We start from the raw sequence: 1,054,907 nt of genomic DNA, 5'->3' as shown, positions 1-1,054,907 counted from the left end.
CTGTCTGTCTACCTGTCTGCCTGTCTGTCTGTCTGTCCGTCTGTCTCTTTCTGTCTATCTGCCTGTCTGTCTGCCTGTCTCTGTCTGTTTGTCTGTCTGTCTGTCTGTCTGTCTGGCTGTCTCTGCCTGTCTATCTGCCTGTCTGTCTGTCTGCCTGCCTGTCTGTCTGTCCGTCTACCTGTCTGTTTGTCTACCTGTCTGTCTGTCTGTCTGTCTGTCTGTCTGTCTGTCTACCTGTTGGTCTGTCTCTGTCTGTCTGTCTGTCTGTCTGTCTGTCTGTCTGTCTGTCTGTCTCTGCCTGTCTGTCTGTCTGTCTACCTGTCTGTCTTTCTCTGCCCGTCTGTCCGTCTGCCTGTCGGTCTGTCTCTGCCTGTCTGTCTGTCTGTCTGTCTGTCTGTCTCTGCCTGTCTGTCTGTCTCTCTGTCGGTCTGTCCACCTGTCTGTCTGTCTCTGCCTGTCTACCTGTCTGCCTGTCTGTCTGTCTACCTGTCTGTCTGTCTGTCTGTCTCTCTGTCTGACTGTCTACCTGTCTGTCTGTCTGTCTGTCAGTCTACCTGTCTCTACCTGTCTGTCTGTCTCTCTGTCTGTCTGTCTACCTGTCTGTCTGTCTCTGCCTGTCTGTCTGTCTGCCTGTCTGTCTGTCTGACTGTCTACCTGTCTGTCTGTCTGTCTGTCTGTCTCTGCCTGTCTGTCTGTCTCTCTGTCTGTCTGTCCACCTGTCTGTCTGTCTCTGCCTGTCTACCTGTCTGCCTGTCCGTCTGTCTGTCTGTCTACCTGTCTATCTGTCTGTCTCTGCCTGTCTGTCTGTCTCTCTGTCTGTCTACCTGTCTGCCTGTCCGCCTGTCTACCTGTCTGTCTGTCTGTCTGTTTCTCTGTCTGACTGTCTACCTGTCTGTCTGTCTGTCTGTCTGTCTGTCTACCTGTCTGTCCGTCTCTGCCTGTCTGTCTGTCTCTCTGTCTGTCTGTCTACCTGTCTACCTGTCTGTCTGTCTGTCTGTCTGTCTCTGCCTGTCTGTCTGTCTCTCTGTCTGTCTGTCCACCTGTCTGTCTGTCTCTGCCTGTCTACCTGTCTGCCTGTCTGTCTGTCTGTCTGTCTACCTGTCTGTCTGTCTGTCTCTGCCTGTCTGTCTGTCTCTCTGTCTGTCTGTCCACCTGTCTGTCTGTCTCTGCCTGTCTTCCTGTCTGCCTGTCTGTCTGTCTACCTGTCTGCCTGCCTGTCTGTCTGTCTGTCTGTCTCTCTGTCTGTCTCTCTGTCTGACTGTCTCTCTGTCTGACTGTCTGTCTGTTTCTCTGTCTGTCTGTCTGTCTGTCTGTCTGTTTGTTGGATTACCTGATTATCTGGAGATACGGAGATAAAAGACTTCCTGTTACCAAAAAAAAAGTCCTATGATTGATGTAAACACAGCTGCTGTCTCTCTCCTTCTCTCTCCTTCTCTCTCTCTCTCTCTCTCTCTCTCTCTCTCTCACACACACACACACACACACACACACACACACACACACACACACACACACACACACACACACACACACACACACACACACACACCCTTTAATAACAGTACTGATGAAGTATTGTATTTGCACCACCCTGAGCTTAAAAAGTGAACTGCAGCTCTGTAACTTGAGGTCAAAGCCTGCAGTTCCCTGAGTGTCCACTAGAGTGTGTGTTTTCTGAAGTGTGATGTTGAATTGAGAAAAAAATAAAAACCTGTGATTGAAAAATAAGTTTTACCTTGTGTTTTTTAAGAGCTGAAGAGTCTGGATCTAGATCTGAAGTCTGACCCTGTTCAAGAGTCTGATCTGTAGCTCCCCCTGCTGCTGACTCTGAGCTGGTGACTGTGATCCTCTGTCAGCAGGAGGTGAGCTGGTCCCTGTCCTCCTTAAAGCCTGAGGCACAGACTTTGGACCAAAACCGGGATTTAAACCAGGTCCCTGAGTCTGGTCCTCTGAGGACAAAAGGACCCAAACAGACCCTAACCTGCAGTTTTTCTGCTCTGAGAGGTCTAACTCTTCTTCACTGCCTCTCTGAGATCATCTGCTGCTCCACAGGAAGTCACTCCTTCACAATAAAATAGCTATTTGTTTGCGAGTCAGAAAGTACAGGGTGTGGTGCTCAGAGAAACCCCTCAGGCTCAACTGTTCCTGTGATTTACACACACACACACACACACACACACACACACACACACACACACACACACACACACACACACACACACACACACACACACACACACACACAAACAGCAGGGTAGGGGGAGAGATGAGGCAGAGAATGGAACTTTCTGAGTTTGGTTTGTCAGTAAAAAGTTTCCTCCTCAGTCAAGAAGAAAGATTTACCACAATAAAACCGGAAGCTGCTCTAGCCTTCAGAATAAAAGCATGTATTTTTTCCGCCTGCTTCCTCAGTGAGGAGTTTGTCTGTTCATGCTGTCTCGCTCTGTGCTCTGTGAGCTGCTTCAGTCCGCTGTTGTCTCCGCTGAGGTTCAGGACTCTGTTTAAAGTTTGAGGCTCTCCAGCTGTCTGCCGCTCAGTGCCTTATTTTGAAAGCACAGAGCGGAAGTCTCACCTGTCAGCATGCACAGTTTGACTGTGGATATAAGATTTCCATCAGGGCGAACACTCCCTTCCTGGCATCACTCACCTGCAGCTTCGACTCTCTGCGCAGCACGAAACTTTATCAGACCCTCCAGACCCTCCAGGATCCAGACTCTCCGAGACCAGAACTATGTCGGGCATCGCGGCCACCCTGCAGCACTGCCGGGAGAAGAAGCAGGGCATCGGGACCAATAGCCAGGCAGTGAAGTACCTGAACCAGGACTATGAGTCTCTGCGGCAGAGCTGCATGGAGTCCGGACGCCTCTTCCAGGACGAAACCTTCCCGGCCACGACCTCCTCCCTGGGCTTCAACGAGCTGGGTCCCAGCTCCTACAAGGTCCGGGGGGTCAGGTGGCAGAGACCCACGGTCAGTGACTCCAGTTTTCTTTTCTAGACCTGAGATCAGGATTCACTAGAAACTGTTTGCTGAGGGTGTAGACCGGCTCATGTCACTCACTTAGTCTCAGGGTCTAGACTTTATTCTCAGAGTCTAGACCAGGGGCAGGCAACCTAGGGCACGGGTGCCATGGCTGGCCTATTTAAAAATGACAATGGGGCAAAAGACAGAATAAATAAAAAAATAAAATAAAAAAAATTAAAATTAAAAATTAATATAAAAGAATAAAAATAGAATAGAACAAAATAAAATAAAATAAAATTTATTGAATAAAATAAAACAAAATAAAATGAAATAAAAATAACATAAAATAAAATAAAATAAAATAAAATAAAATAAAATGAACTAATAAATAAAACAAATTGTTAAATAATGAATTTAAATCATGACGTTACAAGTGCACAAATGTGTTTCGTAAGTGTGGCCATAAATCTGTTTGTTATTGTCAGAGATGGCTGCAGATGGAGCGATATCCACCCTTTGCTGTCAAAGAGTGGTCGGTAGGACATCAAGTGGGCACCGTCTTTCTGAGACCAAACATAAAAACAGCGTTAGCAAAGTTTGCAAAACAAAACAAAACATTTAAAACTTTCTGTACAGTTAGAAATCAGACAACAAAAGTTAGTTAAACTATTTCTCACGTCACGACACAGTTAAGCATGAAAAAATCAATCGACTGAGGATGATTTTATGAAAAGAATAAATACTGGCACTTAAAGTTTTAAAGTGGCTTGAGTCATAGAAAAAGTTGCCTACCCCTGGTCTAGACTTTATTCACAGGGTCTAAACTTCCCTGCGGACCCTGAAGGCACCTTAATTTGAATCTGAGCTGATGATACCTGAGAACATCTGGATCAGGAAACAGACTTTAGATTGGACAGATCCTCCGTTAGGTTTCTGTTATCTTTAGACTCCTCAGAGCTGCTCCTCTGCTTCTGTCTGATCACATTCGGGTGTTTTGGTGCACGTTTGGTTTCCAAAAATTCTCTAAAGTGTCTGTTTTGGCTGCAGGGGGCACTTTAGCACACATTTTGGAATCCAAGGGGGCATTATAGCGTGCGTTTTGACTTCTTAAGAGAATACATCAGTGTACGTTTTGGCTTGTTAAAGTGCACTTTGATATGGGTTTTGGCTCAAATGGGCATTTTAGCGCACATTTGGCTCCCAAATGAACACTGTAGTGTATTTTTTGGCCAAGGGAGGCACTTAGGCATATGTTATGGCTCCCAAGAGGAAACTTTAGCGCGTGTTTGACTCAAGAGTCTGCTTTAGCCTGCATGTTGGCCCCTAAGTGGACACTTTAATGAATGTTTTTAAAGAACCGGGCCATGAAGGGGGCGAAGGCATAGAGACCAGTCGGACCAGCTCGGACTGACGGAGCTGCAGGTAGATCAGGTCTCAGGTGATCTGGAGTGAGTCAGATCAGCTGATCAGGGTTCAGGGGACCGGCCTCTGTTTGCCGACGCCTCGCCCCAGCTGCTCCTCACAATGGGAGCTGTGGTTAGAGTGGGTCACTCCCACACTCAGGTGTGTTTGAGCCGGGCGGGGCTGCTCCACTAACACCTGAGGATCATCCCCAGGAGAGCCTGAGCAGGTGCACCTGGGAGCTCTGGTTTCAGGTGGACTCAGGATCTGGAAATAAGTAAAGCTTATGAAAGTCTTTAAAGCTGCACTCCTGCTCATGTCCAGCAGGAGGCGCCTCCTCTGGTCATGACTCTTGCAGTCCTTCTCATGGCTCAGTTCTGACTTTGTCCTGAGGGGGGCGCTGTGGGCAGGAGACTGTAGATTAAAGTCATACTGATTTTTGTTAGAAGACTTTCAGAGATGTGATGTCAGAACATGTGGCGGCCATCTTGGCTTAATGTCAAGTTTTTACGGACTCAGAGTCAAGTCAGGTTCAGGACTCACAGAGGGTGTGTGTTAAAAGCAGCCTGTAGGGGGCAGCACTGAGTAGTATCTATTACATGACCCACAGTGATGATGACATCACAGTGACATCATGATGCATGTCAGACTCTATGGTTGTTTCTCCCTGAGCTGTTCTTATGTTTCTGATCCATCCTCCATTTTTCTTTAACCCCGCCCCTTCTGCTTGTCAGCTGATGATGTGTTTCCTGTGCAGGAGCTGACCTCTGACCCGGAGTTCATCGTCTCTGGAGCCTCGAGGACGGACATCTGTCAGGGCGCTCTGGGTAAGAAGGCGCCATCACTCTCTCTCTCTGTGGCGGCGGCTCGCTCGATACGCAGACGATTTTCAGATTTATGTTTCTGATCAGACGCAGCAGCCCCAGACTGAGAGTTCAACCATGGATGAACTTCAGCTCAGACGCTCGCTTCATGAGGATCAGAGTCAGACATCACTAACTGAGCACAGAGTGGTAGCTTTTAATGTTAGCATTAGCTTGTAGTGTTAGCTTTATCTCAATGATGAACTGTTGCTTTAGATCAGAAACTCTAGGGCAGATCCACGCTCTGTTCGTTTTAACACTCAGAGAAGTTCGTTTTTACACACACACACACTGAGCTATACTTTATAATCTGTTATTAACCTGCTGCAGAGATTCGCTGACGAGGTTTACCTGAAAACAACACACACACCTCCAGAGGACGACGATCAGAGTTTATTATGTCTGCGGCTCGACCAACCGGACCAACCTGTTCCTGAGAAACAGAAAGAGAGATAGGAAGAGGAAGAAGGAGGGAGACACACACACACGCAGGATTCAAATAACTTTTCCACTAATTTACATTCACAGAACACAGAGTCTGAAATCATCCAACAAACCAGAGAGACGAAAATCCCACCATGGGTGTTTACACACCGTGTTTTTGTCTCTGTGTCTCTGTGTGTAAGAACAGAGGTTAGTTTCCACATCACTCTGTGTGTGTTTATGTGTGTGTGTGTGAGTGTTTGTGGTAAGTCAGGCGTGACACCGTAGCGTGTGTCGTCTTGTCAACAGTAACATTAGATGTGCTGACAGTCAGGTGGGAGGCAGCTCACTGTGATGTCATCAGAGGATCAGAGGGAACCACGGGAAACAGTTTCTATGGTAACAAAGGGAAACACCTGGCAGAGCCCGGCCAATCAGAGCACAGAGCAGACAGCCTGGAGTTTAACACCTCCACCTGTTTACACCTGTGTTCCCTTTGTCCCCTGTGCCCCATGGACGCCTGTGTCCCCTTAGTCTCCTGAGTCCCCCTTTTCAACCTGGACCACCTGTGTCCCCTGCAATGAAACTGGGACTTTATTTTTACCTGTCAGTCACTGAGTAACATATCTAAGCCCCGCCTACTTCCTCCCTCCAGGTGACTGCTGGCTCCTCGCTGCCATCGCCTCGCTCACCCTGAACGAGGAAGTTCTGGCTCGAGTTGTTCCACATGACCAGAGCTTCAGAGACGGAGAGTACGCCGGCATCTTCCACTTCGAGGTATGCACTCAGCACCAGAACCAGTACTCAAGAAGTACCAGGGGTAAATGCAAAGGTGTCAGGTCCAAAAGAGTCTTTGAAGTACTCAGGCTGCAGATATCTAAAGGGATGGGTTCCGAATTAGGTTCTTTTGAATTCTGTCAAAAGTACCGGGTACCAATTCACATAACATCAAAAGGTGCCATGTTTAGGTACCTAAATGCACTGTTGTGACTATGAGGGAGTGGAAGAGTCGGGGATTTTCCATTCTGGACATGAACACAGCATTGGAAGGTTATACATTTAAGAATAAAAATGTTAAATTGAAAAGAATTTACATTTTATTATTAAGGAAATTGATATTTTTTAGCACATAAACACACAAAAGCACCGAAAATTGGTACAGTTGAGTACTGATACCGATTTCCAGGTACCGGGAATTAGTACCATATCGTTTCAAATGCAAAAGGTACCCATCCCTACTGATAGGAAGAACCCATTCTATAGGGTACCAACAGCCCTTAGAGCTGAAGACCTCTTGGTACCAGTACAACAAACAGTCCAAATGGTTCCTGAGTTTGTAAAAAGAACCTGATGTACACTGAACAAATGCAAAGTCTGCACAGGTTCTGGTTCAGGGGTATCTGGTCCTTTACATTTTGGACTAGACAAGGGGTGCGTCTCAATGCGTTAACTTCTTGCTTCCTCCGTCCTATCTCCTCCACGACACCAGAAGTACTTTCCCAGTCGTCATTTTGAAGACTGTCCCAAAGCGATAATTGCGCTCAGAGGAGAGAGGATGGAGGAGACTGATCGGAGGAGCTATGATCGAGGAGACACAAGAGCCGGCTTTGCGGAAGTCTTTTCACTGACCGACACGCCCCCATATGGAATATCACTCTCTGATTGGACGCTGCAGAGGCTCAGACTTTACATGAAACTTCACGAACACAACAGAGTTTAATGAGAGAAAAGACGAGCTGAGGACAGGCACAGAGGATCGTTCAGAAACTGATCATAAATCTGGTAACAAAGTGTTCGCTGTGAGTTTAGAGCACAAAACACTGAACACAACCATCATCAAATCAATATAACAGAGGATTAATACAGAAAACTGACTGATCAATAATATCTTCCTGAGACACGATCAGATGGGCTCTAGATAAAGGCTAAATAATTCATAAATAATCTCACAATTACGCATTTTACCGGAAAAGTGATCTGTGAGCTTCTAAACAGCACACAGAATAAACAGAGAGCAGGTTTTCTTCATGGTAACATGTTTAATAAACAGGTTAAGGAAACAGACAAATCTCTGTTACTGTTTCTGTTTAATCCGAGTTATTACAGCACACATGCCCAGACGCACAAACAGCTGTTAGAGCTGACTGACAGATGATCCAGAGGTGATCAGCTGATGCCGTCATCACTGAAACACGTAGCTTCATGTGACGCTCTGAAGGAGAGGATGACCCATTGCTCTAAAAACGAATCTCCTCCATCCTCTCTCCTGGCGTCTCTCCATTATCTCTGGTGGGAGGGACTAAAACGCAAGTGAACGACGCATGTGGAGGAAGGAAGGATGGAACTTTATCGCTTTGAGACCCACCAATAATGGAGACTGTGAAGGAGATACCCAATAAGTACCCAGGAACCACTTAGAGATTCAGAAACAAGGGAACATTCAACAGGGAAGGCACCAGGTGTGAGAATAAGGGATCACTTAGTCCCAAAGGTACCAGGACTGATAGTGACTGAACCGGTACCAGGTCCAGATTGTTGTCTTTAAAGGAACCGGTCTTACCTGGTGTCCCTCAGATCACGGTGAAACGACTTTATAAGACCTTCTGTTTGTGGACCGTGGCCCGTTTTACCACCTGTCCCTGTCCCTGTGTCTGTGTCTGTGTCTGTGTGTGTGTCTGTGTGTGTGTCTGTGTGTGTGTGTAGTTCTGGCAGTTTGGGGAGTGGGTGGACGTGGTTATCGATGACCGCCTGCCTGTCAGAGATGGCGAGCTGCTGTTCGTGCACTCGGCGGAGGGGAGAGAGTTCTGGAGCGCTCTGCTGGAGAAAGCCTACGCCAAGTAAGAGACGAGCAGACGACCTGCTCCACAGGAAGTCAGGAAGCAGACTGTGCTCAGGTGTTTTGGTTGTTACCTGGATCTCTTCCTTGGATGTCAGGGGTTCGGGTCCAGACTATTTCTATGTCCAGGTTGTTGTTTGGTTCAGGTGATCTTTAGGCCCAGGCTCTGATTTGGTTTCAGGTTGAACGGATGCTACGAGGCCTTGTCTGGAGGATCCACCACTGAGGGTTTTGAGGATTTCACTGGAGGGATCGCTGAAGCCCACGATCTCAACCGTCCCAGTCCTCACCTGTTCCACATCATCCAGAAGGCGCAGAGCCGAGGCTCGCTGATGGGCTGCTCCATAGACGTAAGTTCCAATGTGATGAGACGTCCAATAGAGGACTGTACGAGACCTGACTGGGTCCACAGAGGGCAGTATGGGAGGAACTGAGGTTCCCTGTTTAGAGGGACTCGGATGAGACGTTTGATCTGCTTCAGGCTCAGACTGAAGGGACCGTGATCCTGGACCTGAATCTGTGTTTGTTTTATCAGATCACCAACGCCGCCGACTCGGAGGCCGTGACCCGTCAGAAGCTGGTGAAAGGCCACGCCTACTCCGTGACAGGAGTCGCTGTGGTGAGAGGACACACCCCCAAACAGAGCCCTGCCCCCTGCACCAGCCACTCATATTTAATCTGAACAGTTTAGAGCAGCAGACCCTTGTTTACCTGCAGAGGGGCGGAGCCTTGGCCCCAGGTGATCAGTCAGGTTAGGCTCAGTCTGCTCTGCTTGTGATTGGCTGCAGGTGGAGTATCGTGGAGACTTGATGAAGCTGATCCGGATTAGGAACCCATGGGGCCAGGTGGAGTGGACCGGAGCGTGGAGTGATGAGTAGGTAACCCTGACGGCTCAGGTGAGCTGAGGTGTGTTAGAGAGAGGGACCTGCAGGTGTTTCCACAGAGTCTCAGCAGAGCTCAGGGTCACATGGGAGACTTCTGTAGTCACCTGGGTTACCTGAGCAGGTGTCAGGTCCACACCTGCAGCTCTGTCACCACATGTCAGCCAGCTCCTCCCTGCTAGCGGGCTCAGTGGGGCGGGTCCAGAGCGCTGATCCCTCTGAGCTCCTCAGAGACCGAGCGTGTTTCATCAGACAGGCTCCTCCCTCAGTGTGAGCAGGTCTGAATGGATGAATGAATGAATTAACAAACAAATTAGAAAACTTATGAATACATAAATGATTGACTGAATGGATAAACTAATGTAAGAAAGTCTGAGAAGATAAATTAATAAACGAATTTAGGAAAGAATGATTGGATGAATGAATGAGTAAATAAATGAATGGATGAATAAATAGTTGAATGAATGAATAGATTCATGGGTAAATGAATGGGTGGATGTATGCATGAATGGATAATGCATACATCATTCTCTCCTCTGGACTGAAGAATGAATTAATGAACAAGTGAATGGATGAATGAAAAAATAGATAAATAAATGGATGAATGAATAACTACATGAATGAATGAATAGATGTATGCATGAATGGATAAAGGGATGATGTGTTGATGAATAGTTGAATGCATGTAAGAATGAAAAGATGAATGAATGAATGGATGAATGAATGACCTAAAGAACAAAATAGGTGATTAATGCATGAATGGATGAATGCATGGTTGAAGAATAAATGAATAAATCATCAAATGAATGGATGGGTGGATGTATGCATGAATGTATAATGCAAGGATGAATGAATGGGTGAATGAATGAATGTATGGATTAATTAATGGAAGAATGAATACATGACTAACTGAAAAAGTAAATAGAAGTATGAATGAATAAATGAATGGATGAATGAATGCATGGATAAAGTATGAATGAATGTATGTATGAATGAATGGATAGGTAGGTGTTTGCATGAATGTATAAGTGTGGATGAATGAATGGGTGAATGAATGAATGATCAAATGAATGGATGCATGGATAAATGAATGAATGGATGAGGAATGAATGAATGGATGAAGGTATGAATGACCGATTGGGTGGATGTGTGCATGAATGTGTTGTGCACAGATAAATGGCTGGATGAATGAATGGGTGAAAGAATGAATGACTGGATGATTGAATGACTAAATGAAAGAATAAATAAATGTATGTATGAATGTATGATACATGAATGAATGGTTGAATGCACGAATAAATGAAAAAATAAATGAATGAATGAATGAATGAGGTGATGATAAGGAAAGAATTATGGATGAATTAATAAGTGAATGAATGAATATAGTCTGTGAAGTCTGTGTAAACATATGTTGTGTTTGAATGTTGGGATCCTGATTCAAACACGTTGTTTTTTGCTTTGGTTTTGGGTTTTACTGTTTGAGAGCAGCTGACTGACTTGTTTCAGAATAAGCCCCGCCCCCCATGGTCAGATCAACCACACGTCTGGATGTTTGAGTTTATTGATCTTTTACTCTCAGCGCTGGTTCCTCTCTGATCTGTTGGAACAGAAAGTAAAGCTTGTTTACGAACTTTTTGGACAGTTAAAGGTCGCTCCAAACTGTGTCATGGAGGGGGCGTGGTTTTGATGATGTCATCTCTCTGATTGTATTCTGACCGTCCTGTGCTCCGGCAGCTCCATGGAGTGGCGCTACATCAGCGACGAGGACCGCGATCGCCTGAGTCACCGCTCAGAGGACGGAGAGTTCTGGTAAAATCATCTTCATCCTCACCCTCCTCTTCCTCACCTCATCGTGTGTGTGACCTGAACCCTTCGCTCTGACTCACAGGATGTCCTTCCCTGACTTCCTGCGACATTACTCTCGGCTGGAGATCTGTAACCTGACGCCTGACGCGCTGTCCGATGACTCCATCTCTAAGTGGTCTCTGTCCAAGTTTGACGGCAGCTGGAGGAGAGGATCCACGGCCGGGGGCTGCAGGAACTACCCCAGTAAGTGGTCCTGTCAGACCCAGAACAGGCCAGGACAGAAGGGGCCTGACAGAGTGGTTGGGATTTCCTCTGACCCAGGTACTCTGTGTGATGACGTGTTTCCTCCTGTCAGACTCGTTCTGGACCAACCCTCAGTTCAAGATCCGGTTGGATGAGGAGGACGATGACCCAGATGATGGGGAGGCCGGCTGCAGCTTCGTGGTCGGGCTGATCCAGAAGAACCGCAGGCGCATGAGGAAGATGGGCGAGGACATGCACACCGTGGGGTTCGCCATCTATGAGGTGAGACCGAGAACCGGTCCGTCCATGCACCTGAAGGGGAACTTAAGAATACCCCTCAAGACAATTGCTCAGAGTCCAGACTGTCAGACTGGTTCAGCCAGAGGGAGACTTCTCCTGCTCTCAGATCCTTCCTCTTCGGTCTCTGAAGTTCGTCTTTGTGTCTGAAACTTCTTCTTCTTGTGTTTCAGGTTCCTGAGGAGGTATGAAGAGGACCACGCTGACCTGCTGACCTCACACGGCTTACACACACTCAACATTATAACGACACTCGTTGTTACATACTGCTCAGTCTGATTCACCTGTCTGTCTGTCTGTCTGTCAGTTCTACGGTCAGAGGAACGTCCACCTGAACAGGAACTTCTTCCTGCGTCATGCGTCCAAAGCTCGCTCTGAGACCTTCATCAACCTGAGAGAGGTGTGCAGTCGTTTCTGTCTGCCGCCCGGGGAGTACCTGATCGTCCCGTCCACCTTCGAGCCCAACAAGAACGGAGACTTCTGTGTGCGAGTGTTCTCCGAGAAACAGGCCGACTTCCAGTGAGTCTGAGCATCGTCAGGGCTAAAGAACAATTAGATCAAACCAATAAATGACTTCCTGTCACATGATGTGTGTCTTACAGAGAGCTCGACGACCCCGTGGAGTCCCGAGTGGAGAAGGTAAGAGTGTTAGCCTCAGAGCTAAGCTACAGCTACTCTCTCTTTGACCCCACAAACGTGTCACATCATGATCATCATCATGGCACTAAGCTAAAGTGGGTGATCACTTCCTGTTTCAGATTGAGATCGATGAGGATGATGTGGACGATCGGTTCAGAAATCTGTTCAGTCAGCTCGCCGGAGGAGTGAGTGACGTCACTCTCATATTTAAAGTCATACTCTGCAGTGTCCAGCAGGGGGCGCTTCCTGAGTTTTTGTTGTGATGGTCTGATTTGGCGTGTTTCTCTACAGGACAGCGAGATCTCTGCCTTCGAGCTGAGGAAGATCCTGAACAGGGTGGTGTCCAAACGTAAGAGTCACATGACGACGATCTGAATAAACCGTGAATGAGTGTTTAGAGGGACAGAGTGTGTGTGTGTGTGTGTATTTGATGCCCTGCGTGGATCAGGGGCTCGTTCTGTGTGCTGATTGGATGTTAATGAGTCACATGACCTCACAGCCCGACTCTCCGACAGGCTCTGACATCCAGACCAGCGGCTTCAGCCTCACCACCTGTCGCAACATGGTCAACCTGCTGGACGTATCCTTTCACTCTGTTAGCATGTTAGCATTGTATTGTTAGCACTTCAGTGTTAGCATGTTAGTGGTCCTGAACGCTCCTTCAGAAAGACGGAAGCGGGAAGCTGGGTCTGGTGGAGTTCAAGATCCTGTGGACGAAGATTGAGAAGTTCCTGGTGAGTCTGAGATCCAGATTTGATCATGGTTTGTCCCATCAGGGCTTCCGTAGACTCAAAGTGAAATGGGCTCATCATGCTGGTGTTTGTTTTTGTATGGGCACAGAAAATTTACCGGGAGAAGGATGTGGATAACACGGGGACCATGAGCTCCATGGAGATGAGGTCAGCCGTGGAGGAAGCAGGTGAACAAACTCGTCCACTTCCTGTTTGAGTTTTTTTTTTTGATGTACAGGTTTGAAACAGGTGTTAACAGTCATCTTTGTTTCTGTGTTTGTGTTTCAGGATTCACTCTGAACAACCCTCTTCATCAGGTGCTGGTTGCTCGTTACAGTGAGCCTGATCTCACCATCGACTTCGACAACTTTGTGGGCTGTTTGATCCGCCTGGAGACCATGTTCAGTGAGTGACGACGCTCTGAGGAGGAGGAGGAGGAGGAGGAGGGTTAAGGTGATGAAGATGTCTAACATTAACTGTCTCCTGCCCACAGACTCGTTTGAATCCATGGACACAGAGCAGTCCGGGACCGTGGAGTTCAACTTCATGCAGGTAAAAACAGAAACATGATGACATCATCACCTGTCAGTCTCACCTGTTTAAATAAGGTTATCACATCTCAACTCACACCTGTCTCTGCTGCAGTGGCTGAACGTGACTATGCTCTGAGGACTACATGATCTTGGTCCTGGTCCTGGTCCTGATCTGGGCTGCAGAGACTCAGAGCAGCAGAGTCTTGTTGTGGTAGATGGAAGAAGTGTGTCTCCTTAGACTGATGTAGAGGTGTTTGTTTGTTGTTTACCTGTTGTCTTAGCTGACCACATGTATCAGAAAATAAAGAAGATTCATTGATATAAGATTTATTGATAAATGAATCTGTAATGAAAGATTTGTTTTCGAAATTCCTTAATAAAAGATTTAATTGATAAAAGACTCATTAATAAAAGATCATGATATAAGACTCATAACAAAAAGATTCGTAATTGAATGATTCATTAATGAAAGATTCAGTGATTAAAGATTCATAATAGAAGACTCATAACAAAAAAGATTCGTTATTGAAAGATTCATTAAAGAAAGATTCAGTAGTTAAAGATTAGTAATTACAAAGTCTTTGATAAATGAGTCACTAATGGAAGATTTGGTTATCAAAGAGTCATTAGTTTTAGATTTAATTCATGAAAATGAAAGATTGGTAATAAAATATGAATACATTAAAGATTTATAAATGAAATAATTGTTTATGAAAGATTTAGTTATTAAAGAGCCATATTTGAAAGATTTGGTAAAGAAAGTATTAGGAGTTAAAGTCTTAATTGCTTAAGATTCATTATGAAAGAATCAGTGATTTATGATAAATATATCAAGGAGTCATCAAAGAAGAATTATGATTCTTTAATGAAAGATTCAGAGATTAAAGATTTTTTTAATCATAGTTTTATTAATGAAAGATTTGTTAATTTAAGATTTGGTCATGAAAGATTCAGTAATTAAAGGATGATAATAATCAGTGCACTCTGAGTCTGAGGAGTCAATTAGTCTTTATTTAAACATTTATAAAATTTACAGACACACATCTCCACCTCTTAATCTCTCCTCCAATCAGAGGAGGCGTTTGACAGCTGTGGGCGGGGTATGTAGTCACCAGTACCTGTGAACAAGCTCTCAGGTGTTTAAAGCCAATGTCTTTCCACCACCGTTAGCATGTTAGCTTGGTAACAGCATGAAGCTAACATTAGCAGACAGCTTCTTCTGATTGGCTGCCTGGAGCAAATGAAGCCCCGCCCCCAAAGTTTGGCCACACCCTTCTCCAAGGCAGTCATGCTCTCCCCCAAACTTCCTGTCAGACTCTCTGATCCACCTTGCGCAGCAGGAAGTGCTGTGATGTCACAGTGATGTCACTCTCATGACTTCATCTTTGGACTTTTTGGCGAGCGTATGCCTCCGCCCATAGCAGCGCCTTGGTGATGTCACTGCTGTTTCCAGTTCCCCTGGCAACCAGATCAGAGCCCCCAGCACTTCCCCCCAGATGATGACACACCGCCACCGCCCAATCAGAGGCCAGGAGGGAGGAGGAGTTCTGAGGAGAGAGGACAGCCAATCAGACTTGAAACAAGGCTCCGCCCCCTGTGACTCTCTGCATTATGGTGTGTTATGGTTACCTTAGGAACCTGACAGGCACACAGAACCTTCCCAGAATGCCTCTGGATGGCAAGCAGCATCACGTAACTGCCAGGTGTGGCAGCACTCAGCTGATTGACTGTCTTCATCAACACCTGACGGACACAGGTGAGGACAGGTGAGGACAGGTGGTGTCATCAGCCTGTTTGGGCTGTAATGGACAGCTGCTGCAGTGTAGAGTGAAAGGTATGGTTCCTCAGGTGCATTATGGGAAATGTATGCTACCCCTTCATCTCTCCTGTTACCTGTGTGTGTGTGTGTGTGTGTGTGTGTGTGTGTGTGTGTGTGTGTGTGTGTGTGTGAGAGAGAGTGTTAAATGATCTTACCGATGGTGAGTCCGTCTCTGCAGAATCGACCAGCAGCTCCTTTACGCCGTTCTTCTCCCGCAGAGCCTGAGCTTTCACTGCAGCCTGAGCAAAGCATCATGGGAAGTGTAGTCAAAAAAAAAAGTTTCCTCTCATAAGTTAATGGTTAACAAGCATGCGTGTGTGTGTGTGTGTGTGTGTGTACCTCCTTGGTCTCCAGCTTCCTGGTGCAGGTGTTGCTTGTCCTCTGCAGAGCTTTGAGACGAGCCTGCAGCTCCCTGCGCTGCCACTGAGGGATGGGAGTGTTGTCTACAGCCTGTCAGACAAAACTCAGGGTCACACTTCTCCAACAACCAGTCAAACAGAACTCAGGGTCAAGGATTTGGGTTAGGGCGGTGCATTATGGGTCGTGTACTTACATCAGACAGGATTCCGACCTCCTTGGCGAACCGCTGGGCGGAGTCAATGCTGGTGGGGGGGTGAGCTGACAGTCTGGCTGACAGGGAGTCCACTTCCTGAGCCAACACCTGACCCGCCTCTCGAGCCTGCAGGCAACAGAGAGGGACACAGCAGGTATTATCAACAGCCTGTCAGACACAGACCAGGTAAATCAGCCCACACTCACAGGCAGCAAACAGCTCCCATCTACCTACACTGACCGAGCTAAGCTAAGCTAAGCTACGCTAACCGTCTGATATGGAGACAAGCGAGACTGACCCTGGTGGCGTCCCGTCCGGTCACGGCGATGACTCGGCTGATTCCTTTGACCATCTGTTTCTCAGAGACAATCAGCAGGTCCTCGATGTCCCCGGTCTGCAGCAAGTGACTGGACACACACACACACACACACACACACACACACACAGACACACACACTTTAGTGCCAAGCTGAATGGCACCCCCTGTGGATTAAAATTAAAGTACACTAACACTTAAACATAAAACAATCAACAATCCTCTCCCTGAAGACTTCCTGTTGGGTTTCAAAATAAAAGTCCTTCAACTGAGCAGAGCGATGAGGGACAGAGGGGGCACAGTAAACAGGTGGACAGGTGAACAGGTGTGTCAAAGTCTCACGTTCCACAGCACAGCTCCACAGATGACTGCCTGTCTGTCTGATCCTCCAACAGCTCAGAGACAGGTAGACCCACAGACACCACCCTCACAGGGTCAGGATACACCTGAGACAGGTAGAGAGACAGTCAGTTAGGATACACCTGTGACAGGTAAAGACAGACAGACAGGTGGGGGTCTCACCTCGTCCACTGTCCTCAGCCCGTTGATGCTCTTGGCGGCCTGCAGGGGGACCTCTTGGCTGTGGACCACCTGATTGGCTGCGATGATGTCGCTGACACACCTGTCTACCTGCTGCAGCTGCTCCACACTCAGTGAACCCTGAGGACCAAAAGCACACTGCCGTTACATCATGTGACTTCCTGTCTCAGAGTAGTCTCAGGTGATGATGCGTTCACACCTTGACACTGAAGTCGAAGCGGAGCCGGTCAGCTGACACGTGAGAGCCTCTCTGATGGACCGACGGACCCAGAATCTGTCTGAGGGCGAAGTTCAGGATGTGGGTCGCCGTGTGTTTCACCATACAGGACACCCGGTGCACCTGAGAGAGGAGGGGCCATCACACCTGTCCTGAAAACCCCTCATCTGTCCTCTACTGCCCCCCTCAGGACACCCTGTGCACCACCTGAGTCTGTGCCTGTGTTTACCTGGTCCAGGTGTAGCAGGACCTGGTCCCCGGTCTTCAGGCTCTCTGCTGCAGTCACTTGATGGACCACGTACCCCCCGGCCAGGACCACGGCCTCCACTGGGTACAAGACATCCTGACAGAGGACACACACCTGGAGTCAGATTTCACCTTCACACACAACAGGTAAAACTTCCCATGATGCATTTCCCCTGTGAGTGATCAGTGTACCTGCAAGCCGTCCCGGGTGAAGAAGCCCTGGTCATGTGACTGCCCCCCCTGCTCTGAGTAGAAGCAGGTCTGGTCAAGGACGACGCCGCAGCGCTGACCTTCAGTGACCTCTGACACCAGAGTCTGACTGTCATACAGAGCCAGGACTGTAGCACGGCATGCTGGGAACTCTGGGAGAGGAGCAGAGGGATTACCTGTCTGCACGGAACTCTCAGGTGAGACAGGTTTATGAATAAGGTAGCTGCAGTTCCTCTGGTGGCCACTGGGTGCTGCTATGAGTTACTCTGTGTTGATGTCAGCGCCCCCTGTGGAAAATCTCTGCACATAAAGGTGTGTGTAAGGTGTGTGTTGAGGTGTGTGTTGAGGTGTGTGTTGACGGTTCGTACCGTATCGACCGTCCTTCAGGCTGTACTGATACTTGAGGCTGTCGTCGGTGTGAGGGACGCCAAGTCGCTGCAGCTCAGCTAAGCTGACCACGTCCAACGTCACCTGAGACTGAACACCTGACTGCTGATCAGACATCACCTGCAGACAGAGACACAGGTGTGTGATGACATCATCAGTTCACAGATACTTGATCTGAGCTTATCTGAACGATGCCTCACTGAACCTGGCTCAGCCCCTTCAAAATAAGAGCCCCAAACACTCCTCTGGCGGTCAGACTCAAACACAGTAACAGGCAGGTACAACAAACAGCATCATGGGAGTTGTAGTTCCACATGTAAACAGTGCTTCCTGACAGTGGTGTGCACAGTGCCCCTTGTGGCCAAATTTGTTCATAACTTGCACGCTGAAGTGCCCTCTTTGTAGTGCCATCTTTGGCGCTTAAATGTGCCTTAAAATGGCCTTGATAGAGGCAAAATGCACGCTTAAGTGCCCTAAGTGCAAAAACGCACAAAGAAGAGGCCTTTTTCGGAGCTATAGCGCCAGAAAAAGTGCCCTCTCTGGGGTCAAAACACCTGCAAAATTGTCTTCTTTAGAGCTAGAATGCACACTAGAGTGCCGTTTGAGCCTAAATGTGCCCTTTCTGGAGTCTAAACGTGCACCATAGTGCCCTCTTTAGAGCCTAAACACGTGCTAAAGTGCCTTTTTTGATTAGCATAGCACGCTAAACTGCCTTTTTGGGTGGGAAAAACACGCACTGTATGTGCCTTCAACTGCCTCCTGACGTAAAGTGCCCAGAGAAAGTGCCACCTTGTTGTACTCGGTCATCAGTCGGTCCAGCTCCTGACGATCCACCTGTACTCCTCTCTCCTCCAGCATCAGGTCCACCAGGTCCAGAGGAAAACCCAGGTCCCTGTGTAGAGACCAGGCCACCGAGGCTGATACACACACACACACACACACACACACACACACACACACACACACACACACACACACACACACACACACACACACACATTTCTGGATTTGGCCTAAACGTCTAAACTGATGATCTCATGTTGTTTTGGATGTCAGAGTTGAGGACTGACCAGGGAAGACGCCATGTTTGTAGTCCATTCTGTTGATAGTGCGGAGGATGAGCCTGCTGCCCTGCTGCAGAGACGACAGGAACTGGGCCTCGTTCTCGTTGATGATGTCCATGATCTGGAAGACAACAGCTGTCAATCGTTTCCTGATGACCCCAACTTTTCACCAGTGACTACAGAGAAGGAGTTAACCAAAGACCAGGATCACTGAGAGTCTAAAACCCAGCTGATCTAAACCCTGAGATAATCCATGGTCTGAGCACAGAGATGAAGTTCTGTCTGAATCTCTGTAACCTCAGACCTCCATGTTTGGCAGATTTCAAAACATCGAACAGGTTATAAAACAAGCCAGGGTAAATCTGAAACATGAAGAGGTGCGGTCTGAGCATGGAGCCCTGAGGGACGCCTTGTCTGACAGGTAAACATCACCTTCAGCTTCAAGCTACAGCAGAACACTCACCCTGTCTTCCTCCCTGAAGAGCTCCGGGTACACATCGCCCTGTAACACAGGAACACAACAACCAATCAGATCATCTGTCTAAAATCGACCAATCAGATCATCCGTCTCTTAAACAACCTTTCAACCAATCATCTGGTCAAGGGTCCTGATAATAATCAGAACAGTCTGTCTCCCTTCATTTCTTCTGTCAAACTGAGTGTTCATGTTTTCAGCTGACTGAGGTCTAGCTCAAGAGGATCATGGGAAATGTAGTTTACCAGCATGTGAGTAACAGTTGGGACCAGACTGGCCAGGGTTCCCTGAGGAGCCTGAAGAACCTCCGCACAAAACCGGACCGCTCGCCGCAGGATCCTTCTCAGAATCAACCTGGTTTCACACACACACACACACACACACACACACACACACACACACACACACACACACACACACACACACACAAACAAAATTAACAAAAAACAAAAAAGAATGCACTCCAAAAACACAACAAATAGAAACCACAGCCTGCTGACAGCTGATTGGTCAGGGGCTGCCTGCTGAAAGCTGATTGGTCAGTGACTCACTCTGCTCCCGACATGCCCGGGTGAACTCCGTCAGCGATGCAGACTGATAACGTTCGAATGTGGTCCGCCACCACACGGTACGCCATGTCCACTCTGTGCTTGTCCAGCGTGCCTGTCCGGCCTCCGTATGGCCCCGCCTTCGACCTCTGAGGACACATCACCATGACAACAGGAAGCTATGAGTCACTGGTCATCACACATGACTCATCACCTGAGGAACACCTGGGGTTCACCAGGGGTACCTGGGTTCAGGTGTACCTGGTGTATCTGGTGCATCAGCGGGGTGAACAGGTCAGTGTCGTAGTTGGACCTCTTCCCCTGCAGGACACTGACCAGACGCTCCAGACCCAGACCAGTATCAACACTGAGCTGAGGGAGGAGCCTGAGACTGAGGTCCAGCTCCCTGAAAAACACACACACACACACACACACACACACACACACACACACACACACACACACACACACACACACACACACACACACACAGGTGTAAAGGTAGGAATTGGTTCCAGTCTCTGCTGTGGGTCCAGGTTTTGGTCCAGGTGTGTGTATGTACCTATTGTACTGCATGAAGACCAGGTTCCAGATCTCAACCACATCCGGACTGTCCGCGTTCACCAGTCCGGATGCATCCCGCCCCCCCACATGGTCGTAGTGGATTTCAGTGCAGGGGCCACATGGGCCAGAGTCGCCCATCTCCCAGAAGTTCTCCTTAAGACCGAAGGGCAGGAGGCGATCAGGAGGGACCCTGAGGAGGAGCAGACCATCAGACCTGGACTACATTAGGACAGAAACAGATCTACTTTAGCTCAGATCCAGTCCAGCAGGAGAACCCACCCCAGGTCCAACCAGATCTGTCTGGTCTCCTCATCGGCAGGAAGTCCTGATCCAGAGTCCCCGCCAAAATAAGAGACGTACAGCCTGTCTGCAGGTATCCCATAATGCTCTGTGAGGAGGCTCCAGGCCATGCTGCACGCCTCCACCTACACACACACACACATAGTTACTTCCTGTGATGTCACACAGGTACAGCTGGCCCCTCCTCCCTCCTCACCTTGAAGTAGTCCCCGAAGGACCAGGTCCCGAGCATCTCGAAGAAGGTGTGGTGGTAAACGTCACGGCCCACGTCCTCCAGGTCGTTGTGTTTCCCACCTGCTCGCACACACTTCTGACTGTTCACCACACGGCGGTACGACGCCATCTCACTGCGAGGGTCCGCTGTGCCCAGGAGGATGGGCTTGAACTGGACCAGAACCATGATTGATACCAGTACACATCAGAGTTATTATCAACAATATCATTGTTATTATCATTTTAATTCTATAATAATAATAATAATAGTAATAATAATAATAATAATAATAATAATAATAATAATAATAATAATAATAATAATAATAATAAATATTATTATTATTATTATTATTATTTTTATTATTATCATTATAGAATCTAAATAATAATAATAATAATAATAATAATAATAATAATAATAATAATAATAATAATATGTGTGTTACTGAGGGTTTATTATCAGAGTCTCTGTGCCACTGACAGGTCAGACTATCAGGACTAAGACAGACCGGTGCGAGTCCCCATCCGGGTCCAAACTGACCTGATTCATGCCGGCGTTGACAAACAGCAGACTGGGGTCCCCTCGGGGCCGGACCGGGGAGGACGGGACCAGCAGGTGTCCGTGTTTGTCCCTGAAGAAGTCCAGGAAGAGGCTGCGGACCCGGGCGGCGGGCAGCTGCGGGGCTGAGCCGCTGACGGAGCGCTGTGAGCCGGCAGAGAACAGGCCCGGCTGCCCGCTGAGGGGCCGGAGCCTCCGGAGGATCAGTCTGATCATACAGAACCAGGGACAGAACCAGGACGTACCAGGACCATGTTGACCTCACCGGGATTGCAGGCTGCTATACTGCACATGCGCACTCTGACTTTCTTCTTCGTTTTGTTTATGTGACTGGCGGATGGTAACCAGCTTAAAGGTACATTACTGCCACCTACCGGATCAGAGTGGAGCAGCACAATGACAGAACATAGACAAATAAAAATACACAAATTCAACATAAAATTATAGATATGAATAATTAACCATGTAATTTTGGAGCTGGAATATTTAAGGTGTATTGTCTGGAATAGATCAGGTGACCATGAACTCCCCAGTGACCGTCCCAAAGTCGATTATTTTAAGTCAAATCAAAGTCCTGACACACCTTGAGGGGCCAAGACCCTCACTTTTGAGTGAATTTACAGACATGTTCAGGTCATTCTTCCTGGACATTTATGTCCTAAAGTCTAAAGAAATGACGGTGGGTTTCAGGAAAACTCTCTCCGTCATTTCCCCTGTTGTTATTGACAACCAGGCTGTTGATATGGTGCACCTCAACAAGCACCTGAGGACTATCAGTGATGACAAGCTCAGCTCTGTATGTTTTAAATAAGTCTATGTAAATAATGATGATGAAAATAATAATAACAATGATAATAATTAGAATAACAATAATAATAATAATACTAATAATAATAATATTAATAATAAATAAATAAATAAAAGTCTTCTGACACCTGATCACACCTGAGAAACAGATTAAAATTTATAACCTGTTTATATACAGAGGGACTCAGAAAAACCTGTTTATACAGGTGTCTTTATACCCTTTAATTTGACAGGTAAAACACCTGAGGATGCACACAGAGAAAGTGACATCAGAGTGTTTAAGTGAAGGTCTCTCATTTCTTAAAAAAAAATAAAAATAAAAAATAAAAAATAATTAAAAAAAAAAAAAGTTTGATGAAGTTGTAACTGTATTTTCCTGACCGCAGAGGAGTCCCTGAACGTGTCCGGCCGCGCGCCGATCAGCAGTGATTAAACTCACCTGTGTGTCTGTCTGCGGCGGCGCGTGCAGTCTGCAGCAGCGTGTGTTCGGTGGATGTGTCCGTTATTTTCCGGCTCCGGGATGCAGAAGAGTCTGAAGAAGTACTTCGTCAACATGGACGAGTACCTGAGCAGTCTGGGGCTCTACAGGAAGATGGTGGCCCGGGACGCGTCCAGCCTGTTCCGGGCCGTGTCCGAGCACGTGAGCTAACAGCTGGGGAGGGGGGAGGCTAACGGCCGGGGCGGGGAGGCGGCGGCTGTGCAGTACAGTAGAGTGAGGCGGGTCTGTCGGGGTCACCCTCTGAGGCCTCTTTAAGAAAGTCTCAGTATCAGATAATCCAGATTCAGCCTGACCCCCCTGACCTGCAGGACTCACCTGTTCACAGGTTAAAGTGGGTTTACCAGCTGTTTGGGGTCCGAGGTTTGATAATCCAGGATCAGGAGTGGAGAAAGTTGAAGTAAATCTGGACCATACTGACATGATCCGGATCAGACCTCATAGATCCCCTGATCAGGATCAGTATTAATTTAGACTTTGTCCTAGATTAGAGTTCTTATTTAATCCAGACTCATTGAAAACACAACAGGTGTGACCTCAGGCTGGTTAGCTAGTCGAGCTTGTGATGTGAACCTTAACAAATGTGTGTGTGTGTGTGTGTGTGTGTGTGTGTGTGTGTGTGTGTGTGTGTGTGTGTGTGTGTGTGTGTAGCTGTATTACTCTCAGAACTACCATCAGAGGATCCGTCAGAACTGTGCAAACTTCATGAGAGCCAACAGAAGCAACTTTGAACCTGTGAGTAACTCACTCATTAACTCATTGACTCAGTAACTCTCTGCTTGACTAACACAGAAACTCTCTCATTAACAAACGTATTGACTAACTCACTAACTCACTTGGTAACTAACTCATAGAGAAACTCATTGACTGGTCCATAAACTAACTCAGTAACTCACTCAGGAAGTAACATAGTACCTAACTTGTTATTTAACTCAGTAATTAGATCTGCAACTGACTTATTACTTAGTCAGTCACTCACTCCTAGGGATGGGTACCTTTCACATTTGAACGATATGGTACCAATGCCTGGTACCTGGCAATTGGTATCAGTACTCAAAAGTACCAATTTTTGGTACTTTTGTGTGTTTATGTGGTAAAAAATACCAATTTGTTTAATAATGAACTGTGAATTCTTTTCATGTTAACATATTTATTAGGGATAGACTGTTTATCCGGGCTGATATTTGGCTTTTTGGAGCATATCGGCATCAGCCTTTTTTACTAATCCGACGGCCGATAAGAATCAAATTTAAAACTGTGTTGATGTGGCTCTCATGCAGCCGCTGTCTGCACTACTCAGTCCCCAGCACTGTCCCACCCACAGATCTGATTGGTTACAAGCAGAGCCATGGCTTGGGTAACAGCCAATCAGCAGTTCAATTATTACAGTTATTGCTGTTGCATTGAAATTTTGGAAAACCTTATTTACTGTAGAAAACTTTAGCTATTTATGCTGCTGAGCCTGGGAGCTGTTTAATAAACATATGCTTGAAGGCATTTGAACGCAGTTAAGTGTTGGAGTTTGTATTATTCAAAATTTTCACACCAATATTTTCACTTTGACTGCAAATTAATATAGGCTTCAAACATCTGATATTGGCCTCCTTGATTATAAATAATCAGTATCCATATCTGCCCCAAAAAATCCATAAAGATCTATCTCTAATATTTATTCTTCAATATATAACCTTGGAATGCTGTGTTCATGTTCAGCATGAAAAATCTCCTACTCTTCCACTCCCACTCCAGTCACAAAGATGCATTTAGGTACCTAAACATGGTACCTTTTGATTTTATGTGAATTGGTTCCTGGTACTTTTGACAGAATTTGGTCGGTACCTAAAAAAGTACTTAATAAAACTTAGTCATTTATTCATCAACTTACTCATTAACTAACGCAATAACTCACAAAGTTACCAACTCAGTACCTTACCTATGGAGTAACTCAGTAACTAAATCATTGACTCACTCAGTAACTAACTCAGTAACTACATTAACATGCAGTCTGTAACGCGGTTGCGCATGGCTCGTTTTCTAGATTTTAAGGACCTGGAAATCCCCCCTGGTTCCTCCTTCTCTAACCTGAGTATTTGCTCAAGTATTTGCCGATCAGGATATCCCCATCCAGAGGAACATTAATCTGTGCATGTTCTGTTCACAAGGAATCTTGGTCTTTTGAGTACAGGAAGTCCGCCGTGCTGCTGCTGTTGCTATGGATACAGTAAGAAGCAGAAGTGGAAGTGATGCGTGTTGATGATCTCTGTGCGTCGGGATGTTCTTGTTGCGTCACTGTTTTGATCAGGATACCATGTAAACAGGGTTTTCTCACGCATGTAAACAGGTTATTCCCAGTGTTCCAGAAACCAGATTATTGACTTTAACCCCAACGTTGACGGCTTGGAAACGTAGTCAGTCACTAACTCAGTTACTCACCCAGTAACGAACTCATTTACTAACTCAGTCATTTGCTCTGTGTCAGTTTGTTGAAGGTTCCTTTGAGAAGTACCTGGAGCGCCTTGAAGACCCAAAGGTGAGCTGTCATGACCTTTGACCCCTTAGCCCTCCAATAGGCTGAGCTTTGAGTTGCCTGTGGACAAGTGAAACGGTGTGAAATGTGTGTGTGTGTGTGTGTGCGCTCACGCTTGTGTGTCTTTTCTTACCTTGTTTCAGGAGACAGTGGGTCAAGTTGAAATCAAGGCTCTGTCTCAGCTGTACAGGTGAGACACACCTGCTCAGACAGGAAAAGCTAAACTCTGAGGTGTCAGGTGACTTTTTCAGTTAGCGAGCTCAAAAACTCTGTGTGTTTGCGTGCGTGTGTGTGTGTGTGTGTGTGTGTGTGTGTGTGTGTGTGTGTGTGTGTGTGTGTGTGTGTGTCTCTAGACGCTGTTTCCTGATTTATCGTTACCCTGGAAAACCAGCCACGGTGATCTCAGAGGACGACTTTGTGGACAAGGTGTGTGTTCACACTATCACACTCACAAACACACACACACACACCTGGTGGACCCTTGTTTCAGATCAACAGGTGTTCAGGTGTGTTTGTGCTGATGTGACAATCACTGAACCCTGTACATATGAGTTTGTCTTAAAGGGACAAAGGGAAGAATCTGAATATTTGCTGAGTCAGACTGAAAGGCTCTGCTTGTGAAGTGACGGTGGCCTGTCAGGACAAAAAGCTACTGTACTTCACACAGTGGGATTAAAAAATGATGGGTCTTGTGTGTCCTCCTCCTCTGTTGCCTAGGTAACGTTGTGTTGTTCCATCAATGGAAACTATGACATCGTTTACTCCAGGAGTTACCCCGCCTCCGCCGCCATCTGTCAGTGTGAGTACTGGTCACTGATTGGTTGATCCCAGTGAGGGATGAATTTAAAGGAACAGTACTAAATACTCTTGTGTGCGTGTGTGTGTATGTGTGTGTGTGTGTGTGTGTGTGTGTGTGTGTGTGTGTGTGTGTGTGTGTGTGTGTGTGTAGCTCTGCTGTACGAGCTCCTCTACTCTCGGGTGTTTGGGTTGGGGCTGGAGGAGGTAGAGCTTTGTTCGGCCATTGAGGCCCTCAGGGTCGGGGGTCGTCGCTATAGAAACAGCCCTTCAGTCTGCAGCGATGTGGACATCGGCTACGACCAACCTGAGGACCGGGGTCACAGGTACACACACTCACACACACACTTATTAAAAACTGGTCCAAGCCTCTGAATAAGACTCTGGTTCTGAGGTGATTTAAACCTTTTTCTAATGATGACATCACTTCCTGTGGTCAGCTGTTAGACTTCATGCACAGGTGTTACATCCCACCTTACCCACACAGGTGTGTTTGCTGTTTCTCTCACAGGGAGGAGTCAGATGTGGGCGGAGCTTCAGAGGACAAACTGCAAACTGTGACAGACGAGACAAAGGTGAGACCTCACCTGTTCAACAAAACCAGCTCAGTGTCAGGTTACATCAGAGGCTCACCTGTAGTTTAACCCACCTTCACCTGTTTCTAACTGTTTGTTCTCCATCACCTCTATCCTCTCTCTAAATCATAACAATCCTCCTCTGTGATTGGTCAGTCCTCTGCAGAAGTCCCGCCCCCTTCCAGACTGTCTCTTCCATATAAGGTGATGAAGTCTTTAGACTGGGAGGTGTACAGGAACGTGGAGTTTGACGTGTGGCAGGACACCTGTAAAGGTAACACACACACACACACACACACACACACCTGAAAACCCAGCAGGTGTCAGCTGTTTCCTGTCTGAGATCTGACCACAGGAGCACGATGTCCCCAGACACCTGAGTCTGATCATCATTTATCACTGTTAACATCACCTGGATGATCAGGAGCAAACAGGATGTTACTCACCTGTGTGTGTGTGTGTGTGTGTGTGTGTGTGTGTGTGTGTGTGTGTGTGTGTGTGTGTGTGTGTGTGTGTGTGTGTGTGTGTGTGTGTGTGTGTGTGTGTGTGTGTGTGTGTGTGTGACAGAGATGCAGAAGACAGACTACATGGTGTTTGCAGGAAGGCAGTACTTCCTGGGAGACAAATGTCAGGTAACAAAAAACTTCACAACACCGATGGTATGGAATAAAACAATCACAGACTGCAGGTCAAAGGTCAAAGGTCAGGGTCAGGTGTTAGAGACAGAGAGGACTTCAGATTTACGTCTTTCTCAGGTTCGTCTGGAGCCAAAAGGAAAATACTTCAACGCCTTCATCCAGGAAGTAGGGACACACTCCTCAGCTGTGACCGTCTTCATCGAGGAGCTGGGAGAGAAGTAATACACACACACACACACACACTCTCCTTGAATATGATTGTAGTCCTCAGGTGTTTGTCCTCAGGTGCAGGAAAAAAATGATCTTTGTGTGTCCCTCTCAGACACCTTGTCCCTCTGACGGACCTGAAACCAGTGAATCCAGTCCCAGCCTGGAACATCGCTACCCCGTCCAGGAAAGGAGACATCGGTCAGTCACACCTGTCCACAGCCCTGCGTGTCCCCTGTGTCATTGTCCTCAGTGTAATTTGTGTCCTGTGTCCTCCTAGTTCTTAGTATCCTCAATGTCCTTCTGTCTGTCTGCCTGTCTCCCTCTCTCAGACTGTGACTCCCGTGGTCAGCGTCATCAGCGCCATCGTTATTTCAGGAAGTCTCGCGGCAGCGGGGGGGTGAAGGGGGCAGAGCTTTTGATGGCCCCCCCTTCATCATATGGAGGCCCCGCCCCCTCTCCTCTGCCGCCTCGTTTCCAGCCCACAGGCCACCCTCGACCTCCCCCTCCCCCATCCCCAGGAGCCATGACCTATGACCCCTACGCCCCACCTCACCACCACCACCACCACCACCACCACCCTCCACCCAGACCTCCACGATACGGATCCTCTAGGTGAGGCTGAACACCTGACACACACACTGCTGAAAAACTGCTGCACAGACCAGTACCTGAGCTACCTGGACTAATGACCATTTCCTTTCACACGCTTTCACAACTGATGTGTTTGTGTGTGTGTGTCTGTGTGTGTGTGTTCATGTGTGTGCATTTACCTGAAAAATGGATTCTGGTCAGAAGCTCTGCCCGCTTCCTGAACCGTCACCTGATTGGTCCACAGCTGACGTATTTCCACCCTGGGAGACGATATTACCATGACTATGAGAACTACGCCTTCAGATCCCGGTAAACACGACAGGAACATCATACAACACCTGTCCACCATACAGCATCACCTGTACACCGTACATGACCTGTTCACCCTACATCACCACCTGTTCACCATACAACACCTGTCCACCATACAACATCACCTGTACATTAAACCACCTGTTCACCCTACATCACCACCCGTTCACTGTACATCATCACCGGTTCACCATACAACACCTGTCCATCATACAACATAACCTGTCAACCATACATCATTGCCTGTCCACCATACAACATCACTTTTTCACCATACATCATCACCTGTTCACCATACATCATCACTTGTTCACCATACATCATCACTTGTTCACCATACATCATCACCTGTTCACCATACATCATCTGTTTAGTATACATCATCTGTTCGCTATACATTACCTGCTCACCATGCATCACCTGCTCGCCATGCATCACCTGCTCACCATGCATCACCTGTTCACCATGCATCACCTGTTCACCATACACCACCTGTCGAGCTGTCAACATCTGTTTACCATACGTCACCTGTTCACCATACATCACCATCTGTTCACCATACATCATCACCTGTTTACCACACATCACCTGTCCACCAAACATCATCACCTGTCCACCATACATTATCACCTGTCCACCATACTTCACATGTTCCCCATCCATCACCTGTCAACCATACATTACCTGTCAACCATAAATCATCACCTATTCACCATACATCACCTGTTCATCATACAACATCACCTGTTCACCAAACATCATCTGTTTACTATACATCACCTGTTCACATGCATCACCTGTTCACATGCATCACCTGTCCTTATACATCACCTGCTCACTATGCACATCTGTTCACCATACATCACCTGTCCTCATACGTCACCTGCTCACCATGCATCACCTGTTCACCATACACCACCTGTTGAGCTGTCATGATCTCTTTACCATACATCACCTGTTTACCATACATCACTTGTCCACCATACATCACATGTTCTGGATACATCAGGTGTTCATCATACATCACCTGTTCACCATACATCACCTGTCAATCATACATCACCTGTCAACCAGACATCATCACCTGTCCATCTTACATCATCACCTGTCTACCATACATCATCTGTCCACAATAATCACCTGTCCACCTACATCATCACCTGTCCACCATACTTCACATGTTCCCCATACATCACCACCTTCATGCCAGACTCTCTTATTGTCCCGCCTCCAGGCGTAGCCGCCGGCAGCTGTCCACTCTCAGTAAAGACTGTCAGTTTGGATTCTCTGCTGAGGGGACTGAGGAGTCCTCAGACCTAGACCCAGCTCTGGGGTACTACCAGCTTGATGAGGACGGAGAGGCTGTGTTTCCTCCGCTGACGGTAAGGATCAGAGTTTCCTACAGTGAAACTATCAGTGACCTGTAGTTTAGCTCAGGTTTAGCTCAGTGCCCCCCTGAAGACCTGGGCCCCTTGGGTGTGGACTTAATGCAGGAGACTGTAAGTCTCTGACTCCTGGACTCAGTTCAGTGGAGACTACTTCAGACTCCCAGGACTAGACCAGTAAATGGATGTGTACTTCTGTCCTATAGGGCCCGTCTGTGCCTCCACCCCCCTCCATGGGAGCCCCGCCCCCTCCCTCTGGCTCCTCCTACAGAGTCCAGAGAGGGTCAGGACCCCTGTCTCCTGCACCTCCCCCTGGAAACACTCCTGTCTGCTCATCGGAGGAGGAGCAGGAGGACACCAGCACAGTGGAGGACCAGGGTGAGGACACAGGAAGTAAAGACTTTTCAGAATAAAATTCCCATATGCACTGGGAACACCAGGTGGCGCTCATCTTACCTGCTCAGACAGGAGCACACATAAAAGGTTACATACACACTGTTATTTTCACACTATATTCACTGAAACACCTCCTGATGTGTGTGTGTGTGTGTGTGTGTGTGTGTGTGAGTGATTCCAGCAGAGTACACAGAGGAGTATGTCTACATCCCTCAGGGTGAGTCTTGCACATACACACAGGCTAACACTCACACACAGGCTAACACTCACACACAGGCTAACACTCACACACAGGCTAATATACCACTAACTCAATTTGTTTGTTGCAGATCAGGGCTACCAGACCTCAGGTGTTTACACTGCTGCTGAGCCCTCCTCTAACCAGGTAACACACCTGAGCTCTCACCTGCCAGGTGGCCTTGAGGCTCTGATCTGACACAGGTTTTTCATTTTTGACCTCTGATTACTTCTCTTATTGTGAAAGGATGAACAGGAAGGAGGAGCAGCTGAATCCCCGCAGAGACCAGAGATGACCTACAGCTACACTCAGCAGGTAGGTAACCCATGGCAACAGGGAGGAGGATGAGCCCCGGCCAGGTGATGAGTGTCAGGTGTGTGTCCGTTTCAGGTGGTGAAGCCGTTACCTGTGATTTGCTCCTCCCCTTCATCTGGCTCCTCCTCCCCCTCTTCTCCATCATCACATGCACCTGCTGCTCACCTTCCTGCAGCTGCACATACACAGGCACGCCCAGGTACACACACACACACACACTCATGCACACACACACTCATGCGCCCACACTCCTACTAAGAAGTTAATAAACCTGTAACACTGTGTTTCTGCTGCTAGTTGCCATGGCGATACCAGCCTCTCCCTGGTTGGTCAATGAGCTTGGTGAGCCTCTCTGTAGCAACGTGGCCCCGCCCCCTTACTCCTACGACCCTAACGGCAGCGATTTACCCCGAGGTCAGAGGTCAAACAATGTAAAATCTTCACACCTCTTCCTGCTGCAACTTCCTGTTTATATCTCATGTGTGTGTGTGTGTGTGTGTGTTTTCAGACTGCAGAGTCCTCCAGTACTACTTTAACCTGGGGGTCCAGGTGAGAGCCTCTGTATTTGGCAGCAGGTGTAACTGAACCTCAGGTCTGACCTGTGACAGGTGTTCTGACCTCTGACCTTGTCCACAGTGGTATCATCAGAGCAGTTGGCAGCAGCAGGTGTACCCCTCTACCTCACCTGAGGCCCCCTACGTTTACCAGCACTACACCCCGTACCTGAACCAGGACCCACCCCTCCACAGTAAGAAGGGTCTCTGATTGGCTGTTGAGTGATGGACAGGAGAGATTAACCTGGATCACATGACACATGAACAAACAGCTCTGCCTGCTGTGACTGTGAGATGGTCATTAACGGGTTAATTAGAGGGATTGAGAGTGAGGACAGGTAGAGCTGCTGGGGAGTGAATGAGTGAGTCTACCTGTGGGAGAGTGAGAGCCTGCAGCTCCTGATACACCTTCTGATACCTCTGTGTCCTGGTCCTGATTGTGGTCTTGTACCCTCCAGCTGCCCCACCTACATATCCAGAAGCATCAAGAGGACCCAATCAGCCCCCCTCCTCCTACCCAGAATCCTCCAGGGATACACAGACAGAAGGTCTCTGAGCTCACCTGCTCATACCTGTTAACTTTGTGCTCATCCTTATACCTGACCTCACCTTTTCACCTGTTCACTCTAAGCTCACCTTTACACCTGAGCTCACCTTTTTACCTGTTCACTTGATGCTCACCTTTACACCCGAGCTCACCTTTTCACCTGTTCCCTTTGTGCACACCTTGTGACCTGTTTACTCTGAGCTCACCTTTACACCTGATCACTTAGTGCACACCTTTTGACCTGTTAACCCTGAGCTCACCTTTACACCTGTTCCCTTTGAGCCCACATTTACACCTGAGCTCACCTTTACACCTGTCCACTTGGTGCTCACATTTAACCCTAAGCTTACCTTTACACCTATACTCACTTTAACACCTGTTCACTTTAAGTCTACCTTTACACCTGTTCTCTTAGAGTTTACAATTACACCTGTTCTCTCGGAATTTACCTTTACACCTGTTCTCTCTGAATTTACCTTTACACCTGTTCGCTTTGAATCTAGCTTTACACCTGTTCTCGTTGAGTTTACCTTCACACCTGTTTACCTTTAGTTCACCTTTGTTGTAGAGTATTGTAGAGTAAAGTGTAAGTTAATGAGTTCCTGTTTGGTTCGTTTTCCCTGTCTCTGTGTAGGCTCCGCCCCCTCAGTGGAAGGCTCCTCCCCCATTAGCTCCAAGCCTCCAGGCTCCGCCTCCTCTCCGGCCCTCATGTATTCGGATCAAACACCCCTCCCTCCTCACCCCCTCTTACACCTGCCATATGAGGCTCCACCTCCAGCTACCTACCTGTCCTCAGCCCCTCCTCCACCTGCTCCCCCACCTCATCCTGTTCACCTCTCCCACCACTCCTCCTTCCACCCCTGCATCTCCTCCTCTACCCACTGGGGGGCACTGCAGGGTGGAGGACACCCATCAAGAGGCTACTGCCCTGCTAACAACCCTGCTCTTGTTGTCAGCTACATACAAGCTCCGCCCCCCCACCACACCGCCACGCACTACATCCCCCCAAATGTCTAACACACACACACACACACACACACACACATTGAGGTGGAACCTTTAAAAAGTGCTGAAACTAGAAAAGAGTACAATATGCTAACAGGATATTAGCATGTTGCTACTTTTCCAAAACATAACTTATTCAAGAAAAACAACAAGTCTGCCTCTGAGTCAATTCCTGTTCATTATGCGTGCCTTTGCGTCACTTCCTGTTTACAATTTCTGCCTTTATGTCACTTCCTGTTTACAGTGTTGAGTCACGGTGTTTCTTGAAGTCACACTTAGAGCACCACCTGCTGCTTGTTCCAGTAACAGGTGTAGAAGTCAACAGATGATGTTGATATATTTCTGTTTAGAGCATGAGCCAGCCAATCAGAAAGAGGGGGCGTGGCCAGTCCCTGTTTGTTATTAGGGGACATTTTTGTGTTAACGACCTGTTCGCACCAGTTAGTTTGTTTTCTGTTTTGTCATGGAGTTAAAAAATAAAGTTTGTGTCACCAGCAGGGAAGAGTCCTGTTATTCATTGCACCTGCACACACCTGAAGTTCACCTGTACACACCTGATTCTGACTAATTCCAAGATGGATGCACAGAAACTTACAAAAATAAACTTTTATTAAAAAAAACAACATCAGGTGTACAAACACATACTGAAATGTTTACAGGTGGGTTACCTGTGCGTCTGCATTTCTACATGAGCACACCTGAGAACAGTCAGTGTGTGTAAATGTGTGTGTGGGTCATGGTATCAGCTCTGCAGGGATCTCCACAGTCCAGAGGTCTCGGTCTCCTCGGGTGCTCAGAGGCTCCTTCAGCCAGCGAGGGTTGGACAGGTGAGTCAGGTGTTTCTCCTGAAGACCAATCAGAACAGCTGATTGCTCCAGTTGCCAAAGCTCCTCCCCCTTCAGGGAAACAGGGCACAGCCAGGTCCTTCCCACATCCACCAATCCTGGGAGAGATTAACAGAGGTGATGTCCTCAGGTATGCTTCCTGAACTCTAGCACCTGAGTGTGACTCACCTGCTACCACACCACGGCCAAACCTCTCCCCGGACTCCAGGAGCGCTTGGATCTGACCGGAGTTCATCCCCATGGGGCCACTCAGCACAGCTCTCCACTCCTCGCCCTCCCAGTCCCGCCGTGCGATGTGGACTCCCAGAGTCTGGTTCTCCAGTGGTGCCAGCAGGGGGCGCCAGCGGCTCTCCACAGTCTTCACCCCGTCCAAAACCAAACCAGCGTAAGGCTGCCGGAAGGACAGACAGCTCACCTGAAGTGACATGTCTGCATCACAGACACACCTGAAACACCTGAAACCAAGACAAACCGAACAGAACCGCTTGGTGGAAACCGGGTAAATGTTTATTATGTTTATATTTTACTTTATTTTGCTAAGAAACATTACCACTAACAGTGTCAACTGCTCAAAAAGCAAACAGCTCTTAAAGTTTATTAGCGTCTCTAATAATTTGATAACACACGCCCTGTTCACGATCCTGTTTGGTCCTCACAGGCTCTCGTGGCTCAGTGATATGATGTTTCATTAACCAATGGGCTCGCTCTGGTATCTGGACGATAGATGTCGCTAAAACTCCAATTTCTACACACTGCGACTTTAAACAGAGTAAAAGAGGTAAAGATATTATCGTAAAACAACAAGGTCTGTCTGTAGAAGCAGAAACCTAAGTTCCTCCTTATGTACAACCCCGGTCCGTGTGAATAAATCCAACATCGAGTCTTTTTTTCTGAGTTGAACAAAGAGTTAAAATCACCAGATTTATGAACGGGGTTCGGTTCAGTCTAAACTGGATCAATCTGACTCTGTGTGTGTCACCCTCGGTGTGTGTCCTCTGTCAATCACCATTTAAATCAGAGTTTTAAGTCAAACCTTCTGGACGCTGCCGCTGGAGTCGATTAAACACTGACTTCCGGTCTGATTTCTTCTTCTACGATGTATGTATGTGTGTAGACGCTTAAGCGCCCTCTGCAGGCTGGGCGGGTTACATGGCTCTGCAGTGAGGTCATTTTTATGAATCGAGGGCCTCTTTGGTTCTATATAATAATAATAATAATAATGATAATAATAATAATAATAATAATAATAATAATAATAATAACAATAATAATAAAAAAAATAATAATAAAAATAATAAATTATTATTATTATTATTAATAATAATAATAATAATAATAATAATAATAATAATAATAATAATAATAATGATAATAATGATAATAGCCTAATTTATAATATAAACAAAAGACTTTTATTTATAAAAAGATTATTAACTTTTATCTTAGAGTGTTACATATTTTAAACTCTAAACAAAAGTTTTTTTTTTTTTATCAGAGGATTTGACTCAGCAGATCTATAAACCCAGATCTGTAAGAATAATTAACAGATTTCTGCAATGACATCTGTTTGCTGTCACTAACTTGAAACATCAAAACAATCTGATCCCTGACTCATGTACCAATCAGACGATAAATAACCAAACAAACAAGCATGAGCACTGATTGTTTTATCAATAAAGTTTTTTTCATACTTTACAGCTTCTGTTTCACTTTTATCACCAACATGCAAACACAGAGCAGAGCACATGGCACAGATCATCAAGAATTAATCAGCGTCAATAATCATAATTATGAAATTATTTTCTTTAAGCCCCGCCCCCTTTGAATTCAATATTTATCAGCCACAGCGATGACATCACAGACAAACACAGCTGGATAACTATGATGTTTTCATTTTAGCACGATGTCATACTGATGAATTTACGCCTACACCCCCACCCCACCCCCACCCCCTGCTGGTCAGATTAGCAAAGTGCATCATGGGAAACCACTGAAACCACATTAAAGGTCACAGGAAAAAAAAAATATTTACAGTCAGCAATAAATCAAAAGGTAAACATGAAGGAGTTTATGAAACAAAAGATACAAATACAGCCTTTAATCACAGTTTACTTCCAAAATAAGACACACTGAATAAAGACAGAGTGAAATACAAAATAAAAGTCAGTGAGAACCAAATAAGATGATCGTTTGATATAAATTATGAGACTTGTTGCATACAAAATAAGAAGTGAAAATGTGGTGAGGTAAAGCAGCAGATCTTCAGTCAGATCTCACAGCGCCACCTGCTGGACCTGCTGCTGGTCATAGCCAGCAGGTGTCACCGTGAGCGCCATCTCTAGGTTGCATGTTTAACTCTTCACTAAAACAAAAAATAAACATCATTAAGAAATTTAATAAATAATGAGGTGTGTGTCTCATCAGGATGGTAAAGTGTCTTTAAATCAAAGATTTTTTTCACACAGTTTTTCCTCTGATGTTAGCGACTGCAGAGATGTTTAATGAGACGTTCTTGCTCATTCCGATGATTTTTCTCTGGTTCTCATGTTTGAGAATGTTTTTTTCTGGACTGATGACGCTGATGGACGTGGCGTCAGAGCTGCAGGTCTATGGGAACATGAAGGCGTGGTTATTTTCAGGTGAGGTTCAGGTTCAGGTGCAGCAGAGACGTAACAGATGAGGTCTCGCTCTGCACTAAAACCAAGGACTGACTAGTCCTGATCAAACATCCTCAGCTCAGCCCACAGGTGTTTTCACTTCCTGCTGGAGCGCCCCCTCTCTGTTAGGGGGGGGGTCTGTCTCCATGTAGCTCCACCCCCTCAGTCAGACCACTCCTGGTCCTCAGGTTCAGACTCCTCCTCTGATTCACTGTACTCCACAGCGATTCGACGGGACAGGATGGTGGCGACGTCATTTCCTGTGGGCTCGCGTTTCTTGGCCTCCTCCTGCTCTCGCTGCTCCTGAACTTTCCTGAGCTGGATCCCTGTGGACAAGAGAGACCAGAACCTCAGACCAGGACCACTAACCCACCACCTGAGTCGCCATGCAAGTCCATGATTTGGGCACAGCGCCCCCTAACACCAACAAGTTAACAGCTTGATGCTATGCTAAAGGCTAGGTGCTAACCTCTGCGTATGGCAGCCAGCAGGTCGCTACGCGCGTCATTCATTGGCACATTAGGACCACCGGGATGCTTCCTGCCGTCTGATGTCGGGGCTATTGCAGGCGCAGCAGTGGGCGGGGCCTGTTGGGCTCCAGGTCGGGAGGGGGATGGGACGTAGTTTGCTGGGGGAGGAGGGGGAGGGGTGGGGCTGTAAGGGCGAGAGAGTGTGGCGCCACCTGCAGACAGAGACAAACGTGTTTTAATCTGAAGCTCAGTCAGCAGAAACACCTGACAGGAAGTTTATGTTACCTTGGTTACCAGAGGGCACTGCTGGGTGGAGAGGTGTCGCCATGGCAGCGGTGTGGGTTGAGCTGTTGGTGTATGCCATCTGACCCGACGATGGCATCAGCGGAGGCGGCGGTGGGGGGGCCGGAGGAATCTGATGGTCACTAAGGGGAGAGAGCCAAAGGTCAAACATGTGTGTGTGTGTGTGTGTGTGTGTGTGAGTGAGTGTGTGTGTTGTCATGTACTTGGCTTCCTTTGTCGCGTTAGCACGTGCTGTGCTCTGATTGGCCAAGCTGCTGGCTGGTGGGTGGTGGTGGTGGTGCGGCTGGTTGCGTCCCAGTGAGTGTTGCCGCGTGGTTGCCGTGGAAACGCCAGAGGAGGCAGAGGCAGGTCGGAGGGCGCGGTCCAATGACTGAGTTTGGCCACTCCCACTGTTGACCACGGCGGCATGATCCTTCCGGTCCAGTCCCTGGGCCTCAGGGTGATGAGGACTCGCAGAGAAGGATGGGTCCTCTGACATTGACCTGCAGGGGGCAGAAAGCTTACAGTGTGAGGAGAATCAACCAATCAGGAGTCAGGAAAAGCAGTCTGCGTGGAGAGCAACAGCAGGTGTTGTAGACCTCCTCCTGGGTCTCTCTAGCGGACCTCAGTCCAACAGAGACCAGTATTTCACCAAGCTGAAGTAAAACCAGTCTGTGTCTAAGCTTAAAACCGCTGAAGGAGGACAGGAAGTGATGCGTGCAGGTGTGTACCTGTCAGGTGACAGTGAGCCGTCAGAGGTGTGGTAAGGTGACGGAGTGACTCGAGCATCTGGGCGGAGCTCCTTATCGTAAGCCATCAGGTTCCACTCCTGACGTCTGTTACGAGCTTTGCGGACCTGCAGGAAGGACACAAGCACCTGCATCAGGTGACTTAGGTACTGAGCGTGCTCAGTTTGTGCTCACTTTTTCAGCTTTAAGCTGAAGCTCCTCTGAGAGCTCAGTGACACATCCTCTCTGCACTCGCTCAGACTGAGATCTGCACTCAGGTGTGCTCCCTCTCTACCTGTCCACCTGTCAGGTGTAAACCCAGTCTGAGCGCGTGCAGAACATCCTAAACAAAATGAACACAAAATACACCAAAGAAGAAGAACTGACCTTCTTCACCTCCCGTCCTGAAGACTCCTCCACGTGTTTCTGCTCCTGGAACAACAAATCTGATCAACAGACAGGCAGACAGACAGGCAGACAGGCAGAGGGACAGAGAGAGACAGGCAGAGAGAGAGACAGGCAGAGAGGGAGACAGGCAGAGACACCAAGACATGCAGAGAGACTAAGAGACGGAGAGACAGGCCGAGGGACAGAGAGAGACAGGCAGAGAGAGAGACAGGCAAGGACAGAGAGAGACAGGCAGAGAGAGAGACAGGCAGAAGAACAGGCAGAGAGACAGGCAGAGAGACAGAGAGACAGGCAGAGAGACAGAAAGACAGCCAGAGAGACAGAGAGACAGGCAGAAGAACAGGCAGAGAGACAGGCAGAGAGACAGAGGGACAGGCGAAGAGACAGGCAGAGAGACAGACAGGCATGGAGACAGTAAGGCAGACAGACAGGCAGACGGACAGGCATAGAGATAGAGAGATAGGCAAATAGAGAGACAGGGAGGCAGAGAGACAGAGAGACAGGCAGAGAGAGGCTGATAGACAGAGAGACAGACAGGCAGAGAGACAGAAAGACAAGCTGAGAGAGAGAGAGACAGGGAGAGAGGCCGATAGGAAGAGAGACATACAGAAAGACAGGCAGAGAGACACACAGTGTGACACACAAGCAGGCAGACAGACAGATAGTGAGAGAAACAGATAGGCAGAGTGACAGACAGGCAGAGAGAAAGGCAGACAGAGAGACAGAGAGACAGAGAGACAGAGAGACAGACAGACAGACAGACAGACAGACAGACAGACAGACAGACAGATAGGCAGGCAGACTGACAGACAGAGAGACAGACAGACAGACAGACAGACAGTCAGATAGACAGACAGACAGACAGACAGACAGATAGGCAGGCAGACTGACAGACAGAGAGACAGACAGACAGACTGACAGACAGAGAGACAGACAGACAGACAGACAGACAGTCAGATAGACAGACAGACAGACAGACAGACAGATAGGCAGGCAGACTGACAGACAGAGAGACAGACAGACAGACAGACAGACAGACAGACAGACAGTCAGATAGATAGGCAGGCAGACTGACAGACAGACAGACAGACAGACAGACAGACAGACAGACAGACAGACAGACAGACAGACAGACACACAGTCAGACAGAGAGACAGACAGAGAGACAGACAGACAGACAGACAGTCAGACAGACAGAGAGACAGGTGAACCTTGTGTCGTCTCTTCTCTTTGCGCTTGTTCTCGGTGGCCTGAAGCATCTTTTCTCTCCACAGGCTGAAGAAGTACGACGGGTCGGTGTAGAACTTCAGACCGTCCTTCTTATCATCCCTACACACACACACACACACATACACACACACATACACACACACACACACACACACACACACACACACACACACACACACACACACACACACACAGAGAGAACTGGTTGTATAGAGATGCTCATAGAAATCTTAACCCAGTCAGAGACAAGATTTGGAGGATCGACAGGTGTGTGATCAGGTGTGTGTACAGGTGTGTGTACAGGTGTGTTCTCAGGTGTGTGTTCAGGTGCAGGCTGACCTGTAAGGGGACAGGATGTTGAGCGGTGGGGGCTTGTCACAGCGGTGGTACATCTCTAACACAGGGTTGAGGATGGAGCTCCGGGACACCACCTGCTGGTCCTGGATGGTACTGCTCCTGAAGGCCTTCCTCATGTTGATGTCCTGTAGAGACACTGAGCAGGACACACACACCTGTTACACACACATACACACGCCTAAAGGATGATGTCACAGAGCTGATCTGCAGGTGTGTGTTCTCACCTTCCTCCACGGTGGAGTCCAGCTGCGTCACCTTCACCGCCAGCAGGTCCACCCGCTCCTGCAGGCTGCTCATGCGCAGGTAGAAGCTGTTGGCCTCAGAGAAGAGCTCCCCGAAGATGTCCTCAGCATGGCGGCCTGCAGGAGAGACCAGGTAAACCAGCTCCTGAAACTGCCCTGTGTGTTTGTGTGTGTGTGTGTGTGTGTGTCCAGGTGTGCTCACTCACTGAGTCCTCCAAGCTGTTTGATGACAGCAGCCAGCGTGCTGTTGGTCACACACTCCAGCTCACTGGCGACCCCATCAGGCAGAGCGCCACGGCACAGATACCTGGGCTCAATGATCCTCTTCACCAACGGCATGATGCACCTGAGGTCACCTGACACAAGGAGAGAGGTCACAGCAGCCCATACAGCCTGTTGTTACTTACAATGTTTCGTTTGTTGGTTGCTGATACCAAACTAGTTGTGTTTCCAGTGGTATTGTAACTTTTTTGTTCCTGTGTGTTTCCAAAGACCTAAGTGTAATCATGGCAGCATTGTTTACACACAAGGTTTCACTTGTTGGCAGCCTGCCACATGTTGATGCTAACCGGTGCTAGGCCTGATGTTCCCTGTGAACTAAGAAGAGACGACACTGACCTGTTCTTCATCCATCGTTATTAGGAACATAAGATCTATCTCCAATTAGATGGACGAGCTAGCCGTGCTAACCGTGCTAACCCAGCAACAGAGGGAATACCAGGGCAGAGTAGCATCATGCTATTCACAGAAACATGGCTACCAAACGTACACCACATAGGAAGGATTTCAACTTTCACCATTTTACTAGCTGACAATCGATGTAATATTAATTTCATATATTCTAGAATATTTTACTGCAGATCAGCCCGTCTCACTTAGGGCCTCCTTTTACTGCACACACACACACACACACACACACACACACACACACACACACACACACACACACACACACACACACACACACACACACACACACACACACACACACACACACACACACATACATACATACATACAGACAGAGCAATCTGAGAGGGCATCACCATGGTAACACCCTCATCATGCTCTGTTGCCCACAGAGCAGAGGATGTTACTGTTGCTAGGTAACAAGGGGGGAAGGGGGATGGCAAATAATTTCTCTATTTCTCTCACACACACACTCAGACACTCAGACATCAAACCTGTCCAGGTGACATTATCAGTTACTTGTCGTCCTTCTCCTCAGGAGATAGACCCTGGTTAGCGCCCTCCTTAGGACATCCCCACATTCATCAGCAACCCAGACCCCTGCTGTGAGCGTGCCCAGCCACTGAGCCACCGTTCCCTGCCTTTATTCTAGTGGACTACGATGTTCCAACAGACTTTTATTTTGAAGGACTTCACCCTCAGAAAGTTTTAGAGGAAATTTGAAGCGGGTGTTCTCGGGAGCTCCCTGTCTGACTCCTCACCCGCTCCCCGGTCTGTGGGATTGACCTGAACGGGAGGAGTCACCCCCTGCTGGACATTAGAGACTGCAGGTCAGATAGGAGGTCCATGATCAGAGGAGAACCAGGACAGAGGTCTCAGGACAGAATCAGACACTTATGACGTCACATGGTATGACATCACATCTGATTCCTGCTCTATCTAGACCTCTGCTGACTGAGCAGGTTCAGCTTCTTCACACACACACACACACACACACACACACACACACACACACACACACACACACACACACACACACACACACACACACACACACACACACACACACCTATGATGTAATGTTACCCAGATGGTCCTATGACATGTAAAAGGCCCCATCCTTTGATTTTACAGACCCACACACACACACACACACACACACACACACACACACACACACACACACACACACACACACACACACACACACACATACATGCGGGAGCAGTCCATGCATTACGTCGTGCAGTTGCAGCGACGTGTGCGCGAGCGCGTGTCGTTCATCAGCTGATCGATCGATCTCCTGCTATCAGGCTGTTTATGACGTCATCGCCGGTACGATGAGTGACAGGTGTGTGAATGAGAGAAGCTGCAGAGAGCGGTTCGGGCCGCGGATCGAACTGAGGCTCGTGCACGTCACGTCTTTCTCTCTCTCACACACACACAGATCCATCAGAACCGACACCGGATCTATGACTCACCGAGGACTGAGAGAGACACTGAGGGGGTCTGATCCGGTCCGGTTCTTCTGCTGCTGGTTCTCTTCCTCACAGAGCGCAGAGCAGAGGACTCATCCTCACATCCTCCGACCGGGAATGGATGCTGAGGAGGAGGAGGAGGAGGAAGAGAAGGGGGGCTCCTCACGATCGGAGGTCCTCGGCTTTTTCCGGCAACAACTCGGCTTCTTCCGCTTGGGATCATACTGAATAAACCCAAATAGATTCATCTGTTATTATAAGAAGAAATATGGATTAATATAAAATAAATATAATCTGTTCTAACACCTCATGATGACGCCATGATCAGGGATTATCAATAAATATTTATTCATCTTCTGGTGGCTGGAGCCTGTCCCAGCTGTGTTAGGGCCAGAGGAGGGGTAGACCCTGGACTGGTCTCCAGTCAATCACACAGAGACAGACAACCTTTCACACACATACACACCTATCCGCTTAAATGCCTACTTGGGAGGGGGGCGAAACTCGGGCTGGAGTGCCCTCTTGGGAGCACAAACCCAGCTTAAATGTCTTTTCGGCAAAACATGCAGTTGCAGGGGACATATCATGCTGGTCCCTGATTTAATACTTACATATAACATATAAAATTTGAAAACAAGACCTTTCACCCCCTGAATTTTCAACAAATGAGATATTGTATTTTTTCTGATATCCTAGAACGAGATTTGATGCCTCTGAAAATAGGTCATTGCCATTTGGCCGCGGGATTTCGACCTTCATGACGACACAAGGATCCTTTCTTTTTATTGGAGTAATCTGATAAAGCAGCTCCTCCTCTGTGATGTCAGTTAGTCACACAACCGCCACGAGGGATACACCCACCAAGAGCCAACTGATTGAGTGCTGGATGCAGGGACTCTGCTCTGCTGAGCAGCTCGGCTTTACATGGTGAATTAGCAGTTAAAACACTGTAGTTTTAGCAGACGTCGTAATACTTGTGAGACTGTGATATTTGCATGATTGTTCTGACATGCACTGTGAACCTGGACCACAATAATGCTACGGTAATAACATAGTGAGGAACTGACGGTAGAGGCGATCTTTAGACTACACTTTCAGCATGATGGATAAAACAGACAGAGAAAAGTGAAGGAGCAGGATGGAGCCCTGTTATAGAAATAGTTTATTGGTGAAGTCTGCCTATATTTCCACGTATAAACGCTACATGTTACAGTACCGCTTTGACTCACCACACTGAAGCGTCCTGAGATGATCTGTGTCCAGGTGGATTTTCTTCCTCCTGAGCTGCAGAACCGTCCGGGTCTGACTCGGGGTCCAATACAAAAGGACGTATCCTACACTCCGCCATTTTATTACTGCTATCAATGCCTTACGGTGGAGTTTTGGCAAACAGCAAACTCACTCGGTCTGCCCCATCCAATGTGGGGATTTTGTAAATACTGCCATGCTACAAAAACCGCCCCCTGGCTCTACCCCCTCCGCCCCTCTGATAGAGCTGACCAATCAGAGCACAAAGGGCTGTGACGTTGCGAGGTTACTGGAGGTCATTCTCCAAACGGAGCGTTTCAATGAGATCTTCAGAATGGCCTAAAATGAGGATATTGAGAACACTATCGTGGGGCAATGAAGGAACTAAATGACCTGTACTGAGGGAAGAAATGCTTTACAGGCATCCTAGTCTGGCATAGTGAAAAGGAGAAACAAGCATGATATGTCCCCTTTAAAAGTGTTCTCTTGGGAGCCATACCACATGCTGAAGTGGTGACTTTGGAGCCAAAACTCAGCTTTTGGTAGCACAAAAGAGAGCCAAAATTTAGCTAAAGTGGCCTTTTGAAAATCAAAATGTGGGCCAAAGTGCCCCCTTTGGAGACAAAACACTCTAAGCTGCTAGAAAGTAAAATAGGCTGCCCTCCTGGGTGGCAAAAACGCACAGAATGGCCTGCCTTGGCCCATTCGGGACTCTAACTGGTGACCTTCTTGCTCTGAGGTGGCGGCGCTCACTAGTGCGCCACCATGCAGCTCTGTCATTTATTATAATTAAACTAATTATGACCAAAGTATCAACAGTCTGTGCTCTGATCTTTTGTGGACTCTGGTACCAGCAGTATGAGGGTTTCAACAGAGCTCAGAGTGCCCCCTACAGGCTGATATTCATGACCCATGTTCAGAGATCTGTTTCCTCTCTCCAGGCCTATTTTAAGCGTACCCTTCAGGGTCAACATCAGCTGACAGAGATCGGAAGAGTCCTGCTCTGGTTTCTAAAACTTTTATTCACTTCACATTTTATACAAACAGTTTATTTCATTTTAAAAACAAACTAAAGCCTGACCATGAGATCTCTGTGTTCAATCACTAAAGAACCAATCAGGTATCAGATCAGACCCCAAGGGGTCCATGGAGCCCACAGAGTCCAAAGACCCCACAGTCTATTGTGTCCAGAGTCTCAGGTTGGATCCTCTCAGGTGAAGTCCAGATGTAACTCGGTCTGCGAGTTAAAACCTGGATCAGAACTCTTTGAGTTGAAGTCTGTGTTCTTTAAATCTTTGTGCTCACAGTTCTGGTTCTGGTTCTGGTTCCTCCTTCTCTGTCAGTCGATCAGAAACAGCCTGAACCGTATCTATAACAGTGCCCTCTGCTGGGCCCTCAGTCTGTCAGTCCGTCAGTTACAGTCAGTCAGGCTTCAGACAAGGGCAGGTCAGTCCCCCTCTGCAAGTCTTGGGAGTCCCTCAGAGTCTGGCGCACTCATACTCAGATCCGGTTTCAGAGAGTTGTGGCGGGTCGATGTAGGACACCTCTCTGTTGTTAGGCGGCGGTGTGCAGGGCGGGCTCCCCATCCCTGAGTCTGGGCTGGGGGCCGGATTGGGCTGATTCAGGGATGTGTACTTCTTCTCGGTCCTGTTCAGAGGGACTTTGAGTCTGGCTCCGCCTCCTGCAGCAGGCCGGCCGTGGGCATCAGCCTTGGGCTTGAAGCGTTTAAGTTTGACCGTGTCTTTGGCGTCCCGGGTGCACGGCAGCAGGACGGCCACATCTTTACGGAACTTGGAGCTGAGGCCGAAGTAAATGAGCGGGTTGTAGAAGCTGGCGGACTTGGCGAACAGGCGGGTGAAGATACTGGTGAGGTTCGGCACGTGGAAGCCCCAGGCGGACCACATGGACACCACGGCGTACGGAGACCAGGCCAGGATGAAGGCTGTACAGATGACTATGGAAACCTGCAGAGGACAAACAATGCTTTAAACCATCATCCACCAATCACAGGCAGAGATGCTTCGGTTCTGGTTCTGATTCTGTTCTCATTATGTTGGTTAGCACTAGCATGCTTGTTATCTGTACTAGCTTAACTCTTGTCTTAAACCCACTAGCCTTTAGCGCTAACATTGACCAATCAAGTTGACTTTAACCATTCAAACCTCCTAAAGATCACCATGCTGTCTCTAAGAAATGCTAAGCTAACCACTGTTAGCATGTAGGAGGGGCAGGGCCGCCATGTTGGAGAGGGACCCTGGACAGAGGTGTTTATTAACCCTCGAACTGATCGGGGCTGCATGGTCAGCCTGAGTCTGGATCAGTCAGGGAACCCTCTGGGTGCTTAAATCAGTCCAACTCTTACACTTAGCGTGTTAGCAAGCCTGTTCACGTTAGCCTTATGTTGCTGAAGACTCACGATGGTGACGTCCCTCTCGATCTTCCTCTGGCGGTCGGTCAGGTCTCCCTCGGCCGACAGCGCGTTGCCCCTCTTCACCGTGTTGATGATGGACACGTAGCAGAAGAGCATGATGAGCACCGGCACGAAGAAGCAGAAGATGAAGATGGAGATGATGTACGAGCGGTACACGCTGGAGTAACTCGCTTTGGCCCAGTCGATCTCACAGGTCCCATAACCCCGATCTGTGGCGCCAGAGACCCGTTACAGAGTGGTCATTGTGGGGTCACAGAGGGGTCAGACATCACAAAGGGGGTTGGGAAGGGTGAAAATCATGGTCAATGTGGCAGGGAGGTCAAAGAAGGGTGGAAGACCAGTAAAAGAGGTCAAAAAGAGGGTAAAAGTGGGGACATTTAGGACAGAACAAAAATGGTGTAAAAGGCCATCATAGAGAGGTCAGAATGAAAGATTAGGGTAATAAAGGGGGCTGGTTGTCAGTCACAAAGGGTCAAAGGTTTAGAAAGGGTCAGTGGGAATAAAGGTTCTAGAGTTTGAGTTCAGGGGTCAAAGGTCACAAGGTAAGGCAGGAGTCATAATGAAATCATTTCCTGCCTTTGTAACTTCCCCATCCCAGTAGAGGGGCTCCAGACCAGAACCCAGCTGTGATCCAGATCAGCAAAAGACATACGGACACACTGGTCTGACTGATGTGTTGGGCTGAAACACACACACACACACACACACACACACACACACACACACACACACACACACACATACACACACACACACACACGTTTGTTCATCATCATTACAGTCAGTCAGACAGAGCGCCCCCTGGTGTTTCAGACAGCAGCTCTCGTCAGCACCCCATTCAGACCGTCTCTCAACCTGACCCCAGAGCTTCTGATGAACAGTTCTGTGTGTGGACCCTGAACGCAGCGTGGCCAGCTGGTGACCAGGTGTGTTAGAGTTACCTTTGTTGGGGTGACATCCTTTGATGTAGCGGGTGATGCTGATCACTGTCAGCGTGTTGATGCTGCTCAGACCGAACAGCAGCGTGAAGAAACCGTCCACCTGGAGAACACACAGACAGGTGACAGGTGAGTTTCTGCTCAGGCTCTGACCCCTCTGGGGTGTCTCAGTCCGTTACAAGTGTCTCCTCCAGGTAAGTCTCAGCTGTGTCTGAAGCATGTGTCTCTGGTAAGTCTGAGGTGAGTCTGAGGAGTACCTGGCAGGTCCAGATGGAGGAGATGAGGAAGCTGCTGTCCTGGAACACGTTAAAGATCTCGATGATTCCTCGTGAGTATCCGAACACGGAGATGCTGGCGTCTGAGACGGCCAGGTTAAAGGTCAGGTAGTCTGTGGGCTGCAGCGTGGCTCTCTGTCGGTACAACACGAAGAGGACGATGCTGTTTCCAAACCACGACAGCCAACCTGAAGGCACCACAGACATGTACAGGTGTAAGGTGTATACCTGCAGGTGAGGGTTTTAATACCTGCAGCAGCTGGCTTCTGCCAAACATCAGCTGTTCATTAGGTAAACTGTACACGTAAGCTTTCATTGACAGGTAAACTCGACAGGTAAACTAACCTGTACAGGTAAACTCCACACATAATTTCTACAGACACTAACATCAACAGGAGATTTCTACAGATAAACCAACATCTACAGGTAAACTCAACAGGTGACCAAACCTTGCCAGATTAACTTTGCAGGTAAACTCTAGAGGTAAACAAACTTTGGCAGGTTTACTTTACAGGTAAACTTTATGGTTAATCTAACCTCTACAGGTAAACTCTACTGGTAAAAACTACAGGTAAAAGTTATTCCATGGGTGAAATTACAGCGAAACTAACCCCTGCAAGTAAATTAAACAGGTAGACTTACAGCTACAGATCAAATCTCACTCTACAACTGAACTATATCCTATCTCTCTGGCCTCGCTCAGTTGATTCAGCTTAAAGGGATAGTTCAGTTTTTTTTGTGGTTGTATGAGCTCTATGTGACCACTAAGAACATTAGATACAGTAGAAAGTTGTCTCCTTTCCCTCAGCAAGACACAAACTTTAATCGATGACGAGGAAATAGACGCTAACAGGGAGAGACCGTACTAAATTCAAAGGCTATTTTCTCTGCCTACGAGAACTAAAATCAAAAAGTAATACCACAGTTTAAGAGTACGATACATAAAATATTTTTTAAGTGCATTAAGTCTTCGGAAATATAAACATTTATCTGGACCTAACTAATTGGTCATGTATCCTTCCGCACAGCGCTAGTGCGCTCCGTCCCCCCTCCTCCTTTCAGCTGTAGGGAATGTAAACAAGCTATGCTTTGGGCGCCGGTTGTAGCCTTGTGTAAGTTTGATCAAGTATCGTAATTCTTTTGTTTGTACTCTAAGGATTGTGAGGCAGCGTAGGAAATTCAAAATGAGTGACTATGACAGCGACGATGAAGTTTCATTCACTTTGGAACCAAAAGGATACCTGTATGAACCGGAGCACACAGAAGAAGAGCTGCTACAGATGGAGACTGAAAGGAATACAGAGGAAACATCCACCGACACTGGACATCAAGATGCTGAGTGTTACTGCTGCCACGACTGTTGTTGTTGTTGTTGTTGCTGTTACAATACACTCCAAACTGTGGTATTACTTTTTGGATTTTAGTTCTTGTAGGCAGAGAAAATAGCCTTTGAATTTGGTACGGTATTTCCCTGTTAGCGTCTATTTCCTGTCACCATCGATTACAGTTTGTGTCTTACTGAGGGAGAGGAGACAACTTTCTACTGTATCTAATGTCCTTAGTGGTCACAGAGCTCATACAACCCCACTTCAAAAAAACTGAACTATCCCTTTAAATCATTCACTTCCCATCCACTCCCAGTCACCACAGGTGTGCCCCAGGGCTCTATCCTGGGGCCCCTGCTCTTCATCATTTACATTCTTCCCCTTGGCCACATCCTCCGCAAACACAATATACAGTTTCACTGCTATGCGGATGACACCCAGCTCTACATCTCCACTAAACCTGATTCCCTCCTCCCACCATCCTCCCTCACTCACTGTCTCCTCGAAATAAAGTCCTGGATCACTGTCAACTTCCTCAAACTGAACAGTGATAAAACAGAAATGTTACTTATTGGCACTAGCTCCACTCTCAAAAAATCTAACTGCTTCACAATTCCTTTAAACCACTCCTCCATCTCCCCCTCACCCCAGGTTAAGAGTCTGGGTGTCATCCTTGACAGCACCCTCTCCTTCACACCTCATATTAATAACATCACCCGGTCTGCTTATCTCCACCTCAGAAACATCAACCGACTCCGCCCCTCCCTCACCCCTCACAGTACCTTCATCTTGGTCCACAGTCTTGTCACCTCCAGACTTGACTACTGCAACTCCCTCCTGTTTGGTCTCCCCCATAAAACCCTCCATAAGCTTCAACTGGTCCAGGACTCAGCAGCTCACATTATTTCTAGGACTCTATCCACCCATTACATCACTCCCATCCTGCAGCAGCTCCACTGGCTCCCCATCACGCATCGCATCCAGTACAAAATCTTGCTTCACACGTTCATAGCCATCCGTAACCTCGCTCCCCTGTACCTTTCCGCCCTCATTAACATTAATGTACCTGCCCGTGCCTCAGCACCATGGGGGGCCGAGCATTCAGCCGCTTGGCTCCCCAGCTCTGGAACTCACTGACTCTATACCACTCTTTAAAACAAGACTCAAAACTCACCTGTTCAACCTTGCATTCTCCCTCTGTTAATTTGCACTGTCTTTGTGTTGTATGTCTCTTTCTAAACTTGCTTTTTACTCCTGCTTTTAATGCACTTTTATTAATACTTTATGTGCTCTTTGACTGCAACTGATGTAAGGTGACTTTGAGTACTATGAAAGGCGCCCTGAAATAAAATATATTATTTTTCTTATTATACAAGTGAACTCTACAGGTAACCTGAAATTTACAGGTTATGTATAAACCCACGCTACAGGTGAACTCTACAGACCATTCTGAGTCCACAGTGAAGGACTAATCCCTGTTGTACAGTATCATCAGGTCTTTCTCTCTATGTCTGCGTTCATCTGTGTTCAGGTAAACTCTACAGGTACACTAACCTCTACAGGTGTTTATGTTTGTGTTTTTTTACATGTGTATTTCTGTGTATACCTGTATTTCTGTGTGTGTGGTAGTGTGTATATGTATCTGTGTGTGTGTGTTTGTGCATGTGTGTGTGTGTGTGTGTGTAGGAGATGCTCTCACCCAGCAGCAGCAGGTACACGCCGATGATGGTCTCCCCCTGGTCAGACAGAGGAGGGTCCCGGCCCCCTCCCAGGATGAAGCTGTTGTTCCTCCATGGTGCGCCCCCCCCTGAGGCGGAGCTGCTGGTGGACATGCTGCTGCTGCTGCTGCTGCTGAACGAGTCGTCTGTGAGGACCAACACACGGATAATCTGAGATAAATATACGCCCTGATCCTGGTTCAGCTCACAGAACTGGAGCCAAGCCAGAGGTCAGAGGTCAGACTCAAGAAACAGGGCTCTGATTGGCTTATGCCCTCATGATGTCACTGACTCTGGCTGTTTTCTTAATGAGAGTTGGCTTCCCTGTGGACATCTTCCTGCAGATCGGCGACTTACAGACAGGTGAACTGAGCAGAGAGGGGAGGGGCTTGGATGGGAAGGGGGCGTGGTCAGAGCTGCACTTGGAGCTTCCTGTGTGTAATCCTGTCTGACATTCAGTCTGACCTTTGACCCCACAGATTACCTGAGGTTTTCTTACAGCGTGAACTCCCCTCACTGCAATAAGTGACATCTTATCTTGTGTCTTATTTTAGAAATAATTTCTCGACTTCATCAGAACCACATACATGATCTTGTTTGGTTTTGTGATACAACTTAATTCTTATTTTAAGAAACTAAAGGAGTGCATGTTTGTTTTCCCACTGGCAGGCTTTTACGCAAACATGTCTACATACCATATCTTACAATAAAAAAATTTGTGGACTTTTCTGGTTAATGTGGCTCATATTAAGTTAAATAATTTCTGATAAAAATAAGATATTCATACATGAGTAGATTTCAGTTTTTCAAGTGTAGCTCACCTTTTCTCTCCTTCACCTTGCTAACTTTTCCCCCAAACAAAACAGGATGAAAAACATCAGACTGAGAATCTGACCAGATAGACACGGAATTTGGTGTCACTGATCAAGACGTGTGTGTGTGTGTGTGTGTGTGTGTGTGTGTGTGTGTGTGTGTGTGTGTGTGTGTGTGTGTGTGTGTGTGTGTGTGTGTAGTTCATTGCTCCGACATGAAGACTCAAACCCTGCATCATTTCTTCTTCTTCTTCACCTCTGCACGTGTCTATAGTTCAGGCTGAAGTTCTGTATGCCCATATAAGGAGCGGCCGCGCCATAAAAGGAAACGTGCTTCTTTATAAGGAGAAAAGTAGTTCTTCTGCACGTTCGGACTAACACGTCGTCTTTAAGTATCACTCCGCACAGACTACTTCAACACCGTTAACCTTTCACCATAATCCGTCCAGAATTTAATATTCTAACCTGTGTGATGATGTGTTTGAGGTCTGAGGAGGCGGGTATAATATAAGCACGGAAGTTTTGTGGAACTATCTTCTTTGGCGGAAGGATATAGCGAGGTGCTGCCGGTCATGTCCTTATGTGGAGCTGAGTGTGTGAGTGGGCCGGCCTCCTCATTACTGTACAGAAACACAAACTTTACTACTTAATTCAGTCTTTAAGATGTTTCGGACGTTCTGATTTATGGTGGAAACATCTCCGGGTTGTCCCGCTACTGTCCTCCCGCCGCTCTGCCTCCTCTCCCGGGGATAAAACGGACTTTCTGGCGGGCTGAAGGATCTACTTGTTGCTAAAGTAACCGCTAACTAATGCTAACTGTAGCCGCAGTGAGCTAGTTAGCTCCGTTAGCCGCGCAGCTAGCGGGGCTGTCAGCTGAGTCTGCCCGGAGAGGAGACCCGGACAGCGGGGTAGTGTGAATCAATACCCCGTCAACAGGGTAGCTCCCACCGGCTTAGGGACAGAGTGTTTACAGGCCTGTCAGGGGGAGGGACCAGTGGGGGATGCTGGCGGGGACTGGGGCGAGGATGAGCACCAGAACCGGACCGGGACCGAACCCAGCCTCTGGAACCGAGGAGGGCCAGTTCGAGGATCGGGAGTACAGCACCGAGGTGGTCTACAGCGGCTCGGACCAGGACTCGGACTCTGGCGATGATGAAGACACCATGGGCTCCGGTGGGGACCGGAGAGGCGTGAAGCGGGAGAGGAGCGAGCGGGAAGTGGGCCGGCAGTCAGCAGGCTCCTCTGGGGGCCACAGCGGGGGTTACTGCGGGGTCAGCCCCGGGGTACCAGGAGCAAAACCCGGGAAGAAAACCAGAGGGAGAGTGAAGATTAAGATGGAGTTCATAGACAATAAACTGAGGAGATACACCACCTTCAGCAAGAGGAAGACTGGCATCATGAAGAAGGTGAGAACACTCAAGAACAGCAAAGTCCAGTCCAAAGGGGGGCAGGGCCACCTGTCTTTAAGGTCCCCACCCCCCGAACTATAAACTGTACCACTGATGTTAATCATCTATTTATCATTTATCATCAAAAATCACAGTCACTTTTTGACTTAAGTTCAAAGTGTTCATTGACAGACCACAGGTCACAATGTGTGTCCTTGTAACAGTAAAGCAGAGATTCAGATGAGACAGTTACATTGAAACTGAGACTCAATAGAGACAGATAAATTTAAACTGAAACTTAGTAGAGACAGATACAGTAAAGCCAATACTTAGTTTGGACAGGTACAGTGAAACTGAGACTTAGTGGAGACAGATACAGTAAAGCTGAGACTTGACAGACACATGCAGTAAAACTAAGACTTCTCTGAGACTGATACAGTGGCACTCAGTTGCGACAGATACAGTACAACAGAAATGTTTACAGTGAAGCTGGCACACAGTGAAGACAGATACAGTAAAACCAGCACTCAGTGGAGACACATAGAGTAAAGCTGAGACTAACTGGAGATACGCAGTAAGACTGAGGCTAAGTGGAGACAAATACGGTAAAACTGAGACTTAGTCGAGACAGATACAGTGAAGCTGGCACACAGTGGAGACAGACACAGTGAGACTGAGACTTAGTGGAGACAGATACCGTGAAGCTCAGACTACGTGGAGACAGATACAGTACAACTGAAAAAAGCGAAGACAGACACAATGAAACCAAGACCTAATTAGGCAGAGACAGTGAAGCTGTGACCCTGTGAAAACAGATTTGCTGAAACTGAGATGGATACAGTAAAACTGAGACTTCTTAGAGTCTGCGTCAGTGAAACTCAGTTAAGACAGATACAGTACAACAGAAATTCAGTGGAAAAGTTTGCAGTGAAGCTGGCACACAGGGTAGACAGATACAGTAAAACCAACACTCAGTGGAGACACATACAGTAAAGCTGAGACTAACTGGAGTCACACAGTAAGACTGAGGCTAAGCGGAGACAAATACAGTGAAACTGAGACTCAGTTGACACAGATACCGTACAACTGAGACTAAGTGGATACCGATACAATGAAACCAAGACTTAATGTAGGCAGAGACGGTGAAGCTGTGGCCCTATGGAGACAGATTTGCTGAAACGGAGACATAAACAGTAAAACTGAGACATCTTCTTCTTCTCTTCTTCTTCTGATTCAGTGAGACTTAGTTGAGATGTATACAGTACATCAGAAAACAAGTGGAGACATATACAAAGAAGCTGGCACACTGTAAAGACAGATACAGTGAAGCTGACACTCAGTGTAGACAGATACAGAAAACCTGGGACTAAGTGGAGACAAACAAAAAGTGGATAGCAGTTGAGACAGACACAGTCAGACTGAGACTCAGTAGAGACATATACAGTGAAGCTGAGACTGACCATGGGCAGTCTTAAAGAGACCAGGTGAGGTGAATCCAGACAGGATGAGGCTGGTTTCTGATGGAAATGAAGGTGGCGATCTGAAGCCGTTGATCCAGCTCAGGTAAACACAGGTCATGGTCTGATCAAGGTGAATCCCAGCTCCATGATTGAGTCCCCGTCTGAACGCCATTTTTGACCCGCTCTGACCTGTGACCCCCCTCTAGGCGTACGAGCTGTCCACGCTGACAGGCACACAGGTGTTGCTGCTTGTGGCCAGCGAGACGGGTCATGTTTACACGTTTGCCACGAGGAAACTGCAGCCCATGATCACGTCGGAGACCGGTAAAGCTCTGATCCAGACTTGCCTGAACTCCCCAGACTCGCCCCCCCGCTCAGACCCCTCCTCAGACCAGAGGATGAGCGCCACCGGTTTCGAGGAGACAGACCTCACCTACCAGGTGTCTGAGGCTGACGGCTGCCCCGAGAGCGCCAAGGTAATGTCTCGTACTCAGCTCGTTTTGGTTGATGTGACACTCAGAGTCACCTGAAGAGGGCGCTGCAGCTGAACCTCAGGTGTACTCACCTGTCTGTTCCGTCCTGCAGGATCTGATCAAACCAGCGTTTACTGTGTCCACCGGCAGCACACCTGCCCTGCCCTCCTCTTCCTCCTCCGCCTCCTCTTCAGTGTCCCTGCAGGTGCAGACCAGCGCCCCCTCCTGGCAGCCGCCTTCCTCCACAAACGGCACCGTGCTGAAGACCTCTGCGGGCATTATGCTTCCTGGGAGCCTCACCTTGATGTCAGGTAAGTGGGCGGAGCTTCCTGACATGTGCTGCCTTTCTGTCACATGTTCAGCTGACCTCCCTCGCCTTCCTGCTTCTGTCAGCTGCTAACCTGTATCTGGCCCCGCCCCCCTCCTCACCTGTCCACAGGTGCTGCTCTGCCCCCTGGCACACACACCATCCCCCTCAGCCAGTTGCAGGCTCCGCCCCTGACCCTGCAGGGCCCCGTGGCCCCTCTGCACGCCACCCCCACACAGCCGACCACGCTGCTCCGCCTTCCCACCTCCGTGTCACTGTCAGGTCAGCACGAGGCCACGCCCACCTGTGTGTGTTTACGTGTGTGTTTCTGTGTGTGTGCAGCTCTTCTTTTCTCTGCTGTCTGATCTCAGCGAGGTTTGTATCATCATCACGCAGACTCTGGTTACTTCTCACTGATGATGTCATCAGCAGGTGGTGTCTCTCAGCAGCTACAGACCATCCAGGTGCAGCCTCAGCACACCTCCAGCCAGAGCAGCTCAGACACCCACGACCCCTCCTGCTCCACAGGTGAAAGCTCTTTATCACAGTCACCATCATCATCATCATCATCATCATCATCATCATCATCGTCTTTAAGATTATTCTGTAACAGTCTGAATCTATAGCAGTCCATAACACCCCCCCTCCTCTCCTCTGCAGCCTCTCTGGTCCCCTCCTCCTCCTCCTCTTCCTCCTCCTCTTCCTCAGTCACAGGTCACATGATGTATCCTGGTGGTCACACGGTTATGTACGCCACGCCCAGCCCCTCCCTCGGTGACGGTAGCCTCACTGTGCTCAACACTTTCCCCCCTACAGGCCACGCCCAGTCTCATGACCCAGGTACATCCTGTTGTTACCATGGAAACACTCACCCCTAGATTTATTAACCCTTGAGAGTCACTGAAGGTGTGTCTGGTCTGTCAGGTTCGCTCCCACAGGTGTTTCTCACCTCACTGCCCCCAGTCGCTGCGCAGATCCCCGTCTCTGCTGTGCAACTGCACCCGGTATGAACACACACACACACACACACACACACACACACACACACACACACACACACACACACACACTAGATCACCAGTCAGTCCAATCAGAGGTGCCACTGAGCAGACCGGTGGCGTCACAGAGACTGTGTCTTTATATTTTAGTCTATGGATCTGACCCCAAAAACTCCCTGACACCTGCTGACTGATAATATAAGACCTGATGGTACTGGGTTAGTAAAAGAAATTAGTGATAGGTTGTTTGTGTGTGTTTTCGTGATATCAGGGAGGGACTTGGGCCGGGTCTTATGGTATTTAACAGACTGGGAGACGTGGAGGTCAAAAACTTGAAACCTAATGTCAGGTATAAAACAAAGCTTACCTGTAGCCAAGGTGATACTAGTTAACATAAACATAACTAGAAATGAAAACGAAAATTTAAAATACATTGCAGTTAACTCAAACTAATAAAAACTAGAAAGGAAAACAAAAACAATAAGTAAACTAAAACTGTATCTTGTGTTCACAAAACTAACTGAAACTAACTCAAATTATAGACAAGATGTCCTTAGTTATTGTTTCTGAGGATATTAAAAGCCTTTAGGATTTAAATTAATCCGACACTTTTTCCCAACCAATTTTACGGCAGTTTTCGGCTGTTGTCAGTGCTGTACGGCACCATCATAGCGGCGTACTGGGACGTGCTTGTTTACTGCACTGACTGGCTGTGCGCTGTGCTGTGATGAAACGTAGTGGAGCAATGAATCAGAGCATCTGTAACAGTTTAATGTCATGTGAGTCTGACTTTATTGTTACAGAGTCCAAGTTTCTGATTATTAAAGCTCATATTATATTGTTTTATATAATTTATGTTTTATATTATTTTTATGTAATTTATGTTAACATTATTTTATATAATTTATGTTTATATTTTTTATATTAAATATTGTTTTAATGTGTTTAAGGCAGCAGCCAACAGCTCAGTATCAGCATTGACTGAGCAGTGAGAGCTATGATGGACTGGAAAATAAGCTGTATTACAAAATATTTACTCTGACCTTTTTGAATCCTGCACCTGGTTAATAAGGTATGAAAAAACTACAACCAAGCCTTGTTGCAAAAATCAAAACTAAATAAAAACTAGAATGCCGCTCTAAAACTAATTGAAACTAAACTTATTGGAAAAGAAATGTCAAAACTAACTATTATGACAAATCCAAAACTATTATAACCATGCCTGTAGCCCACGTCAAAGACTGGAGTTGACCTTCAAAGTCTTAATGGGTTTTATTCAGGGATCCTTTTTTTGACATCAATATGATGCTGTGCAAGGACTTATTGTGTATGTGTGTGTTTGGGTGTGTGTGTGTTCCAGATGGTGATCAGTCAGCAGAGCAGCAGCAGTAACCTGACAGAGCTTCAGGTCGTCAGTCTGGACGTCCACCAATCGAAAGATGACTGACTGTCACATAACTGCTGTGTCTCTCCCTCCTCTCTCTCTCTCTCTCTCTCTCTCTCTCACACACACACATACACACACACACACACACGCACAGCTTTTTCTCTTCGGGACATCATCAGACTTTATTTTTTATTTCATTTTCTTTCAAAATGTATTCTACTTTCTGCTTATGTTATTGTTTTCCATAGGATCATGTAAACAAACAGAGTGTAAACAAACAGTGTAAACAAAGGATGCAGTGTTATTGAAAAAAAGGTGAAAAATATGTTTTTAAGACCAAAGTTTATCAATGAGTTCAGACGAATTGAGGTTTTATTTTGTTATTATTGTTATATGAAGTGACAACACAATGATGATGTCATCACCCTGATGTTCAGGTGACCTACTCACCTGTGTGTGTATGTGTGTGTGTGTGCACATGTGTGTGTTTGTATTCAGTATCTGTCCGATGAATGTATCAGTTTTTTTATTCTGTAACTTTTTTTATGTTTCTGATTTAAAACAAAAGTGCCAAACTGTCTGCCTGTGGTCACACACGTCTCTTTACTCTGATCCGACACACCTGAGCCCTTATTCACTAAGCATCTTAGGGCTGAAAGTAGCCCTTAGTGATGTCATTATTAGAAAAATCTTAAAACTTCTCAGATTTTCAGATTTTTCTCAGAGTTTTCCCTCGGTAAGATTAAAGGTATTCACAGAGCCTATCAGGCCTGTAGGGAGCTCCTGAGGTGAACAACTGTTAGCAGGAGGGAGGAGGACTTTGAAGAAGCCTCAGAGTGGCTGCTGATACTGGTGTCAGACTCCCCCCAGTTCTGGATTCAGTCCTGAGACTCTTGACCTACAGGAATCTCTGACTCGCACCAGGACACATGACAGGAAATCTTCCTGATGCTACAATCATGATTTTAGAGTTTCAACGACCAAAGGTTCAACATGCAGACTCTGAACTTGTTTCTGTAACTTTAGATCGAGCCCTTAACCTCCCCATTATGACCCTACCAGAACCCAGAGTGGACAAAACACTGACTCCAGATCCTTCTCTAGCAGCAAACAGGAATTGTAACAGGCTGCAGTTCCTCAAAGTGTCCACTGGATGGCTGAACTGAGCCATTCTGTGTTTAATCAGAGAATCAAACACAATGGGGTTGCAGATGGCCTAGTGGTCTGGATCTAGCCCCATGAAGTCCACCCTCCAACAGGTGGCCTGGGTTGAGTCTGGCCCCGGGGCCTCTTTCCTGAGTGTCGCTACCAGGGCTTGACATTAATTTTTTTGCTCACCAGACACTGTGGCTAGTGGTATCCCTGAGTTACTGGCCACTCAGTATTTTCACTGGCCACAATTTGTTGTTGGATAGTTATGTTCAATTTGATTAAAGCCGATGATAACATGCTTAAGTTTACTTCAAAAAATTTACAACCTCTTGAAATGTAAATGACCCCTATGCACACTCAAAACAAGACTACATCAATGTTAAAATCCACAGGTCCTTAATCAGGTATTCAGCTCTGATTAAGTTGTGTGTAACATTGTGCTCCTTTCATATGAAAATATGCAGTCTATTAAGACATAGTAATTAAAATAGTAGTTTGTTATTGCTTATAATAAAATGGTAAAGGGGATTAATTGAACTGATAAAAACTCAGCCAGAGACACTGTCTGCTTAAATATTTATTAACAATTGTAATCAAAAAATCATTTCTTTTTTCATGAGAATGACAATGAGGGAGAGGTAAATTAAATTTCCTCAGAGCTTTCATCATCAGAGTCATCTTTTTGCTTGTCTCTCTGCTCCATGTTTGAGATAAAATTCAACCCGCCAAAGTGGCCAGTGGGAGCAGTGGTGTTACCAGCCACTGCCGAAATCCACCAGCATTTGGCTGGTTGGCTGGTGTTAATGTCAAGCCCTGGTTGCTACCCATCCTCACCCCGTTTCCTGCTCTGTCCACTGTCCTGTCCTTGATTAGTAAAGGCAAGAGAAAACCTGAAAAATAAAAATAAATCAACTTTACGCTCATTAATTAATTAATTTGTACAGAATAAAAGAATGGGCGTATTGGTGTATTCAGATGAGAAGAAAGGAGGACAGTTTGATTCCAGGGGAGGAGGACAAATTTATGTGAAGATTTTTAATATTTTCAGGAGTTGCATCTAACACTGACTATATTATATATATAAAAAAGTATCATTGGTCTTGTTGATATTTCAGATTTCAAATTCATTATTTATGGTGCTGATTTGAGGGACCAAATTATTTGTTTTCATTTTTTCTTCATTCTTTTTGTGTCTGTAAAGAAAATTAGCATTTTAAGGACATTTTCTGACGTGCAAGCCTTGTACGAGCGTGACCTGACCACAGGGACAAAGGTAGACCTTCATAACGCCTGTTAAAAATTACAAACAGGGATTCTATCTGGGTCCTTCAGGCGCCTCGGACGCCTATTCCGTTCTCTCATCTGATTGGCTGTTCGGGCTACAAACAAACTACAGGCAGGCTGAGTTTGAAGGAAGAGAAGAAGTACACCGCCCGTAAATCGTTACCTACCAACCGCAGAGATGTCTGAGGAGCGCTCCGAAAGATCCGATGGGAAGATTGTAAAGATGGAGATCGACTACAGTTCAACTGTAGACCAACGTCTCCCGGAATGCGAGAAAATGGCAAAAGTAAGCGGAGCCTGAAAGAGGCCAGCACCGCTACAATCGGTTTGTTAGCATGGAGCTAGCGTTGACACTTTAGCACCACACGGAAACACCTCATGTCCATGACATTTATGTTAAAGTATCAGTGAATATGATCGAGTATTTACAGTCTCCCTTTGTCCTGTTCTTCGTTTTACAAATCTGTGTTTGGGATTTAGCTCACTCGTTAGCTTAGCTGCACAGTTATTCAAAGTAGCTACAGCTAAGTGACATGTTCCGGTCAAGGTGGCTTCAAATGTAGAACAAATGTGTTAGTTTTCTGAGTTTTTACTTAAACTAACGATTAATATTTGGTTTTGTGGTACAGGAAGGCAACCTGCAGGAGGCCTGTTGTCGTTGGAGAAACAAACAAGGACGGTAAGATGCCTCTCATCATGTCAAAACATCGGTATGGTGTGTGATATCAGGGAGGTTAAGCTCCATATGTACATAAATCCTTTGTTAAAAATGAAATTAATAATCCTCGTCTAAACTGCTTCAAATGTGTTAATTCTATTTTCAAGATTTACAGTGTTAAGTCATATGAGCAGTAAGAAAACATGTTTCTCTGTGTAATAAGATACTCCCTTTGCTGTCTACTACAGCAAAAGATTAACAGGCATAAATCAATACAGAAAATATATAATTTAAACAATAAAATAACAACAATCAGATTTTGAACGTTTTTTTCCTGCTGTATCAGGTCTAAGAAACATCTTAGATCAGATACATCATGATCTTAAATTTGAAAAGGTTAGAATTTACGTTTTACCTGCAATTGTCCTGAATACAATAATCTCCCCTCAGCCTACAAAAAGGACTTGTTTGAGTATCTGGATTCCAGTGAAATGAGCAACTCATCAATGAAAATATGTGTGTTTGAGTGTATCTCACTTCTTGTTGATTCTCTATCAACATCCCACAGGCAGCAGATATGGTGTCCACATCCAGAATCCTTGTGGCTGTGGTCCAGATGTGTTATGAAGCCAAGGACTGGGATGCTTTGAATGAAAACATCATGTTGCTCACTAAAAGGAGGAGTCAACTGCACCAGGTGGGAAATGTCTTCCTCCCAGATTTCCATTTTACAAACATATTGTTTTAAATCTTTCATGTTGAAATTACATTTTGAGACCCTGAACCTCACTTATCCTCCAGCCATTTATTTCATTTCTGTGATTAAAATGGTTTTTTTTGCCCACTGTATTTTCAGGCTGTTGCCATGATGGTGCAAGAATGCTACAAGCACGAGGGCTCCTACCTGTCCATATGCAGACACTATCGTGCCATCTATGACACCCCGTGTATCCTGGAGCAGCAAATGGCAGCAGGTACCTAAGCATTCTCGAAAATGTGCACTGAAAATATCCCCTGATTCAAATTTCCATTCAGCCTCCCCCCAAATTAACAACATCACATTTTCACCATTCTCTCTGGTATCAGAATGAATACAACCAGTGTCTTTTTCCCTGGCCAGTGAAAGCTGCAACTGGAAATTAGTTATTTTGGTGTTCCATTGCACCAGGGAAAGTTTCTTTGGCCAAGTTTATGACCAGAATCATTGAATTTTTGGTCTTGAGTTCAAAGATCTCGTGCTTTTTTCTTACGTAACTTTGTATTTAACCTAATAGTCCCATGATTTCACATCCTGTTTTTAATGAGGAAAGGCCTTCATTACATGGCTTTAATACTGACAGTCGGAAAAAGGCAAATTTAGAGAAGGTTGGGAGATGTAGTTTAAATGTAGACGAAAGCCCATGCAGGGATTTTAACATTAAAACTTCCACAAAAACCTAGAGTGTGAACATCCAGTCAGTCGTTTCCCCTATGTATGAGCTAAAGCCCCATTTCCACCAAGTGGTTTGAGTTTGGTTCGTCCCGACACGACACATCCGCTCTTGGAAGGTGGAGCTACAACACTGCAGATTGTGATTAGTTGGAAGAATTGTCACTTGCCGTGCGACAGCGGCTGTATTTCTACACCTCTCCTACCACAAGGGGGCATAGTTGGCTTTGGCAAACAGGATCAGACTTTACCAATCCAACCTGTACCAAACTGTACTGATCTAAACCCGACTTCTTGGTGGAAACACGGCTTAAGATGAAGGACTATTTCAAGAACAATACAACTTTATATTTCTGTTTCCAAATATTGCTTTTGTTGTTGTTATGTGAATGCAGATGAAAATGCTTTACATGTGTGTGTTACAGGCCCTGAAGAGCGCGGCTCTGGACGTCATTCTCTCCCCTTATGACAACGAATAGTCAGACCTCGTGCGCAGAATCAGTGGATCACTGGAAGAAATCCCGAAATGCAAGTAAGTTTATACAAGTTAAACACCTGATGAGTTGATCCAGGAGAGTAAACTGGTTGGTGTTGAGACTTTGCAGATTTTGAAAGCTGGGTGACTGAGTTTGTTAACTCTGATATCAATTCACTGCAAAATGTGTACACTAATGGATCTTAAACGCCCTTCTTCCTTCCTTCCATCCTAGGGACCTCCTGAAACAGTTCACCACCATGGAGCTGATGCACTGGGCCGCCCTGGTGGAGGATTACGCAAAAGAGCTGCGAGAGGGCTCACCTGACAGCCCTGCCACAGACGTCTTCTCCTACACAGAGGAGAGGGAGAAGAGGTGGAAGGACCTGAAGAACAGAGTTGTGGAGCATGTAAGTCTGGATCTGGGCTCTTTTGATAACAAACGCAGTATTAGGGCCACTCCCTTTGTCTTACCCCTTCACCTGTTAAGCGAATGTTACGGTGTTCAGAGGCCATATTATGTAGCGTCTGAGTACCGTAACATTCGCCTTTTAAAGCCAATCCCTCCTCACTCCAATCACTCATGAAACGCAGCTAACTGCAGTAAATCTTGTCTGCTGCGAACCTGTCACCCCGGTCGGACATCGGTGTAGTTATTATTAGCTGCAGCTGTAGCTGTTGCTATAGCAGGGTGTCCGCAGGGTCTTATAAAGTATTATAAGTTGATAAATCAATTTTGGGAAAATTAAGGGCCTTAAAAGGTATTAAAAAGACTTAATTGTGGTTTTATGAGGTATTAAGTTTCATAGGTATTCAAGCTTTGACCTAAAAAATATCCATGAATATTTATTTTCCTCCTTGCAACTGTCTCCTGATTGGGATGTTAAACATTCAGCCAATTAAGTTCTAAAATAGAATAGAATAGAAAAGAATAGAGTTACTTTATTGATCCAAACTGGAAAAATGTTGTGTTAACAGCAGAAATCGATGGAGTCAGTAGAAAAATACAAAAAATAAAAAAGAATAAAATAAAAAAAATACATAAAGACTCTAGTTACAATAAAATACGACAATAAGGATTTTGAGCGGTATAAACACCAGCTATAAATTAATGTCATTTCTAGTTTCATACAGTGAAATTAAATACAACATTAAAGCAAATCACACAATCTCCGGCACATGTCCTAAATTTTAAAAATAGTTAAATAATTTCTCATTTTCTTCAGCGAGTTGGCTTTGAATAACTCCTGTTTCTTGTAGTGGGAGTGTCGATAAACCTGCCTTTAGTTTCATTTGTTCTTTCAAGCTTTATTCCTCCTGAGCTTACATCATTTCTGTAAAAATGGAAACTACAACTGTTAAAACGTGGATGCCAACAACAACTGAAAGTTGCGATAAAGTCTTAAAACTTTTTTAAAGGTTCTTGAAAAAGTCTTAAAAAGGTATTGAAATCAACCTCAGGATTTTAGCATAGTATACCCTGTATAGGGATGTCCAGTAGATCGTTACAATGAAGCCAAGAGTTCAACAAATGAGTAATTTTAACGTGGAGTAGCAAAGGATTGGATATCAGATTAAAAAATATCATTTTCTCTTAAATCTTAAGCACACTCTAACTACTAGATTTGAAAATACTGACCAGCACACACGACAGGATTTCACCAAGATTATTTGACCAGAGAGAGTGATGCACCACATGTGCTCAGTTGTTTGATCTGAGGTTTTTAGCACTGATGGGACAGGAGGAGAGAGAAGCGGAGCTGTCTGCAGCGGTGCCTTTCATCCATTACGCGCACGCAGAGGGACAGAAGTGAAACTGTTGCTGTATCAGCCAATAATGGCATGATCTCACACCCATCACTGATAAAACAACAGTTTGCTACTGTATGAAAATGACGTGGTGGTGTGTAATTTTTAAAGGCATTATTGAACTGGCTGGAGTGGGCCAGTGGAGCAAGCAGTCAGCTGACCCGGAGCCAGTTGCACTTTGAGCCTGCCTTTGTTGTCTGTTGTCTGGTCTCTGGGGCTCTTTCAAATTGTTTGTTGTCATCCTCAGTGAGAATGAATGTTGTAATCATCCAGATAAATATAAAACATGTTTGAAAATTATCGGGGCGGCTCTGACGAGTCTGTGAGACGATCGTGGGGCTAAAGATTCATCTGTCAACCGCTCACACTAGAAGATAATCTTGGCCGAACATCGGGGCCGATTTTAGTCCACGACCAGATTTCTTCCCCGATTGTGGGGAGGACCGAATCGGGGTTAAATCGGGGCGAGAATCCTGCAGTGTGAGCCAGGCTTAAGTTTAGAATTGGGATTGACCCTTGATATAAATTTACTGGTAGAAAACAATAAATGAGTATCAATGATAACAGGTGTAGATTTCACTAAAGGAGTCAAGTCGGTGGTTGGGCACCAGGGCATTTTTACCAGCGAAATTCTTTGTAAGCAATATGTAAAAATGAATGAATCAGTAGCTGAGCTGTCAGACTCTTCTGTGCAATAACAAAACAGACTCACTCAGACTGAAATGCTAATGGATGGTTGTAGTTCACCCATGAATATTTTCTTCCCAGCTGTAGCTGTGGATGTGACCTGGAAGCTCTTATTCAGTGAACCTTAAAATGATGCATGAACAGATTCTGCTGCAGACATGTTTATTCATGAAATCCTCCCTGTCCTGTTCCCCCAGAACATCAGAATAATGGCCAAATATTATACCAGAATCACAATGACGAGGATGGCTGGACTCCTTGACCTCTCTATTGACGTAAGTAACTCTTAGGCTAATTAGCTTGTTAAATCTGAAGCTAACATTAGCAGTCCAGAGGTTGACAAAAACAGCTAAATGTGTGCTCCATACTTGGATTAATGTGGAATTACTGTGAAATGACTGAGTTATGAAAAAATAAGCATGCTCATCTTCATTCTTTCACCAGGAATCCGAGAAGTTCCTCTAGTCTCGTTGTAAACAAAACCATCTACGCCAAGGTCGACCGGCTGGCTGGCATCATCAACTTCCAGAGGCCCAAAGACCCCAACGACCTGCTTAACGACCGGTCGCACAAACTTAACTTCCTCTTGTCTCTCGTCAACAAGACTTCACATCTCATCGCCAAGGAGGAGATGATCCACAACCTGCAGTAAACCACACACAGGCTTCCTCCATATTCGTGCTCCGTGCTTGTGTGTTTTCCATCCAAGGGAATCTTATCAAGACAAAGTTTATTGGCGGACTATAAAGGCGTAAAATTTGCAGCACATTAATAGCACCCTGACTTTGTTCATTTTGTACTGTCCAGTTAAACTGACGAAAAACACAGCAACTGATAGTTGTCAGTTATGAAAGACTGGATCCTTTAATATGTTTGCCTTTTCCTGTTTATTGGGTTATGATACAGTTCTTTATTACTGTTTGAAGATGGTTACTCTTTAAAATGTATGCCCACCAAGGTTATAATAGTTAACTAAAACTAAACTAAAAACGAAAACTAAAATTCAAAATACATTGCAGTTAACTCAAACTAATAAAAACTAGAAAAGAAAACAAAAACGATAAGTAAACTAAAACTGAATCTTGTGTTCACAAAACTAACTGAAACTAACTAAAATGATCGACAAAATGTCCTTAGTTATAGTTTCTGACAATATTAATAGCCTTTAGGATTTAAATTAATCTGACACATTCTCCCAACCAATTTTAGACAGTTTTAGGCAGTTGTCAGTGCCGCACAGCACCATCATAGCGACGTATAGGGACGAGCTTGTTTACTGCACCGACTGGCTGTGCGCAGTGCTGCGACTAAACGTGGTGGAGCGATGAATCAGAGCATCTGTAATAGTTTAACTGTTACAGAGTCCAAGTTTTTACTTATTGAAGCTCATACTATAATGTTTTTTAATAATTTATGTTAATATTATATTATGTAATTTATGTCAACAATATTTTATATAATTTATGCTTATATTTTTTATACTAACTTTATATTATTTTTTCATGTGTTTAAGGCAGCAGCCAACATTTCGGTATCAGCATTGACTGAGCAGTGAGCACTATGTTGGACTTGAAAATAAACAGCATTACAAAAAAATGTACTCTGACCTTTTTGAATCCTGCACCTGGTTAATAAGGTATGAAAAACACAACCCACTGAATTTCTTTTACAAACTCAGTACTACAGTAACATTAAATAGTCATTACCGTTATAGTGTCCAGGAGCCGTTACAAGGAAGTGGCTACAACCCAACGCACCAACACTGGAGGACTGGCAAGAAAGTATTCATGAAATCTATAATATGGAAAGACTGACTTTTGCTTTCAAACTACAATCTGAAAAAATTTAAGACGATGTAATTGGATTACGAAAAAGAGACGAAAAAAATTACAAGAAAAGGACAAAGACGAGAGAGCTGCTGCAACAGGCAGCTACTTGGGCAGCGCCTATCAACGAAAAAAAAATAGAATAGAATAGAAAATACTTGTCTACAGTCTCTTTTTCATAATCTTTGTATTTGGAGAGGATCATTACTTTGTATGGCTCATTTGTTGGTCGTGGACACCAAACTTTTTGTGGCTTCAGTGATATTTTTACTACTTTTTCTCCTGTGTTTGTCTGGATATCCTACATGTAACCATGGCTGCATTGTATACATGTGAACTCAGCTGTTAGCAGCCTGTAGCATGTCAATGCTAACTAGTGTAAGGCCTGATGTCTTCCCACAAGGTGAGGAGAAGGAGGTGAGGACGACGTGCTGGTTCTCAGGTGTGAGCTAAGAAGTGATAACATTGACCTGTCCTTCCATCCATCGTTGTTGAGAACGTGGGATCTCGCTCCGGGAGATGGACGAGCTAGCTGTGCTAACCCAGCGGCATCGTGCTGTTCACGTACGTGGCTAACGGAGCTGACATCGGACGCCGGCGCCACATTGGAGGAGCTTCGCCTGCTGTGAGCAGACAGGATCCAGGAGACAGAGACTGAACAGACTTCTGGGGAGGCTCAGTCCTGGACCCTGTGGAGGTGGAGACTGGCTGGGCTGGAGAGTGGTGGACGGGATGTCGTCATCTAATTTCTTATGGACCTTTTTGCACTTTCTATACACTTTCTTACTTTTGTTTTCTTAAATGCTGCTGTGACTCCTGAATTTCCCCTCGGGGATAAATAAAGTATTTTCTATTCTATTCTATTCTATTCTATTCTATTCTATTCTATTCTATTCTATTTGAGTTGAGTTGATTTGAATGACATTAAACTGAGTTGAGTTGAGCTGAATTACATTAAACTGAGTTGAGAGATTTGAATGTAAACACAGAGTTCCGTCAGAACACGGTCACAGTGAGGAGTTCCAACAGCACTGTGACCTCACAGAACATGTTCTACAGTTTTCAGACTAGACCAGCATTTCAGTTCACATTTCTTCACAGAGACGAACTCTATCGAGCGCTCACCTGCACGAAGTACGAACCATTTACAGTGAAACTTCGAACATTTTCCTTCCACCTAAACTGAGACTGACTGACTGAGTCCAGAAAGCTCAGAGGAAGAGAAACAACCTTCATTCAAAAAATAATTCATTTGACGACGTCTGATCCTAGACAGGTAAGTTAGTGAGCTGTGCCCACACTTTAAGGTCATGTTGTTTAAGTCTTTTTATTGAGTAAATATATTCAAAAGAGGTAAATAGTTTACAAATTGAGTTTACTCTGCTGTTAATAAGTTAGTTAATCTGATTTACTTGGGGACGAGGTGTAAACTGAAGAGCTTTAACTTCTGGATACCCAGTGTTTTTATTAGCGAATCTGATTTAATGAACAAGGATAAACCCACTATATCACAAATTGAACTACATTTTCTTCTGTTTCAGCTTCTTAATTTCTCCCCAACAACCGTCTTTCATATTACCTGTAAATATTTTTCACTGACATCTATATTTGCATTGAATATCAAAATTAATGAAGCCAATCGTTGTTATCATTTTCAGACTCCTGTTAAAAACTTGAAGTCTGTGTTGTTGTTTTTTCAGATCACTTGTGGGCAAAGATTCACATCATATTGCTTTCTTGGTCTTGTCCTGTAGATGCTACAACAGAAAAAAATACATATATATCAGATCTGATCAAAATGTGTTGCTCACAGCAAACATTTACCGATGAGAAAGTGGGTTTGTAGGGGGAGGGAGGGGTCTTTCAAAAGGCTTTAGCTAAAAACAAAAGCAACTAAAATGTTGGTTTACAAAGACAACAGATGATAAATTAGGTTTTTAAGCTGTGAATCATGTAAAGCTTCAGAGGAACAAAATGAAGCCTGAGAGGAACATGATATCTCCCCTTCAAAGAGTTCCTCTCCATCACTTCAGCACAGTCTAACGTTTTCTGATGTTTGTGTTTTTCTGCTTTAGATTCCTGTTTCTCTTGACTCCAACAACAAAGAAACAGAGAAAATGGACAAAGTCAGCGCCACTACTGCATGTCCCACAATCTCTGAGATGGCCGAGACAAACAACACTGTCCAGAAGGAAACCACAGCTGATCTCAATGAGTCCAAGAACCTAGACGCTGTCCTGAATGAGGAAGACATCACCAGCTCTCATGCTGCCTCACCAACTGAACAGGACGGGGACTCCTGGTCAGACAGCGAAGATAGCTGGGATGGTTACACCAATTCAGAGTGTTCCTCTGACTACGAGATCTCTGAAACCATCTCATGTCTCGATCAGAATCTCGATGAGGAGATTTCAAAGGCCTGCCAAACCTTGTTCCCAGAAGACCTGGAGACTGAGGCAGAAGACAAAGACAAAGAGGACGACCAAACTTTGGAAGCAGAGTCAGCCTCTAGACTTTCCATCAGATCAGAGGCATCATGGGCCTCAGTAAAGTCTGTATTATCTTGGGCTACCTCCAGATGGTCCTCTTCATCCTCCATCCACACATTGCCCGAGGTTTACCAGAAAATGAAGGACAATGAGTCAATCACCAGCAGTGACAACCTCGGCTATCCTTTCCTTGACCTTAAAGAGGACGCTGTCTTTACCCCTGAAGAGGTCACTGTCCTTGATCTTGAAGACGATGCTCTGAAAGGGATCGAAGAAGAAACAGGGGTCACTGAGGAACTAAACTCTGACCCATTCAGCCTTAAGGTCATTGTGGTCTTCAAAGACAAACCAGAGGAAGGAGGGTTTTTACAGAGGAGGAAGAGGAAGAGGAGCTTTTTAAAATGTAGAGCATGGAGAAAGATCAATCCAGCTCCAGAGAATAACGTGGATGGTGAAATTAATTCAGCCAGTCCTGGGTCCACAGCTTGCAGGTCTGTCGATGACAAACAGGACTGTGCTTGTCCACAAGAGCCACCTTCCTGCAGTGGTGCAGTCCACGAGTCCATTCCTTTAGTCCTGGAGGACTTCACAGAGACTGATGACGAGGCACAATCAGAAGCTGAACCTGTGGAGCCGTTTTTGACTCAGACCGGCTCAGACCCTCAGGTTACATCATGTGAAGTGCCAGAGGACACATCAGTGGCTGAGGGGACAAGTTCACACATGGACAATTACCAGCCCAGCTATCCTGAGCCTCTAGAGCGCTGTGAAGTGACTGAAGACCCTGAGCCTGCAACCAAACCCAGGAAAAAGACATCCCTCCTGATTCACATCAGAAAAGTCTTCTCAAAGGTAAGGATGAAAATACATCCAAGCTAATAATCATTTTGTCGGCTCAAAAAGCACCTTTGGATGTAAAGATTCTTTTGTGCTGCAGCTGCATCATTTTAATATTATTTTTTATTGTGAAACAATAAAGGGATCTGTCCTTTTTTGTTTTCTGAACTGTGAGCTTTATATATTCATGTATGTTGTGTCTGTTTTCATACTTTCAGAAAAATAAAGAGGAGAAGCCAAAGGGGGCAGAGAAGACGGATTCAGCTGAAAACATCGTCAAACAGGAGAAGAAGAAGAAGGAGAAGAAGACCAAGGGTCCCTCTTTCTGGGCACGGCTGTTTCCCTCCAGGCGTTGCCAAGTTGTGCCTTTGAACCAAAGAGCAGAGCTTAAACTGGAGACCCATGTCTCCTTCTGTACATTCTCCTCCTAAATGTACCCTGAATAAAAAGCAAAAAAAAAAAAAAAAAAAAAAAAAAATGTCATTAAGGGATATAAATCTTTATTCTTTCAGAGTAACACTAACACAATAAGGGTTGTTTGGATCAAATCAGTCTGAAGTTTTACATTAAGTGTGTGTATCTGTTTATCTAACGTGTGTGAAGTGTCTGAATAAATCATGGATTTAGTCTCAGTGAGGTCAACAGGTTTCTGACTAACAACACCCTCTCTTTAAACATGCTAACAAGCTGCTGCTTTATTTGAGTTTGTAGTGAAATCCACAGGTCATGTCTCATCTTTAACCTCTCTTCATGCTTAGATGTAGCTAATGTCACATCCATCGTCTCACACTCCACCCTGCGGTAAACAAACTCACCTCTTAGAGAAACCCAAGTGTGAAAATCATTTTGTTGTACACAGAGTAATTGATGCTCTGTAATCTGATCTCTCATTATTAGAGCATTGTGTTTTTACAGACAGACATTGTTCATGGTAAAAGCCCTCCAAATGTGGATCTATTCATAGAAATGTGTTGGTTGCAATTATATAAACCCTCAACCTTTCTCTGGGGCAGGGTGCAGAACAAAAGAAACACGAGGCAAGTGATGTTAAAATGAACATTTATAATGACTCTTTGTTGCCGTCGCAAAAATAATCTTTAAAAAAACAATTCAATTATTAACACTGAAATGCTGACTTCACTGGTAGTCCACGAGTCATAAAACTAAACTAAAACTAAGCCTTGTTGCAAAAATCAAAACTAAATAAAAACTAGAATGCCCTCTCTAAAACTAATTAAAACTAAACTGTAATGGAAAATAAAATGTCAAAACTAACTAAAACTAAACTATAATGAAAAATCCAAAACTATTATAACCTTGATGCCCACCGGTGTAAACAATAAACTCCTCACCAGTGATGTCAGTAACGCGCTACTAAGTAACGCGTTACTCTGATTTTACATCTTTTTTCGGTAACGAGTAATCTAACGCGTTACAATTCCCAAGCCAGTAATCAGATTAAAGTTACTTATCAGAAATCACTGTGCGTTACTTTTGTTTTAATTTTTCTTGTAAAAAAAAAAAGCTATATGCTTTTTTCTTGTGTCTTAAGGAGTGATACGATTCGCGTGTTCATCAAGTTTTCAGCATGTGAACAACCCACAAGTGTTGGCAGCCAGCACACAAAGGTAAACAGAGGGGGAGGGGAGAGATGTGCGTTTTCTAGCTGGAAATACAGTCACGGTTTAGAGTTTTTCAGCTAAAGATGACAGTTCAGTGTTCACTCTGTGCTGGCAGTTTGCTGAAGATCTTTGAAACGTTTAGGAATCAATTAGAGAGGGATCAGCGCACTGCGGACATTAACGCTTGAGAATTTGTTTGACTCTTACCTGGGGGGGAAGGTGAGTCCCGTCTTTCACTGTACCTCTCTCTTTAACCCCCTCTATTCCAAGAGCTGAACCCTCTGTTTAGCACAAATCCATCTGCTGAGGAGCAGAGCAACATAACGTAGGCTACAACGGGGCACCCAGTGGCAAGCAGCAGAGGCGTACCAGCCACTGGTTTACTAATAAAGTCTCTTATGATGAGATCTCTAATACACTTGTTATTTGTTTTGACACTCAAAAAGGGATCAGAATGACCAATATATAAGTCTATTGTAACGTTAACTTCAGGATCATGTACAAAGTTTGACATCAGCATTTTGACTACTTAAGGTATTGCATCAAAAATAATTGCAAAATCTTTGGGCAACACTGGGAAATTATACAAATGTAAAAACTCATCAAAAGAATACATATATCCATTCTTGTTAAATAACTGATGTACATATATAATACCTTTGTCAACCCATTTCTTAATGGAAAGTGATTTATTCTTAAAGCAGATATCTTTGTTACTCCATATGCAATGTTTGTGAGGGAAAAAAATATGTTTATAAACTAAGGACCAGGACAACAATAATTGCTTTTGAAAGTTAGAAAGTTTAACAGGAAGTTTTTCAATATTAGAATTGCATCTTAACAGAAAATTTAAACCAGCTACTGCCTTAAATACAAGCGAGCTTTGTATTTTGTATGTATACATTGTTATATATATTTTCAATAAAAATAAATATATAAATAAAGCTACGGCAGCTTCGTACGACGGCGTATTAGGGCCACTAAAGAAATAAAATAAATGAATAAATTTTCGAGAAAAAAACTCAACAATTTTGAGTTTCTAAAGTCGCAAATTTACGACTTTAGAAACTCAAAAATTTGAAAGTTCATTAAGTGGAAAATTTACGACTTAATTAACTAGTAAATTTGTACGGAAGCGTATTGCATTGACTTGAAGAAAAAAAACAACAACTCAGAAGTAATTTATGTTTCGGTTTGTTTTTTGTGGTAATTAATTTTGTTTTTCTGATTAATATTTTTTTATTGGTTTGTTTTTTTGTTATAATTATTGCTGTTTTTATGAGTAATTTTTTGTGGTATTAATTTTGTTTTTCTGATTGATATTTTTATTGGTTTGTTTTTTGTTGTAATTTTCTCTGTTTTTATGACTAATTTTTTTGTAGTAATTAATTTTGTTTTTCTGATTAATATATTTTTTTATTGGTTTGTTTTTTGTGATAATTTTTTCTGTTTTTAGGAGTGATTATTTTCCTCCTGTTTTTAGGAGTAATTTTTTTCCTGAAGTATCGAGCTACTTCGAAATCCCGCGAGAACCTCAAGTTTTTCTTTCTCGAAAAATTATTTTTTTATTTCTTTAGTGGCCCTAATACGCCGTCGTAGCTTCGTTTAGCTAGCTCCATTCATTCAGGTGAATTAGCATTAACCGCTAGCTTGAGCGTTGTACTGCCTTTGCCAAAATGCGCGCGCAGCCGTAACTGTTTACCACCAGATTCGATTATTGTTATTATAAGAATAAGACGTCGCTATGATTGTGCAGTTTGATATAGTTTTCTTTTAATTCGGGATAATCTTCAGTTGGTCGATCAATCGTGCTGGATTTCACCGAAGTAGTGTCTGAAAATTTGAGAGATAACGACTGAAAATTTGGTTTGCCAAAGGAGACACGGATCTATCAAAGATGCGTTTGGGAAGATTCTCAACCCCCCTTGCCATTGCTCTGGGTAAGTCTAGAAAAATTGCATAAATTGTTGAGAATGCTACTGCTATCTGCGCCAATTTTCTTCTTCCTCCTCCTATTCTTCCCCCTTTTTTGGACAGCCACTCCTTTTACAAACTTCAACCGCTTTTCAACGTTCAAGCTTCAAAACGTGCGGCTCATTCGGGACACGACCGTTATGACTTTCCATTTCCCGTAATGTTAATGCACAGATTGATCATTGGAATTTAGTGCTTTTTTATAGGAGCAAATGTTTTATACACAGGCTGATATTTTATGAAAAATGCGTGTGATGTGGGTTTGTCATGTTGGTGGTGGAGGTGTGTGATTTAATTGTTTTTTTTTTGTTTTGTTTTGTTTTGTTTTTAACATCCAGAAAGCATTTTCTTAACAATATGTTCTCTTGTATTTTTACAGGGTTCGGCCTGGGCCTGCTTCTCTTCCATTACCGGCTGCTGTCTAAAAGGAATACAGCTTACGTCTTCGCACTCTCACTACAGATAGAGCACCTGCTTGAGTTCATTGTCACTTACCACATCCTGTCGCGTCTGTTCATAGGTAAACCACAGGTGTATTTCTTAAACCACAGATCAGTAAACCAGACACTTGATGTGATACATGTAGTATTTACAAAATAAGAGCTGTTAAAAGTAGCATCTGATGGCAAGTCAAAAGTGAGGTTATGTATAGTTTTACAATATATTCAAAACCTTTTGTTTTTATAACTGTGTAGGAACAGTAGCTTGACTATACTCACAGTAAAAATAAATTTCATTGATTGATTCTTTTTAATATTTAAGTTTTTATTCAATGCAAAATGAAAAAATGTTTCACAGCTCAACAAAGTTACATTCATTTTTCAGAAATAAGGAAAAACAGTAAAAAAAAATATGACATGTTATTTTCAGACCATTGTTATACAATGTGGTAGAAATAATAATTTTAAAAAAAATTATATATATATATATATATATATATATATATATATATATATATATATATATATATATATATATATATATATATATAATAAAAAAAGAAAAAAACTTTTTTTGAAAGCAATTTAAAAGAAAAATGAAATAAAGTAGACAAATAAAGCAAATTTTGTATCAAAAATTAAAAAGTCAGGGGTAGTAACATAATTTAAAAAAATGTGCATTTACACTTTCTTGCATGTCCAAGCCCCTTCGACACAAAATGAAAGAATGAAAGAGTGCAAACAAGTCCAAACCAAATATGTTTCTGTGTAGACATATATCCAAATTTGTGGTTATTAATAAGTATACTGAAAACTGAGAAACTAAAGTGTAATTTTGGTTGGGAAAATGAATAAAAAGTAAAAATAAAATAAAATAAAATAAGATAAAATTGAATTAGATTAAATTCAATAAAATGAAATAAGATAATGATATAAGTAAAACAACCACAAGATAAAAAAAAAAAAAAAAAAAAAATTAAAAAAAAAATAAATAATAATAAATACATTTAAAAAAAAAACAAAAAAAAACACCTCATTGTACTTTGGACCATAAAGAAATTAGAAAGTTCTTCACAGAAAAGAATGGATTGTTCAGTGTTTAAGCCCAGCTGCTTGCATATGTTCTTTGATCAGAAAAACTTGTATTATTCATTGATTGATTCTAAAATGCTTTCTATATTAAAAGGACTCAGTAAGCTGAAAGTTGCTGGCCTCAGAGGAAAACTTGCTGTCCGTTCATTGGTGTACTTCATCTTAAACTCTTTGCTTGCTGTCTCCATTGGTAAGAGTACCTCAAACACATGCACTGTAAATGTGCAACACTGCACATTTATATTTAAATCTTTTTTTTTGGGTGTAGTATTTTTTAACTTCTCACCCAAAAGCTGCAGAATAAACATTGGTGAATTCTATGTTGTAGGGCTATTAGTGCCAATGCTGTTCCAACCTGAGGTCTTTGCAAACATTGGAGGCTTGAAAGGAACAGAAAATGAAGCACCCCTCCCCTTCCCCTGCCTCATCAAAGATCTGTTAAAGTAAGGAAGAAAAGGGTGTAGTTTAAGTTTTGAAGATTCAACATCATGCAGCGGGATATGCAAAGACATATGTGGTCTTGAAGATGTCAGTCGATGTAGTTCTGGTGTTTTTCATACATCTAAGAGTCTTGAAAGTAGCTAACAAAGCCATGACGAGCCAGGTGATTATCAGATAATGCATGATGTTTGACGTGTTAATGTTTTTCTATTCTTTATAGGAACTTGTTCCCGAGTAATCTACTTATGGCTAACTTTCAAGTGGTATGTTTTATTTCTAAATGCTGTAACATACTGCCCATGTAGGAGACAATGCTATACTTAAGATGTGTTTTTTGGCCTATCTTCAGTACAAGACTCAGAACCTCCAATTCAACCTCGAGACGGATGTTCAAAATACGGCAAGCATATCTTCCTTTCCTGTACCACTATCAGGGTTCTATTCTTGTGTGAAAGGGATGACTTGATGCATAAATTATTATCTGTCTTTTCTCAGAATAACAGAGGATCACGTCTTGTGGGTGGAAATGTTGAAGTTGTCAACATCCTGGGCCTGGTTACGTTGTGCTTCATTGTGTGGCTGAGCCTTTGGAGATATGAAGAGGAAACCGCACATTTGGTGGACCTCTTAATGGAAATCAGCGAACTCATGATCCGATTTCATGAGAGCACTTCAGGGTAAGGTTCTAGTGATGAAATGAAAGAATATGATGAGTAAAAACACTCTTTGGCAGACTCTGGCTGTTTTCCAAACCCCCTACTACATACTACTTCATGCATAAAATGGAGATGTAGGTGATGGATTTTGTTTTAACCTTTATTAAAGATGTTCAAAACAAACTGGTAGATCTTGAAATCTTTAATTTGTTAATCATATCACAGCAGAGTCATCATATTTGATTTTTAAACTTATACCAAAAAGTTATATTGTTTCATTAAAAAAAAAAAGAGGAAGTTATTGGCTTTTTATTTTTACATACTTACTACATATTGAATTTCAGCCAAAATAGTTGGCACTACTTGTGTAGTCGGAGGTTTGGAAAACAGCCCCTGCATGCATTTCCTTATTCCTGCCTTTCTTAAATTTTATTCCTCTGAGGAAAATTCCAGATACTTGTAAAGCAGAAGAGCAATTAAGTCTCATGAGAGCACCCAAAAGCTTTTTAAAGTTAAGAATACAGCTCACGGAATGCTCAACTCAGAAAAAGATGGAAAACAGTTTAGATTTCACTTGAAACGCAACACTTCAGGCATCTGTCCTAAGTCTCTGTGTAAACTAACATGTAATTAACCCTGGAATAAAATCAAAACAGCTGTTAATTAGGAAAAATCAATGAATGAATGAATGAATGAATGAATTTATTTCGAACATGCAAAAAAAAGAAAAAAACAGAAATAGGTCGTCACCATAAACAAACACATGCATACTAAACTTAAAAGAAAAACGAAGACTGCAGCAACAACCTGCATGTGTTACATATCTACATGCTCGAAAAGGAGTAGGAAGAAGTTAAACTTATTTAATCCTACCCCTATTATCCACACCTCCTACGGTGATATCTTAACTTTTACATATTTATACTTTTCATACACAGTCACATAACATTTCCCTTATATGATACTTAATTTCTGTATATGTTTTATTTGTTTGTTTGTTTAATTTTCAATTGGCTCTGTCATTACCGCCCTGGGTCAAACTGCTGTTCTTCATCCTGATATTTATTCAAAAGGTGTGTTTTAAATATTCTCTTAAATATGCCTATAGTTTTACTTTTCTTTAATTCATCTCTCAAACTGTTCCATAATTTAACCCCTGATATTGACAAACACATACTTTTTAATGTTGTCCTAGCATGGTGTATTTTAAAATTCAGCTCCCCTCTTAAACTATAACCTCCTTCTCTTTCTGTAAACAGTTTTCTTATGTTGTCTGGAAGTAAATTGTTTCTTGCTTTGAATATTATTTGTGCAGTTTTAAGCTGGATCATATCTTGAAGTTTTAGGGTTTGTAATTCTAGGAAAAATCTGTTTGTGTGGTCAATGTAACAACACTGCAAAAACTGAAATCTTCTAAAGTGTTTTGTCTTATTTTAAGTAAACATTGTCTTGTTAAACTTGATATGAGGCACATTTAATGGGTCAGTCCAGAAAAATGTCTCATTTTAGGTCACTTAAAGACAAAAATGGGGTCTGAATTGTTTGCACAAAAAAAAAAACTGCTTATGGAAGAAGAGAAAAAAAAGTTCGCTGACAGTTTCTTCTTCCTTTGCACTTTGTGCCATTCTTCCAGATTTTTTACGTTTGGACTGTTCATCTTTGGCGCACAATATGCCTATAAGGATGGACTTGGCTTCGATACTTTGGTCCAACTGGTAAAGCTCGCTGCAGCGTGCATTAGTGGGTATGTTGATATTTTGTTGTACATATATCCACATGTTGTTTGTAATTTGTTGATTACATTAACGACTCATCTGCTCGGTGCCGCCCTGCTGGTTATGGCTGCCTGTTGCAGCAGCTCTCTCTTCTTTGTCCGTTTCTTGTAATCTTTTCATCTGTTTTTCGTCATCTTTGTATTTGGAGTGGATCATTACCGTCTGTGGCTCATTTGTTGGTCATTGACACCAAACTGGTTTTGACTTCAGTGATATTTTGACTATTTTTGCTCCTGTGTTTGCTTGGAAATCCTACATGTAAATATCTGTTTTAGGCTCATCATCTATGGAATGGTGTTCCTGCCACTAATTTACCTTGTATTGGTGAGAAGAAACCCCTTTGTTTTCCTGAAAGGGGTCTGGCCTGTCATGCTGAGTGCTGTGTCCCCCACAGGGCGGTAAGCGAGTTTTAATTTATATCTTCAAAGCTCTTCCCAGTCACATTACACAGAACAGATACCAAAAACCTTCAATACACTGTGTTTTCAAGCTGTACAGAGATCAATGGTATCGACAGGAGGGTCACGGACTCCATGCTACCTGCTTGGAGACACATCAACATGGGCGGAACGGCCGTTTATGAAGTGATCATAGCTGTGCTCATTTCTGGATTCAGCAACATCGGTCTGAACTGGGTCCAGCTGCTTACTCTGAGGTAAAGCCCTGCTGCAGTATCTTTTTTTAGAAGTAGACTGACTTCAATACTGATCTCTGCATGGTGTACCAAAGCAGAATAAACTGAAGCGATTAGACTTTTTCATGATTTTTATCAGATAAAGTTTTTCACAGATCACTGCAGGAGCATTGGTCTGTGTTTTTCTTTTTAAAATTGCACAGCAAGTGGCATGTAATGTAAAGAGACAACAGGATGAGAACTGAAATCAGGAAACAACACTTACAGGTGCAGCGCATCAGCAGAGATAAGACGTGGATTTTTCTGGAAGTGTGTTCAACAGTAGAAGTTCCTCCTGTGGGCTCATGTTATATAGATTAATTGCCTTTTTTCCTAACGTACAGGACATGAAAGAAGTTTAATCTCCAAAAGAATGAGCCAGTTTGTGTAAAAATGAATGTTGTGCCCTTTCATGTCATAGTGTCCTTAAAACTGCACGGTGACAAAACTTTGTGTGTCCTCTACAGTGTGGTCGTTGTACTGTCAAGGTTCGAGATGAGGAATCCAAGGGCAATATCAAGCGTCATCGTGTACCTTTTGCTTATCCTTGGGATTCCGAGGAGGGGGATTTGTCCCTTGATGATGATCCACTGGGCTCTGTGAGTTTTAAGTCTTGTTTAGCAGGGATCGCAACTCACCTGATATCAGACAGCACAGTCTGAAGCAGGTGACTCATATGTGGTTTCTGTTTTCAGGTCTTGGCTCTGCACTCCTGTTAACACCCTGGGATTCTGCGTTGGTGCAAGTGTCGTTGAGCGGCTGTCCAGAAAAGAACTCGCTGAACCACAGGAAATCCCATAGGCTGTGGGCATATTACAGCATAGTAACATATTAGCAAGTGGTTTAAAGTAAATTGAACCCCCCCCCAATCTGAAGCAGGGACGGACCCAGGATTTGGGGGCCTAAAATTACAGTTATTTGATCACAATTTAAATGAATAAAATCAACTGATATACCAATGTTACTCTGTGTGGTTTTAAAGCAGATTTAGTTGATTTTTTCTCCTTCAATATTTAATTATATTTTTATTACATTTCTGTGCATCTGACCAAAAGAGTAGGGCTCTAATGCACCAGCGGCATGTGCATCAACTGCTTCCATTCATGTGTATTGCACAGTACATTCTCTAGCCCTGCCCATATAACATAAGGCTAGATGTTTCATACTTTTATTATTATTATTATTATAAATAATGTTTCATTTATTTATTTTTTAAATGTATTAATTCATTTTTCAACAAAGCTAAAGAGACACAGTTTTCCTTTTAAACCAATATATACATACACAACTAATATCAAGCCATTATTTATTTTACAGAAAAGAGCAGTAAGAATTATAAACAAAGTGAAGGCAAGAGAACATACAAACAATTTTTTAAAGTCAGGATTACTTAAACTTAAAGACATTGTTGAGTTGCAGACTTTACTGGTTATGTTCAAGGTAAAAGGCAGGACAATGCCAGACAATATACAACACTTTTATCCTTTTAGTTCAGAAAATAAGGATCATAGAAGGAAATTTGATTTTAAACATCTATTTGCACGTACCACTTTAAAAACAAAAGTGTATTTCAGTGTGTGGTGTCAAATTGTGGAATTCTTTAACAATGTCTGTACTAATATTAATCAGTTTAAGAGAAAGTATAAAAACAAAATAATAAGGAAATATGAAGATGATAGGTGAAAGGTCCTCTTTTGCTTTATATGTCACTGTAGTTTATGATGAGTAGTTGTATATGTTTGCCAGTTGTTTTGTGATTATTTGTTTCTATTTTATTTAAGTAGCATTTAAGTGTTAAAATTAATTCTGACTTTCTGCGTTTTAAATAAGCATTGGTTGTTAAATATCTGAAGGTTAGACCATCAAGTATTTTTGCTTTATTATGTCAAGAAAGGGGCTGGTATGAATAAGTTTTTCTTCTTCCTGCCCCTTTTCGATCATGAAATGGAAAATGTGATAGAACATCTAAATGTACAGTGTGTGACCTGTAATTTCATAATATGGAATAAATTTATTATTATTATTATTATTATTATTATTATTATTATTATTATTATTATTATTATTATTATTATTATTATTATTATTTTGTCAAGGAAAAGTTAAGGGTGGGCCTGGGACCATTGGGCCCATATCACGGTCCCTGCTCTGAAGAGCCCTTCGTATTTTATCCTAAGCTGTTCATATTTTTGGATACCCAGCCAGGGGCAAAGCAAAAGGACTGGTCAATTTCCTGTGAAAAAGGTTGTTTAAGTTTATAAATCAGCAGTAAAATAGATAGATAGATAGATAGATAGATAGATAGATAGATAGATAGATAGATAGATAGATAGATAGATAGATAGATAGATAGATAGATCAGGGTGTCCGCAGGGTCTTTAAAAGTACTAAAAGTTTATAAATCAATTTTGGGAAAAATAAGGGCCTTAAAAAGTATTAAAAAGACAAAAAGTCTTAATTATGGTTTTATGAGGTATTAAGTCTCATAGGTATTCAAGCTTTGACCTAAAAAAATATCCATGAATATTTATTTTCCTCCTTGCAACTGTCCCCTGATTGGGACGTTAAACATTCAGCCGATAAAGTTCTAAAATAGAATAGAATAGAAAATAATGGAGTTAGTAGAAAAATACAAAAAGAAAAAAGAATAAAATAAAAAAAATACCTAAAGACTCTAGTTACAATAAAATACTACAATAAGGATTGTGAGCGGTATAAACACCAGCTATAAATTAACGTCATTTCTAGTTTCGTACAGTGAAATTAAATACAACATTAAAGCAAATAACACAATCTCCGGCACATGTCCTAAATTTTAAAAATGATGAAATAATTTCTCATTTTCTTCAGCGAGTTGGCCTTGAATAACTGCTGTTTCTTGTTGTGGGAGTGTCGATAAACCTGCCTTTAGTTTCATTTGTTCTTTCAAGCTTTATTCCTCCTTAGCTTATATAATTTCTGTAAAAATATAAACTACAACTGTTAAAAAGTGGATGCCAACAACAACTGAAAGTTGCGATAAAGTCTTAAACTTTTTCAAAGGTTTTTGAAAAAGTCTTAAAAAGGTATTGAAATCAACCTCAGGATTTTAGCATAGTATACCCTGTAGATCAGTGTTTCTCAAACTTTTACTTAGGTGACCCACTTTTTTGGGTGAACAAGCCATGACGACCCAATCCAAAATATGTCCAATCTGTAAACCAATTGACAGAATAACTGTGCAAAAATAAAAAAGGGTTCTTCAATCTTGTTTCTGCTTCATCTTACACTTTTTTTGTACCAGCTAACAGGCCTTACATGTTTGACAAATTCATTACTGCTTTGTTAGGCTGACACTCTGGAAATACTTGCATTTTTACTGTGACGGGTTAGCCTGCTTGCTTTTCAGGATTGTATCTTAGTCATGTGATATTAATATGCAATGTTCATCCAGAATAAAGGTAACAGCATCCTTCCATGCCTAGTTTTCAGCCTGATGTCACTGCACAGCTGTGACAAGCTGTGACAGCCTGTTTCTGCAGCTGGTGCCCGTCCAAGATCCAGCAGTGACTTTGGACTTTCAAACTCAAAGAAGCTTTGAATCTGACTTCAGATCTTTCTTTTGGAAACTAAAAATCAAAGTAATCAATGGGTCAACTCTTCCATATGTGTGATTGTGGCACAGTGGCAGTGTTTTCCTCTGAGTGCTGCAAAACAGTAGGAAGCATATGGTGGCTGATGTGGCTTTAGTTGTTTGAGTAGTGCCAGCTCATGGCTTCTGACTTTTAAAAAAACAGTTACATGTTTCCAGTTACAGTAAACATTGTTGATGTCCCTTCACAATGAAAACATAACCAGCTATGACAGTGTGAGGAGCCAATCATCAGTAATCAAATTGGCAATTAAGGGAAGACTTCTTCTGGTTAAGGAAAACATGAATTTCGTGAAAATATTTTGAAAACTAATTTGGCGACCCATAAAAAATCTCTGGCGACCCACCTTTGGGTCAGTACCCAGACCTTGGGAATGACTGCTGTAGATAATAGGTAGATAGATAGATAGATAGATAGATAGATAGATAGATAGATAGATAGATAGATAGATAGATAGATAGATAGATAGATAGATAGATAGATAGATAAATAGATAGATGGATAGATAGATAGAAACATAGATAGATAGATAGATAGATAGATAGATAGATAGATAGATAGATAGATAGATAGATAGACAGATAGATAGATAGATAGATAGATAGATAGATAGATAGATAGATAGATAGATAGATAGATAGATAGATAGATAGATAAAATACTTTATTCATCCCCAAGGGAAATTCATGTAGTTTGGGCTCATCTTCCAAAGATTAAAGAATTAAAAATGCAGGTTAGAAGTATGTAAACCTATGAGCGCAGCTTTGGTAATAAATTTTATAAAATAAATGTGCTTTTTTCGTGTGAATTAATATGTAATTTGAAAAACACAAACATGTCAGTCATATCAAGGGCCACACACAGTCACGCGCTCCAACACTCTGACACGCGCGCGCGCTCATCCACGCGCACACGCACTAGTCCTCTCAACCTTCAGATCAGTCCATCCCACTATGCTTTGCGATGGTCTGACAAGTGGATCCAAGATGGCGTAGAAAGTAAAGCTAGGTAAGTGTTGACTTCCCATTTTCAGCCCTTTCAGTCGTCTTTTTAATCTCAAAGCCACTGACACCAATCCCCTCCATAAATCATTATGATATTGACGAATGCTTCGAGTCCATGCATTTACGACAACACAATGTCATATGAGTTATATGCGTCCAAACACCGTGGCAAACATCGAAGGCCTGAACCCGTTTTGTTTCGGCGAACCCAGCTAGCTCGCTGCTAACATTAACAAACCAGGCAGCTATTCTTGTTGTGAGCTCGGTGCCATTAAAGGCCGTGTTTTGGCCAGCAAGCTATGTCTTAGCTACGTTTACCCTGGCTTGTGCTAACACTGTTTACCCTGTGCAAACGTTGGGGCTAAGTTAACTAACACTGTAGGGACGTTTTTCGGGGCTTTGTAACGCAACCGTCATCGCTCTGACTTGAAACAGTCATGACAACTTTAGTGGGTACACAACAGCTGGAAGACAATCCAAGTAATTCACATCGCTTCTGTTCAGCAGTGTGTGCTATCATTGTGTCATTTAGCACAGAGAGATTTGAGTTCCTGTGTTTTCTCCTCACAGGCGCTACCGTGCGTGCGAAGCCAAATGTCAGAATGAAACCGCTTGATGTTATTTTACAGCCATCCTCAGCAGTAAAATTAGCTTGTACTGTCTCATAACCAGTCAGAATCACAGCTCATGCAGTTTTGTCACACGATATGAACAAGACTGGTGTGAAACCACTGTATCCCGCCAAACTAGTTGTTGTTGTCCTTCTCAAGGGGCTAGCTAAGAAGCTGTAACAGTAAATAACCGTTACTTCAAGCAACCCTTTCTGTTGTTACTGTTACTTCACGTTCACTGTTGTGAATGTGAAAGCTGGACGACCTCCTCTTTATTGTACTTTATTTAGGTCAAATCCCATGTTTCAAATCATCATTGACCCTATTTGTGTTTTAAGTTAATCAGGGGTGTCCAGACTTTTAATTTTGTGAAAATGACCACAAATGGTGCTGCTCTGACATATTCATTTACTGTCAAAGTAACGCATCAGTGTTGACAATTTCTTTTTGAGATTTCTGTTAAAAAAATCAGCCACTAAGTGTGGTCAAACATACTTGTACTTTCACCACAGACTAAGGAAATCAAACCTCACCTGTCCCTCAGGTGTCTCTTGATACCAGATGATAAGTGGTCAGTTTTCTGCAGTGTTACGAGCTGCGTTAACATCAGCAAACTCTGTTTCTGACCTCTGCTCTAAATATTTCTTATCCTGTGTCAGTGCCAGTTTTTATCCACCATTTTTTTTACATTTTCTTGGGTCTTGGGTCCTCTAATATTTTTTTTTTAATCTTTCACATATTCACATATTCACATCATGATAAATACACTCATTTAAAGAGCTGCAAGAGTTGTTGAGTTTCAGAAGAATATGCTGAGCTTTAGCTTTATACAAGTTGCCAGTGTACAGTGCAAGTGTAGGTTTGTGAGATGGTACCAGTAGTGTTGTTTTTGGCGACCTGTTTTAATTTTAGTTTTAGTCTAGTCTTTGTGTCAAACTATTATTTTAGTTTTTATTAGTTTTAGTCACATTTATACTCCCTTTAGTCAAGTTTCAGTTGACTAAAAGTCTGAGCATTTTAGTCTTATTGTAGTCAGAATTATCCATGATTATTTTTGTATAGTTTCAGTCAATGAAGATTGTACTTTAATCTCATCTCTTTTGAGATGTCTCCTAAGATTTGTGGTGTTTTTTTCCGGCGATTTTATGGCTACATTTCTCCCCATCTTTTACCACAAGACATTGGTTTTCTTTTCCACTTCTGCGTAATGAAAGTGTGTCCAAATGTCGTTTCTTCTTTTTCCCTGCCTGGCAGACCATCAATCCCTTTCGTTGTGTCAGACTTAACTTTGTGTCTTCAGTTGTCGTTATACTTTACTATCCGTAGCTCCGTCTTCCACATAATGCCGCGCGAGTGGGGGGGATAGAGGAAGTGACATCGCCTGAGTCTGCGCAGTACGACCTGATGCAGCTGCTGAACTGCGACCCAGGAAATGTAAATAATACAAAATAAAAATGATACTAAATAACGCAATGACATTACGTCCCATCTCGTTTTGGTTAACGAAAATGAAGACGTATATTAGCAGAGTTTTCATCTAGTAAACCACATTTAGTCCCGTTTTTATTCGTCAACAATATTACATTATATATTTAATTATAGTTTTAGTCACATGACCACCATTCACGTCCCGTGTCCTCCCGTTTCTGTCACGTGATAAAGGTTCGTTGGCGTTGATATTTAGTCATAATTTTCGTTGACTAAAGCAACACTAGGTACTAGATAGACTTTGGTTTAGTTTGAAACCCTTTTTTTTCGCCCTCTTTGTAATAATTTCTCAACATAACAGTCTTTATGCCTCACATGTTGATTATGTGGTTATTACACCATTCAAGATAAATTAAAAACCTTGAGAATCTAAGAAATACTTGAGAGATGCAAAAACAGTTGAAACATGAACATAGAATACAGGCAGTCTTTTGTTTTGTAACACTGGCGTGTGTTACTCATCTGAGGTTTGGTTTTTAGAGGAAGTGAACTCATCAGCAGTTGACATATTTTTTCAGGAAAATTTATTTTTTTTGTTTCTTTTAGAAAAATATTGGAGTTGTTTTTGCAGAAACTCATTTAGGGACCTCAAAGGGGTTTGAAGTTAGTGTGCTGTATTCCGTAACATTATACTGAATGGAAAAAATATCACATGTCTTTCAAATATTGTCAAAATGTTAGTTGTGGCTTGGATCTAAGCAGTTAAACCTCTTCCTATTGCTGAGTATATACAGTTATTTTATATTAACTTTCATATCAAGTATACACACAACCAGAAGTGTACATCAGCAGGAGAACAACCATGCATGTTGTGACTGAGAGAGACAAAGACACAGGCTGACCTGGTGACCCTGCAGTTTTTGCTAGAGCTGCCTCTACAAGTTGCAGCGCAATCAGGAAGTATTTATCAAGTGTCAAGTAAGAAAAAGTCACTACATCCTTATCTTCAGCCTTCTCTATCATCCTCATTTGAAGATCACATGCAGTGGTAGTCTTGATCTTTAAGGTCTTTCTGTGACAAGTATATTCAAACCCACTGGGGCAAAAGTCACAGTTTCACTCTCCCACTTGTGACATTCACAATCAAATGTCATCAGTCTCTTTTTGCGCAGATTTAATCATCATTGTCTCTTCTTGTTTTTTTCGCCTGCTGAGTAAGCCACCATGCTGCAGTGCTGGTGATGAAACCAGTGGAGAGAAAATAAGATCAAAAGTTACTGTGCAATCGGCCAAGGTTGAGATTTGGTTGCTGTGATGTTTCCCAGCAGGTCATGGTGTACCATCCTGATCTGAGCTTGTCTGGTGCAAAAAAAAAAAAAAAAACTTCTTCCTGTTGTCTCAGACTTAAGTGTACCATCTCATGCAGAGCAGAGGAGGCCAGATTTCCTCCGAGCTTCACTTCACTACTCATCTTAGGAAGTCTTCACACTGGCAAACCGTACCATGCTTGAGTACGGTTCACTTTTCTGCTCAGGCACGCTTTAGAGAGGTGGGCTTTAGCACGGTTCACCTTATGCACGAACACAAGCACACGGACAGCGTGTATGACTATGAGGTATGATCGCTGCGACCAGTCGTCAATCATTTTAAACTATATCAGGGTGTTAAAGGTCTGTGTCGGACCAAAACAACTTACCTTACAGTGATACTCCGGGATGGAACAAGTTGGGTTCTATCACAAGGTTTAGGGCAGAAATTACCCCTACAGCAGTGATTTTGTGCAGCAGAAGCCCAGGGTGCTTGCATCAAACACCCCCTCCCTGCTCCTCTGCCAGTTTCCTCTGCACTCAGACGGGGCCATATTTCACTTGACCAAAAACACAAATAAACGGACTCCCACCGAAAAAATCTGATATCGGTCTGCATTCACGCTTTATTTAGAGAATTTTTAGCGCGTTACTTTCACACAAAAACACCGCTAAATAAGGCTCTAGTTCTCATCGTGTCTCTTCGTCCTGGCAGACTACCTGCGTTTGTTTATATCTGGCATGCCGCGCGCACGGACTGATACACCAAGCGGCGAGTGCCTTGTAGCCAGCTGTGGCTCTGCAGCGGAGGTAGCGCCGTTTTATGACATGAGGAGAACTAGAGCCTTATTTCACGGTGTTTTTATGTGAAAGTAACCTGCTGAAAATTCTCTAAATAAAGTGTGAATGCAGACCGATATCAGATTTTTTCAGTGGGAGTCCGTTTATTTGTGTTTTTGGTCAAGTAAAAATTGGCCCCGTCTGAGTGCAGAGGAAACCGGCAGAGGAGCAGGGAGGGGGTGTTTGGTGTGAGCGCTCTGGGCTTCTGCTGCACAAAAACACTGCTGTAGGGGTAATTTCTGCCCTAAACCTTGTGATAGGACTCAACTTGTTCCATCCTGGAGTATCACTTTAAGTCAGAAAGTCTCTAAAGTTGCAGCTGTGCTCTGTGTGTCTCATTGTGCTGTTGGGGGGCAGGCAATCATGCTTCAGTACAACACGGTTTGTATGGCCAGAGTGACTGCTCCCTCATTTTGTGTCAGCTTTGATCTGATTGATCGTTGAAATATTTTGACCCTTTTTGTTACAGTTCTTTAAAATTCTTAGTCAGTTTGTTGTTTATAAAAGCTGTAACCTAAATTGGTTGGAAACCAGGGATGATTATGTTTTTTTTTTTGTAAAGTAGAGTTCGCTCCTTGCACTAGTTGTGTCTTTATGTGCAGAGAAGTAAGATTATGTATCCTGAAACCTTTACCTAACTTTACATTTTTACCTAGACTCTAAGCAAAAGACTTTTCTTGATCTGTTATTTGTCTGAATTTTGGGAGATAAGTCAAACACATTCCTGCAAAAAGCTTAACACTTGTCTTTAGTTTAGGTGTATGAGAGCAGGTGCTCTTCAACGATGCTGCTGGTCCAACATGGCCAGTTGTTGGCTCTGCAAACATTGATATTCAAAACATGTTGTGATTGACGACCAGCTAAGGCCAGCCACACACTGGATGAGTCAGATCTTAACTGATTTTGGAAATCTGGGGAGACCAAACATGTTAAGACAGCTCAGACTGATTTTTAACCAGACAATCCTTGGATCACACATCTGGATTTTTTTTAAAACAGCTGGACCCCACACTTAAGTTTGTGGGCAGAATTCTTACAGAAGTTCATGTGATTTCAGAAAATAAACTGACACAGAAGGCAATCAACATTCAGTCAGTGTTTTTTTTTTTTCATACAGCAACAAAAAACGCTGAAAACAATCAATCTTCTACTTGCTTCTGTTCAATTTTGTTTACGTTGCTGCCATACTGAGCTGTAACGTTCAGTTGATGACATTTTGAAGTCTGCTCCTCTTATTGGTTAAGGGCGTATTCAGACCTGGACTGTTTGGTCCACTTTATACAGACCAGGGTTCGTTTCCCCAATGGTGCAGACTTTCCATGCAGGTGTGAATAGACACAAACGAACCCTGGTGCGGACCAAACAACCGGACAGAGACTCACTTTTTGAGGTGGTCTTGGTCAGCTTCCAAATGAACTCTGGTGCGGTTCGTGGCTTTCCGGTGCAGGTCTGAATACAAACCAAGGTCCATCCAAACTAACTACAGGATACATGCGCCTTTTGGGCCTATAAAGCCACCGTAACCTAACCGTCTTTGGTTCATACCTGATCCTCTGTCTTCTGTTTAGCCACGCTGTTGCTAGCATGTTGTGGGTCAGGACACGCAGAGCATAGTGTCTCCTTGCTGCACGCATACATCTTCTCTGTTCCAAAATTTCCGGGTCTGTACTCTGTGTGCCACCCTTTGTCAGTGCTGTCCAATGAGAGCACTGATCGTCACACATGTGGATGTGTTTACAGAATATAGTCCACTTGCAAATAGTACAATCGTGTCTCTTTGTCCTGGCAGACTACCTGCCTTTGTTTATATCTGTCACGCCCGAGCAGACTGATACGCTAAGCGGCGAGCGCCTCGTAGCCAGCTGTGGCTCTGCAGCGGATGTAGTGCCGTTTTACGACACAATGAGAACTAGAGCCTTATTTAGCGGTGTTTTTGTGTGAAAATAACACGCTGAAAATTCTCTAAATAAAGCGTGAATGCAGACCGGATTTTTTTGGTGGGAGTCCGTTTATTTGTGTTTTTGGTCAAGTAAAAATGGCCCCGTCTGAGTGCAGAGGAAACCGGCAGAGGAGCAGGGAGGGGGTGTTGGTGCGAGCGCTCTGGGCTTCTGCTGCACAAAAACACTGCTGTAGGGGTAATTTCTGCCCTAAACCTTGTGACAGGACCCAACTTGTCCCATCCCCTTAAAGGCTTTATCTGTTTTGCTTTTTGTTTCACTTTGGATACACTGTCGTAGCCGCTCAGGATAGCTTCTTCCACTTGTTAACCAACACTGAAAGTCACTCGCCCTCTGGGCGCTTTGCCCTCTCTGCCCAGAAATGTCCTGATAAAACCAAAACATCAACATACAGGCAGAGGAGAGGGTTTGAGGCAGACAAAGACACTGACACACGTGTATAGAGGCCCAGAAGTGATGGTTGAGCCAGATTATTTCTGTAAAAATTGACTTTTTATTTTTTAGGAAAATCCTGTCGACGCTACTTGTAAAGCAGAAGTTGTGCATGACAAATGTACAATTGTGCATAATAAATACATGAATAGTGTCTCTTAAAGAATATGATGAAATATGATGATGCATAATTTCTACCTGCACTAGAGTTCAGCAGAAACTGAATCAAAGCCAACGTTTCCAACCAGCGCGATCTCATGTCAGTAATTTATATATTTATTATCACTTTAACATTATTTATAAGCTCAAAATGAAGGAACTTTTTGAAGCAGTTTCAACAGAGAACTTTATTGTTTTACATTTTATGTTCATCTCGTGACAGACTATTTTTCCAGTCATAAATCAGTCGTTCAAGTTGGAGCGCCCTGTCATCTCAGGCTGCGGTTCAGTTTCTCATGCAATGCTGAGAAAGTTGGATTTCCTCCAAGCTTCACTTTAAAACTCACCTTAATTCTCGGGAGCTTTTATTTGTTAAGTTCTAAGTCAGGAATCAGAATTTTATTTAACCATTCAGCCAAGATACTGCACGGGTTGATCATATGATTTCAGTATACCAAATCAGGTTACTTTTACTATTAACATGCAGACATATCAAATCGTTGTCTTGAACCCAGTTTCATGTGCCGTCTTGTCTTTTGAGCTGAGTGTCATCACTGTTAGTCGTCACTTTAGCGTCTGTTTGAATGACTCTGAAATTAGTCACTTAGGTTGAGCCCTACCTCAGACAGCCAAGGTTTTTGTTTCCTTCCAGCAAATTCTTGGAATTGTTGGAAAAGTAGAATATTTTTCATTTATGAGTAAAGAACTAAGACATTATACCACAAGTGGAAACAAAATCAGGGAAGATCAATCAGTACACCGTTCATTATATTTAACTTGATAAGTTGTTGGTTATGAAAGCGCGACTCCCCAGTTATGTTAACCACATATAACTCTCCATACTTCCTGCTCTCAATATAGCCTTTCTATTCAACATTATCTATCTTTATTTAAGCAGTCAGATGACGGCAGACAGTCGACTCCACTGCTGTAAGCTTTGGAGCCATAGATGATGAAATAGTGCGTCTCACATAATGCTCCGGGCTTCTCGTATAGCCGCTGATTTCTCTGCTATCTGCAAATAAATATTGATGTACACTACACTACACTACTGCCCAGAATAAAAGCTATGTAGGAGCTGCTCCTGGAGCCTCAGCCTGTCTTCTGTTGATTGATGACACAGAAAAACCACATGAAGACATGGCTCTGTGAGGAGACGTCCAGAGTGCATGCTAACTCCCACAGAGCACTGTGTCATCACAGGAGACTCCAAGGCTCAGGATCAAGTCTTAAAACTTCTGGTTTTGGCTCGCTGAAAGTCTCGAAAACAAATATGTTCAACATACTACTGTTTTCAACTGGAAACACTTGAACAGCATTATGGAAAACAGAATGAAACTAGGGCTGCAACTAACGATTCTTTTTAGTGTCGACTAATCTATCAATTATTTTTTCGATTAGTCGATTAATCACAATTATTTTGAGTTTCAACCTAATTGGCCTTTAAAAGGTGCAGACCTTTATAATTCAACCTGTGTTTTGCATTTTTACTGCATTTACCCAGAGTTAGGTTCTCACCTCTGATTGGTCAGCCCTGTGTCACGTTTGTTTGTTTGTTTGTCTTTATTTCATTCATGATGACGTGAAAAAATATAAGTACTAGGCTATACAAAAAATAAATAGGCTAAATCTCAAACTGAATGAAGCAGGTAACAGGGAAATTAAGTTGTTGTACGCAGTGTTGGACACACCGCTTATTAGTGACTTTGGGCTTGTTTTCTAATGTTTATTTGCTCATTGGGGCTTTGCTCTCTGTATGATCCCGTCTGACTCTCCCCCAACTCTCCATGACAACGCGTTAAGTTTCGTTTCTCTACATGCGCTACTTCCACTTCGCTCATGCACACTCCGCCCCTCCTCCTCCCCGCTGAGTGTTACCGCTGCAGTGTGAGCTTGAGAGTAATAAATTTCTTCTCTTTTCAAAAGTTAGGGGAATTTTTTACACTAGTTTGTCGCTTAGATCCTGAAAAACTGTTGGTAACAGAGTGAAGGAGACTCTCTAGATCACGTTATCAGACGCTAAACTCCGGGAGCTGACAAGCTCCGTCAGAGCCTCCGTCAGCGCACAGCGCTCTCTGGAAGTGGAGATTTTTCCTCATCAATATTCCTCACGTATGAACTTAGTGATCTTTTCCCATAAAGGTATCCAATAACACAGCACCTCATGGTGTGAACTGAAGTTACAAATGAGTATTACCCCCTGGTATTTGATTTCACCATGTGACAACAACAATAAAAACAATAATACGACGCGTCAACTATTAAAATTTGGGTCGATGAATTTTTTTCGTCGACGTAGTCGATTATGTCGACTAATCGTTGCAGCCCTAAATGAAACAAATGTTTTGCTCACACAAAATGATAACTAGCAAAATGTGGACAAGGGAAAAGACTCCAAATTTAATGTTAGGGTCTTGTTTTCAGATGATCCAAAGAGACTCAGGAATTTTGTCTCATGATGTGTGACATTGCTCTGGGTGTCTCATGTAGTGATAGTTGAAGGTCTTGAATCAGGGGTATCCAAGTTTTATTCAAGAAGGCCAGCAGCTCTTACCGACATGTTTATTAACTGAAAGATTAACATATGAACGCTCTATTTGTTAACTATTTCTTTTAGTGAGAGTTTGTTAAGTTTCTGTAAAAAATGAAATGTAATCAGACCTCACCTGTCCCTCAGGTGTCTCTTGATCCCAGATGATCAGTGGTTGTTTTATGCAGTGTTACGTGCTGCCTTAACATCAGCAAACTCAGCTTCTGATCAAGAACACTCTCCATTATGGGGCGATATAGGGAAAATATGTCAGGATGTTTTCATGGCAGGACCAGGATCTGAATTTTATCAGGATTGTTTTTCAAATTCAGTCTATTTTGATCTGCAGACAACATTTTTAGACCCAAAATATTCCATATCCTGCATTCTGCAACTAGTTTTTTCTTTTCTGCACCAGTTTCTACAATTTAATCGAATGATGTTTGATAACACTTTTTTTTCACTCTGCTAGCACGAGTACTTACCAGCACCTTCAATTTACTGTGTCAGATCATTTTGAACAAAGACAGCACAGTCTCTCTGTAATGGAGTCCAAAATAAAACACAAACAAGTCCTCTGAGTTTATGATTTGGAAAAAAAAAAGTATCAACTGTCAGAGTTTATATCCAAAATCCAAATTTACTTTATTTATAAAGCACATTTTAAAAACAGACCAACGTCTCCAAAGGGCTGTACAAAAGCAAAAACCATAAAATAAATAAAACATAAAAAACAATACAAAAAAAACATGAATTAAAATAATAAATAAGATAAAATAAATTAAAAGACACAGAGGACCACACAACTCACGCGGTTAAAAGCCAGAGAACAAAAGTGGGCCTTAAGACGAGACTTAAAACAGTCCACTGTGGGGCCATTCGGATGTGGGGGGGCAAAGCGTTCCAGAGTTTGGGACTGACCACAGAGAAGGCCCTGTCCCCTCTGGTTTTAAGTCTCCTCTTCGGCACCACAAGCTGGGACTGGCCCTCAGACCTCAGAGCGCGCGCTGGAATGTACATTTGGAGGCAGTCTGCGATGTATTGAGGGGCCAGTCCATTCAAAGCTTTAATAACAAACAGAAGGATCTTAAAATCACTTCTAAAATTAACAGGGAGCCAGTGCAAAGAAGCTAAAATTGGGGTGATATGTTCGCGCTTTCTGGCCCCTGTTAAAAGTCGTGCCGCAGAGTTCTGGACTAACTGCAGCTGCGAGAGCGCATTTTTGCGTGTAAAGCGCATTGCAGTAGTCCAGGCGAGAAGAGATAAAAGCATGCACGACTTGTTCAAGAAGATTAAAAGATGAAAAAGGTTTTACCTTTGATAAAAGAGGAAGGTGATAAAAACTTGATTTTAAAACCGCATTGACCTGCTTATCGAGTTTAAAATTGCTGTCTATGGTGACGCCAAGGCTGATGACTTTGGGTCGCAAATAATTTTGGAGTGGTCCCAAGTCAATGAGTGAATTACTAAATAAAATAAACTCTGTTTTTCCCTCATTTAATAAAAAAATATATATATATATATATATATATATATATATATATATATATATATATATATTTTTTTTTTTTAATAAACTGGAGTGCAAAATAAAACCGTTTAGCTGTTAACTCTTCCTGGTTCATTCATGTTGTCTGAACAGGACCTGACGCATGTTTGCTGCGGTGTCAAACTGTAGCAAGTAGCGGCAACTACTGGTGAGGAGGACTTGCTCGACATAAGATTTTTTGCCTTGAGTATTGGCTAGGGCTGAATAAATAATGGAATTGAAATAGACATCACACTGTAAACGGATGTCATTTTATATGGGAAAGCCTGCAATTGAAAAATAAAAGTTTCATGTTCCTAGACCTGGAGGGACTATACTAAGTTGTACTTGTTCTTCCTTAAAACTAGCAAAATTCAAAAAGCTAGATTTTCTAACAAAAATAACCCCTTCCAGCTACAGAGATCCATACAGTAGAATGATTGTGGCTGGCGGAGCCATTCCCCTTGCTCTCTTTACTGTGTATGGTTTGTTACTCTCACTCATTTCATCATAACGAGTAGACCTGGCCTGCAGGGAATTGTTTATAGGTTGACAGTATTAGGGATGGGTACCTTTCACATTTGAAATGATACGGTACCGATGCCCGGTACCTGGCAATCAGTATTGGTACTCAAAGGTACCAATTTTCTGTACCTTTTTGTATTTATGTGGTAAAATGTACCAGTTTGTTTAATAATTAAGTATAGATTATTTTCAATTTGACATATTTATCCTTCAGTATATAAACTTGCAATGCTGTGTTCATATCCAGCATGGAAAATCCCCTACTCTTCCACCCCCTCAAAGTCACAAGGATGCATTTAGGTACCTAAACATGGTACCTTTTGATTTTACATGAATCGATACCCGGTGCTTTTGACAGAATTAGGTCAGTACCTGTAAAAGTACCTAATTCGGTACCCATCCTTAGACAGTATCCTTTGTCATGTTGGTCAGACTATAGAATGATTTTTTGCTTGTGTTCAGCGAATAACGCAGAAGTTGAATGTCCTCCCCGTACTCGTCCATCCCTGATTTAATCTGGTCTTGTGTGATGATTATTTTAAACTCACATCATTATAAAGACGTCAGCTTTTAGAGTTGTTGAGTTTCTGCAGAATGTACAGAGCTTTAGCTTTAAAAAGGCAGCCTATGCACAGTACAAAAGTGGTTAAGTTAGATATACATTGTGTTAGTTGGTGACACGAACAGAAAAATGTAAGTCATTGATGAACAATCCCACTTGCACAGTTTTATCAAATAGTACAGCTCCTGGTTCACATTGAGGCATAGAGATTTCTATGATAAATGCTCTTTGTTTTTTTTAATTCGTACATTTGTCTAACTTGGAGAGCAGAAGAGGATTGTGGTTGTCAGCTGAAAACTCGTTTGTGGAGTAAACCTGGGAGGGTGCTGTGTTCTTTCTCATCACGGAGTAGGAGTGAAGTAAAGCCAACACTCCCTTTCTCTGATGATTCCCCCTCTGAATTTCCCTCCATCTCTGCTGTGGGGGAATGTGAAAATTACACTGACAAGTTTCTAGATAATTTCCTGTAAATGCATCCTCGGAGCATCTTTGGATGAGTTTTGATATCGAGGCTTCAGAGTAACGTCATGTTTCATATTGCAACTGAATTTTCAGATTTTTTTTAATATGAGCCCCAATAACACCACAGTTTGATATTAAAACACAACAACGATCATTAAGGTAATAAGAATGATAAAGCTAGTTTATTCTCTAACTGTGGATGTGTTTTTGATTTTATTTTGGAAATTTGAAAAGAGCCTGTTGTTAGAGCCACAAAAATGAAAAGCTGCCCAGCAGACTTCTTGTGCGACACTTTGGGAACTTCTCAAAGAAACACAGAGGAAGATCTGAAAGTTTGATGAAAGGCAGCGATATACTGAAGTGCTAAATTATGTAAGGCCTTGTAGATGAGTAAAAGGACTTGAAAATCAATTCTGTAAGAAACAGGCAGCCGGTGCAGTGATGCAGGCTGAGGGGTAATGAGAGATTTTTGTGTTGGTGAAGTCTCTGGATGCAGCATTTTGACTGAACTGTAAGAGTTTCTGGTTAAACAGGTGCATAAAATTTCAGTACTCTGTGCTGTTGGCTGTAAAAGCATGTGTCACTCAGTGTTTCAGCTTCTGTCAGATTAAAGGGGTCATATCATGCTGATCCCTGATTTAATACTTACATATAAACTAATACAGTTGAAAACAAGACCTTTCACCCCCTGAATTTTCAAAAAATGAGATATTGTATTTTTTCTGATATCCTAGAACGAGATTTGATGCCTCTGAAAATAGATCATTGCCAGTTGGCCGCGAGATTTCAACCGTTGTGACGACACGAGGATCCTTTCTTTTTATTGGAGTAATCTTATAGAGCAGCTCCTCCTCTGTGAAGTCAGTTAGTCACACAACCGCCACCGAGGGATACACCCACCAAGAGCCGAGTATCCCCCCTCAGATGCTGGATGCAGGGACTCTGCTCTGCTGAGCAGCTCGGCTTTACATGGTGAATTAGCAGTTAAAACACTGTAGTTTTAGCAGACGTGGTAATACTTGTGAGACTGTGATATTTGCATGCTTGTTCTGACATGCTCTGTGAACCTGGACCACAATAATGCTGCGGTAATAACATAGTGAGGAACTGACGGTAGAGGCGATCTTTACACTACACTTTCAGCATGATGGATAAAACAGACAGAGAAAAGTGAAGGAGCAGGATGGAGCCCTGTTATAGAAATAGTTTATTGGTGAAGTCTGCCGATATTTCCACGTATAAACTATACATGTTACAGTACGGGTTTGACTCACCACACTGAAGCGTCCTGAGATGATCTGTGTCCAGGTGGATTTTCTTCCTCTTGAGCTGCAGAACCGTCCGGGTCTGACTCGGGGTCCAATACAAAAGGACGTATCCTACACTCTGCCATTTTATTAGTGCTATCAATGCCTTACGGTGAAGTTTTGGCAAACAGCAAACTCGCTCGGTCTGCTCCATTCAATATGGCGATTTTGTAAATACTGCCATGCTGCAAAAAACGCCCCCTGGCTCTACCCCCTCTGCCCCTCTGATAGAACTGACCAATCAGAGCACAAAGGGCTGTGACGTTGCGAGGTTACTGGAGGTCATTCTCCAAACGGAGCGTTTCAACGAGATCTTCAGAATGGCCTAAAATGAGGATATTGAGAACGCTATTGTGGGGCAATGAAGGAACTAAATGACTTGTACTGAGGGCAGAAATGCTTTACAGGCATCCTAGTTTGGCATAGTGGAAAGGAGAAACAAGCATGATATGTCCCCTTTAAGCAAGTCTGATTTGTGGTGTTCCTCATGTAAAGCATGATGTCATTTTTCAGCTTTGATAGATCAACAGGTATATTGCATCAAGGATCCTTTTATCTCACCTTTCTTCTTCTCTTTACTCACGTGTTGTCCCTAAGTCATGGCGGACAGGAGAGCGGAGAAGTCATGTGAAGAAGCCAGCAGATCGTTAACCAGGCGGGAGTACGAGGCGGCAGTCAGCCACAGCACGGAAGCCCTGGTCGTCCTCGCGCCCCAAGTCCAATCATCTGGTGCCCCTGTACCGCCGAGTCCTCCATCCCTTGTCGCCGCCTCCGCCGGACCCCTCCGCAGCCGCGTCCTGCTCTACAGAATCGCTGCTTTTCTGCAGCTGGTGAGAACAGCAACAGGCAGCCTCCAGTTTTCTTTAGTTGTTATTTTTTTCGACCTTATCAAACAGATACCAATTTTCTCCTGATGAAACAACAAAGTCTACTTTCCCTCTCTATTACTTTGTTATTTCATCTTCTAGAAAGCTTAAATTACACCGGTTACTCAAGTCCTCAGAAAACGGAAACTACTCTAATCCTGTAATGATAGAGTGAGGAACTCCACACTCAGCCACTCTGGGAGCTTACGTCATCACTGACCCTCAAACACAAAGTTTTCTAGTTTGTTTTGGCTTCACTACTTCATTTTTGTCCTGTTTTTGTCCAACAGAAAAACTACGACGAAGCAGATGAAGATTGCAAACATGGTGAGCAGCAGATCGTGTTGAAATCATCAGTATCTGTCAGTCTTTGAATGCACACAGTGATTAGGTGTTATGATTGAGAGAACAGACTTTGAAGACATTTCATGCACTGAAAGAAGCCATCCTGGGTGTGTTATATGAACTCTCTCTGTGTTTTTCTCCAGTCCTGGCAGAGGAGATGGCCAGGGGAGACGGGTCACTTCAGGCCAGCCTGCGCTCCATGCTGTTGGATGGCAGCCTGCAGGAGGTGGTCAGCATCCTCTCGAAAGCCTTGTACGGAGAGCAAATGGTATGATTGAAACTGATGTGTCTTATTTAACATATATAAAGCCCCAAATTATGATTGTAAATAAGTGTAAGTGATATCGAGGAGTGAGCTTAATGCTTGAGTAATTTCAGATCGAGTGTGCCAAATGCAAAAGCAGAAATATTGTCCAATGTGTTAACAAAATGCCATTTAAAATTAGCATCCAGCTTTTGTTACAAAAATGTATTATAAACTCATTGGCAATATTTCAAGACCCAAATGATATTGTTTTCTGTGACTATTTAAACACCAAAACTACCTAAGAAGAGTGGACTCTCTTCCTGTTTTGATCCAAAAAACAGACAAAACATACTTTTTTTGATCACATACATCTCGGGCGCTCCATCCTTTCATCCTCTCCATGATCTCTGTCGTCTTTTCTCACGATCGCGCCGCTCTTTCTCTCTGAACTACCGCGACACATCCTCAGTTGGAGCATGAACTGCCTGAACTCTTCTGACTTGCAGCGTCTCACTATTTCTCTTCATCTCACATCTTTTCCTCATATCCATGCTGAGCTCTCATCTGTAGAGCGCACCACTCTCGCCCACAGTAGTTTATGAGCAGGATTTTGATTGACAAGCTCCGCCAGAGCCTGCCCCTTCCAAAACTTTAGAATTTGAAAGATGAAGTTTTTCACTTCCAAGATTATTTTTTTTCCTTGTCCAAAACCTTGGATTTTCTCTGGATCTGACCTGCTGATGATTTCTGGCCATGTGACAGAAACACAGTTTTGATGGTGGTTTCTAAGTACGGTTTGGTGCACAGCATGGTGCGTGGAGTGGCGCTCATGTTTTATTTGTGAGTTGTGGGATAGTAGCACTAGAAAAGACTTTTGGAGCACCTACAGAAAAGTAAGCCCAGACAATATTTATCCCAGATATGTCATACATTTTGTTCAAGAGGAAGAATTATTCACTTTTAGATAACACTTTTTCACTGTCTCCAGTCTCCTACACCTGCACTTTCTCCTTACTTGCTTACTTGATTTGATTTATATGGCACTTTTCCTGCAATTTAGCAACACAAAGTGCCTCACAGAGGATAAAAACAAAACAAAAACAAAACGAAGCCAAACAGAAAAAAGAAACGAGAAAAGAAAAAAACAAAGGAATGCCATAAAAACCCCAAACCCCCCCCCACCCCCACAAATATACCCACACACACACACACACACACACACACACTGTTGATGAGGAGACATGGCTGGGCACCAAGACCTACGGTAGGGAAAAAGCTACCTTTGGGGGCCGTGCGGACCGGGAGGAACCATGGCCCATGGCTGAAGGGGGCGCCACCACAGGGACCACCCCAGCCCAGGCAGACAGGAGGCTCCACACCAAAGTGTAGAGTTCTCTAGCCACCAGGGCCGGAGCCATCCACGGGACAGCGCCCCAATCAGTGGACCAAAATCAGCTCCCGGTGTGGCAGGAACACTGAAAAACCGGGGGACTAAAATAGTAGAATGTGATAAAAGGTATAGAAGCTAAAACTGAGGGAATAAAACAGTAGAGATTAAATAGATAATGTGAAGTAAAATAAATCTTTATCTTGACTGAAACATTGAAATAAGTAGCCCTTTGAGATCTTTTGATTTAAAGGGCAATACAAATAAAATTTATTATTATTATTATAAAACAATAATATAATAAAAAAGGATAGACTAACTAAATACATAAATACATAAATAAATAAATAAATGAATAATGATAAAATTATAAAATAGAGTAATGATAAAAAAGTGAAAAAAAATAGGGGTAAGCATAAAAAGGATTAAGATGAGTTAAACTAGTCAGTTAAAAGCCTGATGTGTTTTCACTTTTTACCTCTTTGATCTGTCTGTATTCTCCCTTGCGTCTACTCCCCTGATGTGCACCATTGGCTGCCTGTCATATGCTGTCCGCTGCTCGGTGGAAAACAGGGGTGATGATATTTATTAGTCGCTCTGATAAAAATTTGGTCACAATGTTGAGCCTTGATCACTGTCCTCAGACTTATTCAGCAAGGCTAACTTACAGAGAAACACTTAGGTACACACCTCAATCTTTACTGCCGTCATTCATTTTCAACACTCTTTCCCATTTTTCCTCTCCTGGTTGGCCTCTGATAATCTTAACTCCTGCTATTATACATCAAACACTAAGCTCCCTTCAGATCTACTCCTCTCTTGTTCGAACACCTCCTGCAAATTGCAGCACAAACCTGCACACACAGACACAAGCGCATGTCCACAGGTCAAGCCTGGCTCCCAGGTTAGAATCACACCAGCCACGCAGGTCTCTGTTCTTCGTTTCTCTGCAGACAAACACAGAGAGTGACAAACATTATTCTGAAGATCCTTCAGCTTATTATCCTCCTCCTCCTCCTCCTCTTCTTAACTGCCTCCCCTCCTTGTTTTCCTCCCACTTTCGTGCATCATTCCATGCCACGACTCCTCCTCATCCTCCTTTTCTTTACTGCAGGTTTCGGTGTTAGAAAGCAACACTTAGAGTCAAGTTTTGTAATTTCTCAGCCTTCTCAATCCCGAGAGTATCAGGAGTATAAGACATTACTGTGCTCGAGGATCAGCATGAAATCCCCACAGGAGAAGGAAAATACTGTAAAGTGCTTCAGTATTTCGTCTGTTCACCTCCAGCACTTTATTTGCCTTGTAGTGTAGGGAATACAGCTTAGTTTGATTTCAGGCCAAAGTAATCCACTCAAATGTCTGTGGACCTCACATTAATGTGAAAAATAACAAGTGAAATCTGTAATTTCTCATGGATTTTCATAATCTTGTCTTTTTCTTCTTCCACAGAATGGTATCGTCACAAAAGACATGAGCAGATTAAAAATGCTCTTCTCAGAAATCGAGGTAAGGGCCGCAAACATCACCTCACTGTTCTCTGCTGTGCTCCCTACCCTCCTTTTGTTCCTGCCTTGTTAGTTTTACAGAGGATCATGTCATGCTTACAGGCAAAAGGCTATAAAGATGACTAATGGCCTCATCCCAAAGCTAACATGATTATTCGGTGCTCCTCTGCCTCGCTTGTAGCTATTGTGGATTTATTACTTATTAGTTTGCAATAAGTCCAGTGGTTCAACTGCTTGTTGTTTGACTCAGCTAGTAAGTAATCTCTGTGCCTCTACCTGCACTCGTTAACCTCTGAATGATGTCTCTGTCAGGCTATTAACAGGGAGATGGCACCAGAATACACAGAGGACCAGGAGGAAGGTGAGCAAACCTGCGTCTCGACTCCCTTTCAGCACTTCAAACCAAACTCAGACATTTATTTCTGTGGAGGTTTGGCTCATGCTGAACAGGTTAAAGGCTTTGTCTCAGTGTCTTATGACTGTGTGGTGTGTGTGTTCACAGAGGTCCAAGATGGCTGGCAGTTTCGGCCTCCTCCCAGGGGGGTCACCAGCAGTGAGGAGTACACCCTCTGTAAAAGGTAATACAAAGGGTTAACACATTATGACACACATGTGATTATAAATAAAGCTATCTTAGCTATAACTGTCTCTTTCAGTGATGCATAGACATCAACAAACTGCTTCTGACGAGGAAAATTTTCTCCATCAGTGGAGGGTATGGGGAAAATATTTTGAGATACTTTTAAGGAAGGATCAGGTTTTAGGCTCGTTTGCACATTCAGCCATCAGTGATGAAAACAGACTTTATGTAGTGGTGAAAAAAATAGATTAGCGGTCTGCATGAGCCAGGTTAATGCCTCAAAAGAGCATTATATTGGTAGTAGACCTTACCATTAAAGGCGCTAACGGCGCTAGCAGGATGATTGATATTCTCGCAATTCGTCCTATTTAGATTTTTGGGGTGCTGATTCAATTTAATTTGCAATTCTTCAATATTTACAATTGTTGCATTTTTTAAGTTTGCTTTTTTAACTCTAGACCATGAGAAAAAGTTAAATGATGATGATAATGTCTACAGACTGTATCAGGTGACATATTTTCTCATCATGTTAGTCAGAGAGAAACATTTCACCCTCTGCTGGAGAAAAGCGGTAACTTCTTCCAATCCGGTTTATAAAATAAGACTGAAATGAAGAATTTTATTTTGAAAAATAAAAATCATTTTTTGACAAACAATCCCGATTTTGATATTGTCAATCAAAAATCCTGTCTCAGGTGGTGGGAACTGTGTTTAGGGTGTAGTCCTCCTTCCTCCTCCTAATGGTTTTCCACCTTAGAAGCGCTGCAGGCTTAAGACGCTTATTGAATAACTTTTATCTTACTGAGGGAGAATTCTCAGAAAAAGTTAAGAATCTGAGGATTTCTAAGATTTTTCTAAGAATTGTGTCACGAAGAGCTACTTTTAGCCTTAGGATGCTTTGTGAATATGGATTACGGCACCTGTGAAAGGCGGATGTCGTGCTTATGCGTAACCATTTAAGACAAAATACACAAATACAGTGGATATTTAGGGATCCTCTCAAAAAGCGTGACAATGTGGAGCTTTACAGCAAATTTAAATTTAGTAGACAAGCCATTTTCATTTAACAGATGAGATAAGGCAAAGTTCACTGCCTTCAGTTTTGCAAGTTTGCTTTGCTCTTCGCTCTGGTTCCTTCCAAGATGTGTATGGTGATATAACGGAGCCCACCAAACAGCTACTTCAAGAGTTATTCAAGGTGCTTGTTCCACAAAGCAGCTCTAATATTGCTTATTTTATTTTTTTAAGGTCTTCTGCTGTACGCTCTAGGGGTGTAAATCACCAGTTTCATGACGATATGATACAATATCGATTCTTTGGACAACGATATGATATTTGCCGATATCACAAAGTCTGTCACGATACGATACGATTCAGGGGCCTTCAATCGATTTAAGACGATATAATGTCCTCACTGAACACAATCAGCAACATTTCACCTGAGGCAAGAAAGAAAGTTTTATTTCTGAAATGTGGAACGATGTGCTGACCTTTGGGTATGACAGTTTGTAGAGGATAATAGCCATCTGTATGATCTAATATAATTCAGTTAAGGTGCTTTTTTGCCCCCACAATTACCTTATGGGTCTGACTGTTATACTGTAATGTTTGATCATTATATCAAGTAATGATGCAACATTATAATTAAAAATGACTGATTACACAAACTTTATTATTGACATCAAACATTTGACCATTTTCTATCAAACCAAAAATGTGAAGCTTTGATTTTAATTAAACCCAAACATTTCTATTCTTCAAAATTAGAACTATCAACTTAACTAACTTAACATTGATAGTTTTTTTTTTACTGTGATGCCTGATAACCATAGTTTGTATGTCAGTAGTCGATGTGGAGGAGGAATGACACTAAGCTCTCGCCGTTTTACTTTTTAACTTTATGAAATTTCATGAATCAGTGCGCTACAAAATCAAATAATGAGAAAACTCACTGCAGTCGTGTGATGATGCACTCCTGTCGTCTGCGCAGCCTGCATCCTCTGCAGTCAGGTTGACCGTATCTTACCGGATACAGGAGAGCTCTTTTATGATTGGCCGATATGTCTGGCTCCCGTTTAGCTCTGTGATGCTAACAGCGTCTTGCTACACGTTCGCCTACTGTGGTGTGACTCGGTGTGACTAAACAGTACATTTTACAGCTTCACACTCCTTTACCCTCTTCAGATTTTGTGTTCTTCCTATAAAACGTCCCTTTCCCTCCCTCTCTGTGATACCGTTAACGCTCACCAGGTTTATTGCTGTTCATGCGTAGTAGGAATGTGCAATTCACAGTTGTTGTAGGGGGGTTTTCCAGGAGGTTTCCCCAACATTTATCTTTCTGCATCTGCCTTATTTTCACGGTGTGATTAGTAGATTGGCCAATTTTTTGCAGTTGTGCGTGCAGCTTACAGTGCAGCCAAATGGGCCGTTCCTAATCAGGACGTTATGCTATGTCATGCTTCCAAGCCTAGATTTGTATCAGATGGTCCTTTTTACATTCAGCCAATTTTGACCTGCAAAAAAACATTTTAAGCCCAAAATCTTTCTTATCCAGCATTCTGAGGAATAAGTGTTCACCAGTATTTTTATTTTCTGCACCATTTCATAACTTTAAGCTGGTCTTGTGTTCTCTAATGTGTGTTTTGAACTCTCACATTTTCACATCATGATATATTCATTCGTTTTAAGACACCACCTGTGAGAGCTGTTGAGTTTCTACGGAATGTACCGAGCTTTAGCTTTTAACAAGCAGCCTATACACAGTGCAAATGTAGATAAGCGAGACCTTATCACTAGTTGTTGAAGTTTTGCATTATTCCTTTGGCACCAGTTCAGCACCCTGTGTGTCTCTGCTGCAGGTTCCTGGAGCAGGGTCTGTGTCGGTATGGGGCTCAGTGTACATCAGCCCACTCGCAGGAGGAGCTGATGGAGTGGCAGAAGCGCTACGCGTCACGCCTCATCCGCCTCAAGCAGCAGCAGGAGAGCAAACACTTCACAGAGAACTACATGGAGACGCTAATAGAGAAGTGGATGAACTCTCTTTCCCCAGAGAAAGTGGTGAGTGCGAGCCAGCCAGAAAGGGCCTCAGGGGATACAAAGAAAGCCGTATTACCGCGCCAAGGCGAGGGTTCACTCCTTAAAACAGCAACCAAACACAAATATGTGTTGTGGATTCATTAAAGGCCTCCCCAAACCTTTAAAAACCACCAACCCACAGTTCATATCTCACAGGGTCAGTACAGATATTATTACCAGCAGCTGCTTTTATTTACAAACCCCAAACGCCAACTTTTCTTGTGAAGTATTTTGGAACAAGTGGTTTAAGTCGACTTGTGTTCAGTCCTGATTACAACACCATTGGATGTTCACCCTGTTACTGTTCCTCTTTTCTTCTCCCCATTTCAAAACCTAGTGGAACAGAAAACACAAGCTGTATTGAAACAGCAGAACAATCTGCTTTTTTACATCATATACTTTTTACATAAATGCTTAAAAACTTTATTTACCAGACAGACTAAAAGGACAAATCAAGAATCATCGACTTTCCTAAGTCAGGTGATCAAAGGAGACGAAATCAGAGGCCTCTGTGAACATAAAGGCCTGCTTTTGATTGATTATTCTGTCTTGAGGTAGAATCTGATGCTTTATATGTAGAGATTGATGGCTTGTCTGATAGACTGCTTGGTCATCCAGTTCTGATGTTCAGGGCTGCATGATATGGCCAATGAACAATATCTTGATAATTTTGAGCTATATTCCGATACACAATATCAACATTCCAATTTCTCCTCTTAAACACGATGTAAACTTTATATTTAACTCTTTGATGAATAAAATGACAGCAGTTTAACGATTCAAGCAGACCCTTCAGTCAGACTTTTAAAACTTGCGTTTGTAAACCCTAACCCAACCGATGAGATGTGCAAGCAGCTTTTTTACCTCCTTTCTGATGCGAAAATGCATCCACAGGAGTTTTCTCGGTGGGCGTGGAAGTGTGCTGCTTCCTGTTACAGGAGCACCAGCAAAAAGTGAAGGAAGTGAAACTTGAAAGATAATTACGTACTGACGTCTTAAAACATTAACATGACAATTTGCACTCGATGGGCGCGATTAGGGCTGCAACTAACGATTATTTTAGTAACTGATTACTCTGATGATAAATCGATGAATCAGGGGAAAAAGGATAAAAATACCATTTAGTAAATTTATATTTAGTATTTTATTGATGACAATTGTTTGCTTAATGATATACACATAGAAACAACATATTGGAAAATAATATAACTGACCAGATGCTACATTTATTAAGTATAAAAAGTGACATGAATGTATTGCCCCCTAAATTATAACAGTTTGGGCAAAATAACAAAAAATATCTTGTTATGTCATCAGATTAAGAAGTTAATGGGACAAAAAGGCAAATAAATAAAAATGAGCCCTCAATCTTTTCACCTGCAGGTCAAACAGTCCACCCCCTCTGCCCTACCACTATCTGTAGCAGCTAACGCTAATGCTAACGTTGGTTTAATGAACTCCTTGTGGTTTTCAAACGGGGTGATGATTTAATAAAAAGACTAAACCAGTCGTAAAAGACATACCATGCATTTCACAACATATAAAGGAGTGTAGGTGGGATTGTTGAGCTCCCGGCTCGTCATCGATGAGCCCAACATGTTTGTATTTTAAGTGCTGGATCATTGCAGTCGTCCTGCACTGTCATGCATTTTTTGCAAATGTTGCATAAAAGCGTGAAATACTCCAAAACTCTGTAAATTTTTTTGGACGAACGGCTTCTCTGGCTCTGCCATTATTGGTGTGTTTACTTGTTTCCCTCACCTGCCGACTCGGCTTCTCCTCAACCACGCTGATCTGTTTACATGTGACGTATACAGCCCTGCAGCCCAGGTAATCTACACTCCAGTCCAGTAGGTGGCGGTAATCCACCTGCCAAATAATCCAACAAAAAAGAAGAAGTTAAATAAACTGTAGACTGAGGCTGTGTCCGAAATGGCATACTAACGTACTACTCATACTAAGTATGACGTCAAAAAAAGTATGTAGTGCGTTCACATTAAATAGTATGAAAAGATTGTGTGCGCGAGAAATACCCGGATGTATACTATATCGGTAAAATTTTTAAGTATGGGAGGTGGGCATACTAGTCGTACTGACACGCCCCATAATGCATTGCGAGCCCCGTATTTATAAACGTAAATACAGAATGAGATGACAAGATGAGAAGCAACTAAAATGGACTTAGCTCTACAGGGAAACCTAAACGTAAGTACAAAGAAATAAAGTGCCTGAGGCGACGGACGGATCGTCTTCGGTGTCTGCGAGCAGTAAACATTTTCTAATTTTTTGAAGAGAGATGAATTCGTTTTGAGACCGGTGTTAGCTAAAAATCATCCACTAGCGAACTTCCCGTTTTCAAAATAAAAGCACCCGTTTATCTCCTTTAAGTTCTTTAAAGCTTTTGTAAATTCGGCTCTTGTTTTGGAGCGGACCGGAAGTTTCTTCGATAGCATATTGGCGCTCTTAACAGAATGTCCGAAATGTCGAAATTAAATTTGTATCCGTGCGTTTTGTGGCCCAAATGACCACATTTTGGTATTCTACGTGATGACTTTCTCGCCTCACATGTTCTTTAAACTTTCAAATGTGGCGAATCAACTGAGATATTTGATAGCCTGGTGTGCTTCCATAGACTTATGTTTGCTTCCAATTTTTGTCGTCGGAGGTTTTGAAATGCATCATGGGAAATCGAGTAGTATACTACGGTGTAAACGGTTGGCACTCTAATCATACTTTTAGTATGTAGTATACAGTATATACACAACGACCATGTAGTATGTGGTATGTTAGTATGCCATTTCGGACACAGTCAAAGTAATACAGTACATCAGTTAGGGAAAAACGTTGTCAACACCTTTACTTATTGATTTTTTCAATTCATTGTTGCAGCCCTAGTTGCGATACAGTCATTTCATACATCTCATATGTGACAACCAGCAAGAATATCAGATATATCTCCCACCTCTAGTTTAAAGTTGTGTTTTATCCATGTCACCTGCTCTGTGATGTGATTCTGTGTTGCACATTGTCCACAAACACTTCACCCTTTGTATGAACTCAAAAAGAACCGCCACCGTCCCAGAATGTATCCTTATTAGTTACACAGTATTAATAACTATAATGATATTTCTTTCTTGGAAAGATGGTAACTGCACCAACAAGCTTCCTCGTATCAAAGATGTCTCTGGTTACCTTTGCCATCACATGTTCTAAGCCTGTGTTTTCTTGTTTGTATTTTAGCTTAGCGACTATTTAGAAGGAGTGAATGTAGAAACCAGCTCCAGCCTCTCTGTGACTGTCACCACCAAAAAGTCTGCCCACTCCTGGACCTTCTCCTTGTTGTGCAAGGTAGGAAAAAATACAAAGGAATATAAAGCTATTTGTACGAAACATCTATCACTAGTAGGAACTTTTAAGGATGTTTTCTGCTCTCCTCTTGTTTTATCTTGTTGAACAGCCGCCTAGAAAGCTGTACAGAGTCGCCCTGCTCTACGATGCCCATCGACCACACTTCTTCATCACTGGTGTGTCAGCAGGAGAGCGGCCACAGGCGCTCCCTAAAGGCTGCCAGGAGTGGACTCCAGGAGAGGAGACAGCAGGTGGGCTGTACACCAACATTTCCCGTGTCACACCTGTGCTTTCATGTGTCTTCATTCATCTTCTACTCATCTGTCTTTTATTTTGAAAAACTTCAAAAACTGATATGTTTGAACCCTGTATTTTTTGCTTTGACCTGGTAGTTGCAGTGGACAATGGCCTGGACCACTGTGTCTACAAAGTGGCCGTGGGCTTCAGCACGGAGATCTTTGGCACCTTCAGGCAAACGGCTGTTTTTGACTTTGGCTCAGAGCCGGTGCTGATGCAGCGGATCATGGTGGATGCTGCCTCCATTGAAGGTATCCTAAAAACAAAAAAATAATTCATACACCAATCTGACTTCTCTGAAATTGTTTAGATACTCTATTTTTTTCTTTTCCAGGGTTAAACATGTTAATATCACATTAATTTAACACTTTGAAAGAAGCATTTACTGTGTTAAGACTTCTAACCGCTGTCGATTTTCACTTCCAGACCTTGAACACCTGATGGCCGCCCGACAGCAGCTCTTAATGACTGCGAAGCGTTGGGACTCATCCTGCAAGACCATTGTAGAGTTTGTTCCAAATGAAACAATGGCCGATCTGGAGCGCAGCCTCCTCTCCCGCTACCAGATCCCTCTGTCGGCCGACCAGCTGTTCACCCAGTCGGTCCTGGACAAGACTCTCACCAAAGAAAACTACCAGGCCCGACTGCACGACCTGCTCTACATCGAGGAGATTGCACAGTATAAAGAAGTCAGCAAGTGAGTGGATTTAATACTGATTCTTGTGCTCTTTGCTGCTTGTAGATAAGGTTAAAGTAATTCTGCTTTGGCAGCTTGCTTTGAATCATGCGGTTCAACCACACAGTTCTGTTTGTAAGCATTAAAGATGGCCATTAGGAAGCAATCGATGACCTCACTGACAGTCTTTTACTCTCGTAGGTCAAATAGAGTCAACTGTGAATATTTCAGTCTGTTTTAAAGCCAGATGAGACCTCTGGCTCTGAATTCTTTCTTTGAAAGCTCCTTCCTGTAAAAAATAGACATCATTACCTCCGCCAAGGAGGTTATGTTTTTGGAAGAGTTTGTTTGTCTGTGAACAACATAACACAAAAAGTAGCAAACAGATCTTGATTAAACTTTCAGGAAATGTTCAAAATGGGATAAAGAAGAAGTGATTAAATTTTGGAGGATTCTTTATCTTTGTGAGACAGGGCCGTTTTCACCATATGTGTTTATAACTCCACCATAAATGGTTGGATTGCTTTGCAAAACAATACAAGACAAGATCACCATCATTTCTGACAGATGTAAAAGTACGATCCGGATCCTGGCAATATTCTGGATACCAGTGGCGGCTGCTGGTCAGTCAAGGAGGGGAAGCTCATTTTTTTCTGGCCTACATCATAAACTTGTTTATTTATTTAAATGTAAATTCTACCCTCTGTGTCAGCTTGTTAGCAGCTGGAGCTGCTACGTGAGACTACAACAGGCTGTAAGTGTGAGTGACAGGGGGAGAAGCTCCCCAGCTGTAGCTGTAGCTGCTTATTGTTGAAAAGAGAGAGAATCTTTAAATACAACGCTCGTTGTTTTTAAGAAAAGCAAACTCGCTGGGGATCAATAAAACCTCCAGATCAGTCTAGAACAACTAACTATAAAACTCAGAAGATGCTCCGGTGGAGGGTTATACTTTAAGATCTCTGACTGGCTCATTTCACTGTCAATCAAAAAGGGATTCAGCCTCAGACAGATCATCCAATCATCATGCAGAAGCCCAGCGTCCAGGCCAGCCCACTGCCTCATAGACCCCCAGAGACGCTGAGCGTCCGATGGGCGGGACAAAGCCCAGCGTTTATCCAATGACCGTCCAGTTTCCACAGTGGAACAACCCACTCTACGCTTCCCCGTTGAAGTCAGAAGACGCTCAGCGTCCAACTGTGTTAAAGCGCTGAGACGCTGAGGAGATGAATGAGAAGGAGGTGGAGCCAGTTACCTGTGATAGGAGCTGATTCTGAACAAAAGATGAAGCAATTCTAGCGCAGATTTATCAGTGAAATGTTCACACAGCAGAACATATCAACACTTTTTTGGGGGCATTTTAGGGGAAGCTGAGCTTCCCTTGCAGTCTCAGAGCAATCACCACTGCTGGGTCATCATGTTTTTTAACACCGTCAGGAAACAAACTATAGTACAAACCTGCAACTAACACCAAATTGTAGCAGACTGCTGAAAGGGAGTATAACATTAAAGTAGGACTAAAGTGTTGGTGACAATCACAATATGCTTGGTGGAGGTCTGCGCTCTCTGAGGGCTTTTGTGGTTTTCACACTATGTTTGGGCTCATCAACAGTGTTTCTATGTCTTTGGTTGTTTAATTGCATTGATTATCTTCTGCTGTTGTATGATAATCCCCTTATCTTGCATTAAATTAAGTCCATCAATCTATGTGTTTTCACAAAGCGGCAACCTCCAGTCTAAGAATATGAGACAATGCTGAAGTGCTAAAATCTGCTGTTTCTCCAGTGTCCACTTGAGGCTGGCTCCTAAAGTACCTGAAGTCACATACACACCAAGCCAAAAAAAGCTGTTTTCAAAGCAGAAATTAACCTATTTACAGCCTGGTTCAAAAAACGTCTCCTGTCTAAGTCGCTTATTTTACTATTGGCACACACTGTACGGGTGGTGAATCAGAGGCACAGCTCAGGTCACATGACTGAAGGGCACCCTAGCTGTACTCGACATAGCTGTAATCAAAGCCCCCCCCCCCCCCACACACACTTTAAATTTGCCAATTTTTGAAGCCACTTTGCTTCAGAAATCTGTTTCAGAAACACTATCTCTGTTAATTTCACAGTCTGGAATTTTCTCAAAGAAAATGAAGCTTCAAAAGATTATACTCAAACTCAACTTAACTTATACAGCACCTTTCATACAGTCAGCATGCAACCCAAAGTATTTCAGAACAGAACAGAACAAAGAGGAAATAACATAAATGAGAAAAATACCCAGAGACTAAAACCAGAAGAAGAATAGCATTAACAGGAGCACATTTAAATCAAATAAGTGAAGAAGTAAATATCAAAATAAGAAGTTAAAAATATCATATTAATATGAGAAAAAAAACAATACAATTCAAAAGAATGTGTTGAAACAATTATTTTTACAGTGCAGTCTTGGTTTGGAAAATATTACTTCAGAATTAAAGCCAAATTTAGAAAAAATGCCTAAAATTTCCTTTTAAAAACACAGAGAGCTTTCTGTTTTGATGTCTCAATGCAGAGAGTTCACCAGTTTTGGTGAATCAAAGTGGAAAGCTCTTTGGCCAGTGCCTGTGTGGTTCACATGAGGAATGTTTAAAAGAGAAGACCGCAAGATAATCCAACGAAAACTCCTGCCTTCTGCATCTGACATAACTTTAGACAACACCCTCAATAATTAGACTGATTTAAACGTTGGTACCCTTGATTTTTTAAAACTTTTTACCCATAGTAGTTGGAATAAATTCTTTTGGTTTAATGGTATGGTTATTCACCTGAGTACCATCATGAAGTGTTGGATACCGTCTCACCACAAGGTGTCAGACTCAACCTTTGAAAGGCGTTTCTCTCTCAGTTTGAGAGAGAAAGGGATAAAGGGAGTGTTTCACACCCAGCCTGACTCACAGATGCGTGTCTGTTTGATAATGTGTCTGAGGTGGTTTCTCAGCAGAGGGGAGGAAAACACACAGAAAGTATTTTTTTTCTTCTCTTTAAAGCAGCCCTCACTTGCTGTTCCTCCTGTTTAACTAAACGTGAGGTGATTTTTACTGCAGGTGAAATCACAGTAAATGCTTAAGTCTTTGCACAGTGATAGAGGTAGATTAAACCCTCCCCCTGCAGACGAGATGTCTGAACTCTTCGCTCTCGGATGAATCTTGTCTCCCCATGGCTTACTCTGTCGAGTTAATCACTGAGGGATTAAATCAGGGAGTCCTTTCTCCTGTTACCTTTTTGCATTAAATATGCACATGAATCTCTCCATCTTTTAAACTACGCACAGGGAGATTCCCTATTCCTCTAATCAGGTAGTTTAAGCAGCAAGGTTACTGGGTTCCACTGAAAAATCAGTATTTGGCTTAAAATACATTCTTTATGCAAAAGAAGTGGTGATATCACACTAGACTGAGAAAAAATCAGGACGCCTGGTTATCTGAACTGAAAAAGGAGAAACAAAGGTGACTCACTCTCTGTTAGACGTTTAACCTATCGTAGGACTCATGCAAAACCAAAACAAGAACTCTCAGCAGACTCTTTGGATATAAATACAGGATGTGTTTGTCAGTCATCCATCAGACTCAGTCATCACTAATATTTCCTCCTGTTTCATCATCTCACATCCAGCAGACCGAGAGAGGCAGCATCAAACAATCTGGAAATGAAAAAATATTTTCCCCAAAGTGCTTCAGACTTCAGCTAAATACTCGCTAGGATGAGATCAGCTCAATAAACATGAACAATATTCTGCTTTGTTTACTCGACCTCCAGTTTCTCAGACGTTTATAAAAGCAGTCAATGACGCTAGGCCAAGGGTCTGCAACCTGCAGCTCTTTAAATCCTTTGCATTGGCTCCTTGTAACTTAAAAAAAAAGATATTGAAATATTTTTTTTTGTCTTACAGAGGGTATTGATGATTGAAGATACTGACACTAAATAAAATCTTGCGTTAACATTTTGTTGAATTAAATATGCACCGCTCTACTCCACCTTCTACAACATCAACAGCCCATCAATTTTCCATGCAGCTGTGCTAACCTCAGGTTTCACAGCCCTGGGAAGAAAACTACATCTACAAAAAGACTTATCTGGAAGATTATACAGATTTAATAGATAAATTCATTAAACTGACAACATACAAGCTCCTACATGCTTGATATTTGGCAAGACATAAGCAAACAACTTAAAGTGATAAGTTAAGAGAAATTATTAAAATATTATCAAATTCAAGGATTCTTTCAAAAATTTCTAAAATATTAGGAATTTCTTAAATTTTACTTGTTTTTGCTTTTTTTTTGTTTGGAACACTTCAGGTTTTTTTTGGAAAATTTTGCAATTTTTTTTTTTTTACTTTTTATTTTTTTATTTTAATTTTTTTTATCTTGCAAATTTTTGAAATTTCACATTTTTGTTAAAAAAGTTTTTCTTTTAAATTCTATGTATTTTTTTTTAGATATATACATTTAAAAAAAAACTACGACCTCACATGTACAATTTCAAAAATTCAAAAAATTCCTGTTTGATTAATTTTTTACTAGATTTTAACAAAGTATAATAGAATTTTATACAGTCCAGAGTCTTCATTGTGAAGATAAAGTCAATTTGTGGCTCTGGAATGACTTTAATCCAAATGAGCTGAAGCAAAACAGCTCAGATGAAAATAAAGGTTGCAGACCCCTGCTTTAGACGTAATGATGGCCCTGGTGCTGGTTCTAGTCAAGAGCTGCTTCAACCTGAGAAACAAGCTTTCTGCCCCACAGGCAGGGGATACATCAGGATACACATGCATCATTTACAAATACAGTTTAAAACATTTGTTGTTGTGAGCCCCCTTTTGGCTTAAAGCTCAGACCACTTGAAGCCTGAAACATGCTTACAGAGTACACCTGGGAACATGGGCTCAGGAAGTGATCTGTGATTACAGATTTCAGCACGTGTGTAGCTGGAGTGGGTATTTGGCTGGTGGTACTTGAAGTAAATCACATTAAGTGTTATGACTCATTTAGAAGTTGATCTTTCATGACTCTAGCTTAGGGATGTTTCAAAACCACCAGTTTCTGAGGCCACTAAAAAAATTTACATTCCAGCTAGGAGATTTATATGAACATAACATTAAATACTGTCGGAATTAAACAGGACTTAAACACTCTGAAACCATGTTGCGTTGAGTGCAGAGTTGTTTTAAACCATTCATTGTGCTTGTTTTAAACACCAGTGAAATGTTTGACTCTTTAGGACATTAACTATTACAGATGCACCAATCCAACTTTTTAATACCGATACCTGGGCTCAACATTGATCAGTATCACATTTAAAATAAAATGATTTTCTTTTTTGTTCCTCTTATTTCAAAGCTTCACCACATGCTCACATTTGTCCCTCCAGGTTTAACATCAAAGTGAATCTGCAGCTCGTCACCAGCTTCATGCTGACCGGCATTTCTGTCGGGGCCAAGTACGCCCAGAACGGTCAGCTATTTGCACGCTTCAAACTCACTGAAACACTTTCAGAGGTAACTTGATCAAATGGGTGTATATTTTCTCTTGAATGTAATATCGCTGCTTATTGGTGACATGTAGCCCAGGTGTGTTGTGAACCTCTCACAAAGCTCCATCTCTCTAATCGCTTTAGGACACACTGGCAGGGCGGCTGGTGATGACTAAGGTAAATTCAGTTTTGCTGCTGCCACTGGGTCGCGAAGGCATCAGCAGTCAGCCGCCACCCGGGGTCAAAGAGCGGGTTTACGAGGCTGTGATTGAGGAGAAGACCAAGGACTACATCTTCCTGAGGATCTGCAAAGAATGCTGTGACGAGCTGGGGCTGATTCCTGACAGAGAAATACAGGTACGAAATACAACCAGGGACAAAGTACACTGCCACACACGAGCAAGATGGTCTTTAATCCAATTAGAAACTAGATTACACTACAAAAAAACTGAAATCTTATCATACAGATATGGACAGCCTTCTGTCCGTGCTCTGTGTTCATTTCATCCGTATTTATGCACATTTCCATAAAGCTTACGGATACGGACCAAGCAGAGCAGTACCACTGAAAACTGTGGGGGCAGTGTTGCTGTTTCTACCTGATACAAAGCTTTAATGAGACAGGAATAAGGAATAACAATGGTACATTAGCAATACTTCCTTCACAGACACTTGTTTTTGAGTTTTGTTGTCATTAACTTTTGACTCTGGGCTGCTCCCCCTGGTGGATCTATTGGTTAACTGCAATGCCAACGTAAAGAACGCATGGAAGTATGTGAGCAGGGACGGTATCATGGTTTGAAAAGGACAGACATTTTCGCACATCAAGTGAGGAGAAATGGGCTTTTGGTAGGACTAATTTGGCAATTGTGCTATTGCTATTCTCGCAATTAGATTCTTTACGATTTTTGGGGGGCCGATTGAATTTAATTTGCGATTTTTCAATACTTACAATTTTTGCGATTTCTGTTTTAGTTTGCTTTTTTGACACCAGACCATGTAAAAAAATTAAATGATGAGGATGATGTCTGCAGACTATATCAGGAGCCATATTTTCCCATAAAACGCACATCACGTGAGTCAGAGAGAAACATTTAACCCTCTGCTGGAGAAAAGTGGTAACTTTTTAGGCGATATGGAATTTTATCTGTACACAATATTTTTGTCATGTCACGATATATGATGCATATCTCTAGTCACAAATAGATTAAAACTCACTTTCAGGCATGTTGTAACTCCCAAAACTTTCCCCCTCTCCTAGCACCGTATGAGATTTCTGATTGGCTGAGGTGACGCACTTTCAACCAATAGGAAAGGAGTGTTGTGTTTCTCTGTTGTTTTTTAATCTTGCCGGCACTTTCGGCACTCTGCTAAGAAGCTGTCGCTATATCTGTTTCATCCTGCACCAAACGCCTGACAGCGTTCAAGAAACAGGTTTTCAACAGTCTTTGACAGAAAATGTTTTCATGCTGGTCATCTGACACACTGAATCTAAACCATCTCCAAATTATCTAGCCATCATTTATCTTTGACTAACTAACTTTTTCTTGGTGACTGAATCCGTCTTGTGCTGTTGTGGAGTGAGGGGAGAAGGAGGAGGAAGGGTGTTTTTCACGTCACAGAGCTGGGGAGGTGGAGCAGAGACACTGTGTGAACAGTGAAAGGGAAAAGAAATGTCCGCCAACTTGTGGACCATGCTAAGAAATGTACTGCTAAATGATACGCAAAATGACCTGGATACTAACAGTCAAGCTATTTTCATATCACATAAAAGAAATATAACAGTATAATTGAAATATTGATTTATCACCCAGCCCTAATCCAATTTAGAAACAAAGATCAAAATAAAGAATTTGAGTTAAAAAAAATACGAAAAAAAACAATTTTTGGACGAAGAGTTTGCTTTTAATATTGCAAAACAAAAACTGCCAATAAACTGTACAACAATTTTTTTCTCTCATCCCTAGCCTTTAGACTTAATATGAGCGACATTCACCTTACCAGTCCAGAAAAAAGTCTTGTTTCAAGTCATTTAAAAAGACAAAAGTGAGGTGTGAACTGCTGTAACGAGTTAAAAAAATCTGCCAATGACAAGAGAAAAGTTACTTGTACAGTGTTTCCCACAGGATTTTAGGAGACTGTGGTGGGGGAGTCTCTGACCCTTGTCAGAAACAAAACCAAAAACTCACTCTCTCACAATATTTTGAACAATTTACTGAACAACATTTCAACAACAGGTTATTTACACTATTTCCCGTGATCTGTGATCCGTTATCAGGTTACTGAGACAGTAGCCTACTGTTATTCTCTCACCTGAGTTAACGAGGTGTGTGTTTGAAGCTGATGAGAGAAAAGAGAGCAAGAAGATGTGAGTAGGTGAAAGGGAAGCAAAGTGGAAACCCTTTATATTGTTTTAACATCTTAAAAAAAGTTTTTTGGGACAAAGGGTCAGATTACGATTCTTCTTCTCTCTGCTCCCTTATCTGGATTTAGGAGTGTTGTGTTTTCATTCTGTTATTTTTTTTTCTACAGTGACTGCAGAAAATAGTCCAAATAAATAAACATTCCTAAATTTGCTGCAGCCCACTTCATCACAAAATGTAGCCTAAATCAATGCAAGATCATTTTCTTACTGATATTTCCTGATATTGCTGTGTATCTGGCTTTGAGAGAAATTCAGCTTCTTCCATGCTCTCTCCGTCTGTTGTGTTCACAGTCTTGGGCTGACGTCACTACAAAAATCGCAGAGCGCACATGGCTACTTAATATGCATGTACTGATTTGCATTGACCTTATATGGTTATGTTTGGGCGCGCTATAGGCGGGAAAGGAGGCGTGCTCATGCAACCACATTCACACTTTTCTCGGCGCGGTGTGATTTATCACGGAGTGTAGCCTTGTATACGTAGAGTTTGATAGATCTGAAAAGAGTGTTGGTCGTATCCACGTTTTGCCTTTTCGTCGTAAGTGAAACTTAAGAGGACTTTTACACGCTGTAATAAATGTAGGCCCCAGGAGAGGAGAGTATGAAATAATAAGCCGCGTCAGCTCGTCGGTGTTGTACAGGTGATTGTACTGTGTGCCTGCACTGACTCTGAATGCGCGGTGATAATGAAACTCTGGAACCGAGACGTGCGCGGTGCAGCCGTTCCTCTTCCCGAGCAGGGAGGCAGACAGCGCAGTGGGATACTGTGTCCACGGCCGCCGTTAGCATGGGCGCTAATGCCCCAAAAAAGAAGTTGCACGTACCTCAGAGTCAGACACCCCGCTCTAACGTCGCTGGAATCTGGTTCGCGCCAAACGTAACAAGTAAAGAGCGACGTCTATGAGTGTGACCAGTGCGCGCGCACTATTGTTCTCGCTTGTTTACGTGCAGTAGGAAAGTACAGCTGTGTAATGGTCTGACAGAGTGACGGATCGTATTTTTGTCTCCATATGAGACTGTGGCGGGGCCAAATGAGACTGTGGCGGGCCGCCACAGTCTCATTAATTAATGGGAAACACTGTTGAAGTAAGACATTATTCTGGTTTCAAGCAAATTTTTATTATACCATCGGCAGATCTTTTTAAACTTGATACAAGTGATTCAGACCTCATTTTTGTCTTTAAATAACTTGAAACAAGACATTTGTGTGGACTGGCAAGTTGAATGCTGCTCATAGCAATTATGAGAAGACAATTTTTGATTAAAATAAGACAAAAACACTTACGATTTGAGTTTTTTGAAGCGTACACTGAAACATGGCTCCATCTCTGCTGTCTAAAGCATGACAACAACAAAGATCCACTGGTGTTTCAGCTGCCTGATTCTGAGCATGTACAGATGAAACAAAGTTATCAAAATAGCTTTTCCAATCACTGCAGGGACATAATCTTCTTTTTTTCCACAAACTGCTCCTGCCTGCTTACGTGCCTCAATCTAATTAACCCATCTCCTGTGTGGGTTGCACGTTTCCACTCCAGCATATCTCACACTCCTCTTCTCTTGTCTTTATTTGTTATTTCTCTTCTCTGCTTTGTCTTTCTTCCCCGCTTTCCGTCTCACTGCGTTCACAGCTAGTTTTTATACCTCATTTAGGTTTTTTCAGTCTCTGTCAGATTTTCACACTCTTACCCTGAAGCCGTTGCATATTTTACAGTACACCTGTTCGACGCCTGTCTCTGCCTGTTAGATGAAAAGACCTCCAGCAGCGGAAACAGAATCTACCTGATTTGGATTAAATAGGAATGTGAAAGAAAGGCCCCAGGCTTCCACCTGTAGAAGGATAAAGAAGTGTGGGTAGATGATGCTTTTTGTTAAAGTTGTTTTTTTCATGGTGTGTCTCTGTGTCAGGTGGAGCTCCAGTTTCAGCTCAACAGACTGCCGCTTTGTGAGATGCACTACGCCCTGGACCGCATCAAAGACAACACCATCCTGTTCCCTGATGTCGGCCTCGTCCCCACCATCCCCTGGAGCCCTAACAGGTGTGTGTTCCCAAAAAATCACACATTTAACATGTTTCCATCTTTTAGTCTTGTTTTTTTTACCTGTGAATTAAAAAAGTCAGAACACTTACACAAAAAGCACACAAAGACGTTTCTGCACAGCATTCTCTTTCATTTATGCAAAGCAGAGAAACTTCTAATCCTTAAACCGAGTTATTACACAGAAACTCCTCCTGCACATCAGATCTACTCGACAAAATCCCTGACAGTGCAGGTACTCCACATCAATTTGAGGCTTGACCGTACACCCGCCACCTTGCTGACTTGGCGGCCGCTCTGAAACGCTGGCAGCTTCGTGCAGATTTGTTTTATCTCTCTGAAGCTGGACAGGTGAGCCGAGCGAGGCGCTAATCTTTATTGACTTGAGCCAAATATAATCCTCTGAGTTTTTCTCAAAGATGCTGCTTTATCTAAGCTCAAGATGATGATTGATGTAGAATTTTATTTTAATTGGAATTTGGATGAGAGGGAGCTTCATTAAATGTGGGCCAAAGAGTGGTTTTAGATTGGATTTAAGCACCAAGTGTGTCCACAGCGGTTGTTGGAAAGAATCTACGCAAACACTGAGGCGCTCATGCTGTGAAGCTGTTCATAAATTAAGGCTGAGTAAACTGTTATTTCTTCCTACTCCTCTTCAGATGTGTAAATAGAATTAATAGTAGAGATAAAAGCTGTTTTTGTGTTTGTTTTTTTGCTCATTTTTTGCTGTTTATCATCAATGACTGAAGTCTAATTCAGGTTTAAAAAAGCCTCAAAGTAATGTGGAGCTAATCTTGTGGTAACTTTTCTGACACCTCCTGCTTGAATCTTAAAAAGTCAGAGGGATCATAGGGTTCAAGATCAAGTGACCTTTTGCCTTATCTTTTCTTCTATCTGGAGATTCTTGTATGTCTTCTCTTGCCCAAATGCGTGTGGAGTTACGGTCTTGCATTAGTTAATTGCATTAATTATTGCCTGTGATTAGAACGTTGTTGCACATGAATTCCTATGGAGAACTCTGATAACCAGAAGATCATCGTAAAGCTCGTCTTTTCTTCTTTAAGCTGTTGTAAGGATTTACTGAGGGATCTTGAAAGGGTCTCCCTTATGTTATACTTATATGCATGCATGTAATCTACATTTTAAAATGAGATTATCTACGCCAATCTAGGTTATTCCTAAATGCTGCTTCTTAGCTTCCTGATCCGGTCGAGCAGGATTGATTTACAGTTTATAGATTTATTTAGCAGACGCTTTTGTCCAAAGCAACGTACAACACAAGCAAGAATTTAGACAGAAGGAAAAACCTAGTTAGTGCGACATCAGTGCGACAAGTTATTCATAAGAGCTGAGTCTTAGACCTACTGACTCATTCTACCCCTGAGGACAAAGAGGAGAAGGGTCAGATTAAGTGGTTAAGTGTTCCCTGAACAGATGAGTCTTCAGACATCTCTTAAAAAGTACAAAGGGACTCTGCGGATTGTATAGAGTTAGGTAATTCCACAATTTAGGCACAACAGGGAGAAAAGTCTGGCTAGAGATTTGGAGCCACGCTGGGCTGGGAGCACCAGGCGTCTTTCACAGTTAGAGCGTAGTGGGCCAGAGGGAGTGTAGACCTGGTTGAGGGACCCCACATAGGCAGGAGCTGTTCTTGTCAATGTTTTCTTGTTAGAAGAAGAGCTTTGGACTTGATTGGAGCTGCTACTGGAAGCCAGAGAAGCGACATTAACAGCGGGGTGACATGTGCTGTTTTGGGCTGGTTAAAGACCAGAGGTACTGCTGCATTCTGGATCATCTGCGAAGGTTTAAATGTACACGCTAGGAGAGAATTGCAGTAGTCGATGTGTGATATCACAAGGGCCTGTACCAGAAGCTGTGTGGCCTGTTGTGTCAGCTAGGGTCTGATCCTCCTGATGTTATAGAGGGCAGAGCCACAAGACTGTGAAATCGGGGCCACACGAACCTTAAAGGTCAGCTGGTCATCAATCATGACACCCAGATTTCTGGCAGAGCTTGTGCACACATGTTGATTGGAATCAAGCAGGACATTGATCTGTGGTTAAACCGGAAAGACAGGAAAGACAATGAGCACCGTTTTGGACAGATTTACAGCACGACCAAGTCTCTATGACAACACCACGCTGGCTGACAAAGTTTAGTCGTGAGAAGAAAGATCTGTGTTTTTCTCTGATGAAAAATATTTCTGTGATTAATTTTGTAGTGATGGTGGACACTGGAGCCTAACTGTCAGACAGAAAAAGGTCAGAAGAGCAGAAGAGAGCTAACCAGGAGAATGATAGAGCACAAGCTAAAAGCTAAAACACGGGCTAAACTGTTTGTGCTAATGTTCATTCCAACCCACAGTCAGCAGTTATTCTGCAGTCGTCTGTTCAAACTTGAGAGTCGAGTGGTAGATGACTGGCAGGACATAACCAGGATCTTTGATATTACACATTAGACACGACACCGAGCACCGGGCTGCCAGCATTGCTGGATATTGCCGGCTACTAAACTACGGAACAAAGTTAGGTTTGCTTATTGTTATGTTTCAAACCGCTGCACTGTGTAATTGTAGATAAATACCCTACCTTTTGTTGCATTGCAGTAAAAGTTGTCTTGAACATAGAAAAGTAGTGTTAAAAAGAAGAGCCTATCTCATTCATTCTCTTCATTTTTCAAAACAAATCTGCCTTGTTAAGAGTCACAACATCTTGACAGTGTGCGTGTGACTTCGGACCAAAGGTGTCGCTGCAATCCACTTGAAACGGGTAGTCCTACAGTCCCTTTAAGGAGCCATTTGGATTTTCATAATCTCAAATGGTTGAAGAGTTATGATCATTTAAAGAGTGCTTGTACAATGGGAGCGTGTTATAAGGTAGACCCTTGGTGCTGCTCTGAATGCTGTCTGAAGAATACGTGTTGATTCAGGTAAAGACACGTGTTGCTAGGGATGGGTACCTTTCATATTTGAAACGATACAATACCAATACCTGGTACCTGGCAATCGGTACCGGAACTCTACGGTACCAGTTTTTGGTACTTTTCTGCATTTATGTGATAAAAAATATCAATTTGTTTAATAATAAAGTGTAAAAAAATTCAGTTTAACATATCTATTCTTCAGTATATAACCTTGCAATGCTGTGTTCATGTCTAGCATAGAAAATTGCCTACTCTTCCACTCCCTCACAGTCACAAGGATGCATTTAGGTACCTTAACATGGTACCTTTTGGTCTTACATGAATCGATACCCGGTATTTTTGCCACAATTCGGTCGGTACCTTTAAAAGTACCTAATTCGGTACTCATCCCTACGTGTTGCCCCACACATTAATAATTACCTTGGTCCAAGTTTGTCTTCAGACACTCAGGTGTAATGCTGACTGTCTGAATTCCTCTACCCTGTTCTTTTGAATCCTCTCATTATTCTGCTCCACGGGTTAAGTGAGGTAGCAGAAGAATTTGCTGAAAGAATTATGTTAGATTTTATTTTTCAATTTGTTGGTTTTCAATTAAAAAAAATAATGCATTTACCCTCATTGAGGTTCAACCTGCACGCAGCATTGCCTCCCAGTCTTTCAGAAGCTGAACGCTTCAGTCTGTTCATCTTTAACTGTTGGAACGCTCATTTGTTGATTTCAATCTTTGTGTAGAAAGTTGACTTGTTGAAAGGCTTAAACTTTCTTGTAATAAAGCACACACAGACGCTCACACATGCGCACGCTGTAGCTTTAAGATTTCCCACAGCCCCACAACCGTGTCTCAGTTGGAGTTCAATCAGTCGGTGTTGGTGGATTCACAGCCAGAGAAGATGCCTTCCTCCTAATGAGGACAGAGATGCCAGGAGACAAATGGAGCATATAAACAAGACATGCATGATAACCGACACTTTCATGAGTATGCATCTGAAGCTTCATGTGTGTTTCCATCCCTCCTACACATTCTTACTGTCTTAAAACACACACTCCCACTCCTGTCCAGTAGTTTATGTGGATATCTCTTCTTCATCGTGTGTTTTCCTGATGGATCTAGCCCTGTTTTCTGTTTCAGGTGTGAATTTCTCTGCTTTTTTAAGGATTTGATTTGCTTCTCATTGTAAATACGCGTCACACATGCAATTCCCTCCAAAAGAAGTGTTGTCTCTTCATTTGTCTTTCTGACGGAGAGAAAAGATTTAATCTACTTTTGTTCCCCCAGCTTCTTTCCCAAAACTTTTTCAGAAACACATTTTCTTTTCCATGGCTTTCTACTTCCTCCCACAGCTTTAACATAGACGTCTAACTCTGCAACCGCATCTTTTAGACATAAAGATGCTCTAACTCAGTCTGTATGTGCATATATTTGCATACATTTCCTGTGGAAGGGTTTTTAATTCTCACTTTAACGCTTTACTCCTTAAGTCAGCGAGAAACACGGTTCAGTAAGTTGATTTTTTTCTTACCTTAAATGTTTCCCGACTCAAGGCAATGGGACGAGCAGCTGGACCCCCGTCTGAACGCCAAGCAGAAGGAGGCCATCCTGGCCATCACCACGCCCGTCTCCATCCCCCTGCCTCCCATCCTCATCATCGGACCCTACGGCACCGGCAAGACCTTCACCCTGGCTCAGGCTGTGAAGCACATCCTCCGCCAGGACAGCAGCAGGTCTGTAAAGTTTTCACCCAAAATCTGTCGCTTACCTTTTAACACCAATCCAAAACTTAATGCCCCAAGCCTCTCCATTAGAACTTTTGAACTTCTTAACAAGAGATGTAATTGAGTGCGAGTTATCGAGTGTTTTTAAGGGAACAAAGGGTAACGTGGAAGTGAGCCGTGCATAGATTCCCTATCTGTTATAAAAGCTGCAGATGGAGAGAGGCCATTGAGGGGGTGTGAAAGAGGTGTCAGGGGAGGCAGGGATGTGCAGCCGTCTCACTTTTGTCTGCAGAGCGGTGGCAGCCTTGGGTTTGACATTTAAAGTTTAGAAAAACATCAAGCTGCAAACTGTCAGCTGTATGAGCACGCATGTGGAATCAGAAGAGGGTAAAACCTGCTCACTTGATTGGACGATTTGTTTCACTCTGATATAATAATAGCAAGTTTGATTAGCTGCACATTTCCTGTCATTAGCTGATCCATCAGGTTGCGCCACTTCTTGGGCTGCAAAGTGTTTTAAAACAATGAATAACCACAGGAATTCTTCTTCTCGACATTTCTCATCATTATTTCGCTCCCTTACTGAGAGCAGCTGCCCACAGGAAACTCTGAAGCAAAGTGTTGTAGCGCAAACACATAAATGTCCTTCTGGTTGTTATGAAAAATAAATGCAACACGGTGGACACTGTCCCCTGCACAGATGCTCACTTTCTGTGTTTTAATAAGGCAAAGCATGTTTTCTGTGTTATCTATAATACATCTTTTCTTTTGAAAAATGTAAAGCAATGTAATATTCATTACTCATTTCACTCTGAATACATCAAACATACAATCTATAGGATGAATTATGGATATTTTAAAAGCTAAGACAAGTTGGGGTGACTCTGCTGGACTGCTGCTCCGCACATCACTCTGTCAAAACAATTACAAAGAGGTTACACTCCTACACCCAGAGTCAGCCACCCAATACTTCATCTCCTACACGTAAACCAGTGTTTTCTTCTTCTTTTTACAGTATCTACTGCAGCTGGCTCTTCCCATATCTCACCCTGACGTCCTTTTCCTTTTGTCTCTGCAGGGTCCTCATCTGCACCCACTCCAACAGTGCAGCTGACCTTTACATTAAGGACTATCTTCATCCTTATGTTGAAGCAGGCAATCCACATGCCAGACCTCTCAGGTATGGAAGCACACTTAAAGGAATGAAGAAACATGCTTTATTCAATTTATGTATGTGTCAATGTCAGCTTTGTTTATAAAGCACATTTAAAACAGCTGGTGGCCCACCAAAGTGCTTTGACAGTAAAAGGCAGAAACGATAAAAACAATAAAACTAAAGGCTAATTAGCCTTTAGCATTGGCTTTATCTCTCTATAACACAGGGGCTTAGCTGTTTGTGCTAATGTTGATTCCAGCTCACAGTCAGCAGTTATTCTGCAGTGGTCTGTTCAAACTTGAGAGTCTATCAATAAATGAAGAGTGAGGTTACGTTGGCTCTGATTGGTAGATGACTGGCAGGACATAACCAGGATTCAATAACGCTACATATTACAGACATGTCTTACAGCACCTGCTGCGCTAAATATAAATTAGAGATAGACAGATATAGATATATAGATAGACGATACGTTTTTTCTGGGCAGATACCGATTATTTGTAGTCAAAGGAGGCCAATAACAGATATTTGAAGCCAATATTAATTTGCAGTTGCAGTGAAAATATTGGTGTCAATATTTTGAACAATACAAACTCCAACACTTAAAGGGGACATATCATGCTTGTTTCTCCTTTTCACTATGCCAAACTAGGATGCCTGTAAAGCATTTCTGCCCTCAGTACAAGTCATTTAGTTCCTTCATTGCCCCACAATAGCGTTCTCAATATCCTCAGTTTAGGCCATTCTGAAGATCTCGTTGAAACGCTCCGTTTCCAGAATGACCTCCAATAACCTCACAACGTCACAGCCCTTTGTGCTCTGATTGGTCAGTTCTATCAGAGGGGCGGAGGGGGTAGAGCCAGGGGGCGGTTTTTGCAGCATGGCAGTATTTACAAAATCGCCACATTGAATGGAGCAGACCGAGCGAGTTTGCTGTTTGCCAAAACTTCACCGTAAGGCATTGATAGCACTAATAAAATTGTAGAGTGTAGGATACGTCCTTTTGTATTGGACCCCGAGTCAGACTCGGATGGTTCTGCAGCTCAGGAGGAAGAAAATCCACCTGGACACAGATCATCTCATGACGCTTCAGTGTGGTGAGTCAAACCGGTACTGTAACATGTAGAGTTTATACGTTTATACTTGGCTCTTGGTGGGTGTATCCCTCGGTGGCGGTTGTGTGACTAACTGACATCACAGAGGAGGAGCTGCTTTATCAGATTACTCCAATAAAAAGAAAGGATCCTCGTGTCGTCATGAAGGTCGAAATCTCGCGGCCAACTGTCAATGACCAATTTTCAGAGGCATCAAATCTCGTTCTAGGATATCAGAAAAAATACAATATCTCATTTTTTGAAAATTCAGGGGGTGAAAGGTCTTGTTTTCAAATTTATTATATTATATGTAAGTATTAAATCAGGCATCAGCATGATATGTCCCCTGTAACTTCATTCAAATACCTTTAAGCATAAGTTAATTAAACAGCCCCCAGGCTCAGCAGCATGTTTTATAAAGTTAAATGAAACGTAGAAAAATTGAATAGCTACATTTTTCTACTGTAAATACAAAGTTTTCCAAAATGTCAATGTAACTGCAATCACTGTAATAACAACACTGCTAATTGGCTGTTCCCGAAGTCATGGCTTTGTTTGTAACCAATCAGGTGGTACTGTGGGTGGGGCCTGAGTAATGACTGCAGACAGCGGAGCGGCTGCATCAAAGCCGCAACAACGCAGTTTTAAATTTGTTTCTTATCGGCCATCAGATTAAAATAAAGGCTGATGCTGATGTGCCTCAAAATGCCAAATATCAGCCCAGATAACCGTCCCGGCTAATAATTGGTCTATCCCTAATATAAATGGCTATTAAACTACTTACAAACTGACAGTGTTTACTTGTTGTCATGCTAGCCTACACATACGTCCGAGCACCGAGCTGCCGATAGCGCTACATATAGCCGGCTGCTACAAAATTTGCTTGATGTTACGTTTCAAACCGTAGCACTACATAACTGTATTGATAAATACCTTACCTCAGCGCGTTGTATCCAGTAAAAAGTTGTCTTGAACAAAGGAAATTTGTTTTAATTAGATCTCCATTTAATTCTAAAACAAACCCGTACACCTCACTAGGAAACATAATTTACGACAGTGTGCGAATACTCCAGGCCACAAGGTAGCAAGGGAGTGCAATCAAAACTGATCCTTTTAAAATCAATTCTGTACCTAACTGGAAGCCAGTGCAGCGAAGAAAGTACAGGAGTTATGTAGCTCTTTAACCCCAAGAGTACAAACGTCTTTCTTGGCTTTTCACGTTGAGACTCTTTGCAGTCTCACTCCATTTTCACCTCAACACTTTTCTTGATTTTCTCAAAGATTGTTCACATTTTTCACCTCAATTAGAGGAGACAAGGTGAGAAGGAGAGGCTGTAAATGTTAGCAGAGATTAAGCAGTCACATGCACCAATTCATGTTGTTTTTGAGAATCTGTAGCCTCTCAGTCTGTGGTGTCTCTGTCCAAAGCTAAAGCAGTAACACCTTTCCACTTCTCTGTTGAATCCAGCAGCAGTGTGACATTGGTGTTTCAGTCTGTGACTCTACACAACATTACACTGAGAGACCAAGAGGCACCACCTGCAAACTGCAAGCTCAAGCTTCACAAACACACAGCTGTTGTAGTGTTCCAGCTCTGGCTTTTACAGTAATATGTGTTGTTTTAACTCTATTAATCTGTTTCCTCCTTTGATGCTGACCAATCAGCAGCAGGAGAACAGCCTCTTTCTACTATTATGTCTCAGTGGCATTTACATTGATAGAAAGGCATGGGCAGAGAATATAAAGCAGGCTTTGTTCCCTGAAAATGATGACGTCTATTTTCAGTAATTTTCCAGATTCGAGAAAGTTGTTTTATAAGGACTACAAATATAGTCTAGTGGAAAAAACATGAGCAGGTATCCAGCTGTATAAGTGGCTGCTTATAACTATGATCTCTAGTGCAGCCATAATTGAAACCTTTGTATTGAGGGTCTGGGGCCTCTCTGCCATCTGGGACCATCTTTCTTGGGGGCATCTTTATGACTCACTCATCTATACATCAGCTGGATTACTGATACTGAAAAACCTGCAGCCAAATTAATGCTTCCATATTATCCACAGACTGTCGAGTAGCTCGGGGCTGTTTTCTGGCCTTGGGGAGTGACAGGCAGATGTGCGTTGCCTTCAAAAATGCAGCCACAAGAACTTCATTTAAATGTCAACCCAGAGGCAACAAATACACATAATTAAACACACACACACACACACACTTCTCACACTGCATTAGTGACTATAAATCAATTTCAGTTACCCCAGAGGTTAAAGACCCAACGGCATTGTCCACCCTGATGGGTCTGTGTGTGTGTGTGTGTGTGTGTGTACATCGAGAAGACGGGGCCAATATAAAAGATCTGATATCTTGTTTTACATGAATGGGCTGTCAATGGGTTTCAGTGTGAATTTATCTATTATCACTGTAGCTCAGCTTTATCCGAGCATCCATCTGTACTTGGGATAAGAAGTGAAATAAAACCTCCACTTGAGCGTCAGGTTAAGAATAAATAGTGCAAAACATTCAGTTCTGGATTTATTTTTTTTCTCGTATTGCATGGAAGGAAATTGTCTTAAAATTCACTTGCAGCTGACGTCAAAACTGTGATTGCAATTTACGGACTATTGGGCGCACCAGTATGTTAGCCGCACCAACTAAATTCAGAAGACAAAAAAATCTACATACATGGGCTGTACTTGACCATAAGCTGCACGTTTCAACCATAGACTGCTCGGCTCCAAGTGAGGTCACCACAAAAACTGCTCCCCCTGGTGGCTGGCTGCAGTATAGGTAAAAAAATCCAACTCTCCAGCCATTCCAGATGGGCTGTGGTCAAACTCTAAAAAATTAGTACACCTTGTAAAAATGTTTCTCAGGTCTGATTGTTGTGGTGATTTGAAGATATCATTTGGCTGTCTTGTATTCTCTTGAGTCCTCTTTTTTACTGAAAAGTTTCGTTTTCATCAGTTATACAAGGTTAAAAACAAGGTTTTATGTCACGTTCAACAATGATCGACAGCTGCCGTTCTCGTGTATTTTTTTCCAGAATTGTAAAATATTTCAGGAGGTTAAGTCAAGAAGTAATAAGACTCTCAAAAGAAAAAAAAAATATATTTTTCACCCAGCTCCACTCAGATTCTCCCAGAATCCCTCACAGTCTCTACTGCGCAGACTCTGGCTGCACAACTGCTTCAATGGCTGTGCTTGTGACAGGGGAATTTTGACTTCAAAACCGTACAATGATAAATGGGGGAGCCATGCTGTCCACTCTATATACAGTCAATGGTTGCAACGTGAGATATTTACACAGAAAGGGGTCAGCCTGATGTTCGTACCATTGCATTTTGTCCCCCAAAGTATAAAGATAATAAACCGAGGCTACTATCTTGATCCTTTTTTTCTATCACTGAAACAATATTAACGCCAGATGAAACTCGCAGGACAGTTGTGTCAGAAAGCCGTGTGTAAAAGCAATTCAGGAGGACGCATTCTTTTAGAAGTCACACCTGCACAGTTCAGATAGAGTAGTCCCATATTTGGCTCCTGTTTTAAGTTAAACTTGAGTTTAACGGCAGTCTTTAAAGTACATGTATCTGACTTATTTAGGTACATTGACCAGAGTGAACCATTTTATACAATTTGGGTTTAATTGCTGTACAGTTGCACTTCTTGTATGTTCCCTGTGAACAGAGATTATGTTTACTTTTAATTATGAAATTGGCATTGCCAACATTGCCCCGGTTGAGGGTATTATTATGATTTTCTCAGGAACAGCATCATTCAGCTTTCAAGCAGGATTTATCTTTCTCATTTTTTTTTTGTTTGAAAGCTATCGTGAATAATATATATACTAGGGGTGCACCTATCACGATTTTCTGGCCGATCACCGATCTTTAAAAAGCCTGACCTGCCGATATCGATTTGGGTCGATACTGATTTTTATTTTTTATTTTTTGTAACTGACAGCATATACCTTCAATGTTCCAATCTTATTTAATTGAAAATCATTGAACAAAACCTGTAAAACAATAACATCTTTATGTTTTAACTTAACCAATAAAGTGTCCTGAGTTTTAGGTCCCAGAGCAAAAAGCAACAAAGGCTGGCTGTCAGACCTTCCCTGAGGTATATAAGAATAGTTTCATATGTAAGGATGGACCGATCACCGATTCCTTAAAATTAAGGAAATCGGCACCAATCGTTTGGTGCATGTCTAATAAATATACTGTTTCAAGTCTATATTTCTCCTATTTTGCACAAAAATGAAAATTAGTATGCACCATAATACAATATACTACTTCCAATACCAAAGACAGTTGATGATCCATGCAATGATGTATACAGAAAAACATTTTTGGCAACAGTATCGGCTAAATGAGTTGTTAAATATCAGCACATCGGATATCGGCAAAAAATCCAACATCGTGCATCCCTAATAATTTTGTTATTTTAATTAGGCCCACAAGAAAATGAAACAGGTCTATGTCTTTTTCTGTAGATTTGAAATAAACTTCTCAGGGCTGTGTACGGTCAGCTTGTGACCATGCGCTCTGACTGAGCGCTGTCCTCACCTGTCCTCTTCCCGTGTCCTTCCACCTCACCACGGGCCGCTGTTTGTCTCTGTCTTCAGAGATCATGAGGGATCATTGTTGCTAATAAATACTACCTAAAGAACGCCCCCTGATGGCTGTAAAATTAGCCGCTCTGTTGAATAAGCCACAGGGTTCAAGGGGTGAGAAAAAAGTAGCAGCCTATAGTGCAGAAATTATGTTAATTTTCAAGTTTACTCACAGACTTGAGGAAAAGTTTGAGATCATCACCCAAGCGGAGCATTCATTCCTTTTTTTTTATAAATAATCATAACCTTTCACCTCTCTCTGAGTCATAGTATTCCCCACTGCATCCATTTATCATCCAACCATTACACCTTGCAGCTACAAGACCTATTGCACTTGAAAGTACACTGTTTACTGCATCTAAATGCAGATTTATACATCCAAACACAAAGGAGAACATCAGACTCCTCTGTTTTCCTCCGTGGCTTGTCTCTGTCTTTCCTGACGTTGCTTTTTTCATCTGTCTCTCCAGGGTTTACTTCAGGAACCGCTGGGTTAAGACGGTTCACCCAGTGGTCCAGCAGTACTGTCTCATCTCCAACACACACATCACTTTCCAGATGCCCACAAGGGAGGACATCCTCAGGCACCGTGTGGTGGTGGTCACCCTCAGCACCTCCCAATACCTCTGCCAGCTGGACTTGGACCCTGGTGAGTCAAGTGAAAAGATGCTCAGACAGCTTCAGCTTCAAGTCTGGGAATTGTTGTGGTGAAGAATCATTGAAGCTCGGAGCTTTCCATTTTTAACTCAGTGATGCACAGCGTTCATAACAGCAGTATCCAGAAGATTGGTCTAAAATATAAAACAGAACTAAATCGTCGGGAGATATCAGGACACAAAAAAGTTGTATTAATTTTTGATCTGGGATATTTCACCCTCCGGATATTCATCTGGGGATTTATTGATACAGTTTCAGGATGATAATGCAGTGCAGGTCGGTGCATTCAGTCTCCTGTTCAGAAGTCGTCCCCAGAGGCTCTAATTTCCACCGTTGGCAGGAGCTCACCACTTACAAAGGAATGAAACTCATTTAAGTTGTGTAAAAGACGTAGAAAACAAACCGGTTTGTCATTGTGGGCTAATAACCGGCTCTAATGTGTCAGCAGAGGGGGCTTTGTCTGTTGCTTGGGAACACCATCTGCCTGTTTCTAATGTACTTTACATCATTAGCCCTGCTCCCCATGTTTCATCTTCCCCGGCTCTCCCCGTGTTCCTCTGTGATGAAAATCAGCTGCAAATGAGGCTGTTGGGAGGCAGAGAGTCTTCTGGGTAGCATTAACAAATCTTCCAACCCTCAAAAGATAGTTAAGTTTTGGTATGTGTGTTGACTCTTCTTCCTCTGGATGACCCAGATCTGGAGTTTTAAAGTGGGAGCTACATATGGTTGGAGTTTCAAGAGGGTTTGAATTCCCTCGACTTAAGATGGTGTCCTGCTAACGAGTCAGTTAGATGGGGTGTCTTTTGATGGGTCCTCAGATATCCTCAGCTATGTCTGCCCTCATGTTGACCTCAATCTGTTTGTAGTAACTGTTAAATTCAAGCATCAAGCTCTGGTTTGGAAAGATAAAGCCTATGCAGAAGTGCTTAAAAAACTGCAGTTCCTCGAATGTCCACTTGATGGTGGCTCCAGAAAGACTGGAAACCACATACGCACCAAGCTGAAAAAACAGACTTTGACAGAATTAAAACAAATTAAGATCAGGAGTGTGTCCAATCAGAAGCAACAGTTCTGCAGTTCCCTTTAGCAAACTTTTCAACAACATTCAATGATCAGTGAAAAATATTGAGTAAGAGCTGGATCTGAGACCTTCTGACTCATTCTACCCCTGAGGACAAAAAGGAGAAAGGTCAGATGTAGTGCTTAAGTGTTCCCTAAACAGATGAGTCTTCAGACATCTCTTAAAGTAGAAAGGGAATCTGTGGATTGTATAGAGTTGGGTAATTCTTTCCACCATTTGGGCACAACAGAGGAGAAGAGTCTGGCTAGAGATTTGGAGCCGCGCTGGGCTGGGAGCACCAGGCGTCTTCACAAGCAGAGTGTTGTGGACCAGAATGAGTGTAGACCTGGATGAGGGACCCCAGGTAGGCAGGACCTGTTCTTGTCAGTGTTTGGTAATCCAGAAGAAGAGCTTTGACTTTGATTCGAGCTGCTACTGGAAGCCAGTGAAGCGAGATTAACAGCTGGGTGACGTGTGCTGTTTTTGGCTGGTTAAAGACCAGACATGCTGCTTTATTCTGGATCATCTACAGTGGTTTAAATGTACACGCAGGGAGGCCTGCAAAGGGCCTGTACCAGAAGCTGTGTGGCCTGTTGTGTCAAGTAGGGTCTGATCCTCCTGATGTTAAAAAGGGCATATCCACAAGATCGAGCAATCATGGCCTCATAAACCCTTAAGGTGGCTGGTCATCAATCAGGACACCCAGATTTCTTGCAGAGTTTGTGGCATGAGTTGATTGAAATCAAACAGGACACTGATCTGCTCACTTGACTGACAGGTCTGGCCTCTTGGAGATGAGACTCAAAGCCAGCCAATGAAAGACTGCATTACTTTGAAACAGGAATAGATGAGTGAAATCAGAGACTATGTCCATTCATTAAATAAAATACAATCAACCATGGGTGAAAAAACAACACGTTTCCTTTTCGATCATGGCAGGCAGTAAGAACATAACCTTATTTTAAAAGCCCTGTGAGGACTTTCTCAGTGTTCCTGAAGTAGTCTCACTTTTATTTATTCTTTTGTTCATCATCAAAAATTGAAATCAGTTGTATCTGAATACTATTTCTCAAGACTTGCGGGTGGTCAGACTCTCCCAGGTGAACACTAATTCATTTACAGCACAGAGACTGAAGGCCCCCTTTGACGACACTGTGCCAGTTGGCAAAGTTTAGCAAATGGGAAGCGAGATCTGCCTTTTGTCTTGAAGAAATGGATTACTTGAATTTATTTTATTTTGCAGACAGGTATGATTGAATGTTGGAAAAAGCCAGCACAGGTTTTTTATTTGAAAATAGTGCCAAACATCATCCATTGGCCCCTTTTTGACCACCACAACAGAAATACTAGTTATTATGGAGCACTTTTCAAGTGTGGTTGGTACCGAAACCAGTTAATCCCTGCATCCATTTAGTCTTGGTTTATGCTAGAGGTGTCCATAAGGTCAGACACGGCTTTATGCGGACAAATGCCATTGTAGCAGCTAGTGTTGTCACAATACCAAAATTATGATTCGATACGATACTTGCCTAAAAAATTTCGATATCGATACTTAAACGATACCATGGCAAACTTAAAATATAAGAAAATGAATAAAATAAACAGCTTGAAGAGATGGCTGCCTCAAGCCAGTTTTTTTTTACATCTGTTTGTGTGTCTGTGGGGCTAAGGGAGATTTGTAAATTGTGCTAATATTTCAGAAAACACACACACAAAGTTTTATAGATTACATGCAGAATCAATTCCTGGAGTGACCTGAACTCATTTACTGTCGGCTTCGTAAGCAGAGTAATGACAAATTTCGCTCCGTGCACCGGCTTTTTCGACAAGCTGCGGCCGGTTCACAGGAGCGCTGGAACTTGAACCCATGTCTGTAACTCTGTCTGTACGTTTGCATGCAGCTTAAGAAATCAAACTGTGAGTTTGTCAGCGCGAGATCGGATAATTAAGATGCACGTTAACAACTTCGTCGGACTGAAAACATGCAAGCATCGACACGTGAAGCTAATACAGGCTCACTGTCTAACTTCACAACAACACACACACTTTGGAAAGAGAGCAAGTCTCCTCCCACTCCTCAGAGAGGACAGAGGACCCAGCTTGGTGGCTGCAAATTCACAGGGTGCCTGAGTCAAAATGTCTCTGATCCTTGGATTATCGATACTTAAAACACGTGGTATTGTTTACTTTTTGAAAACAGGGGGTATCGATACTTTCTAAGTATCGGTATATCGTGCAACCCTAGTAGCAGCCCCGCCCCCTTGCAAGGTCCTGCCAAATCCTGGCGTGAAATTATGGCGAAACTCAGCAGAGATGAGGAACTGGCAAAAAAAATGCTGTAAACAGTGTAAACGATTTCTTCTCCTCCAGTTTGATACTGTGGTAGACGTCCATTTGTGGCACACCGCCCCCTGCAGTTTGTAAACAGACACGCAGAGTTTTGAAGAGTGTAAAAGCCACACACGTTCTCTCGTTCTGATTCTGTCTCATTCGCATGGAAAACATAACCGGCCTTAAGAGAGGAGTTTGCCCTTTAAAGATGAAGCTCTCTTATGAGCAGATGTGAATCCGAGCTCAGGTAAATATTGATCCCTGTGCCAGATCCTGCGGCCTGCTGATAAAGGTCAGAGTTTATACGTCGTGCTGATGTCAGTGGAGAACAGGTGGTATGTGTAAGAAAGGTTACCTCACACGTGAAAATTTTTAATCAATGTGGAGAATCATTTGGTGATCAGGGATGTGACTGTACTTTGAAGACCTCACATTAGGGTGAGATGTAGATTGAATTGTGATACTAGAACGGTGGACTGCGCTATCTGACTTTGACGCCCTTTGACATGCAAATATCAAAACTGGACTGCAAGTGATGATAGAAGATGGCATCAAAGCATACAACAAGTATAAGCAGAAAATTTCCCAGATCTCAATCCAACGAGCATCTGCAGGATGTAAAGAAAACAAGAGTCTCACCCATGGAAGCCCCATGTCTTGACTTACAAAAATCTTGATGCAAGAAACTACAAAACACCTCCCTACCGGTCTTGGGAAGTCCATGTTTCTATTTTGGCTCTGTCGTGACAAAAGGAGGAGGCTCGTTGTTAACATCACAGACCTTTTAACACACAAATCACAGATTGTCCAACTTCCTTTTACCTCGTCAGCATGATGTAAAAAATGTGCGAGACTGAGTGTGTGAAGTGTCATATGTTATTAGGCAGCCATCTTTCCTAAATCACTTCTAAAACACAGTGCCCCTGATGGCGTTCACCTCCTCCTTCTTTCCTTTTCTACCGTTGTTTCCTGACTCAAACATTACTGGCCCGTTGACTGATCACTACCTCAGAAATCTCATTTACCCCTCTGCCTTTCAAGATACGTTCCCCACAGCGGGCAGCTCCTGTGTGTCCCAGTTGAAACATTAAGGCCCCTACATGTCTAGCTCCTTGGCTTCTTGGTCCCTCTGTCTCCCCTCCCTCCTTGTACTCTCCTGCCTGGGGCAACAATCCCATTTGTAATGAGCCATGTTCATCATTTGTGAGCATTTGCGCCTGCTGCATATTCATGTGGATGGATGTGAACAAGCCAGCGAGTAGGCAGGATGCAGCGAGGCCCCTGTTGACTTCATTTCATGGGAAGGGTCAACAAAAGTGCCTGGCCTCAATAATTCACAATGTTATCGAAAGGCTAGCACATCACTGTGAATCCACGGCCCTTTTTGCTGCTTCGCTGATTCAGTAATATGCCGTAAAAATGTAAAGATAATAAGCACACAGCAGGCTTCACATGTACTTTTGAAAATATGAGAATCATTGTGCAGCCTGGATTTTCATTTGTTTGATATATGAACTATTGAGAAATAACTCAAGTGCATGACTATGGGTATAACCCATCTCTCCAGGGGTTATTTTATGTGCTTGTTTTATTCACACTCTGCTTGCTTCAATAATCCGAATAATATCGAGGGTTTCCAGAAAAAAAAAAAAAAAAGAGAAACTGAGAACCTTAAACCTTTTACAGATTATTTATTCAACAGAAAAATAATTTTGCCTTATCTAATGACAGAGTTTGCAGCCATGCTAAGATCTTTCTTTTTATTAAAAACTACTGAAAACTTATTAGACTGGCTGATTCCCATACTACATTTGTACTAAAATCTAACACTTGAATATAATAATTAAACAATTATAGTTGCTTGTTATAGTAGAGTTAAAGAGAATGGTGATAATTAGTATGCACACTCTGGCCACCCCTACTTATGCCACTGCCCTCATTGTGACACCCCATTCTGAAAGTCTGGACACACCCCTGTACAGAGGCACGTCATAACACTGGAATGAACGCTGAGAGGCTTTCAGGTTTGTTCAACAAGCTGGAGGAAAACAACTTTTGATTTTTAAAGGTTGAAGGGAAAACTGCAACTTCTGACCCAAACTGAGTAGAAAGGTGACTCCCGTATGAGCGCGGGGAGGGTTAATGATCAGCTGCTGCATAATATGCATGACTGGATTTACAGTGATGATTGTTGCCTTACTGCCACCTTCTGGACTGGAGTGTAGATTACCTGAGCTGTGGGGCACTATGCGTCACATGTAGATAGATCAGTGTGGCGGAGGAGAAGCCGAGCCAGCAGGTGAGGGAAACAAGTAAACACAGGATTAATAACAGAGCTGGAGAAGCTGTTTGTCCAAAAGAAAAAAAAAACAGAATTTGGGAGTATTTTACGCCGAGTAAAAGCTCACAGCGTGTTAATAGACAAAAATGACCTCTGATGGCATGGCAGTACGACTGCAAAGATCCGGCACTTAAACACAAACGTTTGGCTCATTGATGACAAGCCGGGAGCTCAACAACGAGGTGAGGAGCTACAAAATCCCACATACACTCATTTATATGTTGTAAAATGCATGGTATGTCTTTTAGTCTTTTTATTAAATCATCACCCTATTTGAAAACCACAAGGAGTTCATTAAACTAACGTTAGCATTAGCATTAGCTGCTACAGATAGTGGTAGGGCAGAGGGGGTGAATTGTATGACCTGCAGGTGAAAAGATTGAGGACGTATTTTTATTCATTTGCCTTTTTGGCTGGTGGTATAACAATACATTCATATCACTTTTCATACTTTATCAATGTAGCATTTCGTCAGCCTAATTGTGTTCAAATACGATTTTTCTTTGTAGTATATGTCATTAAGCATCAACTAAGGCCTGAACCACACGTATATGGATATATTCCTAAACGCACATTTTTCTGTCCGATTGGGCCTCTAAACCACACAAACACGGCGATTTCACTCACATAAACTGAGATTTTTAAAAACGGATAAAAAAGTGAAGAAATAAAAAAATATCCGGTTGAGTGGATCCGTGTAGTGGTCTTAAACTGAGCTGGTGTTGACACGATGACGTCAAGCTCCTAGCAACAAGTCACTGTGTTTGACTGCGCATGCTCATAACGTTCCTCTACTATGGTTTTCACATTTTGCTAACCTGCCACTTATCGGCCAGGCATGGCATTCAGAGGCGATCGTTTTCAGTTTGGCCTCTTCCTATGAACAGAGATATTTCTGCGGTGTGGACGGAGATTTTTTTTGAAACTAGGACAAAGATATCCGATCAAAAAGATATCCATACACGTGTGGTTCAGGCCTAACATAACAATGCATGTTTGCTTTTGTGAATTTTACTATTATAGATTCTCATCCTTTTTCCAATCCATCGATAAATTATAAATATGATTGCCAGAGTAATCTGTTATTAAAATAATCATCAGTTACAGCCCTAAAAGTAAATATAATCCACACAGAGTGACAGGGAGAACTTCTGCTCGTGCTGGCTTCATAGACGGATATAAACACTTCAATGCTGCGCAGGAAATGAAAGTTTACTCTGTGACTCACAGAATGTTTACAATGTGACTGGAATCAAATAAAGCATAGAGCTACATAACATGTATCTGTAAACACTGATTTATGATGAGAATTAGCTCAGAATCAACTTTCTCTAGTAACTGTGTGTCTTATGTGCCATGCACAATGAAGAAAGCGGAGTTGTAAACCGCAAAGACCCACCATGTCTCTCATTGGTTTTGACCACAATATAAGGATGGAGTGTGAGTTTTAGTCAAGGCAATTTGGCTGAATATACAAGACCCCGTACTGTGTAATCCACATTTTAAACATCTGGGGGATAAAAAAGATCATAGTTCGGAATGCATGGCGACTTTCATTTTGGTGTTGCGATGCACCTCAGTCATTTGCATGTAGTGGAAATCCTGTTGTCCATAACATCAGTCTCTCAAAATCCTGACTTTCTATCTCTTAATCATGAACTTCTTTCCTATTAATCACAATCTCTATCCAAAACTTGATTATTTTGACTTTTTATCTAACATATGTTAAAAAAGAGACACTTTTGAACCTGTGAACCTCCTTAAGTGTGCTTTTTTTTTTCAGTAAATTACTTTACAACTCAAACGAGACATTTCTAACTCCATAAGCTCTTGGACATAAACTCAGTTTTACACTTCCTGCATTAATTTAGACAGAAATTCACTCTATTGTGTTACAACGTGTTTGCCTTGTTATCAGCACAACAGCAGTGAAACGCGGTTTGCAAATCCTTCAGGTGGCTCACACGCAGCTCAGAGAGAACATTGGTTTCAGGCTTTATAGTTAGGGGGGGGAAGAAAAATCAATGTGTTTTGCAAGTGTTTGTTCAAAGGCAGATACTAAAGAGTGAACGTTGCCTGAAATCAAAATGCCCCACCTCTTTCTTTCGCTGCCAGCCCAAATATTTGCAGTTTGTTTATGTCTTGACAGTCCCTGCGTTTTTTATTTTGTTATTTTCAAACTGTCACATTTCATAACCGCACACGCTTTCCCGTGGAAACAGCGTTGGGGCTTTGGAGGCTGTTTGCTGGTTGTTATGCAGCCGCGCTCTTCCCAGCTCCCTGCTCCAGCACTCATTTGCCATGCTGTTTCATCCCCTCCCCTCACACTGCCGAGCACCGTTTGAGCTTTTTAAATCAGGGTAAGGCTACTGTTTGGTCCCTTTCAAAACCGTACACCAAACCCTGCCTTTGGATCGCAGCGCTGGTTGGGAAGAGGAGAGAGTGATGGGAAAACAAAGGAAAATGACAGGATGGAGCATTAGCAACCAGTACTGGGCTTTAATGTCCCTTCTGAATCAAGTTATTGTTCATAAATGTGACTGTGCTACAACAGCAACAATTTTAACTTAAATTAAGTTCCAAACCAGCGAGATTCAACAGGTTTTGATTTCATTTTAAACCTTGCCAAAGAAATATTTTTTGCATTCTTTTACTATTTCTGGCTTTTACTACTTCTTACTTAAGTTTTATTAACAGCAACATGTGAACTGATAACTTAAGCAGCTGATCAACAGCTGTTATAGTGAAACTACTGTTTCTTTTATGTAATGTCCTGATGGTTTTGGTATTGGTTGGTAAAGGTAGTCGTTTCACAATCAGTGGAGATGGTACCTATTTGAAAAGGCATGGGTCTGTGGTGCACCAAAAAACCCCAAAGTGTTTCTAACTGTAATGAAATAGAAAGTGGAGCCGCTTATTTCTAAATTTAATCTTTCATAATTTGGCACGGCAAGAGTTGCTCAGGTGAAGAAGTCAACATTGTCATCATATTATGTAAAATCTACACTTACATTTTCCACGATAAGAAATTTATTAATTTATTTAAAGGGACAGTGCATAGTCATGAACATTTCAGAATAGCACCCATGTAGATATGCCATTATCTACATGGTTGTAGATAAGTAGGGATGCACGATATTGGATTTTTGCCGATATCCAATATGCCGATATATCGAAACCCCTTTTGGCCGATACCGATACCGATAATCACAAGTTTGTTTGTTTTTTTCACTGTAAAGAAAGCTAAGTCTATCCTGTACTGGAATTTATATGTTACTCTTATTGTGACGGTCTTATTTGTTTAAGAAACACACATAAAACAAGACAAAACAACATTTGATTTTACCATAAATAATAAATGTATTATTTTTTCAAACTCAAGAGATTCAGTGTTGAAATACAGAAAAATAATTTCTTTAGATCACATGAACTTTAAATGTACAATGCATTTTTAAACATAACTAAGTTGCATTTGATTATTTTAGAGCTACTGTAACAACCTGGTGACAGACACAGAGCTCTGCAGTGCAAATAAATGAAGTGCTACATTTTATTTAAGGAGCTTATTTTTCAGATGGAAAATAATAATAATCCTAAACTGAATAGCACATTACCGGCTGTGCATATCAGCAGAAATTTTCATATTTGCCGATACCGATAAACGTGTTTATAAGCTTTTATCAGCCGATACCGATATTGTGCCGATAATATCGTGCATCCCTAACGATAAGCTACAAGAATGTCATGTTTATGAAAAGTGTAAAAAATCATTTAAAGTGCTAATTAGTAATAAACTGCTACTCCTGGAGTTGTACCACACAAAAGACTGCCTCCAATAACTGGCTTAAATGCAGGGTACGGCAGACATGGAATAGACCCAAAATCTACGTAAGCAATGTTTCTTTTGACTGTGTGAATTGACACATTATGTTGCATTATATTAAATTTGAACACGTTGGAAAACAAACCTATGAAAACTGCAGTTCTTAAAGTGTCCACTTGAGGCTGCTTGCAGACACATAGGAGACCACATACACAACAATTCAAAACGCTGATCTATATAGTTAAAATAAACATTTTTACTGCTGCTTCCAAAAAATGATAATAAAAGAAAGATTTGGTCCGAGAACCTCTTCCCCTAATCGCAGATGGGGTGTTATTAAACTCACAAGGTTGCCCATGCAAGGGCATGGCTGCCTTGACTGACTGGTGGGCACCCCATATCTGTCTGTGAAGAGGCTAATAACCTGTCTCTTTACCTCATGTTAATTCAAACACAAACCATGCCTTTTACTATGCAGCTACTGTATATTTGCTGACCAGTTCTCTGTCTTTCCCCGTCCTTCTCCTTGATTAGGAGCACAGCTTGGTTTGATTAGTCTACCTTATTAATCTACTTTCCTGTAATGGAACTAAAGCCGCGTTTCCACCAAGCAGTCCGGGTCGGTTCGTCTCGGTACGGTGCGCTTTTAGCGGCGTTTCCACAGACTCATCCCGGGACGGATCCCTAAAAACCGAGACGAGCCGTCCCACTTTTTTGGGACCCTTTCGTATGGGTGCCAGACTGAACCGATCCGCTCTCGGGAGGTGGAGCAACACACTGCAGACGGTTGATTGGTCAAAAGAATCGTCACTCACCCCGACAGCGGCTGCATTTCTCCTTGCGGCTCACAGACTTCTCTGAAACGAAGCTTGATTGTTCTTTGTAACAGAGAGTTACATGAAAATCACAGAGAGGACGAAATGCTGCATGTCTTCCATCCGTGCTCTTTGTTTACTGTGTCGCGTTTTCTTCTTTGTTGGATTTAATCGCGGGGTAAGCTGCTACGGCGTCGCGCTATTGTTTACTAGCTGTGGCTTCCGGCATGCGGCTTACACGCCGCCCACCACGAGAGGGCACAGTTTGCTGTGGAAACGCAAACGGGATGAGACTTAACTGTCCCAAACCGTCCCAAACCGTACTGAACCGACCCGTACTGCTTGGTGGAAACGCAGCTTAACTGTGTACCAGTGTCTGTACTGCTTATATCATCATCCATGTTTTCTATGTTTTTATGTCTAAATGTGAATCTTCTGCACACCAAATTGCCCTTCAAGGGACAAATTAACGAAATGAATGAATAAATGAATGAATGAAACAAAGTTAGGTTGAGCTTAGTTGAGCATTTCCAATGTTGCACCTATCAGTGATGAGCTTTGAATTACATACCAAAAATGAATGAGTTTCGTCACCGAGACTATGCCCATACTTTAAACAAATTATACAAAGTGAGATTGACCTTTCTCTATACAGTTATTAAGATTTCTAATAAGTGTTGCGTGCAAAAAATTAGCGTGTGAATACATCGCCTTTGCCATTAAACAATAAAAGCTGTGATGGCTTACCATGAGAAACTACTTCTAATAAGATTTATGATAAAAACTATTTTGTCTTTTCTGCTAGGGAAAAATCCTCAGGTTTAAGCTTCTTAATCAAACTTTAATTATGTTTTAAAGAAAAAAGAGATATAGAGAAATCTATGAAGTAACTCAGCCCACTCTGAAATTATGGATACTCCTTATCTGTCCAGGCTTTTTGTTGTTTTGTGATATCAGAAGATAAAATAGGCCGTCAAACCCTCTTTTCCAGCTCATGTGGTAAAATGTTTTGCTTGATGTGTTTTTTTTCTTTTATTTTTTTTCAGGGTTGTTCTCTCATATCCTGTTGGATGAAGCAGCCCAGGCCATGGAGTGTGAAACCATCATGCCTTTTGCTCTTGCAAGCAAGACCACCCGCATCGTGCTGGCTGGAGACCACATGCAGGTGAGTCCAGAAAATCATCAAGGAAAAAATAGATTTTGATTATGTCTTTGATGTAGCTGCAAGTTTCTCCAGCTAAAGAAATAATTTAATAGTTAATAAGCCAGGTCTCTTTTATCAAAAACAAACGCACTGCTTCCAGAAAGAGCTTTAAGGCATTGCATCATCTTTAATTCAATACTTCAGTTAAGAAGTGTAGATTGCTTTTATTGTTTCTCTCACTTTGTTTACACAAAATAACCAATCAAGGTGAAGCCCCCTTTTGTTTTTTTCTCTTAAAATTGTCAGCTGAATCTGTTCTTTATCACATTTGGTGCAGCTTGAGAGTCAGTGCTGTTTATCCACAGTCAAAGGAAGGGGTCCTGGTGGGCTTAGTTAGGCATCAAGAACAAGCTGGACTCAAAGAATAAAGCCCACTCTTTGTGCTTTGTCATCCATGTGAAAGTGAGCAACAGTCTCCTCTTCTTATTCTTATAACTTCACTTCTTGAAGATTTTATTTAGACTTTATGCAGCCAGTCAGTCTCCAGGGGGAGCTCTAAACATTTTGGCTCCTCTTTTAAATGACAGTTGTGGTTTGTTTTTGTAGCTGTATTAAACGAAACTGCAGACAATGTCAATGTGAAGTTAGAACAGCTCTATTGTAGATTTATAAAACCTCATTTGCATTTTCTTTTGGACAAAGCCCAACTCTCTTTCTTCAAACACAAAAGAAGTGAGATCAGCCGCTGTAGAGCCTCGCTTCTGCAGACAACTTGAGCCCCAGATAACACAAACGTGAACTCCAATCAGCCCAGCTCTCTAAGCCATCACATGGAGTTAAAGCCGTCTGTGCTCCTCGCCTGGTTTCAGACAGAGCACAGGATTACAGCAAGGGAAAGAATGGAGTCCAGGTTGAGGTCCATCATGCAGCAGTCACTGTAATTACGGGATTTTCTTCACTTCTGTTGTCTTGGAGTTTGCAATGGGAAAAAAAAGAAGCATCCACCTTTTTATCCCTACGTCCTCAGATTTTCAGTTTCCATTCTTAGCTTCGCAGCTCAGTACGTCAAAGGCTCTTCTTGACCTTTATATTCTCAGCTCACTTCCTGCAGCCTGCGTCTCTACAACAACGAGCTCCTCAGTCTGACTGAATGGTCAATGAAGGCTCCGGATGCTATTGATTGTTTTCTTTTTATCGACCACGTTGGGCCTCATTAAAGCTTACTGAAGGTCTTCCACCGTCTTACTTAAATTACTGTTGAAACAAAAGATAAATCACTGTCTCGTACGTGGAAGGAGCACCTCATTTGAGCTGTGGCTCTTTGGGAGGAGGGTCACAAAGTCTGCCCTTTACTGTCACATGAGAGTGAAGTAGGATTATAATTGTTTAGATGTAGTGAAGGGTTTATTTTAGAAGTTGGGGTGCAGTGCGTCATTTATTCTTCATTATGTTTTTACCTGAAAGCAGCTCAAATCAGGTTGAATTTGTCAAATAAAAAAATGTTTTGTCTTTTAACTGTCTGTGCACCAGATTTCATTTCATTTAGCAGAGGCTTTCGTTTAAAATGACATACAGCACAAGCAAGAATTTAGACAGAAGGGAAAACCTTAGATAGTGCGACAAAGTGTCACAAGTTATTTGGCGGCAGGTGCTGCCATTAAGTGCAAAAAGATTTATTTATTCATTTATTTTTTTAAACTCATTGTATTTTTTGATTCATTCTACCCCCGAGGACAAAGTGGAGAAGGGTCAGATTAAAGTGCTTAAGTGTTACCTGAACAGATGAGTCTTTAGACATCCTTTAAAGTAGAAAAGGACTCTGTGGATCGTATAGAGTTAGATAATTCATTCCAAAGAAGAGTCTGGCTAGAGATTCAGAGCCACGCTGGGCTGGGAGCACCAGGCGTCTTTCACAGCCAGAACGTAGTGGACCAGAAGGAGTTTAGACCTGGATGAGGGGCCCCAGGTAGGCAGGAGCCATTCTTGTCAATGTTTTATAAGCCAGAAGAAGAGCTTTGGATTTGATTGCAGCTGCCACTGGAAGCCACTGAAGAGACATTAACAGCCAGGTGACATGAACTATTTTTGGCTGGTTAAAGACCAGGGGCTCTAATTTCGTGGCGCAGCGCAGGGGGCGCAAGCCTGGCGCAGCCTGCGCAGTGCTAATTTCGTGCGGCGCACCGCCGTGCTCTGCCAATTTGACAATTTGGTAGACCATCTGCGCAGAGATGGGTGTGACGGCGCTCCAGGGGGAGTTGACGGCGCACCAGGGGGAGGTGTCAGCAGATTCATGTTGGCGCAGTGACAATTTTGTGCCAAAAATGTGCGCTGAAAGCTCGCCAGCTCCAACCTGGTCTATCCTCGGCGCAAGGCGGAGCGCACCCCACGCAGCTGTAATTTGGTGACAGGCGCACATGTGCACACATGTCATCAAAGCCTCAGAGGCAGGTTTCCAGAGTGTCAGGCACATTTTGATGCAATAAACAATCACAGTAATCGCTATTTAATATAACCGTCTATACATCTGTATCTATATTAACTGTCTGTCACATCTGATGTCAGATTAAAGCCGTTTGTCATAATGGAAAGTTAACCTGACAGCAGCTGGAAGTTTGATGCACATCTTACAATTAAACAATAAACAGCCAAAACATCTGACACTGAGTATATATCTGGTTCTCTCATTTCATTTAATTCAAAGAAAAGAGGGAGAGAAAGACGAAGAAAAAACAGACAAAATAAATGTATGTCACTCAGGATTTACCCGTGATTTCCCATATTTCTTTGTTTTAGTCTTTATTTTTAACGTGATCTAAAAAGATGGAGTACATTATTGTAAGGAGGATGAGGTGGAGACACTGGGAGAGTATACAGTATATCACCAAAGGTTCTGCTCTTTGGCGATGACAAACCAGGAGTGCAGGTGGATCAAAAGTATTCTGAATGGATAAGCCAGCTGTGTAACTGTCCCTTCATTTTGTTCTCCTATTAATGACAAAGGAACAGATTAAATCTGTCCCGGGAGCTGGCCCACAAGGTGACGCGCGTCGTGTCCGCCGATGCACCCCGCTGTCCATTGACCTGCTGCAGGCACAGTGGCTCTGACCGTCTCCGCTACCAACACTCTCTCCATGGTGCTGGAGATCACTCGGACCAATCAGACGCTGCGCCTCAGTCGCAGGGCATTTAAAGGCGAGGAGAGGCGCTCATTTGATTGGTGAAAACAGCGCTCGCCTGTGTTAAACCCACTCGCGGCTTTTCTCCTCCCTCTCTGCCATTTGCGCGAAGGGAGGCGTGGACGCGCAGCTCTGCGCTCATGTGCGCCTGCGCCTGCGCCTGGTCTACGAAATTAGAGCCCCAGATGTGCTGCTACACTCTGGGTAATCTGCAGAGGTTTCAATGTACATGCAGGGAGGCCTGCCAGGAGGGAGTTGTAGTAGTTGGTGCGTGAAATCACAAAGGCCTGTACCAGAAGCAATGTGGTCTGTTGTGTTAGGTAGGGTCTGATCTTCAACAGAGGAGAAGGCTAGAGATTTGGAGCCGTGTTAGGCTGGGAGCACCAGAAGGATTGTAGACCTTGATGAGGGACCCCAGGTAGGCAGGAAAAGCTTGCAAATTGTGTTGCAAGGAGCTGCTGAAGTTTTGTAAAGGAATAAACTTCTTTTTTGTTATTAAGATGTTGAATGAAGCCCCTTGGTACTGTTAGCTTAGTTGCTCCACATACATTGGAAAAAGAAGAATCTATACAGAAAGCCTAAAGTCTAAAGTTTGGGTGACTTTCAGGCAGATGTGCACATGCTGAAGAAGTGGAAAATCACAATGTTATCTCAAGGCACTTCACAAAAACAGCAGGGCCCAACATCAAGACCAGAAAAAGAGTCTGATCTCATCTCAACCCACCATGAGTAGAGACCTCCGCGACATACAGTAACTTAGAATGGAAAGGAAAAACTTCCCTTTAATGAGCAGAGACTTCAAGCAGAACCAGACTCATGTTAGTCAGACATCTGCTGCTGTTGGGGTTAGGGGGAGAATACGGAAGGATGTACAGAGATCCAGACTTCACATTGAGGCTGTAACAGCCGGAGCAGCAATGATCCACAGGATCCTACTTAGCAAAGGAGCTCAAAGACTCCCGGCAGGAGCTCAGTGTGTCAGTCTGAGCCTATAGCAGCACAACAAGGAGCTGGTCCAGACTGGAGCCAGCTCAATCTATACGCTTTATCACAAAGGAGGATTTTAAGACATAAAAATATTGGAATGGAAATCTAGTGGTTGAACTTTCTACTTATTTTCTGCAGATATTTATAATTCAAATATTTATACTTCACTACAGACTGGAGCCTCTGTTTTACTCTTAAATTGTGATGAACTGTACATGAATTTTGCAATTTTTCCAATTAAAAATGTCGAATTTTGATAGCTTAATCTTAGGTTATTATTTGGTGTGAAAAGGATTTTTCATTTTGCCTCCACCAGAGATGAAAAAAGTAATAACCCAAGTCAAATTTGCCTGTGATTTGTCATCAGCCACAACACTTAGTGCTTCACCTCTGCAGTGCCCCATGTTGGATTTTCACAGATGAATAGTAAGGAGAAATGTTGTGGGAGGATTGTAAACAGCTTTGTTGTGCCTTGAAAGTAACTTCCCTCTCTCTGTCTCTCCCTCTGCAGCTGAGTCCGTTCGTGTACAGCGAGTTTGCGCGGGAGCGTAACCTGCATGTGTCACTGCTGGACCGACTGTATGAGCATTACCCTCCTGAGTACCCCTGCCGCATCCTCCTGTGTGAGAACTACCGCTCCCATGAAGCTATCATCAAGTAGGTGTGAGCCCTCAACACCGACTTGTGTCACAAAGTGTGGGTGGAGAGTCTGACAAAGGTGGAAGAAGGAGATGACTAGGTGGTGGGAGGAATGGGTCAGGAGGCAAAGAGGAAATTGAGGTGAAGGACTGACAGACTTTGGTTATCCAGGGATGTAAGTGGAGTCATTTAGGTAGCGCTTGGGCTGACAATAGCTCTGTGACGAAGGACTGCGTGGGTTTGGATGTTTAGATGAAATGATTGTAGATTTAAAAAAAAACAGGATATGAATGCTTAGCAAAGCCTGGCAAAGGATGAGACTTCAGAAAGTTTTAACAGCTGCAAAAACATCCTAAACATCTTCAAACTTTAACATATTCATCTGGAAATGTTGGGTTAGAGCACTGTTAGTCTTTAAAGAGGGGTATGCTGCTTTTTTAGTCTTTATTCTGTCATTCTGGTACCCTTGTTCTAACTTTACATGATGTCCAGCTCAAAAAAATCCTTTTTTCTTTTCACTTTTTTTTTAGACAACTCTTATTTCAGCCTCTGTCTGAAACATTTCCTTTTAGCTGCTGTCTCTTTAAGGCTCCCTGCTCACAAACCCACTTAACTCTGATTGGCCAACCCTCTAGAGACCTGTCAGTGGAGGAGCTATCGGCAGACCTTGGTGTTTGAGGCCCACATTCCCAACATGTCATGAATTAGGGAGATCCTTATGGGATGGGATTTCTACAAGACATGAATACGTAGATGTTTGAAAATCTGCACAACTTTAGTCTAGGATTTAGTCTAAGCTTTTCTCCTGATTCCAGTCTTTTACGATTTTTGAGGTGATTTTTGCGATTTTTAGTTCGCTTTAATAAACACCAGACCATGTGAAAGTTGAATGATGATGATCTTGTCCCCAGACCATATCAGGACCTGTATTTTTCCAAAAATGTACATTATGTGTGGGTGAGTTTTCAGGATTTATTCAGGGGATCTGACATCTCAACTTTTATCCAAAAGATTTTTGAACAAAAAAACTGTGATTTAAAATCGTTGAACAACAAATATTACTTTGACACGTCAATTTTTTGTCTCCCACCCCAAAATCTAGCATTCATACTTCATATCTAAGTTTAGAATATGGTAAAGCAGAATACCCCCTCTTTAAGTTATTTTTCAAGAAAATGCTGTCACTTTAAACTTGCTTCATTAATGCGTTGTCTTGAATTTTTTTTGATTGTATTGTTTGAAGAAAGGGAACCTACACCAACTAATTTTCTTTTTCACTTTTTATTTTATGCCTTTTTTAAATGGCTTTCATACATACATCTATACAGATAAATAAACAAACGGCTTGGTTCAGTGTACATTGTTGTTGTTTTTAACACCTTTATTTTTATCATAAACCTTAATAATCCTCTATTAACAGAATATTTTTAATCATTTCAGTCATGTATAGTCATGAAAAACCTGAAAGAATGAGGCTGTTTCCCTATTTCAAACATCTTAGCCTCACATTGCACATGCGTATGATTGGAGCGCCATACTCGCTTCAAACCGAGCTGTAAAAGGAAGAAAAAAAAAAACAGAACCAAGTGAGGGAAACCGAACAGTTTGGATTTTCTTCATAAACCGTACCATCCCTAGTCATAGGCAACTCTGTACAAGGAAGTACTTTCAAAAAAAGGTTATACACAAAGTGCACACCCTAGTTTTGCACTCACAGATAACATTGTTTAACAATATCAATAAAAATAGCAACAGTTGGGATCTTCTTTTGTAGGCTAAATCTTGTGATGGCCTTTTTACTTGATGTCAGCATTATCTTTAGGAAATGGGAGTCACTTCTATCCATTCCATGTTCGAGGTTGAGAGATATAAATGTTGTGCTTACTGTGAAGCCAAAAAATCTATGAAACAATTGTTCCTACCTCCTTCCAAAAAGGCTTAATAAGAGGATAAGACCAGAAAACATGAGTGTGGTCAACCATTTCATTTGTTAATTTTGTAAAAGTTTGAGAACATCTATTTGAATTTCTGGTTATCATGCTTGCTGTGCCTGACTGGGTTTTCATTTGTAGTAATGCATGCTCTACATTGATGATATCCCCTCCTCATATTGTCTTTTCAGCTACACATCAGAATTATTTTATGACGGGAAGTTAATGGCAAGTGGAAAACAGCCCTCCCATAAGGATTTCTACCCCCTGACCTTCTTCACAGCCAGAGGAGAGGACGTTCAGGAGAAGAACAGCACTGCCTACTACAACAATGCCGAGGTACGTGCACAGAAGTTACTAGGGCTGTCATTTTAACGCGTTAATTAGGTTAATTAATTACAACGCAAATTAATGCGTTATAAAAATTAACGCAGATTAATCTGGATCCCAAACCCGCGGGTTTTCAAAGTTTTTTAAAATTTCCGACGGTACCTGAATGTATCACACTTGACGTCAGCAACATGCTTTAAACCGGGGGGGAAGCGAGAGGGATTTTTGGGGGACTGCCGTCCACATTGTGTTTATTCACACGTCCTTTTTGAAAATCTGCAGAAAATCAACCGTTTGCTCTAGCTCAATTCTGTAAGAAACAGATAATTCTACACTCTTTACTGCATTAAGCAAGCCATGAATGATCAATAAATGTCTTGTATTTAAATCTAAAGAATTCTTTGAAAATTTGCTTCCATCTTCCTGGTGTCATGTTTCAGCTTGGGGCTGCTCTGCACCAATGAGCAACAGTTTGTGTGTTCAGAGCATGTTAAACTGAAAATACTTCACTTTTCTTTGATCCAAGACTTGAATTAAGTGTTTTGTACATAGTTCCTCACAGTTTTTAGCCTTTAGCCCTGGTTCTCCTGACCTCATAGAAGTATAGAAGTTCATATTGCAGTGAAAATTGAGTCCACATCGAGTAAAAATGTGAACAGAAGCAAAAACCGTCCTAAAAATCAAATTAGCTTATCTTAGGTGCAGGACTGTGTAGATTTTGTAAAGATAGAACCAAAACCCCTTTTTCATGTGTTCCTTGTGCATCAGGGTATCTAAAAATGTGTTGTATATATTCCCACCTTATTTTTAAATGTTTTTTAATGTCTTTTAATGTAATTTTAATGTCCTGGAATTCAAATTCTTTATTTTGGGACCTTAAGCAGATATGAGATTAAAATGCGATTAATTAGATTAATTAATTACAAATCCTGTAATTAATTAGATTAATATTTTTAATCGCCTGACAGCACTAGAAGTTACAATTTCATGTACAGTGACTAATCTCTGGAACTGAATTTACATTATTCCTCACAGAATAGAGTTAACAAATCATTAGCAGATGATGATCTCAGTCAGATCTCTAGTGTTTCATCACAATAACCCATGACACTCTCTTTCAGAGACCATTATTAAAGATGAAACCCGTGAACTTAATCAGAACACCAGCTAAGGGTTGCATTTGGCAACCATGCTGCACGACTCTGACAGTCCATCCCCTTGATTGGTCACTCTGAAGCCTCATTTGGATGTCCGTGTCTGACCTCTGACCTTCTGCTGGAGCGCTCCGGCCCATTAAGCCTCAGATTCTTTCTGCTTTTGCTCCTAAACTGCCAGCAATGCCAAACAAATTACCGCCTGTCCATTTGAGATACTGCATCCCCGTCAAACTGCTGACAGCACTGTGTTTATCTCTGGGAATGGAAATGCAGAAAGAAAAGCGTGTCTGTTTTTCTTTCACAGGTGTCACATATAGGCGGGATGACAACATTTAATGATGGAGTTTAAATAACAGCTTTTATGCAGAATACCTGGAGAATTTTCCAACCCATCTACTTTTTTTAAATACCAGCTTCTCATCGTACAGGCCAACTTTGATGCCTCACTCCCAGATGGCACAGAAACACAACTTCTCTTCCTTTTTTATTTTCTCCAGATATGGTGTGAACACAGCATCCAGCTGACTCCTCTGACACCTTTTGTCTCATTCCTCTCCCCACTCTCCCTCAGGTGTTTGAGATCGTGGAGCGGGTAGAGGAGCTGCGGAAGAAGTGGCCGGTCGCCTGGGGCAAGTTGGATGACGGCAGCATCGGGGTGGTGTCTCCATACGCCGACCAGGTTTTCCGAATTCGTGCTGAGCTCAGAAAGAAGAGGATGCACGAAGTCAGCGTGGAAAGAGTGCTAAACGTCCAAGGTGAGAAGAAGAGTTTAGATCAGGCTCATGTTTGCATTAAAAAAGAGGATCTAAAAGGTAAACTTAGCACAGAAAAGATTTGGCAGTTTTTTTACAGTCACTCATCCCACAAATGCACAATCCTTACAAATGTGGCTCCATTTAAAGGGTACATACACTAACTAATGCAAATAAGCATTGTTACGACAAAAAAATAAAACAACAAACACAGATTCCCTGAGTTTTTGTGCAAACATTAATTGTTTATGGCCGTTTCTTTCTGAGTTGAAGCCAATTATCATCATACCAATGGGGAAATTAGAAGAAAGAGGCTGCGGCTGATGCACAACTTCATTTAAATCCCCATGTGTCTGATTAATATTACTATATGAAGCTTGTCTCACAAATGTCTGTGTTAAATATGATTCCGGTCTCTTTTTTCATTCATGGTATCGCTTTAAACAAGAGCGATGATACCCTGAAGACAGGCCCCCGCTGTCTCCCGCTCAGTGCACAGCATTCACATGCTTCTTCATGTCACCCGGTCTTAGCTCAGAGGAGATGATGAGTGCTTTCCCCTTGGTCTCTTCAGTTTCCACTTGTTTTTATCAGCTTCTTATTAATTACATACTGCAAGTGATCCACCAGTAATGAATATAGTTTCTGGCTATGGTTATTTGTCTAAACAGCATTACACTCTATCTTTGGGTTCACCATCTTTACAGTGCACTGCATGTGTGTCACTATCTTGCTGAGTTAATACATCAGACCCTTAGACTCTATATAGAGTGGTCAGTGTGGCTTCGCCAGCTGGGTGACAAAAATAGCAATTTTTTTTTTTCTTTCGCGGGTCTGATCTCCTCTTGACTCTACCTCCCGACATATTTTACAATCCCCTGAAAACATACACAAGAACAGCAGCTGTCAATAATCATTAAACCTTACGTAAAGCCTCATTTTTAACCTCTTATAACTGATGAAATCAAAACTTTTCAGAAAAAAGACGACTTGATAGCCAAATGATATCTTCAAATCACCACAACAATCGGACGTGAGAAACATTTCTACGAGGAGTATTAATTTTTTAGAGTTTGACCACAGCCCATCTGGAATGACTGGAAAGCCGGATTTTTTAACCTATACTGCAGCCAGCCACCAGGGGGAGCAGTCTTAGTGGTGACCTCACTTTGAGCCAAGCAAGCAAACGTCCATTCTTTTTTACAGTCTATGATCAGAAAAGAGAAATCTGTTCTACAGCAAGCAATAATTACCCACTGATATCAAATATGACAAAAATGAAAAAAATAAGTTACATTTATCAAACACTGTCGGTTTGTTGCTTTCTTCTTCGAACCCCTCATGGTACACATAGAGATGCTAGTTAAAAAAAGATCAAATAAACATAATTTAAAGAAATTTTCAAAAAAAAAAAAAAAAAAAAAGATATTTTGGGGGTTTGTTACCTTGAGGCAACGCTGTACCATAATGGTCAGTAATGTAAAAAAAAAAAAAAAAGTTATTTCTCTATGTTTCAACACATTTTTTTTCTAATATACATGGATAATACGTGATAGCCTCAAAAGTTTACCATGCATGCCATGAAAAGTGTGAAACTTTAAGAATTAACTTTATAAGATTTGATGTCTGAAAGTTGCCTGAAGGAAGCAGTGTACATTTAGGAAAGCCCCATTGAAATGAATGGGTCAAGGAGTCTCGACATATTTGATCTAACTTTACATGAACAATTTAACAAAAGAATTCACTTCTGTGGCTTTTAAGAGACAAACTTTTCATTGTGGAAAAATGTGTGGAGGGTAGAAATCTGTTCTCTGTAAAGAAAGCTCACAAAGTTCACTCTAGTAGACCAGAGCCTACAGCATGAGTCTGAGCCTTACGAAAACTAGCATCAATTTTATTTAAGCGAAAACTTAAGAGGTCTAAAAAAAGAAAAAATAGTTTGTTTTTGAACAGTTTGTAAACCCAAACACAGTAACCAAAATGTTTTCATGGTCAATCCATAATGGTACAGTGTTGCCTCAGGGTAACATTTGTGTTTTTACAAGTTTCCCTAAATTAATTAGCAAATAAAGCAGATTAAACTATTAGAGATTAAGCTTTACTTGTCTATTAATGTGAACATATTTTATTCTGGACTAAAAGAGACACAGTAAAAAAGTTGTTGCACAGTTTTGAGGAGAGAATTGGTCGAGTTGGTCCTTGCAAGAAAGTCTGAAAAAAGGGATTCTGCCTGACCTCCAGAGGGTCATATGACAAATTCAGACACTGCTATTGGTTCCTGAAGGTTTTGTCTTTTTTAAAGTATTTCATGACAACTGGGATTTACTGTATGAATGTAAAAGGACAAAAATGGGTTTGTTGCCTAAAGGTAACAAGGTACCATAGCGGGTTGTTATCCTTCATCAAACCTCTGTCTTCACTTTCTGAATCAGCAAATATCTAAAATGCTAACTCAAAGTGTCATGAATGCTAATTTTTCTCATGAGTTGTTGATCTCTTAACGATAATTCTTTGTGTGCAGGTAAACAGTTCAGGGTCCTCTTCCTGAGCACGGTGCGGACGCGGCACACCTGCAAGCACAAACAGACAGCCATCAAACGTAAGGAGCAGCTGGTTGAGGACTCCACAGAGGACCTGGACTACGGGTTCCTCTCCAACTACAAGCTTCTCAACACAGCCATCACCAGGGCACAGTCGCTGGTTGCAGTCGTGGGAGATCCCATAGCGCTGTGCTCTGTAGGGCGCTGCAGGTAAATTTCATCAATACCTTGAATGATTATGTGAGGAATTTTTTAATACTGGTGATTTGTGTCCCAGCCCAGCAGCAAAACAACAATATGATTCATGAAATTAGATCAGAGGGATACATCTCTGTAATTGTTTCCTCTCATCACCCTTTTCCAGAAAATTCTGGGAGCATTTTGTCTCCATCTGCCACGAGAACTCAAGCCTACACGGCATCACCTTTGAGCAGATCAAGGCGCAGCTCGAGGCTCTGGAGCTCAAGAAGACCTACGTCCTGAACCCGCTGGCTCCAGAATTCATCCCCCGTGCCCTCAGGCCCATGCAAGGACACCACTCTTCATCCCAGGCCCTCCATCCCCACCACCATCCTCATCCTCAGCACGGACAGCCTGTCTCAAACAAGCAGGGTCCACAGCAGCAGCAAGGTCCACAGCAGCAGCAGTCACCCCCTAAGGTCAGTTACTCTAAGATGTGACATTTTGAATCCTGACATAAGCTCAGCACATAGCGCACATCTCCCAAAAAACTCAGTTTAACGTCATCACAGGGAATGACTTAATGCCTCGGATAATACCACAGAGGGGAAATAAGCTGGGCAGGATTTTCGAGGAGGATGCTTTGTTTGATTGTCAGCGTGGCCCTTGTTTGTGTGTGTTTCTGTCCCCCCTTGCCTGCCCCGAGGTAAAGGTTAACGAAATCAGCTCAGCTGCCAACCTGCTGCCATCACCCACTGAGCCTAATGAGCCGCAGCTCCGCAGCATCAGGCAGCTCTGAAACACACACTTCCTCCCTCCCTCTTTCTCACAGCGCTCACATGCTGGCACCAGTTACACCATTTTATTACCATACATGTCGTCTTCAGCATGCTGCTGGTTTGCTGCGTATTAACTGATACTAATTCATAGCAAAATAAAGAAGAACATAAAGATAATTTTAAAAAAAAAGGAATCTATGAGCTTGAGTTCTCTTCACCATCAACACGCTCTTTCAATCTGCGTCTCTGACGTTGGTTTATTATGGATGTTCCAAAGGGACAAATTTCCTAATCTTTAAAGGAGCTGTGGGGAGTTTCTGAGGCTCCATCCACACAGAGCCAAACCGAGGTCTAAACGCACACGTTTTTGCCAAATCTGCGTATCATCTATACGTAGACAGCGTTTGGGGGGTCTGAAAATGATCATTTTTGAAACCAGGGCCCTGTTCTACGAAGCAAGTTCAGTCTAGCGAGATAGCCTTGGAGCTACCTCACTGAACCGAGCGCGGTAGCCGGCGGTCTCGCTACACGGTTTTACGACGCTGGTTATCAACCTCATAAGTGGATCCAGCAAGGCAATGAGCACGTGCACACATATAAGGCGGAGCCCGCTGCATCTGACCAATCGCGAACATGAAGCAGTCTGGAGCGTCAGAGCAGGCCGGAGAGAGAAGGACCGCATACTTCACTCAGGAGGAGCAGGAGGTGATCACGAGGAAGTATGACGAGCTGAAACATGTAATTAATGTTAAAAGCAACACAGTCGCCGCTGCTAAAGCACGGATGGCAGAAAATTGCTGACAGTCTAAATGCGTAAGTGTAGTGGTGTAGTGCAAAAAAAATCTTTTGTGCCATTATCATCCTGGAATAGCACTGTTCACCATGCACTTTTACTGTAACATGCAACATACCTAATTTATTTCTTAGATGAATTTATTCATTTGTTCATTCCTATCATATTTACACTTTTTTGTGTGATATGTAGCCCACATGAGCCCTACATGAATTCCTGTCACAATTTTAATACGGGCAATAAAATATTGTCATGGAACAGAAGTGTTGGCATTAAAGATCTTATTACGGCAATGAGAGTTCTTCATTCCCTTTAAATACCTGTAGAAAGTGTCATGTACTACCAGCCCCTCCCTGGAAAACCGGTACCTTTTATAAAGGTGGTCATCCGAAAAAGAGAGTGGGTCGGGCTCCGATGTCCACGGGATCCTCCAAGAACGGACAAGCCATTTTTTCGTGAGGGCTCATTGGTCAGTGGGCGGGGTTTTAATAGTCCACGAGTTCAATCTGGAACTTAACCTGCCCCGGAGCAGGTTAGCCGTTCAGCATATGTTGCCATGGAGACTCGCCTCGCTGAGGAGTGATCCCGTGTTCTAGAACAGGGAATCCGGAATCTATCCTCAAAGCTACCTTGGTAGGCAGTAATCCTGCTTTGTAGAACAGGGCCCAGGTTCCAGAATGGAAAGATTTTGAAACGCCGTATACGCAGCTCCGTGATTACTGGCTCTCCGCAAGTTTTCAGATATGCTTACGTCATAGTTTCATATCGTCAACAACAACAATGATGGCGTACTGTGTAGCATATGTTCTGGTGAAACTAGTGACCCTACTATCCCTGTTGCAGCAAAATCCCCTTCTTCTCAATCACCACCGAGTTGAACAAACAGTTATCAAGGACACACTACGGCACTTTATGGATACACCCCGGAAAACTTTTGCCGCATGCCCACTGTTTTTTCGTCAGTTTCCGCTTGTTCCCGTCAAATCGTTACAGCGCCCTGAGGCGTTTGGCATGTGTTTTACAGCATTTCAATGCGTATCGAGTGCATTCATATGGACGCACACATTTTCTGAGACCTTTGTCTTTATGAGGATCGTTTTGAAAACTGTTAAGTGTTTTGGCTTCGTGTGGATGAGGCCTGAGTGATCTTTAAAAAGTCTCCCTTCTAGATAAATGTCTGATTGTAATCCACACATTAAAATGAGATTATTAGTGCCAAAATTACAGGTTATAGGTAATTTTAAATTGGTACTTCTTAGCTCCTAATCAGGTCAAGAAGGACAACACCATGCCGGCTGACGAAGCTTAGAAGTGAGAAAAGAAATCCGTGTTTTTTCTCTGCTGAAAACGATTTCTGTGATTAATTTTGTAGTGATGGTGGACACTGGAGCCTAACTGTCAGACAGAAAAAGGACAGAAGAGCAGAAGAAAGATAAACAGGAGAGAGATAAAGCATGAGCTACAGGCTAAAAGGGCTAAACTGTTTGTGATAATGTCCATTCCAACCCACAGTCAGCAGTTATTCTGCAGTGGTCTGTTCAAACTTGAGAGTCTATCAATAAAATGAAGAGTGAGGTTGCGTTAGCTCTGATTGGTGGATGACTGGCAGGACGTAGCTAACCAGGATTTACTAACGTTATGGACATGCCTTAGAGCACTGGGCTGTTAGCTGCGCTAAATATAGCTGGCTACTTCACTACAAACAAACTGACAGTGTTTACTTGTTGTCACGTTAGCCTACAGATACGTTGCAGCACCAGGCTGCCGATAGCACTTCATAGCTACTACATAGCTACTACATAGCTACTACAACATTTGCTTGATTTCCCGTTTCAAACCGTAGCGTTACGTAACTGTACTGATGAATATCTTACCTTGGCGCGTTGCATCCAGTAAAAAGTTGACTTGAACAAAGAAAGTTTGTTTTGATCTGATCTCCATTTGATTACAAAACAAACACACATCCCGCCTAAAGTAATTTACGACAGAGTGCGAAGACTCTGGGCCAGAGGATGGCGAGGCAATCCACTTCTAATAATTATAAGGCTACAGAGTCTGTGGGGAAATAATGCCAAGTGGGGCTAACATGAGCAGAGCTAGCACCACCAGTCTTCAGTCCTCTATTCAGGTTTACTTATACATGCCTGTGCTGGTCAATACCCCAGTCAAATGTTGATGTTCTAGTATTAAAGCCCCAGGTAGGACTTAACAAGTGATCATGAAATAGTCTCACTATATTTTCTTGTTTGTAACCCAAGATTTAAAATGGGATTATCAGCACCAAAATTACTTATTTACTTTTATTCAATACTGGTGATCAAATCGGGAGGACAAATCAATTTGCGATACGTAGATTGAAATTCCTTTTGATGGGGCTACAACAACCGGTGAAGTAGGTTAACTTAAGCATATCAAGAGCGAGGCTGTGTTGTTGAGGTATTTTTTTATATGAGAATCAAAAAAAGGATCTTGAGTCAAGTTTGTCCTTGCAAGTATTTATTCAACCTTGCAAGGTAGAGGAGCTGGTTTCACAGAGAAATCTGCAAAAGAGCTCCCTGAGTCCAAGTTTTCTTGGGCTTTTATGTACAGAAAGAAGGAAACACTCGACACACACATGGCATGATAGGCACCAACACTCTGATGACAACCACAGTACACAGTTCCTGTTTCTGTCGTGTACCCGACGACTAAGGAGTCAAACTAAGGTCAGTTTTGATGCCTACACAAACATATTTTCTGTAATGACCTGTGAATAACTGTCTAAAGATCAACATGAGAGAGTTGGAGTTGATAGATGAGCACTGGTAGGACAGCGGACAGTAACGTCCACATACTTACTACTTTCCCTACTAAATGAACATGTGTTAGCCTTCGAGGTGGAGGGTGGTGGGGCACTTGGTACTTCATTACCCAAGCTCACATAGTGTGAGTCATCACAGTGATGTTATTTTCTGGAGGTCTTGACAATCTGTAGTGAGAGCGAGGCTCCTCTGCGCTTGCTGATTTGTTTTTATTACATCTGTGGGTTGTTTCATAGAGGTTATATGAAAAAATGTGCTGGTGGGTCTCAAAGCCCACCTATGTGAGACTGTGTGAGGCCTGCCGCTAAAAGATCTCAAAGTACAGTCTTGTGTTTGCTTGCCTTTGAGAATAAATAATACACCGGATAGAGTGCGTGCGAACACACCTCAGCGTGAGTTCTTCTGCTGGTTGTACTTACATTCATACATGGATTTGTCGAGACTGATCAGGATCCAGCTCAGTCTGCCTGAGTGAATGGAGGTGTCTGTTCTCATGTGTTTCATTTTTGCTGGATGATGTTGAACTTTGTGCCTTGGGGTTTGTCCGGGTTCGATCCTGCAGTATTTTGGTCTGACTCCCAGTTTATGTGTCTGAATGATATTGTGTAAATGACCAGACATATACAGGAAATGTTCCCCACACTCGTGCACACACCATCACCCTTAAACTTCCATTCTTCTCCTTTTACCCATTTTATTTCCATCCATTTTTCATGAAGATGCTTTTTGTCTTACAGGGAAAACATGCAAACCACACAGAGCACCTTCCACCTGAAGGATATGGTGAGTCTATCTACTGATTACACTTTATCTACTGATGTTGTTGATCAAACAGAGAAAAAAACATTGTTTTTATTGCCTAACATCCTGATCATTTTGTTTTATTGTTTGAAGAATGTAAAAAAAAGCAGTTTTATTTTTTTTAAGTTTGAAGTCGAGACTTTTTCTTCATATCTAGTTATTCACATCTCCTTTGACGTATGCAGAAAAAACACTACGTGGAGGGCAACTGAGAATTAGTTTTCCTATAAAAATTCAATTATCGACCAGTCTGTGACTAAGGAACTAAAAGTGACCAGGTTTATGAATATTTATTATATATTTATTTACTTTTTAAGATTAGTCTTTGGGCTTGTAAAGACTTCACTGATGGGACAGTGGGTAGTCAGAGACGGTGTTAGGACAGCATCACTCTTTAAAGCAAACATAGATATTGGCAAGAACCCAAGAATACGATACCCATCACCATACTTGGGTCACGATACGATGATTGAAAACAGCTTTTTTCTTTTATTGTGTTTGAAATAATGAAAGTCAGATGCAGTGTTTCATACAAACACTTAACTTGAGAACAAAAAGTTTTTCAAGTTTGTCGCTTAAACTACTGTGACATTAAACTACTGTACCAAAGAAATTATTTGTCCAAAGTCGTGGTCAGTTGATGAAACTGATAAATGTCACTTAATGTAACCGATGTTACGCATAAAAATTGAATATTACACAAAACATGAACATGATTATTATTTCATCAGTCTACTACACTGTAAAAATTAAACTTATAATGTTTTAAAACTAACTGACCCAAGAATAGAGAGAGAAAACATTGATGTTTACTGCATCAAAACTCACATCATCAAGTTCAGGAATAAAGTATTTTGAATATACTTTGAGATTATATTTGTCATACAGTTTACGGGAAACATACAGCGGAGTAGCTCTTCGGCGCCATCTACCGCAGTGGAGGTGCAGAAGACGAACAACTCACCTAAAATATGATTTTTTATTTCAACAAAAATATCGATATTAAGAGTTGAATTATGAATATTTAACCGAACAGCACACCTTTCCTCATCAATTCCTTGGTTACCTCCTGTATTGATTACTGTAACCCTCCTCTCTCTGGTTGTTCTCACAAACTCCAAACACCACACCAACTCCAACACTTGGTACTTTCATAGTTCTCCATCACCTCTCTCCTCCTTACCTCTCTGATCTCCTTCACACCTCTACACCTACACCTACTCTCAGATCTTCCTCCTACATACTCACTGTACCTCATGCCATTGACTCCCCTGGGGTTTTTGAGCGTTCAGCTGCTCAGTTCCAAGTCTCTGAAACTCTCAACTCCAAACTATCCTCCTCTTTCAAATCCTCCTAAAACCTCACATTTTCTAAAATCACATCTACATTGTAGCCATGACATTTGCTTTTTATTTCACATTGTTTACTCATATTGTCGTCTTCTTCCTCAGTCCAACCAAACCCCACCATGCTGATGGGAAACCCGATAAGGGCCTTCACACCACCCTTGGGGGGCACACCGGCTGGCATGGGCAAGTCACCGAGTCCTGTTCAGAGGATCGATCCTCACACAGGCGCCAGTATCCTGTACGTCCCAGCTGTGTACGGTGGAAACATGGTCATGTCCATGCCACTGCCAGTGAGTATGCTGCTCTTAGTGTCAATCGTTTCAACACACTTTCAATCCTTTCATCAAAGTTACAACCCAGGTAGGATAGGGATGTACGATATTATCAGCACAAAATCGGCTTAAAAATAAAATATCAGACATTGGCCAACACTCCAAATTCCGCCAATAAGATATTGGGCTGAAGCTGCAGATATTTTTTGAAGTTTTTGTGATTTTGTTTTCACACTTCAGATTGAGCAGTCCCACATTTGGCTCCTGTTTTAAGTTAATCTTGAATTTCAATAGCAGTCTGTATGTGTTTGACTACTTTAGGCACATTTACCAAAGTAAACCATTTTATTCAAATTGGTTTTAATTGCTGTACAGTTGCACTTATGTTTTCTGACTGTCAATTATGAAATTGCCCAGAATTGCCCTGGTTGTGGGTATTGTTATGATTTTCTCAAGAACAGTACCATCCAACTTTGAAGCAGTCTTTCCAAAAGCAGTCGTCGTAACTAAATGTACAGTTTCAAGTATGTATTTTTCCTGTTTTGATAAATAATTGAATATTACATAACAAATATGATGAGAGTATGCACCATAATGCAATATGCTACTTCCAATACAGAAGACAGTTGATGATCTCTGCAATTATGTACGCAGGAAAAACACCAGTATTGGCTAAATAAATAATGAAATTGGGTATTAGCAAAAAAATATATATATCGTGCACCTCAACCCAAGATTATCAGATCAACTCTGAGACCTAAAACTCAGGACACTTTGTTGGTTGGTTAAGTTAAAACATAAAGATTTTATCGTTTCACAGGTATTGTTCAATGATTTTCAATTAAATAAGATTGGAACTTTGAAGGTATACACCGTCAGTTATAAAAAACAAAAAATGAAAATCGGTATCAGCCAAAATCGGTATTGGCAGGTCAGACTTTTCAAAGATCGGTGATCAGTGATTGGCCAGAAAATTGTGATCAGTGCACTTCTAACTGCAACTGCTTTCTTCCTGAAGTTACCCTGGCCTGGCTACCAGAACCGCTTTGCTGTCGACCCCCGCATCATGAGCCATCCAGCAGCCATGGCGTACAACTTCAACCTGCTGCAGGCCCAGAATAGAGGCTCCCCTATTCCCTACAGTGGGATGGCCCACCCCTCTCCTCTAGGAATGGGCCAGCCCAGCCCTGACAAGGAGCTACAGGGAGACCCCATCAGAAATGGTGAGCCAAGCAACCCACTGAAATACAAATATATTATTATGATTTTTATTTATTTATTTATTCATTTATTATTATTATTATTATTATTATTATTATTATTATTATTTAACTATTTATTTATTCATTTATTATTATTATTATTATTATTATTATTATTATTATTATTATTATTATTATTATTTAACTATTTATTTATTCATTTATTATTATTATTATTATTATTATTATTATTATTATTATTATTATTATTATTATTATTATTATTATTATTTTATTTATTTAACTATTTATTTATCCATTTTTATTATTATTATTATTATTATTATTATTATTATTATTATTATTATTATTAATGCATTTTTTGTTACTTAAAGTTTTATTGATTATTTCTCAAATTTGTTACGCATCAAAAATCCATAACAACATTAAAGTCACTGTTGGGAGTTATCATTTCCATCAGTTATCTTCAGTTTTGTTTGCCGTTTTCTCCCTTGTTGTGATGACGCTGTATTTTATCTTGAATAATGTCCACTTCACCCACTTTTAATTTATCCGTGTTTCCTAAAGTCTCAAACGGCGCGTCAGTTTATCCATTATGAATGTTTCTTCCTTGATCCCAAGCCATTGTTCTTGGGTTGGTGTGTCCACTCTGCCCCACTTCCTGGTTATAGATTTTTTTGCAGTTATCAACTGTATCTTTACTAAATATTTAATATATTTAAAAATATTTAACTCCCTTTGTACAGCCCTCTCAGGTGAATTAAAATGACACAGAGTATTGCAAAACAAAATTATTTTTTATTTATCCCAAACACTGTCATTGTGATCACTTTTTAGGTAAGTTAGAAGGATGTCCAAAGTCTGAACAGAGTCGTCTCCAGACTCCCGAGAGGAAAACTGCAGACATGAAGGAAAAACAGGTCAGTGGTTTACATTTAAAACTCATTCCTTTAATTTGTTAAAGTCCCACAGTGCTCTTCTTCATGTTTGAGACTGCTTTGTCTTTTTTTAATCTAGGGAGATTTGGACACAGGGCAAAGTCGCAGCCTGGACTCTGAAGGGCTCATAGGCTTCCCCAACGCACTCCTCCATCGAAAAGAAGCCTCAGCTGGCCAAAGATCCCTGAACTACCACCTGGCTCCCCCAAACCCAGCTTTTCCCCCACACCCCACCAGTGGAAGAGTCTTCCCTCCACAGTACCCTCTCTCCAGGCTTCCTTACCGGGTCGGCCAGCCCCAGCACCCGGGGATGACCCAACAGAGCCAACAGCAGCAGCAGCAGCAGCAGCAACAACAGCAGCAGCAGCTCAGTCCTGCCTACGCCAGCGGCAGCCACAACGCCTCCTTCTTCAGCGGCCCCATCCCTGCTCACAGGGCGGTCCAGTCCCCCACTCTGGATGGGCCGGAGTCTGCAGGAGTGGAGGAGATGAGGACTCCAATGGGCCAACCAGGGGGGCACCACCCGGGCATGTCGCAGCATAACAGGGTCAACAGCTTTGGGGAGGAGGGACAGGATGGGAACCTCGGAGACAGCCTCGGTGAGTGGAGCGGTTATTTTTTCCTCCTGTTTCTGTTTGTTTGGTGAGTCTTAGAAACACCCTGAACTCTGGGATTAGAAAAGATGATTTGTATGACACTTAAACCGGAGTGCTTCCTATTAATCCACCAACTGGTGTAACACCTTATTTCTCAAACTTCAAAGAAGGGATGAAAGGGATGAAAGAAATCACTTGGACTCTCTCAGAAAGTGTCTAATTGAATTTTGGAGACTAATCAAGATGTTTTGTCACTTTCATGTTCACCTGAGTGGCTTTTCTTCCCAGCTGCAAACCTTGATATTGTGTCATGAGGATAATTGCAAATTAAAAAGCATAGTACTCATTTTCGGTATTGTAGCTCACGCTCCTGTTGCTGATATCTTCTTTGGTTGTTTTCAAGAAAGCCTCACATTCTTCCAGCGCTCCATTCCCATGCAGAGTGCCCCGGGACAGCTGTTTGAAATGTGCCCTGTAGTATCTGAACGTGGCACGCGTGTGAGAAAGATTGGGAAGCTCAGCGGGACATCAGACTGCTTCAATGGGGAAACTTGACGCAGCACAGTTTGATCTCACCAGGAGAATTACCGTCACTCATCGACACGCGTGAACTCCACGACCCTGAACTCCTCTCCTCTCCCTCTTCCTGATTAATCCTCCTCATATCTCCTCATGTCTTAACCCTAAGCTGCAGTGCTTACAACTTTGGCAAGACTGTGCTTAAAAATTAAGTAAATCCAGCCTTATCAAACCCACTTTCAGTTCAATTTAAAAAAGAAATAACAGAGTAATTTAGCATTAAAACAATCACAGGAAGTCAGAATTGAAAATACTTTACTTATCCTGAGGGAAATTGAGTTTGTTACAGTCGCCCTCTACACAATTAAGTGAGGGTAATAATAAAACGAACAAATAGAATATGAATTTTTTTGATTGTGCAGAGAATGTCACACTCAGTTTACCACCCAGGTGATGTACGAAATCTCTGAGCAGGTAGTATCAGAGTCCCATGGTTACCAACACCAGCAGCGCTCCAGGTTATTAGTTTTCTTACTAGGAGCTAAGGGTGTGCCATATCATAACATCCACAACAATACTGGTATAATTTTTTTGTTGATATAAATTTGTCATTTCACTATATTTACAGTGCAGAGACACAATGACGTATGACACTCCCTGCTGTATACAAAACAATAATGGCTGAGAGTGAAAGTAGCTCAGCAGCCTCAACTTCATCCTCACATGAGGATTTAGTGCCTAAAAGAGGAGCTACCTCAGTGATGTTGAGGTGGTTTGGCTGAACAAAGATCAGACATGCAGGAAATGTGCAGGAGAACTATTACCGCGAAGGGTTGCAACACCACAAACATGTTCCACCACCTAAAGCTCAAACGCACGGCCGAACACAACCAGGCTATGGAGACATGCGAGGAGAACATGAAAGCTACGTTATTATCAGGGATGGGTACCTTTCACATTTGAAAAGATACGGTACAAATGCCTGGTACCTAGCAATCGATACTGGTACACAACGGCACCAATTTTCATTATTTTTTTGTGTGTTTATGTGGTAAAAAATATCTTTTTTAATAATGAAATATAAATGTATTTCAATTTAACACATTTATTCTTCAATACATAACCTTGCATTCCTGTTTCCATGTCCAGCATGAAATCACCTACGCTTCCACTCCCTCACAGTCACAAGGATACATTTAAGCCGCGTTTCCACCAAGCAGACCGGGTCGGTTCGTCTTGGTACGGCGCGCTCTTTGCGGCGTTTCCACTGACTCATCCCGGGACAGATCCCTAAAAACCGAGACGAGCCGACCTACTTTTTTGGGCCCTTTCGTATGGGTGCCAGACTGAACCAATCCGCTCTCGGAAGGTGGAGCTACACACTGCAGACCGTTGATTGGTCAAAAGAATCGTCACTCACCCCGACAGTGGCTGCATTTCTCCTGGCGACACACAGACTTCTCTGAAACGAAGCTTGATTGCACTTTGTAACAGAGAGCTACATGACAGTCACAGAGAGGACGAAATGCTGCATGTCTTCCATCTATGCTCTTTGTTTACTGTGTCGCGTTTTTCTTCTTTGTTGGATTTAATAGCAGGGTAAACTGCTACGGCTTCGCGCTTTTGTTTAACAGCTGGGGCTTGCAGCATCCGGCTTACACGCCGCCCACCACGAGAGGGAACAGTTTGCTGTGGAAACGCAAACGGGATCAGGCTTACCTGAACCAAACTGTGCCAAACTGTACTGAACCGACCCGTACTGCTTGGTGGAAACGCAGCTTTAGGTACCTAAACATGGTACCTTTTGATTTTATGTGGATCGATACCTGGTACTTTTGACAGAATTCGGTCGGTACCTATAAAAGTACCCAGTACCCATCCGTAGTTAGTATTGGTGCATTTTTTTGGCTCTACGAAGGACATATGATCGAACCGAACATCCGAACTAGTGATGTCACGAGATGTGCCGAGGCTTCCAAGCGTGTGCCGAGCAATAAAGGGGGAGTTTCCACGAAGCGCGTATCTAGGCTTGCTTCATTGGGGGGGAGCAGGAAATGATGACGTCTGAAGCCTCGCTGCCTGACTGCACCACCTGACTGCTTCGGAAAGTGGTTCAGAGCTTGCCCCAAGGTTTGACAGCAACACAACCCCCTTAGACTCCATTCAAAATGCAGGCTTTTGATCAAGAGTTGCAGTCACTGATTGTCTGGATACTGGAATTTGGTTAGCGTTTATAGTTCAAAAATAGTTTGAAACAGTTGAGAAATTCTTATTTCTGAATGAAAATGAGTAAAATCTCCCCTGTGCTGTATATTGCCCATGTAAGCATACTCAGTGCCCCCTAGTTTCACAAGCACTTTCTCTGTGCTCTGCCTGTTTAAGCTCATGGAAGCATACCAAAGCAACAGAAAAACACTACTTTACAACCTGCCATGTCATTAATACTACCATTTTTGGAAAATGTACACACACAGAATACTCAAAAATATTGTAGAATGTAAATATGTGATCATTTATGCAGAGAAATTATTTTTAAAAAATCAAACTTTTTTAAATTTTATTTTTGTAATTGACGGTCGTTCCCAAGAGCCAAAACAGACACATAAGTTCAATGAATCACACATTATGTGGATAAGATATAACTGCCTTTGATTATGCACCTGACCAGCAGGTGGTTTGGTGTGAAAATGAAGCTCCAAGAGATGAACACTTTCCTGAACCACTTGGTTCAAGTAGTTCGATGCCTCATGAGGCTTCATCTCACTATCACTCACGTAAAGCGTGAGCGCCGCTAAGTGCAGTCCCAGGATTTTGGCTGCGTGCCAATTCATACTGGATGCGTCTCTGAAGCGCCACGCAGCAGAGTGCAGGGCAGCGCCCATAGCATCTGGATACCTGAGATCACAAGATCACAAGAGAACCACATGTTCCTGCAAGAATCCCACCCATGTCAACGTACTTTCATGGTAATAAATTAGTATGTTAAGCTCATCTGGTCCTCCCAAAACGTCAGCTCCTTCAGTCTGTGCCTTCTCCTTTCTGTTGGTGTCCTTATAGAAAGAATGTGTTGTGTCGTTTTTCACCTCCAGGATTAACTTTTCCTCCTCCAAAACGTCAGATATCCTCTGGATTTGAACTGCTTACTATGTTTACATTTCAAGTGCTTGTGAAGTAGTAGTAAATGATTGGAAAATTTGCTTCCATACTGTGTGTGCAATAAAAATGCTGTTATTCAGAAGCAGCATCCACTAATAATGAGTTGCTTTTTGCCCCTTTATTGTTGTAAATCTCGTTATCGCAAATTTCCTTTTAACACCGCGAAATAATTTTGAGGCTGTATCGCCCACCCCTATTAGGAGCACAATGGCCCCTTGCTTGAAATTTTAGGGGCACACTCTGTAAACCGATTTGCGAACTAAATATTCACTATTTAACACTGTTATTAAAAAAATACTTGGACAACAAATGCAGAAACTACAATGCTTCAAAATTCCCATTTTATAGTGCAAGTTTCGAGCATTTACCAGAGATCGAAGGTTTCCTGTAATGAGAAAGGGGAGACATAGATTAAATACTGAAGCCCAGAATGATTCATACCTCTGTCAAATACAAGACATTTCTTTTTTTTCAGTATCACATCAATATTTTACCTCAGATTTGATATAAACAGGACACACAATAAAGTCTGAAGCCATAACCAATTTATTTAAGACAGAAAGTGTAAAGAAACATTTCTAACAGGGTGAGAACATAAAATTATCTTTGCAAAGGTCAGACCAGTTTTTATTTGTTTTGATTGAGGCAGAGCAGTTTTTCTAGGTCTGACCAGAGACCGTTTTGGTGCAGGGTCTGCCTTGATAGTCACACCACTTGCGCCCAGTTTCTTCAAAAAAATAAAATTGTTGTTACTTCCTGATGATACTTTGCACTGTTACCACTGGACCCTGAAATTGTTTGGCTTCTTTTTTTGCCCTTTTTCTTCCTCTTACAATTTCTTCTTTACAATGTGTGCTCTCAAGACCTCTCTGAACTTTGGTTTTTGCCGTGGGAATTCTTTGGTAGACTTGAAAAATGGCTGAAATGTCACAAGGATTTTCACCAGTGCCTCTAAAACTCATGTTATGGTTCAACCTTTCAGACCTCCAGGGTCCTCTGGCGCTGGAGGCTTTGAGCCAGCAGCAGCAGCAGCAGCAGGCGGCCAGGCTGGGTCAGTGGGGGGAAGCAGCCGGACCTTTCCTCCACGGCAGCGTCGCCTTCCCTCTGCCACAACAGCTCGCCCATCTCGCTCAGCCCGGTATGACCCGTTTCCCCCATCAGCTGCTTCGAGCAGCCAGCTGGGGTCTCGGTGCCAACATGGAGGATGAAGGTGTTGCTCCTGCATCAACTGGTCCACCTTACACCAGGTGAGACAGGAACATTGAAGAACAAGGGTCTGACACCTGCAATTCTTTGACTCCTTTGCAGCGGCTCCTTGTTGCTTTAAAAAATATTACTGAAGTAAAGAATTTTTACTTTTCTAACAGAGGGGATTTGACACAAAATAAAATCACGAGTTAACTTTTTGTTAAACTGAAGTTTCATCACATTTTGCAATTAAGCCTGCCTCAGTTTTGCAGCTCTAGTAAGATAAATAAATTTACTAAAAGATAAAACCTGAAGAAAAACTAATTTTAATATTGTGTGGATGGATTGATTTAACTGCCAACATGTCGACTTAATATACAGGCTTGATATGTAGAAAGACAAGAGACTGAAAGATTTTTTATTTTTTATTTTTTAATTTTAAAATTTCAAAATTGTTTAACTTTAAAAATAATTTGTATATTTTTAACTATTTTAACATTTTTTTAAATTTTTGCAAAATATCTTTTTTTTTTTTGCAAATTTCTGAAATGTCTTTTTTTAATTTTTGAAAATTTATTAAATTCCTTTTTTCATTTTTTTAAATTTAAAATATTTTTTGAATTTTTTAAGGATTTCTTTTTTAATTCAATTAAAAAATTGCAAATTAAAAAAAAAACTGACATCACATGTACAATTTTACAAATTAAAAAACTAATTAAAAATTATTAGAGGTTGACCGATATGTGTTTTTTGGGGGCCGATGCCGATGTCGATGCCGATGCTTTCCAGATTTGGGCAGCTGATGCCGATATGCATAGCCGATTTTTCCAATTTGATATTCAGGCCGATTGTTAAATAAATATATATTTATCACATTTTTGTGAAACGCAGCAATTTCTGAGCACCTAAAGGAAATCTATTACAACAAGTCGTGTCCAGTCCTCTGAACATTTATTCAGCTTTCAAAACAATGAAATATTTTGTCTGAGTAAACACACAATGTAACAAGCAGTAGTAAACATTCACACTCTTCTTAAAATGTCAAAAAAGAAATTTAAACTTATTAATATAATTTGAACAAAAGTATGTAATGTATCCAAGTGGTTCCACAAGTTTGAGGTGCTCATCTTTTTTTGTGTCTGATCAAAAATTGCGTCATTTTATACAACGGATCAAAAATCGGCTTTTTAAAAGAAAATACGGCCGATGGACGATAGAGACAAATGTCCAAATATCGACCCGATATATCGGCCGGCCGATATATCGGTCTACCTCTAATAATTATTCACTACATTTTAACTATGTATAGAATCTAATACGCTAGTCATTATTGTTAAGATAAAGTAGATTTTGTGGCTCGGGAGTGACTTGGGAGTGACTTTAATTCATTTGAGTTGAGGCAGAATGGCTCTTGTGAAAGTAAAAGTTGTAGACCCCTGCTATAAAAGTTAGATGTTTTTTTCTAATGATCTTACAATCCTCTGTGGTTGACTTTAAAAACTTAACGTTCCTCTTCCAGGTACCCAGGCCTCCTGAGAGAGATGCCCCCACACGATCCTTCTGAACCCAGAGAAGCTCCTGAAATGCAGCCCCCTCCTCAATCTCGTCTCCTCCAGTACCGCCAGTCCCAGTCCCGTGCCTCAGGAGACCCTTCATCCTCTTTAGCCGCCAACTCCAACCACGCTGGCCCCTTTCCACCTGGATCTTATCCCCACGACACCGGCCGAGATCTCCTAAATGACAACCTCCTCAACAACCCCGCCCTGCAGCAGCAGCAGCAGCAGCAGCAGCAGCACTCGGGGAACCCTCTTTATAACACTGGTAGCTACCCACACCAGCCACCAGCCCACTCTGCCAGCCCCCCTCCCTCCCAGGTCAAGTACCTTCTGCAGGAAGCCCAGTGGTCCCACGGTGGAGCTGCGTCAGTGAGCCCACCGCAGCAGAACCACCTGCTGGGGAACCAGGGTCACGGTCTTCCTTATGGACTGCCCATCATGGCTCACCCGAGCAGGCAGGAGCAAGTTCATCTGATGCAGCTTCACCATCAGCACCAGCAACAGCAACAACAACAACAACAGCAACAACAGCAGCAACAGCAACAACACCACCACCAACAGAGTCAAGGTCCAGACCAGGAGTCCTACCACCCGCTGTCCCCTAGAACATCAGCAGCCACAGCCCTTCACAGTGTAGATGAGGTACTCGTTTATTCTCACCTTTTCAAGGTCATATCATCCATCCTCCCCCTCGATCTGCTCCTTCATCATCTCTCCTCTCTCCTCAGTATGAACCCAGAGGTCCAGGACGGCCCCTCTATCAGCGCCGCATCTCCTCCAGCTACCCAGAAGACTCGTCTCCAGCCAACGCCCACAACGCCCTCACCCAGCAGCCCCAGCCCTGTTCATCAGACCCCCAGGACCACCCTCATCCGCACATGCAGCATCATCAGCACCCACACGGCCCATACGGTTACTCCTCACACGACCTCTGGCCCAGTAATGGAGGGGGTCCCGGTCCGTTCCAGAACATTCCATGCAACGGAGCCGGGACACTCGCACAGCATCGGGATCTTATGGGTGAGCACTGACGGAGACGAGCTGGCCATCAGCAGTAAAGTCTTTTCCAGAGAGTTTTTTCTGTTTGCTTACCGCCAAATGGTGCGTTCACACAAAAGACAGAGGAAATCAACTGCGCGTGTGTTTTACATGAAAAGTCAGCGTAGAAAAACAGCGTTGGGTTGCGCAAATTAAATTTGAGAAAGAAACAGATTAAAAGCACTAAAAAAACAAATTTAATTCACAAATATATGATAGACACGAAGTGGAGTAAATGCACAAATGATGGGAATAAAACATCCAAATGGTTCAGATTAATCATGTAAAAGATGTGCGTTAAATGACCGTGTGATCTAAATTAAACATATGATGTGATTAAATGGGTGAATAAAGCAAATAAAATATGTAAATATAGCAAATAAAAATGCTGACAAAGCAAAAAAAACGCTAAGTGAGTAAAATACACTTATAAGCAGTTCATAAGAATTAAGCAAATGAAACGTCTGAACAAAGGAAATTAAGTTCTCAAATTGAAAGTGGGGTTGAAATAAATTTGCATTATTTCTTTTCTGTAATAGTTTACAAATCGAAACTCGTATAATTGTTTGCGTTGTGATAGCCAATCAGCATAAAGACGGTGATGTATAAAGTTACAAACTTTATAACAAAGGTTAATTCAGAAACTGGAAAAAAATAATTCTGTCAGTTAGCGCGAGCCACACAGTGCTCTGACAGCACTGTATAACTGACCAAGAGCGAGTGAGCAAGTAAACAAAAAAACATCTGCGTGTTTGTATTGACCCGTCCAGTGTCAAATTAATCAAAATTACGCATTTTGGCAACAGAAGTGGTGTTAAACCCCATTCATTCAGACGAGTTAGCGTTCTTTTAAGATGCTATGAGAAGGATCTGTTTTGATTGTACTCCCTCACCACCTTTTGGCCTGGAGTGTCACGCACAGTGTCGTAAATGACTTTAAGTGAGGCGTGTTTGTTTTGGAATTAAATGGAGATCAGATTGAAAAAATAATTCTTTGTTCAAGTCAAATTTTTACTGGATACAACGAGCTGAGGTAAGGTATTTATACATTTACATAGCACTAAAATGTGACATCATGCAAACGTTGTAGCAGCTGGCTATATGTAGTGCTATCGGCAGCCTGGTGCTCCTACATATCTGTAGGCTAACGTGTCAACAAGTTAACACTGTCAGTTTGTAAGGAGTTTAGTAGCCGTTTATATTTTGTTTGTAATGTGTAACGTTAGTAAAGCCTGGTTATGTCCTGCCAGTCATCTACCAATCAGAGCTAACGTAACCTCACTCTTCATTTTATTGATAGACTCTCAAGTTTGAACAGACCACTGCAGAATAACTGCTGACTGTGGGTTACTGATTAGGTTCATCTTGTCTCCTGAGAATCTTAGCTCTTCTAGTGTTCTTTTTAAAGACAAAAAAGGTATTTTTTTACCTTGACATGTTTCGACGTGCAACCTGCCATCTTCTTCAGAAGCTGTCATCCAGACATCTGTGTGGTGTCTTTTTGTCAGCTGTTTCCGGTACAGATTGGCGGCGGGACAGATTGATCACGTGGTCTGTCCTGCCAACTACGCCCCCCGTTGCCTGACAGCCTGTGAACATCACATAATGGACTGGGACAAATCTACAATAATCGGGTCAGAAAGCAACAAATACGAAAGATGGATAAAAGAATCAGTAGAGATCAGAAAATGGGGAAAGGACACCATCAACAGGGATAAAGGAGCTACTACCGGAAACAGCTGACAAAAAGACACCACACAGCTGTCTGGATGACAGCTTCTGAAGAAGACGGCAGGTTGCACGGTCCTGCTCGACCCAATCAGGAAGCTAGAAGTAGCATTTTAAAATAATCTGTAACCATTAATGTTGGCGCTGATAATCTCATTTTAAAGTTCGGGTTATAATCAGGAATATATATATAGAAGGGAGACTTTTTCAAGATCACTTTCAAACTCTGTTAGCAACATAAAAATGTAGTTTTCTGGCTCCTTTGTTTTGACCCAGGTCTGTGTGTGTCTTTGATTTGGGAGGGTTTCTCCCCCTTTGACACAAGTTCATGTCTTTACATTTCCTGGTCTATCAAGTGTCGAAGATGTTGTCGACTTTAAACAACCTGTGTGTTTCAACTCTTCTCTGGGGAACGTGCTGGATTTGATGTTTTCCATCCGCTCCCTGATTTCTCACCTTTGAATTGGTGTCATCTGAAGTTTCCCTCCTTGTAGCTCTCCTGTAACACTCTTGTCTCCCGTTCCTGCAGCATCAAAGGCGCTTCGTCAAACAGAGGAGCAGGTGAAGGCTGAGGCCACGGCAGCACAGCAGACCCACCCACACGCTCTCAACTCCCTTCAGCACCTTGGACAGTTCCCTCCCCTCATGCCCAATAACAAACATCAGCAGCAGCAGCAGCAGCAGCAGCAGCAGCCGCCACCGCCGCCGCCGCCACAGGCTCCCACAGAGGCCGGCCAGGGCCCTCCAAACCTGAGCAAACCCCCCACCATGTCCTACGCCAGCGCCCTGCGCGCCCCACCCAAACCCCGAGCTGTTCGCCCTGATCAGGCCAAAAAGAACAGCGACCCTCTGTCCCTCCTGCAAGAGCTGAGTATAGGAAGTTCAAACGGTAGCAATGGGTACTACTCCTACTTTAAATGAGTTTCCCTTCTCCCAGATAATTCAGAGATGAAATATAAAACTAAAAAAAAAAAAAAGAAAAACTTAAAAAACACAAAAAAATAGTGCAAAGTGCATTTACAAATTGTTTCTATCAGTAGGTTTGTTTTCTGCATTTTGTTTCATTTTAACTTTTTATTTGTAACAGTCATCTTTTCTCCTGTTTCACATATCTGTGAAGAAAATAAGTATATATAATGAATGCATTACTGGTATATATACATACTCACTATGTATATATGAATACATACTTATATTATCAACACTTGTATATGTACGTAATGCTAAAAAAAGAAAAAAAGTAAAAAAGAATAAAAAATAAAAAAGGCAAGCGTTAGTTGACCACTTAGCTCCCTGCATTTTTTTCCTAATTGAAGTTGCTTTTGTCGGTTACTTAATGAGTATGTTGAAGTTTTTATCATTTTGTATTCTTCAGTTTTGAGTGGGCGTTACGTCTTGATTTTCATACTACTGTCGTCGTGCTTTCAGACTAAAGCTAAGTGGTCAACTGACGCAGAAACTACATGGAACAGTGTATAGAAGTAGATAAAATTTTCCTCTAATCTGTACATATAAAGAAAAATAAAAGACTGAATTGTATGCCACAGACATGTCCTTAAATTCCTGTATCATGCTAGCATTTGATTTATGATTTTTCTTTTTTTTTTTTTTCTTTTTTTTACTTCTTAACCTTTTATCCTTAGTCACCCTCACCCGGGATTCATCTTCGGTGATTGATAGTAAATGTGATTATTTACTAAAAATAACAAAACAAATATTGATTGCATATTTTAACTTTGTTTATTTTGCATCAACATTAGATACAGTGTTAAAATGTCAGAACAGCTACGACCATGTCATTCTCTGTTTGTCTAAAGGATCAAAAAAAAAAAACACCAGACGTTGTTTGTATCTGTGACAAGAGTCTCCCAAACTTCTTCCCTTGTAACCTCGTCATTTTATTTGTGCCAGCAACGTCTCCAGTGAGTGTTTTTTTTCCCAGCTGGAGATATAATGTTTTTTTTTTCTTTTTGTTAAAAGCCACTTTTGATCACAAGCTTTTGAAAAGGTTTCAGGACTCGGAGGGTTTGTGAAAGTGACGAGGGAAGGCGGAGAGGTCAGAGCGGCATGTCGTGAAAAGTACGTTGAAACGAGGGTTCGTTAGACACAGTCAGTCACATGTTTTTGAACAGCCTGGATAGAAACGGACAGAAATCTGAAAATTGGCGTTTGATCTGACTCATGCTTTTACACAGGGGATACACCATGATGGTTCGTGTTGCGCTGTGGTTGTAATCGAGCTAAATTTGATCTGGTTTTGACTCAAAATGTTTTATTTTGGAAGTTAATGTGCAATTTTAAGTGGTTTCCAAAATAAAACTTCCTGTCCTGCTTGATCTGCTTTTTATAAATTGATGCATCACAGCTCCAGCATCCACCGATCCACCAATCGGATCCCTGACACTTCGACTTGAAATCTACTTAAAAAATTTAAATCAAACAATAACGGAGAACACGCTTCGGTTGATTTTATTTTCTTTTTTTTTTCTATTGTTTTCCCTTTTTTTTTCTCTTTTTTCTTTTTTTTCATTATTATTTTTTCTCCCTTTTTTTCTCTTTTTTCTTTTTTTATTATTATTTTTTTCCCCTTTTTTCTCTTTTTTCTCGTTTTTTTCTATTTTTTTCTTTTTTCCCTCTTTTTTTCTATTTTTTCTCTTTTTTCTCTTTTTTTTTAAATTCCTTTTTTTTCTTTTTTTTCTTTTCTTTTTTTTCTTCTTTTTTTTCTTTTTTTTCCCCCCCATCTGGCGAATTTTGACCGTTAGTCTCATTGTCACCACTCTCTGTCAGACAATCCCTGATTGCTGCAAACCCTCACGTATAATTTTATGTCAGAATGTAACGTTTGATCCTGTTTTCGAACAAAATGTGATGCAGAAAGCTGTTCAAAGACATCCAACTGTTAATGTGTCTTTTTAGCCAGTGCATGGAAAGAAAGATCTGGTTTCGTGGAAGTCGTTAAGAGATTAAAACAACTATTTATCGTCTCATGTTGTAATATTAATATCGAAGCAGAGGAGGAATCCCATTCCTCTTATTGCAATCCAAAAAAAATCACTTTTCTACTTCCAATTTAACTTTTTGACTCACGTTCAGTTAGTTTTACAGATACACTCACAGAATCGTCCTCGTTAATGTTATGAAGTCCTGATGATTAAATTGATTTAAGAAATAAAAGACGCTCATGTATTGGATCTGCTAGTTCAACAGCAGTCATCTAGTGTTAGTATTTGTAACTCATTCATGGTTAAAATGTTAAAAAGTAGTCACGACACGGCTTCACTAAAGCAGCTAGATGAACTCTTTAAATGTCGCTCACAAATATCCCACTGAGATTAAAAATAGATCTGCTTCTTTTTAGCTTCGCTTTTCTTCTTTTTCTTTTCAGACACGGTTACTCAAAGGTCCAGATTTTTTGACGTATCGGAGAACAACACATAACTTGTAAATATGCATTTTCTAGATATTTACAAACAAGAACTTTGGGAGCGCCTCAATTTTGTAGAAGCTGTTCTAAGAAGAGGTTTGCCCTTTTTAATTATGCAAATTCACAAAAAAATCTATGATCACAATCCTGAAAGTGGATAACATACCGGTTGGTAGTTGCAGCATCTTGTTGTGACTTTTCAGGCTCTTTTTGTTCCTGTTTTTAAGACGTTGTCCGGCTGATTTGACAAAGAGGAGAAATAACGTTGCAGCTGTAAGAAGACAACTGGTCTCACTGTACGATACATTTTTTTGTTTGTTTTAGTTTTCAGTGGAAGTTGCTGAATTTGTTGTTCTGTTTCCTCGCCCCTTCACAGGTGTACAACAATCAACATGGAGTTTTATTTTATTTCTTTTATTTGTCTTTTTTTTTTTTTTTCAATGTGAAGACTTGTTTTCTTTTCATGCATGTTGACATGACCTGGCTGGTTTTTATCCCTGTTTTTATCAGTTTGTATTGATTTGTGGATAAAAAAAAATATAGAAAAAAAAACATTTTGGTATATTATTTGATGTGTACAATAACTTGTGACATTATCAATAAAACTATTATAATATTTTACTAACATGTCAATCAGTATGTAATGCTCATGTAAGCTCTTTTTTTCTGCAGTTATTTAGCAGGGCTAGCGCTGAGGTTGCTCCCGAGTGTGTGTGTGTGTGTGTGTGTGAGTGTGTATGTGTGTGTTGGAGTCGATGCACCACAAAGCTGTCATTGGCTAATCTCTGAAGTTGTGCAATACTAATATTTCACCGCTTCTTTGAGTTCACGTTTATTTATTTTTGAAGCAGAGGAGATTGAGCCAAAGACATTTTTTAAAGGGATTTTATTTTGAAAGTTTCAGAAAAGCTTCACGGTGCGTTTTCACAGAATCTAGAAAAACTGAAGGGCCTTTTACTCCTGAAATGAAGTCGTTTTTGTTGTTGTTTTTACCCATGAATCACCGTGTGAGTCCTCTTCTTATCTGCGTCGTCTTCGAGGAAAACAAAGCAAACCTTGTGTGACTGAATGAGTGAATGAGCGCCACGTGAAAAGGGAGCAACCTTCTGCCCAGCCAGTAGAGAGCGCTGTGTTCAGCCTTCTAGAAACGCCACATCTTCTCTGCCTGTTCTCTGTTTGCTCTCCTCTGTTCTCCCCCCTCGCTGCAGTGAATCAATGGCACACCTGTTCTCCCAGCCTCCCACTCCCATTGGTTCCTCCCTCGTGGGTACAAAAATAATGAATAGATCTGTTTTACTCTTCTTCATTTCAATTGGTGGTGGTTATAATAAAGGATATAGACTGTGTTTCAAAGGTTTATTTTCTTTTTTATTTGTTTCTCTATTAAAGTGTTTTTATTGAAGCTGCTTGACTTCTGACTTTTTGTCATCGTCTGAATTAAAGAGGAGCCTTTTACTGGAGCTGGGTCCATCTATGGAAATAGCTCTTAGCTTGGTGTTGCTCTGGTTTTCACAGATAATTGTTGTTAGTCTTAAAGACCAGGTGACGAGAATGTCAAAAGGTTAACATTAAAGAGGGGGAAGTGTACTTTTTTTTTAGTCTGCTTTCTCTCCCTCTGGTCCCTTCACAGTATCTTCACATGATATACATCTTAAAAAAAAAACTATTTTTCTCATTTTGTTCAGTTTTTGTTTGACACACTTCATTTTAGCTACTGTCTCTTTAAGGCTCCCAGCTCCACAAACCCCCTTCCCTCTGATTGGCCAGCCCTCGAGAGTAATTATGGGGAGACCTTTGTGTTTGACGCCCAAATCTGCAAAAGTTTAGTCTGAACATTCAGTATTGTTATTTTAAACCAATGTTCAAAGTATTGGAAAGAAGAATACCCCCTCTTTAACTTTTTTTTTTTTTTTACTGTCCCTCTGTTTGTAAAAACCACCCGTACCCTCACCTCAACCTGTCACAGTTGAAGTAGCAACAATTAAATTAAATTGATCCCACTAATGAATTGAGCGTTATAATATTATTATTGATTGATAATAAATACAATATTGATATTTTTTGGAACAGATTGTTTCGAGCAGTTAACAGATTCAGACATTTCGACAACTTATAAACATAAAGAGATTTGAAAATCTGGATTTAAGTTGGGGTGGGAGAAAAAAATCAATGTGTTGAAGTAAAGAGATTTTTTATTCAATGATTTTAAATTGTGATTTTTTTTGTTGAATTTTTTTTATTTTTTTTTTTATTTTTTTTTTAATTTTTTTTAAACTATTTATTATTATTATTCATTTATTTATTTTTTCAATTATAACTTTTTTTTTTTTTTAATTTTTTTTTTTACAATTTTTTATCCTTCATTTTAGTCTTTGTTTACAAGCTGGGTTGGGAAAGAAAAGTTAGGATGTCAGATCCCCTGAATATATCCTACAAACTGACTCACATGTGATGTGCAAAATTAAAAAAGAAAATAGAATAGAATAGAATAGAATAGAATAGAATAGAATAGAATAGAATAATTCTATATTTGTCAACCAAAGTTGAAAATTGAAAGTCAGGCTTCTGATATAGTCTGTAGAAATCATCGCCATCATCATTCACACAGCTTCTTGTTAAAAAAACGCTAATAAAAAATTGTAAAAATTGTGAATATCAAAGAATCCCAAGTAGTTACTTTGGATCCTTTTTCAACTATCTGTCACACAGTGGTCACTGCTGTGGACAGATATTTATAAGTCATTTTCTCCTAAATGTCATGGTGTCTATGGTGGAACAGCTGATCAGCCTGTGTGAAGTTTCTTTTTTTCTTTTTATTTCATTTTCAACTATTTGATTTTTACATAAAGTTACTGACAGGCATCAGACGGTTTAAAAGCTTATAAAGTGTGGAATAGACAAAGTTAAAAATGTGTAAAAAAAAAAAAAATGTTTCAATTATTTGCTAAAGTCAAACCACCTTTACATTAAGTTCATACAGTTTCAACCCCAGCGCAGTCTCAGCAGATGTCTGTCTAACATGAGTCTGGTTCTGTCTGAGGTTTCTGCCCGTTATAGGGAAGTTTTTCCTTGCCATAACTTAATAAATGCTGCAAAGCTCTACACTCATGGTGGATTAAGGTGAGATTAGACTTCATATCCTGTCTTGATGTTGGGTTTCAGTTAATTGAATAGAATTTTATTAACTTTGAAAGGTGTCAATGGTTTTGGAAACTGTCCCAACGTTTGGTAGGATCTGGCGTGATATAAATAAACATGAGACAGGATTTCACATTCCATGCATCAGAGGAGTAAAATATGGAAAAGCAGAGCTAAACATTACTTTTTTTTGAGCTTATAATACAAAAAAGGACCCAAATGCTTTCGAAAACCACAAACTTTTTTTAATTTCAGGTTCTTAAAATGTTTTTGTCAAACATACAATATGCGAAAAATAACAGTCAAAAAAAAATCAGATAAGTTAAAAGAAAAGTCAGAAATAAACTCAAACAGCTTCTGTCCTGATGACATATTTTAATGGTTTAAGCAGGACCTGAAAAAACACTATTTTATGTCACTTATGGTAAGAAATCAAGAGTTTGCATCTGCAAATCAGCCTCTTAAGAATAAGCAAATTAAAGCAGAGGTGTACACGGTGGAGACTCAGAAATCTGCCACACAAACCACCAGCTATAACCACAGACGCTTGTTGCTCTTGCAGTAGAAAAAACATCTTTGGCAAATACTTTAACTACATAACCTTACTCTATTTACATATCTTTTTTTTAAATTATTATTATTATTATTATTATTATTATTATTATTATTATTATTATTATTATTATTATCATTTTCAATTATAATTAATATTTGTTTTTCTATATTTTATTTTTTTTAGCATTTACTAATAAACATATTTATTTATTTATTCATTTATTAATAAATATTTTTCTATTATTTTTTTTATTTATTTGAATTTCTTTTTTTTTTTAATTTCATCTATGTATGCCTATGTTTGTCTCTAAATTCAAAGCCAATTAGAAGCTAAATAAAAAAAGTGTTGGAAAAAATAATACTTTTCACTGTTGCCAACAACTTAAAAACTTGTTTCTTTTAGCTTAAATGAAATTAAAGTGTTAAGAAAGTCATCTACCAGTTACATATCAGATGTTTTTGATTTGGCTGCTTCAGTCTAACATCATGTTGTTTTGTTTGTTCCATCTGAAAATAAAGCTAACAACATTTGAGTCGGTATTTATCGGGTTAATGTCGGACGTGAACAGATCACAGGTTTCCATCCTCAAACAAAAACAATCCTGAGCTCAAACGCTGGGCTTCTGAAATGAAAAGCATTTTTTTTGTGGTTTGTAAACTGGAAGTAACAGGCCTTGTTTGTGCACCTGCTGGAGCTGAACCTTTTCCAGCACGATCGGCGCAGCAGACAGCGTGGGTGTTTAGCATTCAGCATGCCACAAACACACACACACACATAAACATACACAAACCTGCTCTGTGCTGCTGCTGCTGCAAACTGCTTATTTATTCATGAGGCTGTTTGCTTCTTTTAAGTTTCTGCATTGACTTCAAAATGTACAGCTTAACATTTGAATACACAACGCTGTTCTTACTCTGTTTAACTTCAAGATTCCTTGAGTGATCTCATAGAAAAATCTACACACACACAAACACACACACACACATCAGATATGTACAAGTTATCATACATAAACATGAGGCTATTTCAGATGAAGTCCCCAAACGTGGGTGTGAGGCCAAAACTGTATGCAACATATTCTAGAAATGTACATTTTATCCAAATTCAAGCACATTTGGAGCCAAAGTCTGCGTATTTATGACAACAAGGCACCGGCTCTGAAATTAAATCTCTGGTCTTCATCATGAGCCGCACGCCGGTGGATTCTGGTTTATGAAAAACTTTGATGTGCACACAGAGAAAGGTAAAACTCAGAGCTTTGTCCCTGTTTACACCTGGTGTGAACACGCCTGCTTTCAAAGAGAGTGAAACCAGATTCATGTGGTTTTCATCAGGAAGCGTGTAAACACCAGGTGTGAACGGGACCTCTGACACAAAAGGTTCAAGTTGCTTGAAACATTTTGCAGGGAGGTGGATTTCCCGGATCACTCTACTTGTTCCGGCTCGGCGTCCATGCACGTCTCCCACGGGTTCTTGGGCATCTGAGGCATGGACAGGATGAGGAGCGCGATGCCGGTGAGGAAAAGGAGAACGAAGCCGGTGCAGGCACAAGCGAAGGACCAGGCGTAGTAGTACTCGATCCAGATCGTGTCCTCGCTCTCGATCATGCGTTTCACAGACTGTCGCATCACCTCCAACGAGATGAAGGCGCAGAGACCTGGAAGGAGTCAAACAGCTTCTGTGAAAACCTGCACGGTGACCTCAGAAGTCCCCCTGGATTATTCTACTCACCTGCGAAGGCGAAAAACATGCCGGCAGGTTTGAGGAGGTAGTCTCGTCCTTTCCCTTTGCCAGTGCACGACCCCATCAAACACAGCGAGCCCAGGATCATGAAGGCCAGACTGAAGATGGAGATGGCTGCAGCTGAGATGTTGTACTCTGCAAAGAAGAAGATCAAGAGTTGGTGGAATTGTCCTTTAAAATCTAAAGATGATACCAATCAGGATTCCAAAACCACAGGAACTTTCTCCAGGAACCAAGGGCTTTTTGAGGAACTATGTGCTTTTCAACATTAGGAACCAGGGTATACATTTAGTCCTGGGAAGAGTTGGGGTCCGTTACTCAAAAAAGTAAAGAGTTACCCGTTACTCGTTACTATTGAAAAAAGTAGTGCCTTACAGTACTTGATTACTCCATGGAAATAGTAACAAAGTTACACTACTCGTTACACTACTTTATCCCCCTGATACATCTTTATATGCTTCAAGAGATTCGCGGTTGTGTTCCATGCAGTATTCAGCCTCTTATTTCCTGGACATAACTTGCATTTTATGGTCACACTCTTCTCCTCCTGCTCTACAAAATCCAAATAATGTGCATATGAACTGTCACAGTAAAATTGGTTGCCTTTTATAAATCTGTGCACCACTGACAACACTGCACTTCCTCCTACTGTAAATGCCCCTTTTAAAGGATAAGTTTGGTTTATACAGCTTTTACATTGTTTATAGAATGAAGTAGAACAAAATACTCACCCAGAAGGCTTTCCTGATCCAAGCAGTGCTTCAGGAGATATTTAGATCCAAAATCGTGCAGCAGACGTCCGTATAATGGGATCCCTCGGGGCATAGACAGAGTCGCTCCTAAAACTGCATTAATCGTCCAAAAACTTGCCCCTCAAAGAAAGGAGTCGGCTCTCCAGAGAGTACTGGGCATGCGAGAGAGCTGACTCCTTTCTTTGAGGGTCAAACGTAAACAAAGTCTTCGTCAGTTCAGAGGTCATTACAGCCACACAGCGCTGTCTGGAGTGACACAGACTGCAGCAGAGGACTAACCTGGAGCGGACCATGATGGAATATTGGTGAAAAACATGAGTTTTCAGACGATTAATGCAGTTTTAAGGAGCGGCGCTGTCTATGCCCCAATGGATCCCATTATACGGACGTCCGCTGCACGATTTTGGATCTAAATATCTCCCGAAGCACTGCCTGGATCAGGAAAGCCTTCTGGGTGAGTATTTTGTTCTACTTCATTCTATAAACAATGTTAACGCTGTATAAACCGAACTTATCCTTTAAAAGGGGCATTTACAGTAGGAGGGAGTGCAGTGTTGTAGATTTATATAAGGCAACCAATTTTACTGTGACAGTTCCATCAGCCCTGACCCGGAAGAGATAGCGAGTAGTTGCTCGTATGGCCACCGTTCAATCTACTGGTGGTAATAAAAAGAACTCCCCTTAAATAGTAATATTTTGGTTGCTCTATTTGCAGTCATTGTAAAAGTAACGATCGTGGTGTTTTATTTGTAACTCTGGTTTAACTACTAATCTAGGGGGTGTAGTGCCGTTACACTACTCGTTACTATCAAAAGTAATTTTACTATTTGTAACGTTCGTTACTTGTAGTTATATACCCAACTCTGGTCCTGGGTAACTGATCTACCCACAGAGACACAGCCCCATCTGGGTGGAGAGAAATATCCAGGAACTCTGGCCTGTCTTCACCCACTAACTTGTATATTTTCCTGTATCCTAACGCCCTCTACTGGTCTACTGGTGGGTTACAACTACTTTTATTTTTACCCATACATTCCTGGCCTGATTTGTCCAACCTACCCATGTCTTGAGCATTTTTTTTAAATGTAGCCAAAAGAGAGGCCTAAAGAACCATTTGGTTCCTGAACATTTTAACCAGGAACTTCAAATTATTGAACCTTCTGGTTGAAAAGCACCTTTAAGTTAAAATCAGGTTGAATCAGGTCTGACCTAATCTCAACCAGCTGAAACAGGACATCAGAGTGTCAGGGAACAGATTTCTGTTTTATAACTGTAGTCGTATTTCCAGGGGTCGTTGAAAACTCATCTCACCAGACACCATAAAGGAAAGGAGAGAAGAGACAAACAGGACCAGCATGCACTGGCTGAGGAGTTGAAAGACCTCTGGATTCTGATGCAATGGACTGACACCTGACGAACAGTAAATAAGTCAGTGGTGATGAGAGGGGGATGCCCAAAGCCTGAAGAAAACAGTTGTAGCATAGTTTCTGTGGCAAACTAAACGGTTTCTGAAGAAGGATTGGTGAAAGACACGGTCAGGTGGTGAAACTAAAAGATTTCAGTTATGTCAGTAATCAATGGTAAACCATCTGACCCAAACATAGAGTGAAAACACTGATGCCTAAAGTATACTCACTTGCTCAGTACAACAAAAGCCATATAATGAACTTCTAGGAAAAGGGAATTCATGTTTCTTTGGTTGACAGTTTAATGGTACTGATTCTTTAATTGATTAAAATAGTAAAAATGTCATGTAAATTACTGACACCAACAGAGGTGCAAACTACTGTTTAAACAAACATTAACAATATTGTTTCAACAAGTTAAAAGCAGATTTTTTTACATAAACCCTAATCTGTAACTGTCCCATTTATGAAGCGCAAAGATAGAAGTGCCTAGATTGGAATTGCTGACACCATCAAACTTCCATATAATGAAGAAACCAGTAAAGGCGAACTTAGGGCTACATTTTTGCCCCTTGTGTGAATTTGTTTTTTTTTAGCCTTAATGAAAGAAAAATGAATAGATTGAGTTAGGTTTAACACATTTTTTAGGTTTTTTTCCGAAGCTTGACTCCATCTAACGAGTTCAACTCAGGATGAGGCAAAGTGGCGGACTTTTAGTCTCCTAAGTTTAATAACTTCAGCCCAGTTCTGTGTTTGTTGATCAATGACTGTAAAATACATGGACGTAGTCTCTGTGACGTCATCTGTCTGTTTCTGAAATTTGGAATTACAATCGTAAACTTGATATATTAATATCTTCTGATCAACTGCTGAGTTAAAAGAAAAAGTTTGACCCCCTACATTGTGTGCTGACAGTGAAATTAGCGATTTGAGTTGAAATCATCTTTGGTACCAGGTTGTTAACATGTTTTTTTTTACTCCCCAAGCCTCAAGTGGTAGCTCATTGAACTGCAGTTTTCAATGTTTCTGTTTCAGCTTCATTTCTCACAGTGGGAGTTTGCTGCTTATCCACAAAACTCAGAGACCGAGGGTGTTTTTATCAACCATGTTTTCATTCTGCTGTGAAAATCAGCATTTTAGTTTAGGGGTCCTGAAGTAGGGATGGGTACTTTTCACATTTGAAACGGTACAGATGCCCAGTACCTGGCAATTGGTATCAGTACTCAACGGTACCAATTTTCTGTACTGATTTGTGTTTGTGTGGCAAAAAATATAAATTTCTTTAATAATAGAATCTCATTTTTTTCAAATTCACATATTTGTTTTTTAATATATAACCTTGCAATGATGTGTTCATGTCCAGCATGGAAAATCACCTACTCTTCCACTCCCTCACAGTCACAGGGATGCATTTAGCTACCTAAACATGGTACTGTTTGATTTTAAGGCTGTATTCAGACCAGAAAAGTCCTTTGGTCCATTTGTTTGGTGTGGACCAAAAGCGGACTTTATTTTTTTCATTTGGTGCGGTTCATATTCAGATTGTACTTTTTGCAAATGTACTATTTTCTGTAAACACATCCACGTGTGTGAGGATCAGTGCTCTCATTGGACAGCACTGACAAAGGGCGGCACACAGAATTCAGACCCAGAAATGGAGGTAAACATGTTTGTGCTCTTATTAGAGCTGCAAAATCATTTTCAGTTTCAAGAGCAGCTCCTTCAAAGAAGGCTTAACAACATCGTTTACAATTTTGGAACAGAGAAGACGAATGCGCGCAGCAAGGAGACGCTATGCTCTGCGTGTCCTGACCCACAACATGCGAGCAACAGCGTGGCTAAACAGAAGACGGAGGATCAGGTATGAACCAAAGACGGTTAGGTTACGGTGGCTTTACAGGCCCAAAAGGCGCATGTATCCTGTAGTTAGTTCAGATGGACCTTGGTTTGTATTCAGACCTGCACCGGAGAACCACGAACTGCACCAGAGTTCGTTTGGAAGCGGACCAAGACCACCTCAAAAAGTGGGTCTCAGTCCGGTTGTTTGGTCCGCACCAGGGTTCGTTTGTGTCTATTCACACCTGCATGAAAAGTCCGCACCGCTAATAGAGCAACCAAAATATTCCTACTTTTGACTGAATTTGGTTGGTACTGATGAAAGTACCTAATTTGGTACCCATCCCTATTGTGAGGAGATTAAAGTATGGTGGCCAAATATCTGGCACTGATCCTGTACTTTGCAGGAGAACCTAGATGGACGTGTAGTTTTGTTGGACTACCCCATCAGTTTTTATCGTTCAGTACAGGAAGTGGATGCTGTAACGACTCATTTCACATTATTCAGTCAATTGTTGCTGACAGAAATAAACTGTTAACCCTGTGTATTGATATTGGAGTGATATCCACTTTAATTTTGAGCTGCCTCAGGCCCCTGGCACAGATCCGTGTACAGTTGTGTCCCACTGATCTGTCCATCAAAGCTCAATAACACTGACGCCGTCTTGGCTTCAAGAGAAAAACCTCTTTCAGTTCTTTGTTGATTCTGCTCTTTTGTGCTCTGTGAGGACATCATGCCGTACATTCTGCAGACTGATACTTTATGTAACTTTGTCCTTGAGTTTACAGCTTCAGTGCTCCTGGTAGCAACAGCTGCTGGCTTGTTTTCCAGAGCAGAGAGGTGGATGGGATGTGGGGTCTTTGATCTGCCGCCTGTTCGCCTGTGAAACGTGCCCAGAGGAGAGGCTTTCCTTTGGGGCTCACAGGGCCTTCATCTCCTCCTGGCAGGGGAGGATGGGCTGCACCCCGAACGCTCTGCCCGCTCTGAGATACTGAGGAGCTCGCTCATTGGCTGGCTCAGCCTGAAACGGGAAAGTTTCACCACGACAAGAGCCAGGTAGACATCAAACTGCGCTGGTTGCTCGTACTTTAGTGAGAAATTTAAGGAGCTTTTAAAACAACAAAAGAGGAACTTGAATGGAGCCTGATCCTGGAATATTCTCGATTTACAATATGTCCATCACACTTCATCAGCCTTCGTCAGCTCACCCCCTCGGGCAGATAAGAGGCTCGCTGCACGGACGCCCAGGCCTGCTGTGACACACTGAGCATCCGCTGTGTTCACTCAACCATTCGCACCATTACGGTTCAGCCAAATGACTTATTCAAGAGTGAATAACTCCACATGGAGCTAAGGTCAGCTCTTCAATCAGCACAGCCAACGAGTGATGTTTCTCAAGGGCCGCGCCATCGATGAAGGGGGAGGGGAAACTATGAGTGCACGCATCTCAGAGTTTAGGCTGAGGCGTGTGTGTGGGACGTCATGTGAAAGTATGTACACATTCACACCGCTAACGTAATGAAGAGTGACATTGCTCCACATGTGCTCCACACATACGCAGACTGTACATGGAGACGCTGTCACACAACGCGCTGGCTGTGCACGGTACAGATGCTGATGGAGAAGGGGGAGGATAGAGGAGTGGGGGCTGGGGTGGGAAACACACACACAGCTTTCAGATGTTTATTGGACTAAATGTGTGCAGCATGTCTTACAGCACCCATAAAGCAACAAATGGGAAACAAAGCAAGTCACTACTATGATCCCCAGATGCCAGCTCTTCTAGTTAACCCTGTACACCACAGCTGTCGTTAACGCACAAAGGGTGTCAAATGGATCAGCTGTAACACAAGTTTGTTGACTTTCATGTTTATAATGAGGAAGAAACTGTGGAAAACGCTAGTGGAAACAACTTGCAAAAGGCTCATTCCATCAAAGATAAACAGACTTAATAGAGAAATAATAATTGTTTTCTACAGTGGTGGCCAAAATGCTTAAAAGACCTGGCAGATCTGAAAATGTTGACCTTGTGTTTGTATCCAGATCCTGATCATGAGAGAGATCAGATGAAGTGAGTCCTTCTGTTTTTAATACGTAAAACCCAGTTTTTAACCTCCAATAACTTATGTAAAAGAATCTTTTCAGAAAAAAGGGACTTGAACACAACAAAGCCAAATGATATTTTCAAATCACCACAACAATCACACGTGAGAAACATTTCTACGAGGTGTATTAATTTTTTAAAGTTTGACCACAGCCCATCTGGAATGACTGGGGAGATGGATTTTTTGACCTATACTGCGCCAGCCACCAGGGGGAGCAGTTTTTGTGGTTACTTTTCTTTGAGCTGAGCAAGATGCTGCCCTTTTTTCCCCCCAGTCTATGACCACTACAGGAAGCTAAAGTTGCACTTTGGCTCTTTTCCAAATAACTGCTCTACCTTTATTATAATTACACACTTTTTCAAAGAAAATCATAGCTAATATTCAAGAAATTGGGATAAAAATAACATTTAAACTGTAGCTCATTTTTTTTTAAATAAGTGTTTCTGCATTAAAAAGAAAATGCATAATTACTAAAGAGGTTACCAAAACTTCCAAATATGTCTAATGTAAACCTTAAAAATTAGATTTTTTATATATTTGGTTTTTTTTTTTCGTTTTTTTTTTTTTTTTAATTGATGGGTCACGATTTACGTAGTTAAATATTCCAAATGTTCTTATAATTTTGTCCACCACTGTATAAGAGTAGAACATCAAAAAAAAAAAAAAAACACACAAAGGGAAAAGACAAAAAAACAAAAAACAAATAAAAAAACATTAAAAAAAAATAAGAACAATAAAAAAATCAGTCGACAAGCCTGACCTGCTGATGTTGCATTTTTCATCAAAATACGTAAAACTTGATACGACACTTTACACCCTGGGGGTAAATTTGGTTTGTTCCACAGCATCACAAATATACACAAGAAGAAGAAAGTGAAAAAATTAGGCTAATTAGGCTAATGAATCTTATATGTCACCCTTTTATCTCTGACTAAACAGAAAACACACAGAGCGGAGTCTTCCAGTCGTGTCCCAAACCAAACTGAGATACGTTTCTACTCGGACACTCTGACTTTGAGATGAAGATAAAGAACCTAAACGCCTTCCCCCTGTGGCGCTCTGTGTCTTATAAAGTTTTTCATCTCTAGCCTGTAAAAAACGCCCGCGGTGACACGGATAGCTGTGCTGCTTTTAGAAGTGACACATGAATGAGAATCTGACACCAAAGAGAGCAGCGCCGTCGCAGCAGGAGCGGTCAGACGGGAAGCTGTGAAGGAGTTAGTTTGATGTTAAACAGACCAGGATGTCCCATTGTTTCCCCCAAAACTTTAAAAGGAATGAAATTAAAGAGAAAAGTGAAGAGGGAATAAATGTAGATGATGAAACTCACAGGATAGAGCAGAAGTTACTGGTTTGAGAAACTTACCTTTTTGTGTTTTATACTCAAATATTTCAGCATCCTGCCCCGGAGTGAAGTGTCTGAAGTAGGTGCAGTTTTCCTCTGTGGAGAGAAAGAAAATCACAATTAGTTTAATCAAACATCTCTTTTAAGTCTCTAGGGAAGCTTTCAACTCAATATTTACACATCATTACCCAAAAAACTCTGACATTAATCCATCAAAGTAAAAAGATTATTCTTATCAGCTGATATTTGCTGCTGCTTCTGGGTTTTTAAAGAGGCGATCATGAAAACAGAGAGTTGTTGTAGACAGACGGTTGTTAAAGACATATCCTAAGGTAAAAATAGCCAAACCAAACTTGCAGCAAAAACAATCCAAAGAATTACTTAATAGAAAGAGGGAGGGTACACCAATGATATTTGTCTGTAGACTCCTTTTCATGAGCCTTTCATATAAAACTTATAATTTTATATAAATGATGAAACTGAATATTTATACATGGGCCTCCCTGGTACGGTCCAACGTCACCCGTCTGTTTCTGAAACGGAAAATGAAGCATATCGGCTATAGCGGCCATATTGGTAGTGGCAAGGGCTTCGCCTACAGTCATAGGACGCCAGCTGTCACATGACCTTCAGCTGTGCCTCTTATTTGGGGAGCTCACGATCTTAATATCCTCTAAATAGCCACGTTAGAAAAAATTCACCCCCGTACAGTGGGAGCCAGTAGTAAAATTAGGGACTCAGACAGGAGACGTTTGTTGAACCAGGCTGTAAATAGGTTAATTTCTGCTTTGAAAACAGCTTTTTTTGTCTTGGTGTTTGTGACTTCTGGTACTTCCACAGCCAACCTCAAGTGGACACTCGAGAAACAGCAGATTTTAGCACTTCAACATTGTCTCATATTGTTGAACCTCAGATTCAGGAGGAACAAGGTGGTTTTCGCCCTAGTCAAACATGCTAAAGGGGGCATGGGAGTTTTAAATGGACCAGTACTTATATAGCGCTTTTCTAGTCTCTTAGACCACTCAAAGCGCTTTACACTGCTAATCCCACGATACAGGATTTCTTATTGGAGACCATCAGTTTTATTTAATACATTCACACCCATCCACACCCCAATTTGGGGTTCAGTGCCTTGCTCAAGGACACTGCAAGTGACTGCAGAAGCTAGACTCGAACCCCCCACCTTCCAATTGAGATGCGGCTACTCTACCACTGAGCCACAGCCGCCCCACATGGATATGGAAGAGGCTTTTGTCCGTATACCCCCAGGTATCTTGTGGGGGTGCTTCAGAAATATAGAGTTGATGCCCATTGTTACGGACTATTTGATCTCTGTCTCCAGAGCAAGAGTTTGGTTCGTATTGTCTGTAGTAAGTCGAACTAGTTCCTAGTCAAAGTTGGACTCCACCAGGGCTGCTTTTATCATTGATTCTGTTTATTCAGTAATGAATAATAATAGAAAAAACATAGCCAGAAATTGACGGAAATATTAGTGCTGTGTGATGGCCATTTGCATGGTTGGCTCTGTACTGCTGCCTCTGTCCTCTGTTTTAGGAATGGCTCCCTCTGTTGGTGGTCAGTCTGGGGTGTCTGGCACTGCAGTTTGGGGGCAGTGAGGAGTGTGATTGCAGAGAAGCTGCACCTGTGTGGAAAGGCATTTAAGCCTGAGCCTTTCGGTGTTCTCTCTCTCCCTTGGATCGAAGACCTCCAGCACCCGTTATGATGTGTCTGAGTATGATTTTCAAATAAAATGTAAACCTTGTGAAGAGCTTACTGTGTGGGCATCCCCTCCTTTTGTGGCCTAAACCACCTAGCTATAACAAATGGGGGCTCGTCCAAACAATTTAAATGAGGAGGGTTGTCTCATAGTAGTAGTTCATTTTGTTTAGTTATGACGGCTTTCTTTGGAATTGATTTTCATTTTGGAAAAAGTTGATTGCCAGTGAAGCTGACGTTAAACTGGTCCTTTGTGGTGAGGAAAGAGCTGAGGCAGAAAGCAAGGCCTTTCAGTCTGTGTTGAGGTACTGTACCCTGCAAAACAGTCTGGCCTTGTCTAATTAATTTCATATCTTTCAATTTAATCCCTTGAAATTGAAAACATGAATGAATGAATTAAAACATGCTAATAATGTGAAGATGAACACGTTGAAACTACGGCTGCATTGATAAAATATAAAATCATCCACAATAAAAAGAAAAGAAGACAGAAAATTTTGGACTAGTTAATCTAATATCACTGGTGTAACAGTGGAGTTCATAAAGTAAACTATGCTTTATTTTCTAACTAGTTTTTATAATTGAATTGTGGCTGTTTTGTTTTTGTTTATGTTTTGTTTTTTTTTCATTAAAGATGTTATGAGGAGGATCCGTTCAAATTGGACTGCAGCACCACCTTCTGGCCTGGAGTCTCAAGCACACTGTCATGAAGACGTGACTTTTAACCAGGCATGTGTTTATTTTGGAACAAATTTTCTTTGTTCATGACAACTTTTTACAGCGTGACAAGGTAAGGTATCTATCAGTACAGTTACGTAGCACTGTTGTTCAAAACATGACCACAAGCATACGTAATTTTGTACCGTAGTTTAGTAGCTGTCTATATTTAGCGCAGCTGGTAGCCTGGTGCTCTAAGACATGTCTGTAATATGCAACGTTCGAAATCCTGGTTAGCTACGTCCTGCCAGTCATCTACCAATCAGAGCTAACGTAACCTCACTCTTCATTTTATTGATAGACTTTCAAGTTTGAACAGACCACTGCAGAATAACTGCTGACTGTGGGTTGAAATGAACATTAGCACAAACAGTTTAGCTCCTCTGTTAGCCTTTAGCTTGTGCCTTATCTCTCTCCTGTTTATCTTTCTTCTGCTCTTCTGTCCTTTTTCTGTCTGACAGTTAGGCTCCAGTGTCCACCACCACTACAAAATTAATCACAGAAATCGTTTTTAGCAGAGAAAAGAAGCTAAGAAGTAGCATTTCAAAATAACCTGTATATACATATATATACATGTAAAACACATTCAGAGGTCAAATACCAAACCCTAACTTTTAAATAGTGTCATAATAATAGTTCATTTTTTAATAATTCATTTTTAAAAATAGGACCTGCTGATGCTGTCACATTCCCCCGCCTCTTTTAAAGCTCCCCTCAGCTGTACTCCACCTGCTTTGACATACCATGAGAGCATGACACGTCTGTCACACGTTAAGCCCTCTCAGAGCCCCTCACATTGTTTCATTAAAGCCTCTCACAGCTTGACACCAGCACGGGGTTAATGTTACCTCTAAAAGCGCCATGTGAAGCCGAGCAGGGCTCGCTCCGCACGGCATCACGCAGCCTTTTGTCGACGGACGGTCAAACTTAGAGCAGACTTTACGTTCAGTTTTCTGGGAGGTGTTAAACCTCAGGGATTTGCACGAATAAAGCCAGACCACTTTGTGTCATCACAGGCTGCTCTGCTGGAGGAAATAGTCTTTCATGCCTCGCCAGGAGAGTCGATCAGATCAGGCTTGGTTTCCAGTCAAATCTTGATTACATGTAACTTAACCGTGAAATACTTAACCGTGTACAGCTCTCTGATGCTTTAAAAATACACTTGATCAGGTGTTTTCAAGTCTTGTGTTGCCTCCACTGCACATCGCTGATTCTGCTCTACCATGAGGCTCATCCCAGGCATGTTTTCTAATCCCCTTTCCATACAGGCTCCACGGGGGACGTCAATGCAATGCTTTCATGTGGAAACATGTGGCACTGCATGCTATCATATCACAGTTAGAGGTCTGTGACATGCTGCGATGGCAGAGCACTCTCCCTGTAAAGCACTAAAATATGTTGAAAGCGCGTCATTTGGCTCTGAAATGAAACGGTAAGTGATACAAACAATATGTGTGAGTCATGGTTTAGAAAGGGAAATGTTTACAAAAGCTGTTTTTAAAACGACGAGCTCTTTACGCCCTGTGTTGTACTGTGCCGGCTCACATAGACGAGCAGGGGTTTTTATGAATGAGGACAGGGACCGGTTATCAGAAAACAAACATTAAAGTAGAGGTTGGTTACTAGGCAACAAGCTTCACCGTTCTTTACAGTGACAGGCTCCTGTGAAGATGTGACAGAGGCTGGCAGCTCGCCGTTCTCCTGAGCAGCGCTTTGGGATGGGACTGAGGAAGAGAGGCTCAGGTCATTTAACTTTGTTTTTGAATCCTGGCAACATGTTGTCTCATATTACATTCAGATATCAGGGAGGTGTTTTAAAGAGGGGGTACTCTGCTTTGCCAGATGATAAACGTAGATATAAAGTAACAATGCTGGATGCTCAGACTAAAGGTTTTCACACACTGAGTCTGTTTTTATCCATCCGAGATTGACGGGTTAAAAAAGATCATGTTTGCACACTTATGCCAAAACTTCCATTTGTTATTAATTTTTAGAGAGCAAGTTCAATTTTTTGTGTATTTTTTTTCCAGTTAGTTTGACTATTCAGAGACACCGTATGCTACTTGCAACATCACATTTTTACATTTTCCAACACATTTTCTGTAATTTCGGGGCCATGTTTAGATGACACATAACTCAAACATACTGACGCTAATAAGGATCTATTGCTTGATCACTGCTTGATGATCCCATTTTTCTAGTTCTGTGATTTTTCACAATTTATAGAAAAGTAAACTTATTGGATTCAGTATGAAAGGTGTTGTTCCGTGCATTTTTTAAATTTTTTAAATTTTTTGTTTTTTTGGTGAGCGCCGTTTTTTGGACAAAACTGGACTCAGTGTGTAAAGACCTTGAATGTGTGAAACTGATCAAAACGCTCCGTTCTGATAAAAGAGGACAAGATCTTCATTAGATCTCCAAGACTTGCTGAAATGATGACATCATAGCATAAGGATCTCTGAACTGGTTAATGACACATTTGAAGGATGGGGCCTCAAACACTAAGTCCTGCCCTTAGCTCCGCCCCTGGAATTCCTCCAGGGTGCTGACCAATCAGAGGGAAGGTTGTTTGTGGAGTGGTGAGTCTTGACCATACACTGTATAAAACATGGACGTAGTCTTCGCAGAGTCACCTGTCTGTTCTTGAAACCGTGAAATGAAGACAATCCGCAGACGTGGCCACTTTTGCTATCACACCAGCTGTGAGTTTTTATTCTAACAACTAAAGTTCGCCCGCCAGTCATGTGACCAGAGCTGTGTCTCTGATTGGAAAATTAAACGAACCTAATATCTTCTAAACCGCTGAGTTAGAAAAAACTCAATCCCTGTACAGTGTGTGCCGATAGCTAAATAGGTATTTCAGACTCAAGTTGTTTTTTTAACCAGGCTGTAAATATGTTTTTTTAATGCCGTAAAAGTCAGTTTTTATGGCTGGGTGTGTACGTGACTTCTGGTCTTTCTGCAGCCAGTCTTAAGCAGATTCTCAATGAACAGCAGCTTTTAGCACTTCCACATGGGCTTCATTTTTACAAACCGGATGTTGCCCCTTGGTTTTAACACATAGGACATATGTACATATATATACCTTAAAAACCGGATGTAACATGTAGGTCATTTCAGGCGGTGTCCTCATTTCCAAGACATGTGACTAATGAAACGCACTGTGATTCACTAAAATACACATGGTGGAAGTGAAAAACTTTATAAGTTTTTTTCTTTAGCTTTTTGAAAACGTCCATCTGACCTGATGTGTAAATGACCCACACATCACATCCAGTCTTGAAGGGATACGTATGCACTTGTCACATCCAGCTTCAAAGGTTTATGTAAATGTTGCATCTAGTCTTAATGGTTAAAGGAGACAGTAGCAAGAACACCAGAGTAAAAAAAAGGATTTCTTTTTTTAAAGTTGTAAATCATGTGAAACCACCAGCTGAGACCCAGTTCATAAGAAAAAAAATAGAAAACTACGCCCAGAGAACTTCACCAAATCAGAATAATAATAGACTGGTTCATTGTTTCATAATATTCCCTAATTTTACTTTGTTCATAAAATCTCTTTCTTTAAATCATAATTTGTAGCTTCACTTATTATTTCCTCTCTATAGTGAGTCCATGTTTGGTCATAACCACAGCCACAAACCAACTTTTTCATTAAATAAGCAAAGTCAAATCTTCATTTTGAGTATCATCAGTTAATGTTGCTTGTCTGTGGTCAAATCTGGTTAACTGAGGTTGGATTAATGCGACACACTTAACACCACACCCGCAGACGTCGCTGGTGTATCAGTGTAAAGTGTGACCCTGTTAACTGGTGACTCTCGGCCGTCAATCGCTGACATCTTCGGCTGAGAGTCACCAGTTAGCATGGTTGCTATTAACTCCAAAACACCGGTTGCTTTGTAACTGTCAAAACTGGATTTTGTGATCTGTTACATAATATTGTTTCTGGCAACTGACCATAGAATGACCGTACATTTAACTACCATCAAACTCATCTGAACGAAAGTAGCTAAATGCTGCCCATCTCCTGTTTAGCTCCATCTTTGCTAACCTCTGCACTTCACTGGAGCATAACTTAAATAGAGGCCAAAAGTGAATGAAGTCTGTCCATTAAACGGTGAACCACTCTTTTATCTGAAGGGGAGGAAGTCTTTTCAAGTCCTTAGGTGAAAAGTTTCATAACATCAGGAGGCCGAGGTGCCTCTTTATAAAGTATCTCGTGTGTTTTGTTTGTTTGAAGTGGAGCCACTCAGCATTTATTGGCCTTTGAAATTGATACTCAGAGTTTATTTTCCTCATCAAGCATCTTTAGAGTTTTGGCTTTGTGGAAATTATTTTGGCGTTCATCTTGAGAGGGAGCACTTCTTTGTGCTTGTGCATCTCTTCTGAAGTCACACATCGAGTCTCTCGGGCATCGCCTCTCCCTGGCTCGGTATGCCGCGACCTGAGGTGGCTCCACCTGTGTTTTTAAGTGTGAAGTAACGCGATCACCTGTCAGAGCTGAGCAGACATACGAGTCTGCAGCGGGGGAGGGTCCCGTGGGAACATTTTAGTGGGTTACCGCCGTCATGGCTGACTCTTCAGGTGGCGCTGTCACTCACAGGGATGCTGCACTTGGCGTGAACACTTGACCCTCAAAGCTTCCAGCCGAGACAGCTGAGTATTTACGTGGCTTATATTTATAACCACAGGACTGCTTGTTGAGCAGTTTGCTCGATGTTATTCAGAAAATTCCAACTTTCTGTTTTATCCAATTATCCTGAAACAGCTGCTGAACATCCCAAGAGCACAAAATTAATCACTTTAGTTAAATGAAGTGAAAAGGGAAGGGACGCTTTGTTTCTGATGATTTTAATCTTTTAAGAAAACTTTTTGCACATCTTCAGAAGGAGCACGTTTCTTTCTACGTCAGTACACAGAAGTTTTCCAGGGTTGCCGGACCATCTGCTCTCTGTCAGCCGAGATCTAAACTTCAGCTCGGCCCATATTTTCCAGCCGAGTGTCCCACATTCAGCAGGGTCTCCCTCCTCACGCTCGGTCGCAGCTCTGCCTTGGATCAGAGGTTGACACCTCCTTGGAGACATGTGGCTGTGATAAACAATAATGTTCCTAACCTAATACAGCAAAGAGTCACTGCTGCTGGGAGAGACCGCCAGAGATTAATGGAACGTCTGACACATCGACTCCATCATGAATCACGTGTGATAATGCAGACGTTGGGAACAGGGGTGTCCAAACTTTTCCAAAGGGGCAGATTTCATTTTTTTTAACACATGAATGCTTCATCTCTAACATCCTTGTGCCATCATCACAAATTGATGAAATCAAACCTCACCTGTCCCTCAGGTGTCTCTCGATTCCAGATGATCAGTGGTCATTTTTCTGCAGTGTTATGTGCTGCGTAATCATCAGCAAACTCTGCTTCTAACCAAGGAAAATGTTTTCCATTAGGGGGCGATATGGAGAAAAATGTCAGGATGTTTTAAAGGCAGGATCAAGATCTGGATTGTTTTTTTTTTTTGTTTTTTTTTTAAATCAAAATTTAGACTATTTTGACCTGGAAACAAGATTTTTAGTCCCAAATATTTAATTTTGTGCAATGGCTTATTGCATTCACCTAAAGAAAAAAGTCCTCCAATTTTTAAAACAAAACTATCTCATTAAAAAGCAGGATTTTTTTAAAAATATCTTTGTGAAGAGATACTATTTTGTAAATAAATAAATGAATAAAAGAAAAAAAAAAGAATACATTTATTTTAGATTTTCCTGCTTTTTGGAGATACTATCTTGTAAAAACAGGAATCATCTAATAAACACAGGGAATTCTAAAATAAGTATTGTCTGTTTTTACGAGATAGTAGCCCATGAAATCAGTAAATTCTAAATAATAATAATAATAATAAAAGAATTTTAAAAAGTACCTCATTAAATAGTAGAAAACCAAATTAAAAAAATATTTTTTTTGTTTTTACGAGATTTTCACAAAATCAGGAAATTCTAAAAAAAAAAAAAAAAAAGAAATTAATGAAGAAATTAATGCCTCGTAAAATTAATACAATTCTAGAACAAATATATTTTCTGTTTTTACAGGACCCTATCTTATAAAAACAGAAAATTCTTACATGAAAAGACTCCTGCTTTTATGAGATAGTATCTAATAAAATCAGGAAATTCTAGAATAAATATTTTCTGTTTTGACGAGATAGTATTTCATAAAATTGGGAAATTCCCCCCCAAAATAATAAGAATAAGAATAAGAATAATTAATGAGACAGTATCTCATAAAATTAGTAATATTCTAAAATATATTTTTTCTGCTTTAACGAGACAGTATCTTATAAGAATAGTACATTATTAAATAAATAAATTAATAAATAAATAAATTAATTAATTAAGTCTGCTTTTATAAGATAGTTTGTCATATTACAGGAAATTTTCAAATAAATATTTTTTCTGTTTTTGCGAGATAGTATTTTATAAAAACAAAAATTTCTTAAATACATGTTATCTGTTATCTCTTTTTAGGAGATGGTCTCTCATAAATTCAGGAAAGTCTAAAAAAATATATTTTTAATGATATAGTACCTCCCAAAATTAGTAAAACCCTTTAGGAGACAGCATTTCATAAAAACAGCCACAGTACATTTAGAAGCATTTTTTTTTTTTTTTTTTTTTGCATCATTTCAAAACTTGAATCTTCTCTCGTGTTTTTGAGCTCTCACATTTACACATTATGATAAATACATTTATTCAAAGAGGTCAGTTTTCAGTTGTAAGAGTTGTTGAGTTTCTCTCTACTTTACACAAGAAGCCCATGCACAGCCCAAATGTAGTTTAGTGGGATGTCACGTTACCACCCCTCTAACTGTTTATAGATCACAACTGTTGGCGTGCATATGTCGACTAAAAACAGCAGACGACAGCTCCAGAAGAATTTACCACTTGTCTTTGCAATCTGATGAATTCCTGCCTGTCTGTGTTGGCCGAGCTGATTTTTATATATTCAGCACATGCTCTCCATGCCTGCACCACTCTACCCCCCTCCGGCATCTCATCTGCTCCTGGAATGGCCCCGCCGTTCAGACGGCGTCTGGGATTCCCCAAAGTCCAACAGCCTTTATCAGTCAGGACGTATTTGAGACTTTTTTCACAGCTTTCTGAACCTGGACAAATTTGGTCTGAAAGTTTGAGGCTAAGTTTACACGGGACCACATGCTGGGTCGGATAACAATCAACAGCCACATAATGCGTTTTGGGACAAGAGTTTTTGTGCCAGCGATCTGCTGATGTGGGACTCTCAGTGCAAATCATCGAGGCGTGAGTCACTGAGAGTCACTGAGAGTTAGGAAGTTCTCGATGGGGTTTTCACCCATTTTATTCAATTACAGATTTCTTTTCAGACAGAGTTTGGAGTCTTTGTGGGGATATCAGGGTACACATGACCTCTAACACTTCAGCTTCTCAAAGAGCAGTGGTGGAAGAGAATTTAAACTACACTGCTTTTCATGTCATTGAGTAGTATACTGAGTTTAACGTGACAACGACACTTTAAGTAAATCAAATCATTGGTGTACGAAACCTGGGAGCTTTTCAACCAGGTGGTCCAGGAACTACATGGTTCCTGTGGCCCATTGTTTGTCTGCGTTTCCACCACTGGCCAAAAACATATAAGGAAAAAAATACTAGTAATTGCATCGCTTCAGCAGACCAGTAGAGGGCAGAAAGACTATGACAAAGGATATTCAGCAAAAATGACATCATAAAAGGAGAAACAGGCCAGTATCTTTATGTGTAGCGCTGCAGTTAGCCTGTTAGCATGTAGGGCGTTCAGCCAGTGCAAGTATTGATTGTGCTTTATTGCGCTAGCACTAGCAGCAAAGCAAAGCTGTCGCTGGTTGAAGCTGTTTCAAGACACCTGAAACAGCCGTGGCAACCAAAATGCTGGAAAAGTCTGCCGTCTAAATCATGAAGACAGCAGAGATTGACTGATGATTGGTTAGGGCTAGAAAACGTTTCCTCCGTAAACAACAATCAGTGGGATGAATCTTTTTCCCTCAGCTTTAGTTAACCATTAGATACTGATCTGACATGAATATATGACATTAAGCCCACCTTATTGTCAGACGGCTTGTCAGTCAGACAACAGGAACACCCTTTAGTCAGAGGGCCCATTAGACAGAGGGTCCTTTAGTTAGAAAATTAGAATGTCTGTTAAGCCGCGTTTCCACCAAGCAGTCCGGGTCGGTTTGTCTCAGTACGGTGTGCTTTTTGCGGCGTTTCCACAGACTCATCCCGGGATGGATCCCTAAAAACCGAGACGAGCCGTCCCACTTTTTTGGGACCCTTTCGTATGGGTGCTAGACTGAACCAATCCGCTCTCGGGAGGTGGAGCAACACACTGCAGACGGTTGATTGGTCAAAAGAATCGTCACTCACCCCGACAGCGGCTGCATTTCTCCTGGCGGCTCACAGACTTCTCTGAAACAAAGCTTGATTGCACTTTGTAACAGAGAGTTACATGAAAATCACAGAGAGGACGAGATGCTGCATGTCTTCCATCCGTGCTCTTTGTTTACTGTGTCGCGTTTTCTTCTTTGTTGGATTTAATACCGGGGTAAGCTGCTACGGTGTCGCGCTATTGTTTACCAGCTGCGGCTTCCGGCATCCGGCTTACACGCCGCCCACCACGAGAGGGCACAGTTTGCTGTGGAAACGCAAACGGGATCAGACTTAACTGTACCAAACCGTCCCAAACCGTACTGAACCGACCCGTACTGCTTGGTAGAAAGCCTGTTAGTCAGAAAATAAGAAAGCCCTTTAGCCAGAGGGTCCATTAGACAAAGGGCCCTTTACTCAGAATATAAGAATGCCTTTTTGTCAGAAAGCCCACTAATGAGAAAGCACGTCAGTCAGAAAATAAGACAGCGCTTTAGCCAGATGGCCCATTAAGCAGAGGGTTCTTTAGTAAAATCAAACACATAAATAAAAGAATATGTCTGTCACTCAGAAAGCTTGTTAGTCAGAAAATAAGAAGGTCAGAAAATTGTTTTAATGTAGGAAAATCGATTAATTCCAAACTAATTTTCTGACTTACAGACTTTCTGAGACTTTGGCAGATCCCTTGTTGCACATAAATAAACTAAACCAGGATGCACACTGCAAAAAACTGAAATTTTATCAAGTGTTTTTGTCTTTTTTTAAGTAAAAATTATCTTATTATACTCGATATGACCCACTTTCAACTTATCAATCCAGAAAAATGTCTTGTTTCAAGTTAGGGTACAAAAATGAGGTTTGAATCGCTTGTAACCAGTAAAAAAATCTGTCAATGGAACAAGAAAAACTGAGACTAGAATAATGTCTTAATACAATAACTTTTCTCTTGTTCCATTGGCAGATTTTTTAACTGGTTACGAGCAATTCAGACCTCATTTTTGTCCTTAAATAACTTTAAACAAGACATTTTTCTGGATTGGTCACGTGAATTTGGCTCATATTGAGTCTAAAAAAGAATTTTCTACTGAAAATAAGACAAAAACACTTGATAAGATTTCAGTTTTTGCAGTGCATTCCTGATGACTTTTCCTGTGTAACAACACCTGTTGTTAAGTGGATCTCCACTGACACATTCAGCTCCAGTTTTCTCCAGTTTTACGATCACTCTTTAAACTGGAACACCAGGAGCTGACAGACACACATTCACACTATCAGGCTTAAAGATGACCAGATATTAGGGGGTACTAAACCAAGTCCATCACAGCTTCACAGCTGGGGGTCATCTTATCCCTTTAACTTGCTGCTCAACTGTTTGGTAAAACCTTTTTAAGTCGCTATAGCTCATTGAAAATATGATGAACTTTGTGGGTCATCTCTACAGCTTCAAACAACTTTTTTTCTTTGTTTGTTTCTGGTCTTAGTGCTCTAACAACATGAAGATTATAATAATAAAAGGCTAAATTTTTTTTTTTTTTTTTTTTTTTTTTTCAGAGTGAAAGTGAAAGGTTTAATGTGAACAGAGGAGGAAATAAAAACACAGAAATGCTCAACTAACAGGACCCAGCCCAAAAGTTCCTGGACATTTTGAAATTTGTTTCAAAGTCTGAAGGCGACTTCCAGTAGAAAAAAGGACTTAACATTCACTGATGTGTCATGAACTTTGAATATTTTTCCAGTTAAGTAGTGAACCATACCCTGACTTTAAGGTGACTGTAGGGGATCAGTTTTCTGAGACCACAGTTGCTGAGTATCTGAATCCCCTGCTGTTGTTTCTGGGTGTGTCTCACACATACCGTATGAAGCATCAGTTATCTGCAGCTGGTTTTACAAACCACATCCTGAAACAGATTAGACTCCAGTGAGTGAAATCAGCTGTTGTGGTGTTTGGTGTTACTTGGTGAGAGCTCGCAACCACCAAGTCCTTCGTGACTCGTTTTAAGCCGTTTCTGGTTGACCTTAAGAGTCTTTAAGTGGGTGGGTTTGATCTTTCAGGCTGAGTTTGAGTTAAAGGATACCTCAGGGCTCCGTCATGGGGCCTGTGGAGTTTGTGGGATCAACACCAAGTCGACCTGGGATGAGTGGCAGACTTGTCCATCCTTTTGTAAATCCTTTTCACTTCCATCAAAGCTTTTCTCCTGTCACTCAAGACTTAATCGTTCCTCCTAACCCTGATATAGAAAAGTAAATAAAAGTTTTATAATGTCATATGACCTGTCTGGAATAGACGTCCTCCATCTAAACTATTATTAGAAGCTTCCTGCCTCCAAAACTCTGGGCTGCATTTCAACGCCTCACAACATGCTTTTGGTTTTGAGCAGCAAAAACTGCGACCGTGCCCGTAACGTGATTTTTATCAGTTGCAGATTTTTCTTGTTTTCTGTCTTACCTCCAGGCAGGCTGATGGGTCCACAGCCCTGCCCCTCCACAAAGTGCTCCGAGTCGATGTAGATGTGCTTCTTGCACAGCCTCCACAGGCCGAAGTGGGCCGCCTCGCACGTCTCGTTGACCCTCTCCATCTTCGGGCTGAGCACTGCCCAGTGGTCCGTCACCACGGCCGTGAACATGCACGCCATACCCACCAGCAGCACGAAGATGGCGATCTTTATTTTAGTGCGCTTATGCATGTTTCCGTTTTTCTTTTCAGTGAATACTCCTCAATCGATTGGAAGAAAAATCTCCCTCCTCCGGGCTTCTGTCTTCAGTGACTGCAGCAAAGTCTCTCCGTGTTTCTAGAGTCTTCTTTCCCCTGTCGCAAATCTGTGCCTGTGGTTCGAAGGGAAAGGGGCCAGACTGCTCTGTCCTACTTTCCTAGTCCTCTTTTCCCGACTCACTATGAGGTGCTGCACCAGTGAGGGGCTGCAAGTTTAGACTTACAGCTGTTGAGGTAGATCAGAAAAGTTGATGACCAAACCAACTGTCTGCATTGCATGGTGGGTGATGGGTGTGGGGGCTCCTGTGTTTGCTGAGGGTGGTGGTGGTGGTGGTGGGGGGGTTCTGATACTATAAATGTGAGCAGTGAGTCAAGTTGTCAGGCTGTTTGCTGATCTGGTTACATGCTGGAGATGGAGATGTGTAACAGCCCATAATAAGCAGACTCTCATAAACAGTCATGCAAACTTTTGAAAGTGACATTTCAGGAGTGAGCAGATAGTTTCCATCATGCTGGAGACTTGGATTTGTCTTTGTAAACTACTTATAAGGAGAAGGTGGAGGTGTTTATAAAGAGCAGGAGACTGCAGCTGGCAGACAACACTATAGATCCACACTGCATTTAATATCCTGTCAGGATGCTCAGCAAACACATGTCCTGACACAGTTAAGAAGCAGATATTACCTCACTGTGTCTGGGTAAAATCTTCACTTTTCAAGGTTCAGTTCTGGTCTTCGAAAGGATTGGACAATAAAAGGCCACAGGTGGTTCTTTAAAGAGGGTGCTAGCTTTATAAAAAGTTTTTAGTAGCTTTACATGGTCAGCCTTGTCTGGTGTGGATTTGGGACAAGTAAGACCTAATAAGTATAATAACTAAACTTGATCTTTGTACGGGAAGTTTGATTATTTGTGCTGTATATTATGACTGAGTGGAGCCGGACCGGAGACGCATCTGGTGTATTTTGGTCCCAATAAAGTCGTCTCGGGGCCTTAAACAGCCAGTGAACCATTCAAGTCTTGTCAAGCTAACTTGTTTTTTTTTTAATGATAATTACTTATTTATCTTTGGTTGAGTCAGTTATAAACTTAGACCTTTTGATTTGTGTAAAACAATGATCACCTTTGAGTCACTTCCCAGGATAACATAACAGTGTGGTAAGTGTCTGGCTGCATGTGTTACGAAATATAAAATCATTAAATACAAAAAAGAATTAAAGTAACAAAAAAAGTAAAATAAAATAAAAGCAAAAAAATAATAAGATAAATTTTTTTACATATACAAAAAATAGCCAATCAGATCTAGTGCTGGGACTGAGTGGAGCCGGACCAGAGATGCATCTGGTGTATCTTCGCCCCAATAAAGTCCTCACAGCGCCTTTAACAGCCAGTGAAACATTTAAGGATTGTCAAACTAAATTCTTGTTTTTTTGAGAGTTGCTTATTTATCTCTAGTTGTGGCAGATATAAATTTAGACCTTTCGAATTGTGTAAAACAATGACACCTTTAAGTCACTTCCCAGGAGACCACAACAGTGTGGTAAGTGTCTGGCTGCACGTGTTACTAAATATATAATCATTAAATACAAAATAAATAAATAAATAAGGAAAATAAAATAAAATAAAAATAATAATATTTTTTTTAAATATCTTTTTTTTAAATATTTAAAAAATAACCAATCAGATCTGGTGCTGTGACTGAGTGGAGCCGGACCAGAGATGCATCTAGTGTATTTTGGTCCCAAAAAAAAACCTTACAGCGCCTTTAACAGCCAGTGAAACATTTAAGTATTGTCAAGCATACTTTTAGTTTTTATGATAATTACTTATTTATCTTTAGTTGAGTCAGTTAAAGATTTAACCTTTTGAATTGTGTAAAACAATGATCACCTTTGAGCCACTTCCCAGGAGGCCATAACAGTGTGGTAAGTGTCTGGCTGCATGTGTTACAAAACATAAAATCATTGAATACAACAAAAAAACAACAATACAACAGAAAAACAAATAGAATAAAAGCAAAAAATAAATAAATAAATAAAACATAAAAAAAAAAACCCAATCAGATCCAGTGCTGTGACTGAGTGGAGCTGGACCGGAGACGCATCTGATGTATTTAGGTCCTAATAAAGTCCTCACAGGGCCTCTAACAGCCAATGAACCATTCAAGTATTGTCAAGCTAACTTTTATTTTTTATGATAATAACTTATTTATCTTTAGCCGTGTCAGTTATAAATTTAGGCCTTTTGAATTGTGTTAAACAATTATCACCTTTGAGCCACTTCCCAGGAGACCATGACAATGTGTGGTAAGTCTCTGGCCACAAAATATTACAAAATATAAAATTATTGAATACAATAAATAAATAAATAAAACATTAGAATAAAAAATTAAAACAAAAAAGCACAAGTAAAGAAAACTAAATAAAACAACATAAGAATAAAAAATTAAAATAAAACAACATAATATTAAAAAAATATAAAATAAAAATGAAAAATAAATTAAAATGGTCAAAAATATTAAAATAAATAAAAAAATAATAGATTTACTAATAAATTTTAAAAATTAAAAACAAATAAAGAATTAATTAATTAATCAATTAAGAAACTTAAAAAAAAAAAATAAATAAAAAATGCGGGTTGATCTGTGATCCATGTAGCCCTCTGTTCTCTGAGATATTACACTCACTATTTATTGGCTCAGGCTGTGTTCAAACCATTAGCCAACAGGATGAGATTATTTCCCTTGAAAGACATTTTAAGGGCCAAAAGCCTCCCTGAGGACTCATGCTGGGGTCAAAGGTCGGAGAAGCCAACGATCAGGTCAGAGGTCAGGGGGGACCTTTGGACGTCATTATGTTGGTGCCATCATTCAAAATGATGGTTGAGGAGCGTAGGAGCTGTATTGATTATGGTTTCTGCATGGATTACTCATCTGTTAATACATTAAGACACACACACACAGTTCAATCAACTGTCACTGCTTATTTTCCCCTGGTTACACGAGCCATTCAGCAGCTGATGGTCTACATCACAAACAGAGGACGATCAATCAATGAAAGGAGAAAGAAGCTGATTGGTCAGGCCTGAAATCTTTTTTTCTGAGAAGAGATGATTGCATGTTTCATATCTCTTATTAAAGCCTAAAGATCAAAATAACCAACTGCCAGTTATCTTTGCCAGTAAGAAAAATTTCCAGGAAATTAACAGCTGTGCGTTTTACTCAAAACCTTAAGATCAATAATTTATCTCAAAGCTTTTCAGACGCTTGAGTTTATCATAGAAGTGTTTCAGCATTAGTCTAATCTGCAGCTTTAAGCTCAGAAGAAGTAGTTTAATATCTTTGAGGTCCCTCTAACATCACCTAAGCTGAACTCTAAATCTTAAAACACTCGGGATACACCAGCTTTAAATAAGGCCTCCAGCGCTTTGAGGAGGAACCTCTCTTAAATCTAAAAATAGATCGGCATGAGGGTCGTAAACATATTGTCATCAAGTGCTTGTACAAAAACAAAGTAGTTCAGAGACAGCAGGAGGATACTCTTACAGATCCCACAGTTCATGTCAGGCAAGAGGTCTGTGTATCCAGGAATAACACCCACACACCCACACACACAGGTTTTACAACCAAACCATGTGTCGTCCCAGTAAAGAGCAGGAGTTTGGCCCACTGGGCTTTAAAATGCAGCCTGGCGTTGTTCAGGGTTAGAGGTTAGGGATGGCGTTATCACCACAAAGAAGAAATCAAATGAGGAGGAAAATGCAAAGCTCTCCAGGCAACATGTTTTCACAGTAGAGACTGAGTGTTCCTGCAGAGGAGTTTAAAGTCTAATGAGAACTTTTTTGACTTTCACTGGTGTCTGCGCTCGAGCCGCAGAGAAGTGGGTCACATTTGTCATAAAGACACTAAAAGTGGGCCAACGCTTAAAAAAGATAAACAGAGATGTACCACTGTGATTTAGCAGAGGGGAGTGATCAGAGAGATCAGCACACCTTCTGAGTTTTCATCTCCCCTTTTATTCTTTAACCCCTTATTGCCTGAATTAGTTAACAATTATAAAATTTGATTGTGGATATTGTACATTTGAGTACAATACACAGAATATTTATAACTAATTGTAGCAGGATGTGTTCTGCAGCTCTGACCAATTCTGTACTACTGGCCTATCACCTCCTGGGGGCAGTCTATAAAAGGGAGGCAGAGGATTTTCTGCTCCCTCTTGCCCTCCAGGAGGCGGACCTTCTCTCCCTTTCTGCTCACCTCACGTCCTTGCAATCAGCGATCCAGGTATGTTAGCAGCTGGGGTAGTTTTTACGTGAATTGACCGTCAGCGTGCTCCAATTGTTTGTATTCTGTGCTGTTTCAGCCTTGAGCCTTAGGAGCAGGAAGTGCCTCTCCCTCAATTTCACAGTGATCGCCTGATCAGCACCTAACAACTAGTGTGTGCTCTGTAGGCGGGAACTTTTTGCTATTTTGATCCACTGTTGTGTTGCTTCATTGCTGTCTGCTACATAGCTGTTAGCGCCACACAGCTGCGTGCTAACCTTGCTTTTTGCTTGCTACTGCTACACTGTCTGTCTGCATGCCTGCCTTCCAGGGCCTGAGCCCTGTTTGTGAGCCCACCTTTGTCCTGTGTGGGCGTCTTAGCTGCTAGATGGCTAACCCGGCCTAGCCTGCATCTCTGCTCACTCTGCTTGCCTGCAGAGTGACCCTGCTGTTGCTAGCTGAGGGCTAGCGGGCCTTCTCACAGGCAGTGGGACTTTCGCTTGTTGCTGTGTTTTTCTTAATTTTGGGAGTGAATGGACTTGGGGGTTAATTTCTTTGCCCTGATTTTGTTTTTGTTGTTTTTGTTTGAATTGATTTTCCTTTGTTCAGAATCATTTACAGTTGGCAGTTATATTGGTTTCTTCTTGTGTTTCTGACATTAGTATTGTTTGCCTTTATGGAATGAGTTATTGAAGTCATTTATGTTGTGTTAATTATTTAAAGTTACTTTGGGCAGCAGGAGTGTTTTCTGTTGATAACTCATTCATCCTTATTTATTTGTTTGCTGCCAATTATACAGTGGAGAAAATAAGTATTGAACGCGTCAACTTTTTTCTCATCACATTTATTTCCCAAGATGCAATTCAAACAAAATTTCTACAAGACATTGGTATTAACTCAAATAATCCACACATGAAAAGAAATCACAACGTTCAGGTCCATAAATAATGATTATGTGGAATTAAGTACGATAACACAGGGAAAAAGTATTGAACACAATAACTGAGACTTATCTAATACTTAGTGGAGAAGCCTTTGTTTGCAATGACAGCTTCCAGAAGCTTCTTGTATGTTTGAACTAATGGCCCACACTGCTCAGGTGTGATTTTGGCCCATTCCTCTGCACAGATTGTCTTTAAATCTGGAATATTCTTTGGTGCCCTCTGGTGAACCCTTTTCTTTAGTTCTTTCCACAAATGTTCAGTTGGATTGAAGTCAGGTGACTGACTAGGCCATTCTAACAGGTTGATTTTCTTTTTTGAAACCATTTGAGAGTCAACTTTGCCGTGTGCTTTGGATGGTTGTCCTGCTGGAAGGTCCAGCCACGTCTCATCTTCATCATCCTGGTGGATGGCAGCAGATTCAGATCAAGAATTTCCCCATACATGGCTCCATTCATTGCTCCGTCAATTATATGAAGTTTGCCAACACCATGAGATGAGAAACAACCCCATGCCATGATGCTTCACCTCCAAACTTCACTGTTGGTGTAGTGTTTTTTGGCTGATGTGCAGAGCCATTTCTCCTCCAAACATGGTCTGTAGTATGACAGCCCAAAAGTTCAGTTTTGGTCTCATCTGACCAGACAACATTCTCCCAGTATTCTACAGGCTTGTCAAGATGCTGTTTAGCAAACTTTAAACCAGCTTCAACATGCCTTTTCTTGAGGAATGGAGTCTTGTGGGCTGAGCGTCCATAGAAGCCATGGAGGAGGAGTGCATTGCCTATTGTTTTCTCTGTAACAATTGTACCTGCTGCCTCCAAGTCTTTCTGGAGCACTTTCAGGGTGGTCCTTGGCTCGTTGAGTCCTCTTCTGACTATCTTTCTAACTCCCTGGTCAGAAATCTTCAAGGAGCTCCTGTGCGTGGCCTGTTGATGGTAAGGTGGTGCTTCTTCCACTTGTGAATAATGGCCCCAACGGTGCTGACTGGAATATTCAGGTGCTTTGATATAAGTCTGTAACCAGTTCCATTCTGATGCTGAGCAACAATCAGGTTGTGAATGTCTTCAGAGAGCTCTTTGCCTTTACCCACCATGAGGTGTGTCATATTTAACTGCTTGGTGAAAAAAAACACCTTTTCTATAGGACCATCAATTTGCTCTAGCCCAGCTGATGTTGGTTTGCACTAATTGGAAGTTCAAGTAATAATTACTGACAGATTTCAGGTGGTATGGTGCATTTCCTTGCCAAAGAATCCAAAGTATTCCTTGCCAAAACATCCTGGCCACGGGTGTCACCACTGTCAATTCCAAACTGAAAGGCCTCACACGGCCTTGAAACTACCTTTGAATATCACAATATCTCATCATAAACTTAACTATTACCAGGTTGTTCTGTACATTTTTCAAGGTGGTTTGTTTACTCAGTGAAATCTAGTGATACCAATAATTTAGGAGACTGCTTCGTTTACCTTTCATTAGTCGAGAAGTATTTGAGGCCATCGATGTAAAACAACTGAATTCATTCCACTCAACTGTGGCACCGTGTTGTTTTTAATGAGTCACAGCAGATGACCAGAGTCCAGCTCCAAGTGCTGCTGGCTAAATCCAGCCTCAGCTCAGTGACAGATGCCATCCTAACGGAGGCCCGTGGTTCCCAGATTGACCGTGTATCAACAGGAAGTGTCAAATCAGGACCCTGCTGGGGGAAAAACAGAGAGTGCGGGAGAAGATGGGAAGTCTCACACAGTGATCCTGTCTTCAAGAAGTACAGAGACCTGTGGGCCAAAGCATTTTCATCTATACATGAGATAAAAAGACATGAAATACTATAATCTGATTTTCATTTTCACATGAACTAACAGTCATCATCACCAGATCATCATTTTCACACACTCAGGACCCATCCTTTTCGTTAGCCTCCTCCACGTACAGCGTACAACAATCCTGAGTGATGAAGCAAATAATTTATGAGTCTTCATCTTCGGTACCCTCTTTTTTTTAGCCTCTTTTTCTTCTCCTGCCTTTGTCTTAGTGATGAATGTCTTTCTTTTTGCAGTCTGACCTGTCAAAGCTTCATCTGAAGTCTTCTCTTCACAGTAAAGCCAGGCATTCACTGTGTGATTGTTGGCTTGTTTCGAGCCGATTTGCGACTATTTTCTGGATCAGGCCGAATTTCAGCTCGAGAAGAGTTTGACGCCTCATGACCTTGAGCAAATCCATTGATCGCAAGAAAATTAAACATGTTTGAAATCCTGATCGCTCCTCATGAAGGTTTCACACAGTAGGAGCACTATCACGAGCTGACTTGTCTCAACCTCTCGCACAGAGCATGCTCCAACTCTGAAGTTGGTTTAAAATTGGATGAAGTTGGTCCAAAGTTCAATTTACCTCTTGTTCTCACAGAAGAATTGAGAGACCGTACTGCTGAGGTGTGCCCAGTCAATTCCTTGTCCATGCACGTCTTCTTCTTCCTTTTCTAAAAAAAATAATTTCGCTGTCTCTTCACACAGAATAGTAAAAATAACCAAAGCAGTGAGTTTGTTTTTGTTGACCATCTTCGGTGTACGTCTCCCACTTCTGGGTTTCTTTTTCTCCTCCTTGTGACGTTGCAGAGCTGGGTACAAGAGTGCAGCTCCCAAACACCATAGAAGAAGAAGGATCTAGAGTTCAACACATGGACGTATAGTGTGAGACCGTGATTAGTGGGCTGCAAACTGTTGAACTCAGCGATCTAGTCTTGCAGTGTGAGATGGAGCTGAGTCAAACGATTTAAAATATTGCACAGTGAATGCCCGGCTTAACTGACTGCTACCTCTTTGAAGCTGTTGACTCTCAGAAACTGGTCTTCTGGTTCTGGTTTGGCATTGGCCTCTTCCTGTCAGTGTCCACTCCCAGTTTCTGAGCGTCTTTGGATGCTGAGGCAAACTCTCCTCTCTGAGCTCACCTTGACTTTCTTTGATGTCATTTCTCAGGAGGAAAAAAACTGTTTCTGAAAATGTGCTGATGCTATGTCTGTCTTTCATCATGAGTTTTTTTCCAGCTCTTTTTTAGAGCGTTACACGACTGAGATGGGACACCTGTAGGAGGTGGTGGTACCAATTTTTGAGGCTTGATCAATCTTCATTGATGTGGAACAGTTTTTTTTCGAATTGTTAAATGTTCAATATTTTCCAGTTTTGGATAATTTTGTCATTTTTCTTCACTTCTGTAAATTCACAACTTAGAAAAAAACATTTATCTATTTTTTATTTAATTTATTTTGTTTTTTATTTATTTTATTTCATTTTATTTTATTTATCTAATTTAATTTTATTTATTTTATTTTATTCATTTTATTTTATTTTATTTATTTTATTTTATTTTATTTATTTATTTATTTATTTTATTTTATTTTATTTTATTTATTTTATTTTATTTTATTTTATTTATTTATTTTATTTTATTTTATTTATTTATGTATTTATTTATCTTACCAATTTAAACTCTTTATTAGACTTGTACGGAAGAGGGTTAAGGATACTACAAAGGAAAAAGAAAAATGTTTTTATAACAATTTTCTGAGGAAAAAAGTCTGATTTCTGACTTTTTTTTTTAGATTAAAGTCAGAATTCTGGGATTAAAGTCAGTTCTTTGAAAGAAGTTAGAATTCTGACTTTGATCTCATAATTATGACTAAATCTCAGAATTCTGACTTTTAATTAAAAAAAAAAAAGAATAAATAAATAGAAATAAAAAATAAAAATTTGACTTTTTTTCTGTGGCCCTTATCATCTTGTGTAGACATGAGCTGCTTGAATAAAAAAAAGGGACAAATTTGTGTCCTCTAAAACTTTTGAAAAATAGGCTTTACTGTTCACATTCCACTTTAATTCCTACTTGAATTATTATTTTTTTACCTAAAGTTGTGTGCAAAGGGATGTGACTAAAAGAATAAAACACCAAACAGATTCATCGTTATTTCATTACGGCTGCAGAATGCTAATGAAAGCATGCTAAAGTTTCTATTTTAAAGCTAGCTCCTTAATTGTTTTTCTAAATAACCGTCACTGGCTTTGAGCACTTTATTTTGATATCTGATGGATCAGTGTTTGGATGGAGATAGCAAACCACATCATTAAGGCTGAAGCTGAGACCCAAAACCGTTACTTCACCCATCCTGTTTAGCCAAGAGCTGATGCTAACAAGCACGCTGAATTCTTCTGGAGATGCGACCCCGCTGTTTTGTTTTCAATTACTGAGGGAGACGGTCGCTGGGGGACCACAGGAGGGAGGGATGGTGGTGTATAGACTCATTGTGGATGAAAATACCAGCAGAGGGTTGGTGACATTCAGATTCCCAGGGCTTAACAGCCTGGGTGATGGACACGGAAGAGGTGGCTCAAATCCAACACCGGGAAAAGAAACAGGGTCATCGTATAAGTTCAGCGTGACACACGTGGAGAATCGAAATAAGTCCATTCTAATTTAAGGCCTGTGGAAAGTCGACCAGCTCTTCCATCGCGCAGCATTGAAGCAATTGCTGAAAATATTCAACGGAGAAACTAAACATGAAGCCATCACTAAACCCGGTGGAGTGTGAAAGACACCAAGGCTGAGTAATTTGATCGTCTCCACACCCAAACAACACCCACTCTGCTCCAGAAAAAGCTCTCTGGAAGTCTGGATGAGCATTTGGGAGCCTGTTAGTTCAGTGGAGCATTAAGCTGGCTGATGTGGATTTCCTCCAGCACACGATGGTTTTCATAAACAGAGCTGAAAACCTATCACAGCGTACTTCCTGTTTAAAACAAGAGCACACACACTTTGAAGGATTCTGTACTCTACAAGCAAGCCTGAAACTAAGGAGTGTATTAGAAAGAGGAGCTTTAAATAATTTGGTGTCACGAAAAGTTGCTTGATCCGCGTGCCAAAGATTTTTAGACAGCTCTGCTCGATCCCTCCGAAAAATCAATCTTCATTGACTGAGCATTTTCAGCAACAAAAGCCCAACACTCGTAATTGTTCAAGCCCTGCGAATAAATCACAAACTCCTCCATGTGGAGTTCCCTGATGAGGCCAAATGGACCCACAGTCCACATGCGTAGATTGTATTTTTCATGCCTTTGGGATTTTCACTCCATTACAGGCCTTCTGTTATGAAGTCATTGGCGAGCAGCCCCCCCATGGAGATAATGTTTCCCAGTTGGAAAAGCAGAGCTACATCATCCATCCTACATGACTTAGGGGTCAGGGTTCAATAATTTCAAGGCATAACTTTGGAGTTGATTGCAGAACAAGACTGATTAGTAGCCTGATACTTAATAGAAGGGTCATATCTGCAACTGCACTAAGTGATATTCATTTAAACTAGGGCTGTCATTTTAACGCGTTAATTAGATTAATTAATTACAACGCAAATTAACGGGTCATAAAAATTAACGCAGATTAATCTGGATCCCAAACCCACGAGGCGTTCAAAGATACACTTATTTTCAAATGTCTAGCATTTACAAACTGTTTGTTGTCCTACATGGAAAAAAGTGGTGTTCTCGTCAGATTTTCAAATTTCCGATGGTCCCTGAATGTATCACACCGAGCAACATGCTTTGAACCGGGGGGAAGAGAGAGCGCTATTAAGGGGACTGCCGTCCACATCTCGTTTATTCACACGTCCTTTTTGAAAATCTACAGAAAATCAACCGTTTGCTCTAGATCAATTCTGTAAAAAACTGGTAATTTTACACTCTCTACTGCATCAAACAAGCCCTGAATGATCGAAAAATGTCTTGTATTTAAATCTAAAGAATTCTTTAAAAATTTTCTTCCATCTTCCTGGTGTCATGTTTCAGCTTGGGGCTGCTCTGCACCAATCAGCAACAGTTTGTGTGTTCAGAGCATGTTAAACTGAGAATACTTCACTTTTCTTTGATCCAAGACTTGAAAAAAGTGTTTTGTACATAGTTCCTCACAGTTTTTAGCCGTTAGCCCTGGTTCTCCTGACCTCATAGAAGTATAGAAGCTCATATTGCAGTGAAAATCAAGTCCACATCGAGTAAAAATGTGAACAGAAGCAAAAAACATCCTAAAAATCAAATCAGCTTATCTTAGGTGCAGGACTGTGTAGATTTAGTACAGACAGAACCATAAAACTTTTTTCATGTGTTCCTTATGCCTCAGGGTACCTAAAAATGTGTTGTATATATTCCCACCTTATTTTTAACTGTTTTTTTATGTCTTTTAATGTAATTTTAATGTCCTGGAATTCAAATTCTTTATTTTGGGACCTTAAGCAGATATGAGATTAAAATGCGATTAATTAGATTAATTAATTACAAATCCTGTAATTAATTAGATTAATTTTTTTAATCGCCTGACAGCACTAATTTAAACATTTTCTCTCTCTTTTTTTAAACTAAATTGACCGTTTTTACTCACAGTAACTACGTTTCTCCATCACATTAAGGGTTATAAGCTCACATGCTGCCTTCAGCTCCCACCAAACATGAATATAAGCTAGGTCAACAGACAAATGTAGAAATAAGTCTTGGTCAGGCGATGGGATTGACATGGTTTAGCAAATTTTTCCCAATGGGGCAAGTTTTCTGTGTGAATGGCATAAATTGGTGACCCTCTACCTGAATCGTGCACTTTTTTTAATATAAACTGAAGAATCTGATAATCAATTAATCATTTATTATTTATCAGGAGGATGCGGGGAAAATTGATTTCACCTGTTTGATGCCACCACAAATGATTCGGCGAGGATCCAATTTTTTTTTTGTAAACGAAGAGCGCATTGGCGTAAAACATCTACACAAAGGAGGTCACACAACAAGAAACTGCAGCTTTACTGTAACTGTACATGTAAATAGGCCGCAGAAACAATGGTATCTGCTTTTAATGTGAATTTGATAGAAATCACAGAGTATTTGCATCCTAACCTCCAGATCTTTCTGCCACTAAAGAAATGATGAACAGGAAATTGCCTCAGAGGGGAAATAAGACTAAATCTGATATGTTACCTTTTAAACTCTTCCAAATAAAGCAGTGTTGGTGTGCATAATTAGCTCGTCCAATAAGAAATGTCTACTTACACCTTAATTTTGACTGTACATGTAATTCACTTGTGCAATTGATAATACTTGTTCAGTGGGAGCACAACATAAGCCACAAAGTGTCTAACAAGACACAAGCTTTCAGGTCTTTTAGCAACTTGGATAAACCTCGAGTGTTAGTTTAGGCTGTTTTCTTTTTCTTTTCTTTTGTTTTCTTTCTTTTTTTTTTTTTTTACCCAACATGTTTTAATTTATGCTGTCTGTGGTAGAATTTAAAGTAGGGGTTACTAATACAACTTTCTGTGTCCTCATACACTTAAGCTGCGTTTCCACCAAGCAGTCCGGGTCGGTTCAGTACGGTTTGGGACGGTTAAGTCTGATCCCGTTTGTGTTTCCACAGCAAACTGTGCCCTCTCGTGGTGGGCGGCGTGTAAGCTGGATGCCGCAAGCTACAGCTGGTAAACAATAGCACGACGCCGTAGCAGCTTACCCCGCTATTAAATCCAACAAAGAAAAAAAACGTGACACAGTAAACAAAGAGCATAGATGGAAGACATGCAGCATTTCGTCCTCTCTGTGATTTTCACGTAACTCTCTGTTACAAAGTGCAATCAAGCTTCGTTTCAGAGAAGTCTGTGAGCCGCCAGGAGAAATGCAGCTGCTGTCGGGGTGAGTGACGATTCTTTTGACCAATCAACCGTCTGCAGTGTGTTGCTCCACCTCCCGAGAGCGGATCGGTTCAGTCTGGCACCCATACGAAAGGGTCCCAAAAAAGTGGGACGGCTCGTCTCGGTTTTTAGGGATCCGTCCCGGGATGAGTCTGTGGAAACGCCGCTAAAAGCGCACCGTACCGAGACGAACCGACCCGGACTGCTTGGTGGAAACGCGGCTATACTGATACCTGGCCTTTGGTATCAGCCAGTACCAGAAAATGATGAGATACCAGCCTTAGTTTAACAATCACTACTCCTTCAGGGATGACGATGAGACCAAGGCCATGTCTACAAGTAGTCAGGTATTTGGGAAACTGCATATATTTTTATACGTTTACGCCTGTCATCCACATGAAACTGCAGGTTTTCGCCACTAAAAATGGTGTTTTCTGAAAACTCCAGCCAAAATGAAGATTTTTAAAAACTCTGGTTTCATGGTTTTGTGTAGATGCTGGTGAACAGAGTTTTCGGTTCTCAAACCTTTAGAAAAAGGGTAGGCATAATAAGCAAAGGCTTCAGCCTACACCTTTTTCAGTCTTGTTCTTTCATACTGTCTTTTTATTTTGTTGATTGTTTGGGGTTAATGCGAGCACTAATGTAACACTTGTTTGCTTGCACTTTCTTACTTTGGTGATTGTGAGATTTCATGTTCGAAGTGACCAAACTAAACTAAACAAACGTAACAGCTGAATGACGGGACTCATTCTGATTTGATGTGATTGGTCTGAAAAACAATGGGTTTGGCATGTCTCAAGCCGCACTCACCGAATTTCTCACTGGATTTGCCCGCTGTTTGTGGACTAAAGTATTTTTAAAACGAAGGGGGTGGGGGGTGGAATATCGTTTTTGAAAATACCCGGCTGCGTGTGGACATGGCCTAAGAATTATGATTAAGCATCTTCAGGTTTTTTCTATCTTCTTAAACCAAAATCTGTCGTTGTTCAATGGAATTTTAAAAGTGTGGTGGTTAGACTTGCTGGTGAATTATGGGTAATACCTCCAAACCATTTAGCCACTGAAGTTCTCTTCCTCATGCCAATCTTACTTTTTTATTCTTTTATTTAAAGGTCACTCCATAGTGATACCTACTCTTTGTTTCTTAGTTCAGATTTTAGGAAATGATACTTTTGTAAACAATTCTAAATCACAAGGGGCAAGAAGAGCAAATATAGAGATGAGTTGTGCAGTCACCTGGGACAAAGTGTGATTAAATACACCGTAAAAAAAAAAAAAAAAACTCTCCACACACACGCTGTAAATACACATCATGTTAATTAACAGCAACACCTACATTGTGATCTCACCTATTTTTCACACATCAACTGTAACAGTCAAGCTTAGGTAAGAAAAAAACACAACATTAAAACGTCTCTCTCATGCTCTGCATGTCTAAAAGTAGATCCACACATCATCCCTGAGCCGATGGAGAGCAAAGCAGACGGGCTGTACAAAAAAAAAAAACTCTTCACGCTGATAAATCACACAGAATACTGGAAAATACTGACGATACTGTGTCACTTCAGTTCATAGATATCCACAGAGACTCATTTCCACAGGATGGATTTACAAAGTCAAGGGGCGTTACTGAGAAACGATAAACGGCAGCTTAAACCTAAAACTTTAGATTTAGTTAGCACCAGTTGTGTTGCATTATAAAGAAATACAATAACAACCATCAAACATGTAAATCACCCAACTTCAGCAGACAAATCTGAAGACCTTTCTTGCCTAAGAATAAAAAATAAAATAAAAACAGTACCTGATGTTTAATAGTTCAGTTTTTATCGTATTACATGGGAAATCTTTTTATTGGGAAAGTCTTAACCAACAGAAACTCCTGTATTGAGAGTTTGGCAGCAAAAGATGGAGACAAACAAATTTCAGTATACTCTTTAAATATTGCTACAAAAAGACTGCATCAACGTTTTACAAGATACTAGGGAGGAGAGTCATGAAAAAAACTTGTTTTCACTTTTCATCTTCCTCCACATGAAACACAAATTGTCAATGTCCTGTTTCAGAGAGGAAAACAATCCCGAGCCTCGACCTTTTCAGCCGTCCAAGGGAGGAATTTCCTTTTCCATCAGCGGTACGATAACTGGGATGTGTTCCTTTAATCTAACTGTTACACACAGAAGTAAACACCTGACCTCATACAGGTGTGGTCCTCCTGTTCACTCCGTCTTTCAGATCTTTCTGGAAGCAGTTGTGAACTTGTAAAAACCCAGAGTCCCTCTCTGGACTGTAAGGTCCTGCAGCGCTCGCGCCCTTCAAGGGGTCCCTGCTCAGGGCGTAGAGTGATATATCCCCCATAGGCAAACCCATCCCCAATCCCCCGCCGCTTCCCCCGCCCAGCTTGAGCCTCACCGGAGAAGGCTCTCTGGACGGTTCGGACGACCTCGAACTGGAGCGTGAGCGCCTTCGCCGGTAGCGGTAACTGGGGATGCGAGAATACGGCGAAGTAGAGGAGGTGGTTTTGATGAAGTCATGTCGAGTCCGGAGGCGTGTCTCTTTGTTTTTTTCGATGTAGATGTTGACGGCGAGGACGCCCACAGATTCCGCCACGATGAAGGAGAGAGCGCCGAAGTAAAAGGACCAGCCGTAGTTGTACTGGTTCTTCTTGTCCTCGCTTTTCTTGTCGCTGGGATCTCCGGCGTTGCTCGAGATGTAGACGATGATCCCGATGATGTTGCTCAAGCCTGGAAAGAGCAAATATGAATGAATGAGGAGGAAATGAAGGACAAACATTTTGTCTCTCCTTCTCAGAATAAATTTGGTGTCTCTTAACTCTTAAAACATACCTTTCTGACTGCTTTCAGTTTACCCAACTCTAAACACTCAAATCCCAGACATTTCACCGCTGGTGTTCCTCAGGGCTCATATATTATTACTTCCAAGGAAAAGCAGCCTGAAAACACCTTCTGACAATCTTGTTTGCATAGTTATCAACATATTTAGTAAGAGAGAAAATTCAGGAAGAAAGGATGTGCCAGGAGTGCAAAACATTTACTTTTTGTCATGTGTTACAGGGGGAAAGACAGATTTTTGTAAAAGTGAGAGTAATTAAAGGAAACCAAGCCTGGCACCAACAGTTTTGTCTCTGTCTCGTGGATTTGTTGTGATCCCAGTTTGTGTGAATCAGAATGTACCTGTCAGTCTCAGCCTACCTGCAAACACAAACAGGATGCCGGCGCTGAGCAGGATGTTATTTCTGCTGCTGTAGATGCGTCCAACCCCGACACACAGTCCACCCAACATCAACAGAACATTACTGAGGATGGGGAAGAGGCTTGACGCACGAACCAGACCTGTTTGTCGGAGACGGAGAGAGGTGGTAAAATAAATACAAACACCCTAATTCCAAGTCACTTACTTCAAGTTTTACATCACTTTTAGCTTCTTCCCTTCAGAGAGACTACTCATGTTTCAGTACTGTGAAATATCCACTGCATCAGGAGTACATTCAGTCTCTGACCTCACCACTCCCCACAGATTTATCGCCCATACAGAATTTCAAGGAGTGATGAGATAATGTCTTGAACCGCTCAGCCGGAGCCTGCAGGTGGATGCTGGGTGGCAGTGACAGAGTGGAGGGAGAGATGAGAAATCTTGAAGCCTAAATGGGCCGCCAAATTAGGAGGATACTTCTGTCAGGTGTTTGTGAAGAATGATGTATAATAGTGATCAATCAGTGCAGCTTCAGTTGCCTGCCGGGCGCCGCTCTCTTGACACATAGTCACTTGTCCTCTGATGTAATGGAAGAGGTGAGGAGCTCTGGTTTAACTTTGTCCTATCAAGCTAAAGTTACCTAACAAAATGCTATCGGTTAGATTACAGGACTTTCAGCTCATTGATGTTAAATTTATTCAGGTATTAGGCTAATGCTAACAGTAGCTGTTGTAACTTGAAGGTAGCGTATGGAGGATTTTCCTAAAAAAAAAATTAAGGTCAACTTTCACAGGAATAGTCCTGCTCAATCGTCTCCTATGGGCTTCTATACATTTGTGTCAGTGTCTGTGTCTGCCTCAATCCCCTCCTCTGCCTGTATGTTGATGTTTTGGTTGTATTGGGATCAAGGTTATAACAGTTTTGGATTTGTCATTATAGTTTTGTTTTCGTTAGTTTTGACATTTCATTTTCCATTATAGTTTAGTTTTAATTAGTTTTAGAGCGGGTATTCTAGTTTTTATTTAGTTTTGATTTTTGCAACAAGGCTTGGTTTTAGTTTAGTTTTAGTTTTTCATACCTTTTTAACCAGGTGCAGGATTCAAAAAGGTCAGATTAAATATTTTGTAATGCTGTTTATTTTCAAGTCCAACATAGTGCTCACTGCTCAGTCAATGCTGATACTGAGCTGTTGGCTGCTGCCTTAAACACATGAAAATAATATAAACTTAGTATAAAAAATATAAACATAAATTATATAAAATAATGTTAATATAAATTACATAAAAAAATATTAAGATAAATTATATTAAAAAAAAAAAAAAAGAGCTTTCAATAGATAAAAATTTGGACTCTGTAACAATTAAACTATTACAGATGCTCTAATTCATTGCTCCACTACGTTTTGTTGCAGCACAGCACACAGCCAGTCAGTGCAGTAAACAAGCACGTCCCAGTACGCCGCTGTGATGGTGCCGTACGGCGCTGACAACTGCCGAAAACTGTCTAAAATTGGTTGGGAAAATGTGTCGTATTAATTTAAAACCTAAAGGCTGTTAATATTGTCAAAAACTATAACCAAGGGAATTTTATCTATCATTTTAGTTAGTTTCAGTTAGTTTTGTGAACACAAGATACAGTTTTAGTTTACTTATCGTTTTTGTTTTCTTTTCTAGTTTTTATTACTTTGAGTAAACTGCAATGTATTTTAAATTTTAGTTTTTGTTTTTAGTTTAGTTTTAGTTAACTATTATAACCTTGATTGGGACGTTTCTGGGTGGAAAGGAAACGTCACATGAGTGATGATTCACCAATGGAAGGAGCTATCCAGAGTGGCTACAATAGCGGACGTAGCACAGAGACAGAAAAACACAACCGAACGCAAAACAGATAAAACTTTTCACTAAACAAGGGTGAAGCTTGGTTCCACTTTCACTCGCTTTCGAGCACTTGGAGAGCAGCAAGGGGATGAAGACTGATGTGAGTTAGCTTTCTGCTAACTAAGTATGTGTCAAATACCCAAGATTAGCTCGTGCTAACACGCCAAATCACGTGGTTGCTGGGCTAGTGTATGTGTGGGGAGCCCAGTTTGAATGTTGTGTTTTCCAACAAGTAGCAAAATTCCTGCAGACCCTACCTCTAACTGGCGTTCATTCATTCAGTATTCAAATGTTATTTAAACTTTATTTAACCAGGTTGGTCCATCTTTCCAAAATTCGTCACATGCTTTGGCGCTCACCACTACGTTGGCCACAGCGGCGTAGATAGAGGCAACATAGAAGAATAAACAAGGCAACAGCTAACCAGACAATTGAATGAGTCCCTCTGATCTAAGTCCCAAGCAAGTAGGAAGTCATCTGGTCCAAGTCTGAAGCAAGTTTCAAGTTTTTCTGTTGTGGACAAGTCAAGTCAAGTCACAGAGGTTGTTGAGTTGAGTCAGTGGTTATATCTCAGGTTTACATCGTGAGGAGAGAAACCTTACCTTCTTCAAGTAAATGTCAAAAAATACCATCAGATTAGTCAGCAGCTCTGCATGGATTAAACCATATAATTTAATATCATAATGGAGAGGTATAATTATATTAATATGTCATTTATCATCAGGCACAAATTTAGCTCCCTATGGTGCCTGACCACGTGCATTTGTTTTGCTGGCAAAGGGTCCTTTGTTCACCTTCCAAAAGAATAACAGAGTGGACTAAATGAAACTATAGCTAGAGGAAAAACTTATCAGAGGCTAAATGAGAAGTAACAAAGTTTTTGAGTGGGAGTTATTTCCTCTGCTGACAAGTCACGACTGGATGTTTGTTATGAAGAGTGATAAAGTGTTGGAGGACGGGGCTTGCAGCCATGGATGGATATCATTGATGCAGTCTCAGAGGCTACAGTAGCCCATATCAATGTTAGTGACAGTGGTGAGTGAAATTGTTTGTCTTATTATTAGCAACAATGTTTAAGACGCGATCGACAAACATATCACCAACACACACACACACACCTGCACATGCTCACACACTTCTAATAGTGTTAGCTTGGTTTCACTTCCTTGACAATGGCTGTGTCCGAAATGGCATACTAACATACTACATACTACATGGTCGTTGTGTATATACTGTATACTACATACTATAAGTATGATTAGAGTGCCAACCGTTTACACTGTAGTATACTACTCGGTTTCCCATGATGCATTTCAAAACCTCCGACGACAAAAATTGGAAGCACACATAAGTCTATGGAAGCACACCAGGCTATCAAATATCTCAGTTGATTCGCCACATTTGAAAGTTTTAAGAACATTGTAGGCGAGAAAGTCATCACGTAGAAAACCAAAATGTGGTCATTTGGGCCACAAAACGCACGGATACAAATTTAATTTCGACATTTCGGACATTCTGTTAAGAGCGCCAATATGCTATCGAAGAAACTTCCGGTCCGGTCCAAAACAAGAGCCCAATTTACAAAAGCGTTAAAGAACTTAAAGGAGATAATAAAAGATGCTTTTATTTTGAAAACGGGAAGTTCGCTAGTGGATGATTTTTAGCTAACACCGGTCTCAAGACGAATTCATCTCTCTTCAAAAAAGTAAAAAATGTTTACTGCTCGCAGACAATGAAGACGATCCATCCGTCGCCTCAGGCACTTTATTTCTTTGTACTTACGTTTAGGTTTCCCTGTAGAGCTAAGTCCATTTTAGTTGCTTCTCATCTTGTCATCTCATTCTGTATTTACGTTTATAAATACGGGGCTCGTATGAGTGGTACGTTAGTATGCCATTTCAGACACAGCCTTTGTGTGCAGTCTTTAAATGGTGGATGAAGTTGGACGTTGTTCCCTCTTTTTCTTTTAGTGTCGCATATCTTGCATTGCGCGTTCCTACTTTTGGAGCAGCTGAACTGGCTACAGGCTCGGGGGCGGTCCCCATTATCATTTAACAGCTACAATATGATGTGTGTGCCCATTGGTTGCTTACGTGCTTCTGATCTCGCTACACACCTGTCTCCAACAATCAATCAATCGAGTTGAGTCTGAAGTCATTGTCTTTCAAGTCAAGTCTCAAGTTTTTTACCCTCAAGTCAAGTCGAGTCACAGGTTGTCGAATTTGCAATTTTCACTTGAGTCCAATAGTCAGCAGATAACATTAGTGTTCAGCCACGTCTTATCTAAAGCTACCAATGTTCATGAAATTAAATGTTTAAAGATTTTAAATATGCCTCTTCGGGTTTTCTCAGTCTTTTACTTTTGGATGCAGATAAATCTGCTCTTTACTGGATTCTGAACACTGCAGCTTAACAGCAAAGCACCATGTTTCTGGCCTGTCTCATAGAGTCATCTGTTAATAAGGAGAATGGGCGTGTTTTCCTCAACCTGTGCAGTCTCGCCTGAGTAGGTGGTTGGTCCCTAGGGATGGGTACCTTTCACATTTGATATGATGTGATACCAATGCCTGGTACCTAGCAATCAGTACCGGTGCTCAACGGTACCAATTTTTGGTACCTTTTTGCATTTATGTTGTAAAATATATCAGTTTGTTTAATAATAAAATAATACTTTTTTCAATTTACCATATTTTTTCTTCATTATACACAACCTTACAATGTTGTGTTCATGTCCAGTATGGAAAATCACCTACTCTTCCACTCCCTTACAGTTACAAATAGAGGTCGACCGATATGGGTTTTTTGGGGGCCGATGCCGATGCTTTCCAAATTTGGGCAGCCGATGCCGATATGCATAGCCGATTTTTCCAATTTGATATTCAGGCCGATTGTTAAATAAATATATATTTATCACATTTTTGTGAAACGCAGCAATTTCTAAGCAACTAAAAGAAATCTATTAGAACAAGTCGTGTCCAGTCCTCTGAACATTTATTCAGGTTTCAAAACAATGAAATATTTTGTCTGAGTAAACACACAATGTAACAAGCAGTAGTAAACATTCACACTCTTCTTAAAATGTCAAAAAAGAAATTTAAACTTATTAATATAATTTGAACAAAAGTATGTAATGTATCCAAGTGGTTCCACAAGTTTGAGGTGCTCATCTTTTTTGTGCCTGATCAAAAATTGTGTCATTTTATACAACGGATCAAAAATCGGCTTTTTAAAAGAAAATACGGCCGATGGCCGATAGAGACAAATGTCCAAATATCGGCCCGATATATCGGCCGGCCGATATATCGGTCTACCTCGAGTTACAGGGATGCGTTTAGGTACCTTTTGACTTTACATGAATTGGTACCAGGTACTTTTAACATAATTTGGTCAGTACCTTAAAAGTACCTAATTTGGTACCCATTCCTATTGGCCCCTGACTTTGGTTTTGAGTTATTTAATAAACAAATGGTTATAATAAGAAAGAAAGATTTCAGCGTTACAAGCCTAAATGGTAATACCAGTGTTTTAAAAATAGCTTTTAGAACTAGCCTTGAGTTCATCACATTAAAAAAGAAATGCAATCAGGAGACACTTCTGTATTCCCACGACACACAGTGAGAGGAAGATTTAATTTCCATGAGTGTGTTGAAAGTGATCAATACAGACACCAGAATAGACTGGAAGAGCTGCTGTGGGCCAGAGGACATGGAGCTACAGACAGAATGTGTTATGAGCTGATAAGACATCTCATGCAAGATGGAAAGACTGAAGGAGCTGTAATAACTCGGATAATCACTGGTGTAGCCACTGTCCTCGTCACGTTACCAGGGTCAGATCCTGCTCCTAAGGTGGCTAACGACATGTTTCCTAATTACTCACTGGCACAGAACATCCCTTTATCGTCTCTCAAGCTCCAATAAGTGTCATGACTCTGGGCTTTTATGGGGGAAAGATGAAGATGTCATGACCCGTTAAGGGAGAGGGTGATAACTCCATCACCCCATGAAGAAAAAAAAAGAGGAGATGAATGTAGAGACTTACGTAAGATGTATTCAGAGCTGTCTGTGTCGTAGTCGTTATCCTCCGGAAAGTGATTGATGCGAAAACAGCTTCCTTTGTTGATACCTGCGGAAAAGCCAAACAGCAGAGTGAGCGTGACTGATGGGTAAAACAGCGTGTGACAGCTGTTAAAGAGAGATACTACACCTTTTACCACCAGCCCAGAGCCTCTAAGCTATAATCAGAGGGCACAAAAGGTGGAATGTGCTGACCTCCTGAGTCAATACACAACCTGAATGATAATCCATGAGTCTCATCTTGGTGAAGACTTTCTAAAGCAGCGCTGAGCTGTATTGTTTTCCCCTCTAACCATGTCAGAAAGTGTTTGAGGACAGGCTGCTGTGGATCTCAACCCCTCGGGCACCTTCTATTCAGAGACCCAGTCTCTTCTCTTCACACAGAAAAATCTTTTCTCCACTTTTAAGAGAATAAAACATTTGGGCGTTATGAATATTGAAAGGTTCGACTTTGAATTAAGCAGTCAGGCGGATGATTCTGCAGCAGCATCCAGAGATTTCTTTATTCATAGCTCTGGAGCTTTAAACACACCTGTAACTTAAATTACATGAACTAGAAACACTTCTTGTGCTTTACATCAGGAGCTTTTCACACCCTGTCTGGGTTTGATTCCTCATATCTACCTACAAACTCTACATTAGCTGCAGCCTTCAGACGGCATGGCCTAATTAGCCACGTTGCTAATGAAAGTAGCTATTGGTAGAACTAAAAGGTGCTAAGAGTAACTTACAGGAACTTGGCTGTCATTAGCTGCGTTTCCACTTCACCTTTTTGCAAAAAATTAAAGTGATGTTTCTGAAGTTTCAATACAGTACAAAGGAGGAGGAGGAGGTGAGGGGGATGTGTTGTCATGACAACACAGCATGCTTTTGCAGAAAAAGGTGTTTCCATTGCACTTGCTATAAACTTAGAAATCGAAACTTCTGAAAAACCACGCATGAGAGCTCAAAAGTTTTTATTGAAATTTGAGTTTTCTTTTTTTTTTAATTTGGTGTGTCCATTATCATATTTTTATTGCAATATTTAGGTTTTGTGCAATTCTGGGTGTAATGGAAATGCAGATTATGAGTTCTTTAGGAAGGGGTACGGGCCCACAGCGTTGCTCGTTGAGAAACAGTCAGAGGGCCTGTCACCAATTTATGTCAGGGTCTCCAAAATCTTCAATAACACCAGGAAAGTTGCTAGATTTTTTGCTTTTTTAAAAAAGAGTTGCTAGACTTCAGTTTCTTGTAATTTTTTGTCTCTTTTTCGTAATCTTTGTATTTGGAGTGGATCATTACTTTGTATGGCTCATTTGTTGGTCGTGGAAACCCAACTGATTTTGTCTTCAGTGATATTTTTACTACTTTTTCTCCTGTGTTTGTCTGGAGATCCTACATGTAACCATGACTGCATTGTTTACATGTCAACTCAGCTGTTAGCAGCCTGTAGCATGTCAATGCTAACTGGTGCTAGGCCAGATGTTTCCCCACAAGGTGAGGAGAAGGAGGTGAGGACGACGTGCTGGTTCTCAGGTGTGAGCTAAGAAGTGACGACATGGACCTGTCCTTCCATCCATCGTTATTGAGAACGTAAGATCTATCTTCAATAAGATGGACGAGCTAGCTGTGCTAACCCAGCAACAGAGGGCATACCAGAGGGCAGAGTAGCATCATGCTATTCACAGACATGGCTAACGGAGCTAACACCAAAAACCAACACCACATTGGAAGAGCTTCACCTGCTGTGAGCAGACAGGATCCAGGAGACAGAGACTGAACAGACTGCTGGGGAGGCTCAGTCCTGGACCCTGTGGAGGTGGAGGCTGGCTGAAGTGGACAATGATGGACAAGCTGTCAGCATCTATTTTCTTATGGAGATTTTTGCACTTTCTATACACTTTCTTACTTTTGTTTTCTTGATTGCTGCTCTGACTTCAATTTTGTTGTACTTGTTACAATGACAATAAAGTTCTATTCTATTCTGGAGGGGCCCGCACAGACCACAGAGGCTGGACAGAATTCTGGTCTTCTACAGAGGTTTCCCTGTTTACGTCCTCAAACGTTAGCTAGCTGGCTAATGTGAGGATCTAACTGGCACTGCTAGCATCACGTAGATAAAATGACCACCACCATCATTTCCAAAATAATCAAAAGAAACAGTCTTTTTTTTTTTTAAGCATACAATTCATAATTCATTCATTCAATTCAACTTGTTATTGTGTAGAAACTCAATATTATCATTTAACATTAGCTAGTCAATTTTAATTAGGTGGTGCACAAAGAATTATGGGATATGTTGGGCTATAAAGGGTGCTCCTGTTGTATCTTCTGCAACTCATGTTAGCTCCTTGCGGGGAGACTTTGAAATGATACCGCCTTTGACACACCAATGTGAAGCATTTGTTTTTCAAATAACAAAAAAAAAAAAAAAAAAAAAAAAACATTCGAAAAAAAAAAAAAAAAACTAGAAAGTTATTTTATTGATTTAAAATTATTTATGGATACATTTTTTAAAAGCAGTCTAGTCTGGATTGGAGACTAAACATTCAGTATTCAGCTCTGTGGTTGACATACCTTTAAAAATAAACTATCACAACTCTTACTCTGCTGACATCATCACCACTGTTAAGAGTTTAAGTTTCTTCATGGCGACCTTTACCCTAGAGTTTGAAATATTTGTTATTTAGCCTGCCAAAATAGCATCCTCACCTTAACCAAAGTTTTGGCACATTGTTTGCCAATATGGTGCTAACAGAAGCTAGCAGTTTTCTGTCACTGTATGGTCTGTAGTGTCAACTAGCAGAAGCAAAATGTGCTGCAACTACTCATATCAAGGCAGGAGTAAGGAAAAAACAATACTTTTATTAACACATCTAACAGGGTACAGCCTGCTCCAAATAAATAAATCAGCTCAACCAGGCAGGAGTCCAAAGACAACAGACAAAATCCAGAATCCAAGAAAGGACAAGATGTACAGAGGCTGGACTGATGGAGACAGAGGCATAAACAAACTGCCAACAATATCTGAAACTGACAGGTTTAAATACTAACAGGTGATTAGCAAACAGAGGAAGAGGGTGGGGCTTGGAAGCAGGTAGCATGACATCATCCCCTAATAAGAAGCCTTTACCCAAAATGAGGAAAACTTTTCAGCATCTCAGATTTTTTAAATGTTAAGACACTTTTTGTGATGTCCTTGGGTCTTGAGGTCATCTATGAAAGTACCTGACAGGTTTATCTTTGAGAGAGGGATATGTTGTTTCCTTGCTGCATCAAACACTTTGAAGTTCTGGTCCTACTTTGTCCTTAATGTAAGAAAATCCATATCAATATAACCACTGCCACACTAGCAAAACAAACTTTGCAGCCTGATTCGTATGGGGGTAGCTTGAGACCTAACGAGCTCTCACTCAGCTCACCTGTCCTCAGTGCACCCAGCTGCTGCTCATCAGCCAGGGGGAGTCTATAAAAGAAGGATCTTTACCTCAGTTGGTGTGTGACACCAAAGAGCCAACACCTTCAGTTGGTTTCTCTTAGTTTGTGGGATGAGTGGTTTGGGAGTGTGTGTGTTGAGAGTGTTGTGACTCCACTTTTGTTTGAGGCTTTTTTTCTTTAGTTTGTCTACTCCTTTGGTAGATTAAGTTGGTGGCTGTGGAGGGTGACACCTCTACTCCACTTTTCAGACCCCAAAGGCCTTGTTTCTGTTTTGTATTAATTTTTGTATATTCTTTTGTTGGTTTCCCTGTCCATAAACTAACAGATTACCAAAACTGACGAAGAGATACCTTGGAGAATAGTGAATACACTGGTAGGAAGACAAGCAACCAGAGAGAAATGGGCTAAAACTAAAACTTTTGCCTTGACTATATGGAAACATGCCAAAAATAGTGGTCAGGGGATTTGGTGCAATTTGATGGTTAAGAATTTCTGAGGCGGTTCAAAAATAAGACATCCAAAATTGAGTTAAATTGGGACAGGACCAGAGTTGTATGTATGTATGCATATGCAGTCATTCAACAAACGGTACCATTAGTCCTAACGTTCTGTATTAGAAACGGCCTGTTTGGATGCAGCATCATGCACGCATGCACGACTGCAAATAGTTGTCCAGTTAACTAATTACACCGTAAGAGAGGCAGGTGCAGATTATGTCATAATTAAAGGAAAGCTCCTGGAAAGCCCAATCAAATAAATACAAACTGCACGCGTCTACCACTCAAACAGTAATTAACCTGGCGAGCAGTGACTGTGTGACTAAGGTGGGCTTTACATGAGTACAAATTTCTATGACTTCGGTAAAATAAACTATCGATCCGGTGATTTTGACACACAGAGACGCGTATTTGTCCATGACTCCGCATCTTTTTTGAAAACGGGTCTGCAGGTGGATTTCTGCGTATTGGTCTTCATGCCGTACTTGGTATAAACAGATAAGTCCGGAAAAGACGGTGACCTCATAGCACCCCTCCTACTCCCCGCCCCCTACCCACGTTGTCACACACAACAACAACAATGGCGGCAGGCGGACTGATTCTGATATTGTTCCAGCAGCTACAAATATTGCTTCCACTATTATATCAACATTTTCTCAGAGAGCATGAACAACACCAGTTTTGATGCCGACGCCAAGACAATACGGGGCCGTCCTCGTGTGAGGAGGGCCCGAGAGAAAACCAAGGCCATGTCCACACGTAGCCAGGTATTTGGGAAACCGCATATATTTTTATGCGTTTACACCTGTCGTCCACACGAAACCACAGCTTTATGTCACTCAAAACGATATTTTCTGAAAACTCTGGCCAAAGTGAAGATTTTGGAAAACTCTGGTTTCATGGTTTCATGTGAACACCGGTATAGACAGAGTTTTTAAACGCCACAGTTGAATGACGGGGGCTCATTCAGATTGGCTGGTATGGGTTTTACGTCAGGAAAAAACTGCCCATTATGGGTTTGGTGTGCTTGAAGCTGCACTCACCGGTGGATTTGCCTGCTGCGCGTGGACGAAAGTATTTTTTAAAAAGAACGAGGGGGGGATACTCGTTTTTGAAATTATGTGTGGACATGGCCTGAGAAAAATGTTTTTAGCTAGAAAAATTTAGATTCTATTGCAAGAATACACAAACAGCTGTTATCAGTGAGTCAATCAGGTAAACAAAGAGAAAGTTTGGCGACCCTTGTTCCGTTGCTAGGCGCTACCCAAGTAGCTGCCTGTTGCAGCAGCTCTCTCGTCTTTGTCCGTTTCTTGTAATTTCTTTCGTCTCTTTTTCGTCATCTTTGTATTTGGAGTGGATCATCACTTTGTATGGTTCATTGTCGGTCATGGACACCAAACTTTTTGTGGCTTCAGTGATATTTTTACTACTTTTTCTCCTGTGTTTGTCTGGAGATCCTACATGTAACCATGGCTGCATTGTTTACATGCGAACTCAGCTGTTAGCAGCCTGTAGCATGCCAATGCTAACAAGTGTAGGGCTTGATGATTTCCCTCGAGCTGAGGAGGAGGAGGTGAGGACCACGTGCTGGTTCTCGGGTGTGAGCTGGGAGGTGACGACGTGGACCTGTCCTTCCATCCATCGTTGTTGGGAACGTGGGATCTAGCCCCGGGGGATGGACGAGCTAGCCGTGCTAACCCAGCGGCATCGTGCTGTTCACGGACGTGGCTGACGGAGCTGACATCGGACGCCGGCCCCACATCGGAGGAGCTTCGCCTGCTGTGAGCAGACAGGATCCAGGAGACAGAGACTGAACAGACTTCTGGGGAGGCTCAGTCCTGGACCCTGTGGAGGTGGAGACTGGCTGGGCTGGAGAGTGGTGGACGAGTGGTGGACGGGGAGTCGTCATTTAATTTCTTATGGACCTTTTTGCACTTTCTATACTCTTTCTTACTTTTGTTTTCTTAAATGCTGCTATCTATTCTATTCTATTCTTTAACAGAGTAAATGCGTGTGGAGTTTCCGAGTGCACAATAGAAAACCTCAATAATAAAATCAGCGCCAACACATCACCCCAGCCCTCTTTTCCCTCCATCGGCTTCCATTTTCTGCTAGGATAGATTTTAAAATTTACTTTTTGTTTTTAAAGCCCTTAATGGCCTTGTGCCTATTTATTTGACTGAGCTTCTCTCTGTTCGAAACCCCAACAGGGAGTTAAGGTCTTCACATTAGCTGGGGTAATAGAGCTTTTTCATTCGTTGGACCCAGACACCCCCCCCCCCCCCCCCCCCCCCCCCAACATACACATCATTACCGACTTTGGCCTTTTCAAAGCCCGGCTTAACATATTTTTTCAGACTGGATTTTAATACAAAGTTATGTGGTGACATGTTTTATGACTCACATGATGACTTTGATAGATTGATTGATTGATTGAAACCTCAAAGTATCCACCCCTGTCCCTGGAGTTGGTTTGATCCAAAGGCGCTGCATGAGATCCTCTCTGACTGAGGTCACACAGACGCACACAGGGAGCTGTGTGATATTTGTTGCTGAAAAGTTGACTTTGGCATCAGCTCTTTGTTAAAGATGTGTCAACATGATGGTTCTCATCACAACTTGTATGTTTGATGCTTTCTTGACCAATCACAGTCAAGCATCTTACACAGCAGGAGGATCAAGCTGGAGATCATCCCTGCTTCTTCGAGCAACACATTTAATTTGTGGATTAAGATGTGAGCCCGCTGAAATGAAAGCAAAGTGATGAAACATCTCCAACAATAACTCACTGTTCTCCCAGCCCCGCTCTGTCAGTCTCTTTTAACTCTCATCGTCTGCATTTACATTTCTCACCACTGTCTCTATTACCCACTCCTCTGCCTTCATCCAGCTTTCCACTCTCCCATTCTTTTGCATTTTTAATGCTACAAACATGCTCGATCAATGCAGAGGCACTGTTACTGAGAAATCTCTCCATACAGAACGTTTCAGAGTGGGTATCGAGTGAATATGAGCAGTGTTTTGGTGAAATTTGATGATTCTGTGACGTCTAATTGGTCGAGGATAAAGTGCAAAGAGTGACACAAGAAGCAAAAGAAACACGAATGTTTTGAAAGATTGAACAAATCTGAGAGAGAAAGAAGGAGAAAGAAAGCGAGGGAGCGCAGTAGGGGAGGAATCTCCCCAGAGTCCGTCTGTCTACGAGAGCCGAGCCCATCTTTTATTACTCAGCATAGCTTCACCATAGCAACCTCCTCCCCAGCAACCCAGAATCACATTCCTGGCTCTGCTTCTCAGAGGACGCCTTTGACATCTTACTAATGCATTCACCAGACTCTCACACACACACACACACACACACTGACAAAGCCACAAAAAGAGCAGACAGAGCTCACACAATCAGATCAGGAGAAAACCGAGGGTTTCTCTCATTAAATCAGCTGAATGTGTCCGTTTAAAGCGTCTGCTCGGACACGTCAAACCTCTCAGTACCTCTACGGCTCTTCCAGTAACTCATCTTGACTCTTAAGTGAGAATTCTAGTTGTATTTCAGCATGGCTGGCTCCTGGACAACTCCAAACTGTTTCACTAAAAAGCTCATTTCCCATCACCGCTCACCTCCAGTGAACCTCTCCCTTGTTTTACAAGACTCAACACTCACACAGACATGAGTTAGGAACAAAGAGACAGGCTTAATTTCCTCTACAAGGTTAGCGCCTGTGTTTTTACCACTCATTTGACCTTAATAGAAGAGGTGGGACTGTGTTTCTCTCTTTTCCCTGAAGGTGACCACCTCTACCTGGAATATGAAATAAATGGGTGTTTGATTGAGCCATGGCTAACGTGTGAGTGTGTGTATGAGAGAGATCAGGATAATGTGCTGCTTTCAGTTTCAGCTCCACTTCCAATGATAGAAGCAGTGAGGATAGGGATGGGTACCCAATTAGGTACTTTTATAAATTCATACTGGACATCGACACAGCATTGAAAGTTTTTCTATGGAGAAATAAATGTTTCATTGAAAAAAAGAGATTTTATTACCAAACAAAAACATATTTATGACCACTTAAACACACACAAAAGTACCAAAAAAATTGGTACCATTGACTACCAATACTGATTGCCAGGTACAGGGCATCTGTATAGTAACATTTCAAATGTGAAAGGTACCCATTCCTAGGTGAGAAAAAGGAGAGGCAGACATCAGATGTTCTGTAACAGTGGTTCTCAAAGTGGGGTCCTTGAACCATAGCTCAGGGTTCCGTGGTAGAATTAATGGAGTAAACACTGGCTTTTAGCATTAGGGCTGGGACAATTTTCTTTCCTCGCAATTCAATTGTTTTATGATTTTTGGGGTTCCAATTCAATGTAAATTGCGATTCTTCAATATTTTAGATTTTTGCAACATTTAGTTTGCCTTTTTAACATCAGACCATGTGAAAAAAGTTAAATGATGATGATGATAATGTCTACAGACTATACCAGGAGCCATATTTTCCCATAAAATACACATCATGTGAGTCAGAGAGAAACATTTCACCCTCTGCTGGAGAAAAGTGGTAACTTTTTTCCAATCCAGTTCATAAAGACTGAAATGAAGAATTTGAATTTGATGAAAAAAAGTTTTTTTTTTTTGGCAAAGAATCCCAATTTTGATACTGCCAAGCATAAAATTCGGATGTATTGCAAAACCATTTTTTTCTCCCACTATGTGACACAGAGTAATTGGGCGAGACATTCTTGCGCGTTGTAGTTGTATTGGACTGTTCTAATGAATTTGAATTGTTGTGCCCTGATGTTGTTGCATCAGGACACAACGAAATCAAGTAAGGTCAAATAAAAAAACGTTCACACTGTGTTTTGAACCCTCTATGGTACCTTGTTGCCTCTAGGCAATATACCCATTTTTGGCCTTTTACATTTATACAATACATCCGAGTTGTCATTAAATACTTTTTAGAAAGAGAAAAAAAAACATTAGGAACCAATAACAGTGTGAAAGTTTTTCCATGTGACTCTCTGGAGGTCAGACAGAATCCCTTTTGTTGCAGACTTTCTTGCAAGAACCAACTTGGTCAATTCCTTAAACCTTAAACCCACACCCACTATGGTACAGTGTTGCCAACGTTCAGATGGGAAATCTTCCCCAAAACAAAAACTACATTTTTGAACTTTTTATGGCAGACAGTGTAAACTGTTGAGGCCATCAAGTATTATCCATGTGTTGTTGAAATATAAATAATGAAATCTCTTTTTTTTCATAACTGACTATTATGACGCAGTGTTGCCTCAAGGAAACAAATCCAAAAATATCTATAAACATTTTTTTTTGGAAACTTCTAGATTATGTTTATTTGATCTACTTTAAGACACAGAAAAAAAAATATTCAAAACATTTTTTTCTAACTGTTAATTTTAATAGAAAGCATGTTTGTTACCTTGTGTGTTGTAAAGGGCTCCACAAATTAAAGGTGATGGTTGATTGAATAGCATGGGAAGGACAGGAACGGAAACTGTGGAGTTGCTGTTGAGCTCTGGCCCAGCATAGAGTTAGTTCTTGCTAAGCACCAGTTTTTAGCATCTAGAGCTTTGTTGGTGGCACCAACTCGGTCAAAAAGGGGTAAAAAATGTGTCTGTAACATGTAACGTTGGTGAATCCCGGTTAGCTATGTCCTACCAGTCCAGTTCCTGTACCAATCAGAGCTAACGTAACCTCACTCTTCATTTTATTGATAGACTCTCAAGTTTGAACAGACCACTGCAGAATAACTGACTGTGGGTTGGAATGAACATTAGCACAAACAGTTTAGCCCCTTTGTTAGCCTTTAGCTCGGGCTGTATCACTCTTCCTTTACCCGTCCAGCTGCAGCGTCTTCCATTGCTACAAAACAAATCCAGTAAATCATCTTCAGCAGAGAAAAATGACTCATCTTGTGTCTCACTGCTAAACTTTGTTGGATTGCAAACTGTCTTTAAAGAGGCTTCCAGTCTATATGCTGTGAATAGATTTATGTTCTCACATAGAAGTGGAATTACTGCTTTCATTTTACTTCATCCTATTCAGTGTGGTAATTAAAAGCCTCTTTATTTTGAATACTGATAGTTTTCAACCTTCTGCTGCATATGCTTCAACAGTTTGGAGGCTGAATGTGGCACAACAGACAGACAGAATCATACCAGAGAAATCCATCTGTTTACAAGTAAGAAAGTAAATAATCCTGAGTGACAGTCAGTGGCATGATGGGCGAGGTCTGATGTCCTATTTGCTTCAAGTGTTTTCTGTGCCAGCCTTTTCTTTTGGTCAGTGTTTACTGGATGGTGTCAGAAAACACAGGGCTTTTGTTTGGAGAAGCAGCAGGTTTGAGAGTGGAGGTTTCAGCACCAGCAGCAGCGGACAGCGCCACAGCAGGCAGGGCTGCAGGAGGACGTCACTGGTGACCACTTTAACAGACTGTTTCTTTGTTCCTGTTGATTAATAATCAACAGGAACAAAGTCTAATCGATTTCTCCTGTTTTTGTTCCACTTTAGCTGTCGCTCACACTTCTACGTGCTGCAACAACCCAGCCCTAAACTCCTCAGGCGTGTCTGATGAGGATCACGGACACGCAGCAGCACCACAGCTGAGGGAATCATCAATTATCACCTGGAGCGAGTCGTTCCTCCTCGGGTGATTGTTACTTTCTGCGTTAATCAGTCTCACTGCCAATTAAGCGAACCATACGATGCTTAAAGGAGGACGACACCTCTCTGCGCAGCTGGAGAAGCGTCGTCATTTCTCTGTGGCAGATGCAAAACATTTGTCAACGCTTTGTTGCACGATGTATCCAATGATTCTTGTGCTTTTTTTTCCTCCTCTGCCAGGAATTGAATAATTTATGAAGGAACGAGAAAGACTGGAAGCATTACGCACGCACACAGTGTTTGCGCGCAGCACCCAGAAGCTTCAGTGTCATGCAAGTCTAACTTTTAGGAGAGGTTAAGCAGTGGATATCAATTTAGATTTTGTCAAATCGTGCAGTTTTAATGTGTTGAATTAGCAAAAATAAAAGATACTGAGTCTACAACAGCATCATTAGCTCATATGTTCATGATTTGAATGCTTCCCACCTGCTTAACTCTGATTTAAATGATGATGTTAATGAAAAAAGATCTACAAGAGACCAGATCCTGGCATGATCAGCTGATTCTTTAAAGCTGGCAATAAAAAAAAAAAGTTTGGAGATTATTTTTAACAACTTCAAAGACTGAGTTTTACCTTCGATGCAGCAGATTCTCCACAGCCCAGAGTGCGTCAGGTCTCCTTTCACTTTCTTGTTTTGCATCTGCGTCTCATCCGTGGTGACATTCGTGCTGTTGCAGATGTACGCCCGAGAGTAAAGCCAGTAGTCAGTTCCGATGGCGATGGTCATCAGACTGAAGGCGGCAAAGGCCCCCACGATGGCCAGCAGAGTCTGAACCCCTCGGTCACACCATGCCATGGCGGCTCATAATCCTCCACAGCAGCTTACGCGCACGGCGGGGAGCGCATGGTGCCCGGGATCACCGTGGGCTGAGGGAGAGCTCGCGTCTCGCGGGTTTTCCGTCTCGATCCTTCAGCGCCTGATCAGTGCTCCTCTGCTTCCTCAACACCAGGTCTGAAAAAGCTCCAAATATACACAAAACCTCCGCTTTTTGTTGAGTTTCTTCGAGTTGAGCATCTTAAAGTGTGCTACAGGTGGGAAAACGCGTAAAAGCGCTTTACCATGAATGCTCCGAGGAGAAGACGCACAGCTGCGCCGTCTTTACTCTGAGCTGTGAGATATTAAATTGCATCCGTTAAACAAAGGATGCTCTATCGATCATCTCAGACCACACCTTTCATAGCTGGAGCCAAGCCAATGAGGAGCGGAGCTGAGAGCAGCTGCTGGAGGAGGATGATGAATGACAAAAGAAAGGAGGAAAATAATCAAACACTAACACAACAGAAGCTTGGCTCTTGTAAACTTGAGTTAGGATGAAAGATTCAGTTTTTTTTAATGCTTCAGAAAGTAAAAACAGTCAATTTAAGGATGAGCACACTCAATCTGACAGCTCTGCAGAGATTACGCAGATCTGAACCAACTTTGAAGGAGCTGAGATCTGAAATATTTCTTTACACATCAAGAAAACAGCTCACTTTGAAGTGTGAGCAGTCTGCCTGCTGAACCACTCAGCTCTTAAAAGTAAAACAGTGAGACACAGAAGTTGGGAGCAGTCAGATTTCATGTTGAATGCTGTCTCCATCAGGGCGAGGCCTGTTGCTTTAAGCTCAGAGCTGTGCCGAGCTGCGTGCGCTACAGGGGGGGCTTTTTCTGTGTTCCACACTGACATGGGGTGAAGAGGGGAAACAGCTTTCTGTTGTTTGTTCTGCTCCATCTCTTCAGGCTGCCAGCTTCATCTTTTAGACCCCTGGAGTCTGAGTCACTTCCTGTTCCCCCTGAAGGAGAGCGGAGAGGGCAAAAGGCCCATGTTGGGGCTCAAAGTTGGATGGGAGAGTGAAGATTAGGGGATCAAATGAGAAAGAAAAGAAATGTGAAGAAAAGGTGTTGGGGATGGCAAAATGAATGAGGTGAAAGAATACTTTGAACATGTAGGAGATGAGGGGAAAATGTGAAATAAGCTTTATTTTTTATGGGAAAGACACACTTTTGGCTAAAATGCAGCAGAGTTTGTGTAATGTTATGTTTTAAGATTGCATCAGCAAAAAGAAATGAGAAATTTATTGAAATTGAGATAATTGTTGATTCCTTTCATCACCACAAACCCCAAAATGTGTTTTTGTTTCGTTTTAGCCTCTGCTCTCTGCTCTGTACTCCTAGATAAGTTAAGTGTACCGAAAAAAAAATGTAAACCAGTTTCCAAAGTGAAAGTTTTACAGATGCACTTAACAGGCGATTTTGTCCAAAGCGATGTGTAACGCAAGCAAAATTTAGACAGAAGGAAAACCTAATTCAGTCAGGACCACTTTGTCAAAAATAAACTTTATTAACTTGCATAATTTTCATTTGGCGGTATGGCTCTGTTCTGGGACTCCCTCAGGCTGAGGCAGGAAGAGCACACCTTCCTGCCCATCATGAGCCATCATGAACGGCATAAACAGGGAGCGCAGCAGCAAAATAAAAACCCAGACAGAGCAGAGCAAACATGAATAAAATAACAGGAGGAGCTGGGGTGGAGGTGGGTTGTGAAGTGGCAGCAGAGGAAGCAGGAAGTAGGTTTGACAGGAGCAGCTTAAATAGCCCGCTCTAAAAGCAGTTTTCCAATAGGAGGTGGACACGGGAGTCAGCTGAGCCATCAGCTGATCTGCACTGATGATGACAGCTATGTCGTGACCTGCCTGAACCAACGCTACGCTTAATTTAATGCAACAAGAGTGCTACAATTTATCTGGCTTCAGGTGCTGACATTAAGTGCAGGAAATGTTTTTTCTCTTTCTTTCTTTCTTTCTTTCTTTCTTTCTTTCTTTCTTTCTTTCTTTTTGAATAGTATAGAATCTAGCCAACTAACCACAATCAATGGCTGCAACATTATACTTCAACCTTCAACACCATTCAGTAATTAGTGCTGAAAAATCAAGAAGAGCTGGGTCTGAGACCCTCTGAGGGCAAAGAGGAGAAGGCTCAGAATAAGACCCTAAGTGTCCCCTGAACAGATGAGTCTTCAGACACCTCTTAAAGTAGAAAGGGACTCTGTGGATCGTATAGAGTTAGGTAATTCATTCACCATTTGGGAACAACTGAGGAGAAGAGTCTGGCTAGAGATTTGGAGCCACACTGGGCTGGGAGCACCAGGCGTCTTTCACAAGTAGAGCTTTATAAAAACAGGTATAAAAAAGGGTGAAAAAGTGAAATAAATAAATTAAAAAAGGTAAATAATGCAATTTTGAGAACTTTTGCTGACTTAAATTAAAATGTAGAATAATGTTATTTGACATTTATTTGTTTTACATGTATAGATATACAATGAGAAAGACAGAAATCATATTTATATACATTTGGATATACAAACACACAAAAAATACTGAAATTCAGATACAAGCACAAAAATCCCAAATACACACTGTACAATTTGAAAATGTCATGTAGGCCTATATTGTATATATTACTTATATACTATATAGCCTATTGTAATTTTTTTGTCTCCTTTTCGTCATCTTTGTATTTGGAGTGGATCATCACTTTGTATGGTTCATTGTCGGTCACGGACACCAAACTTTTTGTGGCTTCGACAACATTTTTTACTATTTTTCTCCTGTGTTTGTCTGGAGATCCTACATGTAACCATGGCTGCATTGTTTACATGTGAAATTAGCTGTTAGCAGCCTGTAGCATGTCAATGCTAACTAGTGTAGGGCTTGATGATTTCCCTCGAGCTGAGGAGAAGGAGGTGAGGACGACGTGCTGGTTCTCGGATGTGAGCTGGGAGGTGACGACGTGGACCTGTCCTTCCATCCATCGTTGTTGGGAACGTGGGATCTCGCCCCGGGGGATGGACGAGCTAGCTGTGCTAACCCAGCGGCATCGTGCTGTTCATTCGTGACGTGGCTGACGGAGCTGTCGTCATCTAATTTCTTATGGACCTTTTTGCACTTTCTATACTCTTTCTTACTTTTGTTTTCTTAAATGCTGTGGTGACTCCTGAATTTCCCCTCGGGGATAAATAAAGTATTTTCTATTTTATTCTATTCTATATGGAAAAAGAGTAACACCATAATTTCTTCACACAACTGATAAAATAAAAACAAGTAAAGTCAAATCAAAAAATGTTCACACAGTGTTTTTAACCCTTTGTGGTACCTTGTTGCCTCTAGGCAACACACCCATTTTTGGCCTTTTAAACTCACATTATATTTCCCAGTTGTCATGAAATAAAAGAAAAATAAAAAGAGAAAGGACCATCAGGAACCAATAGCAGTATTTGAATTCGTCATGTGACCCTCTGGAGGTCATACAGAATCCCTTTTTTTAGACTTTCTTGCAAGGACCAACTCGGCCAATTTTCTTCTCAGAACTGTCCAATAACTTTTTCACAGGGCCTCTCTCAGTCTAGAAAAACACATGTTCATATTAATGGACAAGTAAAGCTTAATCTTTAATAGTTTAACTTACTTTATTTGCTAATCAGTTTAAAGAAACGTCAAAATGCAAATGTACTATACTGACTTTGGGGATAAAAACAAACTGTTTTTTTAATTCTTTTTTTTTTTTTTAGGTGAGTTTTCACCTCGATAAATTTGATGCTGGTTTTAGTGAAGCTCAGACTTTCACTGTAGGCTCTGGTCTGCTTGAGTGAACTTTGTGATTCTTTACAGGGCACAGGCTGATATCCTCCACACATTTTCCCCAGAGAGAAAAGTCTGTCTCTGCCACAGAAGTGAATTCTTGTTCATATAAAGTTGGATAAAATATGTTTAGACTCCTTGACCCATTCATTTCAATGGGGCGTTTCTCAATGGTACAGTGTTGACTTCAGGCAATGTTCAGACATTAAATCTTACAAAAAGAGTCATTTTTTAAAAACTTTTTACACTTTTTATGGCAGAAATTGTAAACTGTTGAGGCTATCAAGTATTCATCCATGTGTTTTTAAAAAGAAACTGTTGAAATATAAATAAATAAATCTCTTTGTTCATTACTGACCGCTTTGGTACAATGTTGCCTCGAGGAAACAAACCCAAAAATATTTAATTTTTAAAAAACAATTCCTTTAAATAATATTTATTTGATTTATTCTCAGAGAAAAAAACACTCAAAACCTTTTTTTTCTAACTGGCATCACTATACGCACCATAGAGGGTCAAGTTTCTTTTTGTACAATGACACATTGAATCAAATTAATGTACAAAGTGATCTCACATAATACCTCAATGACAATTAAAGCTCATATTCAAACAAACAAGATTTGATTGTGAGGCTGTTAAAAAAGAAGATCAGACAAATAAACTGTTGGTCATATTGGAGTTTCAGTGTAGAGCAGCTTCAAGGACACAAGAGGTCGCTCTTTGCCTTTTAAATATAAACAAACATCATTGGAGATAATCAGCAAACTTTGACGTTTTTTTGATGTTAGTAACTTTCTGTTACTCTGCTTGGGATGGACATGGTCAGCAACACTTGCAGCCTCAGTTTCCTGTTCTTAGCTGACAGGAGGGTCACCCGGTGTGGTCTTCTGCTGCTGTAGCCCATCTGCCTCAAGGTTGGACGTGTTGTGTGTTCAGAGATGCTCTTCTGCAGGCCTTGGTTGTAACCAGTGGTTATTTGAGTTACTGTTGCCTTTCTATCAGCTCCAACCAGTCTGTCCATTCTCCTCTGACCTCTGGCATCAACAAGGCATTTTGTCCCAAAGAACTGCTGCTCACTGGATGTTTCCTCTTTCTGAGACCGTCCTCTGTAAACCCTAGAGATCCTTATAGAAATACTTCACATGAGCAGTATTGCTTTTTGTAAAGCGGCCTCTTTAGTCTGCTTTCCAAACTTGCTTTTCTTCACTGAGAGCTGATGTGTTGCCTTTCAGCTTGCTCGTATAGAGGCAGAAGGTGTTTTAGTAGACAGAGGCCCCTGATAACAAGCATTATTCACATTATTCACTGTGTTCCAAAGATCTTTTCAACCTCCTCTCTGCTCCCTCCAGATTCTCCTTTGTCCCCGGCGCTGGCGGTCTCCCCTGCCAGCTTCCTCTCCTCTCAAAGCATTCTTCTCTTCTGTTCAGCCTCAGCCTGTGCCAAAGCAGAGTCATCTGCGACCTCTCTGAACTTCCTTTACTTGTTTAGCAACACAAATGTTTACTGAGTTTTTCTTCCTCTCCCAGTTTGAGCCGCTGCCACAGTCTGGACTCTGCAATGAGAGAGATTAAAACTGCACTGTTTCCTGGTGCTACAGCATCACTGAGTGTGCCAACAAGCTGCTGAGACAGGAAATTTGAGGCCTTATCAAGGAAATAGGAGGGTAATTCTTTTGAAGTGATTTCCTCAAAAATCAGGCTGATTTTGGGGAAATCAGCAGATGCAAGAAAAGAGGGAAACGAATGATAACTTAAGATGAAATGCCAGCTGAGATGAAGAAGCAGGAGTTTAGATCAGATTAATATGATTATCAGCGCCAGACTTAGTTATTTCCAAACACATTTTCTCAGAATCCTTCGTTGGGCTGAATTTTGCAGGAGGATATGAATCCGTTTGTGGCACGTAGATCGAATGGGCACGTCTCAGAGCACTGGGCTGTGAGTAACACTAAAAAGTCTGCTCACCTTCTGGACACTGAACTGCGCTAGAAACTGAGTTTACAAGCAATTATTATACTTAACTACGAACAGGGGCGTCACTAGGATTTAGGGACAGGGGGGGCTTCAGCCCCAGGAGCTGCAAATGATCAAATGTGACATGACTTTCGCAGACAACACAATTACAGTTTTGTATTTTGAAGTCAGATTGATAAAATTTTGGCACATAAGTAACTAGAAAAGATTTAGAATAGAATTTAAGGTTTTTTTATTAGTCTAAAAATCTCTTAAAGGTCTTGCTCCTTTATATTTATCAGATTTGCTTTTATCATTTGAGCCAAGTAGGGCTCTCAGGTCATCAGGTAGTCGACTTTAATGGTACCTGAAGCTAGAATTAAAACACTTGGAGAAGCCTCTTTCTATTATCATGTCCCCCATCTGTGGAGCAGCCTACCTCAAGACCTGAGGGTAGCTCCTACTGTTCATATTTTTAAAAGTAAACTCAAGACCTACCTTTTTAGTCTGGCTTTCAGCTGATTGTATTTAGTATAATTTATTGTTATTATTTTATTTATTTAAATCCTCTTAACCTGTTTTATTTCTCCTTTTTAGACCATATCTATCACTTCTAATTTTATGACCTGCTCTGCTTTAGCTTTTTTTATTACCCACCGAGTTAGGCTATCTCATTTTTACCATATTACTTATTCAAATTTTATTTTGTTTATTTTCAGTGTCCTTCAGACAAATGACTCTATCTTTAGACTCACCTTTCCAGACGAGGTCTCTCCCCTCTCATTCCCTGTGCTCCTCTGTCTTATACAGATCAATAGGGATAGTGATTATGTTAATGTATTATTATTGTTATATTCATCACAATAATATGATGATAATAATAATCATAAACTACTGTTCGCAGGGGGCTGGAGTCAATTGTTAACTACCATCAGTGATAAATAAAGTTTAGTTTTAAAGAAAGTTTAGCCTGTCTCTGCCTCATCGGATAAACTCTTCAGCCCTCCACTTTGTGAGTCGTACCTCATTAGTTAAGCTAGCTTCTACTATCAAAGTGTTATCTCCTTCCATTACTAAAAAGAGGCTTTGTTTCGTAACTTTAGTTGTCCTAGTACCGGGATGATTTTCGCGAGAGATGGGACGTTCTGGAACGAGTCGACTCTTTTGAACAGCCCTTTTCAGTGAACAAAAGTAACTGATTCGCTGCTCTGTGTCAGTCCTTTCTTTGCAGGCCATTACTGAATACAAATTGCCTGCACGTTTCAGAACGAACAGCTCACCCACGACTGTCAATCGGTTCTCACCGTTCATTTGAAAAAGCTATACAAAGGACTCGATTCCTTCGCGATTTCACATCTCCCGCGAAAACCACAGCGGGTCATTTAGGGGGGCTTGATGATACTTTAGGGGGGCTTCAGCCCCTCAAATTAGGCCTAATGACGCCACTGACTACGAATAAATTCATTGCTAAGTTGATTTGTATCTTGCAAAGAAGTTGCCAGAAGTTGTTTTAAAGAAAAGTAGTTTTAAAATGAAAATCTGCTCTTGAAACGAGGTCTTTATCCTGGAAAAACACGAACGTTTCTTGCATAAGGTGTCACTGCAATATACCCCCTATAGATAGTGCTTTGATTCTAATTTTTAAGTGTCTCAAACATTTGCAAATTGTAAGTAGAAAAATAGATCACACAATTTGCTGCCCAAGAGCAGGGATGTTACATTCATCCAAAGTCCTGTACACAAGAGAAAAAATCAATATTAGAAATAAATTAATAAATAAATACATATGTAAACAAACCTACAATGTTCAAGAAGGGACAGGTGGAAGCTAACGCTTATATGAACGTGCCCCTACCTACTGAAGCACATTCATGTATTTTACAGAGAATAACTCTTACAAAGTGTAAATACAACTGACAAACAAAGCAAAGAGGAAAATGTCAACCTTCGCAAAATCCCAAGAAGGGGATGACATCCCTGGGATGCGTATGACACATACTATTAAAAAAGTACAGGTCCTCCAACAAATGGAGGAAAAAAGCAAAAAAAACAAAACAAAACAAAACACATTTAATACTTTACAAGAAATGTTAGGAGGGAGAGCCAAGAAGAGATAAGACTCTTGAAAGAAAAAAAAATTAGTTTGTGTCTGAGGAGCCACAAGCGGTGGCTAGTCTGACCAAGGGGGAGGAGATAGAGGATGAAAAGGAAAGGGCCAAGCACCAAACCCTGAGGAACGCCTTGGGACAGGGTCCCCCTCTGCCACATGTTGATGTGGAGATGAGATTATGCGAGAAAGGAGGACTGAATGGTTTATAGTGTTGAGGGTGGCAGCGAGGTCCAAGAAGATGAGGAGAGTCAGTCAGTCAGAAGAGAGAAGGAGGAGGTCATTTATGGCTTTCTTCAAAAGGTTAATTGGTGTTAACATGGCCGTGCACAACCCGGTTATTGCCAATATTCTAAACATGAAAGGGTTACTGACTGCATGATTACGTAGCCAATTACAATCTGGCAGAGGACTAGTGAAACACAGGGCCATATGTATAAGGGGCAGGTTAATGACAAAGAAAGCATAGATGTGGACAAAAAAAGGCGGGAAACAGAACAATGGAGGGAAGTTAAGCTGACTGAAGCTGTGCTCCAAACCGCCTACTACACTAAGTGCCTACTATGTTGGCTGAATTTCAGTATGTAGTAGTCAGTATGCAAAATCTTGCAAAATCTGCTGTAAACTAAAAAACCCTGGATGTCCTACTGATCAAGGAAAATTTCTCAGTATGCAACAGACCAGTCTACCTGGCACACTGTTTCCCACAATACAGCACGCTAATGCTGTTTGTCAATGGGAATGGCAGGTTTCGGTGAATTACTGCCATGAGTCAGCATTACAACTACAATACAACAACACTAATGTTAGACGGTCCATGAGAAAGAAGTGAAGTGATGCGAAGAAACGCCAGTAAATCATGTCACTTCTAGTCATAAAAGAGGTGTTTACCTCTACAAATTCATTAGCCCATATAAACCACTAATTCACTTTTTAAACCATACACTGATTATGTAGAACTGTTTTTTTCATCAGATGTAAAAAATAAAAATCGCTTTAACATTTATTCTTAGTAAATGATATAACTTTTGGTGTAAGATTAGAAATCAAGAATGACGATTCCCTGTGATATAATTAACAAAATAACTAAAATGTCCAGAGCTGCCCATGGATTGTTTTGCACATTTATAATAAAGGCAAAAAAAAAAAAAAAAATCAGCAGTAGCTCCGCTTCTGAAACTGAAAACCAGAGTAGTGTATTACAAAACAGACCCAACAGAACAGTGAGACTACATACTACGAGCAAAAGCAGTAGGTAGTATGTTCGAGTGGGAAAAATCAAGAGAAAAGTTACTTGATATTATTCTAGCTTAGCGCAAATTTTCGAATACATTTGTCTTGCTCCATTGCCAGATTTTTTTGTTTACTTCCTACAAGCAATTCAGACTTCTTTTTTTTCTAATAACTTGAAATAAGACATTTTCTGGACTGATATGTTCATTGTGGCTCATATCAACTATAACGAGACATTTTTTTACTTAAAATAAGACAAAAACACTTGATAAAATTTCAGTTTTTTGCAGTGCACGACTAGTCCACCTTTGCCTACAGCGACCAGTGGTTGAATTAGTCAATACCCCCACCCAACTGTACCTCTAAAGTTGTTCTTCGAAGCTTTTTCGCCTTTTTCTAGTCAACATTCATGTCTTACAAACCAGAGATGTAAATAATCCTCAAGAAAGTGAAAACCTGACAGAAGTTTGACAGGTGACAATATGTAAACAATCTCAACATTTGCATTATTGTTGGAAACCGTTATAGAGCAGATTCCAGGATTAGACTTCCTATAACTGCTTCTGTAATGAACTGAGATAAAAAAGGAGCGTTAATGTGACTCTTTCACCGTCTGATATGAGCGCTCATTAGAACAGCAGTCTGCTAAAAAGATCCCAGAATCTCTTCCTTCTCCTTAAACGCGAGCATGATTTGAGAGAATTTTAAACCTCCTGCCTCACAGATTGATCTCTTCACACTTCAGCGAGCAGAGCAGAGGATCCCAGAAATTATTAATGAAGCAGTGAGGTTTAACTGTGCAGCTCAGGAGACGGTCGTGCTGTGCAGGAAGGGAAAAAAAAAAAAAGGGAAGTCGAGCTCGTTATCACACTTTGCAGCGTGATTGAGAGCTGAACGTTGATGACAGAGATCAGTGGCACTTCTGCTCTCTTGCATGTGTTTTTTAGCGTTCATGCAGAAGCAGACTGGAGGTTGCTGCAGTGAGATGTGTGTGCAGACGACGCCTGGAGGAGATCAGAGTTAAAGAGCATATGAGATTGGGATAAACAAACACAGACTCAGCCCTCAGGCTTCCCTGAGCTCACTCTGCTACTACGAGCTGTACTTAAAACCTGCATAATGTCTGTACTCCTCTTTTTCTCCCAGAGAGAAGGAAGGTTTTTCACTTTTCGCTGCATACACTGAGTTTCTCACCCATGTTTAGTGAGTCAAACTTCAAACACAAGTCTTATTACATCTGATTCTTCCCTTTATAAGACAAAAAGCGAGGGCTGACATGCTTTCAGTGTAACTTCTCGATGTATGTGAGCTCTCCCGTGACACAAACACCAGCTGGCACGCTGAGAGGAAGTCAAAGAGAGAGAACAGACTTTCCACTTTTCTAATTTTCCTTCCCGTTTAGCACTGAGTGGTTTCATCCCTGCGGTGCATTCACAACCTTCAGTGTGTAGACCATCTGTCCCCTGTGCCCACCGACTTTTCCACAGCTTGCATGCTCCGGTCAGCGGGTGTGGGTGGTTTGGAGTTTTCTTTAAAAAAAAAAAAAAAAAAAAAAAAAGTTGTACAATGTAGAGCTGTTCTCAAAGTCTGTTTTTGAGTCCAACTCGAGCAGCAACCTTCAGAAAAGAAGGCGATACTTGAGTGCTTCAAACTGCAGTTCATGTATTGCCCACTTGGGGCTGTCTACCACATACACACCAGTTCAGAAAGCAGCAAAAATACACGTGTGTACACCCTGTGGAAAAAAAAACACAAAAACACTGCATAGCTGAGTTCAGCTTTTTCACGATGTTACCTGACAGAGAGAGGCTTCAAAACTCTGTATCAGAAACAGATGGATGACATCACAGAGACTACGTCCATGTATGATACAGTCTATGGTCCAACCAGGCTATGAATTTAACTCTTAAGACATTCAGGAGAGAATATTTTAAAATGAAGTGTCTTTCTTCAGCCATCATTTGAATATTTATCATCAAAAAGTAACGACACTAAATTAATTTCTCTCCATCTTTTATTGCCCCAGCGTCTAGAGTAGAGACTTTTTTTATCCAATGGGAAAGGTCACTTCGCTTCTCTTTTTATCTGACCTTTCAGAGGTGTAAATGAAATGCAGGGGTGAGAGTTGGCTGTGTATTGGTTGCTGAATGCAACACTGTGCGCTGCAGGTGTAGATAATAACAGTAACAGGTGTATTCATGGGACACACATCAAGTTTGCGGTTCATCTGATGAATAAATGAATAATTAATGTTTAATTTTTCCTGCAATTCTGATGTTTTCCTACTAGATGGCGCACTGTAGAGACATTGGCTTTGCTGAGGTGAAGCGTAGGCCTATTACTCCACGTTTGCACTTTACCCTCTGACCCATCAGCTCTTCTGTAAAGATGAACGGACCTAAGAAAAGGAAAGTGGACAAAATAAAACTCATTGAAACACATGGAAGTGCGCATATGCGCGCGGATAAGATGGAGTGGATTGTCAGTGATCTGTTACTTATAAAAAAAAAATAGCTCAGGAACATGTCTGTATAAACTTTCAATGTGAGTTATTTTTCTAATTTTTATATAGAGACGTTCACATTTAATATCAAAATATCACACAAACAATTTTGACACAATCTTTTGTTATTTTTTGTTTGTTTCATTTTTTTCTGTAATTCCGTTTTTCCGTTTTGGTTTTAAAACAGAAAAACAAAAAAACAAGTCAGTTTTTTCTTTTTTTAAAAAAAAATTTGCTTTGAAACAGAATGACGAAAAAATGAACCATACACAGATTAAAAATCCCATTGTAATTCCATTCTCTCATATCCTAATTTTAATTTCAAAACAAAATCAAAACAGCGAAAAATAGACCGTTATCCGTTTTCCGATTTTTGGGTTCTTAAACAGATATGGAATGACAATTGATACCCTGATAGTTACCAAAGCACTCCATCCATCTGCTCCTGGTCCGGCCCCTTTGCCAAATGTTAGAACCCATTGTGGCCCATGAATCAAAAAGTTTGCCCACCCCTGCCATAGACTGTTTATAGAGTGGACAGTGTGGCTCCGCCATTTACCATTGTACAGTTTTGAAGAATCTGAGGGAAGCCAGGTGACAAAAATAATACTAATTGTTTATCTTTCGAGAGTCTAATCACTTCTTGACTCCACCTCCTGACATATTTTACAATTCTTGAAAAAACATACACAAGCTATATATATATATATATATATATATATATATATATATATATATATATATATATATATATATATATATATATATCGTTAAACAGACTCCAATACAAGTCAGCCTAATATAAACTTCAAATCACCTCAGCAATCGGACGTGAGAAACATTTCTACGAGGTGAATCAATGTTTTAAAGTTTGACCACAGCCCATCTGGAATGCCTGGAGAGGCAGATTTTCTTGACCTGTATTACAACCAGCCACCAGGGGGAGCAGATTTTGTGGTGACCTTACTTTGAGCCTAGCAGGATGACGTCCATTTTTTCTTTTACAGCCTATGGTCCAGCCACTGTTCTTCTATTGTTATGTAATTCTCTTAGCAAACAGCTGCTATTGCCACTGTCTAGTTAAACCATTTTTACAACTTAATTTTGCTATTAGGTAATATGACACCACAGGTTGCATTATGGGTAGGTCTACTGGTTAATCATCTGAAAATGGCAATCTTTGTTTAGCAATCTAATTAGCCTGTTGGAAAAAACAATTAAACAGAGAGATGAAACATTCAGCCTAATTTTATATGGGCAGGATGATTTAGGGAAGGACTGCAGATTTGTTTTTGTGCCTTTTATTTAACTGTGGTTGATGTCGCCGCCCCTACACCCTAGAATAAATGGAAAGCCATAGCGGTGCAGCCTGCATCCCTGTATGATGCTTCAATATTTAACTAATAGAATAGAATAGAAAATACTCTATTCATCCCCGAGGGGAAATTAAAAAAGTAAGAAAGTGTAACGAAAATGCAAAAAGGTCCATAAGAAAATAGATGCTGACAGCTTGTCCATCATTGTCCAGTTCAGCCAGCCTCCACCTCCACAGGGTCCAGGACTGAGCTTCTTCAGCAGTCTGTTCAGTCTCTGTCTCCTGGATCCTGTCTGATCACAGCAGGTGAAGCTCTTCCAATGTGGCGTTGGTGTCTGATGTTAGCTCTGTTAGCCATGTCTGTGAATAGCATGATGCTACTCTGCCTTCTGGTATTCCCTCTGTTGCTGGGTTAGCACAGCTAGCTCGTCCATCTTATTGGAGATAGATCTTACGTTCCCAATAATGATGGATGGAAGGACAGGTCCATGTCATCACTTCTTAGCTCACACCTCAGTACCAGCACGTCATCCTCCCCTCCGTCTCCTCACTTTGTGGGAAACATCTGGCCTTGCACCAGTTAGCATTGACATGCTAAAGGATGCTAACACCTGATTTCACATGTAAAAAATGCAGCCATGGTTACACGTAGACTCAAAACCAGTTTGGTGTCCACGACCAACAAATGAACCATACAAAGTGATGACTCACTCCAGATGCAAAGATGACGAAAATACTTGGTAGAATATTTTAAACTGTAAGTGAGCTATAAAAAATAATTTCCTGCCTCAGTCTTCATCACATCAGACTCACAACTTGCTCTCTTTGGTAAAAAATCTGCGAACAAGCTCATTTATTGATGTGATTCATTAAAAAGGATGAGAGATGTATAGATCTATTTATCAGTAAGAATCTCCTCTCTTTGCTGTCTCTGAATCCATCTGCTCAGATGAATAAAAATACAGCATTGATTTATTTATCCCACAGTGGAAAGCGCTCTGACTCATTGTCGGAGATAAACAGTTTATCATCTGCCAGTCAAGTGAGAAACAGACTCTGACCAATGACCTGGTCATGACCCAGATTAAAAAAAAAAAGATTTGTGTTGAATAATTATGAGCAAAACCCTTTGAGATGGATTTCCAGCTGTTAATACTTTGCATAAGTTGGAGTAGCATTTGCATTTTTTTTTCTCAAGGCTGCACCTGTGAGATTTCTTTTTCTACTCTTTAAACTGTTTCCCAGCAATTCAAAGCAAAAGTGCAACATTTCAGCAACATTTTCTTATCTTTGTTTCTTTTTTTCTGGTTTGCTTTGAAAAAAAAAATTCAATTATTGTTTGCTCATTGTTCAGCAGTCTGATCTCTTCTTCAATGGTATAAACAATCTGTTGTCACCTATTAACAATCCCTGTCTCGCCTCATTGTTAATTTGATTTTTCTATAATTGAACAATTTGATAAAGGATGTCACTTTCCTCCTATTAAAACATTTATTCTGTTTCTCCTAATTAAAAAGACGCACTAAGCAAAGAGGTCTCTGTAAAGATGACATCCAGCTGGAAACATTAAAAAACCACAAATATTAGCATTAATGAGACAGCTTGACGGATGCACTCACAACCCCAGACTCCTGTTTACCAGAGGAAGTCGCTGCGAGTACAAATCAGCTACGAGCCAGAAGTCAATTAAAGATTCAGATTTCCCAGCCGCAGTCGGAGGAAAGACAGAAAACAGACAACAAAGACGTGAACACACTGAGGGAGGAGGATAGACGGACATGTGAGCAGAGGAGGCGTAAAACAGACTCTGTGCTGGTCTCTATAAACTCAAACAAAACTGTTGCTTGAGCCAGAATCTTCAGTAATTTGGAGGAAAATGTTGGTACATACATGTTTTGTACCATTTTGAGTAGAGAACACCGTCCTCACAAAGTGTGTGTTTGTATGTGTGTGTGTGGGTGGGTGAGCTGGACCATTGCTGCATTATTCATGCTTCCCTTCATTGGCTGTGCAGGGCTGATCTCAGGGGACGAACTGTTTACATCACCGCAGTAATGGTCCTTTGAGATGATTTACAGCTTTTCCTCAGACTGAATTCTGTCAGACTTTACAAACTTTAAGAATACATTTGTTACATAAGAAAAGTTATAGAAGCACTTGTTCAAGAAAACTTTATACCCCGACCTTCCTGTCCTTGAAATCGTCTAGTTCAGCTCTTTCACTGGAGATGAATATTTTCTTTCTCCAACCTGGCCACTAACTTTTCTGAACTGAAGCATTATTCTGTCTTCCCCCTTTAAATTTGAATTTTAGCATAAAAAGAGAGTCCCTGAGATCAGTGGTGGTTGCTGGTCAGTCAAGGAGGGGAAGCTTATTTTTTCAGGCTTACATCATAAACTTGTTTATTTATTTAAACGTAAATTCTACCCTCCGTGTCAGCTTGTTTGCAGCTGGAGCTGCTACGTGAGACTACGACAGGCTGTTGGTGTGAGTGACAGGGGGAGAAGCTCCTCAGCTGGAGCTGTAGCTGCTGATTGGTGAAAAGAGAGAGAATCTTTAAACACAATGCTCGTCGTTTTTAAGAAAGGTAAACTCACTGGGGATCGATAAAGCCTCCATATCAGTCCAGAAATAGTAAATGTAGAACTCAGAAGATGCTCCAGTGGAGGGTTATTCTTCAAGATCGCTGACTGGCTCATTTCACTGTCAATCAAAAAGGGATTCGGCCTCAGACAGATCATCCAATCATCATGCAGAAGCCCAGCGTCCAGGCCAGCCCACTGCCTCATAGACCCCCAGAGACACTGAGCGTCTGATGAATGGGACAAAGCCCAGAGTTTATCCAATGACCGTCCAGTTTCCACAGTGGAACAACCCACTCTACGTTTCCCCGCTGAAGTCAGAAGACGCTCAGCGTCCGACTGTGTTAAAGCGCTGAGACGCTGCAGGGATGAATGAGAAGGAGGTGGAGCCAGTTACCTGTGATAGGAGCTGATTCTGAACAAAAGATGAAGGAATTCTAGCGCAGATTTTGTTAATGAAATGTACACACAGCAGAACATATCACCACTTTTTTTGGGACATCTTAGGGGAAGCTGAGCTTCCCTTGATGTCTTAGAGCAATCACCACTGCCTGAGATCTAATTCAGGTCTGAGATCAACATTTTATTGAACCACTCCATACCAGTAACAGTTGGACGTAACCGCACCATAAAATACTCTCAGACAGGTGTGTCCCACCACTCTCATGGGAAACACACAACAGGCAGGTATTGGCTGCTGAACCACCTGTCGTGGGTGATGTATTCCCTGAACCTTTTAATTCTCAAACACAAATTAATTCATCTTAACGGTAACACATTTCTATTATCAATAATAATGAATTTCCCTTCTGGGATTAATAAAGTATTTTTTATCTTTATCTTATCTTTTATCTAACACAAACAAGCCACAGAGTTTGTCACAGTATGTTGTCCAATCAGGATAAAAAGTTAAAAAGAATCACGAATGTTGATGGATTGCTAATTTGGTGTCCTCTAGACCAATCTTTGAATTTTCATCCAGCTTGTTGAAAAATTTTAGATGTGTGGTTGTCCAAGCTGGGCGGGTAGAAATTTGGCTCAACGGTGCCCCCTAACAGTATTTAAAAGCATAATCCCTGGTATCTGTTTCCAGTGGAGAGATAGAATTGGCTAACATACCTGGCTACATAACACCTTAAAAAACACTTCTTCAAACATCAAATTGAAATCACAACCACAAGTTTTCCATGTTAAAAAAGAAGGAGAAGAAGAAAAGACGTTATAAAATAATGTTATTTCTAGGCATCCTTCAAGAGCTGGTACATCCCCAGTGTTGCCAAATTAGTGACTTTGTCTCTATATCTGCTGCGTTTTCAGCAAGTCTTTTCAAAAAGTGACCTGCAACCAATCTCACAATTTTTTTCTGAAGTTTGGAGACTCTGACATGAAAGGACAAGCTCTCGTCACTCATGGTAGTAGTCCCTCCCGACTGCAGCCAGAGCAGGCAACTGCACGCAGATGAATTGCCTCGTCTCTTTTGGGTCATTTTTGCAGGTCCCAAGCCTGGATACATTTAAAGAAATAAACGAAAATCAACAGAAGAAAGTTTATTTGTGGTTGACATCTATGGTGCTTTCTACTCACTTCTTGTCTGTTCTACACATTATTCCTCTCTCCTACAGCACACATGATAGTTACATGTAAGTGTTCAATATTTCAAATATGGCAATCCCATCATTTAGCAACTTCTAGGATGGCCAATCCTCTTAAAACAGGGTTTACTTCAAGAAGAGATCTAACCGAAGAAAAGTCATCAGGCTCCTGCAGCAAAATCAAAAGGCATGGAAATCCAGAGACTCCAAAGTTTGGTGTTTTGCACTGAGACAGGAAGTGTTTTTTATCTCACTGATGCATGATCCAATAGGACCCTCACTTAGCATGATTGTTATGGGTCCAGGCCTGAGCACATTTATTTATTAATTTTGCATAGCTCACATATTTCAGCCTGGTACCAACATGAAATTTCATTGAATCAATGTGAGAGCTTCAGTTTCAAGTAAGGTTTAAATATCACAAACCCTCTTTCTTTTGAATGGCCAGCCCTCTGGAGGTTTGTCAAGGGCGGAGCTTTGGGTAGACCTTGGTGTTTGAGGCCCACTTCCTCAATGTGTCATGAATCAGTTAAAAGATCCTTATGTGATGACTTCAGTATTCCAGCAAGTCATATTAGGTTCTTATAAAGATCTAGCGGTATTTTAAGAAAGGAGTGTTTTGATCAGTTTACTGACAGATTCAGGGATTTCTTCAACACATGGAAATGTAGAGGTTTGAAAAGCCGCATACATTAAGTCTGAACATCCAGCACTGTTACTTTAAATTCACTTCTGAAATATGACAAAGCAGGATACTCCCTCTTTAAAGCTTGCCTTGAATAACAATACTCCCCATTAAAACAAAATGTGATTAAACAAACATTTCGATTCACGTCCAGAGTTACGGTGAATAAAATGTGGACCCACCAGGTTTCTTCAGACAGTCTATCGACTGCTGACGACCTTGACTATGAAAAATAGAAACCTCTCCTGGTGTGTTGTTGACCTTTTTCTCATTCTCCGTGCACCCAGAGATACAGATGTTTCATGTCCAGCAGCCTCTGGCAGAGATGGAGGCACAGGGCCTGGAGGAGTAAACGTGCCCTGAAGCAGGAGCGCTAATGGAGCATAATGACTACCGATGATTATGTGAGTTTAGTTTGCAGATGAGATGCTGTGACACATGAAATCTATTGTTTATTCACTCATTTATCATGTGAATGAATAACTGACACTGTGCAGGGACACCGTGGTGCCTCTGGGCAGTGAGGAGTTAACAGACTCTTCACATAGTTAAAGGTCGTGTGTCACAGAGGGTGAGGGGAATCGACAGAACTTTCAGAGTGGATTTAAGTCAGTTTGGAAACGATGTGTAAAATGTGAAATTTCTATAAATCTTAGACAAATTTAATCCTGTCCCTTCATCTGTGTCAAGTTTCATACCATAGTTGCAGAAACTACCACAGACTGTTTGACTTATGGATGTAGTCTCTGTGGTGTCATGTGTTTAAGATACAGAGTTTTTAAGGCCGTCATCATCAGGCACCTTACTGGAAACGCTTCATTCAAGTAAGGACGGTGATGTAAAGAGACGAGTCTCTACCATCTTTATAGACAGCTACAGGGTGCCCACCTACTCTTATATGTAACTCATAAATTTGATAACTTTAGGAGTAACAGGATACGGAAAAAAAATCACCCCCTGTACAGTGTGTGCTGATAGAAAAACGGGCTATTAAGTCCCAAGATGTTTTTGTAAACTTGTTTATTTTTGCGGTAAAAATCATCTTTTTTGAATTGGTGTGTATGTGGTTTCTGATATTTCGGCTGTTAGCCTCTAGTGGACGCTTGATGAACTGCACTTCCGCAAAGGCTTTGAGTTTTCAGACTAGCTGTTGCTGCTTTGATACTCTATGAAAAATTCCGTTTATAGCTTCTAGTTATGTTGTTTATTGAATTAAACTGAATTGAATTAAATTTAACTGATTAAATTTGAAAAAAGAAAAGTATCCCCGAGGGACAATTAAGGCGCATAAATCAGTGAACAAATGAGAACAGACAGTACAAACAGACTATATTTCATTAAATTCAAAGTCTTCTGTTTAAAATGTTAACTCCAAGAAGATTTAAAAAAACAACAAAAAAACAATTGCCCAGATAAGGAAATACTACAAAACAGAGATACTAAGTGCCAATGAAATACCTAACATACACAAAGTAAAGTGTACAAAGAAGCATTAAATGCAAACAGAAGTGCTGATGACATTCTAACATGAGTAAGGGGATGGAGTGGATTATGGATGTTATGAGTTGAGGAGCAGCACAGATCTGGGCACAAAGGAGGTCTTTCTTCTTTGAATTCTGCAGGCTGGGCAGCGAAGCTGATGGCTGATGGGAGCCACTCAAACTTGGTAAACAGCACATGTGACGAGTCCTGGACTGTACTGCTGTCCTTGTGTCAAATTACATTTGAATTAAAAAAACAAAACAAAACAAAGCAAAAACTTGTTTTCTGCTTTTGATGGTCCAGCCTTGGTGTTGGTTTTGAACCGGGATCACCTGAAGCTAAAATGTTTATTATTGACAAGCCCCCTGCTTAATCCAGGCTTAAAGGTAAAATATGATTTAATTTCAATGCCAGTCATCAAACCCATATATATATATATATATATATATATATATATATATATATATATATATATATATATATATATATATATATATATATATATATATATATATATATATTTTTAATTCAGGACAAAAATATTTCAAATTCTGTTCTGTATTTTACTTTGAAAATCCAATTCTAGACCACTAAGAGTGAAAACCCTTTGTTCTTTTTAAGTAGTGATAAACAGTGTTTAGGTAAACCTATGTGTGCACCTTAAAATAGTATTTAATATAAGTTTAATTTGATTTTAACCTTTTTCAACTTTTTAAAAAAAAATTTATTTAAAGATGCAACAAAGAGTTGAAGAAAGCTGCACTGTTGGAAAATCTCTAAGAAGCATCCAGTGGGACACAAAAGAAAAGAAGCACTTATTCTCCATGTAATGGCATTACTAAATCTTTTTAATATTAAATAAATAAATTAAAAGTTTAAAACAAAACGTTGTATAATTTTATTGCTCGAGATATATACAAATTCACCACCAGTGCATAAAGTAAGATTTCACATTTCTTTTTCCACATGTGTCTGCAGGAGACAGACACTAGATGGAGCTGTTTAACAAGGATACTTTGGTTGTCCCTACAACAGCAAAACTGATGGAAAAAAGAAGAATGAGTTCAGATGTGATTTGAAACTAATAATATAACCCTGAAGTTCTGCGGCAGATTTGGAAAAAAATTGATTTGAGCTGTTGATGAAGGTAGATTAATGTCAACAAGAGTGAAAATTGCCTCGCACAGCTCAGTCTGGAGTCATGTTTGAGTTTGTTCCAGCTCATCGTGTCAATAGAAGCGTGTTCAGTGTCCCACACACACACACACACACACACACACACACACACACACACACACACACACACACACACGGATGGATAAGTGCCAGTTCTCCCAAACAGAGCAGTGCAGGGTGAGCAGACGCTGGCAGAACTCTGAGGCAGAGGGATGACCTTATCACTGTGTGAGGGGGAAACATACTAATGTGTTTCATTACTGACAAGACAGTTTATCTCCTCTTAACTTTGTCAGAGTGAGTTGAACTTTCTTTATGGAGAAATATGAGCAACGTATGTTTGGTTGATCCTGAAAATCAAGTTTAATTTAAGAGAATTCCTCTTTTGATTCAGTGTAAACATTGACCGGTGGGTGTCAGATGATTCGCAAAAGCCTCAGCACAAAGGAAGTTAAGAGGTTAGTTATCCCAACGGACACAGAAAAGTTGCGAAAGTAAGTAAATTATAATTTTTTTTTTACTTCATCTATGATAAATAAAGCTTTGTAGGGGTCTCACCTTGTAATATTCTTCATAGTACTTATATTTCTTTATTTACCGGACAGATACGTCATCCCGTACTTAGCTTTATGAATCAATAACGTTAGCATTAGCGTTATATTTATCATAGCTGAAGGTAAACGACAAAACAATCATTGACTTACTTTCACAACTTTTTTTGTGACCATTAGGATATCTGTCCTCTTAATGTCAGTTGTGGCTGTACTTCCATTGTTTTGTGGCTTTTGCATTTGTGTTGTAGCTTATGCAAATCGGCTGACACCTACCAGCCACCGTACATAGGTGTTTTTTTTTTTTCCAACCTTTAAAACATCATGAAACATCAACGACATGAAATAATAAATGAATGTTTAAAGGGACAGTGAGGATGATCTGTTTATACTGGATTGCTCACCTTTGACCCAGAGTCACACAGACACTGTCGTGAAGACATGACTCTTAACTGCGCTGAGTTTATTTTGAAAATGAAATGAGATCAGATCATTTTAACACTCCTTTTCTTTGTTCTTGTTACTTTGTAAGAAATTTATCAACAGTTGCATAGCACTGTTGTTTGACACATGCCAACAAACTACAAACTTTGTCAGTTTGTACCGTATTATTTTTGACCATTCTGTTTTGAATAAGCATAACATTATGATTAACTATGTGTCCGCTGAAGTGGACGTCATGCACCACCATGTATATTTCCAACACAAAGTTAAAATGTGTGAAAATATGTGAAAAAATAATTAGTTGTTCATGGAATTACCAAATTATATAATTTAATTCCTTTATACATTAAGTCCACACTGTCTTTTGTTGATTGCTCAGGCTCTAGGGTCCACTGGAGTGGACATCTCTGCAGCTTAATGAACAACATTAAATTCTTCGAGAGAAAAAAAAAAGTTTTTTTTCATGTTCTTGGAAGAATAAAAACACATTCAGAAAAAGTTTTTTGACTTTTATATCTCACACATCCAAGAGTTGAAAGTTCTATCTTTGCAACCCAAGCTTACGGTGGCTGGTAGGTGTCAGACAATTTGCAAACAATACAATACAAATGCAAAAGCTACCACATGAATGCAAACACCACAACGCAACAGAACAGAAGTGCAGCCACAATGTAAGTTAAGAGGACAGTTTTTCTAACAGTCACAGAAAAGTTATTAAAGTTAGTAAATTCTTTTTTTTTTTTTTTGTTACCTTCAGCTATGATAAATACAGTGTTAATGCTAACATTCTTGATTTATAAAGCTAAATATAAAATGAAATATTTTTCCCGTACATTAAAAAATATTACTAGCACTATGAAGGATATTACAAGGTGAGACCCCTACAAAGCTTTATTTACTATACATGACGTTAAAAAAGATAGTCATTCACTTACTTTCTTAACTTTTCTGTGTCCATTGGGAACTAACCTCTTTTAGCTTCTGTTGTGTTGTGGTGTTTTCATTTGTGCTATAGCTTTTGCAAATTGTGTAAAACAAACACACCAAGCCAAAATAAGCTGTTTTCAAAGCAGAAATTAATCTATTTACAGCCTGGTTCAAAAAACGACTCCTGTCTGAGTCGCTAATTTCACTATCTGCACCCACTGTACGGGGAGGTGAATTTTCTTCTAACTCGGTGATTCAGAGGATATTAAGATCGCGAACTCGCCCAATCAGAGGCACAGCTCAGGTCATGTGACTGACAGGCACCCTATAGCTGTACTTGAAGCCCCCGCAACTTCCAATAATCAATCAATCACCACAATCGCCGATCTGCTTCAAAAGTCTTGTTTGGTCAAAACTCAACATCTCTCTCAGACGAGTCAATAAAGATGCTCATGAAATCTTGTGTAGTAATCAAATGAGATGCACACCTGTTTATCAAATTTCATTAAACTTTATTTCATATACACACTGCATTTTCCACATCATAAAAATGACTCAGATTGTAAAAACTGACAGAGAAGGATGCTTTATTTACGTCGTCTGAAGACTCTTCATGTATTTATCCAGAGCTCACACTCCTAATGTGAAGCAGGAGGCGAAGCAGTTTTTACACACACTGCAGAGAAATCTACCAGAGAAAACATCAAGTTCTTCACGTATATATTTCTGTCTATACAAAAACTATGACTATGTACAAATGATTGCTTTAATCTACAGTTATTTGAATTAACAAAGCTGTTGGTTCAGTGCTGGAAAAAGTCAACCTAGCTTAACACAATGTGTTGTTTTGTTTACATGTGATGAAATGTTGCATGCCATTAAAAATAAGAGAAGCTAACGTCATGCAACATTAATACTGGGAATAAATACAACTTTATATTAAAATAAGGTAAAAATATTGCACAAGACAAAATGTTTCTGTATAATATGTTTACGTACACGTAAAGCTGTATGAAATGTTTATATTCAAAGGTTTGCTTTAAGCCACTTCACCTGGATAATAAACCTTGGCACAATAAGGAGTCTGTGTACTTGTTCGTTAAGCATCAAAGAATCAAAGAGTATTCCTTTACGGGGAACAAATTAGAAAAATATGCGTTTATAGTTTGGTTATGATGTCTCAATCGGTGAGGTATTTGAAAACACTGTGTGCAAAAAGAAACTTGTTGAGCAGTTTTCCTTCAGAACATCTTACATTCACAGACTTCTAAGCAAAAGACCTGTTCACATTCTCCAGAAATCACCTCAGAAGAAAACTCTTCAAACCTCAGCTGATATTCACAATCGATCAAGCATCTCTCTTCCTTACGTTCAGGGCCGTCACCCTTTTAGGGTTACTTACTCATTGGAAATAACTGATGCGACCATCTTTTGTCAATTTATCCTCCTAAAAATAAACATTAATACACTCAGAGCAGTGGTGTGCGGTCAGGGGAGGCAGGAGAGGCAGTGCCTCCCCTAGGCTAACAAGAAAAAAATAAATATATTTTTTTTTTCTATTTTTTTTTTTTTTCAGTTGTTCGTATACAATTTGTCATAATTAAAAAATAAAAAAGGAAATTGCTGATTTGTCAATAAGAGGGAGGCTAACAGAGGGGACGGACAGTGTTTCGCGCTGGCTTCGTCAGAGGCAGAGACCGTTCACTTGAAATCACAACGTTTTGCAGGTTCGCGCATGAATACTCAGGTCTAACGCTGATTAACGTGGGCATCGATGAGGCACAGCGCTTCTCTGCCTCCGCAGGTTGTAGTAACGCACCCTCTTTGAGGTCTCGCGATAGTTAGTTAGTGCAGACGTTTGATAGAGTATACCGAAGGTGCCTGGCCTGTGTTCTTGTGTTGTTAAGATACAGGTTTTTGTTCGTATTTTGCTCTTTCTCCTTTGATGTAAATCCTGTAGAAATGCAGGTGAACGTATGTTTCACGTTTAATTGGCATTTCGTCATGTTAACTCCGGGACTTAAGTCTGAGTCTGAACCGTAGATGGGAAAGCTGATTAACATTTATTTACTTGGCTCGTTGCTGGTAACCCGTGTCAAGGAGTCAAGGCCAAAGTGAGGGAAAAGACTAAAGAGGAGGAAAAAAAAGGTGCACCTTGTGCACAACCGCACATTTATTGAGGAAACAAAGACCAAAGTAATGTACTTCCACCCCACACACACCATGCATGCACTCAGACCGTCTCTCCTGCTATGTCACACACGTGCACACACACAGACACAGCACAGACTGTCATCGCGGTAAAGGGGCAGGGCTGGCCAGTAACAATTTGTATTAGCAAATGTGAGCAGTGCACCATATATAGCACACACATATAGAAATTTCAATTACTGACTCAGAGTGAATAAATACAGATTTAAGACGTTAAACACATCATAGTTACATGTCCCAGCCTAATCAGTAAACCTTCCTTTGGTGTCGTTAACTGGTTAAAGTGACTGATAAAGACTATGAAGCTGGCAGCTCCACATAAAGTGAGTTCAGTGAAGGAGCTAAAGAGGAAATAAAAGTACGTCTAGATCAGGGGTAGGCAACCTTTTTCATGACTTGTGCCACTTTGAAATACACTCATGCCCAAAGAGCCAAGACTTCTTTCATAAAAACATTGACAGTCGATAGGAAAGTCTCCTTGAATGGGTTTCCATGCTTAGCTACGCAGTGGGAAATGCTATAACCTCCTGTTGCTTGGTTTTTAAAAGTACAGAGAAAGTTTTGAATGTGTTGCTTTGGTCTCAAAAAGACTCTGGCCACATGATGTCCTACAAACCACACTTTCGCAGCAAAGGGTGCATATCGCTTGATCTTCAGGCCATCTCTGGCAATAGATCCATTCTCCCTTGTCCAGATATGTTGGAAATGATGACTGGAACTTGGTTTGTTTGCCTTGATAACACTGCTAAATCGATGCAATTGCAAGCTAACTGACTGATGTCCCAAGAGATTTGCGGTGACGCACTTGCAAGACACATTCGCGCACTCATAACGCCATGATTTAAATTTATTGTCTAACATTACTTTTTGCTCAATTTCCTGTTAAGTATTAAATAGAAAACAACACAAAAGTTTTATTTTCTATGGTATTTATTTTGTCCTCTGCCTTATTGTAATTATTTGCTGCGTGCCAACATAAATAGCCTCACACCAGCTGTGGCACCCGTGCCCTAGGTTGCCTACCCCTGGTCTAGGTAAAATAGAGGCTGTGAGATGTGCAAACTGCTTCAAACTGACAGTTAACAGAAAAGTAGAGGTCGAAGTTGATGTAAAGCTAACGAGAAAAGTTGAATACACACTGTCTGTGAATTTGAATGGTTAAAATTCATATTCAGGATCAGATTTTATAAGTCTTACTGTTGGAAAATTTCTGGGACACTATGAGGATACCAAGAGGAAAATGGCGTGTTCTTCATTAGCACAAATAAATCTTGTGCCGATGTTAAAGATAATTTTGTTCTTGTTCTTTTCAAAACTTTTCCAATTTGACACAAAATAGATATTGATATCCAAAGAAACTGCAGGTTACATCAAAGTTTCCCCTCTATGTCCATCAAAATGAGTTCACGGATGGTTTCACAAAATTTGTTTTAAAAACCTGCCATCTCTACGTCTTTATATCATATACCAGATGTTTCCTCTTCCTACAACCTAAAACGCCAATCCTTGACTTTTCAGCTCAGCTTGAAGCTCAGTTTTTTGTGACTTATCTCCTGCTCACATCAGCCTGTTGCTCGACACTGTTCACATAAAGTGTAGAAGAAGTTGATAAAAGTTCCTCTCTAACCCAACTCTTTCATTCCTCCTCTTCTGTTATTCCTCCCTGGTACACTATCTGAGAATAAGATGATCCAGCCAACCACAAACTTTAGTTTTGCTCCCCACAAAACCAAAAAGTGTAAATAATCAGCAGCAAGCAGGAAAAAGAGAATCAGGTCGTAGTCGTGATTCAAGCTGGTTGTTATCGAAGTGTTAAGGTGGATCGAGATGCACCCTGTGATGCTAACACAACCACTCCTTCACTCCCTCAGCACGGCGAAGACGACATCTGCTCGTACTCCGGACACTTGAGGAGAGCCGGGTAGTTGGAGGAGTTCATCTGCAAGGAGGCTTCAGAGGAGATAGAGGAGGGGCTGCGACCACGTCCGGCCCAGGCGTCCGGATGGAGGAACTGACCGGAGTAATCAGAGCAGTTGCTGAGGCGAGGTCTGTAGAAGCCTTGGTGAGGCCGGTACATTTCCTCTGCTGTGTAGCGCTTCATGAACAGGTACACGGACATGACACCGGCAGTCTGGGAGATAAAAGAGGAAAAAGACTCAAAGTTTTTTTCTTAAGAGTCGCCTTCTGATTCTAAATACATACACCTGGGAATACTCTAGACCAGAGGTCTGCAACCTTTACTTTTATAACAGCCATTCTGTCTCACCTCAGCTGGATTAAAGTCATTCAGGAGCCTCAAAAGCCACTTTATCTTCACAATAAGACTAAAAAGTGATCCATACAAGTATCGAATAAAAGAAAAAAAAAAAAAAAAAAAAAAGAAAGAAAAAAAAGAAAGAAATTTTCTTCTTTTTGCAAAAACTTTGAAAAAAGGGAAAAATGTGTAAAAAAAATGTTAAAAATTATTTTTAAAAAAAATAAATATTTGTGTAAAAAAATGGACAAAAGACAATAAAATGTATACAATTCTAAAGGGGGTTAAAACCGATTAGTTATTTTGGCATTTGTGAAATTGTACATGTGAAGTCCTTTTGCTTTTCTTTTTTTTGGTTTGCAGGAAAAAAAAATCAAAAAATTGTGAACTTAAAAAAGCTGCAAAAAATTGTGTAAATTCAAAAAATTAAATTTCAAAAACTGGCAGAAAAATAAAATTTATAGATTTGCAAAAATTTTCAAAGTTTTGAAACAATACTTTAGTTTGATAACATATTTTGATAATGTCCTCAACTCAAAATGTTAAAATCCCTCAAAAAATGATGGAAATATTTAAAAAATGAATTAGCAAAAATTAAAAAAAGTCAATTAAAATTATCATTTCTTTTAAATTTCCAAAATTTTGTAATTTCAAAAATTTGTAAAAATTTCCAATTTTTTTAAATTAAAAAAAATACAATTTTTCTTTTTTGCTTATTTTGCTCAACACATCCTTTTTTTGATGTTTGCTAATGTTTGCCCCATATCAAGCATGCACATTAAGCTGGTACTTTGTCAGTGTAAGGAATCCATCTACATAGAATTAAAATCTGTATTTTCTTCCAGATTTTCCTTTTTTTTAGATTTAGTTATCCTCCCAGAGCTGATTATTTTATTTAGTGTCAGTGTCTTTAATCATCAATGCTCCCTGTAAGACAAATAAAAAATCTTCATTTCTATAATATTTTTAAGCTACAAGGAGCCACTGCAAAGGGGGTCAAAGAGCCACATGAGGCTCCAGAGCCGCAGGTTGGAGACCCCTGCTCTAGACTTCCTATGAACCGTTCATGTCAGATTACTGAGTCTCTAACAGCAACTAAAGTAACTTTAAGATTTAACACTTGTAGTGAAGTTACCTCAGTGAGCAGGAAGGAGATGGCAGCAAACGCAAAAGACCAGCCGTACTTGTAGCCAAAGTACGCCTCGTTCGTTTTGGTTCTGTTCAACATTTCATCATTGATGTTGGAGATGTACAACACCAGACCGACCACCAGAGACAGACCTAGGAACAGAAAGACAGGGGGGAAAAGGGCAGATGTTAGAATCATGAACATGGATCCGTCTGACACAGATAAATGGCTGATTCAGATAAACTGAACCTGGTACCAGATAGGATGAAGAAGATCCCAGATACGAAGGCCAGGATGGTGCGGTGAGGCCGGATGTGTCCGATGTTACTGAGCACAAACCCGATGAACATGAAGAAGAGGCTGACCAGGGGGAAGGGTGTGGCAGAGCGGATCATCTCTGGAGGGAGACGAGAAAAACTGATCAGTTCATTTGGTCCTGAGCTTTAAAGACTTTCTAAAGCAGTGTGTTTGTCTCACATATTGTCATATCCTTTGCAGGCATCAAGGGATTAAGGGCAAATTGGGGAAACTTGTCTATTACCGAGTACCACATACCATCTCAAACAATGTGATTAATTTGGTTTATCTCAAGTTCACGTCTTGCATAGTTCATTGAATATGACTTTTGTATGTTTGCAGATGTTGCTAAAAGTATCTTCTGAGGCAGTGGCTCCTAAACTTTTCACAGTTTTTACCCACAACATCTGACCTCCAGCCATATACCTGCTACCCTCACTTATAGCACTTATAGCAACTAGAAAAAGAAATGTCTATGAGCCTTCATAAGCACACTGCACTTCTTATACATCCAAGTTTCTCATTTTATAATTTATTCACTCCTACTGTCTTTACAAAGTCATCTTCTTTCACTTTTTTAGGCACCTGTCTGGTCTGCACGTAGAGAACAATAACAGTTTTAACGGTTTATTTCACAGTTGTAACCACTCTCAGTGGGGTTTTTTTGTGCTAAAAGAATGAACAGATTTCAAAACATTGTTTTATTGACAACTATTAAATTGTCCGTGACTTTTTGCTAACGTGAAGTCTGTGCCGTAAATTTGTTTGGACAACTTTCACAGGATTGCACTGGATTTTAAATCACCGTAAATATTTTTTTCTTTGACACGCGTCATTTTGAACACTCAGGATATGAGATGAAAGGCTTTTCTTGACAGCTTCACTCTCTGTAGTCCTGACAGCCTGCTCTCACACTTGTAATACTAATGTGTATCCATGCATGCTCACCCTGCAGGGGTCTACAGCGGGGAAATGGCACCCTTAAATTTTTCATACACACCAGCTCTTATCACGAGTGGCCTGGCCTTAAGGGATCAGGTCAGGAATAAACCATCAGACCTTAAAGAGGACAGCTCTGTGTGGGTGTGGGATATAAATGAGGAGATTCACTGGAAAGTGTCATGTGTGTCAAAAGAGCTTCAACTCTGCCTCCATGTCTGCTGGAAGCCATCAGCTCCAGACAGACAGGTGCTATCCGACGTGTTACCAGACACTTTTTTCACCTGCCAGCCCTGAGGTTCACCAGGAGGTTAGACAGACTGTTAGGTTTCCTCATACCAGTGCAACACACTCCTGGAGCCTCATCTGGCAGAGGACTGACTCCTATTACAAGCTGAAGAATCAACTCACTTATGCCTAGTTATGTATAACTTTCACCATGTTTCATGTTGTTCCTAAACTCTAAAAGAGTGTACCAGTGTTTTTACAAGGCTGGAGTTTGAGTTTAAAGTTTAAAGTTGGAATAAGTTATCTATCATAGAAACAGTTTTTTTAGCCATCTTTTAATGCATATTAAATAAAATGACTGGACAACATTCCTGCAAACCAGGATGCTAAGTGCAGGGATGCTATTTATGCAGACTGTACAACCCACCAGAATCTATCAGCTGTTTCTACAGAGCCAAATGGGATTAACTCCTGAAACTTAATCAGGAAAATTAAAATCAATAATTCCTTATGTTACCATGTCTTTTTTTTTTAAAAGAGGCTGTGAGGAGTTTGAAAGTGATCTTGAAAAAGTATCCCTTCTAGATATTTGCCTGATTGTAATCCACATTTTGCAGTGAGATTATCAGCATCACTGTAGGTTATTTCGAAATGCTACTTTTTAGCTTCCCGGTCGGGTCGAACAAGACTGAAATTATTTTAGGCAAATCCACGTTTCTATTACAACACCACACCAGCTGATAAAGTTAGAAGAGAGATCTGTGAAAACGATTTCTGTGATTAATTTTGTAGTGATGGTGGACACTGGAGCCTAACTGTCAGACAGAAAAACCACAGAAGAGCAGAAGAACGATAAACAGGAGAGAGATAGAGCACGAGCTGAAGGCTAACACAGGGCTAAACTGTTTGTGCTAATGTTCATTCCAACCCACAGTCAGCAGTTATTCTGCAGTGGTCTGTTCAAACTTGAGAGTCAATCAATAAAATGAAGAGTGAGGTTACGTTAGCTCTGATTGGTAGATGACTGGCCAGACATAGCTAACCAGGATTCACTAATGTTAGACATTACAGACACGTCTTAGAGCACCAGCCTGAGAGCTGCGCTAAACTACTGTACAAACTCAAAGTTTGCTTGTTGTCATGTTAGCCTACGAATATGCCGTAGCACCGGGTGGCTAATAGCGCTACATATAGCCGGCTACTGACATACAGTCTAAACTTACAACTTTCGCTTGTTGTCATGTTTCAAACAAAAGCGCTACGTAACTGTACTGATAAATACCTTACCTCGTTGCATTGTATCCCGCAAAAAGTTGACATGCACAAAGAAAATTTGTCCCAAAACACATGCCTGGTTAAAAGTCACATCTTTACAACAGTGTACGTGAGACTCCAGGCCAGAAGGTGGCGAGTTCAATTAAAACAGATGCTCCTTATAGCAACTTAAAATCAAACATGGAAATGTTTGATTTTAAGATAAAAGAAAAGATATGTTTGCTTAAAGAGTTTCTCAACCAAGAATGAGACATGGGTACTTTATCGAATGTGTGTATAGCCGAAAAATGAGAATGGGCTCATATCCATGCCAGGTCTGAGTCCATGTAAGCCAGTTTCATGTCAGAGAGGAGCACTGTACAGGAAATAACTTTTCTATATGATGGTGGAGTGTGAACAGAAACTTACTCAGGACACTGACAGTCGACTCTGAAGTGATCTGGATGGTTGTGGGCATCACATGCTCTATGGTGAAACATCGACCCTTCTCCTCCCCTGGAACAGAAGACAAGGAAACAAAGACATCCAATGAGACGCCACAAGAATCCAAAGGGGGAAATGCTCAGTTTTATACTCTGGTACAGCTGGTTTTACTTGTCACACTTACATGCTTGGGCTTTCAATGTGCCCACACAGGAAGCTGCATCAACACGGACGCAACAGCTCTTTTTATTTTCACCATCTCATTATCTCTTGTTTCCAGGAGAAACACCTGCATTAGGTTTTAGCACCTTCCCTCTTCCCACTTTGACACATGCAGCACAAAGTTTGGCACCAGAACACGCCGACGCACAAACACTCCTGCTGTGGCTGAGAGCTTCATCAACACTTTATTTACACCACACATTAACAGCTGTGGGGACAGGTGAGGCTCTGGGCTCCAGCAGAGGAAATCACCTTCCAGCGTAGCCCCTGCGTCAGCATGTTGGGGTTAGCTCAGGTCAGCCAAAGACGAATACATGAGTATTATTTATCATTAATAATGTTGAACATTAAGGGCTCTAATTTCGTAGACCAGGCGCAGGCGCAGGCGCACCTGCCCTGCGCCTGCCTTCGCCGTGCGCACAGGGCGTGACCGGCGCACTTTGCAAGTTTCCTGCAGTGCCAAGAGAGGCGCAGTCCAGGCGCAGTCCAGGCGCAGTCCATGCGCAGAGCTGCGCGTCCACGCCTCTCTCCGCGCAAATGGCAGAGAGGGAGGAGAAAAGCCGTGAGTGGGTTTAACACAGCCCAGCGCTGTTTTCACCAATCAAATGAGCACCTCTCCTCGCCTTTAAATGCCCTGTGGCTGAGGCGCAGCGTCTGATTGGTCTGAGTGATCTTCAGCATCGCGGAGAGAGGTAGCGGAGATGGTCAGAGCCGCTGTGCCTGCAGCAGGTTAATGGACAGCGGGGCGCATCGGAGGACACGACGCGCGTCACCTTGTGGGCCAGCTCCCGGGACAGATTTAATCTGTTCCTTTGTCATTAATAGGAGAACAAAATGAAGGGACAGTTACACAGCTGGCTTATCCATTCAGAACACTTTTGATCCACCTGCACTCCTGGTTTGTCATCGCCAAAGAGCAGAGCCTTTGGTGATATACTGTATACTCTCCTGGTGTCTCCACCTCATCCTCCTTACAATAATGTACTCCATCTTTTTAGATCAGGTTAAAAATAAAGACTAAAAAAGAGAAATTTGGGAAATCACGGGTAAATCCTGAGTGACATACACTTATTTTGTCTTTTTTTTCTTCGTCTTTTCTCTCCCTCTTTTCTTTGAATTAAATGAAATGAGAGAAGCCAGATATATACTCAGTATCAGATGTTAAGGCTGTTTATTGTTTAATTGTAAGATGTGCATCAAACTTCCAGCTGCCGTCAGGTTAACTTTCCATTATGACAAACGGCTTTAATCTGACATCAGATGTGACGGGACAGTTAATATAGATACAAATGTATATACTGGTTCAGACGGTTACATTAAATAGTGATTGCTGTGATTGTTTATTGCATTAAAATGAGCTTAACACTCTGGAAACCTGCCTCTGAGGCTTTGATGACATGTGCGCACATGTGCGCCTGTCACCAAATTACAGCTGCGTGGGGTGCGCTCTGCCTTGCGCCGAGGATAGACCAGGTTGGAGCTGGCGAGCTTTCAGCGCACATTATTGGCACGAAATTGTCACTGCGCCAACATGAATCTGCTGACACCTCCCCCTGGTGCGCCGTCAACTCCCCCTGGCGCGCTGTCACACCCATTTCTGCGCAGACGGTCTACCAAATTGGCAAATTGGCAGCACACAGCGGTGCGCTGCACGAAATTAGCACTGCGCAGGCTGCGCCAGGCTTGCGCCCCCTGCGCTGCGCCACGAAATTAGAGCCCTAAAAGTTGAAAAAACGCTCTCTGACGTGTCGTACTGAATTCCTTATGTAAAGTTATCGTATTCACTGATGACACGACCCATTAACCTTCTGTGTCACAGCTGACCTGCCCCGTCCTGTCAGGGTTAATCGTTCAGTCGCAGCACACACGTCGGCGCTTCAGTTGTGATTAGGTAACAGATGTTTCTCTGCATGGCGCCCTTTGCTACAACATAAATGGATTAATGAACCAGTGTGTGTTTTAGGGCCCATTGAGTGGCCTTATTGCCCACTTAACAGCTCTGCTTTGACCCAGAAACAATTACGCGGTCACAGAGTGTGGTTACTACAGATGTTGGACGTTGTTTTGACTGGTATTGACGTTGGTGTCAGTTGATCGGGTGTTTGGCTGTCAGCCAGAGTTCATGTAAAGGAACTCTACACTTAAGCTGTCAGATCCTGGGCTGTAAATCATATTTAGCTTGGAGCAGTAAAACATTTTTCTCTAAATTTCAATTTTCAAATTTAGCTTCAGCACAACTGAACATGTTTCCTGTAATTTACAACTTGACTTGACAACTTAAATTTGCTCATCTATGACCACATGAAAAGGAGGCGTAAAGAGATATTTGTCTATTGAATACATCAAAAACTCAGAAATGAAGGATTTATCCTGTTGTGATATAAGTAATCATAATAAGAAAACTTAAAAAAAAAAAAAAAAAATTTGGATAGCAGACACCAAAAGTCCTCATTAAGTCTTCACATACCCTTTTTCAACAGAGTTAGTGCTAGTTCCAGGCTAGTTCCTGGGTTCTTTGGGCACCAGGTCTTTGTGTTTCCACCACTGACTACAGAGTGGACAGCGTGGCTCCACTACAATTTACGATTGTACAGTTTTGAAGCCAAAATACTAGGGGTGCACTGATCACAATTTTCTGGCCGATCACCGATCTTTAAAAAGCCTGACCTGCTGATACCGATTTTCATTTTTTATAACTGACAGTATATTCCTTCAATGTCCAATCTTATTTTACTGAAAATCATTAAACAATACCTGTGAAACAATAAAATCTTTATGTTTTAACTTAAAAAACCAATAAGGTGTCCTGAGTTTTAGGTCTCAGAGTAAAAAGCAGCAATGGCTGGCTGTCAGACCTTCCCGGAGGTTTATAAGAACAGTTTCATATGTAAGGATGGGGCCAATCACTGATCCCCAAAAATGAAGGAAACCGGCACCAATTAGTGCATGTCTACAAGATACCCCTGTTACAGGTGCAGCCATTGGCAGCTGTTGTGCAGCCATAGTCTGCGCAGTGAAGGCTATGAGAGAATTTAGGTGGAGAGTGGTGACAAAAACAATATATTTTTTTTTCTTTTGAGAGTCACTTTTTTGCTCTCCCTTGTGGCATATTTTACAATCCCCCCCCCCCCCCAAAAAAAAAAATACACAACAGCAGCTGTCAGTCATCGTTAAACATGACGTAAAGCCATGTTTCTAACTTCTTATAACTAATAAAAACAAAACTTTTCAGAAAAAAAAGGGACTTCAACACAAGGCAGCCAAATGATATCTTCAAATCACCACAACAATTGAACATGAGAAACATTTCCATGAGGTGTATTAATTTTTTTAAAGTTTGACCACAGCCCATCTGGAATGACTGGAGAGTCAGGTTTTTTTTTACCCATACTGCAGCCAGCCACCAGGGGGAGCAGTTTTTGTGGCAACCTGACTTTTTTATACAGTCTATGGTTTCCACCATAGACTGTATAAAACATGGACGCAGTCTCACCGACGTCACCTGTCTGCTTCTGAAACTGAAAATGATGCACATCGGCTCTAGCGGCCATGTTGGTAGTGGCAAGGGCTTCGCCTACAGCCACAGGGCGCTGGCCGTCATGTGACCCTCAGCTGTGCCTCTTATTGGGGGAGCTCACGATCTCAATATCCTCTGAACGGCCGCGTTAGAAAAAAATTCACCCCCCGTACAGTGGAAGTAAAATTAGCGACTCAGACAGGGGACGTTTTTGAACCAGGCTGTAAATAGGTTAATTTCTGCTTTGAAAATGGCTTTTTTTTGGCTTGGTGTGTTTGTGACTTCCTGTACTTTAGGAGCCAGCCTCAAGCGAACACTCCAGAAACAGCAGATTTTAGCACTTCAGCATTGTCTCATATTCTCAGACCGGAGGATGCTGCTTGGTTTCCACCAACAAAGCCCAAACTCCAGGCACTAAAAATTGGTCCTTAGCAAGCACCAACTCTTTGCTGGGTCAGAACCAAGCACCGACTAAGTCAGGGGTTGGTACATTAGCTTTGCACCTGCTTTCAAGTTAGCTCTTTTTTATACATCCAAACCTTTAGTGGACCAGTGGCTCAGTCTGTTACAATATGCAGCGACGTACTGATGTTTAAGGTGACACAGTAACATGGCTCCAACCTGGCTCCTTGCTGATGGAAAAAACCAAACCACTTCTTAAGTGGTTTGGTTAACGTGATTACAACCAACTAAGCACTAGCACCGAACAGCACCTGATTTTTTTGATGGTAAAGGGGTAAAAGTGCCTTAAAGTCTAGAAATGATACTTTGTCAACTATCTAGTGGAGTAGTTTTGATTTTCTGAAGGGAAAAAATTCAAATCAAAGTATCTCCAGGCATGCCTTTGTAATGGAAAAGCAAAAGAGAAACATTTTTAGAGATCTTCTTTCATGCACTGTAAAAAAACATCTTTTCTGATTGGATGTAATAGTCTCATCAAAGAGCTGTGATGGAAAAAGATGGAGGCAAAAAAAGGGAAAAGGCAAAACATCATCCAAGCTGCCTCTGGTGCTGCAAAAATAAAAGTCAGCCAAAGGTCGAATCTTGTGGTGAGATGTCTGGGAAAGCGCATCTTTCAACTCGAATAAAAACTGTTGACACTTTTGAGGGCAGCTCTGTGATTGAAGGAGAGTGTGGCAATCAAATGTGAAGAGACAAGTAGAGGTCCTAACACTTCTCACACAAACAGAGGTGACTGCAAAGTTAAATCAAAGTTAATGCTTTAAAATCCAAAGAGAAGAAAAGAGCAGCCTGTAAAACCCACATAGCAGAGCATAAATCATCTGTAACTAGACATTTTCATCTTTTTTAAAATGCCGTGATTTTAAATTCTTCTTTAGAGTTCTGCCTCTCCACATTTGCTTCATTACAATCCCTTTTTCCTTTTAAGGATTAAGTGACTCACTCCCCAGCTGGTCAAAAACTCTGCCTCCGAGCACAAAACAATGAAAAAAATGGAAATCCTGTCTAAAAAGATTAATCTACTTTACCTTGCCTCAAGAATAAAAGGATAAAAATACATTATTTTTATATTTCGGATTTCAAACTCACTCACCAGCCAAGAAGCAAACTCTCCAGAGTCCTGAGTGGAGGCTCATGCGGATCTCGGTGCTCTGGTTGAGGGGAAGGATGACGCCCTCCTCCAGGTAGAGCCAGTAGTCGGTGCTTACAGCGATCCCCAACAGGCCCAGGCCGCAGACAGCGAACACGCTGCTCAGCAACGTCAGCGCTTTCCTGCCACATAAGCTCATACCACAGCCTCAACAGCAGAGGGGGCGCCACCGGCAGAAAGAAGAGCTGAGGGGATGAGAAAAGGGAAAGGATCTTAATGAAGCTCATCAAGTTTAAGTGATCAAGGGAATTGTTACGAAATTTACTGAGGTAAAGGTACGATAAAAAAACAGCAAGTGCCGGAAAAAAAGTGCTGGGGTCATCAACTGACCATGTTTACTGTGCAGCCACGCCCATCTGTAGGGTAGAGTTAAGGTTAGTGTTTCGATGTAGTCTCTATAACAGTGGTTCCCAAACTATGGCCCGGGGGCCGGATACGGCCCGCCTCCTTGTTTTGCCCGGCCCCCTGAACAATACCAGAGGTGCATTGTGACTTTTTTTTTTCAGTCTGGCCACGTGATCGAGACTTACACATGCATAGAACGTAACTTTCTATTCCACCCTTCTGCAGTTTGTGCCTTATCTGAAATCCCTCCCTTAGAAAAATACTGTTTTACAACAATACTGGTAGTAAAATGTATTATGCTGGTAGGTGTTGTATCACTAGTTCGGTTTCTTAGCCTGGTTGCCTTCTGGTTTTCACAGTGAAGTTAATGAGAGAGCTGCAAACAGTGGTGTCTACAAGAAAGTTGATATTTCATGGTCTTTTTTTCTGTGAAAAACCTGAAAATGGTTATTTAGTTACTACTTATTTCACAAATAGTGTTATATGTTGCATTAATAGTGTTATTATTTATTTTCTGATTTTTTTTCCTGTCAAGATCCCAGAAAGGGTTAATAATATTTGGTTATGTGTGGCTTTCTGGGAAACAATAAATATTTACGTTTGGACACCTTCTGCGATTGTCACACTTTTTTTTTTACAAACTGACTCTGGCCCCCCTGTCAGAGGAGGGAAAAGTTGTTTGGCCCTGATGGGAAAAAGTTTGGGGACCCCTGCTCTATAACATCACCTATTCATTTTTGACACAAAGTTTTACAGCATTTTGATGACTGTCATCATATTAAAATTGCTGATTCACTTGAGGCAAGCCTCCAGCCTCCTCACTTTAAGCTACAGCATGTCTGTCCAGGAGTCATATCAGCTGTTCCTCTATTTATGCAAAACTAGTACCCTCAATATCATCCAAAGTGAGTTATTCAGATCAAAAAATATTTTACACATTGCTGCAAACATGTTTATTTATGTTGAAAAGTTGGGTTTTGTAATGGGTGTGTACTTGGTCTGCAGTACTTCCAGTGACGGCCTCAAGTGGACACTCGAGGAACTGCAGTTTTTTCGCACATTGGCTTTAACTAGCATCATTTCTCAAGGCAAGCGCTTGCTGCTTGGTTATGAGTCAAACATTTTTATTTAAGCATTGACCAAATGGTCAGCAACTAATGAGAAAAACTACTAAATCATTCCGCACCATTTCATACCGTACAATCTTAATGGGTCAAACTTCATTCCTCATCAAGGTACTTCATGAAAAGTTTGACGATCCAACAATTTTTTTTTTCCAAAGACCAGTTTAAGACTTTTTATGAATGTATTAAATTAAAGTAACAAGCAATTTGCTACTGACTTTAAGATCTATACTATACTTTTCATGTTTACAATACATCGCCACATTCTCATAACCAAATTGATATTAATGGTTTTGTTCAACAAAGATTTCATCATTTGATCCAGATGATCCAGAAAAGACATAAAGTAAAATTATAATCAATGCCTAGAGATTTGAAGATGTAAATTTTTTTTTTTTTTTCTGGCTGAAGATGTTTTTCAGGCAGTGGTCACAGATATCCACTACTGCACATCTTCAATTTATATTTATTTATTTATTTATTTATATTGAATAAAATGTATGGTGGATTTGTGATAAACTGTACTATAGATTAAAAGTAAGGGGTTTCCAAACTTTTGAAACCCTGAGTCGAGGTGCAAGAGAGCGACAACCACATGCTATAGGAAGACACTAACAGGCCAAACCAAAATCAGACAAAAGCTAACACAAAAAAGGCCAGAAACCTTTAATCAAGCTGAATGGTAACTTAGTAAGACAAGTAGCTACTGGCTGTCCTTAACACCATAAAATGATGCCATCTCTTTATTTTTTCGTATTTGGCCAGTTGTGTATAACTGCCATGGGTGCTAAAGAAAAGGGGTTACATCGCAGGTAAGATAAAAAGTGAGTAAAAAAAAAAATGTTCGCAAATGTTGCAGTGTTTGTCAAATTAATCTTGCCCCCTTTCAACTGTCATTAGCCTGACTTAACCACCTTGGGGGTCTTCAGGGACAATAAAAATATGGAAAAAACATTTTCAGTTTGTTGGTTTTACATAAAATTTAAACATTGTTTTTGTCTAAATTTCCACAATAATTGATAAAATATGCAATTGCATTTGCAAATTTTGATTTTGGAAGGTGTTAAAGTATCCTACCTATCAGTCTTACTACCTATCACCTGGAAGTTCCTTCAGGTGCAAGGATTTAAGCCTCCTGTGAATGACACAAAAAGCCCCCCATGAAAATATGATAAAAAAACAAATGATGTATCCCAAAACAATACTACTGCTACTACTACTGCTACTACTACATATAATTAAAAAAAAATAAAAAAAAAATAAAAAAAATAAAATAATATAAAATAAAATAATAATAATAATAATAATAATAATAATAATAATAATAATAATTATTATTATTATTATTATTATTATTATTATTATTATTATTAATAATAATAATAATAATAATAATTATTATTATTAATAATAATAATAATAATAATAATAATAATAATAGGTTATAATAGAGGTTAAAGAGAAATGTGAGGCAAAATATAGAAATATAAAAGGCAAAGAATCATTGCCAAATAAAGGATTGGAAATGTCTGTAAAATAAAAGCAACACAAGATTTAAAAAAAATTAAAAAAACAACACAAAAAGAGGTTTAAGATCCTGTCCATGCCGCTGTGAAAGAAAAAAATAAAAATAGAAATTAAATACAAAAATGAAAGTACAAATGAATGGTGTACTTGGCATTGGAACCATGATCTGGCAGCAAAAAACACAAATTAACGTCGACGCCAAAGTGTTTCATATGAGGATCAAGATGAAAATGAAGAAACTCTTTCCTCTCATCACATTTTCACAGCTGCAGTGTGACTGTGCACTGAGTTTTCTGTATAAACAACAGTAAAAGAAATCCAGTTTGAGATGTCAGTCATAAAAATGGAAAGCATTCACTTTATCACGGCACAACAGAGAACCACTTCCTTTTAGCTGATTAGAAATCTGGGTTGGATCCTCCCCACCCCGAGCCTCTCATTAGAATCTGAATGGCCACATCTTTTCGGGCTGAAGGCTCAGCTGAGCAAATCTAGGGGGAAAAAGTTAAGAAGTTTCTCATTGGCTGCCCTAATTGTGCCCTCAAGTAGAAAAAAGAAGAAAGAAACGCAGCAGTGTGACCCGTAGGTTGGATGATGCCTGAAAGATGAATTTGCGAATGAGCACGTTCAGCTTCTGCTCCAACATGTCACCTAAAAATCTTTATATCAGCTGTTAAAACACAGCGCTGCTGCATATAGACGCTCTTCACCATTGCAGATGGTGTACAGTATGTGTCAGCATATGAATGTTCTCTGCTCCTCACACAGTTAATGGATCTGTTCACATGGCAGCTGATGCCCACATTTGCCGGAAGCTGGAGTGCTGTGGAGCTGTGGAGCTTGGCATGGGAAATGTGTTGAAAGGAATTGATTTTACATAATGAGTTCTCAGCGGGTTGCCACATTGAGCACCCACTGGGGGACTGGAAAGAGTGAGTGAATACATGATTATGGGATTCTGAGCTTTTGCTAAGAATCGTGCCAGTCGTGTCCTTTTGTGGATCGTCTGTTTCTTTCACGACCGGGCGTAAAAGCCTCAGTGGAGCGGAGATTTACATCTGTCCGCCTGAAGTGTCTCAACAGACAGAGCAGTGATGAAGTGTGGCACGCATGGTTATACATACATAGAGAGAGGAGAAGCAGCAAAGGCATCAACAAATGGATGGTTATTAAGTGGAGCTTGTTAAGATAAGATTTGTATGGGAGGAAACATTGATGTGTAAAATTTAGAAGCAAAAGAAGCAGTTTGTTTGTTTTAAGCTATCTAAAAGCATTCACATCAGTTAAACTCAAACTTAAATTCAAAACCTGACGTATCATAATTTCTCATTGAATAACTTTATTTACAACAGGATTCTGAATCAGGTTTCTTTGGATTCTCCATGAATGCTTAGAACTTTGAGAGAGGGTATTTCGCTTTTCCATCATTTAAGTATGGATAAAAAAACTAACAAAGCTGAATGTTCAGACCAGAGATAGACCGATATGGATTTTTCCGTGCCGATACCGATACCGATTATTTGTAGTCAAGGTGACTGTTAACCGATATTTGAAGCCGATATTAGTTTGCAGTCAAAATGCAAATTCCGATGTCAAAATTTTTAACAATACAAACTCCAACACTTAACTTCATTCAAATATCTTAAGACATGAGTTTACTAAACAGCTCCCAAGCTCAGCAGCATGTTTTACAAAGTTTAATGAAAACTTAAAAGAATAAATAGCTTAAGTTTTTGGGGATGCACGATATTATCGGCACAATATCGGTATCGGCTGATAAAAGCTTAAAAACTCGTTTATCGATAGCGGCAGATATGAAAATTTCTGCCGATATGCACAGCTGATATTATTATCATTATTATCATTATTATTATTTTCCATCTGAAAAATAAGCTCCTTAAATAAAATGTAGCACTTCATTTATTTGCACTGCAGAGCTCTGTGTCTGTCACCAGGTTGTTACAGTAGCTCTAAAATAATCAAATGCAACTTGGTTATGTTTAAAAATGCATTGTACATTTAAAGTTCATGTGATCTAAAGAAATTATTTTTCTGTATTTCAATACTGAATGTCTTGAGTTTGAAAAAATAACACATTTCTTATTTATGGTAAAATCAAATGTTTTTTGTCTTGTTTTATGTGTGTTTCTTAAACAAATAAGACCGTCACAGTAAGAGTAACATATAAATTCCAGTACAGGATAGACTTAGCTTTCTTTACAGTGAAAAAAACAAACAAACTTGTGATTATCGGTATCGGCCAAAAGGGGTTTCGATATATCGGCATATCGGATACCGGCAAAAATCCAATATCGTGCATCTCTAAAAGTTTTCCATAGTAAATAAAGTTTTCCTAAATCTCAATGTAACTGCAATAACTGTAATAACTGCTCTACTGATTGGCTGTTTCCCAAGCCATGGCTCTGCTTGTAACCAATCAGATGGTACTGTAGGTGGGACAGTGCTGGGGACTGAGTAGTGACTGCAGACAGCGGAGCAGCTGCATTAGTGCCACAACCACACAGTTTTGAATTAGTTTCTTATTGGTCGTTGGATTACAACAAAGTCTGATGCTGATATCCCTCAAAATGCCAAATATCGGCTCTGATAATCAGCCCGGTTGATGATCGGCCTATCCCTAGTTCAGACTAAAGACTCGTCTCTACCAAGCGGTCAAACATAGATCAGTACAGTTTGGTACGGGTTGGATCGCTAAAGCCTGATCCTGATTGCGTTTCCACAGTCGTGCCCCCTTCTTGGTAGCCAGCATGTATGTCAGATGCAGATAACCACATTAGCTTTGTAATAGCGTGATGCAGTTGCAGCATGACACAGTGTACCCTGCTAATAAATCGAATGAAGAAGAAAATGCAAGACAAACAAAGAGTCACAATGGGAGACATCCAGCAATGCATCTTCTTTGTGATTGTCATGTGGCTTTCTGCTGCGCAATCAAGCTTTTTTCAAACTGCTCCCCCTGGTTTGCAGCCACTGTCACACGCTAAGTGACTGTTCTTTCCATCAATCACCATCTGGGGTAGGAGTGGTATTTCTGGCACCCCAACAGAAGGGTACCAAAAATTGGGACAGTAGGGGTCGATAACTTTGGGACCTGCCTTGGTTTTAGTCAAAGGAAATGCTACAAAATGCGTGTGGTACCGAGATGAAGCTAACTGAACCACTTGTTAAAAACAGGGCTTTCATTACAGGGCCCAACTGAGCTTCAAACATTATAGGGTTAGGTGTTAATTATTACCACTATCATATGGGAAGTGACAGTTCTTCTGACCAATCAACGGACTGCAGTGTTTCTAGCTCCACCTTCTGGGGTCGGCTCGTAATGTCTGGCACCCCAACAGAAGGCTACCAAAACCTGGGACAGTAACGAGATGAACCGAACTGGACTGCTCGATGGAAACAGGAAACGTGTGCACTTTGTCAAACCTGTTGAAGAAATTCCTTAAATGTGTCTAGAAACTGATCAGAACATTTTTTCTATAGATAGCACGAGATTTCCACAAGATCTTGACTTGCTGAAATGATGAGGTCATCACATAAGGCTCTTCTAACTGGCTTATGACACCATGTAGGGGTGGACCTCAAACACCAAGGTCCGCTTGTGGCTTTGTCCCTGACAGGCCTTCAAAGGGCTGACCAATCAGAGGATTTGTGGAGGGGGAGCCTTAAAGGGACAGACAGAGGCTGAAATGAAGGTTTTCTAAACACTAAGGTGAGAAAATTAGTGATTGTTTTGACCTGCAAACTGTATGAAGACACTACAGAGGAACTGGAGTGACAGTGTAAAGGATAAAAAAGCAAAATACCCCCTCTTTAACCATTTCAGAAGCAATCCTTAGATACTTCTGTTGATACTTGCTGATGAGTTCATGTCAGATTTTCACAATGTGGTCATCTTTTTGGTTATAGCTACTGCATCAGTATTTCATAACCATGTATGTCTGTATATTTGTAATGAGGATTTCCTTTTAAGCGTGTATGTTTATTGATATATCCCTGCCAAAAGTGGTGAAAAAAGTCAACATGATAAGATGAAAAAATAGCCAAGAGAGTTGTAGGGAACACGAGAGAAAGTTAATGTCTTTCCAAATCTTCTATGGTTTAAGAAGTGATAAGGTCTTTTTTCCTGGGTATTGTCGGAGTTAATTCTTCTTTGTACATAAATGAGAAGATCTTTCATCTCCAGACCTTGTATGATTTTCAGCAACAGCTAGAGAAAAAATTTGGTTTGCTGTTTAAACTCTTGGACTATAAAGAAACAGGCAAAGAACATGGTTATGAGAAATAAAGGTGGAGAGGTCCATCAACCCTGACCGTTTTATCCATGTACCTGTATTTTCAGACCACTCCAATTCAACATGGACCTGATTGGGAGTAAATGGTAGCATGCATGCATAAGCAATCAGAGTTCATTTAAGCCCAGTGGAAAGGAAATAGTGACAAAGGACTCTGAATAATCACCATCTATTCTCCACCAAACTACAATCAGTGGTCAGTGGACAAAAACTACGCCAGAGCTCTATTTTTAGACATTTACCGCTTAGCTACAACCAGTGGGTGGTTCATGCTTTCCATGTATAGCTCTGCTCATGTTCCTGCCTTCAATCACAATGATGGATTGAGTGTACAGGATAAAAAAAATCACATTTTAAAATGGTGTTGAGAGAAAGAAAGAAGGGGCTACTTGTGATGATAATTCTACAGCAAAACAGGCAAGAATGTGTGACAGTATTAACCGAAGTTAAAAGCCATATGATGTGTTTCAGTTTGAATTAATGCTGCTCATGCAAGACTGAAATCAAAGTGTCTTCCTGAAGACCTGATCATGGATGCAGCATGCTTCACTGTGCATCCTAAAAACTATTTGTACATACATTAGGCTACGAGAAGAGTAGCTTTGGTAAAATTAAACCAATTGTTGGTCAAATCAAGCAGCAAGAGTGAGTCTGTGTGTGTTATGGTCTGTTGAAATGCATTAATATGCAGCACTATCAGCTAGTTTTGGTCTCCTGTTCCTTTTAATGTATGTATTTCAGGTAATGTGTTTTAGGTACCAGAAGAAACTCTCCTCTGTAGCATATCAGTCCACATAAACATACTAACTAACACTCCCAGATTGAATTTTCTCCCGATTTTCTCCAAATTTTTTGTGTTGGTATTAAACCCCCCAGATTCTAAATCCAACTGTGGGATCAATATATGGTATTGGTGCCAGATATGGTGATTATTGGAGGATTGGATAGCATCGGGTTTCGATACGTGATCGGGACTGGTTCAGTTTTCATGTGTTTTCAGCACTGTAATGCTTTAAGGCTGTTGTAAATCAAACCATGTTGCAAACATGTCAAATGTGTGGGACTACTTCACTTTGGAAAGCGATGAAACTAAAACAGGGTGTTGCAACATTTGTAAATAGGGATGCACGATATTATCGGCACAATATCGGTATCAGCTGATAAAAGCTTAAAAACATGTTTATCGGTATCGGCAGATATGAAAGTTTCTGCCGATATGCACAGCCGATAAGTTGCTATTCAGTTAGAATTATTATTATTTTCCATCTGAAAAAAAAGCTCCTTAAATAAAATGTAGCACTTCATTTATTTGCACTGCAGAGCTCTGTGTCTGTCACCAGGTTGTTACAGTAGCTCTAAAATAATCAAATGCAACTTGGTTATGTTTAAAAATGCATTGTACATTTAAAGTTCATGTGATCTAAAGAAATTATTTTTCTGTATTTCAATACTGAATGTCATGAGCTTGAAAAAATAGTACGTCTTATTTATGGTAAAATCAAATGTTTTTTGTCTTGTTTTATGTATGTTTCTTAAACAAATAAAACCGTCACAATAAGAGTAACATATAAATTCCAGTACAGGATAGACTTAGCTTTCTTTACAGTGAAAAAACCAAACAAACTTGTGATTATCGGTATCGGTATCGGTATCGGTATCGGCCAAAAGGGGTTTCAATATATCGGCATATTGGATACCGGCAAAAATCCAATATCGTGCATCCCTATTTGTAAAGTGAGTGTTCCTCGAGGAGATACCAAAAGGGCTTATTTTAATACATCAAATATAATTTATCATTACGACAGAATCACCCAATGGAGTACAGGGTTTATCAGAGAAAGGTAATGCCTTTGAATCAGCAACAGCAAAACATATAGTAAAAAAATTGGATCGGAAGTCAAAAAACTGTATTGGGACATCCCTAAAAAATACCACTTTTTTTTTATAAATGACTGGCATTTACAAACCATTTGTTCAATCCAAAAACTGAAAGAACTGGCGCAATCTTCAGATTCTTAAGTTTCCGAGGGTACCCGAATGTATCACAAGTGACATCTGAGAATTCACAGAAATTAAACCTACACCCACCAAGGTAAAAACCCTTCATTTTGCGTTAAAAAATGATACCACAGTGAGTTAAAAAAAAAAAAATCAAAATTAGTAGATTATTTGAATGCAGTGCCACCACCAATATGTTTACTATGTTCCATGGGCTTGAGTATAACTGATTTTGAAATGTTTTTAAGGATAAATTTGGAAAATAAATCAGTTTTTTTCTTTCTTTCAAATGGTTTATACTTTTTGAATATTGAGACAGAAGCAAAATAAATTACAAGCTGTGGTGAAAGATCTCAGAGGTGAACAAATAGTCCAACTGCTCAACAAGAGATAACAGTCTCTCCAGTGGGCTGGAACAGTAAAATCATAGTGTCATGATCTACATATAATGATAACTCAAACTGTCTCCCTTTATTTTAGTGTAAGAAAGCACATCCTGAAAATCTTCACATTTAATGAAAAATCTTTTAATAACAACACTATAAACAGCTAAAATGGGAAAAATGAAGGAAGTATTGTAAATGTATAAAATTTGTACATAAAACCTTTGCACTGAAGCTTCTCCTCTCTTATTTCATACTCTGCCAAGTCATCCTGCAGGCCGTATGTTTGACGCCCCTGATCCACAGTCTGTGCAGACATCAAGTGAGACATATGCAAACCACAGCAAGAGTAAAGGGCACGTCATCACCAAAAGTAGGACACCCCTCGTCTGTTTACTTTGTCAACATCTGACTCCTGCCAACGGTAATTAAAACGTCCCACAGCTAAAAATACACTTTCCATAAAAACTTGGATTCCTAACAGGAAGAGTACATTAATTGCTGACATCCAGAGTGATCTGTCCACCTGTGATTGATCAGAGGACAGGGCACAGAAACATCAAAATACTTTTAAAGATTAAGACCACATGTTCTGTGTTGGGAATAACAGAGTTACTACCGCCCTTGCTTTTTCCCAGGGGCAAGAACTCCAATTACTATTTCAGACATTACAACATTACCGTTGTAACAGGAGCTACAAATACATTGTGTTTTTTTCCTTTTAGATTGTCCTTTTCCAGATGTCATCTTGTCAGCTCAAAGTGAGGTCACCACAAAAACTGCTCCCCCTGGTGGCTGGCTGCAGTAAAGGTAAAAAAATCCATCTCTCCAGTCATTCCAGATGGGCTGTGGTCAAACTTTAAAAAATTGATACACATCGTAGAATTGTTTCTCAAGTCTGATTGCTGTAGTGATTTGAAGATATCATTTGGCTGTCTAGTATTCAAGTCTTCTTGTTTTCTGATAAGTTTTGTTTTCATTAGTTATAAGAGGTTAAAAACAAGGCTTTACGTCACGTTTATCGATGATTGACAGCTGACGCTCTTGTGTATTTTTTTCAAGGATAGTAAAATTTGTCGGATCAGGAAGTGATCAGACTCTCGAACAAAAATATTTATATATATATATATATATATATATATATATATATATATATATATATATATATATATATATATTATAATATAATATTTGTCATCCGGCCTCACTCACAGTCTCTACTGCCCAGACTCTGGCTGCACAACTGCTGCCAATAGCTGCGCCTGTGTGGGGGGTATTTTGGCTTTAAAACTGTACAGTGGTCTTTTCTCATGACAACTTTTACCAAATTGCAAAGTGACAAGTTTTAGTGGTATGGAACCACGCTGCCCACTCTATATACAGTCTATGTGTATAGACCAATAAGTGATGATGGTAAGCTTAAGGTAGAGTAGATTCATGATGAGTCAACCAGTGCACACTGCAAAGCAGTGCTCTGTTCCATAACAGAGCTCATAACTCTAATAACTTGTTTGTTGAAATGAATTGACATGTAAACACCAATAACCCTTTTTTAAAACCAGAATAAGCTCATATTCCCATTGTTAAAACCTGAAAATCCACCATGAGTTATTCCTTTTCTAACCCAAATATTCGGCCATGCATACGCCTATCAGAATATCCCCATCCAAAGAAACATTAATTGGTGTTCTGCGCATGTTCTGATCGCAGGGAATCTTGATCTTTTGAGCCAAAAGACAGGCAAAGCGAAAATGACGCTCATTGGGTCATGACGTTTTCTGTGTGGCAAAATGTTGTCCTTGTGTTGCTATTCTGATAGCCATTCGGGATCTTCGGGATAGCCATTGACTTCAATGGAAACTTATCTGATCTGGTGAGGATGGAGTGGAGACGGACTGTAAACACATCTGGTGTATTTCAGCCATTACAGGCAAGAATATGAAAGTACGGTGAACACTATCTCCTGCACAAAAATCTGAATTCTTTTACATATTTAAAGGTTTTTCAAAAAAGTAACAGTAATTACTCTCTCCTGGTAACTAATTACATTTATGGAGGAGTAATTTTGTTATTAATTCAATTACTATTTTGGAAAAGTATTGAGTACCTATAAAAATTAGGCCAACACTGCTCATGTCAAAGTGAGGGGACAGTCATAACTACTGATGTGGCTGAAATAAAACACCACCAATTCCAGCCGTAGGTGCCTCTGCAAACAACACAGCACGCTTAGTCCTCACGAGACCTCTGAGTTATTTATATCAAGCTACTGCTAAATGTTATGAACATGCTTGCTTCAATTTTTTTGCCTACAAGCTCCAATTATTTCCCTCAATCTAATTCTGGAGATGCCTCTTAATGCGCACGGACCAAAAAACAGAGTTGCTCAAGCCAAATCCTGATGCAACACATCAACAACTGGCCAACAGCAGCAGTAGAGATGTTAAATGAGAGAATAAACCAGCAATTTTTCCTGTAATCTTAAATTTTGGTATGAAATTAATGAACATGAAGCCAGTTTTTCCACACGTTTTAACACTCCAACACTCAGACCCATAATGTAGGAGGTGATCGCTTCAGTCACCCTTGAGACTCTCAAGCAAGCCAGCATCAAAAAGCAGAACATCTCTCTTCTGTCATGTCAGATCAGTTTAATTGGATGGGGCAGCTCTGGATAAAGCCAGAGTCTTTCATGCTTCTCCAAACGCTTTTCCCTTGTGTCTTTTGGCAAATGGCTTTGGCGCCCAGCTGCCATCTCCTGAGTGCGCCTTCGTTCCATATTGTCCTGAACGTGTGCGGAGTGCGTCTCAGCCAGCTCGCTCTTTAAAAGTTATATCTTCTTGTGTTTATTCATGAGACATTTAGAAAACAGGCTGTAAATCAACTAACAGGATTTCAATAGTTATATCCCCGGCTGGAGAAGCATGTTGGTCCTGAAGCTTTTCATTCCACAGAGATGTTTTCAGCAGAGATGAAAGGCTGCTCCTTTAATCTGATCAAATATGAGTAAATGGCACAGATGTGGTCTAAAAGGTTTCAGACTCTATGAGTGCCATTACAACCCACAGCAACAGCACTTACATCCATTTTCTGCTGTGTGTTTTGAGAACAAGTCTCGCATTTATGAGTGCTTGAACTTGGTCCTGTTGCCATGAAATGCACCACATACAGGCTCCTAAATTAGTGAAGCATAGATGTACAGACGAGACAGAGCCAAAACAAAATTGTGCATCTTATATGAGAGGTTACAGAGGGAGATATAAGGCACAATAGGGTCTACATTTGGCTGTAAGATGTTAAATAATTGAGACTGTCAGCTGTGATCACCTGGGAGCTCTTTGTTTACTGTTTCAGGATATTTCCTTCAAGGTGTTCGTCGGTGAATGTGAGCTACCTCTGAAAACGCTGGAGTGAAGACAAAAGAGTCAGGCAATGTTACAAGAAAAAGTTACATTAAGAATATTACATTTTTTTCCCATTTGGTAGCGTTGACTAGAGCCTGACATTTTATCTGGATGGGAGTCAACTTTACCATTCTTCATGGGTTTGGGACGGTACAGGATAAAATGTAAACTCGAGCAGACAGGAGCAGAGACCAGTCTGGAAGCTAGAATGTAATATGTGACGTGTCGCCGTTTTTGTAGTTTATTTCCAATAAGCCTACATTGTAACACAAGTGAAAAGAACTACACTTCCCAGAAGCCAACAGTGCTACCGGACGCTGTCTTCCACTGGAATTCAAAAAAGAACAGCAATGGAGGGAGTAAACGCTGGCGCAGAATCCGATGAGCTAAAAACTAACGCGAATAAAGAAATAAAAACCTATCTATTAATCTGACAGAACAGGACAGCTCTCTCGCTTGTTGCAGTTTTTTTTTAACAATTAAAACATAAAAGTGTTGTCAAGGCTTACCAGTAACAATTGCTCAATAAATAAGTAAAGTTACACCCCAAATGTTTGGGTTTATTCCACCAAGGTAGGCATTTTTGTTTGGGTTGAGGCAATAATGGCTCCTAATTTGACCACAGATAAACTGAACCTGTTGCAAAATAATCTAAAAAAAAAGTGAGAGGAGAAAATCAAATCAAATTCAATGTATTGCCTAAAAACTAAAAGAATGGGAAAAATGGGAGCAGTATATTTCACACTTATCTTTTGGGCTGAAATAAATTACGCCACAGACATAAAGTTGGTCTTCAACACGACTGTCTGCTATTGGCCAAAAATGTAAACATGTGCGAGCCAACAGACACATGTCTCTTCAGATAATGTGCTGTACTATGTGTGTGTAAGTGGGAGATTTTCTCAGACGTGTTACTGGAAAGGAGTAAGAGAAGAGGAGGGGGAAGGAGGAGGGAAAGAGTGATGAGGATGAACCAGGCCATTGATCTCTTAATCAGTAGAATGACCTTGCCTCTGCACAGTGTAAAAACCTACTCTCAAACTTGTGAGACAAACTATGCGACTATAAAACCTTGTGAAGCAGTGACAGTACACAGAAACCTATAGTGCATGAAAATTGTGAAAAAACATCCTAAAAATACATCAGTAGCATGCTTTATGTGCACATTCTGCCGTGGGAAGCTATGATTTGGGGTCAGTTTTGGCGCCCTCTATTGGCAGCTATAGACTTCAAATCAGGGGTCCCCAAACTTTTTCCCGTCAGGGCCGAAGAACTTTTCCCTTCTCTGATGGGGGGCCAGGGTCAGTTTGTAAAAAAAACAGCGTGACGATCGCAGAGGTGTCCAAACTTAAAAAAATTATTGTTTCCCAGAAAGCCACACATAACCAAATATTATTAACCCTTTCTGGGATCTTGACAGGAAAAAAATCTGAAAATAAATAACAACACTATTAATGCAATATATAACACTATTTATGAAATAAATAATAACTAAGTAACCCTTTTCAGGTTTTTCACAGAAAAAAAGACCATTTCTTGTAGACACCACTGTTTGCAGCTCTCTCTAATTAACTTTACTGTGAAAACCAGAAAGCAACCAGGCTAAGAAACCGAACTAAGTGGTACAACACCTACCAGCACAATACATTTCACATCAGTATGGTTTTAAAACAGGATTTTTTTTTAAGGGCGGGATTTCAGATAGGGCACAAACTGCAGAAGGATGGAATAGAAAGTTACGTGCATGTGTAAGTCTCGATCATGTGGCCAGACTGAAAAAAAAAAAAAAAAAAATCATAATGCACCTCTGGCATTGTTCAGGGGGCCAGGCAAAACAAGGAGGTGGGCCCTATCTGGCCCCCGGGCCGTAGTTTGGGGACCACTGCTTAAAATCAAGGTTTTAAAGGGTGTATGTTTTATGTTGATTGTAGTTGCTAAACACCCCACCCCCATAATAAAAACTCGCATTTGTTTTGGAAGCAGATCTTCTTTTTAACTCTACTTTTCCCAAAGTGCAAAGCGATAAGGTAATTATTTGTAGTTTAAAAGGTGACAACAACCAAACTCTGTAACTCAGTTTTAGGGATGGGTACCAAATTAGGAACTTTCATAGGTACAGACCAAATTCTGTCAGCACCAGGTATCGATTCACGTAGAAAAAGTACCATGTTTAGGTACCTAAACGCATCCTTGTAAATGTGAGGGGGTGGAAGAGAAGGAAATTTTCCATACAGTAAATCAACACAGCATTGCAAGGTTATATATTGAAGAATAAATATGTTAAATTGAGGAAAATATATATATTTTTTAATTTTAAAAATGATATTTTTTTACCACATAAACACAAAAAAGTACCAAAAATTGGTATACCAATATCGTTTGCTTAGTACCGGGCATTGGTACCGTATCTTTTCAAATGTGAAAGGTACCCATCCCTACTCAGTTTGTAGTTCAGTGTCCAGACAGTGAGCAAACTGTCTGTTATTCTAGACAAACTATGTATAAATTTGTCTTTGTCATTATATCTCATTCAACTTTGAATACAGCGCCCAATGAAACCATATTTATGTAAATTTTGTATGAAATTGTTTGTTTACTTTGGCAACAATGCTTTTCCATTCATGCCAATAAAGCTTTCTTGAATCTTGAATCTTTTTAGTGTTCCTCACAGCCCGGTGCTCTGATACGTGTAAATCGTATACGCTGAAGAATGGATATGTTAAATTGAAAAACTTTGAGATTTTATTATTAAACATGTTAATATTTCTTACCACAGTAACACACAAAAGTACTGCAAAGTGGTACCATTGAGTACTGATACCAATTAAGGGAACCGGGCATCGATACCGTATCGTTTCAAATATGAAAGATACCCATCCCTAGTCCTACCAGTGCGCATCTACCAACTCCAACCTCACCAATCAGAGCTAACGTAACCTCACTCTTCATTTTATTGATAGACTCTCAAGTTTGAACAGACCACTGCAGAATAACTGCTGACTGTGGGTTGGAATGAACATTAGCACAAACAGTTTAACCTGTGTTTTAGCCCATGCTCTATCGCTTTCCTGTTTAGCTTTCTTCTGCTCCTTTTTCTTTTTTTTTCCTCCTGTGAAAATCCAACCTGACCTCTGCTGCTGAAAAAGCAGCAGAGTACCAATTTTAGTGAACCAATTTTAGTGCTAATAATGTCATTTCATATCCAGGTTTTTGAGTAAACAAGTATAAAAAAGTGAGACTTCTTCAAGATTACTTGTAAAGTCCTCACAGTGCCTTTGATTCATATACCTGCTGCTTTGATTCTAAGTTAATTTCTCCAGATTTTAGAAACAGTTAAGAGTATCAATACCAAGGAAGACCATTTGCCAAAGCTACCAACACTTTTTCTCTCTCTTCATGCAGATCAGGATTGGTATTAGCAGGGACCCTGAAAAACCGATAGCATTCAGCCCCCAGACTGTGAACTGGCATTTCCACTAATAAGGACCTGCAGCTGAGTTTTCTTGATAGTCGGGAAGACGGATGAGTGAACTGTGAACAGTGGTGTTGCTATGTAAAGAAACAGGGATACTGGGGAGCTGGATGGAAGAAACCTGCGTGATTTTAACGAAAGGAAACATAGGGCTTAAAAGCCTTTGGTGGCACACTCTGAGCCTTTGAAATGGGACCATTATAACTGTATAATGTAATGCTGCACAGAGATGGGCCCACCAGAGATGAAAAGAATGAAATAGACTGACTGCCAGGAAGATGTAAAAATAAACGTGTTCAGCTTTTGCCAACATGGATTGAGCCAAACATGAAAGCTTGCAGCATCCTAATGGTAGCATCAGTCAAATGCATGTGCAAGAACACCAGCAAGGGTTAAGCCAGCAAACTTCAAAGTTAAACTTCTTTACATAAGTTTGTTTTTAACAATTTAGACTACAAACTTAAGAAAACAAAGCTCTCAAAAATATTTAGTTATATAAACTGCACAACTACAAAATGCCAGAAGTGTTTATCTCATCCCTTGAGTCAGACACAGAGGTCCGACCTACAATAAAACACCCACATACAGTGGATAACCTTAGACCAGAGTCTGTCTCACTGCAACTCGCAGCAGGCTGTAAACAGACAGAGGCCAGTCTGTACTGGACAGAGAAACCACTCTGTGCAGAATCAGAGAGAAATAATCACAGCCCACGCCATCCTGTGTGAGCCGGTGCTGTTATCATGTTTGTTTCACTGACCCACTGAGGAGACGACTGGATATTGGCCAAGAGAGCTGCAAAATAATAAATAAATAAAGAATAAAAAAACAGAGTGGGCTGGCTTGGATTGTTGGAAACAAGCAAAAATCCTGAGATATCGCAAGATTTTTCCAGCAAATGAAAAGAAAATTTGCAAAGACTTGTAGCTGCATCTGTATTTGTAAACAGCTGTTTTTGAGTCAGATGTAGGTCAGTGAATCCCACATCATCTACCTCTTCTATCTTTCATGTCAGTGGGAAAAGACCGTCAGGAAGTCTTCTGGGGTTTGTTTGACTCCATCAGCACTCAGAGTCAGCCTCTGCCTGTGCGCTCTAATCTCTGTCCACGGTGCTGAAGCGGTCACACACGTTCCCACGCTCAACACACACGGTCAATATTCACCGTAGTACTCCGAGCTGTTGTTCAGCAGGAGCTGGTGTATTGTAAGGAAACAGCTTCATAATGGTGTTGTTATGCGTCGTGGGCTGCGTAAAGTTATTCCTATTCCTATTTTCTGAAAGCATTTTCTCAAAGCCAGATGAGTGACATCACTTTATTGTGAAGCTATACACTCTCCAGAGCACAATACTTCCTTTATCTGAGCCTATGTTAACACGTAGGGCGCTGTTTTCAAGGATTGTACTGGAAAAAATCCCAAATTTGAATGTCTCTAACACCACACAATTTTTTTTTGTGCGTCAGACAATAAATTATGTCATATATGGTAAAAGAAAATATGGTATGGCACTCGAAAGCAGTGTCCCTCATTTAAAAAGGGAGCAGGATGTGATTATTATACTGTGTACGCCACTTTTACGCACATTAAATATGACTCAATGTCAAGTATGTCAATTTTGAGCAGGTGCTTTCAACTGGCTTTTATCAAAACACATAAAATGAAGCATTCAGTGATATCTAGAACCACAACCTTTCAGAAAAAAAAACTATCTCCTAACGTTATCTACAGACTTCGACGCGCACTTTGATAAACACATGATGAAAATCTGTTACCTTCACGAAGAAAGCTCGTTTCAGGACAGCACGGTTACTCCTCTTATCCTCGTCTTCCTGCTCTCGTTCCTCTCCGGTCGCTCACTCCGTGTTGTCTCTGCTTTGGCGCGCGACGATAAGTCTGTATGGCAGACGGGACCCGCGGCTCTGCTGCTCGCGCACCACTACTATTCAAGCCAGTGAGCGCGTGGCGTGTGGCACGTGGCGCCGAACACCGTTCTCTACCTCTCTTAAAGTGAAAACGGGAGAAGGTACTGCGTGCATATGACAGGAAAAACAACTCATTACATACGCTGATTTTATTTAAAGCACCTTTTGTGCCACTGGAATTACCGAAAAGAAGAAGTAAACAGCTTTAGTATTATATTATCACAGTTTATGATGCTCTAAAAATTGTTTGTATTCTGTCAAAAATGACTTGAAAAGCAAAAGAGAATGATATCTCAATATCTTAAAGCTACAAAAATTAAGCTGCAATTTCTCCATTTTTTTTCTTTTTCTTTTTTTAAATGTCCATTTAAATTTGATTATTTCTAAGAAGTGGCCGGTTAAAAATAATTAAAAAACAAACAAACATGCCAGTGCCCTCTTGGAAGCCAAAACACACAAGCTTAGCTACCCTCTTTGAAGCTAAAATGTGTGATAACTTGTCCTTTTGGTTAGCAAAACACACTTAACCGACCCCTGGGCTGGTTCAAACATATCAAACTGCTCCCTTAGGTGGTAAAACGGGCCCCAGGGTGCCCCTTTTTGGAGCAAAAATGTGTGTGAAGGTGCCCTCTTGGATGCCAAAACACTTGCTGAAGTGCCTTTTGGTTGGCAAAATACACTTAACAACCCCCCTTGGCTGGTTCAAACATGATAAAATGTTCTCTGAGGTGGTAAAATAGCCCTACAGTGCCCTTTTGGGAGCAAATATGTGCGCTAAGGTGCCCTCTTTGGAGCCAAAACACTTGCTAAAATGTCTTGTTGGTTGGCAAAACACACTTCAGTGCCCCCTTGGCTGGTTCAAACACGATAAACTGTCCTCTTTGGCGGTAAAACATGCACTAAAGTGCTCCTTTGGGAGTAAAAATGCACACTAAGGTGCCCTCTTGGGGGCCAAAACACTTGCTCAAGTGCCCTCCTTGGGAATTAAAATGTCTGCCAAATTGCCTACTCTTGGGGGCCAAAACACAGACTTAGGTGCCTTCTTGGGTGGAAAAATAAACACTTAACTGCCCCCTTGGCTGGTTCAAACATGAAAAACTGTCCTCTTAGGTAGTAAAATAGCCCTAGATTGCCCTTTTGGGAGCAAAATAATGCGCTAAGATGCCTTTCTTGGGAATCAAAATGTCTGCTAAAGTGTTCGCTTGGTTGGCAAAACACACTGAACTTCCTCCTTTGCTGGTTCAAACATAAGAAACTGTCCTCTTAGGTAGCAAAATAGCCCTAGAGTGCCCTCTTGGGAGCCAAAAATGAACACTAATGCGCAGTCTCAGAGTAAAAAATCCTGCACCCTGAAGAGGCCTCTTGGGTGCAGAAAAGTGTGGTAAAGTGCCTTCCTGGTGGCCAAAAACGTACCAAACTGCCAACTTGGGAACAAAAAATGTGCAAAAGTTTATCCCTGGGATCCAAAAAAAAAAAAAAAACACTCTGAAGTGCCTTTGACAGGTTTATTAAAAATGATTAAGTGACCTCTGGGGTGGGAAAAACTCCCTGTATGTGGCTTTTTTTCTTTTTGCCCCTGTCCTTCAAAAAGTCAGCGCACGCCCCTGTTTCTCAGGAGTAATGTCTGCTTTGATCTGTTGTGTTGTCAGGTCAGGCATTAGCTCTAAAAAAATAGGAACTTTGGAACGAGCCAGGCAAAAATAAAAGATGGGAGAGTGCCAGAACGCTGATTTTGAACATAATTTTAAACCAAATATCCAAAAACTTTACTCATAAAACAGAGCCAAAGGAGGAATAAATACACAGAGTGTAAATGAACACAGGTTAAACTAATGAGTGCAATCAATCAGGAGGGAAACACAAGAGCTGGAGGTGAAGCTAAACCAGACACACTGGGAGCCAGGGCAGTAAAATGAAGGAGGAACGACTCAAAGAGACCCCAGCAGGAAGAATACGCAACATGACAGTACTGAGCAATCTCGGAAGCAGCCTCCTCATTCAGTAAACAATGAATGAGGGTTAAAATGGGAAGTTTCATAACAGTGTTAGGTCACAGGTCCAGGACAGCATGGATTAATAGAGTCTGAGCTGCTGTCGGACTGAATTCAGGACAAACTGTCTGCGAGCATATGGACATTCATCCAGTCATCACAGAGCATCTGGCGTTTTCCATCGCCTGTGTATGATTACACATCACGTTCTGTTCAGAAACAAGAGTGAATCACTTCGGTTTGACTCGGATCTTTACATAAACTCCCTCTGACCTAAATCAGCACATTTCTGGTCCCAGTTCGTCCCTCAGAGCTGATTTTTTTGGGCTGCCTTTCTTTCTGTACTCCCTCACAGTAAATACAAGTTTTCTTTCAACCTTGAGGTGTTCGGAAAATACTCTGCCCTTGTCTACCAAAGCGAGGTGAAGCTGGAATTTCTTAAGTGGAAGTCTGAGAAATGAGGCTGTTGTGGATGTGCCAAAAATTTTCCCCTAGTCACCACATGCAGCTGGATCAGGCACTTGTTAAAATGAATGCTGTATTATTTATTAGTATTTAGCACTAGCATTTAGCCCAAGCGTACTTGGTCAATGTATCAACAGAAGAATCTCACAACTTGTCAAATTTGATAATAAACTGTATTGTTTTTTCAATCATTGCTCTCCATTCCATCACTCAATCCAGTCAAACCTGACTTTAGAGATCAAAGATGGTTGAACTCCTTTGAGATTTATGTTGTGGACAACACTGCTTTACTTTCGCCTTGTCTCTGAGAGGGAGAGAAAGTAAGGGGAGAGAAAAAAGAGAGAGCAAAAGAGGAAGACAGAGACAGAAAAAGAGGAGCAGAGAAGAAAAAGAGATGTAGGAAAAAAGAGAGACAGATTTGGGGGAGAAATTCAGAGAAAAAGCTCAGAAAGAGAGACAGAGAGAGAGACAGAGAGTGAGAAACAGAGAGAAGATGGGAGTGTGAAACGAAGAAAGAAAACAGAAGAGAGAGAAGAGGAAAAAAAGAGAGAAAATGGGTAAAAGAAATCAAATGAAAAAAATGGGGAAACGGGGAGAGACTGAGAGAAGGAAAAGAGAGAGGAAAAAAGGGAGGAGGAGAAACAAAGAGAGACGAAGAGGGGGAGAAAGGAATAAGGAGTGGCAGGGGGAGAGAAATTCTGAAAAACAGTGAAGATTGGGTAAAAGTAAGGGGAGAGAAAAAAGAGAGAGAAAAGGGACAGGAGAGAGAAGGAGAAGGGGGAAAAAGGAAAAGATGGAGGAAAAAAATGGGGGTGAAATTCAGAGAGAAAGCTCAGAAGAGAGGCAGAGGGTAAGAAACAGAGAGAAGATGGGAGTGTGAAAAGAAGTAAGAGAAAAGAAAGACAGAAAGAAAAAAGGAGAAAGAGGGAATGGGGGAAATAAATCTATACTATAGAATAAAATAAAGAAATGGGAAGCGACAGAGAGGGAAATGAAAAAGAAGTGGAGGGAAACAGAGAAAAAGATGGGGAGAAACAAAGAGAAATGGAAGGAGGGAGTGAAAGAGAAAAAAGAAAAAAGAGAAAAAGGGGGAGACAAAGGGGGGAGAGAGAAAAAGACGTGAGATTGGGGTGAAATTCAGAGAAAGGCAGGAGAGAGGAAAAAAAAAGGACATTAGAGAAAATCAGAGCGGGAGAAAAAAAAGGAGATAAGAAGAGAAAGTGAGAGAAGGGGAGGGGAGAAAGAGAGACAAACATGACAAAGAGTGGAAGAAATTATCAGGAGAGAGAAAGAGAAAAAGGAAGACTTGGAGAAGAGAGAGGGAGAAAAAGTAACGGGAGAGAGAAAGAAAGAAAATGAGAAGGGTGGAGAAAGAAATGTGGAGAGAAAAAAGTGTTTGTATGAGAGTGAGAGACGGAAAAGAAAAAGGAAAGAGCGAATGAAAAATAGAGATGGCGAGAAAACTAGAGAAAAATGAAGAGACATGGGGGGATGAAGAGAGAATGAAAATGAAAAAACAAGAGAGAGGGAGAGAGAGAGAGTGAATGGGGGGAGAGGATGAAAGAAAAGATAGAAGGAGGAGAAACAGAGAAATGATAGAAAAAGAACGTGTCACTCTGGTCATTTCTTTTGGTGTATTTTCAGTAAAAAGAAACAAAAGCGCATCATTAAACCTTCTCTTTCTCCTGGAACAATTTGGGCCAATGCAGATTTTTTTTTCTATTAAATCCAGTAAAACAGAAAGAACAGCTTCATTTCTGTGTTTCATTTCTTCCTTCCTATAAAATGATACATTAGTCAGCCTCTGTAATACACACAATACACACGATACACACAGTAGTATGAGCACAGCAATAAACACACACACATCTGTTTGACTCGAGGCCAAACAAATAAAGAAACAAAACAAAACAATGTGGTTAAAAGAAAATAACCATCAGTCCAACAGCGTGATAACAGAAGATGTGAGTATATACAGTGTGTGTGTGTGTGTGTGTGTGTGTGTGTGTGTGTGTGTGTGTGTGTGTGTGTGTGTGTGTGTGTGTGTGTGTGTGAAGTACAGAGTACATGGGAGAAACCAGTGGACTGAAACATATAGGTGCCAAACAAATGCACACCAGCTGCTTCCGCAGTTAGCGCTCTGCAGGGCTTTTTCTGATCACATGTCTGAAAACATGTGAAGATACAAACACAGGCTTCATGTGTCTGCATGCTGTGAGTGTGTGTGTGTGTGTGTGTCTGCATTCACACGTTATACAATAAGAGGGATGCTGGTGCAACCTCAGGCTAAATTCATATTTTTCATATTGTTAGTTGTTGTAATTTTTTATCAGTAGCTTAAAACAGTGAAGAAAATCCACACATACTGGATGCACCACATTATGTCGTAAAGCCTTAAACCTCCTTTAACCTGACGCTGAGGACTCTGGCGGTCTGCCAGAGAAGAGCTGCAGTGATTAAAGACCCTCAAGTGAGGAAACATCACCGAGATAAATGAACGCTCTGGACTGAGTTAGGAAGAATGAGGCGATGTGAGGTGACTGCAGTTTGGTGACAAAGAAGATAAAAGAGGGTCAAAAGATTTAAGAGAGGTCAAGGTCGGGAAAATTAGAAGAAAACTTTTAAGTAATGGTTGTAAAATTTAGCACCAGCCATTAGATCTTCAAACTATTTATCTAAGTACAGAACCAAGAGATAACCTCCGGCTAAGAGAAATGAAACTGAGGTAGAAAATATTAAAAACTGCAGTTCCCTGAGTGTCCACTTGAGGCTGGCTCTGGAAATACTAGATCCTACATACACACCTATTAAAAAAAAACTTTTTGTTTTGTTTTGTTTTTTGTTTTTACAGTTTTTGTCTTATTCTCAGGTATCCATGGACCAATTGTTTTCTTTTTCTTCTCTCAAGTAGTGAAAGAACCACATTTTCATCGTCACTGCTCCATGAATTCACAATCAGTAGAAAAATAAACCCATCTTGATTCAGCGAGAAAGGTTTCTATGGGTGATGTTTATTTTTCAGATAATGGATTCAAAAACTTAAATAGTGCAAAAATAATGCACTCAGTGTTAAGACCTTTACTTCCAGGACATTTTCAGACCTTTTTATTGTCAAAATAAGCAATAAATGTAAAAAAATAATAATAATAAAATAAATGTAAAAAACATAAATAAATAAATATATAAATAAATGTATACATAAATAAAAAAAAAAAAATTGACAAAAATCTAGGGCAGGAATTTTAAGGATTAATAAATAAATGTAAGAATAATAATAAAAACAAAATAAATTAATAAATGTAAGGATAAATAAATAAATAAATAAATAAATAAATAAATAAATAAATAAATAAAATAAAATAAAATAAAGAAAATCAAACAAAATCCAGGCAGAAATTTTACGGTTTAGGTGTTGAAGAATTAAATTAAAATACCCTTTTTGCCTTACCCATTTATTTTGCCCTTGCTCAAATATTATTTTAGTTCATACTACTTTCTTTTTCTTTGTATTATTTTGTTTTAAATTTGGATCTTTTCTTGATATTTTCCTGCGTGTATTTATTGCGTAGTCCCATGTATAATTTTGAACATTTGTGTGATGTTTGTCACTGGGTGTAAATACTCCTTAAAACAGTAAATCTATTAATAATAATAATAATAATAATAATAATAATAATAATAACAATAATAATAATAACAATAATAATAACAATAATAATAATAATAATAATAATAATAATAATAATAATAATAATAATAATAATAAAATTAAAGTAAGTATTAAAAAACGGAACCTCACACTCTTCCAAGTCTCTGTTATGACCTTTATCACTTCATTAGACTTGATGCTGATCAGCAGGTTCAAATCCAATGTCTTTCAAACCCTCTTGTTGCAAAAGTCTGAATGAACAACTATAGTTTAGCACCAAACTTAAACTAAGGAAAAGAACTTATTTCATTCCCTCCCTGTCTTGTGTGGTCTTCACTCTTGTCCTGATTCAGGTGAAATCTAACTGTAATCTTACAGTGTCAGTCAGATCCATCAGCAGCAGATTGTGACGCTCCTCAGTCCAGATCCCCCCCTGATGACTTCTGACAGCAGTGAGTGCAACACGACAGTCGTCCATCAGTGACACCTCTCTGTCTTCACCCTGAGTCAAGCTCAGCCATCCATATAATTAGAGATGACTGGGAAACCACTCACAATCAGCTCATCTGTGTTTGTGACAGTGAAACATACTCTCACACATCTGCACATGTGGAGTGAAATCATAATGATGCACTTTTTCTCTGCTGCTCTGACACGTCACATTTTTAAAATCATGCTTGTTGGAATACTTGACAAAAAAGGAACCTGGAGTTTCTCAGAGCTTGTGAAATATTGTGATTGTATACATTTAAGTACTAATTAATACTAAGGAAGAAACACAATAAACACGACCCGAAATACCCGATGTTTGTTACGTCAAATGACGCAATTTTGAACAGCTTTACTAAAAACAGCCACTTCTTCCTCTAAATTTGTGCTTTATTGTTGAATAACATAAAATCAGTGATTGAATTAGTCTACTGGCATTATCAGACAATGTTAAGTGTTAATTTAAAAAAAAAAAGAATTAACTGTAATTAGGGCTGTCATTTTAACGTGTTAATTAGATTAATTAATTACACCGCAAATTAACTCGTTATAAAAATTAACGCAGATTAATCTGGATCCCAAAGACGCACTTATTTTCAAATGTCTGGCATTTACAAACCGTGTGTCCTACTTGGAAAAGTGGTGTTCTCGTCAGATTTTCAAATTTCCGACGGTCCCTGAATGTATCACACCTGACGTCAGCAACATGCTTTTAACCGGGGGTAAGTGAGAGACTGGCATCCACATCTCGTTTATTCACACGTCCTTTTTGAAAATCTGCAGAAAATCAACCGTTTGCTCTAGCTCAATTCTGTAAAAAACAGATAATTCTACACATTTTACTGCATTATACAAGCCCTGAATGATCGATATTTGTCTTGTATTTAAATCTAAAGAATTCTTTGAAAATTTGCTTCCATCTTCCTGGTGTCATGTTTCAGCTTGGGGCTGCTCTGCACCAATCAGCAACAGTTTGTGTGTTCAGAGCAAGGGCGGACTGGCCATCGGGAGCACCGGGAGGTTTCCCGGTGGGCCGCTGCCTCAGTGGGCCGGTACGAACGGTGACCCCCCCCCCCCCCCCCTGACAGCGGCGGCCGTCGTCGGGCAGAAACATCCGTTGACATACAGACCTGCAGCACCTGCTGTCGTCGGGCTGAACCGATCGTTCAGTCGTTCATAGATCCACAGCACCAACCCCCCCCCCCCCCCCCCCCCCCCCCCCGACAGCACTCGTTCTGTCCAACGACGACGGGGGGGGGGGGGGGGGGGGGGGGGGGGTGCTGTGGATCTATGAATGACTGGGTGTTACGCGTCCCGTTGTTATGGGCTGGACCGAGTTAAAGTCCAGGGCTGATTTTCAGTCCCAGTCCGCCACTGGTTCAGAGCATGTTAAACTGAGAATACTTCACTTTTCTTTGATCCAAGACTTGAATAAAGTGTTTTGTTCATAGTTCCTCACAGTTTTTAGCCTTTAGCCCTGGTTCTCCTGACCTCATAGGAGTATAGAAGTTCATATTGCAGTGAAAATTGAGTCTACATCAAGTAAAAATGTGAACAGAAGCAAAAAACCTTCCTAAAAATCAAATCAGCTTATCTTAGGTGCAGGACTGAGTAGATTTTATAAAGACAGAACCATAAAACTTTTTTAATATGTTCCTTATGCCTCAGGGTACCTAAAATGTGTTGTATATATACCCACCTTATTTTTTAATGTTTTTTTTTAATGTCTTTTAATGTCATTCTAATGTCCTGGAATTCAAATTCTTTATTTTGGGACCTTAAGCAGATATGAGATTAAAATGCAATTAATTAGATTAATTAATTACAAATACTATAATTAATTAGATTATTTTTTTTAATCGCCTGACAGCACTACCTGTAATATGTCTATTAAGCTTCAGACAACAAACTCCCCCGAATCAAAACACTCTCATGCACACGTATGGACTTGATTTTCCTTTTTTTATTTGCATTATCATACATTAGGTACAAATGACACAATCAATTACAAGGTAAGTAGCTCAGACTTGTCTTAAAGGTTTCAGGCTGACGAGGGAGAGGAAACAAACATACACCGTTTGCAAAATACAATATATTCTTTCTTTTACAGTCTATGTAGATGTCTACTGTAAGTCGTTTATGTACAAGGACAGGGGCTGCTGAGATTATAAATGAACGAAGAGGAGAGGGTTTGAGACCATCGTACTGTGTGGGGTAAGGAATAAGGCATCATGCACATCATTGATCCTGTACTCCAGAAACATGGCAGCTCAAATCAAACTCAGGGTGTTCAAACGGACTACAAAAAACAAGATCATTACAGCATCGAAAAGGAGCGCTGAAGGGAAAGAAATTCTCATTTGACAACCTACATTTATACTTTAAAAAGATACTTCATTTTTTCCCCTGGCCATTCAAAATCACCTGAACTAAAAGTAAAAAGAAGAGGACATCATCATCACCGAGAATGTAAACAAAGCAGAACACCAAATACATTCGGCTGGCTCCTTTCCTGTGGTGATCTCAGGAGAGAAGGGAGAGGAAGAATAATCTACTTCATTCCTGACTTGATGAGATTTAAAGGGTGAGAAGAGGAGGACGCTGTCGATAAGAAGACAGATTGACTCGGCCCAGGCACTGAGGAAGGAGGAGCAGGCGGCGTGAGAGACGGATCACGAGGGAGGAAGAGGGAGAGATGTTTTAATGTGACCGGGCATGAGGGCTGTCCTTCAAATACACCATCATCATCCATCCTTTCCTTGATTCATCTCAAGGCTGTACATCACCTGCTGCCCTGCTGTATCATCCTGTGATATCATTGATTCATGTGTGAACAGACTCAGAGCGTCGTCAGTCATTAAGAGGCACAGGGAGGTAAAGGTAAAGCCGGCAGTACAGGAAGTTAAAGGAGATCTCGAGGGCTTAAATCTAGGGTTTACAGACTCAATCATGGACAAATCATACAAATAAACACATTTCCTACACATAAATGTTAAAAAAACACAAAGGGAATGGATCCACTGTGATTATCAGTCCTCACTGGTTGTTTATTGGTGCAAATTACTTTAAAAGTTTGCTAAAAAGTTTGTGGCCTGACTAGGAAGGAGTTATGCTAAAGGGACAGTTGTTCAAAGAATTTAATGAAATCTCATTTCTTGCTATCCAGGATCAGGTAATCCATCTCAGTTTTATGCCATTTTTTCCAAGCGGCACTGGATTGGATCACCCTGATCTGGATACACAGTTTTCAAGATTATCAAATCTGGATTATTAGTGCTCTAAATGGGACGGCATATCATAAAGTGGGCTACCAGCTCTGTTAAGAACAACAGATAGAAGAGCCAACATGGGGTCACTGCAGCTGTTTTTATCATTTTGAGAAAAAACTAAAAATATCTACTTCCATTTTTAATTTCTTTTATAACCCCTTATCTGAGCCACGACAAATGAATGACAAATATATGTAAAAAAAAAAAAAAAATGAAGTGGATATTTTGAAAACGTCTGATATGTTAAAAGAGAGGCTAAATGTCCAATCTATGGGCATTTTTAAGCCCTGCTTTTAGAAGACAAATCTGAAGTTTTTCTCTGGTTTGCTGCGGTTTTTAAGCTTCATTTGTTCCTCAGCCAGAAGTATCTGTGCTTCCGCTCTTTCAGTTTTTCTTTGATTTTACTTTACTAAACTTTATTGGCTTCCAGTGGCAGCTTGAATCAAAGTCAAAGCTCTTCTTCTGGCTTACAAAACATTGACAAGAACAGTTCATGCCGACCTGGGGTCCCTCATCCAGGTCTACACGCCTTCTCGCCCACTACGCTCTGCTTGTGAAAGACACCTGGTGCTTCCAGTCCAGTGGCTCCAAATCTCTAGCCAGACTCTTCTCCTCTAATTGTTTCCAAATTATGGAAAGAGTTACCTAACTATATAGAGTCCTTTTCTACTTTAAGAAATTTCTGAAAACTCATCTTTTCAGGGAACACTCAGCCACTTAATCTGAGCCTTCTCCTCTTTGTCCTCAGGGTCGGAATAAGTCAGAAGGTCTCAGACTCAGCTCCTAGTGAACTCTCAGCACTAATTTCTGAATGTTGCTGAAGGTTGAAGTTTACTGTTGCATCAATTAATTATGATTTGTTGGCTAGGGTATTCTACACTACCTTAAAAAAAAAAAAAAAAAGAAATTCTACCTTTTCCTCCTGTCTTAATTTTTGCTTGTGTTGTACGTCACTTTGGACAAAAGTGTCTGCTAAATGAAAGTGTAGAACTGAAACTGTAGAACTGGTAGCCTAAATTAACTTCATCTACTTAATCACTGTAATGCTTAAACAGGTTAGGCGCTCAATACAAATAAAAGTCTCGACACTTAATTTAAAAAAAAAAAAGTGTTGTATTATTTGACCAATTTTGAAGTTTTACTCAATTTTCTTCCTGAAATCCATCTTGAACTCTTACCCCCTGTTGGGCACAGGATAATCCTGTGTTTTTGGATCAAAGTGATCCAAATCCTACAACACAAACTGAAGGTTTGATCTAGATTAAAAGTAGGATTGGATTACATGATCTTATCCGATTTTGAAATTCTTCATTACCTTTTGAACAACCCATTTTCAGAATTCAGTCTAATCCGATAACCCAAAATCCGATTGGATTACCTTTGAACAACTAGCCCACAGCAAACAAACTTGGCATGCATTAAACTCAACATTTCCTGACACTTACATCATGGTTTATTTTCAGATTTACTGACGCTGATGTAGCGTTTGAGGACTTTGACTATGGATCAAATTTGGCACAGTGGAGTTATCAGATATCTGCAGAAAAAGTGGGTTAACCACTAAGGGCATTCACGGCGACGTGGTTGCTACATCAGGGGATGATGCTCACACTTTATCAGCTGTGAAAAAGTGAGAATTCAAGAGGGGTAGGGAGAGCCTTGAAGATGACTCAAGGTCCGGACGTCCTGCCACAGCAACAACCACGGTTTCTTGAAAAATAAACCATGCCGTAAGAGTCAGAAAAAGTTGAATTTAATGCATGCCAAGTTTCATCACTATGGCATAACTCCTTCCTTTCAGCCCACCCTTGTATAACTGGTGCAAAAAAGCCTCAAAAAGTTGCACCACAGCCTGCACTGCTTGAGTCCAAGCATGTTTTAAGGAGCCAATCAGACGCCTGCAACACAGTGAACTGGAGGTCCAGTGGGTTCATGCCCTCACATGATGTGAAACAATACAAGAAAAGAAAAATCGACGATGAATTACACATTCAGGATGAACATTAAAGGAGTTTGTACAGCATATCTGTTGGGAAAGGCACACGAAGGGAGACTCTTAGAAATAAGGTAAGATTCTTTTCACGCCAACACTCTGTGCTGCTTCAAAATGTGTCTCAAAGTAAAGGGATGATTCAGGAGTTTAAGTTTCCTACTTCTGTGGAAAAGACTGAAATCAAAAGCTCCTCTGGTCAAAATGTTTTTCAGAGACAGGCAGGAAAAATCAACCACACTGACAGTTGCTGCTAACTACAGCTCGTGAAGCGCTGCTATCGTCAAGTTCTGGCGTGTTTCAGGTTTGGCACACATGCAGGAGGTTATACTTTAGGAAAACACGGCAGGTGAGAAAAAAAACAAACATGAAGAAGAAATGATTTGTTAGTTCCTGTCTCCATCAGTCAGATATGATGTTTGGTGTTTATGATATATCTCTCAGAGATTTCCTGTAGATCTGAATCTGACAACACTGACGAGAGCAAGTGAGGATGAAGTGTTTCTGTTGTTGACAAAGTGACGATTACGCAACATGAAGATTTTAACACAACGCCCCCTTATGAGACATGAGAAAGAGTGGTTCCCAAAACGAGCAAAGCTTCAGATAGAAATCCTGATTCTGTTTATACATTAAATTTCTCTGGGAATAGCTCTGACTTAGATCCAACAACTTTATATTTTTGATACAACAAGCCTGTTTAATAATCCTGTAGTCTGCATTATTTTGATCAAACCACTGTTTGACACATTTTTTTTTGATGCTGTTTCTTAAAATCCAATCAGTCTGTAGCTTTTTCCTAACTGAAATATGAGTAAGAGATGTTTTTTTTAAATCAAACCTGTATCGTGAACTTTTAAGCTAAAAAATGTTGGTGTTTGGTAACCAGACAATTCTTTCCACTGTTGCCCCAAGTGGCCAAAAGATGTCACTGCAAGATTTTTTTTTTCTCTTTTAACGGCGACCCCAAAACTTTATTTCCTTTGTGTATTGTGATAACTTCCTGATAATCATGTCGTAGCTTTACATCTTTGAATTTGAGTTTAAGTTAAAAAAGGTCACGTTTAAGGAAGCTAACTTACGGAAAGACACCAAAATTTAAAACCATTTTTCTTATCTTATTTTATCTAAAGCATCAAAGTCCATTTTCTCTGACGTACTAAAGCATTCAGCATCAAGTGCCATCCATTAGATGATTCTCAAGAACCTTAGTTTTGAGTCAGCCTCATTGAAAGTCCAAGTTTTACTTTTTTTTTTTTCTTATGATGGATGAAAATAGTAGATTTTTCTTTTAATGTCTGAGAAATGTTGGTGATTTTTAAATTACTGTGAACTCAGACCAAACATCAGAAATCTTTGTCACAATCAAACTTTTACTAAACTTTATGTTTGTTTCTACAGTCCTTTTTCTGATATTTATGGTTACTCAATATCAAATAGTTATTGAAGGAGAAGATGAGATAAGACTCCATATATTGTCTTGATGTTGGGTTTGGGCTGATAAAATTTTATTAACGTTAATGGGTCTAGACCTGTTAATGTTTTTGGAAGGTGTTTTGAGATAATGTTTTGATATGGGGCCATATAACTAATGATTGATTGATTGTTTGATTGTTTTCATGGGGTACAAACGTAGGCTGGAAATTCTGAAGCAATCAGTGCACAGGTGGGACTAAAGATTCACAACGATTTCCAGTTTGATGAGATTACAAGTCGTCTAAAACACCTTGACAACATCACTCCTGTTTCAGCGTCCCTTCACTGACCCCTGATTCATTTCAGAATTGATTTAAAGTAGGGCTGTCATATTAAGGTAGATTTTGTTAAGGTAGGTTCATGTGTTCCTTATGCCTCAGGGTACCTAAAAATGTATTCCCATCTTATTTTTTAAAGTCTTTTAATGTATTTTAATGTAATTTTAATGTCCTGGAATTCAAATTCTTTGTTTTGGGACCTTAAGCAGATATGAGATTAAAATGAGATTAATTAGATTAATTAATTACAAATCCTGTAATTAATTAGATTAATTTACTTAATCGCCTGACAGCACTAATTTTAAGATGTTGACTTGCAAGTGACATGAGTACATTTCTGATCTCCTCAGCCCATTTGAGCCCGGTTGTAACCTGAGGTCCTGAGCCAAGACTCTGCTTGCTGTCCCAGAATCAAGGCTGAGAACTAAGGGTGCGCTGGTCTTTCCTGTCTCGGGTCCAACCTGCCTGAAAAAATCTGCTTTTTATCAGTGTTCTTCTTCAGGGGATTTTATCTGAGCACTCTTAAATCCTGGAAATGCTGTTGATATTTTATTTTTATTCATTTTTCCGAAGCAAGTGATTTCATCATTTGTTGTTTTTAATTTTCTGATGTTTTATGTCTTTTAATCCAGTGGTTTTTAGTCTTTTAGAAATTGTTTTAACCTCTTTTTTGGGGGGATTTTGTGGTTTTAGTCTTGTCCTCCACACATTTCTCTTTTATAGACCATTTTATTTTGAATAAGCACTTTGTAACTCTGTTTCCAAATAAAGTAAATTAATTTTGTTATTGCCAAATGAGTCATAGAAGGAAACTAAGTCGGCTTCCTCAATAAATCAATGCCGCAGAAGTTGAGGCCCTGAATATGCAAATGAGACGAATGTGATACCGCTGGAAAGATGAGAATGAGTTTTTAAAACATGTGGACAGGATTCAAAGTACTTAGACATTTCAAAACAGGAGCTTTCTCTGTCTTTTAGGTTTAGGTTTTAAAAGTAGGGGGCAAAAGTTAAAATCCCATCCAGACACACTTGCACCATCATCATTTGCCGTCTCGTTGGGATCAACAGAAGAAATTAACAAGAAAATGAAATGAAATTAAAAAAACTTTAAGCTAGCTATGGCTATCATTCCTCAGGGAGAAAAAAGGAAAATGGCACACACTTCCAGGACCAACGTTTCGGCTTTGAATTTGAGTGGAGTATTACTTTGAAGGGTATCATACGTAGTAGCATGCAGCACTTTAGAGAATCACGTGCATGAATGATGCCTACCAACAGCATGCAGATACACAAGGACAGTCAACGACCAGACACGCATCCAACCAACACAAAATTTGCAGTCAACATCACTGAATATGAATAAAGAAGAACAAAAAAAGAAGATAAATCCGTCAAAACGAGTAGAACAGATATATGCCACAACTTGGACTCCATTTAAGACATCCAGATGTTAGAAAGTTAATCTATACCGGGTAGCTGTTACTTTTTACACATACAAATATTAGTTTATATAAGTAATGTAATAAAAGCACATTCAGGTGTTGGTATAAAAACTGTAACTTGCTATACTCTTTTTTAAATAACTCATGATTATTTACAAAGGAGTTATGCGCTGATATTAGGTACATTAAAATATTTGTTTGATCTAATGGAAAAATACCACAAAAGAGGAGGAGAGTGGAAACATGTATCATTTTTAAAAGACATTAAAGAAATGAAAAAAGGATGATTTAAATGAGTATGAAGGAGAAGTAAATACAACTTCTGAAACGTGTTTTTCCTTCACTGGAGGGCATGATACTGTACGCAACATAACATCACATGCAACATCAGATTGCTGGGTTAATACGTAATGACTAAAAACAAACGTGTCGTAGGTGTCTGTAAGACATGATGACCAATGGGAGGCTTTAAAGCCGAGGGGAAAGCACGGAACAGTGTTAAAGATGACGTGCTGTAAACATTTTAGATATAAAGAGTATAGAGTGTACCACCACTGTGGACGTTTATAAACTGATGTGTCCACAAAAACTATTGGCAAGGGGTGTTAAACAATCTGCAGCTCAAGAAAGGGCTAGAAAAGGTAAATTAGGGCGTTTAAAGGAAACTTTTCATCTCTATGAGGAGCTGTTGGGGACATTATTCAGAAATACCCACATAAAAAAAGCTCTAAAAAGCTTTCGTAAACAATAGTTCTTACTTACATTGGTGAAATGCTGACATAAAGAGAACGCTATGTGAGAGCTTTCAGTTGTTTTTCTGAAATCTTTCAGTGCACTGTAAGAGAGGTTTTAAATTTTGTTAATGAACATGTTTCACAAATGTCTTAGAGAGTTTTTGACTGGTGTATAAGAGGATTTCAGTTGAGCACGGGGTCTAAACAATGATTAAAGCCTGGCCCTATGAAAACTGACACCAGCTGTGGGTTGAGACAGTGGTGTCAGCAATGATTTTTGGCCAATTACTCTCGGGTGTTTACTTCAACTCAACCTCTGGATAGGCGTAGCCACAATTGTTATAAGATTGTATTGCTCCTGGATATCGGGGCTCATTCTTTCGGGTCCAGGGCTGTAAACTTTACCTGTGATCAGAATAAATGCTGAACTGAGAAATGGATCCTCTTTTTGTCCCTCAGGACTTTATTACTGTACGAGGTGCAATTAAGATGTTTAGAAGCCAATTTTAGACAAGACAAGCTTAGATAGCTGTCACTCATTGATCCGGTTGCACAAGTTTTAAGCTGGGCATACACTGTGCAATTGTCGGCTTGTTTTGAGCAGATTTGCCACTTGTGTGTCTATTTTGACGAATTTTGGCTCAATCGTGTGACGAGCTTTGTGTAGTAGACATGGCAAAACAAGGAAAGATCGACACCTCAAGTCGTGACCCCAATCACAAATCTGTTGATCGAAAGAAAATCAAATATGTTTGAAATCTTGATTGTTCCTTGTGAAGGTATCGCACAGTAAAAGCGATGCACGATCGCTGAAGTGATGTCTACAGTTGGAAGAAGTTAGTCTAAAGTTCAGTTTAGCTGTCGCTGCATCCCTCCTGTTCTCACTCAAGAATTTACAGACCGTATTGCTAATGTCTGCCCAGCCAATTCCTTATCTATACACGCCTTTTTTTAATTTGTTGTTGTCTCTTGACACAGAATGGCACAAATTGCCAAGGCGAACTCAGCAATCGTGCAGTTTGAGACAGAGCTGAGTCAAACGATTTAAAATAATGCACAGTGTATGTCTGGCTTTACAGGAGGGTGTTCTTTGGCATTTTTACTGCCCTAACTCTGACAGGGTACCAGTCCTTGCTGCCCTCCACTGGTTAGAATTGGTTTTAAGACTCAACTGCTTGTTTTTAAAGCCCTCAACGGTCAGGCCCCCACTTATATACGTAACCCTCCTTACTCCCTATGAGCCTGGCCGTTGCCTAAACTCCTCCAGCAGGGCTCTACTGCTGGTACCAAAATCTAGTCAGAATCTCAGGCAGGCAAACTTGTTATCATCTCTTAAATCTCTTCTTAAAACCCACTTGAATAGTATTTCTTTTAATCGACCTTTTACTTCTTTAACATAGTTTTATTGCTTATTTATGTGATCTTATCTGTATTGTGAAAACATTGTTTTAAAAGGGGTTTTACAAATGAAGCTGGATTGGATTGAAGAAGCCAAGACAACCTTTTCATCTACTGAGGTTACTTCCCTCAGTGCTGCATGTCATTAAAAGGATCTGATTCACAACACTGTAAGTCATAATTCTTGTAAAGTGAGCAACTTCTGACTTAACCAGAGGAAATTTCCCTGACAAATCTGTGTGAGAGCTTTTTAGTCATGTATATGAGAGTATAAATCTTCATATGGTGAATGAAGGTGTTTTACAAGTTTGTGTGTGAGGCTTTCAGCTCTGAATGATTTAAGTTTCTCTTCACCGAGAAACACTGAGGCCATGTCCACATGTAGCTGGGTATCTGGCAAACCAAAATTTTGGAAAACTCTACTTTCGTGGTTTCATGTAGTTGTCAGACAGAGGTTCATTCTGATTGGCTGGCACAGGTTTCCCATCTGGAAAACACTGCCAAACATGGGTTGGCATGCTGCGAGTCGGGTTTTCCTGCTCTGTGTGGACGAAAGTATTTTTAAAAACAAATAAGGGGTAGATATTCATTTTTGGAAATGCTCGTCTACTTGTGTACAAAGCCTCAGAGGGCGTTTCTGTATCATGTCCCCAAACGGCCCCTCACATTTCCAGACCCTGATGTTCTTCCATACCTCACAAACATGCTTTTTTACAGGCTGCATGTCGACTAATCATCACTATTTGTAGGATAATTTTCTACTCACATCCAAAGTTGAGATCAATATTTACTCGACTAGACTTCTTCACCGTCACGATAAAATCAAAGGGGAGGAAAGTTGTAAACATGACACGGGAAACATTGAATCAGGAGGTGCATCTTTAATGCCTGCACCTCCTGCTGTATTTGGCTATAGTAGCTACACTACCATATGAGAGATCCTCAGGTTCCAGATAACAGCTCGTGTATAGCGCGATTATTTTCTCACTAACATATGTAGACCCTAATGTTTCTCTATTATGATTCCTTTAGTTGTCTAGTGCGTTTGTCATTTACAGGCTGTCTGTGTCAGTGCCTCCAGTTACTTTAAACCTTCGTTACAAATAAGACGACGATTATGTCTACAGTTCATGCTCCTCGTTTCACTAAAGGAAATTATTTGCTAAGATTCCAAAAATCTAATGTTTGTCTAATCTGGCAAAAATATGGTACAAAACAAAAAAAGCATGCCCTAGAACGCTGTTGAAAAGAAATGTAAAGGTTTCTAGCTCTCAGGGCTGGTCTGCAGTTAGACTCTCAGTTGGCGGTTGGTTGAAGTCGGTGGCAGTGACAGGGGTGCGAGGTTCATCCTTGAGGTTTCGTCTTCATCCTTCTCATAAGCTGTTCACTACTGACGGGTGTACAAACTGTGGATTGATGAAGGAGAAGCCGGCGAACTCGGCCTGGTCGATGTTGGCGATGACCAGCTCGTCCGGCGGTGTGAGCTGCGGCTGGGTGCGCGTGAAGAACTTGTCGAAGTTCTCGGCTGCTTTGCCACACTGTGGAGGACAAAACAAAAAGAGGAAATGAGGGAAAGTTCGAGGATGAAAAAAGCGTGCAGAGCGACAGGACAGAGCAGGGTTAGTATTACCCAGCTTCCTTACAGAGCAGGTGTGTAAGATGAATCTGATTGGTTGAAATCCTGTGATGATGGGTATTTACTTTCTCTAACATGACCAGCACCAGAGGCAGACAGACACACATCATGTCAAATCAATCCATGGAGAAGAATTCATAGAGTTTAACTTCTACTTGTTACACCTCAGACTGTAACGTGACGTAAAACCGTTAGCTCTGGTTAGCATGCTAACTCAGCAGGCTAACCATCATGGAAGACATCGTACAAGCTCCTGACAAAACACTTAAGTAGTTTTTTAAGTAATAAAGCCTCTGGTGTAAACACAGCACCTGTGCAGTGTTGCCAACTCCTCATTGAATTAAGTTATGGCGAGCTGTTTTAGCATTTTAAAGCTATACTGGATATGTGATGCAGATATCTGTAATTCAATTCTGCCAACACAAAAAGGACATTTCAGATATTTGCAAATACATTCTGCCTATTCTGCAATTGTCATTTCAGATATCCACAACGTCATTTTGACAAGGAGAAATGATGTCACTTTTCACCATTCATGTGTATGGGGTTTCTTTTTCAAGATATCTACGAAAATGTGAATTAAAGATGTCTGCAAATGAATTGTAGCTACCATAAAGTACCAAATAAACGCCGGGTTCCAAATAAACGCAGGGTGTAGCAGCACGTTCAGCAAAATAGACGCCTGTTCCAAACAAACGCTGGGGTATGGTAAGTTACTCGGCGCAGCCTACGAGCCGCAGTCAATTTTTTTTTTTTTTCATTCCACAGTCGTAGTTAAAGAACACACAGGCAAACGCTGAGCTCACAACTGACAGTTGACTCTTGAAAACTGATTTTTGTGAAAGAAACATAATCAGACTGTACCTTATTAGTAGTGGTGCAACGGATCATGATTGATCTGTGATCCGTTAGGATCGACGTAATCGGTTCGGCACACACATGACCCTACAGCAGTGTTTTTTGTGCAGCAGAAGCCCAGAGCGCTCGCACCAAACACCCCCCCCTGCTCGTCTGCCGTCTGCTCGTATGCCCCGTCTGAGTGCAGACTCAGATAGGCCCTTATTTTACTTGACCCAAAACACAAATAAACGGACTCCCACCGAAAAAATCTGATATCAGTCTGCATTCACGCTTTATTTAGAGAATTTTCAGTGCGTTACTTTCACACAAAAACACCGCTAAATAAGGCTCTAGTTCTCATCGTGTCGTAAAATGGCGCTACCTCTGCTTCAGAGCCACAGCTGGGTACGAGGCACTCGCCGCTTGGTGTATCAGTCTACGCGCGGCGTGCCAGATATAAACAAACGCAGGTAGTCTGCCAGGACAAATTATGCAATAACAACGTAAAGATGAGGAGGCTTTGAAGAGTCAAAGAAGAAGACGTTACCACTTCCGCTAAATGTTATTTTCTGGGAAAGAAATAAACGTCTGTTCCAAATAAACGCCTGGTCCCAAATAAACACCTGGTCTGCTCAGTGATTGAAACAAATAAACGCCCCGGCTACTATTTGGTATTTTACGGTATCTGTCATTCCAATTCAAGACATCTCTAAAAACATTTTGACTGGATTGGAATTAGAATTACAGAGAACTTTAATTCACATCAAAAAATCTACAATTTCTTTTTCTAATATCCAAAATTTGATTTCGACTAGTCAAAATGGAAATGTTGATAACTTAAATAGGAATTAGTGATGGTCATAACTCAATTGTCGATATCTGTAATCAATTATAAATATCTTGAAAATACATTTTGATGACAGATATTAAAAACTTGAGATACCTATAATTCAGTTTAACCAAGTCAAAGTTCAATTACTTATATCTTGATTTAAAATTCAGACTATCCAAAATATAATTACAACTAGTCAGAAATACACTGTTGGTATCTGCAATGTTAATTATGGATAGTCAAACTAAGCTTTTAAATGTTAAAATGGCTTGCCATAGAGGGTAGCTATTAGCTGTCCTAGAAGTTACTAAATGACATCATCGCCTGGCTTGCATAGTTGTCTATTTACATGTAATTGTCCGGGACGCTGTTGGAAAGAGAAAAACTTTGCAAAGAGACAGAAAGAGAGTGAAAACAGCGTAAATATGTCAACAACTAAAAAGATCATCCCTCCTCTTTATCTGGGCTTGGGACTGGCAAAGGTGACCCAAACGAGACAAACACATGGGTGTTTCATTTGCATACAGTCGTCTGCTGTGGCTGCAGCAGGGAGGGACTGCTGCAAATGAAGAGTGTAGGAGCCACATTTAAGTTTCTGCATTTTTGTATTTTCATTGGCCCTTTATTGTACCTATGTTAAAGTCATTAGAGTCAGAAAACAAACTTTGTTTTACAATAAAATTTGGATCTGCTTCAACTTCAAGAGCTGCATCTTTCTGGGTTTATTTTGGAAGAAGTCTGCGGGTTTGATGCTCTGTTCCCGTTTCCCAAAGGAGTAAAAACAAAGAAATAATGGAAAGGTTACAGGACAAACCTGATTTTTGAATTTTCACATCTTTTATCAGGACTTGTGTTTTGGAACAGGGGAGGGGGGCCCAGGGCGGCACCTGCTACTCATTGAGGCGAGTGAGATCGATATTTGATTTAATGTTAGAGTCCCCGAACTCCAGAAAAGTCGCCAGATTTAAGAGTTTGAAAATTTGCAAAGTTGGCAACACTTCGCTGATAGAGGATACAGTATTTCAATTTAAAATAAACATAATTTGCAATAGGACTCATCATGAATCATTTTAGATCAATGAAATGACCTTTTAATCTGAGGTTTTGTATCCATAGTTAGTAGCCAGGTCATAAGCGGGGTAATGTATGGTTAGCTGGTGGTTATATCCCACCAGCTAACCGTACATGGTTGTATACCTAAGTAACTACAGAAAACCCAAGCTTTAATGTGCATTAACACAACAAAGAGCAACATGTGTGACCTCTTCCCCAGCAGCTCCTCAGCTGATCAAAATGCTGCCTCATGCTGCCCACAGGCCGTCATAAAAACAGAGCACATTTCACACCTGGTCCCCCTGCATTTCCCTCTGCCTTCTGCAGCATCAGATTACATGCTCTACATCTCATTCACCTGAATCCCACTGCACCGCCTGTGAATACTAAAAGAAACACTGGCACAGCTGTGGAGCAGGAGCACAATATCCAGCACAGCGCACGCTTGATTCTGTGTGAGGGGAAATGCTGTCAGCACCTCTGAATCCAGAAACGCGTGCAGCGTACACTCTGACCTAATAACCTGCTCTGATGAAGCTCATTTATCTCGCCTCAGAAGTGATTTGTTCGTACTTCTGTCCCTTTGACCCCTGCTGTCGAAGCAAATCTCCACATAGAGAATGGATTATTTATGACAGGACACAGCGGCAGGAATAAGATCACAAAGGGGTTAATTAGCGTATTGGAGCTGTCAGTGTTTAGGCAGAAACATCACAAGTGTCTCCATGTTGGTGCGATGAAAAGATGATTTGAATCCAGCACATTGCGAGCGCTCATGTCTGTGCATGTTCTTGTCATGTGAGGCCACAGCAGATCTCAGGATCCAGACAAACATTCGGTTGCGGTTTGAAAACTGATGCTGTTTATTACAGCAGGGTGTTTTGCAGAAGAAGTGACTCATTTTTCATTCCATGCCTTCACTTCTTTGCATATTTTATTTTTAGAAAGAGAAAAAAAAAAGAAATGAAGCAGTGCCGACTGTTTCTGTGACAACCAAGTAACCCAGTGCTGTTTCAGGTCGTGTTTGCTTCCCGAGATCATGATCACAATATTACTGGAGAAAAGAGATGGCGTGCAAGCTCGAATATTCACACCTAAATTTATATGATTAAAAGTTATTACATGGATAGTGTAAAAGAAAACCTTTGCTTTACTGAGGGGCAGGGATGTCCAAAGTTTTTCCAAAGAGGCCACATTTAATTTTGTGAAGATGACCAAGAAACACTGTGTTTGTGAAGTATTTCTTTTAGTGATTTCTGTTAAATCAGTCACTAAGGCCTTATACACATGTAGCCAGGTATTTTCAAAATGAAATATCCCTCATTATTTATTTTTTAAATACTTTCATCCATAAGTAATTGGGCAAATCTGCTGATAACTGCACCTTCTGTCTTCTTTGTCCGTTTCTTGTAATTTTTTTCATCTCTTTTTCGTCATCTTTGTATTCTGAGTGTATCATTACTTTGTATGGTTCATTGTTGGTCATGGACACCAAACTTTTTGTGTCTTCAGTGATATTTTTACTACTTTTGCTCCTGTGTTTGTCTGGAGATCCTACATGTAACCATGGCTGCATTGTTTACATGAGAAATCAGCTGTTAGCAGCCTGTAGCAGGTCAATGCTAACTGGTGCAAGGCCTGATGTTTCCCCACAAGAAGAGGAGAAGGAGGTGAGGATGACGTGCTGGTTCTCAGGTGTGAGCTAAGAAGTGACGACATCGACCTGTCCTTCCATCCATCGTTATTGGGAACGTGAGATCTATCTCCAAGATGAGCTAGCCATGCTAACCCAGCAATAAAGGGAATACCAGAGGGCAGAGTAGCATCATGCTATTCACAGACATGGCTAACAGAGCTAACACCAGACGCCATATTGGACAAAGAGTGGACAGGATCCAGGAGACAGAGACTGAACAGACTGCTGAAGAAGCTCAGTCCTGGACCCTGAGGAGGTGGAGGCTGGCTGAACTGGAGAATGATGGACAAGCTGTCAGCATCTATTTTCTTATGGAGCTTTTTGCACTTTCTATACACTTTCTTACTTTTGTTTTCTTGATTGCTGCTATGAATTTGTTTCGTTGTTGCAATGGCAATAAAGTTCTATTCTATTCTACTCTATTCTATTCTATTCTATTCTATTCTATTCTATTCTATTCTATTCTATTTTTAATATTTTTGCTCCTAGTTTGTCTGGAGATCCTACATGTAACCATGGCTGCATTGTTTACATATGAAATCAGCTGTTGGCAGCTTTTTTTTTTTGTTAACGCTAACTGGTGCAAGGCCAGATGTTTCCCCACAAGGTGAGGATGTGGTGGTACTGAGGTGAGAGCTCAGAAGTGATGGCATCAACCTGTCCTTCCATCTATCATTATTGGGAACGTAAGATCTATCTCTGATAGACATGTAAGACTGGCTGACTTGAGAATGATGGACAAGCTGTCAGTATCTATTTTCTCATAGACCTTTTTGCACTTTCTGTACACTTTCTTACTTTTGTTTTCTTGTTTGCTGCTGTGACGACTCCTGAATTTCCCCTTGGGAAAAAATAAAGTATTTTCTATTCAATTGTATTCTCTTCTTTTCTATTCTATTCTATGATAGATGTCCCCCTCCTTAACCTGTGACCTACCTGGAAAATCCCTGTCCATCATGCCCACACATCCCTCTCTGCCATCATCTATCTCCATCATTTATGTTCTGACCTGCTAACCTGTGTTGGTTGAACATCACCAACCATCGCCTCTTTCATTGTGAAATTAGACACTTATCCTTTCTTCTCAGGTGAAGAAAGTTAACTGAGTTTACTCTGAGTAAGCTTGAATTTCCTTTTTTTGGAAAGTGTAGGGATCAGACCCACTGTGACCTTATTTTGTTACTCTAACTTGTGTCAAACCTGACCTTTCCACTGCTGCCCCTCTGCTCACACACAAACACAGCTGCTTCATGCATTGTTGAATATTGCCCTTTCTGTCTTTATTTCTTTCTTGTCTGTATTTTTTAAAAACACACAGACAAAAAGAGACTTTCCTCTCTTGTTTGGCCCTCCTTGTTTCTTCTGAAAACTTTTGAGGTGCTCTAACAGATGTAAACACATCAAACTACAACATGAACCCAGTGACACAGAAGTCTCTGAGGTAAGTGTGTATCTGTGTTACGACCTTTAAAACATCCATCAATGACTGTTTCCACTGACAGGTGACGTTTGCTCCAAGCCTCTACTGTCCTGTCAGAGGGGATAGAAGGAAAGGCAAGGAAACATGGCTCTAATGTGTGTATCTGAGAGTGTGTGTGGATGTACTCTCTGTTTTCCACTCAGCAGATGCCTGATGGGTATTTGCCAACATCTTCCGACTGCTGTCTTTCTGTACACTTGTCTCCCTCGATCCATCACTGACCGTCCGTACGTCGCTCAAGTGAAGCAAGACTTTTCTGATCTGACCTCCGCGGAGGGAGACGCAGACGCCGGGAACGCACTGAACGACTTTTAGATCTCAGCTCATTTTAAAGCAAAAGACGGTTCAGACCAACTTTAACCAACTTAACACTGCTGCTTATCACACTTAACATCTGTGACTTCAGCAGGAAAACAAACACAAAGAATATTCATGTAGCAATAACAGACCTAAATACTAAATCTAGAAATGTCTGCAGGGTTATACATTTTTTAAGAGTCACAGTGTTTTTTTTTTGTTTGTTTGTTTTTCTTAAAATATTTGAAATTTTATTTTTGTGGGAAATGAATTTTAGGTAAGTAAAGCCACAAGCTGCTCTTCTTTCTCAATATTCCTCTTGGCTCTGGGTCTTGCGTTTGGTGATGGTGATGACACTTCTTCCACACATAGCCTGGTATCTGGGAAACGGCATACATTTTTATACCTTTTTTTTTCACGAGATCACAGTTTTATGTCACTTAAAAAATATTTTCTGAAAACTCCGGCCAAAGTGAAGGTATATTTCTTGAAGACACCAGAAAATTGAGTTTTTGTTTATCAAGCGTCACAGCTGAATGACAGGGGCTCATTCTGATTGGCTGTCACTGGTGCCAAATTTGGGTTTGAAACACCTCGAGCTGTGCGCTGAAAGTTTTTTCAAAAGGTAATAAGGGGGGATATTTGTTTTTAAAAATACTGGGCTACATGTGGACAAGGCCTTAGTCCACTTGTCATGTGTTGGCCCCTCATGTGTACTCTTGGTGTTTCTTGTGTATTTGTACCATGTTTCTATGTGTCGTAAGTATCCTTTGTCTTAAACTTAGTGACTTGTCTTGTTCTTTGTATTTAAGTTCAAGTCTTCAGTTTCCTGTTTTATCTTGAACTTCTTGCTCCCTGTGTGTCTGGTTTAGTTTATAATCTGTCCCTGTGTAACCCAGGTGAGATATACTGGGTTGCTGCTCTCTTTCCTGAGTAAAGTGGTCTCGCGATATTCTCGCGGCTTCGCGGGCTACAAGTCACATGGCTGTTTGACCAATGAGAGCGTGAAGTTTGGTGACGTCAGGGAGGGTCACGTGGGGTTGAACAGCCTACCGGGTAGCTTATCAGTCAGTGCTGGAGATGTAGAGGCAGGAGACGCGCTTCACTGAAAGCTACAGGTTTGTTTTATTCATTTCAGTACCTTTCCCTATGTTAAAAAACTCTGGTACTGAATCATGCTTACTATGTGGCTTGTAGGAGCCTCTTACCGTGACAAATTTCGATGACCCAAGCCGGAGTACAACGAAATCTGACGGGTGAGTCTGTCTTGTCCATTTAACTTAGCCAGCTTCATTCATTTTAACTGGTGTGGTTAGCACAATTGTTTGCTAAGCAGCATGCTGGTTTCTCCAACGTGGTCTGACAGAAATGAAATGAAGTGTGGGTATGGAAGACATGCTTATATTGATTTATTATTTAGAAGAGCTTTGATTTCATGTCATGACTGATTGTATGTTTGTATGTATGTATGTAAATTACAAATGATACGTTCGTTGAATGACAGTCTTTTTGATGTAACAGAAGAGATTATAGCACTCCTGTTCCCCTCCTGTCTTAATCGCCTGTTTCTGAGCCATAGACTGTCAGCAATTGCGGCCAGAGTCTGCACAGTAGAGACGATGAGGAATTCTGGGAGAATCTGAGTGGAGCTGGGTGACAAAAAAAAAATATTTTTTTTTTTTTTTTTTCGAGAGTCTAATCACTTCTTGATGCTACCTCTGGACATATTTTACAATCCCCGAAAAAATACACGAGAACTGCAGCTGTCAAACATCTTTAAACTTGACGTAAAACCTCGTTTTTAACCTTGTATAACTAATGAAAACGAAACTGTTCAGGAAGAAGAGGACTTGAATACAAGACAGCCAAATAATATCTTCAAATCACCACAACAATCGGACGCAAGAAACATTTCTACGAGGAGTATTAATTTTTCAAAGTTTGACCACAGCCCATCTGGAATGACTGGGGAGATGGACTATTTAACCTTTACTGCAGCCAGCCACCAGGAGGAGCAGTTTTTGTGGCGACCTCACTTCAAGCCGAGCAAGATGATGAACATTTTTTTTACAGTCTATGGTCTGAGCACACACGATTGTTAAGTGTTTCTTCAGATCTTGTCAGTTTGTCTCAGTTAGGTTTTGGTTTAATAATTATTTTTGAGTTAATCTGCTCTTGGGTCCTCACACTTTCCTGATTTCTGCAAAACGTGACACCGCTCCTGTCATTGGTTGTTGCAGGTTTTCTGACCAGGGAGCGTTAATACTCAACATAAGCAAAAATAGCACAATTGCCTCATCACATTTAAGGAATTATTTGCACAAATTAACAGTTAGGTTGAGCCGCTTATCAGGTCACATCCCCAATCACCAAAGGTGAACCAAGCCCAATGTCCTACGATCGTCTAGTGCAGTGATCTCAAGGTCCCCCAAATCAAAAACTACTTATGACTGCATATTTCATCAAGAATAAAATACATATAAAAAAGGGTGTTCAATTTAATATTAAACCATGCAAACAGTACATTTTTGTTGTATTTTTACCCATTTTTTGCTGCCCAGAGAGTCCCTGAGGCTTAACGGGAATCAATGGAGAGAGATCAATTTCGGATTAAATTCAGTACCTTTGGCTTTTTCTAGTCAGTTTTTGGATTGGCTTACAGGTTCATTTATATGGAAAAAGGTTGCCGGTTTCTAGCACTGCTTTATGGGGCTGAAAAGTTCGGAAAGGCCTGGTCTGGAGTAGAGGTCGACTGATATGGGTTTTTTGGGGGCCGATGTCGATGCTTTCCAAATTTGGGTAGCCGATGCCGATATGCATAGCCGATTTTTCCAGTTTGATATTCAGGCCGATTGTTAAATAAATATATATTTATCACATTTTTGTGAAACGTGGCAATTTCTGAGCAACTAAAAGAAATCTATTACAAGAAGTCGTGTCCAGTCCTCTGAACATTTATTCAGCTTTCAAAACAATGAAATATTTTGTCTGAGTAAACACACAGTGTAACAAGCAGTAGTAAACATTCACACTCTTCTTAAAATGTCAAAAAAGAAATTTAAACTCATTAATATAATTTGAACAAAAGTATGTAATGTATCCAAGTGGTTCCACAAGTTTGAGGTGCTCATCTTTTTTGTGCCTGATCAAAAATTGCGTCATTTTATACAACGGATCAAAAATCGGCTTTTTAAAAGAAAATACGGCAGATGGCCGATAGAGACAAATGTCCAAATATCGGCCCAATATATCGGCCGGCCGATATATCGGTCTACCTCTAGTCTGGAGTGTTGCCAGCCTAAGATGTTGATGACAAAATTTGGGAAATACTGAAAGCCAAAATGCATTTCTCTCTAATTTGTAAAGTAGCAGACATGAAAAACCTTGTGTTTTTTTTACAGCAAAATTTGAAGAAAACAAAGAAACTATGTTATATGATCTGCTTTCCTGTGACAACCAAAAAAATTCAGGTCATAAAACACCCGATTATGAAAACCCGTCAGCTGTCACTTTTACATGAACAGAAACGTCTTCTGTGAACCAACATGTGATTCAGGCGGCCCTTATGGGGTGAGACCGAAACTGTTACGCAGCTGAAGCTTCCTCCCTTACACCGTGACATTGTGTCCTACATGGGATTTTGACCTACTTTCTCTCATCTTCAATCTCTCCCTCCCTCTCTGAGCTCACAAACAGACGCGCACGCCTCTGCACTCAAGCATATTAAAGGAACCCTCAGCTACTTAGGACGGTCAATGAGTGCCCGCCTGCTTCCTCTCCCTCCCTAGAGCCCCTTGCATGAGGAGCTTGTTGTAGTGTCATGAGCTTTTTGCTTTGTTTGGATGAATCATGATTTATTCCTAAATCTAAACGTAGAAGAAGACAATTTCAGCTCATTCGTTTCAGCGTTAGATCATCACACATCTCACTTGTTACCAAATGCTGTCATTTCAGCAACGCGTCAAAACGCTTGTTTAACTTTCCTTTTAAGGTAAAATACTGCTGAATTCATACGCTCACCACCACTTTATAAGGTACACCTTGCTAGTACTGGGTTGGACCCCTTTACCTTCAGAACTGCCTTAATCCTTAGTGGCACAAATTCAACAAGGTACTGGAAACATTCCTCAGAGAGTTTGGTCCATATTGACATGATAGCATCACACAGTTGCTGCAGATTTGTCGGCTGAACATCCACGATGAGAATCTCCTGCTCCACCACATCCCAAAGGTGCTCTATTGGATTGAGATCTGGGGACTGTGGAGGACATTTGAGTACAGGGAACTCATTGTCATGTTGAAGAAAGCAGTCTGAGATGATTCCAGCTTTATGACATGGAGCGTTATCCTGCTGGAAGTAGCCATCAGAAGATGGGTACACTGTGCTCATAAAGGGATGGACATGGTCAGCAACAATACTCAGGTAGGCTGTGGACTTTAAACCATGCTCAGTTGGTACTAAGGGGCCCAAAGTGAGCCAGGAAAATATCCCCCACACCATCACACCAGCAGCAGCCTGAACCGTTGATACAAGGCAGGATGGATCCATGCTTTCATGTTGTTGAGGCCAAATTCTGACCCTACCATCTGAATGTGGAGCAGAAATCCAGACTCATCAGACCAGGCAACGTTTTTCCAATCTTCTATTGTCCAGTTTTGGTGTTGCTGTGTGAATTGTAGCCTCAGTTTCCTGTTCTTAGCTGACAGGAGGGTCACCCGGTGTGGTCTTCTGCTGCTGTAGCCCATCTGCTTCAAGGTTGGACGTGTTGTGTGTTCAGAGATGCTCTTCTGCAGACCTCGGTTGTAACCAGTGGTTATTTGAGTTACTGTTGCCTTTCTATCAGCTCCAACCAGTCTGTCCATTCTCCTCTGACCTCTGGCATCAACAAGGCATTTTGTCCCACAGAACTGCTGCTCACTGGATATTTTCTCTTTTTGAGACCATTCTCTGTAAACCCTAGAGATGGTTGTGGGTTAAAATCCCAGTAGAACAGCAGTTTATGAAATACTCAGACCAACAACCATGCCACGTTCAAAGTCCCTTAAACCACCTTTCTTCCCCATTCTGATGCTCAGTCTTGACCATGTCTACATGCCTAAATGTATTGAGTTGCTGCCATTTGATTGGCTGATTAGAAATTTGCGTTCACAGTTGGACTGGTGTGCCTGAAAAAGTGTCCGGTGAGTGTATACAAAGTTGTCTTGAACAAAGAAAAGTAGTCTCAAAAAGAAGATCTGGTCAATTCAGCTTTGTAAACACACCGTAAGCTATTATAAACGCATAATCCCAAATGGGCCCTCCTTATTTTGCACGTGTTGAGCTTTAATGAGATGTGACAAAAAACACTAATTCTCCTGACAGCGAATTAGGAAATAAAAGCACGACCAAAGTAAAAACTGCTCCCGTTGAAGTCCTGCAGGCTAAGAGAGGTCAGGCAGCCGCGTTTAGCCAAGTCCCCACAGTCTCTCCTCTCGTTTTCTTACAGATACACTGAGTCACAATGCATCCACGTCGCCATCATATTCTGTGCGTGTCCAAGCGTGTGTGGTGTGTGTGTGTTTTTTGTATCCCATCAGGCATGCACAACCCTCCCTTCAACTCTGTTCCAGGACTTCTGTGACTAATTCCTCCCACTCGTTTTCTCCCTTCCTTCATTCACTGCTGGCATCACTATTAATCAGCAGCAGCATCTTCCTCGACCTACTTTTCCCATCATTCCCTGCTGCCTCCAGTCAGGGATGATCCACAGCCGACAAAGACGGGGGCATCAAACATCTTGCGCTCGCGACGAATTAACCTATATTTCATACCTGCTTGTTTATTTACCTGAGGTAACAGATGTGCAGAGGCAGAGCCCGGCAGAGGAACTGTCAGACGTAACGCCCAACGAGGCATTCATGTAATCTTTGATTTGAATGAGTCCATTAAAGCCTGATTTGTAGACTACTGCGTGTGGACTAACTGCAGTGGCACTGTAAAGAAGTCATAAGTGAGGAACTGACCAGTAAAAGGATGTATGTGATCACTGATGTGATCAAGTACTTAGAAAGGGGGTAGGTCTTGCTAAAGGTGGCACCTTAATCACAGGAGTCGTCTCCAAAAACTGCCTTCATCTAAGTTAGAAAAAATAAAGTTTCCACCTTTTCTGTTTATTAACTCTTGATAACCTAATACTACGAACAAGTTTTTGAGAACTGTTGAGATACTGGATTGCTGTAACTGGGTGTTAGCTAACCAGTTACATCAAAAGAAAAAAAAAACTAAAAGAAAAAATAATAATAATTGGGATATTCCAAGGCAATTAATTTGCTGGATGTTTGTAAAATTTTAATTAACCAACTTGTCCAGGCAGGGACAAAAAGTGGGGTTGGGATCCACTGGTGGGTCGTGAACAATGGGGGTCTTGAAATGCATTCTAAAATCAAAAGCTACCTGAAATTGCATATTTCATCCAATACTGTGAAAATATACTAAATGCTGAAGTAAATTTAATATTAAATCATGCAAACAGAAATTTCTGATATCTCTTTCACATTTCCGTGTTGCAGAGCCCCCTGGTGACTAAACCAGGGTAATGACGGTCTCAGTGGAGGCCAATATGTGCCAGAGGTAGTCTAATTTTCTACTGGTAGGAACACTTAAATTTCTTGGGCCTTTTTCTATTAGTTTTATTTTTGTCTGTTTCTGCGTTATTCAGTTAAGAACCGTTTCTGCCGAACAGTTCCGTTCGTCTGGGCATGGCACGCATTCTGTGGCATTTCCACTGACTAATAATGGGACAGATTCCCAAATAACCAAGATAAGACACTTTTTGGGACCCTTCCCTAGGGGTGCCAGACAAATCCGATCTGGTCAGGACAGGACAGTGGAGCTACAACACTGCAGTCCATTGATTGGTTGGAAGAAATGTCATTCAATGTGTGACAGCGGCTGTATTTCTCCTGGTGACACACAGTCTTCTCTGAAACAAGCAACAAAGAGCCACATGCCAATCACAAAGAAGACGAATTGCCAGTGGCGGTTTTTCACGGAGGCCAAGGGAAGCCTGGCTTCCCCAAAAAATATTGCAAGAAAGAAAAAAAATAGTCTGTAAACAAGCTTAACCACAATGTATTTTATATTGTCATTTCCTTGTCAAAACACTACATTGGCGCACTTCTGCTTTCGCTGAGCGTGAGAAGCAAAACAGCGCCCTCCTGTCAAGCTCTCATTGTGTATGTCAGCTCGGAGGCCCGCTTCACTTTGCCTCCCTTAGAAAAAAAAACAGCCCGTATTAGCCAATCAGGTTGAAGCAAGGCTCATCGCTTACTGGTTGATGCTTCATTAGAAAAAATGTGAGGGAGGCCAGATCGAATCTGGCTTCCAGCCACAAGAAAGAAAGAAAGGAGTCAAGAGCCGACTGTGCATGCGCAGTACTCTCTGAAGCGCTGACTCCTTTGAGGGGCAAGTGTAAACAAAGTCTTCTTGAGTTCAGAGGTCAGCACAGCTGCACAGCGCTGTCTGGAGTGACACAGACTGACGCAGAGGGCTATCTTAGAGTGGACCATGATTGATTATTGGTGAAAAACACAAGTTTTTGGATGATTAATGCAGTTTTAGGAGCGGCGCTGTCTATGCCCCTATGGATCCCATTATACGGACGTCCGCTGCACGATTTTGGATCTAAATATCTTCCGAAGCACTGCTTGGATCAGGAAAACCTTCTGGGTGAGCATTTTTTTCTGCTTTATTCTATAAACAATGTAAAAGCTGAATAAACCGAACTTATCCTTTAACGAAGGGTGGAGCCGATGGAAAAGTCCGTTCTGAACACTGAATCAAATTCGTTGTCCAAGCTGGCTTCCTCTGTAATTTTTATCACGGGCCGCCACTGCGAAATGCTGAATGTCTTCCATTTCTTCCATTGTTTCTCTTTGTTTACAGTCCCATTTTTCTTCTTCGTTGGATTTATGAGCAAGGTAAACTGTGTCGCTCTGCTTTGGTGTCACGCTATCCTTTAACTGAAGCGGCTATCAGCATCCGGCTTACACGCCGCCTACTACAAGGGGGCACAGTTGGCTGTGGAAACACAAACAGGACCAGGCCTAACCAAGCTCACCCCTACCAAACCGGACTGATTGGTGGAAACTGGCTTTAGTTTGTGCCTTCAGCAGAGGTCACAAGATTCCAGCACCTCCATAGCAATGAAAAAAACGTTTGGGAACCATTAGACTATGATCTAAGGGTAGGGGAAACTCATTAACAGTCAAAACAGGGAGAGTCTGCAGGAAAGAAATATTTAATCGGCTTGGTGAGAGTGGCTAATGTTAGCATACCTAGCACCACAAGTCTTCAGTCCTACTTGTAGATTGGCATCGTTGTAGTCAATTCAATTTTAGATCAATGTTCTACAGAACAATAAGACACAATCAGCCATCCACTTTAACAATCAGAGTCCAAATGTGTTTAGACGATTGCAGTACCAAATGGTACCACAGGGTGGTGCCACCTAGCTGTTTTGGATTGTAATACCTAAAAAGTGATGTACAAAGACTTTGTGTCATTGTAGCATTCATGATTGAGTGGAGACTCATCAGTGACAAGTTGGCGAAGGTTTATGTCCGTATGTCAAACTTCTCATGTATGATACGTAAATATGTCGCCATGGAGACCTTGCCTTGTATGGTCTAAGTCTAGTTCTGCACAATAGCAGATGTGCTAATGCTAACCTGCTATTCTGGGATGAAATCAATGGCGCTCTACACCTAAACCAGCCACGTTATTCTGTGCCTGTTTACGTACAGGTAGTAGAGCTACAGCTTATATGACTGAATGTATGAATTTGTGGCTCTTGTGCTAAAAATGTTCATATTTTATACAACAAAAGAGAAATTCTGGCGTTCCATATAAATATGCAGAAACTTCACAATGAGCTGGTGAACTCCATAAAGGTGTTATTGTCCTCGCAGCTAGCTAGACTCCAGCAATCATCAGTAGCGTGATATAAATCTCCCTGATGCTCATTCTACCACACAGACGGTTTCTCCTGAAGCCCCTTAAATCGATACAGACGCTTTGATTCTCACAGCCAGGCGCAGCTGGTGTCATGACTGCAGCTTTTACAGTTGGATGAAGTGAGATTGAGCGGGGATGGGGTGTAGGGAGAGGAGATGCAGTGAGGGGTGAGATGGAAGTGAGTAATGATGGATATTTTGTGAGAGTAGACTCTGAAAGTCAGTGAGTTACATCCCAAAGTGAGATGGAGAATAATGGATCATGGAAGCCGAAGCTGGTAGATGATAATGTTGGGTTTATGCAAAAACTGTACAGGGAAATCAACCAGTTGTCATGCTGCTGCAAATGATTTCCTTTGGATGGGTGGTTTGATGTAAAACAAACAAAAAACTTGGCTCTGGTTTAAGCAATGAGTATCATTTGACAATGTTTCTGTCTCCCCACCTCGGCCACCTTTCACCCCCAGACCCATGCAAGCATGCACTGTGCACAGGACATGCCCGTTTGCATGCATCCGCCTCCCTGCATCTCCAGCCTTCACAGATCAACAAGCGCAGAAGCTTCTCCTTCCTCTCTCCGTGTATCGACTCCCCCCTACACACATATGCGGCAAATAGACACGGAGATGAGGCACAAATGCACGGAAATCTTCCTCCTCCTGCTTGTTCTCAACTTCTCCATCTAGTCCCCCCCACACACACACATAAAGCACACACAGCTTTTCTAGGAGACTACACAGACAAAGAGGTCAGGATTCACCTTATCAGAGGAGCTGGAGCCCTTGAGGGGTGAAACAGAAGAGGGCTACAATATTTAAACAGTAAGGGACACACACCGGCATGAAATCTGTGTGAGTGTGAGAGATTTACATGAGTGTGCTCAGCATGATCATTTGCAGTCTCAGAGGATTTGGAAGCTACTCCCCTCTGCTCGGCTGAATGCGAGCTACATGCTCACGGTAAATGAATGTTACATTAATTATAAATCACCACGAGAAGCTTTGAAATTACTTATGGCCCATTTCCACGTGCTATAAGTGGCTTAAGCCTAGAGGTGTGTTTTCACCCTATAGAGGAGTCATGTCAAGGAGGAAGGATTATCCTGTACTTTGCCTCTAGTTTACATCCATCTCCTCCAGTAGATCCTGAACACAAAGACGTTATTACAATTTCTTTTATATAGTTGTAACAATGCTTCTTAACTATAAATCCTACACTGTTTTAAAGTCTTTATTCACTTTTAAATGGAGCCACATTTGTGGGATGAGCAGCAGAGCTGAGTCTGAAATTTGCCAAATCTTCTCTGCCAATGCCAAACAGCTCATCTGCCAGCAGAGGTGGGTAGTAACGAGTTACATTTACTCCATTACATTTACTTGAGTAGTTTTTTTGATAAATTGTACTTTTATGAGTAAATTTAATGAACAATACTTTTTACTTTTACTTGAGTATTTTTGTGGATATGTAACGCAACTCTTACTCCTTTACATTGCACTTCACGGCTCGTTACTTTTCTTGTTATCCAAGTGATAACGCATATACTTTTTTTAAATTATTATTTTGGTAGATACACACTTCCGCAAAAAGTTCTCCTACATCACAAATCAGAAGTCGTTATTCAGACCTCACGACCGCACAACTGCGTAGCTTCTGGGCTCGTATCTGTGGCGCGCATAGACCTAGCTGATGGACAGAGGTATGTCTTTCTCTCTGGGTGTCTGCTTTCTTTGTCTGTCTCTCTCTGTGTCTGTCTGCTCTCTCATTTGGACACAGACACCTGTTATACTTAAAGACTGCCTAAATATAATCTTCCTGGTTAGCCCTGACATGCCATTTGGAGGGCAGGTTAAAGGTTGATGTATCTTTTCACTGAAAGTTTGCAGAGTTGCTACCTTTGTTTTGGTTTTATGTTGTGGAAAAACTGCTATTGAAGAAGGTTTAAAAATTGGTAAACCTTAAGTTACACGTTTAGTTACAGTCATTCAGTATGTCTAATTTTTTATGTTAAACCTCAGGGACAGTCTAAAAGACTATTTTGCAAAGAAAATGCTTGAAACCTGCAACCTGCAGGAACATGTGTCTTGTGATATGATTTATGTTTTATTTCATATAAAGACGGCCTGCTGCTGTGCTCCTGTCCGACACCAGCTACTACAGCTTTGGATTTGGCCTGCTGGTTTCACCTTAACTGTCGCCACAGCGCCAAACTTCAGACTGCGTCTGTTTCTCTCTCTCTCCCTTTCTGTGTGTGTGTGTGTGTGTGTGTGTGTCTGTGTCTGTGTGTGTGTCTGTGTGCGTGTGTGTGTATCCCTATCCCCCCCCCCTCTCCCACTCTCTCTCCTCTATCTGTCTCTCTCTAACCCCAACACAGTCGAGACAGATGTCTGTCTAACATGAGTCTGGTTCTGTCCGAGGTTTCTGCCTGTTAAAGGGAAGTTTTTCCTTGCCATTGTAACTTGCTAAATGCTGCAAAGTCCTGTACTCATGGTGGATTAAGATAAGATAAGACTCCTTATCTTGTCTTGATGTTGGGTTTCTGCTAATAAAATTTTATCAACATTTACGGGTCTAGACCTGTAAATGTTTTTGTAAAGTGTCTTGAAATAACATTTGTTATGATTTGGCGCTATATAAATAAAGATTGATTGATTGATTGATAAAGATTTAATTTGTCATTTTAGTTAAAGAGGTTTACCTGAATATACACTTAATTGAATTTACCTTCATATTGTATGTCTGATTGAATTCATGCACAGAAGACAAATAAATCAGATGTTTCTGTTACTCACTACTTGAGTAGTTTTTTTACCAAGTACTTTTTCACTCTTCCATCCATCCATTTTCTATACCGCTTATCCTGTTTAGGGTCACGGGTGGCTGGAGCCTATCCCAGTAATCATTGGGCGAGAGGCGGGGTACACCCTGGACTGGTCGCCAGTCAATCGCAGGGCTGACATATAGACAGACAACCATGCACGCACACACTCACACCTAGGGACAATTTTGGTGTGACCAATTAACCTGGTAAGCATGTTTTTGGAATGTGGGAGGAAGCCGGAGTACCCGGAGAGAACCCATGCATGCACGGGGAGAACATGCAAACTCCACACAGAAAGACCCACCGGCCGAGGTGGGGAATTGAACCGGTGACCTTCTTGCTGTGAGGCTGCAGCGCTAACCGTTGCACCACCGTGCAGCCCACTTTTTCACTCTTACTAAAGTAATTTTTTAGATGACTACTTTTAACTTCTACTTGAGTAAAATTTTTCTAAAGTAACAATACTCTTACTTGAGTACACATTTTGGCTACTCTACCCACCTCTGTCTGCCAGTAAACGTTGCAGTTTGACTCTTTGGCTTATTTCTCAATCCTCCCTGTCTTTTCTCTCAGCAGTCAGTAGTGTAGCGTTACAAGAGACCTCAGTCAGATTATATCAGCCGTCTCCTCACAGCTACACTAAGTATATGATGTGCTGGATTCGGCATTCGCTCATAATGAGCTTGTGAATGGTTTTAGCGCACTAAGGGAAATTTTTATGCCTTGGTAAAAGTGTGAGTAAATAAAAGGACATTGAATGATTAATTAACAGAAGAAATCAACTAAAGGATGTTTTGACATTAAAGATGAGGTATTATGTTTCATTTCCCCTCTTAAAGCTTTAAAGCAGCTGCACACAAATCAGTGACTTATCTTGGGGGCCGATTACACAACAATAGTTTTAGGGTGAAACGTAAAAGTATTGTTGCATTTTAGCCTTGCGTTTACATGGAAACTAGAGGTAGACTGATATATCGGCTGGCCGATATATCGGGCCGATATTTGGACATTTGTCTCTATCGGACGTATTTTCTTTTAAAAAGCTGATTTTTGATTCGTTGTATAAAATGACGCAATTTTTGATCAGACACAAAAAAGATGAGCACCTCAAACTTGTGGAACCACTTGGATACATTACATACTTTTGTTCAAACTATATAAATAAGTTTAAATTTCTTTTTTGACATTTTAAGAAGAGTGTGAATGTTTACTACTGCTTGTTACATTGTGTGTTTACTCAGACAAAATATGTCATTGTTTTGAAAGCTGAATAAATGTTCAGAGGACTGGACACGACTTGTTGTAATAGATTTCTTTTAGTTGCTCAGAAATTGCTGCGTTTCACAAAAATGTGATAAATATATATTTATTTAACAATCGGCCTGAATATCAAATTGGAAAAATCAGCTATGCATATCGGCATCGGCTGCCCAAATTTGGAAAGCATCGGCATCGGCATCGGCCCCCAAAAAACCCATATCGGTTGACCTAAAATGCAAACTTTTGAAAATGGCCTCCAGAGTGGAATTTTTCTAAGACGCTACTGCTGCTGACGTGTAAACAGTGAGCTGGTGTTTTCAGTGGAAACGCTGACGTCACACTCTGATTTGCACACTTAAATACAACAGTACACCAATAATGGTGTTACGATCGTCACAGATTACAGTGTTCTGCTTGTGCTGCTGAATCTGCTGAATCTGCTGACCGTCTTTTAACAAAATGTGCATCTGTTGCTCCACTTCTGCTGGTTTGCTGACATACATGCAGAAAGAGTTGAAACGTTGTGTTTATTTCAGTTTTCTTTTTACAGTGTTGTTGAAACGCCGGTAGACACGATGCATCCGGTCCCAAAAGGGATAGATGTGCATATGTAGCATCTGTCTTTAAAGGTATATACCCACGAGTGTTACATCAGGTCTTTCATGTTTAATGTTCAGGTCACTTCATTTCCTGCTCTGGTGTTTTCCTGCCTTTGTGATTGTGATCCCTGCCCTCATTGTTTCCCCTGTACCCTGTACATCCTGTCCTTGTCTACCCTCCATGCCTTCCAGGCCTTGTACTAAGTTTGTTTTCAACATTTTGATTTTTCAGTCAGATACTGTGTTTCTTTATTGTCACTTCGACCAACCAGAATCTTCCCCCAATGCTGTGATATTTAGCTGTTGCAGCATTATCGAAATCAAAGGCTAGGTTAATCCATAAACCTTTGCTTGACAATACACCCAAAGTGGTAAAAAAAAAAAGCTGTGACTGATGGTATTTTGTTTCAGTACAATTACATGATGTGTGAAAATATGATCAAAGACAAACACAAATGTTTCTCTTTATCATACTGTCCTGCATGAAAAAATGGATTTACTTCTCCAGTCGATGAAATCTTGTTCTGCTTCTGTACGTTTTGGAGTTTCAAACTTCTGGACTGAGACAGATCCACTGACAAAACTCAGAAAGTGAGGCAAGCCATCGTATCGTCTGTCTGTTTTTCACACCAGAGGTTTTACCTGTCATGAAATATTGAGAGCACGTCTTTGTAAAATTATTAATGAAGATGAATCTTTTAAAGGAGCTGAAGGCGTTTTGTCGTAGTGTTGTGGTTTTAAATGGTTGTACTCAGTGAATGTACAACATTAGAGCCTCAAACTTCGTCTGTGTGTTACATGCCCTGTCCTGAAATCCACTCAGATGTTATCCAAGTTCAAGTGTGAACTCAAAACTGGCAACAAGGAGAGAAGATGACTCGTGGAGACGTGTAAAAACACTCTGGGTTGGAAATGAAATTCACTGTTGAAGTGCTACAGCACTCAGTGAAGCTGATGAAGGAGATTTTTACAGCATCATGACGGAGCCATGCGAGCTTCTGCTCCTAAGTTTGTATGTGTGAGTCACTGAAAAGGGAACAAAACTTCCAATCAAGACTGAGCAAATACTCTGGACAAAACATATGAAGCTTCCCTCTTACCTTTTTATTCTGCAATTTCCCAGACACACCTGAGTGAAAGTGTGAAGTAAGAGTCGGAGGAAAAACTGCCAGGAACACAAACTTAGAGGGAAAGGAAATATGTTGCCATGACAGATTTGTTTTGCACTGAAGAGCAGAGTTGTACTTGTTTGTTTGGATGCAAGTTGGACTATTTCCCTCCCAGTTTTCACTGATGCATGAGTGAGAAACTCGTTAAATATTAACCATCAGAATAACACCGCCCAGCTTACAAGAACAGCTGCCAAAAATATCATTATATCCTTTCACATGTGGCTGCAGGTTTCTCTGCAGTGGATCCTTCATTCAGTAAAAGTTGGGACACTCAACAACACATTTCGACACATAAAACACAGAATCTGAACAATGCAGTGTCAGTTTGCAGTGAGTAAGGACAGTTTTGGAATAAAATAAACCATTATTAATTAAATAGCTGCTCCAAAAAATTCAGCCCCAGTGACAAATCTTAATGACTCACTGTGTCACAAAAGCCGATGAATGCTGCATTTGAAATGATTAATCTTTTCTCAGCCAACACACATTTCAAAAGCTGTTTCCTTCTTTTCTTTTAGGCAGACACAGTTTGGTTTTGTTTCAGGTTAATACCGCTGAAGAATGTCTGAATTTACTGTGAAACTGAGACTCTTCAGAAACAGATAAACAGGGATTCCTGCTGTACGTATCTGGATTTAGGACATCCTCGGGTCTCAGAGTGATGCGTAAAACCTTGACCAAAAAAGCATCAGGTCTCTAGAAAACCTTCTAAAGAAATGTGAGCTGAAGGAGAAGAGGAATGTTCTAAGATCTAAATTTGTGAGATTAAGGAGGCAAATTAACCTGATCTCCATGAACAAGTACATCCACATAACCTGTCATTTTAATGCACACCCAAACTTTTTTTTCCTCTGGCAGCTACGCTGAATAACTTCCCTGGCATTACGCCATTAACTCGCACAATGAACATCAGCTGGCAGTCCACAGGCCAAATATGTCCTAGTTAGGAAAAAATCTCTGTTACTTATTTTATTATTTTCTTTTTTTTCCAAACAAATGAAACAAACACCCTCAGAAAAGTATCTTGTGCTTGTGCAGAAACCAGTGGCAGCTGCTGGTCAGTCAAGGAGGGGAAGCTCATTTTTTCCGGCCTACATCATAAATTTGTTAATTTATCTAAACATAAATTCCACCCTCCATTCCTTTTCAAGAAAATGATCTGTGACCCTGTCGTACCAACGAGGTGTGTTCTCTCAACACTCGTCATTTTGAAGAAAGGTAAACTTGCTGGGATCAATAAAGCCTCCGGATCAGTCCAGAACAACTGTTAAGCTCAGAAGATGCTCCAGTGGAGGGTTATACTTCAAGATCTCTGACTGGCTCATTTCACTGTCAATCAAAAAGGGATTCAGCCTCAGACAGATCATCCAATCATCATGCAGAAGCCCAGCGTCCAGGCCAGCCCACTGCCTCATAGACCCCCAGAGACGCTGAGCGTCCGATGAACAGGACAAAGCCCGGCGTTTATCCAATGACCGTCCAGTTTCCACAGTGGAACAACCCACTCTACGTTTCCCCGCTGAAGTCAGAAGACGCTCAGCGTCCGACTGTGTTAAAGCGCTGAGACGCTGCGGGGATGAATGAGAAGGAGGTGGAGCCAGTTACCTGTGATAGGAGCTGATTCTGGACAAAAGATGAAGGAATTCTAGCTCAGATTTTGTCAATGAAATGTACACACAGCAGAACATATCAACACTTTTTTGGGGGAAATTTTAGGGGAAGCTGAGCTTCCCTTGCAGTCTTAGAGCAATCACCACTGGCAGAAACGTACAGTCACCCAGAGAAGATTTGTAAATCCAGATTTTTATTGGTGTTTGACAAAAACCTAAGTCAGGGTATCTTGTCCAAAATATTCTATAATCTATAAACATACGTCAGGCTGAAGCAGTTCAGTGATGTGAAAATTATTTTTTTACATAAACTACAAATAACCATGTATTTGCTGACTGTCCTGTCTTCATTTTTTTTTGTAAATAAACTTGTCATTCAAAGGCCCCAGCAAAAAGTTGCTGCCCTCACATGTAGCTGTCATGTCCATTCCTGTTGTCACCTTGGTTTTGTTTGGTTTGATTAGCGGCGCATGTGTGAAGTGACGTCCCACTGCCATGTCACATCTATAGACATCAATCTGATTGTAACCGTTTACTGTGGCTATAGAAGTAAATTATGCTATTCAAAAGGAAGGAGGCGGGGTCTGGTGGAGCTTGTCAATCAAAATCCTGCTCGTAAACTACTGTGGGTGAGAGCGGTGCGCTCTTTGGATGAGAGCTCAGCATGGATATGAGGAGAAGATGTGAGATGACAGAGACACAGAGAGACGCTGCAAGTCAGAAAAGTTCAGGCAGCTCACGCTCCAACTGAGGATGTGTCGCGGTAGTTCAGAGAGAAAGAGCGGCGCCACCGTGAGAAAAGACGACAGAGATCATGGAGAGGATCAAAAGACGGAGCGCCCAAGATAAATGTGACCAAAAAAAAAATTGTTTTGTCTGTTTTTTGGATCAAAAACAGGAAGAGAGACATAAAAGAGGTAGGTAGTTTTGGTGTTTACATAGTCAGAGAAAACAATATTATTTGGGTCTTGAAAGATCATTCAAGCAGCTAATGAGTTTATCTTGGGTTAATTTTAATAATGCATTAATTTGCCATGTGATTAATCAATCAAATTAACGCGTTAAAGTGACAGCCCTAGTTGAACCTGCGAGTGTCCTTTAATGGACTAAGTACTAGAGGATTAAATTGTGCTTTTGGCCTGATTATAATTCTCAGGTTGCTTATTGATCTGTAGACACTGATGGACGTCTCGGCTGGACGCTGTCAGCTGCTAATCACTGCTCAAGAAGTCATTTTGTTAAGTAAGACGTTACACCAAAAAGATGTCTGAAAGGGAAGGTTTTAAAAGCAAACTGTCTAAGAGTTAGCCAATTAGCCCGACGTTGTCAGTTTGCAAAGTGGTCTCCTGCCTCGTTACTTCATACAGTATCATTAAGTAACTTCCCTGTTGGTCGGGTGTAGAGGTGCGTGTACATGAACAGCTCTTACCACTTTGGGTTTGAAAGGCGGCTGGATCTCTCTGTTCTCCAAGCGTTCCCAGTCGATGCGTCTGAAGAAGGCGTGCTCTCTGATGTCCCGCTCTCCCTCGGGGCCACAGCCCAGACGCTTGGACGGGTGTTTGGTCATCAGCTGCTCGGAGGAAGACACAGAAAGAGATCGCACACTGTCATTCTGAATCACCGCGGTGAATCCTCTCAGACTGAGATTATTCAGCATTTATGTTCTCAAGCTGAAAGAGTCAGACAGTTTATCTCTTTACTCTTATTTTCCTTTATTCAGTTTTAAAAGTAAAAGGGTGAAATTTTCAATCTAAGACAGATTTTGAATGAAACATCAACATTTCTTTCTGTCCTGAGGTGGTCAGTGTCATGCTTAATTTAAACTCTCACTCTGCCTGTTTTCTGTTTTCTCTGTGTTCCTGCTCTGATCTGTTTCGTCATGTGTTTCTTTTCCTTTCTAGGTCACTGAATGACAGTCGAACAGATGGGTCTAGTCAAGAGTGATATAATTCATCTTCTGTTTTTTTTTTTTGTCTTGTTTTGTTTTCCCTTCCTCTCTTTCTCTGCTTGTTCAGCTTTTAATGAGCTGCTGCAGCTTCCCATCACACCACACACATGAAGGAGGCAGAGTTTGGAGTTGAGACTCGTCAGAGACCAAACAGAGCACCTGAGGAACAATGAAACCCAAAACTAGATCTGTCCGTTTATTTGTATATCTGTTATTGTGCTTTACTCTTTGATATTTTTTAAAATTCATTTTAGTCTTGATTTAGTTTCATTAGGCACATCCAGTGGGGTCATACGGAAGCAATGGGATGAGGATTGGAAAGCCTATGCACTGTTAGTCATTGTATTAAATCAAGAAGCAGGCATTTTTAGTTTTGCCTATATTTTATTTTAAAAACTGCAATCGGAATACAGTTACTTTGTGTTTTAAAACAAAATATGAAGTCCACGGACACAAAAATCTGTTTAGGCTGATTGATAACTTGTCCAGAGGACACGGTGTCTCACATCTCTGAAAATACATTTCCTCACTCCCTTTTGATATTCTTGCATCTCTGGATGGAGGATCTTTTGACGGATGACAGAGCAACAGAGCATCAACTTACACAAAACAGTTTAAGCAGAACAGGAAATCCAGTGCAAAAACCACATTCAAACACTTGGTGACTTTCAGGATAAAACAAACTGTGTCAAAACCAACTGGTATTTAACTCAACTACATCAACAAAGAGTGGAGCCAGACTGGGAGTCGACAGGTTTGAGGTTTTACAGCCTTACATAGCTGACAAGAGGATCTTCGTCAGAGTTTGAAGCACCGGTACTTCCTGGTCTTGTGACCCTAGCTGTCTGGAGGTCCTACTGCACATTCTGCTGGTACCAGCAGCCGGAGAGAGACTAACTAGGCCTAGTGGGATCTGGTGGGAGCCCAGTGTTTGCAAGGAAAAGACACAAGTGGTGGATGCAACTTTAAAGACCTGAGATGTAGCCTCCCTGTGTTTGGTAATGGGACGGCTGTGGCTCAGTGGTAGAGTAGTCGCCTCTCGATTAGAAGGTTGGGGGTTCGATTCCAGCTCCTGCAGTCACATGCCAAAGATACCTAAGTGTCCTTGAGTAAGACACTGTTGGTCAGTGTGGATGGGCGTGACTATATTAGATAAAACTGATGGTTTCCAATGGGAAATCCTCTACCATTGGTGTGTGAATGTGGTGTGTATGGGTGAATGAGACTAGCAGTGTAAAGCACTTTGAGTGGTCTGAGAGACTAGAATAGCACCTTTACCATTTAATGAATTAGGTGCTGATGCAGGGTTGGCCCCAGGTAGGCTAGTTTGAACCAAGTTGCTGCTCCCTGGTTGAATAAAGTCTGACTTTACTGGTTTGAAATCTGCAGGGTTGGCAGAGGAAAGGCACCTCTTGCTCAACATTAGATATTTAAGCTTACTTAACCCCCTTGTCCTTCAATGGCACCCATTTTGTGGTGTTTGTTTCCGTTGACTAAAACTGAGACAGGTCCCCAAATTACTGACCTGTACTATCCCACTTTCTGGCACCCTTCTGTTGGGGAGCCATAAGCCGCGTTTCCACCAAGCAGTCCGGGTCGGTTCGTCTCAGTACGGTGCGCTTTTAGCAGCGTTTCCACTGACTCATCCCGGGACGGATCCCTAAAAACCGAGTCGAGCCGTCCCACTTTTTTGGTACCCTTTCGTATGGGTGCCAGACTGAACCGATCCGCTCTCGGGAGGTGGAGCAACACACTGCAGACGATTGATTGGTCAAAAGAATCGTCACTCACCCCGACAGCGGCTGCATTTCTCCTGGCGGCACACAGACTTCTCTGAAACGAAGCTTGATTGCACTTTGTAACAGAGAGTTACATGAAAATCACAGAGAGGACGAAATGCTGCATGTCTTCCATCCGTGTTCTTTGTTTACTGTGTCGCGTTTTCTTCTTTGTTGGATTTAATCGCGGGGTAAGCTGCTACGGCGTCGCGCTATTGTTTACCAGCTGTGGCTTCCGGCATGCCGCTTACACGCTGCCCACCACGAGAGGGCACAGTTTGCTGTGGTAACGCAAACGGGATGAGACTTAACTGTCCCAAACCGTCCCAAACCGTACTGAACCGACCCGTACTGCTTGGTGGAAACGCAGCTATATATAGCGATCTAATCCCAGAAGGTGGAGCTTGAAACACTGCAGACGAATGGTCAAAAGATCACCACTTCTTGTGTGAAGGTGGTGATAATCACAGGGAAGACGGATTGCTGAATGTCTTTCATTGTTGCTCTTGTTTACTGTGTTGTGTTTTTCTTCTTTGTTGGATTTTTTAGAGGGGTACAAGGTGTCACCCTGCTGTGCCATCATGATATTGGGTAGCTGACGTGGTGATCTGCATTCAGCTCAGACAGCGCCTACCAAGACGGGCACTGTTGGCTGTGGAAATGCAAACAGGATTAGGCTTTACCGAACCAGCCTGTACCAAACTGTGCTGACCCATACCGGACCGCTTGGTGAAAACGGGGCTGTAGAGTCCTGGATTGCTGGCTGTAAGAAGATTGTAAACTACTTCTCTGCAGGTACAGAGCACTAACTCAGAGCAGAATAGGAGTGAAGGGTCTTTGTTTGTCTTAGTTCTTACTTCCTGTGTTTGTGTTTGTGGATCAGGTAAGATATTCGTCATCCAGACTTTGGTTTTTCATCTGCTAGTGAAGGTTAGGGTTTAATCAGACAACGTTTTGTTGATTGTTTTGGCATTTTGCTCACATCTTTAATGAATAGGATCTGCTGCTTTTCTTTGTTTTGTAAGAAAGGAGAGAGGAGCTCACATCTGTTTATGTGAGGTTATGTCTAAGATCTCCCCTCGGCTGGGGGTAAAACACAAAGACCACAGCGTGCACGCCTCCATGCCCCAGTCTTACTGTTTAAATAATACTCTGCATGATCACTCCACGCTCCAGGCAGAGACTCCTGATTGGCTTATTGAATTGCAAAAGAAGAGTGGGAAAGACGCAGAGCCTGATGGGTTTCACTGTCATCAGTCCAAGGACATAATAACTTATTCATGCGCTGGAATCTGAATCTGCTCGGTTTGACTGAGCTGCTCAAAATGCTCAAAGAGGCTGACAGTGGGCCGTGTTGTGTGCAGAGTGTGTTTTCTAAGTACGAACATGCATTCAAATACAGGATGCACATGCACGCAAGGCTGCAAAACATCCCGTTAAATCCCCGATCTGTGATGCACACCTGCACATCTCCTGATCTCATGTTTAGCCGACACGCTCTGCGTGTTGGATTATTCCTACATAGAATAAAAAACATGCTCACTACAGCCTCTATCCAAAGGCAGGATCACGAACAGTTGGCGTAGGCTGCCAATCGAATTCACTTTCCTAAAGCTGAATAAATCTCTCTTTCTGAGAGAGTCTGACAGAAAACATGTACACACCAGACCAAACTTCAGAGCTCGCTTATTTGTTTTTGACAGTTTGGCTTTACTAGAGGCAGACTGGCTGATGATTTACAAAATGTTCCTGCTTCTAAGTAACTTTTGTTACTTGCAGGGAGTAAATGCAGACGGATAGGAATAAATTCAAGCTGTCAATAATTCCTGCCAAGTTCAGCAATCCTGTTCTCGCCTTCCAGAGTAAACAGATATTTCTGTGTAGGAATAGATCTTATCAAGCAGGTCAGTCCAAAGCCAGGACCAGGGGGTCTGTTACTGACCGAGGTTCATTTCTATACAGCCCCCAGATGTGAAATTATACAGTGGAGGAAAAGTTTTTGGACACCCTTAAAGTTTTAAACAATCTCATAAATTATCCTGGAAACATTTGTGGTCTCTCAATGATCCTCTTCTTAAGCCATGATCTAAAGTGGGCTAAGTACAGAGTAGGTGTAACACAGGACACCAGTTTGGTTTGTGATGTCATTTAGCGGTGTTCTCTGCACACGTGGATCAAGATGTGGTGCTGAAGAAACCCTTGGACGCCCAGATTTTCATTTGTCTTCCAAGCTGTTGGTCGCTCCGTGTTTTTGCAGAGTGGATCCAACTGATTAATGACTGCATCTGCATTTTTTTGCTACCTGCCTTCCTGGCTGAGAATCTGTATTTTCAGGTGTTTCTTGCTCTAGCATCCTTGTTTCAGACTTTTATTTGTCTCTGAAGAACTTTTAATGTGCTGGCTTTGTACAGACATGAAGCACGGTACAAAAGAATTGTGTCTTTTAAAAAAAAATAAATAAAAAAAAAAAAAGCACCAGATGCATGGGGTTCACTCTCAAGTTGATGGCCTGGGTTTGAATCCAGCCTGTTTCCTGTAAGTCACTTTGGCCCCCTTCCCGACTCTATCCACTGTCCTCTCCTATCTCATTAAAGGCATGAAAAGCCCATACATTAACTTAAACTTAAAAAAACAACCTTTATTGGTAGATCACCAGTACCTAAATGCCCAATACTCAAAAATTCTGATGTATCTTCAGATTCGATACACTAATCAGTATCAGCGCCTGATGTGGTGATTTTTGGAGGATGGATAGCATCAGATTTCTTTACATGATCAGGACCGATCCAGTTTTCACGTATTTTCAGCACCGTCACACTTTATGGCTGCTGTTAATCAAACCATGTTGCAAACATGTCTGCTGTGTGGGACTACTTCTCTTTGGAAAGCAATGACAGTAGAACAGTGTCTTGAACATTTGTAAGGTGAGTGTTCCTCCAGGAGATACCAACAGGGCTCACTTTAATACAACAAATATGATTCATCATTCACAACAGAATCACCTAGAGGAGTACAGGATTTATGAGAGAAAGGGATCAGGATCAGTATTGGCAAAACATATCATGAAAAAGCGGATCGAATGGAAGGAAAAAAATCTGTATCGGGACTGGGCTAAGACAAATTGTTCTTGGGGACCTAGGAGTGATTCTTGATGCTACTTTTCACAAATACATGGGGTTTCCAGAAACTCTTTCACCACAATGTAAACACCGGTTCTTTGAACATCCATAGTTCAAAAAAACAACATCAGAGGACACAAGACTACATTGAAGTTTTGAAACGGTTCGGAAAAGACAAAAGCTGGTGTATAAGAATAGTTCAGAATGCTGGGTCAGAAATTTCTGGGGATTCAAATTCAGGTCTGATGAAAATCTCAGCTCCTTAAAATCCAGGTTGGAGACTCTTTTTTTTTTTTTTTTTTTTTTTACCGCTGCCTTCAATAGGAGTATTTTAACAAACCATTTTATTGCACAACTCTGCACTGCAACTTTTGTTCTTATTTATCTTAAATCTGTTTTAACCTTTTTTGATGTTCTCTCTAATGTGATTTTTTTTTTTTTGCTTTTTTTAGTTTTCTTTTAATGTGTTTACTGACAAATATGAATTTGTATCTCTGAAGAGGACTTTGAATTGCCTTGCTGTCAAATTGTGCTATATACACTGCAAAAAAATAAAATCTAATGAAGTATTATTGTCTTTTTTTGGTAAAAAAAAAACAAAACTTAACGATGAATGTTTCAAAACAAGTACAGTTTTCTTTACTTATTATCAGCAATTCAGACCTCATGTTGTCTTCAAATAACTTGAAATAAGACACTTTTCTGGACTGGTCAAGTGAATGTGGCTCAACTCAAGTCCAAAAAGACATTTTCTTACTGAAAGTAAAACAAAAACACTTGGTAAGATTTCACTTTTTTGCAAACGAACTTGCCTTGCCTAAAAATGTTGTTTGCAGCTCAAAATAGTCTGAATATTAAAAAATAATCCTGATAAAATCCAGATCCTGATCCTGATATGTTTTACTCATATCGCCCCCTAATTTTAACATTTAACATTTTCCTTGGTCAGAAGCAGAGTTTGCTGATGTTTACGCAGCACGTAACACTGCAGAAAACTGACCACTGATTATCTGGTAACAAAGAGATTACTGAGGGACAGATGAGGTTTGACCTCATCAGTCTGTAATGATGGAACAAGCATGTTTGAGCACACTTAGAGATGAGAAATCATGAAAAAAAGTCGTTAACAAGCCGTCCTTCTTTTTTAAAAAAAGTTTGGGCTATCTCGGTTTAAAGTATCCAAAAATCCCTAATTATGCCAGCACTGAGTCTCGACTTGCCAGACTCTCAGGACTCAGCATCTTCGCCTCTCTGACGCTCGTTTCAAACAGCTGTTGATGAAGGAGAAAAGGTGTTTTCTCCTCTCTTTGGCTTCACAGAAGTGTCTGTTACTGCGAGAAACCCGACACCTCACTGCCTGTCAACGTTAAAACGTCAGAAATCACACCGCGACTTCCTCAAAACTGACTGACTTGACTCCCAAACTCTCTTTTTAACCCAGGTTTTTATTTTTTTCAGAGTGGTGAGGAGACTTCCTGGAGAACTTTTGATGCCTACTGTTAAAGTCTTTACGTCTCCGCCACGCCATGAGCTGCCAGAAAAAAACTCGACTGCATGTGTTCATAAAAGTGTGCATAAGTTGTAAGTAGCCCTGCTGTTCCTGATGAGAGCTTTGAGTCATTAGATTTGACAGGAAGAGGGGGGAGAGGAGGACCTAGGAGGGGGTGGAGAAGAAAAGAGATAGAGGGGAAGCAAAGAGGAAACCAGATGGGGTCTGGGAATCAGTGGGAAGTCTGGACAGGTAAACTAAGAAACTCAAAGTATTGAGCGATTCTTCTTATTATTTTTCTGGGAAAAGAAGAAAACTTTCCCCCTACTTGAATCTGATGATGACAGAATGCAGCGATATTACGACTAGTTTTATGGCTTCCTCTCTCAGGAAGAAAAATAAAATGAAGTGAAGGGAAACATTTTAAATCTACCATAACTCCAGCATCACTCCCCCCTGTTAGTTGTGGCTGCCTGTTGTGGTGTCTCTCTTTTCTTTTTCAGTTTCTTGTAATTTTTCGTCTCTTTTTTGTCATTTTTGCATTTGGAGTGGGTCATTACTTTGTATGACTCATTTTTTGGTCGTGGACACCAAACTGGTTTTGTCTTCTGTGTTTGTCTGGAGATCCTACATGTAACCATGGCTGCATTGTTTACGTGTGAAATCAGCTGTTAGCAGCCTGTAGCATATCAATGCTAACTGGTGCAAGGCCAGATGTTTCCCCACAAGGTGAGGAGAAGGAGGTGAGGATGACGTGCTGGTTCTCAGGTGTGAGCTAAGAAGCGACGACATGGACCTGTCCTTCCATCCATTGTTATTGGGAACGTAAGATCTATCTCCAGTAAGATGGACGAGCTAGCTGTGCTAACCCAGCAACAGGGGGAATACTGAAGGGCAGAGTAGCATCATGCTATTCACAGACATGGCTAACAGAGCTAACATGAATGCCACATTGGACAAAGAGTGGACAGGATCCAGGAGACAGAGACTGAACAGACTGCTGAAGAAGCTCAGTCCTGGACCCTGTGGAGGTGGAGGCTGGCTGACTGGACAATGATGGACAAGCTGTCAGCATCTGTTTTCTTATGGACCTTTTTGCACTTTCTATACACTTTCTTACTTCTGAATTCTTGATTGCTGCTGTGACTCTCCTGAATTTCCCCTCAGAGATGAATAAAGTATTTTCTATTCTATTTACTATTCTATGAACAGCCTTTCTGTGCGTCTCATTTCTATGATAGATGTTCGCCTCCATCTGTGGCCCCTTTAAAGCAAACGTACAGTCAACATGTGTTTCTAAAAATAGATACTCTCTGTATGTTTCTAAATGCCTTCCACATAAAAAATATATTCCTCCTCAGCTTCATGCCCATTTCTATCCTCCCCTTCTTCTTCATTTCCCTCGTCCCACTCTATCTATTTCCCCTCGCTCTCATCTCTCCTCCTTTTTTTATTTTGTGGGTCAGGCTTCTGGCCAGCACTATGTATTCATTAAAGCACATGTCACATGCATGCCGTACAAGAGTCGAGACAGAGACTGGAACCAGGACTGGACGTGTTCACAGCTGAGAGCGTCACACAGAGAGAAAAGGAGAATGATGGAGGTGAGGAGGGGACAGGAGACTAATTACGTTATAGCACAGCTTGTTAAGTCTGCGCTGCCTCTGGAGAGGAATGAAACGGCTACTCTCGAAAATTAAATTCCTCTCTGCCTCTCACCTGGCATTTCAAGCTTTATTAATGCTTGTTTTTATTATCCTTGCATCACGGTTTTCACTGGCACAAGCTTACCTTTACCAGCTGCTCATATTAGCATGCAGACTGTGTCCATTTTCTATTGATTGCGAGCGCCTCAAGTGAACTTCAGCTTGTCAGTAACAACTGCAAAAGACTCATCCATATTTAATGCACACCAGTTGCACAGGATGAAGATGGATTGACATACTTTAGTCTCTTTTTGCCCTCTGGAGTAATGTAGAAAGTACAAGCGGTGGAAAAAAATTGAAACATCTGTGAAGCAGTAGAAAAACAGTTTTGAAGTCATTAATTCTCCTAAATAATCAAGTAACTGGTGTCTTTTTTTAAAAGCTTCTTTTACATTTCAATCTGAGCACAACCTTCTTTTTTTTGCATTAATACAGACAGTTACTTGTTTCTGTAATAGAGGGTATGTATGTGACATCACAGCCAACGGAAGTTGCCGTGGTTACGCCTGCTACGCTGCAGCCTTGGCTTGAATACCGTCCCAGCTTAAAAACAATACAAAAAAATGAGGAACAGCTGATGCGCGATTGATTGAACGAACACACAGGTTTGAAAAGCAGTCGGGTATTCGATCGACTCCTGGGATACTTGGAGGACCGTATGCCTGCCGATCCGTTCCGTCAAGGATGTTGAAAATTTCTACATATTTGGAATTATGATAACAGGCTTTCTGCTGTTTGGAGCTGGCAGTTTCCTGATTTATCGCAAACTTAAGAGGACGCAGGCAGCACTTTTGGGATTCGATAAGCTGCCTGTCAATGAGGGATTGTGCACAGCTGTCAAAACTGAGACTCGAGCCATATGTGAACTTAATCGCAGGCAGGAAGAGATTCCTGGACTTCTTCACAGGATGGATAACAACTTGGAGAAGCTTTCAGCTCAGCTCGGCTGTAATGGGCCACCAAATTAGGTCATTTGGCACGCCACAGAGTTTACCAGTTTGGACTTTAAGGCAGACTGAAAAATTTTCAGTGTGTCTGCCTGACCCAAACAATCTTTATCTCTCTTTCGGCCCCTCTGCGCTGGCCTTGGTAGGCTGAAAACGCTCGACTCTCCTGGATGGAATGCAGACAGATGCTCTACCCCCTCTCATCCTGCACCTTCCTCCTGTGATATTGTCTCTGGATCAGAACTCTTCGAAGTCATCTCAACGGCAATAGCCGTGGCCTTGTCATCACCAGACGGCATGAACATTGTTGAGTCTGGGTGGGGATGAAGTCCACGGCTTACACATACAAACACATGAAGTCTCATGGCACACACAACCTTGGATTTAACACCTTTTTTGGCTCCGCTACAGTTCAGCTGCAGAGGGTTGATGCGCACTTGCCCAAGTAAGGCTGCGAGCACGCCCCTCTGTGGCCTCGAAGACTTGCACATTTGTGCCTCAGCATATAAGCGCATAGTAACAACAGACAAAAACTCGAAGACTTGCACAAATGTGCGAGTCTTCGAGTTTTTGTCTGTTTTGACAGGGATGTAGCTAAAATGAAATTTTCCCTCAGGATCAATAAAGTATTCTAATTCTGATTCAGTCAGAGCTAACTTTTGGCTACCCAAAGACTTAAAACAGAGAAACAGATGAATAGCTGCAATTCACAGAAACAATCCAGACAACAATAGCTGGATTTGTGGTTCCCGTTTTGTGTCAGTTAGCTGAGTTTATGCTGTATTTTTTGGCTACCTTAAATGACGAAATCTGGCGTCAGGAAAGGGCCAATTTGAGGGTGCATAAAAAACATCAACATCAGTGCGCAAAAAGACCACTCTTCATATAAAAAGACCACCATTGTTCCATTGTTTAACTTTGATGAGTTTTGGCACTCGGGTTGGGCATTGAACAGAAGTAAAACTAGATAATACATACATTCACTTGGGTTAAACCACTGTATACTGTATGCTGAATCATATAGAGGCTTTCATATGCTTTCAGGTTTAGCATTATGTATTTTCTTGGTGTTGAAGTCAGGTACAGGTTTGGTAGCTTGTACGGATCATTGTCGTGTCCAACTGTCCTTGATTTCATGACATATTCTGCATGTTCCCAGTCTCACTGTGTTACCAGCCACTCTCTGCAATGTCGAGTGAGGTTTGTTCAGCCACTCTGTCCAACTGAGAGGGGACGAGCCCTGGAGGGGAAGTGACTTAAACGCATAGCTTCTATATCTTAAAACTGTTTCAAAATGCAAAATAAAGACATTTTAAATGCAACTGCTTGTGATTAACTGCTGAAATCCATCACTCAATTCTGATTTTAATATGTCAATAATTTGAAGGCACTTTTTGTGACAAATCTGATTGTCTATCTTCTATTTCTTTTTGTACTTTGCATCTAAAATATTTCACTACATAAAACCAAAATGCTTGCAAATTGACTTCAATGTGCCCGTAAAGCGTTTTCAAAACCAGTTACAGAGAATATAGAGGGTGAACTCATATGTTTCCCAGCAAAGCTTTAATAATTCACGTCACAGAAACAAGCTCCGAGTGAGAAGACAAGAGAAAACTTGTCTGGAGCTCCCAGACGGTATCTTCAAAGTCTGTTCTTCATTCTAACAGTAAATGGAGCTTCGTGTCTCTCATGTCATGTCAAACTAAAATAAGCCCAACAGCAGTTTTTTTTATTTTATTTTATTTTTTAAAGAGGCTTCCTGTTTACTTCCCTAAAGTTAGAACAGTAAGAAGAGCATGTAGCGCTTTTACAAGAGGTTCGACTATTCCTGCTTTGTTGATTTGCAGTAATAAGCAAATTATCAGCTCATACCAGGGTGTTAAAGAACTACTTCACCTTTAAAAATCACTTAGAGGGGTTACAGTGCTTTTTTAGAATCTGTAATGTGGCTCAAAAATCGTTTTTTTTCTCACACTAGTGTTTAAAAAAAAACGCTTTCTGTCAGCCTCTGTCTTGAGCTGCTGTCTCTTTAAGGCTCCCTGCTCCGCAAACCTCCTTCCATCTGACTAGTCGAGGTGGCGCTGTGGGCAGACCTTGATGATTGAGGCCCTCACCTCCAACATGTCATGAACCGGTTAGAAGCTCATTATGAGATGACATTATCATTTCAGCAAGTCATGTTAAGATCTTGAACAGAGGTTGTTTAAAAAGAGGTTGTACATTAAAGAGGGAGTATGGATCCTTTTTTGCATGTTGGACTTTTTCTGAGTTATTATGTGTGATATTCTTTGCGCTGTCTAAGAAAATGTTAAGTTGTTTTAACATTTGTTTTAGCACTACAGATTAAATTTAGCTAATGTGCTAATTCCAGCATATTAAAATTGATGTTTACTGCTGAAAAGTTGATTAATGTGCATTATCCTAATTAAACAAATGAAAAAAAAAGGCTTTAAGTGACACTGTCTAGTCCTCTGTTAGACTGAACATATGTTTAAGGACTTTGATTGTTAGGGATAAATATATATATATATATATATATATATATATATATACCCCAAATAATGATAATAATAAAAAATAATAAAAACTAGGGCTGTCATTTTTTTTATTAGATTTAGTTACACCGCACATTAACGTGTTATAAAAATTAATGCAGATTAATCTGGATCCCAAACCCACGGGGCGTTCAAAGACACACTTATTTTCAAATATCTGGCATTTACAAACCGTTTGTCCTACTTGGAAAAAGTGATGTCCCGTCAGATTTTCAAATTTCCGACGGTCCCTCAATGTATCACACTTGATGTCAGCAACATGCTTTGAACCGGGGGGAAGCAAGAGTTATTTTTGGGGGACTGCCGTCCACATCTCGTTTATTCACACGTCCTCTTTGAAAATCTGCAGAAAATCAACCGTTTGCTCTAGCTCAATTCTGTAAAAAACAGGTAATTCTACACTCTTTACTGAATTATACAAGCGCTGAATGATCTATATTTGTCCCGTATTTAAATCTAAAGAATTCTTTTAAAATGTCCTTCCATCTTCCTGGTGTCATGTTTCAGCTTGGGGCTGCTCTGCACCAATGAGCAACAGTTTGTGTGTTCAGAGCATGTAAAACTGAAAATACGTCACTTTTCTTTGATCCAAGACTTGAATTAAGTGTTTTGTACATAGTTCCTCACAGTTTTTAGCCTTTAGCCCTGGTTCTTCAGACCTCATAGAAGTATAGAAGTTCATATTGCAGTGAAAATCGAGTCCACATCGAGTAAAAATGTGAACAGAAGCAAAAACCGTCCCAAAAATCAAATCAGCTTATCTTAGGTGCAGGACTGTGTAGATTTTGTAAAGAAAGAACTATAAAACTTTTTTCATGTGTTCCTTATGCCTCAGGGTACCTAAAAATGTGATGCATATATTCCCACTTTATTTTTTAAATGTTTTTTTAATGTCTTTTAATGTAATTTTAATGTCCTGGAATTCAAATTCTTTATTTTGGGACCTTAAGCAGATATGAGATTAAAATGTGATTAATTAGATTAATTAATTACAAATCCTGTAATTAATTAGATTAATTTTTTAATCGCCTGACAGCACTACTACAAACCTTTATTTCAACCTATTTTAGCAGCTGTCTCTTTAAGACACCCTACTCCCAAAACCCCCATTCCCTCCGATTGGCTATGGAGGCCTGTCAGGGGAAGAGCTATTGTTGCGTTCCACTTACATCTGCAGTGGGAATGACATCATCACTGAGTTAAAAGCGTTCTAGTTGCCAAGTTGGAAAAACCTGCTGTAACAACAGTATTGCTATATACAAACATTGACAATACTATGTGTACGGCTGATTTGTTTACCGTTTGTGTGAGCACCTGCTTTAGTACTACAGATTAAATTTAGCTAATGTGCTAATTCCAGCATATTAACATTGATGTTTACTGCTGAAAGTTGATTAACATGCATTATCCTAATTAAACAAATGAACAGAAAAGCCTCTATGTGAAACAAACAGATCCATTTATGTGTTTGGTAAACACAGCTGCAACATGGGAAAATTAACGAACAACCACTCACCCCTTTACAGATGGAGACGGCTTCTTTGGACAGGGACTTGGGGTAGGACACATTGTGCTCCATTATGGACTGAAACAGCTCATCTTCATCCTCTCCATCAAATGGAGGCTGAAGGAGGAAGAACAGAACATGGAGAGACACAGTGGATGAATATGTGTGTGTGAGTTTAAGAGCCTTTTTTATTTTGAATCGTTTAACTTACTCAAATCAGTCTTTCCTATTTGAAACCAGAAAAAAAGGAAGAAAATCAAAGGAAAATGTGTAAACAAATGGAAATCTGGACAGAGCAGTGAAGATTATGTGGAGATAAGTTTCCCAGAAGGACCTTGTGGACCAAATGGAGTGGATGACCCAGCTTTTCCTCCTCCTCACTGGGTGGTTATCATCAGTAACCATAATGTGGGTGTTTTGACACTCCATAAAATGAATTATTTGTCATTTCCACTCTGCTGGTCCCTCAGGGTGAAGATAGCCTTTTTCTGCGTCATGCCCTCTTTACTTGATTTCACAGACAGCAGAGAGAGACGGGGACAGAGAGCATCTGAGTAGGTTCAAATTTTGGTTGAGTGTTAAAACTCTGAAACTTGCTGAGTTCATTTGGGAATGAAACCCATACATGTGATATTTTTACTCACCCTGAGATGAGATCACTTAATAAGCCACATAGTGCTCAACATATTTGATAGAAACATCTAAAAATCTTTCTCTGCTGAGGACTCTTTGGGCTTCAACCAATGTTTTCAAAGATAACAACACTCAGATGATTCATCAGATGTTCAAACTTTTCTGATGTAGCTGCCACAGAGCTTCTTTAGCCTCAGGCTGCTGCTAAGCTAATGAAAAATACCTCATACACAATGGAAAACCATTTTAATGAAGACTGGAGGTTGGGGTTTGTACAACAATGTCGTTCTTTATGAGCATCTTGGTAAAGAAGCTGCATGTTCTGCTTGTCTTGGATTTTAAAAGTAGCTCTTATTTTATCAGCCTACACGTTATTGATATATTTTCTTCAGTAGAGTATTGTCAGCAGTATCGACTTGTGTCCTCTGGCAGCACACCAAGCTGCTTCCCAAACAGGATGCTAGCTGGTAACAAGAGAAGTGGACCAGAGATGCTCAGAGCAGAGATATGGGAGTTTGACTTTAAACACCGAGTTAGGATAAGAAACTGAAATGTAGTAGATCTTTTTACACTTTACATAAAAAGGTACCCATGCAACAAAAAAAGTATTTAAAGAAAAGGTTTTGTGCTTTTTTCAAAGTTTTATCCTGTCCCTTTGATGCCCCTGTGGTATCTTTACATGATCTTTGCATGATCCTGGAATGGGCATACACACACTGCGGGGGCTGAGTTCCTAACCCTAACCCACCACCACTTACGTCTACTGCATATAGATTTAGTATGAAGAGGATAAAAACAAGCAACCTGTAACTGTAAGGTCACAAAATCAGTTTTTTTTGGAAGCAAAAAAGTCGTGTGACTTTCAGTTTAACATACACAGTCCCTAAGTGAGAAGAATTTAAAACATTAACACATTTAAAATGTGCAGGATCAGTATTACTTTAAACAAACTTATTTAGTTATTTAAAGCAAATCAAACAAAAAGGGCTGAATAAAATTGGTAAACTTTATATCATTGTTAATTAAAAATTAAATCCCTAAGCATTTGGGGTTTCAAGTAACATTTTTGCTGTGTTGTTGCTGTTATTAATGTCCCTTTAACATTTTTTAATTTGTCTGGATGTTTCTATTTTGTTGACACTGTCTAGTCCTCTGCTAGACTGAACATATCTTTAAGGACATTGATTATTAATAAAAAAAAAATAAAGATCTTTTTTTTTTTAATAATTTGCCCCCTGGAGATCAATGAAGTTCTATGTTATCTTATCTTATGTACAGCTAAAAAAAATGTTTTTTCCACTTATGTTTTAGAAAACTTTTATTTCAAACTGTTTTAGCTGCTGTCACTTTAAAACACCCTACTCTCGAAACCCCCTTCCCTCTGATTGGCCAGCCCTATGAAGGCCTGCTAGGGGCAGAGCTATTGTTGCGTTCCATTTACATCAGCAATAGCAATGAGATCTCCATCAAGTTAAAAACGGTGTAGTTGCCGACTAGACGGAAATGCTAAATTACACTGAGTAGTACAAGAACTTAATTTCTGTTTACACCCAGGGCGGCCATCTTTGATTGTAAACTCAGGGGTTGTGTGGCCCCGCTGACTTACCAACTGGAAATTCCAACTTGGGGCGTTCCAGTTGAAATTTCTTTCTGGAAACTCGCAAATCCCGACTTCCGAGTATAAATGAAATGCACCACATGGACAAACCTTGGTGTTTGAAATCTGCCTAATCCTCCAATGTGTCTGGACCCAGTCTGGAGATCCTTACACAATGTCTAGTCTCTTTAAGATCAGGAGCTATTTTTAGAACAGAGCTTTTTGATCAGTTACAAATTCAGGGATTTCAACACTATAAATACGTAGCTGTTTGAAATATGTACACATTTAACACGAACATCCAGAGTTGTTACTTTAATGTTATGTTAATGCCGGTATAACATTATACCCCCTCTTTAAAATTTAAAGGTATATTGCACTTCTTTGGAATTGTGAAAGAGTCTGACAAAATATCATCAAGTATTTTAAAGTTCAAGCAGAGATAAGGAAAAGGGCAGCAAAGACTAGAAAGGTATGCTTTAAATATGTTTTAATAACTTCATACCCTGAGATATTTTTTGGGGTTGTTAAGTCCAAAAATCTTTAATTTCACTGTTTTTGGGAGGATTAATTAGTACCTACAGTTTAAGGAGACATAAAGCCTCATTTGCCAAACACAAGCTCAGCTGACTGTATTAAAGAGAGTTCAGGCTACAACCACATTGCTGTGTTTTTGTATGTCACTGTATAGCACTCATGGGAAAGTCTTTGGAAGCGACACCTGAACACATTTAGGCCATGGCAGAGCCTCAGCAAGATAAACCGTTTGTGGGAAAAACACAGCCAAAGCAGGTCATGAGCGAGTGTGTGCCTGTGTGTTGTTTACTACACGATCAATAACAAGTTATTACATAAGTGGTTGTGTGTGTGTGAGGGGGCAGGTGTATGTGTGAGTGTGTGTTTGTGTGAATACATAACTCACCTGCCCTGCCAGCATTTCGTAGAGCAGAACTCCATACGCCCACCAGTCTACAGAGCGTCCGTATGGCTGATATGCTATGATCTGTGGAGGAAGAAAGAGAAACCGGTTCAGTGGTTTAGTCTCACTTTAGCACGACACAGTTAACAGCAGTAAGAGCAGCTGAACTGAGGATATTTCAGCTCATTAAAACATGCACACGAAGCCACGCAGACAGTGATGCTTTTTCAAAAAAGGTAAACACAGCTTCAGTCCTGTGCATCTGATTTGCAACTATAGCCACACCACTGCCTTCTACACCAACATTTACACTTATACTGTTTATTTAATTTAGACTCATTAAATACAATAAAGTGGCAACCTTAAGCCATGAAAATTCAAGCCATTGCTGAAGTGCTGAAAACTGCAGTTCCACAAGTGTCCACTTGAAGCTGGCTCCAGAAGTCTCACAAACCACATACACGTACATTCAGCGAGCAGATTTCAACAGCAAAACTAAACATGATCAAAGCCAGGAACAGAAAATGACTCTGAAGACCAGTCTGAAGAGCTCATTTTATCCAACAGCAAACACTGCAAAATGTTAAGATGATAAATTTGCCTAATTAGGGGCACAGCTGATCTGACTAACAGACGAGGAAACCCAAAGCTTCTTTACCTCACTCGACCTTGATGGAAGCTAGACTGAATTTAGTGTTTTCAATGTCGCGACAATATGCTTCAAAACTCTGCATGAAATACAAATGAGTGATGTCATGAAGACCATGCATTATAATGTCTATGTATTTAACACACTAAATTTGCAGTACGCTACTTCTTAACCAGAATTAAAACCTAATCCTGGTTGGTCAAGGCCTTTTGAGATTGGGGAGTAATTTTTAAAAGCTAAAGTGGCACCTCAAAGTAATCCGGGCAAAAGAGACCATCATATTTCTTTTCTGCTTGTTGACTCTGTGGCAAAACAATACGTCTTTTTCAGGCTGGTCATGTGGGGAGCCAGTGAGAATCATAACAAATCAAGGGGCTAATGTTTGAAACATGGATATAAATGTTCAGGTTAAAGCTCCTGCAAGGATCTATCGGCTTAAGGTGACTTTAGTGCCCCCTTGTGGGCAAAGCTATCCAGCAGAATTTGCCCTGTGCATGTGAAAAGAAGTTTTTTTCCAAATTATTTTTTAGTGCCTTTATGTAGAAAAGATGGATATCAACCCAGACCACCAGCTTGAGGGTTAGCTACATGGGGACCTGATTGCTAGGTCGTACCGACAACCCAAAAAAGTCTCTTTCTTTCTTTCTTTCTTTCTTTCTTTCTTTCTTTCTTTCTTTTTCTTTCTTTTGTTTTTAATCATTGAGTGGGAATTTGTTGCTTTTGTGTGGGGTTATCACCCATTCTGACACCTACCCTTTCACCACGATCACAGACATTAAACAAAACAAAAACAACCCCCAAAAATAAATAAATAAATAAAATTTTCAACTGATATTCTGTTTTAAGGTCAGAAAGATACATCTGCATTAAATTAAGTTTGTTACATGACCATCAAAAATCTCCTCACAGGAGCTTTAATGTTTATGTCCAAAAAGAATCCACTGTAACAAATGTGGAGATGCTAATAATTGTGGTCAATTTTCTTTTACTCAACAACTTTTTGATCAACGACTAACATTTATCTATACGTTCAGATCCAAACAACTGATGTCAGTTTCAGCATGGTGGCTTACAAATTATGTGATATTTAAGTTTTTAAGCTGTTCTTAATGATAAAATATGCCATAAGACACCAAATGTCTTTTACAGGTTGCATTAATTGTAGCAGGAAAAAAAGCAGTGATGAAAGTTCAACTCAAACAGATGCATGATACACTCTCAGAGAGGTTTTACTTTCCTTTTCATACTTTGATTCAACTCAAACCAACAATAGTTTGAGCTGTATGACCCCTGAATCACACAGATTTAAGAAAAATCTGCAACAATAACTTCTGCCACGGTTCAGCTGAGGAGATGGGATACTGGGAATTTCCGTCACATAAAAGGATGTTCGGTGAAACCAATACAGATGAAACTCAGTCCTTTGTCCAAATGTTTTGCAGGAGGTAAACTCAGCTTTTTAAGCCAATTCAGTTACTTTTTGACCTACATGTTTCATACTTGATGGGTTAAGGAAAATCCTCCTTGTCAGGTGGGACAATAGTTTCAGAAGCATGCTTTGGTCACATCCAAATCCTGTTTCCACCTCCTGATAAAGTTTGTCTACATGTGTAAAAGTACATTCTGCACTTAGGGGAAAGTTTGGACACATTTACAAGAGAAATAAAGACACAAAAAGTGACGAATTTCAGTGAAACAAGTTTATAAACCACCAGGAGGAAGCTGTGTGAAAGTGACATCTCCTCTTGTGACAGAAGGATTTCCTTTGGCCTTCTCTGACTTTGGCTGAGGACAACGCGTTCACCCGCTTTGACCCCATTCACAGCAGCCAGAAGACACACACTGTTACATTTCACACCCTCGTCTTTCTCTGGAGCCTCTTCTTGGACTAAGGAAACAGATTATGTGACCATAAACTGAAACAATTCAGGCTCACACAAACAAATCAGCGCTGAGGTTTAAAGCTTATCGTAAAGAGTGTAATGTATTCGCACACTGCGTAGCCTCAGCTGTCCAGCCCCTGACCTCTGTGTTCCCAGTGGGAGACCTTATATGCATAAAAACACACACAGGCGACACAAACTCCTCCAGCTCTGCTCTCCATTGTCATGATGTTTTCCTGAGGGCTGATGGGAGCTGGCTGGACACTCAGAGCATCCACGTGTTTATCCTCTCGCACAGAGGCGAGCATGTGTCCAGACTTACATGGTACCCACCTCGAAACGTTGTAATACTCAGGATAATTTAAAAAATACTCAAAGTGGACGCTGTAATCACGATAATTAAGCCGACTAAGCTCCAAGTATTGATATTTATCTGAACGTAGAAGCAGGAAAACATGACATCTTGAATCAACGCAGCATCGAAATGAATTTTTGTGCCTCGTTTCGTTGTTATGCTGATGATTCACACCTGTACTTGCCTGTTAAAGCCACTGACCCTGGGATGTTGAGTGCACTACATGACTTCAACTTTAAAACAGACATACTTTTCATTCAGTTCCAGCAGATTGCCCAGAAAAGTTTGCCTTCTGACAGTTCCTCTGTTGATCATATCAAGGAAATATGCAAGGAACCTGGGCATCTGCTTTGATAGCAGCTAGAACAAGGGTCTGCAACCTTTACTGTCAAAGGAGCCATTTTACCTTAGCTCACCTGAATTCAAGTCATTCCAGAGCCACAAAATTTACTTTATCTTCACAATGAAGATAATAAAGTGTATAAAATTCTATTCATAGTTAAAATCTTGCGAATAACAATCTAAATAAGAAGTTTTTTGTAGAGGTGTCCCAGTCTAATATTGATATCGGATATCGGTCAGATATCAGCAAAAAAACAAGTATCGGTATTGTATCAGAATGCATCTAAAATCTCCGGTATAAGCAGTTTGTGTTACCCATTGGTTAATAATAAATGGGTCAGTTTTTCCTCATACCTACTGTTGCTGACTACTGTTCTTTGTTTGAATAATATCACTTAATCAAGCCTTTTCTAACATGACAGACATACTACAAAATAAGTAGTAAAAGTATGTATGTTTGATGCTGATATCGTAACGGATTAATATTGGTATCGGCCAATACTCAATGCTGCAGTATCGGTATCATATTGGAAGTGAAAATGTAATATCGGGACATCCCTAGTTTTTCGACTTTACGTAATTCTATATGTGAATGAATAAATGAATGAATGAATGACTTAAGGCGTGCTTTATTTCGAACATGTGAAAATAATACAAAGAGAAAAAAAAAGAAAAACAACATGGAAAACAAAACAACAACTGTGATGTGATAGTTTACTTTAAAAAAAAAATGCAAAAAAAAAAAATCCAAAGAAATTGAAATGTACAAAAAAAATAATTTTGAAAAATTTGCAAAAAATTCAAAATTATGATAATAATAATAATAATAATAATAATAATAATAATAATAATAATAATAATAATAATAATAATAATAATAATAATAATAATAATAATAATAATAGAAATTTAAGTCTGCAAAATTTTGATTTTTTTAAATAATTCTGGATTTGGATACCATTCATTTATAATATCGCTCAACTCATCATTTTTTGTTGTTTGCTAATGTCTTTCCACATACTAAGCACATATAACAAGCTAGCATTTTAGCAGTTTAACAAATCCATCCACATAGAATTCAAATCTGTATTTTCTTCCAGATTTGTCTTTTTGTAGATATAGTTATCTTACCAGGGCTGTAAAACTTGAGGTTAGCCACAGGTGCATGGAAAGTTGGTGGGCTGTTGCTGCTGTAGGAGGTGAAGTAGAGCGGTGGCAAGCTTTAGTGACAGATGTGATGAAGATTTAGTTCAACAAAATAGTTACGCATGATTTTTTTAAGTGACAATGTCTTAAATCATCAACGCTCTTTGTAAGAAAAATAAAACTTTTTCATTTCAATATATGTTTTTTTAAAGCTACAAGGAGCCACTGCAAAGGAGCCCTGAACTAGAACTTCAGTCACATTTTTATCATCCAAGAAATATTCTATGCCAGGCTTTTAATCAGGTCTAAGAAATGTGACAATTTAACACACTTTAGCGCCCTTACATTGGCTGCCAGTTGGCTTCAAAATTGATTTTAAGATTTTCTTGATGTGTCTTTGATCTGGCTCCACTCTGTTATGGCAACAGGTTACATATCTTTCTGTTTAAGTCAGTGCATCAACTCACACTGGGCACATGCTGGACACATCAGATACAAAAGCCTTTTATTTTGTCGGAGATGTGTCAAGTCAATTGACGAAAAGCAGATTGAGCAGGACAGGAAGTGGTGCACAGAAACCACCTTTAAACACCCAGTGACTTTCAAAAAATCAAAATAAACCATTTTTGATGTTTTAGATGCTTAATATGTGACTGTTATCTTCCTGTAGTGAAGCTATTTGTTTCTCATGTTCGGTTTTATGACACGAGTTTGGAAAAGCACTCTACATATTTAAGTTAATTGTGTAATCAGGAAGAACTGTGTAACTCCAAGGTGTGCCCTTTATAAACCCCATTTTCACAGCCTTAACACGTAACTTTTTCTGTTATTCTCTTTAAAACTTCTTATCACACTTCCCCCAGCCTTGACCTCCATCCAGCAGCCATGTTTCAAACATTTCAACAGGCTAACTACATGTGAACACCATACAAACCTTGCATAACCTTTCACACGCTCCTCTAACCCTTAAAAGCCCCTGACAGACCCCACAGGTGTCCACAGCTCCGCAGACCTCAAAGATGAGGCTTGCTCTACTCGTCCTGCTCGGCTGCTGCCTCTCCGAGGCAAACGTCCTGGGACAGCGGCTCAGCCAGGACGAGCTCGCTGAAGCAGACGGTCTCACTCTGCTCAGAGAGATGATGATGAGGGCTTTGGATGAGCAGAGAAATGAGCTGCAACGCACCAAAGAGCAACTGGTGCAACTTCAGGGAGCACGGGGTATGTGAAGCACGAAACCTTCAAAAAACGATGAATTATCACTGGGAGCTCTTTGCTTGTTCATGCATGGCTTTGTTTGTCCATCTGATTTACTGAGTAGAGCAGAGGTCTGAGCTGGAGGAGCTGTGGGACCAGCTGGACACACTGAAGAAAGGGTTTAAAGGTACAGCTCTGCCTCCTGAAAGCTCATTTAAAGTCATATTTTGTGCTTCTGATTATATACATCTTATTTTATTCTCCTGAGTAAAATGCGTCTGTTTTAGTCATCCTGGCATCCAAACTGATTTTGGTTTGGATGCTGTGCAAAATGTAAAAATAAAAATGAATGTGACAGTTTGCATACCCTAAAAACCTCCACACTGATTAAAAATAGAATAATCAAATTTGAAAGCGAAAGTGAACTCTTTGGGGAGTATTTTGCGCCAATTCTGAATCTGATTACAGCGACACCTTTGAGAGAAGTTGAGACAGGGTCATGTTTACAGCTCAGCTGAAACACCTCCTCCTCTAACACTCTGAGTGTGTGGGAACAGAGGAGACTAATGGCTGTGGTTTTTAAAGTGGGATGTTTTCACATTTTTGCTGGCTGTAGGCATTCAGAGGGCTGGAGATCAGGGTTATCCAGTCAGAGAGTTATTTAGATGCTCTGAATCCCTCATATTTTTCATTTCAGATGATGAAATCTTCAGGTCTTTGCATTTTTATGCTCAGAGACAGTATCCTTTATGTAGAAGGTCTTTCGCAAGCCCCTGTCAGTGATTTGACCAACCAATCCATCGATCCACCCGTCTATATTTACCCTTTTTGAAAAGCTTCTTCAGATCAAAAGTATGAATCAGCGCAATAAAGAAAGACTGAGGAATAAACTAGGGTGACCATACGTCCTCTTTTACCCAGACATATCCTCCCTTTTGGTCATAAAAATTTGTCCAAGGAGGATTTTATAAAATTCCCTAACTATGGCCTGCAGAGCATTTATAGAATGGCAAGGGTGATTTTTTTTTTATTTAAACAAGGCACTTAGATGCCTATTTCTGTCTCTCAAGAAGGCAGGTTATCATGTTTAAACCAGCCAAAAAGGCAATTTAGTGTGTTTTGCAAACCAGTTGGGCACTTTAGCACATTTTAGCTTCCACTAGGACACTTTAGCGTGTGTTTGGCTCCACAGAGGGCTCTTTAGTGTTTGATTGTCTCATGAGACACTCCTTTAGCAAGTGTTTTTGGCTCCCAAGAGAGCTCTTTGGTACGTGTTTGCCTCGAAAGAGGACACTTTAGTGCACGTTTGGGGGCCATAACGGCTCTTTAGTGCATGTTGGCCCCCAAAAAAGGCACTTTAGCATGTGTTTGGCTACCAAGTGGTCTCCTAAGCACATTCTAGTTACCCAGAGGGCTCTTTTCACATTTTAGCTCCCGAGAAGGCTCCTTAGCATGTGTTTGGCTCCCAAGGGAACACTTTAGTGATTGTTTGGCTCCCGAGGGGACACTTAAGCACATGTTTGGCCCCCAAGAGGACACTTTATCACTTGTTTGGCACCCAAGAGGACACTTTATCACTTGTTTGGCACCCAAGAGGACACTTTATCACTTGTTTGGCTCCTCCCATGGGGACACTTAAGTGCATGTTTGGCTCCCAAGAGGACACTTTAGTGCTTGTTTGGCACCCAAGAGGACACTTTAGTGCTTGTTTGGCTCCCAAGAGGACACTTGAGCACATGTTTGGCTCCCAAGAGAACACTTAAGCAAGTATTTGGCTCTTAAGAGGACACTTTAACGCTTGTTTGGCTCCAAAGAGGGCACTTTAGTTATATTTGGCTCCCAGGGGCACACTTAAGTGCATTTGTCTTTCAAGAGGACACACTTAAGTGCATGTTTGGCTCCTAAGAGGACACTTTAGTGCTTGTTTGGCTCCTAAGAGGACACTTTAGTGCTTGTTTGGCTCCCAAGAGGACACTTTAGTGCTTGTTTGGCTCCTAAGAGGACACTTTAGTGCTTGTTTGGCTCCTGAGAGGACACTTTAGTGCTTGTTTGGCTCCCAAGAGGACACTTTAGTGCTTGTTTGACTCCCAAGAGGACACTTTAGTGCTTGTTTGGCACCCAAGAGGACACTTTAGTGCTTGTTTGACTCCCAAAAGGACACTTTAGTGCTTGTTTGGCACCCAAGAGGACACTTTAGTGCTTGTTTGACTCCCAAGAGGACACTTTAGTGCTTGTTTGGCACCCAAGAGGACACTTTAGTGCTTGTTTGACTCCCAAAAGGACACTTTAGTGCTTGTTTGGCACCCAAGAGGACACTTTAGTTCTTGTTTGGCTCCTGAGAGGACACTTTAGTGCTTGTTTGGCTCCCAAGAGGTCACTTGAGCACATGTTTGGCTCCCAAGAGAGCACTTAAGCAAGTATTTGGCTCTGAATAGGACACTTTAACGCTTGTTTGGCTCCAAAGAGGGCACTTTAGTACATATTTGGCTCCCAGGGGCACACTTAAGTGCATGTTTGTCTTTCAAGAGGATACTTGAGTGCATGTTTGGCTCCTAAAAGAGCACTTTAGCGAATGCTTAGCTTCCAAAAGGACACTTAAGTGTGTGTCTAGCTCTTTAGCCCTTGTTTGTCTTCCAAGAGAGATTTTTGGCCGGTGTATTTGATATCCCCAAACTTTTCCTACGGCAAGGGTGATTTATAAAAAAGAACTTTATTATGTTTTTTTACTCTTAAGAGGGCAGTTTAACATGTTTGAACCAGCCAACGGGGCTGATGTGTGCTAGTGTGTTTTGCTAACCAGTAAGGCACATTAGCACATTTTGGCTACCAAAAGGACACTTTAGCGTGTGTTCTTTTTTGGGGGGCTGCCACTCTGTTTGGTATTGAGTGTGTTTGTTTGATAAAACCTGATTTCTTCTTTGTGTGAAAGATCATGAGGCCAGACTGAGAGTCAATGAGGTGGAGCAGAGAAACCAGGCGCAACAAGTCGTGCATCAACTTACAGGTGAGTCATGAAACATAGCAACAAAATACACAAAAGCTGCCAAATAAAACTAACAACTTTCTATTTCTGTGTGCAGCGCTGGAGGCCAGACTGAATGCTGCTGATTTGGAGAACCAGAAAGAAAAGAAAGAAGTGGAAAAGCTGCAGAGGGACAGCACAGGTAAACAAGTCAAATATTAATGATCAGCGATGTGGCTTTCTTTCTCATCACAGTCCATTTAATCTTCTGTCCTACAGCTGAATTCATGTGGAAAGTTTCACTGAATTTCTTTCACAAACAGAGCTGGGCACAAGAATGACTGAGCTTGAAAATAAGATGGGAGGCGTGATATTTTATCTTTGTTTGTTTCTTTCTTTAAATCCTCCTGGTCAACGAGCAGAGCTGGAGGCCTGCGCTGCTACCGACATAGAGCTTCTTAACTTACGAGTGGAAGAACTGGAGATGGAGAGCTTAGGTAAAACCACAAACCAGTCAGTTATTTACACAAAGACAAGCCGTTCTCTTCTTTAGCTCCATTTATGATTCACAAACTGCAGGATTTATCTGCTGTCCTTTGTGCAAACAGAGCTGGACATCAGACTGATCGAGCTGGGGACTCAGTTCAGAGATGTGAAGTTGAATGTGAAAGCAATGCAGACGGTGGATCAAGGTAAATAAAGGATGTTGTACTCCAGACTTTCAGATGTCAAAAGGTGGGAAAGTGGTTGATAATTTTGATTTTCCCTCAGATTTTGACATCAGACTGAACGCCACCAACGTCCAGGCAGAGGCGCAGGAAACTCTGGTGGCGCAGCTACAGGTAGAAATTCAAGGTACATCAAAGCACGTTGGCTTTATCATGTTTGGTGCAAACATAGTGTATTTAAAGACTTCTGTTTTTAACCGGCTTTCACTTTCAGGGTTTGAGTCCAGACTAGAGTCCAGCCAGACTCTGCAGCAGCAGCTGGCAGCTCAGATCAAGACCACAGAGTCCGACATGAAGGAGTTAAAGACTGATGTTCAAGGTAAAGTGAGTGGATCAAACTGCACTTCCATGTGTGATACTTCACAACCAGATCTCCTGAAGAAAAAGGATTAACAAGTTAAGTTAGGCTGAAAATAGAGTTTAAAGAGGGGGTATGTGCTATTTAAGGTGTTGAATTGTTCACGGGTAATCCTGTAGTTGCTTTAAGTGATTTAAAGAAAAAAAAAATCCTTATTTTTCTCTCATTAGTGTTTTAGAAAACTCTTATCCAGCCTCTGTCTGTACGACTTTGTTGTAGCTGCTGTCTCTTTAAGAGCCCCCGCTCCATAAACCCCCTGCCCTCTAATTGGCCAGCCCTTTAGAGGCCTGTTCAGGTGGAGCCATGGATTCAGACCTTGGTGTTTGAGACCCCCACCTCAAAAGTGTCATGAACTAATTAAGAAATACTGATGCAATGATGTTGTTAATTCAGGAAGTCTCGAAAAGATATGGTGCAATTTTTTCAGAATGGAGTTTTTGATCAATTTGCAGACAGATCCAGGTTTTTCTTCAATATATGAATGTGTGGAGGTTTGAAAATCTGCACACGTTTTGTCTGATCATCCAGCATTGTTACTTTACATCCATCTTTAAAAATGTGGTACAGCAGAATACCCCCTCTTTAATGACACATGTGACATAATGTCAATGAGAAATTCTTGGGGAAATACCTCAGAAAATCTATGACTATTGGCTAGAGGTCGACCGATACGGGTTTTTTGGGGCCGATGCCGATGCTTTCCAAATTTGGGCAGCCGATGCCGATATGCATAGCCGATTTTTCCAATTTGATATTCAGGCCGATTGTTAAATAAATATATATTTATCACATTTTTGTGAAATGCAGCAATTTCTGAGCAACTAAAAGAAATCTATTACAACAAGTCGTGTCCAGTCCTCTGAACATTTATTCAGCTTTCAAAACAATGAAATATTTTGTCTGAGTAAACACACAATGTAACAAGCAGTAGTAAACATTCACGCTCTTCTTAAAATGTCAAAAAAGAAATTTAAACTTATTAATATAATTTGAACAAAAGTATGTAATGTATCCAAGTGGTTACACAAGTTTGAGGTGCTCATCTTTTTTGTGCCTGATCAAAAATTGCGTCATTTTATACAACGGATCAAAAATCGGCTTTTTAAAAGAAAATACGGCCGATGGCTGATAGAGACAAATGTCCAAATATCGGCCCGATATATCGGCCAGCCGATATATCGGTCTACCTCTACTATTGGCAGTATCGATCTTTTCTTAATATTTTCTTTGAAAATAAAAACTTGCTTCCTCTTCCCTGGACTTCAGGTTTGACTTCCAGGTTGTCGGCCAGTGAAAATATGACCGATGAGCTCAGCATCAGCCTCAAGGAAACTCTGATCACAGTGCATGCACTCAACACAACTGACCAAGGTAAACAGGAAAACACATGAAGCGTGCTTGTTATATATCAAAACCTTTTTTCCTAATCAGATTAAGCTAATTTGGCTTTATTGGTTGTTTAATCCATTCCTATAGAGCTGGAAACCAAACTGGGAGAAACAGAGAGCCTGACGAAAGAGCTGAAGGAGAAGGCTAAAGACCTGGATATGGAAGTGGATCTTCTTAAGACAGCTGATCAACGTGAGCTTAAAGTAACTTCTATTAATTAATTCAAAGGGATAAGACACTCTAATCCCCAAATCTTTTTCTAGAGCTTGGGTCCAGGGTGGAAGCTAGTGAAGGTTTGGTAAGTGAGGTGAACAAACGTGTTGGAATCACTGAAGTCAAGATAGAAGCACAAGAGAAAATAAACCAAGGTAGGAAGAATTTACAGCCAACAACAGCCATGAAATAAGCTCAGAGTACATCAATAATCATTCATTACGATGCCCTGTTATGAATCCTTTCCAGATGTAGATGCCAGACTGACTGCAGCTGAGACTCTGAGTCAGGAGATGAACACAAAGCTGGAGAAAGCAGAGGCTGACATGGATGGACTGAAAGCAGCTGATAAAGGCCAGCTAAAGATAAAATATACATCTGTTAAATACTACTGAAGACTGAAATCTGACGCTTTCTGTCAAACATTTTCACGACAGAGCTGGAGGACAAACTGGAAACAAGTCAAACTTTACAAAAAGAGTTGGAGAGTACAGTTGAGGAAACAGCTGCAGCAGTGGAGGAGGTGAAGACATCCGTTACTGGAGGTACACGTGTTTATATTTCTCTTCTGAGGAATCCAAAACAAAAGCTTTATCAGTGCTTAAAAATATAGTAGTATGAAAGATTTAAGGAAATAATTTGTGTTTCCTTTTTTTGACAGATAAAGTGGCCTTCACAGCTGCTCTGGAGGAGAACCAGGAGTTCATTGGACCATTTGACACAGAAACCACTCTGATCTACAAGAAAGTCATTACTAACATAGGAGACAGCTACGATCCCACCACAGGTAAGGCATCACAAATCATCATCCGTTTTTGTTCAACATCAATTTTTTTTCCACATGCAGGCTTTTTTGATGTTTTTCTACCAGAAGGTTGAGGAACTTTTAGTTCCTGGAACATTCCCTGGAACTACGTGCTTCCTGTGGCTCATTGTATGTGTGCGTTTTTACCTCAGGCCAAAGACCTGGGTAGTTTATATAAAACAGGCCAGTGACTTTAGCTGCGTTTCCACCAAGCAGTCCGGGTCGGTTCAGTACGGTTTGGGACGGTTTGGGACAGTTAAGACTGATCCCGTTTGCGTTTCCACAGCAACATGTGCCCTCTCGTGGTGGGCGGCGTGTAAGCTGGATGCCGGAAGCTGCAGCTGGTAAACAATAGCGCGACACCGTAGCAGCTTACCCCGCTATTAAATCCAACAAAGAAGAAAAACGCGACACAGTAAACAAAGAGCACGGATGGAAGACATGCAGCATTTCGTCCTCTCTGTGATTTTCATGTAACTCTGTTACAAAGTGCAATCAAGCTTTGTTTCAGAGAAGTCTGTGTGCCACCAGGAGAAATGCAGCTGCTGTCGGGGTAAGTGACGATTCTTTTGACCAATCAACGGTCTGCAGTGTTGTAGCTCCACCTTCAGAGAGCGGATCGGTTCAGTCTGGCACCCATACGAAAGGGTCCCAAAAAAGTAGGCTTGTCTCGATTTTTAGGGATCCGTCCCAGGATGAGTCAGTGGAAATGCTGCTAAAAGCGCACCGTACCGAGACGAACCAAACTGGTCTGCTTGGTGGAAACGCGGCTTTAGAGAGAAAGGGAAAAAAAAGGAAATGCAAAACACAGTCGGACCAGCAGAGGGCAGTAAGGAAACATGGAAGACCATTCCGCAAAAAATGACACAAGAGGAGAAAATGGGTCATTATCTTCATGTATACGCAGCGCTGCAATTAGCCTGTTGGGATCATAGACTGTAAAAAAAAGGACGTCCGCTTGCTCAGCTTGAAGTGAGGTCTCCACAAAAACTGCTCCCCCTGGTGGCTGGCTGCAGTATAGGTCAAAAATCCATCTCCCCAGTCATTCCAGATGGGCTGTGGTCAAACTTTGAAAAATTAATACACCTGGTAGAAATGTTTCTCCGATTGTTGTGGTGAATTAAAAATATTATTTAGCTGCCTTGTGTTCAACTCCTCTTTTTTCAGAAAAGTCTTGTTTTCATTAGTTATTAGATGTTACGAATGAGGTTTTACGTCACATTTGACCTGAAAATAATTATTTTTGTCACCTGGCTCCCCTCAGATTCTCTCTAAGCCCCTCATAGCCTCTACTGCGCAGACTCTGGCTGCCTGTGACGGGGGTATTTTGGCTTCGCTGTCCACTCTATATACAGCCAATGGTTAGCATGTAGGATATTCAGCCTGTGTTGGTTTTGATAGTGCTTAATTTCACTGCAGATGGACTTCTGTGTTTGAACAGCTGCTGTAAAGTGGAAACCCACTGACACGCTCAGCTGAAGGTCTCCAGTTTACAGGGTCACTCTTTAAACTGGAACACCGGGAGCTGACAGAGGGGCCGTTTACACAACAACGGTTTTAGAGTGAAACGCAAAAGTTTTGTTGCGTTTCAGCCTCGAGTTTACACGGAAATGGGGTTTCAGCCGTCCTAAAACGCAAACTTTTGAAAACGGCCTCCAGAGTGGGATTTTTCTGAAACACTCTCGACATCGTTGCCATGTAAACAGTAAGCCGGCGTTTTCAGTGGAAACGCTGCCGTCACTCTCCGCCTTGCGCACACGTATTCAACAGGACAACAGTACCGTTGTTACGATCGTAGCGAACTACCGTGTTGTGCTTGTTCTGCTCAATCTGCTGAATCTGCTAACTATTTTTCAACCAAATTTGCATCTGTTGCTCCACTTTTTAACTTGGTATTCCCCAATACACCAGATGATCAGCTCAACTCTACTTTGGTGGAGCTCTCCCAAAAGCGGCTTCTGGATAAGGCAGTTATAGCACCACCTACAGGCCTGGCATGCTTACTACTACAGCATTTTCAGTCCATCAGCGTTTTGGTGTAAACGCAGATTTTTTTTACTGCGTTTTCACAGCATTTTAGTGTTTTCGGATGAAACATCGTGTGAACGGGGCCAGAGACACATTCACATTATCAGGCTCAAAGACAACCATTGTATAAGAGTTATTAAACCAATTAAGTCACAGCTGTCAGTGAAGTTATTGTGGATGAAGGGTAACACAAAAACAGTGAGGGTGTTCAATCATCCTGAAGTTCCGGGACATTTGGGAAGTGCCACCCTCTAAAATTTATAACTCCTGAACTATTTTCAGACCCTGTGTCCTCCTTCTCTACCTCTTGAATGTGTCCACTGTCTGATGAAACATCCTCTTGTTTCAGGAGTGTTCACTGCTCCAGTCAGGGGCGTCTACCACTTCACCCTCTACTCTCACGCTAATGGAGAAAACCCTGGATTTTTACTTTTGCGTAAAAACAGTGAAGTAGTTGTGGGCGCCGCTGAGCACCCGAGCACCTCTGATGTGACTGATAACGGCTCCAACGGGGTGGTGCTGCTTCTCCAGAAGGGAGACCAGGTGGATGTGCGAATGGAGGCAGGGTCTTGGGTGTGGGCTGACAGCAACCGTAACCTCTGCACCTTCACTGGTATGCTGCTGTACAGTGCACCCAGTGATGGGCCTGTGACTACTCTGTAAATATCCAAATGCTTCTTGAAAAAAGCTATGTGAATAAAAATTCTTCAGTGTTTGTGTCTGTCTGGATGTCAAAGACACGAAACATGATCAGTTCCTGCATTCAAACACATCACCACCATCATCCAATCTATAATTATAACTCCAGTATGAATGTGTTTAACCTTTGGATGAAAATATGACAGTAACCTAGAGTGACAGCTCCACATTAAAGCAACAAACGTGCATGAGAAAATGTGTTCAGGGCTTCTGATCCTGATCCCGTATAGATGGAGACGTGTTGCCAGGAGACGCTGAGGAGTGCTCAGCCTTAATCCTTGGCTTTGCTTTGCTCCTAGTGAGGGTGTAGGAGGATGCATAGGGAAAAAGCCCACATCTTTTATGTGTCTTGGATGTTTTCAATTAGCCCAAAGGTCAAAGACAACGGAGTGAGGGGAAACCTCTGTGGGAAATCCCAGAGCTCGCCTGTTTGAATCCCCTGAACTGACAGCTGCTACACATCCAGAATAAAGGTTTTCAGGTTAGTTACATGCTAGTTTATTCCCTTATCCTGAGACATTACATTCCTTTTTGGAAAAAGAAAAACTACTTTAGCTCCAGGCGGAAATAAAACTCACTGTTGTCTAATTATTCAGTAGCATTAACTGCTCAGTGCCACTGAGACTTTCACACAGTCTCTTTAAAACCACGTGAAATAAAAGCTTTGGGAATGGAAAGCAGGTCCACACATCAGGTCAGTTCCCCAGCCTCGTGTCAGCTGAGCTGTGGGTAAACACAGGAATACAGAATAAGGAGAGGAAATCCTTAAGGAGAGAGTTTAATGAAGTGGAAATCGATGAGTTAAGACACATTTCCTTTACTTGATGCTGGACGAATGACTTCAACAGTTCTTGGCTGGCAGGTAAGCTTATAATTGCAATCTTTAAATCATTTAATCAGTCAAAAATGTTGAAATGTATTCATTTTTACTTGTTTTTTAAAATTTAACAACATTTTGAATTTTATAGAAATATTTTCTTTTGCAAATTTTTGATATTTGTTTAATTTTGTCAATTTTCCAACTTTATTTTTTTTTTTGCATTAATTAATCAATTAATTTATAGAATTGTGAGTTGTTAAATTTTACTTTTTGCCATTTTGTTTTTAATTTTTAATTTTTAATTTGGTCAGCCAAAAATTTTAAAATGTCTTCATTTTACTTGTTTTAAAAATTTAGCAAACATTTTAAACTTTGTAGAAATATTTTCTTCTTTCAAATTTTTGATTTTTCTTTAATTTTGCAAATTTTCTAACTTAATTTTCTTAATTTTTGCATTTATTTATTTATTTAGTTTTTGAATTTTGAGTTGTTTTAATTTCATTTTTTGCCATTTTATTTTTAATTTTTCATTTAGTGAGTGAAAAATTTTGAAATGTATTCATTTCACTTGTTTTTAAAAGTTAGCAAACATTTTGAACTTTGTAGAAATATTTTTTTTTAATCTTTGATTTTTCTTTAATTTTGCAAATTTTCTAACTTAATTTTCTTAATCTTCTTAATTTTTGCATTTGTTTATTTATTTAATTTTTTGACATTTTATTTTTAATTATTTATAACTTTTGCAAATTTTTGAAATTTGAATTCTATTTTTTTCCAAAGGTAATACAAAAACAATAAGACATCACATGCACATTTTCATTTTTATTTTTTTTTGATAATTATACACTAGATTTTAACTGTGTCTGGAATTTTTGTCTATTTTATTTTATTGTGAAGATGAAGCAGATTTTGTGGCTCCTGAGTGACATTAATCTAAGAAAGCTGAGGAAAAATGGCTCCTATGAAATTAAAGGTTGGTATTGAGGAAAAATAAAACAGCTTAACTGTTTCCTCCTCAGTGTCTTCCCTGTATTTTCCAAGCTCATTCCTAAACATTGGGAAAAACTGAAAAACTTCAATGTGCTTATGTTCCTCTAGTCAGCATTCTTTCTTTGGTCTCAATGACAGTCGGGACATAAAATCTTAACCCCTGATGCATTAATTTCACCATCATTAGGTGTCCCAGCTGTCACTGCCTGCTGAGCAGGATGCAAAGAGCAAATGAAACAGACGTCAAAGTCAAAGGACGGAGAGGAGAGGAGGAGACTGATAGAGTCGGTGAGGCTGTGGCAGAAAAATACACAAAGGGGAAGAACGGGGCAGAAAGGGCGAGTAAAGTTCAGTAAAGGTGACTGTTTAGATCGCTTTCAGGCTATTCTGCACGCCACGGCTCTAATGCGGCGCTGCTGTGACTCACTGACCTTGCCACCAATCGCCTCTCCGCGGCACCACCAGTGGACATTTACAGTTCCAGGCACGGTGACCTTCCTGCTTCGAACCAGCACGATGAATCTTGAGCTGAAGCTCTTGACTTATTCATCGCAGCAGATATGAGTGTTTGAATTGATGTAAGCTTCAGCTGATAGAAGGATAAAAGGCTTTCTTCATGAAAGCAGACAAACGTGACCTGTGCTTGACATTCTCTGCTCCCATTCTGTTTTATTTTTCATGTTATTGTATGAAAGCCTCGGGCCATAGAAGCTCTGCTGATTCACTGGAGGAAACACGTGTTTGTGAATCTGTGTGTGTGTGTGTGCACTAAGTAGTATAGAGCTCTGTGTGTGCATTCATCTCTATTTTTTAAACATGTTTGTTCTTCTGAGCGGGAGCATGTTTTAGGTCAACGTGTGTGTCTCCGTTTTTATTGCCTTAAATGCTCGTTTGTGCATCTCTGCTTGTGTTTATATCTGAAGAAGCTTGAGTGCATGTGCACAGGCAACGCTGCAGACATCTCGCATCCATTAGCCCTAATGCTACATGACAGTTGTGGATCAGACTGCGAGCTATTTAAGGCTGCTCTCTACACACACACACACACACTCACATACACAAGCAGCAACCTCTGGTCCTGCAAACCTTGTCTTCCATACAGACAGAAACAAAAACCATGTCAGTAAATTCAAACCCTCCAGCTCGTAGCACCACCTTAGCAATCACCACCACGTGATGACCCATGAAGTCAAATTAAGCTGAGAAAGAAAGAAGTTTAAGCTTCTGTTGCATGCAATTTAAGGAGCAGTACCATAATTTTGTGCAGTTTGCAGATCCAAAAAATGTTCAAAATCTAACACATCCCAAAGGAGCTCCACTGGACTGAGAGCTGGTGACTGTTCAAGGAACCAGTCTGAGATGATTCCAGCTTTATGACATGGAGCGTTATCCTGCTGGAAGTAGCCATCAGAAGATGGGTACACTGTGCTCATAAAGGGATGGACATGGTCAGCAACAATACTCAGGTAGGCTGTGGACTTTTATTTTCTTCTTCTTTTTTTTTTTTTCCTTTTTTTCTTCTTTTTTTCTTTCTTTTTTTTAAACTTTTTTTGCTTTTTATAAAACTTTTTTTCTTTTTTCTCTTTTTTTTTCTTTTTCCTTTTTTTCCTTTTTTTCTTCTTTTTTCTTTCTTTATTTTTAACTTTTTTCTTTTTTCTCTTTTTTTCTTTTTCCTTTTTTTTCCTTTTTTCTTTTTCCCCTTTTTTCCTTTTTTTCTACTTTTTCCTTTTTTCTTCTTTTTCCCCTTTTTTCTTTCTTTTTTCTTTTTTCCTTTCTTTTTTCTTCCCCCGTTTCTTTTCCTTTTTTCTCTTGTTCCTCTTGTTTTTCTTTTTTATCTTTTTTCTTTTTCTCTTTTTTTTCCATTTTCCCCTTTTTTCTGTCTTTTTTCTTTTTTTCCTTTTATTCCTTTTTTTTCTTTCCCCCCTTTATTTTCCTTTTTTTCTGTCTTTTTTCTTTATGTCCCCCCTTGTTTTTCTTTTTCCTCTCTCTTTTCTTTTTTTCCTTTTTTTTCTGTGGACTTTAAACCATGCTCAGTTGGTACTAAGGGGCCCAAAGTGAGCCAAGAAAATATCCCCCACACCATTAAACCAGCAGCAGCAGCCTGAACCCTTGATACAAGGCAGGATGGATCCATGCTTTCATGTTGTTGAGGCCAAATTCTGACCCTACCATCTGAATGTGGAGCAGAAATCCAGACTCATCAGACCAGGCAACGTTTTTCCAATCTTCTATTGTCCAGTTTTGGTGTTGCTGTGTGAATTGTAGCCTCAGTTTCCTGTTCTTAGCTGACAGGAGGGTCACCCGGTGTGGTCTTCTGCTGCTGTAGCCCATCTGCCTCAAGGTTGGACGTGTTGTGTTCAGAGATGCTCTTCTGCAGACCTCGGTTGTAACCAGTGGTTATTTGTGTTACTGTTGCCTTTCTATCAGCTCCAACCAGTCTGTCCATTCTCCTCTGACCTCTGGCATCAACGTGCCCCAGGAAACTGCCACTCACTGGATAATTTCTCTGCTTGGGACCATCCTCTGTAAACCCTAGAGATGGTTGTGGGAATACTGTCTCTGAAATGCTCAGATCTATTTGTTAAAGCATGTTCAAAGTCCCTTAAATCCTCTTTCTTCTTCATTCTGATGCTCAGTTTGAACTTGAGTAGTTCATCTTCACCATATCTAAATAACTAACTGCACAGAGTTGCTGCCATGTGATTGGCTGGTTAGATATTTGTGTTAGCAAGCAGTTGAACAGGCATTCCTAACAAGCGGCAACCTCCTGTCTGGGAATATGAGACAATGCGGAAGTGCTAAAATCTGCTGTTTCTCGAGTGTTCGCTTGAGGCTGGCTCCGGAAGTAGCGGAAGTACCAGAAGTCAAAGCAGAAATTAACCTCTTTACAGCCTGGTTCAAAAAAACTGTGTGAGTCGCTAATTTTACTACCCGCACCCACTGTACGGGGGTACAGTGTTCAATGTACTGTACCGACAGGTGCCCTATGACTGTAGGCAAAGCCCTTGCCACTACCAATATATAAATAAACTTGACTTGACTTTATTAGCAATTTATTTATTCAGTTAGTCCAGAAACAAGTCTTTACATTCTAGTAAAGTTTGGGATTTGATGGTTGTATTGATGAATAGCAAAAGTGCAAAAAAGTATCGGTATAATATAGTAAGTAGTTGGTATAGTAGGTCACAAACACAGACTGTTAAAAAAATAGACATCATCTTGCTTAGCTTGAAGTGAGGGTGCCATGAAACTGGCTCCCCCTGGTGGCTGGCTGCAGTAAAGTTCAAAAAATCCATCTCCCGAGTCATTCCAGATGGGCTGTGGTCAAAACTTTACAAAATTAATACACCTCATAGAAATGTTTCTCACGTCCGACTGTTGTGGGGATTTTAAAGTATTATTTGGGTGCTTATTATTCAAGTCCTTTTTTTCTGGAAAGTTTTGTTTTCATTAGTTATAAGAGGTTAAAAATGAGGCTGTTCATTACGTTTAACGATGATTGACAGCTGCTGTTCTTGTGTATATTTTTTCGGGGATTGTAAAATATGTCAGGTGATAAGACTGAAAAAAATAATTTATTGTGTCACATGGCTTCACTCAAATTGGACATGGGTACTTTGGCTTCCAAACTGTCCAATGGTAAATGGCAGAACCACACTGTCCACTCCATAAGCAGTCTATGCTCACAAAGGGTTAATTGTAGAAGCTCCTCATGTATCATTACATTTTATAACAATTGATGCCAGATTGGGCCTGAGATGTGTGATTTTTTTTTGATTATGTGAAATATTTGACTGCATGCTGAGTGAAGGTATTAACAGTTACATATTGACATGAATGATGGTTAAAAAGCTCCTGGAGGAAAACTACATTGTCATAGCACGCACTCATAGGATAATTATGGACTAATTGCACAGAGAGAAGGATTTCCATATGGAGCCCTGAAGGAGGCTGGAGGCAGAAAGGAACGGAGAGGAGAAAAAGGTTTTAACGTCAACATTTAATGTTGAATTTAACTCTTGTTGTGTTCACTCCCTTCTCATTTCAGTCTGATTTACAGCTTCATTCTCACTTTCCTTTTTTTTCCATCACCTTCGTCGTCTTCCCTCTGCTGACTCTTTCTCACATCTCCACACGAAGCTGGTGTGAGTTTGTGGAAAACGCAGATAGGTCTGCTGTGGTGTCAGTGATTGGACAGATCAGAGGCGCTGCTGCAAAAACATGTGACGAGGTTTTGACTCTGAGTTTCTGATGCTCAAACTTTTTGGACTAATGAGGAGCAGATACAGTCATCCATCCAAATCATGCTGGGTTAAAACGCCCAATTCAAAAGAACTGGGCTTGGTAATCTCATTAGAGGCATGATCACATTTATAAAGAGAGTTAAATGATGTTGGCAACAGTATTTCATCCCACAGAGGATGGGAAAACGATGGGAGGACTCTCAGGCCGCTCTGCAGTCACGACCACAGAGGGAAGCAGTTCATGTCAGACAGCTCGATATCCTCTAACGCTCACCTGGAAAGTGGTTAAGAGCCACCATTAGGCTGCTCTGTCACCTTTAAATTCATACCTTCTTTTCATCTCCTCTCCATTGTGCCTTCACTCGTCTCCTTCTGGCTTTTTTCTTTTCACATATTACCTCAAGTCGCACTTTTGTTCCCGCTCTGCTTTCTCCCTCCTCCTCTCCTCACCATCTCTTCTTCCCCGTGTTAAAGTCACTGAGGTGTAAACTTACATTAGCGCGAGCATCCCTCCCAGACGGGAGCAACCAATGACTGGCTAAATAGGTCAAAGTAAACAAGGCAAAAACGGCACGTGGATTTTTGTATGTGTGTGTTTGTGTGTAGAGGAGAAGTAGGGACGGCAGGACCAGGGGACAACTACAGCTACATAGAAACGTTTCCTCGTCTCATGGAGCTGTGAGATTGTGGGCAGGTGTGTGCGAGACAGGAAGGTGTTAAAATACCTTGTGTCTTGCAGTCTCTTTACATAAAGTGAGACACAAACATGCTCACTGGTGGCCTCAATAAATAATCAAAGTCTGGGAGAATTATTGTATTCAGTTTAAAGATGTGTCCATTAGGGGTGATACGGCCTCAAAATTATATCACAATATTTTAAGGAAATTTACAGTTTCATTTAACCGCCACGGAAATATTTCACTAGTCTATCTGGGCAGCTCTTCAGATTTGTTTTCAGAGGTGGGACCTTCAAAAAAATCAGCAGCTGGTGATTGGACGACCGTTCTGATTGACACACTCACTACAGACCAATCCACATCAAGCCATAGCATGAGCTAACGTATGTGCGCCACTGCTGAGAAACAATAGACGAACAACAACAGGAACACGAGAAACAGCTGTGATAATGGCGTTAGAGTGCTGCTGCTGTTTTTGTAAAGTTAACTTAAGAATCAAAGGAACGCTGACAAGTACGAAAGTCTGCTGATGTCACGTCTTCTCATCACTTCTATTGCTCCCCCAGCTCTTCCCTGATTGGGCCCGTCAAGAATTTAACCGAGTGAAATCTTTGGTCGATGGAGCCTGGCAAGATCAAAGACTGTTAAAAAAAAAATGGACGTCCGCTTGCTCGGCTTGAAGTGAGGTCTCCACAAAAACTGCTCCCCCTGGTGACTAGCTGCAGTATAGGTTTAAAAATACGGCTTTCCAGTCATTCCAGATGGGCTGTGGTCAAACTTAAAAAAAATTAATACTCCTCGAAGAAATTTCTCTCTCGTATGATTGTTGTGGTGATTTGAAGATATTATTCGGCTGTCTTGTATCCAAGTCCTCTTTTTTTCTGAAAAGTTTCGCTTTTCTTAGTTATAAGGGGTTAAAGACGAGCCTTTATGTAACGTTTAGCGATGTTTGACAGCTGCCGTTCTCGTGTATTTTTTTCGGGGGTTGTAAAATATGTCAGGAGGTAGAGTCAAGAAGTGATTAGACTCTCGAAAGAAAACAACTACTTATTACTTTTGTCACTCAGCTCCACTCAGATTCTCCCAGAATCCCTCATCGTCTCTACTGCACAGACTCTGGCTCCAAACTGCTACAATGGCTGCTCCTGAGACGGCGGTATTTTGGCTTCAAAACCGTACAATGATAAATGGCGGAGCCACGCTGTCCACTCTATATACAGACTATGGGCAAGATGGATCTGCAGGATTTCAGAAACTGATTCAGTCAGGTTTATCTGCTCTGCAAGGTTACTTTGATAACACATCTCTCTGAAAAGTGACACCAGCTGTGGATTAAGACAGTGGTGTCAGTGATGGTTTTTGGCCAATTACTCTCGGGTGTTTAGTTAAACTCAACCTTTGGATAGGCGTAACGATGACTTTTATAAATTGTATTGCTCTCTGATATCTGGGCTCATTCATTGGGGACCAGCGCTGTAAACCTTACCTGTGACCAGAATAAATGCTGAACTGACAAATGGATCCTTCTCTTGTGAGCTTGAGAACTCCAGAGTTGTTTGACTAAAGAACCAGGTCGACTTTATGACAATTTGGTGCAGTGACCCTTGAACAACAAAACCCTCATAATCGGAGCAGCGAGTTTCTGCACATTGACTTCACCCAAATTTATGGAGTGTCTGAAATACAGGCCTTTGATTGTTTAATTGATAAAGTAACTAAATTTTGGGGGGAATCTAATGGCATTTACTGGCCACAAGTAAGGTTGTAAAACACACAGGGAAACAGATTTTGTTTTAGGGTAATTGGATTGTGGTTGTGGCTGCATGGTGGCGCAACAGTTAGCGCTGCAGCCTCACAGCAAGAAAGTCACTGGTTCAAATCCCCACCTTAGTTAGTGGAGTTTGCATGTTCTCCCCGTGCATGCATGGGTTCTCTCCGAGTACTCCAGCTTCCTCCCACAGTCCAAAAACACGCTCACCAGGTTAATTTATCACTCTTAACTGTCCATAGGTGTAAGTGTGTGCGCGAGTGGTTGTCTGTCTCTGTATTAGTCCTGTGATTGACTGGCGACCAGTCCAGGGGTGCTTCTCAAAGCTCCAAAGTTCCATCCACGCCTCCTCCACTTGCGTCTTAGTCCCGCCCACCAGAGATGCATGCCAGAGACACGAGGAAACGAAGAGAGGAGAGAGGAGACGAGGAGGTTCATTTTATGAGCATTGAGATGTCCTCTCCTCCGGAGCGTCACATGACGTCAGTCTTGGAGTGATGGCGGCGTCACAGCTTGATAAACCGGTCTGAACGCACGGGAGAAACTAAATTAAGGAAAATAATGTAAACAACAGGGCGCTCGACCACGGAAAATTCATATTCACTTTTAGATCAGTTTAACATGAATATGTTCATGAATGAAAAAGAAAAATGTCACGTTTTCCCAGGCCCAGATTGATAGTTTTTAATTCTTATGTTGGGGCCACTTTGTGTTCATAAATAATGTATTTATTCTGCTATAAGCACTGCTTAGCGCACTGGTGGGACAGGAGGAGAGAGAAGTGGAGCTGTCTGCAGCGGTGCCTTTCATCCATTACGCGCACGCAGAGGGACAGAGGTGAAACTGTTGCTGTATCAGCCAAAAATTGCATGATCTCACACCCATCACTGATAAAACAACAGTTTGCTACTGTATGACAATTGCGTGGTTATGTGTTATTTTTAAAGGCATTATTGAACTGGCTGGAGTGGGCCAGTGGAGCGCGCAGTCAGCTGACCCGAAGCCTTTCAGTTTCACTTTAAGCCTTGTTGTCTGTTGTCCGGTCTCTGGGGCTCTTTCTAATTGTCTGTTTTCATCCTCGGTGAGAATGAATGTTGTAATCATCCAGGTAAATATCAAACATGTTGGAAAATTATCGGGGCGGCTCCGACGAGTCTGTGAGACGATCGTGGGGCTAAAGATTCATCTGTCAACAGCTCACACTAGAAGATAATCTTCGCCGAACGTCGGGGCTGATTTTAGTCTCCGACCAGATTTCTTCCCCGATTGTGGGGAGGACCGAATCTGGGTTAAATCGGGCGAGAATGCTGAAGTGCGAGCCCGGCTTTACACTTAAACAGCGTATCTTGCTCCATGGTGCTCACGTTTCACACATGTGGACAGCTGACGCTTTGTGGCCGGCTCTGATACGTCACAAGGGGGCGTGTCTGTCAGTGAAAAGACTTCCGCGAAGCCTGCACTTGTGTTTCCTCGATTATGCCTCCTCCAGCTCAGTCTCCTCTCTCCTCTCTCCTCTCTCCTCCGAGCACATTTGGCACTTTGGAATGTCCTCCAATATGACTGCTCACAAAGTACTTCCGGTGTCGCGGAGGAGAGAGGAGATAGGAGACTGCATTTTGGCACATTGGGAAGCACCCCAGGATGTACCCTGCCTCTCGACCAATGACAGCTGGGATAGGCTCCAGCCACCCGCGACCCTGAACAGGATAAGCTGTTCAGAAAATGGATGGGTGGATGGATTGTGGTTGAAATGTCAACATAGTAAGTAGGACAGATCCAGAGGAAGTTTGACATTTTGGAGGTGAAAAACTTCAGAATTCTATACGACACAACACCGTCTTTCTATAAGGACGCCAACAGAAAAGAGAAGCATGGACTGAAGGAGCTGAAGTTTGGGAGGACCGGGTAAGCTTTGTATGCTAATTAATCACCACGAAAGTACGTTGTCATGGGTGGGATTCATATGGTTCTCCTGTGATCTTGTGATTCCGAGTATCCAGCTGCTATGGGTGCTCCAGAGACGCATCGATCCGTCCGTCGTAGAGGCAAAACATCCACTGATAATAACGTACATTTCGCGTCCTCCTCAGGTGTCTTCATAGCCTGGTTGTATTCGGCCGTGTGTTTCAGCTTTACGAGGAAGATCATGTTGGTGGTGTTGCCACCCTTCACAGAAATAGTTCTCCTTCACATTTTGCATTAAATGTGTTTTGCTGCGCGTCTGACTGTTAATCAGCCAAACCACCTCCACATCACTGAGGTAGCTCCTCTTTTAGGCACTAAATCCTCATATGAGGGCTAAGGATGGGTACTGAATTAGATCATTTTATGGGTACCGACCGAATTCTGTCAAAAGAACTGGGTACCGATTCACGTAAAACCAAAAAGTACCATGTTTAGGTACCTAAACGCGTCTTTGTGACTGTGAGGGAGCGGAAGAGTAGGTGATTTTCCATACTGGACATGAACACAGCATTGCAAGGTTATATATTGAAGAATAAATATGTTAAATTGAAAAAATGTAATACTTTATTATTAAACAAATTGATATTTTTTACCACATAAACACAAAAAGGAAAGAAAAGTGGTACCGGTGAGTACCGGTACTGATTGCCAGGTATTGGGCATTGGTACCGTATCGTTTCAAATGTGAAAGGTACCCATCCCTAGTGAGGAGGAAGTTGATGCTGCCGTGCTACTTTCACTCTTGGCCATTATTGTTTTATACACAGCAGGGAACATCCTAGGTTTCGTCTCTGCACTTTAAATATCGGGGAATTACAAATGTATATCATCAAAAAAATTATACCGGTATTATCGTTGACGATATATGGCACACTCCTAGTGTCCGTTTTTACACTTCCAAAGGCATACTTGCCACAAACGCTTCAGACAGCTTAAAATCTGAATTAACTAGTATAAAAAAATAAATAACCACAGAGAAATGAATGAGAACGAGTAGTAAAAGATAATTGTGTGAAACATGTGTCCACCCCTTGAGGTCGGATTAAGCCAGAGAAAAAATACAAAGTTGATCAATCTGTCACAGGCAATTTGGACAGCACCGTCCCCCGATTATCTCTGAAAATGTCACCCTGTGTCCCTGATTTTTAAGGTCAGACTCCACTTTGAGAAACTGTGTGTGAATGTGTGCACAAATGTGTTTATATCTAAGTTTGTGAGTCCATGAAAGGGATTTGTACACACTGACATCCTTCCCTGTATGCAGAAACGTCTGTGTATCACACTCTCATGCATGTGAGTGTGTGATATCAAGTGTGTGTGTGTGACTTTGCTGACATTAAATGTGTGCACTGGCTCTCACCCCCCTGCCGTGTCTTCCCAGGCGTGTGCATTAGCGTCAGACAGAGTCTGAGCAGTCACAGCGTGTTCACCTTGTGTCCGTGGGGTGGAATTGACCTAACAGTCAGTCGCAGCCTCAGAGTCGATCGATAACTCAGCTCAGCATTAAATACTCTCTGACCGATAATTGCTCCAGAGTTTGTTCCACACAGACGAAACACATACAGTCTATTTTTATCATCAGCTCATTCCACAGATCGCAAAGATCATCCCATAGCTTTGGAGCTACAGCCTCGTAGAAACCACAGATTTTTAAGTGCCTGCATTAAACCGTCATTAAAGGTAACATTTAAGATCCAGAGAAAGGGCAGCTGCTGAAGATGAAGTAGTTCATGTACAAACAGTGAGTTAAGATTGACAGGCTTTGTGATCATCATTACTTCTTTCTTTGAAGGAGGTAGGATTAAGATGAGAAGTACGATATAAGAGGAGCGCATAGAGTCAGCTGTTTTATGTTTTTTGCTTATATTTGAACAAGTTTTGTCTATTTTTCCTCCCTTTTTTGAACACCAAACTAAAGTGAATAACATTAAACTTTGCATTGTGAAACATAGCCTAATAACAAATCGCTACGTTACAAAACATTACGTAACCGGATGTAGCGTGACATAATGAAACATAACGTAACAAAATGTAAAGATAAGTCATGTACCAAATGTAACGTAACGTCAAGTTATGTAAACTAAAGTAACATTAATTAAAGTGGCGTAACTTAAAGAACAAAAATAATTCAAAACATACAGCTACCTAACATTAAGTAACATAACAATATAATATAAACCAACGTAAAGTGATGTACAGAAATATATATAATATATATAATATATTTAAAATCTGACGGCTGTTAGTTTTACCTTGCACTTTTACTATTACTTTTTTTAATATATATTTTTTTTTAATCGTAAACTCAGAGAGCATTTTCTGTGCGCTTATTTGCCGAGTGACTGTGCTGTCTTTGATCAAAATGATCTGTCACTGTGAATTTAAATTTTATGAATCAAAAACTTAAGTAGTATCGGTGAGAGAGTACTCGTACTGGTATCGGTCTGAAAAAAAGTGGTATCAAACATCTCTAGTCCTCTCTATCTTTAACGACAGAATAAAAGTTACACGACAACACTTAACATAATAAAGCATTACACTACAACATCATGTAACATCACATCACATCAATGTAACATTATGTAACATTAAATGGCATAACGTTAAGAAATATCTCCTTAACTTGTATCACACTGTGCAACATTTTTTTACATCACTTCATGTCATGTCATGTGAAGTAATGTCACGAAAACTATCCTTAATGATTTGATGACAACCTTTTTCTGCTGACCAATCAAAATCAAGTACACACTGTCAGTCAGAGCAGTTATTTGTCAATAAGTAATTTATGAATAGAGTTAACAGGGATTAGATTAGAACCTATTAGTCGATATGGCTGTTAATAAAAGTTCAAAACTTGTGAAACTTTGACCCTCCACATGGGGCCACTGAGAGGGGCCTCTGCTCCAGTCATCACTCTCCTCATGAACAACTGGCTCCTGCTAAAGGTCTAAATTTCTGCACCAAGATTTGCCTTTATCTCATTAAAAAAGCAGAAGCTTAGAAAAAAGAACAGTCTTGGAGAAACAGGTGTTTTTTCAGGGAACACTTTGGCCCCAGCTCGTTCCTTTGGCTCCTAATCTGCATCTGCTCCCAGAGCCTTTTGGCGTCTGCCTGATTTCTACGCTGACGTCACTGGAGAGTGCTCGCATGCATGAATGTTTGTTCTGGAGGCGCTGACCTTAATCCAAAGCACAAGTGTGACACAGGCTGAGACCAGACAGTGATGGAGACGAGCTCAAGCATCCAAACAAGCAAACACACATGTACACACACACACACATCTCATCTCAGATTCTTATTCCTACCTCTGGTGCGATGTAGTCTGGGGTGCCGCAGAAAGTGCGTGTGGACACTCCCTCCACCATGTTCTCTTTGCACATGCCGAAGTCAGCGATCTTTATGTGTCCCTCAGAGTCCAACATCACGTTGTCCAACTTCAGATCCCTGAGGGGGCACAAGACATTGAAACCACTTTTGAAGATGTTTGCTTATGAATTAGTTTTAGAGGCTGCAAAATCTGACCCTGATTGTACAAAATATCCTGTTTTCATTCTTCTTGGATGGATACTTCAAAATGTGGCCCTAAATTTGAAGAAAAGCATTCACCACATCTGTGTTTAACCTGCTTGTTCATACTCTACCTGTAGATGATGCCATTGTGGTGCAGGAAGATGAGACCAACAGCGATCTCTGCTGCATAGAACCTGCAACAACAAGCACACGACACAAGGTAACTCAATGATGACATTTTCCTTTAAATTTTACTAAACCTGCAGAAAAAATGTGCAAATATTTCTTCTCTTTTTGCAAAACTTGCACAAAAAGTGGATTGTCGGTCTGGCAGTGAAATGTGAATACATTTACAGTAATGTGTGTGTGTTGATGAATGGTCTTACACTGCCTGGGGTTCCTTGAATTTTCCCACTTGTTGGATATGGTACATGAGGTCTCCTCCATTCACATACTCCATGACGAAGTACAGACGGTCCTGTGGTCACAGAGAGAAAAGAAGAGAAGGTGAGGTAGAAAAGTGTCTCTGCAATCAGAAGTTTCACAAAAGCAGCGTGACTCCACACTCCTTCATTTATATTCACAGACAGTGCTGGAGACAGAAAGCTACTATCCGTTATTGCCTCCCCTAACCTCACTGTCTGGGTCCTTCCAGCGGCCCGGCTACACTTCCCCTGACAAGGTGACCCACATAGCCCAAAACAAAGCACTTCAGACATCTGTCAGGACGGATTCCCTCTGTCCAACAGCCAGTTCCTTGAAGCTCCAGACAAGTTTGGCCTGACGCTGTGTTTGAGAATCACTTGAAAACATCACACATGGAGACAGAGGTTGACTGAAGGGATGGCTGACCTTACAACGAGTTCGACCCAGTGGACCACAAACAACAGCAGAGCTGACCCTGGAGCTGAGGGAGCTCTGATACTCTTGGCTCAAACTCCGACATTACATATTAAAATGAATTTAATTCTTCATTTAAATGAGTTACAAGACTTTTTGAGTTGAAGTGTTTCTGACAACACACTGTACAAAAAGTGTAAACATGTGAGTGAATGTATTTATAAATAGGCTACCAGTGACGTCAAGCTGCTTCTGTTCTTACGTCGTCTGTCGGCCTGCAGCTCCAATCAGCTGCTCAAGTTCAGTTTGACCTCTTTCAGAAATCTAACTGGTGGGTTGGGTATGAAAACAGCTTTATAGTTTTACATACTTTGTTTCTACTATTTAAGTTTTCTCTAGTTAATTTGTTTAATTTGTTAATTTTTGTATTGTGTGAATTGAGGTCCCAGGGCCAGCTCCAGCTCGTGGTGCCAAGGGCGAGACTTAAAACCAGGGGGGTCAGGGCTTTCTCTGTGAACAGCTCCTACAGTGGAGACCCATTTTTATTCCCTGGCTTTTAACATTGCATGAGTTTTGTGGTCTTCTGTGTCTTTTAATTATTTTACTATATCTGTTTGATTTTATTGTTTTATTTACAGTATCATTCTGGATTTATTCCCTTTTTTTTGTTTGTTTTATGTTTTTATGTAAAACACTTTGGAGACGTTTTTGTTGTTTAAAGGATAATTTCGGTTTATACAGCTTTTACATTGTTTATAGAATGAAGTAGAACAAAATACTCACCCAGAAGGCTTTCCTGATCCAAGCAGTGCTTCGGGAAATATTTAGATCCAAAATCGTGCAGCGGACGTCCGTATAATGGGATCCATCGGGGCATAGACAGCGCCGCTCCTTAAAACGGCATTAATCGTCCAAAAACTCGTGTTTTTCACCAATATTCCATCATGGTTCGCTCCAGGTTAGTTCTGCTGCAGTCTGTGTCACTCCAGACAGCGCTGTGTGGCTGTACTGACCTCTGAACTGACCTCTGAACTGACGAAGACTTTGTTTACATTTGTCCCTCAAAGAAAGGAGCGGACTGCACATGCGCAGTACATTCTGGAGCACTGACTCCTTTCTTTGAGGGGCAAGTGTAAACAAAGTCTTCATCAGCTCAGAGGTCAGTACAGCCACACAGCGCTGTCTGGAGTGACACAGACTGCAGCAGAGGACTAACTTGGAGCGGACCATGAGGGAATATTGGTGAAAAACATGAGTTTTTGGACGATTAATGCAGTTTTAGGAGCGGCGCTGTCTATGCCCCGATGGATCCCATTATACAGACGTCCACTGCACGATTTTGGATCTAAATATCTCCCGAAGCACTGCTTGGATCAGGAAAACCTTCTGGGTGAGTATTTTGTTCTACTTCATTCTATGAACAATGTAAAAGCTGAATAAACCCAACTTATCCTCTAAGTGTGCTATAGAAATAAAGTGGATTGGATTGGATTTGTTCCCGCTCAATACCATAGATTGTTTAATAACTGGACAGTGTCTATGACATCATCCATCTGTTTCTGGTACAGGGTTCTGGAGCCTATTGTCGTCAGATCCTTATTGGTGAGCCACATCAAGTGATTGAAGAGGCGAGCTTGGAGCCTCCTTACTAACAGCTACAGGACGGCAGCCTGTCAGAGAGGTGAGCTGTGCTTCTGATTGGGCAAACACAATTTTAAAATCTTAAAGAAAAAAAAATTTTTTTTGGAAAAATGTGACTTTTAACCAGCATGTGTTTGTTTCGGAACAAATTTTCTTTGTTCATGTCAACTTTTTACTGGATACAACGCGACGAGGTAAGTGCTGTTTGAAGTATAACAAGAAGAAAACATAGTAAGTTTGTACCATAGTTTAGATCACTGACAGCCTGATATTGTGAGACGTGTCTGTAATATGTAACGTTAGTGAATTCTGGTTATGTCCTGCCAGTCATCTACCAATCAGAGCTAACGTAACCCCACTCTTCATTTTATTGTTAGACTCTCAAGTTTGAACAGACCACTGCAGAATAACTGCTGACTGTGGGTTGGAATCAACATTAGCACAAACAGTTTAGCCCTTTAGCCATTAGCTCATGCTCTATCTCTCTCCTGTTTATCTTTCTTCTGCTCTTCTTTCCTTTTTCTGTCTGACAGTTAGGCTCCAGTGTCCACCATCACTACAAAATTAATCACAGGAATTGTTTTCAGCTGAGAAAAACACAGATCTCTCCTATCTCTACCAAATTTCATCAGCTGGTGTGGTGTTGTCATAGAGCCCTAAATCAATCCCTTTTGCTTGACCCGATTGGAGTGGCAATTTATTTGAAGTAGCAATTTACAATAACCTGTAACCAGCAATGTTGGTGCTGATAATCTCATTTTAAAGTGTTGATTACAATCAGGAATATATCTAGAAGAGAAACTTTTTCAAGATCACTTTCAAACTCCTCACAGCCCCTTTAAAGACAAAAATGAGGTCTGAATTGCTTGTAACAAGTTAAAAACCTGCCAACGGGACAAAAAAAAGTTTTGTATTTCTGCATGTTTCCATGACGCTTGTGAATACACTGCAATAAACTGAAATCTAATCAAGTAAATAAAGTCTTACTTTTAGTAGAAAATGTCTTTTTAGACTTAATATGAGCCACATTCACCTAACTGGTCCAGGAAAATGTCTTGTTTCAAGTTATTTGAAGTCAAAAATGAGGTCTTGACCTGCTTGAAACAAGTAAAAATAATCTGCCAATTAAACAAGAGAAGAGTTACTTGTATCAAGATATTATTCTAGTTCGAAGCAAATTTTTCTGGTTCCATCGGCAGATTTGACTTGGTAGATAGGTTGAATGCGGCTCATATTGAGCTTAATAAGACAATTTAACTTAAAATAAGACAAAAACACTTGATAAGATTTCAATTTTTTTGCATTATAGCCACATCTTTTTTTGGCTTGCAGAGCTGCAGACTGATGAATCACATTGAAAAACACCCCAAGCTCATTTAAAGATTCATACATCTTATTTCCAAGGATTAAAAAAAAGACCAAACAAAATAACTTACATTGGTGCTGGTAATCTCATTTTAAAGTGTGGATAATGATCGGGCATTTATCATAGAGGTGAGGCTTTTTCAAGATAACTGTGTGAGTGGTTTCTAGTAAATCCAAAGTGGGTGATGGATGGGGTTGCAGCTTGCCAAATACATATCATTTCCTGACATGGCTATTTCAAAATAAAGGTATTTTGACAACATAATTAAGGGTTTAATTGAGAAAAATCTGTCAGAAAAAAAGTAGTGTTTTATTATCAAGTTAACTAACTTCAGGAGGGAATATAATGAGTTAAAGACTGATAATTCTCCTTTTTTTTACTGTTTGGACACAGCAAAAAATAATTGGGTTACACTTCTTTTTTCATCCACCATGCTGGCTGCATCTGCATCAGAGGAAGTTGATAACGGTGGTGCTCTATAACTATAACGCCAAATCTCCCTGTCATGATTGCAGCCTCATATTTTGCTGATTTATGGACAAAGACTTATTTTTCACACTATTTTTTTATTGTATTGCAACTTTTAATAAAACATTTGTTGCTAAAAAGAAGTGGTCTGGTGTCATGATTAACAGCTGTGACATACAGTGTGTGGCTCTTGCAGCATTGAACTGTCATGAGTGTGGAAATCACTGGTGATAAATCAGTTCCTCTAAAACAGAGACGGTCTGAGAATGAAGACCTCCGCTCTGTCACATTTAAGCTTTTTATGAAGAAATTTCATTAAATCTGATGATGTAAATGTCAAGTTAGACGTTAAATGGAATCTTCATGAGTTTGGACCATCACACTATTTCTGCTTTGACGGCTAGAGACTAATAACTGTAGTGGTTGATATATATGCTAGGCGCTACCCAAATAGCTGCCTGTTGCAGCAGCTCTCTCGTCTTTGTCCGTTTCTTGTAATTTTTTCGTCTCTTTTTCGTCATCTTTGTATTTGGAGTGGATCATTACTTTGTATGGTTCATTGTTGGTCACGGACACCAAACTTTTTGTGGCTTCGGCGGTATTTTTTACTACTTTTCTCCTGTGTTTGTCTGGAGATCCTACATGTAACCATGGCTGCATTGTTTACGTGTGAAATTAGCTGTTAGCAGCCTGTAGCATGTCAATGCTAACTAGTGTAGGGCTTGATGATTTCCCTCGAGCTGAGGAGGAGGAGGTGAGGACGACGTGCTGGTTCTCGGATGTGAGCTGGAGGGTGACGACGTGGACCTGTCCTTCCATCCATCGTTGTTGGGATCTCGCTCCGAGGGATGGACGAGCTAGCTGTGCTAATCCAGCGGCATCATGCTGTTCACGGACGTGGCTGACGGAGCAGACATCGGACGCCACGACACATCGGAGGAGCTTCGCCTGCTGTGAGCAGACAGGATCCAGGAGACAGAGACTGAACAGACTGCTGGGGAGGCTCAGTCCTGGACCCTGTGGAGGTGGAGACTGGCTGGGCTGGAGAGTGGTGGACGAGTGGTGGACGGGATGTCGCCATCTAATTTCTTATGGACTTTTTTGCACTTTCTATACTCTTTCTTACTTTTGTTTTCTTAAATGCTGCGGTGACTCCTGAATTTCCCCTCGGGGATAAATAAAGTATTTTCTATTCTATTCTATTCTATTCTATCTGGTATTGTTCAACCTTCAATGAGTCTCAAGAACATTTAAATTAAAAACACATGAGTGGGTGTGTGTCTGTGCATTATTTGACTGCATGTAATATCAAAAGCAAAGCCAAACACATGCAGGAATTAATACCATTCATGAGTGCATGTCTCTTGGCTCACACAGCCAGTGCCTCCTGGTCGCGCAGTCTGCACTTTGCATTAGTCAGACTTATTACACATTGCAAGCACGAAAACAGAGACAAAACCTCGGCCTAATTGGAGTTTGTTTGTTCCCCTTTCACCCTCTTGTGCTCTAAACTAATCCATTTGGCTCAAGCTCTTCATGAATTTATCCGACCTGACCCTGAATGAGTCGTCCTGGAGTGTGTCCACGAGGCGTCTCGTCTTTTTTTTTTAACCTACCACAGTCTGAAAGCACGAGTGGAGGAACGTGAGGAAAGGCGGCTTGTTCTGCTGTGCCAGGACTCTCTTTTCCACCATGGTACACTCCACGTCATCGTCCTGGATCACCACGTCCTTCTTCAGGATCTTTATTGCGTACAGCTCCTCGGTTGCCTTCATCTCTGCCAGCATCACCTTCAGACACAAACAAAGGAGAGGAAATGAAATACGACCTCATTGCTTGTGTTTTATTTGATCTTTTATTTGAGGGGCCTCACCTTTCCGAAACTGCCTTTCCCCAGCACGGCCAGGAAGGTGAAGTCACTGAGCTTGACCTGGTCAAGGATGTTGGAAGGTAACTCAGCGGGGCGTCCGTCGTCCGTCTCGGTGATCGCCTTCTTACCCGGGCCGAGCTTGGCTTTCTGCACTCAAGGAGATTTGACAAAAGGAGATTTGTTAACAAATATTACAAAATAAAACAGAGACAGAGCAGCACACACAAAACAAGCTGTGCTGGAGATAACACGATCCTGAATGGTGACTGAGCTAAAGTTATGATATGCAGAAATGGACGTGATCAGCTGCTGAGGCTTCGTTAGGATGGATTCCACTCGAGGTGACATGCGAGGAACTCTTCTCGTACACAGAAATGTTTCATAAGTTTGGATATTGTTGCTTTGGGATCATCCCTGACATGCTGACTTACTCACACACACACTGAAAACACTGATCTATAAGAAGACTGTAAATGAGTGGGATGAAAAGAGGCAGCAGGGTCATTGTGGGAGGACAAACGGGGCTCCATTCAAACAGATCAGATGGATAATTCATACTTGTCAGTGAAAGCACAAAAATGCTTTTATTTTGAAATTTATATTGAGGAATGAAAATACGAACTTGTTTTGGTGAAAAGAATCTGTTTCACATGTCAATGTTCCAGCTCAGATTTATGTTCACCTCTGATGATTATAACAAACCAAGCGTTTGAAGATTGGTTGTAATCGCCATCTAGTCCCAAGATGGCCGCCATTGTGACAACGTTACTTCCCATTGACTCAGTGACTCAGCATATGCGTGCTGTAATCAAAGCTATGTAATATGCCCGTTTTTTGAGTGGCGACTTTTTTTTTGCTAGGCAGTGCGTTTAAATTGCTGACACCAGTCCATTAATTTTGACGACATCCTTCTACATGACTCTAACACATACAAATACATCTTGATTCCACTTAAAGAAAATGAAACACTGCGCCTCCTCAACATGCATGCACCTCTATATGCGACAGAAACCCTCCTCCTGCAGTCATGCCTGAGTCATGCTTATTCTCCCAGGACGTCAAGATGCTCCAACAAGCTTTCTTTAACGTCAAAGCTCAACAACAAAAACAGGAGTTTCTTTTTTTATTCTCCTCCTGTTCAATGTCAGAACTAGTATTGCTTAAACTCAGCCAAGGCGAAAAAGACACAGATCCAAACTCATGCTGAGCTTCCAGGTAAAGTGGGGAATCCACAACCTCATGCAACACACCAGAGGAATGATACCAAACTGCCAAAAAGTCAAGCTTGCTGACAGAACAGTTTAAAAAAAAAAAACTATTCAATGAGCTGAGTGTGTGTACTTCTTTTTACTGATGAGCAGTTAAAGGCTCAGTGAGGACTTTTCATTTGGTGTTGATTACAGCGACACCTTTGGCCACAATTGGTAATGTTTTAACTCATAAGAACCCAGACCCATTTCCTCTTCAAGAAAAATTACGGGTGACACAAAACAGACCAAAAGATCACTTGGAAAACATGTCTAACTTTTATTTTCAAAACACTACCCCCTATACTACTTCACATCAGGTTTTCCAAGACAATTTCATGGCCAAAAGCCCCATGTGACATATGTGTCACATCGACATTGATCTAATTTGTTTTATACCTATTTATTTAAAAAAAATGTTCACAACAGCTCAAATGCAGTAAAGAACAATTTATGAAGTCATTATAACTCTTAAATCACTTAAAGGGATAGTTCAGTTTTTTTGAAGTGGGGTTGTATGAGCTCTATGTGACCACTAAGGACATTAGATACAGTAGAAAGTTGTCTCTCCAGTTTAAGAGTACGATACATAAAATATTTTTTAAGTGCATTAAGTCTTCGGAAATATAAACATTTATCTGGACCTAACTAACTGGTTGTGTGTCCTTCCGTGCAGCGCTAGTGCGATCCGTCCCCCCTCCTCCTTTCAGCTGTAGGGAATGTAAACAAGCTATGCTTCGGGCGCTGGTTTTAGCCTCGTGTAAGTTTGATCAAGTATCGTAATTCTTTTGTTTGTACTCTAAGGATTGTGAGGCAGCGTAGGAAATTCAAAATCAGTGACTATGACAGCGACGATGAAGTTTCATTCACTTTGGAACCAAAAGGATACCTGTATGAACCGGAGCACACAGAAGAAGAGCTGCTACAGATGGAGACTGACACTGGACATCAAGACAGAGTCGGAAATACTCAGTGGTGTAAATGTCTGAGCTGTGACTCAATGCCCACGGATGCTGAGTGTTACTGCTGTCACGAGTGGAACTTGGTTACAGACACTCTTCAGGATTTGTCTGAGGACACTGCTGGCTCTCAAGCCGTCTGTATAACTCATCACACAGATTTCCCTGCTCTTCTGAATTCTGGAGTGTCCTGTAACAACAACAACAACAACAACAGTCGTGGCAGCAGTAACACTCAGCATCTCGATGTCCAGTTTCCGTGGATGTTACCTCTGTATTCCTTTCAGTCGCCATCTGTAGCAGCTCTTCTTCTGTGTGCTCCGGTTCATACAGGTATCCTTTTGGTTCCAAAGTGAATGAAACTTCATTGTCGCTGTCATAGTCACTCATTTTGAATTTCCTACGCTGCCTCACAATCCTTAGAGTACAAACATAAGAATTATGATACTTGATCAAACCCACACGAGGCTACAACCAGCGCTCGAAGCATAGCTTGTTTACATTCCCTACAGCTGAAAGGAGGAGGGGGGACGGAGCGCACTAGCGCTGCGCGGAAGGACACATGACCAGTTAGTTAGGTCCAGATAAATGTTTATATTTCCGAAGACTTAATGCACTTAAAAATTATTTTATGTAGCGAACTCTTAAACTGTGGTATTACTTTTTGATTTTAGTTCTTGTAGGCAGAGAAAATAGCCTTTGAATTTGGTACGGTCTGTCCCTGTTAGCGTCTATTTCCTCGTCACCATTGATTACAGTTTGTGTCTTACTGAGGGAGAGGAGACAACTTTCTACTGTATCTAATGTCCTTAGTGGTCACATAGAGCTCATACAACCCCACTTCAAAAAAACTGAACTATCCCTTTAAATATTACCTTTAGCAACCAAAAATAAGCTTTTTAAATTTAGCTAGTTCTCGCCCATGTGCAAGCGTGGCACATAGCCATCCTGTAAATGTTGTCGTAGTAACACAAAATCACATGACCTGTTATACGACCTATTATGATGTTAAGTAGAGAACTTTCTAGAACATTTAAAGGTCTTGTGAGGCTTGTGTCACCATGGGCTCTTATGGGTTAAGGGACAAAGAGCACCATCACTCACTGTGCTGTAAGCTGATTTTATTTTGTAGACAACTTTTGCAAGCTAATGTATCATTGTCGTGATGTTATTTTTGGAAATGTGACAACAAGCAAACTTTGTCAAATCATTTCATTGCGTCCTTTAGTTTGTTTTAGCCCGTGCTTTATCACCCTCCTGTTTATCTTTCTTCTGCTCTGACATCCTCTATCTTTTTGCGAGGATAAACTGACAGATCTTGCTTCTCACATGGCTAACTCACTTTCTAGCGTTAAGAAATAAACACTTTCGGGGATGATAATCTCATTTTAAATTGTGAATTATAAGGAGGCAAATATATAAACGTGAGACTACAGTCCTCACAGGGTCTTTAAATAGAAATGATTTAATAATTATTTTTCAGACTTGTCAGTATTTCCTGACAAAACAAGCTCATGTCTCAACAGGACAAAAAAATGTTAGCATAAATTTCCAACCAGATTCAGACTTTTCCTTCGTTTTGTTCTTTAAACGTCAGGGTAAACATGTCAATGCTGACCCTGAGACCACGCATCTTAGTTTGGTTAATGGCATCCACTGAAATGTAACACAAAGCAGAGCAGACGGCAGCAGATCACAGCACACCTGTAAGCTTTAGCCAGTGAAAGTAGCCTGACCGAGCCGAGCGAACAGCAACCTTACTTCTTTCCTTTCAGACGCACCTGATCAGAGTCTTCCTCAACTGCTTGGTCCTGAAACCACAAGGAGAGGGAGCCGACAGGCCCCGACTCACTGATCACACTTCAGACACAAAAGCTGATTCAACAACAACACTTTTAAACCTTTAACGACCGTTCTGACACACCCAGCCGGTACACACAGACATATACAGAGAATAGAGATGAAGATGGAGTGATTCACGCACTTCATGATTAACTTTCTGGAGTGGTGCGCTGAAGAGCAGACATGTATATAATCATCTTGCTCAAGCAGAAACCCTCCTGTACTTCACTGAATTAAAGGTGGTGTGGAACCAAATCTCTGAGGATTTGTGGGTAAAACAAAGAAACTATGATGAAAGCCTCAGAATTCTGCACAAACCAACCTGTACACATGAGGACAGACTCGCTGTTCCCTTAACAGGCTGTATCTAGCTCAATGCTGACACCTAGCGGTCAAAGAAGTTTGAATCCCTTCTCTAAATTGAGAGTCAGCAACCTGCAGCTCTTTGACTCCTTTGCAGTGGCTCCTTGTAGCTTTAGAAAAACATTACTGAAATTTAAAAAAAAAAAAAATTTCGACAGAGGGTATTGATGATTAACAACATTGACCAAATTAAATCCTGCGTTAACATTTTGTTGAATGAAACATTTTTCATATCTGTCAATAAAGCCTGCCACCGCTCTACTTCACCTCCTACAACATCGACAGCCCACCAACTTTCCATGCACCTGAGGCTAACCTCAAGTTTTACTCTCCCTTTTATTCTCCTAAAATTGATATGTATAGTGATATCATCAATATAAGTAATCTAATTGTAGAACCCTCTCAAACATTTGGAATTTTTGCAATTTGTTGAATCTCACTTGTGGGGAAAATTTTGCATATATATTTTTTTTAATTTTGCAAATTTTCCACATGTTTTTTTCTCATTTTTGCATTTTTTTTTACTTTCAAGACTTTTTTTCTTTTTTTTTTTCTTTTTTGCTATCTTTAATTCTATTTTTTTGTTTTTCAAATTTTGAATTTTTCTGGGAAAATTTAGCATTTTTTTTTAAAATCATTTCTTTTAAATTTTTGCATTTTTCTAATTTCAGAACTTTTTCTGAAACTTTTTTAATTTTTTCAAAAATTTCAAAATTTTCCAAATGTTCCAAATTATTTATTTCAATTTTTGCTTGTTTTAATTTCAAAACTTTTTTAAAAAACTTTTATAATTTTTTTAATTTTTATTATTTTCGTTTAATTCCCTTTTTCAACTTTTTCAAAATTTTCAAATGTCATTTTTTTATTTTTTCAAATTTTTTAAAAAATTATAAACTAAGACATCACATGTACAATTTCATCAATTAAAAAAAAACTTTTCGTTTAGACAACTTTTTACTAGATTTTAACTATGTGTAGAGTTTAATACACTGTATTTTCATTATTGTGAGGATAAAGTAGATTTTGTGGCACCTGAATGACTTCAATTCAAGAGAACTGAGGCAAAATGGCTCCTATGAAAGTAAAGGTTGCAGACCCCTGTCTTATATTATCGCATAATTCCAGGATGACAGACTCTTTTACTGAGAGTAAAACACACGGAGGGTAAATCTTAAACAAGCTGAAAGATAGATAAATGATGGCGGTTTACTCCCAGGTTCACAGTGATGTAAGCACACAACGTGTGGACAGGCCGGGACGAGACACACACAGAACACGTGAAGACAAACATGCAGATGGATGAAAAGACACAGTGTGAGCGACGCAGGATTTACTAACAACCCTCTGATGTTCTCGCACTTTTCATTCAAGGCCGCCCTTTCACCAGGACTTCATGTTCCAGCTGGTTCAGACTTTCAAGAACAAACTTTGATTCAACCACAAATAAAAAAAAATCTCCTTTTCTTTCTTTTACACTTTTTTTCCCCCAAAGAAGCAACCAGCTCACAAGAAAAATTGTTAGTAAATTTTGATCTTTTTACACCACGACGATCAGAGATGAAGGATGGAGGTACATTTCACCACAACAAGACCAGAACGAAGGGAACAGAAGGGACAAAAAGGAGGAGTGGACAGGGAGGAGATGAAAAGAAAAGGGGGAGAAAAGAAGGGAGAAAAGAAGAGAGAAGAGAAGAGAAGAGAAGAGAAGAGAAGAGAAGAGAAGAGAAGAGAAGAGAAGAGAAAAGAAGAGAAGAGAAGAGAAGAGAAGAGAAGAGAAGAGAAGAGAAGAGAAGAGAAGAGAAGAGAAGAGAAAAGAGAAGAGAAGAGAAGATACAAAATGAAAAAGAAGAAACAATAAAACATGCAAACAAAGAAAAATACAAGAAATAAGAAAAGGGCATAGAAGAGAAGTACAGAGAAGGGAAAAGAGGAGAAGAATGGAGAGAAAATGAGTAAAAGAAAAGAGAAGAGGACAGGACAATTAAGAGCAGGAAAGGATACAAGGAAAGCAAAGGAAAGGAAAAGAGATGGAAAAAGCCAATGGGAAAGAAGAGGAGAGAAGGGCCCTACAGAGGAGGAAGGGAAGAAAAAGGAAAGAAAACAAGAGAGGAGAGAAGAAGACAGTAAAGGAAAAAAAGGAGAGGAGAGATGAGGAAATTCAAGGAGAGGAGAGAAGAGGATAGAAGGAAAAAAGAAAACAAGAAAACAGAAGAGAATAGGAGAGGAGGAAAGAGGAAAGAAAGGAGATGATAGCAAAGGAAACAAGGGTTTAAGAGGGGGAGAGAAAGGCTGAGGACAGGGTGAAAGAGAAGGAGGCAGCAGATGAAAGGCGAAGAGAAAAAGAAAAGGTAGAAAAGAAAAGAAAAGAAAAGAAGAGAAAGGAAAAGAAACAAATTAAAAAAGGAAAGAATAAAATAAGACAAGAGAAGAAAGACAAAGATGAGAAATAAAGAGAAGAGATAAGAGGAGAAGAGTGGAGAAGAGAGGAGAAGAAGAAAAGAGACGAGGGTAGGACAATTAAGGAGAGGAAAGGATACAAGGAAAGCAAAGGAAAGGAAAGGAAAAGAGATGGAATAAAAGGGTAGGAAGTTAAAGATAAAGAGAAAAGCTAAGCGGGGGAGAAGCGGAGAGAAAGAAAGGAGAGAAGAGCCCTACAGAGGAGGAAAGCTACGGGGAAGGGAGAAGAAAAGAGAAGAGAACAAAAAAGGATGAAACAGGACAGTCAAGGGAAAAAAGGAGAAGAAAGACGAGGAAATTTAAGGAGAGGAAAGGATAGAAGGGAAAGGAGAAAAACAAGAAGACAGAAGAGAAAGGAGATGAGAGCAAAGGAAACAACGGTTTAAAAAGAGGAGAGAAGGGCTGAGGGAAGGAAACAAGAGAAGGAGAGGTGGAGGGAGTAGAGGAGAGGAGAGGGCTACCTTTAGATTAAAGTTAATCTGGCAGTCCTGAGAGCAGAGGGGGAGAGAGGGAGAGGAAAAGAGAAACTCGTGGGTTAAAAACGATCATGTGACACGGGGTGAAGAAGCATCTGTACAGTTTTAGTCTCACCACGCACACAGGAGGGAGCAGGAGGCTAGGGAAAAGACGGCAGAGGGGTTTGTGAGGAGGGAAAAGTCAGCAGACGCTGGAGGTTATCGAGTCAGGAAAATAAAGAGAAAAGTCAACTGAAGGAAACATTTTCACACATACAGACAGGAATCAGTAACGAGCTGCTGTGACCTTTATTTACTGAGTTAAAAAAAAATTGTATCTGTGACACTAGAGTCAGAGAGTACAGACTGTTAAAAATGCCTTCTCTCAATATTAAGATTCAATGATTTCAGTGTTAACGCACATGAAACTTCTGCCTCAAACATTCAGCCAAACAACAGGCTGATATTAGTTTGAGATTTGAGTCTCAGTAGAATAAAAGATGCATGAAATCCTGTAGGTAGGCAGCTTTATTCATCACAGGATGGACACTGTGTGATGTGAGAATAAAGTGCAAACAGCTGGCTGTTACTTCTAACACATTCCTTACTGTGGGAGGAGATAAATGAGTGCACAGACACCAAACTCAGGACGTCTCTGAACAGCAGCCGCCTCTACGTCTTTGAATCAGAGCAGGACTGGTATAGATCTGTTCATCATGAATTTTCCTTTTCTAATCTTTATATTTGGGATATAATCAGAGTGAAATACAATAATATAAATTCAAAATATATAATGTCCATTTTTGTTTTTTCTTTGACAAGAAAATTGAACATAGTCTCTGTTCTCAGCGAAAAAATAATAAAAGAATTTAGCTCTCTGAAATACAGAAGAGGATTAGGAACACTTAAAAAAAAGTCAATTTTTTTTCTTTTTTTTTTTTAACTATTTTTCCGAGAATAAAATCTGAATTCTGACTGTAATCTCGAAATTTTGACTTTTTTAATATATATATATATATATATATATATATATATATATATATATATATTTTTTTTTTTTTTTCTCCATGGCCCTATTCCTCTTCCATAGTTAAATAATTAAATAAAATATCCTGACAAAGAAATGGTCATCAAAAATGAAAATAAAAAAGGACATGATGTGATAAAAAAATTAACAATAATAATAAATGGAAAATAAAAATGAAGAAAAGAAAATAGAGGATGAGGGCTAACATAAAATAAGTAATAAAAACAATTCCACCCTCAACTATTTTTAATGCATCAGAGAATGACTGATTTTTTTTTCCATTCAAACCAGAGTAAAAAGGTTTGAGTGAATTTGAAACCTGGCGTTGCAGAGCTGAAGATGTTTTGGAAACAAAATCATCTCAAACACAACATGACTCAGCGTTTTCAGGACCACCACATATTTTCAAAACAAATCACAGATTCTGTTTTTGTCAAATTTTCTGTCCAGCGCTTGTAGTTCATGTTTGTAGCTTCTGATTGAGCCAATTTAGAGCCCAACACTTTTTAATGACTCAACAGCCAATCAGAACGTAGGTGAGTAATTTTAAGAGAGTTCAATTTTTTTTTCACACCAGTCACGTTAATGAGAGATCCCTGTAGTCAAGAAAGACTCCTTCCTTTCTATGGAGAAGATACTGCACTCTTCCTGTTGTTAATCTGGATTAGAGGTAGACCGATATATCGGCTGGCCGATGTATCGGGCCGATATTTGGACATTTGTCTCTATCGGCCATCGGCCGTATCTTTCAAAAAGCCGATTTTAGATCCGTTGTATAAAATGCCGCAATTTTTGATCAGGCACAAAAAAGATGAGCACCTCAAACTTGTGGAACCACTTGGATACATTACATACTTTTGTTCAAATTATATTAATAAGTTTAAATTTCTTTTTTGACATTTTAAGAAGAGTGTGAATGTTTACTACTGCTTGTTACATTGTGTGTTTACTCAGACAAAATATTTCATTGTTTTGAAAGCTGAATAAATGTTCAGAGGACTGGACACGACTTGTTGTAATAGATTTCTTTTAGTTGCTCAGAAATTGCTGCGTTTCACAAAAATGTGATAAATATATATTTATTTAACAATCGGCCTGAATATCAAACTGGAAAAATCGGCTATGCATATCGGCATCGGCTGCCCAAATTTGGAAAGCATCGGCATCGGCCCCCAAAAAACCCATATCGGTCGACCTCTTATCTGGATGCACCAGCTGTTCATGCTTTGAAAGATCTCATCGAGTAAATAAAATCTTAACACTCTTAGACACCTCACTGTCCCTGGTTCGGAATCAAAAATAAAAAATAAAATAAAATAAACAGTGTTTTAATATTGTATGTGTAATCGATTTCTCCAAATATCTTCTTCTTTTGGCTTTTCCAGGGTTTTTTTTGAGGGGTTGCCACAGCAGATCATTCGTTTCCAATTTGTGTTCCCTCGTTTTAATTGGCACACTCTGATATCAGGAGGCCCTTAGCCTGGACAAAACGATTTTTAATTTTGTGACTTTTTTTAACCTTGCTGGTCTTAGCCAGGACACTTTAACTAAAGAGGTTGATAATCTCAATAAACTAAGTAAGAAGATCACTTCTCACATCATCCTGCTAAAGATTTCCAAGGTAAGTTGAGGAGAAGGTTAACACTTAAAGCAGAAGCTTGATTGTAAAACCTTTCGAGGAAGATTCGATGTCACCCGTCTTTTTTTGATGACAGGATTTCTCCCTTCTCAAACTACAGCCTTATTGACCCAACCAGATCAAAGATAACTACAGAGGTCTGTAATTTTGTCTGCTTCCAACCTGTAAACATCACCAACCTCAAGTTCTGGTAAAAGCTAAGCTTATACCTCAGATTCTGGAGAGATCAGCGCTCTTTTTTTGATCCCGGGGTTCAAAAAAATGAAGAATAAAAACCAAAAACCCACAGATTGCCACTTAAGACACAACATTAAGTTAGAGAGAAAAACAAATTTCAATGATCGTTTTATCAGAACCCTCACCTCAAATTTCTGCCTCAGTTCCTCATTTCCATCGTCCTCCTCTGAGATGGGAACGTTGTAGTACTCGCCCTCCTCTTGGCACAGCAACTTATACCTGAATTATAAAACGAGGAGATTAATTCAACAAGTCCTTCTTTGTTTAATACTCTATTCTGCTTTTATTAGTCTCAAAGGACTCCACTAGACACATTTTCTTTTTTACATCTCACATTAAATCTTCACTTATAATAAACTGAGGAGTCTGAATATAAAAAATAAATGACCTTAAGGGGATGAAATCCATTATAAATATTTTGATAGTACTGTAAACTGAGCTGTAATGGAGGAGAAATTTAACTGCTAAGCTTCTGCTGTTTGTTTACACTGGAAATTTCAGCCACACAGAGTTAACACCACACCGTCTGGATTCAAACATCACTTAAGAGCCAATAAAACGTGAGCGTTACCAGCCACAGACGGGAGCTTTCATCAGCTCTGATACTCCAAAGGACAGGGAGCCCATGAAGTCGTTCCTGGTGGTCCGGTCCCAGTCCCACACCTCCACTGACAGCCTGCGGTCCTTATCCGATGGCTTCAGCTTGCTGAGTGGCACAAACACAGGACGTATGATTGCTCTGTATTTAATATGAGATATGTTTGCAAACTGTGTAACAGTGCAACAGGTAGCTCAAAGCTAAACAGTTGTTAGCATAGTTACACCTCCATGTGTGAGAATATTACAACCTATAATAAACTTTTTAAATCAGCTGATTTTACCTCTGACTGTTGATCATGTGGTGGATTGATATAAGTGATTCTAAAAAAAGGAAAAACCAGTTTTTAACTGACAGAAAACTTAAGACTCCTGGTCAGAGGCTGTTCAGTCACCAGCAAACAAAAAAAAAGAGAGAAGGAAAACAGCAAGATGGTTAAAAACATGATGAAAGGGATGAAAAGGTGAATACATGATTGGAATAGATAGATAGATAGATAGATAGATAGATAGATAGATAGATAGATAGATAGATAGATAGATAGATAGATAGATAGATAGATAGATAGATATATAGATATAAAATAAGATGGATAGATGGACGATGCATTAATGTATAGATTGATGGATGGATGGATGGATGGATGGATGGATGGATGGATGGATGGATGGATGGATGGATGGATGGATGGATGGATGGGTGACTGGATGAATGGATGGATGAATGGATGGATGGATGGATGGATGGATGGATGGATGGATAGATGGATGGATGGATGGATGGATTGATGGATGAATGCATGACTGGATGGATGAATGCATGACTGGATGGATGGATGGATGGATGGATGGATGGATGGATGGATGGATGGATGGATGGATGAAAAGAAGGACTGACAGTTGAATGGATGGATGGATGAATGAATGGATGGATGGGTGACTGGATGGATGGATGGATGGATGGATGGATGGATGGATGGATGGATTGATGGATGAATGCATGACTGGATGGATGGATGGATGGATGGATGGATGGATGGATGGATGGATGGATGGATGGATGGATGGATGGATGGATGAAAAGAAGGACTGACAGTTGAATGGATGGATGGATGGATGGATGGATGGATGGATGGATGGATGGATGGATGAATGGATCGATGGGTGGATGGATGACTGGATGGATGAATGCTGGATAGATTGATGGATGGATGGATGGATGGATGGATGGATGGATGGATGGATGGATGGATGGATGGATGGATGAATGGATCGATGGGTGGATGGATGACTGGATGGATGAATGATGGATAGATTGATGGATGAATGCATGACTGGACTAATGGATGGATAGATAGATTGATGGATGAATGGATGGATGGATGGATGGATGAAAAAGAAGGATTGACAGTTGGAAGGATAGATGGATGATGCATTAATGAATGGATAAAGTGGAAGGTTTTTGGATTGATGGATGGATGTATTGATGGATGAATAAATTGATGGAAGGAAAGAGCGATATAGATCTATGTTTATGGATCAACCCTTTCTTGTCTTTGCACCAGCAAAACTCAACTGTAACTGCTACAAATATAATCAACGAGTTGTTCGATGACAGAGAAGAGACGAGGTCGTTTACTTACAAACTAAAGGTCTCGTTCCATTTGGGGTTGAGGCTGGAGCGGATGGTTTTGGTCTTCTGCTTGGTCTCATTCTTGGGGTCAGGTATGAGCTTAAGCTTCACATACGGGTCAGACAGACCGTTGGGGTCCATGGGGATCAAGTTTACACCTTCACCAACTGAAAGGGAGACAAAGAATGGAGAGAAATGATTGGTTAAGAGAGACACAGAGCAACCAACCGACGCGCAACAGATAATTAATCAAACAATCCTGAAACAGAACAAGCAGAGTTAAAAGACAAAAACTTTATTTATATTGTGTGTGAGAGAAAAGGATTTCTACAGCAACAGGTGAACATCAGTTGAATAAACTGCTAATGTCGAGGATCAAACGTGGAGCAGCGACTTGTGAGGATTGTTGGAGCGCTGATTGTTGGAGTGCTGATTCATGGAGCGTATACAGAACCAGTGATTGAAAACGACAGTCTGTGTCACGCTGAAGCAGGCGAAGGCTCTCCTCTTATCCTCCTGTATTTAGCAGCTCAGCAAACAAGGGCACGCCAGGGACATTAGCTCTCCATTAGCCCTGAGCACTGGAGTGCTGCCAGACCTGAGATACTACAGAGCACATACACACACTGACACACACACACACACACACACTGACACACACACTGTTTATCCCTGCAGGAGCTGTGTGATTGCCTGTCTTGCTTGGCTTCACACTGGAGGCCCCAGGCATCTCTTCATGAGGTTGTCAGTCACACCGCAAAGGAAGCCACCGTAGCAAAGATGCTGACTGACCCTTGACCTGGCGGGTCAGACACTTGGACTGGCTGCTTAACCCACTGTCTTAGACTTCAAACAAATCCATGGTGACATACAAGGGATCAAGTGAGATAAATAGAAGAAGAAAACAGTGAGGGATTATCATCACTGAGCAAACACAAGCGCATGCTGCGAATGGAAACGCTTGAAAATGATTTCATACAAAATATCAAACTGATACAGTTAAAAAGGGAAACTCAAATTTATCCCCACATTTTTATGCATATCATTCTTATATATAATCTCATCTGCGAGGTTGCCTGTTGCAGCAGCTCTCTATTGTTATTTTATCATCTCTTTTTCATCATCTTTGTATTTGGAGTGGATCATTACTTTGTATGATTCATTTGTTGGTCATGGGCACCAAACTGGTTTTGTCTTCAGTGATATTTTTTACTATTTTTGCTCCTGTCTTTGTCTGGAGATCCTACATGTAACCATGGCTGCATTGTTTACATGTGAAATCAGCTGTTAGCAGCTTGTAGCATTTCAATGCTAACTGGTGTAAGGCCTGATGTTTACCCATAAGGTGAGGAGAAGGAGGTGAGGACGACGTGCTGGTTCTCAGGTGTGAGCTAAGAAGTGACGACATGGACCTGTCCCTCCACCCATCGCTATTGAGAACGTAAGATCAAATAAGATGGACAAGCTAGCCTTGTTAACCCCGAAGGCAGAGTAGCATCATGCTATTCACAGACATGGCTAAGAGAGCTAGCACCAGACACCAACGCCACATTGGAAGAGCTTCACCTGCTGTGAGCAGACAGGATCCAGGAGACAGAGACTGAACAGACTGCTGAAGTCAGTCAGTCCTGGACCCTGTGGAGGTGGAGGCCGGATGAACTGGACAGTGATGGACAAGCTGTCAGCATCTATTTTCTTATGGACCTTTTTGCACTTTCTATACACTTTCTTACTTTTGTTTTCTTGATTGCTGCTGTGACTCCTTAATTTCCCCTCAGGGATAAATAATTTTCTTTTCCATTCTAATCTATTCTATTTTATACTAGGTGTAGTTTCATCCTCTGGGAGGTGTCCAATCTTATAGAATAGTTATTAAATAATCTAAGAGTGGGTACTTTCCTATTTCTTGCTTTTATTCTCAGCATCTGTGTTGGAGGATTCAAGCTTCAGGGATGTTACCGAGGTGCGAAGTTTGATGCAGCGAGCTGCTGCAGAGCGAGGAGAGAGACGGAGAGACAACAAAAGTGTGAAGAGAGACAGACAGCTTACAGAAGGAGCTGGAGGTGTGGGAAGGTATCGAGCGATCTGGAGCTGGCAGACCTCTGCTTTCTCAGAAATTCAGCGGAGAAGTGTAAAAACCTATAAAGAACATCTGAGTGCACTCTGTGATGGATGCACTCTTCTCTAAGACTCTCATACATTTTAAATGCATCAATCCAGTCTATCTGTATTTGATCAAAAGAGGCAAAATTAGAACATTTTAAAGCTTAAATTTCCTCTGAAACCATTTCCTGTGGCTGTAAAACTTATAAACGTGGGATAAATTTCAATGTGCACTTACCCAGAGAATTTAAAGTCTTTAAAGGGAGCATGTGAGCAGGATTAAAACCTCAAGATCTTTTTTTTTCGTATATACACCTGATGTTTGCTCTGAAAGTCTTCAACCAAGTGTGAAATAAATCTATAGATGAACAGAGACTGCTCTTTTCATTTCCCATTCAAGTGAAGTTTAATCCTTTTCTGCACCAGGAGCTTCATATTCAGCACATTTAGTTTTATTTAATCTGTTTATATGACAGTGTTTGGTTTGAATTAGACGGTCTTATTGCCATGCGGACACCAGCCGTGATGGATTATTTGGGCCTTTGTCAGGTGTGTCTGATGTGAAGCCTGAAGGCACCTTGTATCCTCTGTTTCTCATGATGAATAATATCATTTTGTTTTTCTGTAAAAAGTTGTAATTTTTAAAAATCATTTTATTCTATTTTATTATTTTTTTCTCTATATTTTTGTATATTTGTGTATTTTATATCAAACTTTTCCTATATTCTATCTTTCATTTTCATTATTTTCCTGTTAATTGTTAGCACCAACACACCAAGACAAACTCCTTGTATTTGCAAATGTACTTGGCAATAAAACTATATTGTGATTCTGAATAACAAAAGAAAAGGCAGCACCTGGAAGATACATATTGAGAAATGGGGTTATGTCCTGTAATAAGAAAAAAGTTTAATAAGAGTCTGGACAAAAAGTGCTGAATAAGAAGTGAAAAAAAAGAGACTTTTAACTAGCACTCACAAATAAAACCAAATTTAATAATAATAATAATAATAATAATAATAATAATAATAATAATAATAATAATTATTATTATTATTATTATTATTATTATTATTATTATTAATAATAATAATAATAATAATAATAATAATAATAATAATAACTTATAATTATATTTTCAAAATAATAATAATAATAATAATAATAATAATAATAATTATTATTATTATTATTATTATTATTATTATTATTATTATTATTATTATTATTATTATTATTATTAATAATAATAATAATATTAATAATTATTATTATTATTATTATTAATAATAACTTATTATTATATTTCTAAAATAATAATAATAATAATAAGATAATATTAATAATAAATTATATTCATAGAGCACTTTTCAAGACACTCAAAGATACTTTACATAGGTTTAAACATCATATAAAGACAACACAGAATAATAAAACGTGAATTTAAAGAGAAGCAAAACAAGAAAAACAACAAAATTCATTCAAAGGCAATCAAACATCAAAAGCAGATTTTAAAAGGTGGGTTCTAGTGAGTGTTTTGAAAGTGGAGGGGTCTGTTTTTAAAGTGCTTGACAAATAACGCTGGACTGGAATAAAAATAAGGAAATACTATAAATAAATGTGAGAGTTTCTGGCAGTATTTCCTGATTGTTTTCGATTGGAATTACATAACTGTAATTTCTGTCATGGCCAGTAGGGGGGGACTGTAGACTGTCTCAGTAATCTCAGCTGCAACAGAGTCTTTTCCTTCCACAGAGATATACTATAAGGTGTCAGAGTTAGAGCTGTACGACCTGATCCAAAGTCCAGACTCAAAGGAAAAGTGTCCCCTCGACTTTGGAACAACCTGCTTGTAGAGATAAGGCTCGCAGATTCAGTTTCATCTTTGTAATCACTTCTTAATTCTGGATTATTGTAATTCACTCTTCACCAGCCTCAGTAATTCCTCTCTTTGTGTCTTTTTGTGTACAGAGCTCTGCGTGGTCAGGCTCCTGAATAAGTCACTGACCTGCTCCACCCCTACCTCACCAGTAGGTCACTCAGGTCTTCTGACCAGGGCTTACTGGTTGTCCCTCAAGCCTGTCTAAAGACTAAAGGAGACTGTGGCTCCAACACTGTGAAACGATCTTCCTCTAAATTCGCGTTCAACTATCTCTGTTGTCTTTTTTATAAAGCTTAAAAGATGCATTACCTTAAGCAGGTCTTGAATTCTCTCAGTAAAAATCAATGTTTGATTATTCTATTGTTAGTTTCTTTTATCGTCTGACAACAGTTTTAATTTTTCATTTCTTTTGCTGTCTTATCTCTATATATTTCCTGCTTAGGAGATTGTGATTTTGTTCTGTGAAAGGTGCTTTATTCAATAAAATTTACTTACTTCTTCTCTGTCTGTTTTTAAATCTCTTCTTTAAACCCACCTTTTTTTCTAGCCTTTAACACACAGTAATTGTCATTTTAATCTATTTAGAATTTTTTTTAAAATAAAATAGCTCTTTTTTGTGCCTTTTAACAATGTTTATGTTTTAAATTGTTTTTCAATATATATATATATATTTTTTTTTTTCATGTAGTGTTCTTTTGAGTCAGGTTAGCTGTTGTGTATTTTATTTTATCATTTTTTCAACATTTTTGATGATTGTTTTCCTTTTCTTTTTCTGTCTTCTTTTTATATATTTCTTGTCAAGGAGATGTGATTTTGTTTTCGAAAAGGTGTTTTATTAAATAAAATTGGCTTACTCACTTCGAGACTTATTTTGAGTGACCGTGAAAGAAACATTTGAAAGCTTTAGTTGACTTTCTCTTTTTTTTTTTGGTGTGCTCAAACATCCTTGTGTCATCTTCACAGACTGATGAAATCAAACCTCACCTGTCCCTCAGGTGCCTCTTGATACCAGATGATAAGTGGTGAGTTTTCTGAAGTGTTACATGTTAATGTTCTCCACTAGGGGGCGATATGGGGAAAATATGCCAGGATGTTTTTATGGCAGGACCAGGATCTGAATTTAATCAGGATCGTTTTTTTTGCAACATTTTATAATTTTTATTTTGTCCATGCAAGCAGCCTATGCACAGTCCAAATGTAGTTGAGTGAGACGTTATTTAATAGACTTTGGTTTAGTTTGTGGCCTTGACAGAAAATGTAAAAGCACTCATTGTTAAGAACATGATTCATTTCAGTGACATGATTATTACATTGTAAAACGAAAGCTGAAGGCAGAAAGGAAATGGTCTGAAATTATTCCACACATGTTCGTGCCAGTAGCTTTAAAAACACATGCGTGTGTGTGTGTGTGCACCCAGCCGCTCACACAAACACATGGCAGAGAGAGCAGAAAGTGTGTGTCAGGGCTGCTACACGGTTGCTTGGTTACAGGTCTTCACAAATATCTTGGCTCACATTTAAACAGCTGCACAAAAAAAACTGTCCTGTTTCCAAAGAGAAACAACTTTTTGAACTTTGTTTTTATCCAACTGTGCTCTGACGAAGGACTAAGAAAAACCCAGGAAAAATGACATCTGCTGACCTACTGAGACTGCAGAAAATGGGAGCCAAGCTAACACCCACAAAAACAGATAATCACTGATTTTTTTTCACTGGGCTTCCAGCTCTGTCAGGCAAATTTAATTAAGCTTTCTGAACGCTCTTCAGCTTACATTTTTACTCTTTTTGATAAGAAGTCAAGTTGTCGTGGGAAGCTAGCTTTTGTTGCGCACAGATTTTCGTGTCATTGGTCTGGTTGGCCTGAAAATGTGATTTGCACTGGCAAAATCTGAAATTCTATCAAGTGTTTTTGTCTGATTTTCAGTAGAAAATGTCTTTTTAGATTATTATGAGCTACATTTACTCGACAAGTCTGGAAAAATGTCTTATTTTAAGTTATTTAAAGATGCTATGAGCAGGATCTGTTATAATTGCACTGTCTCGCCATCTTGTGGTACGCTGTCTCATGCACACTGTCGGAAATGACTTTTAGTGAGGTGTGTGTTTGTTTTGGCATTAAATGGAGATCGAGTTAAAACAAATTTTCTTTGTTTAAGACAACTTTTACTGGATACAACGCGCAGAGATAAGGTATTTGGGGCTGTTATTTGAAACATGACATCAAGCTAACGCTGTAGCAGCGATGTAGCACTATCGGCAGCCCGGTGCTCCGACGTATCTGTAGGCTAACGTGACAAAAAGTAAACTTTGTTACTTTGTAAGTAGTGTGATAACTGTAAATATTATATGCAGCAAAAAAAATGGGGGGGAAATTTCAGTTTTATATAAATGTTAAAAAAAATTGTGAAATAAATTCTAAATTAAAAAAAACAAATTTTTGCAAATTTTGATTTATTTTTAACATAAGCAACTTTTCCTTTTTTTTGCCTTTTTATTTGTTTATCTTTAAAAAAATATTTGAAAAAAAATCTTTTGAAATGTTAAATTTTTATGAAACTTCTGCAAATTTGTAATATTCTAAAAATCAAATAGCAATTTTCTAATTTCTTTTTTTAATTTTTCAATTTTTCAATTCAAAATGTCTTCTTTATATCATTATTCACTGTTTTTTTTCTAACTATTTTGAGACTTGTATACCCTTTATAGTCTTTCTTGTGAAGATCAAGTTGACTTTTTGGCTCTGGGATGACTTTAGTTCAGGTGAGCTACGAAAAAACGGCTCCTTAGCCCCTTTGTTATAGAGTGATACAGCCTGAGCTAAAAGCTAATTAGCCTTCAGCTCAGGCTGTGTCACTCTACCATTTCACGTTCTTCTGCTCTTCTGTCCTTTTTCTGTCTGACAGTTCGGCTCCTGTGTCCACCAACACGACAAAAATATTGGTATAAATTGTTTTTAGCAGAGAAAAACACAGATCTCTGTATTTTGTCTCTTCTCACTACTAAACTTTGTCAGCAGGTGTGGTGTTGTTATAGAGACCCAGATGTGTCGTAAATCAATCCAGTCCTGCTTGACCCAACCTGGAAGCTAAGAAGTAGCGTTTTACAATAACCTGTAACTCGCAATATTGGTGCTGATAATCTCATTTTAAAGTGTGGGTTATAAGCAGGCATATATAATAATAATAATTATAATAATAATACATTTTATTTATAGAGCGCTTTTCAAGTTCTCAAAGACGCTTTACAAGGTAAAAGCAGTATAAAAAAAAAACAAGTTTAAAAACAGGTACAAAAAAAATGAGATAACAGAAAAAGAAAGACATGTATAGAAAAGAAGACGAGACAAAAACAATTCAAAGGTGTAGAGTAAAAGCAAGTTCAGTTACCGGGGCTTGTTAAATTAAAAGCTATGCGGAACAGGTGAGTTTTGAGTTTTGTTTTGAAGGCGGTGAGGTCAGCAGTATCACGGAGGTGTTGTGGGAGTGAGTTCCAAAGGGAGTGGGCAGCAACTGAGAAGGCTCTGTCCCCCCAGGTTCGGTGCTTGGCCCTGGGGACGGTGAGGAGGTTTGCTACTGAAGAACGGAGGGTGCAGGAAGGGGTGTAGGGGTGGAGCATGTCAGTAAGATATGGAGGGGCCTGGTTATGGAGTGCTTTGTGAGTGAGAAGGAGGATTTTAAACCGGATACGGTAACGGACGGGAAGCCAGTGGAGATCTTGAAGAATGGGAGTTATGTGTTCGCGGGAACGGGTACAGGTGAGGAGGCGGGCGGCAGAGTTTTGTATATACTGGAGTTTGTTGAGGTGGTTATTGGTTGTGCCAAAAAGAATGCTATTGCAGTAATCGATTCGTGATGTGATGAAGGCGTGGATGAGGGTTTCAGCAGCAGAGAAGGAAAGAGAGGGGCGAAGGCGGGCGATGTTCTTAAGATGGAGGAAGGCTGTTTTTGTAATTGCTTTGATGTGATGAGAGAAGGTGAGGTTGTTGTCGAAGATGACTCCGAGGTTACGGCAATGGGAAGAAGGTAAGAGGGTGGAGTTTTGAAAGGTGAGGTGGAAGTCATTGGCTGTAGAAGTAAGGGATTTTGGACCGATTAAAAGAATATCAGATTTTGAGATATATCTGGAAGAGAGACTTTTTCAAGATAATTTTCAAACCCCTTGCAGCCCCTTTAAAGGCAATTATGAGGTCTGAGTGAGTTAAAATATCTGCCAAAAGAACAAGAAAAAAGTTACTTGTATTAAGACATTATTCTAGTTTCAAGCAAATTTTTGAGCAAATTTTTCTTCTTCAATTGGCTAATTATTTTTTTTACTAGTTAAAGCAGTTCATACCTTATTTTTGTCTTTAAATAACTCAAAACAATACATTTTTCTGGACTGGCCAGTTGAATGTGGCTCGTATCGAGCTTAATAAAACTATTGTACTTAAAACAACACAAAAAACCTCGATAAGATTTCAGTTTTTTGCAGTGTGGCCATGTTTTTTGGCCTTGCAGAGCTGCAGTCTGATGAATCACATACAAAAACACCCCAAACTCTTTTAAAGATTCATAAATCTTAGGTCCAAGGATGAAAAAAGGCCAAACAACAAAGAAGAGAAGCCATGAATGGTGGAGAGGCCGGAGAGGTAAACTGGCGTGACAGAGTGAGCCAAAGCAGGGGAGCACAGACGGACTGGGAATACCAATGACTTGACTTTTTTGGGGCCTGGCAACAGAAGTCACAAAGCTCAAAGTTTTCTATGAGTGGAGGTCAAAAAGATGGAGGAAATCCAAAATAAGTGGGTTTGTAAGTTTTGTGTCCCAGTTTTTCTTTTTCCCTGAGGTTTTATGTACATTTAAAGTAAACCGTTTAATTTCACTCATTCCTTGACTCTTTCAAGGCTTTAGTTATCAAAAACACACAGCGGTTTGTTTGTGGTCGACACCACATGACCCTGTCTTCAAAATGAGGTCAGCCTTGTGTGTTTTCACCTCCTTGTGTCAACACTGTCTTTAAAGCTCCAACCACCGCCCTGTCAGTGTAACACTGGGCTCCTTTTAGAGGCCGCTATTTTAAGGAGTGCATCAATTTTGCTGAGATTATCTGATTGCTCCGCGACACAGCAACCAAAGCACAACACAGTCCTGCTTTCCAGTTTCTGAGCAGAAAACAAACAGAAAATACACAGTTAGTGGGATTTCTTTATCCTAACACGACGGCTGGACAGCTAAGACGTTACAGAACACTAAACAGAGACACTGATGTCCCCGCGAGTGGAAAGTTCTGGCACTGGTACCAACACAAGGACCGTCAGCTGCTTCATCTTCACCCTGATTCATGGGGAAAAATGTCACAGCGGGATTTTAGGTAATTCTCTCTTGGCGAGCGCCTGCTTGCTCCTCTGCAGGGTGACTCAGATGCCACAAAGAGATGGAAATGACTGTAAGGAAAAGGCTGCAGAGTGGAAGCCGCCGCATTCAAGATCGTTGGATGGTGATCATCAATTAGCAAAGTGCATACTGCGTCCAAAACCAGAGATGGCTTTGTGATCCATCTCCAACTCTGCGTTAAAGAAGGAGTCGTGCTTTCAAAGAGGCCAGGATGTCCTCTCAGATGGAAAGATGACTGAGCGGAGAGAAGCTTAATGAAAGGAAGAGATGAAAAGGTTCAAACTCATGGATCTTGAGTATCATGCTCTTGATCCAGATTCTGAAGATGATAAATTACTAAACTACTAAATTGAATAAAGACAGAATGTGGGAGTAATTTGACATTTTGATCATTTACCAGCTCTGATCAGTAAAGATGAATCAAGAAGACAATCAAGAGGCTGGAAATGAGGCTGCAAAGAAAGCAGATTTTGTGGTAACACTTTGAATTAACTGATATCAGTTAACACTTAACTCATCATCTGTAAAGCATTGTACATACAATACTTCATTTATCCCTGAGGGGAAATTCAGGAAGAGTCAGAGCAACAATGAAGAAAAACTAAAGTAAGAAAGTTCATAGAAAGTACTAAAAGGTCCATAAGAAAATAGATGGTGACAGCTTGTCCATCATTGTCCAGTTCAGCCAGCCTCCACCTCCACAGGGTCCAGGACTGAGCTTCTTCAGCAGTCTGTTCAGTCTCTGTCTCCTGGATCCTGTCTGCTCACAGCAGGTGAAGTTCTTCCAATGTGGCGTTGGTGTCTGATGTTAGCTCCGTTAGCCATGTCTGTGAATAGCATGATGCTACTCTGTCTTCTGGTATTCCCTCTGTTGCTGGGTTAGCATGGCTAGCTTGTCCATCTTACTGGAGATAGATCTTACGTTCCCAACAACGATGGATGGAAGGACAGAACGATGTCGTCACTACTCAGCTCACACCTGAGAACCAGCATGTTGTCCTCACCTCCTTCTCCTCACCTTGTGGGAAACATCTGGCCTAGCACCAGTTAGCATTGACATGCTACAAGCTGCTAACAGCTGATTTCACATGTAAACAATAGGGGTGTAATGATCCATCGATATATATCGATACATCGATTGGTTAAGCAATGATCCAATCACATCGATGGAAAGTCTAAACATCGATCATCACCGTGGTCTTTAAAGTACGCCCTTATTTTGAAATCCCGACCGGACACGCATGTCCGTTCCGCGAGTCGTTCTGAAGTTTCCTCTCAAGCCTCACGCACTCAGCGTATGAGACACACGTTTGAACCTTTTCACTCTCTGACACGCCACGCCTGATATTTCTCCTGCTGTAAAATGGACTGTTTAGCGCCCACCGAGTCACACCGCTGTAGGCGAACGTGTAGCAAGACGCTGTTAGCATCACAGAGCTAAAAGGGAGCCCGACATATCGGCCAATCAAAAAATAGCTCTCCTGTATCCGGGTAAAATACGGTCGACCTGACTGCAGAGGACGCATGCTGCACACACAACAGGAGTGCATCATCACACGACTGCAGTGAGTTATCTCATAATTTGATTTTGTAGCCACTGATTCATGAAATTTCATAAAGTTAAAAAGTGAAACGGTGAGAGCTTAGTGTCATTCCTCCTCCACATGGACTATTACACAGTGAAACAAAGTCTGAACACACTGACATACAAACTGTGGTTATCAGGCATCACAGTAAAAAAAAAACTATCAATGTTAAGTTAGTTAAGTTGATAGTTCTAATTTTATCATTATCATTATATCATTATTTTATCATTATATCGTCTTAAATCGATCGAAGGCCCCTGAATCGTATCGTATCGTATCGTACCGTGACAGACTTTGTGATATCGGCAAATATCGTATCGTTGTCCAAAGAATCGATATCGTATCGTATCGTCATGAAACTGGTGATTTACACCCCTAGTAAACAATGCAGCCATGGTTACATGTAGGATCTCCAGACAAACACAGGAGCAAAAAGTAGTAAAAATATCACTGAAGACAAAAACAGTTTGGTGTCTATGACCAACAAATGAATCACACAAAGTAATGACCCACTTAAACTGATATATGTGACTTCTGAGTATTAAGGCGCTGCTGGTTTCAAATCTTGTTAATAAATGCTTTGTAAAGTATTGAAATTCCTTACTTTAGATCAGCTCACACAACAATGAACAGACAGCTTATGAGGCATTTGTGACGAACTTAATTAATCATGATTTGCTCTGTAATAAGGTGTTCACCAACCCTCACCAAATGGTGGAATCACAATGGCTTATAACTGGTTCATAATGACCAAAAAAGCTTATTTTTGAGAGTTGAATTCATTATTTATAAAGTATAAACAAAGAGTTAGTTAACACATCACAGAGCGTCATATTGATCAGTAATAAAACATTAATAACTGTGTTTGTACATGATGTACAAATGAGTATTAATGTAAAAAATAAAATAATAATTATTGAAATTCTTGAGAAACTTTAAAGGAAGCACAGAATAAAGTCTGAGCCAGAAGGTTGAAAAAGTATTTGAGGTGCATTTTATGCTGTAAAGTGGTGTTACACCTCCAGAAGGTTCAGAAGTAAAAACCTGGCTTTCCTGATCCTCCCACATCTATATCTACTCCGAGCACCCATCCAACCACCGTGACCTACACACACCTACACAGCACCTACATATAACACATATTGACTCCTTTTCACAGCATTAGTGCAACAAATAGCAGCATTCGGACACCGAGACGAGAATAAAACCCTGAGAAAAAGGTTAAAAAGTGAGGATGGAAGTGAGACGGTTTTCTGAGGACAGGGTGAGTCAAAGAGCCAACGCACAGGAGTTTAATTATTACCTACGTCTCCTAAAAGATATATAGCTACTGACATGGAACAATGAGGAATTAAAGGACAGATCTGCCCTCAGCTGAGTGTAAGAACAAAAGGGTTTCAGAGACAAATAGGAGGGTGTCAGCAGACAGAAAGACGCTGTGTGTCAGGAGTGAGAGGCAGAGGACGGGGTTGGTGGGCTAAATCTGTCCTTTAGGAGACAAACAGAACGCTTTCTGTCTCCGTCAGCGCCTCCCCATCACATCTCCATGTCACCCCAGCTCGCAGAACAAACCTTACGCAACTCATTGTCGTTGTTACAATGACTCATTGTCTCAATTTGCTATTTCACCGTCATGTATAGGGAGTCTGCCTGTCTCTGTTGATGTGGCTAGACTTCCTGTGCAGGTCTTGTGGATTGCATAAAAGTCTTATCGGTGTCAAGCATCAGTTTCTGAAGCTGAGTCTTGAAGACCAAAGACGGACAAAGTGAAATTTCTGACTGGTGGTTAAAGACTCTGTTTCCCATGAGCACCACTACCCACTGTTGAAGGATGTGACTCTCTAACTGCTGAATGTTGATTGAAATTAACATTATCCCAAACAGATTGACCTGTGTTTTAGCTCGTGCTCTATCTCTCTCCTGTTTATCTTTCTTCTGCTCCTCCATCCTTTCTCTTTCTGACAATCCAGCTCCAGAGTCCACTATCACTACAAAATAAATCCAACAAATACTTCTCTTTAAGAAAAAGGACAGATCTCGATTCTCACAGCTAAACTTCACCAGGGTGTGAAGTGTCATCAAAGAGACCCAACTACAGACACTGAGAAATGATGGTGCTGATAATCTCATTTTAAATCATGGATTTTGATCAGACAAATATATAAAAGTGAGACTGTCAAATTTCCATACGACAAAGTCTTACTATTTCTTCTTCAGGGCCACAAATCAAACCATAGCTGTGCTCTCCATGACTTTGTAAAATGGTGTGATGATAGTTTTCTCGATCTGGATGTGATAAAAATCAAGGATGTTTTTCTAGATTTAATGAAATCCAGTGTCGAACCCTTAAACCAGCGCCATCTGTGGTGAAGAGGTACAAATAGTACAACCGCACAAGTATTAGGGTACCATGTTTGACTCCAAGGGGCAGCTTCATGGGTGGGCCCGATGGTCCCAGGCAAAATATTGTGTCTTTGTTCTATTTCTTATATTTTAAAATAAATTTCAAAGAAGAATATTATAAAAATTGTGTCACTTTACGCTCATGTTGTTATTTCCAGATGCCCCGTCTTTGAAAAATGAGCCAAGTTTGCCAGTTTTTAGCCTGTTGTTAAAAAAATCTTTCGACTCATTCAGCCTCATGTTATACTGATCGGACTAAAGAATGATTTTGGGAAATACTGTAGATATCACAGGCTCTTACGTTCTATGATACATGAAAACTTGAGGCGTCGCAGCCCATTGGTGCATAAGAGCACTGCTCTTTGGCCAGTACCATTGAGAGCCATTGCCATCTGATGCACTAAAATTTTACCAAATATTCAAGGATCAAAACGCAAACAAATCTGCGTTACAACAAACAAAGTAAGTAGTAGTAGTAGTCATATTTATTTACTAAATTTTGTAACTTAAGGCCCACCCAAAATTGAAATCCTGGCTCCGGCCCTGCTCCAAGCTGAAATTCAGTGAAAACACAGACAGCAAGAAAAACAGAAAATCCACTTACTGAGAAAACTTGATTCTTTCAAAGTCAACAGAAATGTTTCATGAACCTTTTCTGTCTAAATGGCGTCATCAGTATGTGATCCAAATCCACTGGGGTCCAGCTTAATGACGTTTCCTCTCTTTGGACATTGTGTTTGGTCCATAAAGCAAAGAAAACTAAACCTTATCGGACCTCAGGTTGGTGTTAATATGTGTCAGTGCAGAGACAATCACTGTGCAAGTTCTTTTATATGATCTTTGTTTTTTTTTTTACTTTTCTAAAAAGTTGCTGCAGCTTACTCCCTTTTCGAACTCAATCTATGGTTACTAGTTTGTTTTCTGATCGATTTTAAATTATTTTATCTACCTTTAAACGTCTTCATGGCTTTGCTCCCAAGTATCTGTCTGACCTGCTTCACAGCTTCATCCTCCCCCTGAGCTCTGTAAGGTCAGCAGATCAAATCTTTTATTGCTCTGTGGTTTTTATTGTTGTTATTGCTTTTATTATTTTTTATTGATTTCTTTTATTGTTTATTTTCTGTTATTGCTTTTTTTCTTCACTGACAATTATTTACTGTTCAGGATTGTGTAAAGAACTTTAGTTTAGTGTAGTTGGTCTTTATTTCATTCATGTTGTCATAAAAATGAATGCACAATATTAAATAAAATTTGAAATGAATTATTACAAACTTTTTATTTCTGCCCTTTCTCTCACTAAATGTTAAATAAACAAAATGTTTTGAAAAAAAAAAATGTCAACCAGCATGTCTTTTAACTTTACATTAATTCTTTCTTGGAGAAAGATGAAAAGCAAAAGGATTCAAAAATATAAATGCAAATTTTCATGAAAAAAAAACACACTTTTTAAATTGTTATTCACAAGTATTAAAGCAAATTTCCACCACACAAAAAAAGAAAAAGAAAGATTTTTTTATTATTATTTACAAATATAAAAGCAAATTTTTACCAAACAAAAAAAAGAAAGAAAAAAAACAATTTTTATCATTATTTACAAATATAAAAACAAATTTCCACCCAACAGAAAAGAAAAAAAAAATTCTTAATTATTATTCACAAATATAAAAGCAAATTTCCAGCTAAAAAAAAAAAGCAAAAAGAAAAAAAAATATTATTATTATTCACAAATATAAAAGCAAATTTCCCCCTAACAAAAAATAATTATAATAATAATAATTATTATTATTATTCTCAGATATAACAGCAAATTTCCACATAACAAAAAAATCTCTTTTATCATTATTTACAACTATTAAAGCAATTTTCCAGCATTTTTTTTATTCTAATTTTGCTTACTTTAACTTGGCTGTTGTATTCTCAAGTGCTTAATAACTAAAGCTGAAGTTGAATCTCGTCTGCAATAAGACCGCTAGACGTTAAAAAAAGAATAAGAGCTCCTCAATTTGGCCTGAGGAACAGAAAAAGTCTGATAAAATATTTTAACGCGCAGTCCAAGCATGTTTGATTTCTAGTGCTTTTAGTCCCGTCTGTGACCCAGTTTGGCTCGGTCACAATAATTAGCTGTGTTTAACATGTGTACATACAGCAGAGACATTAGGGTTTGTAGCTGCCAGCCTACAATTTGAATGTTTGCTATTGAGTTACTGTACCATCAGCAGCTACTCAGCCTCACCGCCCTGTTGACAAAATGCACGCACAAATCCACAGTCAGCACATAAAGGTCCTAATAAAAGGATCAGTCTCTGGAAATGATGTTAAGTTTCCTCCTCCCAGCCTCCCACTGCACCTCCTTCCTGCTAAACGCCGCTCGCTGTAATAAGAGTTCGCTTTGGCCGGCTGTCTGCAAGGCATACACAGCAGCTAATGTAATCTGTGATGCAATCTGGCCTGAGTGGGCTGCAGGCTGGTTCAGCAATTCTATACACACACCTACACACACACACACACACTGAGAAGCAAGGGAGCACATGTCAAAAAATGATAACATGCAAGTTTTGTCTACATGGAAATTGGTTTCATGTGTCCCAGGAGACCGACAGGATGCAGGTTTCACTTGAATCAAACACGTCTGCAGGTGATAATGGAGGTTTCACATCCCCTGGAGTCTATGTAAACCCAACACACTTACACATGCACTTAGGTTTTTTGTGAATGCTGTTCATAAACATCATTATCATGTGTTGACAGCAGTCTGTAGGAGAGAAAATGTCAAGGTTGAAAGCAGAGGGTTTCAAGGACAATCTGGTAAATCAATGTGGGGTGGGTTTTTATCTATTGACAAAAATATCTTTAACAGAGGGTAAGAAAAAGAATTTCTGATGAAAAAAGAGTTTGACATTTGTATAAAACTGTGTTTTTTTAGTTTGTTTACCCTCGATATTTTTTTTCATCTTTGAATAAAAAAAAAACGAGATTAACACAATTCCTGCAGCGCCGGCCTCTTTATTACTTGAAGAAAGTCATAAAACTGAGTTAACTGCAGAAAAAGCGACATGTGCTCGAGCAGACGACCGGCCTGCGACAGCTGAGAGCGTTTTCAGAGGTAACGCCAGATGGCGAGGGGGGAAATGAAAGGTCTCAGCCTAAAGTCTGGGATAAATATTTGTGTATTATTTGACCGGCTCAATATGTTTTGGATTCAGCTCAACTGTTTTCAATCTGCTGTCACTGTCTAGGTATTTCAACACATGGTGGGAACAAAAGAAGGGATATTTATTTATATCTGAGATTCAAATTTAAGAAACACATTTAGAGGAAAACTGCACCAGTTTCTGTGGGTGGAGCTGAGAAACACAAACTTGCCAAAGGTTATAGCAAGACATTTGGCTCAGATCAGAGATGGTATTAGTCACCACCAATCAAACGAGCTGCCTTATGTGCACATTAGTGTCCATATTTTCCTCTGTTAAGCTTTTCTTCATTTCTTAATTTGGCAAAGGTGATGAGGAACTATCTGTTCATGGCAGAAAAGTTATTTCTGCACCAAGAAATTAGACCACAAATAAAATGCGCTATCTCCTTTTTGAATGTGTGATTTTATATTTGGGTGTGCATATCTGTGTGTGTGTGGCGACCCACATCCTTTTCTTTCCCCTGGTGATAATTTGATAAGTGAATAAGTCAGTGAAGTTGGAGGGCCGGGGTCGTGCTGCAGCGCGGGGAGCCCAGCTTCCTCTGATCTGCGGCTAATTGAATGATAATGTGCTCCTGCTGTCAGCTCTTTGCTGTCCCCATTGTTCCTGCAGACGTGCTAATGCACTGTCATTACAGCCAGAGGATTTACAGGGAGCCTCGAAATGCATGACTAAACACATTCATGTGCAGGGTTTGTGCTGGTTTGGACAAGGAAAAAAAACACGAAGGAAAGTTAATTCCATGCTTAACTACCTCATGTTGTTTTAATCAACCTGGTCACTTTATTAGGTAGACCTTGCTAGTACCAGGTTGGACCCCCTTTGGCCTTCAGAACTGCCTTAATCCTTCATGGCATAGATTCAACAAGGTCCTGGAAACATTCCTCAGAGAGTTTGGTCCATATTGACATGATAGCATCACACAGTTGCTGCAGATTTGTCATCTGAACATCCATGATGAGAATCTCCCGTTCCACCACATCCCAAAGGTGCTCTATTGGATTGAGATCTGGGGACTGTGGAGGACATTTGAGTACAGGGAACTCATTGTCATGTTGAAGAAAGCAGTCTGAGATGATTCCAGCTTTATGACATGGAGTGTTATCCTGCTGGAAGTAGCCATCAGAAGATGGGTACACTGTGCTCATAAAGGGATGGACATGGTCAGCAACAACACTCAGGTAGGCTGTGGACTTTAAACCATGCTCAGTTGGTACTAAGGGGCCCAAAGTGAGCCAAGAAAATATCCCCCACACCATTACACCAGCAGCAGCCTGAACCGTTGATACTGTTGCTGTTTTTAGCTGAAAAAGAAGAACATGGACTTTCGGTGATGTCATTGTGGGATTGCATTTTACTTTAAATTCAGCCTTATGCTAATATAATCCCAAAATTGGAATTATGGGGGGGGGGGGGGGGGGGGGGGGGGGTTGTTAGGGTGAATTTAAAGGCTAAACAAACAGCTATTCATTTCATATGATATTTGTGAGATTTTAGTTGAGGTAATTTCAGCCAGACCTGCAGCAGGCTTGTTCTCAGAAAAAGTGGTTGTGAGAGAGGTCAGAGGTGAGTTTCTTAGCAGCGAAAAACAATACTCGAAACCTTTGCCAAAAACGTTCCACCCTGATAGGAGAGTTCAGGAAATCTCATGCTGAGACCAGTGATAGTTTGACTGGAGCCAAACTATCCCAATAGTGACGAGTTGGCAAAAACCGACACACGATGACATCACTGAAACCTTCCATAAAGATACATGTTCGAAGCTGAGGAGGGAGTCTGTCCGTCCATCTATCATGATTGCTGTGTTTCGAGCTGTGTGACTTCAATAAAACCCGCAAAGGCTGCCAAGTTAATTCTGTCGTCTCGTCATTGATATATGTATGTTTGCATCTGGGAAATCCTTTACATATCATCCTTTACACATCCCGTTCGTGACGCCACTATGTAAAGGATTTCCCAGGATTTCTAAAATCTCACAAATATCATATGAAATGAATAGCTGTATGTTTAGCCTTTAAATTCGCCCTAACAATACAAGGCAGGATGGATCCATGCTTTCATGTTGTTGAGGCCAAATTCTGACCCTACCATCTGAATGTGGAGCAGAAATCCAGACTCATCAGACCAGGCAACGTTTTTCCAATCTTCTATTGTCCAGTTTTGGTGTTGCTGTGGGAATTGTAGCCTCAGTTTCCTGTTCTTAGCTGACAGGAGGGTCACCCGGTGTGGTCTTCTGCTGCTGTAGCCCATCTGCCTCAAGGTTGGACGTGTTGTGTGTTCAGAGATGCTCTTCTTCAGACCTCGGTTGTAACCAGTGGTTATTTGAGTTACTGTTGCCTTTCTATCAGCTCCAACCAGTCTGTCCATTCTCCTCTGACCTCTGGCATCAACAAGGTATTTTGTCCCACAGAACTGCTGCTCACTGGATATTTTCTCTTTTTGGGACCATTCTCTGTAAACCCTAGAGATGGTTGTGGGTGAAAATCCCAGTAGATCAGTAGTTTCTGAAATACTCAGACCAACAACCATGCCATGTTCAAAGTCCCTTAGGTCACCAAAAAAAAAAAATTCTCGATTGTTTTCTACTTCATTTTACCTCTTCAGTGAGAAAAATCTACTCAGTCTCAGGCTTAAACAAGTGCATTGAAATCTGAATGAATTTACAGATAGAGGATCTGTTTTAAGATTTTTTTTTTTTGCCTCCCTGCAAAATAATGCAAACACCAGGCTTTTCAAAATAAAAGCATAGAAGCAAATACACTTGGGTTTTTGTGAATGCTGTTCATCAACATCATTATCATGTGTTGACAGCAGTCTGTAGGAGAGAAAATGTCATCAAAGTTGAAAGTAGAGGGTTTCAGGGACATCTAGTAAATCAATGTGGAATGAGTTTTTATCTATTTATTTTTTTAAATCTTTAACAGTTTGTAAGAAAAAGAATTTCTGATGAAAAAAAAGAGTTTGACATTGGAGGAGTAGAAAACTTTTCCTAGACGAGGTATGAAACAGACATATATGATTTATCATTGTGTTGCTTTAAAGCTAAAAACAACCATGTGACATTATCACCCAGCTCAACCACAGCTGGACAGTTTTTATTTGCTCTGAGATATCCTTCCACACAGTTTGCTGAGTCAATATTTGAGAGCCGTCAAATAATTTCTGATCTACAGTGTGAAATATAAAAGCTCTTTATTGTGTTTCTGTTTGAAAGTATTTGGAGAGTATCCAACGCACACAGAAGATAAAATAAAAGCAGGAGAACAAACAGGAGCAGGGATAATCATAAAGGAGTGGAAACTTCAGTCCTGTTGGTCACTCATAAATGCCCTCAGCAAACAGCTGCATGTTTTCATCCAGATGTCACTCAGACTTTTTACTGCAAGGTCTCTCCATGAGAAGTTTGTTAGGAAGGGGAAATTTACCTCCAGTGACTCTGCCGTCTTGGATATGTTGCACACAGGCAACTATACTTTCTAAAGTGTTATCCGTAAACTCATGCAACTAATGTCCCTGTCATAAAAATGGATATTTATATCACAACCAACTGTTCAATCAAGAGGCAAAAGCACATCAGAAAACAAGTAAAATACAGCGCTATTTATGTAACACAGCAGCAAGCATAGATAATTACAAGGTGGGTTGCAGAGAGTAGCTAACGTTAGCCACGGGTTCGTTCGTTTTTGTAAAGATCTTACAGCTAACGCTGTAGAGAAACATTTCCACGTTATAAAAAAACACAGAGGAGAAGACAGGAACAGCTTTTAACTTTGACAGACATCTATTCAGGATGCAACCAGAGAAGTGAGCAGATAGCAATGCTAATGCTACTTTGACAGTCGATAACAGTGTTATAAGCTAGCTGCAAAGTAACGACAACGTTAGCCTCTGAAGTTACTCCAACAATAGTTCCAAGTGCCCGACAGCAAAGTGAAAGTTAAGCCAACCTTCATTGTTAAGTTCAGTTGAGGAAAAAAGTTTATCTGTTTGATGTTTTGTGTCACTTTGGTTGTGTTTTTCTTGCTCCATGCAGCTTCCACTGTAGTAAGATGAAGATAAAGATAAAAAATACAATATACTTTATTCATCCCCTAAGGGAAATTCATGTAGTTTGGGCTAGTAACCACTAGGGATGGGAATTTACAGTAATTCCTGTGTTTGAATACTCTAAATGTCTAATGAATGAATATTCGAATACTGGCAGGGTTTTCTTTATTTTCATTTTAACCGTAAATGAAAATAGGGTCCACTGGACACAGACCTTCCAAACTGTAAAATCAAATCGCCAAATCATAACAAACGTTATCTCAAGACACTTTACAAAAACACTCACAGGTCTAAACCTGTAAATGTTAATAAAGTTATATTAGCAGAAACCTAACATCAAGACAAGATAAGGAGTCTTATCTTATCTTAATCCACCATGAGTACAGGACTTTGCAGCATTTAGCAAGTTACAATGGCAAGGAAAACTTCCCTTCAACAGGCAGAAACCTCAGACAGGACCAAACCCATGCAGTGCCTTTTACTCTGGCTTGACAAACACCATCAGCTCTCTGAAGCCTTTACCTCCAGTTATTAGCAAGCTGATCTTCTCCGCTCTAGTTTCGTCACATTGATGTGCTAACTAGGCTAGCTATTGATGCGATGCAAGTTGACCTGCCTCAGCTGTTTCCTCCTTGTGCTTTGAGCACATTTGGTTAAGCATCAAACTAGTAATTCACTGGCATGTGAGTTTAACACACACATCTGTCACTGCACATTAACTTCATGGTTTTTGACAAAGTACTTCAAGACATCACTTTTCTTGACTGACGTGTGTTGCAGGTGCAGCAGACAGTTTGGCATTTGTTATGCTTTTGCTTTTGGTGTAATAACATTTTCCTAGAGGGTTGCCGTAGCTGCCATAAAACAGTTGTTTTTGCTGAAATCTGGCTTGGTGTGCTGAAGCCATGTCTGGAGAAGTCATATGTTTGTATCCCTTTAATAATTCTCCCACCTAGTATCTTCAGTTAGGAGAAGACATAGACAGTATAAAACTTGGACAAAGCCTCCGTGACGTCACCCGTTTGTGAAACTGGAACTGTGAAATGAAGCCAATCCACAGACATAGCCACATTCGCTATGACACCGGCTGTGAGTTGAGCTGTGTCTCTGATTGGAAAATCAAACAATTCTAATAACTTCTAGACCACAGAGTTTAGAGAAAAAATTTACTCACTGTACAGTGTGTGCTGATAGTGGAAACAGCGTTTAAGACCCAAGTCGTTTTTGAACCTGTAAATATGATTTTAATGCCGTAAAAGTCTGTTTTTATGGCTGGGAGTGTACATGACTTCTGGTCTTTCTGCAGTCAGCCTCAAGTGGATTCTCGACAAACAACGACTTTTAGCACTTCTGCATGGACTTAATTTTTACTAACCGGAAACCAAAACATCAACATACAGGCTGAGGAGAGGGCTCGAGGCAGATACAGACACACATGTAGAGGCCCAGAAGTGACAATTAAGCAGGTTTATGCTGCTTCATTGTCACTTTATTTATTTATTTATATTTTTTATATTTTTTATGATGCTTAATTGTTATTTTATTTTTAGGAAAATCCTAGAGACTTGGCCTTAAATTTCATTTCAGATCATGCTTTTTCAATTTAAAACAATAATTCAAATTCAGTTCCCAGAGGCACAAATCTCAGCCCATGAAAAGTGTTCTTCTTGAAAAACTGTTTTGAAATTTTATATCTGGTTTAAGTGCAGATCTCTGCCTCACATTACCTCAGAAAAAGCTATAAATAGCCTCTCATTAGGACCCTCTCTGAGCTTGGCAGGCACAGAACAGGTGTTCCTTTGAAACAGGAGGCATCGGTAATTAAAGCGTCTGGAAAAGCCTGTGATATGATCAGGCAGAACAGCCTCCTAATGAATAATAGTGATCAAGTTGAATGCAAAGCCCTGACCCTGCTCAGAGCTCAGCGCTCAGATCCTTCCTTTGCTTCAGTCCTGATGAGACATAAATTAATACATCAAGCGTGCTCGCAGCTCGGCAGAGACAGACCCAGTTACATCAGAAAGTCCAGCCAACACATGGCACGTCGTGACTGTTTAAAAAGAGAAACAGCACGGGGCCCACGCAGCAGAACACACACCGCTGCAGGAATATAGATGTGGATTGGGATTACCTTCCAAGTGTGTCGTAACAGCAGATTGTTAAACAGGAGAGGCTGTATCGATTAGAGCGCCAAAATGGGAAAACCTTGGCTGCATACTGATAAAAAACCTGATAGGTACAAGGCCAACGTTGCTTTATATCCTGCATCTCAAGCAGGCAGAGCCAACAGCGAGCAGGAGCCAATCTGTGCTGATGGTTAGGGAGGTCTTTGGGGGATTAGATTATCAAGTGGAAGCCTTGAAACAAATCCATGTTCACATAAAATTAACAACAGCATCTGCATCCACCTTCATTTAACAGAGAGCGGCGGTTATTACCTGTGACCTGCAGCTTATCCCCGCTGACCTCACACTTCAGGTAAACACGCCCCCTCCTCTCGGTGTGATCGGTTCCACACAGGCTGGGCACGTTCATCACACACTGCTTGTGCACGTTCATGTCACAGGCTGCAGAGACACAGACAGGAAAGGAGAGACGTCAGAGAAAATGAACAGATTTATCCAAACACATCAGAGCTAAAAAAATCAGCTGGTAGTTTGGTTTTGGCCTGACCACAGTAAAAGCTACAGTCCTGAACGGAAGCTTAGAAGATCTTAGAAGAATACAAGAATCTGTATTCTGCATGTTTCATGTGTGGTGCTCTCTTGCGAAGACTAAACAGGCAGGAGACGTGATGCTTTGTGTTTTTTAAGCTCTCCTTACTGGGCAGCAAAGAGCAGCAGTAACCGCCTTAATTTGGGTCGAGGATCTGCCTGTGTCTTCACAGACAGCTTGTTGGATCCTCCAGCTGAGTGAAGGTGAACTTTTTGGAGTCCATTACTTGACTTTTATGTCCCATAACCTTCAGGATGTTTTAAGAAGTTTAAAATGACAGTTTTGCTGCACCCAGCCTCGGCAGCGATGGCGCATTTGAGAGGCCTTGTTTGTGCAGCTTAACAATCTGACTAAGCTCAAAGACAGAAAGCTTTTTGGTCTATGCCATCAGGAGGTTGTGGCTACGGTGGCCCTGGAGTGTAACACAACAAAAAATAAAATAAATAAATAAATGAATAAATAAAAAATGGTAAAAAATAAAAATAAAAGAAACAAGATTAAAAAACAAAATGCAATAACAAAAAATAAAGCATCAACAAACAAAAAAATTATGAAATAAAATAAAATGAATGAATGAATTAATGAAATATATAAATAAATAAAAAATGGGAAAAAATTAAAAACAAAATTAAAAAACAAAATGCAATAACAGACGATAAAATAACTGAAAATACAAAACAAAAACAACAAAAAATTAAATAAGTCAATCAATAAAATAAATAAATGAATACATAAAAATGGGGAAATAAAATTAAAAAATTAAATTAAAAAAACAAAATTAAAAAAACAAAAATAAATAAAATTACAGGAAATATGAAACAAAAACCAAAAAAATGTAAAAAGTAAATCAATAAAATAAATACATAAAAAATGGGAGGAAGAATCAAAATAAAATTAAAAACAAAATAAATTAACAGAAAATACAAAACAAAAATAAACTCAAGAAAAATGGCAAAAAAAGACAGTGTAAATTCAAACACAAACAGAAAAAAAACAAGAACAAAAGAAAACTCAAATGCAAATTTAAAAAAAATGCAACCACAAAAGAGAAAACAGAAAAGTTAAGTAGATGTGTTTTCTTTTCTATTTTTTTTACTCATTTTCTATTTGTTGCTGTTTTATTTTTACTTTTTTAAAATTTTATTTTTATGGAGAAGAGATTTCTGCACAAATTTTGGCAATTTTAAGGCTTTGGTCTGAACAGCCTTTTTGATTTGAATGCAGCTTTCACTAAATAACCTCCTCCCTCACTGTTTTTTTTTCTGTCTCTTTTTCCTGTTTCTATTTTTTGCATTTAGAGCTCTACCTTCAACCCATGTACAAACCACCAGTGGAAAATGTGAATTCTTGTTAATTTCCCCTGATGCTTTATTTTTTTTTGAGGATTTAATCTGTAATCCTGTAAAACTGTTCCTGTATTTTATCCAGAAAATAACAACCAGTGTAGGACCGTGTTAAGTAGGAAACACATGTTCGCAATGAAACACTGTACAGTAAAAAACCTCAAAGCCAATAATCTCTAAAGCTCACGTCACACATGAGGATAAATTTCACTTTGAATCCTTGGATTGTAAACGTTTGGCTCTCGTATGAAAGGATTCTCTTATTTTTACAGTCAGATAAAAAAGCTTGTGACCCGCACCGTCAGCTGGCTGAACCACCGCTGGTTACATCATCGTGCCAACAGGTTAGTGGGTGAAAATAACTCAAACTGGCTTCGCTGCTATCTGTGTCTCATAAACTGAGGCAGGTGTAGCCGTCTCGTGGCTCACACATGTTTAAAAATACCTCAGTGAGATCTTATTGTGGTGTGATTAGAGGTGCAATTGATCTGCCAAAAGAATTTGCCGCTCCACGTCTCTATTTCTGTACACCCCGGAGCCATCATTAGGCGTTACTGGTGGTCTGTGGCAGGTTGGGGATAATGTATTTAGAAGCTCGTTAAGACATTCAGACTAATCCCTTATCGTCATGAGATTAAAGGGGAGGAGAGTGAGGGGGGGTATTAATAAAGACGTGCTGCAGCTTTGATAGCCAGCTTATTCAGGGTGAACAGAACATACGTCGATGCAGACCTGAAATAGACACTGTGGGGTTTTAATGAGCCAGAGTCAAGGAGGGTCTGTGTTACTCGGTGAAGAGGAACAATGGGCTTTTTATCAAGAGAGCGATGCTTTGAAGGGGCTTTAAAACGAAGCCAAGTGTGGAGGCACTGCTAGCAAACCATTATTTTCATATTCCTGCATACTTACGCCTCATTGACCTGTGTGACGGATCATCCCGAATCAAACTTTCTCCAATGTTCGAGTATCAACTTTCAGCCAATCCTGACTTTTAACACTAGATTTACATCATTAGCTGCAACTTTTACTATGAATGGAGCTTAAGGCACGCTAAAATGAAAAGACACAAAGAGATTTTATAATTCAACTGAACTATTTGAAACAAATATAGGTGATACCATGATTAAACTTCCTTTCTGATGTGATGTCATGTGATTAATATCTTTTATTTTATTTTAAAGCTCCTGTGGGGAAACTAAACACACTTTTAAGATAGACTGATTTCATTTCTCATTTTAATTTCATACAACAATGATAGACAAAACCTGACGCCACTACAGCTGGGTCAGTTTAAGCTGGAGAAAAGCAGAGAGACAGCCATCTCAAAAGTTTTCCTTAACTTTGACAAAAAAGCATATATTTTTTTCCTTTTAAATGTCATAATTTTTAAATTTTTATTAAAATTTAGACTTTTTATTCCATAATTTTCACATTTGATTGTGTTTTTTTTACATTTTTATCTTACAAATCCTACTTTTATCTCACTTTTTCCCTTATCTTATACTTAAAAATTAAATGTAAAAATTGTGACTATTAATTTCACATTGTCCAATTTTATTTTTGTTCTCTTTTCACTCTGACCCTCAATTTTGGCTCATAATTTTCAAATTTTATCAAATTTTTTTCACTTCTATCTAATTACATCCATTTGAATCTTGAAATTTTGACTTTTTAGTTCATATTTTCCACTTTTACATCATAATTTTCCTCTTTTAACATACAGTTTTGACTTTTTTTATTTTATAATTTCAACTCTTTACTCCTAATTTCCACATTTGATCATATTTTTATACTTTATTCACCAGTTTTCCTCTTAATATATTGTTGTTTCAACCTTTATTTCATTTTTTCCTTTTCATACTTCATGATTTATATTTCATCCCATAATTTCCACTTCATTCATTCACTCATTCGTTTTCTAAACTGCTTATCTTGTTCAGGGTCCCGGGTGGCTGGAGCCTGTCCCATTAGAGAGACCAATTAACCTGGTGAGCATGTTTTTGGGAAGAAGCCGGAGTCCCCAGAGAAAACCCACACATGCATGGAGAGAACATGCAAACTCCACATAGAAAGGCCCACTGGCCAAGCTGGGAATCGAACCGGTGACATTCTTGCAGCACCGCTACTGTACAGCCATAATTTCCACCTTTTATCTCATCATTTTCACTCTTGATCATAATTTTTCACCTTTTATTTTGAAAATTTTGACTTTTTAGCTCATAAGATTAAGTAAGGAACTCAATAGTTCAGTGTTCCATTTCATTGACTTTTTTAAATTTCTTTTTCTTTTATTTTCACCTGGGCCAGTCTCTATTATTTTTTCACCTTTCAGAAACGGGCTTCCATAACTTGCCCCCTACTTGACAAAGGGGGCGCCAGAATCAAGCCAAACCCCAAGCCGAAGGTTCCCCATAGAAGCTGTGTGTAGATGTAGCAGATGTGTGTTTGTGTGTGTGTGTGTACAGGAATGAGACTCACAGTCACACTTCATGCCCTGGTGGATGAGGCCGTACAGCAGGGAGCCACAGTGGTCACAGAACGTGGGGCTGCCATAGGTGTGGATCTTGAACTTGTGCTTCGTTCTGGGGTCCTGAAGGAATCACAAGAGGGATAAAAGAAGGTGATTAGCCTAAGTCCTAAGTCTTTAAAATGTCTGAGAAGATGTAAACCAAAATCTTTAAGAAATGTTATCAACATTAAGGACACAGATTCATATGACTGCTGTGATTTTTAAACCAGCTGATCAAAAACAATCAGTAGTTTGAGTTTTTAAAAATCACTTTCAGGTGTTTTTCTGGTGAAGTCTTTCAACTTGAGTCTGTCACTTAATAAACTTTTAGGCTTGTACCACATTCCAGACTGTTTATCTCTTTGGAAATTAAGTGATATAATCATCAATGGACTGTGTCAACTTAAAGTTAATGTAATGTTTCTCATGTTTCTTGTCTTATAGACCTTTAATGCCCCCTGAACGGCATATATTGTGATGGATGTTTCTGTTTTTAGCCTGATTTGTAGCCTTTAAATAGTCTTTCACCACGATGACTATCTTAGTCAGGAAGTTAATGTGTGTGTGTTTGTTGTTTTGTGTGTTTATTTTCATCTCTACTGGTGCAGATGTTACGTCATGATGATGAGTGTCCACAGGTGCGATTGCCACCTCTTATTTAAGACGTCCTGCCCCTTTGATTAAACTGTTTGCCTGATGAAGGTCTGAAACCGAAACATTGCAAATAAATTACTTTCTTGCAGGTTAGACAGTGTAGAGTCTTTGTCTTTGTGGAGACAAAAGAAAGCTTTCAGGAAAAAGAAGTCTAAATCCAGCAGTTTTATGATACCCTACTTGTCTCACGATGCTTGGGTTGAATAGTGAAATAATCCTTTAACAAAAAAAAGTTGAACACTTCATGGGACTATTATCCCTGTAATGTGATATAACTTGATATAACTGTCCTGCAGTGGTTTGGAGGCATCCGAAATCTGTTTGTTTTTGCCATTATATAACAATAAAACCCCATAATATCACAATAAAATCCCAAATAACATAAGAAAACGTATGTGCCAGTTGCACAGAAAGTTCAGGTAGGGACCTTCACATGAAAAAATGATGTGAGGTTGAAACTTTGCCGGTAAAAAAGGGCAATATATTTTGAATAAATTCATCCATACATCAGATCTAACTAGCCTATAGGGTTGTCACGATACTAAAATTTTCAGCTCGATACCGTTACTCAGGAAAATAGTCGATACTCGATACTATTTTCGATACCACTAGGATGAAAAAGAAAGAACCTAATATTTAAAAGAAACATTTTTATTAACAAAAAATGCAAATATAACCTCTGTTGCAACATGTAACAATTAACAGTACCTGCCTGAGCACATACTGAAGACATTTTTACAAATTTTTGCCTGATTTATGCACTGTCCACTAAAAACAGCCCTGAGACCCACTTATGGGCCTCCAGCCACAGGTTGAGAACCACTGCACTAGTAGATTGTATTTGAAGCTTCATCCTTAAAGATTGCTCACATCATGAACAACATGTGACCCAGGGAACCTCAGGATGAATTTATCATTTAGAAAACAGTGAGTGAGTGAAAACAGCAGCTCAGATGGACTGATGAACAATGCTGCATTTTGATTCATCAAAAGGTTGACTCGTCTTTTTTAAGTCTCTGGGCTCTAATTTCGGGGCGCAAGCCTGGCGCAGCCTGCACAGTGCTAATTTCGTGCAGCGCACCACCATGCGCTGCCAATTTGACAATTTGGTAGACCGTCTGCGCAGAAATGGGTGTGACGGCGCACCAGTGGGAGGTGCCAGCAGATTCATGTTGGCGCAGTGACAATTTCGTGCCAATAAAGTGCGCTGAAAACTCGCCAGCTCCAACCTGGTCTATCCTCGGCGCAAGGCGGAGCGCACCCCACGCAGCTGTAATTTGGTGACAGGCGCACATGTCATCAAAGCCTCAGAGGCAGGTTTCCAGAGTGTCAGGCACATTTCAATGCAATAAACAATCACAGCAATCACTATTTAATGTAACCGTCTGAACCAGAATATACATTTGTATCTATATGAACTGTCCCGTCACATCTGATGTCAGATTAAAGCTGTTTGTCATAATGGAAAGTTAACCTGACGGCAGCTGGAAGTTTGATGCACATCTTACAATTAAACAATAAACAGCCTTAACATCTGATACTGAGTATATATCTGGTTCTCTCATTTCATTTAATTCAAAGAAAAGAGGGAGAGAAAAGACAAAGAAAAAAACAGACAAAATAAATGTATGTCACTCAGGATTTACCCGTGATTTCCCATATTTCTCTGTTTTAGTCTTTATTTTTAACGTGATCTAAAAAGATGGAGTACATTATTGTAAGGAGGATGAGGTGGAGACACCGGGAGAGTATACAGTGTATCACCAAAGGCTCTGCTTGGTGATGACAAACCAGGAGTGCAGGTGGATCAAAAGTATTCTGAATGGATAAGCCAGCTGTGTAACTGCCTCTAAATTTTTTACTCCGGATAAAGACAAAGGAACGGATTAAATCTGTCCCGGGAGCTGGCCCACATGGTGACGCGCGTCGTGTCCTCCGATGCAACCCGCTGTCCATTGACCTGCTGCAGGCACAGCGGCTCTGACCATCTCCGCTACCAACACTCTCTCCGTGGTGCTGAAGATCACTCAGACCAATCAGACGCTGCGCCTCAGTCGCAGGACATTTAAAGGCGGGTAGAGGCGCTCATTTGATTGGTGAAAACAGCGCTCGGCTGTGTTAAACCCACTCACGGCTTTTCTTTTCCCTCTCTGCCATTTGCGCGGAGGGAGGCGTGGACGCGCAGCTCTGCGCTCATGTGCGCCTGTACTGCGCCTCTCTTGGCACTGCAGGAAACTTGCAAAGTGCGCCGGTCACGCCCTGTGCGCACGGCGAAGGCTGGCGCAGGGCAGGTGCGCCTGCGCCTGGTCTATGAAACTAGAGCCCTCAGTGTTCATTTAAAATGTGCTCATGAGCTATCAAGACACAGTTTGAAATATAAAATCACACAAAGTGACTGACGATCTCTCACTGTCTGCTGGGATGCGTGTCTATCTGCGCCTTTACGCATGCCGGCACAAAGAGGAGCGCGCGTACACGGAAAGTGAAAGTATAAGTTACACAATAATCCTATAATTATGTTTTATAGTGGTTATATGGTATTTCTTGGGGGTTTCTAGTGGGTATAGGGTGCACACCTGCGTATCTTGTATATTACACAACACGACCTCTGCGTCCTCTGTGCTCCTGTGCCTCTGACTTGAGCGTGGGAAATTGGAAGTGTGGCATGAGTGCGGGTGAAACTATCCAAATGTGTGAGTCTCACGGGGAATGCGTTTATAATTATTAACGTTACATCAGCCTTTAATCGCTCGTTGCGGCTAATGGCTAACTATTATTTGTGTCCTTCGGTTTTCCAAGCTCGTTAGCCTCGAAGGCAAAATACCTCCAAACAACACTTTTACCTTTTTCATTTTTGACCAAAACTGCTTGATTTGGCCCGCCTGCAGCAGCACCAGCCATGCTGTTTTGTTATTGAGTGCGTGACGAGGAGGGGGAGGGAGCCTGCTCTCCTGTGTGTGTGAGGAGGCAGAGAGAGAGGGGGACGCAGCGTCAGCGGCTCCGCATCGGGGGTGGGGTGTGGGGGGTGGTATCGCTACTTTTGAAAGTGAGTATTTTATCCGGATACAACATTTTAGTATCGATACTTAAAAAAGTATCGATACTTTTGACAACCCTACTAGCCTACGATAACTTTGCTCAGTCATTAAATAGATCTCTGTCTCCTCAAGTCTGCACCATGAGAGGCTATATGAATAATCGGAGAATAGTTTGCAAGAACTAATGAAGAATACTTTTACATGAAATCCTGTCGAATAAAAATTTGAGCCAATTAAAACAAATTGCAAGCAGAATCAAGAACAAAACGTCAATCAGATACTTTAATTAACTTACTTTAGTCATAAACTATTCTGTACAAGTTTCTCTGATGAAAGACTTTTTTCTTCCTTTCTTTCTGCTTCCATAGATGTTTTAAAACTTACAATTAAGAAACAATACTGTCCTCCAAGTAGCAGCTGCTGTCGTCATCCTTTCACCCTCTCAGATAAAAACTGGGAGCTGAAATCAACAGACTGCATCACAGGACGCTCTGCGTGTCACCAAACAACTCATTCAGGAGACACTTCAGCGCTGATTGTCGACCTCTCTGCAATCAACTTCTATTTTCTTTTACTTTAACAACCTCGAGTGTCGGCCAATCAGTCTTCCCGTAACAAGCCTTTCTCATCCATTGTTGAGCGGTGCTCTTCTGTCCTCTTTGACCACTTCGTCAAACAGCATCTGTGCTGCCACTCCACGGGGTAAGAGTTTAATTAAAGAGCAAGAAACTCAATTCAGTGAAGTTGTGTAATTATATGATTCATTTTCAAGCACACAATAAGCTTGGTAATTACTCTTTGAGACCTTTATTTATAAAACCAGGATTGATTCTTGGTCTGAAAAATGTCTCTACATTGTTACGAGTCTGTCAGAAGTGTGAATAATGTTTCTGCTGTGCAGCGAAGGGTTTGTGTACTGTTACTGTGCAAATAGTCAGAGTATTCAGAGCTTTTCTTCCATTATTATTTTCCTCCTGCTTTGTCAGATCATCGCTGAAGGCTGTGCATAAATATTATATGAGCCAAAGGGTGCAAACATGAGGCTTTAATACAGAATACTACACCGCACATGATCACACGTGTGAGCCTGTGAAGAAAGGAGACTGTGGATCATATTTTAACACAGATAACAAACTCTTTTTCCATCCTCTTATTCTATTTCAGATACTCTTTGTTTCTGTAACACACCTCCCGATGAAGCATCTCCACAGAGACTCACACATCTGATGAAGAATCATTTGCGCGTTTTGTTTGAGGTGGCATGATTTGCAGGTGTACAAACACGGGTTTACAAGTCAGCTGGATGTGAGGGCAACAGGAACTGACAGACTATTGAGGCACAGGAAACAAATCCTTCATCCTTAGTCCAGAAGTCTTTAAAGCAGACTGAAAAAGCCCATCATTACACCAGCCTTCCAACCAAATGACTCCGAAGAATGTTTGTATTTATCACCTCTTTCCCTGGCTGTCAACTCTGCAGCCGTAAATACTGAACAACAACAGGCTGAATTATTTAAACGCACTGTTCTTAATGAAATAAACTCTCTTAAAAGGAGTCATTACTCATTTGAAACCATACCAAAGAACAACGGTTGGATATTAAAGGTCTTGGATTTTGATTTCCTGTGACGGGACATGAGAGTTAAGTCCCTGCCAAGCTCGGCCAAACAGGTTTATGCACCACTCTTCATGGAATAACACAGCACAAAGCAAACCGCAATCTGCATTATAACAATGCTTCTTGACGAAAAAATCTAATATTGTTGTAAAGTGTGTTTATTTCTCTTTAAATTGGAGCCACATTTGTAAGGAACATGCATTCATTCATTCATTCATATAGGACGAGCATCTTCTTTTGGAGCTTCTGGTGTCTGATTGTCTACACCTGTAAACATGGACCTGGCAACAGTGGTTGGAAGAAAGGATGCAAAATTCTAGAAAATTTCAAAGTTGGAAATTTCCCATGGGAATTTTTCGGAAATTGACAGGAATTAATGAGAAATTTCAGAATTTTATTTTAACTGCGTTACACTGTCATATACATCTACAAGTATTAAGCATTTCAGTTTATTATTAGCAGACACGCATGCAATCATGGCTAATCCTCAATTTTGTAATGAAATTATGAATGAATTTTCAGGGGTTTTGGGGAAATTTTCTCTAAATGAGTCAAATTGCCTGAATATCAGCATAAATAAAATATCCTTGCTAGGCGCTGCCCGAGTAGCTGCCTGTTGCAGCAGCTCTCTCGTCTTTGTCAGTTTCTTGTAATTTTTTTCGTCTCTTTTTCGTCATCTTTGTATTTGGAGTGGATCATCACTTTGTATGGCTCATTGTCGGTCATGGACACCAAACTTTTTGTGGCTATTTTTACTACTTTTTCTCCTGTGTTTGTCTGGAGATCCTACATGTAACCATGGCTGCATTGTTTACATGCAAAATTAGCTGTTAGCAGCCTGTAGCATGTCAATGCTAACTAGTGTAGGGCTTGATGATTTCCCTCGAGCTGAGGAGGAGGAGGTGAGGACGACGTGCTGGTTCTCGGATGTGAGCTGGGAGGTGATGACGTGGACCTGTCCTTCCATCCATCGTTGTTGGGAACGTGGGATCTCGCTCCGGGGGATGGACGAGCTAGCTGTGCTAACCCAGCGGCATCGTGCTGTTCACGGACGTGGCTGACGGAGCTGACATCGGACGCCGGTGCCACATTGGAGGAGCTTCACCTGCTGTGAGCAGACAGGATCCAGGAGACAGAGACTGAACAGACTGCTGGGGAGGCTCAGTCCTGGACCCTGTGGAGGTGGAGACTGGCTGGGCTGGAGAGTGGTGGACGAGTGGTGGACGGGATGTCGTCATCTAATTTCTTATGGACCTTTTTGCACTTTCTATAATCTTTCTTACTTTTGTTTTCTTAAATGCTGCGGTGACTCCTGAATTTCCCCTCGGGGATAAATAAAGTATTTTCTATTCTATTCTATTCTATTCTATTCGAAATATTTGTCATAAGCAAACATACATGTTCATAGGAGTGGGAGAAAAAAAATTGAAAATCATTATATCCGGATTTGTTGTTTGACAATATCAAAATCAGGATTCTTTGTCAAAAAATCTCTTCTTTTCTTCAAATTCAAATTCAAATTCTTCATTTCGGTCTTTGTTAAGTAACTTAATTGGAGAAAAGTTCCCACTTTTCTCCAGCAGAGGGTGAAATGTTTCTCTCTGACATGTGAATTTTATGGGAAACCAAGGTTTGAATTATGTGTTACAGTATGCTGCCACACCTGAGTGGAGGCTACGTTTGCACTGGCGAATGAACTTACTACATACCTTTTTGGGGGGATTTGACCAGCTGTAAGTCTTACCTGCTACTTTATTTCTGTAAAACTTAAATGAGGGGCAATTTAGAGCTTTGGGCCAGAAAAGCTGCTCCTGCCACATTGATCTGAACAGTTGACGTGACATGGTTCAATCTGACTGTAAGCCAAAACAGCTTTTCTATCTGCAGAGGACAATTTGCAGAGATCTTCTCTCCATACTGCACGTTGGTAAAGGATTTGATTCATCACACTGTGATTCGTAGTTACTGTGAATTTTAGCAACTCGTGAATTCAATAGAAAAATTCCCTGACATTTTTTTTTTTTCCAAAATGTTTCCCATAAAACAGGCTTCTCATCTATTAATACTCCTGAATTCATCCATATTACCTGATTTTGAATATCCTCTGGGGTATCAGGAGGATGATACTGAAAACTCAACCAAGTCTTTAATACATCTTTAAAAAAGGGTGAAATATTCACTAATATACCTTTAAATAACAAATCAAGATGATAAGATTTTAATTGGAAAAACGGAAACAGTTTACAGTCAAAGAAGGAATACGCTAACAATAGGTTTTGACTTGTTCTCCATGAACTATTGTGGTAAATTGTATCAATCTATCCAGGATGCTTTTAAGGATAAGTTCATTGCTACAATGTTTTTTAAATTCAAGCCGCCATTTTCAAATGAATTATAAATGTTTTGTCTTTTAATTTTATCCGGCTTGTTCTTCCAGAGAAATTTGAATATTTTTTGTTCAAAAGTTTTAAAAAAGGATGCCTCTGGTGAAAGAGGTGCCATTAGGAGATAGATGAACTGAGGAATTACAAGGGTATTAATCAATGTGACTTTTCCTTGTAAGGTCCAATTCCTTCCTTTCCATGGTTGTAAAACTTTTTTGCTTTTCTTCAAATTTCTTTCGTAATTTATCTTAACTAATTCTTTCGGATTATCTGGAATATGAATTCCCAAAACGTCTACTGAACCATCACACCATTTACCTGGAGCTTGGCATTGTAAATCAAAATCTGTTCCTCCCAATGACCCTATTCTCATTATGGTACATTTACCAAAGTTCGGCATTAGTCCAGACAATTTTGAAAAAAAGATTTAAATCTAGTATGAGAGCATCCAATGAAGATTTTTCAGGCTGCAAAAAAAAAAAGTTGCATCATCCGCATATAATGTCAATTTTGTTTCTATACCATTTGGTCTTAATCCTTTGATACATGAGTTACTTCTGATTTTAATAACAAGAATTTCAATACATAATAAGAACAAGTATGGAGACAACAGACACCCTTGACGTACGCCTCGAACCGGAGTAAAGCTATTAGATAAATATCCATTGTTTATTATTTTGCTGTTGGGTTGATTGTACATGACCTTCACCCATTTAATAAGTGTTTACCCAAAATTAAAAAATTGTAGACATTTTTGGATAAAATCCCATCTTATTTTATCAAAGGCCTTTTCAAAGTCGGCAATAAATAAAATTCCAGCTTTTTTTCTACTATCATAATAGTCTATTGTATCAAGAAGATGTCGTATGTTGTCACCAATAAAGAGTCCTTTTATGAAACCCACCTGATCATAATTTATAATATCACCAATTATTCACCAATATCGCCAATAATTCCCTGACACTTTTTGGATTGCTGCTTTGGTGCCTATATGAAATTTTTAATACAGTATTAGGCAACTGCTGTAGTTATAGTTATTTTTTTCTCAGTAAACCTGTCTGTGGCCACATATGGGTAATAAAAATATGCGCATACATGTGAGTTAAAAAGTCGTGGTGCACATGGTAAAAGATAGGGCTCCCCCAAAGGCCACTGTGTAATTCAAACCCTGAGGGAAACTATAGTCTGTAGACATTTTCATCATCATTTCACTTTTTCACATGGTCTGTTGTTAAAAAAGCAAACTAAAAATCACATAAATTATAAATATGGAAGCATCGCATTTGAAATCAAATTGGTACCCCAAATTTGGTAATAGAATCATATCACAAAATAGCATATTGTCCCAGTCTTCCCATTAAAGCCCTACATGCTAATGTGCATGTGGGGCTTTAATGGTTTCTTTCAGGGAAAAACAAAAACTATAAATGGTAAAGAAATATATATATATATATATATATAAAAAATCATTTTAGTTGATGGCAACAAACCCTGAAAATTTCCAGTGCTCTTGAGCTAAAATTCCCATGCTATGGAAATGTAGGTTTCTGCTCCAATATCAGCAATAGCAGAATGAGCTGTTTAGCATTTGCACAGAAGATTTTTCATCAGTCCAGCCCACACACTCAGCTCTGCTGCTCATCCCACAAATATATGTTCTTTACACATGTGGCTCCATTTAGAAGGGGAATAATCAGGCTTTACATAATCATAAGATATACTCCCTTGAAGCATTGTTGCAAAAAAAACAACCTGCAAAACATGAATTTCCTTACTTTCTGTGCTAAGATTATGAACGCTATTGTGAAACATGGAGTAGTTTTGATGCTGTTGTGTGAACTGGACTCTCTCATTCATGAGAGAGCAGATTGTTAAACAACTCATCTTCTGTTTTTTTCTGTGCATTTGTCATTCACAACCAGCTTTTTTTCCTTCTCTTAAGAAATGCAGCACCTTTTTTTTGGGCCAGTAACAGTCATTACTCTGACGCTCCAATAAAAGCTTTGGACATTTCCCGCTGAGTCTTTTACAGACGGTTATTCAGTAACATCACCAGAGTAAACACAGGAAGCGATGGAGGAAGATAAAGCAGAGTTGAATCATTAAACCCTTTGACAGACAAGCCTTCAGGAGTAAAGAGAAGTTAACCCTTTGTAGCACACCAAAGGGCCTGTTAGTGGGTTAAGAACAAACAAGATAACTTCAGCCAGAGATAACACAGTTTGTCACAGAGGACTTCAGACATCCAACGACTGAACAGTGCTGTGCTATTCACAAGTTGAACTCAGTTCACCTGACTGAGAGCGTTTAAAAACACAGTATCAGACTAAACAAATGACTCTGGGCACACGCTCAACCTTGAGTAAATATATGTGGGTGTTAGATGAGAGGGACAGTGTTAGATGGGATCTGTTTAACAAGTAGAACAGGTTTTCACATAGTTTTGTTAGTTTTGTACACTGAGCAGCAGGGGCGGATCCAGAAGGGTAATCTGGTGCCCCCATGAGTCAGGCTGGCCACCCTAAAATCTAAAAGTTTTCTTGTATTACTCGAACATATAGTATTTTGGCTGATTTGTAACAAACTTTTGGTAACTTTCTTTTCATACTATCCTAACAGAAACCTCTAGCTGTAAAAAAAATATGAAGCCAAAGAGAAAGTGATAAAAACTGCAGTACCTCAAGTGTCCACTGGAGGCTGGCTGCAGAAACACCAAAACTATGCAAGCAATTAAGGCCTGGACCACACGCATATGGATATATTCCTAAACGCACATTTCTGTCCAGTTAGGCCGCGCTATTCTGTGTTATTTGCACTTTTCGCCCTCATTACAGCTCTACAGATGTAATGCTATTGATGTTCATGAAGTAACAAGTCCACCTCATTGTCCGTCCACACAAACGACTACATTTTTTTTTTTTTTCGCCATCTCCTTACTAGAGGTAGACCGATATATCGGCCGGCCGATATATCGGGCCGATATTTGGACATTTGTCTCTATTGGCCATCGGCCGTATTTTCTTTTAAAAAGCCGATTTTTGATCCGTTGTATAAAATGACGCAATTTTTGATCAGGCACAAAAAAGATGAGCACCTCAAACTTGTGGAACCACTTGGATACATTACATACTTTTGTTCAAATTATATTAATAAGTTTAAATTTCTTTTTTGACATTTTAAGAAGAGTGTGAATGTTTACTACTGCTTGTTACATTGTGTGTTTACTCCGACAAAATATTTCATTGTTTTGAAAGCTGAATAAATGTTCAGAGGACTGGACACGACTTGTTGTAATAGATTTCTTTTAGTTGCTCAGAAATTGCTGCGTTTCACAAAAATGTGATAAATATATATTTATTTAACAATCGGCCTGAATATCAGATTGGAAAAATCGGCTATGCATATCGGCATCGGCTGCCCAAATTTGGAAAGCATCGGCATCAGCATCGGCCCCCAAAAAAGCCATATCGGTCGACCTCTACTCCTTACTCTGTTGACTGCTTCTCCTTCCTATTTTTGACTGCACATGCTCATAACGTTCTTCTTCTATGGTTTTTACATTTTGCTAACCTGCCACTTATCGGTCAGGCATGGCATTGCAGGCTTTTTAGGCGATCGTTTTCAGTTTTGCCTCTTGACTGGGCTGAGATATTTCTGTGGTCTGGACAGAGATTTTTTTTAAACGAGGACAAAGAAATATCCATATACCTGTGGTCCAGGCTTAAGATACATAATCATTTGAATTTTAACAGCCACTGAATGTTAAATACTGAAATAAAAACACCTCTGAATTCATGGCATTGAAATTTCTTGCTATAAAAACCAGGTATCTGTCACTGTGTCTCTGCTGTGATTGACAGGTCACTGCAGCCACAGTGAGGTCACTGGCTTTACAAGAAGCTGGCGCCCTCTGCTGTTGCAGTTGTGTAGCGACCTTAGACAACTATTAGCATGTGTCAATGATACGACCTCCATTAAAACGACCCTGTTTTTCCACATTATTCTAAACAGGAAAAAAAGCGTTTCTTATATTTGTGTCATATGGTACAGTATCGTGCCTTTCCTCTCCTGGGTAGCCCGGATGTTGCGATCTAAATTTTTCAACTTGAATTTTTGGATCTCAATTCAACAAGTTTAGTTTACAACTGAATTGGAAAAACTGAATTTGAGGGACCAAAATCTTTTTGTTGTTGAGTTATAAAACTTGAATATTTGGATCTAAATTTGTAATAAGTGATTTTTTTTTTTTTTTTTTTTTTTGGGGGGGGGGGGGGGGGTCTGAATTTGTAATAAGTGGTTATTTTTTGGATCTGATGTTAAAAAGGTAAATTTAGGACAGATAAATTCAGATACATGGTTTCCATTGCAAAATAATTCAATGCCATGAATTCAGTGGTGTTTTTATTCCAGTATTTAATATTTAGAGGCTGTTGAAACTCAAATAATTATGTCTCTTATTTGCTTCCATATAAAACCCACATACCACCCAATACAAAAAGAAGCCTTAAAGTGTTTACAACCTGGTTCAAAAATACAGTTTGGGTTGGAGTTCCTCCTTTCTTACACTTTGCTTTTTCCATATTATGAATACAAAAGAAACTACAATGTAAAACTTAGATTTTATAAATATAGATAGGAATAAATGTAAAACAATAATAACCATTGGACTAGCTCCTTTTACTTGGGAAATGGGCAGAAGTGAATAAGGTATTTAGATATCACAGATCAAGAGTAGAAGTCATTTGAAGGGAAAAAAAAATCCCTGAAAAAAAAAAGAAAAAAAAAGATGACAAAATATTTTTGAAAAGACATTGTAGTAATGCCTTTTCACCACTAGGGGCACCCTTGGATCATTGTAAAGACAGAGACAAGGGTTTCATATCTCAGAGGTCTCCCATGGTCAGCTGGTTTAAATACGATTGGTTTATTGACCAAAACAAAGATGGCAGCCTCTTATTAGCTCTCGCAGCTAACAGAAACAGTCATATTTACCCAAATTCACCAACAACTCATGACAGATTGCTTTTGCTTTTTTGGAAATGTGGGGTCTGGGTAGTATCTGAAAAAGACATCAAACCTCTCTGAGGCATAGAAAATCCTCTGAGTGACTGCCGGTCTATTTTTAGAGGAAAATTAAGTCAACAAAACCTGTTTATGTCACATGTGACTGCTGCAACCGTCCTTCCAAAAGACTCCTTGTTTGAAAAAAAATGTGACCATCTGGCCCAACTCCAGGTGAACTGGTCCCAGTGGGTCTCAACTCTAACAACTCTCATTTATCGTGAGCTGAGTTCGCTCACCTGCTGCACCGCCAGCTGGCAGGATCGCAAACTCAACTCTGTGATAAATGAACGCTATGAGAAAAAAAACTTGCTCTGCAGCACAGGATCTGCACCCTGAGACTATTTAAGCCCTAATGGTGAATGAATGAACACACCAATGCAAACAAACACATGCAGCAACAAGTGTCATGAGGTAAAAGTTCATGATGTATCTAAGAACAAGCTGGAGGTAAACAGAGCAGAGACTGCAGCAGCTCTCGAGCCACGGTGTGTGGTCCTTGATGCATGCATACATTCATCCTCTGCGCTCAATCTGCGGCTCATGAGACACTCATAAACAGACACTCTTCCTGCAGATCGCTCTGTACAGTAAACCTCTCACAGAGTCAGAATCTATTCAAGAGGATTTACACTGAGAACAAAACTCTGACTCTGTAAGCTCTTGAAACAGAAAAGCTTACGAAGAGAGAGGCTTTCTTCCTGCCAGCATCCCCGACAAGAAAATCCCTCCTATTGTTTTTTATATTTAGAAATAAAGCGTCAAATGAGTGGTGAATAAAAGAGCGTGACCCAAGAGAAATACATCATCAGTCTGGGGAGCAGCGTGTCATATTTCTCAGTGAGAGCTGACAGTGTGGCGTGGTTCGGCGCCACAGTAGTCCACGCTGCATGCTGTTTGCCATTTCAGTCAGTTTGAAGCTCGTCTCTTGAGTCATGCAGCACAGAGTCTCTCTGGCTCCTCAGATCTCACTTCAATTTAGCAATTTCCGCCCTCAGTCTGCAGATATTTACACCTTCACTGGACAAAGAGAAATGGGCCTTTGTGTCTCTTTGAGTCATCCATCAATGGACGTGATTATTTCAGATTAGAAGAAGAGCAGCAGAGAGGTGTTTTTCCACCAGGAGGTCCAGGAAATTTTGGCTCCTCATAAATATTCCCAACTGAATGCTTCCTGTGGCCCACTGTTTGTCTGCAGATAGATGATCTGGAGAAAAAAAAGTTAATTGCAACACACCACCAGACCAGTAGAGGGTGGCAGGACTGCGATGAAGGCCATTCAGCAGATTGCATAGGGCAGCTTAAGGCAGATTCACAGTTAGCCTGTTAGCATTGAGGATATTCAGCCTGTGCTGGTTTTGATGGTGCTTTATTTCACAGCAGATGGATTTGTAGACACTTCAAAGGGGACAAGCACTGGTGGCAAGTTGTATCAAAAAGTCTGAAACAGCTTCTACCAGCAAAACACTGACACACTCTGCCGTCTAAAGCATAAAGACGGCAGAGATTCACTTATGTTCCAGTCGATTGAAGACTTTCAGCAGGATAAATCCCTCTCAAACAGCTTTAGATTACCATTAAATGCTGATCTGATGAGGAGATCATATATAAAACTTAACTGGGATGCATTCATGAAGACTTCTGTGTTTCAACAGCTGTTGTAAACTGGATCTCCACTGACACGTTCATCTGAAGGTCTCCAGTTTACAGGGTCACTCTTTAAACTGGAACACCAGGAGCTGACAGAGACACATTCACACTATCAGGCTCAAAGAAGACCATTGATTAAGAGGTACTAAACCAAGGGGCTGTTTACACGACAACAGTTTAGGGTGAAACTCTAAAGTATTGTTGCATTTCAGCCTCGCGTTTACACAGAAAAAGCATTTTAGCCGACCCTTAGCCGACGCAAACTTTGAAAATGGCCTCCAGGGTGGAATTTTTCTGAAATGCTGCCGCCACAGTTGCCGAGTTGCTCAACTTCTGCTCTCAGTATTCACCAATACATCAGATGATCAGCCCAACTCTACTTCAGTGGAGATCTACCAAAAGTGGCTTCTGGACAAGACAGTTATAGCGCCAACTACAGGCCTGGCATGCTTACTACAGCCTTTTCAGTCCCTCAGTGTTTCTGTGTAAATGCAGATTTTTTTTACTTCGTTTTAGTGTTTTTAGATGAAACGTCATGGAAATGGGGCCCAAGTTCATCACAGCTGGGGGTCATCTTATTGTGGACAGACGGGAAATAAAAACACTGCTCCACCAATCAGAAGTGTTCAACTTGAAGGCCTTGACTTCAAAATACCTGGACATCTAGACAGTTCAGTCAAGAAAAACTACAGCATTAGGATCAACGGTGGTTACTTTGGTGATCACAGAATCTTGCTCACTCATGTTTAGATGACATTCATAGTTTTAAGCCACATCATTGCAGTAACAGTTGTAAAGTTAGCTTAATGTTTTCCTGCTTTAAGATACTACTGAATGACATGAGTTAGAGGGTGTTTCTGAGTGGAGCCTATTCTGCTATCACAAGCAACCATCAGTATTTGACAATGACAATGTCATGTCGTGGGGAACCCATATGTACAGTGGCTGGTAGGTGTCTGCTGATTTGCAAAAGCCACAGCAATGAAAGTGCAGCCACAACAGAAGTCAAGAGGATGGATTTCCTAATGCTAATGTTATTGATTCATAAAGCTAAATATAAGATGATGAATTTTTTTGTTAAATAAAAGAATATACGTACCATGAAGGATATTACAAGGTGAGACCCCTACAAAGCTTTATTTATCGTATATTAAGTTAAGAAAGATAATCATTTACTAACTTTTTCTGTCCGCTGGGAACAAAGACTGTAAAAAAAATGGACGTCATCTTGCTTAGCTCAAAGTGAGGTTGCCAGGGAAACTGCTCCCCCTGGTGGCTGGCTGCAGTATAAGTCAAAAAATGTAGCTCTCCCGTTATTCCAGATGGGCTGTGGTCAAACTTTAAAGAATTATTACACCTGGTAGAAATGTTTCTCACGTCTGATTGTCATGTTGATTTGAAGATATCATTTGGCTGCCTTGTATCCAAGTCCTCTTTTTTCTGAGAAGTTTTGTTTTCAGTAACAATAAGAGTTTAATAACGAGGTTTTAGGTCATGTTATATGATGATTGACATCTGCCGTTCTTGTGGGTTTTTTTTCGGTGACTGCAAAATAAGTCGGGAGGTAGAGTCAGGAAGCGATTAGACTCTCAGAAGAAAAGAAAAGAAAAGAAAAAAAATAATAACTATTTTTGTCAAATGGCTCCACTCACAGTCTCTACTGCGCAGACTCTGGCAGCACAACTGCTGCAATGGCTGCGCCTGTGACAGGGGTATTTTGGCTTCAAAACTGTACAATGGTAAATGCCATACTGTCCACTCTATATACGGTCTATGGTTGGGATAACTAACCTTTTTAACTTCTGTTGCGTTGGGGCTTTTGCATTGGTGTTTTTGTGCTCTTGAACATATGTGAAAATGGGGAGAATATAGAGATTTCCAAGGCGTTAAGCTTTCTTTTTTATTTTCCAGGTGTCATGACTTGACTTGAAAACTGGTGGTCTGTTTTCCAGGTTTTCCTGTGGATATGCCATATTCTCTGGTGTCTGATGCTAATTCCTTGAGCTGCAATTTTCTGCTGAGTCTCTGGTTCCTGAAAATCCAGGATCAACCTCTTCAGCGAATCTCTAAGGGAGGCACGTCCATCATTTTGAGTGATTTCAGACTCCCCCATCACATATGACGGTGTTAACACACAGTGGGTGCAGCCAGAGCACGTCCAGCACAAGGAGCCATTGACAAACAAGAAAGCCAAAACAGAAGACAAGGGAGGGGGTTTGTTAACACAGTGAGACACTTTCCAAATATTTGTAGGTTTTAACAGAGGAGATTATGCAAATTAAGACAATCACATACACTGCATATAATGTCCAATTAGCAGCTCAGACCCTGCTGTGCACAGACCAGCAGTCTGCGTGTTGGTGAGGAGACGATACACGGAGAAAGGAGAGCAGCTGTGCCTGCTGCACTTATTCATGTCCACCCACACACAGCTGATCCTGAAGGATTATCCTTGTTTCCCCCCTTTGTTTTGTTCTGTCTGTCTACTCTACAGCATGAATGAGTGATCGGGACCAAGAGCTGCGTTCAGCTCAACATGGATCCTCAGTCTCTCACTTTTGACGGCAGGAGCATGATTTGATGATCACTAAAAACTCACAACAGAGAAGAAAAAATGGCCGCGTCAGCAACAAAAGTGACGTGGTGAATCAGCGGAAACTTCTTGGGAAGTGGTCAGAAAATATTACGACTACAAAAGAGGAAATGTGGACGCTCAGGTCCTCTTTGTGGTTTGGCTGGCAAAAGTCAAAGACGTAAATAATAAAAGTCCAAACACATTTCAAGAGCTTACAATTATGTTTTCAAAGAATAATTCTCCTTTCTTTTAAGGAAGATGTTGAAACTGTTTTTTCCTGGCTGTAGTCCGGTTTGTGAAGGCACCACCATAAAGGTACCCTGCTACGAAGCTCTCATGCTCAGATATCAACAAGTAAACAGAAAGCATCATGTAGCCTCGCACAGAGTCAGTGTCTGATCTAAAAAAAGGAGATAAAGTTAAATGTGTCAGTTGAAACAGGCGTAAAACCAGCCAGAGCTACTTGCAGCTATCAGAGGCCATGAACTTAGACCCTTCACCTACTGCTTTAGCATGGATGCTACATTTACCTTAAGCTGAGTTTTATTACTGTGACTCTGTTTGTTCAACCAAAAAAACAATGGAAACCTAAGAATTAGCACTTTACAATGACATTTAGCTCATTACGCTACTCCTAAGCATGTGCTGTAGCATGCTAAATGATGGTAACTCCTTGCGTTTTTGCCCAATCCAAAAGATTTTAACGCTAATAGAGCTGAGAAGCTGGGCTTTCTGTCAATTAAAGCTTTCTGTTTCACTAGACTCCAAAAAAAACGTTTTTTTGGTTGGTTTTCTCTTCTTTTATAGAGCTAATACTTCCGTGCAATGTGCAAAAAATCCTCTGCCAGATGCTATAAATACAAGTTTATGTATGACTGGAAAATGGAAATTTTCACACCATTTTACAGCCATGAAAACAAAATATGTCTTGACCATTTTAGCCTTTTAACCTGCAAGGATGGCCGAAGGTTGGTGATGTTAGCTCTTCTAGCATTAGCCACACTCAGCAGTCATATCTGACATTGTTTACACACAGAGTCTGTTTAAGGTTAACCAAAATTGACAATTTTCTTTAGACTTGCCAGAACCTAAGTTGTTGTTTTGAACAACTAGGGAATCAGTTACATGTAAATATTTCTATTTCATACAAACCCACAAAAACAAGCTTAAAAAAAAACACTTGGCTATTCATCCGAGTATAAATAGGTAGAAATATCTGGGCACCAATCTGTCTTTTGAGCCCAACACAGATGCCATTATCAGAAAGGTAAATCAGAGGTTGTTATATCCGAGGAAACTGAGGTGTTTTAATGTTGACAAAAATCTTCTTAAAATGTTTTATTCTTTTTATATTGAGTCCATTTCAAACTTTGCAATGATCTGTTGGTTTGGCAACCTCAGCATCACTAACAAAAACAGGCTGAGGAAAATTGCTAGACTTTACCAAAAAATACATTGGCTTAAGTTGAATGATCTTGACTCAGTTTTTAAAACTTGAGTCACTCAGAGAGCAAGGTTGTAGGCGAGCCAGGTTAAAATTGATGCACCAGTGATACGTGATGACTCTGTATTTACTTATCTGTTTATTTACTGATTGTGCTTTACTTGTTTCCTGTTTTACATCTTTTAATGCCTTTTTTATTGTGTTTGAGTTGTATGAATGTACATTTTAACTCCAATTACAAATTAAATTGCACTTAGGGGACATTAAAGACTTTCAATTCAATTCAATCTCTGTCTGTATGCTAACCTAGTATTCATCATAAAACCAACTTTCTTTAGTTAGCATGTTTGTTCCTTGATGATAATTTCAATCTGGACCAAAAAGACACATCAAGTCTGACCAACATATCCAGCTGCGCCACAGATGGAAGCAACAAAAGCTACGGACACAAAGCTAACATGAGCTACATATGCAAAGGTAATCAGAGAAAGAAAAAATACACAAACATAAAATGCAAAAACAGCTAACTTTGGCTGGGGTAAGGTTAATAAACACAGCCTCTGTTTTTTTTGTTGTTGTTGTTTTATGTTAATGAAGCTAAAGGTATTAAAATGAATCTCTCAATTTAGGTAATCTTACTTTATGATTAATTGTTAATCATACTGAAGCATCCGAAACAGGCTACAACATGCTTGCTTGGTTTGATCCTGCAGGTTCATTTGGAATTGTACACAAAGTACTCGCTACAAAAACTGAAATCTCATCAAGTGTTTTTGTCTTATTTTTAGTAGAAAATGTCTTTCTAGGCTTAATATGAGCCACATTCACCTGACTAGTATAGAAATATGTCTTGTTTCAAGTTATTTAAAGACAAAAATAAGGTCTGAATTGCTTTTAACAAGTTAAAAAAAGTCTGCCAATGGCACAAGAGAAAAGTTAGTTGTATTGAGACCTTATTCCAGTTTCAAGCACATTTTTGAGCAAGTTTCTCTTGTTCCATTGGCAAATTTTGTTTTACTTGTTAAAAGCAATTCAGACCTCATTTTTGTCTTTTAGTGACCTGAAACTAGACATTTTTCTTGACTGATCAAGTAAATGTGGCTCATATCAAGTGTGATAAGACAAATTTTACTTAAAATAAGACATAAAAACTTGATAAGATTTCAGTTTTTTGCAGTGCTGTAATCAACACCAGAACAAAAAATCTGGCCCTCTGTAGCCGCTCACTCCAAACAACATCCTAACCCTTGCCTCACTCCTGCTACCTCATCTAAGGTATATATAAGTGACTCAGGCCCCGTTTACATGATGCTGAAAACGGTCTATTCTGCAAACATTTTGTTGCGTTTTGGCCTTCCGTTTAGACGAGACCACGTTGCGTTTTCAGTGAAAACGCAAACTTTTGAAAACGCTTCCCAGAGTGGAAAGATCTGAATCCGCTCCTCCATCCAGCTTCGTGTAAACACAGAGCGGAGCGTCTCAGGGTGAAACGCTGACGTCACCGCATGCGCACTCGCAGTTTAATGTGAAGGCTCCGCGCTCAGCCACATTTCCAGTTGAGCCAGTCGGTGGCGGTAATGCGCGTCATGGTTGGATTGCTGACCGTCTCACACAACAAAACGGCAGAAAAAGAAAGAACAGAAGAGGAGACTTGTCCTCCTGGAGTCGTATGAACGCGGATCGTTTTCACGCCGTCCTCATGTAAACACCAGTGGCTTTTGGAAACGCAAAGGAAGAATCTTTGCGGCAGTCTCCGTGTAAACTGGGCCTCAACCTTAGACTGTAAATTGAATAGAAGTAGTCTCTGTGATATTACCCATCTGTTTCTGAGTTTGAAGAAAAGTTTTTGAGAAAAATCTTGAAGCAAGTTGTCAGCAGGAGATATACACTGCAAAAAATGGAAATCTTATTAAGTGTTTTCGTCTAATTGTAAGTAAAAATTGTCTTATTACACTTGATATGAGCCATATTCAACTTATCAGTCCAGAAAAAAATGCTAGAAAATGTGCTTGAAACTAGAATAATGTCTTAATATAAGTTACCTTTCTCATGTTCTATTAGCAGATTTTTTTTCAACTTATTACAAGCATTTCAGACCTCATTTTTGTCTTTAAATAACTTGAAACAAGACATTTTCCTGAACTAGTCAGGTGAAAGTGGCTCATATTAAGTCTAAAAACACATTTTCTTCCGAAATAAGGCAAAATCACTTGGTAAGATTCCACAGCTCACCAGCCATGGGTCAGGCTTCATACCTTCTTAGAAACATCTAAAGTCAGTCAGGTGAGCTTTACGTCTGATTGGGTGAACTCATCATCTTAAAGTCTTCCAAACTGCTGAGTTTAAAAAAATTCACCCTCCTGAGGACATTTTTGTACCAGGTTGTAAACATGTTTATTTTTGCTGTAGATAGTTTTACTTTGGCTCAGTGTGAAAGTGGTTTCCCATGTGGTGCTTCAGAAACCAGCCTCAAGCGGACACTCGGCGACCTGCAGGTTTCAGCACTTCCACATTGCCTCATATTTTTAGCCCGAAGGTTACCGCTTGCTCTCAAACAGTCAGGGAATACTCTCCCACACACCTCACACACTGGTTTCATCAATTGTCCATCAGAACGGAGATGCTTTTGCTTGCACAATTTAAATCAAAATACACAACATGTTACTCATTTTAATCATAACCAGCAAAACACTTTAAAACTAACATAAACCAAACAAAATGAACCCATGTCAACATTCAGCCATCTCCTTTGACTGATTAGCAGTCTGTCATTAAAGATTCACCCGGGTGGGCCGTAATGAGTTGACAATGAAACCTGTAAATGAGTGTATCTATCTTCACATCATTGAGCACGCTGGGTTGTCCATTAACATCCTTTCTGGAAGCTGTAGCATGGAAAGATTTACCCCTGTGGCTCCTCTCCCATATTACCCTCTAATTGGGTCTTAATGGGAAATCCAAGACTTGGTGGCGCTGCCCTGGAGAAAGAGCTTGCGAGGCGGGGAATAACGCCAGGAGAAGTAATTTACTCACAATCACTGGACATAACAGCCAGAGGCCGTGACGGAAAAATGAAGATACAGTGGGATCCTCTGACAAACCGATTGGACGGCAGACTTCAGGGCAGTTTTGAGGACAGGATAAATACTTGCTGTGCTGTTAAAGAAATCAGTTCAGCGTGTCTTCTCAGTTTGATCCAAAAGGATTGCACCAGTATGCAAAGTATGCAGCTATAAAAATATAGGCTGGATGAGACTCTCTGAACTATACAGATGGATGAAATTACAGACAACAACCTTTCACCGGGAGCAAGACCAGAGAAAAAACTACCACCAGAGCAAATTTACTTCTGAACAAGTATATTTTTACTGAACTAATTCTTACATTTATTCTGAACATGTTGGGTAGTAATCCCAGGAAGATTCTGGTCTGAATCTACACATCAAAACCAGACACAGGGCAGAGGCTGATCAAAGCCCGGAGGCGAGCAGGAGGGACGGATGAAAACAGAAGCGCAGGGGTCCATCACAGGGATGGTGGCTAATTAACTAGCCTCTGCAATCCAGATTAATTAGCAAACAAGACGCCATCCAGCCACACAGCCACACAGCCACACAGCCAGCCCTGGCTAATGAAGGAGCTGGCAGGGAGGAGCTGAGGACGGGCTTCCCAGCAGAACAAGAGAGAGCAGGATGGAGGAAGAAGAGGATACTGTCGAATTCATAGAGACTTCAAGGAGGAGAAAAACAAATATGTGAAACTTAACTTCAGATTTTCTACTGGGTAGTTTGTATGATGCACACTGCAACACCTGATAACCCCGGAAAACATCACTGATGATGTTTCTCAGAGACCACTGAGAAGAGACAACAACCTTCCTTTGATTAAGCATGAGTAACATCAACATTACATTTCCAGCGGTGTCATCTTTTACTGAAACATTAGCTCAAACAGCTATATTAGCAATGTTTTTGTTCAGGTCACACTCAAACATCAAGAACTTCAAGAAATTAGCAACAAAGATTCTGATTACTCGATTACAAAAAAAAGAACCATGTTAAAGACGGCAAAAATGACCCCATTGTACAGTTAAAAAACTGTGCGAAAGATGATTTATGGACTCAGAAAGACTTAATTTAAAGATGCTATGAGGCAGATCTGTTTTAATTGCACTCCCTCGCCACCTTGTGGCCCGGAGTCCCCGCACACTGTCACACCGCACGTAAATTATTTTAAGCTAGGCGTGTTTGTTTTGGAATTAATTGAAGATTAGCTCGAAACAAGCGTGGTGTTGTCATGAAGACCTAGATGTGCCGTGGATCAATCCATTTCTAGTCGACTCAACCTGGAAGCTAAGAAGTAGTAGCTTAAAATAACCTGTAACCAGCAATATTGGCGCTGATAATCTCATTTTAAAGTGTGGATAACAATCAGGCATATATCTAAAAGGGACACTTTTTCAAGATAACTTTCAAACTCCTCACAGCCCCTTTAGAGTTAGATATTTAAAAATGTACTTTAATTAACCTATTTATATAAATGCATAAACACTGAAGTTGTCAATATGACTTTATGACAATAATGATGCTGAAAGCACCTTCTTTGAACGACTACGCAGTGGGAAGGTACTGTGAACATCATAAATGGACTTACAGTGGAAATCAGGAAAACAGAGTCATCTGGAGTCACAGTCTGCACTTTAGGGAGGCAAAAGTTAGACATCCAAAAATAATGTTGAAAGGATGTCTTTTAGTGCCATGTGCTCTCTCACTCAATCCTGCTTCAACTGGGTCGACTTGACGTCCAAAAAGCCGACGTTCAAATATTGAATGTTTCTGTCATCTTTGTATGGCTCATTTGTTGATCATGGACACCAAACTGGTTTTGTCTTCAGTGATATTTTTACTACTTTTGCTCTTGTGTTTGTCTGGAGATCCTACGTGTAACCATGGCTGCATTGTTTACATGTGAAATCAGCTCTTAGCAGCCTGTAGCATGTCAATGCTAACTGGTGCTAGGCCTGATGTTTCCCACAAGGTGAGGTGAAGGAGGTGAGGACGACGTGCTGGTTCTCAGGTGTGAGCTAAGAAGTGATGACATCGACCTGTCCTTCCATCCATCATTGTTGGGAACGTATGATCTATCTCCAGTAAGATGGACAAGCTAGCTGTGCTAACCTAGCGACAGAGGGAATACCAGAAGGCAGAGTAGCATCATGCTATTCACAGACATGGCTAACAGAGCTAACACCATCCAGGAGACAGAGACTGAACAGACTGCTGAAGAAGCTCAGTCCTGGACCCTGTGGAGGTGGAGGCTGGCTGACTGGACAATGATGGACAAGCTGTCAGCATCTATTTTCTTATGGAGCTTTTGCACTTTCTATACACTTTCTTACTTTTGTTTTCTTGATTGCTGCTGTGACTCATGAATTTCCCCTCTGGGATAAATAAAGTATTTTCTATTTTAATCTAATCTATATGTTAAGAATTGGTCTTGGACCTAGGATATAGTAGGTGCAGTGAAAAACATCCAAAAAGAGCAACAGACTGGTCTAAAAATCTATTTTTAATGTTTTATCTATGTCATAACTCATAATGAGAGACTGATCATATATCTCGGATTGTTTTTTTAACCACTTTCTAAATCGACTGCTATCATGTTTGTGGTGCATAGTAACAGCTGAGATTCCAGTATCATGTGGGTAGTGAAGCTACAATGCAGCAACACCATAGTAACAATATCTAAAGGAAGAGATGTCTGAATTTGCATAATGTCTTTATTTAACTTCGGAGACTTTTAAAGTGAACTCACTGCACACTCCCACACGATAACTGTATCTGTTTATGAATCTGTTTTCCACTGTTGGTTTATATGGTTTCGGGGAACAGCACAAACGCCTTTTCTTAACCAAGTTACTCAAAGAGCCTCTCTATGTAGCTCCACTTTCAGCATGATATAATGATTTAACATGTATTTTCCATCCATCTATATGTTATCTTTAGCGTTTCAGGGTTGCAAGACGGCTTAAAGCAAGGTATAGTTCCTTAAAGCAGGGTATTCTACTTTTATGAATTTTCAACAGGGATAGAGAGTAGTGACGCTTTATGTTCAGACTTAACTTGTGCACATTTTCAAACTGGTACATATCTATGTTTCATAGAAATCCCTGAATTTGTCTTTAAACTGATCAAAATGGTCAATTTTTAAAGTAGCATAACGTCTTTACGAGATCTTTACGAGACTTGCTGAAATGATGACGTCATTGCAGAGATCTCTGGTTCTCATTTATGACACATTGGTGGAGTGGGCCTCAAACACCAAGGTTTACCTATAACAGGCCTCCAAAGGGCTGACCAATCAAAGGGAAGGGGGTTTATGGAGTGGAGAGCCTTAAAGACACAGCAGCTAAAACTAAATGTTTCAAACTGAGGCCGGGGAAAGTGTTTACTGAAACACCGGAGTGCGAAAAATATGGATTTTTTATTTCGCTGTAAATCGTGTAAAGCTGCTACGGTGGTTCCAGAGGGACATAAAGCCTAAAAAAAGCACAATACCCTCTCTTTAAACAGCCAAGAAACCATTATAATTTGTGAATTCATCTTTATCCACTAAAATTTGGACTCATTAATACTACTTAACAAATTAAAGAGTAAAAAGACTGTGGTGATGGAGGTATGAGGTTGTCTGTCTCAAAAAGCATGCTGTGTATTTGAATATCTGTGAGAACTGTTGTGGTTCCCCCATGTTGTGTTGTTTTATGTTTGTGATTATGAGTTCTGCTACCTTGGACAAGTCTCTCCTGTTGAATAGATTTCCATCTCAGTGGGACTTCCTGGTTAAATTAAAGTTGAATAAATCAAAAAGGAAGGAGCGTACTGCTGTTCTTACTTCAGCTGAAAAGAATCAGGTAAAAAAGTTGCTTCAGAAACAGGATGTAAAACATCAGCTACATGAAACACTTCCATTTCTTCCTCTATGTTGTTTAACATAATCACACAGGCATATGTGAAATGAGCAGAGAGCAACAGCGATCAGAGAGTCTGAGCGGCTAATACAGTCTGTCGACCCCCCGCGGAGTAAAAAGAGACCCACTTGGTGTGACATTTAGAGAGAGGCAGACTGAAAAAAAAAAAAGAGATACCGTGCTCATCATTTTCTCCTCACTATGACTCGTCTGCTCCTCTCAGGACTGAGACGGAGACAGAATGTGAATAACTTCCTGATAATCTTGACTCAGACTAACACTTAATGACCACTTATTTTGTCTCGTCTCCTCTTATCTGTTCACTTCTTTTCCTGATGCTCCCATTGCTCGTCCTCCCACACTGAGAGGTGACATTTCCAAAGGAGGAGGCAACAGGCTCCACCCTGTTGGATTTTTGAGTCACCACCCATTGCTGCTTCTTTCATGCCTCTGAGTGGTTTTAAATAACGTGTTGTTTGTTTGTAACTTTATTGGAGCATGCTGCTGCTGGTTCTGGCCAGGACACTCCTGTAAATGAAATTTTTCATCTCAATAAGGTTAAACAAAAATTAAAAGGTGCTGTGAGGACTATGTGGAGAAGCTAGTGTTTTCCCAGGGTTGAAGACTCCATTTACAGACTTATATCAAAGCACCTGAATATTCCAGTCAGCACCGTTGGGGCCATTGTTCACAAGTGGAAGAGGCACCACCTTACCATCAACAGGCCACGCACAGGAGCTCCTTGAAGATTTCTGACCAGGGAGTCAGAAAGATAGTCAGAAGAGTACTCAACCAGCCAAGGACCACCCTGAAAGTGCTCCACAAAGACTTGGAGGCAGCAGGTACAATTGTTACAGAGAAAACAATAGGCAATGCACACCACCGCCATGGCCTCTATGGACGCTCAGCTCGCAAGACTCCATTCCTCAAGAAAAGGCATGTTGAAGCTGGTTTAAAGTTTGCTATACAGCATCTTGTCAAGCCTGTAGAATACTGGGAGGATGTTGTCTGGTCAGATGAGACCAAAACTGAACTTTTCAGCTGTCATACTACAGACCATGTTTGGAGGAGAAATGGCTCTGCACATCACCCAAAAAACACTACACCAACAGTGAAGTTTGGAGGTGGAAGCATCATGGCATGGGGTTGTTTCTCATCTCATGGTGTTGGCAAACTTCATATAATTGACAGAGCAATGAATGGAGCCATGTATGGAGGAATTCTTGATCTGAATCTGCTGCCATCCACCAGGATGATGAAGATGAGACGTGACTGGACCTTCCAGCAGGACAACCATCCAAAGCACAAAGTTGCGCAAAGTTGACTCTCAAATGGTTCAAAAACAGAAAATCAATCTGTTAGAATGGCCTAGTCAATCACCTGACTTCAATCCAACTGAACATTTGTGGAAAGAACTGAAGAAAAGGGTTCACCAGAGGGCACCAAAGAATATTCCAGATTTAAAGACAATCTGTGCAGAGGAATGGGCCAAAATCACACCTGAGCAGTGTGGGCCATTAGTTCAAACATACAAGAAGCTTCTGGAAGCTGTCACTGCAAACAAAGGCTTCTCCACGAAGTATTAGATGAGTCTCAGTTAGCGTCTTCAATACTTTTTTCTGTGTTATCGTACTTAGTTCCACATAATCATTATTTATGGACCTGAACGTTGTGATTTCTTTTCATGTGTGGATTATTTGAGTTAATACCAATGTCTGGGAGAAGTTTTGTTTGAATTGCATGAATACTTATTTTCCCCACTGTATCTGTGGGATGCATCAGTGTGAGTGAAAGTGAAAGTAAACAGGTTCATCTAGTTGTATGAGCAATGAAAGCAACTCTAACAGGAAGTGAGGGTGTACGGTGCAGTTGAAAAGTCACTGACAAAACCATGGATCTCCAAGAAACATCAGGATCTGTGTCTATTTAAGCAAAAGGCCTGGAATTTCATAACATGCATTAACAAACTAATGTCTAAAGATGAAGATTTGCATATTGTCTGGGTTTAAATGCATAATGTTAATATTTAAGAGATGTCTGAGCCTAATTTCATCCTGTGTGCGTGCATTTTTATTTCATCTAAGTTAGGAGTGATTGGATTTTTGATGAGTCCACTTTCATTATTTATAAAGTTGTGCAGTTACCACAAACAAGATTTAACTTTTATTACTTTTCTCACACGACTCTGGACAGTTTATGTTGCTCCTGCTTTTTTAAGTGTTTTTATTTGGTTTACAAATTGTGCTGCACTAATAAAGTTTATAGGTTAATCACTTTTGTGTTGCCTGTTGTTAATCTGTGCAGTTGAATTTCTAAAACTGTGGTAAAATCAGCTCCATGGCGCTAATAGCACCTTAACAACGTCATAAATCCAGCAGACAGTCTGTGTCACTTTGGCGCCTAATTCTGTCACTTATTACATCACAGCTCTTCGGCTTTTAATTATACCCCACATCATCTTAATTACCCTTCCCTCGACTATCATAGAGAAACTGTGCCACTCATTTTTATCACTCACTCATGGATTGAAATGCTTACACGCGCGGTGGGAGAGTGTGATCACCAGTAGCCCGGCATCGCTCGTGAACACACAAACACACGCCACAGCTGCTCTTCTGTGAATCTCCTCGTCTTGGTTTACAGCGCCACGGGTGCAGCTGTAGTTTCAAAGGTGAGGAGAGATTTTTGAAAAGAACAAAACAGGGCTATCATTTATCCTGATGTGAGGCGTCAGGCTAAGCAAGGCTTCTATTTTTAGCGTCTCAATCACCGCCCTGATTCCTCTTGGCCTTTCACTAAGCTGCTGAGTGCTGAGCGAGAGGGCAGGTCACATCCAGCGCTCACAGGGGGTTTTCCTTCTGTGTTATCACATCAGCCTGCAAGACGAGCAGGAGAGGAATAGCTGATACTTCTTAGCTTTATCAAACCATTGCCAGCATTTAATTTTAGTCCCTGGCTGCTTTTGTCTTTGGTTCTTTTATGGATCATAACGACCCAGTATGATGCCCCCTGTGGCTGGGGATCCTCGTGCCTCATGAAACGTACTCACAGCCTGCTACAAAAGCATTTTAAAGAGGCTCATTCTCTATTTCCACAAACGGGGAAGGGGGATGAATTTTTCATAAGGCATCCATATTGATTCTATTACAGTCGTGAGTTATGAGGAAATCTGAGTCTGTGACTCAGCTGAGTGACAGGCCCGCCTCAGCTCCACCTCTTTGTCATTCTCCTGATTGATGGAAAGCTGGACGGGGCATTATCAATACGGCGTCTGTCAGTGATTGGTTCTTAATGCCTCTGCAGAGGCCAATGTGTGATATGGAAGAGACTGTGTCTATTGGTTTTCAGATCCTTTTACTATTTATTTTGCACTTTTGTAAATCTGTAAAAGTAACAGTTTGTTTAGCTTTGCAAGGGGGTCAATTGCCAAAACGCTAGCAGTGCCTAAAACAGGGATTCCCAAACTTCACTATGCCAAGGGTCCTCAAACGGCCTTTGCTTCCAGCCGGGGACCCCTTAGGAAACCAACAGACAACACTTACAACAAAATATGTAAAAAAAAAAAAAAAGCCAACTTTTAGAGTGTTTGTTCAGAATAAGAATTTATCAACAAACAAAAGCCAGACCTGTACAGTTGATGGTACAAAAGGGAGAAGGCATTCAGGGCTCTGTCAGCCAAGGTGGGGTACTACTTTCTCACAAGTAGTCAGTGGTTAGACGGGGGAAGAGCCTCAAAGTTCAGTTCTGTTTTTTGGGATGCTTAATAACAGGCGAAAACAACCAGATCAACAAAAATCATGACATTGCCATGCTGAAGTTACAGCTGTCACATGAGGTGCGGTTCGGTACAATTGTGAACGTGAACCCAGCAAAAAATAAAAATAAAAATAAAATAAACAAATGAATAAAGAGATTATATTTTTCCCCTTGCCACCAATTTTCTGAGGCCCCTCTTGTGCTCCCTGGCGGCCCCCACTTTGGAAACCACTGGCTTAAAAAACTCACTTTGAAAAACGTTAAGCGAATGCTAGCTTCATGTAAAATTAGCGAATGGAAGACATTTATGGGTGTTCGAAACCCAGTGGGTACACCAGAGAGTGGTTAAAACACACAAATCACTCAATGCTTCAGACTACAAATAATATGAAGTGTAAACTTGAGTACAATAGTACTCAAGTTTACACAGTAATAGCAACACTTCACAGTAATAGCAACACTCTCAAACCAAAGATGAGCACACAAAACGGCTGAGTCCTGAGACCTGGGTCTTAAGAAGCCAGAAAACTACCTCCAGACAGAGAACTGCACCAAACCTTCTTCTAGGATTTATCACAGATAACAGTTTGATAATGTACCATAGTTTCACAGTTAACATGAAATTTGTTTCTGTTAATTCAAACTTCCTCTTATTGTTCACTCTCCACACTGAGCACTAAGTTTGGTATTTGGTCATAACTTTGGCTTCAAACCAACTTTTTCAGGAACTTCACAGAATAAAAACTGGATTTGGATTTCCATCTGTTAATATTACTGATTAACAGTCGAAACTGGTTAACTGAGGTTGAAACAGAAACATTTATCCCTTTCAATCCTGGCCTCTGTTTTGCATCTCTACTAGAGAGATGACTTACCCAAATTAAAAAGAGTATATTTCTGCATCTACAAGGTCTATTTGAATGATTCTGGAGTCACAATAAGGGGAACACAAGAAATTTGTTCAGAGGTGTCAGTGTTGGTATTTATGTCACTGGTTCAAGTTTTACTCAAACGAACAAAACAACATTTGTAACCGAGTTTCTCCTGTTTAATCCAATACATGGTATCACTACATTTATATATGACAAGCGTTTCGTTTATGCTTTTTTTTTTTTTAATCTTCAGAAGGGTTAAGAGTTCACAGCCACAGATGTGCTGGTGTTTCAGAGTAAAGTATGACCCTGTTGACTGGTGACTCTCAGCTTAGTGAGCCTCTGAAAAATCCCTTTAGCATACCTGACTTGACTGATTTTATCTTTACATTATAATAAAGAAATATACTAGGGTGAATTTGTGCTTTCATGTTTGAACAGTTGTTGCAACCTTTACAATCTATGACACATTCAGCAGAAGTCGCCAGTTAGCGTTGTTGTGATTAGCGGTGGGAGAAAACATCAATATATCTGAATTTTTTGTTTGACAATATCAAAATCAGGATTCTTTATCGAAAAATCATTTTTAAAAATTCATATTCTTAGTTTCAGTCTTTGTTTATGAACTGGATTGGAAAAAAGTTACCACTTTTCTCCAGCAGAGGGCGAAATATTTCTCTCTGACTCACATGATGTGCATTTTATGGGAAAATATGGCTCCTAATAAAGTCTGTAGGTGTTATCATCATCATTTAACTTTTTTCACATGGTCTGGTGTTAAAAAAGAAAACTAAAAATCGTCAAAATCGTAAAGAATCCAATCATGAGAATAGCATATCGTCCTAGCCTTAGTCGTGATCCTGTCAGACTCAGCCAAACTTGAGTCCACGGTGGAGTATCGTCTCTGACAGCCGACCACACAACAACCAGACGTTTTCATGCTGCTTACAGTTTTAATTCAGAGTTAAAACCATTCAGGAAGAAGTCTCACTTTCCTCTACCCTGCTGTAGAAAAATGAGCTCACAGTTGATACAGAACACACACACACATACACACACATACACACACACAGGCTGCAGAGATGTGTTCTTTGCAGATGCCAACCTTATTAGCATAGCCAGGCTGCACATGCTGTGACTGACATCCAGAAGGTTAAGAGAGGACAAGGAGCTCTGTCACAGCTGTCACATCAGCTGGAGGATGACTGCCATGTTTACGCCTGTCTCTGCAGCGCCGCTACAGGTGGAAGAAAAATGATGCAGCCATTCTTTGTGTGAAATAAAAGAACCTCTGCTTCATTTCCTCTTGTTGTTAACGTCAAAAGCTGAGGTAAATTGGCTTTTTCAGTCACAGGCCATCTGTCAAGAGCTGAATAATTAAAACAACTTCACAGGATGTGTTATAAAAAGTTGTCTAATAACCAAAGTTTCGGCGCAGACTTCTCCCTCCGTAATGAGCGAGCTGACAGGGGCAGAGGCTGGGCTGGACGACTCTGCAGGTCTGCACTCTGAGGTTTGTAGTAAAACTCAACAAAGGGAAGAAAGTGTCCATGCAATCAATTTCCTCTCTGCAGCTGGGTGTGTTGGGAGCTCGTGGCTTCTGGGATTTAATTATAAACTGGAGGAAGAGTCTTTGCCCTGCGTCTTAGAGCTGAAGAACATCAGGAAGCTCAGGTGTACAGAAAACATACTGTGGGAAGAAAAGTTGGTGTGCCATGATCCTCATTAGAGGGAGTGAGGAATGAGGAAACAATCTGACAGACACACCCCACATTCAACAAAATAACTACACAACTACTAAATAAAGTGATATGATTTTTTTATCATTGTGAGTTTAAACAATCTAAACATCTTCTGAAGGATCCAGCAAAAATGTGTCTGCTTGATTTTTATTCTGAGCAGCCTGTGCTTCTCGGTCCATGTAAACATAAATACTGTTTTTAAAGGTGCAATTACATAAAGCACTCATGTGAAACAAAAGTCTTTATTCAACAGATGCATACTAAATTTTTTTGACTCATACTGGACAAGATTGATAACATATAACTACCTCTTTTAAAGGGGGACAGGATTTTTACTAAAGAGTAACTGTTTGTTTTCATTAGCTTCAGACCAAATCACACCTCATCTGTCTTCAGTCTGTCTGAGCATTCAATCTGATAGGTTTCGATTTTAGTTAGGATAAACCGATTATCTGGCCAAAAACTGGTCCATAATCCCTATCGTACATTTTTGTAATACTGGAAAAAATGGGTGGTAGGGCTGCAATGACGAATCGATAGAATCGATAAAAATCAATTCGTAAAAGCATCAACAACGTTTTTCCATGATCGATACTCTGTGCTGCATCATTACTGGGTGCTTCTCAAAGCTCCAAAGTTCCATCCACGCCTCCTCCACTCGCCTCCTCCACTTGCGTCTTAGTCCCGCCCACCAGAGATGCATGCCAGAGACACGAGGAAACGAAGAGAGGAGAGAGGAGACGAGGAGGTTCATTTTATGAGCATTGAGATGTCCTCTCCTCCGGAGCGTCACATGACGTCAGTCTTGGAGTGATGGCGGCGTCACAGCTTGATAAACCGGTCTGAACGCACGGGAGAAACTAAATTAAGGAAAATAATGTAAACAACAGGGCGCTCGACCACGGAAAATTCATATTCACTTTTAGATCAGTTTAACATGAATATGTTCATGAATGAAAAAGAAAAATGTCACGTTTTCCCAGGCCCAGAGTGATAGTTTTTAATTCTTATGTTGGGGCCACTTTGTGTTCATAAATAATGTATTTATTCTGCTATAAGCACTGCTTAGCGCACTGGTGGGACAGGAGGAGAGAGAAGAGGAGCTGTCTGCAGCGGTGCCTTTCATCCATTACGCGCACGCAGAGGGACAGAGGTGAAACTGTTGCTGTATCAGCCAAAAATTGCATGATCTCACACCCATCACTGATAAAACAACAGTTTGCTACTGTATGACAATTGCGTGGTTATGTGTTATTTTTAAAGGCATTATTGAACTGGCTGGAGTGAGCCAGTGGAGCGCGCAGTCAGCTGACCCGGAGCCTTTCAGTTTCACTTTAAGCCTTGTTGTCTGTTGTCCGGTCTCTGGGGCTCTTTCTAATTGTCTGTTTTCATCCTCGGTGAGAATGAATGTTGTAATCATCCAGATAAATATCAAACATGTTTGAAAATTATCGGGGCGGCTCCGACGAGTCTGTGAGACGATCGTGGGGCTAAAGATTCATCTGTCAACAGCTCACACTAGAAGATAATCTTCGCCGAACGTCGGGGTGGATTTTAGTCCCCGACCAGATTTCCTCTCTGATTGTGGGGAGGACCGAATCTGGGTTAAATCGGGCGAGAATGCTGAAGTGCGAGCCAGGCTTTACACTTAAACAGCGTATCTTGCTCCATGGTGCTCACGTTTCACACATGTGGACAGCTGACGCTTTGTGGCCGGCTCTGATACGTCACAAGGGGGCGTGTCTGTCAGTGAAAAGACTTCCGCGAAGCCTGCACTTGTGTTTCCTCGATTATGCCTCCTCCAGCTCAGTCTCCTCTCTCCTCTCTCCTCTCTCCTCCGAGCACATTTGGCGCTTTGGAATGTCCTCCAATATGGCTGCTCACAAAGTACTTCCGGTGTCGCGGAGGAGAGAGGAGATAGGAGACTGCATTTTGGCACATTGGGAAGCACCCACTGTATTAGTTTGTCTTCAGTTTGTTTGTCTTCTTCCTTTTTGTTGGATTACTTAGCAGTTGCCAACTAGCTGAAGGTGCATTACCGCCACCTACTGGACTGGAGTGTAGATTACCTGGGCTGTGGGGCTGTATGCATCAAATGTAAACAGGTAAGTGTGTCAGAGGAAAGGCCGAGCCAGCAGGTGACGGAAACAAGTAAACACACCAATAATGGTTAATTGACAAAAGTGACCTTGCACGGCAGTTCGGCTGCAATAATCCAGTATTTAAAACGCAAACATGTTGGGCTCATCGATGACGAGCCTGGGAGCTCAACAGCGAGGTGAGGAGCCACAAAATCCCATATACCCTCCTTTATATGTTGTGAACTGCATAGTTTGTCTTTTAGGACTCGTTTAGTCTTTTTATTAAATCATCAGCCCGTTTGAAAACCACGAGGCGTTCATAAAACCAATGTTAGCATTAGCGTTAGCTGCTACAGATAGTGGTAGGGCAGAGGGGGTGAACTGTTTGACCTGCAGGTGAAAAGATTGAGGGCTCATTTTTATTTATTTGCCTTTTTGGCCCAATAAGTTCTTAATCTGATGACAAAACAATATATTTCTATTATTTTACCCAAACTGTTGATTCTTTTAATGACAATACATTCATGCCATTTGTTATACTTAAATGTAGCATCTGGTCAGTTTAATTATGTTCCAATATGTTGTTTCTTTATATATATCATTGAGCAAACAATAGTCATCAACTAAAATAACAACGCATGTTTGGTTTTGTGAATTTTACTACTATGCATCCTTTTTAAACCCCCGATTCATCGATTAATCGTACATATAATTGTCAGAGTAATTGATTACTAAAAAAACGTTAGTTGCAGCCCTAATGCACTGAAGGATTGATGAACCACTATAGTCTGTGTTTTTCCCCACTGTAACATAAGGATGTGTTGACCACCTGTTTTTTAATGCTATTTATGAGCTTTACTGTTTCATTATGCCTATTAAAATAAATATAAATATAAAAAAATGCAATAAAGTTGTTTTTTTTTTCAGACAAGAGTTCCCTTGCGCTCAAAAAGGTGATCAGAGCTGTGTCCTTTCAGGTTAAAGTCACATAAGTACTTACTGTAAGCTGAAACCTATAATAAAACAATTTATAGAAGCCTGAATTTAACTTATTTGTTGATGATGTGCAGATGTATCTGCCATTAAAGGCCTTTGACAAAGATTGTCTCCAAGCCATGCTCCTCTTTTAAACATGGATAGATTTAAACTTCTTAAAACTGAATGAAGACTAAACAGAAGTAGTCCTGTTGGATCACCATGACCTTGTCCAGGTCCTTGCAAGTTCCTCTGGGTTATTAGCACCTTACATAAAATCCCATGCCAGGAATCTTGGTGTAATTATTGGTGGTGATTTAAACTAGACAGATATATCAGCTCAGTGGTCAAGGCTATTTTTTTCAGCTGAGGCTTCTAGCCAAAGCGAAGTCATATCTAAGCAAGAAAGATCTTTTAAAGAGACAATTGTAACTCCTTGAATGTCTGCATTGAGCAGTCATAGCTCAGTCGCCTGCAGCTTGTTCAAAATGCTGCAGTATGTTGACTGCAAATAGCCTCTCAACTTTTAAAACTTCACTAAAAACAAACTTATTCACTTTGGCTTTTGGCACAGGAAAGCCACTTTTATTGGGTCTTTTTATGTTTATCTATAATGTTGTTTTATGTTTTCATGCTTTTAATGTTTTATAAGTTTTTATTTTTCTTCCTTTTTTTACTGTTACAGCACTTTGGTGGGCGACTGGCTGTTATAAATGTGTTACATAAACAAGGCTGACATTGACATTAGTTTTTGCATCAGGACTGATCAATTCAGATAAATGTCAGAGAATTAAACAGACTCTGATCTTATGTGAATCCTGCGTTATCAGGCTAATTTTTAAAATTTCACTGGTCTCCCCTACACAGTATTTTGCTGGCTCACTTATCTCATGCAACAACCAGAGAGGAGTCGAGCAGCAGCATTCTGAATGAGCTGAAGGCGGTTAATGGATGACTTATCCATGCCAATGTATAAAGAGTTACAACAGTCCAATCTACATGTTATAAAGGCATGGATAAGCTTTTCAAGATCTGCCTGTGAGAAGCAGGCCTTGGTCTTAGCTAAGAGACGGGGTTGGAAAAAGCTTGCTTTCACAACGGCACTGATCTGCTAATCAAAATTAAAGTGGTTAACGAAGATGACACCAAGGTTCCCAAAATTAGACTGAATGTTTGAACTCAAAGGGCCCAGATTTTCAGCAAAGCAGGCCGTTGTGGAGGTGCATCCTCCAAAGAAGATGACAGTGTCCTGGCCTAGCGACCTTAGTGGCTTCTATATTTAGGCATCATCAGCAAAACAATGAAAAAGAAATGTTATGCTTGTGAAAGACATCCCCAAGTGGCAACATGTAGAGAAGAAAAAGAAGAGTGACAGATGATAACCTGTAAGAAATAACTTTATATCAGATAGCTCAGTTGGTAGGTGTTCTTTTCAATCTGAGAAATCTTCGCTGGATGTTCAAGCAAAACCTTCCTTTAAAGCAAAAATCTGGTTTTCACAGAGGTTCAAATGAGGTCAAATGTTTGCTTTTCTGCTGCTTTATGCTCTAACAAGAAACTGAACTGTACATTTGCCACAGCTCAATAACTCCCAGCAGCCACCTCACCTCTGTACCAGTCAGGGGACTTTTAATAACAGCTTCCTGCATGTGTGTGTGTTGCAGCAGCTCGGTAAATGCTTGGTTCCTCCGCTCTTGCCATGCAGGTAAACCTCCAGCGATCAATAGAAAGTACAGAGAAGACTCTTTGAGGTACAGTAGAGGCAGGCTGACCTCGCTGTAACTTACCTCACTCTATTTCTGTCATTAAGCTTTAGACCTGCTGCTGCTTCAGCTTCAGGCCTCACTGCTGCATGCAGGGTCAAGTTTAGACTTCAGGCCCTCTCTGGCTTCTATTTCAGGTGTTTTTTGAGTGCACTGACATGCAGGACAGTTTTGATACATCTTCCTGTTTGGGGATCTAAAAATCATGTAGCGTATATCTTCACAGCAGCATCCAGGGTGGTAGCTGAGAGCCACTGGTTTCTGCAGGATGATTTCCAGCTTGTTTCACAGACTCTCAGACATGAATTCATTTTGCAAAATGCTGGCAGCACTGGTGAGGACAAACTTTGGTCCAGCAGGGGTTTTGACACTGCGATGATTCGGGGTCAAGAGGAGTTGTAACTCTCCCATGCGCTGGTCATTTATAATACTTAGCATAGCTGCAGCAAGAGTGGCCATCAGATACTGGCTGTAAACAAGTCTCAGAGGAACCAGGGGAATTTGTGTGTGTGTGTGTGTGTGTGTGTGTGTGTGTGTGTGTGTGTGTGTGTGTGTGTGTGTGTGTGTGATCATAAAGTGTCTGTGTGCAGATGCTCTTTCTGCACAAGTAAGTATTGTTATGTTGATGCGTGTGTGGTTGAGTGTTTGGCTCGTGTGTTTTTCTGAGGCCGAGGAATTCTGCTGTGGTTCCCATCATACCAAACAAACAGGGACATGACTGTTTAGCCCCAAAAAGTCCCAGTGCATCATGGGGGCCTGAAATTATCATTAAAATCTGCGATGTAGAGATTTCTCAGTGAGATATCACACAATATCTCTGCAATAAACGGTCAAAATAAGCCAGATGAGTGATATATTTCTGCTGTTCTACGACAGGACAATCACAGGTGATGTGACGTCATTGCTGAAGTGAAGTGTCTGTGAAAGCTCCAGTCCAGGTTGATCCCCGATGTACATGTGGCACAAACAAAACAAACACCACAGAACTGCCTTACCTCTTGGCAAGTGTTTCACTAAATGTCAGAGTGATACAGCAGCCCAACAAACGCTCCATTTGATTTCAGGCTGTCAGAAACTGTCAAATGACTCATTCAGACATTTTAAAACCATTAGGATACTATACAAAACTAAAGTATAGCATGGCAAAGTTATATACATTTATATATATATATATGTATATATATAAGCACAGTAGAGCATAAAGTGGTTAATAGTTTGGTGAGGTAAAATAAAGACTAAAATAGCACAGTAGCATAGCATAGTTTGAAAAAGTAAAGTGTTGCATTGTTGCATTGGCTTAGCAAGTTAACTACAGCATTATTTAGATTTCTTTTGTGCAATATAGCATAGCATATTAAAGTATATTTTGGGATAGCATAAAATAGCATTGTAAGGTACATCATTGTATACCAAAAAATAGTAACTAGAATAGTACATTAAAGCATAGCATATAATTGTATAGTTTGATATAGAATAGCATGACTTAGTTTTGGAAAAGTATAGCATAGCATAGCATAGCATAGCATAGCATAGTTAAGTATAGTTTATCAAAGAACATCAATGCATAATTAAATACAGCGTAGCAAAGTATGGCATACCAAAGTGAGGTTTAGCATAGCATAGCAAAGCATAGCATAGTATGGCATAGCATAGCATAGTATAGCATAGCATAGTATAGCATAGCATAGCATAGCATAGTATAGCATAGTATAGCATAGCATAGCATAGCATAGTATAGTATAGCATTGTATAGTACAGCATTGTATAGTATAGCATAGTATAGCATAGCATAGTATAGCATAGTATAGTATAGCACAACATAGTATAGCATAGTTTAGTATAGCATTGTATAGTATAGCGTAGCATAGCATAGCATAGCATAGTATAGTACAGCATTGTATAGTATAGCATAGCATAGTATAGCATAGCATAGTATAGTATAGCATAGTATAGTATAGCATTGTATAGTATAGCATAGCATAGTATAGCATAGTATAGTATAGCATAGTATAGTGTAGTGTAGTGTAGTGTAGTGTGGTATAACATGGTATAACATAGATAAGTAGAGTTTAGCTAATGATGTGTACTAAATTAGGTACTTTTATGGGTGCCAACCTAATTCTGTACCAAATACTGATGCATGTTAAATCAAATTGTACCATGTTTTGATACATAAACACATCTTTGTGACTGTGTGGGAGCGGAATAGTAGGTGATTTTCCATGCTGGACGTGAACACAGCATTGCAGGTTTATATATTGAGAAATTAATATGTCAAATTGAAAAACTTTGAGATTTTTTCATGACACAAATAAATATTTATTACCACATTAATACACAAAAGTACTGAAAAATGGTACTGTTGAGTACAGATACTGATTGCCAGGTACCAGGTATTAGTACTATATAAATTTCAAATGTGAAAGGTACCCATCCCTAAGTATAGCATGGTGTATCATAGTGTAGCGTAGTGAGGTGTAGTATAGTTTAGCATACTATAGTATAGTTTAATAAAACAGTGCACAAAATTATATAGCATAGCATAATATAGCTTAGCGTAGTGAGGTAAAGCAGAATAGTGTTTAATTTAGAATAGCATAGTATGGTAACATATAGCATACCATAACACACCATTGTACAATTTAGCACAGCACAGCACAGGATTGAATGATATTGTATAATATGGTGTAATGTTGAAAGTATATCAATCACAGTATAGTAAAACTCTAAAAAAAAGTTTTCCTTAAACTATTACTACAAAAGATATAGACTTTATCAAATGAATGTTATTTGTTAAAATAACTGTTACCCTTATATGAAGTGTTAGTGCATGCCCTGGCCTAATGTGTTTTACCATTATTTGAAAAAAAAATTAAAAAAAAAAGGTCAGTTTTAAACTCAAGCTAAAATGTTGGCGCAAAGTTAAAGAATCATATTCTACCCCTTAGATAATGTGGGTCTCTTGTTAAGAGTTGAAACCAGAGCCTGCAGACAAAGGTTAGCGCTGCGAGTGAGCGGAAAAATGCTATAGATAAACTCATCATACTGTCAGGAGAAAGAAGACAAAGCGTTTCGTCCTTCTTCAACTTTAAGAGGCAGCACCCACAACCTCACAACCTCAGTTTGAAAGCAGCTGTTTAACTGGACCCCACTGCTTCTCTGACCATTTCATTTTCTAAATCTGCTTCTTCTCCTGATTCTTTGCTTCTTTGTAAAGAAAATGTAAAAACAGTCGAAGGGACTCAGATCCTGGTGCAGCAGTCGCTCTCAGAAGTCCCACCCCTACTTGACTTTGATTGGTCAGTGATTGAAAGTGACACTGAGGAGCTCTGAGTGGTTTTCTAAAACTTGAATCATTTTCAAGTGAGAGAACCGACCGACAAAATCAGACAAAACTGGGGCTATTTGGAGCTAAGGACACTGCGTGCTGAAAACACTGGACCGGACTCGTTTTGTTCTGGAAACAAACTCAGTGGCTCTGTGTTTCTAATTGTGTGAGTGTGTGTAGGCAGAGAGACAGAGCAAGTCGTACATTTCTGTAAGCAGACTCAGTTCAACTCAAGCTGCAAATCTGTGTTCTTGCAAACAATGTCTCAATTATTCTAATAACATGGGAGTTTGTGAGCAGAGGATGTGTCTGATGTGTGTTTTTGTGTGTATGCACATGTGTAACTGTGTAGTGGTGAGAGTTAGGGGAGGTTTGAAAAATGCTGACATCTCCCAAAGGGGGGCACTGCAGAGAGAAAAGCTAATGAGCTGCTGCTGGAGACGAAGAGTCTCCAAAGGAAAACATTTCACCAGGAAGTGATTCAGCATCTCCCAGTCTACCAATTCCTCTTATACACACTCCACTTTGAGAGACCACACACACACAAACACAGACGTAAAAACTCATAAACTACTGTTTTAGTCTCCTCCGAGCAAAGCTGTGATCAAACCGCTCCTCAGACAGGCACGTCAGAGCCCATTAGCACCAGAGACTTCAGGTCTGTTAATGCTCATTAGATTCTCAGAGCCAATAAATACCAGCAGCAGGAAGCCCGGGGGATCCCGTCAAATATAAGTCAACACTGATATCAGAGGATACAATGATGTGTAAGGGGAATCTTTCAAAGACTTTCCAATGCAATGATTTAGCTGTGACATGTAGAGGTTGGATGATTACCTTTGCCAAGGAGGTTATGTTTTTGGGAGTTGGTCTGTTTGTTTGTTTGTTAATCTGTGAGCAACATAACTGAAACAGTAACAAAAAGATCTGGATGAAATTTTCAGGAAATGTTCAAAATGGGATAGCAGCACTTTGTGATGTCCAAAATGGATTTTGAAACTTAAAGGAATCACAGTTCTTGATGTCATCTGGTAAAGTGTTCCACTGAGTTGTGGCTTTCACAGAAAAAGTAGAAAGTGTACATAGCAGTCTTTAAGGGAAGATATCCTTGTGGATTTAATGGAGTCCACTGACCAGAAGTTGACAAACTGCCACAGTGGGGACGGGGCCAAACCATTTACAATCTTATACACAAGACATAAATTCAAACCTTGGTATTTTAAAGGTCCCATATTCTGCTCCTTTTCTGCAGTTTAATATGGATCATTGATGTCTTCATGAAATGGTAGTAACATGTTTTGGTCCAAAAAGCCAATAAATCAAGCACAGCAGCATTGTTTCCAGGCTCTCATAGCCCCTCTGTTCAGAACGCTCTGATTTAGTGGGCGTGGCCTTCATATGTAAATGAGCCACCGCTGATACCGCCCCGCTCTTCAGCGTCACTGAGAGCGGCGCCACGAGCTCCGAGTGCACAATGTTTAGAAGACAGCGAAGCTCGTTTACTGTAACATTACAGGCTAAAACAACAGGCTAACCGCAGATAAAGTTAGCATCCTGAAGCTAACACAGAGACAGGGGGGACACTGAGGAAAAGCTCTTCCATCTGCTCCACAGCACATAGCATTTATAAAACTCACATTTCCAGGGTCCCAGGTTTGTTGGTGGATGGTTGGTAATGCACCTGGATTCAGGACCAGTCTATTCGCTAGCCCTCTGTTGGACTATCCAAAGTTGGAAAAGCAGTCGGCCGTGAAGTGACTAGCACACACATGCACAGTTTTACTGAGTGTAGCTGGAACATTTCCTGATAAATGAACTCTAGACACTTAGTCTGTCTTCTTCTGAGATGGGAAGCTTGTGCATGGAACTACGTGGCTGTTTACAGCCAAAAACAGAGCAGTGATGGCTCTTCAACTTTAGCATTCTCCTCCCCTCTCCCCGGGGAGAGGAGTCAGCAGGGAGGGGGTTCGGGCGTATCTGCTCTGGTGGACCAATCAGGTCAGACTTGCTCCTGATTGGTCAAAAAAGGGAATCACTGACGTCGGCAAATCTCCAAAATGCAAACAGCTCGTTTTAGGTCAGGATTTTACATTCACGAGCTCTACTAAGTACAGGTTTTGTCATTAAATATCACATTTTGTGGGCTGGGTGGAAAGCCAAAGACACACAAATTTTACTAAAAGACTTAATAAAGTGATTTTTGCATAATATGGGACCTTTGAGGCTTCTTCATACAGAGACTCCAGTGGTTCATGTCAGACCATATAGTTTCATCCCAGACTTTCAGTTTACGCCCAATATGGATACGGATACAGAGAAATTACGTTTAGGAAAACAATATTTTGGCACTGACAATCATAAATTATAAACAGGCAAATACATAAAAGTGAGACTATTTCAAGTTCACTGATGAAGTCCTCATAGGGTCTTTAAGAGGAAGGATACAACTCTAGAAACACCTTTGATAGCCAAAACTACACCTATCCTCAACTTCCCAAGCCAGACTAAAAAAACAGCTTCAAGTTCAAACTGGTGTTATTAAATCTGGCCCTCAGCACTCACCATCCATCACAGTTTCTGTAGCGTCTCTAGTGAACATAAAAGGAAACAGAGAGCCACAGAAAATAATCAGTCAACAAATCTGGTTTGAGAGCACGTCCAGTTATCATCAGGAGAATCAAACAGAGCGATAGCAGCAGTGCATTACAGGCCTGAAGATCAGATCCAGCGTACAATTTGGTATTTAAGCAGCACTTTGTGATGTCCTAACAGCTGAATTATCTGAAAACGATCCCTCGTTTTTTTCCCCCCTTCTCCTCCCACCTCTACTCTGGGCGAAACCCTCCATCTCTTGTTGAGGCTCCAGTTAGTCAGCAGATTTTAACGACAGTAATACTCGCATGGAGCAGCTCTTGAGATCAGGATCCTTATGTCTTAAGGTGTATATAATAGGGGACAACATGCTGCATCACAGAAAAAAATAAAAACTGAACTGCAAGTGGAAAAAGTAGTCTGAAGAGAGCCAAAGAAAATGAGCTCATAGATCTAAAACACACATCAGCTCATCTGCTTTAATCTCCACTGTAAACTGTTAGTCCACAAATTAATGTTTCATTAAAATTCACTTGACGGTGATGCCCCGTGAAGACCTGTGATTATCAAATAACAACATTCCTCTTCAGTATTTATTTAATATAATGATCCGTTCCTGACTTTCCTTCAAGGCTGCAACTAATTTCTGTTTTGATTGCCGGAAAGCCTCCAGTGATTCAAAGGATTAAATGACTTATTGGATGATAAACGGCACAACTTAATGTTTCTTTTTGGCATTCAGCTTGTGATGGAAGAAGCAATAAAACAGATTAACTATTTTTGTTAGTGATTTCTGTTAATAATCAGTCACTAAGCATGGTCAAATATACCTTCATTACAGACTGATGAAATCAAACCTCACCTGTCTCTCAGGTGTCTTTTAAAACCAGATGATAAATGGTCAGTAAACAGAAAATTCTGCTTCTGACCAAGGAAAATGTTCTCCATTGGGGGGCGATATGGAGAAAATATGTCAGGATGTTTTTATGGCAGGATCAGGATCTGGACTTTATCAGGACTGTTTTTCATATCCAGACCAATTTGACATGTAAACAACATTTTTAGCCACAAATATTTCTGATCCTGCATTTTGTACAAACTCAAAAATTAATATATATATATACTAAATTATTAATATTTTGATACATCAGTCACACCTGGTTATAAGTCACATAACCAGCCAAACGATGAAAAAAAGGGTGACCTATAGACTGGAATAAACATTTTTTTGTTGGTTTGTTTGAGATTTTGACAGAAAATGCAGATGTACAAATAATTTGGAACACGATTCATTTCGGTGATATAATTCAGGGGTGTCATTTTTTGAAGCTCAAATCAGTAACATCACCAGGTCAGCATATTTCCACCTTCACAACATCAACTATCTCTCACACCCTCCAGCACTGCATCCTCGTCAATACTAGGGATTCACCAATTATCAGGCCAGGTCGATTATCGGGGCCAAAATTTGGCATTTTGAAGCATATCGGCATCTGCCTTTTTTTTAATGTGATGACCGATAAGAAACAAGTTTAAAACTGTGTTGATGCAGCTCTGATGTAGCAGCTCCGCTGTCTGCAGTCACTACTCGGTCCCCAGCACTGTCCCACCCACAGTACCATTGATTGGTTACAAGCAGAGCCATGACTTGGGAAACAGCCAATCAGCAGTGCAGTTATTACAGTTATTGCAGTTGCATTAAAAATTTGGAAAACTTTATTTACTGTAGAAAACTTTAGTTATGTATTTTTTTAAGTTTTCATTCAACTTTATAAAACATGCTCCTGAGCCTGGGAGCTGTTTAATAAACTCATGCTTAAAGGTGTTTGAATGAAGTTATGAGTTTGTTTTGTTCAAAACTTGACACCAATATTTTCACTTTGACTGCAAATTAATATCGGCTTTAATTATCAGATATCGACCTCCTTGACTACAAATAATCTGTATCGATATCGGCCCCAAAAAATCCATCCTATCTCTAGTCACCACCCTGGTCAACTCTTGTTTAGACTTGTGTAATTCTCTTCTCTCTGGTCTACCACTCAGGACTCTCCATAAACTCCAACTGGTTCAGGACTCAGCTGCCCAGATCATCACATGAACCCCCTCTGCAAATCACATCACCCTGGTTCTTTACCAACTGCACTGGCTACCAATCAAATACCACAAAAACTATAAGATTCTCATCCTCACCCTCAAGGCACTTCCATATCTTTCTGGTCCCCTTCGTATATATACGCCCTCCAGGACAATAGATCTTCTTCCTCCATGCTCCTTGCTACACCTTCTGCCTGCCTTTCTTTAATGGGGTCCCGAGCTTTCAGCCATACTGCCCCCTGTCTCTGGAACTCTCTCTCTCAAACTATCCCGGACATCACCTATCTCTCCTCTTTCGAATCCCAGCTTTAAACTCATTTGTTTCTAATTCTATTATTATTATTTCTATTATTCTACTATTCTATCAGGTCAGCTCATCAGGTTTTAAGTTTTTAAGTTTATTCAGACAAACTTGTTAACTGCGCGAGAAATAGCAACATAACAACATGGTAGTCTGAAAAGGAGCAGGCTGAAGCTGAAGCTTATTTTACCCGCCCCCAACACAAGTTACACTGTGTTTAAAACATATAGATGGCTACCAGTCCATACATCACAGCTTTAACAGAAACTACCAATTCTTTTTTTAAGCCGATATGCGTCACAATGCTTTAATACAAGACACAAAACAAAATATACTGGATGCAAAGACTTTTCAACATTTTTTTTTTTCAAACAGTTATTGGTCATTCTCAACATAGGAATTTAAAATGCTTTGCTTGGTTTTCTTTTTGAATTGAAATAATGATAAACAGTCTTTTTGCTCTGGGTCCAACTTGTTCCAAATAATTGAACACTCTAAATTGTTCCTAGGTGTGAGTGTGTGTTGTCTGTCCATGTGTCAGCCCTGCAATTTGGCTGGTGACCAGTCCAGGGTGTACCCTGCCTCTCGCCCAATGACAGCTGGGATAGGCTCCAGCCACCCGTGACCCTGAATAGGATAAACCGTCCAGAAAATGGATGGATGGATGAATGAGTTCTTATTTCTATGAAACTATACTTTTGCTATGTAAGGTGACCTAAAATGTCATGAAAGGTGTCCACAAATATGATGTATTATTACTATAATGCATACAATGAAAGCTGGAGGCCGTATGGAAATGGCTTGTGCTGAAGCAGCAGCGTGCTAAGAGGTTGACTGAGAGATGAATAATGGAGCTGTACAGAACTGTCGCTTCTGACTTGCTCCAAGGATTTTCTTTGCAGCTCCTGGACTTCAGAATTATCTGCTCGGTCTGCAGCTCATCTCTTCCGTTTTATGTCCCTGTTAACTTATCGAGTGGTTTCACATCCACGGCTCTCAGCAAAGATAAAACAAATGCAAGCAACCCAGCAGCAGAAAAATTCATGTTTGATCCATGTATAACAAAACACCTGTGCACTGATGTAACCAAATCTCCTCAATGAAATGAGTTGACAACTGAATTTGTCATTTTTCGACAACTTTCACTGTTACCAACACTCTGCTTGCTGCGTCAGGACTCCTGAGTTTGCAGTTCCTGAGATAAACTGGGCAGTAACAGCATGTTTGTCTTTGTCAGCCACCGTAGATATCAGTTGACAGAGGATGACATAACAGCTACATCTCCATAAACCTCATACATGGCGTCTCATCTACCACAATGAACACAGCTCGGTGAAAGAGGCCCGGCTTCATTAGACACGTTACACGCGTAGAATAAACACTGGTATCCCCTGAAGAGGGACATGAGAAGCTGCAGTGTTTCCTCTCATCTGCTCGGTCTGCAGCTCAGCCGTAAATATAATCCTATCTGGCACGAAGCGCAGAGAGGTTTTATGTGTGTGACTGATGTGACTACAGGCCTGTTTGAGCCTACAGTGATCTCACTTTGCTAAAACAGTCCACCCTGACATGAGTCTGCGGGGCATATCAGCATGCACACACCAAAATAAAGTCCAGCTCAAATTTTCAGCATCAGGTTTCTTTGTGATCACGTTTCCTTGGACACAGTGTGTGTGCCAGTGCTTCTCAGGGTGTGTGCTGAAAGGGAGGAAGGATTCAGTACAGTAACAGGAGGAAGAGAGTGATGCAAACGCTGATATCAATACATTACAGAGGAACAAGCAGCTGCACATGTATGTTTCATTTTCTCTGTATTTTGATAAATTTTCATCCTTTTCATGACTTATGGATAGAGTAGGAACTGAAAAATAAAGTGGGAAACGACATGCAGCCCACAGGTTCGGCCTGTGATTTAACTGTCAAGTCAAGCCGGCGCCCTGATGAGACAATCAGTCGCTGGCACATTTAATTGTTGATGATTAGTGGGTTATGTCACTGCATGTGTCTTTCACGCTGCTCCCATATCATTTTTTTTTTGAAAATTGAGTTGCACAGATGTGAGGTATATTGCATCCTTACAATCTTTGCAGGGAGCTGGGTGTGCAGAACAACGACAGACAGACATAACAAAGAGGAGGCAGCTATTTCTCATTATCTGTGGTCGAACATGAATCAATTTACAACAGATAGAGCAACAATGTCTTTCATTACACTATGCTTGCTAGCAGAGTTAAGCTAAGAGAATCAAGATTTGTCCTTTTTCCCTGCAAAAAAGTATTTCTTGGATTTGCTTTGTTTAATAATAATAAAAATAATACTAAAAAAGCTAAAAATAAACTTGATTTATATAGCACTTTTTTAAAAACAATGTTATCAAGTGCTTTACATAATAAAAAAACGAACTGTGAAAAGACATAAAAGGGAAGTAAAAGAGTGATAAATAGGGATGCACGATATTGGATTTTTGCCGATATCCGATATGCCGATATATCGAAACCCCTTTTGGCCGATACCAATAATCACAAGTTTGTTTGTTTTTTTCACTGTAAAGAAAGCTAAGTCTATCCTGTACTGGGATTTATATGTTACTCTTATTGTGACGGTTTTATTTGTTTAAGAAACACACATAAAACATGACAAAAAACATTTGATTTTACCATAAATAAGAAATGTATTACTTTTTCAAACTCAAGACATTCAGTATTAAAATACAGAAAAATAATTTCTTTAGATCACATGAACTTTAAATGTACAATGCATTTTTAAACATAACCAAGTTGCATTTGATTATTTTAGAGCTACTGTAACAACCTGGTGACAGACACAGAGCTCTGCAGTGCAAATAAATGAAATGCTACATTTTATTTAAGGAGCTTATTTTTCAGATGGAAAATAATAATAATCCTAACTGAATAGCACCTTATCGGCAGAAATTTTTATATCTGCCGATACCGATAAACGTGTTTTTAAGCTTTTATCAGCCGATACCGATATTGTGCCGATAATATTGTGCATCCCTAGTGATAAAAGAGAAATGTGAGGTAGAACATAGAAATATAAAGGCTAAGAACCCTCATCAAATAAAGGAAACGTCTGTAATATAAAACTAATAAAAAGTCGAAACAATTAAAAGCAACAAAAGGTAAAGGATTTAAGATCCTGCCCATGATACTGTCAAAAAAAAGTTAAAAACAAAAATAAAAGCAGAATTTGGTGATTTAAAACACACTCAGCTAAAATCTCCAATAAAATAGATGTGGTCAAAGTTTTGCTCGCATAACTCTTACAATTTCAACTTTTTTAGCCCCATAACTGCAATCTGTGAGCAAAATTAGTGGATAGTATATCTCCTCGTTCACATTTATCAGTTGAGCATAGCAATAAAACTGAACAAGTCCCTCAGAAAAGACTAGAATGCCAAAGTCGATACCATGAAGGCTAACAAAGCTATTGCTAACAGCTCTGTGAGCATAGCTCGCATCTTACACAAACACCAGACAGCTTTCATCACTGAGTTCAAAAGAGGACAAAGAGTCAGCCACTCTGATCTCCTCAGGCAGGTTGTTTCACACAAGGCCTGGTCACCTCTGGTCCTCAGCCTTGACTTTGGGACAGGAAGCAGAGCCTTGGCTGAGGATCTCAAGCTACAATCAGGATCAGAACACTTCATTGAACCCATTTCAGTTACATCCCTTCCAAAACATATAAGAAACACACAGTGACATAGGAACACAGGAATGGGAAAAACCTTGGAGCTGCTAGAGTGTCCGGCGCCCGGTTATGATAGATATAACATAAAAACATTAGGGAGACGAGAGGGGGGAAAAAGAGGTGAATTCCAGACTATGCCCCAAAAGGGGGAATAGTCTGAGATTTAAAAAAAGACACCTCAGCATTTAAGCACATGATAACAACAAACAAAAAATCAAAGACTTGCAGAGATCAGAAATGTACTTAAAGGTCCCATATTATGCAACTTTTCAACAAGTTCAAATAGGTCTCAGAGGTCCCAGGACAGTCAATTTAGAGTTTTTTGCCCCAAAATCCAGTTATTTCCTGGACTTCAGCCACTCTGTAAATCCCCTCTCCTGAGAACAAGCTGTTTCTGTGGGCGGAGCTCTAAATGATAATGAGCCACCCTGTCCACGCCACCTTCACAACTTCTTTGCACGAGGGTGTGGCTTTCGCTCTGGTACCATGCTGCAGTGTTTACACAGAGTGCGTCGAGTGCGCGAGTGGTTTGAATCCTATCTCTCTGGCCGCACTCAGTTCATTCAGCTTAAATCATTCACTTCCCATCCACTCCCAGCCACCACAGGTGTGCCCCAGGGCTCTATCCTGGGGCCCCTGCTCTTCATCATTTACATTCTTCCCCTTGGCCACATCCTCTGTAAACACAACATACAGTTTCATTGCTATGCGGATGACACCCAGCTCTACATCTCCACTAAACCTGATTCCCTCCTCCCACCATCCTCCCTCACTCACTGTCTCCTCGAAATAAAGTCCTGGATCACTGTCAACTTCCTCAAACTGAACGGTGTTAAAACAGAAATGTTACTTATTGGCACTAGCTCCACTCTCAAGAAATCTAACAGCTTCACAATTCCATTCAACCACTCCTTTATCTCCTCCTCAACCCAGGTTAAGAGTCTGGGTGTCATCCTTGACAGCACCCTCTCCTTCACATCTCATATTAACAACATCACCCAGTCTGCTTATCTCCACCTCAGAAACATCAACCGTCTCCGCCCCTCCCTCACCCCGCACAGTACCTTCATCTTGGTCCACAGTCTTGTCACCTCCAGACTTGACTACTGCAACTTCCTCCTGTTTGGTCTCCCCCATACAACCCTCCATAAGCTTCAACTGGTCCAGGACTCAGCAGCTCACATTATTTCTAGGACTCTATCCACCCATCACATCACTCCCATCCTGCAGCAGCTCCACTGGCTCCCCGTCACGCATCGCATCCAGTACAAAATCTTGCTTCACACATTCAAAGCCATCCACAACCTCACCCCCCTGTACCTCTCCGCCCTCATTGACATTGATGTACCTGCCTGTACCCTTCGTTCCTCTTCTTCTATCCACCTCTCTGTCCCCTCTGCGCGCCTCAGCACCATGGGGGGCCGAGCATTCAGCCGCTCGGCTCCCCAGCTATGGAACTCACTACCCCCTGACCTCCGCAATACTGACTCCTTACCACTCTTCAAAACAAGACTCAAAACTCACCTATTTAAGCTTGCATACTCCCTCTGTTAATTTACACTGTCTTGTTCTGTATGTCTCTTTTTAAAGTTGCTTTTTACTCTTTTTTTAAATGCACTTTTACTGATACCCTATGTCTCTGCTACTGATGTAAGGTGACCTTGAGTGCTATGAAAGGCGCCCTGAAATAAAATGTATTATTATTATTATTATATGGCTCATAGAAGTCATACCAGTTTGATCCAGAGTCTGACCCAGAAGGAGAGGCGCCTGAAGAAACCCAAACTCTACGGCTGCAGCAGGACGTTTCTGAGTGGTTAGTAACTACTGCAGTTACCATCAGGTAAATAACGCTAACGTTAGCAGCTTGGTGCTAACCAGAGTTATATGACCATACGAGCAGAAAGAACTGTGTGCAGCCTGGACTGTTAGTTTTTCCAGACAGTACCATGAGGGACGTCTATCAACAAACTAAACTGCAGCAGTAACACACACATTAGCGGTGACTGTGGTCTTAGCGTCCATAATAACAGCTAAGAGCGTGTTCGCTACCCTGTAGCACAACATTAGCTCCGCCGAGGGCTACCACAACAAGTAGTCACATCCGTCCAAACAAAAGACAACATATATCTTCTCTTTAATGTCCCCTGATATTATTTACTCATGTGTGTTAACATAGTGTAAGGAAACTAAGTTACAAACCGTAACTTACGCTGCCATGCTAAAACCACATTCATCAGGCTATCGCGCTAGGTAGAGCATATAGTAAAGCAACATAAATTAGTAAAACTTACAGCTCTCACGCATGTAGCTGGGTCACGAGGGAAAACAGAGTCTTTATCCCGAAAAAACACCACAGATTTACACCAATACCAAGCAGAATGTCCTCACAGGGCCTTTACGTTCAGGAGCAGTTTGAGGGACTGTTGTGAATTTCAAAGGCGATAACTCAATGAGAGCCATTAAGTAATTGAGTAATTCATTACTTAAGTTGTCTATTCATCACTTCAGTAATGCCTGCAGGGCATGAAGAAAATCTGCAGAGTGCAATTAAACAGTCTGGTTTTAAACTACAACAGTATTGTGATAAATAAATAGATATCAAGCTCGTCACTCCTGAAACACTAATTAAACTGAAGGCAGCACACGGGTATCTTGGGATTCCTCCAATAGGTGTTAAAGCAAAGTAAATACACCTGAGGCTCTGTCTGATTGGTTCAATTTATGCAGAGAGAGCGATGCTTGTGCATTCATTAGTAATTCTTATTTGGTTTTATAATAAAGTGTTTTGAAGTGTGCCGTGGGAACGTGATTGATTGTGCAGCGCTACCTGGTAATGTCAGCAGACCACTTATTTCACCGCGTCTACCAGGAAAAGAGTTCAACCTTCGTTTAACTCTTCACACTCATGTCTACAGGCTGAAGGCGACAAAGTGAGCTCAGCGACGAGGTGTTTGTCCAAGTCTTATGAGCCAGAACAGACCTGTGTTTGAAGATACACACCCTCACCAGAGGGGGGAATGGTATTAAAAAACGAATGAAAGACTCCATTGCTTGTGACAGCCAACGACGTCTGTAGCCCTGATGATGTAATTTACCCTCACTCCGGTTTAATCTTGTTTTCAATTCCCAAGCAGAGGCTCTGTAATGAGACGCCCCGTGTCCCAAGACTTGTCACCAGAACACCTATTTTTCCCAGAGCTGCGGGAGTCTGCCAAAACCGTCTCCTCCTGTGTGATCTGCCCTTTTAAATATTAGATCAGCCCTGCCCACGGCGCTGCTCATTAATATTACAAATTAGATTTCTCAAAAACCTGGTTACACCTCACAGCTGCTCCTCTCAGAGTTCATTTGAGGATGTGTTTGATATCATTTTACCAGTTGATTTTGTGAAGCACATGTTTGCTTTCAGGGAATCACTGTCCTGGATGTGTTTTCCAGCTCCACAGGCCGCCCTGTAACCCTCAGGTCAGCTGTGTCTGTTTCCATGCAGAGGAGACAGACACGGCTCTGTGCTGCTGCTTAACTCTGTTACTCCGTCACATCTACCCCAGAGGGCCCATGACTGATTGTCTGAATGTACCTATGTGTGTGTGTGTGTGTGTGACTGTGCGCTCACGCAGACGGAGGAGCAATCAGTGCAAAAAGACGTGCAGATTGCCCCGGGTCACGTGTGCAGCAGCGGTTAAGTGGACATCAATGATGCAGCAGGCCCACACCCACGCAAACACGAGCACATCAAGCCTCTCAGTTTCGTCTGCTGGGCTCCTGTAGTGAAACGGGAAGCTTCTGCATTATTGATGGTCTCGTCCTGTAAAGCAGTGAACTTACCCGACCTGTGGGTAACGTTACACCCAGCAGAGAAACGAAAACGTTTTGTGAAAGTAAGCGCTTTAATCAGACTAATTGAGACTGGCAAAGGATCTTTACAAGTGGTACAACCACAGATTGACACAAATCATTCCTCACGGGACAAATTGTAGTTACAGATTTGACAGATTTACACAGATTTTGGTAGTTTCACAAGTTTTCTGGAAAACCATAAAGTTGGTAGGGCTTCTACCTATTTCAACTGGCAACTTCAACTACCAATATCCCTCTTATTGTGCATTTTTTAGGATTCAAACTATCACCCTAGTGCTCCAAAAGTAGCTTTACACAATTTACAGCAAAAATAAAACAACCAAAAAAACGTTTTTCTTACACTAGTACCTTTATTTTCATTTTATTATTTATTAATTTAATTTAATTTATTTTTTTGTTTGGGGGGGCATCTACACCCCACACTGGTACCTATATATTTAAGTCCCTGTCTTAAACGCTTTGTTTTACTTGCTGTCTCTTAGAGGCTCCCTGCTCCAAAAATTAATAAATAAATAAATAAATAAATAATAAATAAATAAATAAATAATAAATAAATAAAAAGAATAAATAGAATAAAATAAAATAAAATAAAAAACAAAACAAAATAAATAGATTGATTAATAATAATAATAATAATAATAATAATAATAATAATAATACCGATTATTGTTATTATTATTATTATTATTATTATTATTATTATTATTATTATTGTTGTTGTTATTATTATTATTATACTGATTATTATTATTATTATTATTATTATTATTATTATTATTATTGTTATTATTATTATTATTATTATTATTATTATTACTATTATTATAATTATTATTATAAATTAATTAATTAATAGTAGAAAATAATAATAAATTATAGAATAATAAATAAAAAAATGTTCCCTCTGATTGGTCAGTCCTCTTGGGCAAAGCTATGACCTTGGTGTTTGAGACCCACATCTTCAATATGTCATGAACTAGTCAGGAAGTTCTTATGCGATTACATCATCATTCGAGCAAGTCTCATGAAGATTTTGCGCCATTTCTAGAACAGACTGCTTTGATCGGCTGACAGATTCAGGGATTTTTACGACATTAAAAGATGTAGCGGCACATGTTTCATAGGAACATCCATTATTGTTAATTTAGATCCATGTTTAAAATATGGGAAAGCAGAATACCACGGTGGCCCTGAAAGCTCACAGTGCTGCAACTTAAGAAAACACATACAAAAGTACAAAACACAACCAAATTGAGAAAAAATATTCATCAATTTGACAACACATGCGCAGCATTTAGAAAACACGCTGCAAAGACAACAACACAACTTAGGAGAAAAATGTGCTGCAAATACACCACAACACAATGGAAGTGTTTCCAGAAAAAAGTGATGTACATGTCCAGACTTGCTTGTTGTTGACACAGATTTTTAGCCACAGCGCTGTTGTGGTTTTCTTTCCATCAGTTGTGTTGGAAAATGTGGTAAAAAGTAAGTGTTTTTGATTTATGTAACATTGTGATCGCATGATTCAGATATCACAGCCTATCGCTGTGAATGAAAATTTGCGTCAACAACAAGCATGTCTGGGCATGTGCATCACTTTTAAGCGTCCTCTGGAAACACTTCCATTGTGTTGTAGTCTTTGCAGTGCATTTTCTAATTGTTGCGCACGTGTTGTTGAATAAATGAAGATGTTTTCTCAATTTGCTAGTGTTTTGTGTTTTTGCATGTGTTTTCTTACGTTGCAGAGCTGTGAGCTCTGAGGGCCACCATAGAATACCCCCTCTTTAAGAATTTTTACAATCAAATGGAAGAAGATAATACTTTTTTGCACAGTCTTTAACATTTCTTAGACTTGTATAACAAGGACTCAGCTAATGAAGTCAAATTATTGGTGATTCAAACCTGGCATGTTACTGATAACCAGTCTCCTGTACTTTACTTTACCCAGGAAAAACTCAATTACCTTTTTCAGTTAAGAGTCCAGACATGAGATGGGAGAACAGCACTAGAGCTGAAACGATTCCTCGAATGATTCCAGGTACTCGATTACAAAATTTCTCGAGTAATTTTCTTCGCCTCGAGGAATCGTTTAATTTTAAAAAAGATCAAAGAGTGGTATTTCAAACAGAGCTGAGGCCATATTAAGAGAGTTTTCAGACCCCTCAAGCTACCTCTTATACAAAATAGCAACTCGCAACAAATCTAGCTTCTTTTCTGGAGTTTGGAGAACAATGGGTCATTCTACGAAACGGGTGCCATTTGGGTCCACAACATTTGATGAGATGTACAAGCCACAAAAAATGTGTCAAAGTGTGTTTACAAATTTTGGAGCTACCAAAGCAAGTGCTCTTATTGACATGCTGTATCAGAAAATTATATTTCTCAAAGAGAAAAATTTTCATTTGAAAAATAACTGCTTTTTAACTAAACAAAAATGTATTTTATCCGATTACTCGATTAATCGATGGGATTTTCAGTAGAATACTCGAATACTTAAATATTTGATTGCTGCAGCCCTGAACAGCACTCGTGCTAACCACCAAAATAAAAGTTTACACTGTAGTATATAAAAGTGGAATAGCATCACTAAACTGACGTCAAATGTGAATTCTGTCTGTAATAGCGGAAAAGGAAAGAATTTTACAGGTTTAAAAGGGTTGAAAAAAACTTCATCAAATTGATATTTAAGATTTAGGGCCTGTCATGAGTATCGGTGGGAGCCCAGAAATATGACCTTTTTCAGAGGAAGTTGCGAGGGTCAAACAACTGTGAAAAAGCGAGATGAAGCTGCTCAAAAATGGTACCAACATTGGCAAACTGCTCATCCAGCTAATCAGAATAATTCTCATAATGTGAGGATGAGCATGTCTGCAGCCCCATGAGGCTACAACTGCTGCTGCACGCTAACCTGGTCCAGTTAAACCAAGCCCAGCAGCTGCTCCTGATGGGTTTGCTATTAAAACAAAATCTGCCGCTTATTTTACCTCCAGCTGGGGAATTATAAAACAGACGTGAGTCACAGGATGCAGGTAGCCTGGATACTGCAGATCTTCAGGATATTTGTTGGCCATGGGAGTTACTGCCTTCCTGGATTGCATGCCCAGGAGGCAGCAAGACATCCAATATGTGTGGTTGCTCCTGGCAACGGGACTGCTAAGTGCACAAAATTCGAATGAAAGGAGGATTAAGTATTTTCATACCGCAAGAGGACACCGTTTTTAGCAGGAGGGGTGTGTTGTTTCATGTGTCCGTGGGGTGACATCATTTTTATAGAGCCATAAAAGCTCATGTGTGTCTGCATGAACAATGAGGCAACAATAATTTAACAGTTTGGTGCTCCAAGCAAAGTCGTAAAACATCAGACAGGAAATGCATGTTGGGTCAATTTAACAAACAAACCTTGGCACTCTCTGTAGTCTGTTAAAATATCAGTGAAACAAAATTCAGTTTTTAACTTCTAGGCTCAAAATGTTGGCTGTATATTTCATCTGAGCTGCAGCACAGCCACCTGCCGCTTGCACAAACAGTCAAATGCCACATCCAAGGAAAACAAACCAGTAGCTTCAAAGCCAAAGAGCTGACGTGTGCTCTTCTGCACCACAAACAAACTAAAAATCTGAATTTAAAGTTTCATTTACCAATCAAAGCACAGAGCAGCGAAGGAGAGCGCTGTAGCTGCAAGCTATCCAGGCAGGGGGGAAGAGTTTAGACCCCCAAACCTTTACCTGTTCTGTTTCAAATGTCAGTATTGACTCAGTACAGGATGAGACAGCTTCTTCGAAGATTCCTCCCCCCTAACAACAACGCCACCTGTATCTGTTGAGGCTTCAGCTTCTATTTATGTTAAGTTTGCTTCTTTTTTTACTTCTCTCTTGTCTTGCATGTTTGTCATTTTTCATTTTATTCCTTCCTGCATCAGTGATTGGGACCCCCACCCTCATTGCCTCATGTATAAAAGTCTGCATCCCTCCTTATCCTGGGCCAGATTGTTGTCCACCTTCTATCCCCTGTAAACCTTTTGATTTGGGTTTTCCAGCTAAGCCCCATTTCCACCAAGCGGTTCAGTTCCGTTCGTCTCGGTACGGCACACATTTTATGGGATCTCCCAAAAAACAGATGCCAGACTAAACTGATCTGATTGCGGGGTGTCTCCCAAAGCTGCTCTTTGTTTTCTGTGTCACATCATCAAGATGTTATAAGACTGACGCGGCTATCGGCAACTGGCTTACACGCCGCCTACCACAAGGGGGCATGGTTGGCTGTGGAAATACATATAGAACCCAACCGTACTGATCTAAACTGGACTGCTCGGTGGAAACGGAGCTTTAAATACTGTGTTTCTGACTTCTGACTTCTTTTCAAATTTAGCTGTTAGGTTTCGAAGTCTGGGCTGTGATTTGTATCACACTTTGTTTTTTTAGCCTTTGAAAGAGTTTATTTTTATTACATATCTTATGAGTCATGCATTTTGGTCTTTCCTGCTTATCAAATGATTTATTTTTATAGCTCCTTTTTTTATTTGTCTCACACTTAATGTGCTCCATCTTTTAGCACTTAGAAAGGGACAACATACAGTGGTGGACTACAGTTTTAGAACACTTGGCATATTAAAGAGGTTTCAGTTGTTTTTGGTGAATTGAGCATTGAAATACCCATTAATATCTACATAATCATCATGATGCTTTGTATACCATGGAAATAGCGCCATCATATGGCGACTAAGCTCATTTTCTTAGTAAAAAGAAACATTAAACATGATGGACTGGCCCCCTCAAGTCCAGACCTTACCCCATCCAACACATTTGGTTTAGTTGGAAAATGAAGTGGAAATTCAAGGAGGAATCATGGGATAACAGTGTGAAGTTTTCAGGATATATATGCGAGACATACTGCTGTAACTACTGCTAAAGGTGGACAAACCAAATATTAAAGTTCAAAGTAGATACAAACCGAAGGATTCATTTCATTTGATATTTTTTGTGCTCAGAGAAACCGTCCGCATGTTTCAGGATCAGGATTTAGAGGCAAAAAAAGGTCAATACTTTCAGATCCGATCTGAAATAATTATTATTATTTATTATTTTTTTTAAGGCTTTCAATTCAATTCAGTTCAGTGTTTTATTACTAAATGCTGGGTATGTCATATGGTTTTCCATTCTTTTTTGTCTTCAGTAATGAAAGTTTAACTGAAGAAAAGACAAATTGTTAGTCACCTGATAAAAAATGAATGTAGAATAGTAATACCTTGAGATACATCTTGAGACACTAATATCTAAGAATCTTAAGACCATGTGTATAGATACGTCTTATAGACATGTCTCGACTTAACCAAGATGTCTCAAGACATCTCAACATATGTGTCTTTAGACACATCTTACGACGTCCTCAGACACTTTGATGGCTGGGCAAGTCTGTCAGGTGTTTTCATAATTTTGGCCACTGCTGTAAGTCAAATTAGTTATTACAAGTCAAATACTTTACATGTAAATAAGCAAATTTCTAGATCATTGGGACAAAGTTTTCTGCAGACTTCAGCCTGTTAACTAGCTCATCATCATTTGACCAGAGCAGTGAGTAATCAGTGCAGGCTTGTGGATGTTAACTTTGCATGGAGGACTCAGGGCCAGTGGTGCCAGCTCTGCTGAGGTCAGTCACACGCTGCAAACCAGTGAAAACCCACTGACACTGTAATTACTTGTTTCACAGTGTTAAATATAGTGCGCTGTTGTGTTTTTTGAACGATTTCACACAAAAACACAAATTATGGGGTTGCTGAAATGTTGATGAAAGCTGTTTTTAATAATTCACAAACCATTGTAATCCCCATTTAGTCAAAAAAATTTACAAATAATTTATTTGTTTATTCATTTACCCATTTTTGCTTTCTCTCTTTCCTTCATTTTCGCTGTCGTACATTATTTTTCATCATTAAGCTGGGTTGGGGAGGGAGGGGCTAACTGTATATTTACACTATAGACATATGGGCACTCTCTTTTCTGTTCCTATGGTTCTATACCACTTTGTTTATACAACAATACACATGTATACATTTTTATGATGATTTTCTCACTGCTTTACTGCCTAATAATAATAGTCTGAGTCTACCGATTTCATTTGTATTGACATATGCTTTGCGTTTTTATACAAGTTTTAATTAGGGCTGTCATTTTAACGTGTTAATTAGATTAATTAATTACACCACAAATTAATGCATCATAAAAATTAACGCAGATTAATCTGGATCCCAAACCCGTGAGGCGTTCAAAGATGCACTTATTTTCAAATGTCTAGCATTTACAAACCGTTTGTCCTACATGAAAAAAGTGGTGTTCTCGTCAGATTTTCAAATTTCCGATGGTCCCTGAATGTATCACACCTAGCAACATGCTTTGAACCGGAGGGAAGAGAGAGCGCTGTTAAGGGGACTGCCGTCCACATCTCGTTTATTCACATGTTCTTTTTTAAAATCTACAGAAAATCAACTGTTTGCTCTAGCTCAACTCTGTAAAAAACAGGTTATTTTACACTCTTTACTGCATCAAACAAGCCCTGAAATATCGAAAAAGGTCTTGTATTTAAATCTAAAGAATTCTTTGAAAATTTGCTTCCATCTTCCTGGTGTCATGTTTCAGCTTTGGGCTGCTCTGCACCAATGAGCAACAGTTTGTGTGTTCAGAGCATGTAAAACTGAGAATACTTCACTTTTCTTTGATCCAAGACTTGAATTAAGTGTTTTGTACATAGTTCCTCACAGTTTTTAGCCTTTAGCCCTGGTTCTCCTGACCTCATAGAAGTATAGAAGCTCATATTGCAGTGAAAATTGAGTCCACATCGAGTAAAAATGTTAACAGAAGCAAAAAATGTCCTTAAAATCAAATCAGCTTATCTTAGGTGCAGGACTGTGTAGATTTTGTAAAGATAGAACCATTAAACTTTTGTTCCTTATGCCTCAGGTTACCTAAAAATGTGTTGTATATAGTCCCACCTTATTTTTAAATGTCTTTTAATGTAATTTTAATGTCCTGGAATTCAAATTCTTTATTTTGGGACCTTAAGCAGATATGAGATTAAAATGCGATTAATTACATTAATTAATTACAAATCCTGTAATTAATTAGATTAATTTTTTTTAATCGCCTGACAGCACTAGTTTTAATATTTACAGGTGAAAAGAACAAAATCTAAAAATGTAAACATGTTTGCCAAATGTAATTCAATATCTGGAAAAGAATACTGCAAGTTAAAAGCATCAAATGTTAAGATCTGAAAATATTTTATTAAAAAAAAAAAAAAAAAAAAAAAAAAAGTTCTTTGAGATTAAATGCATGCAACATGTTTTAAAACTGCTTAGGAGTGTGCAACATTCTCCCTTATGCTCAACAGTTCAGTGAAGCTGATTAATGTTATGTTTTCTTCATTTCTTGTTTGCTCTCAGAGTTCATAATGAAACAGGAAAATAATTAAATCTGTTTTATTCCCAGCTCAAGAGCATAAAGCAGGAGGCTTATTTGTATTGTTTTTAATTGTTGGTATGTTTTCATTAGTTTCTCCTGCTCAGGGGCCACAGATATAAATTAGCTTTATGATAATTCATGTTTTGCATTGCACCTGTTAGCTGTTAGCTGCACTAAATTAAACCAGCACTGGGAAAATGAGAAGTCTGCAGATTACATGAGGAAGCTCTCATGAGAACAATTGAAGAGATTTAGGAAGACAAATAAACAATAAGTCTTGTGTAATACCAGGTTAAGGCCACAAAAGGTCAACTTTCCCACCAACGCCAACCATGTCACTCACTGCTGCACGAATAAAGACGCCTCTCAGTTCGGACTATTTTCTGCAGCCAGAGCGTCCGTGTCATCTGCAGCTCACTCTATTTAAAGAGTCTGGGGCTGAGGATCTTGAATGACACACTGACATATCTCCAGTTACAGAGGCCGGGCTGTAACGCTGAGAGGCTACGCATGCTCGGCAGCCACTCAGGCATGTAAATGGAGTTTCACACTTAGCGAGCAGGTTAGCTGTGGATGACGGCACAAAGCTGGAACTGAGGAGGGGATGAGAGACCTCATTAAACCTGTCACACCGGAGCTGATTTTTATCAAGTAGCTCAAATGATTTTTACAGAAGATTGACAGAAATACTTTGACATCATGGTGCATTACTGTTAGAGCCACTGTGTAGAAAACCACTGTACAAAGAGCCATGAAAAAATGTCCAAATCTTCGCTACAAACAGTTTAATCCATTACTTTGATGCATGACTTCATGACTTGTTGCAGCTGGGGTTTGCAGAAAACTGTTCAGTGTCAATAGAAGCTTTCAATGCTCGGACAGTAAACAGTAATTTATAACAACAAAGACAAACGTAGATGTGCTGTTTTGGGCCACTGCCCAGACATTTCCCATCTGTCTCTGAGCCAGTGCAGGTCATTTTTAACGGCTTAGCGATCCACCAATCGGCTTTTGTATGAACTCTCCTGCAGGATAATCTACAATTATCATTTGGAGTTACAGTTAAATATGAACTCTCTGACTTATCCGAGGATGAAGGCCACTGTCGGTGTAAGAGTCAGCTCCAATCTGTTTTCAAAGATGTTGAATATGACTCTACTATTAAAGGGTGAAGGGTCTGGAAACTATGACTCAGGATGTGTGGAATATGTTAATGATTTCTCCTTATGTTGGCGCCCTGCGACTCCACTGGAACAAGAACATTGAATGAATTAAATTAACCACCTGCTGCTTCGGTCGTGAGGCATCTGAATTTAACATCTGAACATTCTCTGAAGAGAATATCTGAGATCCATAGAAACAAATTATGAAGGCATCATTGTTAATCCTAAATTTCTTTTTGGAGAATGCATAACCTCACAGGGATAAAGCACAGTGATGTAACATAACTATTTGAGGACTCTTCTGAGGACAAAGAGGAGAAGGGTCAGATTAAGGGCCTCAGTGTTCCCTGAACAGATGAGTCTTCAGACATCTCTTAAAAGTAGGAAGGGACTCTGTGGATCATAGAGGTTTCAGGTAGCACAGACCAAGAATCAAAGTAACTTTAAAAACTAGAAAAGCTCTCAGAAAGCACAGACCTCCACCAAGCATGTTGTGATTGTCACCAACACTTTAGTCCGACTTTAATGTTATACTTCCTTTCAGCAGACTGTCTGCTACAATTTGGCGTCAGTGGCAGGTTTGTACGATAATTTGTTAGTATCCAGAATATTGCCAGGATCTGGGTCGTACTTTTGCATCTGTCAGAAATTATGGTGATCTTGTTTTGTATTGTTTTGCAAAGCAATCTGACCATTTATGGTGAAGTTATATGCACATATGGTGAAAACAGCCCTATCCGACATTAATAAAGAATCCTTTTAAAAAAGTCCTGGATCAAAACGGTGATCCGGCTCGCCAACAAAATTTAATCAGTCCACCCTTATCTAATTTTGAACACTTTCTGAAAAATTCATTAAGATCCACTTTTAACTTTTTAAGTTATATTGTTCACAGACAGACAAACCCTCCCAAAAACATAACCTTCTTAGCGGAGGTTAAAAATAAAAATAAAAATAAATCATTGCAGTAACATAATCATACCATAGGTGGAGCAGTTGGACCATTAAAAGGACATAAAGGTTTCAGAGCTAGGATTCACCACCCAGAAGTCTGATTGGTTTACTGTCCAAAACAAAGATGGCAGCCTCCTATTTGCACCATGAGAATTAAACAAATTTCCCCCACATTTATTAGTAAAACATCACGGATTGCATCTGTTGCTGGTTCTCTGAGGCATAGAAAATCCTCAAACAAACAAATGGATGTTCATCAGAAAGATGCCTCACAAAGGACTGGGTTCAGCTGAGGCAATGTCCGAGGGAGCTGTTTACACAACAATGGTTTTAGGATGAAACACAAAACTATTGTTGCTTTTCGGATGCTCGTTTACGCAGAAACTGCGTTTCAGCTAACCTAATGTGCAAACTTTTAAAAGTAGTCTCTAGAGTGGATTTTTTTTTGGAACACTCCACCACTGTAGCCGTGTAAACAGTAAGCCAGCTTATCAGTGGAAACGCTGACATCGTGCTCTGCTTCGCACAAGCGCATACAACAGTACAACAGCACCGTGGTTACGATGGTCCTGACCTACCATGCTGTGCATGTGCTGCTCAATCTGCTGTATCTGCTGACTGTCTTTCAACAAAATGAGCATCTGTTGCTCCACCTTTGAACTTAGCATTCACCAATTCACCAGATGATCGGCTCAACTCTACTTTAGTGTAGGGTGGCCATATTTTGATTTCCAAAAAAGAGGACAACGGCACTGGCCTCAAGGCACAAATTCAGACAGGCTTCTTATATTCGTAATATTTTCACTGCCCCGTGGTTACTCCCGTCTGTGGAAACACCACAGTACTGGATTTTTTTGAGTGCTTCATGAATGACTTCAACAGAATGGGGGGCTATTACACCTAAAGATGGGTACCAAATCAGGTACTTCAAAAGGTACCGACCGAATTCTGTCAGAAGTACCGAGTACCGATTCATGTAAAATCAAAAGGTACCACGTTTGGGTACCTGAACACATCCTTGTGACTGTGAAACTGTGAAAGGAAGTGAAAGAACAGTCGATTTTCCATGATGGACATGAACACAGCATTGCAAGGGTATATACTGAAGGATATATATGTTAAATTGAAAATATATATATATATAATTTTGTTAGAGAAATTGAAATTTTTTACCACATAACTACAAAAAAGTACCGAAAAATTTGTACCGTTGAGTACCGTTACCGATTGCCAGGTACCGGGCATTGGTACCAGCACTACTAAACTTTTTAGCAACGTCCGAATCAGGAAATGTCTTTTTAGCAAGGCACTGGTGCAATCCATGGACCTGTAGCTGTTGTGGTGTTTTACAGTATGAAATGCCATTGTCATGTCATGTTTTTCGGTGTCCATGTGAGCTTTGAGATCTCCAGCACCTTTATTGGACACTGAGACATATGTGCCAGCTTTGCACACGGTTCACTCCGCCTCCCACTTGTCCCGATCGGGACGGTATGTCGGAAATTTTTTTTTGCAGTTCATCTGTGAAGCTGCACTTACGCTTAGGCATCTTCCGTGCAATACAGCTCCGCTGTCTAAACAGCCCAGTCTTCTCCGCTCTCCGTCTATGTCTCTCTCTCTCGCCTTCTCTCTGAGCCTCTCACTCTCTATGCGTGTGTGTGCACGCGCAGAGCAGACCTGCCCACAAGGCAGCCTCTCGGTAAGTGATGCGCATGATAGTATTGTTTGCAAGCGGCGGTCAATTGACGGACGCGCGTAATGGTCCTATGAAAATCAGTGAACACCGGACATTTTCGTAAATGTATTAAACCCGCCCGGACACCCCGGACAGGACGTAAAAAGTGGACATGTCCGGGCAAAAGAGGACGCTTGGTCACCCTACTTTAGTGGAGATCTGCCAAAAGCGGCTTCTGGACGAGACAGTTAAAGCACCAGCTACAGGCTTGGCATGCTTGCTACAGCGTTTTCAGTCCCTCAGCAAAACGTTGTTATGTAAACGGGGACTAGTTGTAGAGATGATTTTGTGAACAAAACCAGTATATTTCAATTACGTCAGCTCCAACATCACATTGCAGAAGGAAACTTCTCAATTCAGATCACCTAGCTGTGTCAATGCTTGGATTTAAAGGATATAAGGATTCATCGAAGGCAGTTACATGGATGGTAAAGAGAGAAAATGTGTTCAGAGAAGAGGCAAGTCCAGTACATGTGGCGACATTCTGCTCATGTACTCCAGTGTAATGACAAGCAACAGCTGAGCTCTGGTTACTTACGTCTGTATCAGGCCCTTTATCTGCGCCAGGGCAGGAGAACGTGACCAACTCATGGCACCTCTTGTGGACCACAAAACAGCAAACTGTTGGAAGACAAAAGACAAGAAAGGAGATTCAGAACAAGAGAGGACAAAATGTTTTTAGCAACACTTCAAAAATACTTCAATGAGGGGATCTGTGTGATATGTTGATGCACAGCAGAAGGAGGCAGAGATCTAATCGCACAAAGAGGGAACAAAAAGAGACTGATGTCTTGGCGAGGCTCCTTATCATGTGTCCAGATGGCCGGTCCCGCCTGCAGGCTGACTGCTCTTACTGCACAGTGCCACCTCCTCACTGACATGACAGGAGCTAAAGCAAACACCAGTCACACACACACACTCTCACGCCTTTGCACGCACAAAAAAGAAACAAGTAGAAAGCAAACAAACACAACCACTAACTGACACATTTAGTTGATTTTAGAACACACCCTGATGCAGACGTCTGAGAGCATCTCTCTGCACAGAGTCAGAGCAAACTGTGTCACACTCCAAGTAGTGAAAGTGCGAGGTCACTGGATGCACTGTGGTCTACAGCCAAACGAGTCTGCAGCCAACTCAAAGAGGAGGAAGGCGCCTGTGGCTGGCTCTGAAGGCAGTCTGACACCAAGATGAGACAGCGCGAGGGAGGGGGAGGGTCTGTCCGGAATAAATAACAAAAGCTCATGTATTCACTGTTCTGTCTGTCTGTGTGAACCACTTCTTCAGATTTTTTTTTCCACAACTACTTTATTCCTGCAGACAAAAGCTTCCTCCCTTTCTTTCCAGGGCTTAATGTTTTCAAGGCCGACACTTGCGGGTTGAGATGAAAGCTTCTGAACTGATGGTTTTTCAGGAGTCTGCGCTCAGAGAGCCTGAGCAGACTCCATTAGTGGTTTGTGTTACATCCACGAAGCCAAGGGTTTTCAGAAACCTTGGTTGATTTTTACAGAATCACTGAAGTATCTGTGTCTGTTGCATGTATCCACATCTGGTCTTTTCAGGTCATTCCAGCGCATCACAAGCTGAATAGAAAGATAAATAACTGAAGGAGTAGTTGTAATAGCAGGACTGAGGAAGGAAAATGAAAAACGTCACTTTAACTCCCAGAAAAAAAATGATTTCAACAGTTTGGATCTTGTGACACTGCAAACCTTTAGCTTGAAGTTTTGCCAACCTAACTTATAAATTAAGACCAACATTACACAAGAAGCGTAACACAGGTAGAAAAGATAACTAAAGGAGTTTAAGTTTTCATTTTAACAGTGTGTGTCCTCCATTAAAGGCCTAAAACCAGAGCAGATTATGTGAACAGGGTTGGGTACATTTATAGGGGGAAAAAAATAAAGCTCGTTGCAACACATTGTAACACCAGTAGAGGGCAGTAAGAACATTTGTTGTTCATGGACACCAAACTGGTTTTGTCTTCAGTGATATTTTTACTATTTTTGCTCCTGTGTTTGTCTGGAGACCCTACATGTAACCATGGACGCATTGTTTACATGTTAAATCAGCTGTAAGCAGCCTGTAGCATGACAGTGCTAACTGGTGCAAGGCCGGATGTTTCCCCACAAGTGAGGAGAAGGTGGTGAGGGCGACGTGCTGGTTCTCAGGTGTGAGCTAAGAAGTGACGACATCGACCTGTCCTTCATTACATCGTTATTGGGAACGTAAGATCTATCTCCAACAAGATGGACGAGCTAGCTGTGCTAACCCAGCAACAGAGGGAATACCAGAAGGCTATTCTATTCTATTCTATTCTATGGAGTAGACAGACATGCCGGTGTCTTTATGCAAGCATTTAGCCTCTGAGGGCACGGTCACACTGGTTTTAAACTGTGCCATACTCAAGCATGTTTGCCCACCTGCAGCGCCGTTCCCCTGCCGGCCAGTACTGCCAGCGGTCACACAAGACACAACTTCAGAGATTTTTTGCTTCCTGTGAACCGCACGGGTGTAATAAAATATCTAATCAGACTCTACCAGCCAAATGTTCTCCATGAGATCGTACTTGGACACAGCCCTCTAACAACCTGCTATTGTCTAAAATGATTGTCAAGGGTTATACCATGCGCTTGTGCATGAAGTGTACCACGCTGAAGCACACCTCTCTGAATCGTGGCTGAGCATTTGCGGTCACACTAACCAAACAAACTGGGCTTTAGGCTTGGACACACTTCAAATGGCAAGTGTGACCGAGCCCTTAGTGTTGAGGATTTTCAGCCTGTGCCAATTTTTGATTGGATGGATCTGCCGAACCTTGAAAGGAGGCAAGTGCTAGTTGCTGGTTGAAGCCCGAAACAGCTTCAAATGCCAAAAACACAGAATTGCTTTGCCATCTAAAACATGAAGACAGCAGAGATCGGCAGGTGTTTTGGCTTAGAAAACAGAGCTTATTGACCGACGACTTTCAGCAGGATACAGCAGCAGATACATAAATAGGTACGTTGATTACCGAAAAACCAAATTAACCCGACTAGACCCAATATCTAGAGAGATGGGGACTGACATACTGAGTCTTTTAACTTTTAAATTTAATGTCCTATTGAAGTTATCAACCGTAAGTCTTTCTGGGAGTTTCTGAGCTCGTTTTCTCTTGTAGGTTTCTTTGGATTGTTGCAGATGTCTGTCTCTCATGAGTCTGGTTCTGTCCGAGGTTTCTACCTGTTACAGGAAGTTTGTTCTTGCGACTGTTACTTGATGTGACTTCATGTTTGGTCTCTGTTAATAACACTGGTGCTCTGTGAATAAAGACTGATTGATTGAATTGTAAGATTTGGTTCCTGAATACGTTACATAACACTCCTGGAAAAACACACCTATATTTGTTCTCATTTGGTTATAAATAATGATTCAGACGTACAAAAACAAACTGAGTAATGACAGTGTTGTCAATGAGGATTTTATTTTTGAGTCCTGATCGCCATTAAGAAATGAGTCAGTCTTCTTTATACACTCATCTACCATCTGTCCTGTCACAGGGCTTCCTTACCTCAAATTGGAAATGTGTAGATATGAAGGTAGATCACTCCATAAGCATTGTTTTGCATTATATTATTAGATTATGCCGGAATGTAGTTGCATAATAAGTAAGTCATAGTCACAGGTATTTAATAAGTCATACATTTCTGCATGAGATGAATTGTGTTTGTTTGCAGCAGATTGATGATTGAAAGAAATAAAGGAGTTGGTCTGCAGACTCATGTAGTCATGCTTCTTTTTAAAGCAGGCTCCAAAGAAATCAATATTCACTGGCCCAGAACTGTAAAAGACAGAAGAGTTCAGCTGGGAATCAGCACTCTGAGGCCAAATGTGATAACAGGATTACACAGATGAAAACTTTAAACCAAGTTCCTGTTAACTGGGTTGATTTCCAAAGTTTCTTTCCAAAAGGTTCCAAAATTATAATGTTGCTGTTATTGCCAATCAATAGTTACGCCCACATATACAGCCACCACAACACAGGCTGTTTACCCGCTCATGTCTCTTAGATGCCATCATTCTGTGCAATTAATAACCAACATGAAACCATGAGTCACAGAGCCACCAACTCGCAAACCAGACAGCTCATAAATCCAACAAATCCAACCCCTCATCCTTGATCTGGAGGTGAAGACGCTGATAGAAAGAAAAGCCAGATAGATATTTAAATTCACAAGACCTCATTCAATACAGCTTCATGTGAGAGAAGCTTGTCCTTATCTGCCATCATTTGTCCACATCATCATCTGTCCTCATTGTCTGTCATTAACTTCTGTCCTCCTCATCATCGTCTCTCATCTCTCCTCTTCTGTCCTCATTATCTCTCATCACCTTTCACTTGTCCTCATCTGTCCTCATTATCTATTGTATACACCTGTCCTCATCATCTGTCCTAATTGTCTGTCATCAACTTCTTCCCTTGTCATCATATCATCATCTTTTATCATCTCTCATCTATCCTCACTATCACTTCTCATCAGTCCTCATCATTTATCCTCATCATTTCTCATCGCCTGTCATCTGTCATAATCTGTCCTCATTATCTGTCATCAACTTCTATCCTCATCATTTTTTCTCGCATGTCCTCATGAGCTGTCCTAATCATGTCATCAACTTCTGTCCTCATCATCACCTCTCATCATCTCTCATTTCCTCACACCTATCCTCATCATCTGTCCTCAATATCTGTCATTAACTTCTGTCCTCATCATCACCTCTCATCATCTCTCTCATGTCCTCATCAGATTCCCTTATTGTCTGTTATCAACTTCTGTCCTCATTATCATCTCATATTCTCTCACCATCTCTCATCTGTCCTCATCATTTATCCTCATTATTTCTCATCACCCATCACCTGTCATAATCTATCCTTAAAATCTGTCATGAACTTTTGTCCTCATCATCATCATCATCATCATTATCATCATCATCATCTCACCTGTCCTCATTATCATTTCATCTGTCCTCATCATTGGTCATCAACTTCTGTCCTCATCATCACCTCTCATCATCTCTTGTCTGTCCTTATCATCTGTCCTCATCATTGGTCATCAACTTCTGTCCTCATCATCACCTCCTATCATCTCTCATCATCTCACACCTATCATCATCTGTCCACATTATTGGTCATTAACTTCTGTCCTCATCATCACCTCTCATCATCTCTCATCTGTCCTTATCATCTGTCCTCATCATTAGTCATCAACTTCTGTCCTCATCATCACCTCTCATCATCTCTCACATGTCCTAATCAGCTTCCCTTATTGTCTGTTATCAACTTCTGTCCTCATTATCATCTCATCTTCTCTCACCATCTCTCATCTGTCCTCATCGTTTATCCTCATTATTTCTAATCACCCATCACCTGTCATAATCTATCCTTAATATCTGTCATTAACTTTTGTCCTCATCATCATTATCATCATCATCATCTCACCTGTCCTCATTATTATCTCATCTGTCCTCATCATCTGTCATCAACTTCTATCCTCATCATCACCTCTCATCATCTCTCACATGTCCTAATCAGCTTCCCTTATTGTCTGTTATCAACTTCTGTCCTCATTATCATCTCATCTTCTCTCACCATCTCTCATCTGTCCTCATCGTTTATCCTCATTATTTCTAATCACCCATCACCTGTCATAATCTATCCTTAATATCTGTCATTAACTTTTGTCCTCATCATCATTATCATCATCATCATCTCACCTGTCCTCATTATTATCTCATCTGTCCTCATCATCTGTCATCAACTTCTATCCTCATCATCACCTCTTATCATCTCTCATCATCTCACACCTATCATCATCTGTCCTCATTATCTGTCATCAACTTCTGTCCTCAACATCACGTCTTATCTTTCTCACCATCTCTCATCTGTCCTCATCATTTATCCTCATTATTTCTCATCACCCATCACCTGTCATCATCTGTCCTCATCATCTGTCATGAACTTTTGACCACATCATCATCATCTTACTATCGTCTCTCATCCCTCTTCTGTCCTCATCATCACCTCATTATCATATTTTATAATCACCTTTCATCAATTCCCATCTTCTGTCATCAGTCATATTTTGAAGGGAGTCTGTTTTGAAGGGAGTGGACCAACTGACTGAACCATTATTTAGCTCAAACGAAAAAGTGGAAACACGATAACTCATCATTTTCTGCATGTGTTCCATTGTTAATGTCACATCTCGTGCACATCTCTAGCCAGAAAACCTGATTGTGACGAGATCTGTGGAAGATCTTAAGAGGGGAAAAAAAGCTGCTGCAGAGTGAGTGTCAGTTTGATCCAATATGTAGGACAAACATGAACCATCAAACTCAGGGACCTGTAGAGGGGTAATCAGCTGATGACCCACATCTTTCTGTTTGCCACTTTAACCACAGCCTTCACGGCAGAAGGACCCATTTTCTCAAGCCTGCAGCTTGAGCTAAAGTGGCCAATTTCCAATGTTTTCTGGATGGGACAACCATTTCCTGTGACATGAACACAATTTAGAGCGCATTCGCTTCAGGGATTTCTGGAGAGGGCTGTGCTTGTGAAAAGTGCAAGAACAAACAGAGATATATAAAATGAGGTATGTATTTGACTTAAGAGCATGAAGTGAGATTCAGAGGGAGGTTGGAAGAGGCTGAAAGTGTAGGGGGTTGAAACTGGTTGAGTTCGGGTGGCCTCATTAGCGCTCAGCTGCCTGAAGCCAGTGGTGGTGGTGTGGGGAAACGTACATAACATGACAACACATACATCACCTCTGACGCTTTCTTAGTCCAACATCTCCATTAGGAGGCAAAGGCTCTGAGCTAACAGCACTGATAATGTGTTACCAGCGGGGGTAATGTACGCTGTGTTGTATTAGTGTTGAGTATTTATTCGTCTATTTATCAATGATTTCATGGTGTGAATGATTAAAGGGCAGAAAAGCCAATAAAGTAAGGCAGACTTACCACAACAGGGCCAGGGTGGTCTGTTTTATGAAAAAGCTGATGCTATTAGTGGCTATTGGATTAAACCTGGGGCTTTAGGGACAGACAATTCAATACGAAGACATCAAGACTAACAAAATTACATAACACTCTGCTAGCTGAGGTAGTTCTCTAATCCTGGGAGAAATCGCCTCAAAGGGACAAAAGTGAAATTTTCTCAGTAGGTTTGGAGTAAAAATGGGGATTTCGTTCCAACATGTCCTTTTTGTCAGTGCAGGATTTATCATAAGGTGTGTTAAATGAGAGGATTCAAACCGATACTGACTGCCTCCCAGCACAACAACCACTAAATCTCTTTTTATAACCTGAAACATATCGTAGCTCCTTTCCACTCCCACACTCCGAGGATTCATTTCTTTCAGGTAATAAGTTAATAGCAATTTCCTGCCCTGGATATCGGCAGGAAACAAGAAAACGGCAAGGAATTAATCTAACAGTTCTTAAGATGTAAATGTAATCTATTTCCCAGCAACCTCTCTTGAAGAAAGCAATCGTGGTGAAAAGAGCTTTTGGATGAATCTATCAAGGATCCCTACGGCCCTCTGGGTCCCCGACAAAAGACCCTCTCTCTCATTATTCCCTGTGGTTTTTTGCTGCACTTGAACGCCTGGATCATTTTCACCTAACAAAGGATGAACGGCTTTCAAACGGGGAGTAAAGGTAAAATGATCGAAGGGAACAATTAGACCAGACCAGGAAAAAGTGGGTTTATAACAATCTTTTGGAAAAGGAATTGGATTCATTGTTTGATATGATTAAAGGAGCTAATTTTGAGTTTAAGAGCACCATTAGAAACCAAGGTGATGGCCAAACACGCTTAAAATTCTCTGTAAAGAAGAAGAGTGGATATGGTTGGTTGCAAGGTTACATGTGGGTCTGCATCAAAATATTAGCCTGGCTGTTTCATGATGTTATCTTGATTGACAATCTCAGAGAAAACGCTCCAGGATAACATTTATGTCCATTAAGAAGATCAGACAAAAAATTTAAAGTGGGGGTATTGCGTTCCAATCACAGTCAATACTGGATGCTAGCTATTGTCATTACCGTAACTCTTCAACAATTTGGGCAAGAGAAAAATTCAAATAGTTTTTGAAAGAAGTGGAGAGCTCCCTGGGCGTAATACCAGAATCTTTCAATGCCAAAATATCCAAGACAAGAAAAGTCCATGTGGCTTGTATGATACTTCGGTAATGGAGGGTTAAGGCTCCCCTGCTCTAAAAACCCCCTTCCTTCTGATTGGCCAGCCTTCTGGAGGCCTGTTAAGGGCGGAGCTATGAGAGGGTCTTGGTGTTTGAGTTGGTGGAAATATATGTGATGATTTCATCATTTTAGCAAGTCTCATCAAGAAGTTATTAACCTAAAACTTAAAGTGATACTCCGGGATGGAACAAGTTGGGTCCTATCACAAGGTTTAGGGCAGAAATTACCCCTACAGCAGTGTTTTTGTGCAGCAGAAGCCCAGAGCGCTCACACCAAACACCCCCTCCCTGCTCCTCTGCCGGTTTCCTCTGCACTCAGACGGGGCCATATTTTACTTGACCAAAAACACAAATAAACGGACTCCCACCGAAAAAATCTGATATCGGTCTGCATTCACGCTTTATTTAGAGAATTTTCAGCGCGTCACTTTCACACAAAAACACCGCTAAATAAGGCTCTAGTTCTCATTGTGTTGTAAAACGGCGCTACCTCCACTGCAGAGCCACAGCTGGCTACGAGGCGCTCGCCGCTTAGTGTAACAGTCTGCGCACGGCGTGCCAGATATAAACAAACGCAGGTAGTCTGCCAGGACGAATTATGCAATAACAACGTAAAGTTGAGTGGTTATGAGAGCGAGGACGACCTGCCATTCACTTTGAATAAGGGTGAATGCAGACTGATATCAGATTTTTTTGGTGGGAGTCCGTTTATTTGTGTTTTTGGTCAAGTAAAATATGGCCCCGTCTGAGTGCAGAGGAAACCGGCAGAGGAGCAGGGAGGGGGTGTTTGGTGCGTGCGCTCTGGGCTTCTGCTGCACAAAATCACTGCTGTAGGGGTAATTTCTGCCCTAAACCTTGTGATAGGACCCAACTTGTTCCATCCCGGAGTATCACTTTAAGTTTCACTTTTGTTAAATGCAAAAGATATAAAGTCTTTTTAATTTGTAACCCTTTAACGTTCCAGTCAGGGAAAAAAAAAAAAAAAAAGTATATATATATATATATATATATATATATATATATATATATTTTATTTTATCATTTAATTGGAGCATTAATATCAGACCACCCCCCCAAACAAAAAAAAAAAAAAAATCAAGCTGACGAGACAACCAAATCAGGTTTTAATTGACTCAGTTTAACATATTTTCAATGAGGTATCGCATTTCAAAAAAGGCACCAACAGTCGAGCAAATTGCAAATTAAAGGGTTAGAAACTTAACTTTTCAAAATTCATTTATTTATTCATTTTTTCCCATCAGTTTACAGAGAAATTCAGGGATTTTTACAAAATATAAGAATAAGTAATGATTCAAAAATCTGCACTCATGTAGTCCAAGGGACGTGAGGTCCCTAGGACCGTCCCCAGTGGGTTTTCTCGAAACCGGGTTTGGGTCAAACTTCCAGAAAAACACAGTTTTTTTGCAGGCTATTTTTTGGGACAAAAAAAAGCCTGTTTTTAGTCTTTCAACAAATAGGCCGTAACTCCACAAAACGTAGTCCGAGGTCTCTGAAACTTCTAGGGTGTGTCCGTAAAAAGGTAGCCCTAGGTTTAACACTCCCTCTTTAAAATAAAACTGTACATACATGTTTTTTGTTTCTAAGTGATGAGGTTTAACGGACATGAAAGTTCACCTGCCAGGTAAGCTTTTCCATACGACAACTCTATTCTGATTGGATATTAAAGCTGGCGACACTGTGAATTACTCAGGTAAGCCATCACTTAATGTAAAACCAAGGTGAATAATGACAAGTTAAAGGATATATTTTGCTGCTTCTTGGACTTGGCTCCAACATCCCTGCCTCCTGGATGAAAACAGCCACTGTGTTGTGCTAAAGCTACTTTAAATAAAGCTCCTAGTTTGATCTCCTCAGCAGAAAACTTGATTTTAATTTATGTCCCAGCTACAAGAGGAAAAGCAGGATGCAAATCAGAGCCGACTCAGAGACGAGACATGTTTATGTTTCACTTATTTCTGTTTTTGTTTTGGGTTCTTGAAGTGTTTCCCACACAGAGACAATATCCGGGTCGGCTTTTCCAAGTCATTTTTTTTTTTTCTTTCTGAGAACACCGTCAAACACGTCACGACTTGTGAACCCAAAGTTTTCAGAAGAATTTGACTCAAGATGTGGTGCATATGTTGATTCCTGTTTTGTCTTCTCATAATGACTGACTGTAACAACCCACTCTTCAGGTTATGCAGCTAAAACACACACAGACAGGCCACGCCCCTTCTCCCATTGTTTACCATCCTCTGAATAGTAAATACTTCAACGCTGACACAAGGAGGAAGAAAAAGGATGTTGGCTGCTGCAGCTTTAATTCATACAGGTGAAGAAGAGTTTCTGTGTTGTCAAATGAAACCCAGTGTTGTGTAGGTTTGTCTGTTAGGAGAGAGAGCACATACAGAGAAGGACAGCCTTGACATTTCTGTCAGTAATTCAAAGGAAAACTTCCAGAAGTGTTTTCGTTTTCACAAGTTGGAGGCAGTCTGCTCATAAATGCAGAAATCACAATGTTCCTTGAACCGCTGTGAGACTGACTTTTCTGAAAAGAGTCTTCAGATAATGAGTCAAAGCCGACATGAACCCATGAGCAGGAGGAGTTCACCCTCATTTGCAAATGATTTAAATTAGTTTAATAAAGTATGAAGCTTAGAAGCAACTTTCTGCACATCAGCTCAAAGAATCGCTTATAAGAAACTTAAACAATTCAACGACTGCTGCCCATTTTGTCCTGGTAATGTTTGCTTTCAGGTGACGATACTTTACAAGATAACCTGGAAATATAGTGTTGTCAACATGAGCTCCTGCAGGAAATGATTCATGACAATCTTTTACTCTAAGACCTTCTGGTTGGCCTCAGTTGTTGTAAATAAAAACCTTGCAGGAAACTGAAGTTATTCATGTACAGTCGTCCTCAAAATTATTCATACCCTTGCTAAATCTTGTTATTTTTGTATGTAGTGATCAAATGAATGCTTGTTTTCAAATTTGTGTATCAGTTATATGTGACCAACAATTGAAGGAATGACAACAATACAAAATGCAAAAAAATATTTATTTTGGGGGTATTTTATTGATGAAATCCCAAAAAACGCTGTGTAATGTAATAAAACCCTTTGTTTTTTCAAATGCTAAAGCGAAAAAAGTTATCTTTCCAGAGAGTATAAATAGGGGACAAGTGCTCAGGTCTTTCTCGATTCCCGGTCATCATGGTCAAGAAGAAAGAGCTCAGCGAAGACCTGCGTCAGCGTATTGTTCATACCCACAGTGAAGGGTTACAAGGCCTTTTCCAAGCAGTATGATGCCCCTGTTTCAACCGTCCAGAGCATCATAAACAAGCACAAGAGGTTCAACACAGTTAAAAACCTCAGCGGGCGTGGCCGGAAGCGTAAGGTGTCCCCCAAACTTGCAAGGAAAATCTGCAGAGAGGTCAACATCAACCCACAGACCGAGATCAATGCCCTAATTGTAATGCTTGACCAGACAGGGACAAAGGTGTCACGGTCCAGTATCGAGCGAGTCTTGCACAGAGGAGGTCTCCATGGACGTAAACCTCGGAAGACGCCGCTGCTCAGGAAGAAACATCTGGCAGCTCGCCTGGCCTTTTGTAGACGTCATCTGAAGCAAGATCCCAGCTTTTGGTCCACCATCCTGTGGTCCGATGAGACAAAGTTGGAGTTATTTGGTCATATGGATGCTCAATATGTCTGGAGGAAGAAAGGAGAAGCCTATATGCCAAAGAACACTGTGCCCACAGTCAAGTATGCTGGTGGAAGCATAATGCTATGGGGATGCTTCTCCTCCAGTAGCACGGGGAATCTTGTCAAGGTCCAAGGTACCAGAATGACAATGATCCTAAACACACTGCCAAGATGGTGAAGAAATGGTTCAAGGACAATGATGTCAGTGTCCTGGAATGGCCAAGTCAGAGTCCTGACCTGAACCCCATTGAAAACTTGTGGCATTGCTTAAAGACCAGAGTGACGGCAAGGAAACCAACCAACCTGGCCCAGCTTGAGGCATTCGCCAAAGAAGAGTGGGCCAACATCCCACAGGAGACGTACAGGAAGCTTGTGGACACGTACAAGAATCGTCTGGAAGCAGTCATAAAGAATAAAGGCTGTGCCATTGACTATAAAATAAAAAAGATGGCTAGGTATGAATAATTTTGAACATGGCATTTTTTGGGATTTCATCAATAAAATACCCCAGAAATAAATATTTTTTTGCATTTTGTATTGTTGTCATTCTTTCAATTGTTGGTCACATATAACTGATACATAATTTGAAAACAAGCATTCATTTAATCACTACATGCAACAATCACAAGATTTAGTAAGGGTATGAATAATTTTGAGGACGACTGTATATACTTCATGTAAGCCAGGCGTTAAATGTTGAAGTAAAATACCAGATCTGATGTTTAATGTAAGATATCCACTTTCAGATCCGATGGAGCAAACTTCTGACGCCTTTTTCTTTGTTCTGGGCTGATTTCATTCTTCCTGTTTTCCTGTATCGCTTCAGCTGCTTTGCACAGGCACAGAGGTCAGCACCCTCCAGCTCGCTGGCAGAGATTTCTCCTAATTATCTCCTCCTGTGCTCTCAGTCCCACATCAGTTCATCCAAACCAGCAGAAACTCAACAACCAGGCCAGAAAGAAAACTTCCAGGAGAGATGAGGAGACCCCTGGAGGATCCAGCTCCTTAACCCAGAAACATGATGTCAGGGTAATGACTGGTTAAAGGCTGAAACGCTTAAATGCTGTTTAAGCCTCTAAATGCTGCACAAACAGTGTTTGTTTGGATTAACTCAGTTATCACTGTGATCCCTGTGTGAGGAATCATATAAATGACAGTTTTTTTTGTACTTTGGAGACTGGGAGGTCCAGCTCGTCGGCTTGTCTGTCCGGAAAGTTAAAAGTTTTTGGAGGTGTGCAACGCAGAAATTTATGCTTGAAAAGGATGGCGTAAGGACGGAGAGGCTGCTAGAATGACGTCATCCATCCACACGAAGGCATCAACCTCGCTGACATGTCAGAAATAAACCAAGATACAGAGAGTGAGGAAAAAAGGAGAAGAGAAGAGAGGAAGTGAGAAGAGATGGAATTGAAAAAAGAAAGAAAACAAAAAAAGAGAAGAGAAGAGAAGAGAAGAGAAGAGAAGAGAAGAGAAGAGAAGAGAAGACAAGAGAAGAGAAGAGAAGAGAAGAGAAAATATAACAAAAAAGAAAAGATAGGAAAAAAGAGGAGGAGGAGAGGGATAAAGAATAAAAGTGAATGATGAAAAGCACTGAAAAACAGAAGAGAAAAAACAAAAAAAAGAGAGGAGATGAAATAAAAGGGGAGGAGAAGAAAAGAGAAGAGATAAAAAATGAGAAGAGAACAGAAAAGAGGAGATGAGGAGAAAAGAAATGAAAAAAGAGAAGAAAAGAGAAGAGAGGAATACAGAAGCTGAGTTAGTCGTAACACTTAAAAAAAGATGACAAGAAAGGAGATGAAATGAGAAGAAAAGAGAAAAAATGTAAAGGAAAAGAAGGAAAAGGGGAGGAGAGAAGAGTAGAGAAGATATAAAACGGAAAGGAAGGGAAAAAAGAGGAGGAGGAGAGAAAGAAAAGGGAGAAGTAGATGCTGAAAAGCACTGAAAAAGAAGAGAAGAGAAGAGAAGAGAAGAGAAGAGAAGAGAAGAGAAGAGAAGAGAAGAGAAGAGAAGAGACAAGAAAAGACAAGACAAGACAAGACAAAAAAGAAAAGAAAAGAAAAGTTAAGAAAAGAAAAAAAGGAAAACAAGAGGAAGAAAGGAATAAAGAAGATAAGTAAATACCAAAAACACTTTTAACAGAAGAAAAGAAAAAGAAAGATGACAAGACAGGAAACTTAATTAGGAGAGAGAAAGAACAAAAAATATAAAGTCAAAAAAGGAAAAAAAGGTGGAGAAAAAAGAAAAGATATGAAAAGAAAAAAGAAAAAAGAAAAAGGAAAAGAAAAGGAGGATGAGAGGGAGAAAGAAGAGAAGTAAATGATGAATAGCACTGAAAATGAGCAGAAAACAAAGATGATATGAGAGAAAAGAAAAAAGAGAGGAAAGGAGATGAAGTGCGAATAGAAGAAAAAAGGTCAAGAAAATGTAAGGGAAAGAGGAGAGGAGAGAAGAGAAGAGAAGAGAAGAGAAGAGAAGAGAAGAGAAGAGAAGAGAAGAGAAGAGAAGAGAAGAGAAGAGAAGAGAAGAGAAGAGAGAAAAAAGGAGAGGAGAAGAGAAGACAAGAAAAAGAAGTAAAAGAAAGAGAAAGAAAGACAAGAAAAAGAAGTAAAAGAAAGAGAAAGAAAGACAAGAAAAAGAAGTAAAAGAAAGAGAAAGAAAGACAAGAAAAAGAAGTAAAAGAAAGAGAAAGAAAGTCAAGAAAAAGAAGTAAAAGAAAGAGAAAGAAAGACAAGAAAAAGAAAAAAAAAAGAAAAAAAAGGAAAACAAGAGGAAGAAAGGAAGAAATAAGATGAGGTAAAACCAAAAAACACTTTAAACAAAAGAGAAGGAAAGAAGATTACACAAAGGAAATTTAATTAGAAGAGAGAAGAAAGAAAATATAAAGTAAAAAAGGAAAAAGGTGGAGAAAAAAAAGGAAAGATATTAAAAGAAAAAAGAAAAGAAAGGAAAAGAAAAGGAGGAGGAGAAAAGGAGGAGGAGAGGGAGAAAGAAGAGAAGTAAATGATGAAAAGCACTGAAAAACAAAAGAGAAGAAAGAAGATAGGAGGGAAAAGAAAAAAAGAGAGGAAAGGAGATGAAGTGCGAATAGAAGAAAAAAAGGTCAAGAAAGTAAGGAAGAGAAGAGAAGAGAAGAGAAGAGAAGAGAAGAGAAGAGAAGAGAAGAGAAGAGAAGAGAAGAGAAGAGAAGAGAAGAGAAGAGTCTGATTTGTTTCTCACCATGAAGGACTTGATGCAAAGCGGAGCCAGGGACAACCAGCAGAAGGAACCATCAAGAGTTTTTAAGTAGTTTCCAAAGAAAAACTCAAGATTACCTCACTGAAAGAAATAAAACCTGTCTCAAGGTGAAAACTGAATCTTTTGTTCCTGTTAGTCACACTTTTTTTTTTCCAAGAGAAGAGTTTTTTTCTGATTTGTCTAAAACGCTGTTTAAGCCTCTAAATGCTGCACAAACACTGTTTGTTTGGATTAACTCTGCTCTCTTTGCTCTCCTGAGTCAGGTTTACTGTCATCACGCAGCACAGGAGCAATCCTTCTTCTGTTTGTCTCCTAATAAGAAAATCAAACAAAAGAAAAGAGGAGCACTCAGCAGAAACATCATTAAAAAATCCATTTTAACAAGTCGATCAATCCTGTTTATGCTCTCAACAAACGACCAATCAGCTCCTGAGAAACCTAACCGTAAAAAACAACCCCAGCTGACGCAGTCTGGTCCGATTTTCTTTTAACACCTTTGTAATCTTTATTAAAGGCCGAATATTTCCATCAAACAGTGAAGTAGATGCAGCAGCGGCTGACGTTTCCTTCCTGTGGTTTTATGAGAGATCCACAAGGTCGAGCAAGTATAAATTAATCTCCCTCAACACAAAGAAGCTCATGTTCTTTTCAGATGAGCGTGTTTGAGCGCCGTGTCAGGAAGTACGCAGACAGGAACCTTGAGAGAAGATCATCGTGAGTATGACTAAAAGCAGAGTTTGAAAGATGTGGATTACGAACGGACATGGAAACATCTTTTTTAAATTTATCTAAAAATGTTCATTTACGAGCCTCACGTCCCTGCGTGGTCCCCTCAGGTGTTTCCTGCAGAGAAGAAAACTGATTGCGAGGAAGATTCTCGTACAGCCAGGGAGCAGAATCACCTCTTATTAAGGAGAGCGGTCAAGAGGGATGGCATGTAATGGACGGATTTGGATTTCTGCCCGCACAAATTACACAAACGGGCACTGGAGAGCAACCTGAGCAACCTGAGCGGGCTGGAGTGAATCAGTAATGGCAGACTTCTGTGTGAAGCTGGGAGTGAAGGATGGAGGGAGTCGGCGGTGCGGGAAGTGGGGGGAGTTGTTTCAGGGCGGACAGAGGAGGGGATGTGTAAATAAATGGTGAGGTGAAAAACTTGCAATTGTGAGGAAGTGAAGTCATCATTTGTGACTGAGAGGAAATTAACAAGGTTTCAAAATGAGGTTTTATCATTAGAATTCACATGCCATGAATACAAAGATACAGGGTTTTTATAACTGATCATCTTTAATACTCGTGAAACACATTCTTTGCCATTTCGATACCATTTTTAAAGACTCTGTGAGGACTTAATGAGTGAAATAATCTCACTTTAACATTGTTGCCTGTTCATAATCCACAAGTCAAAATGAGACTTTCAGCACCAAAAAGGTCAGAAAGAAATAAGGAGATCAGAGCAGAAGAAAGCTAAACAGGAGAGTGACTGATTTTATCAAGTTTCTTTTGTCTAATTTTCAGTATGAAAAGTCGTTTTAGACATAACATGAGCCATATTCACCTGACCCGTCCAGAAAAAATGCTTTTTTTTCAGAGTTATTTTAAGTCAAAAATCAGGTCTAAATTGCTTGTTAAAGGTAAAAACTAGAGCCCGACCCATATGGGATTTTTGGGGCCGATGCAGATACCGATACTGGGGGCAAAAAAAAAGCCGATATCCGATATATCGACCGACGTCGGATATATCGGCTGATATATATAATAAATTCATTGATATACACAGGATATATACTGTATATAATCACAAATCATTATAATATCTATATGATTCAAGACAGAGACAGAACACTATTAAATTAAAACAAGGAACTTTAATTATAAAACTGTTCACATAAGGAACTGTAGTGTAAACCAGTGATAAATAAGAACAAGCTGTAAACACAATAATAAATAAAGAAGTCAAACTTTAAACACAGTAAGTAGAAAGAAAAAGTCAAACTGTAAACACACAACGAGCAACTTACACGGCTTTAAAACGCCGTATCATACTCTTACTGTAGATAATGGTGGACGTGTGAATTAACAGTAGCATTTATCTCTGTTTATATCACAAAAAAGCAACTAACACAACGTTAAAAGGCTGTATTATACTCTCACATTAGATAATGGTGGACGGAGGGGGCGGGCACTCGGGCAGTGTGCAGCCCAACAGCAGGAGTGACAGAATCTCCACGGAGCAAAATTCCTTTATAAAATCGTCTACATTTTGGACGATGTCGATTAATCGTTGACAGGCTTAGTCGGCCCGATTAATCGGCCCAACCAATTAATCGGTCGGGCTCTAGTAAAAACATCTGCCAATGAAACCAGAGAAAAGTTACTTGCATTGAAACATTATTTTAGTTCTAAGCAAATGTTCAAGCACTCTTCTCTTGTTCCATTGGCAGAATATTTTTTTTCTTGTTACAAGCCACTCAAACCTCAGTTTTGTCGTTAAATAACCTAAAACAAAACATTTTCTGGACTGGTCAGTTAAATGTGGCTTATATCAAGTTTAACAATACATTTTTTTACTAAAAATAAGACAAAAAAATATGATTTCAGTTTTTTGCAGTGTGTTAGGGCATAACCAGGATTCACTAACGTTACACGTTACACGTTCGTCTCAGAGCTGTAAAACTAGGAGGAAAACTAACAGATAGTGTGCTTAAGCTTCTGGACACTAAACTACTAACTGAGTTCACAGAGTTTGATTGTTCTCACCTTCCAAACAACGTAGAAATACATTACCTCAAGGCTTTGCATCTTACATTTGCTTCCAAAAAGAATTCACACCTTAGCAAGAGTCATGTCTTTATGACTGCAGGTGTTGGTGCTTATGGGAAACAAAGTCTTTAGCCCCCAAAAAATACTAATAATAAGTTTCTCATTGTGTTTTCCATTTTGGATTTTTTTTATATATATACTTACTATGTTTGAAGTTTGACTTCTTTATTATTGTGTTTACAGCTTGTTCTTATTTATCACTGGTTTACACTACAGTTCTTATGTTGACAGTTTTATAATTCAAGTTCCTTGTTTTAATTCAATAGTGTTCTGTCTCTGTCTTGAATCATACGGGTATTATAATAATTTGTGATTATATATATTATATATCCTGTGTATATCAATGAATTTATTATATATATCAGCCGATATATCAGATATCGGTCGATATATTGGATATCGGCTTTTTTTGCCCCCAGTATCGGTATCAGTATCAGCCCCAAAAATCCCACATCCGTCGGGCTCTACTTTGGTGATCAATAAAGTACATTCTATTCTGTTCTATTCTACTCTATTTACGTTTTCTGATCAGATCTGAAAGAAGGAGTGGCCTGGCTCTTTTACGTGATAAAGCATGCAGGTTACAGGCTCGACATCTTGACAGGTAGCCACACTGAAACAATGCCGATGGCTCAGTTCGGCCCTTTATTATTTGATTATTAATGGTCTCTAGAACAAGCTGAAAAGAAAACAGACATTTTAAGGAATCATAAAATCCCTGAAAATAAATTTTACGACCAAAAAGAGGACATGTGGTCACCCTATTTTAACTGAGGTTAATGGATTCTCTAAAAAAACCCAAACTGAAACATGAGTGTGGCACCTAGTTTAACACAGTTTTACTTTTCTACACAAATGAAACAGTGTTGGAAGTTGGCTCTGAATGAATAAAGAACAAATGTGCTGCAGGGTTTAAAGTGCTGCGGACAGCAGAGCACCAGAGTCGAGCTGCACACCCACAGATACATGAGTCCATCCTGTGCCCTTAAGCAAACTCTGATAAAAAAGTCAAATACCAGCATGTCACCAACATTTCTTTGGGTCTGCCTCTGCTTGTGTGTGTGTTTATCAAGCATGAAAGTGATGTGTAAACACAGAGGATGACAGGTAAAAGCAGTACAAACATGATGGTGGACTGGACTCATCTGTGAGGCTGATAAAATGATCAGGGATGGGATGATGTGCTATTTTCGGGATTCGATTCTCTTACGATTTTTGGGGTGCTGATTTGATATAAATTGCGATTCTTGGATATTTACAAATTTTGTGATTTTTAGTTTGCTTTTTTAACACCAGACCATGTGAAAAAGTTAAATGATGATGATGTCTACGGACTATAACAAGAACCATATTTACCTTCTCCAAGGAGGTTATGTTTTTGGAGAGTTTGTTTGTCTGTGAATAGAAAAATCTGTCAAAAGAACCGGGTATGGATTCACAAAAAATCAAAAGGTACCATGTTTAGGTACCTAAATGCATCTTTGTGACTGTGAGGGAGTGGAAGAGTAGGTGATTTTCCATGCTAGACATGAACACAGTATTACAAGGTTATATATTAAAGAATAAATATGTCAAATTGAAAAAAAAAACCTTATCAAACAAATTTATATTTTTTACCAAATAAGCACAAAAAAGTAACTAAAATTGGTACTGTTGGGTACCGGTACCGATTGCCAGATACCGGGCATCGGTACTGTATCACTTTAAATGTGAAAGGTACCCATCCCTATCTGTGAACAACATAGCTCAAAAACTAATGAACAGATCTTGATGAAATTTTCAGGAAATGTTCAAAATAGTATAAGGAAGAAGTGATTAAATTTTGGAGGTGATCTGGATCACTGTCTGGATCCAGGACTTTTTTTATCATTGTGTATAACTCCACCATAAATGGTCGGATTGCTTTGCAAAACAATACAAGACAAGGTCGCCATAATTTCTGACAGATGTAAAAGTATGATCCAGATCCTGGCAATATTCTGGATACTAAGAGCCAGAATATGAAACATGTACTGGGTCATCATAATTTTCACCACTGTCAGGAAACAAATTATTGTACAAACCTGCAACTAACACCAAATTGTAGCAGACAGTCTGCTGAAAGGGAGTATAACATTAAAGTAGGACTAAAGTGTTCAGAATATGCTTGACGGAGGTCTGCGCTCTCTGAGGGCTTTTCTAAATTCCTATAAAATGCACATCATAGTGAGTCAGAGAGAAACATTTCACCCTCTGCTGGAGAAAATTGCCAATTTTTTTCCAATCCAGTTCATAAACAAAGACTGAAATGAAGAATTTGAATTTAAAAAAATCAATTTTTGACAAAAGAATCCAGACTTTGACACTTCCAAACAAAAAATCTTGCTATGTAGTGTAACGATTTATTCTCCCGCCCCTAAAATTGATCTCAACAGGTGAGGTCATGGTGTTGGGTTTGAAATAGAAAGGATACACTCCCTTTGAACAGGCAGAAATCAACACCTGTCTGGATGATCTGAAAGCAGATAATAAACCTTTGTGGATCCACTCAACCAGCAGCTCTGTCTGGATCTACATGAGACGCCTCCCCAGCACAGCCCTGCTCAGTAAAAAGCTTGAAGACAGCCCTCGAGCGGGGCATGAGCTCGGTGGGTGTGAACATTTGTCCTCACATAGGGACAGCTCCCTGAACCAGAAACAGATTTCTCGTTATCCTGTGTGGACGCCGCTGCACTCCTTCTTTCAACAACTCAACACCTCCACCCGAGCACATCAGCCGATTAACCTGACCTGGCTCTGCTCCAGCTTTCGCCGTGTCGACTCAATCCCCTCATCCTCCCCCTGTTAGCTGTGGACATTGTGAGCTGGGAACATCCCTGAGGACACTGTGCAACGCTGCAGCTCAGTCATGCTGAGCAAAAATAGAAAAGATTGAAAACAGTCCAAAAAAGACTGAAACGTTGGCTGGAGCACTGATGGTTTTCATGAATAATTCACAGAGACTAAAAAACACAGATAGCCTTTGACAAAATAAAACAACTTGCACAGAACAACATCTGCAGAGAGCCTGCAATCTGGGCACAGTTGGACGGTGTTACCCTGTACAAAGAATTAGCATACCTGCCTGCTCGTTGAGCAATTTCACGCACCTTTTCTCAAACTAACAGATGTTTGTGCATCTGAATTGGGATGAATTGCTTTACACCTTAAAAATAATCATCTACTCACAACAAATACTGAAATCTCTGCATTGCAACAATATATTGACAACCTCAGAAAAGTTTTAAAACCTGAGTGTCAAACAGTCGTGCAGGAAGACTTCAGCATATCCAACTTTTCAGAGATGGTTAAATCACAGCACATCACTGTGAAGCTGTCATAACATCTCACCTGTCATGATTCCCTGTCAGTGTGAATGATAATAAAGGTGGCGGCCTTTAAAGCCCCAGGAGTTTTAGTGGGTTATGAAAAAAAATAATACAGATACAAAGAGAGAACATTATTTATTAAAAAAAACTCAGTAGTCTTAGACTAGGATTCAGACCTTAAAAGAGTCTGAATGAGCCTTAATGCCATTTCAAAATGATTTCCAATAAATCTTTAAAGAGGGGTAATTCAATTAAGTGAGCTACCATACGCCATAAACTAAAAGATTGAATTGTAAGCTGGACTGGACTGGGCTGAATGAAAACCATGTCATAAATAATGATAATGCATTTGCAATATTTTTCCTGACAATAAACAGAGGCAGAGCCAGAGAACACCTCTTTTTATTAAACTTAAAGAGGGGTATGGTGCTCTGGTGCCTCCAAAGTAGCTTCACATGATTTGAAGCTAATTTAAACAAATACCTTTTTTTTCCTCACACAAGTGTTGTAGAAAACCTTTATTTCAGCCTCTGAATCAAACATTTTGTTTTAGCTGCTGTCCCTTTAATACGGTGGCAAACTGCATTCACCTGAAAATAAAAAAAATGCACCTGTTTTTACAAGCAAGTATCTCATTAAAAAATATTATTTTTATTTTTTTATGATTAAAGAAAATAGGAAATATTCATTTTTATTTCTCTTTTTTTAATTCTGAAAAGTAAAAAATTCCTAAAAATCTTTAATCGTCATCTTCATTGGTTGTTCAGTCGTAAAGCCCGCTAAGATCTGCTCGACATTGCAATTTTTTTCCAGGATCAGCTGGACCAATATGACAGGCTGCGTGGATATAAGATTATCTGAACAATACCATCTATACTTCTTACAGACACAAGTATCTCCCAATGTTTCAAACCAAGAGAGAAATAAAACTGAATCAGGCTTAAAAGGAGGGTCATGTTTCTTCATTGAGGTGCCGATAAAAGATTTTCAGGAATTCCTTTACTTCTTAGAAATAAAATAATAATAATAAAAAAAGAAAATTAAATAAATAGTAAAAAAGTATGTTTTTTATGAGCTACTAACTCATAAAAAGAGGTGTTTTTTTTTATTTTCAGGTAAATGCAATACGCCACCATACTTTCAGGCTCCCTACTCCACAAACCCTCTTTCCATCTGATTGGCCAGCCCCTGGCCGTAACCACAAGTTTTATAAAGATCTAGATCAGACCATTTTAAGATGTGGAAAGATTCAGGGATTTCTCTAAAATGTGAATCCATAGAGGTTTGAAAATCTGCATGTTTAGTCTCAACATCCAGGATTGATACTTTGTGTCCATGTTACCCCCTCTTTGAACATCTTTGAAGATAAACCCCTCTTTAAACCATTTGTAATCCCAAGTTTTATACGGACTTGAACAGACCTTTTTTAATAAAAAAATAAATAAATAAAATAAATAAATGAAAAATGAATAAATAAATAAATGATAAATAAATGATAAATATATAAAGAACCAACCATTGTAAGTTGTTTACAGATTTAGAGATTTCTCTAAAATATCAATTTGTTGAGGTTTTAAAATCTGCACACTTTTAGCCTGAACATCCAGAATTGATACTTTCTATCCACGTTACCCCCTTTTTAAACTTCTTTGAAGGTAAACCCCTCTTTAGACTATATGTAATCCTAAATTTTTTAAGGTCTTGAAGAGACCTTTTTTTATATAAATAAATAAATTATTTAATCAAATAACAAAAAATAAATAAAAAAAATAAATAAATATATTAATAAATAAAAATAAATAAATAAATAAATGAATAAATAAATAAATAAAATAAGAATAAAAATGAAATTATTCAACATTTTAAGCTCTTTTCAGATTCAGGGGTTTTTCTAAAATATCAATTCATAGAAGTTTGAAAAATTGGCACACTTTTAGCCTGAACATCCAGGATTGATACTTTGTACCCATGTTACCCCCTCTTTAAACATCTTTGAAGGTAAATCCCTCTTTAAACCATATGTAATCCTGAGTTTTTTAAAGATCTTGAACAGACCTCTTTTTAAAATAAATATATAAATAAAAAAATAAAATAAAAATGAATGAATAAAATAACAAAAAATAAATAAATGAAATAACAAAAAAATGAATTAATAAAACAAGAGAAAATAAAATAAATAAATAGATAAATAGAATAAAAATAAAAAAATAAAAGAATTGAACATTTTTAGCTCTTTTCAGATTCAGGGGTTTTCTCAAAAAATTTCAATTTGTAGTGGTTTGAAAATCTGTGCACTTTTAGAATATCCAGGATTGATACTTTATATTCATGTTACCCCCTCTTTAAACTCCTTTGATGGTAAACCCCTCTTTAAACCATTTGTAACCCCAAGTTTTTTAAAGATCTTGAACAGACCTTTTTTTAAAAAAATAAAAATAAAAATAAATAAATAAAATAAAAATAAAATAAATAAAAATAAATAAATAAATAAAAATAAATAAATAAATAAAAATAAAATGAATAAAGAAATAAGGAAATAAAGAAAATAAAAGAAAAAAAAGATTTGACAATTTTAAGCTGTTTACAGATCCAGAGATTTTTCTAAAATATCAATCTGTAGAGGTTTGAAAATCTGCACACTTTTAGCCTGAACTTCCAGGATTGATACTTTATATTCATGTTACCCCCTCTTTAAACTTCTTTGAAGATGAACCCCTCTTTAAACCATATGTAGCTATGTTAATGACACAAATCAGTATTTTTGATTTATGGATTTGTTCACATATATTTTTAGACTTTAAAAAAATCTTGTTTTCATGTTGCTCATTCTGTGAAACACTTGACTCCCTCAGTTAAACGGTGACTTCATTCTGAACCACAGCACTTCACTGTGCTACATGAACCATGACAACATACACCTCTTAGCAATGACCTCACACACTCATATACTCACACACACACATACAATAACCCTTTATAGCTGTTTATACAACACTACCCTCCAGTCTGTGCCAGTCTTCACAGAATAAACCTTGAACAAACTGTAAAACTTCAACAAAGTGAGAACTGGTCTCACAGATCCTCGTTACCTTCCACTGGGTTGAAGAAAATCAAGTGACTCATATTTCTGAGCCTGAGTAAAAGCCTGTAACAGATGAAAGAATGTCTTTTTAAACACAAGCTGTGTCCATGTTTATCCAGAGGGGCAGTATAATAGCTCTCCTCTCTGCAGGCTCTCAGGGCCCGGCCTGGGTTCCTGTTTCAGGCTCCAGGCTTGCACATGTGGAGGGAGACACAGCTGGCTTTTATTTAGACAGCTTCAGCTCTGCATAAAACCTGCTTTTCAGAGCTACAGTGGATATAAATCTTTTTGTTTTTGTCCAAAGTTGTTTATCATGTAGAGTCGGTATGACAGAACGAGCAAACATGTCAAAAACAATGCGACTGTACATCATAACACTGAGGTCTGCTGCGGGGCTTTGCTGCCATTAATGTGAGGTTGGGACGGAGCAATTTTATCCATCTGTCAGCAACAAACTCAGCAAATCTTTCAAGCTGAGAATACTTTACCATAGAAGTCTAAGTTTCTATCTTTGGAGTCCATTCAGGGCTTTTTTGAGAAACTGCTGCATGATGACTCATATAGCAATGAATTAGTAAACTTTATGCAAGCCTTGCACCAACTATTCAACAATCAGACATCTGTGACCAATTAGAATAATAAGACAGCAAAACAAACAGCTGGGTGAGCAATAATCTGCGTAAACCAACCGACTCTGCTACATCAGCGGGTTTGTTGACAGAAACTTAGACGTTCTGAGTCTGTGGGACATCAACAAACAGTCTGAACTCCCGGCTCACCCCGGCTGAGGTTAGGAGTAACTGATAAGGTGGAGATTTAACAGGATTTCAAGAAAGCCAGGCTAATCCAAAGCAGAGCCACTGAAGTCTCTGCAGGGAGAGGACTATGAACCACACGAGTAGTTAAATATTGCTGTAACTCCAACAGGATTGACCAGGGTAGTTTTAAAGCACTGCTAGCTTTACTAGCTGTCCATTTGGCAGTGATTGCAGTGACACCTTTGGTCAGATTTGGTAGTGTTGTGTTGTGTCCCATAGCACCATCGTCAACTGCAGTGAAGATGTGACTCTTGCCAAGATGTGCATTTGTTTTGGAGGCAGGATGGACAGCGTGTTAATCAGTAGCTACATAGCGCTAATTTTTCAAACCTGGCAACATAATTCCATTTTGTCTGCTCGAGGGCTGCAATGATTGGTCAACATAATCGCCTCTTTGATTATAAAACATGAATCGCTGTAATTTGCTATTATCATTTTTATTGTTGTTGTCATATGGTGAAAGGAAACACCAGGGGTTAAAGCTCATCTGTGACTTCAATTCACTGCATGAGGCGCGACGTTAACAGATCTTTATGGGAAACTAAGTTCATACATGAGGAATATTAATGAGGAAATATCTCCATGCCCCGACGGCACTGCGCACTGACGGAGGCTCTGCCTCTCCAGCTTCGATAGCTCGACAACTCCCGGTGTTTAGCGTCTGATAACATGATTCAGAGAGTCTTCTCCGCTCTATGTTTTCCACAGTTTTTTAGGATCTGAGTCACAAACTAGTGTCAAAACTCCCCTAACTTTTGAAAAGAGAGGACATTTATCTGATGGAGCTCTCACTCTCAAGCTCACACTGCAGCGGTAACACTCAGCGGGGAGGAGTAGGGGCAGAGTGCGCATTAGCAAAGTGGAAGTAGCGTAGCCCATGTAGAGAAACGCAACTAAACACGTTGTCATGGAGAGCTGGGAGAGAGTCAGGCGGGATCATACAGAGAGCAAAGCCCCAATAAACAAATAAACATTAGAAAACAAGAACAAAGTCACTTATAAGCGGTCTGTCCAACACTGCGTACAACTTAATTTCCCTGTTACCTGCTTCTTTTATTCTGAGATATATTTTGTTTTTTTGTATTGTACTTATATTCTTATGTCATCATGAATGAAATGAAGACAAACAAACGAACAAACATGACACAGGGCTGACCAATCAGAGGTGAGAACCTAACTCTGAGTAAATGCAGTGAAAATGCAACACACAGGTTGAATTTTAAAGGCCGGCACATTTTAAAGGCCAAATTAGGTTAAAACACAAAATAATCATGATTAGTCGACTAATCGAAAAAATAACCACTAGATTAGTCGACATTAAAGTAATGATTGGTTGCAGCCCTTGTCTGCTCTTGTGTCTGTGTCTTTCTTACTGCCAAACTCTGCCAACTGGTGTAGAGTCATCAAAAGCCACGTTTCCAACAAGTGGTTAAGTTCAGTTCGTCTCGACACGGCCTCGATTTTGTGTTGTTTCCACTGACTAATCCAGGACAGTTTCCCAAATAACTAAGACAAACCGTCCCACTTTTTGGGACCCTCCTGTTGGGGTGCCAGGCTAAACTGACCAGTTCCCAGAAGGTGGAGCTACAACACTGCAGACCGTTTATGTGTCAAAAGAATCGTCACTTCCTGTGCGACAGCGGCTGCATTTTACCTGGCTGCACACAGTCTTCTCTGAGACAAAGCTTGATTGCATTTTGTAACAAAGAGCCACATGCCAATCACAAAGAAGACACATTGCTGGATTTTCCCCATCATTGCTCTTTGTTTGCTGTGTCACAATTTTCTTCTTCATTGGATTTGCTAGAACGGTACACTGTGTCACACTGCAAAGGCATCATGCCATTGATCAACTCACGCAGCTATCGGCATCCAGCTTACACAATGCCTACCACAAGGGGGCATGGTTGGCTGTGGAAACGTCAACAAGACCAGGCTTAACCGAGCCAACCCATACTGAACCATACTGATCTGAACCAGAATGCTTGTTGGAAACTAGAGCTGCACGATCATCGCAATCGCAATGTCAGCACATGCAATTCAGATTTTTCTCCATGATAACCAAGCAAGTCTGTAGACTCATTATAACACAACTTTTTTTATCAAATCGCAAGCACAATCGCAATCACAATATTGTCCACCTAATTGCAAATCGCACCTTTTCTCCAAATCGTGCAGCACTATTGGAAACAGGGCTAGAGGGACCAATACTGATAAACAACATCTGGAAATAACTAACTTTGGCGCTGGTAATCTCATTTTAATCGTGGAGTATCAACAGGCAAATATATGAAAGCGAAACTATCTCAAAATCACTCAGTTCTCTTGCTCTCAGTTACTGGTCAATCTATGTTCCAACCCTCACCTATGGTCACACGCCGTGGGTAGTGACTGAAAGGCCAAGATTTCTCCACAGGGTGTCTGGGCTCAGCTTTAGAGATAGGGTTCTGAGGTCGGACATCTGGTTTCTTTAGACTCAGAGTAGAGCCGCTGCTCCCTCAGATGAGGATGCTTCCCTGGCATGCCCATCTGGGAGGAGACCCCAGAGTAGATCCAGGACACAATGGAGAGATTATATCTCTCAGTTGGCCTGGGAACACCTCGGCATCCTCCAGAGGAACTGGGAGGAGTGGCTGGAGATGGGGGCCACTGGTCTTCACTGATGACAATACTGCCCCCGCAACCTGGATGACTTATAACATTCCCCTATCTTCTTTTAATATCTGACTAAAGGTTGGTTGACTCCTGCAAATGGATGTGGGAAGTTTCCTTCTGCTTGGGCTCTTGGGAAGTTTGTTCAGAAGAGGAAAAATATGAAGGATTCTCCACAAAGACATGAGGTATGACATTTGATTTTTCATGAACGTGATCCTATGTGAGCTCAAATTTAAGACCAGCTGGTACAAACTGTCAGAATTTTATTTCTTTTATTTTTTGTGCCTAGCAGGACCTTGTGCTGAAAAGGCCGACCTCTGCAGCCAAGTCCTCGAGGAGCCATTGAGCTCTGAAGTGTCACCCTGACATTTTCCTGGTTACAATAGCTGCCTCCCCAGCAATACAAAACACAGTACGTGGAACCAGCATGTCACCATCTCTTCCATCTCCTGACTAATGGGAACATTTCCCTCCACTGGATGATAAGGGTTCAGCTTTTATCCTCTTAAATAATTCACCCCTATGCCCTGACATTTCGAGCCTTCCGTAATAGGTGACTCTTCGGCTCGGTGACACAGAGGGAAAGTCGGATTCAAGGGGACACGTCAGTGTGGAGGAGAAAGGCGGGTTAAGGTTGCAGTGGAAGAGTCATTGGGAAGTTCTTTTTTAAATCTACCCAATGTTTTTTACATAAAGGCCATGCCTCTTAAGCTAGTCTGGGCTAACATTCACTTCTATGTGTTGAGACAAGCAGATGCTTTTTTTATCATTTTATCATGTTTTTTGTGTTGTTTCTTTATTGCAACAATTAGATCAGCTATAAAAGGAAAGGCAGTTCAGGGCTGCATTACACAACCATGAACACAGTTGGTGTCAAACAGACAACAGGAAGCAGAGGGCATGCCCCAGAGTACCCACCCAGTCATCAATCGCTAGTCCACACGTGGTTTTGCAAGTGTCAAAAAGTCAAGTCAATTTTTACAGTGATACTTACTGAACTCCATGACACAAATGCAGCAAAAGAAGTAACTGACTCTGCTCCCACTGGACAAAGTAGGGTTTACATGGAGAGGATTCCCCAAAGTTGAATATGTAAAAGAAAAGGCCGTCTTGTTCATTGGATCCTTTATTTTCAAACATCAGTTCTAGTAACTTTTCCAGTTTTACCCTAAAGGAAAATTTGTCAAATCTTTTTATCTTACTTTCTATATATTTTATCAGTATTTTCTTTTTTCCTGCCAGTCGAATTCTGTTCCCAACTTGTCTTCATTACTTTGGATCATAGAGGGGGAACGTGGGGGATAATGGATGGGCCTAATGCTAACTATTGGGTGTACAAGGCCACTTTGTTGGTACGTTTGTGTTTTCTTTCGTATACGTTTGGTGGTGGTGCCACGTTTGCAGACAATTTTACGAGTCCCTCCCATCTGAGTCCCAAGCAAGTAGCAAGTAGCAAGTCATTTGGTCCAGGTCTCAAGTTTTTCTGTTGTGGTCAAGTCAAGTCGAGTCAAGTCACAAGGTTGTCAGTTCAAGTTCAATTCAAGCTCAAAACAGGTTCGACAAACTATCACCAAAACACACGCATGCACAGGCTCACACATTTCTAATAGCGTTAGCTTGGTTTCGCTTCCTTGGCTTCATGTGCAGTCTTTAAATGGCGGATAAAGTTAGAAGTTGTTCCATCTTTTTCGTTTATTTTAGTGTCGCATATCTTGCATTGCGCGTTCCTCCTTTTTCCATTCAAATAGAAGTTTTTAAATGCAAACTGCTCTGCTTTTGGAGCAGCCGAACTGGCTACAGGCTCGAGGCAGTCGCCATCATTAGCTAACAACTGCACTGCGTTGTGTGTGCCCATTGGCTGCTTGTGTGCTTGTGATCTCGCTACACACCTCTCTCCAATCAATCCATCAATCAGTCAATCAGTCAGTCAATCAAAGTGTGAACCCATAGCGTGGTGAACATGCTACAATTCGTCCGACTCAGCATGTCTTAAGTCGAGTTGAGTCTGAAGTCATTGTCTTTCAAGTCGAGTCTCAAGTTCTTTACCCTTAAGTCGTAGTCAAGTTGCAAGTCGTCAAATTTGCAACTTGAGTCAAGTCTTTATGACTCAAGTCCAATTGTCTGCACGTTTCTAGGGAACATGTATTTGTGGGATGAGTAAGTGTGTTTCACCAATGAAAAATTTGCCAAATCTTCCCTTTCATTGCCAAACAGCTTATTCTAGGAAATGAACAGGCTCTCCAATGCTGACAGATTTACAGCTAAGAAGCATTTTTAGAATATAGAAATAACCGACCAAACACGAATTTCAAAAAAGTAAAAGTATAAAAACACACTCAAAACCAAGAAAAAGCATTACAACTTCAAGAAGTACTTTAAAAATAACACGAAAACATATTTCACAGTAAAGTCCTGTTAAAAATGTGTTAATGAAATGACTTTATCCTCGTATACAAGGTGAATACTGGGTAATACTGTTTCTAATTGTGCTATTTCTTTAAAAACAACAAAGTGTGACCCACAGTGGTGGTAGAGTGTGGTAATTTATTTATTAATGAAAAACAGCATTGTTCAAATTAAATCCTTTTTTAAGTTTGGAGACAAAAAGAGTTTTTTAATAGGTTTGAGGGATTAAACATGTTTTCTATGCAACTTTTGTTACAAAAATCTTAGAAAGGCTGTGCAGAAAACAGTTAAGGTGGAAAAAAAACGTGTTGCATAAGCTTCTATTAACACGATTATGACCATGAAATTGCAAAACATGGGTATCTGAATGAGATCTAATACAGGCAAAGGGTTATCTCATTTCCTCTTTGGGTTAGAAGGCTCAGGAAATACTAAGTTTCAAATCATTTGGATGTTAATTTAGTGGGTTTTCAAAAACACCACAAGAGAATGAGAAAGCTAAGAGCTAAGTTAAGCCCTGTTTCACCAAGCGATCTGGTATGGATCAGTACAGTTTAGTAACAGTCAGATCGGTTAAGCCTGATCATGTTTGGGTTTCTACAGCCAACTGTCAGGCGACTTTAACACGGAAGGATGTTGTGTTGTTCTGTACTACCCACGCGGCACAGGAAGTGAGGAATCTTTCAGCCAATCAACAAATTGCAGTGTTTCTAGCTTCACTTTCTGGGGTGGGATCAGTATGTCTGGCACCCCAACAGAGGGTACCAAAAAGTGGGATTGCACAGGTCGATAATTGGGGACCAGTCCTGGTTCTACTCAAAGGAAGCGCCACAAAATGTGCCCCTACCAAGACGAACCAGAGTGAACCACTCAGTGAAAACAGGGTTATACTGTTGGCAATAAGGATGGGTAACAAATTAGGTACTTAAATTATAGATACTGACAGAATTCTGGCAAAAGCACCGGGTACCGATTCATATAAAACCAAAAGGTACCATGTTTAGGTACCTAAATGCAATGCTAAATACTAGTGCTGTCAGGCAATTAAAAAAATTAATCTAACTAATTACAGGATTTGTAATTAATTAATCTAATTAATCTCATTTTAATCTCATATCTGCTTAAGGTCCCAAAATAAAGAATTTGAATTCCAGGACATTAAAATTACATTAAAAGACATTAAAAAATAAGGTGGGAATATGTACAACACATTTTTAGGTACCCTGAGGCATAAGGAACACATGAACCTACCTTAACAAAATCTACACAGTCCTGAACCTAAGATAAGCTGATTTGATATTAGGACGGTTTTTGCTTCTGTCACATTTTACTCAATGTGGACTCAATTTTCACTGCAATGTGAACTTCTATACTTCTATGAGGTCAGGAGAACCAGGGCTAGAGGCTAAAAACGGTGAGGAACTATGTGCAAAACACTTAATTCAAGTCTTGGATCAAAAAAAAAAGTATTTTCAGTTTAACATGTTCTGAACACACAAACTGTTGCTCATTGGTGCAGAGCAGCACCAAGCTGAAACATGACACCAGGAAGATGGAAGCAAATTTTCAAAGAATTTTTTAGATTTAAATACTGGATATATATCGATAATTCGGAGCTTCTTTAAAGCAGTAAAGAGTGTAAAATTATCTGTTTTTTACGGAATTGAGCTAGAGCAAACGGTTGATTTTCTGCAGATTTTCAAAAAGGACATGTGTTTAAACGAGACCTGGGCTGTATCATTCTCGCTTCCCCCCGGTTTAAAGCATGTTGTTGATGTCAGGTGTGATACATTCAGGGACCGTCGGAATTTGAAAATCGGACCAGAACACCACTTTTTCCAAGTAGGACAAACGGTTTGTAAATGCCAGACATTTGAAAATAAGTGCGTCTTTGAACGCCCCGCGGGTTTGGAATCCAGATTAATCTGCGTTAATTTTTATAACACGTTAATTTGCGGTGTAATTAATTAATCTAATTAACGCGTTAAAATGACAGCCCTACTTAATATATGAGCACAGCATTTCAAGGTTATATATTGAAGAATTAATATAATAAATTTTGAAAAAGTTTATATTTTATGATTAAACAAATTGATATTTTTACCACATAAACACAAAAAAGTACCAAAAATTGGTACCATTGAGTACTGGTACCGATTGCCAGGTACCAGGCATCAGTACCATATGGTTTCAAATGTGAAAGATATCCACTGTTGATCACTGCTGGGGAGGTGAGACATGACAGAGAGTGTCTGTGGGAATATTCTCATTCATCTGCTCGACTAATTAGTGAACTCATGTCTGGTTTGTTCAATTACAGTCAGGAGCAGCAGCAGACAGTTTTCAAATATCACAAAATTAATGAGAGACTTGAGGCTTTTCTGCTGTCGAACAAAACGGCGTATGAAGATGCAACATAATTTGGAGCTGCTAAAGTCGACTAAACGTTGATCTCAGAGGCACAAAGCACTCAAAACACATCCGTCTCCTGTGTGGTCCCCAGTCAAAACTAACCAGGACCTGCATCCTGCAATTACCGACGACTCAAAATCCGAACTCAGGGGCGTCCTGCCCTGTCAAAGCTCCCCAATCACATTAAGCAAGAAGAGGGGATGCACTTAAAGGAGAGCCACATGAGAGAAGCTGGACGTGCTAATTGATCTGTTTTGTAGAGAAGCAAGAAAACACGCTGGAGGAGTTTCAGGTGGGGGATTGGATACAGCAAGCATTAAATCAGGGGTCTAACCAGGAAGGTTTCTCTTTGTAGCTCAGCCTGCTGTGAAAAAACAGCTGTTTCCCTAAAAATTAATGAGCCTGAGTGATAGATTGTGTTTATTTTCGTACATATCCCTCATTGTATGTCACTGCCTCCTAATGGAAACCCACCAAATATTGATTAACTGGCACAGATTTGAGCAGCAGCGTGATTCGTGCTGTTAGGAAAGAGCAGCGAGTCGTCTGCTCCCCACCTGCGTCTCCTCTCTATCTCCTCAGAGAGTGCAGCAGCCGCTTTGAACACACTAGATCTTTTCCAGCTGAGTTATGGCCCCAGATTGAGCCGGACGCATCGATCTCTGATAATGTCCCTGCAGTTCCTGGTATCGCTGGAAGGCATAAATTCTACCGGACGACGCATCGGCCCCAATAAATAGAAAACACTGTGACACCATTGCAGTAAAAAAAAATGCTTTTTATTGGCAGCGCTGTGGGATTTCATTACTTCCAAACGCCTCCAGATTGCCTGCGAATGCTTCATTTCTGTCAGCAGAGGCCAGGACTTAGAATAACTCAGAGGCGTGAAAGCAAAGAGTTTGGATTTCATGATGGCGGCTTTAAAAGCACGGATGTTTAATTAGGAAGAAGATATAAATTTAGCTTTATTACAGGGTGAAGACGCCAGATCACCACCCTCTTCACACTCTCTGGAACTCCATCTGCACACATAAACATCCCTGTCCGCCTGTTTCCCCAGAGTGCTGCCTCTGAGAGGGTTCCTCGTGAGCGTGGAGGGGCGTGTCTCCTTGTTTCTGCATGCATGCACACAGTCAGAGTTTACCCAGGGGTGTGCAACCCCCCTGCCGTGAGAGAAGAGGAATTCCTGCCCGTGACACAGAGAGACAGACAACACCCAGGCCGACGTCGAGCAGCCATCTGAACCAGCAACGTACACAACCAGGAAGAGTGCAGACAAGCACAAACAAGCAGGTTTGCATGTAGATCCAGTTAGTAGTACTTTCAGTAAGCACACTACAAAGAGGTCTAATCCACCAAAGGGGGTCTGGCTTTGCAGTGGATATAAATAATCACAGGGTGTTTCTGGGTGTGGTGCCAGAAAAGGTTCCTGTTAAAAATTAATCCAAAAACATTTAAACCAGCTACAAACAGTCTGTTCATTGGCTTCATCCTCACCAGTAACACCTGCTCGATGATTCACGCTAACACAGGACGAACATGAGTCCTTATATTTGGAGAGAAAGGGAGACAAACTTTTACAGGACACCCTAAGAATTAGAGAAACATAGATATATATATATATATATTTTAGAGGTGTCCCAGTCCGATATTGATATTGGATATCGGTCTGATATCGGCAAAAAAAACAAATATCGGTACGCATCTAAAACCTCCGATATAAGCAGTCCGCTCCTGCTATTTTTATTTGATTTATTTAGGTTATTTTCTGGGTCTTCTAATTTATTCTTTATTTTATTCAGTTACTAGTATATTCTTATGTTTAATGTTAAAATTTCTGTTACCCATTGGTTAATAATAAATGGGTCAGTTTTTCCTCATACCTACTGTTGCTGACTACTGTTCTTTGTTTAAATAATATCAATTAATCAAGCCTTTTCTAACATGACAGACAAACTACAAAATAAGTAAAAAGTATGCATGTTCAAAGCTGATATCGTATAGGATTAATATTGGTATCGGCCAATACTCAATGCTGCAGTATCGGTATCGTATCGGAAGTGAAAATGTGATATCGGGACATCCCTAAATTTTTACAGGGCTGATACTGATACCGACTATTCATGGTCACTGAGGTTGATTCCCGACATTTGGAGCCGATATTCATTTGCAGTAACAGTGGAAACATTGGCATCGACATTTTTTAAATGCCTTTAAGCTGTTTATTGACCTGCTCCAAGCCTCAGCAGCTTGTCTCATAAAGATAAAAGAAAACCTACTCAAAGAAAAATAATATTAGCTTCCTAAAGTTTTTGACAGTAATTGAAGTTTTCCAAATAAAAAATGGCTCTGCTTGTGACCAATCAGATGACACTGTGGGTTGGACAATGCTGGAGACAGAGCAGTGACTGCAGACAGAGAGGGTGCAGCTTTATTAGAGCCAAAGTAACACAGTTTTACATTTATTTAAAAAGGCGGATGCTGATATGCTTCAAAATGTTGAATATTGACCTGACCAGCAAATGCAACATTTTACACTGGATATTTATGCAAAAGGGCTGAGCCTTAGGGCTGATCTATTAGACTTGGTTCTATGCTTTTCTGGGTCCATCACCTGGTAGGTCTGTGCATTTTTGCTCAACAGAGTTAAACACTACAGAGGAACATAACTTCAGTAGCTCAGCGTCAACTTCCAAAATATAAAAGTTTGATTCCTCACTTATCCTCTGCTAATGTTTACAGTAAACCAAACTTCCTGTTACTACAGGAGATGTCCTCATCACATATTTATAATCCCATAAAACAGTTAAACAGTCCCTTTTTTTCACTGTGGTTCACAAAATTAGAATAGCTTAAGGTCGCCAAAATATAAATCTCAGTCCCATCCTCACATTCAAGAATCCACTGTAAAAAAAAAGGGACAAAACTACATTTTTTTGGTCTAAAACAGTATTTTCAGCAAAAAGGACATACAATTATGGATTATTTACATTTGATATAATATTGCAAGTTAGCCTTGCAAATCCAGCCTCTTTAAAAGACTTTTTGCTGCCATACCAAACCTTATTTTTCATGTAACAATGCATTGGCATAAGTTTTGTTTTTCTAGGTTTCTTTGTTGGAAAATGCTCAAAAGACAACTTTATAATAAAATTCAGGCTCTATTTACAGAAATGACACATTTAACTAGCTTGAAAAGTGAATTCAAATTTCTAATTTCTACAAATGACAGGGGAGAGAAGAAAAGAATTTCATTCAGTGCAAAGTGAAATAAAGAGTAACTGCAACTTGTGTTTTTTTCTTTTAATGGAAGTTCAATTTTCAAGTTGAAAAGTGGGCAGTACCATAGACTGTATAAAACATGGACATAGTCTTCCCGACGTCACCTGTCTGTTTCTGAAACGGAAAATGAAGCACATCAGCTATCATGACCATATTGGTAGTGGCAAGGGCTTCACGTACAGCTATAGGGTGACTGTTGGTCACATGACCTGAGCTGTGCCTCTGATTGGGTGAGCTCAGATCTTAATAATACAATTTAAAAAAAACCACCCCACACAGTGTGTGATGATAGTAAAATTAGCGACTCAGACAGGAGAGGTTTTTTGAACCAGGCTGTAAATAGGTTAATTTCTGCCTCGAAAACTACTTTTTTTGGCTTGGTGTGTTTGTGACTTCTTGTTCTTTTGGAGCCAGCCTCAAGCGAACACTCAAGAAACAGCAGATTTCAGCACTTCCACGTTGTCTCATATTTTTAGACTGGAGGATGCCGCTTGGGTTATACACATGTCCAATCATTAAACAAATGGGGCCATCAGTCTAAATGTACCGCTATGGAACGACCCATTTGGACTTAGCATTAGTCAAAAATTGTCTCATTAACTAAGTAGATCATGAGAGTGCATCAGGTGCAGAATGTTATATCAATGGCTGAAATGCAAAACCTCCTATCTGCAAAATTCCCTTTTTTGTGAAAAAAAAAACAAAAAAAACAGTTTTCTTGCAGAATGCTATTTGTTAAGGTTACTTAAAGGGCAACTCCGTTTTTTTGACACCTGGACCTTATTTATAGGTGTGTGCATGCTCATATACTCACTCAGACAAACATCGTGCAGCTCGGAGTCCTTCAGAAGTTTTTTAGATTCAACCGATTTTAGCCGCACTTAGCGGGGGCCACGGCAAGGGAGCTTCAGCGCGGAATATAATCTCTGCAAAATCGCTCATTTTCGGCTATATTTTTTCATCTATCACCAGTGTTATCATAAAGTCAGCTCGTCTACCGTCTTCAGACTACGACTTCGAGTTTGACAGTTGTCCTTACCGGTTTGAGCCTAAGTACACGGACGAGGAGCTCCATGAAAGAAGGATGCAGAGGGAGAGAGACGAAGAGCTGGCTCGAGAACAACAAACAGGAGCACGTCCACGACTCAATGCGAACTGGTGGTGCGCTTGTGGACAGTGTTCGCCTATGGCAACAGAAGAGGAGTGTGTTTGTGATAACACTGGCGATGGATGAAAAAATATAGCTGAAATGAGCGATTTTGCAGAGATTATGTCCCGCGCTGAAGCTCCCTTGCCGTGGCCCCCGCTAAGTGCGGCTAAAATCAGTTGGATCTAAATAACTTCTGAGGGACTCCGAGCTGCACGATGTTTGTCTGAGTGAGTATATGAGCATGCACACACCTATAAATAAGGTCCAGCTGTCAAAAAACCAGAGTTGCCCTTTAATGTATGAAACATTTTTTTAGACTATGTTACAATATTCATTGCAGACTAACTGTGAGCAGCAAATCAGAAAATTTTGCAGATAGGTTTTGCATTTGTAGAGAAGCATTTCAGCCAGCGATATGTCCAGGGAACTTCCTGAAAAACCGCCGTTCAACAAATTTGAATTGCACATGCACACTCCAAGTAAACAACAATAAAAATGCAAAATGTTGTCTTGTGAAACTCATACTTTTCCAAAAGGTTTAATTAGATCCCGAAATATCTGTTGTCCTCACATAAATTTAATGCTCAGCTGATTTTGCTTTCACCTTTAGTGCAAACAGGCCATTTCCATCACTAATGGCTGGATGTGCATAACAGCTCTGACATGTAAAAGTGTTAAAAGACACACAGCATGTCTTCTAGACTTCCCAGAGTACAAACCCAACTCACAAACCTCATATAAGCCAGTTTCTGAACACATAAATATAGATGTCTCAATAATTCTACGCCCTGCTGCCAGTTGTAAACAAACAAATAGCTTGTGAGTCGACTGAATCATCATTGAGCGAAAAGTTCAGCTGACGAATCCTTCGTCTTTGGTTATGAGACACTTCAAGCTGTGCAAGAATGTGGGTAAACAATGAATATGATGAGAGTGGAAGGGTTTCGGAAAAGACAGGTGACCCCTGACCTGAGACCTGCAAGGTGAGCACGGAGAGAGCTAGTTAACACAACAACAACAACAACAACACAACAACTCCCACATCGCCCAACAGACAGAGAGCAGCTGAAGCAAACGGAAATGAAAGCAGACACAGCACCTGAGAAGAGCATATGAAAGTGGTTTTATGAAAAACTTGGCATTATGGGAAATGAAAGCGAGCAGGAGTGATGAAAAACATAAAAGTTTAATGCACCCTGTGGTTAAATCGGGTGATAAAAAGGAAGAGATGGGAGAAAATGTAAAGCATGTCATTACAGCTAAATTACATCCTCCTGTTTCAGAGCGCGCTCAGTCAGACACAGTCCTCTCTGCTCCCTGAGCGTCCCTGGGCGTCCCCGGGCATCGGTCAGCTGACCACAGTAACTGCTTATTGTGGTTCCTTCAGCCTGCAGTCAGACAGGACATTACTCTCCACAGCCATCCACTCTGTGGGTCTGTGTGGGTGGGTGTGAGTGAATGTGTGGGGAGGTGTTCACCACAGAGCTGGACACACTCCAAGACATCATCACAGAGATGCTGCCACTTACATAACCGAGAGTTTTGATTTCTTATTTCCTTTTTCAAACCAGATCAGATCATTTCTTTTTTTTTTCCATCTTCACCTTTCTCTTCGCACGACTCGTGAGCACCAGCGGCTTCTGAAACGCCGCCTTCGTTCTTCCCAGAGTGCAACAAATGCTTAGGCAGCAAGAGCTCTAACAGTTACTCTGCGGTTTTGAGAAACGGCATTAGCCCACAGAGGAAAAGCGAGCACAGCTATGAGGAGGCTGCATTACAGCACGCTGCTGAAATCAACCACATCCTTTGTCAAGGCCTCAAACAAAAGCTGGAAGGAAGACGGCATCGCTCATCGATGCAAATACCGAGGCTGCAAAGGGCTTCATGCAAACATGCTGCTGAATTACACGTGCAGCCTGTTGATTTTGCATGCATGAAGTTTCAGATCTTACATTTCCACGCACAAAGCTCAGAAGAGGACAGATGGGATGCAAAGAAAAAGGTTGACTTTGAAACTCTTAACCTAACAGATTGCATCAAGGTCTGCCAACACGGGCATATTTGAGACGGATCAGCTCAGAGCAGAGTTACTGTGTGTGTGTGTCAGCTTGTCGGGACGTTAAACGGCGCCACCAAAACACACAGCCGTGGCCTTTCATATCGCTTTTGACTTCCTGTTGCAGAAAATAACAACCACTAAAGGGAAAGCAGGAAGAGGAGAATTGGTGTAAAGGAAGCGGTGACTGATTACATGTCAGCGAGCGGACATGTTCGAGTTAATCTTCATAGCAGCGAGCTGCCAAATGCCACAGAGTCTGGATAAGTGGGTGACATTAATGGAAGATCGATCATGGATTCAGGAGTGTGACATGACGCTGGTCAGTCGATGAAGCGTAGAGTAAATGATGGTCACATTTTGCTGTGAGCAACAGATCATTTTGATTTTTAGAGTTTTAAAAATTGGAGCTGAACACCGTGGCGGTAAAGACTGCAGTTCAGGTAGTGGCCACATGGGGCTGACTTTAAAGTGAGTTACTCCATTCCCAAGGCTTTTATGACTTTTATGGCTCCTGTGGACAATATTCAGTCTGTGTTTCCACCACTGACCAAAGATCTGAGTCAAATCAAGCAAGAGATGTATGATGGAAAAATCACACCAGTAGAGGGCAGTAAAACAACCACAAAGGCCACTCAGCCTGGCTCTTTGCACAGATTGCTTACGTGGCCGGCCAAAACAAAGCCAATCCAAGTCTTTGTTACCACTCAGCTGGATTACTGTAATATATTTTGTACGTGGGGGTTAGTGGGTCCTCTATCGACCGTCTCCAGATGGCTAGCACTCACATTTCCAACCACATTTCCCCGCTTTAGCTTCACTTCCACTGATTGTCCAAACAATACAGGGTTAATTTTGAAATTCTTTTATTTGCTTTTAAATCCCTCCATGGTCTTGCCCCACCCTGTCTCTCTGAGCTTCTGCACCCAAACCCCCAGATCAGCTGATCAGCTGTTGAAAACCATTTTTTTTCTTTTTTGTGCCTTTTAATTATATTTTAATTTTGTTTTTTTTTAACGGGACCTAAAGGCCTTTCTATTAGAGAAGCTTTTACTTAACTACAGGCTCCCCTTTGATTTTCAATCTCATATTTAATCATCTTATCTGTTGCTCTGGTCTGTAGTACTTTAAGATTCTTGTAATAATATGGTCTTACAAATACAATTTAATATTATTATTATTGATGTTGATGTTGTTGTTGTTTTGTTTATGTTTTATATATTAAATTGTTTTCGTATTATAGATCTAGTGTTCTTTTGTCTCATGTTAGCTGCTATTTATTTTATTTATTTATTAATTTATTTTTCTGTGCAGCACTTTGGTCAACGAGGTCTGTTTCTAATGTGCTTAAATAAAGTTGGACTGGGGGCGCAGGTGGCCTGGGTTTGAGTCCAGCCTGCTGTAGGGATGGGTACCTTTCACATTTGAAACAATACTGTACTAATGCCCGGTACCTGGCAATCGCTACTGGTACTCAACAGAACCAATTTTCGGTACATTTTTGTGTTTATACTCTTAAGACCCTGTTCGGTCTGCATTTTTTAATTTACCTTGCTATTTTGGATTAATAATAGAATAGAATAGAATAGAATACAATAGAAAATACTTTATTTATCCCCGAGGGGAAATTCAGGAGTCACCGCAGCATTTAAGAAAACAAAAGTAAGAAAGAGTATAGAAAGTGCAAAAAAAGTCCATAAGAAATTAGATGACGACATCCCGTCCACCACTCGTCCACCACTCTCCAGCCCAGCCAGTCTCCACCTCCACAGGGTCCAGGACTGAGCCTCCCCAGAAGTCTGTTCAGTCTCTGTCTCCTGGATCCTGTCTGCTCACAGCAGGTGAAGCTCCTCCAATGTGGCGCCGGCGTCCGATGTCAGCTCCGTCAGCCACGTCCGTGAACAGCACGATGCCGCTGGGTTAGCACAGCTAGCTCGTCCATCCCCCGGAGCGAGATCCCACGTTCCCAACAACGATGGATGGAAGGACAGGTCCACGTTGTTACCTCCCAGCTCACATCCGAGAACCAGCACGTCGTCCTCACCTCCTCCTCCTCAGCTCGAGGGAAATCATCAAGCCCTACACTAGTTAGCATTGACATGCTACAGGCTGCTAACAGCTAATTTCATATGTAAACAATGCAGCCATGGTTACATGTAGGATCTCCAGACAAACACAGGAGAAAAGTAGTAAAAATATCGCCGAAGCCACAAAAAGTTTGGTGTCCGTGACCGACAATGAACCATACAAAGTGATGATCCACTCCAAATACAAAGATTACGAAAAAGAGACGAAAAAAATTACAAGAAACAGACAAAGACGAGAGAGCTACTGCAACAGGCAGCTACTTGGGTAGCGCCTAGCAAGACCTAATAAGTACAATTACTAAACTTTGTCTTTGTATGAGAGGTTTGATTATTTGTGTTATACGTTCTCTATAATGTGTTCGTTAGTGGTGTTATTGTACTTAAATATGTTGTTTTCTTCACTAAAATGGGTTTAATGTTGTGATTTTCTCAAAAGACGATGTGGGCAGTGTCCCTTAATGTGGCTGATAGGTCAAAGTATAAAAGAATGAAGTATCATGAGTCTGAGAGGCAGAAATGTAATGTCCACATATGTGGACGCTGAGTCTCAAGAGGTTAAGTGGTAAAAAAAGAAAATCTACTTTTTTAATAATCAAGTGAAATTTATTTGCAGTTTAACGCTGTGTTCATGTCCAGTATAGAAAATCCCCTACACTTTCACTCCCTCACGGTCACAAGGTTGCATTTAGGTACCTTAACATGGTACTGTTTGATTTTACGTGAATCAGTACCTGGTACTTTTGACAGAATTCGGTCGGTACCTGTAAAAGTATCTATAAAAGAACCCATCCCTAGCCTGCGGCCTGTTTCCCCGCTCTCACACTGTTTCCATCTCCATCTATTGTCCTATCCTCTCCTATTAAAGGCATGACAAGCCCCCAAAAATAGCTTAAAAAAGAAAAATGAAAGACAAAAAAATGTAAGTTGGACTGGATTGGGTGATTACAGCTTCAGTTGGCAGAGATCGATTGGTGCTACAGCTTAAAAAACAACCCCCCTTTTGTAACGACTGTCAGCAGGATGCATCCTTCTCAAACTGGATCTCCACTGACACGCTCAGCTGAAGGTCTCCAGTTTACAGGGTCACTCTTTAAACTGGAACACCAGGAGCTGACAGAGACATTCACACCATCAGGCTCAAAGAAGACCATTGTTAAAGAGTTATTAAACCAAGTCAGTCACAGCAGGGCATGAGGGTAAAATAAAAACACTGTGGGTGCTCCACCAATCACAAATTAAATGTAGACCCTGGTTCCTGTGGTTGTAAACAAACTCAAAGACATTGTTAGTGGATGACTTTGTGGTTATTATCCATTTTATTTGTTCAGCAAGATAAAAAAAAGAGAATTTAAAAAATCAACTCAGCTCACACTAAGTGCTGCAACTTGCTTCGTTCAAACATTGAATAAAAATATTCAGCCGCTTGGAGACAGGAAATGTTGTCACTCTACAAAGGTCTGAACATAATTTCACTCAATTTTAAAAATTAAACGACCGACTTGACATTTTACTATTTGAATCCTCCAATCAAAGAGGTGCGATGCACTTCACACACACACACCATGCTGCACAAAGGCATTCATACACACTGTAAAACACACAACAAAAGGACAATCGTCCACACTGCCTGTGACGTGATCGAGCTGTGCAGCTCGTGAGCTGCTTCATGCTGATTCATGTCTGTGGCACACCACTTCAATATATTATTTTCTAAAAATGACGCAAGCTGTGAGGCATGTACACAGACCCAGCCACAATGGCCTGTCCTGCCAGTCATGACATCACGCCCCGTGCACGCCCCATCCGAGTGCACACACAGTCAGCGCTGTCAAACCTGTCACCCTCGTAACTACCAGCAAGTCACGGCTGACACAAAGGGAGGCATGTGGCGGCTGGTGCTAAAGTGGTGTGACGCTGGGAGGAAGCGGGTGGAGGACTGGTGGGAGCGATGAGGGCTGATGATGCTAAAATTAGCCCCTTGTCAGAGAGTGACGGATGACCTCATGCTGGCTGTCACCTCGCCCCGCCACAGAAATCAGGTCATCTGGCAAAGAAACATATTTCATCCTCCATCTTCCCCCTTCCTCCTGCTTCCTTAACTCCTGCTCAAAATATCCAGAACTACGTCTCACTAGGACCCAAGACTGAGACACTGAAGAGACTTTGCTCAAGAGGTCGTAGAGCTGACACTGGATCCACGCGGCGTGTTCACTGTGGCAGGAGTACACACATTACCCCAGGAGAAGCCAGCTGTACAACACAGTTAAATTTCAACATTTTAACATTTACTAAATACTTTCAATTTTTAATCTCAATGTTTTGATTCAGTTAATCTTGAAATTTAGCCCAAGTTTTACACAAGTTTGACTTTGGTCTCCTCATTTCAACATTTTGGTGTAAAATTTTGCCTTTTTGTCTCATTTTTTCAAAATAGTATCTCATTTTTTCAACTTTAATCTCATAATTTTAGCTAAGTATCTCTTAAATTCAAATTTTATCTCTGTTTCAATTTTTTGTCTTGTAAATTCAACCTTTAATGTCATAAATTCAACTCTTTATCTCATGTTTGTATCTATCTCATATTTCCATATTTCATCTGAATATTTCAACTGTCTAATATTTTTGACATTTATGTCTCAAAATGCCTTTTACCCTAAATATTTCAACCTAGGCATCTTTTGATTTTGACTTTTAACTTAGTTTTGTCTTGGTATGTCATAATTTTCACTTTTTATCCTGTTTCTTTGATTTTTTTTTAGTCTTTTGTCTCATTTATTTCGCTCAAGTATCTCACTTCTATCTCATTATTTCAACTTAGTATCTCAAAATTCCAACTTTAGTCATGTAATTTCAACTTTTTTTTCCTCATTATTTTTACTTATCTTAAGATTTTAAACATTTATCTCATAATTTTGACAGTTCTCTATCTTGTAATACAAACATGTATCTCAGTTTTGATAAAGTGCATCGAAATTTTTACTTTTTACTGAATTTTTCATCTTTTTCAATCTTACACTTACTCAACTCAGTTTTTTATAATCTCATAACCTTTACTTTTTATCACATAATTTAGACAATTATGTTGTATTTTTAACCTTCAAAGTCATAAATGTTGCTCAGAATTTCATAATTTCAACTTCTTATTTCATTAATATGACTATCTTGTGTTGTCTATTTTTATCTCATTGTTGCAACTGAGTTTCATTGTTGTTCTCTGCTTTGTTTGGTTTGGTTTGTCTTTCACTTTTTATTGAACAATTTTAACCTTTTATCTTATTTATTTCACTCAAGTATCTCATAATTTTGGACTGAATCTTCTCACTTCTATCTCATTAGTTCAATTCAATATCTCAAATTTCAACATTTGTCATGTAATTTCAACTTTTTTCTCAAAATTTTTTAACTTTTTATCTTAGAATTTCAACCTTTTAACTCTTAATGTTGACAGTTCTTTATCTTGTATTGGCAAAGTTTATCTCAGTTTTGACACAGTAAATCATAATTTTTACTTTTTATTTCATAATCATGACTTTGTTCCTGGATTTTTTCTCTTTTTTTTTCTCTCTCATCTTATACTTGCTTAACTCAGTTTCTCACAATCTCATAACCTTTACTTTTTTATATTATTTGTTTTTCATAATTTCAACAATCACCTTATAATTTTTACCTTTAAAGTTATAAATGACACTCAGAATTTCATAACTTTAACTTTTAATTTCATTAGCATGACTATCTCATTTTGTCCATTTTTGTCTCATTAAAGTTTTGTTTTTGTTGTTTGCTTTGTTTTGTTTTTTTCTTTCACTTTTTATTGAACTATTTTAACCTTTTATCTCATTTATTTCACTCAAGTATCTGATAATTATGGACTAAATTTTCTCATATCTATCCCATTACTTCATTCTAGTATCTCAAAATTTCAACATTTACCATGTAATTTCAACTTTTTGTTACTTGTGATTTGAACTTTTTTTCTTAAGATTACAACCTTTTGACCCATAATGTTGACAGTTCTGGCAAAATTTATCTCATTTTTGTCACAGTACATTGTCATTTTTACTTTTTATTTCATAGTCATGACTTTGTTCCTGGATTTTTCATCTTTTTTTCTCTCATCTCATACTTGTTTAACTCAGTTTCTCACTATCTCATAACCTGTACTTTTTATCTCAGAATTTCAACAATTAACTTATAACTTTGACCTTTTAAGTCATAAATGTTACTCATAATTTCATAATTTCAACTTCTTATTTTATTAATTCAGACTATCTCATATTGTCTATTTTTTATCTCATTGTTGCAACTGAGTTTTGTTTTTGTTGTTTGTTTTGTTTTTCTTTCACTTTTTATCAAACAATTTTAACCTTTTATCTCGTAGTTTTGAAGTTTGAAACCTTTACTTTGTGATGGAGATTTAGTTCCTGAATTTTAGCTTTTTATCTCATTTAATCAACTTTGTATCTTAAAATAATGTATTTAATCTTATCATTTTGATTCTTATTCCATAATACCAACTTTTTGTCATTAGGTCATGTCTCTCCTTTTTCCTTTTGGTAGAACTTGGCTCCAACATGTTAAATGATGTGCCAATCATAAATGGAAAAAAAGTTACTAATGTTTTTCTGCTGATATTAACTGTGTTTTTATCACAGTAGTTTATTGGAGCATGTTATGTCTTAAACCACTTAAGGTCATATATCAAAGCATACCATGCCCGTCCATAAATCTGCAATCAGGAAGTACTTCACTGAGCAAACCAGATCCATCAGTCACTGTACGTTGACCTTTTCCTGTCACCACCGCTGAACACACACACAAATACACACTGACTACACATCATTATCACCCCAGCACCTCCCTGAGCAAAGTTCATTTCTGAAAAAAAGGCACCATAAAAAAAAAAGCCTCACAATGCAGCAGCAGGTATTTCTGAGGGCAGAGACGCCCGGGGAAAGGCCAACGCTCGGACAGGACAATGCTCCTGCCTTATCCTGCTTCCATTTCACCGCTCCTTCCTCTATTATGTGCCAGTCAAGTGTGTCCCCCGAGGCCAGAAAGGTTCTATCTTTGCGTTAAGGTGCAGGGGGAAGAGGGAGCACACGGAGAAAATGTCCTCAGTTACTGCTCATGTGTGTGCATGTGTGTGTGTGTGTGTGTAGATAAAGAGGTAAAGGCTTGTGATTGTGGCATCAGAAGTCATCAGCTGCAGCACTAACAGAGCAGGAGTGTGAGTGGGGTTCATGTTAACATGCAGAGAAATCACTGACAGGACGACTAAGTGAAGCTGACAGGTCGCCTGTGAGGGAATGGATGGAAGGAGGAGCAGAGAGGAGAAGTGCTGGACGTCTAGTGCTCCAGGGACTTTCAGCCGGCACCAGAAATGAGACAAAAAGCCTGAACCTGAGTTTTTTAGGCATTCAAACAAAACAGTGCTGCAGTTACTGATATTACCTTCATGATTAACCAATGCTCATATTTCTAGATCGCGCAGTTAGGTTTTATCTTCCTCTGACAGGAAGTGGTGCGCTCACAGGGGCCAGAGTGTCTGTAATATTTGTGCTGTAGCAGTTAAGTTGGACAAACATGACCAATAAGCACAACAATAGCTGTGCTTTAAAATTATTTCAAGGATGGACTTTTCTAAAGTCAGCACAGGTTTATGTGACACACTGGATGAATCACAAACACAGAAGGGGAAGTCTGGGATTTCAAAGTGTGTGAAATATTTTTTTGCATTAAACAACTTTTTTTAACACCCTTAATCATAAACTACTGAAGGTGTTCTTTAACTTTAAGATAGTTTTATCAGACTCTGTGTCGTTTCGTGATGTTCAAAGATGTATTCAGATTGAGGAGGCAATCTGGGATGATTTTGATTCCCCCATTATTAAGAAGGCCTAATAGTCAGAAAATTTGGAAGGCCTGTTGGTCAGGAAAGCAGAGGGTCTGTGGGTCAGAAAAATTAGAAGGCATACTAGCCAAAAAAAAATTAGAAGGCCTGTTAGTCAGAAAACACAAGCTCCTGTTAGTCAGGAAATCGGGAGGCCTGTTAATTCAAAGGGCTGTTGCTGGTCAGAAAGCTTGTTAGTCTTAAAATCAGAAGGTCTGTAAGGCACTAGAGGTCGACTGATATGGGTTTTTTTGGGGGCCGATGCTGATGCCGATGCTTTCCAAATTTGGGCAGCCGATGCCGATATGCATAGCCGATTTTTCCACTTTGATATTCAGGCCGATTGTTAAATAAATATATATTTATCACATTTTTGTGAAACGCAGCAATTTCTGAGCAACTAAAAATCTATTACAACAAGTCGTGTCCAGTCCTCTGAACATTTATTCAGCTTTCAAAACAATGAAATATTTTGTCTGAGTAAACACACAATGTAACAAGCAGTAGTAAACATTCACACTCTTCTTAAAATGTCAAAAAAAGAAATTTAAACTTATTAATATAATTTGAACAAAAGTATGTAATGTATCCAAGTGGTTCCACAAGTTTGAGGTGCTCATCTTTTCTGTGCCTGATCAAAAATTGCGTCATTTTATACAACGGATCAAAAATCGGCTTTTTAAAAGAAAATACGGCCGATGGCCGATAGAGACAAATGTCCAAATATCAGCCCGATATATCGGCCGGCCGATATATCGGTCTACCTCTATAAGGCACAATGTAAAAAGCCTGTTAGTCATAAAATCAGAAGGTCCATTAGTCAGAAAATTTAAAAGGCCTGTTAGATAAAAAAAAAAATAAAAAATTGAAGGTCTGTTAGTCAGGAAACATAAATTCCTGTTAGTCTGGAAATCAGAAGGCCTGTTAATTCAAAGGGGTGTTGGTCAAAAAATCAGAGGGTCCATTTGTCAGAAAATTTAGAAGGCTTGTTAGTCAAAAAAAAATAAATAAATAAAGGGCCTGTTAGTCAGGAAATCAGAAGACCCATTGGTTAAATGGCCTGTAAGTCAAAAAAACTGAAGGCCTGTTATTCAGAGCACCTGTTTGTCAGAATATTAAAAAGCTTGCTGGTCAGGAAATCTGTAGGCCTGTTAGCCCCCAAAAAATTAGAAAGTCTGTTAGTCAGTAAATCACAAGGCCTGTTAATTCAAAGGGCTGTTGGTCAGAAAGCCTGTTAGTCAAAAATTCAGAAGGCCTGTTAGTCACAATATAAAAAAGCCTGTTAGCCATAAAATCAGAAGGTCCATTTGCCAGAAAATTTAGATGGCCTGTTAGTCGAAAAAATTAAGAAGGCTTGTTAGTCAGAAAATTTAAAAAAAAAAAGTCTGTTAGTCAGGAAATCAGAAGACCTGTTGGTCAAAAGGCCTGTTAGTCAAAAAAAACTGAAGGACTGTTATTCAGAGCACCTGTTCGTCAGAATATTTCAAAGTCTGTTAGTCAGGAATTGGAAGGCCTGTTAATTCAAAGGGCTGTTGGTCAAAAAGCCTGTTAGTGAACAATTCAGAAGACCTGTTAGTCACTATATATAAAAAATTTTTAGTCAGAAAACCAGTAGGTCTATTGGTCAGAAAATTTAGAAGGCCTGTAAGTCAAAAATACTTAGAAGGCTTGTTAGTCCAAAAAAATCAATAAATAAAGGGCCTGTTAGTCGGGAAATCAGAAGACCTGATGGTCAAAAGACCTGTTAGTCAGAATATTTCAAAGTCTGTTGGTCAGGAAATAAGAAGGACTGTTGATTCAAAGGCCTGTTATTCAGAAGGCTTGTTAGTCAGACTACTGTGGGGCCCGTTAATCAGAAAACCAGAAGACCTGTTTGTTAGAAGGCCTGTTAGTCAGAAGTTCAGTTTGGATTTTAGAGTATGAACTGAACCCAAACTAAGTTTTTTGACTGACACAACTTCTGATTTTCTGACTAACGGGCCTTCTGAGAATAAGGAAAATCTTCCAAAATGAGATTATCAGCACCAAATTTCATTCATAAATTCATGTCCTGTCACTCATTCTGTTTAGGGTCAAGGTGGCTGAAGCCTCACACCAAAATTGGTTATTTCTAAATGTTATTTCTCAGTATCTATGCTAGGGATGGGTACCTTTCACATTTGAACCGATATGGTACCAATGCCCGGTACCTGGCAATCGGTACTGGTACTCAATGGTACCAAGTTTCGTTACTTTTTTGTGTTTATGTTGTAAAAAATATCAATTTGTTTGATTTTGAAATATGAAAAAATTCAATTTAACAAATTTATTCTTCAGTGTATAACCTTGCAATGCTGTGTTCATGTCCAGCATGGAAAAACAGCTACTCTTCCACTTCCTCACAGTCACAAGGATGCATTTAGGTACCTAAACATGGTACCTTTTGGTTTTACATGAATCGATACCTGGTACTTTTGACAGAATTCGGTCGGTACCTGTAAAAATACCTAATTCGGTACCCATCCCTAATCTATGCTCAGGTCGGGTTTTCCTGAGAGAGCTAGTATCCATTTACAGCAGTCCCTATGATGACACTATGCTGGCTGACGAAGTTTCCTGAATAAATGGATTTAATGGATTCATTTTGTAGTAATGGTGGACACTGGAGCTGGACTGATAAAAAGAGAAAAGGATGTCAGAGCAAAAGAAAGCTACAAATAAATATGTTACCTTCTGCTTGGACAAATAAAAGTGACAAGTTCAACCTCACTCCTGATTATTCGTATGATGCATCAACAATGAGCATGTGCTGCCAAAGGGACAGACTGTCTTTTTACTTTGGAAATGTTACAGCTGATTTGGATGTGAAATTGTCTTGCGTGTGTACAGTCTGACTGTAATGTCAACAGAATCCAGAGCAGAAAGTAAACGGCAGTGAAGGTGATCGTTAGTGGGAAGGCACAAATGCTCAGCGTTAACATTCATGATGATACGCCTGGAGAGTTTCGAAGCAAACGTCTCCTGAACACCTCTGACAATTCTGTTTCTCACAGCTTGTTAACCTCAAAGTAAAAGCATCTCAGAATAATTCCCTCCAATTTGTTCGCCGCTCTGTTTCGAGCTTGCAAAACCAATTGAGCAGTACCACAGTGCTTGAATGTTTCAGCTCCTCAAGCTCGCAATTACATTTCTGATGAGTCACTCTCCCAGCACATTAATAACATAACACAGTGAAGTGCTGCAGGTCCTTCAGAGTCCAAGGAGAAAGTCTGATACTAACATGACTCAGCCTAATACAGACAAATGATGGACGTATGGCCCCCAAAGATACTCCACTCAGTCTGTCTGCTACATTAACACAGGCTTTATCACTAATATGGACAGACATCGCTGTCAATCCGTGGATTTATTTCAGTAAACCCACAAGCTTAACCTGGGTCAATCCTTTGATCATAGTTGAGCTCGTGACACCTCAAACAAAGCTTGTGGCTCAAAAGAAAACGGAGCATCAAAAGAGTGACAGCACCGACAGTGGAAAGAGAAAGAAGATGGAGAGGAGAAAGAGCGGGGTTTACATCAGCCAGGATCTTTCTTCTTTCGATCGGTTTCTGAAGCAGATAAGATTTCATCAGCAGCAGAAATGTCTGGCAGAGAAACTCCAATTAAAAACTATGACATGTTTTTGTTACTTTACACAACAAAAGCCGCAAGACAACACATCTCTGGCAAAAAAGGTTCAAGGAAAATTGCCAAACATCAACCTCCGCACATAAAAAGATGCATTAGTTAATTAGGGACGGGCACGTCAAGCCAAAAATACAATCCTTGCAGACATGAGGAGACAGAGATCACTGCATGATTGCACAGATTTGTCTGGTATCTATTTAGGATGTTATTGAGGATGTCGGGCTGTAAACCCTCAAACCTTGCAGTTAAGATAACCACCATCTGGTTTTGACATGGTTTGCTTTATTTTGAAAGTCACTGGCTGTTAATAGGTGGTTTCCATGCACAACTTCCTGTCCTGCTGGGTCTGCTTTTCATAAATTGTCACGTCACAGCTCTGCCAAATCTGATACAGAGGGCTCCAACTTGCTGGAGCTGGGATTCAGCCAAAACACAACAGAGTGGATCCAGTGTGAGCTGAAACACTAACTTGAAAAGAAACCTTTTACATCTGGTGCTGTGACGTAGCAGAGCCAGACCGGAGATACTTCTAGTGAATTCTGGTTGTAACCGGAAGCAGGTTTAATTATTTTAAGATTTTTAGGGTGAAACAGTTTTTAAGAATTATTCGGGGGATCTGACATCTCTACTCTTTTTTCTAAACAGCTTATAAACAAAGACTTCAATGAAAGACTTAATTAAAAAAAAAAATCACAATTTCAAATCTTTGACTAAAACATTCCAGATACTACAATACATCAATAGCCACACTGTAAAAAATTACCAGGATTTCACAATGTTTCACTGTATTTTCTTAAGGTAAATTGCTGTATTACGACTTTACAGGACTTAACTGTAATAATTACAATATAAGACTGTAATTTTAAAATTTACAATAACAACAGTATTACTACAGTCAACTGCTGTGATATTTGCTGTTTCAATTATTACCAGGATTTTACAGCATTTTATTGCATTATTTCACCATGAAATGCTGTATTAAGACTATCCACTGCAAAAACACAGCAAATTCCATGAACTGAATTGTGGGGTGCAGCAGATTTTCAACATTTTCAAGGTTGATGCCACCAAAGTAGGTTTAACATATTCTGTCAAGTTATCGTACCCTTGTTTTCCACCTTTACTTTATCTACATATTGTCATTTTGAACTAGTGTGAAGTTCACCATATTAATTCCTCTTTTCTCTGACGCTTTTTTATTTGCTTTTCTGACGCTTTTTTATTGCGGCAGAGGCGCAGCGACTGCTTGGTCTGAATGATCCATGCCAGCGCGGAAAAAGTGTGCTGGAAAGACCCAGTAGCGGAGACGGTCGGAGCCTCTGTTACCTCAGCAACCGGGACAATAGACTGACCATCGGGGCGCGCATCAGGGGCCATGAAGCGCGTCACCGTGTGGGCCAGCTCCCAGCACAGCTGTAAACTGTTCCTTTGTCAATAATAGGAGTAAAAAATCTTTTTTAGATCACGTTAGAAACAAAGACTGTATGTCAGCTTACACTGTAAAAAGGGAATCTCTAGTCAGTTGAGGTGATGTAATTTTTTTAATCAATCCAACTCAAAATTTTTAGATTAAGGTTTCCAATGTATTTTTGTGGATCATGTCAACTTGAAATTCTGCGTTAGTACAACTAATAAAAAGAAGACGTTGGCCCAACTTAAATGAATTGCTTCAATTGGTCACACCTAAATAAATTAAGTTCTTTGAAATGAAATTAACTAGTTCATTTAACACAACTTAATAAGTCAAATAAACTAAATATTTTAATTCTTCTCAAATCAACATTTTGCATCAGTCCAACTTAAAGTTTTCAGTTGTTTCAACTCAATAATCTGCAAAACCCGAAAGGAAAACCATGGGTGAGGAGGCAACACTGTAGGTATGAGACCCTGATGCACATTAAGATACCACGCAGGGCCAGTGTGTCTGTGCTCCATGGCATGGACCAGCTAGCTGTCTATGGGCCACTGCGCTGGCTGGCTGTGTGTGCTTTACAGCATAGGCTGCTTGTCTTGGCTGCCTGGCTGCCTGGTTGTGCTCCACAGCATAGGCTGCTTGTCCTGTTTTATGGTAATTCCTTGGGCCTGGCAACCGTGAATTAACAGTAAAGTGTTGTTGTTTTGATGTAAACTACTGTGAAACAATTACAGTAAACTACTGTGTATTACTTATGGTAAATTGCTGTGAAAATATTAACAGCAACTTGCTGTGAAAGTAATGCAATTATAAACCAGTAACTTACTGTAATTTTACGGTGAAATTTTTTACAGTGCACGGTTACATGGAGTTTTTTATCTTTCTGTATTGAATCTTTCCGAATGACTTTTCCGAAAACAATAGTATACATGGAAAGGAATATTTCAATCTCTGGTCTACATGCGCCGCTAAAATCAAACAAAATAGTCAATGGGGCATGGACAAACAAGCATAAACATCACAAGATTTATCAGCGCTGGAGGACGACAGTTTGTTTATCACGGTGTTGCAATACTCCGTATTGCGAGTTTGTCATTCGTACAGTCTTGAAATTATGTTCATTTCTTTCAAAGTTTGGATCAAAAAAAAACTTTCCTCAGCAGTACAGTGCTGACGGCTTGCCGCCATTTTTAAAGTTGAGGAACGTCTGTAGTTGCGTCTTACATAATATCCGAGCATGCACTAAAAACACACCCTGACAATTTTCCGTCTGAGTGGATACATGATACCTCAATCGGTTTGGGGAAAGGAATAATCCACCCCAGTGAAACTGAGTAAATGTCCATTCGGATTGGCACTTTTCTTTCACAATGAGGTGTATACAGAGTTAAATTATTTCCATTTGAGCTAATAAACCAAATGCAAGCGGTATATTTGGGTCCATGTCTTTTGAATGTAATATAAAAACTAAATAAATAAAATCCAGTTGGCTGTAAAGGCAGGGTTGGCAGTCCTGTAAAACTAGCATGAATTTGAATGTAGCATCTCTTCAGGACTCCTCCTTGCCCCTCCTCCCTCTCCCCTTGGAGCACCTCCAAAGCAACGCCCCTGCTCACATGCACGGGCGCCGCTGATTGACGACTATGATTGTGAATGACTGAAAGACAGACTCAGCACATTGTTTTATGTTTTGCACTACGTAGAGTCATGTCTCATTTAGAGGTAAGGAAACACCAAAACGTTAAAATGTAAACCTAAAAAGGAAATTAACAAACGTGACTTTTGTCAGTACTCGCAACTATCATGCTAGCATTATCCACTTTTACCTGTGACACGATATCAGGAGTGAAGCTATAATATAAATAGTACATGTACATTTTCTCTGGGACTTACTAAATATCACAATTTTTTTTTTTTTTTTTTTTTTAGGGGGGGGGGCAAAAAACTCGGGAAACACGCATTGAGACAGGAGCAGTGGACGCCGGTGAAATTTACGCGCAGGGGGAGGGCAAAACAGCAGGACGAGATTTGATTGGTTTAACAGATTGGATCCTAATCCATGTGATTGGCTGATGTTTTGCTGGGTTTTCTCCTGCTGTAGATAGACGATATTATTCGCTCTTATTTAAGAACACATCATGTATTGCTTACCATCGGGACAAATAGATAATTTAAACCAGTATAATAAAAAGTGTATCTAAATCACACTACCGATTATACCTTTAAATGCTTTAGATTCATGGATTTTTAAACATGGTGATAATAAGTTCTTCTCCTGTCTCTTTAGTAGTTTTACTTTTTCTAAGTTAAGTTTCACCCATCCAGAAATCATAACGAGAGCTGAAGTCCTCAGCAGACATCCCATTGCCCTAAAAATGAGTGTTGCAGCCAACAGAGCAAGCTGGGGTTTTTCACAGACCAGTTGTCCCAGAAAATCAAATTATTGGGGTCATTATCCGGACACAGCTCTGAGCCATGTGTGCCAAAACCACAGAAAATTACTGTTGGGAACAAAAAAATTAGAAAGGAACATTTTTTAAAAGAATTAGCTTATTGTTTGACCTTTAGCTGTAAATGAATAATAACTAATTTATGATTAAGCTTTGTTTCAACCCAAACCTCAGGCTGACATGAGCAGAACAGCTGAAAGATGTCTTTTGGATTAACTCACTAACAGGGGGGGATGTGTGCAGGATGTTGGCTAATCCACCTGGGAGTGTTTTGGAGGGGTTAGTGTCTTGTTCAAGGGAGCTTTGAAAATGCAAACAGATCAATTTGGGAGCTGAACCGCTCCATGACAGCATCCAGAGCTGGAGAGGAAAGCAGTGGACTGCTTCCAACAGTTTCAGTTGGAATGTTTTGTTTGGCAGAAAAGATGCTGATCCACTATCACAACCGGAGAGAAGCAGGAGAATCATTTTCTGCAATCCCTCTCAGATATTTAGAGGAATAGTTGTGATTATCTCCATGAATTTATAGTAAGTAAATATTACAAGAGCATAATATCAAAGGAATTGAGTTTACAGCCACATAAAAAACAGACTTGGCCCATCAGGAAATTAGAAGTTTTTTTCTTGATCACATTAGAGAGACAGGATGTATTCACTGGATTTCATGGCAATCCATCCATTAGTTGTTTAGTGTATCACATAGAAGACCGGCAACTGGCACCGCATAGCAGTACTAGGAATTGATGCAGGGCAGTAAATAACTCATATTTTGCATTTTCTGGAAAATACTGTGAGGGTACTTCTTTGTTAGTTTAAGTAGACAGTGCCATAAACCCATTAACTTGCATTCCAATACAAACCTGCTAGCCCTCCTGTCAAACTAGCCAATTAACCTGCATTCCAACCATCCAATCAACCAGCTTATCTACAAATCCATTAAATTATCAACCAGCAACTAAACAAGCAACCTAGTATACAGCAACAGTTTCGCTTATTTTACTTTTTTTTTTGGCAAATTCTGTGATAATATGTCACTGTTGATCAGAGCCATGCCAAAGCAACCTGCATACCAATCAACAAACCTTCAAACCATCAAACCTACCGACCACCCAATCTTCATACCATCAAGGTGACCAACCAACAAACCAACCAACCAATCAACCAACCTACGTACCAAAAACTTACCAACCTACCTGTCTACACTGCAAAAAAATGAAATCTTATCAAGTGTTTTTGTTTTCTTTTCAGTAGAAAATGTCTTTAGACTTAATATGAGCCACATTCACCTGACCAGTCCAGAAAAATGAGGTCTGAATTTATTGACACAAGTAAAAAAAAAATATGCCAATAGAACAGGAATAACTTGCTTGCATTGAGACATTTTTCTAGTTTCAAGCTAATTTTCATATGTTTTCTTGTTCCATTGGCAGATTTTTTTTTATTGTTAAAAATAATTTAGGCCTTACTTTCTTCAAAATAAGACCTTAAAACAAGACATTTTTCTCAATTGGTCGGTTAAAAGTGTCTCATATCAAGTATAACAAGGCAATTTTTTTTTTCTTAAAATGAGACAAACGATTTGAAACGATGTTTTTTGCAGTGTACCAACCAATGAACCAACCTCCATACCATCACACCTTCCAACCAACAAAAACCAGCACACCATCAAGACATTCAACCAAATAACCTCTAAACCATTCAAAACTACCAACATATCAATACCGTATCACCGTACTGTACCAATGTCAAACCTTCAAACTCACCAGCTAACCTGCATACCAACAATCCAATTGACCTACCTCTCCACGCAACCTTTATCAAAACCTTAACTTTATTAGATTAAGGTTAGATTTAGCCTTTGGCAATCTAAATCTCAAACTCCGCCTGGAGGGGATGATCACGGAACTGCATAATGTCTTGAGCCTTAGAAAGTACCCTCCTGCAGAAGTTTGTGGGCAGGTCAGGTAGCATGACTTTAACAATGTGTCCCAACCTCTTTTTGTCTCCTATCGAGAAGTTGCCAAACTAGGGCCCTGTTCTATGAAGCAGGATTACTGCCTAGCGAGGTAGCTTTGAGGATAGGTTCAGGATTTCCTGTTCTACGACACGGGATCACTCCTCAGTGAGGCGAGTCTCCATGGCAACATAAGCTAAACGGCTAACCTGCTCCGGGGCAGGTTAGGTTCCAGATTGAACTCGCAGACTATAAAAACCCCGCCCACTGACCAATGAGCCCTCACGAAAAAATGGCTTGTCCGTTCTTGGAGGATCCCGTGGACATCGGAGCTCGCGTTGTCCGAGGAGCACTCCGGCCCACTCTCTTTTTCGGATGACCACCTTTATGAAAGTTACCGGTTTTCCAGGGAGGCGTTGGTAGTACATGACACTTTCTACAGGTAGTTAAAGGGAATGAAGAACTCTAATTGCCGTAATAAGATCTTCAACACTTCTGTTCCATGACAATATTTTATTGCTCATATTAAAATTGTGACAGGAATTCATGTAGGGCTCATGTGGGCTACATATCACACAAAAAATGTAAACACGATAGGAATGAACAAATGAATAAATTCATCTAAGAAATAAATTAGGTATGTTGCATATTACAGTAAAAGTGCATGGTGAACAGCGACGGTGTTGCTTTAAATGTTAATTACACGTTTCACCTCGTCATACTTCCTCATGATCACCTCCTGCTCCTCCTGTGTGAAGTATGCGCTCCTTCTCTCTCCGGCCTGCTCTGACGCTCCAGACTGCTCCATGTTCGCGATTGGTCAGATGCAGCGAGCTCCGCCTTATATGCGTGCACGCGCTCATTGCCTTGCTGGATCCACTTATGAGGTTGATAACCAGCGTCGTAAAACCGTGTAGCGAGACCGCCGGCTACTGCGCTCGGTTGAGCGAGGTAGCTCCAAGGCTATCTCGCTAGACTGAATTTGCTTCGTAGAACAGGGCCCAGGAGATGAAGGCAAAGGTCAGGACGGATTAAATCAAATCAACCAACCTTCGTAATTTATCAAACAACAAAGTAACCAACCAACCCGCCTGTGAGTTTTCCATTCTACCTGTGTACCTTCCAACAATCTACCAACAAACTCAAACCATATATACCTACTTAACCACCAACGTACTATCTATCTATCAACCTTCCTCAAATAAATGAACCAACAAACTAACAAAACAACCAACCAGCCAACACCTACCTACTGACCTACAAAAAATATATCAACAAACCAACTTACAAGCCAACCAACATCTGCCTGAGTTTACACAAACCTTCAGGGGAAAACACAGTTTCAGGTCAGTGTCTTTATATACTCAGTGTACAGTATCCCCTTTCCCCAAGTTGACACCTCATCAAAGCATAACTCAGTATCCCTTTGTGTAGGTGGTTGTATCATTAAAACTGGCGCCTCTCTTTACAAGAAATGAGACATGTAAAGGCTGTAGGTGTATTATGTCACACCTAAGGTGCTGTAGGCATAAAAGCTTAGTCACATTGTCCGGTGTGTAAAACATGATTGGATTTAATGAGCTGTGTTTGATAAGTGAAGTGTCATCCCGGCAATATCCTCCGTCTCTGAATGTACTGGAAATAATATAATTAGAATCCCCAAATGAGTCACTTCATCAGGTAATAAAGAGGTTAAAACAAGACAGTGCTGTAACAAAACCTGAGATTCACACCAAGTAATGTGTGCATGAAAGCAAAGAGGTGTGAGGTAGACACAACTGTTTATCTGGAGGATAATACCAGCAGACACATCCTTTCTCTCAAACCAGAACTTTGTTCTTAAAATTTGCTCAACACAGTTTTAATAATCACACACACACTCAGTAGACAACAGCAAAAGGCTGTTAGCTTAGCTAAAAGGCAACCATGACTGTTCACTTTGATGAACCCCAAAGTGCAAAATATACAAAACACAAAACAGACATCTTTCAACCGGTGTGATGGCAGAAACACCTCTCACGTCTAAATAAACAGATCTGACGCCTTTTCTTTCACACAGCATATCCTCTATGACTCATTCTTAAAGGCCAACGATTAAATGCTGAGTCACAGCAGGCGCTCTCATCTCGCTTCAGGAGTCCTTTCACTCACAAGTGAACCCATACACATGGACATTTTTATTTAACTCAGGGTCATACCAGGGGTGCATGAAATGGAACGGTAACCAAGCACCAGTCTAGATTTGGATTTACAGCATAGACGAGAAAATAACCCACATAAGTAGAAATCTGTGCCAGAATAAACAGGATATTTGGGATTTTATCAGCACTTGTTTTATCAAGGAAAAGGAAGCTGACCTTGTTTTACCGCTTTCCTCTACATTTTAAGGACAGATTTATGATTCCTTTGTTTGCCTCTAAATGGATAAATGGCTTGGCTTGGACTCTGTCTTCCACACCTTTTACAACCTCAGGTATCAGAAAAATCCCTCAGGTATATAAACACCACCTACTTCTGTTTGTCCAAACGGAAAGGCTGCTGTTGAGAAACGACACAACCTCACAAAACAGCCTGGAAAGATCAAAGCACAACACATGGAAAGACAATCAAACATGAAGAGTAACGGTCTGTAACCAGCCCAAAAACAGCACACGTCACCCAGCTGTTAGTCTCTCTTCACTGGCTTCCAGTAGCAGCTCCAATCAAATTCAAAGCTCTTCTTCTGGCTTACAAACATTGACAAGAACAGCTCCTGCCTACCTGGGGTCCCTCCTCCAGGTCTACACTCCTTCTCACCCACTACGCTCTGCTTGTGAAAGACCCCTGATGCTCCCAGTCCAGCATGGCTCTGAATCTCTAGCCAGACTCTTCTCCTCTGTTGTTCCAAAACGGTGGAATGAATTACCTAACTATACGATCCACAGAGTCCCTTTCTACTTTAAGAGATGTCTGAAGACTCATCTGTACAGGGAAAACTTAGGGCCTTAATCTGACCCTTCTCCTATTTGTCCTCAGGGGCAGAATGAGTCTGAAGGTCTCAGACCCAGCTCTTAGTGAATTTTCAGCACTAATTACTAGGGTCGCACAATAAATCGGTATCGATAACGGCAATGTTGGTCATTTTTTTAACATATTGGAATCAGCCATTATGTGTAAAAAGTTGGTGATGGGTACCTTTCACATTTGAAATGATACGGTACTGATGCCCGATACCTGGCAATCAGTACTGGTACTCAACGGTACTAATTTTCGGTACTTTTTGTGTTTATGTGGTAAAAAAAATATCAATTTGTTTTATAATAAAATATATTTATTTTTTCAATTTAATATATTTATTCTTCAATATATTATCTTGCAATGCTGTGTTCATGTCCAGCATGGAAAATTACCTACTCTTCCACTTCCTCGCAGTCACAAGGATGCATTGAGGTACCTAACCATGGTATCATTTGATTTTACGTGAATCGATACCCGGTGCTTTTGACAGAATTCAGTCGGAACCTCTAAAAGTACCTAATTCTGTGCCCATCCCTGGTAAAAGTAGGCCGATATTTACTCATTTGCTGCCAGCCATTTTCAGAGCATCTTGAACAATCTTTCAAGACCCAAATAATATTGTTTTCTTTGACTATGTAAACACTAAAACTATCTAAGAAGAGTGGACTCTCTTCCTTCATGTCTATCTTCCTGTTTTTAATCTAAAAAACAGACAAAATGTACTTTTTCTAATCACGTTCATGTCAGGCACCCCATATTTTGATCCTCTCCATGATCGTCTTTTCTCGTAACAATGCCACTCTTTCTCTCTGAACTACACCAGCCCTATCTAAGATTGTTTTTTTGTTTGTTGGTTTGTTTTTTACCAATCGATAAATACCGGTTATGGTCCATAACAGCAATATCGGTATCAGCCAAAATTTTCATATTGGTGCATCCCTACTAGGGATAGACTGATTATCGGGGCCGATATTTAGAATTTTGAAGCATATCAGCATCTGGCTTTTTTTTTTCTTTTTTTTTTTAAGAAACAAATTTAAAATTACAGTTAAATTTACAGATATTGCAGTTACATTGAAACTTTGGAAAACTTTATTTACTGTGGTAAAACTTTGGCTATTTATTTTTTTTAAGTTTTCATTGAACTTTATAAAACATGCTGCTAAGCCTGGGAGCTGTTGAATAAACTCATGCTTAAAGGTATTTGAATGAAGTTAAGTGTTGTAGTTTGTATTGTTCAAAATTCTGACACCAATATTTTCACTTTGACTGCAAATTAATATTGGCTCCAAATATTCGTTATTGGCCTCCTGGACTACAAATAATTGGTATCGGTATTAGCCCGGAAAAATCAATATCGGTCTATCTCTAATCCCTGCGAATTAGTGAATGTTATTGAAGTATATTGTTGCAGCAATTATTTGTGGCTAATTTTTCTATCTTCTAAATGAAAAAATAAATAAATAAATAAATCCTGCATTTAATGGAGGCAGCTGCAGCCAACTAACTTGTACCACTTTGTTGCACTAACTAGGTTTTCCTTCTGTCTAAATTCTTGCTTGTGTTTTACACCACTTTGGAGAAAAGCGTCTGCTAAATAAAACAGTAGAACTTGCTTCTAATTTTCTGTTCCAGTTTTCAGACTCAAGTCAATTGCCACAGATACAGTCACACATTAACGAGTAAAGCTCTTAGCTTTTAATAGTTTCAGAAGAAACAAAGCCCAAGCTTTAAGACTTCCTGTTGATTCTTTAATGACTGCTCTGTCCAAACGAAACTCGCCACTGTTTACTTTGCACATCCAGGTGTCTTTCAGATATCTTGGCGTACCGTGATGAAGATGTGACTCAACCGTACAAGTAAGTGAGTAATGGTTTCAGAGTTGAAACAAACTTCTTTTGCTTTGATAAGAGTTAGTCTGGATGGATAAGTCGCCCTCAGTACAAGGTTTTGGATGAATTTGATCTGGAGCTGAGAGTAACTCAAAGTATGAAGAAGAAACCTCACGTATTTCATTGACTGATTGACTTTTGCTTAGTAACCAGAGACAGTAGGCTTTTACCAAAATGTTGGCTCACTAAAAACTGAAAAGGTCATATTTGGATTGAATCTCCTGTTTGTCCTGAAACTAATTTCATTTCCGTCATGGAGTCAGAGTGCCAGTGGAGCTAGGCTTGAGGCCATTCATTCCTGATACACATTACATTTCTATTGTCATTGTTTATCCCGTTTACAACACTACATCAGCTTAAAATCACTCAAGTCTCATATTGTATTGAGACTAATGGATTAAAAAGCACTCTGCAATCTGTGGCCGGATTACCCTGGCATGTGGATGATCCAGACGAGAAACAAATGGAACTTTTTCAAAGGGATTGTACTTTTGTTTTTTCTTCTACTGAATGTGACGGGATTAGGTCGAGGCCATTCTCTATGTCGTTGTCTGTTGTGGCAGTTATTCACCAGAAAGTGCTCTACTGTCATGTCATGGTGGTTTGTATTATCAGTGACAAGTCATTGGCACGTAACCAGGGCTTGACATTAACTTTTTTGCTCACCAGCCACTGTGGCTAGTGGTATCCTTGAGTTACTAGCCACTCAGTATTTTCACTGGCCACAATTTGTTGTTGGATAATTATGTTCAATATGATTAAAGCCGATGATAACATGCTAAAGTTTACTTAAAAAAGATTTACAACCTCTTTAAATGTAAATGACCCCTATGCACACTCAAAACAAGACTACATCAATGTTCAAATCCACAGGTCCTCAATCAGGTATTCAGCTCTGATAAAGTTGTGTGTAACATTGTGCTCCTTTCATATGAAGATATGAAGTCAATTAAGACATAGTAATTAAAATAGTAGTTTGTTATTGCTTATAATAAAATGGTAAAGGGGATTAATTGAACTGATAAAAACTCAGCAAGAGACAATAGCCACGGTTACATGAGGAGTTTTTTGTCTTTCCGAATGGAATCATTCCGTATGACTTTTCCAAAAACAATAGTATACATGGAAAGGAATATTCCAATCTCTGGTCTACATGGGGCATGCGCAGAAAAACGTAAACATCACAAGATTTATCAAAGCTGGAAGATGACAGTTTGTTTATCACGGTGTTGCAATACTCCGTACTGCGAGTTTGTCTTCCGTCCAGTCTTGAAATTATCTTCATTTCTTTCAAAGTTTGGATCAAAAACAAACTTTCCGCAGCAGTCCGGTGCCGCCATTTTTAAAGTTGAGGAACGTCTCTAGTTGCGTCTTACGTCATATCTGAGCATGCGCTGAAAGAAGGCACCCTGACAACTTTCCGTTTGAGTGGATTCATGATACCTCAATCGGTTTGGGGAAAGGAATATTCCACCTCTGTGAAACCGATTAAATTCCCATTCGGATCGGCACTTTTCTTTAGGAACCAGGTGTATACAAAGGGTGCATTATTTCTGTTTGAGCAAATAAACTGAAGCAAAATATTTGGGTCGATGTATATGTGGATACTGTCTGCTTAAATATTTATTAACGATTGTTATCAAAAAATCATTTCTTTTTTCATGAGAATGACAATGAAGGAGAGGCAAATTAAATTTCCTCAGAGCTTTCATCATCAGAATCATCTTTTTGCTTGTCTCTCTGCTCCATGTTTGAGATAAAATTCAACCCGCCAAAGTGGCCAGTGGGAGTGGCGAAGTTACCAGCCACTGCCGAAATCCACCCGCATTTGGCCGGTTGGCCGGTGTTAATGTCAAGCCCTGCACGTAACCCACGTAACATCCCATTCCTGGAATCTGATTTGATTTATTATTCTAGTGATAACAAGATAGATCATTAACTAATATGATAATCAGTTACTGACCTGTAATCCAGTGTCAAAATCAGATTTTTATTGATAGCACAGTAAAAACGACTTCCAAGAAGGGCTTTTTTGCGTCCTTATTCTGTCCCTCTTGTACTCCTGTAGCAGCTTTACAGCTCAAAAAACTCCCTATTGTCTTTCCCTGATGTTTTATAAAACCATTATTTCAGTTTCTGTCTCTTTAAAGGCTGTTGTGCTTTCCAAACAAATGTGACGCGCAGAAATGGGACGCAAGGAATCAGCATGACAGGACGTGAATGGCTTTTGTACTTTTTAGCAGCATCTGTCCCCAAACTGCAGGAGGCAGTATCACAAATGCACATCCACCATAGTAGAGGTTCTTTACACTGTTTACAAACGTTTTTTTAGCCAGTTCCTTTTCTCTGTTAAGTTTGGCTGCAATTTTTATGCCAGGAATTGTTCATCATACAGTTATCATGGTTATCTCTGTGTGATCAATCTCTCGAATGCTGGCATTTTTTGTACTTCTGCATCTAAGGGGCCTTTCAGCCTCACGTTGACACGGAAACGGCGTTTCAGCCGACCTAAAACGCAAACTTTTGAAAACGCCCTCCAGAGTGGGATTTTCTGAAATGCTGCCGACACTGTTGCCGTGTAAACAGTAAGCCGGCGTTTTCAGTGGAAACGCTGACGTCACACTCTGCCTCGCGCCTGCATACAACAGGACAACAGTGCTGTTGTTACGATCGTCACTAACTACCGTGTTGTACTTGTGCTGCGCAATCTGCTGTATCTGCTGAATGTCTTTCAACAAAACATGCATCTTTTGCTCCACTTTTTAACTTGGTATTCATCAATACACCAGATGATCAGCTCAACTCTGCTTCGGTGGAGATCTACCAAAAGCTGCTTCTGGACAGGACAGTTATAGCACCACCTACAGGCCTGGCATGCTTACTACAGCGTTTTCAGCCCATCAGCGTTTACGTGTAAACGCAGATTATTTTTCATTGCGATTTCACAGCGTTTTAGCGTTTTCAGATGAAACGTCATGTAAACGTGGCCTAAAAGCTCCAGTTCATCCACGTCTCTCTGCAGAAATTTTGTGCGTGAAAAGAACTGCATAAGGGGTATGACGTTTGTCTAAGCTGCGCGGGTCACGCGGACCCCACGCATGCAGCAAGCATAAACCAAGCTTAGAGTGATACTCCGGGATGGAACAAGTTGGGTCCTATCACAAGGTTTAGGGCAGAAATTACCCCTACAGCAGTGATTTTGTGCAGCAGAAGCCCAGAGCGCTCACACCAAACACCCCCTCCCTGCTCCTCTGCCGGTTTCCTCTGCACTCAGACGGGGCCATATTTTACTTGACCAAAAACACAAATAAACGGACTCCCACTGAAAAAATCTGATATCGGTCTGCATTCACGCTTTATTCAGAGAATTTTCAGATCGTTACTTTCACACAAAAACCCCGCTAAATAAGGCTCTATTTCTCATCGTGTTGTAAAACGGCGCTACCTCCGCTGCAGAGCCACAGCTGGCTACGAGGCGCTCGCCGCTTAGTGTATCAGTCCACGCGCGCAGCGTGCCAGATATAAACAAACGCAGGTAGTCTGCCAGGACGAAGAGACACGATGAGAACTAGAGCCTTATTTAGCGGTGTTTTTGTGTGAAAGTAACGCGCTGAAAATTCTCTAAATAAAGCGTGAATGCAGACCGATATCAGATTTTTTTGGTGGGAGTCCGTTTATTTGTGTTTTTGGTCAAGTAAAAATTGGCCCCGTCTGAGTGCAGAGGAAACCGGCAGAGAATCTTACCAAGTGTTTTTGTTTCATTTTCAGTAGAAAATGTCTTTTTAGACTTAATATGAGCCACATTCACCTGACCAGTCCAAAAAAATGTCTTGTTATAAGTTATTTAAAGACTAAAATGAGGTCTAAATTACTTGTAACAAGTCAAAAAAATCTGCCGATGGAACAAGAGAAAAGTCATTTGTATTAAGACATTATTCCAGTTTTAAGCATTTAGCACATCAGCTGTCAATCATCTTTATACATTATGCCTTGTTTCTAACCTCTAACAACTAATGACAACGAAAAAAAAAGGACTTGGATACAAGGCAGCCAAATAATATCTTCAAATCAAAACAACAATCGAATGACAGAAACATTTCTACTAGGTGTATTAATTTTTTAAAGTTTGACCACAGCCCATCTGGAATCATAGGGGAGATGGTTTTTTTGACCTATACTGCAGCCAGCCACCAGGGGGAGCAGTTTTTGTGGAGACCTCACATTTTTCTTATTCCATTGGCAGATTTTTTTCACTTGTTACAAGCAATCCAGACCTCATTATTGTCATTGAATAACTTAAAACAAGACATTTTCTGGACTAGTCAGTTGAGTGTGGCTATATATCAAGTATAATAAGATATTTTTTTACCAAAAATAAGACCAAACACTTGATACGATTTCATTTTTTTTGCAGTGGAGACATTGATGGTTGTAGCCTGCCCCTCCAACGTACCATGAATATGTAGCAGTTTGAAAATTGTTGGTAAAACAAATTAATGTGCCCATTGTTTCCCCTTCAGTGGCGAATGTGCCTTTTTTTTTCCTTTTCCCCCCTGCTCTTTAAAAAGTCTGTACACAACACTGCCCAATACACAAGAGTGAGAGCTTGGAAAAAAACAGTCTTGTTGCTCATGATTGAATTTTAGTGTGAGTCATAAGAGCCAGAAATCAGTGAAAATCTCCTCAGAGTGCCTTTAAAGTCAGACATCAGACCAAGGAAATATACTTCAATATCTTTTTCCTCATGTGGAATAAAAAACAAGCAACAGGGTGTTTTTGAGTCACCCATGACGACTCAGACTGCTGCTCTACTAAAATCCTCATGTCTGGACTCACAAATAAAAACCAAGAGCACCAAGATCAATGACCAAAAGCTGACAGGTTCATGCTCAAAAATGCTGCCCAACCTTCAGGTGAATCATGTTTTATCAGCTTCCTGTTTCATTACAGAGAAAACCAGCGATGAAAGCAAAGGACAAATATTTCTGTCATGTTTGGAAAGCGGTATCCTCAGACTCAAAACCACTGATTGTGTCTCAAATTCCAGCTTCATTAACACAAGCTTCACCAGCAGGACACATTCAAGCAGTTCATCAATTCCTCCAGCAATACTCGTATTGATCCCTCACTGGATAGATGAAAAGACCAATCCATCCCAGCACTTCGAGTAATGATCAAGTGCCGCCCAATCAACACAAACCACAGGCTTTCTGTGAAATCCATGATCTCTGTCTCACTCTGGATTAGAAGGGCTACAATTTTTCCTTTACACCTCAACAACAATACACTGCCTTTGGATCACACAGGGTCATCCTTTCCTTCAGATGTTGGCAAAACACAAAAGGTTGACACAGCCAGGCGGGAGCACAGGGGACACAATGAGGCCGTGTGTTGACTGGATGTCACTGACGACCAGGAGAGGAGCTGAGGAAATCAATATTTAGAGTTTGACCCTGCTGCCCCAGCAACGGTGAACACAAAGGAGTGTGTGCGTTTGAGTGTGAGTGTGTTATCTTTTCTGGAAGAAGAGCAGGGATCATGTCCAAAATATTAATAACCATCTTGTACGTATCAACTCTCTTCACAAGACAGAGTCGTAATAATGTTAAATGATTATAATTTGAGCGTTATCACAGAGTGAAATCTGCATAAATATGATCCATGGAATTACATAAATCTTACTATTAAGCAGGGTTATTTCCAGGAATCAGAATCAGAAATACTTCATTTCCCAAGGCATTTGCTGATAATATGGTATTAAAATAGGTACACCGGTCCAACTGCTCGTTAACACAAATTTCTAATCAGCCAATCACATGGCAGCAACTCAATGCATTTAGGCATGTAGACATGGTGAAGATGATCTGCTCTAGTTTAAACCGAGCATCAGAATGGAGAAGAAAGGTGATTTAAGGGACTTTGAACGTGACATGGTTGTTGGTCTGAGTATTTCAGAAACTGCTGATCTACTGGGATTTTAACCCACAACCATCTCTAGGGTTTACAGAGAATGGTCCCAAAAAGAGAAAATATCCAGTGAGCAGCAGTTCTGTGGGACAAAATGCCTTGTTGATGCCAGAGGTCAGAGGAGAATGGACAGACTGGTTGGAGCTGATAGAAAAGCAACAGTAACTCAAATAACCACTGGTTACAACCGAGGTCTGCAGAAGAGCATCTCTGAACACACAACACGTCCAACCTTGAGGCAGATGGGCTACAGCAGCAGAAGACCACACCGGGTGACCCTCCTGTCAGCTAAGAACAGGAAACTGAGGCTACAATTCACACAGCAACACCAAAACTGGACAATAGAAGATTGGAGAAACGTTGCCTGGTCTGATGAGTCTGGATTTCTGCTCCACATTCAGATGGTAGGGTCAGAATTTGGCCTCAACAACATGAAAGCATGGATCCATCCTGCCTTGTATCAACGGTTCAGGCTGCTGCTGCTGGTGTAATGGTGTGGGGGATATTTTCTTGGCTCACTTTGGGCCCCTTAGTACCAACTGAGCATGGTTTTAAGTCCACAGCCTACCTGAGTATTGTTGCTGACCATGTCCATCCCTTTATGAGCACAGTGTACCCATCTTCTGATGGCTACTTCCAGCAGGATAACGCTCCATGTCATAAAGCTGGAATCATCTCAGACTGCTTTCTTCAACATGACAATGAGTTCCCTGTACTCAAATGTCCTCCACAGTCCCCAGATCTCAATCCAATAGAGCACCTTTGGGATGTGGTGGAACGGGAGATTCTCATCATGGATGTTCAGCCGACAAATCTGCAGCAACTGTGTGATGCTATCATGTTAATATGGACCAAACTCTCTGAGGAATGTTTCCAGGACCTTGTTGAATCTATGCCATGAAGGATTAAGGCAGTTCTGAAGGCAAAAGGGGGTCCAACCCAGTACTAGCAAGGTGTACCTAATAAAGTGACCAGTGAGTGTATATAGACATGAGAAGTTCATCCCCTGATCAATATATTGTGACTGAGTGGATGTGATAGGATCTTTGGTTTGTGTAGAAATGAATCAATAAGTAATAATGAGATACGAAGGTCATTTCAGCTGCATCAAGACCTGACAGCGGATGTCACAAATTTGGAACAACAGGCATCAAGGGGTTAAGCTTATCTGTAAGTCCAACTCAAAAACCGTGCTTCTGTTTCTTCTCACGCCACCTACGTCTCTGTGGGCGGCCTGAGCTGATGAGAAGCTCCGTTGCTTTGTTGGGTTTGACCAGCTTAGCAGACCGAGGCTTTGTAGAGTGGTCTGTGTGTCCAAGCCCGTAAAACCGAAGTCGCTGTACTTTTGCAGACTTAGCATAACCTGACAGTTGTTTACAGCTCTGGCAATGTTACAATGAGCTATTGGAGCAAAATACACCAAACTAGATGCTGAAGTTGACTGAATGCTGTCGGAGTTGTATGGAGCCGAAGCAGCAGCAGCCAAACAGAGCCCTTAGGAGGTTCGGTGGTATAATAAAGAAAGCTGCTCATTGAAAGAAATACCAATTTAAAAACACCTTAAATATCTTATCAACTTACAATGAAACATCAACATCTTTTTTGGGTTTTTTTTTTTGAACATTTTATTCAGAGGACAAACTCGGAGCACCCGGAGTAAACCTGAAATAAATCTATGCAAAAAAATTCTGTCCAAACTAACTGGACAAAATTTTGTAAAAAATTTTAAAAAATCTACGTGTTGATAGAACCGTAGGTATTGCTTACATACACTGGAGACACATTACTGGGGCCATGCGTTGGAATTATGTCAGTAGAGTTGTTATGGATTTGCTCTAGTTTCTTAATATAGGCTATTATAGTGAGCGCGATAACAAAGAGGAGACACAAGAAATATAAAATGGTATAGAACTTCGATAACATGTCCATGTTTCTCCAAGCTAACAGGACACAATCCCAACACCTTCGGAAAACATTTCGGTGACAATTCCCAACAGCCTGTGGCTCGCCTGTGTTATTTGGTCTAATGTCTTCCTCAGGCATGTTAAGGATTATGTCATGCATTTCTATACACTGAGGTGGCCTGTCTGCAGGCATCCAACCTCTGTTGGAATCAACTGATTCTGAGTCTAATGAAGAACGACACTCTAAATCATTTGGATTTGATGTCTTAAAGGAGGACATGTTGCTAAATAGTGGAAGTGGAAATATGTAAAATGTTTTAGGTGAAACGGTGAAGCTAAGAGTGTGATCGTCAATGAACTGGATTTGTAGAGTAAAGCCCTGAAGACTGAAGAGAGGAGCCCTGAGATCAAGGGACACAGTGATGTCAGTTATGACATCACAGTGGGCCTCTACGGAACTTTCCCTCTTGTTGCTAGGCGCCACCCAAGTGGCAAGGGGGGGGGGGCTTTTTTCTAAATATATTCCTATATTTCTAACTCTTTTATGCAACTTTTTTTCCCACAAAAAAAAATAACAAATGGCAATAATTAAAAAAAGATCCTTATATTTACTTTATTGTTTTTTTTTTTTCATTTTGTAAGACAGTGTGATAGAAAAAAGATTTTTTTTACAAACTAATTTTTAGATTTTTTTACTTCGGGGCCCATGCACAAAAAACATCAATATGAAATTTAACCTAAATAATCAATAAAATATGGCTGTTAATGAGTATTTTTACGAGTTATTTGATTAAAGTAGAGGTCGACTGATATGGGTTTTTGGGGGCCGATGCCGATGCCGATGCTTTCCAAATTTGGGCAGCCGATGCCGATATGCATAGCCGATTTTTCCAATTTGATATTCAGGCCTATTGTTAAATAAATATATATTTATCACATTTTTGTGAAACACAGCAATTTCTGAGCAACTAAAAGAAATCTATTACAACAAGTCGTGTCCAGTCCTCTGAACATTTATTCAGCTTTCAAAACAATGAAATATTTTGTCTGAGTAAACACACAATGTAACAAGCAGTAGTAAACATTCACACTCTTCTTAAAATGTCAAAAAAGAAATTTAGACTTATTAATATAATTTGAACAAAAGTATGTAATGTATCCAAGTGGTTCCACTAGTTTGAGGTGCTCATCTTTTTTGTGCCTGATCAAAAATTACGTCACTTTATACAACGGATCAAAAATCGGCTTTTTAAAAGAAAATACGGCCAATGGCCGATAGAGACAAATGTCCAAATATCGGCCCGATATATCGGCCGGCCGATATATCGGTCTACCTCCAGATTAAAGTAACACAAATCATCATTACTTTTTTTTTTTAACCTACACATTTAAACTTTAAAGATGTTATGGAAAGGAAAAAGAAGGTCCAACCCAGTACTAGCAAGGTGTACCTAATAAAGTGGGTGGTGAGTGTAAGTCATGGATTATTGCACATACACTTTAAATACGTATATTACATGGACGGTAATTATTGCGCTTTTGAACCAGTGAGTCCAGAGTGAAACTAGGAGACACTCAGAGTGAGGAGTTGTACAGTGTGATTGCCGCAAACAGGAAGGATTTCCAGTGGCACTCAGTGGTGAGCCTGGGAGTCATGATTTCTGAATCTTCGACTGACAGTTCAAAAATAAAAATTTAAATAGTCTATGTCACTTCCGTTTTATCTGTAAAACACATATTTAAATTGTTCTTCTGGCTCACCCTTGGTTGTAATGTGAAATAACTGCTACACAGTAGGTCCAAACAAGTTAGGTCTTTAGCAAAATAAGTAAAAAAGATTCATTAAAAAAGTAAGGAATGAAATTTTTAGAACTTGTGTTGACTTAAAATCAAACTGAACAAGTTCAACAAAAATCTTTAAGAATGAATTTATACCCAAGTAGATATGGCTTAAATCTAAGTTCACAGCCATAAACCCTGGCTCAGTTCAGTCTAGTCTTGTGATGTTGTTTCTGCTTTTATTTTGAAGACACAGGTAACTTCACTAGCTGGCCTCATTATTTGCTGTTGTTTTTTGAGTGAGCCTTACTCACTAAAGAGTCTTTCTGTTTTTCAATTTGAGCTGAGCGTCTGGGGCTTGTTGTGCAGATCTTTGTCACTAATATGAAGAGACAGGCGACCTTTGGAGGACACACTCACACTTAAAGGCAGTTTAAAGACAGATCCATCTGATGAGCGGGTTTGACTGTGGGAGGACGCTTAAGTGCCGGGGATTCGAAACAGAAACCTTCTTTCTGTGACATAACAGTGCTAACCACTGTACCCCCGTGCAGCCCTTTTTATTTAGGATGAATAATTTCTAATAAAAAATCAAAACTTTGCTGTTCACTCTGCTCCGTACTTTAAGTTATTTCACCGAGTGGAACAACTAAAACTTAGATCATGAAGTCAAAGTAAAACCTTTTACTCTGTTTCTTTAAATTGCAAGAGGTGAAGTCATGACAAAAAAAAATTAGGACTGAGTCAACCAACAAAAATGATTGTTATCAGATATACTTCTTTAAAAAAAAAGTCAGGTTTACTTTATTCATTTTCTTTTACTTGTTTTTTTTAACTAGATATAAAATCTGAATTTAAAGTGTGATGGTGGTTGTTCGAAACCTGAAAGCTGTTTTCTTTTTGACACTGAATAACAAAAAACTTTAAGAAAAACATAAAAACAATCCAACACAAAGACTTCTCAATCACCAAAGAGTTCAGGGATGGATGTCTACAAAAGTTTAGATATCTCACAATCCCCAGAAACTTTCCTCAGATGTTAAATTGACCTCCATCTGCTCTTTCCTTAAGGGGCTGGGAAGTATCAGCCAATGGTTAACAGTGACAATCCACAAGTATTTTGCTTGAAATTCATAGTTTGCGTTGTAAGACATGAAAAAATAGCTTGTCATTTTGTCAAATGGTTTTATTGTCTTGAACCTCGTTACAAACACTCTACATTCTCTACATTTTCCCCGTCACAATCAAAACAAGTGCAGTAAAAGAAATCTTTGTTGGACTCAGGACCAGTACGCCAACTCATGAAACCAACCAACAGTTCAAGTCCCACATCAGTATCTGCGACTCGTCCCATTTCCACTGCTTTTCTTCCATTAGATAATACCATTATCAAAACACAAACTCAAGGCAATTAAAAGTAGATTACGCTGTAATTCAGAGCCTGATGCATTAGTCTGTGCTCCATGGCGGAGCTATCTCATACAGCTCTAATGCATTCAGGCAGTAATATCCCTCTCTAATCCTTAGTAATGTTCCCCGCTGCACCTCCCCACGGATTAACCAAACACTCTCAGTTTTAAAAGCATTTTGATCTGGACACAAAGTAGCATGCACCTCTGAAAGTACACCTTTGAATCCTCATCCCTCAGAAAAGCTGTCATTGTGATTTTTTTTCTTTTTTTTTTTTTCTTTTTTTTTTTTACAAATGTCCATTATTCTGTGGCAGGCTTTAGGAGGTGGGTACAGGTCAGTCAGAGTTCAGACAGAAAAGTTAAAAATCTTACATATCTGCTGCAGCTTTAATGAGGAAGTAGTTTCTATGAAGTTTCTACAGTGAGACAGGAAATAGACTCTAAAGGCGGTTTGTGTGATAGGCTTGATGTAACCTGCTCTTGTCCTTCTATGCTATTGCAAAAGTGGAAAGGTCTTTCAAAAGCATAAACCATTCAGGAAGCTATTCAGAGAAAGAAAGACGACACTGAGGACAGGAGGTTTGATTTTGTACCTGAGCTGCAGTTTGCCTGTGAAGTCTAATGAGAAAGAAAATCTTTGGTTGGATTTTTAAAAAGCTTCCTCCATGATTTGACCGTCAGCTCGGTATGACAAACAAACCGGTTGTGTAAGAGCTCACTTCAATGCAGTGTTACTGTAGAGCTCTGTGACATGTTCTAACATCCTCTGACATTTTTCATTTTAAGAATATTTTTAAAGATTTTAATAAATAAATACCTACAAAAAGACAAAAGAAATATTAATTCAAAAACAAACATTCATCTACCAATCAAAAGGATAAACAATACCTTTAATATGTTTCAACGAGCAGGTGAACCCAAAGCTAAAAGCAAGAGGTGGACATGATAGTATCAGAGAGGTGCAGGACACCATTTTTAATCAGGTGTTTACAATAAAATCGACAAATAAAGTAGCAAGAAATAAGTCAGTCAGAGAAAAATTTGTTTGTTTAAACCGACCAGAGTCTCTGAACATGTCGCAAGTTGGGTCCCCACAACCTGCAACTCAATGTCATGTTCAAGAAACCAGTTTGAGATGCAGTGGCGTGGCGTGGGGATTTTTTTTGAGGAAGCCAAGTGAGACAAAGCCTCTAATCTGTGTTTTTTAGGGAGTGGGGTACATAAAAGACTTTGTTGCAGCTTGTATATCGCTTTTTCATGTAATGGAACGACCTGTTAGAGCGCCCAGAGAGCGCTCGTTTTACTTACTTTGAACACCGACACACACCCTTTCACTCTCCCACTCTCAGTCACTCATTCACACGCGTACATTGTCCTCTTGACTTAGCTTAAATAACTTATTAATCTACTCAACCGCCCACTCAAACGCACAACCGACCGCTTCATGCTCACTGCTAATGTGCTAACCTCCCTGATTTCATTCAGTGGCTCGATGATGATGATTCTGTGATTTGATTGGTTTGAGGCCAAAGACGGGGGCTTCCCTTGACACAGTCTTGGCCAATCACAGGTGAGCAGTGTCATGACCACGGCCTCATCTGATTGGTTAATCATTCTTTTTTTTTTCACCAAGGGATGCCAACTCTGCTTGGCTTCCTTGCAGGCAACAGTGTGCAGTATCATATTTTCACCACTCATTCACAGCATAACATTTAGGAGGGCGCTGTTTTACTCATCGTAAAATGCTCAATAAATAGAGGAGAGAAATAAGGAGGAGATGACAGTGACGAAACACGGAAGAATTATCGAAACTGTTATAAAGGAGTATTTTCATTAAAACACAGCTACAGTCTGAAAAAAGTGAGGAAGCATGGCTTCCCTTGGCCTCCGGGAGAAAACGCCACTGTTGAGATGATTCCAGCTTTGTAACATGGAGCGTTATCCTGCTGGAAGTAGCCATCAGAAGATGGGTACACTGTGCTCATAAAGGGATGGACATGGTCAGCAATAGGGATGGGTACCAAGTTAGGTACTTTTAGAAGTTCCAACCAAATTTCATCTGTATTACCAAGTACTGATTCACGAATTATCAAATGGTATCATATTTTGCAGGGAAGGGAGAAAAAATTGATATATCAGGATTTTTTGTTTGGCAATAGGAAAATCGTGATTCTTTGTCAAAAAAAGGTGTGGGTTTTCCTAATTCAAATTCTTCATTTCAGTCTTTGTTTATGAACTGGATTTGGAAAAAGTTACCACTTTTCTCCAGCAAAGGGTGAAATGTTAAAAACCCTTCTTCCTCTAGTGGTTCTTCTCAGAGCACCATCTAACCTTCGCACTAAAGTACAATTTTTTTTCTTTTTTTTGTAAAAACGATTCCTCATTTTAACAGTGCTTCTTGGAAATAAATCCAAAAAGTGTTGGAAAATCTGTTAATTTCACTTGTAAATGGTGCCACTTGATTGGTGTTCTTGGAGCAGAGGCCTTCTGACCACTGTGGCAAGGCCAACACTCAGAGATGCTGCCAATATGGGCCCTGACAGGCAGCACCTGGGGGTACCAGAAGCACAACAAGAGTCATTCCCAACAGTGGGCATTAGCAAAGAAGATTTGGCAAATTTTTCATGGGTGCAACCCACATACTCAGCTCTATAAATAAAAGGCTTTTCATGGTATAATATTTATCGACACAAAGCATTTATACAACAAATAAATAATCCAACAAACAAAAAATCCTTCCTCTCTGTGCTTCTTTTTTTACAAAAGTGAGCAAATTTCAAGATGATTTATCCTCAAAGTCCTCACAGTGCCTGTAAGTCATCCTCCTGACTGCAATACACCTTTTGTCCTTTGGAGTCAAAATGACACCAGGTTGGTTTGACTATTATCTTAAAGGGCAACTCCGGTTTTTTAACACCTGGACCTTATTTATAGGTGTGTGCATGCTCATATACTCACTGAGACAAACATCGTGCAGCTCGGAGTCCTTCAGAAGTTATTTAGATCCAGCTGATTTTAGCTGCACTTAGCGGGGGCCACGGCAAGGGAGCTTCAGCGCGGGACATAATCTCTGCAAAATCGCTCATTTCGGCTATATTTTTTCATCCATCGCTATCCATCGTTATCACAAACACACTCCTCTTCTGTTGCCATAGGCGAACACTGTCCACAAGCGCACCACCAGTTCGCATTGAGTCGTGGACGTGCTCCTGTTTGTTGTTCTCGAGCCAGCTCTTCGTCTCCCTCCCTCTGCATCCTTCTTTCATGGAGCTCCTCGTCCGTGTACTCAGGCTCAAACCGGTAAGGACAACCGTCAAACTCGAAGTCGTAGTCTGAAGATGGTAGACGAGCTGACTTTATGATAACACTGGCGATGAATGAAAAAATATAGCTGAAATGAGCGATTTTTCAGAGATTATGTCCCACGCTGAAGCTCCCTTGCCGTGGCCCCCGCTAAGTGCGGCTAAAATCAGTTGGATCTAAAAAACTTCTGAAGGACTCCGAGCTGCAGGATGTTTGTCTGAGTGAGTATATGAGCATGCACACACCTATAAATAAGGTCCAGGTGTCAAAAAAACAGAGTTGCCCTTAAAGCATATAGAACAAACCGTCAACCTCATGATTTTTTGCAAGGTTTTTGCTTCTATACTGCAGACATTACCATCATCATTTAACTGTTTGCACATGGTCTGTTGTTATAAAAGAAAACTAAAAATCATAAATATTGAAGAATGTCAATTTAAATTGAATCGGCACACCAAAAAATTGTAATAGAGTCGAATCGCAAGAAAAGCATATCATTCCAGCCCTAATGTTCAGTTCATACATGCTCTACTCACAGACAAAAGGTCTCCAAGGCTTAAACATCACAAAAGACATGACATTTAGAGAAGAAAGTAGCTCAACATTCCCCAAACAAAGCAAAACACTATACAAGCTGGCAGATATGTCAAAGGTTGTCTATTGAAAAGAGTGCGTTAAGAGCGCTCACTACGACACAACTTGTGAAAACTATAAGAAAAACAAATGCAGAGCAGTCACTCTGACGTTTATTTCTGAACCGACACGAAAACTGCTTTGAAAGTCATTCCAAGGTGAAAGGTACCCATTCGTAGGCAGCAACAATACTCAGGTAGGCTGTGGACTTTAAACCAGGCTCAGTTAGTCTTCTTTCAAACATCTCTCTACGAACCCTCCTCTGCTCAGTCTCTTCTGTTTCCTCTTTTGCTGCGTAGGTTTGGTGGGAGGCAGGTGCTAGATGGAGGATAGTGTTTCTGGACTTGTACCAAAGCACAGGTGCCTTCTGCTCACTTCACAGGTGTTTGAATTTAAAAGAAATACATCTATACACTTGGCAATATCAACTGTGAAGTGACAGCTGTAGTTTGGAGGTAAAGAGACGGAGAAATCAAACTGTCCCTTCCGGAGAAGCTTCGTCACCCGTCCCCATGCTTACATCAAGACTCAGTCACGACACAAGAGGTATGCACACACACAGAAAGTCTGGTCTGTTGTTGTTTATGAAAGGCTGGATGGTCATTAGCTGGAAAAAGAAAACAGAGACGCCTTCCCTGCAACCTGGCAGCAGGCTCTCCTTCGTACCTGATCAGCATCAACACCAACACATTACTGAAGCATCCACAAACAACAGCTGTTTAATCATGAGCCAGATTAATCATCAAATAAAGCTGGAGTTTAAATATGAATGTATGTGTGCAGACTCACACACTTCCATATCACTGTAGCTTAGTATAAAGCAGTTTATCTCCAGTCTTTGGTGGTTAGCTCTCAAACCAACCTGAAATAAAAACTCTTTGGAGGTAAAGGAGAGATGGAACAACAGGGATGGAAACAGATCCTTCCTCATGAGGCAAATGTTTAGCTTCTGAGCTAAAAATACACGCTTGATTGGATTCCTGTCCGTCACTGGGTCGCTTTGATGCAATATTTGGGGGTTGACATTGAGAGTCAAAGTTTCAGAAGTGCAAACAGGAAACTTTTAGTCTGATCAGACTTGTTGCAGATTTCCATGACACTGCATCAGAGGCATGTGTTTGAAAAAACAAGCATGAAACTCTTTGATAACTATCTTTATTCAAGTATTCAAGTACTGGTTGCAACATGGCTTGACCGGAAAAATGTTTTGCTAATCGTTGGTATCATTTCTAAACATGCTTCTCTTTTTATGCACTTTGGTCGAGTGTGTATTAACTTCCTACAAAAGTGATAATAGGGTGAATTCTGCAGTCTATGTGAAGCAAACAGAATCAGAAGGACAAATACTCACTAAATCTTGAATTTCAGAACAAACCATGAAAGCAAGGCCTCACAATCCGTCTGACTTTTCGGGTTTCAAACAGGAAGTGTCAGAAAAGTAACCACAGGGATCACTGCATTGCCTGGCTGCTGTCATTTTAGAGCAGAATTCACCAAGTGTTGGATTGTCTGCTCACTTATAGGGAATGAGATCTGGGGTTGATTTCTTTCAAGTAATCAAACATTTTTCACCCTGCCAATGTCCTTACAAAACATTTAAGCAAGATGTGTCTCTTAAAGGCCAAAAGAAAAGTTGATGTCAGGCCCAGAGTGTTTCAGAAGACGTTGGAGAATGTTTACTTCTCTCCAGATTCAGAGGAATCACATCCGTCTATACTAAGAGAAAGTTTCCAGTCTTTTAAGGAGTATAACCTCCGCAGCATTATTCAACCAAACATGTGGAGCAGTATGTAAAGGACCAAGCAGATGAGCTGACATAATGAGCTGCACGGCGAAAGAAAGAGCTGTCAATACAAAAAAAAATGTATTCCAGAGAGCAACAAAGGTGTAGTACAATAATTAATGGCCGCTTGAAGTCGCCCTTTTGTGACAAGACTGAACGCTCTGAGACCCTCTGGTGATTTGAGTTTGGGACCCCTGCTTTAAGCTGCGTTTCCACCAAGCAGTCTGGTTTGGTTCAGTACGGTTTGGCACGGTTTGGCTCAGTTAAGCCTGATCCCGTTAGCGTTTCCACTAGGGATGTCCCGATCACCTTTTTTTTGCTCCTGATCCGATTCCAATTTTTTTTATTTTGAGTATCTGCCGATCCCGATATTTCCCGATCTGATCTTTCAGCAATGCATTAGGAAAAAGAAAAGAAAAAAACTCCTACAAGTTGTCCTTTGAGTTTTTTTTATTTTATTTAAATGAAGGTATCATTCTAGCCAACATGGATGTAGCTGTTTTTCTCCACTTAGTGCAGCATTGGATCAACAAAATAAAAATAAAGCTTCTCAGTGGTGCACCACAAGATAACCTTGTATGTGTGTGACGTTAAGGTTGCAATTTCTTGTTTGCAATATCGTTGTACTTGTTATAATGACAAATAAAGTTATATTCTAAAATGAATGATGATGTTCTATTATACACATTTTAATTAAAAACAAGAACTAAAGCCCCAGGCTTTTTCCGATTCTGTCTCCCCCGATCTCCGATCATTAAAAAATGCCCCGATCCCGAAAGGATCCCGATCACGAGATTGGATCAGGACATCCCTAGTTTCCACAGCAAACTGTGTCCTCTCATGGTAGGCAGCATGTAAGCCGGATGCCGCATCTGTTAAATAATAGCGTGACGTCGTAGCAGCGCGACACAGTTTACCCCGCTAATAAATCCAACGAAGAAGAAAAAGCACAGTAAACAAAGAGCATAGATGGAAGACATGCAGCATTTCGCCCCCTCTGTGATTGACATGTAGCTCTTTGATACAAAGTGTAATCAAGCTTTGTTTCAGAGAAAACTGTGAGCCACCAGGAGAAATGCAGCAGCTGTTGCGGGGGTAAGTGTCAATTCTTTTGACCAATCAACCGTCTGCAGTGTTGTAGCTCCACCTTCCGAGAGCGGATCGGTTCAGTCTGGCACCCATATAAAAGGGTCCCAAAACGTGGGACAGCTCGTCTTGGTTATTTAGGGATCTGTCCCGGGATAAGTCAGTGGAAACACCACAAAATGCGCGCAGTACCGAGACAAACCGAACAGGTCTGCTTAGTGGACACAGGGCTTTTGACCATTGTGAGACAGGTTAGTTTTACCAATGTAAACAGAGTCGACAGAGTATGGTAATGGAGGCATAACAACGGATCTGCAGTTCGAGGCGGAGTATACCCTGGTCTGGTCACCAGTCAGTCACAGGGCTGAGACAGAAACAAAAAAAACCTTTAAGGCACATACACTTACACCTACAGGCAATTCAGAATGACCGATTAACCTGACGAGCAAGTTTTTGGACCATGGTAGGAAGCTAGAGCACCCTGAATAAATACAAATATGCGAGGGTGGAACATGCAAACTCGACAAAGAAAGGCTCACCTTGTCCGAACAGGGATTGGAACTGGTGACCTTGAAGTGAGGCAAGAAGAATGAAATTTTTTTCTTTCAACATATTTTACAGGCCCTATTACAAGACAACGTTTCATCTGAAAAAACGCAGTAAAAAAAAAATCAGCATTTACACAGAAATGCCGCGGGACTGAAAATGCTGTAGTAAGCATGCCAGGCCTGTAGTCAGCGCTATAACTGTCCAGTATGCGTGATGCACGAAGCGCAGTGTAAAGTCATTGTTTCCACTGAAAATGGTGGCTTACTGTTTACACGGCAACAGTGCCGGCAACGTTTCAGAAAAATCCTACTCTGGAGGCCGTTTTCAGAAGTTTGCGTTTTAGGTCGGCTGAAACGCCGTTTCCGTGTAAACATGAGGCTGAAACGCAACAACACTTTTGCATTTCATCCTAAAACCGTTGTCATGTAGCTAGCCCCACAGTCCCTGAAAAAAAATTCACAAGAAGCAGCTGTCAAGCAGCTGTCAATCATCGTTAAATGTGCAATAAAGCCTCTTATAACTATTGAAAGCAAAAATTTTTCAGAAAGAAGAGGACCTGGATACAAGACAGCCAAATTTTATCTTCAAATCACCACAACAATCGGACGTGAAAAACATTTCTACCAGGTGTATTAACTCTTTTAAGTTTGACCACAGCCCATCTGGAATGACTGGGGAGATGGATATTTTAACCTATACCCCAGCCAGCCACCAGGGGGAGCAGTTTTTGTAACGACCTCACTTTGAGCTGAGCAAGATGACGCCCATTTTTTTTTTTTACAATCTATGGTCTCACCTTCATATGTAGATCAGAAAACGTTAAATAAATAACGTCATCAGATGGGATCAGTCTCTGTATCCGCTGATAACCTTAGCCCTACCTATTTATTTTGCAATTGTTTTATCTTCTAGTGTGTTTTTCAATCTTTCTTTCATTATTTCAATGATTTATGTCAGTGAATTCCTTGATCCATCATGACAAGACAGAGTTGTGTTAAATGAAATAAAAAAGTACAATCTATGTCAAGGTTCAAGGTTAACTTTTGAGAATTTAAATCTCCCAGCAGAAGCAATGAAAATGGATTTTGGAATCAACAGGTGGAGCCTAAATTAAACACAGATGATGAAAATGAGTGGTACCCAACCCTGGTGGTGATGTTATTTTGAGTAAAGGGAAAAGAAAGTAATCAGAACAATGCAAAGCCCACAGAGAAGACAAACTGTGACATGTAGATCCACAATAATCCTTAATGCAACAACATCAAAGTAGGCCATATGCTCTGCTGCATATGCATTAAGTTATTAACCCCTGCAGGCCACCATCAGGGAGCAGATGTTGACATACAGACCAGAATGTGACTTTTTACATGTGTGTTGAGTGTGTCAGTCTTTGCTGGTGTGTTTATGTTAACTGTAGCAAACAGAAAAAAACATACCACACATTCAGTTGAACTGGCTTAGCGACTCACATGAGGCTGTAACTTCTGGTGATGATAGAGACGACAAAGCTTAGTTCAAACTTACCATCATGAGGAAAAGCTCGGGTCTCTTTAATCCATGAGAGACTCCAGAGTGATGCGCTGGTTCTGCTTTAGTATAATGTGGCAGAGAGGAGGGGAGTGAAAGCCTGTCACCTGTTTCATCAGCTGAAGTGAGTGATGTAATGGGGGAGACACTTGAGTAAACACAGCATTGAACGGTTTCATCTAATCAGGTTTATTTACCCACAATGCCCCAGAAGGATGGCACAAAAAGAGCTGAAACTTTGCTCTGGAAACTGTCAGATGGGCCTTTTTTTTCGCTTTTGCTTTCCAATGCTGATTCCAGTACATCGACTTTAGTTATCTGCCTCTACGGGTGAATGAAAGCATTCAGTAAAGCAGCTCATTAGAGCTTGAGAACAGTGTCCACTGACATTTGGCCAACCCCGACACGTCTTGTTATTGTCCTTTTATAATTAACCTGGAAGCACTGACAGAACAGGAAAGATATGGGATCAGTTCACTGGCAGGCGTGCTCCATTATCTTTATACCAGATACAGCTCGGCTGTCAGGGGTCAATACCAGAGGTGTGAAAAATATCAATACGCCAATATATCCTGATACTTTGACCTCCAGTACAATATCCATATTTCAACTCTTAATATCCATTTTTGTAAAACAAAAATTTATATTCTAGCCAAGTTGGAAGTAAAATTCAACTGTGGTAGATGGCGCTGAAGAGCTACTACCCTGCATGGTGCCGATAGATTGTATAATGAATAGGGCTGTCATTTTAACATGTTAATTAGATTAATTAATTACAAAGCAAATTAACGCGTTATCAAAATGAACGCACATTAATCTGGATCCCAAACCCGCGGGGCGTTCAAAGACACATTTATTTTCAAATGTCTGGCATTTACAAACCGTTTGTCCTACTTGGAAAAAGTGGTGTTCTCGTCAGATTTTGAAATTTCCGACGGTCCCTGAATGTATCACACTTGACGTCAGCAACATGCTTTAAACCGGGGATTTGCGACACAGCCGTCCAAATCTCGGTTATTCACACGTCCTTTTTTAAAATCTGCAGAAAATTAACCGTTTGCTCTAGCTCAATTCTGTAAAAAACAGATAATTCTACACTCTCTACTTTGTTGTATATATTCCCACCTTATTTTTAAATGTTTTTTTAGTGTCTTTTAATGTAATTTTAATGTCCTGGAATTCAAATTCTTTATTTTGGGACCTTAAGCAGATATGTGATTAAAATGTGATTAATTAGATTAATTAATTACAAATCCTGTAATTAATTAGATTAATTTTTTCAATCGCCTGACAGCACTAATAATGAATATAATCTTTAAGTATATCTACAATATTTAATTTCTACTATGGGTTTCTGTTGTACTGAGCAAGTCAGTATGCCATAGACATCAATGTTTCCCTTGGTCCTTTAAATTTTGAGTCACATTTGATTTACGTATACACCATCTAGGGATAGGTACCGAATTAGGTACGGGGTACCGGTATATGTGAAATTAAATAGTACCATGTTTAGGTACCTAAACGCATCCTTGTGACTGTGAGGGAGAGGAAGAGTAGGTATTTTCCATACTGGGCTTGAACACAGCATTATAAAGTTATATATTGAAGAATAAATATGTTAAATTGAAAGAAAAAAATCATTTTATTATTAAACAAATTCATATATTTTTACCACATAATCACAAAAAAAATGCAGGAAATCAATACCTTTGAGTACCGATACCGATTGCCAGGTACCAGGCATCTGTACTGTATCATTTCAAATGTGAAAAGTACCCATCGCTAACATTATTTCTAATTTTCTTTTAGTTAACTGTGTAGAACATCACAATATATGACAATATTGTGATACGTTGTGATACTATCACGACCTACGACATATCATGATGCATATCATATCGAGAGGTTCTTGCCAGTACTGACCCTGATAAATACTAAAATTGGTACTGATATTTGTAGAACAAGATCAGAAAAAAAATCTTTATTTATCCCCGAGGGACAATTGGGAAGTCTGGTGTCCTGTTACCAAAGAGATGCCACTTTGGGTTTGTGAAAATGACCAAAGACCAGCAGCTTTTATTAACATAAATTAACAGTTGAGTTTATTTCATTTTATTAATTTTTATTTATTTTTCTTCTCATATTTTTATTATTAACTCTATTTGGGGAGGTGTCTTGGACAAGCCCTCTTTGTTTTTTTTGCACCTCTCCAGCAGTTTCTTGCATTTTTTTCTACGCCAATGTAACTGTTTTTAATTTATGGTGCAAATAAATAAAATAAAATTTTAAAGTAACATTAAATGCTCTATTTGTTAACTACTTCTTGTAGTGTTTTTTATTCAGAAAAAAAATAAACAGTCACTAGGGGACGTCAAGCATTTTTGTGCAATCATTACAGACTAACCTGTCCCTCAGGTGTCTCTTGATACCAGATGATCAGTGGTCAGTTTTCTGCAGTGTTTGGTGCTGCGTGAACATCAGCAAACTCAGCTTCTGACCAAGGAACAGGTTCTCCATTAGGGGGTGACATGGGGAAAATATGTCGGGATGGTTTTATGGCAGGATGAGGATCTTTTCCATATTCAGACTTTCTTGACCTGCAAACAACATTTATAGCCCCCAAGTCTTTCTTTTCCTGCTTTATGAACAGTTTTTTGGCACTTCAATCCATTCTTGAGGGTGACAGTTGTTGAGTTTCTGCAGAATGTACAGAGCTTTAGCTTTAGACAAACAGCCTATGCGCAGTCCAGATGTTAAGGCGTTAGTAGACATACTTTGAATTTGTTTGTTCACTTGAAAGAAAATGTAATTATAGACAAAAAAAATGAAATCAAAGCAAGTGTTTGTCTTATTTTAAAAAATTGTCTTATTATACTTGATTCAAACAACAAGTCCAGAAACATGTCTTATGATACTCGTAATGAGTAAAATCTGCCAGAGAGGTAAGAAATATTGTCTCGTTGAGTTTCTTGAAATTAGAATAAATTCTTGATGAAAGAATTTTTTTTCTTACCTCACTGGAATATTTTTTTTTATTTGATCCTCTTTAAAGTGATTCAGAACTGATTTTTTTTCTATTAACATCTTGAAATCAACATGTTTTTGGACTCAACAGATGAGTGTGGCTCATATCAAGAATAATGAGAAAATTTCAACTTAAAATAAGACAAACTCTTGCTTGGATTTCTTTTTTTTCAGTGTAGAGCATGATTCATTTCAGTGCCATGATTAATACATTGTAAGCTGAAAGCTGGGGGGCGTATGGAAATGGACCTCAGGCTATGACGTGCCTCAAGCTTCCAAACTGTGTTTCAGAGGAATGAAATCTATGTGCACCAGCTTTATTTCAACCATATCACATTTTTTCCATTAAAGACGATAAGCTCATAACAAGCTTTGAGTGTCTTTGTGTCTTCAGGCTCAATCTGCCTTTGAAAATATTTACCATCTTTAAGTGTTAATGCTAAATCTGCCTTTCAGAGCCAGATGATGCAAAAGCTGGAAGGTAAACTCAATCTAGAAGCACGATGTTCATTAAACCCTGAGAGAGTGCCTGCTTGATCCTCACAGGTTGACCTGTGGGGATCTGTGAAGGTCACCACTCATCGATGTGAAGCAGTATGCTCCAACTGAGGCTTTTATTACACCACAGAGGCCAACGCGAGGTCTGCGTTAAATGCAGAGACCGACAATCCAGCTTAGGCTCGGTGCAGCCGGTCCACAGGCCCGCTTTGCATGCAGCCAGATGTGGGATTTGTGACTTGTGGGAGTTACCGCATCGATTCAGAAGAGAAGAGCGGGGGGGAGGATTGTCCCCTGCTGCCCAAAAGTTAATCCCGGTAAGCGGGGACAGCGCTTCCGAAGAGCAAATGACGGCACAACAGGTGGTTCCATTCACAATAACACACACAAAAAGGTCTGGAAGGGTGTTTCATTGAGATAAAAGCTCCCATTAAGCACCCATTTATCACCTATGACACCATCCTGACCCTGGAAACATTACCATCAAGCATCCCAGGCTGGGTTTAAGGTTAAAACCAGAGATGTTATCTGAGCGGATGACTTTAAAAACAACAGGAGCAGAGGTTTTTAAATGGGTCACACACACACACCAAGGATGCTGCGTCTGAAAGGATCATTTGTGCTTTCACTGTTTTCACATCAGCGAGGCTTGTGACAAACACTACACAGTTATAATCACAGGATTCCCTCATGTACGGCTGCTAAATGCTGCTTCAAAGCTCTGTACCAAGAATAAGCTAATTCTAAATTAGTCCAGGGACAAACTTGCGTCTCTGAGGCCGTCACGTGTTGAATGTTTACCACAGACAGAAATGATCTCCAGTGATGAATGTCCCAGCCACAACAGATACATATTCAAGAGCCTATAAAACGAGCAGGCCACAATGAATATCACATGTAACCACTGTTGACAAGCCAAAAGAGGGAATCACTTGGAGCTGCAGCCCGGAGCCTTTGGCTGGCTGCGTTGTATCTGCAAGCTCTCAGCCTGAGGCCATTACGAGCGAGCTGCCAAACACTTCCTGCTGCAGGAGATCAAGGTGCAGAAACCACAACACGGAGCTGCTGACGACGCTTTCTCCTCCAACAGGAGCACACTTCTCCTGCAACCAACATAAATTCACACACTCGCATTTTATTTTGGCCAAACATTTGCAAGAAAGGGGCTCAGTGAGTGTCAACCTTACACCTACACTGACTGTTACTGTCAACAGTGGTGTGCACAGGGGTGAGGGGCAAAAACACACACTAAGGCCCAACCAGTTTACAAAACACTGGCTGGTTAAAACATGAAAAACTGACCCCTTAAGAGACAAAAAAACACGGTGCTGTCTAGGTAGCCAAAGCATGCTTAAATGAGCCCTTGGAGCAAAACCTGCGCTTCAGTGCCATTGAGGCCCTCTGGAGTCCCCTTTAAGGCTGCTTAAGCGCCTTCTTTAGAGTAATATAACAGGCTAAAGAGCCCTCTTTGGAGCCAAAATGTGGCCTAAAATGCCTTCCTGAGAGCAAAAACACAAGAAGATGCTCTGTCAGGCCAAGGAATCATGCCAAACTGCCCTCTTTGGAGCCTTAACGCACCCTAAAGTACCATTTTTGAAGCCAAAACACACGCTACAATGCTCTCTTTGAAGCCAAAACACGCACTTCAGTCCCCTCTATGCACCAAACACACATTAAAGTGCAGTCTTAGGACAAAAAAATATGCTCAAATGGTCTCTTTGGAGCTATACCAAAGGCTTAAGTGCCTTCTTGGGAGCAAAAACCCATTAAATTGCCCGCTTTGCCAAAAAATTATGCCATTTGCCCTTTTTGGAGCCTAAACACACCATAAAGTACTATTTTTGGAGCCAAAGAGCACACTCAGATGCTCTCTTTGTAGCCAAAACACTGAACACACACACACACACACACACAAGTGCCCTTTTTGGAGCCAAACGCACGTTCATGTGCCCTCTGAAGCCAAAAAACGAGCTTAAGTACCCTCTTTAGAGCCGTAAAACATCCAAAAGTGCCCTCTCTGGAGTGTACACATTATGAAGTACCTTTCTTTGGAGCAAAAATCCATTTAATTCCCCCTTAGGCCAAAAGAATCATGGTAAGGTACCCTCTTTGGAGCCTAAACACACCCTTAAGTACCATTTTTGGACACAAATACACGCTATAATGCTCTCTGTGGAGCCTTAACACATGCTTATGTGCCCTCTTAGCAAAATTAAAAGCGTTTGAGGGCCCTCTTTAAAGCCATAAAATCATGTCAAATTGTCATCTTTGGAGCCAAACACACACTACTGTTCACTTTTAGGCCAAAAACATGCTTAGGTTCCCTCTTTAGAGCCATAAAAATAGGCTAAATTGTCCTTTTTGGGCCAAAACCCATTCTGAAGTGCCCTCTTGGGAACAGAAGCCCATTAACGTGCACTCTTTGCCAAAAAAATCATGTTAAAGTGTCCTGTTTAGAACCAAAAAGTGGTTAAAAGAATGCTTTCTTGGGAGGAAAATCACTTAACATTGCCCTCTTAGGCCCAAAAATAATGCTAGAGTGCCATTTTTGCAGTCTCACACACCCCTTGGTAATATTTTGGAAGCCAAAGAGCACGCTACAATGCTCTCTTGGGAGCCAAAACAAATGCTTAAGCCAATGAAAACGTGCTGAAGTGCACTTCCTGTAGCCAAAACATACATTCAAGTGTACTCTTTGGAGCCAAAACCCGTTACGTTGCCTCTTAGGCCCAAAAAATCATGCCAAAGTGCCCTCTCTGGAGCCTAAACACATCCTGAAGTCATATTTTTGGAGCCTATGCACATGCAAAAGTGCCCTCTTGGGAGCCAAAAGACATTCTCAAGTGCTATTTGGCGCCAAACACACGTTAATGTGCCCTCTTAAGCCACAAAACAAGCTTCATTGTCCTCTTTGGATCAAAACCCACTCTGAAGTGCCCTCTTGGGAACAGAAGCCAATTAATGAGCCCTCTTTGCCAAAAAATCAAGCTAAAGTGTCCTTTTTTGAGCCAAAATGTGGCTAAAAATCGCCTTCTTGTAAGCATATCACATTACATTGCCTTTTCAGGCCAAAAAAATCACGCTTAATTGCACTCTTTGAGGTCTTCACGCACACCTAAGTGATATTTTTGGAGCCAAAGAGCATGCTTAAGCCAATGAAAAAGTGCTGAAGTGCACTTCCTGTTGCCAAAACAAACATTCAAGTGCCTTTTTTGGAACCACACATATGCTTATGTGCCACCTTAGCCCAAAAAATGAGCTGAAGTGCCGTCTTAAGAGCCTTAACACACCCTTCAGTACAGTTTTTGGAGCCAAAACACGCTTACATTTCCTTTTGAAAGCCAAAACAGATGGCTATGTGTCCTTTTAAGCCAAAAAAGTGCTGAAGCGGCCTCTTTGTAGCTTAAACACACACTAAATTGGCCTCCAGCGCAAAAACACATGCTCATGTGCTCTTTTAGGAGCTAAGATACACTCAAGTGCCCTCTTAGGCCAAAAAAATGTGCTAAATTACCTTTCTTGAAGCCAAAACAAATGGCAAAAGTCCCTCTGGGCAGCCAGAACATGCTAGATTCCCCTCCTATTTACAAAAACACAACTGTCCTCTTAGAAGCCTTTACACATGCTCCAAACTGCCCTGTGGGTGACCAAAACACACACAGCAGTGTGCATTTGGCTGGTGTCGCAGTTTTTTTTTCTTCAAAAAGTCTGTGCACCCCATTGGCGGTCAAACGTCAAACCAATGAGATCAAGAGTGTGTGTCAGATTTCATCACCCAGTAAACACCCTGTGATGCCCATTTATCTAACTGATGAGGAGAAACATAAGGATCCGACAGTTCAGGTCCAGATGTGACATCAGCATGACATCACAACCACAGACGTCATCCTTCCTCGGCCTGCTAAATCAGTCCTCTTCCTGAAATCAAATCCCTCCATCAAGCTGTGAGACAGGTTTGGGCTGCGCTGCACAGCGAGCCATCAGGAACAGGAACAGAGCTCTATTATCTCGACACGCAGGTGTCAGAGGACACGATTTCCTCCACGCAGGAGCCATTCAGCGCTGAGAGACAAGCAGAGGCCTATCAACGTGTCATCAGGGTCTCGCTGGAAGCCCTGGAGGAAATCTAATTCACTCACAATCCTGGGAAGAAACCTGCAGCAAGGGAGCAACAAACATATTAACAGCAGCGTTTCAAATATTGACATATTTGACTGAGCATCGCCGCAGTGTCAGACGGCATTTGATGAATGCTCGTTGTGTTTGCGCCACGGTTTACATGCTCCAAACACTCCCTCCAGGCTGACTTATCTCACAAACAGCAGCATTTTTCTATGCAAACATTTCCTTTTACAGAGCAAAACATGTCAGAGCTGCGAGGCACGAGGCGGCGCTCCCCTAAATGCATGGTGGGAATGCAGGGGATGAATAATGCAGAGAGAATTGATTGATCAGTCTAATCTTAATGCAGCTGGTCTCAATTGATTAGAGGACGAGGAGAGAGACAGAGGCTTTCGGGGAAGCTGAACAGGACGTAGTTTGGTATTTGGGTAACGCTGTTTCTGGTCAGAACCACAACACACACCAGCAGGTTTTATTAAATCTTTAAAGGCTGCCGAGAGATTAATCTAATCATTTACATCCCCCTTTCAACGTCAAAATATATTCATCAACAGATCTCCAAGGCATGAATTTCCTGGTTATCCTCATTCCTCAGTTATTCCACGTTTATGTTTCAGATACTGGGACTGAAGGTAAAACCTGACTCCACGCTGGTGACCCTCCTACAGCAGGAGAGGCTTTAGGACTAAGAGGTTTTACTGCTGGGGATTTACTGGAGTTATTATACACGTCTCAGTCAGATGGATCATATCCCTCCTGACTGAAGGGGGCATCGTACGGGTCACGGTCCTGATCATCGTTCAGTTTAAAAGGGGTCACAGAGGAGATGCTGGTGACTGCTGTTTCTGCAGAATGGAGGCCTGGTGAAGACTACAAGACTGGTAGCATGCTATTGTTAGCTAAGATTGATTATTTTGATTTTCCACAACATGTTTGAGATTGTTAGGTTTTGTTATTTTGGGTTGGATACTTTTCGTAGTCTAGATTTCTTTTATTCTCTAGGTTTTGCCATTTTTGATAAGTTTACAAAGAGTTGTTAATTGTAAAGCTTCAGGTAGGACACATTAAAGAGGAGGTATTCTGCTTTATTTGTTGTAGAAATTTCCTAATCTGTGAACTCATAAAGGCCTGTTACAATAATAATGATCTACACAAGACTTGTTATAACTGTGAGGTCATCACATAAGGATCTGCTCACTTATTCATGACGTCAAAAGATAAAGATCTGGCCCCAACAGGCCTCTAGAGAGCTGGCCAATCAGAGTGGAGGGGGTTTGTGGAGTAGGGAGGCTTAAAGAGACAGTAGCTAAAGAAAAGTGTTTCAGACAGAGGCTGAAATATGGGTTTTCTGAAGCAAGGCAAGTTTATTTGTAGAGCACAATTCATACACAAAGCAATTCAAAGTGTTTTACAGCTAAAATAAAATAACATCACAGTAGACAAAATAAAATCATCACATAGAATCGCACCATAAAACATTAAAAATGATTAAAGGTCCCATATTGTGCAAAAATCACTTAATTAAGTCTTTTGGTTAAATTTGTGGGTCTTTGTCTTTCCTCCCAGCCCACAAAATGTGATATTTAATGACAAAACCTGCACTTAGTAGTGCTTGTGAATGTAAAATTCTGATCCTTGGGGATTTGCTGACATCAGTGATTCCTTTTTTTGACCAATCAGGAGCAAGTCTGACCTGATTGGTCCACTGGAGCAGATACCCTCGAACCCCCTCCCCTCCCACTCCCTTTCTCTCCAGCAGTGGGGAGGAGAATGCCAAAGTTGAAGAGCCATCACTGCTCAGTTTTTGGCTGTAAACAGCCACATAATTCCATGCACAAGCTTCCCATCTTGGAAGAAGACAAGACTAAGTGTCTAGAGTTCATTTATCAGGAAATGTGCCAGCTACACTCAGTCAAACTGTGCATGTGTGTGCTAGTCACTTCACGGCCGACTGCTTTTCCAACTTTGGACAGTCCAACAGAGGGCTAGTGAATAGACTGGTCCTGAATCCAGGCGCATTACCAACCATCCTCCAACAAACCTCTGACCCTGGAAATGTGAGTATTTTAAATGCTGTGTGCTGTGGAGCAGATGTAAGAGCTTTTCCTCAGCGTCTCCCCTGTCTCTGTGTTAGCTTCAGGATGCTAACTTTAGCTGCGGTTAGCCTTTTGTTTTAGCCTGTAATGTTACAGTAAACAAGCTTCGCTGTTTTCTAAACATTGTTCACTTGGAGCTCGTGGCGCCGCTCTCAGTGACGCTGAAGAGCGGAGCGGTATCAGCGATGGCTCATATACATATGAAGGCCACGCCCACTAAATCAGAGCGTTCTGAACAGAGGGGCTATGAGAGCCTGGAAACAATGCTGCTGTGCTTGATTTATTGGCTTTTTGGACCAAAACATGTTTCTACCATTTCTCGGACAGATTCTTAAGTCAGTCAACAGCCACAGGATCAGGAACATGTTACTTCTGCCTGTTGACACTGTGGCAAAAAAGGTTCTTCGTGTTAGCATCTCAGCTCAGTAAACACCGAGACCCAGGCTGTTGCCCAAAGTCACCATGCCTAACCTCACTTGAAGTGGAATTTTTTTGTTTAATGAGATGCTAAATAAGCCAATATGTATTTGACTGTGGATTTAAATACTCAGCTAAATATTAGGGATAAATCTTTTGCTGGTTTGAAACGAGTGAACATTTTGTGCTGATACGTTCCTGTCTTTGGTTGGGAGACAATAAGTGGGATAATGTATCATGAACAGGTGGCAGTGCAAATGGGAACTGTCTATCTTCTGAAGGCAGTAACAGGTTAACACGCAGGATTTAACACATAACATATGTCTAACATGTGTCTCTCTGCACAAAGACATTATGTAATCATCTGTAGCAGAGCAAAGTCCTATAAACAGAACCAAGCAGCCACATAGCAGTGTGTCTCTTCTGGGGGCCGAGGAGCAGCTTTAAATATAGCCAATGCTGAACTCTGCCCCCTTCCCTCTCTGCCTCATAAACACACACATGCACTACACACACACACACACAGTGCCTCCTCTCATCTCTGCCCCACTTGAAAGGTCTCTAAATCTTGAATCTTGGTGCTCATCTCTTCTGGTCTGAAAGAGTTTAAAGGAAGAAGGAGCTGGAACATTCTAACCCTGAGAGCACAGCCGAGCAGCATCTCAGCATGAATCAAATCCCAGAGCGGTAATTTCCTCTGCTTACTTCAAAATCCAGCTCTGGAAATCAGCTGCTGTTATCAATTAATCGGTTTCTGGGTTTCACTGCGGGCTTTACAACAGAGTCTCTGTGCTGCCGTAAAAAGAGAATTTCATGAGTCTTTCCAGAGCTGTAACTTTTTAGAGGACGACATAATGAAATGGAAATTTAAGGGTCTAAAGGCTGAAGATGTGTCAGAAAGAGAAAGTGATACCGAGGCTCAGTTATAAGATAATAGAGAAAGAATAAGACAAAGAATTAATTAATAAAACAAAAGATATTTAACTACGAGGATATTGTTAAAAACATTAAAGCACCTAAAAGGAACTTTCAGTGTGTGAAGACTTTGGCGCCCCCTGTGGACAAAACAAGTAGTCTCTAACAACATCCATTTGTTTATTAGTTTTAAAGCCCATCATCAGCAGGTAACCTGTGAAAAGCTTGATCAACCTGACTTCTTTCCAGTAAGGATGAGTTCGAAATCAGAAGATGGCCCCTTGTCAGTCAATTCAGACATGCCCTTATATGGGCAAAATTCCTAGGTTTAACCCTTAAATACTCGCCATATTTTACCCCTGCTCATGGTGTGGCTCAATTTTGACTAAGAAATCCCTCTAAATAAGAGTTTCTTCCAAATTTTCTCTCTTGAATATTAAATAATCCCATGCACCGTCATAGTTTATGGGCAAATGAAAACGGATGGTTCCCGTGTCAGTGTCAGCATCCATCTCGAACTCTATCACCACCATCCCATTAAAAATACAAACAGGGCCTGTACAGAATTGACCTGAAACTGTCTCCGTCTACAAAACGTAGCGCCTGTATAAAAGTGTTGTTTTACCATTATCAACTTTCAAAATGGCTAAACTTTGACCCAAACAGTGTTTAATTACTCTAAAGATGGTATGAGGAGACTGCCTCGCCAACTTCTGGCCCAGAGTCTCACGCACACTGTTGTCAAAACGTGACTTTTAACCAGAGGTGTGTTTGTTTAGTAACCAATTTTCTTTGATCAAGACAATTTTTTACCTAATACAACAAAGGTATTTATCAGTTACATAGTTTTGTTGTTTGAAACATGACAACAAGCAAATGTTGTAGTAGCCAGCTATATGTAGCACAACTAGCAGCCCGGTGCTACGACATATACATAGGCTTGACAGCCTACATAGCACTGACAGCCCGATGCTGTGAGACGCGTCTGTAGCAATGTCCTGCCAGTCATCTACCAATCAGAGCTAACGTAACCTCACTCTTCATTTTATTGATAGACTCTCAAGTTTGAACAGACCACTGCAGAATAACTGCTGACTTTGGGTTGGAATTAACATTATCACAAACAGTTTAGCCCCTGTATTAGCCTTTAGCTCATGCTCTATCTCTCTCTTGTTTATCTTTCTTCTGCTCTTCTGTCCTTTTTCTGTCTGACAGTTAGTTATTTTGAAACGCTACCTCATAGCTGCTTCTTAGCTTCCTGATTGGCTTAAGCCAGACTGGATTGATTTACTGCACATCTAAGTTTCTATGACAACACCACACTGGCTGACAAAGTTTATCAGTGAGAAGAGAGATCCGTCTTTTTCTTTGTTGAAAACAATTTCTGTGATTAATTTTGTAGTGATGGTGGACACTGGAGCCTACATTGGCGCTGGCCGTAAAGTGTGTGCTGATAGCAGAATGCTACTTAAGTTTGTATGTGGTTTGTTGGGCTTCTACAGCCAGCCCCTGGTGGACACTCAGTTAACTGCAAGGTTTTTTTTGTTTTGTTTTTTTGTTTTTATTTATTTATTAAATAGATTTTAAGGGCTTTTTATGTCTACTGTTCCACATTAGTTTCATATTTTACGGAGGTTGCTGCTTCCTGTGAATTTGATAGAGGCGTCTTCTAACAGTCATTAATCATTGTGAAACTTTAAAAACTGTAAACATCCTGTTTCAGTACTGTCACTTTCTTTCTCAAACCCCTGCCACCCAGGCTGTGGTTACAACAATTAAACATATTTTCACAGACAGACATGATCACTAATTTATTGCTACAGTTAATGAGGAAGCATCTATGCTTATTTCGATTTGTTTGATAAACAGATAAAAATCGCTCACTGGAGCTTTAAGAGCCTGAATTTGATTCGAATTGTAGCACTCAGTGTTTGCACTTTCTTCTTCTCTGCCCTTTGATATTACACCACTAAATTACTTTAACCACAAACCATTCAGTGCAAGAAAATAATAACAGCACAACTCACAAAATATTTGTTTCTATCTAATGAAAAGTAACTAATTATCACCCTGCAGACAAACTCTATTTGCAGTAATTTCCTGCAAAAGCATCTTTCACAAAGGAACAACGGCGCCCCACATCAGGCCACCTGAGGTTAAATTTTTAATAAACTCCTAATGCGCTTATTGAAAGAGAAATGATTCTATTATGGGCTGTGTTCGCTTTCCAGGAGGAGTCGTAGCGGGAATAAATGCATCAATGAACAAAGATGGAGGGTTGGTGTGCGTCAGGGTTTGGTGACCAAGTTGAGCGATTTACATTTGTTTGCTGTAAACAGTGTAACACACACTGCTCATGTACTAATGGTTAAATGAGCTGTGTACACACACCACAGGCAGTTAACTGACAGTGATAATAAAAGCATGTGCCCTTTGTGCCAGTGAAGAGATCAAACAACAGTATGAAACAACAGTATGGACGGCATGTAGCAGCCAGGGAGCATGGATACCTGAGTTTACCTTTCCATAAACTGTCAACAGAGGCCTTATTGGGCCGACACAATAGCGGATGTGTACAAGGATATTCCGAGTACCATCCAAACACTGAGCGGTAAAAGATAAACAAAGCCAGGGTGAATTGATGGGATTTAGCCCGCTGAACGTGTTTGTAGTTATTATTATCTGTCTGACACTGTCAAAGTGTGGTCGAACACATCAAACAAGAGCAAGCACCAACACAGGAGCGAAGGGGCGGGGCTGAAAAGCTCCAGGTCTCCTTAAGCAGGTGTTCCACTTCTCAAAAACACAATCCCAATAACAGCAAGGAACAAATCACCCTGATGGATAAAGTTAAGAGGAGCCCAAACACTCATCACCTTTGACCTGGGCTTGCCCCCGCTCCTCGTCCAACATTGAGTTTTCTCCTCTCCTGGGAGGCAACAGCAAAACCTATTAGCTTCTCCTCACGTGCATCTGCAAACGCAAGGGAAGCCTCAGGGGAACATCAGTCGTCTACTGGCTGCCGATAAACGTCCAATTCAGTCAGGAACTCTGAGGTCTTTCTCAAGAAACCATTAAGCAGGAACAAATATACCCGTTGGTATTGGCTAAACGTGGTGTTAGTGCAATCTGAGGAAAAGACACAGATTAGTCACTTGGGTTATATTTTCTCTGGGAAAAAAACAATAAGGTGGGAATTTTCTGCTTTTGTTGAAGCATTTTCAAAGAAGACAGCCCAAAAAATCCGATTTAAGTCTGAAATGTGCTCAATAATATGGACCCTGGATGTGCTAACTTATTGAAAAGTGTCAAAATAGCACTTCTCGCATTGACAACCTGATTCAATTGTGGATTGTGAAACTCTCAGACTTGTTGCAAAATCGGAGTAAATGAGCTTCAAAGACATTGATTTATTTTGTCGTTTATATTTAAATGAGCCATTCTGTGTTTATTTTGAGCAAAAACAGGCTTTCACTGTTCAAATGAGCCTTGGGATAAATAACATCCATATTATATCCATTTTATCCATAGTCGATTGCTAGGCGCTACCTCGGTTGCTAGGCGCTACCCAAGTAGCTGCCTGTTGCAGCAGCTCTCTCGTCTTTGTCCGTTTCTTGTAATTTTTTCGTCTCTTTTCGTCATCTTTGTATTTGGAGTGGATCATCACTTTGTATGATTCCTTGTCGGTCACGGACACCAAACTTTTTGTGGCTTCGGCTGTATTTTTTACTACTTTTCTCCTGTGTTGGTCTGGAGATCCTACATGTAACCATGGCTGCATTGTTTACATGCGAAATTAGCTGTTAGCAGCCTGTAGCATGTCAATGCTAACTAGTGTAGGGCTTGATGATTTCCCTCGAGCTGAGGAGGAGGAGGTGAGGACGACGTGCTGGTTCTCGGATGTGAGCTGGGAGGTGACGACGTGGACCTGTCCTTCCATCCATCGTTGTTGGGAACGTGGGATCTCGCTCCGGGGGATGGATGAGCTAGCTGTGCTAACCCAGCGGCATCGTGCTGTTCACGGACGTGGCTGACGGAGCTGACATTGGACGCCGGCCCCACATTGGAGGAGCTTCGCCTGCTGTGAGCAGACAGGATCCTGGAGACAGAGACTGAACAGACTGCTGGGGAGGCTCAGTCCTGGACCCTGTGGAGGTGGAGACTGGCTGGGCTGGAGAGTGGTGGACGAGTGGTGGACGGGATGTCGTCATCTAATTTCTTATGGACATTTTTGCACTTTCTATACCCTTCCTTACTTTTGTTTTCTTAAATGCTGCGGTGACTCCTGAATTTCCCCTCGGGGATAAATAAAGTATTTTCTATTCTATTCTATTCTATTCTATTAATAACAATGTCGCCGACAGCTCTACGCAGCTGAGAGCTGGCGTTTCATAAACGTTATTTTGCTCAAGCATTTCTCGGATAAATACATCAGCCCCACCTTTGGATGACTTTAAATAACACATCTGCACATTACGTCTGTGCAAATCAGTTTGAGTTTACTGTTTTTATGATAACCGGGAGCTGTGTGAGGACCAACCGTCAGGAAGAGAGCGCACAGCTCAGCTTGTAGCAGCACAGAGTGGAGATCTCAGTCACTTTCAGGTGCAAAAGTGGAGCAAACAGCCCAGAACTGCGAGTATTAGCATGGCATTACAGCCGTTTGCTTCGCGAATTGGACCCTAAGTTTGCTGAAATCGCGTCATCTGGAGAGAGTGAATTTGATTGTGGATGGAAGAGATGTGTTAATGTAATACCAGGGTCAAGGTGATGGCATTTCCCCCCCTACTTTTATACTTTAAGTAGTTTTGAAAGAAGTACTTTCACACTTTTATGCAAGTAAAAAGCTTGAGTTGATACTTCAACTTGTACAAAAGTCCCTTTAAACCCTAGTATCTATACTTCTCCTTGAGTAATGACTGTGAAAACTTTTGACACCTCTGTTTGAGACACAGTAGATAGACAAAAAATGCAAGTTATCAAATGTACAAATTGCACACAGGCCTTAAACTTCTTTACAGACAGCTACTGAGTTAAAGGAGTTGCAATTTTCCTCTAAAGGCCTTTGCACACCAACAGCGATGCAAATAAACCTTTAGTTGTAGTTTTATGTCTTTTGTTGTGAAGAAGCTATTGCTGGGACGTGAACACAAGCAAGCAGTCCATCATGTAGAATGTTTTGGTACGTGACGTGTCAACAATGAGCGTTTTGATCAAGCGGCAACCTCCGGTCTAAGAATATGAGACAGTGCTGAAGTGCTAAAATCTGCTGTTTCTGGAGAATCCACTTGAGGCTGGCTCCAGAAGTACTGGGAGTCACAAACACACCAGGCCAAAAAAGCTGTTTTCAAAGCAGAAATTAACCTATTTACAGCCTGGTATCAAAAACGTCTCTTGTCCGGATCTTGACAAGGGGTCGCTAATTTTACTATCCGTACACACTATACAGAGGGTGAATTTTTTTCTAACTAGGCCATTCAGAGGATATTAAGATAGAGAGCTTGCCCAATCAGAGGCACAGCTCAGGGTCACGTGACTGACAGGCACCCTATAGCTGTACGCGAAGCCCTTGCCCCTACCAATATGGCCGCTATAGTTGATGTGCTTCATTTTCAGTTTCAGAAACAGACGGGTGATGTCAGGGAGACTACATTCATTTTTTATACAGTCTATGGTTTTGATTGGTCAAATGTATGTGTACTTATTACAAGTGAAACTTTGGAAGTTTTACTTCAGTCTGAAAAATAAAAGCCACAATTTCACTTGGCGAAATAACGTTGCTAGTGTGAAAGCATTAAGCCATCAGAAGTCGGGTAAAAAATTAGTATTTCTGGAGTAATAAATTTACCCCCAAAAACAGCACTCAAGTCCAAGGACTATGTGAGGCAAGGTCTGCAAGCTGATTGTTTCTGATTGGTAGAGCATGCACAGTATTTTCATTTTACCCTCCCCAATAAGATGACCCCCAGCTGTGATGGACTTGGTTTAGTACCTCCTACTACCTCAACAGTCTTCTTTGAGCCTGATAGTGTGAGTGTGTCTCTGTCAGCTCCTGGTGTTCCAGTTTAAAGAGTGACCTTGTAAACTGGAGACCTTCAGCTGCTTAATCTAAAGCTGTTATGAGAAGGACGCATCTTGCCAAAAGTCGTCAATCATCAGGCTTTTTTTGAAACAGGTCGATCTCTGCCGTCTTCATGCTTTAGACCTGGTCAAAGCTGTTTCGTGCTTTTAGAAAACCAGCACAGGCTAACTGCAGTGCTACATGGCTTGTCTGTCTCCTTCTATGGTGAGATTTTCGCTGAAAGGCCTTCGTTGTCTTACCGCCCTCTGCTGGTCTGGTGGTGTTGTGCACGCTAACAGACCAGCAGGAACACTTTGCTCAGGGGAATGCTTGAACAGGAGGCAAGGCAAGGCAAGTTTATTTCTGTAGCACATTTCAGCAATGCAATTCAAAGTGCTTTACAGGCAGAACAAATTATAGAAAACAATAAAAATTCAATTAAAAATGAGATCAATTAAAAAGATACAATAAAACAAACAACGAAAGACAAACAAACAAACAAAAGATTAAAATAGATTTTAAAACAGATTTGAAAAACAGATTATAAGATAAAAACAGATTTAAAGATAAAATTTGCAGTGCAAAATCAAAGACAAGATATCAAAATGATATTAAAATTATTTGTTAAAATGCTCTAATAGAAGGCAGCTGTAAAAAGGTGGGTCTTCAACCTGGATTTAAATGAGCAAAGAGTTTCAGCAGACCTGATATTTTCTGGCAGCTTGTTCCAGATATTTGGAGCATAGAAGCTGAATGCTGCCTCTCCATGTTTGGTTCTGACTCTGGGGACTGAAAGCAGACCTGATCCAGAAGACCTAAGTGGTCTTGGTGGTTCATACGGGATCAAAAGATCATTGATGTATTTTGGCCCTAGTCCATTCAGAGCTTTGTAAACCAAAAGGAGTGTTTTAAACTATATCCTCTTACAAACAGGAAGCCAGTGTAAAGACCTTATAACTGGACTGATGTGATCCACTTTCTTGGTTTTCGTGAGGACTCGAGCAGCAGCGTTCTGAACCAGCTGCAGCTGGCTGACTGATTTTTTAGGGAGACCTGTAAAGACGCTGTTACAGTAATCAAGCCTACTGAAGATAAAAGCATGGACCAGTTTTTCCAAGTCCTGCTGACTCATCAGTCCTTTAATCCTGGACAGGACAGGAACTTAAAGTTCCTGAACCCTCTGGTCAAAAAACAGCTGAAGAGTCTGCATGCAGCCTTGGAGAAAGCACTTGACCCCGAAACACAGAAGGAGTGCCGGGATAAGACTCGGGCCTCTCCATGAGCATGTTTGTCTGAATAAATGTGAAACAGGTCAGAGACCAGGATCAACTCTTAGACCAGAAACCAGACCCTGCAGTGTGAAGAGTCTGAACGGTAAATCTGCTGAGTGACACGGCTACAAATTGGTCGCCCATCACAGGGTCAGCTGAGCGGTGATTTGAGACACGCTGCTGCACAGCACAGAATAGAGGCATGAAACGAGACTCCACAGCTGACAGGAGAGTGTGAGCTCACAATGCAGATACAATCTGAACACGAGGTTAGTGATAGGCTTGTTTGTTTGTTTCCCAAACATTAACTCTCATCTGCTTTAACTTTGCTCTAATGTTTCAGTGCAGGAGTTCTGCTGGTTGGTTTCACCTGCACCCACATGAGTTCAGCACCAGAGAAAAACACAGTCTGGGGTTTTTGCATGTGTTGAAATGTGGACAGTGTGTCCTGGCACAGTCTGGTTCTGTGCAGATACATCAACATTAGGCTGGTTTGAGACGGATATGTGGTGTGCGGTAACACGGGGTGTTAACTAGTTTTTCTATCAAGTAGCGATAAAGAACATGTGGTCTCACCTTACATCAGGGTGGTGAGCCTCACGCTACATGTCTGATTATTTTAAAGACCCTGCTCAGCATTTCATGCACTGTTGTTTCTTTGTTATAAAGAAAATATGTTTTTTTTCTTGTGCTTTTAATTATTCATCAGATTTGAGGAGAATACTTGGAATTCACATCAGTAGCAGTAACACTTTTCAATATTTCTCAGACATTAAGTCATATCAATAAAGACAATCTAAAGAAGTTTATGGGCTTGAAGTCACAGTTTTCCATCCTGAATTTAGAATAAACTAACAAATATTTTCTTTTTTGGTCACTAATCTGTCGCTGATAAATTGGAGAGTATCTGACAGCTCACTTAAACTTCATCTGAATGTTTAAAACTGAGATGTAGAAATTGGAGAATGACTTATGAAAGGATACATGACGAGACAAAACCTGGCTGGTACGACTGTTATGCTACAGTATGCTAAGCTAAGATACAACACGTTCCATTACAAAATATAGAATAGAATAGAATAGAATAGAAAATACTTTATTTATCCCCGAGGGGAAATTCAGGAGTCACCGCAGCATTTAAGAAAACAAAAGTAAGAAAGAGTATAGAAAGTGCAAAAATGTCCATAAGAAATTAGATGACCACATCCCGTCCACCACTCGTCCACCACTCTCCAGCCCAGCCAGTCTCCACCTCCACAGGGTCCAGGACTGAGCCTCCCCAGCAGTCTGTTCAGTCTCTGTCTCCTGGATCCTGTCTGCTCACAGCAGGTGAAGCTCCTCCAATGTGGCGCCGGCGTCCGATGTCAGCTCCGTCAGCCACGTCCGTGAACAGCACAATGCTGCTGGGTTAGCACAGCTAGCTCGTCCATCCCCCGGAGCGAGATCCCACGTTCCCAACAACGATGGATGGAAGGACAGGTCCACGTCGTCACCTCCCAGCTCACATCCGAGAACCAGCACGTCGTCCTCACCTCCTCCTCCTCAGCTCGAGGGAAATCATCAAGCCCTACACTAGTTAGCATTGACATGCTACAGGCTGCTAACAGCTAATTTTGCATGTAAACAATGCAGCCATGGTTACATGTAGGATCTCCAGACAAACACAGGAGAAAAGTAGTAAAAAATACAGCAGAAGCCACAAAAAGTTTGGTGTCCGTGACCAACAATGAACCATACAAAGTGATGATCCACTCCAAATACAAAGATTACGAAAAAGAGACAAAAAAATTACAAGAAACGGACAAAGACGAGAGAGCTGCTGCAACAGGCAGCTACTTGGGCAGCGCCTAGCTATATAATATAGCTCATTATAAAGCTATATGACACAAGACAGCTAAAACAATAAGATCAATATGATACAATAAGGAAGCAATAATACAATACAACACAACACAACATAACATAACATAAGTCACATGACCCATATTGAATAATGAGTAAATGTGTTAAATTGAAAAGGATGAGATGAGTTGAGTTTTATTGTAAAACAAGTTTATATTTATTACCACATAAACACAAAAAGTACCAAAAATTGGTACCATTGAGTAAGTACCTGGCCTAGAGTGGAATAACCCACCACAATCAATCCAATTCATTACCTCTCTTCATATCTTTAGATCATCTCTACGTAATCTTTGTCAAAAGTCCTGTTCTTTTTTTAAATTTTCTTTTTCTATTGGACCCTGTTTGGACTCTTTTCTTGCTTGTGCCTGTGGTTCTTGTACCTTATTTTGTGTCACAATATTGTGAACACCATGCAGGTATGCATTGCATAGGATTTACCTATATATATGTGCACATATATTGTGTATTATTGGCGGGCTGGTGGGGGCTTTGGGAAGCTTGAAGCGTGAATGAGTGTGAGTGTGGTGTTTGTACCTTTGAATCTTTGTATCTTAATATTTTTGATTATGTATAAGAATTTGTCTCATTATCATCTTGTATTATCAATGACTGTGTTTATTAGAGGTCGACCAATATGGGTTTTTTGGGGGCCAATGCTGATGCTTTCCAAATTTGGGCAGCCGATGCTGATATGCATAGCCGATTTTTCCAATTTGATATTCAGGCCGATTGTTAAATAAATATATATTTATCACATTTTTGTGGAACGCAGCAATTTCTGAGCAACTAAAAGAAATCTTTTACAACAAGTCGTGTCCAGTCCTCTGAACATTTATTCAGCTTTAAAAACAATGAAATATTTTGTCTGAGTAAACACACAATGTAACAAGCAGTAGTAAACATTCACACTCTTCTTAAAATGTCAAAAAAGAAATTTAAACTTATTAATATAATTTGAACAAAAGTATGTAATGTATCCAAGTGGTTCCACAAGTTTGAGGTGCTCATCTTTTTTGTGCCTGATCAAAAATTGCGTCATTTTATACAACGGATCAAAAATCGGCTTTTTAAAAGAAAATACGGCCGATGGCCGATAGAGACAAATGTCCAAATATCGGCCCGATATATCGGGCGGCATATATATCGGTCTACCTCTAGTGTTTATGTTGTAAGGACTAGTGCTGAACAATCTATCGTTTTCAGATCGAAATCGCAATTTTAGACAATGCAATTTTGAGATCGCCAAATCAGCAATTTTTTGCAGCGCTCCTGATTGACTCAGGATCTGTTGTGTCAAGTATTATACACATTCTGTTTTACATTTTTAGACAATCTATATGTTAAAATTGCTGGTAAGCAGGTCAACAACACAAAGCCTCTGTTTAGGAGTAAAAGTTGATGAAAACAGATTATTTATCATCACTATTGATGATTAGAAAATCGTGAATTGCAATATCGGCCAGAAAAATTAGATCTTTTCCTAAAATCGTTCAGCCCTACATGTGAATATCCCAAAGCTCGATTTGAAGAAAATCGTGAATCGAATTGAAATCACAATATCTGCCAGAAAAATCGCAATTCAATCTTTTCTTAAAATCGTTCAACCCTAGTAAGGACCCTCTCGAAAATGAGATGGTACATCTCAAGGGGCATCTTGGAAACAAATCAAATCAAATCAAATAAATACTAAATGATATAACGAATTGTTATGAATGGCTAAAAAGCAATAAGCTAGGGTTCCATTGTATGAAAGGGCTGAATAGTAGCATAGTCAGAAATTAAGCTGCAGCAGGACCTGAATAAAAGTGGACAGGTCACAATTACATTCATACACATTGCAGGGGTATTTGGCATTACAGTAGGCCTATAGATTCTCCTCTGTATGTCCATCCACGAAAAGATAACAGATTTACTAACAAAAATATCAGCGTTATTAGGCGGGCCTAAGCCGAGTCAGGCCCACCCATATGCGCAACTGGGGCTGAATGATAAATTGTTTGACAGCCGCAACTGTGACGTGTGCAACAGTGCTTCCTGAATACACAAGGGAGCACATGTCACTGGCTCCATTTTTCCACTATTGATCTGAACAAACGTCTGTATGATCTCACTTTACTGCCCCTCACACAATCAGATGCCTTCCTATTTATTGGATTAAATTTTAAAATGTAAAGAAACAGAAAATATCTTTGTAGATTTAGCAGGTCATTTTAACCATGTTTACATTTTTCAGACATAACGTGATATTATACACATAAGCAGGCAGTTTCAAGGCTGGTACGTACAATTCACTCTTGCTATAGAAACGCCCCTCTGTGGCACACCGCTCTGTCATTTTCTATCCCTGACTGACAGAAAGACCATCTCTGCTGGAGGACTCAACCCTCATTTTCTGAAAGCTCAGGCTTAATAATTAATGACCAAACAGATATCATAAAGCAGGGACCTTTCCACGTTTGAATAGCAGCAGTGTACAGCCAACCACCTTCATCTTGGTGAGGCGGTCATCATTTATTAAGCAGATATAGGCGCAGATTTACGCCGGAGGAAGCAGGAGTGGTCTGATTCTGTCAGGTGTAATAAATCCGCTTCGGACTCAATATTTTAGCGTTCAACATAGATGCAAAAAAACCTCTAGAGCCTTATTCTTTCAATCATTCAGTGTATCATCTTCTGTGTCACAAACCAGCAGGACAATGAAAGCAGACTAAGAGGGGCTGGAGGACACGCTGACGATTATATCAGGTTATGTAAAAAAGAAAAACATGTTCAGCTGTCAACACTTCAACACCTTGGGCTGACTCATTATGAGACTGGTTTTCCTCTGGTGGGAACAAATAGCTGTCTGCGACTCACCTCAGAGAGAGGAAGTGTTAGCAGACACATCCTGTGGAGATTAAACACGTAGATATAGGCTAATATTCAAATCTGTGTGTTCCTGGTATAAAAATACTCTGAACCTTTTAAGCACAGGGAGTAATGATTCAGTTAAGCCCTCTTTGTGTTTCAGTCTCTCAGACGCTCTCGAGGGTAAAAGCTTCTGAATCATTGAGATCAAACGGCGTGCAGGGTTGAGTGTTTATACCTGAAGTCTCCGACAGAGAGAGGCTGGATTCTGCTTTTCCAAACAAATCAGTGGGAAGAAATCCAACGGGTGCTTCCACACAAGTCATTCAGTATTTTGAAAGAGCGTTTGACATCTTTCTTTCGCATCTTTTTATTTACACAAGGGTACAGGAGCCAATACTGTTACACAAACAAAGAAACGGAGTGGTACACTGTAAGGCTGAAACGATTCCTCGAATGATTCGAGGTGCTCGATTACAAAACATTAGGGCCGTCATTTTAACGCGTTAATTAGATTAATTAATTACACAGCAAATTAACGCGTTATAAAAATTAACACAGATTAATCTGGATCCCGAACCCGCGGGGCGTTCAAAGACGCACCTATTTTCAAATATCTGGCATTTACAAACCGTTTGTCCTACTTGGAAAAAGTGGTGTTCTCCTCAGATTTTCAAATTTCCGTCAGTCCCTGAATGTATCACAAATAAAGTCAGCAACATGCTTTAAACCAGGGGGGAAGCGAGAGTGATTTTTGGGGGACTGCCATCCACATCTTGTTTATTCACACGTCCTTTTTGAAAATCTGCAGAAAATCAACCGTTTGCTCTAGCTCAATTCTGTACAAAACAGATAATTCTACACTCTTTACTGCTTTATACAAGCCCTGAATTATTGATATATATCCTGTATTTAAATCTAAAGAATTCTTTGAAAATTCTCTCCATCTTCCTCTTGTCAAGTTTCAGCTTGGGGCTGCTCTGCACCAATGAGCAACAGTTTGTGTGTTCAGAGCATGTTAAACTGAGAATACTTCACTTTTCTTTGATCCAAGACTTGAAAAAAGTGTTTTGTACATAGTTCCTCACAGTTTTTAGCCTTTAGCCCTGGTTCTCCAGACCTCATAGAAGTGTAGATGTTCATATTGTAGTGACAGTTGAGTCCACAGTGAGTAAAATGTGACAGAAGCAAAAACCGTCCTAAAAATCAAATCAGCTTATCTTAGGTGCAGGAATGTGTAGATTTTGTAAAGATAGAACCATAAAACTTTTTTTTATTTGTTCCTTATGCATCAGGGTACCTAAAAATGTGTTGCATATATTCCCACCTTATTTTTAAATGTTTTTTAATGTCTTTTAATGTAATTTTAATGTCCTGGAATTCAAATTCTTTATTTTGGGACCTTAAGCAGAGATAATATTAAAATACGATTAATTAGATTAATTAATTACAAATCCTGTGATTAATTAGATTATTTTTTTTAATCGCCTGACAGCACTACAAAAATTACTCGAGTAATTTTCTCCGCCTCAAGGACTCGTTTAATTTTAAAAAGATCAAAGAGTGGTATTTCAAATAGAGCTGAGGCCATATTAAGAGAGTTTTCAGACCCCTCAAGCTACCTCTTATACAAAATAGCAACTAGCAACAAATCTAGCTTCTTTTCTGGAGTTTGGAGACTAATGGGTCATTCTAAGAAACTGGTGCCATTTGGGTCCACGGCATTTGATGAGATGTACAAGGCACAAAAATTGTGTCAAAGTGTGTTTACAAATTTTGGAGCTACCCTAGCAAGTGCTTTTATTGACATGCTGTATCAGAAAATTCTATTTCTTAAAGAGAAAAAAATTCATTCGAAAAATTACTGCTCTTTAACTCAACAAAAATGTATTTTATCCGATTACTCGATTAATCGATGGGATTTTCAGTAGAATACTCGAATACTAAATTATTCGATAGCTGCAGCCCTAGAACACTGCATATCCAAACAAGGTGTCTGGTGTTTTAAAGCAATTTTTCACAGGAGGGAAGAAATCCTGTGAGTGTGTGTGGCAAAATTTACAAGACGACATCTGCACTGATACCTGGCACTCCAGAAGTTTCCACATTAGAAGAGGAATTCTCAGAGTGGACGTCTGCCGAAGCTCAACGCAGCAGATTCTGGGTTAACTTAGGCAACAGCTCATCCTGCAACTCCTTTCTCTTTCTGGTTTCTGTGCCTAACATTTCCAGAAGAGTCCTTCCTTCCTTTTTGTTGTCAGCTCACACTGTCTTTTCCACCACTCGACTCGACTCGTACGCTGCCAAACTGTTCCTGACTAACAGATCTGTTTTCACACAGAAAGAGCCTTCGCGTAATGGGAAGAATTGTACTGATGGTGAGCAGTTAAATAACACAGCGAAAGCCAATTACTGCTGTGAAAACAACATTTTAAATCTTGTTTAGCACCTCACAACAAGCCCAAAAGACTTACTCGCAGTGTCAGAGATCTAAGAGGAACACAACGACCCAAACAAAGCTCGCTTCAGCAGCAACACAAAAAGTGACACGTGTGGAAATTAGCAAACAATCAGCAGAATGGAGGAGTGTTGGTGCATTGTGGTGCAGTATCTGTACACTCAGTCTCACAAACACACACACACACACACAGGCTGAGGATCTCACAAGTTCAGTGTCAGTGAAGTTGGTCTTACCTTGGCACTGGAATCCTTGCTTTCCAAATCCCCTGTGAACACAGACAACAGATGAGTGTGAGACTTGTTTTACTTTCACTTTGACTCTCACACACATTCACTGTAAATCCTTTCATACCTGTGCAGATACATGTGTGTGTACACAGACAGGGGTGTTGCATAATGCGCTTCACTTCTACACCAGGCACACTGCAATGTTTAAAGATTTATATGTTGCTGTAGGTTGGTGTTGTCATATTCCCAAACCAAAACAACGAAATAAATACTGAAGAGGCTGCACTGGAAAGAAAAGTATGTGGACGTTCTCCGACTTCGGATTTACATGAATTGATGTTGCAGCTTTAGATTCACCTGAAGGGGTTTGGACCAAACTGTGAAACTTTAAAATAAACAGGATCCATACTGGTAATGCTGAAATCAGGCAGACACAGGCCTTAAACGTTTTTGGCAAACGGCTACAGGAAGATTAGAGAAATGAGCGTTATATGATTTTTTCATTAAAGATGCTGTGAGGAGGATCTGTTTTAATTGGACTGCCCAGAGTCTCCGCACACTGTCCTAAATTACTTTTAGTGAGGCAGGTGTTTCTTTTGGAATTAAATGAAGATCAGATTGAAACAAGTTTTCTTTGCTCAACACAACTTTTAACTGGATATAACGCGCTGAGGTAAGGTATTTATCAGTACAGTTATGTAGCGCTACAGTTTGAAACTTGACATCAAGCAAACGTTGTAGTAGCTGGCTATATGTAGTGCTATCGGCAGCCCGGCTCCAACGTATCTGTAGGCTAACATGACAACAAGTAATCACTGTCAGTTTGTACAGTAGCTTCGTAGCCATTTATATTTGGCGCAGCTAACAGCCTGGTGCTCTAAGACATGTCTGTAATGTGTAACTTAAGTGAATCCTGGTTAGCTACATCCTTCCAGTCATCTACCAATCAGAGCTAACGTAACCTCACTCTTCATTTTATTGATAGACTCTCAAGTTTGAACAGACCACTGCAGAATAACTGCTGACTGTGGGTTGGAATCAACATTAGCACAAACAGTTTAGCCCCTGAGCTAGCCCTTAACTTGAGTCTTAGCCTTTAGCTCATGCTCTATCACTCTCCGGTTAAGCTTTCTTTTTCTCTTCTGTCCTTTTTCTGTCTGACAGTTAGGCTCGTGCCATATATCAACCCAGTCTTTCTCGACCCGATCGAAAAGCTATGAAGAAGCTACACATAGAATTTCGAAATAAGCAACACTGGCGCTAATAATCTCATTTTAAAGTGTGGTTTACAATCAGGCATATCTAGAAGGGAGACTTTTTCAAAATCACTTAGAAACTCCTCACAGTCCCTGTAACTTGGCTGAACCCAATCAGACATATTTTGGATTTATTTAAAGCCCCTGTGAAGATTTTTTGTTGGTGTTGACTTTGGCGCCCCCTGTGGCTAAAACTGTGTCCCTACACAGATCCTGCCCAGAGGATTAAATGTTGGAGGGTTTTTCCACATAATAAACCTCATCCTGTCTTTCAACTGTTGGTAGCATCATCCATCAAGGAGCTGTTACACCTACCCTCCTCGGTAACAAGACTTTAAATATTAAAAACACAGACTTCATCCATCATTTAGCTCATGGGGCTCTGGATTGCTCTTACAGGTCATAAAAAGATTAAGCTTCAATTCCATCCCATTTAGTGACCGCAAAAAAACTCATCACAGGAGCTTTAAATTCAATATAGCAGTGTTTAAAGCTCCTATGGGGATTTTTTTCACTCACCATAGATTCTTTATTGCATTGGGAAAACATGCTTTTATTCACTTTGTCTGATACTGAATCTGTGATAGTGTGAGAAAGCTTCAAAAATAAAAATACAACTGATGTTTTTCACCAATATTCCATCATGGTCTGCTCCAGGTTAGTCTTCTGCTGCAGTCTGTGTCACTCCAGACAGTGCTGTGTGGCTGTACTGACCTCTGAACTGACGAAGACTTTGTTTACGATTGCCCCTCCGCGCATGCGCAGTACTCTCTGGAGAGCTGACTCCACTTCCTCTTTTCTTTGAGGGGCAAACGTAAACAAAGTCTTCGTCAGTTCAGAGGTCAGTCCAGCCACACAGCGCTGTCTGGAGTGACACAGACTGCAGCAGAGGACTAACCTGGAGTGGACCATGATGGAATATTGGTGAAAAACATGAGTTTTTGGACGACTAATGCAGTTTTACGATCGGCGCTGTCTATGCCCCGATGGATCCCATTATACGGACGTCTGCTGCACGATTTTGGATCTAAATATCTCCCGAAGCACTGCTTGGATCAGGAAAGCCTTCTGGGTGAGTATTTTTTTCTGCTTTATTCTATAAACAATGTAAAAGCTGTATTAACCAAACTTATCCTTTAATATTGAATATCTCCTCTCAATGAGAAAACCCAAAGACCTCCTCTTTCTTCTTCTTTGGTGTATACAGCTGAGCGACAGGTTGTTTTGTCAGGCTGAGCGTGAGCTCTGCTGAGAGGGTGTGTTTGGTAAAGGGCAAAGGTCAAACTGTAAAAGTGTCAGGGTTATAAGCCACCAGCAGTAAAGAGCCTGCGACCTGAGAACTCCCACATGTCGCAGTAAAAGAGTGGGTGAAGCTCCACTGAGCTGTCTGCAAATTTACTCTTTTGTTGGAACATACCTCAGCGGCATAAACACGCTTTAACGACACTGAGAGGGAAAAAAAAAAACATTTCCAATTTCATTGTTTGCAGACGACTTGCAAAACTTCACACTGCACTTCACCTGTTGAAACTGTACAATGTGCTTTTAATAAGGAGGAATAAATCTGCAGCAGGTTACATGCTGCTCCATATGGGCTCACCTCAGGGTGCAAGAAAACTGCAGAATTAGCCCTGAAATTTTAGTCACCTAGCAGCTACACACAGATTATTATCCACTAAGGAAAGCATGGAAATAGTGAATGTAAGACTAAGTGTGCCAGGAAGTGGAGCCTGTTTCATGTCCAAGCCTGGCCCAGTCTTAACAACACTACAGTTGTACTATGACAGACTACAAATGTGGCTTTAACAGGAGTCATCCAGTAACACAGACACTAAATGATTTAAAAAAAATGGTAGCTTTAATGTGTCAGTTTTTCAAAGGTAGTCAGGAAAATGTGGAGAAATCCAAGCCCTGAGTTTCCCCGTTTCTCCTGCACACAGTTATTAGCTCCCCTGCTTCACTAATTGTATAAACAGCAGAATAACTCCACCCATATGGGAATGCTGGAGGGGAAAAACACGCCTGACTGGGACTCCGTGCGTAAAATGAAGCAGGAAAAAAACGCTCACGATTCCGGGACACCCATGTTGATTCACATGACATGTCACAAAGAGCAGAGCAGAGACTGAATGTTTGAAAGTTAGAGGAAAGTTACGCGATCGTGCAGGGAGAAGTGAACTTATCCAATATGCAACAGGCAGCAGTGAGGGGGGCGGAGGTGCGGAGGAGAAGCAGGACTCACCAGATAAAGTCGGTGCAGTGGCTGCAGAAAGTCGGCTGCCTGAAGAAGCGGGCTATGAATTTGTGGTTCTTCACCTCGTGGACGTTTTTTTGCCTCAAAGCACCTTTACGAGCAAACCTGTTCGCTACGTCCGGGTTGGACGACTCGTTTGGACTCACATCAGCCATGTCCCCCAAAATGTGAAAGCAGTGCTAGAGCTCAGTGTCGCTGTCAGGAAGTGATTTCAGTCCGTTTGGAGGCGCAGCCCTCAGCGCGGAGCCAGGAGAGAGGAGCTTCAGCACAGACACGGGACTTACTGTGAGTGTGTGTGAGGGCTTTCCCTGCCTGCTGCTACTGGGCTGCTCCACTGACAGCTCTCCGCGCGCTGTGAAGGCGCACGCAGGAGGAACACGCGACTTCCGGTTTACCCTTCAAAACAAAACACTCTAGTTCCAGTCACTGGCGAAGCTTTCTATCCAAAACCCTGCTGCTCAGGTTCCTACATTTATCTGATAAACTGTAAATATAAACATAGATTTAAAAGAAAATGCTAGTTAAGTTTCTTTTTGAAAATTTAAAGGACAAGCAGCCATATTTACCATTGAAATTTCTTCCTTGAAAACAATTTGCATTTGGGAATAAGTAAAATAGTAAAAAAATAAAAAATAAAAATGATGTAATGTTCAATAAATATAGTTTAATTAGTTAAGTAAAGTTAAAGAGTGGTGTTTCAAATAGAGCTGAGGCCATATTAAGAGAGTTTTCAGACCTCTCAAGCTACCTCTTATACAAAATAGAAACTAGCAACAAATCTAGCTTCTTTTCTGGAGTTTGGAGACTAATGGGTCATTCTACGAAACAGGTGCCATTTGGGTCCACGGCATTTGATGAGATGTACAAGGCACAAAAAATGTGTCAAAGAGTGTTTACAAATTTTGGAGCTACCAAAGCAAGTGCTCTTATTGACATGCTGTATCAGAAAATTCTATTTCCTAAAGAGAAAAATTTTCATTTGAAAAATAACTGCTCTTTAACTAAACAAAAATGTGTTTAATTCAACCCGATTACTCGATTAATCGATGGGATTTTCAGTAGAATACTAAATGGTAAAATGGTAAATGGACTTGAGCTTATATAGCGCTTTTCTAGTCATGGACCACTCAAAGCTGCTGTACACCACAGGTCACACTTACCCATCCACACCCATTCGCTCTCACATTCACACACTGATGGATCCAATCTTTACTATGACAGCTATCCATCAGTATATCTAACACAATCACACCCTTTCATACCCATTCACACACCACTGACGCAGCAGTGGGAGCAACTAGGGGTTAAGTGTCTTGCCCAAGGACACATCGCCATGTGTCGCCCAGAGCTGGGCTTGAACCTGCAACCTTCCGATCACCGACCAAGCGCATTCTCCAACTGCGCCACCGACGCCCCTATACTAGAATACTAAAATATTAGATAGCTGCAGCCCTACTTTTATCTCAATGCAATCACAAATATTATTTAAGTGATAATTGTCTAGTGGCCGAAAAATATTTTTTTGAATTATTTGTGTGTTTTGTTCTGTGATGGTGCTGCAAATTAGAAAAAAATATATAAATTTAAAAAAATTAATGGTGAAATTGCATTATCAAAAATCTGACACCAAGTGCTTTCACACCAGCACGGATCTGGCTCTGGAACCAGTTCCTTTATGGGTTTTCAGAACCACAGTGCTTTCTAGCAAACCAGCATATATCCAAACCAGCTTAGAGCAATGAAAGTGGGAGGGTGTTACCTCAACTTTGTGTTAATTTCATCAACACTAAATATAACACGCCCTCTGATGATGTCACCATTTGCGAGCTAAAATCAACTTTTAAGGTTCAAAAAACAATATTTTCCCCCAAATTTCCAGAGACATACTTGTGCTCCTGCTGCTGTTTTTGCCATCTTGACTTCATACCATGTCAGTTATCCCCAGGGTGTGGAAAACCAAGCACAAGCCCTTGACAAATATGTGATTGTTTGGTTGATAATATTGCAATATGCAGAAGGGATCTGGAGTAACAGATTACGGTAACTTGCAATATATATCGGTTCAGTTGATAATGTTTCCCTTTTTTAAATATTGTCAGGGAATTTGTCTTTTTTTTTTTTTCAAGCAAGACTGAAAAGAGCCACGATCAGTCAGTGAAAGAGTCACACGCAATGTAGAGCAAACATTAACGTGGAGTTACAACGACACAGGAATATAGCAGTAAAAATCAAAACTAAGTATAACAAAAGACAACATACTAACATACTTACATACCAAGAAAGCTCCAATGTTGGACATCTCACACAGACTGTATAATAACTGGGGGGCAATGTTAGTGACATCACTCATTTATTTTTGGCAAAGGGTTTTGAGGCCCATCGTCAGCAGATACCAAAACCAACAAAAGCTTGATTCAACCTAACTTAGCTTGCAGTCAGCTATTCTGAATGTAAATGAAGTTGTGATGAAGGAAATCCAGACGAGGACTTCCTTTCCCCCTGTGATGGTTGGCCTGAGGTCATTGTTTACAATTTTACAATTTAACAAGAAACCTGCAAATGTTTTAAGAATGGAGAGTGGAACATTGAGGTTACAAAGTTTGGAAAAAGGATACATCTTTGTCAGAATTCAGGGACCACAGTACACCTGCAGCTAGAGCATTTAAACTGAACTTATTTGACTTACACTAAATTCAGCAATGACATTATATGGGTTAAACCTGTTAGTTCAAGAACTTAATGGATGAAAAAAACAAGCTATTCAGACCAAAACAACTTTTCAAACAGGTTGTTGATACGTTTAATTTTGTTGTGAAAAAAAGGCTCTTTAGCATTGTGTGTATGTGGTTTCTGATGCCACTGCAGACAGCCTCAAGTGGACACTTAAAGAACTGCAGTTTTAGCATATATGCACAGGCTTCATGATTTAAAACTGAAGGTTGCTTGTCAATTTTAGAATAGAATAGAATAGAATAGAATAGAATAGAATAGAATAGAATAGAATAGAATAGAATAGAATAGAATAGAAAAAAATAGAAGACATATTTTAATGAAATGAGTATAAAATAACTGGGGGAAAACAAATATAAACGCTATAAACACTACTAATGTGTGCATATATGCATCATGATGACATAATGGAAACAATACTTGGTGCAAATTTAAAGGGTGATAACCTTCATTTTCTAAACTCTGTTTTATAATCCAAGAAAACCAGCTCCCAGAATCTAAGCTGGAACAACACATCTTAAAAATCCCATTAGAATCATTCATTATGTAACTTTCATGAAGTTTTAATCTAATAACAGCAAAATATTTATCCAAAAAGAACTTCAAACCTCTGTTTTCCTCTCAAGCCCTGAGTCGGTGAAGCCTTTAATCTCTGTTAGTCACAAAGGAGGTTTTGATGCTCTTGTTGAGTGAGTAAAAGGGAAATAAAAGAAATGAAGGTTATGCCCTGAATCTTTTACACCATCAAAAAAACACCCATGTGGCCTTGCTGCACTTGAAGCAGGACACACACAGCATTCATCAGGACCTTGGAGGATTGTGCTGCTTGGAGCAAAAACTACTGACTGAGATGCAAGTGAGAAATATTTTGTGTATTTAAAATAAATTATACTTTTAATCTCCTGTAGATCATAGCCCACTTCACAGGATGTCACTGTAGTACATGTTAGCCATGGAGGCACGTTTCTTCTTTGCCTGTTATATTCTGGAAATCAACTTCCGGTTCTTCACCTGTGTGTTTTCAGGTAGCTTGACACTTCTCCGCTCCGCTTCCTCCTTTTCACTCCTGCTGATGTCACCCAGCCGGACGCCGCTGCAGGAGGGAGGGAGGGAGGGAGGGAGGGAGGGAGGGAGGCCCGGTCCCACGTTGGGAAATTGGAAAAGGGGCGTCATCGTGTGGAGTAAAGGTGCATTGCACACTTTAATGAGTTTGGTGCACAAAACAAAAAAAACATGCATGACTGTGTGGATTTTGCACACTGTGATTTTTTTTTTGTGTGTCCAAATAGATGCTGCAGAAAATTACATTTATCTGTCACTCATTTATTTCTGGTGCTGGTTTCCAAAGCTAAAACTACTGCACATGATTTGTTCCTCTTGAGACTTTTTGCAGAGTTCCTTTCACAAATTTAATGTTTTAATCTTTTGCAGCCTTCTTTATTTTTAAACTTTTCCTCTTTTGTTGCTCTGACAACTTCATCTCTCCTATTTCAGCTCACCTCAAAGACTTTTCCTTCAGGTTCACTGCCCAAAGACAAATGAAATGCAAATGAAACAAGGAAAGACAAACCAAATCTAATCTTCCTTGAAAGCTTGCCTCTTTAAGCCCTTTTTGTTATAAATAGATGTCACCACCAGATGTTTGTACATGTCATTCAAATACTATACCCCTCTGCCTATTGATCGGCCCTTTATAGAGTCACCATGTAACTCTTAGTTAATCATTTGACCCAGTTTGGAGTTATATAATCCAGTTGTAATGGATCGGTTCATCACTGAGGCCTAGATTCATCAAATTGACAACCATGTATTGCATGCATACAGGACAGCACAAGCCTTTCTGTGAGTGTTTTGTTTACGCAAAGTGAAAGAAAAACATAGAAAAAATCATGTTTTTTTCTGCCTGTCATGCTGTTTTTAAGAGCAAAGAAAGAAAGTGATGAAAAAGTACATTTATGTGTTGTCAAGGTCCCTCTCATTATTGCCAAGATTGAGTAAATATGCAGGAGTTCAGACCTTTGTGCACAATCAATAGGAGCATTTCCTGGCACCTGATTGGCTACCAGGGAGGCCAGTCTACCCAGCAACCCTTGTTTTGGCCCCATCTCCGACTACTAGACAGAAGCCACTTTGAGGGCTCCTCACTTTGATGAAGATGGCTCCGACTTTTGCTCTTCTCTTTTTTATCCAGCTGGTGTTATACTCAGCTGTGGCATCAAAGAAAGGTAAAATAAAGCAGTTTTTCTTCATTTAACTCAGTTTCAGCCTGTGCAGTGTAAAATTATTTGGTAAATGTGCTTCTCCAGTGTGTGGCCGCCCTGCTGTCGCTGACGGGATTGATGAGCTGACTTTAAAGCGTGTGTATGAGGTTGGAGAGGAGTTGACCCTCACATGTGAACAGGGATACCTCCCATCAACGACTACTCCACGCAGGATGACCTGCACCCCAACAGGAGAGTGGACTCCGTCAGACCTGACATGGTCACGTGAGTGTATGATTTTACTCCTCAGTTGTCTCCTTTCACATAAAACCTTTTAATATTAAGTTTTATCTCACCATGTCATCATCTATCTACAGCTAAGATGTGCCCAATCCCTCAGCCTCTGCAGCCGTTGGCGATGGGAAGGACAGAAGCGCCGTTCAAGAGTGTGCTCAACTTCACATGTGATGACGGGTAAACATGACCGATGTTTCCAAACAGATCATTACAAGATGTGCTTGGAGCGGGGTTGTCAAAATTTAGGACCAAGGTCCATTTCCAAACAGCCTCCAGCTTACCAAGTTCAAGAATGGAATTGAATAGAAAATACTTTATTTATCCCTGAGGGGAAATTCAGGAGTCACAGCAGCAATCAAGAAAACAAAAGTAGGAAAGTGTATAGAAAGTGCAAAAAGCTCCATAAGAAAATAGATGCTGACAGCTTGTCCATCATTGTCCAGTCAGCCAGTCTCCACCTCCACAGGGTCCAGGACTGAGCTTCTTCAGCAGTCTGTTCAGTCTGTCTCCTGGATCCTGTCTGCTCACAGTAGGTGAAGCTCTTCCAATGTGGCGTTGGTATCTAGCTTTAGCTCTGTTAGCCATGTCTGTGAATAGCATGATGCTACTCTGCCTTCTGGTATTCCCTCTGTTGCTGGGTTAGCACAGCTAGCTTGACCATCTTATTGGAGATAGATCTTACGATTCCAACAACGATGGATGGAAGGACAGGTCGATGTTGTCACTTCTTAGCTCACACCTGAGAACCAGCACGTCGTCCTCACCTCCTTTTCCTCACCTTGTGGGGAAACATCCGGCCTTGCACCAGTTAGCATTGACATGCTACAAGCTGCTAACAGCTGATTTCACATGTAAACAATGCAGCCATGGTTACATGTAGGATCTCCAGACAAACACAGGGGAAAAAATAGAAAAAATATCACTGAAGACAAAGCCAGTTTGGTGTCTATAACCAACAAACGAACCATACAAAGATAATGATCCACTCCAAATGTAGAGATGACGAAAAAAGGAGGAAAAAAAATCACAATAAATGTACAAAGAAGAGAGAGCTGCCATAACAGGGTGGCGCCAAACATGCCATCATTGATTATAATAAGATTTGGTCCTAAAAATAGTCTGAATATAAGAAACAATCCTGATAAAATCCAGATACTGATCCTGCCTTTAAAAAATTCATACATAGTTTCTCCATATCGCCCCCCTAATGCAGAACATTTTCCAAAGCATGTAACACAGCAGAAAACTGACCACTGATCATCTAATGTTAAGTAAAGGTAAGAAAAAATATCGCTATGGCAACATATCCCAATACTTTTACCTGTGATAGTAGCATTTATGTGCTATTTTCCCTAATAATAAATGTGAGGGTAAGAGCCAAAAACTTAAATGTTAGAAAAACAGTCTGATTCCCTTGGTTTATTTTAATAAATGTCTGAGTAAAGTGAGTTTTAATTTGAAAGGTACGTCATGCTGGGAGCCAATATGAGCAGCTGTTTACATGATGGGACCTGGAGCAACCCACCACCTCTCTGCAAAGGTACTGAAGGAATAGATCAGGTCAGATGTAAGTCTGGAGATGATCTGAAATTATCCAATAAGAAATTAGCATTTTAGTCATCTTGAACATTAGCAATCAATCAGCTTTTGGACGTCTTCTTTCAAATCCAGCTCCATTCATGACTCTGAAGTCACAAGCAAAGTCTCTGCTTGAGATCCATACTCACTTTATTATGCAGATTTCATGCAAATGTGATCAACTGAGCTCATTTATTACCTTGCAGAGCACTTAGAGGATTCATTTTGATGGTTTTATTGAGGATAAATGTCTAATAAAATGAGTAAAGCTCAGGTAACGTCTCTTCTCTGCCTCCAGCTGTGAATTGTCCACTGCCCCAGCCACCCAGGGATGGCAGAATTATCCATGATAAGACGGTTACTGGGACCAAAACCATGTACGGGCAGGCCTGGACCTATGAGTGTAATCCACCTAAAGCACCGAGTCATGAGAGGGGATCCTGCATGGCTGACGGGACCGTGACTGAGCCACCAGTGTGCAGAGGTCAGCGTAAAGCCCTTTTCAATGCTATAGTAGCATCAAGTTTTCTACTGACAGTTTTTGACTGATTTCTTTCAACCCCAGAGGTGAGCTGCTCCGCTCCAACAGGCATACCCAACGGTTTCATCACCTTTGCCGTCATCAGACCTCATGGCTACAAGGAGAAGGTTAAATACGCCTGCAATGAGCACTATGTCCTGGACGGTGATGCTGAGCTGCAGTGCCAAAACACAGGAAACTGGTCTGCCAAGCCGGTTTGCAGGGGTGAGTCATGGGGAAATCAACCTTCAGGCCAAATTTGAGAGATTGCTTTTTATTCTGCTTCTATTCAATCCTCTGCCAATGCTAGATCCAGTTAATAAGCAATCAGTATTCTTTTGAAAAGTGCTCTAACTGCCGGGTTTTTCCACCAGCTCCCTGCACAGTTGGCATCAAAAGAGGACGAATCTTCTACAATTCCAGAAAGCTGTGGATTGCTGACCTGAAACCTAACAGAGTCCTGCACGGAGAACATGTGGCGTTCTACTGTCTGAACAAAACCGAGAGGTGCGGGTACCCGGTGGTCTCCACCTGTAACGATGGGACCCTCCCTATCCCAGAGTGCTTCGAGGGTGAGTCACCAACAGCATGAAGACTCTTATTCAAACCACTTTAATGCAGGCAGAGTCTTTTTTTTTTTTAAAGAAAGTGCACTGAACTATTATACTCAGGTTTTTTTTTTCATTTCAGAGCCTGGAAAGATGGACTACACCTTAAGGGCTAAAAACCTTCCATCAGAAATCCAAGCGTGTGCCGCATCACCACCTGCAAACACAACAAGCTCTGCAAACCCTGCATAACTTTCATCATCACTGTGATAGTGATCATTAAAGCCACTTTTAACAACAGTCACATTTCAAGAATAAAGTTTCAATCGACACAAATAACAGAAAAATCTGGATGTCACAGTTAAGTAATTCAAGTTATGGCAAGTTTAAAGAGGGGGTGTTCTGTTTTTCAACATTTTAAAGCAGCAATGCTGGTTGTTCACATGACACTTGTGCAGATTTTTAAACCTCAACATATTGTTATGTTGTGGAAATCTCTGAATCTTCCTGTGAAGTGGTCAAAACACTCTGAAAATAACATGAGATCTTCATGAGATTTTCACAAGAATTACATAAGGTTTTCCAAGCTGGTTTATGACAGGTTTAAGGAGCAGGCCTCAAACACCAGGGTCTGCTTCTGACAGGCCTCCACAGGGCTGGCCAATCAGAGGTAAGGGGGTTTGTGGAGTGGGGAGCTTTAAAGTGATACTCCAGGATGGAACAAGTTGGGTCCTATCACAAGGTTTAGGGCAGAAATTACCCCTACAGCAGTGTTTTTGTGCAGCAGAAGCCCAGAGCGCACGCACCAAACACCCCCTCCCTGCTCCTCTGCCTGTTTCCTCTGCACTCAGACGGGGCCATATTGTACTTGACCAAAAACACAAAAAAATTGACTCCCACTGAAAAAAATCTGATATCGGTCTGCATTCACGCTTTATTCAGAGAATTTTCAGCGTGTTACTTTCACACAAAAACCCCGCTAAATAAGGCACTAGTTCTATTCGTGTCGTAAAACGGCGCTACCTCCGCTGCAGAGCCACAGCTGGCTAAGAGGCGCTCACCGCTCAGTGTATCAGTCCACGCGCGGCGTGCCAGATATAAACAAACGCAGGTAGTCTGCCAGGACGAAGAGACACGATGAGAACTAGAGCCTTATTTAGCGGTGTTTTTGTGTGAAAGTAACGTGCTGAAAATTCTCTAAATAAAGCATGAATGCGACCGATATCAGATTTTTTTGGTGGGAGTTCGTTTATTTGTGTTTTTGGTCAAGTAAAATATGGCCCTGTCTGAGTGCAGAGGAAACCTGCAGAGGAGCAGGGAGGGGGTGTTTGGTGCGAGCGCTCTGGGCTTCTGCTGCACAAAAACACTGCTGTAGGGGTAATTTCTGCCCTAAATCTTGTGATAGGACCCAACTTGTTCCATCCCGAAGTATCACTTTAAAGAGACAGCAGCTAAAATTAAGTTTTTCATACAGGGGCTAAAACACCAGTATGAGGAAAAAATGATTTTCTTGAGCTGCAAATCATGTTAAGTTACTACAGGGGTACCAGAGTGACAAAATACAGACTTTAAAAAAAAGCAAAATACCCCCTCTTTGAAGATTCAAGTTCAGAGACACTTTCCTCAACTCAGCTCAACCTGGATCACTGGGTCCACAGGTAAAGATGTCAAACTGGTTTGCCAAGAGTGGCTAAAGCTAGCAGAGCTAGCACCACCAGGGTCAGGCTCACATTGTTAAGCTAGTCCTAACACAAATGAATTTGAACATTTGCGCAGTGTGTGAAATGTAGTTGAAAATCTTTCATCTGGGGGAGATTTATTAACTTATATCAATTCAAAATTTACTTCTCTGCTTCTGAAGCTTGAAACCTCTTAAAGTTTAAATGGCTTGAAAATCCCACAGAAGTTCTGATATGTTTCCAGATAAAGTGATGAGACAAAAAGTCTAAAGACAAGTTCACAAAACAACACAAGGTGAGGCCATAATAAGCATGACATAAATTTAATTCGAAGCTCCTTATGAACTATAACAACTAACCAAACCATTAGCCACAGGACTGAGTCCACATGATTTTTATTAATTCTTTTGAATAGGTGTCAGTCTACGTGATTAATGGCACACTTTAAAACAATTCTTGTTTGTGATTTGACTCTAAAAATATTTTTATTTTTATATAAGTGGTTTTATCTTTGAAAAAAAATCAGAAAAAAATATTTATTTATTTATTTATTTATTTATTTATGTATTTATAATAATAATAATAATAATAATAATTATTATTATTATTATTATTATTATTATTATTATTATCATTTGTTTAATTTAATTAATTTTTTTTTTTTTACTTTTTTTTTCATAGACCGGAAAAGTTTTTAAAAATAAAACTGTATATTTGTAGATTTGGTCACAGGCCGCCCCTGTATACCAAAAATCTCTCACTGGCATTCAGCATATGCCTTTTTTGCTCTTTGATGTGGTAGGATATACACCACGTGTGTCATTAGCATGAACATTTCAAAACACAACAAAATAGTTCCCCTATTGTGAAGCCAAAACTTGTAGAGACCCCCCTGGTGGCTGTCTGCAGTATTGGTCTAAAAACCTGCCTCCTCTTTACCAGAATATCACTCATCAGTCAGATTAACCCTTTCAACTAAATCAATTCAATACACTTGAGACAAATAAGGCTTGTGGTCTATTTTCATCTGAACAAAAAAGAACATTTGAACCACCTGTGGCATTTTCAAGGTATTCTTCTGTTTTAAAAGAGCCAAGTTTATTTAAAACTGTAAATCCACAGCAAACTGGAGCCAAATGTGAGAACGATCAATATCTGTTTTCGCAACAAGGAGAAAGTCCACAGATGTAGCTCCTCACTTCCAGTAAAGAGTCACAAAGATTCCGCTTTTATGGCAAAAATCAGGCCAAAACTATCACAAAACAAAACCAGGCTCAGCAGTTAACGGTCGCTTCATGCTGCTCTTATCTGTTGACTCAGAGAGAAACACAAACAGCAGAGAGACAGAGAGGCCGAGGATTTAATGTTTTAACTCCAGACACACGGGGAAGGATCTGGAAACGTCTGCACGATTCTGCAAAGGATGGAGCGCGTGTTGTCTTTGATTCTGATTTGTCTGTTTGGATTTTTCAACAACTCAGCTCAAGACAATGGTAGGTGCTGTTTTTATGAGCCATAATTTGAGGTATTTAGCTGTCAAAAAACAAAGTTCACATGGCTTTGTTGTTTCATAGAGTTTGTTTTGAACCGGACAGTCTGTACACATTGACTGTTACATCTGTTTGTCTATGAAGCTTGTTTTAGGCCGCAGCTGCCCGAGAACGTTGAAACAGAAGGGCTCCAGAGGTTCTTCAACCCCGGAGCAGAGTTAGCCCTGTCCTGCAAGAAGGGATACACCCCCATCTCAGGTCCTCGGAAGATTGTCTGTGCCGCCAGTGGACAATGGACCCAAACCAAATACAAATGCATACGTGAGTCTCCATTATTCTAGAGACAATTGTGAAAAATATGTGCTACATGAATGAGATGGTATAGAGGTCTTATTTTGGATACAACAGTTGCTTGAATATTGGCAAGAACCTCATGATACTTGGATCACGATAATGTCTAATATCACGATATTGTGATGTATTGCGATATTCTACACAGTTAACTATTTGATTGAAAACAACTTTTCTGTTTTATTGTGTTTGATATTGTGAAAGTCAGATGCAGTGTTTCATACAAACACTTAACTTGAAATCATAAAGTTTGTCCAGTTTGACACTTAAACTTCTGTGACATTAAACTAATGCTGCAAAAAAAATATTGGGTGAAAGTCGTGGTCAGTTGGTGAAATTGATAAATGTCACTTGGTGTAATTAATGTTACTCATAAAAAATAGAATATTGCGCAAAACATGATTATTATTTCATCAGTCTACTACACTGTAAAAAAAATGAACTTATAATGATTTTAAACTAACTGACCCAAGAAAAAAGAGAAAAAACATGGATGTTTACTGCATCAAAAACAACATCATCATGTTTAAATTAGATATTTAGAATAAACTTTGAGATTATATTTAATGTATAGTTTAATGGAAACATACAGCAGAGTAGCTCTTCAGCGCCATCTACTGCAGTGGAGGTGCAGAAGACATATTGTACTTCCAACTTACCTAAAATATGATTTTTTTATATTAACAAAAATATCAAAATTAAGAATAAAAATATCAATATGTCATCATAGGTCAACGTATTAGCTTCTCTCACCTCTGGGAACTGGGGTATAAATTTAGTTCAAGAGTAAAAAAAACACCAAAGTGTTTTTATATCACCCTTTGTCCACAATAAATTCACATACAGTTGTGATGGACTTGGTTTAGTACCTCCCAAACAATGGTCTTCTTTGAGCCTGATAGTGTGAATGTGTCTCTCTCAGCTCCCGGTGTTTCAGTTCAAAGAGTGACCCTGTAACTGGAGACCTTCAGCTGAGCGTGTCAGTGGAGATCCAGTTTAAAACAGCTGTTTAAACACAGAAGAAGTCCTGGTGAATGCATTCTAGTTTAGTTTTATACATATGTCTGAATTTCCTCATCAGAGAAGTGTTAAATGGTGATCTAAAACTGTTTGAGAAAGATGCATCTCGCTGAGGATTGCTCTTTAAGCTGAAACAGGGAGTTGATTTCCAGAGTCTTCTTGTTTTAGATGGCAGACCAGTATGGAGCTGTTCTTGGCTTTTTGAAATGGCTTTGGCTGGCAGCAGCTTTACCACTAAAACTTGTCTCTTTTCAAGTGTTGACAAATCCATGTAAACAGACTAAATGCGGCCCTAAACATAAAGATGCCTGCTGGCTGTCTCCTTCCTTGGTCTGTTGTTCTGAGTGGGCTTTATTGTTGTTTTACTGACCTCTGCTGGTCTGGCAGTGTGTTGCAATTACTTTTTATTTCCCCTTTGGCTTGATTTGTATAATCTGTCCATGTCTTCAGCCTGTGATGAAAACGCAAACAAACAATGGACCACAGGCACCATTTAGTTCTGGAGGATGTTTTACCAGGAAATAAAAAAAGTTCTTGGACCTCCTGGTTGAAAAACACCTGATAATTTGTACAGATATTAAAATGTTCACAATGAATTTAAAAGTCCCAATGTGGTTAACACTGAATTTAATTCCCCTGATGTGTTGTGTTTTCTTTCTTTGCAGCAAAACATTGTCCGTATCCTGATGATCTGTCCAACGGAGAAGTAGAATATGAGGAGACTGTGTACCAGAGCATAATCAACTACACTTGTCATGAAGGGTAAACCAGGAGATCACTTTGATGAAAAGTGCTCTACAAATAAAATTTATTATCATTATTATTATTATTATTATTATTATTATTATTATTATTATTATTATTATTATTATTATTAAAGCAACATGTGGTTCAATTTCCAAGAGTTAAGGTGTTTGGACAGAGAGTCACCTCTCTGTTTCTAAAACTGCAAACAGAAAATTATATTTCAGTAGAATTTTTTCCAGTAGGAGCTATAAACTCAAACACAGTCAATTTGATTTTAGTACTAAGTTTTTAACAGTATTTATGTCAAAAATATTTGTTAGAGTAAACTAACTGAATGTTATGGCTGTTCGGATCAGGTACGTTATGACTGGAGCCAGCTCTGCAGAGTGCCTCGCCAATGGGACCTGGAGCACACCAGCACCACAGTGCACAGGTATGAACAAGTATGAATCTTGCGATAAAACCAGAACAGTAAAAAAATAAGGTCAAGTAGAGATTTTATTACATAAAAATAACAAACATACAAAATCTCAGAATCCATCACCAGTCGTCTGCTGACAATGAAAGCCCCTGGTGGTGATGAATTTGTCAGGCAGTGTTAGCGGATAGCCATAAGTGACTTCCAGCCATAACTCATCAACAAAAATTGAGCAGTTTCTGAAAGAAGAAAATCAAGCACTGCATGACTTGTGGGGTAATACAGTACTGCATAGGACTTCACGTGCAAGGATGTTCCAATCACAGGCAATTATTGATGCAAGCTGTTCTCTTCAAGCAGTTGGGCTAGCAAGAAAATCCAAACTGTTCCTGAAAGAGGAAAAGATGAGCTATCTGTGCATGGTTTCTGACTCTTTCAGTAACAGGGTTAACAGTATTTTACCATAATATCTGCAGTAACTTAATGAAAAGGTCTTGCTGGTGTATAACAGTAAAAAGTAAAAGATTATGGGTAAGATAGAACCGTAATTTGGAAACATACAGCAGAGTAGCTCTTCAGCGCCATCTACTGCAGTACTTCCGAATGTCACTTTAACTGCTGCTGTCAGAACCCCCATTGATGCTGCTATAACTATTTTTATTATTATAACTAGCATTACTATTATTGCTATTATTATTATTATTATTGATATTGTTATTGATATTATTATTATTATTATCACTAATATTGTCACTATTATTATTATTATTATTATTATTATTATTATTGCCAGTACTTTTATTTTTATTACTATTGCTATTGTTTGTATTTATTTTGTATTTTGATGTATAGAACCTGTGTTTTTATTTATCTTCTTTCTACTCTTATCTATTCTGCACATCTTTTTTGTACTACGGTGTTACTTGCTGCTGGAATCTGAATTTCCTGAGGGAACCCTCCCAAAGGATTAATAAAGTTCCTATCTAATCTAATCTTCTAATCTAATTTACAGAAAATTACTGACACCTTGCCAACAGTACTTTACTGTAAAATTTACAGCATAGGTTGCAGACAAGTTATCATACTGTTCAACATTATTTCTTGGTTTATCACATCTCCCAGATTAGCACCCAAACATCTGTTTATGGTAGGTCTTAGTTTCACTGTAAATATGAAGTCACAGGGCTTCACTCTAGCTTATTGCAGCAGTGTAAACCCTGTCAAGGAATAGGTCTTCTTGTGATTTACTTGCACGTAAACTGGTTTACAGTTTTCAGAAATAGCATCATCATGCAGATACGTCAAAAGATGTGTTCACTCTTCTGACACATACCACAAAGTCACAAAAATCTGAATGGTGATTGGCCGTGCATTGATTTTGCCACACAGTGTTACTGTGGCGAGGTTTTGCTTGTCACTGAAAGAAACTAACAAAAAAAAGAATACGGCAACGTTGTAGGATAAGTGTGATTTATTTTACAGTGCAAAGGTGAAACTATTTACAAAGTGCAAAATAAAATGAACAGGAAAAATCAAAATCACTCATAGTAGGGGAAAACCACCATAAGATATAATGTCCCTGGGTATGGACAGCAAAGCTAAAAAAAACACATTCATAATATTCAATTTTTACACTTTAAACAATGTATTTTAACCCACAATGTTAAAGAAAAGCATCTTTCATTTAAAAGATTTTTTTTCTCCCAAAGAAATCACAAAGCTTAACCACAAGCAAAAATGTAAAATTAAAATTAGTGAAAATTAAAAAATAATCAATTACCCGACCATGTGACCAAAATAAAAAGGTTTCTGTTTGGAAAAAACTTGGACGTAGAGTCCATGACATCACCCATTTGTCTTTAGTATGGTTATTTGAAGCCTATCCGTGAGAAAATGCTGAACCCAAACCAACTTTCTTCAAGTTAGGATGAGGTAAAGAGGCGGACCTTGAGACTCTTTGCAGACAGCTACAGGATGCCCACCTATCAGCCATGCCCTTATAAGGGTAAAACTCGTTAATTTAAGAATTTCAGATTGAACGAGTTCTTAAAAAATTCACTGTATGTAGTGTGTGCAAAAAGAGAAAGGTGGTATCTTGACCAAACTGTCACATCAGATCTTTCTGTGTGTATGTGGTGTCTACTGTTTCTACAGACAACCTCAAGTGGATGCTTGAGGTATTGCAGTTTTTAGCTCTAGCTTTAAATGTTTAGACCAGAGGTTGCCGTTAAAGAAAAACACATTTACTGTTATTCTCTTTCTCCTCGTATAGCTGTTACCTGCGGTCTGGCTCCAATCCCTTTAAATGGAATGATAGTTTATGATAGGATTGTAAGAGGGAACACCACTGACTTTGGTGTGGGGGTGACATACAAGTGCCATCTACCGTACGCTGTGATTGGGGAGGCAAGAGCCGAGTGCACTGCAAGTGGCCACTGGACCAAAACACCTGAATGTCAAGGTAGGAAAATATGTGAAAAATATGAGTCTGAAAAGTGGAAATAAATGTAAGTTATAACTTTTCTGTTTCCCTTGCAGTGGTGACCTGCCCTCCTCCTGAGGATATAGACAGAGGCTACATGTCAGTCAGTGAGCAGGGTGACTTTTATTTCATGGATACGGTCAGATATGGCTGCAATGGGGACTACGTTCTTGAAGGAAGCCTAGAGGTTGTTTGTCAGCAGAATGGAAACTGGTCTGAAAAACCATCATGCATGGGTAAGACAACAAAAAACATTACAGTAAGTTGGTTATTTAGGACATCTCACCTCAGTATCCTCTTTTTCTCTGTGACATCCAGCTCCCTGCAGTGTTGACATACAGAAAGCAAGGGTTCTCTACAAGGGCCGTAAAATCTGGATCAAAGACCTGGATCCCAAGAAAATCCTGCACAGAGAAATGATTTCAGTCTTCTGCATGGACAAGACCAGGAAGTGTGGTTATGCAGTGCCAACCCAATGCACTGATGGAAAACTCATAATCCCAGAATGCTTTGAAGGTATGGGAAACCTGGGCTTACAAAATAGCTTAACTAGCAATCATCTACTGCTTTGAAATTAGCAAAAAACGTGATTTTATTACTCAAAGGCTGCTATGAGATAGAGTCTGTGAATATGTTAAGCTAATGCAAAAATCTCACCTTTTCTTGGATATTTATTTGTGTTTTTATTTTTATGTTTATTCCAGAGCCTAGAGGTGCTGATTACATCCTTCGTTCAAGTTCACTCCCATCAGAAATCCAGCAGTGCTGAAACAACACAAGTCCTCTTCTCTTGAGGGAAATAATGCACGATTAAAATTTTTAATGCTATGTTCACATTCCTGAAATTAAAGTTTATGATTGCACTCAGGCTGTGTATTTATTTTAATATCAATAGCATTTTAAAAATTTATATCTTCTAGACATAGAAGAGGGGGGAATTGTCCTCCAATTCCCCCCTCTCACCAAGACCTACTGTCATAACTAGGCCCAAACTTAACAGTTAAAGATTGAAAAAAGGCTAACAGCATCCTTACATGTTATGACCTCTTTTCTTTGAAGTATTTTATTGCATACCATGAAAGCGTCATTAAAACAACAAAGTCAACAGTCTGTTACAGTTTGTTTTGGACATCACTGCTACTGTAGTGACTGAGAACCCATTTCGACCATTACAAGAAGGAAAGTTAAAACAAATGAATAAATAAATAAATAACAAGACATTAATAGTTTCCAAATTATGACTATCTCATATTTATGATTTCCTACCCCTTATTTATGTCTTAATATCGAATCATCATGTCTTTCAATCTCATAGTCATTACTTTGTAACTCATTATTTTGACATAGTATTTTGTATTTATGAGAAATTACAACCTTGCATCTCATCTTATGACTTTTCATTTTTTTCCAAATAACATCTTTTTATTTTCTTTTTTTTTTTTTAAAAAAAACAACAACAAAAAACAAACAATCAAACAAAAAGTGATTCCTTAATGTCAAATATCAAAAGCATATTCATTAATTTATTATATCAACAGAAAATTATCTATACCTTCAGCTGTAAAATTTGCCTGAATTCCGGTAAAATACCCGAAAAAAATATAACCATTATTTATTTATTTATTTATTTTTATATGCACCGCAATTAAAAGCAAGGTTTTGTGTTGAAATATGAGTCCTAGAGGTGGATTTTCATAAATTTGTGTGAACCGGATCCGTGCAGCAGTAGGCGCTCTCACTTCTTCCCTGCTTCTGTGAACGTTGATGAACTCACGTATTTTCTCGCGAGACCAACCCAGCTGCGTTCTTCTCGTCCAGCATGGCGGCGCTGTATGAGGGATGCACGTTGTGCGAGCTTGTTCCAGCTCAAAACCAGTCAAACTCGGGAGTCAAAGGGGTCGAAGAGGAGAGAGACAGCGACCATGTCATCCGAACCGACTCGGCTGGATCTGTCACGCTATATAAGGTACCGTTTTAAGCTAGTTTGGGCTAGGATCTGCTAGCCTGGGCCAGCTGAGCTGTGCAACTCGTGTTGGCATCTCCGTAGCATCAGTTACACGGGGAAGAAGGACAGACAGCATAAGACAGACACTACTGCTGGATTTGAAACTTATTTTATAATTTTAGTTAAAAAAATACGAAAGTGAGACTAAGATTAGAGGATCTGTTGCCAGTAAACTAAAACGGACAAATGTTAGCTAACAGTGGCTGCATGTGAAATAACACATCCATACAACTTTGTATTTCTGTATATATCTGTTATTCATTGGTCGTCATATTTATGTCCGTGTGTTTCTGACAGGTTTCTGACCAGAAGCCACTGAGCAGCTGGACAGTGAAACAAGGACAGACTCTGACCTGTCCAGCAGTCTACAACCCAAAGACAAAGGAGTATATTGGAGTGACCGACAGTAAGGTAGGTTTCCTGTCATCACTGTACTCTGTATGTTGTTATATATTGTCACACCGATCTTTATGGAAAATATCCCCTGTACAACACACATCGTGATGGACTGTTGGATTAAATAGAGACTTAAACTCTGATTCACATTGTGTTAACTGGAAAACTAACATGATGTGTCACTATTTTGTATTTTTCTGGCAAGGATTTATTCTTATCCTTTATGTTGCCATTGTAAATAAACTCATTCATAATAATTTGTCATGGATTTAACCTAGATATTCCTCTGTATGTGACCTTATCTTTGCAGTAATGTTTCACAGTAGTACAACATAATCAGTAAAAAAACACCTTAAAGAAAAAGTGCTTGTGTCATTCTACCTCTGCTCCACTGAAAATGTGCTGCCACTGGTATGGCAACACAAAGAAAGATGCTCCATCACCACTGCCAAAAAACTCATTGGCTGCCCTCCCCCTCCCCTGGATGAACTTACAGTTCACGATGCCTGAATAAGACCTGGTGTTGTGCCAAGGTAGCTACCCCCGCCAGGATTCCTACCCCCTCCGCAGAGGCGCACCTGCACTGGGTTACCACTGCGGCGAATACAACGACAAATTGGGACCTGTCTCCACTCACAAACCACGGTGACAGACACATATGGAACTATAGCATTTGTGTAGGACACAAACTGGGCTAATATGAGGGGGGTAGAAAACATGGCAGGCCAATATTAACATGAGAAATCATTAAACCCATATTTTATATGCATCCGGAGTAGTTAGTGTGTGCAAGCATGCTCCAAATTTACTTTTGTGGTGCAGACGCCGTGGGAGCGCAGGCAAGCCCTTAAATCCATATAATGCTATAATTCCACACACATCTGTTGCAATGGTTTGTGAGCGTAGACACCTTCTAATTTGTTGCTGTATCCGCCGCAGTCATCACCCAGCGCAGGCGCGTCTCTGTGGAGGGGGTAGGAATCCTGGGGGGGTAGCTAAGCTACCTTGGCACAACACCGGAAACATCCTCAGGGGCTGGCCACACTCTGGGCATCACCTGTTTGAGCTGCTGCACTTTGGAAGAAGATTCAAAATGATAAAAACAAGGACAGACGAATTGAGAAAAAACTATTTTTATCTGAGAGCAGTACCTGTACTGAACGCAAAATAGTGTTTAACCTGAATCCAGTGGTGTAGGAAGTAGGGACCGTGCAATAAGTCTAGATGCTGTATGGTGTATGCTACTCTTTACTTATTATTATTCTACAGTCTTTTTTTAATATCTACTTGCACTGACAAGATTTTTGCATTCAGATTTCATTGTGCAATGTGCAGTTACAGCTAAGATATTTTCTAATCTGAAATCAATCTATTTTGTTTCAAAGGTGGTCAGAATATGGAAAGCAGAAGACTTAGTCTTGGATAAGACCTTCAAAGCTACAGTAAGTGTGAACCCTGTACTGGAATGTAAAGTGGCACGGATGAGACATGACTTATTAGACAACAATGTTTTGGGATAGTCTTTTTCAATTTTTAAATTTCTCTTCAAGTCAATGCTGAGCGAGAAAATCTCTGAAAAATTGCAACACTCTTTCGTTCATGTCCCTTTTCTCTCGTTCTTGTATATTTTGTCTGCAGGTGTCATCAGACGTGTGGAGGGTTCACTCTGCATCTGGAGGTGAGCCTGTGGTCTTGTTTCAGAAAGGAGCTGTAAGAGTCTTGGACTCGCTCCTTTCTGCTCCACAGCAGCCCATAGAGGAGATTCTTCCACAAGAGGAGACCATAAGGTAATCATCGTTGTTTCTTCAATATGTAAAGTACTCCTGCCAGCCCTTTTTTTTAACCTTTTGTTTATATCTCAAACATGTTGTCTGGAATTTTTACGTACGATATGGTAGATTGCAGCATTAAATAGTTGAAGGAAACATGATTTTTAAAACATGTGTCTGTCTTTCGTTGTTTGCTAATGTTTTGTTTCTTGTTTGTTGGTCTTTAGGTGGAGCACTTACATAGTAGCTGAGTCACAGCAGTTTATTATCTTCACAACTGAACAGGTAATTTTACTGTAACGATGTGACCGATACTGATAATGATGAAGCTGATTCTTTTTTTGATGAAAGATCTAAATGGTTTTAATATCCTTCCACAGAAAGGGAGTAATTTCCTTTACCTGCAAAGACTGAATCCTAACACCCTGCAGAGGTACCGATTCGAGAGAGAAGAGCCTGGCCTGTCTCCGCTCAGCTTCTCTGCATCCCAAAGTGGCAAACACATCCGCCTAGTTTACCTCTGTAAGCCCTAATTTCCTGTCAACATATATTTAGTGTCAGTGTTTGACGGCACAGACTGTCTCAGTCAGTGATGGATGTTTTGCCGCTTCTAAGCATGACTGCTTCTGGCCACATGGGGGTGTTTTTAAAAAGAGAGAAGATGGTTTTTATTAACTGTTGATTCCCTTTCTAATCTTTTATTTTTCTTCTTTGTGCCGTGTTGTTTTCCTGCCACACAGATCCTAACGGTCAAGTGTACCAGAGCATGGTCCCCTTGCGAGGTCTCGGAGCGGAAGAGGGAAGCCAGGCTCTCCCGCTGCCCCGTAATCTGCTGCTCACGCTCCCGGTCGGTGAGGGCCTGCTGGAGGCAGCATCAGCCTTAGTCCTGGATGAAGCCCACGTAGCCGTCGTAGGGGTTCCACATCCATCTGCAGGAGCTGGTAAAGGTAAAGATCGACACTCGGGTGTAAACAACTTAAAAAAGGACAATTTTTGATAAACTGTTTATGAGAAAGTAAGGAAACAAGGGTACACGTTTTTTATTAAACCTTTTTTTTTTTCAGTTAACTGACTGTTAACTTCTGGTCTAATGAGAATGTGCTTGTGTTTCTCTTTGCCAGACTTTCTCTGCATCTGGAATACCAATTTTCAGACTCTTCAGGCAGGAAAAGAGATTGCGGGTAAAATCTACGGACAGGTAGGACATGCGTCTTACTTAGGACCAGAGATACAGGCTGACACAGTTAATGACATGAAGCAATGTAAATAAAATGGTTGATACAAGGCACAAAGAGTTTAATGACACCCCTCACCCCCCGCCCACTCAGGCTCCTCTCTGTGTTATTACTGCAGGCCAAGGTTCCCTGTCCTCCCAGCTGCTGGGTGCTGAAGGAGGACTGTATGACTTTGGTAGAGCATAATGTCTGCCCTCCACTGTGACAGGGCCTGTTGTCCCTCCTCACAACTTTACAGCAGTTTACAATCTTTACATTGATGCATTTCACCCCTCGATGTGGTTTCTGCAGTAACTTACATCCTGTGGTCATGTTGGATTCTGTTGTTTTCTTTTTTTCTGATTCAGCTTTGGAGTTTTTCCAACAAGTTATTCATTCCACATGGAAAAACCCTCTCAGTTATTCCATACGAGTGCCCCAAATCTGCCCTGGCCTCCGCGCTGGGAAAACTGAAGCAGGCCAGAAGTGAAGGTGAGTTGAATGTTGTAGTAATTCAACATTTAGGGATATAAAGGCTTATGATTATGTTTCACAATTTTCCATGTTCTCTTATAATAACTTTTTTTCTTCTCTGTTACAGAGTCCAGAGCTCCAACTTCTGTACCATCGTGGAACGAGCTTCTGCACGAAGAGAAAGCACAGCCCTCCAGACCTGTAGAGACCAGGAAAACGGTGTGTCCCATAATTTTTAATGATGGGAAAAAAAGACTGATGCTTAAATTCTACTTAGTAAGGCCAACACTAAACAAGTAAAACAATTTCAATTCAGCCACTTTTCTCTATTTTAAGTTTTATTTTTCCAGTTCTATTGAAATAATGTGATTATTACCTTCACCAAGGAGGTTATGTTTTTGGGAAAGTTTGTTTGTCTGTGAACAACATAACTTAAAAACTAACAAACAGATCTTGATCAAATTTTCAGGAAATGTTCAAAATGGAATAAGGAAGAAGTGATTAAATTTTGAAGGTGATCCAGATCACCGTCTGGATCCAGGACTTTTTTTAAAGGATTCTTTATCATTGTGAGACAGGGCCATTTTCACCATATGCGTATATAACTCCACCATAAATGGTCGGATTGCTTTGCAAAACAATAAAAGACAAGGTCACCATAATTTCTGACAGATGTAAAAGTATGATCCAGATCCTGGCAATATTCTGGATACTAAGACTCGTCATCATAATTTTTAACACTGTCAGGTAACAAATTATCGTACAAACCTGCAACTAACACCAAATTGTAGCAGACAGTCTGCTGAAAGGGAGTATAACATTAAAGTAGGACTAAAGTGTTGCGTCACAATCATGATATGCTTGGTGGAGGCTTTTCTAGTTTATAAGTGACATATGAAGATATCTGCATAGTCAAGTTAATCATCCAAAAATCTGAAAGTAGAACCAAAAGCTCAAATAGGTTTGTTTCTGTATTTCTTCGCACCTAAAATGTTTTACTTCTGTCTAAATAGTCGTTTTTTCCCTTTTATCTGAACAGAGAACAACCCGAAGAACTCAATCAACACCTACTTTAACAATTGACCAAGTTCTGGAGCTCATCAAGGTAAAGCTTTGTTTTTCTGAGATGAATGATGAAAGTCTTTTATTTTTAACTGTGGTTAAAATAAGTGTCCATTTACATGTCAACTTTTCACTCCAAAACACAAAAACGCCAAGGGACAGAAAACGTTGTAGTAAGCATGCCAGGCCTGTAGTTGGTGCTTTAACTGTCTTGTCCAGTAGCAGCTTTTGGTAGATCTCCACTGAAGTAGACATGAGACGATAGGGATGGGTAAAGAATTAGGTACTTTTTTAGGTACCAACCGAGTTATGACAAAAGTACCGGGTATTGATTCATGTAGATTCAAAAGGTACCATGTTTAGGTACCTAAACACATTCTTGTGACTGTGAGGGCGTGGAAGAATAGGTGATTTTCCATGCTGGACATGATCACAGCATTTCAATGTTATATATTGAAGAATAAATTTGTTAAGTTGTAAAAATATATACATTTTATTATTAAACAAATTGACATTTTTTACCACATAGACACCAAAAAAGTACCGAAAATTGGTACCGTTGAGTACCGATACCGATTGCCAGGTACTGGGCATCGGTACCGTATCATTTCAGATGTGAAAGGTACCCAACCCTATGGGACGATCATCTGGTGTATTGGTGAATGCTAAGTGCAAAAGTGGAGCAACAGATGCACATTTTGTTGCAAGAAATTCAGCAGGTTGAGCAGCACCAGCACAACACGGTAGTCTGCAACAATCCTAACAACGGTACTGTCATACCTGCACTGAATGCCCGAAGTGACACATGATGTCAGCATTTCCACTGAAAACGCTGACAAAGGCTGTGTCCGAAATGGCATACTAATGTACTACTCATACTAAGTGTGACGTCAAAAATAGTATGTATTGTGTGCGCGTGTGTATAGTATGTAAGATTGTGTGCGCGAGAAATACCCGGATGTATACTATATCGGTAAAAATTTTAAGTATGGGAGGTGGGCATACTAGTTGCACTGACACGCCCCATAATGCATTGCGAGCCCCGTATTTATAAACGTAAATACAGAATGAGGTGACAAGATGAGAAGCAACTAAAATGGACTTAGCTCTACATGGAAACCTAAAGGTAACAACAAAGAAATAAAGTGCCTGAGGCGACGGACGGATCATCTTCGGTGTCTGCGAGCAGTAAACATTTTTTAATTTTTGAAGAGAGATGGATTCGTCCTGAGACCGGTGTTAGCTAAAAATCATCCACTAGCGAACTTCCCGTGTTCAAAATAAAAGCACCCGTTTATCTCCTTTAAGTTCTTTAACGCTTTTGTAAATTCGGCTCTTGTTTTGGAGCGGACCGGAAGTTTCTTCGATAGCATATTGGCGCTCTTAACAGAATGTCTGAAATGTCGAAATTAAATTTGTATCCGTGCGTTTTGTGGCCCAAATGACCACATTTTGGTATTCTACGTGATGACTTTCTCGCCTAAAATGTTCTTAAAACTTTCCAATGTGGCGAATCAACTGAGATATTTGATAGCCTGGTGTGCTTCCATAAACCTATGTGTGCTTCCAATTTTTGTCGTTGGAGGTTTTGAAATGCATCATGGGAAACCGAGTAGTGTACTACAGTGTAAACGTTTGGCACTCTAATCATACTTACAGTATGTAGTATACAGTATATACACAACGACCATGTAGTATGTAGTATGTTAGTATGCCATTTCGGACACAGCCTTACTGTTAACACGACAATGGTAGCAGCAGGGTTTCAGATAAATCCAAAGATCGGGAGGTCGTTTTCAGAAGTTTGCATTTTAGGTTGGTCAAAATGCTGTTTCCGTGTTAACTAGAGGCTGAAATGAAATGATATTTTTGCGCTTCATCTAAATTTGGTTATACAGACAGGTACAGTGGAAGAGGTACAGAAAGAGGTGGATGGACTCCTGTCCAGATCAGACCTCCAGGAGCTGCAGCCCTCAGTGGGTCAGCTGGCATCATCCCTTGTGTCCCGGAGTCTGGCTGAGACGACTTTTTACACCTCGAGCACCCTGGCACAGCTGGTGCACACACGATCCCTCTGCCACAGGTTTGTACAGTTTGGCTAAGGAGGAAGGTTGAATATTTCACAAACTAGCTCACTAGTGCACGCAGTATCTTCTGTGTAAAATGACTCTCTAACTTCTCCCCCTCCATCAGTGTGTGTCCGGATCTTGTGCTCCTGGCTCTGGAGAAGAAGGACTACTTTCTGTGTCAGCTGTGCTTGCAGTTCTTCCCTGACATCCCAGAAGCTGTCACCTGTGCCTGTCTGAAGGCTTTCATCAGGTAAAACAAGGCACTATGATGCTACAGACCACTTTCTGTTGGTGTGTCATTTAGAAGGGTTAGATTGAGATTTCTGGGGCTGGCCAATCAGAGGAAGGGGGTTTTTGGAGTGGGGAGCCTTAAAGAGACAGGAGCCAAAACAAAAAGTTTCAGAGAGAGGCTGAAACAGGGGTTTTCTGAAACATCACTGTGAGAAAAATAGATTTTATTGAGCTGTAAAGCTACTATGAAGGCATCAGAGGGACAGAATAAAGCCTTTAAAAGCACAATAGCCCCTCTTTAATGAAAACAGTCTGCTCTTTACAGACTGATGGGATGATTTTTAGCTTTGTATGACCAATCAGAGTCAGCTACTTAACCCGTCTGAATACTAAACAAATATAACTATTTCTTTTGTTTTATCCTGCAGTATGCCAGACGTCGATGCAGAGAAGGTGAGCCTGGAGCCCGTCAGCATCTCTTTTATGGAAACCCTAATCGGGCAGCATGGCCCGACAGGTCTGCAGAACGGTTTCAGCCCTACCTCTGGTGACGAGGAGCGCACAGAAGAGGCTGTAAACACCAGAGACAAGGACAAGAAGGAGAAGTCAACTCCACCTGAAGAAATCTGTCCTGTAGGGTTACACAAAGCAGTCCTACTGTATCCTCCCAGTGCGCACACAATGAATTTATATCATGAAGTTTGTCACATGTCTGATGAAGTATGAGCTCTTAACTCAAGCTGCGTAGAAATGAGGTACTGCAGACGGCGTACACCGACACTTTCCTTCTCCCACATCTAAAAGATCTTTCCTCTCCAGATGTTGTTGTGAGTAACTTTTCTTTCCTTCACTTCACTTCAGAAACTCTTTTGAGATACTGTGTTCACTTTTTTTTTTCGTTACTTTCTCATCCATCAGCTCTTCCTCCGGTACTTGCAGTTCCTTTACCTAAAATATTCCCAGGAGGATTTTCCACAGATGCACGGATTGAGATCTCCAAATCTGTCTCAGGTCTGTAGCAATGTCTCACTGGCTCATTAAGGTTGGCTTCACTTGACATATGGGTGTACTTACTTTCTGCAGCTCAGGGGCGTATCAGGTGACACTTCATACTTGCAGGTAGATTATTTTTGTGCGAGCATTTGTCAAGTCCAGAGATGGAGGGTATATATTTACATCAGCACTGTTAACAGTTTAAAATAAGCTGTGACAGTGCATACAGACGTAATATATAACAACATCACGGTAAAACTTCTGTAGAAACTCTCTTCGAAATAAGACTTCATTTTTATTTTACTTCGCAACAGAAGTACCATGCTTTTTGAAATTAAAGAGGGGGTATTGTGTTATTTTTGCGTAAATACTGTCACTCTTGTACCCCTGTTGTAGATTTACATCAAATTTTGTTTTAGAAAACACTCATTTTTGCCTCTGTCGGAAACACTTCTTATTAGCTGCTGTCTCTTTAAGAATGCCCCCTAAACAAACCCCCTTTCTCTCTGACTGGCCAGTCATCTGGAAGCCTGTCTGTCATGGGATTAGCTATGGGCAGACCTTGGTGTTTGAGGCCCATGCCTCCTATGTGTTGTGAACCTGTTCAGAGATCCTTATGTGATGACCTCATAATTTTAGGAAGTGTTTTGAAGAGCTCATGCTAGTTTTTTTAGTTTACAAAAAGATTCAGTGATTTCTACTGCACACAAATATGTCGCTGTTTGAAAACCTGCACTCTTTTAGTCTGAACACTCAGCAGTGTTAATTAAAATCCATGTTTTAAATATTGGAAAGCAGAATACCCCCTCTTTAATGACATGTTTGTTTTCCTTTGCATTGATTTGTAGGTCATGGATTGGGTCTGCTTGCTATTGGATGCTCATTTCACAGTGCTCGTGATGACTTCAGAGGCTAAAGGCTTACTAATGAACCTCCACCGCTTTGTTAGGTCTCAGGTAATAAACACAGTCTCTTTTTGTTCATCTTTTTCCTGGGAATAAAACACAACATTTAAAACTTAATTCATATTTGACCACCAAGATGCTTAACGAATGCAATATTTTTTCCTCAGGTGAAACTGGTGTCCGAGCTTGGGAAGATTGAAGGCAGCCTGCAGGAGCTCAATAAGATGAAAGGGAAGAAAGCAGAGATTGGACAATACTCCATTGAAGTTATTGAGCTGTTTTAAAATATGTACAGTTTGTATACTTTTAATAAACCACTGAGTGTCTGTCTTTTCCCAAACTTTTCACCTGTGGTGGTTTTGAAATGGTGTGCATGTCCAATGTGGTTTGACATCAGGTGCATTTTGGCACAGATGGTTCCCATCAGAACATCAGGTTCAGCAGATTGATGTGGATCAGAAGGATTTCTCATGTTTTATACACAATAATGAAATTTAGGAGGTTGTTGAACCATAATTTAAAGTTATTTAAACTGTGGATATATGAACAAATCAGGTGTGTTCAAAGATGGTTTGACAGTTAATCATCATTATTGTTGTGAAATATGGATTAAAAACACCTGCATGTAACGGTAAACTGCTATTTTTTTTGTTTAACGCAAAGATTTATATGTAAATATGTCAGCTGTGATTTTGTATTGCTTACCCAGTGGGGCTTTTGTGAATACAAATACACATTAATTACTAAATTTAGAGACATGGTTTTTAGTTATGCGTGATTTCTGCCAGCTGTTACCAAATGACTGCAAAAAAAACAACCACAGGTGCATTTGTATACTACTCACACTGCTGCATAAAGATATTGTGTAACTGTAGTGCTATTCTCAAATCAAAAACTCATTATTTTGATTGAATTTATAAGAGCAAACTCAACTTTGCAAGGTTGGTGAAGGAAAAGAAGAGATGGACTGACTACGGTAGAATCGCTGGATTAATTATCGTGTAATAACAGTTGTATCGGTTAGCAAATATTTATCGCTGCTACAACGAAGACCGAAAATCGAAAAGTACGTTGTCGGCAGGATTCGAACCTGCGCGGGGAGACCCCAATGGATTTCTAGTCCATCGCCTTAACCACTCGGCCACGACAACTGTGAGTCTATATACTCATGGCGTCACAAAAAAAATCGTCAAATTTTATCAATTATTACGTATAAGTAAAGGTAAAACGTCAGTTTCCTTGATATATTTCGATTAAAAGCTATTTCAGCTACTCTTCACTTTGTCTGTAAACGCTGCCTATCAAGTGCACACATTAGCATCTAGCACACACATTAAGCAAAAACAGATTGTAAAGACTAACAATGTATTTCGGTGGTAAAATCAAGTGTAAGTGTTTACAAGCGACTGCATCACCATGATTTGTGGTGCCCTGGTTTTTATTACTGAAAACTAAGGCAGCATGCTTTGGAATAAAGCATTAAAAGTAATTCTTCACACGTTCTTTAAAAGATGTATCACGAATACGAGATTCCTCCTCAGGCTTTTCAGTACAAGTACCAAATATGTGCGCTGCTAACTTTTATGTCGACTTGTTCAGGTGCATGTTCCTTAGAGCCCAATGTAGGACGTACTGTATGCTTATCTTCTCTTCTTTGCTTTGCTGTGACGACGATGGCGACAGGCCCGAAAACGAGCCACGGTGTTAAACTTAATGCACTCGACACACGTGCAATACAAATTGTTCACAAGATGCTGGAAATGCTAATGAAGTACCATTGGCGGAAAGACTTTGCATGGATATCTAATTTTATGAACTAGCACGGCAATTGCGTCTGTTGTAGAATAGTGAGTCACGTGACTCCACATCCACTCAGACTTGCTGCTTGTCAAGTTAACGGTTGGAATCAGCACTTCTGTTTAGGTACAGTGAATTCATTAATGGTGACTTTTGTCGACGATTTAATTTTTTATTTTTAAATTTTTAAGAGTATACGATATAAATGTGTCTATTTGTGTATGGTGCTTGTATGCGTCTTTTAGAAGACTTTAATTAATTTTAATGGTTATACGCTTCTTTTATTTTTTAGGACAGGTTCCCTGACTTCCGGTACATATGCTAATGGTTGCGAGTAGCTTGACGTATCTGTGGGGCCTGCTGTGTTTTCAACGGAGGGAGAGCTGAGAAGAAAAATGGCGTCTGCAGGCGACCCAGAGCGGGACACCGGCCATTCAGTTTGAGCTTTCCACACTGAAATTGAGACCGGGGCTTGGTGGGGAGTATTTGGGAACCGCCACCAGAACTGTTGGCTCTTCCTCCCCCCACTTTTCTCCGGTGTGAGGAGCTCAATCCAGCACCGAGATTGAAGCGGAACAGAAGAGACTCTCTCCTACAATGAGGGGGAGAAGAGGAAGGCCGCCCAAACAAGCTGCTGTGATGCGGGAAGGTTCACCCGGGCCAGTCCGCGGCTCTCGGGGCGGCAGGAGCAGAGGGATGCGTGGACGGGGAAGAGGCAGAGGACGGGGTCGGGGAAGGGGAGGAAGTATTGGACTAATCGGCACTGGTTCTACAGAAGTAGATACAGAAATCTCCGGTCGGGAGAACTTTCATTCGTCCCGGGGCCGCAGGAAAGTTGGATCCTCTAGCGCGGCGGCGGCCGTGGCATCGCGGGGCAGAGGAGGCAGAGGGAGAGGCAGGGGGTCGAGAGGCGGCCGCGGCAGTAGAGGCGGAGTGAGGCGGCCTCAAACTAAGGTGGTCTACGACGACAACAGCGACGAGGAGGATGATAACATAAGCTACAGGTCAGAGGAAGACGAACTCATGAACGAAAACCATTCGTCGGATCTTGAAGAAGAGGAGGCCTTTGGAAACGACTCTGACTATCTGGAGGAACTACCAGAGGATGATGATGCCAGCTACTGTACCGAGAGTAGTTTTAAGAGCCACAGCACGCTCGGTAGCACTCCAGGTACGTTGGTTTGCAAACATGCATGCATATTATGAGAGCAGGGTTGAATTACTTAAAGTGTGTATTGTATTTTTAGCTCAGTAGAAAAACCAAGCCGCATTGTTCAAAATGGAGCTTGCACTCAGAAACAGGCCTTTGTTTACCGTGTGCTCGGCTCGCCGCTGGCTTGCTGAGCTGCTCCACGCTTCAATCCCGCTCTCATGTGTTAGACTTTTGTTGTATCAGCACATTTTTTGTTGTCAATTTCAAACTTAGTATTCATTAGTGCTTTCGAGTACGTCTTTTTTTCATAGTCCACTCTGCGTATATGTTTTTATTCCCATTGAACAGACTGTATGGGCTGTTTGACACCTTGTGTTGATTTCATTCATTCTGAACTTGAACGTGTAAAATCACGTTATGTTCATGTAAACAAAACTTCATCAAAACACGTACTTTTTAATTTTTCTCTCAAAAGGCCTTCTTTAGAAACGTGACTTTTTACTTTTATTCTTAAGCTGGCTGACTAAAAGTAAAGCTTTGACCGCCAAATATTTATTAAATTCAGCTTTTGGTCACACTTTTTATTTTGTCTATTTCACTTACCAAACTGTGCTACAGAGAACATATTTAACTTTCATAATTTAGCTTAATGAATTATTTTCCATACTTTTATTTTGAAGACAGGCGCTCTTTTTTCATTTGTTGCAAACATTTCAATACTGTGTGGAGCACCGTTGCTATAGTTACCACTCCTGCGTGATCAGGTGTGTAAATTAGACTCGTCACGCGCCCACCCATTGATGGTCAGGTTCATATAACTGGGAATGGAAAAAGCTAATTGACAAATTGGTCATTTTTTTTTTCTCTTAAAAAGTGAAATTGATAAACTAGTCATAGTAAAAGTACTTAAAATATATTTTCTTTTATTCAAAATAATTATTTTTTAGAGCTGGAAATTTGCTTTCGCTAGTTGGATTCATGTTTCTTTGAAACATAAATTATTTCAAAAAACACAGTGTAATAGTTTCTGTATAACAGTTCATGTGGATTAGACTTCATATACTCAAAATATTCTTACAAAGAAACATGGAAACATTTATGCAGCAGCGTGTGAGGGGTCACAAGATCACAAGATATAAAAGTAATTTGTGCTGCGACAGACGGACTTGCATACGTACATATTTATGCAGTTTTTTCTTTAAGTTGAATAACGTCCTCGATGCAGTCAGCCCCAAACTTCTGTCACTGTTTCCTCATTACACATACACAAGTAGCCCTATAGTGACACCAAACCCCAATTAAAAATACATAAACTCTACAGTTGGTGCTTCACATTTCATGTTTTATTTTGCACTGCAAAAACTGCAGTCAAATTATTGTAATGTGTTGTCGTAGTAGACTTATTATGAGCCACATTCACTAAACAAGCCTGGAAAAATGTCTTTATTTCAAAATATCAAAAGAAAAAAAGTTAGATTGCTTGTAAAGAATACAAAAATAAGTATAAGGTTTTAAACAGAAAATAAACATGTGTTTTCCATGGTCTTTGGGAAAAATTCAGGCATTATTCGCGTCTTAACTTCGTGAAAAGTTTATGCCATGGACGGCAGCGTTACAGCACTAATGAAGCTTTATGACATTTGGGCTTTAACTGCCTCGCCTCCCTCTGCAAATTGCAGCTTTATATTCACTGCAATAATATTCTAATGGTTATAACGCTGAATCAAATTGCTGTGCTGACTCATTTATGACATATGAAGGTTAATTCCACACTCAATCACAGCACACAGGGACAGATAGAAATAGATTAAACGTACCTTTGCATGTGTAAGACACTAGTTAACAAGCTTGTGAATCGCTTGTTCACATTTATTAAACAGAAAGGTGTGTGCATGGTGAAAAAATCCCCCCACTGGCAATATTGTGTGCTCGTGATTCTCCACATATTGATCGTGAATGAGTGTTTTTCAGTGTCAAGAAACACAGCAGCATTTTGTTGTTGTATATTTTTGCTGAGAAAACCGTTGAAAGCCTCGAGATGTAGGGCAGGAGGAGAAACGGAGGCACCTTGGGATTCCTTGTAAAGGATGCACAATAGCTGCAAGTGCTGTATTAATGCAGAATTGGCAGATTTCAGCCCAAGAGGGATCAAGGGTGCTTCTACCTTTAAGGTATTAAGTTGAGAGTGATGTTAAAAATAAGATTTAGCTGAGGAATAATCTGCAGGGCTTGAATAAAACCTGAATTTGAAGCTCTGTTGTAGTCTCAATGTTTATAAGGTGAAACATTTTTTTTCTGTTTTTGTTTTGTTTGCCTCCTTTCCCATCCCTTCTCTTATTTTATTATCTCCCCTCACAGGCAGGAGAAGAAGCAGAGCCATCCGACCGCGCTCTCCCATTTTTGAGGCAAAAGACATTCCTCCCCTTGACCTTCCCAAATCCTCCGAGGACCTCCTGGTTCCTCCCTCGCAGCTCCTCAATGTGTCTGCCGTGTATGAAGTCCTCCGCAACTTTGGCACGGTTCTGCGGCTCTCCCCGTTTCGCTTTGAGGATTTCTGTGCCGCGTTGGCCAGCCAGGAGCAGTGCACGCTGCTGGCAGAGACCCACATCTCCCTGCTCAAAGCTATTCTCAGAGAGGAGGACACTTCCAACACCACGTTCGGTCCCACCGACGTGAAGGACTCTGTCAACTCCACTTTGTATTTTGTGGACGGTATGACCTGGCCTGAAGTGGTGCGAGCATACTGTGAGAGCGACCCGGAGTACAGACACATTCTGCCTTTCCAAGAGGGTGAGGATTACCCGTACGAACCTTTGGAGAGCAAAATCAAAGTGCTCCAGTTTTTGGTGGACCAGTTCCTGGCGACCAACATCGCCCGGGAGGAGCTCATGTCAGAAGGTGTGGTTGCCTATGACGACCACTGCAGAGTGTGCCATCGCCTTGGTGACCTTCTGTGCTGTGAGACATGTTCGGCTGTTTACCACCTTGAGTGCGTAAAGCCGCCTTTGCAGGAAGTGCCCGAGGATGAGTGGCAGTGTGAGGTGTGTGTGGCGCACAAAGTTCCCGGCGTGGCGGATTGCATCCCAGAGGTGCAGAGGAGCAAACCTTTCATTCGACAGCTGCCGATCGGATACGACAGACACCACCGCAAGTACTGGTTCCTGAACCGGCGCATTGTAGTGTAAGTACAACATGTTATTATCATGTGCCACTGTGGAGATGACGGAATGAGCAGCTTAACCTGGTAGATCCTGCACGTTGAGATCATCCTTTATTTTGCATTTAAAACAAAATAGGAGGCAAACTTAGTATAAACCCATGCAAACAGAGAACGTTTCATCCATTTTCCTCATATTGGAAACACAGCAATATGTGCACATAGGTGGTATTATTTTTCTGATCAGCTTAATTTGCATATCTCCAGGATTGCTGTTTTGGGGCAGAAAAGTTTGGGTACCCTTGCTGTTGGATGTCTCATAACAAACTCTCAAATAAACAATAAAAGCTCTGAATAATCTGAGGAGTTATTCTGCAGAATAGTTTCTGTGGCCTCAGATTTTGGATGGATGGTGCAAGCAAAAGCATTTGCTTTAAAAAGGTCTATTACTGAAACATCACAATAAATTCTTTATTCTAGAAGTTGGCCAGGGTGCGGTAATTTTTTCTTTAATTTCCTTGGACTAAATTGTCTCTTTCTGATGCACCTGTCCAATAAAAAATACATATGCAAAGATTTTTGCTGTTTCAGAACTAAATTTGAAATGCTGCACCTGTCTATGAAACTGTCATCACAGTGTTTGTTGATTGTCTAAAGCAAAGGTTCTCAAACTTTTTTAGACCATGGACTCAGGTTAGACATTTTTTTTCAAGGGCTCCCTCATTATTATAATGATGATTAGCATAATTTTGATACTATTTAATAATGTACTACGTAGTATTTACAACAACAGAATTGGGCTACATTTGTACTTTCTAAGTAATTCTTTTTGTAAACTTTGAGAAAGTGTTGACTCCAAGGCACTAGGGCTGAACAATTTATCGTTTTCAGATCGGAATCACAATTTTAGACAATTCAATTTTGAGATCGCCAAAGCAGCCATTTTTTGCAGCGCTCCTGACTGACTCAGGATCTGTTGTGTCAAGTATTATACACATTCTGATTTACAAATTTGTAGACAATCTATATGTTAAAAGTGCTGGTAAGCAGGTCAACAACACAAAGCCTCTGTTTAGGAGTAGAAGTTGATGAAAACAGGTTATTTATCATCACTATTGGTGATTAAAAAATCGTGAATTGCAATATCTGCCAGAAAAATTAGATCTTTTCCTAAAATCATTCAGCCCGACATGTGAATATCCCAAAGCTTGATTTAAAGAAAATCGTGAATCGAATTGAAATCACAATATCTGCCAGAAAAATCGCAATTCAATCTTTTCTTAAAATCGTTCAGCCCTAGGCAGTGTTGAAAAACACACACTGAAGTCCCCTCTTGGGAGCAAAAAAGTGACCTCTCGGGAGCCGAATCATGTGCCAAAGTGCGCTCCTGGTTGGCACTAGGCTGCCTTTTTGGGTGGTTACAATATGATAAACTATCCTCTTGGGTGGCCAAAACACACATTGTCTGACTCGGGGTCCAATACAAAAGGACGTATCCTACACTCTGCCATTTTATTAGTGCTATCAATGCCTTACGGTGAAGTTTTGGCAAACAGCAAACTCGCTCGGTCTGCTCCATTCAATGTGGGGATTTTGTAAATACTGCCATGCTGCAAAAACCGCCCCCTGGCTCTACCCCTTCCGCCCCTCTGATAGAACTGACCAATCAGAGCACAAAGGGCTGTGACGTTGCGAGGTTACTGGAGGTCATTCTCCAAACGGAGCGTTTCAACGAGATCTTCAGAATGGCCTAAAATGAGGATATTGAGAACGCTATTGTGGGGCAATGAAGGAACTAAATGACTTGTACTGAGGGCAGAAATGCTTTTACAGGCATCCCTGTCTGGCATAGTGAAAAGGAGAAACAAGCATGATATGTCCCCTTTAAAGAATGACTCAATTAAATTGAAATGAATTGAATTGAAAATCTTTAATTAACAGTCCACAATACAAATAAATGAACAATAAATAAATACAGAGAATCTATCGCCAGAATTATAGATGGATAATCCCATAACTACACTAATCTACTATTGCAGCCATAGTTCATGTTCAATCTGTCTGACCCCCCTGATTTTTTTTTATCTGAAACATCCAAAGAAAATTCAAACTCCTCACAAAGAAGCATCTGCCCGGCCAGGGAATCTAACCAGAAACCTTTTTGCTGTGAGCCTTTGACTCCAGCGAGAATGCTTTCATGGGTTAATCCCTGAGCATCAAAGAGGCTCTTGTTGAACATCTTAAGTAGTTAAGTTATGTCATGCAGTAATAAACAGCGTGCTACAGCCGCTGTCTGGTGGGAATACCGTATTACAACCATCCGTCCATTTTCTACCGCTTATCGTGTTCAGGGTCACGAGTAGCTGGAGCCAGTCAATCACAGAGACAGACAGACACAAGTTAATCTGTTGAGAGTGTTTTTAGACTGTGGGAGGAAGCCGGAGTACCTGGAGAGACGAATTCCAACCAGACATCAACAAAAATGAAGAAACGTTGTTTTTTGATAACGTAAAAAATATTCAAAGCGTCAACACACAGCGCCATCATAGGAGCTGCTTGGCCACAGCTTACTGTGTCAGATTAAAAAGCGTCAAACCCAGCTCCTACAGATGTGTTTACTGAGAAGAGAACATATTGTTCAGCCTGAGTCACTGTAAATAAATCCCATGTGCTGTGTATCAACCCTGGTTTTAACAGCAGTGGCGTGTAAACACTCACACATTTTGTTTCTGCTGTTTTTCATATTTTAATCCCAGTTTGATCAGAAAGAAACAAGTGATTGAGGTGTTAAGTTTGGCAGATTGTGGTTAATAACCTCAAAATAACCATCCAGGATTTATCCCCCTGACCATCAGCGGTAGTGGTCTCATATCTTTGTTCGCAGCGGTCACAGATGGTGTGTGTGTGTGTGTGTGTGTGTGTGCTGGGTCAGCAGCAGCAGAAGGCCTGCTTCATAAACCATACAGAAGCATGGATCACTTGACTATGCAAGATTTAAGAGAGCCGATGGCCCGATTATTCATCATGGCTGCGTTTCTCCCTCTTCCTCTCTCCAGTTTAGCCCCCAGCAGGTGCTGCGTTACTGATCTTCACTCTCCCTTCAGAGGCTGTGTGTGTGTGTGTGTGTGTGTGTGTGTGTGTGTGTACAAGTAGCGTGCACAGAGGAAAGTTTGTGTGAGTGGATGTAAGTGCCTACGTGCAATGAATGATGTGCACAGCAATAAGGTGTGTGTGTGTGTGTGTGTGTGTGTGTGAGGGCTCATGTGCCTGAAGTGCAGGATGCTGAACAGACTCCACTGTTCTCCCTCTGCATGGACCACGCTGTCCTATCGTCGACTCTAGCCGCTGCATTAATTCAACTCATGGTCGATGTTTTATTGTACAGTCAGACACTTGATTGGGTTCAACTGCTCGTTAACACAGATATCTAATCAGCCAATCACATGGCAGTAGCTGAATCCATAAAGTTACGCAGACTATGAAAGACGAGCTGCTGAACTACAAAGAGAGCAACAGAACGGAGAAGAAAGCTGGTTTAAGAGACTTTGAATGTGGTGTAGTTGTTGGGATTTTCACACACAACCATCTTTGGAGTTTACAGAGAATGATCCGAGAGGAAAAAACAGAGATAGTTGTCCAAGGACATGTTAATGTTAGTGGTCAGAGGAGGACGTACAGACTGTACAACCAAAGTCTGCAGAAGACCAGAATCAGAATACTTCATTGATTCCCGAGGGGAAATTTCATTTTAGTTACATCCCTTTCAAGACATATAAGAAAACACACATGAGGAAGCACAGAAATGGGATGAAACTAGGAGCTGCTAGCTACGCAGCGCCCCTTTGCAATAGACATGAAAAAACAACATTGAAAAAAAAGTCAATTCCAGACTATTCCCAACAAACAAAAACTTGAAGACTTGCTCAAATGTTACTGCTCGCCGCCTTACTCAGACTCATGCGCACCAACTATCTCTGAACAGGAAAACTGGGGCTATAACTCACTCAAACTCACCAAAACTGGAAAATAGAAGAGAGAAAAACATTTTGTTCCTTTTAACCGGTATCATTAACAATGTATTTTTTCTGCTCACATAATTGCTGAGATGATCAACTCTCTTCTATATTGGAAGTAGTGTATTGCATCATGGTGCATACTCTTACCACATTTGTTACGTGATATTCATTTATCTTGCAAAATAAGAAATATATATACTGGAAACTATACTTTTTATTTATGACAATTGCTTTCAAACACAAAAAATACCAAAAGATAAATTCTACTTAAAACTTGGATGATGCTGTCTCTAAGAAAACCCAAAACATTATCTACAACCAGGGCAAATTTGGCCAATTTCACAAATGGCAGTCAGTAAACATGTGAGAAATGCAGCTGTACAGCAGTGAATCCCAGAATTAAAATGTTTTACTCTTTGACAGTAAATGTGCCAAAATATGTCAGCTACCTAACAGACTTCTGCTTAGATTCAAACTTAACTTAAAGGGGACATATCATGCTGATCCGTGATTTAATACTTACATATAAAATAATTAAGCTGAAAACAAGACCTTTCACCCCCTGAATTTTAAAAAATGAGATACTGTATTTTTTCTGATATCCTAGAACGAGATTTGATGCCTCTGAAAATAGGTCATTGACATTTGGCCGTGAGATTTCGACCTTTGTGACGACACGAGGATCCTTTCTTTTTATTGGAGTAATCTGATAAAGCAACTCCTCCTCTGTGATGTCAGTTAGTCACACAACCGCCACCAAGGGATACACCCACCAAGAGCCGAGTATAAATACAGCTCCCTACTAGCTCTGGCTGACTTGTCTGAGTGCTGGATGCAGGGACTCTGCTCTGCTGAGCAGCTCGGCTTTACATGGTGAATTAGCAGTGAAAACACTGTAGTTTTAGCAGACGTCGTAATACTTGTGAGACTGTGATATTTGCATGCTTGTTCTGACATGCACTGTGAACCTGGACCACACTAATGCGGCGGTAATAACATAGTGAGGAACTGACGGTAGATGTGATCTTTAGACTACACTTTCAGCATGATGGATAAAACAGACAGAGAAAAGTGAAGGAGCAGGATGGAGCCCTGTTATAGAAATAGTTTATTGGTGAAGTCTGCCTATATTTCCACGTATAAACTCTACATGTTACAGTACCGCTTTGACTCACCACACTGAAGCGTCCTGAGATGATCTGTGTCCAGGTGGATTTTCTTCCTCCGTATCCTACACTCTGCCATTTTATTAGTGCTATCAATGCCTTAGGGTGAAGTTTTGGCAAACAGCAAACTCGCTCGGTCTGCTCCATTCAATATGGCGATTTTGTAAATACTGCCAAGCTGCAAAAACCGCCCCCTGGCTCTACCCCCTCTGCCCCTCTGATAGAACTGACCAATCAGAGCACAAAGGGCTGTGATGTTGCGAGGTTACTGGAGGTCATTCTCCAAACGGAGCGTTTCAACGAGATCTTCAGAATGGCCTAAAATGAGGATATTGAGAACGCTATTGTGGGGCAATGAAGGAACTAAATGACTTGTACTGAGGGCAGAAATGCTTTACAGGCATCCTAGTCTGGCATAGTGAAAAGGAGAAACAAGCATGATATGTCCACTTTAAACCAGGAGCCAAATATGGGAATTCTCAATCTGCACTGTTCCAACAAAAATTGAAAGTGGATGTTGCTTTAGTCTGTAGTCAGAACATAAATAAATAGGTGGTCTCCATCTACACTGCACAATATTATGAGCTACAAACGATGTGTAACTGAAAGGTGATGTGCAATCTCATCAAGTAAGAAGCAGCCCATTATTGTATTGGTTTATTTTATCCGGGGAATTTGGTGTCTTGGTCAATATCTGATATTTTAAAAGCCAATACTGATAACATGCCAATATCATGCATCTCTAAATAAATGTGTAATTAAAGTGACTGCTGAGTGTTGATACATCCTGTTTGAGTGATTGTCAGTAGAGGTGTGAAAAAATATTGATACGGCAATATCACAATACTTTGGCCTGTGATACAATATCAATATTTCAACCCTAATACTGATATTTTTATTAAAAAGAAGTAGAAAAATTGTTTTCAATCAAATAGTCAACTGTGTAGAATATCACAATATATCACAATATCGTGACATTATTTTATCGTGACATTCTTGCCAATACTCACCCCTGGTCTTAAGACACTAAAAACTGCTCCATTAGTGCAGTCCATTTCCTTTTCAAAGGTACAGCAAAGTCAGTTGTTTTCTTCTGGAGGAGCTGAATTTAGAAACACTTTTTCAAAACTAAAACAGAAATAATGATTCATTGAAAACACTTTTAACCTCTGCTGTTGCCATGGCATCATATGTCAAACTTTCTGAGTATGGAACTTGTGTATGTGTCTGATTTGTGTGACCATACAGGCTTCATCTCTGCATTCACTTATTGATGAGTAGCTAATTTATAACAAAGAGATAATAATAAAAGAAATAATCTATCAAACACAAAGTTTTGTTTTAATGATCCTTCAGGTCTGTGGTAACAAATTCATCAGAGAAATTTGTCAACTAATCGTCATGTTGGAGGCAAATTTAACTATCTTTTGGTTCCCTCTTGGTGTTTCCTGCTTGTCCTCCCCCTCTCTGCTGTGCCTCCTGATTTATTCTCCTCCTCTCTCCTCTTTCATGTCTCCCCTACAGTGAGGAGGATGGCGAGCAGGATGACAAAGCCATCTGGTACTACAGCACCAAGGTAAATGCCTCCATTTTTCAGTGCACTTGTGTAATCCCTCATAAATTACAGTAGTTTCACTCCGAGGAGAAGCTGTCGGCACACTGAGATTATTTTGTCTTACACTCTGTGTCTGTGCAGGTTCAGCTTGCTGAGCTCATAGACTGTATGGATAAGGAGTACTGGGAGGCTGACCTGTATGCAGCGCTGGAAGAGATACGGGACGAGGTGCATGCTCACATGGACATCAATGAGGATCTAACCAACAAGGCCCGTGGCAGCAACAAGTGTTACCTCACAGCCGCCAATGGTGAAAGCACTTTTTTATTCTCTCTTTAATAAGTTCAGTCCTGTCTGGCTGGGGCAGAAGGCTTTCATGAAGCTCTGATCATTTTTTGTCCTCCTCTCCTCTGCCTGCTCTCCTCTGATGCCCATGAATGCCATCCAGTCATAAATGGCCGGGGCTGTAGGAATCAACCCAGCGATTATGTAACCTTACTCTGGTCCCAGCCTGGCCACTATCCAGAGCATGAGTTTCCCTTTAGCACCAAACACATCCTATCTGTATGTGGGGTGACCAACAATTCTCTGCACGCTCTTTTGCTCTTGAGCAGACAGTTTGAGTGCTGGCAAACATTGGGAAATGGATAAAACAGGAGTGAAGTAATACACACCACTTTAAAGAATGCAGCTTTTGTTAAACCTTTTCAAACAGACTGCGTTAGTTTGACTCCTTTGCCTCGTCTACGCCTCTTTGTGCTTGAGTTTGTCCTAACAGCTAGCTCAGCAGCCTCTCATTAGTGTTAGCCTATCATTATTGATCCCCATGGGAAATTCAGTTGTTACAGTGGCCCTTTCACACAGTAAATTAAGAATAAGAATAGAGAGTGCAAATACAATCACAGGTGTTGCAAACTGAGGGACTTTGTCTCTATATTTAGCCACTTTACAAACCCCCTAGTGACTTTTATTCAACAAAGAAAACAGCTTTTCTGGAGTTTTGAAACTCTAATGTAAAAGCACATATTGATCTTACTCTTCTTTCTTTGACACTATGGTATTCCTCTTTCCTACAGTGGGCAAATGGCTACTTCTGCAAATTAGGGGATGATGTCATTCAACAACTTTTCATGACTTCTGGGAAAGCTTAAGGCTACTTTTCTTACTGAGGAGTTGGCAACACTGGTGCTGTCTGCAGTTGGGCTATAGCTAGGGATGGGTACTTTTCACATTTGGAACCTGGTCATTGGTATTGGTACTCAATGGTACCAATTTTTGGTACTTTTTGTGTTTATATGGTAGAAATATCAACTAATTTCATAATCAAATGTAATTTTTCAATTTTACATATTGATTCTTTAATATATAAACTTGCAGTGTTGTGTTCATGTCCAGCATGGAAAATTGCCTGCTCTTTCACTCCATCACAGTCACAAGGATGCATTTAGGTACCTGAACATGGTATCTTTTAAATTTTTTGTGAATCTGTGCACAATACTTTTGACAGAATTTGGTCTGTACCTTTAAAAGTACCTCATTCGGTACCCATCCCTAGCTGTAGCTATAGCCCACAGTTGTTAGATTTGCAGAGTTGGGATGTCAATATACGGGATCTCCTTGGGCAGCTAACAATTCAGTGTCTGAGCAGCAGATCTGGTCATCCTAGACCTTCTGGAAGCCACTGATGGTGACAATGAGGTTAGGGACGGGTACTTTTTACATTAAAATAGTACGCTAACAATGCCCAGTTCCTGGCAGTAGGTATCAACACTCAATGGTGCCAATTTTCTGTACTTTTGTGTTTGTTAATGTGGTAATATATATTCATTTGTTTGATATGAAATCTCAGAGTTTTTCAATCTTAACATATTCATTTCTCGACATATGATCTTGCAATGCTGTGTTTATGTCCATTTAGATACCCAAACTTGAAACTGATTGATTTTACGTGAATGGGCACTCCCTACTACAGTCAGAGCTCAGCCAATGCCTATAAAAGGGCCTAATTTTATTTTTTTTCTTAAAACTCACTTTGACAGACTTGCTTTTATGTAATCTCACCTCTTTGATTTTAATTTCTACTAACTCAATTTAGTTTGACCTTTATTTCCACTTGTTTTATCCTCTTTTTTAAAAATTCTTTTGTTTTTAATCATTGCTTGGTCGTTAAATGTTTTTATTCTTTTATCTCTCTTAGTACCCTTTCTTTTTTCCACCTGATGTGATGTTGTCATTTTCATCTTCCCCTCTTTCTCTCCCTCTGTCACTTTTTTGAATTATTATTTATTTATCTTTTATTTTTATTTTTTTTTTAACTTTAAGTTTTTATTATTTTATTAATTCGATACCCATCCCTAAATGAGGTTGGCACTATCTTGATGCGTTGCACTATACTGCATTTCCCAAGCCCCACTTCACTCCTGGCTAGTCCTGCTAGCTCCTTTATCTTACTTAGCAGAGCTCTCGCATTGCAAAAAAATAGGGGAGGGAAGACACAAGTTATAGAAAGCCCAAACAAAATCTAACGATCATGTTCATATTTTCTTTCTCAAGTAGAATATTGATTGCATTAAGACCTGTTTTAATAAGCTTAACCTCCCAGTTTTTGTTTGCTTACAACTGTTATCGCTTCTCCTCCATCCAGAGGAGATCCTGGAGCGATTGAGGGCCAAGAAGGAAGAGGAGCTGGAGGAGGTGAAGAGACGGGCTGCCGAGGAGGCAGCGAAAGCCCGTCTCGAGAAAGAGAAGAAAGAGCTCGGCGTGGAGCGGGAGGACGAAGAGGCCAAGCTGAAGGATGAGGAGGTGCAGCAGGAGGAGGGCAAAGCGCTGACAAAGGAGGAGGAAGAGGAGATAAAAGAAGAGACCTGGGATGAGAGGAGCGATGACATCAAAACTGGAGGTAAAGAAACTGAAGGTTAAAGTTGGCGTTTGTGTTTTGCAATGATTAAAACAATTTAAGAAACAGGAGAGCTAGCTGAAAAGCTGCTGCTCTTTGTGAGTCTCTGGACGGAGGAAGCTTCATCACAATGAGTTAACGATTAGTGAATCAATGCTGCGGTTATTTCTCTCTCAGACCATTTAGAGATGCTCATCTCTTTTGTTCAAGGCTCAAGTAGAAGTTTGGTGCCTACGACGCACACAGTGATTAAAGTCTAAGAAGTGCTGCACGTTTAACAGAGTTATGACTTGTCAAACTGAAGAGTGTTGGAACAGAGAGGGCTCCTTTTGCATCCCTAAAAACACATTTACTAAAACATTATTTGATTGATTTAAAATGATTTATGAACATAGTTTTTTAAAAAATATTTCCCCAAGGATTCAACAGCATGTAGCGTTAAACAATGGTGGATTCTTATTTGATTGTTATAACATTTAACTGTCCTCATTCAGCTCTCAAGTCTTTTAATTGTTGTTAAGGAGTTTCAACCAATCAGAGTCAAGCATCTTACACACCCAAAGGAATAGCAATAGAGTGATTCTATAATTAGGGGAACATTTCAGGTATGCGAAAAAAGTGAAAAATATATGCTTTTTTGTTTTATATTCTATTTGATTGCAAATGGTACACCTGGAAAAACACTAAATTCATTAATTGGCAAGCTTAAGCTCTAATGAATTCTTTAATACCTGAGTAATAAAAAATGGTGCTTTAGTTTGTCAACTGTGTTATGGACAAAAGTTGTGAATATTTCTTGAACATAAATCCAGATTATACTTAATTTAGAGTTACACAACATTTCTATGCAAGACTATGCTCCCTAGAAATTTCCCTCATCATTTATATCACAGTTCAGACAAAATTTAAAGAATTATTGCACAAAAATCACATGTTGACAACACATGGTAACATGGTTGGCAGGACAAGCCTGTTTCTACAACATTAAATTTTGTGATGCTAACACAGTTGACTTTTTCTCAATTTTTTGGCCCGTGTGCTAACTAGAGATAGACCGATATGGATTTTTCCGGGCTGATGCCGATTATTGGTAGTAACAGTGTTACCAACTTCTCAGCATCGGACGTAGCTAAAGGCCAGCCCAAAAGTAGCTAGAAGTGCCAAACCTGTGGCTGCCTACCTGTCAACTGAGCTGTCCTAGTGTAGTGTACAGCTGGCCATGCATGAACGGGGAAAGAAAGAAAACGGCGCTTTTTTTTTTTTTTCTCCTGCGATCTTGGAGCCTCCGACCGCCAAAAAGTCGCTAAATTTGTCGCTTGTCGCTTTTCTCTAATTTTCCCGCTGGGGGGTCCGGAAAGTCGCTACAAATAGCGACAAAGTCACTAAGTTGGCAACACTGGGTAGTAAAGGAGGCCAATAACCGATATTTATAGCCAATCTTAATTTGCAGTGAAAGTGAAAATATTGGTGTAAAAATTTTGATCAATACAAACTCCAACACTTAACTTCATTTAAACACCTTTAAGCATGAGTTTATTAAACAGCTCCCAGGCTCAGCAACATGTTTTATAAAGTTCAATGAAAACTGAAAATATAAATAGCTAAAGTTTTCTACAGTAAATAAAGTTTTCCAAAATTTCAATGTAACTGCAATAACTGTAATAACTGTACTGCTGATTGGCTGTTTCCCAAGCCATGGCTCTACTTGTAACCAATCAGATGGTACTGTGGGTGGGACAGTGCTGGGGACTGAGTAGTGACTGCAGACAGTGGAGCGGCTGCAGCAGAATACAACACACAATTTTAAATTATTTTCTTATCAGCTTTCGGATTAAAAAGGCCAATGCCGATATGCCTCAGGCCCCGTTTACACGACGCCGAAAACGGTCGATTCCGCAAACATTTTGTTGCGTTTTGGCCTTCCGTTTAGACGAGACCACGTTGCGTTTACAGTGAAAACGCAAACTTTTGAAAACGCTCCCCAGAGTGGAAAGATCTGAATCCGCTCCTCCATCCAGCTTCGTGTAAACACAGAGCGGAGCGTCTCAGGGTGAAACGCTGACGTCACCGCATGCGCACTCGCAGTTTCAGGTGAAGGCTCCGCGCTCAGCCACATTTCCAGTTGAGCCAGTAGTTGGCGGTAATGCGCGTTATGGTTGGATTGCCGACCGTCTCACACAACAAAACGGCAGAAAAAGAAAGAACAGAAGAAGTGACTTGTCCTCCTGGAGTCGTATGAACGCGGATCGTTTTCACGCCGTCCTCATGTAAACGCGGGTGGCTTTTGAAAACGCAAAGGAAGAATCGTTGCGGGAGTCTCCGTGTAAACGGTGCCTCAAAATGCCAAATACTGGCACGGCCGATAATGGGTCTATCCCCAGTGCTAACTGCAAACCTTGAACATGTCACCACCTGACCTCCATCACCTCATATTTCTGTGCATTTTCTTCACAGTTTGATATTTTTTAACATCTTTAGTAAGAACAGCAGAAAATATTGGTAACACAGTTGACAATCATTTAATGGGCCCCATGTACAGACAATCATTCTGATGAAATATTGATGAGGAGGAGTTAAAATATGCAACACTTCCTTCATGGTTCCCACCAAAAAGGATGTGACTTTAACTGATTTAAGTCATGTGACTTTGGAGCAAACTGTTGCTGATTTATAGGGACTTTTTTTCAATGGGTAACACGGTTGACACAGATTTCTCAGACACACACAGAGTGAACTATTTAATCGATATATGTTATTAAAATATTTTTTTAAACAACTTTTTTATGTTTGAATAATTATCTAAAAAAATGATAGTGAAAATAATACAAACATGTATTCTAGTGTTAATTTTGAGGAGCAAACTTGACATTTGACAAATCAAACAGCACAAAAACTGCAATTTCCAACACATGATTTGCATTTTTTAACTTAATAAATTATGGAACCTGTTAGCTTTCTGTATTAAATGAAATTGAATTATCACCCAAATGACCCACTGTGAAATTGGTCATTGCTTGAAATTAAAACTTAGTAAAATCGACAAGTATATATGGACATTATAGATTATAGAATCACTCAATAAGCAATTCTAAGTCACCCCACATGCTAGGAAACATTATAAAAGAGGAATATGTAGCTTTGTGATATTTGTGTGCGTAACTCAAGTTTATATTTACATCGCTGCTGTTCATCTGTAGCTGTTGAAGCTCCACCCTCTGGCCACGAAGGCAGTAGTGGCAGTAGCATCTCAGACGGACCTGTGCCTCCAGAAAACTCTGCTGCACCACAAACCAGCCCCTCCTCTGCGAGCGTTAGACCTGAGGCGCCAAAGCCAAAAGCGTCCATCTTAGAGGCTCTGATAGGGGGAGGTTCCCATGTGGAAGTCTCAAACTGCACCAAAGGTATTCGAGGATATACTTCAGGGTCGACCTCATTGCGCTTACAAAGCTTTGTGTTTGTTACCGCAGCCTGCAGCTGCACAGACATCCCTAACATCACCTGTGGCTTGGATGTTCTACCACACACGCCGTCTTTGATAAAACCGTTTGCAGCTTTGCATGTGGCTCTCATTTCGTACGCTGGCTTCTGTGTGGAACAACTCAGCCTCTGAACACTTTCAGACATTTTGCTCCTGAGCTTCCAAATCAAATGATGCATCAATTGATTTGCTATCAGAAGGCGTTCAGTCCAAGTTGATGTGAAACAGCACCTTCAGTCTGAGAAAAGCTTCTGCTGCTTGCTTGAAGTAGACACGCTGATTATTAAACAAAGATGCTACCCTCAACAAAGTGTTCTTCATCATCCATCATGGCTGCACGTCACTTTTTATTGTTGTGGTCTGTGTGATCATGTGTGCAAACACCTTGTTGGAGCCATCCCTTCATTTAACCCAGAGTCTTAATGCATGCATTATGCATGAGTCGTCAGCAGAGGGAGCCACAGCCTTGCCTACAGCTGAAGTGCCACAGGAATGTTTCTGGTGGACCCTGCTTTGCTTTGGTTGCTGTGAGCAGCGCTGATGCGTCATTTCTTGGCTCACATTGGTGAAGGAGAACTCACCTTATCTATGTGTGTTGCAGAAACCCCGTCATCAGACTCGGTCCCTGTCAGCGGTGACGGCGTCCCCAGCCTGAGCCAGCTTTCCCACACCAACGAGGAGAACAGCAACAGCAGCATGGGAACTGGGCTTCAACCCCGAGGACCTGAACCTCCAGACTTGGCTGACAGGTCCTCTCAGTCGTCCATGGCGAGCCTCGATGACACAGGTCAGATAAAACAAACCTCATAACCACATATATCATATTACATCTGTGGATAATATGACTTTGTCAGTTGACTGAATCTTGTTTTGTGTTTTCAGGAGACAGCAAAGACGGCGACCCGACAGGCCTCAGCGGTAAAAAGTCCTCAGGCACTCGCATGGTGACCCGGCTGAGGAACCCGGACAGCAAGCTCAGCCAGCTGAAGAGTCAACAGGTGGCTGCCGCCGTTCACGAAGCCAACAGGGGCTTCAGAGAGGGCAAAGAGGTGACAGAATCGTAGTGGATGATAAGGATTTCAGCCAATCACAGTGTGTCTTTATAGAGCAGGTCAACACAGGGCTTTACACTCGGGATGGGCAATCGTTTCTAACGTAATGATTCGTAGTAGCCAGCTGTCACACATCAGATTCACAGGAAATAACAGGTTGAGCAGGACAGGAAGTTACGGAAATTACCTAAGATGCCCAATGACTTTCAAAATAAGACAAACCATGTCCAAACCAGATCGTGTTTAACTTGACTACGGCAACAAACAAACATGATGAACGGAGACCAGAAGTGAACAGGCTGGAGGATTTACAGCCAAAACTAGAGCAAGGAGACGCTCCAATATTGATTGAGAATAACTCTTTTGCTTAAAATGCCCATCCATACTTTACACAGGCATGTCCAGAGTCAGGCAAGAGGTCTATTTCCATACGGCCCCTAGCTTTTGTCTTCAGAGTATTGATTATTGCACTGAAATTCTCGAGAAACTGAAGAACTCTTACAGCTGACGCCTTTACATGAATGTATTTATCATGATGTGGAAATATAAGAGTTCAAAATACAAACATTAAAAGATAGAAATACTAGAGTAAAGTGATAAAATAGAGCAGAAAAATTGTTCAGGACACAATATCTGAATTAGGGCGTTCACTTTAGTTAGATGTGGTATGAAAATTAACGTGATTAACTCATTGGCCACCAGCCATTTTCAGAGCATCTTGAACGATCTTTCAAGACCCTAATATCATTGTTTTCTCTGACTATGTGAACACCAAAACTACCAAAGAAGAGTGGACTCTCTTCTTTTATGTCGCTCTTTCTGAAAAACATACTTTTTTTGGATCATGTTCATCTCGGGTTAGGGTTAGCTCCATCCTTTGATATTCTACGTGATCTCCGTCATCTTTTCCCACTATAGTACCTCTTCTTTCTGAACTACTGCAACACATCGTCAGTTGGAGCGTGAGCTGCCTGAACTTTTCTGACTTGCGTCTCTCTATGTCTCTGTCATCTCACATCTTCTCCTCATATCCATGATGAGCTCTCATCCAAAGAGCACACCGCTCTCACCCACAGTAGTTTATCAGGGTTCCTGCGGATCCTTGAAAAGTCTTAAAAGGCATTGAATTCATAATTCTAAAAATAAGGCCTTAATTGGCATTAAAATGTCTTAAATCCAATTTTCAAAAGTCTTAAAAATCTAATCACATTAATAAGATTTATGTGAGATTGAACTAAAATAATATTTAGCAAAATGTATCTATTTTTCAAAAAGAATTCACTGATTTATTGTCATGGCAACATTGTGTAATCACAAAAGCAGAACTAACAAATCAGTGATGTGGCTGCGCCAGGATCTTTCAGAGCAGACGCATGTCTTGGTTTTAACTGCAGTGCCTGGAGAGGGAAAAAAAAGCTGAAAAACTGGCAAAAAAAATTCCAAAAGTGGCTTAGGAAAACTGATTATGGCAGTAAAATTGGAAATTAAATTGAAAATTTAATGTAAAAAAAACATATAAAAATTCCAAAAATGTTTCTGACAGTGGCCAAAAAACGATGAATGGGGGGCAAAATAGGCATAAAGCTGTAAAATGGGGTTGAAAAGAAAACAAAAAGTGATGTTTTATTTGAAATAAACATTGGGTCAAAATGGCCTCTCACGCAGGTAGATCATGTGGTGTTTTTATTTTGTTTTGTTTGTTTCAATTGTGGTTCGTTGTCGACTTGGTCTTAAATTTGATTTCAAACGGCTTAAAAAAGTCTTAAATAGTCTTAAATTTAACTTGGCTTGAGCTGTAGGAACCCTGATTGATGAGCAGGATTTTGATTGATAAGCTCCACCAGACCCCACCACCTCCTGCTGAAAAACATGATTTACTTCTACAAACACAGTAAACAGTTGCAATCGTCAATGGCAGTGAACACGGACATTTTTATATTGGCCAGTTGAAAAAAATGTGGACTTACAAATCTTCCCCTCTTCGTTTATTCATTTGATTAGTTACAATTTTCTAATGTCTTAGAATTCAAACTCTTTATTTTGAGAACTTAGGCAGATAGGAGATTAAAATGCAATTAATTAGATTAATTAATTAGAAATCCTCTAACTAATTAGATTATTTTTTAATCACCTAACAGCGCTAATCTGATTATGACAAACAATCCGGATCCTAATCCTGCCATAAGAACATCCTGATATATTTTCCCCACATTGCCCCCTAGTGGAGAACGTGTTCCTTGGTCAGAAGCAGAGTTTGCTGATGTTTACGCACTAACACTCACCACTTATCATCTTGTATCAAGAGACATCTGAGGGACAGGTGAGGTTTTATTTAGCAAGTCTGTGATGATGGGACAAGGATGAGCTGCCTGCCCTTGGTCGTTTTCTCAAAACTAAACTTGGCCCTCTTTGTTTTGACACCCCTGATTTAACTCAAGGACTCTGTTCAAAACATTTTGAAGTAAAATGACTTATTTTCCTCTTTCCCTTCAGGTGCTGGTTGTAAATGCACAGGGCGACGTCACCCGCGTTAGCACACGTAGCAGCAAAGACGTCGTGATGAAGGGGACGCTCAGCCAGTTCTTCAAGCTCGGCCAGGAGGGGAAATATCGCGTCTATCACAACCAGTACAGCTCCAACGCCGTGGCCCTCAATAAACACCAGCACAGAGAGGCAAGCAGAACACAAAACATGAAACTCAACTTTCCAAACAAAGTGTTAACTCTTCTGATTAAAACCTGCTTTGATTTCATTCTTTTAGGACCACGACAAAAGGCGGCACCTTTCTCACAAGTTCTGCATGACACCAGCAGGAGAGTTTAAGTGGAACGGGTCTATTTATGGCTCCAAGGTTCTGACCATCTCCACACTGAGACTCACCATCATCCAGTTAGAGAACAATGTCCCAGCTCCTTTTATGCACCCCAACTGGGCCTCACACAGGTACAGAGTCAGGCACTGGGATTGAAATTTTGATCCTTGTTTTGTTTGTGTTTACTAAACTTAATGTTTCCTGAAAGTAAAAGAGCCAGGAGTGGAATGAGCAGCTTTTGAATGTTGCTTCCTTCGTCTTTTAGGACCAACTGGATCAAAGCTGTTCAGATGTGCAGTAAAGCCAGAGAGTTTGCTCTCGCTCTGGCCATCCTGGAGTGTGCCATCAAACCTGTGGCTATGCTGCCCGTCTGGAAGGACTCACTCGGCCACACAAGGTACACACTTCGTAAAGTATTCACACACTTTTTTGGATGTACTTTATCTTTAAATCTGCACACACTGATACATTTTTCAGACACATAAAATCATTGTAGGATCCCTCCAGCAGCTCAGTTTCAATGTGAAACATTCAAACACATCAAAAAGGTAAGAAAACCCAAACAAGCTTTGAGAGCACGTACACAGTGGGTTGTGCAGTCAGCGGAGCAAGCCGAGAAGATCATAACCAAATCAGATCAAAAGGCCCACCCGAGCTGTGAGGCATAATATTTATACTGCAAGTCCACTACCAGTGCCACCCACCTCTGCCGCTACTACTGCTTCTACACCACACGAGCCCTTTAAAGAGGAGATTGTCCAACATTTCTGAAGGTTAGAATCAGGATGTGTGTGTTTCTGTGTGTGTGTGACTGGACTGTGAGTAAGAGACGTCAGCAGTGCGGGTCAGAAAAGCAAAGTGAAGACGAGACCTTTATAAGTGATCTTGAAATAATCTCAATTTTAAACATTTGGTTATAATCCATGATTTAAAATGAGATTATCAACACAAAAATGTGTAACTTCTAAATGCTATTTCTAAGAGTCTGTGGTCCGGCAGGATTTTCCTGGGAGGACATGAATCAGTTTACAGTCCCTTTGATGACAGATCGCGTGGCTGGCAAAGTTTAGCAGTGAGAAGCGAGATCTGTCCTCTTCCTCAAAAAGAAAAGGATTTCTGTGATTTATTTTGTGTTAATGTTGGACACTTGAGCTGGAAAATGGACGTCAGAGAAGAAGTAAGCTAAATAGGAGTGATAGAGTATGAGCTAAAGCCCGCTAAAGCACAGTCAGCAGTTATTCTGCAGTGGTCCAGTCAAAGTTGAGAGTCTATCAATAAAATGAAGAGTGAGGTTACGTTAGCTCTGATTGGTAGATGACTGGCAGGACAAAACCAGGATTCACTAATGTTACACATTATGGGCACTGGGGCGGATTCCTCAAGATTTTTGCTATACCAATTGATTTTTGATTGAGATTCTTCTATATTTCTGAATTTTGCTACTTCCTGTTTGCTTTATTTAACACCAGACCATGTGAAAAGTTGATGATGATGATTTCTGAAGACTAAATCAGGAGCCATGTTTTCCTTATAAATGTACATCACATGTGAGTCAGATTTTAGGATTCATTCACAGGATCTGGGTGACTTTTCCCTCTGCTGGAGAAAAGCGGTAACTTTTTTTCCAACCCAGTTTACAAACAAAGACCGAATTGACAGATTTAAATTTTAAAAAGAATCCATTTTTGAACAAAAAAATCTAGATACTTATGTGAATCGATATTTTCCCCACACCTAACCGACATGTCTCAAAGCATGGTGCTTTCACTAAACATTCACTTAACTACACTTCAAACTAGGGATGTCCCAATCTGATCACGTGATCAGAATCGAGGCTGATCAGGGCATTTTTTAACGATCAGAGATCAGGGGAGAGGGAATCAGAAAAAGCCTGGGGCCTTAGTTCTTGTTTTTAATTAAAATGTGTATAATCATCATCATTCATTTTAGAATATAACTTTATTTGTCATTATAACAAGTACAACAAAATTGCAAACAAGAAATTGCAACCTTATTGTCACACACATACAAGGTTATCTTGTGGTGCACCACTGAGAAGCTTTGGTTTTATTATGTTGATCCAGTGCTGCACTAAGTGGAGAAAAAAAAGCTATATCCATGTTGGCTAGAATGATACCTTCATTTAAATTAAAAAAAAAAACTCAAAGGACAACTTGTAGGAGTTTCTTTTTTCTTTTTTCCTAATGCATTGCTGAAAGATCGGAATGGGGAATATCGGGATTGGCAGATTCTCAAAATAAAAAAATCGTAATCGGATCGGGAGCAAAAAAACGTGATTGGGACATCCCTACTTCAAACTCGAATCAAACTCAAAGCTTTTCTTCTGGCTTACAAAACATTAGCAAGAACGGCTCCTGCCTACGTGGGGTCCCTCATCCAGGTCTAGTCTCCTTCTCGCCCACTACGCTCTGCTTGTGAAAGACGCCTGGTGCTCCCAGCCCAGCGCGGCTCCAAATCTCTAGCCAGACTCTTCTCCTCTGTTGTGCTATACGATCCACAGAGTCCCTTTCTACTTTAACAGATGTCTGAAAACTTATCTGTTCAGGGAACACTTAGGCCCTTAATCTGAGCCTTCTTCTCTTTGTCCTCAGGGGGAGAATGAGTCAGAAGGTCTCAGACCCAGCTCTTAGTGAATCCCCGTCTGCTAAATGAAACTGTAGAGACTGTATTATACAACTTCAAACTGAACGTAACCTCCAGACTTTGCATTCTGGGAAAAGTAGTCTTGAACAAAGGAAAGTAGATTTTAAAAGAAGATTTACTCCCAAAACTAAAGCATGCCTTTGCAAGAGTCACATATTTATAACAGTGGATGATGGCGCCAAAGACTATGAAAACACTACCAGTTCTGGCCACAGGTGTCACTGTGCCAAACAGACAGCATCTTTTCAGCATCTTTTTCTGTTGTTTCTTTCTGATAATTTTCATCATTACTGAAACAGTTGACAAACACATTTCCAGGTTAAACCGTATGACAGCGATGGAGCGCGAGGAAAAAGAGAAAGTGAAGAAGAGGGAGAAGAAGCTGGAGGATGAGGAGACGATGCAGCAGGCGACCTGGGTCAAATACACCTTCCCTATCAAACATCAGGTGATGAGACACATCTTTGAGTGTTGAATAATGTTTACTACTCTCACACATTGATGAATGAACATGTCAGGACATTTAATTTGACTCTTCTCATTTGATCATTACTTTCTTATTGTGCATGAAGGTGTGGAAGCAGAAAGGCGAGGAGTATCGTGTAACAGGCTACGGGGGCTGGAGCTGGATCAGCAAAACATACGTGCAACGATTTGTCCCCAGGCTTCCCGGCAACACCAACGCCAACTACCGCAAAGAGCTAGAAGGTCGGGCTTAATAATGTGACTCTGAATCATTTGTTTTTTTGGCATCAACTCTTGTTTTTTCCTAATTTGAGTCTCTTTGATTGTGACGCTAAATTAGCATTGAGTTATCTCTACTATGTCATTGTGTGTTTCGGTAGCGAACAATGAATCAAAGCTCTCCTTTGATATCAGTGATTAATGAGCGGGGATTGCCAAAAGCTGTAAAAGATCATCTCAGATTGCTTCTTTGAAATATTTGAAAGTTTTTTTCTACATTTGGCTGAAGTTAATTAAAACCACAATGAATGAATTCATTTTTAATCGTAAACTTCTACAATTTCAAATATTAACTCTGCAGATTAACTCCAATTTATGAAGTCTTCACATGCATTTGTTGCTTGCTTGTGTTTTTTTTTTCCAAAGACGCCAAACTTGGCAAAAAATGCACCCTTCTCGACTTGAGCAGACGACCCAGCGTAGCCGCACCAGATGCTCAGGCGTCTTCAGAAGCTGTTAGCAGTGAGTCCAAGGATCAAGAATCCTCCATCCTCCCTGAGCCTGCAGCAGATCGTCTGACGTCTGTTGAAGATTTGGAGTCTGGTGAGAGGAAAGCAGAGGAAAAGAAAGACCAATCGGATTCCAGAGAGAAGTCTGAAGAACTGTCGCCAGAGAAGATGGAAGTTGACCCTGCAGAGCCACCATCAGAAGAAGAGCAAAGTAAGACAGAGTGTGACGCATCAAGTTGAAATACAGTGGGGAAAATAAGTATTAAACGTGTCAACTTTTTTCTCATCACATTTTTTTCCAAAGATGCAATTCAAACAAAATCTCTCCCAGACATTTGTATTAACTCAAATAATCCACACATGAAAAGAAATCACAACGTTCAGGTCCATAAATAATGATTAAGTGGAATTAAGTACGATAACACAGGAATAAAGTATTGAACACAATAACTGAGACTCATCTAATACTTAGTGGAGAAGCTTTTGTTTGCAATGACAGCTTCCAGAAGCTTCTTGTATGTTTGAACTAATGGCCCACACTGCTCAGGTGTGATTTTGGCCCATTCCTCTGCACAGATTGTCTTTAAATCTGGAATTTTCTTTGGTGCCCTCTGGTGAACCCTTTTCTTTACTTCTTTCCACAAATGTTCAACTGGATTGAAGTCAGGTGATTGACTAGGCCATTCTAACAGATTGATTTTCTGTTCTTGAAACCATTTGAGAGTCAACTTTGCGCACCTTTGTGCTTTGGATGGTTGTCCTGCTGGAAGGTCCAGCCACGTCTCATCTTCATCATCCTGGTGGATGGCAGCAGATTCAGATCAAGAATTTCCCCATACATGGCTCCATTCATTGCTCCATCAATTATAAGAAGTTTGCCAACACCATGAGATGAGAAACAACCCCATGCCATGATGCTTCCACCTCCAAACTTCACTGTTGGTGTAGTGTTTTTTGGCTGATGTGCAGAGCCATTTCTCCTCCAAACATGGTCTGTAGTATGACAGCCCAAAAGTTCAGTTTTGGTCTCATCTGACCAGACAACATTCTCCCAGTATTCTACAGGCTTGTCAAGATGCTGTTTAGCAAACTTTAAACCAGCTTCAACACGCCTTTTCTTGAGGAATGGAGTCTTGCAGGCTGAGCGTCCATAGAGGCCATGGTGGTGGAGTGCATTGCCTATTGTTTTCTCTGTAACAATTGTACCTGCTGCCTCCAAGTCTTTCTGGAGCACTTTCAGGGTGGTCCTTGGCTCGTTGAGTACTCTTCTGACTATCTCTCTGACTCCCTGGTCAGAAATCTTCAAGGAGCTCCTGTGCGTGGCCTGTTGATGGTAAGGTGGGGCTTCTTTCACTTGTGAATAATGGCCCCAACGGTGCTGACTGGAATATTCAGGTGCTTTGATATAAGTCTGTAACCAGTTCCATTCTGATGCTGAGCAACAATCAGGTTGTGAATGTCTTCAGAGAGCTCTTTGCCTTTACCCATCATGAGGTGTGTGGTATTTAGCTGCTTGGTGAAAAAACAACCTTTTGTATAGGACCATCAATTTGCTCTAGCCCAGCTGATGTTGGTTTGCACTAATTGGAAGTTCAAGTAATAATTACTGACAGATTTCAGGTGGTATGGTGCATTTCCTTGCCAAAGTGTACAGCCTTTCCATGATGTGTTCAATACTTTTTTTCTCGTGTTATCGCACTTAATTCTACATAATCATTATTTATGGACTTGGGCTTTATTTTTATCAACACAAAATTAAAGTGTTTTAATTTCTGTCCAGGGTCCAGCTCAGAGGAAAAGAAGGCGTCCATGAAGGAGGAATCTGCAGACGAGTCTTCGCGACCCTTCAACTACGACGTCGTGGACGTCAGCAAGGGCTTCCTCACACGTGTTGCCTACAAGAAGAAAGTCAAGGCCTCTAAGCTGGACAGCTTGCTCGAGCGACGAGTGAAGCAGCACATCCTCGAAGAGAGCCAGAGGCCGCGTGTGTCCGCTTCCAATCCTCTCACTCCTGCACCAGCTTCATCCACTTCAACCGCGGCTCTGGACACTCCAGTCCGGCCACGGTCGCCACTCAGGCCCCACACGCTCACTCAGAAACAGCTCATACTTGGTGACGCTGTGAAAGTAGCAGAGACGACAGAAACTCCAGAGTCAGGAAACACTGGAGGACGAGAGAATCAGTCTGAACGTTCTCCTGATGAGAATATCACTCCTCTCCCTCCTCTTCCCTCTCCGACTCTGGGCTCCACACCCAAAGACAGCAGCAGCGCAGGTACAGGTGAACATTCAGCGTCACCACAAACCACTTCCATGCCCCAGGGACTGGAGGCAGACTTGGTGGAAAGAACTATGGGGCCAAAAGAAACAAATTCAGACAGTTCAGGGCAGGAGGGGGGGGAACTACCTGATCTGCAGCAAACAAACACAGGGGGGACTCAAACAGCCAAGGTGTCATCAGATGATCCCGAGGCCGCACATGCTGAAAATACTCGGTTAAAATTAGACCCGATGAGGACTTCCACAGGTGTTCTTGACCAAAAAAGCAGTCAAAACACACCTCCTTCTAAATTTATTCAGCAAAACACAGAGGGGTTCAGCTCTGTACATTCAGGAACAGAGAAAAATGGAACAGGACCACAGGAAAACCAGGACAGTGAAGACTTTGGAAAAGGTAGAACTGAAGGTGTCAAAACCCCCAAGCCGGTTTCTCCTCTTCCTCAGGTAAACGGTAATGATGGCTTGGGGAGTGAGAGCATTTTGAGAAACTCTGTAAGCGCTAATAATGGTGTGCTAACGAACAGCACACAACATAAGATGAACAGTGTAGAAACTGTAGAGGATCAGGGGCCCGTTGTCCCGCAGCAGAAGCCTTTAGTGAACGGGGATGTAGCCCGTTTGATTGATGTTGGTGCGAAAGAAGTGAGCCCAGAGTGCAAAACAGCGCAGCCAGACCAGGACTGTGAACCTCCAGTGAAGGTGATACGGCTGGAGAACAATGTGGATAAGCTTGGAGAGAATACGCAGAGCTCTCGACAGCTCAACAGCTCGTCACCGTTCAAGTCGACAGAGACCAAACCCGGCCCGGCGGTCAAAATCATCAGAATGGCACCATCTCCTATTCCTTCGGCGGAGGAATCCAGTCTGAGCGACGACTTCACGGAGGAGAATAGCAACAGCGGGACTGTAGATCCTCTAAAAACCATCACGACCCAGGTGACGACAACCTCAACGACTACGACGACGGTAGTCTCCACAGAGACGAGGATGGATTCACCAGGAGAGACGAGGACTACAGAGAGCAACGCAGTGTCCACTCTGACGACGATGACGAAAACAACGGTGACAAAAATCAGCTCCTCTGACGGTCAGTCTGACAGCAGCCAGAGCGAAATAGTGACAGAAGAAGAGAGGCTCTCAGCCTCCATCAGCAGGTCAACGACGGACATTAAAGGTGGAACGTCGGTGTCAACAGTTGCCGAAAGCCGCGAGGATTATTCATCAACGAAAAGCCGCGTTCGCCTCCTCAAGTTCTCCCGCACCAAAAAGACGCGCTCAGACACTGCCCTCCCATCGTACCGCAAATTTGTCACCAAGAGCAACCGCAAGAGTATTTTCGTACTGCCACACGATGACCTGAAGGTGCTGGGAAGGCGAGGGGGTTTCCGGGAGGTCCCCATTTTTAGCTACAACGCCAAGCCAGCGCTGGACATCTGGCCTTATCCTTCGCCCAGGCCCACGTTTGGGATCACCTGGAGGTAAGCACAACTTAATGTCTCTATAAAACCAAAATCCATGAAGGAAAGCAAAGTTTTCATCAGTTACTACCGCCCCTATCCGCTGTCACAGTCCCAAACTTGTTTTCTTGGTTAAAATCATTCAATAGATTTGGATTTGCCTTCAGCTGTTAGCAGAAAACACCCAGAGGTGGACGGGGGGGGGGGGTGTCAAGTTTGTAGGGCTGGTGTCATGGATTAGAGCTTGGGGTTAAAGGGATAGTTCAGTTTTTTTGAAGTGGGGTTGTATGAGCTCTGTGACCACTAAGGACATTAGATATAGTAGAAAGTTGTCTCCTCTCCCTCAGTAAGACACAAACTTTAATCGATGGTGACGGGGAAATAGACGCTAACAGGGACAGACGGTACCAAATTCAAAGGCTATTTTCTCTGCCTACAAGAACTAAAATCAAAAAGTAATACCACAGTTTAAGAGTGCGATACATAAAATATTTTTTAAGTGCATTAAGTCTTTGAAAATATAAACATTTATGTTAGAGGATGTCTCCTCTGTATTCCTTTCAGTCTCCATCTGTAGCAGCTCTGTGTGCTCCGGTTCATACAGGTATCCTTTTGGTTCCAAAGTGAATGAAACTTCATCGTCGCTGTCATAGTCACTCATTTTAAATTTCCTACGCTGCCTCACAATCCTAAGAGTACAAACATAAGAATTATGATACTTGATCAAACTTACACGAGGCTAAATCCAGCGCTCGAAGCATAGTTTGTTTACTTTCCTTACAGCTGAGAGAAGGAGGGGGGGGACGGAGCGCACTAGCGCTGCGCGGAAGGACACATGAGTTAGTTAGGTCCAGATAAATGTTTATATTTCCGAAGACTTAATGCACTTAAAAAATATTTTATGTATCGCACTCTTAAACTTTGGTATTGCTTTTTGATTTTAGTTCTTGTAGGCAGAGAAAATAGCCTTTGAATTTGGTACCGTCTGTCCCTGTTAGCGTCTATTTCCTCGTCACCATTGATTACAGTTTGTGTCTTACTGAGGGAGAGGAGACAACTTTCTACTGTATCTAATGTCCTTAGTGGTCACATAGAGCTCATACAACCCCACTTCAAAAAAACGGAACTATCCCTTTAAGTGTCACGTTCACGTTCCGGCTGCACTCCTTCATGGCGCCAGATCAGACAGGTTTCCATTCAAGTCAATGGGTCACTTTTACTGGATCCGCTCTGTTGCAGTTCAGCAGGTTGCAGCATATGCGCTACATTCCTATTTTTGCCGAATGCCCTAGCTGTGGCGTGTTAATTTACGATAGGAGCAGGACAGGAAGTCGACCATAGAAACTACTTAGAATCACCAAGTGACTTTCAAAATCAAACGAAATGTGTAAAAATCAGACTGTGTTTAGCTTGACTACAAAAAAAACAACATAATGAGCAGAACCAGACTAAGAGTCAACAGATGGATTTGGTCTTGCAAGTCTTGCAAAATGCCAGACTGAACACGAAGCCAGTGTAAGCGGATGTACCCAGTTGTGACTTAATGGAGGGGGGCCAAACCGAAGACACATTTGGGCCCCATTTACACGACAACATTTCATCCAAAGATGCTGAAATGCAGTAAAAAAAAAAAACCACTGTAGTAAGCATGCCAGGCCTGTAGGTGGCACTATAACTGTCTTGTCCAGAAGCAGCTTTTGGTGGATCTCCACTGAAGTAGAGTTGGGCTTATCTTCTGGTGTATTGGTGAATGTTAAGTGCAGAAGTGGATCAAAAGATGCTTATTTTGTTGATAGACGAGTGAACACATATGGCTCTTATGCTTTTTACCACCCCACGTGGCGTCCATTGGTGTCCATTCCCAAACTGCAGGGGGCGATGTATCACAAACATCTACTGGGGTACTAAACAGGAGTCGAAGAAGTTTACCTTTGTTTACAACATGACATATCTGTCCCAGCATCTTTCCAGGTCATTTTAACCAATTTCTCTTCTCTGCTGAAAGTGGCTGCAATTTCACACCATGAGTTATTTACCACTAGGTTATCATGGTGATCTCTGTGTAAAGAGTCATACAGATGTCTGTATTTCTGCACTTCGACCACTAGGCGGTCCCGTTTTTCCACCAGCTTGTCCGCACGTCTCCGGCCAGCAAATTTCTGCACGAGAGGGACTACTTTTGCGTTAAACCCCAAAACCGTTGTTTTGTAAACGTCCCCTTGGTGTATTCCCAGCATTACAACTCACATCAGTATTGTAATGCTACTGCTTATGTAGGTAGGCCTACTCACTGTCATCCTCTGACTTAATGAGAAGACTGGATCTTGTTCTGAGTTAGTCCCATCAAACCTGTGCTTTTTAACGTTCCATAAAAAAAAACTAAGTTACTCAGAGTCGTGGCAGACCACAAGGGAGCGCTCAATTTGAAAAACAATAATAGGGGAGAGCGGGGTAAACTGAGCCACTTTTTACATTGTTTGACCTGTAGGCAAGTGGAAATGAAATTGAAGTGAAATCAACACTTGTACATTAATTTCATGATGTCTCACATCAATGGAAATAATTAGACCACATCTATAATGATTGGTCATGGAAATATAACCTGTCAAAAAAAATGGTCTTTGTGGCTCAAATTGCCCCAGCTAAGGGGTACATTGCTCCACCTCAAAGGGTAAATTGAACCACATGGGGGTAAGTTGACCTTTTGACTTTTTTTGGTAGCGTTCTTTGAAGTTGATGAACCAATCTCGACCTAAAAGAATAAGGATATTATTAAGAATCTGTTTAGCTACACGACCAACTGTTTACCTGAGTTGAATTGTGATCTCTTCTACACTACCTGCTGAACGGTTAGCTCTCCAGCTCGCGGGGACAGGGATATTGTTTTTCTCTGCCATTTCATGGGCTAGATCACAGGATTTCTTCGCCCTGTGAGGCCATGGAACTGGTCAGCCAGTTTTTTCACATGGTTTGCAAGGTCTTCCTCCATCTCCTCTGTGAAGACCCTCTTTGCGTTCGCTGTCCCTTTGTAGCCTGCCACTGTCACCTCCCTTCCCTTTTTCTTTTTTAGGGATCTGTGCAAGGTTGACCTGTCAATATTTCTCTCTGTGGCCACTTTTCTTATGGATTTTCCACCCTGGACTTCGGTTGCTGCTCTCTGCATCTCCTCAAGGGGTCTTGAGCCCCAGTTTGTCTTCCTGCTGTAGTTCCTCGGAGTTCTAGCTTGTCGACAATGCTACACATACTTAAAAAAAACAAAAACAAAAAACAAATCAATATGTATTACTAAACTTAAACACGTTTTACCTCTGACACTTTGGGCCTCTTTGTGGGGTAAGTTAAATCACTGGGTCAATTTACCCCTAGCAGTTTGGCTCACTTTACCCCACAGCCACCATTTTGTTAAAAACAACATAGCCTAGCAATTCAGGCTAATATCTCGCTACGCGATTCACATGGTTTTATACATCGATAGTTCAGCAACACATTTGATGAATGTTTTTGAATATAGTTAAAACTGTTTTGAGTTTATATTCATTATTTGTAATATGTTGAAAATTTACTTCGATATGCAAAAAATTATTTTTGGAGACTAAAAGTTACTCAACACTTCAACTTTTGTTTCTGTTTACCACAGAGAGCTTGAAATGAGGCGGGCTAACTAAATCCAGAGTCATGTGACCAATGATGCGTACCGTTTCCCAGAAACAGGGGGTGGGTCAATTTACCCACAGGCTCAACTTACCCCGTTCTCCCCTATAGACCAGAGTGGTTGCATGCCATTGACTTATTGGAAGGCAGATGCGGTACCAGTATCAGAAGGTACAGTCCACAGATCGATACTACGACAATTTGTGGCCCTTAAATTCACATTGGCTTTTGGTTTCGACAAATACGTGTACATTTACACCTCTAACGAACACTGCACGTGGGAAACTCATTCAGAAATATGGAATCTAGAAAAGATAAGGTCAAATGATTTTATTCAGCTGCTTTCTCTCTGCTAACTAAGGGACATAAAACCTCATAAGGAAGAGAAATTGCAACACAGAAAGCTGAAATTAATCATTTAAATGTGTTTTTAAAGTACGGGGTTTGTGATTTAGCCTCCGACAGTCTTAGCATTTTATACTTCCTTGTTTATTAAAACACATCCAACAAAAACTCAGTCATTGCAGTGCTTGAATGAACCTTTAATGAAAATTTAGAGCTTTAGCAGCTTTCTGTGGTTTCCATATTTCATGAAATAACCTAAAATGAGTCCTCTGAAGAGTCTAACCTTGTGTTCTCAGTTCTTCATCTCTAAAGTTGATTTACGTCCCAAAGCTGTGCCAGAGATTGTGTATCCGGCCGTGAAGAGCTTTTTCTGCCAGATATTTGTTGAGGATTTGTGTGTGTTTGCTGATACGGCAGGGTGCATTTATAAGCTGTTTCCCATGACATGGAAACCAACACACATGGTTGTGGTAATCAGAGCATGAGACATTAGCTGTGTTTAAAACTCTCCAAGGACACAGCAGCGCCGTCTGGTGATGTCACCAAACAAGGGAAAAAATAAAATCAGAACATGTTCAGTTTTTTTTTTTAGCAAAAAGAGCAAAACAGAGATAAATATTTGGGTAATTGTTCAAATAATAGTATATAACGTGTTTGTTATGCTTTCCCGCTTGTGTTTGACCTCATGTGAGTGAACTCAAAAGCTATAAAAACATTTTTCTCATGTATTTTTAGTCACCAAGTCTGCATTCTGTGAATGCAGAAACAGTTTCATAGGTGTCATGTCCTGTTGATTTCTTCTTCATTGCGTCTTCTGTTCGTGGCTTTGGCCCCGCGACGCGCTGTGGCTCTGAGCTCAGTGTCACACCAGGACCTCGGGGTTGTTTTGACCAGACCTCAGATTTCCGAAGTCGCCATGAATCATTTGGTGGTCAGAGAAGTGTCAGGATGTTCGCTCTGCGCAGTGACCCAGCCCTGAAACACAGGGATGTTTCACCGCCTGTGGTGACACATGGGAGAGGGAGGATCTACCAACCCTTACGCACGCAGCCTCGTGATTATTGTGTTTTCATAGATGGTGTTTAAAATGACGGGGTCCTTTCAGCCAAGGTCATTGTCACAGCAGCTGTTCTGGAAATGATGATTCACAGAAGGAAAAGATATCAGAAGAGAAAACTTAATGAAGTTAACTATGACTTTTTATCCTACACTCCATTTATGAATGCTGTTATTTGGTTAGTTTGGCTTTTATTTGATAAACCTTCTTTTTTAAGTTGCTGGAACACAAACCCTGTCTTCTTCCCTCTATCTTAACTTTTCTTGAGTGGCTTTTGATTTTATTCATCATCAGCAGCACATTTTTTAAAAGAAACCTGGGTCATAACTTTAGTTTAAAGTTTTTTCTCTTGGTTCACAGGTGGTGACAAGGTTGTTTTTGACGTTGCTTTTCATTAGGATCATTGTTCTTTTGTTTTAAAACCAAAACGGAAAAACAGAAAAAACGAAAAAAAAAACACGTTTTTCTGTCCTGGTTTTAAAAATAGAAAAACGAAAAATAAAACATTATGTCAAAATTTTTTGTGTGATATTTTGACATTGAATGTGAACATCTCTATATAAAAATTAGACAAATAACTCACATTGAAGGTTTATACAGACATGTTCCTGACCTTTTTTTTATAGGTAACAGATCGCTGACGATCCACTCCATCTTTTCTGCGCGCATCTGCGCACTCCTGTGTGTTTCAGTGAGACAGTCAGAGCACAGTCTGCTGCTGTCTGATCTGCTCTAAGATAAACCAAGAAACATCAGAGAAGATGAACAAGTTTTTTTCCTTCCCTATTTTTCACCTGTTCCGCGAGCTTTGACTCATTTAATGCGTAACGGCTGTGCACCTTAATTTCTCTTGCCCAGCGTTCTCTCATCAGTAATGAAGCTGCATTTAGGAAAAACAGAATTAAAGTATACCAATAAGTGTTTTTTCTGTTTTTCTGTTATTCCATTTTTCCGTTTTGGTTTTAAAACAGAAAAACAAATACACAAGTCAGTTTTTTCGTTTTTTTTAAATTTTGTTTAGAAACAGAATAACGAAAGAACGAACCATACACTGATTGTTTCAGAGTAAAACTGAAAAGTTTTGTTGTGTTTCGGCCTCATGTTAACACGCGCTTAAACCAACCGTAAACGCAAACTGGTGAAAACAGCCTTTAGAGTGGAGTTTTACTGAAATGCTGCTGACACTGTTGCCGTGTAAACAGTACAACAGTAGCGTTATTACGATCGTCATGGTCTACCATGTTGTGTTTGTGTTGCTCAATCTATTGTCTGACGTGTCTGATTAGTATTCGCCTAAACACCAGATGATCAGCCCAACTCTACTTGGGTGAAAATCTCCCAATAGATCAGGGGTGGCCAACCTGTGGCTCGTGAGCCGCATTTGGCTCTTTACCTTTCGGTGTGTGGCTCTTTGATCCATTCGTAAAATATATATAGTTATGAGTAATGGTGTGCAGATCAATCTAAACTATATACGGATGCCAATGTTGGGATCAATTGGGGTTGATACTTAAGTTTCAGTTTCTTTTCTCCAGTACGAATGTAAACACACAAACACAGTAAATATCGCTTTAAAAATTGGAAATATATTGATTTTTATTTTATGACATTTGGTTTATGTGTGAGAAGAAATGTGTTTGCAAGACCACGGGTGTGACGTGGCTCTCCGTAGTTCCACAGCCATTTTTGTGGCTCTTGGTCTCTGACTGGTTGGCCACCCCTGCTATAAGAGCTTCTGGACAAGGCGGTTCTAGCACCACCGACTGGCCTGGCATGCTTACTACAGTGTTTTCAGTCCCTCAGCATTTCTGTGTCAACGCAATTTCTTTTCACCGCGTTTTAGTGTTTTTGGATGAAACATTGTTGTGTGAACAGGGCCTAAATGAAATTGGCTGCAACCAGCTACTCTTATTTAAAATTTACAACTTCCCATGACTTGAATCGAGTGTAGCAACTAATATTTATTCTTTTATGTCGACTAGCCTATTGATTATTTTTTTGGTGAGTTGAAGACGCATGATTATTTGGCACATTTTGGTGTATTTTGTGGATCCCTGTTTTACCTTACCTGGTTAATTAGGTACTTGTACGTTTCAGTCAGGAAATTGACTTTTCTCAGTTTGCAGTTTAGCGTGTTATGCCGATTTGTTTTCGATTAAATGTCCCCAAACTTTGAAAGCTCTGGCTTGTCTTTTTTGGAGCATCCTCCATGCATTTGTGCATAATTTATATGAACTTCTTCTTCTCCATTTCTGAGAATAACATGAACAGTAGGAGTGATGCTGCCCCCTGCCACTTCTTGTAGTGAACTGCAAGTACAGATAAGTTAAGAAAAAAAAGAAAACACAATAATACAACACCTAAATGTCAGCATATCTGATTAATTTGACGAATGGTTGCAGCCCTTGTTGTATCTCAATCACTGCATTAAGAAGAAGCGTCTGTGATCCCTTCCACCTCTTTTTCACTTGAGAGCAACAGGAAATCATCCAAAATTTTGAGTAACCCTGACTTTTTGTTGGGCTTTTGTCCACTCTGGGGGATTCTTTATCCCATTTAAGTCAATGTTGAAATCATCAAAGCAGGGCCTCATGGTCCCTCTGACTTTTGGGGTTTTAAGCAGGAGGTGTTAGAAAAGTTACTTATTTTTTTATCCTGCTCATGATGGCATAATGCATCAATTAAACCTTCATGTTATTGATTTAAAATGATTTACAGCTGCCAGAAAAATATGTTTACCGTTTTGCTTTACCTGAAGTTTTGGATAAAATGGTCATAAAAAAGTATTTGGATCCTCAAATAAGTCACAACCACCAGATACAGTCTGCTTAATCTAATACTTGGGTTGCAAAACTCCAACTCCATGAATTTTCAGTTGGAAACTTTCCATGAGAATTTGTGGGAATAAACAGGAATGTATGGGGGTGAACTGGGAATTTATAATCAGTAATTTAAACACAGTTAGGATAAGTGCATAATTTGGGCTAAAACAACCAGATTTAATGCAAGTTTACTCAATTATCTATGCTTTTCCTTGACCACATAGCAACACTTTGCTGACTGCAGGGCTACTGAGGCCACACTCTCTTTTTTTAGACAATTTAGAAAAGTTTCTATAATTTTACTGGTTATTTTCTGCCCCTTTTCAACACCACTTCACAAAAGTATGTGAACCCTTGTATTTAATAACATGTTGACCCTCCTTTGACAGCAATAACCTCAACCAAACGTTTCCTGTAGTTACGGATCAGACTTGCACAAAGGTCAGGAGGATTTTTGGACCGTTCCCCTTGAAGAAACTGTTCCCCCTTTCTTTTTCAGTCTGCTTCAGGTGTTGCTTATTTGAGTGACGGTTAATAAACCTCAAAGATCTTCTTTTCATTTTTGTAGCTGCTCTCCACTTATGAGCTGTATGTCTCTGAAGTGTTGGGGATATGTGGGCTCTAACCTCTGGCGCTCGTTGTAGGTATCGCCTGCAGACGGTGAAGTCTCTGGCTGGTGTGAGCCTGATGCTGAGACTCCTGTGGGCCTGTCTGAGGTGGGACGATATGGCTGTCAAACCATCCGCTGCAGTCGGCACCACACGTACAGGTAGACCCCCACACACCCCAATGACCCCCTCTGACTCTCCTCCACATACAGACGCTTTTCCTTTACTGCTGGTGGGGATGAATGCAGATTAGGTCTAGTTTGGTGAATTCTGTAAAAACTCAGGTTGATTTATTATCCTAAACAAAAAAAAGCCTCATCCTCACTGTTTTTATGCTGGAGTGCATTTCCTCCATCTTCTCGGGCTCTCCTCCTCATCACCGTGCCAAACCAGCCCTATCCCCACTCATTGCTACAGAGACATCAGACACCGAGATCACCACCACGGAGATCATCAAGCGTCGAGACGTGGGACCGTACGGCATCCGCTCCGAGTACTGCATCCGCAAGATCATCTGCCCGCTGGGAGTGCCAGAGACGCCCAAAGGTTAGACGTACTTCTTAACTCTGAGGAAAGGGTTTAGTTGTGTAAAATGGAAACACCCAAATAGACTTTCTCCCTTCAATATATTCATCCGTCCACCTTCCCAGAAACCCACACCCCTCAGAGGAAAGGGTTGCGCTCCAGTGCCTTGCGCCCAAAGAAGCCCGAGCCTGCCAAGCAGACGGGTCCGGTGGTGATCGAGACCTGGGTGGCTGAGGAGGAGCTGGACCTCTGGGAGATCAGAGCCTTTTCAGAAAGGTCAGAGGGTCGATCAGGCGTTTCCTTCCCCGGCTGTTGTAACAGATCTATAAACATGTCCAACTTTTTAAAAACTTTAAGTCATTAAACATCAAAGTCACTTTGAACTTTTAGAGAAAGATGTTTTCTTTTCAGTTTTCTTGAAGGCTTAATGGACTTTTTTTGTCTGTAGGGTGGAGAAAGAGAAAGCCCAGGCAGCAGAGCAGGCAAAGGTGAGTGTGTTCAAGTAAAGCATTAACCGAAAGCACCACAATTTTTTTCTTCTTCTTATAACTTGATATATCTGAAGATATTAAGAGTATGAGTCCGTCCAACGAGAGGCACTGCTTACCTTACCGACAGACGAGCTACTTTACCTCAAATTACCTCAAACAAAGCTAGTTCAGCATTTCTAACATGGCTCCAGACAACGTTAAGCTTCACACCCTGCTTCAAGTGACATCTGTGTATTATACAGAAAGCCTGTCATTCCATGTAATACGTTTCTTTTGGGGCACATTTGTATCAGAATAAAGCTTAAGTTGAACATTTAATAGAAAAAAAGCTCATACTTTTATGATCATTTTTGAAAACTTTATTTAAGAACAGGTGTAAGATGCACTAGATACTGATTTAAACTCATGTATTTACGTTACTTTTATGATTCAGTTTCTTTGATTAATTCTGTTTTTATGAAAAATTTCCATAAATTCTTATATTAAAAGATAAATAAGACACCAAAGAAAGTTAGGGTAGAAAATGGGGCTGTGGCTTTGATGCTTTAAATGGATTAATTAGTGAAACCTCAAATTAATCGGGCTACAAAAATAAATGCAAGATTAACATTTACGCTGCCAGCTGTTTTCAGGGCATCTTTAACGATCTTTCAAGACCCACTTAATGTTATTTTCTCTGACTATGTTAACACCAAAACTAAATAAGAAGAGTGAACTCTCTTCCTGCTTTTGAGCCCAAAAACAGACAAAATGTACTTTTTTTTTGATCGCGTTTGTCTCGGCGCTCCATCATTTCTTGGGAGATGTTAGATAAAGATGGATTATATAAATCGAGTGAGACGAGAATTGTTTTTTGGGCAGTTTTATCAAGAGTTTGAACATTTTTAATACTTTTTTTTTTCACAAAGACTTTTTACTCATATTTTAGATCTTAGAATTGTGGGAGATGACACATAGGGACAGTTCAGACTGATGTTTTTACCAGATAACTCTTTGATCACCCACAGGGGACATCAGCTACATTTGCCTAATTGCCAATGTTTTTAGGACAGGCCCTGTGAGTGCCTGATTCTTTACTATACTAAATTAAAATCAATATCAAATCCTCACTATTATATCATAACTAGTGCCGTCAGGTGATTGTAAAAAAAAAAAATCATCACATAAAAAGTAACACAAGATTAACTCAGCCTGCCAGCCAATAGAGCATCTTGAACAATCTTTCAAGACCCAAATAATATTGTTTTCTGTGACTATGTAAACACCAAAACTACCTAAGAAGAGCGGATTCTCTTCTTTTTTGTCTCTCTTCCTGTTTTTGGTCCAAAAAAATAAATAAAACAAACTTTTTTTGATCACATTCATCTCGGGCACTCCATCCTTTGATCCCCTCCATGACCCTCTGTCGTTTTTCCCCACGATGGCGCCGCTCTTTCTCTCTGATCTACCGCGACACATCCTCAGTTTGAACGTGAGCTGCCTGAACTTTTCTGACTTGCAGCGTCTCTCTATGTCTCCATCATCTCACATCTTCTCCTCATATCCATGCTGAGCTCTCATCCAAGGAGTGCACCGCTCTCACCCACAGTAGTTTATGAGCAGGATTTTGATTGACAAGCTCCGCCAGACCCCTCCTCCCCCGGCTGAAAAGCATAATTTACTTCTATAAAATGGACATTTTAATATTGGCCAGGTGAAAAAAATGTGGATTTACAAATCTTCTCTTCTTGGTGTATTTATTTGATGAGCCATGCACTACAATCTTATAAAGTCCTAGAATTCATTTTTTATTTGGGGACCTTAGGCAGATATGAGATCAAAATGCGATTAATCAGATTAATCAGATTAATCAGATTGATCAGATTAATCAGATTGATCTTTTTAATCGCCTGACAGCACTAGTAGAAAACAAAAGTAATATTTACAATAAACTGTTTGGGGTTTGAAGAATGTGCTCTGTTATTAAGGGCTCAATCGAAACAGGAAAGACCACAAGGAGCAGTGACATGAAGCAAAGTGGCGTCTCAGGAATGACCTCCGTTGTTTTTCGATCAGATGCTACTTGTTACAGATATTGATGTTGAAGGCTATGCATTTATAAAATTATCAGAGCTTAAACCATCAACACAAATTACCTTATTATCTCCAGCTGAATAAAACAGCACGTCTTTAATCCACTGTGTAAATGTTGGAGGGGTAAAGTCTTTCCATCCATCTGCAAGTGTGACCAACTGTGAAGTTCTTCTGATTTAGGTTTTGTCATCTAGACATCTACCTGAAGTTTCACAAAGCGTATTAAATATTAACTGACAGAAGTTGGATAACCTGGGACATTCCCAAAACCTAAAGGATTAAAGTGGTGTGGGATTGTTTGGGATTTCTGTTGTGATGTTTCTAAGCTCATGTTTTGTCTGATTTGTGCAGAAACGTCTGGAGCAGAAACCCGGATCGGTCAACGCCACCCCAACAGGAACTCCGGCAACCCCTGCGGCCACGCCCAAAGTCATTGTGGGTTCAATCTCAGGCCAGGGCACCCCCACCGCCAAGGTGGTACTGTCCTCAAAGATGGGCACTCCGGTTACATTCCAGCAGAACAAGAACTTCCAGCAGTCGTTTGCCACCTGGGTCAAGCAGGGTCAAAGCACACAAGGTGAGAAAGCAACCAGCAGTTCAACAGACTGGCTAAGACGTTGTTTCCTCCATGGTTTCTCCAACTTCTTTGGGATTTGCAAGTGGTATTTAAAGACAGTAAATTACTTCTTTCCTTTTATCTAGCTGGCAATGAGACCACCGTGGCTACATCAGGAGGGCACACCTTCCAGATTACAGGAACCTCGGTGGGTGGAAAGGTGGTGACCACTAAGCTGCCGCTGCCCGCCAACAGCAAGATCGTCACGGTCAACGTGCCAACTTCACAAGGAGGTACAGCAGGTTTTAATAAGTCACACCTCAGAGGCAGGCGGATGGTGTAAAGTTACACACACTCAGTGTGGACACTTCTTCTTTCTGCCCACCACCGTTTTGGGATGCATGCTTGTTTATGTTTTCATTCCTCTGCCTCAGACCCACGGCTGAGACATTTCAAAGGAAGAAAAATTAGTCCTGGCTCGTTAATTAAACACCATTGTAAGCACTTTGCTGCGCCAAGAACGCGTACGGTGCTTTAGAAGAACTCTGTCTTTACTCATCGTAAAATGTTGGTAATGGCAGACACCTCAGGCCTTAATGTTTTGAAGGCAACAAATTAGACATTCTCTCAGCAAATAAAGTACACGTGTAGATGAAGGTTTCTCATTGCCTGTAACTAACTTTATTGTGTTAGTGAAAGGAAGCAGAGAAAGTTTTTAATGAAGCAACGAACACAAAAGCATCCCAAAACATAAATACATGCTCCTTCCACCACCACCAAACCAGTTTCTTGCTCACTGTGTTTTTACCTCCTTGTGCCACCAAACCCGTTGTGGTCGTGTGACCTCGTGAGTCAGCACCTCAGTAAGCCGGGCAACATGATGTCTGCTAGTGTCCTGTTGTCATAGTAGCCCAGGAGAAAGCTGTTATTTTGGTAGGATGATTTTATGGATGGTTGAGTTGTGTAGTCTGAGGTTTCCATTCCAGACTGAGGATTCAGGATGTGCTATCTTTTTTTAGGTGCTTTTGAACTTTTCAAAATGTCAGTGTTGACTCTGCAGATGAGTCGATGGCCCGTCTGCGGTCCTGTACTGGATGGATTCTGCCCAACACCCAAGAGGAAGGTTCTGTCGAGTTGACATTAGAGTTTCTGACATTTGCAGAGCTGATGGTTTTCCTTTGAATATTATGGGTCAGATATCTTCTCCTTCCTCAGAAAATCTGTTACTTGAACACGTATGTCTTTTTGCTGCAAGAGTGACTGTGAAGCAGAAATAAGCCTCAGTGCAAAAGTGGCAAAGAAGGTAGGGTAAGAAAAACTTAATTAGAAAAACTGAATGAACACACTAGCAACATTAAATGCAGAAAAGAAACTGTGTGTTTTTAAACACAATGCAATCTAAAAAAAAAAGGAAATGTACCATTAAGTGCAGCAAATTTTTTCCAATAATATGCTAACAGAAGCTAGTATATCTGCCACATTGTTTACAAAAATGGTGCCAAGCACAGATGATGTTTTAGCTACAATTTTAACTATTGTGATGCTAACCAAAGCTAGTGTAAGAACCATATTATATTTTGTAAGTATGCTAACAGAAGCTCACATTACTGGCCACATTTTTTGATAGATATGATGCTAACAAAAAGCTAAAGTTAAATCAACATTGCTGAACAACGTTGTGCTCACCAAAGCTGATGTTTCAGCTGCATTTTTTACGATTATGATGCTAACCAGAGCTAATGATAAAGCCAATATTTTACCTATATTTTTTAATTTTTAACTATTATAATGCTAACCAAAGTTAATGTTTTAGCAACATCATTCAAGCCACATTTTTAGAAATATGATGCGAACAGAAGCTTACATTATTAGCCACATTTTTTACAGTAATGTTGCTAACAAAAAGCCAAAGTTTAAGCAAAATTGCTGAATATTATTATGCTAACCAGAGTCAATATTTTAGCTACATTTTTAAATTTTTAACTATTATAATGCTAACTAAAGTTAATGCTTTAGCTACATCATTTAAGCCACATTTTTTTAGAAATATGATGCTAGCAGAAGCTTGCATTATTGACATCATTTTTTTACAGATATTATGCTAACAAAAAGCAAAAGTTTAATCAACATTGCTTAACAATATCATGGTAACCAAAAAACACTATTATTGCATTTTTTAATGAATAGGATGCTAACAATGGCTTAAACAATTGGCCACATTTTTTTCCAATAAATTGCTAACAAAGAACTAGAGTTTAATCAACATGGCTTATCAATATTATGCTAACTAAAACACATTGTTATAGCCTTATTTTTTACAAATATGATGTTTACCAAAGCTAATATTATAGCCACTTTTTTAAAAATATGATGCTAGCAGTAGCTTACATTATTGACATCATTTTTTTTACAGATATTATGCTAACAAAAAGCAAAAGTCTAATCAACATTGCTTAACAATATTACAGCAACCGTAATTAATGTTTCAGCCACATTTTTAACCATTAAGATGCTAACCAAAGCTCATGTAATAGCCATATAATTATAGCTGCATATTTGATAAATATAATGCTAACAGAAGCATATGTTATTGGCCATGTTTTATAAAGATATGATGCTTTTAAAAAGCTAAAGTTTAGGCAAAATTACTCAACAATATCATGCTAACAAGACACACTATCATGGCAACATTTTTTATGAATATGATGCTAACAGTGGCTTACATGATTGACCACATTATTGGCCACATTTTTTTTTTTTTTTTTACAATAAAATGCTTAAAAAACTGGAGTTTAATTGCTTGACAATATTATGCTAACCAAAATACATTGTTATAGCCTTATTTTTTACAAATATGATGCTAACTAAAGCTAACATTATTGGCCTCATTTTTTTAAGATATAATGCCAACAAAAAGCTAAAGTTTAATCAACATTGTGCTAACCAAAGTTAATGTTTAAACCACCTCTTTAACTATTATGTCGCTAACCAAAGCTAATGTAACAGCCATATTGTTATAGCCACATTTTTAAAGACATGATGCTAACAGAAGCTTACATTATTGACATCATTTTTAACAGATATGATGCTAACAAAAAGCTGAAGTTTAATTAACATTGCTTAAGAATATATTGCTAACTAAAACACACTGTTATAGCCACATTTTTTATAAATGTGATTGCAACAAGCTAACATTTGCTCTACCTTGTTACCAATATGGTGCTAACAGAAAATTGAAGTTTTAGCCATATTGAATTCCACTTTGATGCTAACAGAGACTTAAATTCTAGTTGAATTGTCAACCAATATGATCCTAATTCAGCTAATGTTTTAGCCTCATTTTTACCAATATGATTATAGCAGAAGCTAATGTTTGAGACACATTGTTAACCACTTTGATGCTAATAAAAGCTAACCAAAGCTACATAATTAACTGATAAAATGGTAACAGAAGCTATTGTTTAGCCACATGTTAATCAATGCGATGATAACAGAATTTCAATGTTTTTAGCCACATTGTTTAACAATATGATGCTAACAAAAGCTAATGGTTTTACTCCTTCTTGCAATCTGTGACTACAACAAGTAGAAACAAGACTCTGAAGTCTTTTCCTTGGATTGATTTGACGTGATGGGACCAGTTTGCCACTGGTGTTGCTCATGTCAGTGAAATAAACAACCTTCATCAAGTGGTTTCAACCAATCAGATTCAAGCATCGTAGACAGCTAGTAGATCTGTAAGAGCGCTGGGTAATAAATATCTTTAACATTTCAATCATCAGTTTGATAGAATTAAACTCACCGAGGCTCCAGAGAAAGTGATTTTTCTTAGCTTTGAAGTCACCATGAAGGAGAAACTAAGTTCAGGTGGAGTGTGACCATTTAATGGACATGTGTATTTATCCAGCATGACTGTTAGACGCCCTGTTTGTTTTGGAAGGCCTTAAGGAAGTTAGGCAGGAAAACAAGTTTACCCTGAGGTCTGCTTCCCAGACAGGTAGCCCTCTATAACAAGATTCCATGTTTCTTTTTTTCCCCCTCGTCTTTTTGAATGAAAGTGTACCTCTCCACTCACCGGAGTCCCAGCAGCCAAACAGCCCGTCCATAGAAAAGCATGTTTGATGTGTGTGACCAGAGCAGCTACTCCCCCCAGCTCTTACAACGCTCCTGTTTGAAGAGGGAAACCCTTGATGTATAGGTTTACCTGCTCGGTCGCGGTTGAAAAACCACAGCGAGGAGGCAAAAGGCAGCAGCGGAGGAAAAAGCGCGACAGTCATGGTTTCCATTTCTGCCACCGGCTTCACATGAGCTCATTAAGGCACAGAGCCTGGTGAACAAATGTGAAACGCTCCCTTTGTCAGATTACAGTTCAAACGGAGGATCTGATTCATGCATTATTTATGAGGGGGTCAGGTATGCTCAAGGAAACCCAACTAAGCTCTCAGTCCGTCTTTGAAGATTTTGTTTACCTGCACAACTAATATTTACCATCACTGTGATCAAAAGCTGGCCATCGAGCAAGGAGAGAGCTGCAAATAATGTTTTAATCGTGTCAGTGAAGGGTTTCTGAATGAGGGCTCACTTGTAGGATGCAAACATGGAAACACAGCTTCACATCAGTAATTGTGAGGCGGATGTTTGAGCACTCAGGATTCTAGTTAGTGGATGTATCAGATGCACCAAATGGGAGCGTTTAAAGAGAGTACATCCTCTTAAAACCTGTGAATAAATGAGGCTTTACACCACCTGTCTGTCTATTTCTACTAAGTTCAGTCTTCTCATTCTTCCCTGCTTCTCTTTCTTATCATATGGCTTCATTTGTTGACTCTTTCTTTTTTCTCCGAAGGTGTGGTTCAGCAGAAAGTCTTGGGTATCATCCCGTCGAGCACAGCAGGCGGTGCCCAGACCTACACCACATTCCAGCCCCGCACCACCACACTCAACATCAGGCCAAATACTCCAGGATCCCAGCAGCAGGTACATCAGCCTCCTCCCTGACAGGAAGTGCTCATGGAGCTGCTGTTGGCATTTGTATCTCTTGCTTTTAGCTTTGTATTCTCATTCCTCTCTGTTAAAAATGTGATAGCTTCGAAAAAAGTGGAATACCTTCATGGAAATGTGTTTCTAGGTTCTGGCGGCGGGTTCTCAGATCCGTCCAGGAATGACAGTTATACGAACACCGATCCAGCAGACAGGACAAATGGGAAAGACGATAATCCGAACTCCTCTTGTGGTCCAGCAAGGTAATAAAAGATTCATGAGCATTCATATGCTCTTTTGTGTTTTCCCAAAACTTGAAAGATTTACTAAGGCCAATGTTTTGATTGGGTGACGATATATACATCAGACCAGTGATGCATGGAGAAGAAAATAAAGGTAATTGCAATACAATGACAGACCACTAGAGTGCAACAAAATCAAAGGTCATTTAGCAAAAAAGACACCATATAAGAAAACAGAAAGACCATCTTTATTATTCATAGCACTGGAAAGTACTACCTCCAAGCTATGGCTCTTTCAAGGGGTAGATTGATTACCCCTGTACTAATTTTGGACCCTAGTTCCTGTGGTCAAAAAGCACTGAATCCCTTCGGGCAGGGGTACCCAAACCTAACTATGCCGAAGCATAGTTAGGTTTGGGGTTTTTTTGGTTGTTTTATGGGTTTACATGATAATTAATATAAATTTGTTAAATAAAAAAATCTCAAAGTTTTTCAATTTATATATTTATTGTCCAAAATACAAACTTGTAATGCTGTGTTCATGTGTTCATCAGCATGGAAACTACTTCCTTTCAGTCACAAGGATGCGTTTAGGTACCTAAACATGGTACCGTCTGATTTTACATGAATTGGTACTCAGTACTACAGACAGAATTTGGTCGATACCTATAAAGCTGCGTTTCCACCAAGCAGTTCGGTTCAGTACGGTTCAGTACGGTTTGGTACAGTTAAGTCTCATCCCGTTTGCGTTTCCACAGCAAACTGTGCCCTCTCGTGGTGGGCGGCGTGTAAGCCGCATGCCGGAAGCCACAGCTGGTAAACAATAGCGCGACGCCGTAGCAGCTTACCCCGCGATTAAATCCAACAAAGAGGAAAACGAGACACAGTAAACAAAGAGCACAGATGGAAGACATGCAGCATTTCGTCCTCTCTGTGATTTTCATGCAACTCTCTGTTACAAAGAACAATCAAGCTTTGTTTCAGAGAAGTCTGTGTGCCGCCAGGAGAAATGCAGCCGCTGTCGGGGTAAGTGACGATTCTTTTGACCAATCAACTGTCTGCAGTGTGTTGCTCCACCTCCCGAGAGCGGATCGGTTCAGTCTGGCACCCATACGAAAGGGTCCCAAAAAAGTGGGACGGCTCGTCTCGGTTTTTAGGGATCCGTCCCGGGATGAGTCTGTGGAAACGCCGCTAAAAGCGCACCGTACCGAGACGAACCGACCCGGACTGCTTGGTGGAAACGCGGCTTAAAAGTACCTAATTGGGTACCTATCCCTACCAAGGTCCCCCAAACAGCATTTGCTTCTGGCCAAGGACCCCCTTTGGAAACCAACAGACTTCAGAATACATAAGGAAATGTCACCTTTAAGATTTTTTTTTCTAACTTTTATTCACTTTTCAATAATTATTACATTTGTTTAGAATAAGAAATTATTAACAAACAAATCAAGATTCACACAAGTAAGTTGTTGCAAAAAGGAGAAGGCATTCAGGGCTCTGTCAGCCAAAGTAGGATACTCCTTTCTCACATGTAGTCCGTTATTTAACAAGGGAAGAGCCTCAAAGTTCAGTTCAGTTTTTTAGACAGCTTAGAAAAAGGCACAGACCGCCAGGATATATGGAAATACTGAAGTTAATATTTATTTAACTCTAAAAATTAAAATGTTTTCCAGCAGTTTGGTAAAAACCATGCTTTCAGAATGTGCAGAAATTGATATTCAGTTGTAACTTTTTTGCCCTGTAGACTGGTTATTTAGCAAAAAACAAAGAAAGTGCATCAGAGGTAACATTCCAAATCAAGTAACCAAGAGCGCCGGTAAAAAAGAAAAGGGAGAAAGCTGGTTGCTTGGATTGGCACCATGGATTGGCCCCTCTTGCCGATACCGACCAAGCTTTTAGGGGCACTGATCTTGAACCGATATCGGTTTATCCCTAGGTGCAGTTTGGTACAAACACGTAAACCTGATGGTTACGGCACTTTACGTGTTACATTTTCAGGACAACTTGTTGTATTTTAAAAAAAACTATGTATGAATCTAAATTACAACATAATAATAATTAGATTTTTTTTCCTTCCTCCCAATTTTCTGAGGTGACATGTAAATGTGTTAATTCTTCTGTCTCACTGTTCGGTTCCAGGTCAGGGGGGACAACAAGTGGTGACACAGATCATCCGAGGCCAGGCAGTTTCCACAGCAATATCGAGCGCCAGCCCCGTCGCTACAGTCACCGGCCAGGGGTCTGCCAGCCCCACCACAGCAGGGCAGGCTGCCGGCCAGACACCACCCGGCACCCCACGAGCACAGGGCCAAGGCCAAGTTAAACTCACCATGGCACAGCTCACCCAGCTCACACAGGTGAGAGGCAGAGGGACGGACAGCTGTGTCCAGGAGTTAGACACCACAAACAGCAGCTAAACACAACCTCCAGCTCTGTGTACAGTTTGTTAATTAGAGAAGAAGAAATGATCAAATCACTGAGTAAGAGATCACTGATTCCCAAGGTTGCTAAACTGAAAGCACGTATGGCTCATATCTTTCTAAATATGGGGATGAAGTCGCCTCTGAGGGTTGTTCAGGTCTCACAAACCGTCATCGGAGTCTGAACTCTAAATAGACACATAGGTTTTGTGTGATCAGCTCAAATACTTTTCTATATCTTGGAAAAATGAAATCTTTTAGTCTCAGACCTCTGGATCTTATAGAACAGACCATACCATGTGTTTCCAACAAGTCTTCCCTTTTCTCCTACAGAAGCAGCAGGCGGGGTCCGGCGTAGAGCGGCAGGCTGGCGTGGGCGGTACCCAACAGGCTTTGACGGTGATGGTTCAGGGTCAGGGCCAGACCACGGGTCAGCTGCAGGTCATACCTCAAGGCGTCACTGTCATCCCAGGACCAGGTCAGCAGCTCATGCAGGCAGCTCTCCCCAACGGCCAGGTGCAGCGATTCCTCTTCACCCCATTGGCTTCTGCAGCCACGCCCACATCAAGCACAGGTGAGACGAGGAAGAAAAGTTCTTCCTTCACTTTTATTTTACTCAATTAACCACCATCTTTATCTTTATCTTCCACCTTCTTTTCTCCAGCCACCCAGCCAAACTCCACCTCCACCAAAACCCCAGTCCAGCAGGCTGCAGCACCCATCCAGGCAGGGGCGACCCCCTTGGCCACCACCAGCACCCCGTCTTCAGCCACCCCACAGGGCCAGTTACCCAACCAGACCCAGGCTCACATGCCCATCCAGTCTCCCACCTCGCTGCAGATCAAAACTCCAGGTGGCGCCGCTCAGCTGCAGCTGCAGCAGTCACCTCAGCTCATCAGCATGTCTGGACTGCAACAGCAGGTAGAGGTGTGATTCACATGGGCAGTGTTTATGTCTCAAAGCAGCTGAAGTAATCCTAAAAAAGTGTGTGTTATCTTTTTTTTTAAAGAGACCCTTGGTTGAATGTGTATCCTCTGTGTTGTGTCTGTAGGTGTTGGCTCAGCTGCAGGCGCAGCAGGCTGGAGGCTCCCTGCCGCAGCACATCAAACTGCAGCTTCCTATCCAGATACAACAGACCGGGACCACCTCAGCTCAGGGAGGACAGGTAGATCAGTGAACCAGACTTCTTTCATTGGCCCATGTTAACTCAGAAAGTCTTCTCTGCATCATACAAGTTTTAAGATTTCACCACAAAGTATCAAACAAAGCATCCCCCGGTGCCCCGTTTCCACTGAGCCAGTTCAAGAGTAGCACGAGTTTTGAGAAAGCATCATTTACATCACTGCCCAAATTACACCACCCAAAACTTGATTCTGCTAAAAAAGCCTAAATAAAATTAAATATTTCCAGATATGTCAGGTTATGGAGCTGTCTAAAACTTTTGCTGTAGTTTTTATTTATCGTTTCCAGCAGGAGATTTCTTTTTTTTTCCTCCTGTAACTGTACCGTTAATACCTCTAAACTTCATTCTGATCAGTTTGAGGAGACTGTAATGATCGTTGTTGTGCCTAGCTGTGGATGCACTCACTCATATTGTGCTTCTACTGGCTTTTAATCCTCGTCCTCCCTTTTTATATCATTGGAGAAGTGTTTTCCTACCTTTTGATGAAGAAACTTGAAGCCTGATAGCATTCATTTCCTCCAAAGATCAGGAGATAAACTTTAACGTTAGGTGTCTCGGTGAAAGTTAAAAAATCAGGTACTTCTGCACCATCTGAATGTATGTTGACATTTAGAAAAAATAGACCCAAAGTATAAATCTATTTTTTTCATGTGTTCAATAAAAGATAACATCCTTATCCAAATCAACCAGTAGTAATTTAACTCTTTTGTGGCCCATTCTGGAGCCACAAAATCTACGGTATATCCACCATAAAGACTAATAAGTGTATAGAATTGTAAACAAAGTTTAAATCTAGTGAAAAATTATCCAAATAATTTGTGCGTGTGATGTTATTTTTTTAATATTAATAGATTTGCAAATGTTTAAAAAAATAGAAATAAAAAAAATGCAAATTTAGATTAAAAAAAAGGTTTTTAAAACATTTTGCAATTTTTCAAAAATTACAAACATTTTTATAAATTTAAAAAATTTGCTGATTTCAGATTTTTTGCTTTTTAGAATTTTTTTAAAAATTAAAAAAAAATATTTGCAATTTTTTTTTAATTATCAAAAAGTTGCAAAAACATTAAATGATTTTGAAATTCCAAAATTGCAATTAATTAAAATTTAATAAATTTTCATGATTTTTGAAATAATACTGAAATTTGATTACATGCATTGATAATATTGCTCAACTCATGACTTTTTTTTATTGTTGGCTAATGATTTGCCACATTTATTAAGCCAGCACGTTGGCAGTTAATGAATTTATCCACACCGAGTTAAAAGCGGTATTTTCTCTAGATTCGTCTTCGGTAGGTTCAGTTTTCTTACCAGGGAAGTAAAACTTGAGGTCAGCCACAGGTGTATGGAAAGTTGGTGGGCTACGGGGTAACATGGGGGCATCTTGGTGGCTAAGGAGTCAAAGACCCTTAGTCTTAGATTGCTCTCAAGTAGAATCAACTCTTAACCAGCTGTAGGCAGAGCCACTCGAGTGGGAAAATAGTTTAACTGTCACCACTTCTCAAAAAGACTTGAACTCTATTACGGAGTATCAATCTTGTGTATTGTACACTTTTCTCTCCACACAGATCGGGAATGTAGTGACCATCCAGGCGGCTTCAGTCCAGGAGCAGCTCCAGAGGATCCAACAGCTCAGAGAGCAGCAACAACAAAAGAAGAGACAAGCAGCAGAGGCCAAGAGGGAGCAAGCCCTCAACTCAGCCAGCCAGAGCGACATCATCCAGAAACAGGTTTGTGTGTAAATCCTGTCCACCAGTCCATCACCTCGGGTTAATCTAAGCCCGCATGACTGTTTCTGACAACGTGTGCTGACTCTGAACTCTTCCTGCTCTTGATCCTTCAGGTGGTGATGAAACAAAACGCTGTGATCGAGCACCTGAAGCAGAAGAAGACCATGACGCCAGCAGAGAGGGAAGAGAATCAGAGGTTTGTGTCCAGAACTTTCTTTGACATACTGCCTTCCTGCACATACAAGCTGAAGATACAGACGCATTTTAAAGAAGCTGGGCTCAATGTAGCATAGTTTGATTTGGCACATTTGCAGACAGCTAATGTCAGTCATGCCCATATATGGTCAAAACTTAGTTTTTGCCAATAGAAAAATGAATTAATCAAACCTGAACTGGTTTTTGAATCAGTCTGTAAACATATTTATATTTGCTGTAAGAATCATCATGTTGCTTCCTGTGTTTCTGCGGCCAGCCCCTGGTGGACACTCAGTGAACTGCAGCTTTTAGCACTTCTGCATAAGCTTAATTTTTATAGACAAGATGCTGTATAATTTGGGTATAAAGTATGTTTTAAAAACTGAGCATCAAGATCCAAAATGATCAAAACGTTAACCTCCATGATTTCTGCTCTCTGGTGCGCCCCCTGGTGGTATCCTCTATAAGTCTAAATATACTTAAAGCCATGACAGCTACGTGATGGATTTTAAGGTTTTGCATCATTGTCACTCCAGCTCTCTGCACTTTGTGTTCCTCTCTAAATCAAAGTTGCGAGGAACAGCAAACCAAGGGAACGTTTGGGTGTGTAGCCACCGGCAGCTGCATGTTCTCACTGTGACTCCACAAACAAGACAAACGGGTTATAAATGAGGGGAGTTGTTCAGTAAATTCACACAAGACTCTTTAAACCCTTCAGAGATTTATAGGGATGAGACTTTTATGTAGAAGTCTATTATCTTAGTTGGTTTTTTTTAAACAAAAAAGTTTTCCTTTGTATCTAAACTCTTAACTTTGGTTTGAGTTCCTGGGAGTTGTCAGATACAGATGGATTATATTAATCGAGTGAGACGAGAATTGTTTTTTGGGCTGTTTTATCAAGAGTTTGAACATTTTTAATACTTTTTTTCACAAAGAGCTTTTACTCAAAGTTTCCAAAGAATTTTATAACTTATTATTCAGGGAGAAGACACATAGAGACAGTTCAGACTGATTTTTAACAAGATAACCCTTTGATCACCTACAGGGGTCATGAGCTACATTTACTGCTGTCAGGTGATTAAAAAATTAATCTCGTTATAAAAACTGACACAAGATTGACTCATTGGCTGCCGGCCATTTCCAGCGCATATTGAACGATCTTTCAAGACCCAAATAATCTTGTTTTGTATGACTATGTAAACACCAAAACTACCTAAGAAGAGTGGACTCTCCTCTTTTATGTCTCTCTTCCTGTTTTTGATCCAAAAAACAGACAAAATGTACTTTTTATTTTGGTCAGGTTCATGTCAGGTGCTCCATCCTCTAAATCTCTTCATGATCTCTGTCATCATTTCTCGGCACCGCTCTTTATCTCTGAACTACTGTGACACATCCTCAGTTGGAGCGTGAGCTGCCCTGAACTTTTCTGACTTGCAGCGTCTCGCTTTGTCTCTGTCATCTCACATCTTTTCCTCATATCCATGCTGAGCTCTCATCCAAAGAGCGCACCGCTCTCACCCACAGTAGTTTACGAGCAGGATTTTGATTGACAAGCTCCACCAGACCCGGACGGGTTGCAATCGAATTGACATCTAAAGACATCAATGGCAGCAAACACAGACATTTTAATATTAGCCACTTGAAAAAAGAGTGACAGCAAGAGCGAAAAGTGATATTTGGCATACCACTTTCGGCAGAATGGAATATACCACTTTCTACTGGACTATACCAATTTTTTATACTGGCATACCAGTTCCGTAAGTGGTATACCACTTGTTTTAGACTGGTTTATTCCATTTTCGGCCCCTAGTTTTTTGTTTTTTATATTCATTGTAATTTCAGTAGTGATGAAAACAAATGTTTTTATGTCATCTTTTTGACATTTTTACGTGTATGTAATAAAAAAAAGTAAAAGTTTTTACGGCCAAATCTTTGCCCCATCTTATCTTTTTCAATGTAACTGAGTGTTGTAAAAGCTTCAGCCTGTTACCAATATTACAGTTAAGTAGTTGCTTGCAGTTGATCGGCTAACTTGGTTTAGCATTAGCCTAGCCTAGCATAGCCACGGTGTCCAGTCTGGCTAAATCGAATGCAGAGCAGCGTCACCTCATCTTCATCTTCTACTTAAAACAGCTCTGATGCTTACCACCACCTACCATACACGCGCGTGTAGCTTTGAATCACATCATTCAAACTCTTTTTCCTTAGTCACAAAACTTCCAACCCCTATAAAAGTGGCTTCAGCGCACCGAGAAACAAATACTGGTTAAGACTCCTCATTAAGATATGTCATAAATTAGTCATACACTAAAACTTTGTAATATCCTAGAATTCAAAATCTTTATTTAGAGACCCTAATCAGATATGTGATTAAAATGTGATTAATTCGATTAATTACAAATCCTGTAATTAATTAGATTAATTTTTTTAATCGCCTGACCTTGAATATATTAGGATCTAACTCTCATGTCGGAGTCAGAACTTCGGAGACTCTAAAACAGAAGTGAAAGTGGTGGAGTATTAAGGACAGATGGAGCATCCCGTGACCCACGGATGACCCTGACAACCATGTGTTTATGTCCACAGACAGTGTGTCAACACTGTGCCCATTCACACAGACCTGAAACCCTGAACCCAGACTGCCGTGACATCACTGCACCTCTGTCTGTTGTCTGTCTCCCTGTGTATTTTTCATCCTGCTTTTCCATTCCTGCATTTCATCCTTTTCTCCCGCTTTTCCTCCAAAAACACGGCTCTGTAACCTCAGCCTGTGACGTCGGCGTGCGTGTTGTTCGCATGTCCTGTTACATTAGCGCTGTCCTCTCTTCAAGCTGCGTTTACAGTTGGGTAGGAACCTTTTGGCCCGTCTTCGACCTCAGCAGCCACGGATGTGTCAGTGTGTGCGCTGTTCCCACAAAGTTGCACCTGTGCAGCAGCGTGGTGCTGAACGTGAACCCACAGTTTTCTACCGTAGTTGTGAATGTTAACAGACACAAGTGAACATAGTGGCCTGATAAAGCCAGAGATTAGACCCACTGATACACCCTCACGACTTGTAGATGTTATTTTGTCTTTTTAATACCCAGTCTGATGGCGTGTGTTTACAGGAGCAGTAGGGCCTCCCAGTCATCCTCTATCTGTCCATCTCTCCATTCACTCCACTTTCCTGCTACTGACGCTCACAGTCTCTCACAAATAAATACAGCACAAGTTCACAACCCTCCAACATCTGTAAGACACCTGGTTAAAGGCCCTGTGAGGACTTCATGAGTGTCTCTATAGTAGTTTCACTGTAATGTATTTCTGTGTTCATTATCCACATTTTAAAATGAGATTATCAGCACTAAAAATGGTCATTTGCAAATGCTCTTTATGAGTATTCTCGGTCGGGTCAGGAGAAGAATTTCCCATGTGCTCATGGGAAACTGAGTCTTGATCCTAGAAGAATATGACAGCCAAAGGTGCCACTTCAATCAAAGCCACACAGATAGACCCAAGAGAGCCCCAAAAGAGACAGTCACATTGTTATACAAAGGTTAACCTTGACATCGTGACCCGAAACAGAAACTGAACACATGCATTCTACTTTCACTTTCCCTTGTATCAGGAACAGCAAAAACCTTGGCTCGTAAAGAAGCCATCTTAAACCAATCAATTGTTTTTTCACGTCTCTACAAAAGTATAAATCCAACACATCAAAATACCATCAGACAGCATCAACACACATCAATATAACATGGTTTAGGAGAAGTACAGAATATTTATTTGGACTGAATACATTGAAACCTAAAAAATTACAATGTATGAAATACAAATAGGGAAACAGAAAAAGGGGGAGCCAATAAGGCAGTATGCATGAATCTGATAACACTGGCGAACACAGTTTTTGTTGACTTAGGTCTGACAGCTGTTTTTGAAATATTCTTTGGGTATGGAATCCAAAACTGATCTCAGTTTTTCTCTATCATGTCAAGTTTTAGTACTATAGGAAAAATGCTTTACTTAATAGATATGTGCTTGTTCTATAAAAATATTCAAATATTGACACGCAATGAATTGTGAAAGAAACAGACATGACTGTAATTTTTATTTGACACTGTTATGTTTTTACAAAGGATTAGGCTACTGGAGGAGCTACAGGAGCAGACATGATCTGGAACAAAGCTCTTTATTTGAAAAGAAATTTGCTGAGTTGAATAAGCACAAAGTGTACTGAGAGATCGTTCAGTATTAATTTTCAGCCTTGTAAATGAAGGCTGTATTCTGATCAGGAAAAATAAAATGGTCACTTTGTGCTCTAATGGGTAGAATAGGATAGAAAATACTTTATTTATCCCTGAGGGGAAATTCAGGAGTCACAGCAGCAATCAAGAAAACAAAAGTAAGAAAGTGTACAGAAAGTGCAAAAAGCTCCATAAGAATATAGATGCTGACAGCTTGTCCATCATTGTCCAGTTCAGCCAGCCTCCACCTCCACAGGGTCCAGGACTGAGCTTCTTCAGCAGTCTGTTCAGTCTCTGTCTCCTGGATCCTGTCTGCTCACAGCAGGTGAAGCTCTTCACATGTGGCGTTGGTGTTAGCTCTGTTAGCCATGTCTGTGAATAGCATGATGCTACTCTGCCCTCTGGTATTCCCTCTGTTGCTGGGTTAGCACGGCTAGCTCGTCCATCTTATTGGAGATAGATTTTACGTTCCCAATAACGATGGATGGAAGGACAGGTCCATGTCGTCACTTCTTAGCTCACACCTGAGAAACCAGCACGTTGTCCTCACCTCCTTCTCCTTACCTTGTGGGAAACATCAGGCATAGCACCAGTTAGCATTGACCTGCTACAGGCTGCAAACAGCTGATTTCACATGTAAACAATGCAGCCATGGTTACATGTAGGATCTCCAGACAAACACAGGAGCAAAAATATCTAATAGTAAAAATATATAATAGTTATTATCAATGATATAATTATCTAAATTATTCTGTAACCAATCTGTATTTGCATCAGCGTTAAAAAACATGATCAAAAACTAACTCTTGAAAGAAAAAGTCTCTTGGGATCACCAGAAATTTGTGGTGTAAAAATAGTGTCATGGCCCGGAAAATGTTGGGAACCAATGGGTTACATCTTTGTCTGTGTGGTTCGAGCAGAAATCAGTTAAACCCTGAAGTGTTAGCGTTTTTCATTCCAGTCTTTATTTGACACTTCACAGCAGAGGAAGGAGAGATCGCATCAGAGGCCGATAATGACGAGATACAAGTCCAAGACTTTGTTGTTAATAAGCTTACACAACGGAGCGCCCGAAGGACTCGGATGGAGAGAAACACTTTATTGTTCACTGACATGCACGGCCGTTTCTGACATGTGGAAAAGGACAGTTTTCTGAAACATTGAGGCATTGTTTTTATTACCGCTCCACTCCCGTCTGTTGGTGTGTCAGAGGGATTACTCTCTTCCTCTGTGGCTTTCTGAATTCAAGATTCAGATATGTGATAATCCTTTCCCTCCATGCTGCTTTATCCTTTTTCTCCTCGCAGGAGAGTCGTGAAAATCCAAAGCCTTAGAAATACACCAGAAAGGCCGCAGAGCTTTTTCACACAGGCCCTCATTAGCAGTGTTTCTTCACATCCTCTGTATTAAATACGACTAAAATGAATCCTTTTGTGTCCATTCAGGATGATCGTATGCAACCAGGTGATGAAGTTCATCCTGGACCGGATAGACAAGGATGAGAGGCAGGCGGCCAAGAAGAGGAAGAAGGAAGAGGTGGTGGAGGCAAAGAGGAGGTTAGCGAACGCCAGCAAACTCTCCTCGCTTCTGTACCGGCACAAAGAGAGCCTAAAGATGGAGATCCTGAAAAAGCGAGCTCTTCTGGACAAGGAGCTTCAGCTGGAGGCTCAGGTAAGACGAGAGGGACGGAGCAGCATCAGATTGAAGCTTCAAAGCTGTGTCTTTTCACTCACCTGTCCCGACTTTTAACCCCCCAGGAGGAGCTGAAGAGGGACCTGCTGCGTATGCGCAGGGAGAAGGAGAGGGCTCAGGCCGCAGCCCAACAGGCCGCTCAGGCTGCCGCAGCCGCCGCCGCCGCTGCCGCCGCTGCCGCCCACAACCAGCAGCAACACACGCATACGCACGGCATTTCGTCCCAACGCCACCTCACCACGACCGTCACCTCCAGCCACAAGAGGAAACGGGAGGAGGAGAGGGAGGTGGTGACGTCGCCCAAATCCAAGAAGAAGAAGATGATCGTGACGACGAGCTCCAAGGAGACCAAGAAGGACGTCAAGCTCTACTGCGTCTGCAAGACGCCCTACGACGAGACCAAGTACGTAACAAGTTAAACCTGTTAGGATTTCATGTGCCCCATCTTCTGATGATCTTCTGTTTTAGGATCCTCAAGGATATACTCATGGTAACAAAGCATCAGTGAAAACATGTCTGTTTCTTCTCTCCGAAGGTTTTACATCGGGTGCGACTTGTGTACGAACTGGTATCACGGCGACTGTGTGGGCATCACAGAAAAGGAGGCCAAAAAGATGGACGACTACATCTGTGTGGAATGTAAACGTGGCCAGGAGAGCAGCACGGAGGAGCTGTACTGTATCTGTCAGACGCCGTACGACGAGTCCCAGTAAGGAGCTGCAGGAGCGTGTGTGTGTCTGTGTCTTTGCGTCTCTTTTAAACAAATGTCACTGGGCTAAGACACCAGTTAATGTTACTTTAAGACACTGAAACACTGAACAAATCCCCCGTTTTCAGTTAAGACAGTTCAGCTGCTAGTTCAGAGCCTAAAGGGGCTTCATTCTTTGGGTTTCAACCACCACAACAACAAGAAAGAACCGCTCACATCAGGAACAGGAGGTGGAGTTATCACTGCCTGAGTGACACCACTCAAAACTAAATTGTTGCCAGAAAAAAAAGCCTAAATAAATAAAAATAAACCCATTTCTAACCTGCTGGGCGGAGACGCCCAGACAAGATAGCTGAAGAACAGGATCTCGTACTGGGATCTCCTAGAAATACAGGCATCTGTATGACTCTTCACCGTATGAGATCACCATGACAACCGAGTGGTAAATAATTAATGGTGTGAAATTGAGAAGAAGAATTGGTCAAAAGAACTTTGAAAGCTCTCTGGGACAGATTATGCTATGATTATATTATTATGCTAGACTGGTAGATGTATGTTTCTGATTAACTGCCCCCTGCAGTTTGGGAATGGACACCAACAGATGCCGCACAGGGTGTTAAAAGCATTAAAGCCTCACACGTTGTCATGTGTGGATCGCATTAGGCTTATTTCTGTGCACCATGTTTGTGCGGAGAGCATAACACAGCCTCTAAACTTCCACTGTGGGCTTTTTTTGTTTCATGCCTTGTATAAACAACAACGATTCAACTGAAAACGCTAAAACGCAGTGAAAACATAGTGAAACACTGGAAAAATGAAAGTCTTATCAAGTAAATTTGGCTTATTTTCAGTAGAAAATGTCTTCTTAGACTTAAAACAAGCCAAATTCACCTAGTCCAGAAAAACGTTATTCAAGGACAAAAATGAAGTCTGAATTGCTTAAAACAAGTCAAAACAATCTGCCAGTGGAACAAGAGAAAAGTTACTTTTATCAAGACATTATTGTAGTCTCATGGAAATTTTTAGTAAAATTTTCTTGTTCCATTGTCAGTTTTTTTTACTTGTTTTAAGCAATTCAGACCTCATTTTTGTCTTCAAAGACCTTAAAACAAGACGTTTTTCTAGACTCATCAGGTGAATATGGCTCATTTTATGTCTGCAAAGGTATTTTCTACTGAAAATAAGACAAAATCACTTGATAAGATTTCATTTTTTGCAGTGAAAAAATCTGAAAACACAGAGACACTGAGAAAGTGAAAATGCTGTAGTGACCAGCCAGTAGTTGGCGCCATAACTGTCTTGTCCAGAAGTAGATCTTCCCTCAAGCAGAATTGGGGCAATCATCTGGTGAACTGGGGAATGCTGATTGCAGAAGTGGTCTAAAATGCTGTGTCTGTGTAAATGAGTGGCCGAAACAATACTTTTGCGTTTCATCACTGTTGCCGTGTCAACGGCCCCGATATATGACAAAGAAATCAGTGACTTGTGGCAGTGATATGTCTATCTGTGAATCCAGCACAAGCAGCAGTGTTCCTTTAATTCCTCCTGTAACTGTAAATTCCTCCAAATTTCACATTTACCTTCACGTTTACTTAGTCATTTTACTTATCCTTTTTCTGTTTATCTTTTGAAATCAACAAGTTTTTATGCTTTTGTCAAAAACGAAACCTGACATGAGTTCAGCTCCTCCTCTGAGGGTCAACAGATAAAAATTGGCACATGGTGTTTCCAGCTAAATGAGTCGACCCAAAATATAAGATCCCATTTTTTTTACATTTATTTTAGTGCTGTCAGGCGATTAAAAAAAATAATCTAATTAATTACAGGATTTGTAATTAATTAATCTAATTAATCGCATTTTAATCTCATATCTGCTTAAGGTCCCAAAATAAAGAATTTGAATTCCAGGACATTAAAATTACATTAAAAGACAGTAAAAAACTTTTAAAAATAAGGTGGGAATATAAACAACACATTTTTAGGTACCCTGAGGCATAAGGAACACATGAAAAAAGTGTTATGGTTCTATCTTTACAAAATCTACACAGTCCTGTACCTAAGATAAGCTGAATTGATTTTTAGGAAGGTTTTTGCTTCTGTCACATTTTTACTCGATGTGGACTCAATTTTCACTGCAATATGAACTTCTATACTTCTATGAGGTCAGGAGAACCAGGGCTAAAGGCTAAAAACTGTGAGGAACTATGTACAAAACACTTTATTCAAGTCTTGGATCAAAGAAAAGTGAAGTATTTTCAGTTTTACATGCTCTGAACACAAACTGTTGCACATTGGTGCAGAGCAGCCCCAAGCTGAGACATGACACCAGGAATTTGGAAGCAAATTTTCAAAGAATTCTTAAGATTTAAGTACAGAACATATATCGATCATTCAGAGCTTGTTTAATGCAGTAAAGAGTGTAGAATTATCTGTTTTTAAAGAATTGAGCTAGAGCAAACGGTTGATTTTCTGCAGATTTTCAAAAAAGACGTGTGAATAAATGAGATGTGGACCCACTCTTGCTTCCCCCTGGTCTAAAGCATGTTGCTTGACGTCAGGTGTGATACATTCAGGGACTGTCAGAAATTTGAAAATTTGACGACGAACACCACTTTTTCCATGTAGAACAAACGGTTTGTAAATGCCAGACATTTAAAAATAAATGTGTCTTTGAACGCCCCGCGGGTTTTGGATCCAGATTAATCTGCGTTATTTTTTATAACGCGTTAGTTTGCGGTGTAATTAATTAATCTAATTAACGCGTTAAAATGACAGCCCTAATTTCTTTCATAAAAAAACATCTTTACTGAGATTGGTGTGTTTATTCATATTTAAAGCTTTGAAGTGATCCTTGGTGCAATCAAGACGTAACGGCGTGCCTCTTTTGTGTCGAGTTGAGTCAGCCCTGATCTCACGTGTCTCCTCGCTGCCTTCACAGGTTCTACATCGGCTGCGATCGCTGCCAGAACTGGTACCACGGCCGCTGTGTGGGCATCCTGCAGAGCGAGGCCAACCACATTGACGAGTACGTGTGTCCGCAGTGCCAGTCAACAGAGGACGCCATGACGGTGTTCACGCCGCTCACAGACAAGGACTACGAGGGCCTGAGGAGAACTTTACGCTCCTTACAGGTAAACAGAAGCGTGGCGATACATTCAGAGTAGATTGATCACAAACTCAAGTGTTGCAGAGGTTTGCTGTTGAGTATGTGAAGACTCATCAGTAGCTGAGGCAGCGGCGGCTCTGTAGTTCATTGCATGCGATACCCTGAACACTAACACAGCTCCTCGCCGCCCCACTGCAGCGTAAGAGCAGCAAACAAAAGTCCTCTGTGTCCGTCTTATCTGATGGGTTCGGCTCCCCGGAGCGCCACTTGGACAGCTGCCTGGCCTCAGCATTTTTCCCTCTCTTCTCTCTATTATTTTCTCCTCCTCTTCTCCTCCTCCTCCTCTCTTCGGCGCTCTGTGTTTCTGTAAAAGAGAGAAGGACAGAGTTGAGAACATCTGTGTTGACCCACCTGTTTTCAGTGTCGCTGTCAGGCTGCTGTTTGTTTTCCTTCGTTGGTTTTCAGCTTTCTCACGTGTCTCGTCTTTTTATCCCGCCCCTCCCTCCTCTGCAGGCACATAAGATGGCGTGGCCGTTCCTAGAGCCAGTTGACACCAACGACGCCCCGGACTACTACAGGGTTATCAAGGAACCAATGGGTGAGTGGAGGAAACAAGAGTGAATACTGACACCACAGCTTCTGATTGTCCAAACAGCTCCTCTTGATTTTTCTAAATTCCTCTGATTTCCTCTAGTTGATGTCTTTGAAATGAATAATCTCAAAAGCTGGGGGAAATTCTTAAAGAAACACTTTCCAAAAAGCAGTTGTTGATGCTTTCTTTTCTAAATACAGAGCGCTTAAATTTGAAGCATCCTTCTCTGGATCAGCAGAGTGCATTTTGTGGATGTTATGTTCAGGAAAAACAGATTTTTGTAACCAGAAGTCACCCTAATCTGATCCCCCCTGAGCCGCTGCATTTTCCTCGGGAATGCTGTTTTCATTTCATAATCTTTTGAGGCGTAATGAGGCTGCAGCTCCTCAGTGAAAGTAACACCCAGCCTCTATATCTTCAGCTCTAAAACAGCCACCAAGAGGCCAGCAGGGAGGAAGCCCTCCAACTCAGATCAAACCGGCCATGTAAATGGGGACTTACGTCAACGGGGCCTTTTTGAACTTCCACACAAACAAACCGTTAATGAGCTGCTCGGGGCCTGCAGGGCTCCCTGTGGAAAGTGACCAGCTCCACACTTAGCTCCTGTTGGCCCGGACCTGGAAACTCAAGTCCTCCCTTCTCCCCTCCACCACAAGAAATAGACCCTGTTAGTTTTTTAAAAAAGAAAAGCAGCATTTGGCTGCCGTAGCTGCAGCCGTTGGTCGTCTTTGGAGGGTTTGAGATGAAACCTGATGACAGAGAATAAGGAGGTCTTTGATATTGACCAGGAGGTTTGTAAGCCCCGGGCAGCTGTTATGAGTCAGAGATGTTTTATTTAATGTAGCCCCAGGAACGCCATGCAGGGAAAACCACCGGCAGCAGCAGATTATGGGAAGCCCATGTCATTTCAAGTTTGCTCAGTCACCAACACGTTCATTCATTTAATGATTAGCAACCGCTAAATACGCTAACTGATTAAAAATAATTTATTTTTATGTAGATTTTTTAAAAGCATTCATTCGATGGCAGCTAGCATTCCACAGTGATGGACATGTCACCCACGCTATGATGCTAACCAATGCTAAGATTTTAGTCGTATTGTTAACCAATCATGCTATAAGAGGCTAGTGGTTCAGTCACATTTTTAACTGATTTTAGTGCCAACAGAAGCTAACATGTTAGCCACATTGATTGCCAATATGATTCTAGCAAATGCTTCATTTAAAGCCTAATTATTGATTCTTAAATGAGGTAACATTTTTGTTGTAATATTGTGAATATGATGGTAAGATAACGTTACATTGTTGCCACATTAATTGCCAATATGAAGCTCACAGAAGCTAACATTTTAGCCACATTTAAATCCAATACAATGCTCACAGAAGCTAACACTTTTGCCACATAAATATCCAGTATGATGCTAAGAAAAGCTAACATTTTCGCTACATCGATTGCCAATATGGTGCTCACAGAAGCTAATATTTTTGCTACATTCATCACTAAATATGCTACTAAAAGCAAACCTTTACCATATATTTTGGCAAAATGATGCTATTTAAAGCCAAGGAATAAGCACCATGGTTTTTTTCATTGTCATGTTAACACAAGTTATTGTTTAGCCACAGTTTATACTAAAAGAAAAGCTAACTAAAGTCAAGGTTTCAGCCAAATTGTAGGCCAGAATCATGGATTCAATAGCTAATACTTTGGCCGCATTGTTTACAAAAATGATACTAACAGAAGCTAATGATAAAGCCTCATTGTTCACCACTATGATGCTAACTGAAGCTTACATTGGAGCCCTACTGTTTGCTTATATATTGCTTATATATCACTGACTGAATAAAATTTTTTACCACAATGAATAAATTTCTTACCAAAGCTAACATGGTTTATCAATATGATGCTAACACAACCTATTGACAATTTTTTCACCACGTTGAAATCCAACATGTTGATCACAGAAGCTCACATTTTCGCCACATTCTAAGCCAAATATGCTATTAAAAGCATAGGAATAGGATGCCATTTTAAGCCAGGTATTAGCCAAATAGTTTTTACATTTTGACCTTTACAGAAGCTAATGTTTTAGCAACAGTATATAATTATAGAGAAGCCAACTAAGGCAAAGGTTCCAGCTAAATTGTAGGCCAGAATGATGCTAACAAAAGCTAAATACTTTAACTTTATTGTTTACAAATATGATACTTAAGGAAGTTAATGTTAAAGCCTCATTGTCTATCACTATGACGCTACCTGAAGCTAACATTGCGTTTGTATTGTTTATGTGATGCTAACTAAAGCAAATATTTTAACCACACCAGATAACTTCTAACCAATGCTAACAAGGTTATTTCCAATTTGATGCTCACAGAGGCTCACATTTTAGCCACATTCTAAACCAAATATGCTATGAAAAGCAAACCTTTACCACATATTTTAGGAATATGATTCTGCTGAAGCTAATGTGTTAGCCAAACTTTTTTTTCATTAAGAAGTTTACAAAAGCTAATGTTTTACCTGCAGTATATACTTATAAAAAAGCTAACTAAGGTTACAGATAAATTTTAGGCCAGAATGATTCTAACAAAATTTTTTACCTTAGCTTCATTGCATTCACATAAAATACTTACTACTAGAAGTTAAATTCAAAGCCACATTGTTTACCACTATGATGCTAACTGAAGCAATTATTGTCACCACACCAAGTAAAAATTTAAACAAAGCTAACATAGTTATTTCCAATATGATGCTCACAGAAGCTCACATTTTAGCCACACTCTTAACCAAATATGCTATTAACCTTAACCAAATGTTTTAGGAATATGATGCTATTTAAAGCTAACATGTTAGCCAAATGTTTTTTTTTTTCGTTTTGATGTTTACACAAGGTAATATCTTAGCCACAGTTTATACTAGAAGAAAAGCTAACTAAAGTAAAGGTTTCAGCCAACTTGTAGGCCTGAATGATGCTAACAAAAGCTAATTCATTAGCCTCATTGTTTACAAAAATAATACTAATAAAAGCTAATTATAAAGCCAAATTGTCCACCACTATGATGCTAACTGAAGCCTACATTTGAGCTGTATTGTTTGCCTTTATCATGCTAACTGAATAAAATATTTTACCACTATGAATACATTTCTAACCAAAGCTAACAGAGTTTACTGATGTGATGCTAACACTATCTAACATTTTCACCATAATGATAGCCAATATGATGCTCACAGAAGCTAAAATTTTAACCACATTCTTAACCAAATATGCTATTAAAAGCAAACCTTTACTACATGTTTAGACAAAATGATGCTATTTAAAGCTAAGATGTTAGCCAAATTTTTTTATCATTTTGATGTTAACACAAGCTAATTTTTTAGCAACAGTATATGCTAATACAAAAGCTTTCTAAGGCAAAGGTTCAAGCCAAATTGTTGGCCAGAATGATGCTAACAAAAGCTAATACTTTAGCCTCATTGTTTATAGATATTATACTTATGGAAACTAATGTGAAAGCCACATTGTCTACTGCTATGACACTAACTGAAGCTAACATTGTAGTCCCATGTGATGCTAACCACACCGAGCCACATTTAAAAAAAAAAAAGGCTTACCTTTACCATGTTTTGGCAATATGATGCTATTAAAGGCTAATTAATTAGCCTTATAGTTTGTTCATTATGATGTTCACACAAAATAATGTTTTATCCATAGTTTATACCAATAGAGAAGCTTACTAAGGTAAAGGTTCCAGCCAAATGTATGCCAGAATTATGCTAACAAAAGCTAATACTTCAGCCTCATTGTTTGCAAATATAATACTTACAGCTACTAATGTTAAAGCCACATTGCCTGCCACTATGACGCTAATAAAGCTAACATTGTAGCCTTATTGTTTCCTTATGTGATGCTAACTGAAGCAGATATTTTAACCACAACCAAAGCTAACTTTTTAGCCACATGGTTTACCAATATGATGCTAACAGTAGCAAAGTTTTTTCTTATCTTGTGGTCTGTGGTGTCAATGAGCAGAAATGAAAGTTTCTGAACTCTTTCCGGAAAATCATAAAATATGAAATAAGAAATCTGCCTCGAGCGTTTCGCTTCCCGTTAAGGGTTTGTCAGTGGGTTTTGACCAATCAGGATCAAGCATTTCACACAACCAGAAGATCAGTTAGAAAAGCGGGTAATGACGCTGTGATAATGACGCTGTCCTCAGGAATGACAGCTCGGTCAGTAACTGATGGAGGTTAAAGCTGGAAGAGGTTTTGGATTTTTGTTGTCCCATAAAAAATGATGAACTGTCCGCCCTGAAAACATAATCGTTTGTCCATCAAACACATTCCACTGGAGCTGTAATTACCTTGAATGGGGATGTATGTCTTGGGTCTTCACGCGCGTGACGTTCGAGTTTGCAATAAAACATGATGTTTCAATTTGATCAAATGTGGTCATTAAATATTTGTTTCTTTCTCACAGACCTTTCCACGATGGAGGAGAGGTTACAGAGGCGCGAGTACGTCAAGCTAACAGAGTTTGTAGCGGACATGACCAAAATCTTCGACAACTGCCGCTACTACAACCCCAGCGACTCACCTTTCTACCAGTGTGCCGAGGTTCTGGAGACGTTCTTTGTCCAGAAACTCAAAGGCTTCAAAGCCAGCAGGTAAGATGGAAGAGGAGGATGATGATGATGATGAGGAGGAGGAGAGGAAACACAAGCAGGTGGCATAAAAGCAGTTTGCATGAGAAAGTTTCCCTTGGTGGCTTCAGCTGTGGAGCAGACTGTGACCTCTGACCTCTCTGGTGATGGGCCAGACACAGTCCCCCAATGAGACCAATAAAAAGTAACTTCACATGGAAAACACTTTTACTGTCTTTCTCTGATTTCCCGTCATGTCACCATCTTGTGTTTCCTCAAAATGTCTACTGTATTTATTTTTATCTCATGCATTCACGACTTGCTGCTGATTTAAGCATCAAACACTAACGTCGTCTGGACTGAACTCATCCTAATGAGTCAAACGAAGATTGTTTTGTAAGCCTTAATAACTCCACTGTCTTCCTGTGCCTGGTTGTTTTTTTCTACACTCATCTCAATGCATCGCCCTGCCTGTGTGATGAGAATGCTTTGCTTGGATGCAAACTACAAGTAATCTCAGCAATGAGTCTTATTTGCACATACGTAAACAATGCAGTCGTTTTAAGTGTTAATGGCTTTAATTTGTTATCTTGGTTCCTTCAGGGTCTGATTCAATGACTCAAAAAGTCTAATGCGGCGTTCCAGGCAACCCTTGTGACATCACATCACTGCCTAAACAATATAATAATATACTAATATAGTATAATAATGTAGTATTATAATAATAATATATTAGCTCTGGTGTTAGCTAGTTTTCAGTGCATTAATCAATACAAAAAAACGTTTCAATATGACAACAAGTACCGTAAAATATAAAGTATAAGCTTCTGTTACCTTATGCGCTGTTCCCCCTCCCTCATTTCTCTCAAATGAGCAAGTTGCAGACTCCCTTGGTGATTGAAATGATTAAGAATTATGCTTATAGTGTCTCCCATGTTAGTTTGTTTACATACAAGAATTCCTTGCGCTAAAACCAAAGTCATAAGTTGACGCAATTTGAGATTTCAACAGGTAAATTTCCGAGTTAAAGTGATACTCTGGGATGGAACAAGTTGGGTCCTATCACAAGGTTTAGGGCAGAAATTACCCCTACAGCAGTGTTTTTGTGCAGCAGAAGACCAGAGCGCTCGCACCAAACACCCCCTCCCTGCTCCTCTGCTGGTTTCCTCTGCACTCAGACGGGGCCATATTTTATTTCAGCGCTTTACTTTCACACAAAAACACCGCTAAATAAGGCTCTAGTTCTCATCGTGTCTCTTCGTCCTGGCAGACTACCTGCGTTTGTTTATATGTGGCACGCCGAGCGCGCGGACTGATACACTAAGCGGCGAGTGCCTCATAGCTAGCTGTGGCTCTGCAGCGGAGGTAGTACCGTTTTATGAGATGATGAAAACTAGTCTTATTAAGCGGTGTTTTTGTGTGAAAGTAACTCACTGAAAATTCTCTAAATAAAGCGTGAATGCAGACCTATATCAGATTTTTTCGGTGGGAGTCTGTTTATTTGTGTTTTTGGTCAAGTAAAATATGGCCCCGTCTGAGTGCAGATATTTTACTTGACCAAAAACACAAATAAACGGACTCCCACCAAAAAACTCTGATATCGGTCTGCATTCACACTTTATTTAGAGAATTTTCAGTGAGTTACTTTCACACAAAAACACCGCTTAATAAGACTAGTTTTCATCATCTCATAAAACGGTGCTACCTCCGCTGCAGAGCCACAGCTAGCTTTGAGGCACTCGACGCTTAGTGTATCAGTCCGCGTGCTCAGCGTGCCAGATATAAGCAAACGCAGGTAGTCTGCCAGGACGAAGAGACACGATGAGAACTAGAGCCTTATTTAGCGGTGTATTTGTGTGAAAGTAACGCGCTGAAATAAATTATGGCCCCGTCTGAGTGCAGAGGAAACCGGCAGAGGAGCAGGGAGGGGGTGTTTGGTGCGTGCGCCTTGGGCTTCAGCTGCACAAAAACACTGCTGTAGGGGTAATTTCTGGCCTAAACCTTGTGATAGGACCCAACTTGTTCCATCCTGGAGTATCACTTTAAGGGTTGCCTTGAATGCGTAATTCCCAAAGTGCAAACACAGTATTAAATGCTCCTTACTATTAATTTGATGTAGAATTAACTCCTCTAAATGTAAACAAACCTCTATCAAGTCTTAAAAAACACAAGTGCAGTCAAAGTAAGTTGTGATAAACCTCCTCTGGATGTTAAAAAAATGACAAATCTGCATATGAGGTCTGGGATGGCAAATCCTGCTTTTAAGAATCAAATTAAAGCCAATAGATAACTCAAAGTAAAAATCAACAAAGAAAAGTCCATCAGATACAATGAACTGGCTGTAATTTTCCACAGGGTCAAGAACTTCTTCGCCTTCTTCACCAGTCGGTTCAGTCTCTGGTATCCCCTGTGGTGCTGGGTTAGCATGGCTAGCTCATCCATCTTATTGGAGATGGATCTTACACTACCCATAGTGACGGATAGAAAGACAGGTTGATCTCTTCATAGCTTACACCTCCTTCTCCTTAGCCTGCAGGAAACATTGGTCCTAGCACTGGTTAGCATCAACACGCTATGAGCTGCAAACAGCTAAAATCTTGTGTTTTGTAGGATCTCCGGACACACAGTAACAAAACAAGTAAAGACACCTCTGCAAATTGAAGAACTTCTGATTGAATACAAGTCAAAACACAGCAGAGCAGAGACTGAACAGACACAGATCTGAGTGTGACAGCTGAAATACACCAGATGCGTCTGCAGTGCTTCTCTGTTCTGTCACAGTAAACGGATCAAATAGGTTTTATTCAAGTCAATTTGTCAACTTACATTATACATTTTGTTGCGGCCCATCTGCGTGGCTGCTCCGTTATGTTGCAGGTTGTAGCGTAGGGAAGATCGAGTAGGACAGGAAGTCGTGACCCAGAAACTCCCTAAAAACACCCAGTGACTTGCAAAATAAAACAGACTGTGTCAAATCAGTTCGTATTCAGCTTGACTATCATAATAAACGGACATAATGAGCGGAGCCAGACCAGGAGTCAACAGGTTTGAGGTTTTACAGCCCAACATGAAGGAAAAGAGACTTATCAATGGAGTGGGAAGCAGGCAAGCAGACTGCAGACACATCTGTTGTATTTGAGGTGTACGAGCCTACAGTGCAGCTCTGTAGAGAGAAGGGATGCTAACAGGTTATTGCCATAATCAGACACAAAACAAGAGTCAGCTGCACAGAAATGCATTGATATATTTGATTTTTATAAAATTTGCCACCTCTCTGAGTAAATTCACTCCTGGATCTTGTGGTTTGCATCCAGTGTTATGTGGCTGTAACAGTGACATGCTTCACCTGCGTGTATTTACACCATCCATTCTCTTTCTCTCCTTTCTCTTTCTCTCCCTCTTTCTTTTTCAGATTGTGATGTCAAACTCCTGGGTGCCGGGGTCACTTTCAGACAAACAAACAAACAAAAAAACAATTCGCTTCCCCCCAGGTGGTGCTGTTTTTACTCGTTGAAAACAGCGTTAAATTTTTTTGTAAAAAAAAAAGTGCATATATTGATCCACACTGTCGGTGTGGCCCTTTTTTTATACTAAAGAACAACGTTTCTACTGGCTAATTATGGCAGCCATGTTGGTCACCGAGAGAACAGAAAGCATTCAAGGGAAAATGTATTTTCTTAGACTTCTTGCAGCAGATATTTTGTTTAAGTGGGGTATAAAAAACATGCAGTGCAGATAAGTTTCCTCTTAATTTAACTTCAGTTTTGATCAAATTAAGCTACAGTTTGTTAAACTTGACAATTCATTCTGTAAATTCTCTTTTAATTGGACAAATGTTGTTTTCATTACATGCTACAGCAAAAACATTTTTACCTCATTTCTTAAGCGGGACTTTTAAAAAGCATGTATTGGTTTATTTTTACTGGCTTTTCCCATGTACATTGTTATTTCATGTGTATATTATATATTTTTTTGTGAAGGACTATTTTTTTGTTCTAAAGGAAATAATGCTAGGTTTGTAAAGATAGAAAAGAGGAAGCTGTAGTTCATCTCCTGTTCTTTATAGGTAAAAACAATCTGTGTAAATACACTGATGGGCTGACGACATAATTGGATAACATTTCACCAACATGGCTGCTCGGTCCGTCAAATTGTCTGACCCACTGGCATCCGATCATGTCTTTGTTTTGTTTCTTTTTTTTTTCCTAGTGCATATTTTTGTCATATTGTAAAGCTTTTAATAAAAAAAGAAATATTTTCCAACTGTTTTCTTCCTCCTCTTTGTACCCCGTCTCTGTAGGTCTCATAACAACAAACTACAATCAGCAGCCTCCTAGCTCCCTCCTAAAAAGTCAAAAAGACGAGTCTTTCCATCTGATTAATTAGCTCCCCTAGTCCGAGTGCGGCTCAGCTGGCTGTGGTGTGGAAGCACGCCGACCTTCAACACCCACCATGTGAGAAAAGATGCTTTTCATTCAAAGGGTTTCTGGGAGAAAATCTGAGAGACCCCTACACCAGGACTGCTCACGGACTACAAGAGGAAAGCTCTGGATTATGAGTCGAGAGAAGCCGATAAACTGGCTGCTTCGATGTGTTCCTGCAGTCTGATCTCTGGCTTTGATTCTGTAGCTGATCACTTCTGTTTCTGTCAGCTTTGTGCACTTTTTTTCCTCATGCTGTCTCATTTTTATTCCATCAGAGCTTGGTTTCATCAGATTTGTCCTGAAGCAGTTGTTGAGGAAGTTTTTTTTAAGCTATCATTTTGGGTTTTTTCTGCCTTTATTCAGAGAGGAGAGGACTGGGAAGAGAACAGGAAACAGGGCATTCACACTAGAGGTCGACCGATATGGGTTTTTTGGGGGCCGATGCCGATGCCGATGCTTTCCAAATTTGGGCAGCCGATGCCGATATGCATAGCCGATTTTTCCAATTTGATATTCAGGCCGATTGTTAAATAAGTATATATTTATCACATTTTTGTGAAACGCAGCAATTTCTGAGCAACTAAAAGAAATCTATTACAACAAGTCGTGTCCAGTCCTCTGAACATTTATTCAGCTTTCAAAACAATGAAATATTTTGTCTGAGTAAACACACAATGTAACAAGCAGTAGTAAACATTCACACTCTTCTTAAAATGTCAAAAAAGAAATTTAAACTTATTAATATAATTTGAACAAAAGTATGTAATGTATCCAAGTGGTTCCACAAGTTTGAGGTGCCCATCTTTTTTGTGCCTGATCAAAAATTGCATCATTTTATACAACGGATCAAAAATCGGCTTTTTAAAAGAAAATACGGCCGATGGCCGATAGAGACAAATGTCCAAATATCGGCCCGATATATCGGCCGGTCGATATATCGGTCTACCTCTAATTCACACCCAGGCTGCCTGCTCCAGGTTTAACCTCATGGGGCGTTGAAAATAAACCCAAGAAAAAAAGCTGTTAAGGCTCTGTGAAGACTTTCAGTTTGATATTGATTGCAGTGACACCTCTGGCCAGAATCGGTAGTGTTTACTCAAGATAAAGACACTGGCTGTTTTTCAAACCACCTACTACACTAGCAGTGCATACTATTTTGGATGAAATTCAGTCTGTAGTAGGCATAGACTGTAAAAAAAAATGGACGTCCGCTTGCTCGACTCAAAGTGAGGTCTCCATAAAAACTGCTCCCCCTGGTGGCTGGCTGCAGTATAGGTTAAAAAATCCAGCTTTCCAGCCATTTAAGATGACTTTCAAAAATCAATACTCCTTGTAGAAATGTTTCTCACATCTGATTGTTGTGGTGATTTGAAGGTATCATTTGGCTGTCTTGTATTCAAGTCCTTTTTTTCTGAAAAGTTTAGTTTTCATTAGTTATACAAGGTTGAAAACAAGACTTTACATAACATTTAACGATAATTGACAGCTGCCATTCTCATGTATTTTTTTCGGGGATTGTAAAATATGTCAGGCGGTAGAGTCAGGAAGTGATTAGACTCTCAAAAGAAAAAAAAATACTATTTTTGTCACCCAGCTCCACTCAGATCGTCTCTACTGCGCAGACTCTGGCTCCAAACTGCTACAATGGCGGCGCCTGTGACGGGGGTATTTTGGCTTCAAAACCGTACACCCTGTGCACTCTATATGCAGTCTATGGTAGTAGGTAGGATATGAAAACTAGCAAAATCTGCAATATGCCAAAAATCCCAATCCAGGAAAATTCCTCAGTATGCAACCGACCAGTCTACCTGGCATACTGTTTCCCACAATGCACAGCGCTAATGCTATTTGCCAATGTGTGTGGCAGGTATTGGTGAATTGCTGCCACCTACTGGAATGAGTCAGCGATATAACTTCTAGGGGTGTCAATAATAATAGCAGTATACTATTTTTGACTCTATAAATTTGCCATTTCGCAATATTCACTGTGCACAGACGCAATAACGTGTGACGCTCCTTGCTGTGTACAAAACAACAATCGTCGAAAGTGAAAGTAGCATGGCAGCATCAACGTCCTCCTCACATGAGGATTTAGTGCCTAAAAGGGGAGCTACCTCAGTGATGTGGAGGTGGTTTGGCTGAACAAAGATCAGACATGCAGCAAAACACATTAAATGCAAAAGGTGCAGGAGAACTGTTAATGTGAAGGCTGGCAACACCACAAACATGTTCCTCCACCTAAAGCTGAAACACACGGCTGAATACAACCAGGCTATGAAGACACGTGAGGAGGACGTGAAAGCTACGTTATTATCAGTGGAGTTTTTTGTGTCTACGACAGACGTGTAGTCGAGCCAAACATCCGAACCCAATATCAGCAATACTCCTACCCACCGAAAGCGTTGAGAGCGAATGTATTTGCGCGTCAAGTGAAATCGCGCCGCGCTAAACACTCGAGTTTTGATGCTGGTACAAATATGCAAAAAACTCATGCCGGGGCTTCGTTGCATGAAAAGTCTGCCATCATCATTTCATCATCGAGCATGGCTCCGAACACCACCAACCCTGCTCTGTACCTGCTGTTGAGAAGTCAGCAGTGAGCTAGGCGCCAAAGTCAGTACTGGATTCATGATACCCTACGGAGACGGTGTGAGCTCGGTGAGTTCCACCGTCTCTTGCAGGAGCTAGGTCTGGACGACAGCTGGTTCCAGCGGTACTTCAGGCTGACTGTTGCCCAGTATGAAGACCTGCTATCCAGGGTTGGTGCCAGGATCTCCCGCCTGGATACCAACTACAGGCGCTCCATTCCAGCTGCAGAGCGCCTGTCTATCGGTGTAGATCTCCACACTGATAGGCTGTCCCGGCGCGTCAAGACGCTCGCTCGCTCGAAAAGTTCAATTATTTCAACTCGAGCATCAAGCGGTGAGAGATGAGCGTTTTTCGCTGGAAACGCTCAACGCTTGATGCCGCTCTATGCTCGCCCCAATGCAGCGTCAATTTGCGGTTTTAAATTGACTTTGTATGTAATATCAACGCTCGAAAAATTTGTGACGCTTTCGGTGGGTACACACTGATAGAGCACGAGCGCCGCGCAGCACTGTTCCACGAATTTGGGCGCGTGCCACTTCATACTGGATGCGTCTCTGGAGCGGCACGCAGCACAGGGCAGAGCAGCGCCCATATCATTTGGATACCTGAGATCAGAGAAAAACCACATGTTCCTGCAGGAATCCCACCCATGATAACATACTTTCATGGTTACTAATTAGCATGTTAAGCTCATCTGACCCTCCCAAACCTTCAGCACCTTCAGTACATGCCCTCTCCTTTCTGTTGGTGTCCTTATAGAAAAAATGTGTCATGCCCTATAGAATGATGAAGTTTTTCACCTGCAAGATTAACTTCTCCTCCTCCAAAACGTCAGATTTCCTCTGGATCTGTCCTACTTACTATGTTTACATTTCAAGCTTGTGTTGTAATATTAAATAATTGGAAAAGTGGCTTCCATACTGTGTGTGCAATAAAAATTCTGTTATTCAGAAGCAGCAACCACTAATAATAAGTGCCCCCCCCCCTCATGTAGTCATAAATATCATTATCGCAAATTTCCTTCAAATATCATGATGTAATTTTAAGGCCAAATCGCCCATCTCTAATAACTACAATACAACAATATTATTGTTAGATGGCCCGTGAGGTAGAAGTGAAGTGGTAAATCTTGTCACTTCTAGTTGTAAAACAGGTGTTTACTTCTACAAATTCATTAAAGCCTATACAAACCAATAATTACCTTTTTTAACCATATGTGTTTTATACGGAAGTGGTTTTGCCATCAGCTGTAAAAATAAAAAGTCAGCTCCTTCCAGATTTTTTTGAATAAATGATTTAACTAAAATGTCACAATCTACCCATTTGCTTTGAACATTTATAATAACGGTAAAAAAAAAAAAGGTCATCAGCTGTAGCTCTGCCTTCGATTACTGAAAACCAGAGTAGAACAAAACAGACCCAAGGTGTAGGCGGTTTGGAAAACAGCCTCAGTTTCCCATGAGCACTATAATCCACCGTCACAAAGACGTTACTCATGACATGCATTTGTTTTGCAGAGTAGATCTTTCTTTTTAACTCTACTTTTCTTTGAACACAAATGATTTTTCCCAGGATGCAAACCGTCAAGTTAATCAATTTTTTTGTTGTTTGAAACATGAAGACAATCAGACTTTGTAAACTCAGTTAGTAGTTACGTGCCGTAAAGATGAGCAGAATATCTAGTCAGTGTTCTTCACATTTTATTCTGCTCTGATGTCTTTCTTCTGTTCCTATCATTACTTTAAAATAAATTTAAAAAAAATCCTTTTTAGTAGAGGAAAAAGGACAGATCTTACTCCTCTCTGGTTAACTTTTTCATCCAGTGTAACATCGTCATGACGACTTTTGATCTACGTGCAGTAGATGGATTCTTGTTCTCCTGAGAAATCTGACCACGAGTCTGAGGAAACTTTAAAGCCCTTTGCACACCAGACGCGTATTTATTGTGCGAATATTTTGTACATATTTAATTTTTTTGAACCTACTGTTGATGCCTAGGTTGTGTTTTCCAAAGATCTGCTTGCAGCAAGTACACATCCGACCAATCAAAATGCTCGTTGCTGACAAGTCAGATACCAAAACATTCAACGTTGATTGTGTTCGTGTCCCAACCATAGACTGTAAAAAAAAAAATGGATGTCTGCTTGCTTGGCTCGAAGTGAGGTCTCCAAAAAAACTGCTCCCCCTGGTGGCTGGCTGCAGTATATGTTAAAAAATCCGGCTTTCCAGCCATTCCAGATGGGCTGTGGTCAAACTTTAAAAAACTAGTACTCCTGGTATCCTGTGAAGGTTGAATATGACGCCTCTAAATTTTTCGCAATTTCATGCCGTTTATTACTGCGTCGTTGGTTTGCAGAGGGCTTTAGAAACACTAGATTTTGTTGCTGATAATTTAATCAAAGTTAGACCATTTAAAAGTCATGAATAAAGTCTTCACAGAGTCTTTAAAGAAGCCTAAACCAGCTTTGTTTGTGAAAGCAGATTTGCAAGGATTGGTGTTGCATCATCGGACCACATGGGTGTTATAAGTCGTTCAGAGCGTCTTCGTTTTGTCTGATGTTGACCCTCCAGAGGTCGTGTCATCCCTCTCGCCACTTCGTTTTAAGCTCTGAAAATCAAGAGACAAACGCAGCGTAGCTTTGTGTTTCTTTAAAAACCCTGAGATGATCAAACACGAAGGGTAAAGGGGTCTCGAAGCTGAGGGAACTCATCCGTACTGTACCCTCCTCCTCCTCCTGACACACAGACCGTCTCGTCAAAGCTTTGAGTCTGTAAGTCTGTCCCCTTATCTCTCTGCAGCTTCTCCCAGCATATGTCATTAAAGTTGACAGTTTGGCTCACGTGTCTCTCAACTCACCCTCAAACCATGGTTCAGTAATTGGATAATGGACTTTTCCACTCAGCATCAACTCAGTTATGTTGCGGTCTGCGGCAGCATGTCTGGGAGTAAACTCCGAGTGGGAACTGGGGAGTCTTTGTACGTCAGGGTTTGTATGACAATTTTATAGCTGCATTTTTAGCATATTTGGGAACATTTTTGTAATCTGTGTTTATCAGTTTTGTAGGAAGGGAGCAGTCACAAGACACCGTTGTTTTTAAGTTTTGAAAAACTACTCAGAGTTGATTTGAATCGTAGTTTCTTTTGTGTGTAGCAGAGTTGAGAGATGATGTAGCTTCTGTCTCCTTTTCTGTGTCCGTCACTTTGTAATCCGACGATGTTTCATCCACTCTTTGTAATCTCTATTGTACATTATGGCTGTCCAAATATGTAGAGATACAGATTTTTAGAGCAGTAGAAACTTTTATTTTTCACTCTTCAAACCAGCAACTAAGCCCGCCTGTATATTTTAACTATTTTTCCTCTTTGATTGAAGTGAACTCTACGCCCTCTTCATGAAAAGTGCTGCATATTGTGAGCGTAACGCTTTCGAACGGGGTGGATCGACACGGTTGACTCTTGTAAAGAGTTTTTCTTGTTTTTGTAAGAAACAAACCAGTTCAACATAACTTCTATATTGACATTGCATTTCTTGTATTATTTATTCATATCAACCGACAGTTCTCAGTTTTTTGAGTAATGTTGAAGAAAACGTAACTGCAGATAAAAGAAGTATTCTATGTTTTTAACGGATTGTGGAAACTCTGAAGAGATTCTCTTTTTGTACTTGATAGGACATTTCATCCTAGGTAATAAAGTAATGTTTTGGCACCATTTTACTAAAGACTTGTGTCGTCTTTGTGTTCTCCATTAGGGGGCGATGTGGAGAAAATTTGTCAGGATGTTTGTATGTCAGGATCTAGATTTTATCAGGATTGTTTTTCATATTCAGACTATTTTTTACCTGAAAACAACATATTTAGTCCCAAATACAAGACAGTCCAGCTGCAGACCTCCACTCTTAGCTTGGAGGCTCCATTCCTCCACTGTCAGAAGGAAGTGACATTGGGATATGAAGTTAAAATTTCAAAATAAAAGTTGCCTTCAAAGTTACAACAGGTAAATACATTAATAATCTCATTTTCATTTCCTCATTTGTCTCAGACCACAGCTAGCTTAGCTTAGCTTAGCTTAGCTTAGCAGATGGATAACAGTTTCCCTAAGAAAACTCTGATTCAAGATTTTCCACTCAAAGTTTTACTGACGAAATGAACTCACAAAGAAATGTTCATTACTCTCTCAAACTAGATTCTTTTCCAATACATACAACATCTTTTACATTTTACTAATAAAGAAAAAGTAACATGGACAAAATAGCCCGAGCTTGATGCTAACATATTTTTTGCAACATAAATTGCATTTTTATGCTAGTTGCATATATTAATATAACTTCAGTTTTAAACCAGAATTTCAACTTTCATCACATAAACAGCTCACAGTTAGTCTCTGTTACTCAAAACTCTAAATGTAAAAATACTAACTAGGGCTGTCATTTTAACGTGTTAATTAGATTAATTAATTACACCGCAAATCAACGCTTTATAAAATTTAACGCAGATTAATCTGGATCCCAAACCCGCGAGGCGTTCAAAGACGCACTTATTTTTAAATGTCTGGCATTTACAAACCGTGTTTCCTACTTGGAAAAAGTGGTGTTCTCGTCAGATTTTCAAATTTCCAACGGTCCCTGGATGTATCACACGTGATGTCAGCAAAATGCTTTAAACAGGAGGGAGGGAAGCGAGAGTGATTTGTGACTGCCGTCCACATCTCGTTTATTCACACGTCCTTTTTGAAAATCTGCAGAAAATCAACCGTTTGCTCTAGCTCAATTCTGTAAAAGACAGATAATTCTACACTCTCTACTGCATCAAGTAAGCCCTGAATGATTGAAAAATGTCTTGTATTTAAATCTAAAGAATTCTTTGAAAATTTGCTTCCATCTTCCTGGTGTCATGTTTCAGCTTGGGGCTGCTCTGCACCGATGAGCAACAGTTTGTGTTCAGAGCATGTTAAACTGAGAATACTTCACTTTTCTTTGATCCAAGACTTGAATTAAGTGTTTTGTACATAGTTCCTCACAGTTTTTAGCCTTTAGCCCTGGTTCTACTGACCTCATAGAAGTATAGAAGTTCATATTGCAGTGAAAATTGAGTCCACATCAAGTAAAAATGTGACAGAAGCAAAAAACGTCCTAAAAATCAAATCAGCTTACCTCAGGTGCAGGACTGTGTAGATTTTGTAAAGACAGAACCATAAAACTTTTTTCATGTGTTCCTTATGCCTCAGGGTACCTAAAATGTGTTGTATACATTCCCACCTTATTTTTAAATGTTTTTTAATGTCTTTTAACGTAATTTCAATGTCCTGGAATTCAAATTTGGAACCTTAAGCAGATATGAGGTTAAATTGCGATTAATTAGATTAATTAAATACAAATCCTGTAATTAATTAGATTTTTTTTTTTTTAATCGCCTGACAGCACTAATACCAACAGACAAATGTTGTCCTAAAGGAAAATAAAATAAAACTCAGATGCAGGCTACGGCTCAAATTATTGCTATTACCACTTTAAGACACTAGATGGCCTACTACAGTCAATCACGTTTAACAAAACATAAAATTGACGTCAGGTGACGTGTGGTTTTTTCGCTTGTCTCTATTCAATTATGTACAGAGACATCCAGATCCATTGACCAATTTCAGATTTACTTAATTGTAAACTCTTTGTGCTCCCAGCCCAGCGGGGCTCCAAATCTCTAGTCAGACTCTTCTCCTCTGTTGTTCCCAAATAATGAAATGAATTACCTAACTCTGTACGATCTATTGTCCCTTTCTACTTTAAGATGTGTCTAAAGACTTGTCCGTTCAGGGAACACTTAATCTGACCCTTCACCTCTTTGTCCTCAGGGGTGGAATGAGTCAGAAGGTCTCAGATCCAGCTCTTATTGATTTTCAGCACTAGTTACTGAATGTTGTTAAGGTTGAAGTAGATTGTTTCTGCAATTAATTGTGGTTTGTTGGCTAGATAGTTCCACATCATTAAGAAAAAAGGGTAGGTTTTTCCTTTTGTGTAAATTCTTGCTTGTGTTGTACGTCGCTTTAGACAAAAACATCTGCTAAATGAAACTGTAGAAATGTAAAATGCTGGGTTTTTTGCTTTTTTTTATTGCTATTATTATTTTTGTTTAATTTCTCATCCGTATGTCACTTTCTTCTGACAGTGGAGCCTCCAAGAGAGTCGGCTGAGAGTGGAGGTCTGCAGCTGGACCCCTCTCAATATTTCTGATTCTGTGTCTTCAACTGTTGTAATGCACCAAGTTATAACTTTAAGGCTTAAAAGCTGAGCAGTGGTTTCCACTCTTAAAGTATAAAGCCTGTACAGAAGAGCTAAAAACCACAGATCATCCAGAGTCTGCTTGAGGCAGGCTGCAGAAAGACCAGAAACCACAAACACACCAAGACAAAACAGCTGACATGTACACCATTTAACATTTTACAGCTTGGTTCAAAAAACGGCTTGGGTTTGAATCACTAATTTCACTATCTGCACACACTGTAGGGCAGTTATAAAAAAACAAAACCAAAAAAAAAGCATTCTTGTCACTGAGGGCACTCAGGGTTTGTTCTTGCCACCGGAGGGCATGTTAGAGCCCAAAATTTAACAACAACCCGAAATGTTTTTTTTTTTTTTAAATGAAAGAAAGAAATAAAACTCAAAATGCAACAAGTTTTAGTCTAAAAATTGACAAATTATTACATTTTGGGGTTTTTTTAAATTGCATTTCAGGCTCAGCACTTTTGTTACATGATCAACCAATTATTACATTTCAAGATTTATTGCATTTTTACCCACTCAAAATACAAAGATGACAAAAAAAAAAGAGATGAAAAAGTACAGGAAACAATCAAGGAAGAAAGAGTAGCCACTTGGGCGGCATCTTCAGCAAAGTTGATCTCCAAATCCACAAATCACATCGGGACTCGGTATCAGCAGATACTCAATATTAACGAATCGGGATCTATGGCAAAAAATGCTGATCGGGACATCCCCACTTTTTACTATACAAAGGCGCCAGTGTCACAAAGTTCCTTCTACATCTACACATTATGTAGGATACAACTCAAGCAGATTTGAACATCTCCTTGAAGAAGAAAAGACAAGTCTTAAAGTGATACCTGGGTATTATGGCACACTGAAAACCTGGATGAGTTGAGTTTACTTGAAAAATGCTTGTAAACTGATTACCTTAAAAAAAAAAAAAAAAAAAAAAAAAGTAATGAAATAAGTTAATTTAACTCAGCATCTTAAGTAGTTTTGATTATTAAGGAAAATCATTCTACTGAATGTCTTTAATCAAATAAACCTGATGCTTATTTGTTACAAATTAAAATATTAAGTAATGTAAAAAAAATGTTACATATCACTGTAAAACATAATAAGTTGACTTTACCCAAAACTGAAAGATGTGATATCAATAAATTTGCCTTATGAATTAAGTCAATGTAATAATAAAAAAATTGAAGCAGATCGGCACAACTACTGTATTTTCCGCACCATAAGGCACACCTAAAAGCCTTCAGTTTTCTCAAAAGCCGACAGTGCGCCTTATAATCCGATGTGCCTTATATATGGATCAATATTTATTAATCATGTAGTCAGGGGGCATCGCCAAAGTAACAGCAGTGAGTGGTAAGAACCAGTAAAGAGGAATTCTGCTAAGTGCTAACATTAGCTCACAGGCTGGCCCGGGCTTCTTCTCTTGTTTATTGTTAGAGCAATACAGCGCCCCCCAAAGGTTTGGCATGTGAACTGATCTCTGGAAACAGCTTTTGTGGATGGCAGAAACGGCTTCGTCTTTACAGCGCACTTTTTTTGAAAATGGCACAGAAAATAGTTGGAGAGGAAAATGTGCTGCTCCGTGTGGATGTAGCCTGAGTTTGACTGACTTATTGACTGTTTTGTTGACATTCCCTTTAGTGCAGCTCCATCTAGTGGATGCATAACACAACCCTAACCACTACTGTAGTTTCTACTCTATGCGCCTTATAATGCGGTGCGCCCTATATATGAAAACAGTTTTCAAACAGGCCAGTCATTGAGGGTGCGCCCTATATTCTGAAGCGCCTTGTAGTGCGGAAAATACGGTAAATGAAATAACACTATAAAGTACAGATGGGTCTCATATCCACAGTGTTCCCCCCTCACTCATGGTTATAAACGCCATCACGACAAAAATCAGCTCCAGTTTCATAACTTTAGTAACCGTGAGTGAGGAGGGAAGGCAGTAGATACGAGCCCCTGCTGTACGTTGATATATTGTTCTTTAGAGGGCACAGATTGTCTGTGCACCAGGGCGCTGACTGGTGGTCTATGCTCCATGGCGCTTAACAGTTAATATAGTTATAAATGAAATGTTTGACTGGACTTTGATGCTTTTTTGGCGAATTTTGAAATGAAGTGTTAAAAGATATATTTATTTATTTTTGACACAGTCAGTCCACACCACATAGAGCATAGACAGCAAACAAAACGCAGTCACAAACTAACGATTTTAAGTTGTGCTTACTTCAACAGTAACAAAAGTTAAATCTACTCAGAAATCACCAGTTTCAACACTGAAAACTCAGACTTTTGAGTTAATTGAACTTAATAAAAAAAAATAAGTTTTCTTAGCTTAATCCAATGGAGGGATTTGAACTTTTGGATTTACATTGTAGTTCTTTTTTGATTTGGCCTATTGGTGTATTCCCACAGCAGAGGGTTGCTCACCTCTAACACTGCAATTTGGAAACCCTGGTTCAAATTTCTTAATCCCTATACAACTCCCACATATCTTACATTTTAAGAATATCTATCCCATTCCTTTAAAGAGCAGAATCCACCGATTATAGATGAATGAAGAACAAAACGACTGGTTCAAAAGCTCAAAAGCTTTTGTGGAGTTTGATAGTGGTGGCATATCTGACCAGCTCTGGTCTGACCTCTTCCAGCAGTCATTCATGCCCCCCAAGCCTTCAGGAGAGACAGAAATAGGAGTCAGCAAGAAACTAGAGGTGGATCAAGTGGTTCTCGTTATAGACCTGAAGCTCCTGCTGGCCCTCTGACCTCCTGAGACAGTGACAAATATGGCTCTGCTTACATTCAGCATTAACACAGGGATGAGAGATCGGATCAGTAGAGGACAAACTGCATCATCATGCATCTCCAGACCCTGAGACCTACATGTAAATAAACATTAAATATGGAAAAGGAAAGGATTCCACGTCCTCCTCTCCATAATGATGATGCTAAATTTGGGAGCGTGCGAGCAGGTCTGCACGAGAAGGCGACCTTCAGCGTCTGAAGACTTAAAGACGGTGGAGACCAGCTGAAAGGCAGAGAGAGGATTTGACTTTCATAAGGTAAGAACCAGAAACTTTTTAGACTCTTGAAGAAAAAAACTATGGGTTTTGCACACAGATATACTCAATGACTGTTAGTTGGTTGATGCATTACAAGATGTGCAATTAGTCACAGTTAGGTTTCGACTGTCTGACTGGCTGATTTTTATAGAGTAAAAAAGTTTCAAATATTACAAGAGCTAAGATGATCCAGCTCATATTGTTTAGCCTTTTTTTTTTCCTTTTCCAATTTTTTCCCTTTTATCTCATGAAACATTAATGATTTAAAGAAGTGAAAACACATAAACAAAACTAATCAGAATATAAATCAGTTTCTACATACTTCATTTTGCATATCTGGTGGAAAATAAGTGTGACCTCTTCAGCATAAAGGGACGTGAAATGAGATGTGACTGGAGCTTTTGCTTTGTATAGAATAGAATAGAATAGAATAGAATAGAATAGAATAGAATAGAATATACTTTATTTATCCTCAAGAGGAAATCTATGAAGCAGGATTTTCAGAATGTCAATCACAGTAGGTTAAATCAGCGATTTAAAAAGAAACGTACAGTTTTCAGCTCTTTAGCATTGTTGTTATTTCTCATGGCTGGAAGTTGCAGCTTGGGCTTACTGTTAGGCACGTTATGTTACCAACACCAGTTATACACCAGATGCACCTCTAGTCCACCTCCTGTTAGTTGCGTGCTGACCAGAGATGGCAAGAGTACCCAGATTCCTTACTTGAGTAGAAGTTAAATACAGTTGTAAAAAAACGACTTCAGTAAAAGTAAATAGTACTGATCCAAATATCTACTCAAGTAAAAGTATGAAGTACAGGCTCTGAAATGTACACAAAAGTACTTTTAAAAGTAAAAAGTATTTCTATTGCAAGGTTCACTGGCTGCAAAGCTTTTCAACGCAGGATAATTTATATGAATCTACTTAAGCAAGCATAACCAGAACAAACACGACCTGCTTAGTATACTAATGTACTTCACTGTTTAGTCCTCTGGGCTTTTGTATCTAAAACTTAGGGTTAACACATCACACCTCTGAACACTGAATTTCGGACCAGGATTAGCCTCTAAACTATGGGGTCACAAATCATGCTATAGGCCCAAATGTTAATCAACCTTTTTAATATCACTTTTTTTAACAGCACATCAGGAATGGTTGTTTCTGACTGTAGAGCAGTGGTGATTGCTCTGAGACTGCAAAGGAAGCTCAGCTTTCCCTAAAATGTCCCTTAAAAAAAAGTGGTGATATGTTCTGCTGTGTGTACATTTCATTGATAAAATCTGAGCTAGAATTCCTTCATCTTTAGTTCAGAATCAGCTCCTATCACAGGTAACTGGCTCCACCTCCTTCTCATTCATGTCTACAGCGTCTCAGCGCTTTAACACAGTGGGACGCTGAGCGTCTTCTGACTTCAGTGGGGAAGAGTAGAGTGGGTTGTTCCACTGTGAGAGCTGGACAGTCATTGGATAAACGCTGGGCTTTGTCCCGCCTTCGAACGCTGAATGTCTCTGGGGGTCTATGAGGCAGTGGGCTGGCCTGGACGCTGGGCTTCTGCATGATGATTGAATGATCTGTCTGAGGCTGAATCCCTTTTTGATTGACAGTGAAATGAGCCAGTCAGAGATCTTGAAGGAGAACCCTCCACCGGAGCATCTTCTCAGTTGTTCTGGACTGATCCAGAGGCTTTATCGATCCCCAGCGAGTTTACATTTCTTAAAAAACCACGAGCATGATTTTATTTTATTATTTTATTTTATTTTATTTTATTTTATTTTATTTCATTTTATTTTATTTTATTTTATTTTATATTATTTTATTTTATTTTATTATTTTATTTAATTTTATTTTGTTTTTATTTTATTTATTCATTTATTTTATTCATTTATTTTATTTATTTTTATTTTTTTATGTTTTATAATTTTCTTTGAATGCAGAGACAATGGGTTTTGTTAGGGGGAAAAAAAACAGAAAAAAGAGAAAATTGTACATTTTGAATTTATATCATTGTATAGCATTTGATTGTGTCTCCAATAAAATAAAAAAAAAAATAAAGGAGTGTTGAGGGAACACTGGTAAAATCCCTGGAAAAAACACCTGCTTGGTACAACAGGGTTTTATTGAAAAGGAAAGGGTAGCATTTAGGTTTAAATAGATAAACAAATTTATGATGTAGGCCAGAAAAAAATTAGCTTCCCCTCCTTGACTGACCAGCAGCCATCAGCTGTAGAGGTGTTGAGTTATTGTAGGTGACACATCCAGGGACCACAGGTAAAAATAACTAAGCTTCTCTGGCCAGTGGGTGCTGCTCCTGTAACTGTGTGGGACCCCCACTGTTGTCCATTTCGAGCAGCTGCTTGACGTTAGCTTGAACACACCAAGGGGCAACCTCTGGTCTTTCACTTTCAGGATATTAAGAATGCAAGCTCTCCTGTCTGAATCACTAGTTTCGCTATCGGCACCCACTGTAGGGGGGTGAATTTTTTTCTAGCTCGTTCAGAGGATATTAAGAATGCAAGCTCGCCCAATCAGAGGCACAGCTCAGGGTCATGTGACCAACAGGAGCCCTATAGCTGTACGCGAAGCCCTTGCCACTACCAATATGGCCACTATCGCTGATGTGCTTCATTTACCGTTTCAGAAACAGACGGGTTACATCGGTATGACTACGTCCACGTAGAGGCCAATTTTTTGCCAGACCTCCAGACAGCTGGAGTCAGGAGACCAAGGAGTCTCCCCTCCTCATTCATTGGGCTGTAAAAACTCAAACCTCTTGACCCCTGGCTTCACTCATTACGCTGGTTTGGCTTTGACACTTTCATTTAAAAGCCACTGGGTGTTTGGATGCTGTTTCATGCACGACTTCCTGCTTGATCTGCTTTTGTTGCAAACTGATGCAACTCTGCTACTTGCGTGTCTGATGCAGTGAGCTTCAACCTGGAGGAGAAACGTTTCCTGGATTAATCTGACCCTACGTGTCGAATTTGATCCTAGCTTCTTCAAGTGAAACATGCTCCACATGTGGGCACTGAAGAACCCTGGTCATGACCCCAAACACACTCATACAAACTTCTCCTCTGATCAAATTACCAACGTGACACATAAAGGGTTGACCTTTCACTCCTCCCCCCACTCCACGCTCCTAACTCCCCACTCAAACCGCTAAACGAATCCAGAAACTTTCACAGACGCCCAGAGCTCTGCAGATGACCACAAGCCCCAAGTGGTTTCAATCCACCGTCCTCTTTCTCCCACTCCCCCGATGTGGCTTGGGAGCTGTATCACACAGGAAGCGACTCTGAGATATTACAACCTCCCTCTTCTCTCCTCTTTTTCTCCACCTCCTCCTCTTCAACATCCTCTGTGATGAGGAATGTCCTCCTGCTGCGATGGTAGCCAAGATGTGGAGCGGGCTCCCGTTTCCTGTCCGCCTGCATCTGTTCCCTCCAGCGCTGATCCCTGATAGAGGCTTCCCTGAGCCTGGGAACGGAGCGGCCCAGCTGACAGACGGACGGAGGGGGAGAAAAGAGGCTTAGCCCCGCCGGCCTCCACATCCAAGTTCCCAAGTCAGTCTGTCCTCCCGCGGGCCAGACAGAGACCGTGGTTGTTAAAGTCTAATTAGAGTGTCTTAAAACGGGGGCTTGCTCTCATGCAATCATGGGAATGATAATGAGGATCGATGTTTCAGTCGGCGGGCAGATGTATGTGATAGCGTGAGCATGTGAGCCTGGCTTTAAAGACAAAAATTTCCCACAGGCTGGAAAAATAGGAAAGACATACACATTTTATTGGGGTCATGTATAATAAAGCAACGTAAGCAGTCAGTGCAAATCTTTTCCCACTCCTTAGAAGCATGAGATTAAAGTCGTAGTACATGAAAAGCCAGGGAGCTGTCCCTTTGGAAATAGACCCATTTTACACAACCGTCTTTATATTTTCTCCACCTTGCCCACGCCTTCCGCTCTCTCTGATCCTCCCTAAATACTTCAAATGACCTTTTTTTAAGCTTTGGCCCTTACAGAGGATGAGAATGTATTTGTTTTTTGTCCAAGAGAGGAGAAGTGAAGGAGGCACTTCCCCAAGTCGTGTGTCCAGGTGTGGAGAGGATCAGATTGCTCCGATTAGATTCGTCCAATCCAGAAAGGCCTCTTTTGATGTCTTCAAATATTTCATCATGGACACATAATTAAAGTTAGAAAACCAGGCCGCTCTCCTGTCAAGGAAGTCCTGTGTCCTCTTTTTCTTTTTTTCACTCCTCAGCTGAGGATTGTTGCTGCTTTTCCAAGCCTTTCACTCCCTCCCTTTGGTCCTTAGAGCAATGATAGTGCATTTCCTGCAAACAAGAACCAACCACAGCAACAACATTTGGGTGTTTCAACGCATAACTGCTCAGTGCAATACAACATTACTTATGATTCATATCAATTTAGACACATTTTCTGATAATACAAGGAATATTTTATCAAATTAATGGATCTATAGCTTTAAATTCTGGGATACTGCACATCTCTGTGATTAAAATGCTATAACTGCAAGTTAGCCCTTGGCTAGCTAAAGTCCGGTTTCCACCAAGCAGTCCGATTTAGATCAGTACAGGTTTGCTCGATTAAAGTGATACTCCGGGATGGAACAAGTTGGGTCCTATCACAAGGTTTAGGGCAGAAATTACCCCTACAGCAGTGTTTTTGTGCAGCAGAAGCCCAGAGGGCTCACACCAAACACCCCCTCCCTGCTCCTCTGCCGGTTTCCTCTGCACTCAGACGGGGCCATATTTTACTTGACCAAAAACACAAATAAACGGACTCCCACTGAAAAAATCTGATATGGGTCTGCATTCACGCTTTATTCAGAGAATTTTCAGCGCGTTACTTTCACACAAAAATACCGCTAAATAAGGCTCTAGTTCTCATCGTGTCCTAAAACGGCGTACCTCCGCTGCAGAGCCACAGCTGGCTACGAGGCGCTCGCCGCTTAGTGTATCAGTCCACGCGCGGCGTGCCAAATATAAACAAACGCAGGTAGTCTGCAAGGACGAATTATGCAATAACAACGTAAAGATGAGTGATTATGAGAGTGAGGGCGACCTGCCGTTCACTTTGAATAAAGCGTGAATGCAAACCGATATCAGACTTTTTTGGTGGGAGTCCATTTATTTGTGTTATTTGGGGGTCTGTCCCAGGATTAGTCAGTGGAAACGCAGTTAAAAAGCATGCCGTACCAAGACAAACCGAACTGAACCGCTTGGTAGAAACGGGGCTTTATACACAGTCAACACTTAAACAACACCTTTAGAGCAAAATATCAAGAGAAATGTGACTAAAATGAATGAATGTAAGGACTATTAGACTTTATGAACCAGTGTGGGGGATTGAAAGGAGTTTGGAGTCCAAGAAAATAAAGTCTAAACCAAAAGTCTAACCGGGGCCTTTTATAGACTGCAAACATTACAACATTTGATCAGGGATCAATCCATTCAGATCCATTTAATTAAAGCCGCTTGTGTTTCCTATTGAAGTCGACACTTACAAGAACTGTACAGATACATGACGTCAGATGAACACATCAAAGCAGTCCATAAGAAAATAAATCCATGTCTTCTGTCAAAAAAGAGTCTTCTTTCTGATATAATACTGAGGGGGTCGCTTATTAACAGCTCAGGATGCAATGTCTCTTCCCCTGCTGCAGGGGGCGCTGGACTTGTCTTTGGTTCACCTGCACCTGGAGCGCGTGGCTTCCAGGGCTTTCTGGTGCCTCCGTTTGTTGAACCTCTTGACGTAGTTGTTGCTTCGCAGGAGGCCGTCTCCAGGCTTCAGTTTACCACCCAGGAGGTTCAGGAGGTCGGTGGGGAGGTGGCGCCTGCGGTGGTAGATCTGACCCATCACAATGTATCTGGTCCCTTGGTGACAGAGAAGGGGGAGTATTAAAAATGATAGCTAACATTTCACCTTTCAAAACTCAAAGTGCCTCACATCACTGTTTGAATTCAAATACAAGACAGGTAATATTTTAAAGTAACAATGAGCCCATTAACAGTAAAATGCGAAATGCGAAATAAGATTTTTTTTTTAAGGGCTGTAAGGAGTTTCAAAGTGTTCCTGGGAAAGTCTCCCTTCTAGATTTATGCCTGATTGTAATCCACACTTTATGTCAGCGCCAATATCACAGGTTACAGGTTATTTCAAAATGCTACTCTGCGTAAAACGATTTCCGTGATTAATTTTGTCGACACTGGAGCCTAACTGTCAGACAGAAAAAGGACAGAAGAACAGAAGAAAGACAAACAGGAGAGAGATAGAGCACAAGCTAAAGGCTAACAGAGGAGCTAAACTGTTCACACTAATGTTCACCCCAACCCACAGTCAGCAGTTATTCTGCAGTGGTCTGTTTAAACTTAGAGAGTCTATCAATAAAATGAAGAGTGAGGTTACGTTAGCTCTGATTGGTAGATGACTGGTAGGACATAGCTAACCAGGATTCATGTGACTCACAGCACCAGGCTGTCAGTAGCGCTATTGTTTCTAAACTACTGTACAAACTGACAGTTTGCTTGCTGTCATGTTAGCCTACAGGTATGTCATAGCACCGGGCTGCTAGCGCTACATATAACAGGCTACTAACGTACGGTACAAACTCACAATGTTTGCTTGATGTCATGTTTCAAACCACAGTGCTACGTAACTATACTGGTAAACACCTGACCTTGTTGCGTTGCATCTGGTATAAAGTTGTCTTGAACTAAGAAAAATTTATTCCAAAACAAACACACGCCTGGTTAAAAGTCACATTTTTGCAACAGTGTAAGTGAGACTCCAGGCCAGAAGGTGGCGCGGCAGTCCACGTAAAACAGATCCTCCTCATAGTATTTTTAAAGTTTAAATGTGTAACTTTGAAAAAATAAAAATAATAATGATGACTTGTGTTACTTAAATCAAATAACTTGTGAAAATATGAATTGACAGTTTTATTTTATTTGTTATTTACATTTCATTTCATATTGATGTTTTTTGTGCATGGGTCCCTAAGTCAAAAAATCTGAAAAATTAATTTGTAAAAATTCTTGTTTTATCATATTGTCTTACAAAATGAAAAAAAACTATAGAGTAATTAATGGGATTTTTTTTTATTATTGACATTTATTAATTATTGTTTTTGTGGGAAAAAAAGTTGCATGAAAGGGTTAAATATATAATAATGTATTTGGAAAAAATCCAAATAACAAGGGCTGATGATAGTTGAAAAACAGACCCATTATTTATTTGATATGTATTATTTAATTCTATTGAGCTCGGTAATTGGGAAAGGGACACAGTAATCAGATTATGAGAATGTGATTTCTCCACTCACCCAGTTTGATATCAGGACAGGGCTTGCTGCACTTGTAGGTGTCCAAAACTAGAAGCCGTACTTTGAAGAAGAAGCTGTCCGGTGTCACGTAGAGTCGGCTCATCTTGTAGAAGCCGTCGCTGCTCACCATCAGAGTGATGAGGCGTATCCCTTTACGGAGCACGTCGATGTCGTGAACTATCCCATTGATAGCTGTTTGAGGATGATAAAAACACTTTATCTCAAAATATTCTCACTACAGGTTAAAAGTTACAGAAGTAGTGCTAAATGTTTTGAATAAAAAAGAGAATAAAAGTTCTCAAAAAGTCCTAAAAATTTGTTGCACGAGTTACCAAATTTCTATCAAACCACGTCTGCAGGGTTCCTTCTGTCACTAAAAATACTCTTAAATTTATGAAATGTCAGGTTTTAAAAAGTCTGCGAGAGAAGTGAATAGCAATAAAGGTAACAAGCTTTGAAACTTGGAATCTGTTTAACTTTTAGAGTATTTGATTGTAAAAGTAGTTTCAATACGACAAGTGTTAAATGTAAATTTTCTATAGGTGTCAGAAAGTCTTATGGTGCGGCCACACCAAACGCGAATTTGCGGCGCGATTACATACAAAGTCAATGCAAAGACGTGTTAAGCCGCCGATTCGCCTCGGGCGGTGCGATGCGCGCGTTTTGCGCGGCGCGTTTGGAGCGTTCACGCGTTTGGGCGGTAGACGCGAATTCGCTCGAGTTCAAAATATTCCCCCACGACGTCATTGTTTTGACGACGTTGGGGGGCAACTGCCGCCTGCTCCGGCTCCAACTCCGCCGGAGGATGGAGGAGAAAACAATCTGTGCGGTGTGTCATCATCCAGAGTTATACGATACGACGTGTGTACTCTACAGAGACCATAAAAAAAGGAGCAGGCTTGGTTGAAAGTCTCTGAGGAGACAGGTTTTGAAGGTAAGTTCTGAAAACATTCGTTCCCAGCTGGATCTGCCTGCACGGGCTATCACTGAGTCCGACTGTGTTTTCCTCAGCGGAGTTTTAAGCCTGATAGAGAGGAGGAAAGAGTGGGGCAGGGGCAGAGCCAGGGAAAAGATGGAAGTTCTCTGTGCTCCTCTCTTTCCTCAACCCCTTCATTATCCCCAGGGAGACCTCCGGGAACATGGGTCGGGGGTTCGGGTGGTCAAGGGTACGGGGGGTCGGAGGTTCGGGGGATCGGGGATGAGATTGCAGGGAACAGCCAAGCAGGGCTGGTGGATTACCAGGGAGAGGCAGCAGGCATTGATTGTGATCTCCAAAGCTTTCACACACTCTCCTATCATGCATTGGAAACCACAGCTCAATGTTTTTCATATGCTCTTTTGGACTTTCGGTCTTTAAATGAACGAGCTCTCTACTCCGCATGCGCAGTACCGCAAGTTCGCAAGTACGCGTGTTCGCGCCTCAGCTTGTCAAAAAAGTCCAGCAGCGAGACTCGGGCGTTCACGCAGCGCGTGACAGGCCATTCGCGCGATTAAATTCGCGTGTTCGCGTTTGGTGTGGCATCAAAACAGGTGTTCTTGGACCAGACATTTCCAAGAACTACATGTTTCCTGGCTAAAAACCCATGTGGAGTATAAAAATCAGGCTAGTGATGTTTGGAGGAAAAAAAAAAGGTCGTTGCACTACACAGCCAGACCAATAGGTGGCAGTACAGCGACAACAAAGACTATTAAGCAAAAATGGCATCGTAGACTGTAGATATATACAGAAGACTAAATACATCAGTGCACTGTAACAGTCCGATAAGTGACGTGCCCATGTGGCGGCCATCTTGGTGGGGGCAACGTTCCCTCTAAGGGCAGTGCATGTACATTGGAAATGACTCATTTCTCTACCAATTTTGATGCAGTTTACTTTCTTGTCAACTTCAAAACATGTGCTATTAATTTATAAAAATTTTAAATAATAATAATGATTTGAAATAATTCTAAAAAAAAAATACTACTGGTGACAGGTTATTCCTTGCCTCCTTGTTTCAACCGTACAGCGAAACTATGTGCAGCACAATGTGCAGACATTCTTGTTGTTTTAGTTTTCGTGCCCTCTACCACACAGTAGCCTGACACTTTGCCTGCACTAGCTTAGCCTCGGAGTCGGCATACAGCTCAAAGGAGCATGTCATCTCTACTTATTCATATCTATGCTTGTGGTGGTGAAGACACACCGGCATCTTAATGTGCAGCACCACAGTTAGCCTGTCTGCGTGGAGGAAGGACTACGTATACGTACCAAACTCACTGTAGCAGTAGTACTCTCGTTCCTCCTTCTCCTTCCTGCACTCACTCATGCAAAAGGCATCGTGTGTGAAGTCAGACTCTGCGAGGAGGAAAAGAAGACAGGATGGAGAGATGAGCAGAAGTAAAATCCAGACATTCATACCAGCGACATTAGAAAAAGATGAGGTTGTTGTGATGAACATTGCTCTAACAGAGGTGTGTGATGGGATCATATCTGAGGTGCGCTTAATAGATCTACTTTTTTTGTTACTTAAAGGAAAAGCACTTCAAAGAATTTTTCTCATAACTTCCAGATTTTCCCATAACCCTTAGCTCATGTCCACACGTAGCCGGGTATTTGGGAAACCGCATATATTTTTATACGTTTAGGCTTGTTGTCCACACGAAACAGCAGTTTTACAATATTTCCTGGATAGTCCGGCCAAAGTGAAGACTTGGCGTAACTCCAATTTCGTGGTTTTGTGTAGATGCCGGAAAACTGAGTTTTTGGTTATCAAACATCTCGGCTGAATAAGGGGGGTTCATCCTGATCACGACTGGAAAACACTGTCAAATATGGGTTAATAGAATAGGGTCCAGGACTGAGCTTCTTCAGCAGTCTGTTCAGTCTCTGTCTCCTGGATCCTGTCTGCTCACAGCAGGTGAAGCTCTTCCAATGTGGTGTTGGCGTCTGATGTTAGCTCCGTTAGCCATGTCTGTGAATAGCATGATGCTACTCTGCCCTCTGGTATTCCCTCTGTTGCTGGGTTAGCACGGCTAGCTTGTCCATCTTATTGGAGAGAAATCTTACGTTCCCAATACCAATAGATGGATGGAAGGTTGAGGTCGTCAAAACCAGCATGTGGTTCTCACCTCCTTCTCCTCACCTTGTGGGGAAACATCAGGCCTTGCACCAGTTAGCATTGACATGCTAAAGGCTGCTAATAGCTGACTTCACATGTAAATTAAAGCTGAAAGCAACGATGAATGGGCCCTCGCCTGGAGTACACCTGTCGGGGTATGCCCTGGCCACTGCATGTGCCTCAAAATGTGTTTCAGCCAAAAACCATGTGAGTGGATGAGGTGTGGTCCCTGCAGCAAGCATACATGAACTTTGACCTCATATGAAGGAGTTACAATGACTTCCAGGTTTATGGTTAGATATCATAGTTTCAAGAGACGCCAATGACACCCTTCAACTACAGGACATGACCTCATCAGTGATGCTTTATGAAAGCTTGAAAAACATGGCGCAAATCCAAAGAAATGAAATTTTTAGTGACGGATAGAAACAAATCACTTCCTCTTGACAGCAGAGGGCGCTGTACTTTCAGGTGAACAGATGTGTTCAGGACATAGTCTGTATGTAGAGTGGACAGCGTGGCTCATTTATCATTGTACGGTTTTGAGGCCAAAATTCCCCGTCACAGGCGCCACCATTGTAGCAGTTTGGAGCCAGAGTCTGCGCAGTAGAGACGATGAGGGATTCTGGGAGAATCTGAGTGAACCTGGGTGACAAAAATAGTATTTTTTTTTCTTTCAAGAGTCTAATGACTTCCTGACTCTACCGCCCAACGAATTTTACAATCCCAGAAAAAAATACATGAGAATGGCAGCTGTCAATCATCGTTAAACGTTACATGAAGCCTTGTTTTAACCTTGTATAACAATTGAAAAAGAAACTTTTCAAAAAAAAGAGGACTTGGATACAAGACAACCAAATGATATCTTCAAATCACCACAACAATCAGACATGAGAAACATTTCTACCAGGTGTAATGATTTTTTAAAGTTTGACCACAGCCCATCTGGAATGACTGGAAAGCCATATTTTTAAACCTATACTGCAGCCAGTCACCAGGGGGAGCAGTTTTTGTGGAGACCTCATTTCGAGCCGAGCAAGCCGACATCCATTTTTTTTTCAGTCTATGGTTCAGGATGACACACGATTCTGCGTCCATGGTTACATGTAGGATCTCCAGACAAACACAGGAGCAAAAATAGTAAAAAAAAATATCACTGAAGACACAAAAAGTTTGGGGTCCATGACCAACAAATGAACCATACAAAGTAATGACCCACTCCAAATATAAAGATGATGAAAAAGATATGGAAATGTTACACTAAACAGACAAAGAAGAGAGAGCAGCGTGATAGGCAGCCACTTGGGTGGCGCCTAGCAACAAGACGGAAAGTTCCGTAGAGGCCCACTGTGATGTCATAACTGACATCACTGTGTCCCTTGATCTCAGGGCTCCTCTCTTCAGTCTTCAGGGCTTTACTCTACAAATCCAGTTCATTGACGATCACACTCTTAGCTTCACCGTTTCACCTAAAACATTTTACATATTTCCACTTCCACTATTTAGCAACATGTCCTCCTTGAAGAAATCAAACCCAAATAATTTTGAGTGCCGTTCTTCATTAGACTCAGAATCAGTTGATTCCAACAGAGGTTGGATGCCTGCAGACAGGCCACCTCAGTGTATAGAAATGCATGACATAATCCTTAACATGCCTGATGAAGACATTAGACCAAATAACACAGGCGAGCCACAGGCTGTTGGGAATTGTCACCGAAATGTTTTCCGAAGGTGTTGGGATTGTGTCCTGTTAGCTTGGAGAAACATGGACATGTTATCGAAGTTCTATACCATTTTATATTTCTTGTGTCTCCTCTTTGTTATCGCGCTCACTATAATAGCCTATATTAAGAAACTAGAGCAAATCCATAACAACTCTACTGACATAATTCCAACGCATAGCCCCAGTAATGTGTCTCCAGTGTATGTAAGCAATACCTACGGTTCTATCAACCAAGGTTAAAATAGTTTTGGATTTGTCATTATAGTTTAGTTTTAGTTAGTTTTGACATTTTTTTTTCCATTATAGTTTAGTTTAAGTAAGTTTTGACCTTTTTTTCCATTATAGTTTAGTTTTAGTTAGTTTTGACATTTATTTTTCCATTTTAGTTTAGTTGTAGTTAGTTTTGACATTTATTTTTCCATTTTAGTTTAGTTTTAGTTAGTTTTGAGATTTATTTTTCCATTATAGTTTAGTTTTAGTTAGTTTTGACATTTATTTTTCTATTATAGTTTAGTTTTAGTTAGTTTTGACATTTATTTTTCCATTTTAGTTTAGTTGTAGTTAGTTTTGACATTTATTTTTCCATTTTAGTTTAGTTTTAGTTAGTTTTGAGATTTATTTTTCCATTAAAGTTTAGTTTTAGTTAGTTTTTAAGTTTTGTTACAAGGCTTATTTTTTGTTTAGTTTTTAGTTTAGTTTTAGTTTTTCACACCTGCAGGATTCAAAAAGGTCAGAGTAAATATTTTGTAATAAAGTTTATTTTCTAGTCGGGTGCTCCGAGCTTGTGCTCTGAATAAATTATTTAAAAAAAAAAAAAAACAAGAAAGATGTTGATGTTTCATTGTAAGTTGATAAGATATTTAAGGTGTTTATAAATTGGTATTTCTTTCAATGAGCAGCTTTCTTTATTATACCACCGAACCTCTTAAGTGCTCCGTTTGGCTGCTGCTGCTGCTTCGGCTCCCTACAACTCCGACAGCATTCAGTCAACTTCAGCATCTAGTTTGGTGTATTTTGCTCCAATAGCTCATTGTAACATTGCCAGAACTGTAAACAACCGTCAGGTTATGCTAAGTCTGCAAAACCCTTGGTGGCATAGATTCAACAAGGTACTGGAAACATTCCTCAGAGAGTTTGCTCCATATTGACATGATAGCATCACACAGTTGCTGCAGGTTTGTCGGCTGAACATCCATGATGAGAATCTCCTGCTCCACCACATCCCAAAGGTGCTCTATTGGATTGAGATCTGGGGACTGTGGAGGACATTTGAGTACAGGGAACTCATTGTCATGTTGAAGAAAGCAGTCTGAGATGATTCCAGCTTTATGACATGGAGCGTTATCCTGCTGGAAGTAGCCATCAGAAGATGGGTACACTGTGCTCATAAAGGGACGGACATGGTCAGCAACAATACTCAGGTAGGCTGTGGACTTTAAACCATGCTCAGTTGGTACTAAGGGGCCCAAAGTGAGCCAAGAAAATCTCCCCCACACCATTACACCAGCAGCAGCAGCCTGAACCGTTGATACAAGGCAGGATGGATCCATGCTTTCATGTTGTTGAGGCCAAATTCTGACCCTACCATCTGAATGTGGAGCAGAAATCCAGACTCATCAGACCAGGCAACGTTTTTCCAATCTTCTATTGTCCAGTTTTGGTGTTGCTGTGTGAATTGTAGCCTCAGTTTCCTGTTCTTAGCTGACAGGAGGGTCACCCGGTGTGGTCTTCTGCTGCTGTAGCCCATCTGCCTCAAGGTTGGACGTGTTGTGTGTTCAGAGATGCTCTTCTGCAGACCTCGGTTGTAACCAGTGGTTATTTGAGTTACTGTTGCCTTTCTATCAGCTCCAACCAGTCTGTCCATTCTCCTCTCACCTCTGGCATCAACAAGGCATTTTGTCCCACAGAACTGCTGCTCACTGGGTATTTTCTCTTTTTGGGACCATTCTCTGTAAACCCTAGAGATGGTTGTGGGTTAAAATCCCAGTTGATCAGCAGTTTCTGTAATACTCAGACCAACAACCATGTCACGTTCAAAGTCCCTTAAATCACTTTTCTTCCCCATCCTGATGCTCGCTTTGAACTGCCGCAGATCGTCTTGACCATGTCTTCATGCCTAAATGCATTGAGTTGCGGCCATGTGAAATTTGCATTAACGAGGAGATGGACAGGTGTACCTAATAAAGTGGCCTGTGGGTGTTTATGATACAACTAAGTTATTACTGTTGTGTGTAATATAATTATATTTACAATCTCTACTTAATTTAACATCTGTAAGAATGCAAAAACACATGTGGAAAAATGTCAACAAAAAAAACCACCAGTCCTCATCATTGGCACAGCAGCTGAAGTCGTCCCTGGCACCAAGTTTCTGGGGTTACATATCAAAGACGACCTCACCTGGTCACTTTACACCTCTTCCTTGCTGAAGAAAGCTCAGCAGCACCTGCACTTCCTGCACAGGGTGAGAAGAGCTCCCCCCCCTCTGCCATCCTCACCACCTCCAAGAGAGGGGCTATCTAGAGCCTGCTGTCTAGCTGCATCTCTGTTTGATCTGGAAGCTGCAGAGCCTCAGGGGCCATTTATACCACAACAGTTTTAGAGTAAAACGCAAGAGTTTTGTAGCCTCCCGTCTACACGGAAACAGCGTTTTAGCCAACCTAAAACACAAACTTTTGAAAACGGCCTCCAGAGTAGGATTTTTCTGAAACACTGCCAACACCGTTGCCATGTAAACAGCCAGTCAGTGTTTTCAGTGGAAACGCTGATGTCACGCTCCGCCATGCGCTTTACACATACAATAGGTCAACAGTACCATTGTTACAATCATCGGGAACTACCATGTTGTGCTTGTGCTGCTCAATCTGCTGAATCTGCTGACTGTCTTTAACAAAATATGCATCTTTTGCTCCACCTTTGAACTTAGCATTCACCAATACACCAGAAGATTGGCTCAACTTTACTACAAAAGCCAAAAGCAGCTTCGAGACAAGACAGTTATAGCGCCGACTTTAGGCCTGCAGCCAGAATGGGTGTTTAAGCACACTATGCTATTTTAAAGCTTCGCCAGTACACAGACGTAGACATAGACCCTGCAGCAGCAACCAGCATAAATTCACAGATTCACACAGACAAACACGCATACAAGTGCACACAGTCATGTATCCTTTCAAATTTTACGCACAACACCGCAAAGATATTTTTCTCTTCTTATTTATGCGATTTAATTAATGCAACAGTGGAGGATATAACAATCAATAAACTGACGCCTCAGTGACAAGCAAGCTAAACTATAGGCAGTACTTCAGCCAATCAAGAACTGAGCTGTGTCTGGCACTGAAAGTTGATGCCATAAATCAAAAAATGCCATTATGTATGGAAATGGGTAAGGACCACTGCAAAATGAAAACAAAAAAGTCAAAAAAAATTTTTACAACAACTTTTCTGAAAAAATAAAAAAATTCTTGGATTAAAATCAGAAATCTGGATTTTTTCTGTAATATTAATAATAAAAATGATAAAAATGATACTGAAAATAATCAAATATTCTTATATTTATATATATATATATATATATATATATATATATATATATATATATATATATATATATATATATATATATATATATATATATATATATATATGGGCTGGGCAACGATTAAAACCTTTAATCAGAATTAATCGCATAATTTACCTGATTAATCATAATTAATCGCATCGTGAAAGTGCCATAACATCTGTCATACAAACGCTAAATCAGTACTTGTTATACAGTAATAGTTAAATCACATATTTAGTGCAAATCAAATTTACAAAATGTAGATACAAAATTAAAGATTATTGCCACTGTCAGGGCATTAAAGTGATACCCAGGGATGGAACAAGTTGGGTCCTATCACAAGGTTTAGGGCAGAAATTACCCCTACAGCAGTGTTTTTGTGCAGCTGAAGCCCAGGGCGCTCGCGCCAAACACCCCCTCCCTGCTCCTCTGCCGGTTTCCTCTGCACTCAGACGGGGCCATATTTTACTTGACTAAAAACACAAATAAACGGACTCCCACCGAAAAATCTGATATCGGTCTGCATTCATGCTTTATTTAGAGAATTTTCAGCGCGTTACTTTCACACAAAAACACCGCTAAATAAGGCTCTAGTTCTCATCGTGTCTCTTCGTCCTGGCAGACTACCTGCATCTGTTTATATCTGGCACGCCGTGCGCGCGGACTGATACACTAAGCTGCGAGCGCCTTTAAGTTCCGTGGCGTTGCCCATCTTCTCCATGCTTGTTTTGGTTACTCGACGTGGTTTTCCGCCAATTTCACTTCCGGTTCCACCGCGGTCAGCAACAGACATTTACAAAATAAAAGCATGTGAGCAACATGCACTAATGTGCGATAAAATATTCAACGGCGTTAATAGATTGACGGGTTAACGCGAAAATAACGAGTTAACTTGCCCAGCACTATATATATATATTCATTTCCTTTTAACTCTGAGTTAAATCTTGGAATTCTGGCTTGATTTTTAGGATTCTGAATTTTTCTTAGAAACAATAGATTTTTTAAAGATTGATGTATTTTTTAAATTCGGACTTAGAGCTCAGGGTCCTGACCTTAATCTCAAAAAAGTCACAATTTCGACTCTTTTTTCAAAAATAATAGATTAAAAAAATGATTTTTTTAAATTCTGACTTAATCTCAGAATTCAGGCTTTTTTCTGAGAAAAAAATAACAAAAAACAAAGGCTTTTTTTTCAGTGGCCCTAATTGCCGTCTATAATTTTAGCATGTATCAAAATGTGCAACGGTTTACATGAATTCTGATCAATCAATTGTGCTTCTACTGCTGGAGCTTGAATGAGTCTGATACAATGACAAAACAAAGTTTACAGTGACACACATTGAAAAAGTAAAGACCACTGCATTGAAATGATTGGTACATGTTTCTCTGTGAGAGAGCACCCATGGAATTGGTGCCTATGCAAAATATACTTTATGAATTTAGCTTGACTACAACACTAAACGGATATAATATGATCCCCTAAATTGTTGGCTGAAGTATGTTTGGAGCTTTTGAAGCATGTTCTGAATAAAGATAAATCTTTCCCACAGCCACACATGTCCCACATGTCGTTATCTAGGGTCAGGTAAATCATCCCATACCTCGCTTTAAGATGTCAAACTGGTAGAGCAGGCTGGAGGAGCGCCGGCTGAAGACCAAAGGAGGGCGGCTGTTGTTCCGGGTGGCTGCACCGATTCCCGACTGATACATGCTGGACTTCCCCGGCCGGTTCTCCTCTGGGTCCAGTCTTCTGTTTGGGGTGTCTTTTCTTGGAGGAGGTGCTGGTTGGTGGGGCTGAGACTGAGGCTGTGTGTGGACTGGAGGCCTGGGTCTGGAGTTGGGATGAACATCTGGGTCGCTCTGCTGAGGAGGACTGACGTTGGACTGGGTGTCCTGATTTGGTTTCAGCACGGTTCGGTTGTTGTTGGTGGTGATGGTGGTGGCTGCTGCTGCTGCAGCTCCTGTCAGGGAAGTTTTGGGAAGAAGCCCAGCAACTTCTGCTCTGGTTTTCTCACTGTTATGCTCCACGAGACGGTCGCTCTTGGGGCCCTTTTTGCTCTTGTTGTGGAGGTTGTGGTGGCGAGGGATGGGGGCCAGGTCACTGTGTTTAGGCCAGACAGCTGAGGGGAGAGGATGGAGGGTGAACTTGGACTCGACGGTTTTGCTGCTCTTCTCTAGGAGCTCGTTGATGGGCAGGGAGGGCTCTTTGACCACCAGCCAGCTCTGGTTCCTTGGAGCTGGATCCACAAAACCACTCTGACCCTTTTCTGTCAAGGTGTACAGGTCTGTGAAGACCCACAGAAAGATGCAGAGATTCAGAGAAAATGTAATCAATTCATGCAATAACTATGAATACTTCTTGTGACAGAGAATTTTCTTCAGTCTTTCATCCTTAGAAATAAATTTCCTACTACTGTGTGAGAAACTCATCACTAACTTCAGAAATGTTTGAAATATCCACTTTTGCTCCAAATTTCCTTTCCAAAGGGGGTCAAATAAGCATGAAATGTACATTTGTAAAACTTAAAAAGTCATCGGGCTTTGACACTTTGACATAACTTCCCCTTGCGTAACTTTTCCTTTGACTCATATTAATTTTTTGGATGTCATATTTCTACATTGACTTAAAAAAATGGTCTTCTATAAATATTAATAGACAAAATACAGATAAACCAAACAAAAAGTTGACGTGATTTTGAAGATACATTTCCCATACATAAATAAAGAATAAATAAAGATTTACAGAGCATGTTGAGGTACAGTTTATCCATGTGCGTCAACGGTTATTAAGCAACAAGAAAATCCATCCTTTCTATTTCCTCATCATAAATAATGGGAATAAAGCCTCAAATTATTCCTGTTTTTAGGTTTAAAAAAGGTTTTACACTCACCGTTGACAACGTTCTCCTCTGCCCTGCCAAGAGGAAACCTTAGAAACAAGAGAAACAGAATAATCCCTGTCATCCTGCTCGTTCGGTGTGGACACGCGTTATGCTCTGCTGCAGGGCTGGGATTCCTGGGATTTTTATAGGGGCTGCTCAGGAATGAAATGGGATGGGGTGGAAATGGAGGTGGTGGGACGTCCCTTGTGCAGAAATACACTTGACACTTCCTCCATTCATAAAGAGAAATGCAACAGGGGACACATGGTGTGTATGGAGGCAGTCTTAGATAAAGACAGATAAGGGTTTTGTAGGAGAAGACAAACACTTTAACCACTTTAACTGTATCTGGTGTCCTGATCACCGTTAGGAATCATCTCTATTCAGGTTCTTTCTCCAGATTTTTTTCCTTTGCTTCTCTTTTTTTCATTGTTTTAAAAATTGGGGCATTTTTAAAATTTATATTTTCAAATCAGGTCCTTCCAAATCTTGACTTATAGATAAACACACCTCAGTGACTTTCAGGAACCATCAGTCCTCACTCCCCTCTTGTGGTCAAAGTCAGGAACTGCAGACATCAGATTTGACATGCTCGGTTATAAATCAGAAATAAATAAATAAATAAATGCACTCATGTAGTATATGTGTGTATTCTGTTCTTAAGTTACCCTACTGAAAGGGCTCTGCACCACATGAATCATTTTTCCTTTTTTATTGGCACACTCACCCCCTGATAACATTGTATCAGGAGGTATTAAACATTCAGCTATCACAGATTTAAGCGCTTACTTTTATTTTTCTTTTTTTTTAGGACAGATCCCTTCAAGGCTCATAGTCACAACTGTGTTGTTCTAAAATTAAGACTAAGACATTTTAGGTCTAAAAGATAATACTACCCTGCATAACCCTAAGACTACGCATATATTTTCAGTTACCTATAATTATGTATAATTCTGAATTATCTATCAGTATTTTTTCTATAATTACCAAAGAGACATTCAAAGTGAAATGTAAATATGTAATTATTTCAAAAACTGTTGATGCATATACAATTCAGAAGTGAAATTATGCAGTATTATTTTATTATTATTATTTTTGATTTTGTTCTAAGACTGTGCAGCACTTTGGTCAACCTTTGTTTTTAAATGTGCTGTATAAATAAACATGAATGATTGATGATTGATTGATTATTTTGTGCTAAGATAGATAGATGATATAAAATGATAATAGATAGATAGATAGATAGATAGATAGATAGATAGATAGATAGATAGATAGATAGATAGATAGAAACTTTTTACATCCTAAGGGTAAATTCTAGACAAGATTTATATTGAAAATCAAATATATAATGATTTTTTTTTTTTAAAAAGGCAGACAAATCATAAAATGTGTGAATTCATTTCAATTTGTGGCAATAGTATTATTATTGCTACGAAATTAATTTTGTAATATTTCAGCTGTTTTTCCTTATTAAAAAGCAGTCACATGATTGTAAACAAATCATTATATATGTATGAAATTTGATTCTCTACTTCATTGTGTAATTTCAATATTTTTTGTACATATATGGTTAGTATTGCGCATGCTTCAGTCCTTGTCCCAGTGTTATCTGGTTGATGCAAGTTATCTTTCTGAAAGGACATTGTTTATACATCGTCTCAAAGCAGAATGAAACACATCTTATTTTTGAGCTCGGAAAAGGAAGCTAAAGTCGACCCAGATGGGACTCGAACCCACAATCCCCAGCTCCGGAGGCTGATGCCTTATCCATTAGGCCACTGGGTCATTACGTGGTAAACAGTAGAAAGGACTCTTTATCAAAAGAAAAAACAAATGGATATCAGAGTTAGACGTGACATTCTATCATCTGAAAGTATTGACACGTGAAGATTAATTGATGTTTTAACCAGACTGTCAAGTGCACTTCAAATATGGCCGCTTGAGACTACATTACCAACCAGTTCAACGGTTGGGATTTTGTTCTTCTATCTCGCGAGACTACCGCTGGTTACCATTGACAACAGCTTTATCTGTGGATACGTTTCCTCAAGCGTGGAAAACAGGGAGGGCTCTCCATACCAACTAACCAATCAAAAATCAGAAAAGGCAGGCTAGTATTTAAATGACGTCACGAAGCTAGGAGGTAAAAAAAAAAACAAAAAAACAAGACAACTCTCAAGGTAAGCAAGCAGCACATGCTGTACAGCTTGTCTTACATTTTTAGAGCACATTCTCTTCACGCAGATCTTCTCGTGGTACAGATAATATGTTATTTATTAGATTATTCCTTTTATATAAATCACATTTTTTGGACTATATATGGTTCAGACAGACTGTCTGCGGTGGGCTAGGTAACCGGCCGGTTAACTGCTAACGCTAGCTTCGACCTTCTCTTTGCTTTAGCGAAGGCAGAGGGAGAAACAGCCGTTAGTAAAGCGTTGAGTTCTTTAATGACTAATTGCCGTTTTTCAACAGGGGGGAGCCTTTATCGTTAGTGGAATAGACTGCCATAACGCAGCAATGTCAGGTGGCAGCGACGGAGCTGCTCGAATCAACTTGTTTAAAAACAAAGGAAAAGATGACAAAGTAAGGTCTTCCACTAATACTCACAGCAAATACGAGATTCGTGTGATCACCTGTGAACTGTGTTTTAATCGCTATGTTTATGTACTGTCGACATATTCAGGAGCAAAGACGCAGGAGAGCGGAAGTCACCGTTGAGATTCGAAAAGCCAAGAAAGACTACCAGATTTTTAAAAGGAGAAATGTGGCGATCCTTCTGGACGGACCACCTTCTCTGCAAAAAGCAGACCCAAACACAGAGGTACACAACGCATCCTGTTTTGTTTTGTCCTTGATTTGATAGCTCTTCAGAGTGGCCAACTGAGGTCACTGAGATACTTAAAGCAGACTATGGCGTCAGCCTGATTTTTACAGTGCCTCTCTCATTTTTTTTTTTTACTGCCTGAATGATAAGAGTACTAGAAGGTTGGGTCAGTGTATATTTTCAAAAATAAGAATGCCTTCATTCTGTCCTTAAAAAAAAAACATTTGAAGACACTTATGTCATCATCCTGATGCAGTTATCCCAACCTTAACGTGTTTTTTAAAACGTGTAAAAGTGAGCACCAGCATGTCATCCTCACCTCCTTCTCCTCACCTTGTGGGGAAACATCAGGCCTTGCACCAATTAGCATTGACATGCAATTGCGCTTGGTGCATGTGTTAATAAACTGTTATTTATGCTGAAAGCTCTGCGTTTAACTTAAAACACTGTGCACTCACAAAAATACGTATATCTTAAGTTATTGTATTGTGTCTCTTTTAATGTTGTTGTCATGACGTGTGCTGCTGACCTCTTGGCCAGGTCACCTTTGTGAAAGAGATCTTGATCTCAATGGGTTTTCATCTGGTTAAATAAAGGTTAAATAAAATAAATTGGCTGCTAACAGCTGATCTCATATGTAAACAGCGCAGCCATGGTTAAATGTAGGATCTCTAGACAAACACAGGCGTAAAATTTGTAAAAATATCAGTGAAGACATAAGTAGTTTGGTGTCCATGACTAAAGAAATGAGCCATAAAAAGTAATGACCCACTCCAAAAGCAAAAGAACCAGAAACAAGAAAAACAAGAGAAAGATGTGAATTTAAAAAAAAAAAAAAAGCTAAATTGAAATAATTTAATTATTATATAAAAAAATATTAATAATAATAATAATAATAATAATAATAATAATAACAAAATGATAAAATAATACTAAAATATATTATATCAATTAAATTTAAAAAAATCTATTTAAAGCCAGACAGGTGCAGAGAGCATGAGTAATCCTCTTTACTTCCTTTTTCCGTAGCCTCCAAAGCCCTGGACTGCAGAACAGATGTTAGAAGGTTTAAACAGCCAGAACCTTGATCATCGGCTTCAAGCCACACAGGCAGCCAGGTGAAGCATCTTGAAGATTTTCTGTCCAGTGATTTGCTTCACTGTTCTTCATGGTCTATTTTTAAGACCAGACAGTTGAAAAATTCTTTGATAAACTCCAAACCTATTTTTTTTTTTGTCTTCTGACCTGCAGGAGGCTTCTTTCTAGAGAAAATCTTCCACCCATAGACAGCATAATTTCTGCAGGCCTCATCCCAAAGTTTGTAAGTTGTTTAGGACGGTCTGAATGCCCCAGACTTCAGTTTGAAGCAGCATGGGCCCTGACCAACATCGCCTCTGGAACCTCAGAGCAGACCACAGCCGTTGTTGAAGGAGGAGCAATCCCGGCATTTATCAACCTGGTGTCATCTCCTCACCCACAAATCAGTGAGCAGTCCATTTGGGCCCTGGGTAATATTGCAGGTACTGACCACACTTAGGAGTCCATTTTTGCATCTAGATACGATGTTGTGGGTTTTTATAAATGTAGAATTAACTATCCATAAATCCTGTCTGTTCTTTTGAAACCCAAAATTCATAATCCAGAAGTATTTTGTCCAAAGCTGTAAAGTTCGCTGTCTAACAGCTTTTATCTGAACTTGTTTCTCAGTGTGTAATTAAGTAAGTAACTTATACTTTAGTAAGTGTGGGGAACCAGCCCAGAGTATTTGGTTGTTAATCATATGCTGATTGTTTTTTTTAGTTCAATATGCTTCAGATATTCAAACAAAGGATGTACTTTTTCCTGTTCTGGGATTGTACCACTGTTGGGATCTGACTCCAGACTTTCCCTTTCTTTCCATTTAGGTGATGGACCCAACTACAGAGACCTTGTGATTGAACATGGTGGTCTTCAGCCCCTCCTAACCATTCTTGGGTCTCATGAACTGTGCCAATTCCCTGTGAGTTTCTATCAGAACTATAATGCATTGGTCTAAAGGCAGAGTTTCACTTTGCAGAGTTGTCTGGCTTTATCAGAAACTGGTAACATCACTTCATGACTGCAGCCATGCTGGTTCAGTTGGAACAAAGTGCTGTCAACGAAATGTCGACACAAAATATACAATGGTATTTAGCTGTTGACTGCACGCGTACACCTGTTAGCACACACAGCTAATTTGTTGACTCTGTTTTTACTCCAGTTTAACTGTATTTAGTGCAGCACATCCCTGAAAAACACCTAAATAAGTCACAGAAACTTCAACTAGGCTTGTGATTTCTTAAAAGAGTCATTTCCTTTTGCAAACAGCACAAATGTCTGTAATCTGGTTTGCTCACATGGTCGATTGCTTGTCTTGTAAATTATTTTTTGATGGAAATGAAACATTTCACCAAACCCTTAGCAGGTGTTGTGGTTGTAAACATGGTCTGGTTGAAATCTGCTTCACTGTTGTGGTGCGATGTTGTTCTGTCATTAAAATTGACTTACGACCTCTCATGTCAGCGTGACTACCTGCGAAATATCTCCTGGACCTTGTCAAACCTATGTCGCCACAAGGACCCAGCACCTCCCCTGTCAGCAGTGCAGCAGCTGCTCCCGGCGTTGCTGCGTCTCCTGCACCACAACGACTCAAGGGTTCTGGCAGACACTTCCTGGGCTGTGTCCTACCTGACTAACAGCTCCAACCAAAGGATAGAGATGGTGATACGGACTGGTTTGGTGCCTCGCCTGGTACAGTTGCTGTCCTGTGGGGACATCACTGTTGTGGTATGTGCTGTTGATTTTGTTCTGTTTTCATTCCTGCTCACAAGCTAGCAAGCACAGTCTAAAATGATTACAGCTTTATTTAAACATGTCACAGAGGGCTCATTACATGTTCACAAACATGTTTTTCAACTTTCAAACCTCAGTTTCTCCCTCCCTTCTCTCTGTTTAACTCCTGTTCTCTTCTCCTCTCTTCTGAAATGATTGGTAGTTTGTGTTAGCTATGACTAATTGAAAGCTTTTCAGTTATCCTAACTGCCTCTTGATGTTGGCTTAACGTGAAACACATCCCTGTATCTGAGGCTTAGATACTTATGCAGTAAGATTCCTTAAAACCTGATTCATTGCTCAATCTGCTGTTGCCTGAACTGTAAGTGGGTTCAGATTATTGTGCTGAGTCGTAGCATCAGCACTTAACAATCATTACCATCAACACCACCTCCTCTGTGTATAATTCCTGAACTATTAACACTACTCTCCATCTTCTGGCTCTTTCTGATTTCCCAGACTCCAGTCCTGCGGGCAGTTGGCAACATAGTGACCGGGAACGATGAGCAGACCCAGTGTGTGCTGAATGCAGGTGCCCTGGTAAAGTTCCCAGGCCTGCTGCGCCACTACAAGCCCAATATCCAAAAAGAGGCAGCCTGGACAGTGTCCAATATCACTGCTGGCAAGAACACCCAGATCCAGGAGGTTATCAATGCAGGCCTGGTCCCCGTCCTGATAGAGGTCCTTCAGCAGGTCAGAACACAGGATCTTTGAGAGGATGTAACCCTCTGAATACGATGTTTAAAAGTTATGCATTCATCAATAATGTATAGTTAATGAAAAATGATTTTGATTCTTCTTCATTAGCAAAGTGATACTCTTTTATTTGAACTTGAACATAAAATATTTTGTGTATGTTTAGGGAAACTTCTCGACTCAGAGGGAGGTTGTGTGGGCTTTTGCCAATTATGCCAGCGGTGGAACTGAGGAGCAAGTGGCCTACCTGGTCCACTGCAAAGTACTGGAGCCACTGCTCAGCCTGCTGACTGTCAAAGAAGAAACAACCATCCTGAACATCCTGGATGCAGTCCGCAATATTTTAATGGTAAGCTGCTAAGCCCATGTCTCTGTTGTTATTTAAAGTGATACTCTGGGATGGAACAAGTTGGGTCCTATCACAATGTTTAGGGCAGAAATTACCCCTACAGCAGTGTTTTTGTGCAGCAGAAGCCCAGAGTGCTCGCACCAAACACCCCCTCCCTGCTCCTCTGCTGGTTTCCTCTGCACTCAGACGGGGCCATATTTCACTTGACCAAAAACACAAATAAACGGACTCCCACCGAAAAAATCTTATATCGGTCTGCATTCACGCTTTATTTAGAGAATTTTCAGCATGTTACTTTCACACAAAAACACAGCTAAATAAGGCTGATTCCAGATTTTTTTGGTGGGAGTCCGTTTATTTGTGTTTTTGGTCAAGTAAAATATGGCCCCGTCTGAGTGCAGAGGAAACCAGCAGAGGAGCAGGGAGGGGGTGTTTGGTGCGAGCGCTCTGGGCTTCTGCTGCACAAAAACACTGCTGTAGGGGTTATTTCTGCCCTAAACATTGTGATAGGACCCAACTTGTTCCATCCCGGAGTATCACTTTAATGTTTTATGCAGTTAAACTGCTGCAGTTTTGACTTGTCGAGGCTAACCGATCTGTACTGTGCTGCTCAAAAATATAACGCATCATCAGCCTTTATTGTTGAAGTAAGCTCTGTGTGTGTGCGCTACTGTAAAATAAGGAGAGGTAGCTGTTTGATACTTGCTTAAAAAATGGAATTCAAGTAAAATTGCAAATATTCATTCTATCCACAGAAAGGTGGTTTTTATCTTCTGGTGGTGATGGATGGAGGACGGCGGTACAAAACTGCCCAGAAGTGCTATAGGAGATTTAAATAAAATAGTCTGATATGTTAAGCCTCAAAAGTGTACCTTCACTTGCTTCCTTTATTTCCAGATTTTCTCAAGGTTTCAGTAGCTGCATTTCCATTACACCTTTTCACAAAATGAAAGCGATATTTGTGAAGTTTCGATAAAATACAGTTGCGCTTTCCCCGTGTTTTCACTACAACTAGAATTGTGCACAACTTGAGTAAAGTAAGAAGTAATGTCCGCCCAGATGCTGCATTCATGGTGATGCTGATTCATGAACACAAGTGTTTTTATTCACTGGTCAAACTGTCGGTGGTAACCACGCCAACTCAAAACAGGTAGGAACAAAACAGAATCAAAATCATCATCTCCAACTCATCTCACGCCCCTTCCTCCTGCTGCTCTGTGACTGGCTCATAGCTTCCTAATGCCTTCACTACTGACAGTGAAAAACACCAACATTTATACTAAACATATAGATAACAGCAGAAAAGGAGTCGGTATGTGTGGCAGTGGTTACGTACAAGGAGGTGAGGAAGGTGCGTTTTTATGACAAAGTGACATGTTTTGTGATAAACTTAAAAATCGTCTCAGGAGAGTGTAAAACCTTTCTATCAAAATTTGAGAGCTTTTTTTTTTAATTTTGGTGTTTCCACATAACTTTTTTTATTGAGATATTTAGACTCTGCACAATTCTAGGTGTGATGGAAATGCAGCAACAGATTCAAAAATTTTTACTGCAAGTTATAGAAATTAGCAACACAAAGATTTGCAGTCTAATGCTATTGCAGACTGAATAGCACTGGATGATTCTTTGCTATCACAGATTAGAGAATGATATTCTACAATTTCATTTAGCTGATGCTTTTGTCCAAAGTGACGTACCAAACAAGCAAGAATTTTGACAGAAAGGAAAACCTTAGAAAGTGCGACAAACTGCTACATGTTTTTTGGCTGCAGGTGCTGCCATTAAGTCCAAGAGTAATTTCGTTTTTTTTTTTTTTCCATGTAGGATAATGTTTCCATAACAAACCACAATCTATCACTGCAAGAATAGCTCAAGATCTTCTGACTCATTCTTCCCCTGAGGACAAAGAGGAGAAGGGTCAGATCGAGTGCCTTATATTCACAGATTCAGTGCCGGCCTGTTTTCATAATTTAATCTTTTCTCCACAGATGGCACAAAAAAATGGTGGATCTGAGAAACTCTGCTTAATGATTGAGGAGCTGGGTGGGTTGGAAAAAATGGAGAACCTGCAGTTCCATGAAACCACAGCTATCTACGAGTCTGCTCTCAAAATTATTGAGAAGTTTTTCTCTGAAGATGTAAGTTTCTAAAAAAAATGGCAGTCCTTCTGATCACTCTGTAGAAATTGCAGCTAAACGCACATGCAGTTTGGTTTTAGGTGTTCAGAACACAGGAAAGTCGTTACATCAATTGTAATTTGAACCAAGTCTGAATTGATAAATTAATAAAATAGTGGACAGTTTGAATAAAACTAGAAAACAAAGTTGTTAATGATAATGGTAACCATGTTTACATGTAATTGCTTACATATAATTGACTCTTTAGTCCTGAAACCTTTGTGTTGCACAGTTGCATTAATTTAGTCAAAAACGCTTGTGATAGGCTGTTCAGTTATGACTTTGATACCAGTCCTCCAACACATTTTGAGAGTATTATTCTACGGATGTTTTTTTTTCCACATTATTATCTTATAAACACTGTCAGTTTGACCTTTCCTTTGAGCTGAAACTTAATAGAATTCATTGAATCTTGAATTTTCCTCTCCTGTTCTTTTAATCCTGCAGAATGAAGAGAATGAGTCTCTCGCTCCTGAGGCCTCAACAGAGAGCTACACCCTCCACATCCCAAAGGACCAGGGCTATTTCCAATTTTGACATTTCAAACTAATTTATTTCTGTGTAATGTATAAAAAAAAGACAATTTATAACTTCTGTTAATATTTTTTTCCCTTTAAATATTTCAATTTTGTACAAGGCCTGTGAGAACAAAACAACAACTCGTTTTTCAGTGTACCATTTGTAAATAAATTTTTACAAATTTCGATGTTTGGTTTCTGTTTTACACAATAAAAGAAAGAGACTGATAACTCCTGAGTTCATTAGTTAAAACAGAATAGGATGTGAGGTAACACTGAGCGGGTTCCACCACTAGGTGGCACTGTGCGATTTCAATATTTAATCTGGTTCCCAGTCCACATTTGAAAAAAAACCCTGACTAAAATGGTTTTCATTATTTTGTAGTTCTTTGCTCAATGACTCAGGGTTTGCAGGAAAAGGTATTTCAAGGGCTTGATGCCAGTTTTTACATTGTAGACCCAAAAACAGTTACTTCTGGGATACATCTCACATTCTTATTCAAAATCTATGGCAAAAATGAGGTTTAGAAAAAATCTTATTTTCCATTTTCTGCTGACCTTACATTGTAAAAACATTTCATAACATCTAGAGTGCAGATGCAGAGTTGTGTGATTCCCCCCCCCTTAAACTGAAGCTGTTTTAAGATAGAATAATTCTTTGTTTGTCCCACAATGTTGTGCAAACTAGGGATGTCCCGATTCCATCACGTGATCGGGATCGGATCAGGATCGGGGCATTTTTTTAATGATCGGAGATCGGGGGAGACAGAATCGGAAAAAGCCTGGGTTCTTGCCTTAGTTCTTGTTTTTAATTAAAATGTGTATAATAGAACATCATCATTCATTTTAGAATATAACTTTATTTGTCATTATAACAAGTACAACGATATTGCAAACAAGAAATTGCAACCTTATTGTCACACACATACAAGGTTATCTTGTGGTGCACCACTGAGAAGCTTTATTTTTATTTTGTTGATCCAATGCTGCACTAAGTGGAGAAAAACAGCTATATCCATGTTGGCTAGAATGATACCTTCATTTAAATTAAAAAAAAAAAAAACTCAAAGGACAACTTGTAGGAGTTTTTTCTTTTCTTTTTTCTTAATGCATTGCTGAAAGATCGGATCGGGAAATATCGGGATCGGCAGATACTCAAAATAAAAAAATCGCAATTGGATTGGGAGCAAAAAAAGGTGATCAGGACATCCCCAGTGCAAACATTACAATAAGAATATAAAATATAATAATATAATGAATGCAACCATTGAAATACATGTAGAGGACTATTAACTTGCATGAAATATGCAAGGAAGCAATGCACACGTATACTGTTATTGGTGCATTTATAATGTAATTTGTCGGTGCTTTTACTTTGAAAGTCCTCGTGGATGTGCTCCCCCCTCCTCCTCTGAGTCTGCCTGTCTGCAGCAGCTCAGCCTCCCATCATCACGACCAACTTCAGTCAGAGCTGCACTGGTGGACCGCCCGCCTGTCCAGATGGAGACTGTGCTGCTCACTCAAACAGAATCTGTCTTTATCTCCGCTGCATGAGCGACGTTTCGGAATATATGTATTTTTACATCGAAGGGGCTCAGCTGAGAGTACAATTACAGCGATGCTTATACCATTATGTTGCAGCGTGATTTGCTATGCTGATACTACAAGCTAACCACAAGATAGCAGAGGGATTGTTTTGGGATATGACTTTTTGAAAAACTCGTACTCTGACACATGATTTAGACACTTTTTGTGATTTTTTTTTCATCAAGCTGGAACATAAAGGGGAATGTCTAGCCAAGGAGTTAGGAGGAATGGCCCAGTAAAGCTGCGGTTGACAGGTAAGCGAATTTAAACCCCTCCTGCGACGCTACAAACCTTAGCTACGTTAGCTAGCGTGCTAACCAAATAGGCTGGCTAACATCTGCAGACGTTAACGGTCGACACCAGCGCGTATTTCCACTGTGATATAAAGTGTAGAGCTCTCATGTTTATTTTTATAACATCTTATCAATTTTATCTGTACGTAACTATCGCCAACGCATTAAACATTTTCGAAAGGCAGTCAGTGAGCATGGCTCGTTAGCAAACATTAGCTTTGTAGTTAGCTGGCCAGCGTTACTTTTGGCAGGTTGGCGCAACAGAGACTTTAGGATTAGTTACATGAATAAGTGGTCTGTCTTCTGTTGTGTACTTGCTTGTTAAGTCTTTCATATGGTTATTTATTTCGCAGTATTTCATTGAATATTCATCAAAAATAAAATTCAATGAGGAGTTATGCTTTTTTGGTTTCACTAACCCCCCCCTAATTATCCTTATGGGAGCAGCAGTCATTCTGTAAACCGCCATCACTTTATTCCATATTCCCCTGATCTTCCAACATGTCATATATTGAATCTGAGCAAAACATGTGCTTTTAGAAGATCCCAGATGAGTCACCTACTACCAAGTGCCTCAAGTCCTAAAACCAAAGCCTGAAGACAAATGGGTAGCACAAGCCTTGATAACACTGGAATTATCAAGTGGGCACCTCCTGTCACTGGTTTTTCATTAAGGCTGTATTCAGACCAGAAAAGTCCTTTGGTCCATTTGTTTGGTCCGGACCAAAAGCGGACTTTATTTTTTCCGTTTGGTGCAGTTCATATTCAGATTGTACTTTTTGCAAATGTACTATATTCTGTAAACACATCCACGTGTGTGACGATCAGTGCTCTCATTGGACAGCACTGACAAAGGCGGCACGCAGAATACAGACCCGGAAATGGAGGTAAACGTGTGTGTTTGTGCTCTTTTTAGAGCTGCAAAATAATTTTCAGTTTCAAGAGCAGCTCCTTCAAAGAAGGCTTAACAACACAGTTTCAAAATTTGGAACAGCGAAGATGAATGCGCGCAGCAAGGAGACACTATGCTCTGCGTGTCCTGACCCACAACATGCTAGCAACAGCGTGGCTAAACAGAAGACGGAGGATCATGTATGAACCAAAGAACAACATTCACTCACACAATGCTTGGCTACGGTGGCTTTAGGCCCAAAAGGCGCATGTATCCTGTGGTTAGTTCGGATGGACCTTTGTTTGTATTCAGACCTGCACCGGAGAACCATGAACCGCACCAGAGTTCGTTTGGAAGTGGACCGAGACCACTTCAAAAAGTGGGTCTCGGTCCGGTTGTTTGGTCCACACCAGGGTTCGTTTGTGTCTATTCCCATTTGCATGAAAAGTCCGCACCAGCGTTGGAAAAGAACCCTGGTCCGTTTAAAGTGGACCAAACAGTCCAGGTCTGAATACCACCTAAGTTAGACCCAGGGTACCTCCAAGAGGAGGAGTGCTGGCATCTCAGAACCACCCTTATTTATCATCTCTTACCATCTATCACATCCATCCATTTAATGATACAACACAACCCGGTCAGTAGTGCCACATTCAACCAACCCAGGCTCTGTAAGCTTCATGTGATACTACCTACTCCACTGCCTGACCCTTAATGAACCCCAAAGACTGAGGACAAATGGGCAACAAGAGGAAGCATTTCACAGGGGTTATCAAGTGTGAACTTCTCTTCGCCTGTGTTTTTTAACACCTCAGAGAGGCTGAGCAGTTAGCTCTGGCATCCTGGAGATACCCCCTCTTTAGCCGCGTTTCCACCAAGCAGACCGGTTCGGTTTGTCTCGGTACAGTGGGCTTTTTGCGGCGTTTCTGCTGACTCATCCTGAGACAGATCCCTAAAAATCAAGACGAGCCATCCTACTTTTTTGGGACCCTTTCGTATGGGTGCCAGACTGAACCTATCTGCTCTTAGAAGGTGGAGCTACAACACTGCAGACTGTTGATTGGTCAAAAGACTCGTCACTTACCCTGACTGCGGCTGCTTTTCTCCTGGTGGCACACAGACGTCTCTGAAACAAACCTTGATTGCACTTTGTATCAAAGAGCTACATGACAATCACAGAGAGGACGAAATGCTGCATGTCTTCCATCCGTGCTCTTTGTTTACTGTGTTGCGTTTTTCTTCTTTGTTGGATTTAATAGTGGGGTAAACTGCTACGGTGTCGCGCTATTGTTAAACAGCTGCGGCTTTCAGTCCCAACTATACCAAACCGTCCCAAACCGTACTGAACCGACCTGAACTGCTTGGTGGAAACGCAGCTTAAGACTGTCAGAACACCCCAAATAACCCAACCCAGTCTGTAACGCCACATTCAATAGACCTAGGCTTTGTAGGTCTGTTGAAGCCTCAAGTTGTGATAGTACTTACACTACCTACACTACACTGAGACTCACCCAACCAACTTCTAAAGCCAGAAAAAAGAGGGGCTAGGTGAGGACTTGGCGTCACACTCTGCCTCCTAAGTAAGAAGAGCCATGGTGGAATAACAGAGGTAGCGATTTCTTCAGGGTATTTCAATCTATTTTACAATGAGGCAAATTATTTCTGGCTCTCAAAAGAGATCTGTGGTATCTCTTGAAGGCATAAAAGAAGGCATAAAATTTGTCTGATGAGCAACAGAGAAACATCGTTTTCCAACACAAGACAACATGGGTTAAATCATGGCATGATTGTAGGTGCTGTATCTTGAGAATTAGCTAAACGCTGATAGTGTCATTCTCTGCAGCATGCTTCAACTGAACAAGTTAAAGCACTGAGTGAAGCAATAATGTTAAGATAATTTACTCCCAGAGCTCTAAAACCCACCCAGCCACACTTTCCTGGGTCCCCCCTCCTCCTCCATATGGAGAATGGTTTTAAATGGGCTACAGTGGTCTTCAGACGGAATTTCAGGAATGTGAAACCTCAGAGAGGAAATGTGAGTCTTTCCCGGTCATAGACACATCCTCTGTCTGTCCTTCACTGAGGAGAAAGGATATCGAAAACAGAAAGTGTGTGTGTCTGTCTGTGTGTGTGTGCGTTTGGGCTCACATTGCAGAGTATGACCAGACTTTTTCCTCGCATAGTGAAAATAACTTGTGTTTATTCATTCAAGCTTCAACATTCATTTAATCTCAATGTGTTACATGTTTGGCTGGTTGTGGTTACGCTTGTGTTATATGTCTGAAACAGTGCGTATCTGGATGTAATTTTGCATACCAGCTGAGGTCCAGTTTCACCCTGTTTGCTCTGTGGTCTGTCTTGTAGTATGCTTTCTTTTCTCTGCCAGAGAACGTTAGAAAAGGTTTAACCAAAATGTTCATTTAGGAACACAGAGGGATTAGAAACTATAGTATGTATTGCTGATATGCAAATGTAAGCAGTAAATAATTCACAAGCTGATATAATACAAATTTAAGTTTGGGATAGGATTATATCAGGAGGATTTATCTGCAAAGCTGGTGTGAGACTAGATCGGGTACCACTTGTGCACTAGGGATGGGCATTTCAAGCACAAAAGCTATTCGATATTCACTCGTAAGTATTCGAAAACTGTTAGAAGATCATCACCCACCAACATGCACGTACTTGCCAACATTACAGCCGCGTTTCCACCAAGCAGTCCGGTTCGGTTCAGTACGGTTTGGCACAGTTTAATACAGTTAAGCCTGATCCTGTTTGTGTTTCCACAGCAAACTGTGCCCTCTGGTGGTAGGTGGCGTGCCACAAAATGCGCGTGTACCAAGACGAACCGAACCGGTCTGATTGGTGGAAATGCGGCTTAAGTGCACTCTGCACGTCGATCATCAAACTTACTTCTTTGGGTGACAATGCCCACCATTGACTGTTGATCTGCAGACAGCGCCGCACTTTCCGCTGCTCTCACATGGCTGTGCATAGTTGTTGACAACAGCTAGACTAACCTTGCAGAGATTGCGCTGCACCTCATTTTCTTTCATTTTTTCGAAGGATTTCCCGCACTTCCTGATCCATATTTGAGCGTCTCCTCATTCTCTTTTTGGCTGTAAATCCTCCAACCTGTTGTCTTCTGGTAGGGCGAACGATTTTGGAAAATAATCTAATTGAAATTTTTTTAGACCAATATTGTGATTGTGATTTAGCATGCGATTTTTTTGGGGGGGACGTTTATCTTCTGCATCGTTCACTTAACACAAGTTTTAAGTCATTTTATAGTATGACTAACCAACAAAAGATACTGTCAACATTTAAACAAGTATTTTTTTGCATTTCTTAATTGAAAAAGAAAAAGGGACATTGTGAAATTTTACTTACCTCCAGTTGTCAGTAAGAGTAACAGACCATACAGAAATAAGTGACCAAGGGATACGGCTCTACGATCTACTGGATGGATCTTTGTAGCCCACAGGGTTTTTTTTGCCAGAAAAAAACAGCATTTGGACTTTTGCTGGTTTTAAGGGAGAACAAGTAAAAGTTACTATATTCCCTCCAGGTCTGTGTACATCAGCTCTGGCATCCTGCATAAAAGTGCGATCTGCTAGGTACAGGACAAAGGGATCATCACATGAACTGTCAGATTTTTTATTTTTTTTGGTTAATGACTATTCAAAATATGCAAAATTATTGCCCATCCCTATTTTGCACCTATTGCACCTTTGCATCTTATGTTCAAGACACATTTCGTTGCAGAAGTATTGCTGCAACATTAACAGTAGGGGTGTAACGGTACACAAAAATCACGGTTTGGTACGTACTTTGGTTTTATGGTCACGGTTTGGGGAAATTTTCGATACAGTATGGAACAACGCAAAACCATTTTCTTGTTTAGCATGTTTATTAAACCAAAAACTTGCCATTATACAGCGAGGGGGGAGGCTCTTCAAGCTCCGGTTGGTCGTTAGCAGCAGCCATGATGCTCAATTCAGACACAAGCTCTTGTGGCTATGGAAGCTCTTTGATATTCATCTTCTGATTGGCTCACCGTGAGACGTCACGTCCACATGATATTCACATGATCACAAAGCACGAATCACAGACCACTTTCCTCATGAATATTAAAACGCCTTCCCTGCTCAGCCAATCATAGATGAGTACTCACATGGATATTAAAGAGCCATGTGCAGCGGCTAACGTAAACTTACTGTACTCGTTCGAATACAGCACTGTACCGAACTGAACGGCCTTATGGAGCGGTTCAGCACGGATACATATACCGTTACACCCCTAATAAATAGTATTCTCATCCTCGTCACAACTTTGGCATGTAGGATAAACACGCCTAAAATAAATTCTGCCTAAGCTGCAGTGAACAAGAAAACCAGATTATGCACACTGACCATGCCAACGTTGGACCAGTCTGTTGCTTTTACATTATTTGGCTGATTTGCGGAAGTTACAACTACCCATTTTTTTTTAAAGAAAAACAGAACAGGGTGTTGTTGTAAACCTTAGGCTGCATTCTGCAATATCACACAAAGTAGGAGTGTTTCTTTTTTTTTTTACATACCCCACAAAAAGTGCAGCTTTTCCAGGAAAGTTTCACATCCAGTTGAGTTTGAATTGTGCTGTAACAGTTTGCCACCCTTACTGGGATCACCTTTCGTCATGGCAGTGGATCAGATTTTGCGTGGGCTTACACAAACCAAAAGATATTTAACCGAGTCTTCCCTAGCTTCATCATCCCACACTGCAGCCAAACGTCAGCTTCTAGTTTTGCACAAAGGCACATTCGGAGCTTCTCTTTCTGCATAGAAAATGTAACTGGGACAGCTTAGCTTTGAGTTTGCTGGTAGGCACTTTGTCATGTCCCCCCCGAAGCTTGTAAGAGAAAGTAATCTTGGATTTGATGAGCAAGGAGCAGACAATTGGTGTAGTTCTCCTTTCGTTCAACGCACAGTGAGGGGTTTGGTAACCGTAACAAGACCAAGGTGTTTTCCCTGCTTTCTTTCATTGGACAGTGAAAGTTTCTCAAGGGTGAATCCATCTCATGGCATTTCAAATATGGCCTCTTGCCAGCAGTAAGCTGCTGTGATTAAAGTGAGCTATTTCCCTCATTAGCTTGACTCTTAAGTTAGCAAAGCAACCCTCATAAATTGGTGCTCGTACTTGTGCAGAAGTTGAGGAGGGTGTGGGGTAGGAAACTGGTGATTAAGATAAAGATCCAGCCTCTGTCTGCAGTCCAACAGAGTGCATTGTGGGGAAGTTATTAGAGACCACTGTCTCAGCATTATATGCTCAGTGCACAGAAAGTAGCTGTGTGTGTGTGACAGCTTGTTTGTTTTGTGGAATGATGTTTGTGTTCCCAAACCAGAAGTCATACACACATCCTCATGCACTCAGATAAACTCATAAAGGCAGCTGCTGAGTTGACAGACATTTAAATTTAAAGCGTAAGTTCGGTTTATACAGCTTTTACATTGTTTATAGAATGAAGTAGAGCAAAATAGTCACCCAGAAGGCTTTCCTGATCCAAGCAGTGCTTTGGGAGATATTTAGATCCAAAATCGTGCAGCGGACGTCCGTATAATGGGATCCATCGGGGCATAGACAGCGCCGCTCCTAAAACTGCATTAATCATCCAAAACCTCATGTTTTTCACCAATATTCCATCATGGTCCACTCCGGGTTAGTCCTCTGCTGCAGTCTGTGTCACTCCAGGCAGCGGCCAGAGTTAACAGATGACGAGTTCGAAGAAGGGAGGAAGTGGAGTCAGCTCTCCAGAGAGTACTGCGCATGCGCGGAGGGGCAAGCGTAAACAAAGTCTTCGTCAGTTCAGAGGTCAGTACAGCCACACAGAGCTGTCTGGAGTGACACAGACTGCAGCAGAGGACTAACCCGGAGCGGCCCATTATGGAATATTGGTGAAAAACACGAGTTTTTGGATGATTAATGCAGTTTTAGGAGTGGCGCTGTCTATGCCCCGATGGATCCCATTATACGGACGTCCGCTGCATGATTTTGGATCTAAATATCTCCTGAAGCACTGCTTGGATCAGGAAAACCTTCTGGGTGAGTATTTTGTTCTACTTCATTCTATAAACAATGTACAAGCTGTATAAACCAAACTTATCCTTTAATTGAGAAAGTTTACAGGAGTGTGAAGTGTTAATACGGGCTATAGATTACCTTCATCCAGATTTGTTTGAGTGTTAGTTGACCTGTGGCTCGACTTAAGTCATTTTTTATTTGCATGATTCATCAAAGTAACCAGAAATATGAGGAAATGAAATGTTTTTATTTTAGACTAGTTCCTTTTTTTACTTCTTCTGAGACATGTGCCTGATGTTTTAAGCTCCTGACGCTGCTCCACTTTCTTTTTTCCCTCCAGTTTGATTTATATTCCCATGGACACTTTATCAACTCATTTGCTTCTGGTTGTGTGCATGTGTTTATGTCATAATTTGTTTTCTTGTTGCATCCAAACTGTTTATTTCCCAACGTATCCTCTTTGTGCAGAGTTTGATAGTTGAAATGTAGACCAGAGATTATGATTCACCAACACACAATGGATGTGAGTCATACAGTGACGTGTCTGTGGTTTTGCCGTCTGTTTTGTGTATCCCAGGCACCGGCTTAATTTGGGAACAAGCTTTGCTCAGAAAGTGCAACTTGACCTGGTTATTGGGCACTTAATAGGCACAGCTCAAAATCTCATTCCTCCATGAGTAGCCCTCAAAATACCAGTCTTTTACTGAAGATTTTCACCAAATTTATCCACTTTTAGCCACCCTTCAAACATCAGACACACTCTGAAAAGCTCTGAAAAAGAAATCTTCCAGTCTGGTGGATTCAACATGATTCATAGTGCCTGTAGCCTGCACGTAGAGGGTCGATGGTGAACCTGAACAACCCAGACACTTGATAAGGAAGCTTGAGCTGCTCAGTATGCCCCTCATATCTCTACATCACCACAGTGAAATAAAAGGAGTGTGTTGTTTGCAGAGGTCAGGTGATTCCTCTGTAGTCTCGCTGCTTGTGCTGTAGAAGTCTCTGTTCACTGAGTTATTACGTGTTCAGGCCAACATACTAACTCCCACACTGCTTACCTGTCTCCCTCTCGGATTAGACACATTATCTTTTATTTTTTACTTCTTATATTTCCCCAAGTTTTTCTTTGACTGTGATTTCTAGACATCACAATCCTTTTCATAACTTTGCAGGTGTAATTTCCCATCTGTAGATCAGATTTTGACAAATAAGTAAAACTTACATGAATTACAAAATTCTCATTGAGGTTTAATCCTCAAATCCTTCATTGCAAAGCACAAACATCAGAAGTATCCAACCTTTTTTTGTAGGGGGCCACGTAGGGGTGTAACGGTACACATATCCCTGCCGAACCGCTCCATAAGGCTGTTTGGCTCGGTTAGCCGCTGCACATGGCTCTTTAATATTCACGTGAGTACTCGTCTATGATTGGCTGAGCAGGGAAGGCGTTTTAATATTCATGAGGAAAGTGGTCCGCGATTCGTGCTTTGCGATCATGTGCATATCATGTGGACGTGACGTCTCACGGTGAGCCAATCAGAAGATGAATATCAAAGAGCTTACATAGCCACAGGAGCTTGTGTCTGAATTGTGCATCATGGCTGCTGCTAACGACCAACCGGAGCTTGAAGAGCCTCCCCCCTCGCTGTATAATGGCAAGTTTTTGGTTTAATAAACATGCTAAACAAGCAAATGGTTTTGCGTTGTTCCATACTGTACCTAAAATGTACCGAACCGTGACCCTAAAACCAAAGTACATACCGAACCATGATTTTTGTGTACCGTTACACCCCTACTATCTATCCATCTATCTATCTATCTATCTAGATAACAATGAGCACATGAGTGATTGAGAGGAGCCAAGGTAGAGACGAGAAACTGAAACTTAAGTATCAATCTTATATAGGGATGAGTACCGAATTAGGTACTTTTATAGGTACCGGTCGAATTCTGTCAAAAGTACTGGGTACCAATTCACGTAAAACCAAAAGGTACCATGTTTAGGTACCTAAATGCATCCTTGTGACTATAAGGGAGTGGAAGAGTAGGCGATTTTCCATGCTGGACATGAACACAGCATTGCAAGGTTTTACACTTAAGAATCAATATGGTAAATGTAAAAAAATTGAGATTCGATTATTAAACAAATTGATATTTTTTACCACATAAACATAAAAAAAGTACCAACAAATTGGTACCGTTGAGTACCGGTACAGATTGCCAGGTACCGGGCATCAGTACCTTATCGTTTCAAATGTGGAAGGTACCCATCCCTAATCTTATAACCCAAGTATTGATCAATACTGATCCCAACATTGGCATCAACATATCAATTCTTTAGATTGATCAGAACACCACTACCTGGTAACAATGTACACATCTATATATTTTTTTATGAATGGATCAAAGAGCCACACACCGAAAGTCAAAGAGCCACGTGCATCTCACAAGCCGCAGGTTGGCCACCCCTGCTCTAATCTTTCAGCAACGCAACACGCTCGTTTCAGAGCAAACACATTGTGGGTTAGTAGCTAGGTTAGGATCGATGTTGCAGTCAGTATTTATAATAATGTTAGAATTTTTCTAAGAACTTGTCAGTGTTAGTGAAAGATGTTTTTCTTGACGGACCCAAGTCCTAATCACTCGGCAGCTGCTTTTGCGCCACATGGCTCTCGGCTCACAGGTACTCAGTACGTTAGGTTTATCTCTGTCCCACCTCTGTCAGAAGGAGATGATACTCTGTCTGAAAATCTCTCTGTTTGCTCGATCTTGCCCCAGGCGTTTGGGGTCTCTGTGTTGTGGTTTAGTTTTGCAGTGTAAGACAGAGCTTTACACTGTAACGCCCTCCGGCTCTGTTTGGTACACATACTTCATTTGACCACACACAGGTGTTGTGTTCAGGTGGCTGTCCTCATCACACAGAAACATTAATATTACTTGTTTTGTTGATGGGATGCAGCTTTCTTCATGTCTTTATCTTCTTCCGAAATCAGTTATCAAGAGAGGAAAGTTGTGTATTCCTGAGTAACACCGTGTTACTTTGACAGCAGAGTCTGAGTAAGCTACATGTGGAGGAGTTTTCTAAAACCAGCCTCCACATCCAAAGGTTTATCATGAGCAACCGTTTCCCCTTCTCTCGCCCTGTCTGTCTGAAAATCACCCTGTGAAATAAAGCTCTCGGTATGTGCTTTTGTTTTGGATTCTGGCGTTGCTGATGGTGATTTACGGGGATGTAATTCCATAATGGGGGTGAGAAGGGGACACGGAGAGCTGAACAGATTGTGGTCATCTCAGTTTCTCCTTTGAGATGGTATTTCATAATGTGGGGGAAACCCAAACCTTGGCGCGCCGAGCTTTACCTTTTTGTTTTACTGATGCATTTGTTGTCATCCTTTTTTTCCCCTTCATTAGGCTTTGAACACTTAAAGTATCATCAGCAAAGTGAAGGATCAGTCTTCTGCAGGGATATCAGCCGTGTGAAGCAGATTATTGATATTTAATCCATAGTGATTTGTTGTGAAACACTTCAGTTGAAGCTTGAGTTTAGCATTTACAAACAACATAGTCCTGTTTTTGAGGAAGACTTGGGTAAAAAAAGCGACTAAGACTCAGTTATGAAATCTAGCAGGGTGCTGCCAGTCTCATAACTCAGCTTTAGTGTTCTCCACTCATGACCTGCTTTCTACCTGTATAACACTGCAGAGATTACATGTTTTTAACTCAACTAAAACCTTTTGTTCATTGAATATTTGTCTGAAAGCAGGGTAATGGATATACAATCCATTCTGTTAAATAGAAATTCGACAATGTGCAGCAAAGACACATTTCCGTAGTCCCTATCCACTTTTTCTCTTGATGTTTTGGACAGCTTTGTCTCAGGCTCCCGTTGTCTCAGTCAATCCTCGGTTTTATCTGCTTTTCAAATTACTTTTGAACTTGGTGGCATCAGTGTACTTCTGAGCAGGGAAATGGAAAGACTGAACACCTCACTGTTGCATAACAGCCTCTGACTGGAGGAAAGGTGGTCTCCAATGTGCAGAAAACATTAAACTTTCCAAGTGCTTCAGGAGGATTTTCCTACAAAGTATGGAGGAGAAATATCACCTTTTTCTTTTCATATGCTTAGATCATAATATTTTTGACAGCTCCTGAGAATTATGAGTGGAGGAAAAAGCTTATGTCTTATAAATTAAATTCTCGGTGCGTAAAAAGGTTGTTAAATCGTCTAATAAGGACGTGATTTTCTGCAGCTTCTTCTCTTTTTCTCCTCTCCTTGTTTTTTCATCACTCTTTTACTTCTCCTCTCTCTGTCATTTTGCTTCTCTTTCTTCCTCTCCTTCACTCACCTCCGGATCTGGTCCAGACAGCTGACAGACGACTCTGCCGGTGTGGCTCCAGCATAGTGTACTTTTTTTTTCTTAATCTGTACTCGGCTCGTGATGCGCACACTGCACATATACGTGCTTTTGTAAGTGCACTTCCTGTTTCAGCCTCTCGATTAGTGAAGCAGAGAGTTTGTTTTGGTGAGGGGATCCCTGGATTCTGAGCCAAAGCAATACATTCAAGTTTTATTCCTCAGTGAAAGGAAAGCTGTGAATTTATGTCTGAGTCACTCTTTGTAGAAAATAAAACCAAAACAGCAGAACAAAACCATGTGCACAAACTGTTAACAGGATCAGTAATCTGTGTCAGGTCTTAGCAACCAAAGCCTACCTTTATATGAGGAAGAATGCTGGTAATACGATTAATAGGAAGGTGTTTGTAGCCTTAAGCTTTGCCTCAGTCTTGTTTAGAGACTGCTGAAATTAACTCAGCAAAGTAAGATGTCAATGCAAGCTTTTTGCCGCTTTCAACTTTCTCTGAGGGGCGTATTCAGACCCGGACTGTTTGATCCACTTTAAACGGACCAGGGTTCGTTTCCCACGCTGGTGCGTACTTTTCATGCAGATGTGGATAGACACAAACAAACCCTGGTGCGGACCAAACAACCGGACCCAGACCCACTTTTTGAGGTGGTCTCGGTCCGCTTCCAAACCAACTCTGGTGCGGTTCATGGTTCTCCGGTGCAGGTCTGAATACAAACCAAGGTCCATCCGAACTAACGACAGGATACATGAGCCTTTTGGGCCTATAAAGCCACCGTAACCTAACCGTCTTTGGTTCATACCTGATCCTCCGTCTTCTGTTTAGCCACGCTGTTGCTAGCATGTTGTGGGTCAGGACACGCAGAGCATAGCGCCTCCTTGCTGCGCGCGCATTCGTCTTCGCTGTTCCTAAATTGTAAACGGTGTTGTTAAGCTGCTTTGAAGGAGCTGCTCTTGAAACTGAAAATGATTTTGCAGCTCTAATAAGAGCACAAACACACGTTAACCTCCATTTCTGGGTCTGTATTCTGTGTGCAGTCTTTGTCAGTGCTGTCCAATGAGAGCACTGATCGTCAAACACGTGGATGTGTTTACAGAATATAGTCCACTTGCAAAAAGTACAATCTGAATATGAACCGCACCAAGCAAAAAAAATAAAGTCCGCTTTTGGTCTGGACCAAACAAGTAGACCAAAGGACTTTTCTGGTCTGAATACCGCCTGAGACCAACAGAAATATAGCAAAAAGTGTAGAACATAAACCCCTGAATATGCAAAATACCAACTAGGGATGTGATTACGAATCGATAAAATCGATTAGTAAAAGTGTCGACAGCGTTTTTCCAAAACATTTTTTGTCAGATTAATCAGATTATGAAATGGTTAGTAACTAGCTAAATGTGCATTACTGCCACCTACTAGACTGGAGTGTAGATTACCTGGGCTGTGGGGCTGTATGCGTCACACGTAAACAGATCAGCGTGGTGGAAGAGAAGCTGAGCCGGCAGGTGAGAGAAACAAGTAAACCCGCTAATAATGGAAGAGTTTGAGAAGCTATTCGTCCAAAAACATCCAGAGTTTGGGAGTAGTTCACGCAAAAATGACCTTGAATTGCGCGGCAGTACAACTGCAGTGATCCAGCTCTTAAAACTGAAACATGTTGGGCTCATTGATGACGAGCCAGGGCTCAACTTACACTCCTTTATATGTTGTGAAATGCATGGTATGTCTTTTAGGACTCGTTTTGCCTTTTTATTAAATCATCACCCCGTTTGAAAACCATGAAGAGTTCATTAAACTAACGTTAGCATTAGCATTAGCTGCTACAGATAGTGGTAGGGCAGAGGGTGTGTACTGTTTGACCTGCATGTGAAAAGATTGAGGACACAGTTTTCTTTATTTGCCTTTTTGGCCCACTAAGTTGTGAATCTGATGACGTAACAAGATATTTTTTATTTTTCCCAAACTGTTGATTCTTTAAGTGACAATACATTCATGTCATTTGTTAAACTTTATAAATGTAGCATCTAGTCAGTTAAATTACGTTGTTTCTTTGTATATGTCTTTAATAGAGCTGAATCGATTCCTTGAATGATTCGAGGTACTCGATTACAAAAAATACTCGAGTAATTTTCTCCGCCTCGAGGAATCGTTTAATTTTAAAAAAGATCAAAGAGTGGTGTTTCAAATAGAGCTGAGGCCATATTAAGAGAGTTTTCAGACCCCTCAAGCTAGCTCTTATACAAAATAGCAACTAGCAACAAATCTAGCTTCTTTTCTGGTGTTTGGAGACTAATGATCATTCTACGAAACAGAATTTACAAATTTTGGATCTACCAAAGCAAGTGCTCTTATTGACATGCTGTATCAGAAAATTCTGTTTCTTAAAGAGAATCATTTTTATTTGAAAAATAACTGCTCTTTAACTAAACAAAAATGTATTTTACCCGATTACTCGATTAATAGATGGGATTTTCAGTAGAATACTGGAATACTAAAATATTCGATAGCTGCAGCCCTAATCTTTAAGCAAACGTCAGATTGTCAAATCGTCAGAGTAATTGATTTCTAAAGTAATCATTAGTTGCAGCCCTACAACAAAATCAGTTTGCTATGTCCACAAGTTTGTCCCTGAGTTGTAGATTTTGAACCAGTTTCCCCGTATGAATCAAGAAATAACTTTTCATCTTCAAGATTTCTTTTCCAATAAAGCAGGAAAGCAGGTTAAACTCCCCCTCACTGCTCTCCTGCTACTGTTTCTGCGGTCACTGCCCACTAGTCTGACCGTGTATGTGTGTGAGAGTGTGTCTGCTAGACCACTCAGTATACATCTACTGTACAAACACACTCACACTTGCATGAACTGCCCTTTCAGATTGCATCCCCCTCTCTCCGAGTCTGTGTTTTCAGTTTCTGTGTGGGAGAGACAGTCGGAGGACGTGAGGGGATGCAGTGTTTTTTTATCGTGGAGACGTGGATCGAGTAACTTGGACGGCGCCGGTGTGCCACAACTTCCTCCTCCAGTCTTAACCTGATCACAGAAACAGCAGGATTTCCCACCTTAAGTGAAAACGATGATTCCTGCAGCATTAGCCTGTATGAGTTCATAAGAGTTCACCAACAAAATATAACATCCCCTTACCAGTGTTTTCATGAATTTAGCACAAAAAGTAACGTAATTTGTGTTTGGTAGATTCTTTCTTCATTGAAACAATTTTTCTTGGCAACTGTTGAATGGTCTCTTTCGTTCCTTTTTAGATGGAGCCACATTTGTAAGGAACACTCATTTGTGGGATAAGCTTCAGAGCTGAGTTCGTGGGTTGCACCTATAAAAAAGTTGCCAAATCTCTGCCAATACCAATCAGCTTATTCTTCCGTCGCTACTGATGCTGGTTTTGCGCTTGTGGTACCCTCAGCTGACATTCATGTGCCTGATTTGCACGTATCCAATCCATGTCTTCTCCAAGAATCGGCACAACACATTCAACCCTGTGTTTGAGCAGCTCTAAGTTGCAGAGGTGATCAGATGGTTTGGTTGTGGTTTATTTTATGGACAAATTGTTAAAATGCCAAGATGTCTTGTTTCTCCAGACCTAAATTATCCAGGGGGATAATACTTTTCAAAGGGCCCCGCCCTCGCCTGTCAGATTTCATCTGGACTAAATTTCAATAGAGTGGTAGGGGAATTTATTCAAAGATATGCTCAAAGATCAGGACATATTTATAAAGAACTCACCTGCAAAGCAAGCCTGTAAAAATAATCTATTCCTGTTATTGAGTGGGGGTGTATTTCCGATCGATGTAATCCTTGTCGCTGTACGTGACAAAGCGATTTAAAAACATAAATAATTTGGTCCTAAAAACATTTGTTCTATCTTCAAAGTAAAGTTGTGTAACAACCTGAGTGGACTGATTCCAAAGACTGATTATAAAACCCTGAACTGTGCGTCAATGGGTAATGAGGAGTCAAACAGCAGAGTCCTGTGGACAGCTCCCGAATAATGACAGTTAAGCTCCGTACCTCGACAGCGACTATGATATTTGGGCTCTATAGGGAGATCTGTCACTGCATGAGTGAATAGCCTCATGGAGGTTATATTTTACAAGTCTTCACATTATTTACTAACGAAATTCGTTAAGGCAACTTATTAGGTGCTGTTAAGGTCATGCCATTAAGTTTACATGGATCCTCACGTTTAAGGGGCAGACTTAAAATGATACGACGTACATATAAGAATATCAAAGCATGTCAATTTATAAAACTTTATTATCAAGCATAGGCTGTATCAAATAAAATGAGTGCGATCAACTGACTCAATTGGTTAACTAAAATTAATATTGCACAGCAGAAGCTTCCATTCGGTCCGAAACGACCGACTTTTCCTTTTCTTCTCTTGGCATGTGTCTCCCGCCGTATTGTTGTTTTGCGCGCTTTGTCGGAGTAAATGAAACCCGTGCTACAAGTTTAGTACCGCCTGGAGAAAAAAAAAAAAAAAAAAAGTTTTGTTCCACATAGACCAGGCCGATCCATAAAAGATAAGAGGGAATATTTTTCATATTTTTTTATTTTTGACCGGTGGAGTTGAAATATGTCGGACTTTGGCAGATTTTACCGGTCAAAGTCCGGTAATTACCGGATAACGGAAACCCAGTATAAGCTACAAGTGAATCAACTAGAGGTGTCCCAGTACGATATTGATATCGGATACCTGTCCGATATCAGCAAAAAAACAAATATCGGTATCGTATCGGAACGCATTTAAAATCTCCGATATAAGCAATCCATTCCAGACTCCGCTCCTGCTATTTTTATTTTATTTATTTAGGTTATTTTCTGGGTCTTCTAATTTATTCTTTATTTTATTCAGTTACTAGTATATTCTTATGTTTAATGTTAAAATTTCTGTTACCCATTGGTTAATAATAAATGGGTCAGTTTTTCCTCATACTGTTGCTGACTACTGTTCTTTGTTTAATATCACTTATTCAAGCCTTTTTAAACATGAAAGACATACTACAGAATAAGTAATAAAAGTATGTATGTTTAATGCTGATATTGTATCGGATTAATATCGGTATCGGCCAGTACTCAATGCAGCAGTATCGGTATCGTATCGGACATGTATCGTATCGTATCGAAAATGTAATATCGGGACATCCCTAGCATTAACTTCTGATGACATAAGATAACCTGCACCATAGCAGTATAGGGTATCTCTGCCTCCCTCCATCACCACCACTCACCTACATATCTCCTACTTTCTGTTCCTTAAAAGGCAGCTTTAGGAGGGAGAATATTACCCACAGGGCACTCTGATTAGCTTGATCACTTTGCTGGAAAAAGTATTGGGGTCAGGCTGTCTAAAATCAGCATTATTACACAGTAAAGCTGAGCTTCTGTGCTGGTTCTGCAGCCAGCTTCTCAACAAAGAGCCTTATCTGACAGGGATCCCTTCTGAGTAATAAACTATTGACAAGTACTTTACACAACCCTGCATTGAAAAAAGCCAACTGTCGCTTTAACTTCTCTGTCCTACTTCTAAGCATTTCCCCAGTTTTATTTTCCCTTTAACTCTCCTCCATCACTGCAGCTCTCCTCTTTTATCGCCCTCCTTTCCTCCTCTCTGTGCTCTTTAGTTTCCTGCCACCCCAGCCCAACCTCTGAGTACTGTTTTCCACGTCACAACCGTGGTCATCATCTTCCTCTGCCCCTGTCTTCTCTCTTCCTCTGCGTTCCTACTTTAAAAGTCCAAACAGAGACAGTTAATGAATTCTGCTGTCAGTCTGGGGATGAAACAAACACAAAACCTGCAGAGACAGCCTGTTGTTTTATTGCACACACAAACACTTCAGGGGGGCTGATGTAGTATCTGTGGTTTGAAGCACCTGAAGGAGACCAGCCTGTGTGTAAGTGTCTTTAAAGTCTTTATTACTTGAGCTGATGTAAGGAAGTATGCTCTTCCCGTCTTAACTTGCAGGGTTTAACGTTAGGGAATCACCTAAATTACAACATTTCCTGCTAAAAACATCTAAAGAAGAAGAGTAGGAGATGAAAACATGAGCACAGCTGAGGTGCTTCCTGTGCTTGAGTCCAACTTGCAGGTTAATGTTTCATGACACAAACACATAACATCCCAAAATGGCAGCTAAATTTAATAATCTCCTTGTGTTTTAGAAAGTGTATAAATTTGGAGGGGTATGTTGTTGTTTAGTTGTGCAATTAGAAACAAGTTTTTCTTTCTAAACATCGTGTCAGGTTACATCATATCAGGGACTTTCTTCTCTGTCTCTGCTCAGTGATTAGTAAACGCAGATAAAACAACATATTAAGACATCTTTATCTTACTTTCTCCAATGTTTTACTTTACTGTCATCAGCCTTTAAAAACTGGATAAAATATAGAGTTGCATGATTTTTATTCAATGAACCGCTTCTTGGTTTCACATCCTAAATATTGAAGTTGAAACATGTAGTGATGTAGTTATTTCTCCCAATCCTGTCCTGTTCCTGTGCTTTTTGACTCCTAACAGGCTTTTAGTGAAAAACTCAACACCCATTTCACAGACTGTATAATTTATGGACGTAGTCTCTGTGACCCCGTCGGTCTGTTTCTGATAGTTTTGAAGCTCATCTGCTACAGGGGCCATATTGAAAAAGCTAAAATTAACCTAGCATTGTTTGGGTTAGGATGAGAAAGACGAGAATTCCCAATTGCAGTCAGGTCACCAATTCCTTTATATGGAAAAAATTTAAAAGTTAAGGAAAAATGTGTGTAGATAGAGAAATTAGGGGCTCGAACCAGGTTTATTAATGCTGAAAAAATCTGCTCCCCTGCCTTGGTGTATTTGTTTTTTCTGGTGTTTCCATATGGGTCTAACTCCTTAGGATTGAAGAACGTCTTAATCCTCTTTATTGACAAAACTGGCATTAAAATCTATAACTATTAATGCCTGTTAGAGGATGGTTTGTCTCCCTTATGCTACGACATATCTGGTTTCTGCTTCAGAAGCACAACTTGAGTAAAACTTGCAAAAGTCACTCCAGAAGCTGCTGTAGTGAATTAATAAATTTGATTTGAAAATTGATTTTTAAAAACAGAAGTACAAAGTTTTAATTGAAATTAGGGCTGCAGCTATTGAATATTTTAGTATTCGAGTATTCTACTGAAAATCCCATTGATTAATCGAATAATTGGATAAAATGCATATTTGTTTAGCTAAAGAGCAGTTATTTTTCAAATGAAATTTTTTTCTCTTTAAGAAATAGAATTTTCTGGTACAGCATGTCAATAAGAGCACTTGCTTTGGTAGCTCCAAAATTTGTAAACACACTTTGACACATTTTTTTGTGCCTTGTATATCTTATCAAATGCTGCGGACCAAATTGGCACCGGTTTCGTAGAATGACCCATTGTTCTCCAAACTCCAGAAAAGAAGCTAGATTTGTTGCTAGTTGCTATTTTGTATAAGAGGTAGCTTGAGGGGTCTGAAAACTCTCTTAATATGGCCTCAGCTCTGTTTGAAATACCACTCTTCGATCTTTTTTTAAATTAAACGATTCCTCGAGGTAGAGAAAATTACTCGAGTATTTTTTGTAATCGAGTACCTCGAATCATTCGAGGAATCGTTTCAGCTCTAATTGAAATACTTCATCTATGTGTATCTCATTCCCTTTTCTCCACTTTTCTTTCTCTGGCCTATTTCTCTTGCATTAAGACTTTATCGATACCAATGCTCTTATCGATTCTGCTTATTGATCCAATTCTTTATCCCTTGTCAATTCCTCTTGTGAATTTTCTCTGTACAAAAAGTTGCTTTACAGGATTTCTGTGCCAACAAAATTACATTGAGTTTATAAGTAAATATGGGCATAAAGTGTCTTTGAGGTGGTTATAGCAGTAGTTTAAGTTGTTTGGAACCTTGCCGTAGTTATGAAGCCAGTCATGAGCCTGCATGTAACTTTTCTTTCATTTGCCTGTAAATATGTTGAGATTTGGTGTGCTTTTTTTGTGTGCTTTTTTACAAAGAGTAACTTTTCTGAAGCCGAGGTTATACCAATGTATGCTAACTGCTAGCATATCAACGCAGTTTCCCTTATATGTTAGCGTCAAGCTAGTGCTCTTTGTTTATTTTTATCGTTATTGGTAAATAAGGAGATTTATATCATGTTGAATGTATTGAATATGAAAATCGTGAATCAGGGTTTTCTTGGGAAATGTTATCTAACCGCTAAGCTAAGATAGCTGCAGCAGATTAGTTGATGTAAGGTCCTGCAGCTCCGGCACAGTGTAAAGATTCAAAAAGGGAGTCGTTAAGCATAAAGGCTAACGATATCGATTGGTTGAAACATTTCTTATCGACTCTCAACAGGAACTAGTTTTCGATTCCCATCCTTAGCTTTAATTCTCTTATTTCTTTATCCTTCCCTCCATCCTATTCTCCCTGCCTCGTGTTACCTTTCCTGCTTGGATTCCCGTCCACCAAAACTCTCCATCTGTTCATTGTTGTGGCAGCTGGCCTCTGCCTCCAAACTTAGTCAGCGTATTCTTCCAGCTCGTTCACTGAGTCCTGTCTAACTTTACTCTGACAAACTGAAGGAACAGAAAACTGTCCTAATTTTCTACATCTGAAAATTTTCTGCTTGAATTCAGTGCTGTTGTGAAACATCTCTAAAAACTGCAGAGCAAGGAAACAAGAGCTTATCAAGTTAGACATTTCAACTAAATTTCCCATTGGTGTGTTTGTTGTCCTAACTCCTCAATAACTCTTGTGCACAAAATAAATTTCAGGTTTATAATCTTGTCCAGCGTACTCCTTCTGGTATCTCTTTCTTCTTCCGTCATCCTCTTATCTCTCCCTGCTGTCCCTGCTACTCCTGTCTTCCTGCTGCCAAAATGTCACCACTGTCAAAAATTCCCCTCTCTAATGAAGTCCTCCCCTTTCTTTCCCTCTACCGTCTGCATTCCTCAGATTTGCAGGTGTAGATAGACTTCTCCCAGCCCCTCCTCACATTCCTCCGTCACTCCTTCTGCCTTGCTCTGCAGATTTCTGCCACCAGATGAACGTTTCGTCTTCACCTCCTCACCCTTTTCCAGCCCGGCCCTCCTCTCCTCCTCATTAAAGTGAAGTGACTACGTTCCATGTCAGATTCCTTACTCCAGATTGTTGGCGTCTCCTCGAGAGCAGAAAAGGTGGGGGCTGCTGGCCTCTCAAATGGATGACATAATTGGCATCCTGAGCATTCACTGAGCTGGAGGAAGACTGAGGGGTGGAGGTTGGGAAATCATGTAGAGCCTTTCCAGAGGAAGCGTAGAGTAGATTAGATCCCCAGTTTGGCAGCATTGTCTTATTTTGGATACGAAAACCAGGATCAGTTTTTTGCAGCGGTTACTACGCGCAGTCACACAGTCTGTCACGTCCATGCTCTGTACTTGTGCTTGACATTAGGCCAACAGGCATTCTCTGTGTGTCCTGAAAGAGTGAGCCCACCAGAGAGGCGAGGGGACGGGAAGAGGAAGTGCTCAGTGAAACTGTGAACAATGCTGTGAATGAGACAGCACGAGGCTGGAGCTGGAGTCAAAACAAGGGGAACGGAAAAGACGTGGGGCTTCCCCTTTCAGTCTGATTGATAGTCATCGATGACTTGGGGTGTCTGTGGGAGGGTTTGGACACTTTTTTTGGCAAGTTTTTGAGATTTTTACTATGCCTCACTTTCATTTTAGATTTAAAGAGTTCTTATGATATGACAAAGCACAGTGGCAACAAGCGAGGTTAAGGTTAGAAGAATCAAATCAAGAGCGGCATCTTTGGCTTTAGGTTAGGAAAATTTGTATCCAGGGTTAGCTTGTTGACAGATAAACAAGTCTCTGTCATTGGAAACTAAAAAGATTGAATATTTTGACCTGCAAGAGTTTGGCCTCAATTAGATTTTAATGCGAGAACTCAGCGGTAATCACCCACTAATGTGTTAAAATTACCATGCCAATGTTTGGTAACAGATCCCATTCATATGCATGACAATGCGCTTCTTAAATAAAGACCTAGAATTAAACAAACACAAATTATTTTATTATCAGCCCTTGAATTTGAATCAACTTATTACATCAGTACAAAAAAGGTTGTCTCAGTTTTTTTGCCTCAGCCTTCTATCTGTAATATCTAAAAGCTAAAGTATAGTAGAATAGAGTTACTTTTTGTTTGTATACTTGAACTCCCAAGGAGTTTGTAGCTGGCTGCATGGGAGGCAAATCTGATAAAACCTGGAAAAGATCCCACTTTATGCAAAACAGACCGTATAAAATGTTAGTGTGCATTTATTCTCAGTGTACAAACTCGATACAAATTTAATCTCACAAACTGAAATGCTTGTTGTGCTGCAATCAGAGGACAACTTGCTACCCAACCCTAGTTGTAATTCAAAGAATACTGTTGAAAATGTTTTTTATCAATTGATTTTCTATTTTCTCATATGAAAATACATTTTTCCAAACTAATCTAGATTTTTCAACTAGTTGTCATGATTGAAGTAAGTTGCATTAAGTTTTGAATTTTCCAGCTTGAATTTTCCAACGCACAAACATTCACACATCTCTCATAATTATCATCTATTATCATGTGTGAATAATAACTCCTTGAAAGCATTGGCTGTTTTAAAAAACAACAACAAAAACAAAACATGGGTGTAATCCAGATGTAGATATTTCAATTGTCATTTTGAGGGTCATAAAAATTCTGTCATAGCAAAGATCCGTCAATTAGAAAAATTGATGATGAGACCTATTAGTTATTAATTATTTATTTTAACATGTCATCACAAGGGCAACTCAAATACAACTTGTAATATTAATTATGCAGGGCAATTATATTGCTTATTGGGCATTAAGAGAGCTGAGACAGGTCTTAAAGTGATACTCCTGGATGGAACAAGTTGGGTCCTATCACAAGGTTTAGGGCAGAAATTACCCCTACAGCAGTTTTTTTGTGCAGCAGAAGCCCAGAGCGCTCAAACCAAACACCCCCTCCCTGCTCATCTGCTGGTTTCCTCTGCACTCAGATGGGGCCATATTTTACTTGACCAAAAACACAAATAAACAGACTCCCACCGAAAAAATCTGATATCAGTCTGCATTCACGCTTCATTTAGAGAATTTTCAGCGCGTTACTTTCACACAAAAACACCGCTAAATAAGGCTCTAGTTCTCATCGTGTCGTAAAACAGTGCTACCTCCGCTGCAGAGCCACAGCTGGCTACGAGGCGCTTGCTGCTTAGTGTATCAGTCCACGCGCACGGCGTGCCAGATATAAACAAATGCAGGTAGTCTGCCAGGACAAAGAGACACGATGAGAACTAGAGCCTTATTTAGCGGTGTATTTGTGTGAAAGTAACGCGCTGAAAATTCTCTAAATAAAGGGTGAATGCAGACCGATTTCAGATTTTTTCGGTGGGAGTCCGTCATCTCTGCCATTAACTATACAAAACTCATATCCGTAGTTTCTTGAAAATGATTGAGCCCTCAAAGATTTGCCTCATGGACAGTGTGTGTGAGAGAGTCATGAGCCTTTCTTACCAAAATTATTTTTAGAACCAGGCTGTAAAGAAGTGAATTTTTGTTGTAAAGTTGGGCTTTCTAAACAGGAGTGTGTGTGTGGCTTTCAATGCCTTTGGCGTTAGCCTCTAGTGGACTTTTGAGGAACTGCAGTTTGTAACACTTGATGCAGACGAATCAGTTAAATACCTTTACATTCAGCATTTACGCTTTCATAGTTTTATATCAATATTTTAAAGCTATTGAGGTTTAGGATGTAGTTTGTAAACATGTATAACGTGATGCATCACTCAGGAGCAGTCTGCAAACCCCCTGTTTGAATGTAAACCTTTAAACATACGATCATCCCACCTCTTATCTCTTCTTAAAAACTTAGTGAGTTGTTGAGCAGCTTTTTCCATTTGCCAATAAGAGACTTCTTTGAATACACAAGGGGAAACCCCCTGACACCTCTCTGACCCTGTCTGTTTACGACCTTTCACCTTATGACCAGAACTAATACCATCCTCCAGCCTGACCTTTGTTTTCAGACAGATGGAGAGGGTATAAAGCTCCTGCTCTTAACTCCCTCTTTAGGTGCAAAGCACACCGTGGAAATCTGACGAAACCTACACACATATGAGTTTTGTTCAGAATATTGAATTTTACATTTCACTCTGTGTACTCATAGTTTTTCAAATGCAGGTTTTCACAGTCAACAAAGGTGTCGGCTGAAATGGTAAACCCTCTGATCCCCTGGAGACAGAGACCTGTGAAGCCGAGAGACGTGTTGTCTGGGTCGTCGACCGGCCACTGTCTGTCTCCTCCCCCCTGAAGCTCCAGACAGTGGTTAAAAAAGCGGTTAAAGCATGATCCTCGTATGTTAGCAGCTATTGCTTGGTTTGGTGGCTGTTAATTTGATTTATAGCTTGTTTCAGACTGAGGATTGGGGTTCTCACCAACAAATGGTCCTTAAAACAGCAGCTGTTTCAAGAAACAATGCAGCATACTGACCCTTTTTTGACCCTTTAACGACTATTACAGCATTAGTTGAAGTTAAGAGCAATGTATAGATAAATAATGCAATTTCTAAATCATCAGCATTGGCCAAAGCTCTAGAGTCGAATTAAAAAACAAAAAGTGTCTGTAAAGAGTGAAAGCAGCCACGTCCCCCTCAATGTTGACGGCTTTGTCTCATTCTGAATGATGTCGTGTCAAATCTAAAGCTGTTACATCCAAACATTTGTTATGAATAATATATACAGCATATGAAAATAGTGTTGAGTGTCCTGATGCTTTAGCTTAGCCGTCTACGGCACTTATTGATATGACTCCGATGTTTTCTGTGCACAGCCTGGTGTGTTGTTGAATCCTTTGTGATTACCTCAGGTTTGATTAGAAAAAAAAAATGTCCCAAAGATGTGGATCTTTGTCCATTCAACAGGTCAGGAAAGACTTGAATCCTTAATCCAGGAGTCATCAGAGGTAATGACTCTGCAAATCTTTGTCACACAGATGGATGGCTGTAATCCACACATCTGCTTGGTTGTTTGCAGGACAGAGGTGTGTGTCCTCGTCCAAGTCTCTCTAAAGAAGCATTTGTGGTTGGGGCAGTGAAACAGTGACAGCGCTGAGGTTTCAGCCCCAGGCGTCCTGGTCGTTGACTGATTCTTAGTTGACCTAGCTTTCTGTGTTTGGATCTGAATGAGTCTGGTTCTCTGCCAGCCCTGGGTCACCATGGCTTGCTCTCTCACGTGGCATGTATTCAGCTCTGCTGGATCCCCACAGGGTGCAGAGGCGAGATTTGATCCCTCATTGAACAGAGTCCACAGTGAGAGTTTACATAAACTGAAAAGAGATGATGAACATATTTAGGCACTTTTTTTAACATCTTTGTCTTTTTAATTAACAAGTTTTTAGAGATCACAGTCAGGTTTTCATCACTCTTGTATTTAGAAGTCTGAAGAAATGGAACTAATTGGAAATTTGACACTTAATTCATTTAATAAACAGATTTCTGTTTGAGAATGACTAAATACTGACACCAAACAAGAGTCGACAGCAGAAAAAGCTGTTTAGCATTGGCTGAGAGGATCTTTTTCCTTCACTCTTTTTATTCATTTTTTGTCTTTGAATTTAAAAGCATACGTATTTTTAGGTAGATTAAATCAAAATACATTGAAAAATAAATAAATATAATAAATTAGTAGAAAACTAAAAAAAAAAATGGAGGAAAGAAAGAAATAATTAGCCATTAATAATAAAAAATAACAATAATAATATTAATAATAGCAATGAGATGACATAATACTGAAAATCAAGATATGTAAAAAAGTAAAAGTAAAAAATCAATAATTAAGAAATATATTAAAAATAAAAAAATTAAAATAGGAGTAAAGAGAAAGTTTGTATTTTTAAAAATATATTTATACAAAATATATGTCTTAGAAAAAAAAATACATTTATTTAGAAATTTACATACATACATGCCTGTATACATACACACAGCTTTATAGTACAAAAAGATGTAAAGAGCAAAAGGAAGTAAAGTAAAAAAAAATAAAAATATATAAAAATTTAATAAATGTAATTATTTAAAATAAATAAATAAATAAATATGTTTATATAAGAATATATTTAAAAATATATTAAAAATATATTCTTACCTGCCAGATCTGAAATTGGTCAGGATTTGGCAATTTTTATGGACTCAAATGCTTGGCATGGCCGCTTATCCTACGAGTAAAAATTACCAGGTTTTCCAACGATATAAGATGAATTGCTAAGAAACAAAAAATACACTACTGAACATAAATTTCTTACTTTTTTATCTATGCTTGCTTAGGTACAGTTTTATTTCTTTGCGTTTGAAGTCATGACTGAGCGTGATCTCTACAGACTCTGCCTCTCCTTGTTAATAGTGCACCATTGTGAAATTTATGCCCCCTTTGAACCTTTTCACCACCACCACGAGTTGCAGCGGCCTGCTGTGCCTGACAGCACTGTTTGTGAGAGGCTATTGATAACAATGAAAGAGGATTTTCTCCTGCAGTAATTGTGTCTGAGACAGTAGAGCCGTGTTCAGGTTAATCCCTTTAATCTTCATTAACATAGTTTGGTTACCAAGTGCTCAGCACGCTCACTTTGACCTGGCAGCTATATACCAGGGTTGCTTCTTGTCTCACTAAACATTTGTTGCACAGAATAGACCTGTAGATGTGTCCCTAAGGTGAGGGTTCATATATGAGGTGATGACCTGTTTGAACTTTGATGGTCGACTATTTTCTCTGAGATGCCGCCTTAGCCCACAAATGTTCAGCCAAGATTTCAGGCCCCTGTTTATCCAGTGTTTCTCTTGTCTGCTGTCAGCATGGTGTCTGTTTTGTCCCACAGGAGGCTTTTCTGGCTGTCTTCGATTTGGCCTGCGCCCATACTGTCGGCTTTGGCAGTGTAATTTCCCCTGACAAGCTGAGTGTTAGTGCTCGTCCTGTTGGCCCAGTCGCTGTAATTCAGTTTCTGGTGAACTTGTCAGTTACAATGTTGTGCTCCTGTCTGATTATGGGCTGTGCCATTTTCAGTTCTTCCAAGGTGTCAACATCGAAGAGGTGTTTAATGCGCAAGGGGTCCCAAGTGTGTGCAGAGCTTTCCACCGTGCTAAGGTCATGTCCCCTGACTCGATGTGTTGTGTAATCCATGTGCGTGATGTTTCCTCTAGAGCAGCGTTACAGACTAAAAGCAGTGTTAAAGCTTTTTTTACACCACGGACTTAAACTTTGGTATGGTTCTTAGATGTATCTTGACTGTGTTGAAATACTTTTTTCTAGAGCCTGACTGATATGGGATTTTTGGGGCCGATGCCGATACCGGGGGCAAAAAAAAGCCGATATACAATATATCAGCCGATATCAGATAAATAGACCGATATCCGATATATCGGCTGATATATATAATAAATTCATTGATATTCACTGGATATATACTTTATATGAACACAAATTATTATAATATCCATTAGATTCAAGACAGAGACAGAACACTATTAAATTAAAACAAGAAACTTTAATTATAAAACTGTTCACATAAGAACTGTAGTGTAAACCAGTGATAAATAAGAACAAGCTGTAAACACAATAATAAATAAAGAAGTCAAACTTTAAACACAGTAAGTAGAAAAAAAGGCCAAACTGTAAACACACAATGAGCAACTTGCACAACGTTAAAATGCCGTTATTATAGTCTTACATTAGATAATAGTGGATGTGTGAAATAACAGTACCATTTGAAGGTTAAATTAAAATGATAAGAAATAATGATTGATGATGGCGCTTCAAAAATGAGATGAATGCATCCCTAGTTTTTGAATCTTTCTCATATATATTCCTTCTTTTATTCTCTGTTGTAGAACATTATTAACGTTATTTCTCCTTGTCTGAATTTTATCCTCATGATTTCTCCCTTTATGCCTTTTTTCTCTTTATTTTTCCCTTTTTTCCCTGTTAATGAATTTTACATCCTTGTTTTAAACTGGTAAGTATTTACAGTCAATAGGGATGGGTACCGAATTAGGTACTTTTATAGGTAAGGACTGAATTCTGTCAGAAGTACCAAGCACCGATTCAGGTAAAATCAAAAGGTACCATGTTTAGGTACCTAAATGCATCCTTGTGACTGTGAGGAAGTGGAAGAGTAGGGGATTTTCCATGCTGGACATGAACACAGCATTTCAAGGTTATTTATTAGGGGTGTAACTGTACACAAAAATCACGGTTCGGTACGTACCTTGGTTTTAGGGTCACGGTTTGGTACATTTTCAGTACAGTATGGAACAACGCAAAACCATTTGCTTGTTTAACATGTTTATTAAACCAAAAACTTTCCATTATACAGCGAGAGGGGGGGGAGGCTCTTCAAGCTCCGGTTGGTCGTTAGCAGCAGCCATGATGCACTATTCAGACACAAGCTCCTGTGGCTACGGAAGCTCTTTGATATTCATCTTCTGATTGGCTCACCGTGAGATGTCACGTCCACATGATATGCACATGATCGCAAAGCACGAATCACAGACCACTTTCCTCATGAATGTTAAAACGCCTTCCCTGCTCAGCCAATCATAGACAAGTACTCACGTGAATATTAAAGAGCCATCTGCAGCGGCTAACGTAAACTTACTGTACTCGTTCGAATACAGCGCTGTACCGAACCGAACGGCCTTATGGAGCGGTTCAGCACAGATACATGTACCGTTACTCCCCTATTATTTATTGAAGAATAAATACGTTAAATTGAAAAATGTTTGTATTTAATTATTAAAAAAATGATATTTTTTACCACATAAACACAAGAAAGTACCTCAAATTGGTATCGTTGAGTAACGGTACCATTTTGCGATGTAAACTAAAGATATTTTAACTTTTTGAAGGACCTAGTGTTTACAGCTTTACATTCATGGTAATTCCTGCTTGTACGGCTCAAGCACAGAGATGTAGCATAGAAAAACCCTAAAAAAATCAGAAGCATCAAAACCTTACATTTTTTCATCGTTTTTTGAATTTCAGCCCACTGAGCTGTCTGTGACCTGCAGAGGACCTTTCTCTCCTTTCAACTCTTACTTTTACATATTGTAGTCAAAGTGTGGTTGTGTGGTAGTGAATCTGTTGGAAACAGTGGGACTGTACCTGACTGTACCCGTATAAATAATGAAGTGTAAGTGCTTGTCCATGACCATGGTTAGATACAAGTCAGAGTGGTTCATACATGGATGGGTGGAGACTCTGCAGAAAGACTCTCTCCTGAACTCCTTCTTTATTTTTTTTTCTCTTTAATAATCACAAGATGAATGCATTGGTCAGTCGTTGCAGCCTGTGATATTTATTTAACCCCCTCTTCAGATTTTCCTATCCTGCTGCTTTTCTGTCCTCACCTTATTGGGTTTCTCCGTCAACACACTCGGCCTGCTTTGTTTCGCTCTGTCCTTACCAAAGTTTTGTCTCGCCAGCACAAAACAAAGCATCAGCGTTTCTGTTTGCTCATGACCCCCAAAAGACTTGAGGAAAGACATTTAGAGGAGGATAATAAGAAAACACAACACCTTTACCATCCAGACACAGTGTTGCTCTCACTTTCTCAGTCTCTGTTGAGAGTATTTGTATTTTGTCTATGATGTAAACATACAATGACTTGCTGCGTACACAGAAGAGTGCTTGTGTGCTGAATATTTTAGAGGAGGAAACTCTTAAAACTGGTCCCATGGCTTTTGATGGGACAGAGAGGATGGACAAACAGATTTTTGGAGAAAATACATCAATAATTCCTCAAAGGAAAGTGTGTCATGTTCTACAGCTTGAATGAATAAATAAAGAAATCTTTGAGTGAGCATTTGGACAGGAAAATAGAGAAACAGACTGAATTAATGTGCTGAAAGTAAAAAAAAAAAAAAGATTTTGAATTTCCAACCGTTTTCTTCCTCTTTTGCTAGTTTTTGCACACTGAATGTTTAACCTTCTAACATTTTTCTCCCCGTTTTGTCTTTCAGTCCTGTGTGCAAAGAACCTGGCAAAGAAAGACTTCTTCCGTAAGTACAGCCTATTTTTACACGTTTCTATTCCTGTCCCGTCCCCTCCCTCGTGCATCAGAATGGGCTTTGTCAGCCATGGCTGCTCGCTGGCTTTCGAAGCCACACGGTTCATCAAGTCCCCTTGGAGCAGTCTGTCTCTCATGGACACCTCCAGACCTGGCACGCACAGGGAGCGACGGAGAACTTGACATGTAGTAACCAAGTCGACTGATGTAGCTGTAGATTTTATCAAAGAGGCCTAATCTGGCTTGACACACAGTAACACCTGAAACCGTCCAGCTCATGACCAATGTTGAGAAGCACAAGAACATACAAATCCTTCTGTTTTACAAGTTTTATTGTAAAGTTTTCAATAGAAAACAAATAAAGACAAGCTGGGATAAAATAAAAACAAGACCAAACAAACATTAGGAAGAAAGGAAGCAAACTGTTGTTTTCTTTCTAGGTTATTTACTAATCATTGACTTTCAGCTTCAGGCTGTAGAACACTTAAAGGTAATCAGGATACCATCTATCCTCCGCTGCCGGCAGTATTGTAAGGTGATATATTCGTCTTGGTTTCATCATGAGGACAGTTCCCACAAAAAATACCCCCAAGCAGCACCCGCCGTCCACCTCAACTGCTTGTTATAATCAGGGGTTAAAGAAACAGAAGTGGAGTTTTTAGTCGAGAGTTTGGTTTTCCATTAACCTGGAAGTCATGAAAACAGAGGCATCGTGTTTTTTTCCTGAGTCACTCTCTTGTCTACACACACACACACACACACACACACACACATACACAGTAAGGGAGTAAGGGAAGTCACATGACAGTATAAGGGTGACTGAACAGGTTTGACTTGCATGAAGTATCGGTTCCAACAGGTAAATACTCAGACACCTATGAAGTGCTGGTATATACATGCACAGTCATACAGAGCACCAGGAGTATCATATTGTAGCTTTAGACTCAACACTGTCAATGTAGAAAACACTGAGGTTATTCTTTGACAAATAACACAGATTTTTAATTTTTAATCCTTTAAAATCCTCTTTGTTTTCTTCGGAGTGCCACAATTTGAAAAACCTTTCAATGTCTACCCAAAATGTAAAAGCACTGAGGTCAAATAACTAATGAAAATTTAATTGTGATAAAAACATCCATGTGAATGGAACATGGATGCAGGGATTGCACAGATAACGTTAAATGGCCTTTTAGGGCGTATTCAGACCTGGACTGTTTGGTCCACTTTAAACGGACCAGGGTTTGTTTCCCACGCTGGTACGGACTTTTCATGCAGGTGTGAATAGACACAAACGAACCCTGGTGCGGACCAAACAACCGGACCGAGACCCACTTTTTGAGGTGGTCTCGGTCCGCTTCCAAACAAACTCTGGTACGGTTCATGGTTCTCCGGTGCAGGTCTGAATACAAACCAAGGTCCATCCAAACTAACTACAGGATACATGCGCCTTTTGGGCCTATAAAGCCACCGTAACCTAACCGTCTTTGGTTCATACCTGATCCTCCGTCGTCTATTTAGCCACGCTGTTGCTGGCATGTTGTGGGTCAGGACACGCAGAGCATAGCGTCTCCTTGCTGCGCGCATTCGTCTTCGCTGTTCCTAAATTGTAAACGGTGTTGTTAAGCCTGCTTTGAAGGAGCTGCTCTTGAAACTGATAATGATTTTGCAGCTCTAATAAGAGCACAAACACACATGTTCACCTCCATTTCCAGGTCTGTATTCTGTGTGCTGCCCTTTGTCAGTGCTGTCCAATGAGAGCACTGATCGTCACACATGTAGATGTGTTTACAGAATATAGAATAGAATAGAATAGAATAGAAAATACTTTATTTATCCCCGAATATAGCCCACTTGCAAAAAGTACAATCTGAATATGAACCGCACCAAACGAAAAAAATAAAGTCTGCTTTGGTCCGGACCAAACAAGTGGACCAAAGGACTTTTCTGGTCTGAATACAGCCTAAGTCCCTTAATTTTCCCAATTCTTTGAAACTCATTGCCATGGCCGTACTCCACTATCCTTGAACAAAAATCTGTCAGTTCCCCAAGGAACAACAAAAATAATCCACACCACTGATGAAGATTAATTGCATGCTAGCAAAGAACTGGTGTCACTCGGTGTAAAATCCAAAGAACAGAAATCCCTCATCTGTTTGGAGATTGTTGCAAGAGCTCGTCTGACTGAGCAAGGTTTCCACCTGTAGTTTTCAATAAATCTGTTCTGATAAAGCACTTTTCCACATGGTTTGTATAGTGTCCATTTAACATCAACATTTATTAGCTTAAACATAATGTTGCACTGTGCTTAGAGGTGTGTAAATAAAATATTGATATTGTGATACTTTGACCTCTGATACGATACTGATATTTCAACACTTAATATTGATATTTTTGTTTAAATAAAAGTTCATATTTTAGCCTACTATCCTTTATGTTGCCTATAGATTGTATAATAAATATCATTTCAAAGTATATTAAAAATGTTTAGAAAATTTAATCCCGAAACTTGATAATGTGGGTTTTTGTTAAACTGAGCAAGTCAGTATGCCATAGACATTAATGTTTTCTTTGGTCCTTTCAATTTTGAGTAATATTTTGATTCACATAAACATCATCTCAATTTTTAATAGTTAACTGTGTATATCACAATAAATCACAATTAGTAATAGAATAGAATAGAATAGAAAATACTTTATTTATCCCCGAGGGGAAATTCAGGAGTCACCGCAGCATTTAAGAAAACAAAAGTAAGAAAGAGTATAGAAAGTGCAAAAAGGTCCATAAGAAAGTAGATGACGACATCCCGTCCACCACTCGTCCACCACTCTCCAGCCCAGCCAGTCTCCACCTCCACAGGGTCCAGGACTGAGCCTCCCCAGAAGTCTGTTCAGTCTCTGTCTCCTGGATCCTGTCTGCTCACAGCAGGCAAAGCTCCTCCAATGTGGGGCCGGCGTCCCATGTCAGCTCCGTCAGCCACGTCCGTGAACAGCACGATGCTGCTGGGTTAGCACAGCTAGCTCGTCCATCCCCCGGAGCGAGATCCCACGTTCCCAACAACAATGGATGGAAGGACAGGTCCACGTCGTCACCTCCCAGCTCACATCCGAGAACCAGCACGTCGTCCTCACCTCCTCCTCCTCAGCTCGAGGGAAATCATCAAGCCCTACACTAGTTAGCATTGACATGCTACAGGCTGCTAACAGCTAATTTTGCATGTAAACAATGCAGCCATGGTTACATGTAGGATCTCCAGACAAACACAGGAGAAAAGTAGTAAAAAATGTTGTCGAAGCCACAAAAAGTTTGGTGTCCGTGACCGACAATGAACCATACAAAGTGATGATCCACTCCAAATACAAAGATGACGTGAAAGAGACAAAAATATTACAAGAAACGGACAAAGACGAGAGAGCTGCTGCAACAGGCAGCTACTTGGGTAGCGCCTAGCAACGGAATGTACAACAGGTTGCTGTTTCAGCTGGAATAATATTGTGGTACATCATGATACTATCCTATCGTAACCCAAATATCATGATGCATATCATATCGTATCGAGAGGTTCCTCCCAATACTCACCCCGAACTGTGCTGCAGATGTCATCTGGTGCTATTCAGTCCTTTTTTAACCTAGTGTTCCCTGAACTTCCTGTTCTTGTACGACATATCCTCCATCCCATCCCTCTACAGTTGAATATAGAAAAAAAAATCAATGATTTGGCAGCTAATGTCACCTTTTTTCATTTTTTGACACTAATTTTTTAATGTGGCACTGTCACGATATTTGTTGCTCTTCCGCCAAAGCTGAAAACAGTTCACAGTAGTGGAGTGTATCGTTCATGCTGTACCAAAAGTCTGTATTTATATTGAGAGTTGTGGCATCCATCCAGAACACAACATCGGTTTTGAGTATCTTTTATTACATTGTGAACAGAATTTCCAGTTTATTATGTTCAAAAACATCCAAAACTAAGGAAAACTGTCATCATGCTTCATGAAAAGCACCCAGTCTAGCTTTATTTTCTTCCATAGATCACCACAAACAGTGTAAGAGATGTACAAAACAAAAATGAAATATAGCCATTAACAATAACCAAAACAGAGCCGTTATATTTTTTGATAATGGGCTATTGAAATACTGTTAAACGCTGTGTGGTGATTGAAAAATGAACATATGTTAAAATAATCTGAACATTAAACTCTGAGTACAATTACAGTAAGCAAAGCAAACCTAACTTATAAAATAAACACCCTAAAAATACAATCACGAAAGCATTCATGTGAAACAGAGGATATACCAAATGATAGGCTGACGTAGGTGCATAGTGCACTGAGACCCTCAAAAGGAACGAAGCCCAGCCACATATTACACAATCAACACCAAAGCAGAAGATAAAGAAAAATGAAGGATGCTGTTATGACCTGTAGTTGACATTTCCTTCGCAGTTTTCAACATTGAGTTCAGACTGACCAAAAGGCAGTGTTTATGTTACATCCTGCAGGGAAGCCTTCAAAATAAAAGTCAATTTTTAGCTAAAACCACTTACCTTGATTAAATAAAAACATAAACTGTGTATTAACAAAATAACCGTCCAAAGAAAACCCTTTAAAAAGTGAGGATTTCCATTCTTTTAGAGGAGACCCAGTATGTCTTTTTACTTTTACTGCAATGACAGATTCCTTTGCAGAACTGCAAGATCTCTGATTTGTAAAACCCACAGATCAAGAAACTGGATGATTTCTCGCGCTGCAGCTTTAATGACAAAACAGCACAGACAATTACTCCATCTTCAGGCAGGGAATATTACACAAACAGACTCGAGAACAAGAAAGAAAGGATGATGAGGTTTACTGCCGGTGCAGCTGCAACTGCATCCCCTTCTTTCTGCTCGGTCATGATACAAACGTATGATTTTTTTAGTTTCTATAAGACTATAAAATGAGAAGTTGTCCACATTCAGCAGGAATTTATTGTTCAACTACATTTAAAAGAACAGGAGGAGAGAAATGGGGAGAGAGGAGGTGAAAGAAAAGCTTTGAAACTTCTGAGGGGTGTTGTGACTTTGTGGTAAAAGCTGAAGTATCTATGGAGGGATCACAAGTTGGTACGGTTGTCACATGGACTCACCTCTTTCCTCTGTCTGCTTCTACAGGGTTGCCAGATCCTTTCGCCAAAGTGGTTGTGGACGGCTCAGGGCAATGCCACTCAACAGATACTGTGAGAAACACGCTGGACCCAAAGTGGAACCAACATTATGATCTGTAAGTCAACAAGAGCAGAACGACATTGACGCCTCACATGCTCCATTAGGGAACAAATGAGGCAAGTGTGTGTGGTTTTGTGTCGGAGGTCACACACCTAGTTAAATCTGAATCTGTAAATAAAGCATTGTTGTCACAGAAACGCAGCATGAGGGTTTTGCTGTGTGTGGACGAGCGCTGCCATTACGAGTGTGTCAGGAATGTGGACGGAGAGGACCCTTTACTGTGTGCAGAAACACCCATCTTTAAAGCTTCGCGAACAAAACATCTCGTCGAGTGAGATTTTAGGCATTCTTTGTCTATCTTTCTCTGGACAAGCCGAGTATCAGCCTTTAAGAATCTGTCCCTTGAAACGTGCTTTTTCTTTTTGTCAATGAAATGAGAAGAAACAAGCACTGCCTGAATTTTTAAGCCCATAAAATAATATTTCTTGACTTAATGGTCTGTTGACCCATGAAGCAACTCAAAGCAGAAAGCATCAAGCAGGGCAGTGACAAGTACTCTTATGAAACTTTGTACTTGACTCAGCGGCAGGACGAGTGTTCTCCCTCCAAACCATGAGGCTGTGTGCTGTGACTGTTCCGGCACTTTGTCGACAAGCCGTCACAAGGAGCAATCACCCTAAAGGACCCACTTACAACCAAAGCTTACTTATAGTGGTGAGAGATTGAGGGGAAGCAGTGGTGACAGGAGGAGGGATGAGGGGAAAGGAAGTCCGTTACAAAAAAGTGGAAGAGTGGGAGTAGATTTGCATTTTGCAACCGTGAATAGAATATCATAATACAGAAAAATGAAACTACTTAGGACAAAAAGCATGAAGGCCCTTTAAGTATTCTTGTGGCTCATTCTTTAGCATACAGCTCAATATTCTTAGCATACTTTCATCTACCCACACGCACCTCAAGGCCCGACATTACTCCCCCTCCTCGATCTCCACCCTCTTGGAGGAAAGTGTTTCCGCCAGCGACCCCTGGCCTCTTTCTCTGGTTCAGGAAATGGCTAACATGCCACAGAAAGCTGATGGGAGTGTGGGCTTGGCCATAGGCCAGCTCACCACACCCCCATCTCCAGGCTTCAGCGTTTGGAGGAGCGGTCTTTTCCACGTGTCACTTCGATGACCTTTGGCACCAAACTTCCTAAACCAGTTTTAACTTTCTCTATTCATTTTTCTTGTCTTGAGAAGGACACAGAAACCATGTTGGAAGGTCATGAACTTGGTAGTACGTAGGTCTGGTTTTGGCGTCTTCCCTCCTCTCTTGGCCTCTCAGTGTAACTATTCACATAGCTTTGGTTAAGGAGCCAGATTGGCGCTCTGCTCGCTGTGCTTTTACTTTAGATTAAATGCTGTATATGTCCTGCTGTGCATACCGCATCTTTTTATTATTGCCTGCTTTTTGTCTGCAGACAAACTACTGCAGCGAGGTTTAAAAAAAAAAGATAAGTAGGTGGAACCATCACTTTTGCAGTTAGTTTTCACTTTCTCCACAGCCATCTTTTTTTAAATAGTTTTGCATGTAACAGTAAAAACTACTTCAAAACAGATTTCACAAATATAAAAAATGAGTGCTCAACTCCGCACGTTGGTTAATGTTGTATAAACTTCGGGATTGGTTTCTTCCTGCTTCATTCTTGCTTGCAGTGGGTCTGCACATATAAAGAAGAAATGCTAACGCAACAGAGTTGATCATTCCACAAATGAGTAACCAGTCCTTCTTGGATTCTCCCATAGAAAACATCTAAAAGAAGTGAAAACACAGAATCATTTAAAGATGAAAAAGTCAGAGCAGAGATTACACCAAGTGAACCCGGATTACAACTAGAATACTTTCATACTTAGGGTTTGACTGTGAAGCCTACACATGCAGAATATTTTGTTGTTAAAAAAAAAATTTGAAGGAACACAACAACCAAAAGTGGTTTGGCTTTTTGTCTGTGATGATTTTACATCTGAAAGTGAATGTGTGTGGGTGCATTTTCTAACTGCGTTGTCTCTGTATATACAAATTTCTTAAAGGAAGCTTCCAAAAAGTCATTCAATCCAGTGAGGTTTATTAATCTTGAAGAGAAAGTATTCCTGTTGTTGATATATTTGATGGATGATGAAGATGGTTTCATCATTTAAGTGTGCTGACTAACTTTTTTTGTTGCCAAAACTGCCAAAAACCTCAGTTTCTTCAAGTTTTTTTTCAGTGAAAATAATGTGAAAAGTGTTGAGGGTTTGTCTTATAATCAGGGACTAACCATTGACACATGCTGATAGTTGTCTAGGGTCGCAAAAGCAGAGAGTGCCAGCTTTTTGTAAAGCCAGTGACCTCACTATGGCTGTGGTGATCTGTCACCCCTAAACTCCACACTGCAAAAACTGAAATATTATCAAGTGTTTTTGTCTTTTTTTAAGTAAAAATTGTCTTATTATACTCGATATGAGCCACTTTCAACTTATCAATCCAGAAAAATGTCTTGTTTCAAGTTATCAGAGTACAAAAATGAGGTTTGAATCGCTTGTAACCAGTAAAAAAAATGTGCCAATGGAACAAGAAGAAGAAGACTCCTTGAGACTAGAATAATGTCTTAATACAAGTAACTTTTCTCTTGTTCCATTGGCAGATTTTTTTACTGGTTACAAGCAATTCAGACCTCATTTTTGTCCTTAAATAACTTTAAACAAGACATTTTTCTGGATTGGTCATGTGAATTTGGCTCATATTGAGTCTAAAAAGGAATTTTCTACTGAAAATAAGACAAAAACACTTGATAAGATTTTAGTTTTTGCAGTGCACCGCACGTGCCGCGCAGTGTAGCATGCTGCGCCACTCAATCCGGAGGGGGGAGGACTGGTCCTCGGAGGGTCACAGGCTCTTGAGTGAATAGCGATATCACACAATCACCATCCACTCCCATAACTTTAGATATGTCAGTCCACACCTTGTCCTTTCTGCCTGTATCCTTATAAAAAAGGATGTTTGGGATCATACAGAATGTTGAACTTCTCCACTTCCAAGATCAGCTTCTCTTCATCCATGGCGTCGTGTTGCATCTGGGACCCTCTGACCAACTGTTTACCAGATGCACGTGCCTCCAGATATGACATATTTATAACATATTGGGGAAATTTTTGTTTGAGAGTTCGTGCATTGTGTTTTATTTTGAAACTTCCGGTTAGTGACTCCCTGTGTAGTGCGTTAGAATTTAGGAGTCAGACGCAGTGACAGGAGATGAAAAATGGGGAGGCACGCTGAGCAAAATGGACCAAAAGTTGGGCAAGTTAGACAACTGAGACAGAGTTACGATGCTAATTTTAAGATCAAGAGATTGTTATCAAGAGATGGACGGAAGTGTGTACGAGTTTGTTTCTGAGCAATGTAACTAAGGCATCCCGATTACCAGAGCTGTCATCAGAATTACATTTGAAACACAGATCTTAGTGATTGTGTTTAAGTCCAAAAATGAAAGTAGTCTTTAACTTTTGTTCCAATAATTGTTTCACAATTTCAATAAAAAAACAGTTACAATAAACTGATAATACAGTTAATTCTGGTTACTAGTCTAACCTGAAGATTGGTCTAGAAAAGAGGTGGGTCATCTTATAATCAGGGTCGTCCTATATAGGGATGGGTACCTTTCACATCTGAAACGATACGGTACCCATTCCCGGTACCTGGCAATCAGTACCGGTACTCAACGGTACCAATTTTTGGTACTTATGTGTGTTTATGTGCAAAAAATATCAATTTGTTAAATAATAAAATGTAAACTCTTTTTAATTTAACATATTCATTCTTCGGTATGTGATCTTGTAATGCTGTGTTCATGTCCAGCATGGAAAATGACCCTTTCTTCCACTCTCTCACAGTCTCAAGGATGAATTTTGGTACCTATATATGGTACCTAATGATTTTACGTGAATCGGTACCTGGTACCTTTGAAAGAATTCGGTAGGTACCTTTAAAAGCACCTAATTCGGTACCCATCCCTAGTCCTATATACGGGTCAATACGGTAGTTTGTCTTAGAAGACCAAACCGTTAGTCATGAGGATGTTGAACTGTTTGAAAAGGATATCAAGATCAATAATGAGGTTGGCCTGCAGCTCTCGAGTATCTGCAGGCAACAGGTGCCACTAGGGCTGCAGGTATATTTGCCACAAATGGTGGTCATAAACACATGGTATGGAATTAGAAGAACATATATTGTGAATTTAAGTATTTTTTCACTCCCTTTCCTGTTATAGTTCCATTGGAGCATCACTGTACCACTTGCTTCATACAGCATAGCACAAATTTACTTTCTTTGAAACATCAGTTATCAAATCTGACATGTTGTTGAACGATTTTGTGTGAACTTTTGAACCAAACCTTCTTCACTGTGACCTGTAGAGTTTGAATGTCGCCAAAAACCATCTTAAGAAGACACTGGAGTGAGATAAAGTCTGTTGGTGAATTAGAAAACCGTTCATCTCCCATGTAGCCCGCTCATGTTTTTACAAACACAATGATCTTTGTAGTGTTTTGAGTATGACCTCACTACCTGTAATGTTATTTTGGACAAAGTTTTGGCACAGATACTTTTCTCAACCTGACTGCAAGTCTGAATTTTTGTTTTTGGGGTTCAAGACTGTTCTTTGTACACCAGGCCTGTGCTTCACGCTGACCTGTAAATCTAACCAAACACACGGCGTGAGGGGAGAGGTAATAGATTAAATTTAGAGCACTGTAATGTCCTCAGAGAGGCAACCCAAGTTGCACCACAGCGCTCTGAGCAAAAACACGACACAGAGCTTTCTTCATCTGTTGTTTTAAGATTAAAACATGCTCTTGATGGAGCCTGAGCCAAGTCAGCTTTCATCTTAACAAGGTTAAAAGCACATGCAGGCCCAGACACAACAGAGGTCGCAAAAAAAGAGCAAAGACATCAACCTCTGCAGCAGCCGTCTGACCAGATGAGGATTTTAAACCCACACAGGTTTTAATTTGATTTCATTGCAACTCATTCCCAAACCGTCACGTTTGATGTGCTCAGGAGGGAAACCCCACGTCTTCCCAGAGATGCACAGAGTAATATGGAGCTTGGGATCAGCGCTGGGCTGTAATTTTGTCAGTGTATGTGTCAGCAAATGTGTGATTGTGCATTTAAATGTTGAACTCTGCGTGTTTACTGCGAGTACTGTCTGCGTCTCAGACTGCGGTGGAGCACATCACGGGGACTTCCTCTCCTCTGCAACCACGACTAGACTGGCCTCATCTGTGCTAAATCTGCACTAACACACACACACACACACATATGCAAGCACAAACTGTGGAGTTACTTCAAAATAAGCTAATCAGCTTCATTACAGCCTGAAAGTCTGAACCACTAAAACCATCTGCGCTGTTTTCTCACTGTCAGAGAGGAGCGGTTGAATAGATGTGAAATAGCAGTTTTACTTGTGCATGTTTGGAGAATGGGTTTTGCAGTTAGTTGTTGTTTCGAGTCTTTGTACTATTTTAATTTCAACCCATTTTTTTTTTCCAATTATTTTTATTTTTACTTTTATATTTATTTTATTATAAGTTTTTTAACTCAATTTATTTTTTTTATTATTTTATTATAATTATCATAATTGTAATATTAATTTTTTTTTTATTTATTTATTTGTATAACTTTTTAAATTATTTTATTTTGTTTTTATTTATGTTGTTGGAGAATGGGTTTTGTAGTTAGTTGTTGTTAGTTGATGTTTTGGGTCTTTGTACTATTAAGATTTCAACCCATTATTTTTTCTTCCCAATTATTTTTATTTTTACTTTTATTTCATTATTTTTTACACTCAGTTTATTTATTATTTTTATTTTATTATAATTATCATAATTGTAATAATTATCACTATTATTTGTTTATTTATTTTTATTTTTGTTACTTTTAAAATTATTTTATTTTGTTTTTATTTAACCACTAAAACCATGTGCGCTGTTTTCTTGCTGTCAGAGAGGAGTGGTTGAATAGATGTGAAATAGTAGTTTTACTTGCGCATGTTTTTGGAGAACGGGTTTTGCAGTAAGTTGTTGTTAGTTGTTGTTCCGGGTCTTTGTACTATTTTAATTTCAACCCATTGTTTTTTTTCCAATTGTTTTTATTTTTACTTTTAATTTAATTTTATTATTTTTTTAACTTATTTTTTTATTATTTTATTATAATTATCATAATAGTAATAATAATAATTATTATTATGATTATTTGTTTATTTATTTTTATGTAATTTTATTTTTTAATTACTTTTTAAATTATTTTATTTTGTTTTATTTTTGTTTCTTACTACTTAGGGATGGGTATCTTTCACATTTGAAAAAATACGTTACCAGTTTACAGAATTCAGGCGGTACCCATAAAAGTACCTAATTCAGTTCCCATCCCTATTACTACTCAAGTTTTACTTTTTCTACTTTTCTAATCTTAAGTATTAAATCACAATAACTTCATGGAGAGAGGTCAGCTTAAGCCGGAGTCAAATTCCTTGTTTTCTTGAAGATACTTGGCGAAAAAGGCTATTCTGATTCTTATTGCTATTGTAAGGATTGCAAAAACTTACTAATCTATCTTCTTTTGCTCTTGTCAGATACATCGGAAAGGCCGACTCAATCACCATCAGTGTTTGGAACCACAAGAAGATCCACAAAAAGCAGGGTGCCGGTTTCCTGGGCTGTGTGCGTCTCCTGTCCAACGCCATCAACAGACTTAAAGACACTGGCTGTAAGTTCCTGTTTACGCCTGTGTGTGTATAAATGCATACTCTTTAAATGCTTGCTGATATCTAGCCTCCTCATGCTCCCTCCTCTTATATCTTGTTCATAGTGTGATGTGGAGACTGAACACACACCCTCAACTAAGGAGTCATACTTGCCAGGGGAGCTTTCCTTGATAGCTTGCAGCTAGCTTTTAGCATCCCTGTCTCTCACACTCGTTCTGCTGCCTCAGTGCCAGCTATTCATCATCACAAGATTTATGTGCACTATACAGAAAAACCCCTGCAGGCCACACTTATCAAAAATATTGCCTGCTGCAGATATTAGCCACCTGGGACTGAATCAATAGCTGCAAATCATGTTGCAGCAATGCAGCTTTCAGTCAAGGACACTAACAACTATTGTTGGAATCACAGTCCTGCTGATGTACTTTTGGCCACTGATTCACGAGGAAGAAGGAGGAGGAGGCTGTGACTTATTTGATTTAAGTAGAGTGTGGGTAATATTTGAAGGAACACACACATCCTCAGGTGGTTGGATTAAAACCGCTGCACATGTGTTGTGTGTTTTGATTTACTCTCTCTAGACATGGCTTGTTAGTCCTGTCTGCCTTGTTTCCAGAGCCGGTCTGTTGATATTGACACAGATACACAAATGAACATTCCTTCCACTCACTCTTCTTTCCATTCATCATCTCTCTGACCTGTCTTAAACTCAGTCAGGCATGAACCAGAACCACAATGACTTTCATTTGTTCTGCTTTTTATGGATCTTTCCTCTATTGTTTCTCTTACTGTGATTGACGTTTCTTTCATGCGTACATGTGGAACAGATGTACCAGCCTTTAAAACTAACTCAAAACTGTCAGGCTAAGTTCAGAATAAGCTCCAGGAACCTTTTATGTTCACTACTAAATGGCACTCTTGGGTCATAAAGTTCACCCCCTAATCTGCCAAAAACCACAACAGCGTCAGGGCTGCTGCAAAAAGGACTTCAACACCACTGGCAGCCTTGTGCCACATTTTTTCTCAATCGAATGCCCTTAGATTTACCCACAGCTTCCCAACACAGACGGTATAGGCTCCATACGGGCTCCAGAACAGCCACTTACTGAAATTATACTCTATCACAGCAGCAGGAAGTGGACAGGGAGACATATTCTGTGACATTATCCCACTGTCCTCGTCCTGTGTGCTGCAGACAGAGTCGTGCCCGGGCTGTGGTCTGACCCAGATGTATACACACATAGACTGACACACAAAGACTTACTGGAAATGCTTTTGTTCTTAGAAATCATAGTCACACTCAGTTCATTTTGTCATTCAAAGCTAACCAAAAGTCTGACACTCCTGCACACACAAACACACACACATAGGCCTGCAAGCCAGAAAACCCAGATCCTGCATGATTGTCGAGTTAAAACAAAGTCTGTCTGGCTCTTCACTTAGCTCTACTTCCTTTTGTGCTGCAGAAACAAACCTATGAATCCTGTTTCTTACTTCTAAACTTACAGACTCAGTCACAGTCCCATCTTACATCATTACATTGGGAGAGTTTGTCTGTGAACAACATAACTCAAAAAGTTACAAACCAATCTTCATGAAATTTTCAGGAAATGTTCAAAATGGAATAAGGAAGAAGTGATTAAATTTTGGAGGTGATCTGGATCACCGTCTGGATCCAGGACTTTTTTTAAAGGATTCTTTATCATTGTGAGATAGGGCTGTTTTCACCATATGTGTATATAACTCCACCATAAATGGTCAGATTGCTTTGCAAAACAACACAAAACAAGGTCACCATAGTTTCTGACAGATGTAAAAGTATGATCCAGATCCTGACAATATTCTGGAAACAAAGATCAGGAATATGAAATGTGTACTGGGTCATCATAATTTTCAACACTGTCAGGTAACAAATAATCGTACAAACCTGCAACTAACACCAAATTGTAGCAGAAAGTCTGCTGAAAGGGAGTATAACATTAAAGTAGGACTGAAGTGTTGGTGACAATCACAATATGCTTGGAGGAGGTCTGCGCTCTCTGAGTGCTTTTCTAGTGTCTAAATGCTATTACTCAGTATACTTGTCTTGATCATCCAAGACTGGATTAATAAACAGCATGCAGGCCAAAGGTACATTTAATCAAACTACACCAGCTGACAGAGTTTAGCAGTTTGAGCAGCAAGGTCTGTCCTTGTTGAAAGCTAAACAGGAGAGTGATAGAACACGGTTAAAAGAACACGGGTTAAACTGTTTGTGATAATGTTCATTCCAACCCACAGTCAGCAGTCATTCTGCAGTGGTCTGTTCAAACTTGAGAGTCTATCAATAAAATGAAGAGTGAGGTTATGTTAGCTCTGATTGGTAGATGAGCACTGGAAGACATAACCAGGATTCACAGTCCACGTTACGGACACATCTCAGAACACTGAGCTGTGAGGAACTCTGAATGAAGGGGCTGTTTACACAACAACAGTTTTAAGGTGAAACGCAAAAGTATTGTTGTGTTTCAGCCTCCTGTTTACACAAAAACTGCGTTTTAACCTACCTAAAATGCAAACTTTTGAAAATGGCCTCCAGAGTGGAAATTTTCTGAAATGGTGCTGCCGCCGTTGCTGGCGGTTTCAGTGGAAGCAGTACAACAGTATCATTGTTGCTGTCTTTCAACAAAATGAGCATCTGTTGCTCCACTTCTGCAATTAGCCCTCACCAACACACCAGATGATTGTCCCAACTCTACTTCAGTGGAGATCTACCAAAAGCCGCTTATGGACAAGACAGTTATAGCGCCAACTACAGGCCTGGCATGCTTACTACAGCGTTTCAAACCCCTGTGTATACCAGTTTTTTACTGCGAATTAGCGTTTTCGGATGAAACGTCGTGCAAACGGGGCCATACTCAGCTCATAAATACACTGCTAACTGAGTTTGTGAAGTTTGATCGTTGTCACGTTTCAAACAAAAGCGCTGCAAATACAACCATGACATCATCACTCTGCATCCTGTAAAGCCGCGTTTCCACCAGGAAGTCTGGGTCGGTTCAGTACGGTTTGGCACGGTTTGGTACAGTTAAGCCTGATCCCGTTTTGATTCCACAGCCAAACTGTGCCCTCTCGTGGTAGGCGGCGTGTAAGCCAGATGCTGAAAGTCCCAGCTGTTAAACAGCAGTGTGACGCCTTAGCAGCGCGACACAGTTTACCCTGCTAATAAATCCAACGAAGAAGAAAAACTCGACACAGTTTGACCAATCAACGGTCTGCAGTGTTGTAGCAGATCGGTTCAGTCTGGCACCCATACAGAAGGGTCCCAAAAAAGTAGGCCGGCCCATCTCAGTTTTTGGGGATCTGTCCTGGGATAAGTCAATGGAAACGCCACAAAATGCGCGCCATACCGAGACAATCCGAACCGGTCTGCTTGGTGGAAACGCGGCTTAAGTTGTTTTGAATAAAGTAAATGGTGTACAAAAGAAGATCCAATCTTCTTTATTTGTTTTAAACGTCTTTACGACAGTGGGAATCAGAGTCATGGGAATCAGAGTCTTTATCCCAGAGAAACACCAGCTTTTCCGCATAGGTCTCACAGCGCCTTTAAATAGGACCATGCTAGTACAACATGAAACGACTGAAGACGAGGCGAGGGCTTAAGGTTTAAGATCTGTCAAAGTTGTGTCTCTCTGCTCCTCTCTTTCATTTCAAGAAGAAAATCTGCTCATTATCCCGTCCATGGGAGGCTGAGGCCATCCCTGTTTAGTCTAGACATGTATCCGGAACAGATGCATGTGCGCACACGTACACATGCATGCAGCTTCTTCTGGAAACAAGCTATAGGATTGTTTAAATGTGCTCAGTTGTACTAAGAGATAGACTCACAGTTTTATGTGCGTAAAGAATCATAAAGGCAAACCAAAGACATGACAAATCCAGTCTGACTGTGGTTTTAGTGTAAGCACACTGAGAACTGGGGCATCTACTCATCTTCCTTTTGCTCACTCACTCTGAGTCTTCTTCCCCTGCATACCACCCTGCACTTACACACACACATGCACACACAGCCTTTGTATGATTAAGCTTATTTGCTGTTTTTAATTCTAAGTAAGCTTAAGCCCCTGCAGTCACCTTCTCCCCACAGACATTCCAGCAATTTGTTCGCTAATGGGCACCAATTTATATCACTCTTGTGTTAGTCAGCTCGACTGGCCAGCACTCTGCGTTCGTGTGTGTGTGTGTCTGTGTGTGAGTTTGGGAGGTGGGGGGTTGCTGTGTGTATCTGTGTCTGGATCTTGTTCAGAGTCTTCCTGGGTTGTGTTTCTGTGCTGTCTGTGTCTGGCAGCGCTATCCTGCCCTGAACAGACAATGAGTTCCTACTGATCCAGGATCAACAAGACCGCCTTCAACTTACTGGTCCAAAATGTTTCACATGTTTCAGCGCAGAGGTTGATTTATTTTAGGTCTGAGACATCATCATGATACTGTGTTGTTTGAGTTACACTTTTTTTCTGTCTGTCATGAGCTCAACACAGCAGGGATAAACCGTGTAAATGCGTTACTTTGTTTGAATGAAGAAGGACTCTGAATGTTTTCGTGTCTATTTTCTTCCCTGCAGATCAGAGACTTGACCTGAATAAGCTTGGTCCCAATGACAATGATACTGTGAGAGGACAGATAGTTGGTAAGGAAAACAAACACACTCTCACATTTTCATACCACAGATCACATCTGAGTTGTTATTATATTTATGGACTGCACAAGCCGAGGACTTAAGGTATGTGTCTGTTTGCATTTTCTTGCAGCTCTGGTTTTCACTGAGTGTACAAACATTGAACCTTTTAACAGCAGGTGCTTTGTAAGAACTATTCCCTTATGTTGAGCAAAGTAATTCTGCAAATAGCAAATGCATGTTAAGATGTCTTGGTGCATTGAATAATTTAAATACAGGAGAAACACATGATGACCAGAGGTGAACCCTCTGTTTGGCTCAGTTTATTACAAACACTGAACAAAGAGAGATTTTCTGGATATTTAATTTTAAAAGTCTGTCATCTGCAAAATCACAAATGATCTGATATTGCAGTAGTGAAGTAAACAAAGTCAAGTATCATTGATCTCCCTTCTGTCTTCTTTTGTCACTGTACAGTAAGTCTACAATCCAGAGATCGCATTGGGACAGGGGGTCCAGTGGTGGACTGCAGCCGCCTGTTCGACAATGACTTACCTGATGGGTCAGTATTACTCCAACTGAATTTCCCCTTTGGAAGTAGCCTCCTTCAAATACTCACCCCTGATGGACTCAAGAAATTTTCACAAGCTGTGTTACCCAAATTTCTTAAAGTTGCTTGATTACAAGGTCCTGAAGTGTTTCCTTAGGTTTAGTTTTGAAAGGAAGGTTATGACATGTGAGGACGTCACAGTCTGATGTTTACTTCATGATGGTTGATGAAAAAACAGAGACCTATGTGATGATAATAGTATCAGCATTTACATCAGTGCTACATGCAAACAGGTTCTTTGATTGTTTTATCTTAAAGATAATTCTCTTTCTCCGTCTTTAGTCCTGGTTATTGTTTTCCAAACCAAACTGACGACATTTCAAAGTAAAAAAAAGAAAAGATGTAGACTATGTAACCGGATGCTTCTCCGTCTTTTGACTTTTCCCACTTTTTAGGGTCACACAGCGAGAAAACAGTTTCCAGTTCATGTTCCACCCTTTGATTTGAGACAGTTTTAATAACAATAATAACTTTATTTATATAGCACTTTTAAAAACAGCAGTTTACAAAGTGCTTGACAACAGACAGGATCACAACAAAGCACAGGGAAATAAAAACAGCACACAAAACAAGACCATAACAAGAAGCACAAACCATAGAAACCCAGACAATACAAGAATAATGCAATATAAAATGGCTAAAAACATAAACTCGTTAAGAAAAAGAAAGAAAGCAATAAAAGGCAGTTAAAAACAAAAAGCAGGACAACAAACATAAAAAGATGAAATTATAATGATAATAAAATAATAAATAAGTGGTAATAATAGTATAGTATGGTAGTAACTAAATTTCAAATCTGATGTTACATTGTAAACCCCTCACATTTATCTTGGCTTAGGGCTGGCACTAGTCAGGCTTGGGACTCCTGGTTGGCAACAACAGCAGTTTGGTAGGGATGTGCGATGATTTTGAAAAATTCAAATAGTCCTTAACATAAAAAAAAAAATCAAATAGTTCATGTGATGATGGCTTTGTTTTGTCTGCAGCAGGTTGCAGTTTTTTTTACCAAGTGCTGGGGTTGTTACATGCCACCCTCACAAAAAAGCAGATGATCTGGACAGGAAGTTGTGCACATAAACCACCAAAAAACCCCAGTGACTTTCAAAATAAAATAAAATAAAACAAATAATGTCAAAAAAACCAGAATGTATTTAAGTTGAGTTGACTACAAAAAGCAGACATAATGAGCAGAGCCAGGCCAGGAGGCAACAGATTAGAGGTTTTAAAGCCCAACAAAAATGAGGAGAGGCTCAATAATTTTGAATAGTTGACAGCAGATATCAAATACACTACAAAAACTGAAAATTTATCAAGTGTTTTTGTCTTATTTTAAGTACAAAACTTCTTTTCAGACACCAACCTGACCAGTCCAGAAAAATGTCTTGTTTCAAGTTATTTAAAGACAAAATGAGGTCTGAATTGCTTGTAACAAGTACATAAAATTCTGCCAATGGAACAAGAGAAATTTGCTCCAAACTATAACAATGTCAAGTAACTCATTTTCGCCATTAAATAACTTAAAACAAGACATTTTTTCTGGACCAATAGGTTGAATGTGACTCATATCAAGTATAACAAGTTTGTTTTTACTTAAAATAAGATAAAAACACTTGATGAGGTTTCAGTTTTTTGCAGTGTAGCGCTTTTTCTTGAAATGCCCATCCCTTCAATTTGGAGCTCAGTGTCTTGCTCGATGACACTTGGATCAAGCTTGGATCAAGCCCCAGGCCTTCAGATTGGGAGACGACTCCACCACATTCAGCTGTTTTCCTGCCTGTGATTATCTTTCCATCAGATGTTGACTGTTTTAAGGGAACTATCTCACATTGATGCTTTTCATTCTCATACGTTTTCATCTGTTATCAAACAGCTGGGAGGAGAGAAGGACGGCTTCTGGAAGGATACAGTACCTGAACCACATCACACGCACCACGCAATGGGAGAGACCCACCAGGTACACCTGCACACGTCCTACACACGACACAAAGTTCCTCTTCAAATTATTGTATTAATGTTAAACTGTGAGCTTTGTTAACACTGGAACTAACGATCAGATTGTTGACCTTTTCACGACCTGCCAAATGTGCAGCACAACTAACTCAAACAAAACTTTGAGAACAGGGGTCTGTTTGAGCGTTGAAGTGGTTTATCTTTCCCCTCCTCCCTTTTCAAGAGAAAACAGAAACATCCACTCAGACTAACTTACAACACAACAATAACAGTCTGTTGGTAATGAGTCAATTGCTGTCAATTTCCTCAGCTTCCCACCCCATCGCACACACACACATGCACAGTTGCTCAAACACAGACGCTTACAGCTAAAAGAACTAGTCAGCCAGTCGGGCAGCCAGGTTTTACTTGGCCCTTTTTCCAACAGGAACAACTGTCGTCTTCCTAGCTGGCTCATATCAGTGGAGCCGTCAGGGGAGTAAGCAAACAAACCACCCCCCTCCCACCTCCTCACCCACTCTTAGTACTAGTCTACTCAAGGAAGCAAGGGAGAACAAGGTGGGAGCAGCAGGAAGGGTGAGAGAAAGGTTAAGTAGTGTGACATTTAAGGAAGCAGATGGGGTGAGCCTGAGGAGGAAGATGGTAGGAATGATGGGGAAAGATTAAAGCAGCAGAATAAGTTAGAGGAGGAAGACGCATCACCACAAAAAGTATGTTTAGTCATTTGATTTTTATTGTACTTCTTTCAATAGCAGGGCATAAGAATAAATAACAACGATCAGTTAAAGGATATGAGTGGAGCTTGAGGAAGGGGGAGATGGAAGAAGTAGAAGGGGAGGGAGGGTACGGGCAGGAAGTGAGTAGTTAGGTCGACCGACAAGGGTCCAGAGTTTAAGATAGCCAAGGCGTCAGTTACTGCGGACAGGCAGACAGTGGTCAGACATGTCTCTCTCTCACACACACACATATTAAGAAACAGTAGAGTCTGGAAGTAAGACTGTCTCTGTTTCCTTCCTCTTATCAGATATCTCTGCGTAGGTCCTGATGTTAATGAGCGCACGAATGCTTAAAGACTCTGTTACAGTTTAGTAACTGTTACACTAAAACCTTAAACTGAAATAGCTAACCATGACACAAAAGGTTTCACAGTCATTACATCAGACTATTTTGTGTGTCTAGACTCCACTCGAACGATTACTCAGACCACACCTGTGACATAGCCCATTAGCACCCTCATAGGACACAGTAATGCAGCTATTGTAAAAGTAATAAGCTACTGGGAAAGGAAACTGTCTCTTTATCTACTCTACACTCTCATTAATGTCTCACCGGTACTTTTTGCTTACTTTTTGCTAATTAACTCCCTCGAAGCAGCAGACACAACAGACAAGAGAAGCACGTCTTCGGCAGCTGATCCTGCAATCAGTCTGTTTTGTTCTTCCTGGCTGGAGCTCACAGTGTTCGTAGCACCAGAGCTGAGTTAAAACATGTTGTTTAGAATAGAAAAGAAAAGAAAATACTTAATTTATCCCTAACTTCTTCCAATGTGGCATTAGTGTTAGCTCCGTTAGTGATGTCTATGATTAGCATGACCCTACTCTGCCTTCTGGTATTCCCTCTGTTGCTGGGTTAGCACGGCTAGCTCGTCAATATTACTGGAGATAGATCTTACGTTCCCAATAACGATGGATGGAAGGACTGGTCGACGTCCTCACTTCTTAGCTCACACCTGAGAACCAGCACGTCGTCCTCACCTCCTTCTCCTCACCTTGTGGGGAAACATCAGGCCTAGCACTAGTTAGCATCGACATGCTACAGGCTGCTAACGTCTGATTTAATACGTAAACAGTGTGGCCATGGTTACATGAAGGATCTCCAGACAAACACAGGAGCAAAAATAGTAAAAATATCACTGAAGACAAAACCAGTTTGGTGACCATGACCAATAAATAAACCATACAAAGTAATGATCCACTCCAAATACAAAGATGCTGAAAGAGAGACAAAAAAATTGCAAGAAACGGGCAAAGAAGAGAGAGCTGCGCCTAAGATTGGAATGAGTGGTCTCTGTAGTGGACCCCTACACAGAGAACACCATGGCCGGTGCACTCACAGACTCACTGCTCTTCACAGGCCGGCCTCAGAGTACTCCAGCCCATCAGGGCGGCCGCTGAGCTGTGTGGTGGACGAGAACACTCCGGTGATGACGCCTGTGAATGGGGCGGAGGCCAGTGGTCCTCCAGGTGAACAGCGGATCCAGGAGAGAAGGGTTCGATCGCAGAGGCATCGTAACTACATGAGTCGAACACACCTGCATACACCTCCTGACCTGCCTGAGGGTTATGGTAAGAGAGAGACACACATACCCACACGTACACTTTGTGAAGTCTTAGTCAGGAATTCAATCTATAGGGAGGAGGTGATACAATCTATGGCCTGTTTATACAACGTTGTTTCATTGAAAGTGTTTCAGAAGTTTCAGAACGCTGAACAGCAACAATACTTTTGTACTGTTGTTGTCAATCAATCAATCTTTATTTGTATAGCGCCAAATCATAACAAATGTTATTTCAAGACACTTTACAAAAACATTTACAGGTCTAGACCCGTAAATGTTAATAAAATTTTATTAGCAGAAACCCAACATCAAGACAAGATAAGGAGTCTTATCTTATCTTAATCCACCATGAGTACAGGACTTTGCAGCATTTAGCAAGTTGTGTAAATGGCCCCTATGTAAAAACAGTTTAAGGCGTAACACTGCAGTGTTGACTTTTTTTTTTTTTTTACATGCTCAGTGCAACTGTGGTTAAAGGAATCTGGTAGGGATGTCACTTTCAGATGTTAATTAGGTTAATTAATTACACTGCAAGTATCGCATTATAAAAATGAACTGAAGATTAACACATTGGCTGCCTGCCATTTCCAGAGCATCTTGAACGATCTTTTAAGACCCAAATAATCTTTTTTCTATGACTACGTAAACACCAAAATTACCTAAGAAGAGTGGACTTTCTTCTATGTCTCTCTTCCTGATTTTGATCCAAAAAACAGACAAAATGTTCTTTTTATGATCGTGTTCATCTCTGGTGCTCCATCCTTTGATCCTCTCAATGATCTCTTGTCGTCTTTTCACGATAGCGTTGCTCTTTCTTTCTGAACTACCACGACACATACTCAGTTGGAGCGTGACCTGCCTGAACTTTTCTGACTTCCAGCGTCTTGCTATGTCTCTGTCATCTCACATCTTCTCCTCATATCCATGCTGGGCTCTCATCCAAAGAGTGCACCGCTCTCACCCACAGTAGTTTACAAGCAGGATTTTGATTGACAAGCTCCGTAAGACTGCGCCTCCCCCTGCTGAAAAACATAACTTACTAACTGTAGAAGCAGTAAATTCAAAGTAAATTTGAATTCTTTAATTTGACAGATATGAGATTAAAATGTGATTAATTCGATTAATTAATTACAAAACGTGTTGCTCGTTAAAGTAATTTTTTAATCAGCTTACAGCACCAGAATCTGGTCAAGGAGAACTATCAAAAGATAGTTTTTACTTGAAGGACACCAAGTGACTGATGTTTCCTAACTGGGACACAAGGGGGTCTACTCAACTCCTTCAGAGTGATGATCAAAAGACAAACAGAACTTCTCACTGTGACTGACAGAAATATATAACACAGATAAAAGCCACAGTGAGATGCTCTTGGATTGATTTCTGAAGGTGCATGTTTGCTTTTAATGAATCCAGTCAAGTTTAGACAATCTTTATTTGTCTTTCTCTTTCTGTCTCCTAACTTTCTCCCTTGGCAGATTCTCAATCCCTCCACAAACCAGCCCTCCTCTCCCCGCCTCCGTCTGTTCCTCTACACCACGTAGTGACAACTGCATTCAACACTAGCCGTGTATTAATACGCTGCCTTTTCCTCTCCTCTTCCCTCCTTGCTACAAACACTTCCCAGAGTTGGAATGTTTTGTCTTTGCAGACCAATGTTCCCACAGTGAAAAGTGGTGCGAGCTGTATTCATAGCTCGGTATTTAGCTGAGACAAGCCACTTCAGGTTATTGGTTAGTTTTTCCTGTCTGTAAATCTTCAGCTTGCCTTAATCACAGCATGCAAAAACATCAGAAAAGGAATACAGATGCTACATGGGTACATTTCTCAACATAGGAACATTCTTATGCACTCCTCACAGTCGGCCACAGAGCGCCCCACAATGCCCACAGAGTCTGTAAAACAAATTATTATTTTAAGTGTGGTGTTGTTTGCCAGCGCTTCAGAATGGCCCTGTTGGTCCCGTGTACCCCCTTTGAAATGTCCTGCTGCGTCCACCGAGGTCGGACAGAGTGAGTCACCGATGCCCAACAGTTACTGAGCGTTCTTCTCCTTCCTCAGCTGAACCCTCTGAACCGGGGGCTGGGTGTGGCGAAAGCGAGCGTGAGAGAGAATAAGAGAAAGACGCAGGGTGTGAGGGGGAAAAAAAAAAAAAGGAGAGGTGGGTAGGAAATGAGTTGTGCCAGTAGGAAGTGAGGGTGGTGGGTTGTGATGGATTAGCGGGTGAATATACACACATGAGCTGCACGCTTTTGCAGCACATACTTTGTGCCAACATTCACACACTCACTCTGCTCATTTATAAGCTGAAGTGAAGCTGAAGTCCAGAGAGAACCATCCTTTTCAGACTTTAATTTACAGGGGCTGTGAGGAGTTTGAAAGTGATTTTTAAGAAAGTCTCCCTTCTAGATATATGCCTGATCGTAAGCCACACCTTAAAATGAGATTATCAGCACCAATATTGCTGGTTACTAGTTATTTAAGTTGCTACCTCTTAGCTTCCAGTTTGGGTCGCCCAGGATGGCACATCTCGATCTCTATGAAAACACCACACTGATGAAGTTTAGTAGTGAGAAGAGATCTCTGCTAAAAACTTTTTCTGTGACTAATTTTGTAGTGGTGGTGGACACAGGAGCCTAACTGTCAGTGGGGATGGGAATTGATAAGATTTTGTCAATACCGATATCCTTATCGATTCTGGTTATCGATCTGATTCTTTATCGATTCCCTTATCAAATCCTGTTGTAAATTTTCTTGGTACAAAAAGTAGCTTTACAGGTTTTCTGTGTCAACAACATTTGATTGAATTTATACTGTAAGTGAATAAAATGTAAGTCTGGATATTGGGTATAATTAAACAGAAACAGGTAAAAATTACACAGAATGTGACGTTGACGTACTGTGTTTTAATATATTAATAATTCAAGTAGGCCATCTAGTGTCTCAAAGTGGTTAAAGCAATGGTTTAAGTTGTTTGGAACCTTTCTGTAGTTATGGAGTCAGCCATGAGCCTTTCATTAGCCTGTTAGCTTTTGACATTTGAAATTCTCAGTATTTTTTACAAAGAGTTGATGTGATAGGTTTCTGTGATGAAAGATGAAATTCTATTCTGAAGCTGAAGTTATACTGATGTATGCTAGCTGCTAGCATATCAATGCAGTTTCCCATATATGTTAGCATCAAGCTTGTGCTGTTTTGTTATTTTGGTAAATAAGGTGATTTATACCATTTAGAATGTACTGAATATGAATCTCCTGAGAGAGAGTAATTTACATTTCTTTATGAAGTTAGTTCTTCTAACTGCTAAGCTAAGATAGCTGCAGCAGACTGATCGACATAAGGCCAGGCGGCTCCAGCACAATGTAAAGAATTGATAAGGGAATTGTTAACCACAAAGGCTAACGATATTGATAGATTGAAACATTTCTTATCAATTCTCAACAGGAACCGGTTTTAGGCTCAGCTAAAGGCCCAAGCTAAAGGCTAATTAGTCTTTAACTTGGGCTCACTCTATAAAACAGGGGCTAAACTGTTAATGATATCGTCCATTCCAACCCACAGTCAGCAGTTATTCTCCAGTGGTCTGTTCAAACTTGAGAGTCTATCAATAAAATGAAGAGTGAGGTTACGTTAGCTCTTCTTGGTAAACAACTGGCAGGACGTAACCAGGATTTACTGACATTAAAAGTTACGGACATGTCTTAGAGCAGTGTTTCTCAAATTGTGGTCCGCGGACCACTGGTGGTCCACCAGCATCCCCTAGTGGTCCACAACGACCGCGAGGAAATTGTGTTTTTTTAATGGAACATTCAAGTAAAAAGAGGGGGTGGGGGGTGCGAGTTTTTTTCCCACAAATTGATAAAATCTTCAAAAACTGGTCCATATAAGCGTTGAGTAATTGAATCTAATCTCACTACTTAAGTATTTAAATACTCCGATTTCAGGTCAATTTTCTCCCTTATTCTGAAAAAACACCAAACTATGAGGGACTAAGTGCACTTTTTTGCTCTAGTCACTGTCATTGTGAAAAATAATTGTTCTGAATAAAGGGAATTGAAGAAATGAAAGCATATTTTAATCGTAAAAATAATTGGTGTATTAATCCGTTTTCAAAATAATTGTTAGTTGCAGCCCTAGCAAGTTGTAACATGTATGATTCGAGTTTATAGTATATTAGTTTGTTCTCTTGGGTGTTGTTCTAGGGCCATTTAGCTCGTGGTGGTCTGCAAGATTTTTCTGGGGGGTTAAGTGGTCCATGGTATGAAGAAAATTGAGAAACACTGTCTTAGCACACAGGACTGCCAGCTGTGCTGAATATAAACAGCAGTGTTTACTTGTTATCACATTAGCCTATGGATACGTCGTAGCACGGGGCTAACATATAGCCGGCTGCTACAACGTTTGCTTGATGTCACGTTTCAAACTGTAGAGCTACCTCAGCGCGTTGTATCCAGTAAAAAGTTGTCTTGGACAAAGAAAATTTGTTTTGATCCGATCTCCATTTTATTCCAAAACAAACACACACCTCACTACAAGTAATTTATGACAGTGTGCAATCAAAGTAGATCCTCCTCATAGCATCTTTAAGATGTTTAAAGTAGATCACATAGGCTTGACAGCGTTCTCCTTTCCATTTCCTTTTGGTTAACTTTAAAAGATTAATTGGAAGGTTTGACTTTCAGAGACCCACGAAGATGCTTTGAGAAACTGTGTGCAAGGAAAAACACTCATGGAAGTCTTTGAAAAATACCCCTCGCATTTATTTTTCCTCATCCTCTCGGGATAGGCCCACTGAAGGCAGAAGAGGAACTAATTGATTACTTTGGCGCACACCTTAAGAAACTCTTGTCCTTGCAGTTTGCCTGTCACATCAATTACAAGCAGGCTTCACCTCCTCCAAGATCCACAAACTCATTATCCATGCTTGTACCCACCAGACTTCAGAACAGTTCCAGCAACACTTCCAAGCTTCTTCTCCGCCAAAGTTTTTTCTCCTTTTTTTTTTTTTTTTTGCCTTTGACGTATTAATTCTCTTGATTCTTTTCTCTTTCTCAGAGCAAAGAACGACTCAGCAGGGTCAGGTCTACTTCCTCCACACACAGACCGGAGTCAGCACCTGGCATGACCCCCGGGTTCCCAGGTAACTCCTTTCCTCCTTTATCACCCAGATTTGTGTCTTTTTTCCAAACCCCTTGCATGTTTCTTTATTCAGCCGTTATGAGCACAATTATCTGAACTGACAGCCTGTGTTTCTAATCCTAATACAAATCCCAAAGCTTATTCCCAAAACTGACAGGAACAAACTGGACCTGACTGGGCTTGCACAGACCTAATTTCTCACCTAATTACCCAGCCTCATGTTCAAAAACAGTCTTATGAGTCGAGTTTCAGTCTCAAGTCGGGGTCGGCCAACTTAATGACCCCCGAGTCCGGTGTGGAACATTTTTGGACAGATGTTAAGCTCAACACACCACAGGCGAGTGGTTCTGCCTTCAATCAAACACTTTCACCAACTCTCAACAGCCCACTGCTTTAATACAGAAATTGCTATTGCGTTATATTTTTGGCTGTGCCTCAGTGTAGCTGCTGTTCACAGACGAAGAACATGGATTAAACATCTCACTCGCAGCATCGACCTGTGGGTGGGGCCCTTTTAGACTGAGCTGCTTAAGTGACCTGGTATGTTGTGATGAGAGCAGCAAGGCATGTGCTTTGTTCCAGTGTGGTGTGTCACTCAAGGACAAAGCATTTGTACTAGACTAAAACAGACCCGAGCACAAGTGCTGCTCAGGATACAGATTTTTTCCCAGCCTGCAGTTCAGTTCCTATTGGCGAGAGAGCTCATGAGCCAAGAAATCAAAGCAAGTCAGGGCTGAGTTCAGTGAATCTGCTCAAAAGATGGTATCTCATTGCATGCAGAATATAGAGTCATGCATTGTTCAATTAGAATGTAGTTAAACAAACACATAATGATTGATGGTAGTCAGGAAACACTGACCAGGGGCGATCAAGTGAAATATCTTTCAAAATCCCAAAATATTGACAATTTTATCCATTATTGCATAAATAACAAACAAAAAATAGGGGTCTAATAATTTGTCATAAAACCATTAGAAGAGAAAATGTTTGTTACAAGATCCCTGAGCTGACAAAACCAGGTAACAACAGCGGCTGTAGATTAATTTCACAAACACAGCACATGTGCACATAAGTAGTCTGACTTTCTACTTATCAGCTTAATTATGACCTTTTTTTGTTCATTGTTGTCTGTTAATGGATTAGCCTGTTAGTGTATTCCCACAGCAGGGGGTTGCAGGTCTCCAACACTGGTATTTCAGGAGTCCCGGGCTGAAAGGTTTAGGAATGCCCGAGAGCAATAATAATGAATAACAATACATTTTATTTATATAGCCCTTGATAACAGATGATCTCAAAGTGCTACAGCTTGATAAAACAAGAAAATGAAAACTTAACACGATAAAAATGGGCAATCAAAAAATTAAAAACCATCTAAAAACAGTGTGACAATCTCAAAAGCAGCACAAAATCAATCCATCAATCAAACTTTATTTATAAAGCGCTTTTTATACAAAATATGTGACCGAAAGTGCTTTACAGCAAAATTAAAAACAATCACACATGCCACCCTTTGTCCACCCAACCCTACAACCCACAGTCAACAGTGACATACACACTCACCCAGACCAGGGCACACACATGTACACACACCACCATCCACCAGAGACCAGCAACCACAGCCGACCACCACTCCTGGTGTAGAGGGCTACCCCAGAGGAAACACAGGGGGTAGCTAAAAATGACAAAATGATAAAAACACGTAATAGCTAAAATATGAATAAGACAAAAACTGTAAAGTAATGAAGGTAGATAAAGTTAAGCATGAAGTAAGAAACCTGAGCTACTACACAAAAAAAGATAACTATATTAATAACCAAAGGTAGAGGTGTCCCAGTCCGATATTGATATCGGATAAAAAAACAAGTATTGGTATCGTATCGGAATGCATCTAAATTCTCCGATATAAGCAGTTTCTGTTACCCATTGGTTAATAATAAATGGGTCAGTTTTTCCTCATACCTACTGTTGCTGATTAATGTTCTTTGTTTGAATAATATCACTTAATCAAGCCTTTTTTAACATGACATACTACAAAATAAGAAATAAAAGAATGCATGTTTAATGCTGATATCGTATCGGATTAATATCGGTAGCAGCCAATACTCCATGCTGCAGTATCGGTATCATATCGGGAGTGAAAATGTAATATTGTCTCATCCCTAACCAAAGGTCCGTCTCCCATTGTCCTAAAAGTAGGGATGGGTATCTTTCACATTTGAAACAAAACGGTACCGATACCGATACCCAGTACCTGGCAAACGGTATTGATACTCAACGTACCAATTTGGGGTACTTTTTGTGTTTATGTGGTAAAAAAATATCACTTTGTTCAATAATAAAATCTCAAATGGTCTCAATTTAACATATTTATTCCTCAATATATAACCTTGCAATGCTGTGTTCATGTGCAGCATGGAAAATCGCCTACTCTTCCACTCCCTCAGAGTCACAAGGATGCATTTAGGTACCTAAACATGGCACCTTTCGATCTTATGTGAATCGGTACCCAGTACTTTTGACAGAATTCGGTCGGTACCTATAAAAGTACCTAATTTAGTACCCAGCCCTACCCAAAAGAGCAAACTTTTTATTCATATTTGCATTCAGTTATAAATTGTATTCCACTAAAAGTAATCACTCTGATGAATTCAGCGCCTCATAACTTTGATTACTTGATGTTTTATGTCACAGTCTTTCCCCACGTTGATTCTTGCAGCATCAAGGAGTGCACCAATAATCATGTAATTAGTTCCACAGCTCGTCCAAATTCACCATCCCCAATGATAATTCAGTGATAATTCTGTTTTTCTAAACATATCCTTTACATTGATTTGTCTCCTCATCGTTTATGTTTCTTGTGTGTGTGCAGGGATCTCAGTAATGTGAACTGTGAGGAGCTGGGTCCGCTGCCACCGGGATGGGAGATCAGAAACACAGCTACAGGCCGTGTCTACTTTGTGGACCACAACAATCGGACTACACAGTTCACAGATCCGCGGCTATCTGCAAACCTGCATCTAGTTCTCAAGTGAGTTCATGAGTTTTTGATGTGTTTGGGGCATCAGGAGGAGAAATACTGAGCTTTTATCCAGGGCATACACCACTAAGTGTGTTATCGTTAATGCAAAACTTCTTCATTGATGATTTTTTTGGTTAGTGTTGGTATTGATATTGGTATATGGTAGAGATTTTTAATGAGCTCTCACATTCAAAATAACATATTACTTCACTTTGTGCAGCAATCCCATGTCGCTGCAGAGGTGACGTTAGTCCCTTGGTGATACCTGCCAGGTTGCTTCTGTGCATGGCCGCCCAACCAATGTTTGGTGGAGGTGGTCTTTAGGTTCCCAAGCCCACAATGAAGTCCTACATACAGTCAATGGTTACCGCGTGTTAGCATGTTAGAGAGAAGCTGTGACATGGACAAATACTATAGCATAAAAGTGTTCAGGTCAGGTGACAAAAACAGCTTCACTCATCAAATCGCTGTGTTCCAGACATGGGGCTCGTTTTAGAAAGGAGGTTCAACAAACTCTGAGTTGATTAACTCTCAGATGAGAAGCTTGAGTTTCTGAACATCTGATTTGAGTGGGTGAAGTGTTTATATGATCACATTAATGGACATAAAAGCCCAGTTTCCACCAAGCAGTCCGGTTTAGATCAGTACGGTTTGGTATGGGTTGGCTCGGTTAAGCTTGGTCCTGTTTTGCGTTTCCACAGCCAAACGCGCCCCCTTGTGGTAGGCTGGGTGTAAGCCGGATGCCGATAGCTGCATCAGTAACATAATAGTGTGATGCCATAACAGTGAGATACAGTGTATCCCGCTTATAAATCCAACAAAGAATAAAACAGAGACACAGTAAACAGACCCCCTAAGGGTCCCAAAAAGTGGGACGGCTCGTCTCGGTTTCTTGGTGATCTGTCCGGGGAATACTCAGTGGAAATGCTGTAAAATGCGTGCCGTGCTGTGACAACCGCTTGGTGGAAACGAGGCTAGAGACTCTCCATGGTAAAAGGTGGTCACACGCTGCCTGTCCTGCATACGGACCTGATGACTTCTGTCTGGGAATGCTGGAACAACCTGAAAAGAGGGAAAACTGTTGATACACTTCGCAGTAATGGATCCACAAGCAAGGAATATGTCTGCTGTAAGATGATAGCTGATGACTGCCTTGGCTCCACCAATCTCACCAAATGTTTTTTCTCCTCTTCTCTTCATGTCGATCCCTCTTTCCCTGCCTTGACCTTCCACCTTCTTCTACCTGATTTCTTTGTCTTGCATCTCCTTCACATCCCTTCTGGTCTTACTTTCCTTTTTTTAAGTCCATCCTGTTTTTTTACTCAATGTTTCTGTCCTTTTTTTCTGTCATTCACATTCTTTTTATTCCCTTTTGCTCCCTCTTTGTCTTGCTCTGTCTTTTCCTCCCTGCTCTCCTCCCGTTTCCTCCAGCAGCCCAAGTCCAAATGGTTCCCGCGCGGCCATGGACAGCCAAAACACTAACCTCAGGTAACCCCCCCCCCCCAAACACACACACACACACACACACACACACAGAAAAAACACAAACATCTCTGCTGTAAAACATAAATGTGTGTTACTATTAGTATTTTTAGACGGATAAACAAACTGTTAGCCTAAACGTGCAAATGTTCTTCGATATGTTTGCATGTGAAGGACGCGAGAAGCCGCAGTCTCAGCAGCCTGTCACTCAAACACACACACACACACACACACACACACACACACACACACACACGTTATACTGTGATTAGAGAAAATGCTGACTCTGCTGCTTTAGCACATGGCAGCGTCCAGCATCTATGTTTGTTTCTGCAGATATTTAACCTTGCTAAGGGTCGACTTTCAAGCAGACGTCACTCAAATACATCACACACACACTAAGTAATATCAAAAATGTGTTAGCATGGCAGATGTTAGCTTAGCACCTCTCATTTAACCTCTGAACATACGTTGCCTCAGTCGCTGAATACTTGTTGGCTCAGTAAAGATGATGACGAGGCGCAAAGTGTGATAAACCTGCAAAGGAAACCCATGAGATGCATGAGCTTTTGGATTCGTCTCGTAGTGTTTTCGCTGTCAGGAAGTCTCAGGTACTTTCCGCTTGCCAGTGTGTGTGTGAGGCAAGAGTGATTAGAACAAGACAGACGCAGAGAAAGTGAATAGTTTCTCCCTTTGCTTTTTTAGTGCAAATCCTCAGTGGAAACTTCTTTCAATAACAGCAGCTGGCACGATAGACATGTTTGGGAAATGAACATCTGGTCATTTGGTCAAATAGCATCCATATGTGTTTAAGCAGCCTCTGGTTGTGAGTTGAAGCTCAGCTATGTTATCCAGTCAGCATCATTAACTGTTTGTCTGATTCCTTATTAGGAGAGATTTGAGAGAGACCAGACAATGTTTGCAAAAGGTCAAAATTAACAAGCTTTTATTTGTAACAGCTTTCCGTGACACACGCTGATTAAGGAAAACAAAACAAAGACACCCTCAATATACAGTTTCTGTAACAGCAGGGTTATTTTTTTTTGTCTGGCTTTGAGACGAGCTGCCAAATAATTAGACAGAGTGCAAAAGTGAAATTTAACAAGGAGTCAGGAAATCAGTTTGTTGACTCATTCTACCGTACTGAGTTTCAGCGAAATAATGAGCCTGTAAACCTTTGGAGATGAATGTGCTTAAAATCAGACTGTATCTTCTCGCTGCTTCAGGTCTGTTTGACTTGTTTTTGGAAGCCATTTTTAAAAGCTGGCAAACTCCTCTGAAAGAAAACACCTCAAACAGTCAGATATTCCTGAGAGCGATGGTGAAGGATTGGACACATTTAACACAGAATCTCTTCAATCACAGCTTCTCCTGAGTTTCATATCTGAAACATTAAAGCAGGGGTGTCCAGACTTTTTTTAAAGAGGGGAAAATTTGATTTCGAAAACATTAAACGTTACTTAGTGTGCTCAAACATTAATGTGATAAAATCAAAACTCACCTGTCCCTCAGGTGTCTCTTGATACAAAATTGTAAGTGATCAGTTTCCTGCACTGTTACATCCACGGCTTTAGACCAAGAAAAATATTCTCCATTAGGGGGCGATATGGGGAAAATATGTCAGGATGTTTTTTATGGCAGGATCAGGATTGTTTGTCATATTCATATTACTTTGCAAACAAACGTTATACACATTAAGTTTTTACATTTTCTGCAACATTTCATGGCTTAAAGCTTTTTTTTGTGGGGATGGGTACAGAATTAGGTACTTTTATAGGGTACCGATTCACATAAAATCACAAGATACCATGTTTTGGTGCCTAAACGTGTCCTCGTGACTGTGAGGGAGTGGAACAGTAGTTGATTTTCCATGCTGCACATGAGCACAGCAGTACAAAGTTATATATTGAAGAATAAATATGTTAAATTGAAAGAAAAGTAACATTTTATTATTAAAGTGATTGATATTTTTTTACCACATTAACATAAAAAAGTACTGAAAATTTGTACCAAAATAATATGGTACCAATTCCAGGTACTGGGAATTGGTACCGGGAATTGGTACCATATCATTACAAATGTAAAAGTTACCCATCCCCAGTAATGACCAAATTTGGTCTGTATGGAGTACCAATTTATGCAAAATCAAACTAGAAATGATATTATTATTAAACAAATTAATATTTATTACCACATAAACGCAGACAAAAGTACCCAAAATTTGTACCACTGAGCACCAACACCAATTGCCAGATACGGGGCATCAGACTGACTTGTTTTGAAAGGTACCCAGCCCTAGTCTTGGTGTTTTTTTTACGGCAGGATCAAGATCTGAATTTTGTTTTTAAAACCAGTTTGACCAGCTAACAACATTTTTAACCCCATTTTCTGCACCATTTCATATCTTAAATTTTGTCTTGTGTTTCATTTGAAGACGTCAGCTGTAAGAGTCGTTGAGATTCTGCAGAATGTACAGAGCTTTAGCTTCATAAAAGTAGCCTATGCACAGCCCAGATGTAGTTTAGTGAGACATTGGTTGATATACTTTGGATTTGCTTTGTGACCTTGACCGAAAATGTAAATGTAGACAAAATTTAACACATGATTCGTTTCAGTGGCATTGTAAGATGAAACCTGGAGGCCGTACCATTGACATTAGGAGACAGACATCTTTTTTGATGCGCCAAAAATCAACATTTTTACATTTTCTTGGTTGGGTTAAGTTACTAACACTTCTTCTCAAAGGTAAAGAGAAACTAATTCCTGTTTCTACCCTCTTGTTCTTCCTGTTCGTTTTTAATCCCTCTATCTCTTCACCCACACACCTCCTGTCATCTACTCCTTCTTTTACCCTAAAAGACCCAAAACTGTTGAAGTTAGTGTCTCGACTGGCTCCAAGTCTGAACATCTGTCTTTTATTAACACCTAGGTTTTAAGAATATTTCACCTCACACACACACACACACACACACCTGGACTTGGCAAAAATGCAGCATGGGGAGAACTGTTCCCATATAGGGAGGCTAAAGAAGTTGGTTTAAGGGGAGGCGGCCTGTCAGCTGTGTGTGGATTTGGAGCAGGAGCATTCAGAGATGCATAAAGTGTTACATTCAAGAGAGCTTGGAAAGACAAGTTTGCAACATCCCGATTAATTGTTGAGTGATTCTATAATTAGGGGCACATTTCATGTCCATGGGATATACTTATCAATTTTACTGAGTATTAGTTTCAAGCAATGATCAATCTAACAGTGGGTCATTTGGGAGATATTAAACTTTTATTTGATACAGAAAGTTAACAGGTTCCATCATTTATTTTTTGTGCTGTCGGATTTCTCAAATGTCAAGTTTGCTCTTCAAAAAAAACATGCATGTTTGTGAATATTATTTTCAGTATTATTTGTTTGATATTTAATTAATTTAAGTATGACAAACGTGTTTTAAAAACTTTTTTAATAATTCATATGGATAAAATTCAGTATAATACGGATTTATGTTGAAAAAATAGTCACAACTTTTGTCCATAATATGGGTTGACAAAACTATGCTCCAAAATGTTTGTGACTTGAATATTCAAGAATTCATTAGAGCTTAAAGGTCCCATATTCTGCTCCTTTTCTACAGTTTGATATGGATCATTGATGTCTTCATGAAATGGTCATAACATGTTTTGGTCCAAAAAGCCAATAAATCAAGCACAGCAGCATTGTTTCCAGGCTCTCATAGCCCCTCTGTTCAGAACGCTCTGATTTAGTGGGCGTGGCCTTCATATGTAAATGAGCCACCACTGATACCGCCCCGCTCTTCCACGTCACTGAGAGCGGCACCACGAGCTCTGAGTGCACAATGTTTAGAAAACAGCGAAGCTCGTTTACCGTAACAGTACAGGCTAAAACAACAGGCTAACCGCAGCTAAAGTTAGCATCTTGAAGCTAACACAGAGACAGGGGGACACTGAGGAAAAGCTCTTACATCTGCTCCACAGCACACAGCATTTAAAATACTCACATTTCCAGGGTCCCAGGTTTGTTGGCGGATGGTTGGTAATGCGCCTGGATTCAGGACCAGTCTATTCGCTAGCCCTCTGTTGGACTGTCCAAAGTTGGAAAAGCAGTCGGTCATGAAGTGACTAGCACACACATGCACAGTTTCACTGAGTGTAGCTGGAACATTTCCTTGATATATGAACTCTAGACACTTAGTCTGTCTTCTGAGATGGAAAGCTTGTGCATGGAACTATGTGGCTGTGGCAGTGAGGAGTGGGCGAGGAGGGGGTTTGGGGGTATCTGCTCCAGTGGACCAATCAGGTCAGACTTGCTCCTGATTGGTCAAAAAAGGGAATCGCTGACGTCAGCAAATCCCCAAAATCCAAACAGCTCGTTTTAGGTCAGGATTTTACATTCACAAGCTCTACTAAGAACAGGTTTTGTCATTAAATATCACATTTTGTGGGCTGGGAGGAAAGACAAAGACCCACAAATTTCACTAAAAGACTTAATAAAGTGATTTTTGTATAATATGGGACCTTTAAGTCTGCACATTTCTTTGTATGGGAAAGTGTCACAGAAGTCTCTTTAAAGTGCAATCAGAGGACACGGCTGAGTGAAGAGCTGCCAGACAGAATGGTTGACCGAGCTTTGTGGTCGGATCTTTGTGTGCCTGTTGTTCTGTCACTGTGACTTTGAATCAGGTTTCATCGGTTTGAGGATTTGTCTCATTAATACATTTGAACTCGTCGTTTTTCAGGGTTAAATTTCTGGCTTTGAATATAACATTTTTTATTGATCATTCAATATAACAAAAATCTGCAGACTCATTTTTTTGTTGTCTCCAGTTGGTTATTTTCTGAAACTGTAGATTTCATGCTTTTGTCTGAAAGATAGGAAGGTGTGAAAAAGATTTGCTTTTGCTACACTAGAGCCTGCAGTTTGCACCTTTCACTACCGATGCAGCACACGTCTTGGTGCGAATGTGACTCACGCCGTCGCGATGCTGTCGGCCTTACACCGACGAAGGCCTTGAGTTGCCAGACAGTCAGACGGAGCCGCATGACTGTGGTGTGCCACACTGTCTCTCGAGTACTCGGCTTCCTCCGTGCAGCAGCGCACGGTGCGAAAGATTACATCAGGGGTACATGATAGGATTTTTAGTTGGTGAAAAGCTTTTCCAGCTGCAAGAATTTACCTGGATTTCTGGAAAAATTGGTCACAAGTTAAAGAGTGAGCAGAAGAGATCAGGGCCTTGGTTTGGCTCTTTAAGGCTTTAATCCACAAAAATAAGGTGCAAAGTTAAAATTTAACAGTATGTTTGTGTGTTAAATCAAAGCCAGATTAACCGCAGATTCAGTTTTGTTTTGATGTTTTGAAAAGCCCTCGCTGTTTCTCTGAAGATGTCAAACGGAGCATATTTCTGTCTCATCGCTGCGCTCTGTCTGCTGCTGGTTTCCTCCACTTCCTGTATTTTTAAAACCAGAAGTGTGCAAATGTGGTAGCTGGGTGGAAGAATGTAAGAGATCAGACGTTTACTGACAAAACACACAGATTTGATGTATGTATATAGTTCTTTACACACATGCAAACACTTTGAGCTCACATTCTGCAGAGTCGGCTGCAGCGCTCAGCCCACGTCTCTGCTCCCTCCTGCCTTTCAGACCAAATAGCACGGCACCAGCTGATCCTCCAACCAGATCAGCTCACAAAGAGTCCTTTGATTCTCGGGGCTGGGTGGGGGGCAGAGTGGGTGAGCGCCGCGGCTTTAACACCACTGCACCTACTCAACACTAATTTCAGCCCACCTGTGCCAGCTGCCGTGAACATTTTCTCTTAGACACACAAACGGAGGCTTTACGCCCCGTGCGTGCACTCTTTCACCTCGCACACGCCTTAAGAAAGAGAACAGAGCCTGATCATGACTCTGCAAGTTCAGATGCAGGTGACACAGTCCTGGAAATCATTCAATCATTCATTTTTTGACTTCTCCACTTTCTTTTCCTCCCACTCCCTCCACCTTGAAATAACAATAATAAAATCCTCTGGCTCTGATATTGAATTTGAAAGTTTATATTTTCCCCCAATCGTCGTATTTCACCTGAGCTGTCACAGCTTTAGGAGCCATCTCTCTTTGCTCCGGCCAGATTTCTTCGCTTTGCTGTGCTTGTGTTTTCTATATTTACCGTAAAATATGCCGAGCTCGTCCCGTTTAGAAACCAGAGACGTTGAACTATGTCGAAACGTATTTTTAATTACACCGTGCCCTCAGACGGAAAAAAAAAAACGCGCTGAAATTATGGTTTATTATATGGTTCTTGAGCCTCCCAGCCAAAAGCAACTCATTCCATTTTGTTTTAAGGCCATTTTTTCTTCCCCTCCTCTTTCCTAAAGTGGTTTTCAGGACTGCTCTGCTGCAGCCTTACCCTTTCTTTGACATGCTAGCAGCCCCAGTGGTTGCCAATAAAATAAATAGCAGCATAGTTGATTATACAGGGATAGACTAGCGAAACACTGCACCCGTTTAGTTTGGAAGGCCTGAATAGACGGGGCCTTCTTCAACCCACTGAACCAGAGAACCAGAGTGTATAACGAGTGTCGGAATAAGTGGGTGGCGATGTGGCTGCTACCTCAGAAGGTCCCTGCTTCCTTTTTTTATCCCAGCTCGGGCCGCTGGGTGTGCTGTCTTTGTTTGTAGTTGACAGTAGCTTCTTTTAAAGACGTCCTCTGCTGGCTCAGCATCTCTCTGCAGAGGAACGAGAGCCACAGCCCCACCGAGGAGCGGAGGAGGAAATGTGTTTTTACGGCCCACCCAGAGATCACACCGCTTTAAATGACACCGATTTAAATGTTCTGTCGTCTCTTTAAGAAAACTCAGAGTGGCGAGTGGACATAAGAGGAGAGCGGGCAAGAATGAATGTCTTAGCCCTTTTTAACTCTAAGACAGGTCACAAAATTTCCCCTCAGAAAAAAAAGCCTGTGGGGTAAAAAGAAATGTAATTGTTTAATTTTATAGGCTGTATATAGAATGGACAGCGTGGCTCTGCCATTCACAGTTGTGCAGCCAGAGTCTGCGCAGTAAAGGCTATGAGGGACTCTGAGAGAATCTGAGTGGAGCCAAGTGACAAAATAATTATTATTTTTTCCTTTGAGAGTCTCCTGGCTCTCCCTCCGGAAATATCTTGATATACCTGAAAAAATGTGACATATATCTTTTTTTTAACCTCTAATAACTAATGAAAAAGAAACTTTTCAGAATACAGATGACTTGAACACAAAGCAGCCCAAAAACATCTTTAAATCAATGCAACAATTGGACGTGAGGAACATTTCTATGAGGTGTATTTATTTTTTAAAGTTTGACCACAGCCCATCTAGAATGACTGGGGAGATGGATTTTTTATTTGTTTTTACCTATACTGCAGCCAGCCACCAGGGGGAGCCGTTTTGTGGGGACCTCACTTCTTGCTGAGTGAAATGACGTCCATTTTTTTATAGTATACGTTTAGTTTCTTGTATCGAACATTTTTATTTCAAGAAACTTGACAAGCAAAAATTTCTTACTTGGGTTTTGGCAATATGTTTGTCTCCTGATTTGATTATTTTACAGTTTTTTGGGTACCGATTCAATTCATACTACGATTCTTTGATATTTCAGATTTTGGCGATTTTTTTAGTTTGCTTTTTTTAACACCAGACCAAGTGAAAAAGTTGAATGATGATGTCTACAGACTATATCAGAAGCGGCATAAAATGTTAGTCAGATTTTAGGATTTAATCAGGGGATCAGATGATTCAGGTTTTTTCAATACAGATTACAAAAAGCGACTTAAATTAAGGACTTATTCTTTAAAAAAAGGAATTCAGGCTTCATTTTCATCTTTTAATATCTGGACGTTTCAGCTGAATATGGCTGAAATCCAGACATTTTTTAACTTCGAATAAGACATAAAAGCAAGCTTAGATTTCTGATTTGCATACTAGAGAACATTTGCTCTGAGAAACGGCTTAAACTCACATTTAACAAACCTTTCAGAGGAACAAATTTTGTGCTTGCCCAAGGCAACGTGAAGCGTCTGTCAAAGGGTGGCTGCAGAATTTGAGGGTACATCTTCAAAGCTTTGATTTGCTTGATACAAATGTTGTAAAACGTTTTGAAACTCTCTACTTTCCTCTCTGCGTACATGAGGTTTATCTTCATCTCTCTCTTGTCTGCTGGTGATATTTAGCTCTGCTGGTCGGATGTCAAACCAGTCCTCAGGTCAGGATCAGATTTATCAGATTTATTAAGGGCTCCTTTGTGCTTTCTGCCTGGAGAGGAGTCAGAAGGTTTAAGACAGGAGAGGGAATTACTCAAGAAACTTTCTGTTTCTGTGGAGAAATGTGTTGAGGAGGAGTTTGGACAAACAGGGCTGTTTATCTGACACACGTCTCTGTCTTTTCTGTCACTTACGTCTGGTCTCATGTATGTTAATCCCCTGCTGTCTCTCTGACTGCTGCTCTTCTCTTCTGTCCCTCTGTGTCTGTTAACCCCTCTTTTAAATCTGTTTTCCCTCCAGTCATCCGCCTCCGCTGAAGGACCAGGGTGGTCCTGGGGGCCCTCCGCAGCCTCTGTCTCCGGCCCAGCTGCCTGAAGAGGCGGAGTGCCTGACGGTTCCCAAATACAAGAGGGATCTGGTGCAGAAGCTGAAGATCCTGCGGCAGGAACTGTCTCAGCAGCAACCCCAGGCCGGCCACTGCCGTATCGAGGTCTGCAGAGAGGAGATATTCGAGGTGAAGACGCAACACAACCTTTCCTGTGCTCAGACTCACCAGTTCCTGCAAAATCCACCTTTCATTTGTCTGAAATGATCCTTCCTGAAGGGGTTATGTTCATTGAGAAAAGCAGTCCATCCTCCCAAACGTCTCAACGCAACATTTCTGGTGTGCTTAAAGCCATAAAAGGAAACATTTAGTCGACTATCTAAGTGCATCCGTGCACAGCAGCAAACACATACTCATTAATAAAAGCATGTAACAACACGGAGCATTAACGACGTGTTCATAAAATTCTTTATCTGGCTTTGAAAGCATCACGTGCCGAACGGCAGGCTCGAAAACAATAGGCAAGTGCTCAAACACCCAGATCTGTGCATTTTACAGGCGTTTTTTCACCCTCTTTACGACGTGCACCAGAAAAAGGCCCAGGGCGGCACGGAACCAGTACTCAGAACTGCTTTATGATTTCCAGGGAAAAAGCAGAACAGAAAAGCCTCGGGTACACCACAAAAAACATCGCTCTGTTCCTTTTCTTCTCCTCCTCTGTCTCTCTGTTTCTCACTCTCCAAATCATTTGTTCTACCACGGCGAGGCATTCTTTCTGGATGATTTCAGCAGTTAAAGAGACGAGGGGAAGGGGGGACGGGGAAGGAGCGGGTGAGGAGGGGAGCTCAGGCAGCAGTGGCAAGTATTCAGGGCCAGACATAACTTCATAACTACAAGTTGAGCGGTGAAAATATGACTTCATCCTCCTGCGACGTGACAGCTGTGGAAGGGGAAATTTGAGTGTGAAAAGCAGCTCTGCAGATCCACTTGAGGTTTGCATCGCAGGAACCAGAGCTGCAGATCAGCCCTGGTGAGTGTAGTGGTTCCAGTCCGATTCTGTCTGCATTGCGCCATCACTTACCACATCATTCACAGAAACACAGCGCTTCTCTTTTTTAGTCTTTCAATCATAAATTCATCTGTAATTCAAACAGAAGACTCTTAAAAAAAAGTTAAAATTTAACATTTTCTCACCATAAATGGGCAGAAATTCAAAAAACAGGATGAAATAGCGTTAGTTTATTATTTAAGAATACCTGAAACTTACACTGCAAAAAAATGAAATGTTATCAAGTGATTTTGGTGTATTATCAGTAGAAAATGTCTTTTAAGACTTAACATAAGCCACATTTACCTGACAAGTCCAAAAAATATCTTGTTTCAAGTTATTTAGAGACAAAAATGAAGTCTGAGTTTCTTATAACAAGTTTAAAAAAGTCTGCCAATGGAACAAGAGAAACGTAACTTGTTTTAAGACATAATTCTAGTTTTAAGCAAACTTTCTAGAAAATTTACTTGTTTCATAGGCAGATTTTTTTTCTTGTTACAAGCAATTTAGACCTTATTTTTTGTCTTTAATTAACTTAAAACAAGACATTTTTCCAGACTGATCAGCTGAATGTGGCTCAAATAAAGTATAAGAAAGCTTTTCCTTAAAATAAGACAAAAACAGTTGATAAGATTTCAGTTTTTGCAGTGTACAAAGCATCATTAGTGTTCTTCAGGTACTAGAAATGAAATACCTGGCCTGGATAGAATAGAATAGAATAGAATAGAATAGAATAGAATAGAAAATACTTTATTTATCTCCAAGGGGAAATTCAGGAGGAGTCACAGCAGCAATCAAGAAAACAAAAGTAAGCCAGTCAGCCAGCCTCCACCTCCACAGGGTCCAGGACTGAGCTTCTTCAGCAGTCTGTTCAGTCTCTGTCTCCTGGATCCTGTCTGCTCACAGCAGGTGAAGCTCTTCCAACATGGCGTTGGTGTCTGGTGTTAGCTCTGTTAGCCATGTCTGTGAATAGCATGATGCTACTCTGCCCTCTGGTATTCCCTCTGTTGCTGGGTTAGCACAGCTAGCTCGTCCATCTTATTGGAGATAGATCTTACGTTCTCAATAACGATGGCTGGAAGGACAGGTTGATGTCGTCACTTCTTAGCTCACACCTGAGAACCAGCACGTTGTCCTCACCTCCTTCTCCTCACCTTGTGGGAAACATCTGGCCTTGCACCAGTTAGCATTGACCTGCTACAGGCTGCTAACGACTGATTTTACATGTAAACAATGCAGCCATGGTTACATGTAGGATCTCCAGCCAAACACAGGAGAAAAGTAGTAAAAATATCACTGAAGACAAAAACAGTTTGGTGTCCATGACCAAAAAATGAGCCATACAAAGTAATGACCCACTCCAAATACAAAGATGACAAAGTAGAGATGAAAAAATCACAAGAAACAAAGTCGCAGTTGTCCTGTCAGACCAGGGGCTGAGCTGAGAAGCTTAGTTTCTGGACCCTGGTGCAGTTTCACCTCTGGAGGTAGGGTCAAACCTGAAACTGAGAGACTGATTTAATCCTCAGAAGGTTTTATTTCTTCCTTTGATTCAGTGTAATGATGTCAGTCTTTGAGAATATCGTACAGTCTTGCTCTTTTCTACATTTTTTTAATCACTGTCTGTATCTGTTGTATTCCAGGAGTCCTACCGACAGGTGATGAAGATGCGGCCAAAGGATCTCTGGAAAAGATTAATGATCAAATTCAGAGGAGAAGAGGGCCTGGACTATGGCGGGGTGGCAAGGTAAACACTTACTGGTTTGTCAGTGAGTCAGAAAACCTCTTTGAAGCATTATCCGAGTCCTGATCTCACACCTGTGTGTCTGTCTCTGTCAGAGAGTGGTTGTACCTGCTGTCTCATGAGATGCTGAACCCTTACTACGGCCTGTTCCAGTACTCCAGAGATGATATCTACACTTTACAGATTAACCCAGACTCTGCTGTCAACCCGGTAAGATGGTTTCTGTGATCATTTACTTTTTACAAGATGTGAGTATAAATCATGTTTACCTTCAGTCAGCTGAGGCAGGTAGAAACATCACATTTCTATTTTTAACATCAGGAAAGATAAAGTGATGCTGTTTGGATATCTTTGGGTGATCAAGCTAACGTCTCACTAAACATTATTTTTAAGACATTTTAAAATGCATGTGAGGGGGAATTCTGCTTTCCCATATTTAAACACGGATATTAAGTTACAATGCTGGATGTTCGGACTAAACGTAGGCAGAAATCCCAAAATCTGTAAACTGATCAAGGCTCTGTTTTTTTTTTTTTTAAACAATTTGTTCATTGAGTTTTCAACATTTTCTGAGACATACAATTACAATGTAATAAATTCTAAGAACAAATAGATAACAAACAAAACAAAACATACAACAACAATAAAAAACAAAGAAATTACAAAAAGATAACTAAAGGGACTACATTGCCATAGATGATTTCAAATTTCTCTCAGAAAACAGTTTCTGCCACAGGGACCATAACAACCATAGTTATACACATCGCCAATTCTTTAACAGCCTTACAAAAGATATGTTTTAAGTCTTTATCTTGAATTAAATCAATAAATAGGCCCCAGATATCTTTAAATAATTCCTTTTCACCTTGGAGTGCATATGCTATTTTTTTTCAGAGCCAAGCAGAGACATTTCATTAAAGCACCATGTAATACTCAGCCTACCACTGCTTTTACATGTTAATGCTATTGTTCTTTTAGCCTGCAGTAATAGCCTGTTCTCATATTACATCCTTTCGGGTAGATACTAAGAAGAAAAACTTCAGTTCTACAATTAATTGAAATGATAATAACTCCTGTATTAGATGTTTGACTTTATTCAAAAATTCTACAATTTTTGGACATTTTCATACACAATGGTACTTTTGTCCTCCCCACACCTGTTACACAGGTCTGGGATGTTGGGGTTTGTTTGTGAAGCTCTTGTAGTTTTGTATATACTCTCATTAACCATTTATATTGAAACATTTTTTCCCCCAATTATCTTTTTATTTATTTATTTTCACATTTTATGCAGGAACAAAACCAAGACGAACAGAACCAGTATCAAAAGGGGGAGTTAGACAGGACGAAACAGGACAAAAAATATACAACAAGACAGTGAAAAAGTAAATTGATTCAGAGAGAAAGACAAAAACAAAACAAAACAAACACACACACTCAAAAAAAGCAATTCATACATTAATAAACCATGCTCACACTACTTTTTCCTCCTTTATACTCAGAGTCAGTGCATGAGCTGTCGAGCGACATAGATGTCAGAGGTTCATAAGCGGTTTCCATATATTCAGGAGAAGATCCCCCTTGTTTTTATATTGAAACCATTTTGAACAATTATCATCTGTTTGAGTCTGAGCTTTCATGCTCACTTTATCCCATTCTTTGGTAGAGATTTTCTCTTGTAGATCGCCTTTCCAAGCTTTCAGTTTATTTTCAGAGGACTCTACGAACTCAAATATCAACACGTCACATACTTCTGAGATTATACCTCTTTGAAAAGGGTTTTTAACTAAAACTTTCCCCAGAAGAGCTACTGTAGGTGTGAGCAGGAACCGACTTTGGTTAGTCCTTGAGCTGCAAATATTTAAAATAAAGGGGTATTTACGCAGAATATTATTTCTTGCTTACCAGTTCCTCAAATGTCTTAATGCTATCATTACTAAAAAAAATTCTCTGTTCTAAAACAAAACACGAGATCTTCACAAGACTTGTTTAAATGATGCGTCAGAATCTGTTTGCTGGTTTTTAAGGGCACTAACACCAAGGTCTGCCAATAGCTCCGCCCCTTATGGGCCTCCAGAGGACTGGCCAATCAGAGGGAAGGGGGGTTTTGGGGCAGGGAGCCTTAAAGAGACAGCAGCTTAAACAAAGATATTTAAACAAAAGCTGATATAAGAAATTAATAAAACCCAGAACAAAATGGATATTTTTTGAGCTGTAAATCAAGTAAATAGAAACAGCGGTACCAGAGGGTTGTTTGCCTGAAGAAGCACAATACCCCCTCTTTAAACAATTTTATTAGCTCCATTTAATTTTTTTTCTGTGTAAGTATTTATGTTTGATGAAATGTTGAAGGTTGTAATTTGAAAACTGCGTTTGATGAATCCCCTTTGCCCATTTCCCAGGAGCACCTGTCATACTTCCACTTCGTGGGCCGTATCATGGGCATGGCGGTGTTCCACGGCCACTACATAGACGGAGGCTTCACTCTGCCCTTCTACAAACAGCTGCTGGGCAAACCCATCACGCTGGACGATATGGAGTCTGTGGACCCCGACCTCCACAACAGCCTCGTCTGGATCCTGTAAGACTTCCTGTCTTTATCTGAAAACACAAACTTCATGTGTCGTTATAGGTCTCACAGTCAGATGGATGCAGAGCCACTTTATGTGCAGGAGCAGTCAGATCAGACCCCTGCTCAGATCTCCTGTAGACTCTGGCGCCCTCTGCTGACAACTCATGCTCACAACCTCTGATCTCATAAACAAACTCTTCAACTTTATCCTTTGACACAGTGGTGAGTTTTGTTCAAAACAACCCTTTTTGCTCTAACCTCCCTCTCTCCTCCATCAGGGACAATGACATCACTGGAGTCCTGGACCACACTTTCTGTGTGGAGCATAACGCTTACGGAGAAATCATCCAACACGAGCTCAAACCCAACGGCAAGAGTCTTCCCGTCTCAGAGGACACCAAGAAGGAGTATGTCAGGTAAGATGATGGACACACGCAGTGAATTTGATTGATGAATCTGCTTTAACCTGTTGACAGCAAAGACTGATCCTTCCTGTCTGATTTCCTGCAGGCTGTATGTGAACTGGCGTTTCCTGCACGGCATCGAGGCCCAGTTCCTGGCCCTGCAGAAAGGCTTCAATGAGGTTATACCTCAACACCTGCTCAAGTCCTTCGATGAGAAAGAACTGGAGGTGAGAGGAAAGACCAATTAGACTATCCATGGTCTTCCCAGGAGAACACAAGTCCATTTAGGGCACATAGAAACAAAAAAGTCCCTTTGATGACACTCTGACACTAGATATTTATACCACAGCATGTGAGCAGAGTGGAGCGGCCGAATTTTAATTTTTTTATGGGTCAAGAAGTGAAACACATGAAGCAAGGTGATGTCCTGCTCAACTTTCGCTTAGTCTGATGCATGCCCAGATCTGGACCAAAATCTATTTAAGTATCCGGGTACAAATAGTTTATTACCTCCCACCTGTTTGGGGTCTGAGGCTTCAAATTAAGATAAGTAAAATGCACAGGCACATATTTTTGAAGCCAGCGTGGGGCAAGTGTGGAATGGAGATGCTACTTTGGTTGAGCACTGAGCGGTAATGGGCGGAGCAGCATGGTGGGACTTTAAGGCCACGTTTACACGGAGACTCCTGCAAAGATTCTTCCTTTATGTTTCCAAAAGCCGCCTGCGTTTAGATGAGGACGGTGTGAAAACGATCCGTGTTCATAAGACTCCAAGAGGACAACAACAATGAAACGGCCATGCCGGGCCAGTAGTTGGCGATGTGGATATATATGTGTAAATATGCTACTCGGAAATTAGCCATCATTGTTGTGAGCTGTGTCTCAATTCAGGGGCTGCAGCCTCCGTAGGCTGTAGCCTTAAGAGGACCTGGCCTTCGTAGCCTGTGTAGACCGCAAAGGCCAAACTGGATTGAGACGGTCTGGTCTACGAAGCATTTCCTGTTTGTCACCCTCGCCGTCACACAACGCCGCCCTCACCTGTCAGGCTTACATTACTTTTAAACACACGTAAACCAAAACCTCACATTTAAAACAAGATGATTTTTTTTTTTACTTCGCGTTATTATTATTATGATTGTTATTATTATTATTATTATTTTTGATAGAGTATAGAACCACCATTTACATGAGAGTAAGGCAACAACGTACATTTTCAACATTTGATCAAGTGCTGGAGGGATGATAAAAAAAAAAAAAGTATAAAATACAAGCTGCTGAAAAAACAAAATATTCTTTGATGTTTTAGAAACACAATCACATAGTTGTTGCCAAATAGGCCTATCCTTCACAGCTGGATAAAACAGGACTTATTTTGGAGTTCGACCGTGTCCATCATCTTTGGCGTTCATGGGCAATGAATCTCTTGGATATGTGAGGCTATGAAGGATTCACCAAACCCATCCTTCGCAGCCCCCGAAACAGAGGACGGATTCGTCGGGCGCATTTTGAGGAGCCTCCATATTGGGAACAGCCTCCGACGCACTGCTGTGATATAATCGGTCTTCTAATCCAGCCTCCGTAGGCTGCAGCCCCTAAATTGGGACACAGCTGTGGCTGTTCTTTCTTTTTCTGCCGTTTTACTGTGTGAGACGGTTGGCAATCCAACCTTGAGGCACATTACCCCCACCAACTGGACTGAAATGGCTTAACTGGAAGTTGTGGCTGCGGGCGCAACCTTCACCTGAAACTGCAGGTGCGCATGCGGTGACGTCAGCGTTTCATCCTGAAACACTCTGCTCTGTGTTTATACGAGGCTGGATGGAGGAGCGTTTTGAAAACTCTCCACTCCGGAGAGTGTTTTCAAAAGTTTCCGTTTCCGGGCAAAACACAACACAATCTCATCTAAACGCAAGGCCAAAACGCAACAAAATGTTATCAGATTTGACCGTTTTTGGTGTCGTGTAAACGCAGCCTAAGCAGAGAGTGAACCTCGGATGCTCTGATACATACATACATTACTGTGTCGCTTTGCATCCTGGGAAAGGTTGTTTTAAAGAAAGAAAAGTAGTGTTACAAAGAAGACTGTATGTCTTAACAAGAGTCACATCTTTAAGGAAGGGATGCACTGTTACCGATCGGTGGTATCGGTTATAGGTGTATCTCTGATTCTCAAGGCTCGATCGGTATCAGTGGAAAAAGATCCATGATGCCTTTTTCAGGCAAACAGCTCTGTGCCTTTTTGTATTTTTTCCCAGCACTCTTTGCTACCTGTTTGAAATGTTACCTCTGATACACTTGCTTTGTTTTTTGCTGAATTTCAAGTCTACTGGGTATAAATTCAGCATTTAAACATTAAACATTTAAACACTTCAGTAATTCCATAAACTCATTTTTTTCCTTTTACCCAAAACATTACCAGTCTTATCCTACAGTAGGGCATGCTGGTTATTCTTTAACCCTGGTATCAGATTGGTATCTGGATTGGTGCATCCCCACTTTAAGGCTTTGTCCCCACGTAACCGGGTATTTTCAAAAACAAATCTCCCCCCTCATTCCTTTTAAGAAATACTTTCATCCACACACAAATCTGCCAATAAGTGCATCTCGAAGCGTATCAAACTCATGTTTGTTAGTGTTTTTCAGACATGAAACCCGTGCTAGCTAATCAGAATGAGCTCCCGTCATTCAACTGTGATGTTTGAGAACCAAAAACTCTGTTTCCCAGCGTCCACGTAAAACCAGGGAAAAAAACATCATTTTTAGAGACATAAAACTAGAGTTTCGTGTGGCCTATATGCTGATACCCAGCTATATGTGGACATGGCCTCAGACAGTGGGTGACAGTGCTCATGGGAAATGGAGTCTTTATCCCAAATCTAAAAAGTCCTTACAGCACCTTTGATGTTTCTTATGATAATAACCAGAGTGTGTTTTTGTCTCCCAGCTCATCGTGTGTGGTTTGGGAAAGATCGACATCTCTGACTGGAAGTCCAACACCCGACTGAAGCACTGCACCCCCGACAGCAACATCGTCAAATGGTTCTGGAAAGCCGTGGAGTCCTTTGACGAGGAGAGGAGGGCGCGGCTGCTGCAGTTTGTGACGGGCTCATCCAGAGTTCCACTGCAAGGCTTCAAAGCTTTACAGGGTACTGATCCGACCCTCTGGCTCACGTCAGACCTCTGATTCTGCACGCGTTCTGTTTGATGATTGGATCACCAGTAGACAGCTTTAAGTCAGAGTGATCTCTGATCCCAGTGTTTGTGTTCTGGCTTCAGGTGCTGCAGGGCCCAGACTCTTCACCATCCATCAGATCGATGCTAACACCAACAACCTGCCCAAAGCCCACACCTGGTACGTGTGCCTTCATACAACAACAAACTGACGCAAAATCCATCTCGAGATCAGATGTGTAATCTATCATCATCCTCTCCTTCTCTCCTCTCCAGCTTCAACCGGATCGACATTCCGCCTTACGAGAGCTACGACAAACTTTACGACAAGCTGCTGACGGCCATCGAGGAGACCTGCGGCTTCGCGGTGGAATGAGTGACATCAGAGCGAGTGTGATGGTGTGCGCCTGGGTGCAGGACTCTGGTGGATTATTACTGTCACTGCAGCGTACGGATGGACTCCCTCAGAGCATCTACGACCAGCCTGCAGTCTTCCTCTTCTCTCATCCTCGTCCACATTCTTCCCTCATTAATATCTGTTCAAACAGCTGCTACAGTCCTCTGTCCTTTTTTTATCTCCATGTTTGGTTCATTTATAATCATTTATTTCATCTGTGGGATTTATTTAGACTTGATTTATGTTGAATACAGAGTAAATTAACTTAAAGGCTGCTGCAGTTGTTGAGTGAGCTGAATTCAGAAGGCAGAACTTCACCTTCATCTCACCTTGAAGCTAAATCAGGAAGCAGGTTACAAACACACAGACGTCCACTCAAAGTGTTTCGATACTCTCCCTCCCTCTGCGTTGGAAAGCAGGAAGTCGTTTTGTTCTCTCATTGATTCTCATCATGCTACTGAATCTTTATCACTGCAGATATCCTGCCCTTGGTAGCCACCTTAACCTCAACACTTCCAGTCCTCACGGCCTGCACCGTCAGTTTGCTTCATTTTTTTTTTTTTGTTCGGAGCGCCACAGTTTCATCCTACCTCAGTGTGATGCATTGATACTTGCAGGGTTACATTCCAAAATGTTATCGTCTCTTTCGGGCAAAGCTATTAGGATCAAAGTCAGGTCACAGCATCCAAGTCGCTCCTCATTCGTTTAATTCCTCTTCCAGCAGGCGCTTGTCGATTAGACACAGGAGCCGCACCGGTTTCCATGTGGGTCTGATGTTTTGTGGTGAGATGTTAAAAGATGAGGCACGGGCTCTGGTTGAGATGAAGAAACTTTAAGTTCTCGAATCACTTCAGTCTTGCCGCAGCTTCTGTAAACACGTACGTCTCTGCATGTGTAAACAAACGTGTTCCCGTATGAAAGAAGAGAAGAAGAAAAAAGTTTCCTGAATGAACGGAGCTGAGCGCACTCCTCGAGTCTTCCTTTCCTCACGCAAACACTCATGTGCAGCGGTTACAAATGAAGTTACATTGAGTTTGATCCTCACTTCCTGTCTAAGCACCTGTGAAAGGGGGCACAGCCGGGACCAGGTTTGATTGAAAGGTGTTCCAGGAAGGTGAAGGTGTTTTCAGTCACAGTATCAGCCCGTCTGTCTCGTCACTTTGGAGCACTTTAAAAAACTGAGCAGTGATGGCAGGAGTGCTTTCTTTGTGTTAGATTGAAATATATCATGTTTCTTTTCCTGTACAACCACATTAGAGATATACAGAGTAAGAAGTATCTATACACCTGTAATTTTTGGGTATATATGTACAAATGCATAGCTATTTTGTATATTGTTGCTTGTTCTGTTTGATTTAAATGCAAGCATGTTGGTGTCCGCCACAGACTTTTTTGCATTCTCAGGTAAAGATTTCCTTTTTTAATTTTACGTGTATTATTCTAGCAAACGGGGCGGGTGGAGGGGGAAACAAGAGGATAGGAAACTTTATATCAGAGGCTGTTTTTTTTTTTTTTTTTTTTAAGTAATAAACCCATGATAAAGTGCAAAAGTTGGCAGTTTATGGTTACGTTATCCCAACGAAGGAGAGCACGAGTAGCTACATTTGCAGCTCTGGAGCGGTTTGAACGCAGAGAAACGAACATGAGTCTCAATCCAAAGACAACCCTCAGTGGATGCAAAGAAAGAAACTGCATTACAGAAACTTTAGGTTTTTATTTTACTTCATTCATTAATCATGAGAAAAAGAATAAAAACAAAAATACAGAAAAAGCGTCCTGGAGTGTGTCGTAAAGTTCCAGAAAAGTTTCCACTTCTTTGCACGTTATGCATTCATGGGCTGCAAGTTATAATCAGACACTTCCTTCTACCTACCAAATAACAAATGAACAGATTGTTCTTTTTTGTAGATAACATAAAAAATATATACACATATGTTCTTGATATGCACACATGTATGTTTGTCCAGTGCGCACAGTCCACTCGTGCTTTTTCTAAACAGCTTTTCTGACTCAGTGGGGACTGGGTACTTCACTTCTCCTCCAAGTAAAGCAGCCAGACTGACCCAACATCCCATGAGAGAAATATTTTTTGTTTTTGTTTGTTGATTTTTGTTTTTGTCACTTTGAATGCCTGTGAAATAAAGAATCCTTTATCCACTTTATAAATCCAATGAAATAAATCGAGCGTCAGTTCTGGAAAAAGGCCTGCTTACTTTAAAAAACTCTGGTTTGATTAAACACAGTTTGTAGCTCAGAAGACAGCTACAACACTTTTTAAAGAAAAGATACCGTATGTACAAATCCTCGTGTGTGTCTGTATGTGTGTGCCTGTGTGTGAAGATTTTTATGAAATCATAGAAAACGATTAAAAAAAATCATTTTTTAACTGCACCATGTTAATTTCTTCTGGTTTCCTATCTGTTTTTGTATTTATTATTATTACGGTATATGTGTTGATAGTTTTTCACATCAGCTGCTCTGTGAGCTTGTAACTGACCCCTGTACATATAGACGATTAAGAAACAAAGTAATAAACTTCCTGTACCCTTGCAGAAAGCTGAGCAATAAAACTATGCTGTTCGATCCTCACAGCAATATGTTTTATAGAATCATGTGTTTCACTGCGTTTTTTTTTTTACGATGAGTGAAAGGAAGAAAAATAAACTCTAGGGGCGGTTTTACTTTCAAACGTTGTTTATACTCTACTTTATTCCGCATAATTGGGCCATCATTTTGCACACATAGCAAATTTTTTATCAGGATCTATTCCAATTGAAACATTTTGATCATTGGCCAGGACACTGTTATGGATGAACTTTGTTGAGATGAGCAGCTTGGAGATTATCTGCTGCCGATGTTGTCCGGATTGCAGGACAGGGTGTCACTCCACTTTTCTCTATCAGAGATGGTTGTGATCCAGTTGCCTCTCAGGCTGCTCTCACTAACTGCAAAAGATGAAATCGTAGAATGAGTTTATGTATTATTTTTAGTTCCATCTGGTCAGTGAGGCTTGATATGACCCACATTCACACTGACTGGTCCAAAAACTGTCATATTTCAAGATACTGAACAGTAGAAGTGACACCTGAATTACTTTTATAGAGTTAAATAAAATCTGCCTTAACATAAGACATTTTCTGGACTTGTCAGAAAATTGTTATTATTATTATTATTATTATTATTATTATTATTATTATTATTATTATTATTATTTATAATAATAATAACGATAATAAGTATATTAATAATTTGTATTAATATTTTTTTTAATCATTTTTATTATCATTACTATTATAACTAGTTTTATTATTATTATTGTTTTTATTTTTATTATTATAAGCGAAAGAAGGACACAAACATTTGCTCAGATTTCAGTTTTTACGGTGTGTAAAACAGGTTTTTAAAACTTAAAACTTAGTATTGAAAGAAAGAATTGCAGCAGCTGAGCTGGGGGCGGAGACAAGAGCTCGTCCAATCAGCTCACGCGGCTGAATGATTTGATTGGACGACAGGCCCGCCAATCAAACCCGCTATCTTTGTTTCTTCCGTTTGTGCACAACTTCTGCATGAAACCCTCTGTTGGCTGTTTGTAGGAGCTGAAATAACCTCTGAGGATCACAATGGCAGGAATAGGACGGACGATTTTTCCAACTCTGCTTTTAGCACCTTCCACCAAACGGGCCAGGCCGAGGAAGACGGTCATGGAGAAAGCTACGACGAGGAGGATCCTGGATAAAGCCAGAGCAAAAACCAGAGTCAACATTGGGTCTGCGTTTCAGCGGTGGAGGCAGCTGAGGCAGGCGAAGGGGATGAAGAGTGATACCCTGTTGGCTGAGTTTCTTCTGGACAGGTATTTATTCAGTTTATTGTATTGGTTTTCTTTTCTGTTAATTGATTCGATTTTCAAAACACTGGGAGAAGCTAACATGCTAACTTAAAGATGCTATGTTAAAGAAATGAGTACTTTTAATACTAATAATATTAGGTACATATATCTTTTTTCATGCTGCTCTCTTCAAAGAAATGTTACTGTAAGATGTAGGATTTGTTTTTATAGCCATGTTATTTCTAAATCTTGCTGCTTCTTCCAAATACCGCCTCCATTCACTCTAACTGTTTTTAGCATCACCCAAATACTTCACTTAAAGGTGTAGTCAGCGATCGACTAATCTTCACTATTTGTTAAAATCGCCGTATTTCTCCTCTCCATCCACAAGATATCACTGACAGCATGTTGAAAAAAGTCCGGTTTCAATACACAGCCTTGGCTCTGAATTTCAGCTGGTAAATAATACTGTGGCTCGGACCGAGCCCCCAAAACAGGGTACACCCACACACCCAGGGGGCGGATCATACGCATGCGCAGATCAGACTGAGGGGGAAGAGGGAGTAGTATGATGCCTCGCGTGCGCAGCAGTGCGATACCAACAGTAGCAATGGCCGAAAAACAGCCAAAAAGAATAAGGACAGAAGAGCATAAAATAAAAAAGAAGGTCTATGACCATAATAGAGGGAAGACCCGGGTCAACATTGGTGTGGCTTTCCGACGGTGGAGGGAACTCCGCGATTTAACAGAGCTGAAAACGGACGAGGATGTCGCCGTCTTTCTGCTGGACAGGTGAGCAAGATTAGCTTTGTGGTGCTTCACATAACAGTAACAGCTGTCGGGCTTTCATCTTATTGCCAAATCTGCCAAAATGTACTGTTGTTGTGATGTTATCAATTATGGCTGTCGAGTTGTGGCTACTGTTTTCTGACGAGTCAGGGTTATCAAAGAACCACGAAACCCAAATAGTAACGAACTAAAGATAGAAATACCTTTAAAGGGGACATATCATGCTGATTCCTGATTTAATACCTACATATAATATGATAAATTTGAAAACAAGACCTTACACCCTCTGAATTTTTTTTAAAAAAAATGAGATATTGTATTTGTTCTGATATCCTAGAATGAGATTTGATGCCTTTGAAAACAGGTCATTGCCATTTGGCTGCAAGATTTCGACCTTCGTGACGACACAAGGATCCTTTCTTTTTAGTGGAGTAATCTTATAAAGCAGCTCCTCCTCTGTGATGTCAGTTAGTCACATAACCGCCACCGAGGGATACACCCACCAAGAGCAGACTGACTGAGTGCTGGATGCAGGGACTGTGCTCTGCTGAGCAGCTCGGCTTTACATGGTGAATTAGCAGTTAAAACACTGTAGTTTTAGCAGACGTTGTAATACTTGTGAGACTGTGATATTTGCATGCTTGTTCTGACATGCTCTGTGAACCTGGACCACAATAATGCTGCGGTAATAACATAGTGACGAACTGACGGTAGAGGCGATCTTTAGACTACACTTTCAGCATGATGGATAAAACAGACAGAGAAAAGTGAATGAGCAGGATGGAGCCCTGTTATAGAAATAGTTAATTGGTGAAGTCTGCCTATATTTCCACGTATAAACTATACATGTTACAGTACGGGTTTGACTGAAGCGTCCTGAGATGATCTGTGTTGAGGTGGATTTTCTTCCTCCTGAGCTGCAGAACCGTCCAGGTCTGACTCGGGGTCCAATACAAAAGGACGTATCCTACACTCTGCTATTTTATTAGTGCTATCAATGTCTTACGGTGAAGTTTCGGCAAACAGCAAACTCACTCAGTCTGCTCCATTCAATACGGCGATTTTGTAAATACTGCCATGCTGCAAAAACCGCCCCCTGGCTCTACCCCCTCCGCCCCTCTGATAGAACTGACCAATCAGAGCACAAAGGGCTGTGACGTTGTGAGGTTATTGGAGGTCATTCTCCAAAAGGAGCGTTTCAACAAGATCTTCAGAATGGCCTAAAATGAGGATATTGAGAACGCTATTGTGGGACAATGAAGGAACTAAATGACTTGTACTGAGGGCAGAAATGCTTTACAGGCATCCCAGTCTGGCATAGTGAAAAGGAGAAACAAGCATGATATGTCCCCTTTAAAACAGCTGGAGCTGGCGAGTGATGCAGCTTAACCTCCTGAGAACAGCGTCCTCCCACTCCGTACATCTGCGGGTCAAGTCTCTTTCAAAGGCAAGCTCAACAACCTGGGCCTTTCTGTTGTGGAGCATTGCACGTCTTTGATTGAAAAATATTCATATATCTAAATATTATAATATCTTTTGCTACAATACTACTAAAACTTGTCTCACTACTACTACTTTCAAAGCAATAAACACAGCTTTACATATTATAGTGAACTGACCCTGGAGCGTTCACTGGTCCGGCCTCTGCCATGTTGGTCAGTTACAGTTTCTATGGTCGTTGCCATGACGATGCACGTCCATCATCTTTCGGGCGTGGGGCCAGGGGGGGGTATGAAGGGAGAGACGGGTCTAAATTCGTTTATCATCAACCTCTCCATTCGTTTTCTCTCAGACCGCTGACTACACATTTAAACCTGCTTTTTTTTAACGTTTTAATTCGCACTTAAGATCTGTAGTTTTCTTTATTTAACATACTTGTGTTTCCGATATTCATATTTTCTTACGAATCTGTTCCTTACAGCAATTGAGCTTTACCATTGTTTTCAACTGAGTTATTTTCAGTACACACTGCTACTCAACATTTTGGGATCCCTTGGAAATTTTCTTGTTTTCCATTATTTTAGTCTGAATGAGAAGCAAACAGGACATGCTGACATTGTCACAGTTAGATATGATGACTTGAATGGAAATGATGACTTTTTTCTACAAACTTTGCCAACTTTTAAAGGTAATCTGTTGGTGTTAGGCCGTGTTCTTGGATCTTTTTTTTTTATTCTGCATCTCACAAATGCTATTCTGTTTGGTCTGAAGTCCTCAAACTTGGACACATCTGTATACAACACCTTCTTCCAGTCTTCCAGTGCCCAGTGATTACTATTTTGCCCATCTTTGTATTTTTTATTATTATTATTATTGGCCAGTCCTTCATCCTTCACATTTGCGCATCAGGGCCTCCCTCTTATTTTTCTGTTAACAGCATGGTAAGAGATCTTAGGTTTAACTTTAACACAACAGTAGACTGGCAGCTCTCCAGAGAAATAAGAGCCATTTTGATTCTATAGACTTTAAACAACTACTGAAGTTTCAGAAAATAAACTAACCTACAGATCGCCATGCTCCCTTTTATGCTCCCTCATGAGTTTAACTTCTGTCGCCTGTGCTACACAATTGCAAAAATAGTTTTCTAGTTTTAAATTTGCTAAATAAAACAATTAAATTGGATTAGCAGCCTACTTTAGCCACCAACTTTATTTGTTAAACTCTTTAAATCAGATACTGTTGACCAAAGTGCTGTACAGAGAATTTAAATTGAAATAAAATACAACACATGGCTAACGTGAAACAAAAGAAACACTCATGTGACAAAAGAAAAAAAAAGAAAAAAAGATTTAAAGTGTAAAAAAATAATTAAAACACCATTAAAAGGCACGGAAAGAGCTATCAAATAAAACAAATAAACAAAATAAATAAATAGAATTTTTTGATTGTTTATTTTAATTTAATAGATTTTGAGAAATAATAGCGCATGAAATTAAGTTTTTATCCATTAAGTTATTTTTAAATTCTTCATCTATAATTAAAGTTTAGGTTGAACCGTTATTCTTCTGCTGTCATGAGACGCGTTCAAATAAAGTTTTCAAAACGGAAAAAAGTGGACGGACTTACGGCAAACGGGAGGAGCCAAAAGTCTAAACAAGACCAACAGCCACAGCTTCGCCTTTGTTTTTATCCTTCTCATCATGTTTTTATCTAACGTTTAAATGCTGTAACATGTGAAAATGGAAGACTGTGAAGTTGGCGAAGAAAAGCATTCAGTCAAGTCTAAATCGCCGCTGAAGAGAGTCAGGAGGAGCCTCTCGGAGAAGGCCAGGATAGCGAAGCGGGAGAGCGACCGACTGAGAGCGAAGAACCGGGTCAATATCGGCTCGGCTCACGGTGTCTGGAAGAAAATACGGGACGAGAATGGCTTTAAAACGGATGCTGAAATGGCCTTCTTCCTCATTAACATGTGAGTAGACAGTCTTTACTTCTTTGTGAATCCTCAATGCATGAAACAGTGAAGTCAGGGAGGCCTAACGGCTCTACAGCAGCATTAGCCTGTTTGCTGTTAGGCTTTGGTTCCTATATGAGTGTAAATCACAGAAAAGGTGTGGATGTTACAACATGTGAATGTGGTATGTAGTAGACACTGCATATTGCTTTTGCATGTAGTATGTAATATGACTGTTCTGTTGGGTCTGATTTGTAGTATACTACTCTGGTTTCCAGTTTCTGGATTTGTTTTTGCCTTTATTGTAAATGTACAACACAAACTTTGGGTAGATCTTGGCATTTTAGTTATCATGTCATAATAGAGTAATCATAATTGATTTTTAATCTTACACCAAAAGTTATATTGTTTTCTGAAAATAAATCTGGAAAGGATTTTTATCAGCTGTTTCCTCAGCTTGATGCATGTCAATGATTTGACCCTACTCAAACAGACTCTCATCTTTTCCACAACTACAGGATGTTTCATTTCATTTGTTTATTTAAATGGGACAGTGCACATTGATGAACTTGTTAAAACATGTAAAAATGCCTGATTGTAGCTTGACGCCAAGGTTATAATAGTTAACTAAAACGAAACTAAAAACGAAAACTAAAATTCAAAATACATTGCAGTTAACTCAAACTAATAAAAACAAGAAAAGAAAACAGAAGCGATAAGTAAACTAGAACTGTATCTTGTGTTCACAAAACTAACTGAAACTAACCAAAATTATAGACAAAATGTCCTTAGTTATAGTTTTTGACAATATCAATGGCCTTTAGGATTTAAATTAATCCGACACATTTTCCAAACCAATTTTTCGACAGTTTTCGGCAGTTGTCAGCGCCGTACGGCACCATCACAGCAACGTACTGGGACGTGCCTGTTTGCCGTCGAGATGTAGTGGAGCAATTAATTAGAGCATCTGTAATAGTTTAATTGCATGCGAGTCTAACTTCATTGTATTTGAGTCTGTCTTTATTGTTACAGTGTCCAAGTTTCTAACTATTGAAGCTCATATTATATTGTTTTATATAATTTATGTTTTTATTATTTTTGTTTAATTCATGTTAACATTATTTTATATAATTTATGTTTATATTTTTATATTAAGTTTATATTATTTTCTTGTGTTTAAGGCAGCAGCCAACAGTTCAGTATCAGCATTGACTGAGCAGTGAGCACTATGTTGAACTGGAAAATAAACTGTATTACAAAATATTTACTCTGACCTTTTTGAATCCTGCACCTGGTTAATAAGGTATGAAAAAACTAAAACTAAACTTAAACTAAGCCTTGTTGCAAAAATCAAAACTAAATAAAAACTAGAATGCCTGCTCTAAAACTAATTTAAACTAAAGCGTAATGGAAAAAAATGTCAAAACTAACTAAAACTTAACTATAATGACAAATCAAAACTATTTCAACCTTGCTTGACGCTAATTTCCATCCATAGTCCCATATACATAAAAAACATATTGAGACAGTACATCATGTCATAATAAGAATAAAGGGAAAAAAAGGAGCAGTATTAATATAAAACAAGCATTGACAGTAAAAGACGCCAAAAGAAAACAAATAAAAACACAAACCATAATATACAGACAGATAAATTGCAATGCAGGTTGACTGTGGGTGGAGAGCTAGCCCACAGGTAGGGAGACCATAAGAGTAAATGTGAGTGAGGGGGAACAGTTGGTAGTGGCGCCTGCTACGTGTTGTGAAGTTAAATTGGTGGCGCAGCAGCAGACCCTGTGTGTCTCACAGCATAGTCAGCCCTTAACCTTCTTGTTTTAAATGCGTCATCATGAAAGGACATGAAAATTCAGATTCACATGTTTCCATATATTGTTTATTTCCTCTTGAATCGTTCTGTTGACTAACATCCATGTTTCATTGCAGATATCTTCAGACAAAGTTAAACGATCAGTCAGTCGCTCAAACTCTGAAGACTTCTTCAGCTGACAGCTGGTACGTTCGTGTTTATATATCCAACCCCTTACAACCTACACACATGCTTTTTCTTTTACCCATATGCCTCTTTGTTGTGTGTTTTTGTAGTGACAGGGTGCGCTACGAATACCAGGTAGCTATGAGTTCAGCAAGTGAGGATGAAGAGGATGATTGTGCTGGTTCTACAGATCAGTCACCTGAAAATGTAAAGGTAAGTACGACAAAACATTTCCCCCCAAATCCAGAAAACCCATACACATTCTGATATTTTAATGTCAAAATAAATATGACTCCCTGGTTAAAGGGGCTGTGAGGAGTTTGAAAGTGATCTTGAAGAAGTCTCCCCTCCAGATATAGGCCTGATAGTAATCCACACTTTAAAATGAGATTATCAGCGCCACCTCCTCAGCTTCCTGATTGGGTTGAGCAGGACTGGATTGATTAACGGCTCTAAGCTTTTCTTTGAACAAATGTTGTATCTGAGCTGTGCTAACAGATCTCTTTATCTATTTTTAAGGTTTTGAAGAAAAAAGACTCAGGTAAGAAAGAAACAACACATGGATGATGTTCACACGAGCAGAGTCGTTATTCGGCAAGTTAAATTAATGTCTGTTTAAACACAGATCACCAAGAAGACAGTGATGATGAATCCAGAACTTCATTAATCATAGGAGACGGCCTTCACCTGGTGGATTTAAGCAGGTGAGCTGAAACGCTAACTCCAGATTTACACTAACATTAATCACTGAATTTTTTATGATAAACGTGTCTGTTATCCTGCCGCCTCCAGCTCGTCAGAGTTCATCGTTGATGAGGAGTGCATCCTTCAGCTCTTCAAGTCGTGCCGAGCCTGCAGCAAACATTGTACAGTTAGAAAAAAGGTCAAAGGACTCCAGCTGGTGGTTAACCAGGCGTGCTGTTACTGTGAAAACCACTGTAGGTGGACTAACCTGCCAGATGGTGGCGACAGCGCTTTCCAGATAAATGGAAACGATGCAGCGCATGGACAGAGCGACTCAGAGGTGCTGCAGAGCGGAAGCCGAGACGGATTAAATCTGCCCTGGAGTTGATCTGCAGTACCTGGAACCTTCTTTTTAACCAGAGCTGACAATGTGATAGCCTCATATAGAAAACAAGAGACTGAAATAAGGCAAAAGAAAACTCGGAGAAATCAGTGGAAGCATTGAAACATCAACTACAGCTGAAAGACTGTTGTTACCCAAAGACAGCTTCATTAATGAAAACTTCTCAGCTTCAGATCAGTTTAAAACCAGATCATCATTTTAATAACATTCAGATATTTAGAATGTGAAATGTGTTACTGCTTTCTCTTTTACATGGTCTCTGGATTGCATGACAATTTGGAAATCAAGCAGAGAAATGAAGCTGATGCATAACAGATTAAAATATGTTTAAACTTTTTCCTGTTTTCTCTTTTCATTCTCACACTCTACACATCTCCTTTCCACTTTTATTTCATTCAGTTGTCTGACAATATGTGCAAGTTTAACTCCTCGTATATCCACTTCAGCTTAAATTGTATTTGCTGTTGATGGAAATGAGGTGCTACATGTATCACCAAAATACCTTGAAATGTATTAATCTGACTCCTTACTTCTCTCACCTCTTTCCGTGCCGTTCGTTTGATGGGGAAGGATGAGCAGGATGCATCGTGGTTCTCAGATGAATTTAAATTTATCAACAATAAGTCAAGACTATGCAGTTACAGAGTCTCTGGGTTCAGTTGCGCATCCCTGACAACAACTTGTGCTGGGTCCGTTCACAAGGCCTGAATCACTTACTCTCTGTAGAACCCTTATAAAGGCTAACGATGATTTTACGAGAGTGGGGTGAGTCTCTTTGGGTGTCTCGGCACATATATGCCTTATCCTTAACTTTCTACCAGTCCGTAAAGGGGCAATAAAGGTAAGGTATTAGCCACACACAGGGTATGATACCCTTGTTATGTTTTCGACTTTATCCTTATATTTTATATTTTAAGCCTGTTATTCAATGATATACTTAAGGAATAGACAAAGATGTGGCATTAAAAAAAAGCATTGGAAAGCCGGTAGAAAGTTAAGGATAAGGCATATATGTGCTGAACAGGATCTCTGATCCATGCGGGACACAGGAGCCACCACACATCCACAGGAGTCCTCTGCAAGTTGGAGGTTCTCACAGGATTTCAAAATAGCTCGATAATTCAGGAAAAAAATACTCTAAAAAAACAGGAGGATTATATTAATTATAACAGGAGACAAACCAATAAAAAAAATATTATTTAGAAAAACAAAATTAATTACCACAAAAACCATACTCATATAAACAGAAATAATTATAACAAAAAACAAACCAATAAAAAAATATTAATCAGAAAAACAAAGTTAATAACCACAAAAAAATTCCTCATAAAAACAGAAATAATTATAACAAAAAACAAACCACGTACAGACCGGTAGATTTTCGAAGTTATAGTAGTTGATACTTCAGGAAAAAAAATTACCACAAAAAACACGAGGTTGGGGTTCTCACAGGATTTCTAAGTATCTCGATACTTCAGGAAAAAAAAATTCCACCGAAAAACAGGAAAAAAGTAATCTGAAAACAGAAAAAAAAATTCTCATAAAAACTGAAATAATTATAACAAAAAACAAACCAATAAAAAATATTAAACAGAAAAACAAAATTAAATACCACAAAAAAATTACTCATAGAAACTGAAATAATTATATCAAAAAACAAACCAATAAAAAGATATTATTTAGAAACAAAAATTAATTACCACAAAAACCATACTCATTAAAACAGAAATAACAAAAAACAAACCAATAAAAAAATATTAATCAGAAAAACGAAAATTAATTACCACAAAAAATACTCATAAAAACAAATAATTATAACAAAAAAACAAACCAATAAAAAAATATAAATCAAAAAAACAAAATTAAGTACCACAAAAAAATACACATAAAAACAGAAACAATTATTACAAAAAAACAATAAAAAATATTAATCAGAAAAACAAAATTAATTACCACAAAAAACGAACAAACCGAAGAATAAATTTCTACAAAACGGCATAATTATTGACTAATCCAAACCGCTGTTGCCCTCATTTCGGGCTTGTGCGTGAGTCCATCCAATCCCCCCCTCGTCCTTCCCCACTACCGGCAACACTGCCCCTCTCAGTCAGCTAGCTGCTCAGCTACTGAAGCGTCATGGAGCTGGGAAAAAACGAAACCAGGAAGCTTTTACTGCTACCCTCTACAGCAAAGGGAAGAAAACGAAAAAGTTTTGAGGAAAAGGCAGAAGCAAAGAGGATTTATGAGCGAATCAGGTGTCAACGGAGAGTGAATATTGGAAAAAATGTATGAACAGTGGAGAGAGCTGCAGAGGGATTTGGAGTAATTAATAAAGAGTGATGCAGAGACAGCTGAGTTCCTGATGAAGAGGTAATGTCTTTGTTAACTACTGTGGGAGATATCAGCTGAATAACGCTGGTTAGTCTGTGCCTTTACTGGCTAATGACTGAACGCTGCTGGGAGGCTCAATTGATTTTAGCCCTGCATCTTTAGCAAGAGGGATGACTGCCCTGTTAGTTTGTTACTTTCAGCAACAACATCCTGAGTTGTTTCTGAACCTAGCTTTGCTACTGACACTCTCCACCGGCCGGCTTCTTGCTCTGTCGGAGGGGGCGTGTTGTTTGGAGGAGAGGTAGGGCGACAGCGTGGCTCCGCTATTTACCATTGTACGGTTTTGAAACCAAAATTCCTCCGTCACGGGCGCAGCCATTGGTCACAGTTGTGCAGCCAGAGTCTGCGCAGTAGAGACTGTGAGGGATTCTGGGACAAGTGGAGAGAGTGGAGCCGTTGACAAAATTAATACATTATTTTCTTTTGGGAGTCTTATCACTTCTTGATTTGACTACCTCCCGACATATTTTACACAAATAAAAAATACACAAGATAGACAGCTGTCAATCATTGTTACATTAACATTTAACAAACTCAGAAGGAAATCTTCTTGATTTCGCTTACAACATTAATTGTACCAGCTAACAATACTTGGAAATCACAAGAGCAATACCTGACGCAATGTTGATTATAATAAATGCTGGTATATGACAAAGTTTGTCCACTTTTACCCTCAGGTTTTATCAAGGGTTTAAACTTTTCAGAAAATAAATACACAAATAAATCTATGGAGGTGCTGTCACAATTGAACTTTTCCCCTTTCCACTAAAAAGAAAAGATATTCTACAACAGTTTTCAGAAGATAAATTTGTTAAAATTACAACGAGTTATCTCTCCCTCCCTGTTCCACCAACGGCTAAAGAAACGCATCTGAAAATAATAGATAATATTGATCCTTGTAATAATTTTCTCAGACAGAGATTTAAGTTGTTTTATTGGAGGATGCAAAGAGAAAAAATAGGTACAATATTACAAGTATCTTGGCCAAACACAGGTGTTGTTTTCTGAAAATGACATGATTATTTCATGTTTACATAAATGAGCTTGAAAACTTCCAAAAATCACTGAAGTACATTAAAACCAACCAAGCACTGATTTTAATAGACTTTCTGAATGTCTTTATATATGATAAGATCTTTTTTATGTTTTGATTTGTTTGTTTTTTTGTTGTTGTAATCTCTTTGTACCATTTGTTGTAAAAAAAAGAGATGAAAATTTAAGTTTTAAAATAAAAAAAAATTGTGGAAAAAAAAAACTAAAACAAAAAATAAATTGATAAAATGCTGTGGCATATTGCTTTCACTTGAAAAAAAAATCCTCTTTTCATGGCATAACTTTTTCTCACAGGATTTTATTTTTTTTAATTTTCTGAATTTCCTGTTTTTACGAGATGCTAGCTTGTATTTATTTTAGAATTTCTCGAGTATGGGAAAGTATCTTGTAAAAACAGGAATTTATTTTTGATTTTCCTGCTTTTACGAGATACTTTCTAGTAAAATCAGAATTTCCCATGATGCTTTGCTGTATGACTTGTTGCTAATCAGAGACTGGTAGTTTTTGTATGTGTGTTAGTTACCAGTTACATGTTTCATGTTCCTTCATCAAGATGATGATTAAACATTTTCAGGAATTTGTTTGCTTTTCAGATTTCTGTTTTTATGAGAGAGTTATGTCGTAAAAACAGGAGGATTTTTTGAAAAATTTTGGGGGAATGCAATAAGCCACTGAAATAATGAATGAATGTACTAAGAAAGGTCTAAAGACTAAAATGCATGCACTTATTCTGCAGAGAACATTTGGGTTCAAACTGAGCACACAACTTATTTTTACTTGTCCGGTATAGTCCGTAACAGGATATTACTTAGAAGGTCAGCAGGAAAAGAGAAAACCCCATTTCTCTGTTACTTTCCCTCACTCTCTATCATTTTATGCTCTATTTATTGTTTATTTTTTATCATTATTATTTTGATTTTACAGCACTTTGAAACTCACACTCCTTATTCTATCTTTATGTTGGGTCTTGTTGTGATTTGGTGCAGTACAATTAAAGATTGATGTTGTTTCCATGTACTCTGTACAGCTTTAATGTGGATTAATGTTGGTCTGTTCTGTCGTTGTAGGTATTTTGAGAGTCACCCACAGGATCGACTGATCTCTAATGTCCCGAACAAGAGTTCTGCCCGGTGTGTACAATGTCTTCTTTTTTTCTCTTCAGCACCCCTGAGAATATTAAACTGTACCTGTCTGAAAACCAAACCTCTGAGCCCGATGATACACAAATGTCATTTCCCAGTCACTTAATGATTAACAGCATTAACACGATCATCTCATAACCCACAGACATGCTTATCGTTCCCTGCTGTGTGTTTTTGTAGAGGCAGTGAAAAACAGGAGGATGTGAGCTCATCAAGCGAAGAGGAAAAAGTGAATCCTGCTGATCTTTTTTTCCCGCTGTCTCAAATTGGAAAGGTAAAAAAGCAGCTTTGACACCTTTTCTTTTTATTCTCTTTATCCAGTAACTGACGTTCACTCACTCTGTGCTTCAGACAGAAGTCACATGATTTAAAGGCATGTTCTTGTTGGGTTACTCTCCTCATAGAGTTGCTTCAGGATTTTCCAAATTTTTTCCAAAGAGGGCCACATTTGATTCTGTGAAAAAGCCCAAGGACACATTCATTAAAAGTACTTTAAAAGTGGTGATAAACATATTTTTTAACTGGTTTCTGTTAAAAAATCAGTCGTCTCCAGTAGGGGGCGATGTGGGGATGATATGTCAGGATGGTTTTATGGCAGGATCTGGATTCCTTTGGATTATTTTTCATATTCAGACTATTTCGACTTGCAAACAACATTTTTAGCCCCAAGTATTTCTGATCCTGCATCCTGAGCTATGTTGTTAAAATGATTGAAACAGACATTTGTATTGATATGTCAACTAGGGATGGGTATTGCCACTGATTTTCCGGAACAATTCGATTCCGATCCACAAGGTTCTGATTTGATTCGATTCACGATCTGATTTGTTTCAATTCGATTCGATATCGATTTATTTAGTAATAATGAAGTTTCAATACTTATTCTACTTTTGCCATAGCTTAAAGTAAAAAAACTGTGCCTGAAATCTATTTTTTCAATAGCTCTGCAAAATTTACTTTTTTCATGGTTGTTTTTCTCCCTGTCACCCCTGCCACCAGGTTTGTGTTTAACAGCACATTTGTTAACAACTTCACCGAGAAGACTCACATTTACAAAAAAAAACAGCATTTTTTCCTGATGCTTGTCTTTCCACTACTTCTCAAAGAACTGATTCTGATCACATGTTGACAAAACTGGTGTCATTATCTTTGAAACTAAGAGCAACAGCATTATGAGGATTTATATTGTATTTATTGTCTTACAACAATTTTTTTTAATGCAGCTTCCTCCATTGTGAAAACAACATCCCTCCACAGTAGATGGTCCACAAACAGGGCAGACTGTGAGAACAAACTAAACGCACCCTTCCCAACACCGTGTATGTTAATGAAGCAGCTGACAGGTCTCAGTGGATCAGTCTGAAGACAAACAGTGAAGTCATATCTCCTGTCCAGACCCTCAGAATTAATCTGAACACCTTGTAACAAACAACCACCTGTTAAAAAATACCAGCGTTGAACACGATGGAGCTCATCATTTAGCACGAGCACGTTAGCGCAGAGGGGAACCCTCAGGGCCTTCAAGGTACTCAGTGAAGGCCTAATAAAAAATATTGAAAGAATTTTTTTACCCCTAAATAATTATTTTATTTCATTATTTTGTTTTATTTTGTTTATCTTACTCAATGAAATCATAGCACTGAGTTTTATATTTTTATAAACTTGTCCTGGCAACAATGGGTTAATATAACTAAATGGAAAATGGACCAATCACAATTTTCCTTTTGATGGTATCTAGGTAAATCAGCGACACATTCTGGCAGGCAGGGCCTTCAGTAACTGCAACGAATGCCTGTGTAACTCAAGCGAATGTGGGCACAATTTGACAATGACAGCTGTCTTAGCCAATCATATTTTGTTAAGTTGTGGGCGGGATCATTCCTGTCATCTTCCGCGTATTCGCGAATACCTACCAAACACACCCTCCCTGCTCCTCTACACTCTGACGGGGCATATTTTACTTGACCAAAAACATAAATAAACGGACTCCCGCCAAAAAAATCTGATATCAGTCTGCATTCACGCTTTATTTAGAGAATTTTCAGCGCGTTACTTTCACACAAAAACACCACTAAATAAGGCTCTAGTTCTCATCGTGTCGTAAAAAGGCGCTACCTCTGCTGCAGAGCCACAGCTGGCTATGAGGCGCTCGCTGCTTAGTGTATCAGTCCGGGGTGCCAGGTATAAACAAACGCAGGTAGTCTGCCAGGACGAAGAGACACGATGAGAACTAGAGCCTTATTTAGCGGTGTTTTTGTGTGAAAGTAACGCGCTGAAAATTCTCTAAATAAGCGTGAATGCAGACAGATATCAGATTTTTTTGGTGGAAGTCCGTTTATTTGTGTTTTTGGTCAAGTAAAATATGGCCCCGTCTGAGTGCAGAGGAAACCTGCAGAGGAGCAGGGAGGGGGTGTTTGGTGCGAGCGCTCTGGGCTTCTGCTGCACAAAAACACTGCTGTAGGGGTAATTTCTGCCCTAAACCTTGTGATCGGACCCAACTTGTTCCATCCCAGAGTATCACTTTAAGGGATAAGCGCCTAACGGTAGCTGTGAGTGAGTGAGGAGAAAAGAGAAGATCTAGTAGACAGAACGTGAAGAGAAATGGCGGAAAGTAATGGAGAAGACTGTGTGGTTGCTGGATTATTTGAAACACCGTTTTTTTTTTTTTTCAATTTAATATCTTAATTTTTTTTAATTGTTTGAAGTTGTGTTAGGTATTGCAGTGTTCAGGCACATGATAAATTTGTAATCCCACAAAACTATAAATATACTAAACTTCCATGTCACATGATTTTGGCTATTGTTTTTATTTCTTTGTTTGATTGTTTATTGCCCACGTGTGGTCCTGAGAGCCCAGTGGCTGGGGCCACGGTTCGCCACTGCGTTAGCGGTAGCTCGCGCAAGCGTCAGCTTGATTGAGCTTGGTTTGAGACCTTTACAGAAAATGCGAATGTAAACATGATTTAATATTTAATTCTTTTCAGTGACATGAGCTTTTTACTGATGGGTGTCTGTTTTTTTTCCCCGACTCTCAGGAGTTTCAGGTAAAACATCCAAATGGTCAGAAGCTGCTGAGTGGGGATAAAGACATAAAAGCAGAGGAACCAAAATCTCGAGGTGGGTGATGTTTTTTAGCTGCATCTGTTGCAGTAAGCCATGAGACTTTTAAGATTACAGCTCATGTTTGTTACACATCAACAGGTTTTAAGAAAGACGCTGATAAATTCAAAAACTCACTGACTGTTGGAGACGGCCATCACCTGGTGGATCTGGGCAGGTAGGTGCAAACTGCAACGATTGATTCCACATTCACAGAAAACACTGAATGAAATTTTTGAAATACTAAAAATGTTTTTTTAAATCTCTTTTTCTCCCAGCTCGTCTGAGTTTGTGGTTCAGGAGGAGTGCATCCTTCAGCTCTTCAGGACATGCCGAGCCTGCAGCAGACACTGCACAGTTAGAAAGCAGGTCAAAGGACTCCAGCTGGTGGTCAGCCAGGTGTGCTGCTACTGTAATAACCTCTGTCAGTGGACTAACCTGCCAGATGATGGCGACAGCGCTTTCTGAACTTATGGAGAGCAGAAGATGGGACAATAACGCCTTCAGTTGAGTTCAAAACTGTGGATTTTGTTTTTTCCCCTGCTACGGAGTTTTTCTGGAAGCTGTTGTTCACTTCTTGTGTTATTTCTTAACGCCACCAAAGAAATATTTGTCTGTTTGCCTTGTGTAGACAGAAGGAGAGAGGAAGAAGGCAAAACAAAACTTGGATTTCATTGGTGGTTAGAACAGAAGCTGATCCCCGAGCAAGAAACAAAACACAAGCTGCAGCTAAGAAATGATGTTAACACTCAGTTTGGTGTTTTTTTAATAAAATCTGTCACTAAGTGTCGTCAAATGAACTTTTACCTCCATCACAGACTGATAAAATCAAAACTCACCTGTCCCTCAGTCGTCTCTTGATGCCAGTGAGTTTTCTGCATCTGTGAAACATCAGAAAACTCTGCTTCTGACCGAGAAAAATGTTCTCCATTAGGGGGCAGTATGAGCAAATTTGTCAGGATGTTTGTATGGGAGGATCAGGATCTGGATTTTATCAGGATTGTCTTTCAATTTTAGACTTTTTCGACCTGCGAACAACATTTTTACCCCCAGATATTTCACATCCTTCATTCTGAAAAACTTTCCTGCACCATTTTTTGCTCCATTTCAAACCTTTAATCTCTCTTTTTGTCCTCGAACGGGTTTTTTGACCTCTCGCATTTTCACATCATGATGAATCCATTCATTTGAAGACGTCAGCTGTAGAGGCCTTTGCACACTGAGTCTCCAATGCACAATAAAAAATGAATTCAATCCCATGTTATGTCAATCACGTTTGAACACTTGCTCCAAAACTTTTGTCCATTATGTTTTTGCTGAACAGGTTTTGATTTTTGTGTTTTTTTGCAATTGCCAAGCTTGTTTTTCTGGGTAGTTTGACAATTCAGAGACGCTGTAGGCTACTTGCAACATCACATTTCCACATTTTCTGACATATTTTCTCTGCACTTCTTGTTGAAATGATGAAGTTGTGTGTGTGTGTGTGCCAGCCCGTGTGCATACCTCAAACATAGTTACAGCTGCTGCTCAGGATCAATAGCTTGATGATTCCATTTTTCTCGTACTGCAAATTTTTTGCAATCAATAGAAAATAAACGCTTTGGAGACACTGTGCAAGGTGTTTGTGCACAACATTTTTTTCAGATTATGGATCAAAAAAACTAGGGATGGGTACCTTTCACATTTGAAATGATACGGTACCAATGCCCGGTACCTGGCCATCGGTATCGGTACTCAATGGTACCAATTTTCGGTACTTTTTTGTGTTTAAAAAATATCAACTCGTTTCATAATCAAACTTTTTTTTTTCAATTTTACACATTTATTCTTTAATATTTAACCTTGCAATGCTGTGTTCATGTCCAGCATGGAAAATCACCTTCTCTTCCACTCCCTCACAGTCACAAGGATGCGTTTAGGTACCTAAACATGGTACCTTTTGGTTAACGTGAATCAGTACCTGGTGCTTTTGACAGAATTCAGTCAGCACCTATAAAAGTAACTAATTAGGTACCCATGCCCAGATGCCCAGTGCCTTGCAATCTGTACTGGCGCTTGTGGGTACCAATTTTCGGTACTTTTTTTGTGTTTTATCTGGTAAGAAAATATTAATTTGTTTATATATTTAACATATTTATTCTTCAGTAAATAACCTTGTAATGCTGTGTTCGTGTCCAGCATGGAAAATCGCCTTTCGGTTTTACGTTACGTCCATACATAATCTTAAAAGTCCTTAATGTCTGGTTTTAAAATTCATTACATCATTGTCAGTGTTTAGGTAAATAAATAAGGAGCCACCTTGCCAATTCTCATGAAACTAACTCACAGTTTTGCAAGATCTTTGGAAAATCGGTTTTCCTCCATGTCCCTTTAAGGGCACCGTAGTTGATGACTTCTCTCAGGGTGAATCTGGATCGTGTCTTCCAACTTTCCAAGGAGAGCTTTTTTCCTCCATTTTCATGTTGGTGGTTTCACTCAGGACTTCACTGGTCTTCCATCAGCACACGGTCTGTGACATGTTTAAGACGTGTAAAACATCATCCTGCAGCTCATGCAAATAAAATCCACAGTTAAGTCTGATTGCCAGGAGGGGTGAGTACATTTTTAATCGAAGGTGAAGACAGGAGGATGTTTGTGCTCATTAGCTACAACGCACGATATCAGTACATGGATTTAACGTAGCACAGCTGTACTTTTGGAAAACATCACAGGGAAACAATCAGTGTCAGATCGATTATCATCGCTGGTGGTGATCATATGGTTAATAAAAGAATCAGGAGACATCGAGCTAAAAAATAAATAATTCCATGGCATGGTTAAAACACAGGGTGACATCACACGTGTAAAAAGGGAGGTAAAAATATCAGTCAGTGTGTGACGTTCATACTTTGAGCTTTGCATCCGTGGTCCCTATTTGGCAAAAGGAAGAGCAGCTGACTCAATCTGCTACATCAACACACACACAGGCACACACACAGTTAGGATCCACTGAAAAATGTTCAGAAGTAGTAAAAGTCATGGAAGAGGAGGACTAGGTCCAAGGTGTCGTTACGATTTAGCAGCTGAGGTGAGAGGAAGAGTTAAATAAGCTAGGAGCTACATTTCGTCAGAGTTAGGATTGTTTTAGTGAACGACAAATCAGATTTCTTCTTCCTGTGCAAATCTGGAAGACGACCCAGAGGAGCCAGCACCGCTCTGACTTCAGAGGAGTCTTGGCGGCGTGTTCCTGTGGCGTGAATCCCCAGCGAAAGGAGCTTAAAACAGCTCGGACTTCATCTTTCCTGCTCAGTGCAGATAGCTAGGGTTGTAGTGGAAAGACGCCATATGGACCCGATTTCGAAGCCTCTGGACCTCCAGCTCCTGGAAATGATCGTCCTCGTCGTTCTGGATGATGATCTTCTGGAGTTCCCCGATCTCACGCTCCATCCTGGATCGCAGCTCTCGCTTCATCTTCAGCAGAGCCTGCGAACAGAGGCAGGAGGGATTACTTTAAAGACCAGTGTTACAGAGGAAAACTCTACTGTAGACCCAGCTAGATTATCCAGATCAGCACAATGACCAAAAAGGTTGTAAGCAGAGTGAAAGTGAGTGGGAAGTGGAGTAGGCGAATTTTGAAAAGAGCGCAATGCAGAATATATATTTTTTCAATGATGGGAATGTGAAGCAGGGTGTTGTCCCACTCCAGTTTCACTTTGTTGCCGTTCACATCACAAGTCTGAAGCATGCTCAAACCTGGCCCAGAATCAGAACATATTTTTTGGAGGGGGAGTGGAAAAGGAGCGGGATGCAGACATTGCTGAACCATGAGCAGTAATGGGTGGAGGGGTGTGAAAAAAAACAAAAACAGGTAACTGCAGGACTCTGCTCCACCAGTAGAGGGCGGTATATGACAAGAGCGAAAAATGACCAGTATCTGTAAGTGTAGCCCCACAATTAGCCTGTTAGCATGTCGGATATTCGGTTTTGTTGGTGCTTTATTTCCTGCAGATGGATTTGTTTTTTTTGTTTTTTTTTTTCTCTTTTTTTTTTCCTTTTTGTTTTTTTTTTCTCCTTTTTTTTTTTTTTCTTTCTTTTTTTTTTCTTTCTTTTTTTCTCCTTTTTTTTTTTTTCCTTTTTTTCCTTTTTTTTTCTCCTTTTTTTTTTTTTTTTCCTTTTTTTCCCTTTTTTTTTCCTTTTTTTTTTTTTTTTTTTCTCCTGCAGATGGATTTGTTGACACTTTTATTTTACAGATGAGCCCTTTCCTTTATTTGGTGGTGGCTCTTAGCCTTTTATATTTCCATATTTTGCTTCACATTTCCCTTCTCCTTCTTTTTACTGTTTGTTTTTATTATGTAAAGCGCTTTGTAACTTTGTTTTTGAAAAGTGCTTTAAAAATAAAGTTTATTATTTATTGTTATTACTTGGAAAGAGACAAATGTTGTCACCAATCACCTCTGTTTTGAAAAAACCTGAAACAGCTTGGGTACAGGTCGATCTCTGCTGATCGACCTGTGATCTAGCTCAAAAATGAGCCCCTTGTTGTTGTCGCCGACTTTGAGTGGGATGCATTCTAAACTTAACTAAGATGCATTCACAAGGACTTCTTCTGTGTTTGAACAGCTGTTGTAAACTGGATCTCCACTGACACGTTCAGTTGAAGGTCTCCAGTTTACAGGGTCACTTTTTAAACTGGAACACCAGGAGCTGACAGAGACACATTCACACTATCAGGCTCAAGGAAGACCATTATTTGAGAGGTACTTAACCAAGACCATCACTAAGTCCATCTGGGTTATCTTGTTTTGAGGGGGAATAAAAACCCTGTGGCTGCTCCACCAATCAGAAACATCCAGCTTATCCAGGCAGCGCCTCCCAAAGTTCCTGGCCATCTGAAAGGTATTACTCTCAGATAAATTTAGTACCCCAGAACTACAATTAGACCTGAGTTCCTGTGGTTTAAAAGCACCTAAAGGCTCAGACAAAATACACTTTTTATTTAAGGTAGATGCTTTTCATAGCATCTACTTCTCTTAATTGGCTTCCAGTGGCAGCTCTAATCAAATTCAAAGCTCTTCTTCTACACTCTGCTTGTGAAAGACGCCTGGTGCTTCCAGCCCAACTCGGCTCCAAATCTCTAGCCAGACTCTTCTCCTCTGTTGATCCCAAATGGTGGAATGAATTACCTAACTCTATACAATCCACAGAGTCCCTTTCTACTTTAGGAGATGTCTGAAGACTTATCTGCTCAGGGAAAACTTAGGCCCTTAATCTGAACCTTCTCTACTTTGTCCTCAGGGGTAGAATGAGTCAGGAGGTATCAGACCCAGCTCTTAGTGAATTTTTAGCACTAATTGCTTGTGTCGTGTATTGTTTTTGACAAAAGCGTCTGCTAAATGAAACTGTAGCAATAGAACAGGCTTGTCTCTTTCTTTCTCGTAAGCTTTGGTGTCTTTTGTTGAATGTATCAGTATAAGCTGCAATATGAAGAGGTTGAGTTTTACCTTTTCTTGAGCTCTTTTCCGAACCTGGATGTCCTGTCGCTCTTGTGCAAGTTTTTCAGCTAGAAGTGAAAACTGAGAAAAAAGAAAATCACCTTTTAAACACAAAATGTCTTACACCTGTTTGAGTCCTCTGGTTCTTCAAGAATCCCTGATGTGCGCCTTTACCTGGTCTTTGTAGTAGTTCTCCAGAGACTTGATGTGGTCCTGGTGTCGCCTCTGATGTTCCAGCCGTTTCTCCCTGGCGTGTGCTCTCTGCTCCCTCAGCTGTTGTTTCTGTAGCTCCAAACCCTCCTCAAACAGCTGACGAAACATCTACACACACCAAACACACACACACCTGAGTCATTATGTCATGTAACAGACTGATAAGGAGTTAGGAGGAGTCTACGTCTTGCATCGGGAGCACACACTCCTCAGTACCCACCCTCTCCTCCTTGGTGCGCGCTCTCATCAGGCGGGCCCGGTGTTGGACGTGGTAGTCGCTGTGGTATTTCTTGGCCCGTGCGATCTGCTGCCTCTGCTCCTTCAGCCTGTTCTGGGTCGACTTCTGCTGCTGGATTCGCTCCTTGAAGTCTCTCTGGAAGACGAACATTTAAGATCATAACTGGTGTGGGAGAAACTACTGCTTCAGAGAGCTTCATTCAGTGTTTTTGTAAAGGGATCCTTTGTGGGCGTGTGTGTCCGGGGTTCAGCTCACCAGACGCTTGCTGTGATCCTGGTCTTTGCGGATTAACTCCACCAACAGGTCGTGTTTTCTCTGCGCCTCCTCCACCTAGCAGACAAGCAAACATTTATTTCTCTCAGTCCAGAGGTGGCGTCTTAATCAGACCCCATCGTGTTCCTCTCAGAAAGTCCTGACCTGGCTGGAAAGTTTGTTGCGGCGTTGGCCTTGTGACGATGACAGAGCGTGAAGTCTGTCCACCTGCTGCATCTGCTGCTCCCACATCCGGCCCAGGGCGTGTGGGGTGATGTGAAGGTGGGGCAGCTCCTCCAGGAGCACAGGGAGGAGCTCATTCTCCTTTACGGTCACTAAAAACAAAACAGACAAACCCAGAGATCAAAGATGATTGTACAAAGCCATCCTGCAGCAGGTGAACGCTGCAGCAAAAACACACGTGATTTAAACATCAGTCTGCCAGAGCTGCTATTTCTGTCGTTACAAAGACAAGTGGGCCACATTTCAAGAGACAACGAAGAGAAAACTTAGAAAAAACGTTTGTTAATAAAAAGGCTCAGTCTTCATAGCTTAGAGCTTTAAAACCAAGCAGCAGTCTCTGGTCAAAAAAAATAAAAGTAGTCTACGCAAAAGTGCCAAAAACTGCAGTTCCTCAAGTGTCCACTTGAGGCAGGCTGCAGAAAGCCTGGAAACCTCACACACACTAAGACAGAAAATGAAGACTTTTACATCATCAAAATAGCTAATTTCTCTATCAGCATACACTGTACGGGGGTGACATTTTTCTGATACAGCGGTTATGGTGAAATCAAGATCAAGAGTTTACCCAGTCAGAGACACATCCTGTAGCTGTTAGTGAAGAGGCTCAAAGCCCGCGGACAAACGGTTTCATTAGATGAGTAATGTCACTGAGACTATGTCCATTTATTTTACAGTTATATTAAAAACCCATTAAAGCGCTGGCACTACCATTTTATAATGCATGGAAATCCCTGTATAATAAAGGGACATAGTCTCAGTGATGTCATCCATCTGTTTCTGAAAAAGAGTTCTGAAGTAAATCGTCAGTAGCAGCCATACTGGGTATGAGGCGGGCTTTGAGCCTCCATACTAACAGCTATAGGGTGCCTGCCTGCACCTCTGATTGGGCAAACTCATGATCTTGATATCTTCTAAACTGCAAAGTTATTAAAAAAACTTGCCTCTCGTACAGAGTGTGTTGATAGTGAAATTAGCGACACTTCTTGTACCAAGCTGGAAACATCTTTCTTTCTGCAGTCAAATGGCTTGGTGTGTTTGTGGGTTCTGGTACTTCCAGAGCCAGCCTCTAGGGGACACTCGTCAAACTGTGGTTTTTAGCACTTCCGCATTGCCTTAAGTTATTTGACCGGCAGTTGCTGCTTGGGAAATTCACATGTGGCGACGTTCCAATCACATGAAATAATTGCAAATTGTTCTCATTACTATAACTCATCAACTATTTGGGCAAGGAATTAAGAACTTTAAATCTGAACTAAAGATCTATCCAGTCAGTCTAGCCTTTGTGAAGAGATTTATCTTTTATAACTTACTTTGATTTCCTGTATTGGATTTATAAAGCGTTATCAGCACATTTATTTTTGTAGTCTTAGAAACTTATCATTTTAGCACTTTATTTATCTTTATCTTTCATTCTTAACCTTTCTATTTATTTAATTTCATTGATTTCAAATATTTACAAATTTTTTATGTTGAATATTTTATCTTACAAGTAGTGGTAGCAGTAATCTCTACTTTGAAACCTTGTATTTAATTACATTTTGAAAGTTCTGTGTATTTTTAATTGAACTTTTTTTTTATTACTGTGAGGCACTTTGAATTGCGATTTATTGTTATGAAAGGTGCTATTATGAATAAAAGTCGATCAATCAATCAATTAAATGGTTCCTGAAAATAAAAAATGAGCTTTGTGGGTGTGATTGCTGATTCTTTCAAAGCCACATAACCAAAAGACGTCCTGGTGGCCTATATGATACCTGGGCAATAAAGGGTTAATGAGAAATGGACTACTAGATCTTTAGAGATGGTCTTGTGATCAGGCCAGAGGGGATCAGAATTAGGTTTTTCAGTTTCAACTATTTAGTGGAGATTATGGTTTGGTAGCTTTAGCCTGAAGTAATGATAAATAATGTGATAATTTGTGAAAAGAGAACACAGGCAGCATTGTGTCCAGCAGCTACCATCTCTTCCTCTCTCCAGCTCAGAGCGAAGCTAGAAGTTTGTCTGAATCAAGTTTTCATCAAACCCAGGTACATCTGGATAAATCTTTATATGCTCAACTTTTTCTTACAGATATAATTTACTGAGGTGTTTAAGCAGATATGAAACAAACAAAAAAAACTCAGATGTTTGCGTCATCAGTGCACGAGTCTTACTTGACGTTGCTTTCCTGTGGGCCTCGTGCCGTCTCCTCCCAGGTGAGGTCTGTGTGTTACGTCCTGACCTGTGCTGGCTCTTGGTCCTGGCTGGAGAGGGTCTGGAGGCCTGTGAGACATCACTTAGGATGGCTTCTCTGTACTGCTGCTCCTGCACACGGACACAAAAACAAAACAGGAGTTCATACACGGTGTCAGAAGTTAAGAATAATGTTTGTCGTCATATCTGTGTTTTCAGTTCCTCTGTTCCCCAAATAATACTGTTGATGTGTACTATGATTTATTTCCTCTTCTTAAATAAAGATTTTAAAGGACTACACCAAACAAAGCTTCTGACTTACAGCTTCCTGAGCTCTGAGACGAGCCTTGTCGACATCAGCCTGTTGTTTGTCTTCGTATCTCTTCAGCTCCTTCTCGTAGGCCTTAATCTGCAGATACAGAGAGTCTCACTTTATTTCACATGGACATGGTGTGACAATTTTTTCTCAAAAATAATTGAGTGTACAAGAGTTGTTACAGAAAATAAACTACTGAAATGTTTTGTTAAATTTTCTTATTGAAATAATTCAACCCCCAAGAAAACAAACCTTTGAGAAAAATACGTATACTTTGTTTTTTTTGTGACTTTGATGTAAAATATAAATATAAAAATAATCTAACACATGATTAGGGCTGCAGCTATCAAATATTTTAGTATTTGAGTATTCTACTGAAAATTCCATTGGTTTCTTGATTAATCGATTAACCAATTAATCAATTACTCCATTCATCGATTAATCGAGTAATCAGATAAAACAAATTTTTGTTTAGTTGAAGAGGAATTATTTTTTAGAGAAAATTTGTTTGAAACAAGTAAAAAAACAAGTGTGACGGGGCTCTGAGAGACTGCTGCGAGCAAGTCGTCCGGTATATAAGTGAGTGATTCTGGATAGGGGAGGGGCTTAGTACGCGTGGCTCGTTGAGAAGCAGCTGATGATGCAGATCAATACCTGCTTTCACATCAGTCTGCAAACTCCAGAAAAGAAGCCAGATTTGTCGCTGGTCAATTTTTTGGAGGAAAGATGCTCTAGAGGGGTCTGAAAGTCACTAAAAACAACATCTATTTGCAACGTCAAGGCCTTGTCCACACGTAACTGGGGACTTTCAAAAACGAAAATCCCCCCTTATTTGTTTTTGAAAATACCTTCGTCCACTTGCAGCAGGCAAATCCGCCAATAAGAGTGGCTCGAGGCATGCCAGACCCATGATTGTTAGTGTTTTCCAGACATAAAACCGCTGCCAGCCAATCAGAATGAGCTCTCCTCATTCAGCTGTGACATTTGAGAACCAAAAACTCTGCTTAACGGCGTCCACACGAAACCATGAAACCAGAGTTTTTCTAAAGTCTCTACTTTGGCCAAAGTTTTCAGAAAACATCATTTTTAGTGACGTAAAGCTGCAGTTTCATGTGAAAAAACGTGTAAATGTTTAAAAAAATAAGTGGTTTCCCCAATATTTGGCTACGTGTGGGCATGGCCCAAAAGTATTTTGCAAACTACTTTTCTTTGATCATTTAAAATCTAACAATTTCCTGAAGGGGAGGACATTCCTGGTTCATTTCTGTAATTGAGTTACTCTAATTAATCAAGGAATTGTTTCAGCCCTACATATGATTCATTTCAGAGACATAATCAATACGTGTTAAGATGAAAGCTGGAGACCGTATGAAGATGAACTTCAGGCCTGACTTTGGACCTGCCCGTACCTTGACGTGTTTCCTTTGAGACGGTCTGTGGTGTGAGTCTTTTCGTCTCGTATGATCTGACACCGACAGGTTGGTTTGTCTCCCGTCATCCAGACTCAAAGCTTCTGCCATAGCTTCTCCTAACTGACCCAGCAGAGGACGACAAGGGGGTAAGGAGGAAGTCTGATGGGTGGACTCAGGCTCAGGAGTTTCTGAAAAGCAGAAAAAAAAAAAAGAATCAGTTCATGTTTTTGTCTCTTTTTAAATCGTTGATTTAACCCACAGTGAAGTGTGGATCAAAATAAGATGTGTACCTGTGCTCTGCCTGCCAGCGTCACTGTGCTGAGACAGCCTGTCCTCTTCTCTCACGTCGCTGGACTCTCCACTTTCACTCAGAACTCGTTTCAGCATCTACAGAGAGGAAAGTGTGTGTTCGATTCTTGTATCGTGATGTTTAAATAACTGCAGTGAAGCCACAGTTAGAGGAACACAAACCTGATCCAGTTCCTCGAGTCGATGTGAGAGTTTCTCAGATATGTGATGCAGCTCCTCTTCCGCTTTCTTGTTCCTCTGTCTCCGACTCAAAAGAGGATCCCCAAAGTCCTCCACCTCTGACCTGCTGGTGGATAAAAGCAGCACCGCAGTGACCTCACACTGTTTTTTCAAAGAGGAACGACTTTAAGTTTTTCGCTGGAGCTCGACTTCTCCTACCTGTGCCCCGTCTTCTCCCTCTGACTCGTCCTCCTGTCCAGTTGTGTGGGTGGATAATCCAGATCTTCCTCGTCCTCCTCTTCAGTGTCAGGAGGAGATGGTGTGGCGGCTGCCATCTCATCCTGCAGGGTGAGGAAGAGGACGTCAGGCTGGGCGTGGAATAAGACGCGTCTGGGGCCGCCGTTGGTTGGCTGAGATTGAACAAAAGGAGAATTTAACATTCAATCAATAACATATCTGTCCAGAAAATGTGACAGGTGAGAGGCTCGTTGCTGTCTTACCTCTAGTGCTTCTGCTTCTGTTTGTGTTTCTGTCTCAGGTCTTTGCTGAGCGGCCTGAAGCTCCTCGCTCACATCTGGGAATTGAGTAAAATATGACATCAGGATTAAATTGTGCTACATCTGCACAACATCCCATTCTGATAATTCAGATAATTTTATTCAGACACATTTATTTTACTCACCAGGAAGCTGGAGAAGAGGAGGAGACTGTTGTCCGTTTGTGATAACTGTCTCAGTAACGGGCACAGACATCTGTAAGAGAGGATCAGAAAGTTGTAGGGAGATGAAGAAGATACTTCTTGCATTTATGTAGTAGACAAATGCTATTTTCCAAACCGCCTACTACCTCCTGCTTTTGCATGTAGTATGTAGTATGACTGTTCTGTTTGGTCTGTTTTTTAGTATACTACTATGGTTTCAGTTTCGGAAAATGGAGCCACAGGTGATGGATTTTTGTGCCTTCACTATAAATGTACAACATAAACTTTGGGTCGATCTTGGCATTTTAGTTAGTTTGTTGATTTTAATCACAGTAGAATCATAACATTTGATTTTTAATCTTACACCAAAAGTTACATATTGCTGAAAATTAATCTGGAAGGGATATTTATTTTTTACAGCTGATGGAAAAATACTTCTATATATAATCCACGTATGGTTTAAAAAGAGAAACAGTGGTTTAAATGGGCTTTGTTGGATTTGTAGAGGTAAACACCTCTTTTATAACTGGAAGTGACAAGATTTACTGCTGTTTCATTCTCATCACTTCACTTCAATCTCACAGATCATCTAACGTTAGTGTTGTTGTATTGTAGTTGTAATGCTGACTCGTTCCAGTAGATGGCAGTAATTCACCGAAACCTTCCACCCACATAGACAAACAACGTAAACAAACAACAGTATGTCAGGTAGACCAGTCTGTTGCACACTGAGAAATTTTCCTAGATCAGTAGGACATCCAAAGATTTTTGGCATACTGCAGATTTTGCAAGTTTTCGCATACTGACCACTACAGACTGAAATCAGCCAAAAAGTAGGCACTGCTAGTGTAGGCGGTTTGGAAAACAGCCTAAGGACGCGGTCACACTGGCGATCCAAACCGTGCCGTGCTTAAGCACGATTGACCCCTGCAGCGCTGTTCCCCAGCTGGAGAGTACGGCCGGTCACACTACCCCAATATGAACCAGACATTAGTGGGTATCACACACCCGCATGGACCGCCTACGTCATCGTGAAGCGTTTGTTTACATGAAGAGCGATCTCATCAGAGTCAGCACAATGAGACACAAAGAGCACTGCTACAACTTTAGAGACTTTTAGACTTATGGTAAGTCGTTTTTACCCGACACAGCCCTCTAACATCCCCCCTTTGTTTAAAATGACTGTCGAGAGATGCGCCATCATACGTCATGGATCGCACGATCTGTCTGCGTGGTTGTGCTCATGCATGAAGTAAACCATGCCGGAGCCCACCTCTCTGAAGCGTACCAAAGCAGAGATGTGAATCGGTTGCAGTCACACTGGCAATTCAAAAACGTGCTTTAGGGCTGAAGCGTGCTTAAGCACAGTACATAATCCAGGATTAAATATGAGATTATCAGCACAAAAACTGGTTAGTTCTGAACACTATTTCTCAGGATCCATGGACTAGTCAGATTTTCTTGAACAAGGACGAGTTAAAAAAAAGATCTGCTATTGAAAACAAATGTGCGCCATGGATGATGGTGCTCATGGGAAACAGAGTCTTTAACCCTAAAAAACACTACAGATTCTGGTGAAACGTGCCACTGCAATCAAAACCAAACAGATGGTCCAAGCTGTGTCTTTAATTTAGGCTCTTTGTTGGACAGAACGTGTCCTTTTATTTTGTCTTTATGGATTGCTCCATCATCATCAATACCTGGTGGAGCTATGAGATTCAAGATTCAACGGTTTTTATTGTTGATTTTCTATATTAAAGAGGACATAAAGAAACATTTAAATACTGTTTGTCTCTTCAGACAGTATAAATAAAAAACTAAGTATAAAAATGTAAGAACAGGAAAAACATACATACAGAAATTTACAGGGCCAAGCTGCTTCCTCAAAAGTAGTTTGCATATTCCTTCACACCACATGCAAATAACAGAAACTGGACCTGTTATTGTACCTGGGTGGCAGCAGGAGCAGCCTCCTCCTCTGCTTGCCCTTCACTGGTGGCAGCGACTGTGGCGGGTTGGCTGTGGCATGGTGGGTCTGTGTCAGGCCTGTGGGGGGTGTCGCTCTGGTTTGGAGGCTGCAGAGCGATGGCTGAGTGCAGGGGTTCAGTCAGTGGAGGGTGGTGGGGGTCCAGGAGACTGGAAGCGGGGACTGTGAAGAAGGTTTAGGTTTAGGGGCAGCAAAGGGTGTGTTTGTATGTTTTCCATGTGCATGTTTCCTTCAGGTACTCCACCCTCCACCCACAGTACAAAAACATGCTTGTTATGGCACTGAATTCCCTGTAAGTGTGAGTTTGGTCCTGGAATGGGGAAGTGTACTGAGTGAAAACTGTCTCTTGGCGGGACAGGCTCAAGCCAAACCACCTCTAACAGTAAAGCTGAACATACAGATAGATTATTGATTGATTAAACACAGCTTCAAGTATTTTTTCAACTATAACAATTCAAAAATACAGATAAATATGTTTTTGGCTTGCAGTAATAACTGTATCCTGTAAGCAAAAACAATGACGTTTATTTCCTGATTGTACATAAGCTCTGAGTTTGTGTGCTTCACCTTCTTGTTCGGCTGTGAACTTCCGCGCTGAGATTCCCAGTCCAATAAGCTCATTCGTTGATCCCTTTTCTTCAGCCCTACAGGAACAAAGACAGTGTTTATTTGCATTGAACGTAGAACTTTATGCAACCTACAGCGCCACAAATTTGATCTTGTTGGTCTCAATTAATCCTTGAAAATCCATGTTCCTGTTCAATTCTTAAAGGAGCCAAAAAGTGCATGAAACCAAATGTTCATTCTGCATATTCTGACGTCCATTTGTTGTGTTTTTGTGGCTCTAATATGAAAAAAAGTTTTAAGTGCCTCTCTTAGGAAACTTTGAGAGTGCAGACCTGTAAGAGCGAAAATAACACCTACAGTTTATCATAATCATCTGAACCGTGAAAAATGTGCATCTTCCTGTTCGACTTCAACTATTTCACAGCCAACCCACAGCCTGTAAATATTTAGAAAGCGTTTAGGTATGAAGTTAGCATGTTGTTGTGTCAACAGGACGTCCAGCAGGATCTGTTGAAGGTAAAAACACAGTTAGAGTCACGTGGGGTGAACCTGTCGCATGTTTTGCTTTGGAGGGTCCAAAATACACAAAAAGTCTGTTTAAATTTGTCTTTGTGTGTGTTTCTCGTGCCTCCAGTTTGTCTTTCTACTTTCTCACACATTCTGTCGTTGTCTGCAATTCACAGTGTCAAAACATTTTGTAAATCCTCTCCCAGGGCCTGAGATCTACTGACCAGCAGTCCAAAACCCCAAGACTCTTCTTTTGCTTCGTTCATGAGAAACTTTCTAAGACGGTTAGACCTTCGTCATGACTTGGAGCAGTCCAGCCCACCTCCTGTACCTGGTGTGTGTTCATGGGAAGTTTCTAATTATACATTCAGCAGCACCTGGAGGGTGAACCACGGGACACAAGCTCACATTTTCCCAGGCTTTCTTTGAAAAAGCTGATGGCTCAAAAAAAAATAAAAAACAAAAACCTGAAGCTCCAGTTAGAGATGATAAGAATCACTGAGCTGGTTATGAACTTTCTGTGTCAACTCAAGCTTTCTGCTGTGGGCTCTACGGGCTCATGTGAAAAGATGGGTCGTCACTTGAGACTTCTTGTGCATCAAATTGTGTAAGTGTGGAATAAATTTTGAAGAAATTCGGTGTAAGCTTGTAAATTCAGTGATTTTTCTCCCATTATACACAGAGAGAGTCACTACTCAGTACTAGAGGTGGGAGAAAAACATCAAAGTATCAGGATTTTTTTTTTTACATTTTTAAAATCCATTTACTTTGTTTATAAGCCTAGAAAGTAACTCACATGTGATGAGCATTTTTGGGGAAAATATAACTCCTGAAAAAGTTTGTAGATGACATCATCATCAACATAATTCAACTTTTTTTTCATGGTCTGGTGTTTAAAAAATCGCACTTTAAAACAGGTGATCTCTGTTACCCACACAAAACTTTGTTGCAGTTGTTAATAAAATGACAGTGATGTATATTTAATTTTTAACCATAGCTCGGATCATAGCCTGGATTCAATCAGGTTATGGGCTTGAGAAGTTACTGTGGTCGAAGGAGAGCTGGTTTGTCTGCCCTTCACTCTTTCCTTAACTTTAATACAACATAATATGCTTCAAACTCCCGAGAAACATAATGCAGAAAATGTCACAACGATCACATGATCACAGTGACCACACTGCCGTCATGTGTTTCGGGGAGTGTTGCAGAGCAACGAGGACACATCAATACAGAAGTGTGAAGTGTCAGCAACTTTTAGCCCCGTTTCCACCAAGTAGGCTGGTTTGGATCAGTACAGTTGGGTACAGATTGGCTTGGTTAAGCCTGATCCTGTTTACATTTCCGCAGCAAACCGTGGCCCCTAGTGGTAGGCAGCGTGTAAGCTGGATGCTGATAGCTGCATCAGTTTCATAATAGCGTGGCGTCGAAGCAGTGCGACACAGTGTACCCCACTAATAAATCTAATGAATAAGAAAAATGCGACACAGTAAACAAAGAGCAACGATGGAAGACATACAGCATTTTGTCCTCTCTGTGATTGGCATGTGGCTCTTTGATACAAAGAACAATCAAGCTTTGTTTCAGACTGTGTGCTGCCAGGAGAAATACAGCCACTTTGGGGTAAGTGACGATTCTTTTGACCAATCAACACAGTCTGCAGTGTTGTAGCTCCACCTTCCAAGACAGATCGGTTCAGTCTGGCACCCATACAAGAAGGTCCCAAAAAGCGAGACGGCTTGTCTAGGTTATTTGGGGATCTGTCCTGGGATAAGTCAGTGGAAACGCCACACAATGTGTGCCGTACCGAGGCTTACCGAACCGGTCTGCTTGATGGAAACGCAGCTTATGACCCCCCTATGGAAAGCTCCCACAAAGTGGGACAGTTCGTCTTGGTTATTTGTGGATCTGTCCCAGGATTAGAAAATGGAAATAGTGTAAAATCTGTGCCGTACCGAGACACTCTGAACTGAACCACTTGATGGAAACAGGGCTTTTGTGTAGAGGTAGACCCATATATCGGGGCCGATATTTGGACATTTGTCTCTATCGGCCATCGGCCGTATTTTCTTTTAAAAAGCCGATTTTTGATCCGTTGTATAAAATGATGCAATTTTTGATCAGGCACAAAAAAGATGAGCACCTCAAACTTGTGGAACCACTTGGATACATTACATACTTTTGTTCAAATTATATTAATAAGTCTAAATTTCTTTTTTGACATTTTAAGAAGAGTGTGAATGTTTACTACTGCTTGTTACATTGTGTGTTTACTCAGACAAAATATTTCATTGTTTTGAAAGCTGAATAAATGTTCAGAGGACTGGACACGACTTGTTGTAATAGATTTCTTTTAGTTGCTCAGAAATTGCTGCGTTTCACAAAAATGTGATAAATATATATTTATTTAACAATCGGCCTGAATATCAAATTGGAAAAATCGGCTATGCATATCGGCATCGGCTGCCCGAATGTGGAAAGCATCGGCATCGCCCCCCAAAAAACCCATATCGGTCGACCTCTACTTTTGTGGAGAGTCAGTGCAAGAGAATAAACCAGACTTATAAATTGGAAAAAAGGAGGGGTCTTTGGAAACACACAGTAAACTACCAACAGCCCCTAAATATTTAAACAATTTTAACTCAAGAGTCTATCCTGTTGTTCATGAGTGAAAGTGTTTTTCTTACTCTCCACAGGAAGATCCAGACTCTCTGTCAGGTTCAGCCTCTTTGTGCCCAACAGGATCACTGCTTGTTGGTTCCTTGGTTGCATCCAGGACGTCCTCATTAAGACTGTCATTGAGCTCTTCTGAAAAAACACATGTAAAACATTATTTAAAGAAGTATAAAAATACAGAAGAAGCAACAAAAAGAAAGCGAAACTTCCGATTTCAACATTTTAGGACCTCAGAGGAACTCAAAAGAGGAACAGATGCTGCAAACTTTAAGCTCAACAAAGCTCTTACACACAATTTCACAAAGCAGCGAGGTCTGAAATCTTTTATGCTCTGCACAAAGGTGAATGAAGCAAAAATAGACACTTCAACTGCTGTCCATTGCTTTTTGTTGTGTTTGATTATCAGAACAGCACATTTCTGCTGTTTATCAGGCCTTTTGAAGACTTTTATCTCTTGTGAGAGCTTATTCCCAATTATGGACGACTAATTGATATTTGGCAGAGGTCTGACGGAGCATCTTCCAACACAAAGGCAGGCTCAGTGCTGTCAAATTAAAGCAGCTAACTGTTCCCCATGAAGTCCAGCACCAGCTGCTCTTTAATTAGACTAATGACACTTAGTCATGCCAGTAGACAAACACGGGAGCCTCACCTCAACAGGGATTTAGAAACAGACGCTAAAGGCTGTAATGAAGATGGCGCTTCAGCCACTCTCCTGCAGAGCCGTTCAGTGATCATGAGTGTGTAGAAAAGGCACATTTTGTAAACATCAGCTCTGATAATCTGATTTGTCTTTTCAGGATATCTGTTTGCGTACGATAATATTATCAAATTAATCGAAGAGTTTTGAGCAAAAAGAAAAGATAACAGTACGCTTTCTCTACCTACCACCATCTTGTGACTCCTCGCTGATTTCCTCTTTGAGGTATTCCAGGAGGCCGTCGAATATTTCCAAGAGGTTTTTGATAGACTCTCTGTCCCCTCTGACAATATTTTCTCCTGCAGGAAAACAGCTGTTATTAGTAAAACACCCAGTTATCACTGAATTCATTACTGAAGAAAATAAAGGAGCAATTGTCCTGTTTTGGCTTCCTCGCTTTAGGGGGAGTTAAAATTTGACACGCCACCCAAAATAAACCGGGCAGTAAAATTCATCAATTTTTATGATCCCATCCAGGATTAAGCTTGGATAAAGAACGGCATCATAGCTGCTCTTCCAGGGTTCCTACAGCTTAAGGCAAGTTGAATTTAAGACTTTTTAAGACTTTTTTAATGACATTGGAAATCAAATTTAAAAACAAGTCGACAACGAAGCACAATTGAAACAAACAAAACTAACAAACAAAAACACCACATGAACTACCTGGGTTAGAGGCAATTTTAACCCAATGTTTATTTTACATAAAACATCACTTTTGACCTTTTTTAACCCCATTTTTACAACTTTATGCCTATTTTACCCCTATTCATCTTTTTGGCAGCTGTCACAAACATTTTTGGATTTTTTTCATGGTTTTTGAAATTTAATTTCAAATCGAATACTCAGTTTTGCCGCAATAATCAATTTTCCACTTTTAGATTTTTTTTGCAGATTTTTCCTCATTTTTTTTTTCTCTCTCCAGGCACCCTAGGTAGAACCAAGACATGCGTCTGCTTTAAAAGTTCCTGGTGCAACCCAAGGTTATAATAGTTAACTAAAACGAAACTAAAAACAAAAACTAAAATTTAAAATACATTGCAGTTAACTCAAACTAATAAAAACTAGAAAAGAAAAGAAAAACGATAAGTAAACTAAAACTGTATCTTGTGTTCACAAAACTAACTAAAACTAACGAAAATAATAGACAAAATTCCCGTAGCTATAGTTTCTAACAATATTAATAGCCTTTAGGATTTAAATTAATCCGACACATTTTCCTGACCAATTTTAAGACAGTTTTCGGCAGTTGTCAGCGCCATACGGCACCATCACAGCGACATATAGGGACGAGCTTGTTTACTGCACTGACTGGCTGTGCGCTGTGCTGCGACAAAACGTAGTGGAGCAATGAATTAGAGCATCTGTAATAGTTTAATTGTTACAGAGTCCAAGTTTTTATTTACTGAAGCTCATATTATATTGTTTTTTTTTATAATTAATGTTAATATTATTTTTATGTAATTCATATTAAAATTATTTTATATAATTGATGCTTATATTTTTTTATACTAACTTTATATTATTTTCATGTGTTTAAGGCAGCAGCCATCACTTCAGTATCAGCATTGACTGAGCAGTGAGCACTATGTTGGACTGGAAAATGAACAGTATGACAAAATATTTACTCTGACCTTTTTGAATCCTGCACCTGGTTAATAAGGTATGAAAAAACTAAAACTAAACTAAAACTAAGCCTTGTTGCAAAAATCAAAACAAAATAAAAACTAGAATGCCGCTCTAAAACTAATTTAAACTAAACCGTAATGGAAAATAAAATGTCAAAACTAACTAAAACTAAACTATAGTGACAAATCCCAAAACTATTATAACCTTGGTGCAACCATATTACCGTTTTGTTAGTTCCACTATTGTGGTTACGCAATGTTGCCACGAGAGTAAATCAGGAAATTATTTAGAAAAATAGATAAATGTTCCTTAATATTTTTTTTACTTCAAACTAACAAAAATCTTACCAATGTGTTCAATTTTTTAAGACTTTTGAAATTTGGATTTAAGACTTTTTAATGCCAATTCAGGCCTTATTTTTAGAATTATGAATTCAATGCCTTTTAAGACTTTTCAAGGATCTGCAGGAACCCTGTCTTCTGCCTGCTGTTTCTTGGTGTTCAGAGAAAGTGTGTTACCTGTGATGTGTGAGAGACTGATCTGAAGGTAATCCAAGGAAAGTGAATCAATCACAGACTGAACATTGTGGATGTCATCTTCTTGACTGCATGGTACGGCGATGTAATCTGCAACAAAAGAGTCATACAGTGGAGTGGCATGAGTAAAAATCAAAACATACTGGAACATGCTTTCACACTCCCTGGAACATGTTAGGCTTTAGCTTAAGCTCTCTCCTGTGCTTCACATCGACAGTCTCGTGATGGCATGTTTGACGGTCTTAGGAAACAATCCTGGAATGCTAAGTACACTCAGGAGGAACTGAAGCTTGTAAACATAGTATTTCAGTCAAACCATCACATGTTAAGAGGTTTTTTTTTTGCTGTTGTGTTATTTTCTGTAGTCAGATTAACTCATCACACCACAGTATTGACATTAAGTAGCTCTGCAGCTTGCTCTTACCTGGAACTTTCTCCCCCAAGATGCTCTCATATAAAGCGATGAAAGCGCTCGCATCGCACTCGGTGAGTTTCCTCAGCCTCAGGTTCACGTGACACTTGCTGAGTAAATCATTTGCCACATCGATCCAGTCTGAAAGGATGGTATCATAATAAAATTAGTTAAACAGGAAATATGTTGAAGATACATAGTGTTGAAGCTACTAATGAGAGAATGCAATATAACACCATAATTTGCTTAAATTTGAATATTTTTTGGTTTTACATTTAATACTGAAATATTGTGTTACAGTAGTTTTTCGTGGCTGCATTTCTCTGTTTCTGTGTGTCTTTTTCTTGAAGTTCGGCCACCGTAAAGTGTCGACTAATGTCGTGAATGGCTAGCTGAGCCAGAAGAGGAGTTTAACTCTAGTCAGAAATGTGTTTGAGCAGGACGAGGAGCAACGTTTTTCTGACACTGTTAGGATGTTAAGGGTGGTTCAAGACAGATAGCAAATGTAATATCAGTTGTTACCAATGGCTTTACTTCTTTTTTGAGGAATAAAAATGTTCCCTTTTTCTAGAAACTTTGAACTCCTGTCACTTTTGTCTTTGGATCGTACAAGAACATCAGAGTCAGTAGTAACAAGTCCTGTTATGAAGAGGCATGGGAGCTTTTATTTGAATTAAGTTGGTCACTACACAAAGCATAACTTTATTCATAGAAACATAAGAAATGAGCGTTATAGGGAGGGATGAATTAGGTACTTCTGTCTAGGGACAGGTACCTATTACATTTGAAACGGTACGGTACTGATGCTCGGTACCTGGCAATCAGTACCGGTACTCAACGGTACCAATTTTCGATACCTTTTTGTGTTTATGTGGTAAAAAATATACTTCTTTTCATAATAAAATCTCAATGTTTTTCAATTTAACATTTTGATTCTTCAATATATAATCTTGCAATGCTGTGTTCATGTCCACCATGGAAAATCACCTACTCTTCCACTCCCTCACAGTCACAAGGATGCATTTAGGTACCAAAACATGGTACCTTATGATTTTATGTGAATCTCTGTACTCTGTACTTTTGACAGAATTCAGCCGGTACCTATATAAGTACCTAATTCGGTACCCATCCCTACTTCTGTCTGTAGTACTAAGTACCAATTCACTTAAAATCAAACAGTACCAAGTTTAGGTACCTACATCCATGTGACTGTGAGAGAGTGGAAGAGTAGATGATTTTCCATGCTGGACAGGAACACAGCATTGCAAGTTTAAACACTGAAAATAGTATTTTGATGTGATATTGAAAAACTCCAAGATTTTAATGTTAGAAATTTATTACCACATTAACTCACAAAAGTACTTAAAGTCACTGGGCATTAGTACTGTATCGTTTCAGATGTGAACGGTACACATCTTGGTTTCTGTCTGATACAAACTCAAACAATTAGATCAGATATTGGTGACAAAAGACCAGATCTATCTATCTAGTTCTCTGTCATCAATTCTGATAGGTTCATGCATTTTTGCATGGCAAAGCTAAAATATGAAGACCTCCGAGAGTAGAGATGGGTACCTTTCACATTTGAACAGATACAGTACCAATGCCCGGTACCTGGCAATCGGTACCGGTACTCAACGGTACCAAGTTTCTGTACTTTTTTGTGTTTATGTGGTAAAAATATCAATTAGGTTAATAATGAAATACAAAATAAATCAATTTAAAAAATGTATTCTTAAATATATAACCTTGCAATGCTGTGTTCATGTCCAGCATGAAAAATTCACCTACTCTTTCACTCCCTCACACTCACAAGAATGCATTTAGGTACCTAAACATGGTACCTTTTGGTATTACATGAATCTGTACCTGGTACTTTTGACAGAATTCCAATAAAAGTACCTAATTCGGCACCCATCCCTATCTGAGAGTGACTTGAAATATGTTAAAGTTTGATTCCTCATATATTCACTTCTGAGGTTAAAGGTCCAGTTAGTATTGGATTGAGGTTTGAGATTTACTTGTCACAAAAACACATTTATAATCTGGTAATTATCAGTCTCATCCTCACATTAAGGAATAGAGAATGCTAAATTAATACTGATATCATTTTGGATCAGTACTGGTATTGGCTGTTGTAGGATTGGTATTAATATGGGGGGATAAGTATACAAATAGTGAATTTATTCACTTCACTTCATTCACATTTGTGCATAGGTGTTGTGTTTATAAATATTTATATTGGTTTAGGAGATATATTTGTGGGCAGCTGTAACCACAGACAAGCGTCAAAAGATTACATTCCAAAGATACATATAGAAGGAATTTCTATATCTATGGCAATTTATAGAAGACAAAAATAAGTTACATAACAGTACATTGAACGTTTTAAGAGTTTAGTGAATCTCTAGGAAATTTTACAGCTAAAGTCAGTTTGTGTTTTGAAAAATGAAGCAGAATGATTAACCTTCTTTTACATGTTTAACGGTGATTTCACAGTATGGGTTTTTGCTTTTCACACTGCATACGAAACCGTAAAGATTTCTCTATTGGGACTTTCAGTTTGTCTCTAGATTTTTCTTTTCATTCTTTTCCTCTACGTGTTCATAATTACAATTCAATTAACTATCTGAAGTAAAGCTTCACCTTTGGGTTACAAACGACGAGCCCTGCCTCAGCTCCACCGGCTGAGTTCACCAAAAAGTAGCTAGCTAACGTTGCTAATGCAGTTTGTCCTCTCACAGCAACAAAAAGCGTTCAACTAACTTAAACTATGACTTGAGACATCTTTATCAGAACAGTTTCATGTCAATGAGGCGACAGAAGGAGGGAAACCAAATGACTGGAAGGTCGCTTACAGTAGCTAGTGTAAGCGTTACGTGTCGTTAGCTTTGCCCAGACAGAGTGCACCAACACCGGACAGTCTCTTACCCCTCTCTCCCTCCTGGGTTCCCATCAAACTGCAGACAATGAGAGGCAGCTCGGGCCCGAAATCCACCGACAAACCGCTGAAGAGTCCGGTAAATCCCACAGATACGGTAAGTTTGGTTGTTGTTATGGGTTTCGGTAACGTTAAAGTGGAGCTGGATCGGTTCTCATTTCAAACTGAAGACTTCTCTGATTGGACAATGCAGCGGTCTTTGTTTCCGGAAGTTACATTTGATGGGTGCACACTGCCACCTATTGGTTACTGCGTGTAATGCAGGCAGCAATGGTATTCAGAAAATAAATCCACGTTTTTTTCAACTGTAACCACATTTAAACCAGATAGTACCGCCTTAAAAACCCCCGCAGCCTTTAAAGAAATAAAGAAGGGAAAGGAAATAAAATAAAACAAATAATAATTACACATTTTATTTACAAACCACTTAGAATATACTCAACAACACTTTATAGATCACAAAAGCACACGTAAAGACAAAACTCAGGTCATGTGAAGACTTTATAAGTCATTATAAAATAGCCTTACTTTTATACATTTTCAAAAATTTAAAATGTGTTTTTCTAAATGCTGTTTCTCAGCAGACATGGGCGATGATGCTCATGGGAAACAGTCTTTATTCTGGAAGAAGTCACTACTTTGAGCCTCAAGTCATGTATGGCTTGGTATTTAAGCCGGCCAGTGAATTGAGCCTAGTTTAAAAAAAAAAAAAAAAAGTTTTTCCGCACAACATTTAAAGATTTGTTGTATTATTTGACTTAATTCTGATGTAAAATCAGATGCCCTCAAGTGTCAAAATGGAAAGCGGAAATACACTTATTTAGCTACATGAGAATTGATGTTATCTTTACTGGTGGTGTTCATACTGTTTCACACATTTTTCTCAAAAGGGGATCTGATGCAACATTGTTATCTTATTTTTTATTTATTTTCTATTACCACAGCTAACTCTTCCTCGGGCAGACAAATCTGTTTACATAATCTGATACCACTGATACCATACCCAGGGCCTGGGAGTGAACATTACATTACAGACACAAAATAATTTGTCTTATTCCTTTTTACTGTATTTTGCTAAACTCAAAATCACAAACTCATCTTTATTTATATAGCACTGTTCATACATTGAAATGTGCAGACCACAGTGCTCTGCAGAAGAACAGAAACAATAGCATCAATGTGAGAAAAGTTCTTCAAATATTTCAGAGTGTGAATGACGTGCATGCTTTTATTTTTTATGATTATTATAAAAATGTCTTGATTCAAAGTCTCTGGGCCTACCTGTGGCCTGGTTGTTATGACAGTCCCGTGCATGGGAAAAGATTTTGCACATTTTGCCACAAAATGTCACAGGAAGTGGTCTGCAAAAGACTATTTCATCTTCCTGTTGAGTAGAAAATATGTCTACACTTTGATAGTGTCTTTGACCGCTCCTTTTAAGGAAATGACTCAAATGATATTGCTCAAACCCACTGGAAGTCTGTGAGAGCCTCGGACACCTCAGGACCAAACTGAGCCAGACTGCTACCCGAGCGTCATGGCAGAATCCAGTATCTATGCCAACACAGATGAACCACCAGGTTTTCCTGGGAAAAGAAAGACTCTGCCTGAATGCTCAGAGGGCATTTATGGAAATGAAGAGACAATTCAGACTCTGGAGCTTCAAAAAACTGGACCTGCTCATTCAGGTAATGAACACATTCAGCCTGATTGCCTGTAAACGAATTACTCACTCAAAAATTATGATCAGTCATACTGAGTAGGAGAGGGTTTCTGCATTAGACCTGTTGAAAGTCTAACATGGACTTTAAACTTACATGATTCACTGTTTAAACTTTTAACTCTACGGCATACTAAGTTCGACAGGACTTCTGTATCATCTCATTAAGTAGTCAGCATTTTATAACAACTAATAACCTCTGTGATGACTTTTTTAGTTGATTGTGAAATAGATTGAAGACAGTACGTATTCCTCTTTTCCACCACTCTTTTTCAACTTTACACCGGTACATATGAGCATTTAATGAAACATGTCGAAATTATGAATTAAAACAGGTCTCTCAATGATCAACAATAATACAAACAAAAACAGATGAATAAAAAAATAGATAAATAAATAAATAAATAAATAAATAAATAAATAAATAAATAAAATGAAGCATAGAGGCTAAGGCACAGCATATCATAGCCATAGACTGTAAAGACTATTTATTTATTTATTTATTTATTTATTTAAAATAAAGCATCAGATCTACAAACCTGTCAATATACAGTCAGAGAAATAAACATACTATGTATCCTGGACAAATAAATTATAATAAAAAAAACAACAAAAACAACAACAACAACAACAACAACAGTGTTTTCAAATAAGTGAAAACAGAAGAAATGAGAAGAAGAAAAATGTCCACTGGAGGAGGAAACATGTTTTTTATCATATGTTATGCTGTAAAAGATTGTAAGCTCCTGTTTTTTTAAAGTATTGAACTAAATGAATATACTGTTAGGACTTCTTTGCTGAATGTAACAAAACAGTCTTTTTTAATCTGTAAACGAACATTTGTGGCTGTGAGATTTCAATAGAAAGGTCCTACAGTTTAATGTTTGGTCCTTTAACATGGAACAAACATTAAATTCTATTCTATTTTACTCTCTTTGAATAAAATAAAATGTTCCTCCATCACAGTTTTTTTGCTTGAGAAACTTTACATTTGGGCTACATCAAAATAGAACCAAAAGAATAGAATAGAATAGAATAGAACTTTATTGTCATGGTAACAAGTACAACGAAATTGAAGTCACAGCAGCAATCAAGAAAACAAAAAGTAAGAAAGTGTATAGAAAGTGCAAAAAGGTCCATAAGAAAATAGATGCTGACAGCTTGTCCATCATTGTCCAGTCAGCCAGTCTCCACCTCCACAGGGTCCAGGACTGAGCTTCTTCAGCAGTCTGTTCAGTCTCTGTCTCCTGGATCCTGTCTGCTCACAGCAGGTGAAGCTCTTCCAATGTGGCGTTGGTGTTAGCTCTGTTAGCCATGTCTGTGAATAGCATGATGCTATTCTGCCCTCTGGTATTCCCTCTGTTGCTGGGTTAGCATGGCTAGCTCATCCATGTCTTATGTTCCCAATAACAATGGATGGAAGGACAGGTCGATGACGTCACTTCTTAGCTCACACCTGAGAACCGGCACGTCATCCTCACCTCCTTCTCCTCACCTTGTAGGAAACATCCGGCCTTACACCAGTTAGCATTGACATGCTACAGGCTGCTAACAGCTGAGTTCACATGTAAACAATGTGGCCATGGTTACATGTAGGATCTCCAGACAAACGCAGGAGAAAAAGTAGTAAAAATATCACTGAAGATACAAAAAGTTTGGTGTCCATGACCAACAAATGAGCCATACAAAGTGATGATCCACTCCAAATGCAACGATTATGAAAAAGAGACGAAAAAATTACAAGAAACGAACAAAGAAGAGAGAGCCACTGCAAAAAAAACAAAAAGGTATCTGTTCCTTTTTCTAGAAAAAAGGAAATATTATTTGAGCTGCAAGATAAAGAATTAGATACTGATTTAAGGAAGTTGAAAGTACAGCCATCTTTTGTCAGATTTCACACAATAGGGTGTTGAAAAATAATGTTTCTGCTTTCAGGGGCTAAAGATGAACAGAGGACTTCATATAGAGTTCCTGCTGTTTGCCTCGGCCTGCTGTGTGTTTTCCTTCTGATTGGAGTCATTGCTCTGATTTCACAAAGTGGGTACTTCAGTAAGATGCTGATTAAACACCAGTGGATGGTTGCTTACGGATCTTTCTCTTTCATTTTTATTTTATGAACAGACTTCAAAGACAAGTCTACATGCAGCTCAAGCATGGACAACCTGACCGCAGAACTACACCAGTTACAGACCAGCTACAACAACCTGTCTGAAGAGATGGACCTGCTGCAGAAACAAAGATTAAATGACATGACTGAGCTGAGAAAATTTCTGGGTAATTTTTTAATGAACAGTTTATTCTTGGTTTGACCACTTTGAGCTTTGGTTATGTGATACTGGAGCGTTGTAGAATCAAGTCATCCTGAGTAACGTGCCGTGCAAACAGTAAGTCAGCGTTGTCAGTGGAAACACTGACGTCACACTCCGCTTCACGCGAGTGCACACAACAGGACAACAGTACCGTTGTTATGATCGCCGCAAACTACCGTGGTGTTCTTGTGCTGCTCAATCTGCTGAATCTGCTGACTGTTTTTCAACAAAATGTGCATCTGTTGCTCCACTTTTGCACTTTGAATTCCCCAAAACACCAGATGATCGGCTCAACTCTACTTTGGTAGAGATCTCCCAAAAGCTGCTTCTTTACAAGACAGTTACAACACCACCCACAGGCCTGGCATGCTTACTACAGTTTTCAGTCCCTTCTTTTCATGTAAACGCAGGTTTCTTTCACTGCATTTTAGCGTTTTCAGATGAAACGTTGTCATATAAATGGGGCCTCACCAGAGAAGGTGGCCTTACTCCAGTTCTCTTTGGTCATATCTTTTGTGAACCTCAGCCTGGCTCTTCTTTGGTCCTCATTGACGGGGGACCTTGGTCTGCTTTGATGGGACTTGAGTCTGACCCTAGAAACCCGTCTTAAACCTTTCAGGCTGTGCGCTTCATCCCAGGTTGTTGATGCTTGTTTGAATGAGTTGACGTCATCTCGCTTGGGGAGTCGTTTTCGACCTCTGATGGTCTGTTACTTTCTTCGAAGTTTTAACAATGAAAGAAACCTGACACTTGCTGTACCCTCTGCCTATGAAATCAGAATTCTTTTTCTAACTCTGTTCTTTATTTTTGACTCTTTCGGCGTGGTCAGTGGTTATTCTTTGATTCCTATTACTTTTGATGTTTTACTATAACTCTTTGTGCTTTCTATCTGGACCTATTGCAAGAGGACAGTGATGACTACAATACACATGATGATTTAAAAAAGTTGTTTGCAGTTGTTTCTTAATTTTTCCCTGAGCTGTATTTTCTAAACTTATTTTTTTATGTCTTTTCTTAATGTAAAACAGATCAACAAGGGTCTGTGTATTTTGGTGGTAGTTTCTACTACATCTCATCTCTGGAGAAGACCTGGCAAAACAGCAGAGATGACTGTCGTAGCAGAGGCGCAGACCTGATTGTTATCAACAGCGAAGAGGAACAGGTGTGTGTAACCGTGTGGGCTCATATTCAAAACTTTTACAAACTCATCAATGACTGTTTCTCCCCTGCTGCATCCAGAACTTTGTAAGAGGTTTCAAGAAGAACCTGTGGATCGGACTGAGCGACAGTGAGACGGAGGAGGTGTGGAAATGGGTGGACGGGACCATGCTCAACCAAAGGTTCCTGTTTTAAGTTTATAACATGTAGCATCCCTCTTTTCAGTTGTCATTAAATCTTTCAAACAGAAGCAATAAGTTTAAGGCTTCAGCTTCACAAACTTTAACCCACAGAGGGGCCTGAGACTCTTCACAAACAGCTCAAGGTCTCAAAATTTAATAACTGGGACTGTGGTCTTTGATGGGATATTTGTGATGATCCACCAATTTCTACCAATGCAACACACAAGGAGTCCCTTTGAAGTTAGATGTTCAACCTGACTGGGAAAAATCCCACTGACCATAAATTTGATAGAATCAACAAAGACAATGAAAGGTTTTAGGTTTTGAATTTTGCTTAACTCAGTCAAACTGTCTGTCAAATGACGCCAGCTCTACAAAATGTAAATACAGGGTGGGCCAGAAAGATTTACCTATCCTATATCTCTATTTTGTTTGCTTTGCTTTTGTCTTAAAAACTTAAAATTTTGGATAGTTTCTCTTAAAAGGCATAGCTTTTGATGTACCTGAGTTCATTTGTTTACTCCTAATGATTGTCGAGTTTGGCACTGAAGGGTAAGCACAACCAGATTGTGGCCTTGAAGGAGGCTGGACTGACAACAATGCAAATCATGAAAAAGGTGAATGTTTGTTGTAAGACTGTCTACAATGTCATGAAACGATACAAGGAGACTGGCAATACCAGCAGCAAACCAATCCCTGGAAGAAAACGTTCAGTCCGGACCAAAAGGGTTGTTGAGATGGTGAGAAAGAGAATCCAAAGAAATCCTCGCAGGAGCATGAGGGCAACAGCAAAGAAAGTGAACATCTCAAGAACTTCACTGAGAAGGATCGTCAAACAGGATCTCGGACTGAACGCACTAAAAATGCAACACAGACAACTGATTTCAGCCGCTTCTAAGAAAAAACGGCTTGACAGGGGGAAATGATGCTGCAGGTGAACCAGAGTGCCGCAGACAAAGTCCTGGTTTGGTCTGATAAGAAGATCTTCACTGTTCAGGCAGTGGTCAGTTCCCAGAATGACAGGGTTTATTCACATAGTGCACAGCACCTACCTGAAGGCTGCAGAACTCATTTTGGTGGTCAGAAGCCAGCTGGAGTCATGGTGTGGGCTGCTGTTGCATCTGATGGCTCAAAGTCTCCTTAGGTCTTCATTCAGGAGGGCGTGAAAGTGAACAGCCAGGTGTACCTTCAAATGCTCGAAGAAAAAGTGTTGCCTTGGTGTACCAATGCGTTTGGAAACCAGTCTGTCTTCACTCAAGATGGTTACCAGCTCACACCTCCAATCCTGGCTTCTGGGACCAAGGTTATAATAGTTAACTAAAATGAAACTAAAAACGAAAACTGAAATTCAAAATACATTGCAGTTAACTCAAACTAATAAAAACTAGAAAAGAAAACAAAAACGATAAGTAAACTAAAACTGTATCTTGTGTTCACAAAACTAACTGAAACTAACAAAAATAGTAGACAAAATTCCCGTAGCTATAGTTTCTAACAATATTAATAGCCTTTAGGATTTAAATTAATCCGACACAGCTTCCCAACCAATTTTAGACAGTTTCCGGCAGTTGTCAGTGCCGCACATCACCATCATAGCGACGTATAGGGACGAGCTTGTTTACTGCACTGACTGGCTGTGCTCTGTGCTGCGATGAAACGTAGTGGAGCAAAGAACCAGAGCATCTGTAATAGTTTAATTGTTACAGAGTCCAAGTTTTTATTTATTGAAGCTCAAATTATGGTGTTTTTAAAAAAAAATAATTTATGTTAATATTATTTTTATGTAATTTATGCTTATATTTTTTATACTAATTTATATTATTATAAAAATATATATTATATATATTATATTATATATTATATATATATATCATTTTCACGTGTTGAAGGCAGCAGCCAACATTTCAGTATCAGCATTAACTGAGCAGTGAGCACTATGTTGGACTTGAAAATAAACAGTATGACAAAATATTTACTTTGACCTTTTTGAATCTTGCACCTGGTTAATAAGGTATGAAAAAACTAAAACTAAACTGAAACTAAACTAAAACTTAACTGAAACTAAGTCTTGTTGCAAAAATCAAAACTAAATAAAAACTAGAATGCCTGCTCTAAAACTAATTAAAACTAAGCTATAATGACAAATCCAAAACTATTATTACCTTGTCTGGGACAAGAACATGTGGCCTCTGTCAAGTCCAGACATCAATCCAATGGACTTTGGGATCTGGTCTATTCTGGAGGGGGAGGTCTGAAGAGTATCTCACAGCAGTGTCACCGCTTTGAAGAAAGCTCTGATGAAGTCATGGTTAAAACTTGATGCAGAGACAGTGCAGCGCTCATGCCAGGCAGAGCCAGGTCATCTCCAGGCTATGACAAAGGCAAAGGGTGGCCATATTAAAATGTAATCTTTTCGGTGACAGAGAATTAAGTATAGACACTGTGTTCAGCGTTTGTTATGTTTGTCTGCAAGGATTTTTGGACAGTGCAGAAAAGACGATGGGTAAATATTTCTGGCCCGCCCTGTAAATGTGTGTGTGTTTCTCTTTGTTTTGGTCAAATATAAAACTGTTCTTTATTTTTTTATTTCAGCTTCTGGAACTCCGGAGAGCCAAACAATTATCAGAACACCAACGAGGACTGCGTAGAAATAACGCACGTTAATTCAGAGGGCCGCTGGAACGACCGAAGGTGTGATGGAAGTTTATTCTGGATCTGTGAGAAGAATCTTGTTCTGTAGCTCAACATCCCGACAGTCAAATAAAATTTTGTGTAATAAAACACTGTTTTCCCAAACTACTTTTGGATGTAGTATGACTCTTCTAACGGGACTTTTCGCAGCATGCTACACTGGTTTTCAGTTTTGGAAAGCGCAAGTACAGCTGATGAATTTTTGTTTTAAATGGTTTTAAATTCAATTAGAAAAACAACAAATTCAGGGTGAGATCTCAAGAGTTTTAATGAATAAAATAAAATGGAAAGACTTTCCCAAGTAGTGAAGAGTCTTTATAAGGGAGCGACAGCTGGGGGTGGGTAGGGGTGTGTGTGCGTATTTGTGTTAATGCATACAATGTTTATACATACAATGTTAATGTTTTTAATACTCAAATTAAATTCAATAAAAATAACTTTGAAGAAAAACTAGGGAAGACACTGAATGATGTTACAGCAGAATTCATCACAACATTTTTTTTTTTATCTTACCTAGAAGTTAGATTGTTTATTGAAAATGAAACTCCTCACAGCCCCTTTAAATAATAAAAAAAAATCATGTACAACACCACCACAATGTCTGAATTTTAGTAAACTTCTTACTGGTTTGACTGAGTGGTCTGGAGGGCTCATCTCACGAAATGAAAGGTTTGTCATTTATTCCAAGAAACTGAAACATATGCACCAATTTCTACAACATTTCAAACTCCACAGGTTACAAAAAGTATACGAATAACAGCTCTGCCATATGATAATGCCACCTTAAGCTTTTTTAACAAGTTCTTGGAGCTTTTTCACACATCCAGCGTCGCCTGTCGTCACAGCGGGCATCATTCCAGTTGGCTAGCACTGGACTTTGATGATACATCTCCACACAGTCCTCTACGTTGTTTGGACCACCACGATCCGGCTGACCCGCCTGCCAGAATCTTGATGAGAGAAGAGTAAGGAGGGAAGAAATGTAGTTTAAAAACATTTAAAGAAACAAAAGATTATTGTGCCCCAGGAGCCTCTTTCTAACAGGTGTTTGATATGAACTAAATAAGGTCTTGTCACTGATTCTTTGAAGAAATTAAGCCTAGAAATGAATCCAAAGTATATCTTGTACATTCGGCAGAAACCTAACAACTCTTACAGCTGGTGTCTTTAAATGAATGGATTTACCATGATGTGGAATGATGTGGCGTTAGGATTATTGGTCTCCTTTGTTTAATGACTGGACGTGCTTACAGGCCCTGATCTATTGTGACAAACACTGCTCATGTTTCTGATACAAAAGTCTAATTTGAATAACTTGTCCAGCAGAGTTTTAATGTATATTTTAAGGGTCTCACCGTGCAGTCAGTGCAGATCCATCCACCCATCTGAAGGTCCCTGCTGTATCACGTAGCCCGATCCAGAACAACAGATACGCATCCCCATCCAGACGGTACAGAGCCCTCTGTTGATCAAGATCAAAGACAACATAAAGTTGACTTTTAAGTTTTCCAAAAGAAACATTGACGTAGAAAACCTCAGAAACACTTTACCTGCTCCTGTTCACTGTTGATCACCACCAGGTCTGCACCTTTGCTCCGACAGTAATTCCTGCTGTCATGCCATGTTTTGCTTTCACTGGAGAGGAAGTAACATCTGGAGTTGATCTGTTTCCAACCTTCAGGACACTGAGAGGGGGAAACACAGCTCTCCAGCTCTGGAGGATTAAAAAAAAAAAAAATGATAGTACATCATTGAAAAGACTTTGATGCCAGCCAATTGATATTAGAAACTACACACAGTGTATCCAGAAAGTATTCACAGTGCTTCACTTTTTTTCCCTTTTAGAATAGAATAGAATAGAATAGAATAGAATAGAATAGAATAGAATAGAATAGAAAAAATCACTAAAATCCAAAAAATGTCACACATAACAACAGAAAGTAACAGTAAGTTCTGGGGTAAAGTGTGCTCCCTGGCTCACACCTATGGCAATGATCATAAAATAGGTTATAGTACAGGCCCTGGATGACTTTTAGATTTTCTAAAGGTATATTCTTGGGAGTCTCTGGGTGTACTACAAATACCACACAATAAACAGAAAATTGGGCTATGGGCAAAATTACATGTATTGTGAAAGAGGTCCTTTAGACACAATATAAAAGTAGAGGTAAAACAAGATCTAGTGAAATAAGTAAAACATAGTATTAAACAGTTCAGGTCATTTTTTGCACGCGTTTAGTCGTAAATTGGATGGCAGTAGCATTTAAGAACGTATAATTCAAAAATGAAATAAAACATTTCAGTCCTCTATATTCTAAATCCAGCACCCCATAATGAAAACATGAATTGTTTTATTTATTTATTTTTCAATCTATGCAAAGCAAGGAAAAAAAGAGCACAGGTGCATCCTGTATCCACCGACCATCATTGAGACTTCCACCTGTCGTAAATTCAGTTGACTGTACCTGGGGACAATCCCAGTAACAAGACAAGTAAGACAAGTTCAGACCAGGACTCTTCCTTGAGCTGGACACCCTTCTAAACTGGGGGATTGGGAGAGAAGGGTCTTAACCAGGAGACCAAAAGCTCGATGGTCACTCTATTAGAGCTCCTCTGTGGACAGAGGAGAACCCTCCAGAAGGGGAGACATCTCTGGAGCAATCCACCAATCAGGCCAAACAGTAGCCCGGACAGTAACAGGGCCCTTTAAATCCAATAAATCTCATAACATTGCTGTATGCATGCCCGCAACAGCGGGACTTGCAAGTAAAACTACATTTTTTTCACATGCTATGTCATTATAGAGTCGACCATATGGGCACAAAGTCCAAAAAAAAACCTTGAGAACAACAAAAAAAAATAACGTTACTTGACTCTTAATTAAAACCCCCTATAAAACAACACAAGTTCAGCAGTTCAGCACCACGGACAGTGACCACATCATTCTATCACCCACTTAAACATTTGCAATTAATGAGAGCACAGTGAGCTGCTGTATTAACACCTCTAAGGTTTAGCAAAATTGGCACAGCGGCCTACATGTATACAAAAAAAATAAAACCCTACATTAAATACCAGGCCTACTAACCACTATTTAAAGGGCAAACGACGAGCCTTGGACAACATGGCAAGTCCATTCAGTCTCTCCTGTCCCACTGTGCTCCTCAGGTAGTTTTTAATAAGTTTCAACTTGGAGAATGACCTCTCAGAGGTTGCAACAGTCACAGGAAGAGTCAAAAATAAAAGGAAGGCGATACAGACCTCGCTGAATGCAGAAATGAATGCTGGGTGGTTTACAATAAGCATTTTTGCCAGATCTGCAACACATTTTTGCTTTGGTATCTGGTCCCTGAAAGAGGCAGCTGGCCAGGGAAGCTGGGGGCAATGTCCCGACTGTGTTGCTCACTAAGCCGCCAAGCAGCTTCCCAAAACCTGCTCTCCACGTGCGTGAGGCGGCTGTCTTCAGAATGTTCATCAAAGTGACACGTAACTTTTCTGGCCCTAGTTGTTTTACACTGCGTTTTTGTCACTTTTCAGCGATATTTTGTCGAGGGCTCTTATAATGTCTCCATATCTGTGCCTTAACGCAAAAAGCGCATCATATTGGGAACACCAGCAAGAAGAACAGAGACGTTTCAATGTGACATTTCTGCTCTTTGGTGTCATGAACTCACCAAGGAGCGCCCATCATTTGATGCTGTGACCCCCCCCCCAGCCCCGGGCCTGGGGGCAGTCGCCCTCCCAGACCCCCTGAAGCTCTGCCCCTGCACTCCTTAATAAAAGGCACATGGCAGCTTGCTTGGAGGTCACCAAAAGGCACCGCAAAGACTCTCAGACCATGAGAAAGAAACTTCTCTGCTCTGATGAGACAAAGACTGAACTCTCTGATGTGAATTTAAGGTGTCATGTTTGGAGGAAAACAGGCACCACTCAACACCTGGCTGATACCATCCCTACAGTGAAGCATGGTGGTGGCAGCATCATGCTGTGGGGACGTTTTTCAGCAGAAATGGGAGACCAGTCAGGATTGAGGGGAAGATGAATGCTGCAATGTACTGATACATCCTTGATGAAAACCTGCTCCAGAGCACTTTTGATCTCGGAGCGGGGCGATCGTTTACACTTTAGCATGACAACAAGCCTAAGCTCACAGTCAAGGTGGTAACATATCAAAATATGGAAAAGGTGAAGCGCTGTGAGCACTTTCTGGGTGGACTGCATTAGCAAAGTGAAGCAAAGTAGAGTTTTTATTTTCCTCTTACCTCTCACTCTCAGCCTCAGTCTGTCCCGCTCCTCCTGCACCTCCTTTATCCTGTTGTTTAGTTGATTGTTTTTGTCTTTCAGCAGGTTTTTGTCTGCGGTCAGTTTGTTGAACCTCTCTTGTAATCTGTTAAACTCTTCATTGCTTCTCTGCTTACAGTCGTTCTGCGTCTCCTTGGTCTGGTACTGGTCTCCAAACTGGGTTGTGTTGCACTGGGGGGCTCTGCTGCTTGAGTACACTGAACATAGAAACAGAGCTAAGGAAAAACACTGACATTTCTCACGTCGATGAACATTTGAGTAACAAGTAAAATTTCAACTGAGTTGTGTGTTTGCAATACTTTGGGGCTCTCTTAGCAAATCTGAAGTTACATCACACAAAGGCTCTGTACTCACAACTCAGACGGAGAGCAACATTGAGGGTGGCCTGTATGACGCACAGCAAACCAAAGCTGAGGAGAAGCAGCATACAGAGTCTCCTTCCTGTAAAACCAGAACAGACAACAACTAACTTATACGTTGTTGATGCGTCAAAGTTCATGAAAAGTTCAGAGCTGATTACTCACGCGCCAAACTCAAACAAACTGTGTCAAGACCAGATCGTATTTAATTTGAACGAGGAGAGGATCAGCATCCTGCAATTTGGTGTATGTGTATGTTTGTACATATGTACGTATGTATGTCAATATTTGTATGTATGTATGTAAGTATGTATGTCTGTATGTATCTTTATATGTATGTATGTATGTATGAATGTATGAATGTATGTATACATTTCTGTAATTATGTATAAATGTTTTTTTGTACATGTTTGTTGTATTATGGATGTTTTTTTTGCATATTTATATAAATATATATATATATATATATATATATATATATATATATATATATATATATATATATATATATATATATATATACACACTACAATTTATATAAATATATATATGTATACACACTACAATACATATAAATATATATATATATATATATATATATATATATATATATATATATATATATATATATATATATATATATATATATATATATACATACAACCAAAAATATGTACATACAAACATTCATATATAATTAAAAAATTATATATATATGTATGTATTCATGTTTAAATGTTTGTGTGTATGTATGTATGCATGTATATATGTATGTATTTGGTGTATTTATGGGTGAATGGATGTGTTTTTATGTGTGTATATTGATGGGTTTTTGAAGGTCAATTTGTGAGTATGCCAACCATCTGTCACCTGGAGTACCCTGCATTTCACATGAAAGTACAGATCCAGCAAGTCCCCATGTCCACCATGGAGTAAAAAAAAAAATCCAAGAATGGCATCAAAAGTTCTGAAAATTTAGCTTAAACACTTGTGTTTGATGAAACATCCAAGATGTACCTTTAAAATCATAGCATTTTTTAAAAATCAAATAATATAAATAAATAAAACTCTGAAAGTTATGTCTTCTACAGAGGACAAAAAATGTATTGTTGGATTTAAGTAGGCTATGTCTTGGTCTCAGACACAGCTGTGTTTGGGGTTGTGGGATGATCAGTTTGTGGTCACTGTGGGAGCTGTTAATTCCTCAGTGGATTTATTTTTAAAGGTCTGAGGTCACATGTCACACTGGCAACTGTTAGTCATTATTAATGTTTTGGTTTTTTGAGGGTTATGATGACATGTGATGTTGCAATTTGGGAATTATCTTTCATACAGTGCAATCCCATGCACTTTTCACTTCCCATCGTCTGCTGTTAGTTTGTTTTTATCACATCAAAGTTTGCCAGACACTGAAAAACAACAGAATTGAATCGTACACTGAAGTATCTGCTTAGCTTTTTGAGTAATTTTCAGTCACACCTTTCAAAAAGGAGTCACTGAAAAAGCTTGAATCTTGCTTTTCTCTCTAGTTTAAGAAAGGATTTTGTTTAACACAGTCTAATGTTTCAAGGTGCTGGATCAGTATGCTGCTGTGGAGACTAAAACTCTTTCAAAGCTGGATCTCATTTGTCATTTGGAGCATATTCATAAATAATAATAAAATAATAATAAATAATTAAAGTTTGACTTACCTGTTTGGTTTTGATCCTTCCTTTGTTTGTGCAGACGACTTGGTCGTTCATTTACATAATCAATCTCTAAGTGCTCCATCGCCTTGATCTTTTAGATAAGTGTGTGAAAAGTCCAGTTCAGTGTCACTGAGATGTGTTTTTTCCGTGCCTCCTCTTACGCCTCCTGCCGAGACACTTCTGGGTACCTGATGTACAGATTTGGTTAAAAAAGGAAATGTATATGACATTCAGAGGAAATGATGTAAGCGTGGTTTTCCTGTGTGTCTTGTGATTTGTGATTTGCTAAAAATAAAGGTTGGTGACTGTGATAGTAGCCAGATTAGACTAAGCCACATACAGTTAAGGTCAAAATGATGAACCCCTATGAAACTGGTCAATGAATGATTTTTTTTTTTTTTACACAGCTTTTCGAAACATTCTAGTTTCATTTTGGATGCAATCTTGAACTTTAATCATGTGTTTCAATTAGGGCTGGGCAATGATTAAAACTTTTAATTGTAATCAATCGCATGATTTCCCTGATTAATCATAATTAATCGCATTGTGAAAGTGCCATAACATCTGTCATGCAAACACTAAATCAGTACTTGTGATACAGTGATAGTTCAATCACATATTTAGTGCAAATCAAATTTACAAAATGTAAATACAAAATTAAAGCTTATTGCCACTGTCAGGGCATTAAAGTGATACTCCGGGATGGGACAAGTTGGGTCCTATCACAAGGTTTAGGGCAGAAATTACCCCTACAGCAGTGTTTTTGTGCAGCAGAAGCCCAGGGCGCTTGCACCAAACACCCCCTCCCTGCTCCTCTGCTGGTTTCCTCTGCACTCAGACGGGGCCATATTTTACTTGACCAAAAACACAAATAAACGGACTTCCACTGAAAAAATCTGATATCGGTCTGCATTCACGCTTTATTTAGAGAATTTTCAGCGCGTTACTTTCACACAAAAACACCGCTACATAAGGCTCTAGTTCTCATTGTGTCTCTTCGTCCTGGCACGCCGCGCGCTGACTGATACACTAAGCGGCGAGCGCCTTCAAGTTCCGTGTCGTTGCCCCTCTTCTCCATGCTTGTTTTGGTTACTCATCGTGTTTTTCCGCCAATTTCACTTCCGGTTCCACCGCGGTCAGCAACAGACATTTACAAAATAAAAGCATGTGAGCAACATGCACTAATGTGCGATAAAATATTCAACGGCATTTATAGATTGATGGGTTAACGCGAAAATAACGCGTTCACTTGCCCACTCCTAGTTTTAACGTTTGTAGCGCTCCCAGCTTGAAACCAATCAATCAAGTGCACACTGAGGGTTTTTCTACACTTTGCACGCAAGATAAAAACCTCAGATCAGACTTTGAGCTGTCACATCAGTCCAAAAATAAAAGAAATAAATTTAGACTTGGCTTTAACAAGAACTGTTGATGCTTCCAAAGCAAGAGAATACGAAGATGTATTATTATCAGAGCCACTGAAGAAATTTAAGCCCTTGATGCCTGTTGCTGCAAATTTGCGACATACCCTGTCAGGTCTTGATGCAGCTGAAATTATCTTTTTTATCCCATTATTACCTATTGATCCATCTTCTACACAAACCAAAGATCATATCAGATCCTCTATGTCACAATATTTTGGTCAGGGGATGAACTTCTCATGTCTATATAACAATATAACTTAGTAATAAATATTGTGTGCGGACATACCTGCTTTAACCAAGAATGGAAATGCTCCATTATCAGTTGTTTTCCTCTTGACTCAGTTTAAATCAAATTCAGTATGACTCAGAAAAAATGCACAAGTTTGAGGAAGTTTTTATAAAACTGAAACAATCACCAGGTATGACTTAACTTCTTGAAATCTGACTTATAACTGTTGAGGAAATCCATTAAAACGATTAAATGAAACTGAATGACTTTCATTCTTTTCCTTTCAGTCAGTATTTCCATCTGTATTTTCTTCTCAGGTTTGCTTCCCCAATGCACTCCTGTCATTAGGTCAAGGTGTTTTCACAAATTTAGACTAAGGTAAAGAAAAAGCCACAAAGAAATGACTGAATGCGTTTTCATGCTTGAAAAAAGTAGATTGTCAGGGACCAAGCTGTAAGGACACAACAAAGGGGTTTTTTCGTTTGAAAAAGTGGGTTCTTTCTTTATTTCACCCAAAAAGAAAATCAACAGCAAAAATTATGCCGATAATAATTCGGCCTACAAAAGAGGTTAACTTAATATAACTCAACTCAAACTGCACTTAAGGTGTAAACATAACAAACAGACCTAACACAATGAAACAATAGGACAGGATATATAGTGGTTTGGCCGAATCAATTCGAACACAAGGGGAAAACAAAACAACACTGTGTGCAACCTAATCAAGCAACCTCTGGGGCTGAGGGTCACGTGACCGACAGGCGCCCTATGGCTGTAAGCGAAGCCCTTGCCACTACCAATATGGCCGCTTTAGCCGATGTGCTTCATTTTCCATTTCAGAAACAGACGGGTGACATCAGCGAGACGACGTCCATGTTTTATACAGTCTATGAACCTAATACAAAACTAAACTAAGTAAACCTAGATCACCCCCTGTGACATCAGAGCAGTTGGACTCTTCCAATTAACAGCCTCCAGCATAAAAGCATTGGCTACCCTTGGCCCCGCCTTTTGCTCCATTCCAGGAAGTGCCCTCCCCCAGCAGCCAGGTAAGTCAAAACAAAGAAATGATGGCTAGTGCATGTGTCTAATCTTGTACTGTGAAAATGTACGCGCTAAATTTAAACAATGTAAGATTGAATACTGACATCGAGTAATGTTAAAGCAACCTAATGTGTCTGAGTGGTTTATTGAAAAGAAAAAGGAAAAGTGTTGTTAAATAACTGAGGAGTGAAGTGAGAGTGGAGCTGAGTTACCCCTGAGTGGCCCTGAGCATCACATGGATCATTAATAAAAGACTCTTTTAAACAGCTCTGAGAGGGACGTCGCATTAACTTTTAAAATGCAAAATAACTGTAGCTGGCATTTTTACAGTGACCCCTTTCAGACGTAAAAATTATCAAAAGAAAATAATGTAATTTTGGCCATTTAAAGTGAAAAAGACAGGAGCTCCTGTTTTGTATCTTCCTCTCTCATAAATGCTCAAAGTTTAACACAACATGAAAATTCTTTACAGCAGATGGGAACTACACTGTGTTGAGCTGACAGAGCTAAAGTTTTACTTTGAGTTGAATCCATCTTTTGTTATCAATGTTGGAGGAAAAATCAAGATTTTACTCATAGAGTTAAAATAAAATGATCAATTGTAAGAATTTTTTTTTTTTTTTTTTTGGAGGGAAGCAGTAGGCAGTACACAGTTCCTACTCCCTCCTACATTCATAGGTAGAAATTGGTACTGTGAGGAGTGCTGCTGGATGGCAGTTAGGTTTAAGTACAACACTGACACCTACTGGAATGAGTCGGCATTACAACCTCAACACAATGCTAGATGGTCCAAGAGATAGAAATGAGGTGATGTGGGAGGAAAAAAAAAACATCTAAAATGAGGAGGCAACAGGTCACTGTTTACCTCTACAAAATTCATTCAAGTCTATAGAAACCACTCGCTTACTTTTTCCAACCAAATGTTGATTACACAGAAGAAGTTTTTCCATCAGCTGAAAAACAAAAATACCATCCATTCCAGATGTTTTCAATAAAAATAACTTTTAGAGCAGTTGAACTTGTTTGTATACCAAGTTATTATTGATGAATATAATTTAGCAGCTGTTTACTTATTTTTTCTACAGTTATGTCTCAAAAATGAGGTGCATTTTTATCAGGGTACCATCTTAACTTTACTCCATTTGTGTACAGTTGAGATGGTACCTTCATAGTTAGTTGAGACACCTATTGAAACCCATCAACGATGACTAAAAATAGATTTTAAATGCAATTAACTTAAAAACAACAACAACAAAAACAGTTTGACAAGATATTTTAATACAAATATAGTGTTTTTTTATTTAAATTTTAAAAAAGTGGAATATTATTTTAAACAATAAATAAAACTGTATAGCAGTTGCTGTAGCCTGCTGAGGTACCTACCAACTAACGCTCTCTTCCTTTGGACAAATCCAGCAAGTGAAGGAACAGAAATGCATCCTGCAATATTCACAGCACAAGAAGACAAACGTAAACAAAAAGTCCATAAATGCTACACAGTATAGCTAACACACACTGCATGCCTTTTTATTTCTGAACTCTGAAGAAGACAAGGCTACATGTCCCATAAAGGCTACTATCAACAGTACCTGTTCTACCGCCTGGACAGCATTAAGTATGTGAGTTTTTAGGGCATTTGCAGAGATAGAAGTTATATCTAATTGTCACTAAAGAATAATAAGCTATTCATTGTGGAAAAGTGAAAATCTTGCCTTATTAGAAAGACTTTTGTGAATATCTTCTGGCTAGAGATGCTCACACGCTTCAAGTTTCCCCCCACCAAAGAGGATGATAATACGCATGTGATGAGGAAAGATAACTGCTCAGGCTTGCAGCGCAGGAAAGGTATTTAGGGTGTTTCAACCGTACATTCCTCACTGAAATATAATAACTATTTTCCTCCCCTGTTTTTTTTTTTTTGTTTGTTTTGTTTGATTTTTTTTTTTAACCTTTAATTCAACTGATCTGTCACTGTACAGTTTCTTTATCTTCGATACTGATTGGTGTTTAAAAAAAGGCTACATCTGCCAATCTTTGCATATTAATGACTGGAATTTCAAGATACATCCATGGGTTGTTTTGTACATTCACAGTCAGAGTTTTCAAAAACAACAAGACCCAACAGAACAGTCAGACTACATTTTTGTGTGGTAGGCGGTTTGGAGTCAAGCCCTGTTTCTCTGGCCTCTGATTGGTGAAGACTTGCTGACAGTGCTAATCTCCAATGGGTGGGGTATATTTCAACACTATCACAAATTTCCTCTGAGTGGGGTGTGTTTGTGCTGTATATTGGGGGAAAAGCTGTTTAAATTGCCCGCCACTTTTTGCACAGTTCCAAAAATCTTATGTAGGGAGGTACTATCCGTTCAGTTAATCACAAAGAGAGTTCGTCTTATACTTCAATCATATATAGGATATTTTCAACAGGCACACAGAGATGGGAAGCATGATATACACATTACTAACTGTGACTTTTTCCTCTCCCTTTTAAGTGAGAAAAGTTGCTGTGTGACAAGAAATAAATACCTATATGTTAAATAAAACCAACAAGACAGTGACAGTTAATTGTAACATAGAACAACTGCAGAAATTCTGTAAAACCACAGGTTTAAAGGAGATAAATTACTCTTTAGTTCAGGGTAGGTGGCTCTTAAAAGAGCCTTTTAGATGTTAAAAAAAAAAGGTGTCTGCGTTTTATTTCTTCTTGGGTGCTGCCTTCCTGGTGGGTTTGGATTTCACAACTCTCTTGAATGGGGCTTTCTTGGCTGCAGGAGTCTTCTTCACCTTCCTGGGGCTCTTACTGGGCTTGGTTTTCTTCTGGCTCTTTTCGGTCGTTTTGGAGCCCTTTTTTGGAGCTACCTTTAGTGTGCGTTTTACCTTCTTGGGTGATTTTTTTGCAGCTGGCTTCTTACCTGCCGCTACTTTCTGCTTCCTGGCTGCTGTGGATTTCTTGGCTTTAGGAGCGACTTTCTTTGCCGGCTTCTCGGTCTTCTTCTCTGACACCTTCTTGTTCAACTTGAAGGATCCGGAGGCCCCAGTTCCCTTGGTCTGAACCAGAACTTCTTTAGCTACGAGGCTCCTGATGGCGACCTTGATGCGGGACTTATTCTTCTCCACATCGTATCCTCTGGCAGCCAGAGCCTTCTTGAGGGCGGCCAGCGACACACCTTTCCTCTCCGTGGACTCAGACACGATCTTAACTATGAGCTCGCTGACGCTGGGGCCACTCCTTGTCGGCTTGGTCGTTTTCTTCTTGGACACTTTGGCTGGAGCAGCGGCGGTAGGAGCTGGAGCAACTTCTGCCATAGTTTTTCCTCTTAATTGTTCCCAACAGGAGACGAATCTGTGACGCTGTCATTCGAGTGTTGAAATTCCCGAGCGGGAGGCTGCACTTAAAGCTCACATGAGAACCGTAGAGACTCAACCGAGCTGCGGTTTGTCTGCACACTGAAAATGAGACAACTTGTGTTTTCTCTATCCCAGAAAAAAGCTCCAAACTCGCCGTTTTCAGAGATCTCAAGACTGATTGAAAAGGCAGGAGACAGTCCACCCTTTCCTTTTTAGATTTAACTCACTTTTGGCTCTCAGGTTGTTGTATTTTTTTCCAAGAAGACTCCAAACATCACATACTTATCATGGTGAGAAGAGCTGCTCATCGGCCTGTCCTTCTCTTTTCTTTAATAAAATCACGCAAAACACACCACAGCACTAATAACCCACTTTTTCGGTTTACCTACATATTAAAACAGAGATTTAAAAGCAGAAAACTTATCCACAGGTTGTGGTTTATTAAAAATATCACGTTTTTGAGGAAGCAGCAAACACACTAATGGAGGGCGAGGCCTGCTCAGTTTTTCAATGTGATAAAAGGTGATTCTTGTGATGATGGGTATAAAAATAATTAATTTTGGTAAAAAAATTCAAACTCATGAGTACTTATATCATCCTACATGGAAAAAAAACATCCATCCACCCATTCGCACGTAAATGTATACACCTTTGCGCTTTATGACTGTAACTCTCTGTGGTACACATAGTGATGCCAGTAAGAAAAAAAATGTTTTGAGTGTTGTTTTGACATAAAACAGCTTAAAACATAATCTTAAGAAATTTTCAAAAAAAAAAAAAAAAAAAAAAGGACAAGAAAAAAAAAATATAGATACATTTTGGGGTTTGTTGCCTTGTGGCAACATTGAACTATAATTAATAGTAATGAAAAAAGAGAGTTATTCATTTATATATTTTAACACATTTTTTTCAAAAACATATGGATAATACTTGATAGCATCAATACTTAACATTGCATGCTATAAAAAGCGTAGAAACTTTACAAAAAATACTCTTTTTTATAAGATTTCATGTCTGAACGTTGCCTGAAGGCAACATGGTACCATTGAGGGATGCCCCATTGAAATGAATGGGTCACAGAGTCTAAACATATTGTATCCAACTTTACATGAACTTTTAACAAAAGAAGTTACTTCTGTGGGTTTCAGGGAACAGACTTTTCACATTGGGAAGAATGTGTGGAGGATATGAGCCTGTGCTCTGTAAAGAAGGCTCACAGAGTTCACTGTAATCGACCAGAGCCCACACTGTGAGTCTGAGCTTCACTAAAACTAACATCAAATTTATCCAGGTGAAAACTGGAGAGGTCCCCCACCAAATAAATAAATAAATAATGACTAGTTTGTATCCCAATGTACAAAAATTAATTAATTAATTAATTAATTAATCAATTAATCAATTAATTAGCAAATAAAGTCAGAATGTCAAAGATTAAACTTTTCTAGTCTTTTGATTTGAAAATATATATTTTTCTGGACTGAGAAAGACAGTAAAAAGTTATTGGACAGTTTTGAGGAGAGAATTGGCTGAGTTGGTCCTTGCATTAAAGTCTTCCAAAAAAAGGATTTTGTATGATCTCCAGAGGGTCACATGACATATTCAGACACTGTTATTGGTTCCTGAAGGTCTTTTCTCTTTTTCAAAAGTATTTCATGACAACTGGGCTGAATTGTGAGCATAAAGGCCAAAAATGTGTATGTTGCCTAGAGGCAAAAAGGTTTAGGCGTGTATGTGTGTAAAATATCATGAACAGAATAAGCGACAAATTTAATGTTTTGGGTAATCTCTAATCTGCTCGACAGGGCTTCAAAAACCATTCAAAAGACATTTTGCAGCTCTCCTGATTTTTTAAAACTTTATTTTGTTCTGACCTCTGAATTTTTTACTCTTCTCTATAACCATCCCGAGACAAAAAAATAAAGGTGATTTCATGTTTCTGGTGATTTCAGTGTCATATTTTTGATATTAATGATAATATTCTGTGGTTCTCTGTGATCTTAATGTGGGTTTCTGTTTTATGATGCTAAACTGTTTGTAAATAACTGCTGAAACTAAAACTAGATCAATGAAAACATTGGTATTATTTGTTTGACTTCTAAGAGAGTGCATACAAGAGTGAAAACTACGAGATTTATATATTCAAAATTACACTATTTAGAGAATGCTGGCTCATGTATCCTTGGGAGTAAGACATTAGAAAAGATGCATTGAAGATTGGATGGATGACTTTCAATTAATTCTTTTGCTTTTTTATTTTTATTTTTTACAGCTCGTGAAACTGGAAATAAATCGAGTAGAAGAGCAGCACTCAGACACTGTGTGTTTCTTCTTCTGGGTTCTGAAACTTTTAGCGCGGCAGCGCCCTCCATAGAGGAGGTGATTTGCAAGAGAATGGAAAATGACAAAAAATTGTGCACCGTAAATGAATACAGAGAGGCTACCCAGAGCCTGTTTTTTTTTTTTTTTTTAATAAAGCCTCACCCTTCTATCAGTTTTCATCATAACTTGGTATTTTACTTCCACTGTTAAACAACAGGATTTTCTCTAAGAGACTCACCACTTTTTTACGTTGCCTTGTCAGGTCTAATACAGGCCTCTGCCCTTCATCTGGTCCTGACCCACAAAATATTCCTCTGTCAAATTCAAATAATTGAGAGGACTAATTTTAATAGGCCACTAAATCTGATTCCTACGGTGGCCAGTAGGTGTCAGCCTATTTGCCAAAGCAACACACGAACGCAAACACCTCAACGTGAATGCAAAAATCACAACACAACGGAAAGAAAGCCGCGACAGAGTTGTGTCAAGAGGACAATTATCCGAACGGACACAGAAAAGTTGTGACAGTAAGTAAATTATTGTTTTATTTTATAACCGAAGCTATGATTTAGCTCTAATGCTAGTGTAAATAAAGCAAAGTAAGTCCTATGAAGGATATTACAAGGTGGGAGCCGTCATGTCTCGTCTAATATGTTATGTTCACCTTTTTGTTTCATTAGTTTTGTCTCTCATTTTTATCTTATCAGGTTTTGTTTTTGGTTACGTCGCGTCCGGCCCTGGCGTTTTCCCGCCGTCGTGATTGTGATCCCCTGCTCCCCATTGTTTACTTCATGTATCTTGGTCTGTGTCTTTTCCCTGTTCTGTGCTAGGCATAGACATCATGCCTTGTAACTATACTCCAAGATCCTTTTGCTATCTTAGTTTTTCGAGAAAGTAAAGCTGTGATTTAGTGTTTATTATTTAAAAAAAAAAAATTAACAGGAGTTTCCTTTTTCTGGAGTGGTGCATCTGGGTCCTTTCAGCCAGAATCCCTGTCAACACCCCTACACAGCTATATTTACCACAGATAAAGTTAACCATTACTTACTTTTACAACGTTTATGTGTCTGTTTGGATAAGTAGTTAACCTCTTTTGACTTCTATTGTGGCCTTTTTTCCGTTGTGTTGCGGCGTTTGCAGTTTTTGTGGCGCTTTCACTTCAGGCCATGCTAGATGACATCCTTTTTTTTTTTTCTAGTCAATCCTCAAAGAATGTTGTTTGGTGGTTGATGTGTAAAGATGGGTTCCTGTAACCATTACGGCCTGAGAGTGTTGTACGTGTCCCAAATATATCAGGGTGTCATTAACCACAATGCATTTCTGCTGGCTTGTGACATTTCTGCATAAAGCTGTGGTCTGGGTAAGTCCTTGAACCTCGTCTGGCTTTATGACCGGGACAAGGATTTTTGTTACTGAATCTGACCTCCACCTCCATGCAGGTGTGTTTACCCTCTTCCAAATGTCGAAGACGCTCCACCAGTCTCTAACAAACTTGAACTTACTGTACTTTAAAAAGGACAGTGGAGAGGTTTTAAAATTAGCATGTCAGTGAGACTCACTTCCTCTTTTCAGACGGGGTATTTACAGTCACCTGTTCGTTCATGCATTGTAATAATGTAAAGAGGAAGGAAGCTGGCCTGGCTCTGACAGCCTGATCTCTGAGAACAGTGTCATTAACAGCTACACCTCCTTTTTTATGTAAAGGTGACAGATTAACAGTATTTCCCATGACTTGATCTCGCAGCCATGAGTCGGACGGCAGCAGCAAGTGGATTCATCCTTCTCCTCATACAAGGTAATGCTCTCCTTCACGCTGTTTCTGTAAACTTGGAGAACAAAATCTTTAATATGAAATGTCACCATCCTTGCTTTTCTTCCTGTGAACTGATGTGTTTCTCAATGTTGGGCAGACTCTATGTCAACGCCAGCTCTGCAGACGTATTCCTGAATATCACAAACCTAGACATCCACTGCAAAAACTGAAATCTGATCATGTGCTTGTTTGATTTTTAGCCATGATTGTCCTTTTACACTTAATGACTCTCATTTATTTATCTTGCGTGGGAATTGGAGCAGTTTTCGGTGCAAAAAAAAAATCTTAGAGCAACTTTCTCGGGTGATTTATGAAACGTGTGTAACAGGGTTGATTATGACGTATGCCTGATCAGGTATTGATAAATGTGACGACTGAAAACAATCATGATTTAAATAAGCATTTAGGGGAAAAAAGGATAAATTTCTGTGCTGAAAATCAACTCCATAGCAGCAGGAGTAGAAAGAAATGAAGCCGCGTTGTTCAGCAAGGAGATCGCTGCAGCTGTCAGCCGCGTGGGTGTGACAACCTACAACAGCCTTTCAGACATTAATTGCACATTCTTTGTTTAAAAGTTAATTAATTCGTTTATTATTCTCTGATATCAGACTAAGAGCCCCAATTATATTATTAATTCACGTTTAGGTCCAGAATTGTGGGAAGATTGCTACGTAAAATGTTTGACAGCTCTGAAAGAAGCTGCAGTCGGACTCCAGCTAGAAACTGTCACAGACTGAGGCCCCGTTTACACGACAATGTTTCAATCGAAAACGCTAAAACGCAGTGAAAAGCGCCTGTAGGTGGCGCTATACCTGTCTTGTCCAGAATCAGCTTTTGGTAGATCTCCACTGGAGTAGAGTTGGGCCAGTTGGTGAATGCTAAGAGCAGAAGTGGAGCAACAGATGCTCATTTTGTTAAAGACAGTCATAGATTCAGCAGATTCAGCAGCTCAAGCACAACATCGTAGTTTGCTACGATGTACTGTTGTGTGCGCTTGCTTGAGGTGGGGCGCGATGTCAGCGTCACCACCATAGACTGTAAAAAAATTGGACGTCATCTTGCTCGGCTCGAAGTGAGGTCTCCACAAAAACTGCTCCCCCTGGTGACTGGCTGCAGTATAGGTTAGAAAATTCGTCTTTCCAGTCATTCCAGATGGGCTGTGGTCAAACTTTAAAAAATTAATACTCCTCTTAGAAATGTTTCTCACGTCCGATTGTTGCAGTGATTTGAAAATATAATTTGGCTGCCTATTATTCAAGTCCTCTTTGTTCTGAAAAGTTTCGTTTTCATTAGTTATACAAGGGTAAAAAGGAGGCTTTATGTAATGTTTAACGATGATTGACAGCTGCTGTTCTCGTGTAAAATATGTCAGGAGGTAGAGTCAAGAAGTGATTAGTCTCTTGAAATAAAATTATTATTATTATTTTTGTCACCCAGCTCCACTCAGATTCTCCCAGAATCCCTCACAGTCTCTGGCTGCACAACTGCTACCAATGGTGGCGTCTGTGACGGGGGTACTTAGGGTACAAAAACTCTTTTTTCTCAGGTCCCTTTTGTTGCCCATGGTCAAAGTTAAATATGACTTGCATAATAATGTGGCACACCTAAGTTCACATGGTTTGTGATGAGGCATTGTATAGAGCAGACGGACAGGGTCATCAAAAAAATCTGTCATCGTGCACAATGATCTCTCAATTAAAAAATTGATGATAAGACCTATTATGACTTGTTTTTTTAAGGATTTCATTAACATTAGCGGCTTAATTTGACCCAACACGGGGAACCTCACCCGGTCCGGACACAGAAAGGCTAGACAGACTCAATTATGTTGCTTATTGGCCAGAAAGGGAAAAGAATAGACCAATAATAGAAAATATGAATAATTATTAACCAACCCTGCTGTCTAGAGCTTTGTAATGCAAAAAATTAAATTAAATAAATACCCCTCTCACAGCAGGTGGAAAGCTAGAAGGCGGTAGAGAAGATCAACATCAGGTTATGTTTTTGCCTCAAACAACCGACTTCTTGCGTCTGTTTTGACTTTATGGAGGCTGAAGCCTTGTTTTGCTGCTACACTACAAATTGGAATGACCTCTTCTGCTTCAGTAAGTGTTTTAAAGCCTGTAAACATTTCATCAAGCAAAGTAACAAACAGTCGGAGCGACTTTAGAAAGATGGGTTTCCAAGTCCTGCCAGAACCCGCTTCACCAGGAGGACATCCCAGAGAAAGCAATGGACTGGATCACTCTTGGGTTTTCTAATCTGTCAAAATGACGGGCAACCTTCAGATTTTCCATTATTGCTCAAAAATACTGTCAAAGACAAAGAATAATCGGTTAGCGCAACCTCTGGCGTAAAGCTTTGTGGATTCAAACAGAAAGGATTTAGTTGAAGCTCAAAGCCTTAAATACCTCAAACTTTAGCAGCAGCCTTTAATATTTTTAGGGGAAAAAAAATCACGTGTATGATTAAGAGGAACGGAGTGTTTTCCTGTTTTGTTCACTTGTTGGTTATACTTATTAGCTTTCACACCTGGACAGAGCAGGAAAATTGGGAGACGGTTAGGGAATGACATGAGAAAAAGGGGCCTTGATCTAGGAAAACCTGGGCCACTCGCTACTTGGGTGTGCAAATTAACCAGAAAGACAGGACTGCTCCTTTCATCGCCGCTTTTCTTTCAAAATGACTCATAACAGAGTGGCTATATGGCAATATCCTCCCATTGTCCAAACTTACGGTGTGCTCATTAGGTCACTGTCACTGGTTGTGGGTGTTTTGTTGGACAAACCCCATGTATTGCACTTTGTTAATGGAATAAACCATGATGTCAACTTAATGCTCTCTGCTTCCTTGTACTGCTGCTCAAACCCTGCTCTGTGTTTCAGTGGTACAGGCTCTGGATGACTGGGGAGTGACTTACACCCCTACTGCAGTCTGCGCCCTGGAAGGATCGACAGTGGAGCTCAACTGCAGCTACACACACCCATCACAAGGGACTGGAGAAACAAACACTGTAAAGAAATCGTTCTGGTTTACTCAAGTGAAATATTATGAATATGTGGATCTGACCACAGACTCTGAGTACACAGGTCGAGTGACGAGCACATGTCATGAGAAACGCTGCACTCTGAGAATCACAGACGTGAGACGGAGCGACTCAGCTGTGTACAAGTTCAGATTTGAAACAGAACAGTTTGATGGAAGATTCACTGGTACACCAGGAGTCACTTTGTCCGTCAGAGGTAATGATTTCATTTTTAGTTTTATTTCATCCAAATAAAACAAACATTACGATGGATCCATGTGTTTTGATGAATGTTGGCAGTTCTCTTAAAGTTATCTTCTTGTTTCTTCTTAAAGACCTCATGGTGAAGAGATCTCAGAACTCCGACTCCGGGAAATATCTGGAGTGTTTCAGCGGTTGTTCTTTCCCTCGTTCCTCCTACATCTGGTACAAAAATGGAGAGAGAATTCATGGAGCGACTTCATCGTCTTATTCAGTCAGCTCTAATCATAACGACAGTTTTTCCTGTGCTTTACAAGGACTCGAGACTTTCCCCTCTCGTCCGGTCTGTGAGTTTACTTTACCATCGGCTGCTAACATCACAGACTCCGCTGATGACGACAGCTTTTGTTTTTTAATGGTGAACAATTCACAACCCTGTTTTTAAACACAGTCATTATTTTATCTGTCTTACAGGTGCTGATGGTTCTTGGTGTAACAGAGTGGTGTACACCAACAGGAGAATCTGTGCTCACAAAGGCTCATCAGTGGAAATCTCTTGTTATTATATAAATTATGATATGAATTATGATAAGATATCAAGATTCTGGTTCAGTCCTGGATCAGATGAAAAGTGGGAAAGTCCCTCAAAGGTTTCAGATCATATTCAGGTTTTTGAGAAATGGAGCGGACACTCCACTCTGAGAATCACTGACCTGAGCGATGGCGACTCAGCAGAATATCGCTTCAAGTTCACTTCTGAACACTTTGAATGGAGGAGCAGTTTACCTGGTACAACTCTGACTGTTGCAGGTACACATGAACACAATCTTATACAAACACACTGACACATTTCATATGCTGAAAACATTGGTTTTGGTCAGTCATTAAGAGTCTGTGGACTGACTGTTGTGTAGAAACAGTCAGGGCTTGTGTCTACGAGTGTTTTTTTCTTTCAGAGCCTCATCTTCTTTTCCACCAGGATTAGCGTAGGTCTCTGTAGCTCTTTTTTGATACAGAAGCCTGATGTACATGTCAATATAACACAAGATGCAAGTCAAGTGACTGGTGTGCTACATTGATTATGTACTTTCTTTCCTCTGATGTCTTCTCTCTATCGTTCCTTGTGATAGTTGTTAATTAAAACATCAGCTTCAGTTCTACATAATATGCAGAGTTTCTGTGAGAAAGCAGAAAACAAAACAGGACCAGAAGCTGGTGATCTGACAACCATACAGACCACACTGCCCTCATATGTATTGAAGGAGTTTTGTAGAGTCAGGTGGGGATACCAGAAAAGTATGTCATGCTTATACTGCGGCCACACCAAACGCAAACTCGCAAATTGAAATGCGCGACACACCTGTAACGCCACGTGAACGCCCGAGTCTGGACGCTGGACTATTTTGACATGCTGAGGGGCCAACACACGTTAGCGCATAACTGTGCATGAGGAGTAGAGAGCGCGCTCATAAAGAGTATCTGAAAAACAATGAGCTGTGGTTTCAAAAGCATGGCAGGAGAGTGTGTGAAAGCTTTGGAGATCACAATCAAGGCCTGCTGCCTCTCCCTGGTAATCCACCTCCACCGGCCCTGCCTGGCTGTTCCCTGTGACCTCATCCTCGACCCCCCGAACCTCCGACCCATGTTCCTGGAGGGGTTCCTGGGGATAATGAAGGGGTCGAGGAAAGAGAGGACCGCAGAGAACTTCCATCTTGTCCTTGGCTCTGCCCCTGCCCTGCTCCTCCCTCCTCTCTATCAGGCTCAAAACTCCACTGAGGAAAACACAGTCGGACTCAGTGATGACCCGTGCAGGCAAATCCAGCTGGAAACGAACATTTACAGAACTTACCTTCAAAACCTGCCTCCTCAGAGACAGACTCTGTAGAGTACACATGTCCTATTGTATAACTGTGGATAACAACACACTGCACAGATTATTTCCTCCTCCATCTTCCTTGGTTGGAGTCGGAGCAGGTGCCCCCCCCCCACGTCATCAAATCAATGACGCTTTGGGGGAATGTCATCGCTGATTGGCTGCCGCGGCGCAGCCTCACGCAAATTTGCATCGAAAGTTCAATATTTTCAACTCGTCTGACGCCCCAAACTCGCGAAAGCTCCAAATGCACAAATGCCCCATACGAGCCGCGCCACACACCCCAAACGCGCTGTCCGGGGCAAATTGGCGTCTTAACGCGTCTTTGCATTAACTTTGTATGTAATCTCAAGACAAATTTGCGTTTGGTGTGGCCGTACCATTAGACTGCGTCAGCCACTTAAGCGTCGAGTCAACACAGAAGTACGAGTCCTGTTTTACCTGAAAGAAAACTCTGTGGACACAGGCTTTGTTGTTCTTGCTTTGACCTCCACAAGGCTTATCAGTGGAAGCGTCATGTAGCTTCATCATTTTCAAACAAAGAGGATGACTTTGTTTCCTGTTCTCATTACCAGATTTACAGGTTCAGGTGAGATGGATAAGGGCTGGAGAGACTGGACTGGGCCCTCACACTGTTGCAGAGCTGAGGTGTCTCAGCAGCTGCAGCCCACCAGGTCGTCTTTTATACGTCTGGTTCAGGAACGGACAGAAACTTTACAGGGAGGAGGCTTCTTTTATAGACCGGGTTTATCTTGGAGATGAAATCTCCTGTGCTTTCAAAGGACATGAACGATTCCCCTCTCCTTCAGTGTGTGAGTTTACTGTCGTCAGACAAAGTACACACTCACTTCACAGGCACACCTCAAGTTCCCTAAAACCTCCAGTCTTATCTGATATGGAAAAAATTCACAAGTTTAACAGGCAGAACTCAGGGCTTTCCTCACACAACAGGCTATCTAATCATAATTATTGCATGTTTCATCGATCCATTGTCCACCTGTTGATACGGGTCTGGGTCGTGGGGGCCAGCAGTTCAACTCCAAGCCCCTGTCTCAAGACATTGACAAACTGTACTGTGCTTAAGCATGCTTCAGTTGTCCAGTTTTTTTGGCCCATTTGACCGTAAGCTTGCTGTGCTTGAGCATGATTCACTTCTCTGCTTTGGCACGGGCACAAGCACACAGACACGGAGATATGATCCATGACGGATGACCACTGCGCCCGCCTCTCTCGATAAACATTTTGAACAATAGATAGCTAGATAGATAGATAGATAGATAGATAGATAGATAGCTAGATAGATAGATAGATAGATAGATAGATAGATAGATAGATAGATAGATAGATAGATAGATAGATAGATAGATAGATAGATGATAAGGTAAACTTTATTGTCCCACTTGGGAAATGTGTCTTGGTCAAAAGGCAAAGTGCTACATCAAACATATGAAAGACAAAACAATGTAAAACCACAATAGCAGCAAAGTACAGCTTTTTGAGAAGAACACTGGCATGTAAGATACACATTCCCATTAAGACAGAACAGAAAGTGCAGGAATATCAGTCCTGCAATAGCCGGTAGCCGGCACCCTAGTTAGAACTGTGCACTATATGCAGGCTGTTTAATAATACAATTGAAAAATACAGTAGAAACAGGACTGAAGGAAAGTTTAAAACGGTTACTTAGTGTGACACCGTCTATAGCGTCTACCAGAATGTAACAGCTCATACTCTGAAAAAAGAGTCTGAGAAGGATCAGACAGTACTCTGTTAGCCAGACTGAGCACTGTCTTCTCAAAGATCATCTGAAGAGATGGAGAGTCCTTATTGCCAATTACTTTCATGGCTGTTTTTTCCATTTTGGCTTGTCTGGCTTTGACCTGGACAAGGAGTCCCAAACAAAGCTGCCATACCATATCTAATGATACTGCCTAGCTCTGCATCATAGAAGGTTGACATGACTTCCTTACTCACACCAAAAAGTCTGAGCCTACGGAGAAAATGAATTCTTTGGGCCAATTTGGCACACAAGTAATCAACATGTACATTTTATTCAAGCTGGTTGTCCATTTGCATACCAAGATGTTTATATGACACAACCTGCTCAATTCGCGTGTCCCCCAAAACCACAGGTTTATGGGCGAGTACACCTTCAAAATCGAATACCATTTCTTTGGTTTTGGTAGCATTCAGAATAAGGTGGTTGTTCTCACACCAAGCTTTAAAATGATTAATCTCTTCCAGATATCCCAGCAAGATGTTAGAGGCCTGTGTTTCGACCAAAAAGTCTCCCAAGTTGTAGCAGTGCTGTCTGTGTCTCATTGTGCTGACTCTGATGAGATCACGCTTTGTGTAAACAGACGCTTCATGTTGACGTAGGTTGGCCATGCGTGTGCCTAAAGTCTTGTTCATATTGGAGTTGAGTGACCACTGGCCGTAATCTCCAGTGAGGGAACGGCGCTGCAGGAAGCAATCAAGCTTAAGTACAGCACGTTTCAAATGGCCAGTGTGACCGCGCCCTCAGATGTTCAAGCTCTGAGCCCTGTTTCCAGACACCCCATGGGCGCAAATCCCGGGGGGGACGCAGGGGTCATGTCCCCCCCTTCCATAAAGTTGTCCCCCCTAAAAAATCTAGTTGTAATTAGTTTTCTAATAGTAACGTTTCTTTTTTCAATGGTGTAATACAAGTCATGCTACTTACAACACAATGATTGACGAGTTTAACTATTGAAAGATCACACACACACCCCTCCCCGTGATCCTTACAGTGGTTTGATCCAATCTGCACGGATGCTGCAGCCGCGCACACACACGCACACTAATAAAGGCATACAGACAGAGCGGAGGGTCGCGGTCAAGTAAGTAGCTTTCACTGAAAGACTTATCAATCATAACTTCACTTGTTAAACAGACACACAGAGAAAATGAAAAGCAAATGTCAACTCCTTTTTCTGAAGTCTGACAGTATGCTTTTTTTTTTTTTTTTTTTTTTTTTTAAAAGGCGCTGATTAAGCTTTCCATCCGATGTGGTGCGCACACACAGACTACAGAGCGCCAAAGATCGTGATTAAGTGCATTAAAACACTGAACAATTTATAAGTTAATTATCACACCTTTTGCTGCTGGCTGGCAAACAGCCTCTCCTTTATGATGCAAGAAGGCTGTGACAGATAAGACAGACAGGTGACATCCTGACATCCTCGTCCTCTCATTTATGACACAAATATTAAAACTATTTAAGATGCCTCTAGTGAGATAGAGGCATCTCTAGTGAGATTTATGAATTCATAGATGAAGCCATTATTTATTAAAGTCTTATGTTCTATTCTAGATTTATTGATTTAAAAATAAAGTAGTTATGACTTTGACTTAGATCTTGAATAGATACAGTTTCTAATTCCATTCTGGCTGTTAATTTACACCCCTTATTGTCCTCCAATTAAGATCAACACTTTTTTCATTAATTTGGATATAAAATACCAATTATTGAGTTCATAGTGTTGTGGACGTGTTGCTTCCACATTCATGCCAAAACATTTTTTCATGAACGAAAGGAAAATTAAATCTAGGCTGATTATCCATAGTTGGGACTAGTCACTGTTTAATATCACAATATGAAACAACACAGCAAAAATTATAGCATTTATTTTTATGTCCCCCCCTAGGAATCAGTCTCTGAAATTTTACTGTTTATTGTCCCCCCCAACAATGAAACGGGATTTTCGCCCCTGAGACACCCTGTAGGAAAAGCTAATTTCAGTCACAACCCACTGCTCGTAGGTGAGGAATGAAATGTAGAGTGGCCAGTTAATTGGGAGCCTTGCCTTCTGGCTCAACTTCCAGATGCTTAAAATCCTAATTTCAAATCAGTGCTATGCCAATGTTCTATATAAGAGAAATCAGTCTAAACACATCTCAAGGAATCTGTGCGACCATTCATACTCTATGGCAAAAAAAAATATTTGAAGAGTAACATTAAGATTTGGAAATCAAAGATAAACATGCTTAAATGATCTATTCTTGAAATCTTCTCCAGATGCTCCAAAGCCTCCCTCTGTGTCAGTGAGTCCACCAGGTGAGATCGTGGAGGGTAGTTCAGTGACTCTGACCTGTAGCAGTGATTCTAACCCAGTAGCTAACTACACCTGGTACAAGAAGTACAAGATGAACAAGAATCCAGACTTCCAATTCTCTAGTAAAGAAGCTCAGCTCGTCCTCCGCCCCATCCAGTCCTCTGACTCTGGAGAGTATTACTGCAATGCTGAGAATGAGCTGGGAAAGAGAACGTCTGTGCACCATACCATCATTGTGAAATGTGAGTCTTAATCTCTTTTTCTTTGCTGAAAGCGATATTAGTGATCATTCCTACTTTCTGCAGCTCTCGAGTTCAACAGTAACAGTTTTAATTCACTTATTCAAGCTGCAAAAGAATTTAAAATCTGCTTTGGGAACCAGAAACTTACTTTCAGATATTTGTCTTTCTATATTTGAAGCTTTAAATTACTGTTAACTTTGAAAGCAAAAGTACAGGACTCATAACACACAACTTACCCATCCCCTCCAGATGCTCCAAGACTTCTCTCTGTGTCAGTGAGGCCTTCTGTTGAGATACTGGAGGGTAGTTCAGTGACTCTGACCTGTAGCAGTGATGCTAACCCACCAGCTAGGCACACCTGGTACAAGAAGATCCATGGACCACCTTTGAGACAACAAGGAATTTATGCTATTGCCTCTATCACTCCTGAAGACGGTGGAAGCTACTTTTGTGTATCTGTGAACCAATATGGACGGATCAACTCTTCGGTGTTTATTGACGTCCACTGTAAGAGGAAAAATAACAATTCCAATTTACAATTTGTAGTTGAATGATTGCTGTTCAGTGAACCCATTCCTTGTCTTCATGTGGGTCAAACAGAGATACCTTCAAAGAGCACATTGCGGTGGTGGATGAGTGAAGTGAGGCTAACATGAGCCAGTCTGCTTCCATAGTTCACACCTTAAAGACTGGAAACAACAGCTTAGATTGTGCTGACTTCCTGTCTTGCTCTTTTGTGTGTTCTCCTCCAGATCGTCCAAGGAACACTACGGTGTCAGTCTACCACTCCGATCCGATGATGGAGGGCAGTTCAGTGAATATGACCTGCAGTGGTGATGCTAACCCAGCAGCCAACTACACCTGGTATAAGAAGAATGAACCCACACCTAAGGGATCAGGACCAGTCCTCACCATCAGTGATGTCAGAGTTGAACACAGTGGGGATTATTACTGTGAAGCTCGTAATGGTATAGGGCACCAGAACTCCACCTCATGTTCAGTCACTGTGTTACGTGAGTCATCCTTCTTAGCTTAAATCCACACTTTCATTTCTGCATCATGGTTTATTTCTTCAGTCTCTGTGATCAGACTGAACAGCCGTGCTACTGTAACTCAGCAGTGTTAGAGCTTTGGTATAATGTTCATTCCTTTGTGCCTGAAGACTCTTAAACTCTCAGACCTCTTCAACTAGAGCAGGTAAATACTCATGAACCAGAAGACACATCCATGGTTTTCCTGTAGGGGTCCGAGGCTTCGATGCACAGATATTTGAGCCCTGGAAGTGGCAAACTGGTAAAGGAAGGTATCATCTGCAAATAGTTGAGTAGCATTTAATTGGTGTACATTCCTCCGCTGGACCCAAAGAATCTGTCGATGTTGTAGATTTCCCCCACATTAAAAAGAGTAATGAGACTCTGGTCAGGGTCAAATCTGCAGCCCATTGCTGGTTTAGTTACGAAACAATATATATTTCACATCTCTAAACAAATCTAGTTAGACAGATCTCGATCCTCAAATCAATAGTCCTCAGTGACCTCAATGTGCGTGTGGACACATGTTTTGCTTTTTATGGGAAAAACACTGGTGTCGACCACAGTGGCGTGGCGTGGGGATTTTTTTTTGAGGAAACCAAGTGAGACAAAGCCTCTAATCTGTGTTTTTTTAGGGAGTGGGGTACATAAAAGACTATGTTGCAGCTTGTATATCGCTTTTTCATGTAATGGAATGACCTGTTAGAGCGCCCAGAGAGCGCTCGTTTTACTTACTTTGAACACCCACACACGCCCTTTCACTCTCACACCCTCAGTCACTCACTCACACATGTACACTCACATTGTCCTCTTGACTTATCTTAGACATCTTATTAATTAATTCAACCGCCCGCTCAAACTCACAACCGGCCGCTTCATGCACACTGCTAATGTGCTAATCTCCCTGATTTCATTCAGTGGCTTGATGATGATGAGGATACTGTGATTTGATTGGTTTGAGGCCAAAGACGGGGTGGCTTCCCTTGACACAATCTTGGCCAATCACAGGTGAGCGGTGTCATGCCCGCTGCCTCATCTGATCGGTTAATCATTCTTGTTTTTTTTCCACCAAGGGACGCCAACTCAGCTTGGCCTCCTTGCAGACAACAGCGTGCAGTATCGTATTTTCACCACTCATTCACCACAGATCATTTAGGAGGGCGCTGTTTTACACATCGTAAAATGCTCAATAAATAGAGGAGAGAAATAAGGAAGAGATGATAGTGATGAAACACAGAAGAATTATCGAAACTGTTAAAAAGGAGGGTTTTCATTAAAACACAGCTGCAGTCTGAAAAAAGAGAGGAAGTATGGCTTCCCTTGGCCTCCGGGAGAAAACGCCACTGGTCGACCAATCACCCAGAACAGCCCCCTCAAATTCATCCTTGTTTCATTGAACTTCCTAGATAAATATACTTCATCTTGTTGTGCAATTAGTTCTATTAAAGCGTGCTTGTCTTGCAAAGTGACTTGTTGGCCTTTTTCCACAACTAGGGAAATTAAAACCTCAGACCTAAACCTAAAACCTAGCCTCAACCAACCCAAATACATCATAAAGCAAACCCCAAGCCTTCCAAAACAGGGTGGTCTTATCCGTCTCATTTGAAAAGACGTTTCATCCAAATTGGGAAGGTTGTTCGTGTCGGTTGATACATGAGTTGAGAGTCAGGTACTCTGACTATTTCTTCCTGCTCGACAACTCTTGAAGGATTAAAGATCACTCATACTTTGGCATAGAGCAATGTTACCGAACGTATTCTCTAACATGTTGGTTTGTTGGCACGTTTCACCTCACATAACATCCTGGAAAGAAGCCAGCAAGACTTCAGGTGACATGAGTTACTACACTGATGAGAGATTGTATGACCAGTTATCAGTTGCTACTGTACCTAAATGTGTCCTGTCTGTGTTTCTCCTTCTGATCTGTTTCCTAGGATCAATGAAATCAGTCGCTGCTGGATCAATCTTCGCTATTTTCTTGGTCATCATTCTCTTCTCAGTCATCCTATTTATATGGTGAGATTTTTACTTAGAGACTCTAAACAGAGCTTGAATTGTGTCAGTTTGATGATATGATGGTTAATGTATTTGTTGAATCATCTTTGTATCTAGGAAAAGGAAATCCTCAAAAGATACAAGCCAGCCAGCAGGAGGGCCAAACAACATCCGCCAGGTAATGAAGAACAGGTCTGGTTTTACACTGTTTATCTGTACACCATAGAATAGAAAAAAATCAGGTGTTTGGCAGATGAAATGACAAAAACAACATAAATCAAGAAGTTGTCTGTCGGCTTATCTCCCATTGGTTAGAGAGTTATGAAGCCTATTAGCTGGAGGAAAGAAGGATGTTTTATATCTCTCAGTTCTGCATCACAGAGAGATGAAAGCAGCTTTTTAAAAAACTTCTTCCGAAAAAGTGATGACCCGTGCAGGCAAATCCAGCTGGAAACGAATATTTACAGAACTTACCTTCAAAACCTGTCTCCTCAGCGACTTTCACCTACGCCTGCTCCTTTTTTTCCGGTCTCTGTAGAGTACACACATCGTATCGTATAACTCTGGATAATGACACACCGCACAGATTCTCCATCTTTCGGCGGGGTTGGAGCTGGCACAGGTGGTGGGAGCTTCACATGTTATCAAATCAATGGCGTCGCGAAGGAATGTCATCGCTGATTGGCTGTCGCGGCACAGCGTCACGCAAATTTGTGTCAAAAGTTCAATATTTTCAACTGGAGTGTAGAAGCGCGTCAAACCTGTCCAACGTGCTGTCTGGGGCGAATCTGCGTCCAAACGCGTCTTTGCATTGACTTTGTAACTAACCTTGATGCGAATTTGCGTCCGGTGTGGTTGTATTATTACAGTCTTAAGGTTCCATAAGAGGGACTCTTGCGCTAACCTGTCCCATTTTGGGGATATAAATTACTCACTATGCTCCTCCTTGGTGGTACAGGAAATGGGGTCATTCTTATGCCCAGTTTACATAACAACGTTTCATCTGAAAATGCTAATACATAGTAAAAAAAAAATCTGCGTTTACACCGAAACGCCAAGAAGAACTCCAAACATGTAGGTGGTGCTATAACTGTCTGGTCCAGAAACAGCTTTGGGGAGATTTCTGTTGAAGCAGTGTTGGGCCGGTCATCTGGTGTATTGGTGAATGCCAAGTGCAGAAGTGGAGCAACAGATGCTCATTTTGTTGAAAGACAGTCGGCAGATTCAGCAGATTGAGCAGCACAAGCACAACACGGCAGTCTGCAACGATCGTTGTATGTGCTTCCATAAAGCGGGGCATGACGTCAGTGTTTCCACTGAAAAATGGCCTACTGTTTATACGGTGACAGTGTTGGTAGGGTTTCAGAGAAATTCCACTCTGGAGGCCGTTTTCAAAAGTTTGTGTCTCAGGTTGGCTGAAACGCTTTTTCCATGTAAATGAGAGGCTGAAACCCAACAATACTTTTGTGTTTCAGCCTGTAACTGTTGTCATGTAAACGGCCCCTTGAATTGTATCTTTCTCAGTGTTCCTGATTCACTTTTTGGCAAATAACACCGCCTGGTTCCTCAGGGGATCAAATATTTGTCAAGTCACTGTGGTTGAGAATTCATCTTAAAGTGACTTTTGACTGAGGAATTGGTTTAGTACCTCCTAAACAATGGTCTTCTTTGAGACTGATGGTGGGAATGTGTCTGTCAACTTCCAGTGTTACAGTTTAAAGACTGACCGTGTAAACTGAAGACCCTCTGCTGAACGTGTCAGTGGATATCCCGTTTACAATAGCTGTTAAAAACACAGAGGATGTCCTCAGGGAATGCATTCTAGTTTAGTTTTTAATCCAAAAATCCAAATTTCATCCTTATACAAGTATTTAATGATGATCTTAGAAGCTTTATGAAATGGCTTTGCCACTTGCACTTGTCTTGTATCTGCAGTGAAATAAACCCCCATCAAAACAAGCACAGGCTAAAAAACCTTTAAACATGCTAACTACAGTGCTGAACATAACGATGCCAGCCTGATGCTGCATTAATGCCTACTCCTCAGGTTAACGTGTCTTCACAGAGTCCATCAGCAGAGGAACAGGAGGACCTTTCCTACGCCAGCGTGCATTACTCCAATCACCGGGACGAGGCAGTCTATTCCAACATTTCCCCAGCTCCTAAGCTAAACAAAGCCAAGAGGAAGGAGGAGGAAGACGAGGATGATGTAGACTATTCTGTCATCAACTTCAAGAGTAACGCGCCTACCCCACAGTGAGTCCAAGTGTCATTCTTATTCTCTGCACAGCCACTGTTTTGTCCCCAAACAATTCAGCTGTGTAACGTTTTCAGCCTGTTCATCACAATGTGATTTTATCAAACAAGAAGATTTTCAGTTCTTTCTGTATGTTTTTTTTTTTCTAAAAGTCACAGATCAAAAACCCAAGGAGAGGACAGTGATTCATCTGCAGTGTACAGCACAGTCATGAAAACACGAAGAGTTTAAACCCAACATGGACTAAAGACTTATTACTTCACGCTGTTGTTGGAGACACTGTGACACATTTCTCAGGACTATCGCTCATTATATTAACAAACCCTACATACATCATAATGTCTTCCTTGGACATCATCAATACGGTCATAGGAGAGCTTGAAAGGGAACTTCTGTTTTTTAGAATCTGGATTTCGTGAGTGAACACACTTGGACGCCTCTGTGAGCTGGAGTTTTCACGTGGACCAGCAGCTCAATGCACTGAAGGAAGGAGGCAGAGGGACGTCAGTACTAACTGGAGAGATCCTAAATGGTAGAAAATACTGGATGTCATCTTGCTTAGTTGGAAGTAAGGTCACCAATAAAACTGCTCCCCCTGGTGGCTGGCTGCAGTATGGGTCAAAAAATCCATCAGCCAGTCATTCCAGATGGGCTGTGGTCAAACTTTAAAAAATGAATACACCTGGTAGAAATGTTTCTCACATCTGATTGTTGTGGTGATTTGAAGATATTATTTGGCTGCCTTGTATTCAAGTCCTCTTTTTTCTGAAAAGTTTTGTCTTCATTAGTTATTGGAGGTTAAAAACGAGGCTTTAAAGCCGCGTTTCCACCAAGCAGTCCGGGTCAGTTCGTCTGGGTACGGTGCGCTTTTAGCAGCGTTTCTACTGACTCATCCCGGGACGGATCCCTAAAAACCGAGACGAGCCGTCCCACTTTTTTGGGACCCTTTCGTATGGGTGCCAGACTGAACCGATCCGCTCTCGGGAGGTGGAGCAACACACTGCAGACTGTTGATTGGTCAAAAGAATCGTCACTCACCCCGACAGCGGCTGCATTTCTCCTGGCGGCACACAGACTTCTCTGAAACGAAGCTTGATTGCACTTTGTAACAGAGAGTTACATGAAAATCACAGAGAGGACGAAATGCTGCATGTCTTCCATCTATGCTCTTTGTTTACTGTGTCGCGTTTTCTTCTTTGTTGGATTTAATAGCGGGGTAAGCTGCTACGGCGTCGCGCTATTGTTTAACAGCTGCGGCTTCCGGCATCCGGCTTACACGCCGCCCACCACGAGAGGGCACAGTTTGCTGTGGAAACCCAAACGGGATGAGACTTTACTGTCCCAAACTGTCCCAAACCGTACTGAACCGACCCGGACTGCTTGGTGGAAACGCAGCTAAAGTCACATTATTGCATTGCATTGAATATTTTCAGGGATTATAAATACGTCAGGAGAGAGAGCCAAGAAGAGACTCTTGAAAGAAAAAAAAAGATAGGCATTTTTGTCACCTGGCTCCACCTGCCTCCATGCCGCCATGCCGCCATTGGCTGCCAACAGCTGCCAATGGCGGCGCCTGTGACAGGGGTGTTTTAGCTTCAAAACCGTGCAATGGTAAAATGCGGAGCCACGCAGTTCACTTGATATACAGTCTGTGACTGTGAACTAAGAAGAGGTATACTTGCTGTCATGAGACAGAATTAGTCACAAAACCTAAGGACGTTGATGAACCAAATTTAGTGGCATGTAACTCATACTATCCCACTGTTGGAACCATGAATCAAACACAAGCCTTTCATTTTACGTTGAAAAATTTCCAAAAGACACCAATAAAAATCTCGTTAAGTAAAGCCGTTTTGTAATCTCAACAGGTGAGGTTAGGAAGAACTAACACTGTAGATTAACGTTGGACGTTTTAACATTGTAGTTTATGGCTAATGGCTTACTTTTTGTGCCAAGCACTAGTGGTCATTTTAGGAACTGCTGTTTTTATAATTTTTTGGCTTTAGAGAATGGTGCTTGGTTTCAGCTCTTTAGAATAATACCATGAAAGTTTTAATTATCAAGCATGTCTTTTAAGTAGAATTGCACTAACTGTAATTAGAACAGTTATTACAGGTTAATTTTCTGTGAATTATTTTGCTTATTTCCTCAGAAGTTGATGTGCTGTCATTGTTTTATGTTATTCAGGAACTGCTTTGTTGAAATTCTCTTCACACACCTGACCAAGTTTTGTTACGTTCCTCTTCAGACTGATTTCAAGCTGATTTTCTTTCCTTTTGTAATTCTTCATGAAGGGACTCGACTGCACTGATGTGTTTTGTTAAATTAACCTGATATTTCACTGAATAAAGATAACCAGCTGGTAATGATTTCCTTGAACAGTATGTGTCCATACCCACTGTTGTTTTACAGGAATTTACAGTCCTTCCTGTACCACTGAATTGGTGAGTATAATTTCTCTCTTTTTTTATTTTTAAAAGGTTTTAAAGTGAAGAAGCCTCTTTGCAGACAGCTACAGGGTTCCTAGCTGTCTGTCGAGTCACCCATGCCCTCATACAGTTTGTCTCTCTACAGTTTTTCATTGGGACCCAAGTCTGGGCTTTGCGCAGACCAGTCAATATGGTTCACGTTGGTTTTCTGGAGCTAGTTCTTCACCAGGAGCTACGTATGTTTTAGTTTGTTGTCATGTTGGAAGACAGATCCATGATCCAGACCCAGTTTTGCTGCCCACTGCTTGGGTTTTCTTTCCAAATCTTCACATATCCTTCTTTCTTTGTTTTCCTTTAACCTCAATGAGATTCCCAGTTCCAGACTGGGCAATGACGCATCCCCACCACCGCAATTAACTCTGTGGAGGGGAGGTTCTTTGGGTTATACACTGGGTTAAAGAGCTCTAGTTTGGTCTCATCTGACTAAAGTACGCCCTGGCTTCTTCCAGTCCGCAGAATTCGGCTCCAGATCATCCTTAGCATCCATCAGTCTGCTGTCTTGAAGATGGCTCTAGTGATAGTTTTTACAATTCCCGACTCGGCAAAGTCATGAACTTGTGTAGTTTTTTCTCATGTGTTTGTTTTCCTAAAAACATATGTACTGTTACAGAGCACGGGGAGCTTATGCACACTTGAACGAACAGTAAAAGCCATTTTCCATTTCGTCTCGGGGCTGTCCAGACCGTCAGACGCTCATGCATACTAATTTCTGAAAAGGGGAAGGAAGTCCCAACAGATACAGTCTGTCGTGTTATGCAGCAGGTGACAGATATTCTTCCACGACGAAGTCCACAAGCAAAGCTGTGAATAACTAACTCTACATGTTTGGTCTTTCTTTCTCGTGATGTTTTACCAAACAGAAATCAGCACACCGACCGTGAGGTTAAGAGCAGCAGCAGGTGGATTTGTCGTCTTCTTTCTTTGTGTGTCAGGTATGTACCAACACTTTTCATTTCAAAGAATTTATCAGTGTTTCATCACTTTAGAAACAGAGAGTCTAAACTCTGTTTGGTCATTTCCTGTTATTAGTCAACCATTCATCAGCAGAATTTGAAAATGTAAAGGAATATATTCATTTTTAAAACTCTGCTTGAAACGCACCTCGAAATTGAAAGCAAGTCATACTTTGGAGGTTTCGTTGCTGTCTTAAAGCAACAGAAGGTCTAGTGTAACCATCTGTGAACAATAGAATAATTTTATTTGTTATAAATAGGTCAATGTTTAAAGTAGCAGAAATTACTGCAGACAAATAAAAAAGAGAGGTATCTTGATGGAAATCTAAAAATCATCTTTGATTTAACTCATCCACAACCGGCATCATTTCTCATTTTCTTTACCTCAAAACTTGATAACGCTTTAATAATATCTCTAAAATTACACTCTGACCTCCTTCGATTAATTTAATGCCTTATATTTCTTCTTTCTCAGTCAAGTTTCACATCCTTGTTTTATGTCTCGTGTTTTTTTCACACATCTGACGGGAAACTAGCCAAGCAAACAGAAATGTTCGTCATGAGGCACACCCTCCAACTGGTCTCTATTAATACTATTGAGCCAAGCATAAGACTACCCCCACACTTTTCTTTATGATTACGGGATATAATAAAAAGGCAACTTGACATTTCAAACAACCTCTGAATGAAATTACATTTTAAAATCAGATTATTGGTGCCAAATTGATAATTTCTAAATGCCTGATTATTTTAAATCAGTAACCCATGATGAGATGATGTTATTCTGTGATCATCATCTTATCTGTACCAGAACCAACATGACAGTATGTTGGGGTCCCGTCATGGGGACTTTAGTCACCAACAACCAATGTAAGTACATACATAAAGATAAAAACCTTTTTTGTTTATCTGTGGGGGCCCCCTGTACTTGTAAGGACAGGTGAGCCCACTGTGCCAATGCAATCTGTCCAAATTTTACAGGATGCAAATTCTCTGAAATACTGGTCTAAATGAGAATGAAAAATACCAGCTGGATCCAAGCGGATTTTCTAACAGGCCCTTTGATTTTAAACTAACACAATATAAAAGTATAGTGAAAGCAGTGTACCTGATTACTTTTAGTTTCTTTTGAATTACTTCAATACCAAACATGCTCTTAAAGACTAGAGAGTATACAAGCTGTGCCCTCTGCTCACTGTATTTTTTTAGTAAAACAATAAAATCTACGTAGGTGGTCGCTTCACGTGTTGGTTTGTTGCTGCTCACTGTGTATGTGTCTGCTGCATTGTAATGTATCTTGTTTGATTTTAAAATGTTTTCCTGCCAAATAATCCTGGTTTTTATCAAATTTACTGATAATCTGATTACATATTTTTTTCTGTACTGTAACAGATTACAGTTACATTTTATGTATCCTAATTACTTAATGCTGTTACATTTAATCCATTACTTCCCACCCTGTTCTCTCTGTAACAATTGTACCTGCTGCCTCCAAGTCTTTCAGGGTGGTCCTTGGCTCGTTGAGTACTCTTCTGACTATTTTCCTGACTCCCTGGTCAGAAATCTTGCAAGGGGCTCCTGTGCTTGGCCTGTTATGCAGCGGCCTCACCAAACGCGAACTTGCGAATTTATTCAAGCAAATTGCCTGTAATGGGCCGCATAAATGCCCGAGAGTGTGTGAAGGCTTTGGAGATCACAATCAATGCCTGCTGCCTCTCCCTGGTAATCCACCGGCCCTGCCTGGCTGTTCCCTGCAATCTCATCCTCAACCCCGAACCTCCAAAACAATGTTTTCTAAAAAATACCATTAAAACCAAAGTGAAGACTTTGGAAAATTTGGTTTCATGGTTTCATGTAGATGCTGGGAAACAGAGTTTCTCAATCGTCACAGCTGGATGGTGGGGGAATGCAAGAGCAAAAAAAATGAATACAAAAGCCGCAACACAAATGCAAATGCCACAACAAGATGGAAGTGCAGCCACAACAGAAGTTAAAAGAGGTTAGTTACCCAAATGGACACAGAAAAGTTTTAAAAGTATAGGTATATGATTGAATTTGTGATAGCCTTCATAGTACTTATATTTCTTCATTTACGTTAGCATTAGAGCTATATTTATCATAGCTTAAGTTATAAAAGAAAACAATCATTAACTCTCTCTCACAACTTTTATGTGTCTGTTTGGAAAACTGTCCTCTTAACTTCTGTTGTGGCTCTACTTCTGTTGTGTTGTGGCTTTTGGATTCATGTTGTGGTGTTTGCATTTGTTTTGTTGCGTTTGCATTCATAATGTTGCTTTTGCAAAATCGTCTGACACCTAGTTTAACCCTTTAGGGTAACTTTCAGAACTCCCCTTTTAGTCCGCAATTGTGTCCAACTCCCCCGTTGTGAAAAAAAGGGCCTTCTGACAACACAGTGGGCTGTGGTTTATAGCACAGTGGTACATCATGCAAAAGACAAACAAGCCTGTGTGAAAGAGTCTGACAAGTGCACCTGGTGAGACACACTCCTGATTCTGTGTATTTGAAAGGGATGCTTCTTCCACAGCTTTAAGTCTGAAACTGAACTTTGTGGTTTGTCTGATCCTATCTCTTGATGTCCTCTATGTTTCAGTGGTCCAGATGCAAAATGGCTGGGGTGTGACTTACTCTCCCACCTACATTTGTGCCTTAAAAGGATCAACTGTGGTACTTAATTGCACCTACACATGCCCATCAACAATCAATGGTTTTTCCACCACAGTCGAGAGAATTTTCTGGTTCACAAAGCAGCAGGATCAAGAGCCTCTGGATCTGAGGGCGGACTCTGGGTACGCCGGGCGAGTGCAGTATCACTGTGATGAGAAACGCTGCTCTCTGACTATCACAGACCTGAGGGAGAGCGACTCAGCTCGATACAAGTTCAGGTTCATGACAAACGGAACAGGTGGGAATTACATAGGCGTTCCTGGAGTCAATCTGATTGTAACAGGTAAGAAACAAATTCTTAAAATCAAATGGTGAACATGTGTTTGTCAGTTGTTATATAAAAAAAAATATATTTTTATGAATCCAGGTTTCCAGGTCCAGATCAAAACCCAAAAACCATGCAATTACCATCCCTGCAAATATTCACATCTTGAGTGTACCAGCAAATGTTACCTACCTGGTTATTTTACCTACAACTGGTACAGCAACAAAAGAGGAACTTTTCGAAAAACAAAAAATTATGAAGAATACACTTATCCTGGAGAAAGTTATTCTTGTGCTAAACAACGATATGAAGACGGGCACTCACATCCAGTGTGTGAGTTTACTCTATTGACCTCTTTTAACATGACTCTTTATTTCTATCACCTGAATAAACGTACTCATAAGAAGTATCTGATTGTTCCAGGTATGGACAACAAGTCATGCAACAGAGTGGTGTTCACTGACAGGAAGATCTGTGCATTCAGAGGCTCATCGGTGGACATCTACTGTACTTACGACAGCTTTGGGGATATCACATCAAAGTTTTGGTACAGTCCTCATCCTGATCACCGATGGAGAAAATCAACAAACCTTATTGAAGACTCCCGGTATGCAAGTCGGGTTCAGGTCTTGGAGACAGAAAGAGGACACTCTACTCTGAAGATCTCTGATCTGAGAGTGAGCGACGCAGCGGAGTATCGCTTTGAACTCAGAACAAGAAGTTCTGAGTTTAAGAACGGGCCTTTTGGTACAATTCTGACTGTCAAAGGTACTCTGTCACTTTTTAACTCATGTTAAAAAGAATTTATGATAATGAGATAATGAGCATACTTATATTTACGTGTGTACAGTAAGGGGAAGCTCGAAAGACAAATGAGGATGGATTTATTAATGGGTAAAGTTTTTTGCTGATGAGCTGCTGTTTTACATTTGCGTACAGAAACTTTTTAGCCTAGTGTTAAGATTCAAGTGAACTTGTGTGTTGGTAATGAGCAGGTAGAAAGCGTCAAAGTGAAAGTTAGTGCCTTAGATGTAGTTCTTGATTGGCCAGCAGGGGGCAGCTGGTGGAGAATGAGTCTTTGTTGTAAAGTGGAAAACGACCAGAGTTCACTTTTTAGTTTGTCATTTTCCAATGATTTTATGGCCTGGACTAGTCCTCTACAGGCATTTTAGTTATAATTTCTTATCTTTCTTTTCTAGAAAAGATGATAAAACAGGGTGCGATGTACTGCTTGGCTACCTGTGATCAAGCTATTGAATTAATGACAAAATGATTTTTTTTTTAATTTACCACTTAGTCCATTGAGGTTAGCTCTCATGAGTTTATGACAGCTGATTTCAACTATTTTTTGGGTATTGATCTCAGTTTTTCTCTATCACCTCTAGTTATTGAACTATAGAATCCCATCTTTCCTAAAAAAAAAAATTATACAAAAACCCGAAAGAAAGCTATTACATTTAACAGAAATGCACTTTTTTAATGATAATCTTCAAATATTGACACACAATGAAATATGAAAGAAACAGGCATTACTGTCATGTTTATTTAACACAATTGTGTTTTTTTGTACAAAGGATAAGGCTACTGGAGGAGCTACAGGAGCAGACATGATCTGGAATAAAGGAAATCTATACCTATGTAAATAAAACACTAAGGTGGAAAAGTTACAAACTTTGAAAACTAAAAACAGCATAAAACAAAAAGAACTTACAACCATATGCCCATGGTCACAAGGTTAAGGGAAAAGCAGCACAAATCCTCTTAAATCCTGCTATGCTAGCTTTCTGTTTGTGGATATTAATGGTACTGACCTAGTTGTAGATGAGTTAAAATGTTATCAGCTGGTTTTACTCAGGGATGGGTACCTTTCACATTTGAAACAATACGGTACCTATGCCCAGTACCTGACAATCGGTATTGGTACTCAGAGGTACCAATTTTTTGTACTTTTGTGTGTGTGTTGATGTGATAGTAAATATTAACTTGTTCATGAATAACATCTCAAAATTTTTTCAATTTAACATTTTTATTCTTCAATATAGAACCTTGCAATGTTGTGTTCATGTCTAGCGTGGAAAATCGCCTACTCTTGCACTCCCTCACAGTCACAAAGATATGTTAGGTACCTAAACATGGTACCATTTGATTTTATGTGAATAGGTACTCAATGGAATTCAGTCGGTACTAATAAAAGTAATTCGTTACCCATCACTAGTCTTACCACAGCTAATCAGTGGAATTTTGCTTGTCTGGAGGGTAAGCTGTGGAGAAAAAAACTTGACATGCTAGAGAAAAACTGACTACAGTTTTGGAATCAGCATGCTAATTCTTGTTATAGGCCATGTCCACACAGAGCCGGGTAATTTAAAACAAATACCCCCCCACTCGTTCGTTCTAAAAATACTTTCACCCACACGTAGCTGGCAAATCTGTCCAAACATCCTCTTTAGTGGCGTAAAGCTGCAGTTTTGTGTGGACGACAGGCGTAAATGTTTAAAAATACATGCAGTTTCACAAATACCCCTGTGGGCTTCAGCATAAAAATCTAACTCAAAAGAATTTTTTTTCCCAAATTGTTCCCCAGTGTAATCTGTCATTCCTGTCAGGCTATGTAATCTGGCAGCATTAATCTCTCTTTAAACTAAAAAGAAAAAAAAATGTGAACAACAACCATGGCTTCAAAAATCAGCCATACAGTTTTTAAACCAATACATGAAACCACTTCTGAACGTAGTCTACAATAAAAACGGTTTAGTGCATGAGCTGCTGGATGTGTTTTCAGCCTGCTGGAGTAGATTTGATCAGATGATTCAGTCAGCTAACGTCAGACTCTTCTTTGTCCCAGATCCAGACTTACAGGTGCAGGTGATCTGGTCCTCTACTGGTCCAAAGCTGATTTGCCACAGCAGCTGTATCCATGATGGTCGTTCTCCTTTTGTTTGGTTCAAGAATGAAACACCAGTCCCAGAGGAAACGTCTTCATCTTTCAGAGGATACGTCGACCCAGCGGACGTTTATTCCTGTGCTTATGAGGGTTTCTCCTCGGAGGCTGTGTGTAAGTTGTTCTACTACATGGGAATCTGTCTTTAACCCAAACAAATCAGACCCTCTAAAGCCCTTCAAAGAGTACAACTAACCTCCTTTAAATAACCTTTCTTGAGCCAGACTTAGGAGGAACTGGCAGAACATCACATCAGGATGTTTGCTTTATCTCTTTAACAGCTGTATCAGCAAAACTGGTTAAGAAAGCATCATTGATAACAGTAAAAACTCATTTATTGTATGACATAAAGCATGTTAAAACTGAATCAAAATGTATCTATTGCATGAGTTTGACTACTTGTAATGGGTGTTCACACATTAGTCTGACTGAAATAGTCAAATGTCCAGTTATTAAACAAACAGACCAAGACTTTGTGATGGGGGATAGATTTTCTCATGTGTGTCAAAATCGGACTCATAGTCTACAGTTCAAAGACCCAACTTTCAATCAGGGGTCAGGCGGCATCAACTGGAAGAATGAAGCCAAATGAAAACCTTTGAATGTCAACATATGCCTAGGAGAAAGCATTTCATTCATACCTACGGTAAACCACAGAGTATGTAAAAAGGGTACAGGGCTCTAAGAGAGTTGGTGTTTCTGCTGTTCAACAACTCACAGTACAAAACCAGGTGAAAAGAGGCATATTGTCACCTACTGTTGCAGAGGTGGTCACATTTTTGTCAGTAAATTAAATTAAGCCTGGTCCTTGTGTCCTGGAACAGCAGTGTCTGGATTTAACTGTGCATTTAAACGTCATATTCTTCCTCCAGATGCTCCAACAGCTCCCTCAGTGCTGATAAGCCCCGCTGGTGACATTATAAAGCACACTTCAGTGACTCTGACCTGCATCACTAAAGCTAACCCAGCACCTGAATACACCTGGTACAAGAAGGACCAATCACTGCTCAGTAAAGAAGCACAGCTTGTCCTCAACTCTGTGCAGACCTCTGACTCTGGAGAGTATTACTGCTCTGCTGAAAACTTGCTTGAGAGGCGTACATCTAAGTATGCTTTCATTGATGTGAAATGTGAGTATGACAGTCCAGTACAGCATTATCATAAGACCTTTTATGCCTCGTTTATAAATATTGTCCATCAAAACTTCTCCAGATGGTCCAGAGACGGCTACGTTGTCGGTGAGTCCATCAGGTGAGATAGTGGAGGGAAGTTCAGTGACTCTGGCCTGTAGCAGTGATGCTAACCCAGCAGCTAACTACACCTGGCTCAAAGGGAACAAAACTCTGCTTCAAGGACAGGAGAGCATTTATAATATCTCCTCAATCAGCCCTGAAGACAGAGGGAGCTACTTCTGCAAGGCTGAGAATCAATACGGGCAATTCAACTCCACGTCTCTGTTTTTAGACGTCCTGTGTGAGTAAAACATTATCTGAAGGGCGGGGTCAAGATCAAAGCATGAACATAGCTCAAGAGCCTCACATCAGGCATGTCTGTTTTCTTTCCTCTAGATGCTCCAAAGCTTCCCTCTGTGTCAGTGAGTCCATCAGGTGAGATAGTGAAGGGTAGTCGAGTGAATCTGACCTGTAGCAGTGATGCTAACCCAGCAGCTAACTACACCTGGTACAAGGAGAATGAAAACTCACCAGTAGCTTCAGGAGAGATCTTCACCGTCACTGCCTTCAGAGCTGAACACAGTGGGAATTATTACTGTGAAGCTATGAACAGAAGAGGGACTCATAGATCAACATTACGGCTGATTGTTATGGCACGTAAGTTACCATCTTTTAGTCCTTATTGAAAGTGTTTGCAGAAATCTTTCACACCAGTCTCATCTCTTATCCCTCATTCCTTTGTTTACTTTCAGGTGTGAGGACATCAGCAGTGATAGGATCGGTGTCTGTTGGTCTCCTTGTCATCATACTCATTGCTGTTTTTCTGTGGATGAGGTTAGAAATTTAGTTAAAGGTCCCATATTCTGCTCCTTCTCTGCAGTTTAATATGGATCATTGATGTCTTCATGAAATGGTAGTAACATGTTTTGGTCCAAAAAGCCAATAAATCAAGCACAGCAGCATTGTTTCCAGGCTCTCATAGCCCCTCTGTTCAGAACGCTCTGATTTAGTGGGCGTGGCCTTCATATGTAAATGAGCCACCGCTGATACCGCCCCGCTCTTCTACGTCACTGAGAGCGGCGCCACAAGCTCCGAGTGCACAATGTTTCGAAAACAGCGAACCTCGTTTACCATACCAGGCCAAAACGACAAGCTAACAGTAGCTAAAGTTAGCATCCTGAAGCTAACACAGAGACATGGGAGACACTGAGGAAAAGCTCTTACATCTGCTCCACAGCACACAGCATTTGAAATACTCACATTTCCAGGGTCCGAGGTTTGTTGGAGGATGGTTGGTAATGCACCTGGATTCAAGACCAGTCTATTGGCTAGCCCTCTGTTGGACTGTCCAAAGTTGGAAAAGCAGTCGGCTGTGAAATCACTAGCACACACATGCACAGTTTTACTGAGTGTAGCTGGCACATTTCCTTGATAAATGAACTCTAGACACTTAGTCTTGTCTTCTTCTGAGATGGGAAGCTTGTGCATGGAACTATGTGGCTGTTTACAGTTAAAAAACAGAGCAGTGATGGCTCTTCAACAGCGGGGGTGGGGGTGGGGGGTGGGGGGTTGAATCTGCTCCGGTGGACCAATCAGGTCAGACTTGCTCCTGATTGGTCAAGAAAGGGAATCGCTGATGCCGGCAAATCACCAAAATCCAAACAGCTTGTTTTAGGTCAGGATTTTAAATTCACAAGAACTACTAAGTACAGGTTTGGTCATTAAATATCACGTTTTGTGGGCTGGGAGGAAAGCCAAAGACCCACAAATTTCACTAAAAGACTCAAAGTGATTTTTGCATAGTATGGGACCTATAACCTCAGCTGATATTCACAATAGCATCTTTAATTTTCTGAATTTATTCCTTTATTTAATTTAGATGCTTATTCTACAGAAGACAGGAATCCTCCACAGGTCAGGCCAAAGCTGAAGAGCCACCTGGTGACAGAGCAAAGGTGAGAAAGGATGAGTTCATTTCTAAAATAGTCTTAAATTAGGGCTGCGTGACTAAAGATTGGTTTATTTTCAGTGATTTCATTGCTTGCAATGTGTTTGTGTTTTCAGCCTGATGTCGATCCCGTGTACAGCAACCTGCCCACCGCCGGACCAAGACGAACCCGCAAACAGAAGGAGACTCTTCATTACTCCAGCATGCGCTTCTTTCAGAGCGAGGGCGACATTCTCTACTCCAACGGCAGGCCGGCTGGCTCTCGCAGAAAAGCAAAGAAACAGGTCGAGGATGATGAAGTTGACTACACAACTGTCAAACCTCACACTGCCAGCCGACCATCAGGGTGAGCTTCTCCTACCTCATACCTTAAAATAGCTTCAACCCATCAGAATGAAATACACGCTAGGTTCTTAACTTGTGATGTGAATGTTTTTTTTTTTCACCTAACAGAGCAAGGAGTCCAGAAACCAGGGAGGATTCCTCCTGCCTGTACAGCACAGTTAAACCAAGATAAACACAAAGACGAGTGCTATCAGCATTGTGTTCCTAAAGATGTACGAGATCATCTGCAGCATCCAGTCTTTCCTGAAATAAAAAACATGCCCATCATTTGTGAAGCTTCCTTTTTTTCCATGTTTCTTGAGAAGTTTGTTTGACCTCAGTTATAAAAAAGCACACAACTTAATTCCATCTGATCTTTCATCTATCACACATGGGTTAAATTATCAAAACTGAAATATATCCAAAATACATTTTGGCAAACAGGACTTCTATTTAAGCTTGCTTTGTCTTACAGATTTAGTTTTGAGTGTTTTACAGAATAAAACAGAAGGACTGAATGCCATGTGCACTTGAACATGCTCCTTAACCACCTTCACCTGACTCAGAAATCTCCTTCAGTCTGCCTTGAAGCGTCTTTGCTGTTTTATCATTAAGTGAAGTGTGTGTTGTGGGTAAAGAAAGCAAAGGGACATGGACGCTGTCAGCTGATTTCTGCTGTGAAGCCATGACATCAAAGTCACTACTGGTGTGATGTGTCAGACCTGGTCTCAAGGAGGATTTTGTGTCACTTTGTACAGAAAGATGGGGTAGAAATGCGTTATTACCCTTATTATATAATTCTTCTGCAAGAAAATAAAGCAGTAAGTTTTTTCAAATTCATCAATTTGAGAAGGAGATTTCTGTCATCCAGGATAAATTTTAATTAAGGAACAAGGTCATTTTGTTTAACTGTAAACTTGGTAAATTATGACAGAGCAATGTACTTTTGTTCCATATTGTATGAAAACTAAAAGTTTAATCTTTGAAAATTCAGAAAGCTATTGAGACTACACCTTTAAATCCTTAAGTATCCCTCTGTTTTGTGTCACACAAGAGACCCAGTTGCAGACTTACACCAAGACAGGAGTAAGAGAAAAACACATTTTTGCCTTGAATTATTTATTTCAAATAAATTTAAATTTGAACTTTATAAGTGTAACATACAACTATAGTTTGATTTCACTGATTCCTATTTATGCATTTTAGGAAAATAAATGCATTGGATTCAGTGTGCAAGTTGTCTTTGCATAACATTCTTTTGAATCACAGTCATGAAAAATAACAGACGCAGTGTGAGAATATCTTTAGTTATTTTATTACTGCAATTGATGGTGAACCTGATCTTCATTGGCAACACTCAGGCTATGGCTTAAATTTTTGTAGGTTAAAATAAAAAAATGGAAAGATGGGCAATATCGTTTTACATTTGTTGTTCTTATTTTTATATTGTGCTTCTGTTATTTAAATTTACTTTTTATGTTTAATTGAAACACCATTGCGTCGATAACGGCAGCTCTTTCAATGTGATTGGTCAATTCATGTGTCAGTCATGCACAACCAGCAGTCATTGGCTACAGTAGTCTCGTGCTGCGTCTCGCTCTTCAATGAACTGCGGTGACAGTTAACCTGCATTTGTAACTGGACATTCTTACAAAGTACAGCTTTGCCGTGACCAAGGTGGAAAATTCGGGTAAGTTTGATTAAAAACGTGCTTAATTTACCTGAGTTTCTATTATTTTACCCGAGTAAAGATGATTCAACAGCTAGAAAATGCTAGTGTTAGCGTTAGCGTTAGCGCGCGAGCTAAAACAAAATGGCGCTGGGTATAACGGTTTGGCTCTATCAGACTATTAAAAATCTTCTAAACGGTTTCCAAACTGAAATTGAAGTTGTCAAAAGAGGAACAACATCTAACTGCACTCACAGGAAGAGCTGGTTTTGTTTAGCTTTTGAAAAGGGTTTGATAACTAACATTAGTAGTTTTAGCCAACTTGCTCCCAGACGAAGAGCGTCAACGTTAGAAGTGATTCAGTGACCCTGTATTTAACAGCCGCTCTAGAATGCTAATATTTCATTGAGAAAAAGAGCCATGTTTTTGATTTATTCACGTAAAAAAGATGGATTAAAGAGTCATTTAACTGCTTTTGTATTTCTGGGATGGTATTTTTCTTTCCTACCTAAAATAAATAAATAAATGAAGCTTTCAAAAAAACTGAATCGAAGAAAAATGAAGGATGTTACTTTTTGGTGAAAACAATGTCAGCACTTTCTTACCATTTTTTTTCTTCATAAAATGGGTTTTATTCACCATAAACACTGGTTTAATAATGTATTTTAGTTTTTCTGCTCAGGCACTTAAGAGATCATAGCAAAACTGGGCTCAAACCCTCTTCCCATGCAGCAAGTGTCAGTGTTTGATGAAAACTTTTTGGGTGGATGTTGTTTGTTGAGTAATTCATGTATTTAAGTTTTACTGTGCATGCAGGTGTATGATTTTTCTTAATTTCATGACCCATATCAATCATGGGTATCCAGGAAAATTTTAAAGCATGTGTTAAACTGCAAAGGAAGGTAAAAACTGTGGACACCTGGAGGCTAAAATGTGTCATGGTGATATGTGTATGTGTAAAACTTGAATTTAGATTGTTTCTTTGTTGAATACAGATGAGCTGTGATATCTGCAGAATAACTGGTTTAAAAAATGATCATGTGGGCCACAATTTACTGTAGATTAAAAAGTTGATCTATTGTTTATTTAAACATAATAATGTACAATTGATAAGAGGGTCTGAGGGGCATTTTCCCACAGAATGAAGGTATCTAAGGATTCTAGTGAATATTTATGTAGCAATCTGTCATGGAAATTTAGTAATTTTAAACAAACTACAAAATTTCTGTTGCTATTGATTAATCTGTGAGTAGGAGTAGTAGGGGAAGAGAGGTAAAATTAGCCAAAGCGCCCTAATCGTTAGTCCCCTATTTTGTTTTTCAGGTGTATTTAATTGTAATGAAAGTTTTCTGACTTCTTTTTGCTGTTATTCAGCTGAAATGGACACCAAGAAGCACAAAGTTAAGAAAGAAGTAAACAGCGTGGGATTTACCTCATCAGAGTGAAAAGAAGTCTCCTTCAAGGTATTTACCTTTAATTCACTGATAATTTGCTTTTAAAGGCACACACAAAAGCTTCATTTGCCACTGTACCACAGTTAGGTTTTTAAAGGGGACATATCATGCTTGTTTCTCCTTTTCACTATGCCAGACTAGGATGCCTGTAAAGCATTTCTGCCCTCAGTACAAGTCATTTAGTTCCTTCATTGCCCCACAATAGCATTCACAATATCCTCATTTTAGGCCATTCTGAAGAACTTGACATAATTCTTTCTCCTTGCATACACCATAACTATCATGTTTGAAGTGCTTGAGATACTCAAAGATCAGGGAGTTGTTCTCTGCATGCGCTCAGTAACATGTCTAATTTTATCCTTCTACGTGACTTGAATGTACTAACTGTGTTGTGTTAACCATCATTTCACTGTGGTAAGGTAATGAGCCCCAGAAACATGAGAGGCTGAAGATAAGGTGATCGTCACAGACTTTACTGACAAGCGGGTAGAAAACATGTTAAAAATTTGATTTCATTGCTGGTGCTCGGGCATTTTTGAAACTTTTTTGTGGCTTCTGTTGTACCCTATCACTTTTCTACAAAGTGCGGAACCAGCAAGCAAGTTTTGGTAAGTTTTCTTTCTTTTATTTTTAATTCATATGTACATATTCATAATTCATAACGCCAAGTGTAATTTGCTTTTGTAAACTTTTGTTTTTTAAAACTTACTACTGTGGTTGAAGGTTGATGGTAAACACTCAGTATTTGCGTGTTTGTAAGTCTGGCCACCTGAATCTTCCCAACCTAACTTGCTAACATATAGTTTTCTACTTAGAGCTGAGCTATAAGCTGTAAGCTGTACTGGAAACTTGTAAACTAAATGCAGTTGTTTTAATTTCTGCGAGAAAAACAAGGAATCGTTTTTAGGGTCTCTGCTTGCTCGCAGATTCTCATTACTTGATGTCAGTAACTTGGTTGATGTATATTAATCGTCTAATGAAGGAAGCCAGACATATTTAACAGCCTGACTACCTTCTTCTGACCACTGAGCTACATCTTCTGGAGAGACAGCATCTCCTCCCTCCCATAAGTAGAATCATTTACTGACATGTTTGATATTTTTCTGATTTTAATTTGTTTTTATTTTCTCTTAAGTCCAACAAGGATGAGAGGAGTCGCTATGATTTTCAAAGCGGCATCCATTGTGTTGGGTATCTTCCTTCTCTCTGTGCCAGGTATTGTATATTCTCATTTACAGCAAAGGATGTATATTTCTTGAGGAATAATGATATCAATTTTAAGGAACAGACTTAGGTTTTAGATTCGGGTGTCGTTTTGACATCAGATGATGCAAACTGTAAGTCATGTGTCTTTCTGCATGAGGGCATTTATTTCGTGTCAGTTTGTTTCATTGCAGGTCTTTAAAACATGTCAGATTTTTGAAATGTTGCTTCGGCTTGTAAAACTGGATCTCTAAAGCTAAAAGATACAGTAACTCAAACACAAATACTTTTGCTATTCTTAAAGTGAGAAATAAGTGGAATCAAATTAGGTTTCTCACAGATGTCTATATGATGAGCTGTTTTATGGTTAACCAACTGCTTTTCTTAATATAACCTACTCAACTGCCTTGTTCCTTTATGTACTTTCACATCTGTGGTCTGTGCTTTTCTTTGTTTAAAACTCTGAATGTATCTGACCACAGACTGAGCAGAGAGGAAACAATACAAGAACATATCAGACACTGTGCTGCATTTACACCTCTGTCTTATATGTTCCTGTGTCCAAGCACTTTGAATCAAACTTTTTGTTTCTCTGGGTTTTATCTCTGCATTAAAATCTTCATGCGTTTTTAGGAAATGAATGCCCCCTCTTGAAAACAACATTCTAGGTGAAATTGGTGAGGCTTTTATTTTCCCTCCTCCTTGATGAAATTGTGTTTCCTGTGCTCTGTGTTTCAGTGGTAAGAGGACAGACTGACTGGGGAGTGACTTACTCCTCTCATCAGATCTGTGCCTCTAAAGGATCAACAGTGGACATACCCTGCACCTACACATATCCACCCAGAATAGATGAGCTTGATACCAAAGTAGAAGAAATTCTCTGGTTCACTAAACTGAATGGAAACCAGTCTGTGGATCTGAGATCAGACCCAGACTACTCAGGTCGTGTGGAGTATCTGTTTAAACAGAACGACTGCACTCTGAGAATCAAAGACCTGAGAGAGTCAGACTCAGCTGAGTACAAGTTCAGGTTCACAACAAACCAAACAGGTGACAGTGTCACTGGTTCACCTGGAGTCACTTTGAGCATTGCAGGTAATTTCTATCTTTAATTGGCAATAATGTTTTATCAACCTAGAATCTAACTATTTATCTCTGTCTGTGTGAATGTGTACTAAAGAAGTAATGTTTATTTTTTTAATATTTACATGTTTAGACTTAAGGGTGCAGGTAGGGAGGGTATCGACCAAGGCAGAGCTGAGGTGCCATGTCAGCTGTAATGTGGTGGATAATCCTTCATATGTCTGGTACAAAAATGGAGAGAAGTTGAATGTGAAGACATTTTCTCTGAGTGTCCCCGTACATGCCAGTAGATATTATTGCGCCATCAAAGGACATGAGGATTACCCCTCCCCTGCTGTGTGTGAGTTTGTGCCCATTGACTAGTCTGTATTTCTTTCAGATATCTGACTTCTGTCAAAATCTGTCGTCATAAATCTAATTCTACTTCCCGATGTGTTTCAGTAATTCAGGACTGGGGAGTGACTTACTCCTCTCATCAGATCTGTGCGACAAAAGGATCAACAGTGGACATACCCTGCACCTACACGTATCCATTAATGATAAATTATCAAACCACCAAGGTTACCAACAGTGTGTGGTATATTAATTTAGCTAGTAAAGAGCCTGTAGATCTGAGAACAAAGTCTGAGTATTTAGGCCGTGTGGAGTACTATTTTAATGAAAACAACTGCACTCTGAGAATCAAAGACCTGAGAGAGAGCGACTCAGCTAATTACAAGTTCAGGTTCACAACAAACCAACAAGGTGGAAGGTTTACTGGATATCATGGAGTCACTTTGACTGTCACAGGTAACACTTTGCAAAGCTTTCTAACACATTTTCAGCATCTAGAGCTTCTGTTAATTATCATTTATGTGTGTGTTTTATGTGTTTGAATATCAGTGTTGTACTGTTTCATGTTATTGATTGAATGGCCAGTTTTAAGTGGTATTTCAGTTCTTTCTTCACATGTTCAGACCTGAAGCTCCAGGTCAAAAAATCATCAGCCCAGGCAGAGCTGATGTGTCAGAGTCGCTGTACTAGGGCTGATCATCCGTCATATCTCTGGTACATAAATGGAACAGCTGTGTACAAAGATACATCTTCCCTCAAAGTCTCTTTGAATGTTTTCAACAACTATTCCTGTGCTATTCAAGGACACGAGGATTTCAGCTCTCCTACAATGTGTAAGTTTACCTTCTGTGAAATATTTTATCTTTTTATTGTCATTACATGTTATTCCCTCCCACTTTTAATTGGACATCTTTTTTTTTTTTTTTAACAAAAGTGCTTCTTTGCAATGTTCTTAAGATGTTCACAATTGAAATGTGTTTCTTTATTGGCAACATGATGTATCTGTCAACATTTTATCCTGCAGATCCTCCAAAGCCTCCTTCTGTATCAGTAAGCCCTGTAGTGGAGGGCAGGTCAGTGAATCTGAACTGTAGCAGTGATGCTAACCCAGTAGCTAAATACTCCTGGTACAAAGAGGAAACAAACAACAATCACAAGTTTCTCAGGCATGGACCACAATATATCTTCAATTCCATCCAACGGTCTGATTCTGGAGGGTACTACTGTCAAGCTGAGAATGAGCTTGGGTTGAGAAAGTTCCACGTCTCCATTAATGTGAAATGTAAGTATGATTGCTGACTTGATGGCAGCAAGTGTCCTTTAACTGAAATAAATATGGGTCAGTAACAATCAAGCACACCCCATGAGGCTTTTTGCCAGATTAGACAGACTAGTTCAGAAATAGTGTGTAATTTTAAGGGTATCTCTTTGGTAGAGTAATATTTTTGTACAGGAAATGTGTTTTGCGCAAGTATAGTCATGCTGTCAATCACTGTTATGAAAAGGGAGGACCAAGAAGTTATCAAATTTTTCAAACTGGAAACTTCAGTGCTCGTTAGAACTACATCATCCTGTCCTCCAGATGCTCCAACATTTTGTTCTGTGTCGGTGAGTCCCACTGGTGAAACCAATGAGAACAAATCAGTGACTCTGACCTGCGGAAGTGACGGTTACCCTGCACCTGAGTACACCTGGTACAAGATTAACAGTCGAACACATCATAGCAAAGGATCAGAGCTGATCTTCAGTTCAGTCCAATCATTTGATGCTGGGAGGTATTACTGTGAAGCAAAGAATGAGCTGGGACGGAGGACATCTAGATACTCCTACATCAATGTTAAATGTAAGTGGAACCTGATTTTATTTACATGCAGCATCAAGCTCATTGCTATTTTTTGTTATGGGGTGTCATATTTTTTTGCTCTTTTTCATGTCTTTATATGAAATAAGTGAAAATTTTAAATGTCTACATGAAAACCCTGATTTTTTCTCCTCCAGATGCCCCAAAGCGTCCTGCTGTATCAGCAAGTCCCTCTGCTGAGATAATGGAGGGCAAATCAGTAATTCTGACTTGCAGCAGTGATGCTAACCCAGTACCTACTTACACCTGGTATAAGAAGAAAAGATATCCAGGACATCAACCTTTTTCTACAACAATACAACCCTACTTCAAGTCCATCAAAGCCTCTGACTCTGGAGAGTATTACTGTTTGGTTGAGAACACACTGGGGAATAGAACATCGGAATATGTTTCTATAAACGTGAAATGTGAGTGAATTGTTTTATGACCTGGTGATAAGTTGTCTGCTCAAAATTTGCTACATTCATCTTTGAAAAATCAGTTCAAAGTCACGTCATTTTAAGTGTATTAGTTTGATTGCAAGTAGTTGTGGACAGACAAAGTGTGGTGACATGGGGGGGGGTTTACCTCTAACCTCTCTTACCTTTTTTTCATATTTTATCCAGCTATATTTCACTTTTACAACAGCTGCAGTCTGAAATACTCTGTAATGTGGCTGGAAATAATAGACAATGATAATTCTTAAGACATAGGGACTATGACATCTCAGATAAATCAAAACTGAATTATATGTTTTTGTACTTAATGACTTGCTTGACTTCTTAAACAGCTTGAAGAATAGTCCCACATTTTCTCCCTCAGATGCCCCGAAGCCTCTTAATATTTCAGTGAGTCCCTCTGGTGAAGTGTTGGAGGGCAAAGCTGTCAGTCTGAACTGCAGCAGTGATGCTAATCCGCCAGCTAATTATACCTGGTACAAGGTGATGGAAACACCAGAGCTTCAAAACTTCAGAAAAGGACCACAGCTTGTCATCAGTGCCATCCAGCCCTCTGACTCTGGGGAGTATTACTGTGCAGCTGAGAATGTGCACGGTTGGATTGCTTCCAACCATGTTTCCCTTGATGTGAAATGTGAGTGAGACAGTTCAATATATCATTAAATAACCTGACTTAATTTATATTTTTATGTTCTATTGATGTGAATTTTCTGGAAAATTCATTATGTATCTGTCTATCTACAGATGCTCCAAAGCTTCCCTCTGTGTCAGTGAGTCCCTCTGGAGAGATAATTGCAGGCAGTTCAGTGACCTTGAATTGTAGCTGTGATGCTAACCCAGCAGTTAGTTTTACCTGGTACAAGCAGAGAAGAAGTGTAGGACATCAACTTTTTACTTCAACACCACAACTCTTCTTCAAATCAATACAAGCCTCTGACTCTGGAGAGTATTACTGTGCAGTTGTTAACCAGTTCGGGAGGAGTACATCTGGAGACATTACTGTTGATGTGAAATGTGAGACCAACTCATTTTCATTAGCATAATGCTTGATGGTTGTTATAGGTCATGTGAACTCAGGCATTACTGATAAATGTGAACATTTTATGTGCAATTTTGCCTATATTTTGAAAATTTAGATAGATAGATAGATAGATGTATAGATGGATAGATAGATGGATAGATAGGCTTCATTTTAGACTCAGGGTCCATATGTTAAAAAAAGAATAAGAATACACAAAAACAACGCGACTAACAATTCATTTATGAAGGCACTTATACCAGTGCCCCCACAACTGGGATGTGCAATGTATGTCAATGTACATAGTATATTTTCCCATGTCTGTTATTTTATTTTACTGTTTTTGCTCCCCCAGATGCTCCAAAGCCTCCCACTGTATTAGTGAGTCCTTCTGGTGAGATATTAGAGGGCAAGGCTGTGAGTCTGACCTGTAGCAGTGATGCTAACCCAGCAGCTAACTACACCTGGTACAAGAAGATGGAAAAACAAGATGTTCAACTTGGAGCATCCAGGCCAAAACTTGTCTTTGGTTCAGTTCAGTCTTCTGACTCTGGAAGGTATTACTGTGCAGCAAGGAACAAGCTGGGGAGGCGGACATCTAAAATTAGCTTCATTAACATCAAGTGTGAGTATATTTCTATTAAGAAGCATGCTGCAGATTTTTCATGTCTGCTTTACTTTGCTAATGATATATTTTCATCAACTCTACATTAGGGCTGCACGATTATCGCAATCGCAATCGCAATGTCAGCACACGCAATTATGTAATCGCAAAAGAGGATATCGCAATCGCAATCGCAATGTCAGCACATGCAATTCAGATTTTTCTCCATGATAACCAAGCAAGCCTGTAGACTCATCATGACACAACTTTTTTATTAAATCGCAAGCACAATCACAATCGCAATATTGTCCACCTAATCGCAAATCGCACCTTTTCCCCAAATCGTGCAGCTCTACTCTACATACCTCACACACACTGCATACAGAAAGTATTTACAGCACTTCACTTTTTCACATCTTATGTTACAGCATCATTCCAAAATGGAACACATAAAAAGATTTTTTATGAAAATTCTACGTACATCTAATGTTGAAAATGTGTTTTTTAATTTTTTATGTTTTTATGAAAAATGAGAAAACTAGGACATTACATTTTCATTACTATTCACAGCCATTGCCCAATACTTTGTTGATGCACCCTTGAGTCTTTTTGAGTATGATGCCACAAGCTTCACACTCTTGTCTTTGGGCAGTTTGGCGCATTCCTCTTTGCAATACCTCTCAAGCTTCATCATGTTGAATGGGAAGCGTCTGTCCTCAACCACTTTTGGATCTCTCCAGAGATGTTCAATCAGAATTAAGCCTGGGCTCTGGCTGGGCCACTCAAGGACATTCATGGAGTTATCTTGAAGCCACTTCTGTGATATCATAGCTTGTCCTGCTGAAAGATGAACCATCACTCCAGTTTGAGGTCAAGAGCACTCTGGAGCAGGTTTTCATTAAGGGTGTCTTGGTAAATTAATCTTTTCCTCAATCCTGACTAGTCAGCTTCGTCCCAACCACTGAATTACATCCCCACGGCATGAAGCTGCCATCATCATGCTTCACTGTAGGGACAGTTTTTGCAAGGTGATAAGCAGTGCCTGGTTTCCTCCAAACATGACTCCTGGCATTCACGCTTAAGTGTTCAGTCTTTGGGTCATCGCACTGAGGGTCCTTCAGGTGCCTTTTGGCAACTCTAGGAGGGCTGCCATGTGCCTTTTACAAAAGAGTCACTTCCATCTGGCCACAAACAGACCTAACAGACCTTTCATTACCCCATTTCCCCTACCATTATATTGGGGGGGCGGCCCGCCTTCCCTATGGCAGCACCTGCCCCCCTGGAAGTCAAGCCAACTTTATTTTCCATATAGCCCCAGATCGCAGCAGAAGTAATTTAGAGTTACCTCTCTCTTAAACCAGGTCTTTACTTTGTTCCTTTTATTTAACAGACTAAATAGACACGCACCCATTGATCAATCGGTGCTGCTTTCCTAAATTTTGGGGGATTGGTGATCGGCCCATCTTTACATGTGAAACTGATCTTATAGACCTACAGGAAGGTCTGACAGCCAGCCATTGTTGCTTTTTGCTCTGAGACTTAAAACTCAGGACACTTTATTGGTTGTTTATGTTTACACATAAAGATTTTATTGTTTCACAGGTATTGTTCAATGATTTTCAATAAAGTAAGATTGGTAAATTGAAGGTATATGCTGTCAGTTATAAAAAATAAAAAAATGGGCATCTGCCCAAATCAGCATCAATCAGCAGGTTAGGCTTTTTAAAGATTGGTGATCGGTAATTGGCTAGGAAACAGTGATTGGTGCACCCCTACTAGACAGCATTTTGCTTTTTTTCTAATTTACATAACCAGATGTCATTTGTGTGTATATCATGGCGTTCACGTCTCCTCTTACACTCTGTGTCATGCATGGGGAAGTTCCACCCCAACCTATTCACAGACATACAATCATCTGTGAACCAACAGCCCCTGATGGCTGTAAACCTAGTGAAAACACTGCTTGCCCCCTTTTCTGTACATTTCTTCCTGTAATATTTTTGCATTGTTTTTGCAGTTGAAACCTTTACATCCTAAAGAAGGATTGAAACTGTGATGCTTTCTCCTTTAGATGCTCCAAAGCCTCCTGCTGTATCAGCAAGTCCCTCTGCTGAAATCGCGGAGGGCAAACCAATAATGCTTACCTGTAGCAGTGATGCTAACCCAGCAGCTACTTACACCTGGTACAAGAAGAATAGGAATCCAGGACATCAACCTCTCACCACTAGAATACAACCCTACTTCAAGTCCATCAAAGTCTCTGACTCTGGAGAGTATTACTGTTTGGTTGAGAACAAGCTAGGGAGGAGGAGCTCTGAATCAATTTTCATTGATGTTCTATGTAAGTAATGTAACTGGAGCTTAAAGGCAACAGCAGCAAGTTCCAAGATGGTTCATATTCTCTCTGTTAATCAACCGATGGTAAATTTAAATGTGTGAAATTGGCTTTACAACATCTACAGTCTGGAAGAATCTGCGAACTGGTCTAATGATAAGAAACATATGTATGATAATCTCAAAAGAGATGAGATTTATTTCCACTAAAATGTAAACAAACTGATTGATTAATCCTCCAGTTGATACAAAAACATGTTTTCTTCTCCAGATCCTCCAAAGCTTCCCTCTGTGTCAGTGAGTCTTGGTTCTGAGATGGTGGAGGGTAGTTCAGTCAATCTGACCTGTAGCAGTGATGCTAACCCAGCAGCTAACTACACCTGGTACAAGATGGAGAAATCAGACTTTGGACTGATAAAGAAAGGACCTCAGCTTGTCTTCAGTTCAATCCAGTCCTCAGACTCGGCAGAGTATTACTGTAGGGCCAAGAACCAACTTGGGTGGATGAAATCCAAGTTTATCTTCATTGATGTCAAATGTGAGTGATACAGCACATGATAAGGGCATACAAAGAATTGTGTGTTTAATCAAAAAGATTTTATATCTGGTGCTACATACAGGCCACATATGATGAATCATATTACTGCAGTTCTTAAAGTCACTTTTGTTTGATAAACATTGCCAATTTTTCTTTTATCCATTTATCTATCTCCAGATGCTCCAAAAACTCCCTCTGTGTCAGTGAGTCCATCAGGTGAGATAGTGGAGGGCGGTTCAGTTAATCTGATCTGTAGCAGTGATGCTAACCCAGTAGCTAACTACACCTGGTACATGGAGAATGAAGACTCACCAAAAGCCCTTGGAGAGATCTTCACCATCTCAGCGTTCAGAGCTGAACACAGTGGAAATTATTACTGTGAGGCCCAGAACACAAGAGGGCGCCATCACTCCACCTTACATCTGATTGTTGTGGCAGGTAAGATACTTGTCATCACATATACAGTCACAGTCACAGCACAACATCAAACAAGAATCACAACAATAGGTAGCAATTCAGAGCTGATAGAGAGAGAAAGAGGATTTATTAAGAGTCTCCATTATGTCTGAATCTGTTTGATTTATAGAGGGTGTTGTTTCAGTGTCTGATTCAGATGCTCATGTCTAGCCCATGTATTCAGAACACAAAAAGGGATGGCCTGACCACACGGCCAATCAAACTGCCTCATAATGAGGAAGCAAGCATCTTTTGCCTCTGCTTGATGCTTCGTGCCTTAGCAAGAACGTTAGTTTTGTTATCTTTCCAAACGGTTGAACATTGTGGAAAAAGTCACAGGCTGGTCTTTAGAGTCAGGAAACAATGACAGTTAAGTGTGCATAGATTTGAGAGCAGCCTGAGGAGCTAGGAGTCCTGATCATCTGTGATAGGGAAAAGTGGAGCAATATGTTGTCCTGCAATCCAGGCACCAACATTACAGCTGGTAAGTACATTTCTAAGCTGCTTATCCCTCCTAAGTAACATTACTTCAGTGAAAATGTTCAGTTGCATGTGAATCCTGACAGGCAAAAAAGCGAGATGTAGTTAAACAGAACGAAAAATCATTTTTTTTTTGTTTGCAATGAGTCTGCTGTGGCATTTGAGGGACTTCTTTAATGTGTACAGATAAATCATATATCAGTGGTTTGTGTCATCTTGTTGATGGATGACTGTGAAAGGGTTAATTGACCGAATTATTATGAGCAAAGTTATTTATCAATTAAATGTTTTAATTTAAATGTCTAATGTTTCCTATTAACTCTAGGGCACTTTACGACAATAAAAAGGAACATCTTCCGGTTGATTTTTTCATTTTTGGTGTTGATTCTTCTGCTTCTCCTAATTCTGTGGACGAGGTAAAAACTTATCGGCAGTTCAGTCATATCTTCTGTTTTTCTCTGTGACCTTATAACCAGCTTCATTTCTCTTGTTTCATCTCATTTTTTTGAGAATTTAATGTGTTTTTTGGACTTCATCCAGAAAGAAGAAAACTCTGAGCTGCACCACTGAACCAGATGAACTTGCAGAGATGGTAGAAGTGAGAGGAAGACCATTGACAAACCTTTATCTGCGTTGTTGTGTGGTTAACTTGGTATCAAAGTCTGAAAAGGGATCAACAGACAAGAAGATTATAGATAAGTTAAGATGTGATATTTTCTATTTAATTTAAGACTTAAATTTAATTTTTTAAGCATGCTGTGGAGAAATTCAGAGTTTTTGTCCCCAAAAACAGTTTCCCAGAATAATATATTGTAAAACTTATTGGAAAAGATTGTTGATAAATCCTATCATCTGTTATCAGCTGGACTCTGATCCTGAGTACGAGAACGTCTCAGCCGTCCCTGCAGCACAGACAGAAGACACAGAGGAGCAGGAAGACATGGTGTGAAGTACAGAGAGGTGAGAGCCCTCTGTATCAAAGCTAACTTCAGACCAAAAGATATTCAGTATTAAATCTTGCTTGATTTTTAACTCCTTAAGTTTGAAAGTACGACATAAATAAAATATTATCTTTTTCTTTTGATGCAGTTGAACCAGAGACAGGATCGTAGAGAGCCAGATACCAGAGGATGTGGACATGCAGCTGAAGTCATGGTTTTGATTTATGTGTTGTGAATTCTAAATTAAGAGGTAACACTTTCACTAGAGGTTAAAATGGTTAGTTTCTGTGGCTGATAAAATAAACAGCTAGCTCTCACAAGTCAAGGACTGTCAGTAAAACCTTGTAAACAAATGTGCGCAACACGCTTTGGAGTTACCTTCAAAAGCTTTTGTTTGCTTCCAACATGCTTGAATTTTATGTGTAAGGATGACATTTGTAACACTTATATGTTGTTCAGGGTATTTGTAAAACAAGTCCTGCTAGTAATTTTTACAGAAGAAGCTTCCCCTTTTTGAATTACTTCAATTATTGCATACAGTCTAATACAGTCCAATTTAGCTCAATTGCTTAACCCGTGTCATGAAGAACATCATCCTATCATAAGGTCACAGACAAAGGCTGAATAAAACACACATGAAGTCTTGATGACATCACACATTGGTTTCTGAATTTTGAAGCCGACCGATGGAGGTGGAAATATTGAAATGTTGAGTCAATCCAACCTTTTCTGGTCAACCTTGTAAGAAACAAAGAAGTTAAAGCAGAGTTTAGGCTTTGACTTCCTTACTGGCAGCTACATTATGCCTGTTTATGCATGCATCAAGTCAGCCATGCCCTTGGTAATGTAAGACTTGCAGTTTTAACATTTTTAAAATCCATTAAAAAATTTTAAACAATCACTCCTGGACAGTGTGCTGATAGAGAAATTAGCTTTCCAGACCAAAATCAGTTTTTCAATGAGACTACAGTCATGGTTATGTCTGTCATGAAATTGGGCCTTTTACAGTAGTTTTGAAACTACTGAGGCTTTTGTTTAAGGCCATGAATGGACTCTCAATGAACTGCAGTTTTTATCACTCGCATTGGCTTCATTTCACAAGACTGGAGATTTTTGGTCCCAGGAAAACAAAAGGCTGAAGAGGCGGTGATGAGAATAAACGAACTGGGCTGAAAAAGTGTGAAACATATGCTTGCTGTCAAACAAGGTAAGTTTTGTTTTTCTTTCAATGATCTTAATTACTTTTCTAGGAGCCCACAAACATGTCAGCATCTGTCTGCTTGAATGACTAGTGAGTTTAAGAGGTATGTCCTTCCACCAAGTTGTATCTGAGGCCTTGTCCGTACGCAGCCTGGGATTTTTCAAAAATGAATATCTGCCCTCATTCACCTTTAAAAATACTAGAAAATATATATTTTTGTCCACAAGTAACCAAAAAAACCTGCCAACAAGTGTGGCTGGAAGCATGCCAAATCTATATTAAGCAGTTTTTCCAGAAGTGAAACTCATGCCAGCCAATCGGATCGAATGAACCTGTGTCATTTGGCTGCAACGTTTGTTTCCCTGGCGTAAACGTGAAACCATGAAACCAGAGTTTTCATAATCTTTAGAATTGTTTTTAATGAAGTAAAACTGCAGTTTCATGTGGATGACAGGTCTAAACATATAATAACGTATGTGGTTTCCCAGATACCCAGCAATGTGTGGACATAGCCTCAGATGTCCTAAAAGAGACCAAAATCTAGTGTATTATGAAGCATCTTATAACACACCTTTTAAGTAATACACAATTTCTGCAAGAGCAGGGCCCTGTTCTACGAAGCAAGTTCAGCCTAGCGAGATAGCCTTGGAGCCACCTCGCTGAACTGAGCGCGGTAGCCGGCGGTCTCGCTACACGGTTTTACGACACTGGTTATTAACCTCTCAAGTGGATCCAGCTAGGCAATGAGCGCGTGCACGCATATAAGGCGGAGCCCACTGCATCTGACCAATCACGAACATGGAGCAGTCTGGAGCGTCAGAGCAGGCCAGAGAGAGAAGGACCGCATACTTCACACAGGAGGAGCAGGAGGTGATCATGAGGAAGTATGACGAGGTGAAACATGTAATTAACGTTAAAAGCAACACCGTCGCCGCTGCTAAAGCACGGAAGGAGTGCTGGCAGAAAATTGCTGACAGCCTAAATGTGTAAGTGTAGTGGTGTAGTGCAAAAACAAAAATCTATTGTGCCATTATCATACTGAAATAGCACTGTTCACCATGCACTTTTACTGTAACATGCAACACACTTCTTAGATGAATTTATTAATTTGTTCATTCCTATCGTGTTAACATTTTGTTTGAAGTGTTGGCATTGAAGATCTTATTACGGCATTGAGAGTTCTTCATTCCCTTTAACTACCTGTAGAAAGTGTCATGTAGCCTACTACCAACCCCTCCCTGGAAAACCGGTAACTTTCATAAAGGTGTTCATCCGAAAAAGAGAGTGGGTCGGGCTCCGATGTCCACGGGATCCTCTAAGAACGGACAAGCCATTTTTTCATGAGGGCTCATTGGTCAGTGGGCGGGGTTTTTATAGTCAGCGAGTTCAATCTGGAACCTAACCTGCCCCGGAGCAGGTTAGCCGTTCAGCACATGTTGCCATGGAGACTCGCCTCGCTGAGGAGTGATCCTGTGTCGTAGAACAGGGAATCCTGAACCTATCCTCAAAGCTACCTCGCTAGGCAGTAATCCTGCTTCGTAGAACAGGGCCCTGGTGATTGCCTCCATACCAGTATCTCAAACTGGGTGTTTGTGCAGAATCAACTTGCATCTTTTGGCTTGAAGCTTTGTTTGCACCATAGACTGTTAAAAAAAATGGATGTCATCTCGCTTGGCTTGATGTGAGGTCACTACAAAAATTGCTCCCCCTGGTGACTCGCTGCGGTATTGGTTAAAAAAACTCTGCATTTTCATTTTTAATGGGCTCTGGTCGAATTATAAAAATTGTACGGTATGTTGAGGAGAAGAAAAAAGAAGAGATAAAACTCAAAAGATAAAAATATATGTGTATAACTTTATATGCGTGTTGTTCCACTGGATAGCTTTGTTCTGTTTCATGCAAGCACTTGTTGCTTGCAGAGACCCCACTTGATATCAGCCATTGTCTCGGTTCATGCATATTTATAACATCTCAAGAAAGGTAGGCTGACGTAGTTACCAGCCTGACTTCTGCCTTCATGCAACCACAGCGTATTCTGTACAGACCAGAGCGTCTCTTCACCAGAGCAGCAGCAATGAAGTTCAAAGCAGCACCGCGTGGATTGGTTTTCATCCTTCTCTACCTGTCAGGTACTTTTTGTCATTTTATATTTGTATAACCTTTAATTTTTAGAGAGCTTGTGAATTACACCTACATTAGAGGTTTTTAAACACATACTTTTTTGTATTAAATATTTGACGTTGACTTCAAATGATGCGAACTGCTGGTCACTATTTCTTTGCGCAGTTGATTGATGGTCTGATCATGGTAATGATGGTCTGACATTGTGTGTAATGTTTGCACAGAAATATGCTCTATGTATATATATTCAGAGGGGTTAAAGTACTGCAAAGATAGTAACATGTGAATTGTACTTAAGTTTTAATGGTGCATGTGAAGGATTCAGTAACTCAAGAACTTCAATATTTCCTCAGAGAACAAGACATCTGCCTCAGAAAAAGAAACCAAAGTGCTGCTGTGTGCTTCAACAACTAACAATTAGACGCCGTTATTAATAATCCGTCAGTCGCAGCCTTGCGCCTATTACGTGCTTAAACATCTGTGGTTTAGTCGTCTTTGTTTAAAACTATGCACTTATCTGACCACAGACTTAACAGAGAGGAAACAATGTGTCTCTACAGATGCACTATAAGCTGCGTTAATTTACGCTCCTGTCAGTTGAGTTCCTGAATATGAGCTATCACAATTAGCTAGCAGTGTGACGCTTTAAAATAAGGTCCTCTATTTTAAAGTAGCAGTAGGTTTCTATTTTAAAACTCCTTAAGCAGCTGATCAGTCCTTCCTCTGTCCTTCTGTATTTTCTAATGTGCTCTGTGTTTCAGTGGCAAGGGGACAGACTGACTGGGGAGTGACTTACTCCTCTCATCAGATCTGTGCCTCTAAAGGATCAACAGTGGACATACCCTGCACCTACACATATCCACCCAGAATAGATGAGCTTGATACCAAAGTTGAGGAGACTCTCTGGTTCACTAATCTGAATGGAAACCAGTCTGTGGATCTGAGATCAGACCCAGACTACTCAGGTCGTGTGGAGTATCTGTTTGAACAGAACGACTGCACTCTGAGAATCAAAGACCTGAGAGAGACAGACTCAGCTGAGTACAAGTTCAGGTTCACAACAAACCAACAAGGTAGAAGATTCACTGGTTCACCTGGAGTCACTTTGACTGTCACAGGTATTGCTTTACTGTCTTCTTCATATTTTCAATGTCTAGGAGAAACTTCTTTAAGCTGTTGCATGTTGTATTTGTGGATTTGATTCATTCTTTCCATCCAGACTTGTTGGTGAAAGTCAAACGATCTGTGTCCCAGGCAGAGCTGACTGAAAAGTGTAAGTTTACCTTCTGTGTCATGAAGTAAGTAATCTACATTTTCAATGCCATCTCATGATATCCTCACCTACTCAAAAAAGACTAATTTATTGTGATGATGATGAACGCTCCTCTGCTAATTTTTTTTTATTCATGACTGAATGACAATTTCTGTCTACATTTTGTTATGCAGATGCTCCAAAGTTGTCTTCTGTGTCAGTGAGTCCATCAGGTGAGATAGTGGAGGGCAATTTAGTGACTCTTACCTGTAGCAGTGATGCTAACCCAGCAGCTAATTATGCCTGGTACAAGGAGGAAAGAAACAGTAACCACAAACTTCTCAAGCGTGGACCACAGCTTGTCTTCAACTCCATCAAACGGACCGATTCTGGAGGGTATCACTGTCTAGCTCAAAATGAGCTTGGGCATAAAATGTCCCGTGTCTTCATTAATATGACATGTGAGTATGATTGCTAATTTAAAGGCAGCAAATCTTTTTTTTTATATCTGAGTGTGAAGAAAACTATTTCCGGGCAAACACACAGACCCCATGAGATTTTTTGACAGATTCCTAAATTTAAAGACTCATTTGCAAATTTAAGGGTGTCAGTTTGGCAGGTTTCACCTGGGTACAGCCTTCATTATCATGTTCTTTCAGTAAACAGAGACATCTTTTGTTAGCTTCACAGGTTTTGCAACCTCTCTTATTAAATTGCAAGTGGAGGACTCAGTTATTGATGGACAGTTAAAATTGGTAATGTCAGTGCTTGATACAACTACAGTCTACTTGCATTTTTTATCATTCTGATTTCACATTATCTCCTCCAGATGCTCCAACATTTTGTTCTGTGTCTGCGAATCCCACTGGTGAAATCACTGAGAACAAATCGGTGACTCTGACCTGCAGCAGCAACAGTAACCCTGCACCTGAATACAGCTGGTACAAGATCAACAGTCAAGGACATTATAGCAAAGGATCAGAGCTGATCTTCAGTTCAATCCAACCCTCTGACTCTGGGAGGTATTTCTGTGAAGCAAAGAACAAAGTGGGGCGGAGGAAATCTGTATACACCTTTATCAATGTTATTTGTAAGTGAATCCTGATTATATTCATAAAGCAGCACTCAGCAGACTGCTCATGTTTGTTTCGCTCGGCTGACCTGTTGTCACATGCTCTCTTTGCTTTACACAGTCTGCAGACTTTACGCATGCACCATAAGTGACAAAATGTGTATTTAGACAGTTTTATGCACAGCTTTAATGATATCAAATGAATTAGATATTAAAGGGGCTGTGAGGAGATTGACAGTGATCTTGAAAAAGTCTCTCTTCTTGATACATGTCTGATCGTAATCCACACTTTAAAATGAGATTATCAGCACTAATACTGCTGGTTACAGGTTATTTTAAATTGCTACTTTGTAGCCTCCAGGTCAGGCCAATCAGGACCAGATTGATTTACGGCACGTCTAGGTTAACATTACACATTACAGATATGTCTTAGCGCACCGGGCTGTCAGCTGCACTAAATACAGACGGCTACGAAACTACATACAAACTGACGTACTTTACTTGCCCACAGATGATACAGCCTACAGATATGTTGGAGCACCGGGCTGATGATGTCGTTATGTAGCCAGCTACTACAACAGTCACTTATTGACACATTTCAAACTGTAGTGCTACGTAACTGTACTGATTAATAACTTTCCTTGGTGCGGTGTATCCAGTAAAAAGTTGTCTTGAACAAAGAAAATTTGTTTTGATCTGATCTCCATTTAAGTCCAAAACAAACACACGCCTCACTAAAAGTCATTTTCACAACAGTGTGTGGAGACACCGGGCCAGACGGTGGTGAGGGAGACCAATTAAAACAGATCCTTCTCATAGCATCATTGATAAAGCAAAAATATGGTATTTTAGAGCCATTATGAGATTTTTTGCAATGTGGAATTCTAGACAGAAAAGGAGAAAGATTGTCTAACCAAGAGTCTTATGAACCCCCAAATTATACAACATGTTAAGTTGAAAATATTGTCATGCATTCCTTAGCACAGTCTCAACCTACGTGATTGGAAACATGTAAGACAAAACACAAAAAAAGCCAGCAGAGAGAGATGCAGTTGATTTTTTTTTTTTTTTATGACAAATGAGTTTTATTAGATTCAATATTTTATCTTTCATTGTATATGTTTTAAAAATTGAAAATTTATATTTGATATCATTTTGACACTTATATTTGCTCTTGTAGATCCCCCAAAGCCCCCCTCTGTTTCAGTGAGTCCCACCTCTGAGATAGTGGAGGGCATGACAATGCTTCTCACCTGTCGCAGTGATGCTAACCCTGCAGCTACATACACCTGGCACAAGAAGAACAGATATCCAGGACATCAACCTCTTACCACAATTACACAGCCCTACTTCAAGTCCATCAAAGCCTCTGACTCTGGAGAGTATTACTGTTTGGTTGAAAACAAGCTGGGGAGAAGGAGCTCTGAATCCATTTTTATTGATGTTCTATGTAAGTAAAGTCACTGAAGTTTCAATTTGAAATTATTTTAATAGTCTCGGGGTTTAAAATGTCAAAGATTAAAAGTCCACCCTGTGTTAACTGCACAAACTACTGTCATTCTAGATGCCCCAAAAATAAAAGATGTGTCAGTGACTCCCTCTGGTGAGATAGTGGAGGGTACTACAGTGACTCTGAATTGCAGCAGTGATGCTAACCCAGCAGCTAACTACACCTGGTACACAAATAATGAGTATTTGGGTCGTCAGTATATCATAAATAGTCCATGGCTTGTTGTTGGATCTATCCAATCCTCTGACTCTGGAGAGTTTATCTGTGGAGCTGAGAACAAGCTGGGGAAACACTCCCAATCTGTTTTCATTGATGTGGAATGTGAGTAAAAAGGATCATTTAAAAAAACGCTGTTTTTGGCTAACTGTCCTGTATTGTTATTAAATTTACTTAAACTGATACAACCTGCCTGTACAGGGCTTTAAATCTTTGAAACAGGATGTATATCTAAAACTTACAGAACTCATTGAAAATGTGTGCATTTTGTGTCTAAGCAGAGTTTTTGTTTCTTGTCAGATGCTCCAAAGCTTTCCCCTGTAACAGTGAATCCATCAGGTGAGATAGTGGAGGACAGTTCAGTGACTCTGACCTGTAGCAGTGATGCTAACCCAGCAGCTATCTATGCCTGGTATAAAAAGACTGAATATCCAGACCTTCAGCCTCTTGAAATAGGATCACAGCTCATCTTTGAGTCCATCCAGTCCACAGACTCAGGACATTATTACTGTGAAACTGAGAACAAACTGGGAAGGAGGAGATCTGAATATGTCTCTGTAAATGTCACATGTAAGTAAAGCAGCCTATTCCATCAAGACAAGAAAAATAGTTTTTAGGATAGGAAATAATAATGGATGATAATCAGAAAAAAAATGAAAACAAAACAGGACACTGCTTTTTAAGTTTTTCTGTTTACATGAGTGAAAAGGAGTAGGAAGAAGTATAAACTTATTTAATCATAACCTTAAAGTGTGTTAAATTATAACACTGTCTTTTGTTTACTAACAATTTTGAACATGTACAGAGGACAAACGGCGTGTCATTTATACAGAAAAAAACACTCATACTCACGTCTTCTTCACAAATGTATTTACCATACCCTGTAAAATTTTGTCAAAATAAACAAGCTAACACTATGTACTTTTATCAATTAATGTAGTGTCGGAGAATCATATCTTCATGTTTCTTTTTGAAAAGATGTATAGTTAAAATTTGTTTTAGCTTTGCACTCAGTCTATTCGGTAGTTTAAGCACACTCCTAACCTTAAGGTTTGCACTTTGCCTTAAATTTTGAACGCCCTCTATTTCATGAAACATTATCTGAATGTTTTTTGCAGCAAAGTCTTGCTTGCTTTGAAGAGTAGCTAAGTGGTTTTGTGCTCCACCAGGACACATATTTTTATTGCTTATAAGACATGTTAATAGCTTAAAAGTCTAAGTATTGTATTATTCAAATTTAACACAAGATACTGGAGGACATAGGTGTTTATTTTTGACTTTTGATGTTGACCATGTATGTTCTTTGCTTCATGTAACTTTTATTCTCTCCTCCAGATCCTCCAAAGCCTCCCTCTGTGTCACTGAGTCCATCAGGTGAGATAGTGGAGGGAAGTTCACTTAATCTGACCTGTAGCAGTGATGCTAACCCAGCAGCTAACTTCACCTGGTACAAGAAGACTGAATATCCAGACCTTCAACCTCTTGAAAAAGGATCCCAGCTTCTTTTTGAGTCCATTCAGTCCTCTGAGTCTGGAGATTATTACTGTGAAGCTGAGAACAAGCTTGGGAGGAGAATATCTGAAGATTTATTTGTTGATGTCAAATGTAAGTTATTCAGCCAATTCCATCAAGACAAAGGATAATTTCTTAAAAATATGATGTCCAATAGGCTTTAATATTGTGTCATTTGAATTTACTGCTACTGGAAAACACAGGTGTTAATTTTTTAACGTTTGATTTTGCTGGTTTGTTCTTTGCGCCATTTTACTTATTTTCTCTCATCCAGATCCTCCAAAGCCTCCCTCTGTGTCAGTGAGTCCATCAGGTGTGATAGTGGAGGGTAGTTCAGTGACTCTGACCTGTAGCAGTGATGCTAACCCAGCAGCTAACTACACTTGGTTCAAGAAGGATGAAGACTCACCAAAAGCTTCAGGAGAGATATTTACACTTGACTACACAAGACCTGAACACAGTGGGGATTATATTTGTGTTGCCCAAAATGTGCTGGGACATCGTAGCTTCGCTGTACATGTGACTGTTGTGGAAGGCAAGTTCAATACACTGTTTCATGAGTTATAAAATGCCAGCTGAGTCAGGCTGAATGAATCTGGAGGAACTCTGGTTTGGTTGTGATAGTTGCTCCGGGAGAGAAATACATGGCACACTAAGGTCCTGTTGTAAGACTCAAGATTCACCAACACTTTTTGTAATCTGCCTCTTTCATGGTTAAGGTTTAATGACTTTGGTATTTAGATCAAATATCAACCAACCAATCTACATTTTTCCAGGACACCATCCAGAGAATCAGAGAAAGGTTTACAGCTTTAATAAATCTTACTTTTTTCTTCAGGAACATGGATACTGACAACTGTTGCCACAGTCCCTGTCAGTGTGGTCACTTTCATTCTCATCTTTTTCATCATATGGATCATGTGAGCGGTTACATTTCACTAAATGATTGTTCAACCTTATAAAGAAATCATATCAACATTGATTTTTCTACCATGGTTTAAATATTTCATTAAATGTGCTAAACTAGAAACAAGAGGACCTGTAAGCAAGAGCCTGAGCCTGGAGAGAGACCATATAACCGTGACCAGGTAAGGAGATTTATAAATTCACTTAAAAAATGTGATTTTTCTGTCACATTTAGCTTCTTTAATCACAGCCATCTAAAAGATTGCTCTTTAGTTTGTTTGAAAAAAGTTGTATTTGTGAATATGCAAAAGTATATGTTTTATTAATGACCTGAACCAAGTCAGGAGTATTGTCATAATCATAATAACTGTTGATCCAAGGCTTGACTTAAGCTCAACACAAAAATTCAGTATCAATGAATGAACAGGAAGTGAAACACCCATGAAAGCACTGTTTTCGATACATATTTCTGGCTCTTCTGTCTTTGACAATGACCTGAGATTGAAATTATCCCTTTCAAAAGTCCTCCTACAAAAGGAAACAAATATTATCATGTGTTCATTGTTCACAGATTCAACTTGGAGAGCAGCAGAATGATTCTCTCTATGCTGCCATCCAATACTCCAAAGAACAAGATGATTGCGTCTACTCCAACATCAAAGTACTTGAGCGGAAAAGAAAGAGCAAAACAAAGGAGGAAGAAGATGCCAAAGAAGGGAAGACTGTGTACTCTGCTGTTAGATTTAAAAGAGCCAATGCAACCCAGAACTAAACAACTCATAACTTTACATCATCGTATTATAAAAGTTGTTAAAACCATTCAATAAAATGCTGCAGTTGAACTTTAAGTTCAAAGGTCCCTGAAACACAACAGGCCGCAAATTCAGTGGTAACCTGAAGTCACAAAATTAAATCTGAAAAAAGTGTCAAACATCCTGATATGTATGCCAGTACAAAACAAGTTTTCATAACACCGTCATACCAAGTAACATTTGTCCTGCTTTCTCTGTACTTTACTTTTCTGCAAAGCTTACATAAAAAACATGCTTCAGACATGTTAGGTGACTTTTCTTTAATAGGTTTGCTCATTTCACACACGTTTAATCCTTGTAAACCCACAAACACTCATGCTTCTCTGTTCAAAGATGAAAATCAAAGATACTGCACATGGTACCTCGAGAGGGCTATCAAATGGTTTGTATCACATCCTTACCGATCCAAGATTGTGCAGGTCAGTGTGCTTATATCATTCAATTTGCTAACCTTGCACCGTTTCCATTTCTACGCGCTGGAGAACAGTAGTGTTCTGATTTAGAGCTGGAGTAAATCTTAAATAACCTGTGCTGTTGAAGGGTCACATTTTGCATTGGCTTACGTGAGATTAGAAGAGTGTGTGCTGATAGAGAATTGAGGTACTTGGACTACAAACTGTTTTCATATTTTTAGACTGGCGTTTGCTGCTTGGCCGCCCATGCAAGTTGAACATGTTGTCCAAGTGTCAGGGGAACCTGTTTTTTTTTATTGCTCAAACTTTTTTAATCTTAAAAGCAGCAACTTCTCTCTCCCAGCAGCTGCTGAAATAACACCTTTTTTCTGTATTTACGCCTTTTATCAGAACCCTTGTCCATTACTATTGTTCTCACTTTGCAAAGATTAAAACTTGATATATGCCTTTAACAAAGATAAAGTTACTTGAAATATAAGCGTCAGTAACCAACCTCAAGGCCATGCATTTCCCATAAAAGCCTCATTACTAGATGCCCGTCAGTAACTTGATGTGTACGTACTGATAGCAGGAAGAGGAAGGAAGGCTAAGATATTAAACAGCCTGACTTCTTCCATCTTTTTTTATGTTATACTGAGGAGTAGACTTATCCTCCAGTTTGTACTTTTTTAGATTTGATGGTGAGACATGATGCTGAATGCAAACTAATAGGAGACTTGTTGGCTTTTACACATTTTTAAAGTTAGAAAGATGTCTGAAGTTAATTCTTCCATAATCTTTGCTTCCCTTTATTGTGTAGATGATTTAAATTCTGCATATAAAGATGATTTCATTCATGTAACGGGAGCTGTTAGTGGTGAATCTGAAAGATTCATTTATTAAAGAGTAAGGCGGTGTTAGAAGAGATTACAGCTACTGAAAAACAGAATCAAGCAAAGTGTGATGTTTCCATTCTCTTAATGATAAACAGCTAATGATAGCAACGTTTTCATCGCCCTTTCACACATGTGGCTTTCAGTTCTCTTCTCTTTCAGCGCTGATCTGACCTCAGACTGAAAAGGAAGGAAACAACATGAGACCACTCCTTGCAGTAAAGAGATGCACTTTGACTCATGTTAAAAGTTTCTGATCACCAAGTAAACTGTTTGTTTTTTTGCCTCGTAAATATTTTTGTTTACATTTCTAAGTGTTGAAGAAAAAACAGAGAAGTCATTAACAGTAATAGAAAAACAAAACCTTTCCACTGAGACTTTTTTGGTTTTTGATGAACCACTTCCACTCCAGATTCTGAGGTTTGGGAGTGTGCATACAGAGTAAATTATTAGTAAAATACCTGTTTCAGCTGTAACGGTCACATACTGATAAGCACAGTGTACCATACCTTACAATTGTTTTTACACACTTGCTGTTGTGGAATTTGACAACCCACCCACTCTTCATGCTGAGGTTGTCTGTGACACTTAGGGCCTGATCTACTAAAGGTTTGCATGTATAAAAACACATGCAAGCTTGATAGCGCACCTAAAGCTGATTTACTAACCATGCGCTCCAAGCAAGGTTATAATAGTTTTGGATTTTTCATTATAGTTTAGTTTTAGTTGGTTTTGACATTTTATTTTCCATTACAGTTTAGTTTTAATTAGTTTTAGAGAGGGCATTCTAGTTTTTATTTAGTTTTGATTTTTGCAACAAGGCTTAGTTTTAGTTTAGTTTTATGACTCGTGGACTACCAGTGAAGTCAGCATTTCAGTGTTAATAATTGAATTGTTTTTTTAAAGATTATTTTTGCGACGGCAACAAAGAGTCATTATAAATGTTCATCACTTGCCTCATGTTTCTTTTGTTCTGCACCCTGCCCCAGAGAAAGGTTGAGGGTTTATATTATTGCAACCAACACATTTCTATGAATAGATCCACATTTGGAGGGCTTTTACCATGAACAATGTCTGTCTGTAAAAACACAATGCTCTAATAATGAGAGATCAGATTACAGAGCATCAATTACTCTATGTACAACAAAATGATTTTCACACTTGGGTTTCTCTAAGAGGTGAGTTTGTTTACCGCAGGGTGGAGTGTGAGATGATGGATGTGACATTAGCTACATCTAAGCATGAAGAGAGGTTAAAGATGAGACATTACCTGTGGATTTCACTACAAACTCAAATAAAGCAGCAGCTTGTTAGCATGTTTAAAGAGAGGGTGTTGTTAGTCAGAAACCTGTTGACCTCACTGAGACTAAATCCATGATTTATTCAGACACTTCACACACGTTAGATAAACAGATACACACACTTAATGTAAAACTTCAGACTGATTTGATCCAAACAACCCTTATTGTGTTAGTGTTACTCTGAAAGAATAAAGATTTATATCCCTTAATGACATTTTTTTTTTTTTTTTTTTTTTTTTGCTTTTTATTCAGGGTACATTTAGGAGGAGAATGTACAGAAGGAGACATGGGTCTCCAGTTTAAGCTCTGCTCTTTGGTTCAAAGGCACAACTTGGCAACGCCTGGAGGGAAACAGCTGTGCCCAGAAAGAGGGACCCTTGGTCTTCTTCTCCTTCTTCTTCTCCTGTTTGACGACGTTTTCAGCTGAATCCGTCTTCTCTGCCTCCTTTGGCTTCTCCTCTTTTTTTTTCTGAAAGTATGAAAACAGACACAACATACATGAATATATAAAGCTCACAGTTCAGAAAACAAAAAAGGACAGATCCCTTTATTGTTTCACAATAAAAAATAATATTAAAATGATGCAGCTGCAGCACAAAAGAATCTTTACATCCAAAGGTGCTTCTTGAGCCGACAAAATGATTATTAGCTTGGATGTATATTCATCCTTACCTTTGAGAAGACTTTTCTGATGTGAATCAGGAGGGATGTCTTTTTCCTGGGTTTGGTTGCAGGCTCAGGGTCTTCAGTCACTTCACAGTGCTCTAGAGGCTCAGGATAGCTGGGCTGGTAATTGTCCATGTGTGAACTTGTCCCCTCAGCCACTGATGTGTCCTCTGGCACTTCACATGATGTAACCTGAGGGTCTGAGCCGGTCTGAGTCAAAAACGGCTCCACAGGTTCAGCTTCTGATTGTGCCTCGTCATCAGTCTCTGTGAAGTCCTCCAGGACTAAAGGAATGGACTCGTGGACTGCACCACTGCAGGAAGGTGGCTCTTGTGGACAAGCACAGTCCTGTTTGTCATCGACAGACCTGCAAGCTGTGGACCCAGGACTGGCTGAATTAATTTCACCATCCACGTTATTCTCTGGAGCTGGATTGATCTTTCTCCATGCTCTCCATTTTAAAAAGCTCCTCTTCCTCTTCCTCCTCTGTAAAAACCCTCCTTCCTCTGGTTTGTCTTTGAAGACCACAATGACCTTAAGGCTGAATGGGTCAGAGTTTAGTTCCTCAGTGACCCCTGTTTCTTCTTCGATCCCTTTCAGAGCATCGTCTTCAAGATCAAGGACAGTGACCTCTTCAGGGGTAAAGACAGCGTCCTCTTTAAGGTCAAGGAAAGGATAGCCAAGGTTGTCACTGCTGGTGATTGACTCATTATCCTTCATTTTCTGGTAAACCTCGGGCAATGTGTGGATGGAGGATGAAGAGGACCATCTGGAGGTAGCCCAAGATAATACAGACTTTACTGAGGCCCATGATGCCTCTGATCTGATGGAAAGTCTAGAGGCTGACTCTGCTTCCAAAGTTTGGTCGTCCTCTTTGTCTTTGTCTTCTGCCTCAGTCTCCAGGTCTTCTGGGAACAAGGTTTGGCAGGCCTTTGAAATCTCCTCATCGAGATGCTGATCGAGACATGAGATGGTTTCAGAGATCTCGTAGTCAGAGGAACACTCTGAATTGGTGTAACCATCCCAGATATCTTCGCTGTCTGACCAGGAGTCCCCGTCCTGTTCAGTTGGTGAGGTAGCATGAGAGCTGGTGATGTCTTCCTCATTCAGGACAGCGTCTAGGTTCTTGGACTCATTGAGATCAGCTGTGGTTTCCTTCTGGACAGTGTTGTTTGTCTCGGCCATCTCAGAGGTTGTGGGACATGCAGTAGTGGCGCTGACTTTGTCCATTTTCTCTGTTTCTTTGTAGTTGGAGTCAAGAGAAACAGGAATCTAAAGCAGAAAAACACAAACATCAGAAAACGTTAGACTGTGCTGAAGTGATGGAGAGGAACTCTTTGAAGGGGAGATATCATGTTCCTCTCAGGCTTCATTTTGTTCCTCTGAAGCTTTACATGATTCACAGCTTAAAAACCTAATTTATCATCTGTTGTCTTTGTAAACCAACATTTTAGTTGCTTTTGTTTTTAGCTAAAGCCTTTTGAAAGACCCCTCCCTCCCCCTACAAACCCACTTTCTCATCGGTAAATGTTTGCTGTGAGCAACACATTTTGATCAGATCTGATATATATGTATTTTTTTCTGTTGTAGCATCTACAGGACAAGACCAAGAAAGCAATATGATGTGAATCTTTGCCCACAAGTGATACGAAAAAACAACAACACAGACTTCAAGTTTTTAACAGGAGTCTGAAAATGATAACAACGATTGGCTTCATTAATTTTGATATTCAATGCAAATATAGATGTCAGTGAAAAATATTTACAGGTAATATACAAGACGGTTGTTGGGGAGAAATTAAGAAGCTGAAACAGAAAAAATGTAGTTCAATTTGTGATATAGTGGGTTTATCCTTGTTCATTAAATCAGATTGGCTAATAAAAACACTGGGTATCCAGAAGTTAAAGCTCTTCAGTTTACACCTCGTCCCCAAGTAAATCAGATTAACTAACTTATTAACAGCAGAGTAAACTCAATTTGTAAACTATTTACCTCTTTTGAATATATTTACTCAATAAAAAGACTTAAACAACATGACCTTAAAGTGTGGGCACAGCTCACTAACTTACCTGTCTAGGATCAGACGTCGTCAAATGAATTTTTTTTTTGAATGAAGGTTGTTTCTCTTCCTCTGAGCTTTCTGGACTCAGTCAGTCAGTCTCAGTTTAGGTGGAAGGAAAATGTTCCAAGTTTCACTGTAAATGGTTCGTACTTCGTGCAGGTGAGCGCTCGATAGAGTTCGTCTCTGTGAAGAAATGTGAACTGAAATGCTGGTCTAGTCTGACAACTGTAGAACATGTTCTGTGAGGTCACAGTGCTGTTGGAACTCCTCACTGTGACCGTGTTCTGACGGAACTCTGTGTTTACATTCAAATCTCTCAACTCAGTTTAATGTAATTCAACTCAACTCAACTCAGTTTAATGTCATTCAAATCAACTCAACTCAAATAGAATAGAATAGAATAGAATAGAATAGGACTTTATTTTCATTGTAAAAACGAAATTGAAGTCACAGCAGCAATCACGAAAACAAAAGTAAGAAAGTTAATAGAAGGTGCAAAAATGTCCATAAGAAAATAGATGACGACGGCTTGTCCATCATTGTCCACTTCAGCCAGCCCCCACCTCCACAGGGTCCAGGACTGAGCTTCTTCAGGACTCTGTTCAGTCTCTGTCTCCTGGATCCTGTCTGCTCACAGCAGGTGAAGTTCTTCCAATGTGGCGTTGGTGCCTGATGTTAGATTTGTTTGCCATGTCTGTGAATAGCATGATGCTACTCTGCCCTCTGGTATTCCCTCTGTTGCTGGGTTAGCATGGCTAGCTGGTCCATCTTATTGGAGAAAGATCTTACATTCCCAGTAACGATGGAGTGAAGGACAGGTCAATGTTATCACTTCTTAGCTCACACCTGAGAACCAGCATGTCATCCTCACCTCCTTCTCCTCATCTTGTGGGAAGACATCAGGCCTTACACCAGTTAGCATTGACATGCTACAGGCTGCTAACAGCTGAGTTCACATGTATACAATGCAGCCATGGTTACATGTAGGATCTCCAGACAAACACTGGAGAAAAATAGTAAAAATATCACTGAAGCCACAAAAAGTTTGGTGTCCACGACCAACAAATGAGCCATACAAAGTAATGATCCTCTCCAAATACAAAGATTACGAAAAAGAGACTGTAGACAAGTATTTTCTATTCTATTCTATTCTATTCTATTCTATTCTATTTTTTTTTTTCGTTGCTAGGCGCTGCTCAAGTAGCTGCCTGTTGCAGCAGCTCTCTCGTCTTTGTCCGTTTCTTGTAATTTTTTTCGTCTCTTTTTCGTAATCCAATTACATCGTCTTAAATTTTTTCAGATTGTAGTTTGAAAGCAAAAGTCAGTCTTTCCATATTATAGATTTCATGAATACTTGATACCGAAATGTTGGCTGCTGCCTTAAACACATGAAAAAATAATATAAACTTAGTATAAAAAATACAAGCATAAATTATATAAAATATTGTTGACATAAATTACATAATATAATATTAACATAAATTATTAAAAAAACAATATAATATGAGCTTCAATAAGTAAAAACTTGGACTCTGTAACAGTTAAACTATTACAGATGCTCTGATTCATCGCTCCACCACGTTTAGTCGCAGCACAGCGCACAGCCAGTCGGTGCAGTAAACAAGCTCGTCCCTATACGTCGCTATGATGGTGATGTGCAGCACTGACAACTGCCGGAAACTGTCATAAAATTGGTTGGGAGAATGTGTCAGATTAATTTAAATCCTAAAGGCTATTAATATTGTCGTCAAAAACTATAACTAAGGACATTTTCTCTATAATTTTAGTTAGTTTCAGTTAGTTTTGTGAACACAAGATTCAGTTTTAGTTTACTTATCGTTTTTGTTTTCTTTTCTAGTTTTTATTAGTTTGAGTTAACTGCAATGTATTTTGAATACTAGTTTTCGTTTTTAGTTTAGTTTTAGTTAACTATTATAACCTTGGCTCCAAGGCCTGCCCCTGACAAATGAGCAAAATAGCACGTGCAGTCCATTCAGCGTGTTTGCCTTGTAGAATATATACAGATCATAAGATCAAAATCCTGGCAGGAGGAGATGCACATGTATTCATTTAGAACCCGCAAAGTGACTTATTAAACCTGAAACACTTTGCAGCTGCTGTTTTGGCGTCTACATTTAGCACATTTGAAAAGCAGGTGCAAACGGTCACAGCTTTTCACACATTGTGGCGTGAAGGAGGCGTAGGTGCAATGACAGACGAGAGAGAAAAATAATCTTCTATGAGCATGTCAACTTCTTTGGACAGCTGGATATATTAATAGTAGAGATGTATGATCTATCCAGCAATGATGTTTTTTGGTTGCTGGATGACCTGAGGCCTCATTAGGAGCTAGTCATAAAAAGGGGCCATGCCTTATCTCCTATAGAAAAACTCTTTGCAGCACTGCATCTTCCTGTGACCTTATGTGAAGGAAAATCACATCACTTGCGGTATAGATTAATGCTATTTTGATTTAAAGCCACTTCTTGTAAGCCTACGAGTTATGTTTTTTTATGCAATTAGATCAAAAAGAAAAACACCACAAATGGACTAAAACGCTGTCACATGTTTTGTAACAAACTAAACTGAACTTTAACAGCCACCAGAAAACAGAAAACCATAGATAAAAGCTAAAAAAAAAATGATAATAGTGCCATTGACTGTAGCTCTGTTTTTTTTCCCTTTTCCTCAAAGCAAATACTTTAACTCGGGTTTTGTGTTTTCACCGGTTGTGCTAGTCTCCACCCCTGAGTAATGAAGGTTCATCTCCTGCGCTCTCCAGAAAGCGCAGGGGATGAACCTCCCTCTTTGTTCGGTGTTGGCTCAACTGAATCACCACTGCTGCTGAATGACGTCTGGATTATTGTTGGGCGTTAACGGTCAGTAGCCACGGTTACATGAAGAGTTTTTCGTCTTTCCGAATGGAATCTTTCTGAATTACTTTTCCGATAACAATAGTATACATGGAAAGGAATATTCCAATCTCTGGTCTACATGCGCCGCTAAAATCAAACAGAATAGTCAATGGGGCATGTGCAGTAAAAAAGACCAGCAGTCCAGTGCTGACTACTTGCCGCCATTTTCAAAATTAAGGAACGTCTCTAGTTGCGTCTTACTTCATATCTGAGCATGCGCTGAAAGAACGCACCCTGACAACTTTCCATTTGAGTGGATACATGATACCTCAATCGGTTTGGGGAAAGGAATATTCCACCTCTGTGAAACCGATTAAATGTCCATTCGGTTTGGCACTTTTCTTTCAGAATGAGGTGTATACAAAGGTTAAATTCTTTCCGTTGGAGCAAATAAACCAAATGCAAGTGGAATATTTGGGTCCATGTATACGTGGCTAGTGTCAGCCTAGACAAAGCACTGACCAGCTGCGTTCTGTAAGCAACGATAGTCCGAGTATCATGGCGGAGAGCGTGTTCCACATTGGACACAGCTTGTAACCCATCTGTCTGATTTCTCCACCTCCATGGCTTCAAACTTTATTTTTTGTTTACGGCCAGTCTGCTCTTCCAGACTCTCCATGGTGACAGTTGCTAGCACGTGCTATATCCTCATTCAAATAGGATGCTTTGCAACTGTTTTCAGTTGCGCAGGCAGTCTGAGTAGATCACCTGCAACATGCCTACCAATAGCATGTGCAACTTTTTAGTTTGTACACGCAATTTAGCACTCGTTATTTGGGGTCTCAGTAGATCAGGTGCTCAGTGTAGGGAAGCCTTCACTAGACCAACCAAACAGAGAGGGAGTGTGAAGGGAGAAGTTTTAAAAGTTGAGGATCCCAAAGAGCAAAAACAATATTTCTGTTTTTGCTTTTCAGTCATGTGGCATCGCTTGTGTTCAAAATCGGCTTCGCTCACTCGATGAATTCTCAGTGAAGCCAAACTGGAGCTCTCCATGAGCTTCAAGAATATCAGCTGACTGAAGTATCTTGATCAATGTCAGTATCTGAAAAACAACCTGTCCAGCATGCATCACATGACCCAAGATAAAATCAATCATTCATGGTTTCTGCAAGACACAGCTGGAGCTGCTTCACTCTGAGGTTTAGGCAGTGAATTTTCAAGTTAAATATTTTGCCCCTAGTGTCAGCGGGACTTTTGTTGCTCAGTCTTTTCCCTGTGCTACCACAAACAGCAAACTCTCCTTGACTTCAGCTGCTACAGTAACACCTTCATCTGTTGTGTTTTTACAGCTTTTATGCAAACTCTTTTTATGTCCATCACTCTGAAAAAGTTGCATCTCAACATTGTTGATTGTCTGAGCTTGAATCAAAGTTACTCCACATGTTCATCCTGTTCCGAGTCAAGCATCATCACTAAAGGTTTACCTAAGGTTTATCAAAGCAGACAGTAGGTTGAATCGTGCATGTTCATAGCAGGAAGAGGAAGGAAGGCTCACACATTTAACTGTCTGACTTCTTCCTTTTGATGAACACAGCGGAGCGTATTCTGCACATACGACATCTCCTCCCTGCTGTGAGTAGAGGTCTTCATTGGTATGATTGATATTTATCTGCACAGGTTGTGTTCAGTCCTTCTCCTGATGTCTTTGGTTTTCTCTGAAGTTTCACAGGGAGGAGAAGAGCAGCCATGAACTTGAACGCAGCAGTGAGTGTGTTGGTGATCTTTCTTCTCTCTCAGCCAGGTACTAAACATCCTCATTTTCATCTTAGTGTATTTAATTTAAAGGAGATTGATTTAGAAGAAATACCGTTTCTTTCTGCATTTTGATTATTTTAGTGGTGTGTTTCATGTTTTCACGCTCGCAACATCTTTCTGCATCCTTGTTATAAACCTGAGAGATTTACAGTTTGTACGGTCACATCAGTTTTGTATAACATAAGCTTTAATTGTGCATCCAAAGGATTTAGTGATTTAAGAAATAAGCAACAAACACCAGTATCAGTATCTTATTAAAGAACAAGAAAGCATCCCTTAAAAAAGGGAACCATACTATGAAGATGCATCAGGTTTTTCCCTGACGTCAGTGTGATGTTTCTGTTCTCATTGTGGTAAACCCTGAGCCGTTTATATAGCTAAAAATGAAGTGTAGTTCAGCCAGCTCCAGATACACATCTTTCACGTTGCCCTCTCCTCATCCTCACAATCACCAGTATCCCCCCTAATGAGATGATCTATTGAAGCTGTAGGATTTCTGGTCTCTGATTCTGCTCTGCTAAAACTGCTGCTGCCCTCCACCAGTGCTGTGCTCAGTAGTAGCAAAGTGTCATTTGTTCTCGCACATCTGTGGTCTGCAGCTCTCTTCCTTTAGACTCTACGCTAATCTGACCACAAACTGAACAGAGGAAACAATACAACAACACATCCCACACCCTGAATGAAGTGCTTTTACACTCCTTCCTGGTCTCACAGCAAACAGCTCGTCTGTGGTTTTTGAAAGTACTTTGAGAAAGAAAACTACAAAAGCCATTAACTGAAATTATTATTTTTTTAACTTTCACTGAGACATTTGTGATTGTAGAGACTTCTGTGACTGTTAGGTCTGCATAAAGAAGCTTCTCAGAAAAGATGTTTAGGGAAATGGATCAAAGACGTCTAGAGAGTGTCTGTAAAGATCTTTGTATCTGTCCTCTAATGTTATAAATGTGATGATGTTTCCTGTGCTCTGTGTTTCAGAGGTAAGGGGACAGACTGACTGGGGAGTGACTTACTTCTCTCATCAGATCTGTGCCTCTAAAGGATCAACAGTGGACATACCCTGCACCTACACATATCCACCCAGAATAGATGAGCTTGATACCAAAGTAGAGGAAACTCTCTGGTTCACCAAACTTAATGGACGCACATATGTGGATTTGGGTTCAGACCCAGACTACTCAGGTCGTGTGGAGTATCTGTTTAAACAGAACGACTGCACTCTGAGAATCAAAGACCTGAGAGAGTCAGACTCAGCTAAGTACACGTTCAGGTTCACAACAAACCAAGAAGAAGACAGTGTCACTGATTCACCTGGAGTCACTTTGACTGTCACAGGTATTTTTTCATTCTAGCATTGCAGTCTCATGTGATGTGATGTTTTTATCTTTTTGCAGACATAGGTGTAATGAATTTTATTCTAAAGCCTTTTCCTTTCCTCATTCATCCAGGCCTTCGAGTAGTGGTTGAGAGTGTATGGACTGAGGCAGATCTGAGGTGTGAGAACAGCTGTAAAGCGTCTGATTATCCTTCATATGTCTGGTATAAAGATGGAGAGGAAATGGATGAACAGACATCTTTTCTGAGAGTCTCTGACTTTGGTAAAAGTTACTCATGTGCTTTGAAAAACCATGAGGATCAGCGCTCTGCTGCAGTCTGTGAGTTTACCCAAGAAACTATTTGTATAGACTGTACAAATGACAGTTTTTGACATTTACCGTATCTGTGAACATGAATAAGTTGCTGCAACTTGAAAAATTTGAAGAGTTCTCTTCTTAAATTGTTGAAATGTAACTAATTTTAAATCCTGATGTGTTTCAGTGATTCAAGGCTGGGAGTGACTTACTCCTCTCATCAGATCTGTGCCTCTAAAGGATCAACAGTGGACATACCCTGCACCTACACATATCCACCAGTTATAAACCACCAAACTACTGTAATTCAGAGTGTTCTTTGGTTTACTAAAACAGATTATTATCGACGAACTGTGGATCTGAGATCAGACCCAGACTACTCAGGTCGTGTGGAGTATCTGTTTAATCAGAACGACTGCACTCTGAGAATCAAAGACCTGAGATGGATAGACTCAGCTGAGTACAAGTTCAGGTTCACAACAAACCAAGGAGAGGGCGGTGTCAATGGTTCACCTGGAGTCACTTTGACTGTCACAGGTATTTTTTTTATTTCTAATTTCCAGTCTCATTTTATCTTATTGTTTCTTTTTGCAGTCATTTGTATAATTAATCTTGTTTTTGAAACCTTTTTCTTTCCTCACCCGTCCAGGCCTTCAAGTAGTAGTGAAGAGTGTATGGACTGAAGCAGATCTGAGGTGTGAGAGCAGCTGTAAAGTGTCTGATAATCCTTCATATGTCTGGTATAAAGATGGAGAGAAAATGGATGAACAGACATCTTCTCTGAGAGTGTCTGACTTTGGTAAAAGTTACTCCTGTGCTTTGAAAAACCATGAGGATCAGCGCTCTGCTGCAGTCTGTGAGTTTCCTCCACACTAAAGGAATTCTTTGACTAAAGTTTGATGAACTGTTTCTACTTGACTTTAACTTCTCCTGTAAAACTCTTCTGTGAAAGTTAAAAATGTGTTTGCACTTATTATGTTAAACTCTGTGATATGATTCATGGAGTCAAAGTTTCACCATGTAGTGACTTTATAACTGAATGAAAAGTGTCTGTGTGAATGATGTTTTGTGCAGATGCTCCAAAGACTCCCTCTGTGTCACAAAGTCCCTCTGGTGAGGTGACGGAGGGTACATCAGTGACTCTGACCTGCAGCAGTGATGCTAACCCAGCAGCTACTTATACCTGGTACAAGAGGACTGTACGCAAGGGACGTCAAACTGACTGGACAAGCAAAAAATATTTCAGCTACATCCAGCCTTCTGACTCTGGAGAGTATTACTGTTTAGCAGAAAACAAACTGGGAAAGAGTCAGTCTGAGTTTTTCTCCATCAAAGTGAAATGTGAGATTAATTACTTTTTCAGCCTGTGGGAGTTTTTCCAAAACTCCTGAAATCCTTGAAAGTCAAACATACTGATTCCATTGAGCCCTGTAGCTGATTTCCACATTAATGTCCGGCTGTGTAAACTTCAGAGAGGCTTTAGTAAGGACAGGAACATGAGAAACAGAATGATGTTTTCACCTGAGTGTGATCAGATGATCAGAGATTGATTGTCTGTGTTTAACCCCTTAAGGAGCTCTTTGTATCTGCAGCTCACAAAGTCTGCCATGCAGCTGTAACATGTTTCTGTAGTGAAGCAGAAAAGACAAACCAAACACTGACTCTACAGACACCTTTTGTTGTCTTCATGAGTTTTAGGATCTCTGTAGTTTCTCCATGAAGCTTGGAGGGGAGGATGAGAGGAGCACAAAAGGAGCTCTGACAGTTTGTCACAATTTATTCAAGTCATTTTCTCATCTTCTCTTCTCCAGATGCTCCAAGGTTTTGTTCTGTGTCTGTGAATCCTTTGGGTGATATCAGCGAGAACAGTCAAGTGACTCTGACCTGCAGCAGTGATGGTTACCCAACACCTGAGTACACCTGGTACAAGAGGAGACAAAATAGTTATATATATCACAGTAAAGGATCAGAGCTTGTCTTTTGGTGGATCCAGTCCTCTGATTCTGGAGAGTATTACTGCTCTGCTAAGAATGATCTAGGGATGGAGAAGACATCTGGATTAACCTTTATTGTCGTGAAATGTGAGTGATACTTAGTTTTAAATCAATGTATGATTTATTTATCATTAATTTTTTATTACCTGATCATACTGATTGTATCTCCTTCAACTCCTATCTGCACTGTATCCACAGTCTGCAGCTTTGTGACACTGAGCCTCTTACATCAATTTAAAAAATAAGGTGCACTCATTCACAGTTTGCTCCAACTATTGGATGATCAAACCACACTGTTATTGTGTCATTTTTTAACCCAAACTTAAACCTAAACCCAGAATTTACAAGTCACGACCAGAAAACATTAGAGAGAATGGGCAAACTCTAAAAAGACCAAAGTCACTTTTGGGTGTTCCTCATATTCTTTTGAACCATGCTCTCTCCTCTTTTAGAGAATCAGGCTCAAATAAAATAATTTCAATGATCTCAGTAGTCCGTCTTAGAATAGTCTTTCAACATTTAGAATAGAATAGAATAGAAAATACTTTATTTATCCTCGAGGGGAAATTCAGGAGTCACCGCAGCATTTAAGAAAACAAAAGTAAGAAAGAGTATAGAAAGTGCAAAAAAAGTCCATAAGAAATTAGATGACGACATCCCGTCCACCACTCGTCCACCACTCTCCAGCCCAGCCAGTCTCCACCTCCACAGGGTCCAGGACTGAGCCTCCCCAGAAGTCTGTTCAGTCTCTGTCTCCTGGATCCTGTTTGCTCACAGCAGGCGAAGCTCCTCCAATGTGGCGCCGGCGTTCGATGTCAGCTCCAACAGCCGCGTCCGTGAACAGCACGATGCCGCTGGGTTAGCACAGCTAGCTCGTCCATCCCCCGGGGCTAGATCCCAAGTTCCCAACAACGATGGATGGAAGGACAGGTCCACGTCGTCACCTCCCAGCTCACATCCGAGAACCAGCACGTCGTCCTCACCTCCTCCTCCTCAGCTCGAGGGAAATCATCAAGCCCTACACTAGTTAGCATTGACATGCTACAGGCTGCTAACAGCTAATTTTGCATGTAAACAATGCAGCCATGGTTACATGTAGGATCTCCAGACAAACACAGGAGAAAAGTAGTAAAAAATATCGCCGAAGCAACAAAAAGTTTGGTGTCCGTGACCGACAATGAACCATACAAAGTGATGATCCACTCCAAATACAAAGATGACGAAAAAGAGACGAAAAAATTACAAGAAACGGACAAAGACGAGAGAGCTGCTGCAACAGGCAGCTACTTGGGTAGCGCCTAGCAACCAGATTAGATTAGATTTCTAAACAGTAAGAAATTCTGCTTTTCACCTCCAGATGCTCCAAAGATTCTCTCTGTGTCACAATATCCCTCTGGTGAGGTGATAGAGGGCAGATATGTGACTCTGAGCTGCAGCAGTGATGGTTACCCAGCACCTGAGTTCACCTGGTACAAGAGGAATCAACATGGACATCTAAGAAAAGGATCAGAGCTTGTCTTCAGGTCCATCCAGTCCTCTGACTCTGGACAGTATTCCTGTTCAGCTAAGAATGACATGGGGACGTCGACATCTGGATTAACCTCTATTGATGTGAAATGTAAGTATGTTTTTAGCTGACTATTGGTTTTCTTATGTTTTTTGTTTATCAAATCTTTTCCCATCAGCTCATTTTCCTTCACTTCCACAGTCTGCTGCTTTTTGACACCGTTTCTCAGATAAATGACATTAAGGTTCATCTGCTAACTATTATTACATACATAAATTTGATTGTGACATTAATCTGGGTTAGGGTTAAGTACCATTATTTATGCATGAAAGCACAGCATTGTGTGGTTGTGTGTGATCTGTGAGCCAAGACTAAATCTAACACATGTAAAAAAAAAAAAAAAAAAAACTTAACCTTTATTCCTCTGTGTTCTGTCTCATGTAAAGGGTTGTTTGTTTTAAGAGAGAGGCCCAACTAAAAACATTTCTATGCCCTCACCAGACTTTTAAAATGGCTCCTTGGACATTTAAATGAAATAAAAACATTTCTTCTCCTTCAGATGCTCCAAAGCCTCCCTCTGTGTCAGTGAGTCCATCAGGTGAGATAGTGGAGGGTAGTTCAGTGACTCTGACCTGTAGCAGTGATGCTAACCCAGCAGCTAGTTATACCTGGTACAAAAAGACTGGAAATCGTGGACGTCAAACTGACAGGAAGAGTCAAAAATATTTCAGCTCCATCCAGTCCTCTGACTCGGGAGAGTATTACTGTGAAGCTGAGAACAAACTGGGGAGTCGGACGTCTGAATCCATCTCTGTTAAAGTGAAATGTGAGTGAATCAGTTTGTATCAAAAGCTTTAATAAGTTAATAAATGTGTTTATTTTTAAGCTCTCTGTGCTGGTTAAACCTGATTGTTTTGTCAGTTTGTTGTATATTTGTTCATTCCTAAAGTGTCTGCTGATTATTACAGCTGTTCAGAAATATTGTTACAACGAATCTGTGGGCATAATTTAATGATGAAATTCTTTATCATAGGCATTAAAGCTTTCCTCTTTTAATTGACTCAGTGTGTTGAGAGAGGGTTCAGGTTTTAGATAAAGGCTGGATCAATTGGATGAAGAAAATCTTCACATTAGCAGTTAACCTGTGTTTTCTTATCATTAAATGATTCACATTTTACAGCAGGAATCGTCTAAAAAGATCTGAAACTTTTACAAAAGATAAACAAGGATTTTTACAAGACACAAGGATCAGAGCCTCAAAGCTTTTACATCAGATTTTAAACACTGTAGTTCTAATTTCATGCTGTGGACTGAAAATGAAAAGATTTTAAGTTTTGTGTTTAAACAATTTTATTCTCCTCCAGATCCTCCAAAGCCTCCCTCTGTGTCAGTGAGTCCATCTGGTGAGATAGTGGAGGGTAGTTCAGTGACTCTGACCTGTAGCAGTGATGCTAACCCAGCAGCTCACTACACCTGGTACAAGAAGGATGAAGATCCAGAACCAAATCCTCTTGGAAAGGGACCACAGCTCCTCTTTAAGTCCATCCAGTCCTTCGACTTTGGACTTTATTACTGTGAAGCCGAGAACGAGCTGGGGAGGAGGAAATCTGAACACACCAATGTTAATGTCATGTGTAAGTGAAACTGTTCATTGAAAAACAACATAATGATGACATCATAAGAAAATAAGGATTTAATGCCTTAGACTTTTGGAGATGTAAGAATTTTATCCTGTAAGTTAAAAATGTTAGACGTCAGACCTCCTTTTATACTTGTCCCTTTTTTCAACTTTATTTTTCAACTCTCTCCAGATCCTCCAAAGCTTCCCTCTGTGTCAGTGAGTCCATCAGGTGAGATAGTGGAGGGTAGTTCAGTGACTCTGACCTGTAGCAGTGATGCTAACCCAGCAGCTAACTACACCTGGTACAAGAAGAATGAAGGATCACCAAAAGCTTCAGGAGAGATATTTACTATTGAGAACACAGGAGCTGAACACAGTGGGGATTATGTTTGTGTTGCCCAAAATGAAAAGGGACATCATAACTCCACTGTACATGTGACTGTTGTGGGAGGTGAGTTTAACATGCTACTTTATGTGTTATAAAATGACGTTGGTCTGGTCTCATTTCAGATTGACTGATTGATTTTCTGCTCATTGATTTCAGTTCTTATGATTTTTGATGATGAGTGTTTCTCAAAAATAAATAAACCTGCCTATAGTTTTTTTGAACACATAGTCTATTGCAGTTAACTTCAACATGGACTTCAGCCTTTTTCTTCATTCATAGAAATATGAACACTTCACTTTCTTTAACCTTTGATAAACATGACAAAATATAAACCAAAGCTTTTAGGACGATGAATAGGAAAATCAAACACATAAAAATACATCACAGTAGTGATAAACTCAGCTAAGTACAGTAACTCTTTCTCAGTGTTCGTCAAGTCCATCTATAAATTTAAGAGTCATGTAACAGACTCATCCTTACTTCCATTTCTTACAATTCATGACTCAAATCACCTTTTTTTCAGGATCATGGAAAGGGATCACAGCAGCTACAGTCTCCGTCATCATGATCGCTCTCATCCTCATCTTTGTCGCCATATGGATCATGTGAGCTCTTACATTCCACTAAAAGATTGTTCAACCTCAAAGTCAAACCATGTCAGTGTTGATATTTATATCATAGTTTAAATATTTCAATGAATGTGCTCAAATAGAAAGAAGAGGACCCGTAAGCAAGAGTCTGAGCCCAGAGAGAGACCAGACAACTGTGACCAGGTGAGGAGATTCAGATCCTGTGGTTTTAGCTCCATCCTTGTTGCTTCTGTTAGCGACAGATCTTAATATTTTACTTTGAGTGAAATTAGAAGTTTGTTTTTTATGTTAGGAAAGAGATCTAAATCTGGATCACAGGTTTTCTAACCCATCAGCAGCTGATGGGAGCACCTGTGATGTCCAGCTGAGAGAGGCTGTATAAGAAGCCTGAGGTCTCCCTGTTCAGTTTCTGCTCAAGAGAAGCTCGACACCATCAGTCGGTGTTCTTTGTCCTTTGTTTACAAACAAATTCCTTAAAGTTTCAACACAAAAGAACTGAAACTCTGGAGATGTTGTTCTTTCTAATTCTTGAGCTGATATTTTGGCCTTCTGAGCGGCTGGTGTGTGTGACCGGTGAGAAAACCTGGTTACTTTTCTCACACCACTTTGAATTTTGCATTAGGAGCTAATGCATAGAGAAGTGATCAGTAAAATCTCACTGGGTTATAATCATCAGTTCTTTCTACTCAGTCCAGGTAAGACTCTTCTGACGTTATTCAGAAGTAGTTTGGTGTGTTTCATCGTCCATGTGTGACGGCCCTGACTCTAGCCTCTGTCTTCTCCTCCTGAAGCTCTTAAACCAACTTTTCTACACAGACCTCTCAAAGCTGTGGTCATATCTGCTGCTTTGCACCTTTTCCAGCCACACACACACAGATGAGCACACTCCATCTAACGGAATAGAAAGTCAGGAAAAAAAATGTCACAACCACCATAAGAAACGCAGATTAGGAGAAAGCTCTGCCTTTTTCAACACACCCAGTGCCATCTCTTTGTAGCCGCCCGCAGCTGATCCCACCTAGAACGATTAGGTTTGCAGTAAAGTACTGATGTTTTATGGTGACACAAAGGTGTGGCTCCAACTTTACTTCTCGTCGATGGAAAACCAAATACACAAGTATTGAGCATGCACTTGTGGAATAGGGTAATGGAGGCCGTCAATTGGTCGTTTTCTGAACAACTGTCCAGCCAGTAGGCTGTACTTGTGATTGTGGTTGCGTGAACTTCTTGGGAAGTGGATGGAGGGAACACGTGACTGAGAATTAGTGGATAATGATGGTTTCTGTTGGATGGATGGACAGTGGCTGCCCAGAGAGCTCCTGAGGGAAATAAAAACTACCGAGGTAACCAGTGCAACACAACCAAAGGCTCCAACTGAAGCACAACAATGCCTTGAGCAGAACTCACAAACTATTTCCCATCTCTTGTGAATGACCAGGAACTGTTACTCCAAGAACAGCGTTAGTTTCTTAAACTAATGTTGAATTAAATATCTTTTCCTCTTTGAGTTCAGTTGTAACCCCTGTCTTTGTTAGTGATCTGAGTCTGTCTATGAAAGAAAAATAATTCTCATGTGTTCAACGTCCACAGATCCAACTGTCAGAGCAGCAGAACGATCTTCAATATGCCACCATCCACTTCTCCAAAAAACAGGAGGAGAGTATCTACTGCAACGTCAAAGCAGCCAAGCCCAAAAGAAAGAAGAAAACAAATGAGGAGGAGGAAGACGTGAAGGAAGAGTTGGTTGAGTACTCTGCTGTTAGATTCAACAGAGCTGGTCCAGCCCAGAGGTAAACACCTCTTAAAGTTATACTCTTTTTACTCCAATTCTTCTCTTTTTAACTTTATTGTGATCAGTGTTGGGCTGTAAACGTTTCATCTGAACACTTTATTTATTTCTCTCTTTGAAGCAGAAATCAGGAAACTGTGGAGGATCCAGCTGCTTTGTACAGTAAGGTCAACAAACCCAGCAGAAATCCTGGACCCAGAAACCTCTAGTCTGCATTTCTCCTTCACTTCCAGATCAGAAGTCACTGGGAGCATCAAACTTCATCATCATCAGCGCACAAAATCAGAATATATGGAAGTATGAAGCTGAGTGGACACCACAGCATGACACGTCTGCTACAGATATGTGAAATTTTTGATTTCTGGAGTGTCAAAGACGCAGAGTCAAGACCTTAAATTCTTTTAATTCATTTTTATATTTTGTTTCTTTTCGCTCTGCGGTCGTCTTACCGAGCTTTTTATCATAGCTTTGAAGCGTCTCCTCTAATTTAAACAGGATTTTTCTGACTTGTTGAAGACCATGTAAGTATTTGAGAAAGTGTCAGTGGGACTTTTTTTGTAGCTCTGTCTTATGACACCTACAGACACCCGGAAACTTCTCCTCCACTGCAGCTGCTGATCCAACACCTTTCTTTACTGTATTTTCACCTTTTATCCAAACATTGGTCAGTTTCTTTTCTTCCTGTTTTTTTTTTTTATCTTAATATGTTCTAAATAAAACAAACAAAAAAAAATTCAACAACTTTGTCAGTTCATCTTCAACAAACATAAAGTCCCCATGTTGCTTATAAAGGTGTCATTGCTGTAATGCTGTTTGGGAACTTGTTGCGGGTATAACAGTCACACCGAAAGGAAATGATGCTGATATATTTTAACAGCCTGACATCTTCCTCCTAAAGACCAAACGGACACATTTTCTGCAGAGACGACCTCCTCTACCTGCTGTGAGTAGAGGTCTTCATTGGTATGATTGATATTTATCTGCACAGGTTGTGTTCAGTCCTTCTCCTGATGTCTTTGGTTTTCTCTGAAGTCTCACAGGGAGGAGAACAGCAGCCATGAACTTGAACGCAGCAGTGAGTGTGTTGGTGATCTTTCTTCTCTCTCAGCCAGGTACTGAACATCCTTATTTTCATGTTAGTGTATTTAGTTTACAACAGATTTATTTTTGACACCTAATTTATTGTATTGATTCAATGTTTGATAGTGAAGAAGAAATACTGTTTCTAATCATTTTAATTATTTTTCTAGTGAGTTTCATGTTTTCACGCTTGTAACATCTTTCTGCATCCTTTGTTATAAACCTGAGATATTTACAGTTTTGTACGGTCACATTAGTTGTATAACAGAAGCTTTAAGTGTGCATCTGAAGGATTTAGTAACTTAAGGGAAAAGCAACAAACATCAGCTTCAGGATCTTATTAAAGAACAAGAAAGCCTCTCTTTAAAAAGAGAACCAAACTTTAAAGATGCATCAGGTTTTTTCCCTGACGTCAGTGTGATGTTTCTCTTGTTGTGGTTAACACTGAGCTGTTTATCCGGCTAAAAATGGAGTGTTGCATGCAAGTTAGTTCAGCCAGCTCCAGATGCACGTCTTTCACATTTCCCACTCCTCATCCTCACATTCACCAGCATCCTCCCAAATAAGATAATCTATTGAAGCTGTAGGATTTCTGGTCTCTGACTCTGCTAAAGCTGCTGCTGCCCTCCACCAGTGCTGTGCTCAGTAGGAGCAAAGTATCATTTGTTCTAACACATCTGTGGTCTGCAGCTCTCTTCCTTTAGACTCTGTGCTAATCTGACCACAAACTGAACAGAGGAAACAATACAACAACACATCCCACACCCTGAATGAAGTTTTTTTACACTCCATCCTGATCTCACAGCTAACAGCTCGCCTATGGTCTTTGAAAGTACTTTGAGAAAGAAAACTACAAAAGCCATTAACTGAAATTATTATTTTTTTAACTTTCACTGAGACATTTGTGATTGTACAGACCTCTGTGACTGTTAGGTCTGCATAAAGAAGCTTCTCAGAAAAGATGTTTAGGGAAATGGATCAAAGACGTCTAGAGAGTGTCTGTAAAGATCTTTGTATCTGTCCTCTGATGTTATAAATGTGATGGTGTTTCCTGTGCTCTGTGTTTCAGTGGTAAGGGGACAGACTGACTGGGGAGTGACTTACTCCTCTCATCAGATCTGTGCCTCTAAAGGATCAACAGTGGACATACCCTGCACCTACACATATCCACCCAGAATAGATGAGCTTGATACCAAAGTTGAGGAAACTCTCTGGTTCACTAAACTGAACAGAAACCATTATGTGGATCTGATATCAGTCCCAGACTACTCAGGTCGTGTCGAGTATCTGTTCAAACAGAACGACTGCACTCTGAGAATCAAAGACCTGAGAGAGACAGACTCAGCTGAGTACAAGTTCAGGTTCACAACAAACCAACAAGGTGGTAGATTTACTGGTTCACCTGGAGTCACTTTGACTGTCACAGGTATTTTTTCATTCTAGCATTTCAGTCTCATATGATGTTTTTTTTTCTTTTTGCAGTCATTTTTAGAATGAATTTTATTCTAAAGCCTTTTTCTTTCCTCATCGATCCAGGCCTTCGAGTAGTGGTGAAGAGTGTATCGACTGAAGCAGATCTAAGGTGTGAGAGCAGCTGTGATCTGTCTGATAATCCTTCATATGTCTGGTATAAAGATGAAGAGGAAATGAATGAACAGACATCTTCTCTGAGAGTCTCTGACTTTGGTAAAAGTTACTCCTGTGCTTTGAAAAACCATGAGGATCAGCGCTCTGCTGCAGTCTGTGAGTTTCCTCCACACTAAAGAGATTCTTTGACTTTAGTTTGATGAACTGTTTCTACTTGACTTTAACTTCTCCTATGAAACTCTTCTGTGTTTGAAAGTTAAAATGTGTTTGAGCTCTTTGGGCTCTAATTTCATGGCGCAGTGCAGGGAGCGCAAGCCTGGCGCAGCCTGCGCAGTGCTAATTTTGTGCTGCGCACCGCCGTGCTCTGCCAATTTGACAATTTAGTAGACCGTCTGCGCAGAGACGGGTGTGACTGCGCCCCAGGGGTAGGTGTCGGCAGATTCATGTTGGCGTAGTGACAATTTTGTGCCAAAAACAGTGCAGAAAGTGCGCTGAAAGCTCGCCAGCTCCAACCCGGTCTGTTCTTGACGCAAGGCGTAGCGCACACTTTGCAGCTGTAATTTGGTGACAGGCGCACATGTCAACAAATTCTCAGAGGCAGGTTTCCAGAGTGTCAGGCACATTTTAATGCAATAAACAATCACAGCAATCACTATTTAATGTAACCGTCTGAGCCAGTATATACATTTGTATCTATATTAACTGTCCCGTCACATCTGATGTCAGATTAAAGCCGTTTGTCATAATGGAAAGTTAACCTGACGGCAGCTGGAAGTTTGATGCACATCTTACAATTAAACAATCAACACCCTTAACATCTGATACTGAGTATATATCTGGTTCTCTCATTTCATTTAATTCAAAGAAAAGAGGGAGAGAAAAGACAAAAAAAAGACAAAATAAATGTATGTCACTCAGGATTTACCCGTGATTTCCCATATTTCTTTGTTTTAGTCTTTATTTTTAACGTGATCTAAAACGATGGAGTACATTATTGTGAGGAGGATGAGGTGGAGACACCAGGAGAGTATACAGTATATCACCAAAGGTTCTGCTCTTTGGCAAACCAGGAGTGCAGGTGGATCAAAAGTATTCTGAATGGATAAGCCAGCTGTGTAACTCTCTCTTCATTTTGTACTCCTATTAATGACAAAGGAACAGATTAAATCTGTCCCAGGAGCTGGCCCACACGGTGACGTGCTTTATGTCCTCTGATGAGCCCCGCTGTCCTTTCTCCTGCTGCAGGGACAGCGGCTCTGACCGTCTCCGCTACCAGCACGGTTTCCGGGGTGCTGGGGATCACTCAGACCAATCAGACGCTGCGCCTCGGCCGCAGGGCATTTAAAGGCGAGGAGAGGCGCTTATTTGATTGATGACAACAGCGCTCAGCTGTGTTAAACCCACTCACGGCTTTTCTCCTCCCTCTCTGCCATTTGCGCGGAGAGAGGCCTGGACGCGCAGCTCTGCGCTCTTCTGCTCCTTCAGTGCGCCTCTCTTGGCACTGCAGGAAACTTGCAAAGTGCGCGTGGCAAAGGCCGGCACAGGGCAGGTGCGCCTGGTCTAAGAAATTGGAGCCCATAATGTTTAACTCTGTGATATGATTCATGGTGTCAAAGTTTCAACACATAGTGTTTAAACATTTAGATTTCTAAACAGTAAGAAATTCTGTTTTTCTCCTCCAGATGCTCCAAAGACTCCCTCTGTGTCACAAAATCCCTCTGGTGAGGTGATAGAGGGCAGAGATGTGACTCTGAGCTGCAGCAGTGATGCTTACCCAGCACCTGAGTTCACCTGGTACAAGAGGACTCAACATGGACATCTGAGAAAAGGATCAGAGCTTGTCTTCAGGTCCATCCAGTCCTCTGACTCTGGACAGTATTCCTGTTCAGCTAAGAATGACATGGGGACGTCGACATCTGGATTAACCTCTATTGATGTGAAATGTAAGTATGTTTTTTGCTGACTATTGGTTTTCTTATGTTTTTTGTTTATCAAAACTTTTCCCATCAGCTCATTTTCCTTCACTTCCACAGTCTGCTGCTTTTTGACACCGTTTCTCAGATACATGACATTAAGGTTCATCTGCTAACTATTATTACATGCATGAATTTGGTTGTCATATTATTCTGGGTTAGGGTTAAGCACCATTATTTATGCATGAAAGCACAGAACTGTGTGGTTGTGTGTGATCTGTGAGCCAAGACAAAATCTGAAAACATGTAAAAAAAAAACTACCTTTTTTCCTCTATGTTCTGTCTCATGAATAGGGTTGGTTTTTTTTAAGAGAGAAGCCCAACTAAAAACAATTCTGTGCTCTCACTATAGTTTTAAAAAGACTCCTTGGGCATTTAAATAAAATAAAAACATTTCTTCTCCATGGAGCTGCAAGGTGGTGCAACGGTTAGCGCTGCTTCCTCCCACAGTCCAAAACCATGCTCACCAAGTTAATTTCCTAGATGTGAGCCTGTGTTGTCTGTCTCTGTGTCATCCCTTTGATTGACTGGCGACCAGTCCAGGGTGTACCCCACCTCTCGCCCAATGACAGCTGGGATATGCTCCATTCACCTGCCACCCTGAACAGGATAAGTGGTTCAGAAAATGAATGAATAAATGGATGCATTTCTTCTCCTTCAGATGCTCCAAAGACTCCCTCTGTGTCACGTAGTCCCTCTGGTGAGGTGATGGAGGGCAGAGCAGTGACTCTGACCTGCAGTAGTGATGCTAACCCAACAGCTCGTTATACCTGGTACAAAGTGAATAGAAATGGAGGACGTCAAACTGGAAACACAAAAAAAAAACAATTCAGGTCCATCCAGTCCTCTGACTCTGGAGAGTATTACTGTACAGCAGAAAACAAGCTGGGAAAGAGCCAGTCTGAGTTGTTCTCCATCAAAGTGAAATGTGAGTTTGATGACTTTTTTTTATTCTGAGCAAATTTTTATCATATTCATAAAATCCTTCAGACAAACATGTTGACTCCGTTAAGCCCTGTAACTGATTTCCATGTTAAAGTCTGGCTGTGTAACCTTCAGAGAGGCTTTAGTCAGGACAGGAACATGAGAACCAGAATGATGTTTTCGTTTTCACCTGAGTGTGATCACATGAACAGAGATTGATTGTCTGTGTTTAACCCCTTAAGGAGCTCTTTGTATCTGCAGCTCACAAAGTCTGCCATGCAGCTGTAACATGTTTCTGTAGTGAAGCAGAAAAGACAAACCAAACACTGACTCTACAGACGCCTTTTGTTGTCTTCATGAGTTTTAGGATCTCTGTAGTTTCTCCATGAAGAAACTGACAGTTGGTCACAATTTATTAAAGTCATTTTCTCATCTTCTCTTCTCCAGATGCTCCAACGATTTGTTCTGTGTCTGTGAATCCTTTGGATGAGATCAGAGAGAACAGTCGAGTGACTCTGACCTGCAGCTGTGATGGTTACCCAACACCTGAGTACACCTGGATCAAGACAAGAGATTTTGGTTATCACAGTAAAGGATCAGAGCTTGTCTTCAGGTCCATCCAGTCCTCTGACTCTGGACAGTATTATTGTTCAGCTAAGAATGATCTAGGGAGGGACGGGACATCTGGCTTAACCTCTATTGATGTGAAATGTGAGTGAATATTATTTTTTAAGTCAAACTCAGGTGTACACCACTAGCTCACATTTCTGCCCTTTGAATACTGATGTGTGCTGTGGTGAAAAAGGCTCAACTGAATACATTTTATATGAGTTCAACAGTTGATATTAAAAAATGAAACTTTTTCAGCAAAATAATATAAAAACACTATTCTTCTCCAGATACTCCAAAGCTTCCCTCTGTGTCAGTGAGTCCATCAGGTGAGATAGTGGAGGGTAGTTCAGTGACTCTGACCTGTAGCAGTGATGCTAACCCAGCAGCTAACTACACCTGGTACAAGAAGAATGGAAATCGTGGACGTCAAACTGACATGAAGAGTAGAAAATATTTCAGCTCCATCCAGTCCTCTGACTCTGGAGAGTATTACTGTGAAGCTGAGAACAAACTGGGGAATCGCTCGTCTGAATCCATCTCTGTTAAAGTGAAATGTGAGTGAAACAGTTTGTATCAAAAGCTTCAAAAAGATAATAACCGTTTTTCAAAGCTCTCTGTGCTGATCAAACCTGATTGTTCTTTTAGTTTATGATACATTTTCTAATTTTTATAGACATCTGTCCGTACAGCTGTTCAGAGATATTGTTACAAGAGGTCTGTGGGTATAATTTAATGATGAATGTTTCAAACATGAAGCTGAAAGCTTTTTTTCTTTTCAGTGAGTCACTCTGGTGGATGGGTTCAGGTTTTAGATGGAGGCAGTATCAGTAGGATGGAAACATCTTTAATAAAGTAGTTAACCTGTGTTTTCTTATGATTAAATGATTCACATTTTACTGTAGCAGTTGTCTGACAAGATCTGAAACTTTTACAAAAGATAAAAAAAACACTGATTCATACAAGACATGAGGATGAGAGCCTCACAGCTTTTATTTCAGTTGTAACACTGTAGTTCTTATTTTATACTGTGGTATGGAAATGAAAAGATTTTAAGTTTTGTGTTTCAATAATTTTATGTCCCTCCAGATCCTCCAAAGCTTCCCTCTGTGTCAGTGAGTCCATCAAGTGAGATAGTGGAGGGTAGTTCAGTAAATCTGACCTGTAGCAGTGATGCTAACCCAGCAGCTAACTACACCTGGTACAAGAAGGATGAAGACTCACCAAAAGCTTCAGGAGAGATATTTACAATTGAGAACACAGGAGCTGAACACAGTGGGGATTATGTTTGTGTGGCCCAAAATGAGGAAGGACATCATAACTCCACTGTGCATGTGACTGTTGTGGGAGGTAAGTTTAACACGCTGGGTTAGTCGAGAAATGCTGAATAGAAACCAGTGACTATGGAAGAGTGCTGCAGCTTGAAATGCCCGTCCACAGAAACAATGTCATTAATGTAAATAGAGAAAAGCACTGGGCCCAAAACAGAACCTTGTGGCACGCCTCTATTAGCCAACAAATATACAGATTCAGCCTGATCTACTTTAACACAATGATACCTCTATGTGACGACTGTTTAACAGCAGCTGTTGATCAAAGTGTGTCAGTGAGTCCATCAGTTGAAATCATGAAGGACAGATCAGTGACTCTGACCAGTAGCAGTGATGCTAACTTAGCAGCTAACTACAAGAAGGATGACATCACATTTTAATATCTCATAAGTGATGGAAAAAGAAAAAGAGTAATTTATCTAAAATACCTATACACCTTCTCCACCTATTTCTTTATTTTCAGGGATCTCAACATTACAAATACATCTCATAAGGCTGACTCTGATGCTCCTCATGATGACTCCTCTGCTTCTCCTGACTCTGTGGATGAGGTAAAACCACCTCAAGTCAGCAGTTGGAGCATTGATCCAGGAAGAAGAAAACTGGCAGCTCCACCACTGAACCAAATGAACCTGCAGAGATGATGGAGGTGAGACTGAGAGACTGCTGAAAAAACTTTCCTCCTTCACTGTTATGATAACTTGGTACAGAAATACTCTGAGAAGAGATTAAGATGAGGTGTGAATTAAAGTTTGAAAGGAAAGCAAACCTGATTGAAGACATTTCAGATATAATCTGACCATGTTTCATCAGCTGGGCTCTGATCCTGTCTATGAGAACGTCTCAGCCGTCCCTGCAGCACAGACAGAAGACACAGAGGAGCAGGAAGACATGGTGTGAGGTCCAGAGAGGTGAGAGCCTCCTGCACTGAAGAAAACAGACTGATTCAAACTCAGGGTCACATTTCCAAGTGTAACTCTAGTTTTATCCCATTTCCTCCAGACGCAGCTGAACCAGGGGAAGAACTCAATGATGAGAGCGAGTCAGCAAAGGGATGTTTAGTATGTTGGTATCTGAAAAAGGAAGCAGACTGGATCATTACTTCTAAATAAATCACAGAGAAGGAGTGGTATTTAAAAAAGTGTTACAGCTTCTTATTCCTTTTCTTAAATGTACATACAAGTTAAATCAGTGATAAAACTGTTTGTGTTGTTTCTGAAACTGAGGATTTCTATGTTTTGACTTTCTGTTGTTTGTTAGTTCTATTCTTATTTTTACTCTTCAAATTAAACAATTTCAAATCAATTCAAAATCCATCACTGTGTAAAACTTTTTTTAAGATATTGTTTCTGTCTTTTTAAATGAGTCATGTTGTCATTCATTCCTGTACAGTAGGGGGCAACATGTGCCTTTAAACTCACAGTCTGCCATGAGAAGAGAAGTAGTCACAAGAAACTGAATGTAATGAAGCAGAATCTGAGAACCAGTGAGACAAAAAGTGAATAAATCAAATCACTAATTTTTTCTGTTCCCCTCCAGATGCTCCAAAGCCTCCCTCTGTGTCAGTGAGTCCATCAGGTGAGATAGTGGAGGGTAGTTCAGTGACTCTGACCTGTAGCAGTGATGCTAACCCAGCAGCTAACTACACCTGGTACAAGAAGGATGAAGACTCACCTAAAGCTTCAGGAGAGATATTTACTGTTGAGAACACAGGAGCTGAACACAGTGGGGATTATGTTTGTGTGGCCCAAAATGAGAAAGGACATCATAACTCCACTGTACATGTGACTGTTGTAGGAGGTAAGTTTAACATGCTGCTTCATGGGTCATAACATGACGTTGGTCTGGTCTCATTTCAAATCGACTGATTCATTTTCTGCTCATTGATTTCAGCTGTTATGGCTTTGGATGAAGAGTTTTCTCAAAAAGAAATAAACCTGCTTTAGTTTTGGAACATGTAGTCCATTAAAATTAACTGTGCTATGGACTTAGGTCTTTTCCTCTATTCATAGAAAAATAAACACTTCTCTTTCTTTAACCATCAACAACAAAAAGTACAAAGCACAGATTTTCAACTGATTGTAGGAAAATAAAACAAACACATCAAAATATATCACAGTAATGATGAACTCAGCTAAGTACAGTAACTCTTTCTCGTTACTTGTCAAGACCTTCATTTCTTGTGAAAAGTCTTATTACACACTCATCCTTCCTCCCATTCCTTACAATTCATGACTTAAGTCACCCTAAAGGTCCCATATTATGCTAAATTCACTTTAGACTGGTTTTGTAACAGTAATATGCGTCCCCAGCCTTTCTACAAACACCCCTGATATGAGAAATTTCTATTATCTCCTTCTCTTGCTGATAGACAAAGTTTGCTTTTAGGACATGTGTGCTCCAACACGCGGTGTTGAAATCTGCCTTGCATGACGTCATACAAGGCAGAGGTAAAAAAAAAGTAACTCCTCCAGGCCCGCCCCTTGTACTGCCCCTTCTGTGCAGCGCGTTTTTCACCTTGGCTGCTTCGGTAAAACAGACATGGTGAAGGTACGAGCGAAGCACAGCGGCTGCTCTGTTGTTGGCTGCACAAAAATGCACAGAAGTCTCCATCTCATGATGTCACAACGGGGAAAGTTGGACACAATTGCGGACGCCAAGGGGCGAGGGGGGGGTTCTGAAAGTTACCCCAAAGGGATAACCACTAAGATCTAGAAGATCACAGGGAGGGGGAAAAAGGTGAAATAATAATGAGCGGAGTAAAACAGGCTCCTTAAACAGAGACAAGACTCAGGAAAATGAGAAACAAAACCACCACTGCCAAGCAGCTGAACAGAAACTCAAACAGGAGACCCTCCTTAAACAGAAAACACTAAAGATGGCTCGAAAGGCCTAACACAAAGAGCTGGGTTAGAAACCAAGACCCAGAGACCACTGCCACAATGAAGACAACAGCTTAAACCCCAAAACAGGCACAGGGGGAGCGTAGGGTGTTTGATGAAACACAGTTCACAGGAAACACTGAAACACACTGGAAAACACTGAACTCTCTGAGAAAGACGAGCAACTGCTCACTACCTCTAAAGGTGAGACAATGAGCCAGTGCCAGAAGCTGGAGCCACTGCACCTATGAAAGCTTCCCCCAGCTGCTCCAAATCAGGAGCAATCAACCACACACACACACACACACACACCTGACCCTGCCCTGAGGTGATTGCCTCAGAGACTCAGAGAAGCCAAAACTGAGAATCCTTACAGGACCCCCCCCCTAAGGGACGGCACCTGACGGACCAGCCCCCATATCCCGTTGGCGGCGGCGGAAGTCCTGGATTAATTCAGGGTCCAAAATGTCCCTACCAGGAATCCAGGCCCGCTCCTCTGGACCGTACCCCTCCCAGTCAACCAGGTATTGTGTCCCGCGCCCCACCCGACGACTGTTCAGAATACGCCGAACTGTATACACAGGCTGGCCATCAACCAACTGGGGGGGAGGGGGGGGTGCCTCTGCTGGTGCCAGAGGGCTAGAGTGGACAGGCTTGAGACGCGAAACATGAAAGGTTGGGTGGATCCTCATTGACCGAGGGAGCAGGAGGCGAACTGTGACCGGGTTTATTCGTCGGATAATCTTGAAGGGGCCGATGAACCTGGGCGCTAGCTTGCGGGACTCCACCCGCAGGGGAAGGTCCCTGGTGGAGAGCAACACTCTCTGACCAACCCGGTACGGTGGTGCTGGACGCCGGCGGCGGTCTGCAAACCCCTTCTGGCGGGCCATAGATTTCAGAAGTGAAGCTCGGACTTGCCTCCAAGTAGCCTTGCAACGCTGAATGAACTGGGCAGCTGAGGGCACCCCCACCTCTCTTTCCTGTTCAGGAAACAGTGGTGGCTGGTAACCGTATTGGCACTCAAAAGGAGAAAGGCCAGTGGAGGCATTCTGTAAAGTGTTATGGGCATATTCTGCCCAGGCAAGTCGATCGCTCCAAGTGGTCGGGTTCGTTGAGACCAGACAGCGGAGGGTCCTCTCCAAGGTTTGATTGGTTCGCTCTGTCTGACCATTGGTCTCCGGATGAAACCCTGAGGACAAGCTAGCGGAAGCACCCAAAAGCGAATAAAATGCCTTCCAGAAACGGGAAGCAAACTGCGGACCTCGGTCTGACACGATGTCAAGAGGAAGACCATGGCGGCAAAAAACATGCTGGACCACTAGCCGGGCTGTCTCCGGTGCAGAGGGGAGCTTGGGTAGGGGAATAAAGTGGGCTGCTTTGGAAAAGCGGTCCACCACAACCAGGATTACCGTGAACCCCTTAGAGAGGGGAAGCCCTGTTATAAAATCCAGGGCCACATGTGACCAAGGACGATGAGGGACAGGCAATGGTTGCAGCAACCCAGCAGGGGCCCGTTGTGGCGTCTTGTTCCGGGCACAAACCATGCAAGCCGCCACAAACTCCTTCACGTCACCCTCCATCCGAGGCCACCAATATCTCCTTCGAAGGAAATCCAGAGTGCGTCGCACTCCTGGATGGTTTGTGAGGCGAGACGAGTGTCCCCACAGTAGGACCTGGGAGCGCACACCCGTAGGGACAAAGTGCCGACCAGGGGGCCCCCCTCCTGGGTCTGGCTCCTGCTGTTGGGCCGCCTGAACCACCGCATCAATCTCCCAGGTGATTGGGGCGAGGATGCGAGTGCGAGGAATGATGGGCTCAGGAGACTGGTCCCGTCGTGAACAATCAAACTGACGGGAGAGTGCGTCAGGCTTGGTATTCTTAGACCCTGGACGATAAGACAGGGTGAAATCAAACCTGTTGAAAAAGAGAGCCCACCGGGCTTGGCGAGGATTGAGGCGTTTGGCCTGCTGAATGTATGCCAGGTTCTTGTGGTCAGTCCAGACCAAGAATGGCTGCTCTGACCCTTCAAGCCAATGACGCCACTCCTCCAAAGCCAGTTTAACTGCCAGAAGCTCCTTGTTGCCAACGTCATAATTTCTCTCGGCCGGCAGCAAGCGCCGAGAAAAGAACGCACAGGGGTGGAGCTTCTGGTCTTTTCGAGAACGCTGGGACAACACTGCTCCAACCCCCACATCAGAAGCATCCACCTCTACAATAAAGGGCAGCGAGGGGTCAGGGTGCGTAAGAATTGGGGCAGTTGTGAATCTCCTCTTCAGCTCAGCAAAGGCCTCCTGAGCCTGAGGGGACCAGCTGAATCGAGAAGACGTACTCTTGGTCAAGGCAGAGATGGGAGCAGCGATTGAGCTGAAGCCCTTAATAAAGCACCGATAAAAATTGGCAAACCCGAGGAAACGCTGAACTTGTTTAACTGAGTCTGGTCTGGGCCACTCAAGTACTGCTTTGACCTTGCTCGGGTCCATCTTCATGCTGCCCTGTGACACCACATACCCCAGGAAGTCAACCGTTTTGGCATGGAAGACACATTTCTCTGCCTTGACATACAATTGGTGCTCCAACAACCTACGGAGCACCAATTTCACATGAGACACGTGCTCCTGGTGGCTCGCAGAAAAGATTAGGATGTCATCAAGGTACACGTAAACAAACTGTTCCAGCATATCCCTGAGAACATCATTCACCAATGCTTGAAAAACGGCTGGAGCATTGGAAAGCCCAAAGGGCATTACCAGATATTCATAATGCCCTCGGGGGGTGTTGAAAGCCGTTTTCCACTCATCCCCTTCCTTTATGCGAACCAGATTGTAGGCGTTCCTTAAGTCCAACTTAGTGAAGATGGACGCACCTTGAAGTCGCTCAAACGCTGTGGACATGAGAGGGAGCGGATACCGATTCTTTACGGTGATCTTGTTCAACCCCCTGTAGTCAATGCAGGGTCTGAGCCCCCCATCCTTCTTACCCACAAAGAAAAATCCAGCTCCGGCTGGTGATGTGGATGGGCGGATAATCCCGGCAGCTAATGACTCATCAATATAACTCTTCATAGCTGCCGTCTCGGGTCCTGACAAAGAGTACAGGCGGCCCCTGGGAGGTGTAGTACCCGGAAGGAGTTCGATGGCACAGTCGTAGGGCCTATGGGACGGTAAGGTGGAAGCCTTCTTTTTGTTGAACACCTCACTAAGCTCTGCATATTCCTCAGGGACCCCGGGAGGAAGAGGAGAAAAAACCAACTCGCAAGAAGTGGGGCTAGAAGGAGCTAGAGGGTTAAGAGACTTTGACACTGAAGGACCGTGAACAGAGACTACAGGAGAGGGGGAAACCAGAGAGATGTCCTTGGCAGGGTCTGGGAACACCACAGTGGGCCTCAGACACATAGGGTTTAAGATAACAGAGTTTGCTTCCCCCAAATGAGATGCACAATCCTGGCCCCAACTCTTCACCACCCCTGATCTCCAGTTAATGTCTGGATTATGTTTTTTGAGCCAAGGGTGTCCCAAAATGATTGGCAGCTCAGGTGCCTCGATGAGGAAAAAGTGCATCCTCTCGAAATGACTGTCAATTCGCATAAGAATAGGACCTGAGATTTCCTCAACCCTCCCGATACCTAGAGGTCTCCCATCCACAGCTGTGACGGCAAGTGGGCAAGGGAGGACAGATGTGGGCACCTTAAGTTTTAGGGCCAGGGACTTATCCATAAAGCTACCAGCTGCCCCTGAATCAACAAAAGCTGGAAAGTTCATTTTGAAGTTGTCCCAAGAAAGTTCAGCAGACAGAGAAGTGTGGTTGTTGGCAACTTGTGGGGAATTATTTAGACTCGGCAGAACCTCCCCATGATCTGACGAGTCTACTTGTTTCCCGAGGCCTTTTTCTTGGGTAACCCAGGGCACATTCGAATGAAGTGACCTGTCTGCCCACAGTAAAGACAGGCCCCACTGTTCATTCGTCTCTCCCTTTCTGCCCGGGAGAGTCGAGTTCGCCCTATTTGCATAGGTTCATCCCGGCCGGTCAAACCCTGGGGATGTTTTAGCCCTGTCTCCAGGACGTTAAAAGCCTCTGCTGGCTTGGATGGGGTGTAACCCTGTGCTCTCTCTCTATTGCGTTCCCGAATTCGGTTATCAATGCGAATTGCAAGAGAAATCAGATCCTCAAGTGAATCAGGTACATCACGGGAGGCCAGTTCATCTTTGACCTTTTCAGAGAGGGCATGGATAAAAGTGGCTGTCAAAGCCTCTCTGTTCCACCCAGACTCAGTGGCCAAGGTGCGGAACTGGATAGAAAATTCCGCAACGCTGGCGGAGCCCTGGCGTAGACCCATAAGGCGCTTAGCAGCCTCTTGGCCGCTAATATCATGGTCAAATACCCTCTTCATCTCAGCCATAAACAGGGCAGAATCTACACAAACAGGAGCCTGCCTGTCCCATAGAGCTGTGGCCCATGAAAGAGCCTTATCAGAAAGCAGGGATATAATATATGCCACCCGGGCCCGTTCTGTGCTAAACATGGAGGGCTGCAGTTCAAACACAAGACTACATTGCGTAAGAAATCCCCTGCATTTCCCTGGGTGCCCATCGTAGCGTGCTGGAGTAGCCAATTTAGTTTCATGCACCACATCTCCACCTTGAAGCTGAGTGAGAGGAACCGGGTGGACTGCGAGGTTTGGTGCTTGTACTTGGGCTGGCCCATGTGTGTGTAGATGTGCAAGTATTTCTTTTAACATATTTTCATGTGCAACCTGTTGCTCAGTGATGGCACGAAGTATCTTTTCATGGGAGCCTAACAGGGCTCCCTGCGCTGAAAGGGCTTGCCCATGTACAGATATTTTATCACTGAGATCTGAATCTTGAGAACCACTAGCAACAGGGTCCACTGTGTCCGCCTTTGACTGGCTCATTCTGTCACAACGGGGAAAGTTGGACACAATTGCGGACGCCAAGGGGCGAGGGGGGGGTTCTGAAAGTTACCCCAAAGGGATAACCACTAAGATCTAGAAGATCACTGGGAAGGGGGAAAAAGGTGAAATAATAATGAGCGGAGTAAAACAGGCTCCTTAAACAGAGACAAGACTCAGGAAAATGAGAAACAAAACCACCACTGCCAAGCAGCTGAACAGAAACTCAAACAGGAGACCCTCCTTAAACAGAAAACACTAAAGATGGCTCGAAAGGCCTAACACAAAGAGCTGGGTTAGAAACCAAGACCCAGAGACCACTGCCACAATGAAGACAACAGCTTAAACCCCAAAACAGGCACAGGGGGAGCGTAGGGTGTTTGATGAAACACAGTTCACAGGAAACACTGAAACACACTGGAAAACACTGAACTCTCTGAGAAAGACGAGCAACTGCTCACTACCTCTAAAGGTGAGACAATGAGCCAGTGCCAGAAGCTGGAGCCACTGCACCTATGAAAGCTTCCCCCAGCTGCTCCAAATCAGGAGCAATCAACCACACACACACACACACACACACCTGACCCTGCCCTGAGGTGATTGCCTCAGAGACTCAGAGAAGCCAAAACTGAGAATCCTTACACATGAGGTTTTGAAGACGCAGTGGATTAATTTTATTTTTCATGGAGACGCTCCCACAACTCCTAAAATGTTGTATGTGTGCTCACCATTTCACTTTGTACAGCTTTCTCAACGAGGGCCAGTACAAAGCAGGATTCACCAAGAACCTGAAGCTGAAGCATGGATCTGTACCAACTGTCTGTGACCCAGCTACGTACGAGGGAACTGTAAGTTTTACTAATTTATGTTGCTTTACGATGTGCTCTACCTAGTGCTATAGCCTGATGAATGTGGTTTTAGCATGGCAGCTAACGCAAGTTACAGTTTGTAACTTAGTTTCCTTACACTATGTTATCACACATGAGTAAATAATATCAGGGGACATTAAAGAGAAGATATATGGACATATATTTCATGTGAAGCTAGCTTTATATACATAATGTTATCTTGTTTGGATGGATGTGACTACTTGTTGTGGTAGCCCTCAGCGGAGCTAATGTTGTGCTACAGGGTAGTGAACACGCTCTCAGCTGTTATTATGGACGCTAAGACCACAGTCACCTCTAATGTGTGTGTTACTGCTGCAGTTTAGTTTGTTGATAGACGTCCCTCATGGTACTGTCTCCAAAAACTAACAGTCCAGGCTGCACACAGTTCTTTCTGCTCGGTATGGTCATATAACTCTGGTTAGCACCAAGCTGCTAACGTTAGCTTTATTTACCTAATGGTAACTGCAGTAGTTACTAACCACTCAGAAACGTCCTGCTGCAGCCGTAGAGTTTGGGTTTCTTCAGGCGCCTCTCCTTTTGGGTCAGACTCTGGATCAAACTGGTCTGACTTCTATGAGCCATATCGACGCACTCTGTGTAAACACTGCAGCATGGTACCAGAGCGAAAGCCACACCCTCGTGCAAAGAAGTTGTGAAGGAGGCGTGGACAGGGCAGCTCATTATCATTTAGAGCTACGCCCACAAAAACAGCTTACTCTCTGGAGTGCTTAGGAGAGGGGATTTACAGAGTGGCTGAAGTCCAGGAAATAACTGGAAAAAAACTTTGAATTGACTGTCCTGGGACCTCTGAGACCTAATATATGATAATATGGGACCTTTAAATATTACTTTGCCCCTTGCCAAACATGCTTTTGTTCTCGCCTTGACTACTGTAACTGTTTGTATGTTGGCATTGAACAGTCCAAGCTCAACCACCTGTAGCTTGTACAGAACACTGCAGCTCGCAGCTCGTTTCTTCACAGGGACTAAGAAACACGAGCACATTACCCCTGGCTTCCAGTGAGGTACAGGATCAATTTTAAAATCCTTTTATTTGTTTTTAAATCCTTGAATGGTCCAGCCCCTGAATACTTAAGCTGCGCCAGCCCTCCAGAGCTTAGGTCAGCTAGCTAGTTGGTTTTAGATATCCCATGTTCTTTTTTAAAATCCAGAGGTACTCAAGCTTTTGCAGTTGTGGCTCCCACTCTGTATGGACAGCAAAAAGCCTCACCTCTTTTAAAACTCTTTAAAGACTCACTTGTTTACTTTGGCACAGGTTAGCCATTTTTACTGAATCTTTTCTGTTGGGGGTTATGTTTGGTATCATATGTACATTTGGGACGCACTTAATGGGTAGGCCAATTTTGGTGAGTTTTTGAGCATGTTTAGGGGGTCTAATAAGTGATTTATTGGAGGAGGGAATAATAAGAAAGAGTCGCAGCAGGAACAATAGCGCCCCCAGCCTTCGGCTGCTGCAGCTCAGGCCAAGGCCCCTAATAAAGCAGACATTGACATTGACACTGATCTCAGGAGCCAGTGGGTGAGCAGTGGGGCAGCAGAGTTCTGGATGTTTTCCAGTTTGTTGAGTTGTTTGGAAGGAAAGCTGTAGAAAATGCTATTGCTGTAGTCCAGTATGGAAGTGATTAATGCATGGATAAGGGTTTCAGCTGTAGAGAAGGAGAGAGATGAATGGAGACAGGCGATGCTTTCTAAGTGCAAGAGGGTAGTTTTGGTAAGTTGATTGATGTAATCAATATGAAAAATGATCTCCAGTAAGCCACCATCCACTTCTTGTAAAAAAAGAGAAAAGTGGTTACTGCAACATCAAACAGGCTAATGTGGGACCATTTTATGAATTCCACTTCTTGTTGCTTAGTGAACATATCACCCCCTGGCTCAAAACTGTGAAATAGGCCATTGACTAATGGGAAACGCACCTGTTGAGTTTGGAAGAAGTTGTGTACTCTGTGACCTAGATGTACTCCGAGATGTTAGATACAGTAATCTCCAAAGAACTTAGAAAAAAGCAAATCAAATTCAATTTACTGCCTAAAAACTAAAAGAAGGGAAAAAATGGGAGCAGCACAGGAGTGGGAGTCATTTTACCAGGAGTGGGATGGGACAGGAGTGAAAATTTATTCTCGTGTCACTCTAAAGTCTGCTTTTCTCCTTGACTTTTAGATAAGAAGTCACTCATTGACTGTCAGTCATCATTGTCCAGAGTTAAGACCTTAAATTTTTCATATTCATTTTTATTTTGTTTCTTTTCGGTCTGCAGTCGTCTTACCGAGCTTTTAATCACAGCTTTGTGACGCCTCCTCTTATTCAACAGGGAGTTTTCTGACTTGTTGATCCAACACTTTTCTTTACTGTATTTTCACCTTTTAGCCAAACTTTAGCCTGTTTCTTTTGTTCCTGTTTTTCATTTTAAAAGGCTCCAAATAAAACAAAAAGTGGTTTGACACCTTTGTCAACTCATCATGAACAAATACTACAAAGTCCACATGTAGCTTACAAAAGTGTCATTGCTGTGATGCAAGTCAGGAACACGGTTTCTACAAATTAAAAGCAAGAAGAGGAAGGAAGGCTGACGTATCTAACAACCTGACTTCTTCCTTTTGATGAACACAGCCGAGCATATTCTGCACAGACGACATCCTCTACCTGCTGTGAGTAGAGGTCTTCATTGGTATGATTGATATTTATCTGCACAGGTTGTGTTCAGTCCTTCTCCTGATGTCTTTGGTTTTCTCTGAAGTCTCACAGGGAGGAGAAGAGCAGCGATGAACGCAGCAGTGAGTGTGTTGGTGATCTTTCTTCTCTCTCAGCCAGGTACTAAACATCATCATTTTCATCTTGCTGTGTTTAGTTTAGAGGAGAGTCATTCGTCACACCGTCCCCTAAAAGGCTTCAGCTGTTTTTACACTTGTCTAGTTTTGAAGTATTTTGTGACATCAGATAAGATAAAAGATTAACTGAACTGTAAAAAAAAACAGTTTCTCCAAATTTATTTGTTTCATGTTTCCCCACATTCAGCATCTCTCTGCATCCTTTGCTTTAAATCAGAGAGATTTGGAGTTACATTTGTTTTGAATAATTCAAGTTTTATTGCTGCGTATGAATGATTTGGTAACCTAAAAGATAAAAGCAACAATAATCAGTAGAAAAAAAAGAAAACGTGTTTAATGAAAGGACTCAAACTTTGAGGATTTATCACGTTATTTTCTTTATCTCATTGTGGTGTTTCTGTTCTCTATGTGGGAAACAGTGAACTGTTTATTCAAATCGGACTTAAAGTGGTCACAAAACCATTTGTTACCACACATTTGTGGTCTGCAGCTCGCTTTCTTTAGACTCTGCATGAACTTGACCACAAACAGAACAAACAAACATGACAGGAAACAATACAAGTCACACTTCCTGATTTCACAGCAAACAGCTCGTTTTTGGTCTTCAAACGTCTTCATGTACTTTGGCTGAATGCAGAAAGAAAACGATTAAAGGTTTTTGTCCCAATGATGTTTTAAATGTGATGGTGTTTCCTGTGCTCTGTGTTTCAGCGGTAAGGGGACAGACTGACTGGGGAGTGACTTACTCCTCTCATCAGATCTGTGCCTCTAAAGGATCAACAGTGGACATACCCTGCACCTACACATATCCACCCAGAATAGATGAGCTTGATACCAAAGTTGAGGAAACTCTCTGGTTCACTAATCTGAATGGAAACCAGTCTGTGGATCTGAGATCAGACCCAGACTACTCAGATCGTGTGGAGTATCTGTATAAACAGAACGACTGCACTCTGAGAATCAAAGACCTGAGAGAGACAGACTCAGCTGAGTACAAGTTCAGGTTCACAACAAACCAACGAGAGGACGGTGTCACTGGTTCACCTGGAGTCACTTTGACTGTCACAGGTAATATTTTCACTGGTAACACCTCTTCATATTTGTAGTTTTGGAGAAAAACCTCTTTGAATCTTTGAGTTTGTGGTTTTGAATGATCCAGTTCTTCTCTAATCCAGACCTGCAGGTGAGAGTTAAAAGATCATCAGGACTTGAGGATCACCGCTCTGCTACAGTCTGTGAGTTTCCTCCTCATTCACAATAAAAAAAAAGTCTTTCTCTTCTCCTTTGTTCTCCACTTGATCAAAATATGTGCTGTTTAAACACGTAGATGTTTGAAAGTCAAAATGTGTTTGAAGTCTTTATGTTTTACTTTGTGATAAAAGGCTTTAGTCAGGGCGGGAACATGAGAACCAAAATGATGTTTTCTCCTAAGTGTGATCACATGAACAGAGATTGATTGTCTGTGTTTAACCCAAAGACTGTATATACTGTGGACAGCGTGGCTCTGCCATTTATCATTGTACGGTTTTGAAGCCAAAATTCCCCCGTCTCAGGCGCCACTATTGTAGCAGTTTGGAGCCAGAGTCTGCGCAGTAGAGGCGATGAGGGATTTTGGGAGAATCTGAGTGGAGCTGGGTGACAAAAATTAGATTTTTTTTTTCTTACGAGAGTCTAATCACTTCCTGACTCTACCTCCTGACATATTTTACAATCCCCTAAAAAAAGTACATGACAATGGCGGCTGTCAATCGTCGTTAAACGTTACATAAAGCCTCGTTTTTAACCTCTTATAACTAACGAAAATGAAACTTTTCAGAAAAAAGAGGACTTGATTACAAGACAGCCAAATGATATCTTCAAATCAACACAACAATCGGATGTAAGAAACATGTCTACCAGGTGTAATAATTTTCTAATGTTTGATCACAGCCCATCTGGAATGACCGGAAAGACGTATTTTTAAACTTATACTGCAGCCAGTCACCAGGGGGAGCAGTTTTAGTGGAGACCTCACTTCAAGCCGAGCAAGCGGACGTCCATTTTTTTTACAGTCTATGGTTTAACCCCTTAAGGAGCTCTTTGTGTCTGCAGCTCACAAAGTCTGCCATGCAGCTTTAACATGTTTCTGTAGTGAAGCAGAAAAGACAAACCAAACACCAACTCTACAGACGCCTTTTGTTGTCTTCATGACTTTTAGGACTTGAGGACCCTGTTGGTGAAAACTTGTTTCTGTGTGCAACACAGTGAAGTACACATCCCTCTTGGATATTCTTTATTTAAACTGTGTCATATTATTTTATATTCTCTATTTTTTTACCTTACCTATTTAAATCCTTTATACGTATCTTTATATCTTTTGTTTTTTAATTCTGGGAGAGCCCTGCAAAAGATTTCTAATGTGTCCGGACTGTCAGTCCATCTACTAATGGAAAATAAAAAAACCTTAAATCCTTGAATCCTTGAAACTGTCACAAAATCTTAACCCAGAACTTTCATGTCAAGACCTAAAGAAACGAGAGAGAATGGGCAAACTCTATAAGACCAAAGTCACACTTAAGTGTTCCTTATATTCTTCTGAACCAGCTCTCTCCTCTTTGACAGAACCAGCTGGACTAAATTTACTTCTATGATCTCATATGTCTGTCTTAAAATAGTCTTAAGACATTTCAATTTCTAAACCATAGGAAAAACTGTTTTTCTCCTTCAGATGCTCCAAAACCTCCCTCTGTGTCACAAAGTCCCTCTGGTGAGGTAATAGAGGGCAGAGCAGTGACTCTGACCTGCAGCAGTGATGCTTACCCAACAGCTCGTTATACCTGGTACAAAGTGAATGGAAATGAATTACGTCAAACTGGCTGGATAAGCGAAAAACAATTCAGGTCCATTCAGCCCTCTGACTCTGGAGAGTATTACTGTTTAGCAGAAAACAAACTGGGAAAGAGCCAGTCTGAACTCGTCTCCATCAAAGTGAAATGTGAGTTTAATTACTTTTTCATTCTCTTAAATGTTTTGATGTTTTCACCTGAGTGTGATCACATGATCAGAGATTGATTGTCTGTGTTTAACCCCTCAGGGTGCTCTTTGATTCTGCAGCTCACAAAGTCTGCCATGCAGCTTTAACATGTTTCTGTAGTGAAGCAGAAAAGACAAACCAAACACTGACTCTACAGACGCCTTTTGTTGTCTTCATGAGTTTTAGGACCTCTGTAGTTTCTCCATGAAGAAACTGACAGTTGGTCCTAATTTATTCAAGTCATTTCCTCAACCTTTCTTCTCCAGATGCTCCAACGATTTGCTCTGTGTCTGTGAATCCTTTGGGTGAGATCAGAGAGAACAGTCGAGTGACTCTGACCTGCAGCTGTGATGGTTACCCAACACCTGTGTACACCTGGTACAAGTGGAAAAGTGATGAACAACCCAGAAAAGGATCAGAGCTTGTCTTCAGGTCCATCCAGTCCTCTGACTCTGGAGAGTATTACTGTTCAGCTAAGAATGATCTGGGGAGTGAGATGCCATCCATATTAACCTCAATTGATGTGAAATGTGAGTCAAAGTTATTTTTCAAGTCACACTCAGGTGTGCACTATTAGCTCGTATTCCTTTGTTTTCTGCCTTTTAGATACCGATGTTTGTTTTTGTGAAAGGGCTCATTGAAATATATTTCTTTGATCTCTACATTTTGTATAAAAGTAATTTTTTGAACATCTGAATAATATAAAAACATGTTTTCTCCTCCAGATGCTCCAAAGCCTCCCTCTGTGTCAGTGAGTCCATCAGGTGAGATAGTGGAGGGTAGTTCAGTGACTCTGACCTGTAGCAGTGATGCTAACCCAGCAGCTAGTTATACCTGGTACAAAAAGACTGGAAATCGTGGACGTCAAACTGACAGGAAGAGTCAAAAATATTTCAGCTCCATCCAGTTCTCTGACATTGGAGAGTATTACTGTGAAGCTGAGAACAAACTGGGGAATCGATCGTCTGAATCCATCTCTGTTAAAATGAAATGTGAGTGAAACGTTTTTTTTATCAAAAGCTTCAATAACTGTTTGTAATTTAAAGCTCTCTGTGCTGATTAGACTTGATTGTTTTTTCAGTTGTTATTGTATATTTGCTCATTTTTAAAGTAGTCTGTCTGCTGAGTGTGAGCAACTGTTCAGATCAGATTCAGCTGCACGTGGCCTAGCTGTTTAGGTCACTCCCCACGAGGTTCTTCCTCGGGCAGTTGGCCCAGGTTTGGGTCCGGCCCGAAGCCTGTTTCCTGCATGTCACTCCCCTCTTTCACCCCCTTTCCTGCTCTATCCTCTGTCCTCACCTCTATCATTGAAGGCACAAAAGACCCCAAAAGTAACATCACAAAAAACATCTGTGGCTATAATGTAATGATGAATTATTTAACCATGAAGCATGAAAGCTTTGTCTTTGCCAGTCTGGCCAGAGATGGAGGCTGTATAGGGGATAACAAGTCTTCATATTAGCAGTTAACCTGTGTTTTCTTGTCTCTAAATAATTCAAAAGTTTGCAAAAAAGCAGCTGTTTTTTTGCCATGGGATGAAAATGAAAAGCCTGTAAGTTTTGTATTTTAACAGTTTTATGTCCCTCCAGATCCTCAAAAGCCTCCCTCTGTGTCAGTGAGTCCATCAGGTGAGATAGTGGAGGGTAGTTCAGTGACTCTGACCTGTAGCAGTGATACTAACCCAGCAGCTAACTACACCTGGTACAAGAAGAATGAAGACTCACCAAAAGCCTCAGGAGAGATATTTACAATTGAGAACACAGGAGCTGAACACAGTGGGGATTATGTTTGTGTGGCCCAAAATGAGAAAGGACATCATAACTCCACTGTACATGTGACTGTTGTAGAAGGTAAGTTTAACACGCTGGGTTAGTGGAGAAATGCTGAATAGAAACCAGTGACTATGGAAGAGTGCTGCAGCTTGAAATGCCCGTCCACAGAAACTATGTAATTAATTTAGACAGAGAAAAGCACTGGGCCCAAAACAGAACCTTGTGGCACGCCTCTATTAGCCAACAGATATTCAGATTCAGCCTGATCTACTTTAACACACTGATACCTACAGTGGGGAAAATAAGTTTTGAACGCGTCAACTTTTTTTCTCACCACATTTATTTACAAAGATGCAATTCAAACAAAATTTCTACCAGACATTGGTATTAACTCAAATAATTCACACATGAAAAGAAATCACGACGTTCAGGTCCATAAATAATGATTATGTGGAATTAAGTACGATAACACAGGAAAAAAGTATTGAACACAATAACTGAGACTCATCTAATACTTAGTGGAGAAGCCTTTGTTTGCAGTGACAGCTTCCAGAAGCTTCTTGTATGTTTGAACTAATCGCCCACACTGCTCAGGTGTGATTTTGGCCCATTCCTCTGAACAGATTGTCTTTAAATCTGGAATATTCTTTGGTGCCCTCTGGTGAACCCTTTTTTTTACTTCTTTCCACAAATGTTCAGTTGGATTAAAGTCAGGTGATTGACTAGGCCATCCTAACAGATTGATTTTCTTTTTTTGAAACCATTTGAGAGTCAACTTTGCCGTGTGCTTTGGATGGTTGTCCTGCTGGAAGGTCCATCCACGTCTCATCTTCATCATCCTGGTGGATGGCAGCAGATTCAGATCAAGAATTTCCCCATACATGGCTCCATTCATTGCTCCGTCAGTTATATGAAGTTTGCCAACACCATGAGATGAGAAACAAACCCATACCATGATGCTTCCACCTCCGAACTTCCCTGTTGGTTTAGTGTTTTTTGGCTGATGTGCAGAGCCATTTCTCCTCCAAACATGGTCTGTAGTATGACAGCCCAAAAGTTCAATTTTGGTCTCATCTGACCAGACAACATTCTCCCAGTATTCTACAGGCTTGTCAAGATGCTGTTTAGCAAACTTTAAACCAGCTTCAACATGCCTTTTCTTGAGGAATGGAGTCTTGTGGGCTGAGCGTCCATAGAGGCCATGGCGGTGGAGTGCATTGCCTATTGTTTTCTCTGTAACAATTGTACCTGCTGCCTCCAAGTCTTTCTGGAGCACTTTCAGGGTGGTCCTTGGCTCGTTGAGTACCCTTCTGACTATCTTTCTGACTCCCTGGTCAGAAATCTTCAAGGAGCTCCTGTGCGTGGCCTGTTGGTGGTAAGGTGGTGCTTCTTCCACTTGTGAATAATGGCCCCAACGGTGCTGACTGGAATATTCAGGTGCTTTGATATAAGTCTGTAACCAGTTCCATTCTGATGCTGAGCAACAATCAGGTTGTGAATGTCTTCAGAGAGCTCTTTGCCTTTACCCATCATAAGGTGTGACATATTCAACTGCTTAGTGAAAAAACGACCTTTTTTATAGGACCATCAATTTGCTCTAGCCCAGCTGATGTTGGTTTGCACTAATTGGAAGTTCAAGTAATAATTACTGACAGATTTCAGGTGGTATGGTGCATTCGCTTGCCAAAGTATACAGCCTTCCCATGGTGTGTTCAATACTTTTTCCTGTGTTATCGTACTTAATTCAACATAATCATTATTTATGGACCTGAATGTCACAATTTCTTTTCATGTGTAGATTATTTGAGTTTATATCGATGTCTGGTAGAAATTTCGTTTGAATTGCACCTTTTGAAATAAATGCGATGAGAAAAAAGTTTACGCCTTTAATACTTATTTTCCCCACTGTATATGTGACAACTTTTTAACAGTAGCTGTTGATCAAAGTGTGTCAGTGAGTCCATCAGGTGAGATAGTGGAGGGTAGTTTGGTGACTCTGACCTGTAGCAGTGATGCTAACCCAGCAGCTAACTACACCTGGTACAAGGATGACATCACATTTTAATGTCTCATAAGTGACGGAAAAAAACTGACAAGTTTATCTAATCTACCTGTAAAGTGTCTCACTCACCCTCTTCACCTATTTCTTTATCTTTAGGGAGCTCAACATTAAAAATACATCTCATAAGGCTGACTCTGATGCTCCTCATGATGACTCCTCTGCTTCTCCTGACTCTGTGGATGAGGTAAAACCACATCAAGTCAGCAGTTGGAGCATTGATCATGAACTGTTGACCTGAAAATCTTTGATTTAATTCCAGGAAGAAGAAAACTGGCAGCTCCACCACTGAACCAAATGAACCTGCAGAGATAATGGAGGTGAGACTGAGAGGCTGCTGAAAAAACTTTCCCTCCTTCACTGTTATGATAACTTGGTACAGAAATACTCTGAGAAGACGTTTAGATGAGGCATGAATTAAAGTTTGAAAGGAAAGACTTCAAAACAAAACAGCAAACCTGATTGAAGACATTTCAGATATAATCTGACCATGTTTCATCAGCTGGGCTCTGATCCTGTGTATGAGAACGTCTCAGCCGTCCCTGCAGCACAGACAGAAGACACAGAGGAGCAGGAAGACGTGGTGTGAGGTCCAGAGAGGTGAGAGCCTCCTGCACTGAAGAAAACAGACTGATTCAAACTCAGGGTCACATTTCCAAGTGTAACTCTAGTTTTATCCCATTTCCTCCAGACACAGCTGAACCAGAGGAAGAACTCAATTATGAGAGCGAGGCGGCAAAAGGATGTTTATTGTATATGTTGGTATCTGAAAAAGGAAGCAGATTGGATCATTACTTTTTAATAAATCAGAGAAGGAGTGGGATTTAAAAAAGTGTTACAGCTTCTTATTCCTTTTCTTAAATGTACATACAAGTTAAATCAGTGATAAAACTGTTTGTGTTGTTTCTAAAACTATAATAATTTCACTGTTTTGACTTTGTGTTGTTTGTAGATTTTATTCTTTTTTTTTTTACCTTAATGTGTTCAAATCAAACAACATAAAATCAATTCAAAATCCATCACTGTGTAAAACTTTTTTTTAAAGATATAATTTCTTTCTTTTTAATTCAGTCATGTTGTCATTCATTCCTGTACGGTAGGGGGCAACGTGTGCCTTTAAACTCATGGTCTGCTGTGCCGTTGAGGAGAAAACTTGCTAATCTGTAGTGTGCCTAAGATCCCTGGATGTCCTACTGATCCAGGAAAACTTCTCCACATGCAACAAACCAGTCTACCTGTTTTTTTTGGCCTGCTTCTCCTACAAACTTCAACTGATTTTCACTGTTCAAACTTCAAAATGTGTGTCTCATTCAGGACAAGGGGGCTATGACTTTTCACACCCTTTTCACAAACACTTTCCGAGAAATTTCACATTTTATACATTTCTGGTCTTATAGAGATGAAAGCAGAATTTTCAAAATATTCTCCCTTCGGGACATTTTTTTAACCAAAAAACAATTCTCGCAACAAAGAACAAAGAAGCAAAATGAGAGAGAAACTGAAGCGCTTTCTTTTGTGCAGCAAACCACCAACTACCAGAGCAGAGACTGCCGACAATCCACAGAAAGAAAAGAGAAAAATGTTGGCAATATGGGCAAAATATTTACAATATTTACAATAGCCCTCTATGCTTTAGATGCTGATACAAACATTTATACTTTGGAGTTTAGGGCAATGGACACTGCAGCTTCCTTGCATTGACAGTTCTTTGTGCTTAATTTCTGATGAATTATTAATTTTGTGACCTATTTGGTTTAAATGGGTGTGCTGCTGCTTTAATGAAGTGTATTTTGATGAATTTTTTAATTACAGTGCACAGTTTACAGTTTCATTTAGCAGTCAATTTTGTCCAAAGCGACGTACAACACAAGGAAGAATTAAGACAGAAGGAAAACCTATTTAGAGCGACAGCAGTGCTTCAAGTTATTTGGCTGTAGGTGCTGCCATTAAGTGCAAGATTTTATTTTTTTTGGTGCAGATAGAATAATCAACAAGCCAAAAAAAAACACAATTTATTGCTGAAAAAGTATACTTCAATATTCAACAACATTCAGTCGTAGTGCTTAAAAATTATAAGAGCTGAGTCTCAGACCTTCTGACTCATTCTACCCCTGAGGACAAAGAGGAGAAGGGTCAGATTAAGGGCCCAAGTGTTCCCTGAACAGATGAGTCTTCAGACATCTCTTAAAGTAGAAAGGGACTCTGCAGATTGTATAGAGTTCGGTAATTTATTCCACCATTTGGGCACAACAGAGAAGAAGAGTCTGGCTAGAGATTTGGAGCCGCACTGGGCTGGGAGGACCAGGCGTCTTTCACAAGCAGAGCTTAGTGGGCCAGAAGGAGTGTAGACCTGGATGAGGGACCCCAGGCAGGCAGGAGCTGTTCTTGTCAATGTTTGTAAGCCAGAAGAAGAGCTTTGAATTTGATTCGAGCTGCTACTGGAAGCCAGTGAAGAGAGAGATTAACAGCGGGGTGACGTGCTGTTTTGGGCTGGTTAAAGACCAGACGTGCTGTTGCATTCTGGGTAATCTGCAGAGGTTTAAATGTACACGCTGGGAGGCCTGCTAGGAGGGAGTTGCAGTAGTCGATACCTGATATCACAAGGGCCTGTACCAGAAGCTGTGTGGCCTGTTGTGTCAGGTAGGGTCTGATCCTCCTGATGTCATAGAGGGCATATCGACAAGACCGTGAAATTGAGGCCACATGGTCATCAATCATAACACCCAGATTTCTGGCAGAGTTTGTGTCACAAGTTGATTGGAATCAAGCAGGACATTGATCTGTGGTTGACAAGCTGGAAAGAAAATAAGCTCAGTTTAGGACAGATTTAGCTGCAGGTGGCGTTTCTTCATCCATGTGGAGATATCAGCCAGGCATGCTGATATCCAAGCCGAGACAGTTGTGTCGTCAGGTGGAAAAGACAGGAAAAGCTGAGTGTCATTAGCATAACAGTGGTAGGAGAAGCCATGAGAGCGGATCACTGTGCTAAGTGAGGTGGTGTTCAAGGAAAAGAGTAGGGGACCAAGCACTGAACCCTGGGGTACCCCTGTTGATAAGCCCAAGTGAGTTAGACACTTCTCCTTGCCATGACTCTCTGAAGGAACCACTGGGGAAAAGCTTCAATGTCAGCCAGTAACATGGTTCGTGCATATTAAAAGCAAGAAGAGGAAGTGAAGCTGACATATTTCACAGACTTCTTCCTCCTAAAGACCAAACGTTCACATTTTCTGCAGAGACCACATCTCCTCCCTGCTGTGAGTAGAGGTCTTCATTGGTATGATTGATATTTATCTGCACAGGTTGTGTTCAGTCCTTCTCCTTATGTCTTTGGTTTTCTCTGAAGTCTCACAGGAATGAGAAGAGCAGAGATGAACGCAGCAGCGAAGGAAATTGTTTTTTTTCTTCTCGCCGTATCAGGTACAGTATGTTCTCATTTACATCACAAGTCTTTCGTAACCCTCACTCAGACGTGGCTCCTTTTTATGGTATTAGGAGGAGACTGGTCCTCCAGTGTGCACTTTTCTGGATTCAGTGTTAGACATAATGCCAAATAAAGCAAACTAATAGAAGACTAATTTATCTTTTCCCTTACCAATGTGTTGCTTAGTGTTCAGATGTCTAAATTTGACCCCTGTTAATCACCTTTGCATCCACTCATATGCAGACGATCTGATTTCTGCACATTAAGATGAGTTGATGCACGTAACTCAGTCTGTTTGTGGTGCATTTAAAGGATTCAGTCGTTAAAGAGTTGAAAGATGTTTGACCAGATAATGCCAAGTAAAAAAGGGAACCAAACTTTGCTGATGCATTCAGTTTTTTTTTTCTCTTTTTTTTTTTTTTTTTTTTTTCCGGTGTAAATGTGATGGTGTTTCCTGTGCTCTGTGTTTCAGCGGTAAGGGGACAGACTGACTGGGGAGTGACTTACTCCTCTCATCAGATCTGTGCCTCTAAAGGATCAACAGTGGACATACCCTGCACCTTCACATATCCACCCAGAATAGATGAGCTTGATACCAAAGTTGAGGAGACTCTCTGGGTCACTAATCTGAATGGAAACCAGTCTGTGGATCTGAGATCAGACCCAGACTACTCAGGTCGTGTGGAGTATCTGTTCAAACAGAACGACTGCACTCTGAGAATCAAAGACCTGAGAGAGACAGACTCAGCTGAGTACAAGTTCAGGTTCACAACAAACCAAACAGGGGACGGTGTCACTGGTTCACTTGGAGTCACTTTGACTGTCACAGGTAATTTTGTTATCTCAACAACGGGGTGAATACTTGCATGTGTTTTCTTGACTTTTTTAACTCTGAAACCTTTTTCTTTCCACATCCATCCAGGCCTTCGAGTAGTGGTGGAGAGTGTATCAACTGAGGCAGATCTGAGGTGTGAGAACAGCTGTAAAGCGTCTGATTATCCTTCATATGTCTGGTATAAAGATGAAGAGGAAATGAATGAACAGACATTTTTTTTGAGAGTCTCTGACTTTGGTAAAAGTTACTCCTGTGCTTTGAAAAACCATGAGGATCAGCGCTCTGCTGCAGTCTGTGAGTTTCCTCCACGCTAAAGAAATTCTTTGACTTTAGTTTGATGAACTTTTTCTACTTGACTTTAACTTCTCCTGTGAAACTCTTCTGTGTTTGAAAGTTAAAAATGTGTTTGAACTCTTTATGTAAAACTCTGTGATATGATTCATGGAGTCAAAGTTTCACCATGTAGTGACTTTATAACTGAATGAAAAGTGTCTGTGTGAATGTTGTTTTGTGCAGATGCTCCAAAGACTCCCTCTGTGTCAGTGAGTCCATCAGGTGAGGTGAAGGAGGGCAGAGCAGTGACTCTGACCTGCAGCAGTGATGCTAACCCAGCAGCTCGTTATACCTGGTACAAGGTGAATGGAAATGAGGTGCGTCAAGTTGGCTGGATAAGTGAAAAATATTTCAGTTTCATCCAGCCCTCTGACTCTGGAGAGTATTACTGTACAGCCTGGAACAGGATGGGAAAGAGCCAGTCTGAAGTTATCTCCATCAAAGTGAAATGTGAGTTTAATGACTTTTTCATTCTCAGCCAGTTTCCTTAATTTCACGAAACCCTTTAAAGACAAACTCCATTGATCCCTGTAGCTGATTTTCATGTTAAAGCATGGCTGTGTAACCTTCAGAGAGGCTTTAGTCAGGACAGGAACATGAGAACCAGAATGATGTTTTCTCCTGAGTGTGATCACATGATCAGAGATTGATTGTCTGTGTTTAACCCCTTAAGGAGCTCTTTGAATCTGCAGCTCACAAAGTCTGCCATGCAGCTTTAACATGTTTCTGTAGTGAAGCAGAAAAGACAAACCAAACACTAACTCTTAGTGGCTAACTTAGCCATTTGGGGACCCCTGCATCTAGAACAGAATAGAATAGAAAAGAAAACACTTTACTTATCCCTGAGGGGAAATTCAGGAGGAGTCACAGCAGCAATCAAGAAAACAAAGGTGAAAAAGTGTATAGAAAGTGCAAAAAGGTCCATAAGAAAATAGATGATGACAGCTTGTCCATCATTGTCCAGTTCAGCCAGCCTCCACCTCCACAGGGTCCAGGACTGAGCTTCTTCAGCAGTCTGTTCAGTCTCTGTCTCCTGGATCCTGTCTGCTCACAGCAGGTGAAGCTCTTCCAATGTGGCGTTGGTGTCCAGTGGTAGCTCCGTTAGCCATGTCTGTGAATAGCATTATGCTACTCTGCCCTCTGGTATTCCTTCTGTTGCTGGGTTAGCACAGCTAGCTCGTCCATCTTATTGGAGACAGATCGTATGTTCCCAGTAACGATGGATGGAAGGACATGTCGATGTCGTCACTTCTTAGCTCACACCTGAGAACCAGCACGTCGTCCTCACCTCCTTCTCCTCACCTTGTGGGGAAACATCCGGCCTTGCACCAGTTAGCATTGACACGCTACATGCTCCTTTAAGCTGATTTCACATGTTAACAATGCAGCCATGGTTACATGCAGGATCTCCAGACAAACAAAGGAGCAAAAATAGCAGAAATATTATTGAAGACAAAACCAGTTTGGTGTCCATGACCAACAAATGAGCCATACAGAGTAATGATCCACTCCAAATGCAAAGATGACGAAAGATGACAAAGAAGACAGAGCTGCCGCAACAGGCAGCCACAACCAACAGGGCGATGCCTGGCAAAATTGAGGACCTATTGTATGTCAGCCTCTGTTAATCCTGTATTTTCAATACATAGAAATAAACAAAAATAAATGCGTTTTATTGGAGTGTGAGCTTACATGGTTAATGCCTCCCCTGGTTGGTGTAAAACGGTGCCTGTAAGTGGAAGTATGCTGAAGTTTTTGCATGTCAAAGATAGTGGAAATTTGGGGGAGAGAGTCCTAGATTCCCATTCATTCCTTATGAGACATTTTTCACCATTTTTCTCAAAACACTCAGCCAAAGATTGGCGTAATCAAGTATAAAGTTCAAAAGTTGTTGTTCTGAGAGGGTTTCTAATTTATTGACACACGTTTACGTCCTGGTCTGTCACAGTCTGGTAAGTGTCCACGAGTAATGCAGACATGAGCATCGAGTGATGTCTATCCACCTAATATCTGTCCACTTAATGATCTCTTCTATCCACTCACTGCTATTTCACAAACCTGTATAAGTGATGGTAATAAGTTTAAAAATGCGTTTTTCGGTGGTTAACTCCTCCACGTCAGTTGACAAACTATTATACGCCTCAGTAGTTCTGCACCCAAGTTGCATGCACATCCGACGTTGTTGATAAACAAATTATCCCCCTATAGATCTTCTTGATATCACTGATTACTCCTCAAACGTTATTCAAGTCATTTTTTTTTTTACTACTTTTTTCCAGATGCTCCAAAATTTTGTTCTATGTCTGTGAATCCTTTGGGTGAGATCAGAGAGAACAGTTCAGTGACTCTGACCTGCAGCAGTGATAGTTACCCAACACCTGTGTTCACCTGGTACAAGATGAAAAGCTCTGGATATCACAGTAAAGGGTCAGAGCTTGTCTTCAGCTCCATCCAGTCCTCTGACTCTGGAGAGTATTTCTGTTCAGCTCAGAATGGTGTAGGTGTGGAGAGGATGTCCAGATCGACTTACATTGATGTGAAATGTGAGTGAGATATTTTATCTTTTTTCAATTACACTTGATTAATTCATCATTTCTGGGGTTATGTCCTGATCATGTTGTTTGTACCTCATTCACCTCTATCTGCTTCACACTTAGAGCCTCTATGATAAATGAGAGAACGGTTTTTCTTAACTCTATAAAAACATGTTTTCTCTTTCAGATCCCCCAAAGCCTCCCTCTGTGTCAGTGAGTCCATCAGGTGAGATAGTGGAGGGTAGTTCAGTGACTCTGACCTGTAGCAGTGATGCTAACCCAGCAGCTAACATTATGTGGAACAAGAAGAACGGAACTCGAGGACATCAAATTGGAAACAGAAACACTAAATATTTCAGGTCCATCCAGCCCTCTGACTCTGGAGAGTATTATTGTACAGCAGAGAACGGGCTCGGGAATCAGACGTCTGAATTGATCGTCATTGATGTGACTTGTGAGTGAAAGAGCTTGTATTTAATATTGAAATAATTGCAAAATTTTATCAATTATACCTTTGGAAACGTCTGTACAATCTTCAAACATGTACTTTTTCCTTTTAGATGCTCCCCAAATGAGCCGTGTATCCATGAATCCTCCAGGTGAGAAAGTGAAGGTGAGGTGATGAAAAGAAAAAGAGTAATTTATCTAATATGCCTCTCCACATGTTTCTTTATTTTCAGGGACCTCAACATTACAAATACATCTCGTAAGACTGACTCTGATGCTCCTCATGATGACTCCTCTGCTTCTCCTGACTCTGTGGATGAGGTAAAACCACATCAAGTCAGCAGTTAGAGCATTGATCATGAACTGTTGACCTGAAAATCTTTGATTTAATCCAGGAAGAAGAAAACTGGCAGCTCCACCACTGAACCAAATGAACCTGTAGAACCAGAAGACACAGAGGAGCAGGAAGACATGGTGTGAGGTCCAGAGAGGTGAGAGCCTCCTGCACTGAAGAAAACAGACAGACTTCAGACTCAGGGTCACATTTCCAACTGTAACTCTAGTTTTATCCCATTTCCTCCAGACGCAGCTAAACCAGAGGAAGAACTCATGGATGAGAGCGAGGCGGCAAAGGGATGTTTAATGTTTATGTTGGTATCTGAAAAAGGAAGCAGACTGGATCATTACTTCTGAATGATTCATGAGGATTTAAAGCGTTACTATTGTTTGTAAAACTTAAAAGTTCTCTTTTTGATTTTCTGTTGTTTGTAAGTTTCTAAATTTCTTTTCTTTTAACTTCAAAAAATATATATTTTAAGTCAATAAAAATCCAACGCTGCTCCAAACACTTTTTTAACCCAGTCATTCATTCCTGTACAGTAGGGGGCGGCGTGTGCCTCTAAACTCACCATCTCCTGAGGAGGAGAGAAGTAGTCATGAGAAGCTGAGGGTGCTTAATAGTCCTTTTCTAATAAGGAACCCTCCCAACTGAAGGAGTGACCCGGGAGCATTTAAGCGTCGGCCATGATAAATGCTGTTCGAATTCTCCAAAAATTAAGGAAAGGAGGGTCGTTGCTTCCTTTAATATCTCCTTTAGCTTAGAAAACACGGGACCATCCTTTTCAAAAGGCAAGGAGAAGAAAACGCCCCTCAATGCCTTGAGGCTGACGTATATAAATACGGCTCCTGCCGAAAGTTCATGGAAATTTATGACGAAGAAGGGGCAGAAATTATGTGAGTACTGTTGCTTTTCTTACATTTACCATCATGTGTCTGCCTGAATGTGTTTATTGTGTTCACGATGTATGAATGTCAAAAAGATTTATAACCCCAAAAGTTTGGTTGCAATTCCGTACTGAAACAATGAATCACTCGTGATAGAAGTAATAATGTTTATTAAAATTAACAAAAAAGACAAATGAGGACTTTTAAAATACTATCACATACTACCCAATATACCAGGGGCCTGTACTACGAAGCTGGATTAAGTCTTCCAGGATAACTCTGTGACAACTCGCTGAACTTCACCGGATCTCCGTCATCCAGATCTGCTGTGCTACGAGGCTCGTTATGAACTCGATAAGTGAATCCGACTGGGATCTGTAAGCACACATAAAATGGGCATGGTTACAACCCCAAAGCATTTCCCACAATGGAGAAGAGAGCAGCCTACTTTACGGCGGAGGAGTAGCAAATAATCCTGCAAAAGTACGAGGTCGGCCACGAGAAGCCGGAGGGATTGCTGCAAAAAATCTCCGACTCTGTGAATGCGTAAATTTCCTAAATGCTGATATTAATAGACCTATCTCATCATGTGACGACACGGGCAGTTAGGTCCTTATTCATTCATGTTGTCAGTCAGTGTGTGTGTGATCAGCATCATATCCAACTTTGTAATTAGAAAGAGTCCACTTTCCTACAAATCCCAAGGAAAACGCTCATTATCGGCAGTTTGTAATGCAGATGCAATAGCAGTGGGGAAAAAAGGACGTGGGAGCAAATAAAAAATAAATATAAAAACATCCTTCAAAGTGCTCAGTATGAAAGATTCCATTTGCACACATTTCTACTTTTCCCTGACGATGTCTCAGTTATGATGATCAGTAAGATATTGTTTGTTCACAGCCCATGAGAAAAAATGTTGGGCCAAAAAGACAGGGGGCGGTCCCGCACCGGAGGACTTCACTCCGGCAAATTGGTGACTGAGCGGTCTTTCATGCCCGCCCGAGAGAACCGATTGGTCAGCAGGCGGGCTGTCACACCCCGTGAGCTCTTATCCTGGAACTTAACCTGCTCTGGACCAGGTTTGGCGTTCAGCATCAGTTACCGGGGCAACGTGTCTGGATAAAAAGAGATCCACATTCGTAGCACGGAAAACCCGAAACTTATCCTGGAAGTTATCTCTCTAAGAGCTAATCCAGAGCTTCGTAGTACAGACCCCAGGAGTGTCATGATAAGAAACTTGTCAACATGTTTCAGTTTCAGCTAACAGCACCTTGCTGTTAAGTCTCCATGCGGAAAACTGATGCAAGAAAGAAAGGAAATGATTCTCCTTCCTCCTCCTCATGCTGTGGGATAATCTGCATCTGAAGACAAACACAAACTAAAGTTATAATCTAAACTGTGACAAGTGACCCTGAGTCTGAATCAGTCTGTTTTTTTCCAGTGCAGGAGGCTTTCACCTCTCTGGACCTCACACCATGTCTTCCTGCTCCTCTGTGTCCTCTGTCTGTGCTGCAGGGACGGCTGAGACGTTCTCATACACAGGGTTTGCGTCCATCTGATGACACATGATCATGTTTTACCCAAAAAATCATGATGGATTTATGTGCATGCAGCAGTGAAAATGAAGCCACCACAGTTAAACTTTCTTTGACATGAATTGATGACAGATCCCCCCTTCTCTCCGTCTCACCTCGATCATCTCTGCAGGTTCATTTGGTTCAGTGGTGGAGCTGCCAGTTTTCTTCCTGGATTAAATTCAGATTGGGCGAAAAGGAAAACACAGATGTCAAACTAGAGATGATAAAGAGACAGGAAGTGATGTGAATAGTTTTTACCTGGACCACAGAATCAGGAGAAGCAGAGAAATCATCACCAAGAATGACAGAGTCAGCCTGATGATGTGCTCTGGTGATAATGAGTGGTCTGAGACAAAGAGATGAATGTGAAACAGTCTTCTTTTAGTTCACACTTAACATGTGAATTCGATCTACTTCAAGAAAAAAAGTTAAATACATAAATCAGACAGGAGGTGGAGCTCTGAGCCTCATAATGATTACTCAATAATAATCATTTCTTGAACCATCTGTGATGTACTCACACTTTACATCAACTGAGACGGACTCTGATGTTGTTTTCCCCAGCTCGTTCTCAGCTTCACAGTAATACTCTCCAAAGTCAGAGGACTGGATGGATCTGAAGACAAGCTGTGGTCCTTCTCCAAGAGGTCGAGGATCTGGATTTTCATTTTTCTTGAACCAGGTGTAGTTAGCTGCTGGGTTAGCATCACTGCTACAGGTCAGAGTCACTGAAATGCCCTCCACTACCTCAGCAGAGGGACTCACAGAGGGAAGTTTTGGAGCATCTGGAGGAGTAAACATGAAACATTTAGTTCCCTGATGTTTATTTTCTTCGTTTGGCTTTAAATGTGGAGAAAACTTAATTCTGTTTTCCAAGCTTAAAGCTTAAAAAACGTTTGTTTTTTTGTTTGTTTTTTTAAAAGTCCATTTTTATTTCATTTTTCATCAGAATGACTTGGTCTGTCAATCAAAGCTAGAGGGTGGGACCTCTGCTTGATCCTTTATGATCGATTAGATTGAGAAGGGGTCTAGCTGCAGACCTCCGCTCTCAGCTGCTTGAGAAGCAACTCTGAAACTGACTTCTCTCTGTATACCATGTTCGAAAGGGTGTAGGATGAAGTCAGAAACTTTTCTAATCCTACCCCTTTGTCTTTGCATATTTATAGTCTAATCCGTTACAGCATGTGTAGAAACCCGAAACAGACGAAAAGAAAGTGCATCTCAATAAAACAAACAAAAAGAACACAAACAGCACATTTTTTATTAGTTTAAGTTTGCTTCCATCTGTATTTGTTATTGTGATGTGCATGTTTTCATTTTTTCACTGCATTTGTTCCACAAATTGACTCCTTTAACTGATACACAGTGTGTTTTGGTGGTCGTATGAACTGGCTGTTTTTTTTTTTGAAAAAAAAAAGTGAAGTTGTGTGTGTTATCTCTTTTTTGAACTTTTGGATGCCCAGTGGTAGCTGCTTCTGGTTTGCTTTGTGCATTATTAGAAGTGTTTTGAGGTTGACCAAGTCCATGAATTTAAGTGCTTTCAGTTTGATGAAGAGGGGGTTTGATGGTTCTCTGTTATTTACCATTCTTATTGCTTTCTTTTGGAGTTTGAATATTGTTTCTGTGTTTGTTTTATATGTGTTTCCCCACACGTCCATGCAGTAGGTGATGTACGGGAAAATGAAGGAACAGTACAAGGTGTAAAGTGAGGACTGGTTTATAAGATGTTTGACTTTGTGCAAGATTGCATTTGACTTAGCTATTTTGGCTGTAATGTACTCTGTATGTGATTTTCATGATAATTTGCTGTCAATTATGACTCCTAAGAATTTTATTTCATTTACTCTCTCTATTTCTACGTTATTTATCATGAGTCCCTTTTGTGTGTTATGAGTCCGATTTCCAAATATTAAGAACTTGGTTTTGTTTAGGTTTAATGTAAGTTTATTAGAGTCGTCAACTCTTCAATTTCTTAAGTTCACCCGCCACTGTATCCAAAAGTTGTACCAAATCGTCTCCACAGCAAAACAAGTTAGTGTCATCTGCAAAAAAAGATCATTTGAACAGTTTTTGAAATCTCACAAATATTGTTAATGTAGAGAATGAATAATAGAGGTCCTAGCGCTGAGCCCTGAGGCACCCCGCACTTTCATTTCTTCAACTGTGATTTGCTGTTGTTGATTTGCACTTATTGTTTTCTGTCACTTAAGTAGCTGGATATACAGGAAAGTGCTAGACCTCTGTAGTTTTATTAATAACAAGTCGTGATCCATTGTCTCAAACGTGTCACATACCCCTGTTCTCAGCTTTTCAGTGTTCTTGGTAATAGTGATAGGTTTCCATGTTTTAATCGATCCTGCAAGTGCTGCTGCAATGGAATCAGCAAATCACCTAACTGGCTCCGCCTTATGTGCTTTGATTGACAGACCAAGTCATGCTGAAAAACGATATTCTGAGAATAAAAGGCCATTGTGGAAAAGAACATTACATTTTTTTCTTTATAAAAGCTTGGAAAATAAATAAAAAATTACTACTTTTTAAAGTATGAAATTGTTAAATAATCATTATGAATTATTTCATTATAATAATTCAAAATATATATTTTATAATAACATTGCCTTATTTAACAATTTAATGGCCATATATGTTTGTCAGTTTTTAATCAAAATGGTATTTATTTCAACATGTTGTTTTTATTTATTTATTTATTTATTTATTAATGAATTTTTTGGGGTTCCATAGAGAACACATAATGATCCAACAACACAAAGGAGGAAACCACAAAGTAGACACCAGGCAAAAAGCAACAGTGGTGGACACATAAGGCCAGCAAGCTCTGAAAGAAAGCACATACTGGCCCTTTTTAGTTGTGTCACTTTAACTCTATTTACTGAGAACATCACAGTTTCATGTTACTTCCCTTTCCCCTAAATGAGCTTCGCTGCAACAATGATGACGACAGATTATGGGTTTCAAAAACCACGTGGGAAAAAGGTGTTTTTCATTCTGTTTCAGTGCTTGGTGTTGTGTCAGAGGAAGACTGGAGGTAAACTCACACACTGGAGGAGAGGGGAACTCCTCATGTCCCAATGCAGCACAGGAATATCTGTCTGTATGAAGGAGGCCTGGAGAATAGACATCTGATGTTTCAGCTTCGATTTTCTGTCCATTCTTGAACCAGATGAAGGAAGTGTCTTCAGGGCAACTGCTGAGACAATTGAATCGTAAACCTGACGTTTGCCTTTGAGCCACCACCTTCAGACCTGAAATGTGAAAATGTCAGCTGTCAGCAGGATTATCAAAAAGTTGAATTTATTGAACAGTTGGTGAAACATGTCACCAAAACTTTACCTCTGATGTACAGACGGACTCCAGGTTGACCAAAGTATCGGTTTTTGTTTGTTATGAATCTGAAAAAGTACTCATCAGAGTCTGTCTCTCTCAGGTCACTGATGCTCAGAGTGCATTTCCTTCCTTTGCAAGTGTTCGTTACTCGACCTGTATAATTCAAGGATTTCTCAATGTCTGAATGTTGTCTCCAAGAAAACCAGGATGTTTTTAAGAGTTGGTTCTCTTTTCCATCTACTCTTGCAGGGAATGTGTAGGCGCAGCTTATGTCCACAGATGATCCATTCGAAGCGCAGATCTGACGGGAACTAGGAGAGTAAGTCACCCCCCAGCCGTTCTGACCTTGGACCACTGCAACAAAAAGCACATAAGGAAACATATTAACATTTATAGCTACATTATCAGAGAAGAAAACATTATTTGGTTTAATGTGGAGGTATAATCATGTGTCATCGGCGTAACAGCAGTAGAAGACTGTGTTTCAAAATGATTTGACCTGATGGGAGCATGTAGATGGAGAAGACAAGTGGGCCTAGGATTGATCCTTGTGGGACCCCACATGTTAAACTAGAAAAGCAATTTCTGAAAATTGGACCACTGCAACACAGAGCACATTTCAGTTTGCTGCTGAGAAAGGTGTGAAAACAGAGTTATGACAAACTGACCGCAGCTAAGACTGGAAGATTAGATAAAGACTTAAAAAAGGCAGAATCAACATGAAAATATCACACCTTAACACAGGAAGCAGCAGGGTTTGGTGCTCGTGTGTCGTAAGAAATGAGAAGCTGGGCATCTTGACTTAGAGACAAATGTCACTCATGGTCACTCATGACACTTAAAAAGTGATCAAATCCGCAGAGGAAGAAGATTCCTCTCAGCAAAAGCTTTTTCACAAGATTTTTCAATAAGATTTCAAACAGACATGAAATTGAGAAATAAAAAGTGAAGGAAAATGAACTCCAACACTCTGTTTTCACAGGTGACTTTCTGCCTATATTTTTACATGTTTCCACAGCTTTGTCTCTTCAATCCATCAAGTAAAGTAGATGTGACGTACCTGACACAGAGAGCAGGGCCATGAATCCACTCACTGCTGCGGGAAAACACATCGCTGCTCCTCTTTTCTTCCTTTCGTCTTTAGCCGCACAAGCTGGGTGATGTGGACTTTGAAGATGCCTTTTCTCTGCATTCACTCAACAGAAGACGGAAATCAAACCATCGAAGGACTTGAAGTCCTTCCCCTTTTCGTGGTTAATATAAATGATGATGCAGATGTTCCTAAGAAACCATGTCGCAAGGAAGAGTGTCGCTGAACTGAGTTCTGATGCGGGTTCCTTTAGTAGATGCATTATTTGGCACTTTAAGTGTTTGTTTGACTTTTTTTAAAAGAAAAAGGTTGAAAGGGCTTCTTTGTGGCTTGAGCCCTAAAAATATTGTTCAGAAGAACAGGATTCAAGATGTCACACACTGAGCGCAGCGTTGAACTTCTGAGGAACAGATAAAATCTCATCACTGTGGGCCAGAAACTCTTCACAACTCACAGTATTATTACGGCAACACAGTCCCTGTTGGGTTGTGTGGCATGGCTGTTGAGCTGGTAAGGAGGGGGTGGGCCTTCTTGTCTGGCCAAACAGCCAATCACAGGGAAGCTTGATTGGCAGAGCTTTGCAGGTGTGCAGGAAGGAGAAACATTTGCACAGTGAGGAATGCTGCGGTGTGCTGAATGAGGGACTGTTTCGCCTTCCTGTTTCTGTTATTGTTAAGTTTTGTTATCGTTGCGTGTTACATGTTAGAAATAATGAACTGTCATACAACAGAGGAACATATTCACTGGAGCTGAGTGGAGCCAGGAGATTGTTGCCAGCCTGGGCCGGGAGAAGACTGCACAGGTAGGGTCTGTCTCCTCCATCTTAGCTGGCAGCCAAAACAATATCACCGCGGGCAGTAGACACCTGGGCCCTGTTCTACGAAGCAGGATTACTGCCTAGCGAGGTAGCTTTGAGGATAGGTTCCGGATTCCCTGTTCTACGACACGGGATCACTCCTCAGCGAGGCGAGTCTCCATGGCAACCTACACTGAACGGCTAACCTGCTCCGGGGCAGGTTAGGTTCCAGATTGAACTCGCGGACTATTAAAACCCCGCCCACTGACCAATGAGCCCTCACGAAAAAATGGCTTGTCCGTTCTTAGAGGATCCCGTGGACATCGGAGCCCGACCCACTCTCTTTTTCGGATGACCACCTTTATGAAAGTTACCGGTTTTCCAGGGAGGGGTTGGTAGTACATGACACTTTCTACAGGTAGTTAAAGGGAATGAAGAACTCTCATTGCCGTAATAAGATCTTCAATGCCAACACTTCTGTTCCATGACAATATTTTATTGCCTGTATTAAAATTGTGGCAGGAATTCATGTAGGGCTCGTGTGGGCTACATATCACACAAAAAATGTAAACACGATAGGAATGAACAAATGAATAAATTCATGTAAGAACTAAATTAGATATGTTTCATGTTACAGTAAAAGTGCATGGTGAACAGTGCTATTTCAGGATGATAATGGCACAAAATATTTTTTTTGCACTACACCACTACACTTACACATTTAGACTGTCAGCAATTTTCTGCCAGCACTCCTGCCGTGCTTTAGCAGCAGCGACAGTGCTGCTTTTAACGTTAATTACATGTTTCAGCTCGTCATACTTCCTCATGATCACCTCCTGCTCCTCCTGTGTGAAGTATGCCGTCCCTCTCTCTCCGGCCTGCTCTGACACTCCAGACTGCTCCATGTTCGTGATTGGTCAGATGCAGCGGGCTCCGCCTTATATGTGTGCACGCGCTCATTGCCAAGCTGGATCCACTTATGAGGTTGATAACCAGCGTCGTAAAACCGTGTAGCGAGATTGCCGGCTACGGCGCTCAGTCCAGCGTGGTAGCTCCAAGGCTATCTCGCTAGGCTGAACTTGCTTCGTAGAACAGGGCCCAGGAAGCCCTAGACTGGAATCAAAACCCAGGGTTGTGTTTTTTCCGCGACAGTATGATATGCAAAACTCGCCAGATGATAACTGTAAATGAGTCATATTTAACAGCATCTGGATGATTGTTATAAATGGCATCTCACCATTTATTTCAATGGGACAGAAACTGCACAAAACATCAATCATCTCAGATAGATTCAGTGATACAGAGATAAAAAGTAACAGATCACCTGTCCCAAATGATACAGATGTTTTAAATGTTGAATGGTCTGAATATGTTGAAAACTGTGGAAGAAGAAGCGTTGGGGGAAAAGGTGGAAAGAAAAACCAAAGCTGCGAACAGCTCACCTAGGCTGCAGCCTAGGGGCCCCACATTTGCAGGGACCCCTAGGCTCTGATTCTCTCTTGGATCTTCAAAACAACACCCAGCATTTATCATTATTTATTCAATTATATATATATATATATATATATATATATATATATATATATATATATATATATATATATATATATATATATATACAAAGTCTGAATTTAGGAGATAATTTCTGTTTGTGTTTTCAGTGAACTTATCCTTTAACTCAGAGAACGACTAACACTCAGATTGAACAAGTTTTAATGTGTGCTCAAACTAATCCACTGGAGGGCAGTAAATCGTCACTGACGCTAAATATGGAATCCTGATTCGACATTTAACCATCCATCCCTGATTGCTCAGTCAGGTCTACATCCATTATTGCTATCAATCTTGTAACAATTTCCAGCAATTGTTCCTGTTTTCTTTTATTGGATACTTTTCTATACCACAGCATTCTTCTTCTGTTTTCCTATGTGGATAAGCAGCAGCTTTAAGACACATTACAGCCACTATCTGGCTGAATTACTGAATCGCAGTCTTTTTTTTTCTTTTTTGTCACCAAAATTCAATGGCTTTCAGGATTTTTTTGTTGGTTGTATTCCAATCAAATAACAATGCTCTGATACTATATGTACACTTTATTGAAAATGTGCATTAAACTTAAAACAGGTTGCACGTATAAAAACAGAAGAATAAAATTAGGTTAAAAACAACAGTAGAGGTTGTTAGCTTTGACAAAACAACACCAAAGTGTCAAGTTACATCAGGCTTTTTGAAAGAAAAATGAAGAATTGGTTCTTTATCGTGCACAACTTGGTCTGGAGTCACCAAAAGCCAGTAATGTGATTTCAGGATGGCGTGATTGAGCTTTTGGAGGATCTTGTAAAGGATCCGGATGAGAAGTCTGGCCTGGAAGGGGACCAGGATGGATGGAGCTGAGCAATGCTTCTGAGTCCTTACAAAGATGTGAACATGAAGCTCAGGTGCAGTTAATTTAGCTGAAAAGACAAAGACGGGAGTGTAAATGCATTGCTTGTTGAGATTATCTGGTTTTGCTGACTGTGTAGTATAGCACAGCGGGTGCTAAAGGCAAAATCAGGTGATAACAAAGAATGAGTCAGAAATAATGAAGCCATCAGTATTAACAGAGGAGGAATGGTGTGATGTGGAAAAATAGATATTCTTTACCTCTCACCTGGTGGTGGCGCTGTTACTGGCGCATTTGACAACAGCATACTCAGAGACATCCTGTTGCTCCATGTGTCTGATGGGTCGAGCTGGTGTGATGTTGCTGTATAGGGCTGTCTGGTTTTGGGAGAAGTGGACAGTGGCGTATTGGAGGTTATCCTGCTCCTCCGGGGGTCTCTGGTCAGTCTGAAGGAATAAGAGTGACAATAGAAGAGTGAAACCCTTTCTACAGGAGAAACACTCACTGGGCTTCAGATATTCAGTGTAGTATTCACAGAAAGATGAGGTCAGGGGGAGTGGGGCTGACTTTCGCAGAAGTCAAACAGCATAAAAATGTAGAAGGAACAAGCAGCTACTTCCTGCTGGACAGTTCCTGGAGAGTCCTCGCGAGGCTGACTGCAGACACACAAAAAGCACATACACCCCAAGCAAGCAAAAAGAGAGACAAGTCTGAGTATAACATGTCCTACATAGCTGGGTTGACAATGGTCTTCAAAACTCTGTATCAGAAACAAATGTGTGATGTCATCGAGACAGTTCCCATATATCATACAGTCTATGGGAAGGAAGCTTTCTCAACAAAACTATCAGCAAAAGAATCTGGATTTTGCTGAGTTCAAGAGCAGTGGAGCATCAATTTAGAAAAGCAGCTCAAGCAGGACAGGAAGTTGTGCACAGAAACCACATAATACATCTGCTTCACCATGAGTGGAGCTAGAGCAGGAGTCAACAGGTTTGAAGTTGACTCAAACAGCATGAATGAGGAGGGGATCATCATTGGGGTGGGAATCTAGGGAATGAACACAAATCAGGTGAATTCCCAGTGTTAGTGGTGCATGTGAAGCTAACTGTTGTGAAACTATTTGGACAGATTTGTGGATTTAAAAACGTAACCTGTGATGGCAAGACAAGAAACTAGAATGTTGAGTGATAACTTATGGGCGCTAAGATTGTTCTTCCATGCACAACCGGTGGTTTAAACCGGAGTCAAGTTCCTTGTATTCTTGAAAATACTTGGCCAATAAAGATGATTCTGATTCTGATTCTGATTCTGACAATAGTAGGTATTCACGTGTAAAAATGCAAGCAGGATTAAGAGGAGAGTTGGCTGGGCAGAGGCACATAGAGGACAAGGACAGATCACCACTGTGCATTCAATCCCAAACATACTGGGGATGATAAGACAACAGTAAACACAAGGCACCCACAAGACGAGATACTGAGGATGATCTGCTGCATTTTTCCTGTTCCTGTTTTGACAGCTACTGGAGTTACAATGACTTCCTGGTTCATGGCTAGATATCAGAGTTTGACTAGACGCCAAAGACACACAAAACGTGTGATGAAGAACATAACATAATGCGTGATGCTTTATGAAGGCTTGAAAACATTTATGAGCACAAATGAAGAGCAAATCCAGAGAAATAGAGGAGCTTTAAATGACAGATAAAAGCAAATTACTTCCTGTTGACAGTAAGGGGCGCTGTACTTTGAGTTGAAACTGCAAATATAGATATGTTCAGGATAACACACTTAACAAGTGTGTGCATTTTGGTCCCGATACAACATATTACAAGAAAGCTATTGAGGTTTTTCTGATGCTGAAGAAATGGTCAACTTTGGCAGTGTTTTATGGCAAAACCCAGTGAGTTACAAAAAAAATCTTTAATAAATTTTTATAGTGAATGTGTGTAGCATATACAAGCCAGGTTTGGAGTTGATAAGATGAAAAACCTAGTACTAGTTCAATAAAACACTAACGCTATAAATCGTCAAAATCTGACGTTTACATCCAAGTTGCAAACTTCCTGTTTAGAATTCACAATGGTCTTAAGAGACTTTTTTGTAGGTCTAGGCAAGGTAGTTATGGGTGAAAAATTTCAGGGCTGTAGCTCAAAGTCAGAAGGGCTACAATTTTGAGCCCCTGGGTGGCGCTATGGAGCATCAACGTTTGCAAAACCAGTGATAGAAATTCACTCAGGGTGTGATGGTGAACACTTGTGTGCATTTTGGTCCTGATCCAATGTTGTACAAGAGAGCTATTAAGATTTTCATGAAGCGTCCGAAATGGTAAAATTATGTGGTCATTTGTGGCCACGCCCATTGACTTACAAAAAATCTTTTAATAACTTTTCATCGTCATTGTGTGTAGCATAAACAAGCCAAGTTTGGAGTTGATTAGATGAAAAACCTGAGAGTAGTTGGTTGGAATATGTACACTGTAACTGTATTTCTTCCTAATCCATTTAGGGTTGCTGTACTTTCTGGTGAAAATAATGACGTGGTTGCATCTGGGCTGTTGCACTGAACATGTATGTCTGTTTTCATTAAGATTGGACATAGTTGAAAAAATGCAGAACTTTTAGCCCTTGCCCTGGCCACGCCCATTGAGATTCTATAAATGTTTAAATAACCTTTAATCATCAATGTCACTAGTATACATAAGCCAAGTTTGGAGTTGATCCGATCTTAAACCTCGGACAAGTTGGTTCAAATACATAACCTTATAAATCGTCAAAATCCAATGTTTGAGTCCAAATAACAAACTTCCTGTTTGGAATTCACCATGGTCATAAGAGACTTTTTTGTAGGTCTATGCATGAGAGTTATGCCTGCAAAATTTCAGGGCTCTAGCTCAAAGTAGCCCGAGTGGCTGCAGTTTTAGGCCACTATATGCAATATAGAGGTTTTTTTTTTTTTTTTTTTTGCTTATATTGGATTCATAAATTTTCACAGCTGACTAAATTTTGTGGCTAGGTGCGTTCTCATTTATCTCAAGCAAAAGGCACGCAATTTGGGGTTAAAAAGGGTAAGAATAACTTCAAGGTGGCAAGACGGCCTTCGACCCAATTCTCGTTCTTCTAAAACAGGAATTGAACATAAGCCAAATCACATTCTCACCTGCTCCATGCTGCTCGGTCTCTCCTCAGTCCCAGGAGATCCACTGGACGCTCTCTTTTTTCTAGATGAAGGATAAATTATGAGTAGTTGAGCTATGAGTGGCTACCTTTTGATTATTTAGTGGTATAAAAGCTGCTCACCTCATCCACAAGAAGATGGAAAGTGACAGAATGACCAGAAGAGCAACAGCGATTACTCCTGCAACAATCAGTAAAGTTCCCACCTGTGAGACAGCTGCTGATCAAAGACAAGATGACAGTTTGATAATCATCTGTGACTGGACAAACTGTGCCCTAAATCTGGTGTAAGATTGTCTAAATCAAACTCAAAAGCCCCATTTCCACCGAGCGGTTTAATTTGGTTCATCTCAGCATCAGCATTTTATGGTGTTTCCCAGACAGATCTCCAAATAACCAAGACAAACCATCCTACTTTTTGGGACCCTTCTGTAGGGGTGCCAGACTAAACGGATCCAATCCCAGAAGGTGGGGCTACAACACTACAGACTGTTGAATGGTTGGAAGACACAGCCTTCTCTGAAACAAAAGTTGATTGCACTTGTCACAAAGATGACAAATTGCTGTAAGTTTCAAATTGGTGATTTTTGTTTAGTGTGTTGCGTTTTTCTTCTTTGTTGGCTTTATCAGCGGGGCACGCTGTGTCCCAATGCCATGGCGTTGCGCTATAATGTAACTGACGCTGCTATCGGCATCCAGCTTAAATGCCGCTTTACACAAGGGATTCAACCCGTACCAAACCATACTGATCTAAACTTGACTTCTTGGTGGAAACGGGGGCTAAAGAGGGTGGGTGATTGTTTGGTTGTAGGCTGGTAGAAGCTCTTTGATGGCACTTCTTGAACCACTCACATTTTACATCGATAGAGACAGACTCTGATGGTGTTTTCCCCAGCTTATTCTCAGCTTCACAGTAATACTCTCCAGAGTCAGAGGGCTGGATGGACATGAAGACAAGCTGTGGTCCTTCTCCAAGAGGCTGAGGATCTGGATTTTTATTCCTCTTGAACCAGGTTAAGTTTGCCGCTGGGTTAGCATCACTGCTACAGGTCAGATTCACTGAACTGCCCTCCACTATCTCAGAAGAGGAACTCACTGAGACAGAGGGAAGACCTGGAGCATCTGAAGGAGAAAACATGTTTATTTTCTTAGTTTGGGAATGATGAAAACAAGCTTTAAATGTGGAGACAACATGACCCAGACAAGGTTAGACTGAAAACACCATAAAAAAGAACAAAGATACAGAGAAGTCTTCTTCTTCTTCCTGCTGTCAACGAAGGCAGACGCTTTTCTTCTAGCTCCCTCCTCCCTATCTGCCCTGCTTGCTCTTAGTCTGTCTCTGTCTGAACTATCAGAACCTCTCTTTGTATCCTTTCCAAAACCTAAAGTCATGGATTTGATTGGCTGGTCTCTCAACCCAATTGATCAAGTTTTCTCAATGAGGAAACTGGGCAAAGGGGAGCCTGCCTGCCCCTGTGCAACGTTTGCAGCCAGGTATACGATCGACTGAAGTACTGGATGCTTATCGATCCTTTCCTTCGAGGATGTTGAAGATTTCTACATATTTGGAATTATGATAACAGGTTTTCTGCTGTTTGGAGCTGGCAGTTTCCTGATTTATCACAAACTTAAGAAGGTGCAGACAACACTTTTGGCAATTGACAAGCTGCACCTCATCGAGGGATTGTGCTGGGCTGTCAACAGTCAGACTTGAGCGATATAACTTAATTGCTGGCAGGATGGGATGGATAACAACTTGGAGAAGTTGTCAGCTTGGCTTGGCTGCAACGGGCCACCAAATAAGGTCATTTGGCTCCTCAGCGTCGGCCTTGGTAGGCTGATAGCGCTCTTCTCTCCTGGATGGTATGCAGACAGATGCTCTACCCCCCTCCCATCCTGAACCTTCTTCTTGTGAACTTGTCTCTGGTCTAGAACTCTTTGAGGCCGTCTCCATGGAGAAAGCCGTGGCCTTGGCATCATCAGACGGCAGAGACGTTGTTGAGTCTGGGTGGGGATGAAGTCCACGGGCTTACATATACACACACATGAAGTCACATGGCACAAACACACAACCTTGGACTCAACACCTTCTTTAGCTCCATTCCAGCTCAAGTCTTTGAGTTTTTGTTTCTTGCTATCATTTGCTTATATGCTGAGGTGTTTTTTTCTAAATCTTTAACTATGCCCCCTGTTGGGGAATAGTCTGGAATTGACCTTTTTTTTCCCGCTCTTCTTCCAATGTTTTTATTCCATGTCTCTTACAAAGGGACGCTTGGCATGCTAGCAGCTCCCAGATTTATCCCATTCCTGTTTTTTCCCTGTGTCACTGTTTGTTTTCCTACATGTCTTGGAAGGGACGTTGAAATGAAATTTCCCTCCGGGGATCAATAAAGTATTCTGATTCTGAAGACGCAATGATCCAACAACACAAAAGATGAAACAAGTAGTTTACTGAGAACATCACAGTTTCATGTTACTTCCCTTTCCCCTAAATGAGCTGCACTGCAACAATGATGACGACAGATTATGGGTTTCAAAAACCACGTGGGAAAAAGGTGTTTTTCATTCTGTTTCAGTACTTGGTGTTGTGTCAGAGGAAGACTGGAGGTGAACTCACACACTGGAGGAGAGGGGAACTCCTCATGTCCCGAAGCAGCACAGGAATATCTGTCTGTATGAAGGAGGCCTGGAGAATAGACATCTGACGTTTCAGCTTCAATTTTCTGTCCATTCTTGAACCAGATGAAGGAAGTGTCTTCAGGACAGCTGCTGAGACACTTGAATCGTAAACCTGACGTTTGCCTTTGAGCCACCACCTTCAGACCTGAAACATGTGAAAAGGTCACCTGACAGCAGGATTATCAAAAAGTTGAATTTATAAAACGTTAGGAGAAACATGTCACCAAAACTTTACCTCTGATGTACAGACGGACCCCAGGTTGACCAAAGTATCGGTTTTTGTTTGTTACGAATCTAAAAAAGTACTCATCAGAGTCAGTCTTTCTCAGGTCGCTGATGCTCAGAGTGCATTTCCTCCCTTCGCAAGTGTTCGTCACTCGACCTGTATAATTCAAGGATTTCTCAATATCTGTTGAATAACCTTCTTTCCCAGGAAACCAGAATGTTTTTAAGAATTTGTTCTCTTTTCCAGCCACTCTTGCAGGGAATGTGTAGGTGCAGCTTATGTCCACGGATGATCCATTTGAAGCACAGATCCAAAGGGAACTAGGAGAGTAAGTCACCCCCCAGCCGTTCTGACCTTGGACCACTGTAACAAAGAGCACATTGGGAAACATATTAATATTTATTTACTTGTTTTTTTATACTGCTTTTACCTTGTAAAGCGACTTTGAGAACTTGAAAAGCGCTTTATAAATAAAATGTATTATTATTATTATTATTATTATTATTATTTATGGCTACATTATCCGCTTCATTATCGAAGAAGAAAATGTTATTTGGTTTAATGTGGAGGTATAATCATGTGTCATCGGGGTAACAGCAGTAGAAGACTGTGTTTCAGAATGATTTGACCTGATCGGAGCATGTAGATGGAAAAGAGAAGTGGGCCTAGGATTGATCCTTGTGTGACCCCACATGTTAAACTAGAAAAGCAATTTCTGAAAATGCAGAAAGCTGAAGCAGCTTGTGCTGAACTGCTAATGCAGAATGCTGAGTAGGCCTGCCATGAACTCCTGGATGAAAGGAAATGAATGGATGAATCAGTGGAATGGATGAATGAATTTAAAAGTTTTAATGGCTGAGTTTATTCAAAGATTAAGGGAATGAGTTTCATTTTAAAGAATATCTATGGAAATAATGAGCTGACTGAGAGGAAATGCAAGTCTGACCTTGAAATCGCAGTGGCGTGGCGTGGAGATTTTTTTTGAGGAAGCCAAGTGAGACAAAGCCTCTTATCTGTATTTTTTTTTAGGGAGTGGGGTACATACAAGGCTATGTTGCAGTTTGTATCGCTATTTCATGTAACGGACCTGTTAGAGTGCCCAGAGAGCGCTCGTTTTACTTACTTTGAACACCGACACACGCCCTTTAGCTCTCCCACCCTCACTCACTCATTCACACACTTACATTGTCCTCTTGACTTAGCTTAAACATCGTATTAATTAATTCAACCGCCCACTTACACACACAACCGGCCGCTTCATGTACACTGCTAATGTGCTAACCTCCCTGATTTCATTCAGTGGCTCGAGGATGACGATACTGTGATTTGATTGGTTTGAGGCCAAAGACAGGGTGGCTTCCCTTGGCACAGTCTTGGTCAATCACAGATGAGCAGTGTCATGACCACGGCCTCATCTGATTGGTTAATCATTCTTGTTTTTTTTCACCAAGGGACGCCAACTCTGCTTGGCTTCCTTGCGGACAACAGCGTGCAGTATCGTATTTTCACCACACATTCGCCACAGAACATTTACGAGGGCGCTGTTTTACACATTGTAAAATGCTCAATAACTAGAGGAGAGGAATAAGGAGGAGATGACGGTGACAAAACACAGAAGAAGTATCGAAACTGTTAAAAAGGAATATTTTCATTAAATCACAGCTACAGTCTAAAAAAAGAGAGGAAGCATGGCTTCCCTTGGCCTCCGGGAGAAAACGCCACTGTGAAATCGCTGTTTAGGTGTGATACTTTGAGTCCTGAGTGTGAGCTGAAGCTCATCAGAAGCCAGATGTTGCCATGGTGATCTTTGTTTACTAACTGCTATCAGGGAGCTGATGGAGACTGTTCATTCCCAATACTGCAACACTAAAATCATTGTGTCAAACTGCCTGCTATTTTAACGAAACGGTAGGTGTGGTCAAAAAAAATGAATAGGCCGTAAGAAGCCTGAGACCCTGAGGAAGCTGTCCATGTTAGTTTCATGTCAGTAGACCTAAAAATGTGGTCGTGATGGCGAGAGACAGACGAGAGGTCCTCCACTGATCTCTGAGGAAGACCCTCAAGAATCAACATTGTAGTAAATGGCTAATTATTTTTACTTTTCCTGACAGTTGGCCATTTTGTGATTAAGTGCTCTATCTTTTTCCTTTAAAAAACACTTTTTTAAAAGCAGGACAAGATTACCCATGTTCTGACACCTTTTATGTGTTGATAGCTCAAAGTATGTGGCCGGGGGAGCAGTTTTTCCAGAAATTTTCCAGGTTTTGTTTCCCCTCTCCCCACTCTAAGCTGGAACAGTCCGTCCAACACACACCAATGTTAAACAGCTCGAAGAGCTGCAATGAATCATGACCTTTGAAGGCTCATTGTGAAGAAACAATGAATGCTAGGAAGACTTTGAAACCCACCGAATAAAGCCAAAAGACAGCTCAATATTTTGAAGTTTGAATGAAGTTCATTTGTTTGAGCAGAACTGCAGTATATGAGACATTCATGCATCAGATTCAGGCTGTTTTTCAAACTGCCAATTACACTAGCAGTGCATACTTTTTGACTGAATTTCAGTTTGTAGTAGTCTTAAAAACTTGCAAAATAAGGGTGCCAAAAATTCTCTGGTGTTTTACTGATCCAGGAAAATTTCTTAGTATGCAACAGACCAGTCTACCTGGCATACTGTTTCCTACAATGCACGGCACTAACCAGTGGTGTGCGGTCAGGGGAGCCTAGGGAAGGCAGTGCCTTCCCTAGGCTAACAAGAAAAAAATAATGTTTTTTTTTTATAAAAATATTTTTTTTCAGTTGTTTATATACAATTTGTCATAATTAAAAAATAAATAAAGGAAATGACTGATTTGTCAATAAGAGGGAGGCTAACAGAGGGGACGGACAGCGTTTCGCGCTGGCTTCATGCTTGTAATGTGCATCGGAGGCAGAGACTCTGAGAGAGAGAGAGACCGTTTACTTGAAATCACAACGTTTTGCAGGTTCATGCATGCGTACTAAGGTCTAACGCTGATTAATGTGGGCATCGATGAGGCACAGCGCTTCTCTGCCTCGGCAAGTTGTAATACCGCACCCTCTTTGAGGTCTCGCGATAGTTTGTTAGTGCAGACGTTTGATAGAGTATACCGAAGATGCCTGGCCTGTGTTCTTGTGTTGTTGAGATACAAGTTTTTGTTCGTGTTTTGCTCTTTCTCCTGTGATGTAAATCCTGTAGAAATGCAGGTGAACGTATGTTTCGAGTTTTAATTGGCATTTCGTAATGTTAACTCCGGGACTTCAGTCTGTCTCTGAACCGTATATGGGAAAGCTGATTAACATTTATTTACTTGACTCGTTGCTGGTAACCGGTGTCCAGGAGTCAAAGTGAGGGAAAAGACTAAAGAGGAGGACAAAAAAGGTGCACCTTGTGCACAACCGCACATTTATTGAAGAAACAAAGACCAAAATAACGTACTCCCGCCCCACACACACCATGCATGCTCTCAGACCGTCTCTCCTTCTGCTATGTCACACGCGCACACACACACACACACACACACACACACACACACACAGCACAGACTGTCATCGCGTTAAAGGGGCAGGGCTGGCCAGTAACAGTTTGTATTAGCAAATGTGAGCAGTTCACTGTATATATAACACACACATACAGAAATTTCAACTTTAGCTGTCTGCCTGCCTCCCTCTTCATGGACCTCACCGCACGTTACTGGCACTAACACTGTTTGTTTATGTGGGTGTCAGGTTTTTGGTGAATTACCGCCATCTATTGGAATGAGTCAGCATTACAACAAAAAATAAAACACTAATATTGGACGATCCATGAGATAAAACAGGGGTGGCCAACCACATGTGGCTCTTTGCCTTTCAGTACGAGCTCTTCAATCAATTTATATTTATATACATATATAGTTATATATAGTTATAAGTAGTGCTGTGTTGATCGATCTAAAATATTGATATATTGATGCCTACGTTGGGATTAGTATTGATCAAAACTTGGGTGATGAGATTTATACTTGGGTTTCAGTTTCTCTTCTCTACATGTACTCCTCCCAATCGCTCATGTGCTCATAGCTATCTAGACAGATAGATAGATAGATAGATAGATAGATAGATAGATAGATAGATAGATAGATAGATAGATAGATAGATAGATAGGTAGGTAGATAGATAGATAGATAGATAGAAATGTATTGATTTTCATTTTATGTCATTTTGTTTATGTGTGAGAGGAAGTGTGTCTCTAAGACCACGTGTGTGATGTGCCTTTTGTAGTAACCACAGTAATTTTTGTGGCTCTTGGTCTCTGACTGGTTGGCCACCCCTGAGATAGAAGCTAAGTGATGCAAAAGAAACACAAGTAAATGTTGTTACTTTCAGTCATAAAAGAAGTGTTTACCTCTACAAATTCATTAAAGCCCATATAAACCACTAATTTACTCTTTAAACGAAATGTAGATTATACAGAAGTGTTTTTTCTGTCAGCTGTAAAAATAAAAAATACCATTAAAATTTCTTTTCACTAAACAATATGACCTTTGATGTAAGATTTAAAATCAAATATAATGTTTCTGATGTTATATGATTAACAAAATAGCTAAAATGCTGAGATCTACCCAAAGTTTGGGTTGCACATTTAAACTAAAGGCAAAATAAAATCCATCACCTGTAGCTCCATTTTCCGAAACTGATAACCAGAGTAGGATACTACAAAACAGACCCCACAGAACAGTCATACTACATACTACATGCAAAAGCAGTTGGCAGTATGCAGCGCCTACTACATACTACATTCACATGGAGCATGTAGTAGGCGGTTTGGAAAACAGCCTTCGTCTGCAGTTTCAATCCAATTCAAAAAATCTTTATTGGCATAACAAACATACATACACATTGCCAAAGCAAGTGTGAAAAAAACGAATGTACACAAAGTTAAACACACAGTATACTGTCGAAACAAGACTTGAGCAGTGATTAATGTAGAGTACCACGTTTCCTGTACAGCTCACTCTGTGGTGAGTGTGAGTGAAGTGGGACTAGTGACAGCTAAGTTTGCAGCGCTGAGGTGTGGTGAAACCCACACTGTGGCTTTTTCACGACACAGAAGCGAGATGAAAGCTCAAAAAAAAATGTCACCACAGTGTGTCAATATTGCACCCACAAAAGGAAGTAGAAGGGTTTCGTTCCAGAAGTGTGATGACAAACGAGAAGCTGAGACCGCGTTTGAATGTGAGACTCGAAAAACCTCAAAAGGGATCAAATGTCTGCAGATTAAAGACTCAGTTTCCTCTGCAAAAGCTGCTGTTTGTGAAGCAGGCTCAGCTTTGGGACACAATTTAACAGACCAGGAACATGTGAGGATGAAACCATGTTTTCAGAGTAACTAACAGACTCATACTTGATGTATCAGGAGTTAAAACATTGTTGGATCCTTCTGTCAAGCAGCACTGATTTAAAGAAAGAGTTAAGAAAAAGGAGCATTAAAACTCAGGAAGTCATGCAACTTGTAGAATAGTTAAACAATGTGACGTACCTGACACGGAGAGAAAAAAGAGGATAAATCCGCTCACAGCTGCTGTTAAACTCATCTCTGCTCCCTTTCAGATAATAAGGCGACACAGCAAATCAGAAGATGAATAATTAGTTCAGTCTTGAAATCTAACAGACAAATCTTTAAATTACTTCACTCTGATGAAATAAGTTGTCTGTGAAGTTGTCTGTCGTCTGCAGTCACTGAGCTGGGGATCGATATCAGGTTGTTTTAGAGCAACTTGGTTTCCTTCCTCTTTAAGTGACAAACACACAGGATGAGACAAACACCACGAAGATGCCTCATCACGTCCTGTTACCTTCAGAGACACATGAGTTACCCACACTGCAAAAAAAATGAAATCTTATCGGGTGTTTTTGTCTTATTTAAGTAAAAAATGTCTTACACTTGATTTGAGCCGCATTCAACTGACCAGTCTGGAAAAATGTCTTATTTAAAGTTGTTATAAGACAAATATGAGGTCTGAATTGCTTGTAACAAGTAGAAAAAATCTCCCAAAGGAAGAAGAGAAATGAAAAAAAGAGACAATTTTTCTGGACTGGTCAGGTGAATGTGACTCATATTACTTCTACTAAAAATAAGACAGAAACACTTCATGAGATTTCAGGTTTTTCCAGTTTACACATTGTATTGTTTTTATTTAACGGTTATTTGAGCAGGAGTTCAAAGAAATATTTTGCAGCATATTTACTCAAACAGTGGCCTCTTGAGCACAGAGTTAATCTGAAGTTTAAAGAATTGTATTAAAATGTGATTGTTGATATGCTGGGTATGGAAAAAGAGCACCTTATGAAGAGGAAGTAAAATGACTCAACATTTTTCTCTTGGTTCATAGAGAAGTCAGAAACTCAGTGGTGAAGTTCAGTTTACTCAAATGTCTGAGTTTTCAGTGTTGAAAATGATGATTTCTGTGTTTTTTTTTTAACTTTTTGTTACTTTTTAAGCAAGCACATCTAAAAATCATTAGTTCCTGACTACGTTTTGCAACCGTGAGTGAGGGGGGGATGTAGTCGATAGACCCTGCTGTACTTCTTGAGGTGCAGCAGTGGCACAGATTGTCTGTGCTCCACATGACATGGACAGTTTGTCTGTGCGCTACAGCATGGACCAGCTGTCTGTGCTCCTTAATGCATCGATCAGCTGTCTGTGCTCTATGTCAGAGGTCGCTAACCTGTTGATCGCGATCGACTGGGCGAGCTTTGAAGCTTCCCTGGTAGATCTTGAATATAATAGAAAAAAAAATAAAATTAATCACTCCACATCATGCATGATGGAGTTCCGCCCAAAAGCATGCACATTTTGGACAAATGCGGTCCATGGCTAAAAAAAAGTTGCTTAAGGAAATCAAACCCGTGCTTCCTATGATCATTTACCAGTGTTTACAGACCTGCTATCATCTACCTCTGTTTTTTCTATGCTGTAATGATTCACATCATATACCAAGTATCCAGTGAGTAGCAGGGAAAACTTCCATTCTCTGCTATGGCCAGATTTACAAGATTTAGAGGCATAAGTTCCCTCTGTCACTCTGTGTGATTTATATTAAAGTTAACCTTTATCCTAATCTGTTTGTGGATACTGTAATGATGAGTGCTGTGCTCTGGCACTCTCATGGATTTTGCATTAGCTGATCGTTAATCCTTGTCGTGCTCTAAATGGTACGTAATGACTCACGGTCCTGCTTGTGTGTTGGCTTAAAGTGCACTTGTGACACCCCTGTAAAGGGTGGGAAAGACAATCGAAGGCAAACACACTTGTTGCTGGCTTTCATTCAACATTTTAATGAGTTCAATGCACATAAAACTTACATCTGCTCACCAACACTTTAGAGAGCCATTTACAGCATTAAAGATACATTAAAATAGATATTTTTACCTGTAAAGAGGGGAAAAGACGAACGAAAGAAAACACACTTGTTGCTGGCTTTCATTCAGTAATGAGAAGCTGCGTGTGACAAGCTCCCCCTGCTAGCAAAAACAGGAAGTGTCTGACAACCACAAAACTTAAGCAAAACCAGTAGATCACCGAGATAACTGCTTCTATTGACATAACAACAAATACAAGACATTTTAACTAAAAAAAAAATGTTTTTAAATGTGTTTTTAATCTTTTTAAACTAAATTATCAGTTTTACATCTATTACACACTTAACTAATGTGCTCAGAGTACATGTCAAACATATTATACACATTACAAAAGGTGTCGGGGTTGAAGTTACTTATTGATAAAGTCTATCTACAGCCGATCAAACCTTCACTTCTAGACACAGTCCTGACAGCTTCCTGGTTTGGTCAAACTTCGGCCTCCAGTGATCGCAGATGATTGCTTCTTTCGATCGAAAGGCCAGTTTCCACCTCTCCCACATCTTCCTCAGCCTCTCGCTGCCCTCACTCCACAGATACTCCTTCCTCTGTCTACACCACATCAGAAGACAATCATTAAGTTATAGTTGGACTTGTGTCAAAGAAACTGGAGTCTGATCGCTGTATCGTGGAGGCTCTTACCCTCCTGGACTTCACACCATGTCTTCCTGCTCCTCTGAGTCTTCTGTCTGTGCCACAGTGTTCTTAGACTGTGGATGGGACTTTAACTGATGACAGATGATGAGATTTCTCTCAGATATATACATCAAACCTAGGATGAATATATCACTTTTTAAGAGAGTATTCTAGTTTCTTTCCATCTCACCTCGATCATCTCTGCAGGTTCAGCTGCCTCAGTGGTGGAGCTCAGAGGTTTCTTCTTCCTGGATTGAACCAAAGTCGTTAAAAAAGAAGAAGTCATAACACTGAGGCCTGGTTTATGCTTCTGTGTTGAATCAACTCTGTAGCCTACACCGTCGTATCTATGACATACACTCACCAGCCACTTTATTAGGCAAATTTCTAATCAGCCAATCACTTTGCAGCAACTCAATGCATTTAAGCATGTAGACATGGTCAAGACGATCTGCTCCAGTTCAAACTGAGCATCAGAATGGGGAAGAAAGGTGATTTAAGGGACTTTGAACGTGGCATGGTTGTTGGTCTGAGTGTTTCAGAAACTGCTGATCTACTGGGATTTTAACCCACAACCATCTCTAGGGTTTACAGAGAATGGTCCCAAAAAGAGAAAATATCCAGTGAGCAGCAGTTCTGTGGGACAAAATGTCTTGTTGATGCCAGAGGTGAGAGGAGAATGGACAGACTGGTTGGAGCTGATAGAAAGGCAACAGTAACTCAAATAACCACTGGTTACAACCGAGGTCTGCAGAAGAGCATCTCTGAACACACAACACGTCCAACCTTGAGGCAGATGGGCTACAGCAGCAGAAGACCACACCGGGTGACCCTCCTGTCAGCTAAGAACAGGAAACTGAGGCTACAATTCACACAGCAACACCAAAACTGGACAATAGAAGATTGGAAAAACGTTGCCTGGTCTGATGAGTCTGGATTTCTGCTCCACATTCAGATGGTAGGGTCAGAATTTGGCCTCAACAACATGAAAGCATGGATCCATCCTGCCTTGTATCAACGGTTCAGGCTGCTGCTGCTGGTGTAATGGTGTGGGGGATATTTTCTTGGCTCACTTTGGGCCCCTTAGTACCAACTGAGCATGGTTTAAAGTCCACAGCCTACCTGAGTATTGTTGCTGACCATGTCCATCCCTTTATGAGCACAGTGTACCCATCTTCTGATGGCTACTTCCAGCAGGATAACGCTCCATGTCATAAAGCTGGAATCATCTCAGACTGCTTTCTTCAACATGACAATGAGTTCCCTGTACTCAAATGTCCTCCACAGTCCCCAGATCTCAATCCAATAGAGCACCTTTGGGATGTGGTGGAACGGGAGATTCTCATCATGGATGTTCAGCCGACAAATCTGCAGCAACTGTGTGATGCTATCATGTCAATATGGAGCAAACTCTCTGAGGAATGTTTCCAGTACCTTGTTGAATCTATGCCACCAAGGATTAAGGCAGTTCTGGAGGCAAAAGGGGGTCCAACCAAGGTGTAGTGTATGTTGGCCATTTGTACGACTGGAATCAGGCCTTCTGATGATCATACATGCCACACTGCCCTCATGTGTTCGAGCAGGGTATTACAGAGCAATGTACAAGTATACAACACTCACCACTGAAGTCGACATAGAGTCAATGCAGAAGTATAAATCAGGCTTTAGTGTGAAGAATTTGACGAAGGTGATAGATAGGATGGTTTAAGTCTCACCTCGACCACAGCACCAGGAGAAGCAGGAAGACCAACACCAGGAACGACAGGAATAACCTGATGGTGTTCATCCTAAGCACAGAACTCTCTGTAAAAGAGAAATATGAGACACTTTACTGTTAAGATCAGGATAATGAACCACTCAGTGAATCACTTCATAATTCCGTGAGAATATGAGCTACTATCTCCGTCTGTCATAAGATCTTACTTATTAACACGTGGAGTCAATTTGATGTGTGTGCAGGAAAAAAATTTAATGATAATTTTACTTGAAACAAACGGCAGGTGGAAGGTGAAGTTATGAACTCCTCTTCTGTTTTGAGCTTCACAGTAATAATCCCCACTGTCGTTAGCTTTGAAATCTTTGATGGTGTAGATCTTTCCTGAAGCCACTGCTCCTCTTTCATTCTTCCTGTGCCAAGTGTATCTGGCTGCTGGGTTAGCATCACTGCTACAGGTCAGAGTCACTGTATTACCCTCCACGATCACAGCAGACGGACTCACTGACACAGAGGGAAGCCTAGGAGCATCTGGGGAGAAATAGGCTTTAAAATATGTGTATATATATATATATATATATATATATATATATATATATATATATATATATATATATATATATATATATATATATATATATATATAATATATATATATATATATATATATATATATATTGGGGCTGTCATTTTAACCCTTTAATTGGATTAATTAATTACACTGCAAATTAACGCGTTATAAAAAATAACGCAGATTAATCTGGATCCAAAACGTTCAAAGACACACTTATTTTCAAGTGTCTGGCATTTACAAACAGTTTGCCCTACTTGGAAAAGTCGTGTTCTCGTCAGATTTTCAAATTTCCGACGGTCTCTGAATGTATCACACCTGACGTCAGCAACATGCTTTAGACCTGGGGGAAGCGAGAGTGGGTCCACATCTCGTTTATTCACTTGTCCTTTTTGAAAAATCTGCAGAAAATCAACCGTTTGCTCTTGCTCAATTCTGTAAAAAACAGACAATTCTACATCTTTTACTGCATTAAAGAAGCCCTGAATGATCGATATATGTTCTGTATTTAAATCTTAAGAATTCTTTAAAAAGTTCCTTCCATCTTCCTGGTGTCATGTTTCAGCTTGGGGCTGCTCTGCTCAGTTTGTGTGTTCAGAGCATGTTAAACTGAAATTACTTCACTTTTCTTTGATCCAAGACTTGAATTAAGTGTTTTGTACATAGTTCCTCACAGTTTTTAGCCTTTAGCCCTGGTTCTCCTGACCTCATAGAAGTATAGAAGTTCATATTGCAGTGAAAATTGAGTCTACATCAAGTAAAAATGTGACAGAAGCAAAAACCGTCCTAAAAATCAAATCAGCTTACCTTAGGTACAGGACTGTGTAGATTTTGTAAAGATAGAACCATAAAACTTTTTTCATGTGTTCCTTATGCCTCAGGGTACCTAAAAATGTGTTCTATATATTCCCACCTTATTTTTTAGTGTTTTTTTAAATGTCTTTTAATGTAATTTTAATGTCCTGGAATTCAAATTCTTTATTTTGAGACCTTAAGCAGATATGAGATTAAAATGCGATTAATTAGATTAATTAATTACAAATCCTGTAATTAATTAGATTTTTTTTTTTAATCGCCTGACAGCACTACTATATATATATATATATATATATATATATATATATATATATATATATATATATATATATATATTTATTTATTTATTCACTCACATTTCACGTCAACAAAGACGTGCTCTGACGTCCATTTCCCAAGCTTGTTGTCGGCTGTACAGTAATACTGTCCAGAGTCTGAGGCCTGGATGGATCTGAAGTAAATGTACGAGCCTTCATTGAAGCGTTCATGGCTCCGTTTTCCTGTCTTCTCGTGCCAGCTGTATTCAGCTGCTGGGTTAGCATCACTTCTACATCTCAGGATCACTGCTGTGCCCTCCACTATCTCAGAGGAGGGATGCACTGACACAGAGGTCTCCACTGGGGCATCTGAAAAGAAAAAGATTTCAGGTATTGTACTGGCTTTTTAATCTTAACATGTATAATGTTAAGGTTAATGGATCAAATATTGGGACTACCTCATTTACTCTTATGTTTTTCCTTCTTATCACAGTCAGTCATTACCCCCACCAAGGAGGTTATGTTTTTGGGAGAGTTTGTCTGTTTGTCTGTGAACAACATAACTCAAAAACTAATCAAATGGATCTTGATGCAATTGTCAGGAAATGTTCAAAATGGGATAAGGAAGAAGTGATTAAATTTTGGAAGTGATCTGGATCACCGTCTGGATCTAGGATTTTTTTAAAGGATTCTTTATCATTGTGAGATAAGGCCATTTTCACCATATGCGTATATAACTCCACCATAAATGGTCAGATTACTTTGCAAAACAATACAAGACAAGGTCACCATACTTTCTGACAGATGTTAAAGTACGATCCAGATCCTGGAATATTCTGGATACTAAGATACAGAATATGAAATATGGACTGGATCATCATAATTTTCGACACTGTCAGGAAACAAATTATTGTACAAACCTGCACCTAACACCAAATTGTCGCAGACAGTCTGCTGAAAGGGAGTATAACATTAAAGTAGGACTAAAGTGTTGCGTGATAATCACAATTTGCTTGGTGGAGGTCTGTGCTTTTTGACTGCTTTCCTAGTTCACACACTGTTAGTAACAGGGTCCCATGTGAAGTCTTGCTCAGTCTTCAACACTGCCATCACAGCACTTGGTAAGTTTCTTTTCTAACAGTTGATTTAGCAGACTGTGTTTGACAGTCTCAAAACCCCCCTGGCTAAATCGCTTCCTCAAACTTTTATTTTGGTGCTTCTGGCAGGAGGGAGTGTGAATCTGCATATTACCTAAACATTTCAATTTTTTTGCTGAAGATTTAGAAATCTTACATAAATATTAGCTAAATATTTAGAAACATTAGCTACATATTTGGAATGAAAACTTAATTTTCAGAAATGTAGCTAATTATTTAGAATCAGGACATTTATTTATAACATTTATATAGAAGGATTATCTACGTCGTCATAAAGACGGGCATTTTGACGGCAGAAGCAGGGTTTGGCTCCATTCATTCAGATAAGTTAGCGGTTTTTAAACACTAAATTCAACCCTGAGATCAGCATAAAAATGTACGGTTGTTCTTTGGTCATTTTTTAGAAACAATACAATACAACAGAGACAATGTCTATCAAGTTTTGACCGTCACAGAGCAACCGGTGTTTTGGAGTTAATAGCGACCATGCTAACTGGAGACTCCCAGCCAACAGTATCGAGAGGCACCCATCTGCAGGGACTGAGCGTTGCCATATCATCAACACATAGCAGAAAAGGCAAACCTGAAGTTGGTTTTCTTCGTCTATTTTTTTTTCACTTTTTCAGCTGTACGACACCATGCAGGAACTCGGGCGCCCCTTAGAGCCAACAATACCAGATCTCAATGAAACACAAATGAAATTTCGATGTAACCAGATTTTGTAGACGTTATGCTGTTGACATGTATTATGCACGTTTCAAATGAAACGGTAATTCATGTAACAAACAAAACAGAAAACAAAAATTTAAACCAGAAATACAACAAAAAATGGTTAATAAACACAACCAGGGGTATAGCGCCAGTCTGAATTCCGTTAACCATAAACAGGAAAATAAAAACACATTTTGTTATGGAGCCCCGAATAAAATCTCAAATATGTCCAACATTCAGTTTAATGAGAGCACAGTAGCGCCAAAAAAAGTCAAAAAGAACGCGAAGAATATTTTAACTTTTCTTTTTCTTGTGTTGTTATGTGTATATTTTTGTGCATCTTTGTTGGATGATTGCTGTATCTTAGCCCCTGGCTGCAACTATGTGTATATTGTTAATTGTACTTTGGTAATTCTAAAAAAAAAAAAAAAAAAAAAAGGACTCCAAAAACAAAAAAAATTTCAGTACTGTAATAACATTAATTGCACATTCTTACATTAAAAAAAAAAAAAAAAAAAAAAAAAAACACGAAGAAGACCAACTTCCGGTTTGAATTTTCCGCTATGTGTTGATGATATGGCGACGCTCAGTCCCTGCAGATGGATGCTGTTGACAGTATTGGTGATTAATGGCTGAGAGTCACCAGTTAACAGGGTCACACTTTACACTGGAACACCAGCGACGTCTTTGGGTAAATAATTAACTCTGGACGTAGTTTTTGGTTCTTTTGCTAGAATCGGTCTCAGACTCAGCAGTCTGTGTGCTCTTTTTAGTTTGGGAGGGTTTCTGATTTATTGACACACATTTACGTCCTGGTCTGTCACAGTCTGCTAAGTGTCCACGGATAATGCAGTCATGAGCATTAAGTGACAGTTGTGTGTTTAAATTGCTCTCTGGGTACATGCCAGATTTCTCCTCTAAAAACATCTGCCCACCTAATACCTGTCCATTTGCTGATCTCTTCTGTCCACTCACTGCTATTTCACAAACCTTGGAGCTGTTTTCCATCCGTCAAAGTGATGATATTTAGTTTAAAAATGTGTTGTTGTTATTTTTGGTGGTTAACTCCTCCACATAAGTTGAAAAACCATTATATCTACTCCGCAGTGTTTCTGCACCCAAGTTGCGTGGGCTTGGCCCATATGTTTCACAAATATTTCTCTAAATCTGCATGAAAAGTGACATTTTAGAGCTAAATATTGGAGAAATGTTGTTATTTGTAGTATGTGCAACTTTACCATCAGTGCCCCATAGAGAACATTAAACAACTTCTTCAGATAAATAAAACAGGAACAGGAACATCTACTTTACTTTTGTTATTAGTGGGCATGTTGATCTACTAAGACTGTGTGCGCAATTGGCAACAGGTGCAAACCATCCTTTTTGAATGAGGATTCTCATACTCACATTTTACATCAATAAAGATAGATCCAGATACTCTACTTCCCAGGTCGTTTTCAGCTGAGCAGAAATACTCTCCAGAGTCTGAAGTCTTGATGGAGCTGAAGTGGGGTTGTACAGTCGATACATAAGGAGCCCGAGTTAACCCGTATTTCTTGTACCAGGTGTGTTTGGCTGCAGGTTTGGCATCGCTGCTACAGATGAGAGTCATTGGTTTGTTTTCTATGGTATCACCAGAGGGACTCACTGACACGTTGACCTCTGTTGGATGATCTGAAGGAAGGAAGCAAGTATCTTAATGTAAGACAGGAAGTTACACTTTTAATGTGTTAATGCAAAACCTGAGCCCATTTTGTTTGATTCTTTCCAGATCTCCACCTATACTTTACTTCACATGTAGTAGGCGGTTTGGAAAACAGCCTAAACCATGCGTGTTGAATTTAATGCATGCCAAGTTTCATCACTATGGGATAACTCCTTCCTAGTCAGGCTACGAACTTTTCAGCCCTCCCTCGTAAATGATTTGTGTGATGAATCCCTTTGTGTTCAGTGTTGTTAGGAGCAGCCTCATTATCGCCTCATTTTGTGGATGTAATCTGTTGCAAAAAACAGGCATCCTTACTTTTGGTGAATATTTTAATTAAACAAAGAAGAGATGCCGACCCAGATGCTGCTTCTTATTTATGTATTTTTGCAATGGGAAAGACCCTTTACATGGGAAAGTGACCATAGACTGTATAAAACATGGACGTAGTCTCGCCGACGTCACCCGTCTGTTTCTGCAACGGAAAATGAAGCACATTGGCTATAGCGGCCATATTGGTAGTGGCAAGGGCTTCGTGTACAGCTATAGGGCGCCTGTCGGTCATGTGACCTGAGCTGTACCTCTGATTGGGCGAGTTCGTGATCTTAATATCCTCTGAATGGCTGAGTTAGAAAAAATTCAACCCCCGTACAGTGGGTGCTGGTAGTAAAATTAGCGACTCAGACAGGAGACGTTTTTTTGAATCAGGCTGTAAATAGGTTAATTTCTGCTTTGAAAACAGCTTTTTTGGCTTGGTGTGTATGTGACTCCTGGTACTTCCAGAGCCAGCCTCAAGCGAACACTTGAGAAACAGCAGTGTTCTTCACTTCTGCATTGTCTCATATTCTTTGACCAGAGGTTGCTGCTTGAAAGTGTTCCCCTCTCTACTCACATAATCTTGGGCATGAAACATCACCAGTCCAAGTATCTTTACTTATTGAACAGTTTGATGGCGAATACTGTAAGTAAAGGAGAACTCACACACTGCAGCGGATTGGTACTCCTCATGTTCAAGAGCGCAGTAGTAGCTGTTTCCCTCATTGACAGGGACCCTCAACGGAGAGCCCCTCTGGATCTCTTTTCCATTCCTGTACCAGATGTATGAAGGATTTTCAGATACTTTACAGCTGCTGTGACACCACAGCTCTGCATGAGTGACTGATCCTTTCATCTTCACCTGAAGGTCTGGACGAGGGAAGACGTCATGTCAGAGTGGGTCATTATTACAAACATCAGAGCAGAACAGAAGGCGGGAGTCTTTCCATGAGGGATGACTGGTGCTGAAAACGTTACCTGTGACCGTCAAAGTGACTCCAGGTGAGCCAGTGAATCCTCCACCTCGTTGGTTTGTTGTGAACATGAACTTGTACTCAGCTGAGTCTGTCTCTCTCAGGTCTTTGATTCTCAGAGTGCAGATGTGTTTGTTACAACCATCCTGCACACGACCGGCGTACTCTGAGTCTGCCCTCAGATTGAGAGGCTCTTCATCTTTTAGTTGAGTGAACCAGAGAGTTTCCTCCACTGTCGTATGCAGGCCGTGAGCCGTGTATGCTGGATATGTGTAGAAGCATCGTATATCCACTTTGGATCCTTTTAAAGCACAGATCTGAGTGGAATAGTAAGTCACTCCACTTTCATCCTGACCCCAAATCACTGAAACACAACACACACAAAACATTTCTAACAACTCACTCACCAAACCAGGGTTCAATGGGCTAAAAAGGGTTTAATCAGAGCCCAGGCAGAGGTAACAGGCAGACATGAGGCAAAAAACAAGGTCCAAAAAAGGCGGACTGGGCAAGACAGAAGCTGTTTTCTAAACCGCCTACACTAGCAGTGCCTACTATTTTGGCTGTAGTAGTAAGTATGCAAAAACTCGCAAAATTTGCATGTCCTACTGATCCAGGAAAAATTTCCCAGTATGCAACAGACCAGTCTAGCTGGCATACCCTTCTCCACAATGCACAGCGCCGACACTGTTTGTCTATGAGAGTGGCAGGTTTGGGCGAATCACCTCCATCTTTTTCCGTTGCTAGGCGCTACCCAAGTAGCTGCCTGTTGCAGCAGCTCTCTCGTCTTTGTCTGTTTCTTGTAATTTTTTTCGTCTCTTTTTCGTCATCTTTGTATTTGGAGTGGATCGTCACTTTGTATGGTTCATTGTTGGTCACGGACACCAAACTTTTTGTGGCTTCGGCGATATTTTTGACTACTTTTCTCCTGTGTTTGTCTGGAGATCCTACATGTAACCATGGCTGCATTGTTTACATGCAAAATTAGCTGTTAGCAGCCTGTAGCATACCAATGCTAACTAGTGTAGGGCTTGATGATTTCCCTCGAGCTGAGGAGGAGGAGGTGAGGACGACGTGCCAGTTCTCGGGTGTGAGCTGGGAGATGACAACGTGGACCTGTCCTTCCATCCATCATTGTTGGGAACGTGGGATCTCGCTCCGGGGGATGGACGAGCTAGCTGTGCTAACCCAGTGGCATCGTGCTGTTCACGGACGTGGCTGACGGAGCTGACATCGGACGCCGGCGACACATCGGAGGAGCTTCGCCTGCTGTGAGCAGACAGGATCCAGGAGACAGAGACTGAACAGACTGCTGGGGAGGCTCAGTCCTGGACCCTGTGGAGGTGGAGGCTGGCTGGGCTGGAGAGTGGTGGACGAGTGGTGGACAGGAAGTCGTCATCTAATTTCTTATGGACCTTTTTGCACTTTCTATACTCTTTCTTACTTTTGTTTTCTTAAATGCTGCGGTGACTCCTGAATTTCCCCTCGGGGATAAATAAAGTATTTTCTATTCTATTCTATTCTATTCTATTCTATTCTATTCTATTCTATCTACTGGAATCAGTCAACATTACAACTACAATACAACAACACTAACATTAGGTGGTCAGTGGGATAGAATTGAAATGATGAGAAAGAAACACAAGTAAATCTTGTTACTTCCAGTTTGTTTTTTTAAAAAAGGATTTACTTCTTATTCATTAGAGCCCATATAAACCACTAATTCACTTTTTTAAAAATCCCTTCCCGATTTATTTTGAGAAAATGATATGAATCCAATATGATGATTGTGCTATGATATGATTCAACAAAATAAGCAAAATGACAAAATCCAACCAAAGTCTGTGAATGTCTGTACATTTGTAATGAAGGCAAAATAAAAAGACAGTATCACATCTAAAACAGAGACAAGTGTTAGTGATTTCAAAATAAAAGCATTTTTTTCTGCTGATAGAAACTTATCGTCTCATCAAACTAACTATAGATGCTTTGCTGCTGGAAAAGCTCTTGAAATTCAAATACTTCGACTTTGTAGCAGGATTTCGTTGAATGATCATTGACCCGAAGTTCATCACGAATGCAGCTATTCTTCAAACTAACAACACCTCAAAACATCTCTGACATTTTTCCAGCAGAGAAATATGGAAAAATTAACTTTTGAGTCGACGTACCTGACACAGTGAGAAGGAGGACGATAGATCCACTCACTGCTGCAGTTAAACTCATCTCTGAGTGAGAGAATAGATCATAAAGATGTTTTTTTAAAAAAAGGAAAGAACTCAGGGTGATATAAAAATTAAGAATATTTTCACTTACTTTGATGAAGGATGGCGCCTCTCTGCAGAGAGCAGAAGACGGCTGCCAGGATGTCGAAAGACTGAACTTCCTTCCTGTTGATGTGATCAACATCAACAAGAGGCTAAAATACAGAGTTGATGTTGATCACAAACTCATGTGACATTCTGCTGGTGCTCAGTGTTTTTAGCTAACGTTTAGTTTGATGCATTATTCAACTCTTTGACTGACTGTACGACCTTTTTCTGGCTACACTGTGAAATAAGATCTTCTAGACTTTTCTTTACTTTGCATAATTTCTGCGTTGTTCTCATATCTGATACTTGTGATAGAAGAGTGTTTTTCAGTAGTGTTATGTGCAGAACATTGGTAAATTGCCTTGCAAGGTCCTTAGCTGCAATAATTGTTGGTGAATGTAGGGTACTTTGCTGTAGCACTTTTCAAGGGACAATTGAAAAAAAACTTAAAAATCGTGCAGCATATTACTTATAGCAGTCAACAAGCTAAAATTAAGGAATGACTGCAGTTTAAACTTGGCTGCCAGTTGTCCCTCCTGCACGCTCGGCTTTGGGGTAAACAGAGTCATAAATAACAGAATGACAGGTGACAGACATTGCTTTCAATGTCTTCAAGAATACAGGGTATAAAGCTGGACTCTGCCCAATGGATGAGCTTGCTGATGTTATAATGTTGCTGCTTAGATCAATAAGACCTTAAAAGATGTCTGGATTCTGAGTAACATCCTCACATTTATAGGTCCCATATCATGCTCCTTTTCTGCAGTTTAATATGGATCATTGATGTCCTCACCTCATGAAATGGTAGTAACATGTTTTAGTCCAAAAAGCCAATAAATCAAGCACAGCAGCATTGTTTCCAGGCTCTCATAGCCCCTCTGTTCAGAACGCTCTGATTTAGTGGGCGTGGCCTTCATATGTAAATGAGCCACCGCTGATACCGCCCTGCTCTTCAGCGTCACTGAGAGCGGCGCCACGAGCTCCAAGAGTACAATGTTTAGAAAACAGCTAAGCTCGTTTACCGTAACATTACAGGCTAAAACAACAGGCTAACCGCAGCTAAAGTTAGCATCCTGAAGCTAACACAGAGACAGGGGGGACACTGAGGAAAAGCTCTTACATCTGCTCCACAGCACACAGCATTTAAAATGCTCACATTTCCAGGGTCCCAGGTTTGTTGGTGGATGGTTGGAGGATGATTGGTAATGCGCCTGGATTCAGGACCATTCTATTGGCTAGCCCACTGTTGTACTGTCCAAAGTTGGAAAAGCAGTCGGCCGTGAAGTGACTAGCACACACATGCACAGTTTTACTGAGTGTAGCTGGAACATTTGCTTGATAAATGAACTCTAGACACTTAGTCTTGTCTTCTACTGAGATGGGAAGCTTGTGCATGGAACTATGTGGCTGTTTACAGCTAAAAACAGAGCAGTGATGGCTCTTCAACTTTGGCATTCTTCTCCTCCAGCAGCGGGGAGGGGAGTGGGCGGGGAGGAGGTTCAGGGGTATCTGCTCTAGTGGACCAATCAGGTCAGACTTGCTCATGATTGGTCCAAAAAACGTGACGTCGGCAAATCCCCAAAATCCAAACAGCTCATTTTATGTCAGGATTTTACATTCACAAGCTCTACTAAGTACAGATTTTGTCATTAAATATCACATTTTGTGGGCTTGGAGGAAAGACAAAGACCCACAAATTTCACTAAAAGACTCAATAAAGTGATTTTTGCATAATATGGGACCTTTAAAGATTTCCTCTTTCTGACTCACAAATGAAGACATCATCACGTCCCACCAGTCTCCCTCCTGAAGAGTCAGCTGACATACAGGTCAAGGCCCGCTATGACAGAAATAACATGGAAACATCTGAGGACACTGAACCTGAGCCTACTCTAACCTGAGTTGCAACAGGAGTTTCTATTATGAACTCCAAACTGACTACCGATGCACTCCTTCCAAATGTGGACCCAAAAAAGACAGCTCCTGTGGCTCAGAAAAAAACAGCCAATCAACACGTACTGAGGAAAGGGATATATTGAAGTCCATGGGCTTACACAAACACACACATGAACTCACATTCATATTTTTAACCTTAACTTAATATTTAGAAATCGTTGTGAAATATTCAGATGTCAAAGCTTAATGTTAAGAAATCCTAGCTAGTTTAGTGTTAGCTAAATATTTAGAAAATTCCAAATATTTGGAATAAAAAACAAATGAGAAGATACATAGCTAAATATTTAGTATCAGGACATACATAACATTTGTATATAGCATATTTTTTGAATATATAACATTTAACAATTAGATAAAACATTCAACATTTATATATATCTAACAAAAATATTTCACAAATATTTCTCTAAATCTGCATAAAAAGTGATGCTTTGGAGCTAAATGTGGAGAAATGTTATTTGTAGTGGGTGTAACCTTACAAATAGCACCCCATACTGAGGCACACCATGTTTCAAGCCAGAAAAAGAAAAGACGTGGACTTTCAAAGACACATAGGATGTTAGAAACTTTAACACAGTACTTCAAAAAGTCATTTGTCACCCTCAGCAGGAAACCAGGGTGAAAATAGAAATTTAGACATTGGAATCGGCTTGTAAAAGGAATTTATCCACATTTTATTTAGCAATAAAGAAAAATAAAGCAATTTTTTGTGAATCAGAAAGTTACACAGCAGCTGAGCTTTGATGGTTTGACACGTCAACCTGATTCAGTTTAAGCTGTTGAAGCCTCATTCTCATGTTGGTGAATGTTCCGACAGCTTCTCCCTCCACTCTCCCTGATTCAGCTCCATCTGGAGGAAATGGGATAAAACTAGAGTTACATTTGAGTCTGAAGTCAGTCTGTTTTCTTCGGTGCAGGAGGCTTTCACCTCTCTGGACCTCACACCATGTCTTCCTGCTCCTCTGTGTCTTCTGTCTGTGCTGCAGGGACGGCTGAGACGTCCTCAAAGTCAGGATCAGAGTCCAGCTGATGACACATGATCAGATTTTATCTGAAATGTCTTTAATCAGGTTAGCTGTTTTGTTTTTGAAGTCTTTCCTTTCAAACTTTAATTCACACCTCATCTAAATTTCTTCTCAGAGTATTTCTGTACCAAGTTATCATAACAGTGAAGGAGGGAAAGTTTTTTCAGCAGCCTCTCAGTCTCACCTCCATCATCTCTGCAGGTTCATTTGGTTCAGTGGTGGAGCTGCCAGTTTTCTTCTTCCTGGATTAAATCAAAGATTTTCAGGTCAACAGTTCATGATCAATGCTCTAACTGCTGACTTGATGTGGTTTTACCTCATCCACAGAGTCAGGAGAAGCAGAGGAGTCATCATGAGGAGCATCAGAGTCAGTCTTATGAGATGTATTTGTAATGTTGAGCTCCCTGAAAATAAAGAAATAGGTGGAGAGGGTGAGTGAGACACTTTACAGGTAGATTAGATAAACTTGTCTGTTTTTTTCTGTCACTTATGAGACATTAAAATGTGATGTCATTCTTCTTGTACCAGGTGTGGTTAGCTGCTGGGTTAGCATCACTGCTACAGGTCAGAGTCACTGATCTGTCCTTCATGATCTCACCTGATGGACTCACTGACACACTTTGATCAACAGCTGCTGTTAAACAGTCGTCACATAGAAGTATCAGTGTGTTAAAGTAGATCAGGCTGAATCTGAATATCTATTGGCTAATAGAGGCGTGCCACAAGGTTCTGTTTTGGGCCCAGTGCTTTTCTTTATTTACATTAATGACATAGTTTCTGTGGACGGGCATTTCAAGCTGCAGCACTCTTCCATAGTCACTGGTTTCTATTCAGCATTTCTCGACTAACCCAGCGTGTTAAACTTACCTCCCACAACAGTCACATGTACAGTGGAGTTATGATGTCCCTTCTCGTTTTGGGCCACACAAACATAATCCCCACTGTGTTCAGCTCTGGAGTAAGTGATGATGAAGATCTCTCCTGAAGCTTTAAGCCAGTCTTCGTTCTCCTTGTACCAGGTGTAGTTAGCTGTTGGGTTAGCATCACTGCTACAGGTCAGATTTACTGAACTACCCTCCACTATCTCACCTGATGGACTCACTGACACAGAGGGAGTCTTTGGAGCATCTGGAGGGGAACAAAAAGAACATGTAAAAAGATGAGATTGTAACACGTTGAATTCCATGATAGAGATGTTTCATCTTTTTAGGGTCAGAGGCCTGAGCTGAGGACACCTTCTAGCAGAGCAAGAGGTGACCAAGGACACTATTGTATTCCGTCCGTTTCTTTCTTATTATTCTGCACTCCAGTAAATCGCTTATTAGAACCCCTAAACATGCTCAAAAACTCACCAAAATTGGCACACAGGTTCTATGCGCCCCAAATTTTCGTTTGATACCAAACATGACCCCCGACATCCCATAATATGCTCAATAGCATCACTTAGGCACACGAAAAGGGCCCTAGCTCAGGCTAGGAATGTCATAGAGAGATGAAACCAACACCAAAACGTTCAGCTCACCGAGACGCAAAAATCAAACACTGATACCTCTGATCTATCTCCAACAGGAAGCCGGCAATTTGCCTTTCAAAATAAGATGCCTCACATTTTTTACCCTTTCTGCAAAAATTATCTTCTCCGAAACCAAAAATGGTACTGGCTTGAAAATTGGCTCACATGTCAGACTAGACCCTGCTCTACAATAGTTATGTAGGAAGTTGCTATTTCGGGCCCGGTTTTTGAATGGCGAGCCCTCAAAATCGCCGACCGCTCGGCCTTCTCCATGTTAGCAGATGAGGAGAACAGATTTCAGCTCCAAGCACGCACCTCCCTAGTGCTGCATTTGGGACTCTAGACAAAAAAGTAAAACTCATAGAGCTTTAAAATTTACATGGTTGGATTCCTGACAAAATTTCCTACAAACGTATCATATTTTCACACAGATTAAGTCAACATTCTGGCCTATAGGACAAGTAGTTTGGACATTTTGCTAAAATAAATCCTCTATTTCCGACACTTTTCCCCAGGTTTCGTGACGTATTTGGGCTTCTAGAGGAAATAGTAAAACTTGAACAGCTTTAAAAATGCCAAAAATGGATTCCTGACAAAATTTACTACAAACAAATGATATTTTTACACAGATTGGGGTAAAATTGTGGACTCTGTGAGGATTTCATCCCCAGAAATTTATCTTAACCCCCTTTCTACACTCTATACTCTACTTGAGTTCTGTGTCACGCTAATTAGAATTCCAAGTATGCAGCTGGTGATGTCACTCAGCATAGCAGAGGATACGTTGCCATGGTATCAACTGACTCCCCAACATCCCATAATATGCTCTCACCATCTAGGCACACTTAAACAGCCATATCAGCCAGTAGGAATGTTCTAGAGAGATGAAACCAACACCGAAACGTTTGTCTCATTGAGATGCACGACATGACGAACCGGCAAAAGACCTGAGGACCTAACCTAACGCTGCTTGCAGCTTTAATTTTAAATAAGCTGTTTCACTTACAGTATGGATTCACATTGACGTTTCCAGATCTCCTCCTCCCCAGCTTGTTCCCAGCTTCACAGGAATAAAATCCAAAGTCAGAAAGCAAGATGTGCTCAAAGAGGAGCTGTGATCCTTCTCTAAGAAGTTGAAGGTCTAAATTTTCATCCTCCTTGTACCAGGTGTAGTTAGCTGCCGGGTTAGCATCACTGCTACAGGTCAGAGTTACTGAACTACCCTCCACTATCTCACCTGATGGACTCACTGACACAGAGGGAGGCTTTGGAGCATCTGGAGGAGAAAACATGTTTTTATACAGTTTAGATATTCAAGAGTAGTAGACAGACTTTTAACGTCACAGAAACATCACGTCACGTCAATCCAACGTTCTCACTCACATTTCACAGTAATAAAAGCACTTTTAGATGCCATCGCTCCCAGATTATTTTCAGCTTTGCAGAAATACTCTCCAGAGTCAGAGGACTGGATGGACCAGAAGACAAGCTCTGACTCTGTACCGTAATGTCTATAACTTTGTTGATCCCTCTTGTACCAGGTGTACTCAGGTGTTGGGTAACCATCACTGCTGCAGGTCAGAGTCACTCGACTGTTCTCTCTGATCTCACCCAAAGGATTCACAGACACAGAGCAAAACGTTGCAGCATCTGGAGAAGAGAAGATGAGAAAATGACTTGAATAAATTGTGACCAACTGTCAGAGCTCCTTTTGTGCTCCTCTCATCCTCTCCTCCAAGCTTCATGGAGAAACTACAGAGATCCTAAAAGTCATGAAGACAACAAAAGGCGTCTGTAGAGTTGGTGTTTGGTTTGTCTTTTCTGCTTCACTACAGAAACATGTTAAAGCTGCATGGCAGACTTTGTGAGCTGCAGATACAAAGAGCTCCTTAAGGGGTTAAACACAGACAATCGATCTCTGTTCATGTGTTTTAATGAATCTAGGAAAAACTGACAGAGAATGAAAAAGATATTAAACTCACATTTCACTTTGATGGAGATAACTTTAGACTGGCTCTTTCCCATCCTGTTTTCTGCTTCACAGTAATACTCTCCAGAGTCAAAGGACTGGATGGAGCTGAAAACAAGCTGAGCTTCTTTAGCGAGAAGCTGAAAGCCGTTGATGGCCTTTGCTTTGAACCAGGTGTACTCGGGTGTTGGGTTAGCATCACTGCTGCAGGTCAGAGTCACTGCTCTGCCCTCCATCACCTCACCAGAGGGACTTTGTGACACAGAGGGAGTCTTTGGAGCATCTGCACAAAACATCATTCACACATACACTTTTCACTCAGTTATAAAGTCACTACATGGTGAAACTTTGACTCCATGAATCATATCACAGAGTTTTACACAAAAAGTTCAAACACATTTTTAACTTTCAAACACAGAAGAGTTTCACAGGAGAAGTTAAAGTCAAGTAGAAACAGTTCATCAAACTAAAGTCAAAGAATTTCTTTAGCGTGGAGGAAACTCACAGACTGCAGCAGAGCGCTGATCCTCATGGTTTTTCAAAGCACAGGAGTAACTTTTACCAAAGTCAGAGACTCTCAGAGAAGATGTCTGTTCATTCATTTCCTCTCCATCTTTATACCAGACATATGAAGGATTATCAGACACTTTACAGCTGCTCTCACACCTCAGATCTGCCTCAGTCGAGGACCCATTGACCTTCACCTGCAGGTCTGGATCAGAGAAGGACTGGTTCATTCAAAACCACGAACACAACAAATATGAAGAGAAATTTACAGTAAAAAAATATTACCTGTGACAGTCAAAGTGACTCCAGGTGAACCAGTGAATCTTCCAGCTTGTTGGTTTGTTGTGAAGTTGAACTTGTACTCAGCTGAGTCTGTCTCTCTCAGGTCTTTGATTCTCAGAGTGCAGTCGTTCTGTTTGAACAGATACTCCACACGACCTGAGTAGTCTGGGTCTGGTCTCAGATCCACAGACTGGTTTCCATTCAGATTAGTGAACCAGAGAGTCTCCTCAACTTTGGTATCAAGCTCATCTATTCTGGGTGGATATGTGTAGGTGCAGGGTATGTCCACTGTTGATCCTTTAGAGGCACAGATCTGATGAGAGGAGTAAGTCACTCCCCAGTCAGTCTGTCCCCTTACCGCTGAAACACAGAGCACAGGAAACACCATCACATTCATAACGTCAGAGAGACAAAATACTTTAATCTTTTTCTTTCTGCATTCAGTCAAAGTACATGAAGACGTTTAAAGACCAAAGACGAGCTGTTTGCTGTGAAATGAGTGTAAATGCCGCTCATTTAGGGTGTGTGATGTGATCTCCTGTTTCCTGGGTCCACTGTTGCAAGCAGCTCTCTCTTCTTTGTCCGTTTCTTGTAGTTTTTTCGTCTCTTTTTTGTCATTTTTGCATTTGAAGTGAGTCATTACTTTGTATGGCTCATTTGTTGGTCATGGACACCAAACTTTTTGTGGCTTCGGTGATATTTTTGACTACTTTTCTCCTGTGTTTGTCTGGAGATCCTACATGTAACCATGGCTGTATTGTTTACATGTGAAATCAGCTGTTAGCAGCCTGTAGCATGTCAATGCTAACTGGTGCAAGGCCAGATGTTTCCCCACAAGATGAGGAGAAGGAGGTGAGGACGACGTGCTGAGCTAAGAAGTAACAACATCAACCTGTCCTTCCATCCATCGTTATTGGGAACGTATGATCTATCTCCAATAAGGTGGACGAGCTAGCCGTGCTAACCCAGCAACAGAGGGCATACCAGAAGGCAGAGTAGCATCATGCTATTCACAGACATGGCTAACGGAGCTAACAACAGACACCAACGCCACATTGGAAGAACTTCACCTGCTGTGAGCAGACAGGATCCAGGAGACAGAGACTGAACAGACTGCTGAAGAAGCTCAGTCCTGGATCCTGTGGAGGTGGAGGCTGGCTGACTGGACAATGATGGACAAGCTGTGAGCATCTATTTTCTTATGGAGCTTTTTGCACTTTCTATACACTTTCTTACTTTTGTTTTCTTGATTGCTGCTGTGACTCCTCCTGAGTGGGGATAAATAAAGTATTTTTTATTCTATTTGTGGTCAGATTAGAGCAGAGCGTAAAGGAAGAGAGCTGCACACCACAGATTAGCAATTATGCAGTGGTCCCACCACTTTAAGTCATATTTATAAAAAAAGTGAGACATCACAAAAACTTAATGCATCTTTTATCTTTGGGTCCTTTTTTGAAGAGATGTTATCTTTATTTCCGGGAAGAAAAATGCCAATGCTTGTATCTTACTCCTTGCGTCACTAAAACCTTGAGATAAAGCAATAAAGCTACTGTCATACAAAACTAATATGATTGTAGAAAACTCCAAATCTCTCAGGTTTGTAACAAGGATGCAGAGAGATGTTGGGAGCAAGAAAACGTGAAACACACCAGAAAAATAATTAAAACCCAGACAGAAACCATATTTCTTCTTCACAATCAAACATTAGATCAAAACATCTATTTAGCTGTATTTAATCTTTTAGAAACAAAATGCACTGAGATAAAAATGATGACGTTTAGTACCTGGCTGAGAGAGAAGAAAGATCACCAACACACCCACTGCTGCGTTTAAGCTCATCTCTGCTCTTCTCCTCCCTGTGAGACTTCAGAGAAAACCAAAGAGATCAGGAGAAGGACTGAACACAACCTGTGCAGATAAATCTCAATCATACCAATGAAGAAATCCACATCGGGGAGAAGATGTCGTCTCTACAAAAGTATATCTGTTTGGTCTTTAGAAGGAAGAAGTCGGGCCGTTAAACACATAAGCCTCACTTCCTCTTGATGAAACTGATATGTCTGCAACAAGTTTCTGACTAGCTCCATGTGGGTTTCATACGCGGTTTAGATCTGGCCCTATTAGGTTTGCGCTCAAGCGGGTGGCCCAGGTCTGAATCCAGCCTGTGGCCTGTTTCCCCCCTATTACTCTCTACTTACACCCCCTTTCCTGCTCCATTCACTGCCCTCTCCTATCACATTAAAGGCATAAAAAGTCCACTCTGCAGCATCACTTCCTAAATGAAGAAAAAAGAAATGTACTGAATGTTCTGAAGCTACAATCAGTCTGATGTGAGTTTCAACTTTCAGTCATCAGGCTGGATTTGATCTGGCTCCTCTCTAAAAACTGTTCAGCTCATCAGTTGTGAACAGTTTGCCACAGTTTATAGCTGTGATACAAATGTGTGCATCATATTAAGAGTAGGGCTGGGGGTAAACGATTATTTTTAAAACGATTAATCGGGCGATTATTTTATAGATTAGTCGACTAATCTAACGATTAATTGGACGATTAGTCTAATGATTATTTTCCTGTTGTTCAATTATTTCAAAACCATAATGTATCCAAATAAATGCCAAAACAATCTCCCTCATAACAGAGCTAATTAAACAACACTGATTTGCACAGAAAAATGAAAAATATAGAATAAAATCTATGACTAATCTATGGATTATTTTTTCGATTAGTCGATTAATCACGGTTATTTTGTGTTTTAACCTAATTTGGCCTTTTAAATGTGCAGATCTTTAAAATTCAACCTGTGTGTTTCATGTTCACTGCATTTACCCAGAGTTAGGTTCTCACCTCTGATTGGTCAGCCCTGTGTCATGTTTGTTTGTTTGTCTTTATTTCATTCATGATGACATAAAACAATATAAGTAGCCTACTATACAAAAAAAAAGAAACCAAAATGAAAGAAGCAGGTAACAGGGAAATGAAGTTGTTGTACATGTGACAACGACAATAAAAACAATAATACGACGCGTCAACTATTAAAATTTGCGTGGATTAATTTTTATCATTGACATAGTCGATTATGTTGAGTAATCCTTGCAGCCCTAATTAAGAGTATGACAAAAATGATAATTATTTTTTGCTTAATCTTTGCTATCTTCTTGGTTCTCCTTCCCAACATATTTTACAATCCCCCCAAAAATACACAAGAACAGCAGCTGTCAACCATTGTTAAATGTGACGTAAAGCCTCGTTTTTAACCTCTCATAACTAATGAAAACAAAATTCCCAGAAAAAAAAGAGGACTTGACTTCAAGACAGCCAAATCATTTCTTCAAATCACCACAACAATCAGATGTGAGAAACATTTCTACATGGTGTATCAATTTTTCTAAAGTTTGACCACAGCCCATCTGGAATGACTGGGGAGATGGATTTTTTTTAACCTATACTGCATCCAGCCACCAGGGGGAGCAGTTTTTGTGGCAACCTCGCTTTGAGTTAACCAGGATGACGTACACTTTTTTTTTTTTTACAGTCTATGAACCATTAATGAACACTACACAATGGGAAAATTTCTCAGTACAAAATGTCCACAGAAGGACTGTCGGCCCCACTCTTCCATGAAACAGCTGACTTCTATGAAACCTGGTCTACAGCCATCAAGAGATGAAAAAATCACAAACTCAAAATCACAAAGACTCATCACAGTGGATGAGGCTGTGGTCACCTTTAGAGGAAGACCACCCACTGTGACGTTTAGTCCTGGGTTATAGATGAGTGGCAGGCGCCAGCCGCTCTGGTAGCTGCCAGTTTTTTCTTGTTAAGGACGGTCTGGTATTGAATCAAGGCTGTCGAAGAACCCACCTGTGACTACATGTGAAGTTTCAGGATGGACGCAGTGGCCCTGATAGACCAGACTCTGCGTCCCATAAACTGTAGGTAAATACGTTTCTGAATCTGTACACAGCAGTCAAAACCACAAGACCCATGTATGCTAATCCATCCTCACCCTCAGTTTACTGGCATCTGTCCTCTTCACCAGTTTGGTGATCAAATCTATAATTCAGAGCCTCACTTAGAGTGCAGAGAAGCCGCGCTCCATTAGACTTAAGCCGTTTTCGAATTCACATACTATACTAGCAGTGCCTACTGATTCGACCAAAATGCAGTAAGCAGTATGCAGTATGCGAACAAATGTCAGAGTTGTAGTATGAGAAAAACACCCGGATGACGTACTGAATCGGGAAAAATCCACAGTATGCATCGGACCAGTCTACTTCGCATACTGTTACCCACAATGCAACGTGCCTGGTCCCATATCAGAAGTGAAAATGGCAGAGAGCGGAGCAATAGCAACCAGAGTAGCAGAGGAATATAGATATAAGAGCCTTTTTTTTTTTTTTTAATCTTTTAATCCTCATAATCTCCACCACTGAAAGTTAATATAAAATGCTCTCTCTGGCAATATATTTGCAGATAAGATACTAGTGGTTTGTTTATTTTCTACATTTTCAATAAAGTTTTTTAGGGGAAAAAAGTCAGCTGTAGCCAACTTCCGTTTTCTTCGAACTGAAGACCAGCGTAGCATACTACAAAATTTAACCCAACTGAACAGTCATACTACATACTGCTTATGAAAGTAGTATGTAGTAGGCAGTGCCTACTAAATATTACTTTCATAAGCAGTATGTAGTAGGCGAATTCGAAAACAGCCTATGACTACACGCATCCTCACACAGGTGGCCCGTGTTTGATCCTAGCCTGTGGCCTCTTTCCCACATGTCACTCCCCATTCTCACCCTGTTTCCTGCTCTATCCACTGTCCTCTTGATCCAATCAAAGGCATTAAAAAAAACAGAAATAACTTTAAAAAAGAGCCTCACTTACAGTATGTCACCCCGCCATGGTGCTACCAAACAGTGAACTGTGAGCAAGACCTCATTAAGCAGTACTGTATTGGTAAAAATCCTAGCCCTTGTGTTTTACTTGATGGAAAAACCATGAGGGCACACTGTTGGGTTTTAGAATAAGAAAAAACAGAAATTTGAGTATCAGAGTGATCCTCACTTCTGCTTCATCAAATCTGACTTCTGTTTGTGCAATTAGATGGTTAGTCAATACCATCTAGTGGGCAGATAGTGGAACTACATCACCTGATCAGTGTGTAACCTGACTGTGTTTGTTTCTGCCACAGGTTAGACTGGTTCTGATGTCACTCTGAAGTTATAAGGAAGTGAAAGTCTCCTCAAGTCAAATGCTTACAGACACCAGGACTAATGAGGCTCAGACGAGCAGCTTCTTCTCTCCACACATTAAGCTGGAAAATGTCTGAAAGCTGACCTGAACTCACTGCAACAGGTGAGTATCCTTCCTGAGAAAACCTGTCTCTGTTTAGGGATCAGGATCGCTCCACCCTGATGGTGCTGGATCACTGCTGAACTGTAGAAATGTTTCTAGATGCTGATTGGCTGTTTGAGATGTGTTGTAGAGTTTCTCTCTGAGTTAAAGAGAAGTGATTTCACAGAGGTTTATCTGTCTTATAGTTTGTGTTTGAGTCAGTTTGTGTTTGAGTCAGACTGCGATCTGTGTCACACAGTCAGTGAAAAATGCAGGGAATGAATGAACCAGTTTGACAGTGTGGATCAACCCGCCTCAGGTGCTATGATTTATTAACTCTTTGTACTCTGAAGTTAAAAGCGTCGATAAAGAGGTCAGAGGTCCTAAATTGCTGCCTCAGTTTCCCTGGTGACCCTTCAATAGGGTCTAGGTCTCAACTGTCCCAGGGGCTTTGGATCCTTTGATATTGGTCAGAGCAAGGGGCATCAGCTGTAAGGGGCCGATATGTGAATGATTTGTAACACACAAAAGCTGTACGGTCACATTTTATGTGTTTATGCTTTATTTCGGTAGAGCTTTCTTCTAATCGGACATTGTAGGGTTCCACCCTAAAGAAACAGCCCAGTGTTTCTGCCTTTAAAGGAAAAATCCAGAGCTGTGAATCAAGAGACATTGTTTTGGGAGAAGGTGACCCAAATCACATGAAAAACTGTTGTGATGTCACATGGGAGGGTGTGAGAAGCATCAAACTGGAAGTTGGCCAAATACATTTTATATGCATAATATATATGAAATAAACATCATATTCAAATATGTGTGATATTTTGTAGTTTAGAAAAATAAAAAAATATATTTTTACAATATGTTTATGTTTTATACAAGTGTGGTACGAGGTTAAGTTTGTGCCATCAGAAACTGAATTTGAATTAAAATATTGAATTTGAAAAAGCATGATGTGTAATGGAATTCAATGTTTTGAAAATGATATTTTTATAGGTAAAATACACTTTAAAATTCAATTGAAAAAATAAATTCAATTTCAAAACTTTAAAATTCAATATTTTAATTCAAATTCAGTTTCTGATGGTACAAATATAACCTCATAGGGTTGCCTGATCAAGCTTCAACCTTGATACCCAGTACTTTTTAGAATTTCAATTCTGATCTGAGAAATGTACCAAAGCAACTGTGAAAAACTATAACTTGAAGTGAGTATTTAGAGCTCCGTCAACAGTCTTCACAAACACAGTCCTGATACAGTCCTGCAGGAACACACACTGGGCGTATCTGTGTAAGCAACTCATACTGTATTGTACTTGAGGAAAAACTCAAGATCCTTCTGATAAGCTTTTATTCTGTTAATGTTTCACTGCAGTTTTTTTTATCTGCCTCAGTCCAAAGTTCAAAGCTGCTCTGTTCTCCTTCAAGAAGACTTTAGTGTGAAACTGAAACTAGAGAGTTTGGACAACATGTGACAAATCAGACAGAGTGTGGAAAACCTGCTGTCACTTCATGTTTGTTCTGTCTGCTTGGTTTCCTGTTTGAAGCTGCTGCTTCATTTCACCTTCAGTCCTCGGTTTCCCATGTATCATTTCCACCTTCAGAGGGTAAAGTAACACACTGTTCATTGTGCTTGTTTGAGTGTTTCTTAAACTGACCTGAGAACAGTTCAAATGGTGGTGAAAGAGTTGTGCTGTGTTGTTTCTAGACCACATGAACCGTAAAGGTTAGCTGGTCATCAATCATGACACCCAGATTTCTGGAAGAGTTTGTGGGTTGATTGGGTTCAAGCTGGACGTTCATCTGTGGTTGAACCGAGGGACAAGCTGGAAGGACAATGAGCTCAGTTTTAGACTGAAGGTGACGTTCCTTCATCCATGTGGAGATATCAGCCAGACACGCTGATATCAGAGCTGAGACAGTTGTGTCGTCAGGTGGAAAAGACAAGAAAGCTGAGTGTTGTCAGCATAGCAGCAGTAGGAGAAGCCATGAGAGCAGATCACTGCACCAAGTAAGGTGGTGTTCAAGGAGAAGAGTAGGGGACCAAGCACTGACCCCTGGGGTACTCCTTTCGATAAGCCGTATGTTTCAGACACTTCTCTCCATGACACTCTGAAGGATCTACCTGGTAGGAGTCATGAAAAGTGCACAAGTTCTGGACCCCTTATACCCCTATGGAACCTGGATGTTAGATGCCCTCTGTCATCACCCATTTGAGCCTTTGGAGGCAGTGGACATGAAATTTGTCTCTCTAAAAACGCAAAGGCTCTATCTACATGTCCATGCTGCATACAGCTCGCCCCATGGCATTCAGGAGTCTACCTGTGGTCAAACCCAGTGTTTCAGTGTCAGAGACTTAGCACATTATGTCTGGTGCAAGCTTTGTACATATGTGTAAGTACACTGCAATGTAACAATTTACTGTGAATTTATGTGGAAATGTCAACAATAAAATCCAGTTATATTTAAAGACAGCACTGTAAAATTTTCACTGTTTCACTGTAAAATAGCAGTTAAACACTCGAAACCCTGCAGTCAGAATTTTACAGCAAAGTGACTTTTGTTGTGTCTGTGTTTTGTATCTGTGAGTGAGGAGGGCATAAAGTGGATAAAAGACTCTGCTGTTAAAATATGTTGTTGTGTTTGTGTGAAGGTGGGGCCTCTGCTATGGATCAGTGTAAGGACAGAGAGGAGGGAGCCCCTCCCTCTGAAAGCTCTCTGCGTGGGCACCATGAGAGCCAGACCGGAGCTCAGAGGTGAGACCAGGATTAACATCACTGCATCATCATTATTCACACACACACACACACATACACAAACACACACACAAACACACACACACACACAGACTTTTTTAAACATGTTACCAAAGCCAATGTACAATAAAAATAATTAAGAAAACGTACTAACAATCAAATACAGACGGTCCTCCAGTTACAAACAAGTTTTGTGATGTGTTGATGCGTTGTAACCCAAATTCCGCAAAAGTCAGATCCTGATTTCCTTTTTGTGTGTCCATGATGCGAAAAAGGGGACTATCCCAAGATAACTACGAAGCACAAACACAGAAAATCTACACTATGACACGACTGGAGACACATTGGACGATGCTGATGACCGCGTAGCACTGCGTAGCTGTGTATTCATACACTTCAAAAACTAGTATCTGTCGTAGGAGCATACAAACAGAGCAGCATAACTTTGAAACCTTCTCTATTTTCTTACATATATTTATTGGCGTCGTGAAGTCAAAACAACTCAAGTCTGGAACAGGCATGGGCAAACTACGGCCCGGGGGCTACATGCGGCCCATTTAACGTTTTAATCCGGCCAGCCGAACTTCAAAAAATGAAATGAACAAACCTCGTTAATGTTTTATTTTCCCTGCAATTCTGATGTTTTCCCACTAGATGGCGCACTGTAGAGACATTGGCTTTGTTGAGGTGAAGCGTAGGCCTATTACTCCACGTTTGCACTTTACCCTCTGACACATCAGCCCTTCTGTAAAGATGAACGAACCAAAGAAAAGGAAAGTGGACAAAACAAAACTCATTGAAGCACATGGAAGTGCGCACATGCGCGCGGATAAGATGGAGTGGATTGTCAGTGATCTGTTACTTATTAAAAAAAATAGCTCAGGAACATGTCTGTACAAACATTCACTGTGAGTTATTTTTCTAATTTTTGTTTAGCGACATTGACATTTAATATCAAAATATCACAAAAAAATTTGACACAATCATTTTTTCATTTTTAAAACCAGGACAGAAAAAACTAGTTTTTCTGTTTTTCTGTAATTCCGTTTTGGTTTTGAAACAGAAAAACAAAAAAACAAGTCATTTTTTTCGTTTTTTTAATTAATTTTGTTTTGAAACAGAATAACGAAAGAACGAACCATACACGGATTAAAAATCCCATTATAATTCCATTCTCTCATATCCTAATTTTAATTTCAAAACAAAATCAAAACAGCGAAAAAAAGACCATTATTTGTTTTCTGATTTTTGATTTGAAAAGGAAAAATTGAATAACAAGTTGTTATCCGTTTACCAATTTTGGATTCTGAAACGGAGATGGAATGAACGAATGATATCCTGATAGTTACCAAAGCGTCTGCTCCTGGTCCGGCCCCTTTGTCAAATGTTTTAAAACTTTTTTCTTTCTGTCTGTTTTTTTGTTTGTGATGGTGTTTGTGATTCTTTCAGTATTGAAGATACTAAACCTGCTCCCAGCTCAGTGTCCCTAAAGAGTGATTGGTCAATGTTTGAACCTCCTAACTTCAAAGCTGTGCGTCAGTCTGATCGTCTAAAGTAAGAATCCATCTCAGCGTTATTTTTTTCAGAATTCAAACTTTAGAAAAGTTTGTGGTAAATTTCAGCTGAACTTTTCAGTGTTCATGTTTTTCATCGGTGCTTGTGATTCTGTCAGGGTTAAACAAGAGAAACCAGACTCTCCTGGACCTGGACCCAGCTGTGTCTCCTTAAAGAGTGATGGCTCCATATGGAGAGATGTTGATTACAAATCTGCAGAGATCTGTGCTGAAGAAAGGTGAGCCTTTCAAAGGTAACTTCCTGTTGTTGTGTGTGAAACATTTGATCCCAACTGTGGTTGGTGTTTTCTTTGTGAAGGTGAACATGGTTCAGTCTTTATGTTTCCATCAGGATCCAACAGCAGTAAACAGGACTGGACTCAGCATGTTTCTGCATGTGTGTCCTGTGTTTGAAGGAGAATCCAGCAGATAGAATTATCACATGAACACTGCGTGTCATTATATTATTAACACTCCATGATCTTCTGTTTGTTCCACAGAGTTCAGAGATCAGAGGCTCCCATTGGTCAGTCTGCCCAGCAGCATCAAACACAGCTGGACTCCATATTTGTGGTGAGTAAATGTACAAACACAGCTCCTCCTGAGCCTCAGAGCACACACTAACTCTATTTGGAGCTTTCTGGATAGTTTCCTGATCACTCTGCAAACATCATCTCTGCCTGAATTCTCTTCACACTCAGTGTTTGACTGATTGAATGAAGCTGCACTTTTCTGAACTGCCCACACTCAGAGGTCAGAGGCAGACAACTGTACCAGTCCCTCTGATCTGAGTCCCAAGCAAGGTCCAAGTCTCAAGCAAGTCTCAAGTTATGTTATGAAAAATAATAAAGTGTTGGAAGAAGGGAGGGGCTTGCCACCATGGATGGATATTATTTATACAGTTACATTAGCTCTGCTTGGTAGATGAGTGGCAGCAGGACATAACCAGGATTCACTAATGTTACATATTACAGACATGTCTTAGAGCACCAGGCTGACAGCTGTGCTAAATATAGACAAGCTACCAAACTACTTACAAACTGACAGTGTTTACTTGTCACTCTAGCCTACAGATGCGTCGCAGCACCAGGCTGCCAGGGGCGCAAAAATATTGCCGGTGTTGTGCCATATTCTGCACCCCTTGCGTGAAATGCACCCCCTCCAGTGGAACGCCCATTGGAAGCATAGATATAGAGCATAGACTGTAAACACTCTCAGCCTGAGGGCGCTTGTCTTAAAGGGCCAGTTGCCTTACATGGCCACCAAACGTAGCCCATGTGGTCAAAGTCATTTTCTGTGGGAATATTTAACCTCTCCACAATACAGACTTCTTTCAGTTTTTGTTAATGACTTGCAATTACATGTGCTTATTGAATCTACCACCTTTATTTTTATTTTCTGGCAACCTCCCCAACAGTTTAGGTCAGTGTTTCCCAAACTATTTTTCCAGCCACCCATTTTTTGGAGGAACAAGCCATGGCGACTCAATCCGAAATATGTCTTTAATCTGTAAATCAATTGACAGATAAATGTACACAGAAAAACAAAAAAACAAACAAACAAACAAGGTTCTCTAATGATGTTTCTGCATTATCTCAGATCTTTCTCACACAAATTGAGCGCAGCATCCAGTCTCCTTCTGTAATTTCTCTTCATTTTGGTTGGAACATCATTCCTATTTGTATTTGTTTTAATGAGCCTGTCAAAGTCAAGTTTCAATCAGTCATGACAGACAAGAGAAGACAAAAAAGGGAATTTAATGTCAATATTCTGTTAACTAATTTGGCGACCCATAAAAAATCTCTGGGGACCCATCGGTGGGTCAGGACCCAGACTTTGGGAATGACTGGTATAGGTTAACAAAAATGGTATATACTCAATGATGTCAATAAGCAATAGCCTGTTTACTGTGTTTTCTTCCCTCATATTTGAAAATATATCCATTTTTTAAGTGGTGTAGTGTGTTAGTTTGTCTGGAGGGGCAGAAAAGCCTGTTTTGCCTGGCAGGAAATGAGAGCGTTTACAGTCTATGCTCTATAACGCTTTTTCTAACGCTTTTTCTAACGCTTTTTCCGTTGCTAGGCGCTACCCAAGTAGCTGCCTGTTGCAGCAGCTCTCTCGTCTTTGTCCGTTTCTTGTAATTTCTTCGTCTCTTCTTCGTCATCTTTGTATTTGGAGTGGATCATCACTTTGTATGGTTCATTGTCGGTCATGGACACCAAACTTTTTGTGGCTTCGGCGGTATTTTTTACTACTTTTCTCCTGTGTTTGTCTGGAGATCCTACATGTAACCATGGCTGCATTGTTTACATGCGAAATTAGCTGTTAGCAGCCTGTAGCATGTCAATGCTAACTAGTGTAGGGCTTGATGATTTCCCTTGAGCTGAGGAGGAGGAGGTGAGGACGACGTGCTGGTTCTCGGATGTGAGCTGGGAGGTGACGACGTGGACCTGTCCTTCCATCCATCGTTGTTGGGAACGTGGGATCTCGCTCCGGGGGATGGATGAGCTAGCTGTGCTAATCCAGCAGCATCGTGCTGTTCACGGACGTGGCTGACGGACGCCGCGACACATTGGAGGAGCTTCGCCTGCTGTGAGCATCCAGGAGACAGAGACTGAACAGACTGCTGGGGAGGCTCAGTCCTGGACCCTGTGGAGGTGGAGACTGGCTGGGCTGGAGAGTGGTGGACGAGTGGTGGACGGGATGTCGTCATCTAATTTCTTATGGACCTTTTTGCACTTTCTATACTCTTTCTTACTTTTGTTTTCTTAAATGCTGCGGTGACTCCTGAATTTCCCCCTCGGGGATAAATAAAGTATTTTCTATTCTATTCTATTCTATATCTATGCTTCCAATGGGCGTTCCGCTGGAGGGGGTGCATTTCACGCGAGGGGGGCAGAATATAATATGGCACAACACCGGCTCACGTTTCAAGTGGTAGCACTACGTAACTGTACTGATACCTAACCTCAGCGCGTTGTATCCAGTAAAAAAGTTATCTTGAACACAGAAAATTTGTTTCAATTCAATCCAGTGTCGACTGGCCAATAGAGGGCGGCAGGGCGCTGCCCCACCATAATTACCATCGACATTACCTTGAAGAATGAGATATTAAAAAAAGAATCTGCGTTATCTGATTAGTGACATGTTTCCGCCCCGGGGCGCAGAAATCTTTGGCTAAAGACCCTCGTTATAAATTGCACATGTGCAGTGGCTCCTCTTCAGTACAAGAGAGAGGACCATGTCGGGGCGCACCTTTCTTGCGCCCAGAGTTGAATGCAGAACACAACCACCCTCCTGCTATGGAGCCGACGTCACAGCCATGTGTTATGAAGTGCTGTTGATTGACAGGTTGAGCCGGGGGAGCAGAGGAGTATCAGACGGAGGCGTAAAATGGAAAGGGAAAACAGAAATAACACAGTGAAGTTGCTCATAGCGTTACCTTTTGAGAGGAGAACGTATCAGGAGAAGGTGAATGTGAAATAGCGCGGACCTTGACAGTAAAATGTTGCTTTTTTTCTGTTTTCATTGATGTAGCCTAAATACACAGGTGTGATACCCTAGCATACCCCTGTTGGCTTGCTTGTTAGTATATGTCTGCTTTGGAGTCATTGCCCCCCTGGATAAAAAACTCCACCAGCCGCCACTGATCCGATCTCTATTTTTTAATTCCAAAACAAATACACACCTCACTTAAAGTAATTTTCACTACAGTGCGTGAGAAGGTGGTGAGGCAGTCCAATTAAAACAGATCCTCCTTGTAGAATCTTTAATGACAGCTGCTGCTTTAAGCTTCATTCTAATAAACACTTCATGTCTAAAATTACCTACATGGAGTTCATTTTTTTCCTCTCTTTCAGATGCTCCAGGAGAACATAATTGGCTTCGTAAAGAGTGAGCTGAAGAGGATCCAGAGAGCTCTGAGTTCAGGTTACCCAGAATGCTTTGAGGGTCAAAGGGAGGATGAGGATGAAGCGCAGAGGAGGAGCAGAGAGGCCTTCCTGAAGATCACTGTGCACTTCCTGAGGAGAATGAAGCAGGAGGAGCTGGCTGACTGTCTGCAGAGCAGTAAGATCATTTGAACATTTACCTTGATGCAAAGAGGAAATGAAGGCAACATGGGAGAGCTTTACCCTTCAGACTCTGCTCTTAATATGATGGAGACATTCGTATCACAACTGATGAGCTGAGGAGATTTCAGAGAGGAGCCAAATCAAATCCATCCTGATGTCTGAGAGTTGAAATTCATCAGATTGATTTACGCTTCACATCATTCATTACATTTCTGTTTTCTTCATTCAGGAGCTGATGCTGCTGCAGAGTGCAGACGTAAACTGAAGTCTGAGCTGAAGGAGAAGTTTCAGTGTGTGTTTGAGGGGATCGCTAAAGCAGGAAACCCGAACCTCCTGAACCAGATCTACACAGAGCTCTACATCACAGAGGGAGGGACTGGACAGGTCAATGAGGAACATGAGGTCAGACAGATTGAAGCAGCATCCAGGACACCAGACAGAGCAGAAACAAGCATCAAACCAGAAGACATCTTTAAAGGCCCACCTGGAAGACAGGGACCAATCAGAAAAGTGCTGACAAAGGGCGTGGCTGGCATCGGGAAAACAGTCTTAACACAGAAGTTCACTCTGGACTGGGCTGAAGACAAAATCAACCAGGACATCCAGTTCACATTTCCACTCACGTTCAGAGAGCTGAATGTGCTGAAAGAGAGAAAGTTCAGCTTGGTGGAACTGGTTCATCACTTCTTTCCTCAAACCAAAGAAGCAGGACTCTGCAGGTTTGAAGAGTTCCAGGTCCTCTTCATCTTTGACGGTCTGGATGAGTGTCGACTTCCTCTGGACTTCCACAACAACCAGGTCCTGACTGATGGTACAGAGTCCACCTCAATGGATGTGCTGCTAACAAACCTCATCAGGGGGAACCTGCTTCCCTCTGCTCGCCTCTGGATAACCACACGACCTGCAGCAGCCAATCAGATCCCTCCATGGTGTGTTGACATGGTGACAGAGGTCAGAGGGTTCAGTGACCCTCAGAAGGAGGAGTACTTCAGGAAGAGGTTCAGAGATCAGGAGCAGACCAGCACCATCATCTCCCACATCAAGACCTCCAGAAGCCTCCACATCATGTGCCACATCCCGGTCTTCTGCTGGATCACTGCTACGGTTCTGGAGGATCTGCTGAAGACCAGAGGAGGGGGACAGCTGCCCAGGACCCTGACTCAGATGTACATCCACTTCCTGGTGGTTCAGTCCAAAGTGAAGAGCATCAAGTATGATGGAGGAGCTGAGACTGATCCTCTCTGGAGTCCAGAGAGCAGGAAGATGATGGAGTCTCTGGGAAAACTGGCTTTTGAGCAGCTGCAGAAAGGAAACCTGATCTTCTATGAATCAGACCTGACAGAGTGTGGCATCAACATCAGAGACGCCTCAGTGTACTCAGGAGTGTTCACACAGGTCTTTAGAGAGGAGAGAGGACTGTACCAGGACAAGGTGTTCTGCTTCATCCATCTGAGCGTTCAGGAGTTTCTGGCTGCTCTTCACGTCCATCAGACATTCACCAAGTCTGGACTCAACCTGTTGGAAGAGCCACAAACAACATCCCTGATCTCTGAAACCTGTAGAGACCAACCTGAACTGGAACGTCTCCATCAGAGTGCTGTGGACGCAGCCTTACAGAGTCCAAACGGACACCTGGACCTGTTCTTGCGCTTCCTCCTGGGTCTCTCTCTGCAGACCAATCAGAGGCTCCTGAGAGGTCTGCTGACACAGACAGGAAGTGACTCACAGACCAATCAGGAAACAGTCAAGTACATGAAGAAGAAGCTCAGAGAGGATGTGTCTTTGGAGAAAAGCATCAACCTGTTCCACTGTCTGAATGAACTGAACGATCGTTCTCTAGAGGAGCAGATCCAACGCTACCTGAGATCAGGACGTCTGTCCAAAAATATACTGTCTCCTGCTCAGTGGTCAGCTCTGGTCTTCATCTTGCTGTCCTCAGACAAAGATCTGGATGTGTTTGACCTGAGGGAATACTCAGCTACAGAGAAGGCTCTTCTAAGGCTGATCCCAGTGATCACAGCTGCAAACAAAGCTGTGTGAGTGAATGAGTGAATGAGTGAGACATCTAAAGCAGAATGAATTCTGTTCATGACCCTGAAAACATCTGTTTGTTCTCTTTAAATGATCTTCTTCAGACTGAGTGGATGTACGGTGTCAGAGAGAAGCTGTGAAGCTCTGTCCTCAGTCCTCAGCTCACAGTCCTCCAGGCTCAGAGACCTGGACCTGAGTCAGAACAACCTGCAGGATTCAGGACTGAATATTCTGTGTGCTGGACTGAAGAGTCCACGCTGCAAACTGGAAACCCTCCGGTCAGTATGAAACTGAGATTAAAATCTTACTGTCAGAGAGAATAACCAAGTGAGTTTAAGTGACATCAACACAGAAAGTCTCACTTGGCTCTGAAGATCCTCAAATAATCAGAGAGGAAAGGTCCTGAAAGTCAGCACATTCAGTTAGTCTTAACTAGAGTTGTTGAAAGAAAAAAAAAATCAGACGCGTCTCAAAATGAATAGATCATACCTTAAAGACAAAGTTGCATGGCTTTTAGTCTTTTGTAAAATAGATTAATAAGATGTTTATGTCTTCAAAGGCTTCATGGATGTAACCTGTCAGAGAGAAGCTGTGAAGCTCTGTCCTCAGTCCTCAGCTCACAGTCCTCCAGGCTCAGAGACCTGGACCTGAGTCACAACCACCTGCAGGATTCAGGAGTGAAGATTCTGTGTGCTGGACTGAAGAGTCCACACTGCAAACTGGAAACTCTCAGGTCAGGGCTTTGGCTCATCCTGAGGTCAGAGATTAAGAAATACTGATAATCAGTGGACTTTCTCTCATTGTGTGATTCTTTTTCTAACTTCAGTCTGTCAGGATGTCTGATCACAGAGATAGGCTGTGCTTCTCTGGCCTCAGCTCTGAGCTCCAACCCCTCACACCTGAGAGAGCTGGACCTGAGCTACAATCATCCAGGAGACTCAGGAGTGGAGCAGCTGTCTGCTGGGCTTGAGGATCCACTCTGCAGACTGGACACACTGAGGTAAAACCAGAACAACAAGCGCTCAAAGACTGAATCTGTTTGATTCTTTTCAGATTAGTGATTGAAGCTGAATCAGGAAACACACAGAGCAGCAGAAGAGCAGCAAAAAGAAAGAACTCTGTTCATAGCTATAGTCTACGATCTGAAACCCAATCTGCCTCGACTATTTTGGGGTTAGGGAGAGAGAGATAGAGGAGTATAGAGATGGGGGGTTGACACAGAGAGAGGAATACACACGTGCACACACACACGCACACAGAAAGGGAGCACACACACACAGACACAGACATAGTCCGAAGTTTGGCGCTGTGGCAGTTAAGGTGAAACCAGCGGGCCATTCCCAGCAACAATCCAAAGCCCTAGCAGCTGGAGTCGGACAGGGGCACAGCAGCAGGCCGTCTTCTTCACCGATCCCCAGGAACCTACAAGACAAACTCAGACCCTCCCAGAGAGGTGTATGGTCAGTAACTATAACAGGACAGTAAGGCTAGAAGTTAGACTGACAGAAAAAGAGGGAAACAGGAGCCCTGTGTGTCAGTTCCCCCCAGCAGTCTAAACCTGTAGCAGAATGACTAAGAGCTGGTTCAGATCTGATCCAGCTCTAACTGTAAGCTTTATCAAAGAGGAAAGTTTTAAGTCTACTCTTAAAGGTTGAGACCGTGTCTGCTCCCTGGACCTCAACCGGTAAGTTATTCCAAAGAAGAGGAGCCTGATAACTAAAGGCTCAACCTCCTGTACTACTTTTAAAGACCCTAGGTACGACGAGCAGACCTGCATGTTGAGAACGCAAAGACCTAGACGGATAATACGGAACAATTAAGTCTTTAAGATACGATGGCCCGATGCCATTAAGTGCTTTGTAAGTGAGAAGAAGAATTTTAAACTCTATCCTAGATTTTATAGGTAACCAGTGTAGAGACGCTAACACTGGAGAGATGTGCTCTCTCCTCCCAGTCCAAGTCAGTACCCGAGGGGCAGCGTTCTGAACCAGCTGAAGAGTCCTAATAGACTTATTAGGACAGCCGGATAAAACAGAGTTACAGTAGTCCAACCTAGAAGAAACGAAAGCATGGACTAGTTTCTCAGCATCGCTTTGACTCCTATATATACATATATATATATATATATATATATATATATATATATATATATATATATATATATATATATATATATACTATCTTACTATATAGGCTTATATAGCAAGGGTGAGTGCTTGTTGGGATGGTTCCAGAGTGGAGGGATAAATTTAGGTTTTCAGTTAACAGAATACATATATATGTATATATGTATACGGGGATAGCCAACGCCAAGGCCACAGTTTGATTGATTTGTTTAAAACAGTGTATCATGACCTTTGATGACTGAAATTGGTCATTTAGCCAAGAAACAAAGAAACAAGTGTACAGAGCAACCAGTATCATGGGAGAAACACAAAAAATTGTCACATAGACAGATCTGAAGGCCAGAGTGCTATCTCATGCCCACCACCAATAATATGTGTGAGCACAAACAAGGCAGTTGTTACATCGTCAGAACAACATAATAGTTGAAAATATTAAAAATAGAAATATAAAGATCTAATCTCTGACAGTGTTGCCTGATAAAATGACTATGATCAAATATTATTTCCTGCTTTTTCTCTGTTGTTTTTTCCTCCAGGGTGGACCACAGTGGACAGCAGTGGTTAAAACCTGGTCTGAAGAAGTGTAAGTGTGGAATCACTTTGACTCCTAATAAACAAACAGGAGACTGTCAGCTAACAAAGAATGAAACCTGATGATAAACTGCAGCTGTGTTGTGTCTTTTTCTCTCCATCAGATTTCTGTGAACTCACTCCGGACTTAAACACAGCTCACAGAGAGCTTAGACTGTCTGGAGACAACAGGGCGGTGACAAGAGAGGAAGAGGATCAGTCATATCCTGATCATCCAGACAGATTTGATCGATGGGTTCAGCTGCTGTGTAGAGATGATCTGACTGGTCGCTGTTACTGGGAGGTGGAGTGGAAAGGACAGGCTTCTATATCAGTGAGTTACAGAGGAATCACAGAGAAAGGAGACAGTGATGGCTTTGCTTTTGGATCCAATGATCAGTCCTGGAGTCTGTTCTGCTCTGACAACCGTTACTCTGTCCGACACAATAACAGAGAAACAGTCCTCCCTCTGTCTCCATCCTCTGACTCTCACAGAGTAGCAGTGTATGTGGACTGTCCTGCTGGTACTCTGTCTTTCTACAGAGTCTCCTCTGACTCACTGATCCACCTCTACACCTTCAGCACCACCTTCACTGAACCTCTGTATCCTGGGTTTGGGTTGCGCTCTTATTATTCCTCAGTGTGTGTGCTGTGTGTAGAAGGGAGAATCTCCTCCTCTCTGCACAAACACAAACTGCTGAAGATTATTTGACTCTTTCTACCCTGTTGCATTGGTATGAGTGTTATCAAAGAGAATAAATGGAAAACTGGCTCACTCAACCTTAGTAATTTACACTTCTATGGTGAAAAAAAATAATTCAGACTGCTTTTCTTCAATATTTTATGAAAAAATCATCAGAAAAGTATCTGTCAGATTCTTTAAACTGTATTATGAAATAAATCATTTTTCTGTCTGCTACTACAACCATTTTTTCATTCAAAAATCACATTTTCCTTTGATAGATAGATAGATAAAGTTAGGTTATTCACCATCCACCATTTTGGTGCAACAGAGGAGAAGAGTCTGGCTAGAGATTTAGAGCTGCACTGGGCTGGGAGCACCAGACGTCTTTCACTAGCAGAGCGTAGTGGGCGAGAAGGAGTGTAGATCTGGATGAGGGACCCCAGGTAGGAAGGAGCCGTTCC

General features: G+C 40.6%; 35 protein-coding genes, 2 long non-coding RNA genes, 2 other non-coding genes and 1 pseudogene across 58 annotated transcripts; 23 read left to right on the top strand and 17 right to left on the bottom strand.

Moving 5' to 3' along the window:
* Positions 1-2,591: 2,591 nt before the first annotated feature.
* On the top strand, positions 2,592-14,030 carry LOC141804741 (calpain-2 catalytic subunit-like). The gene is made up of 21 exons (XM_074689353.1): positions 2,592-2,968; positions 5,121-5,190; positions 6,305-6,426; positions 8,353-8,486; positions 8,667-8,835; positions 9,021-9,104; positions 9,274-9,359; positions 11,101-11,175; positions 11,255-11,415; positions 11,528-11,697; positions 11,886-11,897; positions 12,020-12,231; positions 12,315-12,351; positions 12,471-12,536; positions 12,643-12,700; positions 12,867-12,931; positions 13,017-13,085; positions 13,192-13,270; positions 13,371-13,487; positions 13,576-13,634; positions 13,728-14,030. The coding sequence occupies exons 1-21, from the start codon at positions 2,732-2,734 to the stop codon at positions 13,749-13,751; spliced, it is 2,106 nt and encodes a 701-aa protein (XP_074545454.1). The 5' UTR covers positions 2,592-2,731; the 3' UTR covers positions 13,752-14,030.
* Positions 14,031-14,612: 582 nt separating this feature from the next.
* On the bottom strand, positions 14,613-23,095 carry aars2 (alanyl-tRNA synthetase 2, mitochondrial (putative)). Its single transcript, XM_074685059.1, has 23 exons — positions 22,876-23,095; positions 21,612-21,999; positions 21,051-21,239; positions 20,834-20,979; positions 20,553-20,744; positions 20,252-20,396; positions 19,994-20,139; positions 19,688-19,796; positions 19,431-19,469; positions 18,974-19,088; positions 18,693-18,820; positions 17,885-18,023; positions 17,499-17,668; positions 17,290-17,403; positions 17,043-17,183; positions 16,826-16,963; positions 16,646-16,749; positions 16,286-16,394; positions 15,988-16,113; positions 15,774-15,884; positions 15,590-15,673; positions 15,245-15,358; positions 14,613-15,162 (listed from the first exon to the last, which is right to left on the bottom strand). The coding sequence occupies exons 2-23, from the start codon at positions 21,843-21,845 to the stop codon at positions 14,995-14,997; spliced, it is 2,961 nt and encodes a 986-aa protein (XP_074541160.1). The 5' UTR covers positions 21,846-21,999; positions 22,876-23,095; the 3' UTR covers positions 14,613-14,994.
* Positions 22,957-33,513, top strand: alg13 (ALG13 UDP-N-acetylglucosaminyltransferase subunit). 3 transcript variants are annotated; one of them, XM_074685082.1, is made up of 25 exons: positions 22,957-23,076; positions 23,584-23,667; positions 25,412-25,462; positions 25,603-25,649; positions 25,813-25,885; positions 26,177-26,258; positions 26,409-26,580; positions 26,766-26,829; positions 26,986-27,103; positions 27,397-27,461; positions 27,585-27,685; positions 27,790-27,875; positions 28,007-28,289; positions 28,473-28,577; positions 29,815-29,962; positions 30,172-30,343; positions 30,543-30,578; positions 30,691-30,746; positions 30,846-30,914; positions 30,990-31,113; positions 31,212-31,328; positions 31,423-31,463; positions 31,551-31,662; positions 31,927-32,016; positions 32,650-33,513. In XM_074685082.1, the coding sequence occupies exons 1-25, from the start codon at positions 22,957-22,959 to the stop codon at positions 33,030-33,032; spliced, it is 2,799 nt and encodes a 932-aa protein (XP_074541183.1). In that variant the 3' UTR covers positions 33,033-33,513. The 3 variants fall into 3 exon arrangements, with proteins under 3 accessions (XP_074541183.1, XP_074541191.1, XP_074541174.1); XM_074685090.1 differs by having other exon boundaries at positions 28,470-28,577; positions 30,546-30,578; XM_074685073.1 differs by having other exon boundaries at positions 28,470-28,577.
* On the bottom strand, positions 32,025-32,437 carry LOC141801839 (uncharacterized). Its single transcript, XR_012599439.1, has 3 exons — positions 32,249-32,437; positions 32,168-32,194; positions 32,025-32,122 (listed from the first exon to the last, which is right to left on the bottom strand). It is a non-coding gene; the product is annotated as an uncharacterized LOC141801839 (long non-coding RNA).
* Positions 33,514-33,631: 118 nt separating the features above from the next.
* LOC141801820 (protein EOLA1) lies at positions 33,632-34,976 on the bottom strand. 3 transcript variants are annotated; one of them, XM_074685115.1, is made up of 3 exons: positions 34,899-34,976; positions 34,034-34,320; positions 33,632-33,963 (listed from the first exon to the last, which is right to left on the bottom strand). In XM_074685115.1, the coding sequence occupies exons 2-3, from the start codon at positions 34,290-34,292 to the stop codon at positions 33,755-33,757; spliced, it is 468 nt and encodes a 155-aa protein (XP_074541216.1). In that variant the 5' UTR covers positions 34,293-34,320; positions 34,899-34,976; the 3' UTR covers positions 33,632-33,754. The 3 variants fall into 3 exon arrangements, with proteins under 3 accessions (XP_074541216.1, XP_074541232.1, XP_074541224.1); XM_074685131.1 differs by having other exon boundaries at positions 34,872-34,934; XM_074685123.1 differs by lacking the exon at positions 34,899-34,976 and adding an exon at positions 34,783-34,878.
* A 538-nt stretch (positions 34,977-35,514) lies between these two features.
* Positions 35,515-42,539, bottom strand: LOC141801812 (actin-binding protein WASF3-like). The gene is made up of 11 exons (XM_074685103.1): positions 42,411-42,539; positions 40,446-40,595; positions 40,222-40,356; positions 39,980-40,133; positions 39,622-39,739; positions 38,390-38,434; positions 38,006-38,130; positions 37,499-37,777; positions 37,278-37,417; positions 36,992-37,204; positions 35,515-36,848 (listed from the first exon to the last, which is right to left on the bottom strand). The coding sequence occupies exons 2-11, from the start codon at positions 40,576-40,578 to the stop codon at positions 36,685-36,687; spliced, it is 1,506 nt and encodes a 501-aa protein (XP_074541204.1). The 5' UTR covers positions 40,579-40,595; positions 42,411-42,539; the 3' UTR covers positions 35,515-36,684.
* A 2,421-nt stretch (positions 42,540-44,960) lies between these two features.
* On the bottom strand, positions 44,961-51,270 carry LOC141808687 (opsin-5-like). The gene is made up of 7 exons (XM_074695364.1): positions 51,164-51,270; positions 50,324-50,488; positions 47,282-47,487; positions 47,028-47,127; positions 46,663-46,767; positions 46,072-46,295; positions 44,961-45,619 (listed from the first exon to the last, which is right to left on the bottom strand). The coding sequence occupies exons 2-7, from the start codon at positions 50,454-50,456 to the stop codon at positions 45,134-45,136; spliced, it is 1,254 nt and encodes a 417-aa protein (XP_074551465.1). The 5' UTR covers positions 50,457-50,488; positions 51,164-51,270; the 3' UTR covers positions 44,961-45,133.
* Positions 51,271-51,712: 442 nt separating this feature from the next.
* On the top strand, positions 51,713-57,758 carry LOC141808664 (serum response factor-like). Of its 3 annotated transcripts, XM_074695339.1 has the most exons (8): positions 51,718-52,560; positions 54,209-54,478; positions 54,588-54,786; positions 54,915-55,064; positions 55,215-55,310; positions 55,443-55,622; positions 55,707-55,786; positions 57,141-57,758. In XM_074695339.1, the coding sequence occupies exons 1-8, from the start codon at positions 52,156-52,158 to the stop codon at positions 57,225-57,227; spliced, it is 1,467 nt and encodes a 488-aa protein (XP_074551440.1). In that variant the 5' UTR covers positions 51,718-52,155; the 3' UTR covers positions 57,228-57,758. The 3 variants fall into 3 exon arrangements, with proteins under 3 accessions (XP_074551447.1, XP_074551455.1, XP_074551440.1); XM_074695346.1 differs by lacking the exon at positions 54,915-55,064 and having other exon boundaries at positions 51,713-52,560; positions 55,212-55,310; XM_074695354.1 differs by lacking the exon at positions 54,915-55,064 and having other exon boundaries at positions 51,716-52,560.
* Positions 57,759-58,950: 1,192 nt separating this feature from the next.
* LOC141808694 (26S proteasome non-ATPase regulatory subunit 12-like) lies at positions 58,951-65,806 on the top strand (annotated as a pseudogene).
* Positions 65,807-97,360: 31,554 nt separating this feature from the next.
* Positions 97,361-175,604, top strand: helz (helicase with zinc finger). The gene is made up of 32 exons (XM_074695561.1): positions 97,361-97,601; positions 97,928-97,964; positions 98,126-98,250; positions 101,066-101,122; positions 101,434-101,482; positions 101,624-101,699; positions 104,560-104,758; positions 108,017-108,124; positions 108,234-108,375; positions 108,517-108,672; positions 108,848-109,118; positions 114,494-114,620; positions 114,740-114,952; positions 118,929-119,059; positions 123,524-123,703; positions 124,773-124,874; positions 131,025-131,203; positions 142,628-142,746; positions 147,400-147,545; positions 149,650-149,797; positions 151,517-151,700; positions 154,219-154,447; positions 154,602-154,896; positions 159,528-159,573; positions 161,043-161,230; positions 162,231-162,435; positions 163,273-163,355; positions 163,453-163,972; positions 168,627-168,891; positions 170,352-171,030; positions 171,117-171,408; positions 173,684-175,604. The coding sequence occupies exons 1-32, from the start codon at positions 97,371-97,373 to the stop codon at positions 174,073-174,075; spliced, it is 6,174 nt and encodes a 2,057-aa protein (XP_074551662.1). The 5' UTR covers positions 97,361-97,370; the 3' UTR covers positions 174,076-175,604.
* A 5,107-nt stretch (positions 175,605-180,711) lies between these two features.
* On the bottom strand, positions 180,712-203,127 carry LOC141784755 (voltage-dependent calcium channel gamma-1 subunit-like). The gene is made up of 4 exons (XM_074662607.1): positions 202,779-203,127; positions 189,482-189,556; positions 182,004-182,150; positions 180,712-181,929 (listed from the first exon to the last, which is right to left on the bottom strand). The coding sequence occupies exons 1-4, from the start codon at positions 203,014-203,016 to the stop codon at positions 181,697-181,699; spliced, it is 693 nt and encodes a 230-aa protein (XP_074518708.1). The 5' UTR covers positions 203,017-203,127; the 3' UTR covers positions 180,712-181,696.
* Positions 203,128-216,805: 13,678 nt separating this feature from the next.
* LOC141807970 (voltage-dependent calcium channel gamma-4 subunit-like) lies at positions 216,806-236,868 on the bottom strand. The gene is made up of 4 exons (XM_074694196.1): positions 236,284-236,868; positions 225,079-225,162; positions 219,160-219,300; positions 216,806-218,691 (listed from the first exon to the last, which is right to left on the bottom strand). The coding sequence occupies exons 1-4, from the start codon at positions 236,504-236,506 to the stop codon at positions 218,144-218,146; spliced, it is 996 nt and encodes a 331-aa protein (XP_074550297.1). The 5' UTR covers positions 236,507-236,868; the 3' UTR covers positions 216,806-218,143.
* A 22,524-nt stretch (positions 236,869-259,392) lies between these two features.
* LOC141787178 (voltage-dependent calcium channel gamma-5 subunit) lies at positions 259,393-291,517 on the bottom strand. The gene is made up of 6 exons (XM_074665462.1): positions 291,322-291,517; positions 272,927-273,168; positions 267,618-267,704; positions 264,727-264,867; positions 264,477-264,622; positions 259,393-263,218 (listed from the first exon to the last, which is right to left on the bottom strand). Exons 2-6 carry the CDS (start codon positions 273,120-273,122, stop codon positions 262,955-262,957), a joined length of 834 nt encoding a protein of 277 aa, XP_074521563.1. The 5' UTR covers positions 273,123-273,168; positions 291,322-291,517; the 3' UTR covers positions 259,393-262,954.
* Positions 291,518-300,018: 8,501 nt separating this feature from the next.
* Positions 300,019-600,659, bottom strand: LOC141787198 (protein kinase C alpha type). Of its 3 annotated transcripts, XM_074665490.1 has the most exons (19): positions 600,290-600,659; positions 596,798-596,829; positions 489,984-490,066; positions 425,633-425,744; positions 421,535-421,663; positions 398,520-398,676; positions 396,851-396,985; positions 396,405-396,498; positions 393,383-393,409; positions 390,041-390,070; positions 386,057-386,200; positions 385,800-385,973; positions 380,255-380,346; positions 380,000-380,062; positions 379,664-379,802; positions 351,144-351,224; positions 348,001-348,108; positions 334,369-334,509; positions 300,019-310,190 (listed from the first exon to the last, which is right to left on the bottom strand). In XM_074665490.1, the coding sequence occupies exons 1-19, from the start codon at positions 600,454-600,456 to the stop codon at positions 310,026-310,028; spliced, it is 2,073 nt and encodes a 690-aa protein (XP_074521591.1). In that variant the 5' UTR covers positions 600,457-600,659; the 3' UTR covers positions 300,019-310,025. The 3 variants fall into 3 exon arrangements, with proteins under 3 accessions (XP_074521591.1, XP_074521592.1, XP_074521593.1); XM_074665491.1 differs by lacking the exon at positions 390,041-390,070; XM_074665492.1 differs by lacking the exons at positions 390,041-390,070; positions 393,383-393,409 and having other exon boundaries at positions 600,290-600,658.
* LOC141805520 (uncharacterized) lies at positions 356,535-365,855 on the top strand. Its single transcript, XM_074690619.1, has 15 exons — positions 356,535-356,733; positions 356,834-356,896; positions 359,639-359,713; positions 359,790-359,873; positions 360,094-360,168; positions 360,280-360,363; positions 360,443-360,526; positions 360,614-360,718; positions 362,024-362,128; positions 362,234-362,338; positions 362,410-362,514; positions 362,609-362,713; positions 362,797-362,904; positions 363,021-363,146; positions 365,542-365,855. Exons 1-15 carry the CDS (start codon positions 356,535-356,537, stop codon positions 365,853-365,855), a joined length of 1,737 nt encoding a protein of 578 aa, XP_074546720.1.
* A 4,495-nt stretch (positions 600,660-605,154) lies between the features above and the next one.
* LOC141785261 (beta-2-glycoprotein 1-like) lies at positions 605,155-608,563 on the top strand. Its single transcript, XM_074663458.1, has 8 exons — positions 605,155-605,256; positions 605,338-605,517; positions 605,610-605,706; positions 606,993-607,069; positions 607,406-607,591; positions 607,673-607,852; positions 608,002-608,199; positions 608,318-608,563. The coding sequence occupies exons 1-8, from the start codon at positions 605,181-605,183 to the stop codon at positions 608,425-608,427; spliced, it is 1,104 nt and encodes a 367-aa protein (XP_074519559.1). The 5' UTR covers positions 605,155-605,180; the 3' UTR covers positions 608,428-608,563.
* Positions 608,564-611,003: 2,440 nt separating this feature from the next.
* Positions 611,004-617,225, top strand: LOC141811354 (beta-2-glycoprotein 1-like). Its single transcript, XM_074699382.1, has 8 exons — positions 611,004-611,347; positions 611,489-611,665; positions 613,381-613,477; positions 613,819-613,895; positions 616,153-616,341; positions 616,419-616,598; positions 616,681-616,878; positions 617,067-617,225. Exons 1-8 carry the CDS (start codon positions 611,278-611,280, stop codon positions 617,129-617,131), a joined length of 1,053 nt encoding a protein of 350 aa, XP_074555483.1. The 5' UTR covers positions 611,004-611,277; the 3' UTR covers positions 617,132-617,225.
* An 873-nt stretch (positions 617,226-618,098) lies between these two features.
* On the top strand, positions 618,099-628,595 carry nol11 (nucleolar protein 11). The gene is made up of 18 exons (XM_074690112.1): positions 618,099-618,328; positions 618,665-618,778; positions 620,149-620,205; positions 620,402-620,550; positions 620,760-620,817; positions 620,913-621,054; positions 621,273-621,479; positions 621,654-621,730; positions 622,115-622,238; positions 622,348-622,439; positions 623,260-623,325; positions 625,181-625,365; positions 625,476-625,601; positions 626,011-626,241; positions 626,331-626,409; positions 626,501-626,593; positions 627,424-627,531; positions 627,648-628,595. Exons 1-18 carry the CDS (start codon positions 618,182-618,184, stop codon positions 627,762-627,764), a joined length of 2,172 nt encoding a protein of 723 aa, XP_074546213.1. The 5' UTR covers positions 618,099-618,181; the 3' UTR covers positions 627,765-628,595.
* trnas-aga (transfer RNA serine (anticodon AGA)) lies at positions 628,550-628,631 on the bottom strand. Its single transcript has one exon. It is a non-coding gene; the product is annotated as a tRNA-Ser (tRNA).
* A 1,013-nt stretch (positions 628,632-629,644) lies between these two features.
* LOC141805198 (nucleosome-remodeling factor subunit BPTF-like) lies at positions 629,645-706,716 on the top strand. Of its 7 annotated transcripts, none has more exons than XM_074690081.1 (36): positions 629,645-630,448; positions 632,789-633,611; positions 640,294-640,345; positions 640,466-640,634; positions 642,969-643,223; positions 646,418-646,621; positions 647,300-647,485; positions 647,581-647,696; positions 650,244-650,423; positions 650,512-650,693; positions 650,828-650,959; positions 653,545-653,674; positions 653,799-653,934; positions 654,337-654,630; positions 656,200-658,177; positions 666,676-666,800; positions 667,033-667,185; positions 667,290-667,440; positions 667,613-667,652; positions 670,080-670,305; positions 670,431-670,577; positions 675,131-675,261; positions 675,413-675,527; positions 677,646-677,863; positions 678,260-678,500; positions 678,591-678,853; positions 678,978-679,091; positions 680,681-680,842; positions 680,956-681,038; positions 686,706-686,931; positions 687,018-687,355; positions 687,488-687,661; positions 690,600-690,792; positions 691,281-691,365; positions 695,837-696,023; positions 700,300-706,716. In XM_074690081.1, the coding sequence occupies exons 1-36, from the start codon at positions 629,875-629,877 to the stop codon at positions 700,334-700,336; spliced, it is 8,820 nt and encodes a 2,939-aa protein (XP_074546182.1). In that variant the 5' UTR covers positions 629,645-629,874; the 3' UTR covers positions 700,337-706,716. The 7 variants fall into 7 exon arrangements, with proteins under 7 accessions (XP_074546182.1, XP_074546200.1, XP_074546162.1 ...); XM_074690099.1 differs by having other exon boundaries at positions 647,581-647,747; positions 667,057-667,185; positions 678,591-678,847; XM_074690061.1 differs by having other exon boundaries at positions 647,581-647,747; positions 667,057-667,185.
* Positions 706,717-716,148: 9,432 nt separating this feature from the next.
* Positions 716,149-731,065, bottom strand: LOC141809685 (uncharacterized). Its single transcript, XM_074696836.1, has 5 exons — positions 730,971-731,065; positions 729,681-730,364; positions 721,945-722,031; positions 719,697-719,888; positions 716,149-718,248 (listed from the first exon to the last, which is right to left on the bottom strand). Exons 1-5 carry the CDS (start codon positions 731,041-731,043, stop codon positions 718,061-718,063), a joined length of 1,224 nt encoding a protein of 407 aa, XP_074552937.1. The 5' UTR covers positions 731,044-731,065; the 3' UTR covers positions 716,149-718,060.
* A 1,611-nt stretch (positions 731,066-732,676) lies between these two features.
* trnar-ccg (transfer RNA arginine (anticodon CCG)) lies at positions 732,677-732,749 on the bottom strand. The gene has a single exon. It is a non-coding gene; the product is annotated as a tRNA-Arg (tRNA).
* A 335-nt stretch (positions 732,750-733,084) lies between these two features.
* Positions 733,085-740,534, top strand: LOC141787211 (importin subunit alpha-1-like). Of its 2 annotated transcripts, none has more exons than XM_074665524.1 (11): positions 733,085-733,144; positions 733,440-733,550; positions 733,651-733,788; positions 734,821-734,909; positions 735,043-735,311; positions 735,696-735,790; positions 736,333-736,596; positions 737,101-737,334; positions 737,504-737,686; positions 739,675-739,824; positions 740,311-740,534. In XM_074665524.1, the coding sequence occupies exons 2-11, from the start codon at positions 733,485-733,487 to the stop codon at positions 740,398-740,400; spliced, it is 1,578 nt and encodes a 525-aa protein (XP_074521625.1). In that variant the 5' UTR covers positions 733,085-733,144; positions 733,440-733,484; the 3' UTR covers positions 740,401-740,534. The 2 variants fall into 2 exon arrangements, with proteins under 2 accessions (XP_074521625.1, XP_074521624.1); XM_074665523.1 differs by lacking the exon at positions 733,085-733,144 and adding an exon at positions 733,153-733,219.
* Positions 740,535-741,806: 1,272 nt separating this feature from the next.
* Positions 741,807-823,344, top strand: LOC141804139 (E3 ubiquitin-protein ligase SMURF2-like). 2 transcript variants are annotated; one of them, XM_074688450.1, is made up of 20 exons: positions 741,807-742,222; positions 771,632-771,670; positions 776,828-776,936; positions 783,528-783,661; positions 788,260-788,325; positions 788,791-788,875; positions 790,794-790,877; positions 793,007-793,218; positions 798,264-798,348; positions 801,217-801,375; positions 802,801-802,854; positions 811,393-811,606; positions 814,109-814,212; positions 814,305-814,419; positions 816,612-816,790; positions 817,060-817,197; positions 817,292-817,412; positions 820,130-820,331; positions 820,462-820,537; positions 820,633-823,344. In XM_074688450.1, the coding sequence occupies exons 1-20, from the start codon at positions 742,171-742,173 to the stop codon at positions 820,730-820,732; spliced, it is 2,328 nt and encodes a 775-aa protein (XP_074544551.1). In that variant the 5' UTR covers positions 741,807-742,170; the 3' UTR covers positions 820,733-823,344. The 2 variants fall into 2 exon arrangements, with proteins under 2 accessions (XP_074544551.1, XP_074544542.1); XM_074688441.1 differs by having other exon boundaries at positions 802,798-802,854.
* A 919-nt stretch (positions 823,345-824,263) lies between these two features.
* LOC141805591 (uncharacterized) lies at positions 824,264-842,058 on the top strand. Of its 2 annotated transcripts, none has more exons than XM_074690709.1 (6): positions 824,264-824,603; positions 836,351-836,413; positions 836,606-836,699; positions 839,461-839,542; positions 839,627-839,702; positions 839,803-842,058. In XM_074690709.1, exons 1-6 carry the CDS (start codon positions 824,374-824,376, stop codon positions 839,990-839,992), a joined length of 735 nt encoding a protein of 244 aa, XP_074546810.1. In that variant the 5' UTR covers positions 824,264-824,373; the 3' UTR covers positions 839,993-842,058. The 2 variants fall into 2 exon arrangements, with proteins under 2 accessions (XP_074546810.1, XP_074546818.1); XM_074690717.1 differs by lacking the exon at positions 824,264-824,603 and adding an exon at positions 825,023-825,371.
* Positions 828,398-832,149, top strand: LOC141809912 (uncharacterized). The gene is made up of 6 exons (XM_074697155.1): positions 828,398-828,777; positions 830,704-830,772; positions 830,863-830,965; positions 831,272-831,293; positions 831,378-831,456; positions 831,545-832,149. The coding sequence occupies exons 1-6, from the start codon at positions 828,548-828,550 to the stop codon at positions 831,822-831,824; spliced, it is 783 nt and encodes a 260-aa protein (XP_074553256.1). The 5' UTR covers positions 828,398-828,547; the 3' UTR covers positions 831,825-832,149.
* A 34-nt stretch (positions 842,059-842,092) lies between the features above and the next one.
* Positions 842,093-863,154, bottom strand: LOC141805568 (centrosomal protein of 95 kDa-like). Of its 3 annotated transcripts, none has more exons than XM_074690684.1 (21): positions 862,949-863,154; positions 860,030-860,158; positions 859,588-859,695; positions 857,632-857,742; positions 856,755-856,875; positions 853,564-853,640; positions 852,959-853,158; positions 850,992-851,061; positions 850,810-850,883; positions 850,529-850,719; positions 850,313-850,436; positions 850,132-850,228; positions 849,839-850,029; positions 848,436-848,522; positions 848,095-848,245; positions 845,864-846,033; positions 845,702-845,776; positions 845,429-845,581; positions 845,170-845,316; positions 845,005-845,076; positions 842,093-842,986 (listed from the first exon to the last, which is right to left on the bottom strand). In XM_074690684.1, the coding sequence occupies exons 1-21, from the start codon at positions 862,971-862,973 to the stop codon at positions 842,810-842,812; spliced, it is 2,550 nt and encodes an 849-aa protein (XP_074546785.1). In that variant the 5' UTR covers positions 862,974-863,154; the 3' UTR covers positions 842,093-842,809. The 3 variants fall into 3 exon arrangements, with proteins under 3 accessions (XP_074546785.1, XP_074546801.1, XP_074546793.1); XM_074690700.1 differs by having other exon boundaries at positions 850,313-850,433; XM_074690692.1 differs by having other exon boundaries at positions 856,755-856,872.
* A 1,277-nt stretch (positions 863,155-864,431) lies between these two features.
* LOC141785749 (C-type lectin domain family 4 member F-like) lies at positions 864,432-871,077 on the top strand. The gene is made up of 6 exons (XM_074664223.1): positions 864,432-864,646; positions 866,614-866,715; positions 866,800-866,952; positions 868,016-868,149; positions 868,227-868,327; positions 870,920-871,077. The coding sequence occupies exons 1-6, from the start codon at positions 864,496-864,498 to the stop codon at positions 871,065-871,067; spliced, it is 789 nt and encodes a 262-aa protein (XP_074520324.1). The 5' UTR covers positions 864,432-864,495; the 3' UTR covers positions 871,068-871,077.
* A 734-nt stretch (positions 871,078-871,811) lies between these two features.
* Positions 871,812-877,505, bottom strand: LOC141787166 (CD209 antigen-like protein A). Its single transcript, XM_074665449.1, has 6 exons — positions 877,371-877,505; positions 875,675-875,761; positions 875,281-875,517; positions 872,569-872,732; positions 872,374-872,480; positions 871,812-871,968 (listed from the first exon to the last, which is right to left on the bottom strand). The coding sequence occupies exons 1-6, from the start codon at positions 877,447-877,449 to the stop codon at positions 871,812-871,814; spliced, it is 831 nt and encodes a 276-aa protein (XP_074521550.1). The 5' UTR covers positions 877,450-877,505.
* Positions 877,506-882,695: 5,190 nt separating this feature from the next.
* LOC141785446 (histone H1-like) lies at positions 882,696-883,406 on the bottom strand. The gene has a single exon (XM_074663778.1). The coding sequence runs from the start codon at positions 883,368-883,370 to the stop codon at positions 882,759-882,761; it is 612 nt and encodes a 203-aa protein (XP_074519879.1). The 5' UTR covers positions 883,371-883,406; the 3' UTR covers positions 882,696-882,758.
* A 23,119-nt stretch (positions 883,407-906,525) lies between these two features.
* LOC141800525 (B-cell receptor CD22-like) lies at positions 906,526-915,367 on the top strand. Its single transcript, XM_074683122.1, has 10 exons — positions 906,526-906,553; positions 908,295-908,651; positions 909,057-909,401; positions 912,447-912,704; positions 912,787-913,047; positions 913,143-913,403; positions 913,499-913,580; positions 914,626-914,701; positions 914,811-915,040; positions 915,148-915,367. Exons 1-10 carry the CDS (start codon positions 906,526-906,528, stop codon positions 915,209-915,211), a joined length of 1,962 nt encoding a protein of 653 aa, XP_074539223.1. The 3' UTR covers positions 915,212-915,367.
* A 3,934-nt stretch (positions 915,368-919,301) lies between these two features.
* On the top strand, positions 919,302-929,677 carry LOC141800518 (myelin-associated glycoprotein-like). Its single transcript, XM_074683108.1, has 10 exons — positions 919,302-919,356; positions 920,083-920,439; positions 920,561-920,659; positions 922,343-922,603; positions 927,286-927,552; positions 927,730-927,990; positions 928,814-928,904; positions 929,029-929,086; positions 929,351-929,448; positions 929,578-929,677. The coding sequence occupies exons 1-9, from the start codon at positions 919,302-919,304 to the stop codon at positions 929,435-929,437; spliced, it is 1,536 nt and encodes a 511-aa protein (XP_074539209.1). The 3' UTR covers positions 929,438-929,448; positions 929,578-929,677.
* A 940-nt stretch (positions 929,678-930,617) lies between these two features.
* LOC141800511 (B-cell receptor CD22-like) lies at positions 930,618-938,880 on the top strand. The gene is made up of 6 exons (XM_074683093.1): positions 930,618-930,636; positions 933,513-933,824; positions 936,256-936,525; positions 937,102-937,371; positions 938,137-938,406; positions 938,588-938,880. Exons 1-6 carry the CDS (start codon positions 930,618-930,620, stop codon positions 938,878-938,880), a joined length of 1,434 nt encoding a protein of 477 aa, XP_074539194.1.
* A 12,089-nt stretch (positions 938,881-950,969) lies between these two features.
* Positions 950,970-959,745, top strand: LOC141800503 (B-cell receptor CD22-like). Its single transcript, XM_074683081.1, has 13 exons — positions 950,970-951,351; positions 951,465-951,555; positions 951,835-952,184; positions 952,297-952,503; positions 952,722-952,988; positions 954,999-955,259; positions 955,708-955,974; positions 956,513-956,782; positions 956,960-957,220; positions 957,681-957,762; positions 957,870-957,930; positions 959,338-959,537; positions 959,658-959,745. The coding sequence occupies exons 1-13, from the start codon at positions 950,970-950,972 to the stop codon at positions 959,743-959,745; spliced, it is 2,787 nt and encodes a 928-aa protein (XP_074539182.1).
* Positions 959,746-960,593: 848 nt separating this feature from the next.
* On the top strand, positions 960,594-968,872 carry LOC141800495 (B-cell receptor CD22-like). The gene is made up of 7 exons (XM_074683070.1): positions 960,594-960,648; positions 961,686-962,042; positions 962,153-962,302; positions 963,886-964,146; positions 965,548-965,688; positions 966,000-966,266; positions 968,580-968,872. The coding sequence occupies exons 1-7, from the start codon at positions 960,594-960,596 to the stop codon at positions 968,870-968,872; spliced, it is 1,524 nt and encodes a 507-aa protein (XP_074539171.1).
* Positions 968,873-977,420: 8,548 nt separating this feature from the next.
* Positions 977,421-993,657, top strand: LOC141800483 (B-cell receptor CD22-like). Its single transcript, XM_074683046.1, has 19 exons — positions 977,421-977,450; positions 978,477-978,513; positions 979,279-979,635; positions 981,275-981,541; positions 981,847-982,071; positions 982,306-982,344; positions 983,170-983,430; positions 986,103-986,163; positions 988,621-988,665; positions 988,755-988,828; positions 989,305-989,661; positions 989,755-989,961; positions 990,184-990,450; positions 992,280-992,543; positions 992,722-992,988; positions 993,095-993,133; positions 993,215-993,302; positions 993,377-993,472; positions 993,565-993,657. Exons 1-18 carry the CDS (start codon positions 977,421-977,423, stop codon positions 993,459-993,461), a joined length of 2,970 nt encoding a protein of 989 aa, XP_074539147.1. The 3' UTR covers positions 993,462-993,472; positions 993,565-993,657.
* LOC141810742 (uncharacterized) lies at positions 985,533-986,038 on the top strand. The gene is made up of 3 exons (XR_012600121.1): positions 985,533-985,598; positions 985,674-985,731; positions 985,914-986,038. It is a non-coding gene; the product is annotated as an uncharacterized LOC141810742 (long non-coding RNA).
* Positions 993,658-1,017,281: 23,624 nt separating the features above from the next.
* On the bottom strand, positions 1,017,282-1,029,848 carry LOC141800478 (basement membrane-specific heparan sulfate proteoglycan core protein-like). The gene is made up of 12 exons (XM_074683033.1): positions 1,029,837-1,029,848; positions 1,028,071-1,028,173; positions 1,027,926-1,027,982; positions 1,025,759-1,026,118; positions 1,025,447-1,025,650; positions 1,024,204-1,024,434; positions 1,020,992-1,021,261; positions 1,019,519-1,019,779; positions 1,019,250-1,019,337; positions 1,017,725-1,017,782; positions 1,017,556-1,017,608; positions 1,017,282-1,017,450 (listed from the first exon to the last, which is right to left on the bottom strand). Exons 1-12 carry the CDS (start codon positions 1,029,846-1,029,848, stop codon positions 1,017,282-1,017,284), a joined length of 1,866 nt encoding a protein of 621 aa, XP_074539134.1.
* A 967-nt stretch (positions 1,029,849-1,030,815) lies between these two features.
* Positions 1,030,816-1,036,226, bottom strand: LOC141800472 (B-cell receptor CD22-like). Its single transcript, XM_074683018.1, has 11 exons — positions 1,036,211-1,036,226; positions 1,035,322-1,035,678; positions 1,035,035-1,035,241; positions 1,034,543-1,034,812; positions 1,034,064-1,034,210; positions 1,033,567-1,033,836; positions 1,031,915-1,032,175; positions 1,031,364-1,031,451; positions 1,031,232-1,031,289; positions 1,030,968-1,031,048; positions 1,030,816-1,030,872 (listed from the first exon to the last, which is right to left on the bottom strand). The coding sequence occupies exons 1-11, from the start codon at positions 1,036,224-1,036,226 to the stop codon at positions 1,030,816-1,030,818; spliced, it is 1,812 nt and encodes a 603-aa protein (XP_074539119.1).
* Positions 1,036,227-1,043,319: 7,093 nt separating this feature from the next.
* Positions 1,043,320-1,054,473, top strand: LOC141800463 (NACHT, LRR and PYD domains-containing protein 3-like). The gene is made up of 11 exons (XM_074683007.1): positions 1,043,320-1,043,408; positions 1,044,858-1,044,962; positions 1,045,081-1,045,200; positions 1,045,462-1,045,534; positions 1,048,822-1,049,029; positions 1,049,267-1,051,070; positions 1,051,170-1,051,343; positions 1,051,625-1,051,798; positions 1,051,892-1,052,065; positions 1,053,728-1,053,774; positions 1,053,887-1,054,473. Exons 1-11 carry the CDS (start codon positions 1,043,320-1,043,322, stop codon positions 1,054,471-1,054,473), a joined length of 3,555 nt encoding a protein of 1,184 aa, XP_074539108.1.
* Positions 1,054,474-1,054,907: the final 434 nt, after the last annotated feature.

The sequence above is a fragment of the Halichoeres trimaculatus genome, unplaced genomic scaffold, assembly GCF_033239565.1.
Source record: "Halichoeres trimaculatus isolate MK-OKI-2021-1 unplaced genomic scaffold, fHalTri1.1 fHalTri1_scaffold_2, whole genome shotgun sequence".
NCBI classification, from domain to species: domain Eukaryota; kingdom Metazoa; phylum Chordata; class Actinopteri; order Labriformes; family Labridae; genus Halichoeres; species Halichoeres trimaculatus.
This window is presented reverse-complemented; position numbering and strand designations above follow the sequence as displayed.

Bases quoted from the DNA above. Each gene is read 5' to 3' on its own strand.
- helz (XM_074695561.1), top strand. From the start codon at position 97,371: ATGGCGGACAGGAGAGCGGAGAAGTCATGTGAAGAAGCCAGCAGATCG. The intron at 114,953-118,928 runs GTACGAAATACA...TCTCTGTGTCAG, and splicing joins TTCCTGACAGAGAAATACAG to GTGGAGCTCCAGTTTCAGCT. The intron at 171,031-171,116 runs GTACTCGTTTAT...CTCTCTCCTCAG, and splicing joins CCCTTCACAGTGTAGATGAG to TATGAACCCAGAGGTCCAGG.
- LOC141787178 (XM_074665462.1), bottom strand. From the start codon at position 273,122: ATGAGCTTATGTGGCAGGAAAGCGCTGACGTTGCTGAGCAGCGTGTTC. The intron at 264,623-264,726 runs GTACCAGGTTCA...TTCTGTTCCTAG, and splicing joins GATCTTCTTCATCCTATCTG to GTCTGTCTCTGGTGGTCGGT. The intron at 263,219-264,476 runs GTAACTTCACTA...TTTATCTCCCAG, and splicing joins TCTCCTTCCTGCTCACTGAG to ACTGCCGGTGTCATGTCCGT.
- LOC141787166 (XM_074665449.1), bottom strand. From the start codon at position 877,449: ATGGAGCACTTAGAGATTGATTATGTAAATGAACGACCAAGTCGTCTG. The intron at 875,762-877,370 runs GTAAGTCAAACT...CTGGTTTTACAG, and splicing joins GAAGGATCAAAACCAAACAG to GAAGGAGACTCTGTATGCTG. The intron at 871,969-872,373 runs GTGAGACCCTTA...TCTCTCATCAAG, and splicing joins GGATCTGCACTGACTGCACG to ATTCTGGCAGGCGGGTCAGC.
- LOC141805198 (XM_074690041.1), top strand. From the start codon at position 629,875: ATGAGGGGGAGAAGAGGAAGGCCGCCCAAACAAGCTGCTGTGATGCGG. The intron at 678,854-678,977 runs GTGTGATTCACA...TTGTGTCTGTAG, and splicing joins GACTGCAACAGCAGGTAGAG to GTGTTGGCTCAGCTGCAGGC. The intron at 687,662-690,599 runs GTAAGGAGCTGC...CTGCCTTCACAG, and splicing joins ACGCCGTACGACGAGTCCCA to GTTCTACATCGGCTGCGATC.
- LOC141804139 (XM_074688441.1), top strand. From the start codon at position 742,171: ATGTCTAGCCAAGGAGTTAGGAGGAATGGCCCAGTAAAGCTGCGGTTG. The intron at 771,671-776,827 runs GTAAGTACAGCC...CTGCTTCTACAG, and splicing joins GGCAAAGAAAGACTTCTTCC to GGTTGCCAGATCCTTTCGCC. The intron at 788,326-788,790 runs GTAAGGAAAACA...GTCACTGTACAG, and splicing joins TGTGAGAGGACAGATAGTTG to TAAGTCTACAATCCAGAGAT.
- LOC141800478 (XM_074683033.1), bottom strand. The intron at 1,017,609-1,017,724 runs GTGAGATGGAAA...TCCCATCCACAG, and splicing joins AACCTGCAGAGATGATCGAG to TCTAAGAACACTGTGGCACA. The intron at 1,017,451-1,017,555 runs GTGAAGTCCAGG...GATGTGGTGTAG, and splicing joins GAGGAGCAGGAAGACATGGT to ACAGAGGAAGGAGTATCTGT.
- LOC141801820 (XM_074685115.1), bottom strand. From the start codon at position 34,292: ATGTCACTTCAGGTGAGCTGTCTGTCCTTCCGGCAGCCTTACGCTGGT. The intron at 33,964-34,033 runs GTGAGTCACACT...AATCTCTCCCAG, and splicing joins TGGCCGTGGTGTGGTAGCAG to GATTGGTGGATGTGGGAAGG.
- LOC141800503 (XM_074683081.1), top strand. From the start codon at position 950,970: ATGTTTCCTGTGCTCTGTGTTTCAGAGGTAAGGGGACAGACTGACTGG. The intron at 952,989-954,998 runs GTGAGATTAATT...TTTCACCTCCAG, and splicing joins TTTCTCCATCAAAGTGAAAT to ATGCTCCAAAGATTCTCTCT. The intron at 957,763-957,869 runs GTGAGCTCTTAC...GTGCTCAAATAG, and splicing joins TTTGTCGCCATATGGATCAT to AAAGAAGAGGACCCGTAAGC.
- LOC141808664 (XM_074695339.1), top strand. From the start codon at position 52,156: ATGCTGGCGGGGACTGGGGCGAGGATGAGCACCAGAACCGGACCGGGA. The intron at 54,479-54,587 runs GTAATGTCTCGT...TCCGTCCTGCAG, and splicing joins GCTGCCCCGAGAGCGCCAAG to GATCTGATCAAACCAGCGTT. The intron at 55,787-57,140 runs GTATGAACACAC...TGTGTGTTCCAG, and splicing joins CTGCTGTGCAACTGCACCCG to ATGGTGATCAGTCAGCAGAG.
- LOC141809685 (XM_074696836.1), bottom strand. From the start codon at position 731,043: ATGACAGGGATTATTCTGTTTCTCTTGTTTCTAAGGTTTCCTCTTGGC. The intron at 722,032-729,680 runs GTATGGGATGAT...TCCTCCTCGCAG, and splicing joins GTTTGACATCTTAAAGCGAG to AGTCTGACTTCACACACGAT. The intron at 718,249-719,696 runs GTGAGTGGAGAA...TCTGTCACCAAG, and splicing joins CTGTCCTGATATCAAACTGG to GGACCAGATACATTGTGATG.
- LOC141800483 (XM_074683046.1), top strand. From the start codon at position 977,421: ATGCTTTCTAAGTGCAAGAGGGTAGTTTTG. The intron at 982,345-983,169 runs GTGAGATAGTGG...ATGTCCCTCCAG, and splicing joins TGTGTCAGTGAGTCCATCAG to ATCCTCAAAAGCCTCCCTCT. The intron at 988,666-988,754 runs GTGAGTAGAGGT...TTTTCTCTGAAG, and splicing joins GACCACATCTCCTCCCTGCT to TCTCACAGGAATGAGAAGAG.
- LOC141805591 (XM_074690709.1), top strand. From the start codon at position 824,374: ATGGCAGGAATAGGACGGACGATTTTTCCAACTCTGCTTTTAGCACCT. The intron at 836,414-836,605 runs GTGTGTACAATG...GTGTTTTTGTAG, and splicing joins CCGAACAAGAGTTCTGCCCG to AGGCAGTGAAAAACAGGAGG. The intron at 836,700-839,460 runs GTAAAAAAGCAG...CCCGACTCTCAG, and splicing joins CGCTGTCTCAAATTGGAAAG to GAGTTTCAGGTAAAACATCC.
- nol11 (XM_074690112.1), top strand. From the start codon at position 618,182: ATGGCGGCGCTGTATGAGGGATGCACGTTGTGCGAGCTTGTTCCAGCT. The intron at 620,551-620,759 runs GTAATCATCGTT...GTTGGTCTTTAG, and splicing joins CCACAAGAGGAGACCATAAG to GTGGAGCACTTACATAGTAG. The intron at 626,594-627,423 runs GTCTGTAGCAAT...ATTGATTTGTAG, and splicing joins GATCTCCAAATCTGTCTCAG to GTCATGGATTGGGTCTGCTT.
- LOC141807970 (XM_074694196.1), bottom strand. From the start codon at position 236,506: ATGGCATGGTGTGACCGAGGGGTTCAGACTCTGCTGGCCATCGTGGGG. The intron at 219,301-225,078 runs GTAAGTCTCTAC...TCCGACAAACAG, and splicing joins CAGCTCTGAATACATCTTAC to GTCTGGTTCGTGCGTCAAGC. The intron at 218,692-219,159 runs GTAGGCTGAGAC...TGCTCTTTCCAG, and splicing joins CATCCTGTTTGTGTTTGCAG to GCTTGAGCAACATCATCGGG.
- aars2 (XM_074685059.1), bottom strand. From the start codon at position 21,845: ATGATCAGACTGATCCTCCGGAGGCTCCGGCCCCTCAGCGGGCAGCCG. The intron at 20,397-20,552 runs GTACATACACAC...TGTGTTTTTCAG, and splicing joins GTCTTCATGCAGTACAATAG to GGAGCTGGACCTCAGTCTCA. The intron at 20,140-20,251 runs GTACACCTGAAC...ATGTGTCCTCAG, and splicing joins TGATGCACCAGATACACCAG to AGGTCGAAGGCGGGGCCATA.
- LOC141800472 (XM_074683018.1), bottom strand. The intron at 1,035,242-1,035,321 runs GTAATATTTTTT...TCTCTGATCCAG, and splicing joins AGTCACTTTGACTGTCACAG to ACCTGCAGGTGAAGGTCAAT. The intron at 1,030,873-1,030,967 runs GTGTGAGGTCCA...CATTTCCTCCAG, and splicing joins CAGAGGAGCAGGAAGACATG to ATGGAGCTGAATCAGGGAGA.
- LOC141800511 (XM_074683093.1), top strand. The intron at 936,526-937,101 runs GTAAGTAAAGTC...GTTTCTTGTCAG, and splicing joins CATTTTTATTGATGTTCTAT to ATGCTCCAAAGCTTTCCCCT. The intron at 938,407-938,587 runs GTAAGTTATTCA...TCTCTCATCCAG, and splicing joins TTTATTTGTTGATGTCAAAT to ATCCTCCAAAGCCTCCCTCT.
- LOC141785261 (XM_074663458.1), top strand. From the start codon at position 605,181: ATGAAGATGGCTCCGACTTTTGCTCTTCTCTTTTTTATCCAGCTGGTG. The intron at 605,518-605,609 runs GTGAGTGTATGA...ATCTATCTACAG, and splicing joins GTCAGACCTGACATGGTCAC to CTAAGATGTGCCCAATCCCT. The intron at 607,070-607,405 runs GTACTGAAGGAA...CTCTGCCTCCAG, and splicing joins CCCACCACCTCTCTGCAAAG to CTGTGAATTGTCCACTGCCC.
- LOC141805568 (XM_074690684.1), bottom strand. From the start codon at position 862,973: ATGGGAACCCAGGAGGGAGAGAGGG. The intron at 850,030-850,131 runs GTACACATCTTA...TCTGCTTTTCAG, and splicing joins CGCTGGCAGGCAGAGCACAG to AAACTCCTGAGCCTGAGTCC. The intron at 846,034-848,094 runs GTAAGACTCGTG...TTTTGTTTTTAG, and splicing joins CCACAGGAAAGCAACGTCAA to TGACCGTAAAGGAGAATGAG.
- LOC141805520 (XM_074690619.1), top strand. From the start codon at position 356,535: ATGAGGCTTGCTCTACTCGTCCTGCTCGGCTGCTGCCTCTCCGAGGCA. The intron at 359,714-359,789 runs GTGAGTCATGAA...TTCTGTGTGCAG, and splicing joins AGTCGTGCATCAACTTACAG to CGCTGGAGGCCAGACTGAAT. The intron at 362,515-362,608 runs GTAGGAAGAATT...AATCCTTTCCAG, and splicing joins ACAAGAGAAAATAAACCAAG to ATGTAGATGCCAGACTGACT.
- LOC141800518 (XM_074683108.1), top strand. From the start codon at position 919,302: ATGATTTTCAAAGCGGCATCCATTGTGTTGGGTATCTTCCTTCTCTCT. The intron at 919,357-920,082 runs GTATTGTATATT...TCTGTGTTTCAG, and splicing joins CTTCCTTCTCTCTGTGCCAG to TGGTAAGAGGACAGACTGAC. The intron at 920,660-922,342 runs ATGGAGAGAAGT...CCTGTCCTCCAG, and splicing joins TTCATATGTCTGGTACAAAA to ATGCTCCAACATTTTGTTCT.
- LOC141811354 (XM_074699382.1), top strand. From the start codon at position 611,278: ATGGAGCGCGTGTTGTCTTTGATTCTGATTTGTCTGTTTGGATTTTTC. The intron at 613,478-613,818 runs GTAAACCAGGAG...TGTTCGGATCAG, and splicing joins AACTACACTTGTCATGAAGG to GTACGTTATGACTGGAGCCA. The intron at 613,896-616,152 runs GTATGAACAAGT...CTCCTCGTATAG, and splicing joins ACCAGCACCACAGTGCACAG to CTGTTACCTGCGGTCTGGCT.
- LOC141784755 (XM_074662607.1), bottom strand. From the start codon at position 203,016: ATGCATAAGCGCACTAAAATAAAGATCGCCATCTTCGTGCTGCTGGTG. The intron at 189,557-202,778 runs GTAAGACAGAAA...TTCTCTCCACAG, and splicing joins ACCCATCAGCCTGCCTGGAG to AGGAAAACTGCACCTACTTC. The intron at 181,930-182,003 runs GTGAGTAGAATA...GACTCCTTCCAG, and splicing joins CATGTTTTTCGCCTTCGCAG to GTCTCTGCGCCTTCATCTCG.
- LOC141787198 (XM_074665490.1), bottom strand. From the start codon at position 600,456: ATGGCTGATGTGAGTCCAAACGAGTCGTCCAACCCGGACGTAGCGAAC. The intron at 348,109-351,143 runs GTGAGTTATGTA...TTCCTCCTTCAG, and splicing joins ACGAAATGCTGGCAGGGCAG to CCTCCATTTGATGGAGAGGA. The intron at 334,510-348,000 runs GTGAGTGGTTGT...TCCTCCGAGCAG, and splicing joins CCGTCTCCATCTGTAAAGGG to CTGATGACCAAACACCCGTC.
- LOC141800525 (XM_074683122.1), top strand. From the start codon at position 906,526: ATGGGGACTTTAGTCACCAACAACCAAT. The intron at 906,554-908,294 runs GTAAGTACATAC...TCTATGTTTCAG, and splicing joins TTTAGTCACCAACAACCAAT to TGGTCCAGATGCAAAATGGC. The intron at 908,652-909,056 runs GTAAGAAACAAA...TGATTGTTCCAG, and splicing joins AGTCAATCTGATTGTAACAG to GTATGGACAACAAGTCATGC.
- LOC141800495 (XM_074683070.1), top strand. From the start codon at position 960,594: ATGAACTTGAACGCAGCAGTGAGTGTGTTGGTGATCTTTCTTCTCTCT. The intron at 962,303-963,885 runs GTAAAAGTTACT...TTTCTCCTCCAG, and splicing joins TCTGAGAGTCTCTGACTTTG to ATGCTCCAAAGACTCCCTCT. The intron at 965,689-965,999 runs GTAAAGGATCAG...ATTCTTCTCCAG, and splicing joins AAGAGATTTTGGTTATCACA to ATACTCCAAAGCTTCCCTCT.
- LOC141785446 (XM_074663778.1), bottom strand. From the start codon at position 883,370: ATGGCAGAAGTTGCTCCAGCTCCTACCGCCGCTGCTCCAGCCAAAGTG.
- alg13 (XM_074685073.1), top strand. From the start codon at position 22,957: ATGCAGAAGAGTCTGAAGAAGTACTTCGTCAACATGGACGAGTACCTG. The intron at 28,290-28,469 runs GTGAGGCTGAAC...GATTCTGGTCAG, and splicing joins CCACGATACGGATCCTCTAG to AAGCTCTGCCCGCTTCCTGA. The intron at 31,464-31,550 runs GTGAGAGCCTCT...CCTTGTCCACAG, and splicing joins ACTTTAACCTGGGGGTCCAG to TGGTATCATCAGAGCAGTTG.
- LOC141801812 (XM_074685103.1), bottom strand. From the start codon at position 40,578: ATGCCGTTGGTGAAGAGGATCATTGAGCCCAGGTATCTGTGCCGTGGC. The intron at 39,740-39,979 runs GTCAGCCTGCAC...GTGTGTGTGTAG, and splicing joins AACATCCTGTCCCCTTACAG to GGATGATAAGAAGGACGGTC. The intron at 38,131-38,389 runs GTCAGTTCTTCT...TCCTTCCTGCAG, and splicing joins CAGGACGGGAGGTGAAGAAG to GTCCGCAAAGCTCGTAACAG.
- LOC141804741 (XM_074689353.1), top strand. From the start codon at position 2,732: ATGTCGGGCATCGCGGCCACCCTGCAGCACTGCCGGGAGAAGAAGCAG. The intron at 6,427-8,352 runs GTATGCACTCAG...GTGTGTGTGTAG, and splicing joins CCGGCATCTTCCACTTCGAG to TTCTGGCAGTTTGGGGAGTG. The intron at 8,487-8,666 runs GTAAGAGACGAG...ATTTGGTTTCAG, and splicing joins CTGGAGAAAGCCTACGCCAA to GTTGAACGGATGCTACGAGG.
- LOC141787211 (XM_074665523.1), top strand. From the start codon at position 733,160: ATGCTGTACAGCTTGTCTTACATTTTTAGAGCACATTCTCTTCACGCA. The intron at 733,551-733,650 runs GTAAGGTCTTCC...CGACATATTCAG, and splicing joins ACAAAGGAAAAGATGACAAA to GAGCAAAGACGCAGGAGAGC. The intron at 737,687-739,674 runs GTAAGCTGCTAA...TTTTCTCCACAG, and splicing joins CAGTCCGCAATATTTTAATG to ATGGCACAAAAAAATGGTGG.
- LOC141809912 (XM_074697155.1), top strand. From the start codon at position 828,548: ATGGAAGACTGTGAAGTTGGCGAAGAAAAGCATTCAGTCAAGTCTAAA. The intron at 831,294-831,377 runs GTAAGAAAGAAA...GTTTAAACACAG, and splicing joins TTTGAAGAAAAAAGACTCAG to ATCACCAAGAAGACAGTGAT. The intron at 831,457-831,544 runs GTGAGCTGAAAC...TGCCGCCTCCAG, and splicing joins CACCTGGTGGATTTAAGCAG to CTCGTCAGAGTTCATCGTTG.
- LOC141808687 (XM_074695364.1), bottom strand. From the start codon at position 50,456: ATGTCCACCAGCAGCTCCGCCTCAGGGGGGGGCGCACCATGGAGGAAC. The intron at 47,488-50,323 runs GTGAGAGCATCT...TGGTGCCTTCAG, and splicing joins CGTGTACCTGCTGCTGCTGG to GTTGGCTGTCGTGGTTTGGA. The intron at 46,768-47,027 runs GTAACTCTAACA...TGTGTGTTTCAG, and splicing joins AGGATGTCACCCCAACAAAG to CCCAACACATCAGTCAGACC.
- LOC141800463 (XM_074683007.1), top strand. From the start codon at position 1,043,320: ATGGATCAGTGTAAGGACAGAGAGGAGGGAGCCCCTCCCTCTGAAAGC. The intron at 1,045,201-1,045,461 runs GTGAGCCTTTCA...TTTGTTCCACAG, and splicing joins GAGATCTGTGCTGAAGAAAG to AGTTCAGAGATCAGAGGCTC. The intron at 1,053,775-1,053,886 runs GTAAGTGTGGAA...TCTCTCCATCAG, and splicing joins AAAACCTGGTCTGAAGAAGT to ATTTCTGTGAACTCACTCCG.
- LOC141785749 (XM_074664223.1), top strand. From the start codon at position 864,496: ATGGCAGAATCCAGTATCTATGCCAACACAGATGAACCACCAGGTTTT. The intron at 866,716-866,799 runs GTGGGTACTTCA...TTTTATGAACAG, and splicing joins CATTGCTCTGATTTCACAAA to ACTTCAAAGACAAGTCTACA. The intron at 868,328-870,919 runs GTTCCTGTTTTA...TTTTTATTTCAG, and splicing joins GGGACCATGCTCAACCAAAG to CTTCTGGAACTCCGGAGAGC.